The sequence below is a fragment of the Pleurodeles waltl genome, chromosome 3_2 (assembly GCF_031143425.1).
Source record: "Pleurodeles waltl isolate 20211129_DDA chromosome 3_2, aPleWal1.hap1.20221129, whole genome shotgun sequence".
NCBI classification, from domain to species: domain Eukaryota; kingdom Metazoa; phylum Chordata; class Amphibia; order Caudata; family Salamandridae; genus Pleurodeles; species Pleurodeles waltl.
The window spans coordinates 95,479,546-96,632,978 of NC_090441.1; the positions used below are offsets into that span (position 1 = coordinate 95,479,546).

General features: G+C 46.9%; 3 protein-coding genes and 1 long non-coding RNA gene across 8 annotated transcripts in view; 2 read left to right on the forward strand and 2 right to left on the reverse strand.

Annotated features, from left to right (window-relative positions):
- Nucleotides 1–164,988: 164,988 nt before the first annotated feature.
- Nucleotides 164,989–812,905, reverse strand: MYBBP1A (MYB binding protein 1a). The gene is made up of 27 exons (XM_069226890.1): nucleotides 812,667–812,905; nucleotides 803,171–803,266; nucleotides 799,275–799,358; nucleotides 753,005–753,079; nucleotides 742,284–742,391; nucleotides 718,597–718,787; nucleotides 714,132–714,299; nucleotides 685,086–685,203; nucleotides 639,525–639,814; nucleotides 638,119–638,229; nucleotides 634,941–635,066; nucleotides 624,766–624,972; nucleotides 624,538–624,646; nucleotides 591,554–591,644; nucleotides 554,496–554,647; nucleotides 553,294–553,383; nucleotides 497,317–497,472; nucleotides 495,831–495,995; nucleotides 491,699–491,856; nucleotides 424,173–424,307; nucleotides 374,444–374,528; nucleotides 361,604–361,735; nucleotides 292,860–292,928; nucleotides 216,847–216,960; nucleotides 173,308–173,409; nucleotides 167,965–168,089; nucleotides 164,989–166,907 (listed from the first exon to the last, which is right to left on the reverse strand). The coding sequence occupies exons 1-27, from the start codon at nucleotides 812,838–812,840 to the stop codon at nucleotides 166,541–166,543; spliced, it is 3,798 nt and encodes a 1,265-aa protein (XP_069082991.1). The 5' UTR covers nucleotides 812,841–812,905; the 3' UTR covers nucleotides 164,989–166,540.
- A 3,446-nt stretch (nucleotides 812,906–816,351) lies between these two features.
- Nucleotides 816,352–859,918, reverse strand: LOC138286530 (uncharacterized). Its single transcript, XR_011202006.1, has 3 exons — nucleotides 859,582–859,918; nucleotides 818,026–818,076; nucleotides 816,352–816,400 (listed from the first exon to the last, which is right to left on the reverse strand). It is a non-coding gene; the product is annotated as an uncharacterized lncRNA (long non-coding RNA).
- A 20,737-nt stretch (nucleotides 859,919–880,655) lies between these two features.
- Nucleotides 880,656–1,041,609, forward strand: EIF4H (eukaryotic translation initiation factor 4H). 4 transcript variants are annotated; one of them, XM_069226891.1, is made up of 9 exons: nucleotides 880,690–880,842; nucleotides 904,402–904,592; nucleotides 907,621–907,685; nucleotides 907,772–907,868; nucleotides 912,208–912,261; nucleotides 912,906–912,959; nucleotides 925,350–925,403; nucleotides 968,419–968,595; nucleotides 1,039,006–1,041,609. In XM_069226891.1, the coding sequence occupies exons 1-9, from the start codon at nucleotides 880,784–880,786 to the stop codon at nucleotides 1,039,143–1,039,145; spliced, it is 891 nt and encodes a 296-aa protein (XP_069082992.1). In that variant the 5' UTR covers nucleotides 880,690–880,783; the 3' UTR covers nucleotides 1,039,146–1,041,609. The 4 variants fall into 4 exon arrangements, with proteins under 4 accessions (XP_069082995.1, XP_069082992.1, XP_069082993.1 ...); XM_069226892.1 differs by lacking the exon at nucleotides 925,350–925,403; XM_069226893.1 differs by lacking the exon at nucleotides 912,906–912,959.
- An 82,031-nt stretch (nucleotides 1,041,610–1,123,640) lies between these two features.
- LAT2 (linker for activation of T cells family member 2) overlaps nucleotides 1,123,641–1,153,433 on the forward strand; it is a 129,572-nt gene continuing 99,779 nt past the window's right edge. The window contains exons 1-2 of one of the 2 annotated variants that reach the window (XM_069226897.1): nucleotides 1,123,641–1,123,975; nucleotides 1,148,962–1,149,057. In XM_069226897.1, the coding sequence (XP_069082998.1) occupies nucleotides 1,123,699–1,123,975; nucleotides 1,148,962–1,149,057 (373 nt within the window). In that variant the 5' untranslated portion in view covers nucleotides 1,123,641–1,123,698. The remainder of the gene's footprint in view (nucleotides 1,123,976–1,148,961; nucleotides 1,149,058–1,153,433) is intronic. The other variant, XM_069226896.1, reaches the window with a different exon arrangement.

Sequence of the window (1,153,433 nt, forward strand, 5' to 3'; positions counted from 1 at the left end):
ATGTATGAGGTTTAGGTCTTGGGCAGTTCGGCAGCCAAATAGGAATCCTGTGCCGTCCCTGTAGACGTAGACTTTTGTGGCTGTTTCGGTGGTGTCATGGGAAATGTCTGTTGTGAAAGCCCCTGCTGTTTCCAAATGCAAATATATGTGTATTCGTGGGTCGGAGCGTCGGTAACGGTTTTGGTAGCTCGTTATATATGTCCATGGCCATTAGGTTTATGGATGCGCCGGTGTCCACAAGTGCTGGTGTTGGAGAGCCTTTGACTATGACGGTGCATGTAGGTAAGCGTCGTCCTCCGACGGCGTGGATTACGTGGATTGTGTGTTGGTCGTTGTCCATGTCACTGTCTGAGTCTGGGTCCAGCGTGGTTTCAACCATTTTGACAGTCTTCCTTGTGGTGTTGGTTGCTTGCTTAGGTGCAGATTTGCAGACTTTGGCAAAATGATTGAGTTTACCACATGCGCTGCACATTTTGCCCCACGCTGGGCAGGTGGTCGGATGTGGTGCTGGGCCGCCGCACCACTTGCATGGTCTGCCTCTTAGCCTCCCTTTGTAGTTTTCCCCTTTTTGTCATGGCGTGTTTGTTGTCACTGCGTTGGCTGCTTCTGCTTTTACCTGGGTTGTTGGTGCTTGGTCCATGTGGGCTGCTCGAGCCCGCAACAGCTCCTGGGAACGTCCGAGTGTGAGGATATCTTTCATTGGCATGTTGGGTTGCTGTAGGATGCGCTCTCGGAGTTTTGATGAGGAGCACCCTTGGATAAATTGTGCCCTGATTTCATCCTCCTCGTCGGGCAGAGTGCAGGTGCTGGCTAGTTCCTTCAGCCTGGCGTAAAAGACATCGACGGACTCATCAGTTATTTGGCGGGCTTGGCGCAATAGGAACCTCTCATAGTCTGGGTTGGCATATGGCTCAAAGTGCGTAGTAATTGTCCCTTTTAGTGTTTCATATGTGCGTGGCCGCGCTTCTGTGACTGACTTGAACACTTTATGGATATCTACTCCACCAATGTGGAGAAGAAGAGGTCTGCGCCGTTCAGGTTGGACGTCTAGGGCTTCAAAATATGTTTCAAGGTGCTCCACCCAGACTTTCCACCTCGCAGCTTGGGTGGGGGGTGCACCTGTGATGGTGAAGGGTTCTAGTGGTGGTATGCCGGCCATTGTGACGGATGCCTGGTTGGAGTAAAAACGAGTGTGGTCTTGAGAATGCCGGATACGTTTATCCAAAGTTCTTGTGGTTTATATTGTAGAGGAGGGGGGACTTTTGCAGAGACAGGGCTTGAGTTTCGTGTTCCTCCACTGTGGAACAGGTTATTTGCAGTGTTTGTAGGAATGAGGAAAAAGGAAGAACAAAACTGTTTTTTTTTTCTTACTTTACTGTCTTTATATTCTTGCTTTTGTCCATTTTGCTTGTTTTTCTGCAGGTTCAGGGCGCTGGAGGTGGCGTGTTGTGGTATGCAGGATTTGCACTGCAGACGTACGAGCCAATCCTGCTCGTTTTGAGGATTCTCCCCTCTCTTTTTTTTTTTCTAGTGCGTGCGCACAGAGCTGCACAGCGGAGTGTGTGCAGCCGTATACCGGGAAGCTCTGGGAGGGGGGTGGGGTGCCTCTTGGTTGAGTCGCTGCGCTCGTGGTTTTCCAGGGAGGGGTGGGCCCTTGAGGCGCATCCAACCGCCGACTGCTCCTCGCTGCCGGAGCTGTGACGCCAGATGGGGCTGCCGGCGAGGCTCGGCACGGGCGTCTGGCCACGTGCACAGCCTTTGCTGATGAGGCTGCTGTGCGGAGCCTGCCGCAACCTGGGATAGACGGTCGGGCGTCAATTTGCTGGTAGGCCGTCTCGCGGAGTGTGTCTTGCCGGCGTGTGTCGGGCCCTGGGCTGGTGCACTGCGGTCGTCGGGTGGTGTCACTACCAGTTATGGTAGGCCCACCTCTGTCGCCAATTGTCAGGTCGCACGGCCGCTAACATAAACACTCGGAGCCACTGCGTTTACGTTCACTACTTTATTTAGCTGCTCACTTCCAACTCCGCGCTTTGCGCCTTTTCCCCTCTATTTATCCCCTACCCCTCTTCGTCCTGGTGCGATCCATCTCGCACCGACGGCGGGGGTATTTCCTTTCCCACCACTTTCGCTTTCGCGTAGTGGTGTCGCCCAGTTCTTGTGACAACACTACAGGGACCAGAACTGTAATAAAACAACTAAGGTGTAATAGCTCCCAGTGCTTAATTTGAGCCGGTGGTTGCTGGTGGGGACCGCTAACACTCCTCTTTTAAGAAAGACACTTATTTTCCCTAACCAGACATTTTCTAGAGAGCAAGGGAAGCAGAAATACACAAAGTGGAAAGACAGAAAGAGAAGGACAGAAAAAGCCTCACAAAAGGAGAAAGAAGGAACCTGAGATAAAGGGTCTGGGGGTGTCTTCAAGTGCATTAAGTAGGCCTCTGGCGGATCTAGGACTGGACAGGCTTGGTGCTTGGCACACTCACATTTAATAGTTCCAGCCGCAGGTGTCTGAGCAGCCCTTTGGGCACCGGCACTCATTATTTTACAAATTAAGCACTGGCAGCTGCAAACAACTCAAATCCATCATTTGGGAGAAGAGAGAGAGAGAGAAGAGCAAACGAGTGAGAGAGAGGAACAGAAGCAGAGAGGAAGAGAAAGCAAAAGAAGAACAAAATGAAAAACTGACAGAGAAAGAATCAAAACGGTTCAAATAATATATTGAGATGGAGCTAAACAGAAAAGGAAAGAGGATTGAGGAGACAGAAAAATGTTGGGGGAACAGAGAACAGAGAGAAAGAAATAACCAGTGAGAAAGGGGGAAAGTGGGAGACAGGGGAGGTGCCTACAGCTTTCTTAAAATATTCAAGTTCAACTAAAAACATTTCTAAAACTCTATTTTCTGTGGAAAACAGAGTTTGGACTGGAATTTTCCAGACGAAAAACTAAGCTGCTAATAATCCCATCCCCATATCTTTAGTGGGACAGAGATTCTTTCACTAGTTTGGCGTTCTCTTTTTAATAAATGCTCAGATTTCATGTAGAAAATTACTAGGAAACATTTGACAGTTTATTCATCCTTATCTTGTGTGTTCTGCAGTCACTGGTAATTGAGCAATAAAGACAACCGCTAATAGTTAATTTATAACCTTTCACTGAGTTTACCAAGGGTTTAAAATTTCACTGTGGAGTACAATGTCACAGAATGAAAAGTGGTCCTGGTCCTAAGGCCACGGTACATACATATACCTTTAAAACATATTGCCTGCTGTGTCAATGTATAGCTGCTAATATACTATGCAGTAAGGCACTTTAGAGGCTGTTCCTGCAGAAAGGTGTAACTTAGGCAACTTTCAGGTTTCCCTTTAAAGCATTCTACACACAGGGCCTTGCTGGCTTCAAGTCACACTCAACATTTGATTTATTTCATGTTATACATAGGCGTGAACTTGTGCAATGTGACACTGCAATTCAGCAGCCGTGCCTGCAGCCCCACTGAGCTGCTTGGCAATGCTTCCGCAGGTGGGTTGGGCACAGAACGTCAAACATTGAGCATTTGGGGGCATATTTATACTCTGTTTGCGCCGAATGTGCGTCAAAATTTTTGACGCACAATCGGCGCAAACCCTGCCCCATATTTATACTTTGACGTCCGACGCAGCGGGCGTCAAAGTTCCACCATGTGCGCCATTTTTTGGAAGGGGGAACCAGCCTTGCGTTAATTATATGCAAGGTAGGCGTTCCCTTCCAAAAAATGACTTTAAGGCCTGTGCCCCATATTTATACTGTGACGTCATTTTGACGCACAGGAGGGGGCAGGCCTTAAAAAACGAAGCCCAGCCTGATGGGCACCGTTTTTTAACGCCTGGGTCAGGGCAGGCGTTAGGGGACCTGTGGGCTCGGAAGGAGCCCAGAGGTGCCCTCCCATGCCCCAAGGGACACCCCCTGCCACCCTTGCCCACCCCAGGAGGACACCCAAGGATGGAGGGACCCATCCCAGGGAAAGAAAGGTAAGTTCAGGTAGGTATTTTTTTTTGTATTTTTTTTGTGGAATAGGGGGGCCTGATTTGTGCCCCCCTACATGCCACTATGCCCAATGACCATGCCCAGGGGACATAAGTCCCCTGGGCATGGCCATTGGGCAAGGGGGCATGACTCCTGTCTTTGCTAAGACAGGAGTCATTTCAATGGGGGTTGGGCGTCGAAAGAAATGGCGCAAATCGGGTTGAGGCCAAACTTTTGCCTCAGACCTGACTTGCCCCATTTTTTTACGCCCAATCTCCATTTTCCCCTACGCCGGCGCTGCCTGGTGTGAGTCATTTTTTTTGACGCACACCAGTCCGCAGCGCCGGCTAACGTCATTCAATAAATACGGCGCCCGCATGGTGCTTTGGAATGGCGTTAGCCGGCGGTAACATTTTAGCCGCACAACTGCGTTGGCGCAGTTGTGCGTCAAAAAGTATAAATATGGGCCTTGACGTTTATGACACTTGCGTACATTTACATTCCTAAACATGAACATGTTCATTCAGTGAGTCCACGCCCATCTCTGCCACTGGTGTGGCCCTCAGACTGCTGCCACTACTCGTCAAGCGTCCTGTGTGGCTTAGAAGAGTGTTCAGCACCGGCCAAGGACCGGTCTTTAGTGCCTGATTGGTCTGAAATGTGTTACAAATGCAACCACTTCAGAAAGTCTCATTACAGTAGCTTGGAATGAGTATTAAAAACTGACAGTGAAGCAGTAGCAATGGCTGTGAGTGTGACCTGTCACTGGTCTGGGAGATGTTCAACGCCTGACACTGACCTCCAATGAATGACGCCGCCCTGTAATGCCTGGTTACTGCCGGACACTGTCCTGGGATGAATGTCTGTGCACTGACACTGCTCTGGAATGAGTGTCTGTGCACTGACACTGTCCTGGAATGAATGTCTGAGCACTGACATTGTCCTGGAATGAATGTCTGAGCACCGACAATGCCCTAGAATGAGTGTCTCTGCACTGACACTGCCCTGGAATGAATGTCTGTGCACTGACACTGCCCTGGAATGAGTGTCTCTGCACTGACAATGCCCTGGAATGAGTATATCTGCACTGACAGTGTCCTGGAATGAGTGTCTCTGCACTGACAGTGTCCTGGAATGAATGAATGAGCACTGACACTGTCCTGGAATGAATGTATGTGTACTGACACTGTGTCTGTGCACTGTCCTGGAATTAATGTTTACCGCCGATATTGAAATAGCAGACACTGCGGCCTGACATTGACCTGTAATGTTTACCACCCGCCCCTGTTCGGGTCCGGACAGTTTTGAACTTATCCATAAAACGTGCAGATGTTTTGCTCTGCCGAGAGATAGGCCTCAGCACAGTGTAGGCCGCATGCACTGCAGCTGTGTCGCCCCCCCCCCCCCCCCCCCCCCAGCCCCCCGCATGCAGTGCATGGCAGTCCCGCCTCACAGGTGGCCTGCTCTGGTCTCAAACCCAGCGAGACAGGGCCTCGCGTTTCTCCTAAAAATAGCTCCATAATATGCAGCTTCTAGCCACTAGACTGTGCCACGCTCAAACTAAACGAGTGTGAACAAATACAATGGACTTCAATTTGTTATAGTGTTATGCATTTATGTGTTGTGCTCGTGTTTGCTCCAGGAATACCACAAACCACGACAGGTTCCCTCACTGTGTGAAGCAAGAGCGACGTGTCACAGTACTTGTCTGCAGGCTTCCTTAACACACTCCTGATGCTTTAAGCATCATCTGTGGGGCTGGAGGCTCCTTTGATGCTGACCCAGCTACCATCCTTTAATCGTCCGGGAAGAATATTTTTTCCATTTATTTAGGAGTTTTATATAGTGCCAGACATCACTGTGGTCATTTGAGAGCGCTACACACCACAGGCACAAAGTCCCATCACAAGAGACTGCACCTTGGTAATCATGCACAACATGGAAACAATTCCCACAAAGGCTCAAAGCAAAGACAACAGTTCCAACTACACCGTGCTGCCTGTGTGCAAAGCTTTAGTGCCTAGACAGGGATAGTAGGCACTACACAAATGCTACAATACATTAATTCACATGTAAAAATTACCTTTTCTTTCTACCATTTACATCATCAGATTGCAGGATGTCTCAGAAAGTCTCCTCCAACTATATTCCGAAATGCTGCATGAAAACTGACCGTGACTCAAGACCTTGAGTTGCTTCCTCTCCCCACTGTTGGCCCTGCCCTTACCTTCCACCCTCATTATGCCTCCTTTTTCAGAGACTAGCCTAATTTAGGTCGCATGCCTATCTGCCTTAATATTGTTTATTGTACTTCTCCAAATTTCAATCACCTCATTTCATAGATCTCAACTTCTTTGAAAATATATTCCTGCAATTAACAATAGCTAATCTCCTCTAGCTCATCTAATAACCACGCCGCCCACCTGCACGAACTCACACATCCACGACGGTGCAGCTAGCCTGGTAATACTGGATCTGTCAGCAGCTCTTGATACGGTATTTCCATCCTGTTTGGTATGAAGACTGTGACAAGTGGGGGTTGAGGGATACCGCCCCGGATCTCCTGCGGTCCTTTCTAACGAATAGGACCCAAATAGTCAGCTGTGGGAACTAAAGGGCAAAAATATTCCAGTTCCCCTATGTAGTTCCACTGGTGCCCTCCCTCGGTCCCACTCTGTTTAACCTTTATGTTGCCCCACTGGCTAAACTGGCGCAATCTTTCGGTTTCCAGGTGTTGTCCTATGCGCACAGCACCCAAATCATTGTCTCTATATCTGACAAGATGTCATTGGTTGCAGACAAGTTCAAGTCATGCATGACTGAAATTAGCATCTGGATGAAGGAGAACTGATTAAAATTAAATGCAGAAACGAGTGAGATTCTGGTCTTTGGGGAACATAACTCAGTGTGGTCTGAACTTTGGTGGCCAGAGACGTGCAGCCCCTGACCACTCCAGTGGTCGCAGTGAAAAATGTAGGGGGTATTTTTGATAACACCTTCACCTTTGATACTAAGGTCACCAGGACTGTGAGTTCTTGCCTTTTTCATTATAAAGATTCTGAAGATCTTTGCTTTCATAGGTGTTGAACTAAGAGAAGCAGTGGATATTGCACTAATTACACCAAGCCTTGATTATAGCAAAGCTCTATATCTAAATATTAAAAAGTCCTCGCTCAACAAATTACAGGTCATTTAAAATACGGCAGCCCGTTTGGCATTGGATGCACCTAAACATCTTTGAGTTAAGGAGGGCATGCGTTCCCTTCACTGGTTACCTGTCAGGAAGTGAGTGCATTTTAAAGTGTTTTGCATGGTCTATATGGCTCTCCATCATCAGGGACCAATGCTGCTGAGAAATACATTTCACTGGTACATCCCAAAGAGGCAGCTCAGATCATCATCCCTGAGGAAGGTGAACACTTCTAGATTGCGGAAGGCCAGATGGGGTGGTCGCTCCTTTTCTGTGGCAGCGGCCAAACAGTGTAATACATTGCCGCCCATATTGCGAGTTTGAATTCTTGTTTAGCTTTACACAAGCAACTAAAAACCAGGCTCTTCTCTTGTTCATAATGGTGTGCTCAGGTCTTTTCTATGTTCTCTTCACCAGGGCTAGCGCTTAGACGCCTTTCAGAATAATGCACTTTAGAAATGTAAATACAAATACAATGCACAATCCCTTCCACTAATGATCACACCAGACATATTAATTTAATCTGCCACAAAAAATGGAGTAGATGCTTTGAATGGTTTTCTTGAGAGCACAAGACTAATCACAATAACCACTGGATTAAACACTGAGCATGGGTTCCAGAGTAGCGTGCTACTCTCATAAAATGCTTCAACACCCACCTCGCGGGGTGGTAAGCGATATATAAAAGCAATACAATACAATGGAAAAGTTCAGTAGCGACCCTTTTCGAAAGCACACTGCCAACGTCTGTGCCACACAGGCATGTGCACTAAAATAATGCACAGCTTACTCTATCAGAGAAGTAACACTGATTATCCAGATACTGACTTGAGATATCTGTTGATACTGAGTCCCAGATTTACTTACACTTTGTGTTACTTTTTTCACACAAACCCAACGCAAAGTGTTATGGTAGGATTTACAATGCAATATAAATTGCGAAGTACTGCAAAGCTGTGCAATATGCTGGCTTGCGCTACTTTGGATCAAGGGGGCGTTGCATGAGTGTTCCCAAGCAAACACCCCTGTGCGCCTCCATTTGAGCCAAACTTAATGAAAAGAATTGTTTTCATTTCTGCTTGTTGTTCTCACTTTGCATGTTCGCTGCTTTGTACAGCAGACATACAAAGTGGAAAACGCCTATGAGCATAGTCTTTATACTGGAAGGGACCCTTTCCAGGTCAAAGCCTGTGCTTCCCACACTGCAGACACCATGCACTATGTGTAAGGGTGTCTGCATTGGCGCATGTGATCCAAAAGTGCGCCAGAAGAACAACAAGAGAAAGTAGAACAGTGTCACATCTTAGTACATATGGTGCTGTTCTGCTCTCTCCCTTTCACAAAATGCAGTGCTGCAACTTTACTTGCTGTGCTGAGTTGCGTTAGCTCTCTGTAAATATGGGCTTGAATGAGCATTTTTTAAGGTTTCGTACATGCACTGTCGGTAAAATCTTTAGATAACAACAAAAAAAAAAACTTAAGATAGGCTTAGGGACTGCCCATTAATTATCACTGGTCGGCTTCAAAATCACTCTTGTACATTGCTTCTTATTGATCAGCGCCTCCTGCTTCCCCCTGGGGCTTCAGTGTTTGCAACTGCCGTGGAGCATGGACCTAGTACAGCTTCTTGTCTGCAGTCAGGGTACTTCCACTGGCCACGCACTCCTGCAGGCACTTAAAAAAAAAAAACGTTTTGCCATGCATCCTATAAGGGTGCATGTGTCTGCAGTCCTTCTCCCTCCATCATGCTGCTTGTTGCCACTGCCCTCCTCCCACAGTCCGTTGTTGCTGTTTCCTCCCTTCTCCCCGCACCTCCCTTGTGTTGCTTCTCTCCCTCGCACTGCCTGTTATTGCTGCTCCCTCCCTCCTACCCCACTCATTCCTTGTATTGCTTGTTCCCAGACTCCCTTCCACTGTCCATTGTTCCTGCTTCTTCCCTCCTACCCTGCACCTCCTTCATGTTGCTTTCCCCACCCTCTTCCCACTGTCCATTGTTCCTGCTTCTTCCCTCCTCTCCTGCACCTCCCTCATGTTGCTTTCCCCACCCTCTTCCCACTGTCCCTTGTTGCTGCACCTGCCCTTGCACCTCCCTCGTGCTGGTCAGCCCTCCACACACTTTTTTAGACATATGCATAGCTGGGGGCGGGCTGCTGTCAATCATGGCTTAAAGAACAAAAAGCCTATGATGTGGTCAATGCTGGCAGCATCATAGTTCACGCTGCTGTGCAACATGGCTTAAAGTAATGAAAAAAACTCAGTGATGCGGTCAACACTGGCTGCATCATAGCTCTTTTTGTTCATGCTGCTGTGGGCCAATCCAAAAGATCTCGCATAGATGAAACCCATCGGATTTCCCAACGCTTGTTTTAAAGTTCTGATGACACTTGCACAATTTTTGCACAGTTCTTATTTTTTAAGTTCCTAAACATGGACATATCTAAGAGCTAAATATGCCATTTGGTGTTTTCTAATTATACATCATATTAAGGGGAGTATAACACACCCACTGGAAGGCTAGTTTTAACCACTATTGAGAACTCAAAATATGGCAGCACTTTAGTAAAAAAAAAAAGGTGGGTGGGTGCAAAAAATGGACATTACTACAAAACTATAGCCTCAGAAGGAAGAGACTGCATTAGAACATTAACCGAATCCTCGAAGAGGTATCTGAAAGAAGCAGAACTAGGATGCAATACTGAGAGGGCGAGTCCCACCAGCAGCAGCAGCGCTAGCAGATTCCCTGCATGTTTCTTGCCATCAGAGCTCTGTCTTATGGTCCTGGCACAGCCCTCAGGGCACGCTGCCTGGGAAGCCTTGGCATGCTTTGGAATGAACTCTCCAATGGAGGGGTGAGAGAATGTTTGAGAGCCAGCCCAGGCTCCATGGCAGTGTGAGGGAATGTAGAAAGCTTTCTGGAACTTGATGCTCTAATCCCTCTAATTACCTGGTTGTGTGACTGGTAGCTTCAACAAACACACCCTAAAAACTGCAAATAAAATATCTGGAAAACTTCCTGAACATCAAGCAAAATAACCACAAAGACCCAAGAAGCTTGTTCGTAACAATGTCAGCATCTGGCAGCATAAGGGAGACAAGATTAGCAAGGACGTACCGCAAGCCCTTGCAGTATCAGTGGTGCAGGGGGCCCCCAGCCTTGCCAGGGCCCCCATTCAACCCAAGGCCTTTGAGTAGCTGTGAGATATGGGAGACTCAGGGGCACCTCCTCAGGTTCTCCAGGGGGACCTATCAATATGTGTGACACTGCTGGAGTCTAGGTTACCAACAGGACCTCACGAGGGTAACACAAAGGTAAAAGAGGACAACTATGGAGGTCAGAGAGCGCCATGTAAGCACAGGAAGACCCCAAGGTGTGACAACTAATATGCCCCGCCAGTGCTTATACCTACTCAAAGAGCAAGTTTCCAAATTGTGAAATCTTACACGTATAGTGTGTACATGACGCCCAAACGGAGCTGTAGACAATTTGGTCAAGCCTTAGATTGTAATTGCAAGTGCATTTATATAGCACCTACTACTCCTGATGAGATGCTGAAGGGCTGTACGCCACGCAGCGCGCTGCGCTGGAACCCGAGGTTAGTGATTAGCCCAGTATTATTGGTTATTGTTGGCTAATGGGATTAGTCTTGTGTGCCCAAGTAAACCATTCCACTCATCCACACCAGTTTATTTGTGGTGGATTAAATTAATAGGAGTTAGTTGCGAGCGTCAGGAAGGGCATATGAGTTCATGCACATGTTTTTGTGGGAGTTTCAGGTTGAAAATAGATTTAATATAATTGAACAAAGCACAATAAAATAATGCAATTATGATCTAGAATAAGAACACAATTAAATCTATGACTATATTACAAAATCTGCAAATAGAGGAAAGAGTAAGAAGAGGGGAGGGAAAAGATGGAAGTGTAGGATACCAAAAATGAAAAATGTAAGAAAAATATACATGGTTCATGGTTACAGCAATCTGATAACTACTTAGAAAATCTTTACTCTTTATGAAACAATTAAAAAATACGAAATTACATTACCAATAACAGGAAAGTCAAGGAAGCCGGAGAACTTCCTCTGCATTAGGTTGATGTTCAATGGTTGGTTTTGCATACATAGTCAAAAAAAGTTAGTCATTGGGGCCCTCAAGGCTGCATGTTTCAAAAGAAATGACATAGGATGCATAGATGCCCTATTTAGTCTATGGTTATTACATATTGTACACCACGTTTGAAAAGATAATTGATTATGCACCTTCCAATTTTTTGTATATATGCTGAAATGTCACTGCCAGCAACAAATCCAATATTGTAAATCCACTGAAACATTTTCCCAGCCATCAGATAAATTTCCTAAGAAAATATTAATAACAGAGAAATTTACCTTAGTGTTAAAGATGTAATTAATCTGATTCCAGATTTTTAACCAGAAAGTATGAATGCAATGACATGTGAAAAGTAAGGCCCATATTTATACTTTTTGATGCAAACCAGCGCCGGCGCTGGTTTGCGTCAAAAAATTCCTACGTGCCATGCGGGCGCCTTATTTAAGGATTGATATTAGCCGGCGCTGCGGGCTGGTCAGAGTAAAAAAATTACTCAAACCATGCAGCACCGGCGGAGGGGAAAATGGGGGTTGTGCGTCAAAAAATGGTGCAAATCAGGTTTGAGTAAAAAATCATGTCTCAAACCGGACTTGCGCCATTTTTTGACGCACAACCCCTATTGAAATGACTCCTGTCTTAGCAAAGACAGGAGTCATGCCCCCTTGCCACAGGACTTCTGTCCCCTGGGCATGGCCATTGGGCACAGTGGCTTGTAGGGGGGCCCAAATTAGGGCCCCCTATGCCACTTTAAAAAATAAAAATAATAATACTTACCCCAACTTACCTGTACTTACCTCGGATGGGTCCCCCCCATCCATGGGTGTCCTCCTTGGGTGGGCGAGGGTGGTAGGGGGTGTCCCTGGGGGCAGGGAAGGGCACCTCTGTACTGCTTCCTTGGTTTGAGACCATGGAAGTTAGCCCACTGGTCCCTTAACGCCTGCCCTCACCCAGGCGTTAAAAAACGGCGCACATCAGGCTGCGCGCCGTTTTTTAAGGCCCGCCCCCTCCTGTGTGTCAAAATTACGCAGGAGTATAAATAAGGCGCACTGGCCTTAAAGTCATTTTTTGGACGGGAACGCCTACCTTGTCATTAACGCAAGGCGGTTTCCCGCATCCAAAAAGTGACGCACACAGAGGTTTTTTGACATAAGCGGGGTCGGGCATCATAGTTTAAATATGGGGCAAGGTTTGCGGCGAATGTGCGTCAACATTTTTGACACACATTTAGCCCAAACAGAGTATAAATATGCCCCTAAATGTTTTAGATCCGCATGCTGAGATTGACATGACCAACAACTATCAGGGAGGTCTGTGTATACTTTTGTAGAGTTAAGGGAGATGGTAAGAGACTGTTGTGGATACGTAAAAAGTGTTTGCACCGTGTTTGCTGCATGGGAGGATTCTCTAAATTTTGCCATATTTCCTCCACATTGAAATATGTCATGTTACTACTAAATTGTTTTTCCAAGTTAATTCAGCATCCGATTTTCTTCTATCATCAGGAACACATTGTAAATAAGAATAAATAATAGATGCTTTTGGAACTGTAGAGATTGGAGATTGCCTATGTAGTTAATGGAGGGTGGAGTAGGTTGATTGTGGGATTGAAATTGATTATATGATTTGGATATGATATCTTGCAATATTCAAAATTTATTTTGAAAAGAAGATGGAAATCCAAAAAGAAACTGAGCTTCTGAAAAGGTTATAAGAGGCTTGTGAACTAATAATTGTCTAACCCAAATTAAACCTCTTGTTCTCCAAGCTTTCCAGTAGCTAGGTTTATTACTAAGTTTATAAAACTGTTATGCCAAATAGTAGAATCAAGAAACGTGTAAATGTCTTTGGAAGTATCAGATAATACAGAATCTAATAATTTACATGACTATTTAAAACTGGGAGTGGACAGACTGTGGTTTTTGTGTATACGTCAAATATTCATGAAAGGAAAAAGATGATAAAAAGCTATTTTCTAAATTTACCCATGATGGGCAATATTCTGTGAGATCTAAAATCCAATAAACAGAGTGTTTTAATAAAAAAGCCATTTTATATTTGGAAAAATTCAGGTAACATACATTGATGGTATTAAGATGAGTTAGAGGAGATTCAGTTGTGTTAGGTTGCAGGGGTCTGACTTTCAGAAGGAGGAGGAGAGGTTGTGATCTTGTAAAGGAGTTATGTGCAAAATGCAGAAATACAATAATAGAGAAAAAGGAAAACATGCATGTGATAGAGTAGGTTGTGCTCAGAGAAAGAAGACATGTAGACAATAGAAGTAAAGGAGTGGAACATTTCAAAGAAAGAAGGAGAGGTGGCATTCAAAAGCTTTAAGTAAAGGTCAGTTTCTCATGTTCCATTTTAGGTATAAAGACAATGGGGGTCATTCTGACCCCGGCGGGTGGCGATTGCCGCCCACCTGGCGGGAACCGCCATTTGGCCGCACCGCGGTCAAAAGACCGCTGGTGCCATTCTGACATTCCCGCTGGGCCGGCGGGCGCTACCCAAGGTAAGGGAAGGAGGCCTGCAACACAGACGCCGGCTCCGAATGGAGCCGGCGGTGTTGCGGGCGTGCGACGGGTGCAGTTGCACCCGTCGCGCTTTTCACTGTCTGCTAAGCAGACAGTGAAAAGCTTCATGGGGCCCTGTTAGGGGGCCCCTAGTAACCCGTTACCGCCATCCTCTTCCTGGCGGTGACAACGGCCAGAAACAGGCTGGCGGTAAGGGGGTCAGAATCCCCATGGCGGCGCTGCTTGCAGCACCGCCATGGCGGATTCGCCCAGCCGGGGGTAAACCGGCAGGAAACCGCCGGCCCCGGTTTTCTGACCGCGGCTTTACCGCCGAGGTCAGAATGGGCAAGGAAGCACTGCCAGCCTGTTGGCGGTGCTTCCGTCATTCGCGGCCCTGGCGGTCTTTGACTGCCAGGGTCGGAATGACCCCCAATATGTTTTACATAGCATGCAGTTTCACGATCGAAGTCTGTAGAAAGAAACATTATTGGCAGGTGAAGATAGTGCTATAATAGGTATTTTTTGATAGGCCCTATGTAGGAAGTTGGCTCTGTATGCACTATTTCAAAGTAAGGAATAGTATGCACAGAGTCCAAAGGTTCCCCTTAGAGGTAAGATAGTGGCAAAAAGAGATAATTCTAATGCTCTATTTTGTGGTAGTGTGGTCGAGCAGTAGGCTTATCAAAGGAGTAGTGTTAAGCATTTGTTGTACACACACAGGCAATAAATGAGGAACACACACTCAGAGACAATTCAAGGCCAATAGGTTTTTGTATAGAAAAATATCTTTTCTTAGTTTATTTCAAGAACCACAGGTTCAAATTTTACATGTAATACTTCAAATGAAAGGTATTGCAGGTAAGTACTTTAGGAACTTTGAATAATCACAATAGCATATATACTTTTCAAATAAATCACATATAGCTATTTTAAAACTAGACAGTGCAATTTTCAACAGTTCCTGGGGGAGGTAAGTATTTGTTAGTTTTTGTAGGTAAGTAAACCACCTACGGGGTTCAAGTTTGGGTCCAAGGTAGCCCACCGTTGGGGGTTCAGAGCAACCCCAAAGTTACCACACCAGCAGCTCAGGGCCGTTCAGGTGCAGAGTTCAAAGTGGTGCCCAAAACGCATAGGCTTCAATGGAGAAGGGGGTGCCCGGTTCCAGTCTGCCAGCATGTAAGTACCCGCGTCTTCGGAGGGCAGACCCGGTGGGTTTTGTAGGCCACCGGGGGGGACACAAGTTAGCACCGAAGGTACACCCTCAGCAGCACGGGGGCGGCCGGGTGCAGTGTGCAAACACACGTCGGGTTATCAAAGGGAATCAATGGGAGACCAAGGGGTCTCTTCAGCGATGCAGGCAGGCAAGGGGGGGGCTCCTCGGGGTAGCCACCACCTGGGCAAGGGAGAGGGCCTCCTGGGGGTCACTCCTGCACTGAGGTTCCGATCTTTCAAGTCCTGGGGGCTGCGGGTGCAGAGTCTTTTCCAGGCGTCGGGATCTGGGAGTCAGGCAGTCGCGGTCAGGGGGAGCCTCGGGATTCCCTCTGCAGTCGTCGCTGTGGGGCCTCACGGGGGGCAACTCTGGCTACTCACGGTCTTGTAGTCGCCGGGGAGTCGGGTGCAGAGTGTTGTTTCTCCACAAGTCGAGCCGGGTGCGTCGGGTGCAGAGTTGCAAGTCTCACGCTTCCGGCGGGAAACGCAGTTGTCTTGAAGTTGCTTCTTTGGAAACAAAGTTGCAGTCTTGGATGAACAGAGCCGCTGTCCTCGGGAGTTTCTTGGTCCTTCTAAATCAGGGCAGTCCCCTGAGGATTCAGAGGTCGCTGGTCCCTGGGGAAAGCGTCGCTGGAGCAGTGTCTTTAGAAGGGAGGGAGATATGCCGGTAGAGCTGGGGCCAAAGCAGTTGGTGTCTCCGTCTTCTCTGCAGGGTTTTTCAGCTTAGCAGTCCTCTTCTTCTTAGGTTGCAGGAATCTGAGTTCCTAGGTTCTGGGGAGCCCTTAAATACTAAATTTAAGGGCGTGTTTAGGTCTGGGGGGTTAGTAGCCAATGGCTACTAGCCCTGAGGGTGGGTACACCCTCTTTGTGCCTCCTCCCTGAGGGGAGGGGGCACATCCCTAATCCTATTGGGGGAATCCTCCATCTGCAAGATGGAGGATTTCTAAAAGTTAGAGTCACCTCAGCTCAGGACACCTTAGGGGCTGGCCTGACTGGCCAGTGACTCCTCCTTGTTTTTCTCATTATCTCTCCTGGACTTGCCGCCAAAAGTGGGGGCTGTGTCCAGGGGGCGGGCATCTCCACTAGCTGGAGTGCCCTGGGGCATTGTAACAAGAAGCCTGAGACTTTGAGGCTCACTGCTAGGTGTTACAGTTCCTGCAGGGGGGAGGTGTTAAGCACCTCCACCCAGAGTAGGCTTTTGTTTCTGTCCTCAGAGAGCACAAAGGCCCTCACCACATGGGGTCAGAAACTCGTCTCTCAGCAGCAGGCTGGCACAGACCAGTCAGTCCTGCACTGAACAATTGGGTAAAATACAGGGGGTATCTCTAAGATGCCCTCTGTGTGCATTTTTTAATAAATCCAACACTGGCATCAGTGTGGGTTTATTATTCTGAGAAGTTTGGTACCAAACTTCCCAGTATTCAGTGTAGCCATTATGGAGCTGTGGAGTTCGTTTTTAACAGACTCCCAGACCATATACTCTTATGGCTACCCTGCACTTACAATGTCTAAGGTTTTGCTTAGACACTGTAGGGGCATAGTGCTCATGCACCTATGCCCTCACCTGTGGTATAGTGCACCCTGCCTTAGGGCTGTAAGGCCTGTTAGAGGGGTGACTTACCTATGCCATAGGTAGTGTGAGGTTGGCATGGCACCCTGAGGGGAGTGCCATGGAGACTTAGTCATTTTCTCCCCACCAGCACACACAAGCTGGCAAGCAGTGTGTCTGTGCTGAGTGAGGGGTCCCTAGGGTGGCATAAGTCATGCTGTAGCCCTTAGAGACCTTCCCTGGCATCAGGGCCCTTGGTACCAGGGGTACCAGTTACAAGGGACTTACCTGGATGCCAGGGTTGTGCCAATTGTGGAGACAATGGTACATTTTAGGTGAAAGAACACTGGTGCTGGGGCCTGGTTAGCAGGGTCCCAGCACACTTCTCAGTCAAGTCAGCATCAGTATCAGGCAAAAAGTGGGGGGTAACTGCAACAGGGAGCCATTTCTTTACACAAGCCCCCCCAGCCCACAGGCCAGGAGGCTCAGCCAAAGCTGGGAGAGTCTTCCTAGTCTGTCAGGCGAGGAAAAGTAGAGGAAATAGGCTGGTTTGTTGCAGGGCCTACTCTGCCTTACATTCTCCTGTTCAGGTCATTCCCTCTGGGGAACAGACCCACTTCCACAGTAATAGGACCTAGTCTGAATTGCCTCTTGTCTGTGCTTTTTATGTCTTCACCCATTCTCTCTGTTTTGGGGTTAGAGGTATCCACCTCTGCTAATCTTATTTTAGCCAGGGTCACCCCTAGCTTACCCAAAGAGGTTACCCAGAGCTGGAGTAATCCCACCATGACCAACAGGGTCAGGGGGCCTAACTTGCTATTTGGCATGGGGTCAGACCACCATGCCAAGGATAGTGCAGCCATAAAGGCTAACACCCAGCAGAGGCCACTGACAGCTGTCAGTGCCCAGAACCACACCTTTAGCTCTTCACCTACAAGGGAAGGGGCTAAGTTACAGGCTTCTTTGGGTTCAGGGTGCCTGTCTGCTGTATTAGAGTGGGGGGTTACTACATCTTGTAGGAAACACCCTTCTTCCACTCTTTCTTCTGTTAGCTGAGGAGCCACCCACTCAGACTTAACAGTTGCCTGACTAGCCAGGACTTCTTGTGGGTCAGGGTGGACTTTACCAGTGCCACTTTTGGAGGTCTCCCCTACTGGAGCAGATTCTACCTGGCTTGCTGGAACCTTGGCTAAAGGTTGTCCACCTTTCCTACACTGTTTTCTTTTCTTTTTCTTCTGGGGCCTACTTGCAGTTACTGCAGGGGCAGGACCTCCAGAATCCTTGGGAGAGGACTGGCACTGGACCAGTTCCTCTCTTGGGCTCTGACTAACCTCTGGGTAGTCATTTCCAAGGAGACAATCAAGGGGGAGGTCTGTACTGACTACCACCCTTCTCCAGCTAAAAGTCCCACCCACTTCTATGGGCACAAAAGCCACAGGCCTATCAGTGACCCTGTCTGGGCTAACTCTTACTCTGGCAGTCTCACCTGGGATGTACTGGTTTGAGAACACCAGCCTGTCATGCACAATAGTGTGACTGGCACAAGTGTCTCTCAGGGCAGTGGCTGGGATTCCATTCACCAGTAGGTGGTGGAAGTGTCTACTTCCCTCTGGAATCTCCAACTCACCTGTTGGGCCCTTTTTCCAGTTGAAGGCTATGAAGACCTCCTCATCTGAGGAGTCATCCCCAATGGCTACACTGGTCACCCCTGGGATTTTGCTAGGGGGTTTGTTTTTGGGACAAGAAGTGTCCTTGGTGTGGTGCCCTGTCTGTCTACAGTTTTGGCACCATGCCTTAGTGGCATCCCAGTTCTTACCCTGGTACCCACCTTTGTTTTGGGTTGTGTCTCGGGGCCCACCCACCTGGTCTGGTTTTTGGAGGCCTACAGAGGACTCTTTTTCTTTGTTTCTAGTGTCACCCACCTTCTCCTGGGAGGCTTTGTAACCCCTTTCTTTTGGTCACCCCCAGTGGAAGTTTTGGTTACCCTAGTCTTGACCCAGTGGTCTGCCTTCTTTCCCAATTCTTGGGGAGAAATTGGACCTAGGTCTACCAGATACTGATGCAACTTTTCATTGAAGCAGTTACTTAAAATGTGTTCTTTCATAAACAAATTATAAAGCCCAACATAGTCATGCACTTCATTTCCAGTTATCCAACCATCCGGTGTTTTCACTGAGTAGTCTACAAAATCAACCCAGGTCTGGCTCGAGGATTTTTGAGCCCCCCTGAACCTAATTCTATACTCCTCAGTGGAGAATCCAAAGCCCTCAATCAGGGTAGCCTTCATGAGGTCATAGGATTCTGCATCTTTTCCAGAGAGTGTGAGGAGTCTATCCCTACACTTTCCAGTGAACATTTCCCAAAGGAGAGCACCCCAGTGAGATCTGTTTACTTTTCTGGTTGCACAAGCCCTCTCAAAAGCTGTGAACCATTTGGTGATGTCATCACCATCTTCATATTTAGTTATAATCCCTTTTGGGATTTTCAACATGTCAGGAGAATCTTTGACCCTATTTATGTTGCTGCCACCATTGATGGGACCAAAACCCATCTCTTGTCTTTCCCTTTCTATGGCTAGGAGCTGTCTCTCTAAAGCCAATCTTTTGACCATCCTGGCTAACAGTAGGTCATCTTCACTGAGGCTATCCTCAGTGATTCCAGAGGTGCTGGACCCTCCTGTGAGAGAAGCAGCATCTCTGACTATCACATTTGGAGTCAGGGTTTGAGGGACCCTGTTTTCCCTAACTAGGACTGGAGGGGGGAAATTCTCCTCGACATCACTAGCTTCCCCCTCTGTGAGGGCATCATCAGAGGGGTTGTTTTTAGCAAACTCTGCCAAGAGCTCCTGGAGCTGTTCTTTGGTAGAGTTTGATCCAGTTTTTATTTTATTGATTCTGCAGAGTCCTTAACTCTGACATCCTAAGACGCAGGTAAGGTGTGAGGTTGAGCTCCACCACTGTCTCTTCTGCAGTAGACATTATGTTTCTAAAAGTTGGAATACTTTTTAAGAATCTAAAACTATCTCTAGAACTTAATTCAAACTTTTACAAAACTTTTAAACTCTAAAAGAGATGCTAACACAAGGCCCTAGCAGGACTTTTAAAAATTTAGAAAAATAGCTAAAATTTCAAAAATCAGTTTCTAATGACAATTTTTGGAATTTAGGGCCAGATGTAGCAAATAATTGCGAGTCGCAAATGGGCCAATTCGCTATTTGCGACAATGCAAAATCGGAAATGGGATTAAAAAACCCCATTTCCGACTTGCAAAAAGCGATGGGAGCCGTTTGCGAGTCGCAACAGTTGCGACCCCATTTTGCATCCCGCAAATAGCAAGTCGCAATTTGTGAGTCGCAAAGCTTATGCAATTGCAACTCGCAAATTGCGACTAGTCACAAAAAGCCCAGTTTGCATGTCCCATTTACCACTAGCTCAGAGCAGGTGGTAACCATAACCAAAGCATAAAAGGAGACCCAGAAAGCATCTGGGTTACTCAAGATGGCGGACATATACTGATAGCAGTGAGGAGGAGAGTCCACGCCGCACAGCAGAGGAAGAGGAGGGGCCACAGACAGGAGAAGATATATAGAACAAGGCAGGCTCTTTTCCAGCAAACTGAGGATGAGATATACGATAAATACCGCCTTAGCAGCGCAGCCATACTAGAATTAATTGATTTACTGAAACCACAGCTAGAACACCAGACTCTGCGTGGCTGCGCCATCCCTACGCACGTGCAGGTGCTATGCTCACTGCACCTCTTGGCCTCAGGGAGCTATCAGGGGGTCATTGCTGTGGCAGGTGGGGTATCCCAAAGTGCAGTGTCAAGGTTCCTCAGGGCCTTCCTAGATGCCTTAGTCACACACATGCCTCACTTCATATACCTACCAAGGAATGAGGCAGAAATTAACAGCACCAAGCTGGACTTTTACCACATTGCCAACTTTCCCCATGTCATAGGATGTGTAGATGGGACACACATTCAAATATGCCCCCCTGCAAACCTGGAACATATTTTCCGCAACAGAAAGTGTACCCACTCACTGAATATTCAGGTAGTTTGTGACGCCCATTATCTCATCACTGACATTGTAGCTAAGTTTCCAGGCAGTACCCATGACTCATACATTTTTAGGCATAGTGGGATACATCAACGCCTGGAACGTGGGGAATTTGGAGACGGATACCTTCTAGGTAGAGCTACATACACCTTGCAGACATACACACAGGTCACTGTACACAACAATCAGGACTTCCTAACAGTGTACATTTTGTGCCCAACAGGTGACAGTGCATATGCCCTAAGGCCATGGATTCTGACTCCGTTTTTAACACCCAGCAATGAATGTGAGAGGCGATACAACAATGCACATAAGAGGACCAGGAACATGATAGAGCGCACCTACGGACTCCTGAAAGCAAGATTCAGATGCCTCCACCGCAGTGGAGGTGCCCTCCAGTATACCCCCATTACAGCATTCAAAATTGTGGTCGCATGCGCCATCCTCCACAACATAGCCACCCGACGTGGGCTACCTCTCACCCCTGCAGACCCAGATTCTGATGATGAAGAGCAAGAACAACCACATCGCCATCATGGGGATCGGAGTATAGCTAATCAAGGCAGACTGAGACGGGAACACATCGCAAACCAATACTTTGGAAGGTACGTGTCAACTCCAACCATACTCACCTATTGACCAAAAACACAATTCGTTAAGTGGAACAAAAATAACAATTTTATTAGTGCAGAAATTGAACTATATACAAGTAATGAATGTCCATGGGCATGAAAATGCAAACCAGGCATGTGGCACATTGACGTCATGTGCCACTTCTACAGGACCAGGGTAATGTCTATGACCTTCTGCCCCTCCTGCCAGCCTGGCTGGTCCCTGGTGCTTCTGCTGTGCTCTGCCTGGTACTCCTGAGCACCCTACTGTCAGTGGCAGAGACACTGCTCACTGTCGAGCCCTCCTCACTGTCCTGGGGTGTTTTCCCTGGTTATTGCGCACGAAGCGGTGCAGCACACCACTAATCCTCCCTAAAATTCTATTTTGTAGGCGTTGACCATGCAGCAGCTGTGACTCACTGGTGCTGGGAGGTTGTTGGCCGGACTGCAGCCCTGATGTCCTGGACCTACGTCGCCTGCGCAGCGGTGGCTGCACTGTGAGTTCCACTGTCTCACTCCTGCCTGTTGCTGGCGCAGCCTCTTGGGATACAGTTGCAGCAGGTGTGGATACTGCAGGGATGCTCTTGGCCGTGCAGGTGGGAGTGCTGGCGGGTCCTGAGGTGTCCTCATGGGGCTGGCTGATTGGAGTAGTGGTGGTGTCTTGTTGGAGACCTGTGGGACATGGGGAACAGACTGTCAGTGTCTACTATCTGTTGCACACTTCCTAATAAACATTTGACTATGAACTGCCTACTTGACTACATTTCCCATAATGCATCATTCTGGCGTTTTCTACCCTGACATGGAGCTATCTTGATTGAGCATGCCCCTGTGTACATGGTGGGTGGGGGTATGGCATTGATAGGGGTACAGGCATGTCATATGGTACTCACCGGTTTATGTGCTGGGCTGTGAGGTGTCCAGGTCCCCAAATCCAGAGACTGCCTCCTGCTCCAGGGTTTCCTCCACCCTTTCTTCCAGGGGTGTGGGTGGTGGCACAGACGATGGTCCCCCTCCTGTGCCTCTCATCTCCCGGAGCCTTTCTGCCACCCTCTCCTTGGTCCGGGAGCGGAGGTCATACCACCTTTTTTTGATGTCATCAATGCTCCTGTGGCTCACCCCCAGGGAATTTATTTTGTCCTGGATGTCCTGCCACAGCTGTTTCTTGGTGGCTTCAGGCACATTTAGGGCTGATTTCCCAAACAAATCGTCATAGTGCTGACAGCATTCGTCTGTCAGCACCTTCAGCTCCCTCTCAGAGAACTTCAGCTTTCTCTTCCTTGGAGTTCCTTCCATGGCAGCTGCTGTTTCTCCTGTGTGCAGTTCAGCAGTTATAAAAGGGTGTGGTCCTCCCAGGTGTATTAGTAAACTTACTGGCTGTGATGTCATCATCATGTGCCAGGAAGTGTTTCCAGAGTGTTCTGGAGTGGTTTCTGGAGTGTTCTGTAGCACCTGTAATCAATTAACAAGCTAATCGCAATTTGCGACTAGCACTCACTAATTGCTAATTAGTTTTTTGCACAAAAAGCGACCTCGTAATCGGCGGACTCGCACACTGCGTTGCGAGTCCGGGTGCGAGTCGCAATTTCGGCTCTGTTGTTTTGCCTGCATCTCGTTTTGCAACTCGCATTTTGCGAGTCGCACGAACTTGCAAAATGCGAGTCGCAATTTTTAAGTTTGCTACATCTGGCCCCATGTCGTGTGATCAGGTATTGGCTGAGTAGTCCAGCAAATGCAAAGTCTTGTACCCCACCGCTGATCCACCAATGTAGGAAGTTGGCTCTGAATGCACTATTTCAAAGTAAGGAATAGTATGCACAGAGTCCAAAGGTTCCCCTTAGAGGTAAGATAGTGGCAAAAAGAGATAATTCTAATGCTCTATTTTGTGGTAGTGTGGTCGAGCAGTAGGCTTATCAAAGGAGTAGTGTTAAGCATTTGTTGTACACACACAGGCAATAAATGAGGAACACACACTCAGAGACAATTCCAGGCCAATAGGTTTTTGTATAGAAAAATATCTTTTCTTAGTTTATTTCAAGAACCACAGGTTCAAATTTTACATGTAATACTTCAAATGAAAGGTATTGCAGGTAAGTACTTTAGGAACTTTGAATAATCACAATAGCATATATACTTTTCAAATAAATCACATATAGCTATTTTAAAACTAGACTGCAATTTTCAACAGTTCCTAGGGGAAGTTAATTATTTGTTAGTTTTTGTAGGTAAGTAAACCACCTACGGGGTTCAAGTTTGGGTCCAAGGTAGCCCACTGTTGGGGGTTCAGAGCAACCCCAAAGTTACCACACCAGCAGCTCAGGGCCGGTCAGGTGCAGAGTTCAAAGTGGTGCCCAAAACGCATAGGCTTCAATGGAGAAGGGGGTGCCCGGTTCCAGTCTGCCAGCAGGTAAGTACCCGCGTCTTCGGAGGGCAGACCCAGGGGGTTTTGTAGGCCACCGGGGGGGACACAAGTTAGCACCGAAGGTACACCCTCAGCAGCACGGGGGCGGCCGGGTGCAGTGTGCAAACACACGTCGGGTTTTCAATGGGAATCAATGGGAGACCAAGGGGTCTCTTCAGCGATGCAGGCAGGCAAGGGGGGGGCTCCTCGGGGTAGCCACCACCTGGGCAAGGGAGAGGGCCTCCTGGGGGTCACTCCTGCACTGGAGTTCCGATCTTTCATGTCCTGGGGGCTGCGGGTGCAGAGTCTTTTCCAGGCGTCGGGATCTGGGAGTCAGGCAGTCGCGGTCAGGGGGAGCCTCGGGATTCCCTCTGCAGGCGTCGCTGTGGGGCCTCAGGGGGGGGGCAACTCTGGCTACTCACGGTCTCGTAGTCGCCGGGGAGTCCTCCCTGAAGTGTTGTTTCTCCACAAGTCGAGCCGGGGGCGTCGGGTGCGGAGTTGCAAGTCTCACGCTTCCGGCGGGAAAAGCAGTTGTCTTGAAGTTGCTTCTTTGGAAACAAAGTTGCAGTCTTGGATGAACAGAGCCACTGTCCTCAGGAGTTTCTTGGTCCTTCTAGAGCAGGGCAGTCCTCTGAGGATTCAGAGGTCGCTGGTCCCTGGGGAAAGCGTCACTGGAGCAGTGTCTTTAGAAGGGAGGGAGACAGGCCGGTAGAGCTGGGGCCAAAGCAGTTGGTGTCTCCGTCTTCTCTGCAGGGTTTTTCAGCTTAGCAGTCCTCTTCTTCTTAGGTTGCAGGAATCTGAGTTCCTAGGTTCTGGGGAGTCCTCAAATACTAAATTTAAGGGCGTGTTTAGGTCTGGGGGGTTAGTAGCCAATGGCTACTAGCCCTGAGGGTGGGTACACCCTCTTTGTGCCTCCTCCCTGAGGGGAGGGGGCACATCCCTAATCCTATTGGGGGAATCCTCCATCTGCAAGATGGAGGATTTCTAAAAGTTAGAGTCACCTCAGCTCAGGACACCTTAGGGGCTGTCCTGACTGGCCAGTGACTCCTCCTTGTTTTTCTCATTATCTCTCCTGGACTTGCCGCCAAAAGTGGGGGCTGTGTCCAGGGTGCGGGCATCTCCACTAGCTGGAGTGCCCTGGGGCATTGTAACACGAAGCCTGAGCCTTTGAGGCTCACTGCTAGGTGTTACAGTTCCTGCAGGGGGGAGGTGTTAAGCACCTCCACCCAGAGCAGGCTTTTGTTTCTGTCCTCAGAGAGCACAAAGGCCCTCACCAAATGGGGTCAGAAACTCGTCTCTCAGCAGCAGGCTGGCACAGATCAGTCAGTCCTGCACTGAACAATTGGGTAAAATACAGGGGGGTATCTCTAAGATGCCCTCTGTGTGCATTTTTTTAATAAATCCAACACTGGCATCAGTGTGGGTTTATTATTCTGAGAAGTTTGGTTCCAAACTTCCCAGTATTCAGTGTAGCCATTATGGAGCTGTGGAGTTCGTTTTTGACAGACTCCCAGACCATATACTCTTATGGCTACCCTGCACTTACAATGTCTAAGGTTTTGCTTAGACACTGTAGGGGCATAGTGCTCATGCACCTATGCCCTCACCTGTGGTATAGTGCACCCTGCCTTAGGGCTGTAAGGCCTGTTATGCTGCCTTAGGGCTGTAAGGCCTGTTATAGGGGTGACTTACCTATGCCATAGGCAGTGTGAGGTTGGCATGGCACCCTGAGGGGAGTGCCATGTCGACTTAGTCATTTTCTCCCCACCAGCACACACAAGCTGGCAAGCAGTGTGTCTGTGCTGAGTGAGGGGTCCCTAGGGTGGCATAAGACATGCTGCAGCCCTTAGAGACCTTCCCTGGCATCAGGGCCCTTGGTACCAGGGGTATCAGTTACAAGGGACTTACCTGGATGCCAGGGTTGTGCCAATTGTGGAGACAATGGTACATTTTAGGTTAAAGAACACTGGTGCTGGGGCCTGGTTAGCAGGGTCCCAGCACACTTCTCAGTCAAGTCAGCATCAGTATCAGGCAAAAAGTGGGGGGTAACTGCAACAGGGAGCCATTTCTTTACACCCTAGAATCAAGCTGTCTGCTTGATTCTAGGGTGTAAAGAAATGTCTCCCTGTTTGTTATAAAAAGTTAAATTAACCCGGGCATTGCTCCCTGCACGGGGCGGGGGGCTCCTCCTGCACACAGTGCTAAAACGACGAATAAAGCCGTTTTTTCAATGGGAGCCTAAATATAGCGGTGGAGCGCGGCATCTCCTTGGTGACCGGCCGCTCCTCACCTCATCGTGGCCGCTGCTGGGAGTCCGGGCTGGCTGGGTGCCCACCGCTACTTTAGACACTGCTCCAGTTAAGTCAGCTGATCAGTTGAATGGTTGGGAGTGGAAAGTAATGGCTGGATGCCAATGCAGGGAGCTAGCGAGTGTTAAGCTGTTCTTAAAGGAAGCAATAACCTCAAAGTAATAGCAATGTCACAAAATACATGGTTAAATAAACTGCACATTGAAAAGGAGATTCAGCAAAGGCCAGAGGGAATGTCTGCTGATGTTCATTCTCAGTTTGGCTCACTGTATTAATTACGAAGTAGTGGGATTCATTTGGCTGTCTCTAGTTTGTAATGCCACAAGGGGGGGGGGGCAAGAACATCTCCACAGACAGTGAAAGTGTATTGCCTGCATTCCAATGTCTGAAGGGTGGAAATGTAGATATTGGTGTGAAGAAGATTGTGACAGGGCTCCCTTTACAAATTCAATGAAGACTTTGTTAGGAAGGGGCTGCTGATTTGACTTCCTGAACACTGGTCTTTAGTAGATGTTAGGGGTGGTGCTGCAGATTCAGTTGTGCAGTTTGAAAGGGGCCCTTTCGATGAGGCCTAGCCTTTCATCTTAGTTGGTCATACTTTTGTGTATTTGTATGAAAGGTGGCAAGTGCAATGTCTCTGTCTCTGTCTCTCTCTCTATATATATATATATATATAAATATAGATAGATATATGCATATCTATATATATGTATGTATGTATGTGTATATGTGTATATATTACCTACTGGCGGTCACCAGTAAGTAGTTATAGTTAGGACCTACTTTCCATTGAAAAAGCGTTTTTTGACTTGGTTATATCTTTGGCACCGTCTGACGAATGTTCATGAAATGTTCCCCAAAAACTGTCAAGTTGGGTCTTGTTTAGCATTGAAAATTTTGGGGTGATCTGACAGGCAGGAGCTGAGCAAAAAAGGGGGGTCAAAAAAAGTGTCTTTCCCATGTTCCCAAAGAGTCTTTAGACATGCCTGCAGTCTGAACCGCTGGACGGAATTACACCAAATTTGGTAGAAAGGTAGCTTTTAGTATAAATCCATTCAGTTGTTTTTTTAAATATTATGAAATCTAAATTTGTATATCTAGAAGTGTGAATAATTCGCAAATAGTCCCAATCTCGTGCAGAGATCTGATTGGCTGCCAACACTTCAACCAGGAAGTGTTGCCAGCCATTTTTGGAATTGGCTTCAGCCGAGTCCCAAAAATAAATGTAAAAAAAAAACAGAAAGAAAAGGGGGCAGGGTAGGAATACCTAGCCATGGTCCATGGTCCAGGTCCAGGGGTCCCCCTGGCACCCCACCAGGGCAACAAAGCATTTAAAAAAAATATTTGAATACATATTTTTTTAAATAGTCTCAAATTTCACAGTGAACTCACCCCCCAAAAAAGCACGGTCTCTCGCACTTGCTTTTATTGTTGCCTCCAAGTGAGTCAGGCCCTGGGGGCATGCTGTCTTATAAAAAAATGGGGAGGGGGTGCATGGGGCCCTCTCCTAGGGCTCTAAAAACCACTGGTGAGCACCACTTCTCTGAGGCTACATGTGATAAATATGTGGGGGGCTGTGTGGAACACCCCGGGCCCTGGGGACCATCACCTCACCGAGGCTACATAATAAAATGAGTAGGTTGGCCCTGGGGACCACCACCACTGTCCCAGGGCTATATTTGATAAATATGCAGGGGCCGCGTGGAAGCCCCTTCAGCCCCATAAACCTCCACTTACCCAGGGCTACATTGAATTATAAAGAGGGGGATCCATGTGGACCCCCTGGCGCTGGGTACCACCACCTTCCTGGGGCCAATACGTTAATTCAAATGAAGGAGTAGGGCCACATGCCCCCCTCCTCCAGGGCTATATATTCAGCCCCGGGACCACCACCTCCCAGGGGCCAGCCCATACTAAACAAAGGACCAGAAATCTGATTGGTTGCCAACACTTCAACCAGAAAGTGTTGGCAGCAATTTTGGGACTCAGCTTCAGGCAAAAATAAATGCAAAAAAAAGTAAAAGGGGGCAGGGTAGGAATACCCTAACATCCTAACCTTGGTCTAGGGGTCCCCCTGAGACCCTAGCAGGTCAAAAAAAGCTTTTTGTTTCTAAATTCACGGCAAAATTCTCCCATCCTTGCTTTTAATATTGACCTGAGTGAGCCAGGTCCGGGGGTCATGCCGGCTTATAAAAAAATGGGGTGGGCCCACAAGGCCTCCCTCCTAGGTCTCTAAAAAGCCCCAGGGAAAACCACCTCGGAGGGGCTACATCTGATAAATATGTGGGGGCACATGGACACCCCTGGGCCATGTGTACCACCACCTCCTCAGGGCTACCTAATAAAATAAATAGGGGGCCTGGGGACCATTACCTCCCCAAGGCTATATTTGATAAATATGCCGGGGCTGCGTGGACCCCACCCAAGGCCCCGGGGACTTCCACCTCCCGGGGATACATAAAGAAAAAGATTAGGGGCCATGCAGACCCCCCTCAGCCCCAGGGGACCACCACCTCCTGGGGGCTAAATTTAATTATAAAGAGGGGGTCCCTCTGGACCCCCCAGCCCCATAGACCATGACCTCCATGGGGCCAATAAGTTATTTAAAATGAATGAGTAGGGCCGCACGGCACTCATGCACGGCCATATACGGCCCCGTGGACCATCACCTCCCTGGGGCCAGCCCTTACTAAACAAAAGAGGGGAACCACACTGCACCCCTCCTGGAGCTATTTATGGGCCTGGGGACTGCCACCCCCCAGGGCCCTCTTCTTATACCTCCCAAGGTGCCCACCCTCACGAGGTAGCTGTTTGCTTTTGCTTGGCGGGAGCTATGACAGCTCCCCCAAACAAAAGCAAACATTCCGCTTTCAGCAAGCAGGAGTTGTAAAAAAGCTTCGGCTTGCTGGAATTGGAGATTTCATCTTGTTCCCTGCCTGCAGACATGCGGGCAGGGAAAGAGATGAAAGTATTGCTCCCCCACACAGAGAGGTGCATTTCCAGCACCTTTCTACCAGTAAAATACTTATATTTACTGGTGAAATCTTTACCACGCATATGCCTTTACCATTCATGCTTTTACAATGAAATGTGATGTAAAGGCATGAGTGTTAAAGGCATAATTCTTTTTAAAACATGAATTGTAAAGGTTATGCGTGGTACTGGCATTGGCTTTGTAACTGCTGCATTGTAACGGCATGGGTTACAACTGAAAGCGTGGTTCCGTTATACAGTCCTCCACTGGAGTAAAAAGGAGAAAATCTATACCCAATGGGGCGACATACATGGAGGACATGACATTTTCGTCACAACATTTTTGTTAACGACATTCTGACATAAAATCACGATAGCCTGTATCTTGTGTTTACAGTGACAGGAAGAATCATGCCTCTAATGGCATGTCTCCAATGCCTTCCGGAACTGGAGGTGACTGTCAATACTCCTTATTGGTGCTGGCATCCAGTTCCACAGTTTTGCTGTTCTGTCAGAGAGGAATGACCCATTCAGAGGGAGAGACAGTCAAAAACAGAGCAAGCTCTGAGCACATAGATCTTGTTTGGCGATAAGTGTGTTTTAGTTGAAGGAAGAACGGTCCAGTCCCATAAATTGTTTAGTGAGCTACACACATTGCTTTGAAAATTATCCCTGTGACTACCACAGTGATCCACTTTAGGGAAAGAAGACAATGTGTGATGTGGGAGCAGGCCGGTAGGTTGAGTATCTGTCTGCAGACGACTTTTTTAATTCACTGTAGCTTTTGTAGCACTAAGGATACTTCAAGACAGACTCAGTTGGCAGCATCAAGATATATAGAGTTGAGGCATCCTTGACAGATCAAGACAGATCATAACTAGATCAGGAGGACAGAACCAGATCAGAAGGACTGGCGTTTTCATACATCGCTCCTAAATCATGGAATGACCTCCCACGCCACATAAAAGCCTGCTCCTCTCTTCTTGAATTTGGCAACAAGCTGAAGACCTGGCTTTTCAATTAACCAACCTACTAGGCACACACACCTGCTCAGCACCAGGGCACCATCATGGGTGACAGTGTGCTTTACAAATACACATAGCATAACATAACATAATCAAGACTACAGAGCCTTCAGAGCAGAACTCAATAATTGAGAGCTGGCAGACAGATGTGGCATAATACTCCAGAGGTGGGCTGTAGTAGGTGATGCCAGTTCAGGGGCATACCTATCAACAGTGTACTAGGTGAAGTGGCAATGGTGCCAAGAGATGTGAAGTAGTCAATTCACCACAATGTTGGTAGCATTTTACTACACACCTGGGAAGCTGAAGGGCCTACTTTTCTTGCTTGCACTGGGACCTCCAAAGCCCTTGCTACATCACTGCACCAGTGCTCCAAGTTTGAAATGGATGCCGCAAGTGTCCACATACATAACCTTTGTATACCACAACACTTCTCTTTTATGCCAGGAATCTTTAGGGTATCCAGGTGCTTTGAGAATTATGAGAAGGTGTTGAAAGAATAGTTTGTACAAATTAAAATCTATACACAGTAAGGTCGATCTGGCCTATAGAGTAATCAAGCAGCACCCGAAGAACTGGTGTTAGAAATTGGGTTTCTGGTTGACAGAGGTATGTACCGTGATCAAGCAGGAAGGACAATCTTAGTTAGGGTAAGTCATATAACACACCCTAAATTAACCTGTACTCACCCTCTGGTAGCTTGGCACAGGGCGCTTAACTTAAGAGGCAATGTTTAAAGTATTTGTGCAACACTTCAAATAGTAAAACAGTGAAAACAGCACACAAAAAGATACCACACCTGGTTAAAAAACTATAACTTAATTTAATAAATAAAACAAAAATAAAACTACAAAAATTCAATAAGTAGAACTATGAATTAGAGTAGAGTTATGAATTTTTAAAGAATAAACTGTACGAAAGCACTTAAAAGCAAACAGTGCCAACCAGGGCAATCTGGTCAAGCTGGACTGGGAAAAAGTCAAAAGTTTAGTCCGACCGGGATGGAGCCCGAGCTGGCTACAGGGACCCAGCAGGGCCCGCTGAATCTAAGTAACTTAAAATCCTAGTGTGGAAGCCTTGTGGTGGTTCCGAACCACGCTGTTGAGGTGATGCATCAAAGTTCCCCATGCAGTGGAGATGTGTCGAAGTTCCCCACACAGTGGTGGCAGTACGTGTGAGCCAAGACGCGATGGGGTTTGGGTGCAGGAGCCGGCTGCGTAGATGTTGAAACGATGTGCTGAATCCGATGAGGGCAGGGATCATTGGATTTATTGTTACAATTTTGAAAATGCCACTTTTAGAAAGTTGGCATTTTTCTGTTGTTAGCCATGTGTGCCTGGAGCCTTTCTGATCACTTGTATGGGGTGGGTGGCAGCTGGGCTCTGTGTATTCCCTCTAGACAGCCACAAACAATGGGAGCTTAGGCCACTGGAGTTATGCGATTGTGCAACTGCAGCGTTTTTCGCCGAATTATAGATTGGTTGCATTTGCCACATATCATCTAATGTTTAATCTGCAGATTTGAACAAAAACACTTTGGGGGTCATTACAACCCTGGCGGACGATGTTAAAGATTCGGTAATACCGCAAACAGCCAGACGGACAAAAAAAGGGAATTATGACCCTGGCGGAAACCGCCAACAAAGACAGCCACTTTAACACTTCGCCCGCCACGGCGGTACAGACAAGCAGCGCGGCGGTCACCGCCAACAGACAGGCGGGAGACAATGTACCGCCCACAGTATCAAAACAGGCCAATCCGCCACCTTTTACGGGGCGGATTCACAGCAGAAACAGCTTTTGCTATGGGAAAACGCTCACCTCAACACATCCCACGAGGAACAACGACTCCATGGACCCGGAAATCCAAATACTACCTGCCCTTGTCTTTCTGCTCGTTTACGACCAACAGCGACGTAGGCGCAGAAGATACCGGTGAGTACTGCACCTATGACACGGGGAGGGGGGAGGCAAAAGTCAGGGGGACACCCACCAAACACCCCCACCCTCGCATATTACAACATACACACCAATGCAGTCACAAACATCACAGTAACAACCCACAATTCCCCCGGAAGAATGCAAAGACAATGCGAAATTCGGTCAAACTTTGTAATGTGCCAATATACATGTCATACAAAAATAAACAAACATATGTATACTAAAATCACTCTTATTTACATATATACAATCCGAGAAGTAGTGCAGATATGTACACAACAATGTCCGTGCACAAACTGTCCAAAAATGCATGGGCGAGGCCCACAATAGATACCTGATAAAAATCGGAGAGAACACTGTCGGGGCATCAGATAGAAACACTACAGGCACCTCAGGGGGAAGGGAAGGGGGGGCACCTCAGCCACATAAACGCAAAGCCAGATCCACGACGGGGCTCTATGCCCATTGATGTATCCTGGGGAGTGCAAAGCCACAGTCTCTCTAGTCCATACAGTGGGTGGATTGCCCACTGTCACATCCTGGGGAGTGCAAAGCCACAGTCTCTCTAGTCCATACAGTGGGTGGATTGCCCACTGTCACATCCTGGGGAGTGCAAAGCCACAGTCTCTCAAGTCTCTACAGTGGGTGGTTTGCCCACTGTTACATCCTGGGGAGTGCAAAGCCACAGTCTCTCAAGTTGATACAGGTCCATACTGATACTGGGGGGTGACTGGTGCCCAGACTGGATGAGTCTCCCCGTGAATGGTAGTGTCCTGTCACTGACCCAGCTGCACATGGGATAAGGATGCCTGATGTGGTGGGCCATTCATTCCTACCCGGTGCATTGCCCTCTTCAGCGGTGCTTTGACATGGCGGTCTTTGCCCTCTTCAGCGGTGCCATGACATGGCGTTTCAGGACTGTTCTGCGGTGCTTTGACATGGCGGTCTTTGACCTCTTCAGCGGTGCCATGACATGGCGGTCTTTGCCCTCTTCAGCGGTGCTTTGACATGGCGGTCTTTGCCCTCTTCAGCGGTGCCATGACATGGCGTTTCAGGACTGTTCTGCGGTGCTTTGACATGGCGGTCTTTGACCTCTTCAGCGGTGCCATGACATGGCGGTCTTTGCCCTCTTCAGCGGTGCCATGACATGGCGGTCTTTGCCCTCTTCAGCGGTGCCATGACATGGTGTTTCAGGACTGTTCAGCAGTGCTTCGACATGGCGGTTCTGATACGGACATTGGTGTGTGGCATGACGATTTCCACACTGGACATTGATGTGTGGCATGACGCTTTCCACACTGGACATTGGTGTGTGGCATGACGTTCCATCATTGACCAGCAGTGCTGTGGCATCCTGGCCCGCCTGGGCTGTGACTCCGGTGGTGGTCTCTGGACCAGTGACGATACTTGAGCCCTCCTGGGCTGTGACTCCGGCGGTGGTCTCTGGAACAGTGACGATACTTGAGCCCTCCTGGGCTGTGACTCCGGCGGTGGTCTCTGGACCAGTGACGATACTTGAGCCCTCCTGGGCTGTGACTCCGGCGGTGGTCTCTGGACCAGTGACGATACTTGAGCCCTCCTGGGCTGTGACTCTGGCGGTGGTCTCTGGACCAGTGACGACGGTGCTGGCGGTTGTGTCAGGACCGCCGGAAATGATGGTGCACTTCTCCGCCGTGACACTCACAACAGGCTTGGCAGAATTCCTCTGGACCTTCCCCACCTTTTTAGGAGTTACAGCTGACTCACCACTCGCCTTCGATCCCATTTCACTTGTTGTCCCACCAGGAGTCTTGACAGGGTCCCGTCGTCCACTCTCCAATTTCGGAGCCTTTACAGGGGGTGGGCTGCCTGTGCCTTGGCTCCGGGTCCTACTGCCTGCCCTGGTGGACGGTGCACTCCAAAAACCTTGAACAGGCACCACTGGTCCTGGAGGCTTTTTGGCTGAGGCGCTACGACGGGACTGATGAATTGGAGGGGGGGGACAAAAAGGTCAATTTGACAGAGGGACAGTTTCTGACGAACACTGGGATGGGTAGCTGGAGGGGGTCTGGGAGTGGAGGAAGAGGAGGTGGTTGTAGGAGGTGTCACTTTAGCTGTTTTGGGTGCAGGTGCAGGTACTGGAGGCTGTCGTGAGGTGGATGGATGTTGGGTGAGTGATTGCCGGCGTTTGGGTGCTTTGGGAGGGGGCGTCACAGACACACTGGGAGAGGACACAGGGGACGTGTAAATGGCAGTGGGGGTGTTGAGTGCAGGTGAGCGGCGTGTGGTGCTGGGTGTCCTGGTGCGAGTCCTAGTGCCTGTAGATGTGGTGCATGCAGGTGTGTGTGTAGACGAGACTGGGAGGGAGGAGGGAGAAGAGGAGGAGGGGGACACAGTGGAGACAGTGGATGTTGCTGTGTCTGTATGGGTGTGATGATTGTGTGAGTGCTTGTGGTGTGTGTGGTGCCTATGTTTGCCTGAGATACTTGGGTGTGTTGACTTTTCTGCATGCTGGTCTGTAGGTGTGCTTGGGATGGGCTGGGATACAGGGCATTGGGTCTGGGTGGAGGAAGTTGGAGGGGGGAGGCTGGACACAGGGACAATTGCTGCCATCAGTGCTGAGGCCAGAGATTGCAGGGTTCGCTGAAGGGCAGCCTGACCAGAATGAATGCCCTCCAGGAATGCATTACCGTGTTGCAACTCCCTTTCTACACCCTGGATGGCATTCACAATGGTAGACTGCCCAACAGTGAGTGACCTGAGGAGGTCAATGGCCTCCTCACTGAGGGCAGCAGGGGTGACTGGGGCAGGGCCTGAGGTGCCAGAGGCGAAGGTGATACCCACCCTCCTGGGTGAGCGGGCACGGGGCAAACGCTGAGGGGCTGCTGGGAGGGCGGTGCTGGTAGGGGGGGTGGCGGCTGTACCTGTAGAAGTGGTGCGCACAGATGGTGCCGCCACCACAGGGGACCTCACATCGGTGGACGAGTCTGTGTCGCTGGTTGGTGATCCGGTGGCCGACGTGAAGCTCCCCTCGCCCTCCGTCCCACTGGTGCATTCAGAGTCTGTGGTGTGGCCCTCCATGGCCATGTGGGATGCAGCTCCCTCGTGCTCCGGTGCCACTGTACCTCCGCCTGTTGATGCTGATGTACAAACGGACAGGGAGAGCAGGAAAAGGGGGGGGGGAGACAGAAGAAAGAGAGTTTTAGTACATGGCATACCGCTAACGTTGGCGGACAAGACAGACGCAGCTGCCCCATGCACAACGCCGCGCTCCTGCCCTCTGCACATGCAATTTCATGGATATGGGCTACATGGCAATGCTGGAAAGCAGCGCACATGGATGCCACAGGGGCAACTATACCTCAACTTGCTAGTTTGCTGCGGTGGGGTAGAGTGCCACATGGCCTACATAACGGAGGGGCCTGGCCTAACTAACTCGCCCTGGCCTACGGACACCCACAGCCCACCTCCCCCACCCAGACCCCTCCACTGCACGCAAAGTCAGCAGAATGAGTTTGTACTCACCCCCTTGTGTCTGCTGTGATGTCCTTAAGCGGCCATCCAACTCCGGATAGGCCACCGCCAGGATTCGGAACATCAGGGGGGTCATGTTACGACGGGCACCCCTCCCACGTTGGGAGGCCAACCCCAGCTGAGCCTCCGCCGTCTTCTTGCTGCAGCGGCGAATGTCCTCCCATCTCTTCCGGCAGTGGGTGCCCCGTCTCTGGTGGGCCCCCACGGTCCGGAAGTCCTTGGCGATGGCATGCCAAATGTCCCTCTTCTGGTGGGCGCTAACCTACATGACATGCACAAGGGAAGAGGAACAGTCATTACCAATTGCACCATCAATGTGGGTGTCCCCCTCCATACTCTGACCATGTGGCCCATTTATTCCCATGCTTTACTGTAGTATGACTTCTGCCCCCTTCCCTCTTCCACCCAGCCCTCCCCACCCAGGCCTAGCCCCTACAACGTGCTCCCTGTTTACTAACCTGTTGGTCTGGAGGACCGTAGAGTAGCGTGTACTGGGGGAGGACCCCATCCACAAGTTTCTCCAACTCCTCCGATGTGAAGGCAGGGGCCCTTTCCCCAGACGCAGCAGCCATTGTCGCTTCCAGACCGATGTCACAGCAGCACTAGCAGTGTAGGTCCTCTCCTGTCGAAGGTCAGGTATCTAGTGAATGAAGAAATAGAAAATGGCGGTGACGTCCACGGCGGGCCGCATCATCACCGCCGGCGCACCTGTTCATTGGCTCCTGGGACCCATAGGGTCCATTGTTAACCAATGCAGCATTGCGCCGCGCTCTACGACCGCCTACCGCCACGGTTAGCAACGCCAGCGCTGTTACCCCACAATCCCATTGTCCCAGTTTAGAGGTCAGGCAGCCGCCATTTCAGGGGCCCACATGGATTCATTTGCAACTGCGTCACACATACTGAGGCCTACACTCAACACACATACAGGAAGGGTTTGTTGTCTGGGGTAGTCTTGTGTGTGACTGTGGGTACACATACCTGGAAGAATAGTGACTTTTTCCTCGCTGTTGTCCTTCGTAGGCACGGTCAGCTGGGACATATGAGAAGATGGCGGAATCCGCCGGTGTACCGACCGCTGGTGGACCTGTTGACAATGGAGGAGCGACATTTAATCGTGACCTACCGGTTTGACCGTGCCACAATCCAGGAACTGTGTACCCAGTTGGAGCCAGAGCTGATGTCACCAATCAGCCATCCGACTGGAATCCCCCCTGACGTGCAGGTGCTGTCAGTGCTCCATTTCCTTGCAAGTGGGTCATTTCAAACAACAGTGGCCATGGCATCAGGGATGTCCCAGCCTATGTTTTCCAACGTCTTGTCCAGAGTGTTGTCTTCCCTGCTGAAACACGTAAGGAGATACATCATTTTCCCTGAGGTGGAGGATTTGCCTACAGTTAAAGGTGACTTCTATGCCCTTGGACATATCCCCAACGTCATAGGTGCTATTGATGGGACCCATGTAGCTCTGGTCCCCCCCCCCGCAGGAGTGAACAGGTGTACAGGAACCGGAAGAGTTATCATTCGATGAATGTCCAGATGGTGTGTTTGGCAGACCAGTACATCTCCCAGGTAAATGCTATGTTCCCTGGCTCAGTGCATGACGCATACATCCTGCGCAATAGCAGCATCCCTGATATGATGGGTGGACTCCAGAGGCACCGTGTATGGCTATTGGGGGACTCTGGTTACCCCAACCTTTCCTGGCTATTGACTCCAGTGAGGAATCCCAGGACCAGGGCAGAGGAACGGTACAATGAGGCCCATGGGCGGACTAGGAGGGTTATCGAACGCACCTTCGGCCTTCTTAAGGCCAGGTTCAGGTGCCTCCATATGACAGGTGGATCCCTATTCTACTCACTGAAGAAGGTGTGCGACATCATCATCGCCTGCTCCATGCTCCATAACTTGGCTTTGCGACGCCAGGTGCCTTTTCTGCAGGAGGATGATCCAGATTACGGTGTTGTAGCAGCTGTGGAGTCTGTGGAGCCCGTGGACAGTGAGGAGGATGAAGCTGAGGAAGGCGAAAACGACAACAGGGAGTCAGTCATACAGCAATATTTCCAGTGACACACAGGTGAGCACATTTTCTATTTTACCATTACATTCACTTTCACACATCTACCTCTATCCTGTACCTCAAATTCACTCACTATTTGTTAATTGAGTTGTCCCCTTCCATTTCAGGTCCACAAATGTGGTTACCTATGTGTCAACTGTTTGCATCCTTGAAGGGCTTGTGATGTGTGACATAGGTATGTTAGCCTTCCAATGGGTAACCCATTATGCAACTGTAATTGATTATACAGATTTACAAATCATTGACTGACTCAATATCTTTTTGTGTTTGAAGGGTGTTTATTTAAGTGCACAAAAATGAAGGGAGGTTGTAAAATGGTGAGGGGTGATGGTGGAGGAATGTCCATGGCAGAGTCCAGTCTATTAATCTCACAGGTACATTGCAGATCTGGGCATTGGAAGTGGAGCTGGGGCAGTTCCGATTTGGGCAGGGTAACAAAGTGGGACAGTGGGAGGACTATCAGGGTGGTCTTATTTCCTGGCGGGGATCTTGCCATCTTGCTCTGTCCTGTTGCTGGATCTCAGGGCTGCTTGCGTGATGGTTGTCCGTCTGCAGGGGGTGGGGTGCTGGTGTGGTGGTCCTGTGGCGGGGCGTCCTGTCCACTAGCGCCGGCGGAGGTGGTGGGCAGTTCATCGTCCATGCTAGTGTCAGGGGCCCCTTGGAGTGCCACGGTGTCCCTCAAGGTCTTTTGAATGTCCGTCAGCACACCTACGATGGTGCCCAGGGCGGAGCCGATGGTCCTGAGCTCCTCCCTGAACCCCAAATATTGTTCCTCCTGCAGACGCAGGGTCTCCTGCAACTTGTCCAGGACCGTGGCCATCATCTCCTGGCAGTGGTGGTATGCTCCCATGATGGAGGAGAGGGCCTCGTGGGGAGTGGGTTCCCTTGGTCTGTCCTCCCTCTGTCGCACAGCAGCCCTCCCAGTTCCCCTATGTTCCTGTGCCTCCGTCCCCTGGACCGGGTGCCCACTACCACTACCCCCAGGTCCCTGTTGTTGTTGGGGTGGTGGGTTAGCCTGGGTGCCCTGTAGTGGTGAACTCACCGCTGATTGACCTGTCCTGGGTAGGGAGGTTTGGGCCCGCTGGGTGGGTGCTGTGCTGGTGTTACCAGAGGGTGGAAGCTCGGTGTTGGGCTGCGGCTGGGCAAGGGGAACCGACTGTCCTGATGCCCACGATGGTCCGGGCTGGTCCTCAAGATCCAGTGGGGCAGAGCTGCTGTCGTCACTGTGGGCCGCTTCTGGGGGTGGAGTGGTGTTGTCTGGACCCTCTGGTGTGGTGACGTTCCTTCGGGTTCCTGCGGGGTATAAGTACATGATTATTGCATGTGTGTGTTTCATGGTGTGCAATGGTTGGGTGTGCGTGAACACCAGTGCAGGCATTCCTGAGTGGGGGCTTGTGTGCTGATGGTTGGGGGGTGTTCTGGGTCTGTGCAGTGGGCATGCTTTGGTGATGGGTGTCGGTGCTTAGTTATGTCATGCAGGGCTTGGGTTTGGGATGGGTGGTTGGTGTAATGGGTAGATAGGTGAGGATTTGGGGTGATAGGGGAGGGTGTGATGGTGGGGGTGTGTGATATCATGCAGGTAGGGTGGGGGTTATGATAGTTAAGATTTGACTTACCAGTGTCCGTTCCTCCAACGACTCCTCCGAGGCCCTCAGGATGCAAGATGGACAAGACTTGCTCCTCCCATGTTGTTAGTTGAGGGGGAGGAGGTGGTGGTCCGCCGCCAGTGCGCTGTACCGCGATGTGGTGCCTGGATACTGTTGAACGCACCTTCCCCCGTAGGTCGTTCCACCTCTTCCTGATGTCCTCCCTATTTCTTGGGTGCTGTCCCACAGCGTTGACCCTGTCCACTATTCTTTGCCATAGCTCCATCTTCCTGGCTATTGATGTGTGCTGTACCTGTGAGCCAAATAGCTGTGGCTCTACCCGGATGATTTCCTCCACCATGACCCTTAGCTCCTCCTCGGAGAAGCGGGGGTGTCTTTGGCGTGCCATGGGGTGTTGTGTGTGATGTGTGGGGTGGTGTATGTGTTAATGAGTGTGGTGAGTGTAGTGGTATGTGGTGTTTTGTGCGTGGATGTTGTGTGGGTGATGGTGTTGTGTGCCTCTGTGTGGTGGGATTGTCTAATCAGTGCTGTCTCTCTGGCCTTCTTTCAGAATTTTTGTTCGTAGGGGTTTGTGGGTGATGTGGGTGTGAGTTTTATATTGTGTTGGGTGTGTGGGAGTGTTGTTTGTATGTGTATCAGGTGTGTGTATTTTGAATTGTCCAATGTGGCGGTGTTTTGGAGCTGTGTGTGTATTTTGAGCGCGGCGGTGTGTACCGCCAATGGAATACCGCGGTTAAAAAAAACGCAGCGTGGATTCGTGGGTCGTAATAGCATGGGCGTGTTTCTGTTGGCGTGGAGGTGGAGGATTTGTTTCCGCATGTTTATCGCTGACCTTTGGTGTGGCGGTATTGTGTGGGTGTCTGAATTTCGGCGGAATCCAAGATGTGTGTCATAATTGCTGTGGCGGTCTACCGCGGCCGCAGCGGTGTTTTGGCGGTCTTCTGCACGGCGGTAAGCACCTTATACCGCCAATGTTGTAATGACCCCCTTTGATTTTAGCTAAAACGGTTCAATAGTTAGTAAAAACCCGGCAACCTGCTCTCCACCTTAGCAGGTGGAGAGCTCACTTCAGGGCACTGACCGTTCAAGGAGCCTTGTCCTAAAATTAGACTCAATAAAACATAAATTCTTTGAACCTCCAGGCTGTACATCTAGTTTTCAAGCTTTGCTTCTGTTTCTGGTGATGAGCATGTGCTGATTCGAACAGACAATATCATGGCAGTGGTGTGTGTTAACAGCACAGTTTCCTAGGAATTTGGGCTGGGATGAAGGACGAGGCAGGGTTGCCCGCTGTCTCCCCTCCTCCTCACCATAGCAACTGAGCCATTGGCGGAAAGGCTGGGAAGTGATGCTTTGCTGAGTGGGCTCCACTGGGGCCTGGGCTGGGAAGACAGAATCTCACTATAGGCAGATGATATGCCGCTGTACCTGTCGGATCCAGAGACTTCCATCCCGTGCATCCTGGTACACATCAGTTGGCACCAGTCAGTGGCATACTCCCCCTCAGGGTGGAGGCTCATTTTCTAAAATGAAGGTGTTGCTTAAATCCCTATACATACTGCAGAATACATTCTTCAAGGTCCCAGACACCTCCTTTACAGCGGGTAATGCAGTCGTCTGTTCTCTGTTGTGGGGCTGTACTAGGGGAGTATGGCACTGCCAGAACTATGACTCTACTACTGGGTGGCAGAGGTCCGAGTGGCAAATGACTAGGCATTTGCAGACCAATCCGAACCGTCTCTGTGGCAGGTAGGAGGGTGATGCAGGAGAGCTCTATGTAAGGGAGCTATACAAAAAGAGGTGGACCAGGGTGACACACGGCTCCACGAACGTAGTCATTAAAATATGGAGAGAAAACACATACGAAACAGGGTGGCATGGGAGACTGACCATAGAAACGCCGTTGTGGGACGCGGATGACCTAGCGCAACTCACGAAATTGGATGGATTTCCATTCCAGGAACTGCAGAAACAATACAAACTTGCTGACACACAATGACACACATACATGCAACTGGTTCCTGCACTGCATAGATACTCTAACTAGTTACAGGACCTACAGGAAGACTCCTCTGGAATATAAGGTGCTGGGTTTGTCTCTACATATACACACTATGGGCCTAATTACAACTTTGGAGGAGGTGTTAATCCGTCCCAAAAGTGACGGTAAAGTGACGGATATACCACCAGCCGTATTACGAGTTCCATAGGATATAATGGACTCATAATACGGCTGGTGGTATATCCGTCACTTTACCGTCACTTTTGGGACGGATTAACACCTCCTCCAAAGTTGTAATCAGGCCCTATATCCCAAATGTATGGCACCCGCCTGACGCACTACGGGGGTCTCATGGGTAACCTTAGAGAGAAATGGTAAGGTGATCTGGGATGTATGGAGGACTCCGATTGGGCTGATGAATGCCAATACCCAAGAGAGGTGACTATGAAGATGGGCTACAAAAATCCTGCACAGAGTTATACCTGAACACAAACTTATTGCATGGGAAAACTGGATAATGATAAGTGTCTGAGGGGATGCAACCAGGGGGGTACACTCTTTCGTACGTTGTGAGAGTGCCCACATCTGCAGGTTTCCGGTCAGTCATGGTCGGCTGTCTCTCAAAGGCTCTAGACCTGGACTTGACCCTGAATGCCCGAATAGTGTGTCTGGGATTCTGGGGAGAGCTGACGTTCTCAAATACATCTTACTATGTAATGTGGCGCTGGTGGTGGCCCGCAGAGATGTCATTCAGTTGTTAGGTAGTGAGTCGATCCCTCAGGAATAGCGTTGGATACCGATTGTTGACTACTGAATGCTCGCAGAAAAAACGGTGTCCAGGCTCACTACTGCCCATGGAGATGTGAGAAGGTCTGGGGATCGTGGAGAACTTTTAAAGACAATGAATGATGGAAGTGGGAGGTTCAACAGATCTTGGGGATACAGAGAACCCGAATATGGTCACCTCAATAAGCCAACCTGGTCATTTGAGAACTTTGATGACTATGCTCTGTATCACAGGAAACAATGGTGTGAGGCGTCCGGAAGGTCCCCAAGTCTGTAAGAGTATATTTATGCCTGGTAAGTGGGAATGTGGGTTACTGTGGGTTGCGTGGGGGGTAAAGGAAGAAGGGTTAGTTGTTGTTACTGCATATAAAAACTAATAAAAAGAATTAAAAAACGGACAATATCAACACCATGTAGTATCCCAATTTAATATGTAGGTGGTTACTAGCAACAAGCCAGAAGACAAAAGCAGTGTAGCATACCAGGCTTTGACAATGCTCTAGTGGATACTCGGAGCATTTGGCTGCAAAAAGAATATAAACAACACTCAATCAGATGTCTTCCTTATATGAAACTGTATGCACCTGCAGAAAACAAAAAAACAAGATTCAGTTCCAGACTCCAATATCCCGGACTGGGCAATGCACTTCTGATGCACTGGTAAGGACATGTCTTTGCGCTTTTCCACCAATCCATCTTACTCCACTGACCATGTTCACTCTGAGAGATTCTGAGGCACAACTGATCCTCATTGCTCTGGAGCTGCTGAGAGGGTGAGGGTGCACAGACCTACTCCCGTCTCAGAAGGCCAAAAAAGAGATTGCTATGCAGGGCAAATTTTGGATCCACCATAAAGGGCCAAATTTCTCACCACCACTTAGCATTGTTTATCTTGGCAGCATGGCTCCAGAAAACAAGCAATGACACCATTTGCATTTTAACAAAGATCATGTGGGCCTCTTGGAGGAGGCTATGAGATGTTCTATCAGATCCGCCTAGGTCTTCAAGTACAAATAGTTCTGCATATGGTATCAGCAAAAGACCATCAACTCTATTGCCTGCTAGGCCATAGAGTTACCATGTGTGCAGCACCTGGCAAGATTAGTACTGAAAGTCTATCTTAGATTGTTTTCACACTTCCTGTGATAAGCCCTTAGCCTAATTAAGGGGCCATCTCCTCCATGAGGCTTAATGTGGTTTTACCAAAACTGATGCCTCCATTTGAAATTATTCGCAAAGCCTTTTATTGCTACTGGACCGACCCATATAGTATAATACTCAACATCAATGGCGGCTTCTACTTTATGAAATGGAGCACCCTAAAGATGGTAAGTATTCCCGTGCGTGAGTGTGTCTATTCACACACACTTCATGCAGTAAGACCAATAGGGCTGCCACTTAAATACTGCAATACCATGTGATGGAATACAAGTAAGTAACAGAAAGATAATCCCCCAAATCATCCAAAATGTTGGCACACCAGAGGTATTTGTATAATTGTATGCTATTTATGTAGTGCTTCATACCAGTGTCATGGCCCAGAAGCACTCCCCTAGGCTGACGAGGCTAACCCTTCTATTGAGTTTCCCAATGTTCCATCTACCATCTTAGTACTCAGATGCTTACGCCCATCACGTTAGCACGCCATGACAATGATTACTAAGGAAATAATATTTCTGCCACATCTCAAATGGCAGAATTATGCAAAATATTGGCATTCAACACTAGCAATAGCTAGTACTCGCCAAACCTTGCTTGCCAAAGGCTACGTGCTATTTTCCATTGGGAGAGTTCAAGTAGAGGGTTTAAAACATATCCATGTTCTGCCACCAAGTGCATTTCATGTGTTTGTTTCTCTCCCCTTTGTCATATTTCAGTCATAGAGTTGTCACTGAACACTCCTCCCTTAGGCCTTTCAATCACTGGGAGAATACAGACAACCATCTCACATAAAGAACTTTATAGGCTTGTTTACAATGCCACTGCCGCAGCCAATGATTACAAACAGCTCATTTAAAAAGCAATTCCATTCAATAAACAGGGCAAAGAGCTGCAGCAGCAATTAATGAGTTTAGAGCAGATTGTGAGCCTGAGCCGGCAGTCGGCTACCTCTAAAGGAGAGCACGCCTCGAGGGAGGCGCCTGGAGTTACCTTAACTATGGTTTGGTTTCCTAGGATCAGTCTGTGCACTTTCACAGCCTTCACAGGAAATCACACGAAAACACATTTTAATGGCTCGTGCAGAAGCTCGATCAGTGACACGATCTTCCTAGCCTTTCCACAGCATGGTTGAAATAATTACTTAAATAAATGTGTGCAACTGATAGCTAGCCCAAGCAGTGAAGACAGAGAGGCAGAGGAAACCATTTTAGCAGAGGCAGGGGGCTCCCACACACTTTGTTGATATCAGTCAGGTCAATAGCCCATCAATCAGGGGCAGTTACTCCGCTAAGGTGGAGGAGCGTCGCCCCACTGGATTGTGGGGAAAGGAAAAGTAAAATGATAACGCAGTTTTTCCTGGGAGTAAATGGTGGGGCGGGGCAAGGCTGGAAGAAGAGAAGCAGAGAAGGACTGTAGCAGGGGTTTTGCAGGACAAAGTGCGCATGTCTGTTGGGCCGGCCAAACAGACATGCGCACTTTGCATGTTCTCTACTCAGCTGTATTGCACAGGCAATTGGAATACATGCACAGGCTCCCACTCCCAGTCTGAGCAGCGAAGCAGGCCGCTCAGACCAATCACGATGCTGCTGTCATGCTGGTGACAGCAGCGCCATTGTTGCCTGGGAGCCTCTGTGCAGCCGGGAAGAGGAAGAGCACGGAGGGGACGTGTCTCCCCCGAAGGTAAGTGTTTTTTTTAACCTTTTTTATTTTTTTCACAACCTCCCCCCACTAACCCATCCCATCTCGCCCCCCTGTGAGTGGCAGTCGCTACTGCCATCAACACCACCCCCGACATTCATCAGCACAGACGAAGCCCACCTCTGACTATTCTCACCTAACTGAAAGACGGCTTACCGTAGAACAATGGGGTTGGAAACCAAGAATAAGACCTTGGCCAAGTGAAGATATAGCTCAAGCAGCAGCCAGTTATATGAGAATGAGGTGCATTGAATGACTGAGAGGCCAAATGACTACGACCCACAAATCTACTAATACCCCTGAGAACGACCAAAAAGAGAGGCTGCATTGCGCCTGCTCTGAACTTAAGCGCCAAGAGTCAGAGCTATAACACACCAAGACTTAAGGCCAAATGTAGGAAGCCTTTTGCGCCTCGCAAACTGCTAAAAACGCAGTTTGCGAGGCGCAAAAGGCTGAACGCGATGCAGAATCACATTTTGCGAGTCGGTACCGACTCGCAAAATGTGATTCCGACTCGCAAATAGGAAGGGGTGTTCCCTTCCTATTTGAGACCGCATCACAATGTAGAGTTGCTTTGTGACCGCGAAAGCGGTCGCAAACCAACTCGCAGTTACCATCCACTTGAAGTGGATGGTAACTCATTCGCAAAAGGGAAGGGGTCCCCAGGGGACCCCTTCCCCTTTGTGAATGCTCACAAAAATATTTTTTCAGAGCAGGCAGTGGTCCATAGGACCACTGCCTGCTCTGAAAAAAACGAAACAAAAAGGTTTCGATATTTTTTATTTTTGCAGCTCGTTTTCCTTTAAGGAAAACGGGCTGCAAAGAGAAATAAAAAACTGCTTTATTTAAAAGCAGTCACGGACATGGTGGTCTGCTGTCTCCAGCAGGCCACCATCCCCGTGAGTGCCTAGACTCGCTATGCAGTCACAAACTGCGACCCACCTCATAAATATTCATGAGGTGGGTCTTTGCGACCCCCATAGCGAGTCGCAGAAGGTGTTTGAGACACCTTTCTGCATACCAGTTTGCGAGTTGCAATTTGTGAGTCGGAAGGACTCGCAATTTGCAAGTCGCAAATTGGTTCGTACCTACATCTGGCCCTTAGTGCTAAAATGGACTGAAAATTAACGCAATCTATATTGTTGGGAACACTGGCTGCAGTGACACTATGTGAGGAGAGGAGAAAAGGGCTGACACCAGAGTGCAGTAAACAGCCAATTGAAGGCAATAGATGTAGAAACTTCTCCCGAAGGATGCAACAGTAAGCAACATTCTCCCTATTCAAAGAATTGACATAACAACGTGGCACTGAAATAGTGCCCTCCAAAATACCGTGATGATGGGATTAACAGGTGAGTCAAATGTCAAACCGAGGACAACCCAATGGCAAGAGTCCAATTACAAAATATCTAGGGCACGCCTGAACATCAGCAAGTAAACAAGGTACAATTTGTATGCCAGCTAACATTGCATCTTCCTTCACAAAAGAAAAGCTTGAAGCCTGTTTGGCAGATTTTCAGGCTGGAATTGAAAAGGTTTCTGACAGAAGGACGAAACATCTTCGGGGAAGAAATGGAACACTGCTTAGCCGAAGTGAGAAACAACATGCAATTGTTGAACCAAAGAATCAGATCAACAGGGAAGCGGCTAAACTCCAAAGAACAAGAAGAGAAACTTATACATTCAACTTTCTTCTCCAATAGGGTACCCTAGCTCTGCAAGCAAAATATGAGGACCTAGAGACCAGGACAAGAAGAGAAAATATTGAAGTCTGCAGTCTCAAGGAAGAACGGGAAGAAACAACATATATGCATACCATAGAGACCTATCTAGGGACATTTTAAAAGCCGAACCAACGCATAGTCATACCACAAAGAGACAATTCAACCTGAAGCAGAGTGGAATATATAGTAGGTAATTGACAGTCCTGAATTTCTTTAAACTGACACTGAATAAGAAAACACCAGATGGAGCAACTTATGCAAAAGACAATTTCAGACTCACACAAAACCAACATTGTAGTAATGAGGTTAACATAATGAGAATGGGATTAAATATTTGAAAGCTGAAGCACAGACAGGATGGGGGGGTGAGAAGGAAGGAATTATGAGACCCAAAATGGGATTGGTAAGATTCCATAATACACAGACAATGGAATCACTGAGAACGGTGGGGAAATCCCTGCCCAAGCACTCCTCCCACAGAAGAGAGAGCAGGGGAGTCCTTCACATGCCCCGATGGCCTCTATGATTGTCCTCACGTTAGGCTTACCCAAAGTGAGCGGGTGAAAGGCAATGCCCAACACAACATCAAAAATAGCATGCCGCGGAACAAGTGAGCAACACAACAAACCTATAGCAAACTATAGGTTTTATCCCTAAATGTTAAGGGTTTTATTCCTAAATGTTAGGGGGTTTAATGTCCCTAATAAGTGGGATAAAATTCTGTGATGATAATCTTCCATGACCCAGTATAATATACCTGCAAGTGACACATCTTCTCACACAAGAGTGGTTCACAGTGAGGTACAAAGCACTGCCACACCATTATGGGGCATCATCTTGCACCTCCTAATATAAAAGGTATCCAAAACAGTCCAGGATCAACAGCAGTGGTACATCAAAATCCACCTACAGTGGGGCCTAGACTGTCACATTTATGAACCTATGTGCCTCCAATAGGAAGCATGAACATTTTTTAGCCACCAAAGTGGAAAAACAATGCAAGGAGTAATGAAGGAAGCTACCCTAGGTGGCGATATAAGTTCAGTGTGGGACATCGTGTAAGACAGATTGGGAAAAGCAGAGAGAGTCAAAACAATATGAATAAGGGAAAAATTCAAAGAGTAAAGTCTAGCGGACACATGGAGAACACTTTACTCAGACAACAAAGATGATATGCTTTGCTCACATATGCATAGGACCTTTTGCTGAATAGAATATAGATTTGCCACCCAAGGGCTTCTAGAGTCCCTACACAACATTAAGATATCAGAAATTTCAATCTCTGATTACGGTCACACCTAGATAGAATGGAAATCTAGGAGAAGGCTACATGGAAGTAATGACTGGTTAATAAGCAGTACCCTGTTCCATGATCCTGCATATAAGGCTGAAATGCAAAAAAAGCCATAGAAGAATATTTTGACCACAACACAATAGCAGACACTTCATCAAATTCACATTAAGATGCCTTTAGAGGAGTAGTAAGGGGAACAGCAATTTTAATCTCCACCAGGGAAGTAAGGGAGGCGAAGATGCAAGAAACCCAACTCACGAGGGAGCTAAGAACCTTAGAAACCCAGGACAAGGAAACCTCAACAGGAATGACTAGGCACTAATTTGAAAGTTTGAGAGGACAACTTAATCTTCCCAGAGTCAATAAGGCTGGACAAACAATGTTTTAGTTAGGCCAAATGTTGCATGACAAAGGGAATAAAATAGGGACTGTCTTAGTAAAAAGAATTGTGCATGCAAAGTGAGAAGACACAGGTAAAACCAGGAGGCAAAATGCTGCTTGGGCAGTTAAGCTGACTAAAGGGTAGTCCTTAGGGTCTTAAAGAGATCAAAACATACTTGGAATCAATACTCCTTAAATGCGTGCCCTCTCACTGGGCTGAACTAGACCAAGAAACTGAAGTAGGACAAATTGCTAGAGCCATTAAATGGACACAACCGAATAAACGTCCAGGGCCTTATGGAATACCCCTATAATTCTACAGACTTGTCTTCACACAAATTAATAACCACTTATCCAACTTCTTTAATCAATGTGTACCACTGAAAGTGATACTCCCACCATGAAGAAGCAAGACATTACCCTAATCATAAAACCAGAGAACTCAGCAGATTACACTTCATATATGTAAGGACGACTTGTACAGGAGAAGGTAAGTCAAAGGGTTTTTTGGAGAGCGAGCGATGTGCTGTCAACACCTCTAGTGATCCTCCAACAGCCACCACCCGCTCCCTTCCAGCGCTCCATTCTAGAACCTGTGGCGCCAGATTGCCATGATACCAGTAACCTAGATACCACAATATATGCTTTTTTATCATATTGAATACAGACGTGAACAAAATATTTGCACAGATTCTCACAAAGAGACCTGACAGGTGGATGCCTTACCTAATAGAGTCTGATCAAGTAAGCTTTGTCAAGGAAGGGCAAGAATCCAATTAAATCTGTCAACTTTCACACTTGATAGAATGATAGAAAAAACAACTAGGAGGCAAATAACCGTGATTGTGGCGAGTCTTGACACTGAAAAAGCAGTTGATAGCATCAGTTGGAAATGGAAGTTCTAGAATGCACAGGCTTATGCCTGACTAAGAATAAATGTATACTATTGAGGTTGGATGTCACCACCGGATGTTTTGGGGTAGGCAGGGCTTGTTCCCAGTAATTCACTCCGTGGAGAAACACAAGGCAGTGATGTTCCCTGTCTCGCGTTTCTTCACGATAGCAGTGGAACTATTGGTAAACAGAATTGGGATGAAGGCGGGTATCAGGAAAATACCGCTTCGATCTGATTAGCACAAAATACACCTCATCGCAAACAATGTAATTTTGAAACTGACTGATCCAGTAAACTCCATCCAGTCAAGAGCCAGAACAGTTTGAAGAAGTATCAGAGTACAAAATTAATCTTCAAAAATCAGAAATTCTACCCATTTCTATCCCAGCCATTATCGAGAGGGATATAAGTGAAGTAAGCCCATTCAAATGGGCTCCAAATTAAATTAAATATCTAGGGAGACACCTCACAAGTGACATGGTGATCTGTACATCCACAAACTGGCCCATCATAAGAAACCAAGGCCCAGATCTATGAAGCATTTTACCGCTTGCAAGTGTCCCATCGGGCCATTTGCGAGCAGTAAAATGCATTTTTATTGTACAAAGGGAAATGTGACTCAGTAACTTGTTACCGGAACACCTTTTGCGGTTTGGGATTAGGAAGTGGAGTTTTTAGGGCCTCTCTTCCTAATACCGAATAGCACTGGTATGTATGAATGTTTTGTGAACGGAATGCGATTCTGTGGAGGCGGCGGATACCGATTCACAAGCGCAAAGGAGTCCCTAAGGGACAGTTTCCCCTTTGTGAATGTGGGTGAAAACATTTTTAAGAGCAGGTAGTTATCCCACAGACCACTGCCTGCTGTCAAAAAATGAAAAAAAAAACTTTTTAATTTTGTTTTTGTAATGCATCCCGTTTTCCTTTAAGGAAAATGGGATGCATTACAAAAAATCAATTGCTTTATTGAAAAAGTCATCACAGACATGACCCCAGCAAGCCACCATCCCTGTGATTGTGGCCATTCCCAAATGGGTCGCAAATTGCGACCAGCCTAATGAATATTAATGAGGAAGGTCCCTTGCAACCCATTTGGAAATCGCAAACAGTGTCCAAGGCACTGTTCTACATCATAGTTTGCGATTTCCTAATTGCTAATCGCAAAATTTCACAATTAGGAAATTGCAATTGCAAACGGATGTTTACGTACATCTTGCCTCAAATTGTGAAAAATTGCAGTAAGTGTTGGAGGTTGTATATCTCCTGAACAGGAGACATAAGCATGCTTAAAATCAGTGGCGGCTGGCGGCACGCAGAAGGAGTGGGCACCGTGCGGGAGTGGGAGAATAAAACATAAATTAATTACGAAAAAAAATAAACACTTACCTTCTCGACGCCGCTCCTCTGCTGGCTGAAGGCAGGCACAGGCTCCCAGCCTGCCCTGCGGCCAATCCTGACGCTGCCCAGAGCAGCATCAGGATTGGCTGGGAGAGTCCAGCCAGGACATTCCTAGCAGACTGGGAACCTGTGCAACTCTCTCCAGCCCAGCAGCTGTGTTACTGGGCTGGAGAGAGCCCTGTGTGCATGTGTGTTTGCCCAGCCCGAGACGGCCGGCCAAACACGCATGCACCTCTGAGAGGGAGTGCTGAGCACTCCCCCTCACTGCTCGTCACCCCCGAGGCCCCACCCCTTTTACTAAAAAATTATAATAAACCTAGTTTATTATCGTTTTTTCGTAAAAAGTTTTCAGCTGCCGATGCTGGTCGGGGGTGACACTCCCAAATGGAGGAGCCGCCCCTGCTTAAAATTAATATCCTACTTAGACTATTATATATATTTTTTAATTCTGCCAGTCCTCCAAACACAGGAAGTGGAAATATGTAAAGAAAACTGATCCACTTTGTATAGGTGGGATCCAGGACACTCATGCAGGAACACTAATGAAACCTAGAGAAAGGGAAGTCTGGCATGCCCTGACATCATGCAGTATTATCACGCCATGCACCTTCAAATTGTTATTATTTTTGCAGTTTTATATAGCGTGAACTCGACCCGAAGGTACTGGAGCGCTTTACATGAGCAACGGTTACAGTACACAAAGATATATTCATTCTTGGTAGGCATGAGAACTTTAAGGCCCTCATTAAGACATTGGCGGTAAATGCCACATACCACCGTGGTGATGGCCGCCAAAAGACCATCGCCCCGGCTAACATCCGTCTGCCAAATTATGACCACAGCTGGATTTCGACCACAAGAAGGGCAGAAATCAGGCTGTGGCCATACTGGCGGATGGTGCTAAGGTGGCGCTGCTACCACCACCAGCGCTATGCCAGTAGACTGCCCCAGACGTATTATGAAAAATAATACGGCCTGGCGGTGTTTTGCTGGCAGGCGCTGCTGGCGGTAGCAGTGCCCCGTCCCATACCCTGCCGGAAGACCCCCTGGATGCAGGTAAGTTGGGTTTCTGACAGGGGAGGGGGTTGGGGGGGTTGTTTGTGTGTGTGTGTGTGGGGGGGGCTGTGTTAATTAATGGGTGAGTGTGTATGTGAATGCGAATCTGTGTGTCATGTTGTTTGTGTGTGTGTATGCATGTGTGAGAATGCGTGTATGAATGGAAATGTGAATGCATGTCTGCGTGTCAGTTTGAAAGTGTGTACGGATGTGTGTAAGAATGAATGGATGCATGCATGAATGAATGCGTGTATGCCTGTGTGAGTGAGTGAGTGTGTGTATGCGTGGTGCGTGTCTGCGAGTGTGCGTGAATGGGGGGTGCAGGATGGGAAGGGGGGGCGTGGATGGAGGAGAGGGTGGGGGGCGTCTGGGGAGTGTTTGGGGTTGTGGGTGAGCCTCCGACCAGTGACAGCAAAGGAAACCATGGCGGTAGGCAGGGTCATGATGCCGCCGCCGGCACAATAGCGGCCGCCGGGCTGGAGATTCTTATCTCCGGCACAGCGGCTGCTACCGCCATGGCGGTCATTATGGTAAATTGCCGGGTTGGCTCAATGTCATAATGTGGCAGTATGTACCGCCAGCCTTTTGGCGGTACTACCGCCACATTATCACCGACCGCTGGGGTCATAATGACCCCCAAAGTGATTTGCCCAGAATCACAGGATGGTGAGCAGACGCCGGGACTCGAACCTGGCTCCCCAGCATCAAAGTCAGCATCTCCGGCGCTTATGCCACATCCTCTCCCTGAGTACAGCAAGAGAGTCAAATACAAAATAGCTATTTATGGACTGAATGAGATTGGGTAGATCAATATTGGTTTTGACTTGGTCAACGAGGGTTCACAGTTTGAGACCATGTCAAAACGACTTCTTTACACCAACCAAAACTGTGCTTGAAATATGGAAGCATTCCCAAACACTGGAATTCATAAAAAACACACATTTTACCCCAAGCATTCAAAGCAATCATTTCAAAAGATGGAGAGGAGAATACACAACACGATTGGACCTATTCCACAAACAAATTAAAACATTTGCACAATGCAAAGCAGAACTCACACTGAAAGAACAGAAAGGTTTGCAATACATACAGCATTGGCATTGGGCCACATTGCCACCAATAAATAGCTAGCTATTGAGGTCTTGTCTTGACCCTTAGAGACATTTGAGAGAACACACCTGAGGGCAAGAGGACTGGTCTTTGGCGGTTATAAAATACTGCGGGAGGGCTCGAACAAACAAACATGGAAGTACCAAGTACCAGATAGGGAATGGGAGGGATTCTGGAGGGATATCCTGAAACACTATAATGCAGTCTTCTCCAACAAGTAACTTGAGAGCTACTGGTAGCTTTCCAACTACCTGTAAGTAGCTCTCCTGTGTGCATCTCAGCCTGCTAACTTGGAATATTTTGCTTAGTTGAGATTATATATCTATGTTTAAATTTTCTGTTCAAGATGAAAACTCATAAGCTGAGGGTTAGAGAAATATGAAGCTGATTTTAAGTGATAACTCATGTGGGGAGACTTACTACTAATAACATTACTTTTGTGCCAGGGACATTTCACTGTGGCTGGCAGCGCTTCACCTCCAATCAGTTAGAGCATGTAATTCTAAAATCTATACATGGTGGTTCTACATTTATAAATTTTTCTCAATGTAAGTGAATAAAAGTGAGGACACTTGATAAAACAGAAACATGGGTAGGCACTGATGAGCAGGTGCCAGGCTCTTCCCGTGTGAAGGATAAGAGAAGAAGAGCGGATACAGGTATCACCAGCAAGCGCCTACCACATTTTAAAATCCTCACTTGGTGTTCCAGCTTCAGAACGAGAATAAGCTTACTACAGCGGTTACTACAAAATGTGTAGTGTACAACACAGGATAATAAAATAGAAACTCATTTAAAAAGTGTGTAAATGTTTAAGCTTTAATGGGCTTAAAAAACAAAATAATGATTAATAAAATATAGCAGCACACGCAAGAGCACATACGTGGATCACTAAGGCATATATGTAAGTAAATTCACATTCTCAGAGTGACAAATGTCAACTTTTGCTTGGTGCAAAATATGCACAGCACAAAACGTGGTCCCATACAACTGCCATCGTTTTTGAGGCTTTTCAAACTTTACCAAACTTGGTAAACCTGGAAATATGCCAAAAAAGATATGCTATAGTTGTTATAGTTACTTCAGCTAAGTAGAACTATAACTTCTGAATTTTATGGTTTTTTCTGGGTAAAACATGAACCTAACAATAAAGTCCCTGTAACCTTTCTTTTTTCCCAGTGAATTTGTATGTTTTTTTAACAAAACGTAATATATAATTACTGTACGTTAATACAACCAATGCCGTGCATGGCAGAGGTTGGCCGTAGGGCCTGGCAGCACAAACCCCACCATGGTCGGAGGGTGGTTGGTGTTTAAGTCGGTGTATTTTTTTTTTATTGTGCTTCGGATCCGCGGATTTTTTTAAACGTTATATTGGGGGCGCACCAAAAAAAAAAATTGGGGGGCAGTTTCCTGCCTATGAGGGGGATCCCTCAAGTACCCCTCCATGTGTCCTACGAAAGCAGGATACCTGGATCTTGCCTTATGTGTTTTCACACTATTTTCCCCTCTCCGGGGCCAAGCAACAAACAAAATGGCCGGTACAACCTTCCCTTTCAGGTTCCGGCCAGCCAATCAGGACCTTGTTTTTTGCCCAGATTCGTGGATTCCCAGCAGGTGGATCCGCAAAGGATCCATGTCCCTAGATATCTATATTTCTCACCCTTGGTAACTCCGAAACTACTGAGGAGATTTACACCAAATTACAAAAAGGGCTCTTTCTAGACCAAGAGCTAGCTCTCTGCCAAATTTGGTGTAATTCTGTTCAGCGGTTCCGGCTGTAGCCTTGTCTAACAAATGGAAAATCCCCGTAGAATTTGCATGGGAAAAAGTATTTTGGGCCACCCCCCCCCCCCCTTTTTCTCGACTCCCGCTTGACCAATCACCCTCAAACTATCCACACACCAGCTTAAGTTAGTGGCAAACTACTTTTGATAATTTTGTGAAGAATAGTCAAACGGTGCCAAAGTTATTAGCAAAACAAAAAATGGTTTGTCCTTGGGAAACGTGTGTCCTAACTATAACTACCTACTGGCAATTGACACTTCCTTATTATTTTTTAATTCCCTCCATAGTTTTCTGAGTAAAAAGTATTTGAAAAATAAATTTGCTCATTGATAAATATTGTAAATATTGAATTTGATTTACAGTTTTGAGAGACCACGAGAATGTATTTGCTTTTTCTACAATATTTTGAATGTTTCCTTCTTTTCCTCAATTCTTTAAACAATGTATTACAAACAAGCATTGCAAAGCCAATAGCAAAGCCAATAGCACTCGCATTATAAAACCTAGACCTACAAGGTTTGCTAGGGCCTATTTAACTTTTGTTAACCCGTCAAATGGGAGGTGACCTTGTAAGCAAACTGCGCATATAGTTTTCCTCTCAAGTTTGTGGAGGCGCTAAATCATACTTATACACAAACATGAAGGCAACCCGTTGCGAGTACACAGGATTTTTTTAAAGGTTTAAGGCACTTGTCTTGATACACTCCAGCAATAATGGAATTGAAAACCAGGAACAATAATAAAGGTAGGTTTTGTGCCTACATTTTTCTCAGCTCCTCGTGATTGCTGCTTCTGCAGTATTTATAAATCCATTTGTGGAAAAAATGGGCTCTGCAGCCAACTGATTTGTGTGCAAACGGAGCACATTCGCTTTTGTTAGAAAGACATGGGCTGCGGGCAGCTTAATTGCAGTTTTATTTCGCTTTCTGAGTTTGGGGTTACTACTGTGATTGTTTGTTGTTGATGAAGCAGAGTGAATCCACTTCCTCATTCTCTGTACATTTAAAAACACTCTCAGTGCTTTGTTGGTTTCTTTTAGTGCCCATTTACACTTTTGTTTTATTTACTTATTTTGGGTCAGGCAAACTCAGGAACACTAGAGAGAGAGAGAGGAGGTGAACAAAAAATGCCTGCCATAAAAACTTCTATAGGCAAACCTTATAGTTCCAAGTAAACACAGAGCCCACCACAAAGTAACGCCACTACTGCATCTCCCTTTGAAACTTAGCATATTTGCATATTTATGATGCTCCTACTGCCACCTTGTGCCACATTTGTGTCATTTTTTTAAAGCAAATGTATTAAGGTGGCATTTCCCACGTGCCATATTTACAAAGTGGTGCAATGCAAGCATTGCGCCCCTTTGTAAACCCATGCGCCACAAGCAATGAGCCACTTTGTAAACCCTTGCGCCACATTATGCGCCCGCCAGGCATAATGTATGCAAGGGGGCGTCCCCTCATAGGAAGGCCTAGAAAAATGGCACAGTGAAATTTACTAGATTTCACTGTGCCATTTATGTTGTCATTATTAACGCCTGCCTAAGGCAGGCATTAAGATGACGCTCCCATTGAAAACAATGGGCCCCCCTGCGCTTTGCTGCATTAGTGCCATAATTTATGGCACTAATCCAGCAAACCACCACATTAGCGCCATAAATTATGACGCTAATGTGGACATGACCGCCATGGTGCGCCATATTGTAAATACGGCGCACACATGGTGTCATTAGGGGGACACAATGGGGAGCTAGAAAAGTGTTCTACCATGAATGATGCGCCACTTTTCAATAAATATGCCCCCCTAGTGCTTTCAGGAGTTGACTATTTTATGTTATCAATTGCCACACTGCGTGCACTGGGACTGCATTGCCACTGGTGCTCAGGCGCTGCTCTGGAGGAAGGGCAGGTTCTGATGGGCTATTTATTATTAAATGAGCGGGGCAGCATCGGTGCTGATCATTTAGTATTCAATATCCCAGCAGTCTCTGCTCTTCTAGTAAAGAGCAACCTGTAGAACTACAGAGGACCCGGAGAGAGAGATATATCAAGCCGAGATATACGGAGAGGGGCTGGAAGGAGCGTGGGAGACCAGGCTGGGGCAAAAGGTGATAGGAGAGTTGACAGAGAGAGAGTGGGGAAGAGTCAGTGCTTAATTTGTAAAATAATGAGTCAGGGTGGCCGAAGCCCTGGTCGGAAGACCACGGCTGGAACTATTAAATATCAGTGCGCCAAAATACGAAGCCTGCCTCTTTAATCTACTACTGGTCACTCCCTGCCCACCCCTCACTGACAACCGCCAGCTCAAATTAGGAACTGGGAAGAGACCAAGTGGGAAAGGAAGTGGGTGGGTGGTGGTGGAAAGCAGGAGCCCAGCTTCAGAAGAGGCAAAGCTTGCTACAGCAGAAACCGACGGCAGGAAGACCAAGGGTAGGGCAGGGTGCAGAAAGCCAACACACAAGGTAAAGTAGGAGCAATGAGAAGGAGAAACCAGATGCAAACACGCATGGGGAAAGAGAAAAAAGGTAATGCTTTAATGCGGAAGTAGCTTGCAAAAGGAAGAAAATAGTTCCCTGATGTCAGCTGTGGAATGATACAAATCATCCAAATCAACCACGGTGATGGCGAAAAGCGCTTGACAGCACAATAATAGGGAGGGGAGCCATCCAATCAGGAACAGGGAAAGGACATAAAGAAGAAGCCATAGAAAGATGAGCAAGGGGCAGGCGCATAGTCCACTCTAGGGGCCAGATGGATGTAGTAAGCCGTTTGCATGGTGCAAACTGCGAAAATCGCAGTTTGCGCCATGCAAACAGCCTTCTGCGATGCACATTCACATGCGATTTGCAAATAGGAAGGGGTATTCCCTTCCAATTTACGACTCGTATCGTAATTCGCAGTTACCACCAGTGTCACACTGGTGGTAACTCATTCGCAAAAGGGACCACTTCCGCTTTGTGATTGTTGCCCAAAAGGTTTTTTCAGAGCAGGCAATGGACCACTGACTACTCTGAAAAAACGAAACCAAATGGTTTCAGTATTTTTTTTATTTTGCAACTTGTTTTCCTTTAAGGAAAACGGGCTGCAAAAAAAATAAAAAAACTGCTTTATTGAAAAAGCAGTCACAGACATGGAGGTCTGCAGACGTAAGCAGGCCACCATCCCTGTGAGTGCAGGGACTCGCTATGGGGTCGCAAAATGCGACCCACCTCATTAATATTTATGAGGTGGGTCTTTGCGACCCCATAGCGAGTCGCAGACGGTGTCTGAGACACCGTTCTGCATCAGGATTTGCGATTCTGACCTTGCTACATCTGGCCCTAAGTCTATATTTGGTACAGTAGGTCTGTTGACGACAAACAGCTGAGCAGTCGGAGGTAGGACACTGTATAAAATGCAGAACCCTTTTGCAGCTGTGAAATAGCTGGGCTATGCCGGACTGAAAAAGAGGCAAGATAAGGCAGGGCCTCCGTTGTTTCTGGTTTCTTAAAGGCTAAACGTTTTAGGAGAATTCTCAATGGTAATTCCCATTTTGCATATGCAAATGAAGAGATGTTACTATAGCGTGTGCTGTCCGCTTTTTTTTCGCCAGAGCATAGAAATTGTGCATTTCCTAAACTGCGCCACGTTTTAGCTTCTGAATTACATAGATCTCGCGGGTGCACAATTTTTATGGGCGCTAAAGCTTTGACCAACACAAACAGCTATGTGAATCGGAGCCCGTAAATACTTTTTCACGAGCACATAGTCTGCAGAATTGTATATGCGTTTTCAGTCATTTGTTTGAGAGCAGCGGTGATTGCCTAACAAACAAAAGCTGCTCTGCCAATATGATGTTATCTTAAAACCGAACTCTCTTCCCCGGTACAACCGGGGAACCGAGTCTTAATAAAACTCTTCTTCTCGTAAAACGGCCGAGCCCCTGCCAAGATTGCAACACCAATCAACGAAGGAAGCGGCCTTGAAAGCAGTCAATGTAATCTGCTTCAATAGTTCAATAAGTGCATCTGTCAGTGCTCAGAGTGCCTGCCCTTCGAGGGCTTGGCCCCTTGGCAGACACCTTTGTTTGGGAACACCCTCCCGAGGCACGCAAGGGTTGTGTGGAAAGGATACCGCCTGCCTGGATTAAAGTGATGCTCGATTTAAGTGCCACACTGATGGAGCGGTGGGTGTACTGGGTAAACTGCCATGCAGTGAGAAAGCACTTATCCAAACAAACCCAACAGGGGAAGCAGCACAGAGCACTGGTATTATAATGATGTGACAGGATATTTTTATGCCTGATGATTTTATCAACCATTTATAGTTCAGCGTCTAAGGCGGTGTCAAAAAATACCGGAAACAGCGCCACCCTACACTTAGAAACACCTACATATGTGGGAGTGTTTTTTATTAATTAGATAATAATGCTTGGCACAGGCGTGGTTTAGTTTTCCTGACAAGGCCTCAAGCAGCTTGCACTGACCTCTGCTCCTGTTTTTTTAATTGTATGTCAACATCCTGCTCCAAGTGCACGTGCGCTTTTCCATTTCAGAAAATGTATAAACGGTAAACATTTGTGTTTTGCCAAGGGAACCAGTAGGATTCACGACTGTCACAATTTTCAAGGGGTCTTCCTTGGATTGAGTGGAAGGGGTTTCCCCAGTTCATTCATGCAGTCTGTATTGTTTATTTAGTTACGCAAATGTACTTTCGTTTCATATTCATGCCTCCTTTATTAACATTCAGCGAAGTAGGGGTTCACTAGATATAGCTTACTTGATGTGTTTTGGGTATATGTGCTTGAGTAAATTCAGCCCTATTACCTCATGTCAGACCATACTGACTGTGTGGCTTTCCTCCCCAAAAACCTATACAAGGTTATGTTTTTGGGATAAGTGGCAGACTTTTTCTGACTTGCTTTGGAGGCAGATTCTATGTTGGTCCTCTTGCTTAAATATACTTTGGTCCTGGCTGTTACTTGCTTTACAGGGTAGCCTTATGTTAATTCTCATGCACTATTTGATTTTGACTAAATATCTGATGCTTCCCCATGATTTGACTAATGATTGTTTTTGCCTTCTGAAATTATCCTAATTTTAATTACACCTCTGTGGTTTTTGTTTGAATGTTTGTATTGTGATGGTTTAATTAAATTAGCACTAGAGCTAAGTCTTGTGAAGGCTAAGAAAGCCCTAATCCTATGCCGCGACCCTCTTAGTTATTTAATTAGAGAAACACAACAGTTTTGGTGGCGAATGCATGGCAAAATAATATGCTAGTGAAAACGTTCTAATGACCAACGTTGTCTAGGTGTACTGCTTTATTAACATTGCACATTTTGAACTGTGTTTTGTTTTGAAATTGCATTATGATTGGTTATGGTAATATTGTGAAGGTGGCTGAGACTACAATGAGTGCTCTCCAGGACACGACAAAGATTCCTGCTAACGGAGGAGAGGATCTAGTTGGTACACCCACTGGCTTACACACATTTATTTCTAAAGGCGTGAAATAACCACAAAATGTAAAAAGTTGTGATTTCCTTTGAATGGTACATTAGAAGTGATGAAGAATGACAATGTGAGGCATTTCATGTTTGAGATGAAGCACCAGCCAAAACCTGTGCAGATAGAAGCAATGAATGAGTGGGGCTGTTGTACCAAATGAAAAGAACAACACATAAGCAAATGCTTAAAGGTCAGATAGGAAAAGTTGTTAAACATTGGTTGGATGTGAGATTGCGTGGAGAGTGAATGTGACAGAGACATTAGGTGTGGGTGTGCTTCCTGCGATTGCCGAGTGTTCAGACAAAAAAAAAAAGTTGACAAAAAAATAAAGATGAAACAAAGCACGAAATGGAAGAGAATGAAAGGATTCTGAGAGAAAGGATGAGCTGATAGATTGATTCAACATCATCCCCATATGATGAGAGTTGTGTACAAGTGCAAGAAATCATAACAGGAGAGGTGAGTGTAAGGAGACAAGAACCAGAGCCTGGCCCGTCTTCACAATCTAAGGTGCAAATTGTGCAGATTAATATTTTTGAAGTTAATAATGATTTGGAAACTGGCAGAAACAGTTTAAAATGATAAATGTTTGGACTATAATCAAAATAAATTGGCATATTTCAGTGCAAAAGCAGGGAAGAGTGCTCATTGTGCATTTGAAGGCTTGAAAAACTGGCTGAAGAATAGAAAGTTGAGTTGAACAAAAATTGTGATAATTTTAGAATGAAACTGCCAGACTGAATTGCAGAAACAAAATATTGAACACTTACAAGAGAATCTGAGAGAGCTACTTAAAATAATTAGAAAATGGGATGAAGTATAGGACTCGAGAGGAGATCCTGATAAATCTAAAGGGCTGAAGAAGTGCAAATCAAAAGGAAATGTGAGTGACTCTGAATGAGAATTGACTGTTAAAAGAGAATTTCATTTAGAAGTACATAGAGGATCATATGTCCATGTACCTTTGTCAAGGAGTGACTAGTGTAATTTTACAAAGAATTCCTTAAAACTCAGAGGAGTCAAAAAAGTGGTATACTAAGGTGTCACTATTTCAAAGTTTTTTTGGCAAGATCTACATGGGTTGTTTTCAATTATGGTACCTAAAGATATGTGCACTATAGTTCAGTGCCCTGAGGAAGAACCACAGAGAGTTGATCTGAGTAATAAGCCTCCTCCAACTGTCTTGGAGAAATATAAACAGGTTACGCAGCAAGTCAATTCGTTGAAAATCATAAAAACGATGCAAAATTCAGATGAGTCAGGCTATACATAATATGAGAGATTGATGCAGATTTATAGGCAGCATAATGAAGTTGATGACCTAGGAAACAATAGTGTGTGCGAGAGATTTATTTCTGCTTTTGTGTTGCGATTGCGTCTGAAGATCAGTGTGCATATTCAGCAAAGTGTAATATGCTGGCAAGCAAAATCCTTAGACGAGATCCTTGCCTATCCAAAGTATTATAGTGATTGTTGCTGTTATGTTATGTGTATTTTTATTGCACAGTTACCCGTGAAGGTACCTTGGTATGTGGGGGGATTTACTTGAAGAGCCAAGTCTTCAGCTTCTTGTGGAATTCAAGAAGAGATGAGGCGGCTCTGATGTGGGAGGTTGCTCCATGTTTTGGGAGCGATGTACGAGAAGGCTCGGCCTCCTTATCTGTTTTTGTGTATGCGCGGGATGTGTGCCAACAAGAGTCTGGCCGAGGGGAATTGGCTGGAAGGTTGGTGGAAGTATATGTGACTTTTGAGATAAGCTGAGTCTGTTTTGTGCAGTGCTTTGTATGTGTGGTTGAGGAGTTTGAATTGTGCGCATTTGTGGAGCCAGTGGAGTTTCCCCACGTGAAGTGTGACATGGCACCAGTGTTGGAGGTTGAGGTCGAATCTAGGTGCTATGTTCTGGATGATCTGTAGTCTTTTTGTGAGTTGCTGGGTGATTTCTGTATAGAGCAAGTTCCCGTATTCTAGTCTGCTGGTGATAAGGGGTTGGGTGACAAAGTTTAGGGTTGTTTGGTAGCCACTTGAAAGATTTTTCACAAACTCTTTAGTGTGTGGAAGCAGTATGTGGTGACAGAGTTTACCTGGGCAGACCTGGCAAGCTTGTTGTCAATGATGATCTGAGATTTTGTGCTTGTGATATCGGGAGCGGGGTGGGTCCTAAGTCTCTAAACGAACATGCTGAGTCTCATAGCAAAGCATTTTTTCCGAAAATCACAACTTCGCTTTTTTCAGTTGTTGGCAAGTACCATCTTTTCCATGGTATTCCACAAGATATTTTACTTCAGCTCACTATATTTTTTGCTGGACCCATTTTGTTGTCTTTTAGGAATCTGCATACTTTGCTCCTACTAACCAGTGGTAAAGTGAGTGTGTTCTCCTTTCCAAATATGGTATAATTAGTACACACCTATATGGCACATTTAATGTACTTCTAGGGTCCCTAGTAAATGGTACTACATGTACCCTGGGCCTCTAAATTAAATGCTACAAGAGGACTGCACCACTCGTGTCACCCCTTCAAACTAGCACCATAAAACATATCTCAGGCCTGCCTCTGTAATGTAGTTTTGTAGGAAAGGGGAGTATTATGCAGTGATGCTGGTGAGGCTTCACTGTGTAATACTCTCACAATACCCCACGGATGGTCCTTGGATTCACAATAATAAATCCTTAGCTTAGTCCTGGTAGTGTGGCGAAGAGCAGTCAGGCTTCACTAGAGGAACGTGTTGAGCATTTCAGAGCACCAACATGGATGATAAGTAAATGACACAACTTGAAAGAAATCCGATACCAATTGAAAAAACAGAGCAGATTTTTATATTAACTTGGACACCAAGTAAATCAGATACGTATAACCGGAGTTTCAAGTGAAAAATAAATAAGTACATCACAAGCTGTCAAACTTTGCTATTGTGGTCTTGGGGAAAAACAGTACTGACACTTGGTCACTTGCAGGGTGAGTTCAGAGAAACCCAATTGAAGTGGAGTCTCAGGACCAAGCTTCAACAGTGAGACCAATTTTACCTGGCTCATGCTGCCAGGGTGCAGAGGTGTCCTGGCTGTCATTCGTGCTGGATGCTGGATCACTGCATGCTGAAAAATAACACTTGTGACACTTGGTCGTTTGCAGATCGAATTCATGGGAGCCCACTTGGGGTTATGTTTGAATGCACCCATGGACCAGGATTCACCAAGCAGAATAACTCTACCTAGCTTGGGCGTCTCGGTGCAGAGGTGTGCTTGCCTGTCCTTTGTGCTGAACAGGAGGTCCGAGTGCTGGTTTTACCACTGAGACAATGCTGAAGAGGAAACGGATGCAAACACTCAACAACGGAGCCACTGAGATGGGTAGTTGAAGTTGCAGGGGTGTTCCCTCATGGTGCATTGTTGAATAAAGGAGTCAGTAGCCAAACTGTCCACCAACAAACCTTGGCAGCGGCAAATACAGCACTTGGATACTTCAACATCCCGGAGTCCATGGGTCCATGGGAAGGTGGTAGTCGGCTGAAACTTGCTGGAGGTCAGGACTGCGTTTCTCAGAAGCCACCTGACCATTTACTTTTGGGCAATCCTGATGGCCAGTACTTGACAGTGAGGTTTCTACCTGCGGGCTGTAGGGGACTGGTACCTCTTGCCCAGGGATACTCAAAATACGGCCTGGAGGCCGCATGCGGCCCTCTTGACCTGTATATGCAGTCCCCTGATAAACAGAAGCACATGTGTACTTGACAGAGCATGGACACTGAAAGCTGTTAAACAGGCAAGCATTTATTTGCACTGTAAGGAAATGCCTCCTTGGCATGGTTACCCCCTGACTTTTTACCTTTGCTGATGCTATGTTTTGAATTGAAAGTGTGCTGAGGCCTGCTAACCAGGCCCCAGCACCAGTGTTCTTTCCCTAACCTGTACTTTTGATTCCACAATTGGCACACCCTGGCATCCAGATAAGTCCCTTGTAACTGGTACCTCTGGTACCAAGGACCCTGATGCCAGGGAAGTTCTCTAAGGGCTGCAGCATGTATTATGCCACCCTGGAGACCCCTCACTCAGCACAGACACACTGCTTACCAGCTTGTGTGTGCTAGTGAGAACAAAATGAGTAAGTCGACATGGCACTCCCCTCAGGGTGCCATGCCAGCCTCTCACTGCCTATGCAGTATAGGTAAGACACCCCTCTAGCAGGCCTTACAGCCCTAAGGCAGGGTGCACTATACCATAGGTGAGGGTACCAGTGCATGAGCACTGTGCCCCTACAGTGTCTAAGCAAAACCTTAGACATTGTAAGTGCAGGGTAGCCATAAGAGTATATGGTCTGGGAGTCTGTTTTACACGAACTCCACAGCACCATAATGGCTACACTGAAAACTGGGAAGTTTGGTATCAAACTTCTCAGCACAATAAATGCACACTGATGCCAGTGTACATTTTATTGTAAAATACATCACAGAGGGCACCTTAGAGGTGCCCCCTGAAACTTAACCAACTATCTGTGTAGGCTGACTGGTTCCAGCAGCCTGCCACACTAGAGACATGTTGCTGGCCCCATGGGGAGAGTGCCTTTGTCACTCTGAGGCCAGTAACAAAGCCTGCACTGGGTGGAGATGCTAACACCTCCCCCAGGCAGGAGCTGTAACACCTGGCGGTGAGCCTCAAAGGCTCACCCCTTTGTCACAGCACCGCAGGACACTCCAGCTTAGTGGAGTTGCCCGCCCCCTCCGGCCACGGCCCCCACTTTTGGCGGCAAGGCTGGAGGAAACAAAGAAAACAACAAGGAGGAGTCACTGGCCAGTCAGGACAGCTCCTAAGGTGTCCTGAGCTGAAGTGACTCTAACTTTTAGAAATCCTCCATCTTGCAGATGGAGGATTCCCCCAATAGGATTAGGGATGTGACCCCCTCCCCTTGGGAGGGGGCACAAAGAGGGTGTACCCACCCTCAGGGCTAGTAGCCATTGGCTACTAACCCCCCAGACCTAAACACGCCCTTAAATTTAGTATTTAAGGGCTTCCCTGAACCTAAGATTTTAGATTCCTGCAACTACAAGAAGAAGGACTGCTGAGCTGACAAACCCCTGCAGAGGAAGAACAGAAGACACCAACTGCCTTGGCCCCAGACTTACCGGCCTGTCTCCTGCCTCCCAAAGAAACCTGCTCCAGCGACGCTTTCCAAAGGACCAGCGACCTCTGAATCCTCTGAGGACTGCCCTGCTTCGAAAAAGACAAGAAACTCCCGAGGACAGCGGCACTGCTCCAAAAGAACTGCAACTTTGTTACAAGGAGCAGATTTAAAGACCCCTGCAACTCCCCGCAAGAAGCGTGAGACTTGCAACACTGCACCCGGCGACCCCGACTCGACTGGTGGAGAACAACCAACTCAGGGAGGACCCTCCGGCGACTCTACGACTGTGAGTAACCAAAGTTGTCCCCCCTGAGCCCCCACAGCGACGCCTGCAGAGGGAATCCCCAGGCTCCCCCTGACCGCGACTGTCTGAACTCCATTTCCCGACGGCTGGAAAAGACCCTGCACCGCAGCCCCCAGCCCCTAAAGAAATGGAACGTCTGTGCAGGAGTGACCCCCAGGAGGCCCTCTCCCTTGCCCAGGTGGTGGCTACCCCGAGGAGCCCCCCCCTTGCCTGCATCGCTGAAGAGACCCCTTGGTCTCCCATTGAAACCTGAAGAAAACCCGACGCGTGTTTGCACACTGCACCCGGCCGCCCCCGCGCTGCTGAGGGTGTACTTTCTGTGCTACTTCGTGTCCCCCCCGGTGCCCTACAAAACCCCCCTGGTCTGCCCTCCGAAGACGCGGGTACTTACCTGCTGGCAGACTGGAACCGGGGCACCCCCTTCTCTCCATTGAAGCCTATGTGTTTTGGGCACCTCTTTGACCTTTGCACCTGACCGGCCCTGAGCTGCTGGTGTGATAACTTTGGGGTTGCTCTGAACCCCCAACGGTGGGCTACCTTGGACCAAAAACTGAAACCTGTAAGTGCCTTACTTACCTGTTGAAACTAACAATAACTTACCTCCCCCAGGAACTGTGAAAATTGCACTGTGTCCACTTTTAAAACAGCTTATTGTGTTTTATGTAAAAAGTATACATGCTAAAGTAATGATTCAAAGTTCCTAGAGTACTTACCTTTCAAATGAGCTATTACATGTAAAATTTGAACCTGTGATTCTTAAAATAAACTAAGAAAATATATTTTTCTATAACAAAACCTATTGGCTGGATTTGTCTCTGAGTGTGTGTACCTCATTTATTGTCTAGGTGTATGTACAACAAATGCTTAACACTACTCCTTTGATAAGCCTACTGCTCGACCACACTACCACAAAATAGAGCATTAGTATTATCTCTTTTTGCCACTATCTTACCTCTAAGGGGAACCCTTGGACTCTGTGCATGCTATTCCTTACTTTGAAATAGCACATACAGAGCCAACTTCCTACATTGGTGGATCAGCGGTGGGGTACAAGACTTTGCATTTGCTGGACTACTCAGCCAATACCTGATCACATGACAAATTCCAAAATTGTCATTAGAAATTGATTTTTGCAATTTGAAATTTTTCTAAAGTCTTTAAAGTCCTGCTAGGGCCTTGTGTTAGTCCCTGTTAGCATTTCTTTTAGAGTTTAAAAGTTTGTAAAAGTTTGAATTAGATTCTAGAACTAGTTTTAGATTCTTAAAAGCATTCCAACTTTTAGAAGAATAATGTCTAGTACAGAGATGAATGTGGTGGAACTCGACACCACACCTTACCTCCATCTCCAGATGAAAGAGCTAAGGTCACTCTGTAACATAAGAAAAATAACAATGGGCTCCAGACCTACCAAAGTACAGCTCCAGGAGCTGTTGGCAGAGTATGATAGAGTCAACCCCTCTGTGGATAACACAGAGGAGGATGATAGTGAACTAGAGGAAGAATCCCCTCCACCAGTCCTATCTAGGGAGAACAGGGCTTCTCAAGCCATGACTCCAAAAATAATAGTCAGAGATGCTGGCTCCCTCACAGGAGGGTCCGGCCTCTCTGAAATCACTGAGGATAACTCCAGTGAAGAGGACATCCAGTTAGCCCGGATGGCCAAAAGATTGGCTTTGGAAAAACAGATCCTAGCCATAGAAAGGGAAAGACAAGAGATGGGCCTAGGACCCATCAATGGTGGCAGCAACATAAATAGGGTCAGAGATTCTCCTGACATGCTGAAAATCCCCAAAGGGATTGTAACTAAATATGAAGATGGTGATGACATCACCAAATGGTTCACAGCTTTTGAGAGGGCTTGTGAAACCAGAAAAGTGAACACATCTCACTGGGGTGCTCTCCTTTGGGAAATGTTCACAGGAAAGTGTAGGGATAGACTCCTCACACTCTCTAAAAAAGATGCAGAATCTTATGACCTCATGAAGGGTACCCTGATTGAGGGCTTTGGATTCTCCACTGAGGAGTATAGGATTAGATTCAGGGGGGCTCAAAAATCCTCGAGCCAGACCTGGGTTGACTTTGTAGACTACTCAGTAAAAACACTAGATGGTTGGATTCAAGGCAATGGTGTAAATGATTATGATGGGCTGTACAATTTATTTGTGAAAGAACACCTATTAAGTAATTGTTTCAATGATAAACTGCATCAGCATCTGGTGGACCTAGGACCAATTTCTCCCCAAGAATTGGGAAAGAAGGCGGACCATTGGGTCAAGACTAGGGTGTCCAAAACTTCCACAGGGGGTGACCAAAAGAAAGGGGTCACAAAACCTCCCCAGGGGAAAGGTGGTGAGACAGCCAAAAACAAAAATAGTAAAGAGTCTTCTACAGGCCCCCAAAAACCTGCACAGGAGGGTGGGCCCAGAGCCTCTTCACAAAACAATTCTGGGTACAAGGGTAAAAACTTTGATCCCAAAAAGGCCTGGTGTCGTAGCTGTAGTCAGTCTGGACACCAAACTGGAGACAAGGCCTGTCCCAAGAAAGATACCACTTCTAACTCCCATCCAGCTAAAACTGGAATGGCCAGTCTCCAAGTGGGATCAACAGTGTGCCCAGAGCAAATCAGGTGTCACACTGAAGCTACATTAGTCTCTGAGGGTGGGGTGGATTTAGCCACACTGGCTGCCTGGCCCCCTAACATGCAAAAATACAGGCAGCAGCTCTTAATTAATGGGACAAGTGTAGAGGGCCTGAGGGATACAGGTGCCAGTGTCACCATGGTGACAGAGAAACTGGTTTCCCCTGGCCAATACCTGGCTGGACAAACTTATCCAGTCACCAATGCTGACAATCAAACTAAAGTACATCCCATGGCAATGGTAACTTTAGAGTGGGGAGGGGTCAATGGCCTGAAACAGGTGGTGGTCTCCTCAAATATCCCAGTAGACTGTTTGCTTGGAAATGACCTGGAGTCCTCAGCATGGGCTGAGGTAGAACTAAAAACCCATGCAGCCATGCTGGGTATCCCTGAACTGGTGTGTGTCAAGACAAGGGCACAGTGCAAGGCACAGGGTGAAAAAGTAGAGCTGGAGTCTGGAAAAATGGCCCAGCCTACCAAGAGGAAAGGAAAGTCAGCTGGGAAACCAGCTGCAACACAACACCAAAAAGAGAACCTCTCTTCTCAGGAAGAAGTTCTGCCCTCTGAGGGAACTGAACCTATGGAGCTGGAACCTTATCAGGTTGAGCTCTTGGGCCCAGGGGGACCCTCAAGGGAAGAGCTGTGTAAGGGACAAGAAACCTGTCCCTCTCTTGAAGGCCTTAGGCAGTAAGCTGCTGAAGAGTCCAAAGGCAAGAAAAATGGAACACATAGGGTCTATTGGGAAGATGGACTCCTGTACACTGAGGCAAGAGATCCCAAACCTGGTGCCACTAGGAGAGTGGTAGTGCCTCAGAGTTTCAGAGAGTTTATTCTGACCTTAGCCCATGATATTCCCCTTGCTGGGCATTTGGGACAAACCAAGACGTGGGAGAGGTTAGTCAACCACTTCTACTGGCCCAATATGTCCCAGAAGGTTAAGGAGTTTTGCCTCTCCTGCCCCACCTGTCAAGCCAGTGGTAAGACAGGTGGGCATCCAAAGGCCCCCCTCATTCCACTTCCAGTGGTGGGGGTCCCCTTTGAAAGAGTGGGTGTGGACATAGTTGGTCCACTAGAACCTCCCACAGCCTCAGGAAATATGTATATCCTAGTAGTAGTGGATCATGCTACTAGGTATCCTGAAGCTATTCCCCTTAGATCGACTACTGCCCCTGCAGTAGCCAAGGCCCTCATTGGTATCTTTACCAGAGTGGGCTTCCCTAAGGAGGTGGTGTCTGACAGAGGTACCAACTTCATGTCAGCATACCTAAAACACATGTGGAATGAGTGTGGAGTGACTTACAAATTCACTACACCATATCATCCACAAACTAATGGCCTTGTTGAGAGATTCAACAAGACATTAAAGGGCATGATCATGGGGCTCCCAGAAAAACTCAAAAGGAGATGGGATGTCCTCTTGCCATGTCTGCTTTTCGCTTACAGAGAGGTGCCTCAGAAGGGAGTAGGATTCTCACCCTTTGAACTTCTGTTTGGCCACCCTGTAAGGGGACCACTTGCTCTTGTTAAAGAAGGCTGGGAGAGACCTCTTCATGAGCCTAAACAAGACATAGTGGCCTATGTACTTGGCCTTCGCTCAAGGATGGCAGAGTACATGGAAAAGGCAAGTAAAAACCTTGAGGCCAGCCAACAACTCCAGAAGTTGTGGTATGACCAAAAGGCTGCACTGGTTGAATTTCAACCAGGGCAGAAAGTCTGGGTTCTGGAGCCTGTGGCTCCCAGGGCACTCCAGGACAAATGGAGTGGCCCTTACCCAGTACTAGAGAGGAAGAGTCAGGTCACCTACCTGGTGGACCTGGGCACAAGCAGGAGCCCCAAGAGGGTGATCCATGTGAACCGCCTTAAGCTCTTCCATGACAGGGCTGATGTAAATCTGTTGATGGTGACAGATGAGGACCAGGAAGCTGGGAGTGAACCTCTCCCTGATCTCCTCTCATCAGACCCTAAAGATGGCTCAGTGGATGGAGTGATCTACTCAGACACCCTCTCTAGCCAACAGCAGTCTGACTGTAGGAAGGTCCTACAGCAGTTTGCTGAACTCTTTTCCCTAACCCCTGGTCAGACACACCTGTGTACCCATGATGTGGACACAGGAGACAGCATGCCTGTCAAAAACAAAATATTTAGACAGTCTGACCAAGTTAAGGAAAGCATCAAGGTGGAAGTCCACAAGATGCTGGAATTGGGGGTAATTGAGTACTCTGATAGCCCCTGGGCTAGCCCAGTGGTCTTAGTCCCCAAACCTCACACCAAAGAAGGAAAGAGAGAGATGAGGTTTTGTGTGGACTACAGAGGTCTCAACTCTGTCACCAAGACAGATGCTCATCCCATTCCTAGAGCTGATGAGCTAATAGACAAATTAGGGGCTGCCAAATTCTTAAGTACCTTTGACTTAACAGCAGGGTACTGGCAAATCAAAATGGCCCCTGGAGCAAAAGAAAAGACAGCATTCTCCACACCTGATGGGCATTATCAGTTCACTGTTATGCCCTTTGGTTTAAAGAATGCCCCTGCCACCTTCCAAAGGTTGGTGAATCAAGTCCTTGCTGGGTTGGAATCCTTTAGTGCAGCTTATCTTGATGATATTGCTGTCTTCAGCTCCATCTGGCAGGATCACCTGGTCCACCTGAAGAAGGTTTTGAAGGCTCTGCAATCTGCAGGCCTCTCTATCAAGGCATCCAAATGCCAGATAGGGCAGGGAACTGTGGTTTACTTGGGACACCTTGTAGGTGGAGGCCAAGTTCAGCCACTGCAGCCTAAGATCCAGACTATTCTGGACTGGGCAGCTCCAAAAACGCAGACTCAAGTCAGGGCATTCCATGGCTTGACTGGGTACTATAGGAGGTTTGTGAAGGGATATGGATCCATTGTGACAGCCCTCACAGAACTCACCTCCAAGAAAATGCCCAGGAAAGTAAACTGGACTGTAGAATGCCAACAGGCCTTTGACACCCTGAAGCAAGCTATGTGCACAGCACCAGTTCTAAAAGCTCCAGATTACTCCAAGCAATTCATTGTGCAAACAGATGCCTCTGAACATGGGATAGGGGCAGTTTTGTCCCAAACAAATGATGATGGCCTTGACCAGCCTGTTGCTTTCATTAGCAGGAGGTTACTCCCCAGGAAGCAGCGTTGGAGTGCCATTGAGAGGGAGGCCTTTGCTGTGGTTTGGTCCCTGAAGAAGTTGAGACCATACCTCTTTGGTACTCACTTCCTAGTTCAGACTGACCACAGACCTCTCAGATGGCTGATGCAAATGAAAGGTGAAAATCCAAAACTGTTGAGGTGGTCCATCTCCCTACAGGGAATGGACTTTATAGTGGAACACAGACCTGGGACTGCCCATGCCAATGCAGATGGCCTTTCCAGGTTCTTCCACTTAGACAATGAAGACTCTCTTGGGAAAGGTTAGTCTCATCCTCTTTCGTTTGGGGGGGGGGGTTGTGTAAGGAAATGCCTCCTTGGCATGGTTACCCCCTGACTTTTTACCTTTGCTGATGCTATGTTTTGAATTGAAAGTGTGCTGAGGCCTGGTAACCAGGCCCCAGCACCAGTGTTCTTTCCCTAACCTGTACTTTTGATTCCACAATTGGCACACCCTGGCATCCAGATAAGTCCCTTGTAACTGGTACCTCTGGTACCAAGGGCCCTGATGCTGCCAGGGAAGGTCTCTAAGGGCTGCAGCATGTATTATGCCACCCTGGAGACCCCTCACTCAGCACAGACACACTGCTTACGAGCTTGTGTGTGCTAGTGAGAACAAAATGAGTAAGTCGACATGGCACTCCCCTCAGGGTGCCATGCCAGCCTCTCACTGCCTATGCAGTATAGGTAAGACACCCCTCTAGCAGGCCTTACAGCCCTAAGGCTGGGTGCACTATACCATAGGTGAGGGTACCAGTGCATGAGCACTGTGCCCCTACAGTGTCTAAGCAAAACCTTAGACATTGTAAGTGCAGGGTAGCCATAAGAGTATATGGTCTGGGAGTCTGTTTTACACGAACTCCACAGCACCATAATGGCTACACTGAAAACTGGGAAGTTTGGTATCAAACTTCACAGCACAATAAATGCACACTGATGCCAGTGTACATTTTATTGTAAAATACATCACAGAGGGCACCTTAGAGGTGCCCCCTGAAACTTAACCGACTATCTGTGTAGGCTGACTGGTTCCAGCAGCCTGCCACACTAGAGACATGTTGCTGGCCCCATGGGGAGAGTGCCTTTGTCACTCTGAGGCCAGTAACAAATCCTGCACTGGGTGGAGATGCTAACACCTCCCCCAGGCAGGAGCTGTAACACCTGGCGGTGAGCCTCAAAGGCTCACCCCTTTGTCACAGCACCGCAGGACACTCCAGCTTAGTGGAGTTGCCCGCCCCCTCCGGCCACGGCCCCCACTTTTGGCAGCAAGGCTGGAGGAAACAAAGAAAACAACAAGGAGGAGTCACTGGCCAGTCAGGACAGCCCCTAAGGTGTCCTGAGCTGAAGTGACTCTAACTTTTAGAAATCCTCCATCTTGCAGATGGAGGATTCCCCAAATAGGATTAGGGATGTGCACAAAGAGGGTGTACCCACCCTCAGGGCTAGTAGCCATTGGCTACTAACCCCCCAGACCTAAACACGCCCTTAAATTTAGTATTTAAGGGCTTCCCTGAACCTAAGATTTTAGATTCCTGCAACTACAAGAAGAAGGACTGCTGAGCTGACAAACCCCTGCAGAGGAAGAACAGAAGACACCAACTGCCTTGGCCCCAGACTTACCGGCCTGTCTCCTGCCTCCCAAAGAAACCTGCTCCAGCGACGCTTTCCAAGGGACCAGCGACCTCTGAATCCTCTGAGGACTGCCCTGCTTCGAAAAAGACAAGAAACTCCTGAGGACAGCGGCACTGCTCCAAAAGAACTGCAACTTTGTTACAAGGAGCAGATTTAAAGACCCCTGCAACTCCCCGCAAGAAGCGTGAGACTTGCAACACTGCACCCGGCGACCCCGACTCGACTGGTGGAGAACAACCAACTCAGGGAGGACCCTCCGGCGACTCTACGACTGTGAGTAACCAAAGTTGTCCCCCCTGAGCCCCCACAGCGACGCCTGCAGAGGGAATCCCCAGGCTCCCCCTGACGCGACTGTCTGAACTCCATTTCCCGACGGCTGGAAAAGACCCTGCACCCGCAGCCCCCAGCCCCTAAAGAAAAGGAACTTCTGTGCAGGAGTGACCCCCAGGAGGCCCTCTCCCTTGCCCAGGTGGTGGCTACCCTGAGGAGCCCCCCCCCTTGCCTGCCTGCATCGCTGAAGAGACCCCTTGGTCTCCCATTGAAACCTGAAGAAAACCCGACGCGTGTTTGCACACTGCACCCGGCCGCCCCCACGCTGCTGAGGGTGTACTTTCTGTGCTACTTCGTGTCCCCCCCGGTGCCCTACAAAACCCCCCTGGTCTGCCCTCCGAAGACGCGGGTACTTACCTGCTGGCAGACTGGAACCGGGGCACCCCCTTCTCTCCTTTGAAGCCTATGTGTTTTGGGCACCTCTTTGACCTTTGCACCTGACCGGCCCTGAGCTGCTGGTGTGATAACTTTGGGGTTGCTCTGAACCCCCAACGGTGGGCTACCTTGGACCAAAAACTGAAACCTGTAAGTGCCTTACTTACCTGTTGAAACTAACAATAACTTACCTCCCCCAGGAACTGTGAAAATTGCACTGTGTCCACTTTTAAAACAGCTTATTGTGTTTTATGTAAAAAGTATACATGCTAAAGTAATGATTCAAAGTTCCTAGAGTACTTACCTGCAATACCTTTCAAATGAGCTATTACATGTAAAATTTAAACCTGTGATTCTTAAAATAAACTAAGAAAATATATTTTTCTATAACAAAACCTATTGGCTGGATTTGTCTCTGAGTGTGTGTACCTCATTTATTGTCTAGGTGTATGTACAACAAATGCTTAACACTACTCCTTTGATAAGCCTACTGCTCGACCACACTACCACAAAATAGAGCATTAGTATTATCTCTTTTTGCCACTATCTTACCTCTAAGGGGAACCCTTGGACTCTGTGCATGCTATTCCTTACTTTGAAATAGCACATACAGAGCCAACTTCCTACATGCACCTTTACTAAAGTGACTGTAAAAAAGGACGTCCTGCAAAGCTTATCTTTAGGAACGCCTTAACTTTTAAAGACATCTTCAACTAATTACACAAACGTATGAGAAACTCTCTTTAAATTTCAAAGTGTATTTCATTAACACGCAGAACCATTCCACTTAAGTACAACAGATTAAATCACTGCATTGAGAGGCCTTAATTATAAGTGGTAATTTTCAAACATGAACGTATAAACATTGATGCTACCCCGTCTTGACAACAATGCCATTAGTAAAGCAGGAGGCAAGTCATTTGTCAGGTGCACCCTTTGTGTGGCCTACATTGTTGTTGTGACTGAAACAACATTATAGTACTAAATCAAACACAAGAAAAGGTTTTGTACAGCACACATCCTGAACTCATGTATTTCAAGGTCCTCTCTCTTATGTTGTAATGAAGAAAAAGGAGCCAAAGTGAAAGACAACAATTGACTAGAATCACACACTTTGGTCAAGTGGGGAAGCTGGGATTGATCCCAGGTTTTTTGGTTTTACATTGTGCAATTCAGCCACCAGATGAGTATCTCTTTATCTCTCATGCTTTACATCAAAATGTTAATGCTCTGTGTTTAATTCTTGGAGCGTGAGGTTAGACAGTGGGTGGCAGAGAGAAGCCATGTGAAGGCTCGGTTTGTTGTCCACACCATGTACATGGTTCGATTTCCCCAATGCCTACCTTACACCAACCGATCCTCACCCTGCTGGCATCATTGTGGCCCTCAGGCATGACACATACCAAACTATTTGCCCCCTGGGGAAATGTTTGTGAATCCCCATTCTCCAGAAACCTCTACTTTGCCAATTTCAAGATGACAAAACCCATCTTCAGCCCTACAGGCCAGGTAGCCCACCCTGGGGGTATAGCTAGCTTTATTGGGGAGTATGCCTCCTGACTACTTCATTTCCTCACTTACCCGGGTCCAAATTTGCCTGGTGGAAGGGGGATGGCTTTGTCCTCCTCTTGGGGACAGCCTACTTGCATATGAGAGACGGTGTGCCTTTTAAAGCTCACTGCCTTGATGTGCCATTTCACTAGCCTTTCTGCCAAGAAGGGAAGTGACACCTCCCACGCAGGCAAGCGTTTGTTTCTGACTCCTGGGAGTGTTCAGAATCCTGTCTTGGTGGCAACAGCTGCGAGCTGGCAGCCAGAGCACAGGAAAGCTGGGGCAACCAAGCGGACAACATCTAAGGTCACCACCTGGGTGCTTGCCATATTGCCAACAACAGAAGAGTCATGTCAGGGGTGAGAAGGCACATAGTTTGATACAAAGCACAACATATTTCGGTAGTACCATAGTGGAGCTTGGGACCTTGGGGTTTCCCGGGTGCCAGCCTATGTTACACTATGGACTGCCTATCACTTATAGTAGCTTTTAATGGAAAAGGCCACAATAGAGACATACAAGCTTGCACTTATATGTCCACACCTTTAATATAATGCACCCTGCCTCCTGGGCTCAGGAGGCCTCCCTTAGGGGTGACTGACATATATTAAAAATAGTGCACATGGTGTGGGTAGAATTGAGTTGGAGTAAATTACGCTGCCCTTGCAGTCTACAATGGCAGGCTTGCTGTCAATAGTTTACCTGGGTCACTCAGGGTGGCACAAACAGTGCTAGATGAGCTGGTGACCCCTTGAACACCCATGCCCTGGGTACCACTGGTACCATAAACTAGGGACTTATAATGGGGGGGGTGGGAGGTTAAAACCTTGCTCACAGGGGATACCAATTCACGTGTTTGGGAGAGAGCAATTTCACTGGAGCCTGGTTTGCACGCTCCAGTGCACTTTCAGCGTCATAGCCAAAAAGAGTGGGGGTGACCATCCAAAAAGGGCAATTTTCTACAAGTTTTAAAACTGACATTTCAACCTTACAAAATAAATGTTTTGCCAGGCCAAAGCCTTCCTTTTTAATAGATATAAATCACTCCTAAAAGCTCATAATGCAGGGTGCTTGGTCTTTAAAAAGTAGGGTATGTATACTTAAGATTTACACTTTGTAACAGTAAAAAAAAAAAAAAGGTATTTTTCACTATGGCAAGGCTAGCCTCCAATAGAGGGTTAACTTATTACATTTAATAATTCATAACTTCAGTTTGGAAATAGCTAGAGAAATATTTCTTCCACTCATTTGAATTGTAATTTAAAATCCTTTTTAACAGTAAAGTGGGATTTTAACTTACTATTTTGAACATTCCTCTTTTAGAAAGCTGTCATTTTCCTACCTAAACCAAATGTGCATTTCTGCCACTGTCCAGGGTCACATGATTGTTAAAGGCAATTCTGTGGTGTGATGTGTACTCCTTTCAGGGAGGGATGAAGGGACCTTGGGTGTGGGGAAGGGTGTTCCTTTCCTGAGCAGGATGGCTGAGGGGCTGCACTCATCCCCTTTTTGAGCTCTAAATGGTAGCCCAAGGGCTGTACCGAGCCCCTTGCTGACATCAGAAAATGCTTGCCCTGTCACTGGCAAATGCAGCTGACACCTGGGCCTGCCTGCTCTTTGTTTCACTAGCCAGGCGGAGCCAGATCTAGGAGAAAGGAAAGAACTGACCAAAATCACTTTAGGGTTAGACAAAGATGGTTGTCCCCCACCCACAGGTGGGAACTAGGCCTAAAAGTGGCAACCCCAGAACCTCTCATCAGAACACTCCTACACCTGAGAGGATTCCGAAGGACTGCCCCGCTGTCTAAAAAAGGAAGATTGGACCTGCTTGCTCAGACCCAGGAACCCAGAGTGATCGAAGGGTAAGTTAGCTGACCTCCTGTTTGAGCTGAAGGGACACAACAAGCTTCCAGAGGCCTTTCCTGCTTTCCAGCTGAGCAGATCCAAGTGGACCTGACCGTGTCCCCCCTGCTGGCCTCTGGGGGAGTGAGTCCTGATCTCAAAGTGCTGTCCTTAAGGCCCAGGACCCTGGGCTGGAATAAGACTGTACTCCTTCCTGCTCAACTGAAGGTTTCAGCAGAACTGAAGCAGCGCAGATTGATGCAGGGCCTCGCATCACAACCCTGTTCGGCGCCTTTCCCGAATCCAACTGAGTGATGCAGCGCCTCACATTGTAGCCCCTCATAGCTCCGGTACAACGTCTCAACGAACCTGAGACAGAGCCTTGCATCAAAGCACTGTGCAGCCCCTGCACCAAGGCCAAAATAAAAAGGTACTACTCCCAGAGGTCTGCACCTGGACTCATACCCAAGTGGGGCTCCATCGTGGTAACTTTAACTTTTGACTTTGTTCAGGCTAGATAACTGCAGTTGGAATTCGTGCATTTTTGAAGCTTATTTTCACCTTAAACTTTAAAACCTCATAACTCCTGTATTACTGATTAGATTTTTTTTTAACTTTGGTGACATTTTATTTATTCAAATGCTCTCTACTTTTCTAAATTGGTTTGCAATTATTATTGTGTTGTTTCCCGGCATTACTATTTGAGTAGTGCATACATATGTTACACATTGCTTCTAAGTTAAGCTTGACTGCTTGTGTGACAAGCTACCAAAGTGTGAAACAGAGGTTTATTTAGTGAGTTTTGTGGTTCACCCCGATAAGGATTGTAATTATCACTTGAGTGAGGCTCTCACACTTCTCAACAAATAATCCAATTTCTTACATCAGTGTTCAGCTTGAGGCATTTCAACTTTATCTGATTGGTCACTTCGGTTATGCAGGAGTTGAAGCTGTTCGTTGTGCTGGGTGTTTTGTACAAGAGGAACAGTATTAGTTGGGTGTTAGCATACGTGAATATGTTGATTATGTGTGGTCAGATGTTCATTAAGATGTTAAAGATCAGCTGAGCGAGAAGCCCAAGGGAACTCTGGAAATAAGGTCCCGAGCTTTCAAAGATGAAGGTAGCATGTTGATTGTCTGGGTTCTTGTGGTAGGTACATTGGAGGCGGGTCCTCAGATGTTAGTTTTATCGGGATGGGGTGGGAGAACGTGTCCAAGGCCGCTGAGCAGTCAAGTATGATGAGGACTGTGTGTTCTCCTTTGTCAAGGATCATCTGAAGGTCATTGGTTGATGCAATGAGGGATGTCACGTAGCTGTGGTTGGGTCTGAATCCTGACTGCATGGCATCAAGGACCTGGTGATTGGTGAGATGATGGCTTTTACTGGGACCTTTGCTGAGCATGATAAAAGAGGGATTGGTTGGTAGTTCGTGAGCTTGCCTGGTCTGCTAAAGGCTAAAGGCTTATTCAAGACAAGTGATATCTAGATAGATAGATAGATAGATAGATAGATAAATAGACAGATAGATAGCTACAGATATGGGTTCCTGGGTGGTAAGGGAATTTCTACGGTTTATAGTGTGTATGGGTGGCAAGGGGTGGTTTAAGGTGGGTATGGCTTTTTGTGAGAGAACCTGTATGGTTTAGGGTGGGTATGGATTTTTGGGTGGCAAGGGTAATTTTAGGATTTAGGATGGGTATGGGTTTTTTGGTAGGAAGGGCAATTTTAGGGTGGGTATGGGTTTTTGGGTGGCAAGAGTAATTTTAGGGTGGGTATGGTTTTTTTGGATGGTAAGGTTTTTTTTAGGGCGATTATATATGTATATATATATATATATATACATATATAATCGCCCTATATATATTTATATATTAAACTTACCACTTAAACTTTTACCACACATATGCCTTTACCAATTTTCTTTCTAAAAGTGTGCATTGGAAAAGCCATATTCATGGTAAAAGTTTTAGTTGTAAAGGAATGCATGGTAAAGACGCATTTGTTGTAATGACCATGGGGTAAATGCATGCGTGGTAAATGCATGCGTGGTTCCATCACACAACAGTGGATAACGCATCCAGTGCACTGAGATTCTGAATGCATGAAAGAACTCCTGGAGCTTAGTCACTTAGGCCCTCATTTTGACTTCTGCAGTCTTTTTGAAAGACCACAGAAGCCGATGCAGCCAGTGCTGGCGGTCTGCTGACTGCCATATTTATAAGTCATTGGCAGACATCCGCGGAAGTCTGACTCCAAAGAGATGATTGCATCACCAGCACCGCCACGCCAGCAAGACTCCGCCCGCCCCATTACGAGCCATAATACGGCTTGGTGGAGTCTTGCTGGTGTGGTGTTGCTGGCGATGCAAGACCGCCAGGACCCATCCCCTCCTAGATGACCTCCTCAACGTAGAAGGTAAGTGATCGTCCGAAAGGGTGGGGGGGTAGGGTGTTGGGTGCATGTGTGTGGTGTGTGTGTGTATGGGTGCGAATGGGGGAATATGAGTGCATGTTCGCAAGTGAGTGGGAGGTGTCTTTGTGCAAGTGTATGGATGCGGGCGGGTGCGTATGTGTGAGTGCGGGTGTGTAAATGGATGTGTACAGTTGGGGGGTGTTTGTGGGTGTGAGTATGCGGTGCAGGGGGGAGAGGGGTGATGAATGTGGGCATTTATATGATTGAATGTTGGTGTGCGTGCATGTGTGCATGAATGGGTTGTGTATCTGTATGATGTATGCGAGTGAATGGGGTGTGTGTCTGCATGTATGCGAGTAAGTGGGGGGGTGTGTCTGCATGTATGCAGGTGCGTGGGGGTGTCTGTGTGAATGTATGCCAAAGGGTGTGTACGTGAACGCATACGTGAGTAAAGGGGTGGTGTTTGTAAGTGTGTGGACTGGGAGGAGTGTCTGCATGTGTGTTGACGTGTGGGGGTGCGTGTGCCAGCGACAGGAATGGGGATTCCTGTCGCCGGGTGTGTTTCTGCCAGGGTTTTCGTGGTGAGGTGACCGCCACAGAAAGCCTGGCGGTCTGCAGCCTTGTAATCTGGCGGGTTGGAGGTGCTCACAGCCGGCCGCAGCTGTGCTACTGCACCGGCAGGCCAGGCGGCGTTGTGGAGGTTTGGCGTCCTCCAAACCACACAACTTGTGATGTGGCAGTCTTTACCGCCGGGTTTGATGTCCATCAGCTCATAATGAGGGCCTCAATGTGCAATGCATCCCTACTATGAATGCCAAGTTATATGAAGGACTTTTATGTATTTTGCCATTAAAAGGAAGGGTGCATACTTTCTGTTGTTACTTAACAGCATGGATCTGGTAAAAGACCGAGTGCATACTTTTCTGCAATACTAGATCCAATAGCCATTGTCCTGCCTGGTTGCTTAAAAATATATCAGCAACTGCTTTGGCAATCAAACAGGGTGAGGCAATAGTGAAGGGATGCACACTCAATGGGTTGAATCCACATCCAGTTGAGACATTCCTAACATATACTCAGCATCTTACAAACAGCCCCTTGACTGAGTATGAAGTATTGGTGACAGAGAATAATTCATTTAGACAATGTAATACCCTGAATCCTGCCACACATTTCCCTTTGCCAAAATAGGAGACGGGAAAAGCTAATGATGGGATTGATAATGGGGATCAGGCATGTTTTAATGTGACTGAAGTACGCAAGATTATATATTCCAGATGTATCAGTCAATTTTGCAGATTTGGTTCTATTTGTGGATGGTTCTATTCTTAGAGACCATCACAGAAGTCTTAGAGCAGCAAATACAGCCTGCACAATGACATATGTTGTGGAGGCATCATACTTGCGTAATGTAAGCTCAGCAAAAGTAGCAGAATTGATTGCTCTTACAAGAGCATGCTGTGTGGCTATCAATTAAGTATTACTCGCGACAGATACTTAGTGGTAAAACGAAACTTGAGGGGCCCCTCCTGCAAAGTACATGGAGGGACCATCCTCCAAACTCACGCATGCGCTCTCAGGTCAGGGCACTGTGCTAAGAGGGGCCCTGTGGCGCTTGGGACTCCCCATCCCCCACGAGGGGGGCTTTGTTATGCTACAGATAGTAATCAATATGGTTTTGGCATGGTCCAGGATTTTGGCCAACTGCGGTCTCAGCCGGGTGTCATGAGATTTACTGGCACCCCAATTAAAAATGACCCAAGAATTTTGGGTTTGCTCAATACATTGAAATTGACAACGAAAATTGCTGTGGTAAAATGTGTTGCGCATAAGAGTGGAGATGGCATGGAATTGTCGGGTAAAATGTTTGCAAATGAGGTCACACAGTAATGTGCTCTTATCTCTTGTACATTGTGATCAAATGAAAACTCAAAAAGAAGCTGATTTGAAAATGTAAATAACTTTCTTTTAGTGTCAGTTCAAACAGTGGATGAAGTCAGAAACCTTCAAGAAGAGGCAACACAAGATGAAAAGGAAAGTTAGGAAAAAGCAGGGTGTACACAAGATGAGAATGATATTTGGAGATCAAATCATAGAAGACTGTGTTGCCAGATTCAATGTAACTGCAGATTGTAAGATAACTGCCTGGACCTAGACATGTAGGATGAAATAGGATGATATGGACTTTTTTTTTAAAAGTATTGGTTAAATCCTCAATTTGGAAGCATTTTATGACTCTTGTCTTAAAGATATGTAACATGTCAGCAGATGAATGTAGGGAGGAGAACATAAGTAAGTATGAATCATGTGGGAAAGTTAGGAGGTCCATTCACAAGGCTACAAATATTTTGCATAACTCCCAGTTTGCATGGTCTCAGATACATCTTCGTGATCATTAGTTTGATCAGTAGGTGGGTAGAAGCACACCTGACAAGGCATTGCGACACACTCACCAGAGCCAAGCTATTACTGAGGGAGGTGATCCCTAGATTTGGCCTGTCACATTCTTCAAAAACAGATAAGGTGAAGTTAACAAAAAATGGAGACATGATAGTTCTATGCATGCCATTCAAAATAGACCAGAGGTTTCATTTTAGTTACTATTCTGAAGCTTCAGGTGTAGTGGAAAAAAGAAACCGTATGATGAAAGAAAAGTTGTTAATATGTTTCTTCGATGTCACTGAAATATCCAGATACTCTTCCTCTGGTTTTACACAGTGTAAGAGGCACCCCCAAGCAAAGGCAAAGGATTGACACCTCATCGGGTGGTGCAGAGCCATGAGGATTCCTGATATTGGCTGCCTTAGGGACATTACTAATGATCTGGTTCTGGATAACTGCAAAGGTTTGGCTGATTTGGAACACTGACTCCCACCAGGTGAAGCTATTTAGACATTCAGGAAGCAATGAACCAGGCTACAACCAAGAGCCCGGAGACAAGGTTGTAGTTGGTGAAGAAACATGTTTGGAAGTTTTGTCTGAGGCCTAAGTGTAAGGGGCCTCATCAAGTCATCTTGGTGATGAACATTGCTGTGAAGTGAGGTTATCCTTAATGGATTCACCATCTCACACAAAAAGAGCATCAACTGCAGATGAAGAAGCTGTGCTACAGACTGTTGATTTACAGAGTCAAGCTCGAGCAGGTAATGCAAATAAAACTGAAGATGAGAGCTTGATGAAAGCTGAATAGTTTGAAGGTGTGAGAGAAAGAAAGAGGCGGGGTGGGGAATTCCTACAGTCCGACGTCCAGGACATATAGGCCCAAATTATTACATTGGCGGTACATACCGCTGCGGGTACAGTCGCCAACATACCGCCACCGCGGCTACCATCCGTCCGGCATATTATGAGCACTGCCTGACTTCCGCCACAATAAGGGCAGAAATCCGGCAGTGCTCATGGTGGTGGATGGTGGTAAGCTGGCGCTGCTACCACCAGCACCGCCACGCCACGCCACTAGAACGCCGCCAGCCATATTATGACTAGTAATACGGCCTGGCGGTGTTCTGCTGGTGGCGCGCTGTTGGTAGCAGCACCCATTCCCGTTCCCTGCCGGAAGACCTCCTTGCTCAAAGTAAGACAGGGGACGGGGTGGGAGGGCGGGGGGTGTTGTGTGTGTCTGTGTGTTTGAGTGTGTGCATGAATGTCTGAGTGTGTGTGTGAATGCATCTGTGTTGTTTGAGTGGGTGTATGCGTGTGAGTGAATGCGTGTAAGAATGGTGAAGTGAGTGCATGTCTGCATGTCAGTGTGATTGTGTGTGAGTATGTTTGGAAGTATGCATGAATAAATGCATGTATGTCAGTGTGTGAATGAATGCGTGTATGTCTAAGTGAATGGGTGTATGCCTGGTGTGTGTGGGTGTCCGTGTGCGTGTATGCAGGGATGGGGGTGTGGGGTGAGGGGCACTGTGACTGTAGTGGGGGTGGGGGGAAGAGGGTGATGTGTGCATATGTGGCTGTGGGTGGTAGGGTCAGTTGTGTGGTGTGTGTGGATCGGAGGGGGGCGGGGTGAGTTTGGATGGAGGGGAGCATCAAGTGAGAATTGGGGGAGCCGTCTACCAGTGACAGGGAAGGGATTCCCTGTCACCGGTAGGGTCTACCGCAATGGTTTTTGTGGCATTGGTAACGCCACGAAAACCATGGTGGTAGGCCGGCTCATAATGCCATGGGTGTTACTATGTCGGCTGCCAGGCTGGAGATAGAGATCTCTGGGCTGGTGGCTCATACCACCATTGCGGTATGAGTGGAGAAGTGGCGGGTTGGCTGCAGCCAACCCGCCAATATCATAATGTGGCGGTATGTACCACCAGCCTGTTGGCGGTCATACTGCCACATTATCGCCAGGGACATAATGACCCTCATAGTTTGGAGTCAAGGACAACACATTTTCAGGTTTATTTTGTACTTGGGACTAGTAGGCCCAACTCCCTGCAGTACACACCCATTGGCTGCCAACTTACAACACACATTACAGAACAGGGAAGGGAATTGTATGCAGTTGAGGTAATATTTGCATCGATATGTTAATGCTGTTTGAACTTGTATTTATGGTTCATTAATGCAAAGCCTTTATTATTAGGGTGAATGTTCTAAACGCACATTGTAAGTTTGGACAGTACTACTGACTGTTTTAGTTTTTTTTTAAAAGTGTACACGCATTTGCAAAGTGTAAAAATATAAGCTCTTTATCATGCTCTCAGAATGCTCTTTGATTATATGCAAATATTTGCAGAAGCTTAAAAGTAAGATTTTTTTTTTGCTTTAAAGATAAAATGTTCTAAAAAAATGCAACTAAAAATAAAAGCTCTGCAACTACTGCAAAAGTTTAGGTGCCATTTGTTCCAAAAAAATATTCAGTCAGTCAATGTTACCATTGTCAGCAAGATTTTGGGAAACATGAATATAAACGAGCATTGGCAAAGCCAATAGGCCTGACATTGGAGGTAAATCTTCTGGCTTTGTCAATGTGTGTCTTGTTTCAACATGGGATTTGTAAACCTTTATTGTTGTGAGATGTGCTGAGCCCTCATTATTGTGACAAATTTTAGCAAAAAGCTAAAATATTTTCGATCGCTAAAAGGACATATTGCCACAGCGGTTCCTGGCACTGAACAAAACTACTTTGTGTGCTAATATGCTCCTTGTGAAAGGGCAGATTGCAATCATTGTAATGTAACATGGATTTGTAGAGTGTGGAACTTGTCACTCGTGAGGGTATCCAGGTGTTGAGCAGGAGCTGGTTCTGCAAATAGGATTAGTCACAGTGAAGCAAGCTGAGAGATGGATATAGAGAGAAATAGAATTTTAATAAAATAAAAGGTCTAGGTTAACGACAGACCTAATTAGGGGCCCAACTCTTAAACAAAGTCACAAAAGTGTTCCCATAGTATATGTATTTGCATTAGTGCAGGTTTGCATATCAGATGAAGTCACAGAAGTAGACTAGAAAATCATACTCCTAGAAAATATTTGTGAACTGTATTTTAGTATGAGCAAATATGCAGGTGTAGATTTGCTCCTGTGAAAATTTGAGGGTTTAGAAGTTCACTTTCCCTTTAACCACTTTTTTCCTAATCCTGGAAGAAGTTTTACTGCTGACCCTTGTCAGCAGTAAATTTCCAACCTTTCTCAGCATGGGAAATGATTAGGGAAGACCTGATGAAAACCCTTAAAACATGCAAGTTAGTAGGTTTGCACAGACTCACACGGGCATTCCAACCCTTGAACTATTGCTTACTGTTACCTCCAGCCCCAGTATGTAGATGTGTGGAAAGGTGGCAAGATAAGGAAGTTGGTAGTATTCAAGCCCTACTGTAGTATTAACCCTGGCGTAATCAGAGAGTCTATCATCAATACCATAACTTGTCGCCACACTACATGTCACCAAAGGGACCGCTAGATTTGTTTACAGGACAAGTATTTGTATTTCTGTTTGTATGTTTTCTTATTTATAAAGCGCATTCTGGCCAAGGCATCGAAACGCTAAGCAACAGGAGTGAAGTGACCGACAGAGAGACAGAAAGAAGAAAGAAAAAAAAGAATTAGCAAAAGCTACTGAGGGAAAAGCCAAGTTTTTAGCTGCTTTCCAAAAGCCAGGAAATTGTGTTCCTTCCTAATCATTACGGGGAGCGTATTCCAGTGCTTACCAGCAGCCACTATAAATGCTTTATCGCCCCATCGGGCCTTACGAGTCAGAGGAACATGGACTATACACAAGTAGATTTATAAAGCAACTTGTCCCATGGACAAGTATATTTTGTATTAATCTCTAAAGAGGGCATTGCAGAGGTTCAACATCCTAATGAAAAGTGAAGAAAAATCAACTGAAACATTGGTAAATCTAAATGATAAAGACTTTAAGGTCTAAAGTCAGGAGATCAGCAGGAGTAACGGAGCCAAACAAGAAGTACGCAGCTCCTTCATGGGAATATCTGACAAAGACTGAACCAGAAGAAAGAGATATTGATGTGAGAGATTTTCCATTACATTTTGAAAAACATCAATGAATTGGCCATTGTAGGAAGTTGGCTCTGTATGCACTATTTCAAAGTAAGGAATAGTATGCACAGAGTCCAAGGGTTCCCCTTAGAGGTAAGATAGTGGCAAAAAGAGATAATACTAATGCTCTATTTTGTGGTAGTGTGGTCGAGCAGTAAGCTTATCAAAGGAGTAGTGTTAAGCATTTGTTGTACGTACACACAGGCAATAAATGAGGAACACACAACACAAATCCAGCCAAGAGGTTTTGTTATAGAAAAATATATTTTCTTAGTTTATTTTAAGAACCACAGGTTCAAATTCTACATGTAATATCTCATTTGAAAAGTATTGCAGGTAAGTACTTTAGGAACTTTGAATCATTACATTAGCATGTATACTTTTTACATAAAACACAATAAGCTTTTTTTAAAGTGGACACAGTGCAATTTTCACAGTTCCTGGGGGAGGTAAGTTTTTGTTAGTTTTGTCAGGTAAGTAAATCACTTACAAGTCTCAGGTTTGGGTCCAAGGTAGCCCACCCTTGGGGGTTCAGAGCAACCCCAAAGTTACCACACCAGCAGCTCAGGGCCGGTCAGGTGCAGAGGTCAAAGAGGTGCCCAAAACGCATGGGCTTCAATGGAGAGAAGGGGGTGCCCCGGTTCCGGTCTGCCAGCAGGTAAGAACCCGCGTCTTCGGAGGGCAGACCAGGGGGGTTTTGTAGGGCACCGGGGGGGACACAAGTCAGCACAAAAAGTACACCCTCAGCAGCGCGGGGGCGGCCGGGTGCAGTGTGCAAACAAGTGTCGGGTTCTCTGTAGATTTCAATGAGAGATCAAGGGATCTCTTCAGCGGTGCAGGCAGGCAAGGGGGGGGCTCCTCGGGGTAGCCACCACCTGGGCAAGGGAGAGGGCCTCCTGGGGGTCACTCCTGCACAGGAGTTCCGTTCCTTTAGGTGCTGGGGGCTGCGGGTGCAGGGTCTTTTCCAGCCGTCGGGAAAGGGAGTTCAGGCAGTCGCGGTCAGGGGGAGCCTCGGGATTCCCTCTGCAGGCGTCGCTGTGGGGGCTCAGGGGGGACAACTTTGGTTACTCACGGTCTCGGAGTCGCCGGAGGGTCCTCCCTGAGGGGTTGGTTCTCCACCAGTCGAGTCGGGGTCGCCGGGTGCAGTGTTGCAAGTCTCACGCTTCTTGCGGGAGGTTGCAGGGGTCTTTAAGTCTGCTCCTTGAAACAAAGTTGCAGTTCTTTTGGAGCAGTGCCGCTGTCCTCGGGAGTTTCTTGTCTTTCTTGAAGCGGGGCAGTCCTCAGAGGATTCAGAGGTCGCTGGTCCCTTGGAAAGCGTCGCTGGAGGAGGGTTCTTTGGAAGGCAGGAGACAGGCCGGTAGGACTGGGGCCAAAGCAGTTGGTTTCTTCTGTTCTTCCTCTGCAGGGGTTTTTCAGCTCAGCAGTCTTCTTCTTCTTGTAGGTTTCAGGAATCTAAATTCTTAGGTTCAGGGGAGCCCTTAAATACTAAATTTAAGGGCGTGTTTAGGTCTGGGGAGTTAGTAGCCAATGGCTACTAGCCCTGAGGGTGGGTACACCCTCTTTGTGCCTCCTCCCAAGGGGAGGGGGTCACATCCCTAATCCTATTGGGGGAATCCTCCATCTGCAAGATGGAGGATTTCTAAAAGTCAGAGTCACCTCAGCTCAGGACACCTTAGGGGCTGTCCTGACTGGCCAGTGACTCCTCCTTGTTATTCTCATTATTTCCTCCGGCCTTGCCGCCAAAAGTGGGGGCCGTGGCCGGAGGGGGCGGGCAACTCCACTAGCTGGAGTGTCCTGCGGTGCTGGCACAAAGGGGTGAGCCTTTGAGGCTCACCGCCAGGTGTGACAGCTCCTGCCTGGGGGAGGTGTTAGCATCTCCACCCAGTGCAGGCTTTGTTACTGGCCTCAGAGTGACAAAGGCACTCTCCCCATGGGGCCAGCAACATGTCTCGGTTGTGGCAGGCTGCTGGAACTAGTCAGCCTACACAGATAGTCGGTTAAGGTTTCAGGGGGCACCTCTAAGGTGCCCTCTGGGGTGTATTGCACAATAAAATGTACACTGGCATCAGTGTGCATTTATTGTGCTGAGAAGTTTGATACCAAACTTCCCAGTTTTCAGTGTAGCCATTATGGTGCTGTGGAGTCCGTGTTTGACAGACTCCCAGACCATATACTCTTATGGCTACCCTGCACTTACAATGTCTAAGGTTTGGCTTAGACACTGTAGGGGCACAGTACTCATGTACTGGTGCCCTCACCTATGGTATAGTGCACCCTGCCTTAGGGCTGTAAGGCCTACTAGAGGGGTGACTTATCTATACTGCATAGGCAGTGTGAGGTTGGCATGGCACCCTGAGGGGAGTGCCATGTCGACTTACTCGTTTTGTTCTCACCAGCACACACAAGCTGGTAAGCAGGGTGTCTGTGCTGAGTGAGGGGTCCCCAGGGTGGCATAAGATATGCTGAGGCCCTTAGAGAACTTCCCTGGCATCAGGGCCCTTGGTAACAGGGGTACCAGTTACAAGGGACTTACCTGGATGCCAGGGTGTGCCAGTTGTGGAATCAAAAGTACAGGTTAGGGAAAGAACACTGGTGCTGGGGCCTGGTTAGCAGGCCTCAGCACACTTTCAATTCAAAACATAGCATCAGCAAAGGCAAAAAGTCAAGTGGTAACCATGCCAAGGAGGCATTAACTTACACAACCCCCCCCCCCCAAACAAAAGAGGATGAGACTAACCTTTCCCAAGAGAGTCTTCATTTTCTAAGTGGAAGAACCTGGAAAGGCCATCTGCATTGGCATGGGCAGTCCCAGGTCTGTGTTCCACTATAAAGTCCATTCCCTGTAGGGAGATGGACCACCTCAACAGTTTTGGATTTTCACCTTTCATTTGCATCAGCCATCTGAGAGGTCTGTGGTCAGTCTGAACTAGGAAGTGAGTACCAAAGAGGTATGGTCTCAGCTTCTTCAGGGACCAAACCACAGCAAAGGCCTCCCTCTCAATGGCACTCCAACGCTGCTCCCTGGGGAGTAACCTCCTGCTAATGAAAGCAACAGGCTGGTCAAGGCCATCATCATTTGTTTGCCCCTACTGCCCCTATCCCATGTTCAGAGGCATCTGTTTGCACAATGAACTGCTTGGAGTAATCTGGAGCTTTTAGAACTGGTGCTGTGCACATAGCTTGTTTCAGGGTGTCAAAGGCCTGTTGGCATTCTACAGTCCAGTTTACTTTCTTGGGCATTTTCTTGGAGGTGAGTTCTGTGAGGGCTGTCACAATGGATCCATATCCCTTCACAAACCTCCTATAGTACCCAGTCAAGCCAAGGAATGCCCTGACTTGGGTCTGGGTTTTTGGAGCTGCCCAGTCCAGAATAGTCTGGATCTTAGGCTGGAGTGGCTGAACTTGGCCTCCACCTACAAGGTGTCCCAAGTAAACCACAGTTCCCTGCCCTATCTGGCATTTGGATGCCTTGATAGAGAGGCCTGAAGATTGCAGAGCCTTCAAAACCTTCTTCAGGTGGACCAGGTGATCCTGCCAGTTGGAGCTAAAGACAGCAATATCATCAAGATAAGCTGCACTAAAGGACTCCAACCCAGCAAGGACTTGATTCACCAACCTTTGGAAGGTGGCAGGGGCATTCTTTAAACCAAAGGGCATAGCAGTAAACTGATAATGCCCATCAGGTGTGGAGAATGCTGTTTTCTCTTTCTCTCCAGGTGCCATTTTGATTTGCCAGTACCCTGCTGTTAAGTCAAAGGTACTTAAGAATTTGGCAGCACGTAATTTGTCAATCAGCTCGTCAGCTCTAGGAATGGGATGGGCATCTGTCTTGGTGACAGAATTAAGGCCTCTGTAGTCCACACAAAACCTCATCTCTCTCTTTCCTTCTTTGGTGTGAGGTTTGGGGACTAAGACCACTGGGCTAGCCCAGGGGCTGTCAGAGTACTCAATTACTCCCAATTCCAGCATCTTGTGGACTTCCACCTTGATGCTTTCCTTAACTTGATCAGACTGTCTGAAGATTTTGTTTTTGACAGGCATGCTGTCTCCTGTGTCCACATCATGGGTACACAGGTGTGTCTGACCAGGGGTTAGGGAAAAGAGCTCAGCAAACTGTTGTAGGACCTTCCTACAGTCAGCTTGCTGTTGGCCAGAGAGGGTGTCTGAATAGATCACTCCATCCACTGAGCCATCTTTAGGGTCTGATGAGAGGAGATCAGGGAGAGGCTCACTCTCAGCTTCCTGGTCCTCACCTGTTACCATCAACAGATTTACATCAGCCCTGTCATGGAAGTGTTTTAGGCGGTTTACATGGATCACCCTCTTGGGGCTCCTGCTTGTGCCTAGGTCCACCAGGTAGGTGACCTGACTCTTCTTTTCCAGGATTGGGTAAGGGCCACTCCATTTGTCCTGAAGTGCCCTGGGAGCCACAGGCTCCAAAACCCATACTTTCTGCCCTGGTTGAAATTCAACCAGTGCAGCCTTTTGGTCATACCAACACTTCTGGAGCTGTTGGCTGGCCTCAAGGTTTTTGCTTGCCTTTTCCATGTACTCTGCCATCCTTGAGCGAAGGCCAAGCACATAGTCCACTATGTCTTGTTTAGGCTCATGAAGAGGTCTCTCCCAGCCTTCTTTCACAAGAGCTAGTGGTCCCCTTACAGGGTGGCCAAACAGAAGTTCAAAGGGTGAGAACCCTACTCCCTTCTGAGGCACCTCTCTGTAAGCGAAAAGCAGACATGGCAGGAGGACATCCCATCTCCTTTTGAGTTTTTCTGGGAGCCCCATGATCATGCCCTTTAATGTCTTGTTGAATCTCTCAACAAGGCCATTAGTTTGTGGATGATATGGTGTAGTGAATTTATAAGTCACTCCACATTCATTCCACATGTGTTTTAGGTATGCTGACATGAAGTTGGTACCTCTGTCAGACACCATCTCCTTAGGGAAGCCCACTCTGGTAAAGATACCAATGAGGGCCTTGGCTACTGCAGGGGCAGTAGTCGACCTAAGGGGAATAGCTTCAGGATACCTAGTAGCATGATCCACTACTACTAGGATGTACATATTTCCTGAGGCTGTGGGAGGTTCCAGTGGACCCACTATGTCCACACCCACTCTTTCAAAGGGGACCCCCACCACTGGAAGTGAAATGAGGGGGGCCTTTGGATGTCCACCTGTCTTACCACTGGCTTGACAGGTGGGACAGGAGGTGCAAAACTCCTTAACCTTCTGGGACATGTTGGGCCAGTAGAAGTGGTTGACTAACCTCTCCCACGTCTTGGTTTGTCCCAAATGCCCAGCAAGGGGAATATCATGGGCTAAGGTCAGAATAAACTCTCTGAACCCCTGAGGCACTACCACTCTCCTAGTGGCACCAGGTTTGGGATCTCTTGCCTCAGTGTACAGGAGTCCATCTTCCCAATAGACCCTATGGGTTCCATTTTTCTTGCCTTTGGACTCTTCAGCAGTTTGCTGCCTAAGGCCTTCAAGAGAGGGACAGGTTTCTTGTCCCTTACACAACTCCTCCCTTGAGGGTCCCCCTGGGCCCAAGAGCTCAACCTGATAAGGTTCCAGCTCCATAGGCTCAGTTCCCTCAGAGGGCAGAACTTCTTCCTGAGAAGAGAGGCTCTCTTTTTCTTGTTGTGTTTCAGCTGGTTTCCCAGCTGACTTTCCTTTTCTCTTGGTAGTCTGGGCCTTTCTTCCAGACTCCAGCTCTACTTTTTCACCCTGTGCCTTGCACTGTGCCCTTGTTTTGACACACACCAGTTCAGGGATACCCAGCATGGCTGCATGGGTTTTAAGTTCTACCTCAGCCCATGCTGAGGACTCCAGGTCATTTCCAAGCAAACAGTCTACTGGGATATTTGAGGAGACCACCACCTGTTTCAGGCCATTGACCCCTCCCCACTCTAAAGTTACCATAGCCATGGGATGTACTTTAGTCTGATTGTCAGCGTTGGTGACTGGATAAGTTTGTCCAGCCAGGTATTGGCCAGGGGAAACCAGTTTCTCTGTCACCATAGTGACACTGGCACCTGTATCCCTCAGGCCCTCTACACTTGTCCCATTAATTAAGAGCTGCTGCCTGTATTTTTGCATGTTAGGGGGCCAGGCAGCCAGTGTGGCTAAATCCACCCCACCCTCAGAGACTAATGTAGCTTCAGTGTGACACCTGATTTGCTCTGGGCACACTGTTGATCCCACTTGGAGACTGGCCATTCCAGTTTTAGCTGGAGTGGAGTTAGAAGTGGTATCTTTCTTGGGACAGGCCTTGTCTCCAGTTTGGTGTCCAGACTGACTACAGCTACGACACCAGGCCTTTTTGGGATCAAAGTTTTTACCCTTGTACCCAGAATTGTTTTGTGAAGAGGCTCTGGGCCCACCCTCCTGTGCAGGTTTTTGGGGGCCTGTAGAAGACTCTTTACTATTTTTGTTTTTGGCTGTCTTACCACCTTTCCCCTGGGGAGGTTTTGTGACCCCTTTCTTTTGGTCACCCCCTGTGGAAGTTTTGGACACCCTAGTCTTGACCCAATGGTCCGCCTTCTTTCCCAATTCTTGGGGAGAAATTGGTCCTAGGTCTACCAGATGCTGATGCAGTTTATCATTGAAACAATTACTTAATAGGTGTTCTTTCACAGATAAATTGTACAGCCCATCATAATTACTTACACCACTGCCTTGAATCCAACCATCTAGTGTTTTTACTGAGTAGTCTACAAAGTCAACCCAGGTCTGGCTCGAGGATTTTTGAGCCCCCCTGAATCTAATCCTATACTCCTCAGTGGAGAATCCAAAGCCCTCAATCAGGGTATCCTTCATGAGGTCATAAGATTCTGCATCTTTTCCAGAGAGTGTGAGGAGTCTATCCCTACACTTTCCTGTGAACATTTCCCAAAGGAGAGCACCCCAGTGAGATTTGTTCACTTTTCTGGTTACACAAGCCCTCTCAAAAGCTGTGAACCATTTGGTGATGTCATCACCATCTTCATATTTAGTTACAATCCCTTTAGGGATTTTCAACATGTCAGGAGAATCTCTGACCCTATTTATGTTGCTGCCACCATTGATGGGTCCTAGGCCCATCACTTGTCTTTCCCTTTCTATGGCTAGGATCTGTCTTTCCAAAGCCAATCTTTCGGCCATCCTGGCTAACTGGATGTCCTCTTCACTGGAGTTATCCTCAGTGATTTCAGAGAGGTTGGTCCCTCCTGCGAGGGAACCAGCATCTCTGACTATGATTTGTGGAGTCAGGGCTTGAGAGGCCCTGTCCTCCCTAGATAGGACTGGTGGGGGGGAATCACCCTCCAAGTCACTATACTCATCCTCTGTGTTGCCATCCTCAGAGAGGTTGGCTCTTTCAAACTCTGCCAACAGCTCCTGGAGCTGTAGTTTGGAAGGTCTGGAGCCCATTGCTATTTTCTTTAGTTTACAGAGTGACCTTAGTTCTCTCATCTGTAGATGGAGGTAAGGTGTGGTGTGGTTCCACCACATTCACATCTGTATTAGACATTATGCTTCTAAAAGTTGGAATACTTTTTAAGAAACTAAAACTAGTTCTAGGTTCTAATTCGAACTTTCACAAACTTTTAAACTCTAAAAGAAATGCTAAACAGGATCTAACACAAGGCCCTAGCAGGTCTTTTAAGAATTTAGAAAAATTTCAAATTGCAAAAACAATTTCTAATGACAATTTTTGGAATTTGTCGTGTGATCAGGTATTGGCTGAGTAGTCCAGCAAATGCAAAGTCTTGTACCCCACCGCTGCTCCACCAATGTAGGAAGTTGGCTCTGTATGCACTATTTCAAAGTAAGGAATAGTATGCACAGAGTCCAAGGGTTCCCCTTAGAGGTAAGATAGTGGCAAAAAGAGATAATACTAATGCTCTATTTTGTGGTAGTGTGGTCGAGCAGTAGGCTTATCAAAGGAGTAGTGTTAAGCATTTGTTGTACATACACACAGGCAATAAATGAGGAACACACACTCAGAGACAAATCCAGCCAATAGGTTTTGTTATAAAAAAATATCTTTTCTTAGTTTATTTTAAGAACCACAGGTTCAAATTCTACATGTAATATCTCATTTGAAAGGTATTGCAGGTAAGTACTTTAGGAACTTTGAATCATTACATTAGCATGTATACTTTTTACATAAAACACAATAAGCTGTTTTAAAAGTGGACACAGTGCAATTTTCACAGTTCCTGGGGGAGGTAAGTTTTTGTTAGTTTTGTCAGGTAAGTAAATCACTTACAAGTCTCAGGTTTGGGTCCAAGGTAGCCCACCCTTGGGGGTTCAGAGCAACCCCAAAGTTACCACACCAGCAGCTCAGGGCCGGTCAGGTGCAGAGGTCAAAGAGGTGCCCAAAACGCATAGGCTTCAATGGAGAGAAGGGGGTGCCCCGGTTCCGGTCTGCCAGCAGGTAAGTACCCGCGTCTTCGGAGGGCAGACCAGGGGGGTTTTGTAGGGCACCGGGGGGGACACAAGTCAGCACAAAAAGTACACCCTCAGCAGCGCGGGGGCGGCCGGGTGCAGTGTGCAAACAAGTGTCGGGTTCTCTGTAGATTTCAATGAGAGATCAAGGGATCTCTTCAGCGGTGCAGGCAGGCAAGGGGGGGGCTCCTCGGGGTAGCCACCACCTGGGCAAGGGAGAGGGCCTCCTGGGGGTCACTCCTGCACAGGAGTTCCGTTCCTTTAGGTGCTGGGGGCTGCGGGTGCAGGGTCTTTTCCAGCCGTCGGGAAAGGGAGTTCAGGCAGTCGCGGTCAGGGGGAGCCTCGGGATTCCCTCTGCAGGCGTCGCTGTGGGGGCTCAGGGGGGACAACTTGGGTTACTCACGGTCTCGGAGTCGCCGGAGGGTCCTCCCTGAGGGGTTGGTTCTCCACCAGTCGAGTCGGGGTCGCCGGGTGCAGTGTTGCAAGTCTCACGCTTCTTGCGGGAGGTTGCAGGGGTCTTTAAGTCTGCTCCTTGAAACAAAGTTGCAGTTCTTTTGGAGCAGTGCCGCTGTCCTCGGGAGTTTCTTGTCTTTCTTGAAGCGGGGCAGTCCTCAGAGGATTCAGAGGTCGCTGGTCCCTTGGAAAGCATCGCTGGAGCAGGGTTCTTTGGAAGGCAGGAGACAGGCCGGTAGGACTGGGGCCAAAGCAGTTGGTGTCTTCTGTTCTTCCTCTGCAGGGGTTTTTCAGCTCAGCAGTCTTCTTCTTCTTGTAGGTTTCAGGAATCTAAATTCTTAGGTTCAGGGGAGCCCTTAAATACTAAATTTAAGGGCATGTTTAGGTCTGGGGGGTTAGTAGCCAATGGCTACTAGCCCCGAGGGTGGGTACACCCTCTTTGTGTCTCCTCCCAAGGGGAGGGGGCCACATCCCTAATCCTATTGGGGGAATCCTCCATCTGCAAGATGGAGGATTTCTAAAAGTCAGAGTCACCTCAGCTCAGGACACCTTAGGGGCTGTCCTGACTGGCCAGTGACGACTCCTTGTTATTCTAATTATTTCCTCCGGCCTTGCCGCCAAAAGTGGGGGCCGTGGCCGGAGGGGGCGGGCAACTCCACTAGCTGGAGTGTCCTGCGGTGCTGGCACAAAGGGGTGAGCCTTTGAGGCTCACCGCCAGGTGTGACAGCTCCTGCCTGGGGGAGGTGTTAGCATCTCCACCCAGTGCAGGCTTTGTTACTGGCCTCAGAGTGACAAAGGCACTCTCCCCATGGGGCCAGCAACATGTCTCGGTTGTGGCAGGCTGCTGGAACTAGTCAGCCTACACAGATAGTCGGTTAAGGTTTCAGGGGGCACCTCTAAGGTGCCCTCTGGGGTGTATTGCACAATAAAATGTACACTGGCATCAGTGTGCATTTATTGTGCTGAGAAGTTTGATACCAAACTTCCCAGTTTTCAGTGTAGCCATTATGGTGCTGTGGAGTCCGTGTTTGACAGACTCCCAGACCATATACTCTTATGGCTACCCTGCACTTACAATGTCTAAGGTTTGGCTTAGACACTGTAGGGGCACAGTACTCATGTACTGGTGCCCTCACCTATGGTATAGTGCACCCTGCCTTAGGGCTGTAAGGCCTACTAGAGGGGTGACTTATCTATACTGCATAGGCAGTGTGAGGTTGGCATGGCACCCTGAGGGGAGTTCCATGTCGACTTACTCGTTTTGTTCTCACCAGCACACACAAGCTGGTAAGCAGGGTGTCTGTGCTGAGTGAGGGGTCCCCAGGGTGGCATAAGATATGCTGAGGCCCTTAGAGAACTTCCCTGGCATCAGGGCCCTTGGTACCAGGGGTACCAGTTACAAGGGACTTACCTGGATGCCAGGGTGTGCCAATTGTGGAATCAAAAGTACAGGTTAGGGAAAGAACACTGGTGCTGGGGCCTGGTTAGCAGGCCTCAGCACACTTTCAATTCAAAACATAGCATCAGCAAAGGCAAAAAGTCAAGGGGTAACCATGCCAAGGAGGCATTTCCTTACAGCCATGAACTGAGAAAGAAGATGATCAATCATGATGGAGGAGGATGCTCTTAATGCAACGTTGATAGTATTAGAACAGGAAAATCTACCCTGCATGGCTCTGCAGAGCATGTGTCCATGCCCCAAAGCTCATCAGAGCAAGCTCTGTAGATTTTTTACCCCAGCCTCAGCACACACAACAATCAAGCATGTGCACTGGTGGCCTCTTTGTGACACAGTTTGCTACCCACAGCAGGGCTCTTTTGAGCACAAGGGCACACCACGAGAACCCACCTTCTCAAGTATGTTTACTGTGAGCTTGCCAGGCTGTGGAAGACTGACAGTACTAGCGTCAATCAGATTCTAGGAGAAAGAGAAGGCTTTTTACCAATCTCTGCCAAGATCCATTGTACTGTGAACACCCTGACCCAGTTACAGCCTTTTTTCACCTGGTACTGATGCTGCAGCTGCTTACTTGACTAGCAAGCATAGGCACACTTGTTCAACTTCTTTATCCCTGCATGCAAATGTTTCCATTTGCCTTTGAATTGCTCCACCTCAGATACACAAATAAAGGAGAATTGAAGTCTTACAAACTACAAAAAATTCTCATTCAAGACTGCAAATCACCATCCTCTAGTGGAATTTGAACATTCACAGCAGCACAAGATTCTAACACTAACATCAGTCTCCTACATTCCAACAACAACAAATTACCAATACCCCCTCATGTAATACTCTAAATGGATTAATCTTTCAGCATCCTGGTACAATCAAGACTTATCAGATAGCAAGAGTGCCAACAGAAGGCATGATAAGAGGTAGACCCAAATTCAACTGCAAAAGACATGATGAATCTCCACACATCAACCAGGGAGCTGGTCACAGACAGCAATACAGCCTTCTATGTACTACCTGTCATCAGCAAAGCCTCCAACGGAAGCTTAGTGGGCGGGAATGGGTTTTGGGTGTTACACCCTCCCTTATAAAAAATATTATCTAGTAAGTAGTTGGGTGAAGGTGCTTTTAGTCGGGTATGGTGAGGTATCTATTGGATTTCACCCTGGATATTTACATACACACACAGACAGAAACATGCACTCTCGTCTCTGTTTTGAAAATCTTAAAACATATTGCTTATTTTTGCAAAATATAGTTTTTTAAATACTCCTATATATTCATCCTCCTTTCACTTTCCACCTGCCTCTTAACCGCCTCATTCCCTGCTTCTCATATGCCAGCATGATAGTTGAAAAATCAGATGCTCACGTCCCTCACCCTCCCTGTCTTACTGACTAAGCTATGCCTGTGATAGCCATAAAGCCTTATGCCCAATCAAACCTCTTGAAAATTTCAAAGTAAACTGCATTCTCAGCTCTAACTTTACCAGAGGAAAGATTGATATATTTGACAACACAATCACTACCTTCCAAAGCATCCATGAAGGCTCACCTATTGAACGTCAACTGAAGACCACTTCCGATTAAGTTGACAACATTTGTGTGTCAGTAGTGAAGGGCATTCCTGTGTAGACTGATCTCTCATCCAATGAGCCTTTCTCAATAAACCTCAACATAGTACAGATGTAAAGAAGGTGGAAATGGCTCAATTTTGGGCCTGCAGCAAGAGCCGAGGGTGGAGTCCCAATTCCCTGGACACAGCTGAATTTGCACTTTAATAAGCAGGTTAGTTTATCTGAGATTGTGAATTGCAACACTTAATCCTTTATACTATCACATAGTACAAAAATATAGTGCTAACATTCCCATCAGAAATGTGATAAAGTTTGGAAATCGGGCTTCAGGAACTAAAGGAAGATAGGGATGGGGCAAAGAACGGGCCCAAATGAAAGAGTATAGTACATGATTAACTCTGAATTTCAATGGTTGAAATCATTGGCTCTATATTAAAGGATTTATGGACATTGACAACAGGACACAGGACTAAAAAGCAAGGGATCTATACCTACCTCAAACTAGTGTCCCCGTAAATTACAGAATTCTGACACTGGGAGTTCTGGGTGCTGTAGTTTTGGGGGCATGATCCCTGAAGGAAGAGATCTTAGAAAACCTAGAAACATATTCAGAACATTAATGTTGTCGATGTCCCTTAAAATGAGAAAAGCTTGAAAAGTTAGAACTGGTACAATATTAATCCAAGGTAGCATGCCTGCTTTCAGACATTGACACCTACAACAAAGTTGTATGATACCATTTACAAAATGAAAAATTGATATCTACCATTTTTACTCACTCAAAAAAGACAGGTCTAACAAAGCCCATCCTTAAAAAAGAAACAACAAGGTAAGGTCAGGCTCTCGTAATACTAGATCGCGGACAAGATTGTCTAAGTAATTTGCTATATTAAATAGTACTACCTGTAAAATATTACACATTTGAGTGATGAAAGATATACCAGTGGATACACTCCACTCAGCTTAGTTTCTCAAATTCTCATTAATGTGGCACTGACACTATGGCCCTCATTACAACCCTGGCGGGAAAAGCCGCCTACCACCATGCTGACTGCCGCTAACATACCATGAGCGCTGCGGTAATCCGCCACGGGTATTATGACCCACACAGGGAAATCAGGCACTATACAGACACCCACACAAGTCCGCCACACCAAAGGTCAGTGATAAACTGGTGATAGCAAAACCCACACCGGTACACCAACAGGAATACGCCCACAGTATCATGACCCACGAATCACCACAGCGGTCTTTCAAACACAGTAAACCATTGGTACACACCGCCGCGCTCAAAATACACACACACTTACAAAACTACACCACATTGGACAATTCAAAATACACACACCTCACACATACACACACCACACCCACACACCCAAACCAATATAAAACACACACCCACACTACCCACAACCCGTTACAGTGAAAAACAAGAGAGCAAGCACAGAGAGACAAGCAAGGAGCACCCACTCAATGTGTCGTTGGTACCGCCCCAGAAAAGCTGGCCGATTGGCGGGTTGTAATGGGGTGGGCGGAACATTATCTTCTGCTTGGTTGTTGGCAGTGACCGCCGCGGTGTTTGTTGCTACCACCGGGGTGGTCGGAGTGTTAAAGTGGCTGTCTGTGTTGGCGGTTTCCGCCGTGGTCGTGATCCCATTTATTTTTTCCTCCGGCATGTTGGTGGTATTACCACCGCTTTAGCACCGACCGCCAGGGTTGTAATGAGGGCCTATATGAGGGATATTGTTGGCAGAGTTTGATGCACCCCATCACACTGGGCAAGCAAGCAACCATCATATACCACTATTTGGCTCTTCCACTGATAGAAAGACGAAGCAACACCAATGTTATTTCACCCCAACCACAGACGTGTCAATCAAGCACTCAATCCATCTCCAAAGGAGAGTATACTTCACCAATACAGTGTTAGGAAATTATCTACAGGGCTAATGTAATAAAACAATTACAAATAAAAAAATCCTGAACTTTTTGAAGAGCTAGTGAACATGTTTTACATGCACCAACATATGTGCAACTTAAACATGCAAGGTGGGAATTCAAGAAGTGTCAAGCAATGAAAGAAGATGAAGCAATACACCCAACAGTCAAGATATATCACATTAGATCATTTAATACAGTGCATGTTAACTTGTGTATATTTGAAATTTCTAAACAACTATTTCAAAACATCTTGAAACTCTGAGTATCAAAATATAATTTTATTACTTGTTTAATGAAATTGGACATCCATAGCTGACGTGTTTCATTCCAGGGTCTTTCTCAGGGCAATACATGTATTCTTTCTTTTACGTAAATTTCAATATGGTAATCAATTTGAATGATTTCATCAATGCAGTCTTTATTTATGATAGAGCATAACAGTAGCTCGACCATATGTGTATTAGGGAAAATGTAGGGAAGACGGTATAGCCGTTATTGCATAGTAGCAATGTAAAAGACCACAGTAATAGTTCATTTGCGTGTGTGAAGACTGTCCTAGAAGATGTGATAATGTTATGGAATGGGTCTTCAATCTTCAGTGTGGACTTTGACCAAATACATTTGAGTGGTTATGAAATTACATTGCGCATACTAACTTGTTGTAGATTATGCTTATTTGTCACTGAGGCGGGACTGAGTCCTTTAAGAGCATGACCGATAATGGTTGCACCAGTCTTACCTGTTGGAGTTCATATACTGAGTGCGGATCTATATATGGGCACAAGCTACCACTGTAAATTGTTTAACCTCCTTTTAGGCCCTAGTGCAAAGGTACACAAAGTGCATATACTCAAACTAATACACATCACATTAACCCTTAAAGGGCAGCCTTCGGCCAATGGCAGCACTCCCTCCCCAGTGCTTCTGTCGGTCATTGCCTGAAAATGGGGAGGGCTGAAAAGGACCCTTCGATGCTTGCACCAGAGGATTCATTTTTTTCCCAAGGACAGGGGAGACATGAATCTCTTACTCATCCCACCCTTCCCACCCAGATTGTCCAGAGTCCCCTGACTGCATGGGTGGTGCCACAGCACATCCCCAAATACAGCAGCTATGCCATTCCTTATTTCTCAATGTAGCGCTTTGGGGCCTTTTCTGTTGCAATCTCTTGGCCCGCCAACATAAATAGGGTACCTTTCTTATTGGAAGACTTGTGGGAACTCAGGGTGATAGGAAACTTGTAGTTCCCCGCAGATTTCAGAACTTTCCATCACATAAATGTGAGGAAAGGAAAATGTTAATTACCCAGTGAGCATCTGTTGGTGGCAAGTAGTGCTGTAGATTCACATGATTAGAAAAATCCTGCCATTTACTGTTGGGCTGGGATGTGTGCAAATTGTTTTTCTTTGAGGAAAGTTTTTCAACTTACAAGGAAGCATGACTACTGCTTTTGCTTGCAATGAGGTGAATGCTTATGGTCATCAACTCCATTGTTAGATTGCTTTCCCGCGTGGCGTGTGAGGATGTAATCTGAAGCAGTGCGTAGTATAGAGAGATGCCCATGCTAAAACAGTTTGTGATAACTAGAGAATGTGACTGTAACAAACACAGGTGTCTGGGGAAGTGGGTGGGCACATGTGGATCTACAACACTACACGTCATGAACAGATGCTTGCAGGGTAACATTTTCTGTTTGAGGCATGTGTGCTGTACATACACATGCTTAGCAGAGACTGTAAACCAGCCCTCCTCCATAAGCAGTGGCAAGCCTATGGGAGTTAGAGTTGTTTTGTTAAGACTGCTTGGCCAATATTGGCTTATTGATGGGCCAACACATCTACACAGTAATGTTTTTGAATGTATGCGGTATAGACCATGTAGCTGCTTTACATATGTCAGTTACATGTATACTTCTTAAAAAGGCAACTGAAGCTCCCTTTTCACAAGTGGAGTGAGCTGTAAGAGAGATATGTAAAGTTCTTTTAGGTCTAGCATAGCATGGGTGGATGCATTTAACTATCAACAGGGTAATGCCCACTTTAGAATGACTTCCTTTGTGTGGTTTTGAGAAAGCAACAAATATTTATGTTTTCCTAAATTATATAGTCCTGTCAGTATAATACATGACAGCTCCTTTTGCATCTAATGTATGGAGAGCCCTTTCTGCAACTGTCAGGTTGTGGAAAAACAACATCCAATTCAATAGATTGATTAAGATGGAATTGTGAAACCACCTTAGAAATAAATTTAGGATTGGCACAAAAGTACCACCCTAGCTCCATGTATTAGGAAGAAGGGCTCTTCTAAAGTTATTGTCTGAAGCTCATTGACACATCTGAGTGAAGTAATCACGACTAGAAATTTTGCCTTCCAGGATAAAAACTGGAGGAGGCAGGAGTGGAGGGGTTCAACTGAAGGGCCAACAATCTTGTTAATACAATATTCAAATTCCTAATGGGAGCCGGTGGCACTCTTGGTGGTATGCCTAATTTAAGATCTTCCAGAAAGGATTTATAGACTGGAATCCTGAATAGGGAAGTGTGTTTTCTGTTTTGTAAATGTGCTGCTACTGCCTGTAGGTGTAGTTCTATAGATGTAAAAGCTAAACCAAAGGTATGCAAATGAAATAAACAGCGGACAGGGTCCTGAACTTTGGCCGCTAATGGATAAATGTGTTTGAATGCAACATAGAACACATCTTTTCCTTGGAGCAGTGTTAACAGGCTCGAGTAGTCAGCCTGTGCACCTCATTAAGAATGTCCATGCACTGTTGTGGTAGATTTAACCAAATATAGTATTTCAGGAGCCATCTCACAAGGTTGAGTGACCTGGGGTCTGGGTGTCTGATTTCTCCATGATTCTGCGTGAGAAGGTCCTGCTACTTTAGCAGTACTTTGTGGGGAACCACTAATAGTTCTAGGAGTGTGGTGAACCATAGTTGCCTTGCCCATGTAGGAGCGACTAGGATGAGAGCGAGAGATGTCTGCTGAAGTTTGCAAACCACAAATCGAAGCAGTAGGAGATCTGGAAAAGCATAGGCAAATATCCCAGACCAACTCATCCCTAGTGCGTTGCCCTTGGACTGTGGGTGTGAGAAGTATGGGCATTTGGCGTTTTCTGATATGGCGAAGAGATCTATTTGTGGTTGCCCCCAATGCTCAAAGTATCGGAGGAAGACTTGCAGGTGGAGTTCCCACTCGTAGACTTGTTGGCTGATCAAATCTGCAAAGTCATTGTCCACTCCCCACAGGTCCTCCACTAACAGGCAAATGTTGTGTAGGAGGGACCAACTCCAAATGGTATGGGCTTATGAGAAAGTTGAGGGAATCTGGTGCCCCCTTGGTTCTGGAGATAACACATGGCTGTCATGCTGACTGTTCTGATCAGGACTATCTTGCAAATTAGGTGAGAAAGGAAGGCATTCAGCGCTAGGTGAACAACTAGCAACTCAGATGACTGATGTGGAAATGCCTCTGGCTGGGTGTCCATTGTCCCTGGACATAGACTTTTGGAATGCATTCCCCATCCCGTGAGGGAGGTGTTTGTTGTTATGGTTCTCTGCGGAACTGGGTTAAGGAAAGGCTGTCCTTTGAACAGGGCGCCCCACGACTGCAGAGAGTTGGAAGCTTGACGGCCAACCAACACTAGATCTTCCAAATGAACCTCTGCTTGGGTCCATTGGTGTGCTAAGCACTCCTGCATTGGACTCATATTGAGTCTGGCATGAGTTACTATGGCTAAGCATGGAGCCATCATACCGAGGAGACACATGACTGTTCTCATCAGTACTTGTTGACCTGACTGAAATTGAGGAATTACTGCCTGGAAGAATTGGGTTAAGCAATTCTGAGTTTTTAGTTGAGAATTGCTCCTCAGTAAGGCTGGAACTGAAATGGTTGGAGGTGAGATTTTACTGCGTTTTTTGAAAAGCCTAATTGATTAAGCAGATTTATGATGACCTGAATGTGTTGGAAGCACGTTTGACGAGTTGTGCTTTTGATGAGTCAGTTGTCTAATTATGGAAAAACACGTGTTTTAACTGCACAAGTTAGCAGCAACTACTGCGAGACATTTGGTGTAGACTCTGGAGATGGTAGTGACCCTGGAGGGGAACACTTTGAATTGGAACTGCTGAGCACTTATTACAAACTTGAGAAATCGGTGATGTGCCGGGTGAACGGGAATATGAAAATAGGCATTGTTGAGAGCCGCCATGAAGCCGCCTTGTTGTAATAACGAGATGACATCTTGAAGAATGAACTTGTGAAAGTACTCTGAAAGAATGTACTTGTTTAGAGGTCTGAGGTTTAAGATTGGTCACAGGGAGCATTCTTTTCTGGAATAAGGAAGTAAAACTCATAGACTCCTATGACCAGTTGGTGGAATGGAACAGGCTCTTTAGCTCCTTTCTTGAGGTGCCTGTATTTTATTCCCTGAACAACTGCTGATATTGTGGTGGAGGTTTGTGCTTGTGAGGTGGAATGTCAACAGGTGTGGAAGTGAGTTACAGACAAAAACCATGTTGGATAATATCCATCACCCACTGGTCAGAAGTGATATTCCGGCAGGTGGGAAATAACACTTGTATTTCGTGTATTCTACCCCCAGGCAGGTGTTGTGATCAGGGGGAACGGTTTGTAAGTCAGGGTTTGGTGGTTGTGGCAGATAGCTTTGTGAATCCACCTTTGCCAGATCTTTTGAGTTGTCACCCTGTAAGAGCCTTTATAGTTCCCCAGGTGAGGTGGCTTGTGCATGGGGACGTTGGTAGGAAATGGAGGTCACTAAAAGGAGCAGTGAAAGGAGCCGCATTGTGATGGTGTCTAATGATTCTAAGCCTTAGCTATTTCATCATCGTTTTTGATCTTTTCAAGGAGAGAGTGTCAACTTGAGGACTAGAAAGATATTCTCTATCAAATAGGTGGGCAAGAGGTTCTGTTGGATCTCAGGTTTAAATCTTGAAACCCAGAGCAATGCATGCCGTCTGGAACTTATGTCTCTAGCTGCAGTGTCAGTAGCATCTGGAGTGCAGCGGATGGTGGTGTTGGAGATAAGATTACCCTTGCAGGCAATTTGGCATGCTGATTTTTATGTACTTATGGGAGATGTTAGAGTACATCCTCCATCTTGTCCCAGTGAGCTCTATTTTATCCTGAGAGGAGGCCAGTTGAATTAGCGATCTGCTTGTGATTGGCAGATTAGGTAGCCACCCTCTTTCCCCCTGCATCAGTTTTCTTCCTGTCTTTATCTGATGGGTGAGAATGACTGCAATCAAAACAATGCAGTCGGAAATACAGCAAGAAAAATATGTGACAATGGTCTTGTAGCAGAGCAGAGGAGCACACGTCTGAACTCAACGGTGGATGAAAACAATTTAACAATGGAGTCGATGACCATGCGCATTACCAGCAAGAGGAGGAGTCAACACTATCTCGTGACTCTAAAGACTTTCTTTGAAGAAAAACAGCTTGCACATATCCGAGCCCAATACTAGATTATGCTAAGCATGTGTATCTACAGCCACACACGTCCCGAATATGTGTGTTTCTTTCCATAGTTTGATGTTTGCAAAGTCGCCTGAGTAAACTTACCTAGTGAGAGCCATACAAGTCACACACCTCTGGACTCCCCTGGTTATCTAGTTTTAAAAAATGGTCAGGTTTGTCCAGCTGAGCTTGAGTCCAAAATCCACAACCACCCACATGGCAGAAAAAGGGTCCGCTTGCAGTGTAACAACATGATGCATCTATGTTGTGTTTTGGGCCCTTTCCTGTTGCGGGTAGTAAGCCTAACCACATAAATGAGGTACCATTTCTATCGGAAGGCTTGGGGCAATGCTGGGTGGAAGAAGTTTGTGCCATCCTGCTGATTACAGAACTTTCTATCACAGAAATGTGAATAAAATGTGTTTTAAGTCGCAATTTGAGTTTCGCTAGGGTTTCTGGGTAAGAAACCCTGGTGAGAGCCACGCAAGCCACCCCTCCCTGGATTTCCCCAGGTGTCTAGTTTTCAAAAACACGAAGGATTGCTAGGTTTCCCTCTGTGCCAGCTGAGCTAGGGCTAACAATCCACAGCTAGTCACATTGCAAAAAAAGGGCCCCGTTTTTAGTGGGAAAACTGATGTGTCCATGTTGCTCTTTGGGCCGTTTCCTGCTGCAGGCAGTAGGCTTGCCCATGCCAGTGAGGTACTGTTTTTATCAGGAGACTCCGGGGAATGATGGGTAGAAGAACGTTTGTGAGTCACTGCAGACTTCAGACTTTTTCATTACAGAATTGTGAAAAGATGTGTTTTTTAAAGTCGAATTTTGACATTTGCAATACGTTCTGCGTTAAAACAAACCTGGTGACAGTCACACAAGTCACCTCACCCTGGATTCCCCCAGGGGTCTAGTTTTAAAAAAATGTGCACATTTGCTATATTTCCCTAGATGCCCACTGAGCTAGGGCTCAAATTCCACAGCTACCACTGTCACAAAAAAGGGTCTGCTTTCAGTGTAAAAATGTGATGTGTCTATGTTGCGTTTTGGGCCATTTCCTGTTCCAGGCACTTGGCCTACCCACACAAGTGATGTATGATTTTTATCTGGAGACTTGGAGAAATGCTGGGCGGAAGGAAGTTCATGGTTCCCCACATTTTCCAGAACTTTCCGTCATAGAAATGTGAGGAAATATGTTTTTTTTAGTTAAGGTTTTCCAAAGGATTCTGGGTAAAAAAAAAACCTGGTGAGAGCCATGCAAGTCACCTCTCCCTGGATTCCTGTAGATGTCCAATTTAAAAAAAATTACAGATTTGCTAGATTTCCCTAGGTTCCGGCTAAGCTAAGGTCCACAATCTACGGCCACCCATATTGAGGAAAAAAGGGTCAGTTTTCAATGGAAAAATGTGATGTGTCTATATTGTGTTTTGGCCCATCTCCTGCTGCTGGCACTAGGTCTATCCACACAAGCAGGTACCATTTTTAGCGGAAGGCACGTGGAACCATAGAATAGTAGAAAATGGTAACTACCAATTGAATTTCACTGCATTTGAGCGACACGCAATACAACCAATTTTTGTCTTGGGACATCCACCCTGTAAAGAAATGGCTCCCTGTTGCAGTTACCCCCCACTTTTTGCCTGATACTGATGCTGACTTGACTGAGAAGTGTGCTGGGACCCTGCTAACCAGGCCCCAGCACCAGTGTTCTTTCACCTAAAATGTACCATTGTCTCCACAATTGGCCCACCCTGGTACCCAGGTAAGTCCCTTGTAACTGGTACTCCTGGTACCAAGGCCCTGATGCCAGGGAAGGTCTCTAAGGGCTGCAGCATGTCTTATGCCACCCTGGGGACCCCTCACTCAGCACAGACACACTGCGTGCCAGCTTGTGTGTGCTGGTGGGGAGAAAATGACTAAGTCGACATGGCACTCCCCTCAGGGTGCCATGCCAACCTCACACTGCCTGTGGCATAGGTAAGTCACCCCTCTAGCAGGCCTTACAGCCCTAAGGCAGGGTGCACTATACCACAGGTGAGGGCATAGGTGCATGAGCACTATGCCCCTACAGTGTCTAAGCAAAACCTTAGACATTGTAAGTGCAGGGTAGCCATAAGAGTATATGGTCTGGGAGTCTGTCAAAAACGAACTCCACAGCTACATAATGGCTACACTGAATACTGGGAAGTTTGGTATCAAACTGCTCAGAATAATAAACCCACACTGATGCCAGTGTTGGATTTACTAAAAAATGCACGCAGAGGGCATCTTAGAGATGCCCCCCGTATTTTACCCAATTGTTCAGTGCAGGACTGACTGGTCTGTGCCAGCCTGCTGCTGAGAGACAAGTTTCTGACCCCATGCGGTGAGAGCCTTTGTGCTCTCTGAGGACATACAAGGAGGGTGTAGCCACCCTCAGGGCTAGTAGCCATTGGCTACTGCCCTCCCAGACCTAAACACACCCCTACATTCAGTATTTAGGGGCTCCCCAGAACCAGGGAACTCAGATTCCTGCAACCTAAGAAGAAGAGGACTGCTGAGCTGAAAAACCCTGCAGAGAAGACGGAAACACCAACTGCTTTGGCCCCAGCTCTACCGGCCTGTCTCCCCCCTTCTGAAGAAACTGCTCCAGCGACGCTTTCCCCAGGACCAGCGACCTCTGAATCCTCAGAGGACTGCCCTGCTCTAGAAGGACCAAGAAACTCCCGAGAACAGCAGCCCTGTTCACCAAAGACTGCAACTTTGTTTCCAAAGACGCAACTTCAAGACAACTGCACTTCCCGCCAGAAGCGTGAGACTTGCAACTCTGCACCCGACGCCCCCAGGTCGACTTGTGGAGAAACAACACTTCAGGGAGGCTTCCCCGGCGACTGCGAGACCGTGAGTAGCCAGAGTTGCCCCCCCTGAGCCCCCACAGCGACGCCTGCAGAGGGAATCCCGAGGCTCCCCCTGACCGCGACTGCCTGACTCCCAGATCCCGACGCCTGGAAAAGACTCTGCACCGCAGCCCCCAGGACCTGAAAGATCGGAACTCCAGTGCAGGAGTGACCCCCAGGAGGCCCTCTCCCTTGCCCAGGTAGTGGCTACCCCGAGGAGCCCCCCCCTTGCCTGCCTGCATCGCTGAAGAGACCCCTTGGCCTCCCATTGATTCCAATTGAAAACCCGACGTGTGTTTGCACACTGCACCCGGCCGCCCCCGTGCTGCTGAGGGTGTACTTCCTGTGCTAACTTGTGTCCCCCCCGGTGCCCTACAAAACCCCCCTGGTCTGCCCTCCGAAGACGCGGGTACTTACCTGCTGGCAGACTGGAACCGGGGCACCCCCTTCTCCATTGAAGCCTATGTGTTTTGGGCACCACTTTGAACTCTGCACCTGACCGGCCCTGAGCTGCTGGTGTGGTAACTTCGGGGTTGCTCTGAACCCCCAACGGTGGGCTACCTTGGACCCAAACTTGAACCCCGTAGGTGGTTTACTTACCTGCAAGAACTAACAATTACTTACCTCCCCTAGGAACTGTGAAAATTGCACTGTCTAGTTTTAAAATAGCTATATGTGTTTTATTTGAAAGGTATATATGCTATTGTGATTATTCAAAGTTCCTAAAGTACTTACCTGCAATACCTTTCATGCAAAGTATTACATGTAGAATTTGAACCTGTGGTTCTTAAAATAAACTAAGAAAATATATTTTTCTATACAAAAACCTATTGGCCTGGAATTGTCTCTGAGTGTGTGTTCCTCATTTATTGCCTGTGTGTGTGTACAACAAATGCTTAACACTACTCCTTTGATAAGCCTACTGCTTGACCACACTACCACAAAATAGAGCATTAGTATTATCTCTTTTTGCCACTATCTTACCTCTAAGGGGAACCTTTGGACTCTGTGCATACTATTCCTTACTTTGAAATAGTGCATACAGAGCCAACTTCCTACATTGGTGGATCAGCGGTGGGGTACAAGACTTTGCATTTGCTGGACTACTCAGCCAATACCTGATCACACGACAAATTCCAAAAATTGTCAGTAGAAACTGATTTTTGCAATTTGAGCTATTTTTCTAAATTTTTAAAAGTCCTGCTAGGGCCTTGTGTTAGTCCCTGTTAGCATTTCTTTTAGAGTTTAAAAGTTTTGTGAAAGTTTGAATTAGGTTCTAGAAATAGTTTTAGATTCTTAAAAAGTATTCCAACTTTTAGAAACATAGGGGGTCATTCCTACCCTGGCGGTCCGAGACCGCCAGGGTAGGGGACCGCGGATGCACCGCCAACATGCATCCAGGCCCATTCTGACCGCGGCGGTAAAGCCGCGGTCAGAAAAGGGAAACCGGCGGTTTCCCGCCGGTTTTCCCCTGGGCTGCAGAATCCTCCATGGCGGCGCTGCAGGCAGCGCCGCCATGGGGATTCTGACCCCCTTCCCGCCAGCCTGGTTCTGGCGGTTTTGACTGCCAGAACCAGGCTGGCGGGAACGGGTGTCGTGGGGCCCCTGGAGGCCCCTGCAGTGCCCATGCCAATGGCATGGGCACTGCAGGGGCCCCCTAACAGGGCCCCACATTGATTTCCAGTGTCTGCATAGCAGACACTGGAAATTGCGACGGGTGCAACTGCACCCGTCGCACAAAAGCAACTCCGCCGGCTCCATTCGGAGCCGGCTTCATCGTTGCTGTGGCTTTCCCGCTGGGCGGGTGGGCGGCCTTTTGGCGGTCGCCCGCCCGCCCAGCGGGAACGCCAGAATGACCGCCGCGGTCTTTTGACCGCGGTACGGTCTTCTGGCGGTTCCCGCTTGGCGGGCGGCGACCGCCGCCCGCCAAACTAGGAATCAGCCCCATAATGTCTAGTGCAGAAGAGAATGTGATGGAACTCGACCTCACACCTTACCTCCATCTTAAGATGAGGGAGCTAAGGTCTCTCTGCAAAATAAAGAAAATCCCAGTTGGCTTAAGACCCTCCAAACAACAGCTCCAGGAGCTGCTGGCAGAGTTTGAAAAAGCCAACCCCTCTGAGGATGACCTCCCAGAGGATGATGTTAGTGACTTGGAGGAGAATTCCCCCCTTCCAGTCCTAATTAGGGAGATCAGGGCCCCTCAAGCCCTGTCTCCAAATGTGATAGTCAGAGATGCTGCTCCCCTCACAGGAGGGTCCAGCACCTCTGTAATCACTGAGGATAGCCTCAGTGAAGATGACCTCCTGTTAGCCAGGATGGCCAAAAGATTGGCTTTGGAGAGACAGCTCCTAGCCATAGAAAGGGAAAGACAAGAGATGGGCCTAGGTCCCATCAATGGTGGCAGCAACATAAATAGGGTCAGAGATTCTCCTGACATGTTGAAAATCCCTAAAGGGATTGTAACTAAATATGAAGATGGTGATGACATCACCAAATGGTTCACAGCTTTTGAGAGGGCGTGTGCAACCAGAAAAGTAAACAGATCTCACTGGGGTGCTCTCCTTTGGGAAATGTTCACTGGAAAGTGTAGGGATAGACTCCTCACACTCTCTGGAAAAGATGCAGAATCTTATGACCTCATGAAGGGAACCCTGATTGAGGGATTTGGATTCTCCACTGAGGAGTATAGAATTAGGTTCAGGGGGGCTCAAAAATCCTCGAGCCAGACCTGGGTTGATTTTGTTGACTACTCAGTGAAAACACTGGATGGTTGGGTAACTGGAAATGAAGTGCATGACTATGTTGGGCTTTATAATTTGTTTATGAAAGAACACATTTTAAGTAACTGCTTCAATGAAAAGTTGCATCAGTATCTGGTAGACCTAGGTCCAATTTCTCCCCAAGAATTGGGAAAGAAGGCAGACCACTGGGTCAAGACTAGGGTAACCAAAACTTCCACTGGGGGTGACCAAAAGAAAGGGGTTGAAAGCCTCCCCAGGAGAAAGTGGGTGACACTAGAAACAAAGAAAAAGTGTCCTCTGTAGGCCCCCAAAAACCAGACCAGGTGGGTGGGCCCGAGACACAACCCAAAACAAAGGTGGGTACCAGGGTAAGAACTGGGATGCCACGAAGGCATGGTGCCAAAACTGTAGACAGACAGGGCACCACACCAAGGACACTTCTTGTCCCAAAAACAAACCCCCTAGCAAAAGCCCAGGGGTGACCAGTGTAGCCATTGGGGATGACTCCCCAGATGAGGAGGTCTTCATAGCCTTCAACTGGAAAAAGGGCCCAACAGGTGAGTTGGAGATTCCAGAGGGAAGTAGACACTTCCACCACCTACTGGTGAATGGAATCCCAGCCACTGCCCTGAGAGACACTTGTGCCAGTCACACTATTGTGCATGACAGGCTGGTGTTCTCAAACCAGTACATCCCAGGTGAGACTGCCAGAGTAAGAGTTAGCCCAGACAGGGTCACTGATAGGCCTGTGGCTTTTGTGCCCATAGAAGTGGGTGGGACTTTTAGCTGGAGAAGGGTGGTAGTCAGTACAGACCTCCCCCTTGATTGTCTCCTTGGAAATGACTACCCAGAGGTCAGTCAGAGCCCAAGAGAGGAGCTGGTCCAGTGCCAGACCTCTCCCAAGGATTCTGGAGATGCTACCCCTGCAGTAACTGCAAGTAGGCCCCAGAAGAAAAAGAAAACAGAGTAGGAAAGGTGGACAACCTTTAGCCAAGGTTCCAGCAAGCCAAGGAGATTCTGCTCCAGTAAGGGAGAACTCCAAAAGTGGCACTGGTAAAGTCCAACCTGACCCCCAAGAAGTCCTGGCTGGTCAGGCAACTGTTAAGCCTGAGTGGGTGGCTCCTCAGCTAACAGAAGAAAGAGTGGAAGAAGGGTGTTTACTACAAGATGTGGTAACCCCCCACTCTAATACAGCAGACAGGCACCCTGAACCCAAAGAAGCCTGTAACTTAGCCCCTTCCCTTGTAGGTGAAGAGCTAAAGGTGTGGTTCTGGGCACTGACAGCTGTCAGTGGCCTCTGCTGGGTGTTAGCCTTTATGGCTGCACTATCCTTGGCATGGTGGTCTGACCCCATGCCAAATAGCAAGTTAGGCCCCCTGACCCTGTTGGTCATGGTGGGGTTACTCCAGCTCTGGGTAACCTCTTTGGGTAAGCTTGGGGTGACCCTGGCTAAGATAAGATTAGCAGAGGTGGATACCTCTAACCCCAAAATAGAGAGAATGGGTGGAGACATTAAAGACACAGACAAGAGGCAATTCAGACTAGGTCCTATAACTGTGGAAGTGGGTCAGTTCCCCAGAGGGAATGACCTGAACAGGAGGATGTAAGGCAGAGTAGGCCCTGCAACAAACCAGCCTATTTCCTCTACTCTTCCTCGCCTGACAGACTAGGAAGACTCTCCCAGCTTTGGCTGAGTCTCCTGGCCTGTGGGCTGGGGGGGGGGGGGGCTTGTGTAAAGAAATGGCTCCCTGTTGCAGTTACCCCCCACTTTTTGCCTGATACTGATGCTGACTTTACTGAGAAGTGTGCTGGGACCCTGCTAACCAGGCCCCAGCACCAGTGTTCTTTCACCTAAAATGTACCATTGTCTCCACAATTGGCACAACCCTGGCACCCAGGTAAGTCCCTTGTAACTGGTACTCCTGGTACCAAGGGCCCTGATGCCAGGGATGGTCTCTAAGGGCTGCAGCATGTCTTATGCCACCCTGGGGACCCCTCACTTAGCACAGACACACTGCTTGCCAGCTTGTGTGTGCTGGTGGGGAGAAAATGACTAAGTCGACATGGAACTCCCCTCAGGGTGCCATGCCAACCTCACACTGCCTGTGGCATAGGTAAGTCACCCCTCTAGCAGGCCTTACAGCCCTAAGGCAGGGTGCACTATACCACAGGTGAGGGCATAGGTGCATGAGCACTATGCCCCTACAGTGTCTAAGCAAAACCTTAGACATTGCAAGTGCAGGGTAGCCATAAGAGTATATGGTCTGGGAGTCTGTCAAAAACGAACTCCACAGCTCCATAATGGCTACACTGAATACTGGGAAGTTTGGTATCAAACTGCTCAGAATAATAAACCCTCACTGATGCCAGTGTTGGATTTACTAAAAAAATGCACACAGAGGGCATCTTAGAGATGCCCCCCGTATTTTACCCAATTGTTCAGTGCAGGACTGACTGGTCTGTGCCAGCCTGCTGCTGAGAGACGAGTTTCTGACCCCATGCGGTGAGAGCCTTTGTGCTCTCTGAGGACAGAAACAAAGCCTGCTCTGGGTGGAGGTGCTTCATACCTCCCCCCTGCAGGAACTGTAACACCTAGCAGTGAGCTTCAAAGGCTCAAGCTTCGTGTTACAGTGCCCCAGGGCACTCCAGCTAGTGGAGATGCCCGCCCCCTGGACCCAGCCCCTACTTTTGGCGGCAAGTCCAGGAGAGATAATGAGAAAAACAAGGAGGAGTCACTGGCCAGTCAGGACAGCCCCTAAGGCAACCTGAGCTGAGGTGACTCTGACTTTTAGAAATCCTCCATCTTGCAGATGGAGGATTCCCCCAATAGGGATAGGAATGTGACCCCCTCCCCTTGGGAGGAGGCACAAGGAGGGTGTAGCCACCCTCCGGGCTAGTAGCCATTGGCTACTGCCCTCCCAGACCTAAACACACCCCTAAATTCAGTATTTAGGGGCTCCCCAGAACCAAGGAACTCAGATTCCTGCAACCTAAGAAGAAGAGGACTGCTGAGCTGAAAAACCCTGCAGAGAAGACGGAAACACCAACTGCTTTGGCCCCAGCTCTACCGGCCTGTCTCCCCTCTTCTGAAGAAACTGCTCCAGCGACGCTTTCCCCAGGACCAGCGACCTCTGAATCCTCAGAGGACTGCCCTGCTCTAGAAGGACCAAGAAACTCCCGAGAACAGCGGCCCTGTTCACCAAAGACTGAAACTTTGTTTCCAAAGACGCAACTTCAAGACAACTGCGTTTCCCACCAGAAGCGTGAGACTTGCAACTCTGCACCCGACGCCCCCGGCTCGACTTGTGGAGAAACAACACTTCAGGGAGGCTTCCCCGGCGACTGCGAGACCGTGAGTAGCCAGAGTTGCCCCCCCTGAGCCCCCACAGCGACGCCTGCAGAGGGAATCCCGAGGCTCCCCCTGACCACGACTGCCTGACTCCCAGATCCCGATGCCTGGAAAAGACTCTGCACCCGCAGCCCCCAGGACCTGAAAGATCGGAACTCCAGTGCAGGAGTGACCCCCAGGAGGCCCTCTCCCTTGCCCAGGTGGGGGCTACCCCGAGGAGCCCCCCCCTTGCCTGCATCGCTGAAGAGACCCCTTGGCCTCCCATTGATTCCAATTGAAAACCCGACGTGTGTTTGCACACTGCACCCGGCCGCCCCCGTGCTGCTGAGGGTGTACTTCCTGTGCTAACTTGTGTCCCCCCCGGTGCCCTACAAAACCCCCCTGGTCTGCCCTCCGAAGACGCGGGTACTTACCTGCTGGCAGACTGGAACCGGGGCACCCCCTTCTCCATTGAAGCCTATGTGTTTTGGGCACCACTTTGAACTCTGCACCTGATCGGCCCTGAGCTGCTGGTGTGGTAACTTTGGGGTTGCTCTGAACCCCCAACGGTGGGCTACCTTGGACCCAAACTTGAACCCTGTAGGTGGTTTACTTACCTGCAAGAACTAACAATTACTTACCTCCCCTAGGAACTGTGAAAATTGCACTGTCTAGTTTTAAAATAGCTATATGTGTTTTATTTGAAAAGTATATATGCTATTGTGATTATTCAAAGTTCCTAAAGTACTTACCTGCAATACCTTTCATGCAAAGTTTTACATGTAGAATTTGAACCTGTGGTTCTTAAAATAAACTAAGAAAATATATTTTTCTATACAAAAACCTATTGGCCTGGATTTGTCTCTGAGTGTGTGTTCCTCATTTATTGCCTGTGTGTGTGTACAACAAATGCTTAACACTACTCCTTTGATAAGCCTACTGCTCGACCACACTACCACAAAATAGAGCATTAGTATTATCTCTTTTTGCCACTATCTTACCTCTAAGGGGAACCCTTGGACTCTGTGCATACTATTCCTTACTTTGAAATAGTGCATACAGAGCCAACTTCCTACACCCCCCCCACCAATATATACCGACTTTAGAATCACAAACCTGCCCTGAGGGGTGATCTTTGTTGCTGGCAGCCTTGTGGGCCTGGGGCGGCACCCCAGGCCCTTCCACCCCCCCATCTACAAACTAGCTTATTCACTAGCCCTTAGCTCCTGTGGCTTACCTTCCCCCAAGACGATTCTCTCCTTACAACATAACCACCTGAGAGACTCTGCTGGATGCCGGACCCTACCCACTCTATAGGCTGCTCATGCTGCTCCTTGTTGGGGGTAAGCTGGCTGAAGGGAACCACTCGAACAACGCCTAGAGGTCACAACTGGCCCCTCTATTTACTCCATCTCTGTTTGCTGTGCAGGGTGGGTCGTTGGGGTGCAGCTTGTTCTGACGACGACACTCACTCAAGAAGCCGGCGGAAACCCAGCAAATGAACTGGGCTCCATCTGCTTTTGTGGCTCACTGCCCCACAGGGTGCACCCTACTAATCATTGCAATCATGTAAAGCACCCCTTGGGCACCACTCACCCATTTGCTGCTCATGCTGCCCTGTTGCGGGGACAAGTGGCCACAGACAGCATCTCACCCACCACTTGGGTACCATATCCAGGACCGGTGCGTCAGGAACTGCTAAACTGAGCAACTAACCCCAATCTACCCCAGGTAAAGTTCAACCCTGAAGGATTCTCAGTGCAGCACATGGAGAAAGATAAACCCCCCCCCCACCATCGAGCTCCCAGGCCAATACTGAGAAATATGCCACCATAGCACCAGACCCTCACGAGGAAAGTGGGAGTTGCGAAACCTCTGCAGAGACTGTGAAATCTTTCACTGTCCCCAGGCAACAAGCATCCAAAAAGGCACTAGAATCCAAAACTGGCGAGGTTGGGTGGGCGTGGCCCTACTGAGACAGGACCTTCGTAAAGCGGCAGGCCGGGTGCCGGAAGTGGAAAAATATAAAGATATAAAATCCAAACTGACCACACTCTTATCAACAGTCCGTATTCTCAAAACAAAACCGGAGGATGCTGAAAACCAATCCAGACGAAACAATCTACACTTGATGGAGTTGCCAGAGGGTGTGGAGATCCCCCACCCAATGACATTAATAGAAAGCTGGATCAGACCCGGCATTCCAGAAGGCTCTCTATTGCTATGGTTCGTAGTAGAGCAAGCACAATGCTTGCTGACACAGAACCCCAATAATATGCATCCTCAACTTTTGAGACAGGGACGCAATCCTACGTGAGGCCTACACTCAAGGCAACTCCACTATAAACACACGACTAGATAAAAGAGACTCAACTAGAGCGCAAATCATTTGAGGCAGTTAAACAGAAACTCAGGGCCATATCCATCCTTTGTATGCTGCTCTTTCCGGCCTGGCTGCGAGTGGTGGATTGCTTGTGTACTTACTTCTTTGACTCCCCATAAACAGCTTGGGAATGGGCTACGGAGCAGCACTCACTCCGTAGTCATGACCCGTCCCCCCCAGAGATGGACGCCCAGATATCCCCAAAAACCTCACAAATCCAATGGCAGAAGTGGGGCCCTGCCATGTCTTCCCCATCTTATAACTCTGAACATCTTGAAACACACACACTATCTGCTGATGAACTGGGCCCTCTCTCACACACTCGAGTCTCACCAGCGATAAAGGTCACTGGGCCAATGGAGGACATGGATCATACACCAGCCTCACAATGAAACAGGACACACACTTGCCGCCCTTAATACTGCTCTCAACCCGGGGTGCAGCAAAATGATTCTTGTGTCCTTAAGTAAGATCCTTCTAAATTGAGTGGGGCTACAAAGCCCAGTTATGTTTTTGCTGTTTGTTGGGTTCACAAGTTAGCAACAGATGCTTCTGGGGTGGAGGAAGTTGGGGGGGCAAGGGTGGGTATGGGGGGGGGGCTGGTGGACGGGGGTACATTTTATTTTAAAATCAACACTGGGACAGTGAGCAACCCCAGTTCACTCTGGGTGTCATGCAAGCATACCATTCGGAGCTGGGCGAAAATATATTTAAAACATAAGGAGCCTCTGTGCATCTCCCCTGTGTCCTGATACAGGCCAGTGTTCAAGGATTGCAAAAAGACCTAGGTAAGGAGCCCTGAGATTTTTCTGGGTAAATAGTATTATTTGTTCAAAAATGTTTATTTCAGCTACCTGTGTCTGTTTTACTGTGGACTCTCTGCGTTTCAGGCAGCCTGGCCTCTTTTAAAGTGTTTTTTTATTTTTTATTTGTTTTTGCCATGACTGTGTGAATTGCCTTGCTAGTTTGCAGCACCCCCCCTCACCTTTTTTCTCTTCTAAGTAAAAAGGCTACATACATCTTGCAGAGTGTGTTTTTAGGAGACTGTTTTAATCTGTTTCTGTGATTTAAATTGTGCTTAAAAATGATCTGCCCCCCCTGTATTTTTGCCTTTAAAAAAGCCCGATTTTAGAGTGCGCGCCCAACACTATTCCAGTGTTTGTTTCTTAAACAATCTCTCCCTTACCGGGAAAGTAGACTCTGCTAGCTTGGAAGTGTGGATTCAGCCTGTCTGTATCCGAGGAGATTCTGAATAGAGCAGCAGTTGCCTTTCCCCCTGACCACAGGGACTGGACTTAGCTGATTGACTCCCTGAGTCCGTGCTGCACCCGAGACCCACCCCCCACACCTGTTCTGGCCCCTTAAGTTTGTGGAGGGAAGCCCAAGACAGACACCTCAATTGTGTTAGCCTCTGTGCATCTCCCCTGTGTCCTGACACAGCCCAGTGTTCAAGGATTGCAAAAAGACCTAGGTAAGGAGCCCTGAGATTTTTCTGGGTAAATAGTATTATTTGTTCAAAAGTGTTTATTTCAGCTACCTGTGTCTGTTTTACTGGGGACTCTGTGTTTCAGGCAGCCTGGCCTCTTTTAAAGTGGTGTTGTTTTTTTAATTCGTTTTTGCCGTGACTGTGTGAATTGCCTTGCTAGTTTGTGGCACACCCCCGCTCCCCCCTCCCTTTTTTCTCTTCTAAGGTAAAAGGCTACATACATCTTGCAGAGTGTGTTTTTAGGAGACTGTTTTAATCTGTCTCTGTGATTTAAATTGTGCTTTAAAACTGTCTGCCCCCCTGTATTTTTGCCTTTAAAAAAGCCCGATTTTAGAGTGCGCGCCCAACACTATTCCAGTGTTTGTTTCTTAAACAATCTCTCCCTTACCTGGAAAGTAGACTCTGCTAGCTTGGAAGTGTGGATTCAGCCTGTCTGTATCCAAGGAGATTCTGAATAGAGCAGCAGTTGCCTTTCCCCTGACCACAGGGACTGGACTTAGCTGATTGGCTCCTTGAGTCCCTGCTGCACCTGAGACCCACCCCCCACACCTGCTCTGGCCCCTTAAGTTTGTGGAGGGAAGCCCAAGACAGCCACCTCCATTTTGTGAGCCTCTGTGCATCTCCCCTGTGTCCTGATACAGCCCAGTATTCAAGGATTGCAAAAAGACCTAGGTAAGGAGCCCTGAGATTTTTCTGGGTAAATAGTATTATTTGTTCAAAAGTGTTTATTTCAGCTACCTGTGTCTGTTTTACTGTGGACTCTCTGTGTTTCAGGCAGCCTGGCCTCTTTTAAAGTGGTGTTGTTTTTTTAATTCGTTTTTGCCGTGACTGTGTGAATTGCCTTGCTAGTTTGTGGCACACCCCCGCTCCCCCCTCCCTTTTTTCTCTTCTAAGGTAAAAGGCTACATACATCTTGCAGAGTGTGTTTTTAGGAGACTGTTTTAATCTGTCTCTGTGATTTAAATTGTGCTTTAAAACTGTCTGCCCCCTGTATTTTTGCCTTTAAAAAAGCCCGATTTTAGAGTGCGCGCCCAACACTATTCCAGTGTTTGTTTCTTAAACAATCTCTCCCTTACCTGGAAAGTAGACTCTGCTAGCTTGGAAGTGTGGATTCAGCCTGTCTGTATCCAAGGAGATTCTGAATAGAGCAGCAGTTGCCTTTCCCCTGACCACAGGGACTGGACTTAGCTGATTGGCTCCTTGAGTCCCTGCTGCACCTGAGACCCACCCCCCACACCTGCTCTGGCCCCTTAAGTTTGTGGAGGGAAGCCCAAGACAGCCACCTCCATTTTGTGAGCCTCTGTGCATCTCCCCTGTGTCCTGATACAGCCCAGTATTCAAGGATTGCAAAAAGACCTAGGTAAGGAGCCCTGAGATTTTTCTGGGTAAATAGTATTATTTGTTCAAAAGTGTTTATTTCAGCTACCTGTGTCTGTTTTACTGTGGACTCTCTGTGTTTCAGGCAACCTGGCCTCTTTTAAAGTGGTGTTTTATTTTTAATTCATTTTTGCCGTGACTGTGTGAATTGCCTTGCTAGTTAGTGGCACACCCCATCTCCCCCCCTCCCTTTTTTCTCTTCTAAGTAAAAAGGCTACATACATCTTGCAGAGTGTGTTTTTAGGAGACTGTTTTAATCTGTCTCTGTAATTTAAATTGTGCTTAAAAACTGTCTGCCCCCCTGTATTTTTGCCTTTAAAAAAGCCCGATTTTAGAGTGCGCGCCCAGCACTATTCCAGTGTTTGTTTCTTAAACAATCTCTCCCTTACCTGGAAAGTAGACTCTGCTAGCTTGGAAGTGTGGATTCAGCCTGTCTGTATCCAAGGAGATTCTGAATACAGCAGCAGTTGCCTTTCCCCCTGACCACAGGGACTGGACTTCAGTTAACGTGCTCCTTATATAAGTTCTTATTGGTTGTTGCATATGTTGTTGTGATAGGTTGTTGGGAGATGGTCTTTCATTGGTTGCTGGCTCCAGGGCTGGGGTTATGATTGGTGGATAGGGCTGGGAATCTGATTGGCTGTTGGTTCTAGGGCTGAGATTCTGATTGGCTGTTGGTTCTAGGGCTATGATTGGTGGATAGGGCTGAGATTCTGATTGGCTGTTGGTTCTAGGGCTGTGATTGGTGGACAGGGCTGAGATTCTGATTGGCTGTTGGTTCTAGGGCTGTGATTGGTGGATAGGGCTGGGATTCTGATTGGTTGCTGGTTTTAGGGCTGTGATTGGTGGATAGGGCTGAGATTCTGATTGGTTGCTGGCTTTAGGGCTGTGATTGGTGGATAGGGCTGAGATTCTGATTGGTTGCTGGTTTTATGGCTGTGATTAGTGGATAGGGCTGAGATTCTGATTAGCTGTTGGTTCTAGGGCTGAGATTTTGATTGGCTGTTGGTTCTAGGGCTGTGATTGGTGGATAGGGACTGAGATTCTGATTGGTTGCTGGTTCTAGGGCTGTGATTGGTGGACAGGGCTGGGATTCTGATTGGTTGCTGGTTTTAGGGCTGGGGCTGTGATTGGTGGTCAGGAATAGAGCTATGATTGGTGATTAGGGCTGGGTCTCCCATTAGTTGTTTGAATCAGGGCTTGGGATTGGCTAGGGTTAGGACCAGCTTCTTATTGGCCAGTAGGGCTATTAAAGGCTAGGACTCAGGGTGTCTCAGCCAAGGACGGAGAGGCCAAGGGCAGCTGCCTGTTTGGGCCTGGTAGGGACTAGGGCCAGAAATGCTGCCCAATTCTCAATGGACCAAGAATGGTTCCAGCCCCTACACATCCCTCAACATGCAAACACATATTCTACAAAGGCATCCAACTCATGCATCACAAACTGACCACAGACAGATTGCCTTGCCCCGTCACCCAACACAATACCCTTTATACAACACATACACACATATCCCCCACAACTACTACAGTCAAACACCTGCATTCTCACAGCAAACACTACTCTGTCCACTCCCACTAACACAACCTGCCACCACCCACACAATACTAAACTACAGTATACATTTCTCTCAGTCTCAGCCTTCCAGATACACACTCTCTGCTCATACTAACCAACAACACTATCCGCTGTTTGCTCCACACAGACCACCTGTCATCATAATGCCCAAACCCTGCCTTCAAACACACCGTCTACAAACACTCTTCCCCTCTCTTCACCAATTACACACAACCATACAATCCCCACATTTCACTCCACCACACATATTACCTCTTCCAGTCATCGCAACTAACACTAACTCCCCTGACACACATCCATCACCTCTTACACACCTCGTACATTCATCTCCAAAACACATCAACACCCCATCTAACACTCAAATTCCACTTACCAGCACTAACTCACATACAAAGCCCTCACCAAAAACAACTACACCAATATCCCCTCTCAATATTCCTCAAAAAACAATACCGACCACAAACATCAGCACATCAAAGCAACACAAACTTTTATTACACTTATCGTCATACCCACTCCCACCCTCAGGACTACACAAAGAATACAAATTCCATCCTATCTCCACCCCTACTTTCTCACTCTTCACAAACACCTACCACAAGCACCCCAACCCAGCAACTTTCATTCACTCACCTCTCCTCCATTGCACAATTTAGAGCCTTACATCATGATCCACATGCTCCTCCACCACCCCTAACCCATACTCCATCCACACTAAACAAACGCAAACAAAATAAAAAACATGCCACTCATAACAACCTCGCATCCCCTTGTCTATTACATAATAAAACTACCATACAAAAAACAGTACATTCCTCATGGCTCTCTCAGCCACCAACTCCACCACCCACACACACAGACCCAACAAAATGCCTCCTTAACCTGCTGGAAGAGGAACACTATATTGAAAAGCAAGACTATTGTGAGCCTCAAATAGTTATCACAACTAACAACACTACCACTAACACACCTTTTCTAAACTGCCAGCTCATAAATGCTCGATCACTCTAAAAAAACAAGCACCACATCTACGACCTGCTCACAGACACACAAACTGACTTACTATTCATAACTGAATCCTGGTTGGGAGATGACATGGCACCAGTAATGCAGGAAGCCGTTCTTCCGGGCTATCAAACCATCACTCAAAACCGTATAGGCAAGAGAGGAGGTGGACTAGCTATTATATTCAAACAGGCATTGAACCTCAGTAAAACAGACAACATCTCCATACATGGTTGTGAAGCCCTCCTTAAAGAAAACAAACCGAGACCAGCAAGACCCCAACAACTACAGACCAATCACAAATGGACCTTTCCTTGGCAAATTGATAGAAAGCGCAGCATTCACCCAGATGTCACAATTAATTGAAGACAATTCTATACTTTCAGACTTCCAAACTGGATTCCGCCCAGGAAGAAGCACTGAATCGGCACTCATAGCAATCTGGGATGATATTAAAAACACAGTTGACCAAAATGGAGTTGCTGCACTACTTCTCTTGGACCTCTCAGCTGCCTTTGATACGGTTGACCATGACACCCTAAATCAATGACTCCACAAAGCCGGCATACAAGAGATTGCTCTCGACTGGATTACTTCCTATCTTTAAAAAAGATCTAATATCATCCACTCGCCCCCCTTCTCGTCCGAACCCTACCTCACAAAAGCAGGGGTCCCCCAAGGGTCAATCATCTCACCTTTGCTTTTCAACATCTACATGATATCGTTACCAGAACTGATCAAGGATTTCCATCTCACATGCTACAACTATGCAGATGACACACAAATACTACTTAAATTAAAATGCCCAAAAACATTGAAAACTCACAAATCTTCTGTTGCCTCAGAGGCGTTGATCAGTGTATGACCTGGAGCCATCTCAAACTAAATACCTCCAAAACAGAAATACTCATATGTGGTGACTGGACAAATTATGACCCACTGTGTGTCTGGTCTGACGATCTCGGACCACCTCCTCAATTATCCAAGGAAGTTAAAAACCTAGGACTCACCATGGATTCCAAGTTAACTATGAATGCCTAAGTGGACAAATTAGCACGAACAAGCTTCATCACCTTGAAGACTTTACGACACATCTTCCCCCACCTCAGATTTCCACACAAGTTGCAAGCTACTATCTCGCTTGTACTATCCAAACTTGATTATGCCAATGGCCTCTACCATGGATCATCTCTATCTGTTATGAAAAAACTACAACGTATCCAGAATTCCGCAGCCAGGCTACTATTACATGTAAAGCCGCAAGCCCACATCTCCCCTGCCTTGAGAGCACTACACTGGTTACCCGTTGCCAGAAGATGCACTTTCAAGCTGCTTTGTATCACCCACAAAGCTATACATGGAACAGGACCGCTTTTTATCAGAAACAAAATTACCAAATACATCCAACAAAGAAACCTCCGCCCAAGATTGGCACCCGGCCTTAGAACACCACCATACAAGAAAAAGACTATAGGTGGTACATCCTTCTCCGTTCAAGCAGCCAAACTATGGAATTCATTACCCCCAACTATAAGGGCCACAGACAACTTTCTTTTCTTCAGAAAACTACTCAAGAGTTGGCTCTTTCCTTCATAACCACCATTTTCAAACAACTATTAACTGCATATGCCTATGTTGATAAATATTTTTTTCAGATTATGTGTATATTTCTAGTCATGTATAGTTTCTTTAGAAAATTTGATTTGCTACTATTCCTTAACAATAGAATACACACACACTCTTTATACTTGTTTGACTAAGTATATTTTACCCATGGTTCTAATTATGTATTGTATGTGCATATGTGTGTGTATTCATGTATGTGTGTGTGGATATATATATATATATATATACACACACACACATGTATGTATTTATGTGTATATGTTGTTTCTCTGCTTGGCATGTTCGTGGGTTATTGCATGGCTCCTGGGTGGGTTGTTATACTAGATATCTATGGATTCCTGCTCTCATCTGATCACACTTATCTACCCATCATCATATGTCATGTCTCTATCAAACTATCCTCCATTCTCACTCTGACTCATCCCAAATCCTTTCTACTACTTTCATCTCCTAAATAACTCTGCCTAAGCTCTTCCCTCCGCTTCCACATCTAACTCACCAAACCTCACTCTACTACTGTGACCACCCACACAACCCTACTAAATTCTCCCGCATTTATCTCACCCTGCTACTATGCTCTCCCTAACCCTTCCACATACTCTTCCCTCCTCCACCCCCCTTTACTCATCCCAACCCTTTGGGTTGAGTAAATTAAGGATATACTCCCAATTAATACTTCTGGATTTCTTTCCTCCTCCACCCCTCCATTACTCCAGTCAATCTAACTAACAAACTTTCATATCCGCAGCTCAAATTAACTCATAATAATACTAAAACTGTACTCATTATTTCCCGATACTAATCCATCACTAATTCTTGTTGGGTTCCAGAGTAGCATGCTACTCACCGAAAAGCGCTTCGACGCCTCGTCAGGGGTAGTAAGCGCTATATAAATACGATTACAATACAATACAACAGGCAGAGAGATATCACAGACCTAGCTAGAGTCCTGCTTCCAAATTGGGGAATCCATGATTGCTCAAACCACTACTGAAACGCTTATAACGCCAACTTGACATCGATAGAACTCCACCTCGCCATTTAGTTACATGCGAGGCACGCCGTTGCTGTCGGACAACCATTCAAAGTGTATGTGATCACGGGGACAAGAATGGTTCACTTCTATATAGGCATGCGACTAGAGATGTTGCCTCATGCTTTGTCCCTGCAGTACGAAATATGATGGGTGTGGTAGTCTCAATGGCTCCAGATATCGTGACAGCCTTTGCTGCTTACTACAGACTCTATGCACACCGTCCGAGACCCCTCCCTGAGACCTTGCAACCACTCCTTAGTGACATACCTCTTCCCTCGCGGTCCTCGGTCCAGCCGAAGGTGCTGGAGGAGGCAGGGCCGGAGGATGAAATTTATGCTGCCATAAGCAACTTAAAAATGGGGAAGACACCAGGCACGGATGGGTTTTCCCTGGAATATTATTCCAAATTCTGAAACATACTTGTCCCTCACCTATTCGCACTTCATACAGATCTAGTGACAATTCTCATCATTCCTGAAATCTCTCCACCCTCACTGGATTGTGGGTCCTACTGCCCAATCTTGTGGATAAAAACAGAGGTGAAGGTATATGCCAACATCATAGCCTCCCAACTCCAACTAGTCCCACCAGAGCACTCGCCATTGTATTAGATAACTGCACCTTGCTCTCGCTCACGCCAGGGACTTATCTTGTTGACTTTGAAAAAGTGTTCAACACTGTGGACTGAGAATATCCTGAGGAGGTCCTGTGCTGCATGGATTTCGGGCCTGATTCTGTCCAATGAGCTCCCTCTTATACGCCCATCCGATGGCCCAAGTTAAAACAAAATAGGGCAATGTGCGTCAGGGCTGTTCCCTCTCCCCATTACTCTTTGCCCTCACCGTTCATTAGATGTGAGGCGCAGAGGACAAGATTGCATTATACGCGAACAACATCCTTTTATACCTCGCTAACCTGGCGCGCTACGGCCCTAATATCTTGGAAATACTTCACCTCTTTGAAGAAGCTTCCAGGCTTTGCCTTAATAAAAGTAAATCGTTTCTGGTTCCCCTGTGAAGCGACATAGCATCAATCACCTGGAGCCAGGGTATCCCAATCTGTCATCTTAACTTCACATATCTGGGGATATATATTGCAACAGTACTGGAGCTCACAAAGGCTCTTAACTAGACCCCATTTTTACAAGGCACCAAAGCTAGCCTTACAGCCTGGCAAGTCCTCCCTCTGAACTTCACAGACAGGGTCGCCTTAATTAAAATGATGATTCTGCCCTGCTTCCTTTACACATTACAAAACTTTCCACTCCTCATCCCAAACATTTGGTTTACAGACATAAATGCATGCCTTCGCTCTCTGACATGGCTGACCTCCTCGGACAGCACAGGACATATGGCACCAATCAATATGCGAGAGGGGGCTCTGGGCTGTGGACATACGCCTCTACTACTGGGCATCCCAGCTATTGATCACAAATGACTGGCTGTCGGCTGGTTAGGACAACCCAGCACACCATCTAGAATTATCTCGCAATGGACTGGACGGAGTGATGCACTTTTTTATATGGTCGTTCTCTACCCATATCCATCCCTGAAGTCGCCAGGGCAATTTTCTTACTGTGGAAAAGAGCATTTCGCTTTATCGTATGGCACGGGCATCTGACGGGTCTAACTCCCCTCTGGAGAGGCCAACAACTATTGTACATTTTGAAACTCCAGTACTTCAACCACTGGGATCTCCACTCTAGGTGACATCTGTAGTTCCACGGCCATGCACTCCTTTGTAGACCTTCAGGACCAGTTCTCTCTCCTCTACTCAGTTTCACCACTACCTACATATTGGCCATGCTCTCCATACATACCACACAGACTTTCAATACCTTCCTGACTTTAACACCCTAGAGACCAGTTTATTGATTGGCAGGTTAGACAAGCGAGGAATCTCCCAAATATATCTAGCTCTGGTAAATAATGCACCCGGATCCCAAGATGCCTTGAGCGGGAAGTGGGAGGGCTGGCTGGGAGAACTGGACGAGACTGAATGGCAGGAGGCTTGTAGGGCTACTAGGGAGCTGGCAATATGACCCCTCAGAGATTGGGCAAAGCACAAATCTTGGTCAACCCCAGATGCGCCTTTTGCCAATCCCATTGGGCCAACTTTCACATGGTTTGGTCATGTCTGGCAATAACCCAATACTGGGCCTGAGTGGGAAATACCCTCTCGACTGTTTTGGAGAACCCCTTGTAACGGACTCCGAAAGTGGCACTTCTGGGTATACTATCAATCAATCAATCAACAAATTTATTAAGCACGCTACTCACCCAGCAGGATCTCAAGGCGCTGTGGGGGGGAGGTGATGTTTGTGGGGGGGAGGGAGAAGAGTGGAGTGGTGCCGAGTTACTGTTCAAAAAGCCATGTTTTGAGGTGTTTTCTGAAGGTCAGGAGTTCATGGGTCTTGCATAGGTTGGTGGGGAGGGAGTTCCAGGTCTTGGAGGCAAGGTAGGAGAAGGATCTACCTCCAGAGGTGGTGCGAAGGATGCGGGGCACTGTGGCGAGGGCGAGGTCAGCCGATCAGAGGAGACGAGTAGGTGTGTGGAAGTTCACTCTTTCGTTGAGGTAGACTGGTCCAGTGTGTTGTGGAGGGATTTGTGGGCGTGAATGAGGATTTTGAAAGAGATCCGTTTGCTGATGGGTAGCCAGTGAAGGAGTTTGAGGTGGGCGGAGATGTGTTCGTGGCGTGGGAGGTTCAGGATAAGCCGTGCGGCTGCGTTCTGGATCCACTGGAGTTTCTGTTGAAGCTTGATTGTGGTACCAACGTAGAGGGCGTTTCTGTAGTCTAATCTGCTGCTGATGAGTGCATGGGTGACGGTTTTCCTGGTTTCTATGGGGATCCATTTGACGGTCTTACGCAGCATGCGTAGGATGCTGAAACATGAGGAAGTTATAGAGTTGATTTGCTGGGTCATGGAGAGAGAGGAGTCTAAGATGATGCCTAGATTGCCTGCGTGGGTGGAGGGTGTTGGGGGTGGTCCTAGGGCGGTGGGCAACCAGGAGTCACCCCATACTTTCCTGTTGGGGCCGAAGATGATGATTTCGGTTTTGTTGGTGTTGAGTTTGAGGTGGCTTGCTGTCATCCATTTGGCGGTGGCGAGGAGTCCGGCGTGGAGGTTTGTCTTGGCGGTGGTGGGGTTCCTGGTGAGGGAGGTGACGAGCTGGGTGTCGTCTGCGTAGGATACAATGGTGATTCCGTGGGGGCGGAGGATGTTGGCGAGCGGGGCCATGTAAATGTTGAAGAGGGTAGGGCTGAGGGAGGACCCTTGGGGGACCCCGCAGATGATCTTGGTTGCTGTGGACTGGAAGGGGGGAGAGGCAAACTTTCTGGGTTCTTTCGGCGAGGAAGGAGGTGAGCCAGTCCAGGGCCTTGTGTTGGATTCCTGCGTTGAAGAGGCGTGTTGTGAGGATTTGGTGGCAGACAGTGTCGAAGGCTGCAGAGAGGTCCAGGAGGATGAGTGCGACGGTCTCGCCCTTGTCAACTCTGGTTCTGATGTCGTCAGTGCAGGCGATGAGGGTGGTCTCAGTGCTGTAGTTCTTGCTGAATCCAGACTGGGAGGTGTTGAGTGCGTTGTTTTCCTCAAGGAAGTGAGACAGGAGGGTGTTCACTAGCTTCTCAGCGAACTTGGCAGGAAAGGGGAGAAGAGAAATGGGGCGGTAGTTTGTGAGGTCATGCGGGTCTGCTTTGGGTTTTTTGAGGAGTGCGGTTACTTCGGCGTGTTTTCAGGAGTCCGGGAAGGTGGCGGTGTCGAAGGAGCTGTTGATTACGGAGCGGAGCTGAGGAGCGATGATTAGGCTGGCCCTGATGAAGATGTGATGGGGGCAGGGGTCTGTGGGGGAGCCCGAGTGGATGGAGTTCATGGTTGTTTCGGTTTCATCGTTGGTAGGGGCCCAGGTGTGCAGTTGGTTGGAGTGGGGGGGGTGATGTGTCGTAGGTCGTGTCAGTGGTGGTGATGGTGGGTGCAGGTGGTGTGAAGCTGTTGTGTATGTATAGAATTTTGAGGTGGAAGTGGTTGGAGAGGGAGTTGCATAGATTTTGTGTGTGAGTGGGGTCGGTGTTGCAGGATTTGGGTTTGGTGAGCTCTTTGATGATTGTAAAGAGTTCTTTGCTGTTATGTGAGTTACTATCTATGCGTTCTTTGTAGAAAGCTCTTTTGGTGGTTCTGATGAGTTGGTGATGTTTGCGTATGGTGGTTTTGAGTGTGGAAAAGTTGGATATGGAGGGTTCTTGTCGCCAAGCTTTCCCGGTCTTGCGGCATTCACGCTTGGAAGCTTGAAGTTCAGTGGTGAACCAGGGGGAGGTCTTGATGTTGTGAGTGGTGTTGTTACTTTTCAGAGGGGAGGCATACTTACGGTATGGTGTGGTGTGCTGTCGGTAGTGGGTGGGGGGGTTTCGTGAAGGAGAAGTGGACGCAGTGGTGGTCGGTCCAGTAGAGTTCGGTGGTGTGTGTGAATGTTATGTGGTTGCTGGAGGTGAAGATTGCATCTAGCGTGTGTCCTGCTGAGTGTGTGGGTGAGGTGACCAGTTGTTTGAGTCCTAGGTTCGTGAGGTTGTCTAGCAGGGTAGTGCAGTTGTGGTCATGGGGGTTTTCCAGGTGGAACTTGATGTCACCAAGGAGGATGTAGTCTGTGGAGGTGAGGGCGTGGGGGCTGTTGGTGTCAGTGATGGCGTCACAGAACAGGGGGCGAGGTCCTGGTGGTCTGTAAATGAGGATTCCTCTCAGGGTGGTGTTGGCGTTTATGTGAATTAGGAAGTGTAGGTGCTCTGCGCTATCTAGGGTGTCGGTGGTGATCTTGATGGTGCTTTTATGTATGATGGCGATACCTCCTCCCGGTTTGTTTAGACGGTCTCTACGAGAGATTTTGTAGCCTTCTGGGATGGCTATGGCTATGTCGGGTTCAGATGATGGGTTCATCTAAGTTTGCATAAGGAAGGCGATGTCAGGGGAGTGTGTTGTGATCAGGTTCCAGAGCTCAATGGCGTGCTTGTGTACGGAGCAGGTGTTTAGGAATATGCAGTTAAGGTGATTGAGGGGGCTGTTGTTGTGGAGTGAGTTGGTGTTGTTGTGGCGCATGTTGGTGTTGCTTTGGGGTGCATTGGTGTTGTTGTGGAGCGCGTTAGTGATGTTGTGGGGCGCGTTAGTGTTGTTGTGGGGTGCGTTAGTGTTGTTGTGGGGTGCATTAGTGATGTTGTGGGGCGTGTTAGTGATGTTGTGGAGTGCGTTAGTGTTGTTGCGGGGTGTGTTACGGTTGGTGTGTGGCACGTTAGAGTCAGTGTGGAGCATGTTGATGTTTGTGGGGGTGCAGGAGAAGTGGCATGCATGACATGTGAAGGGTCCGTGTGTGTGCTTGGGGTTGGCTTGGGCACAGGCAAGGTGCGGTCCAGGCGCGGATGTGTTTGCCTCTGGTGCACCAGCAGCGCGGCCGCATGGCGGCTGCCATTAAGAGGGGGAGGTGGGAGGGTGGAGCAGCTGGGAGGTGGGAGGGATTGCCAATGGGTGTGCGAGGGGGGTGGGCCGCAGCGGCAGGAGAAATGGGACCGGCGAGAGCCGGCAGAAACGGGAGGACACAGAAAACAACAAGCAGAATGCAGAGGGGGCACAGGGACAGAGACACAATGCAAAAAATACACAATGGGGCAAAGAATACAAAGAATACAGTGCAGGCAGCGGAAAATGCTATTTTTAAACCAAACACAATCGGAAAAACGAAAAATGCACAAACACGAGAAAATACTTACAAACAACAGGATATGCCTACCACTAGGCACCAGGGATGAGGCGCAGGCGGGTGCCTGCGGGTGGTGGAGGGCCTCGAACTTCAGTCCAGGCGGCACAGGGGCAGGCTGGTGGAGCCAAGTGGACTCCTGGCCAGAACCAGGTCAGGGAGTCACACAGGGCTCCGCGCAGGGGCCGCCATTAAGAGGGGGAGTTGGGAGGGTGGAGCAGCTGGGAGGGAGGGCCAATTGGTGTGCGAAGGGGGGTGGGGCCGCAGGGGAGGCAGCGGCAGGAGAAATGGGACCGGCTAGATGGACTGTGAGGCTCCAGGCATTCATCGAACTGGGCAGCCTGGTGGCCAAAAGAGACAGCTCGAATTTGGAATCAATCCTCCTCCCCACCCACACTCCCTAACTAAAGCAGTGGCAAACCAAGACGGACTGGTCTGCACAACAGGAGGAAACGATTTACTTTGCCCATGGCCGTCTTCAATACGTTCTGGAGATATGGGGCAAATGGTGGGAGTTTGGCTGATTTCAACCATGAATTCCTCATCAAACTATGTTGTCTAAACAAACGACTAAGGAGGGAGTTTCAGATGGGGTAGGGCCAACGACTGGGGAGCTTTCCTATTGTTTCTTCTGTTTTCTTTTGTATCATTTAATATGTTTCCTGCACAATATCGATAAGACTTGTTTATCAAAAAGAAAGAAGACATTTTGAAAAATACCTTCTAAATCATGTGCTAAAACAGGTACGAATTCAGAGATATACAAATAACCACTGCTCCTAAATTCTATATTGTGTGCACATTTCAGAAATACATAGGTTTCCTTGGTGCCTATATTTCACCATATAAATTGGTCTATACTTGATACACAATGAAAAAAACATTGTACGGTGCAGTTCAGTTCTTGGCTCTGGGTTGCTTGGGTTCTAGGAGAACCTACAGAACTATATATCACTACAACCAAAAGGGTCTAGCAGGCATAATGGCATACTGCTTTTGAAAATTGGGCATTGTGACAAAACGTTACAGATGGAAAAGTCACAAATGGCCATTTTTCCTCCTCATTTTCAATATTTCTTTATTTCTATTAATTTGTTTCTTTGGGAAATCCTTGAAGGATCTATACTTATGACCCCTTGCTGAATTCAGGGTTTTACACTGGTTTCCATCACAAACTGGAAGTAGATTGAGCGCACAAAAAAATGGGAAAATGGGTGATGTCTTTGAAAAATACCAAAACTGTGGTAAAAAAAAACAACAAATTTTTATACAGCTCTAAATATACCTGAAAGCTCAGAAGATGGTGACTCTGGCACAGCAAACCATTTGTTTATGCTGTTTTTTTAGCAAAAAATCAGACATTTCAATCCTGAGCACTCTTTCCCTATTTTTCCCCAAGAACTCAAAATGTAGCTATATTTTGCCTATTTTTTTCGTAGCTCTTCAGAGGAATCCACAAACCATGGGTACCTTTAAAATCCCTAGGATGTTGGAAAAAAAAGGATGCAAATTTGGCATGTATACCTTATGTGAAAAAAAAAAAAGTTATGGAGCCCTAAGTGCAAACTACCCCAAATAGCCAAATAAATGCTCAGCACTGGGAGTGGGTGGATGGTTGAGGCCAAGCTGTTAAGGCGTCAATATATGTCAAGATTTGTAACATACATTAACATCACATAAAAAAACATGGGAGAATTTGCACTGTTGTAGGTCTTCTTGCACTGAGACGAAGTATACCTGTACCAAACTAAGCACAATCAAAAAGTTTAGATACACAACAAACCAAATCACTGATACGTTTAAAGATTGGAATTGGGTACATTGCCAGTATTTAAGAGGTGCTTCGGTCAGTTACATCCCTGACAGAGGTTCTGCTCTTCAATTGTATCCAATAAATATTTGGAATCTTGAGCAATTACATATTTGTCTTTAGGAATCAAAGCATTTTTTGTTCATACATACATACATTTCTTTCATACTAAGAAACTTTCTGTAATACCCTTCACCATCTCCTGAGGTTGTCTCACCCTTGGCATTCTGCTACGCTTAGTAGTTAAAAGCAATTACAGGGTCAATAGTGCTCCATCAATGAATGCATAATTTAGGTGGCGTGTCAATATCTTTCTTTCCACATCAATATACAGTTCATATATCCAGATGCAGACAACATAAACACATTAGAACTTGATCTCTTTAATCATTAGAAGCTCCTGGCATAAATCCTGGATGGATCGAGACTATCTGAATACTACATTACAGTACTTTTGCCAGAGTCTGAAGAAGTTCAGGGGGGATCTAAATCATACAATTAGGTCAGTCGTGATGCTACTCCCACCCCCCTTTATTATGGAATTGACTAAAGACTCACCCCCACTTACAGGCATGGCAGTGTACCATCTACTCTAAAGGGTTTCAGGGGGAGGGGGTCTTTTAAATGACTATATGTAGAGAGATCACAATGCATAGAAAACCGCTTTGGTAAATGTAAGAACTCCACAGCACTTGGAAAGTGGAAATCCTTTATTCGTATAATTTCTTGTACAGAGTAGTATTGCGATAACTCCCAGCTAGAGCTCCTCACTCTCCAGCCTCCAGCTCCCTTCTCCACTTCTGCAATCTAGAATCTACCTATCCTCACATTCCATTCTCACCCTCTAAGATCACTACACCATCTCCCCCCTTACACATCCTAATAATTTACAAACCCATATAAATCTAAACCTGTACTATTTACAATTTACCTAAGAATAAAATTCATTCAACGACTTCGCACAAATTTCCCATACTCCATTCTCTCCCATCATCCAACCTAACTACAGAATTAAATACTCTCACTACCTTCTGTAGCTCAGAAAATTTACCCTCTCCTTTCCTTATTACGCCAGACTTTTTCACTCACCCAATCACCTACCTCTACCCCAATGTCCTTCACTTTTTTCTAGTATCATAATTCAACTTGTTTCATTCTTGAAAATCTAGCACTCTTGCCCTGATACCTTCATGATCCACCCACACTTGTCTCTTTTCACACAACCACCAAGGAGATTCTTTTGTTACTGGTTCCCTTCCTTTAAGGGCAACAAATGGTGCCACCCCTGTCACCAAATGCGGTGTTACTCTAGGTGCCCATATCATCCTATTCAATTCCTCCTTCCAATTCAGCCCACTTGCTAGAGACAGTTAAATAATTTCCATAACAATTCGATTTACCCTCTCTACCAATCCATTAGCTTGTGGACAGAACAATGCAACCTTTTCATGCTTAATTCCAAACCAGTCAGGAACTCTGTCATTTTCTCTGACACTAATTGCACCCCATTATCCATAACCAAGACTTTAGGTGCATCTTCCTCCAAAAATGTTTCTCTGAGGAACTCAATAACATTGCTAGTCGTGATGTGTTCCATGTTCTTAACCACAAACCATGTACTATGGTAATCCACCAAAACTACTAGGAACCGATTTCTCCTACCAAGTTTATCCACAGGGCCAATAAAGTCCAAAGCCAATTTCTCCCCTGGCCCGCAGGAAATTGTACACACCCCAAAGGTGGCTGTCTAATAGTTCTAGTTTTGTCGCTATTTCCACACGCTACACACTCACTCACTCACTATTCGCTCCACATCCTTGTCCATCCCAGGCCACCAGTAAAATTGTCTCAATCTCCTCTTCGTTAAACTTCTTCCTAGATGGCCTTCATGAACAATTTTTATCAATCTCATCCTTAACTTCGTAGGTGGAACCACTTTCCCACTTCTCAGTATTTTTTCTCCATGAACACTTAGCTCATCTTTTACCTCTAGATATTGTTTCAAACTCTGTAAATCACATCTTACTTGATCAGAACCACTTATAAATTTCTTTAATTCACCATACTCCTTATTACCCACCAAAGCATTATCCCACTCTTCTTGTTTTAAGGTAAGTTCACCATCAATTGAAAATGCTTCTGCCTCTATCTCACTCATTATCGAAACTTCCTCAGGACACTATCAATTGCCATGCATGACAAGCAATCAGCCACAACATTCTTCTTACCTCTCACAAATTCCACAACAAAATTGAAATCAATACCGTTAGTCAATCGTCTAGAAACTCTGGGTGTCATACTCCCTTCCACACCCCGACCACATCTGAAGACCTGAAGCAGAGGTTTATGATCCGTACGAAGCACAAAGGGCAGTCCCTACAAATAGTATCTATAACGATTGATACCCCAACAGCAAGCTAATGCTTCCTTCTCAATTGCAGAGTATGACCATTCTGCCCCCTGTAATCTACGAGATGCAAACCCAACGACTCTTTCCTCCTTGTGTACCTCCTGTATGAGGACTGCTCTCAGCCCTACACTACTGCCATCAGTCATCAAGATTGTTTTCTTGCTCACATCAAAATGTCCCAGAGTGGACGCACAGGCAATAGAACTCTTAATTTTCTCAAAAGCTGTTTCACACTCGTTCCCCATTCAAACACAGCTCCTTTCTTTAATTATAATCTCATGGGTTCAATAACTTCTGCAAAATCATACACTAATTTCAAACAATACTCTACTAGCCCCAGAACCGATTTAAGTTGGTCCTTATTGCCTGGACTTGGAGCCTCACTAATTGCTCTCACAATGCTCCTTTTGGGTTTTATGCTCTCAGCAGACACATCATGACCCAAATAGTTCCCGCAACTCTTTCTCAACTGACACTTCTTCTTTACAGTCAACCCATGAATCTCAATTCTTTCTAACATCTTTTCAATCAGTTTTTCATGTTCTTCCACAGACTTTCCAACCACTATAATATCATCTTGGAAGCACAACACATTCTCCAGGCCACCAAAAATATTCTGCATAATACGCTGAAACACAGCTGATGCGGATGCCAGCCCAAAAGGCATTCTGCAGTAACGATAGGCACCTAAAGGAGTTACAAAAGAAGTCAATGGGTGTGAATCCGGGTGCAAGTTAACTTGATGGTAGGCTGCCGACATGTCTCGAACGCTTAATACTTTGCTACCTCCCATCGTGCTTAACATTTCTGTAATGTTCGACAAAGGTTGTCTGTCAACCAAATATTCCTATTAAGGTCCCTTAAGTCAATGCACAATCAAATCTTGTTTCCTTCCTTAGGTGCCACGACGATCTGTGCCAACCACTCCGAGGATTCTATTGGCTCAATTATTTTCTCCTCCAGTGATCTGTCAAGCTCTTGTTGAAGTAGTTTTCTCATCAAACGGTATTGGCCTTACTTTGTGGACAACTGGAACAGCGTTTTCTTTTAAAAATATCCAGTGCGTAAATTTTTTCAATTTACCTAATTTCTCAGTAAAGACTTTCAGGAACTTTTCCATTAGTCTCTCACACCATTCCATTTCAGCTTTTTGAGTCCCCATATATCCTACATTCATTCTCTCCACAACCATAACTGGTTCGGTTGCGTTAGGATTCCGCACAATGTTCAAATCCTTCTGATGTCGCCATCCTAATAAATTCGATCCTTCATGAGTCACATACCCTTTTTTCCATGTACGCCATTCCCCTTGAACACAATGTCCATCCATTTCATTCCCAGAATGTTGATCCTCTTTCCACCGTACCCAACCGCTTTCACATCCGCAGTCTGTAAATCTTCAATTTTCCCTTTCAAAGTTCCTTCATATATGTCTTTAGATATTAAGGTAAATAAACTTCCAGAATCAACCAACATTCTTACAATTTCAGATTCCAGTGTTATATCACAATGAGGTTTCTCCAGTTTACATGAACTTTCCTGCTTCACATTTTGTACTGTTTTTTGACTCAACACTCCGCAGGTTGTCTTCTGACATACTATTAACAGTTAGTACAATGTCTTCTTTGTGTTCCTCATGTACATTATCTACTGAGTTAACACTATTATTCAACATTTTTCCTTTTGACCTGCATACTTTGGCAAAATGACCTCGCCTTCCACACGTTCTGCATGTTAAAGTACGCGCAGCACACACAGAACTTGAAGCGATATATCCCGGACATCCACACCTGTAACACAAGATATTCAACTTCTTCTTCCTGCCAATCATAACTTTGGTATTACTAACACCCTTCTCATGCTTTATTGTATTAAATTCCTTCACTTCCACTGTGTTCTCTTTAACTCATTCCCTCATATAACTCTTAGACTCAATTCCTTTCATCCATGCTTCAGTATGCTCCATACTCCTTGCTATTTGTATGGACTCCTCCAACAAAGGATCAATAGAAAGTAATTTCTCCTTCACCTTTTTGTTATTTGTGCAACGCACTATTTGATCACGTATGGGAGAATCACTTAAATCATGAAAATTACATGTTACTGCCAACCCTCTTAGTGCTGCCACATAAGTCATCACATCTTCGTCCAGGCTTGAACGCGTGAATAAAACTTATGTCGTTCAAACAACATTAATTTTGGGAGTAAAATGTTTTTCAAACATTTGCAGGGACATTTCATATAGGTTTGTGGGTTGTCCTTCTCCCATACCCAAAGATACTTCTGGAAAATCATCATATATCCTTCTTCCTTCAGTGTCTAAATGATGTAGTAAAATTGCTTGTTTTCCAATTGGACCATATTTGTTTCAACCATTTGCCAACAAGTAAGTAGTAAAAATGTTTTTCCATCTCTTCCATGTGATTGTCGGCTCACCTGGTAATGGTAAGAAACATGGTGGTGCAGAAATGCTCTGTTCAGCCATACCTGTAATAAAGATAAAAAATAACAAACTACCCAAAAAAATTATGTTAAAATAACAATCTAAATTAAATAACTAAAACAACAATCTAAAACAACTATCTAAAATAATAATTCTTCATAGTTTGCCATAGATCATGGTAACTAAAGCAACCTTCATTTAACTCTACTACTTTGCAGTCCTCTTTTTGTTTCTATTGCAGCTAGTGCTTGTAGTCCTTCCTTTACTTTCACTTTATGTACTAGTCTTTGTTTTGTTGAGAGATGCAGCAGAATGCACTGTTAATTAGCCGAGATGAGATGCTCCAGTACTCAGCCAAGGTAAGGATCAATATTTTCTTTTGTTCTTTAATTTTCTATTTATGTACTGATTTTTGCACACCGCGTGCTCTCCTTATCCGAACACACACGTTGAAATGTTAAAGTAAAACGCGCATCGTGCATGCGCACCTCACGTGTCGTTGCAAGCGATTCACTGAAGATGCAGCACGCGTCTGGCATACACTCTAAGGCGCGCGTCGGAAACAGTTTTCGGCGGTTCTTGATTATCTTTGAAATGCGTTGCGTGTATTTAGTCGATACACGAACGCATAGTTATTTAAAAATCCCCCATAATTCGGCCCTTAGATAGCTGTAATGTAGACACTGAGGGAAACCAAAAATGGAAAATGGAAAAACGATTTGCTAAAAACTCAACACTGTCCTTTTCACACAAAATTAAGATATTGTAAACTCACGGTTACACGGATGGAAACCACATTCTCTATTAATTTTCCTTTCCTCTTCTTCGTATTCTGTTCAAATTAATTTCTCTTTTCCTTTCTTCTTTAATTTTTCTTTCTTCTTACACCAGATCAGGGGTTGGGGGTTATTTATTCTTCTCTGTCCCTGCACAGAGTCCCTCGTCGCCAAAATATGCAAGAACTCCACGGCACTTGGAAAGTGGAAATCCTTTATTCGTATAATTTCTTGTACAGAGTAGTATTCCGATAAACCCCAGCTAGAGCTCCTCACTCTCCAGCCTTCAGCTCCCTTCTCCACTTCTGCAATCTAGAATCTACCTATCCTCACATTCCATCCTCACCCTCTAAGATCATCACTACAGTAAAGTTCTGGGTGCTTTTCAAATGCATTGTTAGCAACACAGGCTTACTAGAAATATTCAAAAATGCGTGATGATAGTTCAGCAATGCACAAAATGCCACACATTACTGCCATAACACTCAAACACATCCACTACAAAACCTCATTCATGAAAACACACAAATGCACCAGTAGAAACACAGATCCCGTTAATATATTACACAAGCACCTCCCTGATGAGGTCCAACATGGCCGAGGAGATGGGGTTGTTTGAGTTCCTGCTAAAGGGGACCTGGCAGGGCAGATCAAGAGGAGTGTTCCCACTGGAGCAGGGGCAAGTTTGGTTGCATATGAATGGTCACTGTCTAGAGTGACAAAGGGCAAAACCAATAATGAACTGGCGGTGTCTGAGATTTATTAAAGCTTTCCATCTGTCACGGTTTCTTTTTTCTAAGTGAACTACCAGACATGGGTCCCTTGCTCACTGTGCCATAGGAACCAAGCAGCACTTTTAGTGATGTGGCTCACACCAGCAGGAGCCTGTTCACACTTTTTACTTTCCTGTTCAACCCAAGTGTCTCTGATGGATTTATGAGAAATGATTAGAATTTCCCCAAGATGAAGACCGTGCAGTCTGACAAGCATTAGGGCTGTTTGAAAATACAGCAATGTATAAAATGGGGTCTAAACACATGGATCATATCTGGATACTTTAGTCACAAATATATTGTCGAACACAAAAACCACAGTTAGAACCATTCAAAAGGGCACATTTGTAACTCTTTCGAAACCAGAACAAATTGGACTCTAAATCATATGTTCGATCAATCAAAATGTTTCTCTGGAACTGGATACTTGACATCCTAAAGTTCTATCAGGGAGCAGTGACCTTTAATGCAATCTTAAGTTTATTGGGGACTTAAGTTATTTGGCTTTTTTTTTTTTTTTTAAATTGGTACTGGGGATAATTTGGGATTTGGGCTCTAAAATATGTGACTGTAAGGAATTTGGGATATACATATAAGGAACTGACCTAAAATGTTATTTTGGATTTTAAACTTGTTTGCAAGGGAAGAAGAAAGAGGTTAAATGCAAATAAGTCCAAAGAAAAGGACTCGTTATGGTTGCCAGTTCTTTCAAATGCTTTATTAATTCCAGTCACTGCTTCACCAATTTAGCCATTTTGAGCAGTTCATGTGACATCGCTATGTCCCTTAATGATGAAACATGTATTCACAGACTTTGTCTCTCCTTTGAACTAAGATTAATTAACAAAGTATATTTTGAGATGCATGAAATAAGAGCACAAAAGGAACTTCAATGAAAAGGTTCATCGTTCTGTTCAGCAGAAAGCTGGACTTCTGTCATATTGACTGAAGGTACCACCAATTACAAAACCAGGGAAGTTGGTAGACAAGGATCCTGCTACAGGAATCCCTGCCCCAATCTTTGGGCATTGATGTCATCAATGATGTCAATAAAAATGAATAATGTAATATGTGAAGTAATAAGAAGGGTGGAAGCTATAGTTAGTTCAGTACACTATAACAGATACATTTCTGTGGTTTTTTTTTAAGTGTTAGTTTTTATTTTATTTCAACATTTACCCATAAGCTCACTTTCAACTATGTGTATGTATATATATATATATATATATATATATATACACACACACACACACACACACACACACACACACTTGAAAAACCAAAGGTTACAGGGACGTTATAGTTAGACTCACATTTTAAACATATAAAACCATAGCAATGCACTGCTAATTTACCCCACAAATTACAGCACTCATTAACACCTTTGATAACATCACTGACAATATCAATGTAATATTTGCAGTAAAATGTTTGATGAAAAAACTCTGCATGGCGGGGCGTGAGTTATAATTACCTTAGGGCATGAGTTATAGTTACTTGAGGTAAGTCTAACTATAGCAGGTGACTTTCTATGGTATTGTACGTTTAAAATGTGAGTTTAACTATAATGTTCCTGTAACCATTGCTTTTTTTAGTGAATTGAATATTATATTATATCACACACACCCACACCCACACACATACACCCAAATATACTTATTTTTTGTTGTCACTAATATTCGCGGATTCTTCGCGGCATTACACGAGGACCATGCTGAGCATTGAGGTGTATTCGCGAATATCGAGCTGCATGGAAAAAACATTTTTCAACATCATGATTTGAGTTTTAAAGACCCTTATATCATATCCCTGGGGTCAGGGTACCTCCACCCTAACCCCTTATTCCAGATTTCAATTTTCAACTTTATTTTCAGCCCCGGAGACCGTGTACTGTAACAACATGGCAGCCAAAACTTTCTGGTCAGGTTGCGGGCCCCAAAAAAATCAACAAAAAAATCTCGGCATTCCTGTTGGTATACGCATTCGTGAATATGCTGCGATTGCCGTGAAATCTGTGCAATGGATCCACAGCCCTAAATATGCAAATGTGTTTTCCCTTTAATGTCTCGGAACCTACTGAACGGGTTTACACCAAATATGCAAAAGCGTAATCTACGTACCGAAACCTAGCTTTCTGCCAAATTTGGTATAATTCCGTCCAGTGGTTCGGGCTGTAGTCGTGCTCAAAGCTCCTATAGGAATTAAAATGGGAAATGCACATTTTTTTTGCCTCCCTCCTACTTTTTCCCGACCCTGCTTCACCCGAAGCTTTGCATGCACAAAAAGCATCACCTGGGTACTTTTTGGGGAAAAGTTTGTGAAGATTTGTCAGACGGTGACAAAGATCTAGGCAAGCCCAAAAATGGTTTTTCTATGGAAACATGGTCCTAACTATTATATGGAAAATGTCACTTACCCAGTGTACATCTTTTCGTAGCACGGGACGCTGCAGATTCACATGCTGTGCATTATCCTGCCATCTAGTGTTGGGCTCAGAGTGTTACAAGTTGTTTTTCTTCAAAGAAGTCTTTTCGAGTCACGAGACCGAGGGAGTCCTCCCTTTCGGCTCCATTGCGCATGGGCGTCGACTGCATCTTAGATTGTTTTTCCCGCAGAGGGTGAGGTAGGAGTTGTGTATATAGTAAAGGTGCCCATGCAATGGAGTAAGTATGTATGTACATAATGTGATTAAAAGTGATATATATTTACAAATTTACAAGTTTTATCAACATATAATATATAGTTTTCATCAACTTAAAACGGCTATAGGCTCCCGGGGAGGCGGGAGGGCGCATGTGAATCTGCAGTGTCTCATGCCACGAACAGATGTACACTGGGTAAGTGACATTTTCCGTTCGATGGCATGTGTAGCTGCAGATACACATGCTGTGCATAGACTAGTAAGCAGTTACTCCCCAAAAGCGGTGGCTTAGCCTGTAGGAGTTGAAGTTGTTTGAAATAATGTTCGTAACACTGCCTGTCCTACTGTGGCTTGTTGTGTTGATAACACATCTACACAGTAGTGTTTTGTGAATGTATGAGGCGTAGACCATGTGGCTGCCTTACATATTTCAGTCATTGGTATATTTCCTAGAAAGGCCATTGTGGCGCCTTTCTTTCTAGTGGAGTGTGCCTTTGGGGTAATAGGCAGTTCTCTCTTTCCTTTAATATAGCAGACTTGAATACATTTCACTATCCATCTGGCAATGCCTTGTTTGGATATTGGATTTCCTGCATGAGGTTTTTGGAAGGCTACAAACAATTGTTTTGTCTTGCAAAATTGTTTTGTTCTATCAATGTAATACATTAGTGCTCTTTTAATGTCTAATGTATGTAAGGCTCTTTCGGCTACTGAGTCTGGCTGTGGAAAAAAGACTGGGAGTTCCACTGTTTGGTTTAGGTGGAACGGTGATATAACTTTTGATAAAAATTTTGGATTTGTGCGTAGAACCACTTTATGTTTGTGTATTTGTATAAAGGGTTCTTGTATAGTAAATGCTTGTATTTCACTTACTCTTCTAAGAGATGTGATAGCTATTAGGAAGGCAATTTTCCAGGTTAAGTACTGCATTTCACAAGAGTGCATGGGTTCAAATGGTGGACACATGAGTCGTGTTAATACAATATTAAGGTTCCATGAGGGAACTGGTGGTGTTCTTGGGGGTATGATTCCCTTTAGCCCTCCATAAATGCTTTGATGACTGGGATTCTAAAGAGTGATGTTGAATGTGTAATCTGCAGATAAGCAGATATTGCTGTGAGATGTATTTTAATGGACGAAAAGGCTAGATTTGACTTTTGTAAGTGTAATAGGTAGCTTACAATGTTTTTTGCGGACGCATGTAGTGGTTGAATTTTATTATTATGGTAGTAATAAACAAATCTTTTCCATTTATTTGCGTAACAATGTCTTGTAGTAGGTTTTCTTGCTTGTTTAATGACCTCCATACATTCTTGTGTAAGGTCTAGATGTCCAAATTCTAAGATTTCAGGAGCCAGATTGCTAGATTGAGCGATGCTGGTTTCGGGTGTCTGATCTGTTGTTTGTGTTGAGTTAACAGATCTGGCCTGTTTGGTAGTTTGATATGAGGTACTACCGACAGATCTAGTAGTGTTGTGTACCATGGCTGGCGAGCCCAAGTTGGTGCTATTAGTATTAGTTTGAGTTTGTTTTGACTCAATTTGTTTACTAGATACGGAAGGAGTGGGAGAGGGGGGAAAAGCGTAAGCAAATATCCCTGACCAACTCATCCATAACGCATTGCCTTTGAAGTTAGGGTGTGGATACCTGGACGCAAAGTTTTGGCATTTCGTGTTTTCTTTTGTTGCGAATAGGTCTATTCGTGGTGTTCCCCAGCTTTGAAAGTAAGTTTGTAGTACCTGTGGTTGAACTTCCCATTCGTGGGTTTGTTGGTGATCTCGACTGAGATTGTCGGCTAACTGGTTTTGAATTCCTGGGATGTATTGTGCTATTAGGCGAATGTGATTGTGAATCGCCCAATGCCAAATCTTTTGTGCTAAGAGACACAGCTGTGATGAGTGTGTCCCTCCCTGTTTGTTTAGGTAATACATTGTTGTCATGTTGTCTGTTTTGACAAGAATGTGTTTGTGGGCTATTATCAGTTGAAATGCTTTCAATGCTAGAAATACTGCTAGTAGTTCCAGATGATTTATATGAAGTTGGCTTTGTTGAGCGTCCCATTGTCCCTGAATGCTGTGCTGTTTGAGGTGTGCTCCCCACCCTACCATGGAAGCATCTGTTGTGGTCACGTATTGAGGCACAGGGTCTTGGAATGGCCGCCCTTGGTTTAAATTTATAGGATTCCACCATTGAAGCGAGGAGTGTGTTTGGCGGTCTATCAACACTAGATCTTGAATTTGACCCTGTGCTTGTATCCATTGTGTTGCTAGGCACTGTTGTAAGGGCCGCATGTGTAGTCTTGCGTTTGGGACAATGGCTATGCATGAAGACATCATGCCTAGAAGTTTCATTACAAACCTCACCTGGCAGTGTTGTTTTGGGTGCATGTTTAGTATTACATTTTGGAATGCTTGTACCCTTTGTGGACTTGGAGTGGCAATCCCTTTTTGTGTGTCGATTGTTGCTCTTAAGTATTGTTGTGTTTGACACGGTTGTAGATGTGATTTTTGGTAGTTTATAGAGAACCATAGCTTGTGAAGGCTTTCTATGACGTATTTTGTGTGTTGAAGACACTGTTGCTGAGTGCTGGTTTTTATTAACCAATCGTCTAAGTAAGGGAATACGTGCATGTGCTGCCTCCTGATATGAGCAGCTATTACCGCAAGGCATTTTGTGAATACTCTTGGTGCTGTTGTTATCCCAACGGTAACACTTTGAATTGGTAATGCACGCCTTGGATTACAAACCTTAAGTATTTCCTGTGGGAAGGATGTATGGGTATGTGGAAGTAAGCATCCTTGAGATCTAATGTTGACATGTAGTCCTGTTGTTTGAGCAAGGGAATCACATCTTGAAGTGTCACCATGTGAAAGTGATCTGATTTGATGTAAAGATTTAGGGGGTTATTCCAACTTTGGAGGAGGTGGTAATCCGTCCCAAATGTGACAGATTTACCACCAGCCGTATTACGAGTTCCATAGGATATAATGGACTCGTAATACGGCTGGTGGTATATCCGTCACTTTACCATCACTTTTGGGACGGATTACCACTTCCTCCAAAGTTGGAATAACCCCCTTAGTGTTCTGAGGTCTAATATGGGTCTCCGTGTTTTGTCCTTTTTTGGAATTAGGAAATACAGGGAGTAAACACCTGTTCCTTTTTGATGATTGGGTACTAGTTCTATTGCTTCTTTTTGTAACAACACTTGGACTTCTAGTTGTAACAGATCTAAGTGTTGTAATTGACCTCCATTTCTGCAGAAAAAGACTCAATCTTCCCCCTACAGGAGAAGTATGGATGATAAAGGGGGGAAAACTAGGGCTGCTTCTGCTGTTGTCCACCAGAGGAGGATGAAGAAGAAGAGAGCTGCTGGGCTGGACCTCTAGCCCTACCCCTACCCCGCCCTCTAAAGGCACGATAGGGTGGATTGGCAGGTTGCTGGACGTAAGACTGAGACCTTCGAAAGGTAGAGCCTTGAATGAACCCTCGAAACCTACGAAAAGGTCTATAAGGCGTTGTAGTAGAGGTCTGTAATCCCAGGGACTTAGCTGTAGCCCGACAGTCATTAAACCGTTCAAGGGCAGAGTCTGCCTTGTCCCCAAACAGCTTTCCCCTGTCAAACGGAAGGTCCATTAAGGTGGATTGTACGTCTGATGAGAAACCAGAGGACCTTAACCAGGCATGCCTCCTTGTAGCCACCGATGTTCCCATGACCCTGGCAATGGAGTCCGAGGTATCCGGGACAGATTGTATAATCTGCTGTGCAGAAGTCTGAGCATCCAAGAAAAGGGACCCAAATGATTTCTGCATCTCCTGTGGCAGATCCCTCGCCATCTCCTTAGCAGAGTCCATTAGGGCATGAATGTATCTGCCTAGCACACACTTGGAATTGGTAGCTTTAAGGGCCATGCTGCAAGATGAAAAAATCTTCTTTGAAGACTGCTCCATCCTCTTGGATTCCCTATCAGTCGGAACTCCAGGAAATGTTCCAGTGGCAGTCTTCGCAGGACATGACGTCTGAACTACCAAGCTCTCCAGAGTCAGGTGACGAGACAGAAAAAACGGATCTCCTGGGGCACTTCTATGTCTCCTCTGCTCTGTTCACAGCAGGAGATGTCACTCGCTTTTTCCACAGGTCCAAAATAGGCTCAGTCAAAGCCTCATTGAAAGGCAGCAAAGGGTCCGCACTGGACGAAGAGGGATGAAGCACCTCTGTGAGCAGGTTCGTTTTTACTTCTGCCACAGACAAAGGCAAATCCAGATACTCAGCTGCCTTTCTCACCACTGCGTGGAAGGAAGCGGCCTCTTCAGTAAACTCCCCCGGAGACGCAATGTTCCACTCCGGGGAAGTATCCAAACCACTTGCAGTGGCAAGACCCTGGAAGTCATCAGAAGGCTCGATCTCGCCTTCCTCAAGCAGTCTGTATTCCTCCTCCTCCAGAAGTCTCAAAGCCTTCCTCCGAGATCTAAGATGTGTTTCCAGGGCCGGCGTCGACAAAGAATCCATTGACGCTGACGATCTCGAACCCCAAACAGGGCCAGGAAGGCTCCTAGGCTCATCCGGCACCGACACGACGTCGGCAGATGATCTTCTCGAAGTCGATTTGCCGGAAGGTGATGGAGCCGGTCGGTCTGGATGGAGACAACGACGACGCCGGATGGCACGGAGAAGGAGTCAGTGGACGTGCAGGCGGGTCCACAGTCACAGGTGGAGGACTCCTGCCAGGGGAGACCCTAGGCGCTGAACCACCAGTCTCTGTAGGGCAGAAGGGCATGAATGGAGCAGCCCTGTATGACGCCGGTGAGCCCAAATTGAATGCCAATGGCCCCGTGGGACCCGCCGGTGCTCCAGCAGGGGCCATGGATTGAAAGACAGCATACATTGCATTAAAAAATGTGACCGGATCCGTCCCTGGAGTCGGGAAAGCCGGGTACTGCTGTGCAGATGTCTGCTGAACATCAGGATCCCTCGGCGCCGGCGAAAAGTGAGGGCTACATTGAGCGAACTCAAAAACTGAAGGCGCCGGTGACAACTCCGGACTCTCTCGTCGAGGCGTGACAGTAGGACTCATCTCCCATGTCTTCTGGCGTCGTGGAGAACGAGACCTCGACCTCGATCGGCTCCGCTCCGAACGGCGCCGAGAGTCATGATGACGCCGCTTCTTATACTTTTTGGGAGAAGCATGGGAGGAATCCTTTTTATGGCCCTTCTTCTTTGCTTTGGCTCAGAAGAGCTTTGCCTTGCGCTCCTTCAGAGCTTTTGGATTCATGCTCTGACACGAAGAGCAACCTTCCACATCATGTTCGGAACTGAGGCACCAAATACAGTCCGAGTGGGGGTCGGTCACTGACATCCGACACCCGCATTCTCCACACGGCTTGAAACCGGACTTCTTCGGAGGCGACATTGTAACCTCCAAAAAATCATTAGTTGCCAACGGGCCAGGAAGAAAAACCGTTGGCGTCGAAGCACGGAAAAAAGGAAAACTGACATCAGTACGCCGATAAGGACCTCTTATTGGCACGTTGACGTCAGACGGAGTCACGTGGAGCCGTGCCATTATGACGTCCTCGTCGACGTAGACAGCTAGGAAGACGACTTTCCGTCGATGCTGGCGCAAGGATCGAATTCATAAGGTGAGGAATCCACAGGTAGTTGTATCCATCAGAAACACCTGTTTGGCATGTTTTAACATGCCTGGTAACATTGGCAAACTTTGGCATTGGTTATGTGTTGATGACAGGGTATTGAACAAGAAGTCATCTTCTATAGGTTCTGAATGCAATGCTACGTTATGAAAAGTAGCCGCCCTGCAAACCACCTGCATGTAAGCAGTACTGTCTTCTGGTGGTGATGGCCTTGCCGGGTAGCAATCCGGACTATTATCAGAGACTGGTGCATCGTACAGATCCCATGCATCTGGGTCATCTTGGTTCATCCCTGTGTGCGTTGGTGACTGCACCATTGGTGGTGTTGCTATTGGGGACAGATGTGGTGAAGCCGGTGGCGATAGCTGTGGAGAAAACGGTGGTGTTTTTTCTTCAGCCACTTTTGCTTTTGGCTGCATTTCCGCCTCATGGAATGCGAGCTTCCGCTTCATCTTAATGGGGGGGGAAGTGTACTTATTTTCCCCGTGTCCTTCTGTTTATGGAGCCTCCTCTGTGTATGGTCTGGCTCTCCCATCCCCAGTTCTTGTTCAAACCTGTGGCCTTGTAATTGTGAGGAAAGGCCCTGTTCATCCGTACAGGAGCTTTGTTTCTGCTCCGACGCTGGGTGTTTCGGCACCGAAACTTTTTCTGTAGTCTTTTTCGGCTCCGAAGAAACCTTTTTGGCTTTCGGGGTACCGTTTTCTCGGTGCCGGATCTGGTCGGAGCCGGTATCTCAGTGCCCAGTATATTCGGAGCTGGTATCTCGACCGGAGTCGGATATCTTCGGCTGCTGTGAAGCCTTTTTCGGTGCCGATGCTTGGTCACCGTGCTTTCGGGTAAAGCCATGGCCTGTCGGCGGTGGCGTCCCCTTGGCTTTCATGATTTTCGAGTGAGTTTTTGCCGGGGCTGGTTTACTCACGGTTTGTTGCCTCGTCGGCTGCTCACTCTCGGGCTCGTCCGAGTCTGAATCTGGAATGGAGAATGTCTCCTCTTCTTCGACGTCAGGTTGTCCGGCCGGTGTCGACGCCATTTGAAGTCTTCGAGCTCTCCGGTCCCGCAGCGTCTTTTTCGACCGAAATGCCCGACAGGCCTCGCACGTATCCTCTTTGTGTTCGGGGGGACAAACACAGATTACAGACCAAATGTTGGTCTGTATAAGAATACTTACCGCTGCATTTTGGGCAGAAGCGGAATGGGGTCCGTTCCATGAGCTTTGAAGACGCACGCGGTCTGGCCGACCAGGCCCCGCCGAGGAGTGGAAGCCCCGAAGGGCTACAGGAGCTTTTCTTTTCTTCGGTATTGATGTGCTATCACTAACCCGATCCCGAACGCAAACAATACCGTCGAATTTTTCGACTGTTAACTAACTTTTCCGAACCGAAACATGGAGCGAAGAGGAACACTTCCGAACCCGATGGCGGAAAAAAAACTGTCTAAGATGGAGTCGACGCCCATGCGCAATGGAGCCGAAAGGGAGGAGTCCCTCGGTCTCGTGACTCGAAAAGACTTCTTCGAAGAAAAACAACTTGTAACACTCCGAGCCCAACACTAGATGGCAGGATAATGCACAGCATGTGTATCTGCAGCTACACATGCCATCGAACATATATATATATATATATATATATATGTATAAATGGAAATGTCACTTCCCAGTGTACATCTGTTCATGGCATATTCCACTGCAGTTTCACATGCTGTGCATTATCCTGCCATCTAGTGTTGGGCTAGGAGTGTTACAAGTTGTTTTTCTTCGAAGAACTGTTTGAGTCACAAGATCGAGTGACTCCTCCTCTTTGCTTCCATTGCACATGGGCATCGAATCCATTCTTAGATTGTTTTCCCGCAGAGGGTACAGGAAGGAGTGATAGAGTATATAGGTAAAAAATAAGCGATGTCCATGCTAATGTAAATACATATACATATGTAAAAATGTTTGTAACTTAAACGACTACAGGCTTCCGGGGAGGTGGGAGGGTGCATGTGAATCTGCAGCGGAACATGCCACGAACAGATGTACACTGGGTAAGAGACATTTTCCGCTCAATGGCATGTGTATCTGCAGAAACACATGCTGTGCATAGACTACAATGCAGTTTGTCCTCCGATAAAAGAGAGGTGGTTAGCCTGTAGGAGTTGAAGTTGTTTGAAATAATGTTCTCAGTACAGCTCGGCCTACTGTGGCTTGCTGTCGTGATAATACGTCTATACAGTAGTGTTTAGTGAATGTATGTGGTGTTGACCATGTGGCTGCTTTACATATTTCAGCCATTGGTATATTTCCTAAAAAAAAAAAAAAAAAAAAAGCCATTGCTGCACCTTCTTTCCTTGTAGAATGTGCTTTAGGAGTAACTAAGAGTTGTCTTTTAGCCTTAATATAGCATGTTTGAATGCATCTTACAATCCATCTTGCTAAACCTTGTTTTGATATGGAATTGCCTGTATGAGGTTTTATATGGAATTGCCTGTATGAGGTTTTTGGAAGGCGACAAATAGTTGTTTAGTCTTTCTAAATGGTTTAGTTCTATCTAGTACATTAAAGTTCTTTTGATGTCTAATGTATGTAGAGCTCTTTCTCTCACAGAATCTGGCTGTGGGAAGAACACTGGCAGTTCCACTGTTTGATTTATATGAAATGGTGATAATACTTTTGGTAACAAATTTGGGTTTGTTCCTATTACAACTTTATGCTTGTGTACTTGGAAGAACGGTTCCTCAAGAGTAAAGGCTTGGATTTCACTTACTCTTCTTAAAGAAGTAATTGCCACTAGGAAGGCAACCTTCCATGTTAGAAATTGAATTTGGCACGAGTGCATAGGCTCAAATGGTGGTCCCATAAGTCGTGCAAGAATTATATGTAAATTCCAAGAAGGAACTGGTGGTGTTCTGGGTGGAATGATGCATTTTAAACCTACCATGAAGGCTTTAATGACAGGAACTCGAAATAAAGAGCTATGTTGTCTATTTTGTAAATATGCTGAAATTGCAGTAAGATTAATTTTTATTGAAGAAAATGCTGAATTTGCTTTTTGTAAATGAAGTAAATAACAAAGTGTCTTGTGTTGACGCTGTAAGAGGGTCAATATTTTTGGATTGACAGTAATATACAAACCTTTTTCCATTTGTTTGCATAGCACTGTCTAGCAGTGGCTTTTCTTGCTTGCTTAATAACTTCCATACATTCTGATGGGAGCTGTAAATATCCAAACTCTATGAACTCAGGAGCCAAATTGCCAGATTGAGTATTTTGGGATTTGGATGTCTGATCCGACCTCTGTTTTGTGTCCACAGATCCGGTCTGGTTGGGAGTTTGGAGTGTGGTACTATTGACAGATCTAATAATGTTGTGTACCACGGTTGACGTGCCCATGTTGGTGCTTGAGTACCATGTTGAGTGAAGTTTGACGCGACTTGTTGACTAGAAACGGAAGGAGTGGGAGAGGGAGAAAAGCGTATGCAAATATCCCTGACCAACTGATCCATAGAGCAGTGGTTCCCAACCTGTGGTCCGGGGCGAAGCCACCTCAGGGAGTCCGCAACTGTTTAGAAAATTAAATAATAACAGATTAGGTCCCTTGCTTTCAGTAATGACTCAGTAGGGGGTCCCTAGATTCCAATAATGATTAAGTGGGGGTCCCCGGGTTCCAGTAATGATAAAGCAGGGATCCACAGAAGTAAAAAGATTAGGAACCACTGCCACAGAGCATTGCCCTTGGATAGGGGATGTGGGTGTCTAGATGCGAAGTTTTGGCATTTTGTGTTTTCGCTTGTTGCAAACAGATCTATGTTTGGTGCTCCCCACTTTTAAAAGTGTTTTTGAAGTACTTGAGGATGAATCTCCCATTTGTGTGTTTGTTGGTGATTTCTGCTGAGGATATCAGTCAATTGATTGTCTATTCCTGGAATGTATTGTGCTAACAGATGAATTTAGTTGGGAATTGTCCATTTCCAAATTTTCTGGGCTAGAAGGGAGAGCTGGGATGAACTTGTCCCTCCCTGTTTGTTTAGATAATACATGGTTGTCATGTTGTCTGTTTTGATAAGAACATTCTTCTGTGTGAGAAGAGGTTGAAAAGCTTTGAGTGCTAGAAAGACAGCTAATAACTCCAAGTGGTTTATGTGTAACTGTTTGTGTTTGACATCCCATTACCCTTGAATGTTGTGATTGTTTAGGTGAGCTCCCCAACCAATCATTGATTCATCTGTTGTAATTATGGTCTGGGGCGCAGGGTCTTGAAATGGCCGCCCTTTGCTTAGATTTGTGGAATTCTACCACTGAAGGGACATGCATGTTTGGCGGTCTATTAACACTATATCTTGAAGCTGACCGTGTGCCTGTGACCATTGTTGTGCAAGGCACTGTTTTAAGGGCCGCATGTTTAGTCTTGCGTGTGGAACAATTGCAATACATGATGCCATCATTCCTAAAATTTTCATGACAAATCTGACAGTGTATCATTGATTTGCCTGTATTTGTGTGATTATATTTTGGAAAGCTTGTATCCTTTGCGTATTTGGACATGCTAGAGCTTGCTGAGTATTTAGTATTGCACCCAAATACGGTCGTATTTGTGCTGGTTGCAGGTGTGATTTTTGGTGGTTTATTGAGAACCCTAGTGTGTTCAAGGTTTGTATTACATAATGTGTATGGTTTTGGCATTGCGTATGACTGTTTGATTTTATTAGCCAATCGCCTAGATATGGAAAGACATGTATATGTTGTCTTAGGTAGGCTGCGACTACCGCTAAGCACTTTGTGAATACCCCTGGAGCTGTTGTTATTCCAAAGGGCAACACTTTGAACTGGTAGTGCTTTCCTTGTATGACAAACCTGAGATATTTTCTGTGTGCAGGATGGATGGGTATATGGAAATACGCATCTTTGAGGTCTAATGCGGTCATGAAATCTTGTTTTTGTAGTAGTGGGATCACATCCCTAAAGTTATCATGTGAAAATATTCTGACAAGATGTAAAGATTGAGGGTCCTGAGGTCTAATAGTGGCCTGAGGGTGCCATTTTTTGGGGAATTAGAAAATATGAGTAAACACATGCCCCTATTTGAGATTGTGGCACCAATTTTATTGCTTGTTTGAATAGTGGAGATTGGACCTCTTCTTGCAACAGACTGATGTGTTCTGTGGATAGTTTGTGTGACCTTGGTGGGATATTTGGAGGAGTGTGCATCAATTCTAGGCAACAGCCATTGCAGATAATTGATAGCACCCAATTGTCTGTGGTAGTATTTTGCCAATTTGTGTGGAACTGTTGTAGTCTTCCCCCCACAGGAGAGGTGTGGAGCGGAAGGGAATGAGAGAAGTCACTGTTTTGGGTGCTGTGGAGGTTGCTTAGAGGCCTTAAATTTTCCTCTATTTCTGGGGTACTGTCTTCTATATGTGCCCCTAAAACCACCCCATTGGTATTGCGGTTGGTAGGTTGGCTTTGCTTGTGTTGTGGATGCCTCAGCTGTCTGTGGTCTGAACCCACCTCAAAACTGAGGTTTTCTAAAGGACCCCCTGTATGGTGCAGATTAGAGTGCGCCCATTGCTTTTGCTGTGTCAGAATCCTTTCTTAATTTTTCTATGGCTGTGTCAACTTCTGGCCCAAAAAGATGTTTTTTATCGAATGGCATATTTAACACAGCCTGCTGTATTTCTGGTTTGAATCCAGAAGATCTGAGCCATGCATGCCTGCATATTGTGATTGCAGTACTGACACTTCTAGCAGCGGTATCTGCTGCATCTGGGGCAGATCGTATCTGATTGTTAGTAATGGCTTGCCCTTCTTCTACTACTTGTTATGCCCCTTTTTTTGGTGTTCTTTGGGGAGATGCTGGATTATGTCTTGCATCTCGTCCCAATGGGCTCTGTCATAGCGAGCTAATAGTGCTTGTGAGTTGGCTATCCTCCACTGATTTGCTGCCTGGGATGCAACTCTTTTCCCTGCAGCATCGAATTTCCTGCTCTCTATCAGGTGGGGGCGCATCTCCTGATGACTGACTGCTCTTTTCCTGGCAGCGCTAACTACCACAGAATGTGGAGGTTCCTGATGGGTGATGTAATCAGGGTCGGAGGGTGCAGGTTTATATTTTTTCTCTATCCTGGGTGTTATTATAAGTGCCTTCACAGGTTCACTAAATATCTGATCTGCGTGTTTTACCATGCCTGGGGGCATGGGAAAGGAAGACATTGATATTTAGAGTGTGTTGAAGATAGGGTGTTAAATAAGAAATCCTCTTCTAGGGGGTCTGTATGCATGGTGACACCATGATATGCTGCAGCCCTAGCTATAACTTGGTTGTAGAAATTGCTATCCTCAGGTGGTGATGGTTTAGAGGGATAGCTGTCTGGATCATTACTAGGAATGGGATCTGGATCATAAAGGTCCCATGGATCCCCATTGTCTTGTTGTGAGTCATAAGAGTGAGTGGATGACTGCACTGGTGTAGGACTAGAAGGAGGAGAGGTAGGTAGGTGTGGAGAATGAGGAGGGGAAGATTGAGGAGGTGGAGGTTTCTCCTCCTGCTTTGGCACTTTTCCTGGAGGCTGTGTAGTATCCAATTCCTCCAGAAAGGCTAGCTTCCTTTTTGTTTTCAAAGGAGGTGCTGTTTGAATTCTCCCAGTTTCCTTATGGATGTGGATTCTGGACTGCCTTTCATCCATAACTTCAAGTACTGGTTGTACTTCAAATTGCTCTTCAGAGGTTTTGTGGCTTTCTTTAAGTCTTTTTGAAAGTCCATGTTGCTCTGTATGAGCTGGCCTTTTCGGCTCCGAAGCATGCTTTTTTGGGATTGAAAAAGGTTATGCGGACAAAGGTTTCATCTCTGAAAGTGGTTTTCTAATTTTCAACTCCGAGAAATGGTTTTTACTGGAATCGGACACAGAGCTTTTTGCTGCTTCAGATGTTTTCGGAGGCATGGCCTTTTTTGGTGCTGAACTGGTAAGTTGGTCACCGCTAGCCATTTTTCAGGCCGAGCCATGGCCTTCCCGCAGTGGGGTGCCCAAGGCCTTGTGTTTTTTCTTTTGTGAGGGTACAGGGGCAGGCGTACTCATGTGTTGTCCTGCCGTGACCTGTCTGTCTTCTTCTGATTCCTGTTTGGATTCAAAATCTCGAACTGAGACCGCTGTTTGCATCAGTTCTTCTTCCTCTATGTCGAGATGTTTACTGCTTCTCGACGCCATTTGAGTCTTCGTGCCCTCCTGTCTCGAAGAGTCTTTTTCGATCGAAAGGATCAACAGGCCTCACAATTTTCTTCCCTATGATCCGGGGAAAGGCAAAGGTTGCAAACCAGATGCTGGTCTGTATACGGGTATTTTGCGTGGCACCGAGGACCGAATCGGAATGGAGTCCGATCCATGAGGCTTCCACGCGGTCGGCCTGAATAGGCCCGAGTTGGGTGCGCACGCACCCCGAAGGGCGAACAAAGTTGTTTTCCCGACGGTATTGCGGTCGGGATGGAAGATATAAACCCGATCACGACAATACCGACGAAAAGAGAGTTTTACAGAGTTTTCCGAATCGAAATCTTGGAGCGAGAGGAAACACGTCCGAGCCAGACGGCGGAAAGAAAACAACCTAACAATGGAGTCGATGCCCATGTTGCAATGGAACCTAAGAGGAGGAGTCACTCGATCTTGTGACTCGAAAACACTTCTTCGAAGAAAAACAACTTGTAACACTACGAGCCCAACACTAGATGGCAGGATAATGCACAGCATGAGTATCTGCAGCTATACATGCCATTGAACAAACCCATATATATATATATATATATATATATATATATATATATATATATATATATATCCCCTACTGGCATTCGTCAATAGGTAGTTACAGTTAGGTCCATGTTTCTGGCAGTAGGTTTTATTTACATATATATCCTATTGCTAACAGCCAGTAAGTAGTTATAGTTGTAGTAGTTGTGTGGGTAAAACATCTACCTAACTATAACGTCCCTGTAAGCTGTTTTTTTTTTTTTTTAGTGAAAAAAGAAAAACATATATATATATATATATATATATATATATATATATATATATATATATATATATATATATATAATAATGACTAAAAACAAGAGTCAATATCATTTGTACTGTGATGAGTCATAAGTGAGTCAAACCAGAGAGTTATTTGTGTGTGGCAGTGACAATTGGAGCAAGTAGGAAATAGTCAGACTGAATGAGATAAAAAGATAATTACAGGGAACCGCCACACTGACAAACTTCACAGAAATTAATCACCCAGGATTAGCAGTTCTAGAATTGCCTGGGGAGAACACCCACATGTCATCAAAGCATCCGCCATTGATAATTGGTATAGTTAGTCATGATTGTCACAGGTTATAATGTATTTACATAAAAAGGGAAAACTGACAAAACAAGGTTTTCCGATCTAACTTAGCTGCAAACAAATTGCAACTTGGCATGTTTACTCCTGTCTGAGTTCAATGGGTGTGTGAAATATCAAATGCTGGGGAGCCTGCAAGGTAGTAAAACCTTATCTTTGGGACCTCCTACTTTACATTAACTTTCAGTAAGATACAGCATATGCAAACAGTCTAAACACCTTAGCAGTATTAGAGGCTACACCAGGATTAAACATGGTCAAGGACAGGTGATCGGTAAGCAATCTGCAACTAGACATTGTCTCTACCAGATAATTTGTCATTTGATAGAGACTTCTAGTTGCGAATTCCTGACCTTAGAATAGATACCCATGCAATACCATCCCCGGAGATGAGTCCGCAAACCAAGATTATACTAGGAAGTCCTGCAGGACTGAACAAGCAATGTACCCATCCCTTTGGACCTTGTTTGGTGAATGTGTGCAATGACACCCACGTTGCTGCCTGGCAGATGTCCAGGGCTGGAACTCTGCATGCGAACGCAGTGGTTGCAGATGTTGCTCTGATGGAGTGGGCACACAAACTCTCCGGGGGTTGCTTCTTAGCCAATGCGTAGCACATTTTAATGCAAAGAACAACCCATATGGAAATGGTCCTATTCTGCACTGCCCGACCTTTCTTCGCACTCACATAACCCACAAAGAGTTGATCATCCACCCGGAAGTCTTTGGTATGATCAAGATAGAACGCCAACGCTCTTTTTAGGTCCATGCGGAGGAGACTCTCCTCTACCTTAGAAGGATGTGTCTGTGCATAAAAAGTAGGCAAGCTGAGGGATTGGCCTACATGAAAGGGTGTGACCACTTTTGGTTTAAAAAAAAAAAAAAAAGCCCTGGTAAGAAGCACCACCTTGTCAGGATGAATGGAAATGAAGAGTGGCTTTGATGAAAGGGCTGGCAGCTCACTCACCCTGCGGGCAGAAGTGATGGCAGTAAAGAAGGCTGTTTTTAGAGTAGGAAGCCTAAGTGGACACTTTTAAAATGGTTCGAAAGAAGCACACATCAGAAAAATATGAACTACGTTAAAATCCCATTGGGGCCCTATGGACGGTGAAGGAGGAAACATATGGGTAAGACCCCTCAGGAATCTACCAACAATAGATTTTTTTTTTTAAAAGGGGGGTTGGTCAGGTAATCACAGGAAAGCAGAGATGGCAGACAAGTAAGCCTTGAGGGTGCCCAAAGCAGAGACCTGCTGGGCTAGAAAAAGAACAAACAAGAGGACCTCTAAAAGAGGGGCAGAGAGGGGGTCAACAGACTTTTCTGTACACAGTGCCATAAATGTGTTCAAACGACGACGTACACCGTTTTGGTGGAGGAACACCTGGCTACCAAGATAACCTTACAGACTTCGGACAGAAGGTCCAAGTTGTCAACTGCCACCGCTAAATCTCGATGCAAGAAGGCAGAGAATGGACAGGTTCAGGAGGATAACGGTCCCCTACTGCTGCAACTGCTCATCTCAAAGAGGCAGTCTGACTGGAGGATTGAGGGCCATGCTTAAGAGCTTGGGATCCCAGACTCTTTGTGCCCAGTCTGGAGTCACAAGAATTACTTGGGTCCGGTCGTTCTTAATCTTCTTGAGAACTCTGGCCAGAAGTGGTGTTGGAGGAAAGGAGGCCTGAGTTCCGCTTGAGGCGAAAAGCATCGCAGAGCGAGTACCGCCTTGGAAACTCCAATGCACAAAATAGCTGACATTGCGCGTTCTCTGCACAGGTGAACAGATCTAAACAAGGCTCTCCCCACTGCTGAAAGAGACCATGCGCCACCTCCAGATGGAGACGGCATTCGTGATCAACTAGGCACTAATAGCTGAATTTGTTCAAAGGGCCTGCCAGATGTTGAACCACCAGGGATATGTCCTGATGTTCCAGCCATGGCCAGAGGCCCAGAACCTCCTGACAAAGGGTCCATGAATCCAAGCCACCCTGCTTGTTGCAGTACCAAATGGCAGTGGTGTTGTCAGTGAATACCTACACCACCTTCATATGGAAAGGGGGAAAGAATGCTTTCAAGGCTGGCCTGTTCGCCCTGAGCTCCAAAAGATTGAGAGGGAGGCCAGACTCCGTCGGAGACCAGAAGCCTCTGACCAAAGCCTCTCCAATGTGAATGCCCATCCCATGAGAGACGCATCTGTCACAACTGTCAGATCTAGTTGGGAGAGGGATCTGCCTCTGACCCAATCAAATCCCAGTTCAAAAGTCACCAATGCAGATCTTGCGCACTTCCCTTTGGGATCTGGGCAATGTTGAAGAGATTCCCCTGATGCTGTGCCCAAGGAAACTTCAGGTCTCACTGCAGAACCGACATATGCCATCTGCCATGTGTCTCCAGCAGGATGCAGGAAGCCCAGCAGCTTCAGAGTCATTCTCACTGAAATCAAAGATAGAGGTTGAAATATTGATATCATAGCCTGAATATCCTGGACTCGCAGCTCGGGAGGATAGGTTTGAAACTGCACTGTGTCCAGAACAGCTCTGATGAAAAGGAGCATCTGAGAGGGAGTCAGGTGTGATTCTGGCACATTTATAGTGAACCCCAACGAATGCAGGAGGTCCGCCGTAGTCTCGAGGTGGGAGATGACAACTTGGGGCAAGCCTGCCTTCAACAGCCAGTTGTCGAGGTAGGGGAAGACTGAGACTCCTGACATGTGCAATGACCTACAACCACCGCCATCACTTTCGTGAACACCCAAGGGGCGCTGGTGAGGCCAAAGGGCAGCACAGTAACCTGAAAATGCTTGTGGCCTACTGTGAAACGCACGTAATGTCTGTGGGCAGGCAGCACGGTAATAAGGGAAAATGCATGCTGCAAGTCCAACGCTACCATCCAGTCTCCTGGGTCCAGGGCTGATAGAACCTGAGCGCCAGAATGAGCATTCTGAACTTCTCCTTAATTGAGGAAGAGATTGAGGGACCAGAGGTCTAGGATAAGTAGAGGCCCTTGTCCTTTTTGAGCACCGGAAAGTAGAGGGAATAACAACCATGACCTACTTCTGGCACACTGACCCTCTATATGGCTCCCTTGGCCAAGAGAGCCATAACCTCCTTGTGGAGAAGTGCGAGGTGAGCCTCCGTCATCTGATCGTAACAAGGTGGCATGGATGGAGGGGCAGTGTCAAAGGGGAAGGAGTAGCCCCTTTAAACTATTTGCAAAACTCACCTGTCCGACGTAATGGATGCCCAGTGGGGGAGGTGATGGCGAATCCTATCTCCAACTGCTCCCTGATGGGGAAATGCCAGATTAGGAAGGTTTAGAGGCTGCAGCGTAAGGGGTGTTGGAGTAGGCAGACTGACCCCCCCCCGATCTACGAGCACATTGAATCCCACCTCCCCAGCCACGCAGAGGCTGGGCAGCATGCTGGAGACTGTAGGGAAAGAAGCGTGGTTGGAGCCAATTTTGTAGCCATGAAAAGGGGCGAAAAGCAGACTGAAGGGTGGGGGTGACAGGAAGCTGTGAGGCCCACAACTGAGCCGTAGACCGGGACTTCTTAAAGCGCTCGGGCGACAAATCTGCTTTGCTGCCAAAGAGATGAATGCCATCAAAGGGCATGTCCATGAGTGCGGCTTGGACTCCCCCCAAAAAGCCAGACGTCCTCAACCATGCATGGCACCTCAAGGCCACTGTCGATGCAACCGATCTAACTAGTGACCACGTCTTATTGTGAATTTCGGTGCGTCTCTGCTGTCAGCAACAAATTGAGATTGGCCCGGCCTCCGCCGAGACCTGTGGCAGCACCTGCGCAACCGGGTCCCACAAAGTTTGGGAGTACCGGCCCAAAAGGCATGTGGTGTTCACGGATCTCAATGCCATGCTGAAGGAAGAAAACATCTTCTCAAGCTGATCCAGTCTTTTGGATTCCATATCTGGGGTGCGGAAGGAAATGCACCTAGGGATATAGAAGCCTGGATAACCAAGCTCTCAGAGGGTGGGGTGTTGGGTCAGGAACACTGGGTCATTAGGCACCAGGCGAATGTCCCATCAACAGGTGTCACAATGCTGGGTTTGGACCAAGTCCCCAGCAGGACATCAGTGAGGGCTGCATTAAAGGCCAAAAGTGGTTCTGAAGAAGAAGCCCCAGGCTGAAGCACTTCAGTCAGAAAGTTGGTGCTCACGGCCACCGAAGGCAGCTTGAGGCCCAGGACCTCAGCTGCTTTCCTCACCGCCACTGAATAAGATGCTCTCTCCTCCATAGCCACGGTAGGGGGAGATAGCATTCCAGTGTCAAGGAAAGTGTCCAGACACCTGGTTTCACCCAGGTCCTGTGCCCGGTTCCATCACAGGGTCATCAAGCTGGTATTCTAAAGTGTCCAGAGACCCCTCCATACTCTCACAGTACCCGTAAGAATAAGGATCAAGATCCAACCTGGGAAGCAAGGTCCCCATCTGAATCGGCATTGAGCAATGCAGGTCCGGCTCCGTGTCGGAGTTGGGATTGAGTATGGGATCTATGCTGACCGCGGGTCTGTGCGGCATTGAGAGCCTCAATATCTCCACTGCTGTCAGAGAAGGTCACGGTGGCATGATCAACACCTGTGCGGATCTGGAAACGGACCCTGGGTGCCATTCAGAGCTGAGGCCGAAGCTGCTGGCGCAGAACCAGAGGGGGCCTCTGCCGCGACAACAGTCCTTTTCCAGCGTCACACCATCTGACCAATGGGGTGAAGTCGAAGAACGCTTGCTCTTCTCGGACTTCTTCTTGTGCTTACCTGAACGTCCTGAAGATTTCAAGTTGGACGACAAAGAGTGTGGGCTCCGCGAGTGGTCTTGGGACCTTGACCGAGAACGGGAGGGATGCAGAGCTGAGCGCCAGACCACAAGTAGCTTTAGGAAGTGCTCCCCCCAAAGCCTTCAGGTTCCTGGCCCGGCACTGGGAGCAAGACTTCGGGTCGTGGTCACGCACCAAAGACATACGAGGTGCAGATCAGTCACTGACTTAATCCAGTGACAGGAGTCGCATGGTTTGAATCTGGTCTTCCGTGATGACATCTTGACGCACACCAGAATGTCAAAAAAGCTTTGACAAAATTCAAAAAGTCAAGTCAAAAAGTGATTGTCGGGGTAACTCTTCTTTGGATCTGCGTGTAGGCCGATGCTGAAACAAAAGAACTGGTGTCAGCGTGCCGGGGTGGCACCTATATGGGACACGCAACATCATATCCGCCGAACACGATGCTGGCGCCGGACTCGACATCGATAAGACACCACCTAATGGCGCGCAGGTGTACTGTTAGAGAAAAATTTCCAGATCCAGACTAACATCTGGAGGAAATCCTACGGTAAAGAATCTGCAACTAGAAGTCTCTGATATTTTATTCACATTCCACTTTAATCTCCGTAGCATTACTTTCAAAACTAAAAGAAGGGTATTACTAAATTTTTTTTTTTGCCTAAGATATGTAAACAGACAAGGTGAGGTACCTCGCATGATCCTGGTGTGCTAAATGGTAAAGCAGCCTGTATTGCTCATGCTGCGCTCCCTTAGTCGACCTTTTTCACGACCAAATAACCTAAAACACTGACAGCTAGCACCATTTCCATCCTACTCAATTACCTGAGTGAGCCACCTCTCTTTCCTCACACCCGCAGGATCTTTTTTGTCTTCTTCCACATCTACCTTTGGTACATCTTCTAGATCTACAACCTCATGGACAAGGCGTACTTACCCTTCTATCACAGACGCAACCATTAGGAAGCTAGGGAAAGCTTCATATCCTCCAGTGCATAAGCACATGATCACAGCAGACAAGTCAGAGCTGACGTGCCACTCCTTTCTTCAGACATACAGCAGAGAGATGTGCTTTACATCCATGAGCTAGTCTCAGCAGATGATGGAATCATTTACATACTGCATATCAGGAAGCAGGACGGTCCTACTCAAAACAATCAAGGACAGGCTTCGAGAATGAGATCCTTTGACAAACATGATGTCAACCACTTTTGATGCAAGAATCTGAGGGCTGGGGGAGTTGTTGGCAACCTTCAAATGGTAAGGAAACCAGAATCTTTTTGGAGACCTGAGAGATATCTGAATCACTGGACATCCCTATTTATTCTGCCACTTTCAAATTAGTTGCGGGAAGCACAGGGAAACGTATGCAAAAACTGGCCACATTAGCTCTTCAGACAGGCAGCTCCAAATCAGTTGCCGAACAAGACGAAAATCAGCTCCACTTTAAAATTTACTTCAGACGTAAAGAAATGTAGTCTCTACCAGTCTCGCAAGCTAACAAGCACTGGTAAAGACAACAGGCTGGCCTTCTTTTGGAAACTACATCAATTTTGTTTCCTTTTTAGGTCGAGCGTAAGCGTACGACCTCTTGTATATTTTTAAGTACACTTCTTCTGTGGGCGTCCAGCTATTTCATTTGTTAATTTCAGTGCCATTTAAAAATCCTTGCTTGCTACTTTGTCACTCATGCCTCTTTGTCCCGCCTTCTTCTGTGTGGGAGCAGGGACGAACTATGCTGTATAATTACACTTTGTCCTGTTTATCTGGTCTGCAGGGGACTTTTTTATTTTATTTATTTTTTTACTTTTTTTCCTGCTTCTGTTCAGGGACGCTTCCCTTTTCATTTGCAGAGCATTTTTCATTTGAGCTTTGCTGTAAACAAGGCTATAAATCAGGCTGTTATCTTGGTCACATTTGGTCTTTGTGGGCTCTCTGCACCCTCTCTAACTCTCTCATTTGCCTGCCTCTGGCCCTTCCTTGGCTTGGATTTTCTTTACCAAGTGTGCCTTCCTGTGTATTGAGAGCAAAGGTCAGAGGATCAATTGTAAAGCCTAGGCACCCAGCTCTACCAGGGCTCCGCAACCCTTATAGGCAGTGCCCACTTCTGCCCATACTGGGATCCCGCTCGCAGCTCCATCAGTGCACCTCAGTTCACACACTCCAAGCCCTCAGCCGTACCAGTTCCAGGAAACCCACACATGCTGTTTGCCAGAGCACCTCAGTTCTTGCAGTCCGTACACTTCGATGCTCCAACACTGGGACCTTGGGCACAGTTCCATCAGTGCACCACAGTTCACACACTCCAATCCCTCATCCGTGCCAGTAACCCCACACACACTATCTGCTAGAGAACCAAAGTTCTTGCAGTCAGTACACTCTGCTGTTCCAGTACTGGGATAATGGAACCTTGAGTGCTGTTCCATCAGTCACAGCAGTTCACACACTCCATGCCCTCAGCCGGGCCAGTGCCAGGAACCCCACCACACACGCTGTCTGCCAGAGCACCTCAGTTCTTGCAGTCAGTACACACTGCTGCTCCAGTACTGGGACCTTGGGCGCAGCTCCATCAGTGCACCGCAGTTCACACACTCCAAGCTGTCAGCTGTGCCAGCAACCCCACACACACACACCGTCTGCCAGAGCACCTCAGTTCTTGCAGTCAGTACACTCTGCTGCTCCAGTACTGGGACCTCGGGCGCAGCTCCATCAGTGCATCGCAGTTCACACACTCCATGCCCTCAGCCGTGCCAGTGCTAGGAACCCCACCACACACGCTGTCTTGCCAGAGCACCTCAGTTCTTGCAGTCAGTACACACTGCTGCTCCAGTACTGGGACCATGGGCGCAGCTCCATCAGTGCACCGCAGTTCACACACTCCAAGCCCTCAACTGTGCCAGCAACCCCACACACACCGTCTGCCAGAGCACCTAAGTTCTTGCAGTCAGTACACTCTGCTGCTCCAGTACCGGGACCTCGGGTGCAGCTCCATCACTGCATCACAGTTCACACACTCCACGCCCTCAGCTGTGCCAGTGCCAGGAACACAACACACGCTGTCTGCCAGAGCACCTCAGTTCTTGCAGTCAGTACACTCTGATGCTCCAGTATTGGGACCTCGAGCACAGTTACTTCAGTGCACCTCAGTTCTACCCTGGCGGAGTCACTTCCTTTCCTAACCTGAGACACCGCTCACATACAGCTCCATTCTAATATTCAGTCCCACTGCCAAGCCAATACTGGACCAAAACACAGCTCAGCCAGTGCATCGCAAGTCAAACATCCAACACCACTGTTGATGGGAACCACCACAGCTCAGCCAGAATCCATAAATTTCAACATTCAGTGCACATTTCTTCTCAGTACTAAGGCTCTCACGCACCCTTCAGGACTCCTCATTTCTGTGGTTCAGAGGCAATGCCACTCCCATAATGGGCCCCACTCGCAGCTTCACCAGGGCACCTCCAGGCTAACACTCAGCAACACTGGCACGCCTATTCTAGGTTCCACACATAGCTCCATTAACATACCTCACTTCTGACCTTGTGTGCCCGTTACTATTCCAGTGCTGCAGCAAACATACAACTTTGTCAGTGCACCTCAACCCTAACCTGCAGCGCCCCATTATTCCAAATCCGGAATTACATGGCGCTCCGTTTCTAATTCCTCACCCGCTGCCTTTCTTTTATTCCAGCACTGGGCCGGGACACATCTCTGTCTATACCCCCAATTCTGAAATTAAGTGCTCCAATATTGCTGTACTGGAGTTTACATACAATTCTGCTAATGCACCTCCTGCTGTTCCGCAGTGCCCCCTGCTGTTCCACACACTGACTTCTGTTTGAGGATGTGGGGGAGCCAATTAAATATATTCTTAGCTGCCATCTTTATTTGGGAGGGTCTTTCACCTATCTTACTCTGTTCTTTCCTTTACTCTGTTTACTCTCAATGTTTTCTTTCTCCCCTACTTTTGTCTTTCCACCTCTTAAAATCCACATGTTAACAGTTTTGCTCTTTCTTTCAAATGTTTATTTCTACTCCTCCCCTCCTTTTATTTTTTAAATTTCCCTCTCCCTTTTGCTACCTCCTCTTTCAAACTCGAAAAAACTTGGTTTATTTCTTTCCTCTCTTTTTTCTTCAACAGGCGTTCATTCTTTCACTATTTATTTCTCTTCCCTTCATTTTTCTTTGTCTTTTTTATTTGCTCTTTCCTTTGACTCAGTATGCGTCCTTTCACTTTAAAAAAAAATCTTTCTTTCTTCCTTTCTCTGGTGTTTTTCTTATCTTTATCTGTCAATTCACGTTTTACTATAAATCCCTCTTTTTCCCATCTGTTAATTGTTGGGACCTGAAGTGTCAAAGTGGTTTCCCATTCTGTGTCTGTGGGAAATGTGTCAGTACATACATGCCCTGGTTCTTTTGCTGCTTGTTTCACCATCTTTTATTTTTCCTCTGTTGGTCGTTTTACTTTTCACACTTCTTTCATTATTTTTTCTTTTTTATCTTTCGCTCGCGTCCTTCCTTTTTTTCTTTTGTCTCACACGTTTGCTTTATATCTTCTCTTAGTTGTGTTTCATTTTCTCCTCTTTCCCTGCTTTGTTTTATTTGCAACACCTTCTCTTTTTTCTTTTTGTCTGCTGTATCCCTTTCGCTTCTCTTTTTTGTGCCCCATCCACTTTCTCCCTGAGACCTAGTTATCAATGGAGCAACAGGTGCAGTGGTGCCGGGGTACAGAGACATATTGACATCACTCAACTCTAATTACTGCAGTATTCCCTACCAAAATTGCAGTCAACCATTTTCCTTTCTTATTCCGGGGCCCATGACAACGCCACTTGTCCTCTCCATCATCACTCCAGACTCCTCCAATCCGTCCCAAATGATATTCTTGTTATGGCGTTTTGAGCTTTACACTCTAATGCCAAACGGTTATTTTTGATAAAGGTTTATATGAGATTGTATGTGTTTTAAGATAGAGGAAGAAGGTAAATGGAAGTGTTTTAGTTAAATCCTGGGCCACTGGAATTATATGGCAGGGAAAGACAAAATTATGAGGCAGGGTTGGCCAATTTATGTGGCAAGAAAAGTCCAGTTATAAATTTACAATGCCAATAGCTCTAACTCAACTTTAATTCAAGAAAATCTAAGACCTATTGCATAGCAATTGCTTGTTTTTTTGCAAGCATATGCTGCAAAAAAAATAATAATAATCACTGCATATAATCTTACCATTTCATTTTATAACAGGCATAAAACCCTTTACATATTCAATGCAGATTGAAGGAAAATATGATTAAAGAAATATTCCATTGGCTTTGAACTACTGTAATAAGGCTAGGAGAATTCGAGGAGATCTTCAATGAGCAATGCCAGTACCACCTCCCTCAAATTTCTAATCCCTAAAAAAGGCTAGATTGCTGGAGTAGGGAAAAGTAATTTACCATTCGTCATGGCCGCAGGGGTTAACCAAGTTCCTAAAATTCTGAAGGTTTTTCTGAAAAAGGATGCTACCCCTCAACCCTGAAAGGGCTGCTCCTTCACCAGCAACCTAGAACCACAGAGCTCTTTTTGGGACACTTTTTTGAATGCTTGAGTAAGGTTAGTCTTAAACTGTATAAAACTACTCCATAAAAAATTGGATAAAAGGTTGGATAAAAGGTTGGATTAAGTGTATTTTCAAGGCGAGGAAATGTCTGAACATCCTCATATTTCCAGGCAGAGAGAGAGAGAGAAGGGCTTTCTTCACCGAGAAAAACATCCCCCAGGTGGAGACAAAATGATATAAACGTATTCAACTGTACATTTTCCTACAAACCGTCTGCTAGAGGAGTATTCCTAGAAATCCATGGAAAACAGAGAATTTCAGGAATACTAAACCCACAGACTTGAACACTTTATCACTATTTTTCGGTCTTTGTCTCTCAGCACGTGGGTATTTGCATGATGCAATTACATCGGCGTCAGTTTCCGTCATACACTCTATGCAGATAGAAGAAAATCTATCAAATTTCAGGGATCGGATTTAAAAAAAAAAAAGGACAGCGGTAACTTAACTTGACATTCTTCTTCTGGTACAAAGAACTTCCAAATATAAACTCACAAAAATAACTAATTTTCGTTATTAAAAGGAAAATGTGGTAGAAAAAAGAATATACTTGTAAGAAACCGGAGGTAATTACACTCTTAGGAACACTATATTTGTCTGTTTCACACGACCACAAATTCGCAAGTAAGAAGCTTGGCTGAAACAACAATCCCTGCAGGGAAAGGAAAAAGTCAACAGTTTTGCCAATTTTCCTTACTGTTGCAGTCCCTCTTGAACTTTCATATATTATACAAAGGCCTTTCGTTTTCAGAGGAGAAGTGGTTTTGGATTTTTTTTAGTGTAGATCCAATATCTGGCAGAAGCCTTCGCTATGTGCAAAAACGATCCAGAGTTTAGAGCTCCCTGGCAGGACTCCAGCTATGGGTTTGGGTGCAACCACGTCCTCCTCCTCACACCAACGCCGAGGGGTCCGACTGGATTAATGGGGACCCCCACTTGGGTTTATTAAAACTGGCAAAGGACTGCACAGTGGGAAAAATACACGTTTCATTCAGGGCGCTGTACAAATGATGGTAAAAATTTGCATTGCGAGTTCAGTTAAGTACAGGGTCTCCATATTCATTCGGTCACTTGAACTGTTTTCGATTTCTTTTTCTTTGATTTGCCTGATTTTGCAGTTTCTGCACTGTTGTTAGTCTCAGACTTCAGTTTTCCCTTCTTTGAAGATGGGCTGTGTTCTGCTGGAGTCTCCTGTGCACTTTGACTCGCTTTCCTCTTCCGGTTCTTCTTTTTCTTCTTTGCCCCCTGAGGTTCGCCTTCTTTGCTCGGCTGCTTGGTGACCACCCCGTTCTGTCCCTCTGAAACCACCTTCTTGCGGTTCTTGCGTTTCTTAGTTTCTGGCAGGTTGCCCTTCTTTTTCTTCGGTGCGCCTTCACTGGACGGGGTATCTGTGGGCGGTGGCTTTTTCTTCTCTTTCTTGGGTCTCCTACAATCAAAGGAAAACAAGCAAGACTCCATTACAACTAGGAAGATGTTATGGATTAGAGTTTGTTTCATAAATAGAATCAGTGTTAAGAACTAACTTTACACTATGGAAACCCCCACCACTCCTACTAACCGAGCCTCTCCAGGCACTTTGTAAGATGGAACAAGGCCCTTTGAGGCATCCCAGAAAGCAAGGGTTGTGACCCAGTGATGGCACAGGCTAGGACCACTGTACACTTTCACTGACAATGCACTCTCCCCAGAACTGTACAAACTAAAAGAAGTCACAGGGAGGGGGTGCTTTGGGCTGCAAAGGTAAAGAGAGAGGCAGTGGCTGTCAAAAGAGCCAGGATTTTTAGGTCTCTTAAAGGCAGATACATCCTTAAAGGCAGACACTAAGAATTCTGAGCTAGTAGGTGGCAACGGAAATTTAAGAAATCCACCTACATGGCTGATTTCAACAGTCTTTCATCAGTACTGTATCCTGGGGAGAAGCTAAACTGGGTGTTGTCATGACAGAAGAAGGCATTTCTAATCTCTGAAGTAACAGGTTACTGCATTTTGTTCTAATGAACAGCCTTATGTACAACTTATTTTTCATATGCTGGTTATAGCAATCTACAGTCTCTCCCAATCTAAGGACTACCTCAGATGATTGGGAAATAGGCAGTGCTCCTTTACACAGGATATTACAGATAAATTAATGTTTGCTGTGTTGATTATGCATTTTCGACAAAAGTACTAAATACCAATGCCCTTCTCTGTCTTGCCTTACTCACACTGAACATTTTAATGAGCTGGGAAGCTTATGCCTGGTCATTGCTAGAGTGTTTCCGCAACTGCAATAACAGCGCTCTTCTGCTATACCCATATCCATCTCTCCAGGTCCTTCTTTCTTCCCAGCTTCACCACAGCTGGCTCTGGTGTAGTGCATGGAGACATGTGAATATTTATTCTGCTTCCAGGTCCCCATGTCCCAGCCTGGGACAGTGAAACAGCAGCCAGGGAGCGCAGCACATAACCCACCAAGCTTCAGGGCCACAAGAGAAGAAACTTACGTGAATCCGAGTAGCTTCATGACGTGCCAGTAGGTATCATCGAGGCGGACGGACTTCTCGAACCCTTCGTGCTGGCTCAGCACCTGCAGCACCGGGTGCAGCTCTTCCAGGGCAACGTCCAGTGCCTGAGGGGTAATGAAGAGCAATAAGTGAGGGCAAATACACACCAGCCTCGCAAACCATCCGCTCCAAGGTCTGGTCATGACTGCATCTGTTCACTTCATGCAGACCGGCTACAAAACATGCAAAGGGGTGGACACTTCCACCACAGGGCTGCTTTTGAGTGACAGCTAAAATACAAGCGCAACTTGCTCACTGAACTGAGATCCTGGTAGTCGGCTAATCACACTTCTTTTTTGTTTGGGCAGTTTTTTTAAATACCTACTACATGAAAACCGGCCAGATACGACTTTTGTGAGCTTAAAACTACAACATGTTCCTGAGGCCAGGCTACTCACAGAGCACACAGCTCATGAGCGCTGGGTAGAGGTGCAACTCCTTGTTCCTCCTGATACACAACACAGCAGGGCACCACACTGCAGCACTTCTGCTGTGCTGCCACACATCTCTTGCTCTGAAGATGTGTGGGTACACTGCTGACTTTTAACGGGGGCCTGAGTGGGGACCCTCTCCTCACCAGTAAGGTCCAGGGGCGATGCCTAACCAAACTTTGATGAGGAGGGCAGCCATTCGCCATGTGTGCTCCTCTTGCTAAAGTATCTATGGGCCCTTCCCACCACATCCAATCACGCCCAGCGCTGTGGTGATGTGTAGTCGTCACCTCCACTCCCATCGGCAGCTGTAGGCTGTTCAACAATGGGACCCTGGAGGGGCTACGGAGATTCCATGGGCATTAATTAGGTTTTACCAGGAGTAAACATTAAGTAAACAGATCTCAAAGTCATGTACACTTTCTATAATTCCACTCTTACACCTTCAAGGGGCCGTGATGCCACTTTCGCTATCCCCGGCATTTTGTTGAACTGATGCCCAGGGGATGCCCTCATTCGCAAGGGACGCTGACCACGTACATGTGGTAACATCCCTTCAGTCAAAGCGGCAACAGGGCATCTCCAGGCACATTCCACGTTACTTAGTAATTTCAGCACGAATACTCATCTGTGTATCAAGCACTAACAATATTTGAATTTTCGCAGTTTCATCCATTTTTTGATACATTTTATTAAATCATAACACTACTTCCACGGACAATGACAAGGATTCATCAAAATGGCAGACCGATCACCCTTTTAACCCTGATGATATCAGACTGTCGACCTCTTGCACCACTATTTGCACCACAGCCGCCTCCTTCAGGTGCTGAGCAACTAAAGGAATTAAATGCACCTGAAACTTTCAAAAGGCTCCTTGGATCCTATTTACTTTCCCATCTGCTGCTTTCATGAACCCTTGAGAGCTGGGGTAGCAAGGACAAGACCAAGGGTACCCAAGAGCAACACCAGCTAGCCCTGAATGACTGCCATGATGGGTTCTTTCTGTATATTGGGCAAATGATTTAAGTCACAGAGATGGTCAATTATTTGCAGTTTTCAGCTTCCATTTAGTACATCATTGTATTTAGTTAAGCAGAAATAATTTGTTCTTCCACCATCTGTATATCTTTAGTTCTTTTCTCCTCCCTCTATGTTCTTGTTTAAATAAGGTTCTCCCTAGCTCTCTTCATTAACTATCTGTTTATATTTTTCTACCTTGCTTATAATTGTTTGGCTTACATGGACCAAAAGTGGAGCGTCAAGATGTTACATGTTATTGGGGGTGTGAAGTAACAATGTTGAATTGGCAAAGTCGGGCCTCGGCAAAAGCGAGCAAGTTATATAGAAATCTGAAAATGTACAAATAAATAAATTTGCAAAACAACATTTCTGAAAATGTATTAAGTATAAAGGTAAAAAAAATCCCAAATATATACAATCATAAACTGGATGGTTTGCGAAAAACAAAAATAATGCAGGAAAGTAAAAGGAAACTGCCAGCTACCACTGGTGTTTACATGAAATTCAGAGATATCTAAAGTTCGTTGCAGGAATCTTGACTCTAGAGAAATTGATCGTGGATTGTGATCTTCTGTATTTTGGGACCAGCCTCACAGCGGCTTCCGTGTGTACGAGCAGCCACTTACTATGGGGGCAGTGCTGGCCCAACAAGGTACCAAAGATGGCTGATGGACAGTGTGAAAATATGGAATTACCCCTGCTCGTCCTCAGAGTATAAATGCAGAGTGAGGTATGGAAGGCATGGGGGACGATAAGCGATAGGGATGGATGACTGAGAGGTGCCAGTTGCCCCCCAACCCCCAGCCTCCTCTTAGGCTTCTCGCTAGAAGGTGTGATTTTCAAATAATGAAAAGGCATGTTTTTTTAGGGTAACATTTTTAGTAAACTCGTTCAATCACAACTACAACTCACCATCTCTATTATGACACTTAAGACTAAACAATACCAGTCAACATTACAGCCCACATATTCAAGAGTTTTGCTGACGTGGACTACGTGAACGATGCAACAAGAAAAAGGAGACTGCATAACTAAAGTCTGGTCCTCTCTGGTGGTCTACAAATATTGGATTGAGATCACCACTACCCTGCTCAGAAGTAATAAGTTTGCAGCCCTTTATGCTCAACCATGGACGTTGAAGTGCCCAAGCACACATCATCACTTCTTGTTCTAGCATTAATTTTTTAAGTGATTGTTACAGAATGACAAGATAAGAATTCCGCTTCAAGAACAGCACAGATGAGAAATTACACACACCCCACACACACATCCACTTCTTATCTTAGCCATTCTTAAAAAAAATAAAGTGGGATTTTATTTAAGATTCCACACTTGGCTCAAAGCAAGGAAATAATATTAAGGCAATGTATATTGCTTCTTGGAACGTTTTGTGAAATCTGGGTCCACAAATGAGATTAAATATTAGGTCCACAACTAGCTTTCATGCATACTGCACCATAGAATTATAAGAAAACACTGCAGACAGAGCCATCTTTGTTCGGTAGAGGAAGCCAGATCACCCACAACGAGGACGCCATTACGGTTGTCTAGGCTGCGGTATCTTCACAGACTGGTTCCAGAACACAAGCTACATGTCTTGGGATGAATCCCAATAGCTTTAATATTCCTTTTCCCTTTTACTCAATTTATGTCTGCCGGTTGGTTTGAGTGTACATTCTTGGTGGCGGGTTTGTTGTAGAATGCTGACAACTCATTAACAGAATATCAAAAAAGACTGCATTAGAGAAACTGAGATGTCTGAGAACAGGAGCAGAATAAAAATGAATTGCCTAGGTACCACACCATCAATACAGCTGTGGCGTGCCTACGTTCTGAGAAATTAACTTGCCTCCCATTTTTAAAATGGTCCGCTCTTCCCAAAAATAGGGATGGGCTTTTTTCCCCAATTCTATTCATGTCTGATGTAAAAGTATGTTTCTCAATTTGACCTTCATACGTTTTCATAATTGCAATATCTGATATACAGGTTTCACTGTTCTTTATTTTTTTAAGTGGAATGCAGCAGTTAAAACCGCTGACTTCCATGCTGTACAATACTTTCAAAAGTTCCAAAGTTACCTCTGCAAGCAGCATCACACCTGTTTCAGGTTCACAGAAACTCGATCCGCCATGTGTTTAGAAAAGTTAAGGAGCCTCAGTCAAACAAATCAACAAGGGTGTTGTTTTAAGGTCTACATTACTGCTTTTAGCTGTCCGCAGGTGAGTCTCTTGTGGACCATACAAAAATCTTACAGTGAGTTTTCAACCTTCCCCTTGCATACCATTGGTTGGCCTTGTAACTCTTATTTGCTTACTTCTTAATCAATCTTGCCTTTCTCTTCTTGTTTTTGGCAATCCCGAGGAACATAGCCTCTTTACCATCCTTTTAATTGGCTGACGTGTATCCTTCTACTGCGAGAGAACTATTTTTTCTTTTCCCTTCAGCACTTTACGATAGCGCATGTGTTTTCAAGCTCTCTTCCTCAAGTGCTGCTTCCCTTCCCTAACACCAGCCCCCCACGCACACCCCGTGTTGCTCACTCGCCACTCTCCAAGCACCCACTGCTTTCCCCACCCCACCCCTGGCCTCTTCCTTTTTTTGGCCTCCTCCAAGCCTAGCCTCAAATACCTTCACTGCTCCTTTGCTTTGACTGCCCACCCATTGCTCCATTGCTCCGATGGAAGGTTTGGCAGCTCCTGATCAACTACAAAAACAAAATGTGCCTTTCATGCTGGTTAAACTACATGTTTTTATTTACCGATCAAAATAGAGTCCACCATCTTGGTTCTGTAAATAATGTGCTCACACCAACCCTCCCCATCGGCACACATGTGCCATCACACATGCGCACAGTTCAGGAAGGATGTGCTTCATCACCGCACCTTTTTTAGTTTTTTATATTTTTTTGCTGATGCTATTAAGCATTGATGAAAAAAAATGTTTGTGTTTACTGATGCTACACAACATTGGCAAAAAGCACTGGCAAAGCCAACAGGTTACTAATGTGAGATTTATTGACTTTGCCAAAGCTTGTTTTAATGTGGGTGCAGAGAGTCAGGCTAACCAGGTCTGGCATCTTTTTGAGCAATTGCACACTTGGCATGATGGTAATTGATCAACTGGCTGTGATGTCATACATACATTTCTGTTTTTTTCAATCTCATGAGACTATTTAGAATTTGGATGATCAGATGGCCCTTCGGGGATTAGCCCCTCAAACCTTCTTTTAGAGGCGAGGAAACACAGTAAGTGTCTGCACTGGTGGAGCTTTGACTGGTTCCACAGTGGAAACCTTTGAACTGACCGGTGCCAGCCACTGCGTTGCCAAGTCACAGTGGTGGTCATCTTGCCCCATCTAGGGCAGAATGATCACAGCTAGTTTTCCCTGTCTGAGACTGCGCCACAGAAAAGACTAAGAAAATTCCTCCCTGTGTGTCAAAGCTGTTATTTTTTTGCTTTCAAGAAGCTCCTGCTTTTTGTTTGAAAACAAAAAACCTATGCCAAGTGGGCGCTACAAACATGGGTCTGCTCGCCAAAGTTCGATGCCTTTAACGAAGCCAGCACCCTAGTGACTCCACTGAAGGCACAGAGATCCTGCTTAGACGGCAGGAATCGATACACTTTGTAGGATCCACGAGGGTCTAAATGACCCAGTTTGTTTGTTAAATCAATAACAATATGACAGGTGTGAAACAAGGACAGACGCGTAATATACCAGGGAGGTATACAAATGCGTAAGTAGATTAGGTCAGTACTGAAAAGAACACACAAAAAGACTAAAAAGGCAAGAAATTACACAAGGAGCGCAGAAACAAAGCCATGACATACCTGTGATTTCACCATTTTGATGAGAAAGGCCAATAAATCCAAACACTTCATCACTTTCTCCTGGTCAACTTTGACCTTGAATTCTCCCACCTTCTTCAAACTCTGCAAAGGAAGCCCACATTATCATAAGCCAACATAGATGAATTCCAAACAGGAAGATACACAGTGCCTTGTAGACCGACACCTGCAGCCTGCCAATGCACCTGGGAGGAGTACACCCTGCAAAGCATAGCTGAACTCACAGCTTGTTGGTCATTTGATGCTTTATTAATTCCTATACTTCACCAAATCACTCTCAATAGCAAAACTTTAGCAACACTATAAACAAAAAAACGAATCCGCAAAGTGAACAAAAGACAGGGAGAGTTTAAAGAGTCAATGTATCTTAAGTCAACTTGCATTACAAATACTGTTATACTGAGCAGTCTTTGATTTTTTTATTTTTTTAAATCAGCACTTATAGTCACCATTATGGGTGATGGTACAAAGTAAATCATATCTCTGTATGTCGTTATAGTTACATATGCTTCAGTGTGGAACATTAGATACTGATGAAGCAATTGGCATAAAACTTTGAACAGGTAAAACCGCCTGTGAATTCATTTATTTCTCTCCTCCGGATGGGCGTGGAATAATTCAGCCAATCTGAGTGGCTGAAAAAACAACCAATCATGTGAGGTTGTGGTCAATCTGATTTATTCATTAAGATCTTGCAAAAGGACCTATGTCCGTTGCAGGGCACAAGTGAAATGGGAAAAAGGGTCCTAGAATGTCTGCTGCGTGTACCCTGAGCCAGGTGCTAGTTAGTTTTACTGTGTGGAGAAGAAGAGCATTGCAGATGCCCCTACTTAAGGAACTCTGCAAATTCATATCTAAACGTTACAGGTCTTCAACTTGTCAAGTTCTGTAAACAGGCAGATGGATAGGACATTCCAGATTGGCAAAATCATATACCGGGATGGGCACAACTACACACCACTTCTCTATAGGGTATCCGAGATAAGGAGAACATATTTTTTCAATGGAGAGATACAAGGCGGTGAAAACAGTCACCGTAGAATCTGAAGTGGATTATAAAAACATATACGACATCCGGGTGCAGAAATAACATTTATAACAGGGCACAGAGCCACACATGCGTACTGCTTCGCGTGCAGCATGACAGGATGGATAGCTCCAAACATGAGGCACCCTTCTCTTAGGCTCGTACAATTTGCTTGCATCATCCATACAGAAACCAAAAAGGCAGGTGAATGTGAAATGTTTGAAAAAAGTTTACGGCCAACAACAATTTGTAACAACTCAGGTTAAAAGAAGGAAATAAGAATGAATCGGCTAGATGATGGGTATTCGCAAAAAATTTCCCTGGGGCCAAAAAGTTTGGTTTGAGATGTGACCGAGGGCCGCATCAATGCCAGAGGAATGGTGGTCGGGCGAGGGGGTTAGGAGGACTGGCGGTTAAGAATTGGTAGATGAAGCGAAGGGTATACATCTAGTGGCTGAATTGAGCAATATGAAACTAGAAAACCTGGGATTAATCTGAGCTTACCCACTTTTCCAAATTGTGTGATCCTAGGCAATTGCTTAATTTTAGGTTCAGGGTCTGCACCGTACAAATCTGCTTCTGTGTTTGATTTAATAAACTATAATGTTGTTCATCTATAATAGGAACCCAGGCCGCTCAAAAAGTGCACATAACATATGACTTGCTGTTTAATTCACTATTGGCGTATTTGTCAGGGTAGAAGTGAAAATGAATGTTCCTAAATTCTTGTTTGAAAACTATCACATTTAAATCAATACTTCTCATTGCACTGATGCAATAAATTATACTTATGTGAAATGTACTGCGTGTTAACTTAATACACTTTTTGAAGTGACTGTTATATTTGTACACTTTGGCTGCAAGATGTCTTTAAAAATGAACTTGCTTCTAACGTGAAGCTCAGGACTCCCTGGTTACTTTCTTTCCTTAACACCAGTTACCCTTGAAATAAACAATTGCCACTTTATTTACGATCGAGTGAAGAGCAACCCTGTACTCCTGTTGTCCAGGGTGCCGCATGTAAAGGTCAAGTGGGCCGCATGCGCCCCCCGGGCCGTACTTTGAGTATCCATGGGCCAGATGCTTCTGGCACAAGGGATAAGCTCGCTTAACTTAGCCAAAGGGGTGAAAGAAGTCTTCTTGCTTACGGGGGGCTGCCTGTGTAGGAGGTAGCTTGAGAGACAGCTGAGAGCTCATATTTTTAAAGGCAGACTGGTTATTCCGTTATGAATTTGGGTGGGTTTTAACACTGGTCCTATAAAAGGCAACGAGAATAAAATTATCATATTCAAACGTTTTGCGTGTGATAACAGATAAAAACTGGATCTTTATTTAAGAAATAAAATAGAAGAAAAATAATACCTAAGATTTTTTTTTTAGGTATATCTACCCGCCAATTCCTAAAAAAATTTTTTTACAAATCGATAACATTCCAACGTTTTTTAATAGCATGGTTTCGAATAATTTGGGAATTGGTTCTACCAAAAATAAAAATAAAAAAAAATACGTGGTGTTTGTTTTGTTCATGTTGTTGTTTTTCTTGAGTTTTGCTCTGTGTGAAAAGACAGCGCCTGTCAGTCCAGATCCTCTTCTCCCCAATTTCCTATTCCCTCCACAAACCACGCCTTTTCCTGGCCCCCAGCAGCTTTTGCTTTGGGTTCCTTTTCTTTGAAGTTGTTTTGCGCGTTCTTGGCGCGCGTGCCCCTATGTGGCCTGCTGCTCCTTATCAGCTACCTGTTCACTTCTCCCTGACACTTTTCTACCTTTCCCTGCCACGGCTCGGCCCTTCCTCCCCTCCCCGGCCCGCCTTCCATCCAGGAAGAAGGGAAGGATCCATGGGAACCGGCACAGAGGTCCACCGGGCTCATTTTGTACTATTATTTACACGTAAAAGCAGATCTTCGTACAGAAAGCCTTTCTATTCCAAGTATTATCCTCCGATGATGCTCTGGAGACATAATTTAGCTATGCTATGGATTAAAATGTTGTTTAAACAGTAAAAACAAGGTAGGCAGTATATGAGCATAGCTACCACGCAGCCTGAGTTTCTGCCACCTGGCCCCCATTCAGATAAGGCCACAACCAAGAGACACTTGGTGAAGTCTTCACTTCTCACCAGCACTCATTCACACAGGCTCAGATCTGGGTGACACCTGCATAGTTAAGGCCCCAAAACACTGGCAAGGAAGGGATAGAGAGTTACAGGAAGGATGCACTCAGATTGTGTCACTGAAGTTGAAGAAGCCACCAGCAGCCCTGTCTTATCTACATCCCTCACTGTAAAGCATGCAGATGATAAAACATCACTCATCACTGGGCTACTTTAAACTCATGTTGGGAACAGATTATGGGAATAATCGGACAAGCTCGGTTAAGTAAATAAGGCATCATCTTGAAAAACAAACATCTGCAAATGCAGTATATTGTGCCTTTCTTGACCCTCTTCCCAAAACCCAGGCACTGACCAAGACGTCCCTGTCCAGGGTTTTGGAGAGAGGGTTGGGTAAGTATGTACACGAATGTCCTCTTGCACCGGTTCCCCTCTTCTTTGAGCCTGCTTGAATTTTAATGAATTCCAAATTATTTTCATTTGTGTCTCGGCACATAATACTATCGCTGCTCACAATAGGCCAGACCATACTAAAATTCTACTCCGGCAAACATAATGCCAGAGTGGGCACGTCATTCCATGCATACTCACAAAATCTCCTGGCATCATAAGGCCCGGGTCAGCACCACAGTAGTTCTGAGCATAACTGTGCCAAGTATGGCCACAATACATAAAGAAGTATGACCACGGTGCACTACATGCCACAATAATGCAGGAATTCCCGTGATACTGCCAGAAGCACCACGGTGCCCTGGAGGCCCACAATATGATGTGCCAGGATTACCAGCATTTTGTCAGTGTCAGAACTGTTCTGGAGTCGGGCACCACTGTGCAACAGGTGACCACAGCATGCCAGAAGTACCGTCAGACTGAAAGGACCGCTGCAATGTCACAGGTGGGATATATTGTGCCAATAAAGAATGAACACCATTCTGTCAGGACCCAGCATTAAGCCAGAGATAGGCAGCATTATACCATGAATGCCCACAACATGCAAACAACTGCCACCATTTTGCAAGTGCAAGACGGTGAGACCATCATACTACAGGTGCCCACAATAACCCTAGAATTACCAACACTCTACTAGTACAGACTGGGCGCCCCACGTAAGTTCCCAGAAATGACCATCACATTATATCATCAGGTGCCCAGACGTTGTGAAGAAATGCCAACTTTATGCAAGGGCCACCATTTTACCTGGATATCAAAACAGATGCCCACAGGTTGACAATTATTATTGTCATTGTACAAGGGGCTGCATGCTATTAAGGGTGGGCATGCTATGGATACACACAGGTTGCCATAAATTACTACCACTGTGCTAGAGCCAGTAATTTACCATGATCATACCAATGATTCCCACATGTTGTCAAGAAATATCATCATTTTGTCATGGTTAGCAATTAGCCAGGAGTGGGTAATGGATATTGTTTCAGGGTGTGCTCACAAACATGTGGACACAAATGGATATACGTTCACAAACAGTATATACACATGAGAGCACATGCACAGCAATATTTACTTTACTTACCTTCTGCTGCTTTCAAGATGCCTGTCCTGAGTCTATCACACGTGGCACTGTCCTGGTGGGGCAGGCAAGGTTCCAGTGCTACCATCCCCCAACAGAGGTGACGGGGAGGATGGAAGTGCATCTGGGCAGTCTGGGGGGAGAGCGAATGGTAGTACCTTGAACGGGAGGAAAGCAGTAGATGCAAGGGTCTGCCTTTGCATTGGGTAGCCCCAGGGTGGTCCGAGTGCATTGGATGGCTGTGGGTGAGAAGGTAGAGATGGCCAACAGTTGTGCTTGGACTATTCGCAGAGGTGCCAGCAGTTGTGCCCTTGGCAGTCAGGAGAGAGGAGACTAATGGGTGTGACTCGGGTAGGTTGATAAGTTTGGCATTATTCAGAGGAACTCCTGTGCTTTTTTCCCCGATGCTACAAATGGCAATAGAGGGAACACTGTTCTCCCTTGTGATGAAGGGGAAGGATTTTTTTCTGTACATAGCAGCGAGTACTTAATACTCCCTTTGAAACATGCTAAAGCATCTCTTTTCAACATCTCCTCACGACACTCGGCTTCAACGTTTGCTGCACGATGACACTGAACCAAAACCTAAAAAAGAGGGAGATATAATAAAACCCCGATCTAAATGTGAAGTAGGGTCCCTATTTGGAACTGTTCTGCACGGTGGCAAATATTCCTTTTGGGTGTTCCCCAATGATCAAGTGACTCGAATGCACTTCCAGCACCTAATTTAAGTGCTTTCCAGAGACAGCAGCCTAGCAGTGCCCACCTCTCCATGCTTAAGCACAGGCTGACATGGTTCTGCACCTTTAGCTTTTCGTTGGGGAGCATTTTAGGGAGTTGCATGTAAATAATGTTACAAGAGTCCAGAGGTTCCATGATTAGGAATCCAGTCATCTCTACCTCGTGATCAACACAGTTATAGCACCAGTCAGGGAAAGATCAAATGCTTAAATGTGTATGTTACATTATGCAAAACTGTTCAGTGAGTGGCTCATATTATTGGAGAATTCGCATCTGAAGTGTTCTGCCACACCAGTCATCTACTCTCAATTTACGTTAGACTTTCAAGGAAGACTACTGTTTACTAGAAACCTCTCACCTAGGTCCTTGTGGCAGAATATTAACATTGGGCACTGCTTGTGAAAGCTGGGAACATTAGAAGAAGGACTGATCGGGATTGAGTCTCGCATATGCTTTTAATTAGAAGTTCAGGACGCAACAGTGAGTAATGAAATAATGTCTCATTGCTATCTTCACAGGACTAATACCTGATTGCTTTGGAGGTAAAAAGACTACAAAATAGCTGTAGTGGTTCTTCAGGACTCAGAATCTTCTTGGGTAAATTACAGATAAACAACTTGTCCATTCGCTTGAATGATTTCTGTATAGTAATTTTATCAGACAACTATAATTAATTTAGCAACTAAAGCCTTGCAATGAAAAGAGCAAAACCCAATTTAGTTGCAGTGTGGGAAACAAAGTATGCATTACTGGAGTAAAGGGTGAGAAGTCTGTGGCCTCAAACATTTGCTTTATTATTACAAACATAACACGTCTTGGAGTGGCATTCATTTCACTTGTGTGGATCGAAAACCTGTGCCAAAGAGAGGACAGGGGTAAGTGGTAGAAGCTTAACAAACTCACACTCAATCTTAAAGACAGCAAGTTTAATGAGCAAACCATATTATGCAGGTCTAGCTATATTTTTAGGTCGAGCTCAGGCAGCGCGCATGCGCTGTCTGCAAGACCTGCTGTAGTCAGTAAAAGAACTTTGATCCCGCCTGCTGCTTACCATAGGTTTACTGCAGTGTTGCTCTTCTTTGCGGACTCCTAACTGGTTCTCCTCAGCCTCACTTCCATTCTTGGCTGAGGAGCACCGGCCAAGTGCAGTTTCCTTAGACTTTGAATTGTTTATCTGTTGTTTGGGGGAACCCTTTTTTAAATTATTTCCTGCCTGGGCTCTATTCAGATGTACGTGTTCATGCCTTTGTTTTTTAAATGTTGCTTTATTTCCTCTACGTGTTCACTGGACCGGAGTTCGTTGTCAGGCATATTAATGCAACACTCTAGGCATCCCCAGTGGTACAGTCAGCAAGGTAACACCTTTATCATGACGTAAACAGCACTTTGTGAACTCCGCGCAAACTGCTTACTAAAACCACATACTGGTAGTGAAGCACTGCAAAATGGAGCACAAAAGAACTGCTCATCGCTGTGCAGTGACCCCCACCATGAATACATGCGGAACACAAACATAACATTCACAAAGCATTGTCAGCTTTTGTTAAGAGTATAGTGTGTTTTTAAAATGCTGCGCACATGGGCACTTGTTTCTAACATATACCATATTATTATTCTTTGACACATCATGCTGCTACTGTGTCTATTGTGTCTATTTCCTCCTATGATGAACAAATATCACATTTCTGAGAAGTGCACCTGGAAGTTATATTGCTCACTGTTATGAAGCACTGCGCGTAGACGATTTAGGAAAAACAGAATGCAGCAGGCCTAACGAGAACGCAACAATCCCTATTTATACCCAGTGAATCGCAACACGTGTAACAGTAGTGGCTATGTAGACCTGTGGTGTGCAACTCCACCGAGGCCCCTGCTGCAAAAAAGGAACCTAAGAGGCAAAGAAAGCCCCAACAATGCGGAACGTATGGGGGTGCACCACTCCAAATTATCCAATAAGAAAAGAGTAAAAGTGAAAAGTCCAATAGTATTCAGTATATAACAATGTGAGGCTTCTGTAGATTGCTTCCCGAAGTCTTTTAATTTGTATAGGGAACTTGATACTGCAAGGAAACAGCCAACGCGTTTCGCCCAATACGAGAGGGCTTCTTCAGGGCAAAGTCGTCCTCCTAATGGAGCAGGAAAAGGTTTGATTCACAAAGTGCAAGTGCACGGGGATATAAAGTAATCCTGCGTGAGAATTTTGTAATTCGCTGTTGCACGGCGGTCTGTGTGGTGTCCGTCATCGGTAATTGAAAGGACAGACGGGCCAGGTCCTAGGCCGCCTGTCCCACCGTTTGGGTAAGAAGACACCGAGATGGGATGCCGCGCAGTACTTAAACTAATATCAAGGGCCGGAGTTCACAGTATAGACGGGCCCGGCTGCATGCCACCTGTCCCGCTGGAGATATTGGTTGCGTAGAAGACCTCGCTACATTTTTTGGCACTAGCTGTCACAGAAATGCGTTTCCGGATGTTACACTGGATGTCGCAAACAAATCCATCCAAAGGTGCTGAACTTTTTGAACAATGTTGCTTTTTCCACATGGTGCTGGACACACAGACCACATACAAACCTCTCCTGTATTTTGCTTCCAAAGAGGGTGTGCTCAGCAGTGTCCGGTCTGTATTAATGGGCAAACAGGTGGGTCTTCACATCCCAGAAACAGTAAAACATTGTTTATTATTGAAATGCTGCACAAAATAAATTTTCTCCTAACCTGATGAGGTGTGCAGCTTTACCAGGACTTTTGTTAATTGTAACAGGTTGTTTATATGGCTCTTAATAAACAAGTGATGCGCACAGTCAGAAACATGCACACACAGTCTTTTTAAAGACCAACACCTTGGAACGGTAACCTTGGAACGGTAACCTCAGATAAGCGCAGAAGCCTTCCACAGCACCAGCCAAAGTGCACCTTGGCACCTCTGTCTCCCTGGAGAGGCCCAAACACCCACTGGAGATCCTGAAAGGGGCCATCCCTCCGACCGGGGAAGGAGCATCTCACTCCCAGCCTCCTGATACAGGCTCCCAACACTGAGTTGACCTGCAGGGATTTCGCATCCATATGTTAATAATTTCCTGTTGGGAAGGGGTCCTACTTACAGACGTCTCATTTCCCATACCGATCTTAAGGATTCAGTGGCTTTTATTTTTAAAAGTGTTTTGCATTCAATTTAGGTACTATTAGGGACATTATTATTATTATTGTTTTCTTTATCGATATTTTTATCCCCATGATTTTTGGCATCGGTTTATATTCATTGGAGGTGCCCCTTGCTTCTTCTTTTCCTTTTTACAGGCAAGTGCAAAGCGCTCCGTCCCGTGTTGTAATCTCTCTTAGGGCTTCAAACCACGCCCATGTCACGTCAGTTTCTTTCACTGGTTCGTGAGCTTGCCTTTTAAAATCTGCTTGCTTTCATTAGTGAAAGGCATGCATAAGTCATGCCTTTTCTGGTGTTTATCCCTCCTAGAGCGCAGCAAACAAGTACTGAAAACCTACAAGGCTCCACGTTTTCCATCCGGTTACTGGACTACTTTTTTTCACAGCACGATCTCGCTGGGCAGAATTCAAGCGCTTTGTATGACATCGACCGTGTTACATAGTTAATTGCACTTTTGCCGGTTACATGGATAATTGCACTTTTGCCGATAGGTTTCACTACGAGTGAACTTTTATTTCCCTTTGTGTGTCTGCTTTGCACTGATGGCGGCCGTCAGCTCGCTTATGTGAAACTTTTACTTTTCAGTTTATATGGCAATAAAAGTCCAGTTAGTTATGTGAAACTAAAAAGATACGCCTTAGGCAAAGCACAATAGGGTAGTAAGGGTGAAAGGCGCCGCACATCTAGGCAGTAAAACAATAATTATACACAAGTAACAAAGTAACCGCAAGATCAGGTGCAAACTGGCCCAGTGCCTTACTACCCGGTAGGCACCAAAAAGGGTATTGGGATACCCGAAGACAAAATTGGGCAAAAATGGCCACAGCACACCGATAGTATAGTCCAACAGTGTGGCAGGGATAAGTGTCCCTTATCTTATGTTGCTATGAAGCAAAGTTGAAAGGAGTCTCAAGTCCTGTTTGTAGAGGGTGTCTTTTATTTGTAGATACTGGAAATCATTGTGTCATCAGCGTGATACAGCCAACACGTGTTTCGTCACACCAGTGACTATCAAGGCTGCAAAAGGATAATTAAAACAAGAGTTTCGGCATATAGAAGTATATGGGCACAAAAATGTGTTTGTAGGAGAGCACATGAAGGAGACTCCAAAAATGGTAATAATGACCAGTGAGCTATGTGTGAGGCAAAGTGGGTATTAAAATGAAAGGTGGATAGGTGAGAGGTTAGAAAGTCTGGAGAACATAATAAGTGATAAGGACCCGAAGTGCAAGATTTGAGAAGAAGTGTGAATCACCGTGTTGTGTAATCTAGAAATAATGTGTTCAAAGGTATATGGACAGAATATAAGGTGGATAGAAACCATTATGTTACTGGAATAAGTGAGAAACGAATGTAAGGTAAAGGGAAAGACTGAGACAAAGAGATCAGAAAAGTAGAAGAGTAAAGATATAGTAATGGGGTTGAAAAGTCAAACGGAAGGACCACGTGAGTGGCTGATACCTGGGCCAGCCGGCCAGGAAGGTGCGTAACAAAAGTAAGTAATGGGGGAGCCGCGTGATCAGTTGAATGGGCTCAGGGACGTCAGTGGTGACTGAGAAAGGAGAAAGCGGTAATCAGGTGAGCAAGAGTAGAGTAGAGAAAAAGCAAAAGCTAAAAATTGGAAACAAAGAGGAAGAAAAAAAGAGGAACAGAAAGTCTGGGGAAAAGGTATATACATAGTACGTAACGAGATAGTAGAGAGAAAAAGGAGCAAAAATACATACCTTCTTAGAGTGGAACTAGTGAGAATATGGTTGAGTGAGAGAACATAAATGCAGACCCTGGTAAGCCTGTGGTCGGAACCTAATAAGTGTTGGATATGAGGGAAAGGGAAAAGAAAATTGAGCTATTATCAAGAAAAAGAGGGAAAATTGCACATGAGGTAATTGCTGTGTGCAGAACACGCTAAAAAGCTTGTAAGAATGGTCGTGCAAATAACGAAGACTAAAATGTAGAGAGGTCCAGTATGGTGGCAAAGTCGTCATGATTGTGAAAAGTACATTAAACAGTAACCAAAGAATAGGCGAAATAATCGTTAACAAAAGGGGGGGGGGGTGGTTGTCGTCAGCTACGCGTAATCCCGAGAAAAGGGAAGACTTTGTGTTTAATGAGCGAATTGGCCGTCAACCGGCGCGCACAATAATGCTGTTGAGGAGAGTATGGCGTAAAACAAACCCGAGCACAAAGGGGCAGCGCACTAATAACGGGGAGTACTAGTTTAAAATGGGCAGGCGGTGAGACAAACAATTTAAGTAAAACAGTGCCGCAATTGAAAACCGCAGTGCGAAACTCAGAAGGGCAGCGTTTAGAGCGCTTATATGCTGACTATTAGGTAGTAGGCAAATATTGACAAATATCGTGAAAGAAGCCCGTGTGCACAGGGCAGCGCATTAGAATGCGGGAAGAAAGTAATGTAACTTGAAAAAGGGGGCGAGGCACGGAGTGTAAGTACAAAACTGCAGCAACTAGGAGCCGAGGTATGGAAATAAAAAGGTAGTGCTTAGTATGCTTATGGGCACATCTAGTGAGTAGTAAGATAATTTAAATTGCTAGCAAGGAAGGAGAGTTAAAAAACAAAAGTAAAAATAAGGTCAGTCGAGGGCTTACCTGAAGTGGCGAGGGGACGTGTGTCAACGAGCTATTTTGGACGAGTACTGGTCGGAATAGACCTGTGCTCACAGCTTAAGAAGTGCAACTGGGAGTGGCAAAAGATAGAAGAGGGGCTCAAAGTAGGAAGTGGAAACAAACGGCGGCCATCTTGAGTGTAGGAAATAACGAGAGACTAGGAGTAACTGCCAGAGAATGGTATTCAGTAGGCGAAGAGAGAGACTAAATAAAAATTATAAATAAATAATAAAGAAGAGAGAGGGCGGAACCCTAGAACGGATGAAAGTAAGCGGGAACAAAACCCTTAGATGAAAGAAAAGAGTAAAAAGTAAATCGAAAGTATTAGAATGAGAAGCAAAACGAGTGGGGAGGTGAAAGAGGACGAACATATCCTAACCAGGTGCAAGTTGGATAGCATTGTGAAGTTAGGGTAGTAGGTAGGAAGTATGAGGTAAAACTAGGTAGAGTAGATCGTAGTAAAAAAGGCAAGGGTGGTAATGTGAGTAACATGAACGGTAGGTGACAACGGTATCCTACTAGTGAAAAGGTAATTTGTGTGGGTGTAGTCAAGGAATGTAATGTTGTACATATTTAGTAGATTGCAAACAAGTACAGTGATAAAACATTTTCGTTAGGTACATTGAGTGAGCAGTAACGGAACATACGGAGATCAAGGTCATGGGGCATGGTAATCAAGTGTACCGATTGGTTATATAAAGAAATGGGATAAGTGCTGAAATATATGATAAAAAGAAAAAAACACAACATTGTAGACATATAATACTGATACAGGGTAAACCGTGAGGTTAAACCATACAAATGTCCATTTGGAAAAAATGACCGTGAAGTGTATAGAGACCGAGGTCACGGGGCATAGTATTTACATGTGACAAGGCATGGTCTAGCTGGTGAAACAAATGAGCAGCAACGACATTGTTGACACATGTTGATAATACATCTTGATCGACATAGTTAACACATGTTGATAATACATCTTGAACCGTGAGCGAAACACAATAAGCCATATAAGGACCTAATTATGAACCAGGCAGACCACAAAGGAGTGGGAATTACCATTCATTTAAGAAAGTAGTGTAATTCTCGGTCCGTGTTCAGGCCTAGCTCCACTGCGCGGAGTTTTAGGATCCACTTAGCCTCGCATCTGCGTAGATCACCTGTTCTATCTCCCCATCTCGGAGAGTTGGAAACATGCGCGATGCCATGGAATCTGATGTTTAAGAGGTCTTTTTCCCCGTGCAGGTCGTTGAAGTGTATAGCAAGAGGATAGTTGGTATTGACATTCCTGATGGCTCTTACATGTTCTTGTATACGTTCTTTAAGTGGGCGTATGGAGCTTCCAATGTAGATTAAGCCACATACACAAATCAGGCAGTAAACAGTGCACTTAGTATTGCAATTCATGAAGGTTTTGATATGGTGCTTGGTCCTGGTATTGTAAGAGAATGATGTAGTTTTATTTAGGGCCAAACGACAGGATATGCAGCAACCACATTTGTAGAAACCATTGGGTTTTTCTGGGATCCAGCCCAGTGGGCGAGTTGGGGGGGAGGGACAGAGAAAGCTAGGGCACAGAATGTTCCTGAGCGTGCGACCTCTAGTGTGTACAATATTGGGTGACACGCCCACTGAATTCTTAAGACATGTATCCAACATTAACAAGTGCCAATGTTTTTTGAGAATGCGCAGTAATGTTTTGCTCACAGGGCTGTATTGGGTGATGAAAGAGACTGGTCGCCTGTTAGGAGAACCCCTATTTCCAGGTTCTTTGGGTTTTTTAAGCAAAAGGGTGTGTTGGTTTTTGTTGGAAATGCGCTTACTAGCTGCTGAGATAAGTTTGTTGGTGTAACCTCTAGCCTGGAAACGTTCAGTTAGGTTCTTGAGTTCCTGCCTGAAAACAGCCGTGTCAGTGCAGTTACGTCTAATCCTGACCATTTCCCCGTAAGGAATGGCCCTGATGTGTGTGAGGGGATGGGCGCTTTGTGCATGAAGAATGGAATTGCAGGCCGTGGGTTTTCTGTACAGTCTAGACATGATCTTACTATTGGTGATGTACAACAGTAGGTCTAAGAATTCTATTTGACTGGTGTTCACTTTGTGAGTGAACACCAAGTTGAACTCATTCGTGTTAAGGTGTTCTATAAGTTGGTGGAGGTCAGTGATGTTGCCAGTCCAGATACCAAGAATGTCATCAATGTATCTCCCCCAGTACAAGATATGTTCAGTGATATGTGTAGGACAGTTGGACCACAGATGTTTTTTCTCAAATTGGCCCATGTACAGATTCGCATATGATGGAGAAAATTTGGCTCCCATGGCAACACCCTGACATTGCCGGAACCATTTACCGTCATGTAGGAACACATTGTTCTCAAGCACTAGTCGAGTAAGATCAAGAAGCATCTGCGTGTGTTCATACAGCGTGGCGTCACGGCTACTAAGAGTCAGTTGGAGCATTTCTAGTCCCTTTTCCAGGGGAATTGAGGTGTAGAGAGAGCTGACGTCGAGACAGATAAACATACAATCTTCCGTCCATTCAATATCCTCAAGTTGACATAACAAATCCCTAGTGTCCTGTATGTACGAGGGTAAGTTATGAACCAAGGGCTGTAAAAAAGAGTCAATGTACTCAGAAATGTGTTCCGTAGGGGATCCAATCCCCGAGATGATGGGTCTCCCAGGTGGAAAACCCCCTGGTTTGTGGACTTTGGGTAGAATGTAAATGCAAGGAGCCCTAGGCGTTTCAGTGTACAAATATTTGTATTCTGAGTCAGTTAGGAGACATTGATTCTTCCAAGCCGTTAGTTTATTTTCGATGCGACTAGTGATGTCAGGAAGGGGGTTACCCTTTAATGTCGAGTAGGCCTGTGTGTCATTGAGTTGTCTATCAATTTCTGCAATGTAGTCGGTTCTATTCATAATGACAACGTTGCCCCCTTTGTCTGCCTCCCTGATGACTATGTCCGTGCAGGTAGAGAGTTTGTGTAGCGCTCGAAGTTCATAGGGGTTAAGATTTTTGTAAGGTCTGTGAGTGAAGATGTTGGTCTTATCCTCTAGGTTGTGGAGTTCCGTGCTGACGGCTTTATAGAAAACATCAATGTGATTGTCTGGTGGCAAAATTGGTATGAATGTGGAGCTAGGTCTGAGTCCACTGTTAACGTCTAAGTTTGGTGTAATGTCAAGTTGAGTTAGTAGTATGTCAAGGCTCGGTGGTGATGACAGTGTATTGTCAAGGGAGAGGATGGTTTGGATGTCCTGTAGGTCTCTGATAGATTGATTGCAAGTGGGTGGTGAAATGAGGGCAGTACGGTCAATGTCTGGACTATTTTGGAAAAACTTTTTCAATTTAAGATTTCGTATGAACTTAAACAGATCTATGTGAATGTTAGTGTAATCGGGTTTTGAAGTAGGACAAAAACCCAAACCTTTTTGCAACACATTTATTTCGTGTACAGATAGTTCCACATTAGAGAGATTCATGACCTGTACAGTATCCTCTGAAAAAGTACAGTTGTGTTCCATGGGAGGACCATTTAGGTTCGTTGGATTATTGCGGTTGAGCGTGTTGTCATGCCCTCCCTGGTGTTTGTTGTGGTGTTTCCTGCCCCCCCTGCGGATGGGTTTGTGTCTGTGCCTGACCTGTTGTAGTTCTGTCGTAAACCCTTTCTGTATCGGCCAAGTTCCTCTAAAAAAGAATTTGGCTGTTGGGTTGTGTTTTGTTGGTGAGCACTGGTAGAGGAACCATCTCCAGCTGAGTCTAAACAGTCGCTAGAGAGATTAGAGATGTCAGATAAACTACCTGCGATTGACCCTACGGGTGTGGTAGCCTTAGTGGGTCTAATGTTAGTCTCCTTGTTGATCTGATCAAACCTACGTGCAAATGTAAAAATCCTACCATTTTGGTAGTCATTGTCATCTCTAATGAGTTTGCGCATTTTCTTGTCCTTAATGTATAGTTGATACCCAGTGAGTATCTCTTTCATGATCGTGTAGTTTTTGTCTGTTGCTTCAGTAAGATTGAGGTTCTTAATTTCTTCCTCCAGGGTTTTTATATCCTGGAGTAGTTTAGTGCGTTTTCTATCAGCATGTTTGATAAGAATGTTAATCATGCTGAAGGAGGTGGAGGAGATAAGATGTTCCCATTCCCCAAGTAAGTCAGGGTCAAGATCCTCAAAAGAAGGGAATATAATTACCCGCAGTCCCCTAGGGACTTGTTTGAGTTCCAAATAGCGTTTAAGAGTGGTTATGTCCCACCAACGGGCTAGCTCTTGTTTTCTGAGTCTTTCAAGTTTAATAAATTTTTGTCTCAGTCCTTCCTTAGAAGGTATACGATCTATGGTGCGTGTTGCTGGTGGTTTCATAGAAAACAGTTCTGCAGCTAGGGTGTCCCGGTTGTCATCAAATGAAGCCATATTATGCGACCTAAAGTAAGAAAATTATTTCTGAGCAGAAGAAAAAACACGTCGTATAGTAAGACAGTAGGTGTTACTAGAGTGCGGCTCACCCTATTCAGACAGAAAAGAGACGCCTTAGGCAAAGCACAATAGGGTAGTAAGGGTGAAAGGCGCCGCACATCTAGGCAGTAAAACAATAATTATACACAAGTAACCGCAAGATCAGGTGCAAACTGGCCCAGTGCCTTACTACCCGGTAGGCACCAAAAAGGGTATTGGGATACCCGAAGACAAAATTGGGCAAAAATGGCCACAGCACACCGATAGTATAGTCCAACAGTGTGGCAGGGATAAGTGTCCCTTATCTTATGTTGCTATGAAGCAAAGTTGAAAGGAGTCTCAAGTCCTGTTTGTAGAGGGTGTCTTTTATTTGTAGATACTGGAAATCATTGTGTCATCAGCGTGATACAGCCAACACGTGTTTCGTCACACCAGTGACTTTATCAAGGCTGCAAAAGGATAATTAAAACAAGAGTTTCGGCATATAGAAGTATATGGGCACAAAAATGTGTTTGTAGGAGAGCACATGAAGGAGACTCCAAAAATGGTAATAATGACCAGTGAGCTATGTGTGAGGCAAAGTGGGTATTAAAATGAAAGGTGGATAGGTGAGAGGTTAGAAAGTCTGGAGAACATAATAAGTGATAAGGACCCGAAGTGCAAGATTTGAGAAGAAGTGTGAATCACCGTGTTGTGTAATCTAGAAATAATGTGTTCAAAGGTATATGGACAGAATATAAGGTGGATAGAAACCATTATGTTACTGGAATAAGTGAGAAACTAATGTAAGGTAAAGGGAAAGACTGAGACAAAGAGATCAGAAAAGTAGAAGAGTAAAGATATAGTAATGGGGTTGAAAAGTCAAACGGAAGGACCACGTGAGTGGCTCATACCTGGGCCAGCCGGCCAGGAAGGTGCGTAACAAAAGTAAGTAATGGGGGAGCCGCGTGATCAGTTGAATGGGCTCAGGGACGTCAGTGGTGACTGAGAAAGGAGAAAGCGGTAATCAGGTGAGCAAGAGTAGAGTAGAGAAAAAGCAAAAGCTAAAAATTGGAAACAAAGAGGAAGAAAAAAAGAGGAACAGAAAGTCTGGGGAAAAGGTATATACATAGTACGTAACGAGATAGTAGAGAGAAAAAGGAGCAAAAATACATATCTTCTTAGAGTGGAACTAGTGAGAATATGGTTGAGTGAGAGAACATAAATGCAGACCCTGGTAAGCCTGTGGTCGGAACCTAATAAGTGTTGGATATGAGGGAAAGGGAAAAGAAAATTGAGCTATTATCAAGAAAAAGAGGGAAAATTGCACATGAGGTAATTGCTGTGTGCAGAACACCCTAAAAAGCTTGTAAGAATGGTCGTGCAAATAACGAAGACTAAAATGTAGAGAGGTCCAGTATGGTGGCAAAGTCGTCATGATTGTGAAAAGTACATTAAACAGTAACCAAAGAATAGGCGAAATAATCGTTAACAAAAGGGGGGGGGGAGGGGGGGTTGTCGTCAGCTACGCATAATCCCGAGAAAAGGGAAGACTTTGTGTTTAATGAGCGAATTGGCCGTCAACCGGCGCGCACAATAATGCTGTTGAGGAGAGTATGGCGTAAAACAAACCCGAGCACAAAGGGGCAGCGCACTAATAACGGGGAGTACTAGTTTAAAATGGGCAGGCGGTGAGACAAACAATTTAAGTAAAACAGTGCCGCAATTGAAAACATCAGTGCGAAACTCAGAAGGGCAGCGTTTAGAGCGCTTATATGCTGACTATTAGGTAGTAGGCAAATATTGACAAATATCGTGAAGAAGCCCGTGTGCACAGGGCAGCGCATTAGAATGCGGGAAGAAAGTAATGTAACTTGAAAAAGGGGGCGAGGCACGGAGTGTAAGTACAAAACTGCAGCAACTAGGAGCCGAGGTATGGAAATAAAAAGGTAGTGCTTAGTATGCTTATGGGCACATCTAGTGAGTAGTAAGATAATTTAAATTGCTAGCAAGGAAGGAGAGTTAAAAAACAAAAGTAAAAATAAGGTCAGTCGAGGGCTTACCTGAAGTGGCGAGGGGACGTGTGTCAACGAGCTATTTTGGACAAGTACTGGTCGGAATAGACCTGTGCTCACAGCTTAAGAAGTGCAACTGGGAGTGGCAAAAGATAGAAGAGGGGCTCAAAGTAGGAAGTGGAAACAAACGGCGGCCATCTTGAGTGTAGGAAATAACGAGAGACTAGGAGTAACTGCCAGAGAATGGTATTCAGTAGGCGAAGAGAGAGACTAAATAAAAATTATAAATAAATAATAAAGAAGAGAGAGGGCGGAACCCTAGAACGGATGAAAGTAAGCGGGAACAAAACCCTTAGATGAAAGAAAAGAGTAAAAAGTAAATCGAAAGTATTAGAATGAGAAGCAAAACGAGTGGGGAGGTGAAAGAGGACGAACATATCCTAACCAGGTGCAAGTTGGATAACATTGTGAAGTTAGGGTAGTAGGTAGGAAGTATGAGGTAAAACTAGGTAGAGTAGATCGTAGTAAAAAAGGCAAGGGTGGTAATGTGAGTAACATGAACGGTAGGTGACAACGGTATCCTACTACTGAAAAGGTAATTTGTGTGGGTGTAGTCAAGGAATGTAATGTTGTACATATTTAGTAGATTGCAAACAAGTACAGTGATAAAACATTTTCGTTAGGTACATTGAGTGAGCAGTAACGGAACATACGGAGATCAAGGTCATGGGGCATGGTAATCAAGTGTACCGATTGGTTATATAAAGAAATGGGATAAGTGCTGAAATATATGATAAAAAGAAAAAACCACAACATTGTAGACATATAATACTGATACAGGGTAAACCGTGAGGTTAAACCATACAAATGTCCATTTGGAAAAAATGACCGTGAAGTGTATAGAGACCGAGGTCACGGGGCATAGTATTTACATGTGACAAGGCATGGTCTAGCTGGTGAAACAAATGAGCAGCAACGACATTGTTGACACATGTTGATAATACATCTTGATCGACATAGTTAACACATGTTGATAATACATCTTGAACCGTGAGCGAAACACAATAAGCCATATAAGGACCTAATTATGAACCAGGCAGACCACAAAGGAGTGGGAATTACCATTCATTTAAGAAAGTAGTGTAATTCTCGGTCCGTGTTCAGGCCTAGCTCCACTGCGCGGAGTTTTAGGATCCACTTAGCCTCGCATCTGCGTAGATCACCTGTTCTATCTCCCCATCTCGGAGAGTTGGAAACATGCGCGATGCCATGGAATCTGATGTTTAAGAGGTCTTTTTCCCCGTGCAGGTCGTTGAAGTGTATAGCAAGAGGATAGTTGGTATTGACATTCCTGATGGCTCTTACATGTTCTTGTATACGTTCTTTAAGTGGGCGTATGGAGCTTCCAATGTAGATTAAGCCACATACACAAATCAGGCAGTAAACAGTGCACTTAGTATTGCAATTCATGAAGGTTTTGATATGGTGCTTGGTCCTGGTATTGTAAGAGAATGATGTAGTTTTATTTAGGGCCAAACGACAGGATATGCAGCAGCCACATTTGTAGAAACCATTGGGTTTTTCTGGGATCCAGCCCAGTGGGCGAGTTGGGGGGGAGGGACAGAGAAAGCTAGGGCACAGAATGTTCCTGAGCGTGCGACCTCTAGTGTGTACAATATTGGGTGACACGCCCACTGAATTCTTAAGACATGTATCCAACATTAACAAGTGCCAATGTTTTTTGAGAATGCGCAGTAATGTTTTGCTCACAGGGCTGTATTGGGTGATGAAAGAGACTGGTCGCCTGTTAGGAGAACCCCTATTTCCAGGTTCTTTGGGTTTTTTAAGCAAAAGGGTGTGTTGGTTTTTGTTGGAAATGCGCTTACTAGCTGCTGAGATAAGTTTGTTGGTGTAACCTCTAGCCTGGAAACGTTCAGTTAGGTTCTTGAGTTCCTGCCTGAAAACAGCCGTGTCAGTGCAGTTACGTCTAATCCTGACCATTTCCCCGTAAGGAATGGCCCTGATTTGTGTGAGGGGATGGGCGCTTTGTGCATGAAGAATGGAATTGCTGGCCGTGGGTTTTCTGTACAGTCTAGACATGATCTTACTATTGGTGATGTACAACAGTAGGTCTAAGAATTCTATTTGACTGGTGTTCACTTTGTGAGTGAACACCAAGTTGAACTCATTCGTGTTAAGGTGTTCTATAAGTTGGTGGAGGTCAGTGATGTTGCCAGTCCAGATACCAAGAATGTCATCAATGTATCTCCCCCAGTACAAGATATGTTCAGTGATATGTGTAGGACAGTTGGACCACAGATGTTTTTTCTCAAATTGGCCCATGTACAGATTCGCATATGATGGAGAAAATTTGGCTCCCATGGCAACACCTTGACATTGCCGGAACCATTTACCGTCATGTAGGAACACATTGTTCTCAAGCACTAGTCGAGTAAGATCAAGAAGCATCTGCGTGTGTTCATACAGCGTGGCGTCACGGCTACTAAGAGTCAGTTGGAGCATTTCTAGTCCCTTTTCCAGGGGAATTGAGGTGTAGAGAGAGCTGACGTCGAGACAGATAAACATACAATCTTCCGTCCATTCAATATCCTCAAGTTGACATAACAAATCCCTAGTGTCCTGTATGTACGAGGGTAAGTTATGAACCAAGGGCTGTAAAAAAGAGTCAATGTACTCAGAAATGTGTTCCGTAGGGGATCCAATCCCCGAGATGATGGGTCTCCCAGGTGGAAAACCCCCTGGTTTGTGGACTTTGGGTAGAATGTAAATGCAAGGAGCCCTAGGCGTTTCAGTGTACAAATATTTGTATTCTGAGTCAGTTAGGAGACATTGATTCTTCCAAGCCGTTAGTTTCTTTTCGATGCGACTAGTGATGTCAGGAAGGGGGTTACCCTTTAATGTCGAGTAGGCCTGTGTGTCATTGAGTTGTCTATCAATTTCTGCAATGTAGTCGGTTCTGTTCATAATGACAACGTTGCCCCCTTTGTCTGCCTCCCTGATGACTATGTCCGTGCAGGTAGAGAGTTTGTGTAGCGCTCGAAGTTCATTGGGGTTAAGATTTTTGTAAGGTCTGTGAGTGCAGATGTTGGTCTTATGCTCTTTTTCTTTTTATCATATATTTCAGCACTTATCCCATTTCTTTATATAACCAATCGGTACACTTGATTACCATGCCCCATGACCTTGATCTCCGTATGTTCCGTTACTGCTCACTCAATGTACCTAACGAAAATGTTTTATCACTGTACTTGTTTGCAATCTACTAAATATGTACAACATTACATTCCTTGACTACACCCACACAAATTACCTTTTCACTAGTAGGATACCGTTGTCACCTACCGTTCATGTTACTCACATTACCACCCTTGCCTTTTTTACTACGATCTACTCTACCTAGTTTTACCTCATACTTCCTACCTACTACCCTAACTTCACAATGCTATCCAACTAGCACCTGGTTAGGATATGTTCGTCCTCTTTCACCTCCCCACTCGTTTTGCTTCTCATTCTAATACTTTCGATTTACTTTTTACTCTTTTCTTTCATCTAAGGGTTTCGTTCCCGCTTACTTTCATCCGTTCTAGGGTTCCGCCCTCTCTCTTCTTTATTATTTATTTATAATTTTTATTTAGTCTCTCTCTTCGCCTACTGAATACCATTCTCTGGCAGTTACTCCTAGTCTCTCGTTATTTCCTACACTCAAGATGGCCGCCGTTTGTTTCCACTTCCTACTTTGAGCCCCTCTTCTATCTTTTGCCACTCCCAGTTGCACTTCTTAAGCTGTGAGCACAGGTCTATTCCGACCAGTACTCGTCCAAAATAGCTCGTTGACACACGTCCCCTCGCCACTTCAGGTAAGCCCTCGACTGACCTTATTTTTACTTTTGTTTTTTAACTCTCCTTCCTTGCTAGCAATTTAAATTATCTTACTACTCACTAGATGTGCCCATAAGCATACTAAGCACTACCTTTTTATTTCCATACCTCGGCTCCTAGTTGCTGCAGTTTTGTACTTACACTCCGTGCCTCGCCCCCTTTTTCAAGTTACATTACTTTCTTCCCGCATTCTAATGCGCTGCCCTGTGCACACGGGCTTCTTTCACGATATTTGTCAATATTTGCCTACTACCTAATAGTCAGCATATAAGCGCTCTAAACGCTGCCCCCTTCTGAGTTTCGCACTGCGGTTTTCAATTGCGGCACTGTTTTACTTAAATTGTTTGTCTCACCGCCTGCCCATTTTAAACTAGTACTCCCCGTTATTAGTGCGCTGCCCCTTTGTGCTCGGGTTTGTTTTACGCCATACTCTCCTCAACAGCATTATTGTGCGCGCCGGTTGACGGCCAATTCGCTCATTAAACACAAAGTCTTCCCTTTTCTCGGGATTACGCGTAGCTGACGACAACCCCCCCCCCTTTTGTTAACGATTATTTCGCCTATTCTTTGGTTACTGTTTAATGTACTTTTCACAATCATGACGACTTTGCCACCATACTGGACCTCTCTACATTTTAGTCTTCGTTATTTGCACGACCATTCTTACAAGCTTTTTAGCGTGTTCTGCACACAGCAATTACCTCATGTGCAATTTTCCCTCTTTTTCTTGATAATAGCTCAATTTTCTTTTCCCTTTCCCTCATATCCAACACTTATTAGGTTCCGACCACAGGCTTACCAGGGTCTGCATTTATGTTCTCTCACTCAACCATATTCTCACTAGTTCCACTCTAAGAAGGTATGTATTTTTGCTCCTTTTTCTCTCTACTATCTCGTTACGTACTATGTATATACCTTTTCCCCAGACTTTCTGTTCCTCTTTTTTTCTTCCTCTTTGTTTCCAATTTTTAGCTTTTGCTTTTTCTCTACTCTACTCTTGCTCACCTGATTACCGCTTTCTCCTTTCTCAGTCACCACTGACGTCCCTGAGCCCATTCAACTGATCACGCGGCTCCCCCATTACTTACTTTTGTTACGCACCTTCCTGGCCGGCTGGCCCAGGTATGAGCCACTCACGTGGTCCTTCCGTTTGACTTTTCAACCCCATTACTATATCTTTACTCTTCTACTTTTCTGATCTCTTTGTCTCAGTCTTTCCCTTTACCTTACATTCGTTTCTCACTTATTCCAGTAACATAATGGTTTCTATCCACCTTATATTCTGTCCATATACCTTTGAACACATTATTTCTAGATTACACAACACAGTGATTCACACTTCTTCTCAAATCTTGCACTTCGGGTCCTTATCACTTATTATGTTCTCCAGACTTTCTAACCTCTCACCTATCCACCTTTCATTTTAATACCCACTTTGCCTCACACATAGCTCACTGGTCATTATTACCATTTTTGGAGTCTCCTTCATGTGCTCTCCTACAAACACATTTTTGTGCCCATATACTTCTATATGCCGAAACTCTTGTTTTAATTATCCTTTTGCAGCCTTGATAAAGTCACTGGTGTGACGAAACACGTGTTGGCTGTATCACGCTGATGACACAATGATTTCCAGTATCTACAAATAAAAGACACCCTCTACAAACAGGACTTGAGACTCCTTTCAACTTTGCTTCATAGCAACATAAGATAAGGGACACTTATCCCTGCCACACTGTTGGACTATACTATCGGTGTGCTGTGGCCATTTTTGCCCAGTTATGTGAAACTGTTTTATTTTCATTTTCAATTTATGTGGCAAGAAAAGTCCAGCTAGGAGTTTACATTGCTAATTGCTCTAGCAAACGTTGAGACCGGTTGCATTGCAAATGCTTGTTTATTCTTAGTAATTACAGCAAGCTGCTGAGGTCCCCTTAACCTGTTAACTGTTTCCTAATTTTAAACTGACTTTGATATTATAAAAATTCCCATGAGCACTTCAGGGAGTGAGTGAGTCCTCGTTCCCTCTTCAGTCATTTCACGAATCAAAATGTGCAGACAGTTTAAACAATACATTTCCCCATCAACCAGATAAGGAATAAGTACAGACAGTACAATGATGCATGTGAACTGCATGAAGCCGTATCAAATTTTTTGTGTTGATTTTTAAGGTTTACAGTCTTTGGCATGCACCTGTCCCAGACTACAAATAAAGAGACTATACATTTTCGTGCAAATTTAAAGTAAAACTCACCTATTTTAAGCTAGGGCTTTTGCCTTTTTGGGTGCATGTTGCACCTGGCCCTTTTTTGCAGGGTCATCCCCAGTCTTTTTACCTCCTTTGTCCTAATTTTTCAGACCAGTTTATTTTGCCTTTAGGACTCCGGGCACTTTACCGCTGCTAAAACAGTGTTAAAGTGCATATGCTCTCTGTGTAAATTGTACTGTTGATTGGTTTATCCATGATTGGCATATTTGATTTACTGGTAAGTCCCTAGTAAAGTGTACTAGAGATGTCCAGTGCCTGTAAATCAAATGCTACTAGTGGGCCTGCAGCACTGGTTGTGCCACCCACATTAGTAGCCCTGTAAACATGTTTCAGACCTGCCATTGCAGTGTCTTTGTGTGCAGTTTTAAACTGCCAATTCAACTTGGCAAGTGTACCCACTTGTCAGGCCAAAACCTTCCCTTTTACTACATGTCAAGCACCCCTAAGTGGCTTAGCCTGCATATCCTGATGAGCCACCTGAGCTAGAGAGGAGGGAGGAGTGGTCGTTCACACCTGAAAGGACTGTGCCTGCCCTCAGACAATGCAGTGTCAGGCCCCCTGGTGAGTGTCTGGGGCCTGGCCCGGCCAAGGAAGGAACTTGCAAACACTTGGGACTTTGCTTTGAAGTTTGACAACTTCGAAGGAAGAACAGGATATAAGCAGACAACCCAAAACCCCAGACTTTTAGAATCTTTCTGGAATCAAGAGGAACCTCTGCCAAGGAGAAGAACTGGAGGAGGAGTGCTGTCCCTTTGCTGTGTTGCTTTGCTGGACTGGCCTGCGGTTGCTGCTTCTGCCTTAAGAGTGCAAAGGGTGAACTTTGCTGTGTATTCTGCTTGAGAAAGTTCTCCAAGGGCCTGGAGTAGAGCTTGCCTCCTGTTGGAAGTCTCAGAGACACCAAAGACTTCAGTTTCCTCAACCTGCAGCACAGGGAACTGTGTGTTTTGTGCTGCTCAAGAGGAGAAACCACTGTGACGCTGCTGGCCTTCACCATGAACTGCCGACGAGTCACATTGCCCTGATTTGCACCGCGACCCTGGTCTCACCAACGCCGTCATTAGACTACTTCACAGAGCCGCTGCTCCCACCGCGACCTGTGGGCCCCGCACTCCGGCATCGCCTGCTCACACCGCAGCCTGGGCATCCCCGATGCCGCTGCTCCTGGTGACACCGGCGCCGCTGTCTGCACCGTGGCATGTGGACACCGATCGTGAGGAGCGCAAAGCACCATCCCGTCCCGCACTGCAGCCCCGTCCACCGACACCAGCACCATCGACTCCAGTGTCGTCACCAGGCATCCTTGCCTGACCTTGGCCGGTGGACACCGCTCGTGAGGGTCACGAAGCACCGGTCCGCACCGCTGGCTTGGGCCCACCGAAGACAGCGCTTCAGCAATGGCGACGCCGCTGCATGAACCGTGACCTGTGGACACCGCACTTCCCCGCTTCACACTGCAGCCCTGGTCTCACTGATGTTGCTGGATGCAGTCACCGAGCCGCTGCCTGCACCGTGACCTGTGGGCACCGCACGTCGCATCATCCCGCTTCGCACTGCAGCCCCGATGCCATCTACGCCAGCGCTCCTGACTTCATCAGCCCGGAGTTCGATCTGCAACGCGTGTGACTTCAAGGGCCCGACAACTCCTGCACCGACTCTGGAACTGACACCGCGATGTCAGCGACGCCGCTCTCAGGAGCTCACCACAAGAATCACGACGCCCTACAAATCAAAGGTACTGTTTGCGGGCCTTCCCGACACTGTAGCTGGCCTACGATAGCCCCAGGTGGAACTATTGACTTCAAGGAACTTTATTTTTGAGTAAATCTTTCAGAATTCATATTCTTATTACTGTATGTTGGATTTTTATCGTATTTGATCAATATTGACTATTTTCCTAAAACTGGTGTTGTGTCCTTTTGTATTGTTTTCACTGTGTTACTGTGTGTTATGTGCAAATGCTTTACACATTGCTTCTGAGATAAGGCTGACTGCTCTTGCCAAGCTACCAAGGGGGTGATCAGGGGTTATCTGAGCGGGTATCCCCCTTATCCTGACTAGAGTGAGGGTCCCTACTTGGACAGAGTGCAAACCGACTGCCAACTAGAGACCACATTTCTAACATTGGTTGCAGCGGTGTTCTAACAGTGCATTTCTACTGTGTTTGTGAATTAAATCAATTTACAAACCTTACTGCATAAATGAGGTCCAGCAGACTTCTTGACTACACAGCTGTTTTACTCTCAAAACAGCATTGTGTCATTTGCAGGTGCAGCCACAATAAAATACAAATTAAATTTTTACACACCATTATTAAAACAAAATAGTGCGATATTCACTGACGCATCTCTGTATTCCTAAAGATCAGAGTAGCAGGGCCAAGATAGCCTTTCATGCTCTGAGACAACAATGGAGTTATATTCATTATTTACAGCACTTACAAGCTGCAAAAAGGCAAGTTACTGGGTATTGTATTAATTTTTTAGGTCAACCCTAGTCAGTGCAACACAATTCCACCCCACACAATTCTACAGCTAACAATTCAAACCCAACCCACATAATTCCACTCCACACCACACACACCCACTCCTCTTCAAACAAAAACACATTGGTAAAAGACACTATAATTTACCGCCAATATGTCCAACTCTCGCAAATACAAGACCTATTGCATTGCAAACGCTTGTTTTAGAGGCTGCTACCATGTCAGTAGCACAGAATCAGGGCGCAGTCCCCCTACTCCTAAACTATTACCGGAACACTGCTAAACCTCTTTTCTTTCCCTCAAATGTTATTCTCTGCCAAAACTTCTAGGGAACACATATGTGAGGAAGTGACAGACGTCTGGGCCAAAACTTGATATGTACATAAGACATGAGGACACTCCTGGGGAAAAATACTCCAGTGGACCTATGTGAATATTGAGGTAGAAGAGAGGAGCCCAAGGGGTGATCAGAGGCAGGCTTGAGCAGGCATGTTTGCTGTGGCGCTGGCCTACCACCAGTTCTGGCCTCACCTCGCACAGGCAGAGTAAGAGTTTAGCTGGAGTAGAGATGGCGAGGGCTCACCTGGCAGAAGTTTAGCAGCATAACAGGACAGGAGCCCTTTACAGCTGGCACAGGCTTTCACATTACCTAGAAGGAGGCGAAATGATGAGTGAGGCAGTGGCCTGGTGCATGTAAACCTACTAGCAGATGCATCCTAGGAAACAGTTATGTAGATCACCAATCAAGAGGAACCAGGCCATCAAGTTCTTCTGTTCCCTGGCATGAGTACTGTGACTATTATTAAAAGAACAAAGACCTTTGCTGAGTGTGACACCCAAACAGCTCACAGTGCGCCACCCACTGCGGAACACTGTAGGAGAAAGGTTTTCTTTGGCTTCCTAGGTGGACGTGGGCTCAGAATACTTGAAGTCTTCCAAAGCAAATATGGAAACACTGGGAGCTGCCTGAAGGAGCTGGACCTCCTTGCGACCTTTCCAAAATTGTTCAACAGACTGCCGGCTGTGGTGGCCGACATCATTAAAATGGACAAAGCTCTTTTTAGCAGGCCGTAGGGCTAGAGTGATGGTTGTTCACGAGGCTGCAAAATGCTTCCCAGGAGAATGGTGGATGCCACAAGGATCCAGTCTGGCTCCCTCCTTTTCCATGTTGACATCCAAACTGCTGTGCACCAATAACTAGTCAACCTGGAAGCAAGAGTTTTACTTGGCAAACCTACAACCTATCTGAAGCAGTGTTTTACACCTGACTACCCTAGGAGATCCACGTGATCGGCGGGCAAACATCTCCTGCTTCACCCTAAATGTGTATGGAAAAAAGGCAAGGAGGGCATTTCACCCTGTTTGGGGTAATGCCCTTCTTGAAGACCAAAGACATACTGCTGAAATCTTTCCATTTAGGGAAACCCTAAAGACTTGGTGAGATAATTTTGCTTTTAAGGTAGCGCTTAGTTGCCATTTTTCAAGTTGAAGCACTACAGTAAAGGTTTGGTTGACAGAAGGTTTTTAGTCCTTTCACTCCAGTTCATTAACTATATATTGCATTAACCGGGTTCACGTTTCTAAGCATTGCCTCGAGTCCATAGCGCTATCATTTGTGAGTCTTTCCCTGGAATATGTAGGTGATATTTGGAGCGGTCCTTAAGTGCACGCACTTGAAATCTAAACATCTCAGAATTTTAAAAGTACACAAGGCTGAGCACAGATGTAACGATGAGCAAGGATGACGGAAACAAATGTGCATTTTGCAGAAGAGGTACTGAGGCTGACTTAAACAGGATGCACTTCAAGTTCTGCCAGAAGTGATGTCAGCTAACCCCTGCAGGAAGGGAAATTCTGAAATATTTCAGTGCACCTTGGGCGCCAACTGATATGTGCGTTATATCACATGTAGATTCCTGGCGGCTCAGATGGAAACGTTCCCATCTAATGCACTTGGCAATAGTCATGAGATACAGGCAGGTTCTTCCTACGGAGCAGCTGTGAACACTTCCACCTCGACACGGCAGCCAGGATGGCATTTCAGCAAATGCTCACTCCCTCCTCTTAAAACAACCAGGCACCAGTTGTCTCGGTCTTTTATTTTTCATTTACAAGCTCCTGTTTCCAGACCCTTTAGATCTTCACTTGTTACAAAGTTACGGTGTTAACGTGATGGCTGCTAGACTCTTCCCGAACACCAGCAGGCTGGATTTTACTCATTTACATAGTACACAAAATTGCAGTAAATTAGATGAAAACGTTAGACAGAAAGATGTGTGACCACGAGAGGTTTGATGCGGATAATGTCTCTGCAGTGTCGCAATGCAGTAAGCAGGCCCTTGTCTAGCTAACACCTCCCGGCCTGAAATATTACAGGGGCGCCACGTGAAGGTGTTCAGCACCACACCCGGGGGGTCCTGTGGAGGCCTAGGAGGACGCACACGGCGGACGGCAGGCGCCTCCTTGCCCAGGTCAGGGCGGGCACTTCATGCCAGGTCTTCTGGGCGACTGATAAATCTGCATACAATGAATCTAGAAATGGGCGTGGGCACCCCGTGGCCTACACGGACACCGGGTGCAAAGGGCACACAAAGAAAACAGAGATCTGTCGCCAGGAGACACACAAACTACACAGTAGGGCTGCCCGTGCCCGATCCACGATCCCTGTAATAATTAGAGCACGTCTGGCGTGCAGCACTAATTACCACATGAGATGCGTTGATACGTGCAAGGGGGTTCCTAAGCACTTTACGCACGTCCAGGATGTCACGCTGATGAGGAAAGGCACCCGCCAATCCAAACCCTTCTTTGGACAAATTTCTGGAGAACAGGGTTGTATCTGGGTGTTCTTGGCCACTGATAGAAAAGAAAAGTAACTAAGAGGAGGGCAGGTCAAGCAGAGGCCTCCTAGGGCGGCCGAACCGGGCCTCAGAGGGTTATGCTTCCGCAGCCCCCGTTCTCTCCATAAAGCTACTAGCAGGCCCCTGATATACACAGCGTCCCCCACAACAAATAAGCATTGGCAAAGCCACTACGTCTCGCCCATACAAGAGTTATTGGCTTGGTGATGTGTTTTTGCCACACTGATTACCAGTGTGGCTGCTGTTCAGCATGGCTAATAGTGGTGTGGCGTGTCAGAGTGGCGCGGGGGAGTAGTGTCGTTGAGTGGATTTGCTGGAGTACAATATCATAGGGAGGAGTTGAGTAGAGTCCAGTGGTTCAGTGGCAGAAAGTGTCGCAGACTGCAGTGCTGCAGAGTGGAGTGGTGTAGACTGAAGTAGAGTTGGGTGTAATAGGGTCAAGTGGGTTGGAGTGGACTGAGGTAGTGGGCTGGATTGGACTGGAGCAGAATGGGTGGACTGGATTGGGTTAGAGTGGGGTGGAATGAGGTGAATTGGAGTGGGTGGACTGAAATGGGGTGAGGTGGATCAGATTACGGTGGATTAGATTAGATTGAGGTGGGTGGACTGAACTGGAGTGATAGGATTGGGGTGAGGTGGTTTGAAGTGGGGAGAACTGGACTGGAGTGGGGTGGATCAGATTGATTGGAGTGGGACTGACTGGACTGGGGTGAACTGGGCTAGAGTGAGGTGGATCTGACTGGAGTGGGTTGGCTTGGACTGGGTTGGCTTGCACTGGAGTGGGTTGGCTTGGGTTTGAGTGGGATGGACTGGGGTAGATTGGAGTAGGTGGAGTGAGATGAATTGAAGTGGAGTGTGGTGGAGGGGACTGGAGTGGGGTGGATTGAAGTGGGGTGGAGTAGTTTGGAGTGGGGTGCAGCGGATTGTACTGACCGGATTGGGGTGGGTTGGATTGGGGTGGATCGAAGTGGGGTGGCCTGGATTGAGGTGGAATGGCATGGGTGTACTGGATTGGAGTAGGGTGGCCTGGATTTGACTGAGGTGGATTGTGGCAGATTAGAGTGAAGTTGGACTGGAGCAGGGTGAATTGGATTGGTGTTGGTGGGGGAGTGGAGGAGGCTGGACTTTTTGGAGTGGGTGGATTAGGTTTGTGTTGGGTGGCTGGGACTGAAGCGGGCTGAATTACGGTAATTTTATGTGGGGTGAATTAAGGTGGACTGGTGTGGTGTGGATTAAGGTGAAGTAGATTTGAGTGAGATGGATTGGAGTGGGAGGATTGGGTTGCGGTGGATTGGACTGAAGTGGGGGGGACTGGACTGGAATGGGGTGAATTGGATTTGAGTGGGTGTGTTGTACTGGAGAGGGGTGGGGTGGATTAGACTGGAGTAGAGGCGATTGGAGTGGAAGTGGGGTGGATTGGAGTGGAAGTGGGGTGGATTGGAGTGGAGTGGGTTAGACTGCTGTGGAGTGGGGATTGGCCTGGAGTGGGGTGGGTTGGATTGAGGTGGACTGGAGAGGAGTGGATTTGGTTGGAGTGGGGTCGATTGGTCTGAGTGGGTGGGGTAGATTGGTCTGAGTGGGTGGGGTGGACTGAGGTGGAGTGGGGTGAGTGCACTGTATCGCTGTGAGGTGGATTGGAGAGGGGTAAAATGGAGTGGGGTGGACTGGATTAGTGTGGGGTGGATTGGAGTGGGGTTGGGGTGGATTGGACTGGAGTGGAGCAGATTGTAGTGGGGCGGATTGGAGTGAGGTAGATTGTTTTGGACTAAAGTGGGCAGATTGGAATGGGACAGATTGTTTTGGATTGGCGTGGGGCAGGGTGTTTTGAACTGGAGTGGGGCAGATTGCTTGAGAAAGGAGTGGGACAGACTGCTCTGGATTGGAGATGGGCATATTAAAGTGGGTCAGATTGCTTTAGATTACATGTGGCAGATTGGAGTAGGACAAATAGTTTTGGATTTAAGTGAAGCAGATCGGAATGGGGTAGACTGCAGTGGGGTAGTCTGTTTTGGATTGGAGTGGGGCATATTATTTTGGACTGGAGCAGATTGGAGTGGAGCGGATTGGGGTTGGACAGATTATTTTGGATTGGCGTGGGGCAGACTGGAGTGGGTCACACTGGAGTAAGGCAGATTGTTGTGGACTGAAGTGGGGCAGATTGTTTTTGATTGGCGTGGGGCAGGGTGTTTTGAACTGGAGTGGGGCAGATTGCTTGAGAAAGGAGTGGGACAGACTGCTCTGGATTGGAGATGGGCATATTAAAGTGGGTCAGATTGCTTTAGATTACATGTGGCAGATTGGAGTAGGACAAATAGTTTTGGATTTAAGTGAAGCAGATCGGAATGGGGTAGACTGCAGTGGGGTAGTCTGTTTTGGATTGGAGTGGGGCATATTATTTTGGACTGGAGCAGATTGGAGTGGAGCGGATTGGGGTTGGACAGATTATTTTGGATTGGCGTGGGGCAGACTGGAGTGGGTCACACTGGAGTAAGGCAGATTGTTGTGGACTGAAGTGGGGCAGATTGTTTTTGATTGGAGTGGAGTGGGGCGGGGCAGAGTGGTTTGGATTGGAGTAGGGCAAAATGGAGTGGGGCAGATTTCATTGGATTGGTGTGGGGCAGATTATTTGGATTGGGGCAGATTGGAGTAAGGGCAGACTGTTCTGGATTTGAGTGGGGCAGATTGTTTTGGATTTTAGTAGTACAGATTGTTTTAGATTGCCATGGGCAGATTATTTTGGATTGGAATGGTTCAGATTGTTTTTACAGGAGTGGAGCAGATTGTTTTTACAGGAGTGGAGTGGGGCAGATTGTTTTAGATTAGAGTGGGGCAGGTTTGAGTTGGGTGGGTTGACAGGATTGGAATGTGGTGGTTTGGATTGAAGTGGGGTAGATGGGATTAGTCTCAGGTGAATTGATTGGTCTGGGATGGATTGAATTGAGTGGATTGGTGTGGGTGAGGTGGAGTGGACTGGCATGGATTGGAGTGGGCGGATTTTAATGAGGTGGATTGAGGTATACTTCACGATTATGTGCCAAAGTATAATATTGAAATTATAGTCATCGTTTGAGAACTGCATATACGAGCAAAGACAAAAAATGAATACAAAGTGAGAAAAGAAGACTTGGCAAAATAAAAGAAATGAGTTAACTGTAGAAAATAAAACTTTGCAATGTTGTTTGTTCTGCTGGGCATGTCTTTACCTGTCACACACCTTCTGTTTACAGGTACCTCAATCATGTCCGGAGCAGCGGACTAGCACTGATTAAGTTGAATCAATCAGTGCTTGGTCCCTGCTCCACAGACAGGAACGGAAATTATCATAGGCCTGCAGTGTCCTATTACAAGGCTGTAAAGACATATGGTAAACAACGGGCTGGCTCTAAACCTACTTTAAGATTACACTAGTCACAGACTCTGGCAGGGATCTAAAAAAAAGTGTCTAAGCAACATGGCATTCATAGAGGATCAGGGCAGTAAGAGAAAAGCCATGCAAGATGGCAAGGGGTGATAAGGATGATCACTAGAGAGGTGGGCTGAGGGAAGAGACTGCACCTCTAATAGGGCCTGAAAGTAGGGGAGCAGCAGGGCCCTCAGGAAAATGCCAGGTCTTTGAAATAGTTTTCTCTTACAGCCTTTCATGTGTGTTCTGAAGGCCAAAGGTTATGTATTATTAAAGCAGGACGACACTGCTTTAAAAACAACACAAAAAATGCTTGTTCTGTTTTTCCATGCACAACCAACCTTAAATGTGTCTAACTGCAAATTGGAGGCATTTTGTTATAGACTTATTTTACACTTGTTGGGATTAAATGAAAGAAACAACTATATTGAATAAGGCACTCCAGTTGCCGACGGTCTCGGGACTTTTTTTTATTTTCTTTATTTTTTAATATTATCGAATTGATCATGAACATGAACATTAGAAGTACAAATAAGGCATAAGGCCTGTTAATGCTGGCTGTGATGGAGGCGAATATTTTTGTACAGTTCAAAACAATCATATCATATTAACTTTACTTTTTCGATGTATACAAGAGTGAAACCACACTAAATTGTATTTTTCATTTTTAAAACATCTACTTTTAAGTCGAAAATGGCACACATTGCAGACCAACACATCAGTGTTTATTCTATGCCATTATAAGCAGATCTATTGCTATGTTATGATAGTTGTGCTGTTTTTGAACCTGAACACCTGGAACTTGAATCCGATCTGCAAGCTACTATGTAAACTATGAAGGATTAACTGCTACTTCATTTCTACCAATAGTCTGGGCTTGGTGCTCCCACCGGTAATGCTTCTATAAATTCCTACAAATAAAGACTCCATTTACAACTGTGAAAGAAGAGTGACCTGGGGAATTGTCCTTGAACAATTTGCTGGGTACTCATCAAACGACACCTTTGAGGATACTCAACAACATTTTCAATGCCTTGCCACACATCTAAACATACAACCAACTGAACCAAGTCATGTGTTATTGAACTAAGGCTGAAGGAAGGACTTTTAATTGGAAATAATTTTCTAATATCCGCACTTATACTGTATGGTTAGATAATTGACCATCTAAAACTTTAATACTTATTATTTTAAACCAGTGGAAAATTAATTTGAATTAAAAGTCTTCCTGTACCACATGTTCCTACATTTTGGTGCACTAGTCCACACTGATGCCTGGGTCATTTAAATTGAGGTAAGACGTGCATGGAAGTGTGTTAAGTGTACATATCATATTCCTTTCTCAAGGAGATGAAGAGGATGAGAAATATTCACATGAAACATGATTGCTAGCTCAAGAAAAAAATTGAAACCGCTTGCAACTCATAAATACGAACACAAATATAATCTGTTGCTGAAATATATAATCCCTTTGTTCATGAGGCCTTTAAAGATTACCATGGTGGCATTCAATAGCTGTTTGATTCCCATGCTCATCATCTAATTCTGCCTGGTTGGCTGGGTTAGGAAAAGCTTGTTCACACAGCAAACTGCCATTTTACATAAATAGATACATAACTAAAGAAGCTCAGAAGTAGACGTCTCATAAAGTACTACATTAAACATTAAACACGTCCTCTCATGCCACTTGCATATAAACCTACTCTTGCATTTACACCAATCAAGACTATTATAAGAAAGCCTTGTGAGGTATCTGCTTAGAGAGTGGTATGCGTAGGCTATGTCTTCCATAGGCTTTGTCTGCATGTAGGTGTGCTGTGTTATATGTTGTATAGATGACACTGATGTGGCGCGTGGATCTAGTGTAGATCAAGTGTTGATCTACAGTCGATCTACCTTGTGATGGAATGCAGCCGGGAAGGACGGTTGGAGGGCAGCTGTTGGGTCGGACGGTGGCCAGCAGACGTGCGGCATCGGCTCCTGTAAAGAACCTACATTTTATTTATTAAATTAATAAAAGATATACTTCAACCTGTCGATGTACGTCTCTACAACTGACCTCACTGCTATTATAATTGTGACCAATATTACATCATTGGTTGCTTGACACTGGCACAGTCTGGTTGCTGCACAAACATATTTCTTGACTTCATTCATGATTGTAACTTGATGCAGCATGTAGGTGATGGCTATGTAGATGCTTCTGAGATTTAGAGGGCTACAACATCTGAGCTCTGTTGAGCACTGTGAGGCACTGGATGAATTCACAAGGCACTATCAGCCCTTCATAACCAGAGAAGAAGAAAATGAAGACTTGATCCTGATGTAAGCAAGACTCTGAGTAGCTTTTACTGTACTCTCGTACTTTACTAGCATCTAAATCATACTTTGTGATCACTATAGGTTTCCAGATCCAATATTAACATTTGATCCTTATATTTAGAAAAAAGTGTATCCAACTCCACAGCTAAATCCCATTTTTTCCAAATGTTAAAATCAGCTCACACAACCTGAAAACATAAGGTACAGGTGCCACTACCCACGGTTTGGACGACTCACCATGTCACTAGAAGGGATGAGGTGAAAATCATCCTGGTTTGTGTAAGTTTCCAGCTATCCACCTCTCCCTCATGTTACAGGGTGTTCTACTTGGTTCGGATGACTGGTAAGAGGGAGTTGAAATCTTGTCAATGGTGTGCGCTGACAGGAGTGCTGGCTTTCCAGGAATCTATAGCCCAAAAGGCTCGACCACCCAGCGCACTAGCTCATTCATTAGCATAGGCATTTTTCAAAAACCCCATAGTGAGAGCTGGTGTACCTGGGCAGCACCCTAACTCTGAATGGTTTTCCACCACCACTGGCCCATCCCTTCCTCCCACCACGTGGGCAGAGGAGAAAGTGGAGCATCGAGTGACAGCTACTACAAGCAGCAGTTACTCACCAAAGCTCATGTAGGACATTTTCTCTCGTGGAAAGGTATGCATACACAGTTATAGTGGAGTACAATGCCAAATGCACCCCCAGAATTGGTGTCCGGGGCTGCATTCATTCTTCAGCAGCTAGGCATTCTGCTTCCACATACCCCTGCCCTGATCTGGATTTCAGTCACAGACTTGAGGTGTGAACGAGGCAATTGTGACATCTGGAAGTACCCCTGGCACCTGCAGTGCAACCACCACAGCTGGTGGGCAATCTTGCAATGCAGTGGGCGTACCCAGCATTTGATAGCAACTCCTTGGATACTGTGGCCACTGCTAAGTGTGCATCACTCACAAAAAGTGATCACCTGTGGCATCTGTTTGTCATTCATAACAACTGGTGGGCAAAACACCTGTTCAACAACATGTTCTAGTTGTATAGTCCAAGACTCAAACCATACTGGAAGGAATTCCTAGCATCTATTAAATTTATGATAGGCTATCTGATCCCAGGAGATCCTGCTATAACACCATTAGGTTTGCGACTGCAAAACTAGAATAGGTTCGATAAGGGCAACTTGAAACTGGTGTACCAGCTGCTACTGGTAGCAAAACTAACTTGAGTTAGATTCTGCAAAAAAAACACAAGGTGGCCCACATGGGCATGTCTGCTCTTGACAACTGTAGGAGACTATAGTACTTGAGAGGTTGTTGTCCTATAGTTCTGGGGAAAGGGACTTTACTAAGATATAGCAACCAGTGTTGGACGATATAGGAAACTAGAAGAAAGAAGTGACCTACCTATTATGGCAAAAGACATAGAAGCTGTTCAAGAGATCGAAATCCTAGTATTAGAACAGTGCGATAAACAACAGAAGAAGTAAAGAAGTAGGACTAGGTCACAGAGGCGGATGTTTTAACATTTGGGTTGTTTTGTCCCATTTTATTTTTATTTTTCTCTTAGTCTATAATGGTTAATCCTTAGAATAAGAAAATTGCATTAAAGTGATGGTATACAAGATCCCGTATGTTGCACACATTAAGTACATGGTGGAACCCTCTTTGAAATGTATACTATGTGAACTATGAAAAATTCTAATAAAACAAAGCTTTTTAAAGATGGTGACATGCTGGAATGGAAAGCAGTAGTAAAAGTGGATATATGTTCAAAATGACCAGGTGACATTTGGAATTTAGGGATAATATTTAAAAATGAAAAGCTGTTGTTTGTGTGCAAAATGTGTTTTAAGAACATAGCAGACGTTTTTGGGGAGATCAGTTTGTTTACCAAGGACTACAGTGCTAGTATTTGGGCACATTTTAAACAAGCACTGGATAAGCCAATAAGAAGGGCCTTGACAAGCTGTGCCAATAGGTTTTTTTAAATTGTAAGTATCAGAGTAGATTGATCAATTAAAAGTTTAACGTTCAATTGTGTGTGCAATAACCAGACCAGAAAAATAGCTCTACTAGGCCTGTCTTGTTCTACAATGACAACTTAAGAAACGTGGATTTCGAAAGTTGCACTGCATGAATGATTTCTCTTTCTGTGTTTTTCCATTTACATAAAATAGACGAAATCTTTTCCATTGTGTTGTTTATCTGTTCGGTATCAACTAATGGGCTTCGAAGGAATCTTGCTAGATACACGTTATTTAATAGTTCACTGTTTAGTAGTGCAATGTAATTTCCCCTTGTAGGGAGGTTGAAGGGGACTTTTGTTTCTTCATTTTAGACAGCGGCTCACAGTGAGCTTGTTTTATGTAACACATTTTGCAATTTTGCTTGGTCTTTGGTCCCACTTCACACGATGTGAAAAGTGTGGTTTTCTACTCCTCTGAATCAATATAATGTGCTACTTTCTAAATGTCTGCCAGACCTTTCCTTGCTTACACACTGAGCATACTTTATGCCAATCCATTATTTGACTATATTGACTCATGACAAATATTGATGTCGATTTTAAATGACCAACCGATTACATTTTTGCTTTCTTTCTGTAAGGATTCTTAATCAACCTTAATGGTTTGGATTTTACATGTTGTCTTGTGCAGGTTTACTCTATGTGCCTTAGGCCTCGTTCTTTGGGACACATGCTGCCCTGGTCCATGCAATCGACCCTTTGATAATTTATCAGTACAAAGAGCTGATGCAAGCATGTCAAAAAAATAAAAAGGAAAATAAAGCATTCACAGATTCCCAAAACAAAAACTATGGGTCCCATTTCAAGAATCAGATCAGTCGGGTGTTAAACGACTCCCTGAATTTTATCAAACGTTTTTATTTTTTTAGATTTAAGGCCAACAGCAGCTTCTTAAGCCATGATGCACCTAAAATTCTAAAAGGTTTGTGCCCCTGTTTAGCTTTTCTAGAACTGTGCAATGAAATGAGATGTAAGGACACGCCAAGAGACAGTCAAAGATTATCCTTTTCCTAAGTGGCCAGTGATAAGAGTCAAATTTTCCTACTCTGAAGATCAACCTGGCTGCAGCATTTTGATATGTTTCAAACTTGCTAGATTAATTCTCGACATCCCCAAGGACATGGAATGGATAAAGGTAATGACTAACATAATCATGTAATTAAATGAAAGGAAAACAAAAAAATCCTGAAATTTGTCCTGAATTGAAAGAAACATATAAGACAACCTGCTGCTCTAACAAAATCTACACATCTATTAAAACTCAAAGGTCATCCCTGGGGCAGAGCGTGCACCTGTAACGGGTTACTGGACGTATTATGAGTTAACAGGGCTCCCATGCTGGATTTAGTGTGAGACAGTTATTGTTCATCACCATCCTGAAAATGCTGGCTTAAAAAGTTAAAAAAAAAATAATAAATCCCCATCATATATAACTTTCATAGAACAGTAAGGGCACTGACGGGTGTACTTATAAAAAAAAGGTACAGAGATAAATTTTAGTTTCAAGGACCACCACAGGAAAATATGATACTTATTGACAAAGAACACTTACTACTGGCTATGGATTTCTGTAGGACGAATATATAGTTAATAGCAAGTAAGAATGACTAAAAAAGGATAAGAAATTAATAAACAGGTGAGACTCTAATACTGAAGTTTATTTTTATAAGCCAAATGTCCACGTTCCATTAGGTAAAGTGACATTACTCTCAGTGCAAGAGAGACAATAGCAAAATGTGAATATATATGCATGTACATATATATAGTTTTCTATTACATGACACTGTTAACAACTACATTTGTCGCTATGTCACACCTAAAAAATGACAAGCTGATGTGACGCTTGAGGAAAATGTGCTTATTCACAAAATAAACTAAAATAGTATTTGAGTGCAAAATGACTCATGTGAAGGCATTTCATTACCTGTAGCATTTTATGATAGCATCCCTACCACTGATCCTAGTAAGCCAGGTGAAACTTAAGGAATACTTGTTATTTGAACCTGACACGGAGATAGCCCTTTGATCTATGGACTGAGAGTGGGAGATCATCAATAATTGTAAATAATCTACTTGTGAGAAGCAGGTTGAGAGAATGAAAGGACATGAAAGGTAGAAGCGCAAAAGTCTACATACATTTTTTTTAAAGATGACAAGAGGCTATTTCAAATTTAATATCAAGATTGGTTGGTCTGTAAAATATTTATGGAAATGTCACATTTAGCCCGGTTTTGTGAAGGTCTTTGTGGGTGAAGACCCATAGCTCTTAGAAACAGTCCTACGTGCTTGTAGATCATGAAGGTGTCAGAATTTATGATGAGTGCTCCTTCAGGCAAGAAGGCTGTTTTTAAAATGGCTTCCCCGTACATATTGTGTGAAATGTTATAAAATCTCTCTGATTTTGTTGTCCCGGAGAGACCAAACGAAATATCACATATTCACTAAATGACGGAGCATACTTTTCAAAATGGAAGACCCAAATAAAGGGGGTCATGGAGCAAGACAGCGTACAATAATCAAGTTTCGTGTTTTTTTTAATTTCTTTATATTTTTATTGCAAATGAGGAACTGCTACATAAACATTCAATTGCCGTAGGCAAAAATTGAATTTAGGTTTTAAGAAAGACCTAGGGGTGTCTTGAACAGAGAGGAACACATGGAATAAAAGTAAAATATCCAGTTACAATATGAATTTCGCCATTGTAGCTACAAATATAGTGCAAATAAAGATCTAAAATGCATAATACAACTACTAGTGTATTATTAACACTATCATAAGGATGATGAGATATATTCTTGAGATTTGAGGGATACTTTTACAGAAGCCTAAGCAAAGATGAAGGAGAGCTGGGATCTTTAATTAATTTTACCTCGTGTACTGGGGAGTCCGCGTCTTCAAAATGAGTATTTTACCAAAACTGCCGAAGATATCTTCAAGATTGCCAGCTTAAAATGTAAAGAAAGATTTCAAACTGGACAATTAGATATTGCATTTTTTAAATTTATGTGGAAAATATCTAAATTGGTTATTGACAATGCTCACATGATCAAGCTCTTTAACCTCGGTATCTGGTTGATACTCTAACTGCAGGTTCCTCAGTTCCTCCTCTAAACTCCTGAGGTGCCAGACTGGATCTGGAAACATGCTTCATACCAGTGCTCCCATAGCTGTGCTCCGAACTGACTCTACACCTTCTTGAAAGTATATAAAAGTGGCACTACTGTGTAGTGATGTCAGTTTCTTATTGCTTAACCCCTTCCATACCCTCAGACGTGGAGTGTGAACAATTATTAAGAGTGTGCTGAGTACTAACTTAGGACCTTGTTAAATATTAAAAAGAGGCCACTCCACAGAACAGGGAGGGTGTGGCCGAGGGAATAGTTGACGGGGCAAAAATAAAGGGCATCTTTCTTGGGCAGCCTCTAAAAGTTTTGAAATGTTGTGTGAATTGCTTGGTAGGAGTCAGCAGACCAAGGGAGTGTGCTGTGACTCTACCTTCTTTAGAACACTTCAAGGCAGAATTGAATTTTTCACTATAAGAGTCACAGATCAAAGAACAGATCTACGATAAAGGCTTATACAGCTCTGGAAAAACTTATGGAATGCATCCGTCCGTGTCAGCGGTGCACAACACTTGTGCCAACCGCCCTTCCCAAACTATCGGTAGGGTCTAAGCCAGCATGAATCACATATTTTGCCATGTCTTGCGATCATGAACTGTCTGGGCCAAAGAAGCCTTGAGGTCTTTCACGACCACCTGCAAGATCTTACTGCCATGTCGAAGACGATGTGTGTATCAAACCAATAAACACACAGCATATACAGATCGCAATGTGGATCTGGCAGAGGAAAATATATGTTTGACAAAGGCCTCAATCCTTTTGGACTCCCTATCTGAAGGAGTTGTGTGGAATGAACTAAGCTCGACCTTACTGGTGGAAACCTGAACCACAAGGCTCATTAGGAAGCTTTTTTAGTACAAAACATCTATTCACCAGTGGACAAAAACAAGGCTTTGACAAAGTGCCCATTAGGTATCGGCGAGAGCCTTGTTAAAGGGGACAAAGGGTTGAGACATGGATGTCCTAGGCTGCAAAATTTCCTTACGGACATTATTTCTTGTCTAGACTGAATGCAGCTGCAAATCCAGGTCCTCGGCTGTCTGCTGGACAACAAACTGCAAATGATGCACTCTCATCTCACAGAAGGTATCAAGCCCACTTGCCTCATAACTCCATCTAAAAGCAGTAATTTGTGTAGTGAGGGTGAGAAAACCATTCCTCTCCCCACTATCATATTCACCAACCTGGGGTGTACCTTGTTCAGAGCCAGAGCAAAAAGATAATCGGGCCTCTGCTGCTACATCCACCCTGGTAGAGACACTGGTTCAGAATCAGGCTGCATAATGACTGGTTGTGCTTTTGTAATCTGACAGCGCTGCACTGATCAAGATAGGGCTGAAGCTGGTTTAGTGTCAGACATAGGAACCAGCACCGGAACCTATTCTGATGCGAGTGGTGTCTGCAAAGGTGTTGCTGTGGAAGTGCCGGTGCAAGTACCTAAGTTGGCGTGGAAGTATGTACCAGAGTTGGTACTGGGCCCAGAGTGAGTCCCAAGGGGTCTGATGATGCCAAGGATGAATCCAGTGGCAAGAACCTGAGTAGATGCCCCTGTGGTGCATTCACTGGGGCTGAAAGACATGCTGGGGGAACATGAAGTGCAGTAAAAAAATGCAGCATGGCCTCTTTGAAAGCTTCAATCTGCAACAGTCACTTATGACCTGGAAAATTGAGAGCACATTGACCAGAAACCAAGAGGAAGACCGAATCACATCATTCCCTCTCACCTTCTCTTTGGATAAAGAGTGGAGAAAAGAGGTTGAGTTCCACTTAGTTTTTTTGTGTTTCGATTTGGACTTACAGGAGGACTTCAATGACAAAGTTGCTCCTCTCAATAGAAAGGCCTTGAAAGCAGGATTATGTCTGAGCCCACAACAACTTATGTTTAGCAATGAAAATCTTCGCTTCTCAGTCCTGGATCGCCTTTGGGTGTATGAGGGTGCATTTAACACGGAATTAATAGAATTAAAAGGGGGCCCTCCAAACAATGTATAAGTAGAACCAGAACTAATAATAATATAAGATATAACAGTTAAATTACAATTAAATATAATACTAAAGGAAATTGCTAGATGTAAAAAAAAAAAATATTTAATATTTAAAATATCACTCTACAGGGCAGTTTGGTGGTTCCTCCATAATACATAATTTAAACTACTCTTAACATGAATGCACATAAAATAATTAAAAACAATGAAAAGGATAACTAAAATAAGATAAAGATATATCTAAACATATTTAAAATACAATTTCAAAAGGGGGATTTCCAATTGAAGTAATACACAACTAAAATATTACTATTGACATTATTATTAAACAACAAAAAATGTGAATGGTAAAGGTTTGGGGATAATCCCTGCAAAGAATATCAATTTAAATAGTAACAAAAACAACTGATATTAAGAAAGATTTAGAAGTAAATGTTAATATGAATACATAATAATATAAGTCCTATAGAAAAAATAAAGAAAATACAAGGTTAGGCTTATATCAGGGTCAGGATAAATGGAAAAAATAACTGGGTACAGGGCAAACCGCAGGGAAACAATAAGGCACATTACCAAAATAACACAGAAATTAAATACACACTAAATAAAAAAGACGTTTGCACTAAAAGTAATTTTAAGAGTTCAAATCCGTCAGAGAATACAAGAGGTTATCAAACAGACAATGTAAAGTGGATGAAGCAATCGTAAATTATATAAATATATACTTTGGTGATGCAGTATCCTGTGATGACTGGATTGTGATAAAGCATCATACAACCAGAATAGTACAATATTAAAAAGCATGCCATTTAAAAATCTTTTTAAAGATGTCGAACAACAATATATTGTGCTCTCTTTTATTGAAAACTGCAAACAAATGGTGGAACATGACTTATGGAGCCACACAACGTTGAGTCACCCTAAAAATGTATCGCTGATGTAATCATGTGGTAAAACTGACCCAAGAGTTGGTAGGAATGCCCATGCAACACATTTCTCTTTGTGATAAATCTCTGACCAATCTTGTTAAAATCACCACCATGTTGGGCAAACTACATAGGAGAACATTTAAGGGATATTTAAGCTAGAGTTCAAGACGGAATAAACAGACGGTCATGGAATATCTCTGGATGCAGCGGAAGGCTTTTTTGGAGTGGTCTTATTAGGGGTTAGTAATTCAAAAAGTGTATTTTCTCAGATAGGTAATGATTTATACCAAGTATTCCAAATTGCAAGGTACTACACACTTTCAAGCAGTGTTCCACATAAACTAAGAAACAATAAGGTAGAGGGATATGACCACATGGGATTTTCAGGATATCCATTCAAGATAAGAGATGGGTCTAAAAGGGATTCATTTCTATATACCGCAGTTATCCTAAAAATTTGCCTATGCGCCTGATGATTGGTAGACCTACACTGGTAATCCTTATAGGCAAGTATAAACATACTAAAGGAGAAAAAGTCAAATATGTACCAGAACCTATCCAAGAATCCACTTCATTTTAATTCTTACCTCATGAACCTGGTGAATACTTTCTTTGACAAGTTTTTCCCATTCAGCCTCCGAGTATGAAAGTTTAAATTCTGGGGTCCTCAAAGCCTTCTGGAGAAGTTCACAGGCCTGGCTCTGGAATCAAAGTATGGATAACATGGTTAACTGAAAACTAATTCCAAAAGCAGTTCGAACAATCACAATGCAAAGCAGGAATGTGGAGCAATGGGTATGGAATATGAGTTGCAACAACAACAAAAAACACAATATTGTATATCCTGGATAGAATTTAGGTATTCACAGTTCAACCAAATGCACTTGTCTAGCTTTATTTTGTTGTCATCAAATTCTTCTAATAAATAGGGAAAATTGTGGCAGTGCTAAAGTTTTCACCTGAAAGGTGCATACAAGTCCGAAAGGGAACTCGAGTATATCTTTAATTAATACTGTAAGCCGGACAGAACAATTGGGTCATCTTTCATTCTGAAAAAAACTAATAAGAGTTGAAATACAGCAGAATGAAACTGAAAATTGCTTTACAAGGCAACCTCAAACAAATTGGGAATTGCATTACAGTAAAAATAAGTTATCAGATGTTTAGAGCAAGTGTCTCAGCAGCAATGCAGCTTGCCTTTAGTCAACAAATATATTTGACACTTTAGTGCCAAAATACTCATGTCTCGAAATGTGTAGATGATTATCAATTCTAAATGAAATAAAACTCTTACAAAATAGGCAAGAAAAGAAAGTAACTAAGGCAAAAGGTTATTTGATTTCAGAGTGTGGAAACAACAGAAGAAAGACATGCAATTTAAAGGACTTCAAAAATTTGGTAAAAACACAGACCCATGAGAAAGAAAGTACTGATCTATACTAAGACTAAATCAAGTGACGATAACACTAGTACTTTAATTTACTCTCTTCCATGATATTACATATTGCCTTTTCCAGCTAGAAGCTGAATAGGACAAAACTATCTTTACTTGTACACTGTAGACTCAATCCTATTAATGACTTGTGGCAGAAATCTGCTAATGAAAGCTGTTGGAAGCAAATCACTGGGCTGGCAGTGCCACATATGCACACAGTTCTCTTCTGTACGTTTTCACTCACCTATCTATGAGTACCCTCACATTCCCGTGAATAGGTGCACAACCTCATGATTTTACTTATTAATATGGAGACTATTCGTGTTATGGCTTAGATCGCCAGCACAGGGTCAGCAAGATGTTGGGGGCAAGGGAAAGCCAGCCTGTATAATAGAAATGATAAATACAATGCTGAGGTAACAAGAAGTTACAAGTTAATCAATACCTGTCACCTCTCATGGATTCTGCGTATTAAGCAGTCACACTGAAATAGGGGTGAGTGAAACTTTTAAACAGAAACGTGACCCTATTCTTGACCTTATTCCAGTTGTGAGGGTGCATATCCAACCTCAGCGGTATCTGTGCTTCCTCTCCAGCTTCCCTTCTAGAATCGGCCTCCCATTAACACTGTTTGACGGCTTCCTCAAAGGTTCCACTTATGTCTGTGGAATGTAACACACCCATTCTGCTTCCCCATGCCAAACACAGCACAGGATATTTTATAACACTTACAATGATTTAACTTATAAAGTAACAGTCACACAAAATGTACTTAACAGAAATGAATTAAATAAAAAATGAATCAAATAAATATGTAAATGAGATACCTCGTTTCTAGGTGTATGTATACACACACAACAGTAATTAACTTTGCGTGTAATCATCTTATTTCTGTAGCCTTCTCATTCTTCCACCACTGGTCCTTTACTCAAGGTTTTCTCCCGTTGATCAAGGATATCTCTCTTTCTTCACACACGTCTCGCTCAAGCATACCATTAACTTTCTCTTACTCCTCCTCCCACCCCCTTCAATCACCACATGGTCCCCTGCACCATAACTACGCACTTGGGATGCAATCACTTGGACATTCATTTGCTTTTCACGTTACCTACTCTCACATGCACCAAATCCCCTTTCTTGCATGCTTTCCTTGCACATCCCAGTTTGTCATTGTACCATTTAACACAGTGGTTCCCAACCTGTGGGTCCGCAAAGCCTCCTCAGGGGGTCTGTGACTGCTTAATAAATTGAATACTATTAACAGATTAAGTTAGGTCCCCAGCTTTCAGTCATGGTTCAATTGGGGGGGGAGAGGGGGCAATCCCCGGATTCCAATAAGGATTCATTGGATTCAGATGGGGTGGGTCCCCGGGTTCCAGTAATGATAAAGCGGGGGTCCACAGAAGTCAAAAGGTTGGGAACCACTGATTTAGCATTTTTGTTTTGCACCACCACAGACGGATTTGTTCCAACAAGTTTCAACATTTGTCCTGTCCATCTATGCAGGAGAAACCCCCTTGCACAGTGCTCTGCCCTTCATTATAAAGAATGAGGATTTCTCAGTCAATCACTGGGGTATGGTTCTGTAGCACCATGATATTTTCTTTACCTCTTCTTTCAAATCCAGGCCAATTTGCACTGTCAATTACACATTGTAGGAAGTTGGCTCTGTATGCACTATTTCAAAGTGAGGAATAGTATGCACAGAGTCCAAGGGTTCCCCTTAGAGGTAAGATAGTGGCAAAAAGAGATAATTCTAATGCTCTATTTTTGTGGTAGTGTGGTCGAGCAGTAGGCTTATCAAAGGAGTAGTGTTAAGCATTTGTTGTACATACACAAGCAATAAATGAGGAACACACACTCAAAGACAATTCCAGATCAATATGTTTTTGTATAGAAAAATATATTTTCTTAGTTTATTTTAAGAACCACAGGTTCAAATTCTACATGTAATACTTTAAATGAAAGGTATTGCAGGTAGGTACTTTAGGAACTTTGAATAATCAAAATAGCATATACAGTCTTCACATAAATCACATATAGCTATTTTAAAACTAGACACTTAGTGCAATTTTCACAGTTCCTAGGGGGAATAAGAGTTGGTTAGTTTTTGCAGGTAAGTAAACCACCTACGGGGTTCAAGTTTGGGTCCAAGGTAGCCCACCGTTGGGGGTTCAGAGCAACCCCAAAGTTACCACACCAGCAGCTCATGGCCGGTCAGGTGCAGAGTTCAAAGTGGTGCCCAAAACGCATAGGCTTCACTGGAGAAGGGGGTGCCCCGGTTCCAGTCTGCCAGCAGGTAAGTACCCTCGTCTTCGGAGGGTCGACTAGGGGCGGTTTTGTAGGGCACCGGGAGGGACACAAGTCATCACAGAAAGTACACCCTCAGCAGCGCGGGGGCGGCCGGGTACAGTGTGCAAACAAGCGTCGGGTTTGTAATTGAAATCAATGGGAGACCAAGGGGTCTCTTCAGCGATGCAGGCAGGCAAGGGAGGGGCTCCTCGGGGTAGCCACCACCTGTGCAAGGGAGAGGGCCTCATGGGGGTCACTCCTGCACTAGAGTTCGGATCCTTCAGGTCCTGGGGGCTGCGGGTGCAGTGTCCCTAACAGGCGTCGGGTTCTTAGAAGCAGGCAGTCGCGGTCAAGGGGAGCCTCGGGATTCCCTCTGCAGGCGTCGCTGTGGGGGTTCAGGGGGGGGGGCAACTCTAGCTACTCACGGTCTCGCAGTCGCCGGGGAGTCCTCCCTGAAGTGATTGTTCTCCACAAGTCGAGCCGGAGGCGTCGGGTGCAGAGTGCCAAGTCTCACGCTTCCGGCGGGAAACGCAAGTTGTTTCAAAGTTGCTTCTTTGTTTCAAAGTTACAGTCTTTGGTGAACAGAGCCGCTGTCCTCGGGAGTTCTTGGTCCTTCTAGATGCAGGGCAATCCTCTGAGGCTTCAGAGGTCGCTGGTCCCTGGGGAGAGCGTCGCTGGAGCAGTGTCTTTAGAAGTGGAGAGACAGGCCAGTAGAGCTGGGGCCAAAGCAGTTGGTGTCTCCGTCTTCTCTGCAGGGTTTTTCAGCTTAGCAGTCCTCTTCTTCTTAGGTTGCAGGAATCTGAGTTCCTTGGTTCTGGGGAGCCCTTAAATACTAAATTTAAGGGCGTGTTTAGGTCTGGGGGGTTAGTAGCCAATGGCTACTAGCCCTGAGGGTGGGTACACCCTCTTTGTGCCTCCTCCCTGAGGGGAGGGGGGCACATCCCTAATCCTATTGGGGGAATCCTCCATCTGCAAGATGGAGGATTTCTAAAAGTCAGAGTCACCTCAGCTCAGGACACCTTAGGGGCTGTCCTGACTGGCCAGTGACTCCTCCTTGTTTTTCTCATTATCTCTCCTGGACTTGCCGCCAAAAGTGGGGGCTGTGTCCAGGGGGCAGGCATCTCCACTAGCTGGAGTGCCCTGGGGCATCGTAACACGAAGCCTGAGCCTTTGAGGCTCACCGCTAGGTGTTACAGTTCCTGCAGGGGGGAGGTGTGAAGCACCTCCACCCAGAGCAGGCTTTTGTTTCTGTCCTCAGAGAGCACAAAGGCCCTCACCACATGGGGTCAGAAACTCGTCTCTCAGCAGCAGGCTGGCACAGACCAGTCAGTCCTGCACTGAACAATTGGGTAAAATACAGGGGTATCTCTAAGATGCCCTCTGTGTGCATTTTTTAATAAATCCAACACTGGCATCAGTGTGGGTTTATTATTCTGAGAAGTTTGATACCAAACCTCCCAGTATTCAGTGTAGCCATTATGGAGCTGTGGAGTTCGTTTTTGACAGACTCCCAGACCATATACTCTTATGGCTACCCTGCACTTACAATGTCTAAGGTTTTGCTTAGACACTGTAGGGGCATAGTGCTCATGCACCTATGCCCTCACCTGTGGTATAGTGCACCCTGCCTTAGGGCTGTAAGGCCTGTTAGAGGGGTGACTTACCTATGCCATAGGCAGTGTGAGGTTGGCATGGCACCCTGAGGGGAGTGCCATGTCGACTTAGTCATTTTCTCCCCACCAGCACACACAAGCTGGCAAGCAGTTTTTCTGTGCTGAGTGAGGGGTCCCTAGGGTGGCATAAGACATGCTGCAGCCCTTAGAGACCTTCCTTGGTACCAGTTACAAGGGACTTACCTGGGTGCCAGGGTTGTGCCAATTGTGGAAACAATGGTACATTTTAGGTGAAAGAACACTGGTGCTGGGGCCTGGTTAGCAGGGTCCCAGCACACTTCTCAGTCAAGTCAGCATCAGTATCAGGCAAAAAGTGGGGGGTAACTGCAACAGGGAGCCATTTCTTTACACACATGCTCACCAAAATTCTACGTAAATGCTCAACCATGCAGTTTTCGTGAGATGGTGTAACACTGTTTGTGGTGTCGTATTCCAGGTCATCGAACTAGGTTTCAAATTCCTCTGACAAGAGGCCCATTCTCTGCAACTACATCCTCAGGGCAACCATGTCTTTTATGTAAACATTATATTTGCCAGATTCATCTGCTTCAAAACGCCATTTATCAGCATCATGCCCCACAATCAATAATACCTATTCAGGATGATTAGGGTGGCGGAAAATCCTCCCCTCCCTCCCCATCCAGTTCCCTGCATCCTAGGGCAGTCTTCGCTCTCTGAACCACATACACTTTTCTGTGTAAATTCCTCAGATAAATATCTAAACATGGTCAACTTATGGCCACAATATCCTTCAGGAAAAAAATCAGCCTTGAACAATCCACTTTCTCTCCTTTTCCCATGTCCCTCGTCAATCAAAGTATAGGAGAAATATGAGCTGCTCAGACGACTACAGACAATACAGAGCACACCAGCCAGACTCATCCTGGACCTCCCCCAAGCATGCCCACATCACTCCTCACCGCAGGGAACTCCACTGGCTCCCTGTCCAGAAAGGACGTCAGTTCAAGACACTCAAACATGCCTACAAAGCCCTCCACAAACTGGGAGTGTCCTACATCAACCACGGGGTGTACTTCCATTTTTCCTTGAGAAACCAGCGCTCTTCTTCACTCGCCCTCGCACAAGTCCCTTGCATCCATCACACCCGCAGCGGGGGCCGCACTTTAGCCTTCATCAACGCCAAAGCCTGGAATGGCCTCCCCCTCCAAACCGCTCCCTCCCAGGTAGTCCTCAGAAAGCAACTCAAGACCTGGCTTTTTGACGCAGATGCAGCACCCTCAGCACCCAGATACCCCTAGGGGTGATAGTGTTCGCTTTACAAATGCCCCGCCTTTGTATTTACACCCCATGCACATTCAGTAATCAGGGTGGGGGACAATACGGTTCTACCGCACTGTGGACCCTCTGGCTTTGCAAACCGCCCCCCCAAAAAAGTCCACATCATCACCACCACCATTATCTCCACTCTCCTTTCCATGCTTCTTATTAGCATGCACTGTATTCAGACTCCCATTGATTTCAATAAATCCTGATTTGCAAGGTCTGGAGAAATTTCCTATCTTTTGGCACCAATGGCTCCACAACTTGATGACGATATATACATTCGAAGAGGCTATATGCTTTGTGTTTCCACATCTGTGACGCTGCGGGCCCTTTCTCTTTGTTCTGCCCCTTCTTCCCTCAGGTGTTCACTAGACTTGGTGAACGGTACTTCACATCACAGTTATACACACTCTAAGTCTCAGGCACAGGAAGAGAATTCAATATTTAAGATGAGTACGCTGGGAAGCAGGAAGTTAATCATTAGCCAGCCATCTTGTTTCAAAAAGATACTGCATGGCACAGTGACCACATCTCTTGGGTGATGTTTTCCGAGGCATCACAAAGACGCGGAGTGGGGTTTCTAACATACTGAAGCAAAATCAGTGCTAGTACTGAAGGATCAAAAAGCAGTAACACATTGGGCGTGCATTGCCCAGTATCCTCTGAACTCAGTCATTGTCCGCCTCATGACCAGTAGTGCACATCACTTCTCAGCTTTAAAGAAAAATCATTACATTGCAATACACAGCTTGACTAAACTGAATGTGCATGCCTGTCTTGGGTGTCTGGAATCACTACAAAAAATGCATTTTCTACATCATACAGAAAAATATGTGACAATAAGTTGTTTTTCCACAACTGACCAAACATATAAATACTGTACTATCTGACATAACCTATTTCAGTATTATGCATAAGGTAAGGAAGTGTAAGCTGTGTTGAAATAATGTACACATTCTGGTACTAGAGTACAGTTAAGTGCCATAAAGAGGATCTCCGATAATCTGCATCTTGAGGGAGATAATACTATTAATACTTTCATATTACAGGCTTACTATGCAAACAGATAAAAGGGTGAAATTCAAGTTTGCACAGAACAATGTATCCCACAATGGCATACAACAGCATAGCCTGACATAGTAATATTGTCAACCACACGAGCTAACTGACAACACTATCTAATGGGTCAGGATAAAATGGCTATGCAGAGATGGCTGACATAGCTTCACAGGCCACAGAACATACCCTGGCAATCTATAATGGTGCCAATTCTGCTTGCTACTGAACAGAAACCTTTTTTTTAACAGGATGAGAACCCTTTACCACTCTAGGCCTGGCATGGGCTGACTAGAACAAGCATGAAACCTATGTCAGTCTCCGAGCAGGTGGTCTGTTGCATTTTCAAAGTAGGGTCACAGTAAGAGATTTTCCAACAAGCAAGAAAGGTGTGTGTTACATGCTTCCAAAAAAACAGCAAAAACATGAACTACGCACAGTGGCGCTGGAAAATGGGAAAATGTGGAGCACCGACAAGCTAAAATGCTCAGAGAATGTCGAAGCAATGGTCAAATGGATTTGTGTTAAGAAGAGGAATTCAATGGGGAGGCAGGTATTATGACGTTTATTATCCCAACCAGCTAACCAGCAGTCAGGTTGTGGAGACTCGACTCTCAACTCTGGGGCATTTTGCATAACACTGTTGCTGCCTCAACTTCACTTCCAGAAGCTGTAGGCACTCCGCAGCACTCGGGAAGGAAGGCAATATGATGACTGCATGTTCATGAAAGAGCCTAGATTTCCATGGCAGTGTCATCTAACTCGCACATACTTGCAGTATGGTGAAAATTCGCAGTGGCTACAACTTGATTCTTCTGCGCGGTGCTGGAGAAACTTTACGAAATATAGCCACAGACCCAACCCCTTCCCTTGTACTAGGGCTGTGGCAGGCATGGGGTGCTGCAATACCTTTATACCTGGGCCAATGCTCTTTGTATCTGCCAGAGGTGACGTACATCATTTCTTACCCCAATAATGTATGCAGCCATTAGGTATTAAGTCTCCACCTCCCCAAAGATGAACGCAGAACCGACACTGCCTGCTGGGACTGTTGCCTATTCCCAAGAAAGGGGAAAAATGCACTTCAGAATCGCTCAACTGGACTTAGTACTGGCCCGATGATGCAGAGCCTCCGATTCTGTCTACATGGTGGGCTGACTTCCTGGAATGGGGGGCACCAGGGGAGTGCGGGCTCCGGAGCGTTCGGACTGATAACACAGAACGAGACCTTGGCAACTGTCGTGACATGCTAGACAAGTTGAGTGATCACGACTCATCCCTGGGAGACGAGTCTGACACACTAGAGGGGGACAACACAGCCCCCAGCTGCCCTAGCTGGCACTAGGACTGGACGAGACGAATCGATGACCCTCCCACACTGACAATCCCCTGCTTCTTCTGCTGCTAGTGAGGCCAATCAAGGATTACGAATAACTCAGCCGTTCGCATCATTCCCTCACGAGGCACCCGAAAGGATGTGGACTCCTGGTGTTCACCTGTTCTTCTTGTTTCCTGTCCTCACCTGGGAAACTCCCGCTTCCATGCCTACCACACCAGTAATGGGAAAGTATTTGATAATGCAACGCTGCACTGATTGTTTGATATTTTCTTGAAAACTGAATAAACTCATTAAAAAAAAAAAAAAAAAAAAAAAAAAAAAAATCTCCAACTCCCACTTGACTGGACAGTCAAGGTCAGTGACCTTCACCGACGGTTCTTTATGTTCATAAAGGTGAGAACACCTTCACAATGAAGTTTTCACCTTTTGAACTATGCGTGAGAGCACCAGAGTATGGCAGGTGAGTATTCGCCCAACACAGCCCGTGCAGCATTAGCCGAGTGGACTGCGGAGGAAGGCGGGGATCTGTAGCTGACCAAAGGAATTCCCTAAGTAAGCAACTGTAAATTCTGGATTACCAAAAGCACGTCTTCACAGTGAGGTGGGGTTAAGTTATTTTTGAATCTAAAAGTAGTTACTCTTCACTTTACTGTTTAATTGACATAATTAAAGAGGAAGTTCTGTAAAGAAATAAACAGCGAGAATGCATACTTCACTCTTGCACAAGAGTGATGAGGACAGGCACAGTTATTAGAAACTTTGCCAAGTCTCTGTACATATTTTTTAATCGTAATTCCACTGAAAAATGTAGCACTTAACATTTTAAGGTGTGCCCACCTGCAGAAATAAACACTACGATAGGATGTTGGAACACCCCTAGAAATGCTGCATAACTGGATCTGAATGCATCAATTCCAAACTACATTTTGAAGCTGCAGGTTAATAGGTGAAGCACAGCCCTCCCTCTGAGAAAACGTAAACAACTGTGCAACAACTCTTCAGTGCCAGGGTTACTCTGGATCACTGCATATTTGAAAAGATCCCGTCAGGGCCGAGTTTAGACATGGCTCTCTGAAGCAGACTGCACAGGGTTTAACATGTCAGTGTTCCTGTCTAGAGCGACCTAGGTTTGAGCGTTCGACTGAGCTATGGTCATACATCTGCGGCGAGTCCAGATCTGCATGTGCAATGCAAAGGAAGCCTGCTGAGATGCAAACCTCTCTAAACTGAACACTGGCCCATTAAAGTTCTCAGACTACACTGACTAGTATGCAAATCCACAGCGTGAAGTCACTTCATCACATGTTGGATTGATCGGCATTCTCCATCTTCCCCACACTCCCTTTCGAGCCCACTATCGATGTCATCAGAGGCTATTCACCCACTTGCATCTCTTTATGGTAAGGGAACTTACTTCATATACTACCAGGCAGCTGGGGAAGGCCGGAAGCCCCACCAGTGTCCTCCTGACAGCCAACTCTTTGTTCAGCTGTAATCTCTCATGAGGCGCTCCTCATGTGACCACATCCTCTGTTCTGCAAATCAGATGGTATTCAGCATCAAGGCTGCACACACCCCTTGATTATCACTACTTACTGCTGCTGGTCCTCCCAGCATGCAGGCGCCGTACTCCTCTTACAATCTACTCATCCATTGGACTATTATTCAAAAACAGCTCCTCTGAGCTCCTGCTCACGTCAACGTCTAAGTTGCACAATACTGATCACCCAACCTAAGTACAGCTATACAATAGGCGATTTCCAACATTTCATTCTGGAAGTATTCTCATCAAGGAGCTCCACAGTTCCTACTACAACGTTTGCTACATCTTTGCATGTACACTCATCATGTACACGACAAGCTCATCCTCATCTATATTCTACAACTCCTCTCTTAAGCCTCTAATGTACATCTATTGAGGAATGTGTAGAATTCTTTCAGTTTTCACGAATTATTCTTTCTGGCTCACTCTCCTAAAGACCACTTAAGTTATCTGACGGCTGCTGGGCCTCAAACCTAAGAGAAAGGCCATTAATGGCAATCTTCCCAATCACACAAGCACAATTACTCTGCGGGTCCAGCTCATACTCACCGTATCCTCATAAACTAAGAACCCCGTTTTATTATGCTTTTGAAACATGTGAGGGCCAAGTCCACTCCAGACAGAAGCCGCCAGTGTTTCACATTCTCGATTTGGTAGCTGTAAAAGCCTTCACTGTGGCAGAAACTGTTTGTTTATTTATGATGATTTTGTATAGCACCACTATGCCTAGGAAGGCTTGGGAGCACTTCACATGTAACCAAGTGAGGTCTAGACCAGGTAATGTTTGCGCAATCTTAAAACCATGAAAATGTACCCATGTCACCTAATTATGGGAGCCATATATTTTATGAATTCAGAAAAACCGACCTACAGCCAACATTTTCACAAAAACACAAGCTCTGATCAACAAATAACCTACAGCACGTGCCCCACTCCTTGCATGCAATAATGGCGTTTAACCTGAATTGGCCACAGCATGTTTGTTTCCAAGGAACAGGATAGTAGCAAGCTGAACTGCAAAGGCATCTGAAAATGTGGAAACAGAAACATTTCCTTTTTCTTCCCCGAAACACACACGCACTGATGGGAAAACGCTCAAGTCAGCAATTTCCGTTCTACTTGGCTACTTATTCAGCGATGCAGGAATTCCAAGGCCAGCAAATTCAAGCCACGCTTCCGATTCCAAAATATATATTTTTTTCATAAGAATGTATCATACAAAGTGGCAGAGCACCGTTTTTATCACTTCCTGACAGTCCCCGTTCCTCCTGTTATGAAAGGGGCTGGCAGCTTAGAGTGGCCAGTAGCCAAATGGAATATATCTTTCAAAGCAGAAAAACATAGATTCATTTTTGTCAAGGATTCCCGCATAAATTATGGTTTATTACAGAAAACATTTCTAAAACCAACGATGTTCATGTGGAGCTGAAACCCTGAAAAGTAGCCCTGCGCTGAATGCAGAATTCTATGAGTAACACTGTAACAAAGAGGGCGTTCACTGAAAAGGACCCCTCCCAATTCTATTTCTTCAACGTGACAAGAACAACAGGATTCCAAAGCAGCTCTTTGTCTGATCAGGTCTGGTTGGTTTGTGAGGCCTACTGAGACACCCTTTAATGGAAGGCTCTTCTGAAAGCAGCAAAGGACCTACCGATGGAAATAAATAAGATGAAGTCATGCTCTCAAGAGAGTAAGCGCACATACCCCTATTTCAAGGTGGAAGGGTCTAGGTGAATGAACTACCCAAGTGTGTAAATAATCTACATGGTGCTTTACTTCCAAATGTAAACCATAGGCTTGTTGGTTTAATGCGTCCATACCAAGAAGGGGCACTGGTGTGAAAGGTATTACATACAATGTATTGCTTAACATGTAAGGAGTGCACTATTACTGGCAGCGGAGGAACGGACTTGATTCAGTTTCCAGCCGCCGTGCAATGGCAGAGGTCACTCTCCAGGTTGCCATGTCCCAGCTTTTGGGTCCACCGATGCCTTGGATGAGCCGTGTCCAGTAGTGACATAGTCCCCTTGCAGCATGATGCCTCTTGCAACACCTTGGAGCAACCCAACTCTCCTGGACCTCTGGCTCTGCCATGTCGCAGCTCTACAGACTCGAAGATGAGACCATCACCCCCTTGCGCTCCAGTCGCTCAATCGGTGTCTCTAATGAGCAGCTGAGCCGCAGTCTAGACCCGGCCTCAGGCCTGTCAAAGGCAGTTTAATACAGTACCCTTGCTACAAAAGTCACATCTCTGTCAGCTCTATTTCTGACCACGGATCTCTTCGCCGCTCTCTTACGCAAGAGTTTACTCACGTGGCTGCCATCCTCACAAATCAGATCCAACGAGGTGGAACTAGGGAACACTCCGGGTACGGGACTACATCTTCTGCAGAAAAAGTCAATAAACCCAAACCGTGAGCTTCCTTCTGGCTCCCTAACGGTGTTCTCAAAACAGTGGTCCCTGTCAAAACTGATATTCATCGAGAAGTAGCTATGAGCTTAGTCGCTGCATCGTGTTAATTCAGAACAAGCGATTTTTCTAGATGTGCTGTTATAAACGAAGTAGTCGTCCTGTCTTCACAGAACCTATGTTGCAACCAGGCATCTGTTGTAATATCCTGTATTTACTGTTGCATTGCCAGACTGAACCATTTCACCAATTTCCAAATATCTAAGCTGGTTTTATCCATGTAATGCAGCAGGGAAAACCTTGTGTCTGGAAGGAAACTAAAATACCACCTAATTACACATACAAGATATGTCCAACATAACTTGAGCTACTTACATAAATCCAGACATCTTTCAATGCATCAGCCAGCCAACACTCCTTTCTCGACCAGTGTTGCTTTCTCAAGGCTCCTGGGATTCCGTCACCAAGACAATTCTGAGGACTTCGTTTTCTTCCACTGATAGGCATCATGATGTAACAATCCATCTACGTGTGCCTGTTTTTCAATGTGTGCGTGCGTCTGTGCGCCTCAGCGCATAAATTCCTGTATCTTTTGGCCTGTGCCTGTATGTATGCGTGCTTGAATGTATGTTTTTCAGAGGAAGCAATTTCTCGAAAGAAAGTCTAAGGATTGAATAGTACTGACAGGGCACTTATTTGGTTGCCTTTAAAGTGATTTCCTCTGCAGAAGAACCAAACATCTGTCATGCAGTCCTAAGCATTAAGTACGCACCGACCCATTGTTCACTTGTACATTTTGCGTTCATATGACCAACCACTGTTCGGATGTCTATTTGTGCCTTTGTAGACACGGGATGTTCGGCAGGTGGGGCTAGGGGGAATCTGTTGTCCAGGATGTTGGCATGCAGAAATACCTGTAGGGCTGTTGGTTCCAGAGTGCACTATATAGAAGTTAAAACTACAGACTTTGTCAATGTTGGTTTATTAAAGAACATAAACACTTAGATAACAGTGTGGTATACACGTTTTGTTCCATTTATCTACTAAGGATTACTGCAGGAACTCCCGGGCCCAGCACACAATAGGCTCTGAGCAATTGGGCCAAGTACCCCTTCAGCACCTGACTGTCAGTGGTAGCTCAGTTCGAGCAGTCCAAGGCCTCTTGGGGAGGCGGCAGGTGTATTGTGAACACAGGCTCACAACTCAGCAACCCCAATAAACGATCTTTCAGCCGAATATTTTTTTTTAATGTAAAACAGAGTATTTATCCATTAACACATAATACAACACACTGAAAATAATATACGCAGTCTGCTTAAGGCAGGCCCAGTAGCATTACTGGTCAGCTCCCGTCCCACTTACCCATCTATGGATGACAGTTCACATCCCGTCACATGTGGTGACATACAAGCCCTGCCGGTGAGCTCAAGTCTTAGAAGTTCTACAGGATTCTCAGCAACAGCCCACGTCTCCTGCTACACAATGTCCCAGAAAACTGTTCTAGTGACCCTGGGTGTACATGCCGCATCACACAATATTTAATAGTTCTTAAACGCTCTTTACAGACAGGTATTTCAAGGGTTACACGGAGTTTAGTTTCACCTAACCTATTACACTGAATGGAGTCGAAGCATGCAATATCCAAATGGATGATTATGCCACTTCCAAAAGCTGAGACAAGAATCCAAGGATTCTTACTTGGTCCTGCTTCAGGATCAACAAACCCAAGGTCAAACCAGTTTGTACTAGTCAAAACTGGTCACGGTGTTGATGTGGATTTACTCAAGGCATTGCCCAAGAAATGCCACTGTTGATAGAGAGAGGCTGTAGTAGGGTAAATAGACACTAAAACTGAAGGGGCGGGGCCAAGATGGCGACGAGGGCGGACGCTTAATGAAGAGCTCCATAGCAAGGCCCCAACAAAATCCTGATATATCCCAATGTATCCTATGGGAATGAAGCCCACAAGCTAACAACTGCTTCCTATGGAAATCCAGCCCTGGAGGGAGAACAGATGAGAAGGTGAATGTGGCATTGTGGGCCTGTCGCACATCAGAGGCGAGACAGACGAAGCAGTGGAAACAAGACCCACCCAATAGACTTCCTAGCCCCAGGGAGGGGGACAAAAAGGACAGCACACTGCTCAAAAGCTCTCCCGCCTCCCAGCCCAACCCAACAGGTTGGAGACAAAAACCTCCCTCCGCCACCTCACCATAGCTGACAAGCAGAGCCAGTACTTTCCAGTGGTATGTTGTCGGGCGGGGTGGGAGAGACCCTAGCAGTGACGACTGAGGCACACTCAGACAACCCACTGCTGCATGCCCGGCGCTTTGGGCGCTAATACGGAGAACCAGACACAAAGGGGACAGGCCAAGACCCGGGTCCTGGCGGGTGCGCAGATAAAAAGGAAGAAGGGGCCTGCCTGAACTGTGATATTGTCAGAAGCCTACCTGCCGAAACAAGAGCTGCTAAAGAGGCCTGACTGGACTCACCATATTAGGGAGGGTAGTTGAAACGCCAGCCTGGAGTGCATATGCAGATAGACAGATAAGAGAAGCAGAACCACCACCTACTGTGACCCCGCCCCCAACATGGGACATAAAACTGCGCATTGACAATTAAGAGAGAACGCAGGGACAAAATCCGCCTGTGAACTCATCACTGGTGGGAAAGGCCTGTGGCTGCACACTCAATAGATGGGGTGAGATCAGGGTATGCAACTACTCAAGAAAAAAAAGAAAAAACTGCCTCAATGAAGGGGTCCCACCAGCTCTGGCGAAACGCTGAATATTTATAGAAATAACTGAGCAGTAGAGAGACTGAGACACACGCTAGACAGATGTAGGCCTGACATTACAATAAAAACAGGCAACAATGGAGCTTATTGGGTGGCAGCCAGGAGCTCAGGCCAACATAGTGGAGTAACAGTGATACTGCGCCCTAGCCACAACACACTACAACAGTGAAGCACCATACTGTAAGGCGCAACATGACATGCAAAAAGAAATCCAGTACCTCCAGACAAGGGAAACTGGACAAATAGGCCACAATGGTAAATCCCCCCTCCCCTCTCACCGAAGGAGCCGTCAAACCAGTTTTCCCACCAGTCCCTGATAGCACAGTCATCCTGCAGGCCATCCAGTCCTCATGCGCAGTTCTGGAAGGAAAGATGAGCAAGATTCGATTTGAGGTCTCTCTCCTTTGACAAGACCTTAGCAATGTGGCAGACAGGGGATCGTGAGCCGAAACCAGAACATCTGAACTAGAAGACCCAGTCCAAACTTTACACAAAGAGGTAACCCAAAGCTGAACCATTAATAAAGTCGTGCTGTAGAGGCGTGAAGATTCTGAAAACAGAGCCCCGAGGAATAAACTATGATCCGCTGGATTTCCAGAAGGAGTGGAGGGACTGAATATGCAAACATTCTTGGAAAAATGGCTAAGACAAAAATTTATCCATGGAAAAATTCTCCTCTTGCTTCGTAATCAAACATGTGCATCGAGGACTGGGCAATTATCCGCCACTCGGAGCTCCCCCTAAGACCAGTAATTGCCTGCTTTCTGAACTATCAGGACAGAGACAGGATACTTACCGAAGCTCGAAAACTGGGAGAGACCCGGCATTAGAATGTCAGGATACAGATCTTCCCAGAGTACACTCAGGCGGTGCAGTGCCAAAGATGTATGTTTGATTCAATCAAAGCAAAGTTGCATAATCTCCAGACACAATACATGCTCCTATTCCTGGCCAAATTGAAAGTAATCTTCCAAAGAAAGGCACTTTTTCTAGACCCCAGAAGAAGCATGGGAATGGCTGGAGCAAAGGCCCTGAATGAAGGAGACTGGAAGCAGGAAAACATACGTCCACTGCCCAGTGCCAAGGAGAGACCTTAGAGGAGAGGCCAGTTCGCACAGAAGAGAGGGGAGACAACACCATGGAGACAGACATTATGACCAGGCAGAAGACCCTGTCCTCGGATTCTGAGGGGTAGAGACACTCGGCTACTAAAAACAAAACAAAAAACAGGGCAATGAATGGCACAGAGACACCCTATCCTTTAGCGGAAGCCATCACACAAAAGAACCGTCGATCCTGGATCTCTTCCCCCAGAAGACCAGACATCTAAACTGGCACAGACAGTGTAACCTATGTGAACGAAGACAGCAATGGTGTATTGTGACCCCCATATCCCGTGGAGACGGACTCAAAAGCAAGAGTGAACTCTAGGTAGGCAAGAGACTAGGGCGCTAGACACTTGGCAGTAGGCACTAAGTAATAATACTGAGTTAAAAGTTTACCTTTTCTAGGGGATTGGGAAAGAGGGTTACAGACCTCTCGGATTCTTCTGTCTAGTAGTTATTATGTAGTTATTATTATTATTGTGTTCGTAGGGGAAATACTCACATGGGGGTTGTGAGGGAGGAGTTTAGGGAATTAGTTCCAATAATAAAGGGGAAATTGATAGAACAGCGAAACAGGGAAAGTACTGTGTAAGGAAATGACTCCTTGGCATGGTTACCCCCTGACTTTTTGCCTTTGCTGATGCTATGTTTTGAATTGAAAGTGTGCTGAGGTCTGCTAACCAGGCCCCAGCACCAGTGTTCTTTCCCTAACCTGTACTTTTGATTCCACAATTGGCACACCCTGGCATCCAGATAAGTCCCTTGTAACTGGTACCTCTGGTACCAAGGGCCCTGATGCCAGGGAAGGTCTCTAAGGGCTGCAACATGTATTATGCCACCCTAGAGACCCCTCACTCAGCACAGACACACTGCTTACCAGCTTGTGTGTGCTAGTGAGAACAAAATGAGTAAGTCGACATGGCACTCCCCTCAGGGTGCCATGCCAGCCTCTCACTGCCTATGCAGTATAGGTAAGACACCCCTCTAGCAGGCCTTACAGCCCTAAGGCAGGGTGCACTATACCATAGGTGAGGGTACCAGTGCATGAGCACTGTGCCCCTACAGTGACTAAGCAAAACCTTAGACATTGTAAGTGCAGGGTAGCCATAAGAGTATATGGTCTGGGAGTCTGTTTTACACGAACTCCACAGCACCATAATGGCTACACTGAAAACTGGGAAGTTTGGTATCAAACTTCTCAGCACAATAAATGCACACTGGCCCCCAGCCCCTTAAGAAACGGAACTTCTGTGCAGGAGTGACCCCCAGGAGGCCCTCTCCCTTGCCCAGGTGGTGGCTACCCCGAGGAGCCCCCCCCTTGCCTGCATCGCTGAAGAGACCCCGTGGTCTCCCATTGAAAACTGAAGGAAACCCGACGCGTGTTTGCACACTGCACCCGGCCGCCCCCGCGCTGCTGAGGGTGTACTTTCGGTGCTACTTTGTGTCCCCCCCGGTGCCCTACAAAACCCCCCTGGTCTGCCCTCCGACGACGCGGGTACTTACCTGCTGGCAGACTGGAACCGGGGCACCCCCTTCTCTCCATTATAGCCTATGTGTTTTGGGCACCTCTTTGACCTTTGCACCTGACCGGCCCTGAGCTGCTGGTGTGATAACTTTGGGGTTGCTCTGAACCCCCAACGGTGGGCTACCTTGGACCAAGAACTGAACCCTGTAAGTGCCTTACTTACCTGTTGAAACTAACAATAACTTACCTCCCCCAGGAACTGTGAAAATTGCACTGTGTCCACTTTTAAAACAGCTTATTGTGTTTTATGTAAAAAGTATACATGCTAGAGTAATGATTCAAAGTTCCTAGAGTACTTACCTGCAATACCTTTCAAAAGAGCTATTAAATGTAAAATTTGAACCTGTGGTTCTTAAAATAAACTAAAAACCTATTGGCTGGATTTGTCTCTGAGTGTGTGTACCTCATTTATTGTCTATGGGTATGTACAACAAATGCTTAACCCTACTCCTTGGATAAGCCTACTGCTCGACCACACTACCACAAAATAGAGCATTAGTATTATCTCTTTTTACCACTATTTTACCTCTAAGGGGAACCCTTGGACTCTGTGAATGCTATTCCTTACTTCGAAATAGCACATACAGAGCCAACTTCCTACATACTGCAAATAGCACAGTTTACAGACACAAAAGATTATACATCGAGGACTAGAAAAAGACAAAAGAGATAGATGGGAGGAGTCAAACAACTTGGTGACCATCATAGCTCCATCCTGACCTGGAACGTAAACGAGCTGGGCAATGAAATAAAAAGGGAACTGGCAGCTACATACATAAAAAGACACAAACCAGACTTGGTCTTACATCAGGAGACACACCTCAGGGGATCCCAATGCTAATTCCTACACAAAGGAGCAGACAAACTGTTGGTACAAGCAGGGAACACAACAAGATCCTTGGTCGTTGCCATACTGATAAGGAAAAACCCCGATCAGGATCACAAAGAAATGGGTAGATCCCAACGACACATACGTGGCCATCAAATGGATGTGGGGAAGAAAAGACATGACATTGCCATGTATATACAAACCCCGCCACCCCCCTCCCTAAAATTGCAACAATGCACACTAGGCAGAGGAGCGAAGCTACTACTAGACTCCTCCTCCCCAGTGCATCTTATAGGGATGATTTTAATGATGTAATAAACCCAGAGATGGACAGATAAGGACCCCTCCGGACACCCCTGAGAGAGACCCTGCTGGCAAAAATTGTAATGCTGCATGCTACATCCAGAAACCTAGCATTATTCTTACTTCTGGTGAGGCCAAAGGGTGTTCTCAAGACTGGACTATATATTTGCCCCAGCAGGTGAAGTGGCAAGCATAGATGAGGCAGAGTATATGTCCAGGGGCTCATCTGACCACTCACCCCTCTGGCTCAAGGCGGGGACTAGACCCTGTGGCCAGAGGTCAAGAAGGAGGTTGAATGCTTGGGAACTGAAAGATGAGAGTCTCCCTTGAACTCAGAGTAGAAATTGATTTATATTTTAGTGACAATAAAGACTTAGGGCCTGATTACAACTTTGGAGGAGGTGTTAATCCGTCCCAAATGTGACGGATATACCACCAGCCGTATTACGAGTTCCATAGGATATAATGGACTCGTAATACGGCTGGTGGTATATCCGTCACTTTACTGTCACGTTTGGGACGGATTAACACCTCCTCCAAAGTTGTAATCAGGCCCTTAGTGACCTCAGCAATCACACTTTGGGAAGCCTTCAAAATAGTCTTAACGGAAAGGGCACAAAACATCAAAGCCCATAAGAAAAAGGAGACCTGTGAAACTGAATCTCTAAAACAGAAACTATTAGACCTAGAGGGGCAAACTGGGGCAACTAAAGATTTCAATACTATACGCAGAATAGAAATCCTTCATCAGGAATACCACTCACTAGCCCACAATGCCGCAAAGTCCCAAGCACTGGCCACACCATACCGGCTACATGAAGCAGGCGAGAAAGCCGGAAGACTATTGGCAGGGTTGGGAAAGAGAGAGATGGAGAGACGTTGGTACATAACATACAGGGGCACACACAACAAGACTCATGAGACAGATCAGGAAATAGCCGGGGAACTTGCATGCTACTATAGGGAGTTTTATAAAAGAAGACCATTGGCAGACAAAACCCAGATAGAGGATTACCTGGTGGGAACCACACTTAACATCAGCAGAACAGGATTCCCTCGAGGAAGAAAAAACCCTATTAAACTACTAAACATGACAGGTAAACTTAGACTGGGCAAAAAACCTGGCCCCAATGGTATCCCAGTAGAATTCTTCAAGAAAAACACAGACATCCTGAGCCCCCACTGACTCAAAATGTTTATAAAAGCTAGGGACAAGGGAACTCTCCCATCAGACCTCTGCAGGGCAACAACAGTAGTAATTCCAAAGGCAGGCAACCCCACAGAGGACTGTAGCTTCTACCACCCGATCTCCCTCCTGAACGTCAAAACTAAAATACTTGCTACAATCCTCGCAACAAGATTCATAGGAGTCATAACCCCTTTTGTTCATAACGACCAATCAGGATTCATGCCCAAATGAACAACATGATTTAACCCCTGCAGGCGCCACAACTGGTTAGATATGTTGTTGTCCCTAGATGCCGAAAAGACCTTTGATGCCATTCACTGGCCCTTTAGGATACTGGTACTGAGATATGGACCCAAATTCTTGAGATGGATAGGGCTACTATATCAATGCCCACTGGCAGTGATCCGGGTCAATGGGACAACGTCAAATGGATTTCCAATTGAGAGAGGAACAAGACAGGGCTGCCCCCTCCATTACTGTCCGCCTTTGTACTGGAACGCCTGGACTCTATGGTTCATCTCGACTGGGCACTTTCAGGTTTCCATTTAAAGGAGGGAGAGGAGCAGAGGATTTCACTGTATGTGGATGATATCCTGCTCTGTCACCAGACTCCACACGATGCGGCCCAAAATGTTCTGACTATTCAAAAACTATGGCACCCACTCTGGCGACACAATAAATTGGAACAAATCCAGCATACACCTTGGAAGGGGAAATTCAACACAACTACAACTCACTGAATACTTGATATCTGGGCTTATATGTAACCCAAGACAAGGAGCTCAGCCTCAACCAAAACATCAGAAAGGCCCTAGTGGCATTTTAAGAAGATGTGGAGAGTTGGAGGAGGCTACGTTTAATATGGTAACCCTGCCAAAGCTCCTATATATTCTCCAAAACACATATGTTCAGGTCTCTGAGGAAATGTTCACCAAGATCGAGGGGAGGAACGCAAACTACTATGGAATGAGGGGCACCCTAGGATCGCACTACATACACTGCACCGCAATCAATGCAACGGGGATAAGCCCTCCTGGACATCCAGGCATACTACTGTGCAGTGTATATAATAGTTATAAATGACTGGGAACACTGCCAGGAGACCATCCCACCTACTTATTGGCGAGGAGTCAATTCAGTAATAAGTCATATCTTCACTAATTACACGGAGGAAGAGAAGTAGCCATCAAAGCTGATCCAGTTTCAAATCCTCCACAGAGTATACTATGACAGGACTGGCTTACATAAGTTCAGGAGGCTACCATCTCCTCATTGCCTAAGGTGTGGGGAAAGGGATCATTCCTACATACACTCTGGGAAAGTCCCCACATGCAGTCAGACTTGAGAGAACTTGGGGCAGTACAAGGGGAAACAATCCCAGTAGATCCTAAGTATATCCTACTGGGAATACCAACTGACAGACATCCCACTATCTAAGCTCCTATTTAGCAACTTAGGGCTAGTGTTGGCCAAAAGAGATGGTGCTAAATATTGGGGAGTTATGCAGCCACCAACCATCAGGGAATGGAAAATGTTTATGGACCTATATATGCTGGCAGAAAAAGTGACATACAAAGCTAAAGGGTGCTCAAGGAAGTTCACAAGATATGGAGTCCCTGGAGGAAACATTATCACCTTGAGGATGGGAAGAAGAGGGAGGGCACTCGCCACCAACAGTTTTCACGCCACAAAATAATAATCAATGAGGAGCACAACTCCCCAGGTCGCTGAGCTAACAAAAAAGTTTTAAATGTATCACTGTGTAATATTCAGAATTAATCAAACTGCATTTCATTCATATGTAATTGCTTTACTACGCAGCCTGACAGGGCACATTGTCTTGTTTCATAAAAAAAAAAAATTACAATACATATTTTTTTTAATTGAAGGGGCAAACCTACTTCAAATTAACAGGTAAGACAGGCTGCCCTATCCAACTTGAAAAAAGCTCGGAAGAGAACCACAATCTTGTGTAGCTTGTACACAGTATCCAAACAGACACCATTACACTCTCTTTTACAGTAAAACACATCAATAGTACATGTCCCAGACATACAGATAAGCAAGAAACCCCAGGTATGGCAGACGGTACAGAAATATACCAGAGAGAGGCAATTAAGCAGTCTACCCAAAAGGGTACAGGTAAAACATCTTGTACTCCTCGACGATAATCCCACTGACACCACCACCAGTTACTGCAGAGCATAGGACGAGGAGGCAGTAGAGGTCTATAGGCGACAGCAATAATAGTAGTTTTTCTCCTTGTGGCATCATATGGCATCCATCTGAATATAGCGCAGGAGCAGTGAATGGGCAGACAACTGCTAATACGAACAAGTGACATCCCTTCCTTAACACTCTTTCTGGTGGATATTCTACCTAATCACAGATTCCTCTATTGTATATCCCAGGACACCAGACTGGATCTAGGAACACAAAAAGCAGTGTTCATGGTAGATGGCACCATGCGGCTCCATGCTGACATCATTCCGCTCTGGCAGTGATGAAAGGAGTCCCATGTAAGCGCTACCCATGCTTGTTAATGTCAGTTTCTTTATACACTTGTCCGTGCCCTCAAAAGTGAAGCATAATAGCCAATTGGAACAACCAGTGTGCAGACTGCTCAATAAGGATCTTTTTAGACAGAAAAGGAGACCATTCCACAGAAAGAGGAGGGGAGGTATAGGAATCTGCAGTTAAAATATCCTGTGGAAAGAGCGTTACTGAGTGTAAGTATCTTGATCTTCTGAAGGATAATTCTATTCACAGATTCCAAATTTGTGACTAGACAGCAAAGCGGTACCTCCCAAGGAGGTGGGTCTGAGGAATGGCTTAAATCAAAGTCCTGCTGGACTGTCAAGGCAGTAGTGCTTTGTGAACAAGTGCACTGATGCCCAGGTGGCAGTCTGATATACATCAAAGACAAGCACTCTGCATGCGAACTTAGTGGTGGCACATTTAGCCCTAGTTGAATGAGCCCTAAAGCCATCTAGGGGCTGCTTTTTAGCCAGTGTGCAGCAGATTCAAATGCAGAGAACTATACGGTAGACGACCTGTGTCTGCAACAAAGAGCTAATTATCCACCAATGTATAATTGATGTAAAAGCTCAGTGCTCCCTTGGGGTCCTAATGATGGAGTCTCATCCTCTTTCAAGGGATGAGGCAGTGCAAAGATCAGAAAAATGATGGCTTGCCGAAGCCACAAATTTAAACCAGCATCCACCAGAGAATGGGTTAATGGATAGACTCCTGGGTGCGAGGATTACATCAACAACTTCGGGACGATGGTCGAGGGTGATCAACTACTGCTGCTCAATCTTCAACTATGATGAAGGTGCAGGTTGCACAGGTCTGGGTGGAAGACCCTGCCCCACTGTTGTGGCAGAAGATCCTCCTGAAGTGGCACCCTGATTGGAAGACAGCTGTTCAGGCCCATAAGGTTTGGGTCGCACACTCTCCTGGCTAAATATGGAGCCACAAGGATAACTTGGGCCCGGTCGATTCTGATCTTCTGAAGCACTCTGGGCAGCAGAGGTAGTAGTGGGAAGGCTTTCTGGGGTCCTGTGCTATACTGCATACAGAAAGCATCCTCAAGAGCAAGCCTTCTTGGGAACTCCAGTGTGCAAAAGTGTTGATAATACGTGTTCGTAGCAGTGGCAAAGAGATCAAGCCAGGGTGAACCACAACAAGTCACTAAATTAACCTGTTCTTAACCATGGGTAGCTTGACACAAAAAGCAGTCAGGCAAAACTCAGAGGCAATGTGTAACGTATATATGCAGCACACAAACAGTAACAAGTTGAAACCACAACACAAGAAAAATCCCACACCAAATTAGAAATGCAGAGTACATTTTATTACATTATTGGACAGCAAAACAACAAAAAAATCTAATCACTTAAACCGGAGTTATACATTTTTAAAGTTTTTAGTAAAAATGAACTCCTAAAAGAACAAAGCACAAATTGCGGACAAATAGTACAGCAAGACCGGGTCAAAGTAAAAAAAAATATAAATATGGATGATTGCGATGGACTAAGGTTCAGATACAAGACGTAGATTGGGGACAGTCAGCGCTTACCTTTAGACTTAAAGAACATTTTCAGCGAAAAATGTTCTGAGATGGTAAAGTTCAGCAAAGCAAGGCTGCAGAAGGTGTTCCGAAAAGAAAGCATTGTCATATAGACTTGGGTTGAAGCCGCAGAGAAGATTTCTATATTCGGACTTAGTCTCTGAAATGGAAGTCGAAAATCTCCAGCAGGACGAGGCAGGAGGCTGTAGCCGAAGACAGTTCCATGAGGTCAGATTCCCTTTTGGTGAAGGTTCGCTGAATCTGATTTGCTGCTACGGAGAAGCCATGAAGTCATTCCGACCAGCAATGCAGCTCGAGCGAACAGGCTACCATGTTGGTCTCAGTCTCCTTCTGGTTCTCAGAGCAATTCTTAGTCATAACATTTTCGAAGTCCACACTTTATGATTTTGGCTATCTGGGCACCTTTAGCACCACTTCCAAGGGTCCAGGACAGGAGGGACACCACTTTGAGGGTCAAGACTCACTCTGGTTGGGTACAGGTTCCGGGAGTCTTTTGTCTCCCTGTGGCCCTGAAGAGCAGGCCAGCAAACTAGCGTTTGTGAGTCACGCTGGAGGACCTGGGACAGTTGAAGATCCAGTCATACCCAGGCAGAAGGTTTCAGAGCAGAAGAACAACAGGGAAGCAATCTAACAGGGTGGCAATCCAACAGAGAAGTCATCCTTCAGAGCAGCAGTCCAGCAGAGTTGCAGTCCTTCCAACAGCACAGACGCCCTTCTGCCTGGCAGAATATCCACGGGTCCAGAAGTGTACTGAAAAGTGGGTCCAAAAGTCCTATTTTAATATCCTGATACCCTCCTTCTGGAAGGTGGGAAAAACATCTAGAACAGTTCTTTGAAGTGCATGGAATTTCCTGTCTCCCCTACCCTGGCTCTAAGCTGCCTGCAGTAACAATGTGAGGTCGTTAGGCCCTTTGTGTGGAGGCAAAGGACAGGCTATTCAACTGCAAGTGGGGCTGTGCTTAGCTCCACCCCCTCACCTCCCATCATGCCAGCAGATGGCCCATTGAGGCACACCAAACCCCTCTGTTGTGTGACTGTCTGACTGGAATTCACAAAGACTGTCAATTACACCATCATGTGACTCAAGACAGGCTGCAGTCACAAAGAGCTAAGAGCAGGAAAAAGCCAACATTCTAAAAGTGGCATTTTCAAAAATGTAATGAAAGATAAGACTTTACCATTAGAGGGAGTTTATAATTACTATTTTATAGATATCAAACATGACATAGCCACCTCCTCCCAACTGGGAATCACAGCTGTAGGAAGTTGGCTCTGTATGCACTATTTCAAAGTAAGGAATAGTATGCACAGAGTCCAAGGGTTCCCCTTAGAGGTAAGATAGTGGCAAAAAGAGATAATACTAATGCTCTATTTTGTGGTAGTGTGGTCGAGCAGTAGGCTTATCAAAGGATAGTGTTAAGCATTTGTTGTACATACACACAGGCAATAAATGAGGAACACACACACAGAGACAATTCCAGGCCAATAGGTTTTTGTATAGAAAAATATATTTTCTTAGTTTATTTTAAGAACCACAGGTTCAAATTCTACATGTAATATCTCATTTGAAAGGTATTGCAGGTAAGTACTTTAGGAACTTTGAATAATCACAATAGCATATATACTTTTGAAATAAAACACATATAGCTATTTTAAAACTAGACACTTAGTGCAATTTTCAACAGTTCCTGGGGGAGGTAAGTTATTGTTAGTTCTTGCAGGTAAGTAAACCACCTACGGGTTTCAGATTGGGGTCCAAGGTAGCCCACCGTTGGGGGTTCAGAGCAACCCCAAAGTTACCACACCAGCAGCTCAGGGCCGGTCAGGTGCAGAGTTCAAAGTGGTGCCCAAAACACATAGGCTTCAATGGAGAAGGGGGTGCCCCGGTTCCAGTCTGCCAGCAGGTAAGTACCCGCGTCTTCGGAGGGCAGACCAGGGGGGTTTTGTAGGGCACCGGGGGGGGGGGGGGGGGGGGGACACAAGTCAGCACAGAAAGTACACCCTCAGCAGCACGGGGGCGGCCGGGTGCAGTGTGCAAACACGCGTCGGGTTTTCAATAGGTTTCAATGGGAGACCAAGGGGTCTCTTCAGCGATGCAGGCAGGCAAGGGGGGGGCTCCTCGGGGTAGCCACCACCTGGGCAAGGGAGAGGGCCTCCTAGGCGTCACTCCTGCACTGGAGTTCCGATCCTTCAGGTCCTGGGGGCTGCGGGTGCAGGGTCTTTTCCAGGCGTCGGGATTTTGGATTCAGACAGTCGCGGTCAGGGGGAGCCTCGGGATTCCCTCTGCAGGAGTCGCTGTGGGGGTTCAGGGGGGACAACTTTGGTTACTCACACTCTCGGAGTCGCCGGGGGGTCCTCCCTGTAGCGTTGTTTCTCCACCAGTCGAGTCGGGGTCGCCGGGTGCAGTGTTGCAAGTCTCACGCTTCTGGCGGGGATTGCAGGGGTCTTTAAATCTGCTCCTCTGGAGACAAAGTTGCAGTCTTTGTTGAACAGGGCCGCTGTTCCCGGAAGTATCTTGGTCTTTTGGAAGCAGGGCAGTCCTCTGAGGATTCAGAGGTCGCTGGTCCTGGGGAAAGCGTCGCTGGAGCAGTTGTCTTCCGAAGGAGGGAGACAGGCCGGTAGGGCTGGGGCCAAAGCAGTTGGTGTCTCCGTCTTCTCTGCAGGGTTTGTCAGCTCAGCAGTCCTCTTCTTCTTAAGTTGCAGGAATCTGATTTCCTAGGTTCAGGGGAGTCCCTAAATACAAGATTTAGGGGTGTGTTTAGGTCAGGGAGGGCAGTAGCCAATGGCTACTAGCCCTGAGGGTGGCTACACCCTCTTTGTGCCTCCTCCCAAGGGGAGGGGCTCACATTCCTATCCCTATTGGGGGGATCCTCCATCTGCAAGATGGAGGATTCCTAAAAGTCAGAGTCACTTCAGCTCAGGTTGCCTTAGGGGCTGTCCTGACTGGCCAGTGACTCCTCCTTGTTTTTCTCATTATCTCCTCCGGCCTTGCTGCCAAAAGTGGGGCCGTGGCCGGAGGGGGCGGGCAACTCCACTAGCTGGAATGCCCTGTTGCGCTGGAACAAAGGGGGTGAGCCTTTGAGGCTCACCGCCAGGTGTTACAGCTCCTGCAAGGGGGAGGTGATAGCATCTCCACCCAGTGCAGGCTTTGTTACTAGCCACAGAGTGACAAAGGCACTCTCCCCATGTGGCCAGCAACATGTCTCGAGTGTGGCAGGCTGTTAAAACCAGTCAGCCTACACAGGTAGTTGGTTAAGGTTTCAGGGGGGCACCTCTAAGGTGCCCTCTGGGGTGTATTTCACAATAAAATGTACACTGGCATCAGTATGCATTTATTGTGCTGAGAAGTTTGATACCAAACTTCCCAGTTTTCAGTGTAGCCATTATGGTGCTATGGAGTTTGTGTTTGACTGACTCCCAGACCATATACTCTTATGGCTACCCTGCACTTACAATGTCTAAGGTTTGGCTTAGACACTGTAGGGGCACAGTGCTCATGCACTGGTGCCCTCACCCATGGTATAGAGCACCCTGCCTTAGGGCTGTAAGGCCTGCTAGAGGGGTGACTTATCTATACTGCATAGGCAGTGTGAGGTTGGCATGTCACCCTGAGGGGAGTGCCATGTCGACTTACTCGTTTTGTCCTCACCAGCACACAAAAGCTGGCAAGCAGTGTGTCTGTGCTGAGTGAGGGATCCTCAGGTTGGCATAAGATATGCTGCAGCCCTTAGAGACCTTCCCTGGCATCAGGGCCCTTGGTACCAGGGGTACCAGTTACAAGGGACTTACCTGGATGCCAGGGTGTGCCAATTGTGTGAACAAAAGTACAGGTTAGGGAAAGAACACTGTTGCTGGGGCCTGGTTAGCAGGCCTCAGCACACTTTCAAATCAAAACATAGCATCAGCAAAGGCAAAAAGTCAGGGGGTAACCATGCCAAGGAGGCATTTCCTTACACAACCCCAACCCCCCCCCCCCCCAAACGAAAGAGGATGAGACTAACCTTTCCCAAGAGAGTCTTCATTTTCTAAGTGGAAGAACCTGGAAAGGCCATCTGCATTGGCATGGGCAGTCCCAGGTCTGTGTTCCACTATAAAGTCCATTCCCTGTAGGGAGATGGACCACCTCAACAGTTTTGGATTTTCACCTTTCATTTGCATCAGCCATCTGAGAGGTCTGTGGTCAGTTTGAACTACAAAGTGAGTACCAAAGAGGTATGGTCTCAGCTTCTTCAGGGACCAAAACACAGCAAAGGCCTCCCTCTCAATGGCACTCCAACGCTGCTCCCTGGGGAGTAACCTCCTGCTAATGAAAGCAACAGGCTGGTCAAGGCCATCATCATTTGTTTGGGACAAAACTGCCCCTATCCCATGTTCAGAGGCATCTGTCTGCACAATGAACTGCTTGGAGTAATCTGGAGCTTTTAGAACTGGTGCTGTGCACATTGCTTGTTTCAGGGTGTCAAAGGCCTGTTGGCATTCTACAGTCAAGTTTACCTTCTTGGGCATTTTCTTGGAGGTGAGCTCTGTGAGGGCTGTCACTATGGATCCATATCCCTTCACAAACCTCCTATAGTACCCAGTCAAGCCAAGGAATGCCCTGACTTGAGTCTGGGTTTTTGGAGCTGCCCAGTCCAGAATAGTCTGGATCTTGGGCTGGAGTGGCTGAACTTGGCCTCCACCTACAAGGTGTCCCAAGTAAACCACAGTTCCCTGCCCTATCTGGCATTTGGATGCCTTGATCGAGAGGCCTGCTGATTGCAGAGCCTTCAAAACCTTCTTCAGGTGGACCAGGCGATCCTGCCAGCTGGAGCTAAAGACAGCAATATCATCAAGATAAGCTGCACTAAAGGACTCCAAACCAGCAAGGACTTGATTCACCAACCTTTGGAAGGTGGCAGGGGCATTCTTTAAACCAAAGGGAATAACAGTAAACTGATAATGCCCATCAGGTGTGGAGAATGCTGTCTTTTCTTTTGCTCCAGGTGCCATTTTGATTTGCCAGTACCCTGCTGTTAAGTCAAAGGTACTTAAGAATTTGGCAGCACCTAATTTGTCTATCAGTTCATCAGCTCTAGGAATGGGATGGGCATCTGTCTTGGTGACAGAATTAAGTCCTCTGTAGTCCACACAAAACCTCATCTCTCTCTTTCCATCTTTGGTGTGAGGTTTGGGGACTAAGACCACTGGGCTAGCCCAGGGGCTGTCAGAGTGCTCAATTACTCCCAATTCCAGCATCTTGTGGACTTCCACCTTGATGCTTTCCTTAACTTGGTCAGACTGTCTGAAAATTTTGTTTTTGACAGGCATGCTGTCTCCTGTGTCCACATCATGGGTACACAGGTGTGTCTGACCAGGTGTTAGGGAAAAGAGCTCAGCAAACTGTTGCAGGACCTTCCTACAGTCAGATTGCTGTTGGCTAGAGAGGGTGTCTGAATAGATCACTCCATCCACTGAGCCATCTTTAGGGTTTGATGAGAGATCAGATCAGGGAGAGGTTCACTCTCAGCTTCCTGATCCTCATCTGTTACCATCAACAGATTTACATCAGCCCTGTCATGGAAGAGCTTGAGGCGGTTCACATGGATCACCCTCTTGGGGCTCCTGCTAGTGCCTAGGTCCACCAGGTAGGTGACCTGACTCTTCTTCTCTAGCACTGGGTAAGGGCCACTCCATCTGTCCTGGAGTGCCCTGGGAGCCACAGGCTCCATAACCCAGACTTTCTGCCCTGGTTGAAATTCAACCAGTGCAGCCTTTTGGTCATACCAAACCTTCTGGAGCTGTTGGCTGGCCTCAAGGTTTTTACTTGCCTTTTCCATGTACTCTGCCATCCTTGAGCGAAGGCCAAGTACATAGTCCACTATGTCTTGTTTAGGCTCATGAAGAGGTCTCTCCCAGCCTTCTTTCACAAGACCTAGTGGTCCCCTTACAGGGTGGCCAAACAGAAGTTCAAAGGGTGAGAACCCTACTCCCTTCTGAGGCACCTCTCTGTAAGCGAAAAGCAGACATGGCAAGAGGACATCCCATCTCCTTTTGAGTTTTTCTGGGAGCCCCATGATCATGCCCTTTAATGTCTTGTTGAATCTCTCAACAAGGCCATTAGTTTGTGGATGATAGGGTGTAGTGAATTTATAAGTCACTCCACACTCATTCCACATGTGTTTCAGGTATGCTGACATGAAGTTGGTACCTCTGTCAGACACCACCTCCTTAGGGAAGCCCACTCTGGTAAAGATACCAATGAGGGCCTTGGCTACTGCAGGGGCAGTAGTCGACCTAAGGGGAATAGCTCAGGATACCTAGTAGCATGATCCACTACTACTAGTATGTACATATTTCCTGAGGCTGTGGGAGGTTCAAGTGGACCCACTATGTCCACACCCACTCTTTCAAAGGGGACCACCACCACTGGAAGTGGAATGAGGGGGGCCTTTGGATGTCCACCTGTCTTACCACTGGCTTGACAGGTGGTACAGGAGACACAAAACTCCTTAACTTTCTGGGACATGTTGGGCCAGTAGAAGTGGTTGACTAGTCTCTCCTACGTCTTGGTTTGTCCCAAATGCCCAGCAAGTGGAATATCATGGGCTAAGGTCAGTATGAACTCTCTGAACGCCTGAGGCACTACCACTCTCCTAGTGGCACCAGGTTTGGGATCTCTTGCCTCAGTGTACAGGAGCCCATCTTCCCAATAGACCCTATGTGTTCCAGTTTTCTTGCCATTGGAATCTTCAGCAGCTTGCTGCCTAAGGCCTTCAAGAGAGGGACAGGTTTCTTGCCCCTTACACAACTGCTCCCTTGAGGGTCCCCCTGGGCCTAAGAGCTCAACCTGATCAGGTTCTAACTCCATAGGCTCAGTTCCCTCAGAGGGCAGAACTTCTTCCTGAGAAGAGAGGTTCTCTTTTTGTTGTTGTGTTGCAGCTGGTTTCCCAGCTGGCTTTCCTTTTCTCTTGGTAGGCTGGGCCCTTTTTCCAGACTCCAGCTCTACTTTTTCACCCTGAGCCTTGCACTGTGCCCTTGTCTTGACACACACCAGTTCAGGGATACCCAGCATGGCTGCATGGGTTTTCAGTTCTACCTTAGCCCATGCTGAGGACTCCAGGTCATTTCCAAGCAAACAGTCTACTGGGATATTTGAGGAGACCACCACCTGTTTCAGGCCATTGACCCCTCCCCACTCTAAAGTTACCATAGCCATGGGATGTACTTTAGTCTGATTGTCAGCGTTGGTGACTGGATAAGTTTGTCCAGCCAGGTATTGACCAGGGGAAACCAGTTTCTCTGTCACCATGGTGACACTGGCACCTGTATCCCTCAGGCCTTCTACACTTGTCCCATTAATTAAGAGCTGCTGCCTGTATTTTTGCATATTAGGAGGCCAGGCAGCCAGTGTGGCTAAATCCACCCCACCCTCAGAGACTAATGTAGCTTCAGCGTGACACCTGATTTGCTCTGGGCACACTGTTGATCCCACTTGGAGACTAGCCATTCCAGTGTTAGTTGGAGTGGAGTTAGAAGTGGTACTTTTCTACGACACCAGGCCTTTTTGGGATCAAAGTTTTTACCCTTGTACCCAAAATTGTTTTGTGAAGAGGCTCTGGGCCCACCCTCCTGTGCAGGTTTTTGGGGGCCTGAAGAAGACTCTTTACTATTTTTGTTTTTGGATGTCTCAACACTCCTCCCCTGGGGAGGCTTTGTCACCCCTTTCTTTTGGTCACCCCCTGTGGAAGTCTTGGTCACCCTAGTCTTGACCCAATGGTCCGCCTTCTTTCCCAATTCTTGGGGAGAAATTGGTCCTAGGTCTACCAGATGCTGATGCAGTTTATCATTTGAACAATTACTTAATAGGTGTTCTTTCACAAATAAATTGTACAGCCCATCATAATCATTTACACCACTGCCTTGAATCCAACCATCCAGTGTTTTCACTAACACAAGGCCCTAGCAGGACTTTTAAGAATTTAGAAAAATAGCTCAAATTGCAAAAATCAATTTCTAATGACAATTTTTGGAATTTGTCGTGTGATCAGGTATTGGCTGAGTAGTCCAGCAAATGCAAAGTCTTGTACCCCACCGCTGATCCACCAATGTAGGAAGTTGGCTCTGTATGCACTATTTCAAAGTAAGGACTAGTATGCACAGAGTCCAAGGGTTGCCCTTAGAGGTAAGATAGTGGCAAAAAGAGATAATACTAATGCTCTATTTTGTGGTAGTGTGGTCGAGCAGTAGGCTTATCAAAGGAGTAGTGTTAAGCATTTGTTGTACATACACACAGGCAATAAATGAGGAAAGACAATTCCAGGCCAATAGGTTTTTGTATAGAAAAATATCTTTTCTTAGTTTATTTTAAGAACACAGGTTCAAATTCTACATGTAATATCTCATTTGAAAGGTATTGCAGGTAAGTACTTTAGGAACTTTGAATAATCACAATAGCATATATACTTTTGAAATAAAACACATATAGCTATTTTAAAACTAGACACTTAGTGCAATTTTCAACAGTTCCTGGGGGAGGTAAGTTATTGTTAGTTCTTGCAGGTAAGTAAACCACCTACGGGGTTCAGATTGGGGTCCAAGGTAGCCCACCGTTGGGGGTTCAGAGCAACCCCAAAGTTACCACACCAGCAGCTCAGGGCCGGTCAGGTGCAGAGTTCAAAGTGGTGCCCAAAACACATAGGCTTCAATGGAGAAGGGGGTGCCCCGGTTCCAGTCTGCCAGCACATAAGTACCCGCATCTTCGGAGGGCAGACCAGGGGGGGTTTTGTAGGGCACCGGGGGGGACACAAGTCAGCACAGAAAGTACACCCTCAGCAGCACGGGAGCGGCCGGGTGCAGTGTGCAAACATGCGTCGGGTTTTCAATAGGTTTCAATGGGAGACCAAGGGGTCTCTTCAGCGATGCAGGCAGGCAAGGGGGGGGGGCTCCTCGGGGTAGCCACCACCTGGGCAAGGGAGAGGGCCTCCTGGGGGTCACTCCTGCACTGGAGTTCCGATCCTTCAGGTCCTGGGGGCTGCGGGTGCAGGGTCTTTTCCAGGCGTCGGGATTTTGGATTCAGACAGTCGCGGTCAGGGGGAGCCTCGGGATTCCCTCTGCAGGCGTCGCTGTGGGGGCTCAGGGGGGACAACTTTGGTTACTCACAGTCTCAGAGTCGCTGGGGGGTCCTCCCTGTAGCGTTGTTTCTCCACCAGTCGAGTCGGGGTCGCCGGGTGCAGTGTTGCAAGTCTCAAGCTTCTGGCGGGGATTGCAGGGGTCTTTAAATCTGCTCCTCTGGAGACAAAGTTGCAGTCTTTGTTGAACAGGGCCGAGGTTCCCGGGAGTTTCTTGGTCTTTTGGAAGCAGGGCAGTCCTCTGAGGATTCAGAGGTCGCTGGTCCTGGGGAAAGCGTCGCTGGAGCAGTTTTCTTCTGAAGGAGGGAGACAGGCCGGCAGGGCTGGGGCCAAAGCAGTTGGTGTCTCCGTCTTCTCTGCAGGGTTTGTCAGCTCAGCAGTCCTCTTCTTCTTAGGTTGCAGGAATCTGAGTTCCTAGGTTCAGGGGAGCCCCTAAATACAAGATTTAGGGGTGTGTTTAGGTCAGGGAGGGCAGTAGCCAATGGCTACTAGCCCTGAGGGTGGCTACACCCTCTTTGTGCCTCCTCCCAAGGGGAGGGGGTCACATTCCTATCCCTATTGGGGGGATCCTCCATCTGCAAGATGGAGGATTCCTAAAAGTCAGAGTCACTTCAGCTCAGGTTGCCTTAGGGGCTGTCCTGACTGGCCAGTGACTCCTCCTTGTTTTTCTCATTATCTCCTCCGGCCTTGCCGCCAAAAGAGGGGCCGTGGCCGGAGGGGGCGGGCAACTCCACTAGCTGGAATGCCCTGTGGCGCTGGAACAAAGGGGGTGAGCCTTTGAGGCTCACCGTCAGGTGTTACAGCTCCTGCAAGGGGGCGGTGATAGCATCTCCACCCAGTGCAGGCTTTGTTACTAGCCACAGAGTGACAAAGGCACTCTCCCCATGTGGCCAGCAACATGTCTCGAGTGTGGCAGGCTGCAAAAACCAGTCAGCCTACACAGGTAGTTGGTTAAGGTTTCAGGGGGCACCTCTAAGGTGCCCTCTGGGTGTATTTCACAATAAAATGTACACTGGCATCAGTGTGCATTTATTGTGCTGAGAAGTGAGATACCAAACTTCCCAGTTTTCAGTGTAGCCATTATGGTGCTGTGGAGTTCGTGTTTGACTGACTCCCAGACCATATACTCTTATGGCTACCCTGCACTTACAATGTCTAAGGTTTGGCTTAGACACTGTAGGGGCACAGTGCTCATGCACGGGTGCCCTCACCCATGGTATAGTGCACCCTGCCTTAGGGCTGTAAGGCCTGCTAGAGGGGTGACTTATCTATACTGCATAGGCAGTGTGAGGTTGGCATGGCACCCTGAGGGGAGTGCCATGCCGACTTACTCGTTTTGTCCTCACCAGCACACACAAGCTGGCAAGCAGTGTGTCTGTGCTGAGTGAGGGATCCCCAGGTTGGCATAAGATATGCTGCAGCCCTTAGAGACCTTCCATGGCATCAGGGCCCTTGGTACCAGGGGTACCAGTTACAAGGGACTTACCTGGATGCCAGGGTGTGCCAATTGTGTGAACAAAAGTACAGGTTAGGGAAAGTACACTGGTGCTGGGGCCTGGTTAGCAGGCCTCAGCACACTTTCAAATCAAAACATAGCATCAGCAAAGGCAAAAAGTCAGGGGGTAACCATGCCAAGGAGGCATTTCCTTACAACAGCTTATTAAATGTGATAAATTATTCCCAATGTTATCCCAAGGGAAGGTAGACTTCACAGTAGTAGTAGTAGGTAAAAATTAATTGAGGAGTTTTGCACTACCACGACATGTAAAACTTAAAAGTATGTATTCAACTTTTTAAGCACACATCATCCTGCCCTATGGACTATCTAGGGTATACTTTGGGGGTGATTTATATGTAATAAAAGACACGTTTAAGGCTTGGCAAGAGGTAAAATCCCCTTGCCAAGCCCTAAACTCCCCCATTTTAAAGCCAAATCATCATGGCTATTTAAAACTGCATTAAGGCTGCAATGGCAGGCCTGGGACATGTTTCAAAGTGCTAGATAAGTGGGTGGCACGATAGGTTCTGCAAGCCCACTGGTAGAAATTAATTTACAGACACTGGGTATACAGTATACCAGTCTACAAGGGACTTACAAGTAAATTTAATATGCAAAGCAGGTGCAAAACAATTCTACCATATTTAAAAGAGAAAGCGCTTTAAGCACTGGTTAGCAGTGGTGAAGTGCGCAGAGTCCTAAGGCCAACAATAATGAATTCAGCAAAAAATTGAGGATAAAAGGCAAAAACGTTTGAGGGTGACTCTGCAGAGAGGGCCTGGTTCCAACATCACCCCTCAATGCTTGTTGCAGTACTACATGACAGTGGTGTTGTCTGAAACAACCTGAATGAACCAGTCATTGATGGTCGGCAGGAAGGCCTTCAATGCTATGTGAATTGCCCACAGCTCCAACAGAGTTATGTGACAGTGGGACTCGGCCGGAGACCTGAGCCCTCTGATCTCCACTTCTCTTAAATGGCCTCCCCATCCTAGTAGTGATGCATCCATAACTGCTGTCAGTTTTGTGTGGAGTAGTGAGAGGGCCCTGCTGCTGCTCCAATTGACATTGAACAGCCACCACTGCAGATGTTTTGCAGTCTACTTCAACACCTGGATGGAACTCAACAGGTTACAGTAGTGCTAGTCCCATTAAGAATTTAGATCCCATGAATGCCATTGTGCATGATCAGCAAGCAGGACCCAGGATCCATGCAGGCCAACAAGCCTCAGAGACTTTTTTTGTTAAATAACTTTTTATTGCCATTTATGTAACATACCTTACGACAGTAGCCTTGCATTATCAACAATCTGGCAATATACATATGATCCTTTCCAAAGCCTAACATTCCTCCCTGCCGGTCTCTCCCCCCCACCCAAAAAAAAAAAATCAGACTGCAGTAGTACGAAGCATTATGTAACGCACATTAGCAATCTATTACGTCCAGCTCTTCCCAGAATCATTTCCCAAACTAAGGCACCCTCCATCCATCTCCTGGGTTATGTTTCAGTCCACATTACCCAGGGTGACGGCCAGTCCCTCCCTCTAAGCTGTCTGCATCTCTTTTTGGCCAGGAATACCTTTCTCTAGAGATCCTTGCCCCTCAATCATTTGCTCCTATTTCCTGCCAGGGAGTCCAAATATGTTCAAACTTCCTGTGGCATCCCCTGGAGCCGTAAACCAATTCCTCTGCTCTCATGCACCAGTTAAGGTTCAACTCCCACTCCTGCATTTGTTGGTAGGACCGGACTACCCAGTCTCCTGGCCAGATCTCTCCTTGCCACCACTAGGACCGTACTGCAGAAAAGTAGGGTATATTTTTCTAGGTCTGTTCCTCCCACACACCAAACGTCATCAGTTGTGGGGTTAAGCTAACACTATTCTCCACCATCTACGATAATCTTGACTCCACCCAGTGCTACTATTTCTGTCCAGGTGGGCTTTCCCACAGTGTGTGGATCAATGTTCCTCATCTCCCGCACCCTCGAGGTCAGAGGCACATCGCTGCAATTTGAATAGGAGTTCCCTCATTAAGTACACCCTATAAAGCAACGTTATCTGCACCAGCCGGAACCAAACCCTTATAGCCACCTCACGTGGATAACAAACGGCCTCACGCTAGGATTCATCCTCTAAGACTCCCAGGTCTCGTTCCCAGCAATCCCTAAGAGATGTCAGGTCTGGAAGACTGCGCCAATAAAGTAATATAAACCAAGGAAATAGCGTGCCTATGCAAGGGGGGCAATAGTACCCTCTATTCAAGCGGGATTCCGCTGACAGGTCATCCAACAAGGGACCATATACCTTAAGTATGTGTTGCACCTGGAGGTACCTAAGGTACTGGCTGCCCAACATCTCATATTCTGTTTGTAATTCCTGGAACGCGATCAGCCTGTCCTCTCGCCACACATCCCCCAACACTGAGATTCCCAGGATGTCCCATTTCCAATACCCCTCTATCTTACTAAGTTCCTTCAGTGCCTCTAACTCCCACATAGAGGTTGACAACGTTATCCATCCTCTCCAGCCTAGGAGCCTCTCTGCCTGCCTCCAGCTCCCGAGTACATGAAATGGTGGACCCTGCAGACCCTTTCCCACATATATGTAGCTCAGATGTCCCAGGAGATCCTTCTCTCTCCATCAGTTCTGAAAACATGCTGCCACTCCCCACTATTAATTGTGCTGTCCAGTAGTATAATCGTAAATCTGGCAAGGTGATGCCCCCGATCCCAGGCCTTTCTGGTCAGTGTTTTGAGAGCTATCCTAGGGGCTCCTCCGCCCCAGAGCAAAGTTCTTGTAACCCCATCCATCTGTGTGAAGAACCTAATTTGGCACAGCCTAGGGAGTATTCTGAAGAACATATTAAAAACTTCAAGAGATTAAATATTTTAAACAGTGTGGTCCAACCTAGGAGGGATCGCTAGTGACCAATGTCCCATTTATAGTCCTCCAGAACCCTACCCAGATTGGCCTGAAAAAAACACGTTCACAAAGATCCTTCAGTTCCTAAACCCTTCTGGTTCACATCGGAGCAGGGGACTCTGTCATAGGAACCTCTCCGCCAGTGGGTAGGCCACAAATGTCCCCTAATTAATATGCAACCCAGTGTATTCCATGTACACATGCATGATTTCTAGTACCCATCTCAGGACCCTAATATGGGTATCTGCCTGGATCCAGACTGCTAGCAGTTCACGAGCCACAGCAAACAGTAGCGGGGACAGTGGACACCCCGGTCTACTATCTAGCCTAATCTTTATATCCCTGTAGAGCACTCTATTTATTCTCACTCAGGCCACAGGTTCCTGGTATAATAGTCTGACCCATCACAAGAAGGAACCCCAAAATCCCATCTTCTCTAGGACTGCCCACAGGTATGACCATTCCGGGGAAATCGAACACCTTTTCTGTGTCTAGTGACAATACTAATGCCGGATCTCCGATCTGGCCACTGCGCACCAGACAGCCGAATATCTGCCAAAGATTATGCTGCGTCGCCCTGTGGGGCATAAACCCCAATTGATCTGCCTTCACTAGGGTGTCTATTACACTGAGGTTGGTCTGCAAGCACCTTCGCCAAAACCTTTGCCTATACAGTAATCAGGGATTTCGGCCAGTAGGATGCGCAGTCTTCCCTCTGTTTCCTGTCCTTATAGATGGGAATGATTGTGGCGCGCTGCAGATCTTTCAGAAATGATCCCTCCTTCTTGGTGCCCTTATATAGTTTCCCCAGCTGGAGTATCACCTGCACCCAATGGAACTTGAAAAACTCTGTTGGGAAGACATTATGACCTGGGGCCTGGCCCTTCTTCCTCCTCAGAGCCATCTTCTCTGAAATACAGGACATAAGTTGAAAAAGAATTATAGCCCAAATGTCCTGAACTTGATGGCCCAGAGTAATGGCCCAAAAGTGCATCATATCAAAGATGGCTCTGATGAAAGTGATCTTCTGAGAAGGCTGAATGAGAATCCCAGTGTCATGAGGATTTCCAATGTCTGGAAGTGGTCCCCAAATGACTTAATTGAGCCTGCTGTTAAGGTAATGAAATCCCCACAGATAGGCAACGACCACCGCCATTATCTTTGAGAGCACCTGAGGGGCGCTGGTGGTACTGAAAATGCTCATTGCCTACCATGAACCACAGTTAACACCTAGAGGTCTGCAACACAGGGATATGAAAATAGGCATTCTGCAGGTTCAATGCCATAATCCAGTCTCTGAGACGCAGCGCAGAAAAACCTAGGCCAACTTTAGCATTATGAATTGATCCTTGATAGGAAGACATTGAGAGGGCGAATATCTACAATAGGACAAAAGCCTCTAATCTTCTTTGGCACTAGGAAGTAGCAGGAATAACATCCAGTCCCTACTTCAGATGCTGGCACCCTCTGATCTTGTACCTCCTGAAGCAAAACAGAGAGATGATCCTCCAAGAGCTTCACTAACGTAAGCAGCAGGTGTAGTAGGCCAAAAAAGGAATAGCAGGGTGCAGCGCTGGAAATATTGAGGACCCCACCTGCTGGATGTAACGCTCTGCCACTTGACCGGAAGCAGCTTATCTACAGGACTGCTGTCTACCACGAAGGGTGCACTACATAAGTTTTCAGTATGTGGCAGGTGGGATCTTTCAGACATATTCTGCCCTATTACCTGATAGTAGTCTGTTGGGCCCTGTGCCCCAACAATGAAAAGACCTGCTGGGGGACAGAGGTGCTTCAAGCTGTCGATATGCTATGCCCCTGACAGGTCTCCAAAAAGGGTGAAACTGTTGTGGAAATTACCAGACTGGAGGTGAAAACACCAAGAAGTATATTGTGGCTTTCCTTAAAGGACTGTAGTGGTTAATCTGCCGTTTAGCCAAACAAGCAGATACAATCGAACAGCATGTCCATGAAGAACATATGGATATCCCCTGAGAAACCTGTGGATTTCATCCATGGGCAGCGTGGAGCACCATGTTTGTCCTTAAGACCCTTCCTAGACAATCAGTGGTGAGTAAGCATGGGTGGATGATGAACTTGGCCGCATCCAAGTCATCTTGAATTGTTTGGGAAAAGGAAGCTTGCCTTCAGGGACAGCCAGTAAGACTTCAACAATAATTTACCAAGTGTTTGTATCCAACGTCCAAGAAGGCAGCTGGCATTGACTGATATCATTGCAAGGCTGCCCAAGAAGAACATAAGGTTTGCCTAACAATTCCATGTTTGGATTCTGCTAGAAGTCGTCATCTGAAAAGTGTTGACCACCCTGTAGGTGGATGTCTGCAACACCAAATGCACAGTGGTTGGATGCGGGGTTAACAAGAAAGGGTCACCTGGGGTTGGTTTATGGCAATTGACCGGATGGCCAGAGCACAATTATACCCAAGTACACAGGAGCATATCTACAAGGATCTCGTTGAGGGGCGGAACAGGTTTCGTGGGCACCTGGCCAGGCCGTAGGACCTCTGTGAAGATATTTGTTTTTAGCTTCCATAGTGGGAAGACGGCGGTCAAAGGCCCAGCAGCCTTTCAAATGACAGTGCCTCTCCTACATAGGTGGTCGAGGGGGAGGCAGCTTCTCGAAAGGCTTTGCCTTCCTGTGACATTGCCAACAAATGCAGACACTCATCTGGATACATCTGTACCACCAAAGGCTTCAGACGAGGCCTGGAGGCACAGTAATGGCCTTGTACCTTCTCGGGAGAATGAGAGTGGTGGCGAGGAGCCAAGTACTGCCTGGAGTTCTTGTAATTTTTCTTTGACTCACCCAAAGACTTTGATCGCAAAGATGATCTGCAGCAGGAACAGGAGTAGGTCTGTTTTCTCTTCAACATGGAGTGGAACCTGTGTGGCATCTTGTGGTGTTTCACCTAATAAAGCTTCACCACGCATTCACAAATGTCCTTCTGAGTCACCTGGGAGCAGTCGTCTCTAGCCTTGGAGTCGTGTGCTGACCCCAAATACCAGAGAGGTACCTCGTGGGTATCGCTCACTGACATTGGTTTGAGACAATCCCTACAAGGAACCCTGTAGTCTTAGGGGGTGACATGTTGCCTTGCACCCCGGAAAATATTTGAAGGAAAAATCTCTTTAGAAAGTAAAGAAAAAAGAGGAGCAGAGCTCCGGATCTGCGTCTGAAGGTGCAGAAGAAAGGAATGAATACCTTTGGCATGGGTGGTGCTTATATGCAGCAGGATACATCACTTCTGGAGTGGAACAACCCTGGTGCAGGGCAGCACAGCACCACCTACGAGCATGCAGAAGCACTGCTTTTTTTAGTTTACGGTTCCAGCCAGCGCATAGGGTGAGGAATCTGCAGTTAGAAGTATGCATCACAAATATTTACCATTGACCTTGTTTGAAACATTATTTCCCTGTAATTTCTTCTGTTGTGAGTATTTGCATAATGTTATTGAATATAGCAAACTGGTACATCGTCAATCCTGTGCCCAGAAAGTAGTCACAGTTTCATGTGATCATATACCTTGGGACTTTCACTTTTTGATGCTCATATGTAGCACACAAATAGACAGAAAAAACATTAAACACTGTTTTGGGTAGTATTTCAGGTTTGCCATTGTAATTCTAACACTAATAAAATTACCTCAAACAAACTCTCCTAAGGGTGACATCCACTTCTCTCCCATGCTTCATTGTGGAGGGTACAGCCAATGTACTTTAATTTGATGCACTAAGTTGACTCCAAGGCACCTTTCCTCACCCAAAGACTTTGATGATTTAATTTCAAGTTATTTTACTTGACAAACGCAGCATGCCAAAGCAAGTATTCTAAAGGGTACTCATCTGGTAATAATCATTACATGTCAGAAATCCTTTTTTGCCAAGGTCTGACTAACAGTCAAGGACTCAATATTGATCTTCGATGTCCAAATGTACAGGTAATGTACAAAGGAGTAAATATTTGATAAAGGTTTGAGCTTTGTTAAAAAAATAAAAAAATTGGACAACAGTGTGAAAAAAAACCTGCATGCCAAGTTGGTGAGTACAAGGATTCAATGATTTAAAGGTATATTTTTCTGCTTGCGTTCAGTGAGGACTGGACACTGTACCATATTTGTGCCCATGACTTTATTTGCAGAAAAATATGGATATCAAAAACATCCCTTGAAAAGGTAGGCTAGCTCTTTATTGAATTTTTGGGGGAGGGACTCTAAAATTACCATAGTATAGTGAAAAAAACAATGTTTATTCTGGTGCCCAAATACGGCAGGTTTGGAGGGCAAGGAGAAGCTAAATGGGTGAATGTCCCAGTGACATCAAACAAGAGCGCGAGACAAGCAAGGCAGCAATTGAGCACTCATTCCACTTAAAGTCCAGGATTAACAAAAAAAAAGCAAAATTCAAATATCTCTTAGAACAAAAAATACATACATTCAAAATGAATACACCAAGGTAAGTGACAATAATATTTACTTAATGAGCACTTGGCATCCCTTTCACCTACCAGCTGGTATTAGAGAAGGAATTTCAATTAGATATATTGTAAGTTAATTAACCTTAGGCGGCTATCTTGGAGACATGACATGGATCCCGCACTAATGGACCTAACCTGGACAATTTGATGGTGAAGCGTGCACTGGTAAACCCACGAAACACACAAACTGCATTGACATTTAAAATGTGAAACTACAGGAGCAATAAGAAGTTGGTAGCCTCATGGTAAGACATACATCTTTAACGACCTTGAAAGTCATGCCTAAATCATCAGTGCTGAGAGGTGTGCTGGCAAGAGAGCTAGCTTTAGAAAAGAGAGCCAATGGGAACACCTCGTCTCCAAATATAAGAGCTGAATTGAGCTAAAACTCTGGATAAACAATTTTCCAATTGTGTGAAATGGCAAATCTCTTAATCTCCAGGGTTTCTTCAAACCCAGAAGCTATGAAGCCTATTTTGATTGTATCATTAGCTGCTCACTCCCGGTAATTTGAGTCCAAATTGAAGTTTGTACTGCCTCCTCTTCCCCTAAGCTAAAATTCTCTTTTACGTGGCTTTACTTCTGTATAACAGCCACAGTGAAATGGGACAGACACTGGAAAACCCTTAAGGGTTATAGAACTTTTACTACTAAACCTGTGTTCTATAATATTGTGTTTCATGAAAATGCTTTTTTAGAATAGTGTGGGATATATTGCAACAAAAAAGCTTTACCCACACATTTTATTGTTCTTCAGTTACAGGAATTTAAGCTTCTAAATTATGGATTTTCTGTTGGACTCATAACAAAGAAAAGCTAAGAGAGGAAGGCATATGCACTGGCCTCATTACCACAAGCATCTTATTCCAGTCCAGATGTTTAACCACATTGTAGCAGAAAATAAGTAGGAGAAGGCTTTCGTAAACTAAATATTGATGCACAAAACACTAAAAGTGAATGCAATACATGGGAAAATAAGGATCTGAATTCCTGAAGTAGGAAACTAGACTTTTACTCGACCAAAAGTAACTCATTCCAATATGATTTATTTATAAGACGAAAGCAGTCCACATAAAAAACATTCTTTCCACAGGTTTTATAGGGTTGCTGTGGCTAACTAAATGAGATTAAAAAAAATTAAAACACGACTGAGAAGGAATAGGTGAAATTCCACACAAGATGGAATTCTTCCACAATCAAATAAGGGTATTCCCTGAAGTCATCAGCGAATACGAGTGAACAAGGGTTTACTGTTAATGGGTGAATGTGAACTGATGTTTTATTATCGCAGAGAAGAGTGCGAGAGTAGAGACAGAGAGAGCGTGGGAAAAAGAGAAAGCACTATTACAGTGACTGGATTACTTGAATGCAGGAATTGTGGCATACTGGCAAAGGGCAAGATTATGTGAAACTAAGGGTTTCTGCTTAAGCAACTTTTCATCAGATGCCTAGCCACACCCTCTCCAAGGGGTAATGCATGAAAGTGAGATAATCATGTCATCTGTTGACATGGGAAGTAGGTCTGTGGATTGGGTGATGGGTTAAAACACTTATTTTACAAGGTGTGTTGTGTGTCTCTGTCTTGCATTAAGAGATGGCAACCAAGCAATCCGTTTTCAGATATAAGTTCTCAACTGGAATCCACAAAGTGCAACAGGGAGCTTGAAAAATCCTCTTACAACTTTCACTACTTTGGATGAACACAATTCTTCAACACTACTTTATAACAAGTGTGCATTCCATACCAGATATCACACGTCAATTCCAAGGTCTAATTACTGTATCACTCAGCTTCTTCCTCAATGTTCAAAACCCAACAAACCAAAACAAACCAGGAGAACAAAGAATATCAACAACAGGCTGTCAAAAAAATATTGCCTTACATAATTATGTAACCCCCAAAGGCAGACAGATGTCTTCTGCATAAAGCATACTGACTTATGCTCTGCCTCCAACAGAAGGACTGCTATCCACAGATCTACTTGGTCCCAAAGAAAATGCAGCACAAAGGAAACCATCAGCTACAAAACCATTCACAGCCAAACCAGGTGAAAAATTACGGTCCTCTTAAGACCTTTAAGGAACATGCCCTGCTCACTTTGTGGGATCGAATTGCTTATGTGAACACTGTAGCCTGCAGGGCCTTCTTCCAGACTATTCCTCCATTTGTGGCCAGCTGAATAAATTCCTTTACCACTCTTACCACCTTCCTGTCAGACTACTTTCTGATTAGAAAAAAAACATTAAGAAAATGGGTGGCCACAAACTGACATACAAAGATGCTACATACTCTTCGGAACAAGGAAAAGAGGTGGATGTAATTTTTAAAGACACATGATGAAAGCTTAAATGTTGACACACCTTGGTCACAGGTTACTCCCATACGACTTTCCACCAATAGCAGGCATGGGAAATGGGTGATAATTCCAGTTCCCCCCTATGGGCACAATACAAACTCCACCTACCCACCTAGATTGTTCTGTATGCTCAAAGAATGGAAAAAACGTGCTGGTCCACTCATACGAACACGCACAACAGGTAAAGATTCAGGCATTTATAAGTATCTTTAAGCACATCAGAAGAATATACTCTTCTACAACCTTTACTGAAATATATGGAGGGCTTTCAGGGGAAGTTAAGCTTTATAGACAGGGTTATTTCTAAAAATCTGAACATTACACTGCTATACAGACCCCACACAGTACACAACTGTATTCTTGTGGTCCCACAACTGCTTCCCATTAGCCCCTCATGAAACCTCAGGAGTCATGCCTGTATTTCAAGGGCAAGATCTTGAACCTACAGTTTATGTAAACCCAGCATCTTGTGATACCAGGAATGTCCATTAACAGTTTTAAGCAGCAGCCTTCGAAGAACAAACCTCATCCAGAGAGGCCACTTTGCGTTCTAGGTAGAACGGAGGGAAACATCTTTGATGAAGTGAGTGCAGGAGGTGTACGCTGGGTCTTATTACTTCTTGTACATTACGCCTCATTGGGTGGATAAAACAATTCTAAACATATTGCACATTTTGTTTTACAGCCTTAAGAGTGCGTGACTACAAGGGATTCCCCGCGATCTCTTCCACAGGGCCCCTTCTTTATGCAACTGTAAGACAATATGGGTGACTGATGGAAGCATGGACTGAACTTGAGCACAATCATAGATTTGCAGTATGTACTTGCTATGTGTGGGACACTGCATGTATCAAGAGCAGTTACTTGCTTTTTGGTTTTTCAGTTCTATTATCGTTTGCATGTCCAATGTTCACTATTATCTCACTGTGCTTTTTATTTTCGTGGTTCATGTTTATACAAATACAGAGCCACCCAAAACTTGCAGAACCAGCCATCATTGTCCAGCAGGACTACACTAATCGGTACTGTGAGGACAAATCCTGATGGATGGATGAAAGGGGCTATACAGTGGAGTTAGGATCTTGGCCCTGACGAAAAGCCAGGACCCCACCTGAGGCCATCAAGTTTGAGGGAAAAAAAAGGTCTGTCAACACTGACAGACGAGATGGAACTCCGGATCCGGGATTGGAAGGCATGGAAAGAAAGGCTTTGACGTTATTGCCTGGGGGTGCTGTACATACAGTGCCATTCAGGACAGATTTCACACAAAGCGGCATGTCACCCACCAAACCATGAAGGAATTGCTATTGAAAAAAATCTCCAGATCCAGTCTGGCACCTGAGGGTGTTCACCAGGTGAGGAATCTGTGGTTAGAAGTCCCTATTTGAAAGGAATATTAAGGTGCCTCTGCTCCTGCTTCCTCTCCAGCAGTCTTAAGATCAATTCTCATCCCATTTATGTAGCCTGCAGTGTAATACCAAGACAACATTAACTTTGTGTTGCTTCCCTCTAGCGCGTCTGATGTCTCTGTGCCCCATTTATTTTCTGCAAATGTTTGGCATATTTCAGTCTTCAGTCTATGCTGTCCAGGGGCTTTTTTTGTTTGGGACTATTTAGTAGGAGCTTGTATAGGTCTAACATGAGCTTTTTGTCCCCATCTTCCGTGAAAATCCACCTCTCAAAGTTTGTCTGGCAGCAAACTGTCTGTGTTGTGTTTGACCCAATGACATGTCTGCTAACATCTGTATTGTTCTGACACTGGTTGCTTGTATTCTTTTACTAGTGTGTCAAAGAAATAAATAACTGCTACTTTGAAAGGTCTCCCATTTCAGTTCATCCTCTGCTTCTCTATTCCTTAAGTAAGCCTCATAATTTAATGGATAAATGTCAGAGACTCTAGTCATAACTAGGACATCAGCGACCATATCACAAACCTCCTGGGTCGCTTTAGTGATAAAGCAAAAGTACAGACTCCAGCTCCAATGTTTTTCTCAAGCCACTGCATTATCTAAATATCTGTAACTGCAAGGGTTTGACCCACAAAGCTCATTCTGAATTGGACTTTTCCCCCTTTACGACAATGTGTATTTACACTGAAGATAAAAATGTAACCATGTTATGTACACCCAGACCACCGTTGTAAGTCATCTAGAAGGTCTATGCTTTTTTCCTGCCCATACAAAGGAGTTAAATATTATTTGAAATTATTTTTAAGCAAATCTGCAGGTACTAGTAGTGACAATATTTGAAACAAGAAGCTGAGGCAGAGATGCCTTCTTCATCACTACCAATCTAACAAGCAATGCCAACCTTCCCATGTGCCCAGTCTGGAAGTACTTAGATGTCTCCTGAAGAAGCAGCAGGTAGTCTGTTACGATCACTTGTTTAACAGTGGGTGTGATTTGGAGCTCAGGTTAAATAATGACGCACTCAGCCCACAAGGAAGCATTTTGTGCCAGCAAGGCCTCCGTTTGCCCCTTGGCAACTGTGATGGGTAGGATTGGTGATGTTTGTAAATTGGCTAGCACAATTATTCAGCCATTAGTGAAGGGATGGAGCTAAAGTAGTTTGTTCATGATAATAGCACATGGTCAGCGTACATCATCAGTTCTACTTGTGCCCCTTTATCCATTCTGCAATTGGCTGTATGATCACAGTAAAGAACAGAGGCAGGAGCAGACATCTGTGTCTGCATGTCCCTGTGTATATCGAATGAAGGAGATGAGTGTCCTTTTACAATAACTGCTCCTCGTGGATTTTTATAACCTGCTAGTGCTCAGCTCGTGAACTCGGGACTGAACCCAAGTGTTTCTAAAAGGTCAGAGCAAGTAGTTGCCAGCTACCTCAGTTAAACACTTTCACCATAAAAAATGTAAACGTACAGTTTTCTTGGTTCTATGAATGTTACTGATAATTTGCAAGGTTTTTTTTTTAAATCCGTCACCATTGTTTCTCCCAGGTATGAGCCTTGAATGACTGCGACTAATCAGGCCTGGTAATATGGGAGCCAACCTAGCAACTAAGATGGCTGTAAATGTTTTTACAATCATTTAGTAGGGCTACATCTAAAAGAGTTACATATAGTGTGCCTCTTCTGTTACAGTTATGAATTCTTTTCTCTTCAGAGTGGAACCAACTAGATCCTGAAAAGGCAATTTTTATGATCATGTTAGATAACCTTTACCAAAGAAATCATTTGCTCTTTCTCTTGAAAAAAGTGAACATGTGTCAGGATGTCTAGACTTGCGTCCTCCTTTTCTAAAACAGTGGGTTTATTTGGGGTTGGGAGGGCATCTTGTTTATCTCTAAGTGTGTAGCACTTTCCACGGCAAATCCTTGATGTTTTGGCCATCAGCACATATAGGTAGATCCCCAACTCTAACGTTGTTCTTTAGTGAACTGTATTCCACATCTTCTTGTTTATTTTGTGCTCCTTTTCTTTCTTCTAAGGTGTTAAAGATGCTGTATAGCCTGTGGTTTTCTTATGAAAAGTTGTCTTGTGTCCTTTAACTCCCTGGTTGCCTGGGGCGAGCTGGTCTTGTCCAGGCACAGGGTTCCCGTGTGCCTTGGACGAGACCAGCTCGTCCTGCACCCGGCCCACGGGGGGGCGCTAACGCTCCCCCCATGAGCCTCCCACCCACCCCCCCCAGTCGAGGATGGAAGGGGAATCCCTTCCCCTTCCACCCCCAACCACCCACCATCGGCAATCTGATGACATCAGCGCGATCCCAGCGCGCCAACACCGTCAGAAGCTACCGAGGATGCGCTGGAAGGCATTTGCTTCCAATGTGAGGGGGAGGGGGGACGTCCTTTTGGGTAAGTCCTTCTCCTGGGGGGTTTTGAGGGGGGAAAACAGACACGGGGGGAAAGAAAAGCGTTTTTCCTTCCCCCTGTGCCTGTTTTCAGTGGATTCATGGTCCATGATCGCGGGCGGGGCCCGCGATCGTGGACCAGGAATCCCCACTAGGCACCAGGGATTTTGTTATGCTTTTATTTTGAGGAGCGACCACTTGGGCAAAGGTCGCTCCCCTAGGGGGGTATTATTAATCGAATTTCGCCCCCCCCCAGGAGGGATGTGTACATGCTATCTACCACCCATGATGAGAGTACTTCCCCTGTGACTGTTTGGGGTCAGGTATCCTAAGTGTGCAAACCTGCGTGCATTTTGGTCTACAATAGGCACATGGGTGGTGTTGATAGAGTAGATCAGAGATTGGAACCTTACACTTCTCTTCTCAAGTCTTACGTGTGGTATAAAAAGTTGGCCCTACATTTATTTCATTTGGTAACTTTTAATGCTTTTATTGTGTTCAAGGATTGTTCACCTGAGTCAAGGATTAAATTTGTTTAATTTCAGGAGTCAGTGATAGAGAGCCTTATTGTGGTGGAACAGGCAAGAGTTCCTAGAGTAGCAGTGGTGGAGGATGTGGCTGGACTGAAAGATCGCCACTTTCCAGATCACATTCCTCCCACTCCTAAAAAAAAAAGACGTGCCCACTAGGAAATGTAGAGTATGTGCCCGAAGAGGTATCCGAAGGGAGAGCCAGATGTACTGCCCCGATTGCCCTTCAAAGCCTGGGCTGTGTGTGGCAGGCTGTTTCAGAAATTACCTCACTAAGAAAAATGTTTGGGTAATACCGTGATAGTAAACTGCCTATTTTATATTTTCATATGTTCAGTTTCACTGTTGGCATTAATGTCATGTATTTCGTTAGAGCTTTTGTGTTTGTAATTTTGTACTTATTTTATAATTAGTGGTTTCTTTGTTGTTTATAAACAAAAAGAAAAGTGATGGCGGTGTGGCGCTTGGCTGGCGGTGTGTATGGGGTGGTGTAGGAAGTTGGCTCTGTATGTGCTATTTCAAAGTAAGGAATAGCATGCACAGAGTCCAAGGGTTCCCCTTAGAGGTAAGATAGTGGCAAAAAGAGATAATACTAATGCTCTATTTTGTGGTAGTGTGGTCGAGCAGTAGGCTTATCCAAGGAGTAGTGTTAAGCATTTGTTGTACATACACATAGACAATAAATGAGGTACACACACTCAGAGACAAATCCAGCCAATAGGTTTTTGTATAGAAAAATATCTTTTCTTAGTTTATTTTAAGAACCACAGGTTCAAATTCTACATGTAATATCTCATTCGAAAGGTATTGCAGGTAAGTACTTTAGGAACTTCAAATCATCAAAATTGCATGTATACTTTTCAAGTTATTCACAAATAGCTGTTTTAAAAGTGGACACTTAGTGCAATTTTCACAGTTCCTAGGGGAGGTAAGTATTTGTTAGGTTAACCAGGTAAGTAAGACACTTACAGGGCTTAGTTCTTGGTCCAAGGTAGCCCACCGTTGGGGGTTCAGAGCAACCCCAAAGTCACCACACCAGCAGCTCAGGGCCGGTCAGGTGCAGAGTTCAAAGTGGTGCCCAAAACACATAGGCTAGAATGGAGAGAAGGGGGTGCCCCGGTTCCGGTCTGCTTGCAGGTAAGTACCCGCGTCTTCGGAGGGCAGACCAGGGGGGTTTTGTAGGGCACCGGGGGGGACACAAGTCCACACAGAAATTTCACCCTCAGCAGCGCGGGGGCGGCCGGGTGCAGTGTAGAAACAAGCGTCGGGTTTGTAATGTTAGTCTATGAGAGATCTCGGGATCTCTTCAGCGCTGCAGGCAGGCAAGGGGGGGATTCCTCGGGGAAACCTCCACTTGGGCCAGGGAGAGGGACTCCTGGGGGTCACTTCTCCAGTGAAAGTCCGGTCCTTCAGGTCCTGGGGGCTGCGGGTGCAGGGTCTCTCCCAGGCGTCGGGACTTTAGGTTCAAAGAGTCGCGGTCAGGGGAAGCCTCGGGATTCCCTCTGCAGGCGGCGCTGTGGGGGCTCAGGGGGGACAGGTTTTGGTACTCACAGTATCAGAGTAGTCCTGGGGTCCCTCCTGAGGTGTTGGATCGCCACCAGCCGAGTCGGGGTCGCCGGGTGCAGTGTTGCAAGTCTCACGCTTCTTGCGGGGAGCTTGCAGGGTTCTTTAAAGCTGCTGGAAACAAAGTTGCAGCTTTTCTTGGAGCAGGATCGTCTGTCCTCGGGAGTTTCTTGTCTTTTCGAAGCAGGGGCAGTCCTCAGAGGATGTCGAGGTCGCTGGTCCCTTTGGAAGGCGTCGCTGGAGCAGGATCTTTGGAAGGCAGGAGACAGGCCGGTGAGTTTCTGGAGCCAAGGCAGTTGTCGTCTTCTGGTCTTCCGCTGCAGGGGTTTTCAGCTGGGCAGTCCTTCTTCTTGTAGTTGCAGGAATCTAATTTTCTAGGGTTCAGGGTAGCCCTTAAATACTAAATTTAAGGGCGTGTTTAGGTCTGGGGGGTTAGTAGCCAATGGCTACTAGCCCTGAGGGTGGGTACACCCTCTTTGTGCCTCCTCCCAAGGGGAGGGGGTCACAATCCTAACCCTATTGGGGGAATCCTCCATCTGCAAGATGGAGGATTTCTAAAAGTTAGAGTCACTTCAGCTCAGGACACCTTAGGGGCTGTCCTGACTGGCCAGTGACTCCTCCTTGTTTTTCTCATTATTTTCTCCGGCCTTGCCGCCAAAAGTGGGGCCTGGCCGGAGGGGGCGGGCAACTCCACTAGCTGGAGTGTCCTGCTGGGTTGGCACAAAGGAGGTGAGCCTTTGAGGCTCACCGCCAGGTGTGACAATTCCTGCCTGGGGGAGGTGTTAGCATCTCCACCCAGTGCAGGCTTTGTTACTGGCCTCAGAGTGACAAAGGCACTCTCCCCATGGGGCCAGCAACATGTCTCGGTTTGTGGCAGGCTGCTAAAACTAGTCAGCCTACACAGATAGTCGGTTAAGTTTCAGGGGGCACCTCTAAGGTGCCCTCTGTGGTGTATTTTACAATAAAATGTACACTGGCATCAGTGTGCATTTATTGTGCTGAGAAGTTTGATACCAAACTTCCCAGTTTTCAGTGTAGCCATTATGGTGCTGTGGAGTTCGTGTTTGACAGACTCTCAGACCATATACTCTTATGGCTACCCTGCACTTACAATGTCTAAGGTTTTGTTTAGACACTGTAGGGGTACCATGCTCATGCACTGGTACCCTCACCTATGGTATAGTGCACCCTGCCTTAGGGCTGTAAGGCCTGCTAGAGGGGTGGCTTACCTATACTGCATAGGCAGTGAGAGGCTGGCATGGCACCCTGAGGGGAGTGCCATGTCGACTTACTCGTTTTGTCCTCACTAGCACACACAAGCTGGCAAGCAGTGTGTCTGCGCTGAGTGAGAGGTCTCCAGGGTGGCATAAGACATGCTGCAGCCCTTAGAGACCTTCCTTGGCATCAGGGCCCTTGGTACTAGAAGTACCAGTTACAAGGGACTTATCTGGATGCCAGGGTCTGCCAATTGTGGATACAAAAGTACAGGTTAGGGAAAGAACACTGGTGCTGGGGCCTGGTTAGCAGGCCTCAGCACACTTTCAATTGTAAACATAGCATCAGCAAAGGCAAAAAGTCAGGGGGCAACCATGCCAAGGAGGCATTTCCTTACACAACCCCCCCCCAAACGAAAGAGGATGAGACTAACCTTTCCCAAGAGAGTCTTCATTTTCTAAGTGGAAGAACCTGGAAAGGCCATCTGCATTGGCATGGGCAGTCCCAGGTCTGTGTTCCACTATAAAGTCCATTCCCTGTAGGGAGATGGACCACCTCAACAGTTTAGGATTTTCACCTTTCATTTGCATCAGCCATTTGAGAGGTCTGTGGTCAGTTTGAACTAGGAAGTGAGTCCCAAAGAGGTATGGTCTCAGCTTCTTCAGGGACCAAACCACAGCAAAGGCCTCCCTCTCAATGGCACTCCAACGCTGCTCCCTGGGGAGTAACCTCCTGCTAATGAAAGCAACAGGCTGGTCAAGGCCATCATCATTTGTTTGGGACAAAACTGCCCCTATCCCATGTTCAGAGGCATCAGTCTGCACAATGAACTGCTTAGAATAATCTGGAGCTTTTAGAACTGGTGCTGAGCACATTGCCTGTTTCAGGGTGTCAAAGGCCTGTTGGCATTCCACAGTCCAGTTCACTTTCTTGGGCATTTTCTTGGAGGTGAGTTCAGTGAGGGCTGTCACAATGGATCCATATCCCTTCACAAACCTCCTGTAATACCCAGTCAAGCCAAGGAATGCCCTGACTTGAGTCTGGGTTTTTGGAGCTACCCAGTCCAGAATAGTCTGGATCTTGGGTTGGAGTGGCTGAACTTGGCCTCCACCTACAAGGTGGCCCAAGTAAACCACAGTTCCCTGCCCTATCTGGCATTTGGATGCCTTGATAGAGAGGCCTGCAGATTGCAGAGCCTTCAAAACCTTCCTCAGGTGGACCAGGTGATCCTGCCAGGTGGAGCTAAAGACAGCAATATCATCAAGATAAGCTGTGCTAAAGGACTCCAAGCCAGCAAGGACTTGATTCACCAACCTTTGGAAGGTGGCAGGGGCATTCTTTAAACCAAAGGGCATAACAGTAAACTGATAATGCCCATCAGGTGTGGAGAATGCTGTCTTTTCTTTTGCTCCAGGTGCCATTTTTATTTGCCAGTACCCTGCTGTCAAGTCAAAGGTACTTAGAAATTTGGCAGCACCTAATTTATCAATGAGCTCATCAGCTCTTGGAATTGGATGGGCATCTGTCTTGGTGACAGAATTGAGCCCTCTGTAGTCCACACAAAACCTCATCTCTTTCTTTCCATCTTTGGTGTGAGGTTTGGGGACTAAGACCACTGGGCTAGCCCAGGGGCTGTCAGAGCGCTCAATTACTCCCAATTCCAGCATCTTGTGGACTTCCACCTTGATGCTTTCCTTAACATGGTCAGACTGTCTAAAGATTTTGTTCTTGACAGGCATGCTGTCTCCTGTGTCCACATCATGGGTACACAGGTGTGTCTGACCAGGGGTTAAGGAGAAGAGTTCAGGAAACTGTTGTAGGACTCTCCTACAATCAGCTTGCTGTTGGCCAGAGAGGGTGTCTGAGTAGATCACTCCATCTACTGTGCCATCTTTTGGGTCTGATGACAGAAGATCAGGGAGAGGTTCACTCTCTGCCTCCTGATCCTCATCTGTTACCATCAACAGATTCACATCAGCCCTGTCATGGAAGAGCTTAAGGCGGTTCACATGGATCACCCTCTTGGGGCTCCTGCTTGTGCCCAGGTCCACCAGGTAGGTGACCTGACTCTTCCTTTCTAGTACTGGGTAAGGGCCACTCCATTTGTCCTGGAGTGCCCTGGGAGCCACAGGCTCCAGAACCCAGACTTTCTGCCCTGGTTGGAACTCAACCAGTGCAGCCTTTTGGTCATACCAAAACTTCTGGAGCTGTTGGCTGGCCTCAAGGTTTTTGGTTGCCTTTTCCATGTACTCTGCCATTCTAGAGCGAAGGCCAAGTACATAGTCCACTATGTCCTGTTTAGGCTCATGGAGAGGTCTCTCCCAGCCTTCTTTAACAAGGGCAAGTGGTCCCCTTACAGGATGACCAAACAGAAGTTCAAAGGGTGAGAATCCTACTCCCTTCTGTGGCACCTCTCTGTAAGCGAAAAGCAGACATGGCAAGAGGACATCCCATCTCCTTTTGAGTTTTTCTGGGAGCCCCATGATCATGCCTTTTAATGTCTTGTTGAATCTCTCAACCAAGCCATTAGTTTGTGGATGGTATGGTGTAGTGAATTTATAAGTCACTCCACACTCATTCCACATGTGCTTTAGGTATGCTGACATGAAGTTGGTACCTCTGTCAGACACCACCTCCTTAGGGAAACCCACTCTGGTAAAGATACCAATGAGGGCCTTGGCTACTGCAGGGGCAGTAGTCGACCTAAGGGGAATAGCTTCAGGATACCTGGTAGCATGATCCACTACTACCAGGATATACATATTTCCTGAGGCTGTGGGAGGTTCTAGTGGACCAACTATGTCCACACCCACTCTTTCAAAGGGAACCCCCACCACTGGAAGTGGAATGAGGGGGGCCTTTGGATGTCCACCTGTCTTACCACTGGCTTGACAGGTGGGGCAGGAGAGGCAAAACTCCTTAACCATGTTGGACATATTGGGCCAGTAGAAGTGGTTGACTAACCTCTCCCACGTCTTGGTTTGTCCCAAATGTCCAGCAAGGGGAATGTCATGGGCCAATGTTAGGATGAACTTCCTGAACAGCTGAGGCACTACCACTCTCCTAGTGGCACCAGGTTTGGGGTCTCTGGCCTCAGTGTACAGGAGTCCATCTTCCCAATAGACCCTATGTGTTCCATTTTTCTTGCCTTTGGACTCTTCAGCAGCTTGCTGCCTAAGGCCTTCAAGAGAGGGACAGGTTTCTTGTCCCTTACACAGCTCCTCCCTTGAGGGTCCCCCTGGGCCTAAGAGCTCAACCTGATAAGGTTCAAGCTCCAAAGGCTCAGTTCCCTCAGAGGGCAGAACTTCTTCCTGAGAAGAGAGGTTCCCTTTCTTTTGCTGTGTTGTAGTTGGTTTCCCAACTGACTTTCCTGTTCTCCTTGGTAGGCTGGGCCATTCTTCCAGACTCCAGCTCTGCTTGTTCACCCTGTGCCTTGCATTGTGCTCTTGTTTTCACACACACCAGTTCAGGGATACCCAGCATTGCTGCATGGGTTTTTAGTTCTACCTCAGCCCATGCTGAGGACTCCAGGTCATTTCCAAGCAGACAGTCCACTGGGATATTTGAGGAGACCACCACCTGTTTCAGGCCATTGACCCCTCCCCATTCTAAAGTAACCATTGCCATGGGATGTACTTTTCTCTGATTGTCAGCATTGGTGACTGTGTAAGTTTTTCCAGTCAGGTATTGGCCAGGGGAAACCAGTTTCTCTGTCACCATGGTGACACTGGCACCTGTATCCCTCAGGCCCTCTATTCTAGTCCCATTAATTAAGAGTTGCTGTCTGTATTTTTGCATGTTAGGCGGCCAGACAGCTAGTGTGGCTAAATCCACCCCACCCTCAGAAACTAGAATAGCTTCAGTGTGGACCCTGATTTGCTCTGGGCACACTGTTGATCCCACTTGGAGACTAGCCATACCAGTGTTACCTGGATGGGAGTTTGGAGTGGAACCTTTCTTGGGACAGGCCTTGTCTCCAGTTTGGTGTCCATGCTGTTTACAGCTATGACACCAGGCCTTTTTGGGATCAAAGTTTTTACCCTTGTACCCATTGTTTTGTGAAGAGGCTCTGGGCCCACCCTCATGTGCAGGTTTTTGGGGGCCTGTAGAAGACTCTTTACTATTTTTAGTTTTGGTTGTCTCATCACCCTTCCCCTGGGGAGTCTTTGTGACCCCTTTCTTTTGGTCACCCCCTGTGGAAGTCTTGGACACCCTTGTCTTGACCCAATGGTCCGCCTTCTTTCCCAATTCTTGGGGAGAAATTGGTCCTAGGTCTACCAGATGCTGATGCAGTTTATCATTGAAACAATTACTTAACAGGTGTTCTTTCACAAATAAATTGTACAGCCCATCATAATTACTTACACCACTGCCTTGAATCCAACCATCTAGTGTTTTCACTGAGTAGTCTACAAAGTCAACCCAGGTCTGGCTCGAGGATTTTTGAGCCCCCCTGAATCTAATCCTATACTCCTCAGTGGAGAATCCAAAGCCCTCAATCAGGGTACCCTTCATGAGGTCATAAGATTCTGCATCTTGTCCAGAGAGTGTGAGGAGTCTATCCCTACACTTTCCTGTGAACATTTCCCAAAGGAGAGCACCCCAGTGAGATCTGTTCACTTTTCTGGTTACACAAGCCCTCTCAAAAGCTGTGAACCACTTGGTGATGTCATCACCATCTTCAAATTTTGTTACAATCCCTTTAGGGATTTTCAACATGTCAGGAGAATCTCTGACCCTATTTATGTTGCTGCCACCATTGATGGGTCCTAGGCCCATCTCTTGTCTTTCCCTCTCTATGGCTAGGATCTGTCTTTCCAAAGCCAATCTTTTGGCCATCCTGGCTAACTGGATGTCCTCTTCACTGGGGCTATCCTCAGTGATTTCAGAGGTGTTGGTCTCTCCTGTGAGGGAACCAGCATCTCTGACTATTATTTTTGGAGTCAGGGTTTGAGGGACCCTGTTCTCCCTAGATAGGATTGGTAGGGGGGAATTTTCCTCCAAGTCACTATCCTCTTCCTCTGAGTTGCCACCCTCAGAGGGGTTGGCCTTTTCAAACTCTGCCAAAAGCTCCTGGAGCTGTATTTTGGTAGGTTTGGGGCCCATTGTTATTTTCTTTATTTTACAGAGTGACCTTAGCTCCCTCATCTTAAGATGGAGGTAAGGTGTGGTGTCGAGTTCCACCACAGTCACATCTGTGCTAGACATTTTGCTTCTAAAAGTTGGAATACTTTTTAAGAATCTACAACTGGTTCTAGAATCTAATTCAAACTTTTACAAACTTTTAAACTCTAAAAGAAATGCTAAACAGGATCTAACACAAGGCCCTAGCAGGTCTTTTAAGAATTTAGAAAACTTTTCAAATTGCAAAAATCAATTTCTAATGACAATTTTGGAATTTGTCGTGTGATCAGGTATTGGCTGAGTAGTCCAGCAAATGCAAAGTCTTGTACCCCACCGCTGATCCACCAATGTAGGAAGTTGGCTCTGTATGTGCTATTTCAAAGTAAGGAATAGCATGCACAGAGTCCAAGGGTTCCCCTTAGAGGTAAGATAGTGGCAAAAAGAGATAATACTAATGCTCTATTTTGTGGTAGTGTGGTCGAGCAGTAGGCTTATCCAAGGAGTAGTGTTAAGCATTTGTTGTACATACACATAGACAATAAATGAGGTACACACACTCAGAGACAAATCCAGCCAATAGGTTTTTATATAGAAAAATATCTTTTCTTAGTTTATTTTAAGAACCACAGGTTCAAATTCTACATGTAATATCTCATTCGAAAGGTATTGCAGGTAAGTACTTTAGGAACTTCAAATCATCAAAATTGCATGTATACTTTTCAAGTTATTCACAAATAGCTGTTTTAAAAGTGGACACTTAGTGCAATTTTCACAGTTCCTAGGGGAGGTAAGTATTTGTTAGGTTAACCAGGTAAGTAAGACACTTACAGGGCTTAGTTCTTGGTCCAAGGTAGCCCACCGTTGGGGGTTCAGAGCAACCCCAAAGTCACCACACCAGCAGCTCAGGGCCGGTCAGGTGCAGAGTTCAAAGTGGTGCCCAAAACACATAGGCTAGAATGGAGAGAAGGGGGTGCCCCGGTTCCGGTCTGCTTGCAGGTAAGTACCCGCGTCTTCGGAGGGCAGACCAGGGGGGTTTTGTAGGGCACCGGGGGGGACACAAGTCCACACAGAAATTTCACCCTCAGCAGCGCGGGGGCGGCCGGGTGCAGTGTAGAAACAAGCGTCGGGTTTGTAATGTTAGTCTATGAGAGATCTCGGGATCTCTTCAGCGCTGCAGGCAGGCAAGGGGGGGATTCCTCGGGGAAACCTCCACTTGGGCCAGGGAGAGGGACTCCTGGGGGTCACTTCTCCAGTGAAAGTCCGGTCCTTCAGGTCCTGGGGGCTGCGGGTGCAGGGTCTCTCCCAGGCGTCGGGACTTTAGGTTCAAAGAGTCGCGGTCAGGGGAAGCCTCGGGATTCCCTCTGCAGGCGGCGCTGTGGGGGCTCAGGGGGGACAGGTTTTGGTACTCACAGTATCAGAGTAGTCCTGGGGTCCCTCCTGAGGTGTTGGATCGCCACCAGCCGAGTCGGGGTCGCCGGGTGCAGTGTTGCAAGTCTCACGCTTCTTGCGGGGAGCTTGCAGGGTTCTTTAAAGCTGCTGGAAACAAAGTTGCAGCTTTTCTTGGAGCAGGTCCGCTGTCCTCGGGAGTTTCTTGTCTTTTCGAAGCAGGGGCAGTCCTCAGAGGATGTCGAGGTCGCTGGTCCCTTTGGAAGGCGTCGCTGGAGCAGGATCTTTGGAAGGCAGGAGACAGGCCGGTGAGTTTCTGGAGCCAAGGCAGTTGTCGTCTTCTGGTCTTCCGCTGCAGGGGTTTTCAGCTGGGCAGTCCTTCTTGTAGTTGCAGGAATCTAATTTTCTAGGGTTCAGGGTAGCCCTTAAATACTAAATTTAAGGGCGTGTTTAGGTCTGGGGGGTTAGTAGCCAATGGCTACTAGCCCTGAGGGTGGGTACACCCTCTTTGTGCCTCCTCCCAAGGGGAGGGGGTCACAATCCTAACCCTATTGGGGGAATCCTCCATCTGCAAGATGGAGGATTTCTAAAAGTTAGAGTCACTTCAGCTCAGGACACCTTAGGGGCTGTCCTGACTGGCCAGTGACTCCTCCTTGTTTTTCTCATTATTTTCTCCGGCCTTGCCGCCAAAAGTGGGGCCTGGCCGGAGGGGGCGGGCAACTCCACTAGCTGGAGTGTCCTGCTGGGTTGGCACAAAGGAGGTGAGCCTTTGAGGCTCACCGCCAGGTGTGACAATTCCTGCCTGGGGGAGGTGTTAGCATCTCCACCCAGTGCAGGCTTTGTTACTGGCCTCAGAGTGACAAAGGCACTCTCCCCATGGGGCCAGCAACATGTCTCGGTTTGTGGCAGGCTGCTAAAACTAGTCAGCCTACACAGATAGTCGGTTAAGTTTCAGGGGGCACCTCTAAGGTGCCCTCTGTGGTGTATTTTACAATAAAATGTACACTGGCATCAGTGTGCATTTATTGTGCTGAGAAGTTTGATACCAAACTTCCCAGTTTTCAGTGTAGCCATTATGGTGCTGTGGAGTTCGTGTTTGACAGACTCTCAGACCATATACTCTTATGGCTACCCTGCACTTACAATGTCTAAGGTTTTGTTTAGACACTGTAGGGGTACCATGCTCATGCACTGGTACCCTCACCTATGGTATAGTGCACCCTGCCTTAGGGCTGTAAGGCCTGCTAGAGGGGTGGCTTACCTATACTGCATAGGCAGTGAGAGGCTGGCATGGCACCCTGAGGGGAGTGCCATGTCGACTTACTCGTTTTGTCCTCACTAGCACACCCAAGCTGCCAAGCAGTGTGTCTGCGCTGAGTGAGAGGTCTCCAGGGTGGCATAAGACATGCTGCAGCCCTTAGAGACCTTCCTTGGCATCAGGGCCCTTGGTACTAGAAGTACCAGTTACAAGGGACTTATCTGGATGCCAGGGTCTGCCAATTGTGGATACAAAAGTACAGGTTAGGGAAAGAACACTGGTGCTGGGGCCTGGTTAGCAGGCCTCAGCACACTTTCAATTGTAAACATAGCATCAGCAAAGGCAAAAAGTCAGGGGGCAACCATGCCAAGGAGGCATTTCCTTACAGGTGGCCCTTGGCAGGCGGTGTGCGTGGGGTGGCGCTTGGCAGGCGGTGTGCGTGGAGTGGCGCTTGGCAGGCGGTGTGCGTGGGGTGGCGCTTGGCGGGCAGTGCCAGCGAAACGTCAGTCCACATACTCCCATCAGCTAGTGTGACTGCTGTATCAGGCATGTGGGCGTATGTAAGTGGTGGGCCCTTGAGTGGCGCTGTCTGTCAATGCGAGTGTTGTAATGTGCTGGGCCCGTGGCTGGCGGCGTGAAAGGTCTTGTGCTTGTTATGTATGAAAGGTGTGCGAATGGACTGTAAAACCGTTGGTGCCTTGACGCGGCTTTACAGATCACGAGCTATGAGTCATTGGTTCCGTTTTTTGGCCTTTCAGTTATTAACAGTGCATTTCACTTTTGTGAAATCTCTTGTTAATAAACTTTGATCTACTGAACCATCACTCACCCTCGTGCCAAATCCAACCAGTATGTGTGGTACAAATGACAAAACCTGCTCCGCTGTAATCAGGCGTCGCAGCACACTTGTAACACATTAGGTGTCTCAGGTGGGACCCAGATGATGAAGCATGCCACCAACTTGGTTGGTGGGTGAGGGGTCTTTTTCACATAACCCAAGTGCATTTCTTTTCACAATTTTAGTGTTTGGCACATCACAGACGTGCGTGGATACATCAAAATGATATATTGCAAAATTACCTGTGGTTGGGGGAGGGGGCACCTATGTTTTTGGTCCTGGGTGTGGCCTTCATCTAGGGAAACCTACCAACCCCTAAAAAAAAATTAAAACTAGACACCACAAAGAGTCCAGGGAGGTGTGGCTTGCGTGGATCCCCCAACATTTTCTTACCCAGACTCCTCTGCAAACCTCAAAATTTGCTTAAAAAAAAGCATATTTTCCTGACTTTTCTTAGTAGGATCACCGCTCCAGCACAAAATTCTTACTCCCCAGCGTTCCCCTCAGTCTTCCAAGTAAAATGACACCTCACTTGTGTGGGTCCCCAAAGAAGAGTCAGCCTAAAGATGTATAAAAGAAGAATATGTGCTTATCAACTCGCTGTGCTATCCCCTCAATCTCTACAAGTTTTTGGGCTTTTTCTGTTGCAGGCACCTGGCCCACCCACACAAGTGAGGTATCATTTTTATCGGGAGACTTGGGGAAACGCTGGGTGGAAGGAAATTTGTGGCTCCTCTCAGATTCCAGAACTCTCTTTCACCGAAATGTGAGGAAAAAGTGTTTTTTTTAGACAAATTTAGAGGTTTGCAAAGGATTCTGGGTAACAGAACCTGGTCAGAGCCCCACAAGTCACCCCATCTTGGATTCCCCTAGGTCTCTAGTTTTCAAAAACGCACAGGTTTGGTAAGTTTCCCTAGGTGCTGGCTGAGCTAGAGGCCAAAATCCACAGGTAGGCACTTTGCAAAAAACACCCCTGTTTTCTTTGGGAAAATGTGATGTGTCCACGTTGTGTTTTGGAGCATTTCCTGTCGCAGGCGCTAGGCCTACCCACACAAGTGAGGTATCATTTTTATCGGGAGACTTGGGGGAACATAGAATAGCAAAACAAGTGTTATTGCCCCTTGTCTTTCTCTACATTTGTTCCTTCCAAATATAACAGAGTAAAAGACATCTATTTGAGAAATGCCCTGTAATTCACATGCTACCATGGGCACCCCGGAATTCAGAGATGTGCAAATAACCACTGCTCGTCAACACCTTATCTTATGCACATTTTGGAAATACAAAGGTTTTCTTGATACCTATTTTTCACTCTTTACATTTCAGCAAATGAACTGCTGTATATCCGGTATAGAATGAAAACGCGCTGCTTGGTGCAGTTCAATTATTGGCTCTGGGTACCTAAGGTTCTTGATGAACCTACAAGAGCTATATATCCCTGCAACCAGAAGAGTCCAGCAGACGTAAGGGTATATTCCTTTCAAAAATCTGATATAGCAGTAAAAAGTTACAGAGTAAAACGTAGAGAAAAATGGCAGATTTTTTCACCTCAATTTCAATATTTTTTTATTTCAGTTGTTAGTTTCTGTAGGAAACCCTTGTAGGATCTACACAAATTACCCATTGCTGAATTCAGAATTTTGTCTACATTTCAGAATTTTTGGGGTTTCTGGGATCCAGCATCGGTTTCACGTCCATTTCTGTCACTGACTGGAAGGAGGCTGAAAGCACAAAACAAATCGTAAAAATGGGGTATGTTCCAGTAAAATGCCAAAATTGTGTTGAAAAATTTGGTTTTCTGATTCAAGTCTGCCTGTTCCTGAAAGCTGGGAAGTTGGGAAGTTGGTAATTTTAGCACAGCAAACCCTTTGTTGATGCCATTTTCAGGGAAAAATCCACAAGCCTTCTTCTGCAGCCCTTTTTCCCCATTGTTTTGAAAGAAAATGAAAATGTCACTTACCCAGTGTACATCTGTTCGTGGCATCAGTCGCTGAGATTCACATGGTATGCATGAGCTCGCCATCTGGTGTTGGGTCGGAGTGTTACAAGTTGTTTTTCTTCGAAGAAGTGTTTTCGAGTCACGGGACCGAGTGACTCCACCTTCTGTGCTCATTGCGCATGGGCGTCGACTCCATCTTCGATTGTTTTCCCCGCAGAGGGTGAGGTAGGAGTTGTACTATAGTAATAGTGCCCGCGCAATGAAAAATGTAAGTATGTACCTATTAAAGGATTAAGTAATATATACAAATGTACAAAATTGAAGGTAACTTCTGAACTGCTACAGGCTTCCGGGGAGGTGGGTGGGTCCATGTGAATCTCAGCGACTGATGCCACGAACAGATGTACACTGGGTAAGTGACATTTTCAGTTCGATGGCATCTGTCGCTGTAGATACACATGGTATGCATAGACTAGTAAGCAGTTAGTTCCCCATAAGCGGTGGTTTAGCCTGTAGGAGTAGAAGTTGTCTGAAATAGAGTTCTTAATACAGCTTGACCTACTGTAGCTTGTTGTGCGGATAGCACATCTATACAGTAGTGTTTGGTGAATGTGTGAGGCGTAGACCAAGTGGCTGCCTTACATATTTCCTGCATTGGGATGTTTCCTAAAAAGGCCATTGAAGCACCTTTTTTCCTTGTTGAATGTGCCCTGGGAGTAATGGGCAGTTGTCTTTTTGCTTTAAGGTAGCAGATTTGGATGCATTTAACTATCCATCTGGCTATACCTTGTTTTGATATTGGGTTACCTGCATGAGGTTTTTGGAATGCAATAAATAGCTGTTTAGTTTTTCTGATGTTCTTTGTTCTGTCAATGTAGTACATTAATGCTCTTTTGACATCTAATGTATGTAGTGCTCTTTCAGCCACAGAATCTGGCTGTGGGAAAAATACTGGTAGTTCTACCGTTTGATTTAGATGGAATGGTGAAATAACTTTTGGTAAAAATTTTGGATTAGGTCGTAGGACGACCTTATTTTTATGTATTTGTATAAAAGGCTCTTGTGTTGTGAACGCTTGAATTTCACTTACTCTTCTTAGAGATGTAATGGCGATGAGAAAGGCAACTTTCCAGGTTAGGAATTGTATTCCGCAAGAGTGCATGGGTTCGAAAGGTGGGCCCATGAGTCTTGTTAGAACCACGTTTAGGTTCCATGAAGGAACAGGTGGTGTTCTTGGTGGTATAATTCTTTTAAGCCCTTCTATAAATGCTTTGATAACTGGTATCCTATACAAGGAAGTTGAATAGGTAGTTTGCAGGTATGCAGATATTGCTGCAAGGTGTATTTTAATAGAAGAGAAGGCTAGCTTTGCTTTTTGTAAATGGAGCAAGTAATTTACTATATGTTTTGGAGTTGCATCTAGCGGTTGTATCTGATTATGATGGCAGTACCAAACAAATCTTTTCCACTTACTTGCGTAGCAGTGTCTAGTGGATGGCCTTCTGGCCTGCTTTATGACTTCCATACACTCTTGGCTAAGTTGCAAGTGTCCGAATTCTAGGATTTCAGGAGCCAGATTGCTAGATTCAGCGATGCTGGGTCCGGGTGTCTGATCTGTTGGTTGTGTTGCGTTAACAGATCTGGTTTGTTGGGCAGTTTGATGTGTGGTACTACAGACAGATCTAGCAGTGTTGTGTACCAGGGTTGTCTTGCCCAAGTTGGTGCTATTAAAATGAGTTTGAGTTTGTTTTGACTCAATTTGTTTACTAGGTAAGGAAGGAGAGGGAGAGGAGGAAAAGCGTAAGCAAATATTCCTGACCAGTTCATCCATAGGGCATTGCCTTGGGATTGCTTGTGTGGGTATCTGGACGCGAAGTTTTGGCATTTTGCGTTCTCTTTTGTTGCAAATAAGTCTATTTGTGGTGTTCCCCAGAGTGTGAAGTAGGTGTACAGAATCTGTGGGTGGATTTCCCATTCGTGGACTTGCTGGTGATCTCGAGAGAGATTGTCTGCCAGCTGATTCTGGATCCCCGGAATAAACTGTGCTATTAGACCAATCTGATGGTGGATTGCCCACTTCCATATTTTTTGAGCTAACAAGCTTAACTGCGTTGAATGTGTTCCTCCTTGTTTGTTTAGATAATACATCGTTGTCATGTTGTCTGTTTTGACAAGGATGTATTTGTGGGTTATGATTGGTTGGAAAGCTTTTAGTGCTTGAAAAACTGCTAATAATTCTAGATGATTTATATGCAGTTTTGTTTGATGTATGTTCCATTGTCCTCTTATGTTGTGTTGATTGAGATGTGCTCCCCACCCTGTCATGGAAGCATCTGTTGTTATTACGTACTCTGGCACTGGGTCTTGGAAAGGCCGCCCTATGTTTAAATTTATACTGTTCCACCATAGAAGCGAGAGGTAAGTTTGGCGGTCTAGCAACACCAGATCTAGAAGGTGACCCTGTGCTTGAGACCACTGTGAGGCTAGGCACTGTTGTAAGGGCCTCATGTGCAGTCTTGCGTTTGGGACAATGGCTATGCATGAGGACATCATGCCTAGGAGCTGTAGTATTGTTCTTGCTTGTATTGTTTGGTTTGGAGACATGTGTTGAATGACCCTGTTGAAATTGTGGATCCTTTGTGGAGTTGGCGTTGCTACTCCTTTTGTCGTGTCTATTATGGCTCCTAGATATTGCTGTACTTTGCTTGGCAGAATGTTTGATTTTGCAAAGTTGACGGTGAACCCTAGTTTGTAGAGGGTTTGTATGACTTGATTTGTGTGGTTTGAGCATTGTGTGAGCGAACTGGTTTTGATTAGCCAGTCGTCTAGATACGGGAACACATGTATTTGCTGCCTTCTGATGTGTGCAGCGACTACTGCTAGGCATTTTGTGAATACTCTTGGAGCGGTTGTTAAACCAAAAGGCAATACTTTGAATTGGTAATGTATTCCTTTGAATACAAACCTTAGATATTTCCTGTGTGATTGATGTATTGGTATATGGAAATATGCATCCTTGAGGTCTAGGGTTGTCATGTAGTTGTGTTTTTTGAGCAATGGTAACACTTCTTGTAGTGTGACCATGTGAAAGTGGTCTGATTTGATGAATGTGTTTACTACTCTGAGGTCTAGAATTGGTCTCAGTGTTTCGTCCTTTTTTGGTATCAAGAAGTACAGTGAATAAACTCCTGTGTTTATTTGTGTGCTTGGTACTAATTCTATTGCATTTTTTTGCAGTAGTGCTTGAACTTCTATCTCTAGAAGCTGTGAATGGTATTTTGTTAAATTTTGTGATTTTGGTGGTATGTCTGGAGGGAATTGCAGGAATTCTATGCAATAACCATGCTGGATAATTGCTAAGACCCATGTGTCTGTAGTTATTTTGTCCCATGCTTCGTAATATTGACGTATCCTCCCGCCCACTGGTGTTGTGTGGGAGGGGTGTGTGACATGTGAGTCACTGCTTGTTGGTAGTGGTTTTGGGGCTTTGAAATCTTCCCCTATTCCTAGGGAATTGCCCCCCTCTATACTGGCCCCGAAAACCTCCCCTGTACTGTCCCTGGTAGGTGGGCGGTGCGGACTGTGAGGTGCTAGCTTGTGTGGCCTGACCCCGAAACCCTCCTCTAAAAGGTGTTTTGCGGAAGGTGTTATAAGATCCTCTGCCCTGCGGGGAATAGAGTGCGCCCATGGCCTTGGCAGTGTCAGTGTCCTTCTTGAGCTTTTCTATGGCTGTGTCGACCTCCGGTCCGAACAGAAGTTTTTCGTTTACTGGCATGTTAAGCACTGCCTGCTGAATTTCTGGCTTGAATCCAGACGTTCTGAGCCATGCGTGCCTACGGATGGTAACCGACGTATTAATGGTTCTTGCGGCCGTGTCTGCTGCATCCATGGAGGAGCGTATTTGATTGTTGGAAATGTTTTGACCCTCCTCAACAACCTGTTTTGCTCTCTTTTGCAGATCTTTTGGGAGATGTTCAATGAGATGCTGCATCTCATCCCAGTGGGCTCTGTCGTATCGCGCTAACAGCGCTTGTGAATTTGCGATGCGCCACTGGTTTGCTGCTTGGACAGCAACCCTCTTCCCGGCTGCATCGAACTTCCTACTTTCTTTATCTGGGGGAGGTGCATCCCCAGAAGTGTGTGAGTTTGCCCTTTTTCTGGCAGCCCCTACCACCACAGAGTCTGGTGGCAGCTGAGAGGTGATGAATACAGGGTCCGTAGGAGGCGCCTTATACTTCTTGTCCACCCTAGGCGTCACTGCCCTACTTTTTACTGGCTCCTTGAAAATGTCCTTTGCATGGCGTAGCATGCCTGGGAGCATCGGCAGGCTTTGGTAGGAGCTGTGGGTTGAAGAGAGGGTGTTAAATAGAAAATCATCCTCTACTTGTTCCGAGTGTAGTTCCACATTATGGAATAGTGCTGCTCTAGCCACCACTTGTGAGTAGGCTGTGCTGTCTTCCGGTGGTGATGGCCTAGTTGGGTATGTGTCTGGGCTGTTATCAGACACTGGTGCGTCGTACAAGTCCCACGCATCCTGATCTTGGTCATCGTGGCTCATGGCGGTGTGAGCTGGCGAATGTGACGGGGTGTAAGTTGGCGAAGCCGGAGTTACAGGTGGAGGCGAGGGAGGAGGTGTTACCTTTTGTGCTGTTTGTTGCTGAGGAGTAAACTGAAGCGTTCTCTTTCGTTTGACAGGTGGAAGGGTACTGATCTTCCCAGTCCCCTGCTGAATAAAGATACGCTTTTGCGTGTGATCCACGTCAGTGGATTGCAGTTCTTGTTCAAATCTATGTTTCTTCATTTGAGAAGACATAGAATGCTCTTCAGTGTAGGAGCCAGAAACAGGGTCTGATGTCGCTTTTTTCGGCTCCGAAACCCCTGTCGATTGTTTTTTCGGCTCCGAGGTAACCTTCCTTTTTTTCTGTGCCGAAAATTCTTGGCCTCTATGGTCTTCGGCGCCACTGTCTCGGCGTCGATCCGTGTCGACACCGAACTCTCGGTGTCGATGCTTCTGTTTAGCACTCTCTCGGTCTCGAGGAGGCTGCGTGCCGGTGTCTCGACCGGAGTCGGACGATCTCGACACTAAATGGGCCTTTTTCGGTGCCGATTGTTGGTCACCGAGAATTTGGGTGGAGCCATGGCCGGTTGGCAGTGGCGTCCCCTGGGCCTTCTTTCCTTTTTTAAGGTTTGATCTCGACGTCTTACTCACAGTTCTTGTAGAGTGTAGCTCGTCGGAGTCTGAATCCTGGATGGAAAAGGATTCCTCCTGTTCCTCTTCTGTCTCGAACTGTCGACGCTCTTTTGGCGTGGACGCCATCTGGAGTCTTCTCGCTCGACGGTCGCGCAGAGTTTTTCGGGACCGGAACGCCCGACAGGCCTCACAGGATTCTTCGCTGTGCTCGGGTGACAGGCACAGATTACAGACCGAGTGTAGGTCCGTATAAGGATATTTGTTGTGGCATTCGGGGCAGAATCGAAACGGGGTCCGTTCCATCGGCGTTGTCCTCCACGCGGTCGGGCCGACTAGGCCCCGACGGGGTGCCGAAATCTACCCCGAAGGGCACCGAAGCGCTTCGATGTTCAACGCGTCGTTGTATGTGTCTATCTCTAACCGGATCGCAACGATACCGTCGAAAATCTTCCGTCTTCAGCTATCTTTCCGTTCCGAAACTCGGAGCGACAGGAACACGTCCGAACCCGATGGCGGAAAGAAAACAATCGAAGATGGAGTCGACGCCCATGCGCAATGAGCACAGAAGGTGGAGTCACTCGGTCCCGTGACTCGAAAACACTTCTTCGAAGAAAAACAACTTGTAACACTCCGACCCAACACCAGATGGCGAGCTCATGCATACCATGTGTATCTACAGCGACAGATGCCATCGAACATAAAGTTTCACTGTGTTTTGGCTATTTTCTTGGCCTCCTTCAGATGAACCCACAAAGTCTGGGTGCCTCTAGAATCCCTAGGATGTTGGAATAAAAGGAAGCAAATTTGGCGTGGGTTGCTTATGTGGAAAAAAAGTTATGAGGGCCTAAGCGCGCCCTGCCCTAAATAGCCAAAAAACAGCCTGGCACCTGAGGGGGAAAAGGCCTGGCAGCGAAGGGGTTAAAAGTCATCTACTCTTGATGCGAATGGGACAAGGTCTCCTTTCAAGTCCAAGAAGCAGGTTTTAAAATTGTTCTTATGTATTCCCACCTCCATGTTTACATTCTGTAAGAAGGTTTACAGGAAGTCTTCTGTGATTTCCACTCAATTTAGGTCTATCTGTGACCCATTTGTCAAAGAATCTTTAAGCAGCTGCTTGTCTTTACCATCTGTATATTTTGAAAAGTTCTTCAACAAACAGCTCCTATAGTCTTCCATTTTGCAGCTCAACGTTTTTCAGAAGTTGGTTTGAGGTAACGCGAGCCACTTAAATGCTAGTCCCGCTCTCTGTCTGTCTAAATTATAACCTATCCTTCCTCTGCTGTTATACCAAACAGTGTTGCTGTCCTGAGGTCACAGCTTTTAGTACACAGAACCGGCAATGGCTTGCCACTTGCTGTCACCAAACATGTAGGCTGGACAGGAGTAACGGTCCCCTCTTCTCGCTCTTGGGTTCCGGAAGTGTTTAGATCACATGCTGTTTATCGGAGTACAGAGGAGCATGACAAATGACATCTACTCAATTCCTCTCTTCTGCTAACCTGTCTAATGCTTTCTGAGACTTCTCGAATAAATCTCTGGCATCTCACAATCCAGAACCAACAGGTGTCTATGGAAGCTCTTGTATATCTCCGTTCCTTCAATGCAAAGACTATGTAGCAATATATATTGTTTCCTTAAAGGTGAATATTTTTTCATCCTCGTTGGGATGTGGTACGAGTCAAAGCGTTTGGTCCATTTTGCTTTAACTTTTGATCTGGAATGAATGCTCCAGCAATGCAAGGCTCTTTGAGGAGATTGTAAAACCTAGGCAACAAATTCAGAATGAGTGTGCTCTTCGGGCTATTACTTCAATCCCATTCTGTTCCGGAAGTGACGAGGAGACGCATATAAGTGCTATCCATGACCACAAACATCAGCAGCTTTCGCAAGTTTGTCCACGCCAGCAGAGACAGAGCTCAACAGCAAATCAGACTGAGCAGTGCACACATTCCTGAAGTGGGACTTTTTATGATGGAAAAAGACCAATCCACAGACCGGGGAGGCTGGAGATCAGTGAGGAATCTGGGGTTAAATAAAGTATCCACCAGAAAGAGTGTTACCAAAGGTAAGTAACTTGTTCTTCAGATGGATACTTCCACTCTCAGATTCCTCATCTAGTGAACAGATACCAAAGCAATATCTCACAAGGTAGTGGGTCTGCAGGACCCAATGGATAAGATGTCAACTCCAGGGGAGCTGGGTATCAAGGCACTAAGTGTGGCTTCATGAACGTGTGAACTGATGCCCACGTAGCTCTCCAACAGATATTAAGGGAGGTGTACTCTGCGTGCAAACGCAGTGGTAGCAGCCTTGTCCCTGGTGGATTGTGCACTCTCGCTTTGTGGAGGCTGATCTTAGTCAATGCATAGCACTTGCATAACAGAGGATGAATCATGAGGTGGTCCATTTCTGCACTGCTCCTCCCTTTTTTTTGCACCAGAGAACTCCACAAAGATTCAATTGTTTACCTGATATTCCTTGGTACGACTGATGTAAACATTCACTGCTCTTTTTTTGGTTCTAAGCAATGGAATCTTTCTTCCTCTTTCAAGGGAAATGAAGGGACAAAGAAGGGCAGAAGTGTGAAAAGGCAACACCACCTTCGGCAGAAATGCTGCTTGAGTCCGTAACACCAGTCTGTCCACGGAAAAAGTAGTATAATAAGGCTGGACTGAGAGGGCCTGAAGCTCACTCAACCAGTGTGCAGATTTTATTGCAGTAAGACTGTTTCTAAGGTGAGAATGTGCAATTGACAACTGTGCATTGGCTTAACGGGGGCACACATGAAAAAAGTGAGACGTCTTTCCTGGGACAAGGACAAAACAAACAGCAATACATCTGGCATGTACCGCTTCAAGCCACAAACTTATCCCAGCACCCGGAATTTACACAGTTTGTATAGCAGCCTGGCTGCTAGGATAACTTCAACAACTTTTTTGGGGGGCGGGGGGTTGGGCGGTGGGGTGTTGAGGGTCATCAAAGGAGATTAACTGTCCTCACTCAATCTCCACACCTTGGGAGATGTAGATTGTGCAGGCTCAGATGCTTGACCCTATGCTGCTGCTGTGACAGAAGATCTTCCCAAAGAAATAGCCTGATCAGAGGAGATATGCTCAGCCTCATAAGTTCGTAGTCCACAGCCACTTGGATGACCAGGCTCGATAATTTCCTGATCTTTGTAACTTGGGATAGGAGACACAGCAGCGGGCAGGTATTCAGGACTCCAGAGTTCCACTCTAGAAGGAATTAGTCTCCAACTGGGAGCCCTCTTGGAAGCTCCAGTAAACAGAAATGTTGACATTGTGCATTCCAGGGGTTGTTCCCATTCCTGGAAGACACCCTGTGCCAATCATGGGTGTAACTGCCATTCGTGCTGTGCGAGGTGTTGTTGGTTGTGTTTGTCCGCCCTGATGCTTAAGGATCCTGCCAGGTGGTGTACCACCAGGGAAGTGTCTTGACAATTTTGCCAGTTTGAAAGGCGTAGGGCCTTGTTGCAGTACCACATGGTGGTGGTGTGGTCTGTGAGACCCTGTACTCGCCTTCCCTTGAAGGTGGGCAGGAAGGATTTCAACACCATGCGAATCCCCCACAACTTATGCAAATTGATTTCGAAGTGGGTCTCCACCTAAGACCAAAGTCCTCTGATTTCCACCTATCCCATATGGTCTCTCCAACCTAGTAGCGGTGTGTCAGTCACCACCGTCAACTCAGGGTGGAACAGGTAGAGGGGTCTGTCACTGGTCCATTTGCAGTCCAGAAGCCTTCATTGCAGATATTCTGCAGTCTGATCACACACCAGGATGGAATCCGACAGGATCCCTTGCTGCTGAGCCTAAGGAGACTTCAGGTCCTACTGTAGAGCATTCAAATCCCATCTGGCATGGTTGGTAAGCAGGATGCAGGAGTGCCAGCAAGCAACACAGAGACCTTGATTTGTTGTTCTGGGTGAAAAGACTGAAAGCTGCCATTTCTAAGATGTCACTGATGAAGGGGAGCCTCTGCAAAGAAGTGAGAGTTTGGCAGGCTGAGAGAGAATGCAAGAAGTCTGCTATCACCTGGAGGTGCTCCTCGAATAACTGGCGAGACCATCTTCAACATTCAATCATCGAGGTAGAGGAAGACTGGCATCACCGACCTATGAAGATTGGTAGAGACTACCGCCATTCCTTTGTGAACACCCATGGGGCACTGATGAGACCGAAAGGAAGCATGACAAATTGAAAGTGCTTATGGCCCACCTCAAACCACAGGTAGCGCCCGTGGGCCGGGAGCACAGGGATGTGAAAACAGATGCCCTGCAAGTCCAACGCCACCATCCAGTCTCCGGGATCCAGAGGAGAAAGACCTCTGCCAACATGAGCATCTTGGATTTGTCCTTATGGAAGGTGTTTAAAGGGTGAATATTCAAAATAGAACGAAGGCCTCTATCCTTCCTCGGCACAAGGGTGGAGTCCAAACTTCTGAGGCCAGTAACCTCTCTATGGCTTCTTTGACCAAAAGAGCCTGCAGCTCTTGATGCAGAACAGACAGATGGTCCTCTGAAAGCTGTTGAAACATTGTTGGTTGGGGTGGTGGGTGGAAAAGGAAAGGCAGGGCCTAGGTGTAGCCACATACCATTCATCTTGAATAGTTTAGGCCAAAGAAGCTCTTATGTCTTTGAGGCCTGCCGGCAAGATTTCGCTAACCATGTCCCACAGCAAGTGCACTGACCAACCAGCACCTAAATGCAGCATCCTAGTAGGCAAATGGCACTGACTGACGTCAAAGCAGGACTGGCTGAGGAAAACATCTACTTGACAAAATGTAAGATATGTTTGGACTTTCTCTCAGGGGGAGGAGTCTGGAAGGTGCCAGGGTTACCTCTGCTGGTGAATTCCTGCACCACCAACCTTTCAGGAGTTGGATGCTGTTTCATGAAACCTGGGTCACTTGGCAGTTGACTATGGAAAAGGGTGACATGTTGATTGACCGAGTGTCTAGGGCATGGTTTACTCCAAGTGCCCAGATACAAGGGCCTTTTTGAAGAGCAGGAGAGGTCCAGTCGAGACTGGCCTGGCTGAAAGACCTCATGGGCACATTACTCTTTACCTCTCTAGTGGGCAGATGGAGGTCAAGGACCTTAGCACCCCCTCCTAATCACAGTTGTGTGAGAAATATTATCTTCTGTCACTGGTCCTTAGGGTGAGGGGGACCAACCAAGTATCAGGCAATAGTTAACCCACTGGCCTCCTGTAGGTCCGTGAACCAACTGTCCTCATCCCCTCAATTGTCATCTCCATATGGCTGGCTCTGGTAAAGGTCAGAGCAAAAATGTTGGTGTAGTGTCTGTGCGCAGCTGCACTGCAGTGGAACAGTGTCGGAGTCTGATGGGTTTAGTATAGGCTGTGCCATATCAAGATCTGGTTGTGGTCTGAGATGAGGTTGAGACAGAGTCGGAAACTACGATGGGTTGTGACTCCTCCTCCGGAAGCGTCCATGTTCAAGGGACCGACACAGATTTCGGTACTGGACCAAAAATCAGCACTGATGCCGGTGTGGAGCCTGAAGCGCATTCAAGGGTCACAGATAGAGCGAAGGATGGATCTGCCAGCAGTATCATGACTTCTTGGACTTATCCAAAGACTTCGATCACAACAAAAACCTGCCATGGGAATAACTTTGGGAACCTGAAAGAGTCCGCACTCGGACCTGACCTGGAACTGAACCTGTGTGTAGTCTTGCAGTGCTTTCCCACCATGTAGAGCTTGGCTTCTCATTCTCGGGTGGCTTTAGATTCCTCTGGGTATAGTAATCAAAGCCTAGGAGTTGTTCGCCAAACCCAAACAACAGAGACACATCTTAGGGATCGATTTCAGACATCTATTTCCAACAGTCTCTACTAGGTTTAATCCCTGTGGTTTTAGTGGCTGACATTCCCTTCCATGCTGGAAATTTTTAATGAAAAAAATCTCTTTGCAGAGTGAAGGAGTGGACTTCCGGATAAACATCTGAAAGCATGGAAAGAAAGGAACTAACAGCGCACATGAATGGCGCAATCTGCCTCCACTCGTCACTTCTGGAGATGAATAGAGTTGATGTACAGTCACACAATGCCACGTACTAGTGTGCTGGAGCACTGCTTTTAGAGTTTACCAGATCCAGTCTGGTGCCTGGGGATATTCGCAAAGTGAGGAATCTGTGATTAGAAGTATCCATTAGAACAATGAGTTAGCTAAACCAATGCATTCCAATACCGTGACCCTTCTTTTAAAAGGACAAAGTAGAACTATTAGAGAGCGAGAGTACATACCATGCCTAGGATGCTATTCATTTGTGGACAGGGTGCTTGCTTTTAATATATCCTGTTCATGTTTTAGTGTATAAAGAAAGAACACGTAAACAAAATCTTCGCCCTGAACCGTGACTGAATTTAACTGCTAAAGTATATTTGTTGGCTAAACTTTATTGGTATTTTGCACGGGCTATACCAGCTGTTCATGTCTTGCTGGGATCTTTTCACAGAAAGAAAACAAAATAAAGGCAAAAAAAAATATTAAGTGAAGACATCAAATGCAGAGTGGTTCAGGTCACATACTACAAATGACAGACTACTTGCCAAAAGATGTAGACAACTCCTACAGGTATATAAAAGAAAAAGGAGATGCCTAGCACTTTATTGCCACATTGTGCACGTTTGTATCCTCCATCTAGTGTTGCAATTTGCTGGACATCAGGTATCAGCAGTGTGTTCGTAGCATCTGCAAATAGTGGTGTCAAGGTCCTACCGGTCCAATGCTTCCCCCTCCACCACTAGGACCCTATTTATTTTTTATATAAATCTTACTGCCCTGACAAGGCGCTGAATAACAAATTAGGGTGCCAGTGAGAATGGTGGCATTTGTGGCTTCCCTTAGCCCAAGATCATTAAACCGGGCATATCTAGTTTGTAGGAAAAACAAAAAACAGAAAGGGCCCGATTACAACTTTGGAGGACGGTGTTAATCCGTCCCAAATGTGACGGATATACCACCTACCGTATAACGAATCCATTATATCCTATGGAACTCGTAATACGGTAGGTGGTATATCTGTCACATTTGGGACGGATTAACACCTCCTCCAAAGTTGTAATCAAACCCACAGTGAATAAAAGCAGTGTGACACAAACAAAGGTTAAAAGTAGAAACATAAAAAACGACCAATAAGCATTATACAGTAGTGAAAACATGCATGACTTGCAATAGGGGATCAGATTAGGCAGATTTATGTTTAGGGAATATGGTTAGAGTAAGGCATCGTGTGAGGTTAAAGTAAGCTAAAGTGTATATTTGTATTAGGCTGGGGTAGAGGTTAGGTAATGGATGGTGTTAAGGTTAGGTTTAAGACTTGGGTTTGAGTAATACAAGTGGAATAAGAAGCTGACAGAGAATGCTGGCATGAGAGGATGTTAGGGAGTTTCCCCCTGTAAAAAGTTAGAGAACATGGTGTAGGAAGAAAAAGTTTAGGGTGAAGGAGGAAGTATACCTTGAGTCTTTATTTGAGTTTAGTGTACATACGGTTCTGGAACACTTTGCCTTCAGTCCAATATAAATGATCCCTTTGGAATTCTACTAGCTATCACATTACTGTGATGTAGTAATGGGATGCTGCTTCACCACTGGCTATATAAGGTAGCTACATTTTTCGTTCTGACTTTTGCAAACGTTTATCAGTGCGCCCCAGCACTTTGATTAATATTTTGGGCGTTCGTCTTAGAACACCGAGTTCCTCTTTTTGCTTATTTGACTGTGTATATAGAACATTCTCAGTGTTCCCCACTTGTCCCACATTCCAGCTTATGCATGTCAGAAGATCTACATTACCAGAACAGACATCTTCTTTCATGTCATCTGCTATTGTACGAGCACCAGGGAGTTCTTACGGTTGGGGTTAGAAGAGTCAAGTCATGCATGTTTGCTGCCAGGCGTGAGAGGGGTTATGAAAAATATGTTCAACTGGGCCCTTAATACAGCTGTGAGTGGACACTGGAGGTTACAAAATGTGAACATAATTTTGCACAAGAAGCACATCTCCAGACAGATGATCTCTGGTAGATGAAGGAAAAAATAGGGTAACAGTGTGGTGCAGAAACAAAAAAGCTGGCGATCAGAGCAACTACACTTACTTTGAGGGGGTGGCTCTAACAATGTAAAGAACACAATAGAAGTTTGAATGAAAAGACATACATGCTTGGAAAAAAAATGTGCAGCAAAAATGATAAGCGGATTAGAAGTGCCCACCAAAAACAAATATTATCCCAGTTGAAGAAAGCATTCCCAGATTATAAACAGATAGTCGGATTAAAATGCTGTAGCTCAAAAGCCAGTAGTGTCTGCAATTAATAAAGCTGGATGACCAATAAGGAATCTGCAAGTATTACATGTCAGTCAATCAAGACAAAGATAATTCAACAAGCATACTACAAGTCCAGTGGCCATGTGCTTTTTTAAAATTTTTATAAATGACACCTTACCTGCTGATGCTGCCGAGCTCCATCTGTCACAGATTTGATGACAACCTCTATCAGTTGTTTACACATAATCTATAAAAGAAAAAAATAACATTCATGGCTGAGACATATTCTAAACAAGGTTTGAAATGAATGTGCTTACCAAATAAAAGAGAATAATCAAATAGTCAATACACTCAGCAACACTCTGTTTATCAAAATGCCTGCTGCTCTTGGACTCTTAAATAATTTGGCCAGACAAATTAGTGCAGATGCCATTGGTTATGCTCTTCCCTGGAGGGAATCGAGAAAATAGCCAAATACAGCACCTTTTGGGGGAAACTTAACCATAGCAAATGTGTTTCTCTATGTGCTCACCGATTTCTCTTATTTTCTGTGGTTTCTATCTGGTTTCAGTTTGTAGTGAAACCCATGGGAGAAATGAAAAGTAGACAAAATCTGGAGGGCCGAAAGAGGTCCTTTGTACAGACTCCTCATGATTTTTCCCACACAAACTAATTGTTGAAATAAAAAATTACGGAAATAAGGAGGAAGAATCCAGGGTCTTTGGCGTGTGACTTGCATGAATCCCATTTTTTGTTTTTTTTTACAAGAAGGATTTTCAACCACTGTGTGATGGATGAAGTGTGGTGGACATGAATTGTTTGTCCATCGCAGTTAAGTGGTCAAGAATATTATGTTTTATTTTTACACACTGGTTCCATTTTCTGATAAAATTGACAGAGAACAATCCCGCAATAAAGCTTATCAATAATGATATGCAAGATGAACAGTTGTAAGAGACATGTTACCTTCTACTTCTCAATTAGGGGCTAGAGCAAGAAGTTAATTTACAGGGGAGCCCAAGTGGCATACATTGATTGACACAGCTGAATCACAGTTCTCGATCTGTATTATTTAGTCCTAAAATATTTAAAAAATGAAGAAGTCCAAGAAATAGCTGCTTAATAGTTTTCCCGAAGGGAACTGAATCTTTCTGCAGATTACTCATCTGAAGAAATATCCCAGGCATCAGATTGCATCATACTTTATGCTGTATGGGAACTAGAGCAACATGGGGGAAAATATGTCATGGGATCCATGAAGGTAAAATCCATGGCTTGAGTTCCACCTTAATTCACTGCTCCACAGAAGAACAAAGCTGAATAGGAGCTATCTCATACTCGGAAAGAGTGGATGGGGAGGGCTGCATAGCCTTCAAGAAGACCGAATATTCATGAAATAAAACACAGAAGTATAGTAATGCTTTCCACAATCTCTCATCTAAACAACAACACATGAGATAAGAAAACAAGATGAGGCTGATAATGCAGAAAATTCAAAGAAGCACTAGTGAACTATCTTTATCTGTGGCCTTCAATTCTAGACAACTTCTTGATGGAAATTTTTCATGAGGCTTTTGATAAGTATCAAAAGCTTTGCAGAAACAACACTATGGGCCTGATTACAACTTTGGAGGAAGGTGTTAATCCGTCCCAAATGTGACGGATATACCACCAGCCGTATTACGAGTCCATTATATCCTATGGAACTCATAATACAGCTGGTGGTATATCCGTCACATTTGAGACGGATTAACACCTCCTCCAAAGTTGTAATCAAGCCCTATATCTACTTGTGTTAGAATGTCACCAAAAGTTAATTATAATTCATTAAGATGACATCATGTGAAGCACGGCAATAAAGAGCAGCACACATTTCAACCAGAACACAGAAAATCATTTGTTTAAGCCACTGTGATTTAGGAGGTGAACATTCAAATAAGAACTAAACAAGGATGAAAGTGTGAGCAGAAACAGTACATTACCTTAGACGGCAATGAACACCACATAGGATGTTTCCACCCAATAGTTCAAACATTGTTTTTTTACACCTCTAGTCGTCTGTCACAGAGCCTTCAAAGACAAAACGTAACAGAGTGTGGACTTCGAATGAGCTTTGTAAAGGTGTTAACCAAGGACCAAGATGTGGCATTGCAAATGTAAACACAGGAATACCCTATAAAGGAAGGATGAAGTCATTTACAAAGAAGAATGAGCTCAGATTCCTTCAGATGTCGCCCTTTTAAGGAGCTGGGAATAAGACTTTCTCTGTTTTTCTACTTCCTTGCCTTTTGTAGCACCCGAAAAAACAACAATTGCCTCCTCAAAAAAACACTTGTCGTTTTTCCACATCGATAAGAGCTTTTTAGGGCCAACCAGTTCTTCACTTTGCACAGCATGGAAAACAAAACAAAAAACAAAAAAACAATAAGGGTCTGATTATAAGCAGACCTTAATTACGAGTTGGTGTTATTTACCACTTCCAGTAATCACTGAGAGTGTTAAATACCTCACCCTTCGTTAAAGTTTGCCAGGTCAAAACTGCCAGAATTTAACAGGGGGAATGTCAACAGTAATTACCATACAATGCAGATTTTGGTGCAGTAAGCACCAGAATCCACATATTATTCCCCCAAAACTCATGCCAAGTGTTATTTAACACACCCAAAACATAATGAAGCCTGTACTATTGTTATTTATGAGGTTCAATAAGTAGCACCTTGGTTCCAGCTAACGTGGCGGGTCTAACATTTTATGTTTCCAGTTAGGCTACAATTCTGAAATCGCTTTCAGCATACACAACAACTTCTTCCAGACCACTTCATCCAACAGATGTTAGGAAAAGAGATAAAGATTTTTTAAAAAGCTGCAACTCCACCTCCATTCCTATAAGGGTAAGACATTTAGCACTGCAATAATAGAGGAGTTCAAATGGATATCACATCACAAATGACAACACAAACTTAGGACTTCACTGGCACTTGCACAATGGTCTGGGTGGGAAGAAATTAAGTAACCCTCCATAAATCTTACAGCACATGCCTTAAACAAGCTTTCTGGAACCCCGGTAATGTGGAAAGCATTTGTTAACCTTTTAAGTGCAGGCATAGTCCAATGAAATGACGATGCCCATGCTTCGCCCAAAGTGTGCCTGACTGCCATTAGCTGACACTGGGGAGGGCTTTAAAATGACCCTCTGGCGCTAGCACAGAGGGTTTCCTTTTTAAATCTTTTAGCTCCAGCTGTTGGCTAAAAGCTTCCCCAGCAACCAGAGTTGTTTTTTTTTTTTTGGCCGATTGGCTCTTTTCACTTTATCGGTGCTAAGGTACGTATCTCAACCCTCAGTGCACCATTTTAGACGTGCAAGGTATCAATTGAAAGGGGGTAGCGTCCTCTTTCCAATGATATCCCTCCCTAGTGGATCCCTGCTTAGGTATATCGAATTGGGGAGGTTGTGTCAAATCTGCCCCATGGGATGGGGGAGGGTAGAAGGAAGCAGAAAGCCCACTAGACCCCAGGGATTTTGCATTTGGGACAAAAAAAAAAAAAAAAGGAGTGCAGGAGCTGCACCCTGGTATTGGTCATACCTTCACCCTAAAATTGGCAAACATGTCTCCCCCCAACTTCTCAGAGCAGGCAGGGGCATTAACTCCAATTTGCCCCTGCTGGGGGCAGAAAGCCCACTAGACACCAGGGCTCATCGCTCAGCCCAACTTTATTCAACATTTACATGGCACCCCTCGCCCAAGTAGCCGACACAACCTCAACATCATCTCCTACGCCGACGACACCCAGCTCATCCTCTCCCTCACCAAGGACCCGCACACCGCCAAGTCCAACCTCCACGAGGGAATGCAGGCCGTTGCCGAATGGATGAGAAACAGCCACCTGAAACTGAACTCGGACAAGACAAAGGTCCTCATCCTCGGACAGAACCCCTCCGCCTGGGACGACTCCTGGTGGCCAACATCTCTAGGAACCCCACCAACACCGACCGACCATGCACGCAATCTGGGCTTCATCCTCGACTCCTCCCTCTCCATGTCAAAACAGGTCAACGCAGTCTCCTCCTCCTGCTACAACACTCTCCGCATGCTCCGCAGGATCTACAAGTGGATCCCAACAGACACAAGAAAAACAGTAACACAGGCCCTTGTCAGCAGCAGGCTAGACTACGGCAACACACTATACACAGGCATCCCGACAAAACACCTACGACGCCTTCAACGCATCCAAAACGTATCCGCCCGACTGATCCTCAACGTACCTCGCCGCAACCACATCACCCCCCACCTGAGAAAACTCCACTGGCTCCCCGTTGACAAGAGGATCACATTCAAACTCCTCACCCACGCACACAAAGCGCTCCACAACACCGGACCTGCTTACCTCAACAACAGACTCAACTTCTACACCCCCACCCGACAGCTCCGTTCCGCAGACCTCGCACTCGCCACCGTCCCCCGCATCCACCGAAAGACATCCGGAGGCAGATCCTTCTCCTACCTCGCCGCCAAAACATGGAACACTCTCCCAACCAACCGGAGACTAACCCAGGACCTACTCACCTTCAGAAGACTCCTCAAGACCTGGCTCTTCCACCAGTGGCAGCGCCTTGAAACCCTAACGGGTACGTAGTGCGCTTTACAAATATATTGATTGATATTTCAAAATGGCATCAAAACAAACAAAAGAATGGGACGTCCTACCCTGGCATCAGGTTATACAACCAGCACAGAAGGCGCAATAAACCAACCTTTGGCCAATGGGGGTAGCAGTCTTAAATGGATTGGATCTCGGCTTCCAGTTAGGGAAACCTACCAAACCCAGACATTTCTGAAAATTAGACACACAGGGGAGTCCAGGGTGGTGAGCTTTGAGTGGCTCCCACATCATTCTCTAACCCACAATGCCCTTCAAACCTCAAACTTGGCCTCCAATCATGCATTTTCTTTGCATTTCTGGGACAGAAACTTCTAGAATTCGCAAAGATCCAGAAAACCCCTACAACTCACTTTTCCCAATAAAAACTCCACACCCACTTGTGTGGCTGGGTCTAGTGCCTGCAACTCGAACAGATCAAACCAGGGTCAGTGGGAGTCCTTGCTGGATGGTAGGAATTTTGTGGATTGCTGCAGATTCCAGAGGTTTCCATGACAGAAATGTAAGGAAAACAAGTAATTTTAAGCAACGTTTGCAGGGCATTTTGGGTGAGAAAATCTTTTGGGATCTACGCAGAGCACTCCACCCGGAATCCCCTGGGAGACTAGATTTAGTCACTAGACTGTGATGAACAAGTTACTTACCTTCGGGAATGATTTATTTGGTAGAGACATTTTCAAAGATTCCTTACCTTAAAATTTCCACCAGGCGTCAGACTGGATCCAGAGATTTTTCTACGAGCAGTACCCAGATGAGCTGCAACCACCGCTATCACTTTTGTGAAAACCTGAGGGGCGCTGGTAAGGCTGAAGGGGAGAATGGTAACTTGAAAGTGCTTGTGATCTACCACGAATCGCAAGTAGCGCCTGTGGAGGCTAGACAGGTATGTGGAAGTCCAACTATGGTATTGCAGTAGAAAAAGTAGATAGATAGTAGAACGTAGAACTTAGAGTCTTGATAGGTAATAGACTGTATAGTTAGGTATGTGGAATGTGGTTTGGAGTAACCGGAGCGTGGACAGTGTTGCTCCTTGTATGTGCAGTTTTTCATAATAAATAACATCACTAAGATCACCTTGTGGTATATCAACCTTTATTTCTACATTGGCGACGAGCGGGAGTTTCGGATGGGGAGCAGCGCCACCACTTGCCTGCTGTTATTCTCTGGTTGTGGGTTCGCTTGTTCTTATGAAGGATTCTGGAGGACTGCGTTGGACAGCATTAAGGGCTGTGAACCGTGGAGGTTACCATCGTGCTTGCGGAAGGCTTTCTCGCCCTGAATGCATCGGTGGTGTTATTTCTATTGGATGTATGCTACGGCCGTAATCTCTATTGGATCTGCGTGTCTTCGGCCGCATGTCGTCAGCGGTTACCTTGGAAACGTTCAACGCGCGTCATAGGACGAGTTGTGGCTCCCATATTTTTGGGGGGATTTTTTTGGTGCTTTGAGCATTTTTTTGTTGTGAAGGAGCTGTTTAGTGATACGGCGGCCATTCTAAAGGCACTAACAGATCTGCGAACTACAGTGATTCGCACACCAGACGTATAATAGTGAATCTTGGTGATTTCTATGACCACACATACATTAATAAAATAAATATAAGATATTTGATACAATTTTGCACACTGAAAATACAATACTATGGCAAATTCAGGTTGAGGCAAGTTTTGTCAGATTATCACCATGTCAACTATTCAGCCACCACCATTTTCATCAGAACCTGGTGAACCTCCTACACTATGGGAACTATGGATTGATTTATTTGAAGCATATGTTGATGTGTTGGAAGAGCAAGAATGTTCACCGGAAAGACATTTAGCTTTGTTAAAGCACAGGTTAGGTGCAATTGGCCTGAGAGAATTCAAGAAGTTACCTCCAATTGATAATACTGGCGATGTGGATGTTTATCAGCTGGCCAAGAAACAACTTCACCAATGTTATGGCAGAAAGATTAATGTGGTGTTTGAGTGTTATAAATTCTATTCTAAGATCCAGCATGACGCTGAATCCATAGATCAATTTGTCACTGCTCTTAGAGGATTGGCAATTACTTGTAAATTCGAACAAACGTCGTATGATCAGGTCCTGCGGGACAAATTATTGATGAAAACAAAATTGCGCAAGATACAGGAGAAACTATGGTCATGCAGTAGTGACTTAACATTTAAAAATGCAATTGATGTTGCCAGAAGCATAGAAGTGTCAGAGAAATGTATTCAGACTGTGAGGAAAAATGTTGTTGATCACAATCTTGGTGCCATGTGTGTTAGTTCTGTGGTAAAAGACTATAAAGGGTTGGGGGGAAAAAAACTGAGTAGAAGAAAGGTGGTCCTAGAGTATGTTATAGCTGTGGAACTGGTGATCATTTAGCCAATTTTAAGAAATGCCCAGCACTAAGTACGTTTTTTAGTTTATGTAAGAAGATGGGTCACATCAGTAATGTATGTAAGGGTTGTAAGAAGAGCATACGTTGTTTCAGGGCATGACAATATTGATGGAGATAGGGTACAAGATATAGTTTTGAGTGTGCTACAGGATAATGATGTTACTATGGATAGACCATCAGGCTTACCAACTAGCAAGTTACTTATAGGTGGGTATGAGGTAACTGCTGTGGTTGACTTGTGCGCATGGTTCACTATTATGTGTGAGGAAACGTTTAACAAAATGTGGCCTAATAGAAAGTTGATTCCAACAGATGTAAGTCCTGGTAGTTACACAGGCCACAGGATCCCTATTGTGGGATACACCAATGTACACATTGAATTTGGAAGCATCCAGTGTAATGGTAAGTTGTATATAGCTGAGAAGGATCAGTTGATTTTGGGATGGCCGCATATCAAAAAACTTGGCATTAAGATTGACTCTACCAAAGCATGTCCAGTGTATGTAGTATGCTAGTGTCATGATGAGGAGAATTATGATGAGTTCGACAAGAGTTTTCCTACTGTGTTTTCTACATCATTAGGTAAACAAAGATTTCAAACACAAAATTATTTTACGAGAAAATGCAAGTTCTGTAAGGCATAAAATGCGGAATGTACCTGTGAATTATAGAGCTAAACTTAAGGAGGTGTTAAAAAGATTTGTGTGAGAAAAATATTATAGAACCAATCGAGAGTTCGGATTGGATTTCACCAGTAGTTATATCTCTCAAGGGGAATGGTGATCTTAGATTATGTGTTGATCTGAGATCATTGAATGAGGCAATTTGGATTGATACATTTCCGTTACCAAGTCTACAAGAATTAGTGTCATCTATATGCCAAGCTTCTATTTTTTCTACCATTGATTTATCTAGCGCTTACCATCAGATTGAATTGGAAGATAACTTCAAACATAATACAGCGTTCATAACAGAGGGTGCATTTCAGTATAGAAGAATGCCTTTTGGCCTTGCTAGTGCCTCTGCTGTTTTCCAAAGGGAGATGAATAGAATTTTCAGTGGCGTGAAGAATGCCAGGGTGTTTCATAATGACATCCTAATTTATGGTAAAGATAGATTAGAAAATGACAAATTTTTAATGGATGTACTATTCATACTTCCTGAGAATTGTTTGACAGTAAGGAAGGCCAAACTGAGTATTTGGGTCATGTCATTTCTCACGAAGGAATTTGTCCTAAGGAATTCGTCCTAAGATAAGCCATGTAAAAGCTATTGTAGATACTCCTGAACCAGGTTGTAAAGAGCAGTTGATGTCATTTTTAAGCCTTACTGAATTTTATTCACGTTTTATAGAGAACTATGTAACGTGGAGAATTTGAGAAAACTCTTAAAAAGAATGTTCCTTTTTTATGGGGTAAGGAACAGTCTGAATGTTTTGAATGTATTAAGCAAGAAATAATACAAGCTCCATGTTTAAAACCGTTTATAAACTAATACGGACTGTATAATTGCAGTAGAGGTGAGCAATTATGGAATTGGGGTAGTTTTGTCACAAAGCATAGGTCATGAGAAATGGATTGTGGCGTATGCTTCAAGGACGCTATTGCAATCTGAAATAAATTATTCAGTGATTGAAAAGGAGTTGTTAGCAGCATCATGGGCCGTGCAAAGGTTTAAAATGTACACATGGGGAAGAAAGTTCAAGCTGTGTACAGACCATAAACCCTTGGTCAATATTTTGAATCCTGGTGGTAGGAGGAATTTATCACTAAGACTTGCAAGACTGGCTTCTAAGCTGCAAATGTATTTCTTTGAAGTGGAATATATACCAGGAAGGAACAACTTGATTGCGGATGGGCTTTCCCAGTTACCACTTGAGGATGAGAGTGTAGATGTAGAGAGCAATGTAGCATTTACGTATGAGGATGTGTTGTTAGGAATGGCATTGCATGAGGAATCGGAACAAGTAATTTTAAATGAACAAGAATGGGATCAAGAAATGATGTAAGACAATTAAATGCAAATGGTGAAGGGATACATACTTAATGGTTGGCCTAGTGGACGCGTGTTGAGGGGTGAGTGCTGTTTTATGGAAGTTAAAAATTAAGCTTAGTTTTTGTGGCAATGTAATTCTAAGATGTGACAGAATAATTCCCCCAAAGGGCATGCGTGAAATGATTGTAAAGAAGAGTCATACTGGTCATAGTGGTATGTCTAGTAATAAAAGGAAAGTGAAGAAACATTTCTGGTGGCCTGGTGTTGATGCAATGATTGTCAGATTTGTAAGGAATTGCACAATTTGTGCTCAGAGTGATAAAAGTGTGAAATCATGTACTGCACCATTAATGCCTGTTGAGTTACCTGATAGGCCTTGGAGGAAGTTGGCAATTGATTTTATGGGTCCATTCTCTACTTTGCCGGAGAAGGTAGCATATGCCATAGTACTGATTGATTATTTTTCTAAATGGCCTGAAGTTAAAATGGTGAGCAAAATTTCTATGGATATTGTAATAGAATTTTTAGAAAATGTATTTGCCAGAGAGGGTGTTCCAGAAGTCCTAGTATCAGATAATGGTGTACAATTCACTACTGAAAAAATGCCTGGATTTTTAAAAAGAAATAGTATCAAACATGTGAAGGTTGCTTTATATAATCCCTCTTTGAATGGTCAAGTTGAAAGATTCAATAAAGTTGTTAAAGAAACAATACAGTTAACTCTAAATTCAGGAATCCCATGGAAACAGCCTTTGAGAAACATGCTTTTGTCATACAGAGTGACTCCTCATTCATTTGGAATATAAGGTGTCTGTCAATATATAGGAAGGAGGATTCTGGGGTGGTTTGTACGGAAAATAAAAAGAGTGTTCGGAGGAATGCAATGGTTACGTATTGGAGAGACTAGGTGCTCTCAATGTAGTCGAGGATGTAGTTCATGATAAGACTTATGTGAATGTGGGTAGAGTGTTAAGACGCAGTGAGAGGGAAAGGAAAGCTCCTACTTATTTAGAATACTATGTAACAAACTAATGCAACGGGTTCTGTGTTTTATATTTGCTGTAAAATGGTCATAGTTATGCTTAGTAAATGAATATAATTCAAATTGTTTTGGGAGAAAGATGTGTGGTAATGCAGTAGTAGAAGTAGATAGTAGAATGTATAACTTAGAGTCTAGGTAGGTAATAGAATGTATAATTAGGAATGTGGAATGCGGGTCGGAGTAACTGAATCGCAGAGGAGTGTGGACGGTGTCGCTCCTTGTATGTGCAGTCTTTCATAATAAATAACATCATGAAGATCACCCTGCGGCGTATGAACCTTTATTTCTACACCAACGCTACCTGGGTCCTAGGCAGAAAGAACCTGAGCCAGAGTGAGCATTTTGAACTTCTCCTTCGTGAGGAAGAGATTGGGGGCCCTAAGGTCTAGGATAGGACATACGCCCTTGTCCTTTTATGGGCACCAGAAAGTAGGGGGAATAACAACCACAATCTACTTCTGGCACTGGGATCCTCTCTATGGCTCCCTTGGCCAAGAGAGCTGTGATGGAAAAGTGCCAGATGATCCTCTGGTAAGCAGTCGAGGCATAGAAGGAGGGGCAGTCTTGAATGGGAGGGAGTAGCCACTTCGGATGATCTGCAAAACCCACCTGTTCGTCATGATGGATTCCCAGCGAGGCAGGTGATGGCGGCTCCTGCCTCCAACTGGTCTGAGATGGGGGTACAGACTAGAAAGGCTTTGAGGCTGGTGCAGGGATGGGGGATGACTGGGCTGACCTCTGGTACCCTGCCCCACAGCCCAGTGGGATTCCACGGTCAAGCAGTGGCTGGGAAGCATGTACAATTATGTGGCTGGCAGGGTAAGGACCCGACATGGAGCCCCTTCCGTGGCTACGAAAGGGGGGAAAAGCAGGCTGTAGTAAGCAAAGGGGCAGTTGCTAGGTCATGGGACCGAGCCGTAGCCCTGGACTCCTTGAACTTCTCGAGGACCGAGTCCGCCTTGTCTCCGAAGAGATGGGTGCCATCGAAGGGCATGTCCATAAGAGACTGTTGGACATCCACCAAGAAACCAGAAGTCCTCAATCAGGTGTGGCACCTCAAGGCCACCGTCTATGCAACCAATCTGCCCACTGAGTTTGTCATGTCGAGCCCACAATGAGTCGTGAACATAGCCGCATCCCTCTCATCAGCAACGGCTTGGGAGATGATGGTCCGGGCCTGCTCCGGGACCTGCGGCAACCTGTGTGACCATATCCCACAGTGAATGCGGCCCAAAAGGCATGTGGTGTTCACGACCCACAATGGTAGACTGTAGGAAGGAAAGATTTTCTTCCCAATTTGGTCCAGTCTCTTTGAATCCATATAGGAATGTGCCAGATGACAAGGAACCCTGGATAACAAGGCTCTCAAGCGTAGCATGTTGGGACAGGAATTTACGGTCGTTCGGGACAGGCCGATGGCGGTGGGTGATTGCCCTATTCACAGGAGCCCCTGTGCTGGGTCTGGACCAAGTACCCAAAAGAACATCAGTGAGGGCTTCATTAAATGGAAGTAGAGACTCCAAAGTAGAAGTCCCAGGCTGAAGCACCTCTGTCAGGAGGTTAGTCCTGACTGCCACAGAGGGAAGCTAAATGCCAAGGACCTCAGCCGCCCTACTGACCACTATGGAGTGAGAACCTCCCTCTCCGCTGTAGACATGGTAGGAGAAGAGAGCATGCGAGCAGCTGGAGAAGTAGCCAAACCACTAGCGTCACCCAATTCCTGTGCCTAATCCAAAGTTAGGGTTTTCTAGCTGGTATTCTAAAGGATCAGGCGACCACTCCAACCCTTTCTCGTACTAGTACCAATAATAATAAAAGTCCGAATCCAACCTGGGGTGAGTAAACCCTGTCGAAGTTGGAAGCGGTATTGATCGTCACTGTGCCGGCTTGTCAGGGAATCAGGATTGGGTCGATGTCGATTACGGGCCCAACCGACATCAGGAGCGTTGATGTCTTACCTGGCACCGGGGAAGGTCGCAATAGTACGACTGATGTCGGCACGGATCCGAGAATGGGTCCGGCGGCACCCTTGGAAGCCGGGGCCAGAGCCGCTGGCAAGGAACCCGAAGGACCCCCATCCAATCCCCCCAGGCCCCACAGGCACTGCAGGGTATTTGGTCTGCCCAAAACTGAGGCACCTGGCCTCATAAAACTCCTTACATTGGGCAGGTGTGGCTCTAGCTCCCGGAAACTTAGGGAGGTGCGGAGCAGACCCAGAAGTAGGCTGCGCGGACGGAAGCCAAGCGACTGGGTGAAGCCAAAAAACATTTAGCCTTCTTCAACTTCTTCTTCGTATGAACCAAATGTCCTGACGATTTTGAATGGGACGGTGATGACTATGCAAGCGGTTTCGAGCGAGACCTGAAGCGACACAGAGTCAAGCACCAGGCGGCCATAAGCTTTAGGAACCACTCCCTCAAAGCCTTCGGGTTCATGGCCCGTCACTTGGAGCATGACTTCGGGTCGCTCTACAGACACCACAAAACAGACCAGGTGCGTGTCCATCACTGACATCATGGGGTGACAGGTGTCACAAGGCTTGAAGCCAGTCTTACGAGACATCGCTTGACGCACCAAAAAGTCAAAAAATCTAACAAAAAGGTAGACGTCGGTCAAAAATTGACCAGGGTTGCTCTTCTACCGATCTGCACATGGCACGGAAAGAAAAGAACTGATGTCAGAACGCAGGGGGGATGCTTAAGTATGACCACGATGTCATCACGGCGACCACAACACCTACGACGTAGGTGGAGTCGAGTGACGCCACTTGACTGCGCGCATGGGTACTGATTGAAGAAAAATCTCTGGATCTAGTCTAACACCTGAAGGAAATTCTAAGGTAAGGAATCTGCAACTAGAAGTCTCTATCAGGCTGATAGATTTTCATGGGTGGTGGTTGAGCATGGCCCCAAATACTTCAGTTATCCCTATCGCTTATCTCTCCACTTAGCGTTAGGGCCATCTGTGTCGTGGTCTCTTGGCCCAACCACACAAGTGGGGTACTGTTGTTATCGGGAAACGTATGGGAACTCTGGGTGGTACAAAAGTTGCAGATCCCCAAAGGTTCTAGATGTTTTCCTCATAAAAATGAGGGCAATGTGTGGTTTTAGTCAAAGTTTGAGGTTTACAAGGGCTTTAGGGTAAGAAAACCTGGGGAGAGCCACGCAAGTCACCCCATGCTGGATTGCTCCAGGTGGCTAGTTTTTAAAAACATGCAGGTTCACTAGGTTTCCCTAGGTACCATCTGAGCTAGGGCCCAAAAATCCACAGCTACCCACATTGCGAAAACAACAGTCACTTTTTAGTGGAAAAATTTGGTGTCTACATTGCTTTGCCCACTTTTCTGTTGCAGAGTCTAGGGGTAGCCACACAAGTAAGGTACAATTTGATCAGGAGACCTGTGGGAATGCTGGATGGTAGGAAATTTGTGGCTCCCTGCAGATCCAAGACATTTGCATCATAGTCAAAGTTTGAGGTGTGCAGTTGTGGTAAGAAACCCTGATGAGAGCCATGCAAGTCACCCCACTTTGGACTCCCCCAGTGCCTAGTTTTTAAAAAAGTGCAGGTGTACGAGGTTTCCCCTAGGTGCAGGCTAAGCTAGGGCCCAAAATCCACAGCTAGAGACACTGCAAAAAACAAGGGTCAGTTTTTAGTGGAAAAAAGGTGCCCACGTTGAGATATGGGCCCTTTTCTACTGCGAGCACAAGGCTACCCACACTATTGCGGTACCAATTGTAATGGGAGACATGTTGGAACACAAAATAGTAGAACATTTGCTATTACTAATTGGATTCCTCTGCATTTGTGCCTTCCAAATGTAAGCCATTATATGTAAGAAAGACAACATTCTGAATAATGCCCTCTGAATCGTATGTTACCCACAAATTTGCATTTGTATAAAAATAGCATATGCACCTAAACTCTGTATCTGGTGAACATTTTCAGAAATACGTAGGCATCTTTCATACCCATCTTTCACCATTTATATTTGACAATACTAATTGTTCTATACACTGTACACAATGAAAAACCATTGTAAGGTGCAGCTCATTTGTTCGCATTGGGTACTTTGAGTTCTTGAACAACCTAAATACTCTATATATCCCTTTAACCAGCAGGGTCTAGCATACTGGTATATTGCTTTTGTAAATAGGCCATCGTGACAAGAAGTTACAGATGAAAATGTTGTTGCTTTTTTACACTCATTTTCAATATATTTCTTTTACTTCAAGCTACTTGCTTTCAGAAAACCTTTAGGGATCCACACAAATTACCCCTTGCTGTATTCAGAATTTTGTCTACTTTTCAGAAATCTATAGCTTTCAGGGATCATCCATGGGTTTCATAGTGGTCTCCTCCAGAAACTGAAAGCAGGTTGAAAGCACAAAATTAGGAAAAAAGGGCTACCTCTTTGAAGAATGCCAAAAATGTGTTAAATCGTTTTTTTGATTCAGCTCTGCATGTTCCTGAAAGCTGGTAAGATGGTGACCTAAGAACACAAAATCTTTCCTTGATGTCATTTTTTAGGGAAAAAGACACTGTTTTGCAGCGCACTTTTCCCAATTTTTCCTAAAAAGCTAAAATTTCAGCTATATTTTGACTATTTTCTCTGTCCCCTTCAAGTGAATCCACAAAACATAGGTACCTTTAGAATCCCCATGACGTTGGTTAAAAAAAGCCACAAAGTTAGCGTGGAAAAAAGTAAAACTACGCAATTTAGCCAAAAAAGGGCTCAGCACTTGGGTGAAAAGCCTCAGAAGTTAAGAGGTTTATCTGGGCACAACCTGGAAGATCTCAACAGAGGGGCGTGGCAATCCTCCTTACTTCATCACCAGCCCCCCAACCCAACCCCAAAATAAAAAAAACTGTCTCCTCCATTTTGAAGCCCCTATAAGAAATCTTCAAGGTTTTAAATGAACAGAAGAAGGAATTATTGAAAGGGCACCCAGCATATCCTCAAACAATGAGGCACATCACTAGTGCATAAAAATAGAAGGACCATTTATATGCACCCCTCACAGATCTACAAAACAATTGAAGAAATAATGTTTGTCATTCACCCTTTAAGATACATAAAAGACCCTAAGCTTACTACAGACCAACATTAGTAGAAAGACTATAATGCTCCAAATAAAAATGAGTCCAAGGTTAAAGAAGGAAAAACGTAAGACCACCACCTAAGGTGGTCATATCCCTAAGAATCAGGACGAGCTTCAAGCGTACATCGACCACTGATTTCAACTCACCTAGTCCTCATGACACGCCCTTCACCTCAGCAGAAAAAATCTCTCTACAGCCAGAGATATACCCCTTAACTATTTAATTAGCCAAGCCCTTTACATTATTTTTTTAGAAATTGGCCCGGTATTTACTCTCTGTACGGACTCTGAAATCCTGTACTCTGAAACACCATACATCCCCTCCACACACATATCCAAATCCCAATTAGTGTAAACCAGCCCTGACAGTTCAATAACTAGGAACCTTTGACTCCTGTCTGTCTCATAACACACATCCTTTATGAACTTAGACCACTGCTTCCACCCATCTCTGACCCATTTGATTAATCCCCAATACTCTTTCTTCCCCAATCAACATCAAACCTCAATCACCTGTATTGCTTCTGCTCAAAGCAGACATGCCTCCAGCAGTAGTACACTGGAGCATCTTCCTTACCTTACTATGTCTCACTGAACGTACCCTCACAATCCAACAGATACCAAACCATACTTGTTATTCCTTTACCAAAACTGACTCCCCCCCCCCTCCTTTTGTATTCCCTGTGCCCTCAGCAGACATGCCACCAGCAACAGCTCACTGGAACATCCCCTCTACCTTATGTCGACATAGTGAACATGCACTCAACACAACAGTCAAACCCGCTTAGTCTCTATTGACATTGACAAATGAGCACCTCAACCTCCAGACCTTGCTCCCCTATCCACTCCTGCTTTCGCTGGATCCTGTTAATTTACATCCTATGCTCAAACACCTAATTCAAAGCCACACAAACTCAGACAAAATCTCTTATCCTACCAACCTTCCCAAACATACAACAAAAATCACACTTTGTAAACCAGTACATCAGCAACAGAAATGATAATCTCAAGACTAACTTCCTCTTCTACACAGGTCACACAAATGCTAGGCACTCCACCTTCAGCAAAGAGCTAAAAGCCTCTGAATCAAAAGACATGCCCCATGCTAAAAGACTATTCTTAAACTCATCCTCCAGCTGCCTAAGTAATATTACAAGCTACATCTACTATCACAGAAACAAAATAGTCCAATCCTCAGACAAGTCGCTGACACAACCTTTTTCAAGCCCAGAAAATAACTCTTTTTAAGGACCTTAACCATTGCACACCCACTTCTCCAAACACAACTCTTGCCCCTCTATAGTCCTAACTCCAAACTGCAACTTTTACCAAACACCACAACTTGTATTGCCTGTCAGGTCCAAAGGTTTCCAACGATGGACTACCATGTTCCCCAAAAGGATACATTCTTGACCCCTGCCTCAACCAGATTCACTCTTGATGCCGAACTTGAATCCATACCACTTCCACAGTACCCCACCCTTCACCACAACCCCAACTCAAAACAGCCCATACTCCCATAAACCCCCATCAAGGCCATTCTCCCCCATTTGACTCCAAAGCTCCCAAACTTCAGGGCACCCCAAACTGGCTCCTGCTAACAAACACTTATTTCTGTCTTTCTCCATTGAACGAACACAGAACACCTTGAGATCAAAATCAACTCTCTCCATGTCAAATTTAAAGACCTCTCAAAACAGACTTACAGTCTTGGCCAAAGCAACCTACCTCTTTAACAAAATCCATCCTCTGTAACAACAGACAATCTAGTCCAAGCAGAGCTTCACAGGGTCTCAATGTCAATTTCATCAAAGAACTGCTCCTCTCATACAACTCAGGACCGCCAACCTGCTCCTTCGCTTTGCCTAATCCCATCAGCGCTAGCAACCTTGGCCGCTCCCTTCACTACAACAGCTCAGCTAATTACAGAAAACTCATCAAAATCTCATTTCAATAATCCACTAGTTCGAAAACAGAGTTCTCACATCCCAGATGTCTACTTCACAACTGTAGAGCAGCACCTATACAAAACTTGGAAACAGAGTATGTGATCAGCTCACAGTAAGATTCCTTATTAAAAAATGGCTCACAAACTCATTACAACCTGACCTGCCACTCTTCATCCAGGCCACACTGGTTAGTGAGATTAAGTCTAACAAGCCCTGCTTGACATATAAGAGTTGGCATGCAGCCCTGAACATGCTTCACACAGAGATTAAGACGCCCAGGCCGTACTCAGTCTACAGTGATACTACACCAGGAGGAGGACGGTACTTAGGAATTTGCCCCCACACAGTTTTTTCTCGCCACACAGGGTGATTATAACGAGTTTCCTTGTATGACTGAGGCACCAAAAGAAGCCTGATAGATCGGGTTGTTTAGGACAAATGATATAAATGATACCACCCCATACATACAGGTTTTAGTTTTATTTGAGCTCGGCGACCCGGTGAAGAACAACCTATTTGGCGCTCCGAGTTTAAGGGTTACTGCCACCTCATACACACATTTCAGCCCTGCCGGATAACTATAAAGTACCTGCATGAGGACTGTCAGCACTAAGTGCGCGTAGGCTTCTGAGCTAATGGTGGATATCTTCCCCCCCACCCAAGCATGAAGCACACAATGGATACCTGTGAGACAGGTACGTGACTTTCTTTTCTGTGGTGGTGCCAAGAGTTTTTCATCAAACATATACACAGAGAAGTGATGTACTCTCTCATAACGTTTGGTTTTAATTATTGCCTTATAATAAAAGGTCCACACACCTCGTTTTGTTCTGAGAAAGCCACAAAGAAAAGGTTGAAATGTGTCAACACTTCACAGCAGGGGGTCCACTAACAAAAAGTAAAAAGCAAAAGTTATAAGGAAAATGTCACTTACCCAGTGTACATCTGTTCGTGGCATTAGTCGCTGCAGATTCACATGCTGTGCATAGTCCGCCGTCTGGTGTTGGGCTCGGAGTGTTACAAGTTGTTTTTCTTCGAAGAAGTCTTTTCGAGTCACGAGACCGAGGGACTCCTCCCACTTCGGTTCCATTGCGCATGGGCGTCGACTCCATCTTAGATTGTTTTCCCCGCAGAGGGTGAGGTAGGAGTTGTGTATGCTAGTAATAGTGCCCATGCAATGGAATTAATACGTATGTACCTAATGAAGGTTAAAGTAATATATTTACAAATGTACAAATGTTGAAGATATACTTCCAAACGGCTACAGGCTCCCGGGGAGGCGGGTGGGCGCATGTGAATCTGCAGCGACTAATGCCACGAACAGATGTACACTGGGTAAGTGACATTTTCCGTTCGTTGGCATGTGTAGCTGCAGATACACATGCTGTGCATAGACTAGTAAGCAGTTATCTCCCCAAAAGCGGTGGTTCAGCCTGTAGGAGTGGAAGTAGTTTGAAATAAAGTTCTTAGTACGGCTTGCCCTACTGTGGCTTGTTGTGCAGATAGCACATCTACACAGTAGTGCTTAGTAAATGTATGAGGCGTAGACCATGTTGCTGCCTTACATATTTCCTAGAAAGGCCATAGTAGCACCTTTCTTTCTGGTTGAGTGTGCCTTTGGTGTAATGGGCAGCTCTCTCTTTGCTTTAAGATAGCAGGTTTGGATGCACCTAACTATCCATCTGGCAATACCTTGTTTTGAAATTGGATTTCCTGTATGAGGTTTTTGAAAGGCAATAAATAGTTGTTTTGTCTTTCTAATTACTTTTGTTCTGTCAATGTAATACATTAGTGCTCTTTTGATGTCTAATGTATGTAGTGCTCTTTCAGCTATTGAATCTGGCTGTGGGAAGAACACTGGTAATTCTACTGTTTGATTTAAGTGGAACGGTGAGATAACCTTTGGTAAGAATTTTGGATTTGTTCTTAGAACTATTTTATTCTTGTGTATTTGAATAAATGGTTCTTGTATGGTAAACGCCTGTATTTCACTTACTCTCCTTAGAGATGTGATGGCAATGAGAAATGCAACTTTCCACGATAAGTATTGCATTTCACAAGAATGCATGGGTTCGAAAGGTGGACCCATGAGCCTTGTTAAGACGATGTTTAGGTTCCATGAAGGAACAGGTGGTGTCCTTGGTGGTATAATTCTCTTTAGGCCTTCCATAAACGCTTTAATGACAGGTATTCTAAACAGGGAAGTTGAATGAGTAATCTGCAGGTAAGCAGATATTGCGGCGAGATGTATTTTTATGGAAGAGAAAGCTAGATTGGATTTTTGCAAATGTAGTAAATATCCTACTACATCTTTTGGAGATGCATGCAATGGATGAATTTGATCATTATGGCAGTAATAAACAAATATTTTCCATTTACTTGCATAGCAGTGTCTAGTGGAAGGTTTTCTAGCTTGTTTTATGACCTCCATACATTCTTGTGTGAGGTCTAAGTGTCCAAATTCTAGGATTTCAGGATCCAAATTGCTAGATTCAGCGATGCTGGGTTTGGATGCCTGATCTGTTGTTTGTGTTGTGTTAACAGATCTGGTCTGTTGGGTAGTTTGACATGAGGTACTACTGACAGGTCTAGTAGTGTCGTATACCAAGGTTGTCTTGCCCATGTTGGTGCTATTAGTATGAGTTTGAGTTTGTTTTGACTCAATCTGTTTACTAGATATGGAAGGAGAGGGAGAGGGGGAAAAGCGTACGCAAATATCCCTGACCAATTCATCCATAGTGCATTGCCTTGGGAGTGCCGGTGTGGGTACCTGGATGCGAAGCTTTGGCATTTTGCGTTTTCTTTTGTTGCAAATAGATCTATTTGAGGCGTTCCCCAAATTTGAAAGTAAGTGTTCAGTATTTGGGGATGAATTTCCCATTCGTGGACTTGTTGGTGATCCAGAGAGAGATTGTCTGCTAGCTGGTTCTGGATCCCTGGAATAAATTGTGCTATTAGGCGAATCTGGTTGCGAATTGCCCAATGCCATATTTTTTGTGTTAGGAGACACAACTGTCTCGAGTGTTTGTTTAAATAATACATTGTCGTCATGTTGTCTGTTTTGACAAGAATGTATTTGTGGGTTATCATGGGTTGGAATGCTTTCAACGCTAGAAATACTGCTAACAGTTCTAAGTGATTTATGTGGAACTTTCTTTGATGAATGTCCCATTGTCCTTGGATGCTGTGTTGATTGAGGTGTGCTCCCCACCCTGTCATGGAAGCATCCGTTGTTATAACGTATGTTGGCACTGGGTCTTGGAAAGGCCGCCCTTTGTTTAAATTTGTATTGTTCCACCATAGAAGCGAGATGTATGTTTGGCGGTCTATCAACACCAGATCTAGAAGTTGACCCTGTGCTTGTGACCATTGTGATGCTAGGCACTGTTGTAAGGGCCGCAGGTACAACCTTGCGTATGGGACAATGGCTATGCATGAAGACATCATGCCTAGGAGTTTTAATATTATTTTTGCTTGTATCTTTTGTGTTGGATACATGGCCTGTATTACCTTGCGAAATGTTTGAACCCTTTGTGGACTTGGAGTGGCTATCCCTTTTGTTGTGTTGATTGTCGCTCCTAAGTATTGCTGTGTTTGACACGGCAAAAGGTGCGACTTTGCATAGTTGATGGAGAAACCCAGCTTGTGAAGGGTCTGTATAACATAATTTGTGTGATGTGAACACTTTGTTAGCGTGTTGGTTTTGATTAATCAGTCGTCTAAGTAAGGGAACACGTGTATTTGCTGCCTTCTGATATGTGCAGCTACTACTGCTAGCCATTTTGTAAAGACTCTTGGCGCAGTTGTTATTCCGAATGGCAACACTTTGAATTGGTAATGTATTCCCTTGAATACGAACCTTAGGTATTTCCTGTGCGAAGGATGTATTGGTATATGGAAATACGCATCTTTTAGATCTAATGTTGTCATGTAGTCTTGCTGTTTGAGCAGTGGGATTACGTCTTGTAGTGTGACCATGTGAAAGTGGTCTGATTTGATGTAGGTGTTTAGTGTTCTGAGATCTAGTATTGGTCTTAGAGTTTTGTCTTTTTTCGGTATTAAAAAGTACAGCGAGTAAACTCCTGTGTTCTTTTGTCGACTTGGTACTAATTCTATTGCGTCCTTTTGCAGTAATGCTTGAACTTCTAGTCCTAGAAGGTCTATATGCTGTTTTGACATATTGTGTGTTTTCGGTGGGACGTTTGGAGGGAGTTGGAGAAATTCTATGCAATAACCATGTTGGATAATTGCTAAGACCCAAGTGTCTGTTGTTATTTCCTCCCAAGATTTGTAGAACTGAGTCAGTCTTCCCCCACTGGTGTTGTGTGAAGGGGTTGTGTGACTTGTGAGTCACTGTTTATTTTGAGGGGTTTTGGGACCTTGAAATTTTCCCCGGTGTCTTGGGAATTGTCCCCCTCTGTATTGCCCCCGAAAACCTCCCCTTTGATATTGTCCCTGGTAGGTAGGTGGTCTTGTTTGGGAGGTGCTGGTTTCTGTGGGTTGACCTCGAAACCCTCCCCTAAAAGTTGTTTTACGAAATGTGCCAAATGTGCCTCTGCCCTGCGGGGAGTAGAGAGCACCCATGGCTTTGGCTGTATTGGTGTCCTTCTTTAATTTTTCAATTGCAGTGTCCACCTCCGGGCCAAACAATTGTTGTTCATTAAACGGCATATTGAGCACAGCCTGTTGGATTTCGGGTTTGAACCCAGATGTGCGCAGCCATGCGTGCCTCCTTATGGTGACTGCAGTATTTATTGTTCTTGCAGCTGTATCCGCTGCATCCATAGAAGACCGTATCTGGTTGTTCAAGATACTTTGTCCCTCTTCCACCACCTGTTGCGCTCGTTTTTGGAACTCTTTGGGGAGGTGTTCGATGAAATGTTGCATCTCATCCCAATGAGCCCTGTCGTATCTCGCTAGGAGTGCTTGCGAGTTGGCGATGCGCCACTGATTTGCCGCTTGTGCTGCAACCCTTTTTCCCGCTGCATCAAATTTGCGGCTCTCCTTGTCTGGAGGTGGTGCGTCGCCTGATGTATGCGAGTTGGCTCTTTTACGAGCTGCTCCCACAACTACTGAATCTGGTGCCAGTTGTGATGTAATAAAAGCAGGGTCTGTGGGCGGTGCCTTGTATTTTTTCTCCACTCTTGGAGTTATGGCTCTGCTTTTAACTGGCTCCTGAAATATATGTTTAGAGTGCCTTAGCATTCCTGGGAGCATGGGAAGGCTTTGATAATGGCTGTGGGTGGAGGACAGGGTGTTAAAGAGGAAGTCATCCTTAATAGGCTCCGAATGTAGCAATACATTATGAAATTCGGCTGCCCTAGCTACCACCTGTGCATATGATGTACTGTCCTCAGGTGGTGAGGGTTTAGTTGGGTACGACTCCGGGCTATTGTCCGAAACTGGAGCGTCGTAGAGGTCCCATGCATCCGGATCATCCTGGCTCATTGTGGTATGAGCTGGTGAGTGTGGTGGAGTTTGTGCCGGTGATGCATGAGTTGACGGTGGTGGAGAGGGTGGTGGAGTTACCTTCTTTACCACCTTTGCTTGTGGTTGCTTGTCTCCTTGCTGGAAGTCAAGTTTTCTTTTCCTTTTGATTGGTGGAAGAGTGCTGATCTTCCCTGTATTTTTTTGGATAAAGATCCGCTTTTGCGTGTGATCTGGTTCTATTGTTTGTAATTCCTCCTCAAATCTGTGTTTTTTTAGTTGAGAGGATAGTCCTTGTTCCTCTGAGTAGGAACCGGTTTTCGGTTCGGTTGCCGGGTGTTTCGGCACCGAAACCGTGTCTCTGGATTTTTTCGGCTCCGACAAGATCTTTCTTCTTTTTGGCGTCGTGCCCTCTCGGTGCCGACCATCTTCGGTGCCGCTGTCTCTGTGCCGAGCAACTTCGGTGCTGCTGTCTCGGTGTCGACCCCTTTCTGCACCACTCTCTCGGTCCAGAGATGGCTGCGTGCCTGTGTCTCGACCTGAGTCGGACGACTTCGACACCAGCTCGCCCTTTTTCGGTGCCGATGGACGGTCACCTACTTTCCGGGTTAAGCCATGGCCTGTTGGCGGTGGCGTCCCCTGGGCTTTGTCAGTTTTATCGTGTGATTTTTGTTTCGACGTCTTACTCACGGTTGGTTGTTCTTCGACGTCGAATTCTTCGGAATCCGACTCGTGGATGGAGAAAGTCTCTTCTTCCTCCTCCTCGAACCGTTGTTGTCCTGTCGGCGTGGACGCCATCTGCAACCTCCTGGCTCTTCGGTCTCGGAGCGTTTTCCTCGACCGAAACGCGCGACAGGCCTCACACGTATCCTCCTTGTGCTCGGGGGACAGGCACAAGTTACAGACCAAATGTTGATCCGTATAAGGATATTTATTATGGCATTTAGGACAGAATTGGAACGGGTCCGTTCCATCAGTCTCGATGTTGCACGCGGTCGGGCCGACCAGGCCCCGACGGACGATCGAAATTACCCCAAAGGGCTACCGGAGCTCTTCAAGATTCGGTGTCGATTTGTTCTAATCTAACCCGATACCGAACGAAACAATACCGACAAATTTTTCCGCGATTCTGACTAACTTTCCGACCCGAAACACGGAGCAAAAGGGAACACATCCGAACCCGACGGCGGAAAGAAAACAATCTAAGATGGAGTCGACGCCCATGCGCAATAGAACCGAAGTGGGAGGAGTCCCTCGGTCTCGTGACTCGAAAAGACTTCTTCGAAGAAAAACAACTTGTAACACTCCGAGCCCAACACCAGACGGCGGACTATGCACAGCATGTGTATCTGCAGCTACACATGCCAACGAACATATTGATTTGACTAGCCCCACACCAGCAAATATATTGGGACTGTTTGTAGGAGGCTGGCCTGGTTTGTATTGGGTACCAAGGGGTACTTACACTCTGCACCAGGTCCAGGTGTCCCTTATTAGTGTAGAAGAGGTGTCTAGCAGCTTAGGCTGATAGAAAATGATAGCTTAGCAGAACAGCTTAGGCTGAACTAGGAGACATGCAAAGCTCCCACTATACCACTGGTGTCATATGCACAATATCATAAGAAAACACAATACACAGCTATACTAAAAATAAAGGTACTTTGTTTTTATGACAATATGCCAAAAGTATCTCAGTGAGTATCCTCAGTATGAGGATGCCAAATATACACAAGATATATGTACACAATACCAAAATTATGCAGTAATAGCAATAGAAAACAGTGCAAGCAATGTACACTCACAATAGATTGCAATGGGAGCACATAGGTATAGGGGCAACACAAACCATATACTCTAGAAGTGGAATACAAACCACGAATGGACCCCAAACCTATGTGAGCTTGTAGAGGGTCACTGGGACTGTAAGAAAACAGTGAGGGTTAGAAAAATAGCCCACCCCAAGACCCTGAAAAGTGGGGGCAAAGTGCACCTAAGTTCCCCAGAGAGCACACAAGTCGTGATAGGGGAATTCTGCAAGGAAGACCAACACCAGCAATGCAACAACGATGGATTTCCAGACGAGAGTACCTGTGGAACAAGGGGACCAAGTCCAAGAGTCACACTCAAGTCGGGAGTGGGCAGATGCCCAGGAAATGCCAGCTGTGGGTGCAAAGAAGCTGCCACCGGATGGTAGAAGCTGTGGATTCTGCAAGAACGAAGAGGACTAGGAACTTCCCCTTTGGAAGATGGATGTCCCACGTCGTGAAGAAGCTTGCAGAGGTGTTTCCGTGCAGAGAGACCGCAAACAAGCCTTGCTAGCTGCAAGGGTCGCGGTTAGGGTTTTTGGATGCTGCTGTGGCCCCGGAGGAACCAGGATGTCGCCAATTGCGTGAGGAGACAGAGGGGGCGCCCAGCAAGACAAGGAGCGCACTCAGAAGCAGGCAGCACCCGCAGAAGTGCCGGAACAGGCACTACGAAGAAGAGTGAACCGGAGCTCACCCGAAGTCACAAAAGAAGGTCCCACGACGCCGGAGGACAACTCAGGAGGTCGTGCACTGCAGGTTAGTGTGTCGGGGACCCAGGCTTGGCTGTGCACAAAGGAAATCCTGGAAGAGTGCACAGGAGCCGGAGCAGCTGCAAATCACGCGGTACCCAGCAATGCAGTCTGGCGTGGGGAGGCAAGGACTTACCTCCCCCAAACTTGGACTGAAGGGTCACTGGAATGTGGGAGTCACTTGGACAGAGTTGCTGAGTTCCAGGGACCACGCTCGTTGTGCTGAGAGGGGACCCAGAGGACCGGTGATGCAGTCTTTTGGTGCCTGCGGTTGCAGCGGGAAGATTCCGTCGACCCACGGGAGATTTCTTCTGAGCTTCTAGTGCAGAGAGGAGGCAGACTACCCCCACAGCATGCACCACCAGGAAAGCAGTTGAGAAGGCGGCAGGATCAGCGATACAAGGTTTCAGTAGTCGTCTTTGCTACTTTGTTGCGGTTTTGCAGGCTTCCAGCTCAGTCAGCGGTCGATTCCTTGGCAGAAGGTGAAGAGAGAGATGCAGAGGAACTCTGATGAGCTCTTGCATTCGTTATCTAAAGAATTCCCCAAAGCAGAGACCCTAAATAGCCAGAAAAGGAGGTTTGGCTACTTAGGAAGGAGGATAGGCTAGCAACACAGGTAAGAGCCTATCAGAAGGAGTCTCTGACGTCACCTGCTGGCACTGGCCACTCAGAGCAGTCCAGTGTGCCAGCAGCACCTCTGTTTCCAAGATGGCAGAGGTCTGGAGCTCACTGGAGGAGCTCTGGGCACCTCCCAGGGGAGGTGCAGGTCAGGGGAGTGGTCACTCCCCTTTCCTTTGTCCAGTTTCGCGCCAGAGCAGAGCTGGGGGATCCCTGAACCGGTGTAGACTGACTTATGCAGAGATGGGCACCATCTGTGCCCATCAAAGCATTTCCAGAGGCTGGGGGAGGCTACTCCTCCCCAGCCCTGACACCTTTTTCCAAAGGGAGAGGGTGTAACACCCTCTCTCTGAGGAAGTCCTTTGTTCTGCCTTCCTGGGCCAGGCCTGGCTGGACCCCAGGAGGGCAGAAACCTGTCTGAGGGGTTGGCAGCAGCAGCAGCTGCAGTGAAACCCCGGGAAAGGCAGTTTGGCAGTACCAGGGTCTGTGCTAGAGACCCGGGGGATCATGGAATTGTCTCCCCAATGCCAGGATGGCATTGGGGTGACAATTCCATGATCTTAGACATGTTACATGGCCATGTTCGGAGTTACCATTGTGACGCTATACATAGGTAGTGACGTATGTATAGTGCACGCGTGTAATGGTGTCCCCGCACTCACAAAGTCCGGGGAATTTGCCCTGAACAATGTGGGGGCACCTTGGCTAGTGCCAGGGTGCCCACACACTAAGTAACTTAGCACCCAACCTTTACCAGGTAAAGGTTAGACATATAGGTGACTTATAAGTTACTCAAGTGCAGTGGTAAATGGCTGTGAAATAACGTGGACGTTATTTCACTCAGGCTGCAGTGGCAGGCCTGTGTAAGAATTGTCAGAGCTCCCTATGGGTGGCAAAAGAAATGCTTCAGCCCATAGGGATCTCCTGGAACCCCAATACCCTGGGTACCTCAGTACCATATACTAGGGAATTATAAGGGTGTTCCAGTATGCCAATGTAAATTGGTGAAATTGGTCACTAGCCTGTTAGTGACAATTTGGAAAGAAATGAGAGAGCATAACCACTGAGGTTCTGGTTAGCAGAGCCTCAGTGAGACAGTTAGTCATCACAAAGGTAACACATACAGGGCACACTTATGAGCACTGGGGCCCTGGCTGGCAGGGTCCCAGTGACACAACTAAAACAACATATATACAGTGAAATATGGGGGTAACATGCCAGGCAAGATGGTACTTTCCTACACTGTTTATAGGTGGGACTGGTCTATGGGACTAACTTGGGTTGGATCTAGATTTCAAAGGAATACACTAGACCGTCCAACATTGTTATGAACTGCTATGAGGAGGTTGAATCCTATATTGGAAATAGTTTTTTTTAATTTTGATTTTAGAATTTGTCTTTCTGATATGTGTATATATTGTGATTGATTGGTACACTGTAATTATAAACATCACAAATGCCGGTAAGCTTTGGAACAAAATATACCAGACTTCAGTGTCTGGAAGGTCTAGATGTTACAAAGATTTGAATGTGATACAGAAAAAATATAAATTTCTTTGGTCCAATAATAATTTGAGTATTATCGTTGACTAATTAATTCAAGACATCTATCCCTTGCATGTTGCAAGCTTAGGTACACATGACCATGACTGAGCAACCCCCTACCATTAACTATTTTTGCATAGACTGGTGTAGTTAATCACAAAACCTCAATCCACTGTATGCCTTTAGGAAACACTTAGAATTAAATCTTCCAAAGGAGGAGTCACTGGCCAGTCAGGACAGCCCCTAAGGTGTCCTGAGCTGAAGTGACTCTAACTTTTAGAAATCCTCCATCTTGCAGATGGAGGATTCCCCCAATAGGGTTAGGATTGTGACCCCCTCCCCTTGGGAGGAGGCACAAAGAGGGTGTACCCACCCTCAGGGCTAGTAGCCATTGGCTACTAACCCCCCAGACCTAAACACGCCCTTAAATTTAGTATTTAAGGGCTACCCTGAACCCTAGAAAATTAGATTCCTGCAACTACAAGAAGAAGGACTGCCTAGCTGAAAACCCCTGCAGAGGAAGACCAGAAGACGACAACTGCCTTGGCTCCAGAAACTCACCGGCCTGTCTCCTGCCTTCCAAAGATCCTGCTCCAGCGACGCCTTCCAAAGGGACCAGCGACCTCGACATCCTCTGAGGACTGCCCTGCTTCGAAAAGACAAGAAACTCCCGAGGACAGCGGACCTGCTCCAAGAAAGGCTGCAACTTTGTTTCCAGCAGCCTTGAAAGAACCCTGCAAGCTCCCCGCAAGAAGCGTGAGACTTGCAACACTGCACCCGGCGACCCCGACTCGGCTGGTGGAGATCCAACACCTCAGGAGGGACCCCAGGACTACTCTGATACTGTGAGTACCAAAACCTGTCCCCCCTGAGCCCCCACAGCGCCGCCTGCAGAGGGAATCCCGAGGCTTCCCCTGACCGCGACTCTTTGAATCCTAAGTCCCGACGCCTGGGAGAGACCCTGCACCCGCAGCCCCCAGGACCTGAAGGACCGGACTTTCACTGGAGAAGTGACCCCCAGGAGTCCCTCTCCCTTGCCCAAGTGGAGGTTTCCCCGAGGAACCCCCCCCCTTGCCTGCCTGCAGCGCTGAAGAGATCCCGAGATCTCTCATAGACTAACATTGCGAACCCGACGCTTGTTTCTACACTGCACCCGGCCGCCCCCGCGCTGCTGAGGGTGAAATTTCTGTGTGGGCTTGTGTCCCCCCCGGTGCCCTACAAAACCCCCCTGGTCTGCCCTCCGAAGACGCGGGCACTTACCTGCAAGCAGACCGGAACCGGGGCACCCCCTTCTCTCCATTCTAGCCTATGTGTTTTGGGCACCACTTTGAACTCTGCACCTGACCGGCCCTGAGCTGCTGGTGTGGTGACTTTGGGGTTGCTCTGAACCCCCAACGGTGGGCTACCTTGGACCAAGAACTGAACCCTGTAAGTGTCTTACTTACCTGGTAAAACTAACAAAAACTTACCTCCCCCAGGAACTGTGAAAATTGCAGTGTCCACTTTTAAAACAGCTATTTGTCAATAACTTGAAAAGTATACATGCAATTTTTATGATTTAAAGTTCCTAAAGTACTTACCTGCAATACCTTTCGAATGAGATATTACATGTAGAATTTGAACCTGTGGTTCTTAAAATAAACTAAGAAAAGATATTTTTCTATACAAAAACCTATTGGCTGGATTTGTCTCTGAGTGTGTGTACCTCATTTATTGTCTATGTGTATGTACAACAAATGCTTAACACCACTCCTTGGATAAGCCTACTGCTCGACCACACTACCACAAAATAGAGCATTAGTATTATCTATTTTTACCACTATTTTACCTCTAAGGGGAACCCTTGGACTCTGTGCATGCTATTCCTTACTTTGAAATAGCACATACAGAGCCAACTTCCTACATTGGTGGATCAGCGGTGGGGTACAAGACTTTGCATTTGCTGGACTACTCAGCCAATACCTGATCACACGACAAATTCCAAAATTGTCATTAGAAATTGATTTTTGCAATTTGAAAAGTTTTCTAAATTCTTAAAAGACCTGCTAGGGCCTTGTGTTAGATCCTGTTTAGCATTTCTTTTAGAGTTTAAAAGTTTGTAAAAGTTTGAATTAGATTCTAGAACCAGTTTTAGATTCTTAAAAAGTATTCCAACTTTTAGAAGCAAAATGTCTAGCACAGATGTGACTGTGGTGGAACTCGACACCACACCTTACCTCCATCTTAAGATGAGGGAGCTAAGGTCACTCTGTAAAATAAAGAAAATAACAATGGGCCCCAAACCTACCAAAATACAGCTCCAGGAGCTTTTGGCAGAGTTTGAAAAGGCCAACCCCTCTGAGGGTGGCAACTCAGAGGAAGAGGATAGTGACTTGGAGGAAAATTCCCCCCTACCAGTCCTATCTAGGGAGAACAGGGTCTCTCAAACCCTGACTCCAAAAATAATAGTCAGAGATGCTGGTTCCCTCACAGGAGAGACCAACACCTCTGAAATCACTGAGGATAACTCCAGTGAAGAGGACATCCAGTTAGCCAGGATGGCCAAAAGATTGGCTTTGGAAAGACAGATCCTAGCCATAGAGAGGGAAAGACAAGAGATGGGCCTAGGACCCATCAATGGTGGCAGCAACATAAATAGGGTCAGAGATTCTCCTGACATGTTGAAAATCCCTAAAGGGATTGTAACTAAATATGAAGATGGTGATGACATCACCAAATGGTTCACAGCTTTTGAGAGGGCTTGTGTAACCAGAAAAGTGAACAGATCTCACTGGGGTGCTCTCCTTTGGGAAATGTTCACAGGAAAGTGTAGGGATAGACTCCTCACACTCTCTGGACAAGATGCAGAATCTTATGACCTCATGAAGGGTACCCTGATTGAGGGCTTTGGATTCTCCACTGAGGAGTATAGGATTAGATTCAGGGGGGGCTCAAAAATCCTCGAGCCAGACCTGGGTTGACTTTGTAGACTACTCAGTGAAAACACTAGATGGTTGGATTCAAGGCAGTGGTGTAAGTAATTATGATGGGCTGTACAATTTATTTGTGAAAGAACACCTATTGAGTAATTGTTTCAATGATAAACTGCATCAGCATCTGGTAGACCTAGGACCAATTTCTCCCTAAGAATTGGGAAAGAAGGCGGACCATTGGGTCAAGACAAGGGTGTCCAAGACTTCCACAGGGGGTGACCAAAAGAAAGGGGTCACAAAGACTCCCCAGGGGAAGGGTGATGAGACAACCAAAACTAAAAATAGTAAAGAGTCTTCTACAGGCCCCCAAAAACCTGCACAGGAGGGTGGGCCCAGAGCCTCTTCACAAAACAATGGGTACAAGGGTAAAAACTTTGATCCCAAAAAGGCCTGGTGTCATAGCTGTAAACAGCATGGACACCAAACTGGAGACAAGGCCTGTCCCAAGAAAGGTTCCACTCCAAACTCCCATCCAGGTAACACTGGTATGGCTAGTCTCCAAGTGGGATCAACAGTGTGCCCAGAGCAAATCAGGGTCCACACTGAAGCTACTCTAGTTTCTGAGGGTGGGGTGGATTTAGCCACACTAGCTGTCTGGCCGCCTAACATGCAAAAATACAGACAGCAACTCTTAATTAATGGGACTAGAATAGAGGGCCTGAGGGATACAGGTGCCAGTGTCACCATGGTGACAGAGAAACTGGTTTCCCCTGGCCAGTACCTGACTGGAAAAACTTACACAGTCACCAACGCTGACAATCAGAGAAAAGTACATCCCATGGCAATGGTTACTTTAGAATGGGGAGGGGTCAATGGCCTGAAACAGGTGGTGGTCTCCTCAAATATCCCAGTGGACTGTCTGCTTGGAAATGACCTGGAGTCCTCAGCATGGGCTGAGGTAGAACTAAAAACCCATGCAGCAATGCTGGGTATCCCTGAACTGGTGTGTGTGAAAACAAGAGCACAATGCAAGGCACAGGGTGAACAAGTAGAGCTGGAGTCTGGAAGAATGGCCCAGCCTACCAAGAGGAAAGGAAAGTCAGTTGGGAAACCAACTGCAACACAGCAAAAGAAAGGGAACCTCTCTTCTCAGGAAGAAGTTCTGCCCTCTGAGGGAACTGAGCCTTTGGAGCTTGAACCTTATCAGGTTGAGCTCTTAGGCCCAGGGGGACCCTCAAGGGAGGAGCTGTGTAAGGGACAAGAAACCTGTCCCTCTCTTGAAGGCCTTAGGCAGCAAGCTGCTGAAGAGTCCAAGGGCAAGAAAAATGGAACACATAGGGTCTATTGGGAAGATGGACTCCTGTACACTGAGGCCAGAGACCCCAAACCTGGTGCCACTAGGAGAGTGGTAGTGCCTCAGCTGTTCAGAGAGTTCATCCTAACATTGGCCCATGACATTCCCCTTGCTGGACATTTGGGACAAACCAAGACGTGGGAGAGGCTAGTCAACCACTTCTACTGGCCCAATATGTCCAACATGGTTAAGGAGTGTTGCCTCTCCTGCCCCACCTGTCAAGCCAGTGGTAAGACAGGTGGGCATCCAAAGGCCCCCCTCATTCCACTTCCAGTGGTGGGGGTTCCCTTTGAAAGAGTGGGTGTGGACATAGTTGGTCCACTAGAACCTCCCACAGCCTCAGGAAATATGTATATCCTGGTAGTAGTGGATCATGCTACCAGGTATCCTGAAGCTATTCCCCTTAGGTCGACTACTGCCCCTGCAGTAGCCAAGGCCCTCATTGGTATCTTTACCAGAGTGGGTTTCCCTAAGGAGGTGGTGTCTGACAGAGGTACCAACTTCATGTCAGCATACCTGAAACATATGTGGAATGAGTGTGGAGTGACTTATAAATTCACTACACCTTACCATCCACAAACTAATGGCTTAGTTGAGAGATTCAACAAGACATTAAAGGGCATGATCATGGGGCTCCCAGAAAAACTCAAAAGGAGATGGGATGTCCTCCTGCCATGTCTGCTTTTCGCTTACAGGGAGGTGCCACAGAAGGGAGTAGGATTCTCACCCTTTGAACTTCTGTTTGGCCACCCTGTAAGGGGACCACTTGCTCTTGTTAAAGAAGGCTGGGAGAGACCTCTTCATGAGCCTAAACAAGACATAGTGGACTATGTACTTGGCCTTCGCTCTAGAATGGCAGAGTACATGGAAAAGGCAACCAAAAACCTTGAGGCCAGCCAACAGCTCCAGAAGTTTTGGTATGACCAAAAGGCTGCACTGGTTGAGTTCCAACCAGGGCAGAAAGTCTGGGTTCTGGAGCCTGTGGCTCCCAGGGCACTCCAGGACAAATGGAGTGGCCCTTACCCAGTGCTAGAAAGGAAGAGTCAGGTCACCTACCTGGTGGACCTGGGCACAAGCAGGAGCCCCAAGAGGGTGATCCATGTGAACCGCCTTAAGCTCTTCCATGACAGGGCTGATGTGAATCTGTTGATGGTAACAGATGAGGATCAGGAGGCAGAGAGTGAACCTCTCCCTGATCTTCTGTCATCAGACCCAAAAGATGGCACAGTAGATGGAGTGATCTACTCAGACACCCTCTCTGGCCAACAGCAAGCTGATTGTAGGAGAGTCCTACAACAGTTTCCTGAACTCTTCTCCTTAACCCCTGGTCAGACACACCTGTGTACCCATGATGTGGACACAGGAGACAGCATGCCTGTCAAAAACAAAATCTTTAGACAGTCTGACCATGTTAAGGAAAGCATCAAGGTGGAAGTCCACAAGATGCTGGAATTGGGAGTAATTGAACGCTCTGACAGCCCCTGGGCTAGCCCAGTGGTCTTAGTCCCCAAACCTCACACCAAAGATGGAAAGAAAGAGATGAGGTTTTGTGTGGACTACAGGGGGCTCAATTCTGTCACCAAGACAGATGCTCATCCAATTCCAAGAGCTGATGAGCTCATAGACAAATTAGGTGCTGCCAAATTCTTAAGTACCTTTGACTTGACAGCAGGGTACTGGCAAATAAAAATGGCACCTGGAGCAAAAGAGAAAACAGCATTCTCCACACCTGATGGGCATTATCAGTTTACTGTTATGCCCTTTGGTTTAAAGAATGCCCCTGCCACCTTCCAAAGGTTGGTGAATCAAGTCCTTGCTGGCTTGGAGTCCTTTAGCACAGCTTATCTTGAGGATATTGCTGTCTTTAGCTCCACCTGGCAGGATCACCTGGTCCACCTGAAGAAGGTTTTGAAGGCTCTGCAATCTGCAGGCCTCTCTATCAAGGCATCCAAATGCCAGATAGGGCAGGGAACTGTGGTTTACTTGGGCCACCTTGTAGGTGGAGGCCAAGTTCAGCCACTCCAACCCAAGATCCAGACTATTCTGGACTGGGTAGCTCCAAAAACCCAGACTCAAGTCAGGGCATTCCTTGGCTTGACTGGGTATTACAGGAGGTTTGTGAAGGGATATGGATCCATTGTGACAGCCCTCACTGAACTCACCTCCAAGAAAATGCCCAAGAAAGTGAACTGGACTGTGGAATGCCAACAGGCCTTTGACACCCTGAAACAAGCAATGTGCTCAGCACCAGTTCTAAAAGCTCCAGATTATTCTAAGCAGTTCATTGTGCAGACAGATGCCTCTGAACATGGGATAGGGGCAGTTTTGTCCCAAACAAATGATGATGGCCTTGACCAGCCTGTTGCTTTCATTAGCAGGAGGTTACTCCCCAGGGAGCAGCGTTGGAGTGCCATTGAGAGGGAGGCCTTTGCTGTGGTTTGGTCCCTGAAGAAGCTGAGACCATACCTCTTTGGGACTCACTTCCTAGTTCAAACTGACCACAGACCTCTCAAATGGCTGATGCAAATGAAAGGTGAAAATCCTAAACTGTTGAGGTGGTCCATCTCCCTACAGGGAATGGACTTTATAGTGGAACACAGACCTGGGACTGCTCATGCCAATGCAGATGGCCTTTCCAGGTTCTTCCACTTAGAAAATGAAGACTCTCTTGGGAAAGGTTAGTCTCATCCTCTTTCGTTTGGGGGGGGGGTTGTGTAAGGAAATGCCTCCTTGGCATGGTTGCCCCCTGACTTTTTGCCTTTGCTGATGCTATGTTTACAATTGAAAGTGTGCGGAGGCCTGCTAACCAGGCCCCAGCACCAGTGTTCTTTCCCTAACCTGTACTTTTGTATCCACAATTGGCAGACCCTGGCATCCAGATAAGTCCCTTGTAACTGGTACTTCTAGTACCAAGGGCCCTGATGCCAAGGAAGGTCTCTAAGGGCTGCAGCATGTCTTATGCCACCCTGGAGACCTCTCACTCAGCACAGACACACTGCTTGCCAGCTTGTGTGTGCTAGTGAGAACAAAACGAGTAAGTCGACATGGCACTCCCCTCAGGGTGCCATGCCAGCCTCTCACTGCCTATGCAAGTATAGGTCAGTCACCCCTCTAGCAGGCCTTACAGCCCTAAGGCAGGGTGCACTATACCATAGGTGAGGGTACCAGTGCATGAGCATGGTACCCCTACAGTGTCTAAACAAAACCTTAGACATTGTAAGTGCAGGGTAGCCATAAGAGTATATGGTCTGGGAGTTTGTCAAACACGAACTCCACAGCACCATAATGGCTACACTGAAAACTGGGAAGTTTGGTATCAAACTTCTCAGCACAATAAATGCACACTGATGCCAGTGTACATTTTATTGTAAAATACACCCCAGAGGGCACCTTAGAGGTGCCCCCTGAAACTTAACCGACTGTCTGTGTAGGCTGACTAGTTCCAGCAGCCTGCCACACCAGAGACATGTTGCTGGCCCCATGGGGAGAGTGCCTTTGTCACTCTGAGGCCAGTAACAAAGCCTGCACTGGGTGGAGATGCTAACACCTCCCCCAGGCAGGAGCTGTGACACCTGGCGGTGAGCCTCAAAGGCTCACCCCTTTGTCACAGCCCAGCAGGGCACTCCAGCTTAGTGGAGTTGCCCGCCCCCTCCGGCCACGGCCCCCACTTTTGGTGGCAAGGCTGGAGGGAACAAAGAAAGCAACAAGGAGGAGTCACTGGCCAGTCAGGACAGCCCCTAAGGTGTCCTGAGCTGAAGTGACTCTAACTTTTAGAAATCCTCCATCTTGCAGATGGAGGATTCCCCCAATAGGGTTAGGATTGTGACCCCCTCCCCTTGGGAGGAGGCACAAAGAGGGTGTACCCACCCTCAGGGCTAGTAGCCATTGGCTACTAACCCCCCAGACCTAAACACGCCCTTAAATTTAGTATTTAAGGGCTACCCTGAACCCTAGAAAATTAGATTCCTGTAACTACAAGAAGAAGGACTGCCTAGCTGAAAACCCCTGCAGAGGAAGACCAGAAGACGACAACTGCCTTGGCTCCGGAAACTCACCGGCCTGTCTCCTGCCTTCCAAAGATCCTGCTCCAGCTACGCCTTCCAAAGGGACCAGCGACCTCGACATCCTCTGAGGACTGCCCTGCTTCGAAAAGACAAGAAACTCCCGAGGACAGCGGACCTGCTCCAAGAAAGGCTGCAACTTTGTTTCCAGCAGCCTTGAAAGAACCCTGCAAGCTCCCCGCAAGAAGCGTGAGACTTGCAACACTGCACCCGGCGACCCCGACTCGGCTGGTGGAGATCCAACACCTCAGGAGGGACCCCAGGACTACTCTGATACTGTGAGTACCAAAACCTGTCCCCCCTGAGCCCCCACAGCGCCGCCTGCAGAGGGAATCCCGAGGCTTCCCCTGACCACGACTCTTTGAATCCTAAGTCCCGACGCCTGGGAGAGACCCTGCACCCGCAGCCCCCAGGACCTGAAGGACCGGACTTTCACTGGAGAAGTGACCCCCAGGAGTCCCTCTCCCTTGCCCAAGTGGAGGTTTCCCCGAGGAACACCCCCCTTGCCTGCCTGCAGCGCTGAAGAGATCCCGAGATCTCTCATAGACTAACATTGCGAACCCGACGCTTGTTTCTACACTGCACCCGGCCGCCCCCGCGCTGCTGAGGGTGAAATTTCTGTGTGGGCTTGTGTCCCCCCCCGGTGCCCTACAAAACCCCCCTGGTCTGCCCTCCGAAGACGCGGGCACTTACCTGCAAGCAGACCGGAACCGGGGCACCCCCTTCTCTCCATTCTAGCCTATGTGTTTTGGGCACCACTTTGAACTCTGCACCTGACCGGCCCTGAGCTGCTGGTGTGGTGACTTTGGGGTTGCTCTGAACCCCCAACGGTGGGCTACCTTGGACCAAGAACTGAACCCTGTAAGTGTCTTACTTACCTGGTAAAACTAACAAAAACTTACCTCCCCCAGGAACTGTGAAAATTGCACTGTGTCCACTTTTAAAACAGCTATTTGTCAATAACTTGAAAAGTATACATGCAATTTTTATGATTTAAAGTTCCTAAAGTACTTACCTGCAATACCTTTCGAATGAGATATTACATGTAGAATTTGAACCTGTGGTTCTTAAAATAAACTAAGAAAAGATATTTTTCTATACAAAAACCTATTGGCTGGATTTGTCTGAGTGTGTGTACCTCATTTATTGTCTATGTGTATGTACAACAAATGCTTAACACTACTCCTTGGATAAGCATATTGCTCGACCACACTACCACAAAATAGAGCATTAGTATTATCTATTTTTACCACTATTTTACCTCTAAGGGGAACCCTTGGACTCTGTGCATGCTATTCCTTACTTTGAAATAGCACATACAGAGCCAACTTCCTACATTGGTGGATCAGCGGTGGGGTACAAGACTTTGCATTTGCTGGACTACTCAGCCAATACCTGATCACACGACAAATTCCAAAATTGTCATTAGAAATTGATTTTTGCAATTTGAAAAGTTTTCTAAATTCTTAAAAGACCTGCTAGGGCCTTGTGTTAGATCCTGTTTAGCATTTCTTTTAGAGTTTAAAAGTTTGTAAAAGTTTGAATTAGATTCTAGAACCAGTTTTAGATTCTTAAAAAGTATTCCAACTTTTAGAAGCAAAATGTCTAGCACAGATGTGACTGTGGTGGAACTCGACACCACACCTTACCTCCATCTTAAGATGAGGGAGCTAAGGTCACTCTGTAAAATAAAGAAAATAACAATGGGCCCCAAACCTACCAAAATACAGCTCCAGGAGCTTTTGGCAGAGTTTGAAAAGGCCAACCCCTCTGAGGGTGGCAACTCAGAGGAAGAGGATAGTGACTTGGAGGAAAATTCCCCCCTACCAGTCCTATCTAGGGAGAACAGGGTCTCTCAAACCCTGACTCCAAAAATAATAGTCAGAGATGCTGGTTCCCTCACAGGAGAGACCAACACCTCTGAAATCACTGAGGATAACTCCAGTGAAGAGGACATCCAGTTAGCCAGGATGGCCAAAAGATTGGCTTTGGAAAGACAGATCCTAGCCATAGAGAGGGAAAGACAAGAGATGGGCCTAGGACCCATCAATGGTGGCAGCAACATAAATAGGGTCAGAGATTCTCCTGACATGTTGAAAATCCCTAAAGGGATTGTAACTAAATATGAAGATGGTGATGACATCACCAAATGGTTCACAGCTTTTGAGAGGGCTTGTGTAACCAGAAAAGTGAACAGATCTCACTGGGGTGCTCTCCTTTGGGAAATGTTCACAGGAAAGTGTAGGGATAGACTCCTCACACTCTCTGGACAAGATGCAGAATCTTATGACCTCATGAAGGGTACCCTGATTGAGGGCTTTGGATTCTCCACTGAGGAGTATAGGATTAGATTCAGGGGGGCTCAAAAATCCTCGAGCCAGACCTGGGTTGACTTTGTAGACTACTCAGTGAAAACACTAGATGGTTGGATTCAAGGCAGTGGTGTAAGTAATTATGATGGGCTGTACAATTTATTTGTGAAAGAACACCTATTGAGTAATTGTTTCAATGATAAACTGCATCAGCATCTGGTAGACCTAGGACCAATTTCTCCCCAAGAATTGGGAAAGAAGGCGGACCATTGGGTCAAGACAAGGGTGTCCAAGACTTCCACAGGGGGTGACCAAAAGAAAGGGGTCACAAAGACTCCCCAGGGGAAGGGTGATGAGACAACCAAAACTAAAAATAGTAAAGAGTCTTCTACAGGCCCCCAAAAACCTGCACAGGAGGGTGGGCCCAGAGCCTCTTCACAAAACAATGGGTACAAGGGTAAAAACTTTGATCCCAAAAAGGCCTGGTGTCATAGCTGTAAACAGCATGGACACCAAACTGGAGACAAGGCCTGTCCCAAGAAAGGTTCCACTCCAAACTCCCATCCAGGTAACACTGGTATGGCTAGTCTCCAAGTGGGATCAACAGTGTGCCCAGAGCAAATCAGGGTCCACACTGAAGCTACTCTAGTTTCTGAGGGTGGGGTGGATTTAGCCACACTAGCTGTCTGGCCGCCTAACATGCAAAAATACAGACAGCAACTCTTAATTAATGGGACTAGAATAGAGGGCCTGAGGGATACAGGTGCCAGTGTCACCATGGTGACAGAGAAACTGGTTTCCCCTGGCCAGTACCTGACTGGAAAAACTTACACAGTCACCAACGCTGACAATCAGAGAAAAGTACATCCCATGGCAATGGTTACTTTAGAATGGGGAGGGGTCAATGGCCTGAAACAGGTGGTGGTCTCCTCAAATATCCCAGTGGACTGTCTGCTTGGAAATGACCTGGAGTCCTCAGCATGGGCTGAGGTAGAACTAAAAACCCATGCAGCAATGCTGGGTATCCCTGAACTGGTGTGTGTGAAAACAAGAGCACAATGCAAGGCACAGGGTGAACAAGTAGAGCTGGAGTCTGGAAGAATGGCCCAGCCTACCAAGAGGAAAGGAAAGTCAGTTGGGAAACCAACTGCAACACAGCAAAAGAAAGGAAACCTCTCTTCTCAGGAAGAAGTTCTGCCCTCTGAGGGAACTGAGCCTTTGGAGCTTGAACCTTATAAGGTTGAGCTCTTAGGCCCAGGGGGACCCTCAAGGGAGGAGCTGTGTAAGGGACAAGAAACCTGTCCCTCTCTTGAAGGCCTTAGGCAGCAAGCTGCTGAAGAGTCCAAGGGCAAGAAAAATGGAACACATAGGGTCTATTGGGAAGATGGACTCCTGTACACTGAGGCCAGAGACCCCAAACCTGGTGCCACTAGGAGAGTGGTAGTGCCTCAGCTGTTCAGAGAGTTCATCCTAACATTGGCCCATGACATTCCCCTTGCTGGACATTTGGGACAAACCAAGACGTGGGAGAGGCTAGTCAACCACTTCGACTGGCCCAATATGTCCAACATGGTTAAGGAGTTTTGCCTCTCCTGCCCCACCTGTCAAGCCAGTGGTAAGACAGGTGGGCATCCAAAGGCCCCCCTCATTCCACTTCCAGTGGTGGGGGTTCCCTTTGAAAGAGTGGGTGTGGACATAGTTGGTCCACTAGAACCTCCCACAGCCTCAGGAAATATGTATATCCTGGTAGTAGTGGATCATGCTACCAGGTATCCTGAAGCTATTCCCCTTAGGTCGACTACTGCCCCTGCAGTAGCCAAGGCCCTCATTGGTATCTTTACCAGAGTGGGTTTCCCTAAGGAGGTGGTGTCTGACAGAGGTACCAACTTCATGTCAGCATACCTGAAACATATGTGGAATGAGTGTGGAGTGACTTATAAATTCACTACACCTTACCATCCACAAACTAATGGCTTAGTTGAGAGATTCAACAAGACATTAAAGGGCATGATCATGGGGCTCCCAGAAAAACTCAAAAGGAGATGGGATGTCCTCCTGCCATGTCTGCTTTTCGCTTACAGGGAGGTGCCACAGAAGGGAGTAGGATTCTCACCCTTTGAACTTCTGTTTGGCCACCCTGTAAGGGGACCACTTGCTCTTGTTAAAGAAGGCTGGGAGAGACCTCTTCATGAGCCTAAACAAGACATAGTGGACTATGTACTTGGCCTTCGCTCTAGAATGGCAGAGTACATGGAAAAGGCAACCAAAAACCTTGAGGCCAGCCAACAGCTCCAGAAGTTTTGGTATGACCAAAAGGCTGCACTGGTTGAGTTCCAACCAGGGCAGAAAGTCTGGGTTCTGGAGCCTGTGGCTCCCAGGGCACTCCAGGACAAATGGAGTGGCCCTTACCCAGTGCTAGAAAGGAAGAGTCAGGTCACCTACCTGGTGGACCTGGGCACAAGCAGGAGCCCCAAGAGGGTGATCCATGTGAACCGCCTTAAGCTCTTCCATGACAGGGCTGATGTGAATCTGTTGATGGTAACAGATGAGGATCAGGAGGCAGAGAGTGAACCTCTCCCTGATCTTCTGTCATCAGACCCAAAAGATGGCACAGTAGATGGAGTGATCTACTCAGACACCCTCTCTGGCCAACAGCAAGCTGATTGTAGGAGAGTCCTACAACAGTTTCCTGAACTCTTCTCCTTAACCCCTGGTCAGACACACCTGTGTACCCATGATGTGGACACAGGCGACAGCATGCCTGTCAAAAACAAAATCTTTAGACAGTCTGACCATGTTAAGGAAAGCATCAAGGTGGAAGTCCACAAGATGCTGGAATTGGGAGTAATTGAGCGCTCTGACAGCCCCTGGGCTAGCCCAGTGGTCTTAGTCCCCAAACCTCACACCAAAGATGGAAAGAAAGAGATGAGGTTTTGTGTGGACTACAGGGGGCTCAATTCTGTCACCAAGACAGATGCTCATCCAATTCCAAGAGCTGATGAGCTCATAGACAAATTAGGTGCTGCCAAATTCTTAAGTACCTTTGACTTGACAGCAGGGTACTGGCAAATAAAAATGGCACCTGGAGCAAAAGAGAAAACAGCATTCTCCACACCTGATGGGCATTATCAGTTTACTGTTATGCCCTTTGGTTTAAAGAATGCCCCTGCCACCTTCCAAAGGTTGGTGAATCAAGTCCTTGCTGGCTTGGAGTCCTTTAGCACAGCTTATCTTGAGGATATTGCGGTCTTTAGCTCCACCTGGCAGGATCACCTGGTCCACCTGAAGAAGGTTTTGAAGGCTCTGCAATCTGCAGGCCTCTCTATCAAGGCATCCAAATGCCAGATAGGGCAGGGAACTGTGGTTTACTTGGGCCACCTTGTAGGTGGAGGCCAAGTTCAGCCACTCCAACCCAAGATCCAGACTATTCTGGACTGGGTAGCTCCAAAAACCCAGACTCAAGTCAGGGCATTCCTTGGCTTGACTGGGTATTACAGGAGGTTTGTGAAGGGATATGGATCCATTGTGACAGCCCTCACTGAACTCACCTCCAAGAAAATGCCCAAGAAAGTGAACTGGACTGTGGAATGCCAACAGGCCTTTGACACCCTGAAACAAGCAATGTGCTCAGCACCAGTTCTAAAAGCTCCAGATTATTCTAAGCAGTTCATTGTGCAGACAGATGCCTCTGAACATGGGATAGGGGCAGTTTTGTCCCAAACAAATGATGATGGCCTTGACCAGCCTGTTGCTTTCATTAGCAGGAGGTTACTCCCCAGGGAGCAGCGTTGGAGTGCCATTGAGAGGGAGGCCTTTGCTGTGGTTTGGTCCCTGAAGAAGCTGAGACCATACCTCTTTGGGACTCACTTCCTAGTTCAAACTGACCACAGACCTCTCAAATGGCTGATGCAAATGAAAGGTGAAAATCCTAAACTGTTGAGGTGGTCCATCTCCCTACAGGGAATGGACTTTATAGTGGAACACAGACCTGGGACTGCCCATGCCAATGCAGATGGCCTTTCCAGGTTCTTCCACTTAGAAAATGAAGACTCTCTTGGGAAAGGTTAGTCTCATCCTCTTTCGTTTGGGGGGGGTTGTGTAAGGAAATGCCTCCTTGGCATGGTTGCCCCCTGACTTTTTGCCTTTGCTGATGCTATGTTTACAATTGAAAGTGTGCTGAGGCCTGCTAACCAGGCCCCAGCACCAGTGTTCTTTCCCTAACCTGTACTTTTGTATCCACAATTGGCAGACCCTGGCATCCAGATAAGTCCCTTGTAACTGGTACTTCTAGTACCAAGGGCCCTGATGCCAAGGAAGGTCTCTAAGGGCTGCAGCATGTCTTATGCCACCCTGGAGACCTCTCACTCAGCACAGACACACTGCTTGCCAGCTTGTGTGTGCTAGTGAGAACAAAACGAGTAAGTCGACATGGCACTCCCCTCAGGGTGCCATGCCAGCCTCTCACTGCCTATGCAAGTATAGGTCAGTCACCCCTCTAGCAGGCCTTACAGCCCTAAGGCAGGGTGCACTATACCATAGGTGAGGGTACCAGTGCATGAGCATGGTACCCCTACAGTGTCTAAACAAAACCTTAGACATTGTAAGTGCAGGGTAGCCATAAGAGTATATGGTCTGGGAGTTTGTCAAACACGAACTCCACAGCACCATAATGGCTACACTGAAAACTGGGAAGTTTGGTATCAAACGTCTCAGCACAATAAATGCACACTGATGCCAGTGTACATTTTATTGTAAAATACACCCCAGAGGGCACCTTAGAGGTGCCCCCTGAAACTTAACCGACTGTCTGTGTAGGCTGACTAGTTCCAGCAGCCTGCCACACCAGAGACATGTTGCTGGCCCCATGGGGAGAGTGCCTTTGTCACTCTGAGGCCAGTAACAAAGCCTGCACTGGGTGGAGATGCTAACACCTCCCCCAGGCAGGAGCTGTGACACCTGGCGGTGAGCCTCAAAGGCTCACCCGTTTGTCACAGCCCAGCAGGGCACTCCAGCTTAGTGGAGTTGCCCGCCCCCTCCGGCCACGGCCCCCACTTTTGGCGGCAAGGCTGGAGGGAACAAAGAAAGCAACAAGGAGGAGTCACTGGCCAGTCAGGACAGCCCCTAAGGTGTCCTGAGCTGAAGTGACTCTAACTTTTAGAAATCCTCCATCTTGCAGATGGAGGATTCCCCCAATAGGGTTAGGATTGTGACCCCCTCCCCTTGGGAGGAGGCACAAAGAGGGTGTACCCACCCTCAGGGCTAGTAGCCATTGGCTACTAACCCCCCAGACCTAAACACGCCCTTAAATTTAGTATTTAAGGGCTACCCTGAACCCTAGAAAATTAGATTCCTGCAACTACAAGAAGAAGGACTGCCTAGCTGAAAACCCCTGCAGAGGAAGACCAGAAGACGACAACTGCCTTGGCTCCAGAAACTCACCGGCCTGTCTCCTGCCTTCCAAAGATCCTGCTCCAGCGACGCCTTCCAAAGGGACCAGCGACCTCGACATCCTCGGAGGACTGCCCCTGCTTCGAAAAGACAAGAAACTCCCGAGGACAGCGGACCTGCTCCAAGAAAGGCTGCAACTTTGTTTCCAGCAGCCTTGAAAGAACCCTGCAAGCTCCCCGCAAGAAGCGTGAGACTTGCAACACTGCACCCGGCGACCCCGACTCGGCTGGTGGAGATCCAACACCTCAGGAGGGACCCCAGGACTACTCTGATACTGTGAGTACCAAAACCTGTCCCCCCTGAGCCCCCACAGCGCCGCCTGCAGAGGGAATCCCGAGGCTTCCCCTGACCGCGACTCTTTGAATCCTAAGTCCCGACGCCTGGGAGAGACCCTGCACCCGCAGCCCCCAGGACCTGAAGGACCGGACTTTCACTGGAGAAGTGACCCCCAGGAGTCCCTCTCCCTTGCCCAAGTGGAGGTTTCCCCGAGGAACCCCCCCCTTGCCTGCCTGCAGCGCTGAAGAGATCCCGAGATCTCTCATAGACTAACATTGCGAACCCGACGCTTGTTTCTACACTGCACCCGGCCGCCCCCGCGCTGCTGAGGGTGAAATTTCTGTGTGGGCTTGTGTCCCCCCCGGTGCCCTACAAAACCCCCCTGGTCTGCCCTCCGAAGACGCGGGCACTTACCTGCAAGCAGACCGGAACCGGGGCACCCCCTTCTCTCCATTCTAGCCTATGTGTTTTGGGCACCACTTTGAACTCTGCACCTGACCGGCCCTGAGCTGCTGGTGTGGTGACTTTGGGGTTGCTCTGAACCCCCAACGGTGGGCTACCTTGGACCAAGAACTGAACCCTGTAAGTGTCTTACTTACCTGGTAAAACTAACAAAAACTTACCTCCCCCAGGAACTGTGAAAATTGCACTAAGTGTCCACTTTTAAAACAGCTATTTGTCAATAACTTGAAAAGTATACATGCAATTTTTATGATTTAAAGTTCCTAAAGTACTTACCTGCAATACCTTTCGAATGAGATATTACATGTAGAATTTGAACCTGTGGTTCTTAAAATAAACTAAGAAAAGATATTTTTCTATACAAAAACCTATTGGCTGGATTTGTCTCTGAGTGTGTGTACCTCATTTATTGTCTATGTGTATGTACAACAAATGCTTAACACTACTCCTTGGATAAGCCTACTGCTCGACCACACTACCACAAAATAGAGCATTAGTATTATCTATTTTTACCACTATTTTACCTCTAAGGGGAACCCTTGGACTCTGTGCATGCTATTCCTTACTTTGAAATAGCACATACAGAGCCAACTTCCTACAGTGATCCTTTTTTATTTCTTTATGTATACCAGTCATTTGTATATATCTGCACTGTACATATAATTTGTGCACTATCACTTCACTTTATCACTTTCACGGCACCAAATCGCTTTTTAGAGCGCCTATTTTTACATACCAGTACCATTTAGATTGGATGGCTGACTTAAAAATGGAAACTGATTATCTTTGTTGTTAATGCATTAATTTTATACATTCAACATTTGTAAATCGATCATTAAAATTGCAGTAGAAGTCCAGGCTTATGCTTCCCCTGGAAGGACCATTCTTTTGTGTTACTTTTTTATCTTACCCAGGTCCCAGGGTTACAGGATGGACCCTTATACCCTTCACTAAGGTTATAAGGGAACATGAAGAGAAAATGAGACCACGGCAACCAGATCAACACTAGATATAGGGTGCTGTTCATGCAACTGTCAGGGTCAGCACAAGCACCAATTTCCCTTCACTAGAGAAAGACTGAACCTTAGCCAATAGTTCAATTGTTCTACAAATTACAGCAGACCTCAGAATACAAAAACCTGACAGTAAGACCAGAAGGAAAACGTACCCTACTTAAGAAGTGGGAAAGTGGCAGTTCACCCTAGTAGAACTGAGGATGCTGCAATTGATAAAGGATTAATCACACACACACAGCCAGAATAAAGGAGAAGGACAACTACAATGGGACAAAAGCTGAACTGCGGGCACAATGAACAGATGATTATTTACTCCTTAAAAATGATTGCAGTAAAACTTAGGAGATCCCCATCGGTCTGGGGTGAAGAAGTGGGGGAATGGGGAGAGGGAGAAATAACAGGAAAGGGATAGAAAATTACACAGAAGCTAAAGTTATGTGTATGCAGAACTGAAATCTGAACTATTTTGAAAACATCAAAAAGAAAGTGTTACTTACCTAGTTTGCACCTGGTTGTGGCATGTAGTGCTGTAGATTCACATTCTTAGCATACGTCCACTGTCTAGTGTTGGGCTCGGATGTGTGCAAGTTGTCCTTCTTTGAAGAAGTTTTTCTAATCACGAGGTTAAGTGACTTCTCCTACTACTCACAATGCGCATGGCCCTCGAATCCATTGTTAAATTGTTTTCCGCATGGCGGGTAAGGATGGAGTGTGAAAGAAAATGTATCCTGGTGGGATGATCTTCCAAAAATAATTTAACATATAGTGAACTGAAACCAACATAGGTTCAGAGGAGGAGAGGCTGCCACAAACAGATGCTTACTGGATAAGTAACATTTTCCTTTTGAGGCATGTGTGGATGCAGATACAATTGCTTAGCATAAACTGTAAGTCAGTCCTCCATGAGCAGTGGCCAACCTGTGGGGGTTGCAGTTGTTAGAAATAATGTATGCAGTACCGCTTGACCCACATTAGCTTGTTGATGGGCCAGGACATCTACACATTAATGTTTTGTAAATGTATGCTGTGTAGACCATGCGGCTGCTTTACATATGTCAGCTAAAGGTATATTTCCTAAGAAGGCCATTGAAGCTCCTTTTTTTGCAAGTAGGCGGAGGTTTTGGAGGGATAGGTAGAGTTTTTAGCTTTAGTGTAGCAAGTCTGGAAGCATCTACCAATCCAACGTGAAATGCCTGATTTAGAAATAGCCTTCCCTTTGTGTGGTTTTGACAATGCAATAAATAACTGTTGAGCTTTCCTAAAATATCTAGTTCTATCAACAGAGTACCTGAGGGCCCTTTTTACATCTAAAGTGTGTAAAGCCCAGGTAATTCAATAGAGTGAATTAGGTGGAATTGAGATACAAACTTTAGGAGGAATTTTGGGCTGGTACATAGTACCACTTTGTCCTTATGTAGTTGGAAGAAAGGTTCTTCTAAAGTTAATGCCTGAAGCTCACTAACACTTCTGAGTGAAGTGATTGTAATTAAAAATGTTACCTTCCATGAGAGAAACTGGAGGACACAGGAGTGGAGAGGACAGGAGTGGAGGGGCTCAAATAGAGGGCCCATCAGCCTTGTTAACACAATGTTATGATTCCAAGTAGGGGCTGGTGATACCTTAGGAGGAATAACTCTTAAGACCCTCTAGGAAGGTTTTAATTACAGGAATCCTGAGCAAAAAAAGTGTGTTGTCTGTTTTAGATGTAAGCGGCTACAGCTGCTGGTGTAGTCTTATGGATGTAAAAGCTAACCCAGAGGTATGCAAGTGAAACAAATAGCAGACAATATCCTGAACCCAAGCTCCCAGGGGATCAATTTGTTTTGAATGACAATAGTGAACAAATCTTTTCCACTTTGTCACATAATAGGCCCTCGTAGTGGGTCTTCGTGCTTCATTGACAATGTCTGTACAATGTTGTGGAAGATTTAAGTAACCAAACTCCATGACTTCAGGAGCAAGATTGCAAGGTTGAGGGACCTGGGGTCAGTGTTTGACTTATTCATGGTTCTGAGTGAGAAGGTCCTGCCTGTTGGGCAGTACTTTGTGAGGAACTACTGATAGTTTTAGGAGTGTGGTGAACTATGCTTGCTGTGCCCAGGGGAAAGCCAACAGGATGAGGGCGAAAGATGTCTGCCCAAGTTTTCGAACCACAAACAGAAGCAGCTGGAGAGGTGAAAGGCTAAAAGATCTAGGCCTGGGTGCCCCCAACTCTAAAAAAATGGGAGGAAGACTTGTGGGTTGAGCTCCCTCTCATGGACTTGTTGGCATCCCCTGCTGAGGCGATCATCAAAGTTGTTGTCCACTTCCATGAGGTACTCCCCTACCAAGTTAATGTTGCATCGGAGAGCCCACTTCCATATGTTCTTGGCTAAATGAGATAGCTGAGAGGACCTTGTGCCTCCCTGTTTTTGCAGATAATACAGGGAGTGCAGAATTATTAGGCAAGTTGTATTTTTGAGGATTAATTTTATTATTGAACAACAACCATGTTCTCAATGAACCCAAAAAACTCATTAATATCAAAGCTGAATATTTTTGGAAGTAGTTTCTAGTTTGTTTTTAGTTTTAGCTATGTTAGGGGGATATCTGTGTGTGCAGGTGACTATTACTGTGCATAATTATTAGGCAACTTAACAAAAAAAAATATATACCCATTTCAATGATTTATTATTACCAGTGAAACCAATATAACATCTCAACATTCACAAATATACATTTCTGACATTCAAAAACAAAACAAAAACAAATCAGTAACCAATATAGCCACCTTTCTTTGCAAGGACACTCAAAAGCCTGCCATCCATGGATTCTGTCAGTGTTTTGATCTGTTCACCATCAACATTGCGTGCAGCAGCAACCACAGCCTCCCAGACACTGTTCAGAGAGGTGTACTGTTTTCCCTCCTTGTAAATCTCACATTTGATGATGGACCACAGGTTCTCAATGGGGTTCAGATCAGGTGAACAAGGAGGCCATGTCATTAGATTTCCTTCTTTTATACCCTTTCTTGCCAGCCACGCTGTGGAGTACTTGGACGCGTGTGATGGAGCATTGTCCTGCATGAAAATCATGTTTTTCTTGAAGGATGCAGACTTCTTCCTGTACCACTGCTTGAAAAAGGTGTCTTCCAGGAACTGGCAGTAGGACTGGGAGTTGAGCTTGACTCTATCCTCAACCCGAAAAGGCCCCACAAGCTCATCTTTGATGATACCAGCCCAAACCAGTACTCCACCTCCACCTTGCTGGCGTCTGAGTCGGACTGGAGCTCTCTGCCCTTTACCAATCCAGCCACGGGCCCATCCATCTGGCCCATCAAGACTCACTCTCATTTCATCAGTCCATAAAACCTTAGAAAAATCAGTCTTGAGATATTTCTTGGCCCAGTCTTGACGTTTCAGCTTGTGTGTCTTGTTCAGTGGTGGTCGTCTTTCAGCCTTTCTTACCTTGGCCATGTCTCTGAGTATTGCACACCTTGTGCTTTTGGGCACTCCAGTGATGTTGCAGCTCTGAAATATGGCCAAACTGGTGGCAAGTGGCATTGTGGCAGCTGCACGCTTGACTTTTCTCAGTTCATGGGCAGTTATTTTGCACCTTGGTTTTTCCACACGCTTCTTGCGACCCTGTTGACTATTTTGAATGAAACGCTTGATTGTTCGATGATCACGCTTCAGAAGCTTTGCAATTTTAAGAGTGCTGCATCCCTCTGCAAGATATCTCACTATTTTTGACTTTTCTGAGCCTGTCAAGTCCTTCTTTTGACCCATTTTGCCAAAGGAAAGGAAGTTGCCTAATAATTATGCACACCTGATATAGGGTGTTGATGTCATTAGACCACACCCCTTCTCATTACAGAGATGCACATCACCTAATATGCTTAATTGGTAGTAGGCTTTAGAGCCTATACAGCTTGGAGGAAGACAACATGCATAAAGAGGATGATGTGGTCAAAATACTCATTTGCCTAATAATTCTGCACTCCCTGTACATGCCAGTCATTTTGTCTGTTTTGATGAGGACTACTTTGCCGATGAGATGGGGAAGGAATGCTTTGCACGCTAGATGCCTAGCTAGCAATTCCAGGTGAATAATACGGAGATGTGTCTGACTGATTGTCCAATGTCCCTGAATAGTTAGATCCTATGAATGTGGCCTACAACCCATGAGGGAAGCATCCATTGTTACGGTTCTCTGCAGAACTGGGTCCAGAAAAGACAGTCTTTTAGGAGATTGTTGGTATTCCACCACTGCAGAAAGTTGTAAGCCCGACAGCTCACCAACAGTAGCTCTTCCACTCCATTTGAGTCCATCAATGAGCAAGGCACTCCTGCAACAGACGCATATTGACATGAGGTACTACGGCTTTCCATGAAACCAAGGTCCATATAAAATGCTTAACTGCTCTCACTGTTATATGCTGAGGCTGAAATTGTGGAATGAGTGCCTAAAAGGATTGAATGAGGGCTTTGTTTGGGTAAGCTATATCCTGCTGAGAGTTGAGGATGGCTTCTAAGTAAGGCTGTGTTCGAAGTGGGTGGGACATGGGACTTGGCTGCATTGCTAGTGAAGCCTAGTTGATGAAGTAGGTTTATGGTGATGTGTGTGTTGGAAACACTTTTGATGGGTTGTGCTTTTGAGGAGCCAGCCATCTAAATATGAGAAAACATGTATGTTTTGCCTGCAAGACATTTGGTGAAAACCCTGGGGGCTACAGTGACCCCAAATGGGTGCACTTTAAATTGAAAGTGTTGATCATTTAGTATGAACCAGAGGTATTTTCGGTGGGACGGGTAAATTGGAATGTGGAAGTAGGTGTCCAAGTCGAGTGCGGCCATGAAATCACCTTGCTGTAGTAATGGGATGAAATCTTGAAAGGTGACCATGTTGAAATGTCTTGAGAGAATGTACCTGTTTAGAGGTCTGATGTCCAAGATTGGTCATAAGGACCCATTCCTTTTGGAAATGAGGAACTAAAGTGAATTGTCTTCTGTGCCTTACTGTTGCAATGGTATAGGTTTTATGGCCCCTTTTCAGGTTTTGCTTGCACGCGTGCATTAATTGGGGCTTACTCCAATGTCAGTCTGATTTCTCTGCTTCAGACTGGCCAGTATGTCTTCTTCACGTTACTTCCTGTCAGTGTCTTCTTTGCCGATCTTGTCATTGAGTTGCCTCTGGACCTGGTACCCCTTCCAGTAACTTCACATTGGACCCTGACCTGTGTCCTTCCCGCTGGCTGCGACGCTGAAGGTACTTTTTTCTTCTTGCGTGCCATCTTCCTTCTTCGCTGACGTCTTCTCTGCCTTCTTTCTTCATTGCTGTCTTTCTTTTTCTTCCTGCATGCCATCTTCTTACTTCGCTGACGTCTTCTGTCTTCTTTCTTCGCTGACGTCCATCTAATTTTTTCTTTCTGCATACCGTCTTCTATCTTCACTGTCTTCTTTACCGCATGCAGTCTTGTGGCTCCTCACTTCTGCACTCTCCTCACATCTTCTCCGGTCTTCTCTCTTCTCTGTCTTACGTCTTCTTTCTGCTTCCATTTTCTTCTGTCTTCTTACTTCTGCCATCGTCTGTCTTCCTCTGTGTTCTGTCGTCTTCTTTCATCTTTCCTGCATGCCAATACGTTTCACCTTTGTCTTTTTTTCTATGTAACAGGCTTACAAATATTAGAAATTTTTTATAACAAGGTTTGTTTTTAATTTAATAAAACAAACATTATAACATTTTTCAAATATTTGCAAGCAGGTTATGTAGAAAAAAAGAAAGGCAAAACCTATTGGCTTTGCTAATGCCTGTTCTTTTTACAAGTCCCTGTACTTCCTCTTTGTGTAACTATTGACAGTCTCTGGTTGCAGGGTGAAATGTTTGGAGGTGTGTAAGTGAGCTCCAGACAATAACAATGTTGGATAATATCCAGCACCCACTGGTCAGAGGTGATATTATGCCGTGCGGGAAAGAACCATTGTAGACGCCCCCTGACAGGTGTGGTCTGATCAGGAGCGATGGTTGGCAAGTCAAGGCCTAGTGGTGGGGGAGGATGGTTTGGTAAAACCACCTTTACCTCTGCCCTTGGAATGGTTTCCTCTATATGAACCCCTATAATATCTCCTTGGGGAGGATGTCTGAGTGTGCGTTTTATGGTATGATGTGGAGGTTTCAGAGGAGGCAGTTTTGGATTCTCCACGATAAGAGGAGAGGCAAAAGGAGACACGCTGCAATAGTGTTGACTCGAGTCTGATGTGATGGGTTTGAGCTTTTTTCGGTGCTGAGGCGAGGCTGGAATTGTCTGAAGCAGCCGCTCAGTGGCGACCATGGCCCAAAGGCAGTGGTGGCTTAACAACAGTCTTGGTGTGAAGGCAGTTGATTATGGAACGCAGGAGGAAGCTGGTGTAGATCCAAATTCTATTTAAGTATTTTATGTATATATTGGTTTGTAAATCACACTGGTGCACTTTAGTTTCTCTTCACATACCTGTACTGCGCCATCACTTATGAAGAGCACCTAATATGTTAAATTGAGGGTTGGTTTGAATTTAACAATCCTTTGAATATCTTTGTCTAATAAAATGTATGAGATATTTAACAAACGTTACCAATGAGGAGGGTTTTAAGTTAACTGACCACTACTGAGGAAGTCAAGGATTCACTTCCCCCATGGGGACCTTTTTTTTGCTATAACATTACGCACCTAAGTCCCAGGGTTAATGGGTTTGACCGCTTATTTCAGAGTATGGAAGAGCTTTAGGCAGTTCATATGGATAACCCTGTAAGGGTGCCTGGGAGTACCTAGGTCAACCAGATAGGTGACCTCACTCTTCTTTTCAAGGATAGTGTAAGGTCCACTCCATTTGGCCTGGAGTGCCCTGGGGAGTCACAGGCTCAAGTACCCACACCTACAGCCCAGGTTGGAACTCCTCCATTGCAGCCTTTTGGTCATACCAGAGCTTCTGGAGCTCTTGGCTGGCCTCATGGTTTTTGGATATTTTTCCATGCACTCAGTCATCCTTTAATGTAGGCCAAACACATAGTCCACAATGTCTTGCTTGGACTCTTTGAGAGGTCTCTCCCAGCCTTCAATCACTAAACACGGTGGTCCCCTTACAGGATGATCAAACTGACATTCAAAGGGGGGACAACCTACTCCTTTCTGTGGCACTTCTCTGTAGGTGAAAAGCAGTCAAGGTAACATGATAACCGATCTCCTTTTGAGTTTTTCAGGGATACCTGCAATCATGTCCTTCTTGGTGTTGCTGAACCTCTCATCTAAACTTTCTTGTGGGTGATAATGGGGTAGTGAACTTATAAGTCACTCCAAATTCATTCCACATGGTCTTGAGGTATGCAGGCATGAAGGTACCATCTCTGTCTGATACCATATCCTTAGGGAAGCTCATTCTAGTAAAAATACTGAGTAGGGCCCTAGCAACTGCAGGGGCAGTGGTAGTCCTAAGTGGTATAGCTTCAGGATACCTGTTGACATGACCCACTACCACCAGTATAAATGTGTTTCCTGAGGCTGTTGGAGGGTCTAGGGGACCCTACCCTTTCAAATGGGACTCCAAGTGCTGGAAGTGGTACTAAGGGAGCCTTTGGGTGGCCACCTGTCTTGCCAGGTGACACAGGAGTTATAAAATTCCTACACCTTCTGGACATCCCTGGCCAGTAGACTTGAGGTACCAACCCACTCCAAGATCCGGTCTGGCCAAGATGCCCAGCTAAGGGAATGTCATGTGCCAGAGTGAGCAGGAATTCTCTATACATCCGAGGCACTACCACTCTCGTAGTGTCACCAGGTTTGGGGTCTCTGGCCTCAGTATACAGGAGTCCCTCCTCCCAATAGGTTCTGTGGGAGCCACTGACCTACCTTTCCTGGTCAGCAGCTTGCTGACTCAGGCTTTCAATAGTGAGACAGGTCCTCTGTCCCTGGCACAGCTCTTCCCCAGAAGGTGCCCTGGGCCTAGAAGCTTTGCCATGTAGGGCCCGAGTTCCAGGGTCTCAGTTTACTCAAGGGCTGACAGGTCTTCTCCCTGAGGAGAGGGCACCCAGTCTTCATGCCTTTCCTCTTGGGAGAGCTGGGACACTACTCCAGGCTCCAGCACTTCTTTTTTACACTGGGCTTTGCATTGTGCTCTGGTTTTAAAACACACACCCATTCAGGTACACAAGCATAGCTGCATGGGTCTTTCTTTCGATCCAACCAAGGCTGAGGACTCCAGACCATTTCCTAGAAGACAGGCTACAGGAATTGCAGAGGATAGCACCACCTTCTACTGGCCAGTAACCCCCCTCCCCAATCTAAGGACACCATTGCCATGATATGGACCTTAGCTTGATTGTCAGCACTGATGACTGAGAAAGTTACACCAGCCAGGTACTGTTATGGGATATCAGTTTTTCAGTCACCATGGTGACACTTGCACCTGTCTCCCTCAGTGCTTCAACTCTGATGCCATCAATATGGGATCCCATCTGCAGGGGCTGCAAGTGCACTAGGGGATTATTTTTGGGACAGACTTGGTCTCCAGTTCACTGTCCATTGGCCTTGCAATTGAAGTAGCAAGCCTTCTTGGCATCCCACCTTTTATCCCGGTACCCACCCTTGCTCTGTGTCTTGTCTCAGAGCCCACCCTTCTGAACAGGTGGACCCTGCTAGCAGGAACCCAGTGCACGTTCAGTCAAAATTGCATGGTATAAAAGGCAAAAAGTGGTGGTGACCATATCCAAAAGGGGCACCTTCCTACAATCACCAAGTGGACGTCTCTTGGAGTAATAGCCGAAGAGAAATTCCAAACTGCAGGGCGAAGACCCAAGAGTGCAGCAGACTAATTAAATTGCCGGGACGAATTCAGCATCAATGTCATAACTAGAAAGATGGGGATCAAACAAAGATCGAAAACACCACCAAAGCTATCAGAGAAATGAATGACGACGGTGTTGAACCGGAGAATAAGGGCACATGTCCGATCCGGACATTGGAAGAAAACAGTCTAACAATGGAATTGAGGACGCAAGCAGGAGAGGGGAGTCTCTAAACCTTGTTACTCGAAAGACTTCTTCGAAGAACAAGCAGCAGCGCAGCTGCAGTCTCAGATGAAAATTAAAAAGGATATTGCTACTCAAATAGCTGGGCTTTACTCCACATCCCTGATTATATACAAGTACATATATAAAATCAAGCGCGCTGAAGGTGTAGTTTTATCTGCTGAAATTGAAAGAGGATCAACTAACAAAAACGTGTTTAATGCAGAAAAAAAGTAGCAGTGACTATCTCTTGGCCACTGCACACAGTGTTAGTTGACAGTTCATCACTAGCAACCAAAACTCCAGCAACCATGATAAAAAACAAATAGTAGTCTTAAAATAAAGTCATTTGCTTACTAGACCGTGACACCCTCTTCTGGTGTAGTCATTGTAGGAAGCTAGCGTGGTATGTGGTGGACACCTATGGTGTTTGCACCTTATGCCAGGTCCAGGAAAGTGAATGAAGAAGCCAAGGCTCTCTAGAGGTAGCTGTGGATGAGTAGCCAAGACTTATTTAGAAGACATGCAAAGCTCATGCAATATCTCACACACACACACACACAGTAATAATTAGGAATTAGCATAGGAAACAAAACGCATTGGTAAGAAATTGAAGAATAGCTAGGGCCCTAAGGGAGGATCAAACCATATACTAAAATAGTCCAATATGAAGTGAAGTCCCCCACCCAAGGATATGGACTAGTTAAAGGGGAGCTGTGAGAACTCGGGACCCTAAGAAGTGAGTACCTAAGTGACCCCCAGCGACCAGGAGAGCATAAGAAAGTACCTGGTCTTCCCAAGGACTAACAAGAGGACCTAGAAAATGAACTGTGCAAGAACAGGACCAGACCAGAGGAAACCAAAGGTGGATTCTGGAAGAAGAGGACCTGCAAAAGAAGGGGGCAGAGTCCTGTCCACGAAAGAGTGTCCAGTCAGGTCAGGAGCCACTACCCACCCTTCTGTGGATGAAGACGAGGGAAGAAGACAACCAGCTGTGAAGCCCAGGAGCTGCAGAGAAGTCCATGGATCTGTGCAGATGATGTCCCACGTTGATCACCGGGTCGCTGATGGTAAGTGGTTGGGAGAACCACCAACAAGCCTTGGCAAATGCAAGTTGGAGTAAAAGAAGGGTCGCCGGGCTGAAAAGGACCAGCAAGGTCCAGTGGACTCGATCCTTGGAGGGGAGTTTGGGCTGACCCTCAGCAGTTGGGAGAGTCAGCAGAAGCAGTCACAGCCCCTACAGGCAACCCACTGGCAGCAAGCACAGTAAGTTGCAGTGAGGCCCAATCAGCACCACTGGAGCAGCAGAGAAGAGACTGTCCTTGCAAGGATGAAGTGCTGGAGGCTGGGGCTACTCGGACCCTGAAGATCCTTTGGAGCAGGAGACAACAAGCCTTGGTTGCTGCTTGAGTCGTGGTGCACAGGGGTACTGTACGGACCTGCATCCTGCCCTCTGGGCTAGGAGGGCCTACCATATTGGTGACTTACAGTGACCTGGTGTAGTGACCTGTGGTGAAAGGGTGCATGCACCTTTTCACGCAGGCTGCAATTGCAAGGCAGCAGACACATTTTGCATGTACTCCCATGGGTGGCAGATTACATGCTGCAGCACATGGGGGGTCCCCTGGTGTCCCAATGCCCTGGGTACCTAAGTACAATATACTAGGGACTAATACGGGGACACCAGTATGCCAATTGTGAAGTACACAAAGGTCCTAGGAAGCCAAATTTGGAGGGAGAGAGCACAATCACTGGGGTCCTGGTTAGCAGAATCCCAGCGAAAATAGTCTAAGCACACTGATATCAGGCAAAAAGTGGGGGTACCCATGTCAAAAAGAGGGTACTTTCCTACAGTCATCATTCTGAATGGCAATGCTTTCTTGTCTTCTATAAGTGTCTCCTTGGCTATTTACTTCATTGCCTATTATCTCATTGCTCGATAACTGGCCAGATCATGTTTCAAATCTTTGGGATGTGGTGTGCACAGGGTGCGAGGATTTCCCGGCTGTGTTTACTTTTCACCCACCACTCTGCGTGCCCTTCCGGGTGCCTCAGTCTAAGAGGACTGGGGGGGGGGGGGGATTCAGGGGAGATAATGTGAACAAGAGATACTGAAAAGGAGGGACATAGGAAACTGTCATGCAAAAAGGGGGGCATTGGTACTGAGAGAGAAGAAAGGTTGCTCATTTACTTGACTTGGTTTCTGTGTTCCGCTACCTGAGGTAGCGCAACATTGGGATCATGTGAACAGCATTTTTGCATGAGGTGAGCCTCAAAGGCAAGAAAACCGAAGACTGACTACGTGCTGCTCCCAAGTAAAATAGGGGTGCGAATAGTTGTTAAAAAAAAAAAAAAAAAAAAGTGCTATTATTAAAACAAATGTTAAAGTTAATTTGATTTTCAATATAGCTCATACGCTTCACCATAGATCATATAGGGGAGTGAGGAAACTAAGGGCAGACTACACTGTTTTATTGACAGGTTCTCACAACATATCCTTGGATCCTTCACCAGTGCATATGGAGTGCTGGTTGTAATTGGAAAAAAAAAAGAACCTGCAAAAGGACGAGTAGTTAGTGGAAGGACACTGGTCAGTAACCACTAGCAGTGACCGGAAGCTGTACTTTGTCCAGATGCCAGATGACGGTGTAGACGGCAAAGCAGAGCAGGAAGTCACAGTGGACGATGTGTTGTCCAATCAGAAGCCGGTATAATAGAGCGACGTTGGAATAAGCCAATGGTAATTTCAGGTAAGTATGGGGCAGGTCTAAAGCCCCTTTAAGATTTTTTTTGTTTGTTAATAAAAGACTTTGCAAGCACAGCATGTAAGCGTGTGCCATGCACGCAAAACCTAAAAACAACTTGCACATTTTCAAGCCCAACAATAGATGGCAGACTTATGCTAAGCATGTGTATCTACAGCCACACATGCCTCAAACAAATGTTTTTGGGAAAAACAAATACAGATGAACTGCCAGAAAACATAAGTCTTGGACACCGTCTTGGACACCGTCTTGGACACCGTCTTGATGTACCTCTTAAGGTGCTTACACTCTAAATACTCACTAGATGTATCTTGCACACTGTAGAAATTAGCAGAAGCGAAAGCATGTGGCATCACAGAAAGAGGCACATGTAGCGCTGACGCTGGCTTTGAAGTCTGTGCAACAAGGAAAGGCAGAACAAGAGATTGTGCAGGAGACACAGTCAAATGAAAATAGCACAGAGCTGACTGAGTCAAGCAGTACATCAGTAGCCGTGAGTGCCAAGTGCTGAAAAAAGCATCCAACACATGAATGGTCCAGAATCCCTTCTCCCAGGCTGCAGGAAGTTGGCTCTGTATATACTATCTCAAAGAGAGATAGTGTGCACAGAGTCCAAGGGTTCCCCTTAGAGGTTGATATTGGCAAAATTAGATAATACTAATGCTCTATTTTGTGGTAGTGTGGTCGAGCAGTAGGCTTATCAGAGGGTAGTGTCAAGCATTTGTTGTACACACGCAGGCAATAAATGAGAACACACACTCAAAGACTTAACTCCAAGCCAATAGGTTTTTATATAGAAAAATATTATTTTCTTAATTTATTTTAGAACCACAAGATTCAGAATTAAGTAAGTACATAAATTGTAAGGTACTTGGCATAGGTAATCATGGAACTTTGAATTAAAACAGTAATGTACACAGTTTTGGCAAATATGGCAATAAGCTATTTTATAAGTGGACACTGCAAAAATCAACTGTTCCTGGGGGAGGTAAGTAATAGTTCGTTTTTCAGGTAAGTAAAGCACTTACAAGTTCAGTCTCCGGGGCATAGGCAGCCCACCGTTGGGGGTTGAAGTTAACCCCAAATACCCAGCACCAGCAACACGGGGCCAGTCAGGTGCAGAGGTCAAAGTAGGGCCCAAATAACATAAGCGCCTATGGAGACTAGGGGTGCCCAGGTTCCAGTCTGCTAGCAGGTAAGTACCTGTGCCCTCGGGGAGCAGACCAGGAGGGTTTTGTAGAGCACTGGGGGGGGGTCACAAACCGGCACACAAAATACACCCTCAGCGGCACAGGTGCGGCTGGGTGCAGTGTGTGAAGGAGGTGTCAGGGTTTAGTTAGAAATCAATGGAGAGACCGGGGGGTCACTCTGGCGATGCAGGCAGGGCACAGGGGGACTTCTCGGGCCAGCCACCGACTGGACAAGGATGAGGGCCGTCTGCTGGTCACTCCTGCACCGGTAGTTGGTTTCTCTCGGGCCTGGGGGCTGCGGGTGCAGTGCTTCTTCCAGGCGCTGGGTTCTTTGTTACCGGGCAGTCGCGGTCAGGGAGAGCCTCTGGATATTCTCTGCAGGCGTCGCAGTGGGGTTGCAAGGAGGTAGTCTCAAGGTGTCCACGTCGTGGGAGTCGCCTGGGGGGCCTCTCTGCAGTGTTGGCTCTTCTGGACACGAGCCGTGGGCGTCAGGTGCCGAGTGTTGGGGACTCACGATTCCGGAGTGAGGCTGGAGTCCCTTTAAAGAAGGTTCCTTTGTTGCTGTTTGGACAGAGCCGCTGTCCACAGGAGTTTCTTGATCCTTTGGTTGCAGGGCAGTCCTCTGAGTCCTCAGAGGTCGCTGGTCCCCCTGGATGCGTTGCTGTGCAGGTTCTTTGAGTCTGGAGACAGGCCGGTAGGGCTGGGGCCAGGTCAGTTGTCGCCTCCGTCGTCTTTGCAGGGCTATCAGGTTAGCAGTACTTCTTCTTGTTGTAGGTCATCAGGAATCTGGTTTCCTGGGTTCAGGGTCGCCCCTAAATACTCAATTTAGGGGTGTGTTTTAGTTCTGCAGGACAAGAGACAATGACTACTGTCCTTCAGGGTGGCTACACCCTCTTTGTGCCTCCTCCCTGTGGGGAGGGGGCACATCCATAATCCTATTGGGGAGAATCCTCCAAAGCAAGATGGAGGATTTCCTAAGGCAGGGGTCACCTCAGCTCAGGACACCTTGAGGCGCTGTAACACCAGGCTTGAGCCTTTGAGGCTCACCGCCAGGTGTTACAGTTCCTGCAGGGGGAGGTGTGAAGAACCTCCACCCAGTATAGGCTTTGTTCCTGGCCACAGAGTGACAAAGGCACTCACCCCATGTGGCCAGAAACCCGTCTGGATGTGGCAGGCTGGCAGAAACTGGTCAGCCTAGCACTAGTAGATGGACTGGTATACTGGGGGCATCACTAAGATGCCCTCTCTGTGTGCATTTCTCAATAAATCCCACACTAGCATCAGTGTGGATTTATTGTGCTGAGAAGTTTGATATCAAACTTCCCATATTCAGTGTTGCCATTATGGAACTGCGGAGTTCGTGTTTGATAAACTCCCAGACCATATACTCTTTATGGCTACCCTGCACTTACAATGTCTAGGAATTGGCTTAGACACTGTAGGTGCATAGAGCTCATGCAACTATGCCCTTACCTGTGGTATAGTGCACCATGCCTTAGAGCTGTAAGGCCTGCTAGAGGGGTGACTTACCTATGCCACAGGCAGTGTGTTGTGGGCATGGCACTCTGAGGGGAGTGCCATTTCGACTTAGTCATTTTCTCCCCACCAGTACACACAAGCTGTGAGGCAGTGTGCATGTGCTGAGGGAGGGGTCCCCAGGGTGGCATAATACATGCGGCAGCCCTTAGAGACCTTCCCTGGCATCAGGGCCCTTGGTACCAGGGGTACCATGTACAAGGGACATGTCTGTGTGCCAGGGTGTGCCAATTGTGGAGACAAAGGTACAGTTTAGGGAAAGAACACTGGTGCTGGGGCCTGGTTAGCAGGGTCCCAGCCCACTTTCAATCATAACTAGCATCAACAAAAGGCAAAAGGTTATGGGGTAACCATGCCAACAGAGGCATTTTCCTACACAGGCTCACTGATATTTGGTGCCTGACCACTTTCCTCTCCCATAATCACAGGTAAATGTGAATACAAAGTTAATGCAAAGTATCCAACTGCCAGAAAATCGTCATCAGTTCTTTTTTAGAAAATATAATTGGCAGTATGCAGAGAGCATGGACCTTCCTGTTTCCAGCAGACAAATGCAGGAGCCCGAATTACAAACACTTCCCAGCTACCTAGCAGGAGAGTGTGGGGGCAGCGGGTTTGATTCTTTTAAAAACCTACTGAGGATTTCCTTTTCCCCACTGAACAGCAATTAGGGAAGAAGTAGGAAGACGAGACTGGGGCAAGATATTGTTGCTCTTAGTCCACCCTTACGCACGCACCCTCAGATTTCTCACTGGGGAAAGGGAATGCTCCAGAAAAAGACATTTAAGGACTTCTAGGTTTACGTTGTAAGGGGTTGGGTTATGTTAAAAAACATTTCACATAGAATGTTTGCCACATCCAGTGGCGGAGGTGGAGTTCAAACACCTGGTGATACATTGACTCACAACGAGGTACTCAGATGGGGATTTGGTTTGTGACCCGGAACCTCAACTAGCACTTGTGTGCTCATATCTGTAGTGTAATTGTGCTGACTGATCCTGAGAGATTCAGTCTCTCTCTCTAGTAGTTTAGTGTTTATGCAAGTTTGTAGGTGATTGCATTTTCTTGTTCTAAATGGGTTTCCTGTTCCCTTGACTGATGACTTCTAATTGTGGATTAAGAGCAAGGACAGCTATGTAGGGGCTGAGTATTGTGACTTACAGCCAGCTCAGGCAGATACTAAGTCAGATGAGTGTTGGACCATTGGCTTTTTTTTTATTGACAAGTGGTGGTGTGGTTCACATTTTAGAAGGTACTCTCATAAGTGAGAAAAACACCTATCCTACAGTTGACACTGGGCAGGCCTGCATCGAAGACATTCTGACCTTGTAGCTCAAGTATGGGCATCAAGATAGTGTCCACGGCTACGAAGAGAGGCAGGTTATGTTGCAGATTTTTGGAACAGTTCAAAAATATCAAAGCTCGCTGCAGGATTCTGGGCGAATTCATTCCCAGGATTGTATTGGTCTTATGTACGGATTGGTGTTGCAGTAGGGATGAAAATGTGTAGTGCCCGTTTTACCTATTGCAAATTTCTTTATTCCAGGGTCAATCTATTCCCTGTCTCATGTATGGTGTGTTCCCATACGTGTGCCCAGGAGAGCACAAGAACAGGTAGGCATTTCCTGCTCCCTATTCCTAATCAATGCAATAGCCAGCAGATTCGGAGGATGAAGGGAGCTGAAAAGAGATCTAGACACTGCTTTAGCAAACCTATCATATCCCAGAAAGGGATCGCGCTGACACAGGGTCATCAGGGTTTGAGGAAAAGATTGTGGGGTCAGGGTGTTAACTGAGGGGCTTGGTCACTGCCTTAGATTGCTTCTGTAAGGCTGCTCACCACGGGGCCTCACATGTCTGTTCCAGTAGAGAACTTAGGACATACTTGAGATGCATTATGGAGGCAGGGTCGAGCACTCTGACTATTTCAATTTAGGACTTCCAGGACCATCTCAACCTTTCCAGTTTCCACTTTCTGTGTCCTTAATGCCGTGGCTAAGGCAACAGGGGATCTAATGTGTACAGACAGGTCGGTATACTCAGAAGAGAGATTAGGAGTCCTCTTCCCTGCTCAGTGTCTTTGCCAACCACAGCTACCCTTCAAGTATCAGTAGAAAGTATTGGTAATCACCTCAAGGTCCTCCTGATAATCAATAGACATGATGTCGGATGCATACCCATGAGACAGCCTGAAGTATGCCACGAGCTCACACTGGGACATGGCAGGAACACATCTTGTCCAAAATGGAGAGCTAGCTCACCTTGTCACTTTTCTCCAGTATTCAACTTTTTTTTTTTGTAAAACACAAATGTGTTGACTGTTAAAAAATAAAAATAATAGATATCAGCCCTCGCCACCCCCAGCAGTCACTTGGACGCACCAGCATGTCAAAAGTTAAAGAAAAGGCTAATATTTGTTATGAAAATCATGATATTTTGCGATACGTTTTCTAGAGGTCATCAAATTTCGATATTACACAGAGCCTTCTTTAAACAATAATATTGGATTTACATCTCAATTTCAATCACAATGACTGCGAACAGCAAAATCCTTCATAATGAAGGCAATACATGAATAAGGGAAATGTTCCATGTAAGGAAATGGGGTTTATTATAGGTATGGGTGTGGGACCTCATCATATAATACACTTACCAAACCCTTTAGGTCCAGTAGCTTTTGTCTGTAAAACATTCAGGTCGACCGTGGGTTGCTGTGGCACTGAGCAGCAAGGCTTATACAGAGCAACAAGTGTCAAGCTTTTAACACAACCAAAACAATTGAAGAAATAAACACAACACTCAAGAAACCCAACACCAGTTTATAAAAATAGACTGCATTTCTATATGTTTTTAGACACTGGAATGAAAAAGATCTACCGGAGGGTTCTGGCGATATAGATTTTAAAAATAATTATAAATCAGGTCAATTTCACTCAACCGTGAAAAAGCCTTGGCAAGCTCAATGAATTTACACAAACTTTTTCAAAGGAAATTTTAAGTGTCAATGTGGTCAGTTAGAAGTACCTAGGGGGATCAAGTCCGGCTGGGAGGTAGTTAGGGGGAACTGCAAGGTCTTCAAGAACAGTTACCTTCACAGGTGAAGCAGTGATTCGGCAATTCCAGGCATTTTGCCCACGTTGCAATGGATTCCTATGGAGTGGTCCTAATGTAAGGGATGAATATGCTCTAAGGATTTTGTGGATGTGATACGGTCAAAGGGGGTCTATCTACTGTAATTCCTCTATCCACAAAGATGGTGAGGGGGTCCTGGTTGCAAGGGTGATGTCCCACTAAGTCCTCTGGTCTAGCTAAGTCCACCCGCCACTGGACTACAACTCGACTGTGGTCACAGACACAGGCCAATCCTTCCTGGGTCGATATCTTGCCTTATGAGGGCACCAGAATCTCTCCAACAGCACTCTAAGGCTCAGCGAACTCGGGTGCAACTCTTTGCAGTGCATCTTGTTTCTCAGTACTGCATGGCAGTGGTGGTAACGGCTTGAAGCCTTTGGGCTACCAACTTGCAGGCTTTCTCAACTATTGTGCTCCTGTGCCTTTAACAGGCTCGTCAGTTGGCCCCTGGAGTTCTCTTGGCTTTAGCAGGCTCTACAGACAGTTTCTCCTTCAGCAGGACAAAACAGGCACAGTCAGCAGGACAAAACAGGCACAGTCCTTCTCTCTGCTAACCACCAGGTGCAGCCCTCATTGGTGCAGCTTCTCTCTGCTGGTCCCTTGGAGCAGCATGGCAGTTTTCAGTCCTTCATCCAAGTCAGTCGCGATCTGGGTGCCAGAGGTGCATCCTTTATGCTTGGAAAGTGCCATCAGGGCACAATGCGGTAGGCAGCCAATGCGCTACCAGGTTCCCTACCACATTGTGACCACTTCCTGTTCAGTGTGGCATCTAGCTATCTCAGCATGCACCACTCTGGCCACTCCCAAGATCGTGAGACCACTCTGTCGGTGATTAGACCTCCCTAACCTACCTCCACGGTGTGGATACATGCCACTGGGAAACTGGTTTGGCAACTGTATTCCCTCCTTTGCCTCCGTGGTAGCCGGTCTACCTCATCAATGGGGCAGCCCTCCACCCTAGTGTTACACATCTGCCCTTTAAAGGTGTCTTCAACTTTGGACCCTAACGTTTGGGGTTAACACCCAAGTGGCTTTCTGCAGGGGGGAGGTGACACCTGCCTTGCCTGAAATCCCTTACTGCTCTCCTTCCCGAGAGTCACTAGCACATCTCTCCAGGAGGGCAGAAAGCTGGCTCGTGGAGCTGTCTCCATATGTGCCCGGGAAGGGCCAAGAGTTTTAAAAGTAACTAAGTGGTAGCTTTGCTAAAGCCGCACCCTACAACAAGTTACATTAATTTTGACTGGAGATACAAGAGGGACCTAATGTAACAAGTAGTTTGATACCTTGGAGTGCCCACTTTGGTTCCACCATTCAGGAGTTAGCACAACGGAGAGGTCAGCGTGCAATCTTGTACTCTACAATCGAGCAACCAAGCCTTTCCACAGTAAAAAGGTTGTTTCACATGTTTTACAGCCAGGACAACTCCTGTCTGTGCTATATATTGCACTCTGGATTTAGGACTCGGTGGGCCTGCCAGAGGGGTGACTTCCAAACATGTACAGGGAAAGTGGTGGCTTTGCCATTGCTTTCAATGGGAAAGTTGGGCTAGCAGTGCACAACTGCTATACCAGTCTGTAGTGTTGGACTGGGGGACTTGTTTTACTTGGGGGCCCTCCAGGGTGGCACACTCAGTGCTGCAATCCCTGGGCTACCCTTCTAACTTGCTTGCCCTGGGTTTGAGGGTACCATATACAAGGGATTTAAAGATTAGTTAGCCATTTACAATTGGGTACAACCAATTCAACATATCTTTTAGGATCAGGGCACCGGCACAGGGGGCTGCTTAGAAGGTCTAGAGTCAAAAAACAGGAGCATCATTCGAAAAACTTGTGAGTGGGACAGCAACACAAAGTGGAGAACAACAAGCTAATCTGTGACAAAATGTAAATGAAGAAAAACATCTTTAATATAAATAATAAATCATCACTAATAAAGGGCATTACTTTGAAACTGGAGGCATTGTATTCCTCTAAATTGTTCTGAAATTTTTGTAGGAAATCCACTTGAGACACAATAACAAACCCAAAACAAAAAGAAAAAAGAAACAAAAGTGAAGATAGCAGGGACACAAACATTTGTATAATAAACTGATAAAGAGGAGAGCAGAGAACAGGAATTACAGGTGTGAAGGCAGCCCAGGAAAAGATTAATTTATGACTGTAGATGATCATCATAAGTAGAAATGTAGGGGAGATGACGCAGGATTAACAAAAGAAGGATGTCGAGGGTAGAGCAAGATAAATTGACAGTGGACAGGACACTGAGACAAGGACATGTCCAGTTGAGAGCTCTCCCTTCAAAACAAGACTTGTGCCCTTAAATACCTAAACACAGCTTGCTTACACATGTCAGAACTGAAAAATTAAAGACAGTCTATTCAAACTAAAAGATTCACCATTCCTGCCTCGTGCTTCACTGCTTGTTATATCAGGACAGGTCAATGCCTCAGAGTAAGTATTGAAACAATATTTGTTGCAAGGTTTCTAGGCAACAATGCAGTTCAAACATATCAGGTCAGAAGAGATATTATAATTCAGTATGTAACCTGAAATTTTTTTTTCTCACCATGATGTACATTATCCAATTGTTCATTTAACCACAGCACTCGTGCAAGCTGTCAATTTTCCTTCTTACCAGGAAGTGTGTGCTCAGTCACTATTCAATTAAGCTCTGCACTGGTGAACTGGTGACTCCATAAGCAAATAGAAATAGAAGAGAAAAGGGATGATTGGTGTGTCGCATGGTTTGGGATACGAATAAAGCATGGACTGCAGTTTAAGTCCAGTCTATCACATACTGCATATGTTTGGTTATACAATGGGACCAAGGGGTGGGGGGGTGGGAATTAGCACATGGACATCCAAGGGGTGGGGGGGGGGGGGATGGGCGGGGCGGGGGGAATTAGCACATGGACATCCAAGGGGCCGGTGGGGGGGTGGGAATTAGCACATGGACATCCAAGGGGCCGGTGGGGGGGGTATTAGCACATGGACATCCAAGGGGCCGGTGGGGGGGTGGGAATTAGCACATGGACATCCAAGGGGTGGAGGGGTGGGAATTAGCACATGGACATCCAAGGGGCCGGTGGGTATTAGCACATAGACATCCAAGGGGCCGGTGGGTATTAGCACATAGACATCCAAGGGGCCGGTGGGTATTAGCACATAGACATCCAAGGGGCCGGTGGGGGAGGGGGGGGTATTAGCACATGGACATCCAAGGGGTGGGGGGCGGGGGGGGGGTAGTAATTAGCACATGGACATCCAAGGGGTGGGGGGGTAGGAATTAGCACATGGACATCCAAAGGGTGGGGGGGGGGTGGGAATTAGCACATAGACATCCAAGGGGCCGGTGGGTATTAGCACATAGACATCCAAGGGGTGGGGGGGTAGGAATTAGCACATGGACATCCAAAGGGTGGGGGGGGGTGGGAATTAGCACCTAGACATCCAAGGGGAGGGGGGGTGGGAATTAGCACATGGACATCCAAGGGGTGGGGGGGGTGGGAATTAGCACATGGACATCCAAGGGGTGGGGGGGTGGGAATTAGCACATAGACATCCAAGGGGTGGGGGTGGGAATTAGCACATAGACATCCAAGGGGCCGGTGGGGGGGTATTAGCACATAGACATCCAAGGGGCCGGTGGGGGGGTGGGGGTATTAGCACATGGACATCCAAGGGGTGGGGGGATGTCCATATTAGCACATGGACATCCAAGGGGTGGGGGGGTGGGTATTAGCACATGGACATCCAAGGGGTGGGGGGGGGGTGGGTATTAGCACATGGACATCCAAGGGGGTGGGGTGGGGGGGTGGGTATTAGCACATGGACATCCAAAGGGTGGGAGGGGGGATTAGCACATGGACATCCAAGGGGTGGGGGGGTGGGTATTAGCACATGGACATCCAAGGGGTGGGGGGGTGGGTATTAGCACATGGACATCCAAGGGGTGGGGGGGTGGGTATTAGCACATGGACATCCAAGGGGTGGGGGGGTGGGTATTAGCACATGGACATCCAAGGCGTGCGGGGTGGGTATTAGCACATGGACATCCAAGGGGTTGGGGGGTGGGTATTAGCACATGGACATCCAAGGGGTGGGGGGGTGGGTATTAGCACATGGACATCCAAGGGGTGGGGGTTATTAGCACATGGACATTCAAAGGGCGGGGTGGGTATTAGCACATGGACATGCAAGGGGGTCGGTATTGGCACATGGACATGCAAGGGGTGGGGGGGTGGTTATTAGCACATGGACATTCAAAGGGCGATGGAGGTGGGTATTAGCACATGGACTTTCAAAGGGGTGGGGTATTAGCACACAGACAATGGATTAGCACACTGAAACCAAGGTTGGGGGATGTGGGCTTAGCACACAGACAACAAAGGGTATAGGGGTGGGATTACCACATGGACAACCAATTTCTGGCACACGGACAACAATTTAGTGCACAGCACAGGCAACCAATTTTAGCACATGGACTACCAAAGGAGGGGGGCACATTGGGGCGGGGGCGAATAAGCACTCCACCAACGAACGGATTGAGGGAGCATTTTAGCACACAGACAATGAAGGAGATAAGCGCATGCACAACCGAGGGCTGAACCACAGGGAAAATGGAGGGCTGCAGCACAAAGAGAACAAAGGGCTGAAGCACAAGGACAACAAAGGGCTGAAGCACAAGGAGAACAGAGGGCTAAAGCACAAGGAGAACAGAGGGCTAAAGCACAAGGAGAACAGAGGGCTAAAGCACAAGGAGAACAGAGGGCTGAAGCACAACGACAACAAAGAGCTGAAGCACAACGACAACAAAGAGCTGAAGCACAACGACAACAAAGAGCTGAAGCACAAGGACAACAAAGAGCTGAAGCACAAGGACAACAAAGAGCTGAAGCACAAGGACAACAGAGGGCTGAAGCACAAGGACAACAGAGGGCTGAAGCACAAGGACAACAGAGGGCTGAAGCACAAGGACAACAGAGGGCTGAAGCACAAGGACAACAGAGGGCTGAAGCACAAGGACAACAGAGGGCTGAAGCACAAGGACAACAGAGGGCTGAAGCACAAGGACAACAGAGGGCTGAAGCACAAGGACAACAGAGGGCTGAAGCACAAGGACAACAGAGGGCTGAAGCACAAGGACAACAGAGGGCTGAAGCACAAGGACAACAGAGGGCTGAAGCACAAGGACAACAGAGGGCTGAAGCACAAGGACAACAGAGGGCTGAAGCACAAGGACAACAGAGGGCTGAAGCACAAGGACAACAGAGGGCTGAAGCACAAGGACAACAGAGGGCTGAAGCACAAGGACAACAGAGGGCTGAAGCACAAGGACAACAGAGGGCTGAAGCACAAGGACAACAGAGGGCTGAAGCACAAGGACAACAGAGGGCTGAAGCACAAGGACAACAGAGGGCTGAAGCACAAGGACAACAGAGGGCTGAAGCACAAGGACAACAGAGGGCTAAGGCACAAGGACAACAGAGGGCTAAGGCACAAGGACAACAGAGGGCTAAGGCACAAGGACAACAGAGGGCTAAGGCACAAGGACAACAGAGGGCTGATGCACAAGGCAATAGAGAGCTGAAGGACAGGGGCAATAGAGGGCTGACAAGAGGACAACGGAGGGTGGGTGGGCATGCATGGAGCACAAGGACAACACAGGTGCCCTCCCCAGCACAGTGTAATACGCCAGTCACCACCATCTGTGTGCAGTAGGAAAGGGGTCTATAGCCAGTCCTTCTGTAGTCCAGCAGCCACCATTGCAGATCGTTTGCAGTCTCCGACACCTGCAGTTTAAGTCCAGTCTATCACATACTGCATATGTTTGGTTATACAATGGGATCTGCATTTGTAAATACATTTCTGCCACTGGTAGGACCATATGGTACTCTCAGCAATCTGGTGGTTTCTCATTTTCAATTCTGTGGTTCCTGATTTATCTTGTTTTTATTAACTAAACAATATGGCAATCAGTCACATTAGTCTACAGGAAGGTCACTAAATGAACACACTACAGTATAAAAAAATAAATAAAAAAAAAAAGTAACAAAAAAAGCAATCAGAAGCCCAAAACCTCACATCTGAAAAAATGTGTGTGCTGAATTTGTCTCAGAGGAAAAGCAATTACCTCTCCAGAGAACACAATTACATTCAAAACTTACTGGAAAGCGGTTAAAGAGATCAATAAACATGGCTCCTGTGAGGGCACTCTTTCTCCTGGTCATGAACCCCTGCAGTGCGTCGCGGTACACGCCAGTCACACGAGATAGGTCCAGATTGCCAATGCAGGACACCTGTACGAAAATAATAGAAGCAGTTGGTTGTGAAAAAAGCTGAAAAATCAATGAAAATACTCTTAAATAATATCCATATAGGAGAAATGGCACCAGTACAGTGAAAGGATTTGAACCTCAGGTGAGAAAAATGAAAATACACATGAAAGACGAATAAGAGAATTAAGAATCTGTTAGTTTCATGCTTTGAATGGTTAATAGTTTCTAACATTCCTGAAAACTTATGCTCAGAAACCATAGTACGACTACCCTCTTCCACCAACATTTGGTACGCACAGTTAGACTTGATGTACATAGACTTGAAATAAATGTCAGTCCTATTAAGCTAAATTCTTTAGGTCTGGAACTTCCTGTACCATTTCAAACCAATGCCACCTCAGAAATATAAAATAGGAAGCCAGTAGACATAGATAAACTAGCATTTGCAAAGCCAACGGGTCTCATCAATGGACCTACAGGCTTTGGAGATGATTTCTAAAATAAATGTTGCAAGGACTTGCTTGAAGCAAACATTTGTCCTTTTTATTTACACATCAGCGATGAATTAGTAAACAAGCTAGTTTTTGTAAACAAATAAATAAAACAAAATTACCAAAAAATTGGGTAGTGGGTTTGAGGTGGGGAGCGGGTGGGAAAGAGGCAACACCGAGGGAGGTAGGAAGAGAAAAATGGGGTAGTGGGTTTGAAGTGGGGAAAGAGGCAACACAGAGGGAGGTAGATAAAGAAAAATGGAGCTGGGACACAGAAGAATAAGTGAGAGACACTGGGTAAGCATCACCCAGCCATAAGCTTTGAATAATAAAGGGTGGGCGGGCGGGAAAGCCTGAGACAACCAACTGTGAGTGGGTGGTGAAAGCCTTGAACAACCAACGAAGCCTCTGCCCAGCAATTAATCCTCTGACCAGCAATTAAGCCTCAGACAACCAGAAGCCTCAGACAACCAAGTTTAGCACACAGACAACCACAGGTTGGGGAGGTGGGTTTAGCACACGCACAGCCAAATTTCAGCACAAGGACATCCAGGGGTGCGGGGCTGGATTTAGCACAAGGACATCCAAATGCGGGGGTGGGTAGTAGCACATGTACATCCACGGGGGTGGGTGCTTATTAGCACACGGACATTCAGTAATTAGCCCACAAACATCCAAGGGTGAGGGGTATTTTTAGCATACTGACATCCAATATTAGCACATGGACATCCAATTATTAGCACATGGACATCCACGGGTGCGGGGTGGTTTGTTAGCCCAGGAATATCCAATAATAGCATGTACTGACTATTAGCACACAGACATGCAATTTATAAGCACACCAACATCCATGTGTGGGGGTGGGTATTAGCACAAGGCTATCCAAGGGTGGAGTACGAGGACATCCAAGTTGTAGGAAAGGGGAATATTAGCACATGGGCATCAAATGGTAGGGAGGTGGGCACTGGTAAACAATAATGCAAGGGGGTGGTTATTAGCACACAAATATTCAATATTAGCACGCAAACATCCGTTATTATCACATGGACATGCAATTTATTAGCACACTAATATCCAATGGAACACACGGACCTCCAAGTTGTGGGGTGAGGAATATTAGCACACAGGCTTCCAAGGATGCAAGGTTGAGTGGTAGCTCATGGACAGCCAATAATTAGCACACGGACAACGAGGGGTGGTTATCAGCACACAGACAGCCACAGGAAGGGATGGTTATTAGCACACAGACATCCAGTATTCGCACATGGAAACCCCAGGGTGGGGCAGTGGATATTAGCACATGGACATCCAAGGAGTGGGGGGGGGGTTGGCCATTAGCACATGGACATCCAAGGGTGGGGGGGGGGGGTATTAGCACACGGACATCCAAGAGATGGGGTGGGAGGGGGGTATTAGCACACGAGCATCCAAGGGGTGGGGGGTGGGTATTAGCACACGGACATGCAAGGGGGGTATTAGCACACGGACATGCAAGGGGAGGTGGGGGGTATTAGCACACGGACATGCAAGGGGAGGTGGGGGGTATTAGCACACGGACATGCAAGGGGAGGTGGGGGGTATTACCACACGGACATGCAAGGGGAGGTGGGGGGTATTAGCACACGGACATGCAAGGGGAGGTGGGGGGTATTAGCACACGGACATGCAAGGGGAGGTGGGGGGTATTAGCACACGGACATCCAAGAGATGGGGTGGGAGGGGGGTATTAGCACACGAGCATCCAAGGGGTGGGGGGTGGCTATTAGCACACGGACATCCAAGGGGGGGGAGGGGGGGGGGTGACTATTAGCACACGGACATCCAAGGCATGGGGGCGGGGTGGCTATTAGCACACGGACATCCAAGGGGTGGGGGGGGTGGCTATTAGCACACGGACATCCAAGGGGTGGGTAATTACCACATGGACATTCAATGGGTTGGGAGTGGGTATTAGCACACGGACATCCAAGTGATGGGGGTTGGTTAATTAACACACGTACTTCCAGGTGGTAGGGGGAGGTTAATTAACACACGGACATCTAAGGGATGGAGGGGTGGTTAATGAACACACGGACATCCAAGGGGTGGGGGGGGGGGGGTATCAGCACACGGACAGCCAAGGGGGGGGGGGGGGGGGGGGGGGGGGGGTTGGATATCAGCACATAGACATCCAAGGGGTGGGAATTAGCACATAGACATCCAAGGGGGTGGGGGGTTGGGAATTACCACATAGACATCCAACAGGTGGGGAATTAGCACATAGACATCCAGGGGAGGTTTGGGGGGGGGGGGGGGGGAATTAGCACATAGACATCCAAAGGGGGGGGGGGGGGTGGAATTAGCACATAGACATCCAGACATCCAAGGGGTGGGGGGGGGGGGGGGGTGGGAATTAGCACATAGACATCCAAGGGGTGTGGGGGTGGTCATTAGCACATAGACATCCAAGGGGTGGGGGGGTGGGAATTAGCACATAGACATCCAAGGGGTGGGGGGGGTGGGAATTAGCACATAGACATCCAAGGGGTGGGGGGGGGAATTAGCACATAGACATCCAAGGGGTTGGGGGGGGGGGGAATTAGCACATAGACATCCAAGGGGTGGGGGGGGGGGGGGGAATTAGCACATAGACATCCAAGGGGTGGGGGGTGGGGGGTGGGAATTAGCACATAGACATCCAAGGGGGTGGGGGGTTGGGAATTACCACATAGACATCCAAGGGGTGGGGAATTAGCACATAGACATCCAGGGGAGGTTGGGGGGGGGGGGGGGGGGGGAATTAGCACATAGACATCCAAAGGGGGGGGGGGGGGTGGAATTAGCACATAGACATCCAGACATCCAAGGGGTGGGAATTAGCACATAGACATCCAAGGGGTGCGGGGGGGGAATTAGCACATAGACATCCAAGGGGCCGGTGGGGGGGTATTAGCACATAGACATCCAAGGGGCCGGTGGGGGGGTGGAGGGGTATTAGCATATGGACATCCAAGGGGTGGGGGGATGTCCATATTAGTACAAGGACATCCAAGGGGTAGGGGGTGTGGGTATTAGCACATGGAAATCCAAGGGGTTGGGGGGTGGGTATTAGCACATGGACATCCAAGGGGTGGGGGGGTTGGGTATTAGCACATGGACATCCAAGGGGTGGGGGGGTTGGGTATTAGCACATGGACATCCAAGGGGTTGAGGGGTTGGGTATTAGCACATGGACATCCAAGGGGTTGGGTATTAGCACATGGACATCCAAAGGGGGGGGTATTAGCACATGGACATCCAAAAGGGGGGGGGGGGGGGGATTAGCACATGGACATCCAAGGGGTGAGGGGGTGGGTATTAGCACATGGACATCCCAAGAGGTGGGGGGGTGGGTATTAGCACATGGACATCCAAGGGGTGGGGGGGGGGTGGGTATTAGCACATGGACATCCAAGGGGTGGGGGGGCGGGTATTAGCACATGGACATCCAAGGGGTGGGGGGGTGGGTATTAGCACATGGACATCCAAGGGGTGGGGGGGGTGGGTATTCGTACATGGACATCCAAGGGGTGGGGGGGTGGGTATTCGCACATGGACATCCAAGGGGTGGGGGGGTGGGTATTCGCACATGGACATCCAAGGGGTGGGGGGGGGTGGGTATTCGCACAAGGACATCCAAGGGGTGGGGGGGTGGTTATTAGCACATGGACATCCAAGGGGTGGGTATTAGCACATGGACATCCAAGGGGTGGGGGGGGGGGGGGGGGTATTAGCACATGGACATCCAAGGGGTGGGGGGGGGGGGGGTATTAGCACATGGACATCCAAGGGGGGGGGGGGGGTATTAGCACATGGACATCCAAGGGGTGGGGGGTGGGTATCAGCACACGGACAGCCAAGGGGTGGGGGGGGGTATCGGCACACGGACAGCCAAGGGGTGGGAGGGTGGGTATCGGCACACGGACAGCCAAGGGGTGGGAGGGTGGGTATCAGCACACGGACAGCCAAGGGGTGGGAGGGTGGGTATCAGCACACGGACAGCCAAGGGGTGGGAGGGTGGGTATCAGCACACGGACAGCCAAGGGGTGGGAGGGTGGGTATCAGCACACGGACAGCCAAGGGGTGGTAGGGTGGGTGGGTGTTAGCACAGGGTGGGTATCAGCACACGGACAGCCAAGGGGTGGGAGGGTGGGTGTTAGCACAGGGTGGGTATCAGCACACGGACAGCCAAGGGGTGGGAGGGTGGGTGTTAGCACACGGACATCCAAGGGGTGGGTGTTAGCACACGGACATCCAAGGGGTGGGTGTTAGCACACGGACATCCAAGGGGTGGGAGTTAGCACACGGACATCCAAGGGGTGGGTGTTAGCACACGGACATCCAAGGGGTGGGTGTTAGCACACGGACATCCAAGGGGTGGGTGTTAGCACACGGACATCCAAGGGGTGGGTGTTAGCACACGGACATCCAAGGGGTGGGTGTTAGCACACGGACATCCAAGGGGTGGGTGTTAGCACATAGACATCCAAGGGGTGGGTGTTAGCACATAGACATCCAAGGGGTGGTGGGGGGGAATTAGCACATAGACATCCAAGGGGTGGGGGGGGGAATTAGCACAGACATCCAAGGGGGGGGGGGGGGGGGAATTAGCACATAGACATCCAAGGGGTGGGGGGTGGGAATTAGCACATAGACATCCAAGGGGGTGGGGGGGTTGGGAATTACCACATAGACATCCAAGGGGTGGGGAATTAGCACATAGACATCCAGGGGAGGTTGGGGGGGGGGGGGGGGGGGGGGAATTAGCACATAGACATCCAAAGGGGGGGGGGGGGGGGGGTGGAATTAGCACATAGCCATCCAGACATCCAAGGGGTGGGAATTAGCACATAGACATCGAAGGGGTGGGGGGGGGTGGGAATTAGCACATAGACATCCAAGGGGTGGGGGGGTGGGAATTAGCACATAGACATCCAAGGGGTGGGGGGGTGGGAATTAGCACATAGACATCCAAGGGGCCGGTGGGGGGGTGGAGGGGTATTAGCATATGGACATCCAAGGGGTGGGGGGATGTCCATATTAGTACATGGACATCCAAGGGGTGGGGGGGTGGGTATTAGCACATGGAAATCCAAGGGGTTGGGGGGTGGGTATTAGCACATGGACATCCAAGGGGTGGGGGGGTTGGGTATTAGCACATGGACATCCAAGGGGTGGAGGGGTTGGGTATTAGCACATGGACATCCAAGGGGTTGGGTATTAGCACATGGACATCCAAAGGGGGGGGGGGGGGGGATTAGCACATGGACATCCAAGGGGTGAGGGGGTGGGTATTAGCACATGGACATCCCAAGAGGTGGGGGGGGTGGGTATTAGCACATGGACATCCAAGGGGTGGAGGGGGTGGGTATTAGCACATGGACATCCAAGGGGTGGGGGGCCAGTTATTAGCACATGGACATCCAAGGGGTGGGGGGGCGGGTATTAGCACATGGACATCCAAGGGGTGGGGGGGCGGGTATTAGCACATGGACATCCAAGGGGTGGGTGTTAGCACACGGACATCCAAGGGGTGGGGGGGTGGGTGTTAGCACAGGGTGGGTGTTAGCACACGGACATCCAAGGGGTGGGGGGGTGTATGTTAGCACAGAGTGGGTGTTAGCACACGGACATCCAAGGGGTGGGGGGGTGGGTGTTAGCACATGGACATCCAAGGGGTGGGGGGGGTGGGTATTCGTACATGGACATCCAAGGGGTGGGGGGGTGGGTATTCGCACATGGACATCCAAGGGGTGGGGGGGGTGGGTATTCGCACAAGGACATCCAAGGGGTGGGGGGGGGGGTGGGTATTAGCACATGGACATCCAAGGGGTGGGTATTAGCACATGGACATCCAAGGGGGGGGGGGGGGTATTAGCACATGGACATCCAAGGGGTGGGTGGGGGGGTATTAGCACATGGACATCCAAGGGGTGGGGGGGGGGGGGGGGGATTAGCACATGGACATCCAAGGGGTGGGGGGGGGGTGGGTATTAGCACATGGACATCCAAGGGGTGGGGGGGGGTGGGTATTAGCACATGGACATCCAAGGGGTGGGGGGGGGGGGTATTAGCACATGGACATCCAATGGGTGGGGGGTGGGTTATTAGAAACATGGACATCCAATGGGTGGGGGGGTGGGTATTAGCACATGCACATCCAAGGGGTTTGGGGGGTATTAGCACATGGACATCCAAGGGGTGGGGGGTGGGTATTAGCACATGGACATGCAAGGGGTGGGGGGGGGGGGTGGGTATTAGCACATGGACATGCAAGGGGTGGGGGGGTGGGTATTAGCACATGGACATGCAAGGGGTGGGGGGGTGGGTCTTAGCACATGGACATGCAAGGGGTGGGGGGGTGGGTCTTAGCACATGGACATGCAAGGGGGTGGGTGGGTGTGTATTAGAACATGGACATGCAAGGGGGTGGGTGGGTGTGTATTAGAACATGGACATGCAAGGGGTGGGGGGGGGGTATTAGCATATGGACATTCAAAGGGCGATGGAGGTGGGTATTAGCACATGGACTTTCAAAGGGGTGGGGTATTAGCACACAGACAATGGATTAGCACACTGAAACCAAGGTTGGGGGATGTGGGCTTAGCACACAGACAACAAAGGGTATAGGGGTGGGATTACCACATGGACAACCAATTTCTGGCACACGGACAACAATTTAGTGCACAGCACAGACAACCAATTTTAGCACATGGACTACCAAAGGAGGGGGCACATTGGGGTGGGGGGGAATAAGCACTCCACCAACGAACGGATTGAGGGAGCATTTTAGCACACAGACAATGAAGGAGATAAGCGCATGCACAACCGAGGGCTGAACCACAGGGAAAATGGAGGGCTGCAGCACAAAGAGAACAAAGGGCTGAAGCACAAGGACAACAGAGGGCTGAAGCACAAGGACAACAGAGGGCTGAAGCACAAGGACAACAGAGGGCTGAAGCACAAGGACAACAGAGGGCTGAAGCACAAGGACAACAGAGGGCTGAAGCACAAGGACAACAGAGGGCTGAAGCACAAGGACAACAGAGGGCTGAAGCACAAGGACAACAGAGGGCTGAAGCACAAGGACAACAGAGGGCTGAAGCACAAGGACAACAGAGGGCTGAAGCACAAGGACAACAGAGGGCTGAAGCACAAGGACAACAGAGGGCTGAAGCACAAGGACAACAGAGGGCTGAAGCACAAGGACAACAAAGGGCTGAAGCACAAGGACAACAGAGGGCTGAAGCACAAGGACAACAGAGGGCTGAAGCACAAGGACAACAGAGGGCTGAAGCACAAGGACAACAGAGGGCTGAAGCACAAGGACAACAGAGGGCTGAAGCACAAGGACAACAGAGGGCTGAAGCACAAGGACAACAGAGGGCTGAAGCACAAGGACAACAGAGGGCTGAAGCACAAGGACGACAACAAAGAGCTGAAGCACGACGACAACAAAGAGCTGAAGCACGACGACAACAAAGAGCTGAAGCACGACGACAACAGAGGGCTGAAGCACGACGACAACAGAGGGCTGAAGCACAAGGACAACAGAGGGCTGAAGCACAAGGACAACAGAGGGCTGAAGCACAAGGACAACAGAGGGCTGAAGCACAAGGACAACAGAGGGCTGAAGCACAAGGACAACAGAGGGCTGAAGCACAAGGACAACAGAGGGCTGAAGCACAAGGACAACAGAGGGCTGAAGCACAAGGACAACAGAGGGCTGAAGCACAAGGACAACAGAGGGCTGAAGCACAAGGACAACAGAGGGCTGAAGCACAAGGACAACAGAGGGCTGAAGCACAAGGACAACAGAGGGCTGAAGCACAAGGACAACAGAGGGCTGAAGCACAAGGACAACAGAGGGCTGAAGCGCAAGGACAACAGAGGGCTGAAGCGCAAGGACAACAGAGGGCTGAAGCACAAGGACAACAGAGGGCTGAAGCACAAGGACAACAGAGGGCTGATGCACAAGGCAATAGAGAGCTGAAGGACAGGGGCAATAGAGGGCAATAGAGGGCTGACACGAGGACAACGGAGGGTGGGTGGGCATGCATGGAGCACAAGGACAACACAGGTGCCCTCCCCAGCACAGTGTAATACGCCAGTCACCACCATCTGTGTGCAGTAGAAAAGGGGTCTATAGCCAGTCCTTCTGTAGTCCAGCAGCCACCATTGCAGATCTTTTGCAGTCTCCGACACCTGGATGAAATCTGGCAGGCTCCCAATATGCGGGGCGCTCTCAAACTTCTGATGCAGAGCCCACATAGGACATCAGGCGTGGTCAGGATGCAGTGGGCCAGCATGGCAAAAAGACTCAGACCCAGGACACAGGGTGAAACATCTGGATTATAATCAGAATGCCCTGGGCCCGTTATTCTGGCGGAAGAGTCTGAAAGCGCAATGCATCCAAGATGTTACGACGAAGGGGAGTCTCTGTGCTGGAGTAAGGTGTGAGTATGTCAAAAGGTTCACCATTGTCTGGAGATGGTCTGTGATTAACTGTGGTGATTCCCCCTCCAACAGCCGGCCCTCGAGGTAGCAGAAGGGTTATAGCCCTGAGCTCTCAAGATGAGCAACGAACACCCCCATCACTATTGTGAACACCTGAGTGGCACTGGTGAGGCAAAAAGGAGCACAGCAACCTGAAACTGCTTGTGGCCCACCAGGACAGGGATGTAAAAAAATACATCCTGCAGGTCCAATGCCACCATCCAGTCTCCAGAATCCATGGCAGAAAGAACCTGGGTTAACATAAGCATCTTGAATTTGTTCTTGTGCAGGAGGGTGTTGATAGGTTGAAAATCTAGAAAAGGATGAAAGACTCTGTCCTTGTTCAGCACAAGTAAGTAACAGAAGTAATATCCAGTCCCCACTTCCCAGGCCAGAAGTGGTTCCCCCTGGTTCCTTTAGCCAAAACAGCCAGCACCTCCTGATGTACAACAGATAGATGGACCTCCGAAAGCTGCCCTCAAGTAGGAGGAAGATGTGGTAGGTTGAAAAGAAATGGAAGGACGTAGTCCATTAGACAATCTGAATAAATCACTTGTTGGACGTAATGCTTTGTCGCCCTTGGAAGAAGAAACTGATCCAGCCTCCTACCAGATTGCAGTGTGCCAAATAAGGGAGCAAATAAAGACGCTTTTCTGCTGTGGCTGGAGTGTTGGGGAATTGGAACACGTTCACTGCCCCTGATGGCCTGGCTGTTATCTGTTAGGTCCACGACCTGTCACTGAAAGGGGTGAGAGGCCTGTTATGCAGATAGCAGGCCCTTGATGCTGTTGATACTTCAAGCCCATAGCAAGTCCCCTAAAAGGCGTGAGCTGCTGGAGGGATTGACAGACTGGAACCGAAAGGCCGACTAATCAGACAAAGGGCATGTCTTTTAGGGACACCTGAATGTCACTGACGAAGCATGTGGATCTCATTCATGTGTGGCACCGGAGCACTATGCTCATTCCCATAAAATGCATGGTTTCTAGACCTGAGCGAAAGAGAAACTTGGTTGCATCCCAGCCACCTTTAATAGTCTGGGCCAAAGAAGCTTTACATCACCAGGGACTGACGGAATGATCTCACGGGCCATGTCCCATAGCGTGTCAGTGTAGCGTCCAAGAAGGCAATTGGCACTGACTGACCTCAAGGCAAGGAAGGCCGAGGAAAACATCAGTTTACCAAAGGTTTTGATATGTTTTGAAGGCGTTAGGGTTCCTTCTGCAAGTGGATGGCAGCACCGCCAAACTTTCTGGAGTTCGATTTGGTTCAAGAAATCTGTGTCTACTGAGACAAGGGAGACGGAGGGGGAGCAGAGCACTGTCAGCGTGTTAGTGAGGGTTTCGTTGGAAGGCAGGACAGGTTTTGTCGATGTCTGGCCAGACTCAAGGACCTTTACTGGAGAGGCAGAGGTCACGAACCTTAACAGCCCTTCTAATCATAGCAGCAAATGAAGTACTTTTTGGGGGGGGGGGGGGGGGGGCAGGAGGTGGCAGTAACCCAGTATCGGGATGTGTGTCAAACCCACTAGCATACTGTGGGTCATGTACCAAGTGTCCTCTTAGGAAGGTGGGGCAAACTCTTCCACATCCTGTAGGAAGTTGGCTCTGTATGCACTATTTCAAAGTAAGGAATAGTATGCACAGAGTCCAAGGGTTCCCCTTAGAGGTAAGATAGTGGCAAAAAGAGATAATACTAATGCTCTATTTTGTGGGTGGACCCTCCGGCGAGTCCGTGAGTAACCAAAGCTGTCCCCCCTGAGCCCCCACAGCGACGCCTGCAGAGGGAATCCCGAGGCTCCCCCTGACCGCGACTGCCTGGAACTCCATTTCCCGACGGCTGGAAAAGACCCTGCACCCGCAGCCCCCAGCACCTAAAGGAACGGAACTCCTGTGCAGGAGTGACCCCCAGGAGGCCCTCTCCCTTGCCCAGGTGGTGGCTACCCCGAGGAGCCCCCCCCTTGCCTGCCTGCGACGCTGAAGAGATCCCTTGATCTCTCATTGAAAACCATTGAAAACCCGACGCGTGTTTGCACACTGCACCCGGCCGCCCCCGCGCTGCTGAGGGTGTACTTTTTGTGCTGACTTGTGTCCCCCCCGGTGCCCTACAAAACCCCCCTGGTCTGCCCTCCGAAGACGCGGGTACTTACCTGCTGGCAGACCGGAACCGGGGCACCCCCTTCTCTCCATCGCAGCCTATGCGTTTTGGGCACCTCTTTGACCTCTGCACCTGACCGGCCCTGAGCTGCTGGTGTGGTAACTTTGGGGTTGCTCTGAACCCCCAACGGTGGGCTACCTTGGACCCAAAACTGTGACCTGTAAGTGATTTACTTACCTGCTAAAAATAACAATACTTTACCTCCCCCAGGAACTGTGAAAATTGCACTGTGTCCACTTTTAAAACAGCTTATTGTGTTTTATGTAAAAAGTATATATGCTACTGTGATTATTCAAAGTTCCTAAAGTACTTACCTGCAATACCTTTCAAATGAGATATTACATGTAGAATTTGAACCTGTGGTTCTTAAAATAAACTAAGAAAATATATTTTTCTATAACAAAACCTATTGGCTGGATTTGTCTCTGAGTGTGTGTTCCTCATTTATTGCCTGTGTGTATGTACAACAAATGCTTAACACTACTCCTTTGATAAGCCTACTGCTCGACCACACTACCACAAAATAGAGCATTAGTATTATCTCTTTTTGCCACTATCTTACCTCTAAGGGGAACCCTTGGACTCTGTGCATACTATTCCTTACTTTGAAATAGTGCATACAGAGCCAACTTCCTACAGTTGCGGTTCCCCCTCAGGCACCCAAGTTTGAGAGAGTGACAGATTTGAAGGGGTTAAGGGGCACAGGCGACATGGATTGCACTGCAGTAATATGACTAGAATCTCCTGCGGATGCTGAGGGATCATAGTCACGTCAGACAGAGACGGATGCATGCCAAAGATGTGCAGCATGGCCTCTCAAAAGGCTTCAACCTGCTGCAATGTCAACCGGGGAACTCGGGTGCATTGGCACTAAGGATGGAATCACTTCCTCTCAACAGTTTGAGTAATGACAATGCCTTCACTCCTTCTCTGAATGGCAGGAAGGTGCTGAGTTCAACTGGGCTGGACTTACCAGAAGACGTTGACCGCAATGATGGTCTGCCGCAGGAATGACTTTGGTAGGGGGTTAACACTCTTGACTTTGACCTGGAGTGTGACCTGGGTGGATTCTAGTGGTGCTTTATCACCACGTACAGCTTGACTTTGTGTTCCTGGATGGCGCTTGGAGTCATCTGGGCAAAGTTGTCTACTGGAAATTTCTGACAAATAATCTCTTCCCAGATTGAAGAAGCGGAGCTCCGGATCCATGTCTGAAGGCGTGGAAAGAAAGGAACTAATGCCCACATGCATGGGTGGCACTTTTAGGCATCTCTGCTCGTCACTTCCAGAACTAAATGTTGTTGATACGGAGTTGAACTATCCCAGCTTCCAGCGCACAAAAGCTCTGCTCTTAGAGTTTTCTGGGTCCAGTCTGACGCCTGGGGATATTCACAAGGTTAAATAATCTGCTGTTAGAATTATCCATCAGTAGCTGAGGGCACAAAAAAAAGCAGAGGACGACAGACAAATCTGAGGTTGTGAAGCATGCTAAAGCGTGCACCACTCAACTTCAGCCACAGCCACAACTTACCAAAGCAACTCAAGAGCAGACAAAAATCACACTTACTTGGGTGGCTTCTACTTTCACTCGTTTTCCACTGGGTACTTCTGTAACACCTCCTCGCAAGACTTTAAATATATACATGGATGCACTAAAAAAATAAAAAATAAAAAGATATGAGATTCAAACAGGGACGAGTAATGACAAAAACAAAACTGGCACGTTAAATCTGGAATGTGTTAGATCAGTGGTTCCCAACCTTTTGACTTCTGTGGACCCCCACTTTATCATTACTGGAACCCAGGTACCCCCACTGAATCATTTTTGTTTCCTTCGAATATATATTTTTTTATTGATTTTCAACAGTATTATAGGGTAAACAACCGGTAACAGTGACACCCACTGCACCACAATCCCTTATCAAGGAAGGAAAATAGTTCATCAGACAGTACATCATACATCAGCTGATAATTTGACATCATAATTATGCGCCGCAACCTCATGCATCTTCATCGGAATTACATGTCACTGACACAAGTAGGTATTCAGTGATCATCTAGTAAAGTTTGTCCCGACCATGCGTCACAATCCTGTAATATCGAACACACTTCATTATGTGGTCGGCCGGTGCCACTTACTAAAAGGCGCCTACATAAGTAATACAGGGAAGGGAACAAAACTTGGTGAAGCTGAAAACTATGTAATGTGTCTGGCATGTGCAGTTCAGAGATTGAGAGTATCCACGGCAAGTCACCCGACAGGGACTCCCGGTTCCAGAAGGGGGCCACCGGAGTCAGGGGTGGGGTGGTGGACAGATGGCGAGCAACCGGGAACTGATAATCCCCGAGCAATGTTTAAAGCATCCGCCTAGCGCACGCGTGAGGCGCATTCCCTCCCTATCCATCAAGGACCGTGGGGACTAAACAATCAGACGGCATCCGGGTGGCAGGGGGAGAAATAGAAGAGAAAGCCGGGACTCCTAAGTGGTACGGAGTACTATAGCGTAATGGTTGGCTGTACAGTGGCATGTCTTGCTGCTGGCAGGGGCAAACCCACTTGGATGGTGTCCTCATTCCCCCGGGGGGCTATTTTATCAGCCAGTTTTCAACATACAGGTGTCCCAGAGTGTCATAACCCCGTCCCTCCCTTGCGCCCCCGGTCCCTGCTCTGGCACGAAACCACACAAAGGAAAGGGATGGTGCCCAGAGATCCTCCAGGTGGCCATTTGATTCTGCCATCTTAGAAATGAGATGTACAGAGGCCCTTGGGAGCATCTGGTTGGTAGGGACAGGTAGCGGACGTCAGTGACCCCATCTGAAAGGTGGCCCCCTGCAGAGTGACCAAGCCTCCTGTTAGGGCTATTTAGGGACTCCCTTGCGGGTGGGTCCCCAGATTCGACGTGCAAGACTCCACCAGGACTCCTCCTCATCGCCCTTTTCTGCTCCTGGTCACCGGAACGGCAACTGGACTTCACAGGAACCAAACAAGCCTACAACCCCTGAGATGACCTCGCCTTGCAACATTGTATCTCCGGCTCCTTCCAGCTATTGCAACATTTCCACGGATATGCATTATCTGGGGACGGAAAGACTTCAGCACCACCAAAGAGCAAAAACTGGAACTGCATGGATCCTCCAACACAGGTGGTGGTTCTGAGTGTTCCTCTTGGTCCTCTCTGCTTTCTGTCCAACTTGGGAGACTGTGAGCCCTTGCCTCTCCTTGCAGGACAGGATCCCTGTGCATTGGGAGTCTTGCAGCAACCAAGGCTTCTTGACTCCTGCTCCGAGGGATCTTCAGGCTTCAAGTAGCCCCGACCTACAGCACTTAATCCTTAGTCTCTTCTCTGCTGCTCCAGCAATGTGGGACTCCTCTCCATGTGTGCTGACTGGGCCTCACTGCAACTTTCTGTGCCTCCTACCTGTGGGTTGCCTGTGGTGGTTACAACTGCTTCTGCTGGATCTCCCAACTGCATGAGGGTCAGCCCAGACCCCCTTCAAGAGTCGAGTCCCCTGGATCTTGCGCTGGTCCTCTTCAGCTCTGCAAATCCTCTTCAGTCCAGATTTGCACTTGCCACGGCTTGTTGGTGGTCTTCCTGACCACTGACCCGCCTGTGACCCAGTGACTGGCAAGTGACAGCTTCAGTACGACTTCGGGGACTCCTGGGCTCCACAACTGGCCTTCACCTTCCACTGTTGACCCGGATCTTCATCCACAGATGGAGAGGGGGTAGTGGCTCCTGTGCCACCTGGACACTCCTGCGTGGACTGGACTCTGTCCCCTTGTTATGTACGCCGTCTTTTTCCAGAATCCACAGTTGGGTTCCATTGGACTGGTCCTGTTCTTGCAAAGTTCCTTTTCCAAGTCCCCTTGTTAGTCTATGGGAAGAAAAAGCAATTTACCTCTGCTCACCTGGTCGCTGGGGGGAAGGGGAGGGAGGGGGGTGTCAGTGGTTGAGGAGGTTTTATATCTAGGTACTCACCTCTTGGGGTCCTGAGTTCTCCCAGCTCCCTTCCAACTATTCCACATTGCAACACTGTGTGGTTCCTTTCATGTGAGATATGTTGCTGTGTGACTGCTGTGGTATTGCAAGTGCTTTACACTTTACACTCCTCCTAGATAAGTCTTGGCTGCTCACCACAGATGCCACTAGAGAGCCCTGGCTTCCTAGACACTGTTTCACTAACTAATAGGGGTTGCCTGGAACTGGTATAAGGTGCAAACACCATAGGTGTCCACCACATACCAGCCAGCTTCCTACATTTGTACTCTGACTTACCTGTTGAGTTCGACCATAGCCTCAATGCCGCACAACAAAGGAGTAGAGAACCTACTATCTCAAGGTTGTTGGATCAGGACAGAATGACCGTTAAAAGAGGGAAGGAAAGCCTTCAATTCCAGCTGAACTGACAGGATCTCTTGCAGTATGATATAAGCACCTGCTCCTACAGAACCCCCTTCCCATCAGGGAGGCCCTTGTCCACCCTAAGGTGGATGCATCGGTCACTACAATGGCCACAGTTGGAGGGAGACTGAAAGACAGCTCTCGGATATGGTTCTCCTTGTTCCCCCACCATACTACATTCACTGCAACATACCCAGAGACCACCACGATGTTCCACAGATCTCCCCCATGCTGGAACCACTGCCTGTGGAGACACTAAAGCAGAACCCCATGTGCCAATGCGTGAGCGGAAGAATACAGGGAGCCAGCAGACCTAACAGGCGTAAGGCCATCAGGACTAGAACTCACGTACCTTCCAGGAAGAATGGAACAATCCTCTATGTCTTGCACTGTATGTAAAGCATGGAATCCATGGAGAAGGATAGTGTGCAAAACTGCCCCAATGAACAGATGTTGAGAGGGTCCCAGGTGAGATTTGGGGCTGTTGGTTGAAAAGTCCAGATTGGACAGCAGAGTTGTTGTTAACAGGGGATGGTGAGTCACCACCTCTGGCGACTCCGCACTGATCAGCTGGAATCCCCAACTATCTGAGAGGTGCCAATGTCAACCCAATCAGGAGAACAACAAGGTGGTAAAGGGTGGCGGTGAACTGGTAATGGATGGAGACTACCATAAAAAGCAGGTACTTCAGATGCGACCACAGATTCGGCACGTGAAAGGAGGTGTCCAGGAAATCGAATCACACCAGCCACTCCCCCGCTTCCAAAGGACCTGGGCTGAGTGAGCATCTTGAACATTCCTTCCAGAAGTAAAAGTTCAGGATCCTGAGATCTAGAACTGAATGGAGACCGCTGTCCTTCTTGGGAATAAGGAAGAACAGCATCCTGCGGGGGCACAAACTCCACTGCTCTTTTCATAAGCAGCACCGCCACCTTATGAACCAAGGTGTAAAGATGATCTTCAGACAAGGGAGTAGATGGGGATGAAGAGGCCAAGGGGCCTGTACAAAGGATAGGCTATACCCCCTTTCAATTATATGCAGAACCCACTGACCCAAGCTAATTGCCTTCCAGGCTGGTAGAAAGGAGGATACCCAGCCTCTTACAGGCTCCTGGTGCACTGGTAAGAGCACACTATGCCTGCTTTCCTTGTGGCACAGCGGAGGATGAGAGGGAGAATGGATGCTAGGATCAACAGCACTTACCTGTGGCTCTGCCACATACTGTCTAACCAAAGGATTCTGGGGCTGCTGCAACTGAGGCCAGTGGACTGGCATGACAAAAGCTGAAGCCTCTCAAGAAGCCCCAAAGGTGGTCAAATTCCCTGAGGTCATGCTGAGGCCCTTAATGTTGAGAACCCGGTGGTTGGGAGCCGAAAGTTGGGTCGAGAGATGCTTCTTCTTGTTGGGGGGGAAGAGGGAAGTATGAGGTGGGGGGGATGTTCTGGGGAGATGGGTTGCATTTGAATGTGCACTTGAACTAGTGTTGGTGCTGTTTTCTTCCTTTCAAATGTCACATAGGTTGCTTCACTCCTTATTCGAACCCTGTGGTGTCCCACCAAGCCCAGTCACAGATAATGTGCAAACTAAGATGGTCCTGGGAGTCCTCAGTGGGTTCTGGAGCCGGCTACGTACACTGCCTTGCCCTTCTCATGGCAGCATATAGGGTGGTGTCATGGAATGCAAATGGTTTGATGGACAAGTAAAATGAGCGGCAGTGCTCCGACATATGCAAAAGCTTCACCCTCAATCAATTTTGTTTCTGCAAGAGACACCTGATGTGTGCGACGTGTCCCTTCCTGACCCAATATGGGTTTGATCGGGTCTATCATGCAGGGTTCACATGCGGCTCCTGTGGTGTTGCAATACTCATACATTGGGGGTGTTTCTCCTTTTGGTGCATCAAAGATGGTTAGACCCACAAGGCAGGTATGTCGCACTGACAGATATGGTGGAGGGTCCCCCCTTGAACCTGGTATGTGCATATGCCCCTCCCTTGAGGAGCTTGCGGGGGTGGTCGCTCAGATGCCCCTTGGCCTCACCATCATTGGAGGTGATATGAATGCAGTTTTAGAGCTTAACAAGGATATCACAGGCTCTGTTTCAGATGCCCCATGTCATGTATGTCTAACTTTGGTCTTTGTGAGGTGCCCGCATTGATATGATCTTTATGTCGGCCACTGATCTCTCCTTAGTCACAAAGATTCAATTACTTGCCCGGGGCAGATCAGATCATATCAGATCACTCCCCTGTCCTCCTGGGCAGTAGCTCTACTGTCCCGGCACAATGACCCATGTGGCGCCTCAATGCCTACCTCCTACAAAATGCGGAATACGTTAAAGAGATTCGTAAGGAGATCGAACAATATTTTGAGATTAATGAGGGCACAGTGCAAACACAGGCAACTGTGTGGGGGGCTGGAAAAGCCACAGTTTGTGGCCCCCACATTGCCTGTTTAAAGGCCCATGCACTTGAGTTAGAAAAGCTCGTAGCCCAGGAGGGTCGGGGACAGGTGGAATGTGCTCTAACCCTTGTGAGGGAGGAAATTTGGGGAGATAAAAATAGCAAATTATTGTATTGGCTGGCTACCAAACCTTGGCAAGAATGATGGTGCCCAAGGTGGTTGACCCAACAGGAATTCTACAGACTACCTCTGTACCTCTATGCCGTGCTCTAAAAATCAGACCCCCCTCAGGCCCTTGGCAAAGCACGAGGGGCTGCTTTAAACAAGGTATCCTTGTCTCACAGATCAGGAACGCCGGGCCTTGGATCAGCCCATTTCCCTAGAAGAGATAGGGGAAGCCATATCGGCGTTAAAAACTGAGAAAACCCAAGGCCCAGATGGGTACTCTACCAAGTTTAACTCTAAGTTCAGAGATCTCCCAGCTCTGCGGCTGCATAGATTATGAGTAGGCAATGGAAGTCGGCCCCTTCCCTGACAACCTGGACCAGGACGCAATTGTGGTCTTGCCGAAAACACAGCCTTTATCGTGCGCAGACTATCGACCGATATCTCTGATTAACGGATGTAGGAAGTTGGCTCTGTATGTGCTATTTCAAAGTAAGGAATAGTATGCACAGAGTCCAAGGGTTCAAATTCTACATGTAATATCTCATTCGAAAGGTATTGCAGGTAAGTACTTTAGGAACTTCAAATCATCAAAATTGCATGTATACTTTTCAAGTTATTCACAAATAGCTGTTTTAAAAGTGGACACTTAGTGCAATTTTCACAGTTCCTAGGGGAGGTAAGTATTTGTTAGTTTTACCAGGTAAGTAAGACACTTACAGGGTTCAGTTCTTGGTCCAAGGTAGCCCACCGTTGGGGGTTCAGAGCAACCCCAAAGTCACCACACCAGCAGCTCAGGGCCGGTCAGGTGCAGAGTTCAAAGTGGTGCCCAAAACACATAGGCTAGAATGGAGAGAAGGGGGTGCCCCGGTTCCGGTCTGCTTGCAGGTAAGTACCCGCGTCCTCGGAGGGCAGACCAGGGGGGTTTTGTAGGGCACCGGGGGGGACACAAGCCCACACAGAAATTTCACCCTCAGCAGCGCGGGGGCGGCCGGGTGCAGTGTAGAAACAAGCGTCGGGTTTGTAATGGAAGTCAATGGGAGATCTAGGGATCTCTTCAGCGCTGCAGGCAGGCAAGGGGGGGGTTCCTCGGGGAAACCTCCACTTGGGCAAGGGAGAGGGACTCCTGGGGGTCACTCCTCCAGTGAAAGTCCGGTCCTTCAGGTCCTGGGGGCTGCGGGTGCAGGGTCTCTCCCAGGCGTCGGGACTTTAGGTTCAAAGAGTCGCGGTCAGGGGAAGCCTCGGGATTCCCTCTGCAGGCGGCGCTGTGGGGGCTCAGGGGGGACAGGTTTTGGTACTCACAGTATCAGAGTAGTCCTGGGGTCCCTCCTGAGGTGTTGGATCGCCACCAGCCGAGTCGGGGTCGCCGGGTGCAGTGTTGCAAGTCTCACGCCTTTTGCGGGGAGCTTGCAGGGTTCTTTAAAGCTGCTGGAAACAAAGTTGCAGCTTTTCTTGGAGCAGGTCCGCTGTCCTCGGGAGTTTCTTGTCTTTTCGAAGCAGGGGCAGTCCTCAGAGGATGTCGAGGTCGCTGGTCCCTTCGGAAGGCGTCGCTGGAGCAGGATCTTTAGAAGGCAGGAGACAGGCCGGTGAGTTTCTGGAGCCAAGGCAGTTGTCGTCTTCTGGTCTTCCGCTGCAGGGGTTTTCAGCTGGGCAGTCCTTCTTCTTGTTGCAGGAATCTAATTTTCTAGGGTTCAGGGTAGCCCTTAAATACTAAATTTAAGGGCGTGTTTTAGGTCTGGGGGGTTAGTAGCCAATGGCTACTAGCCCTGAGGGTGGGTACACCCTCTTTGTGCCTCCTCCCAAGGGGAGGGGGTCACAATCCTAACCCTATTGGGGGAATCCTCCATCTGCAAGATGGAGGATTTCTAAAAGTTAGAGTCACCTCAGCTCAGGACACCTTAGGGGCTGTCCTGACTGGCCAGTGACTCCTCCTTGTTATTCTCATTATTTTCTCCGGCCTTGCCGCCAAAAGTGGGGCCTGGCCGGAGGGGGCGGGCAACTCCACTAGCTGGAGTGTCCTGCTGGGTTGGCACAAAGGAGGCGAGCCTTTGAGGCTCACCGCCAGGTGTGACAATTCCTGCCTGGGAGAGGCGTTAGCATCTCCACCCAGTGCAGGCTTTGTTACTGGCCTCAGAGTGACAAAGGCACTCTCCCCATGGGGCCAGCAACATGTCTCGGTTTGTGGCAGGCTGCTAAAACTAGTCAGCCTACACAGATAGTCGGTTAAGTTTCAGGGGGCACCTCTAAGGTGCCCTCTGTGGTGTATTTTACAATAAAATGTACACTGGCATCAGTGTGCATTTATTGTGCTGAGAAGTTTGATACCAAACTTCCCAGTTTTCAGTGTAGCCATTATGGTGCTGTGGAGTTCGTGTTTGACAGACTCCCAGACCATATACTCTTATGGCTACCCTGCACTTACAATGTCTAAGGTTTTATTTAGACACTGTAGGGGTATCATGCTCATGCACTGGTACCCTCACCTATGGTATAGTGCACCCTGCCTTAGGGCTGTAAGGCCTGCTAGAGGGGTGTCTTACCTATACTGCATAGGCAGTGAGAGGCTGGCATGGCACCCTGAGGGGAGTGCCATGTCGACTTACTCGTTTTGTCCTCACTAGCACACACAAGCTGGCAAGCAGTGTGTCTGTGCTGAGTGAGAGGTCTCCAGGGTGGCATAAGACATGCTGCAGCCCTTAGAGACCTTCCTTGGCATCAGGGCCCTTGGTACTTGAAGTACCAGTTACAAGGGACTTATCTGGATGCCAGGGTCTGCCAATTGTGGATACAAAAGTACAGGTTAGGGAAAGAACACTGGTGCTGGGGCCTGGTTAGCAGGCCTCAGCACACTTTCAATTGTAAACATAGCATCAGCAAAGGCAAAAAGTCAGGGGGCAACCATGCCAAGGAGGCATTTCCTTACACAACCCCCCCCCAAACGAAAGAGGATGAGACTAACCTTTCCCAAGAGAGTCTTCATTTTCTAAGTGGAAGAACCTGGAAAGGCCATCTGCATTGGCATGGGCAGTCCCAGGTCTGTGTTCCACTATAAAGTCCATTCCCTGTAGGGAGATGGACCACCTCAACAGTTTAGGATTTTCACCTTTCATTTGCATCAGCCATTTGAGAGGTCTGTGGTCAGTTTGAACTAGGAAGTGAGTCCCAAAGAGGTATGGTCTCAGCTTCTTCAGGGACCAAACCACAGCAAAGGCCTCCCTCTCAATGGCACTCCAACGCTGCTCCCTGGGGAGTAACCTCCTGCTAATGAAAGCAACAGGCTGGTCAAGGCCATCATCATTTGTTTGGGACAAAACTGCCCCTATCCCATGTTCAGAGGCATCAGTCTGCACAATGAACTGCTTAGAATAATCTGGAGCTTTGAGAACTGGTGCTGAGCACATTGCTTGTTTCAGGGTGTCAAAGGCCTGTTGGCAGTCCACAGTCCAGTTCACTTTCTTGGGCATTTTCTTGGAGGTGAGCTCAGTGAGGGCTGTCACAATGGATCCATATCCCTTCACAAACCTCCTGTAGTACCCAGTCAAGCCAAGGAATGCCCTGACTTGAGTCTGGGTTTTTGGAGCTACCCAGTCCAGAATAGTCTGGATCTTGGGTTGGAGTGGCTGAACTTGGCCTCCACCTACAAGGTGTCCCAAATAAACCACAGTTCCCTGCCCTATCTGGCATTTGGATGCCTTGATAGAGAGGCCTGCAGATTGCAGAGCCTTCAAAACCTTCCTCAGGTGGACCAGGTGATCCTGCCAGGTGGAGCTAAAGACAGCAATATCATCAAGATAAGCTGTGCTAAAGGACTCCAAGCCAGCAAGGACTTGATTCACCAACCTTTGGAAGGTGGCAGGGGCATTCTTTAAACCAAAGGGCATAACAGTAAACTGATAATGCCCATCAGGTGTGGAGAATGCTGTCTTTTCTTTTGCTCCAGGTGCCATTTTTATTTGCCAGTACCCTGCTGTCAAGTCAAAGGTACTTAGAAATTTGGCAGCACCTAATTTGTCAATGAGCTCATCAGCTCTTGGAATTGGATGGGCATCTGTCTTGGTGACAGAGTTGAGCCCTCTGTAGTCCACACAAAACCTCATCTCTTTCTTTCCATCTTTGGTGTGAGGTTTGGGGACTAAGACCACTGGGCTAGCCCAGGGGCTGTCAGAGCGCTCAATCACTCCCAATTCCAGCATCTTGTGGACTTCCATCTTGATGCTTTCCTTAACATGGTCAGACTGTCTGAAGATCTTGTTCTTGACAGGCATGCTGTCTCCTGTGTCCACATCATGGGTACACAGGTGTGTCTGACCAGGGGTTAGGGAGAAAAGCTCAGGAAACTGTTGTAGGACTCTCCTACAATCAGCCTGCTGTTGGCCAGAGAGGGTGTCTGAGTAGATCACTCCATCTACTGTGCCATCTTTTGGGTCTGATGACAGAAGATCAGGGAGAGGTTCACTCTCTGCCTCCTGATCCTCATCTGTTACCATTAACAGATTCACATCAGCCCTGTCATGGAAGAGCTTAAGGCGGTTCACATGGATCACCCTCTTGGGGCTCCTGCTTGTGCCCAGGTCCACCAGGTAGGTGACCTGACTCTTCCTCTCTAGCACTGGGTAAGGGCCACTCCATTTGTCCTGGAGTGCCCTGGGAGCCACAGGCTCCAGAACCCAGACTTTCTGCCCTGGTTGGAACTCAACCAGTGCAGCCTTTTGGTCATACCAAAACTTCTGGAGTTGTTGGCTGGCCTCAAGGTTTTTGGTTGCCTTTTCCATGTACTCTGCCATTCTAGAGCGAAGGCCAAGTACATAGTCCACTATGTCCTGTTTAGGCTCATGGAGAGGTCTCTCCCAGCCTTCTTTAACAAGGGCAAGTGGTCCCCTTACAGGATGACCAAACAGAAGTTCAAAGGGTGAGAACCCTACTCCCTTCTGTGGTACCTCCCTGTAAGCGAAAAGCAGACATGGCAGGAGGACATCCCATCTCCTTTTGAGTTTTTCTGGGAGCCCCATGATCATGCCCTTTAATGTCTTGTTGAATCTCTCAACTAAGCCATTAGTTTGTGGATGGTAAGGTGTAGTGAATTTATAAGTCACTCCACACTCATTCCACATGTGCTTTAGGTATGCTGACATGAAGTTGGTACCTCTGTCAGACACCACCTCCTTAGGGAAACCCACTCTGGTAAAGATACCAATGAGGGCCTTGGCTACTGCAGGGGCAGTAGTCGACCTAAGGGGAATAGCTTCAGGATATCTGGTAGCATGATCCACTACTACCAGGATATACATATTTCCTGAGGCTGTGGGAGGTTCTAGTGGACCAACTATGTCCACACCCACTCTTTCAAAGGGCACCCCCACCACTGGAAGTGGAATGAGGGGGGCCTTTGGATGTCCACCTGTCTTACCACTGGCTTGACAGGTGGGGCAGGAGAGGCAAAACTCCTTAACCATGTTGGACATATTGGGCCAGTAGAAGTGGTTGACTAACCTCTCCCACGTCTTGGTTTGTCCCAAATGTCCAGCAAGGGGAATGTCATGGGCCAATGTTAGGATGAACTCTCTGAACAGCTGAGGCACTACCACTCTCCTAGTGGCACCAGGTTTGGGGTCTCTGGCCTCAGTGTACAGGAGCCCATCTTCCCAATAGACCCTATGTGTTCCATTTTTCTTGCCTTTGGACTCTTCAGCAGCTTGCTGCCTAAGGCCTTCAAGAGAGGGACAGGTTTCTTGTCCCTTACACAGCTCTTCCCTTGAGGGTCCCCCTGGGCCTAAGAGCTCAACCTGGTAAGGTTCAAGCCCCAAAGGCTCAGCTCCCTCAGAGGGCAGAACATCTTCCTGAGAAGAGAGGTTCCCTTTCTTTTGCTGTGTTGCAGTTGGTTTCCCAACTGACTTTCCTTTCCTCTTGGTAGGCTGGGTCATTCTTCCAGACTCCAGCTCTACTTGTTCACCCTGTGCCTTGCATTGTGCTCTTGTTTTCACACACACCAGTTCAGGGATACCCAGCATTGCTGCATGGGTTTTTAGTTCTACCTCAGCCCATGCTGAGGACTCCAGGTCATTTCCAAGCAGACAGTCCACTGGGATATTTGAGGAGACCACCACCTGTTTCAGGCCATTGACCCCTCCCCATTCTAAAGTAACCATTGCCATGGGATGTACTTTTCTCTGATTGTCAGCGTTGGTGACTGTGTAAGTTTTTCCAGTCAGGTATTGGCCAGGGGAAACCAGTTTCTCTGTCACCATGGTGACACTGGCACCTGTATCCCTCAGGCCCTCTATTCTAGTCCCATTAATTAAGAGTTGCTGTCTGTATTTTTGCATGTTAGGCGGCCAGACAGCTAGTGTGGCTAAATCCACCCCACCCTCAGAAACTAGAGTAGCTTCAGTGTGGACCCTGATTTGCTCTGGGCACACTGTTGATCCCACTTGGAGACTAGCCATACCAGTGTTACCTGGATGGGAGTTTGGAGTGGAACCTTTCTTGGGACAGGCCTTGTCTCCAGTTTGGTGTCCATGCTGTTTACAGCTATGACACCAGGCCTTTTTGGGATCAAAGTTTTTACCCTTGTACCCATTGTTTTGTGAAGAGGCTCTGGGCCCACCCTCCTGTGCAGGTTTTTGGGGGCCTGTAGAAGACTCTTTACTATTTTTAGTTTTGGTTGTCTCATCACCCTTCTGCTGGGGAGTCTTTGTGACCCCTTTCTTTTGGTCACCCCCTGTTGAAGTCTTGGACACCCTTGTCTTGACCCAATGGTCCGCCTTCTTTCCCAATTCTTGGGGAGAAATTGGTCCTAGGTCTACCAGATGCTGATGCAGTTTATCATTGAAACAATTACTTAACAGGTGTTCTTTCACAAATAAATTGTACAGCCCATCATAATTATTTACACCACTGCCTTGAATCCAACCATCTAGTGTTTTCACTGAGTAGTCAACAAAGTCAACCCAGGTCTGGCTCGAGGATTTTTGAGCCCCCCTGAACCTAATCCTGTACTCCTCAGTGGAGAATCCAAAGCCCTCAATCAGGGTACCCTTCATGAGGTCATAAGATTCTGCATCTTTTCCAGAGAGTGTGAGGAGTCTATCCCTACACTTTCCAGTGAACATTTCCCAAAGGAGAGCACCCCAGTGAGACCTGTTCACTTTTCTGGTTACACAAGCCCTCTCAAAAGCTGTGAACCATTTGGTGATGTCATCACCATCTTCATATTTAGTTACAATCCCTTTGGGGATTTTCAACATGTCAGGAGAATCTCTGACCCTATTTATGTTGCTGCCACCATTGATGGGTCCTAGGCCCATCTCTTGTCTTTCCCTCTCTATGGCTAGGATCTGTCTTTCCAAAGCCAATCTTTTGGCCATCCTGGCTAACTGGATGTCCTCTTCACTGGGGTTATCCTCAGTGATTTCAGAGTTGTTGGTCCCTCCTGTGAGGGAGCCAGCATCTCTGACTATTATTTGTGGAGTCAGGGCTTGAGAAGCCCTGCTCTCCCTAAGTAGGACTGGAGGGGGGGAATTTCCCTCCAAGTCACTATCTTCATCCTCTGAGTTGCCATCCTCAGAGGGGTTGGCCTTTTCAAACTCTGCCAAAAGCTCCTGGAGCTGTACTTTGGTAGGTTTGGGGCCCATTGCTATTTTCTTTAGTTTACAGAGTGACCTTAGCTCTCTCATCTGTAGATGGAGGTAAGGTGTGGTGTCGAGTTCCACCACATTCACATCTGTGCTAGACATTATGCTTCTAAAAGTTGGAATACTTTTTAAGAAACTAAAACTGGTTCTAGAATCTAATTCAAACTTTTAACAAACTTTTAAACTCTAAAAGAAATGCTAAACAGGATCTAACACAAGGCCCTAGCAGGTCTTTTAAGAATTTAGAAAACTTTTCAAATTGCAAAAATCAATTTCTAATGACAATTTTGGAATTTGTCGTGTGATCAGGTATTGGCTGAGTAGTCCAGCAAATGCAAAGTCTTGTACCCCACCGCTGATCCACCAATGTAGGAAGTTGGCTCTGTATGTGCTATTTCAAAGTAAGGAATAGTATGCACAGAGTCCAAGGGTTCCCCTTAGAGGTAAAATAGTGGTAAAAATAGATAATACTAATGCTCTATTTTGTGGTAGTGTGGTCGAGCAGTAGGCTTATCCAAGGAGTAGTGTTAAGCATTTGTTGTACATACACATAGACAATAAATGAGGTACACACACTCAGAGACAAATCCAGCCAATAGGTTTTTATATAGAAAAATATCTTTTCTTAGTTTATTTTAAGAACCACAGGTTCAAATTCTACATGTAATATCTCATTCGAAAGGTATTGCAGGTAAGTACTTTAGGAACTTCAAATCATCAAAATTGCATGTATACTTTTCAAGTTATTCACAAATAGCTGTTTTAAAAGTGGACACTTAGTGCAATTTTCACAGTTCCTAGGGGAGGTAAGTATTTGTTAGTTTTACCAGGTAAGTAAGACACTTACAGGGTTCAGTTCTTGGTCCAAGGTAGCCCACCGTTGGGGGTTCAGAGCAACCCCAAAGTCACCACACCAGCAGCTCAGGGCCGGTCAGGTGCAGAGTTCAAAGTGGTGCCCAAAACACATAGGCTAGAATGGAGAGAAGGGGGTGCCCCGGTTCCGGTCTGCTTGCAGGTAAGTACCCGCGTCCTCGGAGGGCAGACCAGGGGGGTTTTGTAGGGCACCGGGGGGGACACAAGCCCACACAGAAATTTCACCCTCAGCAGCGCGGGGGCGGCCGGGTGCAGTGTAGAAACAAGCGTCGGGTTTGTAATGGAAGTCAATGGGAGATCTAGGGATCTCTTCAGCGCTGCAGGCAGGCAAGGGGGGGGTTCCTCGGGGAAACCTCCACTTGGGCAAGGGAGAGGGACTCCTGGGGGTCACTCCTCCAGTGAAAGTCCGGTCCTTCAGGTCCTGGGGGCTGCGGGTGCAGGGTCTCTCCCAGGCGTCGGGACTTTAGGTTCAAAGAGTCGCGGTCAGGGGAAGCCTCGGGATTCCCTCTGCAGGCGGCGCTGTGGGGGCTCAGGGGGGACAGGTTTTGGTACTCACAGTATCAGAGTAGTCCTGGGGTCCCTCCTGAGGTGTTGGATCGCCACCAGCCGAGTCGGGGTCGCCGGGTGCAGTGTTGCAAGTCTCACGCCTTTTGCGGGGAGCTTGCAGGGTTCTTTAAAGCTGCTGGAAACAAAGTTGCAGCTTTTCTTGGAGCAGGTCCGCTGTCCTCGGGAGTTTCTTGTCTTTTCGAAGCAGGGGCAGTCCTCAGAGGATGTCGAGGTCGCTGGTCCCTTCGGAAGGCGTCGCTGGAGCAGGATCTTTAGAAGGCAGGAGACAGGCCGGTGAGTTTCTGGAGCCAAGGCAGTTGTCGTCTTCTGGTCTTCCGCTGCAGGGGTTTTCAGCTGGGCAGTCCTTCTTCTTGTTGCAGGAATCTAATTTTCTAGGGTTCAGGGTAGCCCTTAAATACTAAATTTAAGGGCGTGTTTTAGGTCTGGGGGGTTAGTAGCCAATGGCTACTAGCCCTGAGGGTGGGTACACCCTCTTTGTGCCTCCTCCCAAGGGGAGGGGGTCACAATCCTAACCCTATTGGGGGAATCCTCCATCTGCAAGATGGAGGATTTCTAAAAGTTAGAGTCACCTCAGCTCAGGACACCTTAGGGGCTGTCCTGACTGGCCAGTGACTCCTCCTTGTTATTCTCATTATTTTCTCCGGCCTTGCCGCCAAAAGTGGGGCCTGGCCGGAGGGGGCGGGCAACTCCACTAGCTGGAGTGTCCTGCTGGGTTGGCACAAAGGAGGCGAGCCTTTGAGGCTCACCGCCAGGTGTGACAATTCCTGCCTGGGAGAGGCGTTAGCATCTCCACCCAGTGCAGGCTTTGTTACTGGCCTCAGAGTGACAAAGGCACTCTCCCCATGGGGCCAGCAACATGTCTCGGTTTGTGGCAGGCTGCTAAAACTAGTCAGCCTACACAGATAGTCGGTTAAGTTTCAGGGGGCACCTCTAAGGTGCCCTCTGTGGTGTATTTTACAATAAAATGTACACTGGCATCAGTGTGCATTTATTGTGCTGAGAAGTTTGATACCAAACTTCCCAGTTTTCAGTGTAGCCATTATGGTGCTGTGGAGTTCGTGTTTGACAGACTCCCAGACCATATACTCTTATGGCTACCCTGCACTTACAATGTCTAAGGTTTTATTTAGACACTGTAGGGGTATCATGCTCATGCACTGGTACCCTCACCTATGGTATAGTGCACCCTGCCTTAGGGCTGTAAGGCCTGCTAGAGGGGTGTCTTACCTATACTGCATAGGCAGTGAGAGGCTGGCATGGCACCCTGAGGGGAGTGCCATGTCGACTTACTCGTTTTGTCCTCACTAGCACACACAAGCTGGCAAGCAGTGTGTCTGTGCTGAGTGAGAGGTCTCCAGGGTGGCATAAGACATGCTGCAGCCCTTAGAGACCTTCCTTGGCATCAGGGCCCTTGGTACTTGAAGTACCAGTTACAAGGGACTTATCTGGATGCCAGGGTCTGCCAATTGTGGATACAAAAGTACAGGTTAGGGAAAGAACACTGGTGCTGGGGCCTGGTTAGCAGGCCTCAGCACACTTTCAATTGTAAACATAGCATCAGCAAAGGCAAAAAGTCAGGGGGCAACCATGCCAAGGAGGCATTTCCTTACAACGGAGAACTTAAAATATATGCCACAGTGTTGGCGAGCTGCCTGCGGAGGGTCCTGGGGTAGTTGATCCACCATGATCAATACGGCTTCATGCAAACCCGCAGTACTAGGCACTGTCTCAGGTGCCTACATGTTGCCCTGGCGCATAGGCGTGTCCTTCCCACTTTTCTGGCTTTGGTGTTGATAGAATTCAAGGAGGTGCTCGATACTGTGGACTGGGGGTATCTGAGCCAAACACTTGAAAAGGCTGGATTCTGTAACAAATTTCGGCACATGATAACCTACTTTATTAGTATCCAACGGCTAGGGTACTGGTTAATGGGATGGTGTTGGAAGCCTTTCCTATTTGTAGGGGAACAAGGCAAGGGTGTCCGCTATCCCCTCTTCTCCTTGCCTTAGTCATCCGAAGCCCTTATAATCAATGAATGGCTCACAGGGGGTTGGGCTGATACAGCCTATCGCTTAGAACTCACAACACTGATTGTCCCGTATTATGGACCTCCTATCTGGCAGCCCTGTGTCTCTGAACATCTAGAAGGTTACCAGGATTGATATTCATTGGATGGCGTGATGCACAGCGTCCCACAGAGTGGTGGAAGAAGCTAACACAGCATACCCCATTGTTTCAAGGGATTTGGTTGCAGGAGATGAGGGCTTCTCCCGATGGGACACTTAGGTATCACCATGCTTGGCAATGTGTGGTTCGGCAACTGCATGCAGTGCTTTCAGGAGCTCCAACAGGGGTGCACACTGTCCAATACAAAGTTCCATAAATATTTATAGTTAAGGTGTGCATTGAGAGCACACATACCTGGGGCTACTCATATACCTTAATTTAGTCCTATGGAGGCAAAGGTGGTGCTGGGAGCACTGGTGTAGGAAAGCACCATCTTGCCCGGCATGTTACCCTCATATTTCACTGTATGTATGTTGTTTGAGCCCTTGTGTCACTGGGATCCTGCCAGGCAGGACCCCAGTGCTCATAGTATGTGCCCTGTATGTGTTCCGTGTGTGGTGCCTAACTGTATCACTGAGGCTCTGCTAACCAGAACTTCAGTGTTTATGCTCTCTCTGCTTTCTAAATTTGTCACTGCAGGCTAGTGACTAAATTTACCAATTCACATTGGCATACTGGTACACCCATATAATTCCCTTGCATATGGTACTGAGGTACCCAGGGTATTGGGGTTCCAGGAGATCCCTATGGGCTGCAGCATTTCTTTTGCCACCGATAGGGAGCTCTGACAATTCTTACACAGGCCTGCCACTGCAGCCTGAGTGAAATAACGTCCACGTTATTTCACAGCCATTTTTCACTGCACATAAGTAACTTATAAGTCACCTATATGTCTAACCTTCACTTAGTGAAAGTTGGGTGCCAAGTTACTTAGTATGTGAGCACCCTGGCACTTGCTAAGGTGCCCCCACATCGTTCAGGGCAAATTCCCCAGACTTTGTGAGTGCGGGGACACCATTACACGCGTGCACTATACATAGATCACTACCTATGTATAGCGTCAAAATGGTACCTCCGAACATGGCCATGTAACATGTCTAAGATAATGGAATTGTCACCCCAATACCATTCTGGTATTGGGGTGACAATTCCATGATCCCCCGGGTCTCTAGCACAGAACCCAGGTACTGCCAAACTGCCTTTCCGGGGTTTCCACTACAGCTGCTGCTGCTGCCAACCCCTCAGACAGGATTCTGCCCTCCTGGGGTCCAGGCAGCCCTGGCCAAGGAAGGCAGAACAAAGGATTTCCTCTGACGGAGACCCTCTCCCTTTGGAAATAGGTGTGAAGGGCTGGGGAGGAGTAGCCTCACCCAGTCTCTGGAAATGCTTTGATGGGCACAGATGGTGCCCATCTCTGCATAAGCCAGTCTACACCGGTTCAGGGATCTCCCAGCCCTGCTCTGGCGCGAAACTGGACAAAGGAAAGGGGAGTGACCACTCCCCTGACCAGTACCTACCAGGGGAGGTGCCCAGAGCTCCTCCAGTGTGTCACAGACCTCTGCCATCTTGGAAACAGAGGTGTTGGTGGCACACTGGACTGCTGAGTGGCCAGTGCCAGCAGGTGATGTAGGAAGTTGGCTCTGTATGTGCTATTTCAAAGTAAGGAATAGCATGTACAGAGTCCAAGGGTTCCCCTTAGAGGTAAAATAGTGGTAAAAAGAGATAATACTAATGCTCTATTTTGTGGTAGTGTGGTCGAGCAGTAGGCTTATCCAAGGAGTAGTGTTAAGCATTTGTTGTACATACACATAGACAATAAATGAGGTACACACACTCAGAGACAAATCCAGCCAATAGGTTTTTATATAGAAAAATATCTTTTCTTAGTTTATTTTAAGAACCACAGGTTCAAATTCTACATGTAATATCTCCTTCGAAAGGTATTGCAGGTAAGTACTTTAGGAACTTCAAATCATCAAAATTGCATGTATACTTTTCAAGTTATTCACAAATAGCTATTTTAAAAGTGGACACTTAGTGCAATTTTCACAGTTCCTGGGGGAGGTAAGTTTTTGTTAGTTTTACCAGGTAAGTACGACACTTACAGGGTTCAGTTCTTGGTCCAAGGTAGCCCACCGTTGGGGGTTCAGAGCAACCCCAAAGTCACCACACCAGCAGCTCAGGGCCGGTCAGGTGCAGAGTTCAAAGTGGTGCCCAAAACACATAGGCTAGAATGGAGAGAAGGGGGTGCCCCGGTTCCGGTCTGCTTGCAGGTAAGTACCCGCGTCTTCGGAGGGCAGACCAGGGGGGTTTTGTAGGGCACCGGGGGGGACACAAGCCTACACAGAAATTTCACCCTCAGCAGCGCGGGGGCGGCCGGGTGCAGTGTAGCAACAAGCGTCGGGTTTGTAATGGAAGTCAATGGGAGATCTAGGGATCTCTTTAGCGCTGCAGGCAGGCAAGGGGGGGGTTCCTCGGGGAAACCTCCACTTGGTCAAGGGAGAGGGACTCCTGGGGGTCACTCCTCCAGTGAAAGTCCGGTCCGTCAGGTCCTGGGGGCTGCGGGTGCAGGGTCTCTCCCAGGTGTCGGGACTTAGGATTCAAAGAGTCGCGGTCAGGGGAAGCCTCGGGATTCCCTCTGCAGGCGGCGCTGTGGGGGCTCAGGGGGGACAGGTTTTTGTACTCACAGTCTTAGAGTAGTCCTGGGGTCCCTCCTGAGGTGTTGGATCGCCACCAGCCGAGTCGGGGTCGCCGGGTGCAGTGTTGCAAGTCTCACGCTTCTTGCGGGGAGCTTGCAGGGTTCTTTAAAGCTGCTGGAAACAAAGTTGCAGCTTTTCTTGGAGCAGGTCCGCTGTCCTCGGGAGTTTCTTGTCTTTTCGAAGCAGGGGCAGTCCTCAGAGGATGTCGAGGTCGCTGGTCCCTTTGGAAGGCGTCGCTGGAGCAGGATCTTTGGAAGGCAGGAGACAGGCCGGTGAGTTTCTGGAGCCAAGGCAGTTGTCGTCTTCTGGTCTTCCTCTGCAGGGGTTTTCAGCTAGGCAGTCCTTCTTCTTGTAGTTGCAGGAATCTAATTTTCTAGGGTTCAGGGTAGCCCTTAAATACTAAATTTAAGGGCGTGTTTAGGTCTGGGGGGTTAGTAGCCAATGGCCACTAGCCCTGAGGGTGGGTACACCCTCTTTGTGCCTCCTCCCAAGGGGAGGGGGTCACATCCCTAATCCTATTGGGGGAATCCTCCATCTGCAAGATGGAGGATTTCTAAAAGTTAGAGTCACCTCAGCTCAGGACACCTTAGGGGCTGTCCTGACTGGCCAGTGACTCCTCCTTGTTATTCTCATTATTTTCTCCGGCCTTGCCGCCAAAAGTGGGGCCTGGCCGGAGGGGGCGGGCAACTCCACTAGCTGGAGTGTCCTGCTGGGTTGGCACAAAGGAGGTGAGCCTTTGAGGCTCACCGCCAGGTGTGACAATTCCTGCCTGGGAGAGGTGTTAGCATCTCCACCCAGTGCAGGCTTTGTTACTGGCCTCAGAGTGACAAAGGCACTCTCCCCATGGGGCCAGCAACATGTCTCGGTTTGTGGCAGGCTGCTAAAACTAGTCAGCCTACACAGATAGTCGGTTAAGTTTCAGGGGGCACCTCTAAGGTGCCCTCTGTGGTGTATTTTACAATAAAATGTACACTGGCATCAGTGTGCATTTATTGTGCTGAGAAGTTTGATACCAAACTTCCCAGTTTTCAGTGTAGCCATTATGGTGCTGTGGAGTTCGTGTTTGACAGACTCCCAGACCATATACTCTTATGGCTACCCTGCACTTACAATGTCTAAGGTTTTGTTTAGACACTGTAGGGGTACCATGCTCATGCACTGGTACCCTCACCTATGGTATAGTGCACCCTGCCTTAGGGCTGTAAGGCCTGCTAGAGGGGTGTCTTACCTATACTGCATAGGCAGTGAGAGGCTGGCATGGCACCCTGAGGGGAGTGCCATGTCGACTTACTCGTTTTGTCCTCACTAGCACACACAAGCTGGCAAGCAGTGTGTCTGTGCTGAGTGAGGGGTCTCCAGGGTGGCATAAGACATGCTGCAGCCCTTAGAGACCTTCCTTGGCATCAGGGCCCTTGGTACTAGAAGTACCAGTTACAAGGGACTTATCTGGATGCCAGGGTCTGCCAATTGTGGATACAAAAGTACAGGTTAGGGAAAGAACACTGGTGCTGGGGCCTGGTTAGCAGGCCTCAGCACACTTTCAATTGTAAACATAGCATCAGCAAAGGCAAAAAGTCAGGGGGCAACCATGCCAAGGAGGCATTTCCTTACAGGTGACATCAGAGACCCCCTCTGATAGGATCTTACCTTTCTTGGTAGCCAATCCTCCTTTCTTGGTAGCCAAACCTCCTTTTCTGGCTATTTAGGGTCTCTGCTTTGGGGAATTCGTCAGATAACAAATGCAAGAGCTCACCAGAGTTCCTCTGCATCTCCCTCTTCGACTTCTGCCAAGGATCGACCGCTGACTGCTCCAGGACGCCTGCAAAACCGCAACAAAGTAGCAAGACGACTACCAGCAACATTGCAGCGCCTCATCCTGCCGGCTTTCTAGACTGTTTCCTGGTGGTGCTTGCTCTGGGGGTCACCTGCCTTCACCCTGCACCAGAAGCACAGAAGAAATATCCCGTGGGTCGACGGAATCTTCCCCCTGCTAACGCAGGCACCAAAAGACTGCATCACCGGTCCTCTGGGTCCCCTCTCATCCTGACGAGCGTGGTCCCTGGAACACAGGAACTCTATCCAAGTGACTCCCACAGTCCAGTGATCCTTCAGTATAAGTTTGGTGGAGGTAAGTCCTTGCCTCCCCACTCTAGACTTCAAACCTGTGTACTGGGTGATTTGCAGCTGCTCCGGCTCCTGTGCACTCTTCCAGGATTTCCTTCGTGCACAGCCTAGCCTGGGTCCCCAGCACTCCGTCCTGCAGTGCTCAACCCTCTGAGTTGGCCTCCGACATCGTGGGACCCTCCTTTGTAACTCTGCGTGGACTCCGGTTCACAAATCTTCTAAATGCCTGTTCAGTTACTTCTGCGGGTGCTGCCTGCTTCTGTGAGGGCTCTGAGTTGCTGAGCGCCCCCGCTGTCTCCTCCTCCAAGGGGCGACATCCTTGTCCTTAGCAGCACCCAAAAACCTCTACCGCGACCCTTGCATCTAGCAAGGCTTGTTTGCTGAATTTCTGCGTGGGAACACCTCTGCAAGCTTCCTCGCGACGTGGGACATCTTTCATCCAAAGGAGAAGTTCCTAGTCCTCTTCGTTCTTGCAGAACTCCAAGCTTCTTCCATCCGGAGGCAGCTTCCTTGCACCTTCATTTAGGGTTTTCTGGGATCCTGCCCCCCGGACACTGTCGCGACTATTGGACTTGGTCCCCTTGTTTGCAGGTCCTCAGGTTCAGGAATCCGTTTTCAGTGCACTTCTGGTGTTAGTTGTTCTTGCAGAATCTCCCTATCACAACTATTGTGCTCTTTTGGGGTAGTAGGTGTACTTTACTCCTACTTTTCAGGGTCTTGGGGTGGGGTATCTTGGACACTCTGACTGTTTTCTTACAGTCCCAGCGACCTTCTACAAGCTCCCATAGGTCTGGGGTCCATTTGTGATTCGCATTCCACTTTTGGAGTATATGGTTTGTGTTGCCCCTAGACCTATGTTCACCTCTTGCAACCTATTGTAATTATACCCTGTTTGCATTACTTTTCTTACTCTTACTTACCTGTTTTGGGTTTGTGTACATATAACTTGTGTATATTACTTACTGTAGGAAGTTGGCTCTGTATGCACTATTTCAAAGTAAGGAATAGTATGCACAGAGTCCAAGGGTTCCCCTTAGAGGTAAGATAGTGGCAAAAAGAGATAATACTAATGCTCTATTTTGTGGTAGTGTGGTCGAGCAGTAGGCTTATCCAAGGAGTAGTGTTAAGCATTTGTTGTACATACACATAGACAATAAATGAGGTACACACACTCAGAGACAAATCCAGCCAATAGGTTTTGTTATAGAAAAATATATTTTCTTAGTTTATTTTAAGAACCACAGGTTCAAATTTAACATGTAATATCTTGTTTGAAAGGTATTGCAGGTAAGTACATTAGGAACTTTGAATCATTTCAATTGCATGTATACTTTTCAAGTTATTCACAAATAGCTATTTCAAAAGTGGACACTTAGTGCAATTTTCACAGTTCCTGGGGGAGGTAAGTTTTTGTTAGTTTTACCAGGTAAGTAAGACACTTACAGGGTTCAGTTCTTGGTCCAAGGTAGCCCACCGTTGGGGGTTCAGAGCAACCCCAAAGTTACCACACCAGCAGCTCAGGGCCGGTCAGGTGCAGAGTTCAAAGTGGTGCCCAAAACGCATAGGCTTCAATGGAGAGAAGGGGGTGCCCCAGTTCCGGTCTGCTTGCAGGTAAGTACCCGCGTCTTCGGAGGGCAGACCAGGGGGGTTTTGTAGGGCACCGGGGGGGGACACAAGCCCACACAGAAATTTCACCCTCAGCGGCGCGGGGGCGGCCGGGTGCAGTGTTAGAACAAGCGTCGGGTTTGTAATGGAAGTCAATGAGAGATCCAGGGATCTCTTCAGCGCTGCAGGCAGGCAAGGGGGGGGTTCCTCGGGGAAACCTCCACTTGGGCAAGGGAGAGGGACTCCTGGGGGTCACTCCTCCAGTGAAAGTCCGGTCCTTCAGGTCCTGGGGGCTGCGGGTGCAGGGTCTCTCCCAGGTGTCGGGACTTAGGATTCAAAGAGTCGCGGTCAGGGGAAGCCTCGGGATTCCCTCTGCAGGCGGCGCTGTGGGGGCTCAGGGGGGACAGGTTTTTGTACTCACAGTCTTAGAGTAGTCCTGGGGTCCCTCCTGAGGTGTTGGATCGCCACCAGCCGAGTCGGGGTCGCCGGGTGCAGTGTTGCAAGTCTCACGCTTCTTGCGGGGAGCTTGCAGGGTTCTTTAAAAGCTGCTGGAAACAAAGTTGCAGCTTTTCTTGGAGCAGGTCCGCTGTCCTCGGGAGTTTCTTGTCTTTTCGAAGCAGGGGCAGTCCTCAGAGGATGTCGAGGTCGCTGGTCCCTTTGGAAGGCGTCGCTGGAGCAGGATCTTTGGAAGGCAGGAGACAGGCCGGTGAGTTTCTGGAGCCAAGGCAGTTGTCGTCTTCTGGTCTTCCTCTGCAGGGGTTTTCAGCTAGGCAGTCCTTCTTCTTGTAGTTGCAGGAATCTAATTTTCTAGGGTTCAGGGTAGCCCTTAAATACTAAATTTAAGGGCGTGTTTAGGCCTGGGGGGTTAGCAGCCAATGGCTACTAGCCCTGAGGGTGGGTACACCCTCTTTGTGCCTCCTCCCAAGGGGAGGGGGTCACAATCCTAACCCTATTGGGGGAATCCTCCATCTGCAAGATGGAGGATTTCTAAAAGTCAGAGTCACCTCAGCTCAGGACACCTTAGGGGCTGTCCTGACTGGCCAGTGACTCCTCCTTCTTGCTTTCTTTGTTCCCTCCAGCCTTGCCGCCAAAAGTGGGGGCCGTGGCCGGAGGGGGCGGGCAACTCCACTAAGCTGGAGTGCCCTGCTGGGCTGTGACAAAGGGGTGAGCCTTTGAGGCTCACCGCCAGGTGTCACAGCTCCTGCCTGGGGGAGGTGTTAGCATCTCCACCCAGTGCAGGCTTTGTTACTGGCCTCAGAGTGACAAAGGCACTCTCCCCATGGGGCCAGCAACATGTCTCTGGTGTGGCAGGCTGCTGGAACTAGTCAGCCTACACAGACAGTCGGTTAAGTTTCAGGGGGCACCTCTAAGGTGCCCTCTGTGGTGTATTTTACAATAAAATGTACACTGGCATCAGTGTGCATTTATTGTGCTGAGAAGTTTGATACCAAACTTCCCAGTTTTCAGTGTAGCCATTATGGTGCTGTGGAGTTCGTGTTTGACAGACTCCCAGACCATATACTCTTATGGCTACCCTGCACTTACAATGTCTAAGGTTTTGTTTAGACACTGTAGGGGTACCATGCTCATGCACTGGTACCCTCACCTATGGTATAGTGCACCCTGCCTTAGGGCTGGAAGGCCTGCTAGAGGGGTGTCTTACCTATACTGCATAGGCAGTGAGAGGCTGGCATGGCACCCTGAGGGGAGTGCCATGTCGACTTACTCGTTTTGTCCTCACTAGCACACACAAGCTGGCAAGCAGTGTGTCTGTGCTGAGTGAGAGGTCTCCAGGGTGGCATAAGACATGCTGCAGCCCTTAGAGACCTTCCTTGGCATCAGGGCCCTTGGTACTAGAAGTACCAGTTACAAGGGACTTATCTGGATGCCAGGGTCTGCCAATTGTGGATACAAAAGTACAGGTTAGGGAAAGAACACTGGTGCTGGGGCCTGGTTAGCAGGCCTCAGCACACTTTCAATTGTAAACATAGCATCAGCAAAGGCAAAAAGTCAGGGGGCAACCATGCCAAGGAGGCATTTCCTTACAGGGGTCACAATCCTAACCCTATTGGGGGAATCCTCCATCTGCAAGATGGAGGATTTCTAAAAGTTAGAGTCACCTCAGCTCAGGACACCTTAGGGGCTGTCCTGACTGGCCAGTGACTCCTCCTTGTTGCTTTCTTTGTTCCCTCCAGCCTTGCCGCCAAAAGTGGGGGCCGTGGCCGGAGGGGGCGGGCAACTCCACTAAGCTGGAGTGCCCTGCTGGGCTGTGACAAAGGGGTGAGCCTTTGAGGCTCACCGCCAGGTGTTACAGCTCCTGCCTGGGGGAGGTGTTAGCATCTCCACCCAGTGCAGGCTTTGTTACTGGCCTCAGAGTGACAAAGGCACTCTCCCCATGGGGCCAGCAACATGTCTCTAGTGTGGCAGGCTGCTGGAACTAGTCAGCCTACACAGACAGTCGGTTAAGTTTCAGGGGGCACCTCTAAGATGCCCTCTGGGGTGTATTTTGCAATAAAATGTACACTGGCATCAGTGTGCATTTATTGTGCTGAGAAGTTTGATACCAAACTTCTCAGTTTTCAGTGTAGCCATTATGGTGCTGTGGAGTTCGTGCAAAACAGACTCCCAGACCATATACTCTTATGGCTACCCTGCACTTACAATGTCTAAGGTTTTGTTTAGACACTGTAGGGGTACCATGCTCATGCACTGGTACCCTCACCTATGGTATAGTGCACCCTGCCTTAGGGCTGTAAGGCCTGCTAGAGGGGTGACTGACCTATACTTGCATAGGCAGTGAGAGGCTGGCATGGCACCCTGAGGGGAGTGCCATGTCGACTTACTCGTTTTGTTCTCACTAGCACACACAAGCTGGCAAGCAGTGTGTCTGTGCTGAGTGAGAGGTCTCCAGGGTGGCACAAGACATGCTGCAGCCCTTAGAGACCTTCCTTGGCATCAGGGCCCTTGGTACTAGAAGTACCAGTTACAAGGGACTTATCTGGATGCCAGGGTCTGCCAATTGTGGATACAAAAGTACAGGTTAGGGAAAGAACACTGGTGCTGGGGCCTGGTTAGCAGGCCTCAGCACACTTTCAATTGTAAACATAGCATCAGCAAAGGCAAAAAGTCAGGGGGCAACCATGCCAAGGAGGCATTTCCTTACACAACCCCCCCCCCCAAACGAAAGAGGATGAGACTAACCTTTCCCAAGAGAGTCTTCATTTTCTAAGTGGAAGAACCTGGAAAGGCCATCTGCATTGGCATGGGCAGTCCCAGGTCTGTGTTCCACTATAAAGTCCATTCCCTGTAGGGAGATGGACCACCTCAACAGTTTAGGATTTTCACCTTTCATTTGCATCAGCCATTTGAGAGGTCTGTGGTCAGTTTGAACTAGGAAGTGAGTCCCAAAGAGGTATGGTCTCAGCTTCTTCAGGGACCAAACCACAGCAAAGGCCTCCCTCTCAATGGCACTCCAACGCTGCTCCCTGGGGAGTAACCTCCTGCTAATGAAAGCAACAGGCTGGTCAAGGCCATCATCATTTGTTTGGGACAAAACTGCCCCTATCCCATGTTCAGAGGCATCTGTCTGCACAATGAACTGCTTAGAATAATCTGGAGCTTTTAGAACTGGTGCTGAGCACATTGCTTGTTTCAGGGTGTCAAAGGCCTGTTGGCATTCCACAGTCCAGTTCACTTTCTTGGGCATTTTCTTGGAGGTGAGTTCAGTGAGGGCTGTCACAATGGATCCATATCCCTTCACAAACCTCCTGTAATACCCAGTCAAGCCAAGGAATGCCCTGACTGGAGTCTGGGTTTTTGGAGCTACCCAGTCCAGAATAGTCTGGATCTTGGGTTGGAGTGGCTGAACTTGGCCTCCACCTACAAGGTGGCCCAAGTAAACCACAGTTCCCTGCCCTATCTGGCATTTGGATGCCTTGATAGAGAGGCCTGCAGATTGCAGAGCCTTCAAAACCTTCTTCAGGTGGACCAGGTGATCCTGCCAGGTGGAGCTAAAGACAGCAATATCATCAAGATAAGCTGTGCTAAAGGACTCCAAGCCAGCAAGGACTTGATTCACCAACCTTTGGAAGGTGGCAGGGGCATTCTTTAAACCAAAGGGCATAACAGTAAACTGATAATGCCCATCAGGTGTGGAGAATGCTGTTTTCTCTTTTGCTCCAGGTGCCATTTTTATTTGCCAGTACCCTGCTGTCAAGTCAAAGGTACTTAAGAAGTTGGCAGCACCTAATTTATCTATGAGCTCATCAGCTCTAGGAATTGGATGGGCATCTGTCTTGGTGACAGAATTGAGCCCTCTGTAGTCCACACAAAACCTCATCTCTTTCTTTCCATCTTTGGTGTGAGGTTTGGGGACTAAGACCAAAGGGCTAGCCCAGGGGCTGTCAGAGCGCTCAATTACTCCCAATTCCAGCATCTTGTGGACTTCCACCTTGATGCTTTCCTTAACATGGTCAGACTGTCTAAAGATTTTGTTTTTGACAGGCATGCTGTCTCCTGTGTCCACATCATGGGTACACAGGTGTGTCTGACAAGGGGTTAAGGAGAAGAGTTCAGGAAACTGTTGTAGGACTCTCCTACAATCAGCTTGCTGTTGGCCAGAGAGGGTGTCTGAGTAGATCACTCCATCTACTGAGCCATCTTTTGGGTCTGATGACAGAAGATCAGGGAGAGGTTCACTCTCTGCCTCCTGATCCTCATCTGTTACCATCAACAGATTCACATCAGCCCTGTCATGGAAGAGCTTAAGGCGGTTCACATGGATCACCCTCTTGGGGCTCCTGCTTGTGCCCAGGTCCACCAGGTAGGTGACCTGACTCTTCCTTTCTAGCACTGGGTAAGGGCCACTCCATTTGTCCTGGAGTGCCCTGGGAGCCACAGGCTCCAGAACCCAGACTTTCTGCCCTGGTTGGAACTCAACCAGTGCAGCCTTTTGGTCATACCAAAACTTCTGGAGCTGTTGGCTGGCCTCAAGGTTTTTGGTTGCCTTTTCCATGTACTCTGCCATTCTAGAGCGAAGGCCAAGTACATAGTCCACTATGTCTTGTTTAGGCTCATGAAGAGGTCTCTCCCAGCCTTCTTTAACAAGAGCAAGTGGTCCCCTTACAGGGTGACCAAACAGAAGTTCAAAGGGTGAGAATCCTACTCCCTTCTGTGGCACCTCTCTGTAAGCAAAAAGCAGACATGGCAAGAGGACATCCCATCTCCTTTTCAGTTTTTCTGGGAGCCCCATGATCATGCCTTTTAATGTCTTGTTGAATCTCTCAACTAAGCCATTAGTTTGTGGATGGTATGGTGTAGTGAATTTGTAAGTCACTCCACACTCATTCCACATGTGTTTTAGGTATGCTGACACGAAGTTGGTACCTCTGTCAGACACCACCTCCTTAGGGAAACCCACTCTGGTAAAGATACCAATGAGGGCCTTGGCTACTGCAGGGGCAGTAGTCGACCTAAGGGGAATAGCTTCAGGATACCTAGTAGCATGATCCACTACTACTAGGATGTACATATTTCCTGAGGCTGTGGGAGGTTCCAGTGGACCAACTATGTCCACACCCACTCTTTCAAAGGGGACCCCCACCACTGGAAGTGGAATGAGGGGGGCCTTTGGGTGCCCACCTGTCTTACCACTGGATTGACAGGTGGGGCAGGAGAGGCAAAACTCCTTAACCTTCTGGGACATATTGGGCCAGTAGAAGTGGTTGACTAACCTCTCCCACGTCTTGGTTTGTCCCAAATGCCCAGCAAGGGGAATATCATGGGCTAAGGTCAGAATAAACTCTCTGAACGACTGAGGCACTACCACTCTCCTAGTGGCACCAGGTTTGGGGTCTCTGGCCTCAGTGTACAGGAGTCCATCTTCCCAATAGACCTTATGTGTTCCATTTTTCTTGCCCTTGGACTCTTCAGCAGCTTGCTGCCTAAGGCCTTCAAGAGAGGGACAGGTTTCTTGTCCCTTACACAGCTCTTCCCTTGAGGGTCCCCCTGGGCCTAAGAGCTCAACCTGATAAGGTTCAAGCTCCAAAGGCTCAGTTCCCTCAGAGGGCAGAACTTCTTCCTGAGAAGAGAGGTTCTCTTTTTCTGACTGTGTTGCAGTTGGTTTCCCAACTGACTTTCCTTTTCTCTTGGTAGGCTGGGCCATTTTTCCAGACTCCAGCTCTACTTTTTCACCCTGTGCCTTGCATTGTGCTCTTGTTTTTACACACACCAGTTCAGGGATACCCAGCATTGGCTGCATGGGTTTTTAGTTCTACCTCAGCCCATGCTGAGGACTCCAGGTCATTTCCAAGCAGACAGTCTACTGGGATGTTTGAGGAGACCACCACCTGTTTCAGGCCATTGACCCCTCCCCATTCTAAAGTAACCATTGCCATGGGATGTGCTTTAGTCTGATTGTCAGCGTTGGTGACTGTATAGGTATTTCCAGTCAGGTATTGGCCAGGGGAAACCAGTTTCTCTGTCACCATGGTGACACTGGCACCTGTATCCCTCAGGCCCTCTACACTTGTCCCATTAATAAAGAGCTGCTGCCTGTATTTTTGCATGTTAGGCGGCCAGGCAGCTAGTGTGGCTAAATCCACCCCACCCTCAGAGACTAGAGTAGCTTCAGTGTGGACCCTGATTTGCTCTGGGCACACTGTTGATCCCACTTGGAGACTAGCCATTCCAGTGTTACCTGGATTGGAGTTTGGAGTGGAACCTTTCTTGGGACAGGCCTTGTCTCCAGTTTGGTGTCCAGGCTGATTACAGCTACGACACCAGGCCTTTTTGGGATCAAAGTTTTTACCCTTGTACCCAGGATTGTTTTGTGAAGAGGCTCTGGGCCCACCCTCCTGTGCAGGTTTTTGGGGGCCTGTAGAAGACTCTTTACTATTTTTATTTTTGGCTGTCTCACCACCTTTCCCCTGGGGAGGTTTTGTGACCCCTTTCTTTTGGTCACCCCCTGTGGAAGTTTTGGACACCCTTGTCTTGACCCAATGGTCCGCCTTCTTTCCCAATTCTTGGGGAGAAATTGGTCCTAGGTCTACCGGATGCTGATGCAGTTTATCATTGAAACAATTACTTAACAGGTGTTCTTTCACAAATAAATTGTACAGCCCATCATAATTACTTACACCACTGCCTTGAATCCAACCATCTAGTGTTTTTACTGAGTAGTCTACAAAGTCAACCCAGGTCTGGCTTGAGCCCCCCTGAATCTAATCCTATACTCCTCAGTGGAGAATCCAAAGCCCTCAATCAGGGTACCCTTCATGAGGTCATAAGATTCTGCATCTTTTCCAGAGAGTGTGAGGAGTCTATCCCTACACTTTCCTGTGAACATTTCCCAAAGGAGAGCACCCCAGTGAGATCTGTTCACTTTTCTGGTTACACAAGCCCTCTCAAAAGCTGTGAACCATTTGGTGATGTCATCACCATCTTCATATTTAGTTACAATCCCTTTAGGGATTTTCAACATGTCGGGAGAATCTCTGACCCTATTTATGTTGCTGCCACCATTGATGGGTCCTAGGCCCATCTCTTGTCTTTCCCTCTCTATGGCTAGGATCTGTCTTTCCAAAGCCAATCTTTTGGCCATCCTGGCTAACTGGATGTCCTCTTCACTGGAGTTATCCTCAGTGATTTCAGAGTTGTTGGTCCCTCTTGTGAGGGAACCAGCATCTCTGACTATTATTTGTGGAGTCAGGGCTTGAGAAGCCCTGCTCTCCCTAAGTAGGACTGGAGGGGGGGAATTTCACTCCAAGTCACTATCTTCATCCTCTGAGTTGCCATCCTCAGAGGGGTTGGCCTTTTCAAACTCTGCCAAAAGCTCCTGGAGCTGTACTTTGGTAGGTTTGGGGCCCATTGCTATTTTCTTTAGTTTACAGAGTGACCTTAGCTCTCTCATCTGTAGATGGAGGTAAGGTGTGGTGTCGAGTTCCACCACAGTCACATCTGTGCTAGACATTTTGCTTCTAAAAGTTGGAATACTTTTTAAGAATCTAAAACTGGTTCTAGAATCTAATTCAAACTTTTACAAACTTTTAAATTCTAAAAGAAATGCTACACAGGATCTAACACAAGGCCCTAGCAGGTCTTTTAAGAATTTAGAAAACTTTTCAAATTGCAAAAATCAATTTCTAATGACAATTTTGGAATTTGTCGTGTGATCAGGTATTGGCTGAGTAGTCCAGCAAATGCAAAGTCTTGTACCCCACCGCTGATCCACCAATGTAGGAAGTTGGCTCTGTATGTGCTATTTCAAAGTAAGGAATAGCATGCACAGAGTCCAAGGGTTCCCCTTAGAGGTAAAATAGTGGTAAAAAGAGATAATACTAATGCTCTATTTTGTGGTAGTGTGGTCGAGCAGTAGGCTTATCCAAGGAGTAGTGTTAAGCATTTGTTGTACATACACATAGACAATAAATGAGGTACACACACTCAGAGACAAATCCAGCCAATAGGTTTTGTATAGAAAAATATCTTTTCTTAGTTTATTTTAAGAACCACAGGTTCAAATTTAACATGTAATATCTTGTTTGAAAGGTATTGCAGGTAAGTACATTAGGAACTTTGAATCATTTCAATTGCATGTATACTTTTCAAGTTATTCACAAATAGCTATTTTAAATCCCTAAGGCAGGGTGCACTATACCATAGGTGAGGGCACCAGTGCATGAGCACTGTGCCCCTACAGTGTCTAAGCAAAACCTTAGACATTGTAAGTGCAGGGTAGCCATAAGAGTATATGGTCTGGGAGTCTGTCAAACACGAACTCCACAGTACCATAATGGCTACACTGAAAACTGGGAAGTTTGGTATCAAACTTCTCAGCACAATAAATGCACACTGATGCCAGTGTACATTTTATTCTAACATACGCCCCAGAGGGCACCTTAGAGGTGCCCCCTGAAACCTTAACCAACTACCCGTGTAGGCTGACTGGTTCTAGCAGCCTGCCACACTCGAGACATGTTGCTGGCCACATGGGGAGAGTGCCTTTGTCACTCTGTGGCTAGTAACAAAGCCTGTACTGGGTGGAGGTGCTTCACACCTCCCCCTGCAGGAACTGTAACACCTAGCGGTGAGCCTCAAAGGCTTACCCCCTTTGTTACAGCACCACAGGGCTCTCCAGCTAGTGGAGTTGCCCGCCCCCTCCGGCCACGGCCCCACTTTTGGCGGCAAGGCCGGAGGAGATAATGAGAATAACAAGGAGGAGTCACTGGCCAGTCAGGACAGCCCCTAAGGTGTCCTGAGCTGAGGTGACTCTGACTTTTAGAAATCCTCCATCTAGCAGATGGAGGATTCCCCCAATAGGGATAGGAATGTGACCCCCTCCCCTTGGGAGGAGGCACAAAGAGGGTGTACCCACCCTCAGGGCTAGTAGCCATTGGCTACTAACCTCCAGACCTAAACACGCCCTTACATTTAGTATTTAAGGGCTCCCCAGAACCTAGGAACTCAGATTCCTGCAACCTAAGAAGAAGAGGACTGCTAAGCTGAAAAACCCTGCAGAGAAGGCGGAGACACCAACTGCTTTGGCCCCAGCTCTACCAACCTGTCTCCCCACTTCTAAAGACACTGCTCCAGCGACGCTTTCCCCAGGGACCAGCGACCTCTGAAGCCTCAGAGGACTGCCCTGCTCTAGAAGGACCAGGAACTCCCGAGGACAGCGGCTCTGTTCATCCAAGACTGCAACTTTGTTAACAAAGGAGCAACTTTAAAACAACTGCGTTTCCCGCCGGAAGTGTGAGACTTGCTACTCTGCACCCGACGCCCCCGGCTCGACTTGTGGAGAACAAACACTTCAGGGAGGAGTCCTCGGCGACTGCGAGACCGTGAGTAGCCAGAATTGCCCCCCCTGAGCCCCAACAGCGACGCCTGCAGAGGGAATCCAGAGGCTCCCCCTGACCGCGACTGCCTGGCTCCCAGATTCCGACGCCTGGTAAAGACTCTGCACCCGCAGCCCCCAGGACCTGAAAGATCGGAACTCCAGTGCAGGAGTGACCCCCAGGAGGCCCTCTCCCTTGCCCAGGTGGTGGCTACCCCGAGGAGCCCCCCCCTTGCCTGCATCGCTGAAGAGACCCCTTGGTCTCCCATTGATTTCAACGACAAACCCGACGCGTGTTGGCACACTACACCCGGCCGCCCCCGTGCTGCTGAGGGTGTACTTTCTGTGCTAACTTGTGTCCCCCCCGGTGCCCTACAAAACACCCCTGGTCTGCCCTCCGAAGACGCGGGTACTTACCTGCTGGCAGACTGGAACCGGGGCACCCCCTTCTCCATTGAAGCCTAGGCGTTTTGGGCACCACTTTGACCTCTGCACCTGACCGGCCCTGAGCTGCTGGTGTGGTAACTTTGGGGTTGCTCTGAACCCCCAACGGTGGGCTACATTGGACCCAAACTTGAACCCCGTAGGTGGTTTACTTACATGCAAAAACTAACTAACTCTTACTCCCTCCAGGAACGGTTGAAAATTGCACTAAGTGTCTAGTTTTAAAATAGCTATATGTGATTTATTTGAAAACTGTGTATGCTATTTTGATTATTCAAAGTTCCTAACGTACCTACCTGCAATACCTTTCATTTGAAGTATTACATGTAAAATTTGAAGCAGTGGTTCTTAAAATAAACTAAGAAAATATATTTTTCAATACAAAAACCTATTGGCCTGGAATTGTCTCTGAGTGTGTGTTCCTCATTTATTGCTTGTGTGTGTACAACAAATGCTTAACACTACTCCTTTGATAAGCCTACTGCTCGACCACACTACCACAAAATAGAGCATTAGTATTATCTCTTTTTGCCACTATCTTACCTCTAAGGGGAACCATCGGACTCTGTGCATACTATTCCTTACTTTGAAATGGTGCATACAGAGCCAACTTCCTACAGCGGGTCATCCTGTTGGGAGGGGTGTGTTAACACCCGGCCAGACCAGGCTTTGTTTCTGACCTCCAAAGAGCAAAGGCTCTCAACCTTGGGAGTCAGATTGTCATCTGTTGGTGGCAGGATGGCTAGAACTAGCCAGTGAGCTCACCAGCAGTTAGTAGGTTTGTAGGGGTCACTTCTGAGGAGTCCTCTGGGTGCATGTATTAATAAATCCATCACTGGCATCAGTGAGGGTTTAATACAAGATGTTTGATAGTTTCAGTGAAGCCATCATGTAGCTGAGGAACTTGTTTTGACCGTTGTCCAGCACATGTCTTTAAAAAGGCTTTACTGCACGCTGACTAGGTCTAAGAATCGACAAAGACATAGCAGTGGCATATATGCTCTTGCAGAGATGTCCATACATGTAATATAATGCACCCTGCCTTAGAGCTGTAATACCTGTTGTATTGATGACTTACAAATATTACCTGCAGTGTTTAAGGGACATGGCACAAGTTGTGCTCTATGTTGTTTTTTCACTTTTGGGAGCACCTTGTCACACAGCCTGCAATGGCAGTCTGCATGATGTTGGTACTTGGTCCCTTAGTTGTGCTACAGCTCTTAGGGACTCTCTTTAGTACCTAGGCCTTAGGTACCAGAGGTACCATTTACTAGGGACTTAGATGTGCTAAGGGTCCTCGTCACTTGAGGATAAAGTGACCATATGTCTTGTTTTGGGGATGGAACACTGGCACTGGGAACCTGGTTAGCAGGCACCCAGTGCACGTCAGTCAAAGTTGCATCAAAAACCACGCAAAAAAGTGGGGGGGGAAGGGGTGGTGGGAGTGGGGTGGTACTGCAACCAAAACCCAGATTCCTTCAAAGCCGGATCGCACAGAGCTCCAACAGGTTGATGTGGACTCCAGATTCTGCCAGAGACAAGATGCCTCTGATCTCCACCTCTCCCAGATGGCCGCCCATTCCCAGGAGAGACGCATCTGTAACTACTGTCAGATCTGGTTGGGGAAGAGAGACGGATCTAACCAGTTCGTTAACCACCACTGCAGATCTTTTGCAGTTCCCTCCAAGATCTCAACCCTGTCTGAGAGATTCCCATGATGCTTCTCCCACTGGAACTTCAGGTCCCACTGCAGAGACCGCATATGCCACCTGGCATGTGTCACCAGCAAGATGCAGGAGACCATGAGGCCCAGCAGCCCTCAGTGTCATTCTCACCAAAATCCAGGATAGAGGCTAAAATACCGTTATCATAGCCTGAACATACTGGACTTGCCGCTCAGGAGGATAAGCCCAAAACTGCAATGTCTCCAAAACAGCTTTGAAAAAAAGGGAGCATCTGAGAGTGAGTCAGGTGTGACTTCACCATGTTTATAGTGAACACCAGCGAATACAGGAGGTCTGCCGTAGAATGGAGGTGGGAGCCAATAGCATGGGGCGAACCCACCTTCAATAGCTAGTCGTCAGGACAGGGGAAGACTGGAAACCCTGATCTGAGCAGATGAGCTGTGACCACTGCCATCAATTTGTGGCGCTGTTAAGGCCAAAGGGGAGCACAGTAAACTAAAAATGCTTGTGGCCTAGCGTGAACCACAAGTAACATCTGTGGGCAGGCAGGAAGGGAATGTGTAAATAGGCACCCTGCAAGGCCAACGCTACTATCCAGTCTCCTGGTTCCAGAGCATATAGAACCTGAGCCAAAGTGGGCCTCTTGAACTTCTTCTTGAGGAAGACAAGTTTGGATTCATTTAACAATCCATCTTGCTATGCTGGATTTAGTAATATTGTTACATTTATGTGCCTGAGAAAAAGCACCAAAAGGTCTTCTGTCTTTCTGTAAGTTTTAGTTCTATCAATAGAACACAAGAGCTCTTTTCATGTCTAACGTGTATAGGGCTCTTTCAGCAACTGAATCAGGCTCTCAGAAAAAACTGTAACTCAATAGTTTGACTGAGATGGAATGGAGATACTAACTTTGGTAGAAATGTTGGGTTAGTGCAAAAAAACACTATCTTTAAGTAGCTGGAAAAATGGTTCTTGTAATATTAATGTCTGGAGCTCACTTGCACAACTCAGGGAAGTGATTGCAACTAAAGGTTACTTTCCACGAAAACAAACTGTAGAGGGCATGAATGTAGTGGTTCAAAAGGTGATCCCATAAGTCTAGTGAGTACTATATTAAGGTTCCAAGAAGACAATGGAGGTAATCATGGGGTATCACTCTTTTTAGTCCTTCCATAAAAGCCTTTATGACAGGGATTTTAAAAAGAAAAAAATGCTGTCTGTTCTGAAGATAAGCAGCTATATGTACTCAGAGAGGAATATGCCAGGTTTGTTTTTTTCAAATAAAAAAGATACAAAAAGATATTTTGTACCAACACTTGGAAAGGATCCCAGTTTTTAGAAATGCAATAGTGAACAAAGCGTTTCCACTTTGCGACATAACATGCTCTAGTGGTTGGTCTGCGTGCTTCTTTAAGAGTGTCCATACATTCTTAATGTAGATTCAAACACCCAAATTCTATGACTTCAGGATCCAAGGTGCAAGATTCAACTCCTTGGGATTGGGTGCCTGATTTGACCTTGGTTCTGAGTCAGAAAGTTCAGATCGAGGAGCTGCTTCCCGTGTGGCACTACTGATAGATCCAATAGAGTTGTGAACCATGGTTGTCTTACACATGTGGGTGCCACTAAGATTAGTGTGAGAGAAGTTTGCCTGAGCTTCCGAACCACATACAGAAGGAGAGGGAGAGGTGATAAGGCGTAGGCAAATATCCCTGACCAGGTCATCTAGAGAGCATTGCCCTTGGACTGAGGGTGTGTGAAGCTGGAAGTAAAGTTTGGTCATTTTGTGTTTTCCTTTGTTGCGAAACAATCTTTGTCTGGAAATCCTCACTTTTTTGGAGGACTCTGGGGTGGAGTTCCCACTCGTAGACTTGTTGCCGCATCCTGTTGAGAAGGTCGGCAAAATTGTTCTATAACCCAGGGAGGTGTTATGCTAACAGGTAAATGTTGTGGCGAATGGACTAGTGCCAAATTGTCTGTGCAAGGTCAGACAACTGTAGTGAGGTGCCCCCCGTTTCTACAGATGAAACATTGTTGTCATGTTGTCTGTGCAAAAGAGGACTAACTTGTTAATGAGATGCATCACAAAGGCTTTCAGTGTTAGATGAACAGCTAGCAGCTCTAGGTAGTTGATGCGCAAACATCGGAGTATGATCCCCAAAGATGAGCCCCCCATCCCATCTGGGAAGCATCAGTTGTCAGAATGACCTGTGGAACAGGGTTCAGAAATGGCTGCCGTTTCAAGAGGCTGTTTTTTGTTCCACCATTGCAGAGATTGAAAGGTGCAGTCGGCTACCAACACTAGATCCTGTAAACGACCCTGGGCCTGAGACCATCGGCTTGACAGACATTCCTTCAATGGGCGCATGAGGAGACATGCATGTGGCACGATTCCAATAAAAGAAGCCATCATTGTCAGAAGTCTTATGATTGATTTCACTGTGACTTGTTGATTGGGGCAAAAGGGAAGAAGTTGTGTTTGAAAGTTCTCTATTCTTGTTGTATTTGGGTAAGCTATACTTAGCTGGGTATTGATTATGGACCCAATGTAAGGCTGTACCTGAAGTGGGTGAGATGTGACTTTTGAAAATTGATTGTGAACCCTAAGTGGTCGATTGTGGCTTTATTGTGGATGAGACATTGTTTGCGAAAGCTTGCTTTGATGAGCCAGTCGTCTAGGTATTGATACACACACATTTTCTGTCTGCGCAGATGTAAGGAAATGCCTCCTTGGCATGGTAACCCCCTGACTTTTTGCCTTTGCTGATGCTAAGTTATGACTTGAAAGTGTGCTGGGACCCTGCTAACCAGGCCCCAGCACCAGTGTTCTTTCCCTAAACTGTACCTTTGTCTCCACAATTGGCACAACCCTGGCACCCAGGTAAGTCCCTTGTAACTGGTACCCCTGATACCAAGGGCCCTGAGGCCAGGGAAGGTCTCTAAGGGCTGCAGCATGTCTTATGCCACCCTAGGGACCCTTCACTCAGCACATACACACTGCTTTCCAGCTTGTGTGTGCTGGTGGGGAGAAAATGACTACGTCGACATGGCACTCCCCTCAGAGTGCCATGCCAACCCCACACTGCCTGTGGCATAGGTAAGTCACCCCTCTAGCAGGCCTTACATCCCTAAGGCAGGGTGCACTATACCATAGGTGAGGGCATATGTGCATGAGCATTATGCCCCTACAGTATCTAAGCAAAACCTTAGACATTGTAAGTGCAGGGTAGCCATAAGAGTATATGGTCTGGGAGTCTGTCAAAGACGAACTCCACAGCACCACAATGGCTACACTGAAAACTGGGAAGTCTGGTATCAAACTTCTCAGCACAATAAATGCACACTGATGCCAGTGTGCACTTTATTGTAAAATACACCAGAGGGCATCTTAGAGATGCCCCCTGAAAACATACCCGACTTCCAGTGAGGGATGACTAGTTTTTGCCAGCCTGCCACACACCAGACATGTTGCTGGCCACATGGGGAGAGTGCCTTTGTCACTCTGTGGCCAGGAACAAAGCCTATACTGGGTGGAGGTGCTGCCCCCTCCGGCCACTGCCCCAACTTTTTGCAGCAAGGCTGGTGGAGATAATGAGGAAAACAAGGAGGAGTCACTCCCCAGTCAGGACAGCCTCTAAGGTGTCCTGAGCTGAGATGACTCTTACTTTTAGAAATCCTCCATCTTATAGTAGGAGGATTCCCCCAATAGGATTAGGGATGTGCCCACCTCCCCCACAGGGAGGAGGCACAAAGAGGTTGTAGCCACCCTCAAGGACAGTAGCCATTGGCTACTGCCCTCCCAGACCTAAACACACCCCTAAATTCAGTATTTAGGGGCTCCCAGAACCGAGAAAGATAGATTCCTGCAACCTAAAGAAGAAGCAGGACTGCTGACCTGAAGCCCTGCAGTGAAGACGGAGATGACAACTGATTTGGCCCCAGACCCACCGGCCTGTCTCCCAACTTCGATGAAAACTGCAACAGCGACGCATCCAACAGGGACCAGTGACCTCTGAAGCCTCAGAGGACTGCCCTGCATCTAAAGGACCAAGAAGCTCCCAAGAACAGCAGCCCTGTTCAAGAAACTGCAACTTTCTGCAACAAAGAAGCAACTTTAAAGACCCCACGTTTCCTGCCGGAAGCGTGAGACTTTCCACTCTGCACCCGACGCCCCTGGCTCGGAAAACTAACACTACAGGGAGGTCTCCCCGGCGACTACGAGCCCGTGAGTAGCCAGAGTTGACCCCACTGAGCCCCCACAGCGACGCCTGCAGAGGAAATCTAGAGGCTCCCCCTGACCGCGACTGCCTGTAACAAGGGACCCGACGCCTGGACCCAACACTGCACCCGCAGCCCCCAGGACCTGAAGGAACTGAACTCCAGTGCAGGAGCGACCCCCACTCGACCCTCTGCCTAGCCCAGGTGGTGGCTACCCCGAGGAGCCCCCCCTGTGCCTGCCTGCATCATTGAAGAGACCCCCAGGTCTCCCCATTGATTCCTATCTGAAACCAGACACCTGTTTGCACTCTGCACCCGGCCGCCCCTGTGCCGCTGAGGGTGTACTTTCTGTGCCTGCTTGTGACCCCTCCCCCCCCCCGTGCCCTACAAAACCCCCCCTGGTCTGCCCTCCGAGGACGCGGGTACTCACCTGCTGGCAGACTGGAACCGGGGCACCCCTGTTTCCATTGAAACCTATGTGTTTTGGGCACCACTTTGACCTCTGCACCTCACCAGCCCTGAGCTGCTGGTGTGGTAACTTTGGGGTTGCCTTGAACCCCCAACGGTGGGCTACCTTGGGCCCAACTTTGAACCCTGTAAGTGTTTTACTTACCTGTGAACCTAACAATTACTTACCTCCCCCAGGAACTGTTTGTAAGGAAATGCCTCCTTGGCATGGTTACCCCCTGACTTTTTGCCTTTGCTGATGCTATGTTTTGAATTGAAAGTGTGCTGAGGCCTGCTAACCAGGCCCCAGCACCAGTGTTCTTTCCCTAACCTGTACTTTTGTATCCACAATTGGCACACCCTGGCATCCAGATAAGTCCCTTGTAAATGGTACCCCTGGTACCAAGGGCCCTGATGCCAAGGAAGGTCTCTAAGGGCTGCAGCATAACTTATGCCACCCTGGAGACCCCTCACTCAGCACAGACACACTGCTTGCCAGCTTGTGTGTGCTGGTGAGAACAAAACGAGTAAATCGACATGGCACTCCCCTCAGGGTGCCATGCCAGCCTCTCACTGCCTATGCAGGTATAGCTAAGTCACCCCTCTAGCAGGCCTTACAGCCCTAAGGCAGGGTGCACTATACCATAGGTGAGGGCACCAGTGCATGAGCACTGTGCCCCTACAGTGTCTAAGCCAAACCTTAGACATTGTAAGTGCAGGGTAGCCATAAGAGTATATGGTCTGGGAGTCTGTCAAACACGGACTCCACAGCACCATAATGGCTACACTGAAAACTGGGAAGTTTGGTATCAAACTTCTCAGCACAATAAATGCACACTGATACCAGTGTACATTTTATTGTAAAATACACACCAGAGGGCACCTTAGAGGTGCCCCCTGAAACCTTAACCGACTATCTGTGTAGGCTGACTGGTTCCAGCAGCCTGCCACAACCGAGACATGTTGCTGGCCCCATGGGGAGAGTGCCTTTGTCACTCTGAGGCCAGTAACAAAGCCTGCACTGGGTGGAGATGCTATCACCTCCCCCAGGCAGGAGCTGTAACACCTGGCGGTGAGCCTCAAAGGCTTACCCCCTTTGTTCCAGCCCCACAGGGCACTCCAGCTAGTAGAGTTGCCCGCCCCCTCCGGCCACGGCCCCACTTTTGGCGGCAAGGCCGGGGGAAATAATGAGAATAACAAGGAGGAGTCACTGGCCAGTCAGGACAGCCCCTAAGGTGTCCTGAGCTGAAGTGACTCTAACTTTTAGAAATCCTCCATCTTGCAGATGGAGGATTCCCCCAATAGGATTAGGGATGTGACCCCCTCCCCTTGGGAGGAGGCACAAAGAGGGTGTACCCACCCTCAGGGCTAGTAGCCATTGGCTACTAACCCCCCAGACCTAAACACGGCCTTAAATTTTGTATTTAAGGGCTCCCCTGAACCTAAGAATTTAGATTCCTGCAACTTACCGAAGAAGAAGACTGCTGAGCTGAAAACCCCTGCAGAAGAAGAAAGAAGACACCAACTGCTTTGGCCCCAGTCCTACCGGCCTGTCTCCTGCCTTCTAAAGAAACCTGCTCCAGCGACGCTTTCCCCAGGACCAGCGACCTCTGAATCCTCAGAGGACTGCCCTACTTCAAGAAAGACAAGAAACTCCCGAGGACAGCGGCACTGCTCCAACAGAACTGCAACTTTGTTTCAAAGGAGCAGATTTAAAGACCCCTGCAACTCCCCGCAAGAAGCGTGAGACTTGCAACACTGCACCCGGCGACCCCGACTCGACTGGTGGAGAAACAACACCTCAGGGAGGACCCTCCGGCGACTCCGAGTCCGTGAGTAACCAAAGTTGTCCCCCCTGAGCCCCCACAGCGACGCCTGCAGAGGGAATCCCGAGGCTCCCCCTGACCGCGACTGCCTGAACCTAAAGTCCCGACAGCTGGAAAAGACCCTGCACCCGCAGCCCCCAGCACCTGAAGGAACGGAACTTCTGTGCAGGAGTGACCCCCAGGAGGCCCTCTCCCTTGCCCAGGTGGTGGCTACCCCGAGGAGCCCCCCCCCCCTTGCCTGCTTGCACCGCTGAAGAGACCCCTTGGTCTCCCATTGAAATCTACAGAGAACCCGACGCTTGTTTACACACTGCACCCGGCCGCCCCCGCGCTGCTGAGGGTGTACTTTTTGTGCTGACTTGTGTCCCCCCCGGTGCCCTACAAAACCCCCCTGGTCTGCCCTCCGAAGACGCGGGTACTTACCTGCTGGCAGACTGGAACCGGGGCACCCCCTTCTCTCCATTGGAGCCTATGTGTTTTGGGCACCTCTTTGACCTCTGCACCTGACCGGCCCTGAGCTGCTGGTGTGGTAACTTTGGGGTTGCTCTGAACCCCCAACGGTGGGCTACCTTGGACCCAAAACTGTGACCTGTAAGTGATTTACTTACCTGCTAAAAATAACAATACTTTACCTCCCCCAGGAACTGTGAAAATTGCACTGTGTCCACTTTTAAAACAGCTTATTGTGTTTTATGTAAAAAGTATATATGCTACTGTGATTATTCAAAGTTCCTAAAGTACTTACCTGCAATACCTTTCAAATGAGATATTACATGTAGAATTTGAACCTGTGGTTCTTAAAATAAACTAAGAAAATATATTTTTCTATAACAAAACCTATTGGCTGGATTTGTCTCTGAGTGTGTGTTCCTCATTTATTGCCTGTGTGTATGTACAACAAATGCTTAACACTACTCCTTTGATAAGCCTACTGCTCGACCACACTACCACAAAATAGAGCATTAGTATTATCTCTTTTTGCCACTATCTTACCTCTAAGGGGAACCCTTGGACTCTGTGCATACTATTCCTTACTTTCAAATAGTGCATACAGAGCCAACTTCCTACACTGTTGATTTTTGCACAGTGTACACTTTTAAAATAGCTTATTGTCATTTTTGTCAAAACTGTACATGCTATTGTGATTATTCAAAGTTCCGTTCCTAGAATACCTGAGTGAAATACCTTTCATTTGAAGTATTACTTGTAAATATTGAACCTGTGGTTCTTAAAATAAACTAAGAAAATATATTTTTCTATATAAAAACCTATTGGCCTGGAGTTAAGTCTTTGAGTGTGTGTTCCTCATTTATTGCCTGCGTGTATGTACAACAAATGCTTAACACTACCCTCTGATAAGCCTACTGCTCGACCACACTACCACAAAATAGAGCATTAGCATTATCTCTTTTTGCCACTATCTTACCTCTAAGGGGAACCCTTGAACTCTGTGCACACTATTTCTTATTTTGAAATAGTATATACAGAGCCAGCTTCCTACAGCAGATAAGCTGCTACCACGGCTAGGCATTTTGTAAACACTTGTGGTACCGTGGTGACTTTGAACAGGAGCACCTTGCACTGGTAGTGTTGTCCTTCTCTATGACAAGTCTGAGATATTTGCTGTGTGCTGGTTGTATAGGAATATGGAAATAGGTGTCTTTTAGATCTAGTGCCGATAGAAAGCCACCCTATTGTAGGAAGGGAGGCACATCGGAGTATGACCAGATGAAAATGCTTTGATATAATGTAATGATTTAAAGGTCTGATATCTAGGATGGAATCTTTATTGGGTATGAGAAAGTAAAGGGAATACACACTGGTACCTTGTTGTTTAATAGGAACTGGTTCTACTGCCCCTTTTGCTAGCAAAGACTGTACTTGTTTGAGGAGAGTGATGTCATCCTGTGAAAGTTTGCAACAGTGAGGTGGGGTGTTTGGAAGTGTGGAACTGAGCACCAGATAGTAACCATATTGGATATTATCCAACACCCATTGATCTTTTGTAATTTGTTGACAATTTTGGAGAAAGGACTGAAAGTGCCCTCCTACAGGTGTTTGGTAATCGGAGGGAAGCTGGGGTGAGTGAGTCACTGTTTAGAGGCAGTGGCAGAGGATGGAGGGAAAGGTGTTTTACATCTACCTCTGTAGTTGTTTCCCCTGTATGAATCCCTGTAAAAACCTGTGTGTGAGGATGTGTGGCTGACCTATACTGTATGATGAAGAAGATGCTTCACCTGCACAAGATTTAGAAGCTGGCTTGTGTTATGGCCTATGAAAAGCACCACGAGAGGCAGGAGATTGGAACGCTCCCATGGATTTTGCCAACCTCATTGTCCTTTGTCATCTTTTCTAAAGCCTGATCTACTTGCGTACTGAAAAGATGCTCTTTATTGAATGGTACATTTAATATTGCTTGTTGTACCTCTTGCTTGAATCTGGAAATAAGTAGCCACGCATGCCGCCATAAGTCGACACTGGTATTGATACTTCTGGCTGCTTTATCATCCTTGCCAAAAACACAGTGTATGGAATTGTTGGAAATTAATTGTCCCTCGCTAACAATGTCTTATCTTCTTTTTCTGAGCTCCTCTGGGAGGTACTGGAGTAACTGCTCCATCTCGTCCCAGTGAGCATGATCGTATCTTGCCAGGAGTCCCCGAGTATTGGCAATACGCCAATGATTTGCTGCTTAAACAGCCACATACTTGCCTGAGGCATCAATGAGCTTACTCTCTTTATCAGGAGGTCGAGCATCTTGAACAGCTTGGGAATTAACTCTCTTCCTAGCATTTGACACAACTAGAGAGTCTGCTGGAATCTGATCCTTGACATAGATTGGGTCAGAGTCAGAAGCCTTGTATTTTTTCTCTACTCTGGGGGTAATAAGATGGGCTCTAGTCAGGTCTTGAAATAGATCATCCACATGTTTTAACATTCCTGTGAGCATTGGGAGGTATTGCGTGGACTTAGGACTTCTGTGAGGCATTTAGCGTCTCAAGTAGAAAATCATCCTCTATAGGATTCTTATGGAGGGGGTACATGGTGGTAGGTAGCTGTCCGCCCCACTAGTTCTTGAAAAGAAGTGGTCATCAGGTGGTGAAAGTCTAGCTGTGTAAGCTTCTATATCTGAATGAGTGTAGGTGTCTACTTCATACTGAGACCAAGGGTCTATGTCGCACTGAAAGTGTTCTGGGTCATCCCCCGTGTCTTGAGTATCATGGAAGAAATGAGGTGAGCCTTGCAGAGAAATATCTAAAGGGTGACCCTGTGAATGCTGTGGAGAAGGAGAATGCAGCGGTGGTGGAGTATTTGGTGGAGGAGATGTAGGCAGAGGTGGTTGAACCTCTTCCAAGTCCATGCCCATTCTCCTATGTTTATTTGGAGGTGGTGTTTCTAAGGGCTCCTCAAAAGTGAGCTGTCGCTTGTAGGGAGTGGAAACTCTGTTTTAACCAGAACTCCCCCCATTTGTGCCTGGATATGAATTTACTCTGGTGGTGTTTCTGGCTCAGAGAGTGATTTGGGTTTGACTTTTAATTTTCGGTGCCGAAGTTGTCAGAGCTGAAGCAGGCATTCTTTTCAGTGCCGAAACAGTTGGTGGCGAGTGTGATGTAGAAAGTTTCGGCACCGGAGCTGATGGCGTTCGGCTCAGGATGGAAGAGGTTGTCTTCGGTTTAGGTTTCTGTGCCAAGCCTGAGGGCAGGGCATCTGAAAAACTTTTTAGATGTCTACCCTGACCAGAAGGCAGTGGCGGATCGATCACCTTTGCTTCCGACCTGGTGAGTATTTTGGGTGGAAGCAGGTGGTTGTTTACTCACTGTTTGCTGACCTGTACTGATTTCCTACATTTCGAGAGTCATTTTAGCCCCAAGTCTGAGTCCTGAATAGAAAACGCCTCCTCTTCAGCAGCGGAAGCCTCCTGGATTTCCTGCTCAGTGCCAGACATGGTGTCTTAGATACCAAAGATGTTGGGTGTCTCCTCAACTTCTTGCCTCTGCATTTCTCGGTGACAGACTCTTCTATCTAGCAGAGTCTTTTTCGACCAGAACAACTGGCAGGCCTCACAGTCTTCTTATCCTTTGTTCCGGCAACAATCGTAGGTTACAGACCTGATGTTGATCGGTCCAAGGGAATTTGGATTGACACTTCGGACAGAAATGGAAAGGTGTCCGTTACATCAGGCTTTCGTTCCCTGAGGTGTAAGATGGAGAAAATGGCAGCCCGAAGAGTGCAGCCCTGAGGACCTTGGACGGAAGAGTCCGATAAAACAAAGATTTATTCGATCCCGGTACACAAAGAAATAAAGAAAAAACATGATCGATAACAATACCGACAGGGTTAGAGAGGCTTACCCAAACGGAAGAGACATAATACTATCTCAAACCATCCGAGAGAACACAACCGGACCAGACAGTGGAATAAAACATACAGAAAACTTGGGTCTCCTGGAGAAGGATGATGGTGGTGAGCAATTATCCTGTTCACAGGAGTCCCTGTGCTGGATTTGGACCAGGTACCCATTAGGACATCCGTGAGGGCCTTATTAAATGGGTGCTTGGGTTTTGAGGAGGAAGCTCCTGGTTGAAGCACCGCTGTCAGGAGATTAGTTCTGATGGCCAACGAAGGCCACTAAAGGTCCAGGACTTCAGCTGCTCTTCTTATCACCATAAAATAGGAAGATCCCTCCTCCGTAGCCAGGGTAGGGGGAAAAAGCATGCCAGTATCTGGAGAAGTAGCCAGTCCGCTGGCTTCACCCAAGTCTGTACGCCAGTCCAAAGGAGGTTCTTCCTGGAGCTGGTATTTTAAAGGGTCCAGCAACCCCTCCCATTCATCACCATAACCTTGCCCATAAGTAAGGGGCTCAGGATCTGACGAAAGGAGGCAAGGCTTCTGCCGGCATTGGTGTAGTACGACACCCATCCAGCTCCGTTTTGGAGACTGGAATAGGGATCGGTGGCGTTGGGACCGGCGCAAGGAAATGTCAGAGTGGTACGACAGACATCAGTATGGATCAAAGACTAGATCCATGGGTGTCCCTCAACGACGAGGCCAAAGCTGCCAGAGGAGCATCCAAAGGGGCCTCTTCCGACTGCGCAGGGCCCGAAGGTGCGCCATTGGTGTCGAACTGCCCAAAAATGAGGCGCATGGGCTCAATAAAACTCTGAGTAGGGCCGGGGTCATTCTGGCTCCCGGAAACTGAGGGAGGTGTGGAGGAGGCCCAGACACAGGCTCTGCAGAACGAGAAAATGACAATGCTATCATGCCTCGTCGGCCGACAGGTGAGGATAAGTTGCAGACCACTTCAACTTCTTAGATTTCTTCCTGTGCCTTGACTTATCCAATCGCCCGAGGACTTGGAGAGGGACAATGACAATGAGGGGACACAGCGACCAATCTCAGGACCTTCCTCTTGACCGAGATCTCGACTTGTGCAGATTTAAGCGTCAGACAGCCATCAGCTTCAGGGACCAATCCCTCAAAGCATGGCCTGACACTCGGAGCACAACTTCAGGTATTGGTCACGCTACAAGTACCAAAACACACAAAGTATGGATCAGTAACGGACATCACCTGATAACAAGAACCGCAGGGACTGAACCTGGCCTTCCTCTTTGACATTCTTGATGCACCAGGAATGGCAAACACAAAAAGAAATCTTTGACAAAAAGTCAAAACAACCCAGTCAAAAAATGACCTAGAGGTAGCTCTCTTCGGATCAGTACTAGCTGCCGTGGAAAAAAACTGAACTGACATCAGTGCACCAGGGGGGCACCTATATCAAACCACATCATATCCCGCACAGACGATGCCAGCAACTGTCGCGAAGCCAATCAACGACACTTAATGGTGCGCAGAAGTACTGCTCAGGAAATATCTCAGGATCCAGTCTAAAGCCTGAGGGAAATTCAAAGGTAAGGAATCTGCAACTAGAAGTCTCTATCTGATACCGGTTGCAATCCATCAGCAAACCCTTGCTTTAAAATCACAGGTACTTTGTTAAAATGGCCAAAGCAGATAAATTATTTCTAAGATTTCGGAAAGACCTGCCCTAATCCAAGTATAAATTAGATTTTCACATCCAATGAGTGAATCTATTTCTCCAATTATGCTCATGGATTTGACAAAAAATGCAGGGAGAAATACATTTTGCACACTGTGTAATGGATTGCCAGTTTCAGAATGAACAGTCAAAGAATGAACTTCACAACACATAGTAGAACATTTTAGAAAAGTGCTCAAGAGGTTTGTGAATTTTTAATTAACTACACCTCATTGGCTGCTGTGCAGACACAAATAATTATATAGATAGATGGTGTATATGCACTATTGTATTAAGCATGTGTTTGTTTTAATACTGTGTAAATAACTTTCTACCTGGAATTCCCAGCATGATGACTGGAAATAATTCTGAGCATGTCAATCTATGAAAGATTTAAAACTATAGAGAAAGCCCAAACATATTTCTTAGCAACCCCAACAAACTCAAGTACGAGTGTAAACAAGGAGCTATTTTCCAAACGAAGTTGCAAGCTCATAGATATGAACTAGTGGGTTTTATGAAGAGCTACGTCCTACAGCCTGTGTGATGCTTGGAGGAGCATTGTTCTTAGGTACTCACCCCTGGCATTCCATCAGCGGGGAAGACTGACAGTAGGTCTAAGCCTGGTCAAATTTGGGAGTCCCAAAACACTGCCAGCGTTCTTGAGGGCAGCACGTTTAGTGGCGAGTGCCGTGTGTACCAGAAACTTCAGTGGTTCTTCAATGTGTTTTGCATGCCTCCTCCTTCCCAATTATCATTTAGCGTTACATCCTTGCATGTCAGTGTACAAACATCTTAAGAGCTAAAGGGAATGCCTGACTTAACTGGAAACTGCAGATTGTCTTGTCACAACATTGTCTTGTCACAACATAAAAAATAAGCATCTGGGTTGTCTTTAGTACCACTTCATCAATGGATGACTAAATGCCTTTAAGGAACAGATGTAGTTATAGATGCTTCAAATACAACAAAGGTAGGAAAAAACTATACCTAGTTACAAAAAGCTAAACAAGCCTCAGCAGATCCCTGACTGCTCTACAATCATGACTCTCAATGCTTTTCTAGAATCTGGCCTATCGCTACTGATGTTCCATTCAGTGAGCCCATATCTTGCTATATTAAGGTACTTATTTGTCTTTTAATTCCATATTGTGACACTATTCCAGGATAACCTGCCTTTTCTCCAAAGTCTCAAGTGTTCCTCAATCCGCCTATCTTTCTTCCTGGAGGAAAATACAGTACATCTGGACTTGTTTCAATTCAAAATTAAAGTATAATCTGCATCATGCTAATTTGCTGAAGTCTATACAGGCCCAAAATTAGAGTCTCTTCTTTCAGGACTCGAGGTTTAACACCTTCCATGTCAGAAGTCCAACTCTCCAAGTATTTTCACAGACATAAAAAAACACTAAAAGCTGTACCCCATTATATGTACGCAATAAGAGTTTGGATCTCCCTGATACCACAAAATACCACTTAATTTTAAAGCAACCCACTTATTCTACTGGTGCATTTCAAATCTTCATTGTCACCCTCCATGGCTCCTTTAAATGCATGCCGCTGCACATTTGTTTACCGCAACTTCTGGGTTTTTCCACTCATCTGCAAATTACACACTATTTTCTAATATACATATCTTCCCTACAAAATGTGTGTACAATACTGGAAAGTTGACAAAGCAGAAAGAGTTCAGAAGGACAATGCAAATTTACTTTCCTCCGACCGCAGGGACCAGCATAATTATGCAGTGGTGATTCTACATTTTAGAGGGCCAGAAGTGATCCCTAAAATAAAATCACACTGGTCCTTGTAATAACATAAAAACATCACTCATGTTACTGATCTAGTCCACCACTGCAGCTGCTACCTCAAACATTACAGACGTGTTTAAAATGCTGCTGATGATGAAAACTATAGTGACTATCTTGTTTACTCTCATTCCCAAATGAACCAGAGGCGAGAAAAACACTGAACTAGATATATATTATTTGCTTTCCATGAATGCATGGAGTAATTCACATCTACGTAAAAGCAAGACAACTAGCACAGCTCAGACCTTGTGAGTCTGTAGTGGTATAGACAATAAAATATATGTTTGCAGAGACACTAACGACAGTGTTATCCAGGATTTAAATATTATTTCACAACATAGAAGGGGTGATCTGTCCATATGTGACCTTCACTGCCTACTACTGACTGATTCAAAAGGATGTAAAAACACTGAGGAAAACAAGGAACTTTAATGTGGGACATTCCATGAAATAATTTACCTGAAGGAGAACAGTGCCAGTGATGGATCATTCTGTTTGCAGGCCCTCTGCACTAGCCTCTCCAGCAAGACGTGTAGGTCCTCCTTGATATCAGACGCATTTTTACAATATCGTTTTGCTGCACATAAATCATTTCTGAAAAAAAGGTAAAAGGGAGATGAGATCATTCATGGTAATGAAAATTAAGGATGTTCTCAGTATAACACAAAATGCTGAACCCCGTCAATCTCCCTCCCCCCAATACATACAACTGTTTGTGGCATGTAGTGCTGCAGATTCACATGCTATGCATAGCTCTTCCGACATCCAGTGTTTGGCACGGAGTGTTACAAGTTGTTTTTCTTCGAAGAAGTCTTTTCGGAGTCACAGGATCGAGTGACTCCTCTTGGTTCCATTGCGCATGGGCATCGACTCCATAGTTAGATTATTTTCCCCCAGAGGGTGAAGGAACGAGCGATAGAGTATAGAAATACAAAGAGATGTCCATGCAAATGTATATACACATGTACAAATATTAAAAACTTAAACAACTACAGGCTTCAGGGGAGGAGGGAGGGTGCATGTGAGTCTGCAGCACTACATTCCACGAACAACGTTTTTAAGACAGCTTGGCCTACAGTGCCTTGTTGCTGTGATAACAGAACAACACAGTAGTGTTTTGTAAATGTGTGAGGGGTTGACCATGTAGCTGCTTCACATATGTCAACCATTGGTATGTTTCCTAAAAAAAAGCCATTGATGCACCTTTCTTTCTTGTAGAATGTGCCTTAGGAGTGATCAAAAGTTGTCTCTTTGCTTTCATATAACATGTTTGTATCCATCTAACAATCAATCTTGCTAAACCTTGTTTTGATATAGGATTGCCTGTATGTGGTTGTTGGAAAGCAACAAAAAGTTGCTTTGTTTTCCTAAAATCTTTAGTTCTGTCTATGTAGTACATAAGAGCTCTTTTGAGATCTAGGGTATGAAGAGCTCTTTCTGCCACAGAATCTGGCTGTGGAAAGAAGACCGGAAATTCCACTGTTTGATTGATGTGAAAAGGAGATACTACTTTTGGTAGAAATTTTGGATTTGTTCTTAGTACAACCTTATGTTTGTGTCTGGTGGTCTCCATTCTTGAAAGTACCTTTGAAGTACTTGGGAGTGAATCTCCCATTTGTGTGTTTGTTGGTGATTTCAGCTGAGGAGATCTGCCAACTGATTGTCTATCGCTGGAATGTATTGTGCTAATAAATGAATTTGATTGTGAATTGCCCATTTCCAAATAGTTTGGGCTACAAGGGACAGCTGAGATGAATGTGTCCCTCCCTGATTGTTGAGATAATACATGGTTGTCATGTTGTCTGTTTTTATGAGAACATTCTTCTGTTTGAGAAGAGGTGGAAATGCTTTTAGGGCAAGGAACACAGCTAATAATTCTAAGTGGTTTATGTGTAGCTCTTTCTGTTTGACATCCTATTGCCCTTGAATTGTGTGATTGTTTAGGTGAGCTCCTCAAATCATTGATGCATCTGTTGTAATTATGGTCCGAGGCACAGGGTCTTGAAACGACCGCCCCTTCATTAAATTGCTGCAATTCCACCATTGAAGGGACATATGTGTTTGGCGGTCCATCAACACTAGATCTTGAAGTTGACCGTGTGCTTGTGACCATTGTTGTGCAAGGCACTGTTGTAAGGGCCTTGTAGGAAGTTGGCTCTGTATGCACTATTTCAAAGTAAGGAATAGTATGCACAGAGTCCAAGGGTTCCCCTTAGAGGTAGGATAGTGGCAAAAATAGATAATACTAATGCTCTATTTTGTGGTAGTGTGGTCGAGCAGTAGGCTTATCCAAGGAGTAGTGTTAAGCATTTGTTGTACATACCCACAGGCAATAAATGAGGAACACACACTCAGAGACAATTCCAGGCCAATAGGTTTTTGTATTGAAAAATATATTTTCTTAGTTTATTTTAAGAACCACAGGTTCAAATTCTACATGTAATACTTTGCATGAAAGGTATTGCAGGTAAGTACTTTAGGAACTTTGAATAATCACAATAGCATATATACTTTTCAAATAAAACACATATAGCTATTTTAAAACTAGACACTTAGTGCAATTTTCACAGTTCCTAGGGGAGGTAAGTAATTGTTAGTTCTTGCAGGTAAGTAAACCACCTACGGGGTTCAAGTTTGGGTCCAAGGTAGCCCACCGTTGGGGGTTCAGAGCAACCCCAAAGTTACCACACCAGCAGCTCAGGGCCGGTCAGGTGCAGAGTTCAAAGTGGTGCCCAAAACACACAGGCTTCAATGGAGAAGGGGGTGCCCCGGTTCCAGTCTGCCAGCAGGTGAGTACCCGCGTCTTCGGAGGGCAGACCAGGGGGGTTTTGTAGGGCACCGGGGGGGACCCAAGTTAGCACAGAAAGTGCACCCTCAGCAGCACGGGGGCGGCCGGGTGCAGTGTGCAAACACGTGTCAGGTTTGTTGTTGAAATCAATGGGAGACCAAGGGGTCTCTTCAGCGATGCAGGCAGGCAGGGGGGGGGGTCCTCGGGGTAGCCACCACCTGGGCAAGGGAGAGGGCCTCCTGGGGGTCACTCCTGCACTGGAGTTCCGATCCTTCAGGTCCTGGGGGCTGCGGGTGCAGGGTCTTTTCCAGGCGTCGGGATCTGAGAGTCAGGCAGTCGCAGTCAGGGGGAGCCTCGGGATTCCCTCTGCAGGCGTCGCTCTGGGGGCTCAGGGGGGGCAACTCTGGCTACTCACGGTCTCTCAGTCGCCGGGGAGTGCTCCCTGAAGTGTTTGTTCTCCACAAGTCGAGCCGGGGGTGTCGGGTACAGAGTAGCAAGTCTCACGCTTCCGGCGGGAAACGCAGTTGTTTTAAAGTTGCTCCTTTGGAAACAAAGTTGCAGTCTTAGGTGAACAGGGCCGCTGCTCTCAGGAGTTTCTTGGTCTTTTTAGAGCAGGGCAGTCCTCTGAGGATTCAGAGGGCTCTGGTCCTGGGGAAAGCGTCGCTGGAGCAGTTTTCTTCCGAAGGGGGGAGACAGGCCGGTAGAGGTGGGGCCAAGGCAGTTGGTATCTCCGTCTTCTCTGCAGGGTTTTTCAGCTCAGCAGTCCTCTTCTTCTTAGGTTGCAGGAATCTGAGTTCCTAGGTTCAGGGGAGCCCTTAAACACTAAATTTAAGGGCATGTTTAGGTCTGGGGGGTTAGTAGCCAATGGCTACTAGCCCGGAGGATGGGTACACCCTCTTTGTGCCTCCTCCCAAGGGGAGGGGGTCACATTCCTATCCCTATTGGGGGAATCCTCCATCTGCAAGATGGAGGATTTCTAAAAGTTAGAGTCATCTCAGCTCAGGACACCTTAGGGGCTGTCCTGACTGGCCAGTTACTCCTCCTTGTTATTCTCATTATTTCCTCCGGCCTTGCCGCCAAAAGTGGGGCCGTGGCCGGAGGGGGCGGGCAACTCCACTAGCTGGAGTGCCCTGTGGTGCTGAAACAAAGGGGGTGAGCCTTTGAGGCTCACCACCAGGTGTTACAGCTCCTGCCTGGGGGAGGTGATAGCATCTCCACCCAGTGCAGGCTTTGTTACTAGCCACAGAGTGACAAAGTCACTCTCCCCATGTGGCCAGCAACATGTCTCGAGTGTGGCAGGCTGCTAAAACCAGTCAGCCTACACGGGTAGTTGGTTAAGGTTTCAGGGGGCACCTCTAAGGTGCCCTCTGGGGTGTGTTTCACAATAAAATGTACACTGGCATCAGTGTGCATTTATTGTGCTGAGAAGTTTGATACCAAACTTCCCAGTTTTCAGTGTAGCCATTATGGTGCTGTGGAGTTCGTGTTTGACAGACTCCCAGACCATATACTCTTATGGCTACCCTGCACTTACAATGTCTAAGGTTTGGCTTAGACACTGTAGGGGCACAGTGCTCATGCACTGGTGCCCTCACCTATGGTATAGTGCACCCTGCCTTAGGGCTGTAAGGCCTGCTAGAGGGGTGACTTATCTATACTGCATAGGCAGTGTGAGGTTGGCATGGCACCCTGAGGGGAGTGCCATGTCGACTTACTTGTTTTGTCCTCACCAGCACACACAAGCTGGCAAGCAGTGTGTCTGTGCTGAGTGAGGGGTCTCCATGGTGGCATAAGACATGCTGCAGCCCTTAGAGACCTTTCCTGGCATCAGGGCCCTTGGTACCAGGGGTACCAGTTACAAGGGACTTACCTGGATGCCAGGGTGTGCCAATTGTGTAAACAAAGGTACAGGTTAGGGAAAGAACACTGGTGCTGGGGCCTGGTTAGCAGGCCTCAGCACACCTTCAAATCAAAACATAGCATCAGCAAAGGCAAAAAGTCAGGGGGTAACCATGCCAAGGAGGCATTTCCTTACAGGCCTCATGTTTAATCTTGCATGTGGGACTATTGCTATGCAAGATGCCATCATTCCTAGAATCTTCATGATAAATCTTACAGTGTATTGTTAATTTGGCTTTATGAGTGGTATTACATTTTGGAAAGCTAGTATCCTTTGTATATTTGGATATGCTAGAACTAATTGAGTATTTAGGATAGCACCTAGGTACGGTTGTACTTGGGCCGGTTGAAGGTGTGACTTTTGGTAGTTTAGAGAGAACACTAGTGTGTGCAGAGGTTCTATCACATAACAAGTACGTTTTTTGGCATTGTGTAAGATTGCTTGATTTTGTTAGCCAATCATCTAGATATGGAAAGACATGGATGTGTTGTGTTCTAAAGTAAGCCGCTACTACTGCTAGACACTTTGTGAACACCCTTGGAGCTGCTGTTATGCCAAATGGCAACACTTTGAACTGGTAGTGTTTTCGTGCTATGACAAACCTGGGGTCTTTTCTGTGAGCTGGGGGGATGGGTATGTGGAAATACGCATCTTTGAGATCTAGAGAAGTCATAAAATCTTGTTTTTGCAGTAGTGGAATAACATCTTGCAGAGTTACCATGTGAAAATGCTCTGACAAGATGTATAGATTGAGGGGCCTGAGGTCTAATATGGGCCTGAGGGTGCCATCTTTTGTGGGAATAAGGAAGTACAGTGAGTATACTCCTGTTCCTTGTTGAGACTGTGGAACTAATTCTATTGCTTGCTTTAACATTAGAGATTGTACTTCTTGCTGTAAGAGAACTATATGTACGGTGAACAACTTGTGATATTGTGGTGGAATGTTTGGAGGGGTGGATATTAGTTGTAGGCAATAGCCATTTTGGATAATTGATAATACCCAGTTGTCTGTGGTGATATTTTGCCAATGAGAGTGGAATTCCTGTAGTCTTCCCCCCACAGGAGATGTGTGGAGTGGAAGGGAGGGAAGGAAGTCACTGTTTAGGCTGTGATGTTGTTTGTTGAGAGGTTTGGAATTTACCTCTATTTCTGAAGTATTGACCTCTATGGGATCCTCTGAACCCACCTCGTTGATACTGGGTTTGTTGTCATTGCTTTGTTTGGGAGGTGGAAGCCTCAGAGGATTGTGGATTAAAACCTCCTCGAAACTGTGGTCTGCGAAAGGAGGCTATATTTGGGGTGGTGTATAAAGCGCCCATTGCTTTTGCAGTATCAGAGTCCTTTCTCAATTTTTCAATAGTGGTATCCATTTCTGGACCAAAGAGGTGCTTTTTATCAAAAGGCATTTTCAGTACTGCCTGTTGAATTTCTGGTTTAAAACCAGAGGAGCTTAGCCATGCATGTCTTCTGATTGTGACAGCAGTGTTTATACTCCTTGCAGCTGTATCAGCAGCATCAAGGGCAGATCTTATATGATTATTGCTAATCGCTTGCCCAACTTCTACTACTTGTTGTGCCCTTTTTTGGTGCTCTTTTGGGAAATGCTGTATAATATCCTGCATTTCATCCCAATGGGCCCTATCATACCTGGCTAAGAGTGCCTGAGAATTTGCAATTCTCCACTGATTTGCTGCTTGTGAAGCAACTCTTTTCCCTGCTGCGTCAGATTTTCGACTCTCCTTATCAGGAGGTGGTGCATCTCCTGAAGACTGACTATTTGCCCTCTTTCTTGCTGCACTGACTACCATTGAGTCAGTAAGGACCTGGTGAGTAATGCAATCTGGGTCCGAAGGTGCAGGCTTATACTTTTTATCAATTCTAGGTGTGATAATCCTAGCTTTTACAGGCTCGCTAAAACTTTGGTCTGCATGTTTAACCATGCCTGGTAACATTGTGAGACACTGGTACCTTGAATGTGTAGAAGATAGTGTATTAAATAAGAAATCTTCTTCTAATGCCACCGAATGCATGGTTAACCCATAATAAGCTGCTGCCCTAGATATTACTTGGGTGTATGCAGTGGTATCTTCTGGAGGAGGAGGTTTTGATGGGTAAATATCTGAGTCATTATCTGGGATGGGATCAGGGTCATAGGAAGCCCTCCTTGTGAATATAAAGAATGTGTTGGAGAAGGCAGTGGTGGTGGGCTGTTGCGAGGTGAAAAAGATAATTGTGGAGACTGAGGAGGAGAAGTATGGAGAGGTAATGGCTTCTTTTTTGTTATGCACCTTTGGTGGTGGCTGTACAGAGTCCAATTCCTCTTGGAAAACCAACTTTCTTTTTGTCTTTAAAGGAGGTGCACGGATAATTCTTCCTGTCTCCTTATGGATATGTATTCTGTACTGTCTCTTATCCATAACCTGTAAAATTGGTTCAATTTCAGGCTCTTCCTCAGACGTCTTATGAGATTCTCTAAAAAAAAAATAGAAAAAGCCCTCGTTCCTCTGTATATGAGGATTTTATCGGCTTCGAAGTGTATAGTTTTTTCAGTCCGGAAAAGGTAGTCGACGGTCTCGGCTCCGAAGCCGACTGCCAAATTTTCTACTCTGAAGAATGGGCTTTTTTACTGGAGTCCGAAACTGTGACTTTAACAGGTTTACTCGACTCCGAAGTAGAGGGAGGAGTGGCCTTTTTCGGCGCCGACCCCAAAGGACGGTCGCCAACAGTCTTTTTTTGGGGCCGAACCATGGCCTTCCGCAGTGGTGTACCCAAGGCCTTTAAATGTTTTTTGTGTAGGGGCTGGCGTACTCACATGCTGGCCAACTGTGATGGGTCTGTCGTCTTCCAGCTCTTGTTTGGAGTCTGTGTCTTGGATGGAGACTGCTGTCTGCGCCTGCTCTTCCTCCATGACGTCGAGATGTTCACTGCTTTTCGACGCCATTTTGAATTTGCGGGCTCTGCGATCTTGAGGGTCTTCTTTGATCGAAATGATCGACAGGCCTCACAATCTTCCTCCCAATGGTCTGGAGAAAGGCACAAATTACAAACCAAGTGCTGGTCTGTATAGGGGTACTTTGCGTGGCACCAAGGGCAGAATCGGAATGGAGTCCGATCCATCAGGCTTTCCACACGGTAGGCCAGAACAGGCCTGAGTTGGGCGCACGCGCCCCGAAGAGTGGAAAAAATGAAGTTTCCGACAGTACTACTGGTTCGATGCTAGATGTGAAATGCGATCGAAACAATACCGACGAGAAAGAAGGTTTTCTATGGTTTTCCGAATCGAAATCTCGGAGCGAAAGGAAACATGTCTGAACCCGACCACGGAAAGAAAACAATCTAACAATGGAGTTGATGCCCATGCGCAATGGAACCAAGAGGAGGAGTCACTCTATCCTGTGACTCCGAAAAGACTTCTTCGAAGAAAAACAACTTGTAACACTCCGAGCCCAACACTAGATGTTGGAAGAGCTATGCATAGCATGTGTATCAGCAGCTACACATATATATGGAAAATGTTACTTACCCAGTGTACATCTGTTTGTGGCATGAGACGCTGCAGATTCACATGCTGTGCATTATCCTGCCATCTAGTGTTGGGCTCGTAGTGTTACAAGTTGTTTTTCTGCAAAGAAGTCTTTTCGAGTCACGAGACCGAGGGACTCCTCCCTTTTGGCTCCATTGCGCATGGTCGTCGACTCCATCTTAGATTGTTTTCCCCGCAGAGGGTGAGGTAGGAGTTGTGAGTATACTAGATGTGCCCATGCAATGGAGTAGGTATGTATGTACATAATGTGTATTAAAATAATAGTTATTTACAAATTTACTATTTTCATTCAACTAATAATGGCTCCAGGCTCCCGGGCAGGTGGGAGGGCGCATGTGAATCTGCAGCGTCTCATGCCACGAACAGATGTACACTGGGTAAGTGACATTTTTCGTTCGGTGGCATGTGTAGCTGCAGATACACATGCTGTGCATAGACTAATAAGCAGTAATCTCCCCAAAAATGTGGTGGCTTAGCCTGTAGGAGTTGAAGTTGTCTGAAATAATGTTCTTAATACAGCCTATCCTACTGTGGCTTGTTGTGTTGCTAACACATCTACACAGTAATGCTTAGTGAATGTATGAGGCGTAGACCAGGTGGCTGCCTTACAAATTTCAGTCATAGGTATAGTCCCAAGAAAAGCCATTGTGGCGCCTTTCTTCCTAGTGGAATGTGCTCTTGGTTTAATAGGTAGATCTCTTTTTGCTTTAATATAGCAAGTTTGAATACATTTAACTATCCATCCGATGCCTTGTTTGGATATAGGATTACCTGCATGAGGTTTTTGAAAGGCTACAAACAATTGTTTTGTTTTACGAAATTGTTTTGTTCTGTCAATGTAATACATTAGTGCTCTCTTTATGTCTAATGTATGTAAGGCTCTTTCGGCTACTGAGTCTGGTTGCGGAAAGAAGACTGGGAGTTCCACTTTTTGGTTTAGGTGGAATGGTGATATGACCTTTGGTAGGAATTTGGGATTTGTACGGAGAACCACTTTATGTTTATGTATTTGTATAAAGGGTTCCTGAATAGTAAATGCTTGTATCTCACTTACTCTTCTAAGTGATGTGATAGCTATTAGGAAGGCTACTTTCCAAGTTAAGTATTGCATCTCACAAGAGTGCATGGGTTCGAATGGTGGTCCCATGAGTCGTGTTAATACAATATTAAGGTTCCACAAAGGTACTGGTGGTGTCGTTGGGTGTATGATTCTTTTTAGTCCCTCCATAAATGCTTTGATGACTGGGATTCTAAAAAGCGATGATGTATGTGTGTAATCTGCAGATAGGCAGATATTGCAGTGAGATGTATTTTAATGGAAGAGAATGCTAGATTAGACTTCTGTAAGTGTAATTAGTAGCTTACAATATCCATTGTGGACGCATGTAGTGGTTGAATCTGATTATTGTGGCAGTAGTAAACAAATCTTTTCCATTTGTTTGCGTAACAATGTCTCGTCATAGGTTTTCTAGCTTGTTTAATGACCTCCATACACTCTTGTGTAAGGTTTAAATGTCCAAATTCTAAGACTTCAGGAGCCAGATTGCTAGATTGAGCGGTGCTGGATTCGGGTGTCTGATCTGTTGTTTGTGTTGTGTTAATAGATCTGGTATGTTTGGTAATTTGATGTGGGGTACTACTAATAAGTCCAACAGTGTTGTGTACCACGGTTGGCGAGCCCAGGTTGGTGCTATGGGTATTAGTTTGAGTTTGTTTTGACTTAATTTGTTGACCAGATAAGGAATGAGTGGGAGAGGGGGAAAAGCGTAAGCAAATATCCCTGACCAACTGATCCATAGTGCAATGCCCTTGGATTGAGGGTGTGGGTACCTGGACGCGAAGTTTTGGCATTTTGCGTTTTCTTTTGTTGCGAATAGGTCTATGTTTGGTGTTCCCCAGCGGAGGAAGTGATCCTGTAGGATCTGGGGATGAATTTCCCATTCGTGAGTTTGCTGGTGATCTCGACTTAGATTGTCGGCTAACTGGTTCTGAATGCCTGGTATGTATTGTGCTATCAGGCGAATGTGATTGTGAATTGCCCAATGCCAAATTTTTTGTGCTAAGATGCATAGTTGTGACGAGTGTGTCCCTCCTTGTTTGTTGAGATAATACATTGTTGTCATGTTGTCGGTTTTGACAAGAATGTGCTTGTGGGCTACCAGTGGTTGAAATGCTTTTAATGCTAGAAACACTGCAACAGTTCTAAATTATTTATGTGGAGTTGTTTTTGTTGAATGTCCCATTGTCCCTGTATGCTGTGCTTGTTGAGGTATGCTCCCAACCCCATCATGGAAGCATCTGTTGTGATCACATCTTGAGGCACTGGGTCCTGGAATGGCCGCCCTTGGTTTAAATTTATAGGGTTCCACCACTGAAGCGAGAAGTGTGTCTGGCAGTCTATCAACACTAGATCTTGGAGTTGACCCTGTGCTTGTGTCCATTGTTTTGCTAGGCACTGTTGTAAGGGCCGCATGTGTAATCTTGCATTTGGGACAATGGCTATGCATGAAGACATCATGCCTAGAAGTTTCATTACAAACCTTACTGGGTAGTGTTGGTTTGGCTGTAAGCTTGATGTTATATTTTGGAACGCTTGGACCCTTTGTGGACTTAGAGTGGCAATCGCTTTTTGTGTGTTGCTCCCAAGTATTGTTGTATTTGGGATGGCTGCAGATGTGATTTCTGGTAATTTATAGAAAACCCTAGTCTGTGCAGAGTTTCTATAACGTATTGCGTGTGAAGAAGACACTGTTGTTGAGTGTTGGTTTTTATTAGCCAGTCGTCTAAGTATGGAAATACGTGCATGTGCTGTCTCCTTATGTGAGCGGCTACTACTGCAAGGCATTTTGTGAATACCCTCGGGGCTGTTATCCCGAACTGTAACACTTTGAATTGATAGTGTACGCCGTGTATTACAAACCTTAAGTATTTTCTGTGAGAAGGATGGATGGGTATGTGAAAGTAGGCATCCTTGAGATCTAATGTTGACATGTAGTCCTTTTTTAGTAAGGGAACCATGTCTTGAAGTGTTACTGTGTGGAAGTGATCCGACTTGATGAAGAGATTCAGTGTTCTGAGGTCTAATATAGGTCTTAGGCGGTCATTCCAACCCTGGCGGTCATGGACCGCCAGGGCCAGGGACCGCGGATGCACCGCCAACAGGGTGGCGGTGCATCCCAGGGCATTCTGACCGCGGCGGTACAGCCGCGGTCAGAAACGGAAAACCGGCGGTGTCCCGCCGGTTTTCCGCTGCCCTGAGGAATCCTCCATGGCGGCGCTGCAGGCAGCGCCGCCATGGGGATTCCGACCCCCTTACCGCCAGCCTGGTTCTGGCGGTTCTGACCGCCAGAACCTGGCTGGCGGTAACGGGTGTCGTGGGGCCCCCTAACAGGGCCCCACCAAGATTTTCAGTGTCTACATCCGTCGCACCCATCCTCGTGGGAAGGGGTTTCCCGCTGGGCTGGCGGGCGGCCTTCTGGCGGTCGCCCGCCAGCCCAGCGGGAAACTCAGAATTACTGCGGCGGTCTTCTGACCGCGTAGCGGTATTCTGCCGGCGGAACTTTGTCGGGCGGCCTCCGCCGCCCGCCAAAGTTAGAATCACCCCCTTAGTGTTTTGTCCTTCTTTGGAATTAGGAAATATAGTGAGTAGACGCCTGTTCCTTTCGGATGGTTGGGTACTAACTCTATTGCTTGTTTTTGTAGTAATGCTTGGACCTCTATTTGTAATAGGTCTAAGTGCTGTTTGGACATATTGTGTGCCCTTGGGGGCACATCTGGCGGGAATTTTGTGAATTCTATGCATTAACCATGTTGGATAATGGCTAGGACTCATGCGTCCGTAGTAATGTGTGTCCAGTTTTGATAGTATGCGGTAAGTCTCCCCCCGACAGGTGTTAAGTGTTGGGGTTCTGTGACATTGAAGTCACTGTTTGGTTTGGCTTGTTTTAGGTGTTTGGAACTTTCCCCTTGCTCTTGGGAATTGTCCACCTCTATATAAGCCACGAAACCCTCCCCTCTGGTATTGTGCCTGATAGGTGGGTCTGGTTTGCGAGGTGGAAGGCTCTGGTGTTTGCATTCGAAACCCCCCTCTAAATTGTGGCTTTCTAAATGTGCCTCTGCCCTGTGGGGAGTAGAGCGCGCCCATGGCTTTGGCCGTGTCCTTCTTTAATTTTTCAATTGCTGCGTCCACTTCCGGCCCAAACAATTGTTCCTGGTTAAAAGGCATGTTCAACTGCTTGTTGGATTTCTGGCTTGAATCCAGAGCTTCGTAACCATGCATGGTTGCGAATGGTTACCGCAGTGTTGACTGTTCGTGCTGCCGTGTCTGCAGAGTCTAATGCGGACCCTATTTGGTTGTTGGATATTGCGTGCCCTTCTTCCAAAACCTGCTGGGCACGTTAATGGTGTTCTTTGGGCAAGTGTTATATAATGTGTTGCATCTCGTCCCAGTGTGCCCTGTCGTAGCGAGCAAGTAGGGCTTGTGAGTTTGCGATCCACCATTGATTGGCTGTCTGTGCTGCCACTCGTTTGCCCGCTGCGTCAAACTTCCTACTCTCTTTGTCAGGCGGTGGAGCGTCTCCTGACGATTGAGAGTTTGCCCTCTTTCTTGCTGCTCCTACAACCACTGAGTCTGGTGTAAGTTGCAGTGTTATAAACACGGGATCCGTTGGGGGAGGCTTGCATTTTTTCTCCACCCTAGGCATGATAGCCCTTCCTTTAACTGGCTCCTGGAATACCTGTTTTGCATGTTTGAGCATGCCCGGGAGCATTGGCAGACTCTGGTAGGAAGTGTGGGTGGATGCCAAGGTGTTGAACAGGAAATCATCCTCTATTGGCTCAGAGTGCATTGCTACATTGTGGAACGTAGCTGCTCTTGATAGTACCTGCGTATATGAAGTACTGTCCTCTGGAGGGGACGGCTTTGTTGGGTAACAGTCCGGACTGTTGTCTGATACTGGTGCATCATACAAGTCCCACGCATCAGGATCATCCTGCGTCATCATTGTATAGGTGACTGCACAGGAGGTGTTCCCACCGGAGACAACTGTGGCGAGTGTAGTGGGGAAGGTTGTGGCAAAAAACTTGGTGGTGGTGTTTTTTCTTTGGCCACTTTCGCCTTTGGCTGCATTTCTGACTCTTGAAATGCCAGTTTTCTTTTAGTTTTAATTGGAGGAAGAGTTTGTATTTTACCAGTCTCTTTCTGGATATGCAACCTCCTTTGCGTATGGTCTGGCTCAACCATACCTATTTCCTGCTCAAATCTGTGTTTTTCATGCATTTGGCTGGAAAGTCCTTGCTCTTCTGTGTAAGAGCTTCTTTTCGGCTCCAAAGCCGGCTTTTTTCGGTACCAATGTTTCCGATAGTCTTTCTCGGTTCCGACGTTATTTTTCTCACCTTGGGTGTGTCGAACTCTCTGTGTCGAGATCATTCGGTGCTGGAATTTCGACCGGAGTCAGAAGACTTCGGCAAATCTCTGGCCTTTTTCGGTGCCGATGTTTGGTCACCTTCTTTTCGATGGGTTAAGCCATGGCCTGCTGGTGGTGGCGTCCCCTTGGCCTTAACGATCTTTGTGTGAGTCTTGGACGGGGTAGTTTTACTCACTGTTTTCTGCATCGTCGTGGTTCTCCCACTTTCGGAATCGTCAGAGTCCTTCCCCTGGATGGAAATTCTTTCCTCCTCCTCGGCGTCGAGTTGTTCTCTCGGTGTCGACGCCATTTGTAGTCTTCCGCTCGTTGATCACGAAGGGTCTTTTCTGACCGAAATGCTCGACAGGCCTCACAAGTATTCTCCCTGTGTTCTGGTGATAAACACAGATTACAGAGCAGGTGTTGGTCTGTATAAGGATACTTCGAGTGGCACTTCGGACAGAAGCGGAAGGGGGTCCGATCCATTAGTCTTCGTCGATGGATGCATTCGGGCCGACCAGGCCCCGCTGACGAGCGGAAGCCCCGAAGGGCCGCCGGAGCGCTTCTGCGATCGGTGCCGATACGATAACACTAACCCGGTACCGAGCGAGAACAATACCGTTGAATTTTCGATAATTAGCTAACTTTCCCGATTCGAAATACGGAGCGAAGAGGAACACGTCCGAACCCGATGGCGGAAAGAAAACAATCTAAGATGGAGTTGACGCCCATGTGCAATGGAGCCGAAAGGGAGGAGTCCCTCGGTCTCGTGACTCAAAAAGACTTATTCGAAGAAAAACAACTTGTAACACTCCGAGCCCAAAACTAGATGGCAGGATAATGCACAGCATGTGTATCTGCAGCTACACATGCCACCGAACATGTTTATATACACACATACACATAGTGCAGTGACGATGATTCATGCACACAGTGAACAAAAGTATGCAATAGTATATAAAACCAGAAAATGTTGACTTAAAGATCCAATATTTCTTAGAACACAGACTCAGAATTGGCATTTACGTTCCAATGGAAACAGTAAAAATCTGCTAAAGTCAACATTTAGGTTCAGACATTTCAGTCCCTATAAAAATACTTTTTGGAAGAGTCTTCATCAGGACCATAAAGGTAGCAACCTACGTTGATCACAAAACAAAAGTTACCGAATTGTAGTACTTCAAGGGAGAGATGTACTGGCTAGTAATGCATCATAGCCATTCTTACCTCTCAACCTAGGTCAAGTGCACAAGGAAATGCCCCTCGGCGCATGCAGTTACCTAATTTTCAAATCTGCAAGCAACAAATGAATCAACAAATGGTTCAGTAGTCCCTTGATGGACCAACAAGAGTGTAACACATTATCAGCCAAAGAATGTTGGCTGTGATATCCAGATACCAATCTAATTGCATGCTTTGTGCCAAAAATACATAAAACGGTCTACATTTTGTCATGTCGTGCCCACCACACAAAACTGGACCGGAGGAAGAAACAACAACCAAGCTACCCATCTGGAAGATTGGGGTTAAATTTGCACCAATATCGTGTAAAAATAAACATCATGCCAACTCCATTAAAAGAAACTTGAGAATAGGGTCAAGAAAAGATGCCTGAAAGTGCTTTTGCAAAACAAAGCTCAAATGCTCTGGACGATCAAAAAAAAACAAAGTAACAAGTAAGTTAGATGAATACTTTTAAATTCATTAAAAACCACCAATGCGTCAAAACAGGCAACACTGTGTCATCCCGTGGACAGAGTCCTTACTTGGAAGCACTGAAGCTGTTAAACGTTGTACTCTGAGCAGTCCTGACACGCCTGGACGATGGCTTCTTTAAATAATGTGGAGGACGCGGCCCAGAACGGTGGGTATGGGGCAAAGCCTCCAAAAATATAATAAAAAGGTCTATTCGCTAAATCAAAATTGAACCATAACGTGCTAGTTAACAATATATTGACGAAAATGTAAATGGTGAGAGCAGATCAATGGTGAAGATGTAAACGAGGGCACCCAAAGGCGAGCGGGACCCAGAGGGCATGGGGACAGCAAACGACAACCGCGAACTCATGCCTTTGTCTAATTATTACTAGCACTTACATGGCTCTCACTTTTACATTCTCCTGGCATCGAACTCCAGTAGCCTTTCCTTAGACCCCTGATACTGATCACCTTATTCCAGTTACCTACATTCAAGTCGTTGTTTAATTTGCAGACACAAATCTGTGTTCTGCTCCTCAACTCTTTCCTGTTGGTGTTTGCACACATTGTTCTCCATCCTATTTCTGGCCCTAAGGTTTACTTAAAAATTGGAGCTCTCTTTTTTCCCCATCTGCCTACTTATCAAAGTTGTTGCATTTTTATTACACAAACTTTAATTTACTTTTCTATTGTTTTTCAAAACTGTAGCGTACAAGAGCTTTATAATTTCAACACAATGAAATTCAATAATGCTTCGTAAATGTCTACTGAAACCCTAGAAGCTGCACAACAGATTTCTCAAATTAGAAGAGTTCTGAGAAATGTGGCAGTACATTTTCGTCTCGTTTCTGCCGTAATGCAACGTGAAGTTGACTTATTAGTAAATTCATTTTACATTGAACTAAAAACACCTGGATTAGAAACCATAATCAGTTTGTGAGCAATGCCACAATGCTTGTCCATTCTATACTGAGGCGATCCTGAAATGCAACACAGAGTTTCCCTTTCCCATAGGATTGATAAAACCTCTCTGTCTGCAATGAGGGCACGGAGGGAATATATAAAAAGAAGTTTAATCGTGAGCAACATGAAACACCCTAAAGCCCCTTTAGAGGCTTAAACCGGGCTGTAAAACTGCCCTGAGGATTAAGCATAAAGATGATGAAATTCAAAAAGTCTCAACAGAAGCGACAGCCAAAAGAGAATTTTTTTTTCAAAGAAAGCAACTGGTGGCTGCACCACCACACATCTTTTAAAGGAAAAAGTAATTCTTTAAATACGAATCTTATTCTAGCATCAGTCAGAGAAATGAGTGTAAAATTGCTTCTCACAGCACAAATGATGCATCAAGTTCCAATCCCGAGGAGTGTAACAATGCACTGAATATAAACCCATTCAATTGACACCATGAAGAAAAGTATGGTATCCATCTTTTGGAATAGGGAGCATTAGTAGAGGTTTTTGACAGTGAGAATGCTCTCAACTTCAACTGCAGTATCTCAAATGAAACTTTCAGAAGACAGGCAGCAGAGGAAAACTACCAAGACTGGGGAAAAATAAGAACGTCTCTTACAGTGAAACAACTTAATCACAAGGGTTTCTTCCTTTGCTGGCTGCACACATAGGTTTCTTCCTTTGCTGGCTGCACACATAGGTTTCTTCCTTTGCTGGCTGGTACACACAGGTTTCTTCCTTTGCTGGCTGGTACACACAGGTTTCTTCCTTTGCTGGCTGGTACACACAGGTTTCTTCCTTTGCTGGCTGGTACACACAGGTTTCTTCCTTTGCTTGCTGGCTCACCTAGGCTATGTGCAGCGGGATGAAGGTGGAACAGAACAATAGGCAAAGCAAAAAAGTTAGGACACAGATAGGCTTGGGGTGAGGACACAGAAATGAATGGTGCGAGTGTGTGCCTGCTTACGATTTAGCAAATCGTTGCTAAGTTGTGTCTGAAAGAACTGCCAACAGTGTTGTACACTGGTGGTAACAAAGCCACTGGAACCAAGTTCATGATTTTCAGTTTAGGGATGGTGATGCTCAACTTGCTCACTTTTAGCAGAAATAAGACCCTCATTGATAAGTAACTAAAATATGCCTCCTAACTTGTTGGTGAAAAGTAAGTGCCAAGAGTGACCTGCATCAACGTCAGGAGGTTCGCCTCGAATATTGAGCAAGCCCAGCAACAATTTCACAAGCTCCTAGTAAGGTGAAAGCAAGAGCCTCGAACTCCACATCCATGGAACACCACTGGGGTGAGGCCTCCCACCCTTCCCGGGGCCCTAGAGACCAAGTCTGATCCGCGGTGTTCTAAGGCAGTGGTATTCCCAAGCAGGAGAATCACGCAATGCTCTCATACAATTTCAAGAGATCACCTGGGTGTTTTCAAATTAAATTGGCAAGTGCGAATGCATGGAGGATTTTGTCACTGAAAAGCAATTTGGAACCAAATAAAAAGGGCCGCAGAGTCACACTGGTAGAGAATACAATCTTGAGAATGTGTATCGCAACACACCCTTCTAAGTCTGCTGTACATAACTCACTCATTTCTCAAACGTATAAAGAGTGCAACCTAAAATTAATAACAACGCTTCGTTTAGGCAAAAAGTAACCAATAGTGAGGGACATGTACAGCACGTGACTGCCACCTAGTGGCATTAGATAGAAAATCACTTTAATTTTTTTCGCTTTAGAAATCCTCGGATATCTTTAAATTATACTAAACTGAACGATCGAGACATGTTTTGCTGCAAAATCGCCTAGGAAGTATTTTAGTATTTGTAGCAACTTTTAGTTTAACAGAATAAGATTTTGCTGGGAGGCCTGCAAGAAGCTTACAAATAAGAACACACTGTACGACTCTGATGTACGTTTGAGACCTGGACCTTCAATCAATGAATTCTGTTCCCATACTATTAGCGTGTAAATAATGTAAAGGGGGTATTGGGGGGTGGGGGATGGGGGCTGAGAGGGCTAACGGATTAACGTCTAAAGCTGCTAGGGAATAAATGGGTATTTTAAGTTTTTTTTTTTTTTTTTTTTTAAACTTAAATTGGATTTGTGCTAGAGATGCTGAGCTATGATTGTTTCAAGCCTGCAGGTACCTCAACCACTTCTGCTACAACAACATGAACTCAAGGAGCTATCTCGCATGAAATATAAATCTGTACCTCCACTTAGGAGATATGCTCTGCAGGAGGCACATGAACCCTCTGAGCTATTACACAATAATTTAAACCAGTGAAGTGGATATGAACCAGATAACTCCAGCAAATGCATTAATCGCCAGGGTAATCCTACCAGTATTACAACCTGAAGATTGTTTGGCCACCACCCCCAGTGTGAGTTCCCGGAGTAAACTGCTCCGTTCCCAGCACTGGTTATCCTGGTAGGATATGCAGGACGGGTTTGATCACACAGGCTTGTGATGAGCTTAGCGTTGGAGATGCACTAGTCCGGCATGGCTGTACTGCAGTGGAGCAGTGATCGGAGGACACCATGTACAGCGTGCGCAGTGAGACAAGGATGGGTCTCCGTGATTTGCATCACAGATGGCTGAAATGTCCAGGATGTTTCTTCTTGCGGATAAAAACGGTGGTTACTTTCCAACCGACCAAGAAGGACCACAAAACCGAAAAAAGTCAGTTTATAAGAATGCCGCGAACGTGGGACACACCCATACATAAGAAAGACCTCGGTTTAGGAATCTGCTCGGTCCTGAAGAAAGCCGGAAGAGCCGAGGGGCAAGTGAAAAAGCTGGCTGAAACAGATCGACCTTTATAGATGTGGGGGAAATACTAGTCTCGGGGTGCTTCTCATTCTGTCTTTAACGTAATCCTAAAACCTTGGAGAGTAAAAGTGTAGAAAGTTCCTTAGGGGCTATTTTAAACCATAGTGCAGGATCCCATATTAAAATAATAAGAGCCCCCATACCACCTAACCGCAAAGGGTAAGGATCGAGCCCATCCAGGGTATTATTACTGGGCGAGGGCTTGATGGTTAAGCAAGCCACGTGCATTTCAGGTGGGTGCGAGTCCTATTAAAAAGGGGACCTGCCCCACAAGCTCAGTGATGTGAATGAGCACCCAACGGCGAAGTATACCCGGTGGTCGGTCTCCTAGGGGTACGATCAGACCCTAGAGCATGCACAGCAGACACCAGTGGAAGCCGAGAATGTGGGAGGTGGAGGCGGGCTCGCAGTCCACACCAGGTGCCACAGTGGCAGACACACACTCCGTGGTATCAGTCATTTAAAAAAAAAATAATCTGTTTATTGATTTTGTCAAATTCTTTACATTTAGTTCATCATAACAGCAAATTATTATGTTGAGTCATCTTGCATCTAGGACATCTCTTCTGTCTACATGATACATCAACAGATCTCTTGATTAACATTTAAAAGAAAAGATTAATAGTGAAACGCCATTTGGAAGAATAATTGTATGTCGGTGGTCCTAACACGTGTCCAAGAGTGTGGAGAGGGAGTGTCAAGAAGGGAGGGGTTGGGAAGGAGGGGTTGGGAAGGAGGGGGGAAGGATGTTAGGGGAGAGAGACAGGGGAGGAGGGAACGGGCTGTACATCGTGAGGAGACCCCAAAAATAGAAGGGAGGTGGAATGTAGACATATATACTAATGAGATAATATCAGTTCAGGGAGGCCATCAGCCGGCTGTCATCTTTTTGTTCCAGCTGCTCTATGAGGGAATCCCATATGTCCGCCCCCTTGATCTCCAGCCCGCTGTCGCGCATTGTGTGTATTACCTGTGCTTCTGCCCTAGCCCAATGCAACATCTCTGATGTCCATCGGTGTATATCTGGCACGCTGGGCGATTTCCACTGTGTCGCTATTAAGCGTTTGAGTAAGACAAACGCAAGGTCGGTGCATCAATGTTTCTGTCTGTCCTTTCCTCGTCGTGGGCGCACCCCCAATAGGCAGGATTCCGGAGTTGGGAGTAAGGGTTATCCCGACCAGGTAGCCGTCTGCGCCATTACATTCTGCCATATGCGGAGTACCGGTGGGCAACTCCATGTCATATGTAGAAAGTCAGTGTAGGAAGTTGGCTCTGTATGTGCTATTTCAAAGTAAGGAATAGCATGCACAGAGTCCAAGGGTTCCCCTTAGAGGTAAAATAGTGGTAAAAATAGATAATACTAATGCTCTATTTTGTGGTAGTGTGGTCGAGCAGTAGGCTTATCCAAGGAGTAGTGTTAAGCATTTGTTGTACATACACATAGACAATAAATGAGGTACACACACTCAGAGACAAATCCAGCCAATAGGTTTTTATATAGAAAAATATCTTTTCTTAGTTTATTTTAAGAACCACAGGTTCAAATTTAACATGTAATATCTTGTTCGAAAGGTATTGCAGGTAAGTACTTTAGGAACTTCAAATCATCAAAATTGCATGTATACTTTTCAAGTTATTGTCAAATAGCTGTTTCAAAAGTGGACACTTAGTGCAATTCTCACAGTTCCTGGGGGAGGTAAGTTTTTGTTAGTTTTACCAGGTAAGTAGGACACTTACAGGGTTCAGTTCTTGGTCCAAGGTAGCCCACCGTTGGGGGTTCAGAGCAACCCCAAAGTCACCACACCAGCAGCTCAGGGCCGGTCAGGTGCAGAGTTCAAAGTGGTGCCCAAAACACATAGGCTAGAATGGAGAGAAGGGGGTGCCCCGGTTCCGGTCTGCTTGCAGGTAGGTACCCGCGTCTTCGGAGGGCAGACCAGGGGGGTTTTGTAGGGCACCGGGGGGGACACAAGCCCACACAGAAATTTCACCCTCAGCGGCGCGGGGGCGGCCGGGTGCAGTGTAGCAACAAGCGTCGGGTTTGTAATGGAAGTCAATGGGAGATCTAGGGATCTCTTCAGCGCTGCAGGCAGGCAAGGGGGGGGTTCCTCGGGGAAACCTCCACTTGGGCAAGGGAGAGGGACTCCTGGGGGTCACTCCTCCAGTGAAAGTCCGGTCCTTCAGGTCCTGGGGGCTGCGGGTGCAGGGTCTCTCCCAGGTGTCGGGACTTTGGATTCAAAGAGTCGCGGTCAGGGGAAGCCTCGGGATTCCCTCTGCAGGCGGCGCTGTGGGGGCTCAGGGGGGACAGGTTTTTGTACTCACAGTCTTAGAGTAGTCCTGGGGTCCCTCCTGAGGTGTTGGATCGCCACCAGCCGAGTCGGGGTCGCCGGGTGCAGTGTTGCAAGTCTCACGCCTTTTGCGGGGAGCTTGCAGGGATCTTTAAAGTTGCTGGAAACAAAGTTGCAGCTTTTCTTGGAGCAGGTCCGCTGTCCTCGGGAGTTTCTTGTCTTTTCGAAGCAGGGGCAGTCCTCAGAGGATGTCGAGGTCGCTGGTCCCTTCGGAAGGCGTCGCTGGAGCAGGATCTTTGGAAGGCAGGAGACAGGCCGGTGAGTTTCTGGAGCCAAGGCAGTTGTCGTCTTCTGGTCTTCCGCTGCAGGGGTTTTCAGCTGGGCAGTCCTTCTTCTTGTTGCAGGAATCTAATTTTCTAGGGTTCAGGGTAGCCCTTAAATACTAAATTTAAGGGCGTGTTTAGGTCTGGGGGGTTAGTAGCCAATGGCTACTAGCCCTGAGGGTGGGTACACCCTCTTTGTGCCTCCTCCCAAGGGGAGGGGGTCACAATCCTAACCCTATTGGGGGAATCCTCCATCTGCAAGATGGAGGATTTCTAAAAGTTAGAGTCACCTCAGCTCAGGACACCTTAGGGGCTGTCCTGACTGGCCAGTGACTCCTCCTTGTTATTCTCATTATTTTCTCCGGCCTTGCCGCCAAAAGTGGGGCCTGGCCGGAGGGGGCGGGCAACTCCACTAGCTGGAGTGTCCTGCTGGGTTGGCACAAAGGAGGTGAGCCTTTGAGGCTCACCGCCAGGTGTGACAATTCCTGCCTGGGAGAGGTGTTAGCATCTCCACCCAGTGCAGGCTTTGTTACTGGCCTCAGAGTGACAAAGGCACTCTCCCCATGGGGCCAGCAACATGTCTCGGTTTGTGGCAGGCTGCTAAAACTAGTCAGCCTACACAGATAGTCGGTTAAGTTTCAGGGGGCACCTCTAAGGTGCCCTCTGTGGTGTATTTTACAATAAAATGTACACTGGCATCAGTGTGCATTTATTGTGCTGAGAAGTTTGATACCAAACTTCCCAGTTTTCAGTGTAGCCATTATGGTGCTGTGGAGTTCGTGTTTGACAGACTCCCAGACCATATACTCTTATGGCTACCCTGCACTTACAATGTCTAAGGTTTTATTTAGACACTGTAGGGGTACCATGCTCATGCACTGGTACCCTCACCTATGGTATAGTGCACCCTGCCTTAGGGCTGTAAGGCCTGCTAGAGGGGTGTCTTACCTATACTGCATAGGCAGTGAGAGGCTGGCATGGCACCCTGAGGGGAGTGCCATGTCGACTTACTCGTTTTGTCCTCACTAGCACACACAAGCTGGCAAGCAGTGTGTCTGTGCAGAGTGAGAGGTCTCCAGGGTGGCATAAGACATGCTGCAGCCCTTAGAGACCTTCCTTGGCATCAGGGCCCTTGGTACTAGAAGTACCAGTTACAAGGGACTTATCTGGATGCCAGGGTCTGCCAATTGTGGATACAAAAGTACAGGTTAGGGAAAGAACACTGGTGCTGGGGCCTGGTTAGCAGGCCTCAGCACACTTTCAATTGTAAACATAGCATCAGCAAAGGCAAAAAGTCAGGGGGCAACCATGCCAAGGAGGCATTTCCTTACACAACCCCCCCCCAAACGAAAGAGGATGAGACTAACCTTTCCCAAGAGAGTCTTCATTTTCTAAGTGGAAGAACCTGGAAAGGCCATCTGCATTGGCATGGGCAGTCCCAGGTCTGTGTTCCACTATAAAGTCCATTCCCTGTAGGGAGATGGACCACCTCAACAGTTTAGGATTTTCACCTTTCATTTGCATCAGCCATTTGAGAGGTCTGTGGTCAGTTTGAACTAGGAAGTGAGTCCCAAAGAGGTATGGTCTCAGCTTCTTCAGGGACCAAACCACAGCAAAGGCCTCCCTCTCAATGGCACTCCAACGCTGCTCCCTGGGGAGTAACCTCCTGCTAATGAAAGCAACAGGTTGGTCAAGGCCATCATCATTGGTTTGGGACAAAACTGCCCCTATCCCATGTTCAGAGGCATCAGTCTGCACAATGAACTGCTTAGAATAATCTGGAGCTTTGAGAACTGGTGCTGAGCACATTGCCTGTTTCAGGGTGTCAAAGGCCTGTTGGCATTCCACAGTCCAGTTTACTTTCTTGGGCATTTTCTTGGAGGTGAGTTCAGTGAGGGCTGTCACAATGGATCCATATCCCTTCACAAACCTCCTGTAATACCCAGTCAAGCCAAGGAATGCCCTGACTTGAGTCTGGGTTTTTGGAGCTACCCAGTCCAGAATAGTCTGGATCTTGGGTTGGAGTGGCTGAACTTGGCCTCCACCTACAAGGTGTCCCAAGTAAACCACAGTTCCCTGCCCTATCTGGCATTTGGATGCCTTGATAGAGAGGCCTGCAGATTGCAGAGCCTTCAAAACCTTCCTCAGGTGGACCAGGTGATCCTGCCAGGTGGAGCTAAAGACAGCAATATCATCAAGATAAGCTGTGCTAAAGGACTCCAAGCCAGCAAGGACTTGATTCACCAACCTTTGGAAGGTGGCAGGGGCATTCTTTAAACCAAAGGGCATAACAGTAAACTGATAATGCCCATCAGGTGTGGAGAATGCTGTCTTTTCTTTTGCTCCAGGTGCCATTTTTATTTGCCAGTACCCTGCTGTCAAGTCAAAGGTACTTAGAAATTTGGCAGCACCTAATTTATCAATGAGCTCATCAGCTCTTGGAATTGGATGAGCATCTGTCTTGGTGACAGAATTGAGCCCTCTGTAGTCCACACAAAACCTCATCTCTTTCTTTCCATCTGTGGTGTGAGGTTTGGGGACTAAGACCACTGGGCTAGCCCAGGGGCTGTCAGAGCGCTCAATGACTCCCAATTCCAGCATCTTGTGGACTTCCACCTTGATGCTTTCCTTAACATGGTCAGACTGTCTAAAGATTTTGTTCTTGACAGGCATGCTGTCTCCTGTGTCCACCTCATGGGTACACAGGTGTGTCTGACCAGGGGTTAAGGAGAAGAGTTCAGGAAACTGTTGTAGGACTCTCCTACAATCAGCTTGCTGTTGGCCAGAGAGGGTGTCTGAGTAGATCACTCCATCTACTGTACCATCTTTTGGGTCTGATGACAGAAGATCAGGGAGAGGTTCACTCTCTGCCTCCTGATCCTCATCTGTTACCATCAACAGATTGACATCAGCCCTGTCGTGGAAGAGCTTAAGGCGGTTTACATGGATCACCCTCTTGGGGCTCCTGCTTGTGCCCAGGTCCACCAAGTAGGTGACCTGACTCTTCCTCTCTAGTACTGGGTAAGGGCCACTCCATTTGTCCTGGAGTGCCCTGGGAGCCACAGGCTCCAGAACCCAGACTTTCTGCCCTGGTTGGAACTCAACCAGTGCAGCCTTTTGGTCATACCAAAACTTCTGGAGCTGTTGGCTGGCCTCAAGGTTTTTGGTTGCCTTTTCCATGTACTCTGCCATTCTAGAGCGAAGGCCAAGTACATAGTCCACTATGTCCTGTTTAGGCTCATGGAGAGGTCTCTCCCAGCCTTCTTTAACAAGGGCAAGTGGTCCCCTTACAGGATGACCAAACAGAAGTTCAAAGGGTGAGAACCCTACTCCCTTCTGTGGTACCTCCCTGTAAGCGAAAAGCAGACATGGCAGGAGGACATCCCATCTCCTTTTGAGTTTTTCTGGGAGCCCCATGATCATGCCTTTTAATGTCTTGTTGAATCTCTCAACCAAGCCATTAGTTTGTGGATGGTATGGTGTAGTGAATTTATAAGTCACTCCACACTCATTCCACATGTGCTTTAGGTATGCTGACATGAAGTTGGTACCTCTGTCAGACACCACCTCCTTAGGGAAACCCACTCTGGTAAAGATACCAATGAGGGCCTTGGCTACTGCAGGGGCAGTAGTCGACCTAAGGGGAATAGCTTCAGGATACCTGGTAGCATGATCCACTACTACCAGGATATACATATTTCCTGAGGCTGTGGGAGGTTCCAGTGGACCAACTATGTCCACACCCACTCTTTCAAAGGGCACCCCCACCACTGGAAGTGGAATGAGGGGGGCCTTTGGATGCCCACCTGTCTTACCACTGGCTTGACAGGTGGGGCAGGAGAGGCAAAACTCCTTAACCATGTTGGACATATTGGGCCAGTAGAAGTGGTTGACTAACCTCTCCCACGTCTTGGTTTGTCCCAAATGTCCAGCAAGGGGAATGTCATGGGCCAATGTTAGGATGAACTCTCTGAACAGCTGAGGCACTACCACTCTCCTAGTGGCACCAGGTTTGGGGTCTCTGGCCTCAGTGTACAGGAGCCCATCTTCCCAATAGACCCTATGTGTTCCATTTTTCTTGCCTTTGGACTCTTCAGCAGCTTGCTGCCTAAGGCCTTCAAGAGAGGGACAGGTTTCTTGTCCCTTACACAGCTCTTCCCTTGAGGGTCCCCCTGGGCCTAAGAGCTCAACCTGGTAAGGTTCAAGCTCCAAAGGCTCAGTTCCCTCAGAGGGCAGAACATCTTCCTGAGAAGAGAGGTTCCCTTTCTTTTGCTGTGTTGCAGTTGGTTTCCCAACTGACTTTCCTTTCCTCTTGGTAGGCTGGGCCATTCTTCCAGACTCCAGCTCTACTTGTTCACCCTGTGCCTTGCATTGTGCTCTTGTTTTCACACACACCAGTTCAGGGATACCCAGCATTGCTGCATGGGTTTTTAGTTCTACCTCAGCCCATGCTGAGGACTCCAGGTCATTTCCAAGCAGACAGTCCACTGGGATATTTGAGGAGACCACCACCTGTTTCAGGCCATTGACCCCTCCCCATTCTAAAGTAACCATTGCCATGGGATGTACTTTTCTCTGATTGTCAGCGTTGGTGACTGTGTAAGTTTTTCCAGTCAGGTATTGGCCAGGGGAAACCAGTTTCTCTGTCACCATGGTGACACTGGCACCTGTATCCCTCAGGCCCTCTATTCTAGTCCCATTAATTAAGAGTTGCTGTCTGTATTTTTGCATGTTAGGCGGCCAGACAGCTAGTGTGGCTAAATCCACCCCACCCTCAGAAACTAGAGTAGCTTCAGTGTGGACCCTGATTTGCTCTGGGCACACTGTTGATCCCACTTGGAGACTAGCCATACCAGTGTTACCTGGATGGGAGTTTGGAGTGGAACCTTTCTTGGGACAGGCCTTGTCTCCAGTTTGGTGTCCATGCTGTTTACAGCTATGACACCAGGCCTTTTTGGGATCAAAGTTTTTACCCTTGTACCCATTGTTTTGTGAAGAGGCTCTGGGCCCACCCTCCTGTGCAGGTTTTTGGGGGCCTGTAGAAGACTCTTTACTATTTTTAGTTTTGGTTGTCTCATCACCCTTCTGCTGGGGAGTCTTTGTGACCCCTTTCTTTTGGTCACCCCCTGTTGAAGTCTTGGACACCCTTGTCTTGACCCAATGGTCCGCCTTCTTTCCCAATTCTTGGGGAGAAATTGGTCCTAGGTCTACCAGATGCTGATGCAGTTTATCATTGAAACAATTACTTAACAGGTGTTCTTTCACAAATAAATTGTACAGCCCATCATAATTACTTACACCACTGCCTTGAATCCAACCATCTAGTGTTTTCACTGAGTAGTCAACAAAGTCAACCCAGGTCTGGCTCGAGGATTTTTGAGCCCCCCTGAACCTAATCCTGTACTCCTCAGTGGAGAATCCAAAGCCCTCAATCAGGGTACCCTTCATGAGGTCATAAGATTCTGCATCTTGTCCAGAGAGTGTGAGGAGTCTATCCCTACACTTTCCTGTGAACATTTCCCAAAGGAGAGCACCCCAGTGAGATCTGTTCACTTTTCTGGTTACACAAGCCCTCTCAAAAGCTGTGAACCATTTGGTGATGTCATCACCATCTTCATATTTAGTTACAATCCCTTTGGGGATTTTCAACATGTCAGGAGAATCTCTGACCCTATTTATGTTGCTGCCACCATTGATGGGTCCTAGGCCCATCTCTTGTCTTTCCCTCTCTATGGCTAGGATCTGTCTTTCCAAAGCCAATCTTTTGGTCATCCTGGCTAACTGGATGTCCTCTTCACTGGGGCTATCCTCAGTGATTTCAGAGGTGTTGGTCTCTCCTGTGAGGGAACCAGCATCTCTGACTATTATTTTAGGAGTCAGGGTTTGAGGGACCCTGTTCTCCCTAGATAGGACTGGTAGGGGGGAATTGTCCTCCAGGTCACTATCCTCTTCCTCTGAGTTGCCATCCTCAGAGGGGTTGGCCTTTTCAAACTCTGCCAAAAGCTCCTGGAGCTGTACTTTGGTAGGTTTGGGGCCCATTGCTATTTTCTTTAGTTTACAGAGTGACCTTAGCTCTCTCATCTGTAGATGGAGGTAAGGTGTGGTGTCGAGTTCCACCACATTCCCATCTGTGCTAGACATTATGCTTCTAAAAGTTGGAATACTTTTTAAGAAACTAAAACTGGTTCTAGAATCTAATTCAAACTTTTAACAAACTTTTAAACTCTAAAAGAAATGCTAAACAGGATCTAACACAAGGCCCTAGCAGGTCTTTTAAGAATTTAGGCAACTTTTCAAATTGCAAAAATCAATTTCTAATGACAATTTTGGAATTTGTCGTGTGATCAGGTATTGGCTGAGTAGTCCAGCAAATGCAAAGTCTTGTACCCCACCGCTGATCCACCAATGTAGGAAGTTGGCTCTGTATGTGCTATTTCAAAGTAAGGAATAGCATGCACAGAGTCCAAGGGTTCCCCTTAGAGGTAAAATAGTGGTAAAAATAGATAATACTAATGCTCTATTTTGTGGTAGTGTGGTCGAGCAGTAGGCTTATCCAAGGAGTAGTGTTAAGCATTTGTTGTACATACACATAGACAATAAATGAGGTACACACACTCAGAGACAAATCCAGCCAATAGGTTTTTATATAGAAAAATATCTTTTCTTAGTTTATTTTAAGAACCACAGGTTCAAATTTAACATGTAATATCTTGTTCGAAAGGTATTGCAGGTAAGTACTTTAGGAACTTCAAATCATCAAAATTGCATGTATACTTTTCAAGTTATTGTCAAATAGCTGTTTCAAAAGTGGACACTTAGTGCAATTCTCACAGTTCCTGGGGGAGGTAAGTTTTTGTTAGTTTTACCAGGTAAGTAGGACACTTACAGGGTTCAGTTCTTGGTCCAAGGTAGCCCACCGTTGGGGGTTCAGAGCAACCCCAAAGTCACCACACCAGCAGCTCAGGGCCGGTCAGGTGCAGAGTTCAAAGTGGTGCCCAAAACACATAGGCTAGAATGGAGAGAAGGGGGTGCCCCGGTTCCGGTCTGCTTGCAGGTAGGTACCCGCGTCTTCGGAGGGCAGACCAGGGGGGTTTTGTAGGGCACCGGGGGGGACACAAGCCCACACAGAAATTTCACCCTCAGCGGCGCGGGGGCGGCCGGGTGCAGTGTAGCAACAAGCATCGGGTTTGTAATGGAAGTCAATGGGAGATCTAGGGATCTCTTCAGCGCTGCAGGCAGGCAAGGGTGGGGTTCCTCGGGGAAACCTCCACTTGGGCAAGGGAGAGGGACTCCTGGGGGTCACTCCTCCAGTGAAAGTCCGGTCCTTCAGGTCCTGGGGGCTGCGGGTGCAGGGTCTCTCCCAGGTGTCGGGACTTTGGATTCAAAGAGTCGCGGTCAGGGGAAGCCTCGGGATTCCCTCTGCAGGCGGCGCTGTGGGGGCTCAGGGGGGACAGGTTTTTGTACTCACAGTCTTAGAGTAGTCCTGGGGTCCCTCCTGAGGTGTTGGATCGCCACCAGCCGAGTCGGGGTCGCCGGGTGCAGTGTTGCAAGTCTCACGCCTTTTGCGGGGAGCTTGCAGGGATCTTTAAAGTTGCTGGAAACAAAGTTGCAGCTTTTCTTGGAGCAGGTCCGCTGTCCTCGGGAGTTTCTTGTCTTTTCGAAGCAGGGGCAGTCCTCAGAGGATGTCGAGGTCGCTGGTCCCTTCGGAAGGCGTCGCTGGAGCAGGATCTTTGGAAGGCAGGAGACAGGCCGGTGAGTTTCTGGAGCCAAGGCAGTTGTCGTCTTCTGGTCTTCCGCTGCAGGGGTTTTCAGCTGGGCAGTCCTTCTTCTTGTTGCAGGAATCTAATTTTCTAGGGTTCAGGGTAGCCCTTAAATACTAAATTTAAGGGCGTGTTTAGGTCTGGGGGGTTAGTAGCCAATGGCTACTAGCCCTGAGGGTGGGTACACCCTCTTTGTGCCTCCTCCCAAGGGGAGGGGGTCACAATCCTAACCCTATTGGGGGAATCCTCCATCTGCAAGATGGAGGATTTCTAAAAGTTAGAGTCACCTCAGCTCAGGACACCTTAGGGGCTGTCCTGACTGGCCAGTGACTCCTCCTTGTTATTCTCATTATTTTCTCCGGCCTTGCCGCCAAAAGTGGGGCCTGGCCGGAGGGGGCGGGCAACTCCACTAGCTGGAGTGTCCTGCTGGGTTGGCACAAAGGAGGTGAGCCTTTGAGGCTCACCGCCAGGTGTGACAATTCCTGCCTGGGAGAGGTGTTAGCATCTCCACCCAGTGCAGGCTTTGTTACTGGCCTCAGAGTGACAAAGGCACTCTCCCCATGGGGCCAGCAACATGTCTCGGTTTGTGGCAGGCTGCTAAAACTAGTCAGCCTACACAGATAGTCGGTTAAGTTTCAGGGGGCACCTCTAAGGTGCCCTCTGTGGTGTATTTTACAATAAAATGTACACTGGCATCAGTGTGCATTTATTGTGCTGAGAAGTTTGATACCAAACTTCCCAGTTTTCAGTGTAGCCATTATGGTGCTGTGGAGTTCGTGTTTGACAGACTCCCAGACCATATACTCTTATGGCTACCCTGCACTTACAATGTCTAAGGTTTTATTTAGACACTGTAGGGGTACCATGCTCATGCACTGGTACCCTCACCTATGGTATAGTGCACCCTGCCTTAGGGCTGTAAGGCCTGCTAGAGGGGTGTCTTACCTATACTGCATAGGCAGTGAGAGGCTGGCATGGCACCCTGAGGGGAGTGCCATGTCGACTTACTCGTTTTGTCCTCACTAGCACACACAAGCTGGCAAGCAGTGTGTCTGTGCAGAGTGAGAGGTCTCCAGGGTGGCATAAGACATGCTGCAGCCCTTAGAGACCTTCCTTGGCATCAGGGCCCTTGGTACTAGAAGTACCAGTTACAAGGGACTTATCTGGATGCCAGGGTCTGCCAATTGTGGATACAAAAGTACAGGTTAGGGAAAGAACACTGGTGCTGGGGCCTGGTTAGCAGGCCTCAGCACACTTTCAATTGTAAACATAGCATCAGCAAAGGCAAAAAGTCAGGGGGCAACCATGCCAAGGAGGCATTTCCTTACAGTCAGCCTCCGGGGACCCGCATCTCGGGCAATCCAGGGTTGATTGTGGGAACGTACGCTTTATCCTAGCTGGAGTAAGGTATGTCTGGTGTAGGTAATTGAATTGAGTGTATCGGAAACGGGCATTTCACAATACTTCTCGTGTAGTTGCTAGCGCTGTGTTCCAAGTTTGCGTGGGCAAAGGTGAGAGCAAGGACGTCTCCTACCTGATTTTTGCCTTTGTCGGAGCCTCCTCTGGTTAATCCTGTAATATCTTATATATCCAGGATATATCCAATTGAGTGCCCATGCCCAGCAATAGTTCATGGAGCACCTTTGATGTATGTAGCTCGCTATTGCTGTTCCCACATGTGTTGCGCACCACCTGTTGCAGTGCCCCGTGTGTGAGAAATTCGCCCCTGCCTAAATCGAACGTGTTTGCCAGTGTCTCATATGGTAGGAGGTGTCCCTCCCCAAATATATCTCCAATTGTTTGCACACCCTTAGAGACCCAGGCAGTTAATTTAAACTGCCCTTTTATTCTGTTTGTTCCAGGGGTGGCGAGCAATGGGATCCTGGGTGAGTACGGTGGTGTCTGTCCTTTCATCATCACATATCGGCGCCACACCCATTCCGCCAATCCCATCAGAATATTACTGTGGGGCAATGGATTGTCTCGGCCGATGAACCAACTGAATACGTCAGAGTGTCCCAGCAAGGTGTTCACCATTTGCCCCTCCGAGCCGTTTGGATTACACATCCAGTCCATAATCCAATGTATTTGTGCCGCTGCGTAGTACAATTCAAACTGCGGCACACCCATCCCCCCCTTTTCCAATGGCATATAAGTCTTGGCTAGAGCCACTCGGCAGCGTCCCCCGTTCCATATCAAGTCCGTCAGCAGGCTGGATAGAGGCGTAAAATAATTCTTGGGGAGCTTTAGTGGCAAGGCCGAAAAGTAATATAAGATCAGAGGTAATATAATAATTTTAGCTATTGCCACTCTCCCAACGGGTGAGAGTGGAAGTGAACATCAGAAGGGCATCGAGCCTCTTATAGATCTGATCGTCGGGTCTAAGTTCCCCTCTCTGAGGTACAGTTCACTGTGGTATATTTGCACCCCTAAATATTTGGAGGTGGTGTGACACCACTGTAAATTATGTGTGGGGAAGGTTTCTCTCTGGGGGTTCGGAATCAGTTGCATCGGGAACAGACATGATTTCGACCAATTTACTCGCAGGCCTGATATATCCCTGTAAGGAAATGCCTCTGTGGCATGGTTACGCCCTGACTTTTGGCCTTTGCTGATGCCAAGTTATGATTTTAAAGTGTGCTGAGGCCTGCTAACCAGGCCCCAGCACCAGTGTTCTGTCCCTAAAACTGTACCTTTGTTTCCACAATTGGCACACCCTGGGATCCATGTAAGTCCCTTGTAACTGGTACCCCTGGTACCAAGCGCCCTGATGCCAGGGAAGGTCTCTAAGGGCTGCAGCATGGCTTATGCCACCCTGGGGACCCCTCACTCAGCACAGACACACTGCTTGCTGGTGGGGAGAAAATGACTAAGTCAACATGGCACTCCCCTCAGGATGCCATGCTAACCTCACACTGCCTATGGCATAGATGAGGCACCCCTCTAGCAGGCCTTACAGCCCTAAGGCAGGGTGCACTATACCATACGTGAGGGCATAGGTGCATGAGCACTATGCCCCTACAGTGTCTAAACAAAACCTTAGACATTGTAAGTGCAGGGTAGCCATAAGCGTATATGGTCTGGGAGTCTGTCAAACACGAACTCCACAGCACCATAATGGCTACACTGAAAACTGGGAAGTTTGGTATCAAACTTCTCAGCACAATAAATGCACACTGATGCCAGTGTACATTTTATTGTGAAATACACCCCAGAGGGCATCTTAGAGATGCCCCTTGAAAACATACCCGACTTCCAGTGTGGGCTGACTAGTTTTACCAGCCTGCCACACACCAGACATGTTACTGGCCACATGGGGAGAGTGCCTTTGTCACTCTGTGGCTAGTAACAAAGCCTGTACTGGGTGGAGGTGCTTCTCACCTCCCCCTGCAGGAACTGTAACACCTGGCGGTGAGCCTCAAAGGCTCACCCCCTTTGTTACAGCGCCCCAGGGCACTCCAGCTAGTAGAGATGCCCGCCCCCTCCGGCCACGGCCCCACTTTTGGCGGCAAGGCCGGAGGAGATCATGAGAAAAACATGGAGGAGTCACAGGCCAGTCAGGACAACCCCTAAGGTGTCCTGAGCTGAGGTGACTGACTTTTAGAAATCTTCCATCTTGCAGATGGAGGATTCCCCCAATAGGATTAGGGATGTGCACCCCTCCCCTCAGGGAGGAGGCACAAAGAGGGTGTAGCCACCCTCAGGGCTAGTAGCCATTGGCTACTAACCCCCCAGACCTAAACACACCCCTAAATTGAGTATTTTGGGGCTCCCAGAACCTAGCAAGATAGATTCCTGCAACCTGACGATGAAGAAGGACTGCTGACCTGAAGCCCTGCAGAGAAGACGGAGACACCAACTGCTTTGGTCCCAGCCCTAACGGCCTGTCTCCCCACTTCAAGAAAAACTGCAACAGCGACGCGTTCCCCAGGGTCCAGCGACCTCTAAAGCCTCATAGGAATACCCTGCATCTAAAAGGACCAAGAACTCCAGAGGACAGAGGCTCTCCTCCAAAGAAGAAACAACTTTGCAACAAAGAAACAAACTTTAAAGGACTGCACGTTTCCCGCCGGAAGCGTGAGACTTTCCACTCTGCACCCGACGCCCCCGGCTCGACCTGCGGAGAAACTACAGGGAGGACTCCCCGGCGACTGCGACCCTGTGAGTAGCCAAAGTTGACCCCCCTGAGCCCCCCCAGCGACACCTGCAGAGGGAATCCAGAGGCTCCCCCTGACCGCGACTGCCTGCTTCCAAGAACCCGACGCCTGGTAAAGACACTGCACCCGCAGCCCCCAGGACCTGAAGGATCCAACCTCCAGTGCAGAAGCGACCCCCAGGTGCCCTCTCCCTTGCCCAGGTGGTGGCTACCCCGAGGAACTCCCCTCCCCCCCCCCCCCCCCCTTGCCTGCATCGCTGAAGAGACCCCTGGGTCTCCCATTGAAACCAATTGCAAACCTGACGCCTGTTTGCACTCTGCACCCGGCCGCCCCTGTGCCGCTGAGGGTGTACTTTTTGTGCTGACTTGTGTCCCCCCCCGGTGCCCTAAAAAAAAACCCTGGTCTGCCCCCCGAAGTCACGGGTACCTACCTGCTGGCAGACTGGAACCGGGGCACCCCCTTCTCCATTGAAGCCTATGTGTTTTGGGTACCACTTTGACCTCTGCACCTGACCGGCCCTGAGCTACTGGTGTGGTAACTTTGGGGTTGCCCTGAACCCCCAATGGTGGGCTACCTTGGACCCAACTTTGAACCCTGTAGGTGGTTTACTTACCTACAAAACTAACAAATACTTACCTCTCCCAGGAACGGTTGAAATTTGCAATAACTGTCTAGTTTTAAAATAGGTTATTGCCATTTTTGTGAAAACTGTACATGCTATTTTGCTGATTCAAAGTTCCTATGATACCTGAGTGAAGTACCTTTCATTTACAGTATTGATTGTAAATCTTGAACCTGTGGTTCTTAAAATAAACTAAGAAAATATATTTTTCTATACAAAAACCTATTGGCCTGGAATTGTCTCTGAGTGTGTATTCCTCATTTATTGCCTGTGTGTGTACAACAAATGCTTTACACTACTCCTCTGATAAGCCTACTGCTCGACCACACTACCACAAAATAGAGCATTAGAATTATCTCTTTTTGCCACTATCTTACCTCTAAGGGGAACCCTTGGACTCTGTGCATGCTATTTCTTACTTTGAAATAGTACATAGAGAACCAGGCTGGGGCCTGGTTAGCAGGGTCCCAGCACACTTCTCAGTCAAGTCAGCATCAGTATCAGGCAAAAAGTGGGGGGTAACTGCAACAGGGAGCCATTTCCTTACAGTCTTATTCCAGGGTCTCAGCTATTAGTCTTAAGAGGCACCTGATATTGGTATAGGTGCTGCGGCCGGGTATGAAACCGGACTGATCCGGGTGAACTAATATCGGCATCAGTGGAAGGAGACGATTTGCTAACACCTGCCCCAACAATTTGCAGTCAGAGTTCAACAAAGATAGGGGACGATAGGACCGGACATCTAGGGGGTTGCGGCTTTTTTTGTGGAGGACCACAAAAATTGTTTCCTGTTGTGATTCTGGGAGGCGACCCTGTTCATATGCCTCTTGCAGCATTTCTAGGTATGGTTTTACCATCTGTGTTGAGAAAATTTGATAATACTCTGCCAGGAGACCGTCCCCACCCGGGGCTTTATTATGGGCCATTTGTTTCAGGGCTTGATGGATCTCGTCCATTGCTATTGGTTTCTCCAAATCTGATAATTGTGTTTCCGTCATGCAAGTTAGTTGGGATGTCTGGAGAAAGTCCCTCATCTGTTCGTCGGGCGGGAGGGGCCCCACCTTGTACAGAGTGGCATAGTATTGTCTAAAGGCCTCATTGATCTCCTGCTGTGTATTGACTATGTTTCCCTCATCTGAACGAATGGCGTTTATGGTGGAGTGTTGTTGTTCGCCTTTCACCAGCCAGGACAATAATCTGCTGGAACGGTCCCCCTCGGCATGCATTCGTGCCGTATATTGTCGGTAGTCAAATTTCCTCAAGCGCGCATCAGTCTCGGACCATTGTTTTTTTAGTTACATCCCTCATGTCTCCCCCGCCCGTCTCCACCCCCCTCTCTGCCTCCCGTAACCTCCTCTCAATACTGTGTAGCTCCGCGGTCAGGGTGTGAACTCCGCCAGACGGCAACATACATAAACCCCGTATTACCACCTTGTGTTCGTCCCACTCAACTGCCCTCGATGATGCTGACTTTGTATTTATTTTGAAGTATGAATCTATTCCTTCGGCTAACTCAGCTCGGAAGGGGGATCCCGTAGCAGGGAAGGCTGCAAGCGCCAGATAGGGGTGCGTGCAACCAACCTGCCCCATCGCATTACAGCAACTAGTAGGCAGTGGTCTGATATAGTTTTAGCCAGGTATGATGCCTTGTCCATGAGTTGGGTAAGTTCGCTTGAGCATAATAGTAAATCTATCCGAGTGTGAAGTTGGTGCACCGGGGAGAAGAAGGAATATTCCCTGTCTGTGGGATGTAGGCTCCTCCATACATCGTTGAGTCTCCTCTCTTATCAGCCAAGTTCGCACAGCTTGGGAAAGTCTTCTACTATGGGTGCCCTCAAGCAGAGGGTGGGATCTATCTGTGATTACGTCTGGTATGCAGTTATATCACTGATGACTCTATATGGAAAAATAGCACTAACTACTCCATCTCACTCGATGTGCATGTGAAACGAGGCACTGACACTATATTGCTTCCTCCTAATCTAATGTATAAGTGCCTTCACTTGCCTCTTGCAAGAGTTTTTTAAACTAGTTTACAAACATATGTTTTTGCTTTACGTTAAGCACTTGCGCAGCACTGCTCATGTCCACATAAGTAGATCGCGTTACAGGCCTGGGCGAAATTCGTGCAATTTCCAGAAAGGAAATTACACGAATTTCGCCCAGGCCTGTAACGCGATCTACAAAAGCGGATGTGAACAGTGCTTTGCAAGTGGTAGTAAAAAAAATTAAAACATTAAGTGGAATTACAGATTATTCTGTGAAATGCGGGTCCAGCATTTTGCTCTGTTTTTTTACTACAATATTCATCCTTGTGTCCGTTTTAGACACAAGATGTATTTCATTCTTTAAAAAAATAGTGCAAAATTGAACGTGGGACGGACAACAGCCCTCACATCTCTTTATTCCCTTAGTATGCTCTGGTTCCATTTCAATCTATAGTCCACTGGTGTTCACTTATTATTTGGTGGTAAGTATTATTAATGTAATACACCTTATCGATCTTTCCTGTAGTGGTGCCTATTTTATACCAGTTTCATTACATAAGCATTATTTTTATATGTACAAATCTCAGTAACGTATTTCATTTGAGTTAACCTGCAAAATATCCATGTTGTGTCGGACAACTGCTTTTGTCCTTTCATCATCCCCCATGTACTGCTTCACAACTTAGGTGCTTGCTTTTGTAGGAAGTTGGCTCTGTATGCACTAGTTCAAAGTAAGGAATAGCATGCACAGAGTCCAAGGGTTCCCCTTAGAGGTAAAATAGTGGTAAAAAGAGATAATACTAATGCTCTATTTTGTGGTAGTGTGGTCGAGCAGTAGGCTTATCAAAGGAGTAGTGTTAAGCATTTGTTGTACATACACACAGGCAATAAATGAGGAACACACACTCAGAAACAATTCCAGGCCAATAGGTTTTTGTTATAGAAAAATATATTTTCTTAGTTTATTTTAAGAACCACAGGTTCAAATTTAACATGTAATATCTTGTTTGAAAGGTATTGCAGGTAAGTACATTAGGAACTTTGAATCATTTCAATTGCATGTATACTTTTCAAGTTATTCACAAATAGCTATTTTAAAAGTGGACACTTAGTGCAATTTTCACAGTTCCTGGGGGAGGTAAGTTTTTGTTAGTTTTACCAGGTAAGTAAGACACTTACAGGGTTCAGTTCTTGGTCCAAGGTAGCCCACCGTTGGGGGTTCAGAGCAACCCCAAAGTTACCACACCAGCAGCTCAGGGCCGGTAGAGTGCAGAGTTCAAAGTGGTTCCCAAAACGCATAGGCTTCAATGGAGAGAAGGGGGTGCCCCGGTTCCAGTCTGCCAGTAGGTAAGTACCCGCGTCTTCGGAGGGCAGACCAGGGGGGTTTTGTAGGGCACCGGGGGGGACACAAGCCCACACAGAAATTTCACCCTCAGCGGCGCGGGGGCGGCCGGGTGCAGTGTTAGAACAAGCTTCGGGTTCGCAATGGAAGTCAATGAGAGATCAAGGGATCTCTTCAGCGCTGCAGGCAGGCAAGGGGGGGCTTCCTCGGGGAAACCTCCACTTGGGCAAGGGAGAGGGACTCCTGGGGGTCACTTCTGCAGTGAAAGTCCGGTCCTTCAGGTCCTGGGGGCTGAGGGTGCAGGGTCTTTTCCAGATGTCGGGACTTAGGTTTCAGAGAGTCGCGGTCAGGGGAAGCCTCGGGATTCCCTCTGCAGGCGACGCTGTGGGGGCTCAGGGGGGACAGGTTTTGGTACTCACAGTCGTAGAGTAGTCCGGGGGTCCTCCCTGAGGTGTTGGTTCTCCACCAGCCGAGTCGGGGTCGCCGGGTGCAGTGTTGCAAGTCTCACGCTTCTTGCGGGGAGATTGCAGGGTTCTTTAAAGCTGCTTCTTTGGATAAAGTTGCAGTCTTTTTGGAGCAGGTCCGCTGTCCTCGGGAGTTTCTTGTCGTCGTCGAAGCAGGGCAGTCCTCAGAGGATTCAGAGGTCGCTGGTCCTTTTGGAAGGCGTCGCTGGAGCAGAGTTCTTTGGAAGGCAGGAGACAGGCCGGTGAGTTTCTGGAGCCAAGGCAGTTGTTGTCTTCTGGTCTTCCTCTGCAGGGGTTTTCAGCTAGGCAGTCCTTCTTCTTGTTGTTGCAGGAATCTAGTTTCTAGGTTCAGGGAGAGCCCTTAAATACTAAATTTAAGGGCGTGTTTAGGTCTGGGGGTTAGTAGCCAATGGCTACTAGCCCTGAGGGTGAGTACACCCTCTTTGTGCCTCCTCCCAAGGGGAGGGGGTCACATCCCTAATCCTATTGGGGGAATCCTCCATCTGCAAGATGGAGGATTTCTAAAAGTTAGAGTCACCTCAGCTCAGGACACCTTAGGGGCTGTCCTGACTGGCCAGTGACTCCTCCTTGTTATTCTCATTATTTTCTCCGGCCTTGCCGCCAAAAGTGGGGGCCGGGGCCGGAGGGGGCGGGCAACTCCACTAGCTGGAGTGTCCTGCGGTGCTGTGACAAAGGGGTGAGCCTTTGAGGCTCACCGCCAGGTGTTACAGCTCCTACCTGGGGGAGGTGTTAGCATCTCCACCCAGTGCAGGCTTTGTTACTGGCCTCAGAGTGACAAAGGCACTCTCCCCATGGGGCCAGCAACATGTCTCGAGTGTGGCAGGCTGCTGGAACCAGTCAGCCTACACAGATAGTCGGTTAAGTTTCAGGGGGCACCTCTAAGGTGCCCTCTGTGGTGTATTTTACAATAAAATGTACACTGGCATCAGTGTGCATTTATTGTGCTGAGAAGTTTGATACCAAACTTCCCAGTTTTCAGTGTAGCCATTATGGTGCTGTGGAGTTCTTGTAAAACAGACTCCCAGACCATATACTCTTATGGCTACCCTGCACTTACAATGTCTAAGGTTTTGCTTAGACACTGTAGGGGCACAGTGCTCATGCACTGGTACCCTCACCTATGGTATAGTGCACCCTGCCTTAGGGCTGTAAGGCCTGCTAGAGGGGTGTCTTACCTATACTGCATAGGCAGTGAGAGGCTGGCATGGCACCCTGAGGGGAGTGCCATGTCGACTTACTCATTTTGTTCTCACTAGCACACACAAGCTGGTAAGCAGTGTGTCTGTGCTGAGTGAGGGGTCTCTTAGGGTGGCATAATACATGCTGCAGCCCTTAGAGACCTTCCCTGGCATCAGGGCCCTTGGTACCAGAGGTACCAGTTACAAGGGACTTATCTGGATGCCAGGGTGTGCCAATTGTGGAATCAAAAGTACAGGTTAGGGAAAGAACACTGGTGCTGGGGCCTGGTTAGCAGGCCTCAGCACACTTTCAATTCAAAACATAGCATCAGCAAAGGCAAAAAGTCAGGGGGTAACCATGCCAAGGAGGCATTTCCTTACAAATAGTATGCACAGAGTCCAAGGGTTCCCCTTCGAGGTAAGATAGTGGCAAAAAGAGATAATTCTAATGCTCTATTTTGTGGTAGTGTGGTCGAGCAGTAGGCTTATCAGAGGGCAGTGTTAAGCATTTGTTGTACACACACAGGCAATAAATGAGGAACACACACTCAGAGACAATTCCAGGCCAATAGGTTTTTGTATAGAAAAATATATTTTCTTAGTTTATTTAAGAACCACAGGTTCAAGATTTACAAGTAATACTTCAAATGAAAGGTATTTCAGGTAGGTATTTTAGGAACTTTGAATTAGCAAAATAGCATATACAGTTTTCACATAAATGACATTTAGCTATTTTAAAACTAGACAGTGCAATTTTCAACAGTTCCTGGGGGAGGTAAGTGTTTGTTAGTTTTTGCAGGTAAGTAAACCACCTACAGGGTTCAAAGTTGGGTCCAAGGAAGCCCACCGTTGGGGGTTCAGAGCAACCCCAAAGTTACCACACCAGCAGCTCAGGGCCGGTCAGGTGCAGAGGTCAAAGTGGTGCCCAAAACGCATAGGCTTCAATGGCGAAGGGGGTGCCCCGGTTCCAGTCTGCCAGCAGGTAAGTACCCGCGTCTTCGGAGGGCAGACCAGGGGGGTTTTGTAGGGCACCGGGGGGGGGACACAAGTCCACACAGAAAGTACACCCTCAGCAGCACGGGGGCGGCTGGGTGCAGTGTGCAAACAGGCGTCGGGTTCGCAATAGGAATCAATGGGAGACCAAGGGGTCTCTTCAGCGATGCAGGCAGGCAAGGGGGGGGGGGGGGCTCCTCTGGGTAGCCACCACCTGGGCAAGGGAGAGGGCCACCTGGGGGTCGCTCCTGCACTGGAAGTCGGATCCTTCAGGTACTGGGGGCTGCGGGTGCAGAGTCTTTACCAGGCGTCTGGTCTTTGAAGCAGGCAGTCGCGGTCAGGGGGAGCCTCGGGATTCCCTCTGCAGGCGTCGCTGTGGGGGATCGGGGGGTGGGGGGGGGGGTCAACTCTGGCTACTCACGGTCTCGTAGTCGCCGGGGAGTCCTCCCTGCGGTGTTTGTTCTCCACAATTCGAGCCGGGGGCGTCGGGTGCAGAGTGCAAAGTCTCACGCTTCCGGCGGAAAACGTGTGTTCTTTAAAGTTGCTTCTTTGTTGCAAAGTTGCAGTCTTTGGGGAACAGAGCCGCTGTCCTCTGGAGTTCTTGGTCCTTCTAGATGCAGAGTAGTCCTCGGAGGCTTCAGAGGTTGCTGGACCCTGGGAACGCGTCACTGGAGCAGTGTCTTTAGAAGTGGGGAGACAGGCCAGTAGAGCTAGGGCCAAAGCAGTTGGTGTCTCCGTCTTCTCTGCAGGTTTTTCAGTTCAGCAGTCCTCTTCTTCTTAGGTTGCAGGAATCTGAGTTCCTAGGTTCTGGGGTGCCCCTAAATACTGAATTTAGGGGTGTGTTGAGGTCTGGGGGGTTAGTAGCCAATGGCTACTAGCCCTGAGGGTGGCTACACCCTCTTTGTGCCTCCTCCCTGAGGGGAGGGGGGCACATCCCTAATCCTATTGGGGGAATCCTCCATCTGCAAGATGGAGGATTTCTAAAAGTCAGAGTCACCTCAGCTCAGGACACCTTAGGGGCTGTCCTGACTGGCCAGTGACGACTCCTTGTTTTTCTCATGATCTCCTCCGGCCTTGCCGCCAAAAGTGGGGCCGTGGCCGGAGGGGGCAGGCAACTCCACTAGCTGGAGTGCCCTGGGGTGCTGTAACAAAGGGGATGAGCCTTTGAGGCTCACCGCCAGGTGTTACAGTTCCTGCAGGGGGAGGTGTGAAGCACCGCCACCCAGTACAGGCTTTGTTACTAGCCACAGAGTGACAAAGGCACTCTCCCCATGTGGCCAGCAACATGGCTGGTGTGTGGCAGGCTATAAAAACCAGTCAGCCTACACGGGTAGTCGGTTAAGGTTTCAGGGGGCACCTCTAAGGTTCCCTCTGGGGTGTATGTTACAATAAAATGTACACTGGCATCAGTGTGCATTTATTGTGCTGAGAAGTTTGATACCAAACTTCACAGTTTTCAGTGTAGCCATTATGGTGCTGTGGAGTTCATGCATGACAGACTCCCAGACCATATACTCTTATGGCTACCCTGCACTTACAATGTCTAAGGTTTTGCTTAGACACTGTAGGGGCATAGTGCTCATGCACTGGTGCCCTCACCTATGGTATAGTGCACCCTGCCTTAGGGCTGTAAGGCCTGCTAGAAGGGTGACTTATCCATACTTCATAGGCAGTGTGAGGTTGGTATGGCACCCTGAGGGGAGTGCCATGTCGACTTAGTCGTTTTGTCCTCACTAGCACACACAAGCTGGCAAGCAGTGTGTCTGTGCTGAGTGACGGGTCCCCAGGGTGGCATAAGACATGCTGCAGCCCTTAGAGACCTTCCCTGGCATCAGGGCCCTTGGTACCAGGGGTACCAGTTACAAGGGACTTACCTGGATGCCAGGGTGTGCCAATTGTGGAAACAAAAGTACAGGTTAGGGAAAGAACACTGGTGCTGGGACCTGGTTAGCAGGCCTCAGCACACTTTCAAATCAAAACTTAGTATCAGCAAAGGCAAAAAGTCAGGGGGTAACCATGCCAAGGAGGCATTTCCTTACAGCTTTCTTTCACCCAAAACTGCGGCACGAACTTCCTGTGTCTATTCAACTTTCCCCATTGCTGGTTATGTTCGAAAGCGTCTTACTGGTTTACATTTCTCACAGTCAATGTTGACTATTTTTTTAGGTCAAGCGTAAGCATACAACCTATTGTATACTTTTAAGTATACTTCTTCTGTGGGCTTTCAGTTATTTCATTTATTAATTTCAGAGTCATTTAAAAATCCTTGCTTGCGAGTGGTCAGTCATGCCTCTTTGTCCCTTTTTTCTGTGTGGGAGCAGGGACCAACTACGGTATAATTACACCTTTTCCTGTTTATCTCGTCTGTAAGGGACTTTTTATTTACTTCGTTTTTTGCTCCTATCCAGGGATGCTCTCATTTTCATTTGCAGAGCATTCTTCCTCTGAGCTTAACTGTAAACAAGGCTTTAAATCAAGCTGTTATCTTGATCACATTTGGTCTTTGCGGGCTATCTGCACCCTCTCTCATTTGCCTGGCTCCCCCCCTTCCTTGGCTTGAGTTTTCTTAACCCAGTGTGTCTGCCAGTGTGCTGAGAGCAAGGGCAGAGGATGTTCCACAATCCTTAGAGACCATGCCCACTTCTGCTCCATACTGGGATCCCACTTGTAGCTCCATCAGTGCACTTCATTTCAAACACTCCAAGCCCTCAGCCCTGCCAGTGTCAGGAGCCCCACACACACGTTGTCTGCCACAGCACCTCAGTTCTTGCAGTCAGTACACTCTGCTGCTCCAGTACTGGGACCTCTGGCGCAGCTCCATCAGTGAACTGCAGTTCACACACTCCAAGCCCTCATCTGTGCCAGTGGCCCCACACACACACACGGTCTGCCAGAGCACCTCAGTTCTTGCAGTCAGTACGCTCCGCTGCTCCAGTACTGAGGCCTCGGGCGCAGCTCCGTCAGCGCACCTCAGTTCACACACTCCAAGCCCTGAGCTGTGCCAGAACCCCACACATGCTGTCTGAACACCTCAGTTCTTACAGCCCATACACTCCGCTGATCCAGTCCTAAGACCTCGGGTGCAGCTCCATCAGTGCACCTCAGTTCTACCCCGGCGAGGTCACTTCCTTTCCTATACCGGGACCCTGCCCGCATACAGTTCCATTACAGTAGCTCAATTCTAATAATCAGTTCCACTGCAAAGCCAATACTGGACCCCAAAAGAGCAAAACAAAGCTCAGCCAGTGCATTTCAAGTCTAACATCCAATGCCACTGTTGATGGGGACCACCACAGCTCAGCCAGAATCCATCATTTCTAACATTCAGTGCACATTTCTTCTCACTACTAAGCCTCAGACACAAGCCCTTCAGGACTCCTCGCTTCTGTGGTTCAGAGGCAATGCCTCTAATATACTGGGCCCCACTCGCAGCGTTACCAGGGCACCTCCAGGCTAACACTAGGCAATACTGCCACACCAATACTAGGTTCCACATAGCTCCATTAACTTACCTCACTTCTGAACTTATTTGCCTGTTACTACTCCAGTACCGCAGCCCACATACAAGTCTGCCAGTGCACCTCAACCCTAACCTACAGCGCCCCATTATTCCAATACCAGGAACTACACTGCGCTCCGTTTCTCATTCCTCATCCGCTGCCTTTCTGTTATTCCAGGACTGGGCCGGGACACAACTGTCTATACCCCCAATCCTGATATGAAGTGCCCCAATATTGCTGTTTTGGGGTTCACATACAACTCTGTTAATGCACCTCCTGCTGTTCTGCAGTGTCCCCTGCTGTTCCACACACTGACTTCTGTTTGAGGACGTGGAGGAGCCAATAAAATCTATTCTTAGATGCCATCTTTATTTGGAAGGGTCTGTTTCACCTATCTCACTCGGTTCTTTCCTTTACTCTGTTTACTCTCAATGTTTTCTTTCCCCCTCACTTTTCTCTTTTCAGCACTTAAAATCCACATGTTAACAGTTTTGCTCTTTCTTTCAACTGTTTATTTCTACTCCTCTCTTTTTTTTTTTTTTTTTTTAATTTCCCTCTTCCTCCTCTTGATACTTCCTCTTTCAAGCTCACAAAAAACATGGTTATTTCATTCCTTGTATCGCTCCTCTTTTTTCTTCATCAGAGGTTCATTTGTTCACTATTTTTTTCTCTTCCTTTCATTTTTTCTTTGTCTTTTTAATTTGCTCTTTCTTTTGACTCGGTGTACGTCCTTTCACTTTTTTTTTTTTTTTTTTAGATCTTTCCTTTCTCTGGTGTTTTTCTTATCTTTATCTGTCAATTCACATTTTACTATAAATCCCTATGTTTTCCTCTCTATATGTGGAAGCTATACGTTACTTGTGGAGACCCGAAGTGTCAGTGGTTTTCTCATTCTGTATCTGTGGGTAATGTGTCAGTACATACATGCCCTGGTTCTTTCGCTGCTTGTTTCTCTCACCATCTCTCTTTTTTCTCCAATGTTTATTTTTCTCTTTTTCACACTTTTCATTATCTTTTTCTTTTTATCTTTCGTTCACTAGCTTCTTTCCCTTTTTTGTCTCACACGTTTAATCTATTTCTTCTCTTAGTTGTGTTTTTATTTTCTCGTTCTTTCTTTCCCTTCTTTCTTTTATTTATTTGCAACCCCTTCTCCTTCTTCCTTTTGTCTGTTTTATTACTTTTGCTTCTCTTTTTCTGCCCCTTTCACTTTCTCATCTGAGACCTATTTATCAATGGAGCAACAGGTGCAGGGGCACCAGCGCCCAGAGACCTATGGACCACACAACTCTAATTACTGCTGCATTTTCCTACCAAACTTGCCGTCAACCATTTTCCTTTCTTACTCCAGGGCCCATGAGACTGTTACTATGCCACTTGTCCTCTCCATCTTTACTCCCGCCTCCCTCCTTCCGTTCACCCTTCAATCCGTACCAAATTATATTTTTGTTATGAGCATTACACTCTAATGCCAAAAGTTTATTTCTGATAAAGGTTTATATGATAATTGTATATGTTTTAAGATAGAGGAAGGAGGTAAAAGGAAGTTCTTTAGTTAAATGCTGGCCTACTGGAATTATATGGCAGGAAAAGACAAAATTATGAGGCGGGGTTGACCAATTTATGTGGCAAGGAAAGTGCAGTTGTGAACTTACAATGCCAATAGCTCTAACTCAAGAAAATGTGAGACCTATTGCATTGCAAGTGCTTGTTATTCTTTTTTCTACGTCAATGTTTACGGTGTTCTGATTTTTTCGAGCTGACTAATTTAAAGTAGTGCTTAAGTAAAATAAATAATGTTGATAGATAACATAGTTACATAACAAATTAGGAACTGCAACAAACTACCCAATGACTTAAGCTTTCATCCTGTTCATAAAGACAACCTACTACATTTTCTTGTATGTTCTAATAAAGATAATGCCACAGATATGCTTTGCTTTTGTCACAAGACAGTGAAAACCTCAAGTCATACGTTGGTTATCCCCCACCTCTTCAATACAGCACCCAGTGCAACCCACGGGAATCAGGACTTGTTACCAGAGAGGCGACAGGATAGTCAAGGAGGAGGGGTGGGATCTCTGGCGCTGCTTGGCACAGTTTAATACTGTTCATCTAAAAGTATCAGATTCAACTATAAGCAAGCATTTCTTTCACAATAGTGAAGATCTGGGCTACTATTACAAAAAGGGCGCCCTTTTCCTGTTTGAGCCACGGTGCACTTTTAAGCAGGGGCACCAGGTGCAAACAGGGAAAGACAGCCCTATTATGAAGAATGCACTGCTCTAAGGTCAGCCACAAACTCATGCTGCTCCCAGGGCAGCACGTTCAAGAGAAATAAAGAGTAACCATTTAAAAGCTGTTCTGTGCTTCTCTGTGCAGGGATTATAGATCCCCTCGTAGGCAGATACAGTGAATGACTGCACCTGCCTGCATGGGGATATCTGAAGGGGTCCACTGGACTCCCTATCATCCCTTGCAGGGACTGCGCTCAGTGGGCACACTGACAGTGCACCACCTTTTTCTGGTGCGATTTCAGTGCGCCTTCTAAGGGCATGTTTGTCTCTGCAACGTCACTAATACGGTGTGAGTGCAGAGGCAGGTGATTTCCTCATTTGCACGGGGACAGGCCCCTAGGCCAACATAGGAATGCCCTCACTCGATGGCAAGCAAGTGCAAATGCCCGCTGAGCCCCCGGGGCACGTTCTGTAATATGGGCCCTGGTAGTCTTTTCAAGGATTCAAACGGAAAGCAGGAATCCTGCATTGGCAGCTTTATCCGGGGTTGACTTTACCAAATAAGAGGGACAGGAGTAGAATCATACCCAATTTGCAAGTATTCAATGTACTGACATCTGAAGCAAGGAAGCACATTTGGCCCTGCTGTGATTTGGAAGCGAGTGATCACAAACCCTTAACTATCTTGCTAAGCTAAGCTAATACTAATTCTGAGCTTTGTGATGTTGGTCATTGCATTTCTAATTGCAACAACAAAGCCATAGTCCCTTTAGACCTAGGGCTTAGGCTAAAGTGGGCTAGAATTATCCCAAAGACCTGGTGAGCAATTTAATAACTTTGTGCTTTACTGATTTTGATAGGTGCTTCTGAGAGGATCATGATATTCTTGAGATCACGATATTCTTGCTGCCTTCGCTATCATCTGTCATTCAGAGAACTTAGCCCGAACGGTTAAAAACACCCTGGTCCCTCCCTCGCGGGTTTGATATGTTTTCTTGTGCGCACAGGGATTTAGAGAAAGCTCTTATAAGTCAACCTAGGGATAAGGACCTGGTTGCCTTGTGTTGAGAAGGAGGTGACTAGGGAACAGGAAAGGGGTAGTGACAGAGGACAACTGGGATCAACATTTGGGGGCCTGCACACTATCTCATTGTTCTCTTTTGGGAATTTCTGAACTGCCCTGTGCTTGCCCTAGACAATGGAAATTCTGTTTGTTCCCATATTTCTCCTGATGACTGGGTAACACACTTTGGGTTTGTAATTTTGGTTATCCACCCCCCATGGTGCATGACTTCGATTCCCCCAATGGTGCTCCAGAATTGTTTTTGGCCTGGACAAAGTGCACAAGGTCCTTCTGAGTTTAACTATGTAGGAAGTTGGCTCTGTATGTACTATTTCAAAGTAAGAAATAGCATGCACCGAGTCCAAGGGTTCCCCTTAGAGGTAAGATAGTGGCAAAAAGAGATAATTCTAATGCTCTATTTTGTGGTAGTGTGGTCGAGCAGTAGGCTTATCAGAGGTAGTGTTAAGCATTTGTTGTACACACACAGGGAATAAATGAGGAACACACACTCAAAGACAATTCCAGGCCAATAGGTTTTTGTATAGAAAAATATATTTTCTTAGTTTATTTTAAGAACCACAGGTTCAAGATTTACAAACAATACTTTAAATGAAAAGTACTTCACTTAGGAACTTTGAATTAGCAAAATAGCATATACAGTTTTCACACAAATGGCAATAAGCTATTTTAAAACTAGACAGTGCAATTTTCAACAGTTCCTGGGGGAGGTACGTGTTTGTTAGATTTGCAGGTAAGTAAACCACCTACAGGGTTCAAAGTTGGGTCCAAGGTAGCCCACAGTTGGGGGTTCAGAGCAACCCCAAAGTTACCACACCAGCAGCTCAGGGCCGGTCAGGTGCAGAGGTCAAAGTGGTGCCCAAAACACATAGGCTTCATTGGAGAAGGGGGCGCCCCGGTTCCAGTCTGCCAGCAGGTAAGTACCCGCGTCTTCGGAGGGCAGACCAGGGGGGTTTTGTAGGGCATCGGGGGGGACACAAGTCCACACAAAAAGTACACCCTCAGCGGCACGGGGGGGCCGGGTGCAGTGTGCAAACAGGCGTTGGGTTCGCAATAGGATTTAATGGGAGACCAAGGGGTCTCTTCAGCGATGCAGGCAAGGGGGGGGGGGGGGGGGGGGGGGGCTCCTCGGGGGTAGCCACCACCTGGGCAAGGTAGAGGGCCACCTGGGGGTTCACTACTAGGTGTTACAGTTCCTGCAGGGGGGAGGTGTGAAGCACCTCCATCCAGAGCAGGCTTTGTTTCTGTCCTCAGAGAGCACAAAGGCTCTCACCACATGGGGTCAGAAACTCATCTCTCAGCAGCAGGCTGGCACAGACCAGTCAGTCCTGCACTGAACAATTGGGTAAAATACAGGGGGCATCTCTAAGATGCCCTCTGTGTGCATTTTTTTATAAATCCAACACTGGCATCAGTGTGGGTTTATTATTCTGAGAAGTTTGATACCAAACTTCCCAGTATTCAGTGTAGACATTATGGAGTTGTGGAGTTCGTTTTTGACAGACTCCCAGACCATATACTCTTATGGCTACCCTGCACTTACAATGTCTAAGGTTTTGCTTAGACACTGTAGGGGCATAGTGCTCATGCACCTAGGCCCTCACCTGTGGTATAGTGCACCCTGCCTTAGGGCTGTAAGACCTGCTAGAGGGGTGACTTACCTATGCCACAGGCAGTGTGAGGTTGGCATGGCACGGCACCCTGAGGGGAGTGCCATGTCGACTTAGTCATTTTCTCCCCATCAGCACACACAAGCTGGCAAGCAGTGTGACTGTGCTGAGTGAGGGGTCCCTAGGGTGGCATAAGACATGCTGCGGCCCTTAGAGACCTTCCCTGGCATCAGGGCCCTTGGTACCAGGGGTACCAGTTACAAGGGACTTACCTGGGTGCCAGGGTTGTGGCAATTGTGGAGACAATGGTACATTTTAGGTGAAAGAACACTGGTGCTGGGGCAGGTTAGCAGGGTCCCAGCACACTTCTCAGTCACGTCAGCATCAGTATCAGGCAAAAAGTGGGGGGTAATTGCAACAGCGAGCCATTTCCTTACTGTAGGAAGTTGGCTCTGTATGTACTATTTCAAAGTAAGGAATAGTATGCACAGAGTCCAAGGGTTAAGATAGTGGCAAAAAGAGATAATACTAATGCTCTATTTTGTGGTAGTGTGGTCGAGCAGTAGGCTTATCCAAGGAGTAGTGTTAAGCATTTGTTGTACATAGACACAGGCAATAAATGAGGAACACACACTCGGAGACAAATCCAGCCAATAGGTTTTGTTATAATAAAATATATTTTCTTAGTTTATTTTAAGAACCACAGGTTCAAATTCTACATGTAATATCTCATTTGAAAGGTATTGCAGGTAAGTACTTCAGGAACTTTGAATAATCACAGTAGCATATATACTTTTTACATAAAACACAATAAGCTGTTTTAAAAGTGGACACAGTGCAATTTTCACAGTTCCTGGAGGAGGTAAAGTATTGTTAGGTTTCACAGGTAAGTAAGTCACTTATAGGTTTCAGTTTTGGGTCCAAGGTAGCCCACCGTTGGGGGTTCAGAGCAACCCCAAAGTTACCACACCAGCAGCTCAGGGCCGGTCAGGTGCAGAGGTCAAAGAGGTGCCCAAAACACATAGGCTATAATGGAGAGAAGGGGGTGCCCCGGTTCCGGTCTGCCAGCAGGTAGGTACCCGCGTCTTCGGAGGGCAGACCAGGGGGGTTTTGTAGGGCACCGGGGGGGACACGTCCACACAGAAAGTACACCCTCAGCAGCGCGGGGGCGGCCGGGTGCAGTGTGCAAACAAGCGTTGGGTTCTCTGTAGATTTCAATGGGAGACCAAGGGGTCTCTTCAGCGGTGCAGGCAGGCAAGGGGGGGCTCCTCGGGGTAGCCACCACCTGGGCACAGGAGAGGGCCTCCTGGGGGTCACTCCTGCACAGAAGTTCGGTTCCTTCAGGTGCTGGGGGCTGCGGGTGCAGGGTCTTTTCCAGCCGTCGGGACTTTAGGTTCAGGCAGTCGCGGTCAGGGGAGCCTCGGGATTCCCTCTACAGGCGTCGCTGTGGGAGCTCAGGGGGGACAACTTTGGTTACTCACGGACTCGGAGTCGCCGGAGGGTCCTCCCTGAGGTGTTGGTTCTCCACCAGTCGAGTCGGGGTCGCCGGGTGCAGTGTTGCAAGTCTCACGCTTCTTGCGGGGAGTTGCAGGGGTCTTTAAATCTGCTCCTTTGAAACAAAGTTGCAGTTCTTTTGGAGCAGTGCCGCTGTCCTCGGGAGTTTCTTGTCTTTCTTGAAGCAGGGCAGTACTCTGAGGATTCAGAGGTCGCTGGTCCTTTGGAAAGCATCGCTGGAGCAGGTTTCTTTGGAAGGCAGGAGACAGGCCGGTAAGACTGGGGCCAAAGCAGTTGGTGTCTTCTGTTCTTTCTCTGCAGGGGTTTTTCAGCTCAGCAGTCCTCTTCTTCTTGTAGTTTCAGGAATCTAAATTCTTAGGTTCAGGGGAGCCCTTAAATACTAAATTTAAGGGCGTGTTTAGGTCGGGGGGGGGGGTTAGTAGCCAATGGCAACTAGCCCTGAGGGTGGGTACACCCTCTTTGTGCCTCCTCCCAAGGGGAGGGGGTCACATTCCTATCCCTATTGGGAGAATCCTCCTTCTACAAGATGGAGGATTTCTAAAAGTCAGAGTCACCTCAGCTCAGGACACCTTAGGGGCTGTCCTGACTGGCCAGTGACTCCTCCTTGTTTTTCTCATTATCTCTCCTGGACTTGCCGCCAAAAGTGGGGGCTGGGTCCAGGAGGCGGGCATCTCCACTAGCTGGAGTGCCCTGGGGCATTGTAACACGAAGCTTGAGCCTTTGAAGCTCACTGCTAGGTGTTACAGTTCCTGCAGGGGGGAGGTGTGAAGCACCTCCACCCAGAGCAGGCTTTGTTTCAGTCCTCAGAGAGCACAAAGGCTCTCAGCGCATGAGGTCAGACACTCGTCTCTCAGCAGCAGGCTGGCACAGACCAGTCAGTCCTGCACTGAACAGTTGGGTAAAATACAGGGGGCATCACTAAGATGAACTCTGTGTGCATTTTTTAATAAATCCAACACTGGAATCAGTGTGGGTTTATTATTCTGAGAAGTTTGATACTAAACTTCCCAGTATTCAGTGTAGCCATTATGGAGCTGTGGAGTTCGTTTTTGACAGACTCCCAGACCATATACTCTTACGGCTACCCTGCACTTACAATGTCTAAGGTTTTGCTTAGACACTGTAGGGGCACAGTGCTCATGCACACATGCCCTCACCTGTGGTATAGTGCACCCTGCCTTAGGGCTGTAAGGCCTACTAGAGGGGTGACTTACCTATGCCACAGGCAGTGGGAGGTTGGCATGGCACCCTGAGGGGAGTGCCATGTCGACTTAGTCATTTTCTCCCCCACCAGCTCACACAAGCTGGCAAGGAGTGTCTGTGCTGAGTGAGGGGTCCCTAGGGTGGCATAAGACATGCTGCAGCCCTTAGAGACCTTCCCTGGCATCAGGGCCCTTGGTACCAGTTACAAGGGACTTACCTGGGTGCCAGAGTTGTGCCAATTGTGGAGACAATGGTACATTTTAGGTGAAAGAACACTGGGGCTGGGGCCTGGTTAGCAGAGTCCCAGCACACTTCTCAGTCAAGTCAGCATCAGTATCAGGCAAAAAGTGGGGGGTAACTGCAACAGGGAGCCATTTCTTTACACTTACAAACTAGGAATAAGGCTCCAGCGCTGGATGTGGTGCCCTGGAATTTGTTTATGACAGAACCCAGTTTATGGGCCCATTTCTGACACAGGGTTTTAATGCTGCATTTAGACAAGGCTTGCCCAGATCTTGGCCTCAATCTGCTACTGTGCCCATTTTTAACAAGGGAGATAAAGGAGGCCCTAATTATTACCACCCTTTAGGAAAGTGCCCTTGTTGGCATGGTTATCCCCCCACTTTTTGCCTGATATTGATGCCAAATTGACCGAGAGTGCGCTGGGATCCTGCTAACCAGGCTCCAGCACCAGTGTTCTTTCCCAAAACCTGTACCTTTGTTTCCACAATTGGCACACCCCGGCACACAGTTAAGACCCTTGTAAAAGGTACTGCAGCATGTATTATGCCACCCTGGGGGACCCCTCACAAAGCACATCCACGCTGTCTTTGCAGCTTGTGTGTGCTGGTGGGGAGGAAAAGGCAAAGTCGACATGGCCTTCCACAAACCACTCCCTGTGGCATAGGTAAGTCACCCCTCTAGCAGGCCTTATAGCCCTAAGGCAGGGTGCACTATACCACAGGTGAGGGCATAGCTGCATGAGCAATATGCCCCTACAGTGTCTAAGTCCATTCTTAGACATTGTAAGTGCAGTGTGGCCATTTTGTGTATATGGTCTGGGAGACTGTCATTACGAACTCCACAGCCCCATAATGGCTTCATTGAATACTGGGAAGTTTGGTATCACACTTCGATGCTCAATAAACACATACTGATGCCAGTGTTGGATTTATTGAGAAATGCACCCACAGGCCATCTTAGAGATGCCCCCTGTATGTTAGCCAAACTGCTAGTGTAGGGCTGACCAGTTTGGAGGACAGGGACCAATAGGGCTAGGTTTGTGTACCCCCCCCCACCCCCCCCCCCCCCCAAAGGGAGTGAACACAGGAAGAGTATAGCCACCCTCAGTGACAGCAGTCATTGGCTACTGCCCTCTGACCTCTGTAACACCCCTAAAATCCAGGATTTAATGGCTCCCCTGTGCCCAGTTCATCAGATTACTGGGGACCTGTAGGAAGTTGGCTCTGTATGTGCTATTTCAAAGTAAGGAATAGCATGCACAGAGTCCAAGGGTTCCCCTTAGAGGTAAAATAGTGGTAAAAAGAGATAATACTAATGCTCTATTTTGTGGTAGTGTGGTCGAGCAGTAGGCTTATCCAAGGAGTAGTGTTAAGCATTTGTTGTACATACACATAGACAATAAATGAGGTACACACACTCAGAGACAAATCCAGCCAATAGGTTTTTGTATAGAAAAATATCTTTTCTTAGTTTATTTTAAGAACCACAGGTTCGAATTCTACATGTAATATCTCATTCGAAAGGTATTGCAGGTAAGTACTTTAGGAACTTCAAATCATCAAAATTGCATGTATACTTTTCAAGTTATTCACAAATAGCTTTTTTAAAAGTGGACACAGTGCAATTTTCACAGTTCCTAGGGGAGGTAAGTATTTGTTAGGTTAACCAGGTAAGTAAGACACTTACAGGGCTTAGTTCTTGGTCCAAGGTAGCCCACCGTTGGGGGTTCAGAGCAACCCCAAAGTCACCACACCAGCAGCTCAGGGCCGGTCAGGTGCAGAGTTCAAAGTGGTGCCCAAAACACATAGGCTAGAATGGAGAGAAGGGGGTGCCCCGGTTCCGGTCTGCTTGCAGGTAAGTACCCGCGTCTTCGGAGGGCAGACCAGGGGGGTTTTGTAGGGCACCGGGGGGGGGCACAAGTCCACACAGAAATTTCACCCTCAGCAGCGCGGGGGCGGCCGGGTGCAGTGTAGAAACAAGCGTCGGGTTTTCAATGTTAGTCTATGAGAGATCTCGGGATCTCTTCAGCGCTGCAGGCAGGCAAGGGGGGGGATTCCTCGGGGAAACCTCCACTTGGACAAGGGAGAGGGACTCCTGGGGGTCACTTCTCCAGTGAAAGTCCGGTCCTTCAGGTCCTGGGGGCTGCGGGTGCAGGGTCTCTCCCAGGCGTCGGGACTTTAGGTTCAAAGAGTCGCGGTCAGGGGAAGCCTCGGGCTTCCCTCTGCAGGCGGCGCTGTGGGGGCTCAGGGGGGACAGGTTTTGGTACTCACAGTATCAGAGTAGTCCTGGGGTCCCTCCTGAGGTGTCGGATCTCCACCAGCCGAGTCGGGGTCGCCGGGTGCAGTGTTGCAAGTCTCACGCTTCTTGCGGGGAGCTTGCAGGGTTCTTTAAAGCTGCTGGAAACAAAGTTGCAGCTTTTCTTGGAGCAGGTCCGCTGCCCTCAGGAGTTTCTTGTCTTTTCGAAGCAGTGGCAGTCCTCAGAGGATGTCGAGGTCGCTGGTCCCTTTGGAAGGCGTCGCTGGAGCAGGATCTTTGGAAGGCAGGAGACAGGCCGGTGAGTTTCTGGAGCCAAGGCAGTTGTCGTCTTCTGGTCTTCCTCTGCAGGGGTTTTCAGCTAGGCAGTCCTTCTTCTTGTAGTTGCAGGAATCTAATTTTCTAGGGTTCAGGGTAGCCCTTAAATACTAAATTTAAGGGCGTGTTTAGGTCTGGGGGGTTAGTAGCCAATGGCTACTAGCCCTGAGGGTGGGTACACCCTCTTTGTGCCTCCTCCCAAGGGGAGGGGGACACAATCCTAACCCTATTGGGGGAATCCTCCATCTGCAAGATGGAGGATTTCTAAAAGTTAGAGTCACCTCAGCTCAGGACACCTTAGGGGCTGTCCTGACTGGCCAGCGACTCCTCCTTGTTTTTCTCATTATTTTCTCCGGCCTTGCCGCCAAAAGTGGGGCCTGGCCGGAGGGGGCGGGCAACTCCACTAGCTGGAGTGTCCTGCTGGGTTGGCACAAAGGAGGTGAGCCTTTGAGGCTCACCGCCAGGTGTGGCAATTCCTGCCTGGGGGAGGTGTTAGCATCTCCACCCAGTGCAGGCTTTGTTACTGGCCTCAGAGTGACAAAGGCACTCTCCCCATGGGGCCAGCAACATGTCTCGGTTTGTGGCAGGCTGCTAAAACTAGTCAGCCTACACAGATAGTCGGTTAAGTTTCAGGGGGCACCTCTAAGGTGCCCTCTGTGGTGTATTTTACAATAAAATGTACACTGGCATCAGTGTGCATTTATTGTGCTGAGAAGTTTGATACCAAACTTCCCAGTTTTCAGTGTAGCCATTATGGTGCTGTGGAGTTCGTGTTTGACAGACTCCCAGACCATATACTCTTATGGCTACCCTGCACTTACAATGTCTAAGGTTTTGTTTAGACACTGTAGGGGTACCATGCTCATGCACTGGTACCCTCACCTATGGTATAGTGCACCCTGCCTTAGGGCTGTAAGGCCTGCTAGAGGGGTGGCTTACCTATACTGCATAGGCAGTGAGAGGCTGGCATGGCACCCTGAGGGGAGTGCCATGTCGACGTACTCGTTTTGTCCTCACTAGCACACACAAGCTGGCAAGCAGTGTGTCTGTGCTGAGTGAGAGGTCTCCAGGGTGGCATAAGACATGCTGCAGCCCTTAGAGACCTTCCTTGGCATCAGGGCCCTTGGTACTAGAAGTACCAGTTACAAGGGACTTATCTGGATGCCAGGGTCTGCCAATTGTGGATACAAAAGTACAGGTTAGGGAAAGAACACTGGTGCTGGGGCCTGGTTAGCAGGCCTCAGCACACTTTCAATTGTAAACATAGCATCAGCAAAGGCAAAAAGTCAGGGGGCAACCATGCCAAGGAGGCATTTCCTTACACAACCCCCCCCCAAACGAAAGAGGATGAGACTAACCTTTCCCAAGAGAGTCTTCATTTTCTAAGTGGAAGAACCTGGAAAGGCCATCTGCATTGGCATGGGCAGTCCCAGGTCTGTGTTCCACTATAAAGTCCATTCCCTGTAGGGAGATGGACCACCTCAACAGTTTAGGATTTTCACCTTTCATTTGCATCAGCCATTTGAGAGGTCTGTGGTCAGTTTGAACTAGGAAGTGAGTCCCAAAGAGGTATGGTCTCAGCTTCTTCAGGGACCAAACCACAGCAAAGGCCTCCCTCTCAATGGCACTCCAACGCTGCTCCCTGGGGAGTAACCTCCTGCTAATGAAAGCAACAGGCTGGTCAAGGCCATCATCATTTGTTTGGGACAAAACTGCCCCTATCCCATGTTCAGAGGCATCAGTCTGCACAATGAACTGCTTAGAATAATCTGGAGCTTTTAGAACTGGTGCTGAGCACATTGCTTGTTTCAGGGTGTCAAAGGCCTGTTGGCATTCCACAGTCCAGTTCACTTTCTTGGGCATTTTCTTGGAGGTGAGTTCAGTGAGGGCTGTCACAATGGATCCATATCCCTTCACAAACCTCCTGTAATACCCAGTCAAGCCAAGGAATGCCCTGACTTGAGTCTGGGTTTTTGGAGCTACCCAGTCCAGAATAGTCTGGATCTTGGGTTGGAGTGGCTGAACTTGGCCTCCACCTACAAGGTGTCCCAAGTAAACCACAGTTCCCTGCCCTATCTGGCATTTGGATGCCTTGATAGAGAGGCCTGCAGATTGCAGAGCCTTCAAAACCTTCCTCAGGTGGACCAGGTGATCCTGCCAGGTGGAGCTAAAGACAGCAATATCATCAAGATAAGCTGTGCTAAAGGACTCCAAGCCAGCAAGGACTTGATTCACCAACCTTTGGAAGGTGGCAGGGGCATTCTTTAAACCAAAGGGCATAACAGTAAACTGATAATGCCCATCAGGTGTGGAGAATGCTGTTTTCTCTTTTGCTCCAGGTGCCATTTTTATTTGCCAGTACCCTGCTGTCAAGTCAAAGGTACTTAGGAATTTGGCAGCACCTAATTTGTCTATGAGCTCATCAGCTCTTGGAATTGGATGGGCATCTGTCTTGGTGACAGAATTGAGCCCTCTGTAGTCCACACAAAACCTCATCTCTTTCTTTCCATCTTTGGTGTGAGGTTTGGGGACTAAGACCACTGGGCTAGCCCAGGGGCTGTCAGAGCGCTCAATTACTCCCAATTCCAGCATCTTGTGGACTTCCACCTTGATGCTTTCCTTGACATGGTCAGACTGCCTAAAGATTTTGTTCTTGACAGGCATGCTGTCACCTGTGTCCACATCATGGGTACACAGGTGGGTCTGACCAGGGGTTAAGGAGAAGAGTTCAGGAAACTGTTGTAGGACTCTCCTACAATCAGCTTGCTGTTGGCCAGAGAGGGTGTCTGAGTAGATCACTCCATCTACTGTGCCATCTTTTGGGTCTGATGATAGAAGATCAGGGAGAGGTTCACTCTCTGCCTCCTGATCCTCATCTGTTACCATCAACAGATTGACATCAGCCCTGTCGTGGAAGAGCTTAAGGCGGTTTACATGGATCACCCTCTTGGGGCTCCTGCTTGTGCCCAGGTCCACCAGGTAGGTGACCTGACTCTTCCTTTCTAGTACTGGGTAAGGGCCACTCCATTTGTCCTGGAGTGCCCTGGGAGCCACAGGCTCCAGAACCCAGACTTTCTGCCCTGGTTGGAACTCAACCAGTGCAGCCTTTTGGTCATACCAAAACTTCTGGAGCTGTTGGCTGGCCTCAAGGTTTTTGGTTGCCTTTTCCATGTACTCTGCCATTCTAGAGCGAAGGCCAAGTACATAGTCCACTATGTCCTGTTTAGGCTCATGGAGAGGTCTCTCCCAGCCTTCTTTAACAAGGGCAAGTGGTCCCCTTACAGGATGACCAAACAGAAGTTCAAAGGGTGAGAATCCTACTCCCTTCTGTGGCACCTCTCTGTAAGCGAAAAGCAGACATGGCAAGAGGACATCCCATCTTCTTTTGAGCTTTTCTGGGAGCCCCATGATCATGCCTTTTAATGTCTTGTTGAATCTCTCAACCAAGCCATTAGTTTGTGGATGGTATGGTGTAGTGAATTTGTAAGTCACTCCACACTCATTCCACATGTGCTTTAGGTATGCTGACATGAAGTTGGTACCTCTGTCAGACACCACCTCCTTAGGGAAACCCACTCTGGTAAAGATACCAATGAGGGCCTTGGCTACTGCAGGGGCAGTAGTCGACCTAAGGGGAATAGCTTCAGGATACCTGGTAGCATGATCCACTACTACCAGGATATACATATTTCCTGAGGCTGTGGGAGGTTCTAGTGGACCAACTATGTCCACACCCACTCTTTCAAAGGGAACCCCCACCACGGGAAGTGGAATGAGGGGGGCCTTTGGATGCCCACCTGTCTTACCACTGGCTTGACAGGTGGGGCAGGAGAGGCAAAACTCCTTAACCATGTTGGACATATTGGGCCAGTAGAAGTGGTTGACTAACCTCTCCCACGTCTTGGTTTGTCCCAAATGTCCAGCAAGGGGAATGTCATGGGCCAATGTTAGGATGAACTCTCTGAACAGCTGAGGCACTACCACTCTCCTAGTGGCACCAGGTTTGGGGTCTCTGGCCTCAGTGTACAGGAGTCCATCTTCCCAATAGACCCTATGCGTTCCATTTTTCTTGCCTTTGGACTCTTCAGCAGCTTGCTGCCTAAGGCCTTCAAGAGAGGGACAGGTTTCTTGTCCCTTACACAGCTCCTCCCTTGAGGGTCCCCCTGGGCCTAAGAGCTCAACCTGGTAAGGTTCAAGCTCCAAAGGCTCAGTTCCCTCAGAGGGCAGAACTTCTTCCTGAGAAGAGAGGTTCCCTTTCTTTTGCTGTGTTGCAGTTGGTTTCCCAACTGACTTTCCTTTCCTCTTGGTAGGCTGGGCCATTCTTCCAGACTCCAGCTCTACTTGTTCACCCTGTGCCTTGCACTGTGCTCTTGTTTTCACACACACCAGTTCAGGGATACCCAGCATTGCTGCATGGGTTTTTAGTTCTACCTCAGCCCATGCTGAGGACTCCAGGTCATTTCCAAGCAGACAGTCCACTGGGATATTTGAGGAGACCACCACCTGTTTCAGGCCATTGACCCCTCCCCATTCCAAAGTAACCATTGCCATGGGATGTACTTTTTTCTGATTGTCAGCGTTGGTGACTGTGTAAGTTTTTCCAGTCAGGTATTGGCCAGGGGAAACCAGTTTCTCTGTCACCATGGTGACACTGGCACCTGTATCCCTCAGGCCCTCTATTCTAGTCCCATTAATTAAGAGTTGCTGTCTGTATTTTTGCATGTTAGGCGGCCAGACAGCTAGTGTGGCTAAATCCACCCCACCCTCAGAAACTAGAGTAGCTTCAGTGTGGACCCTGATTTGCTCTGGGCACACTGTTGATCCCACTTGGAGACTAGCCATACCAGTGTTACCTGGATGGGAGTTTGGAGTGGAACCTTTCTTGGGACAGGCCTTGTCTCCAGTTTGGTGTCCATGCTATTTACAGCTATGACACCAGGCCTTTTTGGGATCAAAGTTTTTACCCTTGTACCCATTGTTTTGTGAAGAGGCTCTGGGCCCACCCTCCTGTGCAGGTTTTTGGGGGCCTGTAGAAGACTCTTTACTATTTTTAGTTTTGGTTGTCTCATCACCCTTCCCCTGGGGAGTCTTTGTGACCCCTTTCTTTTGGTCACCCCCTGTTGAAGTCTTGGACACCCTTGTCTTGACCCAATGGTCCGCCTTCTTTCCCAATTCTTGGGGAGAAATTGGTCCTAGGTCTAACAGATGCTGATGCAGTTTATCATTGAAACAATTACTTAACAGGTGTTCTTTCACAAATAAATTGTACAGCCCATCATAATTACTTACACCACTGCCTTGAATCCAACCATCTAGTGTTTTCACTGAGTAGTCAACAAAGTCAACCCAGGTCTGGCTCGAGGATTTTTGAGCCCCCCTGAACCTAATCCTGTACTCCTCAGTGGAGAATCCAAAGCCCTCAATCAGGGTACCCTTCATGAGGTCATAAGATTCTGCATCTTGTCCAGAGAGTGTGAGGAGTCTATCCCTACACTTTCCTGTGAACATTTCCCAAAGGAGAGCACCCCAGTGAGATCTGTTCACTTTTCTGGTTACACAAGCCCTCTCAAAAGCTGTGAACCATTTGGTGATGTCATCACCATCTTCATATTTAGTTACAATCCCTTTGGGGATTTTCAACATGTCAGGAGAATCTCTGACCCTATTTATGTTGCTGCCACCATTGATGGGTCCTAGGCCCATCTCTTGTCTTTCCCTCTCTATGGCTAGGATCTGTCTTTCCAAAGCCAATCTTTTGGCCATCCTGGCTAACTGGATGTCCTCTTCACTGGGGCTATCCTCAGTGATTTCAGAGGTGTTGGTCTCTCCTGTGAGGGAACCAGCATCTCTGACTATTATTTTTGGAGTCAGGGTTTGAGGGACCCTGTTCTCCCTAGATAGGATTGGTAGGGGGGAATTTTCCTCCAAGTCACTATCCTCTTCCTCTGAGTTGCCACCCTCAGAGGGGTTGGCCTTTTCAAACTCTGCCAAAAGCTCCTGGAGCTGTATTTTGGTAGGTTTGGGGCCCATTGTTATTTTCTTTATTTTACAGAGTGACCTTAGCTCCCTCATCTTAAGATGGAGGTAAGGTGTGGTGTCGAGTTCCACCACAGTCACATCTGTGCTAGACATTTTGCTTCTAAAAGTTGGAATACTTTTTAAGAATCTACAACTGGTTCTAGAATCTAATTCAAACTTTTACAAACTTTTAAACTCTAAAAGAAATGCTAAACAGGATCTAACACAAGGCCCTAGCAGGTCTTTTAAGAATTTAGAAAACTTTTCAAATTGCAAAAATCAATTTCTAATGACAATTTTGGAATTTGTCGTGTGATCAGGTATTGGCTGAGTAGTCCAGCAAATGCAAAGTCTTGTACCCCACCGCTGATCCACCAATGTAGGAAGTTGGCTCTGTATGTGCTATTTCAAAGTAAGGAATAGCATGCACAGAGTCCAAGGGTTCCCCTTAGAGGTAAAATAGTGGTAAAAAGAGATAATACTAATGCTCTATTTTGTGGTAGTGTGGTCGAGCAGTAGGCTTATCCAAGGAGTAGTGTTAAGCATTTGTTGTACATACACATAGACAATAAATGAGGTACACACACTCAGAGACAAATCCAGCCAATAGGTTTTTGTATAGAAAAATATCTTTTCTTAGTTTATTTTAAGAACCACAGGTTCGAATTCTACATGTAATATCTCATTCGAAAGGTATTGCAGGTAAGTACTTTAGGAACTTCAAATCATCAAAATTGCATGTATACTTTTCAAGTTATTCACAAATAGCTGTTTTAAAAGTGGACACTTAGTGCAATTTTCACAGTTCCTAGGGGAGGTAAGTATTTGTTAGGTTAACCAGGTAAGTAAGACACTTACAGGGCTTAGTTCTTGGTCCAAGGTAGCCCACCGTTGGGGGTTCAGAGCAACCCCAAAGTCACCACACCAGCAGCTCAGGGCCGGTCAGGTGCAGAGTTCAAAGTGGTGCCCAAAACACATAGGCTAGAATGGAGAGAAGGGGGTGCCCCGGTTCCGGTCTGCTTGCAGGTAAGTACCCGCGTCTTCGGAGGGCAGACCAGGGGGGTTTTGTAGGGCACCGGGGGGGACACAAGTCCACACAGAAATTTCACCCTCAGCAGCGCGGGGGCGGCCGGGTGCAGTGTAGAAACAAGCGTCGGGTTTTCAATGTTAGTCTATGAGAGATCTCGGGATCTCTTCAGCGCTGCAGGCAGGCAAGGGGGGGGATTCCTCGGGGAAACCTCCACTTGGACAAGGGAGAGGGACTCCTGGGGGTCACTTCTCCAGTGAAAGTCCGGTCCTTCAGGTCCTGGGGGCTGCGGGTGCAGGGTCTCTCCCAGGCGTCGGGACTTTAGGTTCAAAGACTCGCGGTCAGGGGAAGCCTCGGGCTTCCCTCTGCAGGCGGCGCTGTGGGGGCTCAGGGGGGACAGGTTTTGGTACTCACAGTATCAGAGTAGTCCTGGGGTCCCTCCTGAGGTGTCGGATCTCCACCAGCCGAGTCGGGGTCGCCGGGTGCAGTGTTGCAAGTCTCCCTCTTCTTGCGGGGAGCTTGCAGGGTTCTTTAAAGCTGCTGGAAACAAATTTGCAGCTTTTCTTGGAGCAGGTCCGCTGCCCTCGGGAGTTTCTTGTCTTTTCGAAGCAGGGGCAGTCCTCAGAGGATGTCGAGGTCGCTGGTCCCTTTGGAAGGCGTCGCTGGAGCAGGATCTTTGGAAGGCAGGAGACAGGCCGGTGAGTTTCTGGAGCCAAGGCAGTTGTCGTCTTCTGGTCTTCCTCTGCAGGGGTTTTCAGCTAGGCAGTCCCTCTTCTTGTAGTTGCAGGAATCTAATTTTCTAGGGTTCAGGGTAGCCCTTAAATACTAAATTTAAGGGCGTGTTTAGGTCTGGGGGGTTAGTAGCCAATGGCTACTAGCCCTGAGGGTGGGTACACCCTCTTTGTGCCTCCTCCCAAGGGGAGGGGGACACAATCCTAACCCTATTGGGGGAATCCTCCATCTGCAAGATGGAGGATTTCTAAAAGTTAGAGTCACCTCAGCTCAGGACACCTTAGGGGCTGTCCTGACTGGCCAGCGACTCCTCCTTGTTTTTCTCATTATTTTCTCCGGCCTTGCCGCCAAAAGTGGGGCCTGGCCGGAGGGGGCGGGCAACTCCACTAGCTGGAGTGTCCTGCTGGGTTGGCACAAAGGAGGTGAGCCTTTGAGGCTCACCGCCAGGTGTGGCAATTCCTGCCTGGGGGAGGTGTTAGCATCTCCACCCAGTGCAGGCTTTGTTACTGGCCTCAGAGTGACAAAGGCACTCTCCCCATGGGGCCAGCAACATGTCTCGGTTTGTGGCAGGCTGCTAAAACTAGTCAGCCTACACAGATAGTCGGTTAAGTTTCAGGGGGCACCTCTAAGGTGCCCTCTGTGGTGTATTTTACAATAAAATGTACACTGGCATCAGTGTGCATTTATTGTGCTGAGAAGTTTGATACCAAACTTCCCAGTTTTCAGTGTAGCCATTATGGTGCTGTGGAGTTCGTGTTTGACAGACTCCCAGACCATATACTCTTATGGCTACCCTGCACTTACAATGTCTAAGGTTTTGTTTAGACACTGTAGGGGTACCATGCTCATGCACTGGTACCCTCACCTATGGTATAGTGCACCCTGCCTTAGGGCTGTAAGGCCTGCTAGAGGGGTGGCTTACCTATACTGCATAGGCAGTGAGAGGCTGGCATGGCACCCTGAGGGGAGTGCCATGTCGACTTACTCGTTTTGTCCTCACTAGCACACACAAGCTGGCAAGCAGTGTGTCTGTGCTGAGTGAGAGGTCTCCAGGGTGGCATAAGACATGCTGCAGCCCTTAGAGACCTTCCTTGGCATCAGGGCCCTTGGTACTAGAAGTACCAGTTACAAGGGACTTATCTGGATGCCAGGGTCTGCCAATTGTGGATACAAAAGTACAGGTTAGGGAAAGAACACTGGTGCTGGGGCCTGGTTAGCAGGCCTCAGCACACTTTCAATTGTAAACATAGCATCAGCAAAGGCAAAAAGTCAGGGGGCAACCATGCCAAGGAGGCATTTCCTTACAGGACCTCACAAGAAGAAAGAAGGACGGCTAAGCTGAAACACCAGCAGAGAAGATGGAGGACAAAAACTGACTAGGGTCCAGCCCTACCGGCCTGTCTCCAGCTTCAAAAGCCCTGCAAAAGAAAGCAACGCATCCGTCTGGTTTAGCGACCACTGAGAAGCCTCCAGGGGACTGCCTGCATCACAGAGGACCAAGCACTCCCGTGGACAGCAGCCCTGTCAAAGAAGAAACTCCATCTAAGGACTCCAGAACCACCTCGGATCTGCGAGTCCTGACCACTCTGCACCTGACACCCATGACCCGTGTGCAAGTGGCCCAACCGACTAGAGGTGGTCCCCAGGCGATTCCGAGCAAGTGCCCACCCTGGGTTGACTCCTCCTGTCCAACACGATGACTGCAGCCTGAATCCAGAGGCCCCCCCACTGACCACGACCGAACCAGATGAGGATACCCATCGGCAAAAGGTACACTGCACCCACAGCCCCCTGCCCATGGGGAATCCGAACTCCGGTGCAGCAATGTCCAGAAGGCAGTCTTCCTCCCTGTCCAGCTCGTGGTTTTCCAGACCAGACTTCCTGGACCCAGTCTGCAGCTTCTAAGTGACCCCTGGGGTCCCCGTACAGGAAAGTATTATGAGCCCAAAGCTGAGTTTGCACCTTGTACCCGGCCACCCCTGTGCCGCTGAGGGTGTGTGTTTGGTGCTTACCTGTGCCCCCTCCCTCCCCCCGTGGCTCCTCTAAACCCCCATGGTCTGCCCTCCAAAGACACCGGTACACCTGCAAGCAGGCCTGATCCACTGTGCCCCTAGCCTCCATATGAGCCCACTTTAAATTTGCCTCATCTTTGACCTCTGCACCCGGCCAGCCCGTGTTGCTGGGTGTTTGGGGTTATCTTTAACCCCAAACTGTGGATTTCCTAACCCCCTGAGATTGAAACTGTAAGTTGAATACTTACTCAAATCCATACTAACTTTTCTTCCCCCCAGGAACTGTTTCTGAAAATTGCACTGTCAACTTTTAAAAACGATTATTGTCATTCATTTAAAAACTGTATAACTTGCGAATTCTAATCAAAGTGGTATTGATACATATCTTGAGTACTTATTTATTCAGGTACTTACCTGCAACTTGAATTTTGTGGATCTAGAATCATTGGCCTGGAAGTGCGTGCTTCCTTTATTGTCTGTGTGTGTACAACAAATGATTTGCACTACCTTCTGATCAGCCTAACTGCTGGACCGCACTACCACAAAAGAAAGCATTAGTATTATCTACTTTAGCCTCTGTTAAGCCTCCGGGGAGCTCCTGGACTCTCTGCACTATCTCATTATGATATAGTATATAAAGAGCCAGCTTCCTACACACTCCATCTCCCTAACTGACTCAGTGGCAAAGGTTGTGGGTCAGGTGGTGCTGACCACAACTTACCTCCTGGATGGAAAGGAATCTTTCCAATCTAAAGTTTGGTTTTAGACCTGAATGGAGTACTCTTGATTAGTGTTTAAATTGACATCCATTTTTTACAAATATGTGGTAGCGTAGCAGGGGAGAGGGGGGTGGGAGCTTACACATGGCCTTTATGTAGCTGTCAGATACTTCTGACTGAGTCACAAGAAATACACTTTGGTCTCTGTTGAGCTCAATTGGAGTGAATACTAGCACTGACCTCTTTTTAAGGGATTTCTAAAGGGACATATCTGCTGTCATAAGATATGGCCTGAATGGCCAGTACATGGTAAACTTTGAGGTAAAAAGGGGGGTCAGACAGGGCTGTATTCTAGCCACTTTTTATTCACTCTTTACATTAATCAGCTTGAGTCGCCCCTTCTTTTAGGGTGCTAGAGACTTGCTCACAGCCGATGGAAGACCAATTTCACCACTTCTTTACGCCAATTATGCAGTTTTGCTAGCTTGCACCATAATTGGATAAAGCATTCATTACATTCTTTTGAAGTGTTTATGACTTCCTTGGACTTATTGATTAACTGTGCCGAATCCCATATTATGACTGGCACTTCCAAAATCTACTAAAACCTGCCAGTATTTTATCTCCAGCAAGGGAATCTCCAAAGTATCTGTATTCCCATGTTTGAGGGTTCACTTCAATCAAAGGGCACTTAGTCCACGACCTTACCTTTTAAAAAACTTGCTATGATTATGTCAATTTCTTCTCTTTGTATTTTTTCTACCAGACTGGGTTTCAAGCCCCCCTTCCACTATGATCAATATATTACAATCTAAGTGTCTTTATGCTGCATCCCATGGGAGCAGTATTTGGGGGTATAAGGATGCATCTATTTTGCAGATTTTAGAGAATTATTTTTACAGACACCTCGTTACTTTCCCAGAGTACACCGACCTATGTAGTCCATGAGGAACTTAGCATGGGGTATCTTTCTGATGTTCTCGCCCTCTCTGAGTGGCCCGTTTCTTGATAATAAGACCATCAATAAGGACTGCCTAAAGTTAGACAGGGTCCATCAAATCAAATGGTTAACATGTTAGAATCGTTCTGTGCTCTCGGTCAACCCATCTCTTTCTTATAACCCTGACAGAATTACTAGAACCAACACGAAAAGAATAACACATCAGTTTTCTTAACCTTAAGAGAATTCCAGAAAACCTGGACAACCTCTGAAACACTATGTACGAGCTCATTCCCCCAGTGAAACCCACCCTGGGCATGAAGCCTTATTTGGTGATGGTACGTAGCACAAATACTCGCTTCCTCTTAACTAGATTCAGGTTAAGCACGATGCACGTTTTGCTAGCCGTCCCGAGAAGATGGCACAAGGCCAGGACTCTGGCCCCTTGCTTGTGCGACTGAACATCAGGGGGGACAACTTTGGTTACTCACGGACTCGGAGTCGCCGGAGGGTCCTCCCTGAGGTGTTGGTTCTCCACCAGTCGAGTCGGGGTCGCCGGGTGCAGTGTTGCAAGTCTCACGCTTCTTGCGGGGAGTTGCAGGGGTCTTTAAATCTGCTCCTTGAAACAAAGTTGCAGTTTTTTTGGAGCAGTGCCGCTGTCCTCTGGAGTTTCTTGGTCTCTTGGAAGCAGGGCAGTCCTCTGAGGATTCAGAGGTCGCTGGTCCTGGAGAAAGCATCGCTGGAGCAGGGTTCTTTAGAAGGCAGGAGACAGGCCGGTAGGACTGGGGCCAAAGCAGTTGGTGTTTTCTTTCTTCTTCTGCAGGGGTTTTCAGCTCAGCAGTCTTCTTCTTCGGTAAGTTGCAGGAATCTAAATTCTTAGGTTCAGGGAAGCCCTTAAATACTAAATTTAAGGGCGTGTTTAGGTCTGGGGGGTTAGTAGCCAATGGCTACTAGACCTGAGGGTGGGTACACCCTCTTTGTGCCTCCTCCCAAGGGGAGGAGGTCACATTCCTATCCCTATTGGGGGAATCCTCCTTCTACAAGATGGAGGATTTCTAAAAGTCAGAGTCACCTCAGCTCAGGACACCTTAGGGGCTGTCCTGACTGGCCAGTGACTCCTCCTTGTTTTTCTCATTATCTCTCCTGGACTTGCCGCCAAAAGTGGGGGCTGTGTCCAGGGGGCGGGCATCTCCACTAGCTGGAGTGCCCGGGGGCATTGTAACACGAAGCCTGAGCCTTTGAAGCTCACTGCTAGGTGTTACAGTTCCTGCAGGGGGGAGGTGTGAAGCACCTCCACCCAGAGCAGGCTTTGTTTCTGTCCTCAGAGAGCACAAAGGCTCTCACCGCATGAGGTCAGACACTCGTCTCTCAGCAGCAGGCTGGCACAGACCAGTCAGTCCTGCACTGAACAATTGGGTAAAATACAGGGGGTATCTCTAAGATGCCCTCTGTGTGCATTTTTTAATAAATCCAACACTGGCATCAGTGTGGGTTTATTATTCTGAGAAGTTTGATACCAAACTTCCCAGTATTCAGTGTAGCCATTATGGAGCTGTGGAGTTCGTTTTTGACAGACTCCCAGACCATATACTCTTATGGCTACCCTGCACTTACAATGTCTAAGGTTTTGCTTAGACACTGTAGGGTCATAGTGCTCATGCACTGGTGCCCTCACCTATGGTATAGTGCACCCTGCCTTAGGGCTGTAAGGCCTACTAGAGGGGTGACTTATCTATACTGCATAGGCAGTGTGAGGTTGGCATGGCACCCTGAGGGGAGTGCCATGTCGACTTACTCGTTTTGTTCTCATCAGCACACACAAGCTGGCAAGCAGTGTGTCTGTGCTGAGTGAGGGGTCCCCAGGGTGGCATAAGATATGCTGCAGCCCTTAGAGACCTTCCCTGGCATCAGGGCCGTTGGTACCAGGGGTACCAGTTACAAGGGACTTACCTGGATGCCAGGGTGTGCCAATTATGGAATCAAAAGTACATTTTAGGTGAAAGAACACTGGTGCTGGGGCCTGGTTAGCAGGGTCCCAGCACACTTCTCAGTCAAGTCAGCATCAGTATCAGGCAAAAAGTGGGGGGTAACTGCAACAGGGAGCCATTTCTTTACACACATGTATTCAAATGGGTTTTGCATATGTACAGACTAACATGGATTCATACCATAGGTTTCTTTTCATTTACCTAACTATCTAAGCACACACAAAACAAACACAAAAAATGTTTGATGGCAAAACAAGCGATACTCATTTACAATTAAAAAAAGCCAATGAAAAGACCCTTGATTTCTACCACAAATCAGGAGGAGACGATCACTCACTTGAAAATGTGGGCCGTCTTCCGCAGGAAGTCCTGCTCCTGCTGGTTTGTGTCCGAGCTCATGCTTTGTTCGATGACCGACAGGAGGGGCTCAATGATGTCAAATACCAGCGGATTCTCTGGCTGCTTGTTCAAGAACACCTCAATTAGATCCAGCACCTGCAACATCACAAGCAGTTATAAGACACCTGCGAGTGGTGAGTGAATTACAGACCCCGTGTATCTGTTAAAAGCCAATGGTTTAGCTTCTGTCCGTTAAGCAAAGCCTAACATTTGTACATGAAATACTGATTAGTAGGTGAAGGGCAAGTAGTCTGGCACAAGAACATGCACCACTTCAAACCACAACTTCACTAGCAGACACCCTTGCACACAACTGGATGCAGGCAAAGAAGCACACCGACTGAATCTACAGGGCATATTAAGGCAGCGGTCGAAGGGATAATGGCAGACTCAGAGCCATCTGTCAGAAAGGAAAACACAATCATACCGAGTATTTACTTCTCCAAAACAGTGTGCTCTTTATTGAGGAGGAATGCAAGTAGCTGAATTGTGACTGCTGGAATCTTCTAAACCAAACGCACTTACTGCACCCCAAACCGAACTGGCATTTATTTGCCATAAAGGGCTATATGCACCGGACAACAAATGTTTTATTTGTGCACTCAGGAGCAAAAACAGTAATGCCAAGGCAGCTGCAGAGATTCTTTGGATCGCCTGTGCCTTTACAGCCTATTCAAATCAGGCTTATTCTTGTTCCAGGGCAACCTTTAGCAGAAGTATGAAGAGCTATAAATACAACTATAATAATTCCATATAATAAAATATGCTACAACTTAAACCGCTAGCTTGGTTTTTTTCCAGTGAGATAAACCAATAGCTGCCTATGTTATAGTTCTCAAACTATATGTGTCTACTGATGGCCAATAAGGCTGAAACCCATGAGAGGTTGAGAATTTTATGGTAGTTGAGACTATACTGTTCTTACTGGAACAGGGCCAAGGCTGACTCCCATGTGGTTGATTCCTACCTCTAGTGAAACAGTGAGCAAAACTTGTAACACTGGCTTTCCTGCTTCAGAATCGTACTCAGCAGCTCTCATTCAATCAATCATAGTATATGTAAAGCACGGCTTATCACCCCGAGGGGTTACCCAGGTGTTCAGGGTTGTTGCTCTGTGTCCGAGCTACTCCTCAAAGAGCCAAGTCTTTAGTTCCTTCCTGGTTGGCTGGTGGAAGGAGAGTCTGCGGTTGATAAGTTTAGGTCCAATGTTGTGGAGGGCTTTGTAGGCAATGGTAAGAACTTTGAATTTGCTCCTCTTGTTTACCGGCAGCCAGTGTACATCTTAGAGTTTGGGGTGATGTGGGTTCTTCTGGGAAGGTCTAGGACAAGTCTCGCTGCTATTTTCTAGATGGTCTAGAGGCAGTGGAGGAGCCTGGCAGGGAGTCCTACGTAGAGAGTGTTTCCATAGTCTAGCCTGCTGGCGATGATGGCTTGGGTTACCATTTTTCTGGTTTCGGTGGCGATCCATTTGATCTTCTGTAGCATGCAGAAGTTGTGGAAGTTGGAAGAAGCCACTGCATTTATCTGCTGTTTGAAGGTGAGTTTGCGGTCTAAGATGATATTGAGGTACAGGTGTGGTCAGTCAGTGACGGTGGTTCTCCAAGCTTGGAAGGCCACCACCCCAGGGGAAGGGGTTGCTTTCTAAGATGATTACTACTGTCTTGTACGTGTTCAGTTAAAGCAGCTGGATTTCATCCATTCGGCGACGTGTGTCATGGCGTTGCTGAAGTTGTCACTGGGGGTGGCGTGGTATTCAGCAAGGGAGAGTATTAGTTGGGTGTCATCAGCATAAGAGATGATTTTGAGTCCATGGGAGCGAACAATCTTGGCCAGTGGCGTTACATAAATGTTGAAGAAGTTGGGGCTGAGGCCCCCCCTTGTCGATGGCGGACCTTCAATTGGTTTGCCCAGCAACTTTCATTTACTGTTGGGTTGCTCCATTTTTACTAACACGTTACAATTCCTATATTTTCTTTTTAATTTAATGAGCCAAGTGTTGTTTGCCATGTTGAAACAGGTACATTTATGATAGAAAAAATGGTGCCTAGGGTCATGCCACACGGATGTGCAAACATTTCGTATGGAAGCCGTCACATACACGCACAGATATATCACACACTTTTTTTTATAATTCATAAGATCATGAATAAATCAGATCTTACCAGTGTTTACATAAGCATTCATTGTCATAGCAGTTTTGACATCGGCAAGGCAAAGCTAATATCACCATATTTTTTCAAAACTGCAGAAATAAATCATATATTGTTACAGCTGTAGCTTCAGTGGACTGAGAGCTCAGTCAGAGACCAGTATTCCATAAGTAGGAATCTGTGCAATGCCAATTCAGCTTTTTATCTTTCTGATGTCAATAAGATGAGCACCATGAAAATGAATCCAGTTAACATTATTCAAGCAGCAACAGACAATTCATATTGTGCTGCTAAAGAAAATCCATTATTGGTCAGTCTCTACAGTGCTGTTGGGTGCAACAATATATTTCAACACGACTACAGAGAAGGGGTGAACGAGGATTATATGCCGGGCAGATACAAAATTATGATTTTTGAAAGTTCCAACGAAGTACACTTCATTTACAGCACTCCGCTCAGGCTATAGAAATACCACACACATACAGACAGACATATATTGGTTTTGCTAATATGACGGTGCCCTAAAAACCTTAAAGGCTAAAGGAGTTCTGATGACATTTTCTTTAAAGAGGATGTTATACATTATGCTTCTCACAGAGGTTTATATGCTTCTCACAGAGGTTTATAACTTGCTGTCAACTGCCACAGTTAGTAAGCAAAGAACGCCCGATAACTGCAGAAACTGAACCAGTTGTAACAGAAAAGCTGCACTAACAGGGCTGGAAAAAAACGAGATGCGTTTTGTAATTTGCTGTAATGAACATCTTTGTGTTTGAGATGGTACTGCAATAAATGACAGTACTGCATATTTTCAGACATGGAGTGGGACATGGCGAAACCACTGATGCTGAAAAGTGATTCAATTATTCTTATCTTACAGTTCTTGACATCTCCTAATATATGGCTTGCTTCTCTCCCAGGAGACAATGTCAGGCTCAGAGAAACCAGCACAAGAGCTGTTCAGTAAAAGAATAAAGTTAAGCTGACATTGAGACAGTAGTAAAGTAAAAATCTCCCTCCCCCACCATTGCAACTTCATGCCTCCTTCTTAAAGTTAGACACAGCTGAGATACTAAAAACCGCCCTCCTGAATTTGTATGACTCTTTTATGAAGCTGGAGACACCTGATAGAGTAGTAAGAAACCAACCCCTGAAGTTTCCTGCCCCTTTCCTGAAGATGGACACGGCTGAAAGTACTCCTGCATCTCTCAGCTGCTTCCATGAAGCTAGATACATCTGAGAGCCAGACTGGAACTCCTCTTGCAAGAAACCCCTGCTGCATCTTCATGTTCCTCTCCCAGACATTGAAAACAACTATGAGTGTAGAATCCCTTCCTGCATCTTCCCACCCAGTCTCTGAAGCTGGATATAACTGAGTGAGAATTAGCTCCTCCATCTTCCAGCCCCATCCCATCCCAGCTGAGATCCAGAGGGAGAACTTCTTCTTGGTTTCCCTTTCCCTAACCCCTCCCTCAATATGGACACAGATACAAGGATTTTCTTTTCTGCATCTTCCTGACACCTCCCTTAAACTGGACACAGCTGAGAGTGTGAGAATAATGTTTCTCCCCCTTTAAAAAGCTGGACACAGCTAACAGCCATAGGGGGAAACCATCTCCTGCATTTTCTCTCCCTCTATAAAGCCGGACCCAGAGTGAGAAACATTCTAAAGCTGGACTCCGCTGAGTGGCAACTCCCTTCTGCATTTTGCTGCCACCTCCCTGGTCACAGACACAGCTGAGAGAATGAGAACCCCTCCTGCTTATTTCTGGCCCCTTCATGAAGGACACAGAGCAGCCTTAACAGTTTAATACAGAAATCTTTGCTGGGTCTAAGACATGGACAGACCCAAACCACTTAAAGAACAGACGACCAACCACACAAGTAATTGCAAAAACATAAATAGAACAACTTTCAAACCTTAGTTTTGAAATCCCGCCTCAATATTTTCTCTTTGCGGATTTTTTCCTTCTCGTCTTTCTTGGCTTGGATGCGTTTTTTCTGCTCGGCAAAAAGGGCTGAGATGTTTTCGTCAAGAGCCAACATGGTGTCATCATCAACATCCGCATCACTGTCCTCTGTATCCTTCAGGTTTATAAATAAAAAGTAGTGGAGCACATTTAAAAAAAGATTACTATGATGTGCACAGCGAGGCAAAATTGGAGTCTGCACTGCCGCTGGTAGATGTTCTTACAATGTCATCAGGGCAGAAAGCAAAAGACAACAGTGCTCTGTGCATCTAAAATACTGAAAAGATACTCACCTCCGACCTCACGCACACATGATCTAGTCTGCCATGTTCTTCAAATAATAATCACTCGCACCACCTCTCTCACGTGAACAAACTTTGGAAAAGCCAAAAGGCTTGGCCTTTACTGGTACAATGGCCATTTTGTTTTTAATTAAAGTATATGCAACATAATCAGCATGTCTCGTACACTTGAAATAAAAACGTGAACTTTAAAGCATTTTTGAGGTGGTCGTTTTACTAGAGATATTTTTTTGTTTTTTTAATATCATGCTTTTCAGACATTGTAGATATAAAAGTGCTGAATGATTGTCTGCAATAAAACATTATTGTTGTAAATAGGTACGGGTTGTAACTCTTCACTAACAACTTTAAAGTTCACAGGAAGAAAAACAAGAAAATTCACACAAAGGCCCCAGACCTGAGATACATAATTTTGGTTTAATGTGCCAAAAAAGTAAAATGCTGTTTTTTATTTTTTTTATTTTGCAAAGTGAGAGCGAGGATTAGTCTTATGGATGGACAAAGTGATAGCGAGGAGGCAGACGTGGCAGTGTGCATGGGGGTTGGAAGAAAGGACAGAAAGGAGAAAATGAATGGCCGTGCACATAAGTGATGGGCTGAGGATAAGCGAGTGGATGGGGAGCAAATGCACAGGTGCATGTGGACAGAGTGGATAGGATGGAACAGGGTTGTAGAAGGTAGTGGAAGGGGTGTGAGAGAATAGCAAGGTTCACAGACCACAAAGGAATGAAAGCATATCCAGTAGAAATTATACAAGAAAATTCCTGGCAGGTGCTCTGGAAACAAAGAGTTACTCCACTCTGTCACTGTCATTAGTTATCATGTCCTTACTTCTCACGCCTTTGACCTATACCCCTATTTCATGGAGTCTGACTATACTGCAGTGTTATTAACATTCTAAGCTACTCCCTAAAAATCCAGATCAGCTAATCAATGGCTCGAATTACTCAGCCACCTCTGCGAAATCCACCCCTTTTGCCATATGTCAGACTCTTGCTAAAAGCATCAAGTTCATATGGAACTCATGGTCTGTAAGCCAGATTAATGGGGGGCTGATACACCACCGGACAGAACTGCCACAGCCTTCAGTATTATTCTCTGCTTCCCTGACGAAATCTGAATGCCTGCACCTACCAAAGCATTTGCAGCCTTGAAAGCTGTCATCAGCTGCTGACGGAAATTTTCATCGACATCTTCTGGGTTCTTCTCTTCCTCGTTGTCAGAATCTTTTGCTTCAGCATCCCCGTCCTCAGAGCTGTCGTCTGAAGATTCATTACTTTCTTCATCATCCTGACATATAACATCAATAGAAAATGTAGCATTCTTTAACAATCTTTGAAGCATTACACTAATGGAAATAAAGTACACACACAAAGTCACATTTAAAGGAAAGGTGTGTGTGATGTGGTCTAGCTGCCAAGTTGCCTACTTTGAAATCTGGAAACTTGAGTTTTAATTCAGGCTTCAACATTTTGCCAGAGAATCATGGAATTCTGGACAAACAACCGTATTACTCTGAACCAGAAATTACAAATATAGGTCCTGTAAAGATGTGTGAATGTACATTGTGTATACTGTTACAGTATTTATATTTTTACCACTTCCATCTGTATTTATCCATATTTGGTTTTGGCCATTTTATTGGTATATATCTACACTTATTTTGTGTTTTGAAAATAGATGAGGGTGTAAAATTGCATAGTTTCATACTTATTTAATCAATACTCATTTGCTTATATTGTGATGCCCATCATGTTTTAGCAAATTAAGCAGCCAAATATAATTAAACATCACACCAACAGTTTGCATTATACCTCTAATGTGTTAACGTACACCTGTATTTAACGAAAGCTCATGCTGCTTTTGTTTTGTTTTTTTAACTCCCCCTGCTATCTGCTCATCTGATGGTCTGTACATCATGAAAGGCAGCACTGAGAGTCGATCACTAGAGGCCCACATTTTTGTATTTGTCTGCTTTTATAAATGAATACAGACGGCTAATGTAAGGAAATGCCTCCTTGGCATGGTTGCCCCCTGACTTTTTGCCTTTGCTGATGCTATGTTTACAATTGAAAGTGTGCTGAGGCCTGCTAACCAGGCCCCAGCACCAGTGTTCTTTCCCTAACCTGTACTTTTGTATCCACAATTGGCAGACCCTGGCATCCAGATAAGTCCCTTGTAACTGGTACTTCTAGTACCAAGGGCCCTGATGCCAAGGAAGGTCTCTAAGGGCTGCAGCATGTCTTATGCCACCCTGGAGACCTCTCACTCAGCACAGACACACTGCTTGCCAGCTTGTGTGTGCTAGTGAGGACAAAACGAGTAAGTCGACATGGCACTCCCCTCAGGGTGCCATGCCAGCCTCTCACTGCCTATGCAGTATAGGTAAGACACCCCTCTAGCAGGCCTTACAGCCCTAAGGCAGGGTGCACTATACCATAGGTGAGGGTACCAGTGCTTGAGCATGGTACCCCTACAGTGTCTAAACAAAACCTTAGACATTGTAAGTGCAGGGTAGCCATAAGAGTATATGGTCTGGGAGTCTGTTTTACACAAACTCCACAGCACCATAATGGCTACACTGAAAACTGGGAAGTTTGGTATCAAACTTCTCAGCACAATAAATGCACACTGATGCCAGTGTACATTTTATTGTAAAATACACCACAGAGGGCACCTTAGAGGTGCCCCCTGAAACTTAACCGACTGTCTGTGTAGGCTGACTAGTTCCAGCAGCCTGCCACACCAGAGACATGTTGCTGGCCCCATGGGGAGAGTGCCTTTGTCACTCTGAGGCCAGTAACAAAGCCTGCACTGGGTGGAGATGCTAACACCTCCCCCACGCAGGAGCTGAGACACCTGGCGGTGAGCCTCAAAGGCTCACCCCTTTGTCACAGCCCAGCAGGGCACTCCAGCTTAGTGGAGTTGCCCGCCCCCTCCGGCCACTGCCCCCACTTTTGGCGGCAAGGCTGGAGGGAACAAAGAAAGCAACAAGGAGGAGTCACTGGCCAGTCAGGACAGCCCCTAAGGTGTCCTGAGCTGAGGTGACTCTGACTTTTAGAAATCCTCCATCTTGCAGATGGAGGATTCCCCCAATAGGGTTAGGATTGTGGCCCCCTCCCCTTGGGAGGAGGCACAAAGAGGGTGTACCCACCCTCAGGGCTAGTAGCCATTGGCTACTAACCCCCCAGACCTAAACACGCCCTTAAATTTAGTATTTAAGGGCTACCCTGAACCCTAGAAAATTAGATTCCTGCAACTACAAGAAGAAGGACTGCCTAGCTGAAAACCCCTGCAGAGGAAGACCAGAAGACGACAACTGCCTTGGCTCCAGAAACTCACCGGCCTGTCTCCTGCCTTCCAAAGATCCTGCTCCAGCGACGCCTTCCAAAGGGACCAGCGACCTCGACATCCTCTGAGGACTGCCCCTGCTTCGAAAAGACAAGAAACTCCCGAGGACAGCGGACCTGCTCCAAGAAAAGCTGCAACTTTGTTTCCAGCAGCTTTAAAGAACCCTGCAAGCTCCCCGCAAGAAGCGTGAGACTTGCAACACTGCACCCGGCGACCCCGACTCGGCTGGTGGCGATCCAACACCTCAGGAGGGACCCCAGGACTACTCTAAGACTGTGAGTACAAAAACCTGTCCCCCCTGAGCCCCCACAGCGCCGCCTGCAGAGGGAATCCCGAGGCTTCCCCTGACCGCGACTCTTTGAATCCTAAGTCCCGACACCTGGGAGAGACCCTGCACCCGCAGCCCCCAGGACCTGAAGGACCGGACTTTCACTGGAGGAGTGACCCCCAGGAGTCCCTCTCCCTTGCCCAAGTGGAGGTTTCCCCGAGGAACCCCCCCCTTGCCTGCCTGCAGCGCTGAAGAGATCCCTAGATCTCCCATTGGCTTCCATTACAAACCCGACGCTTGTTTCTACACTGCACCCGGCCGCCCCCGCGCTGCTGAGGGTGAAATTTCTGTGTGGGCTTGTGTCCCCCCCGGTGCCCTACAAAACCCCCCTGGTCTGCCCTCCGAAGACGCGGGTACTTACCTGCAAGCAGACCGGAACCGGGACACCCCCTTCTCTCCATTCTAGCCTATGTGTTTTGGGCACCACTTTGAACTCTGCACCTGACCGGCCCTGAGCTGCTGGTGTGGTGACTTTGGGGTTGCTCTGAACCCCCAACGGTGGGCTACCTTGGACCAAGAACTAAGCCCTGTAAGTGTCTTACTTACCTGGTTAACCTAACAAATACTTACCTCCCCTAGGAACTGTGAAAATTGCACTAAGTGTCCACTTTTAAAACAGCTATTTGTGAATAACTTGAAAAGTATACATGCAATTTTGATGATTTGAAGTTCCTAAAGTACTTACCTGCAATACCTTTCGAATGAGATATTACATGTAGAATTTGAACCTGTGGTTCTTAAAATAAACTAAGAAAAGATATTTTTCTATATAAAAACCTATTGGCTGGATTTGTCTCTGAGTGTGTGTACCTCATTTATTGTCTATGTGTATGTACAACAAATGCTTAACACTACTCCTTGGATAAGCCTACTGCTCGACCACACTACCACAAAATAGAGCATTAGTATTATCTATTTTTACCACTATTTTACCTCTAAGGGGAACCCTTGGACTCTGTGCATGCTATTCCTTACTTTGAAATAGCACATACAGAGCCAACTTCCTACAGCTAACACACTGTTTTCTGTCTGTATTTATCTGTAAAAATCAGTAAAAACGGAGAACTGTGAGCTGTAATTAGGCCAATATGTCTAAAGTTCAAAAATACAACTGTGCATTGTGCTGTCTAGTACTGTGCCACTTACCAACTTCCGAGAGCTTGGCATGCGCTCTATCAAACTCCTAAAGTTAATAAGCACTCTGCACAAAATGTTGCACTTTGCTCAGCCATTCAGAATCCTTAGAATATTGGCTCTAATCACTGCAATGTAGGTTCAGTAGCAGGATCATAAAGCAAATAGTGGGCATATTCATTTGCCTCTGTTGGATGATAATAGAGGCACTGATAATAACAGTGGTATTACCTAAACCAAGTGAAACAATTTGAAAAGATCATTACTTCGTCATACTACTGTTAGACCTGTCAGCCCTAAGGTGGTCTTCCCCCAAACCTCTTGCCTTCTTTCCTACAATTTTTGCTGAATTCGCTTTAGTTTGCCTTAGGACTGCACATTTTACCACTACTGACCAGCGCTGATGTGCTTCTGCTCACTCCCTAAAATATATATATATATAAAAATAAAAAAAACTTGTAACACTCCGAGCCCAACACCAGATGGCGGGATGTGCACAGCATGTGTATCTGCAGCTACACATGCCATCGAACATATATATATATGGAAAATGACACTAACCCAGTGTACATCTGTTCGTGGCATGAGACGCTGCAGATTCACATGCTGTGCATCATCCTGCCATCTAGTGTTGGGCTCGGAGTGTTACAAGTTGTTTTTCTTCGAAGAAGTCTTTTCGAGTCACGAGACTGAGGGACTGCTCCCTTTCGGCTCCATTGCGCATGGGTGTCGACTCCATCTTAGATTGTTTTCCCCGCAGAGGGTGAGGTAGGATTTGTGAATATACTAAAAGTGCCCATGCAATGGAGTAAGTATGTATGTACATAATGTGTATTAAAATAGTATTTATTTACAAATTTACAATTTCCATTCAACTTACGACGGCTACAGGCTCCCGGGGAGGTAGGAGGGCGCATGTGAATCTGCAGCGTCTCAAGCCACGAACAGATGTACACTGGGTAAGTGACATTTTCCGTTCGATGGCATGTGTAGCTGCAGATACACATGCTGTGCATAGACTAATAAGCAGTAATCTCCCCAAAAGCGGTGGCTAAGCCTGTAGGAATTGAAGTTGTTTGAAATAATGTTCGTAATACAGCCTGTCCTACTGTGGCTTGTTGTGTTGTTAACACATCTACACAGTAATGTTTTGTGAATGTATGAGGCGTAGACCATGTGGCTGCCTTACACATTTCTGTCAGGTATATTTCCTAGAAAAGCCATTGTGGCGCCTTTTTTCCTAGTGGAATGCGCTCTTGGTGTAATAGGTAGATCTCTTTTTGCTTTAATATAGCAAGTTTGAATACATTTCACTATCCATTCAATATCCTTGCTTGGATATAGGATTTCCAGCATGAGGTTTTTGGAAGGCTACAAACAATTGTTTTGTTTTGCGAAACTGTTTTGTTCTGTCAATGTAATACATTAGTGCTCTTTTTATGTCTAATGTATGTATGGCTCTTTCGGCTACTGAGTCTGGTTGTGGAAAGAAGACTGGGAGTTCCACTGTTTGGTTAAGGTGGAATGGTGATATAACCTTTGGTTAGAATTTGGGATTTGTACGGAGAACCACTTTATGTTTATGTATTTGTATAAAGGGTTCTTGTATAGTGAATGCTTGTATCTCACTTCCTCTTCTAAGAGATGTGATAACTTGGAAGGTAGCTTTCCGAATAGCTAAGTACTGCATTTCACAAGAGTGCATGGGTTCAAATGGTGGTCCCAAGAGTCGTGTTAATACGATATTAAGGGTCCACGAAGGTACTGGTGGTGTTCTCGGTGGTATGATTCTCTTTAATCCCTCCATAAATGCTTTGATAACTGGGATTCTAAAAAGCGATGTTGAATGTGTAATCTGCAGCTAGGCAGATATTGCTGTGAGATGTTTTTTAATAGAAGAGAATGCTAGTTTAGACTTTTGTAAGTGTAATAAGTAACTTACAATGTTCTTTGCGGAAGCATGTAGTGGCTGAATTTGATTATTGTGGCAGTAGTAAATAAATATTTTCCATTTGTTTGCATAACAATGTCTTGTAGTAGGTTTCCTAGCTTGTTTAATGACCTCCATACATTCCTGTGTAAGGTCTAAGTGTCCAAATTCTAAGACTTCAGGATCCAGATTGCTAGATTGAGTGATGCTGGATTTGGGTGTCTGATCTGTTGTTTGTGTTGAGTTAAGAGATCTGGCCTGTTTGGTAATTTGACGTGAGGTATGTAAGGAAATGCCTCCTTGGCATGGTTACCCCCTGACTTTTTGCCTTTGCTGATGCTATGTTTTGAATTGAAAGTGTGCTGAGGCCTGCTAACCAGGTCCCAGCACCAGTGTTCTTTCCCTAACCTGTACTTTTGTATCCACAATTGGCACACCCTGGCATCCAGGTAAGTCCCTTGTAACTGGTACCTCTGGTACCAAGGGCCCTGATGGCAAGGAAGATCTCTAAGGACTGCAGCATGTCTTATGCCACCCTGGAGACCCCTCACTCAGCACAGACACACTGCTTGCCAGCTTGTGTGTGCTAGTGAGAGTAAGTCGACATGGCACTCCCCTCAGGGTGCCATGCCAGCCTCTCACTGCCTATGCAAGTATAGATAAGTCACCCCTATAGCAGGCCTTACAGCCCTAAGGCAGGGTGCACTATACCATAGGTGAGGGCACCAGTGCATGAGCACTGTGCCCCTACAGTGTCTAAACCAAACCTTAGACATTGTAAGTGCAGGGTAGCCATAAGAGTATATGGTCTGGGAGTCTGTCAAACATGAACTCCACAGCACCATAATGCCTACACTGAAAACTGGGAAGTTTGGTATCAAACTTCTCAGCACAATAAATGCACACTGATGCCAGTGTACATTTTATTGTGAAATACACCCCAGAGGGCACCTTAGAGATGCCCCCTGAAACCTTAACCGACTATCTGTGTAGGCTGACTGGTTCCAGCAGCCTGCCACAACCGAGACATGTTGCTGGTCCCATGGGGAGAGTGCCTTTGTCACTCTGAGGCCAGTAACAAAGCCTGCACTGGGTGGAGATGCTAACACCTCCCCCAGGCAGGAGCTGTAACACCTGGCGGTGGGCCTCAAAGGCTCACCCCCTTTGTTCCAGCACCACAGGGCACTCCAGCTAGTGGAGTTGCCCGCCCCCCCCCCCGGCCACGGCCCCACTTTTGGTGGCAAGGCCGGGGGAAATAATGAGAATAACAAGGAGGAGTCACTGGCCAGTCAGGACAGCCCCTAAGGTGTCCTGAGCTGAAGTGACTAACTTTTAGAAATCCTCCATCTTGCAGATGGAGGATTCCCCCAATAGGGATAGGATTGTGACCCCCTCCCCTTGGGAGGAGGCACAAAGAGGGTGTTCCCACCCTCAGGGCTAGTAGCCATTGGCTACTAACCCCCCAGACCTAAACACGCCCTTACATTTAGTATTTAAGGGCTTCCCTGAACCTAAAGAATTAGATTCCTGCAACTTACAAGAAGAAGAGGACTGCTGAGCTGAAAACCCCTGCAGAAGAAGAAAGAAGACACCAACTGCTTTGGCCCCAGCCCTACTGGCCTGTCTCCTGCCTTCCAAAGAAACCTGCTCCAGCGACGCTTTCCCCAGGACCAGCGACCTCTGAATCCTCAGAGGACTGCCCTGCTTCAAGAAAGACAAGAAACTCCTGAGGACAGCAGCCCTGTTCCAAAAAGACTGCAACTTTGTTACAGAGGAGCAGATTTAAAGACCCCTGCAAATCCCCACAAGAAGCGTGAGACTTGCAACACTGCACCCGGCGACCCCGACTCGACAGGTGGAGAAACAACGCTACAGGGAGGACCCTCCGGCGACTCAAAGACTGTGAGTAACCAAAGTTGTCCCCCCTGAGCCCCCGCAGCGACGCCTGCAGAGGGAATCCCGAGGCTCCCCCTGACCGCGACTGCCTGACTCTGAAATCCCAACGCCTGGAAAAGACCATGCACCCGCAGCCCCCAGCACCTGAAGGATCGGAACTCCAGTGCAGGAGTGACCCCCAGGAGGCCCTCTCCATTGCCCAGGTGGTGGCTACCCCGAGGAGCCCCCCCCTTGCCTGCCTGCACCGCTGAAGAGACCCCTTGGTCTCCCATTGAAAACCACTACAAACCCGACGCGTGTTTGCACACTGCACCCGGCCGCCCCCGCGCTGCTGAGGGTGTACTTTTTGTGTGGACTTGTGTCCCCCCCGGTGCCCTACAAAACCCCCCTGGTCTGCCCTCCGAAGACGCGGGTACTTACCTGCTGACAGACCGGAACCGGGGCACCCCCTTCTCTCCATTGAAGCCTATGTGTTTTGGGCACCTCTTTGACCTCTGCACCTGACCGGCCCTGAGCTGCTGGTGTGGTAACTTTGGGGTTGCTCTCAACCCCCAACGGTGGGCTACCTTGGACCCAAATCTGAACCCTGTAGGTGGGTTACTTACCTGCAAGAACTAACAATACTTTACCTCCCCCAGGAACTGTGAAAATTGCACTGTGTCCACTTTTAAAACAGCTATTTGTGTTTTATGTGAAAAGTATATATGCTACTGTAATTACTCAAAGTTCCTAAAGTACTTACCTGCAATACCTTTCAAATGAGGTATTACATGTAGAATTTGAACCTGTGGTTCTTAAAATAAACTAAGAAAAGATATTTTTCTATAACAAAAACCTATTGGCTTGGAATTGTCTCTGAGTGTGTTACTCATTTATTGCCTGTGTGTATGTACAACAAATGCTTAACACTACTCCTTGGATAAGCCTACTGCTCGACCACACTACCACAAAATAGAGCATTAGTATTATCTCTTTTTGCCACTATCTTACCTCTAAGGGGAACCCTTGGACTCTGTGCATGCTATTCCTTACTTTGAAATAGCACATACAGAGCCAACCTCCTACAAGGTACTACTGATAGGTCCATCAGTGTTGTGTACCACGGTTGGCAAGCCCAAGTTGGCACTATGAGTATTAGTTTGAGTCTGTTTTGACTCAGTTTGTTTACCAGATAAGGAATGAGTGGGAGAGGGGGGGAAAAGCGTAAGCAAATATCCCTGACCAACTGATCCATAACGCATTGCCCTTGGACTGAGGGTGTGGGTACCTGGTCGCAAAGTTTTAGCATTTTGCGTTTTCTTTTGTTGCAAATAGGTCTATTTTTGGTGTTCCCCAGCGTAGAAAGTAATCTTGTAGGATCTGGGGATGAATTTCCCATTCGTGTGTTTGTTGGTGATCTCGACTGAGCTAACTGGTTTTGAATGCCTGGGATGTATTGTGCTATTAGGCGAATGTGATTGTGAATTGCCCAATGACAAATTTTCTGTGCTAAGAGACACAGTTGTGACGAGTGTGTCCCTCCTTGTTTCTTGAGGTAATACCTTGTCGTCATGTTGTCGGTTTTGACAAGAATGTGTTTGTGGGCTATCAGTGGTTGAAATGCTTTCAATGCTAGAAACACTGCCAACAGTTCTAAATGATTTATGTGCAGTTATTTTTGTTGATTGTCCCATTGTCCCTGTATACTGTGCTGGTTGAGGTGTGCTCCCCACCCCATCATGGAAGCATCTGTTGTGATCACTGTAAGGAAATGCCTCCTTGGCATGGTTACCCCCTGACTTTTTGCCTTTGCTGATGCTATGTTTTGAATTGGAAGTGTGCTGAGGCCTGCTAACCAGGCCCCAGCACCAGTGTTCTTTTCCTAACCTGTACTTTTGTTTTCACAATTGGCACACCCTGGCATCCAGGTAAGTCCCTTGTAACTGGTACCCCTGGTACCAAAGGCCCTGATGCCAGGGAAGGTCTCTAAGGGCTGAAGCATATCTTATGCCACCCTGGGGACCCCTCACTCAGCACAGACACACTGCTTGCCAGCTTGTGTGTGCTGGTGAGGACAAAAACGAGTAAGTCGACATGGCACTCCCCTCAGGGTGCCATACCAGCCTCACACTGCCTATGCAGTATAGATAAGTCACCCCTCTAGCAGGCCTTACAGCCCTAAGGCAGGGTGCACTATACCATAGGTGAGGGCACCAGTGCATGAGCACTGTGCCCCTACAGTGTCTAAGCCAACCCTTAGATATTGTAAGTGCAGGGTAGCCATAAGAGTATATGGTCTGGGAGTCTGTCAAACACGAACTCCACAGCACCATAATGGCTACACTGAAAACTGGGAAGTTTGGTATCAAACTTCTCAGCACAATAAATGCACACTGATGTCAGTGTGCAGTTTATTGTAAAATACACACCAGAGGGCACCTTAGAGGTGCCCCCTGAAACCTTAACCAACTACCTGTGTGGGCTGACTGGTTTTAGCAGCCTGCCACACTCGAGACATGTTGCTGGCCACATGGGGAGAGTGCCTTTGTCACTCTGTGGCCAGTAATAAAGCCTGCACTGGGTGGAGATGCTATCACCTCCCCCAGGCAGGAGCTGTAACACCTGGCGGTGAGCCTCAAAGGCTCACCCCCTTTGTTCCAGCACCACAGGGCACTCCAGCTAGTGGAGTTGCCCGCCCACTCCGGCCACGGCCCCACTTTTGGCGGCAAGGCCGGAGGAAATAATGAGAATAACAAGGAGGAGTCACTGGCCAGTCAGGACAGCCCCTAAGGTGTCCTGAGCTGAAGTGACTAACTTTTAGAAATCCTCCATCTTGCAGATGGAGGATTCCCCCAATAGGGATAGGAATGTGACCCCCTCCCCTTGGGAGGAGGCACAAAGAGGGTGTACCCACCCCAAGGGCTAGTAGCCATTGGCTACTAACCCCCCAGACCTAAACACGCCCTTAAATTCAGTATTTAAGGGCTCCCCTGAACCTAAGAATTTAGATTCCTGCAACTTACGAAGAAGAGGACTGCTGAGCTGAAAAACCCCTGCAGAGAAGACGGAGACACCAACTGCCTTTGCCCCAGCCCTACCGGCCTGTCTCCCTCCTTCAGAAGAAAACTGCTCCAGCGACGCTTTCCCCAGGACCAGCGACCTCTGAATCCTCAGAGGACTGCCCTGCTTCCAAAAGACCAAGAAACTCCCGAGAACAGCGCCCTGTTCAACAAAGACTGCAACTTTGTTTCCAGAGGAGCAGATTTAAAGACCCCTGCAATCCCCGCAAGAAGCGTGAGACTTGCAACACTGCACCCGGCGACCCCAACTGGTGAAGAAACAACGCTACAGGGAGGACCCCCAGGCGACTCCAAGACTGTGAGTAACCAAAGTTGTCCCCCCTGAGCCCCCACAGGGACGCCTGCAGAGGGAATCCCGAGGCTACCCCTGACCTCGACTGCCTGACTCTGAAATCTATGCCTGGAAAAGACCCTGCACCCGCAGCCCCCAGGACCTGAAGGATCGGAACTCCAGTGCAGGAGTGACCCCCAGGAGGCCCTCTCCCTTGCCCAGGTGGTGGCTACCCCGAGGAGCCCCCCACCTTGCCTGCCTGCAACGCTTAAGAGACCCCTTGGTCTCCCATTGATTCCTATTACAAACTCGACGCTGGTTTACACACTGCACCCGGCCGCCCCAGCACTGCTGAGGGTGTACTTTTTGTGTTGACTTGTGTCCCCCCCCGGTGCCCTACAAAACCCCCCTGGTCTGCCCTCCGAAGACGCAGGTAATTACCTGCTGGCAGACTGGAACCGGGGCACCCCCTTCTCCATTGAAGCCTATGTGTTTTGCGCACCTCTTTGACCTCTGCACCTGACCGGCCCTGAGCTGCTGGTGTGGTGACTTTAAGGTTGCTCTGAACCCCCAATGGTGGGCTACCTTGGACCCCAATTTGAACCCCGTAGGTGGTTTACTTACCTGCAAGAACTAACAATAACTTACCTCCCCCAGGAACTGTGAAAATTGCACTGTGTCCACTTTTAAAGTAGCTATATGTGTTTTATGTAAAAAGTATATATGCTATTGTGATTATTCAAAGTTCCTAAAATACTTACCTGCAATACCTTTCAAATGAGATATTACATGTAGAATTTGAACCTGTGGTTCTTAAAATAAACTAGGAAAAGATATTTTTCTATACAAAAACCTATTGGCTGGAATTGTCTCTGAGTGTGTGTTCCTCATTCATTGCCTGTGTGTATGTACAACAAATGCTTAACACTACTTCTTGGATAAGCATACTGCTCGACCACACTACCACAAAATAGAGTGTAAAGAAATGGCTCCCTGTTGCAGTTACCCCCCACTTTTTGCCTGATACTGATGCTGACTTGACTGAGAAGTGTGCTGGGACCCTGCTAACCAGGCCCCAGCACCAGTGTTCTTTCACCTAAAATGTACCATTGTTTCCACAATTGGCACAACCCTGGCATCCAGGTAAGTCCCTTGTAACTGGTACCCCTGGTACCAAGGGCCCTGATGCCAGGGAAGGTCTCTAAGGGCTGCAGCATATCTTATGCCACCCTGGGGACCCCTCACTCAGCACAGACACACTGCTTGCCAGCTTGTGTGTGCTGATGAGAACAAAACGAGTAAGTCGACATGGCATTCCCCTCAGGGTGCCATGCCAACCTCACACTGCCTATGCAGTATAGATAAGTCACCCCTCTAGTAGGCCTTACAGCCCTAAGGCAGGGTGCACTATACCATAGGTGAGGGCACCAGTGCATGAGCACTATGCCCCTACAGTGTCTAAGCAAAACCTTAGACATTGTAAGTGCAGGGTAGCCATAAGAGTATATGGTCTGGGAGTCTGTCAAAAAAAAACTCCACAGCTCTATAATGGCTACACTGAATACTGGGAAGTTTAGTATCAAACTTCTCAGAATAATAAACCCACACTGATGCCAGTGTTGGATTTATTAAAAAATGCACACAGAGAGCATCTTAAAGATGCCCACTGTATTTTACCCAATTGTTCAGTACAGGACTGACTGGTCTGTGCCAGCCTGCTGCTGAGAGACGAGTGTCTGACCTCATGCGGTGAGAGCCTTTGTGCTCTGAGGACAGAAACAAAGCCTGCTCTGGGTGGAGGTGCTTCACACCTCCCCCCTGCAGGAACTGTAACACCTAGCAGTGAGCTTCAAAGGCTCAAGCTTCGTGTTACAATGCCCCAGGGCACTCCAGCTAGTGGAGATGCCCGCCCCCCTGGACCCAGCCCCCACTTTTGGCGGCAAGTCCAGGAGAGATAATGAGAAAAACAAGGAGGAGTCACTGGCCAGTCAGGACAGCCCCTAAGGTGTCCTGAGCTGAAGTGACTCTAACTTTTAGAAATCCTCCATCTTGCAGATGAGGATTCCCCAATAGGATTAGGGATGTGACCCCCCTCCCCTTGGGAGGAGGCACAAAGAGGGTGCACCCACCCTCAGGGCTAGTAGCCATTGGCTACTAACCCCCCAGACCTAAACACGCCCTTAAATTTAGTATTTAAGGGCTCCCCTGAACCTAAGAATTTAGATTCCTGCAACTTACCGAAGAAGACGACTGCTGAGCTGAAAACCCCTGCAGAAGAAGAAAGAAGACACCAACTGCTTTGGCCCCAGTCCTACCGGCCTGTCTCCTGCCTTCTAAAGAACCCTGCTCCAGCGACGCTTTCTCCAGGACCAGCGACCTCTGAATCCTCAGAGGACTGCCCTGCTTCCAAGAGACCAAGAAACTCCAGAGGACAGCGGCACTGCTCCAAAAGAACTGCGACTTTGTTTCAAGGAGCAGATTTAAAGACCCCTGCAACTCCCCGCAAGAAGCGTGAGACTTGCAACACTGCACCCGGCGACCCCGACTCGACTGGTGGAGAACCAACACCTCAGGGAGGACCCTCCGGCGACTCAGAGACTGTGAGTAACCAAAGTTGTCCCCCCTGAGCCCCCACAGCGACGCCTGCAGAGGGAATCCCGAGGCTCCCCCTGACCGCGACTGCCTGAACTCCATTTCCCGACGGCTGGAAAAGACTCTGCACCCGCAGCCCCCAGCACCGAGAGGAACGGAACTCCTGTGCAGGAGTGACCCCCGGAGGCCCTCTCCCTTGCCCAGGTGGTGGCTACCCCGAGGAGCCCCTCCCCTTGCCTGCCTGCAACGCTGAAGAGATCCCCTTGGTCTCTCATTGATTTACATTGAAAACCCGACGCTTGTTTCTACACTGCACCCGGCCGCCCCAGTGCCGCTGAGGGTGTACTTTTTGTGTGAACTTGTGTCCTCCCCGGTGCCCTACAAAACCCCCCTGGTCTGCCCTCCGAAGACGCGGGTACTTACCTGCTGGCAGACCGGAACCGGGGCACCCCCTTCTCTCCATTGAAGCCTATGCGTTTTGGGCACCTCTTTGACCTCTGCACCTGAGCGGCCCTGAGCTGCTGGTGTGGTAACTTTGGGGTTGCTCTGAACCCCCAACGGTGGGCTACATTGGACCCAAGCCTGAGACTTGTAAGTGATCTACTTACCTGACAAAAACTAACAAAAACTTACCTCCCCAGGAACTGTGAAAATTGCACTAAGTGTCCACTTTTAAAACAGCTTATTGTGTTTTATGTAAAAAGTATACATGCTAATGAAATGATTCAAAGTTTCTAAAGTACTTACCTGCAATACCTTTCAAATGAGATATTACATGTAGAATTTGAACCTGTGGTTCTTAAAATAAACTAAGAAATGAAAATGTCACTTACCCAGTGTACATCTGTTCGTGGCATCAGTCGCTGAGATTCACATGGTATGCATGAGCTCGCCATCTGGTGTTGGGTCGGAGTGTTACAAGTTGTTTTTCTTCGAAGAAGTGTTTTCGAGTCACGGGACCGAGTGACTCCACCTTCTGTGCTCATTGCGCATGGGCGTCGACTCCATCTTCGATTGTTTTCCCCGCAGAGGGTGAGGTAGGAGTTGTACTATAGTAATAGTGCCCGCGCAATGAAAAATGTAAGTATGTACCTATTAAAGGATTAAGTAATATATACAAATGTACAAAATTGAAGGTAACTTCTGAACTGCTACAGGCTTCCGGGGAGGTGGGTGGGTCCATGTGAATCTCAGCGACTGATGCCACGAACAGATGTACACTGGGTAAGTGACATTTTCAGTTCGATGGCATCTGTCGCTGTAGATACACATGGTATGCATAGACTAGTAAGCAGTTAGTTCCCCATAAGCGGTGGTTTAGCCTGTAGGAGTAGAAGTTGTCTGAAATAGAGTTCTTAATACAGCTTGACCTACTGTAGCTTGTTGTGCGGATAGCACATCTATACAGTAGTGTTTGGTGAATGTGTGAGGCGTAGACCAAGTGGCTGCCTTACATATTTCCTGCATTGGGATGTTTCCTAAAAAGGCCATTGAAGCACCTTTTTTCCTTGTTGAATGTGCCCTGGGAGTAATGGGCAGTTGTCTTTTTGCTTTAAGGTAGCAGATTTGGATGCATTTAACTATCCATCTGGCTATACCTTGTTTTGATATTGGGTTACCTGCATGAGGTTTTTGGAATGCAATAAATAGCTGTTTAGTTTTTCTGATGTTCTTTGTTCTGTCAATGTAGTACATTAATGCTCTTTTGACATCTAATGTATGTAGTGCTCTTTCAGCCACAGAATCTGGCTGTGGGAAAAATACTGGTAGTTCTACCGTTTGATTTAGATGGAATGGTGAAATAACTTTTGGTAAAAATTTTGGATTAGGTCGTAGGACGACCTTATTTTTATGTATTTGTATAAAAGGCTCTTGTGTTGTGAACGCTTGAATTTCACTTACTCTTCTTAGAGATGTAATGGCGATGAGAAAGGCAACTTTCCAGGTTAGGAATTGTATTCCGCAAGAGTGCATGGGTTCGAAAGGTGGGCCCATGAGTCTTGTTAGAACCACGTTTAGGTTCCATGAAGGAACAGGTGGTGTTCTTGGTGGTATAATTCTTTTAAGCCCTTCTATAAATGCTTTGATAACTGGTATCCTATACAAGGAAGTTGAATAGGTAGTTTGCAGGTATGCAGATATTGCTGCAAGGTGTATTTTAATAGAAGAGAAGGCTAGCTTTGCTTTTTGTAAATGGAGCAAGTAATTTACTATATGTTTTGGAGTTGCATCTAGCGGTTGTATCTGATTATGATGGCAGTACCAAACAAATCTTTTCCACTTACTTGCGTAGCAGTGTCTAGTGGATGGCCTTCTGGCCTGCTTTATGACTTCCATACACTCTTGGCTAAGTTGCAAGTGTCCGAATTCTAGGATTTCAGGAGCCAGATTGCTAGATTCAGCGATGCTGGGTCCGGGTGTCTGATCTGTTGGTTGTGTTGCGTTAACAGATCTGGTTTGTTGGGCAGTTTGATGTGTGGTACTACAGACAGATCTAGCAGTGTTGTGTACCAGGGTTGTCTTGCCCAAGTTGGTGCTATTAAAATGAGTTTGAGTTTGTTTTGACTCAATTTGTTTACTAGGTAAGGAAGGAGAGGGAGAGGAGGAAAAGCGTAAGCAAATATTCCTGACCAGTTCATCCATAGGGCATTGCCTTGGGATTGCTTGTGTGGGTATCTGGACGCGAAGTTTTGGCATTTTGCGTTCTCTTTTGTTGCAAATAAGTCTATTTGTGGTGTTCCCCAGAGTGTGAAGTAGGTGTACAGAATCTGTGGGTGGATTTCCCATTCGTGGACTTGCTGGTGATCTCGAGAGAGATTGTCTGCCAGCTGATTCTGGATCCCCGGAATAAACTGTGCTATTAGACCAATCTGATGGTGGATTGCCCACTTCCATATTTTTTGAGCTAACAAGCTTAACTGCGTTGAATGTGTTCCTCCTTGTTTGTTTAGATAATACATCGTTGTCATGTTGTCTGTTTTGACAAGGATGTATTTGTGGGTTATGATTGGTTGGAAAGCTTTTAGTGCTTGAAAAACTGCTAATAATTCTAGATGATTTATATGCAGTTTTGTTTGATGTATGTTCCATTGTCCTCTTATGTTGTGTTGATTGAGATGTGCTCCCCACCCTGTCATGGAAGCATCTGTTGTTATTACGTACTCTGGCACTGGGTCTTGGAAAGGCCGCCCTATGTTTAAATTTATACTGTTCCACCATAGAAGCGAGAGGTAAGTTTGGCGGTCTAGCAACACCAGATCTAGAAGGTGACCCTGTGCTTGAGACCACTGTGAGGCTAGGCACTGTTGTAAGGGCCTCATGTGCAGTCTTGCGTTTGGGACAATGGCTATGCATGAGGACATCATGCCTAGGAGCTGTAGTATTGTTCTTGCTTGTATTGTTTGGTTTGGAGACATGTGTTGAATGACCCTGTTGAAATTGTGGATCCTTTGTGGAGTTGGCGTTGCTACTCCTTTTGTCGTGTCTATTATGGCTCCTAGATATTGCTGTACTTTGCTTGGCAGAATGTTTGATTTTGCAAAGTTGACGGTGAACCCTAGTTTGTAGAGGGTTTGTATGACTTGATTTGTGTGGTTTGAGCATTGTGTGAGCGAACTGGTTTTGATTAGCCAGTCGTCTAGATACGGGAACACATGTATTTGCTGCCTTCTGATGTGTGCAGCGACTACTGCTAGGCATTTTGTGAATACTCTTGGAGCGGTTGTTAAACCAAAAGGCAATACTTTGAATTGGTAATGTATTCCTTTGAATACAAACCTTAGATATTTCCTGTGTGATTGATGTATTGGTATATGGAAATATGCATCCTTGAGGTCTAGGGTTGTCATGTAGTTGTGTTTTTTGAGCAATGGTAACACTTCTTGTAGTGTGACCATGTGAAAGTGGTCTGATTTGATGAATGTGTTTACTACTCTGAGGTCTAGAATTGGTCTCAGTGTTTCGTCCTTTTTTGGTATCAAGAAGTACAGTGAATAAACTCCTGTGTTTATTTGTGTGCTTGGTACTAATTCTATTGCATTTTTTTGCAGTAGTGCTTGAACTTCTATCTCTAGAAGCTGTGAATGGTATTTTGTTAAATTTTGTGATTTTGGTGGTATGTCTGGAGGGAATTGCAGGAATTCTATGCAATAACCATGCTGGATAATTGCTAAGACCCATGTGTCTGTAGTTATTTTGTCCCATGCTTCGTAATATTGACGTATCCTCCCGCCCACTGGTGTTGTGTGGGAGGGGTGTGTGACATGTGAGTCACTGCTTGTTGGTAGTGGTTTTGGGGCTTTGAAATCTTCCCCTATTCCTAGGGAATTGCCCCCCTCTATACTGGCCCCGAAAACCTCCCCTGTACTGTCCCTGGTAGGTGGGCGGTGCGGACTGTGAGGTGCTAGCTTGTGTGGCCTGACCCCGAAACCCTCCTCTAAAAGGTGTTTTGCGGAAGGTGTTATAAGATCCTCTGCCCTGCGGGGAATAGAGTGCGCCCATGGCCTTGGCAGTGTCAGTGTCCTTCTTGAGCTTTTCTATGGCTGTGTCGACCTCCGGTCCGAACAGAAGTTTTTCGTTTACTGGCATGTTAAGCACTGCCTGCTGAATTTCTGGCTTGAATCCAGACGTTCTGAGCCATGCGTGCCTACGGATGGTAACCGACGTATTAATGGTTCTTGCGGCCGTGTCTGCTGCATCCATGGAGGAGCGTATTTGATTGTTGGAAATGTTTTGACCCTCCTCAACAACCTGTTTTGCTCTCTTTTGCAGATCTTTTGGGAGATGTTCAATGAGATGCTGCATCTCATCCCAGTGGGCTCTGTCGTATCGCGCTAACAGCGCTTGTGAATTTGCGATGCGCCACTGGTTTGCTGCTTGGACAGCAACCCTCTTCCCGGCTGCATCGAACTTCCTACTTTCTTTATCTGGGGGAGGTGCATCCCCAGAAGTGTGTGAGTTTGCCCTTTTTCTGGCAGCCCCTACCACCACAGAGTCTGGTGGCAGCTGAGAGGTGATGAATACAGGGTCCGTAGGAGGCGCCTTATACTTCTTGTCCACCCTAGGCGTCACTGCCCTACTTTTTACTGGCTCCTTGAAAATGTCCTTTGCATGGCGTAGCATGCCTGGGAGCATCGGCAGGCTTTGGTAGGAGCTGTGGGTTGAAGAGAGGGTGTTAAATAGAAAATCATCCTCTACTTGTTCCGAGTGTAGTTCCACATTATGGAATAGTGCTGCTCTAGCCACCACTTGTGAGTAGGCTGTGCTGTCTTCCGGTGGTGATGGCCTAGTTGGGTATGTGTCTGGGCTGTTATCAGACACTGGTGCGTCGTACAAGTCCCACGCATCCTGATCTTGGTCATCGTGGCTCATGGCGGTGTGAGCTGGCGAATGTGACGGGGTGTAAGTTGGCGAAGCCGGAGTTACAGGTGGAGGCGAGGGAGGAGGTGTTACCTTTTGTGCTGTTTGTTGCTGAGGAGTAAACTGAAGCGTTCTCTTTCGTTTGACAGGTGGAAGGGTACTGATCTTCCCAGTCCCCTGCTGAATAAAGATACGCTTTTGCGTGTGATCCACGTCAGTGGATTGCAGTTCTTGTTCAAATCTATGTTTCTTCATTTGAGAAGACATAGAATGCTCTTCAGTGTAGGAGCCAGAAACAGGGTCTGATGTCGCTTTTTTCGGCTCCGAAACCCCTGTCGATTGTTTTTTCGGCTCCGAGGTAACCTTCCTTTTTTTCTGTGCCGAAAATTCTTGGCCTCTATGGTCTTCGGCGCCACTGTCTCGGCGTCGATCCGTGTCGACACCGAACTCTCGGTGTCGATGCTTCTGTTTAGCACTCTCTCGGTCTCGAGGAGGCTGCGTGCCGGTGTCTCGACCGGAGTCGGACGATCTCGACACTAAATGGGCCTTTTTCGGTGCCGATTGTTGGTCACCGAGAATTTGGGTGGAGCCATGGCCGGTTGGCAGTGGCGTCCCCTGGGCCTTCTTTCCTTTTTTAAGGTTTGATCTCGACGTCTTACTCACAGTTCTTGTAGAGTGTAGCTCGTCGGAGTCTGAATCCTGGATGGAAAAGGATTCCTCCTGTTCCTCTTCTGTCTCGAACTGTCGACGCTCTTTTGGCGTGGACGCCATCTGGAGTCTTCTCGCTCGACGGTCGCGCAGAGTTTTTCGGGACCGGAACGCCCGACAGGCCTCACAGGATTCTTCGCTGTGCTCGGGTGACAGGCACAGATTACAGACCGAGTGTAGGTCCGTATAAGGATATTTGTTGTGGCATTCGGGGCAGAATCGAAACGGGGTCCGTTCCATCGGCGTTGTCGTCCACGCGGTCGGGCCGACTAGGCCCCGACGGGGTGCCGAAATCTACCCCGAAGGGCACCGAAGCGCTTCGATGTTCAACGCGTCGTTGTATGTGTCTATCTCTAACCGGATCGCAACGATACCGTCGAAAATCTTCCGTCTTCAGCTATCTTTCCGTTCCGAAACTCGGAGCGACAGGAACACGTCCGAACCCGATGGCGGAAAGAAAACAATCGAAGATGGAGTCGACGCCCATGCGCAATGAGCACAGAAGGTGGAGTCACTCGGTCCCGTGACTCGAAAACACTTCTTCGAAGAAAAACAACTTGTAACACTCCGACCCAACACCAGATGGCGAGCTCATGCATACCATGTGTATCTACAGCGACAGATGCCATCGAACAGATATTTTTCTATAACAAAACCTATTGGCTGGATTTGTCTCGGAGTGTGTGTTCCTCATTTATTGCCTGTGTGTATGTACAACAAATGCTTAACACTACTCCTTTGATAAGCCTACTGCTCGACCACACTACCACAAAATAGAGCATTAGTATTATCTATTTTTGCCACTATCTTACCTCTAAGGGGAACCCTTGGACTCTGTGCATACTATTCCTTACTTTGAAATAGTGCATACAGAGCCAACTTCCTACATAGAGCATTAGTATTATCTCTTTTTGCAACTATCTTACCTCTAAGGGGAACCCTTGGACTCTGTGCATGCTATTCCTTACTTTGAAATAGCACATACAGAGCCAACTTCCTACAAACACCTATTAAGTAATTGTTTCAATGATAAACTGCATCAGCATCTGGTAGACCTAGGACCAATTTATCCCCAAGAATTGGGAAAGAAGGCGGACCATTGGGTCAAGACTAGGGTGACCAAGACTTCCACAGGGGGTGACCAAAAGAAAGGGGTCACAAAGCCTCCACAGGGGAAAGGTGTTGAGACATCCAAAAACAAAAATAGTAAAGAGTCTTCTACAGGCCCCCAAAAACCTGCACAGGAGGGTGGGCCCAGAGCCTCTTCACAAAACAATTTTGGGTACAAGGCTAAAAACTTTGATCCCCAAAAGGCCTGGTGTCGTAGCTGTAATCAGCCTGGACACCAAACTGGAGACAAGGCCTGTCCCAAGAAAAGTACCACTTCCAACTCCACTCCAGCTAACACTGGAATGGCTAGTCTCCAAGTGGGATCAACAGTGTTCCCAGAGCAAATCAGGTGTCACACTGAAGCTACATTAGTCTCTGAGGGTGGGGTGGATTTAGCCACACTGGCTGCCTGGCCCCCTAACATGCAAAAATACAGCCAGCAGCTCTTAATTAATGGGACAAGTGTAGAAGGCCTGAGGGATACAGGTGCCAGTGTCACTATGGTGACAGTGAAACTGGTTTCCCCTGGTCAATACCTGGCTGAACAAACTTATCCAGTCACCAATGCTGACAATCAAACTAAAGTACATCCCATGGCTATGGTAACTTTAGAGTGGGGAGGGGTAAATGGCCTGAAACAGGTGGTGGTCTCCTCAAATATCCCAGTAGACTGTTTGCTTGGAAATGACCTGGAGTCCTCAGCATGGTCTGAGGTAGAACTGAAAACCCATGCAGCCATACTGGGTATCCCTGAACTGGTGTGTGTCAAGACAAGGGCACAGTGCAAGGCTCAGGGTGAAAAAGTAGAGCTGGAATCTGGAAAAAGGGCCCAGCCTACCAAGAGGAAAGGAAAGACAGCTGGGAAACCAGCTGCAACACAACAACAAAAAGAGAACCTCTCTTCTCAGGAAGAAGTTCTGCCCTCTGAGGGAACTGAGCCTATGGAGTTGTAACCTTATCAGGTTGAGCTCTTAGGCCCAGGGGGACCCTCAAGGGAGCAGTTGTGTAAGGGGCAAGAAACCTGTCCCTCTCTTGAAGGCCTTAGGCAGCAAGCTGCTGAAGAGTCCAATGGCAAGAAAACTGGAACACACAGAGTCTATTGGGAAGATGGACTCCTGTACACTGAGGCAAGAGATCCCAAACCTGGTGCCACTAGGAGAGTGGTAGTGCCTCGGGAGTTCAGAGAGTTCATACTGACCTTAGCCCATGATATTCCTCTTGCTGGGCATTTGGGACAAACCAAGACGTGGGAGAGACTAGTCAACCACTTCTACTGGCCCAACATGTCCAAGAAAGTTAAGGAGTTTTGTGTCTCCTGCACCACCTGTCAAGCCAGTGGTAAGACAGGTGGACATCCAAAGCCCCCCCTCATTCCACTTCCAGTGGTGGGGGTCCCCTTTGAAAGAGTGGGTGTGGACATAGTAGGTCCACTTGAACCTCCCACAGCCTCAGGGAACCAATACATACTAGTAGTAGTGGATCATGCTACTAGATACCCTGAAGCTATTCCCCTTAGGTCGACTACTGCACCTGCAGTAGCCAAGGCCCTCATTGGTATCTTTACCCGAGTGGGCTCCCCTAAGGAGGTGGTGTCTGACAGAGGTACCAACTTCATGTCAGCATACCTAAAACACATGTGGAATGAATGTGGAGTGACTTATAAATTCACTACACCATATCATCCACAAACTAATGGCCTTGTTGAGAGATTCAACAAGACATTAAAAGGTATGATCATGGGGCTCCCAGAAAAACTCAAAAGGAGATGGGATGTCCTCTTGCCATGTCTGCTTTTTGCTTACAGAGAGGTGCCTCAGAAGGGAGTAGGATTCTCACCCTTTGAACCTCTGTTTGGTCACCCTGTAAGGGGACCACTAGCTCTTGTGAAAGAAGGCTGGGAGAGACCTCTTCATGAGCCTAAACAAGACATAGTGGACTATGTACTTGGCCTACGTTCAAGGATGGCAGAGTACATGGAAAAGGCAAGTAAAAACTTTGAGGCCAGCCAACAGCTCCAGAAGTTTTGGTATGATCAAAAGGCTGCAATGGTTGAATTTCAACCAGGGCAGAAAGTATGGGTTTTGGAGCCTGTGGCTCCCAGGGCACTTCAGGACAGAGGCAGTGGCCCTTACCCAGTGCTAGAGAAGAAGAGTCAGGTCACCTACTTGGTGGACCTAGGCACTAGCAGGAGCCCCAAGAGGGTGATCCATGTGAACCGCCTTAAGCTCTTCCATGATAGGGCTGATGTGAATCTGTTAATGGTAACAGATGAGGACCAGGAAGCTGAGAGTGAACCTCTCCTTGATCTCCTCTCATCAAACCCTAAGGATGGCTCAGTTGATGGAGTGATCTATTCAGACACCCTCTCTGACCAACAGCAATCTGATTGTAGGAAGGTCCTGCAACAGTTTGCTGAGCTCTTTTCCCTAACCCCTGGTCAGACACACCTGTGTACCCATGATGTGGACACAGGAGACAGCATGCCTGTCAAAAACAAAATATTCAGACAGTCTGACCAAGTTAAGGAAAGCATCAAGGTGGAAGTCCACAAGATGCTGGAATTGGGAGTAATTGAGCACTCGGACAGCCCCTGGGCTAGCCCAGTGGTCTTAGTCCCCAAACCTCACACCAAAGATGGAAAGAGAGAGATGAGGGTTTGTGTGGACTACAGAGGACTTAATTCTGTCACCAAGACAGATGCCCATCCCATTCCTAGGGCTGATGAACTGATTGACAAATTAGGTGCTGCCAAATTCTTAAGTACCTTTGACTTAACAGCAGGGTACTGGCAAATCAAAATGGCCCCTGGAGCAAAAGAAAAGACAGCATTCTCCACACCTGATGGGCATTATCAGTTCACTGTTATGCCCTTTGGTTTAAAGAATGCCCCTGCCACCTTCCAAAGGTTGGTGAATCAAGTCCTTGCTGGTTTGGAGTCCTTTAGTGCAGCTTATCTTGATGATATTGCTGTCTTTAGCTCCAACTAGTAGGATCACCTGGTCCACCTGAAGAAGGTTTTGAAGGCTCTGCAATCAGCAGGCCTCTCTATCAAGGCATCCAAATGCCAGATAGGGCAGGGAACTGTGGTTTACTTGGGACACCTTGTAGGTGGAGGCCAAGTTCAGCCACTCCAGCCTAAGATCCAGACTATTCTGGACTGGGCAGCTCCAAAAACCCAGACTCAAGTCAGGGCATTCCTTGGCTTGACTGGGTATTACAGGAGGTTTGTGAAGGGATATGGATCCATAGTGACAGCCCTCACAGAACTCACCTCCAAGAAAATGCCCAAGAAGGTAAACTGGACTGTAGAATGCCAACAGGCCTTTGACACCCTGAAACAAGCCATGTGCACAGCACCAGTTCTAAAAGCTCCAGATTACTCCATGCAGTTCATTGTGCAGACAGATGCCTCTGAACATGTGATAGGGGCAGTTTTGTCCCAAACAAATGATGATGGCCTTGACCAGCCTGTTGTTTTCATTAGCAGGAGGTTACTCCCCAGGGAGCAGCGTTGGAGTGCCATTGAGAGGGAGGCCTTTGCTGTGGTTTGGTCCCTGAAGAAGCCGAGACCATACCTCTTTGGTACTCACTTTGTAGTTCAAACCGACCACAGACCTCTCAGATGGCTGATGCAAATGAAAGGTGAAAATCCAAAACTGTTGAGGTGGTTCATCTCCCTACAGGGAATGGACTTTATAGTGGAACACAGACCTGGGACTGCCCATGCCAATGCAGATGGCCTTTCCAGGTTCTGCCACTTAGAAAATGAAGACTCTCTTGGGAAAGGTTAGTCTCATCCTCTTTCGTTTGTGGGGAGGGTGGGGGGGGTTGTGTAAGGAAATGCCTCCTTGGCATGGTTACCCCCTGACTTTTTGCCTTTGCTGGTGCTATGTTTTGAATTGAAAGTGTGCGGAGGCCTGCTAACCAGGCCCCAGCACCAGTGTTCTTTCCCTAACCTGTACTTTTGTTTACACAATTGGCACACCCTGGCATCCAGGTAAGTCCCTTGTAACTGGTACCCCTGGTACCAAGGGCCCTGATGCCAGGGAAGGTCTCTAAGGGCTGCAGCATATCTTATGCCACCCTGGGGACCCCTCACTCAGCACAGACACACTGCTTGCCATCTTGTGTGTGCTGGTGAGGACAAAACGAGTAAGTCGACATGGCACTCCCCTCAGGGTGCCATGCCAACCTCACACTGCCTATGCACTATAGATAAGTCACCCCTCTAGCAGGCCTTACAGCCCTAAGGCAGGGTGCACTATACCATGGGTGAGGGTACCAGTGCATGAGCACTGTGCCTCTACAGTGTCTAAGCCAAACCTTAGACATTTTAAGTGCAGGGTAGCCATAAGAGTATATGGTCTGGGAGTCAGTCATACATGAACTCCACAGCACCATAATGGCTACACTGAAAACTGGGAAGTTTGGTATCAAACTTCTCAGCACAATAAATGCACACTGATGCCAGTGTACATTTTATTGTAAAATACACCCAAGAGGGCACCTTAGAGGTGCCCCCTGAAACCTTAACCAACTACCTGTGTAGGCTGACTGGTTTTAGCAGCCTGCCACACTCGAGACATGTTGCTGGCCACATGGGGAGAGTGCCTTTGTCACTCTGTGGCTAGTAACAAAGCCTGCACTGGGTGGAGATGCTTATCACCTCCCCCTTGCAGGAGCTGTAACACCTGGCGGTGAGCCTCAAAGGCTCACCCCCTTTGTTCCGGCACCACAGGGCATTCCAGCTAGTGGAGTTGCCCGCCCCCTCCGGCCACGGCCCCACTTTTGGCGGCAAGGCCGGAGAAGATAATGAGAAAAACAAGGAGGAGTCACTGGCCAGTCAGGACGGCCCCTAAGGCAACCTGAGCTGAAGTGACTCTGACTTTTAGGAATCCTCCATCTAGCAGATGGAGGATCCCCCCAATAGGGATAGGAATGTGACCCCCTCCCCTTGGGAGGAGGCACAAAGAGGGTGTAGCCACCCTCAGGGCTAGCAGCCATTGGCTACTGCCCTCCCTGACCTAAACACACCCCTAAATTCTGTATTTAGGGGCTCCCCTGAACCTAGGAACTCAGATTCCTGCAACCTAAGAAGAAGAGGACTGCTGAGCTGAAAAACCCTGCAGAGCAGACGGAGACACCAATTGCTTTGGCCCCAGCTCTACCGGCCTGTCTCCCCTTTCGGAAGAAAACTGCTCCAGCGACGCTTTCCCCAGGACCAGCGACCTCTGAATCCTCAGAGGAGTGCCCTGCTCTAAAAGGACCAAGAAACTCCAGAGAACAGCGGCCCTGTTCAACCAAGACTGCAACTTTGTTTCCAAAGAAGCAACTTAAAGACAACTGCATTTCCCGCCAGAAGAATCCTGAGGCTCCCCCTGACCGCGACTCCCTGACTCCCAGATCCCGACGGCTGGAAAAGACCCTGCACCCGCAGCTCCCAGGACCTGAAAGATCGGAACTCCAGTGCAGGAGTGACCCCCAGGAGGCCCTCTCCCGTGCCCAGGTGGTGGCTACCCCGAGGAGCCCCCCCCCCCCTTCCCTGCCTGCATCGCTGAAGAGACCCCTTGGTCTCCCATTGATTCCAATTGAAAACCCGACGTGTGTTTGCACACTGCACCCGGCCGCCCCCGTGCTGCTGAGGGTGTACTTTCTGTGCTAACTTGTGTCCCCCCCGGTGCCCTACAAAACCCCCCTGGTCTGCCCTCCGAAGACGCGGGTACTTACCTGCAAGCAGACCGGAACCGGGGCACCCCCTTCTCTCCATTCTAGCCTATGCGTTTTGGGCACCACTTTGAACTCTGCACCTGACCGGCCCTGAGCTGCTGGTGTGGTAACTTTGGGGTTGCTCTGAACCCCTAACAGTGGGCTACCTTGGACCCCCAATTTGAACCCCGTAGGTGGTTTACTTACCTGCAAGAACTAACATTAACTTTCCTCCCCTAGGAACTGTGAAAATTGCACTGTGTCTAGTTTTAAGATAGCTATATGTGTTTTATTTGAAAAGTATATATGCTATTGTGATTATTCAAAGTTCCTAAAGTACTTACCTGCAATACCTTTCATGCAAAGTATTACATGTAGAATTTGAACCTGTGGTTCTTAAAATAAACTAAGAAAATATATTTTTCTATACAAAAACCTATTGGCCTGGAATTGTCTCTGAGTGTGTGTTCCTCATTTATTGCCCGTGTGTATGTACAACAAATGCTTAACACTACTCCTTTGATAAGCCTACTGCTCGACCACACTACCACAAAATAGAGCATTAATATTATCTCTTTTTGCCACTATCTTACCTCTAAGGGGAACCCTTGGACTCTGTGCATACTATTCCTTACTTTGAAATAGTGCATACTGTAAAGAAATGGCTCCCTGTTGCAGTTACCCCCCACTTTTTGCCTGATACTGATGCTGACTTGACTGAGAAGTGTGCTGGGACCCTGCTAACCAGGCCCCAGCACCAGTGTTCCTTCACCTAAAATGTACCATTGTATCCACAATTGGCACACCCTGGCATTCAGATAAGTCCCTTGTAACTGGTACTTCTAGTACCAAGGGCCCTGATGCCAAGGAAGGTCTCTAAGGGCTGCAGCATGTCTTATGCCACCCTAGAGACCCCTCACTCAGCACAGACACACTGCTTACAAGCCTGTGTGTGCTAGTGAGAACAAAATGAGTAAGTCGACATGGCACTCCCCTCAGGGTGCCATGCCAGCCTCTCACTGCCTATGCAGTATAGGTAAGACACCCCTCTAGCAGGCCTTACAGCCCTAAGGCAGGGTGCACTATACCATAGGTGAGGGTACCAGTGCATGAGCACTGTGCCCCTACAGTGTCTAAACAAAACCTTAGACATTGTAAGTGCAGGGTAGCCATAAGAGTATATGGTCTGGGAGTCTGTTTTACACGAACTCCACAGCACCATAATGGCTACACTGAAAACTGGGAAGTTTGGTATCAAACTTCTCAGCACAATAAATGCACACTGATGCCAGTGTACATTTTATTGTAAAATACACCACAGAGGGCACCTTAGAGGTGCCCCCTGAAACTTAACCAACTAGCTGTGTAGGCTGACTGGTTCCAGCAGCCTGCCACACTAGAGACATGTTGCTGGCCCCATGGGGAGAGTGCCTTTGTCACTCTGAGGCCAGTAACAAAGCCTGCACTGGGTGGAGATGCTAACACCTCCCCCAGGCAGGAGCTGTGACACCTGGCGGTGAGCCTCAAAGGCTCACCCCTTTGTCACAGCCCAGCAGGGCACTCCAGCTTAGTGGAGTTGCCCGCCCCCTCCGGCCACGGCCCCCACTTTTGGCGGCAAGGCTGGAGGGAACAAAGAAAGCAACAAGGAGGAGTCACTGGCCAGTCAGGACAGCCCCTAAGGTGTCCTGAGCTGAAGTGACTCTAACTTTTAGAAATCCTCCATCTTGCAGATGGAGGATTCCCCCAATAGGGTTAGGATTGTGACCCCCTCCCCTTGGGAGGAGGCACAAAGAGGGTGTACCCACCCTCAGGGCTAGTAGCCATTGGCTACTAACCCCCCAGACCTAAACACGCCCTTAAATTTAGTATTTAAGGGCTACCCTGAACCCTAGAAAATTAGATTCCTGCAACTACAAGAAGAAGGACTGCCTAGCTGAAAAACCCCTGCAGAGGAAGACCAGAAGACGACAACTGCCTTGGCTCCAGAAACTCACCGGCCTGTCTCCTGCCTTCCAAAGATCCTGCTCCAGCGACGCCTTCCGAAGGGACCAGCGACCTCGACATCCTCTGAGGACTGCCCCTGCTTCAAAAAGACAAGAAACTCCCGAGGACAGCGGACCTGCTCCAAGAAAAGCTGCAACTTTGTTTCCAGCAGCTTTAAAGATCCCTGCAAGCTCCCCGCAAGAAGCGTGAGACTTGCAACACTGCACCCGGCGACCCCGACTCGGCTGGTGGAGATCCAACACCTCAGGAGGGACCCCAGGACTACTCTGATACTGTGAGTACCAAAACCTGTCCCCCCTGAGCCCCCACAGCGCCGCCTGCAGAGGGAATCCCGAGGCTTCCCCTGACCGCGACTCTTTGAATCCAAAGTCCCGACGCCTGGGAGAGACCCTGCACCCGCAGCCCCCAGGACCTGAAGGACCGGACTTTCACTGGAGAAGTGACCCCCAGGAGTCCCTCTCCCTTGCCTAAGTGGAGGTTTCCCCGAGGAATCCCCCCCTTGCCTGCCTGCAGCGCTGAAGAGATCCCGAGATCTCTCATAGACTAACATTGCGAACCCGACGCTTGTTTCTACACTGCACCCGGCCGCCCCCGCGCCGCTGAGGGTGAAATTTCTGTGTGGACTTGTGTCCCCCCCGGTGCCCTACAAAACCCCCCTGGTCTGCCCTCCGAAGACGCGGGTACTTACCTGCAAGCAGACCGGAACCGGGGCACCCCCTTCTCTCCATTCTAGCCTATGTGTTTTGGGCACCACTTTGAACTCTGCACCTGACCGGCCCTGAGCTGCTGGTGTGGTGACTTTGGGGTTGCTCTGAACCCCCCACGGTGGGCTACCTTGGACCACGAACTGAACCCTGTAAGTGTCTTACTTACCTGGTAAAACTAACAAAAACTTACCTCCCCCAGGAACTGTGAAAATTGCACTAAGTGTCCACTTTTAAAACAGCTATTTGTCAATAACTTGAAAAGTATACATGCAATTTTTATGATTTAAAGTTCCTAAAGTACTTACCTGCAATACCTTTCAAATGAGATATTACATGTAGAATTTGAACCTGTGGTTCTTAAAATAAACTAAGAAAAGATATTTTTCTATACAAAACCTATTGGCTGGATTTGTCTCTGAGTGTGTGTACCTCATTTATTGTCTATGTGTATGTACAACAAATGCTTAACACTACTCCTTGGATAAGCCTACTGCTCGACCACACTACCACAAAATAGAGCATTAGTATTATCTATTTTTACCACTATTTTACCTCTAAGGGGAACCCTTGGACTCTGTGCATGCTATTCCTTACTTTGAAATAGCACATACAGAGCCAACTTCCTACATTGGTGGATCAGCGGTGGGGTACAAGACTTTGCATTTGCTGGACTACTCAGCCAATACCTGATCACACGACAAATTCCAAAATTGTCATTAGAAATTGATTTTTGCAATTTGAAAAGTTTTCTAAATTCTTAAAAGACCTGCTAGGGCCTTGTGTTAGATCCTGTTTAGCATTTCTTTTTAGAGTTTAAAAAGTTGTAAAAGTTTGAATTAGATTCTAGAACCAGTTGTAGATTCTTAAAAAGTATTCCAACTTTTAGAAGCAAAATGTCTAGCACAGATGTGACTGTGGTGGAACTCGACACCACACCTTACCTCCATCTTAAGATGAGGGAGCTAAGGTCACTCTGTAAAATAAAGAAAATAACAATGGGCCCCAAACCTACCAAAATACAGCTCCAGGAGCTTTTGGCAGAGTTTGAAAAGGCCAACCCCTCTGAGGGTGGCAACTCAGAGGAAGAGGATAGTGACTTGGAGGAAAATTCCCCCCTACCAGTCCTATCTAGGGAGAACAGGGTCCCTCAAACCCTGACTCCAAAAATAATAGTCAGAGATGCTGGTTCCCTCACAGGAGAGACCAACACCTCTGAAATCACTGAGGATAACTCCAGTGAAGATGACCCCCTGTTAGCCAGGATGGTCAAAAGATTGGCTTTGGAAAAGCAGCTCCTAGCCATAGAAAGGGAAAGAAAAGAGATGGGCCTAGGTCCCATCGATGGTGGCAGCAACTTAAATAGGGTCAGAGATTCTCCTGACATCCTAAAAATCCCCAAAGGGATTGTAACAAAATATGAAGATGGTGATGACATCACCAAATGGTTCACAGCTTTTGAGAGGGCTTGTGTAACCAGAAAAATAAACAGATCTCACTGGGGTGCTCTCCTTTGGGAAATGTTCACTGGAAAGTGTAGGGATAGACTCCTCACACTCTCTGGAAAAGATGCAGAATCTTATGACCTCCTGAAGGGTACCCTGATTGAGGGCTTTGGATTCTCCACTGAGGAGTATAGAATTAGATTCAGGGGGGCTCAAAAATCCTCGAGCCAGACCTGGGTTGATTTTGTAGACTACTCAGTAAAAACACTAGATGGTTGGTTAACTGGAAATGAAGTGTGTGACTATGTTGGGCTTTATAATTTGTTTATGAAAGAACACATTTTAAGTAACTGCTTCAATGAAAAGTTGCATCAGTATCTGGTAGACCTAGGTCCAATTTCTCCCCAAGAATTGGGAAAGAAGGCAGACCACTGGGTCAAGACTAGGGTAACCAAAACTTCCACTGGGGGTGACCAAAAGAAAGGGGTTACAAAAACTCCCCAGGAGAAAGTGGGTAACACTAGAAACCAAGAAAAAGAGTCCTCTGTAGGCCCCCAAAAACCAGAACAGGTGGGTGGGCCCCAGGACACAACCCAAAACAAAGGTGGGTACCAGGGTAAGAACTGGGATGCCACTAAGGCATGGTGCCACAACTGTAAACAGTCTGGGCACCACACCAAGGACACTTCTTGTCCCAAAAACAAACCCCAGAACAAAATTCCTGGGGTAACCAGTGTAGCCATGGGAGATGACTCCTCAGATGAGGAGGTCTTCCTAGCCTTCAACTGGAAACAGGGCCCAACAGGTGAGTTGGAGATTCCAGAGGGAAGCAGACACTTCCACCACCTACTGGTGAATGGAATCCCAACCACTGCCCTGAGAGACACTTGTGCCAGTCACACTATTGTGCATGACAGGCTGGTGCTCTCAAACCAGTACATCCCAGGTGAGACTGCCAGGGTAAGAGTTAGCCTAGACAGGGTCACTAAGAGGCCTGTGGCTTTAGTGCCCATAGAAGTGGGTGGCACTCTTAGCTGGAGAAGGGTAGTAGTCAGTACAGACCTCCCCCTTGATTGTCTCCTTGGAAATGACTACCCAGAGGTTAGTCAGAGCTCAAGAGAGGAACTGGTCCAGTGCCAGTCCTCTCCCAAGGATTCTGGAAGTCCTGCCTCTGCAGTAAATGCAAGCAGGCCCCAGAAGAAGAAGAAAAGAAAACAGAGTAGGAAGGGTGGACAACCTTTAGCCAAGGTTACAGCAAGCCAAGGAGATTCTGCTCCAGTAGGGGAGAACTCCAAAAATGGCCCTGATAAAGTCCAACCTGACCCACAAGAAGTCCTGGCTAGTCAGGCAACTGTTAAACCTGAGTGGGTGGCTCCTCAGCTAACAGAAGAAAGAGTGGAAGAAGGGTGTTTACTACAAGATGTGGTAACCCCCCACTCCAATACAGCAGACAGGCAACCTGAACCCAAAGAAGCCTGTAACTTAGCCCCTTCCCTTTTAGGTGAAGAGCTAAAGGTGTGGTTCTGGGCACTGACAGCTGTCAGTGGCCTCTGCTGGGTGTTAGCCTTTGTGGCTGCACTATCCTTGGCATGGTGGTCAGACCCCATGCCAAATAGCAAGTTAGGCCCCCTGACCCTGTTGGTCATGGTGGGGTTACTCCAGCTCTGGGTAACCTCTTTGGGTAAGCTAGGGATGACCCTGGCTAAGATAAGAGTAGCAGAGGTGGATACCTCTAAACCCAAAATAAAAAGAATGGGTGGAGACATTGAAGAAGCAGACAAGAGGCAATTCAGACTAGGTCCTATCACTGTGGAAGTGGGTCAGTTCCCCAAAGGGAATGACCTGAACAGAAGGATGTAAGGCAGAGTAGGCCCTGCAACTAACCAGCCTATTTCTCCTACTCTTCCTCGCCTGACAGACTAGGAAGACTCTCCCAGCTTGGGCTGAGTCTCCTGGCCTGTGGGCTGGGGGGGGGCTTGTGTAAAGAAATGGCTCCCTGTTGCAGTTACCCCCCACTTTTTGCCTGATACTGATGCTGACTTGACTGAGAAGTGTGCTGGGACCCTGCTAACCAGGCCCCAGCACCAGTGTTCCTTCACCTAAAATGTACCATTGTATCCACAATTGGCACACCCTGGCATTCAGATAAGTCCCTTGTAACTGGTACTTCTAGTACCAAGGGCCCTGATGCCAAGGAAGGTCTCTAAGGGCTGCAGCATGTCTTATGCCACCCTAGAGACCCCTCACTCAGCACAGACACACTGCTTACAAGCCTGTGTGTGCTAGTGAGAACAAAATGAGTAAGTCGACATGGCACTCCCCTCAGGGTGCCATGCCAGCCTCTCACTGCCTATGCAGTATAGGTAAGACACCCCTCTAGCAGGCCTTACAGCCCTAAGGCAGGGTGCACTATACCATAGGTGAGGGTACCAGTGCATGAGCACTGTGCCCCTACAGTGTCTAAACAAAACCTTAGACATTGTAAGTGCAGGGTAGCCATAAGAGTATATGGTCTGGGAGTCTGTTTTACACGAACTCCACAGCACCATAATGGCTACACTGAAAACTGGGAAGTTTGGTATCAAACTTCTCAGCACAATAAATGCACACTGATGCCAGTGTACATTTTATTGTAAAATACACCACAGAGGGCACCTTAGAGGTGCCCCCTGAAACTTAACCAACTAGCTGTGTAGGCTGACTGGTTCCAGCAGCCTGCCACACTAGAGACATGTTGCTGGCCCCATGGGGAGAGTGCCTTTGTCACTCTGAGGCCAGTAACAAAGCCTGCACTGGGTGGAGATGCTAACACCTCCCCCAGGCAGGAGCTGTGACACCTGGCGGTGAGCCTCAAAGGCTCACCCCTTTGTCACAGCCCAGCAGGGCACTCCAGCTTAGTGGAGTTGCCCGCCCCCTCCGGCCACGGCCCCCACTTTTGGCGGCAAGGCTGGAGGGAACAAAGAAAGCAACAAGGAGGAGTCACTGGCCAGTCAGGACAGCCCCTAAGGTGTCCTGAGCTGAAGTGACTCTAACTTTTAGAAATCCTCCATCTTGCAGATGGAGGATTCCCCCAATAGGGTTAGGATTGTGACCCCCTCCCCTTGGGAGGAGGCACAAAGAGGGTGTACCCACCCTCAGGGCTAGTAGCCATTGGCTACTAACCCCCCAGACCTAAACACGCCCTTAAATTTAGTATTTAAGGGCTACCCTGAACCCTAGAAAATTAGATTCCTGCAACTACAAGAAGAAGGACTGCCTAGCTGAAAAACCCCTGCAGAGGAAGACCAGAAGACCAGAAGACGACAACTGCCTTGGCTCCAGAAACTCACCGGCCTGTCTCCTGCCTTCCAAAGATCCTGCTCCAGCGACGCCTTCCGAAGGGACCAGCGACCTCGACATCCTCTGAGGACTGCCCCTGCTTCAAAAAGACAAGAAACTCCCGAGGACAGCGGACCTGCTCCAAGAAAAGCTGCAACTTTGTTTCCAGCAGCTTTAAAGATCCCTGCAAGCTCCCCGCAAGAAGCGTGAGACTTGCAACACTGCACCCGGCGACCCCGACTCGGCTGGTGGAGATCCAACACCTCAGGAGGGACCCCAGGACTACTCTGATACTGTGAGTACCAAAACCTGTCCCCCCTGAGCCCCCACAGCGCCGCCTGCAGAGGGAATCCCGAGGCTTCCCCTGACCGCGACTCTTTGAATCCAAAGTCCCGACGCCTGGGAGAGACCCTGCACCCGCAGCCCCCAGGACCTGAAGGACCGGACTTTCACTGGAGAAGTGACCCCCAGGAGTCCCTCTCCCTTGCCTAAGTGGAGGTTTCCCCGAGGAATCCCCCCCTTGCCTGCCTGCAGCGCTGAAGAGATCCCGAGATCTCTCATAGACTAACATTGCGAACCCGACGCTTGTTTCTACACTGCACCCGGCCGCCCCCGCGCCGCTGAGGGTGAAATTTCTGTGTGGACTTGTGTCCCCCCCGGTGCCCTACAAAACCCCCCTGGTCTGCCCTCCGAAGACGCGGGTACTTACCTGCAAGCAGACCGGAACCGGGGCACCCCCTTCTCTCCATTCTAGCCTATGTGTTTTGGGCACCACTTTGAACTCTGCACCTGACCGGCCCTGAGCTGCTGGTGTGGTGACTTTGGGGTTGCTCTGAACCCCCCACGGTGGGCTACCTTGGACCACGAACTGAACCCTGTAAGTGTCTTACTTACCTGGTAAAACTAACAAAAACTTACCTCCCCCAGGAACTGTGAAAATTGCACTGTGTCCACTTTTAAAACAGCTATTTGTCAATAACTTGAAAAGTATACATGCAATTTTTATGATTTAAAGTTCCTAAAGTACTTACCTGCAATACCTTTCAAATGAGATATTACATGTAGAATTTGAACCTGTGGTTCTTAAAATAAACTAAGAAAAGATATTTTTCTATACAAAACCTATTGGCTGGATTTGTCTCTGAGTGTGTGTACCTCATTTATTGTCTATGTGTATGTACAACAAATGCTTAACACTACTCCTTGGATAAGCCTACTGCTCGACCACACTACCACAAAATAGAGCATTAGTATTATCTATTTTTACCACTATTTTACCTCTAAGGGGAACCCTTGGACTCTGTGCATGCTATTCCTTACTTTGAAATAGCACATACAGAGCCAACTTCCTACACATACAGAGCCAACTTCCTACATATAGTGAGTAGACACCTGTTCCCTTTTGATGGTTGGGTACTAATTCTATTGCTTGTTTTTGTAACAATGCTTGGACTTCTAGTTGTAACAGGTCTAAGTGTTGTTTGGACATATTGTGTGCTCTTGGGGGCACATCTGGTGGGAAATTTATGAATTCTAATGGCTAGGACCCATGCGTCCGTAGTTATGTTTGTCCAGTTTTTGTAGTATGCAGTAAGTCGCCCCCCCACTGGTGTTAAGTGTCGGGGGTTTGTGACATTGAAGTCACTGTTAGGTTTGACTTGTTTTAGGGCTTTAGAATTTTCCCTGTGCTCTTGGGAATTGTCCACTCCTGTATGAGCCTCGAAACCCTCCTCTCTGGTACTGCCCCGGATAGGTGGGTCTGGTTTGTGAGGTGGAAGGCTCTGGTGTTTGTGTACGAAACCCCCCTCTAAATTGTGGCTTTCTAAATGTGCCTCTGCTTTGTGGGGAGTAGAGCGCGCCCATGGCTTTGGCCGTGTCTGTGTCCTTCTTTAATTTCTCAATTGCCGTGTCCACCTCCGGCCCAAACAATTGTTCCTGGTTAAAAGGCATGTTTAACACAGCTTGCTGGATTTCCGGTTTAAATCCTGAGCTCCGTAACCATGCATGCCTGCGAATGGTTACGGCAGGGTTGACTGTCCGTGCTGCTGTGTCTGCCGAATCCAATGCGGACCTTATCTGGTTGTTGGAAATTGCTTGTCCTTCAACAACCTGTTGGGAATGTTTCTGGTGTTCCTTGGGAAAGTGCTGTATAATGTGTTGCATCTCGTCCCAGTGTGCCCTGTCGTAGCGAGCCAGTAGGGCTTGCGAGTTTGCGATGGCCCATTGATTGGCTGCCTGTGCAGCCACTCGTTTACCCGCTGCATCGAATTTCCTACTCTCTTTGTCAGGCGGTGGTGCCTCTCCTGACGATTGAGAGTTTGCCCTCTTTCTTGCTGCTCCCACGACCACCGAGTCTGGTGTAAGTTGCTGTGTTATAAACACAGGGTCCGTTGGGGGAGGCTTGTATTTTTTCTCCACCCTAGGCGTGATAGCCCTTCCTTTCACTGGCTCCTGGAAGACTTGTTTTGCGTGCTTGAGCATGCCTGGGAGCATTGGCAGACTTTGGTAGGAACTGTGGGTGGATGCCAAGGTGTTAAATAGGAAGTCATCCTCTATTGGCTCTGAATGCATTGCTACATTGTGGAATGTAGCTGCCCTTGATAATACCTGCGTGTATGCAGTGCTGTCCTCTGGAGGTGACGGCCTTGTCAGGTAACAATCTGGACTGTTGTCGGAGACCGGTGCATCATATAAGTCCCATGCATCCGGGCCATTCTGTATCATCCCCGTATGTGTCGGTGACTGCATTGGGGGTGTTGTTACCGGGGACAGCTGTGGTGAATGTAGTGGAGAAGGCTGTGGCAAAAACCTTGGTGGTGGTGTTTTATCTCTTGCCACCTTTGCCTTTGGCTGCATTTCGGACTCCTGAAATGCCAGCTTTCTTTTGATTTTAATTGGAGGAAGAGTTTGTATTTTACCAGTATCTTTCTGGATATGCAGCCTCCTTTGGGTATGGTCTGGTTCCCCCATACTTATTTCCTGCTCAAATCTATGTTCATGCATTTGGCCGGAAAGTCCTTGCTCTTCCGCGTAAGAGCCTAATTTCGGCTCCAAGGCTGCTTTTTTCAGTACCGAAGGTTTCGAAAAAGTCTTTTTCGGTTCAGAGGTAACTTTTTTCACCTTGGGTGTGTCGAACTCTCGGTGCAGAGATCGTTCGGCGCCTGAATCTCGACCGGAGTCGGATGTCTTTGGCAGTTGTGTGGCCTTTTTCGGTGCCGATGGTTGGTCACCGTGTTTTCGATGGGTTAAGCCATGGCATGCTGGCGGTGGCATCCCCTTGGCCTTTATGATCTTGGAGTGAGTCTTGGACAGGGCAGTTTTACTCACAGTTTTCTGCGTTGTCCCCGGTCGCTCACTTTCAGAGTCGTCTGAGTCCGTTCCTTGGATGGAGATTCTTTCCTCCTCTTCGACGTCGATCTGTTCTCTTGGTGTCAACGCCATTTGCAGTCTTCTGGCTATTCGATCGTGTAGGGTCTTTTTCGATCAAAATGCCCAACAAGCCAAGCAAGTATCCTCCCTGTGTTCCGGTGACAGACACAGATTGCAGACCAAGTGTTGGTCTGTATAAGGATACTTCGCGTGGCACTCCGGACAGAAGCGGAAGAGGGTCCGGTCCATTAGTTTCGACAATGGACGTGGTCGGGCCGACCAGGCCCCGCTAAAGAGTGGAAGCCCCGAAGGGCCGTCGGAGCGCTTCTACTATCGGTGTCGATATACTAACACTAAACCAGTACCGAGCGCGAACAATACCGTCAAATTTTCGATATTTAGCTAACTTTCCCGATTCGAAATACGGAGCGAAGAGGAACACGTCCGAACCCGATGGCGGAAAGAAAACAATCTAAGATGGAGTCGACGCCCATGCGCAATGGAGCCGAAAGGGAGGAGTCCCTCGGTCTCGTGACTCAAAAAGACTTCTTCGAAGAAAAACAACTTGTAACACTCGAAGCCCAACACTAGATGGCAGGATAATGCATAGCATGTGTATCTGCAGCTACACATGCCATCGAACATATATATATATTTATATATAAATAAATATAAAACAGGAACAGAAACCTTTCTGATCTCAGTGCCTGTTTTGCAAAACCTAAATGTAAATTTAACATTAGGCTGTGGAAGAATGAAAATGTCACTTACCCAGTGTACATCTGTTTGTGGCATCAGTCGCTGTAGATTCGCATGTTTTGCATAGCTCGCCATCTGGTGTTGGGCCGGAGTGTTACAAGTTGTTTTTCTTCGAAGAAGTCTTTCGAGTCACGGGACCGAGTGACTCCTCCTTTTGTCTCCATTGCGCATGGGCGTCGACTCCATCTTCGATTGTTTTTCCCCGCAGAGGGTGAGGTAGAAGTTGAATTGTAGTAATAGTGCCCATGCAATGGAGTGACTAAGTATGTACCTATTTAAGGTTGAGATGATACATATACAAATAGTTGAAGGTAACTTCCAAACTGCTACAGGCTCCCGGGGAGGCGGGTGGGCACATGCGAATCTACAGCGACTGATGCCACGAACAGATGTACACTGGGTAAGTGACATTTTCAGTTCGATGGCATCTGTCGCTGTAGATACGCATGTTTTGCATAGACTAGTAAGCAGTTATCTCCCCAAAAGCGGTGGCTCAGCCTGTAGGAGTGGAAGTAGTTTGAAATAATGTTCTTAATACGGCTTGACCTACTGTGGCTTGTTGTGCGGATAACACATCTACACAGTAGTGCTTGGTCAATGTGTGTGGCGTAGACCATGTGGCTGCCTTACATATTTCTTGCATTGGGATGTTTCCAAGAAAGGCCATGGTAGCACCCTTCTTTCTGGTTGAGTGTGCCCTTGGTGTAATGGGCAGCTGTCGTTTAGCTTTAAGGAAGCAGATTTGGATGCATTTAACTATCCTTCTGGCTATACCTTGTTTTGATATTGGGTTTCCTGCATGAGGTTTTTGAAATGCAATAAATAGTTGTTTAGTCTTTCTGATGTTCTTTGTTCTGTCAATGTAATACATTAATGCTCTTTTGACATCTAATGTATGTAGTGCCCTTTCAGCTACGGTATCTGGCTGTGGAAAGAACACTGGAAGTTCCACTGTTTGATTTAGATGGAACGGTGAAATAACCTTTGGCAAAAATTTAGGATTAGTCCTTAGGACGACCTTATTCTTGTGTAGTTGTATAAAAGGTTATTGTATTGTAAACGCCTGAATCTCGCTTACTCTTCTTAGGGCGATGAGAAATGCAACCTTCCAGGTTAGGAACTGTATTTCGCAGGAGTGCATGGGTTCAAAAGGTGGACCCATAAGTCTAGTTAGGACAACATTTAGGTTCCATGAAGGAACAGGTGGTGTTCTTGGTGGTATAATTCTCCTAAGGCCCTCCATGAATGCTTTAATGACTGGTATCTTATATAGGGAAGTTGAATAGGTAGTCTGCAGGTATGCAGATATTGCTGCAAGGTGTATTTTAATGGAAGAGAAAGCCAGGTTAGATTTTTGTAAGTGAAGCAAGTAGCCCACTACATGTTCTGGAGTTGTGTGTAAAGGTTGTATTTGATTAACATGGCAGTAGCAAACAAATCTCTTCCATTTACTTGCATAGCAGTGCCTGGTGGATGGCCTTCTGGCTTGCTTTATGACTTTCATACATTCTTGGGTAAGTTGTAAGTGCCCGAATTCTAGGATCTCAGGAGCCAGATTGCTAGATTCAGCGATGCTGGATCTGGGTGTCTGATCTTTTGGTTGTGTTGTGTCAACAGATCTGGCCTGTTGGGCAATTTGATGTAGGGTACTACTGATAGGTCTAGCAGCGTTGTGTACCAGGGTTGCCTTGCCCAAGTTGGTGCTATTAATATGAGTTTGAGTTTGTTTTGACTGAGTTTGTTTACCAGGTAAGGAAGGAGAGGGAGAGGAGGAAAAGCGTAAGCAAATATCCCTGACCAGTTCATCCATAGGGCATTGCCTTGGGACTGTTTGTGTGGGTATCTGGATGCGAAGTTTTGGCATTTTGCGTTCTCCCTCGTCGCAAACAAGTCTATTTGAGGTGTTCCCCAGAGTTTGAAATAGGTGTTCAGAATTTGGGGGTGAATTTCCCATTCGTGGACCTGTTGGTGATCTCGAGAGAGGTTGTCTGCGAGTTGATTTTGGATCCCTGGTATAAATTGTGCTATTAGGCGAATTTGGTTGTGAATTGCCCAACGCCAAATTTTTTGTGCTAGCAGGCTTAACTGCGTGGAGTGTGTCCCCCCTTGCTTGTTTAGATAATACATTGTTGTCATGTTGTCTGTCTTGACGAGAATGTATTTGTGAACTATTATTGGTTGGAAAGCTTTTAGTGCTTGAAAAACTGCTAGAAGTTCTAGGTGATTTATATGGAGTTTTGTTTGATGTACGTTCCACTGTCCTTGTATGCTGTGTTGATCGAGGTGTGCTCCCCACCCTGTCATGGAAGCATCTGTTGTTATTACGTATTGTGGCACTGGGTCTTGGAAAGGCCGCCCTTTGTTTAAATTTATGTTGTTCCACCACAGAAGCGAGAGGTAAGTTTGGTGGTCTATTAACGCCAGATCTAGAAGATGACCCTGTGCTTGAGACCACTGTGATGCTAGGCACTGTTGTAACGGCCTCATGTGCAGTCTTGCGTTTGGGACAATGGCTATGCATGAAGACATCATGCCTAGGAGTTGTAATATCATCTTTGCTTGTATCTTTTGTGTTGGATACATGCGTTGTATGATGGTGTTGAAATTTTGAATTCTTTGGGGACTTGGAGTGGCTACTCCTTTTGTTGTGTCTATTATGGCTCCTAGGTATTGTTGTACCTTGCACGGCAGAATGTTGGATTTCGTGAAGTTGACGGTGAACCCTAGTTTGAAGAGGGTTTGTATGATCTGATTTGTGTGATTTGAGCACTCTATTAACGAATGGGCCTTGATTAGCTAGTCGTCTAGATATGGGAACACATGTATTTGCTGCCTTCTGATGTGTGCAGCGACTACCGCTAGACATTTGGTAAAGACTCTTGGTGCGGTTGTTAATCCGAAAGGCAGTACCTTGAATTGGTAATGTATTCCTTTGAATACAAACCTTAGGTATTTCCTGTGCGATGGGTGTATTGGTATATGGAAATACGCGTCCTTGAGGTCTAAAGTTGACATGTAGTCGTGTAGTTTTAGCAATGGTAATACTTCTTGTAGTGTGACCATGTGAAAGTGGTCTGATTTGATGAATGTGTTCACTATTCTGAGGTCTAGGATTGGTCTCAGCGTTTTGTCCTTCTTTGGTATCAGAAAGTACAGTGAGTAAACTCCTGTGTTTATTTGTGTGTTTGGCACTAATTCGATTGCATTCTTTTGCAATAGTGCCTGCACTTCTATCTCCAGGAGATTGGAATGATGTTTTGTCAAATTGTGTGCTTTTGGTGGTATGTTTGGAGGGAATTGTAGAAATTCTATGCAATAACCATGTTGGATAATTGCTAGAACCCAAGTGTCTGTAGTGATTTCCTCCCATGCTTTGTAATAATGACTTATTCTTCCCCCCACTGGTGTTGTGTGGAGGGGGTGAGTGAGTGACATGTGAGTCACTGCTTAGTAGTAGGGGTTTTGGGGCTTTGAAATTTTCCTCTAATCCTAGGGAATTGCCCTCCTCTATATTGTCCCCGAAAACCTCCTCTGTACTGTCCCTGGTAACTGGACGGTGTTGCCTGTGAGGTGCTGGCTTGTGTGCTCTGACCCCGAAACCCCCCTCTAAAGGGTGTTTTACGGAATGTGCTGTAATTCCCTCTGCTCTGCGGGGAGTAGAGTGCGCCCATGGCTTTAGCAGTGTCCGTGTCTTTTTTGAGTTTCTCAATCGCTGTGTCCACTTCTGGACCGAACAGTTCTTTTTCGTTAAAAGGCATATTGAGAACTGCTTGCTGAATCTCTGGTTTAAATCCAGACGTTCGGAGCCATGCATGCCTTCTGATAGTTACAGATGTATTAATTGTCCGTGCAGCTATATCTGCAGCGTCCATGGAGGAGCAGATTTGGTTGTTGGAAATGGTCTGTCCCTCCTCAACCACTTGTTTTGCCCTATTTTGTAGGTCCTTGGGCAGATGGTCAATGAGATGTTGCATCTCATCCCAATGGGCTCTGTCATAGCGCGCAAGTAGTGCCTGGGAGTTAGCGATGCGCCACTGGTTTGCAGCTTGTGCTGCGACTCTTTTACCAGCTGCATCGAACTTGCGGCTTTCTTTATCTGGGGGTGGTGCATCTCCAGATGTGTGGGAGTTGGCCCTTTTCCTAGCTGCTCCTACAACGACAGAGTCTGGTGGCAGCTGTGTAGTGATGAAAGCCGGGTCTGTAGGAGGCACCTTATACTTCTTTTCCACTCTTGGTGTGATTGCCCTACTTTTGACCGGCTCCTTAAAGATTTCTTTTGCGTGCCGGAGCATACCAGGGAGCATAGGCAGGCTTTGGTAGGAGCTGTGGGTGGAGGAGAGTGTGTTGAATAAAAAGTCATCCTCGACCTGTTCTGAGTGGAGGCTTACATTGTGAAATTGTGCTGCTCTAGCCACCACTTGAGAATACGCAGTGCTGTCCTCTGGTGGAGATGGCTTCGTAGGGTATGCCTCCGGACTGTTATCTGACACTGGGGCGTCGTATAAGTCCCATGCGTCTTGATCTTGGTCACCCTGGCTCATGGTGGTGTGAGCTGGGGAATGTGATGGAGTTTGTGCTGGTGAGACGTTAATCACAGGTGGAGGAGAGGGTGGTGGGGTAACTTTTTTCACCACTTTTGTTTGTGGTGTTTGTTCAGTTTGGAACTCCAATCTTCTCTTTCTTCTAATAGGGGGAAGGGTGCTTATTTTTCCTGTCCCCTGCTGTATGAAAATACGCTTTTGCGTATGGTCTACATCCGTTGAGTGTAGTTCTTCCTCAAACCTATGCTTTTGCATTTGGGAGGTTAGCGAGTGCTCTTCTGTATAAGAGCCTGAAACTGGGTCGGTTGCAGTTTGTTTTGGCACCGAAACCCTGTCTGCATCTTTTTTCGGCTCCGAGGTGACTTTTTTCTTTTTCGGGGCCGAAACCTCTCGGCGTCGATCTTCTTCGGTGCCGCTGTCTCGGCGTCGAGCCGTGTCTACACCGGTATCTCGGTGTCGATGCTTGTCTCCAGCACTTTCTCGGTCCCGAGAAGGCTGCGTGCCGGTGTCTCGACCGGAGTCGGACGATCTCGGCACTGTTTGGGCCTTTTTCGGTGCCGACGGTCGGTCACCGAATTTATGGGTAGAGCCATGGCCTGGTGGCAGTGGCGTCCCCTGGGCCTTGTAAATCTTCTTCTGAGTGGTTTTCGACGTCCTACTCACGGTTTGTGTATCGTCGAATCCTTCGGAGTCCGATTCTTGGATCGAAAAGGTTCCCTCCTCTTCTTGTTCCTCGAACTCCCGGTGGGCTGTCGGCACGGACGCCATCTGAAGTCTTCTGGCTCGACGGTCTCGGAGAGTTTTTCGGGACCGGAACGCACGACAGGCCTCGCAGGTGTCCTCACTGTGCTCAGGTGACAGGCACAGGTTGCAGACCAAGTGTTGGTCTGTATAGGGGTATTTATTGTGGCATTTGGGACAGAAATGGAACGGGGTCCGTTCCATCGGCGTTCTTCTGCACGCGGTCGGGCCGACCAGGCCCCGACGGGGGATCGAAAAAATTACCCCGAAGGGCACCGGAGCTCTTCGATCTTAGACGCGGTGTTGAATCTAACTACGCCGACCCCGAACGCAACAATACTGACGAAAATCTTCCGAAATTAGCTATCTTTCCGTTCCGAAACTTGGAGCGACAGGAACACGTCCGAACCCGATGGCGGAAAAAAAACAATCGAAGATGGAGTCGACGCCCATGCGCAATGGAGACAAAAGGAGGAGTCACTCGCTCCCGTGACTCGAAAGACTTCTTCGAAGAAAAACAACTTGTAACACTCCGGCCCAACACCAGATGGCGAGCTATGCAAAACATGCGTATCTACAGCGACAGATGCCATCGAACACACATTTATTGAGGGGGATCTCTGATTTGTACAAGGGGTTTCCAACATTTTTGAAAAAGAGTTCTATGGTGAACGCTGTTTTTGTATATTACTCTCACCCTGGTACCAGTGGGCAGAAAGGGTTATCCTAGTGATATTATACTTTTAGAAAGTTAGCAATTTCTTATCCTACCCTTTTTGACGCCTGCACCCTCCTCCTGGATCCTATGACTAGCTGAGAGCGACAGTTGGCCTATGTGTATTGCTTACAGACAACCATGCAATAGAGAGACTGTGTGGTGGCAGGAAGGGACACCTAGGAGGGAGGGGTGGAGGTGGGTGTGTAGTATTGGGAGTCTGGGGGGGGGGGGGGGAGGGGCAGAGCTGTCACTTACCACACTTGCACTTCAAAGGGGTTGCCTCAGCACCCCCACAAAGAGCTTCACATTAGGTCATTATGCCACCAGACAACCTGGGCCCAGGTCAGAGAGGTGAGAAATTCCAAACACTTCGGTGGGATGGGGGACAGGGGAGGGGACAACACCAGAAGCTTCTTCCCTTTCAAAGTGGCTATCAGTGCTTACAAGAAATACATGGAGGGCGAAAGTGACTGGAATATTGACAACTGGGGCTTTACGTTAAGGGACTCACAGAGAGGAGGGTTATTTTACTGTGATATTTCAATAGGGGTTTATAAATTACTATACATTACTGGCAACACAATACAACCAAGAAGAAATAGAGGCAGCATCTAAACCATAAAGGAGAGAGGGAGAACAATTAGGCACAACGGTAAGAGTGAAAGCAGCACTATTCAGGGAATTATAAGTACTCAGCAGGAGACGGAAGAAGAGTTCCAAACCCAAAACAGGTGCCTTGCCCAAAATTACACATGAATAGCGAGAAACCGGGATGGCCCTAATTTCAGAATTGAAAGTCTTCATAGAAATGAAGACCTTAAAATCTTACAAAGCACTAGGACCAAACAGTTTCCTGTACGCATTTTACAAGACTTTCAAGATAAAATTAAAATCAACAATGATTAAACAATTCCCAAGTGTAGGAAGTTGGCTCCGTATGCACTATTTCAAAGTAAGGAATAGTATGCACAGAGTCCAAGGGTTCCCCTTAGAGGTAAGATAGTGGCAAAAAGAGATAATACTAATGCTCTATTTTGTGGTAGTGTGGTCGAGCAGTAGGCTTATCAAAGGAGTAGTGTTAAGCATTTGTTGTACATACACACAGGCAATAAATGAGGAACACACACTCAGAGACAAATCCAGCCAACAGGTTTTGTTATAGAAAAATATATTTTCTTAGTTTATTTTAAGAACCACAGGTTCAAATTCTACATGTAATATCTCATTTGAAAGGTATTGCAGGTAGGTACTTTAGGAACTTTGAATCATTTCATTAGCATGTATACTTTTCACATAAAACACAATAAGCTGTTTTAAAAGTGGACACAGTGCAATTTTCACAGTTCCTGGGGGAGGTAAAGTAATGTTAGTTTTAACAGGTAAGTAAGTCACTTACAGGTTTCAGTTTTTGGTCCAAGGTAGCCCACCGTTGGGGGTTCAGAGCAACCCCAAAGTTACCACACCAGCAGCTCAGGGCCGGTCAAGTGCAGAGGTCAAAGAGGTGCCCAAAACACATAGGCTATAATGGAGAGAAGGGGGTGCCCCGGTTCCAGTCTGCCAGCAGGTAAGTACCCGCGTCTTCGGAGGGCAGACCAGGGGGGTTTTGTAGGGCACCGGGGGGGACACAAGTCCACACAGAAAGTACACCCTCAGCAGCGCGGGGGCGGCCGGGTGCAGTGTGCAAACAAGCGTCGGGTTTACTTTAGTTTTCAATGGGAGACCAAGGGGTCTCTTCAGCGATGCAGGCAGGCAAGGGGGGGGCTCCTCGGGGTAGCCACCACCTGGGCAAGGGAGAGGGCCTCCTGGGGGTCACTCCTGCACAGAAGTTCCGTTTCTTTAGGGGCTGCGGGTGCAGGGTCTTTTCCAGCCGTCGGGAAATGGAGTTCAGACAGTTGCGGTCAGGGGGAGCCTGGGGATTCCCTCTGCAGGCGTCGCTGTGGGGGCTCAGGGGGGACAACTTTGGTTACTCACAGTCGTAGAGTCGCCGGAGGGTCCTCCCTGAGTTGGTTGTTCTCCACCAGTCGAGTCGGGGTCGCCGGGTGCAGTGTTGCAAGTCTCACGCTTCTTGCGGGGAGTTGCAGGGGTCTTTAAATCTGCTCCTTGTAACAAAGTTGCAGTTCTTTTGGAGCAGTGCCGCTGTCCTCGGGAGTTTCTAGTCTTTCTTGAAGCTGGGCAGTCCTCAGAGGATTCAGAGGTCGCTGGTCCCTTGGAAAGCAGGAGACAGGCCGGTAAGTCTGGAGCCAAAGCAGTTGGTGTCTTCTGTTCTTCCTCTGCAGGGGTTTTTCAGCTCAGCAGTCCTTCTTCTTCAGGTAAGTTGCAGGAATCTAAATTCTTAGGTTCAGGGAAGCCCTTAAATACTAAATTTAAGGGCGTGTTTTGGTCTGGGGGGTTAGTAGCCAATGGCTACTAGCCCTGAGGGTGAGTACACCCTCTCTGTGCCTCCTCCCAAGGGGAGGGGGTCACATCCCTAATCCTATTGGGGGAATCCTCCATCTGCAAGATGGAGGATTTCTAAAAGTTAGAGTCACTTCAGCTCAGGACACCTTAGGGGCTGTCCTGACTGGCCAGTGACTCCTCCTTGCTGTTTTCTTTGTTTCCTCCAGCCTTGCCGCCAAAAGTGGGGGCCGTGGCCGGAGGGGGCGGGCAACTCCACTAAGCTGGAGTGTCCTGCGGTGCTGTGACAAAGGGGTGAGCCTTTGAGGCTCACCGCCAGGTGTTACAGCTCCTGCCTGGGGGAGGTGTTAGCATCTCCACCCAGTGCAGGCTTTGTTACTGGCCTCAGAGTGACAAAGGGACTCTCCCCATGGGGCCAGCAACATGTCTCTAGTGTGGCAGGCTGCTGGAACCAGTCAGCCTACACAGATAGTCGGTTAAGTTTCAGGGGGCACCTCTAAGGTGCCCTCTGTGGTGTATTTTACAATAAAATGTACACTGGCATCAGTGTGCTTTTATTGTGCTGAGAAGTTTGATACCAAACTTCCCAGTTTTCAGTGTAGCCATTATGGTGCTATGGAGTTTGTGTAAAACAGACTCCCAGACCATATACTCTTATGGCTACCCTGCACTTACAATGTCTAAGGTATTGCTTAGACACTGTAGGGGCACAGTGCTCATGCACTGGTGCCCTCACCTATGGTATAGTGCACCCTGCCTTAGGGCTGTAAGGCCTACTAGAGGGGTGCTTATCTATACCTGCATAGGCAGTGAGAGGCTGGCATGGCAACCTGAGGGGAGTGCCATGTCGACTTACTCGTTTTGTTCTCACCAGCACACACAAGCTGGCAAGCAGTGTGTCTGTGCTGAGTGAGGGGTCTCCAGGGTGGCATAAGACATGCTGCGGCCCTTAGAGACCTTCCTTGGCATCAGGGCCCTTGGTACCAGGGGTACCACTTACAAGGGACTTATCTGGATGCCAGGGTGTGCCAATTGTGGAATCAAAAGTACAGGTTAGGGAAAGAACACTGGTGCTGGGGCCTGGTTAGCAGGCCTCAGCACGCTTTCAATTCAAAACATAGCATCAGCAAAGGCAAAAAGTCAGGGGGTATCCATGCCAAGGAGGCATTTCCTTACACAACCCCCCCCCCCCAAACGAAAGAGGATGAGACTAACCTTTCCCAAGAGAGTCTTCATTTTCTAAGTGGAAGAACCTGGAAAGGCCATCTGCATTGGCATGGGCAGTCCCAGGTCTGTGTTCCACTATAAAGTCCATTCCCTGTAGGGAGATGGACCACCTCAACAGTTTTGGATTTTCACCTTTCATTTGCATCAGCCATCTGAGAGGTCTGTGGTCAGTCTGAACTAGGAAGTGAGTACCAAAGAGGTATGGTCTCAACTTCTTCAGGGACCAAACCACAGCAAAGGCCTCCCTCTCAATGGCACTCCAACGCTGCTCCCTGGGGAGTAACCTCCTGCTAATGAAAGCAACAGGCTGGTCAAGGCCATCATCATTTGTTTGGGACAAAACTGCCCCTATCCCATGTTCAGAGGCATCTGTTTGCACAATGAATTGCTTGGAGTAATCTGGAGCTTTTAGAACTGGTGCTGTGCACATAGCTTGCTTCAGGGTGTCAAAGGCCTGTTGGCATTCTACAGTCCAGTTTACTTTCTTGGGCATTTTCTTGGAGGTGAGTTCTGTGAGGGCTGTCACAATGGATCCATATCCCTTCACAAACCTCCTATAGTACCCAGTCAAGCCAAGGAATGCCCTGACTTGAGTCTGGGTTTTTGGAGCTGCCCAGTCCAGAATAGTCTGGATCTTAGGCTGGAGTGGCTGAACTTGGCCTCCACCTACAAGGTGTCCCAAGTAAACCACAGTTCCCTGCCCTATCTGGCATTTGGATGCCTTGATGGAGAGGCCTGCAGATTGCAGAGCCTTCAAAACCTTCTTCAGGTGGACCAGGTGATCCTGCCCGGTGGAGCTGAAGACAGCAATATCATCAAGATAAGCTGCACTAAAGGATTCCAACCCAGCAAGGACTTGATTCACCAACCTTTGGAAGGTGGCAGGGGCATTCTTTAAACCAAACGGCATAACAGTGAACTGATAATGCCCATCAGGTGTGGAGAATGCTGTCTTTTCTTTTGCTCCAGGGGCCATTTTGATTTGCCAGTACCCTGCTGTTAAGTCAAAGGTACTTAAGAATTTGGCAGCCCCTAATTTGTCTATTAGCTCATCAGCTCTAGGAATGGGATGAGCATCTGTCTTGGGGACAGAGTTGAGACCTCTGTAGTCCACACAAAACCTCATCTCTCTCTTTCCTTCTTTGGTGTGAGGTTTGGGGACTAAGACCACTGGGCTAGCCCAGGGGCTGTCAGAGTACTCAATTACTCCCAATTCCAGCATCTTTTGGACTTCCACCTTGATGCTTTCCTTAACTTGGTCAGACTGTCTAAATATTTTGTTTTTGACAGGCATGCTGTCTCCTGTGTACACATCATGGGTACACAGGTGTGTCTGACCAGGGGTTAGGGAAAAGAGTTCAGCAAACTGCTGCAGGACCTTCCTACAGTCAGACTGCTGTTGGCTAGAGAGGGTGTCTGAGTAGATCACTCCATCCACTGAGCCATCTTTAGGGTCTGATGAGAGGAGATCAGGGAGAGGTTCACTCTCAGCTTCCTGGTCCTCATCTGTCACCATCAACAGATTTACATCAGCCCTGTCATGGAAGAGCTTAAGGCGGTTCACATGGATCACCCTCTTGGGGCTCCTGCTTGTGCCCAGGTCCACTAGGTAGGTGACCTGACTCTTCCTTTCTAGTACTGGGTAAGGGCCACTCCATTTGTCCTGGAGTGCCCTGGGAGCCACAGGCTCCAGAACCCAGACTTTCTACCCTGGTTGAAATTCAACCAGTGCAGCCTTTTGGTCATACCACAACTTCTGGAGTTGTTGGCTGGCCTCAAGGTTTTTACTTGCCTTTTCCATGTACTCTGCCATCCTTGAGCGAAGGCCAAGTACATAGTCCACTATGTCTTGTTTAGGCTCATGAAGAGGTATCTCCCAGCCTTCTTTAACAAGAGCAAGTGGTCCCCTTACAGGGTGGCCAAACAGAAGTTCAAAGGGTGAGAATCCTACTCCCTTCTGAGGCACCTCTCTGTAAGCGAAAAGCAGACATGGCAGGAGGACATCCCATCTCCTTTTGAGTTTTTCTGGGAGCCCCATGATCATGCCCTTTAATGTCTTGTTGAATCTCTCAACAAGGCCATTAGTTTGTGGATGATATGGTGTAGTGAATTTGTAAGTCACTCCACACTCATTCCACATGTGTTTTAGGTATGCTGACATGAAGTTGGTACCTCTGTCAGACACCACCTCCTTAGGGAAACCCACTCTGGTAAAGATACCAATGAGGGCCTTGGCTACTGCAGGGGCAGTAGTCGACCTAAGGGGAATAGCTTCAGGATACCTAGTAGCATGATCCACTACTACTAGGATGTACATATTTCCTGAGGCTGAGGGAGGTTCTAGTGGACCAACTATGTCCACACCCACTCTTTCAAAGGGGACCCCCACCACTGGAAGTGGAATAAGGGGGGCCTTTGGATGCCCACCTGTCTTACCACTGGATTGACAGGTGGGGCAGGAGAGGCAAAACTCCTTAACCTTCTGGGACATATTGGGCCAGTAGAAGTGGTTGACTAACCTCTCCCACGTCTTGGTTTGTCCCAAATGCCCAGCAAGGGGAATATCATGGGCTAAGGTCAGAATAAACTCTCTGAAACCCTGAGGCACTACCACTCTCCTAGTGGCACCAGGTTTGGGATCTCTTGCCTCAGTGTACAGGAGTCCATCTTCCCAATAGACCCTATGTGTTCCATTTTTCTTGCCTTTGGACTCTTCAGCAGCTTGCTGCCTAAGGCCTTCAAGAGAGGGACAGGTTTCTTGTCCCTTACACAACTCTTCCCTTGAGGGTCCCCCTGGGCCTAAGAGCTCAACCTGATAAGGTTCCAGCTCCATAGGCTCAGTTCCCTCAGAGGGCAGAACTTCTTCCTGAGAAGAGAGGTTCTCTTTTTCTTGCTGTGTTCCAGCTGGTTTCCCAGCTGACTTTCCTTTCCTCTTGGTAGGCTGGGCCTTTCTTCCAGACTCCAGCTCTACTTTTTCACCCTGAGCCTTGCACTGTGCCCTTGTCTTGACACACACCAGTTCAGGGATACCCAGCATGGCTGCATGGGTTTTCATTTCTACCTCAGCCCATGCTGAGGACTCCAGGTCATTTCCAAGCAAACAGTCTACTGGGATATTTGAGGAGACCACCACCTGTTTCAGGCCATTGACCCCTCCCCACTCTAAAGTTACCATAGCCATGGGATGTACTTTAGTCTGATTGTCAGCGTTGGTGACTGGATAAGTTTGTCCAGCCAGGTATTGGCCAGGGGAAACCAGTTTCTCTGTCACCATAGTGACACTGGCACCTGTATCCCTCAGGCCCTCTACACTTGTCCCATTAATTAAGAGCTGCTGCCTGTATTTTTGCATGTTCGGGGGCCAGGCAGCCAGTGTGGCTAAATCCACCCCACCCTCAGAGACTAATGTAGCTTCAGTGTGACACCTGATTTGCTTTGGGCACACTGTTGATCCCACTTGGAGACTGGCCATTCCAGTTTTAGCTGGATGGGAGTTAGAAGTGGTATCTTTCTTGGGACAGGCCTTGTCTCCAGTTTGGTGTCCAGACTGACTACAGCTACGACACCAGGCCTTTTTGGGATCAAAGTTTTTACCCTTGTACCCAGAATTGTTTTGTGAAGAGGCTCTGGGCCCACCCTCCTGTGCAGGTTTTTGGGGGCCTGTAGAAGACTCTTTACTATTTTTGTTTTTGGCTGTCTCACCACCTTTCCCCTGGGGAGGTTTTGTGACCCCTTTCTTTTGGTCACCCCCTGTGGAAGTTTTGGACACCCTAGTCTTGACCCAATGGTCCGCCTTCTTTCCCAATTCTTGGGGAGAAATTGGTCCTAGGTCTACCAGATGCTGATGCAGTTTATCATTGAAACAATTACTTAATAGGTGTTCTTTCACAAATAAATTGTACAGCCCATCATAATTACTTACACCACTGCCTTGAATCCAACCATCTAGTGTTTTTACTGAGTAGTCTACAAAGTCAACCCAGGTCTGGCTCGAGGATTTTTGAGCCCCCCTGAATCTAATCCTATACTCCTCAGTGGAGAATCCAAAGCCCTCAATCAGGGTACCCTTCATGAGGTCATAAGATTCTGCATCTTTTCCAGAGAGTGTGAGGAGTCTATCCCTACACTTTCCTGTGAACATTTCGCAAAGGAGAGCACCCCAGTGAGATTTGTTCACTTTTCTGGTTACACAAGCCCTCTCAAAAGCTGTGAACCATTTGGTGATGTCATCACCATCTTCATATTTAGTTACAATCCCTTTAGGGATTTTCAACATGTCAGGAGAATCTCTGACCCTATTTATGTTGCTGCCACCATTGATGGGTCCTAGGCCCATCTCTTTTCTTTCCCTTTCTATGGCTAGGATCTGTCCTTCCAAAGCCAATCTTTTGACCATCCTGGCTAACTGGATGTCCTCTTCACTGGAGTTATCCTCAGTGATTTCAGAGAAGTTGGTCCCTCCTGTGAGGGAACTAGCATCTCTGACTAGTATTTGTGGAGTCAGGGCTTGAGAGGCCCTGTCCTCCCTAGATAGGACTGGTAGGGGGGAATCTTCCTCCAAGTCACTATCCTCATTCTCTGTGTTGCCATCCACAGAGGGGTTGGCTCTTTCATACTCTGCCAACAGCTCCTGGAGCTGTATTTTGGTAGGTTTGGGGCCCATTGTTATTTTCTTTATTTTACAGAGTGACCTTAGCTCTCTCATCTGTAGATGGCGGTAAGGTGTGGTGTCGAGTTCCACCACATTCACATCTGTATTAGACATTATGCTTCTAAAAGTTGGAATACTTTTTAAGAAACTAAAACTAGTTCTAGAATCTAATTCAAACTTTTAACAAACTTTTAAACTCTAAAAGAAATGCTAACAGGGACTAACACAAGGCCCTAGCAGGACTTTAAAGAATTTAGAAAAATTTCAAATTGCAAAAATCAATTTCTAATGACAATTTTTGGAGTTTGTCGTGTGATCAGGTATTGGCTGAGTAGTCCAGCAAATGCAAAGTCTTGTACCCCACCACTGATCCACCAATGTAGGAAGTTGGCTCCGTATGCACTATTTCAAAGTAAGGAATAGTATGCACAGAGTCCAAGGGTTCCCCTTAGAGGTAAGATAGTGGCAAAAAGAGATAATACTAATGCTCTATTTTGTGGTAGTGTGGTCGAGCAGTAGGCTTATCAAAGGAGTAGTGTTAAGCATTTGTTGTACATACACACAGGCAATAAATGAAGAACACACACTCAGAGACAAATCCAGCCAATAGGTTTTGTTATAGAAAAATATCTTTTCTTAGTTTATTTTAAGAACCACAGGTTCAAATTCTACATGTAATATCTCATTTGAAAGGTATTGCAGGTAAGTACTTTAGGAACTTTGAATCATTTCATTAGCATGTATACATTTCACATAAAACACAATAAGCTGTTTTAAAAGTGGACACTTAGTGCAATTTTCACAGTTCCTGGGGGAGGTAAAGTAATGTTAGTTTTAACAGGTAAGTAAGTCACTTACAGGTTTCAGTTTTTGGTCCAAGGTACCCCACCGTTGGGGGTTCAGAGCAACCCCAAAGTTACCACACCAGCAGCTCAGGGCCGGTCAAGTGCAGAGGTCAAAGAGGTGCCCAAAACACATAGGCTATAATGGAGAGAAGGGGGTGCCCCGGTTCCAGTCTGCCAGCAGGTAAGTACCCGCGTCTTCGGAGGGCAGACCAGGGGGGTTTTGTAGGGCACCGGGGGGGACACAAGTCCACACAGAAAGTACACCCTCAGCAGCGCGGGGGCGGCCGGGTGCAGTGTGCAAACAAGCGTCGGGTTTCCCTTAGTTTTCAATGGGAGACCAAGGGGTCTCTTCAGCGATGCAGGCAAGGGGGGGGGGTCCTCAGGGTAGCCACCACCTGGGCAAGGGAGAGGGCCTCCTGGGGGTCACTCCTGCACAGAAGTTCCGTTTCTTTAGGGGCTGGGGGCTGCGGGTGCAGGGTCTTTTCCAGCCGTCGGAGACAGTCGCGGTCAGGGGGAGCCTGGGGATTCCCTCTGCAGGCGTCGCTGTGGGGGCTCAGGGGGGACAACTTTGGTTACTCACAGTCGTAGAGTCGCCGGAGGGTCCTCCCTGAGTTGGTTGTTCTCCACCAGTCGAGTCGGGGTCGCCGGGTGCAGTGTTGCAAGTCTCATTCTTCTTTCGGGGAGATGCAGGGGTCTTTAAATCTGCTCCTTGTAACAAAGTTGCAGTTCTTTTGGAGCAGTGCCGCTGTCCTCAGGAGTTTCTAGTCTTTCTTGAAGCTGGGCAGTCCTCAGAGGATTCAGAGGTCGCTGGTCCCTTGGAAAGCGTCGCTGGAGCAGGTTTCTTTGGAAGGCAGGAGACAGGCCGGTAAGTCTGGAGCCAAAGCAGTTGGTGTCTTCTGTTCTTCCTCTGCAGGGGTTTTTCAGCTCAGCAGTCCTTCTTCAGGTAAGTTGCAGGAATCTAAATTCTTAGGTTCAGGGAAGTCCTTAAATACTAAATTTAAGGGCGTGTTTTGGTTTGGGGGGTTAGTAGCCAATGGCTACTAGCCCTGAGGGTGAGTACACCCTCTCTGTGCCTCCTCCCAAGGGGAGGGGGTCACATCCCTAATCCTATTGGGGGAATCCTCCATCTGCAAGATGGAGGATTTCTAAAAGTTAGAGTCACTTCAGCTCAGGACACCTTAGGGGCTGTCCTGACTGGCCAGTGACTCCTCCTTGCTGTTTTCTTTGTTTCCTCCAGCCTTGCCGCCAAAAGTAGGGGCCATGGCCGGAGGGGGCGGGCAACTCCACTAAGCTGGAGTGTCCTGTGGTGCTGTGACAAAGGGGTGAGCCTTTGAGGCTTACCGCCAGGTTTTACAGCTCCTGCCTGGGGGAGGTGTTAGCATCTCCACCCAGTGCAGGCTTTGTTACTGGCCTCAGAGTGACAAAGGGACTCTCCCCATGGGGCCAGCAACATGTCTCTAGTGTGGCAGGCTGCTGGAACCAGTCAGCTTACACAGATAGTCGGTTAAGTTTCAGGGGGCACCTCTATGGTGCCCTCTGTGGTGTATTTTACAATAAAATGTACACTGGCATCAGTGTGCATTTATTGTGCTGAGAAGTTTGATACCAAACTTCCCAGTTTTCAGTGTAGCCATTATGGTGCTGTGGAGTTCGTGTAAAACAGACTCCCAGACCATATACTCTTATGGCTACCCTGCACTTACAATGTCTAAGGTATTGCTTAGACACTGTAGGGGCACAGTGCTCATGCACTGGTGCCCTCACCTATGGTATAGTGCACCCTGCCTTAGGGCTGTAAGGCCTACTAGAGGGGTGACTTATCTATACCTGCATAGGCAGTGAGAGGCTGGCATGGCACCCTGAGGGGAGTGCCATGTCGACTTACTCGTTTTGTTCTCACCAGCACACACAAGCTGGCAAGCAGTGTGTCTGTGCTGAGTGAGGGGTCTCCAGGGTGGCATAAGACATGCTGCAGCCCTTGGAGACCTTCCTTGGCATCAGGGCCCTTGGTACCAGGGGTACTACTTACAAGGGACTTATCTGGATGCCAGGGTGTGCCAATTGTGGAATCAAAAGTACAGGTTAGGGAAAGAACACTGGTGCTGGGGCCTGGTTAGCAGGCCTCAGCACGCTTTCAATTCAAAACATAGCATCAGCAAAGGCAAAAAGTCAGGGGGTAACCATGCCAAGGAGGCATTTCCTTACACCAAGTATGCAGATAGAGGGGGAGTTGCAAATTCAATGCTCCAGGAAGACATAGTAGCCATCCGAAACCAGATAAAGGCACCACCCAACCGCTCAACAATGCATCTAGCAGAGGGCATTTGCATCACTGAACATAGACAATAAAATGTATAACTCCAGTTCAACCGCAATTCATTGCCCATGCATGCCCTTGGAGCAGCCAGGATTTCAGTGGGGTCTCAGTGCTCCTTCTGATACTGAATAGTCTTTTCACTCTTGAAAGGCTGACGAGCTAAGCAGTCTGACTCCTCGTGGTTTCACAGGAGGCAGAGATTGCAGACCAGATGTTGGCCCATTGACAGGTATGTCGGATTACACTTAAGGCACAGAAAAAACAATGGTTGGAACTGAAAAGGATTGCAAAATTGGTGATAAATGTCCAAATACAGAGGCAAAAAAAAAAAAACATCCGAGGTGGAGTCCTTGTCCTGGTGCATTGAAAGTTTCAGAGAGGAGTCACAAGCTATCTAAAGGCCGAAGACTTCAGTGAAGAAAAAAAATGTGCATATGATAATGCAATCCAACACAAAATGGCAGAGTAAGCAGAGGCTCTAATATACAGCAGCACATGCTACAAACAAGAAACACTTTACTTAGGGTAATGAAAGCAGCCACCTTTAACTAAGACCAACATGAATATCGCATTGTCTCTCCATCTCCCATTATTTCTAATTATATGGCATTTTCTATGCAATATTAGGATTTTACCATTTCCACAGATGCTTTTTCCTTCTTATTGCTTTCTTCCATTATCTCTACATTGCTTTCTTTATTTGGATCTTCTTCTGGATCCAGGACCTGGGCACAGTGGGCAAAAAAAGAGCTGCTTTAGTAAGTGCACATACCAATATCAAAGGTTCAGCACTCACTTTTAATGACATACCTTATAAACAGCAAATATAACAAATATTTCCCTAGTGCAATGAAATGTATATTTTTGCAATGGCCATTTAGAGCTTCAACCTCTCAAATCAATACAGATCAATTCATTGGTAAATTGCGCATCTAAGAGATTATAAACGTTGTGCTTAAATACAAATGTTACAATATATTGCATATGCAAGTCAAAACCATTCACTTCCATACAAGCAGTACTTATCTGGTGAGAACCTTTCATTGACAGACACTTCACCCTGGTGTGAAATATCAGTTGCCAAAGTACTATTTGTGCTTGGTAAAATGAGAGAATGCAGTGGCATCACCAATTTCTTGGAGATTCTTGCTGCCTTTGAGGCTCTACCAATCTACTTCCTTGGATTTCTATTGCAAGCATGACCACCAAACAGTACCTCACTACTGCATGTCCTCGTGGTGGAATAGGAGCCACACCATAGCTCAAGCACTGTAAAATGAAATTATGAGGATTGAAGCCAGGATGTAGGGTCAAGGCAATGCCAGGGTTTTAGGTCTCACAGTTACTTAAATACTTAAGGATCAGAAGCTGTGAAAAGCCTTGGAAAACAGGACTGCTGCGGTACTGGAAGGGGAAAACAGTAGTCAGTTACAAGTGGTCCTACATGTATTTCATTTGCTTGAACGATCAGTTAGTAGATAGGGGAACAGTCACTAACATAAAGCTCAGTGGAATGCAGACACTACAGTTACACTGCTGAGAAAAGAATGTTGCTGCAAGAGTCCCAAAGAACCTATCATTATCTGTCCTTAGCCCAGAGGCCCTCCTCTCACACAAGGCAAAACAGAGCTAAAATTCACACTTTTTGCTATACACTTTAAGCGGTCTGCATGGTTTGGACAATCAATAAAACATTTTAACCCTGTTGTACTGTTTTCTTCTTCTTTATTAAAATAAGGCTACATCTGTATAAACAAGGTACCAAAACGTCACTCTAATTAGGAGTTTAGTACTGTGTATTAGGCTTCCAGTTTCTGGACGAGGCAAAAGCACTTACATCCAAGATCAACTGTAAGGCTCTTTTTGTCATATGTGGACAGATGCGGCCAAAAACACTTTTGGAAACTTGTCTCATCAAGCGACTAGGTTGGGAGAAAAGAGATAGGAGAATTTCCACCACCACTTCAACCCAGACTGGCTCATCCTCACCTGCAAAAGAAAAAAAAAGGTTTTTCAGACACTGAGCTCTGGCTTTATGGAAAGCAAAGTTTCATAACAAAACACCTTAAAACAAATTAACAAAGAATAGAAACTAAAGGTAATACTGTGGTTACTAAGAAACAGACAATTAGGATACTCATAATCAAGATGCAGTAAGTTAACATACAGTAAAAAGTCTGATTTCTAAGTAATACAGGATACTTAGTTATGGTGGACTGAACAGTCGAGCAAAGGAGAAAGTCTGAGTGGACTACATAATGGAGCAGCTTTCAGGCTGCACTGGTTGAGGAAGTAAATCTTTAATCCTGGGTGCTAGTTAGTGTTGTCTCAAGTTTGGAAGCAAGAGAGTGCACTGCTCCACCAACAAATGTAAAGCCTTTACTTTGGGTTCTGGGGCAGTCAGTGTATACAGGGAAGTATCCAAGTTCTTTACCACTGGTGACGTAGGGCTATCAAATACTACTGCATTCCAATTGTGCACCTAACTCACCAGGGGTAGACAGGTCCAGCAGTCATGTGTTGGCCTAGAAGGTGAGAGGGTATTGCAATATTCCATAGTAAACAATATGATAAACTAGATCTCTACCCAGTGCTATATCTTCTAAGAAAAGTGAGACATTCTTTAAAGTAAGTCAAATCAACAAACTAAGATGGGGACTGTAGGAAGTTGGCTCTGTATGCACCATTTCAAAGTAAGGAATAGTATGCACAGAGTCCAAGGGTTCCCCTTAGAGGTAAGATAGTGGCAGAAAGAGAGAATACTAATGCTCTATTTTGTGGTAGTGTGGTCGAGCAGTAGGCTTATCAAAGGAGTAGTGTTAAGCATTTGTTACACACAGGCAATAAATGAGGAACACACACTCAGAGACAATTCCAGGCCAATAGGTTTTTGTATAGAAAAATATATTTTCTTAGTTTATTTTAAGAACCACAGGTTCAAATTCTACATGTAATACTTTGCATGAAAGGTATTGCAGGTAAGTACTTTAGGAACTTTGAATAATCACAATAGCATATATACTTTTCAAATAAAACACATATAGCTATTTTAAAACTAGACACTTAGTGCAATTTTCACAGTTCCTAGGGGAGGTAAGTAATTGTTAGTTCTTGCAGGTAAGTAAACCACCTACGGGGTTCAAGTTTGGGTCCAAGGTAGCCCACCATTGGGGGTTCAGAGCAACCCCAAAGTTACCACACCAGCAGCTCAGGGCCGGTCAGGTGCAGAGTTCAAAATGGTGCCCAAAACGCATAGGCTTCAATGGAGAAGGGGGTGCCCCAGTTCCAGTCTGCTAGCAGGTAAGTACCCGCGTCTTCGGAGGGCAGACCAGGGGGAGTTTTGTAGGGCACCGGGGGGAACACAAGTTAGCACAGGAAGTACACCCTCAGCAGCACGGGGGCGGCCGGGTGCAGTGTGCTAACACACGTCGGGTTTGTAATAGGAATCAATGGGAGACCAAAGGGTCTCTTCAGCGATGCAGGCAGGCAAGGGGGGGGCTCCTCGGGGTAGCCACCACCTGGGCAAGGGAGAGGGCCTCCTGGGGGTCACTCCTGCACTGGAGTTCCGATCCTTCAGGTCCTGGGGGCTGCGGGTGCAGGGTCTTTTCCAGGCGTCGGGATCTGAGAGACAGGCAGTCGCGGTCAAGGGGAGCCTCGGGATTCCCTCTGCAGGCGTCGCTGTGGGGGCTCAGGGGGGACAACTTTGGTTACTCACAGTCTCGGAGTCGCCGGAGGGTCCTCCCTGAGGTGTTGTTTCTCCACCAGTCGAGTCGGGGGCGCCGGGTGCAGTGTTGCAAGTCTCACGCTTCTGGTGGGAAACGCTGTTACCTTTAAGTTGCTCCTTTGGAACAAAGTTGCAGTCTTGGGTGAACAGGGCCGCTGTTCTCGGGAGTTTCTTGGTCCTTTTAGAGTAGGGCAGTCCTCTGAGGATTCAGAGGTCGCTGGTCCCTGGGGAAAGTGTCGCTGGAGCAGTGTCTTTAGAAGTGGGGAGACAGGCCGGTAGAGCTGGGGCCAAAGCAGTTGGTGTCTCAGTCTTCTCTGCAGGGTTTTTCAGCTTAGCAGTCCTCTTCTTCTTAGGTTGCAGGAATCTGAGTTCCTAGGTTCTGGGGAGCCCTTAAATAGCAAATTTAAGGCTGTGTTTAGGTCTGGGGGGTTAGTAGCCAATGGCTACTAGCCCTGAGGGTGGGTACACCCTCTTTGTGCCTCCTCCCAAGGGGAGGGGGTCACATTCCTATCCCTATTGGGGGAATCCTCCATCTGCAAGATGGAGGATTTCTAAAAGTTAGAGTCACCTCAGCTCAGGACACCTTAGGGGCTGTCCTGACTGGCCAGTGACTCCTCCTTGTTATTCTCATTATTTCCTCCGGCCTTGCCGCCAAAAGTGGGGCCGTGGCCGGAGGGGGCGGGCAACTCCACTAGCTGGAGTGCCCTGTGGTGCTGGAACAAAGGGGGTGAACCTTTGAGGCTCACCGCCATGTTTTACCGCTCCTGCCTGGGGGAGGTGATAGCATCTCCACCCAGTGCAGGCTTTGTTACTAGCCACAGAGTGACAAAGGCACTCTCCCCATGTGGCCAGCAACGTGTCTCGAGTGTGGCAGGCTGCTGAAAGCAGTCAGCCTACACGGGTAGTTGGTTAAGGTTTCAGGGGGCACCTCTAAGGTGCCCTCCGGGGTGTATTTTACAATAAAATGTACACTGGCATCAGTGTGCATTTATTGTGCTGAGAAGTTTGATACCAAACTTCCCAGTGTTCAGTGTAGCCATTATGGTGCTGTGGAGTTCGTGTTTGACAGACTCCCAGACCATATACTCTTATGGCTACTGTAAGGAAATGCCTCCTTGGCATGGTTACCCCCTGACTTTTTGCCTTTGCTGATGCTATGTTTTGAATTGAAAGTGTGCTGAGGCCTGCTAACCAGTCCCCAGCACCAGTGTTCTTTCCCTAACCTGTACTTTTGATTCCACAATTGGCACACCCTGGCATCCAGATAAGTCCCTTGTAACTGGTACCTCTGGTACCAAGGGCCCTGATGCCAGGGAAGGTCTCTAAGGGCTGCAGCATGTATTATGCCACCCTAGAGACCCCTCACTCAGCACAGACACACTGCTTACCAGCTTGTGTGTGCTAGTGAGAACAAAATGAGTAAGTCGACATGGCACTCCCCTCAGGGTGCCATGCCAGCCTTTCACTGCCTATGCAGTATAGGTAAGACACCCCTCTAGCAGGCCTTACAGCCCTAAGGCAGGGTGCACTATACAATAGGTGACGGTACCAGTGCATGAGCACTGTGCCCCTACAGTGTCTAAGCAAAACCTTAGACATTGTAAGTGCAGGGTAGCCATAAGAGTATATGGTCTGGGAGTCTGTCAAACACGAACTCCACAGCACCATAATGGCTACACTGAAAACTGGGAAGTTTGGTATCAAACTTCTCAGCACAATAAATGCACACTGATGCCAGTGTACATTTTATTGTAAAATACACCACAGAGGGCACCTTAGAGGTGCCCCCTGAAACTTAACCGACTATCTGTGTAGGCTGACTGGTTCCAGCAGCCTGCCACACTAGAGACATGTTGCTGGCCCCATGGGGAGAGTGCCTTTGTCACTCTGAGGCCAGTAACAAAGCCTGCACTGGGTGGAGATGCTAACACCTCCCCCAGGCAGGAGCTGTAACACCTGGCGGTGAGCCTCAAAGGCTCACCCCTTTGTCACAGCACCGCAGGACACTCCAGCTAGTGGAGTTGCCCGCCCCCTCCGGCCCCGGCCCCCACTTTTGGCGGCAAGGCCGGAGAAAATAATGAGAATAACAAGGAGGAGTCACTGGCCAGTCAGGACAGCCCCTAAGGTGTCCTGAGCTGAAGTGACTCTAACTTTTAGAAATCCTCCATCTTGCAGATGGAGGATTCCCCCAATAGGATTAGGGATGTGACCCCCTCCCCTTGGGAGGAGGCACAAAGAGGGTGTACCCACCCTCAGGACTAGTAGCCATTGGCTACTAACCCCCCAGACCTAAACACGCCCTTAAATTTAGTATTTAAGGGCTCTCCCTGAACCTAGAAACTAGATTCCTGCAACAACAAGAAGAAGGACTGCCTAGCTGAAAACCCCTGCAGAGGAAGACCAGAAGACAACAACTGCCTTGGCTCCAGAAACTCACCGGCCTGTCTCCTGCCTTCCAAAGAACTCTGCTCCAGCGACGCCTTCCAAAGGGACCAGCGACCTCGACATCCTCTGAGGACTGCCCTGCTTCGACGACGACAAGAAACTCCTGAGGACAGCGGACCTGCTCCAAAAAGACTGCAACTTTATCCAAAGGAGCAGCTTTAAAGAACCCTGCAATCTCCCCGCAAGAAGCGTGAGACTTGCAACACTGCACCCGGCGACCCCGACTCGGCTGGTGGAGAACCAACACCTCAGGGAGGACCCCCGGACTACTCTACGACTGTGAGTACCAAAACCTGTCCCCCCTGAGCCCCCACAGCGCCGCCTGCAGAGGGAATCCCGAGGCTTCCCCTGACCGCGACTCTCTGAAACCTAAGTCCCGACGCCTGGAAAAGACCCTGCACCCGCAGCCCCCAGGACCTGAAGGACCGGACTTTCACTGCAGAAGTGACCCCCAGGAGTCCCTCTCCCTTGCCCAAGTGGAGGTTTCCCCGAGGAAGCCCCCCCTTGCCTGCCTGCAGCGCTGAAGAGATCCCTTGATCTCTCATTGACTTCCATTGCGAACCCGACGCTTGTTCTAACACTGCACCCGGCCGCCCCCGCGCCGCTGACGGTGAAATTTCTGTGTGGGCTTGTGTCCCCCCCGGTGCCCTACAAAACCCCCCTGGTCTGCCCCCCGAAGACGCAGGTACTTACCTGCTGGCAGACTGGAACCGGGGCACCCCCTTCTCTCCATTGAAGCCTATGCGTTTTGGGCACCACTTTGAACTCTGCACCTGACCGGCCCTGAGCTGCTGGTGTGGTACCTTTGGGGTTGCTCTGAACCCCCAACGGTGGGCTACCTTGGACCAAGAACTGAACCCTGTAAGTGTCTTACTTACCTGGTAAAACTAACAAAAACTTACCTCCCCCAGGAACTGTGAAAATTGCACTAAGTGTCCACTTTTAAAATAGCTATTTGTGAATGTAAAGAAATGGCTCCCTGTTGCAGTTACCCCCCACTTTTTGCCTGATACTGATGCTGACTTGACTGAGAAGTGTGCTGGGACCCTGCTAACCAGGCCCCAGCACCAGTGTTCTTTCACCTAAAATGTACCATTGTTTCCACAATTGGCACAACCCTGGCACCTAGGTAAGTCCCTTGTAACTGGTACCTCTGGTACCAAGGGCCCTGATGCCAGGGAAGGTCTCTAAGGGCTGCAGCATGTCTTATGCCACCCTAGGGACCCCTCACTCAGCACAGACACACTGCTTGCCAGCTTGTGTGTGCTGATGGGAGAAAGTGACTAAGTCGACATGGCACTCCCCTCAGGGTGCCATGCCAACCTCCCACTGCCTGTGGCATAGGTAAGTCACCCCTCTAGTAGGCCTTACAGCCCTAAGGCAGGGTGCACTATACCACAGGTGAGGGCATATGTGCATGAGCACTATGCCCCTACAGTGTCTAAGCAAAACCTTAGACATTGTAAGTACAGGGTAGCCATAAGAGTATATGGGCTGGGAGTCTGTCAAAAACGAACTCCACAGCTCCATAATGGCTACACTGAATACTGGGAAGTTTAGTATCAAACTTCTCAGAATAATAAACCCACACTGATGCCAGTGTTGGATTTATTAAAAAATGCACACAGAGGGCATCTTAGAGATACCCCCTGTATTTTACCCAATTGTTCAGTGCAGGACTGACTGGTCTGTGCCAGCCTGCTGCTGAGAGACGAGTGTCTGACCTCATGCGGTGAGAGCCTTTGTGCTCTCTGAGGACAGAAACAAAGCCTGCTCTGGGTGGAGGTGCTTCACACCTCCCCCCTGCAGGAACTGTAACACCTAGCAGTGAGCTTCAAAGGCTCAAGCTTCGTGTTACAATGCCCCAGGGCACTCCAGCTAGTGGAGATGCCCGCCTCCTGGACCCAGCCCCCACTTTTGGCGGCAAGTCCAGGAGAGATAATGAGAAAAACAAGGAGGAGTCACTGGCCAGTCAGGACAGCCCCTAAGGTGTCCTGAGCTGAGGTGACTCTGACTTTTAGAAATCCTCCATCTTGTAGAAGGAGGATTCCCCCAATAGGGATAGGAATGTGACCCCCTCCCCTTGGGAGGAGGCACAAAGAGGGTGTACCCACCCTCAGGGCTAGTAGCCATTGGCTACTAACCCCCCAGACCTAAACACGCCCTTAAATTTAGTATTTAAGGGCTCCCCTGAACCTAAGAATTTAGATTCCTGCAAACTACAAGAAGAAGGACTGCGTAGCTGAAAACCCCTGCAGAGGAAGACCAGAAGACGACAACTGCCTTGGCTCCAGAAACTCACCGGCCTGTCTCCTGCCTTCCAAAGAACTCTGCTCCAGCGACGCCTTCCAAGGGACCAGCGACCTCTGAATCCTCTGAGGACTGCCCTGCTTCGAAAAAGACAAGAAACTCCCGAGGACAGCGGACCTGTTCCAAAAAGACTGCAACTTTGTTTCAAGGAGCAGCTTTAAAGACCCTGCAATCTCCCCGCAAGAAGCGTGAGACTTGCAACACTGCACCCGGCGACCCCGACTCGGCTGGTGGAGAACCAACACCTCAGGGAGGACCCCCGGACTACTCTACGACTGAGTACCAAAACCTGTCCCCCCTGAGCCCCCACAGCGCCGCCTGCAGAGGGAATCCCGAGGCTTCCCCTGACCGCGACTCTCTGAAACCTAAGTCCCGACGCCTGGAAAAGACCCTGCACCCGCAGCCCCCAGGACCTGAAGGACCGGACTTTCACTGGAGAAGTGACCCCCAGGAGTCCCTCTCCCTTGCCCAAGTGGAGGTTTCCCCGAGGAAGCCCCCCCTTGCCTGCCTGCAGCGCTGAAGAGATCCGTTGATCTCTCATAGACTAACATTGAAAACCCGACGCTTGTTTCTACACTGCACCCGGCCGCCCCCGCGCTGCTGAGGGTGAAATTTCTGTGTGGGCTTGTGTCCCCCCCGGTGCCCTACAAAACCCCCCTGGTCTGCCCTCCGAAGACGCGGGTACTTACCTGCAAGCAGACCGGAACCGGGGCACCCCCTTCTCTCCATTCTAGCCTATGCGTTTTGGGCACCACTTTGAACTCTGCACCTGACCGGCCCTGAGCTGCTGGTGTGGTGACTTTGGGGTTGCTCTGAACCCCCAACGGTGGGCTACCTTGGACCAAGAACTGAACCCTGTAAGTGTCTTACTTACCTGGAAGTTGGCTCTGTATGTGCTATTTCAAAGTAAGGAATAGCATGCACAGAGTCCAAGGGTTCCCCTTAGAGGTAAAATAGTGGTAAAAATAGATAATACTAATGCTCTATTTTGTGGTAGTGTGGTCGAGCAGTAGGCTTATCCAAGGAGTAGTGTTAAGCATTTGTTGTACATACACATAGACAATAAATGAGGTACACACACTCAGAGACAAATCCAGCCAATAGGTTTTTGTATAGAAAAATATCTTTTCTTAGTTTATTTTAAGAACCACAGGTTCAAATTTAACATGTAATATCTTGTTTGAAAGGTATTGCAGGTAAGTACTTTAGGAACTTCAAATCATAAAAATTGCATGTATACTTTTCAAGTTATTGACAAATAGCTGTTTTAAAAGTGGACACTTAGTGCAATTTTCACAGTTCCTGGGGGAGGTAAGTTTTTGTTAGTTTTACCAGGTAAGTAGGACACTTACAGGGTTCAGTTCTTGGTCCAAGGTAGCCCACCGTTGGGGGTTCAGAGCAACCCCAAAGTCACCACACCAGCAGCTCAGGGCCGGTCAGGTGCAGAGTTCAAAGTGGTGCCCAAAACACATAGGCTAGAATGGAGAGAAGGGGGTGCCCCGGTTCCGGTCTGCTTGCAGGTAAGTACCCGCGTCTTCGGAGGGCAGACCAGGGGGGTTTTGTAGGGCACCGGGGGGGACACAAGTCCACACCGAGATTTCACCCTCAGCAGCGCGGGGGCGGCCGGGTGCAGTGTAGAAACAAGCGTCGGGTTTTCAATGTTAGTCTATGAGAGATCTCGGGATCTCTTCAGCGCTGCAGGCAGGCAAGGGGGGGATTCCTCGGGGAAACCTCCACTTGGGCAAGGGAGAGGGACTCCTGGGGGTCACTTCTCCAGTGAAAGTCCGGTCCTTCAGGTCCTGGGGGCTGCGGGTGCAGGGTCTCTCCCAGGCGTCGGGACTTTGGGTTCAAAGAGTCGCGGTCAGGGGAAGCCTCGGGATTCCCTCTGCAGGCGGCGCTGTGGGGGCTCAGGGGGGACAGGTTTTGGTACTCACAGTATCAGAGTAGTCCTGGGGTCCCTCCTGAGGCGTCGGATCTCCACCAGCCGAGTCGGGGTCGCCGGGTGCAGTGTTGCAAGTCTCACGCTTCTTGCGGGGAGCTTGCAGGGTTCTTTACAGCTGCTGGAAACAAAGTTGCAGCTTTTCTTGGAGCAGGTCCGCTGTCCTCGGGAGTTTCTTGTCTTTTCGAAGCAGGGGCAGTCCTCAGAGGATGTCGAGGTCGCTGGTCCCTTTGGAAGGCGTCGCTGGAGCAGGATCTTTGGAAGGCAGGAGACAGGCCGGTGAGTTTCTGGAGCCAAGGCAGTTGTCGTCTTCTGGTCTTCCGCTGCAGGGGTTTTCAGCTAGGCAGTCCTTCTTCGTGTAGTTGCAGGAATCTCATTTTCTAGGGTTCAGGGGAGCCCTTAAATACTAAATTTAAGGGCGTGTTTAGGTCTGGGGGGTTAGTAGCCAATGGCTACTAGCCCTGAGGGTGGGTACACCCTCTTTATGCCTCCTCCCAAGGGGAGGGGGTCACAATCCTAACCCTATTGGGGGAATCCTCCATCTGCAAGATGGAGGATTTCTAAAAGTTAGAGTCACCTCAGCTCAGGACACCTTAGGGGCTGTCCTGACTGGCCAGTGACTCCTCCTTGTTTTTCTCATTATTTTCTCCGGCCTTGCCGCCAAAAGTGGGGCCTGGCCGGAGGGGGCGGGCAACTCCACTAGCTGGAGTGTCCTGCTGGGTTGGCACAAAGGAGGTGAGCCTTTGAGGCTCACCGCCAGGTGTGACAATTCCTGCCTGGGAGAGGTGTTAGCATCTCCACCCAGTGCAGGCTTTGTTACTGGCCTCAGAGTGACAAAGGCACTCTCCCCATGGGGCCAGCAACATGTCTCGGTTTGTGGCAGGCTGCTAAAACTAGTCAGCCTACACAGATAGTCGGTTAAGTTTCAGGGGGCACCTCTAAGGTGCCCTCTGTGGTGTATTTTACAATAAAATGTACACTGGCATCAGTGTGCATTTATTGTGCTGAGAAGTTTGATACCAAACTTCCCAGTTTTCAGTGTAGCCATTATGGTGCTGTGGAGTTCGTGTTTGACAGACTCCCAGACCATATACTCTTATGGCTACCCTGCACTTACAATGTCTAAGGTTTTATTTAGACACTGTAGGGGTACCATGCTCATGCACTGGTACCCTCACCTATGGTATAGTGCACCCTGCCTTAGGGCTGTAAGGCCTGCTAGAGGGGTGTCTTACCTATACTGCATAGGCAGTGAGAGGCTGGCATGGCACCCTGAGGGGAGTGCCATGTCGACTTACTCATTTTGTTCTCACTAGCACACACAGGCTTGTGAGCAGGGTGTCTGTGCTGAGTGAGGGGTCTCTAGGGTGGCATAAGACATGCTGCAGCCCTTAGAGACCTTCCTTGGCATCAGGGCCCTTGGTACTAGAAGTACCAGTTACGAGGGACTTATCTGGATGCCAGGGTGTGCCAATTGTGGATACAATGGTACATTTTAGGTGAAGGAACACTGGTGCTGGGGCCTGGTTAGCAGGGTCCCAGCACTCTTCTCAGTCAAGTCAGCATCAGTATCAGGCAAAAAGTGGGGGGTAACTGCAACAGGGAGCCATTTCTTTAAACAAGCCCCCCCCAGCCCACAGGCCAGGAGACTCAGCCAAAGCTGGGAGAGTCTTCCTAGTCTGTCAGGCGAGGAAGAGTAGGAGAAATAGGCTGGTTAGTTGCAGGGCCTACTCTGCCTTACATCCTTCTGTTCAGGTCATTCCCTTTGGGGAACTGACCCACTTCCACAGTGATAGGACCTAGTCTGAATTGCCTCTTGTCTGCCTCTTCAATGTCTCCACCCATTCTTTTTATTTTGGGTTTAGAGGTATCCACCTCTGCTAATCTTATCTTAGCCAGGGTCATCCCTAGCTTACCCAAAGAGGTTACCCAGAGCTGGAGTAACCCCACCATGACCAACAGGGTCAGGGGGCCTAACTTGCTATTTGGCATGGGGTCTGACCACCATGCCAAGGATAGTGCAGCCATAAAGGCTAACACCCAGCAGAGGCCACTGACAGCTGTCAGTGCCCAGAACCACACCTTTAGCTCTTCACCTACAAGGGAAGGGGCTAAGTTACAGGCTTCTTTGGGTTCAGGGTGCCTGTCTGCTGTATTAGAGTGGGGGGTTACCACATTTTGTAGTAAACACCCTTCTTCCACTCTTTCTTCTGTTAGCTGAGGAGCCACCCACTCAGGTTTAACAGTTGCCTGACTAGCCAGGACTTCTTGTGGGTCAGGTTGGACTTTATCAGAGCCATTTTTGGAGTTCTCCCCTACTGGAGCAGAATCTCCTTGGCTTGCTGGAACCTTGGCTAAAGGTTGTCCACCTTTCCTACTCTGTTTCCTTTTCTTTTTCCTCTGGGGCCTACTTGCATTTACTGCAGAGGCAGGCACTCCAGAATCCTTGGGAGAGGACTGGCCCTGGACCAGTTCTTCTCTTAGGCTCTGACTAACCTCTGGGTAGTCATTTCCAAGGAGACAATCAAGGGGGAGGTCTGTACTGACTACCACCCTTCTCCAGCTAAAAGTTCCACCCACTTCTATGGGCACAAGAGCCACAGGCCTATTAGTGACCCTGTCTGGGCTAACTCTTACTCTGGCCATCTCACCTGGGATGTACTGGTTTGAGAGCACCAGCCTGTCATGCACAATAGTGTGACTGGCACAAGTGTCTCTCAGGGCAGTGGCTGGGATTCCATTCACCTGTAGGTGGTGGAAGTGTCTACTTCCCTCTGGAATCTCCAACTCACCTGTTGGGCCCATTTTCCAGTTGAAAGCTATGAAGACCTCCTCATCTGAGGAGTCATCTCCAATGGCTACACTGGTTACCCCTGAAATTTTGTTCTGGGGTTTGTTTTTGGGACAAGAAGTGTCCTTGGTGTGGTGCCCAGACTGTTTACAGTTGTGGCACCATGCCTTAGTGGCATCCCAGTTCTTACCCTGGTACCCACCTTTGTTTTGGGTTGTGTCTTGGGGCCCACCCACCTGTTCTGGTTTTTGGGGGCCTACAGAGGACTCTTTTTCTTTGTTTCTAGTGTCACCCACTTTCTCCTGGGGAGTTTTTGTAACCCCTTTCTTTTGGTCACCCCCAGTGGAAGTTTTGGTTACCCTAGTCTTGACCCAGTGGTCTGCCTTCTTTCCCAATTCTTGGGGAGAAATTGGACCTAGGTCTACCAGATACTGATGCAACTTTTCATTGAAGCAGTTACTTAAAATGTGTTCTTTCATAAACAAATTATAAAGCCCAACATAGTCACACACTTCATTTCCAGTTAACCAACCATCTAGTGTTTTTACTGAGTAGTCTACAAAATCAACCCAGGTCTGGCTCGAGGATTTTTGAGCCCCCCTGAATCTAATTCTATACTCCTCAGTGGAGAATCCAAAGCCCTCAATCAGGGTACCCTTCAGGAGGTCATAAGATTCTGCATCTTTTCCAGAGAGTGTGAGGAGTCTATCCCTACACTTTCCAGTGAACATTTCCCAAAGGAGAGCACCCCAGTGAGATCTGTTTACTTTTCTGGTTACACAAGCCCTCTCAAAAGCTGTGAACCATTTGGTGATGTCATCACCATCTTCATATTTTGTTACAATCCCTTTGGGGATTTTTAGGATGTCAGGAGAATCTCTGACCCTATTTAAGTTGCTGCCACCATCGATGGGACCTAGGCCCATCTCTTTTCTTTCCCTTTCTATGGCTAGGAGCTGTTTTTCCAAAGCCAATCTTATCACCATCCTGGCTAACAGGGGGTCATCTTCACTGGAGTTATCCTCAGTGATTTCAGAGGTGTTGGTCTCTCCTGTGAGGGAACCAGCATCTCTGACTATTATTTTTGGAGTCAGGGTTTGAGGGACCCTGTTCTCCCTAGATAGGACTGGTAGGGGGGAATTTTCCTCCCAGTCACTATCCTCTTCCTCTGAGTTGCCACCCTCAGAGGGGTTGGCCTTTTCAAACTCTGCCAAAAGCTCCTGGAGCTGTATTTTGGTAGGTTTGGGGCCCATTGTTATTTTCTTTATTTTACAGAGTGACCTTAGCTCCCTCATCTTAAGATGGAGGTAAGGTGTGGTGTCGAGTTCCACCACAGTCACATCTGTGCTAGACATTTTGCTTCTAAAAGTTGGAATACTTTTTAAGAATCTACAACTGGTTCTAGAATCTAATTCAAACTTTTACAAACTTTTAAACTCTAAAAGAAATGCTAAACAGGATCTAACACAAGGCCCTAGCAGGTCTTTTAAGAATTTAGAAAACTTTTCAAATTGCAAAAATCAATTTCTAATGACAATTTTGGAATTTGTCGTGTGATCAGGTATTGGCTGAGTAGTCCAGCAAATGCAAAGTCTTGTACCCCACCGCTGATCCACCAATGTAGGAAGTTGGCTCTGTATGTGCTATTTCAAAGTAAGGAATAGCATGCACAGAGTCCAAGGGTTCCCCTTAGAGGTAAAATAGTGGTAAAAAGAGATAATACTAATGCTCTATTTTGTGGTAGTGTGGTCGAGCAGTAGGCTTATCCAAGGAGTAGTGTTAAGCATTTGTTGCACATACCCATAGACAATAAATGAGGTACACACACTCAGAGACAAATCCAGCCAATAGGTTTTTGTTATAGAAAAATATCTTTTCTTAGTTTATTTTTAAGAACCACAGGTTCAAATTTAACATGTAATATCTTGTTCGAAAGGTATTGCAGGTAAGTACTTTAGGAACTTCAAATCATAAAAATTGCATGTATACTTTTCAAGTTATTGACAAATAGCTGTTTTAAAAGTGGACACTTAGTGCAATTTTCACAGTTCCTGGGGGAGGTAAGTTTTTGTTAGTTTTACCAGGTAAGTAGGACACTTACAGGGTTCAGTTCTTGGTCCAAGGTAGCCCACCGTTGGGGGTTCAGAGCAACCCCAAAGTCACCACACCAGCAGCTCAGGGCCGGTCAGGTGCAGAGTTCAAAGTGGTGCCCAAAACACATAGGCTAGAATGGAGAGAAGGGGGTGCCCCGGTTCCGGTCTGCTTGCAGGTAAGTACCCGCGTGTAGGAAGTTGGCTCTGTATGTGCTATTTCAAAGTAAGGAATAGCATGCACAGAGTCCAAGGGTTCCCCTTAGAGGTAAAATAGTGGTAAAAATAGATAATACTAATGCTCTATTTTGTGGTAGTGTGGTCGAGCAGTAGGCTTATCCAAGGAGTAGTGTTAAGCATTTGTTGTACATACACATAGACAATAAATGAGGTACACACACTCAGAGACAAATCCAGCCAATAGGTTTTTATATAGAAAAATATCTTTTCTTAGTTTATTTTAAGAACCACAGGTTCAAATTCTACATGTAATATCTCATTCGAAAGGTATTGCAGGTAAGTACTTTAGGAACTTCAAATCATCAAAATTGCATGTATACTTTTCAAGTTATTGACAAATAGCTGTTTTAAAAGTGGACACTTAGTGCAATTTTCACAGTTCCTAGGGGAGGTAAGTATTTGTTAGGTTTACCAGGTAAGTAAGACACTTACAGGGTTCAGTTCTTGGTCCAAGGTAGCCCACCGTTGGGGGTTCAGAGCAACCCCAAAGTCACCACACCAGCAGCTCAGGGCCGGTCAGGTGCAGAGTTCAAAGTGGTGCCCAAAACACATAGGCTAGAATGGAGAGAAGGGGGTGCCCCGGTTCCGGTCTGCTTGCAGGTAAGTACCCGCGTCTTCGGAGGGCAGACCAGGGGGGTTTTGTAGGGCACCGGGGGGGACACAAGTCCACACAGAAATTTCACCCTCAGCAGCGCGGGGGCGGCCGGGTGCAGTGTAGAAACAAGCGTCGGGTTTGTAATGGAAGTCAATGGGAGATCTAGGGATCTCTTCAGCGCTGCAGGCAGGCAAGGGGGGGGTTCCTCGGGGAAACCTCCACTTGGGCAAGGGAGAGGGACTCCTGGGGGTCACTCCTCCAGTGAAAGTCCGGTCCTTCAGGTCCTGGGGGCTGCGGGTGCAGGGTCTCTCCCAGGTGTCGGGACTTAGGATTCAAAGAGTCGCGGTCAGGGGAAGCCTCGGGATTCCCTCTGCAGGCGGCGCTGTGGGGGCTCAGGGGGGACAGGTTTTTGTACTCACAGTCTTAGAGTAGTCCTGGGGTCCCTCCTGAGGTGTTGGATCGCCACCAGCCGAGTCGGGGTCGCCGGGTGCAGTGTTGCAAGTCTCACGCCTTTTGCGGGGAGCTTGCAGGGTTCTTTAAAGCTGCTGGAAACAAAGTTGCAGCCTTTCTTGGAGCAGGTCCGCTGTCCTCGGGAGTTTCTTGTCTTTTCGAAGCAGGGGCAGTCCTCAGAGGATGTCGAGGTCGCTGGTCCCTTTGGAAGGCGTCGCTGGAGCAGGATCTTTGGAAGGCAGGAGACAGGCCGGTGAGTTTCTGGAGCCAAGGCAGTTGTCGTCTTCTGGTCTTCCTCTGCAGGGGTTTTTCAGCTAGGCAGTCCTTCTTCTTGTAGTTGCAGGAATCTAATTTTCTAGGGTTCAGGGTAGCCCTTAAATACTAAATTTAAGGGCGTGTTTAGGTCTGGGGGGTTAGTAGCCAATGGCTACTAGCCCTGAGGGTGGGTACACCCTCTTTGTGCCTCCTCCCAAGGGGAGGGGGTCACAATCCTAACCCTATTGGGGGAATCCTCCATCTGCAAGATGGAGGATTTCTAAAAGTCAGAGTCACCTCAGCTCAGGACACCTTAGGGGCTGTCCTGACTGGCCAGTGACTCCTCCTTGTTGCTTTCTTTGTTCCCTCCAGCCTTGCCGCCAAAAGTGGGGGCCGTGGCCGGAGGGGGCGGGCAACTCCACTAAGCTGGAGTGCCCTGCTGGGCTGTGACAAAGGGGTGAGCCTTTGAGGCTCACCGCCAGGTGTCACAGCTCCTGCCTGGGGGAGGTGTTAGCATCTCCACCCAGTGCAGGCTTTGTTACTGGCCTCAGAGTGACAAAGGCACTCTCCCCATGGGGCCAGCAACATGTCTCTGGTGTGGCAGGCTGCTGGAACTAGTCAGCCTACACAGACAGTCGGTTAAGTTTCAGGGGGCACCTCTAAGGTGCCCTCTGTGGTGTATTTTACAATAAAATGTACACTGGCATCAGTGTGCATTTATTGTGCTGAGAAGTTTGATACCAAACTTCCCAGTTTTCAGTGTAGCCATTATGGTGCTGTGGAGTTCGTGTTTGACAGACTCCCAGACCATATACTCTTATGGCTACCCTGCACTTACAATGTCTAAGGTTTTGTTTAGACACTGTAGGGGTACCATGCTCATGCACTGGTACCCTCACCTATGGTATAGTGCACCCTGCCTTAGGGCTGTAAGGCCTGCTAGAGGGGTGTCTTACCTATACTGCAGAGGCAGTGAGAGGCTGGCATGGCACCCTGAGGGGAGTGCCATGTCGACTTACTCGTTTTGTCCTCACTAGCACACACAAGCTGGCAAGCAGTGTGTCTGTGCTGAGTGAGAGGTCTCCAGGGTGGCATAAGACATGCTGCATCCCTTAGAGACCTTCCTTGGCATCAGGGCCCTTGGTACTAGAAGTACCAGTTACAAGGGACTTATCTGGATGCCAGGGTCTGCCAATTGTGGATACAAAAGTACAGGTTAGGGAAAGAACACTGGTGCTGGGGCCTGGTTAGCAGGCCTCAGCACACTTTCAATTGTAAACATAGCATCAGCAAAGGCAAAAAGTCAGGGGGCAACCATGCCAAGGAGGCATTTCCTTACACAACCCCCCCCCAAACGAAAGAGGATGAGACTAACCTTTCCCAAGAGAGTCTTCATTTTCTAAGTGGAAGAACCTGGAAAGGCCATCTGCATTGGCATGGGCAGTCCCAGGTCTGTGTTCCACTATAAAGTCCATTCCCTGTAGGGAGATGGACCACCTCAACAGTTTAGGATTTTCACCTTTCATTTGCATCAGCCATTTGAGAGGTCTGTGGTCAGTTTGAACTAGGAAGTGAGTCCCAAAGAGGTATGGTCTCAGCTTCTTCAGGGACCAAACCACAGCAAAGGCCTCCCTCTCAATGGCACTCCAACGCTGCTCCCTGGGGAGTAACCTCCTGCTAATGAAAGCAACAGGCTGGTCAAGGCCATCATCATTTGTTTGGGACAAAACTGCCCCTATCCCATGTTCAGAGGCATCAGTCTGCACAATGAACTGCTTAGAATAATCTGGAGCTTTGAGAACTGGTGCTGAGCACATTGCCTGTTTCAGGGTGTCAAAGGCCTGTTGGCAGTCCACAGTCCAGTTTACTTTCTTGGGCATTTTCTTGGAGGTGAGCTCAGTGAGGGCTGTCACAATGGATCCATATCCCTTCACAAACCTCCTGTAGTACCCAGTCAAGCCAAGGAATGCCCTGACTTGAGTCTGGGTTTTTGGAGCTACCCAGTCCAGAATGGTCTGGATCTTGGGTTGGAGTGGCTGAACTTGGCCTCCACCTACAAGGTGTCCCAAGTAAACCACAGTTCCCTGCCCTATCTGGCATTTGGATGCTTTGATAGAGAGGCCTGCAGATTGCAGAGCCTTCAAAACCTTCCTCAGGTGGACCAGGTGATCCTGCCAGGTGGAGCTAAAGACAGCAATATCATCAAGATAAGCTGTGCTAAAGGACTCCAAGCCAGCAAGGACTTGATTCACCAACCTTTGGAAGGTGGCAGGGGCATTCTTTAAACCAAAGGGCATAACAGTAAACTGATAATGCCCATCAGGTGTGGAGAATGCTGTCTTTTCTTTTGCTCCAGGTGCCATTTTTATTTGCCAGTACCCTGCTGTCAAGTCAAAGGTACTTAGAAATTTGGCAGCACCTAATTTATCAATGAGCTCATCAGCTCTTGGAATTGGATGAGCATCTGTCTTGGTGACAGAATTGAGCCCTCTGTAGTCCACACAAAACCTCATCTCTTTCTTTCCATCTGTGGTGTGAGGTTTGGGGACTAAGACCACTGGGCTAGCCCAGGGGCTGTCAGAGCGCTCAATGACTCCCAATTCCAGCATCTTGTGGACTTCCACCTTGATGCTTTCCTTAACATGGTCAGACTGTCTAAAGATTTTGTTCTTGACAGGCATGCTGTCTCCTGTGTCCACATCATGGGTACACAGGTGTGTCTGACCAGGGGTTAAGGAGAAGAGTTCAGGAAACTGTTGTAGGACTCTCCTACAATCAGCTTGCTGTTGGCCAGAGAGGGTGTCTGAGTAGATCACTCCATCTACTGTACCATCTTTTGGGTCTGATGACAGAAGATCAGGGAGAGGTTCACTCTCTGCCTCCTGATCCTCATCTGTTACCATCAACAGATTGACATCAGCCCTGTCGTGGAAGAGCTTAAGGCGGTTTACATGGATCACCCTTTTGGGGCTCCTGCTTGTGCCCAGGTCCACCAAGTAGGTGACCTGACTCTTCCTCTCTAGTACTGGGTAAGGGCCACTCCATTTGTCCTGGAGTGCCCTGGGAGCCACAGGCTCCAGAACCCAGACTTTCTGCCCTGGTTGGAACTCAACCAGTGCAGCCTTTTGGTCATACCAAAACTTCTGGAGCTGTTGGCTGGCCTCAAGGTTTTTGGTTGCCTTTTCCATGTACTCTGCCATTCTAGAGCGAAGGCCAAGTACATAGTCCACTATGTCCTGTTTAGGCTCATGGAGAGGTCTCTCCCAGCCTTCTTTAACAAGGGCAAGTGGTCCCCTTACAGGATGACCAAACAGAAGTTCAAAGGGTGAGAACCCTACTCCCTTCTGTGGTACCTCCCTGTAAGCGAAAAGCAGACATGGCAGGAGGACATCCCATCTCCTTTTGAGTTTTTCTGGGAGCCCCATGATCATGCCCTTTAATGTCTTGTTGAATCTCTCAACTAAGCCATTAGTTTGTGGATGGTAAGGTGTAGTGAATTTATAAGTCACTCCACACTCATTCCACATGTGCTTTAGGTATGCTGACATGAAGTTGGTACCTCTGTCAGACACCACCTCCTTAGGGAAACCCACTCTGGTAAAGATACCAATGAGGGCCTTGGCTACTGCAGGGGCAGTAGTCGACCTAAGGGGAATAGCTTCAGGATACCTGGTAGCATGATCCACTACTACCAGGATATACATATTTCCTGAGGCTGTGGGAGGTTCCAGTGGACCAACTATGTCCACACCCACTCTTTCAAAGGGCACCCCCACCACTGGAAGTGGAATGAGGGGGGCCTTTGGGTGCCCACCTGTCTTACCACTGGCTTGACAGGTGGGGCAGGAGAGGCAAAACTCCTTAACCATGTTGGACATATTGGGCCAGTAGAAGTGGTTGACTAACCTCTCCCACGTCTTGGTTTGTCCCAAATGTCCAGCAAGGGGAATGTCATGGGCCAATGTTAGGATGAACTCTCTGAACAGCTGAGGCACTACCACTCTCCTAGTGGCACCAGGTTTGGGGTCTCTGGCCTCAGTGTACAGGAGCCCATCTTCCCAATAGACCCTATGTGTTCCATTTTTCTTGCCTTTGGACTCTTCAGCAGCTTGCTGCCTAAGGCCTTCAAGAGAGGGACAGGTTTCTTGTCCCTTACACAGCTCCTCCCTTGAGGGTCCCCCTGGGCCTAAGAGCTCAACCTGATAAGGTTCAAGCTCCAAAGGCTCAGTTCCCTCAGAGGGCAGAACTTCTTCCTGAGAAGAGAGGTTCCCTTTCTTTTGCTGTGTTGCAGTTGGTTTCCCAACTGACTTTCCTGTTCTCTTGGTAGGCTGGGCCATTTTTCCAGACTCCAGCTCTACTTTTTCACCCTGTGCCTTGCATTGTGCTCTTGTTTTCACACACACCAGTTCAGGGATACCCAGCATTGCCGCATGGGTTTTTAGCTCTACCTCAGCCCATGCTGAGGACTCCAGGTCATTTCCAAGCAGACAGTCCACTGGGATATTTGAGGAGACCACCACCTGCTTCAGGCCATTGACCCCTCCCCATTCTAAAGTAACCATTGCCATGGGATGTACTTTTCTCTGATTGTCAGCGTTGGTGACTGTGTAAGTTTTTCCAGTCAGGTATTGGCCAGGGGAAACCAGTTTCTCTGTCACCATGGTGACACTGGCACCTGTATCCCTCAGGCCCTCTATTCTAGTCCCATTAATTAAGAGTTGCTGTCTGTATTTTTGCATGTTAGGCGGCCAGACAGCTAGTGTGGCTAAATCCACCCCACCCTCAGAAACTAGAGTAGCTTCAGTGTGGACCCTGATTTGCTCTGGGCACACTGTTGATCCCACTTGGAGACTAGCCATACCAGTGTTACCTGGATGGGAGTTTGGAGTGGAACTTTTCTTGGGACAGGCCTTGTCTCCAGTTTGGTGTCCATGCTGTTTACAGCTATGACACCAGGCCTTTTTGGGATCAAAGTTTTTACCCTTGTACCCATTGTTTTGTGAAGAGGCTCTGGGCCCACCCTCCTGTGCAGGTTTTTGGGGGCCTGTAGAAGACTCTTTACTATTTTTAGTTTTGGTTGTCTCATCACCCTTCCCCTGGGGAGTCTTTGTGACCCCTTTCTTTTGGTCACCCCCTGTTGAAGTCTTGGACACCCTTGTCTTGACCCAATGGTCCGCCTTCTTTCCCAATTCTTGGGGAGAAATTGGTCCTAGGTCTACCAGATGCTGATGCAGTTTATCATTGAAACAATTACTTAACAGGTGTTCTTTCACAAATAAATTGTACAGCCCATCATAATTACTTACACCACTGCCTTGAATCCAACCATCTAGTGTTTTCACTGAGTAGTCAACAAAGTCAACCCAGGTCTGGCTCGAGGATTTTTGAGCCCCCCTGAACCTAATCCTGTACTCCTCAGTGGAGAATCCAAAGCCCTCAATCAGGGTACCCTTCATGAGGTCATAAGATTCTGCATCTTTTCCAGAGAGTGTGAGGAGTCTATCCCTACACTTTCCAGTGAACATTTCCCAAAGGAGGGCACCCCAGTGAGATCTGTTCACTTTTCTGGTTACACAAGCCCTCTCAAAAGCTGTGAACCATTTGGTGATGTCATCACCATCTTCATATTTAGTTACAATCCCTTTGGGGATTTTCAACATGTCAGGAGAATCTCTGACCCTATTTATGTTGCTGCCACCATTGATGGGTCCTAGGCCCATCTCTTGTCTTTCCCTCTCTATGGCTAGGATCTGTCTTTCCAAAGCCAATCTTTTGGCCATCCTGGCTAACTGGATGTCCTCTTCACTGGGGCTATCCTCAGTGATTTCAGAGGTGTTGGTCTCTCCTGTGAGGGAACCAGCATCTCTGACTATTATTTTAGGAGTCAGGGTTTGAGGGACCCTGTTCTCCCTAGATAGGACTGGTAGGGGGGAATTGTCCTCCAAGTCACTATCCTCTTCCTCTGAGTTGCCACCCTCAGAGGGGTTGGCCTTTTCAAACTCTGCCAAAAGCTCCTGGAGCTGTATTTTGGTAGGTTTGGGGCCCATTGTTATTTTCTTTAGTTTACAGAGTGACCTTAGCTCTCTCATCTGTAGATGGAGGTAAGGTGTGGTGTCGAGTTCCACCACATTCACATCTGTGCTAGACATTATGCTTCTAAAAGTTGGAATACTTTTTAAGAGACTAAAACTGATTCTAGAATCTAATTCAAACTTTTAACAAACTTTTAAACTCTAAAAGAAATGCTAAACAGGATCTAACACAAGGCCCTAGCAGGTCTTTTAAGAATTTAGAAAACTTTTCAAATTGCAAAAATCAATTTCTAATGACAATTTTGGAATTTGTCGTGTGATCAGGTATTGGCTGAGTAGTCCAGCAAATGCAAAGTCTTGTACCCCACCGCTGATCCACCAATGTAGGAAGTTGGCTCTGTATGTGCTATTTCAAAGTAAGGAATAGCATGCACAGAGTCCAAGGGTTCCCCTTAGAGGTAAAATAGTGGTAAAAATAGATAATACTAATGCTCTATTTTGTGGTAGTGTGGTCGAGCAGTAGGCTTATCCAAGGAGTAGTGTTAAGCATTTGTTGTACATACACATAGACAATAAATGAGGTACACACACTCAGAGACAAATCCAGCCAATAGGTTTTTATATAGAAAAATATCTTTTCTTAGTTTATTTTAAGAACCACAGGTTCAAATTCTACATGTAATATCTCATTCGAAAGGTATTGCAGGTAAGTACTTTAGGAACTTCAAATCATCAAAATTGCATGTATACTTTTCAAGTTATTGACAAATAGCTGTTTTAAAAGTGGACACTTAGTGCAATTTTCACAGTTCCTAGGGGAGGTAAGTATTTGTTAGGTTTACCAGGTAAGTAAGACACTTACAGGGTTCAGTTCTTGGTCCAAGGTAGCCCACCGTTGGGGGTTCAGAGCAACCCCAAAGTCACCACACCAGCAGCTCAGGGCCGGTCAGGTGCAGAGTTCAAAGTGGTGCCCAAAACACATAGGCTAGAATGGAGAGAAGGGGGTGCCCCGGTTCCGGTCTGCTTGCAGGTAAGTACCCGCGTCTTCGGAGGGCAGACCAGGGGGGTTTTGTAGGGCACCGGGGGGGACACAAGTCCACACAGAAATTTCACCCTCAGCAGCGCGGGGGCGGCCGGGTGCAGTGTAGAAACAAGCGTCGGGTTTGTAATGGAAGTCAATGGGAGATCTAGGGATCTCTTCAGCGCTGCAGGCAGGCAAGGGGGGGGTTCCTCGGGGAAACCTCCACTTGGGCAAGGGAGAGGGACTCCTGGGGGTCACTCCTCCAGTGAAAGTCCGGTCCTTCAGGTCCTGGGGGCTGCGGGTGCAGGGTCTCTCCCAGGTGTCGGGACTTAGGATTCAAAGAGTCGCGGTCAGGGGAAGCCTCGGGATTCCCTCTGCAGGCGGCGCTGTGGGGGCTCAGGGGGGACAGGTTTTTGTACTCACAGTCTTAGAGTAGTCCTGGGGTCCCTCCTGAGGTGTTGGATCGCCACCAGCCGAGTCGGGGTCGCCGGGTGCAGTGTTGCAAGTCTCACGCCTTTTGCGGGGAGCTTGCAGGGTTCTTTAAAGCTGCTGGAAACAAAGTTGCAGCCTTTCTTGGAGCAGGTCCGCTGTCCTCGGGAGTTTCTTGTCTTTTCGAAGCAGGGGCAGTCCTCAGAGGATGTCGAGGTCGCTGGTCCCTTTGGAAGGCGTCGCTGGAGCAGGATCTTTGGAAGGCAGGAGACAGGCCGGTGAGTTTCTGGAGCCAAGGCAGTTGTCGTCTTCTGGTCTTCCTCTGCAGGGGTTTTTCAGCTAGGCAGTCCTTCTTCTTGTAGTTGCAGGAATCTAATTTTCTAGGGTTCAGGGTAGCCCTTAAATACTAAATTTAAGGGCGTGTTTAGGTCTGGGGGGTTAGTAGCCAATGGCTACTAGCCCTGAGGGTGGGTACACCCTCTTTGTGCCTCCTCCCAAGGGGAGGGGGTCACAATCCTAACCCTATTGGGGGAATCCTCCATCTGCAAGATGGAGGATTTCTAAAAGTCAGAGTCACCTCAGCTCAGGACACCTTAGGGGCTGTCCTGACTGGCCAGTGACTCCTCCTTGTTGCTTTCTTTGTTCCCTCCAGCCTTGCCGCCAAAAGTGGGGGCCGTGGCCGGAGGGGGCGGGCAACTCCACTAAGCTGGAGTGCCCTGCTGGGCTGTGACAAAGGGGTGAGCCTTTGAGGCTCACCGCCAGGTGTCACAGCTCCTGCCTGGGGGAGGTGTTAGCATCTCCACCCAGTGCAGGCTTTGTTACTGGCCTCAGAGTGACAAAGGCACTCTCCCCATGGGGCCAGCAACATGTCTCTGGTGTGGCAGGCTGCTGGAACTAGTCAGCCTACACAGACAGTCGGTTAAGTTTCAGGGGGCACCTCTAAGGTGCCCTCTGTGGTGTATTTTACAATAAAATGTACACTGGCATCAGTGTGCATTTATTGTGCTGAGAAGTTTGATACCAAACTTCCCAGTTTTCAGTGTAGCCATTATGGTGCTGTGGAGTTCGTGTTTGACAGACTCCCAGACCATATACTCTTATGGCTACCCTGCACTTACAATGTCTAAGGTTTTGTTTAGACACTGTAGGGGTACCATGCTCATGCACTGGTACCCTCACCTATGGTATAGTGCACCCTGCCTTAGGGCTGTAAGGCCTGCTAGAGGGGTGTCTTACCTATACTGCAGAGGCAGTGAGAGGCTGGCATGGCACCCTGAGGGGAGTGCCATGTCGACTTACTCGTTTTGTCCTCACTAGCACACACAAGCTGGCAAGCAGTGTGTCTGTGCTGAGTGAGAGGTCTCCAGGGTGGCATAAGACATGCTGCATCCCTTAGAGACCTTCCTTGGCATCAGGGCCCTTGGTACTAGAAGTACCAGTTACAAGGGACTTATCTGGATGCCAGGGTCTGCCAATTGTGGATACAAAAGTACAGGTTAGGGAAAGAACACTGGTGCTGGGGCCTGGTTAGCAGGCCTCAGCACACTTTCAATTGTAAACATAGCATCAGCAAAGGCAAAAAGTCAGGGGGCAACCATGCCAAGGAGGCATTTCCTTACACCGCGTCTTCGGAGGGCAGACCAGGGGGGTTTTGTAGGGCACCGGGGGGGACACAAGTCCACACCGAGATTTCACCCTCAGCAGCGCGGGGGCGGCCGGGTGCAGTGTAGAAACAAGCGTCGGGTTTTCAATGTTAGTCTATGAGAGATCTCGGGATCTCTTCAGCGCTGCAGGCAGGCAAGGGGGGGATTCCTCGGGGAAACCTCCACTTGGGCAAGGGAGAGGGACTCCTGGGGGTCACTTCTCCAGTGAAAGTCCGGTCCTTCAGGTCCTGGGGGCTGCGGGTGCAGGGTCTCTCCCAGGCGTCGGGACTTTGGGTTCAAAGAGTCGCGGTCAGGGGAAGCCTCGGGATTCCCTCTGCAGGCGGCGCTGTGGGGGCTCAGGGGGGACAGGTTTTGGTACTCACAGTATCAGAGTAGTCCTGGGGTCCCTCCTGAGGCGTCGGATCTCCACCAGCCGAGTCGGGGTCGCCGGGTGCAGTGTTGCAAGTCTCACGCTTCTTGCGGGGAGCTTGCAGGGTTCTTTACAGCTGCTGGAAACAAAGTTGCAGCTTTTCTTGGAGCAGGTCCGCTGTCCTCGGGAGTTTCTTGTCTTTTCGAAGCAGGGGCAGTCCTCGGAGGATGTCGAGGTCGCTGGTCCCTTTGGAAGGCGTCGCTGGAGCAGGATCTTTGGAAGGCAGGAGACAGGCCGGTGAGTTTCTGGAGCCAAGGCAGTTGTCGTCTTCTGGTCTTCCGCTGCAGGGGTTTTCAGCTAGGCAGTCCTTCTTCGTGTAGTTGCAGGAATCTCATTTTCTAGGGTTCAGGGGAGCCCTTAAATACTAAATTTAAGGGCGTGTTTAGGTCTGGGGGGTTAGTAGCCAATGGCTACTAGCCCTGAGGGTGGGTACACCCTCTTTATGCCTCCTCCCAAGGGGAGGGGGTCACAATCCTAACCCTATTGGGGGAATCCTCCATCTGCAAGATGGAGGATTTCTAAAAGTTAGAGTCACCTCAGCTCAGGACACCTTAGGGGCTGTCCTGACTGGCCAGTGACTCCTCCTTGTTTTTCTCATTATTTTCTCCGGCCTTGCCGCCAAAAGTGGGGCCTGGCCGGAGGGGGCGGGCAACTCCACTAGCTGGAGTGTCCTGCTGGGTTGGCACAAAGGAGGTGAGCCTTTGAGGCTCACCGCCAGGTGTGACAATTCCTGCCTGGGAGAGGTGTTAGCATCTCCACCCAGTGCAGGCTTTGTTACTGGCCTCAGAGTGACAAAGGCACTCTCCCCATGGGGCCAGCAACATGTCTCGGTTTGTGGCAGGCTGCTAAAACTAGTCAGCCTACACAGATAGTCGGTTAAGTTTCAGGGGGCACCTCTAAGGTGCCCTCTGTGGTGTATTTTACAATAAAATGTACACTGGCATCAGTGTGCATTTATTGTGCTGAGAAGTTTGATACCAAACTTCCCAGTTTTCAGTGTAGCCATTATGGTGCTGTGGAGTTCGTGTTTGACAGACTCCCAGACCATATACTCTTATGGCTACCCTGCACTTACAATGTCTAAGGTTTTATTTAGACACTGTAGGGGTACCATGCTCATGCACTGGTACCCTCACCTATGGTATAGTGCACCCTGCCTTAGGGCTGTAAGGCCTGCTAGAGGGGTGTCTTACCTATACTGCATAGGCAGTGAGAGGCTGGCATGGCACCCTGAGGGGAGTGCCATGTCGACTTACTCATTTTGTTCTCACTAGCACACACAGGCTTGTGAGCAGGGTGTCTGTGCTGAGTGAGGGGTCTCTAGGGTGGCATAAGACATGCTGCAGCCCTTAGAGACCTTCCTTGGCATCAGGGCCCTTGGTACTAGAAGTACCAGTTACGAGGGACTTATCTGGATGCCAGGGTGTGCCAATTGTGGATACAATGGTACATTTTAGGTGAAGGAACACTGGTGCTGGGGCCTGGTTAGCAGGGTCCCAGCACTCTTCTCAGTCAAGTCAGCATCAGTATCAGGCAAAAAGTGGGGGGTAACTGCAACAGGGAGCCATTTCTTTAAACAAGCCCCCCCCAGCCCACAGGCCAGGAGACTCAGCCAAAGCTGGGAGAGTCTTCCTAGTCTGTCAGGCGAGGAAGAGTAGGAGAAATAGGCTGGTTAGTTGCAGGGCCTACTCTGCCTTACATCCTTCTGTTCAGGTCATTCCCTTTGGGGAACTGACCCACTTCCACAGTGATAGGACCTAGTCTGAATTGCCTCTTGTCTGCCTCTTCAATGTCTCCACCCATTCTTTTTATTTTGGGTTTAGAGGTATCCACCTCTGCTAATCTTATCTTAGCCAGGGTCATCCCTAGCTTACCCAAAGAGGTTACCCAGAGCTGGAGTAACCCCACCATGACCAACAGGGTCAGGGGGCCTAACTTGCTATTTGGCATGGGGTCTGACCACCATGCCAAGGATAGTGCAGCCATAAAGGCTAACACCCAGCAGAGGCCACTGACAGCTGTCAGTGCCCAGAACCACACCTTTAGCTCTTCACCTACAAGGGAAGGGGCTAAGTTACAGGCTTCTTTGGGTTCAGGGTGCCTGTCTGCTGTATTAGAGTGGGGGGTTACCACATTTTGTAGTAAACACCCTTCTTCCACTCTTTCTTCTGTTAGCTGAGGAGCCACCCACTCAGGTTTAACAGTTGCCTGACTAGCCAGGACTTCTTGTGGGTCAGGTTGGACTTTATCAGAGCCATTTTTGGAGTTCTCCCCTACTGGAGCAGAATCTCCTTGGCTTGCTGGAACCTTGGCTAAAGGTTGTCCACCTTTCCTACTCTGTTTCCTTTTCTTTTTCCTCTGGGGCCTACTTGCATTTACTGCAGAGGCAGGCACTCCAGAATCCTTGGGAGAGGACTGGCCCTGGACCAGTTCTTCTCTTAGGCTCTGACTAACCTCTGGGTAGTCATTTCCAAGGAGACAATCAAGGGGGAGGTCTGTACTGACTACCACCCTTCTCCAGCTAAAAGTTCCACCCACTTCTATGGGCACAAGAGCCACAGGCCTATTAGTGACCCTGTCTGGGCTAACTCTTACTCTGGCCATCTCACCTGGGATGTACTGGTTTGAGAGCACCAGCCTGTCATGCACAATAGTGTGACTGGCACAAGTGTCTCTCAGGGCAGTGGCTGGGATTCCATTCACCTGTAGGTGGTGGAAGTGTCTACTTCCCTCTGGAATCTCCAACTCACCTGTTGGGCCCATTTTCCAGTTGAAAGCTATGAAGACCTCCTCATCTGAGGAGTCATCTCCAATGGCTACACTGGTTACCCCTGAAATTTTGTTCTGGGGTTTGTTTTTGGGACAAGAAGTGTCCTTGGTGTGGTGCCCAGACTGTTTACAGTTGTGGCACCATGCCTTAGTGGCATCCCAGTTCTTACCCTGGTACCCACCTTTGTTTTGGGTTGTGTCTTGGGGCCCACCCACCTGTTCTGGTTTTTGGGGGCCTACAGAGGACTCTTTTTCTTTGTTTCTAGTGTCACCCACTTTCTCCTGGGGAGTTTTTGTAACCCCTTTCTTTTGGTCACCCCCAGTGGAAGTTTTGGTTACCCTAGTCTTGACCCAGTGGTCTGCCTTCTTTCCCAATTCTTGGGGAGAAATTGGACCTAGGTCTACCAGATACTGATGCAACTTTTCATTGAAGCAGTTACTTAAAATGTGTTCTTTCATAAACAAATTATAAAGCCCAACATAGTCACACACTTCATTTCCAGTTAACCAACCATCTAGTGTTTTTACTGAGTAGTCTACAAAATCAACCCAGGTCTGGCTCGAGGATTTTTGAGCCCCCCTGAATCTAATTCTATACTCCTCAGTGGAGAATCCAAAGCCCTCAATCAGGGTACCCTTCAGGAGGTCATAAGATTCTGCATCTTTTCCAGAGAGTGTGAGGAGTCTATCCCTACACTTTCCAGTGAACATTTCCCAAAGGAGAGCACCCCAGTGAGATCTGTTTACTTTTCTGGTTACACAAGCCCTCTCAAAAGCTGTGAACCATTTGGTGATGTCATCACCATCTTCATATTTTGTTACAATCCCTTTGGGGATTTTTAGGATGTCAGGAGAATCTCTGACCCTATTTAAGTTGCTGCCACCATCGATGGGACCTAGGCCCATCTCTTTTCTTTCCCTTTCTATGGCTAGGAGCTGTTTTTCCAAAGCCAATCTTATCACCATCCTGGCTAACAGGGGGTCATCTTCACTGGAGTTATCCTCAGTGATTTCAGAGGTGTTGGTCTCTCCTGTGAGGGAACCAGCATCTCTGACTATTATTTTTGGAGTCAGGGTTTGAGGGACCCTGTTCTCCCTAGATAGGACTGGTAGGGGGGAATTTTCCTCCCAGTCACTATCCTCTTCCTCTGAGTTGCCACCCTCAGAGGGGTTGGCCTTTTCAAACTCTGCCAAAAGCTCCTGGAGCTGTATTTTGGTAGGTTTGGGGCCCATTGTTATTTTCTTTATTTTACAGAGTGACCTTAGCTCCCTCATCTTAAGATGGAGGTAAGGTGTGGTGTCGAGTTCCACCACAGTCACATCTGTGCTAGACATTTTGCTTCTAAAAGTTGGAATACTTTTTAAGAATCTACAACTGGTTCTAGAATCTAATTCAAACTTTTACAAACTTTTAAACTCTAAAAGAAATGCTAAACAGGATCTAACACAAGGCCCTAGCAGGTCTTTTAAGAATTTAGAAAACTTTTCAAATTGCAAAAATCAATTTCTAATGACAATTTTGGAATTTGTCGTGTGATCAGGTATTGGCTGAGTAGTCCAGCAAATGCAAAGTCTTGTACCCCACCGCTGATCCACCAATGTAGGAAGTTGGCTCTGTATGTGCTATTTCAAAGTAAGGAATAGCATGCACAGAGTCCAAGGGTTCCCCTTAGAGGTAAAATAGTGGTAAAAAGAGATAATACTAATGCTCTATTTTGTGGTAGTGTGGTCGAGCAGTAGGCTTATCCAAGGAGTAGTGTTAAGCATTTGTTGCACATACCCATAGACAATAAATGAGGTACACACACTCAGAGACAAATCCAGCCAATAGGTTTTTGTTATAGAAAAATATCTTTTCTTAGTTTATTTTTAAGAACCACAGGTTCAAATTTAACATGTAATATCTTGTTCGAAAGGTATTGCAGGTAAGTACTTTAGGAACTTCAAATCATAAAAATTGCATGTATACTTTTCAAGTTATTGACAAATAGCTGTTTTAAAAGTGGACACTTAGTGCAATTTTCACAGTTCCTGGGGGAGGTAAGTTTTTGTTAGTTTTACCAGGTAAGTAGGACACTTACAGGGTTCAGTTCTTGGTCCAAGGTAGCCCACCGTTGGGGGTTCAGAGCAACCCCAAAGTCACCACACCAGCAGCTCAGGGCCGGTCAGGTGCAGAGTTCAAAGTGGTGCCCAAAACACATAGGCTAGAATGGAGAGAAGGGGGTGCCCCGGTTCCGGTCTGCTTGCAGGTAAGTACCCGCGTCTTCGGAGGGCAGACCAGGGGGGTTTTGTAGGGCACCGGGGGGGACACAAGTCCACACCGAGATTTCACCCTCAGCAGCGCGGGGGCGGCCGGGTGCAGTGTAGAAACAAGCGTCGGGTTTTCAATGTTAGTCTATGAGAGATCTCGGGATCTCTTCAGCGCTGCAGGCAGGCAAGGGGGGGATTCCTCGGGGAAACCTCCACTTGGGCAAGGGAGAGGGACTCCTGGGGGTCACTTCTCCAGTGAAAGTCCGGTCCTTCAGGTCCTGGGGGCTGCGGGTGCAGGGTCTCTCCCAGGCGTCGGGACTTTGGGTTCAAAGAGTCGCGGTCAGGGGAAGCCTCGGGATTCCCTCTGCAGGCGGCGCTGTGGGGGCTCAGGGGGGACAGGTTTTGGTACTCACAGTATCAGAGTAGTCCTGGGGTCCCTCCTGAGGCGTCGGATCTCCACCAGCCGAGTCGGGGTCGCCGGGTGCAGTGTTGCAAGTCTCACGCTTCTTGCGGGGAGCTTGCAGGGTTCTTTACAGCTGCTGGAAACAAAGTTGCAGCTTTTCTTGGAGCAGGTCCGCTGTCCTCGGGAGTTTCTTGTCTTTTCGAAGCAGGGGCAGTCCTCAGAGGATGTCGAGGTCGCTGGTCCCTTTGGAAGGCGTCGCTGGAGCAGGATCTTTGGAAGGCAGGAGACAGGCCGGTGAGTTTCTGGAGCCAAGGCAGTTGTCGTCTTCTGGTCTTCCGCTGCAGGGGTTTTCAGCTGGGCAGTCCTTCTTCTTGTAGTTGCAGGAATCTAATTTTCTAGGGTTCAGGGTAGCCCTTAAATACTAAATTTAAGGGCGTGTTTAGGTCTGGGGGGTTAGTAGCCAATGGCTACTAGCCCTGAGGGTGGGTACACCCTCTTTGTGCCTCCTCCCAAGGGGAGGGGGTCACAATCCTAACCCTATTGGGGGAATCCTCCATCTGCAAGATGGAGGATTTCTAAAAGTTAGAGTCACTTCAGCTCAGGACACCTTAGGGGCTGTCCTGACTGGCCAGTGACTCCTCCTTGTTTTTCTCATTATTTTCTCCGGCCTTGCCGCCAAAAGTGGGGCCTGGCCGGAGGGGGCGGGCAACTCCACTAGCTGGAGTGTCCTGCTGGGTTGGCACAAAGGAGGTGAGCCTTTGAGGCTCACCGCCAGGTGTGACAATTCCTGCCTGGGAGAGGTGTTAGCATCTCCACCCAGTGCAGGCTTTGTTACTGGCCTCAGAGTGACAAAGGCACTCTCCCCATGGGGCCAGCAACATGTCTCGGTTTGTGGCAGGCTGCTAAAACTAGTCAGCCTACACAGATAGTCGGTTAAGTTTCAGGGGGCACCTCTAAGGTGCCCTCTGGGGTGTATTTTACAATAAGATGTACACTGGCATCAGTGTGCATTTATTGTGCTGAGAAGTTTGATACCAAACTTCCCAGTTTTCAGTGTAGCCATTATGGTGCTGTGGAGTTCGTGTAAAACAGACTCCCAGACCATATACTCTTATGGCTACCCTGCACTTACAATGTCTAAGGTTTTGCTTAGACACTGTAGGGGCACAGTGCTCATGCACTGGTACCCTCACCTATGGTATAGTGCACCCTGCCTTAGGGCTGTAAGGCCTGCTAGAGGGGTGTCTTACCTATACTGCATAGGCAGTGAGAGGCTGGCATGGCACCCTGAGGGGAGTGCCATGTCGACTTACTCATTTTGTTCTCACCAGCACACACAGGCTTGTAAGCAGTGTGTCTGTGCTGAGTGAGGGGTCTCTAGGGTGGCATAAGACATGCTGCAGCCCTTAGAGACCTTTCTTGGCATCAGGGCCCTTGGTACTAGAAGTACCAGTTACAAGGGACTTATCTGAATGCCAGGGTGTGCCAATTGTGGATACAATGGTACATTTTAGGTGAAGGAACACTGGTGCTGGGGCCTGGTTAGCAGGGTCCCAGCACACTTCTCAGTCAAGTCAGCATCAGTATCAGGCAAAAAGTGGGGGGTAACTGCAACAGGGAGCCATTTCTTTACAGCAGGCCTCAGCACACTTTCAGTTCAAAACATAGCACCAGCAAAGGCAAAAAGTCAGGGGGTAACCATGCCAAGGAGGCATTTCCTTACAGGGACAAAAATAGAAGGTGATAACGCATACATATTTATATTTATTGTGCTTAAATCATAGGAAGTAAAAAAATATATATATCATGGATTCCAAAGGACAATATAGAATCAAAAAACATTGACTGCATAGGGGTCCAGCAGAAGTGCTGACTCAAGGGAGGAGCACTGCTTTCAGGCATTTTTAAGCCACTGTTTGCCACAAATCTCAGCCAATGTACGAATGGTAGCACACTGAGGGAGAGAATGTTTCCAGTAGGATAACATTTGCTGGGCCTCTGCCCTAGTGTCCTTGGCTTTGGGTGCAGAACTGGACAACTCAGTGGGTTTGAGATAGTGCAGACACGTTTCCATTCAAGAAGGTCCAAAAATCCTTTCACTGAAAGAGACAAATTAAAATGAATCATGATGAAAATATATTTCACAGGTGCCAAGGCCAGTTTTAAGAATCTACTTATGAAAAAAGCTAACTTGAGTGCAGCAGTCACTATCCTGTGTGTCAAGGTGACGCCAAGTAAGAGCCCAAGTAGTCTCACCATCAAGTAAACATTTTTAAAGCAGGGTAAAACTGATGTATGCCATCATTTACAATGGCATCTCAAAGGGCAACCACATTTCAGGTGTCCCTATCCCAAAATGGTACATCACAGTCACGTTTTTTAGTCCGTGGAAGCAAAGGATTTTGGGTTAAGGTCCACCCACCTAATTACATGATGCAATCTCTGGAACTGTAGAGCTGGAGATATGGTTCCAACATTTTTGGAATAAGGGTAAATGGCCGCAGCAAGATGGACACAATCCAGTGTCTGTGGTTAGAATAAAAAACTGTCAGTGATCCTTAAGGGATAGTTGGAGGCAAATAAGTACACATCTGGCTCACAGGGGAGGTCAGGGAGGATGCAGGTTTATTGTTTATGATGTTGGAATTTTTCAAAATTCAGGCTCACTGAGATGGTGCAAGCATCTTCTTCAGACTACAAAATGACACACTTCCCAAGATGAGCTTTAGTCAGCTGGGATTTGTGTCATTCACAGCACAACCTACACCTTAGCTTCAAAGTTCACTATTCTCAAGTCAGTTGGAGTACCACAGCGTTCTTGATGGTGGATGACTAGTTTGCAGACTTAATGAGGACAATCATTCATAAAAATCCTGTTACTGGCAAACATCTGTGCTGCAATTGTACATACTATTGTTTCATAGTCCAGGAGAAGTACACATTTCTTGCCATGAGGAAGAATATTTATTCTTGGGGGCACTAGAAGGAAGTCTCACCCAACTTTCTTTATTCCAGTCAGGGAGAAGTACATGTTGGGCCTTTGTCCTGCTCTTTCACTTGCTTTTCTGGGTACACAGTGTAGATCAGAATGGTTAAAAGTGGTTACATCCACTGCTGGATACGAGCCAGATTGTTTAAGTCACTTTGCTCTCATTGTCAAGCAACAGTCTGCACAACATAGGAAATAATCCCAGCCCCCTGATATACCTCTGTAGGAAGTTGGCTCTGTATGCACTATTTCAAAGTAAGGAATAGTATGCACAGAGTCCAAGGGTTCCCCTTAGAGGTAAGAAAGTGGCAAAAAGAGATAATACTAATGTTCTATTTTGTGGTAGTGTGGTCGAGCAGTAGGCTTATCAAAGGAGTAGTGTTAAGCATTTGTTGTACATACACACAGGCAATAAATGAGAAACATACACTCAGAAACGATTCCAGGCCAATAGGTTTTTGTATAGAAAAATATCTTTTCTTAGTTTATTTTAAGAACCACAGGTTCAAATTCTACATGTAATACTTTGCATGAAAGGTATTGCAGGTAAGTACTTTAGGAACTTTGAATAATCACAATAGCATATATACTTTTCAAATAAAACACATATAGCTATTTTAAAACTAGACAGTGCAATTTTCACAGTTCCTAGGGGAGGTAAGTAATTGTTAGTTCTTGCAGGTAAGTAAACCAACTATGGGGTTCAAGTTTGGGTCCAAGGTAGCCCACCGTTGGGGGTTCAGAGCAACTCCAAAGTTATCACACCAGCAGCTCAGGGCCGGTCAGGTGCAGAGTTCAAAGTGGTGCCCAAAACACATAGGCTTCAATGGAGAAGGGGGTGCCCCGGTTCCAGTCTGCCAGCAGGTAAGTACCCGCGTCTTCGGAGGGCAGACCAGGGGGGTTTTGTAGGGCACCGGGGGGGACACAAGTTAGCACAGAAAGTACACCCTCAGCAGCACGGGGGCGGCCGGGTGCAGTGTGCAAACACACATCGTGTTTTCAATTGGAATCAATGGGAGACCAAGGGGTCTCTTCAGCGATGCAGGCAGGAAAGGGGGGGCTCCTCAGGGTAGCCACCACCTGGGCAAGGGAGAGGGCCTCCTGGGGGTCACTCCTGCACTGGAGTCCCGATCCTTCAGGTCCTGGGGGCTGCGGGTGCAGGGTCTTTTCCAGGCGTCGGGATCTGAGAGTCAGGCAGCCGCGGTCAGGGGGAGCCTCGGGATTCCCTCTGCAGGCGTCGCTGTGGGGGCTCAGGGGGGACAACTTTGGTTACTCACAGTCTCCGAGTCGCCTGGGGGTCCTCCCTATAGCGTTGTTTCTCCACCTGTCGAGTCTGGGTCGCCGGGTGCAGTGTTGCAAGTCTCACGCTTCTGGTGGGAATTGCAGGGGTCTTTAAAGTTGCTCCTCTGGAAACAAAGTTGCAGTCTTTGTTGAACAGGGCCGCTGTTCTCGGGAGTTTCTTGGTCCTTCTAGAGCAGGGCAGTCCTCTGAGGATTCAGAGGTCGCTGGTCCTGCGGAAAGCGTCGCTGGAGCAGTTTTCTTCCGAAGGGGGGAGACAGGCCGGTAGAGCTGGGGCCAAGGCAGCTGGTGTCTCCGTCTTCTCTGCAGGGTTTTTCAGCTCAGCAGTCCTCTTCTTCTTAGGTTGCAGGAATCTGAGTTCCTAGGTTCTGGGGAGCCCTTAAATACTAAATTTAAGAGCGTTTTTAGGTCTGGGGGGTTAGTAGCCAATGGCTTCGAGCCCTGAGGGTGGGTACACCCTCTTTGTGCCTCCTCCCAACGGGAGGGGGTCACATTCCTATCCCTATTGGGGGAATCCTCCATCTGCAAGATGGAAGATTTCTAAAAGTTAGTGTCACCTCCGCTCAGGACACCTTAGGGGCTGTCCTGACTGGCCATGGTATAGTGCACCCTGCCTTAGGGCTGTAAGGCCTGCTAGAGGGGTGTCTTACCTATACTGCATAGGCAGTGAGAGGCTGGCATGGCACCCTGAGGGGAGTGCCATGTCGACTTACTCATTTTGTTCTCACCAGCACACACAAGCTGGTAAGCAGTGTGTCTGTGCTGGGTGAGGGGTCTCTAGGGTGGCATAATACATGCTGCAGCCCTTAGAGACCTTCCCTGGCATCAGGGCCCTTGGTACTAGAAGTACCAGTTACAAGGGACTTACCTGGATGCCAGGGTGTGCCAATTGTGGAAACAAAAGTACAGGTTAGGGAAAGAACACTGGTGCTGGGGCCTGGTTAGCAGGCCTCAGCACACTTTCAATTGTAAACATAGCATCAGCAAAGGCAAAAAGTCAGGGGGTAACCATGCCAAGGAGGCATTTCCTTACACACACCCAATGAATGAATCCCTAAACAGCACCTCCCAGGGGGCCAGGACTGAGTAGAGCGGACTAACCATGGAAATCAGGTAAAACAGGTGGCAGAGAGTTGCTGTCATTGAGTGCCTGAGATGTGAGACAGTAATGCTTTGTAAATGTATGCAATCATGACCATGTGGCAGCCAAGCACTTGGAAAGGGTTGTGAGAGAAGCTGTGGTCCTTGCAGCATATACACAAATGCACTTGAAAGTCTTTCTTGCCCAGTGTGTATAAACGTGGATTATTATAGGGTGTGGTTGTGAGAACCTCACCATGTAATAATATCACAATTGTTATCAGGTCCGGTTAGATTTTTTAAAGTAAACTCTTACCTCAGTCCTGGGTGGCTGAGGCACAGAACAGCCAGGCTTAATCAAGGTAACGGGTGTAAAGCGTTTAGCAGTACCAAAACGAAAAGTAAGAAACATGACACAATAAGAATCCAACACCAATCTATTAAATTGCGTGTATTTTTAGCTTTAGATAGACTCTAAAATGCTAAAAATCTATCAAAGGAAACTGGAGGTATAATTTTCCAAAGGTAAATGAACTACTGTAATTCTGTCTTTTAGATGCAATAAATAATGAACAGAGTGGGAGGGAGCAAGTAAAGTAAACCTTTCATAAAACAGATTACCAGTCAAGATCTAAACAGAGAAGATCAATCAAGAAGACATATAAACGCAAACATGGCCATAAGATAGCCCTTCACTGCAGTCGCTCCCAGGCTCTTGTGTGCAAGGAACAACATACACTGGATGATGTTAGAGAGGTGAAATTTAAATGGGTTGACACTTTCCAATTTGCACCATTGAAAAAAAAATCCAGTAGCCTGTGTAGATGGATTTAGTAGCAGGCTCACCAAGAAGGCAAAAAGCCTATAACCGACAGAGTTCAATCCCCAAGTGGACAGGAGAGTGCTAAGCACCAAAAGATCAGCAGACCAAACCCTCCTCCCTCATTCTGGGGTGACAAAAATAAGCTGCGTTTGATCCTCCCATAAATTCTGAAGGACGTTTGACAGAAGATGGATCAGCAGAAATGCCCACAGCATCTGGAAGAGGACCAGGATGAAGGAGGGGGCAGAGAGAGGTAAAGCACTCTTGGAACTTGCCAAAGCAAACACCTTTAGCCTCTCCTAGTGGCTCTTCTCTTTGACCACCTTGATTCACTACTCCTGTGTCCCTTCTTACCCCCTCATGTATTTGCAGAACCATCTCCTCCCCACTGCACAAAGAACAAGTCCAAGTAGCTTATCTCCACAGACTTTTGGCTAGGTTCCTGCTATGCAAACACATACATACATTCATTTGTATAAGTTTGCAAATGGCACATGAGCCATCTCTGCTTTTTCTGCAGACTATAGAACAACAGGAATTTTCACAATTTTGTGATTTAGAACACAGACTGGGTACAGAACTGCTTAGATCAAATAATTCTCCAAGCAATCACCAGATGTTCAAAAAGTGGCCTATTATTGCAGTTTGCAGTAAACTGTGAGTAACCCAGACACACACTTCCTTTCACTATCCTACTTGGCAATGCCCAATCCAATGATTTCAGATGCATTCAACTCAAAAGCTGTGCAAATGTGAACTTGTGAAGACTAAATAAGGTACAAGCAAACAAGTTTTAACATAGGTATTGAAACAACTCATCACACAACTACTAGACATCAAAACACTTCAAACATGATAGCAGAAGTGATACAATCTTCAAGTTCATACCTTCAGGTGTATTTTTAATGGATTTTTTGTCCATCGCTTTTTCGATGCAGCTATGCAGATCATTCAACAGGTCCGTACACTCCTCTGGATTCTATGTTTTAGAATAATGAATAAAGATTCTGTTTTACTACATTAAAGGGGGGCAACATCAAGAAACAACAAACATTTCACAAGCGACAACACAGAGAGTAAAGAAAAAGTTGAACATTATCAAAATCTAATCAGAGTCCCTACACAGATGTCTGAGAAGACTGTCAACAGGAGACATCAAGGCTACAAGGCTGCCCTCTCCTACTCACTTTTCACTTACCCTCAGGCAATGCTGATGAGACAGAGGCATGATAAAGCAGTACAGGATAAGGAAAATACCACAGTTAAGGCAAAAAAAGATGTCAGATTTTTTTGGAGGCCCAACAGTTTTTGAGGGGGCTTTTAGTCCTGAATTGCTGTGTTTTAAAGAGGAGATAAAGCAGTTGTTAAAGCCCTTTCAGCCATCTTCAATTTCTAATAAGCTATTTTGGTAAAAAGATTTTTAGGTTTTGCCAGTAATTGCATTTGTACATCAGCAGGAGGCACTTCAGAGAAGCTAGAATAGGTGATATACGATGACATTTCTTGGGTGCTACCGATCAGCCTGGCATCAGATTGTAGGATTATTTTGGGGAAAACCAGTAAATAGGGCATTCTCATAGTCAATGTGTGAAACTGCATGAGCTTGAATGGCTCGCTTGAAATATCATTTTGGAAGGAAGGGTTTAACATTCCTCAGACCTCCACCTTAATTGGTATCTGCCACTCTTAGTCATATTTTTGACATGTATCTAAAGAGTGAGGATTTTGTCAAGCTTTAAGCTAAGTGCTGTGTTGAGATCATTCAACTTGTTAATCCATTCAGAGGGTAACTACAGAGATTAGTTGGGAAAGGTGAGGAGACATTTGACCTTGTGAGAGTTACGCTTAAAAGGAACATTCAAACCCCTTTATTCAGGGAGTCAGGAGGTGAAGCTCAGAAGGCTATTACCATCATCAACTTTTATGTATTTTTGCATGCTGATGAAGGGATCCCATTTTTTCTAGAGCTTCCTCCAGAGTTTCAGTGTATAGACAGAAGAGTGACAGTGAGTATAGAGCCTTGAGAAACATCCAAAACAGGGGCAGAGTTAGAAAGGTAGGGCGAGAGATGTAATTGTCATAAAGAATGGACACCACTACCCAATGGTGCCACTAACACTAGTTGTGTCACCTTATGTTCACATGGTTGATGGTGTCAAATACTGCAGATCTGACATCACTGAAAATAAGGAGGCACCTATTTACCCTCATTAAAGATTTGTAGGGTATCATTTACTTTGCCCTGAACAGAAGCCAGATAGCAATTTGCCTGCAAGTAGGTAGTCAACAATGTATTTTTCTAGTTGGCCTGCTTGACATATCTGCAGGATATTTGCCATGAGCTGGGAGGCTGTGGGGTTGATAATGATATGGAAGTTTAATATCAGTATAATGCTTTTCAAGAAAAGGATGAACATAACCAAATTTGAACGACTCATGGAAAAGCTGTGAACAAGGGAGGCATAATGGATTTCAGGCCAGAGGGTTTTTAGATGAATCAGGGGGATGAGCATTGTGAGGTTTTGGTGTTAGCACCGAGTCAGTTAAATTCTGCTTCTGTAATAATTTTAAAAGCTAAAATCATCCATGAAGTAGAGAGATTTTATTCCAAGAGCTAGCTGCTATGTGCATTTGAGCAGGGGAAGGTTGTCACTGTCAACTCTAATGTTTCAGATCTTTTGAATAAAGTTCTCAATCCATTAATCATGACTTGATTGACACACATAAGATGGCAGGTCTAGGAAAGTGCACCTTTTTCACATGGTCAGCCCCACTTTTTGCCTGGTATTCAATGGAATTTTGACTTCAAGTGCACTGGGTTCCTGATAAGCAGGTCCCCAGTCCCAGAATTCTTTCCCTAAAACTGTGCAATTGTTCCCCAATTGGCAATACCTTTGGTCCCCCCTGTAAGTCCCTAGTAAATGGCACCACTGTACCTTGGGCTCGGGTATCAAAGAAGGCCCCCAAGGGCTGCAGCATGTATTGTGACACTCTTAGAGACCCCACACCTAGCACATGCAGACTGCCACTGCAAGCTGCATGTCTTGGTGCAGCTAAAAATTAAAACACAACATGGCACACAGCTTGTGTGCCTTGTCCCCTTAACACTGCATGCAATATATGTAAGTCACCCCTACAGCAGGCTTTACAGCCCTTAGTCAGGGTGCATTATTTTACATGTGAGGACATAACTGCACTAGCAGATATGCTCCTTGTAGGAAGCTGGCCCTTTATGTGGTATGTCAATATAGTGTAGTGGGACCAGGGATTCCCCAATGATTGGACAGGGCTTGCTATGCAATCCCAAAGTGCTCTATTTGGAAGGAGTGTGGTTGAGCAGCCTTAGGCTTCACATAGAGGAGTGCAAGACATCCATAAATACTCCCAGCAGTCAATAAATGAGACAACTCAAAAAGGAGATCTACACCAATTTATACAAATAGCAAGTATCTTTATATATGTTTAGGCATCAGAAACAAATTATTCTGGTAAGTACGTTTTTAAATAGGAGTTCTATTCACTTTATAAAGTGGACACAGTGCAATTTCTGACTTCTGCATTCATATCTTATGGGAGGAAAAACAAGTTATGCAAACAGGAAGTGGTCATATAGGGGGTGTAATGAATCCAGGGATAAGTAGCACATTGGCTACTACCCTAAACTCCCCGAAAAAAACTTAAATGCACTATTTAGGGGAGCCTCTGGCACCAGGAAATCAGATTCCTGCAGAACTACAAAGAAGGAGGACACCTGTAATGAAATGCCTCCTTGGCATGGTTACCCCCTAACTTTTTGCCTTTGCTGATGCTAAGTTTTGATTTGAAAGTGTGCTGAGGCCTGCTAACCAGGCCCCAGCACCAGTGTTCTTTCCCATACCTGTATTTTGTTTTCACAATTGGCACACCCTGGCATCCAGGGAAGTCCCTTGTAACTGGTACCCCTGATGCCAGGGAAGGTCTCTAAGGGATGCAGCATGTCTTATGCCACCCTGGGGACCCCTCACTCAGCACAGACACACTGCTTGCCAGCTTGTGTGTGCTGGTGGGGACAAAACGAGTAAGTCGACATGGCACTCCCCTCAGGGTGCCATGCCAACCTCACACTGCCTATGCAGTATAGATAAGTCACCCCTCTAGTAGGCCTTACAGCCCTAAGGCAGGGTGCACTATACCATAGATGACGGCACCAGTGCATGAGCACTGTGCCCCTACAGTGTTTAAGCAAAACCTTAGACATTGTAAGTGCAGGGTAGCCATAAGAGTATATGGTCTGGGAGTCTGTCAAACACGAACTCCACAGCACCATAATGGCTACACTGAAAACTGGGAAGTTTGGTATCAAACTTCTCATCACAATAAATGCACACTGATGCCAGTGTACATTTTATTGTAACATACACCCCAGAGGGCACCTTAGAGGTGCCCCCTGAAACCTTAACCAACTACCCGTGTAGGCTGACTGGATTTAGCAGCCTGCCACACTCGAGACATGTTGCTGGCCACATGGGGAGAGTGCCTTTGTCACTCTGTGGCTAGTAACAAAGCCTGTACTGGGTGGAGGTGCTTCACACCTCCCCCTGCAGGAACTGTGACACCTGGCGGTGAGCATCAAAGGCTCACCCCCTTTGTTACAGCACCACAGGGCACTCCAGCTAGTGGAGTTGCCCGCCCCCTCCGGCCACGGCCCCACTTTTGGCGGCAAGGCCGGAGGAGATAATGAGAATAAGAAGGAGGAGTCACTGGCCAGTCAGGACAGCCCCTAAGGTGTCCTGAGCTGAGGTGACTGACTTTTAGAAATCCTCCATCTTGCAGGTGGAGAATTCCCCCAATAGGGATAGGAATGTGACCCCCTCCCCTTGGGAGGAGGCACAAAGAGGGTGTACCCACCCTCAGGGCTAGTAGCCATTGGCTACTAACCCCCCAGACCTAAACACGCCCTTAAATTTAGTATTTAAGGGCTCCCCAGAACCTAGGAACTCAGATTCCTGCAACCTAAGAAGAAGAGGACTACTAAGCTGAAAAACCCTGCAGAGAAGACGGAGACACCAACTGCTTTGGCCCCAGCTCTACCGGCCTGTCTCCCCACTTCTAAAGACACTGCTCCAGCGACGCTTTCCCCAGGGACCAGCGACCTCTGAATCCTCAGAGGACTGCCCTGCTCTAAAAGGACCAAGAACTCCAGAGGACAGCGGCTCTGTTCACCCAAGACTGCAACTTTGTTTCAAAAGGAGCAACTTTAAAACAACTCGCGTTTCCCGCCGGAAGCGTGAGACTTGACACTCTGCACCCGACGCCCCCGGCTTGACTTGTGGAGAACAATCACTTCAGGGAGGACTCCCCGGCGACTGCGAGACCGTGAGTAGCCAGAGTTGCCCCCCCTGAGCCCCCACAGCGACGCCTGCAGAGGGAATCACGAGGCTCACCCTGACCGCGACTGCCTGATTTCAGATCCCGACGCCTGGAAAAGACCCTGCACCCGCAGCCCCTAGGATCTGAAGGATCGGAACTCCAGTGCAGGAGTGACCCCCAGGAGGCCCTGTCCCTTGCCCAGGTGGTGGCTACCCCGAGGAGCCCCCCCCACCCTTGCCTGCATCGCTGAAGAGACCCCTTGGTCTCCCATTGATTTCTAATACAAAACCGACGCTTGTTTGCACACTGCACCCAGTCGCCTCCGTGCCGCTGAGGGTGTACTTTCTGTGTGGACTTGTGTCAACCCCCCTCCGACCCCCCTGTCCCCCCCACCCCCCCGGTGCCCTAAAAAAAACCCTGGTCTGCCCCCTGAAGACACGGGTACTTACCTGCTGGCAGACTGGAAACGGGGCACCCCCTTCTCCATTGAAGCCTATGTGTTTTGGGCACCACTTTGACCTCTGCACCTGACCGGCCCGGAGCTGCTGGTGTGGTAACTTTGGGGTTGCTCTGAACCCCCCACGGTGGGCTACCTTGGACCCAAACTTGAACCCCGTAGGTGGTTTACTTACCTGCAAAAACTAACAAACACTTACCTCCCCCAGGAACTGTTGAACATTGCACTAAGTGTCTAGTTTTAAAATAGCTATATGTAATCTATGTGAAAACTGTATATGCTATTTTGATTATTCAAAGTTCCTAAAGTACCTACCTGAAATACCTTTCATTTGAAGTATTACTTGTAAATCTTGAACCTGTGGTTCTTAAAATAAACTAAGAAAATATATTTTTCTATACAAAAACCTATTGGCCTGGAATTGTCTCTGAGTGTGTGTTCCTCATTTATTGCCTGTGTGTGTACAACAAATGCTTAACACTACTCCTCTGAAAAGCCTACTGCTCGACCACACTACCACAAAATAGAGCATTAGAATTATCTCTTTTTGCCACTATCTTACCTCTAATGGGAACCCTTGGACTCTGTGCATACTACACCTTACTTTGAAATAGTGCATACAGAGCCAACTTCCTACATTGGTGGATCAGCGGTGGGGTACAAGACTTTGCATTTGCTGGACTACTCAGCCAATACCTGATCACACGACAAACTCCAAAAATTGTCATTAGAAACTGATTTTTGAAATTTGAACTAAATTTCAAAAAATTTTAAAGTCCTGCTAGGGCCTTCTGTTAGTCCCTGTTAGCATTTCTTTTAGAGTTTAAAAAGTTTTGTGAAAGTTTGAAATAAGTTCTAGAGATAGTTTTAGATTCTTAAAAAGTATTCCAACTTTTAGAAACATAATGTCTAATGCAGAAGAGAATGTGATGGAACTCGACATCACCCCTTACCTCCATCTTAGGATGAGAGAGTTAAGGTCTCTCTGCAAATTAAAACATATTAAAGCTGGTTTAAACCCTACCAAAATACAGCTCCAGGAGCTTTTGGCAGAGTTTGCTAAAGACAACCCCTCTGAGGATGACCTCCTAGAGGAAGAAACTAGTGATGTGGAGGAAGTCCCACCACCACTCCTAGTTAGGGAAGTCAGGGCTCCTCAAACCCTAACTCCAAATGTGATAGTCAGAGATACTGCTTCCCTCACAGGAGGGTCCAGCACCTCTGGAATCACTGAGGATAGCCTCAGTGAAGATGACCTCCTGCTAGCCAGGATGGCCAAAAGATTGGCTTTAGAGAGACAACTCCTAGCCATAGAAAGGGAAAGACAAGAGATGGGTTTTGGTTCCATCAATGGTGGCAGCAACATCAATAGGGTCAGAGATTCTCCTGACATGTTGAAAATCCCAAAAGGGATTGTAACTAAATATGAAGATGGTGATGACATCACCAAATGGTTCACAGCTTTTGAGAGGGCTTGTGCAACCAGAAAAGTAAACAGATCTCACTGGGGTGCTCTCCTTTGGGAAATGTTCACTGGAAAGTGTAGGGATAGACTCCTCACATTCTCTGGAAAAGATGCAGAATCCTATGACCTCATGAAAGCTACCCTGATTGAGGGCTTTGGATTCTCCACTGAGGAGTACAGGATTAGGTTCAGGGAGGCTCAAAAATCCTCGAGCCAGACCTGGGTTGATTTTGTTAACTACTCAGTAAAAACACTGGATGGTTGGATTCAAGGCAGTGGTGTAAATGATTATGATGGGTTGTACAATTTATTTGTGAAAGAACACCTATTAAGTAATTGTTTCAATGATAAACTGCATCAGCATCTGGTAGACCTAGGACCAATTTCTCCCCAAGAATTGGGAAAGAAGGCGGACCATTGGGTCAAGACTAGGGTGACCAAGACTTCCACAGGGGGTGACCAAAAGAAAGGGGTCACAAAGCCTCCCCAGGGGAAGAGTGTTGAGACATCCAAAGGGTAAAATAGTAAAGAGTCTTCTACAGGCCCCCAAAAACCTGCTCAGGAGGGTGGGCCCAGAGCCTCTTCACAAAACAATTTTGGGGACAAGGGTAAAAACTTTGATCCCAAAAAGGTCTGGTGTCGTACCTGCAATCAGCCTGGACAGCAAATTTGAGACAAGGCCTGTCCCAAGAAAGGTTCCACTTCTAACTCTACTCCAGCTAACACTGGAATGGCTAGTCTCCAAGTGGGATCAACAGTGCCCAGAGAAAATCAGGTGTCACACTGAAGCTACATTAGTCTCTGAGGGTGGGGTGGATTTAGCCATACTGGCTGCCTGGCCCCCTAACATGCAAAAATGCAGGCAGCAGCTCTTAATTAATGGGACAAGTGTAGAAGGCCTGAGGGATACAGGTGCCAGTGTCACCATGGTGACAGAGAAACTGGTTTCCCCTGGTCAATACCTGGCTGGACAAACTTATCCAGTCACCAATTCTGACAATCAGACTAAAGTGCATCCCATGGCTATGGTAACTTTAGAGTGGGGAGGGGAGCCAAGATGGCGACCGGGAGAGACGCTTGAATCGGCGCTCCTCTTGGGTTCGCCCAAGAAGAACTTGCGGGGCGCTCCGGGGGCGCCGCTCCCGCACCTCTTGTGGCGGGACCTGTCCTGTGGGTCGTTCTCGCCCCAATGCTGGCTCCGTGATCGTTGGGCGGCCGCGCGGAGGACTCGCCGGCAAGTGAATCGCGCCGGAGTGCCGCGGCCGCCATTTTGCTGCCCGCGCCGGGCTGGACGAGGCCCTGGAGCCGGGCAGAGAGGTGGGTGCGCGGAGCTGATGCGGCCCACCTCGTGAGGGCGTGAAGCCCAACATTGGATGAGTCCCGCGCTGGGTGCCCCCCCGCTAAATATTCGTTCGCCGTAGGCTTCCTCCCCTCCCCCCCCCTATATCGGGTGAGGGGGGCCTCGTGAGACAGCAGCGGGGGGGGCCGGCCCACGGGGGCCCCGGACTGATGTGGAGGAGTGAAGGAGCGGGGTGTCGTGCCTCCCCCTGCAGGGGGCCCTGTAGGAAAGCAACAGCAGGCTTGGGGGTAACCTACTACAAGTGCGGGCTGGGAAATGGCCCCTGAATACTCCGGATGTTATATGAGGCGATGAAAGTACTGAGCGAGCCCGTGATTCATCAAAACTGTGGGCCCCACTCCTCTTCTGCGTGCCGAAGAGGGACTGGAGCTGGGTACTGATTGCTGACCTCGTGTGGTGCTGGCTGGCCTGATTGCCCGTGAACTCACTTAAAAATCCACCAGTAGGCCTGAGACCGCAAAAATTGCAGCCTGTACCGGCGTGGCCCTGAGGAGAAGAGCGCGCCTTATTCGCTATCGCGGCCTAGAGTACGAAAGCGATTGCCAGAGTTCAGGAGGCACCAGGTCGCGATAGACAAGTCAAAATGGCCGGGAGGTCTAAATCAGCAAAGAATCAGGATCGGAACGCGCAGGGTCAGGCACCTGGAGACCAGCAGCATACGCCCTCCTTGCAGTCGCTGGAGTCCACACTCATGACTCACTCCTCACAATTTGAGAAAGTGTTACAAGCAATCATGGACACCAAAACATCGTTGGAAACCAGGATAGATACGGTATCGCAAGACTTAAACATCCTCAGGGTAGATCACGGTAAACTATCTGATAAAGTGAAGTCAACGGAGGAGGCAATAAGTGCGCTGACCCCAAAGGTCGAGGAGAATCAAAAACAAATTCTCCGCCTGAATGCAGAAGTTAAGTCACTGCAGAGAAGAACAGAGGAGGCGGAGGGCAGATCCCGCCGCAACAATGTTCGGTTTCTTGGCTTTCCTGAAAAGACGCTGGATCAAAGCTCGGAGCTTCTGCTGGAACAATGGTTAATCAGGGAGGTTTTGAATGGCTCTCCATCCAAATTTTTCTCGGTGGAGAGAGCATATAGAATACCAGGACGCCCTCCAGCACCGGGCCAACCTCCGAGACCACTGATAGCCAGATTTCTGAATTTCAGGGATCGGGATACCATACTCCAACGGTTCCGCAGCAAAGGCCCATACAGCTATGAGGACTCGAGAGTGCATGCTTATCCAGACTTCACCCAGGAAGTACAAAGGCAACGTAACTCCTTTAACCAAGTCAAACAACGCCTCCGGGAGTATGACATAAAATATGCACTAATGTTCCCCGCCAAATTACGTGTAATTTTAGAGGAACGCACTCACCTGTTCACCTCACCAGAAGATGCCTGGACGTGGATGCATGCTAAAGGTGTAGCCCAGCCACGCGGGGAGGCTGGGGGGGATGCAAACTGGACAACGACGAAACAAAGGAAACGTTCCAAGAAACATACCAGGGGCCAGCCCACGGAGGAGCAGGCGGCGGAAGAGAGAGCAAGAGCCCTCAAAGAAACCCCCCTGTTAACTCAGAATTCTTTCGAGTTGCTCAGGACCCACCCGGTGGAGGGGTCGGATTCGGACTCGTTCAGCTCGGACTCTACACTAACGGAGGGTGTGAGGGGCCCGGAGATCACCCCCAGATCCGCAGACATACTTTAAATGTTCACCACCGAACTATCCCCCCGAGTGGGGACCAACCTCCAAGTCTGGAGCACAGAATCTAAAATTGCGACTTTCTCCTGAAATAGGTGGTAACATCACCTGAACTTATGTATCCTTGCTTGTTTGTTCCTGGTGATAACGCCTCTATCCGTACTAGGCGCGAGTGGTGGCTTGGTACGGGGGAGGCCTGCGGGGCCGTGCCCTTGGAGTGCCCTAAGACAACTGCGGACTGTGTCCGCAAAAGGATGCGAGCCCCTAAAATGAGCCGCATCCGGATAGTATTATTGCCCCCCCCGCAGATATCCATGCGGATATATCTTTACCCACACCCACTATGGGTGTGTTGCTTGTTGCAAATTCACAGTTGGGGTTGGGATCCAGTTGGAGTGGGGAAGTGGGTAATCGTTAGTTTGTGCACTACCGGCCTGACCATAATATTAGCTATTCGCCCTGTGGTGTGGGACCCGGGTGGGGGGTGTGGTGGGGGGCCGGGGGAGGCCTCCCGGGGGTAGGGGGGCAGGACATTCGTTTACCCTCAAGTGAATGATGGCCCAACCCACTGCTCATAGAGCGTACAAATATGTCATAATCACCTGGAATGTCAGGGGACTGGGGACCCCGAGTAAGAGGTCAAGGGTGCACACAAGACTTAAACGCCATTGCACGCATATTGCAATCTTACAAGAGACTCATCTGCGTGACCCAGACTTGCAGGATCTACGCGCTAAATGGGGAGGTCAGATAGTGGGTACATCCTATTCATCATTTGCGAGGGGGGTTCTCATATGGATAGCAGGGAATGTCCCCTTTACTCAAACTTCATGCAAGATAGATAAAGAGGGCAGGTATGTGGTGGTGGAGGGCAAACTAGACGGCAAACAACTGGCAATCATAGGGGTATACGCTCCTAACAGCGCACTACCTGAGTTCCTGAGTTCACTTACCCCAACGCTATTAACGCATCCCGATTCACCTGCTATATGGGGAGGAGACTTTAACTGCACGCCAGACCCAGCATTAGACAGGTCAAATCCCCCCACACATTCAACAGCAATCAGACTCCTCGGCCGTCCACTATTGTCATGGGCCAGTAATATGGGCCTTCACGACATATGGCGTATGAAACATCCACAAATTAGGGAGTATTCTTTTTACTCAGCTCCTCACAAGGTACACACAAGGATTGATTTGTTCTGGGGCACTCAGGAGATCTGCACGGGGGTCAGCGGTACAGACTACCTAGCCAAGACATTATCAGATCACTCACCGCTCAGTATCACTTTGGATTGGGGCAGGAGGCGCCATGCTATCCCCACGTGGAGGCTACAAGTGGAAGCATTACACGACCCTGCATTCATAGATGCACTGAGGACAGCGCTAAAACAGTATTGGGAATCTAACACCGGCACCACAAATTTAAGGGCAACAGAATGGGATGCACACAAAGTGGTAATCCGTGGGCATTGTATCTCCACTACATGGGGGGTTAGGCGTACACTTCATGCAGAGGTTAGCAAACTGGAGGAAAAGCTAAGGGCATTAGAAAACGCAGTTGCTTGCAATGTAACGCCATACTCGGCTCTGAAGGAAACGCGTGCGGAACATGCAAAGGCTGATGCTACATTACGCCTACACGATCACAAACATCACATGGCTAGACTACAGGCGGAAGGCGATAGATCTGGTAGGCTGCTCGCGTGGCTGTTGCGGGAGGACCGTCGGTGCCCTCCAATAGGGTCGATAATTACAGGCGTAGGCGCAATAGCCACCACACAGGTAAATATAAATGATGCGTTCAGGGAATACTATACACAATTATACACCAAAAGTACATCATGTACCATCCAACAGCTTGAGTCCTTCCTAGCAGACTCTCCCCTGCCCCAACTAACAAACACTGACAGGGAGTCTTTAGAAGCCCCCATCACGTTGGGGGAACTCAACAAGGCCCTCGAACAATTACCTAGGAATAAAGTCCCAGGGACGGACGGACTGCCGTCAGAATATTACTCCACGTTTGCGACACACCTTAACACATATCTCCTGAAAATATTCGAGGAAGCAGAGGTCAACGGAAACCTGCCCCCCTCGATGAGAGAGGCAATGATAGTGGTCCTCCCAAAGCCTGGGCGTGACCCCACTGATGTCAGATCCTACAGGCCCCTCTCACTGTTGAACCTGGACTGTAAGATATTGGGCAAAATTCTGGCTAATAGGTTAGCTCCCTACATGCGTATCCTGGTACACGAGGACCAGAATGGATTCATCCCGAAACGTAGCACCTTCCTAAACATTCGGAGGCTGCTCAGCGTCATGGGTGACTCCCTCCCGACTGCACTTGAGGAAGCGGTGATATCGCTTGATATAGAAAAAGCGTTTGATACATTAGAATGGGACTTCCTGTTCGCCACCATGCAGTTATTGGGCCTTGGCCCAAAATTCATAAACTGGGTACGCATTTTATATACTGCCCCGCAGGCTAGGGTAAAGACGGGAGGAGTGGTATCAGATGCTTTCTCGATTTGCAGAGGAACAAGACAGGGTTGTCCGCTCTCCCCCCTCCTATTTGCCTTGGCAATGGAACCGCTAGCTGCACGCGTCCAGGCCAAAAAAGAAGAATGGGGGGTGTCAAGGAATGGTACTCTCCACTCCATATCATTATACGCAGATGATGCCCTGATATACGTACGCAGGGCAGAAGATGCATTGGCCCCAGTGATGTCGCTACTGTCTGAGTTCGGAAGGTTATCTGGTTTAATGGTTAACTGGGGGAAATCCTGTATATTCCCACTAGTCAGCTGGCCCCCTGTGAGGCAAGAAAATGTTCCAACGGGTCACCTAAAATGGTGTTTTCACACATTTAAATATCTAGGGATCAATGTCTACCATAAGCCTGAAGATCTAAGGGATGGAAATCTGGGGAGAGCAGTGTCTTCTGTAAAGAGCTCGTTATGCTTCTGGAATAAATTACCACTCTCACCACTGGGTAAGGTAGCTATAGCAAATATGTTGATATTACCTAGACTGTTGTATTATTTTGCGGCCCTACCAATAACTATCCCCAAAAGTTTTTTTATCGGTCTGAACTCTATTCTACTACAGCTGGTGTGGGGTGAGGGCAGAAGGCGGGTTGCACTGACCACGCTGCACCATCCGGTAGCAATGGGTGGACTGGGCGCTCCAAACTTCGAGCTCTATTCCGCGGCAGCACAGCTGCAGTGGATTTTATATTGGCTACATAGGCCTAGTTCAGCAGAAACTATATGGCTGAAGTCCCGTCTTCAAGACTCTCCAATACTGACCTGGCTGCTGGATAAGCAGAATAAAAGCACATGCACCAATCCATTGATGTTAACGGCACATTCATACTGGAAGAAGTATGTCCAAGGGGGGAGTAAAGCATTTCCTTACTCTCCACTCCTCCCACTGGAGTGGCTCCCCGGTTGGACAGACGCGGGTTCATTTTCACCCATAACTTGGCTAGAGGCGGGTATAAATGAAGTGGGAGATTGCTTCGAGGAAGGGAAATTGATGACCTTCGAAGCTATACAGGCCCTCACAGGGATTAGTCGTGGGCAGTTCCTGGCATATCACGCAATATGTCATGCAATCAGGAAAACATGGGCATCAGTCGACTCAGAGCCTGATATCACAGCTACCCTGCATCACATGCTGAGGTGTGACTCCCAAGTAAAAGCAGTATCAAACCTTTACAAGCTTCTGAACAAACCCCCGGGTGACAACCTGCAGAAAGTCAGGGAGAAGTGGGACAGTGTATTGCCCAACCCGGTCTCTGAGTCAGAATGGTCAAAAGCTTTGAGCCACACACGAGAGGTATCAAGAAACCCTAGATTCAGATATACACAGTTTAATTACTTACATCAGACATACCTGGCACCGGCCAGGATCAAACGTATGTTCCCCGGGTCGGATCCAGCCTGCCCCAGATGCAAAAAACCAGCAGCACAGTTCTATCACATGGTCTGGGAGTGCCCGAGGCTGGGAGGGGGCTGGGAGAGGGTGGTTAAAACCTTAGCGGAGATCACGGGGCTCAACTTGAACATGGATCCCAGGTCCTGCTTACTTGGACTGAGGCCAAGAACGAAAAGAAAAACACTCACACAGGTTTGTAGACTTAGCGTATGTAATCTACAAAAGACTGATAGCTATGAGCTGGAAGGCTCGTAACATGCCGGACTTAAAAGTCTGGCTTGCCCTCACGCTACGCTGGGCTCGCGCTGAGCATCAGTTGCTAATAAACGTAGCCCGTAGGGGTCTGGGTCGGATGGGAGAGGAGGCTTGAGGTGTATTAGTCTCCAGGTTGGAAGCTAAAAATGACGAAAGACCCCCCTGAATTATAGTCAGCTGTGCCCACTTAGCGGGCTGAGGGCCTAGCCCTCTGCAGAAAGATAACAATGCACTTGGAGGCACACACACATCTTGCATTAATACCTCACCAACACTGATGACCTGACGGCTCGCCCCCCCCCCCCCCCCAACACAAGCATGCCAAGGCACCAATAGTTCTGCACACTTGACCAATGGACATTAGCGCAGAGCTCTGCATCATGGGATCCTCCCGCCTTGTCCTCTTCCTCCCCCCCCCCCCCTCCCCCCTCCTACGCTGGGTTCCTTCGCCCCCCCCCCCCTGCTCCCGTGTGGGGGGTGTCGGGGGCTCTGATCACCGGGGGCGATAGATCCACGCTGCACCTGTATGCCTCTCCTTACGTGGCGTTGGATTGACAGTGTCGGGCAGGTTTAGCGGGCCGGGAAGTGCACACAAGTTCTTAGTAGTTTAGTTTATAGATAGATACTAATAGGGGAAAGCCGGATGACACACCGCAAATTGATGTTGAACTGTAACAATGACTTTATTTGCAAGGAAATGTATGGCTTTTTGTTTTAAAAAACTAATAAAAACATGTTTTAAAAAAAAAAAAAAAAAGAGTGGGGAGGGGTCAATGGCCTGAAACAGGTGGTGGTCTCCTCAAATATCCCTGTAGACTGTTTGCTTGGAAATGACCTGGAGTCCTCAGCATGGGCTGAGGTAGAACTGAAAACCCATGCAGCCATGCTGGGTATCCCTGAACTGGTGTGTGTCAAGACAAGGGTACAGTGCAAGGCTCAGGGTGAAAAAGTTGTGTTGGAGCCTGGAAAAAGGGCCCAACCCTTCAAGAGGAAAGGAAAGACAACTGGGGAACCAGTTGCAACACAACAAGAAAAACAGAACCTCTCTTCTCAGGAAGAAGTTCTGCCCTCTGAGGGAACTGAGCCTCTGGAGTTAGAACCTTATCAGGTTGAGCTCCTAGGCCCAGGGGGACCCTCAAGGGAGCAGTTGTGTAAGGGGCAAGAAACCTGTCCCTCTCTTGAAGGCCTTAGGCAGCAAGCTGCTGAAGAGTCCAATGGAAAGATAACAGGAACACATAGGGTCTATTGGGAAGATGGACTCCTTTACACTGAGGCAAGAGATCCCAAACCTGGTGCCACTAGGAGAGTGGTAGTGCCTCAGGAGTTTAGAGAGTTCATTCTGACCTTAGCCCATGATATTCCTCTTGCTGGGCATTTGGGACAAACCAAGGCGTGGGAGAGACTAGTCAACCACTTCTATTGGCCCAACATGTCCCAGAAGGTCAAGGAGATTTGTGTCTCTTGTGCCACCTGTCAAGCCAGTGGTAAGACAGGTGGACACCCAAAGGACCCCCTCATTCCACTTCCAGTGGTGGGGGTCCCCTTTGAAAGAGTGGGTGTGGACATAGTGGGTCCACTTGAACCTCCGCCTCAGGGAACCTGTACATACTAGTAGTAGTGGATCATGCTACTAGATACCCTAAAGCAATTCCCCTTAGGTTGACTACTGCCCCTGCAGTAGCCAAGGCACTCATTGGTATTTTTACCAGAGTGGGTTTTCCTAAGTAGGTGGTGTCTGACAGAGGTACCAACTGTAGGAAGTTGGCTCTGTATGTGCTATTTCAAAGTAAGGAATAGCACGCACAGAGTCCAAGGGTTCCCCTTAGAGGTAAAATAGTGGTAAAAAGAGATAATACTAATGCTCTATTTTGTGGTAGTGTGGTCGAGCAGTAGGCTTATCCAAGGAGTAGTGTTAAGCATTTGTTGTACATACACATAGACAATAAATGAGGTACACACACTCAGAGACAAATCCAGCCAATAGGTTTTGTATAGAAAAATATCTTTTCTTGGTTTATTTTAAGAACCACAGGTTCAAATTTAACATGTAATATCTTGTTTGAAAGGTATTGCAGGTAAGTACATTAGGAACTTTGAATCATTTCAATTGCATGTATACTTTTCAAGTTATTCACCAATAGCTATTTTAAAAGTGGACACAGTGCAATTTTCACAGTTCCTGGGGGAGGTAAGTTTTTGTTAGTTTTACCAGGTAAGTAAGACACTTACAGAGTTCAGTTCTTGGTCCAAGGTAGCCCACCGTTGGGGGTTCAGAGCAACCCCAAAGTTACCACACCAGCAGCTCAGGGCCGGTCAGGTGCAGAGTTCAAAGTGGTGCCCAAAACGCATAGGCTTCAATGGAGAGAAGGGGGTGCCCCGGTTCCAGTCTGCCAGCAGGTAAGTACCCGCGTCTTCGGAGGGCAGACCAGGGGGGTTTTGTAGGGCACCGGGGGGGACACAAGCCCACACAGAAATTTCACCCTCAGCGGCGCGGGGGCGGCCGGGTGCAGTGTTAGAACAAGCGTCGGGTTCGCAATGGAAGTCAATGAGAGATCAAGGGATCTCTTCAGCGCTGCAGGCAGGCAAGGGGGGGCTTCCTCGGGGAAACCTCCACTTGGGCAAGGGAGAGGGACTCCTGGGGGTCACTTCTGCAGTGAAAGTCCGGTCCTTCAGGTCCTGGGGGCTGTGGGTGCAGGGTCTTTTCCAGGCGTCGGGACTTAGGTTTCAGAGAGTCGCGGTCAGGGGAAGCCTCGGGATTCCCTCTGCAGGCGGCGCTGTGGGGGCTCAGGGGGGACAGGTTTTGGTACTCACAGTCGTAGAGTAGTCCGGGGGTCCTCCCTGAGGTGTTGGTTCTCCACCAGCCGAGTCGGGGTCGCCGGGTGCAGTGTTGCAAGTCTCACGCTTCTTGCGGGGAGATTGCAGGGTTCTTTAAAGCTGCTCCTTTGGATAAAGTTGCAGTCTTTTTGGAGCAGGTCCGCTGTCCTCGGGAGTTTCTTGTCGTCGTCGAAGCAGGGCAGTCCTCAGAGGATTCAGAGGTCACTGGTCCCTTTGGAAGGCGTCGCTGTAGCAGAGTTCTTTGGAAGGCAGGAGACAGGCCGGTGAGTTTCTGGAGCCAAGCCAGTTGTTGTCTTCTGGTCTTCCTCTGCAGGGGTTTTCAGCTAGGCAGTCCTTCTTCTTCTTGTTGCAGGAATCTAATTTCTAGGTTCAGGGAGAGCCCTTAAATACTAAATTTAAGGGCGTGTTTAGGTCTAGGGGGTTAGTAGCCAATGGCTACTAGCCCTGAGGGTGAGTACACCCTCTTTGTGCCTCCTCCCAAGGGGAGGGGGTCACATCCCTAATCCTATTGGGGGAATCCTCCATCTGCAAGATGGAGGATTTCTAAAAGTTAGAGTCACCTCAGCTCAGGACACCTTAGGGGCTGTCCTGACTGGCCAGTGACTCCTCCTTGTTGCTTTCTTTGTTCCCTCCAGCCTTGCCGCCAAAAGTGGGGGCCGTGGCCGGAAGGGGCGGGCAACTCCACTAAGCTGGAGTGCCCTGCTGTGCTGTGACAAAGGGGTGAGCCTTTGAGGCTCACCGCCAGGTGTTACAGCTCCTGCCTGGGGGAGGTGTTAGCATCTCCACCCAGTGCAGGCTTTGTTACTGGCCTCAGAGTGACAAAGGCACTCTCCCCATGGGGCCAGCAACATGTCTCTAGTGTGGCAGGCTGCTGGAACCAGTCAGCCTACACAGATAGTCGGTTAAGTTTCAGGGGGCACCTCTAAGGTGCCCTCTGTGGTGTATTTTACAATAAAATGTACACTGGCATCAGTGTGCATTTATTGTGCTGAGAAGTTTGATACCAAACTTCCCAGTTTTCAGTGTAGCCATTATGGTGCTGTGGAGTTCGTGTAAAACAGACTCCCAGACCATATACTCTTATGGCTACCCTGCACTTACAATGTCTAAAGTTTTGCTTAGACACTGTAGGGGCACAGTGCTCATGCACTGGTACCCTCACCTATGGTATAGTGCACCCTGCCTTAGGGCTGTAAGGCCTGCTAGAGGGGTGTCTTACCTATACTGCATAGGCAGTGAGAGGCTGGCATGGCACCCTGAGGGGAGTGCCATGTCGACTTACTCATTTTGTTCTCACTAGCACACGCAAGCTGGTAAGCAGTGTGTCTGTGCTGAGTGAGGGGTCTCTAGGGTGGCATAATACATGCTGCAGCCCTTAGAGACCTTCCCTGGCATCAGGGCCCTTGGTACCAGAGGTACCAGTTACAAGGGACTTATCTGGATGCCAGGGTCTGCCAATTGTGGAATCAAAAGTACAGGTTAGGGAAAGAACACTGGTGCTGGGGCCTGGTTAGCAGGCCTCAGCACACTTTCAATTCAAAACATAGCATCAGCAAAGGCAAAAAGTCAGGGGGTAACCATGCCAAGGAGGCATTTCCTTACACCAACTTTATGTCAGCATACCTGAAGCAAATGTGGAATGAGTGTGTGGTGACTTACAAATTCACCACACCACACCATCCACAAACCAATGGTCTTGTTGAAAGATTTAACAAGACATTGAAAGGCATGATCATGGGGCTCCCTGAAAAACTCAAAAGGAGATGGGATGTCCTCTTGCCATGTCTGCTTTTCGCCTACAGAGAGGTGCCTCAGAAGGGAGTAGGGTTTATCCCCTTTGAACTTCTGTTTGGCCATCCTGTAAGGGGACCACTAGCTCTTGTGAAAGAAGGCTGGGAGAGACCTCTTCATGAGCCTAAGCAAGATATAGTGGACTATGTACTAGGCCTACGTTCAAGGATGGCAGAGTATATGGAAAAGGCAAGTAAAAACCTTGAGGCCAGCCAACAGCTCCAGAAGTTTTGGTATGACCAAAAGGCTGCAATGGTTGAATTTCAGCCAGGGCAGAAAGTCTGGGTTTTGGAGCCTGTGGCTCCCAGGGCACTTCAGGACAAATGGAGTGGCCCTTACCCAATCCTGGAAAAGAAGAGTCAGGTCACCTACCTGGTAGACCTAGGCACTAGCAGGACCCCCAAGAGGGTGATCCATGTGAACCGCCTTAAGCTCTTCCATGACAGGGCTGATGTGAATCTGTTGATGGTAACAGATGAGGACCAGGAAGCTGAGAGTGAACCTCTCCCTGATCTCCTCTCCACAGACCCTAAAGATGGCTCAGTTGATGGAGTGATCTATTCAGACACCCTCTCTGGCCAACAGCAATCTGACTGTAGGAAGGTCCTGCAACAGTTTGCTGAGCTCTTTTCCCTAACCCCTGGTCAGACACACCTGTGTACCCATGATGTGGACACAGGAGACAGCATGCCTGTCAAAAACAAAATATTCAGACAGTCTGACCAAGTTAAGGAAAGCATCAAGGTGGAAGTCCACAAGATGCTGGAATTGGGAGTCATTGAGCACTCTGACAGCCCCTGGGCTAGCCCAGTGGTCTTAGTCCCCAAACCTCACACCAAAGATGGAAAGAGAGAGATGAGGTTTTGTGTGGACTACAGAGGATTTAATTCTGTCACCAAGACAGATGCCCATCCCATTCCAAGGGCAGATGAACTGATTGACAAACTACGTGCTGCCAAATACTTAAGTACCTTTGATTTGACAGCAGGGTACTGGCAAATCAAAATGGCACCAGGAGAAAAAGAAAAGACAGCGTTCTCTACACCTGATGGGCATTATCAGTTTACTGTTATGCCCTTTGGTTTAAAGAATGCCCCTGCCACCTTCCAAAGGTTGGATGAATCAAGTCCTTGCTGGCTTGGAGTCCTTTAGTGCAGTTTATCTTGGCGATATTGCGGTCTTTAGCTCCAGCTGGCAGGATCACCTGGTCCACCTGATGAAGGTTTTGAAGGCTCTGCAATCTGCAGGCCTCTCTATCAAGGCATCCAAATGCCAGATAGGGCAGGGAACTGTGGTTTACTTGGCCTCCACCTACAAGGTGACCCAAGTTCAGCCACTCCAGCCTAAGATCCAGATTATTCTGGACTGGGCAGCTCCAAAAACCCAGACTCAAGTGAGGGCATTCCTTGGCTTGACTGGGTACTACAGGAGGTTTGTGAAGGGATATGGATCCATAGTGACAGCCCTCACAGAACTCACCTCCAAGAAAATGCCCAAGAAAGTAAACTGGACTGTAGAATGCCAACAGGCTTTTAACACCCTGAAACAAGCAATGTGCACAGCACCAGTTCTCAAAGCTCCAGATTACTCCAAGCAGTTCATTGTGCAGACAGATGCCTCTGAACATGGGATAGGGGCAGTTTTGTCCCAAACAAATGATGATGGCCTTGACCAGCCTGTTGCTTTCATTAGCAGGAGGTTACTCCCCAGGGAGCAGCGTTGGAGTGCCATTGAGAGGGAGGCCTTTGCTGTGGTTTGGTCCCTGAAGAAGCTGAGACAATACCTCTTTGGTACTCACTTTGTAGTTCAAAATGACCACAGACCTCTCAGATGGCGGATGCAAATGAAAGGAAAAAATCCATAACTGTTGAGGTGGTCCATCTCCCTACAGGGAATGGACTTTATAGTGGAACACGGACCTGGGACTGCCCATGTGTAGGAAGTTGGCTCTGTATGCACTATTTCAAAGTAAGGAATAGTATGCACAGAGTCCAAGGGTTCCCCTTAGAGGTAAGATAGTGGCAAAAAGAGAATACTAATGCTCTATTTTGTGGTAGTGTGGTCGAGCAGTAGGCTTATCAAAGGAGTAGTGTTAAGCATTTGTTGTACACACACAGGCAATAAATGAGGAACACACACTCAGAGACAATTCCAGGCCAATAGGTTTTGGTATAGAAAAATAACTTTTCTTAATTTATTTTATGAACCACAGGTTCAAATTTTACATGTAATACTTTAAATGAAAGGTATTGCGGGTAGGTACTTCAGGAACTTTGAATAATCAAAATAGCATATACAGTCTTCACATAAATCACATATAGCTATTTTAAAACTAGACACTTAGTGCAATTTTCAACAGTTCCTGGGGGGAGTAAGAGTTAGTTAGTTTTTGCAGGTAAGTAAACCACCTACGGGGTTCAAGTTTGGGTCCAAGGTAGCCCACCGTTGGGGGTTCAGAGCAACCCCAAAGTTACCACACCAGCAGCTCAGGGCCGGTCAGGTGCAGAGTTCAAAGTGGTGCCCAAAACGCATTGGCTTCAATGGAGAAGGGGATGCGCCAGTTCCAGTCTGCCAGCAGGTAAGTACCCGCGTCTTCGGAGGGCAGACCAGGGGGGTTTTGTAGGGCACCGGGGGGGACACAAGTCCACACAGAAAGTACACCCTCAGCAGCACGGGGCGGCCAGGTGCAGTGTGCAAACATGCGTCAGGTTTGTAATTGAAATCAATGGGAGACCAAGGGGTCTCTTCAGCGATGCAGACAGGCAAGGGGGGGGCTCCTCGGGGTAGCCACCACCTGGGCAAGGGAGAGGGCCTCCTGGGGGTCACTCCTGCACTGGAGTTCCGATCTTTCAGGTCCTGGGGGCTGCGGGTGCAGAGTCTTTAACAGGCGTCGGGATCTAGGTAGCAGGCAGTCGCGGTCAGGGGGAGCCTCGGGATTCCCTCTGCAGGCGTCGCTGTGGGGGCTCAGGGGGGGGACAACTCTGGCTACTCACAGTCTCGTAGTCGCCGGGGAGTCCTCCCTGAAGTGTTGTTTCTCCACAAGTCGAGCCGGGGGCGTCGGGTGCAGAGTAGCAAGTCTCACCCTTCCAGCGGGAAACGCAGTTGTTTTAAAGTTGCTCCTTTGGAAACAAAGTTGCAGTCTTGGATGAACAGAGCTGCTGTCCTCGGCAGTTCTTGGTCCTTCTAGAGCAGGGCAGTCCTCTGAGGATTCAGAGGTCGCTGGTCCCTGGGGAAAGCGTCGCTGGAGCAGTGTCTTTAGAAGTGGGGAGACAGGCCGGTAGAGCTGGGGCCAAAGCAGTTGGTGTCTCCGTCTTCTCTGCAGGGTTTCTCAGCTTAGCAGTCCTCTTCTTCTTAGGTGGCAGGAATCGGAGTTCCTAGGTTCTGGGGAGCCCCTAAATACACAATTTAGGGGTGTGTTTAGGTCTGGGAGGGCAGTAGCCAATGGCTACTTGCCCGGAGGGTGGCTACACCCTCTTTGTGCCTCCTCCCAAGGGGAGGGGGTCACATTCCTATCCCTATTGGGGGAATCCTCCATCTGCAAGATGGAGGATTTCTAAAAGTCAGAGTCACCTCAGCTTAGGTTGCCTTAGGGGCTGTCCTGACTGGCCAGTGACTCCTCCTTGTTTTTCTCATTATCTCTCCTGGACTTGCCGCCAAAAGTGGGGGCTGTGTCCAGGTGGTGGGCATCTCCACTAGCTGGAGTGCCCTGGGGCATTGTAACACGAAGCCTGAGCCTTTGAGGCTCAATGCTAGGTGTTACAGTTCCTGCAGGGGGGAGGTGTGAAGCACCTCCACCCAGAGCAGGCTTTTGTTTCTGTCCTCAGAGAGCACAAAGACCCTCACCACATGGGGTCAGAAACACGTCTCTCAGCAGCAGGCTGGCACAGACCAGTCAGTCCTGCACTGAACAATTGGGTAAAATACAGGGGACATCTCTAAGATGCCCTCTGTGTGCATTTTTTAATAAATCCAACACTGGCATCAGTGTGGGTTTATCATTCTGAGAAGTTTGCTACTAAACTTCCCAATATTCAGTGTAGCCATTATGGAGCTGGGGAGTTCATTTTTGACAGACTCCCAGACCATATACTCTTATGGCTACCCTGCACTTACAATGTCTAAGGTTTTGCTTAGACACTGTAGGGGCATAGTGCTCATGCACCTATGCCCTCACCTGTGGTATAGTGCACCCTGCCTTAGGGCTGTAAGGCCTGTTAGAGGGATGACTTACCTATGCCATAGGCAGTGTGAGGTTGGCATGGCACCCTGAGGGGAGTGCCATGTCGATTTAGTCATTTTCTCCCCACCAGCACACACAAGCTGGAAAGCAGTGTGTCTGTGCTGAGTGAGGGGTCCCTAGGGTGGCATAAGACATGCTGCAGCCCTTAGAGACCTTCCCTGGCATCAGGGCCCTTGGTACCAGGGGTACCAGTTACAAGGGACTTATCTGGGTGCCAGGGTTGTGCCAAATGTGGAAACAATGGTACATTTTAGGTGAAAGAACACTGGTGCTGGGGCCTGGTTAGCAGGGTCCCAGCATGCTTCTCAGTCAAGTCAGCATCAGTATCAGGCAAAAAGTGGGGGGTAACTGCAACAGGGAGCCATTTCTTTACACCATGCCAATGCAGATGGCCTTTCCAGGTTCTTCCACTTAGAAAATGAAGACTCTCTTGGGAAAGCTTAGTCTCATCCTCTTTCGTTTGGGGGGGGGGGGAGGGGGGGGGGGGGTTGTGTAAGGAAATGCCTCCTTGGCATGGTTACCCCCTGACTTTTTGCCTTTCTGATGCTAAGTTTTGATTTGAAAGTGTGCTGAGGCCTGCTAACCAGGCCCCAGCACCAGTGTTCTCCTCAGTAACAAAGCCTGCACTGGGTGGAGATGCTAACACCTCCCCCTGCAGGAACTGTAACACCTGGCGGTGAGCCTCAAAGGCTCACCCCCTTTGTTACAGCACCACAGGGCACTCCAACTAGTGGAGTTGCCCGCCCCCTCAGGCTACGGCCCCACTTTTGGCGGCAAGGCCGGAGGAGATAATGAGAAAAACAAGAAGGAGTCACTGGCCAGTCAGGACAGCCCCTAAGGTGTCCTGAGCTGAGGTGACTAACTTTTAGAAATCCTCCATCTTGCAGATGGAGGATTCCCCCAATAGGATTAGGGATGTGCCCCCCTCCCCTCAGGGAGGAGGCACAAAGAGGGTGTAGCCACCCTCAGGGCTAGTAGCCATTGGCTACTAACCCCCCAGACCTAAACACACCTCCCCCCAGACCTAAACACTCCTCAGAACCTAGGAACTCAGATTCCTGCAACCTAAGAAGAAGAGGACTGCTGAGCTGAAAAACCCTGCAGAGAGATACCAACTGCTTTGGCCCCAGCTCTACCGGCCTGTCTCCCCCACTTCTAAAGACACTGCTCCAGCGACGCTTTCCACAGGGACCAGCAACCTCTGAAGCCTCAGAGGACTGCCCTGCATCTAGAAGGACCAAGAACTCCCGAGGACAGCGGCTCTGTTCACCAAAGACTGCAACTTTGCAACAAAGGAGCAACTTTGAAACAACTCGCGTTTCCCGACGGAAGCGTGAGACTTGACACACTGCACCCGACGCCCCCGGCTCGACTTGTGGAGAACAATCACTTCAGGGAGGACTCCCCGGCGACTGCGAGACCGTGAGTAGCCAGAGTTGACCCCCCTGGGCCCCCACAGCGATGCCTGCAGAGGGAATCCAGAGGTTCCCCCTGGCCGCGACTGCCTGCTTCAAAGACCCGACACCCGGTAAGGGCACTGCATCCGCAGCCCCCAGGACCTGAAGGATCCGACCTCCAGTGCAGGAGCGACCCCCAGGAGGCCCTCTCCCTTGCCCAGGTGGTTGCTACCCCGAGGAGGCCCCCCCCCCCTTGCCTGCCTGCATCGCTGAAGAGACCCCTTGGTCTCCCATTGATTTCTATTACAAACCCGACGCTTGTTTGCACACTGCACCCGGCCTCCCCAGTGCCGCTGAGGGTGTACTTTCTGTGTGGACTTGTGTCCCCCCCCAGTGCCCTACAAAACCCCCCTGGTCTGCCCTCCGAAGACACGGGTACTTACCTGCTGGCAGACTGGAACCGGGGCACCCCCTTCTCCATTGAAGCCTATGTGTTTTGGGCACCACTTTGACCTCTGCACCTGACCGACCCTGAGCTGCTGGTGTGGTAACTTTGGGGTTGCTCTGAACCCCAAACGGTGGGCTACCTTGGACCCAAACTTGAACCCCGTAGGTGGTTTACTTACCTGCAAAAACTAACAAACACTTACCTCCCCCAGGAACTGTTGAAAATTGCACTGTCTAGTTTTAAAATAGCTATATGTCATTTATGTGAAAACTGTATATGCTATTTTGCTAATTCAAAGTTCCTAAAGTACCTACCTGAAATACCTTTCATTTGAAGTATTACTTGTAAATCTTGAACCTGTGGTTCTTAAAATAAACTAAGAAAATATATTTTTCTATACAAAAACCTATTGGCCTGGAATTGTCTCTGAGTGTGTGCTCCTCATTTATTGCCTGTGTGTGTACAACAAATGCTTAACACTACTCCTTTGATAAGCCTACTGCTCGACCACACTACCACAAAATAGAGCATTAGAATTATCTCTTTTTGCCACTATCTTACCTCTAAGGGGAACCCTTGGACTCTGTGCATACTACTCCTTACTTTGAAATAGTGCATACAGAGCCAACTTCCTACAGTGTATCTATGGCTTCTGATTGACAGAATGGGGAACAGTACAGTACCAATTTCCTCAAACTAAGATATGTATGGTTGGGGGCATGTTGAGGATCATAGAGTCCTTTCATGACAAGATTGTGTGTGTGCATGCCCCACCCCAAGCACTGTGTGCATGTAATTGTGTGTTTTATGAGGCTGAGTGGTTTTCTATGACATGTGCATGTACTGGAGTTTTTTTTTTTATGTAACGTTAAACAATTGTGCAGCATTTCTAAGAGTGCAAGAGGGATGGTTATGGTTTACCTAGTTTGTAGAGTATCCTACAGTTTTCTTGAAGTTTGTCGACAAAGCTAAATTTTTGAGAGAGGACAAGTTGTTCACTTTTAAACATTTTTTTAAAAATGGATACTTGCTCTATTGTTGGATATTAGCTTGTGAGGCAATGACAATAAAGAGTCTCCTCTACTATTCAGTACAGTGTTGGGTGGAAGATGAGGAAATATTCGTACACACAAAGTGGGAGAGTTTCAAGATCAATATATCTGGTATGATGGTCATGACATCTTTTGGATTTAGTGAGAGCAGAAACATAGGAGGATTTTTCAGTCATTTTCTTAATGGTGGTGATTTAGAGGGAAGGAATCAAGTTGCTGGGTACATCTAGTACCTAATATAAAAAAATATGTGCAGGGGCCTAAGGGTTGTCATAGCAGCCAGCCAGTGGTGGTGTGAATTGCTAAGGGTTGGCGAATACCACGGCTGACTAATCTTCATTAAAGTGTTTCTTTTTTGTACCAGTACAAACTCAGGGATTGATTTAGAAATTGGCGGATGGGTTACTTCTTCACAACGGTGACTGATATCTCACCCGCCGAAATCTGAATCCCATTATATTCGATGAGATTTAGATTTCAACAGACAGGATATTTGTCACTGTTGTGACAGAGTAACTCGGCCACCGACTTCTAAATGAGACCCTCTATCTAACTTTTTCCCCTCGATGTCACTGTTTCCATCTCTTTGCCTTCTCCATACTTTTCTGATTTTAAGTATTTCTTTCTCCAGCTCAAAGTCGGATGGTGGAAAATAAGTCACTGTTGCCAAAGATTAGTACCAGTGTCCACCAAATGCAACCTCTAGCACAAATTAAGTCATGTGAATCCTATGAAAGAACCACAGTACATGTAGAATGGAAAAGTGTAGAGAAGATGTAAAGGTTAATATCAGAGGTCTGATCAATAATCTTCCCATTATCATAAATATTTAAATATAATTCATAGTTCAGGTTTTGCTAGCCAGGTTTGAGTGGGGGGTTAAACATAGACTCATCCCACTGTGCTGCAAAGACACAAGACCAGTTAGGGCAATTTGGGCACTAACTCCTGGAACATCTAAAAAGACACACCGACAAAAGTGGGATAAATTTGATCTGCCCAGTTCTAATCAGAAATAACAAGGAGGCACCAGAGACAAGGGTAAGGAGCATTCTCTGTGCCAGCCCTGACTCTGGAATAACCTGCAAAGGTGAGAGTCATCAAGAAAGCAGCCAGATATTTAGGTGGGACGAGGTAGCACTTACAAGAGGACAAAATAAAGGCGTCCCTATAGGTGACAAGAGAACCACAGCACAGGTGGTCAACTGACAGAGGCTACAGAGAGCTGCTCTTCCACCCCCGCTTATTTTTATTTTATAACCCATCAGCATCTGAAACAAAGGTGAGGGAAATGTGGGTTTGAGTAATGGGATGGGTGCTCCACAGAGAAAATGGCATCTGTGTGCTGGGGTAGTCGTGGGGACTAATGTGCTTTACCGTGGTCTTCAGAGAGTTTGGAGGGGTCTCTACAGAAGTGACATTGCTGCGTATCACTGTTCCTTCTAGTTGGTGGTGATTTTCACAGCACAAGTGAGCAAAGAAGGAAGCCACAGTAGTCTTAGAACCCAGTGACCTTAAACAGCCCTGTTCTCCTGGACTCAGCATGGCAAGTACAATAGGTGGAAAGAAAAAGTCAAACTTAAAAGACCACCTTCATCAGAGGAGCACTAGGAAAGCGAACACTGGCAGAAGACGTGGAAAGAACAAAGGAGAAGCAGTTAATCTGAGACACAATGTCAATAACAATGAAACCATCACCATAAAACTCAAGAGAGATATTGCAGCAAGTAAAAAAGAACAGAAACAAAACTTAATAGGAAATTACCAGAGTAACTGACGAGTTAGGAAACAATGTAAATACCCTGGAAGAAAGACTAGATGAGGAAAATCAGTTAGCAAGAATTAGGAGCCAGTCTCATAATTATAGCAGAAAAGAACGTAGTGCTACAAGAATAGCAAGAGCAGGTAGAAAATCGCACATGATGAAACATTAGGATCAGGGTTTCTGCTGGGAGCCAAAGGCAACAACATCAAGACATTCTCTCTGAAAGTTCAGGGTGCCACTTCAGAGTAGACAAAAGTCCATAAGAGAGTGTATCTTTCTTGCAAGAGGACCAGGCATGCAAGATGACGGCTTGGGTCTCACCAACTTGAGGACACCTCTTGGGCAGGTCAGGACTAGGTCTCCAAGCAGGCATCTCAACGTCCAGATGCGGGCAGGTGATCACGGGTAGCTGGGGTCTCAGAAGTGCAGCCTTCTCTCAGTCTTTGTGTCCCTTGTGCTGAACATGGGGTTCAGTAGTTGCTGCTCCTTCTTGGTGCAGCCTCTCTTTGCAGCGTCCAGGGAGCAGCAAGGCAGTTCTTTTGTCTTCATGCCAGTACAGCAGTGATCTGTAAACTGTGTGTCTCAGGTGCCCCTTCTATGCCAGCTTCTCGTTCGTGGAAGAATAGGTGTAGGAAGTTGGCTCTGTATGCACTATTTCAAAGTAAGGAATAGTATGCACAGAGTCCAAGGGTTCCCCTTAGAGGTAAGATAGTGGCAAAAAGAGATAATACTAATACTCTATTTTGTGGTAGTGTGGTCGAGCAGTAGGCTTATCAAAGGAGTAGTGTTAAGCATTTGTTGTACATACACACAGGCAATAAATGAGGAACACACACTCAGAGACAAATCCAGGCCAATAGGTTTTGTTATAGAAAAATATCTTTTCTTAGTTTATTTTAAGAACCACAGGTTCAAATTCTACATGTAATATCTCATTTGAAAGGTATTGCAGGTAAGTACTTTAGGAACTTTGAATAATTACAGTAGCATATATACTTTTCACATAAAACACAAATAGCTGTTTTAAAAGTGGACACTGTGCAATTTTCACAGTTCCTGGGGGAGGTAAGTTATTGTTAGTTTTAGCAGGTAAGTAAATCACTTACAAGTCTCAGGTTTGGGTCCAAGGTAGCCCACCGTTGGGGGTTCAGAGCAACCCCAAAGTTACCACACCAGCAGCTCAGGGCCGGTCAGGTGCAGAGGTCAAAGAGGTGCCCAAAACACATAGGCTTCAATGAGAGAAGGGGGTGCCCCGGTTCCAGTCTGCCAGCAGGTAAGTACCCGCGTCTTCGGAGGCAGACCAGGGGGGGTTTTGTAGGGCACCGGGGGGGACACAAGTCAGCACAAAAAGTACACCCTCAGCAGCGCGGGGGCGGCCGGGTGCAGTGTGCAAACAAGCGTCGGGTTCTCTGTAGGTTTCAATGGGAGACCAAGGGGTCTCTTCAGCGGTGCAGGCAGGCAAGGAGGGGGGGGCTCCTCGGGGTAGCCACCACCTGGGCAAGGGAGAGGGCCTCCTGGGGGTCACTCCTACACAGAAGTTCCGTTCCTTCAGGTGCTGGAGGCTGCGGGTGCAGGGTCTTTTCCAGCCGTCGGGACTTTAGGTTCAGGCAGTCGCAGTCAGGGGGAGCCTCGGGATTCCCTCTGCAGGCATCGCTGTGGGGGCTCAGGGGGGACAACTTTGGTTACTCACGGTCTCGGAGTCGCCGGAGGGTCCTCCCTGAGGTGTTGGTTCTCCACCAGTCGAGTCGGGGTCGCCGGGTGCAGTGTTGCAAGTCTCACGCTTCTTGCGGGGATTTGCAGGGGTCTTTAAATCTGCTCCTCTGTAACAAAGTTGCAGTTCTTTTGGAGCAGTGCCGCTGTCCTCGGGGGTTTCTGGTCTTTCTTGAAGCAGGGCAGTCCTCTGAGGATTCAGAGGTCGCTGGTCCTTGGGAAAGCGTCGCTGGAGCAGGTTTCTTTGGAAGGCAGGAGACAGGCCGGTAGGTCTGGGGCCAAAGCAGTTGGTGTCTTCTTCTCTTCCTCTGCAGGGGTCTTTCAGCTCAGCAGTCCTCTTCTTCTTGTAAGTTGCAGGAATCTAAATCTTTAGGTTCAGGGGGGCCCTTAAATACTAAATTTAAGGGCGTGTTTAGGTCTGGGGGGTTAGTAGCCAATGGCTACTAGCCCTGAGGGTGGGTACACCCTCTTTGTGCATCCTCCCAAGGGGAGGGGGTCACATCCCTAATCCTATTGGGGAATCCTCCATCTGCAAGATGGAGGATTTCTAAAAGTTAGAGTCACTTCAGCTCAGGACACCTTAGGGGCTGTCCTGACTGGCCAGTGACTCCTCCTTGTTATTCTCATTATTTCCTCCGGCCTTGCCGCCAAAAGTGGGGGCCGTGGCCGGAGGGGGCGGGCAACTCCACTAGCTGGAGTGTCCTGCGGTGCTGGAACAAAGGGGTGAGCCTTTGAGGCTCACCGCCAGGTGTTACAGCTCCTGCCTGGGGGAGGTGTTAGCATCTCCACCCAGTGCAGGCTTTGTTACTGGCCTCAGAGTGACAAAGGCACCCTCCCCATGGGGCCAGCAACATGTCTCGGTTGTGGCAGGCTGCTGGAACCAGTCAGCCTACACAGATAGTCGGTTAAGGTTTCAGGGGGCACCTCTAAGGTGCCCTCTGGGGTGTATTTCACAATAAAATGTACACTGGCATCAGTGTGCATTTATTGTGCTGAGAAGTTTGATACCAAACTTCCCAGTTTTCAGTGTAGCCATTATGGTGCTGTGGAGTCCGTGTTTGACAGACTCCCAGACCATATACTCTTATGGCTACCCTGCACTTACAATGTCTAAGGTTTGGCTTAGACACTGTAGGGGCACAGTACTCATGCACTGGTGCCCTCACCTATGGTATAGTGCACCCTGCCTTAGGGCTGTAAGGCCTACTAGAGGGGTGACTTATCTATACTGCATAGGCAGTGTGAGGTTGGCATGGCACCCTGAGGGGAGTGCCATGTCGACTTACTCGTTTTGTTCTCACCAGCACACACAAGCTGGTAAGCAGTGTGTCTGTGCTGAGTGAGGGGTCCCCAGGGTGGCATAAGATATGCTGCAGCCCTTAGAGACCTTCCCTGGCATCAGGGCCCTTGGTACCAGGGGTACCAGTTACAAGGGACTTACCTGGATGCCAGGGTGTGCCAATTGTGGAATCAAAAGTACAGGTTAGGGAAAGAACACTGGTGCTGGGGCCTGGTTAGCAGGCCTCAGCACACTTTCAATTCAAAACATAGCATCAGCAAAGGCAAAAAGTCAGGGGGTAACCATGCCAAGGAGGCATTTCCTTACAATAGGACTCTCTAGCTAGTGGAGCCTTTGTTCCCCCGAGGCTATCCTTCCCACTTTATGTCACTTCCTGGGAGCTGGTCCACAAACAATTCCAGCATACCCCTCTCTATCTTAAACCAGTATAGTACAAGCCTTCTTCCCCTTTGAGGAGCCGTGGGCATATCCCTGGGTTGTAACCTGCATTATGAGCCATTCTTCCTGGAAAACCGATTCTGCAACAGGTTTCCCCCTCTGAATGAGATGTCAGCCTGTCTGCCTACACAAAGGAGTGGGCAGGCAAAAGTGTCATTTGCTTTACCGAGGCGGTGGCCACCACCCAGTAGTCATCCTGCTGGAGGAGGTTAGACCTCCTCCACATAGCAATTCTCTTTGTTACATGTTTTTGGGAGTGCTTCATACTTCCTAACAAGGGGGCAACATGTCTTGAGTGACAAATGCTGCAGATAAATAGGAAAGGATAACAAAGGTTTGGTCAACCAAGTGGTGACTTTCCACAGTCACCTTTCTATTAAAGGTTACCTTAAATCAGACATCAGCAAAGCCTCAGGTTTAATGCAACAATTAATTTGATTCCGTGGAGTGATATCTTTGATGATTCCAAATTGAAGTTAGCACTTTAGCACAGTGGCTAGCAAATCGTTATGTTAGTCTATGGGACCACTGACCATGCTACAGTTTTTACTGTCAGAGCATGATAAATATAAAATAAACATGGGCTTCTTTTCAATATTAAACACTCTGGTGTGCTCATCAGGTCTTATGGATGGCATACTAATATTAATTAGGAGGTTTTGACCCAGCCAAGAAGAGATTTCTGGTTTAAAGCTGCCGGACTAGGCTGCTGTGGGAGGACCTGAGTCACAGTTTCATCTGGTCACTGAAGTGGTGGCACAATTAGGTGCTACAGTCCTTTAGAGACATCTTACTAGCCTTGGGTACTTCTTGTATCATATAATTAAATTATAAGTAATTGAAATGAGCCAATCAAGTATTAGCCAACAGCACACTTACTGTAGGGGTCAGGCACACGCACTGGAGCCTAGACCTCAGGGCCCATGCACCATAAACACGAAAACCCAGCAGCATCAGTCCAAAGACTGGAGAGGAGGGTGGGGAATCATTCAAAAAGAGGTCCTCTCCTACAGTATGGTAGCGGAAAAAGCATATAAGGAAGCAGGCTGGAAAACACATGCACTCTAATGGAGAGAAAAAAGGAGTTTCCTTAGCCATTCAATAAAAGCAAGCAAGTAAGAGTGGCAATAAAGCAAACCGATAGTAAGCAATGGGTGAGGTGTAAGCTCACTGTAAACTCATCATAGGTAACCAACCACCTTTTGAGTCACAGCTTTAAAGACAAACAAACAAAATCAATCACAGTATAACCCCATCTAATTGGAGGGAACATGGTTGGTCCCTACTTTTGACTATTAGTAAAAGTAGCTGACATAATTTGAAGAAAATGAGAAGGAACATGTGGGGATTCCAAAGTGTGGGAAGAATTAAAGAGAGGTGAGGGAAGACAACCTAGTAGAAGATGGAATGATGAAGAGGGGAAACACAGGTCCAGGACATCAGATAAAATAGCATAGCGATAACATAAGAATTAAGCCCTACGTAAACTAGCCATTCCAGCTTAAAAAAAACACACACAGTAGTCAAGAAACCTAAGTATTTTACACAAATTGACCGGGATAGAAGCTGATAATTGCTGCCTTCTCGAAGCACATCTTCTGAATGCTGACCAAGAGCATCTTTGGAACAGAGAGATTTCCTGCAACAATACTTTGTCAGCCTCTGGAAAATCACAGGAGTGGCATTCCTTCTTTGTCCCCTTTTAGAAATTGCGGTACAGAACCAGAGGAGAGATAGAGAAGGAAGATGAGTTGCTACCAGGATCTACTTCGAGCAGAGGTTCAAAGATATTGGTGCTTGTCGTCCTGTTATTTTACAAATGAGGCAAGAATATCTTGTTTCTGGGAAGCATACATTCATAGTGGATCAGATCTATGAATAATGATGGACAAATACCACACAGCTCTGGTAATCATAATACATGCAAGATATTTTACTTTTAATGGACTCTTACGTTCTTACCTCTAGCCCTGTTACTAGAAATTACCATAATAAAATTATTTTTTTCTATATTTACAATTACTAAAGATTGTTAAAATTCCTATAGGTGAAAATTGCAATAAAATGAGTAGTACAATATTTCTCATTGAGATTTCTATGCATATTAAGCATGGTATGTATGTGGCACATCAGTCTAAAAATAAGGTATATTGGTACTCAACAGCGGTGCACAATCTAAACTTACGGTTTGAAGGCAAGCATCACATGTAACAGAGGTAAATAGATGTAGTCTACTATTTTATTCTATATTCTGCCATTTTCTACTATTTTATTCTATATTCTGCGATTTAAAATACAACATCTAAAAGTATTTAATATATACAAGTGCTTCAGGAACAGCCACATGGTGGAACAGCTGGTAGTACCTTAAAGAGATGAATTCCCACCAAAAGCAGAAGTTGCTGGAAAGCAGACATTTCTACACTTCGGGATGTCTTTGCTTTCTTCTGGAGATTCTCCACAGACTGAATCATTCTACATAAAAAATGTGCAAGGTGAATAGCAAAAAAAAAATTTAACATGTTTCTTGACTATTCTTAACGAGCAGTAATTGTCCAAGAGATCATAAGATTTCATTAAGATTCCTTTCTTACCGATCCCAGGCCTCGCTCTGCTCTTCGGTGAAAGGTTTTACTAGCCTGACCTTCTTTCCTTGAGAAAGAAGAGCTTGGGCATATTGAACCACACAGTAAATCCACATGTTCCCATCAGCAGTCATTCCTTGAACATGCTTCTCCCTCAAAACCTCAGCCTCCGGTGTGTCACCTAGGGCAGGCAGACAGTTCAGGTGATGAAGCAAACTGGAGAAATAAACAATAAATAGAAGAGAACATCAATCAAAACGTGTTCAGTATAATGTAACCCAGTATTCAAGTGCAGACTAATAGATACCACACATTTTCTACCACTGCCCCATGCACCCTTTGCACTGGGATCCTTTCAAAAATGTTCCTTCATGAGGTCACCCTAGAATGTTACCCTTGATACCTCAAATATAAGGCATTTTTCTCTGGCTAGATCCCTAAAAAATGGGAAGCGTGAATGCTGGAGGTAGGCACTAATTTGGTATAAAGGCCTGACCACTCTAAGGATTCCCTGCCTCCAGGATCCTGGGCTGTGATCTCAGAGCGAGGAGCCTCCAGTAAACGTTCTGGTCCTCAGATGGATTTTGGGGGCCTCTGCACCTAGACTGTTTCTTGCGCAGGCATGTTTGCCCTTCAGGTATTTGGACAGTGCAATTGTGAATTTTCAATACATAAATATAGGGCAGGACTGAGCTGTAGTCAATACTAATGTACTAGTATGTCCCATAGTGACAGCGTCTGCAATCAAATTCACACAAGAAGCAGTAGAATTCCTTCTTGCAAGGTTAAGCATAAGATCTTCACCGAGAATATACTATTCACAAATGAAATCTGCAAGATCAGAGAGCAGCACTACACTACCGCCAGCAGAAACCCAAAGGAAAAAGTGAATCAGCTTAATTGGACCCACCTACTGACAACATGTCAAAGAACAAAATAAAATTCAACTTCTGCCCCAGGACTTGATGATAAAGAATCAGTGCTGTAGTCAAACCTGTGGACTGCATATCACAGCAGATGTTAGTCGTGATCATTTATAATTCAATGAGCTAACTTACTGTCTCAATCTTATAACGTTCAATGTTTATTTTATTTTAGGAATTAATTTTTTTTAAAAAGCTAGTTGCATGCAGCATTGAGATTTACAAGCATCCATATTTCAGCAAGGTCATTTGAAACAAAAGTTTCTCTACACATTACGTGTACGAAGGAATAGAAACATAACTGGCACAGAACTAGAAAGGAAATACTAAGGTATTTTTTAAAACACATTTACATAATAACACATACATAAAATACGTTCAGTTTGAGGCTGGAGGTGATAACATTTTGCCTCAATTCACACGATGTTGGTCAGGTGACAAAAGGGGGATTAGAACATGGTCTCCAGACTGCAATGAAAACACGAGAGCAAAACTATGTATAATGGTGAAAACGAAACAAAGTTTAAGTGTATAGGAAACTACTGCACAAATTCTTTGATGGAACAGTGCTTTTTGAAGGAATACTCACAACTTGAGACTGACAGAGCGAGAAAATCCTCAGAAAAAATAGTAAATACAACATACAGCTGCAGAGGAGATGGAAGCAAAAATACTTGATACTTAATAAGACTTGGAATAATTAACAGGGGTCAACACATGCAGGGGGTATTGCTATATGGCTTCTGCTCAGAGCGTATAAGAGCTCATAAGGCGTACGAAGGTGGTTTGGTACTGCACAGCAAATCTCACCATCATAATTCATTCATAGAATAACTTTTGTTCTTTTTTGTTTTGTTTTTTACATCTTTTCAGCTTTTCAGACTTTCCACGAACCAGCGACCTCTATCATATTAATAAATGATTAGAGAATCCGTTTTTAAAAACATGAAAAGTAACTTTGCAACAGAGAATGCAAAGATTTTCGGCACGGTTTTGTGTTTACCAGCCCCTCTAGGTCTAATCGTGCTACAGTATAGCATTAGATGATCATGTGAGCTCCAATCAGGACTCATCTTCTTTAGTGCTGCCTCTGATGACTCTGTTGTAGGCAGTCACCATCACAGATCTAGGCCTCATTCTCAACATGGACTCACATGAATGAGTGCAAAAACACTGAAATCAGAGAGGAGCTGTTCTAAAGATTTTAGACCCTTTGAGGTCAGACATCAATTAAGGAGGAGATTCCAAAATAGAAAGCCCTGTAGACACCCTGCTCACCTAAAAAAGAAGGGGGCGAGAGGTGGCAAGATCAAAAGAGAGCACTGTTATCAAATGGTTTCATGGAGCTAACTGATATGACTAAGGAAGATAAGCTGCAGCCCTTGGGGTCCCTCTTTAGAACCCATGGCCTAGGAACCAGTGGTATCATTTACTAGGGATTTTTAGGGGTGCTAAAGTCATTTTACAGTTGTGCTACAATTAGACGTACCTTGCTTTAAGGGAAAAAGCACTGGCACTCAGTTCAGGTTAACACATTGCACTGTCGGAGTAGAACACCAGCATCTAGTAGTTTTAAAGGGGACATAAAGTGGGGGGACATCTACAGAGAAGCCTATTTTCCTACACTTGCCACATAATTCCAGTGACCCCGATTACACACCCCTTTCTATATCCTTCTGCCTTGTTTAACTCCCACTGAATCTTGAAGTTTGTTAACGAAACAGAGCAGTTTAATTTGCTTATTGGGCCAGCTATATGATTTGAATGAGTAGATTAAAGCTACAGCTTCTATAATTAGAAGGGCTTTTCAATGGAAACACTGTCATAAATGTGAACAAAGATGCCCCAGACTGAGAGGCATGTTTCAGTTTAGGACACAAAACGTATGACTCTGGAATCCTTGGAGGGGGGTGAGCGTGGGGGCAGGGGCGGGGGAGACAGAGAGGTAGCCTTTCCATCATACAAGTACTTTTCCATCTGGGTAACTGCCTTATTGCTTCTGCTAGAGTGGGAAGAGAAATGCCTACATAACCTATAAAAGGGTGCCGAAATTGGAATAGTGGGGTACCACTCCTCTGCAAAGGCCAGGGTTTGAGTGTGCTTATCTATCACTTCTGGAGGGAGCAAACCTTGGTCGACGTGTCTGACACTGCTTTGGAGCACAAAATGGTTAGAATGTCAACCAGAGGTGTTTCCACTCGGTGCTGGGATGTTTGAGTTAACCTTTGGGTAGCGTTCCTAGAGAGCTGCAGCCAAGTGTAAAGGATCGCAATTTATAATCCTAGTGTTTGCAGATGAGAAGCGAGCAACTGCAACTTATAAAGACGGATTGGCTATTCACAATGAGGTGTCAGATACTGCATGCAGTTAAGTGATTAATGAGGGTAGCAATTTTATTTTTACTAAATTAAGTTCAGATCAAAATTTCTTGGAGATTAGAAAATCAGAGCAGAGGATGAGGGTGCTCTGACACGTGATGGTTTCAAATGTTATGCCGCCGTGGCCCTGTGATTCTGGCACCTCCCTAAGAGAGAAGTGACTGAAGGTTCAAGTTTCTATTGATCTGTGCCTCTGCTTTATATTCTTTTTACCCCACTCATCTCCCCCCATTTGCTCTGTGGCCTAAGGTTAGAGGCTTGAGCTTGTGCATCTGAGGTCATCTTGTCTGGAGGTGGGTTATATTTCTATATTGGGTAGCAATATAGTGATTTAAAAAAGCACTCCAGCTAAGAATTTGTGGTTTTACGTGTTAACGCATATTGGACGTTCGTACATAATACATCTAAGCTTAGGAGACATATAACACTCTTATTAACCAAAAAACAGCCCACACTCAGTAGCATCGTGTGAAAAAGTATGTACAGCCTGTGTCTTAACACACAGCTCTCTAGGTTTTACAGCTGTCTCTGAATCTGGAGTTTGACTTCAACATTCCAAAATCTTGGATCTTTTTTTATCTCAGCCATGTATTGGTGAGCTTTGGATCTATGTCTTGTGTTATAATCTACTTTTGGCTAAGCTGTTGAATACATGGTTCTACACTGTCTTCTACAAAGAGAAAAAGTCCGACTGGCATAATGCTCATGAAGCATGCAGGTCCTGTTCTGCAAAACAGGTCCATATCGCCACAACGCTTGATGGCTGATATCAGGTATCTGCTGCACTGCTTTTGTTTGACAAGAGCACAATGTTTTTGTAGCGAAGTGGTTTCTCCTGGCTGAGTGAAGAATCAAGACATTTAATGCATGTTTGTAAAGAAATGGCTCCCTGTTGCAGTTACCCCCCACTTTTTGCCTGATACTGATGCTGACTTGACTGAGAAGTGTGCTGGGACCCTGCTAACCAGGCCCCAGCACCAGTGTTCCTTCACCTAAAATGTACCATTGTATCCACAATTGGCACACCCTGGCATTCAGATAAGTCCCTTGTAACTGGTACTTCTAGTACCAAGGGCCCTGATGCCAAGGAAGGTCTCTAAGGGCTGCAGCATGTCTTATGCCACCCTAGAGACCCCTCACTCAGCACAGACACACTGCTTACAAGCCTGTGTGTGCTAGTGAGAACAAAATGAGTAAGTCGACATGGCACTCCCCTCAGGGTGCCATGCCAGCCTCTCACTGCCTATGCAGTATAGGTAAGACACCCCTCTAGCAGGCCTTACAGCCCTAAGGCAGGGTGCACTATACCATAGGTGAGGGTACCAGTGCATGAGCACTGTGCCCCTACAGTGTCTAAACAAAACCTTAGACATTGTAAGTGCAGGGTAGCCATAAGAGTATATGGTCTGGGAGTTTGTCAAACACGAACTCCACAGCACCATAATGGCTACACTGAAAACTGGGAAGTTTGGTATCAAACTTCTCAGCACAATAAATGCACACTGATGCCAGTGTACATTTTATTGTAAAATACACCACAGAGGGCACCTTAGAGGTGCCCCCTGAAACTTAACCAACTATCTGTGTAGGCTGACTAGTTCCAGCAGCCTGCCACACTAGAGACATGTTGCTGGCCCCATGGGGAGAGTGCCTTTGTCACTCTGAGGCCAGTAACAAAGCCTGCACTGGGTGGAGATGCTAACACCTCCCCCAGGCAGGAACTGTGACACCTGGCGGTGAGCCTCAAAGGCTCCCCCCTTTGTCACAGCCCAGCAGGGCACTCCAGCTTAGTGGAGTTGCCCGCCCCCTCCGGCCACGGCCCCCACTTTTTTGGCGGCAAGGCTGGAGGGAACAAAGAAAGCAACAAGGAGGAGTCACTGGCCAGTCAGGACAGCCCCTAAGGTGTCCTGAGCTGAAGTGACTAACTTTTAGAAATCCTCCATCTTGCAGATGGAGGATTCCCCCAATAGGGTTAGGATTGTGACCCCCTCCCCTTGGGAGGAGGCACAAAGAGGGTGTACCCACCCTCAGGGCTAGTAGCCATTGGCTACTAACCCCCCAGACCTAAACACGCCCTTAAATTTAGTATTTAAGGGCTACCCTAGAAAATTAGATTCCTGCAACTACAAGAAGAAGGACTGCCCAGCTGAAAACCCCTGCAGCGGAAGACCAGAAGACGACAACTGCCTTGGCTCCAGAAACTCACCGGCCTGTCTCCTGCCTTCCAAAGATCCTGCTCCAGCGACGCCTTCCAAAGGGACCAGCGACCTCGACATCCTCTGAGGACTGCCCCTGCTTCGAAAAGACAAGAAACTCCCGAGGACAGCGGACCTGCTCCAAGAAAAGCTGCAACTTTGTTTCCAGCAGCTTTAAAGAACCCTGCAAGCTCCCCGCAAGAAGCGTGAGACTTGCAACACTGCACCCGGCGACCCCGACTCGGCTGGTGGCGATCCAACACCTCAGGAGGGACCCCAGGACTACTCTGATACTGTGAGTACCAAAACCTGTCCCCCCTGAGCCCCCACAGCGCCGCCTGCAGAGGGAATCCCGAGGCTTCCCCTGACCGCGACTCTTTGAACCTAAAGTCCCGACGCCTGGGAGAGACCCTGCACCCGCAGCCCCCAGGACCTGAAGGACCGGACTTTCACTGGAGGAGTGACCCCCAGGAGTCCCTCTCCCTCGCCCAAGTGGAGGTTTCCCCGAGGAATCCCCCCCTTGCCTGCCTGCAGCGCTGAAGAGATCCCGAGATCTCTCATAGACTAACATTGAAAACCCGACGCTTGTTTCTACACTGCACCCGGCCGCCCCCGCGCTGCTGAGGGTGAAATTTCTGTGTGGACTGGTGTCCCCCCCGGTGCCCTACAAAACCCCCCTGGTCTGCCCTCCGAAGACGCGGGTACTTACCTGCAAGCAGACCGGAACCGGGGCACCCCCTTCTCTCCATTCTAGCCTATGTGTTTTGGGCACCACTTTGAACTCTGCACCTGACCGGCCCTGAGCTGCTGGTGTGGTGACTTTGGGGTTGCTCTGAACCCCCAACGGTGGGCTACCTTGGACCAAGAACTGAACCCTGTAAGTGTCCTACTTACCTGGTAAAACTAACAAAAACTTACCTCCCCCAGGAACTGTGAAAATTGCACTAAGTGTCCACTTTTAAAACAGCTATTTGTCAATAACTTGAAAAGTATACATGCAATTTTGATGATTTGAAGTTCCTAAAGTACTTACCTGCAATACCTTTCGAATGAGATATTACATGTAGAATTTGAACCTGTGGTTCTTAAAATAAACTAAGAAAAGATATTTTTCTATATAAAAACCTATTGGCTGGATTTGTCTCTGAGTGTGTGTACCTCATTTATTGTCTTGTGAATGTACAACAAATGCTTAACACTACTCCTTGGATAAGCCTACTGCTCGACCACACTACCACAAAATAGAGCATTAGTATTATCTATTTTTACCACTATTTTACCTCTAAGGGGAACCCTTGGACTCTGTGCATGCTATTCCTTACTTTGAAATAGCACATACAGAGCCAACTTCCTACAATGTTGATCTCTGGATGTCGCTTTGAGCACCTTACCATCTCAAAGGACATCATACTGTCAGATCTTGGGGTGAATGTGCTAGAATGCAAACTAATGGACAGACTGACAAGCACCTTGAACTTTTGCCATTTATAAATAATCTTTTTTCACTGTGGACTGATAGCTTGGAAATAGTTTCAGACTGATGAACAGCAACAATTCTTTCTCAGAAACCATCACTGGATTTTTGATGTAGGCGTGATGTATTACCATAACCAAAATACTCCAGACCAAACTGACAAAGCTTATATCACAGGTATTAACACATCTTGATGGTCAATTAATCACAAGAACTTGTTTTAACAGCAGCCGATATAGAATAGGGATGCATTTACTTTTTTCAAACACTGCTTGAGAATGTTTGCTGATTTTTTGTTTACAACATAATGACAAAGTAAAATTTGCTTTATCTGTCACATAATTGAAGATTTCAGCACTGTTAGGGCTTGTTGAATATAAGATGAAGGTCAGATATGTCTTCATATGTAAAAACATATCAGGGTGTACTAACTTTTTCACATCTTTTTATGGCTGTACTGTGCATTTCCTTTTAGGTAACACTTTGTAAAGAAATGGCTCCCTGTTGCAGTTACCCCCCACTTTTTGCCTGATACTGATGCTGACTTGACTGAGAAGAGTGCTGGGACCCTGCTAACCAGGCCCCAGCACCAGTGTTCCTTCACCTAAAAAGTACCATTGTATCCACAATTGGCACACCCTGGCATTCAGATAAGTCCCTTGTAACTGGTACTTCTGGTACCAAGGGCCCTGATGCCAAGGAAGGTCTCTAAGGGCTGCAGCATGTCTTATGCCACCCTAGAGACCCCTCACTCAGCACAGACACACTGCTTACAAGCCTGTGTGTGCTAGTGAGAACAAAATGAGTAAGTCGACATGGCACTCCCCTCAGGGTGCCATGCCAGCCTCTCACTGCCTATGCAGTATAGGTAAGACACCCCTCTAGCAGGCCTTACAGCCCTAAGGCAGGGTGCACTATACCATAGGTGAGGGTACCAGTGCATGAGCATGGTACCCCTACAGTGTCTAAACAAAACCTTAGACATTGTAAGTGCAGGGTAGCCATAAGAGTATATGGTCTGGGAGTCTGTCAAACACGAACTCCACAGCACCATAATGGCTACACTGAAAACTGGGAAGTTTGGTATCAAACTTCTCAGCACAATAAATGCACACTGATGCCAGTGTACATTTTATTGTAAAATACACCACAGAGGGCACCTTAGAGGTGCCCCCTGAAACTTAACCGACTGTCTGTGTAGGCTGACTAGTTCCAGCAGCCTGCCACACCAGAGACATGTTGCCGGCCCCATGGGGAGAGTGCCTTTGTCACTCTGAGGCCAGTAACAAAGCCTGCACTGGGTGGAGATGCTAACACCTCCCCCAGGCAGGAGCTGTAACACCTGGCGGTGAGCCTCAAAGGCTCACCCCTTTGTCACAGCCCAGCAGGGCACTCCAGCTTAGTGGAGTTGCCCGCCCCCTCCGGCCACGGCCCCCACTTTTGGCGGCAAGGCTGGAGGGAACAAAGAAAGCAACAAGGAGGAGTCACTGGCCAGTCAGGACAGCCCCTAAGGTGTCCTGAGCTGAGGTGACTCTGACTTTTAGAAATCCTCCATCTTGCAGATGGAGGATTCCCCCAATAGGGTTAGGATTGTGACCCCCTCCCCTTGGGAGGAGGCACAAAGAGGGTGTACCCACCCTCAGGGCTAGTAGCCATTGGCTACTAACCCCCCAGACCTAAACACGCCCTTAAATTTAGTATTTAAGGGCTACCCTGAACCCTAGAAAATTAGATTCCTGCAACTACAAGAAGAAGGACTGCCTAGCTGAAAACCCCTGCAGAGGAAGACCAGAAGACGACAACTGCCTTGGCTCCAGAAACTCACCGGCCTGTCTCCTGCCTTCCAAAGATCCTGCTCCAGCGACGCCTTCCAAAGGGACCAGCGACCTCGACATCCTCTGAGGACTGCCCCTGCTTCGAAAAGACAAGAAACTCCCGAGGACAGCGGACCTGCTCCAAGAAAAACTGCAACTTTGTTTCCAGCAGCTGTAAAGAACCCTGCAAGCTCCCCGCAAGAAGCGTGAGACTTGCAACACTGCACCCGGCGACCCCGACCCGGCTGGTGGCGATCCAACACCTCAGGAGGGACCCCAGGACTACTCTGATACTGTGAGTACCAAAACCTGTCCCCCCTGAGCCCCCACAGCGCCGCCTGCAGAGGGAATCCCGAGGCTTCCCCTGACCGCGACTCTTTGAACCTAAAGTCCCGACGCCTGGGAGAGACCCTGCACCCGCAGCCCCCAGGACCTGAAGGACCGGACTTTCACTGGAGAAGTGACCCCCAGGAGTCCCTCTCCCTTGCCCAAGTGGAGGTTTCCCCGAGGAATCCCCCCCTTGCCTGCCTGCAGCGCTGAAGAGATCCCGAGATCTCTCATAGACTAACATTGAAAACCCGACGCTTGTTTCTACACTGCACCCGGCCGCCCCCGCGCTGCTGAGGGTGAAATTTCTGTGTGGACTTGTGTCCCCCCCGGTGCCCTACAAAACCCCCCTGGTCTGCCCTCCGAAGACGCGGGTACTTACCTGCAAGCAGACCGGAACCGGAGCACCCCCTTCTCTCCATTCTAGCCTATGTGTTTTGGGCACCACTTTGAACTCTGCACCTGACCGGCCCTGAGCTGCTGGTGTGGTGACTTTGGGGTTGCTCTGAACCCCCAACGGTGGGCTACCTTGGACCAAGAACTAAGCCCTGTAAGTGTCTTACTTACCTGGTTAACCTAACAAAAACTTACCTCCCCTAGGAACTGTGAAAATTGCACTAAGTGTCCACTTTTAAAACAGCTATCTGTCAATAACTTGAAAAGTATACATGCAATTTTGATGATTTGAAGTTCCTAAAGTACTTACCTGCAATACCTTCCGAATGAGATATTACATGTAGAATTTGAACCTGTGGTTCTTAAAATAAACTAAGAAAAGATATTTTTCTATACAAAACCTATTGGCTGGATTTGTCTCTGAGTGTGTGTACCTCATTTATTGTCTATGTGTATGTGCAACAAATGCTTAACACTACTCCTTGGATAAGCCTACTGCTCGACCACACTACCACAAAATAGAGCATTAGTATTATCTCTTTTTACCACTATTTTACCTCTAAGGGGAACCCTTGGACTCTGTGCATGCTATTCCTTACTTTGAAATAGCACATACAGAGCCAACTTCCTACACACTTCCACAACATATATTTTCAATAAAATAACAAGCGCATTACCTAAAAAAGCTGTTACCACTCATGGTTCGAAACTTTTCATCAAGAGGTGCAGTGAGTTGGGATTCCGTCTCGGGTAAGTCAGGAATCGGTTTCTTTATCTCGAAAAATGTGTGAAAGAAAAGAAACCTAGGGTAACAACAAAAAAAGAAAAAAATTAGCATTGGTGATCTGAATACAGAGGAGTTCGAAACAAGAAATTCCAACAACAAATACAAATAATGATTTATGCCCAAGCACTGTAACATCAAGAGCGCCCTGCACTGCTGGGATGTGTTACTAAATATACTTTAGAATTAACATCTATTATCATATAGAGAAACCTGAGAGAACCTATATGAAGATTTTTTCATACAAGTGAAATCAATGCCATTTTAAGTAATATACGTGTCTGGCTACTGAAAGGCACCATCAGTGCAACAATGCAAATCCTGCAAGGCAAAGAGATATTTCTTCACCAAAATCAATTCAAAGTCAAGAGAAGAAACAAAGGACCACGTTGGGTCACAAAGCTGCAGATAAGCTCATGTGAGATCTTGTCAAACCTTGAGGATAATGAATGTGTTGAAACAGCTGCAGAAGTTCTTACAATCAGCAGTACACCGGCCAGCAATCTGACTGCTCAGCAGAACACAGTAAAGTCATATTAAAGCTAGGACTGCCTATTTATCAAACACTCCATTCTCATAACCACAAATAACACACTCGCTGTAGTCAAAGTTTATAGATTCTGTGAGGAAGAATGTGAACCAAACAGAAGTGTTCGAATAAATGCTGCTGCAACTAAGCTGAGATTGAGGGGTAAATGTTCTCAAGTGTATTAAAATGAGCAACAGCTTAAAGCCAGTGGCCAAGCAAACCAGGCCTGCGCTTTCTGCCACTGGAAGATGAACAGGTTGCTTATTTTCCTTTTTCAGTATCTCAATTTCAACTTGGAACATCGCTGGTCTCACACTGTTTTAACGCCTTATGTCTGCTGCACAATTCCTGTGTTGACATCTAGCAAAATGTCTAAATAGAAACAACCTGGGTTTCTTCTTATTCAAATCTATAGTTCACATGCTCCAAGTCCTAGCCAATTGCTGACATCTTTACATTTTCCAAACTATTCAACTGTAAACAGCAACACAAAAATGCAAATTAGATGTTTCAGAACTCCCAGGCACACCCGACGGCTGATTTCTTAGTGAAGGGCCGCCGCATGTTTACAGAGCTGTCTTCAGACTTTGTAAGAGAGGCAACAGAGAAAAGGCAGGCAGATTTTCTTGTGTGTGTGAAATGCTCCCTTCCTTCTGTCTCCTAAAGGTACTCCTGCCTAATTTTCCTCTCCCTATTATTTCCCTCACTGACACATCACTCATCCAATCAGTCATAAACTCGCTGAACTGCTCATCTGTTCACACTTCAAAAGGTTCCTGTGCCTCTCTCCTACAGTGATATCTGCAATGCTGGTTATCCCATGGACACACTGCATCATACTGCACTGCTTTGTGCTGCCCCATAATCACTATCACACAACATAACACATCATTCGTTCCTAGCAGCCCAAGACTCTGAAATCCAAATGCCAAGGGAGCTCAGGTCTGTGCCCTCAGCCCTTTGGAGTGTATTTCACAGTTCTGTCAAGCATACCAATATATAATAACATTCTCCCATAGCAGTCTAAAACCCTGACATCCTAGCACTAAAGAGGCATGGATCCGCATCAGAATCCTTAAAAGCCAAAACTCGATTCTAAAACCTTTTTAGGCTTAGCCTTGCTTGGTGCAAGAAAACATAGGGCTCCACTACAACAGCCATTCTAGTAACAACACTTAAGGTCCTGCACTCTGGTAGTGTAACCCAGGCCATCTTATTATTTGCGAGTGACATGGCAGAGCTGTCAACACACAGAGGAGCACTCCTCTTCGAACATGTATATCTCTTCCCTCCCAGAACTCAGAGAACCTAAGGAAATTAAGGGGATTCTACCAGTAACTTGAGCTCTAAACCACACCATGTCCCTCTTGAGTTTATAGGCACTAGGAGTAAATAGATAAATCAGGCAGAAAGCAGCTGTTCGGCAATTGGAAAGCGGGTGCACTGCCGCTTAACCCTTGTAAACTCTCCAGGGCCTAGTATCCATGTAATAGACTACATTTCATTTTAATTCTCTGAAATACTTAGATTCTTTCATCATCCTGACAGGAAAAAATCTGCAAAATACATCTGTAAGTTGGTCGTACATTTCAGCATTTCATACCGCCATGGTCAAAAGTAGAGTAAACAATAACTTAACATTCACTTATTCATTATTTATTAATGCCTTTGCAGATCAGGCTGGGAAGACCCTCAGTTTTTCCCAAAAGACAACCAAGCCTGACCATTCACACTCAGAAACCACAAACTAATGTATGAAAGGAACGGAGTTAAAAGAATAACTACCTTTATCTTGACTGCTCGCACTGCTGAATTTCAAAATCAATACACAAACTACATTCAACATATTATAGAGAGCCCTTGCTATACACAACCAGCACAACTCTAGTACGTGCTATCTGGCTTTTTATCAGTTATCTAATGGCACTCTGCAGCCAACCGTAACACTACACACACCTTTCAAGTTTCACCTATAAGCAGTGATGCTTGCACAGCAAAAGCAGGACTGAATGCCTTGATTATCATGCACACAACCAAGATCCAAAGCAATATATATGACAAAAGCAAGGCCAGATCAACAGTACTGTCACAACGCTCCAACATCCACCATAAAACACACAGATAACATTACTATAAACATAACACACCCACACACAATATTGCATCATAAGACCCCCAACCGGGCATTTGATGGCTATATAAAAAGCACGGTACACTGGTCTAGCAAAGATCGACTGATTCTCCTCAAATGACGAAAAACAAAAAGCCCTTTGCACAGTCACCCATAAATGCCACAAAGGTCTTCTTAGATCAAAAGCACTTTACTTTCAAAGTAACCCACACAACCCTTTTCTTTACAAACAAATCTCAACAGCAACAAAATCCAGATACAATCAAACAGTAGTTCCTACAGTCTGATTGACAGCCTTCCCAGATTCCCACAAAAGCGTCCAGCGATGCCATAGCAATGGTGTGTGAAACTATCAAAATGAGAATAAAATATCGACAAGGTCTAGTCTGCAAAATCTAATATTCTGCTTACCGTGTAATATCCATCACTTGGTGCTCTTCCTTCTTCACATTATTGCTTTCAATGATGGCAATTAATCGTGGCACAATCCATTTTCTCAAACGAAACACGCAGTGTTCACGCCTTTAGACAAGTGTAAAAGTTAAATTACTCGACAGGATGTTTAAGAGTTTAATGAACACAATAAATCTGCTAGGACTCAATTTCCTGATGGATTTTCTTGAAAAGTAAGCAAAAAGTTAGGGTTTAATGGGCCACTATGGCTAATAACAGAGCAGTCAGCAAAAACACATAAGGTTAAAGAACTGCCGAGCTCAAACGGCAGGCATTAGAATGGAAAGGGGGGTTTAAGTTGGACTAAGAACCAGGAATATAACCAGAGAGAATCACTAGCCACTGCCATTACTTGAGACAGGGTTCCCCAGTAAGGGTCAGAAAATTGAAAGCTACAAATAAAAGCTTTGAAGTCAGTAAGGTGGCTGTTCTCGTTACACCATTAACATGAAATTAGGGACGCAGATTTTCTAGCATAATTCCTACCCTGTTTATAATTTACCATGTACAAATTCTCCACACACTGTTATTACTGACCCCTCATAATGCTACCCCCAACACGTTACCTTTCCTTATTAATAGTTTCTTCGACTTGCTGTTTATGTCCCAGCTTCTAATAATTCAAGCTTCATAGCAAGTAATCTGAAATCCAGTATTTGCAATAAACAACTAATTTATAGGAGGGCAGCACAAATTTGTGCACTGTGGAGTGCTGAGGAATTCCACCACTCCACAGCAGCAATTTATAGCACTAATTTACTAAGAATTGCCAATATCTACAGCTTAGAGGCACACATGTTCTAAGTGAGGGAATGGATAATAAGGATCTTAGTCTAGGGGGATAGTCGTCATCTGGACCTTCTAGGCACATTCAGAATGTGCTTCTAAGTCACTAAGTGGAAGTGTGTTTTGAGGATGGCCTTAAACCGTTTGTCTAAAGGTAAAAGAAAACGTCATGCAAACATTAACCAGACATATCAGCATACGCAACATTTTAACAAAGTCATTCTAGCATATCCCTTTGAATCACAGAGAAAATAGATATTTTAGCAAACAGGCAAAAAGGTAATTAATCACCGGCTTTCTTGATTCAGTCACTATTCTGATCTGGACAAAATACTTTAGATATATGAATGGCATTTAAAGGTGCCAAGATCACTAGTCCACCATTCTCATTGCCAATCAAATCATGTGCACATTACTTTGTATGAACTCACAAAATATTTTAAAGCATAGCACCACAATTACCTCAGAGCCCACTGAGAAAAGCAAATAGGTGCCACAGCTCAACAATGCCCTGCCAAATTTAAGGCTTTAAGTTTCAAAATAACTGTACATCCTTAGCATATTACACAGTCCCTTACGTTTGCTCTTGTTCCTGGTGCTGTTTTTGACGCTTGGTGCTAAAATCTAGGCAGCATTCAAGATCAGGGTTAACAAACATATTCTTTAGCCAGTCGATGTATTGCTGCAGCACTGCTGGCTGCAAGTGCCTCACCACCTTCCAAAAGCTGGGCACCACCGGGTAGCCTTGATTTGTGAGAGTGGAGAATGCAACCATAACAGCCAGCTGTTTTTCAGGATCCGTGCAAGTCTCAAGGAATGAATCCACGTAGTTCTCCATCTCTGGCCCAAACTTAAATCTATCTTGAAGCTAAAACACAACAATAACAATCAATGGAAACATTTCAATGTCCCACACAATTCTCAAGCACATATGTAAGACAAGTAACATTAATGCATTTCTAAGGAGATACACAGAAAAGCAAAGAGAAAACTGGATCTTCCAAAGAATGGTATTCACTTCCTGCTGTTCCTCAGCACAGAAGCAGCTATTATTCAATATACTTGTAGGAAGTTGGCTCTGTATGCACTATTTCAAAGTAAGGAATAGTATGCACAGAGTCCAAGGGTTCCCCTTAGAGGTAAGATAGTGGCAAAAAGAGATAATACTAATGCTCTATTTTGTGGTAGTGTGGTCGAACAGTAGGCTTATCAAAGGAGTAGTGTTAAGCATTTGTTGTACATACACATAGGCAATAAATGAGGAACACACACTCAGAGACAAATCCAGCCAATAGGTTTTGTTATAGAAAAATATCTTTTCTTAGTTTATTTTAAGAACCACAGGTTCAAATTCTACATGTAATACTTTGCATGAAAGGTATTGCAGGTAAATACTTTAGGAACTTTGAATAATCACAATAGCATATATACTTTTCAAATAAAACACATATAGCTATTTTAAAACTAGACAGTGCAATTTTCACAGTTCCTAGGGGAGGTAAGTAATTGTTAGTTCTTGCAGGTAAGTAAACCACCTACGGGGTTCAAGTTTGGGTCCAAGGTAGCCCACGTTGGGGGTTCAGAGCAACCCCAAAGTTACCACACCAGCAGCTCAGGGCCGGTCAGGTGCAGAGTTCAAAGTGGTGCCCAAAACATATAGGCTTCAATGGAGAAGGGGGTGCCCCGGGTCCAGTCTGCCAGCAGGTAAGTACCCGCGTCTTCGGAGGGCAGACCAGGGGGGTTTTGTAGGGCACCGGGGGGGACACAAGTTAGCACAGAAAGTACACCCTCAGCAGCAGGGGGGCGGCCGGGTGCAGTGTGCAAACAAGCGTCAGGTTTGTAATACGAATCAATTGGAGACCAAGGGGTCTCTTCAGCGATGCAGGCAGGCAAGGGGGGGGCTCCTCGGGGTAGCCACCACCTGGGCAAGGGAGAGGGCATCCTGGGGGTCACTCCTGCACTGGAGTTCCGATCCTTCAGGTCCTGGGGGCTGCGGGTGCAGGGTCTTTTCCAGGCGTCGGGATCTGGGAGTCAGGCAGTCGCGGTCAGGGGGAGCCTCGGGATTCCCTCTGCAGGCGTCGCTGTGGGGGCTCAGGGGGGACAACTTTGGTTACTCACAGTCTCGGAGTCGACGGGGAGTCCTCCCTGAAGTGCTGTTTCTCCACCAGTCGAGTCGGGGTCGCTGGGTGCAGGGTTGCAAGTCTCACGCTTCTGGCGGGAAACGCTGTTGTCTTTAAGTTGCTTCTTTGGAAACAAAGTTGCAGTCTTGGGTGAACAGGGCCGCTGTTCTCTGGAGTTTCTTGGTCCTTTTAGAGCAGGGCAGTCCTCTGAGGATTCAGGGGTCGCTGGTCCTGGGGAAAGCGTCGCTGGAGCAGTTTTCTTCCGAAGGGGGGAGACAGGCCGGTAGAGCTGGGGCCAAGGCAGTTGGTGTCTCCGTCTTCTCTGCAGGGTTGTTCAGCTTAGCAGTCCTCTTCTTCTTAGGTTTCAGGAATCTGAGTTCCTAGGTTCAGGGGAGCCCTTAAATACTAAATTTAAGGGCGTGTTTAGGTCTGGGGGGTTAGTAGCCAATGGCTACTAGCCCTGAGGGTGGGTACACCCTCTTTGTGCCTCCTCCCAAGGGGAGGGGGTTACATTCCTATCCCTATTGGGGGAATCCTCCATCTGCAAGATGGAGGATTTCTAAAAGTTAGAGTCACCTCAGCTCAGGACACCTTAGGGGCTGTCCTGACTGGCCAGTGACTCCTCCTTGTTATTCTCATTATTTCCTCCGGCCTTGCCGCCAAAAGTGGGGCCGTGGCCAGAGGGGGCGGGCAACTCCACTAGCTGGAATGCCCTGTGGTGCTGGAACAAAGGGGGTGAGCCTTTGAGGCTCACCGCCAGGTGTTACAGCTCCTGCCTGGGGGAGGTGATAGCATCTCCACCTAGTGCAGGCTTTGTTACTAGCCACAGAGTGACAAAGGCACTCTCCCCATGTGGCCAGCAACATGTCTCGAGTGTGGCAGGCTGCTAAAACCAGTCAGCGTACACGGGTGGTTGGTTAAGGTTTCAGGGGGCACCTCTAAGGTGCCTTCTGGGGTGTATTTTACAATAAAATGTACACTGGCATCAGTGTGCATTTATTGTGCTGAGAAGTTTGATACCAAACTTCCCAGTTTTCAGTGTAGCCATTATGGTGCTTTGGAGTCCGTGTTTGACAGACTCCCAGACCATATACTCTTATGGCTACCCTGCACTTACAATGTCTAAGGTTTGGCTTAGACACTGTAGGGGCACAGTGCTCATGCACTGGTGCCCTCACCTATGGTATAGTGCACCCTGCCTTAGGGCTGTAAGGCCTGCTAGAGGGGTGACTTACCTATATTGCATAGGCAGTGTGAGGTTGGCATGGCACCCTGAGGGGAGTTGTAAGGAAATGCCTCCTTGGCATGGTTGCCCCCTGACTTTTTGCCTTTGCTGATGCTATGTTTACAATTGAAAGTGTGCTGAGGCCTGCTAACCAGGCCCCAGCACCAGTGTTCTTTCCCTAAACCTGTACTTTTGTATCCACAATTGGCAGACCCTGGCATCCAGATAAGTCCCTTGTAACTGGTACTTCTAGTACCAAGGGCCCTGATGCCAAGGAAGGTCTCTAAGGGCTGCAGCATGTCTTATGCCACCCTGGAGACCTCTCACTCAGCACAGACACACTGCTTGCCAGCTTGTGTGTGCTAGTGAGGACAAAACGAGTAAGTCGACATGGCACTCCCCTCAGGGTGCCATGCCAGCCTCTCACTGCCTATGCAGTATAGGTAAGACACCCCTCTAGTAGGCCTTACAGCCCTAAGGCAGGGTGCACTATACCATAGGTGAGGGTACCAGTGCATGAGCATGGTACCCCTACAGTGTCTAAACAAAACCTTAGACATTGTAAGTGCAGGGTAGCCATAAGAGTATATGGTCTGGGAGTTTGTCAAACACGAACTCCACAGCACCATAATGGCTACACTGAAAACTGGGAAGTTTGGTATCAAACTTCTCAGCACAATAAATGCACACTGATGCCAGTGTACATTTTATTGTAAAATACACCCCAGAGGGCACCTTAGAGGTGCCCCCTGAAACTTAACCGACTATCTGTGTAGGCTGACTAGTTTTAGCAGCCTGCCACAAACCGAGACATGTTGCTGGCCCCATGGGGAGAGTGCCTTTGTCACTCTGAGGCCAGTAACAAAGCCTGCACTGGGTGGAGATGCTAACACCTCCCCCAGGCAGGAATTGTCACACCTGGCGGTGAGCCTCAAAGGCTCACCTCCTTTGTGCCAACCCAGCAGGACACTCCAGCTAGTGGAGTTGCCCGCCCCCTCCGGCCAGGCCCCACTTTTGGCGGCAAGGCCGGAGAAAATAATGAGAAAAACAAGGAGGAGTCACTGGCCAGTCAGGACAGCCCCTAAGGTGTCCTGAGCTGAGGTGACTCTGACTTTTAGAAATCCTCCATCTTGCAGATGGAGGATTCCCCCAATAGGGTTAGGATTGTGACCCCCTCCCCTTGGGAGGAGGCACAAAGAGGGTGTACCCACCCTCAGGGCTAGTAGCCATTGGCTACTAACCCCCCAGACCTAAACACGCCCTTAAATTTAGTATTTAAGGGCTACCCTGAACCCTAGAAAATTAGATTCCTGCAACTACAAGAAGAAGGACTGCCTAGCTGAAAAACCCCTGCAGCGGAAGACCAGAAGACGACAACTGCCTTGGCTCCAGAAACTCACCGGCCTGTCTCCTGCCTTCCAAAGATCCTGCTCCAGCGACGCCTTCCAAAGGGACCAGCGACCTCGACATCCTCTGAGGACTGCTCCTGCTTCGAAAAGACAAGAAACTCCCGAGGACAGCGGACCTGCTCCAAGAAAAGCTGCAACTTTGTTTCCAGCAGCTTTAAAGAACCCTGCAAGCTCCCCGCAAGAAGCGTGAGACTTGCAACACTGCACCCGGCGACCCCGACTCGGCTGGTGGCGATCCAACACCTCAGGAGGGACCCCAGGACTACTCTGATACTGTGAGTACCAAAACCTGTCCCCCCTGAGCCCCCACAGCGCCGCCTGCAGAGGGAATCCCGAGGCTTCCCCTGACCGCGACTCTTTGAACCTAAAGTCCCGACGCCTGGGAGAGACCCTGCACCCGCAGCCCCCAGGACCTGAAGGACCGGACTTTCACTGGAGGAGTGACCCCCAGGAGTCCCTCTCCCTTGCCCAAGTGGAGGTTTCCCCGAGGAATCCCCCCCTTGCCTGCCTGCAGCGCTGAAGAGATCCCGAGATCTCTCATAGACTAACATTGCGAACCCGACGCTTGTTTCTACACTGCACCCGGCCGCCCCCGCGCCGCTGAGGGTGAAATTTCTGTGTGGACTTGTGTCCCCCCCGGTGCCCTACAAAACCCCCCTGGTCTGCCCTCCGAAGACGCGGGTACTTACCGGCAAGCAGACCGGAACCGGGGCACCCCCTTCTCTCCATTCTAGCCTATGTGTTTTGGGCACCACTTTGAACTCTGCACCTGACCGGCCCTGAGCTGCTGGTGTGGTGACTTTGGGGTTGCTCTGAACCCCCAACGGTGGGCTACCTTGGACCAAGAACTAAGCCCTGTAAGTGTCTTACTTACCTGGTTAACCTAACAAATACTTACCTCCCCTAGGAACTGTGAAAATTGCACTAAGTGTCCACTTTTAAAACAGCTATTTGTCAATAACTTGAAAAGTATACATGCAATTTTGATGATTTGAAGTTCCTAAAGTACTTACCTGCAATACCTTTCGAATGAGATATTACATGTAGAATTCGAACCTGTGGTTCTTAAAATAAACTAAGAAAAGATATTTTTCTATACAAAAACCTATTGGCTGGATTTGTCTCTGAGTGTGTGTACCTCATTTATTGTCTATGTGTATGTACAACAAATGCTTAACACTACTCCTTGGATAAGCCTACTGCTCGACCACACTACCACAAAATAGAGCATTAGTATTATCTATTTTTTACCACTATTTTACCTCTAAGGGGAACCCTTGGACTCTGTGCATGCTATTCCTTACTTTGAAATAGCACATACAGAGCCAACTTCCTACAGGAGTGCCATGTCGACTTACTCGTTTTGTCCTCACCAGCACAGGCAAGCTGGCAAGCAGTGTGTCTGTGCTGAGTGAGGGGTCCCCAGGGTGGCATAAGATATGCTGCAGCCCTTAGAGACCTTCCCTGGCATCAGGGCCCTTGGTACCAGGGGTACCAGTTACAAGGGACTTACCTGGATGCCAGGGTGTGCCAATTGTGAAAACAAAAGTACAGGTTAGGGAAAGAACACTGGTGCTGGGGCCTGGTTAGCAGGCCTCAGCACACTTTCAATTCAAAACATAGCATCAGCAAAGGCAAAAAGTCAGGGGGTAACCATGCCAAGGAGGCATTTCCTTACAATACTCAAATTTAGCATGAACACTTTCAAAAGGGGCATCTGCATCCACATCCTCACTAGCAAGAGAAATTGCAACAAACCCAAGACCCTAGCCTCCTTATAAACTCCTTTATGTGGGACCTGGCTCGACCACTAGTACACAGTGACCCAGCATTATTCTTGTCACTGAAAATCATCCATGGTCATAAAAGCTTAGTGGGTATATTGATAACCCTCCTATTGTTCCCTCCCAGCTGCTTTTTCCTCCCAACTGGATCGGTGATACGCAGGAGGCCTCGGGTGTTAGGTGGGCCATGCAGGAGAAAATTGGAGCATCAGTCGATGGGCTGAGAGAAGTGCTTCCCTTCCTGGGAGGTTCAGCTATAGAACAAATGTGGTTGGCAGTGAAGTGAGGTGGCCTGACCATTGCAGAGGAGATGCTCTTGTACTGTGTAGCTTCTGAAGACGATCAACAAAACCAGACAAAATTGGCAGCAGACAGCTCCATCAACAATGCCAGCATCACTACCTCCATGAGGGAGGTTGTAACAGAAGAGATCAGTTTTTGGAGTGCCTGTTTGTGATCTCGTTGCATTCAAAATTACACAAAAACTAGAAGAAAAAAAATCCATGGAAAACCTGAAACTGATTTCCCCATCCAAATCATCCTTACTGAATCCATACATTGTCCAATTTAGCTTATCAATTACTTAAATGTCTAAATTTCGTCTGTGTTTTATCTATCCACAAACTAGAATTAATGTCTATAGAATATAACAATAAAAACGTTTTGTAAAAATGTTCTAGTTTGTTTTGTAATTTTGAATGGACCAATGGCTGGGGGATTATGACTGGATGCCTAATTAGAGCTTTTGTATTTAAAGGGAATTCAAAGAGCATGCAGAATTTGCTCGTCAGATGAAGATGTGGTAGAGCTTCAATATAGGGTATGGATTGAAGCCTGTTGTGCAGTGTAACTGTGTTTAAAAGTGAGTTAAAGTTTGGGTATAAATCTTTGTGTATGGCATGTATTTTGTAAGAACTTTAGTTAAAAACAGAGCTGCAAACACTTGGGAATTGCAGTATATCGACGTGATTTATGGGTGAGCCAAGGATCAGTCTCGATGGGGAAAGACTCCACTTGTTAATGTTCCTTTGTGATGTTTATATTTTGTTTTAATGTTTTATAGGAGGTGCGGTTGTGGGCCCAGAATATGGGGCAGGTTCTAAATATTGTCTGTCTTTGAGAAGAAACAAATAGTGTCAGAATCATATAAGCAGCTACATTTGGGGAGTCTGGTGTGTATCATGTTTTTACTGGTGAGAAATCCAGTCGTCTAGAGGGGACTGGGCCATCATTGTAAATAGTTGCATATTATGGTCTCATTTTCGTGCCATTTGTAGGTGATGAGGAAGAGGTGCTAAGTAATGTGAATCTCAGAGGAATCTGGAAACAAAGGAATAAGGAAAGACAGACTGTTATGCTTATAACAAGATAGGTTACATTTGGATGGTATTATGGAGCCAATATTTATAGGGGGATAATCTGCTACGTGAATATTTGATTTGTGCGTAAAAAGAGGAATGGGAGAGATGCAGGTGATGAGCTAGGTAATGAATAGTTAGATAAGAGGACGCAAACGGGGAATGTCACTTGGCGAGAAGCAGAACTGGGTTGCAGACATCCTAACGAGTTATTTATGTATTAGGGGTTGTAGTGCGGAATATAGGTGAAGTCTATCTCAGATGCAACTTGTTTTAGATAGTAGTGGAAAGGGTAATATTATAAAATGTGGTTGTCCATTTTCTTTTGTTTCAGTATATGTACTTTTCATATTTTGTTCTTGTATCACAGAGATGTTGAGCACTTGAAAGAAACACAGATTTCGATATTGAGGGCTGCAATTGGGTCTGGTGAGATATTGTAAGTGATAATTTAAGGTGAGGGGGAATTTTTGATCTTTGGTGATGGATATGATGAGATATGGGTACCATTTTGATCAGGGAATGACAATCTAGATATCAATGTGGGGTTTTGAGTAGGAGATAAGGGATTGAATAAGTGAGTATCAAACTCAGGATAATGGAAATACAGAAAGCATTACATATAGCATTGGGAGGATTGTTAGATTTGATGTGCTCATGCTTTTGCCAATTTTCTATCTTAGATAAAAAATTATGAGGATACTAATAATTTGAGAACCATGTTTTCACTAGCAGTTTAAGGAGGAACACGGCCTGTTGTATAAAATAAGGGGAAGGAATCTTAAGAGGAAAACTCGAATAGAGATGGATTATCAACAAAGATATTGACTGTAACAATATTGTGCTCTGTCTGTATGGATATTATGTATGTGACAATTAGATGACATTTTTCATGTCAAGATAAGTGATCTCTGTATTTTGTTTTTAATTTGTTTTTTCAGCCCTGAAGAAGCAGCAATCAGCCGCGAAACAAGTGTTGGCTGGAAAATCTATGTTCTAAGCAATCAATAACAATAACGATCTCACAAGAAAAGCTGGAAATTTAGATTCTGTGCATTTAGAGATTGAAGGCTGGAAGCCCTATGTTCTAAGCAATCTATCACAATAATGATCTCAAAAGAAAAGTGGGAAATTTAGGTTATGTGCATTTAGGGATTGAAAACTAAAAAATTGTTTCAATTGGCTTGTAATATTTATATATACATGGTTGTTTGAGTGTTTGGAATAAAAGTTTTGGATTTGATATACTCTTGAGGTTCAGATATAAAATTAATTGTTGAAGTTTAAACATATATATATATGGCTGGGCTCCCTACAAAATCTTTGTTCAATGTTAATGTATCAACTGGGTGGGCACCAGTTTAGTAGGGCAGCTTGCGGAAAGCGGTCTCTATCGTTGCCTAAAACTTTGTTATCCCCATGGGAACAGTCCAGCCCAAACTGCCAGACCCTCCCTGGACTGGAAACGAGCATCCTGGGACCTGTTTTGGGGTATCACCCCTCATCAGCCAGGCTAGCCTGAATCTGGTGGCATAGGGAGCACAGGACCCATGTTTGGGCACACCATTCCCACTTAGGGCGACAAATGTAAAAAGAACAAATGATGGACAGAATGCTGAATAAGGAAAATGTCAATTACCCAGCGTACATCTGTTCGTGGCATGAGACGCTGCAGATTCACATGCTGTGCATATCCCGCCATCTAGTGTTGGGCTCGGAGTGTTACAAGTTGTTTTTCTTCGAAGAAGTCTTTTCGAGTCACGAGATCGAGGGACTCCTCCCCTTTCGGCTCCATTGCGCATGGGCGTCGACTCCATCTTAGATTGTTTTCCCCGCAGAGGGTGAGGTAGGAGTTGTGTATATAGTAGTAGTGCCCATGCAATGGAGTAAGTATGAATGTACATAATGTGATTAAAAGTGTTATATTTACAAATTTACAAATGTCCAAGTTTATTTTTTTTTCAACTTATAACGGCTACAGCCTCCCGGGGAGGTGGGAGGGCGCATGTGAATCTGCAGCGTCTCATGCCACGAACAGATGTACACTGGGTAAGTGACATTTTCCGTTCGATGGCATGTGTAGCTGCAGATACACATGCTGTGCATAGACTAGTAAGGAGTTATCTCACCAAAAGCGGTGGTTTAGCCTGTAGGAGTTGAAGTTGTTTGAAATAATGTTCGTAATACTGCCTGTCCTAATGTGGCTTGTTGTGTTGTTAACACATCCACATAGTAATGTTTAGTGAATGTATGAGACGTAGACCATGTGGCTGCCTTACAGATTTCTGTCATTGGTATATTTCCTAGAAAGGCCATGATGGCACCTTTCTTCCTAGTGGAGTGTGCCTTTGGTGTAATAGGCAGTTCTCTCTTTGCTTTAACATAACAGGTTTGAATACATTTAACTATCCATCTGGCAATGCCTTGTTTGGATATTGGATTCACTGCATGAGGTTTTTGGAAAGCTACAAACAATTGTTTTGTTTTGCGAATTTGTTTGGTTCTGTCAATGTAATACATTAGTGCTCTTTTTATGTCTAATGTATGTAATGCTCTTTCAGCTACAGAGTCTGGTTCTGGAATGAACACTGGGAGTTCCACTGTTTGATTTAAGTGGAACGGTGATATAACTTTTGGCAAAAATATGGGATTTGTGCGTAGAACCACTTTATGCTTGTGTATTTGTATAAAGGGTTCCTGTATGGTAAAGGCTTGTATTTCACTTACTCTTCTGAGAGATGTGATAGCTATTAGGAAGGCTACTTTCCAGGTTAAGTATTGAATCTCACAAGAGTGCATGGGTTCAAATGGTGGACCCATTAGTCATGTTAATACAATACTGAGGTTCCACGAAGGAACTGGTGGTGTTCTTGGGGGAATGATCCTTTTTAGACCCTCCATAAATGCTTTTATGACTGGGATTCTAAATAGTGAAGTTGAATGTGTAATTTGCAGATAGGCAGAAATTGCTGTGAGATGTATTTTAATGGATGAAAAAGCTAACTTAGACTTTTGTAAGTGTAGTAAGTAGCTTACAATGTTTTTCGCGGACGCGTGTAATGGTTGAATTTGATTATGACAGTAATAAACAAATTGTTTCCATTTATTTGCGTAGCAATGTCTAGTAGTAGGTTTTCTAGCCTGTTTGATGACCTCCATACATTCTGGTGTAAGGTCTAGATGTCCGAATTCTAAGACTTCAGGAGGCAGATTGCTAGATTGAGCGATGCTGGATTCGGGTGTCTGATCTGTTGTTTGTGTTGAGTTAACAGATCTGGTCTGTTTGGTAGTTTGATATGAGGCACTACTGACAGGTCTAGCAGTGTTGTGTACCAAGGTTGTCGTGCCCAAGTTGGTGCTATCAGTATTAGTTTGAGTTTGTTTTGACTCAATTTGTTTACTAGATACGGAAGGAGTGGGAGAGGGGGAAAAGCGTAAGCAAATATCCCTGACCAACTCATCCATAACGCATTGCCCTTGGAGTGAGGCTGTGGGTACCTGGATGCGAAGTTTTGTCATTTCGCGTTTTCTTTTGTTGCAAATAGGTCTATTTGCGGTGTTCCCCAGTTTTGGAAGTAGGTTTGTAGTATCTGGGGATGAATTTCCCATTCGTGGATCTGTTGGTGATCTCAACTGAGATTGTCGGCTAACTGGTTTTGAATTCCTGGTATGTATTGCGCTATTAGGCGAATGTGATTGTGAATCGCCCAATGCCAAATATTCTGTGCTAAGAGACACAACTGTGTTGAGTGTGTGCCTCCCTGTTTGTTTAGGTAATACATTGTTGTCATGTTGTCTGTTTTGACAAGAATGTGTTTGTGGGCTATTAGTGGTTGAAATGCTCTTAATGCTAGAAACACTGCTAATAGTTCTAGTTGATTTATATGAAGTTGTTTTTGTTGAGTGTCCCATTGTCCCTGGATGCTGTGTTGGTTGAGGTGTGCTCCCCACTCTACCATGGAAGCATCTGTTGTGATCACGTATTGAGGCACTGGGTCTTGGAAGGGCCGCCCTTGATTTAAATTTATAGGATTCCACCATTGAAGCGAGGTGTGTGTTTGGCAGTCTATCAACACTAGATCCTGAAGTTGACCCTGTCCATTGTGTCGCTAGGCACTGTTGTAAGGGCCGCATGTGTAATCTTGCGTTTGGGACAATGGCTATGCATGAAGACATCATGCCTACAAGTTTCATCACTAATTTTACTTGATATTGTTGGTTTGGGTGCATGCTTTGTATTACATTTTGGAATGCTTGTACCCTTTGTGGACTTGGAGTGGCAATCCCTTTTTTTGTGTTGATTGTCGATCCTAAGTATTGTTGTATTTGACACGGTTGTAAGTGTGATTTTAGGTAGTTTATTGAGAACCCTAATTTGTGAAGGGTTTCTATGACGTATTTTGTGTGTTGAAGACACTGTTTCTGAGTGTTGGTTTTTATTAACCAATCGTCTAGATACGGGAATACGTGTATGTGCTGTCTTCTGATATGTGCCGCTACTACTGCAAGGCATTTTGTAAATACCCTTGGTGCTGTTGTTATCCCGAATGGTAACACTTTGAATTGGTAATGTACTCCTTGGATTACAAACCTCAAGTATTGGAAGTACGCATCCTTTAGATCTAATGTTGACATGTAGTTTTGTTGTTTGAGCAAGGGGATCACGTCTTGAAGTGTTACCATGTGAAAGTGATCTGATTTGATGTAAAGATTTAGTGTTCTGAGATCTAAGTTGGGTCTCAGAGTTTTGTCCTTTTTGGGTATTAGAAAATATAGGGAATAAACACCTGTTCCTTTCTGATGGTTGGGTACGAGTTATATTGCCTCTTTTTGTAACAATGCTTGGACTTCTAGTTGTAATAGATCCAAGTGCTGTTTGGACATGTTGTGTGTTCTTGGAGGCACATTTGGTGGTAATTGTAGGAATTCTATGCAATAACCATGTTGGATAATGGCTAGGACCCACGAGTCTGTAGTTATTTCTTCCCAATTTTTGTAATAATCTGTGAGTCTCCCCCCCACTGGTGTTTTGTGTTGGGGATTTGTGACCATGAAGTCACTGTTTAGTTTGTGGGGTTTTTGGGCTTTGGAATTTCCCTCTGGTTTTAGGGAACTGCCCACCTCTATATTTTCCCCAAAAGCCTCCTACTGGCCCTGGTATGTGGGTCTGGCTTGTGAGATTGAGGGTTCTGTGCTTTGGGCGCGAAACCCCCTCTAAAGTGTGGCTTTCTAAAGGTGCCTCTGCTCTGTGGGGAGTAGAGCGCGCCCATGGCTTTGGCCGTGTCAGTGTCCTCCTTTAGCTTCTCTATAGCTGGATCCACCTCCGGCCCAAACAACTGTTGTCCATTAAAAGGCATATTAAGCACAGCCTGGTGGATCTCTGGCTTAAATCCGGAGGTGCGGAGCCATGCGTGTCTCAGAATAGTGACCGCTATATTCACTGTTCTGGCGGCTGTGTCTGCTGCGTCCATTGCCGATCGTATCTGGTTGTTGGAGATACTTTGGCCCTCCTCCACCACTTGCTGTGCACGCTTCTGAAACTCCTTGGGAAGATGTTCAATAAAATGCTGCATTTCATCCCAAGGAGCACTGTCATATTTTGCCAATAAAGCTTGTGAATTGGCAATACGCCATTGATTGGCTGCCTGTGCTGCAACTCCTTTCCCAGCTGCATCAAACTTTCGACTTTCTTTGTCGGGTGGTGGTGCATTCCCAGAAGTCTGAGTTTGCCCTTTTGCGTGCTGCGCCTACTACCACTGAGTCAGGTGTTAGTTGTTGCGTGATGTACACAGGGTCCGTAGGGGGAGGCTTGTACTTTTTTTCCACCCTAGGTGTAATGGCTCTGCATTTGACGGGGTCTTGAAACACTTGTTTTGTGTGTTTTAACACTCCTGGTATTATCGGCAGACTTTGGTACTGGCTATGTGTTGACGACAAAGTATTAAATAAAAAGTCATCCTCAATAGGTTCAGCGTGCAGTGCTACATTATGAAAAGTAGCTGCCCTGGACACCACCTGCATGTAAGCAGTACTGTCTTCAGGTGGTGACGGTCTTGTCGGGTAGCAGTCTGGGCTATTGTCAGATACTGGTGCATCATATAGATCCCATGCATCTGATCATCCTGGGTCATCCCTGTGTGCGTTGGAGATTGCATCATAGGGGGTGTTGCAATTGGTGATGGTTGCGGTGAGTGATGTGGCGATGGTTGTGGCGAAAAATGTGGTGGAGTTTTTTCTTTCGCCACCTTTGCTTTTGGCTGTTTCTCTGTGTCTTGGAAAGCAAGTTTCCTTTTCATTTTAATAGGGGGAAGAGTTCTTATTTTCCCTGTATCTTTTTGAATATGGAGCCTCCTTTGTGTATAGTCTGGCTCCGCCATCTCTAATTCTTGTCCAAATTTATGGCCTTGTAGTTGTGCTGAAAGGCCTTGTTCTTCGGAATAAGAACTTTGTTTCGGTTCCGATGCTGGGTGTTTCGACACCAAAACTTTTTCTGCCGTCTTTTTCGGCTCCGAAGCCACCTTTTTCGGTTTCGGGGTGCCGATGTCTCGGTGCCGACTTTGCTCTGAGCCGGTATTTCGGTGTCGAGTTTGGTCGGAGCCAGTATCTCGGTGCAGAGTATACTCTGTGCCGGTATCTCGACCGGAGTCGGATGTCTTTGACACGTGTGTGCCCTTTTTCAGTGCTGATGGTTGGTCACTGAGTTTATGGGTTAAGCCATGGCCTGCCGGCGGTGGCGTCCCCTGGGCCTTCATGATTTTGGCATGAGTTTTGGCCGGGGCAGGTTTACTCACGGTCTTCACCGACTGCTCACTTTCGGCCTCGTCCGAGTCGGCAATGGAGAAAGTCTCCTCTTCTTCGACGTCGTGGTGTCCTGACGGCGTCGATGCCATTTGAAGCCTTCGAGCTCTCCGGTCTCGTAGAGTATTCTTCGACCGAAATGCCAGACAGGCCTCGCAAGTATCCTCTTTGTGTTCGGGGAACAAACACAAATTACAGACCAAATGCTGATCTGTGTAAGGATACTTATTGTGGCATTTGGGGCAGAAGCGGAATGGGGTCCGTTCCATGAGCCTTGAAGACGCACGCGGTCGGGTCGACGAGGCTCCGCCGGGGGATAGAAGCCCTTCTTTTATTCAGTGTCGATCTGCTTAAACCAACCCGATACCGAACGCAAACAATACCGTCAAATTTTCCGAGATTTAACTAACTTTCCGAACCGAAACACGGAGCGAAGAGGAACACGTCCGAACCCGATGGCGGAAAGAAAACAATCTAAGATGGAGTCGACGCCCATGCGCAATGAAGCCGAAAGGGGAGGAGCCCCTCGATCTCGTGACTCAAAAAGACTTCTTAGAAGAAAAACAACTTGTAACACTCCGAGCCCAACACTAGATGGCGGGATATGCACAGCATGTGTATCTGCAGCTACACATGCCATCGAACATATATATATATTCTTTAAGTTGTACAGCGGAAGGTGACAAGAACATGTAAAGCACCAACCAGAAATCACTGTTTACGGTTGATCGGGACCTAGGCAAGCTTTCTGGCCACTATGTGGAGCAGGTCTGATTATGAAGCCGAAAACAGTGACATAAGGCTGTCCTCTCGAAGACTGACGGCCGCTGGGCAAGGTCCCACAAATGCCGCTGGTTTTGGAGAGAAAAGCTGAAGTAGAAGAAATTCAAATATCACTGATGGAGCTCAAAATCCTTTAGTGGGATAAGCTTTAAGCTGTATCTGACAAAATCTGACACCTTTGCCGCAAAGCCCTGCTGAAGCTTCAGAGGTGTTGCAACTACAACCTTTCAGACTTTCTGATGTGGCTCCTCCTAGCCATTTATTAGGTCCCCAGGATCTCGGGTACAGTACATAAGTGCCAGGGAATACTCTTACAAGAGGCCACCAGCAAGCTCCAGTCCAGTTCTAGTTATAACTGGTTGTAAGGAAATGCCTCCTTGGCATGGTTGCCCCCTGACTTTTTGCCTTTGCTGATGCTATGTTTACAATTGAAAGTGTGCTGAGGCCTGCTAACCAGGCCCCAGCACCAGTGTTCTTTCCCTAACCTGTACTTTTGTATCCACAATTGGCAGACCCTGGCATCCAGATAAGTCCCTTGTAACTGGTACTTCTAGTACCAAGGGCCCTGATGCCAAGGAAGGTCTCTAAGGGCTGCAACATGTCTTATGCCACCCTGGAGACCTCTCACTCAGCACAGACACACTGCTTGCCAGCTTGTGTGTGCTAGTGAGGACAAAACGAGTAAGTCGACATGGCACTCCCCTCAGGGTGCCATGCCAGCCTCTCACTGCCTATGCAGTATAGGTAAGACACCCCTCTAGCAGGCCTTACAGCCCTAAGGCAGGGTGCACTATACCATAGGTGAGGGTACCAGTGCATGAGCATGGTACCCCTACAGTGTCTAAACAAAACCTTAGACATTGTAAGTGCAGGGTAGCCATAAGAGTATATGGTCTGGGAGTTTGTCAAACACGAACTCCACAGCACCATAATGGCTACACTGAAAACTGGGAAGTTTGGTATCAAACTTCTCAGCACAATAAATGCACACTGATGCCAGTGTACCTTTTATTGCAAAATACACCCCAGAGGGCACCTTAGAGGTGCCCCCTGAAACTTAACCGACTGTCTGTGTAGGCTGACTAGTTCCAGCAGCCTGCCACACTAGAGACATGTTGCTGGCCCCATGGGGAGAGTGCCTTTGTCACTCTGAGGCCAGTAACAAAGCCTGCACTGGGTGGAGATGCTAACACCTCCCCCAGGCAGGAGCTGTAACACCTGGCGGTGAGCCTCAAAGGCTCACCCCTTTGTCACAGCCCAGCAGGGCACTCCAGCTTAGTGGAGTTGCCCGCCCCCTCCGGCCACGGCCCCCACTTTTGGCGGCAAGGCTGGAGGGAACAAAGAAAGCAACAAGGAGGAGTCACTGGCCAGTCAGGACAGCCCCTAAGGTATCCTGAGCTGAAGTGACTCTAACTTTTAGAAATCCTCCATCTTGCAGATGGAGGATTCCCCCAATAGGGTTAGGATTGTGACCCCCTCCCCTTGGGAGGAGGCACAAAGAGGGTGTACCCACCCTCAGGGCTAGTAGCCATTGGCTACTAACCCCCCAGACCTAAACACGCCCTTAAATTTAGTATTTAAGGGCTACCCTGAACCCTAGAAAATCAGATTCCTGCAACTACAAGAAGAAGGACTGCCTAGCTGAAAACCCCTGCAGAGGAAGACCAGAAGACAACAACTGCCTTGGCTCCAGAAACTCACCGGCCTGTCTCCTGCCTTCCAAAGAACTCTGCTCCAGCGACGCCTTCCAAAGGGACCAGCGACCTCTGAATCCTCTGAGGACTGCCCTGCTTCGACGACGACAAGAAACTCCCGAGGACAGCGGACCTGCTCCAAAAAGACTGCAACTTTGTTTCAAGAAGCAGCTTTAAAGAACCCTGCAACTCCCCGCAAGAAGCGTGAGACTTGCAACACTGCACCCGGCGACCCCGACTCGGCTGGTGGAGAACCAACACCTCAGGGAGGACCCCCGGACTACTCTACGTCTGTGAGTACCAAAACCTGTCCCCCCTGAGCCCCCACAGCGCCGCCTGCAGAGGGAATCCCGAGGCTTCCCCTGACCGCGACTCTCTGAAACCTAAGTCCCGACGCCTGGAAAAGACCCTGCACCCGCAGCCCCCAGGACCTGAAGGACCGGACTTTCACTGGAGAAGTGACCCCCAGGAGTCCCTCTCCCTTGCACAAGTGGAGGTTTCCCCGAGGAAGCCCCCCCTTGCCTGCCTGCAGCGCTGAAGAGATCCGTTGATCTCTCATAGACTAACATTGCAAACCCGACGCTTGTTTCTACACTGCACCCGGCCGCCCCCGCGCTACTGAGGGTGAAATTTCTGTGTGGGCTTGTGTCCCCCCCGGTGCCCTACAAAACCCCCCTGGTCTGCCCTCCGAAGACGCGGGTACTTACCTGCAAGCAGACCGGAACCGGGGCACCCCCTTCTCTCCATTCTAGCCTATGCGTTTTGGGCACCACTTTGAACTCTGCACCTGACCGGCCCTGAGCTGCTGGTGTGGTAACTTTGGGGTTGCTCTGAACCCCCAACGGTGGGCTACCTTGGAACAAGAACTGAACCCTGTAAGTGTCTTACTTACCTGGTAAAACTAACAAAAACTTACCTCCCCCAGGAACTGTGAAAATTGCACTAAGTGTCCACTTTTAAAGTAGCTATTTGTGAATAACTTGAAAAGTATACATGCAATTGAAATGATTCAAAGTTCCTAATGTACTTACCTGCAATACCTTTCAAACAAGATATTACATGTTAAATTTGAACCTATGGTTCTTAAAATAAACTAAGAAAAGATATTTTTCTATACAAAACCTATTGGCTGGATTTGTCTCTGAGTGTGTGTACCTCATTTATTGTCTATGTGTATGTACAACAAATGCTTAACACTACTCCTTGGATAAGCCTACTGCTCGACCACACTACCACAAAATAGAGCATTAGTATTATCTCTTTTTACCACTATTTTACCTCTAAGGGGAACCCTTGGACTCTGTGCATGCTATTCCTTACTTTGAAATAGCACATACAGAGCCAACTTCCTACACTGGTCCACTGGTTATTCCAGGAAAAAGGTCTCTTACAGCTTGTTATGCCTCTGTAGCCACTCAAGAGGTCAGTCAAATGACCCTTGGAATCCACTTCTTAGTCCTTGATACAAATGGGAGCAGGTCCATGGGAAAATATTTCTGCCCCTGGAGGAAGATTGTGGCACAGCGACTGGTGTGTTAAAGGTAATGAGCAGTTGTAGGAAGTTGGCTCTGTATGCACTATTTCAAAGTAAGGAATAGTATGCACAGAGTCCAATGGTTCCCCTTAGAGGTAAGATAGTGGCAAAAAGAGATAATACTAATGCTCTATTTTGTGGTAGTGTGGTCGAGCAGTAGGCTTATCAAAGGAGTAGTGTTAAGCATTTGTTGTACATACACACAGGCAATAAATGAGGAACACACACTCAGAGACAAATCCAGGCCAATAGGTTTTGTTATAGAAAAATATATTTTCTTAGTTTATTTTAAGAACCACAGGTTCAAATTCTACATGCAATATCTCATTTGAACGATATTGCAGGTAAGTACTTTAGGAACTTTGAATAATCACAGTAGCATATATACTTTTTACATAAAACACAATAAGCTGTTATAAAAGTGGACACTGTTATTTTTAGCAGGTAAGTAAATCACTTACAAGTCTCAGGTTTGGGTCCAAGGTAGCCCACCGTTGGGGTTTCAGAGCAACCCCAAAGATACCACACCAGCAGCTCAGGGCCGGTCAGGTGCAGAGGTCAAAGAGGTGCCCAAAACACATACGCTTCAATGGAGAGAAGGGGGTGCCCCGGTTCCAGTCTGCCAGCAGGTAAGTACCCGCGTCTTCGGAGGGCAGACCAGGGGGGTTTTGTAGGGCACCGGGGGGGACACAAGTCAGCACAGAAAGTACACCCTCAGCAGCGTGGGGGCGGCCGGGTGCAGTGTGCAAACACGCGTCGGGTTCTTTGTAGGTTTCAATGAGAGACCAAGGGGTCTCTTCAGCGGTGCAGGCAGGCAAGGGGGGGGGCTCCTCGGGGTAGCCACCACCTGGGCAAGGGAGAGGGCCTCCTGGGGGTCACTCCTGCACAGAAGTTCTGTTCCTTCAGGTGCTGGGGGCTGCGGGTGCAGGGTCTTTTCCAGCCGTCGGGACTTTAGGTTCAGGCAGTCACGGTCAGTGGGAGCCTCGGGATTCCCTCTGCAGGCGTCACTGTGGGGGCTCAGGGGGGCCAACTTTGGTTACTCACGGTCTCGGAGTCGCCAGAGGGTCCTCCCTGAGGTGTTGGTTCTCCACCAGTCGAGTCGGGGTCGCTGGGTGCAGTGTTGCAAGTCTCACGCTTCTTGCGGGGAGTTGCAGGGGTCTTTAAATCTGCTCCTTTGAAACAAAGTTGCAGTCTTTTGGAGCAGGGCCGCTGTCCTCAGGAGTTTCTTGTCTTTCTTGAAGCAGGGCAGTCCTCTGAGGATTCAGAGGTCGCTGGTCCTTTGGAAAGCGTCGCTGGAGCAGGTTTCTTTTGGAAGGCAGGAGACAGGCCGGTAGGACTGGGGCCAAAGCAGTTGGTGTCTTCTGTTCTTCCTCTGCAGGGGTTTTTCAGCTCAGCAGTCTTCTTCTTCTTGTAGTTTCAGGAATCTAAGTTTTAGGTTCAGGGAAGCCCTTAAATACTAAATTTAAGGGCATGTTTAGGTCTGGGGGGTTAGTAGCCAATGGCTACTAGCCCTGTGGGTGGGTACACCCTCTTTGTGCCTCCTCCCAAGGGGAGGGGGTCACATCCCTAATCTTATTGGGGGAATCCTCCATCTGCAAGATGGAGGATTTCTAAAAGTTAGAGTCACTTCAGCTCAGGACACCTTAGGGGCTGTCCTGACTGGCCAGTGACGACTCCTTGTTGTTTTCTTTGTTTCCTCCGGCCTTGCCGCCAAAAGTGGGGGCCGTGGCCGGAGGGGGCGGGCAACTCCAGTAGCTGGAGTGTCCTGCGGTGCTGTGAGAAAGGGGTGAGCCTTTGAGGCTCACCGCCAGGTGTTACAGCTCCTGCCTGGGGGAGGTGTTAGCATCTCCACCCAGTGCAGGCTTTGTTACTGGCCTCAGAGTGACAAAGGCACTCTCCCCATGGGGCCAGCAACATGTCTCTAGTGTGGCAGGCTGCTGGAACCAGTGAGCCTACACAGATAGTCGGTTAAGGTTTCAGGGGGCACCTCTAAGGTGCCCTCTGGGGTGTAGTTTACAATAAAATGTACACTGGCATCAGTGTGCATTTATTCTGCTGAGAAGTTTGATACCAAACTTCCCAGTTTTCAGTGTAGCCATTATGGTGCTGTGGAGATCGTGTAAAACAGACTCCCAGACCATATACTCTTATGGCTACCCTGCACTTACAATGTCTAAGGTATTGCTTAGACACTGTAGGGGCACAGTGCTCATGCACTGGTGCCCTCACCTATGATATAGTGCACCCTGCCTTAGGGCTGTAAGGCCTACTAGAGGGGTGACTTATCTATACCTGCATAGGCAGTGAGAGGCTGGCATGGCACCCTGAGGGGAGTGCCATGTCGACTTACTCGTTTTGTTCTCACCAGCACACACAAGCTGGCAAGCAGTGTGTCTTTGCTGAGTGAGGGGTCTCCAGGGTGGCATAAGACATGCTGCAGCCCTTAGAGACCTTCCTTGGCATCAGGGCCCTTGGTACCAGGGGTACCACTTACAAGGGACTTATCTGGATGCCAGGGTGTGCCAATTGTGGAATCAAAAGTACAGGTTAGGGAAAGAACACTGGTGCTGGGGCCTGGTTAGCAGGCCTCAGCACACTTTCAATTCAAAACATAGCATCAGCAAAGGCAAAAAGTCAGGGGGTAACCATGCCAAGGAGGCATTTCCTTACACAACCCCCCCCCCCCCCCCCCCCAAACGAAAGAGGATGAGACTAACCTTTCCCAAGAGAGTCTTCATTTTCTAAGTGGAAGAACCTGGAAAGGCCATCTGCATTGGCATGGGCAGTCCCAGGTCTGTGTTCCACTATAAAGTCCATTCCCTGTAGGGAGATGGACCACCTCAACAGATTTGGATTTTCACCTTTCATTTGCATCAGCCATCTGAGAGGTCTGTGGTCAGTTTGAACTAGGAAGTGAGTACCAAAGAGGTATGGTCTCAACTTCTTCAGGGACCAAACCACAGCAAAGGCCTCCCTCTCAATGGCACTCCAACGCTGCTCCCTGGGGAGTAACCTCCTGCTAATGAAAGCAACAGGCTGGTCAAGGCCATCATCATTTGTTTGGGACAAAACTGCCCCTATCCCATGTTCAGAGGCATATGTTTGCACAATGAATTGCTTGGAGTAATCTGGAGCTTTTAGAACTGGTGCTGTGCACATAGCTTGCTTCAGGGTGTCAAAGGCCTGTTGGCATTCTACAGTCCAGTTTACTTTCTTGGGCATTTTCTTGGAGGTGAGTTCTGTGAGGGCTGTCACAATGGATCCATATCCCTTCACAAACCTCCTATAGTACCCAGTCAAGCCAAGGAATGCCCTGACTTGAGTCTGGGTTTTTGGAGCTGCCCAGTCCAGAATAGTCTGGATCTTAGGCTGGAGTGGCTGAACTTGGCCTCCACCTACAAGGTGTCCCAAATAAACCACAGTTCCCTGCCCTATCTGGCATTTGGATGCCTTGATAGAGAGGCCTGCAGATTGCAGAGCCTTCAAAACCTTCTTCAGGTGGACCAGGTGATCCTGCCAGGTGGAGCTGAAGACAGCAATATCATCAAGATAAGTTGCACTAAAGGATTCCAACCCAGCAAGGACTTGATTCACCAACCTTTGGAAGGTGGCAGGGGCATTCTTTAAACCAAAGGGCATAACAGTGAACTGATAATGCCCATCAGGTGTGGAGAATGCTGTCTTTTCTTTTGCTCCAGGGGCCATTTTGATTTGCCAGTACCCTGCTGTTAAGTCAAAGGTACTTAAGAATTTGGCAGCCCCTAGTTTGTCTATTAGCTCATCAGCTCTAGGAATGGGATGAGCATCTGTCTTGGTGACAGAGTTGAGACCTCTGTAGTCCACACAAAACCTCATCTCTCTCTTTCCTTCTTTGGTGTGAGGTTTGGGGACTAAGACCACTGGGCTAGCCCAGGGGCTGTCAGAGTACTCAATTACTCCCAAATCCAGCATCTTGTGGACTTCCACCTTGATGCTTTCCTTAACTTGGTCAGACTGTCTAAATATTTTGTTTTTGACAGGCATGCTGTCTCCTGTGTCCACATCATGGGTACACAGGTGTGTCTGACCAGGGGTTAGGGAAAAGAGTTCAGCAAACTGCTGCAGGACCTTCCTACAGTCAGACTGCTGTTGGCTAGAGAGGGTGTCTGAGTAGATCACTCCATCCACTGAGCCATCTTTAGGGTCTGATGAGAGGAGATCAGGGAGAGGTTCACTCTCAGCTTCCTGGTCCTCATCTGTCACCATCAACAGATTTACATCAGCCCTGTCATGGAAGAGCTTAAAGCGGTTCACATGGATCACCCTCTTGGGGCTCCTGCTTGTGCCCAGGTCCACCAGGTAGGTGACCTGACTCTTCCTCTCTAGTACTTGGTAAGGGCCACTCCATTTGTCCTGAAGTGCCCTGGGAGCCACAGGCTCCAGAACCCAGACTTTCTGCCCTGGTTGAAATTCAACCAGTGCAGCCTTTTGGTCATACCACAACTTCTGGAGTTGTTGGCTGGCCTCAAGGTTTTTACTTGCCTTTTCCATGTACTCTGCCATCCTTGAGCGAAGGCCAAGCACATAGTCCACTATGTCTTGTTTAGGCTCATGAAGAGGTCTCTCCCAGCCTTCTTTAACAAGAGCAAGTGGTCCCCTTACAGGGTGGCCAAACAGAAGTTCAAAGGGTGAGAATCCTACTCCCTTCTGAGGCACCTCTCTGTAAGCGAAAAGCAGACATGGCAGGAGGACATCCCATCTCCTTTTGAGTTTTTCTGGGAGCCCCATGATCATGCCCTTTAATGTCTTGTTGAATCTCTCAACAAGGCCATTAGTTTGTGGATGGTATGGTGTAGTGAATTTATAAGTCACCCCACACTCATTCCACATGTGTTTTAGGTATGCTGACATGAAGTTGGTACCTCTGTCAGACACCACCTCCTTAGGGAAGCCCACTCTGGTAAAGATACCAATGAGGGCCTTGGCTACTGCAGGGGCAGTAGTCGACCTAAGGGGAATAGCTTCAGGATACCTAGTAGCATGATCCACTACTACTAGGATGTACATATTTCCTGAGGCTGTGGGAGGTTCTAGTGGACCAACTATGTCCACACCCACTCTTTCAAAGGGGACCCCCACCACTGGAAGTGGAATGAGGGGGGCCTTTGGATGCCCACCTGTCTCACCACTGGCTTGACAGGTGGGGCAAGAGAGGCAAAACTCCTTAACCTTCTGGGACATATTGGGCCAGTAGAAGTGGTTGACTAACCTCTCCCACGTCTTGGTTTGTCCCAAATGCCCAGCAAGGGGAATATCATGGGCTAAGGTCAGAATAAACTCTCTGAAACCCTGAGGCACTACCACTCTCGTAGTGGCACCAGGTTTGGGATCTCTTGCCTCAGTGTACAGGAGTCCATCTTCCCAATAGACCCTATGTGTTCCATTTTTCTTGCCTTTGGACTCTTCAGCAGCTTGCTGCCTAAGGCCTTCAAGAGAGGGACAGGTTTCTTGTCCCTTACACAACTCTTCCCTTGAGGGTCCCCCTGGGCCTAAGAGCTCAACCTGATAAGGTTCCATCTCCATAGGCTCAGTTCCCTCAGAGGGCAGAACTTCTTCCTGAGAAGAGAGGTTCTCTTTTTCTTGCTGTGTTGCAGCTGGTTTCCCAGCTGACTTTCCTTTCCTCTTGGTAGGCTGGGCCTTTCTTCCAGACTCCAGCTCTACTTTTTCACCCTGAGCCTTGCACTGTGCCCTTGTCTTGACACACACCAGTTCAGGGATACCCAGCATGGCTGCATGGGTTTTCAGTTCTACCTCAGCCCATGCTGAGGACTCCAGGTCATTTCCAAGCAAACAGTCTACTGGGATATTTGAGGAGACCACCACCTGTTTCAGGCGATTGACCCCTCCCCACTCTAAAGTTACCATAGCCATGGGATGTACTTTAGTCTGATTGTCAGCGTTGGTGGCTGGATAAGTTTGTCCAGCCAGGTATTGGCCAGGGGAAACCAGTTTCTCTGTCACCATGGTGACACTGGCACCTGTATCCCTCAGGCCCTCTACACTTGTCCCATTAATTAAGAGCTGCTGCCTGTATTTTTGCATGTTAGGGGGCCAGGCAGCCAGTGTGGCTAAATCCACCCCACCCTCAGAGACTAATTTAGCTTCAGTGTGACACCTGATTTGCTCTGGGCACACTGTTGATCCCACTTGGAGACTGGCCATTCCAGTTTTAGCTGGATGGGAGTTAGAAGTGGTATCTTTCTTGGGACAGGCCTTGTCTCAAGTTTGGTGTCCAGACTGACTACAGCTACGACACCAGGCCTTTTTGGGATCAAAGTTTTTACCCTTGTACCCAGAATTGTTTTGTGAAGAGGCTCTGGGCCCACCCTCCTGTGCAGGTTTTTGGGGGCCTGTAGAAGACTCTTTACTATTTTTGTTTTTGGCTGTCTCACCACCCTTCCCCTGGGGAGGTTTTGTGACCCCTTTCTTTTGGTCACCCCCTGTGGAAGTTTTGGACACCCTAGTCTTGACCCAATGGTCCGCCTTCGTTCCCAATTCTTGGGGAGAAATTGGCCCTAGGTCTACCAGATGCTGATGCAGTTTATCATTGAAACAATTACTTAATAGGTGTTCTTTCACAAATAAATTGTACAGCCCATCATAATTACTTACACCACTGCCTTGAATCCAATAATCTAGTGTTTTTACTGTGTAGTCTACAAAGTCAACCCAGGTCTGGCTCGAGGATTTTTGAGCTCCCCTGAATCTAATCCTATACTCCTCAGTGGAGAATCCAAAGCCCTCAATCAGGGTACCCTTCATGAGGTCATAAGATTCTGCATCTTTTCCAGAGAGTGTGAGGAGTCTATCCCTACACTTTCCTGTGAACATTTCCCAAAGGAGAGCACCCCAGTGAGATTTGTTCACTTTTCTGGTTACACAAGCCCTCTCAAAAGCTGTGAACCATTTGGTGATGTCATCACCATCTTCATATTTAGTTACAATCCCTTTAGGGATTTTCAACATGTCAGTAGAATCTCTGACCCTATTTATGTTGCTGCCACCATTGATGGGTCCTAGGCCCATCTCTTGTCTTTCCCTTTCTATGGCTAGGATCTGTCTTTCCAAAGCCAATCTTTTGGCACACCCTGGCTAACTGGATGTCCTCTTCACTGGAGTTATCCTCAGTGATTTCAGAGAGGTTGGTCCCTCCTGTGAGGGAGCCAGCATCTCTGACTATTATGCTTGGAGTCAGGGCTTGAGAGGCCCTGTTCTCCCTAGATAGGACTGGTGGGGGGGAATCACCCTCCAAGTCACTATCATCATCCTCTGAGTTGCCATCCTCAGAGGGGTTGGCTCTTTCAAACTCTGCCAACAGCTCCTGGAGCTGTAGTTTGGAAGGTCTGGAGCCCATTGCTATTTTCTTTACTTTACAGAGTGACCTTAGCTCCCTCATCTTAAGATGGAGGTAAGGTGTGGTGTCGAGTTCCACCACATTCATATCTGTACTAGACATTATTGTAGGAAGTTGGCTCTGTATGTGCCATTTCAAAGTAAGGAATAGCATGCACAGAGTCCAAGGGTTCCCCTTAGAAGTAAAATAGTGGCAAAAAGAGATAATACTAATGCTCTATTTTGTGGTAGTGTGGTCGAGCAGTAGGCTTATCCAAGGAGTAGTGTTAAGCATTTGTTGTACATACACATAGACAATAAATGAGGTACACACACTCGGAGACAAATCCAGCCAATAGGTTTTGTTTAGAAAAATATCTTTTCTTAGTTTATTTTAAGAACCACAGGTTCAAATTTAACATGTAATATCTTGTTTGAAAGGTATTGCAGGTAAGTACATTAGGAACTTTGAATCATTTCAATTGCATGTATACTTTTCAAGTTATTCCCAAATAGCTATTTCAAAAGTGGACACTTAGTGCAATTTTCACAGTTCCTGGGGGAGGTAAGTTTTTGTTAGTTTTACCAGGTAAGTAAGACACTTACAGGGTTCAGTTCTTGGTCCAAGGTAGCCCACCGTTGGGGGTTCAGAGCAACCCCAAAGTTACCACACCAGTAGCTCAGGGCCGGTCAGGTGCAGAGTTCAAAGTGGTGCCCAAAACGCATAGGCTGCAATGGAGAGAAGGGGGTGCCCCGGTTCCGGTCAAGGGATCTCTTCAGCGCTGCAGGCAGGCAAGGGGGGGGCTTCCTCGGGGAAACCTCCACTTGGGCAAGGGAGAGGGACTCCTGGGGGTCACTTCTGCAGTGAAAGTCCGGTCCTTCAGGTCCTGGGGGCTGCGGGTGCAGGGTCTTTTCCAGGCGTCGGGACTTAGGTTTCAGAGAGTCGCGGTCAGGGGAAGCCTCGGGATTCCCTCTGCAGGCGGCGCTGTGGGGGCTCAGGGGGGGACAGGTTTTGGTACTCACAGTCGTAGAGTAGTCCGGGGGTCCTCCCTGAGGTGTTGGTTCTCCACCAGCCGAGTCGGGGTCGCCGGGTGCAGTGTTGCAAGTCTCACGCTTCTTGCAGGGAGATTGCAGGGTTCTTTAAAGCTGCTCCTTTGGATAAAGTTGCAGTCTTTTTGGAGCAGGTCCGCTGTCCTCGGGAGTTTCTTGTCGTCGTCGAAGCAGGGCAGTCCTCAGAGGATTCAGAGGTCGCTGGTCCCTTTGGAAGGCGTCGCTGGAGCAGAGTTCTTTGGAAGGCAGGAGACAGGCCGGTGAGTTTCTGGAGCCAAGGCAGTTGTTGTCTTCTGGTCTTCCTCTGCAGGGGTTTTCAGCTAGGCAGTCCTTCTTCTTCTTGTTGCAGGAATCTAATTTTCTAGGGTTCAGGGTAGCCCTTAAATACTAAATTTAAGGGCGTGTTTAGGTCTGGGGGGTTAGTAGCCAATGGCTACTAGCCCTGAGGGTGGGTACACCCTCTTTGTGCCTCCTCCCAAGGGGAGGGGGTCACAATCCTAACCCTATTGGGGGAATCCTCCATCTGCAAGATGGAGGATTTCTAAAAGTTAGAGTCACCTCAGCTCAGGACACCTTAGGGGCTGTCCTGACTGGCCAGTGACTCCTCCTTGTTGCTTTCTTTGTTCCCTCCAGCCTTGCCGCCAAAAGTGGGGGCCGTGGCCGGAGGGGGCGGGCAACTCCACTAAGCTGGAGTGCCCTGCTGGGCTGTGACAAAGGGGTGAGCCTTTGAGGCTCACCGCCAGGTGTCACAGCTCCTGCCTGGGGGAGGTGTTAGCATCTCCACCCAGTGCAGGCTTTGTTACTGGCCTCAGAGTGACAAAGGCACTCTCCCCATGGGGCCAGCAACATGTCTCTAGTGTGGCAGGCTGCTGGAACTAGTCAGCCTACACAGACAGTCGGTTAAGTTTCAGGGGGCACCTCTAAGGTGCCCTCTGGGGTGTATTTTGCAATAAAATGTACACTGGCATCAGTGTGCATTTATTGTGCTGAGAAGTTTGATACCAAACTTCCCAGTTTTCAGTGTAGCCATTATGGTGCTGTGGAGTTCGTGTTTGACAAACTCCCAGACCATATACTCTTATGGCTACCCTGCACTTACAATGTCTAAGGTTGTGTTTAGACACTGTAGGGGTACCATGCTCATGCACTGGTACCCTCACCTATGGTATAGTGCACCCTGCCTTAGGGCTGTAAGGCCTGCTAGAGGGGTGACTGACCTATACTTGCATAGGCAGTGAGAGGCTGGCATGGCACCCTGAGGGGAGTGCCATGTCGACTTACTCGTTTTGTTCTCACTAGCACACACAAGCTGGCAAGCAGGGTGTCTGTGCTGAGTGAGAGGTCTCCAGGGTGGCATAAGACATGCTGCAGCCCTTAGAGACCTTCCTTGGCATCAGGGCCCTTGGTACGAGAAGTACCAGTTACAAGGGACTTATCTGGATGCCAGGGTCTGCCAATTGTGGATACAAAAGTACAGGTTAGGGAAAGAACACTGGTGCTGGGGCCTGGTTAGCAGGCCTCAGCACACTTTCAATTGTAAACATAGCATCAGCAAAGGCAAAAAGTCAGGGGGCAACCATGCCAAGGAGGCATTTCCTTACAATTATGCTTCTAAAAGTTGGAATACTTTTTAAGAATCTAAAACTAGTTCTAGGTTCTAATTCAAACTTTTATCAAACTTTTAAACTCTAAAAGAAATGCTAACAGGGACTAACACAAGGCCCTAGCAGGACTTTAAAGAATTTAGAAAAATTTCAAATTGCAAAAATGAATTTCTAATGACAATTTTTGGAATTTGTCGTGTGATCAGGTATTGGCTGAGTAGTCCAGCAAATGCAAAGTCTTGTACCCCACCGCTGATCCACCAATGTAGGAAGTTGGCTCTGTATGTGCTATTTCAAAGTAAGGAATAGCATGCACAGAGTCCAAGGGTTCCCTTTAGAGGTAAGATAGTGGCAAAAAGAGATAATACTAATGCTCTATTTTGTGGTAGTGTGGTCGAGCAGTAGGCTTATCCAAGGAGTAGTGTTAAGCATTTGTTGTACATACACACAGGCAATAAATGAGGAACACACACTCAGACAAATCCAGCCAATAGGTTTTGTTATAGAAAAATATCTTTTCTTAGTTTATTTTAAGAACCACAGGTTCAAATTCTACATGTAATATCTCATTTGAAAGGTATTGCAGGTAAGTACTTTAGGAACTTTGAATCATTACATTAGCATGTATACTTTTTACATAAAACACATTAAGCTGTTTTAAAAGTGGACACAGTGCAATTTTCACAGTTCCTGGGGGAGGTAAAGTATTGTTAGGTTTCACAGGTAAGTAAGTCACTTACAGGTTTCAGTTTTTGGTCCAAGGTAGCCCACCGTTGGGGGTTCAGAGCAACCCCAAAGTTACCACACCAGCAGCTCAGGGCCGGTCAGGTGCAGAGGTCAAAGAGGTGCCCAAAACGCATAGGCTTCAATGGAGAGAAGGGGGTGCCCCGGTTCCAGTCTGCCAGCAGGTAAGTACCCGCGTCTTCAGAGGGCAGACCAGGGGGGTTTTGTATGGCACCTGGGGGGACACAGGTTAGCACAAAAAGTACACCCTCAGCAGCGCGGGGGCGGCCGGGTGCAGTGTGCAAACACGCGTCGGGTTTGTAATGGTTTTCAATGAGAGATCAAGGGATCTCTTCAGCGTTGCAGGCAGGCAAGGGGGGGGCTCCTCGGGGTAGCCACCACCTGGGCAAGGGAGAGGGCCTCCTGGGGGTCACTCCTGCACAGGAGTTCCGTTTCTTTAGGTGCTGGGGGCTGCGGGTGCATAGTCTTTTCCAGCCGTCGGGAAATGGAGTTCAGGCAGTCGCGGTCAGGGGGAGCCTCGGGATTCCCTCTGCAGGCGTCGCTGTGGGGGCTCAGGGGGGACAACTTTGGTTACTCACAGTCGTAGAGTCGCCGGAGGGTCCTCCCTGAAGCGTTGTTTCTCCACCAGTCGAGTCGGGGTCGCCGGGTGCAGTGTTGCAAGTCTCACGCTTCTTGCGGGGAGTTGCAGGGGTCTTTAAATCTGCTACTTGAAACAAAGTTGCAGTTCTTTTGGAGCAGGGCCGCTGTCCTCGGGAGTTTCTTGTCTTTCTCGAAGCAGGGCAGTCCTCAGAGGATTCAGAGGTCGCTGGTCCCTTGGAAAGCGTCGCTGGAGCAGGTTTCTTTGGAAGGCAGGAGACAGGCCGGTAGGACTGGGGCCAAAGCAGTTGGTGTCTTCTGTTCTTCCTCTGCAGGGGTTTTTCAGCTTGGCAGTCTTCTTCTTCTTGTAGTTTCAGGAATCTAAAGTTTTAGGTTCAGGGAAGCCCTTAAATACTAAATTTAAGGGCGTGTTTAGGTCTGGGGGGTTAGTAGCCAATGGCTACTAGCCCTGAGGGTGAGTACACCCTCTTTGTGCCTCCTCCCAAGGGGAGGGGGTCACATCCCTAATCCTATTGGGGGAATCCTCCATCTGCAAGATGGAGGATTTCTAAAAGTTAGAGTCACCTCAGCTCAGGACACCTTAGGGGCTGTCCTGACTGGCCAGTGACTCCCCCTTGTTGTTTTCTTTGTTTCCTCCGACCTTGCCGCCAAAAGTGGGGGCCGTGGCCGGAGGGGGCGGGCAACTCCACTAGCTGGAGTGTCCTGCGGTGCTGTGACAAAGGGGTGAGCCTTTGAGGCTCACTGCCAGGTGTTACAGCTCCTGCCTGGGGGAGGTGTTAGCATCTCCACCCAGTGCAGGCTTTGTTACTGGCCTCAGAGTGACAAAGGCACTCTCCCCATGGGGCCAGCAACATGTCTCTAGTGTGGCAGGCTGCTGGAACCAGTCAGCCTACACAGATAGTCGGTTAAGGTTTCAGGGGGCACCTCTAAGGTGCCCTCTGGGTGTAGTTTAGAATAAAATGTACACTGGCATCAGTGTGCATTTATTGTGCTGAGAAGTTTGATACCAAACTTCCCAGTTTTCAGTGTAGCCATTATGGTGCTGTGGAGTTCGTGTAAAACAGACTCCCAGACCATATACTCTTATGGCTACCCTGCACTTACAATGTCTAAGGTATTGCTTAGACACTGTAGGGGCACAGTGCTCATGCACTGGTGCCCTCACCTATGATATAGTGCACCCTGCCTTAGGGCTGTAAGGCCTACTAGAGGGGTGACTTATCTATACCTGCATAGGCAGTGAGAGGCTGGCATGGCACCCTGAGGGGAGTGCCATGTCGACTTACTCGTTTTGTTCTCACCAGCACACACAAGCTGGCAAGCAGTGTGTCTGTGCTGAGTGAGGGGTCTCCAGGGTGGCATAAGACATGCTGCAGCCCTTAGAGACCTTCCTTGGCATCAGGGCCCTTGGTACCAGGGGTACCACTAACAAGGGACTTATCTGGATGCCAGGGTGTGCCAATTGTGGAATCAAAAGTACAGGTTAGGGAAAGAACACTGGTGCTGGGGCCTGGTTAGCAGGCCTCAGCACACTTTCAATTCAAAACATAGCATCAGCAAAGGCAAAAAGTCAGGGGGTAACCATGCCAAGGAGTCATTTCCTTACACCACTGAACTGTTTGATAAATATTAAAACAATGGTTGAATCATCTCTGTACGTATTCCAAAACAAATATACAGAATTCACATGTGAACTGAATTTTAGCTTTTTCTTTATAGAAATAGATACAGCCCAGGTGGTGAAAATAGCTTTTGGAGGCTCCTGTCAGGACATGCAAATATTAAATTCTTACATGTTCCACTTTTAAATACCAGGCACCCTATTGTGTGGGCTGTGAGGCCAACTAAGGGGCGACTTGCTTAATATTTAAAGGAAGAGTTTTCCTTCCGTCAAGAGGTTTATTTTGACAGGTCTGTCTGCAGATTTAGAAGTGCAGGAGTCAGGCTACACTTGTAGGCCTGAAGCCATGTTTTTCTTGCCAGCTTAGTGGATGGCACACTAGGTACTACAGTCCACAGGTGACATTTGACTTTCTATACCACTGTTGTATTTTTATACAACATACAATGCGATTTTAGAGGAAAGTTAAATCTGCCAATTGGCGATTAGTCAATCTTACCATGTTTTCAGTGTTACAGGACAACACAGGACCGGCGGTAGTTCTTCAGTGAACAGAATTTAAAAATAAACAGCATCAGTCTACAAAATGGGGGTGATTATGTAAAGAGAAGCACTTTCTAACCGTCTAACAGATTTATGTTAGTCAGAAAAAGAAAGAATGGGAAAATTAAACTAATATCCTCGAAGCCCACATACTTGCACTGGTAAAAAAAAAACCTGCAGTGTTTCCTAAAAAGCTAGAATCTAGTAGGGCACAGAGGAACGTAGTCTTGTGATATGACCAAATTGGTCTGGATGACCCTGCAAAGAAGATATAGGAGGACAACAACAAAAGTATGGAGGGACTTGTTTGAGTTAACCTCAGCCACTGCTAACTAATTTGGACAGCAATCCAGTTCATCAGTTTTTTTTGCCCACTATGCCACCCCATGAACTAGTCCAATGCAAATCAGTTCTGGTCCTGCTCCTACTGGAACAACCCAGTCCAAACTGCTGGCCCCTCTGAACGGGAACAAAAACAATCCGAGACTGGTTTGAAGTATTAAGGTCTCAGCAGTAGGGTGCAGCTGGAGTCGGACACCACACGGAGCACTGGGCAGACGTTTAGGAACACCCATCGCTCAGAAGAGAATAAAATGGAGATTGGTGGACTCCGTGAATTAATCTCAACCACTCATAATTACTATGGCCTGCAATCCTAACATTTTTTGCTCACCGACTATATTTCTAAGGAACCAGTCACACACAAATCAGCCTTGGTCCTTCCCCAGTAGGAACAATCCAGCTTGAACAGTAAGATATGTGAAGCAGGAGATAGAATCAGTACATTCTTGTAGTGGTTGGTTATCATGTGACGCTGCTTACCAGACTTGGCCCTAATATAAAAGTCACCACAGGCGGTCGGTCTTAAACTTGCTAAAAATATGTTGGCCTTTGCAAGCTACTACTGATCACAGCATGCAACTCATACTGACTCAAGCTTGTAGTATCAAAGACATGAATTAGTGATCAGCCGCATAGTAAACTGGATAATTCAGACAGAAGGGGGGCCTCGAGCTTCTCCTCACACCTTAGAAAGTTGAAGAGGTTACCCAAAGGATACAATCCTACAAGACACTGGTTTCCTATGATTTACATCACCAGTGACCTCCCACAAGCTAACCCTGTTTGCTGTGGCCCCCTGGACTATCTGATTGACATACGACATCTGTGGCACCATAATGTCATTGATACTGAAATTAGGAAGCCCTACTGATCACCCAATGTTCCTACTGACAGATTTCTCTCATTCATATGGAGATGAAATTTTAACTAAGGCCTGGCCAATCACTTGTTGATAATTGTTACGGCCCTGATCCACAAGACCAAATGGCTTCATGCCAGAAGGTAGTATACAGCACTGTCTTAGACAAGTACAACTGGCTGAGGGTCTTGCTGCACAAATTATCCGGCCTTAGCAAAGATTTTTAGAAGGACTTGGATTCTCTGAACTGGGACTTTTTTTGTTCCAAATCCTGCTTAAAATTAACTCTGATCCCTGGTTCTTCTTGTTTATGTTTCCCCTCCAAACTGTTCTCCGCGCATGTGTGAGGGTTAATGGTGCACTATCTATCATCTTCCTGATCCTTTTATTCGGTCTCGCAACTGAACCACTGGCCGAATGGATTCAACATGATGGGCTTGTGCAAGCTTTTATTGAGAGTGGGTAACAAAGGACCACATGTCCTTGTATGTGGACTATGAGCTTCTTTTCCTCCATTCCCTTGGTGAATTGACTAGCGGATAATGGAAATTCTAGATCTAAATTTCAGGGAGAGGGGGGCAGTTTGAAGGGATGAAGAAATCGGACTTTATGGTAAACTATGACAAACTGATCATTGTCCTGGTCTTCCATCCAGAGACAGAGGGGCAATCGCAGATCCAACCAAACAGCTTTAAGTACCTGGGTATACAAGTATCGCAGAATACGCAGTGGTAGTGGGACCTTAATATGCCCCCCCCACAAAGAGTATTACTGACCTGCTTGTGTGGGATACACTATCCACAACAATATTGGATAGAACAGAGTTATTTAAGATAATTGCCTTGCCTATGATGCTTTATACATTTCAAAATTACCCATATGATATCTCATAGTCTTTATCTCAGTGTGCCCACTGGTTCTTAAGCTGAATACAAAAGAGCTACAAAAGTGGTATGGGCATTCCTGAAAGGCAAATTTAAAAGTGACCAGTTTAGCTGCCCAGTAGCAATGACTGAATCTTTGGCTAGGCAGATGACCCAGCACATAATGTAGAAGTAGATCTCATTGGTGTGGCCAGGGTACCAGGCAATTAAGACATGCTCTTGAATAAGACTGAGAAACTCTAACAGCATTTACTGATTTTAATCAGTTGGAGGCAAAGCAGATGCTATGGCTACTGGGGAATGAGGAATATACATATATGTAAAAACCAACACTACCAACCAGCTGATACCATTCAACTCCAGTTGAGAAAGGTACACAGATGGAGTAGTGAGGCAAAGAAGGTACTCTGTAAGATGGGCATATCATACGGCTTATACATCATACAATTTAACTACTTCCATAAAATCAAGTATACTGAAACAGACTTTGGGGAAATTGGCAGAGGGATAGCCTCAAATTGCATATGGTGCCACAATGCAGCTGGTACTTTTATACAGATAGTACAGGACTACCCAAAAATGAACTGGTAATGGTCTCAGATATAACACACCATGCTCACAGTGATGGGATGGCATGTCACACTTAATACCAAATTAGCACTTCTGGGCATATTAGAGTATTAATGCAAGGTGGATGATAGCAAAACGTGAGGTAGCACACAATGGAGGCCAGAGAAGGTGCCTCCCACTTCATTTTTGGGGGTCTTGGAGGAAACACCCCAGGATGTTGCCCCACTCCACCCACCTCCACTACCACCTCACTGAACCAGGCACATAGCAAGGCAAACTGTCCATGAGACCTTTGATACCTGAAACTAGGGGTGCCTATGTATCTGATGCAGATAGTCTAATTGTATATTACAATACTGTTTCACTTGCTTGTGGGAAGACATTTGGTGTACTTTACTATTAGAAGGGCCACTAGAATTATGCAATTGTGCGGCAATTTAACAATTCTCTGACCTCCTTGAGAAGTCAAACTGTTTCCTCCTTTGACTTTCTCTTCTTCTTTGGCCCTCTCGTTGGAGAGAATTTGTCTAGTTTCATGCAATATCCGTATTTTATTGTGTTTAGTATCCATTTGTCAGAAGTTATTTTTCTCCACTCCTGTAGCGTTGTAGTCTTCCACCTGCTGGTGTGCTGTGTAGATTTTGTAAAGGTTTTTTTTCCTGTCACTGATGGTTTTGTGACCTTCATTGCTGATGCAATGCAGTAATTTACTCTGCAGGGGGTTGTACCTCCTCTGGCTAATTGACCTCTTACTCAGGTACTTCCATGAAAGGAGCCCCTTTTGTGTTGTTGGTACTGCCAACCTTGTTGTGATGCTGTCGTCTGGCCACAACTTTGAAAGACCTGATGAGACTCCAGCCTGAAATGATCCCCTAGAGGCTGGGCTACTTGTTGTGAAATACCCTCTTTGGTTTCTCCCACCAAAACTGCAATGCCCCCATGGACTTAGCGGTTGCATTGACATTTTTTAGTTGGTTGAGGCTTAAGTCAACTGTATTTCCTAACAGCTGCTGTCTGTTAAATGGTGTTTTTTTTTATTATGTTTGCTTGAACGTCTGGCCTGAAACCCAAAATTCTTAGCCATGAATGTCTCCTTAAAGTAACATCCATCATCAATTGGCCGCTAGATGTGTTTGCTGCATCCAACGCAGATTTTAAGCAAGTGTTTGCTATGTTTTTCCGCTCACTGCTATATGAGTGTCCCTCTTTTTGTACTGTTCTGGGAGATGCTTTATTAGTTCTCCTATCTCTTCCCAGTGCTGATGTGTATGTCTGTTGAGCAATGCGATGAAATTTGCAATGCGTCACTGGTCTGCAGCACTCATGAGCTTTTTCCTGGAATGACCAGTGGACTCAATGACAACATTCAGTGGTCCGCCCTGGGCTAATGGTTTTACCATATTATTGTCCAACCACTCAAGACTCATACACCGCTATATATATATATTTTTTTTATTAGTGTGAATACCATGTTCCCTGTTTTTGTATGTCCGCTTGCAGCAGATATCCTCTGTGATGCTCCATCTTTAATTTAGTCCCAGCAGCCACCCTTCTATTTTCCTTTCCCTGTATCTTCCTTGCTCTTTCTCCTTTTCCATCCTCTGTTGCTGCCCCCCCCACCCCCTTCCCACCTCCTGTTTCCTCTTCCCCTTTTCCTTCTCCACTTGTCTCCGTTCTTTATCCTAAAACCCACTCACCTCTGCCCAGCCCCATACCACCCACCACTCCACTTTTTTCACAGCTCCATGGGGACTACAACTCCCGTCGTCCCAAGGAGCTCTTTGACGTGCCGCGACCCTCGCGGCGCGTCATCTATGTATGCTCTCCCCTGGTCCTTTTCGGCACGTCCCGGGTTGAGCACTGCCCCCACAGGACTACAACTCCCATCGTCCCGTGGAGCCATGTGACGCACCGTGAACCCTGCGACGCATCTTCCTTATGCGCTTCCCCGTGTTCTAAGTCACGGGACAGTTGAAGCGATCCCACTTCATTCACCCCAGCACCTCCGGGTTTCATCACATACGCACCTTCGAATACGGTGCATTCCTTGACCGTGGCACTCCTTCCCATTGGATACGGTGGCATACCTGTCCCCGACGAACTTCCGGGAGCGCCGCATACATTTTCTGTACGCTGGACACCGCCGGCCCAGCATGCATCACGTTTCCCACTTCACCAGTTACCTCAAATACCGGGCCCACCTTCAGCTCGTTAGCAGAGCGGTTGGGCACCAGCATGTAGGTACTCCCACCGGGTATTCCCTTTGGAGTGGTAAGTCTTTATTCAGGCATTGCCTGCATTTTGGATTTTCATTGTCGTTTGGCAGGAGGTTGACCCTTCCCTCCCTCCCTCAGTTCTGTGGCAATCCCCACTGAACACCACCAATGGAGCCATTATCTTGATACTGCGGGGCTTGTCCCAGCCCTTCTTGTTCCTTTTTCTTCCTTCCTCTCTTTTTTGTCTTCTTCCCCCCCCCCCCCGTTTTCCTTTTTCTTCTCCTTTTCCCCCTTCCTCTTTTCCTCCTTCCTCTCTTATCTTGATCTGACTCTCCTCGCTTTCTTTATTTCTCTCCCCCCCGCTTCTCCCCCAAGAGTGTGACTACAAGGGAAAACCCCACCCCCGGCAGCTAATTGCCTCTATTTCTAGGGTAAGTCACCACTGCATGTAGTTTCGAGTGTCTTTATCTTTAACCTTGTGTGTTACCACTGTGTTTGCTGTGTTGTGTGCTGTGGTGTGTCACCATGTGTAAGGAAATGCCTCCTTGGCATGGTTACCCCCTGACTTTTTGCCTTTGCTGATGCTATGTTTTGAATTGAAAGTGTGCGGAGGCCTGCTAACCAGGCCCCAGCACCAGTGTTCTTTCCCTAACCTGTACTTTTGATTCCACAATTGGCACACCCTGGCATCCAGGGAAGTCCCTTGTAACTGGTACCCCTGGTACCAAGGGCCCTGATGCCAGGGAAGGTCTCTAAGGGCTGCAGCATATCTTATGCCACCCTGGGGACCCCTCACTCAGCACAGACACACTGCTTACCAGCTTGTGTGTGCTGGTGAGAACAAAACGAGTAAGTCGACATGGCACTCCCCTCATGGTGCCATGCCAACCTCACACTGCCTATGCAGTATAGATAAGTCACCCCTCTAGTAGGCCTTACAGCCCTAAGGCAGGGTGCACTATACCATAGGTGAGGGCACCAGTGCACGAGTACTGTGCCCCTACAGTGTCTAAGCCAAACCTTAGACATTGTAAGTGCAGGGTAGACATAAGAGTATATGGTCTGGGAGTCTGTCAAACACGGACTCCACAGCACCATAATGGCTACACTGAAAACTGGGAAGTTTGGTATCAAACTTCTCAGCACAATAAATGCACACTGATGCCAGTGTACATTTTATTATAAAATACACCCCAGAGTGCACCTTAGAGGTGCACCCCTGAAACCTTAACCGACTATCTGTGTAGGCTGACTGGTTCCAGCAGCCTGCCACAACCGAGACATGTTGCTGGCCCCATGGGGAGAGTGCCTTTGTCACTCTGAGGCCAGTAACAAAGCCTGCACTGGGTGGAGATGCTAACACCTCCCCCAGGCAGGAGCTGTAACACCTGGGACACTCCAGCTAGTGGAGTTGCCCGCCCCCTCCGGCCACGGCCCCCACTTTTGGCGGCAAGGCCGGAGAAAATAATGAGAAAAACAAGGAGGAGTCACTGGCCAGTCAGGACAGCCCCTAAGGTGTCCTGAGCTGAAGTGACTCTAACTTTTAGAAATCCTCCATCTTGCAGATGGAGGATTCCCCAATAGGATTAGGGATGTGACCCCCTCCCCTTGTGAGGAGGCACAAAGAGGGTGTACCCACCCTCAGGGCTAGTAGCCATTGGCTACTAACCCCCCAGACCTAAACACGCCCTTAAATTTAGTATTTAAGGGCTTCCCTGAACCTAAGAATTTAGATTCCTGAAACTACAAGAAGAAGAAGACTGCTGATCTGAAAAACCCCTGCAGAGGAAGAACAGAAGACACCAACTGCTTTGGCCCCAGACTTACCGGCCTGTCTCCTGCCTTCCAAAGAAACCTGCTCCAGCGACGCTTTCCAAGGGACCAGCGACCTCTGAATCCTCTGAGGACTGCCCTGCTTCAAGAAAGACAAGAAACTCCCGAGGACAGCGGCACTGCTCCAAAAGAACTGCAACTTTGTTTCAAGGAGCAGATTTAAAGACCCCTGCAACTCCCCGCAAGAAGCGTGAGACTTGCAACACTGCACCCGGCGACCCCGACTCGACTGGTGGAGAACCAACACCTCAGGGAGGACCCTCCGGCGACTCCGAGACCGTGAGTAACCAAAGTTGTCCCCCCTGAGCCCCCACAGCGACGCCTGCAGAGGGAATCCCGAGGCTCCCCCTGACCGCGACTGCCTGAACCTAAAGTCCCGACGGCTGGAAAAGACCCTGCACCCGCAGCCCCCAGCACCTGAAGGAACGGAACTTCTGTGCAGGAGTGACCCCCAGGAGGCCCTCTCCCTTACCCAGGTGGTGGCTACCCCGAGGAGCCCCCCCCTTGCCTGCCTGCACCTTGCACTAAGTGTCCACTTTTAAAACAGCTTATTGTGTTTTATGTAAAAAGTATACATGCTAATGTAATGATTCAAAGTTCCTAAAGTACTTACCTGCAATACCTTTCAAATGAGATATTACATGTAGAATTTGAACCTGTGGTTCTTAAATTAAACTAAGAAAATATATTTTTCTATAACAAAACCTATTGGCCTAGATTTGTCTCTGAGTGTGTGTTCCTCATTTATTGCCTGTGTGTATGTACAACAAATGCTTAACACTACTCCTTTGATAAGCCTACTGCTCAACCACACTACCACAAAATAGAGCATTAGTATTATCTCTTTTTGCCACTATCTTACCTCTAAGGGGAACCCTTGGACTCTGTGCATACTATTCCTTACTTTGAAATAGTGCATACAGAGCCAACTTCCTACACCATGTTTTATTTGATTGTAATTTTTAGTTTATCAGTCCTCCTCACAGACCTACCCAAATAATGAACCAACTGTTCAGGTAGGTCCTCAGACCTCCTTTATTTCACTTAACGAGCACACCCATTAGCAGCTGTGCTCTGGGGATCCTAGACCCTGACGAATGCCCCTGACCTTCCAGCACATTGAGAGGGCAGAAACATGTTGGTCATGATTATTTTTTAGACTCCTAGAGACATAATACTCTATTGAGTCCCTCCCCTTTTTTTATCCTTACCTGCATGCACCTCTATTAAATTTAATCAATTGAAATAGGTGACACGTATGGTAATTTTATTCTAACCCTATCTGGATCCCTGATATTTATCCAGTAAGATTCATTTCAGCACTCCCTCTTGTTCTTTTAACAAAGAGGTTGAGTCCGCCCAGGTAGTATCATCTTACCTGGGTGGGGCTAGGTGGTCAAATGATGAAGCATGACACTATTATGTGTGTGAGACCACCTAGTCCGTAAAGGAACTCCCCCTTGTTTAATACAGCCACCCTTATAGAGACACTCATTACACATTTCCCATAGCACGAACCCCCACCTAGTCGGTATCAACAACTGAGGGTACACTGATCAAGTCCCACCCTCAACTTTACCCCACACCTTCAGTGGTTGACTGCAGCACTCATCTCCATCTTGATGCCCATAAGCTTCATCCTCTTATTCTCTTTGTCAGGTGGCTGCCCTGATGTAGATAGGATGCTCACCCTCTTTCTTGCTGTGGACGTTATAATGGAATCAGCTGGGATGGTGGCCTTAAAGTACGAAGGGTCCTTTGTTGAAAAGTTGTATTTTTTCTCTGCCCTTGTGTAGGAAGTTGGCTCTGTATGTGCTATTTCAAAGTAAGGAATAGCATGCACAGAGTCCAAGGGTTCCCCTTAGAGGTAAAATAGTGGTAAAAATAGATAATACTAATGCTCTATTTTGTGGTAGTGTGGTCGATCAGTAGGCTTATCCAAGGAGTAGTGTTAAGCATTTGTTGTACATACATAGACAATAAATGAGGTACACACACTCAGAGACAAATCCAGCCAATAGGTTTTTATATAGAAAAATATCTTTTCTTAGTTTATTTTAAGAACCACAGGTTCAAATTCTACATGTAATATCTCATTCGAAAGGTATTGCAGGTAAGTACTTTAGGAACTTCAAATCATCAAAATTGCATGTATACTTTTCAAGTTATTCACAAATAGCTGTTTTAAAAGTGGACACAGTGCAATTTTCACAGTTCCTAGGGGAGGTAAGTATTTGTTAGGTTAACCAGGTAAGTAAGACACTTACAGGGCTTAGTTCTTGGTCCAAGGTAGCCCACCGTTGGGGGTTCAGAGCAACCCCAAAGTCACCACACCAGCAGCTCAGGGCCGGTCAGGTGCAGAGTTCAAAGTGGTGCCCAAAACGCATAGGCTAGAGTGGAGAGAAGGGGGTGCCCCGGTTCCGGTCTGCTTGCAGGTAAGTACCCGCGTCTTCGGAGGGCAGACCAGGGGGGTTTTGTAGGGCACCGGGGGGGGACACAAGCCCACACAGAAATTTCACCCTCAGCAGCGCGGGGGCGGCCGGGTGCAGTGTAGAAACAAGCGTCGGGTTTGTAATGGAAGTCAATGGGAGATCTAGGGATCTCTTCAGCGCTGCAGGCAGGCAAGGGGGGGGTTCCTCGGGGAAACCTCCACTTGGTCAAGGGAGAGGGACTCCTGGGGGTCACTCCTCCAGTGAAAGTCCGGTCCTTCAGGTCCTGGGGGCTGCGGGTGCAGGGTCTCTCCCAGGTGTCGGGACTTAGGATTCAAAGAGTCGCGGTCAGGGGAAGCCTCGGGATTCCCTCTGCAGGCGGCGCTGTGGGGGCTCAGGGGGGACAGGTTTTTGTACTCACAGTCTTAGAGTAGTCCTGGGGTCCCTCCTGAGGTGTTGGATCGCCACAAGCCGAGTCGGGGTCGCCGGGTGCAGTGTTGCAAGTCTCACGCTTCTTGCGGGGAGCTTGCAGGGTTCTTTAAAGCTGCTGGAAACAAAGTTGCAGCTTTTCTTGGAGCAGGTCCGCTGTCCTCGGGAGTTTCTTGTCTTTTCGAAGCAGGGGCAGTCCTCAGAGGATGTCGAGGTCGCTGGTCCCTTTGGAAGGCGTCGCTGGAGCAGGATCTTTGGAAGACAGGAGACAGGCCGGTGAGTTTCTGGAGCCAAGGCAGTTGTCGTCTTCTGGTCTTCCTCTGCAGGGGTTTTCAGCTAGGCAGTCCTTCTTGTAGTTGCAGGAATCTAGTTTTCTAGGGTTCAGGGTAGCCCTTAAATACTAAATTTAAGGGCGTGTTTAGGTCTGGGGGGTTAGTAGCCAATGGCTACTAGCCCTGAGGGTGGGTACACCCTCTTTGTGCCTCCTCCCAAGGGGAGGGGGTCACAATCCTAACCCTATTGGGGGAATCCTCCATCTGCAAGATGGAGGATTTCTAAAAGTCAGAGTCACCTCAGCTCAGGACACCTTAGGGGCTGTCCTGACTGGCCAGTGACTCCTCCTTGTTGCTTTCTTTGTTCCCTCCAGCCTTGCCGCCAAAAGTGGGGGCCGTGGCCGGAGGGGGCGGGCAACTCCACTAAGCTGGAGTGCCCTGCTGGGCTGTGACAAAGGGGTGAGCCTTTGAGGCTCACCGCCAGGTGTCACAGCTCCTGCCTGGGGGAGGTGTTAGCATCTCCACCCAGTGCAGGCTTTGTTACTGGCCTCAGAGTGACAAAGGCACTCTCCCCAAGGGGCCAGCAAAATGTCTCTGGTGTGGCAGGCTGCTGGAACTAGTCAGCCTACACAGACAGTCGGTTAAGTTTCAGGGGGCACCTCTAAGGTGCCCTCTGTGGTGTATTTTATAATAAAATGTACACTGGCATCAGTGTGCATTTATTGTGCTGAGAAGTTTGATACCAAACTTCCCAGTTTTCAGTGTAGCCATTATGGTGCTGTGGAGTTCGTGATTGACAGACTCCCAGACCATATACTCTTATGGCTACCCTGCACTTACAATGTCTAAGGTTTTGTTTAGACACTGTAGGGGTACCATGCTCATGCACTGGTATCCTCACCTATGGTATAGTGCACCCTGCCTTAGGGCTGTAAGGCCTGCTAGAGGGGTGTCTTACCTATACTGCATAGGCAGTGAGAGGCTGGCATGGCACCCTGAGGGGAGTGCCATGTCGACTTACTCGTTTTGTCCTCACTAGCACACACAAGCTGGCAAGCAGGGTGTCTGTGCTGAGTGAGAGGTCTCCAGGGTGGCATAAGACATGCTGCAGCCCTTAGAGACCTTCCTTGGCATCAGGGCCCTTGGTACTAGAAGTACCAGTTACAAGGGACTTATCTGGATGCCAGGGTCTGCCAATTGTGGATACAAAAGTACAGGTTAGGGAAAGAACACTGGTGCTGGGGCCTGGTCAGCAGGCCTCAGCACACTTTCAATTGTAAACATAGCATCAGCAAAGGCAAAAAGTCAGGGGGCAACCATGCCAAGGAGGCATTTCCTTACACCTTGGTATTACTGATTTGCATGTTGGTGGTTCCTTAAAGGCTTCTCTACGTTTATCCAGAATGCTTGATATCACGTGGGGGATACTGATTTCTTTTCAGGCTTGGCATCAGAGTCTCTAACAAGAAACATGATTGGGGTTTCTCCTCTCCCAATTGAACCTTACATTTTTCTGCCGCATTTTGAAACACCGCATTATAAATGTCTAAAGGTTGATATGTTGCCTGTTCCTCCTCTTCCTTATAAAAGAGTTCTTCCTGTTGACGCTTCGGTGTGATAATGGGGGGAATGTCTTCGACTTCAGTCTCGAAAACCTCTTTCGACCTAGAATACTTTGGTGGAATTCAGAACCCTCAGACTTTCGTTGAATTCCTTCTTTTTCTGAATCAGGGCAGCCATTTCGGCCTCAATCCTCTTTCGTTTGTTTTCGATGTCTAGGGATCTGTCTTCAGGACTGGTCGTGGGATGTTTCCTCTTCACAGAGAAATCCTTCTTCGCCAAATGTTCTGAGTTGGCACTTCGGTGAACTCTTTGAGGTTCCAGGCTTTTGGACGTTGATGCGCCCTTTGCCTTCCCGTCTTTTGTTAACAAGTGTTTTTTTCAGAGTTCTTTCTCCACCAGAGACCCCTTCAAGGGTTCCGCGTGATTTTTTTTTGTAGGACGTGCCTGTGAGCGGGCATTTTGACGCCGAGGCTCCCTTTTGCGGCCGGGAGTCATGTTATTTGGACTCAGTGGCCGACTCTTTTACCTCCTTCTTGCTCTTCTTCTCTCTTCCTCGACCTCAATGATCTCACAATCCCCCTCCAAGTCTCTCCATCTGCCCCCTTGCTACATTTTCCTCCTCATCGCCGGAAACTCCCAGATCTTTCAGGGATGTTGTCGACTTCTGACCTTGCAATGTGTGATGGGCCATTCTTTGCTTTGTCTCATCATCAGCGTCTTCGGAGTAAAAACGGCACATGTGTTAGAATCGTTGCTCGGGTGATCGATTGGAAGGCAGAGGTCACACACTGGATGGTTGTCCTTCTGTGCGTACTTGTGATGGCAATTCTTGCAAAATTGAAATTGTGTTTTCTCCATCGCGCTGCACAGGGAGCTCCCCCCCCAAAAACCGGCATTCTCAGCCCTCCATCAGATTTTTGTCGATTTTTCGCACCCGCTCTTTCTTCTTTTGCTGACCGCTGTCTGGCAAGGAGCTTCTGTTGCTTTCAGTAAAGTTTCCTACCACTCTTTTCGGTGCTTTTTCAGTTTTCCTACAAGCTGAGGACATCCTTGCACAAAACAAAACAAATATATATATATTCAGACCAAACGGAAAGAATCTGAAGATGGGGACTGAAGGTAGGAAGAACTACAACGAGACAGCAAATGGAGGTTCCGTTGATGCCCACCAGCAAACAGGGGTCGAAAGGGAAGACCGACAAAAGGTTTTTCGTTTTTGGGTGAAGTAGTTGAAATTCTGGATTCAACCACTAGATGGCAGAATAATGCATAGCATGTGAATCCACAAAAGATTCACACTGCAAAACTCCAGTGTCCCTCCGTACTGAATGTTAACACTGCTATCGATGCATAGAAACAAGAGTACCAAAGCCATATTCCTCTCCTGCAGGTGCCGATTTCTGTGGCAGAGGCTTGCTGTCAGTCCACAGGAGGCTGTGGCCCTGAAAGGAAGATTTCTTGCAGTATCCATATCTTTTCTAGGCAAGTGGCAGGCCTGGGGGACAGGTCGGAGAGAAAAAGGAGAGAAGCTGAGTACCCGAGAAGAAGCATCTTGACAGCACCGTCACCTTTCCAGATGGAAGACCCATGCGAATTGAGCAAAGAAACGAGTTGAACCCAAAGAAGGCAAAAGTGAAACCAGCTGGACTGAACTTTGGAACAAGGACTTTAACTCAATACAAGCCCAGGGAAAGAGGGGAGTCAAGGCACCCCTTACTATTATGGTGTGCAACAATGGAGAAATTATTTTATTAAGCAAGATTCAGCGTAGTGGAGTCTTCATATGAATGCATGGATTGCATGTCTCCTGCCCCTCGTAGGAGCTCATCTCAGCATTGTTAGGGAGTCTCTTCATGCTTGCTGCCTGATAAATATCAACGAGGTAGGAGATTTTGCAACGTCCTGCAAACTTGCATTCTGAAATGCAACCAATTAGTACATTGGTCACATCACAAAATTAAGGGCAAGTCGCAAATCAGTCAGTGTGCAAAGACACAACTGGTTTGCACCCTATTGCTTGTATAACAGACCCTTAAACAGATATCTTGGGCCGCAAGACCAGTGTGCTTTGTGGAGAAACGTAAATCATCTTGAAGGGTACCCTCTATGTAAGACTCAAAGAGCAGGAGTTTTCTGTTTAGTCCTTTTTATCCCCAGGACTAGTCTTGCATCTCAATTCTGTAACTGCTGAAGATAATGTAAACTCTATTTCTGGAGACCTATCTGCATGATGCTGTAGTGATCAAAAAGTGACAATACCAGTGAGCCAGCCAGGCCCACGCTGCGATGAAAGCTTAACACTGGCGTGACTATGTAAAACTTCTGTACCATGCTCTCACAATCTAGGAGATCCAGGATAGGAAGACTGCAGCCATCAGCTACTATGCGCAAATCATCAATAGCAAAAACAGCTATTGCCTCTGCCCACATCTCGGGATTCTGTAACTAGTAATCAAACATTGTGGACATAAAGTTCCACACAAACCCACAATACACAGACTCTTTACCTGAGCAGACACTACGTGGTCACCAAAGTGACGCATCACATCCCCTCGAAGCACAGTCTGCAGCTGGTCTAACGACAGCAAGGGCAAGGCAGCCCCCAGCAACCGGTAACACATGTAGCTAAAAGAAAATTAAAAATAAGCAAGATATTTCAGAAAATTACTTTTTTTTACTTTATGAAATGGACTACACAAAAGTTAGATATCTTTCACAGTTTCAGACATACTTTTGTTAACAAACTTGTTTTTGCTATTTGAAGACTAAGTTACAAAAAAATAACCTGCAAAAGGGTTACAGCAAGAGCTTCAAGCACAGACCAGTAATAGGCAAAACTATTATGAAAAAGAAATACAGTTCTTCATAAACTGATCAGTTTGGGGTATGATCACCTTACTTACCTTCTAAATATACACAGCATCACACTAGCCCTATTGTGGATAGGCGCACAGCTCAGTGACTAGTTTACTGCAAGAAAAGGTACTCACTTGGGGTCATTTTGGCAAGTTTGGCCAACAACACGCTGTTCACATAATACATCTTTCGTTCCACTGGGTAGGCACCTGCAGCTTCATGTGACCAAACAAACACCAATTAAGGTCTCCATTCAGCACAAGAACAGACAGGCAGATTCAGAATTATGATTGCACATTCTTGTCTCTGTGTCAGAGTCTATGATATAAAATGAATAATTCTTAGAGTCTTAACTGGAATGGCCAACAACTCTGATAAGCAGCATCAGCTTAATACTTATACAGTCTTTAAATAAACACCCCGGATTAGAGTCACCAACTAAAACTGAAGCCGCCAATCCAGATTACCAGGCAACACAGGAAAAATGTTGCAAGTGAAAACCATCCACTCATGTGGTGATACTGGATGAAGGTATACACCTCCAAGGGTTTCCACCATTTTGAAAATGTTGAAAGAAACCAGCAGATGAAATGTAACTTTCCCCAACCCTCCTTTCAAGCTATATTTTCTCTTAATCTCCTACTTTGGAACAAGTTAAAAATGTAATTCAACTCATTTAACCACTCACTCCCCAAGCACGGAGAAGGAACTCACCTACTGCCATTTTATTGGCAATAACAAGCATATCCATCTCCACTTTAGTATTCACATCATTAACTTTATTTTCTCCTTACACTCGTGCACCTTAACTCTTTCTTTTTTTGTGAGCTATGTTTAATTAGTTGTCATGGGAACTACAGCATATATGTACACTTAAGAACAAAACCCAATCTACAGAGGCAGACTTTGCTTCACCAGGATTCTGCCATCCTGGGGGATGCTGACAGCCCGGTGTCGCCCTGAGGTTTGGACCGTCTGTGGGGAACATGGGTGGCCAGAAAACAATTAACAGAGCAGTGACAGACCTGTGGCACGGCTGCCCAGGGGGTCGTAGAGCGCGCGGCCGAGCTGAATGGAGGCAGCAGACCTACAGACCCAGACGTGCAGTGACACATCAGAAGGGATGGGGTGGCAGTGTCATGCAATTCTCCAAGCATGGAGGGACTGGGTAGCAAGAAGTGTTCACAATTCCCTCTTTTTTTTTACAGAAGCTGAGAGGAGCCCGGAGGGGTGGCAGGGACCAGATGGTGAGTCTAGTACTCTCAGTATACAGAGGGAACCTCTTTATTCATGTCAGCAAAAAAAAAAACACACACACAGAAGACAGCTGTTTGCAGCCCGCTAATGAGGCCAGCAGCAGTCCTGTGTCAAGACATAAGATACTGTGGCCTCTGAGTGGAAGGCAGACTCTCATTCCTATGACATCACAGCAGCAAAATGTTTTCACCGAGCAGGAGGTAATGTACTTCTCTAAACATCCATCCCGCCTGCATAAGCCGGCTGAGTGGAACTCATTAAGGAGACCGGGAACACTGAAACCTCAAGATTTACATCAGCATGTGCTGAACCTTGCACTTTCTTTGGTTCCCCTCTGAGGAACAGCCATGTATCTGGGCGCCCACCAATGCTGGCCTTCCTGAAAGTATTGTGAGAAGAGTTGAGGAGGGCACCCCCTTTTGACATCTATTTGTCATGCATACCACTTCTCCCTTGCAGGATATTGGGTCTGGCTAACCACCGCTTTGAAGGAGCACCTGTAACTTACTATTTGTGAATATACTGACTGGTTCTAGTCCCTTAGGCCACCTGGTCCAGGTGGGGCAGCACTGCAGAGATCACCAATTGAAAACAGAAACAATATTTATTATACTCACTTATACTAAGATCAGAAAAGGTTCTGTCTGCTGAATGCAGAGACTAATTCATTGTTAGATTTTGAGATATGTTTAGAAACAATATCAGGGCCAGCGGACCCGGATTACCTTTGCTGTAGTTGACGCAGCAAACACTATAGCAAAACCTAGCCTCAAAACCTAGCCTCAGCAACTTGTTTGAAATGTTGTGAATTTTTACGTGTATCTGTAAAGAGCACTAACACCGACAAGGGTATCCTGGCGCTGAGGATATGCATGTATCTCTTTATGCCTATGGTAGATTGATTAATTGAAAAGTCTTCAGCTTCTTGCGGAATTCAAGAAGAGAGGAGAAGGCTTTGAAGTGGAATGGGAGGACATCCCATGCTTTAGAAGCGATGTAACAGAATGCTTGTCCTCCTGATCTGGTTCTGTGTGTGGGATGTGTGTGAAGGAATTCTGCAAAGCTATGTTGTTGGTTTAAGGAGCTAAGTTGTGTAGTGCCTTGAAATGTGTGTAAGGAGTTTGAAATGAGCGTGTTTGTGTATCAGGAGCCAGTGGAGCTCCCCGAGATGTGGTGTGATGTGAGTTCTGAGGATGAGTGTGGCTGCCGAGTTCTGGATGATGTGCAGTTCTCTTTTAAGTTGCTTGGTGATCCCGGGGTAGAGGGTGTTCCCGTAGTACAACTTGCTGATGATTGTGGCATGAGTGACAGTTTTTCTAGTGTTGCTTGGGAGCCCTAAGAAGATCTTCCTCAGCATCTTCAGGGTGTGGAAACAGGATGCAGTGACAGCGTTGACTTGTGCGGTCATGTCCCACTTGCAGTCAATTATTCTGAGGTTCCTGGCGTGGGTGTGAAGTGTGGATGTGGGTCCGAGTTCAGCCGGCCACCAGATGAAGTTCCATGGTGAGGTGTTCTTGCCGAAGATCAATACTTCTTTCTTGCCCATGTTGAGCTTGAGACAGGTGGCTTTCATCCAGTTAGCAACTTCGGACATGCAGGAGGTAAACTTGTTTCTAGTTCGAGAAGGAGAATCAGTTGAGTGTCACTGGCATACAAGAGGATGTTGATGTTATGTGTACAGATAATGTTGACAATTGGGATAATGTATGCGTTGAAGCAGGTGGGGCTGAACCATGGGACCTTGGGGCACTCCGCAGATGAGTTTGTGGGTTTCCTAGGAGTAGAGTGCCAGTTTGAAATCTAGTGTTCCATGAACTGAGAAGGAGCAGATCCAGTAGAGAGCAAATCCTTGGATACCAATCTCATGAAGGTGCCCGATGAGGATGGAGTGGGAGACGGTTTCAAATGCAGCAGAGAGGTCCAGGAGAATGAGGGCTGCCGTCTCTCCTCTGCCAAAGATCATGCCACAGTTGTTTGTGGCAGTGATGGGTGCCGTTTCTGTACTGTGGTTGGGCCTGAATTCTGACCCTGAGGTGTTGAGGAGCTGGTGGTTGCTGAAGTGGTCAGTGATGCATCAGTTGATTAGTTTTTCTAAGACCATTGTTGGGTATAGAAGAAGGAAGATGAGTCTATAGTAGGAAAGTGTGGCAGGGTCAATGAATGGTCACTTAAGCAGAGGCGGGACGGTGGCATGTTTACAGGTGTCCGGTTAGAGTCCTTTGGTGAAGGTGGAAAGAGGCAAGGATCAGATGCAGCTCCCAAGTGGATGGTCTTCATGGTAGCAGCAATTTTTTGACAGTGGTGATGGCAGACCACAACATTAGATTTTGTTCAACGGCCAAGATGGGAAGTTGAGTTGCGACGATGATTGAGTCCAATTGAGAATTGAGGTTGCTGTATAGGATGGTGCTTTTGTTACAGAAGAATCCCAAAATGTTTAATGATTTGCATAAAAGGATAAAACATAACCGGGTCTTCCTATATTTTGTACATATGTCAATTGGTTTATCTCCTGAACACCTTGGTTCCTAAACAAGGGCTGACTCCCAGATCCAATTTTCTTTAGGTACTGGTTAACACATCTTAGGGTGGGAGGGTATTTGAGGAAAGTTTTTTTTTGATTTGTGACCAAGTTAAGATCTTCCTTCTGATTTGCAAATCTCCTCCCCAGCTGTTCTCTTTCCCTCACTTGGCCATTCTAAGAACCTGTCTCATTACGATAAGTAGACTTGGTGGTGCCTGGAGGTTGACTCTTGAGTCATTGTGCAAGTCCTGAGGAACCCAACGCCACTGTGGCCATAAGGTCATAAATGTGAAATCCCATATGGAACCATCCACAGAGCTGGTCATAGTGGCTGGGAAACCTGAGAATTCATCAGGCCAGAAGACCTAGAGCAATTCCTTCAAGCATTTAATACTTCTAAGATGGACACTTCACAGTCATCCCATAGTCTGGAAGTGCTGGCCACAATAGTAGTGTCAAAGACCACAGGCAACGTGGAATGCAGGCAGCTTTGGAATGCTTTCAATTGGAGGCTGGAACACAGAGAACAGAGATAAAATGGAGGTATCCAAGACAGTAAACTGGTTAGGGACAAATCTCAACCTCCCTTGAATGCATGAAAAAACACCACTCACTGGCTACTACTCCTGAGATGAGGTGGGACAGTAGTATGACGACTGATCTCCAAGGCAAGATCCACTCCTTGAGAAAAGCAGGTGCAGCTATATGCGAGAAACACTACAGAATGCTGATCCTGCTGAGGACTATGTCAAACTGGACGGAACAGGGGCAGGTGGCAATTCTGCTCGCTCCATCATGTATGTGACTTGAATGTGGAGTGACACACTGAGAGCGGCAGGGATCAGCATTTGTGATCCATGCAGTCGCTGGGAGTGCCAGAAGAGTTGCTTGGTTGGATGGAAACTTGTTGCCTGAAACCTAATAGATTTATGGAATGTTGGTAATGATATGCACTGCTCATCCACTGTCAGCTGGACTGAGTCTCTAAGCAGACGCCATATGATGAAAGCCCTGATGAAGAACTTGGGTATCTGGCTGGATAATAAACTCACTCTTGAGATCCAGGTGTGGAAACTAGCCACCAGCGGCCATGGTATTCTGAGAATGTTAAGAAAGATAATAGATTTCTTACCTTCATTTCCGAGGAAGATCGTGGTTCAGGCATTGGTTCTTTCATGCCTCGACTATTGAAATTCTCTTTACTTAGGATGCCTGCAATATGTCTTGAGAAGATTGCAAGTGGTTTATGTAAGAAGTTGGCTCTGTATGTGCTATTTCAAAGTAAGGAATAGCATACACAGAGTCCAAGGGTTCCCCTTAGAGGTAAGATAGTGGCAAAAAGAGATAATACTAATGCTCTATTTTGTGGTAATGTGGTCGAGCAGTAGGCTTATCAAAGGAGTAGTGTTAAGCATTTCTTGTACATACACACAGGCAATAAATGAGGAACACACACTCAAAGACAAATCCAGCCAATAGGTTTTGTTATAGAAAAATATATTTTCTTAGTTTATTTTAAGAACCACAGGTTCAAATTCTACATGTAATATCTCATTTGAAAGGTATTGCAGGTAAGTACTTCAGGAACTTTAAATCATTACACTAGCATGTATACTCTTCACATAAAACACAATAAGCTGTTTTAAAAGTGGACACAGTGCAATTTTCACAGTTCCTGGGGGAGGTAAGTTTTTGTTAGTTTTGTCAGGTAAGTAAATCACTTACAAGTCTCAGGTTTGGGTCCAAGGTAGCCCACCGTTGGGGGTTCAGAGCAACCCCAAAGTTACCACACCAGCAGCTCAGGGCCGGTCAGGTGCAGAGGTCAAAGAGGTGCCCAAAACGCATAGGCTTCAATGGAGAGAAGGGGGTGCCCCGGTTCCGGTCTACCAGCAGGTAAGTACCCGCGTCTTCGGAGGGCAGACCAGGGGGGTTTTGTAGGGCACCGGGGGGGACACAAGTTCACACAAAAAAGTACACCCTCAGCGGCACTGGGGCGGCCGGGTGCAGTGCAGAAACAAGCGTCGGGTGTTCAATGTAAATCAATGAGAGATCAAGGGATCTCTTCAGCGTTGCAGGCAGGCAAGGGGGGGGCTCCTCGGGGTAGCCACCACCTGGGCAAGGGAGAGGGCCTCCTGGGGGTCACTCCTGCACAGGAGTTCCGTTCCTTTCGGTGCTGGGGGCTGCGGGTGCATAGTCTTTCCCAGCCGTCGGGAAAGGGAGTTCCGGCAGTCGCGGTCAGGGGGAGCCTCGGGATTCCCTCTGCAGGCGTCGCTGTGGGGGCTCAGGGGGGACAACTTTGGTTACTCACGGTCTCGGAGTCGCCGGAGGGTCCTCCCTGAGGTGTTGGTTCTCCACCAGTCGAGTCGGGGTCGCCGGGTGCAGTGTTGCAAGTCTCACGCTTCTTGCGGGGAGTTGCAGGGGTCTTTAAATCTGCTCCTTGAAACAAAGTTGCAGTTCTTTTGGAGCAGTGCCGCTGTCCTCGGGAGTTTCTTGTCTTTCTGGAAGTCGGGCAGTCCTCAGAGGATTCAGAGGTCGCTGGTCCCTTGGAAAGCGTCGCTGGAGCAGGGTTCTTTGGAAGGCAGGAGACAGGCCGGTAGGACTGGGGCCAAAGCAGTTGGTGTCTTCTGTTCTTCCTCTGCAGGGGTTTTTCAGCTCAGCAGTCTTCTTCTTCTTGTAGGTTTCAGGAATCTAAATTCTTAGGTTCAGGGAAGCCCTTAAATACTAAATTTAAGGGCGTGTTTAGGTCTGGGGGGTTAGTAGCCAATGGCTACTAGCCCTGAGGGTGGGTACACCCTCTTTGTGCCTCCTCCCAAGGGGAGGGGGTCACATCCCTAATCCTATTGGGGAATCCTCCATCTGCAAGATGGAGGATTTCTAAAAGTTAGAGTCACTTCAGCTCAGGACACCTTAGGGGCTGTCCTGACTGGCCAGTGACTCCTCCTTGTTATTCTCATTATTTTCTCCGGCCTCGCCGCCAAAAGTGGGGGCCGTGGCCGGAGGGGGCGGGCAACTCCACTAGCTGGAGTGTCCTGCGGTGCTGGCACAAAGGGGTGAGCCTTTGAGGCTCACCGCCAGGTGTGACAGCTCCTGCCTGGGGGAGGTGTTAGCATCTCCACCCAGTGCAGGCTTTGTTACTGGCCTCAGAGTGACAAAGGCACTCTCCCCATGGGGCCAGCAACATGTCTTGGTTGTGGCAGGCTGCTGGAACTAGTCAGCCTACACAGATAGTTGGTGAAGGTTTCAGGGGGCACCTCTAAGGTGTCCTCTGGGGTGTATTTCACAATAAAATGTACACTGGCATCAGTGTGCATTTATTGTGCTGAGAAGTTTGATACCAAACTTCCCAGTTTTCAGTGTAGCCATTATGGTGCTGTGGAGTTAGTGTTTGACAGACTCCCAGACCATATACTCTTATGGCTACCCTGCACTTACAATGTCTAAGGTTTGTCTGAGACACTGTAGGGGCACAGTACTCATGTACTGGTGCCCTCACCTATGGTATAGTGCACCCTGCCTTAGGGCTGTAAGGCCTACTAGAGGGGTGACTTATCTATACGGCATAGGCAGTGTGAGGTTGGCATGGCACCCTGAGGGGAGTGCCATGTCGACTTACTCATTTTGTTCTCACCAGCACACACAAGCTGGTAAGCAGTGTGTCTGTGCTGAGTGAGGGGTCCCCAGGGTGGCATAAGATATGCTGCAGCCCTTAGAGACCTTCCCTGGCATCAGGGCCCTTGGTACCAGGGGTACCAGTTACAAGGGACTTACCTGGATGCCAGAGTGTGCCAATTGTGGAATCAAAAGTACAGGTTAGGGAAAGAACACTGGTGCTGGGGCCTGGTTAGCAGGCCTCAGCACACTTTCAATTCAAAACATAGCATCAGCAAAGGCAAAAAGTCAGGGGGTAGCCATGCCAAGGAGGCATTTCCTTACAGTTTAGAATGCAGCAGCTCATCTTCTACTATAGATACTGAATGAAGCATCAACTGTTTGAGTTCATTGGCCACCAAGCATTGGTTACCCCGTTAAACAGAGAATCCAATTTAAGTTTCCTTATATTGCTCATTGAGCTGATTATTAAAAAAAGGCCCCAATTGTTACAACACTTGATGGAATCTTATTAACCTATCAGATCATTGAGATCCTGCACTTTACATTTGGCTGTGATTCCAAGGATTCGGAATGGAAGAAGTGTTGTATGGTCCTTCTCTTTTTTGGTAGCCAAATTATGGAATGCTCTACTGTAGGAAGTTGGCTCTGTATGCACTATTTCAAAGTAAGGAATAGTATGCACAGAGTCCAAGGGTTCCCCTTAGAGGTAAGATAGTGGCAAAAAGAGATAATACTAATGCTCTATTTTGTGGTAGTGTGGTCGAGCAGTAGGCTTATCAAAGGAGTAGTGTTAAGCATTTGTTGTACATACACACAGGCAATAAATGAGGAACACACACTCAGAGACAAATCCAGCCAATAGGTTTTGTTATAGAAAAATATATTTTCTTAGTTTATTTTAAGAACCACAGGTTCAAATTCTACATGTAATATCTCATTTGAAAGGTATTGCAGGTAAGTACTTTAGGAAGTTTGAATAATCACAATAGCATATATACTTTTTACATAAAACACATATAGCTATTTTAAAAGTGGACACAGTGCAATTTTCACAGTTCCTAGGGGAGTTAAGTTATTGTTAGTTCTTGCAGGTAAGTAAACCACCTACGGGGTTCAAATTGGGGTCCAAGGTAGCCCACCGTTGGGGGTTCAGAGCAACCCCAAAGTCACCACACCAGCAACTCAGGGCCGGTCAGGTGCAGAGTTCAAAGTGGTGCCCAAAACACATAGGCTTCAATGGAGAAGGGGGTGCCCCGGTTCCAATCTGCCAGCAGGTAAATACCCGCGTCTTCGTAGGGCAGACCAGGGGGGTTTTGTAGGGCACCGGGGGGGGACACAAGCTCACACAAAAAGTAAACCCGCAGCAGCACGGGGGCGGCCGGGTGCAGTGTGCAAACATGCGTCGGGTTTCCAATAGGTTTCAATGAGAGACCAAGGGGTCTCTACAGCGATGCAGGCAGGCAAGGGGGGGGGGGGAAGAGGGCTACTAGCCCTGAGGGTGGATACACCCTCTTTGTGCCTCCTCCCAAGGGGAGGGGGTCACATTTCTATCCCTATTGGGGGAATTCTAAAAGTCAGAGTCACCTCAGCTCAGGACACCTTAGGGGCTGTCCTGCCTGGCCAGTGACTCCTCCTTGTTTTTCTCATTATCTCTCCTGGACTTGCCGCCAAAAGTGGGGGCTGTGTCCAGGGGGCGGGCATCTCCACTAGCTGGAGTGCCCTGGGGCTTTGTAACACGAAGCTTGAGCCTTTGAAGCTCACTGCTAGGTGTTACAGTTCCTGCAGGGGGAGGTGTGAAGCACCTCCACCCAGAGCAGGCTTTGTTTCTGTCCTCAGAGAGCACAAAGGCTCTCACCGCATGGGGTCAGAAACTCGTCTCTCAGCAGCAGGCTGGCACAGACCAGTCAGTCCTGCAGTGAACAATTGGTTAAAATACAGGGGGCATCTCTAAGATGCACACTGTCTGCATTTTTTAATAAATCCAACACTGGCATCAGTGTGGGTTTATTATTCTGAGAAGTTTGATACTAAACTTCCCAGTATTCAGTGTAGCCATTATGGAGCTGTGGAGTTCGTTTTTGACAGACTCCCAGACCATATACTCTTATGGCTACCCTGCACTTACAATGTCTAAGGTTTTGCTTAGACACTGTAGAGGCATAGTGCTCATGCACATATGCCCTCACCTGTGGTATAGTGCACCCTGCCTTAGGGCTGTAAGGCCTGCTAGAGGGGTGACTTACCTATGCCACAGGCAGTGTGAGGTTGGCATGGCACCCTGAGGGGAGTGCCATGTCGACTTAGTCTTTTTCTCCACACCAGCACACACAAGCTGTCTCTGCTGAGTGAGGGGTCCCTAGGGTGGCATAAGACATGCTGCAGCCCTTAGAGACCTTCCCTGGCATCAGGGCCCTTGGTACCCGGGGTACCAGTTACAAGGGACTTACCTAGATGCCAGGGGTGTGCCAATTGTGGAAACAATGGTACATTTTAGGTGAAAGAACACTGGTGCTGGGGCCTGGTTAGCAGGGTCCCAGCACACTTCTCAGTCAAGTCAGCATCAGTATCAGGCAAAAAAGTGGGGGTTAACTGCAACAGGGAGCCATTTCTTTACAATGACCACTTACGTTCTCCGTCGAGGAGGTCATCTGGGAGGGGATGGGTCCTGGCGGACTTGCACCGCCAGCACCACCACGACTGCAGGACTCCGCCAAGCTGTATTACGGCTTGTAATACGGCAGGCAGAGTCTCGCTGACGTGGTGGTGCTGGCAAGTCCTCCAATTACTCCTAATATGGGGGGCAGTGCTGGCAGTCTGTTGCCTGCAGCAGTTTTGTCGGTCTTCCAAAAAGACCGCCGAAGTCTTAATGAGGCCCACAGTCTGTGAAGTCTAGGAGACTCCGGCCGAGGGGTAGCATAAGAAACCAAACTAGGAATCAAGATCATAACACCTCTGGGCAGCAGACCAGCAGAATTTGGCTCAGGAACAGCATTTTGAACTTGCCCTGTTGAATTAACAGTTTCAGAAAAGAAAATTGAGGATGTGTAACAGGGCTTTGTCCTTCATGGGGACCAACAGATAAAGAGAAAAACGTTCCATGCTTCTTTCTTCCATCTGTACCAAATTTATAGCCACTTAGTTCAAATGGGCAAGGACTTCTGCCTCTAAAATAAAGGTCGGTGCTGAGAAGCATGTCATGGTAATGGGCAAGAGGTCTAGAGGTGGGGGAAAAGGGCAGGTTTAATCCTTGTCAGTTAGGTCGCCTAGTGATCCGTCGTAATTGTCTCCTGGTGCCCAATTGGGAGAAACCCAACAAAGACAGTGGTGCATGGAGATGGAGCCTGAGAGGTTTTAAGCAATATAATCAGCAGAGGATGTTGAAGACTGGATCTGCTGCTGCTGTTTGTGACGGAATCCCCTGTATCCATCCTTGCCCTTAAAGGAGCAATATATTTGCTGGAGCATTTGAAGCGTTTGCAAAGATTTGCACAACTGTGAGGACTGTGTTCTGTAGTAATCTAACTGCGTAGAACAGGCCCTGCGAGCATGCCACTGCTCTGTTTTTGAAGCATTCCTGGAAGGAATCAATTCTCTCTTTGAAGTGCCACTCGCTATTGTAGCGAATGCCCATGAAGGCAGCATGGACAGGTCTTGTATAACGTATCCAAGTATGGTGGCCCAGCTTGCCAGCCATGCCAACGGACCAAGCCACAGTGTCCACCAAGTCCAGGCTGCATTCCAGAATCTGTTTGGGGGCATCAAAACAGCCACTGAACAAACTGAAAAATAGCTCTTTCTTTTGAGTCTAGTAAACCGATTACTAATCGTTTATCAAGTTCCAAAAGGGGATGGACATATCGGCCCAGAAGTTCGTAGACCCCTGGGTGACCCCATGAATACTCACCGCATCTCCTCCACAGCTCCAGCATCTTTAGCATTTCTAGCATCTTCTCAGCATCAAGACCACTTCTTTGCTGCAATTTCGGCGATCCCCATGAAATGTACTAGTATGACTCTTAGACTGTTGAACCCAATAGGTAACCGGCTCCCTGGACCTTTGTGGTACCTATGACTGGCTCCCAATCCATTGTGGACAGGCCAAGAGAGGCCTAGTAGTCATGGTAGACCGTTGGCTCAGAAACAATAATGACGATTTGTAGGGAAATGCCGTTTTGACATGGTCACCCCCCACTTTTTGCCACTGGCACGGATGTTTTTCAACTGAAGGAGCACCGAGACTCTGCTAACAAGCTCCCCAGTGCCAATGCTCTTTCCCTAAAACAAGGTAAAAGGTCTTATTGTATGCAACCAGCACACACTTTGGCACCTCTGTAAGTTCCTAGTAAATGGTACCCCTGGTACCTAGGGCCTGGGTACTAAAGAGGGTCCCCTAAGAGCTGCAGCATGTATTGTGCCACTGTAGGAAGCTGGCTCTGTATATACTATCTCAAAATGAGAGATAGTGTGCAGAGTCCAGGGGTTCCACAAGAGGTTTGACAGAGGCAATAATAGATAATACTAATGCTCTATTTGTGGTATTGTGGTCGACTAGTTAGGCTTATCAGAGGGTAGTGTTAAGCACTTGTTGTACACACACAGACAATAAATGAGAACACACACTCAATGACTTAACTTCAGGCCAATAGGTTTTTATATAGAAAAAAAATATTTTCTTAATTTATTTTAGAACCACAAGATTCCAATTGCAGGTAAGTACATTAAATGTAAGGTACTTTGCATAGGTATAGATAGAACTTTGAATCAAAACCGTAATGTACACAGTTTGGCATAAAATGGCAATAAGCTATTTTAAAAGTGGACACTGCAAAATTCAACAGTTCCTGGGGGAGGTAAGCACAGTTAGGTTAATGTGGTAAGTAAAGCACTTACAAGTTCAGTCTCTGGGGCATAGGTAGCCCACCGTTGGGGGTTCAAGTCAACCCCAAACACCCAGCACCAGCAACACAGGGCCAGTCAGGTGCAAAGGTCAAAGAGCAGCCAAAATAACATTGGTGCCTATGGAGACAGGGGTGCACGGGTTCAAGACTGCTGGCAGGTAAGTACCTGCGTCCTCGGGGAGCTGACCAAGGGGGTTTAGTAGAGCACTGGGGGGGACCCAAGTAGGCACACAAAGCACACCCTCAGCAGCACAGGGGCGGCCGGGAGCAGTGGGCAAACAGGGCTTCAAGTTTGTAATAGATTTCAATGGAGGGACCCGGGGGTCACTCAGACGTTGCAGCAGGGTGGCTTCTCGGGCCAGCCATCGACTGGGCAAAGGTGAGGGCCACCTGCTGGTCACTGCTGCACTGCTGGTCAGCTCTTCACAGGCCTGGGGGCTGCGGGTGCAGTGCTTCTTCAAAGCGCTGGATTTTTTCATCCCGGGCAGTCGCAGTCAGGGGTGTCCTCGGGATTCCCTCTGCAGGTGCCGTCGTGGGTGTGCAGAGAGGTTAGCCCAGGGTGGACACATCGTCAGTCGCTTGGCGATCCTCTCTGGGTCGTTGGTTTCTCTGGACATGGGCCTGGGGCGTCGGGTGCAGAGTGGTGAGTACTCACGCTTCTGGAGTGAGGTGAGAGTCCCTTTAAAGATGGTTTCTTCTTGTTTGGTTGGACATGTCCGCTGTCCATGGTAGTTTCTTGGTCCTTTGTAGTTGCAGGGCAGTCCACTGAGTCGGCAGAGGTGCTGGTCCTGCAGGATGTGTCGCTGGAGCAGGTTCTCTGAAGTTGGAGACAGGCCTTTAGGGCTGGGCCAAAGCAGTTGTCTTCCTCCTTCTCTGCAGGGCTTTTCAGCTAAGCAGTCCTTCTTTGTAGGTCATCAGTAATCTGATTTCCTGGGTTCAGGGTCACCCCTAAATACTAAATTTAGGGGTGTGTTAGGGCTGGAGGGCAGTAGCCAATGGCTGCTGTCCCAGAGGGTGGCTACACCCTCCTTGTGCCTCCTCCCTTTGGGGGGGGGGGGGGGGAATTACATCCCTATTCCTATTGGGCAAAATCCCCCAAAGCAAGATGGAGGATTTTCTGAGGAGGGGGTCACTTCAGCTCTGGTCACCTTAGGGGTGGACCTGGCTGAGGGGGTGGTGACTCCTTGTTTTTCTCATTATCTCCCCGGACTTGCCGCCAAAAGTTGGGGCTGTGTCCGGGGGGCGGGCATCTCTACTAGCTGGAGTGCCCTGGGGTGCTGTAACACCAGGCTTGAGCCTTTGAGGCTCACCACCAGGTGTTACAGTTCCTGAAGGGGGAGGTGTAAAGCACCTCCACCCAGGACAGGCTTTGTTCCTGGTCACAGAATGCACAAAGACAATCACCGCATGTGGCCAGAAACGGGTTTGGAAGTGGCAGGTTGGCAGAGACCGGTCAGCCTAGCACTAGCAGTGCTCTAAGATGCCCTCTGTGTGCATTTCTCAATAAATCCCACACTGGCATCAGTGTGCATTTATTGTGCTGAGAAGTTTGATACCAGACTTCCCAGTATTCAGTGTAGCCATTATGAAACTGTGGAGTTCATGTTTGACAAACTCCCAGACCATATACTCTATTTGGGTACCCCGCACTTACAACGTGTAAGAATTGGCTTAGACACTGTAGGGGCATAGAGGTCATGCAGCTATGCCTACACCTGTGGTATAGTGCACCCTGCCTTAGGGCTGTAAGGCCTTCTAGAGGGTTGACTTACCTATGCCACAGGCAGTGGGTTGTGGGCATGGCACTCTGAGGGGAGTGCCATGTCGACTTAGTCATTTTCTCCCCACCAGCACATTCAAGCTGTGAGGCAGTGTGCATGTGCTGCAGCCCTTAGAGACCTTCCATGGCCACAGGGCCCTTGGTACCAGGTGAACGAGTTACTTACCTTCGGTAACGACTTTTCTGGTGGATACATTAGCTACCTGTGGATTCCTCACCTCATGAATACTCCCATGGCGCCAGCATTCAACGGAAATCTTCTTACTAGTCTCTGCACGTCGACGAGGACGTCACTGTCGCCCACGCGACGCCGTCTGACGTCATACAGGCAATAAGAGGTCCTCGACGACGTGCGGACGTCAGTACCAATCATTTTTTACGTGCATGAGAACAACCAGGCAATGCAATGAAAGAGCAAGGCAACATCCATTATATTGTAAAAATACACCACATTGTATGAATAACTGTAAATCTTTTTATGTACATATATATATATATATATATATATATATATATAAAACTCTCTCTTTTAAAATATATACACACACCAAGTATATACACAAAGATATATACATATATACATATATATATATAAATATATTATATATACATCTATTGCACCCTCAAAGACCAAGAGGAAGGCACTCAAGGATTACTTGGTAAGACCAGAAAGGCAACGGGGAGGCGGGTGGGACCGTGAGGAATCCACAGGTAGCTAATGTATCCACCAGAAAAGTCGTTACCGAAGGTAAGTAACTCGTTCTTCTGATGGATACAACTACCTGTGGATTCCTCACCTCATGAATAGAGTCCCAAAGCAGTACCACGCCCGGCGGTGGGTGCCTAAATGGTCAAACCAAGAAATCCTGCAGCACTGACCGTGCAAAATGGCCGTCCCTTCTAACCTCAGAATCCAAACAGTAATGTTTTGCAAAAGTGTGAAGGGACGACCAAGTTGCGGCCTTGCAGATGTCGACCACAGGAACACCTCTGGCCAAGGCCGAAGTGGCCGACTTAGTTCTGGTGGAATGAGCTCTAATGCCCTCAGGAGGATCCTTCTTTGCCAAAGAGTAACATATTTTAATGCAAAGAACAACCCACCCGGATAGTGTTCTCTTGTGGACTGCCTTTCCTCTCCTCTTGCCCACGTATCCAATAAACAGCTGATCCTCCAGCCTGAAATCCTTTGTTCTATCGATAAAGAAGCTCAACGCTCTCTTTGGGTCCAGACGGTGCAGTCTTTCTTCCTCTTTGGAAGGATGAGGCGGAGGATAGAACGTGGACAAAGTAATTGCCTGAGCCAAATGGAAGGGTGAAACAACCTTCGGGAGGAAAGCAGCCTTGGTCCTCAACACCACCTTATCCCCATAAAAAGTTGTATAAGGGGGTTTTACTGATAAGGCCTGCAACTCACTCACTCTCCTTGCTGATGTTATAGCTATCAGGAAGACTGTTTTTAAAACCAAATACCTCAAGGGGCAAGAATGCAGAGGTTCAAAAGGGGACCCCATAAGGAAAGTCAGGACTAAGGACAAATCCCATTGCGGCATAACAAATGGCTTTGGAGGATATTGATTTAGAAGACCTTTCAAGAATCTGATAACAATAGGGGATTTAAATAAAGATGGTTGGTCTGGAAGACATAAGAAGGCTGACAAGGCCGATAAATAACCTTTAATGGTAGCCACTGCACAACCTTTCTGCGCCAGAGATAGAGCAAAAGACTAAACGTCCGATAGATGAGCATGCAAAGGATCAATCTGCCTCTCTCCACACCACGCAACAAATTTAGACCACCTATTAGCGTAGATAGATTTAGTGGAGTGTCGCCTGGCCGCTAATATAACATCCACTACCTCAGGCGGGAGAGAGAAGGAACTCAGGTTGCCCCGTTCAATCTCCAGGCATGTAGGTGCAGACTCTGGAGGTTGGGGTGTAGAACCTGCCCCTGCGACTGCGAGAGGAGGTCTGCCCTGAAAGGGAGACGGAGCGGCGGGCACATTGAGAGTTGGAGAAGGTCGGAGTACCACACCCTCCTTGGCCAATCCGGAGCTATTAAGATTACTAGAGCCCGGTCTTGGCGAATCTTCCTCAATACTCGAGGAATCAAGGGTATGGGAGGAAACGCGTAAAGCAACTGGCCGCACCAGGTCATTTGAAACGCGTCCCCCAACGCTTCCTGCATCGGATATTGAAGGCTGCAGAACAACGGACAATGCGCGTTCTCTCGAGTGGCGAACAGATCTACCCGAGGAAACCCCCACCTCTGGAAGATTAAACGGACTTGATCTGGATGGAGACGCCACTCGTGGTCTGCCGAGAAGTGGCGACTGAGACTGTCTGCACGCACGTTCAAAACTCCGGCCAGATGGTTTGCTATCAAGCAAATCCGATGGTCCTTTGCCCAGGACCATAGTCGAAGAGCTTCTCTGCAGAGAAGGTACGACCCCACTCCTCCCTGCTTGTTTATGTACCACATTGTGGTAGTATTGTCCGTTAGGACCTGTACCGACTGACCACGAAGGGAAGGGAGGAAGGCCTTGAGAGCCAGACGTACAGCCCGTAATTCTAACAGATTGATGTGAAAAATCTGTTCCTCTGGAGACCAAAGACCTTTGATCTCCAGATCCCCCAGATGAGCTCCCCACCCTAGAGTGGAAGCATCCGTTATGACTGTGGCCACTGGTGGCGACTGCTGGAACGGCTTTCCTTGCGAAAGATTGTTGCTTACAATCCACCACTTCAAATCCACAGCAGCATCTCTGGAGATCTTGACAGTACCCTCTAGATCCCCTCTGTGTTGAGACCACTGCCTTCGGAGGCACCACTGAAGAGCCCTCATGTGCCAGCGAGCATGCGTGACCAACAGAATGCAGGAGGCAAAAAGACCGAGCAGACGAAGGACCTTGAGGACTGGAATTACCGCTCCATTTCGAAACATTGGAACCAAATCCTGAATATCTTGAATCCGCTGAGGCGGAGGAAAGGCCCGACCCAATGTTGTATCCAGTACTGCCCCTATGAACAGGAGGCGCTGAGAGGGCTCTAGGTGAGATTTGGGCTCGTTCACCGAAAAACCCAGGTCGAACAACAACTGGGTTGTTGACTGCAGATGACGCAACACAAGCTCCGGGGACTTGGCTTTGATCAACCAGTCGTCCAAGTAAGGGAATACTGCTATCCCCTTCCTTCTGAGCTCTGCCGCAACCACCGACATCACCTTCGTGAAGACTCGAGGTGCTGAAGTAAGACCAAACGGAAGGACCGCAAACTGATAGTGTTGCGATCCCACCACAAACCGGAGATACTTCCTGTGTGACTTGAGTATCGGGATATGAAAGTAAGCATCCTGCAAGTCGACAGACACCATCCAGTCTTCCATGTTCAACGCCAAAAGCACCTGTGCTAGGGTCAGCATCTTGAACTTTTCCTGCTTGAGGAACCAATTCAAGATCCTCAGGTCCAGAATTGGTCTCAAACGACCATCCTTCTTGGGAATCAGGAAATACCTTGAGTAAACTCCTTGACCCCTTTCCTGCTCCGGGACCAACTCCACCGCGCCCTTTAAAAGGAGGACTTCTACCTCCTGTTCTAGCAACAGGAGGTGTTCTTGTGAACAATACGAAGGGCGGGGCGGGATGAGGGGCGGAAACTCCCGAAAGGGAAGGGTGTAGCCTTTTCCCACAACACTGAGAACCCAATTGTCCGACGTAACAGTCTCCCATTTGGTGAGAAAATGCTGTAATCTTCCCCCTACAGGAGAGGCGTGAGTTGGAAATGGTGGAAGCCTAAGGCTGCTTCCCCTGCTGCACCCCGCCAGAGGATGAGGAAGAGGCAGAGTGCTGCTGAGAGGCTCCTCTGGTGCGGACCCTACCTCTCCCCCTAAAAGATCTATAGGGATGGGAAGAGGCAGGTTGCTGATATCTTCCCCGAAAGGAAGAGGAGGAAGAGCCACGCCCAAATCCACGAAACCTCCTGAAAAATCTGGAAGAGGCCGTGGAAGAAGGAGCTTGGAGCCCTAACGACTTAGCCGTGGCCCTGCTTTCCTTAAAACGTTCCAAGGCCGAATCAGCCTTAGCCCCAAACAGTTTGTCCCCATCAAACGGGAGATCCAACAATGTGGACTGTACATCAGCCGAAAAGCCCGAGTTACGGAGCCAGGCCTGTCTCCTTGCCACCACAGTTGTGCCCATTGCTCTGGCTACCGAGTCGGTGGTATCCAGTCCCGTCTGGATAATTTGGGTCGCAGCAGCCTGGGCATTTGAGACAAGATCCAAAAGACCCTGGGGAAGCTCTGTAAACGAAGAGGAGATGTCATCCATCAGAGCATGAATATACCTCCCCAGGATACAGGTTGCATTGGTGGCTTTTAACGCCAGACTGCAGGACGAAAAAATCTTCTTCGACTGTGCCTCTAGCTTCTTTGAATCTCTGTCCCCAGGCACCGTCGGAAAAGAACCAGGCGCTGACTTGGACGAACAGGAGGCCTGCACCACCAAGCTCTCCGGCGTAGGGTGCCTGGACAGAAAACCAGGGTCAGTTGGAGCCGCCCGATACCTCCTGGCCGCGGCTCTGTGAACTGCTGGGGAAGATGCCGGCCTCTTCCACACCTCTAAAACCGGATCCAGCAGAGCGTCATTAAAAGGTAACAGAGGCTCCGCCGCGGCTGAGGCCGGATGTAACACCTCTGTCAAAAGGTTTTGTTTCGCCTCCACCACCAGCAAAGGCAGGTCCAAAAAACTAGCTGCCTTCCGTACCACTGCATGAAAGGAAGCAGCCTCCTCAGTATATTCCCCCGGGGACGAAAGGTCCCACTCAGGGGAAGTGTCCAGCCCACTGGCCGACTCCAGTCCACGCAGCCCATCACCCGAGTCCTCTAGCTCTCCTTCCTCTAGGGCTCGTTGGTACTCCTGCTCTTCTAGTACCCGGAGAGCACTTCTCCTTGAATGCAGTCGTTGCTCAATCCGCGGAGTCGACAATGCCTCCGCCGAAGAGCAGTTGAAACGGATGGATCCACCGGAGTCACAGGCCGAAATCTCGACGTCGACGGGATGGAAATCCCTGGGGCCAATCCTTCCGAAGCCACCGGAGCGGCCACCGGCGCCGACACTGGCGCCGAGCCCACGTTCCCAAACGGGAGAAAGGGCATAAAGGGTGCCGGCCGAAGAGGCACAGGATCACCCAAAGAAAAGGCCAAAGGCCCAGCCGGAGCACCCCCTGGAGCCATCTGTTGGAAGATGGCATACATCGCATTCAAGAATGCGGAACTATCGGCTCCAGGGGTGGGAAAAGCCGGATACTGGGGTGCCTGTCTCGGAGGCGACCCCGACGCCGACCTCGGCGTCTGCGCCGGAGAAAACACTTGAGGCTCCAATACCTCAATCACCGACGCCTGTCCAGGTGAAGTTGGAGACGCCGGAGAAGGCAACGGCGTCGAAGGATGCGGCGTAACCGTGGGGCTGACCTCCCATGTTCTTCGGCGCCGATCCGGAGACCTGGAACGAGCCTCCCTTGAATGACGCCGAGATTCTCTACGGCGCCGGGAGTCTCGATGACGCCGATGTCTTGGAGAAGACTTCTTGTGATGCTTCTCCTTTGACTTGGCCATAAACAGCTTCGCCTCACGTTCTTTAAGAGCCTTTGGATTCATGTGCTGACATGAATCACAAGTCGAGACGTCGTGGTCGGAGCTCAAACACCAAAGGCAATCGGAATGAGGATCCGTCACCGACATCTTGCCTCCACACTCACGACAAGGCTTAAATCCAGACTTTCTCTGCGACATTATTTCCACAGCGAAAGACTACGCAGCAAGATATACACTGTAACCGCAAGAGTAACAGTTGCTCCCTCGAAGATAACCGTTTCGAATGCACGGAAAAAAGGGAACTGACGTCCGCACGTCGTCGAGGACCTCTTATTGCCTGTATGACGTCAGACGGCGTCGCGTGGGCGACAGTGACGTCCTCGTCGACGTGCAGAGACTAGTAAGAAGATTTCCGTTGAATGCTGGCGCCATGGGAGTATTCATGAGGTGAGGAATCCACAGGTAGTTGTATCCATCAGAAGTACCTTTTACAAAGGACTTAACTGTGTGCCAGGGCTGTGCCAATTGTGGAGACAAAGGTACAGATTTAGGGAAAGAACACTGGTGCTGGGGCCTGGTTAGCAGGGTCTGTAGGAGGCTGGACTGGCTTGTAGTGAGTACCAAGGGGTACTTGCACCTTGCACCAGGCCCAGTTATCCCTTATTAGTGTATAGGGTGTCTAGCAGCTTAGGCTGATAGATAATGGTAGCTTAGCAGAGCAGCTCAGGCTGAACTAGGAGACGTGTGAAGCTACTACAGTACCACTTAGTGTCATATGCACAATATCATAAGAAAACACAATACACAGTTATACTAAAAATAAAGGTACTTTATTTTTATGACTGTAAGGAAATGCCTCCTTGGCATGGTTACCCCCTGACTTTTTGCCTTTGCTGATGCTATGTTTTGAATTGAAAGTGTGCTGAGGCCTGCTAACCAGGCCCCAGCACCAGTGTTCTTTCCCTAACCTGTACTTTTGATTCCACAATTGGCACACCCTGGCAACCAGATAAGTCCCTTGTAACTGGTACCTCTGGTACCAAGGGCCCTGATGCCAGGGAAGGTCTCTAAGGGCTGCAGCATGTATTATGCCACCCTAAGAGACCCCTCACTCAGCACAGACACACTGCTTACCAGCTTGTGTGTGCTAGTGAGAACAAAATGAGTAAGTCGACATGGCACTCCCCTCAGGGTGCCATGCCAGCCTCTCACTGCCTATGCAGTATAGGTAAGACACCCCTCTAGCAGGCTTTACAGCCCTAAGGCAGGGTGCACTATACCATAGGTGAGGGTACCAGTGCATGAGCACTGTGCCCCTACAGTGTCTAAGCAAAACCTTAGACATTGTAAGTGCAGGGTAGCCATAAGAGTATATGGTCTGGGAGTCTGTTTTACACGAACTCCACAGCACCATAATGGCTACACTGAAAACTGGGAAGTTTGGTATCAAACTTCTCAGCACAATAAATGCACACTGATGCCAGTGTACATTTTATTGTAAAATACACCACAGAGGGCACCTTAGAGGTGCCCCCTGAAACTTAACCGACTATCTGTGTAGGCTGACTGGTTCCAGCAGCCTGCCACCCTAGAGACATGTTGCTGGCCCCATGGGGAGAGTGCCTTTGTCACTCTGAGGCCAGTAACAAAGCCTGCACTGGGTGGAGATGCTAACACCTCCCCCAGGCAGGAGCTGTAACACCTGGCGGTGAGCCTCAAAGGCTCACCCCTTTGTCACAGCACCGCAGGACACTCCAGCTAGTGGAGTTGCCCGCCCCCTCCGGCCCGGCCCCCACTTTTGGCGGCAAGGCCGGAGAAAATAATGAGAATAACAAGGAGGAGTCACTGGCCAGTCAGGACAGCCCCTAAGGTGTCCTGAGCTGAGGTGACTCTAACTTTTAGAAATCCTCCATCTTGCAGATGGAGGATTCCCCCAATAGGATTAGGGATGTGACCCCCTCCCCTTGGGAGGAGGCACAAAGAGGGTGTACTCACCCTCAGGGCTAGTAGCCATTGGCTACTAACCCCCCAGACCTAAACACGCCCTTAAATTTAGTATTTAAGGGCTTCCCTGAACCTAAAGATTTAGATTCCTGCAACAACAAGAAGAAGGACTGCCTAGCTGAAAACCCCTGCAGAGGAAAACCAGAAGACAACAACTGCCTTGGCTCCAGAAACTCACCGGCCTGTCTCCTGCCTTCCAAAGAACTCTGATCCAGCGACAACTTCCAAAGGGACCAGCGACCTCTGAATCCTCTGAGGACCGCCCTGCTTCGACGACGACAAGAAACTCCCGAGGACAGCGGACCTGCTCCAAAAAGACTGCAACTTTATCCAAAGGAGCAGCTTTAAAGAACCCTGCAAACTCCCCGCAAGAAGCGTGAGACTTGCAACACTGCACCCGGCGACCCCGACTCGGCTGGTGGAGAACCAACACCTCAGGGAGGACCCCCGGAGTACTCTACGACTGTGAGTACCAAAACCTGTCCCCCCTGAGCCCCCACAGCGCCGCCTGCAGAGGGAATCCCGAGGCTTCCCCTGACCGCGACTCTCTGAAACCTAAGTCCCGACGCCTGGAAAAGACCCTGCACCCGCAGCCCCCAGGACCTGAAGGACCGGACTTTCACTGCAGAAGTGACCCCCAGGAGTCCCTCTCCCTTGCCCAAGTGGAGGTTTCCCCGAGGAAGCCCCCCCTTGCCTGCCTGCAGCGCTGAAGAGATCCCTTGATCTCTCATTGACTTCCATTGCGAACCCGACGCTTGTTCTAACACTGCACCCGGCCGCCCCCGCGCCGCTGAGGGTGAAATTTCTGTGTGGGCTTGTGTCCCCCCCGGTGCCCTACAAAACCCCCCTGGTCTGCCCTCCGAAGACGCGGGTACTTACCTGCTGGCAGACTGGAACCGGGGCACCCCCTTCTCTCCATTGAAGCCTATGCGTTTTGGGCACCACTTTGAACTCTGCACCTGACCGGCCCTGAGCTGCTGGTGTGGTAACTTTGGGGTTGCTCTGAACCCCCAACGGTGGGCTACCTTGGACCAAGAACTGAACCCTGTAAGTGTCTTACTTACCTGGTAAAACTAACAAAATCTTACCTCCCCCAGGAACTGTGAAAATTGCACTGTGTCCACTTTTAAAATAGCTATTTGTGAATAACTTGAAAAGTATACATGCAATTGAAATGATTCAAAGTTCCTAATGTACTTACCTGCAATACCTTTCAAACAAGATATTACATGTTAAATTTGAACCTGTGGTTCTTAAAATAAACCAAGAAAAGATATTTTTCTATACAAAACCTATTGGCTGGATTTGTCTCTGAGTGTGTGTACCTCATTTATTGTCTATGTGTATGTACAACAAATGCTTAACACTACTCCTTGGATAAGCCTACTGCTCGACCACACTACCACAAAATAGTGCATTAGTATTATCTCTTTTTACCACTATTTTACCTCTAAGGGGAACCCTTGGACTCTGTGCATGCTATTCCTTACTTTGAAATAGCACATACAGAGCCAACTTCCTACAATGACAATATGCCAAAGTATCTTCGAGTGTACCCTCAGTGAGAGGATAGGAAATATACACAAGATATATATACACAATAGCAAAAATATGCAGTATAGTCTTCGAAAACAGTGCAAACAATGTATAGTTACAATAGGATGCAATGGGGAAACATAGGGATAGGGGCAACACAAACCATATACTCCAAAAGTGGAATGCGAACCACGAATGGACCCCAAACCTATGTGACCTTGTAGAGGGTCGCTGGGACTATTAGAAAATAGTGAGAGTTAGAAAAATAACCCTCCCCAAGACCCTGAAAAGTGAGTGCAAAGTGCACTAAAGTTCCCCTAAGGACAAAGAAGTCGTGTTAGAGGAATAATGCAGGAAAGACACAAACCAACAAGGCAACAACTGTGGATTTCCAATCTAGGGTACCTGTGGAACAAGGGGACCAAGTCCAAAAGTCACAAGCAAGTCGGAGATGGGCAGATGCCCAGGAAATGCCAGCTGCGGGTGCAAAGAAGCTTCTACTGGACAGAAGAAGCTGAGGTTTCTGCAGGAACGAAAAGGGCTAGAGACTTCCCCTTTGGTGGACGGATCCCTCTCGCCGTGGAGAGTCGTGCAGAAGTGTTTTCCCGCCGAAAGAACGCCAACAAGCCTTGCTAGCTGCAAATCGTGCGGTTAGCGTTTTTGGACGCTGCTGTGGCCCAGGAGGGACCAGGAGGTCGCAAATTGGACCAGGAGAGAGAGGGGACGTCGAGCAAGACAAGGAGCCCTCTCAGCAGCAGGTAGCACCCGGAGAAGTGCCAGAAACAGGCACTACGAGGATGCGTGAAACGGTGCTCACCCGAAGTCGCACAAAGAAGTCCCACATCGCCGGAGAACAACTTAGGAGGTCGTGCAATGCAGGTTAGAGTGCCGTGGACCCAGGCTGGACTGTGCACAAAGGATTTCCGCCGGAAGTGCACGGAGGCCGGAGTAGCTGCAAAAGTCGCGGTTCCCAGCAATGCAGTTTAGCGAGGTGAGGCAAGGACTTACCTCCACCAAACTTGGACTGAAGAGTCACTGGACTGTGGGGGCCACTTGGATAGAGTTGCTGGATTCGAAGGACCTCGCTCGTCGTGCTGAGAGGAGACCCACGGGACCGGTAATGCAGCTTTTTGGTGCCTGCGGTTGCAGGGGGAAGATTCCGTCGACCCACGGGAGATTTCTTCGGAGCTTCTAGTGCAGAGAGGAGGCAGACTACCCCCACAGCATGCACCACCAGGAAAACAGTCGAGAAGGCGGCAGGATCAGCGTTACAGAGTTGCAGTAGTCGTCTTTGCTACTATGTTGCAGTTTTGCAGGCTTCCAGCGCGGTCAGCAGTCGATTCCTTGGCAGAAGGTGAAGAGAGAGATGCAGAGGAACTCGGCTGAGCTCTTGCATTCGTTATCTCAAGTTTCCCCAGAGACAGAGACCCTAAATAGCCAGAAAAGAGGGTTTGGCTACTTAGGAGAGAGGATAGGCTAGCAACACCTGAAGGAGCCTATCACAAGGAGTCTCTGACGTCACCTGGTGGCACTGGCCACTCAGAGCAGTCCAGTGTGCCAGCAGCACCTCTGTTTCCAAGATGGCAGAGGTCTGGAGCACACTGGAGGAGCTCTGGACACCTCCCAGGGGAGGTGCAGGTCAGGGGAGTGGTCACTCCCCTTTCCTTTGTCCAGTTTCGCGCCAGAGCAGGGCTAAGGGGTCCCCTGAACCGGTGTAGACTGGCTTATACAGAATTGGGCACATCTGTGCCCAACAAAGCATTTCCAGAGGCTGGGGGAGGCTACTCCTCCCCTGCCTTCACACCATTTTCCAAAGGGAGAGGGTGTCACACCCTCTCTCAGAGGAAGTTCTTTGTTCTGCCATCCTGGGCCAGGCCTGGCTGGACCCCAGGAGGGCAGATGCCTGTCTGAGGGGTTGGCAGCAGCAGCAGCTGCAGTGAAACCCCAGGAAGGGCAGTTTGGCAGTACCAGGGTCTGTGCTACAGACCACTGGGATCATGGGATTGTGCCAACTATGCCAGGATGGCATACAGGGGGCAATTCCATGATTATAGACATGTTACATGGCCATATTCGGAGTTACCATTGTGAAGCCACATATAGGTAGTGACCTATATGTAGTGCACGCGTGTAATGGTGTCCCCGCACTCACAAAGTTCAGGGAATTGGCTCTGAACAATGTGGGGGCACCTTGGCTAGTGCCAGGGTGCCCTCACACTAAGTAACTTTGCACCTAACCTTTACCAGGTAAAGGTTAGACATATAGGTGACTTATAAGTTACTTAAGTGCAGTGTAAAATGGCTGTGAAATAACGTGGCCGTTATTTCACTCAGGCTGCAGTGGCAGGACTGTGTAAGAATTGTCAGAGCTCCCTATGGGTGGCAAAATAAATGCTGCAGCCCATAGGGATCTCCTGGAACCCCAATACCCTGGGTACCTCAGTACCATATACTAGGGAATTATAAGGGTGTTCCAGTAAGCCAATGTAAATTGGTAAAATGGTCACTAGCCTGTTAGTGACAATTTGGAAAGAAATGAGAGAGCATAACCACTAAGGTTCTGATTAGCAGAGCCTCAGTGAGACAGTTAGTCACTACACAGGTAACACATTCAGGCACACTTATGAGCACTGGGGCCCTGGGTTACCAGGGTCCCAGTGACACATACAACTAAAACAACATATATACAGTGAAAAATGGGGGTAACATGCCAGGCAAGATGGTACTTTCCTACAGGGTCCCAGCACACTTTCAATCAAAGCTGGCATCAACAAAAGGCAAAACGTTAGAGGGTAACCATGCCAACAGTGGTATTTTCCTAAAACCACCTTGAGAGACCTCCCCCCCCCCCCTACAAACTGCACACAGCCTGCCATTGTAGACTGCATGGCACAGTGCAAGCCATGAGGGAAAACACGACATGGCACACTCATTGTGTGCCATGCCCCAAATTACTGCATACAACATATGAAAGTTACCCCTACAGCAGGCGTTAGAGCCCTAGGGCAGGGTGCATTATATCGGATGTGAGGACATATCTGCATGAGCATACTGTCTAGTTTGATTCCTAGATACTGCAAGTGAACAGGGAAGACGTCTTAAGATATGTACTGGACAATTGTCCTTACGAGTTACCCAGCTACATAATGGCTTCACTGAAACCTATGGTGTTTGGTATCAACAGCTCATCATAACTAAATCCATACTGATGTAAATATTAGATTGATTATGACATGCACCCAAAGGACACTTTAGAGGTGCCACCTGAAACCTACCAGAACCTTAGTGTACTGGAAGCCTGCCACCACAGACACGTTTCTGACCCCCTTGAGGTGAGAGCCTGTGCTCTCAGAGGCCAGACACAATGCCTGCTCTGGAGGAAGGTGTCATCATCTCCAGCTGGATGGCTAGTGAATCTGCATAACAAGGCCAGGGACTTCAAAGTTTCTGCCACTTTTGATATGTTACCCTGCTTTCACCAGACCTGGGAGTTGTCGCCCCCTGCCCTAGGGCCTATTTGGCACGGAGTCAGGTGGGAATTAGCTATTCAAGCAGGTGTGTTGCACTACCAGGCTAATCACACCCCTAAGGTGGGCAGCCTGATATGCTCCACGAAGGAAAGGTTCCACCATCTTGGTTTTGGTGGAATTAGGAATTCTGGGACAGGGTTATGCCCACTACCCACAAGAAGTGGTCATATAGGGGGGTGCAGTCACCGCAGGGGTAAGTAGCCAGTAGGCTACTATTCTACACTCCCCTAAACACCCCTAAATTGAGAATTTAGGTGACCCTATGACACAAAAAACTTCAATTCGTCTGACTGAAGAAGAAGGAGGACAAAATGAAGGGTCAATTAGTGCAAGAACTGAGGACCAACCTGGACTTTTGGCGCTAAATCCTGCCTACCTGCAGCTGTCCAGACAGTCGCCCAGACCCAGCTCATCCTGCAGCTGTGAATCTCCCAAGAGACTCGGAGGGCTGCCAGCACCCTGCCAACACCTCCCTTTCAGTTCAGGAACCACTCCCCTGCATCTGCAGGCATCGACTGCACTTTGCTGGCCACAGGGCCCACCAAGAGAGCAACTCGCCAGAAGGAGCTTGCTGTGTGACCAGGAGACTAACCCCGATAGTTGTACCAAGCCTCGAGATGCTGCTCGCTTCAGCACCCTCACAGCACCAATACCTGGGACACCAGTGCATTTGCTGCAACAAAGGCTTGTTTGTGCCTGAATCAGACACCACTGCTTCACAAAGACCACCTGCACCCGAGGGACGACGGAACCGTTGAGGCTGCCAATGAGAGCAGCCAGACTGACTGTTTTTCTTCCCCCTCTTCAGGTCTAGCCAAGCACTGTGAACCAAAACCCTCTGCACCAGAGCTCCCTGGCCTGGGTCCACCCACATCGACTGCACCACCTTATTCCCAGGATGCTCACCAACTGAGCCCCCCACTGGAAGCTCCTGGACTTGTCCCCAAGTCCCATTCTGCACCCTTGTTTCTAGGTGGCCCCCTCTTCGCCAACCATGCAGAGCGAAAGGCATCCGACCCAACCAGCACCTCTGCACACAACACCGCAGGGAATGTAGAACTGAACTGCTAGTGTTTCTCGTGACCTTGCCCTGTTAGAACCCTACAACTCAAAGGGAACCCCCTGAGCTCCTTCTGCAAATGTCCATATGCAGTAAATATCCTTTACCCATTGAAAGTCATTACCACGTAAAAGCGGATTGGTGTGAATACTTACCTCACTGTGAAATATAATTCTGCAACGGTGCTTACCTTTCTTTGAAGATTTTCTGGTGTTGAAACATATATAAAAGTATTGCATTTTTCTAAAATTGATCTCGAGTTTCTTCTCGAGTGTGTGTCTCGTTTATTGAATCTGTGTTCAACAAATGCTTAGCACTACCATCTGATAAACTTAACTACTCATCCACACTAAGACAAAAGAAAGCATTTAGGGTTATTACTTAAACCTCTGTCAGCGAATAAGGGTTGCCTGTGCTATCTGCATAGCGTAACCCTACATTCGGTACCCTACAAAGATAGCCAGCTTCCTACACAATTACAAAGATTTATTGGAACTTAAAAGAATTTACTTACCATTTAATTATATCTCTGGTTCCTTTCCATAGATATTTGTCATTCTGGTATCTAATTTAAGATAAAAATGCACTCTATTTTTAGAAACTGGTGTTGGATTATTTTGTGTTGTGTTTTTTACCTACCTGTTGTTTTGGAACTTTACATTCATTCCTTTAACTAAGCCAGACTACTTTGTGCCACAGCTACCTAGGACTGAGTTAATGGATTTGGTAAAAAAAACTAACTGGATCTGCTGGAGATTGCGCCATTACTATGTGGTGATGTTTCACAACCACACCACACCATAATCCACTTTCCTACAAGTACCATATTGGTGAATGACTAAATACAATAACCTAATTTATTGAAGACTGGTTGGCCAAAATATAAGAGAAAGATGGATTTCAACTAACCTGCAAGGGCCAGACTGGACCTTGAGCAGACCATTCTCCACTGCTTCAGTCCAGAATAGATCAAACGCATCCTCTTTCAGAGAAACACGCAGTAGGTCAAGTCCCACAGCAGGCAAGTTCCGATCCTTCTTAACAGACTCAGCTGCAGTTTTCAAAAGTTCAACCAACCTGAAAATTTAGAACACAAAAGAGGTGCAATGGTTTAATAAATATTGTCATATTATGTTATAGACCATTTGTTCAGTGCATGTATACCAAAAAAGGTTTCACGGCGTGGGAACAATAAAAGATAAAGGATTCAATGCTTAGCCATACGCTTGCCTAAATAGCCAAGTTTTAAGCGGAGTCCTGAAACTAGCATAATTGGAAGAAGCTTTCACATTAGGGGGTGAAAGAGTTTCAGACAAATGGGGCCATCACTGAAAACATGGTGTCCCCCATCCCTTTCCTACTGAATTTAGGGACCTCTAGTAGATTAAGGTGAGCTGATCTAAAGTTACCCTTGGGAGAATAATTCTGGAGGAAACAAAGGTAGAGCATATGGCATGACGAAATGTAAAAACAATGCAGCCAATTTTAAACTGTGATCTCTGGGCGACTGGAAGCCACTGCAGCTTTGCCATCAGAGGCGTGGAGTGACAGTGTCTAGGCTTGCACCCGCCAACCTAGCTGTTTGATTCTGAACCAGCTGAAGTCACTGACTCAGACCTTTTGGGAGTCGCAAGTAAAGAGAGTTAGCGTAATCGATCCAGGACATCAGAACAGCAATTATGATCTGAATGAGGGCCTCGAGATTGAAATAATTCCTTATTTTCTTTATTTTCTGGTGCTAGAGAAAACAAGAGGTTATCATTGCCCCTATCTGAGGCTTTATTGTAAGGTCTTTGTCGATGAAGGTCCCACATCTTTTGACTGCTTTTTCTGGGATTGGAGAAGGACCCATCTCCGATGGCAAGTAGGAGGGATTCCATCTTGTTTTTGACCATCACAATATCAGTTTTTTCAGAATTCAACTTAAACTGCCATCATTTAATCCAGTCACAAATGTACAGCATAGTGTTCTGAAGGAGCACTAGTGACTCTGTTGTATTGTCAATATTGAAAAGCAGCTGCATGTTGTTAGCATAATTGAAGATTTTTACCCCTAAATTACGTAGTGTACGCATCAGCAGGCAGATATACAGGTTAAATAAGTGGGGGGAAGTAATGAGCCATGCGGTACACCACATATCGAGCTCACCTTGGATGAATTATAGGGAGAGAGGCCGACTGGCTAGGATCAGTCTTGGAGGAAGATTTCAGTCAAATGCTGGCCCCTGCAGGCTCGCAGCCTTGACACATTTGAGAAGAATGACAGGATTCACTGTGTCAAAGGCTGCCGATAATTCCAGCAAGACAAGTGCCGGGCCATCCCTTTGTCAGCAGCACCTTTTATATTGCCGACTATGGCGAGATTTGCAGTTTCCGTGTAATGGGCAGACTGAAAGTCAGCCGGACGAGAATTCAAAAAAAGACTCTTATGGGAAACAACAGAGGTTTTGGGTGATGTGTGGGAAAAGACCGAGGTGTTGGGTGATGTGTCCCTTTAGTAATTTAGCTAAGAATGGCAGTAGGGAAAAAGGATAATTCTCTAAAAAGGATGGATCTTCTCCAGGTTTTTTTTTTTTTTTTTTTTAAAGATAAAGAACTACCGCCTTCTTGAAAGCAAGAGAAACCCTTCCTTGCCTCAGAGATAGTTTGAGCAAAGATATCACTAGATGCGGAAACTTAGAAATTATTTCTTTTAGCATCTGGGGAGGGGAGGAATCTCTAGGAGATCCTGATTTGACCTTGGTCATCAACTTTATTAAGCAATCTTTAGTGATGTCTGGAAATTACATGAGTTTCAGTGCAATTTACTTAATCCGGGAGGGTATTGGTGAATGAAGGACTAGGTGGGATTCTGTCTCTTCAGCTGTATTTTATTGACAAAACAATAATTTAAGTCATCGCATAATTTTCAGCATGTTTTCAACATTTCTAAAAATCAAATATTTATTCTTCATCCGTATGTAACAATCTCATTTTCCTAATGGCTGCACCTAACAAGGACACACTACAAACAAGTAAATAGTTTAACTTTGACACAGGATCTTGTTCTTCCTACGTGGTGCCATGCACATTCTCACCAAGTCAACATCTTTCCAGTAAAGTTATGGTTTAAAAACATGCAAAATTAATGTTGTTGTTGCTAGGATGCTGTTGTTGACCTGCCTACCTCTATAATTTCCCTTACTTGCTGCAGGTGATTGCAGTCACTATAACAAGAATAAATGACATTTCATACAGCTCTAGCCACATCGTGCAACAGACATTTTTCTTTTGTATGCGCTATTAAAAGCTAACGTGATTTTCATCATTCTATATGTAGCCCACTCTTTCTTGGTTATCTCTCTTTCCCTATGTAATACTAAGTGCTGATCCACAACATACATTTATGACCAAATACTGGCCCAAATTTTACCTGGCTACATTGATTTGCTGTGCTACATTGCCCAGCGCTCTCCTGATTAGGTGGTGCAGACTTAATTTTTTTCTTGCCAAAATTCCCCTCAGTGACAACTCTAGATATATGATTTTAGACAGTGTTGTAGCAGTTAACTGATTTGCCCTATTCACGGCAACAGTGCTATTAAAACCTGGTTGAGGTGAGCTAGCGCTACAACTCTTAAATATAGAAATAGAAAGGCGAGCCTTGAAATAAAGAGTGAATTTACAGAATAAATAGCATGGGGTAGGTGTTTTGTTTGGCAAGAACAGAGTGATTTACAGAACATCAAAATATCATTCATCTACCACAGCAGGTGCTTATCAGGAAAACAGATACAATGCTATAGGTATTAATAGTTGTTCTACTTTCCAGTGAGATAGCAATGCTGTGCAGGTTCTACTGTGCTGTGTAATTTCAAGTTGTTGTTGGCATGTACGAAATTCAGGATGGGATTACATAATTCTACATTTTCCGAATTTCCCTTATCTGCTGCAGATTAAGCAAGGTTGGATAGACCGGTGAGGCACGTTCCTTTTTATAGTGGTATTCCATGCCAAGACTGTAGTAAAGCCATTTTACACTTTGCTGTCCACTGTCTGGCAAATCAATGCTAGCTGGTCAGTCAACACAGAATATTAAGAGCGTTTCTCAAACTAGACACCAATAACACAACACAAGTGTTCCTCAGCAACAAACCAACATCCCTGAATCCCACAAATGCGCAAATCTTGTGTAGTGACACAGATGCTGATATTACAAACGAGAACCCCGGGTTCTAATCTGACTTTGAACTTTTGGAAAAATCTTGCAATTCTGGGCAACCCATTTTATACATACTACTTTGGCATAAATTGTAAAAGCATATATAATGTAAATTTGGGAGCTACATAAATATTGTGACCGCTATGCTCTCCTCACCGCACACGGTTTCAGTAATATGGTTTCATTCACACTCTCCTCACAAACAAACAAAGGTGTTGTACATATAGAACCTTATATACGAGATGCTTGTTGTTCAATTGCATGTTCTATGTAACATGCTTTCATGTACATCTAGGTGCTACCAGACCCACAACTGCACTGAACACCCAATAGTGAGCACATCCTACCACTGAAACAGTTTACTCTGAAATATCCTCATCTTCATCCATCCACGTCTCCACCAAGGACAAACCAGTAGAAGGAGTTACCATTAACTGCTTACATAGCTAATCCTCCACAACACAGCCCCTAGACTGACTACATAAGTGATGGAAATCCACTCCTTCTCCCTTGCATCTCTCCCGCTGGCTCTTAGACAATGGCCACAGGTTGAATTCAGTACCCTTGCCTCGTCCAAAGCTCAGCAAAAAGATAACACACTATGCCCTAGACAGTCCCTACTCTTGTCAGATTGCATTCTGAGCACACAACGCATCAGGAAAGAAAGGCTTCACAGCAAATTCCAAGGAACGCCTACAGGAAAGAAAAAAGACAACATCTCTACAGAAATTAACTTTAAGACTATTCAGTTTAAAATCCATTCTTTTAATCATTCAGTGAATGAGACTAGAGGGCTACCTTGTACAAGAAATAATATACTAATAGCAAAAGGAAAATATACTAACTGTAGCAGCAAGAGTAGCAGAACAGATTCAAACAAACATATACATTTTTTATGTAGTCCTTTCGTGTGTTTTTGCTGTACAAATAGTAACTCATGGCAAACTTTTTTTTAAATTCAAAAACTATTAAAAAAAAGAAAGCTGCATCACAACCGACTGCTTACAGGAAGGGCAAGGCATCTACATTAAATAGGATGAAAATACATCTTTAAAGAGATATATAGCAGTAGAAACTAACTGCAAATTATGGATGGACAGTGTACCACAGAATTGTGTTAGTAGCCATTTATATTCTCTTGATAGAGCAGGAAAAAATAAATTTCTAACTCACTTTGGCACATTTTCCAATGTAACAATGGTAGACGAGCCAAGCAGCTTCTTCAACTTTTTGGGTTTCAAAACCCCAGGGAACTTCTGCAATCCAACCAACAGTAAGTGCAGCTGTTCTGGAGAGCTGAATGCAGAGGTCAGGTCAGCCTTGAGCACCCCTAGCAGGACTTCCTCAAAGGTGGCTTCTGGGATCTAAGATGATAAAGAAAACAGTACATGAGCAACACTCAATTTAAGAGTTGCCTTGCACGAACCCTTGAAGATTTGAAACCAAAACTGCAAGCTCAGCAAGACACTTGACAAGAACTAGTCGAACATGGCAAAACTGCACAACACAAATAGAATGCACCAAATCTACAGAAAATAATTTGAAAGCAGTAGTTTATATAAAAACAAATTCAGACGACAGCAAACGTTTTGGGATTTAAAGAAGCATGCTTGAACACAGACACACTCTCATACCTACAGTGAGATCTCCTACATAGTTAAGAACCAAAAGGTGGTTTCTCCTTTGTATCTCTTGGCACACTGGCTCAGTGAATTCAAACTATTTGTGTGGAGACTCTGGACCAGCAACATCTGGGCCATGTAGGAAACTGGGGTATAGTAACAATAGACTAAAAACAAACATTTTCAATGCAATGTGTCTCGCATTTGCTCGAGTTAGAGCTATTAGCGTTGTAAAGTAGAAAGAAAAAAAAACACAGCACAATCGCGCTGCGTGGAAAATAAACAGATAAAGTAGTCCGGACCCCAAGCTGAAAACATCGAGCCTCGTATGTTTTTAGTAGTTTACCGGTGCTGTGTGGGTGGGCTAAACACCAGAAAAGGCATGACGTATGCATGCCTTTCACAAATGAAAACAAGCAGATTTTAAAATGCAAGCCCACGAACCAATGTAAGTGACTGACGTGACATGGGGGTGGTTGTTAGCACAAAGAGAGATTACAGAATGGGACGGAGCACTTTGCGTTCGCCCACAACGAGTCTATGGGAGGAGTTAGTGCTATTTCTCACACACAATAAAAAGCTGACTCCCTTAGGGTTCAGAATTTATTGTGTGCAATAAACAATCTATTCTGAGTTTCTGGGGAAAAACATGCAGGTTTTTGGTGCTTACCAAGCCACAATCCACATGTTACCTTAAATACTTACTGTTTTCCCCGGTTAAATTTCAGCATGGTGGGTTATTTACACACCTGGCAATTACAAGGTGCTCTAAAGACCAAACTATTTTAAATGCCTACCTGCAGTTATACGAAACCATAGACCCAATAATTAGGTCCTCAGTGGGAAAACCTTCTGATTTTATTTCCTAAAAACACATACAGTGTTATGTTTCTAACCTAGAAACGATGCCAAAGACCATAGAAAATTATAATCCAAGAAACAAGTTAGCATCTGCTACAAAGCCAAGTGGCGGAAGCAACTGCTCTTCTTTGTCTAAAGCAAACAATATTCACTAGATGTACAAAATATATGTTTCCCCAACAAAAAGGCAGAAGCAATGGTATACAAAGGCATGGGCATCACTGTTTGAATTCCAAGACATCAGGTGTACAGGCAACAATACTCAGGACAATGTGTGCTCCTTTCCACAACATGTAATGAAAACAGAATGGCTGCCCTGGGTAAATTATTAAAGTCACACTCAATGTATGAGGCTGGTGGGAAATCATAATATAATAATATATCCAATTCATAGCATGTATGTAAAGTAGTAATTCACCCTACGGAAATCTTGGCACAATAGAAGAAATGTTTCTTATTTATGCATACTGTTAACTAACTCAATGGTATTCATTAGCAACCTTAGATAATGAAAGGATGGGTGCATACACTTGGATTCATACCAAGCAACAGCCCAGCAAAATGTCAAAGCAATCAATATTCCAACTGATCATAAAGGATGACTTAAGGAAATAAGCCAATTTATATGAATATTTTACTCCTAGAGAAGACAACTAGTTTATATAGTTCACCCCTAAAGTAAATGGCATTCAAATGGGTATCTGAATTAAGTGTCTGAAATGAAGGATGCTACAAAATGTGAAAGCAGGACTAAGTCACTATGGTGTAAAAAAACAGTGAAATCCTACACACAGAGAAAAATACAGCATTTCATTTAGAGCAACTCGTGGAATGATTTTTTAAATCATATACACTGAAGGTCCTCCTAATTTGATACAAAGCCTTCATCACAACAAGAATATTTAATTTACTAACAATGTTATGATCTTAATAATCAAGGCCTGCCATGGCCTGCCATGGTCAGCTGAGCTGCAGACGTGACTGTCAAGCATCCCTTTCCAAAAGTTATGCCACTAATCTAATCAATTAAGTTCACTAAGTCGATGTGGTGAAAAAACAGACAATGCTGTTTTACAGTGCAAGATTTATGGGCAGTTAAGTTTTAAATAACTTGATTTCTGAAGTAGTATACTCTAGGCGGCTCCAAAACGTGCAAGCGATTGCATTTCTCAACTGTTGCTATAGACAACCAAAAAAGTCTAGATGGGAACGGCCAGTGTAAGGCACTACACTGCTACTTCAACAATTCATAACAACTCAGCTGCATACAATATGGTCGCATATCTAGTCACAGAGAGCAGCATGGAAATCTTGAAGTCTAAAGTCTGAACAGGTTCACAGTCCATCATATTTTGGAAACCAACATCTGTTAATTGAGAAACTATTCAGGTTCTCCCACATTAAATCATGTAATGATACAAAGACTGGTCAAGTCCAAGTCAGAGCTACACTACAGAACAAAACAAATCCTGTTCATAATAATGATGATAGAAAGAGGTGCATGAGCAGCCTTCTATTTGCATAATCTTGCATATGAACATTCTGGTTTTGCAGGCTCCCTGTCATCATTTGATTCACACTGTACAAAAATAAAACCAGACAACAAATAGAAGAACACATCTTAAGCATTCATGAAGCCGGAAATATGATTTGTTTTGGAAAATAGTTTCTGTATGAAAAAAAGTAATCATCAACCATTTCAACTGGAAAGCAATGTTAGAGTTCTAAATAACATATAAGTGTTTGACTTAGGAAATTATCTTGGTTAGAGAGACGTGGGTTTTGTATAGGAGACTGGGTTATTAGTTGATGGGCTTGCAAGACCTCATGAAGCAATAATGCTGTAATTTACTATAAGTTCTGGTTAGGTCTCAAGGAAATAAACTGTAGGTCAACACTTAGTAGCGTAGCACAGAGCAGTCCGGCCTAACACACAATAAAAACGTGTAAAGCATTTAACACCACCTAAACAGTTAAAAAGTAAGAAACACAATAAAAATCTTACTCCAATTTATAAAAATAGTATACATTTTAATCTGTACAATTACACATAAACAGTTAAAATCTATTCCAGGGAACTGGAGATATGATTCTTAGAAGAATTTAGCTTTTAAACTAGCATCTAGCATCAAACAGCACAAAGCGCCAACCACTGTTATATGGTTGCACTAGACCGGGTCAAAGGCAAACGTTAAGGCCAACCACGATAAAGATACAGAGACCAGGTGTAAGGAAATGCCTTCTTGGCATGGTTACCCCCTGACTTTTTGCCTTTGCTGATGCTAAGTTTTGATTTGAAAGTGTGCTGAGGCCTGCTAACCAAGCCACAGCACTAGTGTTCTTTCCCTAACCTGTACTTTTGTTTCAACAATTGGCACACCCTGGCATCCAGGTAAGTCCCTTGTAACTGGTACCCCTGGTACCAAGGGCCCTGATGCCAGGGAAGGTCTCTAAGGGCTGCAGCATACCTTATGCCACCCTGGGGACCCCTCACTCAACACAGGCACACTGCTTGTCAGCTTGTGTGTGCTAGTAGGGATAAAAAGACTAAGTTGACATGGCACTCCCCTCAGGGTGCCATACCATCCTCACACTGCCTACAGGTATAGATAAGTCACCCCTCTAGCAGGCCTTTACAGCCCTAAGGCAGGGTGCACTATACCATAGGTGAGGGCATAAATGCATGAGCACTATGCCCCTACAGTGTCTAAGCAAAACCTTAGAAATTGTAAGTGCAGGGTAGCCATAAGAGTATATGGTCTGGGAGTCTGTCATGCACGAACTCCACAGCACCATAATGGCTACACTGAAAACTGGGAAGTTTGGTATCAAACTTCTCAGCACAATAAATGCACACTGATGCCAGAGTACATTTTATTGTAACATACACCCCAGAGGGCACCTTAGAGGTGCCCCCTGAAACCTTAACCGACTATCCGTGTAGGCTGACTAGTTTTAGCAGCCTGCCACACACCAGACATGTTGCTGGCCACATGGGGAGAGTGCCTTTGTCACTCTGTGGCTAGTAACAAAGCCTGTACTGGGTGGAGATGCTTATCACCTCCCCCTGCAGGAACTGTAACACCTGGCGGTGAGCCTCAAAGGCTCACCCCCTTTGTTACAGCACCACAGCGCATTCCAGCTAGTGGAGTTGCCCGCCCCCTCCGGCCACGGACTCACTTTTGGCGGCAAGGCCGGAGGAGATAATGAGAAAAACAAGGAGGAGTCACTGGCCAGTCAGGACAGCCCCTAAGGCAACCTGAGCTGAGGTGACTCTGACTTTTAGGTCCCCCAATAGGGATAGGAATGTGCCCCCCTCCCCTCAGGGAGGAGGCACAAAGAGGGTGTAGCCACCCTCTGGGCTAGTAGCCATTGGCTACTAACCCCCCAGACCTAAACACACCCCTAAATTTAGTATTTAGGGGCTCCCCAGAACCTAGGAACGTAGATTCCTGCAACCTAAGAAGAAGAGGACTGCTGAGCTGAAAAATCCTGCAGAGAAGACGGAGACACCAACTGCTTTGGCCCCAGCTCTACCGGCCTGTCTCCCCACTTCTAAAGACACTGCCCCAGCTACGCTTTCCCCAGGGACCAGCGACCTCTGAAGCCTCAGAGGACTGCCCTGCATCTAGAAGGACCAAGAACTCCCGAGGACAGCGGCTCTGTTCCCCAAAGACTGCAACTTTGCAACAAAGAAGCAACTTTGAAACAACTTGCGTTTCCCGCCGGAAGCGTGAGACTTGACACTCTGCACCCGACGCCCCCGGCTCGACTTGTGGAGAACAATCACTTCAGGGAGGACTCCACGGCGACTGCGAGACCGTGAGTAGCCAGAGTTGACCCCCATGAACCCCACAGCGACGCCTGCAGAGGGAATCCCGAGGTTTCCCCTGACCGCGACTGCCTGCTTCTAAGAACCCGACGCCTGGTAGGGACATTGCACCCGCAGCCCACAGGACCTGAAGGATCCGACCTCCAGTGCAGGAGCGACCCCCAGGTGGCCCTCTCCCTTGCGCAGGTGGTGGCTACCCCGAGGAGCCCCCCCCCTTGCCTGCATCGCTGAAGAGACCCCCTTGGTCTCCCATTGCTTTCTATTACAAACCAGAGGCTTGTTTGCACACTGCACCCGGCCGCCCCCGTGACGCTGAGGGTGTACTTTCTGTGTGGACTTGAGTCCCCCCCGGTGCCCTACAAAACCCCCTTGGTCTGCCCTCCGAAGACGCGGGTACTTACCTGCTGGCAGACTGGAACCGGGGCACCCCCTTCTCCATTGAAGCCTATGCGTTTTGGGCACCACTTTGACCTCTGCACCTGACTGGCCCTGAGCTGCTGGTGTGGTAACTTTGGGGTTGCTCTGAACCCCCAACAGTGGGCTACCTTGGACCCAAACTTGAACCCCGTAGGTGGTTTACTTACCTGCAAAAACTAACAAACTCTTACTCCCCCCAGGAACTGTTGAAAATTGCACTAAGTGTCTAGTTTTAAAATAGCTATATGTGATTTATGTGAAAAGTGTATATGCTATTTTTATTATTCAAAGTTCCTAAAGTACCTACCTGCAATACCTTTCATTTGAAGTATTACATGTAAAATTTGAACCTGTGGTTCTTAAAATCAACTAAGAAAATATATTTTTCTATACAAAAACCTATTGGCCTGGAACTGTCTCTGAGTGTGTGTTCCTCATTTATTGCCTGTGTGTGTACAACAAATGCTTAACACTACTCCTTTGATAAGCCTACTGCTCGACCACACTACCACAAAATAGAGCATTAGTATTATCTCTTTTTGCCACGATCTTACCTCTAAGGGGAACCCTTGGACTCTGTGCATACTATTCCTTACTTTGAAATAGTGCATACAGAGCCAACTTCCTACACCAGGTCCGTCCTGGTCAAATCTTTACCTTTGGATTTAGTCTTTTTCCTGGAGTGTTTTCTTTGTCAACAATGAGGCCTGCCTGCGGGATCTGATGGCGGGCTCAACTTTGACGGCTTGTTCCTCTGCGTTGGTCCCGCTTAAATGCTCCACAAGGGGGACTTGGATATTTTTGAGAAAGTCGCGTTGTTCACAGCAAAGCAAACAGGAAAGTTGAAACCGATCAGCAGTGCATCTTCAGAGGATTGGCTTAAAGGTTGGTCCTGGTCTTCTCTCAGTTCTCCCAGCAAAAAATCTTTGAAAACCTTTTCAAGTACTATTTGTAGGGTTAGGCAGGAGAAGTCCACTCTTTCTACCTTTGGAGTGTCCCAAGACATTTGGGGTACCATTTTGTATCCATAACACACTCTTGGTCCAGGGAAAACCCAGTTGGAACTGGTCAACTAGGATTTCCTCTTCTTTGGGCTGCAGGAGACTTCTTGTAGCTTTTTGAGATCCTATAGCTGTACAGGAGACTAGCCAACTAGTCCTTGGAGGCCAATCTTTTGACCTGGATACAAGTGGGAGCAGGTCCAGCCCTTGGCATTGCCCCTCACAGGTCAAACAGCAGGCACAGTCAACCTTGGTAGAACCCTTGGTGTGGCAGGTGCGGTCCTTCTTGGTGCAGCCTCTCTTTGTTCAGTTCAGGGGACCAGCAGGCACACTACGTCTGTTTTACACTGGTCCAGCAGTGATCTGAGTCTCTTGGCAGGACTGCCAATTGTATCCTTTTCACAAGCGTGAGGGAAGGGAGAACTCACTAGCCAACAGAGCTACCGCTCCTCTAGGCAATCACACTCATATTGTGACTACTACCTTGGAAGTGTGGCATCCACCTATTCCAGAATGCACTATTCTGCTCACTACCAACATGGCCAGACTCTTCTTTTCTTGTGTGGAGCACCCAGGTCCACCACAGAGGCGCGACTACCTGGGAAAGTAGGAAGTTGGCTCTGTATGCACTATTTCAAAGTAAGGAATAGTATGCACAGAGTCCAAGGGTTCCCCTTAGAGGTAAGATAGTGGCAAAAAGAGATAATACCAATGCTCTATTTTGTGGTAGTGTGGTCGAGCAGTAGGCTTATCAAAGAAGTAGTGTTAAGCATTTGTTGTACACACACAGGCAATAAATGAGGAACACACACTCAGAGACAATTCCAGGCCAATAGGTTTTTGTATAGAAAGATATATTTTCTTAGTTTATTTTAAGAACCACAGGTTCAAATTCTACATGTAATACTTTGCATGAAAGGTATTGCAGGTAAGTACTTTAGGAACTTTGAATAATCACAATAGCATATATACTTTTCAAATAAATCACATATAGCTATTTTAAAACTAGACAGTGCAATTTTCACAGTTCCTAGGGGAGGTAAGTAATTGTTAGTTCTTGCAGGTAAGTAAACCACCTACGGGGTTCAAGTTTTGGTCCAAGGTAGCCCACCGTTGGGGGTTCAGAGCAACCCCAAGGTTACCACACCAGCAGCTCAGGGCCGGTCAGGTGCAGAGTTCAAAGTGGTGCCCAAAACACATAGGCTTCAATGGAAAAGGGGGTGCCCCGGTTCCAGTCTGCCAGCAGGTAAGTACCTGTGTCTTCGGAGGACAGACCAGGGGGGTTTTGTAGGGCACCGGGGGGAGGGGGGGGGACACAAGTTAGCACAGAAAGTACACCCTCAGCAGCACGGGGGCGGCCGGGTGCAGTGTGCACACACACACACACACACGTCGGGTTTTCAACTGGAATCAATGGGAGACCAAAGGGTCTCTTCAGCGATGCAGGCAGGCAAGGGGGGGGTGGGAGGGGGGCTCCTCGGGGTAGCCACCACCTGGGCAAGGGAGAGGGCCTCCTGGGGGTCACTCCTGCACTGGAGTTCCGATCTTTCAGGTCCTGGGGCTGCGGGTGCAGGGTCTTTTCCAGGCGTCGGGATCTGGGAGTCAGGCAGTCGCGGTCAGGGGGAGCCTCGGGATTCCCTCTGCAAGCGTCGCTGTGGGAGTTCAGGGGGGACAACTTTGGTTACTCACAGTCTCGGAGTCGCCGGGGAGTCCTCCCTGAAGTGTTGTTTCTCCACAAGTCGAGCCGGGGGCATCGGGTGCAGAGTTGCAAGTCTCACGCTTCTGGCGGGAAATGCTGTTGTCTTGAAGTTGCTTCTTTGGAAACAAAGTTGCAGTCTTGGGTGAACAGGGCCGCTGGAGTCTCTTGGTCCTTTTAGAGCAGGGCAGTCCTCTGAGGCTTCAGAGGTCGCTGGTCCTGGGGAAAGCGTCGCTGGAGCAGTTTTCTTCCGAAGGGGGGAGACAGGCCGGTAGAGCTGGGGCCAAAGCAGTTGGTGTCTCCGTCTTCTCTGCAGGGTTTTTCAGCTCAGCAGTCCTCTTCTTCTTAGGTTGCAGGAATCTAAATTCTGAGGTTCAGGGGAGCCCTTAAATACTAAATTTAAGGGAGTGTTTAGGCCTGGGGGGTTAGTAGCCAATGGCTACTAGCCCCGAGGGTGGGTACACCCTCTTTGTGCCTCCTCCAAGGGGCGGGGGTCACAGTCCTATCCCTATTGGGGGAATCCTCCATCTGCAAGATGGAGGATTTCTAAAAGTTAGAGTCACCTCAGCTCAGGACACCTTAGGGGCTGTCCTGACTGGCCAGTGACTCCTCCTTGTTTTTCTCATGATCTCCTCCGGCCTTGCCGCCAAAAGTGGGGCCGTGGCCGGAGGGGGCGGGCAACTCCACTAGCTGGAATGCCCTGTGGTGCTGTAACAAAGGGGGTGAGCCTTTGAGGCTCACTGCCAGGTGTTACAGCTCCTGCAAGGGGGAGGTGATAAGCATCTCCACCCAGTGCAGGCTTTGTTACTAGCCACAGAGTGACAAAGGCACTCTCCCCATGTGGCCAGCAACATGTCTCGAGTGTGGCAGGCTGCTAAAACCAGTCAGCCTACACAGGCAGTTGGTTATAGTTTCAGGGGGCACCTCTAAGGTGCCCTCTGGGGTGTATGTTACAATAAAATGTACACTGGCATCAGTGTGCATTTATTGTGCTGAGAAGTTTGATACCAAACTTCCCAGTTTTCAGTGTAGCCATTATGGTGCTGGGGAGTTCGTGTTTGACAGACTCCCAGACCATATACTCTTATGGCTACCCTGCACTTACAATGTCTAAGGTTTTGCTTAGACACTGTAGGGGCACAGTGCTCATGCACTGGTGCCCTCACCTATGGTATAGTGCACCCTGACTTAGGGCTGTAAGGCCTGCTAGAGGGGTGACTTATCTATACTGCATAGGCAGTGTGAGGTTGGCATGGCACCCTGAGGGGAGTGCCATGTCGACTTACTCGTTTTGTCCTCACCAGCACACACAAGCTGGCAAGCAGTGTGTCTGTGCTGAGTGAGGGGTCCCCAGGGTGGCACAAGATATGCTGCAGCCCTTAAAGACCTTCCCTGGCATCAGGGCCCTTGGTACCAGGGGGACCAGTTACAAGGGACTTACCTGGATGCCAGGGTGTGCCAATTGTGAAACAAAAGTACAGGTTAAGGAAAGAACACTGGTGCTGGGGCCTGGTTAGCAGGCCTCAGCACACTTTCAATTCAAAATATAGCATCAGCAAAGGCAAAAAGTCAGGTGGTAACCATGCCAAGGAGGCATTTCCTTACACTTGGGTACTACACTCCTCCTTCCAGATAACTCCTAATCTAATTAAAGAGCAGCCAGACTGGCTGGTCCACATAGGGGGCATGGCCAGGCTAAGTGGCATCTGTTCCTGTAGGGCCAACATGCCTTTGAAGTGTAAGTAGCCCACTATCCTCCTCCCCCAGCCATCCTGCTACAGAAGAAAAACCTTCCCAGCAGATGGCTCTTGTGTTTTAAGTTCCTGAAAACACTTGACACCTAATTACAGGGCAGGAATGGCAGCCATAAGCTGCAGGGACAACAAAAAAAGGCTACTAGTGGCCTTTTAGGCAACGTTGAAAAGTAAAGCTGCTACAGCTACTTTTCTAAAATAGTCATGTTAAATCCGACTTTGACAATGATTTGGATTTAATGTAACTATTAATTTGACACTTTGAAAAATCCATTTGGCTCGTTCCACTGGGAAGTTACACTTTATTAAAATTCACAAAAGTCACCCAATGTTATCCATTTTGGGCTACCCGGTTTCCAATAGGGAAAATCAACTTTGGACATTTTCCTCTAGCAGGACACATAAAACACAATATATATATGGCTTTCTATTTAGAACCATGCACCCTACTCTCTGGGCATGTAGGGTGCCCTTTATGGGTGAATTTTAGGTAATAAATAAGGAGGGTTGGCCTGTCAAAAGGGTTAATTTCACAGCTCGAAATTGACAGTGCTTTTTTGCCACTGCAATGGTGCACACTTACATGCACTAGCTTTCACTAGTGACAACTTAACCTACAGACACGGAGGCGCTCATTTCAATTCTGGCGGTCTAGGACTGCCAGGCTCGCAGTGGCGGTCACACTGCCGCCAATGCGGTGGTCCGAAAGCCACATTATGACTGTGCGAAAATGCCACGGACCGACTGCCAGCACTGCCACTTTTTCACCGGCCTGGCGGTGCCAATGGTCTTAATCCACCAGGACAGAACTGCAAGCAGCAATGCCCTGGAGATGACGACTCCTGTGTCCACCAGCCTTTACCTGGCGGTTCCACCGCCATGCAAAGGTTTGGGGAGACAGGGTGCCAGCGGATCCATAGGGGCATGTCCCAGTTGCACTTTTCACTACGTGAATTAGAGGCAGTGAAAAGCGTGACAGGTGCTGTTGCATCCGACGCACCACAACACTGCAGCTGGCTCTATTACGAGTCTGCGTCAATGTTGTGGGTAGTTTACAGCGAGCAACTCCTAATAGGGCCAGCAGCCGGAAAACCGAACTGGCGGTTTTCCGACCTAACAAGTCCGCCACCCACCAAACTCGGAATGAGGCCCCGAGTATCATATATTAGGGACTTACCTGTAAGTTAAACTTTCCAATTAGGATTTCCAATTGGGATGTTTTTTTTGTTTTTTTTACTTGCACTCTAAGCTGCAGAACAGGCCTAATGCCTAATACTTGCTTGTCATTTTAGAGGCGGCACTTGCAATTTTCGAGTGCTGCAGTCCACTAAAGGCATCTTAACTTACGGAAGCTAGGTATTACGGTTACCTTTTACAAGGGACTTACATGTAAGTTCACCTTGCCAACCAAGGATTAGCCAATTTCTAACCACTAGTACACAAGTTTAGGAGTCAGAGCACATACAGTGGGCACTGGACATTAGCACCTCAGTGTAAAGAGTTATTACACCAGTATCTAAGGCTTCAAAAAGCGGGAGCAAAAAGTGAGGGTGAGCCTGCAAAAATCTATCCTCTTACATATTGCATGGATAGTGAATGTGTCTCAAAGTTTCTCATGTGTTTCTTGAAAAGTCTTGAGATGTAATGGTATTTTTTTTAGCAAAATCAGTAATTTGGGAAAATTGTAATTATTTGACACTGCACCCTATGGAGCATGTAGGCTGTAGTAGCCGAAGAAGCCCCCTAACAAGAGCCTCAAAACGAATGTAGGATGGGGGATAGTAGCCACAAACAGCTAAAAGGGCATGCAAATATTATAACTCAATTTAAGTGTAATATTGATTGGAAAAGGCAACAACTCCCCCTTCCCTCCAGGAGGACAGAGTGGGAAATCTTCAGTGTCTGTGCATATGGTGATTTTTAACTTCAAAATAGGTACATTCCCAAAACAACATCTGACTATCATGCTTCCAATGTTTGTCAGTTCCAGACATTCAGTTTTACCTAGATGCCTTAACCCCATCCCACATTAAGTAAGCCATCCTTACTATTGCTGCCAGGCCTCATTTCCGCTGTCTGCCTCCAACCGATACTCACACAGAAAAACTTGTTGTAGGGATATAGGCAAAAGTCTAAGGCAGTATCCATTCAATCATCCATCTGATGATGTGCAACCATGTATGCAACCAGCTCTGACAGAAGACACTGCCCTGCCCATTTACCATTCCAGTCTTTTACACTCCTCATTAGTTCCATGGTCACTGGAATTATGCAATTGTGCGGCTGTGACAATTTCTACATGTAAGGAAATGCCTCCTTGGCATGGTTGCCCCCTGACTTTTTGCCTTTGCTGATGCTATGTTTACAATTGAAAGTGTGCTGAGGCCTGCTAACCAGGCCCCAGCACCAGTGTTCTTTCCCTAACCTGTACTTTTGTATCCACAATTGGCAGACCCTGGCATCCAGATAAGTCCCTTGTAACTGGTACTTCTAGTACCAAGGGCCCTGATGCCAAGGAAGGTCTCTAAGGGCTGCAGCATGTCTTATGCCACCCTGGAGACCTCTCACTCAGCACAGACACACTGCTTGCCAGCTTGTGTGTGCTAGTGAGAACAAAACGAGTAAGTCGACATGGCACTCCCCTCAGGGTGCCATGCCAGCCTCTCACTGCCTATGCAGTGTAGGTAAGACACCCCTCTAGCAGGCCTTACAGCCCTAAGGCAGGGTGCACTATACCATAGGTGAGGGTACCAGTGCATGAGCATGGTACCCCTACAGTGTCTAAACAAAACCTTAGACATTGTAAGTGCAGGGTAGCCATAAGAGTATATGGTCTGGGAGTCTGTCAAACACGAACTCCACAGCACCATAATGGCTACACTGAAAACTGGGAAGTTTGGTATCAAACTTCTCAGCACAATAAATGCACACTGATGCCAGTGTACATTTTATTGTAAAATACACCCCAGAGGGCACCTTAGAGGTGCCCCCTGAAACTTAACCGACTGTCTGTGTAGGCTGACTAGTTTTAGCAGCCTGCCACAAACCGAGACATGTTGCTGGCCCCATGGGGAGAGTGCCTTTGTCACTCTGAGGCCAGTAACAAAGCCTGCACTGGGTGGAGATGCTAACACCTCCCCCAGGCAGGAATTGTCACACCTGGCGGTGAGCCTCAAAGGCTCACCTCCTTTGTGCCAACCCAGCAGGACACTCCAGCTAGTGGAGTTGCCCGCCCCCTCCGGCCAGGCCCCACTTTTGGCGGCAAGGCCGGAGAAGATAATGAGAAAAACAAGGAGGAGTCACTGACCAGTCAGGACAGCCCCTAAGGTGTCCTGAGCTGAGGTGACTCTAACTTTTAGAAATCCTCCATCTTGCAGATGGAGGATTCCCCCAATAGGGTTAGGAATGTGACCCCCTCCCCTTGGGAGGAGGCACAAAGAGGGTGTACCCACCCTCAGGGCTAGTAGCCATTGGCTACTAACCCCCCAGACCTAAACACGCCCTTAAATTTAGTATTTAAGGGCTACCCTGAACCCTAGAAAATTAGATTCCTGCAACTACAAGAAGAAGGACTGCCTAGCTGAAAAACCCCTGCAGAGGAAGACCAGAAGACGACAACTGCCTTGGCTCCAGAAACTCACCGGCCTGTCTCCTGCCTTCCAAAGATCCTGCTCCAGCGACGCCTTCCAAAGGGACCAGCGACCTCGACATCCTCTGAGGACTGCCCCTACTTCGAAAAGACAAGAAACTCCCGAGGACAGCGGACCTGCTCCAAGAAAAGCTGCAACTTTGTTTCCAGCAGCTTTAAAGAACCCTGCAAGCTCCCCGCAAGAAGCGTGAGACTTGCAACACTGCACCCGGCGACCCCGACTCGGCTGGTGGCGATCCAACACCTCAGGAGGGACCCCAGGACTACTCTGATACTGTGAGTACCAAAACCTGTCCCCCCTGAGCCCCCACAGCGCCGCCTGCAGAGGGAATCCCGAGGCTTCCCCTGACCGCGACTCTTTGAACCTAAAGTCCCGACGCCTGGGAGAGACCCTGCACCCGCAGCCCCCAGGACCTGAAGGACCGGACTTTCACTGGAGAAGCGACCCCCAGGAGTCCCTCTCCCTTGCCCAAGTGGAGGTTTCCCCGAGGAATCCCCCCCCTTGCCTGCCTGCAGCGCTGAAGAGATCCCGAGATCTCTCATAGACTAACATTGCGAACCCGACGCCTGTTCCTACACTGCACCCGGCCGCCCCCGCGCTGCTGAGGGTGAAATTTCTGTGTGGACTTGTGTCCCCCCCGGTGCCCTACAAAACCCCCCTGGTCTGCCCTCCGAAGACGCGGGTACTTACCTGCAAGCAGACCGGAACCGGGGCACCCCCTTCTCTCCATTCTAGCCTATGTGTTTTGGGCACCACTTTGAACTCTGCACCTGACCGGCCCTGAGCTGCTGGTGTGGTGACTTTGGGGTTGCTCTGAACCCCCAACGGTGGGCTACCTTGGACCAAGAACTAAGCCCTGTAAGTGTCTTACTTACCTGGTAAAACTAACAAAAACTTACCTCCCCCAGGAACTGTGAAAATTGCAGTGTCCACTTTTAAAACAGCTATTTGTCAATAACTTGTAAAGTATACATGCAATTTTTATGATTTGAAGTTCCTAAAGTACTTACCTGCAATACCTTTCGAATGAGATATTACATGTAGAATTTGAACCCGTGGTTCTTAAAATAAACTAAGAAAAGATATTTTTCTATACAAAAACCTATTGGCTGGATTTGTCTCTGAGTGTGTGTACCTCATTTATTGTCTATGTGTATGTACAACAAATGCTTAACACTACTCCTTGGATAAGCCTACTGCTCGACCACACTACCACAAAATAGAGCATTAGTATTATCTATTTTTACCACTATTTTACCTCTAAGGGGAACCCTTGGACTCTGTGCATGCTATTCCTTACTTTGAAATAGCACATACAGAGCCAACTTCCTACATTGGTGGCAGCGGTGGGATACAAGACTTTGCATTTGCTGGACTACTCAGCCAATACCTGATCACACGACAAATTCCAAAATTGTCATTAGAAATTGATTTTTGCAATTTGAAAAGTTTTCTAAATTCTTAAAAGACCTGCTAGGGCCTTGTGTTAGATCCTGTTTAGCATTTCTTTTAGAGTTTAAAAGTTTGTAAAAGTTTGAATTAGATTCTAGAACCAGTTGTAGATTCTTAAAAAGTATTCCAACTTTTAGAAGCAAAATGTCTAGCACAGATGTGACTGTGGTGGAACTCGACACCACACCTTACCTCCATCTTAAGATGAGGGAGCTAAGGTCACTCTGTAAAATAAAGAAAATAACAATGGGCCCCAAACCTACCAAAATACAGCTCCAGGAGCTTTTGGCAGAGTTTGAAAAGGCCAACCCCTCTGAGGGTGGCAACTCAGAGGAAGAGGATAGTGACTTGGAGGACAATTCCCCCCTACCAGTCCTATCTAGGGAGAACAGGGTCCCTCAAACCCTGACTCCAAAAATAATAGTCAGAGATGCTGGTTCCCTCACAGGAGAGACCAACACCTCCGAAATCACTGAGGATAACCCCAGTGAAGAGGACATCCAGTTAGCCAGGATGGCCAAAAGATTGGCTTTGGAAAGACAGATCCTAGCCATAGAGAGGGAAAGACAAGAGATGGGCCTAGGACCCATCAATGGTGGCAGCAACATAAATAGGGTCAGAGATTCTCCTGACATGTTGAAAATCCCTAAAGGGATTGTAACTAAATATGAAGATGGTGATGACATCACCAAATGGTTCACAGCTTTTGAGAGGGCTTGTGTAACCAGAAAAGTGAACAGATCTCACTGGGGTGCTCTCCTTTGGGAAATGTTCACAGGAAAGTGTAGGGATAGACTCCTCACACTCTCTGGACAAGATGCAGAATCTTATGACCTCATGAAGGGTACCCTGATTGAGGGCTTTGGATTCTCCACTGAGGAGTATAGGATTAGATTCAGGGGGGCTCAAAAATCCTCGAGCCAGACCTGGGTTGACTTTGTAGACTACTCAGTGAAAACACTAGATGGTTGGATTCAAGGCAGTGGTGTAAGTAATTATGATGGGCTGTACAATTTATTTGTGAAAGAACACCTATTGAGTAATTGTTTCAATGATAAACTGCATCAGCATCTGGTAGACCTAGGACCAATTTCTCCCCAAGAATTGGGAAAGAAGGCGGACCATTGGGTCAAGACAAGGGTGTCCAAGACTTCAACAGGGGGTGACCAAAAGAAAGGGGTCACAAAGACTCCCCAGGGGAAGGGTGATGAGACAACCAAAACTAAAAATAGTAAAGAGTCTTCTACAGGCCCCCAAAAACCTGCACAGGAGGGTGGGCCCAGAGCCTCTTCACAAAACAATGGGTACAAGGGTAAAAACTTTGATCCCAAAAAGGCCTGGTGTCATAGCTGTAAACAGCATGGACACCAAACTGGAGACAAGGCCTGTCCCAAGAAAGGTTCCACTCCAAACTCCCATCCAGGTAACACTGGTATGGCTAGTCTCCAAGTGGGATCAACAGTGTGCCCAGAGCAAATCAGGGTCCACACTGAAGCTATTCTAGTTTCTGAGGGTGGGGTGGATTTAGCCACACTAGCTGTCTGGCCGCCTAACATGCAAAAATACAGACAGCAACTCTTAATTAATGGGACTAGAATAGAGGGCCTGAGGGATACAGGTGCCAGTGTCACCATGGTGACAGAGAAACTGGTTTCCCCTGGCCAATACCTGACTGGAAAAACTTACACAGTCACCAACGCTGACAATCAGAGAAAAGTACATCCCATGGCAATGGTTACTTTAGAATGGGGAGGGGTCAATGGCCTGAAACAGGTGGTGGTCTCCTCAAATATCCCAGTGGACTGTCTGCTTGGAAATGACCTGGAGTCCTCAGCATGGGCTGAGGTAGAACTAAAAACCCATGCAGCAATGCTGGGTATCCCTGAACTGGTGTGTGTGAAAACAAGAGCACAATGCAAGGCACAGGGTGAACAAGTAGAGCTGGAGTCTGGAAGAATGGCCCAGCCTACCAAGAGAACAGGAAAGTCAGTTGGGAAACCAACTACAACACAGCAAAAGAAAGGGAACCTCTCTTCTCAGGAAGAAGTTCTGCCCTCTGAGGGAACTGAGCCTTTGGAGCTTGAACCTTATCAGGTTGAGCTCTTAGGCCCAGGGGGACCCTCAAGGGAGGAGCTGTGTAAGGGACAAGAAACCTGTCCCTCTCTTGAAGGCCTTAGGCAGCAAGCTGCTGAAGAGTCCAAAGGCAAGAAAAATGGAACGCATAGGGTCTATTGGGAAGATGGACTCCTGTACACTGAGGCCAGAGACCCCAAACCTGGTGCCACTAGGAGAGTGGTAGTGCCTCAGCTGTTCAGGAAGTTCATCCTAACATTGGCCCATGACATTCCCCTTGCTGGACATTTGGGACAAACCAAGACGTGGGAGAGGTTAGTCAACCACTTCTACTGGCCCAATATGTCCAACATGGTTAAGGAGTTTTGCCTCTCCTGCCCCACCTGTCAAGCCAGTGGTAAGACAGGTGGGCATCCAAAGGCCCCCCTCATTCCACTTCCAGTGGTGGGGGTTCCCTTTGAAAGAGTGGGTGTGGACATAGTTGGTCCACTAGAACCTCCCACAGCCTCAGGAAATATGTATATCCTGGTAGTAGTGGATCATGCTACCAGGTATCCTGAAGCTATTCCCCTTAGGTCGACTACTGCCCCTGCAGTAGCCAAGGCCCTCATTGGTATCTTTACCAGAGTGGGTTTCCCTAAGGAGGTGGTGTCTGACAGAGGTACCAACTTCATGTCAGCATACCTAAAGCACATGTGGAATGAGTGTGGAGTGACTTATAAATTCACTACACCATACCATCCACAAACTAATGGCTTGGTTGAGAGATTCAACAAGACATTAAAAGGCATGATCATGGGGCTCCCAGAAAAGCTCAAAAGGAGATGGGATGTCCTCTTGCCATGTCTGCTTTTCGCTTACAGAGAGGTGCCACAGAAGGGAGTAGGATTCTCACCCTTTGAACATCTGTTTGGTCATCCTGTAAGGGGACCACTTGCTCTTGTTAAAGAAGGCTGGGAGAGACCTATCCATGAGCCAAAACAAGACATAGTGGACTATGTACTTGGCCTTCGCTCTAGAATGGCAGAGTACATGGAAAAGGCAACCAAAAACCTTGAGGCCAGCCAACAGCTCCAGAAGTTTTGGTATGACCAAAAGGCTGCACTGGTTGAGTTCCAACCAGGGCAGAAAGTCTGGGTTCTGGAGCCTGTGGCTCCCAGGGCACTCCAGGACAAATGGAGTGGCCCTTACCCAGTACTAGAGAGGAAGAGTCAGGTCACCTACTTGGTGGACCTGGGCACAAGCAGGAGCCCCAAGAGGGTGATCCATGTAAACCGCCTTAAGCTCTTCCACGACCGGGCTGATGTCAATCTGTTGATTGTAACAGATGAGGATCAGGAGGCAGAGAGTGAACCTCTCCCTGATCTTCTGTCATCAGACCCAAAAGATGGTACAGTAGATGGAGTGATCTACTCAGACACCCTCTCTGGCCAACAGCAAGCTGATTGTAGGAGAGTCCTACAACAGTTTCCTGAACTCTTCTCCTTAACCCCTGGTCAGACACACCTGTGTACCCATGATGTGGACACCGGAGACAGCATGCCTGTCAAGAACAAAATCTTTAGACAATCTGACCATGTTAAAGAAAGCATCAAGGTGGAAGTCCACAAGATGCTGGAATTGGGAGTAATTGAGCGCTCTGACAGCCCCTGGGCTAGCCCAGTGGTCTTAGTCCCCAAACCTCACACCAAAGATGGAAAGAAAGAGATGAGGTTTTGTGTGGACTACAGAGGGCTCAATTCTGTCACCAAGACAGATGCCCATCCAATTCCAAGAGCTGATGAGCTCATTGATAAATTAGGTGCTGCCAAATTTCTAAGTACCTTTGACTTGACAGCAGGGTACTGGCAAATAAAAATGGCACCTGGAGCAAAAGAAAAGACAGCATTCTCCACACCTGATGGGCATTATCAGTTTACTGTTATGCCCTTTGGTTTAAAGAATGCCCCTGCCACCTTCCAAAGGTTGGTGAATCAAGTCCTTGCTGGCTTGGAGTCCTTTAGCACAGCTTATCTTGATGATATTGCTGTCTTTAGCTCCACCTGGCAGGATCACCTGGTCCACCTGAGGAAGGTTTTGAAGGCTCTGCAATCTGCAGGCCTCTCTATCAAGGCATCCAAATGCCAGATAGGGCAGGGAACTGTGGTTTACTTGGGACACCTTGTAGGTGGAGGCCAAGTTCAGCCACTCCAACCCAAGATCCAGACTATTCTGGACTGGGTAGCTCCAAAAACCCAGACTCAAGTCAGGGCATTCCTTGGCTTGACTGGGTATTACAGGAGGTTTGTGAAGGGATATGGATCCATTGTGACAGCCCTCACTGAACTCACCTCCAAGAAAATGCCCAAGAAAGTAAACTGGACTGTGGAATGCCAACAGGCCTTTGACACCCTGAAACAGGCAATGTGCTCAGCACCAGTTCTCAAAGCTCCAGATTATTCTAAGCAGTTCATTGTGCAGACTGATGCCTCTGAACATGGGATAGGGGCAGTTTTGTCCCAAACAAATGATGATGGCCTTGACCAGCCTGTTGCTTTCATTAGCAGGAGGTTACTCCCCAGGGAGCAGCGTTGGAGTGCCATTGAGAGGGAGGCCTTTGCTGTGGTTTGGTCCCTGAAGAAGCTAAGACCATACCTCTTTGGGACTCACTTCCTAGTTCAAACTGACCACAGACCTCTCAAATGGCTGATGCAAATGAAAGGTGAAAATCCTAAACTGTTGAGGTGGTCCATCTCCCTACAGGGAATGGACTTTATAGTGGAACACAGACCTGGGACTGCCCATGCCAATGCAGATGGCCTTTCCAGGTTCTTCCACTTAGAAAATGAAGACTCTCTTGGGAAAGGTTAGTCTCATCCTCTTTCGTTTGGGGGGGGGGGTTGTGTAAGGAAATGCCTCCTTGGCATGGTTGCCCCCTGACTTTTTGCCTTTGCTGATGCTAAGTTTACAATTGAAAGTGTGCTGAGGCCTGCTAACCAGGCCCCAGCACCAGTGTTCTTTCCCTAACCTGTACTTTTGTATCCACAATTGGCACACCCTGGCATCCAGATAAGTCCCTTGTAAATGGTACCCCTGGTACCAAGGGCCCTGATGCCAAGGAAGGTCTCTAAGGGCTGCAGCATGTCTTATGCCACCCTGGAGACCTCTCACTCAGCACAGACACACTGCTTGCCAGCTTGTGTGTGCTAGTGAGGACAAACCGAGTAAGTCGACATGGCACTCCCCTCAGGGTGCCATGCCAGCCTCTCACTGCCTATGCAGTGTAGGTAAGACACCCCTCTAGCAGGCCTTACAGCCCTAAGGCAGGGTGCACTATACCATAGGTGAGGGTACCAGTGCATGAGCATGGTACCCCTACAGTGTCTAAACAAAACCTTAGACATTGTAAGTGCAGGGTAGCCATAAGAGTATATGGTCTGGGAGTCTGTCAAACACGAACTCCACAGCACCATAATGGCTACACTGAAAACTGGGAAGTTTGGTATCAAACTTCTCAGCACAATAAATGCACACTGATGCCAGTGTACATTTTATTGTAAAATACACCCCAGAGGGCACCTTAGAGGTGCCCCCTGAAACTTAACCGACTGTCTGTGTAGGCTGACTAGTTTTAGCAGCCTGCCACAAACCGAGACATGTTGCTGGCCCCATGGGGAGAGTGCCTTTGTCACTCTGAGGCCAGTAACAAAGCCTGCACTGGGTGGAGATGCTAACACCTCCCCCAGGCAGGAATTGTCACACCTGGCGGTGAGCCTCAAAGGCTCACCTCCTTTGTGCCAACCCAGCAGGACACTCCAGCTAGTGGAGTTGCCCGCCCCCTCCGGCCAGGCCCCACTTTTGGCGGCAAGGCCGGAGAAGATAATGAGAAAAACAAGGAGGAGTCACTGACCAGTCAGGACAGCCCCTAAGGTGTCCTGAGCTGAGGTGACTCTAACTTTTAGAAATCCTCCATCTTGCAGATGGAGGATTCCCCCAATAGGGTTAGGAATGTGACCCCCTCCCCTTGGGAGGAGGCACAAAGAGGGTGTACCCACCCTCAGGGCTAGTAGCCATTGGCTACTAACCCCCCAGACCTAAACACGCCCTTAAATTTAGTATTTAAGGGCTACCCTGAACCCTAGAAAATTAGATTCCTGCAACTACAAGAAGAAGGACTGCCTAGCTGAAAAACCCCTGCAGAGGAAGACCAGAAGACGACAACTGCCTTGGCTCCAGAAACTCACCGGCCTGTCTCCTGCCTTCCAAAGATCCTGCTCCAGCGACGCCTTCCAAAGGGACCAGCGACCTCGACATCCTCTGAGGACTGCCCCTACTTCGAAAAGACAAGAAACTCCCGAGGACAGCGGACCTGCTCCAAGAAAAGCTGCAACTTTGTTTCCAGCAGCTTTAAAGAACCCTGCAAGCTCCCCGCAAGAAGCGTGAGACTTGCAACACTGCACCCGGCGACCCCGACTCGGCTGGTGGCGATCCAACACCTCAGGAGGGACCCCAGGACTACTCTGATACTGTGAGTACCAAAACCTGTCCCCCCCTGAGCCCCCACAGCGCCGCCTGCAGAGGGAATCCCGAGGCTTCCCCTGACCGCGACTCTTTGAACCTAAAGTCCCGACGCCTGGGAGAGACCCTGCACCCGCAGCCCCCAGGACCTGAAGGACCGGACTTTCACTGGAGAAGTGACCCCCAGGAGTCCCTCTCCCTTGCCCAAGTGGAGGTTTCCCCGAGGAATCCCCCCCTTGCCTGCCTGCAGCGCTGAAGAGATCCCGAGATCTCTCATAGACTAACATTGCGAACCCGACGCCTGTTCCTACACTGCACCCGGCCGCCCCCGCGCTGCTGAGGGTGAAATTTCTGTGTGGACTTGTGTCCCCCCCGGTGCCCTACAAAACCCCCCTGGTCTGCCCTCCGAAGACGCGGGTACTTACCTGCAAGCAGACCGGAACCGGGGCACCCCCTTCTCTCCATTCTAGCCTATGTGTTTTGGGCACCACTTTGAACTCTGCACCTGACCGGCCCTGAGCTGCTGGTGTGGTGACTTTGGGGTTGCTCTGAACCCCCAACGGTGGGCTACCTTGGACCAAGAACTAAGCCCTGTAAGTGTCTTACTTACCTGGTAAAACTAACAAAAACTTACCTCCCCCAGGAACTGTGAAAATTGCAGTGTCCACTTTTAAAACAGCTATTTGTCAATAACTTGTAAAGTATACATGCAATTTTTATGATTTGAAGTTCCTAAAGTACTTACCTGCAATACCTTTCGAATGAGATATTACATGTAGAATTTGAACCTGTGGTTCTTAAAATAAACTAAGAAAAGATATTTTTCTATACAAAAACCTATTGGCTGGATTTGTCTCTGAGTGTGTGTACCTCATTTATTGTCTATGTGTATGTACAACAAATGCTTAACACTACTCCTTGGATAAGCCTACTGCTCGACCACACTACCACAAAATAGAGCATTAGTATTATCTATTTTTACCACTATTTTACCTCTAAGGGGAACCCTTGGAATCTGTGCATGCTATTCCTTACTTTGAAATAGCACATACAGAGCCAACTTCCTACACTACATAATTATAGATTTGCCATATTTGCCAAATAAACCATCATCAGACTCAATCTGCAAATTTTAACAAAATAAATTGTTTCTAGCTCAAACGGTTCATAAGTTACTTAAAACACGTGTTGCTGCACAGTGGAAGGCCCTTTTTCAAAGCTAAACTGCTCACCTTTTTGTTTTCATTGCTACATTTAACTGTTAAAACGGTACTAATAAGGTGCAACCAATGTCCATAGAGTGTTCCCCAGTGAAAAATGATATAATATGAAGTAATGCTATTACAAAATAGTACAATATGCCACATAATTTTCCTTTTCTTGCAGCATAATTTAATCACCCCTGCCACATAATTTGGACCTCTCCTGCTGCATAATTCAAGTGGTATCTAACTGCCATCATTTTGACCTCAGGCAAATGCGTAACTCAATTCTGAACCAATTTCACCCTATACTGATTGCATGTTCAAATGCTGTGACACAAATAATATTTGTGTTCCTATTCTTGTCCTGTTCTTGTCTTGTCCTTGGGTGTAATACAATGGCTCGCTCGCAAAGCTGTATTACACTTTTTGGAGTTCCAGCAATTAATAAATTGAATTAATTTTACGCACCTTTTTAGGAAGTCATTATCATACAAAACCGTATTATTCAGATCCATCATCACAAAGCCAAGAGTTATTGAATGCAATTATCAAAAAGTAAAGTATATGAAATGGAGCAGCATGAAGGATGAATATATGCTCAGACTAAAAATATAAAACAAATTCACAAATCCACAGAATGAACATTGTAGAGAGTACCAGATACAGGGTTTGGTACACTGGTGTGTCAGATGCACCCCACCCAAAAATGAGCTTATGTAAATTACCATCTAAAATCAAATTAAAATGTCACCTAATGAACAACACTGGTTCTAACAATATACAAAGAGTTTACTACATACCTCAGAGAGAATGTCAACCAGAGTTTTTCTAGGCAGGTCTTTCAGGTGATTTCTGTGCTCGGCCAAACTCTGCAACAGCTGCACAGACTGCAGAAGAACCTGAGGCTCCTACAAAACATCAAAATAACAATACACTATTAACTGCTACTAGTTCATGCATGGATGTGAAACTGTATGACATCACTTTCTTCTGGGGTACTCAATTCCACAATTTCTAGAGCGCATTAATTGGCAGGCAGATAATCATAAAGACCACAGCACAACGTTGGGTAAGAAAAAGGTCCTTTTTATAATTACAGCAGACATTAATGTGTTAGGAGAACCAAGGCGTATGTCTTGCATGTTGTAATGTTGAGTGAGTATGAAAATATCTACATGAGTTATTGTGGTATGTCTGACCCACCCATCATTACCTAAGAATAATCATTTAGAGGAATTTATGATACAATTTTGGACCTCCAGAGTCTTGTCATCTCAAAAGAAACAACGTTGCCAGTAAAAGCTTTTAGATAATGGTGGGAGCTTTCTTAATCTCATTTGCTATCAAGTGATTCAAGAAGTTACACTTTTCAAAAACATCATCTCTTAATTATAACTGAATCACTCACATAACAAGAGACCTTGGCTAAAACGCACCTGTTCTATACATTGAGAGTTGATAACTTTAGCAAGCTGTATTGCATCACCTCAAAAAAACAAAATGTCTTGGGCCCACAGCGTCCTCTGTTCCAGAGGTATTCCATCAGAAGAATACTAACTCTGAAATCAGTCTATGGCAGAGGTCTTCAAACTGGGGGGCGGGCCCCCCTAGGGGGGCCTGAAGTGATCCCAGGGGGGGGCCCCCAGACTCCGGCCAAAATAAATCTTATACAGATAACAGGCCTTTGTTTTAAGCAGAAGCATTTTATTGAAGTTTTAAAAAGGTAACAGTACTTAACTGCAATGTTTAAATAGGTTTAGACATATTTAAACATTGCCATGTTTATAAAATAATTGTGAAAAATTCTGAGGGGGGCCCAATGATTTTTATTTTTCAATTGGGGGGGCGCGGCATTAAAAAGTTTGGAGACCTCTGGTCTATCGTAATAAATCAACAGCCTAAATGTGTAATTAGACCATTACCGTATTTCTTTCAATTATAGGTCAGCGCTAAGTTGTCATCCTGTTTCACTCCTATACACCTATAATCGTCTTTGCCAAGTACTTACGGCTCTGCACACTGTATGCATCCCAGCTGCCTCTTGAAAGCTCTAACATGTTCTGATTTTTCTGATTTTGCACTTTATTTTTGGTCTTCATTTGTTCCTCAGCCTTAATGTGCTTCTGTGTAAATGGACCAACTCTCCTCCTACTACAGACTACACTAAAAAAAACGAGTAAAATCTCTAGGGTCTAGACATACTGATAGGGAATATTATATTTAGCAAAATAAAATAAAAAGCATACAAAAGCATTTATCGGCACATTTGCAGAAGCCCTGTACATATTGTGATACATTTTGGCTGGCTTCGAGATGTCTTTTTATACCATTTTTGCTTTTGGCCTTTCCAGTCTAGAGGCACACAGATATTTACAGAACCGCAAGCCTGGTAATCTTTTCATTGAATTAAAAATTAATTTCAAATGCTCCTGAAAAGGGGCATCAGCATGCTTTTAGTGATCATATATTTTTATTTTAACCAGAACACAGCAAGAGTTACTTTAATTCACTGTCAGCAAGGCCATCCTTCATTCCATGATCTGGGAGTAGTACTGATAAAAAACAACATATTGCTTTTCCTGGAACCTTCAGAGTAGCGGAATTACACAGAGGCTATTGCTGTTTGTAGGAAGTTGGCTCTGTATGCACTATTTCAAAGTAAGGAATAGTATGCTGTAGGAAGTTGGCTCTGTATGTGCTATTTCAAAGTAAGGAATAGCATGCACAGAGTCCAAGGGTTCCCCTTAGAGGTAAAATAGTGGTAAAAAGAGATAATACTAATGCTCTATTTTGTGGTAGTGTGGTCGAGCAGTAGGCTTATCCAAGGAGTAGTGTTAAGCATTTGTTGTACATACACATAGACAATAAATGAGGTACACACACTCAGAGACAAATCCAGCCAATAGGTTTTGTTATAGAAAAATATATTTTCTTAGTTTATTTTAAGAACCACAGGTTCAAATTTAACATGTAATATCTTGTTTGAAAGGTATTGCAGGTAAGTACATTAGGAACTTTGAATCACTTCAATTGCATGTATACTTTTCAAGTTATTCACAAATAGCTATTTCAAAAGTGGACACTTAGTGCAATTTTCACAGTTCCTGGGGGAGGTAAGTTTTTGTTAGTTTTACCAGGTAAGTAAGACACTTACAGGGTTCAGTTCTTGGTCCAAGGTAGCCCACCGTTGGGGGTTCAGAGCAACCCCAAAGTCACCACACCAGCAGCTCAGGGCCGGTCAGGTGCAGAGTTCAAAGTGGTGCCCAAAACGCATAGGCTTCAATGGAGAGAAGGGGGTGCCCCGGTTCCAGTCTGCCAGCAGGTAAGTACCCGCGTCTTCGGAGGGCAGACCAGGGGGGTTTTGTAGGGCACCGGGGGGGACACAAGCCCACACAGAAATTTCACCCTCAGCGGCGCGGGGGCGGCCGGGTGCAGTGTTAGAACAAGCGTCGGGTTCGCAATGTAAGTCAATGAGAGATCAAGGGATCTCTTTAGCGCTGCAGGCAGGCAAGGGGGGGCTTCCTCGGGGAAACCTCCACTTGGGCAAGGGAGAGGGACTTCTGGGGGTCACTTCTGCAGTGAAAGTCCGGTCCTTCAGGTCCTGGGGGCTGCGGGTGCAGGGTCTTTTCCAGGCGTCGGGACTTAGGTTTCAGAGAGTCGCGGTCAGGGGAAGCCTCGGGATTCCCTCTGCAGGCGGCGCTGTGGGGGCTCAGGGGGGACAGGTTTTGGTACTCACAGTCGTAGAGTAGTCCGGGGGTCCTCCCTGAGGTGTTGGTTCTCCACCAGGCGAGTCGGGGTCGCCGGGTGCAGTGTTGCAAGTCTCACGCTTCTTGCGGGGAGTTGCAGGGTTCTTTAAAGCTGCTTCTTGAAACAAAGTTGCAGTCTTTTTGGAGCAGGTCCGCTGTCCTCGGGAGTTTCTTGTCTTTTTCGAAGCAGGGCAGTCCTCAGAGGATTCAGAGGTCGCTGGTCCCTTTGGAAGGCGTCGCTGGAGCAGAGTTCTTTGGAAGGCAGGAGACAGGCCGGTGAGTTTCTGGAGCCAAGGCAGTTGTTGTCTTCTGGTCTTCCTCTGCAGGGGTTTTCAGCTAGGCAGTCCTTCTTCTTGTTGTTGAAGGAATCTAATTTCTAGGTTCAGGGAGAGCCCTTAAATACTAAATTTAAGGGTGTGTTTAGGTCTGGGGGTTTAGTAGCCAATGGCTACTAGCCCTGAGGGTGGGTACACCCTCTTTGTGCCTCCTCCCAAGGGGAGGGGGTCACATCCCTAATCCTATTGGGGGAATCCTCCATCTGCAAGATGGAGGATTTCTAAAAGTTAGAGTCACCTCAGCTCAGGACACCTTAGGGGCTGTCCTAACTGGCCAGTGACTCCTCCTTGTTGCTTTCTTTGTTCCCTCCAGCCTTGCCGCCAAAAGTGGGGGCCGTGGCCGGAGGGGGCGGGCAACTCCACTAAGCTGGAGTGCCCTGCTGGGTTGTGACAAAGGGGTGAGCCTTTGAGGCTCACCGCCAGGTGTTACAGCTACTGCCTGGGGGAGGTGTTAGCATCTCCACCCAGTGCAGGCTTTGTTACTGGCCTCAGAGTGACAAAGGCACTCTCCCCATGGGGCCAGCAACATGTCTCTAGTGTGGCAGGCTGCTGGAACCAGTCAGCCTACACAGATAGTCGGTTAAGTTTCAGGGGGCACCTCTAAGGTGCCCTCTGTGGTGTATTTTACAATAAAATGTACACTGGCATCAGTGTGCATTTATTGTGCTGAGAAGTTTGATACCAAACTTCCCAGTTTTCAGTGTAGCCATTATGGTGCTGTGGAGTTCGTGTAAAACAGACTCCCAGACCATATACTCTTATGGCTACCCTGCACTTACAATGTCTAAGGTTTTGCTTAGACACTGTAGGGGTACAGTGCTCATGCACTGGTACCCTCACCTATGGTATAGTGCACCCTGCCTTGGGGCTGTAAGGCCTGCTAGAGGGGTGTCTTACCTATACTGCATAGGCAGTGAGAGGCTGGCATGGCACCCTGAGGGGAGTGCCATGTCGACTTACTCATTTTGTTCTCACTAGCACACACAGGCTTGTAAGCAGTGTGTCTGTGCTGAGTGAGGGGTCTCTAGGGTGGCATAATACATGCTGCAGCCCTTAGAGACCTTCCCTGGCATCAGGGCCCTTGGTACCAGAGGTACCAGTTACAAGGGACTTATCTGGATGCCAGGGTGTGCCAATTGTGGAAACAATGGTACATTTTAGGTGAAAGAACACTGGTGCTGGGGCCTGGTTAGCAGGGTCCCAGCACACTTCTCAGTCAAGTCAGCATCAGTATCAGTATCAGGCAAAAAGTGGGGGGTAACTGCAACAGGGAGCCATTTCTTTACATATGCACAGAGTCCAAGGGTTCCCCATAGAGGTAAGATAGTGGCAAAAAGAGAGAATACTAATGCTCTATTTTGTGGTAGTGTGGTCGAGCAGTAGGCTTATCAAAGGAGTAGTGTTAAGCATTTGTTGTACATACACACAGGCAATAAATGAGGAACACACACTCAGAGACAAATCCAGCCAATAGGTTTTGTTATAAAAAAATATCTTTTCTTAGTTTATTTTAAGAACCACAGGTTCAAATTATACATGTAATATCTCATTTGAAAGTTATTGCAGGTAAGTACTTCAGGAACTTTAAATCATTACACTAGCATGTATACTTTTTACATAAAACACAATAAGCTGTTTTAAAAGTGGACACAGTGCAATTTTCACAGTTCCTGGGGGAGGTAAGTTTTTGTTAGTTTTGTCAGGTAAGTAAATCACTTACAAGTCTCAGGTTTGGGTCCAAGGTAGCCCACCGTTGGGGGTTCAGAGCAACCCCAAAGTTACCACACCAGCAGCTCAGGGCCGGTCAGGTGCAGAGGTCAAAGAGGTGCCCAAAACGCGTAGGCTGCAATGGAGAGAGGGGGGTGCCCCGGTTCCGGTCTGCCAGCAGGTAAGTACCCGCGTCTTCGAAGGGCAGACCAGGGGGGTTTTGTAGGGCACCGGGGGGGGACACAAGTCAGCACAAAAAGTACACCCTCAGCAGCGTGGGGGCGGCCGGGTGCAGTGTGCAAACACGCGTCAGGTTTTCAATGGTTTCCTATGAGAGATCAAGGGATCTCTTCAGCGTTGCAGGCAGGCAAGGTGGGGGCTCCTCGGGGTAGCCACCACCTGGGCAAGGGAGAGGGCCTCCTGGGGGTCACTCCTGCACAGGAGTTCCGTTCCTTTCGGTGCTGGGGGCTGCGGGTGCAGAGTCTTTTCCAGTCGTCGGGAAATGGAGTTCAGGCAGTCGCGGTCAGGGGGACCCTCGGGATTCCCTCTGCAGGCGTCGCTGTGGGGGCTCAGGGGGGACAACTTTGGTTACTCACGGACTCGGAGTCGCCGGAGGGTCCTCCCTGAGGTGTTGGTTCTCCACCAGTCGAGTCGGGGTCGCCAGGTGCAGTGTTGCAAGTCTCACGCTTCTTGCGGGGAGTTGCAGGGGTCTTTAAGTCTGCTCCTTGAAACAAAGTTGCAGTTCTTTTGGAGCAGTGCCGCTGTCCTCGGGAGTTTCTTGTCTTTCTTGAAGCAGGGCAGTCCTCAGAGGATTCAGAGGTCGCTGGTCCCTTGGAAAGAGTCGCTGGAGCAGGGTTCTTTGGAAGGCAGGAGACAGGCCGGTAGGACTGGGGCCAAAGCAGTTGGTGTCTTCTGTTCTTCCTCTGCAGGGGTTTTTCAGCTCAGCAGTCTTCTTCTTCTTGTAGTTTCAGGAATCTAAATTCTTAGGTTCAGGGGAGCCCTTAAATACTAAATTTAAGGGCGTGTTTAGGTCTGGGGGGTTAGTAGCCAATGGCTACTAGCCCTGAGGGTGGGTACACCCTCTTTGTGCCTCCTTCCAAGGGGAGGGGGTCACATTCCTATCCCTATTGGGGGAATCCTCCTTCTACAAGATGGAGGATTTCTAAAAGTCAGAGTCACCTCAGCTCAGGACACCTTTGGGGCTGTCCTGACTGGCCAGTGACTCCTCCTTGTTTTTCTCATTATCTCTCCTGGACTTGCCGCCAAAAGTGGGGGCTGTGTCCAGGGGGCGGGCATCTCCACTAGCTGGAGTGCCCTGGGGCATTGTAACACGAAGCTTGAGCCTTTGAAGCTCACTGCTAGGTGTTACAGTTCCTGCAGGGGGAGGTGTGAAGCACCTCCACCCAGAGCAGGCTTTGTTTCTGTCCTCAGAGAGCACAAAGGCTCTCACCGCATGAGGTCAGACACTCGTCTTTCAGCAGCAGGCTGGCACAGACCAGTCAGTCCTGCACTGAACAATTGGGTAAAATACAGGGGGTATCTCTAAGATGCCCTCTGTGTGCATTTTGTAATAAATCCAACACTGGCATCAGTGTGGGTTTATTATTCTGAGAAGTTTGATACTAAACTTCCCAGTATTCAGTGTAGCCATTATGGAGCTGTGGAGTTCGTTTTTGACAGACTCCCAGCCCATATACTCTTATGGCTACCCTGCACTTACAATGTCTAAGGTTTTGCTTAGACACTGTAGGGGCATAGTGCTCATGCACATATGCCCTCACATGTGGTATAGTGCACCCTGCCTTAGGGCTGTAAGGCCTACTAGAGGGGTGACTTACCTATGCCACAGGCAGTGGGAGGTTGGCATGGCACCCTGAGGGGAGTGCCATGTCGACTTAGTCATTTTCTCCCCATCAGCACACACAAGCTGGCAAGCAGTGTGTCTGTGCTGAGTGAGGGGTCCCTAGGGTGGCATAAGACATGCTGCGGCCCTTAGAGACCTTCCCTGGCATCAGGGCCCTTGGTACCAGGGGTACCAGTTACAAGGGACTTACCTAGGTGCCAGGGTTGTGCCAATTGTGGAAACAATGGTACATTTTAGGTGAAAGAACACTGGTGCTGGGGCCTGGTTAGCAGGGTCCCAGCACACTTCTCAGTCAAGTCAGCATCAGTATCAGGCAAAAAGTGGGGGGTAACTGCAACAGGGAGCCATTTCTTTACACTGTTGCATTCAGTATTAAATGTTTCTGCAATCTGCTGTCTTGATCAAAAGCAGAAGTAGAAAATAAACGTTCTTCCTTTTGGTGTCCACTTGTGGAATGAATCTTCCTACCAGTTCTGACTAAGCCAGCTACCCCAAAGGAATTCTGGCACAGACTTACCTGCCTGCATTAGAGCAACTGGTGCCAAGACGGCAGAGGGTGAAGTACCTGTTGAGCTCAGGAGTAACAATGAACCCAGAGGCCCAAAGGGACACACCGGGAAGAGTAGAGATTGTGCACTCCAAGCTGTGTTCTCTGTTATATACAGTCGTTGTAACAATGCACTGTACCAGCTTTGTGCTACAGCTTGCACAGACAGCCTATGGGAGAAAGAGACTGTAGTTGATGTGAGCTGCGACCATTTTCTCGCCCTGCCCACAGCATGCCTGTAACCTGACAAAGGTAACCAGTTTTACAGAGAACACCGACACCCTTTGGAAGCTCAGCAAGAGGAAAACAACTTAAAAATATAGCAAGAAATGGGGGACTAAAATGTCACCGTATTTAAGAAAAAGGTACATATTTTGTAAGAAAAGTACAAATACCTAGTTAAGGTTATGGGCAGAGAAGCAGTACAATAACTATCAGCCCCCACATCCTCATGGATGATGGCGCATCTTTATAGCTGGTGGGGCTGGAAAAAGGCAGTTACCTAGGTGGAATGTGCCACCTTGGTACAATTTGCAAATGTGAAGAAGGCTGGCATTCTGGCAGTGTTTGTAGTCAGTTGTGTTTACCAAATGATCTCATGACTTCACTCCCATGTAAAAAACAGATGGAGGGTTTTCCACAGTTCTTCAGCCGCTTAACAGTGGTGTGGAGGCTTCTAGACTTGTGAACATACAACCATAGGTTAGACATTTGAGCTTTTTTCCAATGAGACAGACCTCTACACAGTACCTCTGTCTGAAGCTGGCTAAAGCCATGCTCAAAGTCAACTCAAATAGGCTAAGGAGGCTCAAGTCATGATCAAAGACAGCCCATGACAAGGTCCAAGCACGCACATAACATGATCCAAGCTGGATCATGATACCATCCGAGCAGGATTATTACAATGATAACGGCCTTTCTGACCCTGAATGTCAAGTCAGAATAAATGCACCGCTCTCCAGTTTGGACATCAAGTCCTGGAGCAAGACATTGAAACACACTCTTTAAAATGTTCCTCTGTTAGGCAAATGTTAGACTTCCCACGGTTGGCAGTGGAGTCCTTCTATCTTCTGTTTCCTAACTGAACTACCCTTGAGCAGCTTCCTGAAATCACATTTTTAAACCAAAAGACTGTCTGTCATAGGGTTCATACTCCAAAGGGACTAGTAAAAATATTTGTGATATATAAACACTGGGGAACCAGTAACTGACTTTGTACTTTAGCAATGAGCCTAACTTTCCTGCCACAAAATCTAGGCGGCACACTGTTAAATTGGGACTTTGAGAATGTGATTGAGAAAAATAAAAGACATTTTAAAAATACAACAAACACCACTAGACGGCAGAAACGTAAGTGGAATTGATCCTATTTTTTTTTTTTTTTAATTTTTTTTTTTTTAAATACCAGGAATCGACCTTGTGGTTTTAGAATATTTTACAATTCGTATCAGATTGGCTGGTAGTGGCTAACCAAGGGTGCACTGGCTGGTGGAATGTTAGAAGAAAGTTAATGTGTTTAGGAAAAGAAAGTGAAAAACACTGTACACCTCATCGCTGTGACCACAACTTATATTATTGTGGGAGTCTGGAGGATTTATATACAAAAAGATTTTTAAAAATGGGACAGACTTGTGACACAAAATCACTACACACCACAGACGAAGCCTTCATTGGTGCAGCAAGTACGAGAATCCTGGAGTACAAGGACCAATTACGCTCCAATTAAAGATGTCTTTATGTATTTAACAATCACCACGGGACCCATTTTCCTTTCTTGCATTACGGTACATGGGGCCCTTAGCCCGCCAATGTGACAGGCTTACATTCCGAACTGCTTGATAACATGTGCCACAAGAAGTGAAAGAACTGACAAATGAAAGAAAATCTAAGGAATAAAGGAATAAACAAAAAAAGTACGATTTTTAAGTGGGAGAGTCCTACTTGAAGTAGAAGTTACCCATGTGAGATTTGACCAAAGCTGAAAGAAAGAAAATAATCTGTTCTTATAAGACCTCTTAATAACAAAGACTTTTGGTTCCTAGGTGCTGGTAATACTACGTGTTACAATTAAACTATTCACAAGTATTAACAGATGAAATGGCCTTGTTGGGTTTGAAACTCACAACTAGCAGTACACTGTGTGCCCTCTCACTGCAACTATACATTAAGAAAAGGTAGAAGCAGGGATACATTCGGAGACTGCCTAGCACCTTGAGAGAAGTGGGATGGGACGCGGGCAAAGACAGTTCTTGATACTTATCTGCCATGATTATCTAAGTTCATATATTTCATCAAGTAGGATCTAAATATTTTAAGAAAAAAAGGCTTACTTTTGTGTTGTCTGCCAAGATATCACAATCAAACAAACGTTCTGTGTTCATTATAATAAAGACTTGAATAGATATAAAAATCATTGTGTAACCCTGTATTTCGGTTTAAACCACATCACTCTATTTTTCAAAGTGTGAGTTCATATTCCAAAACTAGGCAACTAAAATAGAATTTTGAGGTTAAGTGTAAAGCTAAGTGACTAATTTTGAGTTTGGTAGGCAGGATGCTTAAATCAAAATGTAGCAGATGTTCCACCCATCATATTTAATGTGTCACTGTTATAATGCATTAGTTATAGAGTGGACAAAACATCCATCAAATTCTTAATGGCGTACCCTCCTCTATCCGCCCTAATCTCTAAATAAGGCCCTATGTCAGCTTCTTAACTGATAAGGTTCTGTTTTGAAATAATCTTCCTTAGTCTGGCTTACAGTGGTGATCAGCTATAAACCAGATTCAGATACTTAACACTGGAGAGCTCGAGTGATGTTTAGTAGGTCTGAGGTTAGTCAAGAACATTTGATTTTTTTAAAAATAATATCTATAATACACTGACCTATAAGCACCACTTGCCATCCCTCTTCATGCAGTTGACCTTTAAAGTGCTGTTCATGTTGATCCCGCCCACTACAGCAAATAGTATTGGACAGTGAGTCAGTCCACTTCAGTTACTGGCTAACTTCACTGAACGGGCTAGCATTCTGCTCTTTCACAAAGACCACATCCACACACAAAGTAGCTATATTCATTGTCAGGGACTTCTATGTCAATGTCGGCTTTTTGAGAGCAAAAACTATTTCTGCAAGAAGCCATTTTTTTGTATTTTTTTTTTTTAGTTTAGGGAGGACTCCTCAGCTTCTCCAACAATAAAGTTTTGTCAAAACAAGAAATGACAACACAAAAAGACTGGACGAAAACACCAAACTAATTGGCTTTGCCAATATTTGTTTTTACAATATCACTGAGAATGAGTGGCATGTGCAAGACTTGCCTTAGGCAGACGTCCAGACTGGAACAAAGCCAGGACTCCGAAGAAGCTTCCAAATGCAGCATTTCGCACAAGTTTCTAAAAGATGAAAGATTAAAGGTGTCATTAAAAGAAGACAAATTGAAATCATCAGCAGAGGTGTCTGTCTCCTAAATGTAGTCTTGTCAGCACAATGACATTTACCTCCATTTGATTATGTAATACTGCATCTCAATTTTTGACACATGCCAGTCTCCCAACAACTTCATGTCAAATATCAAAATAGGATATCATGGAACTTTTGTGCAGTGCAATACCAGGCATCCTAGTTAATACAGTTACTCCTTTGAAAACACCAGGACGTGGAGGAAAATATATATAATAAAATATAATCTCACTGAAAAAAACAAAGGTTCCAAGGACGCTACAGTTAGGTTCACGTTGTACCCACAAAAAAAACATAGAAATTCAGCAGTCCTAGTTATACTTACAGCTATATTTATGTTAAGAAACTAGAACTCATAGCCTAAAGTTACTTAACGGCACAAATTATAGGTTCTTCAGTTAAATATAAATGTAAGTGTAACTATATCTGCAGAATTTCTATGGTTTTGTGTGGGTAAAAATTGAACCAAGCTAGAATGTCCCTGTAACGCTTATTCAGTGAATTTCTATGTGTTTTTAGCATAAATTAATAAATAATTACTGTACATTAATAACCCCACTGCTGCACACAACCTTTGAAGGGGGGTTTATCATTCTGCTTGGATCAGCAGATCCTTCGTGAAGTTACACTAGGAGCTGAGCTGAGTGCCACAGTGGATCCTCGGATCGCCCAAAAAAGAAATAATATATATTTGGACAATTTCTTGCCCTGAGGAGTCCTTCAGACCCCAGAGGAGACCACTTCATGAGTCCCTACGGGGTCAGGATAACTGTATCTTGACCCCTTATGCCATTTTCAGTAACCTCCCCTCCCCCCCCCTGCCCCCCCCCTTTCACTCCCCTGCCCCCCCCCCCCCTCCTTTCACTCCCCTGCCCCAACGAAGGAACCGGTGATTGCTGCATCTCTTCTTTCAGGTTGCGGCCATTTAATCAGGACCTTCCTTTTCGCCCGGACCCGTGGATCCCCTTGAGTGGACCTGCACCCCTGGATATAATTTTTTTTCCTCTTTAATAACTCTGAAGCTAACGAACAGATTTACACCAAATCACGTAAATCTGTGGACCAACATCTAGATTCCAGCCAAACTTGGCGTAATTCCACTCAGTGGTTCGGCCTGTAGCCATGTCTAAAGATTGCAAAATCCCCATAGACACAGAACGGGGGGAACCATTTGGGAACCCCCTCCCCATTCTTCCCCCCTCGGCTTCACATTCTGTGAAAAACTGTGGACTCTCCTTGGATAAATAAACAGCTCAGGATGCTTTCTGGCAACAATGTTTATTTCACAGAAATTAAATCACAACAGGAAGCACTTACAAACAGAAACAAAGCAGGTGTCCCAGTTGAAGTTCTGCTTTCATAAAGTACACATTATCCTAAGGTATAGCCAGGAATGAGCATTAAAAAACCTTAGAAATTCACTGAAAAAAAACCAAAGGTTACAAGGGCGTTACAGTTAGGCTCTGAATTTACACGCACAAAACCATAGAAATTCAGCTGTTATACTTAAAGTTATTTCAAGTAACTATATACGTGCCCTAAGATAACTATAACTCGTACCCTCGCCATGCACTGCTAATTACCCTAGATATTACCTCACTCATGACATCTTTTATGACATCATTGACAATATCACTGTAACATTTGCAGTAAGATTATTAATGAGAAAACTGCATGGAGAGGATGCGAGTTATAGCCAACTATAACATCTCTGTATTCTTTTATTTATATATATATATATATATATATATATATATATATATATACACATATACATATATATACATACATACACATACATACATACACACATACATACATACATACATATACACAGAGAGAGAAATGCAGGGGTAGATGCTTTAATAGTTCAAACAGTAAGTGTTTTTTTTCACTTTGCATTCTTGTAGTTGTAAATTCATAACAAGAGAAACCTTAATGCATGCAACTGCCAGAATGTGATGAATAAACCTGGACAGGAAGAGCTGCTGATCCATATAATTAAGAGCTTGCGATCTTTGGTACAGTTCTCACAAATGCAAGTTTTAAATTTCTCGATGAAAAACACGTATTAGGACTCATGCAAAAATGTTTACAATGTATTTCTGTCCACACACTGCACTGTGGATGTTTACAGCCTTCTACTAACTGACTTACACCTGAACCTGAACACCTGTCTGTGGCTTAACTAGACTGCTTTTCAACGTAGACACTGAAGGGCTGTAGAACTAAATTGGAAACCAGATCTATTAAAGACAGGCCGAAGAAGATGGTGGAAAGAACTGGGACGTATTTAAAAGGATCATTGGGATGACGGGATGAAAGGCTGCATTCGCTTAAGTGTCCACCGGTGGCAGTGTAGCTGAATGCTTAATGTACAAAGTGAAAGTTAACTCTCTTCAGCATTTGTTATTGCTTACCTATCAGTATCTGTTTCAATGGTTTTATTCAGCACTTCCTTGTTGGTAGAAAATCACATGGTGTGCAATTGGCAACATTTTCACCTAAATATGAACTGTAATAAGTTACCATGTAAGATATGATGTTTATTGTACCATTGCAGATTTCAGACAATTATATGCTGATTTAACGGTTACACTGCAGGGTCACATATAGCTGCAATGCAGCTATTTACAGTGGTACTGGACACACAATATACATAACGAAAGATAGATTATGGATGAAGTATTGCAAGAACACATAATTAGCACTGACTGTTACTTTTACATGGGGGTTTAATTACTATTACATACACCTGGTACTGTTATTTAGTAAATGTTAAAAGAGAACGGGCATAGCTTTGTTCTGCATGGGGGATTATGGGAGTTCCATTGCCACTGAATCTATTCAGGAATATATTAGGATTGCTCCAGGTAGGAAAAGGGGATAGGGATTTTCTACATCAGGGTGATGGCCATTAAATGGCAATCACATATACCTGGTATGGTTATTTAGTAAATGTTGAAGGTAAATGTGCATAACTGTGATCTGCATAGGGGATTACGGGTGTTATGGGCCACTGAATAGATTTCAAAATGCATTAGGATTGTTCAAGGTAGGTAATAGGGATAGAGATTTTCTACATCGGGGATGATGGACATTAAATGGATTTTACACATACATGTCACTGTATTTTTATTAATGCTGTAAGGCATAGCAATAGCTTCTCTATTCACAAGCAATTAAGGGCTTTAAACAATTGTTGAACACAGTTTCTCCTATAATAGAATGGTCCACCTAGGAACACTGGAAATAGATAATGTTTATGTGGAGGAGTGTTGTTCGTTATCGGGATCAACCAGACAAATTGCTCCACCACTTAAGAATGGTCATGCACCACCATCCACAGAATCAAGAAAGAGTAATCAATCTGTCAATCCTTTCCGTGTCCAAGGCCGCAGGCCCTATTCCTGGTGGTGCCCTTCCATCACTTCCTCTAAGTTTCATCTTTGCAAAAATACTCCCCCAGAAGCCAAAGACTTTAGTTTCCTGGAAGCTAGTTAGCAGGTCATGGGAATAACGCCACTGGATCACCAGTTGGCATTGTTTATTGTCAGAACTACAACAGTATATAATAGTCTTCAAACCTCAGACTTTTGTTCTTCATTAATGTAAATATTCATGGCAAAGCATTCGCTTTAATTCGTCTTGCACTGGTCCAAGAATTTCAGCAGCATAATACAAATGCCCTTGGCCATCTCTCCTAATTATGGCCCAGTTCTGAAACAACCACCAAATAGAACCGGCGTCCTAATCTGTTGTTTCTAGCTGGAGCATTCAGGTAATCAGCCTGCTTTGAACACTTTAATTTTCTCAAAGTAAATTCTTCGGATCCCCAGGACACTCAGGCGCTGACACAGGTGGTAGTTCACCTTGCAGCAGACTGTAAACTCAATCCCAAGATCCAAATATGAGCTTTTTAACTGCAGTAACTTTAATGCATGTTATTGGTGCTGCAACTACTGCTGCTGGCACCAGGCTTGCCCTTCATTGGATGCTCACTTAAGGATTCAAAGTATACTAATTCCAAATACAGAGCCTCGAAAGAGTCCTGTATTGTTATTTTTTTATCACTACCTCCCCGAGTCGGAGTAGGTAATTTGCATGCCTGCTGCCTTCCTTGGATGTGGTAGCCGTTTCTCAGGCTCCATCTCCGGACTTGACCCCGATTCCCAGTTATCTGTGGTTACCATGGTAGGCACAGAAAATGCCATCAAAAGTTGATAAGGCAGACATCTGAATGTAATGTCACCATCAGAGGGATGTGCGATCAACCTGGGATTATCTAGAGCAGAGGTCTTCAATTTTGGTGGCGCGACCCCTTCGTGGGGGGTGGGAGCCAGAGGGTGCAGGGGGTCGCGCATTCCCTCTGCCTCACTTCTGCCTGGAATCAGAAACATTTGCTTTTCCTTCTGGAAAAAGACAACCATCCAGGGTGATTAAATCCAATAGTTTAAATGCTTCACCAGGAGTGTCATTCAAGTAGGGACCTGTGCTGTGAAACCAAAGTCTTTCCTGAGACCCTGCTTGCCTGAAAGTAATGCAAATATACACTATGGCAGTGGTTCCCATCCTTTTGACTTCTGTGGACCCCCACTTTATCATTACTGGAGCCAGGGACACCCACTGAAACTTTATTGGAATCCAGGGATCCCCCCCCCCCCCCACTGAGTGTTTACTGATAGCAGGGGACCTAATCTGTTAATATTATTAAATTTTCTAAGAAGTCACGGACCACTGCACTATGGATTTAATCTGCAAATATAAAGGATGCTTGGGAGCGTGTCCTGGCTTTAATTGATTGAATCAACGGAAGCTTTGTGCCGACAAAGATTTATTCTTTTTAAGTGGTAGGGAAAAGAACTGATAACTGAGCTGTGAAGTGTGTGCTTACTTACCCAGCGCTTATAACCATGAGAGGGACAGATACATATAGTCTGGGTGTTTATAAAATCTATACTTTGGAAGCACCGTCTTATCCTGAAAACTTTTGCAGATGTTGTAAAAGCCTATCTCATATTGTGTGTAATGCAAGTATAAAATAATGACATATATTCACTGTGCTTTTTATCACAGGCTGTGTGTGACCCCGTAGCGCTAAAAAATACACAAGTCACTATTCTCAACTGCACCAATCAAGATTTAATTCTGTGGCTCTCTGGTTATAGTTCATTTCCCACTGAGTAAAAACTTTTTTTTTTTACACATATATATATTTCATTTAAGCTGCCTGTTATTTTATATGTAGCCACCTGACGGCGAAAGACTGAAAAACTGAAGTCAACAACAGCACTAAACTAATATAATAAGAGTCAGATTTTGCTAAATGAGAAACATCTGTTTTCATAATGTTAAACATAAAAACCTTTTTCGAAAAATAGTGTGAACAAAGATTAAGGGACCAAGTCTCCCCTGGTATTAAAGCAAGCATCCTACTTGGACATTACAGTTCATCATTAATGATTTTATATGGTATGTTTCAATTATGACGAATGGCGTTTACAAACCTCCAATTCAATGCAGCTGTAAAAGCCAAGCCGTCAGCATCGCATAAAATATAGAATGGTTCTCCTTGGATGGTGTAGGAAGTTGGCTCTGTATGCACTATTTCAAAGTAAGGAATAGTATGCACAGAGTCCAAGGGTTCCCTTTAGAGGTAAGATAGTGGCAAAAAGAGATAATACTAATGCTCTATTTTGTGGTAGTGTGGTCGAGCAGTAGGCTTATCCAAGGAGTAGTGTTAAGCATTTGTTGTACATACACACAGGCAATAAATGAGGAACACACACTCAGAGACAAATCCAGGCCAATAGGTTTTGTTATAGAAAAATATATTTTCTTAGTTTATTTTAAGAACCACAGGTTCAAATTCTACATGTAATATCTCATTTGAAAGGTATTGCAGGTAAGTACTTTAGGAACTTTGAATCATTACATTAGCATGTATACTTTTCACATAAAACACAATAAGCTGTTTTAAAAGTGGACACTTAGTGCAATTTTCACAGTTCCTGGGGGAGGTAAAGTAATGTTAGTTTTAACAGGTAAGTAAGTCACTTACAGGTTTCAGTTTTGGGTCCAAGGTAGCCCACCGTTGGGGGTTCAGAGCAACCCCAAAGTTACCACACCAGCAGCTCAGGGCCGGTCAGGTGCAAAGGTCAAAGAGGTGCCCAAACCACATAGGCTTCAATGGAGAGAAGGGGGTGCCCCGGTTCCAGTCTGCCAGCAGGTAAGTACCCGCGTCTTCGGAGGGCAGACCAGGGGGGTTTTGTAGGGCACCGGGGGGGACACAAGTTCACGCAAAAAGTACACCCTCAGCGGCACTGGGGCGGCCGGGTGCAGTGTAGAAACAAGCGTCGGGTTTTCAATGTAAATCAATGAGAGACCTAGGGATCTCTTCAGCGTTGCAGGCAGGCAAGGGGGGGGGCTCCTCGGGGTAGCCACCACCTGGACAAGGGAGAGGGCTTCCTGGGGGTCACTCCTGCACAGGAGTTCCGTTCCTTTAGGTGCTGGGGGCTGCGGGTGCAGGGTCTTTTCCAGCCGTCGGGAAATGGAGTTCAGGCAGTCGAGGTCAGGGGGAGCCTCGGGATTCCCTCTGCAGGCGTCGCTGTGGGGGGATCAGGGGGGACAACTTTGGTTACTCACAGTCTCGGAGTCGCCGGAGGGTCCTCCCTGAGGTGTTGGTTCTCCACCAGTCGAGTCGGGGTCGCCGGGTGCAGTGTTTCAAGTATCACGCTTCTTGCGCGGAGTTGCAGCGGTCTTTAAATCTGCTCCTTTGAAACAAAGTTGCAGTTCTTTTGGAGCAGTGCCGCTGTCCTCAGGAGTTTCTTGTCTTTCTTGAAGTAGGGCAATCCTCAGAGGATTCAGAGGTCGCTGGTCCCTTGGAAAGAGTCGCTGGAGCAGGGTTCTTTGGAAGGCAGGAGACAGGCCGGTAAGTCTGGGGCCAAAGCAGTTGGTGTCTTCTGTTCTTCCTCTGCAGGGGTTCTTCAGCTTAGCAGTCCTCTTCTTCTTGTAGTTTCAGGAATCTAAATTCTTAGGTTCAGGGGAGCCCTTAAATACTAAATTTAAGGGCGTGTTTAGGTCTGGGGGGTTAGTAGCCAATGGCTACTAGCCCTGAGGGTGGGTACACCCTCTTTGTGCCTCCTCCCAAGGGGAGGGGGTCACATTCCTATCCCTATTGGGGGAATCCTCCTTCTACAAGATGGAGGATTTCTAAAAGTCAGAGTCACCTCAGCTCAGGACACCTTAGGGGCTGTCCTGACTGGCCAGTGACTCCTCCTTGTTTTTCTCATTATCTCTCCTGGACTTGCCGCCAAAAGTGGGGGCTGGGTCCAGGGGGCGGGCATCTCCACAAGCTGGAGTGCCCTGGGGTATTGTAACACGAAGCTTGAGCCTTTAAAGCTCACTGCTAGGTGTTACAGTTCCTGCAGGGGGGAGGTGTGAAGCACCTCCACCCAGAGCAGGCTTTGTTTCTGTCCTCAGAGGGCACAAAGGCTCTCACCGCATGAGATCAGAAACTCGTCTCTCAGCAGCAGGCTGGCACAGACCAGTCAGTCCTGCACTGAACAATTGGGTAAAATACAGGGGGCATCTCTAAGATGCTCTCTGTGTGCATTTTTTAATAAATCCAACACTGGCATCAGTGTGGATTTATTATTCTGAGAAGTTTGATACTAAACTTCCCAGTATTCAGTGTAGCCATTATGGTGCTGTGGAGTTCGTGTTTGACAGACTCCCAGACCATATACTCTTATGGCTACCCTGCACTTACAATGTCTAAGGTTTTGCTTAGACACTGTAGGAGCACAGTGCTCATGCACTGGTGCCCTCACCTATGGTATAGTGCACCCTGCCTTAGGGCTGTAAGGCCTACTAGAGGGGTGACTTATCTATACTGCATAGGCAGTGTGAGGTTGGCATGGCACCCTGAGGGGAGTGCCATGTCGACTTACTCGTTTTGTTCTCATCAGCAAACACAAGCTGGCAAGCAGTGTGTCTGTGCTGAGTGAGGGGTCCCCAGGGTAGCATAAGATATGCTGCAGCCCTTAGAGACCTTCCCTGGCATCAGGGCCCTTGGTACCAGGGGTACCAGTTACAAGGGACTTACCTGGATGCCAGGGTGTGCCAATTGTGGAATCACAAGTACATTTTAGGTGAAAGAACACTGGTGCTGGGGCCTGGTTAGCAGGGTCCCAGCACACTTCTCAGTCAAGTCAGCATCAGTATCAGGCAAAAAGTGGGGGGTAACTGCAACAGGGAGCCATTTCTTCACAGATGGCATTCACTAAAGTTACACCCCATGCATTACAGCCATTATACCGAAGACCACTTCAATTATGCGATTGAGCAGCCCTGGTGATTTTTGCATAATTATAGATTTGCCCCATAATCGATCATCTGCCACATAATCTGCTGATTTTAACAACAACAAAAATAATGTTTACAGCTCAAACGGTTCAAAAGCTACTAAAAAGAAGCAACACATGTTGCTGTGCAGTAGAAGGCCCTTTGCACAGCTGGACTGGTCACCTTTTTGTTGCTTATTGTTATATTTGGGTGTTTAACTGGTACTACTGAGGTGCAACCACAGGCCGACCATCTCGCTGGAGAAAAACAGACACATCCTTCATATTAGTTCAGGAAGGCGTTATTAACCAAATACGTTTTGTCAAATTATGTTTTGGTGGTGAAAAATAAAGTAACTGTGCATTTTTGGGTAATTCTTTTTGGAGACTTTTTGTTTGAGCTGTGGTAAGTCTGACACTGAATCACTGTCACCCACTAACCTTTGGTTTGCTAAACACTTTTTAATATTATTTCCACACCATAATAATGATTTGCTGTGGGAAGTGGGGCTGTTTAGGATTGGCGATGGTTGGCAAAATGAGGAGTATCAGGTTCTAGAAATTTGTGTCAGGAGGGGGTCCTTACACCTAGAACATTTTGATGGGGGGGGGGGGGGGGACGACACTCTGCATCAAAAAATTTGAAACCCTCATCTAGAGTCACCAAAGCAGCTGGGTGAGCCGGATTGTTCTTGATCTGATGAACGCACGCATCCCCAGGAGGTCAGTGCTCATCAGCCTGTGTTACCTCTAGAATTACCACACTAATCAGAGTAAGAGATGGAACCATCAAGGGACTCAACTGATTTAATGAGACATTTGCAGTTCCACTGCAGCAGTTGTGTGTACTTACACATGCATATTGTAATCCTTGAGACAAGCATATGCTACTGGCAGGATCAACCAGGTAGCCGCATCTGCTGGATGGGGTTGGGAAGGGAGCTCCATTTCTGTCCAAGACCAACCTTCACACCCCTTGGGGCTTGCAGCAGTGGGGAAGCCCCTACCTAAGGTAGCGGGTGGGGGTGTGAGGGGGCTGGTCACATGGGCACCAGTGGGACTGGATGTCTCTGCAATGACAGAGTGGAGAGGCGGGCCAAGGTGCAGACTTAGCGAGATGCAGGTGTTATGGCCTGCGAGGCAGGGAATGTAGTGGGTGGTAGACAGTATGGCAAGCAGGGACTGGATCACAAGGCCGCACCCAGGTCATGACAACTCACCCCCTCCATTTTGGTCAGGCGACTGGGGAATGCAAGCTGCCAGGCTGCTCAGCCTTCGCTCTGCTGGATAGGGCCTCCGCGAAAAACAGGCCCTTGAGTTTGATGGTCCTTGAAAGGGTGGAAGCTCTTTAACTGAAACAGCTGAGGCTGGCCAAGCAGTCCATACCTGTAGGAAGTTGGCTCTGTATGCACTATTTCAAAGTAAGGAATAGTATGCACAGAGTCCAAGGGTTCCCCTTAGAGGTAAGATAGTGGCAAAAAGAGATAATACTAATGCTCTATTTTGTGGTAGTGTGGTCGAGCAGTAGGCTTATCAAAGGAGTAGTGTTAAGCATTTGTTGTACATACACACAGGCAATAAATGAGGAACACACACTGAGACAATTCCAGGCCAATAGGTTTTTGTATAGAAAAATATCTTTTCTTAGTTTATTTTAAGAACTACAGGTTCAAATTTTACATGTAATACTTTAAATGAAAGGTATTGCAGGTAGGTACTTTAAGAACTTTGAATAATCACAATAGCATATATACTTTTCAAATAAATCACATATAGCTATTTTAAAACTACACACTTAGTGCAATTTTCCTAGGGGGAGTAAGAGTTTGTTAGTTCTTGCAGGTAAGTAAACCACCTATGGGGTTCAAGCTTGGGTCCAAGGTAGCCCACCGTTGGGGGTTCAGAGCAACCCCAAAGTCACCACACCAGCAGCTCAGGGCCGGTCAGGTGCAGAGTTCAAAGTGGTGCCCAAAACGCATAGGCTTCAATGGAGAAGGGGGCCCCGGTTCCAGTCTGCCAGCAGGTAAGTACCCGCGTCTTCGGAGGGCAGACCAGGGGGTTTTTGTAGGGCACCGGGGGGGACACAAGTTAGCACAGGAAGTACACCCTCAGCAGCACGGGGCGGCCGGGTGCAGTGTGCAAGCACACGTCGGGTTTCCAATGTAAATCAATGGGAGACAAAGGGGTCTCTTCAGCGATGCAGGGAGGCGGGGGGGGGGGCTCCTCGGGGTAGCCTCCACCTGGGTAAGGGAGAGGGCCTCCTGGGGGTCACTCCTGCACTGGAGTTCCGATCTTTCAGGTCCTGGGGGCTGCGGGTGCAGAGTCTTTTCCAGGCGTCGGGATCTGGGAGTCAGTCGCGGTCAGGGGGAGCCTCGGGATTCCCTCTGCAGGCGTCGCTGTGGGGGCTCAGGGGGGACAACTCTGGCTACTCACAGTCTCGTAGTCGCCAGGGAGTCCTCCCTGAAGTGTAGTTTATCCACAAGTCGAGCCGGGGGTGTCGGGTGCAGAGCAGCAAGTCTCACGCTTCCAGCGGGAAACACAGTTGTCTTGATGTTGCTTCTTTGGAAACAAAGTTGCAGTCTTGGGTGAACAGAGCCGCTGTCCTCAGGAGTTTCTTGGTCCTTCTAGAGCAGGGCAGTCCTCTGAGGATTCAGAGGTCGCTGGTCCTGGGGAAAGCGTCGCTTGAGCAGTGTCTTTAGAAGTTGGGAGACAGGCCGGTAGAGCTGGGGCCAAAGCAGTTGGTGTCTCTGTCTTCTCTGCAGGGTTTTTCAGCTCAGCAGTCCTCTTCTTCTTAGGTTGCAGGAATAAAGTTGGCATGGTTACCCCCTGACTTTTTGCCTTTGCTGATGCTATGTTTTGAATTGAAAGTGTGCTGAGGCCTGCTAACCAGGCCCCAGCACCAGTGTTCTTTCCCTAACCTGTACTTTTGTATCCACAATTGGCACACCCTGGCATCCAGATAAGTCCCTTGTAAATGGTACCCCTGATGCCAAGGAAGGTCTCTAAGGGCTGCAGCATGACTTATGCCACCCTAGAGACCCCTCACTCAGCACAGACACACTGCTTGCCAGCTTGTGTGTGCTGGTGAGAACAAAACGAATAAGTCGACGTGGCACTCCCCTCAGGGTGCCATGCCAGCCTCTCACTGCCTATGCAGGTATAGATAAGTAACCCCTCTAGCAGGCCTTACAGCCCTAAGGCAGGGTGCACTATACCATAGGTGAGGGCACCAGTGCATGAGCACTGTGCCCCTACAGTGTCTAAGCAAAACCTTAGACATTGTAAGTGCAGGGTAGCCATAAGAGTATATGGTCTGGGAGTCTGTTTTACACGAACTCCACAGCACCATAATGGCTACACTGAAAACTGGGAAGTTTGGTATCAAACTTCTCAGCACAATAAATGCACACTGATGCCAGTGTACATTTTATTGTAAAATACACCACAGAGGGCACCTTAGAGGTGCCCCCTGAAACTTAACCGACTATCTGTGTAGGCTGACTGGTTCCAGCAGCCTGCCACACTAGAGACATGTTGCTGGCCCCATGGGGAGAGTCCCTTTGTCACTCTGAGGCCAGTAACAAAGCCTGCACTGGGTGGAGATGCTAACACCTCCCCCAGGCAGGAGCTGTAACACCTGGCGGTGAGCCTCAAAGGCTCACCCCTTTGTCACAGCACCGCAGGACACTCCAGCTTAGTGGAGTTGCCCGCCCCCTCCGGCCACGGCCCCCACTTTTGGCGGCAAGGCTGGAGGAAACAAAGAAAACAGCAAGGAGGAGTCACTGGCCAGTCAGGACAGCCCCTAAGGTGTCCTGAGCTGAAGTGACTCTAACTTTTAGAAATCCTCCATCTTGCAGATGGAGGATTCCCCCAATAGGATTAGGGATGTGACCCCCTCCCCTTGGGAGGAGGCACAGAGAGGGTGTACTCACCCTCAGGGCTAGTAGCCATTGGCTACTAACCCCCCAGACCAAAACACGCCCTTACATTTAGTATTTAAGGGCTTCCCTGAACCTAAGAATTTAGATTCCTGAAACTACAAGAAGAAGAGGACTGCTGAGCTGAAAAACCCCTGCAGAAGAAGAACAGAAGACACCAACTGCTTTGGCCCCAGTCTTACCGGCCTGTCTCCTGCCTTCCAAAGAAACCTGCTCCAGCGACGCTTTCCAAAGGACCAGCGACCTCTGAATCCTCAGAGGACTGCCCTGCTTCAAGAAAGACAAGAAACTCCCGAGGACAGCGGCACTGCTCCAAAAGAACTGCAACTTTGTTTCAAAGGAGCAGATTTAAAGACCCCTGCAAACTCCCCGCAAGAAGCGTGAGACTTGCAACACTGCACCCGGCGACCCCGACTCGACTGGTGGAGAACCAACACCTCAGGGAGGACCCTCCGGCGACTCAGAGTCCGTGAGTAACCAAAGTTGTCCCCCCTGAGCCCCCACAGCGACGCCTGCAGAGGGAATCCCGAGGCTCCCCCTGACCGCGACTGCCTGAACCTAAAGTCCCGACGGCTGGAAAAGACCCTGCACCCGCAGCCCCCAGCACCTGAAGAAATGGAACTTCTGTGCAGGAGTGACCCCCAGGAGGCCCTCTCCTTTGCCCAGGTGGTGGCTACCCCGAGGAACCCCCCCCTTGCCTGCACCGCTGAAGAGATCCCTTGGTCTTTCATTGAACATAATTGAAAACCCGACGCGTGTTTGCACACTGCACCCGGCCGCCCCCGCGCTGCTGAGGGTGTACTTTTTGTGCTGACTTGTGTCCCCCCCGGTGCCCTACAAAACCCCCCTGATCTGCCCTCCGAAGACGCGGGTACCTACCTGCTGGCAGACCGGAACCGGGGCACCCCCTTCTCTCCATTGAAGCCTATGTGTTTTGGGCACCTTTTTGACCTCTGCACCTGACCGGCCCTGAGCTGCTGGTGTGGTAACTTTGGGGTTGCTCTGAACCCCCAACGGTGGGCTACCTTGGACCCAAAACTGTGACCTGTAAGTGGTTTACTTACCTGCTAAAAATAACAATACTTTACCTCCCCCAGGAACTGTGGAAATTGCACTGTGTCCACTTTTAAAACAGCTTATTGTGTTTTATGTAAAAAGTATATATGCTACTGTGATTATTCAAAGTTCCTAAAGTACTTACCTGCAATACCTTTCAAATGAGATATTACATGTAGAATTTGAACCTGTGGTTCTTAAAATAAACTAAGAAAATATATTTTTCTATGACAAAACCTATTGGCTGGATTTGTCTCTGAGTGTGTGTTCCTCATTTATTGCCTGTGTGTGTGTACAACAAATGCTTAACACTACTCCTTGGATAAGCCTACTGCTCGACCACACTACCACAAAATAGAGCATTAGTATTATCTCTTTTTGCCACTATCTTACCTCTAAGGGGAATCCTTGGACTCTGTGCATACTATTCCTTACTTTGAAATAGTGCATACAGAGCCAACTTCCTACAGTAACCATGCGAAGGAGGCATTTCCTTACAATACCTATATGGACTAAGCATTCCCAATCATTCTGAGTATGCTGCTTGCTTGACCCTTTCTCGGCAGGCAGCTCTGCACAGGGTTGTCTGCTATGCATTCCAGTCTGCTCTTCTTGGAGAGGGTGGCAGGTTTGGAGTAAAGGCATGTGACAGGGCTGGTAGGCAAGGGGGACCGGAGTACTCTGTCCCTAAATATCCAGTGGAAGGCTGTAAGGAAATGCCTCCTTGGCATGGTTGCCCCCTGACTTTTTGCCTTTGCTGATGCTATGTTTACAAGTGAAAGTGTGCTGAGGCCTGCTAACCAGGCCCCAGCACCAGTGTTCTTTCCCTAACCTGTACTTTTGTATCCACAATTGGCAGACCCTGGCATCCAGATAAGTCCCTTGTAACTGGTACTTCTAGCACCAAGGGCCCTGATGCCAAGGAAGGTCTCTAAGGGCTGCAGCATGTCTTATGCCACCCTGGAGACCTCTCACTCAGCACAGACACACTGCTTGCCAGCTTGTGTGTGCTAGTGAGGACAAAACGAGTAAGTCGACATGGCACTCCCCTCAGGGTGCCATGCCAGCCTCTCACTGCCTATGCAGTATAGGTAAGACACCCCTCTAGCAGGCCTTACAGCCCTAAGGCAGGGTGCACTATACCATAGGTGAGGGTACCAGTGCATGAGCATGGTACCCCTACAGTGTCTAAATAAAACCTTAGACATTGTAAGTGCAGGGTAGCCATAAGAGTATATGGTCTGGGAGTCTGTCAAACACGAACTCCACAGCACCATAATGGTTACACTGAAAACTGGGAAGTTTGGTATCAAACTTCTCAGCACAATAAATGCACACTGATGCCAGTGTACATTTTATTGTAAAATACACCACAGAGGGCACCTTAGAGGTGCCCCCTGAAACTTAACCGACTATCTGTGTAGGCTGACTAGTTTTAGCAGCCTGCCACAAACCGAGACATGTTGCTGGCCCCATGGGGAGAGTGCCTTTGTCACTCTAAGGCCAGTAACAAAGCCTGCACTGGGTGGAGATGCTAACACCTCTCCCAGGCAGGAATTGTCACACCTGGCGGTGAGCCTCAAAGGCTCACCTCCTTTGTGCCAACCCAGCAGGACACTCCAGCTAGTGGAGTTGCCCGCCCCCTCCGGCCAGGCCCCACTTTTGGCGGCAAGGCCGGAGAAAATAATGAGAATAACAAGGAGGAGTCACTGGCCAGTCAGGACAGCCCCTAAGGTGTCCTGAGCTGAGGTGACTCTAACTTTTAGAAATCCTCCATCTTGCAGATGGAGGATTCCCCCAAATAGGGTTAGGATTGTGACCCCCTCCCCTTGGGAGGAGGCACAAAGAGGGTGTACCCACCCTCAGGGCTAGTAGCCATTGGCTACTAACCCCCCAGACCTAAACACGCCCTTAAATTTAGTATTTAAGGGCTACCCTGAACCCTAGAAAATTAGATTCCTGCAACTACTAGAAGAAGGACTGCCTAGCTGAAAACCCCTGCAGCGGAAGACCAGAAGACGACACCTGCCTTGGCTCCAGAAACTCACCGGCCTGTCTCCTGCCTTCCAAAGATCCTGCTCCAGCGACGCCTTCCAAAGGGACCAGCGACCTCGACATCCTCTGAGGACTGCCCCTGCTTCGAAAAGACAAGAAACTCCCGAGGACAGCGGACCTGCTCCAAGAAAGGCTGCAACTTTGTTTCCAGCAGCCTTGAAAGAACCCTGCAAGCTCCCCGCAAGAAGCGTGAGACTTGCAACACTGCACCCGGCGACCCCGACTCGGCTGGTGGAGATCCGACACCTCAGGAGGGACCCCAGGACTACTCTGATACTGTGAGTACCAAAACCTGTCCCCCCTGAGCCCCCACAGCGCCGCCTGCAGAGGGAATCCCGAGGCTTCCCCTGACCGCGACTCTTTGAACCTAAAGTCCCGACGCCTGGGAGAGACCCTGCACCCGCAGCCCCCAGGACCTGAAGGACCGGACTTTCACTAGAGAAGCGACCCCCAGGAGTCCCTCTCCCTTGCCCAAGTGGAGGTTTCCCCGAGGAACCCCCCCCTTGCCTGCCTGCAGCGCTGAAGAGATCCCGAGATCTCTCATAGACTAACATTGCGAACCCGACGCTTGTTTCTACACTGCACCCGGCCGCCCCCGCGCCGCTGAGGGTGAAATTTCTGTGTGGGCTTGTGTCCCCCCCGGTGCCCTACAAAACCCCTCTGGTCTGCCCTCCGAAGACGCGGGTACTTACCTGCAAGCAGACCGGAACCGGGGCACCCCCTTCTCTCCATTCTAGCCTATGTGTTTTGGGCACCACTTTGAACTCTGCACCTGACCGGCCCTGAGCTGCTGGTGTGGTGACTTTGGGGTTGCTCTGAACCCCCAACGGTGGGCTACCTTGGACCAAGAACTAAGCCCTGTAAGTGTCTTACTTACCTGGTTAACCTAACAAATACTTACCTCCCCTAGGAACTGTGAAAATTGCACTAAGTGTCCACTTTTAAAACAGCTATTTGTGAATAACTTGAAAAGTATACATGCAATTTTGATGATTTGAAGTTCCTAAAGTACTTACCTGCAATACCTTTCGAATGAGATATTACATGTAGAATTTGAACCTGTGGTTCTTAAAATAAACTAAGAAAAGATATTTTTCTATATAAAAACCTATTGGCTGGATTTGTCTCTGAGTGTGTGTACCTCATTTATTGTCTATGTGTATGTACAACAAATGCTTAACACTACTCCTTGGATAAGCCTACTGCTCGACCACACTACCACAAAATAGAGCATTAGTATTATCTATTTTTACCACTATTTTACCTCTAAGGGGAACCCTTGGACTCTGTGCATGCTATTCCTTACTTTGAAATAGCACATACAGAGCCAACGTCCTACATTGGTGGCAGCGGTGGGATACAAGACTTTGCATTTGCTGGACTACTCAGCCAATACCTGATCACACGACAAATTCCAAAATTGTCATTAGAAATTGATTTTTGCAATTTGAAAAGTTTTCTAAATTCTTAAAAGACCTGCTAGGGCCTTGTGTTAGATCCTGTTTAGCATTTCTTTTAGAGTTTAAAAGTTTGTAAAAGTTTGAATTAGATTCTAGAACCAGTTGTAGATTCTTAAAAAGTATTCCAACTTTTAGAAGCAAAATGTCTAGCACAGATGTGACTGTGGTGGAACTCGACACCACACCTTACCTCCATCTTAAGATGAGGGAGCTAAGGTCACTCTGTAAAATAAAGAAAATAACAATGGGCCCCAAACCTACCAAAATACAGCTCCAGGAGCTTTTGGCAGAGTTTGAAAAGGCCAACCCCTCTGAGGGTGGCAACTCAGAGGAAGAGGATAGTGACTTGGAGGAAAATTCCCCCCTACCAATCCTATCTAGGGAGAACAGGGTCCCTCAAACCCTGACTCCAAAAATAATAGTCAGAGATGCTGGTTCCCTCACAGGAGAGACCAACACCTCTGAAATCACTGAGGATAGCCCCAGTGAAGAGGACATCCAGTTAGCCAGGATGGCCAAAAGATTGGCTTTGGAAAGACAGATCCTAGCCATAGAGAGGGAAAGACAAGAGATGGGCCTAGGACCCATCAATGGTGGCAGCAACATAAATAGGGTCAGAGATTCTCCTGACATGTTGAAAATCCCTAAAGGGATTGTAACTAAATATGAAGATGGTGATGACATCACCAAATGGTTCACAGCTTTTGAGAGGGCTTGTGTAACCAGAAAAGTGAACAGATCTCACTGGGGTGCTCTCCTTTGGGAAATGTTCACAGGAAAGTGTAGGGATAGACTCCTCACACTCTCTGGACAAGATGCAGAATCTTATGACCTCATGAAGGGTACCCTGATTGAGGGCTTTGGATTCTCCACTGAGGAGTACAGGATTAGGTTCAGGGGGGCTCAAAAATCCTCGAGCCAGACCTCGGTTGACTTTGTAGACTACTCAGTGAAAACACTAGATGGTTGGATTCAAGGCAGTGGTGTAAGTAATTATGATGGGCTGTACAATTTATTTGTGAAAGAACACCTGTTAAGTAATTGTTTCAATGATAAACTGCATCAGCATCTGGTAGACCTAGGACCAATTTCTCCCCAAGAATTGGGAAAGAAGGCGGACCATTGGGTCAAGACAAGGGTGTCCAAGACTTCAACAGGGGGTGACCAAAAGAAAGGGGTCACAAAGACTCCCCAGGGGAAGGGTGATGAGACAACCAAAACTAAAAATAGTCAAGAGTCTTCTACAGGCCCCCAAAAACCTGCACAGGAGGGTGGGCCCAGAGCCTCTTCACAAAACAATGGGTACAAGGGTAAAAACTTTGATCCCAAAAAGGCCTGGTGTCATAGCTGTAAACAGCATGGACACCAAACTGGAGACAAGGCCTGTCCCAAGAAAGGTTCCACTCCAAACTCCCCTCCAGGTAACACTGGTATGGCTAGTCTCCAAGTGGGATCAACAGTGTGCCCAGAGCAAATCAGGGTCCACACTGAAGCTACTCTAGTTTCTGAGGGTGGGGTGGATTTAGCCACACTAGCTGTCTGGCCGCCTAACATGCAAAAATACAGACAGCAACTCTTAATTAATGGGACTAGAATAGAGGGCCTGAGGGATACAGGTGCCAGTGTCACCATGGTGACAGAGAAACTGGTTTCCCCTGGCCAATACCTGACTGGAAAAACTTACACAGTCACCAACGCTGACAATCAGAGAAAAGTACATCCCATGGCAATGGTTACTTTAGAATGGGGAGGGGTCAATGGCCTGAAACAGGTGGTGGTCTCCTCAAATATCCCAGTGGACTGTCTGCTTGGAAATGACCTGGAGTCCTCAGCATGGGCTGAGGTAGAACTAAAAACCCATGCAGCCATGCTGGGTATCCCTGAACTGGTGTGTGTGAAAACAAGAGCACAGTGCAAGGCACAGGGTGAACAAGTAGAGCTGGAGTCTGGAAGAATGGCCCAGCCTACCAAGAGAACAGGAAAGTCAGTTGGGAAACCAACTACAACACAGCAAAAGAAAGGGAACCTCTCTTCTCAGGAAGAAGTTCTGCCCTCTGAGGGAACTGAGCCTTTGGAGCTTGAACCTTACCAGGTTGAGCTCTTAGGCCCAGGGGGACCCTCAAGGGAGGAGCTGTGTAAGGGACAAGAAACCTGTCCCTCTCTTGAAGGCCTTAGGCAGCAAGCTGCTGAAGAGTCCAAAGGCAAGAAAAATGGAACGCATAGGGTCTATTGGGAAGATGGACTCCTGTACACTGAGGCCAGAGACCCCAAACCTGGTGCCACTAGGAGAGTGGTAGTGCCTCAGCTGTTCAGAGAGTTCATCCTAACATTGGCCCATGACATTCCCCTTGCTGGACATTTGGGACAAACCAAGACGTGGGAGAGGTTAGTCAACCACTTCTACTGGCCCAATATGTCCAACATGGTTAAGGAGTTTTGCCTCTCCTGCCCCACCTGTCAAGCCAGTGGTAAGACAGGTGGGCATCCAAAGGCCCCCCTCATTCCACTTCCAGTGGTGGGGGTTCCCTTTGAAAGAGTGGGTGTGGACATAGTTGGTCCACTAGAACCTCCCACAGCCTCAGGAAATATGTATATCCTGGTAGTAGTGGATCATGCTACCAGGTATCCTGAAGCTATTCCCCTTAGGTCGACTACTGCCCCTGCAGTAGCCAAGGCCCTCATTGGTATCTTTACCAGAGTGGGTTTCCCTAAGGAGGTGGTGTCTGACAGAGGTACCAACTTCATGTCAGCATACCTAAAGCACATGTGGAATGAGTGTGGAGTGACTTATAAATTCACTACACCATACCATCCACAAACTAATGGCTTGGTTGAGAGATTCAACAAGACATTAAAAGGCATGATCATGGGGCTCCCTGAAAAACTCAAAAGGAGATGGGATGTCCTCTTGCCATGCCTGCTTTTCGCTTACAGAGAGGTGCCACAGAAGGGAGTAGGATTCTCACCCTTTGAACTTCTGTTTGGTCATCCTGTAAGGGGACCACTTGCCCTTGTTAAAGAAGGCTGGGAGAGACCTCTTCATGAGCCAAAACAAGACATAGTGGACTATGTACTTGGCCTTCGCTCTAGAATGGCAGAGTACATGGAAAAGGCAACCAAAAACCTTGAGGCCAGCCAACAGCTCCAGAAGTTTTGGTATGACCAAAAGGCTGCACTGGTTGAGTTCCAACCAGGGCAGAAAGTCTGGGTTCTGGAGCCTGTGGCCCCCAGGGCACTCCAGGACAAATGGAGTGGCCCTTACCCAGTACTAGAGAGGAAGAGTCAGGTCACCTACTTGGTGGACCTGGGCACAAGCAGGAGCCCCAAGAGGGTGATCCATGTAAACCGCCTTAAGCTCTTCCACGACAGGGCTGATGTCAATCTGTTGATGGTAACAGATGAGGATCAGGAGGCAGAGAGTGAACCTCTCCCTGATCTTCTGTCATCAGACCCAAAAGATGGCACAGTAGATGGAGTGATCTACTCAGACACCCTCTCTGGCCAACAGCAAGCTGATTGTAGGAGAGTCCTACAACAGTTTCCTGAACTCTTCTCCTTAACCCCTGGTCAGACACACCTGTGTACCCATGATGTGGACACAGGAGACAGCATGCCTGTCAAGAACAAAATCTTTAGACAATCTGACCATGTTAAGGAAAGCATCAAGGTGGAAGTCCACAAGATGCTGGAATTGGGAGTAATTGAGCGCTCTGACAGCCCCCGGGCTAGCCCAGTGGTCTTAGTCCCCAAACCTCACACCAAAGATGGAAAGAAAGAGATGAGGTTTTGTGTGGACTACAGAGGGCTCAATTCTGTCACCAAGACAGATGCCCATCCAATTCCAAGAGCTGATGAGCTCATTGATAAATTAGGTGCTGCCAAATTTCTCAGTACCTTTGACTTGACAGCAGGGTACTGGCAAATAAAAATGGCACCTGGAGCAAAAGAAAAGACAGCATTCTCCACACCTGATGGGCATTATCAGTTTACTGTTATGCCCTTTGGTTTAAAGAATGCCCCTGCCACCTTCCAAAGGTTGGTGAATCAAGTCCTTGCTGGCTTGGAGTCCTTTAGCACAGCTTATCTTGATGATATTGCTGTCTTTAGCTCCACCTGGCAGGATCACCTGGTCCACCTGAGGAAGGTTTTGAAGGCTCTGCAATCTGCAGGCCTCTCTATCAAGGCATCCAAATGCCAGATAGGGCAGGGAACTGTGGTTTACTTGGGCCACCTTGTAGGTGGAGGCCAAGTTCAGCCACTCCAACCCAAGATCCAGACTATTCTGGACTGGGTAGCTCCAAAAACCCAGACTCAAGTCAGGGCATTCCTTGGCTTGACTGGGTATTACAGGAGGTTTGTGAAGGGATATGGATCCATTGTGACAGCCCTCACTGAACTCACCTCCAAGAAAATGCCCAAGAAAGTAAACTGGACTGTGGAATGCCAACAGGCCTTTGACACCCTGAAACAGGCAATGTGCTCAGCACCAGTTCTAAAAGCTCCAGATTATTCTAAGCAGTTCATTGTGCAGACTGATGCCTCTGAACATGGGATAGGGGCAGTTTTGTCCCAAACAAATGATGATGGCCTTGACCAGCCTGTTGCTTTCATTAGCAGGAGGTTACTCCCCAGGGAGCAGCGTTGGAGTGCCATTGAGAGGGAGGCCTTTGCTGTGGTTTGGTCCCTGAAGAAGCTGAGACCATACCTCTTTGGGACTCACTTCCTAGTTCAAACTGACCACAGACCTCTCAAATGGCTGATGCAAATGAAAGGTGAAAATCCTAAACTGTTGAGGTGGTCCATCTCCCTACAGGGAATGGACTTTATAGTGGAACACAGACCTGGGACTGCCCATGCCAATGCAGATGGCCTTTCCAGGTTCTTCCACTTAGAAAATGAAGACTCTCTTGGGAAAGGTTAGTCTCATCCTCTTTCGTTTGGGGGGGGGTTGTGTAAGGAAATGCCTCCTTGGCATGGTTGCCCCCTGACTTTTTGCCTTTGCTGATGCTATGTTTACAATTGAAAGTGTGCTGAGGCCTGCTAACCAGGCCCCAGCACCAGTGTTCTTTCCCTAACCTGTACTTTTGTATCCACAATTGGCAGACCCTGGCATCCAGATAAGTCCCTTGTAACTGGTACTTCTAGTACCAAGGGCCCTGATGCCAAGGAAGGTCTCTAAGGGCTGCAGCATGTCTTATGCCACCCTGGAGACCTCTCACTCAGCACAGACACACTGCTTGCCAGCTTGTGTGTGCTAGTGAGGACAAAACGAGTAAGTCGACATGGCACTCCCCTCAGGGTGCCATGCCAGCCTCTCACTGCCTATGCAGTATAGGTAAGACACCCCTCTAGCAGGCCTTACAGCCCTAAGGCAGGGTGCACTATACCATAGGTGAGGGTACCAGTGCATGAGCATGGTACCCCTACAGTGTCTAAATAAAACCTTAGACATTGTAAGTGCAGGGTAGCCATAAGAGTATATGGTCTGGGAGTCTGTCAAACACGAACTCCACAGCACCATAATGGCTACACTGAAAACTGGGAAGTTTGGTATCAAACTTCTCAGCACAATAAATGCACACTGATGCCAGTGTACATTTTATTGTAAAATACACCACAGAGGGCACCTTAGAGGTGCCCCCTGAAACTTAACCGACTATCTGTGTAGGCTGACTAGTTTTAGCAGCCTGCCACAAACCGAGACATGTTGCTGGCCCCATGGGGAGAGTGCCTTTGTCACTCTGAGGCCAGTAACAAAGCCTGCACTGGGTGGAGATGCTAACACCTCTCCCAGGCAGGAATTGTCACACCTGGCGGTGAGCCTCAAAGGCTCACCTCCTTTGTGCCAACCCAGCAGGACACTCCAGCTAGTGGAGTTGCCCGCCCCCTCCGGCCAGGCCCCACTTTTGGCGGCAAGGCCGGAGAAAATAATGAGAATAACAAGGAGGAGTCACTGGCCAGTCAGGACAGCCCCTAAGGTGTCCTGAGCTGAGGTGACTCTAACTTTTAGAAATCCTCCATCTTGCAGATGGAGGATTCCCCCAATAGGGTTAGGATTGTGACCCCCTCCCCTTGGGAGGAGGCACAAAGAGGGTGTACCCACCCTCAGGGCTAGTAGCCATTGGCTACTAACCCCCCAGACCTAAACACGCCCTTAAATTTAGTATTTAAGGGCTACCCTGAACCCTAGAAAATTAGATTCCTGCAACTACAAGAAGAAGGACTGCCCAGCTGAAAACCCCTGCAGCGGAAGACCAGAAGACGACAACTGCCTTGGCTCCAGAAACTCACCGGCCTGTCTCCTGCCTTCCAAAGATCCTGCTCCAGCGACGCCTTCCAAAGGGACCAGCGACCTCGACATCCTCTGAGGACTGCCCCTGCTTCGAAAAGACAAGAAACTCCCGAGGACAGCGGACCTGCTCCAAGAAAAGCTGCAACTTTGTTTCCAGCAGCTTTAAAGAACCCTGCAAGCCCCCCGCAAGAAGCGTGAGACTTGCCACACTGCACCCGGCGACCCCGACTCGGCTGGTGGCGATCCAACACCTCAGGAGGGACCCCAGGACTACTCTGATACTGTGAGTACCAAAACCTGTCCCCCCTGAGCCCCCACAGCGCCGCCTGCAGAGGGAATCCCGAGGCTTCCCCTGACCGCGACTCTTTGAACCTAAAGTCCCGACGCCTGGGAGAGACCCTGCACCCGCAGCCCCCAGGACCTGAAGGACCGGACTTTCACTGGAGGAGTGACCCCCAGGAGTCCCTCTCCCTCGCCCAAGTGGAGGTTTCCCCGAGGAATCCCCCCCTTGCCTGCCTGCAGCGCTGAAGAGATCCCGAGATCTCTCATAGACTAACATTGAAAACCCGACGCTTGTTTCTACACTGCACCCGGCCGCCCCCGCGCTGCTGAGGGTGAAATCTCTGTGTGGACTTGTGTCCCCCCCGGTGCCCTACAAAACCCCCCTGGTCTGCCCTCCGAAGACGCGGGTACTTACCTGCAAGCAGACCGGAACCGGGGCACCCCCTTCTCTCCATTCTAGCCTATGTGTTTTGGGCACCACTTTGAACTCTGCACCTGACCGGCCCTGAGCTGCTGGTGTGGTGACTTTGGGGTTGCTCTGAACCCCCAACGGTGGGCTACCTTGGACCAAGAACTGAACCCTGTAAGTGTCCTACTTACCTGGTAAAACTAACAAAAACTTACCTCCCCCAGGAACTGTGAAAATTGCACTAAGTGTCCACTTTTAAAACAGCTATTTGTCAATAACTTGAAAAGTATACATGCAATTTTGATGATTTGAAGTTCCTAAAGTACTTACCTGCAATACCTTTCGAATGAGATATTACATGTAGAATTTGAACCTGTGGTTCTTAAAATAAACTAAGAAAAGATATTTTTCTATATAAAAACCTATTGGCTGGATTTGTCTCTGAGTGTGTGTACCTCATTTATTGTCTTGTGTATGTGCAACAAATGCTTAACACTACTCCTTGGATAAGCCTACTGCTCGACCACACTACCACAAAATAGAGCATTAGTATTATCTATTTTTACCACTATTTTACCTCTAAGGGGAACCCTTGGACTCCGTGCATGCTATTCCTTACTTTGAAATAGCACATACAGAGCCAACTTCCTACACAAAGCCTTTATTATTAGGGAGCTAAATAAATATTGTGAGCCCGGACTGCACTACTGACAGTGATTAAAAAAAAAATAAAAAAAAAAAAAAGAACGAACGAACGAGAAAAGTTTAACAGTATGAGGCTACGTATAATCCTCCCAGAATGCTCTCTGATTAGAGGCAAAAATTTGCAGAAGCTTGAAAGCATGATGGGTGAAAAATGTTCACAAAAAATACAACTAAGAAAAAAAACGTTTTTCTAAACTATGGTGAATTTTTGTGTAACATTTCTTTGAAGCATCATTTAATAAAATGTGTTGATGTATACTAGTATTTCCCAAAAATATTCATAATGGAAAGCCAGTGTTACCAGTTTCGACATGATTATGGGAAACATGAAAATAAACAAGCATGGAAAAGCCAATAGATATGACATTGGTGGTCAAACTTTGTTTTTTTCAATGCATGTCTTGTTTTGCCATGGCTTTTGTAAAACTTTTTGTTGTGGGAGCTGCTGGGCCCTCACTATTGTAACAAACATTGGCAAAAAGCAAAAATATTTCTGATCTAAAAAAAATATGCAATGCCATAGTAGTTTCTGGCACTGATCAAAACTACTTTGTGTGCCAATATGCTCCTTTGTAAAAGGGCAGATTGGAATCATTCACAGTGAAGCTAGCCGATAGATGGATGAGAGAGATAGAATTTTAATAAAAACAAATAGGAGCCCAATTCATAAAGAAGGTCACAAAAGTGCACCCTTGGAATTTATCTTTGCATAAGTGCAGATTTACATATTTCATGAATTCACATTTACATAACTACACCAGGAAATCATACCCCTAGGAAATATTTGTGAATTGTATTTTGGCACGAGCAAATATGCATATGTAAATTTGCTCATGCTAAAATCTGTTGAGCATTTACAAGTTCACTTTCCCTTCAATCACTTTTTGCTCAACCCTGGAAGAAGTTTTACTTCTAGCCCTTGCCAGGAAGAGCTAGTGAAAACCCTTAAAACATGCAAGTTAGTAGGTTTGCACAGACTTAAAAGGGCATTTCAACCCTGGAACTATTGTTTACCGCTGCCTCCAGTCTCAGAATATAGATCTGCAAAAAGGTGACTGTTGGAAATGGCCCATTCTGCAGGGTCACCCCCAAACATTTTGCCTTTCTCCTCCCCCGATGACCAGTGCCTGTGCTTCTCCCCTAAACATGATAACAATGCTGTATACACAATTGGCAATTTAAATGTACTTGTAAGACCCTTGTAAAGTGGTATACCATATACCCAGGGCCTGTAAATTAAAAGCTACTAGAGGGCCCACCCACTTCAGTAGCCCTTAAACCTGTCTCAGGCCTGCAATTTGCAGAGCCTGTGTGTGACGTTTTGCTGCCACCTTCACTTGGCAACTAAGACCTCTTGCCAAGCCTTAAACTCCCCTTTAACTACAAATAAGTCATCCCCTAAGGTAGGCCCCAAGTAACCACAAGGGCAGGATGCTATGTAAGTAAAAGGTAGGACATGTACCTTTAAGTTTTACATGTCCTAGTAATGAAAAACACCCAAAGCTGTTTTTCATTACTGTAAGGCCTACTCCTCTCGTAGACCAGCATTAGGAATTTTTTTATATATTTTTAAACAGTAATACCTGATCAGAAAGGTGTAGCTACATCATGTTTCTTATCATTGGAATGGTAATTATAAATTCTCTTCACTGATTGTAGGAAGTTGGCTCTGTATGCACTATTTCAAAGTAAGGAATAGTATGCACAGAGTCCAAGGGTTCCCCTTAGAGGTAAGATAGTGGCAAAAAGAGATAATACTAATGCTCTATTTTGTGGTAGTGTGGTCGAGCAGCAGGCTTATCAAAGGAGTAGTGTTAAGCATTTGTTGTACACACCCAGGCAATAAATGAGGAACACACACTCAGAAACAATTCCAGGCCAATAGGTTTTTGTACAGAAAAATATATTTTCTTAGTTTATTTTAAGAACCACAGGTTCAAATTTTACATGTAATACTTTGAATGAAAGGTATTGCAGGTAAGTACTTTAGGAACTTTGAATAATCACAATAGCATATATACTTTTCAAATAAATCACATATAGCTATTTTAAAACTAGACATTTAGTGCAATTTTCACAGTTCCTAGGGGGAGTAAGAGTTTGTTAGTTCTTGCAGGTAAGTAAACCACCTACGGGGTTAAAGTTTGGGTCCAAGGTAGCCCACCACTGGGGGTTCAGAGCAACCCCAAAGTTACCACACCAGCAGCTCAGGGCCGGTCAGGTGCAGAGTTCAAAGTGGTGCCCAAAACGCATAGGCTTCTATGGAGAAGGGGGTGCCCCGGTTCCAGTCTGCCAGCAGGTAAGTACCCGCGTCTTCGGTGGGCAGACCAGGGGGGTTTTGTAGGGCACCGGGGGGGGGACACAAGTTAGCACAGGAAGTACACCCTCAGCAGCACGGGGGCAGCCGGGTGCAGTGTGCAAACACACATCAGGTTTCCAATGTAAATCAATGGGAGACCAAGGGGTCTCTTCAGCGATGCAGGCAGGCAAGGGGGGGGGCTCCTCGGGGTAGCCACCACCTGGGCAAGGGAGAGGGCCTCCTGGGGGTCACTCCTGCACTGGAGTTCCGATCCTTCAGGTATTGGGGGCTGCGGGTGCAGAGTCTTTTCCAGGCGTCGGGATCTGGGAGTCAGGCAGTCGCGGTCAGGGGGAGCCTCGGGAGTCCCTCTGCAGGCGTCGCTGTGGGAGCTCAGGGGGGGGCAACTCTGGCTACTCACAGTCTCGTAGTCGCTGGGGAGTCCTCCCTGAAGGGTTGTTTCTCCACAAGTCGAGCCAGGGGCGTCGGGTGCAGAGTAACAAGTCTCACGCTTCCGGCGGGAAACGCAGTTGTCTTGAAGTTGCTTCTTTGGAAACAAAGTTGCAGACTTGGGTGAACAGAGCCGCTGTCCTCGGGAGTTTCTTGGTCCTTCTAGAGCAGGGCAGTCCTCTGAGGATTCAGAGGTCGCTGGTCCTGGGGAAAGCGTCACTGGAGCAGTGTCTTTAGAAGTGGGGAGACAGGCCGGTAGAGCTGGGGCCAAAGCAGTTGGTAATCAACAAAATGGGAAGAACAATTAAGGGGAAAAGAAAGCGCTCCCAACTGTCCCCTATAGTGTAAACTTAGGTGCTCCCGGCCCTAGAGGATTCTTCCCTTCCTCCAAAATCTGTGAAGACACAGCTATAACAAAATTGTAAAAGAAAGGACCTAGGCACACTATAACAATAAACTAACCATTACATTTTTAGAAATAAACAATCCAACAATACATAATAAATAAAAAGACATTATAGAAAAAAGAACAACAAAGATCCCATAATAGCCTTGAAAAAGTCAAAGGGAGTACACTCCCCTCGACGAAACACGTGTTGGCTGTTCTTCGCTGCCTTTCGCCATATTAAAGACGGATTGATTATGCTTATGGGATCTTTGTTGTTCTTTTTTCTATAATGTCTTTTTATTTATTATGTATTGTTGGATTGTTTATTTCTAAAAATGTAATGGTTAGTTTATTGTTATAGTGTGCCTAGGTCCTTTCTTTTCCAAAGCAGTTGGTGTCTCCGTCTTCTCTGCAGGATTTTTCAGCTTAGCAGTCCTCTTCTTCTTAGGTTGCAGGAATCTGACTTCCTAGGTTCAGGGGAGCCCCTAAATACAGAATTTAGGGGTGTGTTTAGGTCAGGGAGGGCAGTAGCCAATGGCTACTAGCCCTGAGGGTGGCTACACCCTCTTTGTGCCTCCTCCCAAGGGGAGGGGGTCACATTCCTATCCCTATTGGGGGGGGTCCTCCATCTGCAAGATGGAGGATTCCTAAAAGTCAGAGTCACTTCAGCTCAGGTGGCCTTAGGGGCTGTCCTGACTGGTCAGTGACTCCTCCTTGTTATTCTCATTATCTCCTCCGGCCTTGCCGCCAAAAGTGGGGCCGTGGCCGGAGGGGGCGGGCAACTCCACTAGCTGGAATGCCCTGTGGTGCTGTAACAAAGGGGGTGAGCCTTTGAGGCTCACCGCCAGGTGTTACAGCTCCTGCAAGGGGGAGGTGATAAGCATCTCCACCCAGTGCAGGCTTTGTTACTAGCCACAGAGTGACAAAGGCACTCTCCCCATGTGGCCAGCAACATGTCTTGAGTGTGGCAGGCTGCTAAAACCAGTCAGCCTACACGGGTAGTTGGTTAAGGTTTCAGGGGGCACCTCTAAGGTGCCCTCTGGGGTGTATGTTACAATAAAATGTACACTGGCATCAGTGTGCATTTATTGTGCTGAGAAGTTTGATACCAAACTTCCCAGTTTTCAGTGTAGCCATTATGGTGCTGTGGAGTTCGTGTCTGACAGACTCCCAGACCATATACTATTATGGCTACCCTGCACTTACAATGTCTAAGGTTTTGCTTAGACACTGTAGGGGCACAGTGCTCATGCACTGGTGCCCTCACCTATGGTATAGTGCACCCTGCCTTAGGGCTGTAAGGCCTGCTAGAGGGGTGACTTATCTATACTGCATAGGCAGTGTGAGGTTGGCATGGCACCCTGAGGGGAGTGCCATGTCGACTTACTCGTTTTGTCCTCACCAGTACACACAAGCTGACAAGCAGTGTGTCTGTGCTGAGTGAGGGGTTCCCAGGGTGGCATAAGACATGCTGCATCCCTTAAAGACCTTCCCTGGCATCAGGGCCCTTGGTACCAGGGGTACCAGTTACAAGGGACTTACCTGGATGCCAGGGTGTGCCAATTGTGAAAACAAAAGTACAGGTTAGGGAAAGAACACTGGTGCTGGGGCCTGGTTAGTAGGCATCAGCACACTTTCAAATCAAAACTTAGCATCAGCAAAGGCAAAAAGTCAGGGGGTAACCATGCCAAGGAGGCATTTCCTTACACTGATGAAGTCTCATTTATTATTACTATTTTAGAAATTCCACTTTTAGCAACTGGGCATTTTTCTACTTTTACTGCTGTGAGTGACTGACAGCCTGTCTCCAATACACGTCTGGACTGGGCTGGGTGGCAGCTACATTTATGCATTCCCTCCAGACAGCTACAACACAGGACACTAGGATGCATCTGCATTCATCGGCATGCTGATAGGTCTTCCTGGGCAGGGAGGATGGGATGGGATGGGATAGGATGACACTTCAAAGTGTAGTAGCCTGGGACCCACACAAAGGGCTGACTACCCCCCAACTGATAGTCTGGAGAGAGGACTGCGTGGAAAGAGATCCTTGTGCACTTCAGAGAGTTCCTATGAATTCGTGACCTACATCAAAGGTGCTTTTGGGTGCAAGTACTGGGTCGCGGCCCGCCTAACATCAGACACTACTGGACTTGTAACTAAGCTCTGCCAGAGGAGCTGCTGTGCTGCCTAAAGGACTCACCTGGGCTGCTTTTCTAGAAGGACTGCTTTTCTGCCTGTGCCCTGCTGCAGCCGCTCTCGGTCTCTGTTGCAGGAGAGCTGGACTCTGACTTCTGCCAAAGTGACCTCCAAGGGCTCGTTGGCTTGCCCCTATGCTCCAGAAGTACCAATGCCAATAGAGTGCGTGATGAATCACTGTGTAGTCTGGAAAAAGATAAGGAGTTTTGCTTGGTTGGGACTGAGCGCCTTGTTTCCACAACAGATGCTGCAGTGCAGAGGAAGCCCCATCCAGTGTGGCCCCGCCGGGCTGATATGACCAAGATCGATAACTCTGCTTTGGTTGGAACGAAGCACCCTGTTTCTGCAGCAGATGCTGCAGCACCGGGGGAGTACTTTCCAGCACAGCCACGCCGGTTTACCTTGGCAAGGTGCTCCGTCCACCCACGTAGTCGGATGCAACATTGTGCACCGATTTGGACCCACTGCATCAGAGGTAGGTACTGGAAAACAATGAGATCTGTGCGGTCTCTGCAGCCGGCGCACACAACATCACGGGCGGCTGGCTCTATTTTAACCTCTTCTTTTCAAATCTGTGATAATTTCTATTGCGAAACATACTTATCATATTGATTCTGGTGCAGAAATATATATATAAAGATAACGGTTATTTTTATAAATTGATATGGATCTCCTTCTTGAGTCATGTGTCTCATTTACTGACTGTGTGCCTATGATAAATGCTCCTCTATGATAAGACTGAGGCTGCTCGACCACACTACTCCCTAAGAGAACGCTTTGGGATTGATAGAGCAAGCACCTGTCCACTAGTAAGGGAACCCCTGGATTCTTTGCACAGTATATCCCATTTTGATATACTATATAAAGAACCAGTTTCCTACAGAGCTCACCTACGTTATTTGACAGCGTACTGCCCCAGTTAAACTCCCCACCTGCCACTGTCCCCAGAGTGGATCACATCCAGCAGGCAATTGAAGTCAGAGAGAGGGCATCTGTAGGAAGTTGGCTCTGTATGTGCTATTTCAAAGTAAGGAATAGCATGCACAGAGTCCAAGGGTTCCCCTTAGAGGTAAAATAGTGGTAAAAAGAGATAATACTAATGCTCTATTTTGTGGTAGTGTGGTCGAGCAGTAGGCTTATCCAAGGAGTAGTGTTAAGCATTTGTTGTACATACACATAGACAATAAATGAGGTACACACACTCAGAGACAAATCCAGCCAATAGGTTTTGTTATAGAAAAATATCTTTTCTTAGTTTATTTTAAGAACCACAGGTTCAAATTTAACATGTAATATCTTGTTGGAAAGGTATTGCAGGTAAGTACATTAGGAACTTTGAATCATTTCAATTGCATGTATACTTTTCAAGTTATTCACAAATAGCTATTTCAAAAGTGGACACTTAGTGCAATTTTCACAGTTCCTGGGGGAGGTAAGTTTTTGTTAGTTTTACCAGGTAAGTAAGACACTTACAGGGTTCAGTTCTTGGTCCAAGGTAGCCCACCGTTGGGGGTTCAGAGCAACCCCAAAGTCACCACACCAGCAGCTCAGGGCCGGTCAGGTGCAGAGTTCAAAGTGGTGCCCAAAACGCATAGGCTAGAATGGAGAGAAGGGGGTGCCCCGGTTCCGGTCTGCTTGCAGGTAAGTACCCGCGTCTTCGGAGGGCAGACCAGGGGGGTTTTGTAGGGCACCGGGGGGGACACAAGCCCACACAGAAATTTCACCCTCAGCAGCGCGGGGGCGGCCGGGTGCAGTGTAGAAACAAGCGTCGGGTTTGCAATGTTAGTCTATGAGAGATCGACGGATCTCTTCAGCGCTGCAGGCAGGCAAGGGGGGGCTTCCTCGGGGAAACCTCCACTTGGGCAAGGGAGAGGGACTCCTGGGGGTCACTTCTCCAGTGAAAGTCCGGTCCTTCAGGTCCTGGGGGCTGCGGGTGCAGGGTCTTTTCCAGGCGTCGGGACTTAGGTTTCAGAGAGTCGCGGTCAGGGGAAGCCTCGGGATTCCCTCTGCAGGCGGCGCTGTGGGGGCTCAGGGGGGACAGGTTTTGGTACTCACAGTCGGAGAGTAGTCCGGGGGTCCTCCCTGAGGTGTTGGTTCTCCACCAGCCGAGTCGGGGTCGCCGGGTGCAGTGTTGCAAGTCTCACGCTTCTTGCGGGGAGTTGCAGGGTTCTTTAAAGCTGCTTCTTGAAACAAAGTTGCAGTCTTTTTGGAGCAGGTCCGCTGTCCTCAGGAGTTTCTTGTCTTTTTCGAAGCAGGGCAGTCCTCAGAGGATTCAGAGGTCGCTGGTCCCTTGGAAGGCGTCGCTGGAGCAGAGTTCTTTGGAAGGCAGGAGACAGGCCGGTGAGTTTCTGGAGCCAAGGCAGTTGTCGTCTTCTGGTCTTCCTCTGCAGGGGTTTTCAGCTAGGCAGTCCTTCTTCTTGTAGTTTGCAGGAATCTCATTTTCTAGGGTTCAGGGTAGCCCTTAAATACTAAATTTAAGGGCGTGTTTAGGTCTGGGGGGTTAGTAGCCAATGGCTACTAGCCCTGAGGGTGGGTACACCCTCTTTGTGCCTCCTCCCAAGGGGAGGGGGTCACAATCCTAACCCAATTGGGGGAATCCTCCATCTGCAAGATGGAGGATTTCTAAAAGTTAGAGTCACCTCAGCTCAGGACACCTTAGGGGCTGTCCTGACTGGCCAGTGACTCCTCCTTGTTGCTTTCTTTGTTCCCTCCAGCCTTGCCGCCAAAAGTGGGGGCCGTGGCCGGAGGGGGCGGGCAACTCCACTAAGCTGGAGTGCCCTGCTGGGCTGTGACAAAGGGGTGAGCCTTTGAGGCTCACCGCCAGGTGTCGCAGCTCCTGCCTGGGGGAGGTGTTAGCATCTCCACCCAGTGCAGGCTTTGTTACGGGCCTCAGAGTGACAAAGGCACTCTCCCCATGGGGCCAGCAACATGTCTCTGGTGTGGCAGGCTGCTGGAACTAGTCAGCCTACACAGACAGTCGGTTAAGTTTCAGGGGGCACCTCTAAGGTGCCCTCTGGGGTGTATTTTGCAATAAAATGTACAGTGGCATCAGTGTGCATTTATTGTGCTGAGAAGTTTGATACCAAACTTCCCAGTTTTCAGTGTAGCCATTATGGTGCTGTGGAGTTCGTGTTTGACAAACTCCCAGACCATATACTCTTATGGCTACCCTGCACTTACAAGGTCTAAGGTTTTGTTTAGACACTGTAGGGGTACCATGCTCATGCACTGGTACCCTCACCTATGGTATAGTGCACCCTGCCTTAGGGCTGTAAGGCCTGCTAGAGGGGTGACTGACCTATACTTGCATAGGCAGTGAGAGGCTGGCATGGCACCCTGAGGGGAGTGCCATGTCGACTTACTCGTTTTGTTCTCACTAGCACACACAGGCTGGCAAGCAGTGTGTCTGTGCTGAGTGAGAGGTCTCCAGGGTGGCATAAGACATGCTGCAGCCCTTAGAGACCTTCCTTGGCATCAGGGCCCTTGGTACTAGAAGTACCAGTTACAAGGGACTTATCTGGATGCCAGGGTCTGCCAATTGTGGATACAAAAGTACAGGTTAGGGAAAGAACACTGGTGCTGGGGCCTGGTTAGCAGGCCTCAGCACACTTTCAATTGTAAACATAGCATCAGCAAAGGCAAAAAGTCAGGGGGCAACCATGCCAAGGAGGCATTTCCTTACAGCATCTCTCACCCATTTCCCCAGCCTCAATGGGTAAGTGAAAAAGCTATAAGAGTAGTGGTATTTCACCAGTGGCCCGAGGGTCTCTCACTTATGCTGGACCTTTCATGTCGCTTCACAGTGCCAGACCAGAGTCAAGCTCAACAAGGACTTTTTTTTCCCCCAATGATTCTGCCAAGCCTGTTCCCTTGGCTGATAGTAGGTAGGGACTGTAGGAATCTCGTTCATGTGCGTCACTAATTAGATGACAATGCATTTGGCTATTCCTGTACCACCAGGCAGTGGCTCATTCTGGGTTATTATTGCTGCCCATCAGTGTCAAAACAGTCTGACTTCCATCAACACAACAATTGTTCCGGGATGAAGATACAGTGAAAGCGGTCCTCAATTGAACATGAATCACATATCAGGTACAGACAGTACACTCTCAGTACTTCTCTAATAATATAAATGGTCTATATCCTGGCAAATTAAGGTATTATTCGCATGTCATTAAGAATTAATTATGAAATGTATACTGATTATGTGTAAGTAATTACTGTAAAGCTATTCTAAGCTAATACACACATCAACTATAATAAGAATTGTATCAAACTTCACACACACAACAATTATAAATATAGGAAAATCGATCTAATGCTAATTGTCAACTGTAAGCATGTGAACTATGCTAAACTTTATGTGTAAATATAAACATTGTTAAAACATCTTACTAATAGGAAAAAACAACATGTGTAATACGACATTTGAAAAATGTGTAAAGCAATAAGCTAAATGACTAATTATCCATGAATACTTGGCACATTTTTAGAGTGGCCATCAAAGTAGTCAGTGAAACATTCTTCTTACAAGGGAAAAACATTTGTAGTCCAAGATCAGCCAGAGTAACATCATTAAATGGGGGCCAAATAACACAACATCCAATGAACAATCTATGAAATTTGGCATCGGAACAGTTTGTGAGGTTTTTAATTTCTTGGGATAGGTCTTGATAATAAATGACTTTTATCTCAAATGACTGCTAAAGGGAGCTTTGTGAGTATTCCCCACGAATTGAAACATCAACCACTACAGCAGTCCCATCTTCTGTGAATACTACAACCGGTTCTCTAAGTTTACCTGGGTTATTTTTATCATGAGGTTATCTATACATCATCCAACCACAACTTGCTGCTCTGTAAATAAGAAGTTCAAAGATTTTGTTGTGTCTTTTGATCCTTATGTCTTTGTGATACAATTGCTCACCTATCAGGTGGTACTTGTCCTCAAACCAAACATCTTTACACGATCTGCATGTTCTGAATGCTTTATTTTTCCCTCTTGAAATAGTTTCGCTAGTGTACAGAACATTTGCCCTTAACATCAATGAGGCAATATAATGATTTAACTTGTGGGTTTCCTATTACAGAACAGAAATTAGATGTTGCGTTATTGTCCAGACAGATACTTTATGCCCTCACCTCGGACAGGGAGATTTTTCCATCTGTTAAATTCGTCCTTTCTCCAGTCATTTGCGGATAGCAACTGTGGTTCGTAGCCCAGAAAGCTATTGTCCAAAATGTTTTAATTTGCAGGTTTTGATGGTTTGATCAATTTTGTCATTTATTAATTCTCCTGCCTACATGTAGGAGTGAGCTATATATTAATCTGGAGTTTCTCTAAAATATAGAAGATTATTCATTTTGTTTAATCCTATAGCTGTACATAACATAGGTACATTTAGGCCCCATTGATATTTTGGAGTAGAGAAGACCATCACAGGTGCATGCAAGTAGGTGTAGGAAGTGTTGGATATATTTCTTAATTGTCTGGTCCAGAGCGATGAGAATTTTTGTTTCTGTGGCTGTCATTTCCAGTTTAAATAACAGCTTAGGAACCAGAAACTGGCAGAGTATTTCAACTTTTTGTGTGGGCTTGAGTGGTAGCTTTTCAAGTTTTCGAGCCCAACCTGTGAGGACCTCATTTTCTTTTTTGTTTCTTTTGTGACTAGTGTGAGGATCAAAGTTCAATTTGAGGGATTAATGTATTCAATATTTTGTTTTTGTAATTGCCATGGTTTGCAGTTATTTACCAGGATTTTATATTTATTGTGTCTTATGATAAAAACCATGGGCCATATGGATCATGGATTTTTGCGGAAAATGCATTTTGGTATGTATGAATTCCAATTTGTGATTCAGGAACATGTAACCAAATTGCAATTTGGAACTGCCATACGTACCGATTCAATATTAGGAAGGGGTGTGTCAAGAGCGTCCCACCCTAATACCGAATCGCAATGGTATGTAGGAATGTTTTGTGACCAAAATGCGGTCGCAAAACATTAACATTTTTACCACCTACTTCAGGTAGGTGGTAACCCATTTGCAAATGGGTAAAGTTCCCCAAGGGACCCCTTCCTCTCTGTGAATGATAGCGAAAATGTTTTTAAAAGCAGGCAGTGGACCCAGGGACCACTGCCTGCTCTTAAAAAATGAAAAGAAAACTTTTCATTTTTATTTTTTAAATGCACCCAGTTCTCCTTTGAGGAAAACGGGCTGCAAACAAAAAGATAGTTTCATTTCAAAGCAATCACAGACATGGTGGTTTACTGAGGCCAGCAGGCCACCATTCCCGTGATTTTTGCTCTGCCTAATGGGTCGCAGATTGCGACCTGCCCTATTAATATTAATGAGGGAGGTCGACTTGCGACCCATTGGATAACGCTAAATGAAACTCATGGAGTTTCAAACATTCAAACAGCGATTACCTAATTGCGATTTGCAGAGAATTATTTTTATATTCATACTCATTCCTTTCCATGTGTTACGGAGTACTGCAGTGTCGTCGGGAAAGGCTAGAGCAGGGATTTGCTTAGTAGGTCCATCAGATCCAAATGTAAAGCCCTTGCTGGTTTCCTGAAGATCACATATTAGAGGGTCCATAGCAATATTAAATAACAGAGGAGATAACGAGTCTCCTTGTTTTACTCCAGATTTCATTATTATTTTCTGTTGTAGATTAATTGTTTTTACACTTAAAATATGTTGTTGGATTTGTATACAAGTTTTTAAATAGATCTCTTATGTATGATGGCACTCTATATATTTCGAGACTCTGTAAAATATGACTGTGGCTGACAAGAGTCATAAGCTTTTGAAATGTCTATGAACACCTTTGCAAGTGAGTGTTTATTCTTTTGTGCCCTTTTGTAAGGAAATGCCTCCTTGGCATGGTTACCCCCTAACGTTTTGCCTTTGCTGATGCTAAGTTAAAATTTGAAAGTGTGCTGGGACCCTGCTAACCAGGCCCCAGCACCTGTGTTCTTTTCCTTAACTGTACCTTTGTCTCCACAATTGGCACAACCCTGGCACCCAGGTAAGTCCCTTGTAACTCGTACCCCTGGTACCAAGGGCCCTGATGCCAGGGAAGGTCTCTAAGATATGCAGCATGTCTTATGCCACCCTGGGGACCCCTTACTCAGCACATGCACACTGCCTCACAGCTTGTGTGTGCTGGTGGGGATAAAATAACTAAGTCGACATGGCACTCCCCTCAGAGTGCCATGCCAACCTCACACTGCCTGTGGCATAGGTAAGTCACCCCTCTAGCAGGCCTTACAGCCCTAAGGCTGGGTGCACTATACCACAGGTGAGGGCATATGTGCATGAGCACTATGCCCCTACAGTGTCTAAGCAAAACCTTAGACATTGTAAGTGCAGGGTAGCCATAAGAGTATATGGTCTGTGAGTTTGTCTAACACGAACTCCACAGTTCCATAATGGCTACACTGAAAACTGGAAAGTTTGGTATCAGACTTCTCAGCACAATAAATGCACACTGATGCCAGTGTGCAATTTATTGTAACATACACCCAGAGGGAGACTTCTAGTGTAGGCTGACCAGTTTCTGCCAGCCTGCCACACACCAGACATGTTGCTGGCCACATGGGGAGAGTGCTCTGTGGCCAGGAACAAAGCCTGTACTGGGTGGAGGTGCTTCCCACCTCCCCCTTCAGGAACTGTATCACCTGGCGGTGAGCCTCAAAGGCTCACCGCTTTTGTTACAGCGCCCCAGGGGCACCCAGCTAGTGGAGATGCCCGTCCCTCCGGCCACTGCCCCCACTTTTGGAAGCAAGGATGGAGGAGATAATGAGAAAAACAAGGAGGAGTCACCCACCAGTCAGGACAGCCCCTAAGGTGTCCTGAGCTGAGGTGACCCCTGCCTTGAGAAATCCTCCATCTTGAGTTTGGAGGATTCCCCCAATAGGATCAGGGAATGTGCCCATCTCCCCACAGGGAGGAGGCACAAAGAGGGTGTAGCCACCCTCAAGGACAGTAGCCATTGGCTTCCTCCCTCCCAGACCTAAACACACCCCTAAATGCAGTATTTAGGGGCTCCCCAGATCCCAGGAAATCAGATTCCTGCAACCTGAAGAAACAAGAAGGACTGCTGACCTACAAGCCTGCAGAGAAGGAGGAAGACGACAACTGCTTTGGCCCCAGCCCTACCGGCCGGTCTCCAACTTCGAAAACCTGCTCCAACGACGCATCCAACAGGGACCAGTGATCTCTGAAGCCTCAAAAGACTGCCCCGGACTACAGGACCAAGAAACTCCTTTGAACAGCGGCCCTGTTCAAAACCAGCTACTTCTTTACAACAAAGAAGCAACTTCCAAAGGCTTCACGTTTCCCACCGGAAGCGTGAGACTCTACACTCTGCACTCGACGCCCCCGGCTCGACCTGCTGAAAACCAACACCTCAGGGAGGACTCCCCGGCCACTGCGAGCCTGTGAGTAACCAGAGACGACCCCTCTAAGCCCCCACAGCGACGCCTGCAGAGAGAATCCAGAGGCTCCCCCTGACCGCGACTGCCTGTATCAAGGGACCCAACACCTGGAACCAACACTGCACCCGCAGCCCCCAGGACCTGAAGGAACCGAACTTCGATGCAGGAGTGACCCCCAGGCGACCCTCTGCCTAGCCCAGGTGGTGGCTGTCCTGAGGAGCCCCCCCTGTGCCTGCCTGCACCGCTAGAGTGACCCCCGGGTCCCTCCATTGAAACCTATGGAAAACCCGACACCTGCTTTGCACACTGCACCCGGCAGCCCCTGTGCCACTGAGGGTGTGTTTTGTGTGCCTTCTTGTGTCCCCCTCAGTGCTCTACAAAACCCCCCTGGTCTGCCCCCCCCCCCCCGAGGACGCAGGGACTTACCTGCTGGCAGACTGGAACCGGAGCAAACCTGTTCTCCATAGGTGCCTATGTGTTTTGGGCACCTCTTTGACCTCTGCACCTACCGGCCCTGAGCTGCTGGTGTGGTAACTTTGGGGTTGCCTTGAACCCCAAACGGTGGGCTGCCTAAGCCCCAGAACTAAGACTTGTAAGTGTTTTACTTACCTCCTAATCTAACCTTTACTTACCTCCCCCAGGAACTGTTGATTTTTGCACTGTGTCCACTTTGAAAATAGCTTATTGCCATTTTTACAAAGACTGTACATGATATTGTTTTCATTCAAAGTTCCTAAAGTACTTAAGTGAAGTACCTTACATTTAAAGTGTTTGATGTAAATCTTGAACCTGTGGTTCTTAAAATAAAGTAAGAAAATATATTTTTCAATATTAAAACCTAGTGGCCTAGAGTAAGTCTTTGAGTGTGTGTTCCTCATTTATTGCCTGTGTGTGTACAACAAATGCTTAACATTACCCACTGATAAGCCTACTGCTCGACCACACTACCACAAAATAGAGCATTAGAATTATCTACTTTTGCCACTATCTGACTTTTAGGGGGAACCCTTGGACACTGTGCACACTATTTCTTACTTTGAAATAGTATATACAGAGCCAACTTCCTACACCCTTTAATTATGTTTTGAAGCAATGTTAAATTTTTGAGACACCCTCTTACTTTCAAAAAACATTTTTGTCTTTATTTAGGTTAAGGAATGAAGTGAGTGTTTTGGTGGGTATTTTTGGAAGTAACCTGCTCTACCAATTGTAATCGTCTCCAGTTGCTTATTTTGTTTAGTTAAATCAACTGGTAAATTTTTAGGAATTAAAATAATTTAACTGTTCTTTTTTTTTATACAATCTGGATTCTTCTCAGTCAGCCGAGTCGATAGTATTTTGGCAGCAGCCTTGGTTCTTTATTGTGTACTTTGAAAAGATAATTGAGGCCAATATTGTCAGGCCCACTACTTTATTCAAATTGGATTCTTCAAATGAATCCGTTACTTTTCCTTACATAGTCTTGCAAGATCCCATTCTTCCAGTGGCTTGTCAATAGGAATGAATTTGGGATTTTTCTTATTTTCTTACTCAATAATGTCTTTGTAATATTGAAAGATATCATTGGCACTGATTTGGCAGGTGGTATTTTCTGCACCATCAGTGATTATTCTGGCAATTTTCTTTTTGCCTTTCGTAAACATAGCCTGGTATTCCTTGTAGCTGTCCTTTGCTTTTGCATATCTTTTCTTATGCGATTTATTGAGTTTTTAATTTTTCTCATCTTTTTTTAAATTTTACTTGGACCTAGGGTACAGTGCTGCTCCTCTTGAGCAGTATTCATAGGTATGTTGCCAGTTTCAATTCGGTGTTCATTGCAATTGACTGGCTTTGGACTTATATCACCAGTATTTTCAGATATGAAAACCATGATGTCTTCCAATAAGTCCGTAGCAGTTTTGATGCTGAGGATTTTGGAAATATCTTTGAAATTCTGATATTCTGTCATTTAGATCATTAAAGTTAATGATTGTATGCAGCCTTTTTCTATTAATAAAGTCTTTGTGCCTTCTTCTGTTATTTCATCACTGGAGTCACTTTTAGTGTTATTGGATGATTACTGTACATTCATGTCTGTTTTTTCTTTTATCTCTTCTATACATTCTTTTTTCAGTAATTTGTTTTCTGCTTTTATTGTCAAAGTGAGGAGCCATGAACGCATTTATATTTATTTTATTTTCATATACTTTTACAAATTCCCCCAGCAGCAACAGTTCCTCTTTTGACCAAAGTGTTGATGGTTTGCTGCTTGCTAGAGCTGCAAGTTTAGCATCGTTTTGTGCTTTGGGATGTGCATGCCTTGCCTGTTGCACCACAATTTTAGTTCAGAATCTGAGGTCACAGAAGCTACAGAGGAACTGCAGCTCTATTTTCTTGGTTCTACCCTTGCATTTTGTATAAAGGCATGCAATATTGTCAAATTCTGCTTCTTTTTCTCACTTTGAGCAGTATATTTTCAGTTAAAATCCTTTTTGTTTAATATAGACATGTTTCCTTACCTCTTTGAAGATTCCCATTATGTCTCTGCACAAATCGCAGTTGTTCGTGTCACTGGGATATTTCCAGTATGTGACTTTTTTTGGTGAAGTCACTTCGCTTTACATTTAGTTTGGCCCTAACCTCAAATATCTGGAAGTCTTTAAAATGTGGAGGTCATTGTGTCATTCTTGGCTGGGAAGGCTATGAATTGAATACGTTAGCTAAGGGTCTACATTTTCCTCATTATCTGATAGTACAGAGGGAGTACATGTTGATGTTGTGTGATTTGATTCGTAGTTATCTATTAAGTTGTTAGATCTAGGTGTAAATTTGACAAAATATGTTGGGAGGTTAACAATTTGTGGAGAAAACAGCACCTCCTTTCACCATCTCAGCGTTTTTTTTTTTTTTTTTTTTATATCCGGGAACTACCCATCTGGAATTCAGATTGTTTGCTTCGCCACTTCCCAGTATCATGCTCATGGCCATAACAGACCCTTGTTTGGCCTATCTCTACAAACCTCTCCTCAAAGAGTATAGTTGTACAGAGAAAGTTACTAGCAGGACCACTAGGAGGTAAATGCCACTACGGCTAAGAAGAGGTTAAGAGATTCATAGTTACCCCCGCTGTTTAGCCACACGTCATTGAATTTCTTCACTTTGACATTCTGAGCACTGGGAAAAAAATCACATTGTATCAACGCCTGCCTTAGCCCCTTGCAATGCTTTATTTAAATTAAACGGTCGGAATCCCCTAGTCTGCACCATTTCTAAGTCAGCTGCTAGGTTCCAGCTAAGGCAGAACACCGCCCCACGTTCCCTGAGAGGAGCACAGGGAGAGGTGACCACTGCAGCTGAAGCGATCCACCGGCAGGGCTTGAATCGCGTCCAGAGTCAATGCCGCCCTGGAGGGCTGCATCTAGTCCAGATGCAGCACACGCACAGCCCCGCTTCACATCCCATCCCTACTGACTCAGCCCTTAGAGCCAATCCTTACACCAAAGTTAGGAATTTGACTTGCAGACTTCCCTTACCTTCTGTGTTCCAACATTCCGGAGGCTGTTCATCTTGAAGACCTACTGCAGATATAGGTACGACCCAGTGCAAGATTTACACCATCTCCCCAAAAAATTTCAAGGACCAGCGAGAGCTCAACCGACGCCACTGGAACCGCAACGATTTCCAAGTCTCGCCCCTTTCTTGGGGTGAAACCATTCCAGGGAGCCCTGCCACCGCAAAGAAAAGAGAACTCTACCCAGGGCTCCCGTCAGCTTCTCCAGGATTGTTTGCATTACTGCACTGGATGCCGCAAGAATGCCCTTCTCCGCCACTCTCGGTTCAGAGATCTGAATGTAACTCCCTTTCGATCGGCCAAGCCCAACAAAGGCCATTGCCCATCCCTTCCGAACAGCATTCGCCCATCTTTTAGGATCAACTGACCCATGTTCAACTACTGTTCACATGGAACACTTCTCCAATTCGATCTTCAGAGTTCTCGTTTGAATATTTGCTACTACCACCAAGATCGGCACCCATGACAGCGCCAGCCAGGCCCTCACCCCAGGCTTCCATGTGCACCACAGCAGCCCTCCTACTCGTGGTGGCATAGCCTCCGCAGCTTTCAGCATCTGCCAGGTATGGGCCTGAGGCTCCAGCACCATCCATTTTCAGATCTAGTTGATTCGGCAAGTGACTTTGTACACACTCCTGAACAGATTCAGATTTCCATGGCCAGAGACCTGCTGTCTGTATCAGCCAACACCTTTTCTGGTTTCTGATGAAGGTCGACATCAGGCTCCTTAATCTGGCATTTAGTTCATCCTGCAGCATCAGTTCTGCTCACCAAAAGAGGCCCACTAGACACTCGCATTTGATACCCATTTAAAGTATGAGAATAGATCGAGATCGTTTTGGCCCAAAGATCCCTAATTATTCAATCTGGGATTTCCATTCGCCACCTACTCTGAGGGAAACTTCAAAGGGAACGAGCTACTAGATGGCCCACCCAACCAATAACCAGTAGCGGCGCACTGCCATGGAGGAAATGCACCCTGCGGGGGCACCCAGACAGTGGTCTAACAGAAGGGATCCGCCCTCCTGGGCGACCAACCTTCTCACCGTGTTAAATCTCTTGACTGTTTCACACCCTCTTGAATTCACTCTTCAAAGTGCTTTTCAATTGTTCCTTATGGTGCTTTTTGGCTATCAGTCTCGAACCTATATTTAGCCTTAGATGGAGTTTACCACCTGCTTTGGGCTGCGATCCCAAGCAACCTGAGTCCACGGAGACCAGATCCTGGCGCGCCAGGGGCCTCTATCAGAAGAACTTGGGCCCGAGCAACGGGGGGAAGTCTGTCTTCTGTATGTCACATTTCCTGTGCCCACTGGCGGCTTGGGATTCGGTGCCGCACTCTTCTTTCTTCACTCGCCAATACTGAGGGAATTCTGGTTAGTTTCTTTTGCTCCCATTTTCCCAATCAGAGAGTGAAGACCTTGGGGGCCAGGGACGCCCTCAATCCCTCTAACACTGAAGTGGGCACCAGAGGTGGTGAGCATGGGCAGCTGTGGGACACCACAGTCAGCTACACGCAACACACAGCCAGGAAGCCCAGGATGTGCCCACAGCGAACGGGTTGCTCGCCTGAAGCCCACCAAGGTGAAAGGCCAGGCGCTCCAGTAGCGTACATCAGCGATAGGAACTGAGGGGGAGATTTTGCGATTGGGGGCCTGACATTTGCAGGGCACAAACGGAGCGGAGCTAGCCTGCAACTGTCCCAACTGCACCCTGGGAAAACCCAGATGCGACTGATGATCAAGTGGCCCCCAGGAGGAACTTGTGGCCGCAAGGTGCATTCGAAGTGTTGATCATCAATATGTTCAGCAATTCACGCTAATTCTCACAGCCTGCTGCGTTCATCAGTGTGTAAGCTGAGTGATCCACCTCCAACTTTTTGCAACATTCATGAACCCCTCCTCCCCATGTAGAAAATCACTATGCCAGTTATCTCAACTGGATAAAACATCATGCCTGAGACATGAATCTGACATTTACCACACATAATCCACAGAGTAACTTTTATCTATTCACATTTTCATGACGGGAAAGCACTAGAACATAGGGGAAAATATATTCAATAGACCTTTAACACCCCTGTCCTTCCATAAAGAAAACACAAATCACCACACTACAGTGACAGGTGTATGTAACAGATATTTAACACTCATCATCTCCCATATAGAAAAATCTCTATGAACACTCTCCCAAGAAGAATAACTAATATTCTGTGTCTGTGATATGTAGGAGCCAATTACCCACTGCAGTCCTCCATGTAAACAGTATCTACTCCCAATTCCTTAAAATGACCCATTTGTAAATAGGGTAAAAAGTATTCAACGCCTGTTTAAAGCCCAAACTCCCCGTGAGTAAAATATATATTACCATTTCCTTATAGTATTCATGAAAATACAGTGGCAGGTATATGTAAAAAGCAATTTAACTCATCATCCTTGATGTAGAAAATCCAGATCTTCTACCTGGAACAATACTAATACAGTCCCAAATATATTGAATTGGCCATGTTATCCCCAGAATCCCCCCTGCTGAACACAGCTATGCCCGCTTACTGTCAACATTTACTAAATAAATTGTGCCAGATCTATTCCTATTTCCCTGACAGGAACATTATAATATAGGGGAAAATGTGTTTCACTGCTGTGTAAAGTCCATAATCCCCTGTGAGTACAATAGCTATTCTCTTTTCCTTACAGTATTCATGAAAATACAGTGTCAGGTTGTATAAAAGTTAGCTAATGGCCATCATCCAGAATGTAGAAAATCCCTATAACCATTTCCTACCTGAAAAAATCCTAATACATTCCATGTCCATGTATCGTCCATAATCCCCCCCACAGAAATGCCGATTAACGTTCAAAATTTACTAAATATCGGTACCAGGTATATGTACCATTATGTAGCCATTTAACCCCCACCATACCCATGTAAAATAATATAGGTTGCCCATTTCTTCAACACACGTCACTACACAACAGTGGCAGGTATACGTTACAGCCATTCAATATACATTATCCCCCCCCCACCCCACCCCCAAGTAGAAATCAATTTAGCTATTATCACAAGAGGGCTATATAAAATACCATCCCCAGGGTATGTACTAGCCTTTTTCCGTTCATAATTCCCCATGTAAACATTATATTTTTCCATTTTCCTAAAAGGACGTAAGAAGGGGATATGTGTTCAACAGCTGTTTAAATCCCATAATTCCCTGTGAGTAAAGTAGCCATTACCATTTCCTCACAGTAATGAAAGTACAGTGGCAGGTATATGTAAAAACTGTTTAATGCCCATCATCCCGATGTAGAAAATCCCAATTCCCAAAAATACTACCTGGAACAATCCCATTGTAATCAATGACCGTAAACCCCCATGCTGAACACAGCTATGCCTATTTTCCTTCAACATTTACTAATTAACAGTACCAGGTATATGTAATAGCCAATGTAATGCCCATCATCCCTCATGTAGAAAATATCTATCCCTATTTTCTGCCTGGAACAATCTTAATATATTGCTAAATAGATTCAATTGCAATGGAAAACCCATAATACCCCGAGCAGAACAAGGTTATGCTCATTTTCTTTTAATATTTACTAAATACTAGTACCAGATACATGTAATAGCCATTAAACCCCAATCATTCCTATATAAAAGTAACAGCCAGTGCTAATTAGATGTTAATGCTAAACTTCATCCATTAATCCCTCCTTCGAAATATATATTGTGTAGCCAGTACCAATATAAATAGCTGCATTGCAGCTGCAGGTGACCCAGCAATGTAACAGTTAAATCAGCAGATAATCTTCAGGAATCTACAATGGCAAAAAAATCATATCCTGTAAGGTAACTTATCACATTTCATACAGAGGTAAAAATATATAAAAATGCACGTGATAGCCTACCGAAAAGGTAGTGCTCAATAAAAGCATTAAAAAATCTTGATAGGTAAATAAGACCAAATGCTGAAAAGAGTTAACTTTCACTTTGTACATGTAAGCATTAAACTACACTGCCACCGGTGGACATTTAAGAGAATGCAGCCCATCATCCCCTATGATCCTTTTAGTAAGTACTGAAAGAACGGGTATTATCACTTATGTTATGAATAATTGCTAACAATTTTTCTTACAAGCCTTTTCATTTTAGTGCTCTTTTCAAAGGAAAGGACACTTCAGGTACTCTTTATATGCCTTTCAAAGGCGCGCTAAGTGTTGCAAAATCCTTTCAAATGACAAAAAGAAAATCCGTACCTTTTTTATTTTCTCAGGGTTGTGTTTTTCTAGAATATGATCCAAAACTGCAGACAGAGGAATATCATCAAAGGACTGTAAAACCTAGCAGAGAAAGCAATAGAATTCACATTACAGTTATTGCTTGACTCCGGTCACACTCACTCCTTGTTTTGGTACCCAGAGCCCATACTTATAAATTATATTTCCACCCATTTCAGTTGAGAGCCTATCCCTAATTTTATTGTCTAAACGCTCTCCCATTCCATCTGCCCACCTCTCCCCCCCCCCCCCCACCCAAATGTCTGTTTTTTGCCACAGGAAAAAAGGTCTTTCAAATTAAATAGCCCTGTGAGCACACCAACTTGAGATCATGGTCAAGTACAAAATATATTTTAACAACTAGTCTGAGTACAGATGCTCAGGAATACATATAACCGCCCTGCTAGAATGCTGGGTTGGGAAGGAGAAATCTTAACTGTCACACAATGACAATGGTGTGCTTACTAGCTAAGCTTAAAAAATAGCAGCAGCTACAGAATACACAAACATAGCCTTTCTCTGGGAACATAAGCACCAGTGCACAGTTGAAAAACAAATGGAAGAAAGTACAAGACAGAAAGGAATGAATTTGTTACACCTTTCGCTCTCCTCCCTATCCATCTTGGGGTGCATGTTGTTAACCAACAAAGATAAACTATATGTTAAGAGTTTCAGACATATCTACTCCGCTAACAAAGGTTAACAAGAAGCATAAGCGGCCAGGTTATCGACACTGTCAACACTATGTTCCTCAAAGTTTTTTTCTTTCTCATCACCCAACCCACAGAAGTCCAACTTATGACTGAGAGGACTATTGGACTGATTTCACAAATGAAAGGATATGCACCAGATGTAGGATTCAATTGTTGGTGACAAGAGAGAGGTACTTAGGGACAGACATAGCCTCTCCAGCTGCCCCAAACAGCTCTCATTCTTGTGATCCTTCAAAACCAAAGTCTGGCTGCCCTTCCAATGGAAGAAAAAAACAAGCATCATATAATCTGGTGGTTTACTTCCTAGAGGAGTTTTGACCTGTAAAGTATTGTGTGAAAGCTTTACTTGAGAAGGCCGCACTGCACCACAATCTTAACCTGCCACAGATGTACACTTTGCAGGTATATACAAGTCAGCAGGCAGTTTACATTGTTCTTTAAAAATATGAGGCTTTCGTTGACTTCTACTTCCATCCAGAGGCCAAAATGAAATTCAGCATAGCCTGCACAATTTTCAAAGTAGTTCCCTTCACACAATTGGACTAGTCTGCTCTGCCTTATAGAATTCAAAAGGCACAAAAATATTTATTTTAAAAGAAAAGAACGCCCAATTGGGAAATTTAAAGAAACTGTGCCACCTCTCAATCCATTTCTAGAGAAGCTTCTTTACCCTGGAACTTGACTCCAAATGAGCTCAAATTACTAGATCACATTATGTATTCTGCCACGTCTACCCTTGCTTTGCACCCATCCCCTTTATACACCGCCTTTACTCTCCAACCCTCTTTCCTATTTCCCTCTCATCTTTACCCCAGCTGAGAAATTACATTGCTTACATGTGTCCCGACTCCTCAGCACTCATGTTTCTTGTGTCTCTTTCTTTAATAGCTCTCCCTACCTACTTTTCTTTCCCTTAAAGTTTACTGACTAATGTCATTTTTTGTAAGTTATTCAATTGTCAGTAGGCAACGAACTGGACCTATATCATTTTATTACCAGAATTTTTTTTTGCAATTCATGTGTCATTCCTTGTTATAAGTTCCTTTGAAAACAGGTTACTGGTAACCCAATCATCTCTAATGCTATATGAGTGTAAAGTGCAATCACAACTACTTTGTAGAGTTGTGCTACCGAAAAAGAGAAATACATTAAGTAAACAAAACTGAGTAAATTAAAAAGAAAGATTAAAATGCTGTATTTCAATATTTAGGCAACACCTCAATATATTTAATGGGAAATAATATTTTCAAGGTACCATTTCAAAGGTCCCAAAGTAGGTTTGGATGCATGCCACATTTTCAAGATATCTACATTAGATGATAAGACATACAATTACAGGCCTCAAAATAATTAGCTACTTGCCCACTCACTATGATGATTCAGATTATATGAAGAAGATCTACTGTTAGGGACTACTTGTCCTTCTGGTGAGAGAGCTCGAGCAACAGCTGTTCTCTTAGAAACTTAATGAGCAATAAGATGGCTTTAAGTGTTGCTCTTATATTGTCACATTTACTGTGTGTTCAAAGATAGAGGTCAAATGTCAGCTTATGGCTTCTTACAAATTGGTTCATCCTTGAGATTGGAGTTTACTTTTCCTTCTTTGACTGCAAAGTTTGAGGATTTTGTAAAATAAACTGTCTGACAAACACAGTATTTAAATAGCTTATAAATGAACAGTACAAATATTTCAAAGTATATCGGCAATTTGAAAACACATTTTTTATAACTCAGAAGTATGATGGTAATAAACATTTTAATAGGGGCAAAACAAATAAAACTTTATTTGGCGATGTGAAAATGATAAATATTTGCAGATACACGATTTCCAAACATTATCATTTGTAAGTTATATAGTTTTATAAGTAAAACTGGATGTCAGTGAAAGTTTTCATAGCCTTTTAATTGGCCTAAATTTTCAGTTAGCAATATATGTATTAAAAGTGAGAGTAGTTAAACATAAACTGAGAAATATTATTTCCTGACCCCGCCCTGATAATGCCCTTAGTGAACTAAAAAGTAAGTTAGGAGTTACTCGATACTGGGGCTAGATTTGTATTATTCATGGAGCAAAGGCTTAGTCTAACAAATCAAACAAAAGAGTTTTATGTACAGCAGACATTCTGAACCCACATATTTCATAATGAAGAAAAAGGGGGCCAGTGAAATAAAATATTTGCCCAGGATTACACAATTTGAAACAAGTTTGTGAGTCAAGAGTATTACAGTTAGCAAGTCCTGCAGGTCCAGCAATATTTTTATGATTTTTCGAGGTCTGAGTTAATCTAAATGGAGCTCACATATTTAGTCAGTGGTTATCCTGAAAATATTCAGCCGGAAAACAGGCACTGTGGTCATGTGGAAGGGAAAGAATTCTAAGTTACCCCAGAGCTGTGTTACTTTTGAGAATTAATCATGAAATATCCATGAAGCAGATAGCCAAGATAGGATTCAAATTTACAAAACAATGAGGATGATGGAATGAACACTCTGGCTTAGAAGGAATCTATAACACCTTTCTGAGCCAAAATAATGTAAAATCAATACTACTTTTATGTTAGAAGATGCATTCTGTTAGTCTTCAGTCAGTGGAAGATCTATGATTTCTACTTATTTATATGAAGCATTCTTGAAAACAAATTATGCACTATGCTGCATATTTAGTGAACTGCTGTGAAAATTATTTCAATGACAACGGTGCTCTCCTTTACTATTTTGAAACTAAAAATACAATAACATATTTAAAAGAAAATTCAAGTGGGTCCATATTTGATAATGTTTCATTTTTCAAATAAAATTGTGAAAGTAATAATCGATAATTGTTCTATATGGCTGTAAAAGACAGATAGGAAATAACAAATATTCATATACAGACATCAGAAGAATAGGATGAACAGTTTTCCTTCAAAGAGGTTGTAATTCACATACAGGAGGAACAAAATAGCTCTGCTAAATACTGCTGAAAAGTGATTAATGGTGTCAATATAAATAGAGCAATGGAGTTAGAAATCAGAGAAACAATATGCTTCATTCTAAAGCACAGCTCTTGCATGGTATTCAGCTTTCCTTTTGCCCAACAGGTGAACGCAGTTCCCGTCACGCCAACTGTCAGAATTTCCCACAAAAAGTCACTTCACAGTCTGAAGTAAATTAGCAACTCACCTGAGCAAGTGCCAAACTGAAACCTGGGCGTGCTGCTTCTCGTGTCGCTGCCAGTCCTTCTATCAGGCGGTTAAGAGTGTACTTCAACTCATCCTCCTAAAAACAATAGAAAATAAAATCTGTTTTACATGTCAATATAATATATTTTGTAAGGAATCACTATGATGTATGCTAAGGATAGATCCAAACCCAAGTAGTTATCAACAATGTGATATGGGGGAGATGCCATTTACATTCAGATTATCAATAATGTTCTCTTTTCTCAAGTTCCCTTCATGAAGTGACCAAACAGTACAAACCAGACAAATACCATATTGGACTGAGAATGGCACTTGATTGGCCAAATTGTTACCATCATTAAAAGCTTGTTCTGAGAATGATTATGTTATGTTGGTGTCTTACAGAGTACCAGGACAGAATACCTTCAGCAATGAGCAGTTTAAGTCCAAAAAGAACAGCCCCACACACAAGTCCAAGTGGCCTAGTCCTAGAGTCAGAAGAGGCTTTCACTAGTATGCTAACACCCTCCAGGCTCGGGACATAGGAAGATGGTTATGTAGAGAGGGACACAGAAGGGGTGAGAGGCTGATGTGGCAGAAAAATATGTAATTGCATTTTGGATGAACCTAGCATAAGAAAACAGATGCCCATACAAAGACTGAAAGAAAATAGGCAGCTAAACGCTTTTATTAGTAGGTGGGGAATAAATGTAGAAACTAATGAAAAGATATGTGGGTCATCAGTACGCAGAGGATATTAAAACAATTTTTTAAAGAGACAATTTGAATGAGGTGATGTATTCACTGAGAAAGGGAGAAACCCGGGACAGGGCCTTGCGGGCCCCCTAATGTTATGTGCTTAGGCACAGAAAGGAGCACCAGTATACCGAAAAAGAACAGACAGCCAAGATGAAGGTCAATCAAGTGCCTGGTCTACGATGTCTCAATTGAAAAGTGTTGAAAGAAAGGTGGAGCAGGGGTACAAAACAGTAGTTAGCAAGGCTAGAAGCACCAGCTTTTTTTTTTTTTTTTAGCAGTGGTATTACTACTGGGGATCTGAAGCTAGGTGGATACATGCCTACATTAAGAAAGTGATCCAAGAGAGCAAAACAGGACATAAGAGAAGAGAGTTCAGAAGTTTGTTGATTTGTGGAGTGAATGGTTAAGCACACAATGGATAGGCTGCTTTGAATATGTGAAGGAGTTCTGCACATGTGGGTAAGGAGGGATAGGGCTTGGATACATTAGAACGATTAGAAGAGATATAAAAGGACAGAGGTAGGCAAAACAGCAGTGTAGTCAGAGCTGTTCTAATGCCAAACCTTAGATGAGAAGTGAGATTTGAGATGTCCTACTGAGAGGGAAGAATGTGTCCAAGGAGGGAAGAGAAAGGAGGATGGTGCAGCCCAGCTGTCATGGGTAAGAGTGTAGTAAGAAGATTAACTATTGAAAATAAGAGGATTTGGCAGATGGGAGGTTAAATGTGAGATTTTTAGGATTTATATTTGCTCAGATGCACTGAGTGATCCAAAGCTGCCAATAAAGGCTGCAAAGGGTTGATTTACAGTTGGGGTACTCTTAATCAAATGCCTTTGGTGTGTCAGTATTATAGGTGAGTGTGGCAACTTGATTAAGGTGTGATGGCATTGTATAAGGAGGAGGTTTGCATTTTGTGAGGAAAGTCCTTTTTTGCAGGATTACCCACATTTTTGTCCCCACTTTTTGCTAGATTCAGTGCTGGTTGACTGACTGAACACTAAGGAGCAGACGTCCAGCACCCAATGCATGTACTCTGACCCCTAAGGTATACGTGCAATTATCTAATACCCAATTGGCATTTTTAATTTGCCTATAATTCTCTAGTGTATGATGCACTGTGTACCCAGGGCCTGTATAAAATGTCACTAGTAAACAGCAACACTGATTTTGCCACCACCACAACACAGTGAAAACATGACTCTAGCCTACCATGCAGCCTATCATGGCATTTTTAAAACTGCAAATTCGACTTGGCAAAATAAACCTTCTGCCAGGCCTAAACCTGCCTTTTTAATACTTATACGTCATCCTTAGGTAGGTCCTAAATGACCATAGCTCACAGTGAATGGAATGTAAAAAGTAGGACATGTGCATTTAGGTTTTACATGTCCTGGCCGCAAAATATCTCCAAAATCGTTTTTTAATGTGGCAAGGCCGTCCCTCCCAGAAAAAAAGCACCAGGTCACATTATAATACTTTATAATGTACATCTTCGGTTCGAGAATAGTTAGAACCATGACGCAATGACTCAAATAAACAGGAATACAGAATCCAACCCGAGGTTAACATCAGATTTTACATTACGATTCTGAAAATGTGACTTTTAGAAAGTTGGAATTTTTCTTCTTAAATCCTGTAGAAGCCATTTCACAGATAATTCCCAATTGTCACTTGGCAGCCTGCTGGGAGGTGTGAACTTCTCTCATTAAAGTAACAAAAGGGCCTCAGCAGGGAAGAGGTGATGTCCTCCTGACAAGACGGCCTGGGAAAATGTGACCATCAACTGTTGAAGTTTCAAATGGGCACCTCCTGACACCGGGGGATGTAATTCACACTTATGCCTGCCTGTGTCATTGTCTAAGTACCCCGAATGACACCAATGCAGTGAGGGGTAATCCTTTGTCAGAAGTGTTTTTTACATGAGGAATTCCTCATTTCCCTATACACCTCAAGGGAGTGTCCAGAGCTCTGACCAAGGAAATAAATATTCTGATTGCTTGGATTTGGGCAAAGAGAGGCATTTTGGGATAGTTTAGTGACAAAACCCCTCAAAGTGACATAAAAGTGGGTATGGTATCTCATGGGAATTTTGCTCCTATTGGTTTTGGAGTTTCTCCCACCCACCATCTAGTGACAGGCATAAAAGTGGCACCCCTGACTACTTTCTTCAGAACACTGCTGAACTTGTGCAAAACAGAAGGACTGCAAAAGATTAACCAAAAGACTGGAACTCAGTCAGAAGAAGGACTAAACATACTGTATTACTTATGGAGAGAACACCCTAAAGGCTGGGGCTGGACCTGCTCCCACTTGAACCCAGGACAGAAGAGTGGTCTACAAGGCTAGTTGGCCTGCCTCAGTTATGCTCCAGCAACGCAAAGGCTGCAAGAAGCCTTCAATAAGGAAGACCCTAACTGACTAGTTCCAACTGAATTTCCCTGGACCATGCTGGTGGCTCTTGGGAGATTTCCCAAGTGATGACCAAAAGCTCCAGGGATCTTGGCTAGTGTTAGAGTGTACTCTCTCTTTGGACCTTTTCACAAAAGAACTAGAGGATGCCACTGGACTGTTGCAGAACTGCAGCCACCCTTGTGGCATCGCTGGTCAGATTCAACTTGCTAGTTTGCCCTGCTGAAAGCAGCTCTATTTCCAAAAAAGTTTATATATCCCAGCATGGAAAACTTCACCAGGACCAACGCTGAACACCACTCTGCTGCTAGCGAGCCCACCATCAGACCCAGCCGATAGCTCATACCACCGAGAAAATTCCTCCAGAAAAAAAGACCGAAGGAAAACTTTTCCACTGGGCGAACCTGGTCCCTGTAGCTAACCCACATTCCATTGCTGCCAGAATCAACCTTTGAGTTTCACCCCATTTAGCCCCACCAGATGCCCTCAAAAATGCCAAAAATCGTATCTACGGTTTCCTTGATCCGATCTGTATTATTTTGGAGTATATTTTCTCATTAAAATGTATACTATTTTTAGAAATTAAAGCAGGATTTTTGTTGTGTTGTGTTTTCGACTTATTAACTGTTTTGGTACTGATAAATGCTTTACACTTGTTTCCCCCAAAATAAGCCTGACAGCCCAGGGTAACAGACACCCAGGACTAAGCTATGGTTTATTTTAGCGCAACCTAACTGGACCTGGAACAGAATAGTTATTATTTAGTGAGATCTCACAACCACCCCAAATTAATAATCCACTTTCTCACAAGCTTTATGATGGAGGTCATAGTTGGGATGGTAGGGGTAAAGAAGGGTGGTGGTTATATACATGATGGCCTGGTAAGGGGGGGAGTGGGCCACAAGTGGGTGGGGAGCGGCATTAAAATAAAATTGCAATGTGAGTGTGTTTGGGGAAAGTGTTATTCAGCCAATGGTCAGAAAGAAATTAGCTGAATACTATCATGTGGTGATGATAGTAAGGGTTAGATCAGTAAGTATAATGAATTGCATAAAATGTGGTACAGTCTAAACAATCCATCAAGGTCCTTAAAGAAGAAGCCCATGTGGGTGGTAGCTGACCAAGATGTGGAGCCTGAATAAGTCAATGACCATCAAGAGTGGTACTCAAAGGACGCTGGAGGGCAAGGTAAAGTTCCAAAACAAATCAAAATATGCACTTTCAGGAAAAAAAGGTCAAACCTACATGATTCCATATGCAGTCTCTATTTTTAGGTACAAGTAAAAAAAAATATTCTTCCTTGTAATTCATTAAGTATGCTTTATTAAACTATACATGTCTTATTGCCTTCTATACCGCCTTTTCCGAAACTTAAGGTGGACCTCCTGCCACATATATATGCACCAGGCATGGTATTTATCATTCATGCGGTTACTAGAGTGTCTCTCAATGTTACATGTTGCTGGTAAAATCCGTTTAATATTGCTTAATAGCGTTTTCCATAATATACCAGATACGTTATTTATAATTCAGATTTTCCTGCAGTGTCTCACAATATTCAGTCATTATTCAGGTGCATATAATTCAAATTAAATTGGCCTTGTGCATTAATTTAAATCACTTTCTTAAGACAATTTTCAAACCTTTAAACATTTACTGCTGCCTTTACCATCTTTGTAATGCCAGGGAATCTGAATATGTAGAGGGAGAGTGAAATACTCTCTCCTTCCTCCCTTTCTTGTCTCAGTAACAGTAAAGTATCAGGTTAAATGCCGTGTCTATTTAACAAGTGGGTCATGCCCCCCATCATAATAACCAACGCAAACACCTCCATTGTCGGGGGCCCCCAACCCTGCAGGGCACCTTCGGATGGTAGCGCGGAGCATCCTGCCCATATAAATCGACAACAAGAGAAAATGTTGAAGCCCAAATTCAGATTCACCACAGGCATTTATTCATAGTAACGAGCGGCCTAGGAAAGTACTCACTGGGTCACATGACATTTGAGTTTAAAAGCACCTGAATGTGATCATTTTAAACCTTTTCCTGTGATCAAGGCATTCGCCGAAACGTGTTAGGATTTCAATTGTGCAGGCCGCTTGTTACTATGAATGAATGCCTGTGGTGACTCTGAATTTGGGCTTCGACTGTGTATATCTATATATATATATATATATATATACATACACACATATATACATACATACACACACACACATATGGAAATCTGTTACACTGCTTGCACCTAAATCTGGACAGAGAACACAGCCCCCAACCATAAAAAGTAGAGCACCTTGTGACTCCGGTGCTCTATGCCAGCAACTCTCCCAAACTGTAGCTGAGAACCTTAGGGGGAAGAGCACCTCTCCGGTTCTATCAGAGCACAGAACTAGCTCTCTACTCTGACAGAGCTCCAGGAACAGCAGTCAAGTCATCACCTAGAAAGAGAGCACTACTAAGCACTGGCGGGAGCATCGCACATCTCACAAAAAAGCAGATGAATGCTTCAATACGTAGCGAGAAAGAGGTCAGAATTTATTTTTATTTTTTAGTTTAAATAAATAGTTTTAACTACTTTGGTTATGTGTATTTTTTAAGATATGTTGTGTTTATCGTGTACTGTGTACTCAGGTTAGATGCAAGTGGCATAAACGTTGTTACACACTGTATGTGTCGTATTTTCCTTCCAGTAAGAAGGGTACCTTCTTAACCCATGCCAGCCAGCCTCCTTTTTGCATGCAACCCCCAAAATGCTTTATCACAATCAACACATCTCACTCACATTTGTCAGAATGAAGCGATGGGCTCCTGTACAAAAATGCTTCTTGTAGCATTTTTCTTGCTTTCAGTGGTCAAAGTGCATTAAACAAAAGTATGGGAACTGTGAAGCTGCATGGAATAGGAACCGGATCAGTGAGTGCAGGAGGAGTCAAGGGTGTGGTTAAAAAACAATTCTGTAGGTTTTGTTAGTCTTTAAATAGTTTAAATGAAAAATACATTTTAAATGTTGTTACTCAATGGGAAATGCACTAGTGTGCATTATGAGACCTCTACTACTTTATGCACAGCAGAGGTCTGTGTGTAAAAAGAGCCACAGAATTACGTGTTGGCTAGTGCAGGGGAGAAAAGAGACTTGTGCATTTTTTAGTGCTACGAGGTCATAGCCTGTGACAGAAAGCACTGTGAATATGTAATTCAATATTTTAAAATTGCATTACACACTGTATAAGATAAACTGCTACAAAATGTGAAAAATGTCTATGATCAAGAGGGTGCTTCTAAAATACAGATTTTAGTAATGCCAAAATATAGATTTTAGTAATACCCAGAGTTGTACGTAATTAAATTGTATTACATTATTGTCCCTTTAACAAATTCAGGTGTAGTAAGAGCAATATAAATATGATTACAATCAAAAGAACGCACTTCACAGCCCAGAGATATGAGTGCCATGATCTCACAAAACAGATAAAGCCCAGGTTCCCTCACAGCAATACATAATGTCCATATTTAATGCCCAGATCATTGATAAAACCGCTGCTCACCTGGCATAATACACAGACCCACTCTATTCATGGTCATGATCAGTCCACTCCCACCTTTAATTAACACTGACATAATGGACTGGTGCTGATAATGACAATACATTTTCTGGCAAATCATTTTAGGTTCCCTGGAAGGAAGGCGTGTTTACCAGTCTGCCTAGCTCCGGTTTCACTGCACAGGAGGATCACTGAATGACACTTCAGCTGAGGCATTTAAAATATAGGAATTAACCGTCAGGGGGAGTTGTCTTTTTTACAAAAAGTAGGGGAACGGTGTTTCATCGATCATATAAGTATGGGCACGTCGTGCCCCTCCAATCCCACTCACTTCGACCACTGCCTGCTTTGAATAATCACACGCTTTCAGGGTAGTTGTAACTCATGTTGCTGATATCGAGCCAATACAATGTGTTTAAGGTTGTTTCAGTCATGTCGGCTGTGTGTCTGCAAGATGAGATACAACTGCCCTGCACCTGTGAATATGGAAAAATAAACGTTAGTCCTGCTTTTATTCTACATCACAGAACAGTCTTGTATAGCAGCCTGTCATTTCCTTCCACAGTGCTGTTGATTGACAGTGATGCAAACACACTCACCAATCCAAGCTACACATTGAAATGGTACTAAATTCCAAAAGAAAAAATATATATAATCTTATACTCTGCTCAAATGGGGCACAAATAAAGAGCAAGGCTCCATCAGAAACTAATTTATGCTCTACTCATATCTGCTAAGGGACCCCATGTCATGTGTGACACCTTTACCAAATGCTCTGCTTTTTTAGTTCACAGTACATTGCATGACTTATGATTTCACTTCAACCTCTGTAAGTATGCTTAAATGTTCCTGCAGTGAAAGTGTTATAGCTAAAAAAAAAAAATTATAAACACAGAACTAGCTAAAGTTGCTACACATGGGGTAGTTGGGTAGAATGAGCCTAAGAGCCCTATCCTTGACAAGAGACAACAATGTTCTCTGTTCTCCTACTTTAATAAAAGCTGAAGCACTGATCTGCTTTATCAGCAGTCAGTAACAGAGGACACTTCAAAATTCAGTTTGATTTTACATAGTTAATTCTGTACTATTAATTCGAAAAGGCAATATGCGCAGCTGTAAAAATCCTTTCTCCATCATGTCCTTACAAGGTTTAATACTGTGAAACATGGTAAATGGAGAGCGCAAAAGAAGGATGCATGTGGTAGTAACAATTTGGTTTAGAAAAGAACATGAAAGAAAGCATGCTACTGTTTTGGGCCATTACAGGACACAAGAGCGAAAGTGGGAGGTTCCTAAGGGATGATTTAAAAGGAATCACCCAGGAGAATAGAAAGTAATTGAGGATGATATTCAGACAGAACCTGTGATTAATTAATTGTGCCAGAGTGCAATGACATTGACAATTTGAATACGAATTTAAGGGGAGAGAGAACCTGAAGACAGCTGGATGCATTAATATCTTGAAAATAGAAGAGAGATTATTTGTAGATGTGGCAGACAGAGATTACTTGAGGAGCAATAGACTAGATAAGTTTCTGAGAAGTGGCGCAACAGAGAGCACGAGGGCAATGCATAAGAGAAAGTAACAGTATGGGATGGAGTAGAAAGCGTATCTAAAGATTATGAAAGAGACACTACATAGGATTCCTGGGAATCAGAAGAACTGGAATTCAACCTAAGTTAGCATTGTGAAATGGGGTTATTTATATAATTAACAGTGAAACACAGATCTAATCCTTTGTTTAGCTCGTGATAAAGTATCACTCAAAGCGTCACACTTGAGCCATGCAAATATCACACATAAGTACACAGCAATGTCATCCATAGGTAGGGTGACCAGATTTTATGGAGCAAAAACCGTGACAGGTCAGACATAAAAGGACTGAAGACTTTACTCTCACTTTTATATCTGGCCTATCCCGTTTTTTCGTGGCTTTGAGAATGTGATCCTGTACACTTGTGTGTGTGTGTGTGTGTGTGTGTGTGTGTGTACATAAATATATACACACACACATATATATATATATATATATATATATATATACACACACACACACACACACACACACACACACACATATAAGACTACATATAAAATTAGCTATGGCTTGACCTCCCACCCTGCACCCATAACCCACCCCCACCCACCGCTCTCTGCTCCCCACTTGTCTCTCTGCTAGGAGCAGACAGGGGACTGTGTTGCCTGACAGTAACAGATAAATTGCTTTAATTATCTTATACTTTGTAGGCGTCTTTAAACCTGTGCTTCCTCAGATGATCTGACCTTTGTCCCAAAAACCGGGACATTTATTTAAAATAAAGATAAGTGTCAGGACACCGTGATAGTCCTCTAAAAACCTGGACTCTCAAGGGAAATCAGGGAGGTCTAGTCACCCTATCCATAGGTAATCTAGCAATAGCTCTCGAACTACCCCTTGGAGACCCCTGGTCTACACACTACGCATGGGTCCCAGGAAGATCCAGATGGGGTGACCTAGTCAGCGCGAATGCTAACACTAGGCTGCGTCCTCCAAGGGTGGACAGGAGTGCCACAGTGCCTTCTCCTGGCTGTCCTACTGTGAGAGGCTCCCCACCAAGGACAGGCTCCAGTAAAGTCCAGAAAAGATCCGTAAAACATTGCAGAGATTGAAAGATCTGCCTCTCCAGGACGCACTGACACTTCCCTTTAGAGATCACAGTTAAGCCTGTTAAGAGTTCTGTGGTTCGGAACCAAACTGCAGCCCCATAGGCATTTATGAAAACACATCCACCAATCCCAGTACGCACCTTCTTACTCTCCCGTAAATACCGGATTAGTCCCTCAGTAGCCTCCAACCGCAGCTCCTGCTCAGGCTTGGCGATATCCCAGAAGAAGTCCAGAAAGAGGCGGTTCTGCTGAAGGACCCGGCGAGAGTCAGAGTTCGGCGCTACCTGCTCTGGCTGCTCCATCTCCGCTGCCATGCTGAAGCTAGACCCACGTGCACCAACACAGACACCACTTCCGGGTCACAGGCTAACAGTTATGGGCAAAGAAAAGGGACTTTTGACAAGTAGTGAAGCAGAGGATTGGGGAAGCCTGCTTCACTTTCCATAACGACGCTCGTAAATGAAGTGGCCATCTTAAACGAGTTGTTTTCAGTGAAGGGACACGTTTACAATCCAAGAGACTTATTTAGATTTCGGCGAGGGCTTACTCCGTCACAACGGCAAGGGATATCCCGTCCGCCGAAATCTAAATACCGTAGAAAACAATGGTATGTAGATTTCGGTGGGCGGGATATCCGACACCGTGTTGACAGAGTAAGCCGTCCGCCGAAATCTAAATTAGGCCCATAGTTTATGGTGGAAATGGGAATTATTTTGTACTTTCTGAATGCAGGGGCGGGCTACTGACGAGCAGAGATAAAGCCTGGTATTAATTGCAGTACAGTTACATTATTTGTTAGGCCTGCCCCGGAAACAGCTTCAGTTGTTTCTAAAGCCTCAGAAAAAAAAAATAACAAGCATTTCCAATGCAATAGGTCTCGAGATTGCTCAAGTTAGAGCTATTAGCGTTGGAAATTCCTAACTGGACTTTTCTTGCCACAGAAATTTAAAATGAAAAGTAAAACATTGATAAAAGGGAGCGGATTCAAAGTCCCATGGCTTCCATGAGCACGAGCGCAAAGGAGACACACAAAAAAATAAGCAATGCAATAGGTCTCGCATTTTCTTGAGATAGAGCTATTGCCATTGTAAATTCAGAACTGGACTTTTCTTGCCATATAAATTGGTCAACCCTGCTTCATAATTTTGTCTTTTCCTACCATGTTTTGGTGTTCACTGGTGGCATCTGACAGCCCTCACAAATCCTGCAGGCAAGACGAGAAGATGACTGCACTTCCTCAAATTATGTAATCGTCGGAACATAAATTGGAAAATAAGGCTGGAAAAGTATTTTTCTTTTTATGTTAACAGGTTTAAAAAGCTTGCAAGCATTTTACCTCACTTTTCAACAAAGCTCTAACAAAGTTAGCAATAGCAGAACAGCCTAAGAAGATTTATGCCCTCAATAAAGGAGATAAGCAATGCCATGCGTGCAGATGTCTCTGAGGGCTGGCAGGGAGGGGACCTGGAGAGAGAGAGAGACACCAGATGCGATACTTTGCAAGTTTCACATCATTGCTTCTAAGTTCAGCTACATTGTACCAGAAAGGGCATATTGTGACTTTTGTGAGCAGTGAGCTAAATGTATAGGCACAGGGTGTTTCTTTTGTAAAATAAGCTTATTTGAGGAGGTAGAGGTAAACGAGGACAGCACTGGAATAAAGCCCAAAAAATGTTAACGACATGGGATAAGGTGGGAGGAACGGAATGCTGCAATAAAGCGCAGGCATCTACCAGCCTAAAACATCCAAAGTGAAAAGATAGCAATAAAGAAATTACAAAAGTCCCTCAAAGCAACAGATAAAGAAACCAAAGTGGAATAACACAGTAGTTGGTCACTGCTCTGAAATATAAAAAGGAGGGAGAAAAAGGCAGAACTGACCACCAGCGAGCAAGAATCTTTAAAGGACACTGCAACCAACAAATGAAATTGCTTTAAGCCATAAGAAGTATACTAAAAGTATACAAGAGGTCGAACACTCAACCTAAAAAGAAGTTTGCTTGTGGTCACACGTATCAGCAATCATGCAATTATCCATGTAACAGGGTCAGTCTGCAAGGCGGTAACAAAACTGCCCCAAAGAGGAACAATCGTAAAGCAATTACCAATGATAATAAAGGATTTTTAAAAGGCAAGCCCACAAACCAGTGAAAGTGATGGGTGTGCGGTGGCCGTGGTTAAAAGCCCACAAGACTTACAACAGGTAAAAGTGCTTCCAGCTTGACCTAAGAATACTGAACTAGTGTTGCCAAAGCCAAAAGGTCTGGCATTGGCTGTTGACTTTCAGCTTTGCCAATGCTTTTTAGGTTTCATCTGCACAGTGCTTGTGCTAACGAAATCCCTTGTATTTAAAAATAAGCATTGGCAAAGACAATAGGTCTCGCCTATGCAAGACCTATTGGCTTTGTTAATGTGTTTTGCAATGTTGTACACCAGTGTGGCTGATGTTCAGCATGGTGTGGACTGTCAGAGTGGCGTGGGGGAGAAGAGTGTCAGAGTGGATTTGTTTGAATGTCGTTGAGGAGTAGAGTGTCGCAGAGTTGAGTAGAGGGGTGTAGAGTTCAGTGGCAGAGAGTGTCATAGAGTGGAGTGGGTTGAAGTGGATTGAGGTAGTGGGGTGGATTGGAGTAGAATGGGGTGGATTGGATTGGGGTAGAGTGGGGTGGATTGGCGTCGGATTGGCGCTGGGTTGATTGGAGTTGATTGAAATAGGGTAAAGTCGATGGGATTGGGGTGGATTAGAATGGATTGGGATGGATGGGTTGCATTGGAGTAACAGGGGTGGGGTGGAGTGGATATGAGTGGGGTGGGTTTGATTGGACTGAAGTGATTAGATTAGATTGGACTGTAGTGGATTGGAGTGGGGTGGGCTGGAAGGATTGGAGTGTGGTGGACTAAACTGAGATGGGTGGGGTGGATTAGATTGGGATAGAGTGTTTGGATTGGAGTAGAGTGTGGTGGATTGGAGTGAGTGGGATGTATTGAAGTGAGTGGAATGGATTGGAATGGGGTGCAGTGGGCTCCCGTGGGATGGATTTGATTGGCTTGAGGTGGGGTGTGTTGGATTGGATTAAGGTGAATTGGATTAGGGTAGATTGGAGTGGGGTGGATTGCATGGAGGTGGGGTGTATTGGAGTGGATTAGACTGAACAGGGATGGGGTGGATTGGATTGGGCTGGGTTGGGCTGGATTTTAGTGGGGTGGAGTGAATTGGAGTGGGGTTGGGTGGCGTGGATTGGAGTGGGGTAGGCTGGATGGATTCAATTGGAGTGTGCTGGGCTGAACTGGGGTGGGGTGGATTAGGGTACAGTTGGGTGGACTGCAGTGGAATGGTGTGGATTGGAGAGTGGTGGAGTGGATTGGGGTGGGGTGGATTAGAGGTGGTGGGATGGATTGGAGTGAGGAATGGAGGATTGGAGTGGGGTTAATTGCTGCATTTCATTTACGTGAGATGGACTGGATTGGAGTGGGATGAAGTGGACTGTAGTGGGGTGGACCACAGGTGCGTGGACTGGAGTGGGTGGATCGGATTGGTGGACTGGAGAGGGGTGGATCGGATTGGGTGGATCCGATTGAGGTAGAGTGGACTGGATTGAGGTGGATTGAATTGAGTGTGGTGGATTGGATAAGGGTGTGGTGATTTGGAGTGGAGCAGATTAGATTAGGGTGGGTTAGGAGGATTGGAGTGGGGTGGGTTGGAGTGGACTGGATTGGGGTGAGTAGTTTGGAATGGAGTGGGGTGGACTGGTGTGGAATAAAGTGGGGTGGATTGGGATAATGTGAGGGGTCTCCCTCCTGACTTCCCTTCCTCTTACCTGATGAACTCGGGAATAACCATCTGTCTTCATTTTCATGCTGCTATGAATGCCAGTATCTGCAAGAGAAAAAGGTCAAACCATTATTAACATCACCACAGGCAGGGATCTTCTAGCACCAGAAATTGTAAATGGGCATCTTATTACAGGAGGATAGGGGCGTAAGAAAAGGCAGCTGATTGGCTATCCGGGGTGACAAGAACTTCTGGGTGCTTCTTGGAAGGGGCGTGTGTCAGCAAGGAGACGGGGAGGCAGTGCTGGAGGACTGAAGAGTCGGAGAGAGAAGATGCTGGGAGAAGCCCAGCTGAGAAAGAGGCAGATGAGTTAGCCGGAGACTGGGGGTCAGAGAAAGCCCCTGAAACCTTGTCTCAGGAGTGGTGGACGTCGCCAGATGGGATGCAGTAGCCTGCAATAACTCAGGAGAGTTGTGGCTCATGCAGTGAGTGAGTTGTGACAGAGGCGGGCGGAAGGGAGTAAAGGGTTGCAAACCTATAGCGGTGGGGGAACTGGTTTATGTCCTTGAAGGGTCTTAGAACTGTAGTTCCTTTAGGATTGTGGTACCAAGTCTGACAGATAGGTGCGGGGACACCCTGTTAGGACACAGATAAAATCTCTTTGGCCTAGACTCCGCACAGGCCACTTTGATTCCTTAAGCATTTTTCCTTTTGTTTTGTTGATCAATTTGGCATTCTCTTTTGTCACAACATTAGCGCAGGGTGGAAGCTCCCTTTGGGGAATTGGTCCTCAGACTAGCAAAATCAGGGGGAAACACCCAGAACAACGACTCCCAAACCACGAAGTCGTGAAAAACGAAAGCAAAACAACGCTTTCGTTTTCCATGACTTCCTGGTTTTGGTACCTTAACTACGCATGTCTGAACAACGTACATGCGTGGTTAAGGTACAGAAGAAGGGAGTCGGAGTCGACGCAGTGAAGGAGGAGGTAAGTTGGGCTTGGACTGGGGCTGTTTTTTTTTGGGAGTGTGGGTGAGCTTGGGGTGATTAGGGTTTCGGGGGGGGCAGGGTTTAGGTTTAAAGGGTGGGTTGGGGGGTTTGGGTGTTTAGGTTTTAGGGGCGGGGGTAGGGACTTGGGGTATTTTTAGTTTTTGGGGTGGGGTAGGGGGTGTTTATGGGGGAGGGGATCAGGGTTTAGGTTTAAGGGGTGGGTTGGGGTGTTTAGGTTTTAGGGGCGGGGTGGGGACTCGGGGTACTTTTAGTTTTCAGGGTGGGGTGCTAGGGGTGATTAGGGTTTGGGGGGTCAGGGTTTGGATTTAAGGGGTGGGTTGGGGTGTTTAGGTTTTAGGGGAGAGGGTTAGGGTTCTGGTAATTTTGGGGATGGGGGGTTGGGGTAGTTGTGGGGATGGGGGTCACGGTAATTTTTGGGGGTGGGGGACTAGGGGGGGAAGCATGCTGGAACCGTGCATGCTGATCGCTAATGCCTTTACCAGGAATGTGTTTACAACGGTAAAATAGTTGTAAACGCATTTATGGTAAAGGCATTAGTGGTTAGAACGCGGTCATTGTTCCGACCTCGTTGTTGAGCCACGGGTGCTTGAAGCACCCGTGGTTCCGACATATAACCATATCAGGGTCTGAAGGAAGGGGGACACAAAAGGACTGCAACCTCACAAACACCTGGGTGTATGGTGATGGAATAGGAAACATGGAAACAAATATTTATTCACCACATTGACTTTCTTTTGCGGGTACTGGCAGCGGAGACCATCTTCTGGACCCTGGAAGAAAATAAAGAAGTACATCACTATGCCGGTTAAGTTACCAAGGATGACTACCCAAATGTACCCCTGAACCTACCTCTCTGACTTTTCATTGTCTTATCTTGTGTACAATCATGTTTTATATACAAGAGATTCAATAAATCATCCAAAATTCGAACAATCACAAAACCTCTGAAGCCGTATTTCTGCCCATACCTCTCACAATTGGTGTCAGAAGTGGGATCTGAGTAAATGGAAGCTATGATGACTAAGATGGCAGATAGACACCAACGACTGTAAAAAGCAATGGAGCAGTCTTTGTCTGCTGCAACAGAAGAGCAGGAGAACTTCCATAAGGTTCTGACAAGGCAGGCAAATAGAATTGACAAGGTGGCCCAGGCACAGCATGCAGCTGTCGGATGACTGGCAGACGTGTTAGGTCAGCAACAGGGTCATACAGCCCTCCCCTCCATAGTGCTACAAAAATATGTAAAGGGGGAAGACCCCAATTTTTTCTTCAGTAATTTTGAGTGCCTGGCACAAGCGGTTATGTGGCCTGCAGACAGATGTCGCCAATATTTGGATCCCCTACTTACGGGAGATCTTCAAACCACCTACCAGGCCACCATCCCTTGAGGACTACCTCCTATGCTGATATAAAAGAAATATCCTTGAAAGACTGGGGGTAGATAGTGAAACCTATCGGACTTGATTAAGAAACATCAAGGAGGATATTCACAAGACCCCAGAGCCCTGTATTATCGTGTAGGAGACATGACAGTAAATGGCTAAGCCCAGAAACCTCTACTAAGAATGGAATAATGGAGAAAATATATGTAGAACAATGCCTGGCTTCGCTACATCCTCCAATATAGAAGTGGGTTAGGCAGCACAGCAATATAACCTTGGAAACTACTGTGAAAATTGCCAGTGCATAATACAGACCTCAAGAATCCCAGAAGATGAGGAGAGAGTGGATGGAAGGGTAAGGGTTTTACTTCTATGAGACCTAATCGACCAGTAGGCCTGAGGAAACTAAAGACTGTTTACTTACCACCCAGTCCCAGCCCGAGACCCCTATAACCTGGGCCCCAGTGTTTTAATTGTGGAGGCTTGGAACACGTTGCTCACCACTGTCCACAAAAAGAGGAATCCATGGACAGTGAGATAGCCAAATCATCCTATTATACATCTTCAGGATTTAAGCCATCCTATCATTGTTTAATGAACGTGAATGGGAGTCTGGTCCCAGACCTTTTGGACAAGGTATGTTGCCAGAGCATGATTAGACCACAAATCATTCAGTAGGTCCCTCGGAACCAAGAGGAGAGGTGAACATTTAATGTGTTCACAGTGATAAAAAGAAGTATCCTGTTGCCGAGTGTAGGAAGTTGGCTCTGTATGTGCTATTTCAAAGTAAGGAATAGCATGCACAGAGTCCAAGGATTCCCCTTAGAGGTAAAATAGTGGTAAAAATAGATAATACTAATGCTCTATTTTGTGGTAGTGTGGTCGAGCAGTAGGCTTATCCAAGGAGTAGTGTTAAGCATTTGTTGTACATACACATAGACAATAAATGAGGTACACACACTCAGAGACAAATCCAGCCAATAGGTTTTGTTATAGAAAAATATCTTTTCTTAGTTTATTTTAAGAACCACAGGTTCAAATTTAACATGTAATATCTTGTTTGAAAGGTATTGCAGGTAAGTACATTAGGAACTTTGAATCATTTCAATTGCATGTATACTTTTCAAGTTATTCACAAATAGCTATTTTAAAAGTGGACACAGTGCAATTTTCACAGTTCCTGGGGGAGGTAAGTATTTGTTAGTTTTACCAGGTAAGTAAGACACTTACAGGGTTCAGTTCTTGGTCCAAGGTAGCCCACCGTTGGGGGTTCAGAGCAACCCCAAAGTTACCACACCAGCAGCTCAGGGCCGGTCAGGTGCAGAGTTCAAAGTGGTGCCCAAAACGCATAGGCTCCAATGGAGAGAAGGGGGTGCCCCGGTTCCAGTCTGCCAGCAGGTAAGTACCCGCGTCTTCGGGGGGCAGACCAGGGGGGTTTTGTAGGGCACCGGGGGGGACACAAGCCCACACAGAAATTTCACCCTCAGCGGCGCGGGGGCGGCCGGGTGCAGTGTTAGAACAAGCGTCGGGTTCGCAATGGAAGTCAATGAGAGATCAAGGGATCTCTTCAGCGCTGCAGGCAGGCAAGGGGGGGCTTCCTCGGGGAAACCTCCACTTGGGCAAGGGAGAGGGACTCCTGGGGGTCACTTCTGCAGTGAAAGTCCGGTCCTTCAGGTCCTGGGGGCTGCGGGTGCAGGGTCTTTTCCAGGCGTCGGGACTTAGGTTTCAGAGAGTCGCGGTCAGGGGAAGCCTCGGGATTCCCTCTGCAGGCGGCGCTGTGGGGGCTCAGGGGGGACAGGTTTTGGTACTCACAGTCGTAGAGTAGTCCGGGGGTCCTCCCTGAGGTGTTGGTTCTCCACCAGCCGAGTCGGGGTCGCCGGGTGCAGTGTTGCAAGTCTCACGCTTCTTGCGGGGAGATTGCAGGGTTCTTTAAAGCTGCTCCTTTGGATAAAGTTGCAGTCTTTTTGGAGCAGGTCCGCTGTCCTCAGGAGTTTCTTGTCGTCGTCGAAGCAGGGCAGTCCTCAGAGGATTCAGAGGTCGCTGGTCCCTTTGGAAGGCGTCGCTGGAGCAGAGTTCTTTGGAAGGCAGGAGACAGGCCGGTGAGTTTCTGGAGCCAAGGCAGTTGTTGTCTTCTGGTCTTCCTCTGCAGGGGTTTTCAGCTAGGCAGTCCTTCTTCTTGTTGTTGCAGGAATCTGATTTTCTAGGGTTCAGGGTAGCCCTTAAATACTAAATTTAAGGGCGTGTTTAGGTCTGGGGGGTTAGTAGCAAATGGCTACTAGCCCTGAGGGTGGGTACACCCTCTTTGTTCCTCCTCCCAAGGGGAGGGGGTCACAATCCTAACCCTATTGGGGGAATCCTCCATCTGCAAGATGGAGGATTTCTAAAAGTTAGAGTCACCTCAGCTCAGGACACCTTAGGGGCTGTCCTGACTGGCCAGTGACTCCTCCTTGTTGCTTTCTTTGTTCCCTCCAGCCTTGCCGCCAAAAGTGGGGGCCGTGGCCGGAGGGGGCGGGCAACTCCACTAAGCTGGAGTGCCCTGCTGGGCTGTGACAAAGGGGTGAGCCTTTGAGGCTCACCGCCAGGTGTTACAGCTCCTGCCTGGGGGAGGTGTTAGCATCTCCACCCAGTGCAGGCTTTGTTACTGGCCTCAGAGTGACAAGGGCACTCTCCCCATGGGGCCAGCAACATGTCTCTAGTGTGGCAGGCTGCTGGAACCAGTCAGCCTACACAGATAGTTGGTTAAGTTTCAGGGGGCACCTCTAAGGTGCCCTCTGTGGTGTATTTTACAATAAAATGTACACTGGCATCAGTGTGCATTTATTGTGCTGAGAAGTTTGATACCAAACTTCCCAGTTTTCAGTGTAGCCATTATGGTGCTGTGGAGTTTGTTTTTGACAAACTCCCAGACCATATACTCTTATGGCTACCCTGCACTTACAATGTCTAAGGTTTTGTTTAGACACTGTAGGGGTACCATGCTCATGCACTGGTACCCTCACCTATGGTATAGTGCACCCTGCCTTAGGGCTGTGAGGCCTGCTAGAGGGGTGACTGACCTATACTTGCATAGGCAGTGAGAGGCTGGCATGGCACCCTGAGGGGAGTGCCATGTCGACTTACTCGTTTTGTTCTCACTAGCACACACAAGCTGGCAAGCAGTGTGTCTGTGCTGAGTGAGAGGTCTCCAGGGTGGCATAATACATGCTGCAGCCCTTAGAGACCTTGCCTGGCATCAGGGCCCTTGGTACCAGAGGTACCAGTTACAAGGGACTTATCTGGATGCCAGGGTGTGCCAATTGTGGAAACAATGGTACATTTTAGGTGAAAGAACACTGGTGCTGGGGCCTGGTTAGCAGGGTCCCAGCACACTTCTCAGTCAAGTCAGCATCAGTATCAGGCAAAAAGTGGGGGGTAACTGCAACAGGGAGCCATTTCTTTACACCGAGGTCCACTTACAAAATGAGTAAGATCCAGAAGTACCTTTACAAGTAGGGATGATTCCACAAGTTCCTGAACCTCTTATTGTGGAAAATGATTATCCCGATTTAGATAGCTTAGAAAAAGAGACTTGAAAGAAGGGAGATGAGTGGTGAAAGAATGCTCCTTTCTCACAAATTCGAAGATAGCAACTGTCCGGTTCCTAAAGAATAGAAAAGCAGATCAAAGAGGAGATCAGAAAAACAGATAGGCGTTAAAATGTTACCACTCTATTCAGAAGGAAACATTTGGGAATCTGATAGAAACTTCTGAGCTGCCCAAAGAGAAGAACCCCAGTTTAGAGAGGCATGAAATGTGGCCAAGGAACCAGAAGTTCAAGTGGTAGGTCCCCAATTTTTCAGACAACCGGGACTGCTATGTAGAAAAGGGAGAAATACACAACCTATACAATTACTTGTTCCCACCCCCTTCAGGGACAAGGTCCTCTTCTTGGCCAATAGTCATCTGGTATGTGGTCATATTGGCCTGGTATCTATAGCTATATAAAGAAATATTGTAGGGAATGTCTAATTTGTCAAAAGAATAGCCGGATGCTTCACATGAAGGTCCCCTTAGTTTCACTGCCCATCTCAGATATACCCTTTTCCCTCACTGGTATGGATATAATCAGGCCCTTGATACAGGTGTCGCTACTTACTGGCAATAGTGGATTATGCCGCCCTTATTGCGAAGGCTATGATTGAGCTGTTTTCAAGGGTGGGTTTTCTCTGTGAAATACTGACAGATCAATGGACGTCTTTAACCTCCACGTTTATGAAGCAAAATGCAAACAATTGGGGGGTAAAACAAACCTGTACAGCTGCCTACCATCCTCATCCAGATCGATTAGTGGAGTGCTATAATGGCACTCTGAAAACAACATAAAAAATACTATTGGACTTGGAAGCGCAAAAATAGGAACAAATGCTACCCTGTCTTTATTTGCGATCAGATGTCAGGAACATAGTACAGGGCTCTTGTCCTTATTCACAAGGGATTCAATAAATCAGCCAATATCCCAAAAATGACAAAGCCTCCAAAGTTGTATTTCCTCCCATCCCTTTCTCAGGCGGATTGTAATGGGGCAGATTGGAGTCGGGTGAATTGGGGTGTACGATTATGTGTTAAAGCATCATTTTAGAAATTACACATAAAGAAGAAACAATGGGCCAGATGTAGCAAGCCGTTTGCATGTCCCAAACTGCGAAAAACGCAGTTTGCGCTATGCAAACGGCCTCCCGCGATGCTCATTCCCAAATTGCGAGTCGGTACCGACTCGCAATTTGGGAATGCGACTCGCAAATAGGAAGGGGTGTTCCCTTCCGTTTTGCGACTCGCATCGCAATTCAGACTTGCTTTGTGACCGCGAATGCGGTCGCAAAGCAACTCGCAGTTACCACCAGTGTCACACTGGTGGTAACTCATTCGCAAAAAGGAAGTGGTCCCCATGGGACCCCATCCCCTTTGTGAATGTCGAAAAAAATATTTTTTCAGAGCAGGCAGTGGTCCTATGGACCACTGCCTACTCTGAAAAAACGAAACCAAATGGTTTTGGTATTTTTTTCATTTTGCAACTCGTTGTCCTTTAAGGAAAACGGGCTGCAAAATGAAAAAAATAAAACTGCTTTATTTAAAAAGCAGTCACAGACATGGAGGTCTGCTGACTTCAGCAGGCCACCATCCCTGTGAGTGCAGGGACTCGCTATGGGGTCGCAAAAAGCGACCCACCTCATTAATATTAATGAGGTGGGTCTTTGCAACCCCATAGCGAGTCGCAGAAGGTGTCTGAGACACCATTCTGCATATGCTTTTGCGAGTCTGAAATTGCGAGTCGCACTGACTCACAATTTCAGACTCGCAAAAGCATATCTTGCTACACCTGGCCCAATGTCACTTTGCAATATTTCAAACAAGTTAATCGTCATCTTTTGAGAAGAGCGTCCACAAGCAAAAAGAAAAGAAAACATGAGTGGAAAGTGAGAAAAGATGACTTGGCAAAATAAAAGAAAGTTAGCTTTAAAAAAAAATCTTGCAGTTTTGTGTGTCCTGCTGTACACGTTTTTGCCAGTCACAAGATTTCTGTTTGTAGGACACTAGAAGTTAAAAAGAACAAAATAGGTTCTCAATCACATCGGGATCAGCGGACAGGCACTAATTAAGTTGAATCCATCAGTGCTTGGTCCCTGCTCCACACAGAGAAATGGAAATGCCATGCCTGCCTTGAAGAATTGCGAGGCTGTAAAGAAGAGTACCATGCCAACCAACAAATGGTGAGGACAGGCGGGCTCCAAGCCCTTCACTATACACAATAAAATCTTCAAAGTGAGACGCAGGTGCAAGCGCATGTACTGGAATGCTCAACCCAAAAAAAGTCTTAAAAGGGGCTTAGAGCACACCCATTACTTACTTTTGCTTACCATTGGCTGGTTTTGTGTTGCCATGACTTTTGTAAAAGTTGTATTGGTGCAGGATCTGTGGGAATACAGTGGATAAAAGGAAATGTACGTTTTGGTTTCCAAAAGCACACATTGTCATAGTAGTTCCTGGCACTGAAGGGAACTACTTTGTGTGCAAAGGTACTCCTTGCGAAAGAACACAGTAAAATCACTCACAGTTAAATTAGCCAACAGCAGAAATGGGCTGATCTACTGTCCCATGTTGTATGCTGTAGTGGGTGGAAAAAATAACTGAATGACACAACCGACCACTGCATGTAAAGGTCTGGCTAAAGCCCCTATGCATGAAAATATTATATATATATATATATATCATTTTACTAAAATTGAAAGGTCTTGGCTGATGCCAGACCTAAAATATATATTTTTCTATTCATGCAATAAAGTTGCTTCGGGACTGCCTTCTTCATCCATTGGTCTGTGCACCTGTCATTCCGCTCCCCAAAGCATACAGGGTCAGTCCACTTCAGCCAGTAGCTCTCTTGTGCTGTGATTTACAGCATTTACTACATGAACATCTGCCTAAATGGAATTACAGTGTCAGGGCTGGTGGTCCAATAATTTTTTGGGCCAATGCATTTTTCTTTGGCATACTTTTGTATTCTTTTTGGCACCCGTGTGTAGTTAAACTATGTCTTCAGGGTAGAGTAATTAAAGACAAAAGTACAATGTCTTTGCACCACTAGAATTAACACGCATTGGCAAACCCTTTTTTACCTATTGGCTTTGCCAGTGCTTTTTGCCAAAGCTGCAAGAAAGCACAATGACTTATACGCACACGTGTCTTCACCTATCCACGGGTATATTTCATCAAAGTATGGTGGCCTAGCATACAGAGGCACATGCGTCACCAAGCAATTGTGTAGCACGACTCAGCTGACTTTTGTTTATTTGGTGTATTTGCTATGTCAAGATGGTGGATGCCAACCTTGGAGCGGTAAATAAAAAAAAACTGTAAACATGTGCAAAAACACCTTTTAAAAAAGGAGTTGCCTGGCATCAAATGGCAGCTGCTGGGCCCTCTAAACATTGTAAATGACGCTTGGTGGAGAAGTCAACACTGGGGAGAGGGATGTACAGAAGCAACAGGAAGTGGGCAGGAGAGAGGGAGAAGGTTGAGGCAGGGGGAGAAACAAAATAAACCAAAATGCAAAAAAATCCTTTAGAGGGGTGGGGAAAGAAAGAAATGAACTGGTGCAGAGGAAAGCAAACCAGAACACATAGGGTGGATGGATTTCTGGGGAATGAGCATGTGAGAGAGAGAGATAGCAAGAAAACACTGCATTAGTATGGAGTGCTGAAATAAAAAATGTAGGTCTCTGTGAGTAGAGGAAGGATAAAGGTCACTCAAAAAAGATATGGTGTGAGGAAATGATTGTATTACATGGTGTGGGTGTGCGACCTCACCATGTATTAGACTTATCAATTCCTTTAGGACCAGTAGTTTTTGTTTGTTTTACCATTTAGCTCAACCCTGAGTACTGTGGTACTCAGCAGCAAAGCTTGTACAAAGGAACACACGCAAAGCGGTTAAACAGCACCAAAACAAGTGAAGAAGAAATAACTAAGACACTCGAGAAATCCAACACCAATTTGTAAAAATATATTGTATTTTTAGACACCGCAATGAAAAAGATCTACCAGAGGGTTCCAGAGTTATAGATTTTACAAGTTGCACTGTTAATGAACTGCGAACAAGCACTGGCAAATTTCACAAAGTAGACACTTACAAACGTTTTGAGGAAAAACTTTGGCTAGTTGCATTGTGGACGGGCAACCAACTCTGACAGGAAGCTAGTCAGAAATGAGCAGCAAGGTCCTCAGAATCAACTACCTCAGTCTGGGAAGCAGTCTTTAGTCAGTTCCAGGCACTTTTATCCTTTGTTGTAGGCTCCTATGGAAGTAGTTCTGATCCATGGGATACAGGATGCTGAAGATGCTCGACGGAGGCCTTTCTGTGGTTACTTCTCTATCCATGGAGTGTGTAAGTGATCCTAGGGATGGGGTCGGCGTCCCTCGAAATCTTCTCGGTCCTGTCAGAAATCCAGTTGCCACTGGGCTACCAGTTGCCCTGTATCATGGTCACAACCAAATCCTTCCCCGGTTGATAACTTGTCTTCTGGGCAACAAAGCTGTACTCTAGTAACTCTCCCGGGTCCAACGGAATTGGGTGCAACTGGGAGCGTCAGATCCTGATCTCTAGTGCTGCAGGGCGACGGTTGCAGACACTGTGAAAAGTCTGGTCTACTAACGTGCCCCAGCAGACTTGTTCAGCTGTTGCAGCCCTGTGCTGCAAACTACAGCATCCATTTTAGGACATCCTCATTCCTCATTCCTCATCCCTATGGATGCTGTACAACTGACACTTGGAGTCTCTTGCTTCATCTGGGCTCTGGAGAGTACTGCTCAATGAGCAAGACATTAATAGGCACAGTCCCTTCTCCTTTGTTAGCCACCAGGTTCAGCAGGTACAGTTCATGCAGGTGCAGCCTCTATTTGCAGGCTCCACTTCATTTTTGCAGACAGCCATTTTGCCGTCTACACTGTAGCACTTAATTAAGTAGTGCTCTTATTATACGTGGCAAAATACCCATCAGCAAAGTGGGAAAGGAGGAGGCAAAAGGGGCAGGCGGGCACTCCCCATAAAGAAAGAAAGCGGCAATCAGCACAGAGCAAACACCGGCATGAAGACTGAGTTGGTGTTTGCCCTGTGGTAAAATGTCTGCAAATCTTCTATGCCAGGACAGCATGCAAGTAAACATCCAAAACTACTACAGGTCCTTTGCACTTGTGCACTGAATTCTGGGGGTGGCAAAGGAAGATGCATGAAAGTGTATTCCAACTTTGAGACAATGTAGGCACCACCAACACTTTATGGAAAACGAGATTTAGAACTAGTCTAACTGTAGGACATTCACTTTTTCTGTATGGTCACTGTGAATTTTTCACCTTTTGCTAGGACACTTCCCACTCACTCCCCCAGCCTCAGAGCCCAAGTTTAGTGTGGCTGAAGACCATCACCATCTTGGATTTGCGATGACACATTTTAGGCCTGTTTGCAGTAAAACAAACAGGAACTACTGCAACAGTAGATAGCTCAGTGCCTGGAAACCTTTACTTTACTGGTAAGAGAGAAATTAGGAGTGCCTAGGGATTCACCCCCCAACCCTACGAAGCTGGACCCTCAACCATAATTCCTCAGGACACTTTCTTGACCTGCAGAAGGTCGGAATAGGACTTGAACTGGTGTCTCTGACCAAAGAGGAGACCCGAAGGACCAGACCTTCTCCCCCTAGTGCCCAGGACAAAGAAATGGGCATCAAAGTTCAGTTGGCTTTTTTTGTGGCTACAGAGAGATAGCAAGCTGCAAAGGGCCTTTTCCTGGAAGTGCCTAGCTGACCAGTGGCAACTGGACTTAGACTGGATCCTGCTGTGGGCCTCTACCCGACTCCCTGTGAGCCTCTGTGTGCATCCTTTGAGGTCCTGAGGGAGCCTTAAAAATGTACTCCTGTGGTTGGGTGGGACCTAAAAGACTAAGGGCCAATTTATATGTTGGCGGAGTATACACACTGTCAATATTATGGTCCGCCCGCCCGATTTAGATTTAAGCAGACCTTCAGTTTGGCTATGGTGATGACTACTGCATCACCACCATAGCCAAACTCTCCAAAGGAGTAATTGGCATTGGAGAAATGGCTATATGCTCACCCGCCAATTTAGATGGGTGGACATGTAGCCAATTTTGTAACTGTCTGTCACAGCCAGACAAACCCTGGTGGTGAAGGACAGTATAATGTGAACAATGCACCCACCGCCATGGCAGATAACTTCCATGGCAGGGGCAGCATTATTTTTTATTCTCAAAAAGAAAATCCCTCTTTCAGAATTTTCTTTTTGAAAATAAAAAAAGCCTTTTTGGTGCACGGTTGCATCATGCTGATGTAACCCTACACCAAACAGCGACCTGTTTGGCTGTCATTTATAAATTAGGAAGGCGGTCCCTCTGTCATGGGAACGGAGTAATTTACACTGTCCCTTAGGATGACCGGGACGAACTTGGTTGGTGTATTCAACCATACACCATCACAGCTGATCTCCAGTTGCGTTTTGGTCCCAGTCTAACACCACCATTAACTATCATTGTTGTTTTGTGCTTTTTGGAGCTATTTCTACTAAAAACTTTAAAAAATAATTTCTCCGATTCCCTTTAATGGATTTTGTCATTCTTCTGTAGATTTTACTCTGATTTTGCTAATTCGGTTAGGGATTTTGATTCCTTTGCATTTTGGCATTATTACTATTTGGGTACTGCAAAACACAATTTACACAGTGCCCTAAATTATGTGTGTCTGCTATGTTCCATTGCTCCAAGGGGATTGAGCTCAGATGAATTTAGTGACTGTGAGGGTTAACCCTGACAAAAGGTGTGATTATTCCTTCATGTGGGTAGTTTCCTAGCCCAAATAATAATCCAATTTCTTACTGTAATGGGTTCTTTATCCCGAAACAAATGAAAGGGATATTGGAATAAGGTGACAGGCGCAGAAGGTGAGGGTTTAGTTAATTTATTTGTGCTTCGGTTTAATGGGTGTCGCCTTTTATCCTATGTTCCTGGTTCACAAGGATAAAGAACCTGTAGTCCAAAAGAAAATTAACAAAGTTCCCTTTTTCTTTTCTTTCAGGGTTGTGAGTGATAGTCCACAAGTGGCCGGGTCCAGCTTTGGGAAGGTCTCCGATCTTCCTCTACGTCAGTGGGCCAGGCTCTCCGAAACAAAAATAGAAGAAGGACAACAAAACAGGTAAGTGGGATATATATATTGTAAGGATATAAGGTTAGTAGGGTGGTGGGGGAATAGGCATAAGTGAAGGGAGGTGAGGATACAACAGTTCTCTACTTTGTGGTTCTATTTATAGGTGTTCTCCGGCATTCCTTTCTGTCTAGAAGTCTTCTGGCCGTCGGTACCTTGGTGCGGTTAGGTTTACTTTTAGGATCTTCTGCTAGATGGTCTCCCCTTCCTTGCAGGATCTCCCTCTCTTTCCCTTGTCCCCCCCTGTTCCCAACAGCCACCCTCTCGTAATACCCCAGCTGTGGTACGAACGTACCTGAGTTGGCCACGCCCCTCCGGGGACGCGGCCGGCGCTTTCGCAGTCTCCCGGCTTCTCACTGACGGGGGCGGGAGGGCCCCTGAGGCTTTCCTTCTCCTTCCGATCCTCTGCTCCTTCGACGATTTCCTTCCTCTCGGTCTCCGGCGTCCGAGCGTCCTTTTCTCCTGGTCGCGTTCGGCGAGAGTCTTCTTCCGTCTTCTTTTCTCCGTTTCCTCTTGGTCCGTCTTTTCTTTCAGTTTCCGCCCAGACGCCGAAGGCGTCTGACGTCATAGGGTGGCGTCTCCCTCGAGTGTGTTGGGGGCCGTCAATCGCGGCCGTCGTGGTATTTTGTATATCGGCGTCCGGAACCGTCCGGTTACACTTACACTAACCATGCATTTTCTGACTGTTGAATTGATTAAAGCAGCAACTGTAATTCACAGGTATTGATGGGAGATCACATTAAATAGCCTCCACAGAATAGAAAGCTAAAAGAAGATTTTGCATACCACGTCTTCAACTTGACCTGTGGTTTCAAGTTTGCTGATTAATTTGAAATGGTTAATTAAAGTCTAAAGAGATTAGGAAACAACAAATAAGATCATACTAAAAGCTTATTTTACCACATCCTTTGTACAGTTTCGAAGTACTATAAATAACAGGTACTACTACAACCCAATTTAATGTTATTAATGTATGAACATCAGAAGGACAAAGGACGAAGGGAGTCATGATGTCATTTGCAATTAAGCAAACAGATTTTAGAAGAGAGGGTGAATGGCTCAATGAAAGTAAAGGTGGTAGGCAGACCGAGATGAGGAGGATGGTGAAGGGAGGGACTCATCTGAGGAAAAATGAAGGAGAGAAAAGGTCCTAGTTAAGAGGATGGAAGCGTACATGACTTACAGGAGATAAAAAGCTGACAGAGAAGGATACAGTGAAGAAGAATAAATGAGAATAGACTAACTCAATTTGATGTGTTATTATTTTTCATTTGTGGTTTCACAAAGTGGTAACAAAGTCCACAGGTGTCAGGGTACTTTACATGGTAACACAGATAAAATGCTATTATATAAATATTATAAATATTAAACAAAAAAATGTAGTTACACTGTATACAGGAACATGCAATGATACATAAGAATAGTTAACAATGGAGAATAAAGGCTAATTCTGAAAATATTAATTGAGAGTTATAAGAAATGGGGTCTTTGGTTGGCAGTCAGGTTACCCCCTGTCCAAGCAAGGACCCTCACTCTAGTCAGAGTAAAAGAGAATCACCGTCAGCTAACCCCTTCTTACCCCCTTGGTAGCTTGGCACGAGCAGTAGACTTAACTTCAGAGTGCTAGGTGTAAAGTATTTGTACCAACACACACACTAACTTAATGAAAACACTACAAAATGACACAACACAGGTTTAGAAAAACAGAAAATATTTATCTAAACAAAACAAGACCAAAACGACAACAATCCACAATACACAAGTCAAGTTATCAATTAAAATGCAAAAAGAGTCTTCATGCAATTTTAAACACACACTAACACTGTTAAAGTGTGAAAATGTACCTTGGGTGCGTCGAAAATAACCCCGCATGGGCAAGTGTGCGTCAAAAAGGGCTTGCTATACGTCGATTTCCCTCACGAGCGAGACCTTGCGTTGTTTCTCCTATGAGAGCGATGCATCGATACGGTCAGCATTCTCGGGTCCAGGAAGGCCTTGCGTTGTTTTTACACGCCCAGCGGTGGTTGCATCGGAAATCTAGCCACACGATGATCTGAAAACCACACAGCGTGGGTTGCGATCTCACCAGCCTCCGTCAGCGATGCTGTGCGTCGGTTCTCCAGCCCAGGGCGTCAATCTTCGGGTCGCGTTGCAGGCGAGCGTCGATTTTCAGCTGCGAAGCTGGCGGTGCGTATATTTTTCAGCCGCAGATCGGAGTTGCGTCGATCTTTTTCCCGCACAACATTCTGTGCATGGATTTCTTCCTCTTAGGCTGCCAGCTTCTCCTTTCAGGGTCCCAGGAACTGGATGGGCACCACTTGGCAGAGTAGGAGTCTCTCCAGAGACTCCAGGTGCTGGCAGAGAGAAGTCTATGCTGTCCCTGAAACTTCAAACAACAGGAGGCAAGCTCTAAGTCAAGCCCTTGGAGATCTTCACAAGAAGGAAGGCAACACAAAGTCCAGTCTTTGTCCTCTAGCACAGGCAGAAGCAGCAACTGCAAGATAGTTCCACAAAGCACAGTCTCACGCAGGGCATGCCAAGTCTTATGTACAGTTTAAAACAGCACACAAAGACACTGCAGTGTCAGGTCTGAGACATGTTTACACAGTTACTAAGGTGGATGGCACAACCAGTGCTGCAGGCCCACTAGTAGCATTTGGTTTACAGGCCCTGGACATCTCTGGTGCACTTTACTAGGGACTTATTAGTAAATCAAATATGCCAATCATGGATAAACCAATCAAACATACAATGTACACAGAGAGCATATGCACTTTAGCACTGGTTAGCAGTGGTAAAGTGCTCAGAATTCAAAAGCCAACAGCAACAGGTCAGGAAAAAATAGGAGGCAGGAGGCAAAAAGATTGGGGATGATCCTGCAAAAGGGCAAATTCCAACAGGAGTATATAGTAATGTTTTCGAGAATAGTTCTGAAGGTTCAGCAACCCAAAAATCAAGACAGTAAGAAGATTCATCTGGATCTAATGGAGAGTGAACACAGAGCCGCAGTATTCAGTAACTGAGGGGGGGAGTGGTGCAAGAAACAGTAGAAAGAAATGTTGTCTGTAAAGAAGATGTTTTAGGTCTGAAAGCGCATTGAGGGGAAGTAGTGCTGAGTAAGCGTGGGAAAGAGTTTCATATTTTCAGAGCATATCCAGAAAATGATTGGAACATCATGCAGTGTTTCTTAAATGCTAGAGCTTCATGGGCTAGTAGTTAGAGCCGCTATGTGAGAGGAGGGACTTTTTTAGCTTCTTCTCACAATAATGGGGGACAGGTTGTGTAGAATTTTGTTAGCTAGTGAGGCCATTTTTATACAAGTATTTAGCTTCAACTGATAACAGCTGAAGCGAAAGAAAAAAAACGGGTGGAACATTATCAAGAATTTTCTCCCAAAGACTGGTTGCCTCACAGAAGCACATTAAGATAGCCAGTGTGGTAGGAGGTTCCTAAATTAAATTTCTACAAACCTAAGGATTGGACAGTTGTTTTCGGATCTTGTTCCAGATGTAATGGTTTTATTCAATGCAGATTCTTAGGTATAGAGTTATGTGAGTGCAGAGGTTTTAGTCTTTTATCAAGTGTGAAGGAGTGTGTGGAGAGGTGGGGGCATATTGGCTAAGGAGGATTTTTATTTTAAGTGAATGCCAGTTTTGGTGGCCATAGATCATCAAATTCCTGGTTGACATCAAGAACATCAGCTTGATGCAAGAAATACTCTTAGGAAGAGATTTTTAGATGTTCAAGGTGTAGGTTTAACCATGGGAGCAAGAATGGATCCTTGTGGGACCCAATGCAACTGTGGCACAGAGCACTTCCCTATTTTTAATCTCCTGAATGATTGGTAGGAGTAACTTATTTCAGGTTCAGAACTATTCTGCAGGTGCTCATGATTGGATAAGACTGAGAGGGGGTGAGGAAGGGCTGCGAATGGAACTTGAGGAGAGTTAAAAGTCTGTGGGGAAGATAAGCAGCAGGGACGTAAGAGAAGTAGAATGAAGAGCTATGAAGAAGAGGAAGTGCTGATGAAGGAGACGAAGGAGAAAAGCATAAATAAGTGCCAGTAAACATAGCTGCTGTTGAGTCAGGTATTTATATTCATGAAACATTATATATATTTTTTAAATAAATCTTAATTATGATTTTTACAAATTGTGAGTCCTGAATATTGAACTCCATCTTGTACAGCTTTAAAAACGGCTTTTTAACACCGAAATTGGTGAATGGGTAGTGAAGTACAACAAGTGTTGAGTCTATCTTTTATCAGCTTGATCTTTCAAGATAATTTCCTCAGCCACAGTTGTATGACCTACTAGGGTGGCTACTATAGAACCCACTGAATTTGACTCCCACATTGTCTTGTACATTTTCTCTAGATGGTTTAGTTTAGACATTGATCTGGGCAAAGAGATCTTGTCAGGGACTTTCCAATCTATAAATACCACATGCGGATGGATAGGAAGACCCAGCGACTGAGCTTTCTGAAATTGCCTCAAAACAGGCTCAGAAGAAATGCTTGGCAGTTCTTCCAGTTGGGGAAACACATTTAGGGCCCTTTTGAGGCAAATGTGGCTGATGTCCCGTTCTTTGTATTAAAGGTGCATTTTAACCTATGGTACTTGTGATATGGCAGACAGGATATCCACCAAGTTTTCATAGAGTATTTTGTCCGCCAAAGTCTAATTAAGTCCCTTAATATTATTCTCCCAGACTTTCTGGTAAAAATTTGTTACCAAAATATCTCTCTTTCTGGTCTGAGGAAATAATCTCCAATACTTTTTGTTCGCCTATGGCCCCCAAGGAAGAAGATACAGGAACTTCAACTGTGACTTTAATAGTTTTTGAAGAATGTAATAATTCAAGGTCTTCATCTTGGTTCTCATTGTATTCTCAAAAGCACTACTTGCATAGTTCAAAAGTCCTTAGGGTGAGAAGAGGAAGATGACAGCTCCTCTTCCTGCTGAGTTTACCCATATTAGTAAAGATTGTCACAAGTTCAGCTTGTGCGCAACACAAATCAACCAGCTTGCTCACAACACTTACTTACCTTGACACTGTCTAAAATAAACAAAGGACTAGCTTAAGTCCAACCTGAAAGCCCGAACATGTTCAGAAGCGTCTACCCTCCACTCATGCATGAAGCCATTGCCACTTCTTGTTACTACATTAAATCTAGCTCCAGGCTTCCAGCCATACCCGAGTGTAAGGAAATGCCTCCTTGGCATGGTTACCCCCTGACTTTTTGCCTTTGCTGATGCTATGTTTTGAATTGAAAGTGTGCTGAGGCCTGCTAACCAGGCCCCAGCACCAGTGTTCTTTCCCTAACCTGTACTTTTGTTTTACACAATTGGCACACCCTGGCATCCAGGTAAGTCCCTTGTAACTGGTACCCCTGGTACCAAGGGCCCTGATGCCAGGGAAGGTCTCTAAGGGCTGCAGCATAGCTTATGCCACCCTGGGGACCCCTCACTCAGCACAGACACACTGCTTGCCAGCTTGTGTGTGCTGGTGAGAACAAAACGAGTAAGTCGACATGGCACTCCCCTCAGGGTGCCATGCCAACCTCACACTGCCTATGCAGTATAGATAAGTCACCCCTCTAGCAGGCCTTACAGCCATAAGGCAGGGTGCACTATACCATAGGTGAGGGGACCAGTGCATGAGCACTGTGCCCCTACAGTGTCTAAGCAAAACCTTAGACATTGTAAGTGCAGGGTAGCCATAAGAGTATATGGTCTGGGAGTCTGTCAAACACGAACTCCACCGCACCATAATGGCTACACTGAAAACTGGGAAGTTTGGTATCAAACTTCTCAGCACAATAAATGCACACTGATGCCAGTGTACATTTTATTGTAAACTACACCCCAGAGGGCACCTTAGAGGTGCCCCCTGAAACCTTAACCAACTACCTGTGTAGGCTGACTGGTTCTAGCAGCCTTCCACACTCGAGACATGTTGCTGGCCCCATGGGGAGAGTGCCTTTGTCACTCTGAGGCCAGTAACAAAGCCTGCACTGGGTGGAGATGCTAACACCTCCCCCAGGCAGGAGCTGTAACACCTGGCGGTGAGCCTCAAAGGCTCACCCCCTTTGTTCCAGCACCGCAGGGCACTCCAGCTAGTGGAGTTGCCTGCCCCCTCCGGCCACGGCCCCACTTTTGGCGGCAAGGCCGGAGGAAATAATGAGAATAACAAGGAGGAGTCACTGGCCAGTCAGGACAACCCCTAAGGTGTCCTGAGCTGAGGTGGCTCTGACTTTTAGAAATCCTCCATCTTGTAGAAGGAGGATTCCCCCAATAGAGATAGGAATGTGACCCCCTCCCCTTGGGAGGAGGCACAAAGAGGGTGTACCCACCCTCAGGGCTAGTAGCCATTGGCTACTAACCCCCCAGACCTAAACACACCCTTAAATTTAGTATTTAAGGGCTCCCCTGAACCTAAGAATTTAGATTCCTGCAACTTACCGAAGAAGAAGACTGCTGAGCTGAAAACCCCTGCAGAAGAAGAAAGAAGACACCAACTGCTTTGGCCCCAGTCCTACCGGCCTGTCTCCTGCCTTCTAAAGAAACCTGCTCCAGCGACGCTTTCTCAAGGACCTGCGACCTCTGAATCCTCAGAGGACTGCCCTGCTTCAAGAGGAACAAGAAACTCCTGAGGACAGCGGACCTGCTCCAAAAAGACTGCAACTTTGTTACAGAGGAGCAGATTTAAAGACTCCTGCAATCCCCGCAAGAAGCGTGAGATTTGCAACACTACACCCGGCGACCCCGACTCGACTGGTGGAGAACCAACACCTCAGGGAGGACCCTCCGGCGACTCCGAGACTGTGAGTAACCAAAGTTGTCCCCCCTGAGCCCCCACAGCGACGCCTGCAGAGGGAATCCCCGGGCTCCCCCTGACCGCGACTGCCTGACTCTAAAATCCCGACGGCTGGAAAAGACCCTGCACCCGCAGCCCCCAGCACCTGAAGGATCGGAACTTCAGTGCAGGAGTGACCCCCAGGAGGCCCTCTCCCTTGCCCAGGTGGTGGCTACCCCGAGGAGCCCCCCCCTTGCCTGCCTGCATCGCTGAAGAGACCCCTTGGTCTCCCATTGATTTACATTGGAAACCCGACGCATGTTTGCACACTGCACCCGGCCGCCCCAGTGCCGCTGAGGGTGTACTTTTTGTGTGAACTTGTGTCCCCCCCGGTGCCCTACAAAACCCCCCTGGTCTGCCCTCCGAAGACACGGGTACTTACCTGCTGGCAGACTGGAACCGGGGCACCCCCTTCTCTCTATTGAAGCCTATGCGTTTTGGGCACTACTTTGAACTCTGCACCTGACCGGCCCTGAGCTGCTGGTGTGGTAACTTTGGGGTTGCTCTGAACCCCCAACGGTGGGCTACCTTGGACCCCAATCTTAACCCCGTAGGTGGTTTACTTACCTGTAAAACCTAACAATACTTTACCTCCCCCAGGAACTGTGAAAATTGCAGTGTCCACTTTTAAAACAGCTATTTGTGTTTTATGTGAAAAGTATATATGCTACTGTAATTATTCAAAGTTCCTAAAGTACTTACCTGCAATACCTTTCAAATGAGATATTACATGTAGAATTTGAACCTGTGGTTCTTAAAATAAACTAAGAAAATACATTTTTCTATAACCAAACCTATTGGCCTGGAATTGTCTCTGAGTGTGTGTTCCTCATTTATTGCCTGTGTGCATGTACAACAAATGCTTAACACTACTCCTTTGATAAGCCTACTGCTCGACCACAGTACCACAAAATAGAGCATTAGTATTATCTCTTTTTGCCACTATCTTACCTCTAAGGGGAACCCTTGGACTCTGTGCATACTATTCCTTACTTTGAAATAGTGCATACAGAGCCAACTTCCTACACCGAGTGTGTGCAGAAAAAAAGGCCAGGTGTTTCTATACCACAGCTGTGGGCAATAACTAAGTAATTTATACTCACCAGTTAACGCCCAGTCTTCAACAGTTGCCTACAGTGTGGGACCTATTCAACAGGAAATCCCACTTCCAGGTCCTGAAAAGTATACTCCTCTCCCGGTGCACCTGATACAGAGCGATCCCAGGCATGCTGAAAACTGACCAAGCCCCGCAAGGATCCCCACTCCCCATCTCTGTCTCAGTAATGAGACAAGAGAAAGAAGCCAGAAGTTAATAGCCTATAGGTTGCAGCATCCAAAGGATGGGCACAGTCTGAGGTCACTTCCTGTTCCTTTCTTCTCTCTGAGGTAGGTCCACCTCAAAAGTAATGAATGGTATAATGGAGTGGACCTGTGTATAAGAACACGTTTAAGCCTTACCTAAACACTATTCCAGCATCCCCTGCACTATTTGTTTGCTTTTCCTCCCCTAGTGCTGTGTCATGCAGACACTGTTGAGGCAATTCCCAGTACTTTTTGTTTATTTTGCCTTTTAGTACAAACTGGAAATGGTTGACTAACTTCTCACCGCTAGAGGACTTATTGCACCCTGCAGAGCAACTTCCTTGCATTGCTTTAGTGTACAAGCTACACATTATTCAAATAGTGAATAGGTTCACAGCCCTTTGTCACACTCACTCTTTGTACCAAGCTATATAAACCTCATGTTTTATCCATGTGCATATCTGCAGCTCCTGACTGCCTTCACAGTTCTCAACAGGGGCAGGGGAGAACATAGCCTGGTGGTGTTATCAGAGCCCTTGTCACAAGATGAAAATAGGCTGAAATGGTATTGAATACATTCCATCAAGCAGCAGATGTTTGCGATATAAAGTGACGTCTCACAACACCTGTTAATGTATAGGGCTGTTTGTGTTCTCCAAAGTGGCAATGGGTGTGAAAAGTAGGAGTAAGCGTATAGCAGCAGTGGCTAAATTGTGGGGAAAAAACAAGGCAGCTACTACAGAGGAGTGATACAAAGTAGATAGGGGGGCAACACAGACAGCGGAAACGAAGGAGAAATGACAAACAATAAACACACAAACTACACTTGGGGAAAAACACATGCACTCCCTTAGAGTGCTGACGGGAAAAGAAAAAAGTAGTTTTCTGATGTGAGCCATGGAAAGACATAAGTCATCCAATCTAAAGACAGTAAAGAAGCTATGCTCTAGGGGAAGGATACGATGAAAACGAGGAAGAAGAACCATCAAGTAACAGCCAAGCCAATGATAATGAAAAGAAAGCCAACCAATGGTATATAATGGGATGGCACAAAACTGACTTACGTTACTGAGACTTGCTTACCAGACAACTTCTTATGGATCAAACAAACATTTAGAGTTAGAGACTGCCCACTGTCTACCATTGTTTGATTTATTGTCACACATTTTTGCATGCTTCTAATTTGATGGCTTGCCTTCCTTTTCGTGTGTTTGTCTCCTTGGCAGAATTAAAGGGGGTATGGAACATTGGCTGTGGCAGCAGCTACAATTTTGTTATAAGCCCTGAGGCTCATATTATATATTCCTCCATGTCTTTAATAAAATCAAGACTTTTCTTTGCTACATGTGCAGTGAAAGTCCGCTAGCCCCCTATCTTCTAAAACCTCTTTGACAGGTATATGATCTGTTTGTACAGTGAGTTCCCTTTTCCACAAAAATGCACTGAACATTTTCATACCTCAGTCTGCTAGAAGAGTTTCCTTCTTGATACTGTATGTCTTACCCAATCACCATGTATCAGTGCAACAAACACAATAGTTCTATGTACCTCTTCCTCTTTTGTTTCCCTCCCAATCCTTCATTGTGGGACCACATTCACTGGCTAGCGTCTCTGGGCAATCACCCAACTCCCAAAGCGGAAATCAAGAGTTTGAGGCTACTAATGGACAAAGACCTCAACATGGCCGCCCAGGAAAAGAGAGTCACAGGGGCTTGTTTTGCTCTGCTGAGAGCCCTAGAAAGACGATTAAATACCTCCCAAAAGACATTCAAAGAGTAGTTGTTCAAGGCCTTATACTTTCCAGTTTAGACTATGGCTACTCCCTCTATGTAGGCCCTGCTTATGTGACTCCAAAGCTGCAATTTGTTTAAAATGCTGCAGCACGCATGCTGTTGGGTCTGCCAAAAACACAGTTGTTTGTTCGCTGAATTATTGAATAATTTCCAAGAACAATAATACTTTACCTTTGTCTTTTTGTGGAGGTGTCTTGAATATTACTTAGAAATGCCTTTTTGGTTTTGTTCCCCTCTCATATAATTTCATAGCCCAAATAGGCCAGTGAATGCACTTGGGACATTTTTCTAACTTAAGTGTCATACTTTTGCCACAAAGATCATCTCTTCAATGTACACTCTTGTTCATTTACTCCTTTTCCTCCTATTAATAAATCATCCTGGAACTACTTCACTCCAGGTGATTCTCTATACAGCTGATGCATGAGCCTTTAAAAGACTGAAACCACCCTTCTGAAGTTGTATGAGTGGTCACTAGTATCTATGAAGACTGTGAACATTTTTAGAATCTGTTTATTGTTTGTTAAAGACTGCGAAACTTAATGTCCATATAGTTCTCTGAACATCCTGAATCTAAACGTCTTGGGAAAATCTTATCCAGTCCACTGGACAAAGTCATTTTCATCAGAACTATCGACTGAAGGGCTGATAACTACATTGTATTCAATACCCAAAAATGCAGCTCTTTTCACTGTTGAGGTATCTAGTTCTCTGGCAGCTATGGCTTTACTATTGGTGATGATACATGTATTTGATTCTTTAAAGTCCTAGGCTTACTTTGACAATCGTTTACAAATTGCCCAGATTTACCACAATACAGATAATGACTTCTTGTGAAAGCGGGACCTTCAAAATACATAAAAGAGTAGGCTCATTACTGTCTACATTTGTATTCTATTCTATGGTTTGTCTAGCAACGAACATCTTGGTCAGGATTAGGGCTCCCGGCTTTAAGGTGTTTATGTTTTTTAATATTCCCGTCTGTATTTATCCATATTTGTTTTGTGCCCATCTTATTGGTATTTCACAATATTTATTTTCTTTGTTTTGAGAATAAATACTGTAAAGTTCGAAATGGTATATTTCCACATGTATTTAAATGATAAACGCGCACTCGTACTTTCATGCCTGTTGTGTTTTAGCAAATTAAGCAGCCAAATATAATAAAGCATTACACACAGATAAATATTAGCATTATACTACAACTATATGTTGACATATGTCTTTATTGAAATAAATCTCATCCTGTTTTATTAACTCCCCTTTCTGTATCTTTGGACAGCTGTTGGTCTGTAATTTATGAATGCTAGCATGGAGAGTCACTCACAAGAAGCCAATTTTATTATATTTAAAGTTAAATAGATAACACATAGAATACATTGTTTTTGTCTGTATTCATCTATAGAAATAAATAAGAAAGAATGTAAAACTGTGATCTCTAGTCACAATCTTGTTTTTTTCAGAGTGATGCTCAGCCAAACAATGAACTAATGAACTAATGAACTAACTGTACTTCCATATCTATGAGCTTTTCATAAGATGACATTTTACCCCACGCCAACCAGTCAAAACTAATAAATGATTAAAGGTAGTTATCCAGTGTATTAAATATTGATGGCAATATTTAAAATTTGTCAATTCACCATCTAAGAAATATGCATCTGATTTTCTACAAAACCACTTCTGCATTTTCTTATAGAAGTCTGAAAAAATTATTCAGTAGTTGATCATTATGTTCCACTAATGACATTTTCCAACTGGCAGCTTCCCACTCAAATAAGATAGAACAACGCCACTTTGATGTGGTCATCAGGGAATGTCTTGGGTTTAAATAGGGAATGCATTTGATACTGATTAAGGAGCAATCCAACCCTCTTGGGATTACCAGTAAATCTCTTTGGAGGTGCCAACGGTATTAGAGATTGTACTTATGGGTATGAATGTACATAGGACTTAGATTCTTGCACTGGAAGTGGTAAGATACAAGGTTTATTGGCCTTGGATCCCAAAGGCAATGGAATCTTGGCTTTCTGGATTCAATAAAAAAACCTAGGGCCAAATGTACAAAGAAGTTTTGCATTTACAAATTGTCCGAATTGCCGAATTGGGCTGTTTGTGAATGTAAAAAGCTGTTTTGATATGTGCAAACCGAATGAATACTGAATCGCTATTTTTGTGAATCTAAACACCAAATTGATCTTAGGGGTTTCCCAATAGCGATTCTGTATTTTATGTATGAACCATTCACAATGTGCGACTAGTTGCAGAATGTGTTTTTTGCATGTGCTATTTACCACCAATTCGAATCAGGTGTAAATCAGGAACAACATAAATAAAAAGCCCCAAATACAATCAGGATCTTTCACAATGGGGCTTTGTATGTGTTTGTGAGAAGGATGTGCATTTTGGGTGGTATACAGAGGAGGAGGATGAGACAGGATAGAAATGTTAGGGTTAGGGTAACCCTTTTCTTACCTGACAGACAAGGAAATCTATGGCAAGTATAGGCTCAGTTGTCAAGTCATTTTAGATGTAATTTTGGATTTACATCCACTGCTACAGACAGCAACAGACAAATGTAATGCTATCCCACAGTATGTCCAATTACTCTGTTTCCAACACATTTGTGCCTAAATATGTTACTAAGAAATAATTGCAGTACATTTTCATTTTTTTTCCAAAGATGTCTGAATAATGTGTTTTCTAAATTTAATAAGTATATTAGATTCCTTGCCTCTCAACAGGACTGACATAGACTAAACAATATTTTATTGTATTGCACAATTCCCCAGTGTTATAGGCTGTGTTGATGGAACATATATTGCAATATGTCCACCCTTTGCTATTGTTCACAATCACCAAAATAGCCCCTCCCTCAATATACAAGTTGTGTGTGATGCTTCTTGTGTCATAACAGACTTTGTAGTTTGTTCTCTTAGCAGCACACATTATTTTTTATATTCTCTGTCACAGTGGGACTTAAAATCTTGTTTCTTGAGGTGACTTTGAAGATGTATATTTGCTTGGTAAGCATGTTAGATACTGCAAACACGCATGTATACTTATGTTTATGCAATTTTATTTTACTTTGTAGGGGACAGAGCTTATCCATTACATCCTTGGACCATGATACCATGATTACATTTAACACCAGAATTAAGCGCAAATATAACCAAGCTCACAAGAGCACATGCTCATTAATAGAGTGCACCTTCAGCATCCTCAAAGGATGATTCTAGTGTATGCATAATAGTGGTGGAGATCTCCAGCGCAGGCCAGACATCTGCTGCAAAGTAATTGCAACATGTGTGATTCAGCATAATATCGCAATGAAGAGGGGTCTTCCCAATGTAGAAACTGATATAGATTCTGATCCAGATGATGGAATACCATGTCCCTAAATACCACAGGATGCCTCTTCTGTTGGTGAAGTCGGAGCATGTAGTACAGATATAACATCACGTCACTTTTAAGGTAAGTCAAAAACAAAGTACGTAAATCAAAGTCAACACAACATTGTTGTTATGTCATGGCCAAAAAATATATCTTTTACTGAGGGTTGAGAACAATATAATGTTTTTTTCTTATCACAAGGAAATATGTATAAGTATAACAACTTATTTGGTTTAGGTTGCTGTGACAGGGTCAGAAATAATGGAGGCTTTCAGGTGTACTAGTATTTATGTTTTTATTTTTTTTAGTTCTATAGTCTTTCTACACAATTGTCTCTCTCTAATCTTTCTGGTAAGTCTTCTGGAAATTATTCTGTTTCTTGACTCTGTTTCCTCTTTCTTCTCTCTTGGCTTTCAGGTGGCATCTCACAGATCATCCGTGGAGTTCATAGGAGGAAAGAAGAGAAGAAAAGGCCTTTAGAAGGTATGTATTGTTTTAATTTTCTCTTTTCCTGTCTTTTCTGACCTTTTTTTTCTTTCTGCTGTCTCTTCTTGTTTCCCCTTTCTTTTCGCTTTCTTTTCTGACCTTTGTTTTCTGCCAATACTATTTCAACTCTTTATCCTCTGTCCTTCTAATTTCCTTTCTTTCTTTCCTTCTCACTCTGGGCTGTCCTGTAGTCCCTTGTCTCTCTCTCTCTCTTTCATTGTTATCCTTCTCTCTCTGTGATATCTGGAATGTCTTTACTTGCCCTTTTCTTGGGTTTTTCCTACTAATAATAATACCTGTTTTGGTCTTATTTGCTTTCCTTTCATTTCTATACTGTACTGATATATAAGATCCTTTGCATTCTCTATTTTGGTGCTCAGTGAGTGAAAAAAAAAAAAACTTAGTAGTGCCTTCCCGTGGTTGCTCCTTCCGTCCCCCAATTCCTCTTCTCTTTTTCAAAGCTCCCGCCTCCGCGAGCCCCGTTCAGGCTGTAGCCCGTACCTGGATGGGCCACATTCTTCCCAGAACGTGGCCGGCCTTTCTGCGTCTCCTTCCTCCAAGACGTCCTCCGTGATCGCTGCTTCTGTAGTGTAAGGAAATGCCTCCTTGGCATGGTTGCCCCCTGACTTTTTGCCTTTGCTGATGCTATGTTTACAATTGAAAGTGTGCTGAGGCCTGCTAACCAGGCCCCAGCACCAGTGTTCTTTCCCTAACCTGTACTTTTGTATCCACAATTGGCAGACCCTGGCATCCAGATAAGTCCCTTGTAACTGGTACTTCTAGTACCAAGGGCCCTGATGCCAAGGAAGGTCTCTAAGGGCTGCAGCATGTCTTATGCCACCCTGGAGACTTCTCACTCAGCACAGACACACTGCTTGCCAGCTTGTGTGTGCTAGTGAGGACAAAACGAGTAAGTCGACATGGCACTCCCCTCAGGGTGCCATGCCAGCCTCTCACTGCCTATGCAGTATAGGTAAGACACCCCTCTAGCAGGCCTTACAGCCCTAAGGCAGGGTGCACTATACCATAGGTGAGGGTACCAGTGCATGAGCACTGTACCCCTACAGTGTCTAAGCAAAACCTTAGACATTGTAAGTGCAGGGTAGCCATAAGAGTATATGGTCTGGGAGTCTGTTTTACACGAACTCCACAGCACCATAATGGCTACACTGAAAACTGGGAAGTTTGGTATCAAACTTCTCAGCACAATAAATGCACACTGATGCCAGTGTACATTTTATTGCAAAATACACCCCAGAGGGCACCTTAGAGGTGCCCCCTGAAACTTAACCGACTATCTGTGTAGGCTGACTAGTTCCAGCAGCCTGCCACACTAGAGACATGTTGCTGGCCCCATGGGGAGAGTGCCTTTGTCACTCTGAGGCCAGTAACAAAGCCTGCACTGGGTGGAGATGCTAACACCTCCCCCAGGCAGGAGCTGTAACAGCTGGCGGTGAGCCTCAAAGGCTCACCCCTTTGTCACAGCACCGCAGGACACTCCAGCTAGTGGAGTTGCCCGCCCCCTCCGGCCCCGGCCCCCACTTTTGGCGGCAAGGCCGGAGAAAATAATGAGAATAACAAGGAGGAGTCACTGGCCAGTCAGGACAGCCCCTAAGGTGTCCTGAGCTGAGGTGACTCTAACTTTTAGAAATCCTCCATCTTGCAGATGGAGGATTCCCCCAATAGGGTTAGGATTGTGACCCCCTCCCCTTGGGAGGAGACACAAAGAGGGTGTACCCACCCTCAGGGCTAGTAGCCATTGGCTACTAACCCCCCAGACCTAAACACGCCCTTAAATTTAGTATTTAAGGGCTACCCTGAACCCTAGAAAATTAGATTCCTGCAACAACAAGAAGAAGGACTGCGTAGCTGAAAACCCCTGCAGAGGAAGACCGGAAGACAACAACTGCCTTGGCTCCAGAAACTCACCGGCCTGTCTCCTGCCTTCCAAAGAACTCTGCTCCAGCGACGCCTTCCAAAGGGACCAGCGACCTCTGAATCCTCTGAGGACTGCCCTGCTTCGACGACGACAAGAAACTCCCGAGGACAGCGGACCTGCTCCAAAAAGACTGCAACTTTATCCAAAGGAGCAGCTTTAAAGAACCCTGCAATCTCCCCGCAAGAAGCGTGAGACTTGCAACACTGCACCCGGCGAACCCGACTCGGCTGGTGGAGAACCAACACCTCAGGGAGGACTACTCTACGACTGTGAGTACCAAAACCTGTCCCCCCTGAGCCCCCACAGCGCCGCCTGCAGAGGGAATCCCGAGGCTTCCCCTGACCGCGACTCTCTGAAACCTAAGTCCCGACGCCTGGAAAAGACCCTGCACCCGCAGCCCCCAGGACCGGAAGGACCGGACTTTCACTGCAGAAGTGACCCCCAGGAGTCCCTCTCCCTTGCCCAAGTGGAGGTTTCCCCGAGGAAGCCCCCCCTTGCCTGCCTGCAGCGCTGAAGAGATCCCTTGATCTCTCATTGACTTCCATTGCGAACCCGACGCTTGTTCTAACACTGCACCCGGCCGCCCCCGCGCCGCTGAGGGTGAAATTTCTGTGTGGGCTTGTGTCCCCCCCGGTGCCCTACAAAACCCCCCTGGTCTGCCCTCCGAAGACGCGGGTACTTACCTGCTGGCAGACTGGAACCGGGGCACCCCCTTCTCTCCATTGAAGCCTATGCGTTTTGGGCACCACTTTGAACTCTGCACCTGACCGGCCCTGAGCTGCTGGTGTGGTAACTTTGGGGTTGCTCTGAACCCCCAACGGTGGGCTACCTTGGACCAAGAACTGAACCCTGTAAGTGTCTTACTTACCTGGTAAAACTAACAAAAACTTACCTCCCCCAGGAACTGTGAAAATTGCACTAAGTGTCCACTTTTAAAATAGCTATTTGTGAATAACTTGAAAAGTATACATGCAATTGAAATGATTCAAAGTTCCTAATGTACTTACCTGCAATACCTTTCAAACAAGATATTACATGTTAAATTTGAACCTGTGGTTCTTAAAATAAACTAAGAAAATATATTTTTCTATACAAAACCTATTGGCTGGATTTGTCTCTGAGTGTGTGTACCTCATTTATTGTCTATGTGTATGTACAACAAATGCTTAACACTACTCCTTGGATAAGCCTACTGCTCGACCACACTACCACAAAATAGAGCATTAGTATTATCTATTTTTACCACTATTTTACCTCTAAGGGGAACCCTTGGACTCTGTGCATGCTATTCCTTACTTTGAAATAGTACATACAGAGCCAACTTCCTACATTGGTGGATCAGCGGTGGGGTACAAGACTTTGCATTTGCTGGACTACTCAGCCAATACCTGATCACACGACAAATTCCAAAATTGTCATTAGAAATTGATTTTTGCAATTTGAAAAGTTTTCTAAATTCTTTAAAGTCCTGCTAGGGCCTTGTGTTAGTCCCTGTTAGCATTCCTTTTAGAGTTTAAAAGTTTGTTAAAAGTTTGAATTAGATTCTAGAACCAGTTTTAGTTTCTTAAAAAGTATTCCAACTTTTAGAAGCATAATGTCTAGCACAGATGTGAATGTGGTGGAACTCGACACCACACCTTACCTCCATCTACAGATGAGAGAGCTAAGGTCACTCTGTAAACTAAAGAAAATAACAATGGGCTCCAAACCTACCAAAGTACAGCTCCAGGAGCTTTTGGCAGAGTTTGAAAAAGCCAACCCCTCTGAGGATGGCAACTCAGAGGATGAAGATAGTGACTTGGAGGGAAATTCCCCCCCTCCAGTCCTACTTAGGGAGAGCAGGGCTTCTCAAGCCCTGACTCCACAAATAATAGTCAGAGATGCAGGTTCCCTCACAGGAGGGACCAACAACTCTGAAATCACTGAGGATAACTCCAGTGAAGAGGACATCCAGTTAGCCAGGATGGCCAAAAGATTGGCTTTGGAAAGACAGATCCTAGCCATAGAAAGGGAAAGACAAGAGATGGGCCTAGGACCCATCAATGGTGGCAGCAACATAAATAGGGTCAGAGATTCTCCTGACATGTTGAAAATCCCCAAAGGGATTGTAACTAAATATGAAGATGGTGATGACATCACCAAATGGTTCACAGCTTTTGAGAGGGCTTGTGTAACCAGAAAAGTGAACAGATCTCACTGGGGTGCTCTCCTTTGGGAAATGTTCACAGGAAAGTGTAGGGATAGACTCCTCACACTCTCTGGAAAAGATGCAGAATCTTATGACCTCATGAAGGGTACCCTGATTGAGGGCTTTGGATTCTCCACTGAGGAGTATAGGATTAGATTCAGGGGGGCTCAAAAATCCTCGAGCCAGACCTGGGTTGACTTTGTAGACTACTCAGTAAAAACACTAGATGGTTGGATTCAAGGCAGTGGTGTAAGTAATTATGATGGGCTGTACAATTTATTTGTGAAAGAACACCTGTTAAGTAATTGTTTCAATGATAAACTGCATCAGCATCTGGTAGACCTAGGACCAATTTCTCCCCAAGAATTGGGAAAGAAGGCGGACCATTGGGTCAAGACAAGGGTGTCCAAAACTTCCACAGGGGGTGACCAAAAGAAAGGGGTCACAAAACCTCCCCAGGGGAAAGGTGGTGAGACAGCCAAAAATAAAAATAGTAAAGAGTCTTCTACAGGCCCCCAAAAACCTGCACAGGAGGGTGGGCCCAGAGCCTCTTCACAAAACAATCCTGGGTACAAGGGTAAAAACTTTGATCCCAAAAAGGCCTGGTGTCGAAACTGTAGTCAGTCTGGACACCAAACTGGAGACAAGGCCTGTCCCAAGAAAGGTTCCACTCCAAACTCCAATCCAGGTAACACTGGAATGGCTAGTCTCCAAGTGGGATCAACAGTGTGCCCAGAGCAAATCAGGGTCCACACTGAAGCTACTCTAGTCTCTGAGGGTGGGGTGGATTTAGCCACACTAGCTGCCTGGCCGCCTAACATGCAAAAATACAGGCAGCAGCTCTTTATTAATGGGACAAGTGTAGAGGGCTTGAGGGATACAGGTGCCAGTGTCACCATGGTGACAGAGAAACTGGTTTCCCCTGGCCAATACCTGACTGGAAAAACCTATACAGTCACCAATGCTGACAATCAGACTAAAGCACATCCCATGGCAATGGTAACTTTAGAATGGGGAGGGGTCAATGGCCTGAAACAGGTGGTGGTCTCCTCAAACATCCCAGTAGACTGTCTGCTTGGAAATGACCTGGAGTCCTCAGCATGGGCTGAGGTAGAACTAAAAACCCATGCAGCCATGCTGGGTATCCCTGAACTGGTGTGTGTAAAAACAAGAGCACAGTGCAAGGCGCAGGGTGAAAAAGTAGAGCTGGAGTCTGGAAGAAAGGCCCAGCCTACCAAGAGAAAAGGAAAGTCAGTTGGGAAACCAACTGCAACACAGTCAGAAAAAGAGAACCTCTCTTCTCAGGAAGAAGTTCTGCCCTCTGAGGGAACTGAGCCTTTGGAGCTTGAACCTTATCAGGTTGAGCTCTTAGGCCCAGGGGGACCCTCAAGGGAGGAGCTGTGTAAGGGACAAGAAACCTGTCCCTCTCTTGAAGGCCTTAGGCAGCAAGCTGCTGAAGAGTCCAAGGGCAAGAAAAATGGAACACATAGGGTCTATTGGGAAGATGGACTCCTGTACACTGAGGCCAGAGACCCCAAACCTGGTGCCACTAGGAGAGTGGTAGTGCCTCAGTCGTTCAGAGAGTTTATTCTGACCTTAGCCCATGATATTCCCCTTGCTGGGCATTTGGGACAAACCAAGACGTGGGAGAGGTTAGTCAACCACTTCTACTGGCCCAATATGTCCCACAAGGTTAAGGAGTTTTGCCTCTCCTGCCCCACCTGTCAAGCCAGTGGTAAGACAGGTGGGCATCCAAAGGCCCCCCTCATTCCACTTCCAGTGGTGGGGGTTCCCTTTGAAAGAGTGGGTGTGGACATAGTTGGTCCACTAGAACCTCCCACAGCCTCAGGAAATATGTATATCCTAGTAGTAGTGGATCATGCTACTAGGTATCCTGAAGCTATTCCCCTTAGGTCAACTACTGCCCCTGCAGTAGCCAAGGCCCTCATTGGTATCTTTACCAGAGTGGGTTTCCCTAAGGAGGTGGTGTCTGACAGAGGTACCAACTTCATGTCAGCATACCTAAAACACATGTGGAATGAGTGTGGAGTGACTTACAAATTCACTACACCATACCATCCACAAACTAATGGCTTAGTTGAGAGATTCAACAAGACATTAAAAGGAATGATCATGGGGCTCCCAGAAAAGCTCAAAAGGAGATGGGATGTCCTCTTGCCATGTCTGCTTTTCGCTTACAGAGAGGTGCCACAGAAGGGAGTAGGATTCTCACCCTTTGAACTTCTGTTTGGTCACCCTGTAAGGGGACCACTTGCTCTTGTTAAAGAAGGCTGGGAGAGACCTCTTCATGAGCCTAAACAAGACATAGTGGACTATGTACTTGGCCTTCGCTCTAGAATGGCAGAGTACATGGAAAAGGCAAGCAAAAACCTTGAGGCCAGCCAACAGCTCCAGAAGTTTTGGTATGACCAAAAGGCTGCAATGGTTGAGTTCCAACCAGGGCAGAAAGTCTGGGTTCTGGAGCCTGTGGCTCCCAGGGCACTTCAGGACAAATGGAGTGGCCCTTACCCAGTGCTAGAAAGGAAGAGTCAGATCACCTACCTGGTGGACCTGGGCACAAGCAGGAGCCCCAAGACGGTGATCCATGTGAACCGCCTTAAGCTCTTCCATGACAGGGCTGATGTAAATCTGTTGATGGTAACAGATGAGGATCAGGAGGCAGAGAGTGAACCTCTCCCTGATCTTCTGTCATCAGACCCAAAAGATGGCTCAGTAGATGGAGTGATCTACTCCGACACCCTCTCTGGCCAACAGCAAGCTGATTGTAGGAGAGTCCTACAACAGTTTCCTGAACTCTTCTCCCTAACCCCTGGTCAGACACCCCTGTGTACCCATGATGTGGACACAGGAGACAGCATGCCTGTCAAAAACAAAATTTTTAGACAGTCTGACCATGTTAAGGAAAGCATCAAGGTGGAAGTCCACAAGATGCTGGAATTGGGAGTAATTGAGCGCTCTGACAGCCCCTGGGCTAGCCCAGTGGTCTTAGTCCCCAAACCTCACACCAAAGATGGAAAGAAAGAGATGAGGTTTTGTGTGGACTACAGAGGGCTCAACTCTGTCACCAAGACAGACGCCCATCCAATTCCTAGAGCTGATGAGCTCATAGACAAATTAGGTGCTGCCAAATTCTTAAGTACCTTTGACTTGACAGCAGGGTACTGGCAAATAAAAATGGCACCTGGAGCAAAAGAGAAAACAGCATTCTCCACACCTGATGGGCATTATCAGTTTACTGTTATGCCCTTTGGTTTAAAGAATGCCCCTGCCACCTTCCAAAGGTTGGTGAATCAAGTCCTTGCTGGTTTGGAGTCCTTTAGCACAGCTTATCTTGATGATATTGCTGTCTTTAGCTCCACCTGGCAGGATCACCTGGTCCACCTGAAGAAGGTTTTGAAGGCTCTGCAATCTGCAGGCCTCTCTATCAAGGCATCCAAATGCCAGATAGGGCAGGGAACTGTGGTTTACTTGGGCCACCTTGTAGGTGGAGGCCACGTTCAGCCACTCCAACCCAAGATCCAGACTATTCTGGACTGGGTAGCTCCAAAAACCCAGACCCAAGTCAGGGCATTCCTTGGCTTGACTGGGTACTACAGGAGGTTTGTGAAGGGATATGGATCCATTGTGACAGCCCTCACTGAACTCACCTCCAAGAAAATGCCCAAGAAAGTGAACTGGACTGTAGAATGCCAACAGGCCTTTGACACCCTGAAACAAGCAATGTGCTCAGCACCAGTTCTAAAAGCTCCAGATTATTCTAAGCAGTTCATTGTGCAGACAGATGCCTCTGAACATGGGATAGGGGCAGTTTTGTCCCAAACAAATGATGATGGCCTTGACCAGCCTGTTGCTTTCATTAGCAGGAGGTTACTCCCCAGGGAGCAGCGTTGGAGTGCCATTGAGAGGGAGGCCTTTGCTGTGGTTTGGTCCCTGAAGAAGCTGAGACCATACCTCTTTGGGACTCACTTCCTAGTTCAAACTGACCACAGACCTCTCAAATGGCTGATGCAAATGAAAGGTGAAAATCCAAAACTGTTGAGGTGGTCCATCTCCGTACAGGGAATGGACTTTATAGTGGAACACAGACCTGGGACTGCCCATGCCAATGCAGATGGACTTTCCAGGTTCTTCCACTTAGAAAATGAAGACTCTCTTGGGAAAGGTTAGTCTCATCCTCTTTCGTTTGGGGGGGGGTTGTGTAAGGAAATGCCTCCTTGGCATGGTTGCCCCCTGACTTTTTGCCTTTGCTGATGCTATGTTTACAATTGAAAGTGTGCTGAGGCCTGCTAACCAGGCCCCAGCACCAGTGTTCTTTCCCTAACCTGTACTTTTGTATCCACAATTGGCAGACCCTGGCATCCAGATAAGTCCCTTGTAACTGGTACTTCTAGTACCAAGGGCCCTGATGCCAAGGAAGGTCTCTAAGGGCTGCAGCATGTCTTATGCCACCCTGGAGACCTCTCACTCAGCACAGACACACTGCTTGCCAGCTTGTGTGTGCTAGTGAGGACAAAACGAGTAAGTCGACATGGCACTCCCCTCAGGGTGCCATGCCAGCCTCTCACTGCCTATGCAGTATAGGTAAGACACCCCTCTAGCAGGCCTTACAGCCCTAAGGCAGGGTGCACTATACCATAGGTGAGGGTACCAGTGCATGAGCACTGTACCCCTACAGTGTCTAAGCAAAACCTTAGACATTGTAAGTGCAGGGTAGCCATAAGAGTATATGGTCTGGGAGTCTGTTTTACACGAACTCCACAGCACCATAATGGCTACACTGAAAACTGGGAAGTTTGGTATCAAACTTCTCAGCACAATAAATGCACACTGATGCCAGTGTACATTTTATTGCAAAATACACCCCAGAGGGCACCTTAGAGGTGCCCCCTGAAACTTAACCGACTATCTGTGTAGGCTGACTAGTTCCAGCAGCCTGCCACACTAGAGACATGTTGCTGGCCCCATGGGGAGAGTGCCTTTGTCACTCTGAGGCCAGTAACAAAGCCTGCACTGGGTGGAGATGCTAACACCTCCCCCAGGCAGGAGCTGTAACACCTGGCGGTGAGCCTCAAAGGCTCACCCCTTTGTCCCAGCACCGCAGGACACTCCAGCTAGTGGAGTTGCCCGCCCCCTCCGGCCCCGGCCCCCACTTTTGGCGGCAAGGCCGGAGAAAATAATGAGAATAACAAGGAGGAGTCACTGGCCAGTCAGGACAGCCCCTAAGGTGTCCTGAGCTGAGGTGACTCTAACTTTTAGAAATCCTCCATCTTGCAGATGGAGGATTCCCCCAATAGGGTTAGGATTGTGACCCCCTCCCCTTGGGAGGAGACACAAAGAGGGTGTACCCACCCTCAGGGCTAGTAGCCATTGGCTACTAACCCCCCAGACCTAAACACGCCCTTAAATTTAGTATTTAAGGGCTACCCTGAACCCTAGAAAATTAGATTCCTGCAACAACAAGAAGAAGGACTGCGTAGCTGAAAACCCCTGCAGAGGAAGACCGGAAGACAACAACTGCCTTGGCTCCAGAAACTCACCGGCCTGTCTCCTGCCTTCCAAAGAACTCTGCTCCAGCGACGCCTTCCAAAGGGACCAGCGACCTCTGAATCCTCTGAGGACTGCCCTGCTTCGACGACGACAAGAAACTCCTGAGGACAGCGGACCTGCTCCAAAAAGACTGCAACTTTATCCAAAGGAGCAGCTTTAAAGAACCTTGCAATCTCCCTGCAAGAAGCGTGAGACTTGCAACACTGCACCCGGCGACCCCGACTCGGCTGGTGGAGAACCAACACCTCAGGGAGGACCCCCGGACTACTCTACGACTGTGAGTACCAAAACCTGTCCCCCCTGAGCCCCCACAGCGCCGCCTGCAGAGGGAATCCCGAGGCTTCCCCTGACCGCGACTCTCTGAAACCTAAGTCCCGACGCCTGGAAAAGACCCTGCACCCGCAGCCCCCAGGACCTGAAGGACCGGACTTTCACTGCAGAAGTGACCCCCAGGATTCCCTCTCCCTTGCCCAAGTGGAGGTTTCCCCGAGGAAGCCCCCCCTTGCCTGCCTGCAGCGCTGAAGAGATCCCTTGATCTCTCATTGACTTCCATTGCGAACCCGACGCTTGTTCTAACACTGCACCCGGCCGCCCCCGCGCCGCTGAGGGTGAAATTTCTGTGTGGGCTTGTGTCCCCCCCGGTGCCCTACAAAACCCCTCTGGTCTGCCCTCCGAAGACGCGGGTACTTACCTGCTGGCAGACTGGAACCGGGGCACCCCCTTCTCTCCATTGAAGCATATGCGTTTTGGGCACCACTTTGAACTCTGCACCTGACCGGCCCTGAGCTGCTGGTGTGGTAACTTTGGGGTTGCTCTGAACCCCCAACGGTGGGCTACCTTGGACCAAGAACTGAACCCTGTAAGTGTCTTACTTACCTGGTAAAACTAACAAAAACTTACCTCCCCCAGGAACTGTGAAAATTGCAGTGTCCACTTTTAAAATAGCTATTTGTGAATAACTTGAAAAGTATACATGCAATTGAAATGATTCAAAGTTCCTAATGTACTTACCTGCAATACCTTTCAAACAAGATATTACATGTTAAATTTGAACCTGTGGTTCTTAAAATAAACTAAGAAAATATATTTTTCTATACAAAACCTATTGGCTGGATTTGTCTCTGAGTGTGTGTACCTTATTTATTGTCTATGTGTATGTACAACAAATGCTTAACACTACTCCTTGGATAAGCCTACTGCTCGACCACACTACCACAAAATAGAGCATTAGTATTATCTATTTTTACCACTATTTTACCTCTAAGGGGAACCCTTGGACTCTGTGCATGCTATTCCTTACTTTGAAATAGTACATACAGAGCCAACTTCCTACATGTAGCGATTGGCGCTTCCGCTCCACGCAGTCCTCTTCCGTCTTCCACCTCCGATACTTGTCTGTCCATCCCATTCTCCGTCCTCCTTTGGCCTCCTGCTGAATCCCCCTTCTCTCGTTCCTGCACGGGGTTTAAAACCCCTATTGTTTCTGAGTCATTGTTGCGGTCACGCCTCCCCTGAGCTCCTGCTTCTTCCGGTATAGCGACTGTACCGTCCGGAGAGTCCCTGGGGTACTCCACCCTCCGGCTCCGGGCTCAGCGCACTGCTGCATCCACTCCCCCTAGAAAGTGGCTGTTGGAGCCACTTATTGGACGGATATTGAGATAGGTAATCTGAATTGGAAAGAAGGGATCCAGAGCAGTGTTGTGTCTGGAAGGAAAAAGATAGCAAGGATAAGAACCATCGTAGTACCCGTGCATTTGTGTCTTTGTGTTGCGATAGCCATGTCCAGGGAGCATGATACATAAGCAGAGTAAAGAAGCAGCCCGACAAATAATATCTAAGTGATTCTATGGCCCATTTTATTGCGAGACATTCTTTTTCTATTGTGGGATAATGTCTTTCCCGGGGCAAAAGTTTTCTGCTAATATATACAATGGGATGATACTGTCTGTCCTCGTCTCTTTGAGACAAAACAGCTCCTAACCCTTGGTCGGACGCATCGGTTTGAACCTGGAAGGGCTTATGGAAATCAGGGCAATGTAGCACAGGTTCAGTTGTCAGTAGGTGTTTCAACAGTAGAAAGCATTCTTTCTCCAATTCGGTTAGGTGGGGTATTTGATTAGGTCTGTTCTTTTCAAGTAAGGCAGTAAGAAGAGCCGCAATATCAGAAAAATAGGGAATAATACACCTATAATACCCTAGCATACCTAGGAAAGCTCTGACATCCTTTTTTTGTTGTGGAAAAGGAATTTGTGTAATAGCGTACACCTTTTCCATTTGTGGTTTCAGGGTTCCGTGTCCCATGCCCTAAATAGTTAATGGTATCCTGTCCTAGTTTACAGTTTTCTGGATTTGCTGTTAGTCCTGCCCGTCTGAGAGCCTTTAATATGTTAGACAGGTGTGCAGTATGGTCCTCCCACGTTTCACTATATATGACGATATTGTCTAAATATGCAGCCGCGTAATCTTGGAAGGGTAGTAACACCATATCAATTAATCTTTGGAAAGTGGCTGGTGCTCCATGTAGGCCAAAAGGGAGGACCATGAAATTATATAAACCTCAAGGTGTCGCAAAGGCCGTTTTTTTTTAATCACTTTCCTCTAAGGGGATCTGCCAATAACCCTTCGTTAGGTCTAAAGTAGTCATATATTGTGCCTTTCCTAACCGTTCTAGGAGGTCATATATCCTAGGCATGGGATATGTATCGAAATGGGAGAAGGCATTTACCTGTCTAAAATCAATGCAAAACCAGATAAATCCATCTGGTTTCGGGGCCAGGACTATCGGTGAACACGAGGGGCTAGATGAGGGTTCAATAGCCCCTGCTTTTAGCATCTCCGTCACTTCTTTTTCAACCATCTGTTTTCGGGATTCTGGTATTCGATAAGGTCTTTGTCAGGACACGCGATCGCCTAAAGTACGAATATGATGTTTTATTAGATGGGTCCTACCCTTGATTTTAGAAAAGATGTCGGGGTTAGTATGTACTATATTTTTTAACTGAGAATATTGAATTGGTGTGCGGTTGGTACCAAACTGCGGCATAATAATGCCATTGTCCTTTGCCGAACAAGTCGGATACATGGGTATTTCCATCTACGAACAGGTGGAAATGTACAGGTTACTGACCTGTCCTTCTTTTTCATGCCATACTTTCAAGAGATTAATATGATATATCTGGCTTCGACCCGACCCAGCTGGTATCTCTATTCTGTGTGTCACAGGAGTTACCTTTTCTAGTATTTTATAGGGTCCCTGCCAGTGAGCCAGTAGCTTGTTATCAGTAGTCGGTAAAAGAATCAATGTTTGTTTCCCTATTGCTAATTCACGGGTTTTACTTTGAGCATCATAATAGGTTTTCTGTCTCTCTTGAGCTTCTTCCAAATTTTTATGTACCTCCTCCCAAATGTTGTGTAAATTTTCTTTAAGTTCACGAGTATAGGTCAATACATCATTTATTTCCTCTTCTGTTTCTTTCCACTGTTCTGCTAACATTTCCAACAAGGTACACGGTTGTCTCCCGAAGATTCAAAGGGACTATGTCCTGTGGATGATTGTATGTGAGTTCTTAGGGCATATAAAACCAAAGTAAATTTTTTTCCCAATTCTTCCAAGAGTCGTTAATGATTTTGCGTAAGAGATTTTTGATGGTTTTGTTATATCATTCAACCAGACCATCGGTTTGAGGATGATAGACCGATGTCCGTATTTGTTGAACCCCGAGAGCCTGACATACCTCGGACATTAGTCGGGACATAAAGGGAGTCCCCTGGTCCATTAGGAGCTCTTTTGAAAATCCAACTCTGGAGAAAAACTCAATCATGGCCTGCGCTACGGTTTTAGTAGTCATACTTGCCAGTGGAATAGCTTCCGGATACCTGGTTGCATAGTCTACAAGCACTAATAGGTATTGGTGACCTCTAGTGGATGGTATCAGAGGTCCCACCAGGCCCATGCCCACCCGGGTGAAGGAGACCTCTATGATTGGTAGGGGACGGATGAGAACTTTAAGATCTGTGGAGGGATTGACCAGTTGGCATTTGGGACAGCGCTGACAATGTTTCTGTATATCACCATATACCCCCGGCCAATAAAATCTTTTGGTTACGGACTCCTCCATTTTTTCTCTTCCTAAATGCCCTTCCCCGGTATCGCCTTGTACTAAATTAAGTACCTGTTCTCTATAATCTTGGGGAACTACTAACTGAGGGTCTCGGCTAGTGGAAGAAGGACACACTCGATATAAAAAATCTTTGGTGATTTGAAAAGTTGGACCTACCGAAGGGCCGTCATGGGACAGGGCTGTATGCCAGGCATTTTTCAACGTGGAATCCCCCCTCTGCGATTGTCGAAACTGTCCTGCAAGCTCTTTCGGGGTAGTATGTCTGGGTGTAGGTGCTTTAGTAGTGTCCCTAAGAAACACTTTCTTCTGCTTTCGCTTTTGGGATCTAGATAGTTTTATATTGGGTGTCTGCTTCTCTATGTCTGAGGATACGAATGGAGCCTCACTCCACCAGGAGTCGATTCGGTTATTGTGATTTAGTGAATCTAAGAGTTCAGTAAACGCTTCATAGCCAGTTCCCAGAATGAGGTCTTCACCTAGGTCTGGGATCACTACTACCAAGAGAGATTAATCTTTTCCTTGCCAATTTATTTGTATATTAGCGACAGGATATATTTGTTTATCTCCATGAACACAGGTGATCAGCACTTGTGCATTTGCTACCCATTGGTCTGGTTGGATTTATAATTGTTTAATTACCCTCTAACTACAACCAGAATCAATCAAGGTCATTCTTTTCTTTTGGTTTACCAGCAGAAGAATGGAATAGCGAGTCATTGTTTGTCCTATCCACAATACCATCCCCTAGGTCACGCCAATTTCCATGGCTTCGTCTTGATCTCTTTTAAGAGGGCAGTATCGCGTAATGTGTTCCCATTCTACACAGTGAAAACATTGGGGCCCCATTGTGGATTCTTTGGAGGGGTTATGAGGAGGAACAGATTTTTCTGTACTCGTACCTGGTAATGATTTAGATGGGAAAGGTTTTGGTGGAATTGCTCGTGCTGTCGAGGGTGATGGCTTTAAATTGGGGCCCCGAAAATCCGGTGCTCGGTGATATGCACAGGCCAGTTCAACGGCAGTGGTAATATTGAGACCCGGGTGTTGACGAATCCAATTTCTTGTAGAGGAGGGTAGTGCATCTAGCTATTGCTCCAATACTATTGTGTCGAACATTTCTTCCTTGGTAGAATTGGTGGGATTCAACCATTTACCGGCTTCATGATGGACCCTATAATAAAGGGTCCTGGGATTTTCGTGACTGACCCATTTCGTATGGCGGAAACGAAGATGGTAATTTTCTTGATCTAGTCCCACCCGTTCTAGAATTGATTTCTTTATTTCAGTATAAGGGGTTACACACCCTGGGTTCACGGCCTGATGGGCTGCCTGCAGAGTTCCTGTAAGAAGGGTCGCAATGTATTGGCCCCATCTATCTGTAGGCCAATTGGCAGAACTGGCTACCCGCTCAAAGTTCGTAAAAAATGCATCAGGATCCTCATTCTCCTGGTATTTCTGTAGAACGCTACTAGGTACATTTGGATGTACCCTTGTCGTGGCTATTGTTTCAGTCAGTTTCCCAATGGCTGTTTCATGCAGTAACTGATTATTAGCGATGATAGTTGCCTGACTTTTCAAAGCGGTTTGTAGTGCTTCACGCTCTTCCTTCGCCTCTTTTAACTGTTCCTCCCAGACAAGTTGCAAATGAATCTGACCCTCAGCTAACTGAGCAATGATATCTGCAAAGGTTGGTTTCTCCTCCATTGCCTGCACCTGTCCTTGAGACGGTAGTGTGGAAATCCCACTTCTGACACCACTGTGAAATAATGGAGGCTTTCAGGTGTATTAGTATTTATGTTTTATTTTTTTTAATTCTATAGTCTTTCTACATGATTATCTCTCTCTCGTCTTTCTGGTAAGTCTTCTGGAAATTATTCTGGTTCTTGACTCTGTTTCCTTTTTCTTCTCTCTTGGCTTTTAGATGGCATCTCACAGATCATCCATGGAGTTCATAGGAGGAAAGAAGAGAAGAAAAGACCTTTAGAAGGTATGTATTGTTTTAATTTTCACTTTTCCTGTCTTTTCTGACCTTTGTTTTCTTTCTGCTGTCTCTTCTCGTTTCCCCTTTCTTTTTCTTTTCTGACCTTTGTTTTCTGCCAATACTATTTCTACTCTTTATCTTCTGTCTTTTGAATTTCCTTTCTTTCTTTCCTTCTCACTCTGAGCTGTCCTGTAGTCCCTTGTCTCTCTCTCTCTCTCTCTCTCTCTTTCACTGTTATCCTTCTATCGCTGTGATATCTGGAATGTCTTTACTTGCCCTTTTCTTGGTTTTTTTCCTACTAATAATAATACCTGTATTGTTCTTCTTTGCTTTCCTTTCGTTTCTATATTGTACCGATATATAAGATCCTTCGTGTTCTCTTTCTATTTTGGTGCTCAGTGAGTGAAAAAAACACAAAAAACTTAGTAGTGCCTTCCCATGGTTGCTGCCTCCATCCCCCACTCCCCCTTCTCTTTTTCAAAGTTCCTGCCTCCCCGAGTCCCGTTTAGGCTGTAGCCAGTACCTGGATGGGCCACGTTCTTCCCAGAACGTGGCCGGCCTTTCCGCATCTCCTTCCTCCAAGACGTCCTCCGTGATCGCTGCTTCTGTAGCGGTTGGCGCTTCTGCTCCACGCAGTTCTCTTCCGTCTTCCACCTCCGATACTTGTCTGTCTGTCCCGTTCTCCATCCTCCTTTGGCCTCCTGCTCCTGGTGAATCCCCTTTCTCTCGTTCCCGCACGTGGTTTAAAACCGCTACTGTTTCCGAGTCGTTGTAGCTGTCACGCCTCCCATGAGCTCCCGCCTCTTCCGGATAGCGTCTGTACCGTCCTGAGTGCCCCGGGGTACTCCTCCTCCAGCAAATGGCTCAGCGCACTGCCACAGTTGCATTAACAAAACAAATAAAAAACAATGTTATTAAACCAACATGATAATGGTACTTTCTTCATCCTCTCATCGCACTAGCTTTTTCTATAGTACGAGCTTGTGGAGTACCTGACACATCCGTACCAGATGCACATGTGTATGTATGCCTAATATTACTTACTCCTTGCCACCGTGAGGCTACTAAGGCTTGAAGCCTCTTCACTTCCCCCATCCCCAAATCAGCAGGTAAAGAAATGTTGGTGGTTTGAATTTTTTTTAATGCTGTTTTAACTTGAAGTAGGCCATGTGCCCCATCCCTGCAACACTGTCTCATCTCTGTCTGAATATTAACAGTTCACCGTATTAAGGCGGTAGTAGCTTCTGCTAGATGGTTGACTGACCTGCTAAAATAATCTGAATGCCATCTGTTGGTGATGTCCGTGCCTCTGAGTCATAAGGTCTTGCTGCAAGGCAGAGACTGATATACTTACTGACCCCGTAAACTTCTCAAACTTCTGGCAAATTATTTTGTCCCTCCTCCAAAGTCTCTCTTAACTTCTCTTGCCCATCTAATATGTGTGACATGGTACGATTCACTGACATTAACTGTTTATTCATACTTTTGATGATTTTATTTTGCAAGCGCTGCATAGAGAGCATTGGGGCCCCTAAGCCACAAAACAAGTGTGAGGTTGAAAAACATCTTCAGGTGTTCTTTTTGTTGAAGCAGAGTGTCAGCACTGCACAAGCCTCCAGCGAGGGCCGGACCCTCAAAGTTGTTTGTGATGTACTGTGGTAAGCTCCTCAAACACAACAGTGAAATCTGTCAGTGAAGAAACTGCAGGTCTGTGTCTGATGTGGCCAGCAATTCTGTGGCTTCCTACATGTCAAAGAATATTTCTAGTGTCCTCGTGCTCACTTTTATGCTCTCTCTAGGATGCTACATCTGTGAGGGGTATATATACATAACACTTTGCTGAATTTGATTTATTTTTTTAAGTGTGTGAAACAAATATATCTCATATTACTGGCTATTCATTTTGATAATAGTTTAAATTGAAAACTAAGAGTGAGAATCTTTAGGAAATACTACACAGGCGTATATGAACTACAACTCCCATAAATCATACTGATTTGCAAACTGAGAAACTGTGACTTTGATACATTAAGAACAGGGATTTCCAAATTGCGATTCGGTAAAAGTCGCAATTTGGAAACCAATATTCCAAACATTTTTACATCTGGCTTTTAATTCCTTTTTTAAATTTGAATTAACTCAGAGTGTTAAGACTTGTTCTCTTACCTAATTAAACTAACTTCCAAATGTAATCTGTGTACTATGCCTGGGGGTTGAGATAAGGTAATTTTAGAATCTATCCTACGTTTGAATGATTACATATGCTAGACACTCAGCCATGTTTGCTCTAAACTTACAATCCAGATCCAAAAGGAGCATTTTTTTCTTTATTTACTCATTTTGTGTAACAGCAAAGCAACTAAAACAGTGCTTCCACAGAGATGAGCCCAGTATCCATCAACTCCTTGCTGCATACAACAATGCTTTCCAAACCCATACTGTAATCCACTCCCATGACCCCGATCAACCTTCCTCCCGTAAGTATTTCGGATGGGCTGATCAGGCCGAGGGGACCGTACGATGTTTGTGTTTGGTTCAAGTAGCAGACCACTTTCAATTAGAAGAAGCGATGTTAATCACCACACTTTCCAGAACACACTGTCAACCATACAATGGATATTATGTTGGTACCAGGAGACCAGGGAGAGAGGAGTTGGTCAAGAAAGATAAACAGAGATATTAGATATCTTCACTCTGCCTGTTCTTACATCTGAATTCAAACTGCACTGTAAAAGCAGTGATATCTAAAACAAGATATAACTATTTTAGTACTCAGTAATTCGAATTTAAATTCACTATTCCTAAAACAACATATTATTGTGACAATTTCTCTATTTCCAACTCTCTTCAATGGGTTGAAACTCTGAGACTTTTTACAAATGAAACCTTTCTGACAGATGCAAGCAATAACCTGAACTACAATACTTTTCTATATAGATAACTACCTTCAGTGATTCGTAAAGTAAGTCTGTGATCTGAATGACTCACGATGTAAGATGTTAATAAAGTGTGACATAATGAAGGAACGTAATGAATACACATTAGTTTTTACTTTCCCTCCAGTCGATAATCAATGACTTCACAACCACTGGCAAAACCCTAATACAATAAAAGAAATATAAACAATGTCTGTGCAAGCTGAGGATTCTTCTTCCTCCTCTCTTGCTAGAAATAGTGCAAAGTAAGGCCCTCATTATGAGGGTCCTGGTCCCTGATTCAATAAATATCACAGCTGCTAAAATCTGATATCCCAGGGATCAAAATTCAACAGGTGCGATAAATCTCATGTATTCAAAGTTCACCCCTGCAAAATGGAGCATAATGTGTGGATCATGGTGCTTACAGAACTAACATTCATGTGTTCTGATATTTATCAGTACTTCTCCCTCTGTAGCAGGTTTGAGTTGATGAATTTTACCAGGATAAAAGTGCAGATATGATTGTTAATTGCAAAACTCAGATTTCTGTGCGGTAACAGGAACAGACTGTCTTCCCGGACACTGGGTCTTTGAAATGTGCACTGTAGACATTAGAGGTGATGCTAGAGAGGCAGGCATATCATCTGAGAGAAAAGGCAGGAAAAGCAAAAGAAGTGTCCTCACTCTTCCTCTAGTAATGGGCATGCTTTCCTATTATAGACTCCCTCACCAAAACATGTATCTGCTGTTACTGCTCTGCTAGAGAGGAGCATGCTGTGACTCGGTTTGTTTCTTGTCCCTCTCCTGCTAGTTCTTTCTCCTCAAGGCCTACACTTTCCTTTCAGATGATGAACATTCATTCGATAAAGAAGGAAATTGGGAGAGTTTGAACAAAGAATCGGACTTCCATGAGACAGGTGGTGAGGATCGTAGTTTTTCTCATGGCCTCAATTCAAGCCATTCCTCTATGCCCCCTGCATTATATGGCTTTTCTAAGGCTGAAGATAGCTCACCTCTGCAAGTTGGTTTCCTACAGAGACTTGATTCTTCTGTCCTAGGAAACCAGGCAACAGATGTGGTGGTGGCTCAACAACATGGACACATGGAACAGCCAGGCAATTTTTATCTCTCTCCTGGACTGGGTAATAGAGTTGGATGCCAGCAGACATGTCAGGGGTCCCAGATGCAGAGCACTGTCTTAACGTGGGAAATGGTCTGTAGAGATGTTGAAAATCAATCAATCAATCAATCAGTGTTTGTTAAGTGCAACTACTCACCTGTGAGGGTCTCAAGGCGCTGAGGGGTGGGGAGGGAGGGGGGGGCGTGGAGCATCCATCAGTGCAGTGGTTCTTTAAATAGCAATGTCATCAGCTCTTTCGTGAAGTTGAGGAGGGGTGTAGTCTGTCTGAGGTGGGGCGGTAGGGCGTTCCAGGCTGTGGTGGCGAGCTAGGAGAATGAGCGTCCCCCTGTTCTTGTTTTTCTGATGAGGGGTACTTCGGCGAGAGAGAGCTGGGCTGAGTGTAGAGTCCTGTAGGGTACGTGGAAATTGAGTTGCCTGTTCAGGTAGGCTGGTCCGGTGTCGTGGAGGGCTTTGTGTGCGTGGGTGAGGATCTTGAAGGTGATTCTTTTCCCTATGGGAAGCCAGTGTAGTGTGTGCAGGTGCTGGGAGATGTGACAGTGTTGAGGTAGGTTGAGGACCATTCTGGCGGCGGCGTTCTGGATGTTGTGTAGTTTGCGGGTGAGTTTATTGTTGACTCCGGCGTAGAGCGCTTTGCTGTAGTCCAGTCGGCTGGTAACGAGGTTGTGTGTGACGGTCTTTCTGTGTTCAAGGGGGATCCATTTGAAAGTCTTGCGTAGGAGGTGGAGGGTGCGGAAGCAGGTGGATGCGACTGAGTTGATTTGGTGGTCCATGTTGAGTTTGGAGTCCAGGATGATTCAGAGGTTGTAGGCTTGGTTCGTGGGGGTGGGTGGGCTTCTGAGGGTGGGGGGCCCACCATGAGTAGTTCCATGCATTGGGTTGAGGGCCCATGATGAGTACTTCAGTTTTGTCTGCATTGAGTTGTAGGCAGCTGCTTTTCATCCAGTTGGCGACTGCTCCCATGCCTTCACGGAAGTTGTGTCTGGCTGTGTTAAGTTCATTGGATAGGGAGAGGATGAGTTGGGTGTCGTCAGCGTAGGAGACGATATTGAGTCCGTAGTTTCTTATGACGGTGGATAGCGGGGCCACGTAGATGTTAAACAGTGTGGGGCTGAGGGTGGATCCTTGGGGAACTCCGCAGGTGGTAGGTGTGGGGTCAGAGAGGAAGGGGGTAAGTCTTACTCGTTGAGTTCTGCCGAAGAGGAAAGATCGGATCCAGTCGAGGGCCTTTTCTCTGTTGCCGGCCTCGTGACGTCTGTGTATCAGGGTGTGGTGGGAGACTGTGTCGAAGGCTGCCAAGAAGTCGAGCAGGAGGAGGGCCGCAGTCTCACCCTTGTTCAGCAGGAAGCAGATGTCGTCTTTTGTGGCTAAGAGGGCTGTTTCGGTGATGTGTTTTTTTCTGAAGCCAAATTGGGAGGCGTTGAGAATGTTGTGGTCTTTGAAAAAAGTAGCAAGTTGGCTATTGATGGCTTTCTCGATGACTTTCGCTGAAAAAGGGAGCAGGGAGATGGGCCTGTTGTTCTTGAGGTAAGCGGGGTCCGCCGAGGGTTTCTTGCGGAGATGGTTGAGCTCTGCGTGTTTTCAGTCGTCGGGGAAGGAGGTGTCTGCTAGGGAGCAGTTGATGGTGAGGCGGAGCTTGGGGGCGATGGTTTCAGTGGCTCTGTTGAAGATGTGGTGGGGGCACGGGTCCATGGGGGCCCTGGAGTGTAAGGTACTCATTGTCTTCAGCGTATCTTTGGTGGTGAGGGGAGTCCAGTTGGTGATCGTTGTTTTTTTGGTGTCAGTTTCAGGTGGAGGGGGTTCTGCACGTAGGTTGTCCTCGCTGAAGTTGTCGTAGATGGTCTTGATTTTGTGGTGGAAGGATGTGTTGAGTTTGTTCTGAGGATCTTGTGAGGGTGGGATGTCCATTGTTTGGCTGCTGGGTTGGGTGCACTCCTTGATGATGCTGAAGAGCTCCTTGTTGTTTTGTGAGGAGATTCTTTCTTGTATTGCTTTCTTTCTGGTGCTTTTGATGAGACGGTGGTGTGCGGTGGTGGCGGCTCTGATGTTGATTTGGGCTTCTGTAGATTTGCTGTTTCTCCAGATTTTCTCGAGGTGTCGACATGTGCGTCTGGCTTCTCAGAGTTCTGCGGTGAAACAGCTGGCTTTCTTGGCGTGGGTGCTGTTGTTCATTTTGACGGGGGTTACGGTGTTGGTGCAGTTGTCAATCCATTTGTGAAAGGTGTGTGCTGAGATGTTCGGGTTGTCGTTGTGTGCGATGGGGGGGACAGAGTTGGCGAGAGTGGCGGTGAGCTGATCGTCGGTGATTCTTACCCAGCTTCTACGAGATGGTTGGTGTTGGGGTCTGATGATGGTGGGTGTGTTGAAGGTGAAATGGATGCAGCAATGGTCTGTCCATGGAAGTTCGGAGGTGTGGCTGAAGGTGATTGAGGTTCCTGTTGTGAAGATGGGGCTGAGGGTGTGTCCTGCTGAATGCGTTGGTTCCGTCACGATCTGTCGGAGCCCTATGTTGTGGAGGTTGTGTAGGAGGGATGCATTGTTGGGGTCTTGTAGGTTGTCGAGGTGGAATTTGAGGTCTCCCAGCAGGGTGTAGTTGGAGGCTGCGAGGGCTTGCACGCTGATACTGTCTGTGATGAAGTAGGCGAAAGGTGGGTGGTAGATGAGAGTTCCCCTGAGGGTGGACGTTGGACTTGTCTGAAGTTTGAAGTGAAGGTGTTCCATCAGGCTTGTGGGGTCTTCGGCGTGTGTACTCAGTCGGATGTTAGACTTGTGGACGATGGCGATTCCCCCCCCCACCCTCGGGCGGCTGGGGTGGTCTTTCCGGGTGATCTTGTATCCTTGGGGAATGGCGATGGCAATGTCCAGGCCAGAGGTGTTGTTGGTCCAGGTTTCAGTGAGGAATGCGACGTCCGGGGTGGTGCTGTCAAGGAGGTCCCAGATTTCTGTAGCATGTTTGTGGAGGGGGCGGACATTGAGGAGGATGCATTTTGGGATCTTCGGTGTGGGTGTGTTGTTGCGGGTGGGTTGTTCCGTGTCGAAGGTCTTGGTGGTGGTGTAGGATTGGCGGCACCGGAGGCAGCTGAAGAGTCCATGGATGTCGGCCGGTGATGAAGGCTTGCAGTTGTTGTTGCATCCTGGGTTGAGTGTGTGGAATGCTGTTGGCGTGTAGAGGTGGCAAGTGGGGGGTCCAGGGGTCCTGGCGCTGGTCACGCTCGGGTGGCGGACGAGCTCAGATGGGCTTGCCTTTGGTGCACGGCCGCCCAGCGGCCTCCATTTAATAGGGAAAGGGGGGAGGAGAGGACATTTGGGAGGCAGGAGTGGGAAAAGGGATGAGGCGCAGGCAGGAGCCTGCGGGTGGAGGAGGGCCTCAAACTTCTGACCGGGGTCAGAGTTCAACAGACACGGGCTGCACTTACTGGAGGAGCTACACGGAGGCAGAGCAGTCCACTGACCAGGTCAGTGGGGTTGCTCCTCCTACCGAACAGCGGCCGCCATTAAGTAGGGAGAGGGGCGAGGAGAGGACAGCTGGGATGCGGAAGCGGGAAAAACAGCGTGAAAAAGGGCAGTGGGGCTGTGGGGGCAGCAGCGGGCGGGAGACGGAAGAGTGAAAGTTGGGAAAAAGCGTGCTCGGAAGAGTGAAAGTTGGGAAAAAGCGTGAAAGAGAGAAATGAGAGAGAATGCGAGAAAAATAGGAAAATGAGAGTAAAAAGCACCGAAAAGAGGAATAAGATAGAAAAAAGTAAGGGCACAATACAGCAAGCAGGAAAGCACGAAGGGAGAAGACAGAGAAAAAGAGAAAATGCACCTGAAAACGCCTGGAGCTTGTTGCGGGCTCTTTTGTGGTGAAGTGCTCGACAAAAGGCAGGATGAAATGTTGGATCCTCCTAAAGATGGACAACATTTTGACAGTCGGGTATCCAAACAAGTTGGGAGGTATTAATTCAAAGCTGTTGACTGAGCTAGTCAAGTATTTGTGGCATTTCTGCCTTCACCGCTAGCTGTCAGGGCTAGAAAATAATTTGGTCAAGTATTTTTGGCATTTCTATCTTCACTGAAAGGTATCAGTCAGGGCAGAAAACTTATCAGGCAACACCAATCTGGTTCAGACTGGAATGCCAGGTTTCTTATGGACACCAGTAACTGTATGCTGAAAAGAGAGCTCTTCCTTAGACTGATGGACCAGTGAGGTCCTTGACATTTGGACCTATTTGCCTATCAACAGACAGTTGCCTAGGTTCTTAAGTTGGAGACTGGATCCAGAGGTGACAGATGTCTTCTCCAGAACTGGTCAGATTTATTTATTATGCTTGTCCAACCTTTGGTTTGCTTCTGAGATTGACAGCTCAGGTTTGTTGACAAGCAGCAGAGCTAGTACTAACTACACTCTGGTGGATATTGCAGGTGTAATTCCCAGTTCTGTTGAAACTATTGGGCAATTACCTGATCACTCTACCAGAAGCTCAAGGCATGTTTACGAGTCCTTGAAGCACCACCATCTGATACTAGAGGAGTATCTGTACCTTGTCGCTTGGAGGATTTCCAGGGCAGATGCCAGGTGTCAGGATGTTAAGATGAGATGGTTGCGTACATCTCATAAGCAAAGGCAGATGGTACTTGCAAATGGTACAATCTATCTTGGAGATGCTGGCATTGCAGGTGTCTGGAATGGGGTATCAAGCAGATATTGTTCACATGTTAAACTCTCTTGCAGAGCTAGCATAAACGAGCATGGTGAGGTCCTTGAATAAATTCAGGTGTGCCATCACTGTGGGTCATGTTACAATCTCCCACGTTCCTGTTAGACAACAACATTTTATGTATAAGCTTCTCAGAGGGAACGGATTTTTGGTCCCTCCTAAACCGACATACAATAGATACTGGGATATGAATATAGTATTGAGGATCCTACAGCCCTGGCAGGCCAACAAGGACCTCTCCATGACATTTGGGCAAGTACAGGCCTCAAAATGATAGTAAAGGGTTGATTTCCTTTCAGAGCTCTTTTGCTTCAGTGTTGGCAGCCACACTGTCCAGGTGGGTCCAGTGAATCTTGTCAGAAGCAAGCGCTGATACTTCAATTTTCAGAGCACACTGTCTCCGAGATGCTATCTTAATAAGTGCAGTTCACCTAGGTGAAATCATGAAATGTGCAGACTGGTCCTCCGAGTCTGTCTTTTAACTTTTTTATTTCAACCGTGTATCAAACATGAGTACATTCGTTATTAGAAAGCTTTGAACCAGCACAATCCCTGCTTCCGGTCTTGACACTGAATATTAATTTTTCTGACTTCCGCATCTGGAAGATTCCAATTCTATTAAGGTCACGGAGGTAAAATGTATCCGTCCCAAGAGTTCTTGGCACAGCAGCAAAGCTGTCTTCACAGTCATTCCCAGCTTTAGTAAGATAACAGGAACTACATTTTGTGAATATTGACAAATACAGTTTATTTTGAATTGATTAAATCTTTGACTATAAATTATGTCCCTCCTCCCAGGGGCTGTCCCTATAGAGATACAGGTATTAGAACAAGCTGCGTATAATGATATAGAAAGAATCCAAAAACAGAAAGAAGTACCTTTAAGAATATGACAAAAGAGGAATGGATGACACTAGATGAGTTCAAAAAAGATGATAGGCTGGTCATAAAGCCTGCTGACAAGGAGGGAGGAGTAGTCATACAAACCAAACAGGATTATGACATGGAGTGCCGTTGGCTGCTGAATGATGAAAAGAATGATAAAGTACTTGTAAAAGATCCAACACCAGAACTAAGAAAAGAAGTACAAGAACTGGTGGGCCAGACTGAGGAGAACGGCTGGATTACCAAAAAAGAAGCAGAATTCTTACAATCTAGGAATCTAAGAATACCCTATTTCTATACTTTACCTAAGATTCACAAAAATAGAACACCAACACCAGGACACCCCATAGTTTCAGGGATAGAATCTCTACTGGAGCCTCTGTCTAGATACTGTGATTTCTGTCTCAGACCTTTAGCACAAAAAACAGGCACCTATCTTAAAGATACTAAAGATCTGTTGAGTCTACTTAAAGATGTGAGTTTTGACCCTGAAAGACAACTGCTAATTAGTCTAGAAGTGGAAAGTCTTCTGTATAAATGTCTCCCCCAGGAAGAAACCTTAAAGGTCCTGAGAATGACGCTAGAGGAAAAATATTTGTGTTTTTCAGCACCGAGGAGCTTTGTTTTGGAGTATGCACGTGTGGCACTAACAAAGAATTATTTTGAGTATGAAGGCACCCTATTTCTGCGGGTTTTTGGATGAACAATGGGTAGTACCTTCGCCCTGAGTGTAGCAGGCTTGTATGTCTATCTGAGCTTGTGTATGGAATGACACGCCCCCAACATTGCAGACGTACAGACGCTATTCACGCCTTCGCTGAGCTTTAGAAGGTTAAAAGCTTGGAGAGGTGACGATACTTTCACCTCCTGTAGGACCTGAGAATTAATGTAGAGGAAAGGCGGGTGATATCCCTTGAAGAAGTAAGTGGGGACTGTTTATAAGGGTGACCAGGTATAGATAAAGAACTATTGGCAAAGACATGTGGTAATGTAAGAATACCTATTGTAGTGTGTGACTACAGGGCTCACCCCCTCTGGAGCCCGATGGAGTGAGACCATAAGAAGACAAAAGTAGATGTTTTTACTTTGGTGCTTCACATATGCATGCTACGTTCTGCATGAGTACTGTATTGACACCACAAATTAGCCGGGTGAAAAAGTGATTCATCCATATAAACTAGCAAGGTAAAACATACACAGGCTTGATACTATATATGCATGTCATGTTTTTCATGAGCACCGTGTTCAACATCACTAGCTGGCCTGGTGAGAAAATGATTCCCCTAAATAAACGAGCAAGAAACAACAGGCGTTAGCTTGATATTGCACAAAGCTCTTATAGGATGTTTTATGCAGGCTGCAAATATATAAAAAAGAAGGAGACTATGGGTTACAGATATTGTTTAGAGTCACTTATAAAGATTAATAAGCTCTTTTGAGAATGTTGAAGCAAATAGTAAGCTTCCTATTGTTCATACAGTAATGATGAACTAAAGGAAATGAGAGGTGACATTGAGGGACACAACTTGGTTTCCACAGTGAGGGGTGAATGATTGGTGATGGCACCATCTGACCCTTAGCAAGGTATGATTATGGATGTGTTTACTGTCTATGTTCTCTTTTATATGTATTCAATGGGGACTGTGCTATCATAAAAGAGAGATATGTGAGTAAACAGAGCACTATACTGGCACCAGTCTTAGTGAGCTGATGCAACATAATAATAGGCCCTGAAGAAAGCCATATTGACCCCGTTGGGGCACATACATCAATGGCTGAAACACGTCGACCTGAAATTAGACGTAGGGGCGCATCATAGCTCCAGGTACATCACACGTTGTTTTTAATCTTGTCCAACAGCACCAGTGACAAATAGGTAGAGTATTACAACGGCGCACTCTAGACAATTTTAAACTACACTCGTTTCACAGTTAATGCACATATCACATTGGAAGAGCACATATATAAAAAAGAAAACTCTGACCTGCTCCTCTGTAATCAGGTGTGGAAGCACACCCCGGAGGCGAAGGCACCCGGGGTGGGACCCCAATGATGAAGCATGCCACCAACTAGGTTAGTGGGTGAGGGGTCTTTTATAAAAATTAAAGGATTTTTGGGGAACACAGAAACAGGCCCTATATATTAATGCAAACTGATTAGATACCAGCTCTTGCTGTTTTGTCTATGATTAATTTTTGGGAAGGTAAGCAGGTATATGTTTTCTTCTCACTCTCTTGTGTGTTGGGTATAAATTATGTTATGCTTGTTTTCAAGCTTTGACACACATATATATATATATATATATATATATATATATATATATATATATACATATATATATATATATATATATATATATATATATATGTATATATATATATATAATAATAATGTCATTAGCTATGGACAACAAACACTAACATTCGACTTTGATTCAGCGTTCTGTAGTTTCACAGAGAAAACAGGGGGGTTAGCTATTTGAGGAAACCTGTATGAACCACACTGGGACCCGATTGGCTGCAGTGTTCTACTGTGCTATGACATTATTTACTGAAGACCAGGGGCGCAATGCTTGTTGGGCTGAAAGGGCTTCAATCCCTCCTGTTGTGTGTCTCAGTTCGGGCTGCTGCAACTTCCAGGACACACATATCTTTCTGATCTGTGCAGGACTGCGCTGGAAATAGGGCCTCAATGATAGCCCCAAAATATGTCCAAAGCATTTGAAGTGCATAAGAAACGATTGGAAGGCTGATCCAGAGTGCAGCATCGCTCTGGCCAGAGTCACAAAATATTCTGCAACTGTTTTATCACTCTTCCATCTTCAGTCAAATGCATACAAAACATAAAGCACACCTTAATTTAAAAATAAATGTCAAAATAATTCACTGCGGGTGCCTGTGAGTGTAACTAGACAGCCACATAACTGAATCCTGGTTTGGGCATGCTGGAATAGTGATCTGTATCTATAGTGCTACACTGTACTGTGACTGAAAGCACTGAGTATGTAAGTTTCTGCGTATATTACACACAGTATAACAAAGGCTGCTGCAAAATGTGCAGAGATGACAAGGCAGACTACCTAACTTTATGCAGCGCAGCTACCAAAGTTGCGCTGTGTTGCATGAAAAGGAGCGAGCAGAACAGCACAACATCTAATAAATTATAGTGAACAGCACCAAATCTACAAAGATTTGGCGCTGTTTTCATCACTCCTTGTGCTTCCACACTTTACCTTAACATGAGCCAACACACACACACACTTGCACTTGCCCTTGGGCAAGGGTGTGTGCATTCTGGCAAGCATAGGTTTTTGACCCACTTTGGTTCTCCCTCAGTTTTTCATTTTATATTTTTTTAGGCTGACTCTGCTTTGGGCACCCACACAAATATGATATCTTTTTTATCGGGAGACCAAGGGGAATGCTGGGTAGAAGGAAATGTATGCCGGTGCGGTGATCCTACAACTTTCCCACATAGAAATGCAAAGAAAATGTAACTTTTTAGCTGAATTTGAGGTTTGCAGGGAATTCTGGGTAAGAAAACGCTGGAGGATCCACGTAAGCCACACGGTCAGCCAAGCGCCAGTCCCTACTGCAAGCAAAATGCCAGTACACACACAGCCAGCCAAACACCAGTACATGCAGACCGTCAGCTGAACTCCAGTTCACATACAGACAAGCTTTCCCTGGTATCTCGTGGTAGATGAGCCTAAAGTATCACTGATCTGTCCCAAGGGGGGCAGAAACATTCAAAATATGTGCCCCAAAAAAAGGGGGAGCGACCCTTGCCTATTGGGCCACTCCTTGACATGCCCATAAACATATCGCTGGTGCATAGTGGGCTTTCTGGCCCCCTTTGGAGGAGGGGGGGGAGATTGGTTGTAATAACCACCATCTGCCCCCATGGTGGGGCAGAAAGACTGTGCCTATTTTTTTATAGGGGGTGTCAGCATGCCCATTCTGGGCAGCCCTCACCCCTACACAAAGAAAAAAATAGTGCCTAGTGGGCTTTCTTCCCCCACCCACCTCCAGGGGTCAGATGGCGGCGTATAGCCCCAGGCAAAAAAGACGGGGCTGATGCTTTGTGGGATGGAGGGTATTGTAATGCCCATCCTGGGCAGACCCCACACCTAGATGTACAAAAAGAAATCCCTGGTGCCTAGTTGGCTTTCTGCCTTCCGGGGTAGATTGGGGACTATTGCTTCCATCAGCCCCCTGGGGAGGCAGAAAGACTGTGCTGATTTTTTTTAGGGGTGGGGATCCACGTAAGCCACACGGTCAGCCAAGCGCCAGTCCCTACTGCAAGCAAAATGCCAGTACACACACAGCCAGCCAAACACCAGTACATGCAGACCGTCAGCTGAACTCCAGTTCACATACAGAGAAGCTTTCCCTGGTATCTCGTGGTAGATGAGCCTAAAGTATCACTGATCTGTCCCAAGGGGGGCAGAAACATTCAAAATATGTGCCCCAAAAAAAGGGGGAGCGACCCTTGCCTATTGGGCCACTCCTTGACATGCCCATAAACATATCGCTGGTGCATAGTGGGCTTTCTGGCCCCCTTTGGAGGAGGGGGGGGAGATTGGTTGTAATAACCACCATCTGCCCCCATGGTGGGGCAGAAAGACTGTGCCTATTTTTTTATAGGGGGTGTCAGCATGCCCATTCTGGGCAGCCCTCACCCCTACACAAAGAAAAAAATAGTGCCTAGTGGGCTTTCTTCCCCCACCCACCTCCAGGGGTCAGATGGCGGCGTATAGCCCCAGGCAAAAAAGACGGGGCTGATGCTTTGTGGGATGGAGGGTATTGTAATGCCCATCCTGGGCAGACCCCACACCTAGATGTACAAAAAGAAATCCCTGGTGCCTAGTTGGCTTTCTGCCTTCCGGGGTAGATTGGGGACTATTGCTTCCATCAGCCCCCTGGGGAGGCAGAAAGACTGTGCTGATTTTTTTTAGGGGTGGGGATACTGTAATACCCATTCTAGGCAGCCTCCACCCCTAGATGAATAAAACAAAATCCCTGGTGCCTAGTGGGCTTTCTGGCCCCTCCCCCCTCCCCCCCAGCAGAATGGGCACTATTGCCCCAATATTTGGGAGGGGTGGTGTTATTATAATGCCCATTTATGGCACCTCCCCCCCCCCAGATGAATATTTTAAAAAAACCTGGTTTATAGTGTACCATCTGCCTCGGTGCTCAGGATGCTGAGATAGCCCCCTGAGCACCAAGGTAGTGAGACGATCGGCTCATTTCACTTTCAGTGAAATTACATCAGCACGCCATGAACATCTTCACTGAAACAAAAAAAAAAAAACAGCCTTGAGAGATGAGGAAGCTCTCCCCCATCTCTCGAGGCTGTTTCTTTCTGAAAGAAATCCCTCTGGTGCCTGCACCAGAGGGATTTCAAAAGCCTTGTGGTCGGGTGGTCGGATGGCCGGGAACTGTCTGAGGCACATGAGCATTTCTAGTGTCGGAGGTCTCCCAGCCACCCGACGCACAGAAAGGGTTAAGATAAAAAACAAGTGTGTTAAAAATATATATTTTTAGTAATACCCAATCAAACTGTAGCTTGTGTAAACCTTTTTTAATACGTTTTCATTAGAAGGACATACTCCAGAATAAAGCTGATAAAACCCTTACATTACATCTCAAAAACAATAAAACTTTGTCACCATGAAGCCTCAAATGCCTTCACCAATTAAAGCCATATAGTGGCTCCCAAGAACCCTTTAGATTTGCTGATTACCCAACTGCACACATTTACTTTTTTTCAGGTAGTAGGCACCCTGGCAAGTAGGTTTGTTTATTTTTTGCTGCATAGCTCTCACTATGCTTCAAAGAACAGGAGACCCCTCCCCCCCACCTCCAGTCCTGTCCTTTCAGCCAGAGGCAACTGATGGTGGTTTTGTTCTGCAATGGTTGTTTTTTTCTCTTTAAAAAACTTATGGGAAATTATTTTTTAAATTATATAACGTTGGAAATGTCATTCCCATCCACGTCAACCACTGAGTTCATCCAAACTCCATTTACTGGTATAGGAGACGTTGTTTGTTTTTCAAAGTTTCTCATGCCTCCTGGTGTTGCACTCTCTCTACCTACTCAGACCACCTACAAGATGGCCATAAAAGGGATGGGTTTCAATTGAAAACTGTGCAGAGCAGAATTACCATGTCCAAATCCAATCCACACAATTATATAAAAGGTCCAGTGTTCCTGCACCCAGATTCACTGGGTACATGAACAACAAATCCGACCGGAAAGTCCAGCAGCTAAAATCACTGTTGGAAAAGGACGGATTTTGTAGCAAGGACCCTTTCTATGCCTCCTTCCTAAACCTCAGACAGGGCACAAAATGCTCTCCTGCCTGCCAACATTCTTCAATCCTTCCTTCACCCTTCTCACCCCATCCATCTAACCCTGCTTTAAAACAACCCACAGCACACTTTTACCACAACACCCTGCATGCTTTCATCACCTTCTGGAAGCTGTTGGTAAATGCGTGCATTAAACACAACTGAAAAGGGGATATAATGCAGAATACCACCAGGTAACTTTGGGTCTTAAATAGTCATTCATCACACACTAGCTTCAACAAAAAGAAAGAGAATGCAAGATTCCATCATGCCCTCAGGCAGTAAACGCAGGGCTGTAGGCAAAATGTTTATGAGAAATCTAGCAAAAACGGTGGGTTGTGGCTTTTTTTCTTTGAAGATGGTGCATTCACATACAAGGGGTAACTCCGGTGTTGGGACCTGACCTGAGGGTAGACTGGGAGATAGCTCAGGTGTGTGATACCTCAACATATAATTTATGTCAAACGAGAGACATACCTCTCCCTCGTAATGAAAACACCTTTATGATCAGTTTGCCAGACTTTATTGTTAGACGGATGTAGAAGTTGTGTTAATATATATTTTGTGTTTAATTTTTACCAGGGCAGTGCCAGTGCAGAGGCAGTACACGAGCACTACCCACGCGTAGACATAGCATTACTGTATCCTGCCTCTTCAACTAGTGTAGGTTGGCAGCAAAATGCTTTTGAAACATTATTCTGCTGCTAAACTAACCCTGGGTCATTCAAAAGAAACATAAATCTGACTTTGAGTGTAATATGGTACCAGGGCAAAAGCATTAGACAATGAAAACAATAATTTATGAAAAACTGGTTATCCTTGGTGTCTACCTTGTTTTTCTCTTGTTGTTTATTCAAGATTGTCTCTTTCTCAACCCAATCCAGGCTAATTGCTATAATTGGTACCAACTTTACGGACAACCATTACAAATAATATGGGCATTATTTTCAAAGGAATTTTGAAGAAAGTTGTAATAAATTTTGCATTTTATAATGCACATTGCTTCTGCACAATATTGATATTTTAGTGGGTTTCACACTTTAGGTGCTCGAGCTTCAGGACAAAATCAGAAACACAGTTTAAGAGACACTATTTTTGTTGGATTGACCTCTTTGTAGGGCATTACCCATCAGCCAAACTTTCTATATGCTCTGAAGCTTGAAGGAATACAGATGTCCTTTGTATGCTGGTACTGCCTTGTAAAGTCTTTCCAAGGCAACAACCTTGTTATCAGTTTTGTAGGCTTAGGAGCTTCCTCCCTGGATGTAGCTCAGTAACTTCATATGAGAACTGCTCGGTGTGTAGTGAGACATCTATTTTGTTTTGATTTTAAATACTGCAGATTTCTGTTAGTGAAATGAAAAGGTGGGAATAATGCCAACTGATTGGCACTAATTTATTCGATTTCAGGAGGAATGGAAGAGGCATTAGGAATCAAACTCGAAACTTTCTAGTCACACGTCATTAACCCACCAATCACAATGTTCTGAGGCATGTACGTGAGCAGCCTCAAACAAGCATGTTTTGCCTTTGATCAACAGTCAGACACAAGTCTTTCTGAAGATTAAATTGAAAATATTCCATCACCATTTCATAGAAAGATTTTTTTTGAGAATTGGCAAAAACACTTGTCTTGAAATGGCTTTTCTAAAACTGGTTCTAAAGTGTTTTGGATTGAAATTTATAAAAGCTGATTTTAAGTGGTCTTATTCATGTCCCTTTTTATAAATATCTGTCCATGGCATATAAACATTGCTAAATCCACTAAAACAAGTTTGTTATAGTTGAATCATATTTGTTCAATATATCTAAAAATTCACAATGTATCTCTCTTTGCATTGGCTCCAAGGATAGCTCCGCACTATTGTTTCAAGTGTTCAACCTCCCTCTCCATTGCATGACCTGCTTGCCACTACCGAACTTCAGGTCTAGTTGCGCCCCTGCTGAAGGCCCTTTAGACATGTAGTCTTCGGGTTTCTCATTAATAATTTTATCGTGTTAAACTGTCTGTTGAGTATGCAAATAAAAAAAAGCCAGAATAATTCTCACACAAGTGTCCTTAATAGAACTGAAAATGTTCTGCAACGTCAAAAACTATTGTGTCCTGTCAAGGAATTTAAGTCCGCTGAAAAAACTGGGTGGTCTCTCTAAAGAGCACGGCGATGTAATTAAGGCTGTGGCTTAAAAACACACAGCTAAAAATCTGTGCTTAGCATAGTGTGCCGACTGAGTGGTACTTTTCTGCTTCTTTCTGTTACTGCAGCAACATATATAATACAAGTAACATTACACCTACAACAAGACAGGACTAGTTACGTGCATAAAACAAATAACAATAGCTTTGTTGTATAAAATATTGAAAATACTTCAGTTCTGAAAAGATGAGACTGTGAAAGAACTATAACGAGTCTCTTTGAAATTACATCAAAGGCAGTGCAGGGTGCTACTGCTGCAGAGTTAATATTTTTTCGTCACCCTGAAGGTGAGGGCAAAAATGGAGAGCCCGATAGGGACCTGTCTTAGCACCTGCTTTTTAGGTCAAGCGTAACCGTTCGACAGTGTGTATACTTTTAGTATACTTCTTATGGCTTACAGCAATTTTATTTGTTGGTTGCAGTGTACTTTAAAAACTCTTGCTCAATGGTGGTCAGTTCTGCCTTTTTCTTCCTTCTTTTTCAGAGCAGTGACCAACTACTGCATTACTACACTTTGGTTTCTTTATCCTTTGCTGTGACAGACTATTTTTGTTATTTCTTTGGTGCTCCCTTTTCACTCTAATTGTTTTAGGCTGGTAGCTGCCTGCGTTTTATTGAAGCATTCCATTCCTCCCATGTCTTCCCATGTAGCTGACATCTGTTTTAGCTTTATTCCAGTGCTGTCCTCTTTTTCCTCTGGCTCCTAAAATAAGCTTATTTTACAAAAGAAAGACCTGGTCCTCTAGCTTGTAGGAGTGTACATTTTAGTGATAAAAAGCCTGAGTTATGCAATCATTTTTGATAAACTAATGTGCGGTTTAACTTTGATTAATAATCATGTAAACAAAAACGGGTGACTTTTTGTAATGGCCACCATTTTATGTGACTAATGTTAACATAAGCTAAATTAAGTTATTTTCCAAAGAAAAGTGTGCGTTTTAACTCAAAAAGTGTGTTAATAACGACCTCATGAGGCTTTTGATTATACGTCTAGTACAAGGACATTGTGTAATGCCACTAATGAAATGTCTCAACTGTGTTCTGTAGTTTGACTGTCTCATTGTTAGGAAATGTTACTAACGTGTGTGTTTCCCTCGAGGCTGGAAGTAAAATAAACAGAGTAAATCGTTCTTCCTCCGTGTTCGTATTCCTGGTGCAGTTAGAACAAAGGATCCATAGATGAAACGGAAGAGAAGGAAATCAAGAATATAAAATGTATTAGTTTAGGTTTCTTCAATGGAGCAACAACGATTAGAAAACTTGGTGTGAAGCTAATGTGTAATTTTTAGATATCTGGTAATATTCTGATAGATCATAATTTCCTCACCTTATGTCTCATCCAATCATTTTTCACTGACAAGATTAATTTAACGTTCTGTCACCACTTTAGGAGAGCTGTCTTTGGGCAGTTTCCTTTTTTGTTATTCCATGAGTGTATTCTTATGCTATCATTACTTTTAATGCTTTAATGGTTTAGCATATTCTTATAGTCCAAATTCTAAACCATTACCCTATCCTTACCTGTATCCTGATGCTGATTACTGATGGTGTCCTTCTGATGAAGTAGATGGTGTTGCTGTTATCTGTAGTGCATTGGTAATGTATAGACTGTGATTTGCTATGTGTCATTTTTGTTTTTCAGGTACCATCTGCAAATAATTAATTAAATAACTGCTGCATATAATTTTTGATATTACCCAAGCTAGATGTTTTACAAATTTGTGTTACTAAAACTTTTACATGAAGCCCAACATGTTAATGCTAATTAGTGGTTAGTGAGGGAAGTGTTTTCTCACATGTTCATTATATGTTTCTGATGCTTCTTTGCTTATCATTGAACTAATGTATTCAATTTCTCTTGTCCAGATCTTGGTGTTATGGTTTTGTGTTATAACTCTTGAGTTGATTTGCCCACTTGTAATGATTAAACTCAGATATATAAGGCGTTCGAATCAGCTTTTGTTGACTCTCTATATGTATCATTTGTGTTTTAGAATTATTTTTGTGACCTTAGTGTTGTTAATATAGGGAAATGAAATTGTTACTTCTTAATAAACTGGCATGGTTATTGAGGTTATATTGATTTCATATGTTGTTGTGATGTTTATGACGTATTACAATTGACATCCCCTCTAAACAACGTTGGTTCGGTTCATCGGCCTGATGCATGAAATCCACTATTCAGTCTAAGATAATAGCTAGGGTTTCTCCGCGCTCACAAGCTCATGTAAGTCACAATATGCCCTTTCTGGTAGAATGTAGCTAAACGTAGAAGCAATGATGTGAAACTCGCTTAGCCTCGCACCATATCTCGAGTCTCTCTCTCTCCAGGGCCCCTCCCTGCCAGCACTCACAACATCACACATAGGGCATTGCTTAGCTCCTTTATTGGGGCCATAAATATTTTCAGGCTGCTAATCTTGTTGAAATGTGAGGCAAGAATGCTTGCAAGTCTTTTAATTCTGATAAAATAAAAGAAAATACGTATCCAGCCTTATTTTCCAATTTCTGTTCAGACGTTTACACAATGCGGGGTAGTGCAATCATCTTCTCTTCACCTAGTAGCCACCAAAACATGACAGTAAAGACAAACTTACGAGACAGAGTTGACCAATTTACGTAGCAAGAAAAGTCCAGTTCTGAATTTACAATGCCAATAGCTGTAACTCAAGAAAATGCGAGACCTATTGCATTGCAAATGCTTGTTAGAACTGTCAGTGCTGAGCAGCGGCAGGACCCGGCCCACTTAAAGCCATTGTACTGTCTCTTGTTGGTCTGAAAACGCTGGGAAGCAGGTACTGTAGACCTTGAGAGAAACACTCAATAAAACTCTCTTATGCATTAAAAGATGTATAGAATCATTTCCTACACTCAAGAGCAACTTAGACCTACTCCTGATGGTAGCCAATTTCACTGAAACGGAAAAAAATCTTTCGGAGCCACAACTACTTCCTCTGAAATGCAGAGGAAGGCCATCCTGGCTTAAATAGCACGTGTAGTGGGTTAAAATGGAAAAGGGACCAGATTGAATAAAACACTGCCTTGTGTGTTCGTGTGTCGGCCATTTTGAAAGTGTGTCGATGTCAGTTCACTATACCGGAAACCACATTCGGAATACTAGTCCAAGATAAATATGTTTTCAACATTCATACTTTCTTATCACACCCATGTCGTTCCCTAATAAAATAAATCTTAATAGCTTATATCTCAACGCGTTATCATTTTGACTGCTTCACGTGATACATTGTTACATCATTACAAATATTAAACTGCTTGTCTAGTTTCTTGAAACAATACTACTTCAGGTACCGCAACACATTGCTTTTCTACGAACAGGCGCCCAAGTAATATTAAAACTGGCGTTCAGCGTACGCGCGGCCGAGCAGGGCCGCCATGGCGGTTTGTCACCCGTGTCCTTCTTCTGTGTCTGTGATGTGTGATGCCTCCTCGGCAGTCAGGCAGCGCGCAGGGCAGCCCCGCCTATGGTGCTATATCGAGGGTCCTTCGGTCTGGACCTGCTTGGTCTGAGAGGAGACAGCAATGGCGGATTACGATACTTATGATGACCGGGCCTACAGCAGCTTTGGAGGCGGTCGAGGGTGAGATGGGTTGGCAGGAATAACACCTGCGGTGCGGGGGGGAACGGCAAGGCGCGGCTGGAAGCAGGCAGGAAGTGGGCCGTCACTGGTTGGACTCCAGATTGGAATCCGATCTCTCAAGCATGGCCATGGAGCCCCTGGTATTTGGATCAGCAGATCTTTCGGTCTTCGCACTCCACGGCCTGTGTGGGTTAGCTATGTACTGTGGGGCATTCGATGGGCCCCGTGACCTGTGTAGGCTTCCCACGGACTTCCTCGGCGCCGCCAATGTGTAGTCAGCCAGGGCTCATGTCTGGACATCAGTAGAATGCGGAGGAGGAATAGGAGCCTGGATCTTGGCATTAATCTCCCCTTAATCGAGTTCTGCGAGCAAAAGGCTTGAGGCACGTGCCTGCAGCAGATCCGCTGGGACCGTGCCCCTCCTGCGGCCATCCCAAGCAGGTTGTCCTTATTTTACCCCTAAACACTGCTACTTGACCCATGTCTGATAGACCCCTCTCACAGCACCACTTTGGGTCATCCACTTGCAGGCAGCTCTTTTGCTCCCCTCATTATATTTCTCCGCAGCCACATGGAGGCCCGTCTCTTCCCACCCCCTCTCCGCCATTCGTGCAGCCGCCCTTCCTTCTGCCCCTCCCCTCTCTCTGTAGGGGTATTGGGTGTTCCCTAATACTTTTACGAGGAGGACACACTTGTGGAGAGAATGCAGACAAGCGGGGTTTAATCCCCAGTCCCCTTTCCAAAATATATACGCCTATCATTTACTAAATTCATGAACATATTTAGCTATCCTTCCGTGTTCCAGCTTAACACCCTCATCTTCATCATACGTATCAACTGTCGGCGTCTTTTACAAAAAGCCAAACATATCTTTCGTAACCACAGCACAACTACGCGTTAAGTGATTATTGTAGAGTTATTGCCAACGTTGGTTATGTCATGTTGGTTTCGTAACGCGGTGTTCGCTTCTGGCACACCCCAAGACGTGGAAGGAGCTCGGAATATCGCACACGGTGACGCATGAAATAGTTAAATTTTCTCTTAGTTCAGTTTCCCAGAAGGACCGTACACAAGTCTTCTGAACTATATGTCTTGCCTTCTATAGAGCCCATACACACGGGGATGGATTAGAGCGGTTTGGAGCTGTGGCTAACCCCCTTCAGTTCCTTTTGGTTTATGACCATTGTCATTCCAAAGTACTTGTTACAGATTCGCAATGACAAGACTTGACCTTGGAGATAAGTTATGAGCGGTGATGGCGCCCGATAGGCTGATGCAGTATAGTGTTGGAAGGTGGTAATTATGTGATGAGCAAAAGTGTCAGGAGAGGCGAATCAGCCGATTGGGTGCCGTATTTGGGCTGAGGGTTAGCTATTACCATCTATTTTTATTATGACTTGATTATGACATTTTAATAAAATGCCTACTTGTTCATTGGGTGGGATGCCCCTGAAATTTTTTCTTTTTTAAAAAAAAGTTAAAATTCTCTTTTGCAGCTAGTCAGTGAGGTTGACAAATTAGTGCAGCAGTCCCATATCGGACCTCTGGTTATTTGAGGGCTCATTTTATATCAAGAGTGGTATTTGTGAAAGGGTCTGATTACGTACACCTTTCCCTAAATCTACCTGGACATCTGAAACTAGGCAAGTTCATGGCTGGAATACCCGGGAAGACTGCGCTCGCCTAAACACTAACCAGGCCTGTAAAAATGTACTTGCCCAGCCTCTATGGCGGATCGGATTTTATCAGGGTGAGCTATTTTTTAAGTCATACTAGCCTGTCCTTGTGAGCTCGAGCTGGCCAAGAGCTGGTATTGTGTTCATTCAGAAAGTGAATGAACGAAAATAATGTTTAAATCTTGTTTTTATCTGGTCAGATTTGCTGTGCATTGAGTAACAGGTCTAACGTCAGTATATGTGTAATCACAAATTACTGCTTATTTTGTCTTGGAGATTGGTGCTTGTTTCATTTGTTTCATTCTCTGACTGCAAAATTAGAGGGCATTGTTTATATAAAAAAAAAAAAAAAGCTGTAGAATGTTCAGATCTTTCCTAACACACAATTTTAGTAGCTTGTAAATGAACAGTATACATATTTCAAATTATATCAACAAAAAGGAAAGCTTTTTTTTGTGATTCAGAAGTATGATGGAAACGAAGATTTTAATAGGATCAAAATAAATCGGAAACTTGATGATGTACAAATAATATATATGTGGAAAAAACTGATTTGCAAACATTATAGTTTGTACGCTATATTGTTTCATCACTAATACTGCAAGTTTGTGGCCATATCAGTGGAAACATACTTGACAGTAAATGGCAGTACACTACCATATCAAGCTTTAATAATATATTTATTACAAGTCAGTCTTTAAACCTTAACTGAGAAACATTCCTGTCCTGATGACAATGCAGTTAGTGAACTAAGAGGCAAATCCAGGTTCATGTGTGGGCTAAATTCTTATCATTCATAGAACAAAAGTTTACTATATAGAATAGTTATTTTCTACACCAGATATGTGGACTTTACATATTTGAAGGTGCTGTCATGTGTGATAACAAAGAAAAAGGTGGCTCAATAAAATAACTTTACAGGATTGCTCTATTTGAGATTAGTTTGTGTGTCAAGAGCATTATAGTTAGATCAAGTAGGTTATTGAAGTCAGTAGACCTGCATGTCTGGTAACATTTTTTTATTTTTTTTATTTTTTTATTTTTTTAGGCCTGCAAACATATTTAAGGATATTCACTAACTCCTCAACATTTTCTTTTTCCTTTGGGGGAAGTTGCAAATTTAGCTCTGGCAGGGCCAGGAGTATCATTTTGAGGAATCACCAGTGACCACGCATGTACTCTTGCTTGGAAGAAATTGGTTTCAGCGAGGGACTTGGAGCCTGCCCATTGCTTACCATTCATGGGCTTCTTGTCTCGCTCATTTGCTGCCTCCTAATTAGGCAGCGCATGCCGGCTTCACTTTTCCTTTCATCTAGAACATAGACCAAGTAATGTTGCTGCATCTTGATTAGGATCCTCCAGCTGCTGGCACTGTGATCAAGGCACTATTTTTCCTTTTTATTATCTTCCTTGTTGCCCTCCTGTTGTCCGTGTTGACCCCACTGCAATATGGGGGAGAAAAAAGCGATATGACCAGTCCAGCTAAGGCCCCGTCATAGAACTTTTTTACCTTCCTGTGTCAGAACTTGTTTACTTTTTTCCCAGGCTGCTCTACAACGTGGCTCAAAGTCATTCGGTCTCTCACATGTGAGACCTATTAGCTTTGCCAGTGCTTGTTCTAGGTTACGTGTGTTTTCATGCAAAGGTGGAATTCGCACAAGTTTGATAGGAGTATGGTTGTGACATTGTCAGTCTTCAGACTGCACCAATGCACGTGCAAATATCTTGTCATGTACTTTTGTGACTTCCTTTAAAAATGAAGCACCTAATTTATTTTCATATTGTCCATAATGATAAACTGGTTCTTCACCTAATGCTCATTGAAAGTTTTCATGAGAAACTAGAAGTCCAGACACACAAGAAGTAATTAGTATTGTGTGTGTTGATTATGTAGTGGTTAATCTAACTGCATATATGATCTAAGCATTTCAGGCAATACTATGGGGAGAGAACACATGTAGATAAGAGGATGAACTTTTAAAAATAAATGGTCATTCTCTGCACTCTTGTCCTCCCTTTGCATACCCTCACAGTTGTTCTGAATACATAGTTTACAATATCACTTCCTTGATAATCGGATTTAATGATCCTTATATTGACCTTCCTTTACCTCTAGTTTCCTCTCTACCAAACTACCCACATCTTGCCTATATTTAACAATTTGACGTACTTTAAAGATGGTAGGGATTTTAAAACGGGTCTATTTGCTTTGTGCATCATCAAAGTACTTATTAGCAGTTCTGTGCTCTGTTGATAGTAAAATAATGCACTAACCCAAGAAGATTGCAGCCGTGTACATCCTATGTTGTTAGTTTTACCACAGCAACCTAAGATAACAGTCCAAAATTGAAATGCTAAGTCAATTTGCCTGGAGACTTAAAAAGTTTGATTGTTTCTTATTCTGCTACAAGTAATACCGTCCTACATGTTTAGATTGAGGCACGAGGCTAGTTACTGCTATTACTTGAATGCAAGAACACAACCCTTCCTTTTGGACTTAAAGAACTCTATGCTCCGTCAGTCTCCCAGGCAAACCTTTGTTCTGCAGCCCATAGCCTTTTTGCAAATCGAGTCAAAACTCTGTCCAGTGCGTGTAGTTATAAAGTTAGGGGGCTGCCCTATTTGAACTTTTCCTCACGTTTGTTTTTTAATGTTTCTTGGTATCTTGATACGTTTTAGAATGCAGAACTCAGTTGGAATTCTTCATTTCCACAACAGTCTACCCACCCCTTTCATCTTCTCAGCCCATATTACCCAAACACGTTTAGATCAACATGTATTTTTGATACATTTGATACATTTTGTATGTAACCTTCCACACTGGAATATATAGATATTTAGGGCGAATTGATACGAATTGGGAAGTCCGCATCCATTTTACTTGTGTAAACCTCATTAATATTTATTTGTTTTATAAGCTTACAATCGACACACAGCTTCTCGAGTTAATGAAAATGCCAAAGTTAGATCATTTATCTCTGAATGTCAACACAGCTTCTAATTTCTGCAAATGGGGAAACTGTGCTCAGAGGGTCTTTGTCCCTTTTTGAGGAGGTGCTGGTTTTCATGGTAGTAGGTGAACACATTTGGTGAAGAAGCTTATTTTTATTTTATTTGTTTGTGCTGATATCAAACGGATATAAAAACAAAGAATTTGAGTTGTGTGCCTATAGCTGGCCTCAAACTCCCTCCTTGAGACTTAACATTACATCTGGCAGGTAAAATCAGTTTTGCCTTGCTTTATCTGAAGTTGCACTTGGCAGTATTGTTTGGAAACAAAGCTCTAAGTATTTAAGACTGTGACCATCCATTGGTTTGAAGATGGTGTTATAGAGTAATAATCTAATTCTCTATTCCACTAGAAGCCAGTGCTGGCCTTGGAGGGTAGGGTGACATGAGTCAGTTTTCCTAAGGTTATGCCAGCTTGGTTTAACCATTTTTATAGCTTCAAGATCTTAGCGTAGGGTTCCCACATAAACAATTTTACAGTAGTAGAGCCTCAACACAGAGACCCGGGCTATGTTCTTGTGATTGGATAGAGCAGTGGGACAAGCCTTCGTACACAGTGTAATGGAAGTAGTTGTTGTATTTGTTTTTAACCACCTTGAGGGATTGGTCAAACCATCCCCCATGATTCTTTACTTCATGAGTTGAGTTTGGGGTAGCTCCTCTGTTTGACTATATGAATGGTAGGATATCGCCATGTAAAACCCCCATGCTTAAAATGTCAAGAACTGTACAGCTACCTTGCATATATTTTCATGATCTTTTGTGTGAAAAGGTAGGTCCATGGGACAAAATGATTAATTTAATTAAAAAAAAAAAGTGATTTCCCTGAAAGAAAGAAGTATGTGTAGTTACGGCTCCAGGTGGAACTTTGGGGCAGTGGGTGAGGTTTGAGAATAGTTCAGAGTGGTATGAGGAGAACCATTTTAGGTTATTGCCAGCAATGCCTAGAGATACGTGTTCTCCAGAATTGTATGATCCATGTTCAAAGTGGCAGGCAGGTATTAAAGGATGAAATGTGTTCAAGGTTCTGGCGAACGTCTGTGAAGAAATTGGGGACATACTGCATTTTGGATTGCTAAATAATGTAATGTTATATGAGAATAGCCAATGGATCATTAGACCTGTGTGTGTTTTTTTTTTTTTTTTTGGGGAGGGGGGGGTTGGGAAGGGGGTGGAGGAGCATTGACAGAGCTAATAGAGTTCACCTGTGGGCAAGTTATTGGCTTTGGCAATGGGTTGAAAGGGATGACGGGACAGTTTTAAAAAAAAAAAAAAAAAGTGCTATGAAGAGCGAACGCTGGCCTTTTCATAGTGTCTTTTTTTCACTTCTGGAAGTGGGAGGGAGACTGGAAATGCAGATAGGGGTAGAAGATACAGGATGAGGCGTGGTGGGAAGGTTTAGAAGAAATAAAAAACACGCCATGCCGCAGCAAATTAGCATGGAGTTAAATGGATGCTTTCGATGTCAAACCTGAGCCCTTTCACCAAGTTATTGTAAATTCATTTTGGAACCTTTGAAGTCTGTATTGTTCCTGATTTTGTTTTCTAGAATACATCCTCTGTGATGCTTAACAAATTTGTTATTGTGCATTTGTTGTGGAGTAAACAATGGAATTAAATTGTGACACGATTAATAAGGTATGACAGGCGTCACCAGAGGCCAAAACGCCCCACTGCAAACGGAAATGTGTGGGATTTTAATCCATCAAATGTTAGCCAAGATTTAGATCCTTGAAAAAAAAAAAAAAAGGGAACATAGTGTACCAAACTGGGGAAGATTTTGGGAAAGATTACACTTTTAACATAACCATTTTCGGTAATGCACATAGGCATCAACTGCTTCAAGTGGAGAGTTCAGATCAAAAACTGCAGTTTTTTTTTCCCTTTTTTTCTTCTTCTGTATTTGTACTTCTAAATAGGCCTAGAATTTAACATAGTTAATGTTGGGCAAATCCCTTCTAACGCCAACCCCACCATTTTCCCCATTAAGTGTGCAAATGTGACATGAAGGCTTCCTAGCGTAGAAGATTTTGTGATCTAGATCCCTTCGCACACTTCACTTACCAGAATTCAATACACAAATCCTCTTTCAATGGATATAGATTGTAGCAGTTATTTTAAAATCAGCCTTTTGAACATATTGTGCAGCAAAGTCAATTTTATATCTTCTTGCTGCATAAAAGTTTTTTCTTTGTGAAACTGTTTTTTTTTTTCTGCTGTTATGTTGTTGCCAGATACGTTCTTCCAGCCGTTTGCCAAAGCTAATTTGTAAAATAAAATGACGTTCTTATTTTTGGGATTGAATTTCTAAACGAAAACAGTATCCTGTTAAACCAAACACCGCTCCCTTTCCACACCGTTCTTTTTATGCATGAGTCAGTCTGGGCCTTTACCCGAGTTGTCCTTTTTTTTGTGTGTGTGTGTGGAGAGATGTTAGTTGTGATGTATTTTCATAAATGTGTACATTGCACTTCAATTCATACCTTGCGAGAAAGTTTGCTTGCAAGGTGTTGACAGGGGTGCATACATTAATGTGGCATTTCAAGGCTGTCCAGTGAAAATTTGCTGTGATGGCCAGCAGAGTTGTCAGTACATTTGCATTAAACCTATTTGATATCCTCATATCTTGGTTATTTCAGTGAAGATGGTAAGCAGTAGTTTAAAACAGTGGTTCCCAACCTGTGGTCCGGGGACCTCTGGGGGGGGGAGGGGTCCGCAAAGCCTCCACAGGGGGTCCGCGACTGCTTGGAAAATGAAATATATTAACAGATTAGGTCCCAGCAGTCAGTGGAGGGGGTCCTTGGATTCTAATGATTCGATGGGGGTCCCCATGTTCCAGTAATGATAAAGTGGGGGGGGTCCACAGAAGCCAAGAGGTTTGGAACCACTGGTTTGAGTAGCAGGTTCCAGACATGAACGTTTGTATTTTTTCTCTCTTGGTAAGTCTGAAAGTCTTGTGTTTGTTCATGAAACGTGTCACAACTCCTCTGTTTGAATTGTGGAACTTGTTCTATTCAGTGAGCGTTCCGAGTCCCTATGAGTGGTTCAGAACTCTTAGACTGGAAAGTGCTTCTTCGGTTAATGCTGAGTGGGCACTCAAAAAATCTTCATACTTTCACCCTATCATGCAGTCCGTCATCTATTCGTGCACCCACTCATTCTATTGTTTTTGCATTTGCTTACTTACCACTCCACAGTGAATCTTGCATTGGAATTCAACAAGCAATATTCAGGGCAAATTAGACAAAATAAAGCAGAAAAAACATACTACCGTCTAATTGTGGTCGGCATATCCTTGCAATAAAAAATACAATTAAACATAGCAGGAGGTCACTTCTTGCAGTGGCATTTTCCTTAGTGTATTAAAAAAACAAAAAAAAAACATGGCCCCAATGTTTAGAAGCGTTTACCATCCTGGATAGGAAAACAATAAAATGCTCCGCACAGTGAGATTCAGAGGCCACGTAGTAATCCTTACTCTGCTTGACAATCGTCGATTAGTAGTGTACATAGTGTAATTGTTATACCAGTCCAAGGTGAATGACAATGCTTATGAACATGGCAAACATATAAGAATGGTGAAGCAATGATACACTATGGATAATAGCATTCTGAAGCGGCTGCAGTGTTTAGAAGCAGTGGCTGCATAGGAAAGCAGTAAGACTAAAATGAGTGGTAAGTGAGCATAGTCTAGTGAGCTGCAGGGCACGTTTTTATTTCTTTTCTTTAAACGATGAATATATAAACATAAGTTGCATATAAATGGATAAAATACAAAACTAAAGGAATTGTCCTTCAGCCCCTGCACTGAAGCGCTCTCCTTTTCAAGCAGATGTGCATTGGTCGTCAGCCAAACTGCTGTCACTCAAAGGGTAACATACCTAGTGGTAGAATTGGGCTAACTCAATGCTGTATTTTGTCTTCAATGGAAAAAATGTGACTGCCTCTCGAATAGACCATTGGCAGATGACGCCTGAGCCACAACTCGTGCATGCACTGTTTTTTTTTTTTTTGAAGACACTATAACTTATCTGTTATGCTCTCATCAAGGGTCTATCATGAGATTTAGTGAAACAGCATAACCAACAAGCCCCTTGCCGCCTTAGGTAATCGGAGAGATTCCACATAACATCATACCAGTTTACACACCTTAACACATGTAATAGTAATCCACCTTTGAAGGCCTATTGATCTTAACTTATGCATTTTATTTTTTGTTGAATGCCAGGACCATTGCCTTTATCTTCACTTTTGATAAAAAAAACTGATCAAATCTGTGACATCTGACATCTTTTCCCAGTGAAGCAGTCATGCCTATCGCCTTTAAATTTGGCTTGGCGCCAAACTATAAGAATGTCCAAAATTATAGCTGACAAAGCATGCATTTTTTGCTCATGCGACCCTCAAAAGAATGCTACCCTTGCAAATCTTATACCTCCAGGATTCATCTGAGGGGACACCCACCACCAAAACCTTTACCTACTATTGTAATCTGTGATAATCTAAGTAACAAAATATCTGTATTCAGGTTTTAACACAGTGTAATAAAAACCCACCCGTAAACGCTTATTGCCTCTTATCATATCACTTTCACGATAAATTAGACTTGCCTTTGTCATTTTTGATAATAAACAGATCAGACCTAGAGCATAGATTATGGTTTTCCCCAGTGAACCGAGCAGGCCTTATCACCAGCATGTCACAATAACCAACTCGTAAACACAGACTTTCCCACAAGTCACCCGTTAAGCGCACACTTTTAAACTTATGAAATTGCACCAAATTACAATTGGTAAAACAATATTCAACTCCTCATAAAAGGGCCTAACAGGGATTATCAGTGCAAATCTTCTACCCTTAGTACTTGTCGGATGGAGTGACCAGGACCAAACGCTTGCCCACCCTTTAATGCCTTTTTGTATTAATATGCATGTCACTAAGTAATTAGGCCCACTGCTCTAGCTGAACTTTAGCATAATAAACAGATCAAAGCTAAGGCACTTTACCCAGTAAACTAGTCAAGCCTTTATCCTCTGCTGGTGGCTGTGTTACCATAACCAACCCAAGCCTACTGTATTGCACATAAGATTTCCCACAAGGCAATCACCAGGCATGCAGTCATACAATTATGTGTATAGTACAAACAAAATACCCTTGACCAAATAATATTCAATTTCCCAAGGGGGCACAACAGTGAATCTGATAGTACAAGTCTCCTACACTCAGATTTGTCAGGAGGCACAACCATACCTCGTAAAATCTACCCGCAAACTCGCTATGGCGAGTCATTTTGTTTTATCAGGTGAGCTATTTTTAGGACCTACTCCTCCTTTCTGGCACATTGACTAAGACACGTGTTCTATTTAGTCAGTGATTAAGACGCCTTTAAATCTTGTTCTTGTTATAATTTGCTCTATGTTCAGAGATGGAGGTCAAAAGTCAGTTTGTCTTTTTAATTCTGACTGCAGAGTTTCAGGATTTTGTAAGATTACCACTCTGATCTGCTGTAAAAAGTATGAAATGAAAGGCTGTAGGTTTTTCTAGCACACAACATTTAAATAACTAAGTCAACTATGCAGACATTTCAAAATACATGTGAGTAGCCGTTAAAGACCATTTTTCTGTTCAGTGTGATGGATAAAAAAATATTTAATTGGATGGAAACAAATAAGAACACTTTACTTGGTGATGTGCAAATGATAAATGTTTACTGAAACCCAGTTTCTCACAGATTAATACACTACATAGTTTTAGCAGTAAAACCGCAAGTTAGTGACGTTTGTGGACATTTCTTGATGATTTACTGTATGTAAATGAGTGTGCTACCACATCACGCTTTAGTAATATAGTTATTAAAAGTGAGTGTTTAAACATAAACTGGGAAATACTTGTGCCCTGATGGTAATGCTATTAGTAAACTAAGATAAGTCACGGATCATGTGTTCCATGTATGTGGGCTGGATTCTTATTATAAATGGATAAATCTTTTAGTCTATTTAATCAAACAAAAGGGGATTGTTGTACAGCAGAAATGCTGAACTCCCATATTTGAAGGTGCGTTCCTATGTGAGAATTAAGGAAAACGCGACTCTGTAAAATATTAAATATTTGCCTAGGATAACACAATTTGAGACCCGGTTATGGGTCATGCAGATTGTAAGGAAATGCCTCCTTGGCATGGTTACCCCCTGACTTTTTGCCTTTGCTGATGCTATGTTTTGAATTGAAAATTTGCTGATGCCTGCTAACCAGGCCCCAGCACCAGTGTTCTTTCCCTAACCTGTACTTTTGTTTACACAATTGGCACACCCTGGCATCCAGGTAAGTCCCTTGTTACTGGTACCCCTGGTACCAAGGGCCCTGATGCCAGGGAAGGTCTCTAAGGGCTGCAGCATATCTTATGCCACCCTGGGGACCCCTCACTCAGCACAGACACACTGCTTACCAGCTTGTGTGTGCTGATGAGAACAAAACGAGTAAGTCGACATGGCACTCCCCTCAGGGTGCCATGCCAACCTCACACTGCCTATGCAGTATAGATAAGTCACCCCTCTAGTAGGCCTTACAGCCCTAAGGCAGGGTGCACTATACCATAGGTGAGGGCATCAGTGTATGAGCACTGTGCCCCTACAGTGTCTAAACAAAACCTTAGACATTGTAAGTGCAGGGTAGCCATAAGAGTATATGGTCTGGGAGTCTGCAATACACAAACTCCACAGCACCATAATGGCTACACTGAAAACTGGGAAGTTTGGTATCAAACTTCTCAGCACAATAAAAGCACACTGATGCCAGTGTACATTTTATTGTAGCATACACCCCAGAGGGCACCTTAGAGGTTGCCCCCTGAAACCTTAACCAACTACCTGTGTAGGCTGACTGTTTTTTAGCAGCCTGCCATACTCGAGACATGTTGCTGGCCACATGGGGAGAGTGCCTTTGTCACTCTGTGGCTAGTAACAAAGCCTGCACTGGGTGGAGATGCTTATCACCTCCCCCTTGCAGGAGCTGTAGCACCTGGCTGTGAGCCTCAAAGGCTCGCCCCCTTTGTTACAGCACCACAGGGCATTCCAGCTAGTGGAGTTGCCCGCCCCCTCCGGCCACGGCCCCACTTTTGGCGGCAAGGCCGGAGGAGATAATGAGAAAAACAAGGAGGAGTCACTGGCCAGTCAGGACAGCCCCTAAGGCAACCTGAGCTGAAGTGACTGACTTTTAGGAATCCTCCATCTTGCAGATGGATGATCCCCCAATAGGGATAGGAATGTGACCCCCTCCCTTCGGGAGGAGGCACAAAGAGGGTGTAGCCACCCTTAGGGCCAGTAGCCATTGGCTACTGCCCTCCCTGACCTAAACACACCCCTAAATTCTGTATTTAGGGGCTCCCCAGAACCTAGGAACTCAGATGCCTGCAACCTAAGAAGAAGAGGACTGCTGAGCTGAAAAACCCTGCAGAGAAGACGGAGACACCAACTGCTTTGGCCCCAGCTCTACCGGCCTGTCTCCCCCCACCCCCTTCTGAAGAAACTGCTCCAGCGACGCTTTCCCCAGGACCAGCGACCTCTGAATCCTCAGAGGACTGTCCTGCTCTAGAAGGACCAAGAAACTCCTGAGAACAGCAGCCCTGTTCACCACAGACTGCAACTTTGTTTCCAAAGGAGCAACTTAAAGACAACTGCGTTTCCCGTCAGAAGCGTGAGACTTGCAACTCTGCACCCGACGCCCCCGGCTCGACTTGTGGAGCACTTCAGGAGAACAACACTTCAGGGAGGACTCCACGGCGACTAAGAGACTGTGAGTAGCCAGAGTTGCCCCCCCTGAGCCTCCACAGCGACGCCTGCAGAGGGAATCCCGAGGCTCCCCCTGACCGCGACTGCCTGTTCCCCAGATCCCGACGCCTGGTAAAGACTCTGCACCCGCAGCCCCCAGGACCTGAAAGATCGGAACTCCAGTGCAGGAGTGACCCCCAGGAGCTCTCCCTTGCCCAGGTGGTGGCTACCCCGAGGAGCCCCCCCCCCGCCTGCCTGCAACGCTGAAGAGACCCCTTGGTCTCCCATTGATTCCAATTGAAAACCCGACGTGTGTTTGCACACTGCACCCGGCTGCCCCCGTGCTGCTGAGGGTGTACTTTCTGTGCTAACTTGTGTCCACCCCCGGTGCCCTACAAAACCCCCCTGGTCTGCCCTCCGAAGACGCGGGTGCTTACCTGCTGGCAGACTGGAACCGGGGCACCCCCTTCTCCATTGAAGCCTATGTGTTTTGGGCACCACTTTGAACTCTGCACCTGACCGGCCCTGAGCTGCTGGTGTGGTAACTTTGGGGTTGCTCTGAACCCCCAACGGTGGGCTACCTTGGACCCAAACTTGAACCCCGTAGGTGGTTTACTTACCTGCAAGGACTAACAATTACTTACCTCCCCTAGGAACTGTGAAAATTGCACTGTCTAGTTTTAAAATAGCTATATGTGATTTATTTGAAAAGTATATATGCTATTGTGATTATTCAAAGTTCCTAAAGTACGTGCCTGCAATACCTTTCATTTGAGAGATTACATGTAAAATTTGAACCTGTGGTTCTTAAAATAAACTAAGAGAAGATATTTTTCTATCCCAAAACCTATTGGCCTGGAATTGTCTCTGAGTGTGTGTTCCTCATTTATTGCCTGTGTGTGTACAATAAATGATTAACACTACTCCTTTGATAAGCCTACTGCTCGACCACACTACCACAAAATAGAGCATTAGTATTATCTCTTTTTGCCATTATCTTACCTCTAAGGGGAACCCTTGGACTCTGTGCATACTATTCCTTGCTTTGAAATAGTGCATACAGAGCCAACTTCCTACACAGATTATAGTTAATTCAAGTAGATTATTCAAGTTACTTGACCTGCAGGGCTAGTAACAGTTTTATGACTTTTTCAGGCCTGACAACCAAGCATTTGCGTACTCCAGTAAACAGTGACAGCCCATGTAAAGAAATAACTTACTACAGACCTTAACATAGTGTAATAGCAATCCAACACTAACAGCCAATTTGCTTTAATGTAACCTCTTCCCAAGAAACGGTTATGCTTACTGCCTTTCTTGTAACTTTCCTTGATGAACAAAACCAAGCATGGCCTCTATTGTAATTTAATGCTAAGAACCACTCAAGCCCACAGTCTTCACTGTAACCGAAACAGTCTTACTGTTTGGAGCATAATCTTTTCCACAAAGCAATCAGGCGTAAAATATAATATTTACACAATTACAATTTGCAGAACAATATATAACCTCCCAAAAGGAGCTTACCAGGATTATAATAGTGCAAACTTTCTACCACCAGATATTGTCAGACCCTTGCCTAATATAGTAATCTGTGGCACACCACATAATAAACTGTCTACACAGTTTAACCCACTAAAATACTAATACCCATTTCAAGACCTATAGGGTTTAACAGATGTTTTTCACAAATACATCTGGAATTCTGCCTTTCTCTTAACTGATCAGACCTATGAAATCTGACATGCTTTCCAATGAACCAGCCAGGCCCATAGCTATAGTGTTCATCATAATAAGAAAAAAAGGCTTACTGTATTTCTGTAAGCAGGCATCCCTCGAGTACAGTCATTAGATTAAAAAATATGCACAAAATATAGTTGACAAAGCAGGATGCAAACACTATCAAATGTCAAGTAGAGCGTTGCAAATCTCTAAACTTGAGGGTTTGTCTGAGGAGATAAATAACACCCAAAGTACAGTTGTGTGAAAGTCCGTGTAAGAAAATACCTGTCTGCAGCCTTCCACACAGTGTTGTAGTAATCCACACTTATAGTCTATTGGCTGCAATAAATGATTTTGTGATAATGACAGTAGGTCTGATTTATTTGTTACATATTTTCATGTTCTATGGCACATGACATTTGTAGGTGAACTTATTGGACCTTTATCCTTCATTACTTGCAGCCTTCAAGCATAGTGACCAACTTACAAACATGTACCAAATTAAAGTGAACAAAAGGATATGCAGCTCTTCTAAAATGATTAAACGTATCCCACTGCAAATCATAAAGAAATTGTTTGAGTTAACCACCCTCAAACCCTTGCCTACTATAGTAATCTTTGAGATTCCATGTAACACAGTCTACAGCAGCGGTCTCTAACCTTTTCTGTAGTGAGAGCTACTGCAGACAAGTGAAAATCATTGTGAACAACTGAAAGCTAAGCAAGTCAGGTGTTGTTACCAGGCTAATACCCCCTTCCCCCCCCCCCCCCCCCCCTATAGCCAGATACTGTGCTTTAAACAAAATACTTTGACTAGGAGCACTATGACTGCCGTGTGGGTCAGTGAGAATGTTGTCTTTGGGGATGCAGGAACCTGTTTGAATGGGGATATGTCTGTCTGTATGGATGGCTGAGAGCCAGTGTCAAATATGTACTAGTGACACAGGACATACCTTTTGACATGCATCATAGTTGCACTTATAAAACCAACATACAACCATTTTTAAAATGAGAGAAATTTAAAGTGCCAAAAAGATTTCAGCAAAAGTGTTCACAATATGGAATATACTTCTGCATCTTAAATTTCTCCCACTTAAAATAATGGCTGTGTTTTTCATTTAAAAATATGGCACGGTCTACAAGCCTCTGGGAGCAAGGTGCCCACTTGTGTAAAGGTGACACTTTGAAATGGGAGAAAAGAAAAAGGAAGAGTTAAGTACAACTCCTCATTTAAATTTTAACCCATTTTCAAGTGTCACATTTACAAATCCCAGACGTCTTACTCCCAGTGGCCTGTAGGCACGTTGCCATATTCAACAGGCTTCATAAAACCTTATAATTGATTTAATTGAAAGTGGAGAAAGACATGAAGATTGAACACAAATATTTTTCTTGACTTTAAATTATCCCCTAATAAAAACAAAAAATGCTGTACTTTTCAGTTCTAAATATGGTACAGTGTATACTGGCCACTGGAGCAAGAGACCTGCTATATCTAAATGTGACACTAAGAAATGGGAGAACATTAAAATGAAGAGTTAACTTGATCACAAAGGTAATTTTTTCATTTTCATTTTCTCCTATTTAAAAGTCTTCAGAAACCATTTATTTCTTACTTCAATATTGAGTTGACAAGGTCTTTTTATTTAAGAGTTGAATAAATCCAGCTGAACGCTACTCGTTATCGGGATCTGCTATGTACAACTTGATGATTATGTAAAATAAGCAACCTTCCCTTAACGTTTAGGAGAATGTGACCCTGTGCTTAGTTAAAAACAGGCATTTGCAATACAATAAGCCTCACGTTTGCTCAAGTTAAAGCTATTTGTGTTGTAAACTCCTAACCGGACTTTTCTTGTCACATATACTGAAAATGCAAAGATAAACAGTTTCACATAAGCAAGCCGGCTGCTGCGAAGCAAACACACAAAAGGAAACAGAAGTTAGTTCGCAGTGAAACGTATTGTCAAAAATGCAATTAACCATGTTACCCGCAAAAGTGCAATTATTTATGTAACAGGATAGATGCCATGCAAAGCGCCGAACTGGTGCCCAGCGAGATTTCACTACCTACGATACCAAGAGAAAAGGTAGTCCAGAAACTATACGGAAAGCATGGCGCCCCGTATGTTTTACGTAGTTGGCTGGTGCCCTCTGAGGGCTAAACCCCGGAAAAGGCATGATGTATGCATGCCTTTCACTGATCACATCAAGCGAATTTTAAAAGGCAAGCCCACGAACCAACCAAAGTGATGGGTGTGGTTACAAGCCCATAGATAACGACCGAGCGCTTTGCGTGCTCGACCCTAATGAACTCTAGGCTACAAACTACTCTGAAGGTGTCTGCAGGCTACTGGTAGCTCGCAATAGACAAGTTGGAGACCCCTGGTCTATAGCTTTCGTCACAGTGTAAATCACCTATTAACTCTTAAACACATGTTCAATGTAATGTAAATAACCCGGAAATAGGTAAAAATTGCACTTGAATTAGGAAATGAACTTTGTTTGGGTGTGAACACAGTGGTTGCTGTATGAAATCTTTGTGGGGAGTAGAAGCCACTATGCTCTTCAGAGTGGGCTGGGAAAGTGCTTGTCTGTTAGTCTTGACAACTGTTCTCCCAGCTGCATTCATTACATTGTTTTTGCTTGGAGACAACTAGTGCATTTGAGGTGTCAGCATGAAGGATTATTACAAGTATGTGTTTTTTTTTATTTATTTTTTTAAATTGACGATGTCCCTTCAAGAGTACAGATTCTAAAAATGGTTGTAAACTTTGAAGGTTTTGCTAAAATAGTTATCTTCTACAGCACTGAATGTTTTAGGTTTTTAGAGATTGTAGATTATTAGTTTAGGGTTGAAGCGCTTTAAGGCGGGGTCTTCAAACTGGGGGGTGGGCCCTGTTAATGGGCCCTCAAGTGATCAGGAAGGGTGGAGGACATGCTCTGGCCGCAATAAGCATTCTACGGATCAACAGTGCTTTGTTGTAAGCATAAAACAAATTGTTGCATTTTTAAAAATAACAGAACTTAACTGCAATTTTTGTCTACACGTTTAAACATTGCAAGCTGAAAAGGATAATTGTGATAAATCCTAGGAGGGGGGGCTGATTTCCTCCCCCCTTACTTTTGTGGCGGGGGGGGAAGAGAGGTGCCATATTAATTAAAAAGATGAAATCTACTGTTCAAAGGTGTTTAGTTTTCTCAATTTAAAAAAATACAAATTTCCCAACGGGTCTGGAAGTTGGCGGAACTGTACTTTAGGCTTCTAGTTGAAGTGGTTTCTCACCAAGCTATTATTTTCACTGTTTTGGTAATGGCAGCTAATCTAATAAGTGCCTTGAATCCTTTGAGGGCACTGGATGTGCTTTACTTAAGTGCAGTTCTGTCTTATGATTAGAGGTGAGGCTTATGCTAATTTCCTTTATAGCAGCTATTTTATAAACTGATAGAAACTACCATTCCCATGAACCTTTGTAAATAAAACAAAAGTCTACAACCAATAGGCGGCCAGGTCCATCCAGCAACCAATCGGGAACCAACAGTCTTTAACGTAGTCCTTCAACTTTTTCGCCCACACCCTCTTACTTTGCTACTCGCAGCGGAGACAAGTCAATCTCTCATTTTCTCTCTTTATTAGAAGTGATGGTATTGCGTTCTCTCATTACTGTGTGTGCTTTAGCTAATCTGAGTGTTTTTTGTTACTTTAGGCATTTCAGCCGCAGGAACACAACTGTGCTCCTTCCCAGCTAGCAGCTTGGTGCGGCTCTGTCTAAGGTGTGGTCCTCAACCCGCTAGGTGGTGCTGACAGCAGCACGTTGTTAGGATGCAATGCACAACTTCTAATTCCTGTCATAGCGGGCTCAGTCTCGCACACCACCAGCCTTGGGAGCCTTTTGCCTGGAGAGAGGCCTTGGTCTGGGTCTGCAGCCTTCATTCTTTGTCCCATTACAGGCTTCTACTTGACACCCTGTTAATTGGGGTCAGTATTGTGTGAGTGCTTTGCTTCTGGCACCTGAGGGGTCTGTATTTGTTCTTTCAGGCTGCGCAGACCGAGCACTGTTGACTATGATGCCCAAAAGGGTCTATATCGTTTAATCGGGTTGCACAGGCCATGTTGGGGACACACTCCCAGGCAGGATTTTTTCCCCCCTCATTTAAAAAAACAGGAGGTGGTATCCCTGGCCTGGGATCCACTGCAGTGAGGCTCGGCTCCGCCCGTATTCGTTGGATGTCACCCAACCCCTAACCTGCACTGCTTTACCTACCTATTCCTGCTGACCTTAAGTGATTTAGTGCTAGATCTTACTCCATAGTAGTGAAATTCAGCCCCAATCCTGCAGCACTTTACCTGTGCGTATCATACACCCTTTGTTTGGTGTGGCGCTTATCACAGAGCTTTTGTTCTTATTTTGGGGCTTGTTTTATTCCCTATTAGGATCCTAACAATGGAGATCCTGGATGACATTCAGTGGGAGAAGCACCCTCTAATGTTCCTACCATGGGATGATGACTTTTGAGGCTGTGGATGCCTCAATCTATATGGTGGGGGCTGAAGCTATGTTGCCCTTTAGAGCAACGCCTCTCCCAACGGATTGCCCAAAGTTTAATAAACCCAGTCAAAGCCCCTCAGATGCCCCTGGCCCCTCTGAACCATTATATCCACCTGGAATCTGAAGTAGTTCTGGTGGAACATCGCCACAATGAGGAGGTTGATCATCATGACTATATACGCCTTAAATTGGCCTTTCTAGCCTAGGCACCCCCATCCCTTTCATCCTGGGATCCGACTGGGTTGATCTCGGATCCCACACCCAGTTTTTCCCAACCCAGCTGATGACTCTCACAGGGTCGCAGATTACGACGCCGGCCCTTCTAGGCCTTAGCTTCACTCCTCTTCCCTCCCACCCCGCCAACTCACTGAACCCTCAGGCCCAGATGAGGGGGTCTAACATGTTAGACCCCATGATACTCTCCATCCTCTGTCCTCCAAGTGACCCCTGTCCAAGAAGGTAGCAACCTATGTAAGCCACTAGAGAAGGAGTCCTGGAGCTGTCTTTGGACAGAATGCCTTTGTCCTTTCCTGGATGGAAAGGTTGCCCCCAACACCTGAATTGGACCGTAGAATGGCCACCTTCCTCGCCTAATTTATGAAAGACCCTAAAAAGGGTATAGATAGGTCCAGGATAAAATATTAGAGGCTATTCTGTTGGCAAAGATATTGAACATTGCTGAGGATGCCAAGTCTTTGGGCCCTCTTGTTTCCCCAGATGTGGTCTCTGGATAGCATTTCTGTAGGCAACTCAAACTGCGCGCTATCTACAGAGCGTCAATGCTGTTACCTAATAAAAGTGGCCCGAGGTCTGTGAACCTAGCAGTCTCTGAGGCAGGAGCGATTCCCCCTTTAAAGAATCTTTGGAGAACCCTTTATTAAGGAACGGGACAAATTTGTTAACACATTAGCGTCTTTGGGCAACGCCCGATCGTCCATTAAAAGGGTGTTTAACCCCCAGGTTTCCATGGGGCTGGTCGAGCTAGGGACTGCTCGTCCAGCCACGCATCCTCCTAGTATCTACCTCGGGGGACAAGGTGAGGCCAGTATTAGGATCAAACCAGCTTCGCCAACTCCTGCCCAACCAGATATTGGCATTTCCAGGGTAGAGGCTCCAAGGGAGTCAATACTCGTTCCACTTCTGGTGAGTGTTCTTCCTTCTTCACTTCTAAAGGTAAGGAGCTGCCTGGCAATTTTTTCCCACGTCTGGAGATCCATCACCACAGACCATGCGTTTTGCAAACAATTCAAGGTTTTCAAATTGAGTTCTACAGCTCTTCTCAGCAGGACTCTCATCCAACTGCCATAAAGTTCTCATCACAAGATACCGCAGAGGTCACTTTTTTTTTTTTTTTTGCCAAAGAGGCTATATGTCCATCAGTTCCTCATCTCCACGGTTTCATCAGCAACCTTTTTCGACCAAACTGACGGGGCCAGCGCTTGTACGCGAGTTCAGTGAATGGCTAGTTTACCGTCCTTTCAAAATGAAGGGCATCCATCTCCTGCTAGATGTCATGCGGCTGTTAGACTGGATGGTCCGGCTGGGCTTAAAAGATGCATACTTGTCAATTCCCATATTTCCATCCCACAAGCTGTTTCTCCAGTTCGTCTGGCGTGAGCAACAGTTTGGCTTTTACACTCTGCCCTTTGATTTCTCCTAAGTCCCCGGGTGCTTCACTAAGGTTCTCAAATGTCCGTGAAACACCTGTGGATGCAGGGGGGTGTGCCTTATTCTTTATCGACAACATGTTCCTTTTGGTCCAGTGTCCATGACCACTGTTGATCCAGTTACAGAAGGCAGTCCTCCTTTTGCAGAGCCTTGGATTTGTCATAAACAAGAAGTTGTCTCTTTTGGTACCCTCTCAGAAGACAATTTGTTTTTGGTTTTGTGATGGGCTTGACCAAGGCCATTTTGAGCCTTCCATCTCGGAAGGTGACGAAGACCTGTCATCAGTTGAAAAGAATCTTGGTGGGTCTTCTCTCTTCTTCCATTCATGTGATGTTTAAAAAAAAAAAAAAGAAAAAAAAAAAAGTTTTCACCCAAGCCCCCTTGATAATCTGGCCCTGCAGTTTTTGAAGACTGCCCACTTGCAGAAAGGCCTTACTTATTCTCCAATCATCCCCGTTGCAGACGAGGCACAAGAGGAGGTATGCTGATGGCTTTACCATAGGGACTCCAGGAATGGGAAGAGCGATCTTCGGGCTGGCCCTCAGACCTGTCGCAGAATCCGATGACAGCTGGTCAGCATGAGGTGTGGAAACTTTTCCATCTGAGGTTTGGGGGGGAGGGGGAGGTGTCTCTTCGCGAACAGAAGTATCTACTGTTTGGAACTTCTAGCATCCTCCTTTGCGGTCTTATGTTGAACCCGGGACAGAATCCACTTGTGCGGGTTCCTAAAGATGGACAACATTTTGGCAGTCTGATATATCAACCACTTAGGGGGCACCTGCTAGAAAGACTTTCTCTGATCCAATGACCAGTTTCTGACAGTGTTGTCTGGATCAACAGATTTCAGTCCAAGCTGAATAGCTTCCCAGTCAGGTGAACCAGGTGGTGGACTAGCAGTCGCGGCATTTCTGGGATTCCAGTCTCTGGAAACTCCTTCCAAAAGTCTTTGCCACAATCCACACCAAATGGGGGTCTGTTTGCGTCCAGGTTGGATCATCTACTGCTCAGGTTTTTCAGCTGGAGCCACAGACCCGCAGGCTGCGTTTCTCTAGGATTGAAGCCAGGAGAATGGTTATTCCTTTCCTCTTTTTCGCAGTAATCACTCAGGACTCAACCCAGATCAGATGGCAGCAGGCACAAGTGGTGATGATCAATCCCATTTGGAAGTCTCAAGTTTGGTTTCCTATTCTTCTGGAACTTTCCTGGGATTTTCTAATCTGGTTTCACCAGTTTCCGTCCCTCCTTCTCAGTCCAGATCAGATACCACATCAGATGGTCCTAGAAAGGTTCCTGTACCTGATGGTATGGCAGATTGCAGGGAATGTTGGAATTCTGGACCTTTTGAGAGCGGCTGAATAACTCCCCTAAATAGCCTGGGCTGGCAGTACTGGTAAATGGTACAGACAGGCTTGGGTTCAATGGGATTTTGATCCCGTGGACACAGACCTAGTTAAGTTGATAATTTCCTGGCTAGTTTGGTGATGGGAAGCATGGCATATCGTTCTACCAATACCTTTCGTTCAGCCATATCAGCAAAACATGTCACACTGGAGAGCTCCCCGTTGGGAGAATATCCTTTTGTGTGTAGACTCCCTCGGGGGAATCAGACTGTCTCTTCCACCAGAACAGTGCTATTCAGCACTCTGGGAATGTCAGTCGGGAGCCTAACCTGGCAACACAACAGATTTTTGTATAGAAAGGAGCTTTCAGTGAAGCTAGCTATGCCGGTATGTCAGGTTTCCTGTAGACTGGTTTCAAATGTGTGGGTGTTTGATTTCACTGGTAGGACCTTTTCACCTTCAGGGATGTCCTTTACTGTTTGTAGACAGACAAAATATAATACTAGAATTATTTCCTACTCTGCTTTTTCAGATTCCCAAAATTGTGCATTGTACAATGCCTCAAAGCATATGAGGAAATGTCTGCTGAATTTCATCCGCTGGGGGACCGTCCGCTTCTTATTGCTTTTCGGAAGCTGCAGAGTGGGCTCATGTCCCATCAATGCTTGTTGGGTGAGGTAGATGATGCAGGAAGCTGGGATTGATTTGAAGTTCTTTGGCATGCATTCCGCTTGTGGAGCAATGGCTGTGAAGGTTTTCAGTTTGGGTGCTTGTACGGAAGATATCATGAATGCAGCAGATTGGTCTTCAAACTCTACCTTGAAGAGGTTTTATTTCAAGTGGGTGTTGAATATGGCTCATCTAGTGGTGAGCAAGCTTTGAACTAGCATAATCTTTGCCTCCGGTCCCGACAGAGAATGAAAAATGTCCTAGCTATTGCAACAGAAGGTTCCAATTCAAAAATAGACATGGAGACAAGGATTATCCTACCTAGTGGATTCTGATCCGGTTGACCCTCCTCGTGACTAGTAAGTATAGAGTTTTTATGCTCAGACAGATGTACCTTACACGACTTCCAATGGTTTGTGTCATGATTTGTTTTTTCCTGTGCAGGCTTTAATCTATTTGAAGCCGCTTGTCAAATTGCTCTCTTTTTTTCCTAGAGATAGTTTGGCAAATAGGAGACATGATCACAGATCAAAGGCATGACTAGTGCAATGAAAAAGGATTTGGGGAAAAAAATTAAGGATTATGTTAGACTGTTTCCTGATTGATTGCTGCATGGAGCTGATTGCCTAATGATTGTTGGACTTTGTTTCCTTCCCAGAGGTTCATGGGAATAGTAGTTTCTATAAGTTAGTGAAATGGATGCTGTTAATAAAAGTGAAGGAAAATTGGCATAATCCTCTCCTTTGTGTCTTTAACGGAATTGAAACTTTGTTACGATAGCTAGGACATTTTTCATTAGCCTTTTCATTGGCAGGCTTGCATGAAATACATGTCTCCATTGTTGAATAGTAGTGGTCATGGAGCTACCCCTCTGCAGGATACTGCTTATTGGGGTTAACTGGTAGCTCTCCTTGAGAGTTAAGCAGTGATATCTGGAGAAGGTTTGGATGAAGTAGGAGAGGGTTAGGGGATCAGTTAATTCCAAATGTGGCTTATTGCTCTTAACCAAGTGCTATTCGGTCTCTGCTGATTATTGGGGGTAATGTATCTGAATCAACTAATCATGCCTTTTTGTTACTTCGGAAATATTAATTAACTTGTTCAGTTGAGCAGTTTGACATTCTTTTCTTACTATTCAGGTATTTCTCTGCTCTGTTTATAGGTCTCGCCGTGGGGATATGGGTTCCAGTGGCCCACGGCAGCAAAAAGACCTACCTACAAGCCCGCCCTACACAGCATATGTAGGAAATCTACCCTTCAATACAGTACAAGGAGACATAGATGCAATTTTCAAAGAACTCAGTGTAAGAAGTGTACGACTAGTAAGAGACAAAGAAACAGACAAGTTTAAAGGTATGTGTTTTTAAAAATGAGTGTATTGATTGCAGGGTCTCATAAGTGATGTCTGGATTTTCTTGGATACACACACACTAGATCTTCGTGACATTGGGTGGATGATTCTCAGATTAGAAGACAGTTAAATCACAGTGCACAACATTCTGTGATGGTCCACAGAGGAGGAATTTGCTTTTGGAGCAGCTACCTTAGCCCAAGTTTCATTTCTTGGGGAAAGTGCATTATTTATGTCTAAACATTGTTCATGCTAAATTATTTTCTTCCCTCTTGCTTTCTGTGTGTATAGTATGTTTAGTCACACAGCACCTGAAAATATAACATGAGACTGAAACATTGATATGCATACCACGTTATCCGCAACACTACTATCACAATCTTGTTACTTCTGGCTTTTCGTTTTTGGTGCAGACAAAGATCACAAATTCCAGCGTGTTTCTTTTCTTGCATATGGACGTTAATGACTTTCTGAAATTGTTTTCCTCTTCCTTGTGTTGAAAACCTCCATCCATTTCTTTATCAGCTTTACAGCTCCAATTCTTACAGCACCTGAAATGTCCCCAGTTTTGGCCTTGAGCACTATAAGGTAACTTGCCCTCTTTGTGACAGCTGTTCAACACAGTCCTGATGCCAAAGATAGACTAGCTTACATTGATGGGCTGCGTTACACAGTCGAATTGTTTGCAGCAGAGCTGCATCTCTAACTTTTCCTGTATCTAACATCTCCTCCGGTCATGTTTCGAAGGCCGTTTCTGTGTAGTGGGCCAGCTATTTTACCTGCCATAGAATGTAGCGCGGGAAAACTGACTGGTGAAAAATTAAGAACCTTGGGTGCAGATGGCACAAGCAAGCTTCTTAGTCTTTAGGTTTATTCGCGTGTATCACCAACACCTAATGAATGTAAAAGCTGTGTGCTCAGGTTTAAGGTATGTGCCCAAGTTCGTGTTAGTGGTGGCCTGATGTACTGTACACTTCTGTATGCAAGGTTTCACCACCGCTCAGTGTAGCCTTTATTCTATTTGAACCTAAGAGAGGCTTTTGCCAGAGCTTGCATGGTCTACTTACCAGATTGTAGGTGATAAATGAAGTTAAAACAAACAAATTGCCAAAATAAGTAAATTTGCCCTTTAAAGTAGCTTCTTTGTTTTTTTTTTTTTTTTTTTTTTTGTATGAATGTTTCTACATTGTGTATATCATTTTGTAATATAACTGTTCACGTTTGAGGCTGCTTGCCAATTCTGCTTAAGAATGCTCAAAAGGAGGGAAATCTCCAATTGATTTTTAGGTCACAGACTATCAGACAGCACAGCTGTCTGGTTTGCTAAAGACAGCTTGGACTTTCAGAAAGTTGACCTAGGAATGCATTCCACTCATTGTTTTGCATTGGCTTTGTGGTTTGTACTTGCACTTTCTGGCTTTCCATTTGCTGGCTTTATGTGCTTTAAGCTCTCCAGGTTCAGTTTGTCCCTCCCATTTCCTAAAGCGTGTTGTCTGTATTCTTCCCCAAACTTGCTTTCTCTTAACAGGCCTTTAACCTTTATTTTTATCTTCTAATGTTTCCTGTGCATTCAAAGACCGAGGTTAAATGTCAGGTGCTGTCTCCTAAAGGCCCTTGTTTACTTTTCTTTCTCTGACTTCAAAGTAAGAGGATTTGTCACAATCTTGCTGGATACTGTAGGTCGAAAATAGGTTTCTTTTTTTCTAGCATGATAACATTTAAATGAACTGTGTAAGTATTTCAGAATTTATGAACGCCCAAATGAAGCACACTTTGTTTTTTCTGAAGTGTATTGGAAACAAGTACTAAAATATAATTAAAACTAATCATTAACCTAGGTGATAAAATTTCCACACATTTTGTCTGTGAACTGTATAGTCTTATTAGTAAAGCTGTATGTCTGTACAAATGTAATGTTCATTTTCATTGAAAATGTGTTGTCTGTAATAGCAGTTTGCTACTACACCATAGGGTGGTGCCACTCTACTCTGCACCACCACTCTACTGTCTGCTCCGCCACTCTCCTCTGCACCACTATTCTCTACGCCACTGTCTGACATTAGCTTCGTACAGTGCACGCCTCATGAAACATGTATTTGCTTAATGTTGCATAATTGCAGCCCCATGCACATAGGTTCCCCATTTGCCTTGCACCAGGGCATCTCCACTGCTTTTGTGCCCTGGGGCCAACTGTGTTATCCTGTAACCTGCTTTTTTTTTTTTTAACCTGTGGCCCTTGGAAACCATAGTCGTAAACCTACCTAATATCCGGATGGTATTGAGTGGCAGAAGGCTGTGTTTTAAGATGTGAAGAGAAAAGTTGCTAATGGCGTGTGTGTGTGTGCGCGCAACTACATAATGGTGAATGTCTGAAGCAGGCAATGGTGAAGAATGTGTTGTATAAATGTAGCCCAAAGGCTAGTCTGGTGAAACCCACTCCGTTCTGTGCACTCGTATCTGGTGGAAACATCTAAATTTTTGATAAATTTGTTTTTAGAAAGCTTCAAGCGCTCAGTGAAGTCACCCTTTGCAGTGCTTCCATAGGTTTATTGAACAACATGTATTTAATACAGCTCTTCTTAACCTGTGTTCCAGGGACCGCTATGGTGTCCCCAACACTTACCGAGGGGCACTGAACTGCTTGGGAAAATTAAATATTAAAAGACTTATAGAATGTAGGCAGATAAAGAAGCAAAATGTGAAACAGAAAATTTTAAAACTATACGTAATAGTGAAGTGGAGGTTTCTTGCTTGTGGCTTTCCTGTGACTGTAGAAACTGTGTGAGGGCTGTTAACCTGCATGTTAATATTTTCCTTTTGGAGTCCTTCCACGCACCGGAGAAGTCCATTAGCTTTTAAACACCTTTCATAAAATATTTTTGTTAAAAATGTTAGCAGCACAGGTAAATAGTAATCACGCTTGCAGGATACTCTTTTGAATAGGACACTGTTGAAATGCTGGCAACTGATTAGATGTCCATATTTAAAATTGGGCTTAATGGAATTAATTTTGAGTGCTTCTTCTTGCAGGTTTTTGCTACGTAGAATTTGATGATGTGGAATCTCTTAAAGAAGCATTGACATATGATGGTGCCGTAAGTATGGCTCTTTGACTTGCATGATTATGCATTGTTCGGTTTCTTTTTGACACTGACAGTTTTGCTTTTTTTTCCCCCACTAGTTGTTAGAAGACCGATCACTCAGAGTCGACATAGCCGAGGGCAGGAACAAAGAGAAAGGTGGCTTTGGTTTCAGAAAAGGCGGACCAGATGACCGAGGTGACTATCCCCCTTCTTTTTTTTTATTTTTTTTTTAAACTCCGATTTTTAAACTCCTAAAGATTCAGTTGTCAGGCATCAGCACGTTGCAAATGAGAATAAGTTTATTACTGACCAGTTTTAACGTAATAGCTTATGCTGGAGAATTTCAGCGAGCTGGGATTAGCCTGAACTGTGAAAATGGCCTTTGTCCCTTGTTTATAATTACATTTTACAAAGTCATTGGCTCTAAAAGAGAACCTAAATCATTTGTAATTGAGAATTGGTTCTCCGATTTTGTAATTAAAATGAAGATTTTTTTTTTATACATATATACACATTTTTTAAGCAGTTTAGATTTCTCCAACAGCTGTGCCACACTAAAGATCCAGAATCTTGTGACCGCAGAAAAAGATGGAATCCCTTTTAACTAAATCCTTTGACTGTAACAGAGCTGTTCAAGCTCATCAGTGTCTGTAGAGGCTGGATAACCTTTGGCGAAAGTGTATGATGCCTCAGATCTGGTGTTTCAATCCTCCTTTGGGAGTGCGTATCCAGCAACAAAACATTCTAGACTGATGTTGCTTATGTGCTGCACATCAATCAGTGTGCAACTTTTCTTTAATCCTAGTAGTTCATTTTAGTACTCTGACTTTGCTGCCATTGTTACATGCATTTAGCAGTATTGGGAAAGTCCCTCTTTGTTCTTTCTCCATCACCCTGGAATGGAATTACACTATTTTCATTGTCTAAAAAGGGTATTTAGCACTCGGATCACATTTCGTAAAACTGCTATGAAGTGTAGAAAAATAATAAGCTATTTATTGTTCGAGGAAAAGGTGCTTTTGTGTAGGCTGTTACTAAAGAGGTTAGTTGCATCTTGAGAGTAATGTTTTTAGAGAGAACTGGTTTTAGATGTTTTGTAGAGGGAGCTGCTTAAATACCATCAAGCAAATGTTTATTTGAACTAAGTTGATATATGCTTAGTTCTACAAAGGTTTTGTAGCGGGAGCTACTTAAATAATAGCAAGCAAATGTTTTATTTGAGTCGAGGGGTTCCCCAGAGTCTTAATGGAGGCTAAAGTAGGTAATACTAATGCTCTTTTGTGGTAGTGTGGTAGTGTGGTTGAGTAGTTAGGCTTATCAGAGTGTAGTGCTAGGCATTTGTTGTTCAGACAAGAGAAGAAGCACACACTCAATGACTTAACTCCATGCCAATGGTTTTTATATATCAAAAATATATTTTCTTAATTTATTTTTAGAACCACAAGATTCAAGTTGCAGATAAGTACTTCAATAGATTCGTATTTCACAGATGTATCAACAGTACTTTGGAATCGATAAGTCATACAGTTTGTGGAATATTGGCAATAATCTGTTTTAAAACTTTACACTTAGTGCAATTTTCAGAAACTTCCTGGGGGGGGGGGGGGGTAGAAAAGTTAGCTTTACAGGCAAGTACAACACTTACAGTTCTAGTCTCCGAGGGTTAGGAAGTCCACAGGTTGGGGTTCACGTTAACCCCAAACACCCACCACCAGCAACACGGGGCTTCCCGGGTGCAGAGGTCAAAGTGTAGGCAAAATTAACATAGGCTCCTATGGAGCAGGCATCATTGTGGAGAGGTCAACCCAGGGTGGGCATTTGCTCGGAATTGCCTGGGTATCCTTTTTTAGCTGGTTGGACCACCTGGATACTGGACGCGGGTGTCTAGTGCAGAGTGGTCAGTACTCATGCATTGGAAATGAGGTTGGAGTCCTTAGTTGTTGGGTTCTTCTTGGACAGGGCTGCTGTCCATGGGAGTTCTTTGCCATTTTTGGGTGCAGGGCAGTCCTCTGGAGCTTGGCAGAGGTCGCTGGTCTCCCTGGGAGAAAAAGGTAAAGTTGACAGCACCCCTCTCTGGGTGCCATGCGACTGCCTGTGGCATAGGTAAGATGCCTCTCTAGCAGGCCTTACAGCCCTAAGGCAGGGTGCACTATATTACGGGTGAGGGCATAGCGGCATGAGCAGTATGCCCCTACAGTGTCTAAATTCGTTCTTAGACATTGTAAGTGCAGTCTAGCTGTATTGAGTATATGGTCTGGGAACTGGTTGTTACGAACTCCACAGCACCATACTGGCTTCACTGAATACTGGGAAGTTTGATATCAAACTTCTCAGCACAATAAAGCCTCACCGATGCCAGTGTGAGATTTCTTGAGAAATGCACTCCAAGGGCATCTTAGAGATGCCCTCTGCATGCCAGCCCAACTGCCAGTTCTAGGCTGACCGGCCGCTGCCTGCCTGCCTGCCAGTTGAAGACTAGTTTCTGGCCACATGGGGTGAGTGCCTTTGTGCACTCTGTGACCAGAAACAAAGCTTGTCCTGGGTGTAGGAGCTTCACACTTCCCCCCCCCCCCCCCCCCGCAGGAACTTTAACACCTGACGGTGATGCTCAAACCTGGTGTTACAGTGCCCCAGGGCACTCTAGCTAGTGGAGAGCCCCCACTTTTGCTGACAAGTCCTGAGCAGTTAATGAGAAAAACAAGGAGGAGTTACCCTCCAGCCAGGACAGCCCCTATGGTGTCCAGAGCTGAGGTGACTCCTTCCTTGGAAAATCCTCTATCTTGGCAGGGAGGATTTAGCCAAATAGGATTAGGGATGTGCCCCCCTCCCCAAATGTAGGAGGCACAAGGAGGGTGTAGCCAACCTCGGGGATAGTAGCCATTGGCTACTGCCCTCCAGCCCTAAACACCCCACTAAATGTAGTATTTAGTGGCAACCCTGAACCCAGTAAAATCAGATTCCTGACGACCTACAAAGGACTGCTGACCTGAAAACCCCGCAGAGAAGAAGGAAGACCACAACTGCTTTTGACCCCAGCCCTACTGGCCTGTCTCCTGATTCAAAGAACCTACAGCAGGGACACGCATCCTGTGGGCCCAGCGACCTCTGCCAACTCAGAGGACTGCCCTGCAACTCCAAAGGACCAAAAAACTCCCCGTGGACAGCTGTTCTGTCCAAAACAAGAACAAGAAGAAGAAGAAACCCTCTTTAAAGGGACTCTCGCCTCACTCCTGAAGCATGAGTCCCTACCACTCTGCACCAGACGCCCCCCGGGCCCATGTCCAGAGAAACCAACACCGCAGAGAGGAACCCCAGGCTACTCCGACGTGTTCACCCTGAGCCAACCCCTCTGCACACCCACGACTACGCCTGCAGAGGGAATCCAGAGGACTTCCCTGATGGTGACTGCCCAGTAACAAATAACTTGACGCCTGGAAGAAGCACTGCATCCGCAGCCCCAACACCCCTGAAGAACCAACCACCGGTGCAGCAGTGACCAGCAGGCAGCCCTTGTCCAGTTGGTGGATGCCCCGAGAAGACCCCCTGTGCCCTACCTGCGTCGTCAGTGACCCCCAAAGTCCCTCAATTGATTTCAATTCAAAACCCGACGCCTTGTTTGCACACTGCACCCGGCCACCCCTGTGCTGCTAATGGTGTATTTTGTGTCTGTTTGTGATCCCAGTGCTCTACAAACCCCTCTCCCCTGGTCTGCTTCCCGAGGACACAGGTACTTACCTTCTAGCAGACTGGAACCAGAACACCCCTAGTCTCCATAGGTGCCTATGTTATTTGGGCCCCTCTTTGACCTCTGCACCTGACTGCCCTTGTGTTGCTGTGTGTTTTGGGTTGACTTGAACCCTCAATGGTGGACTGCCTATGCCCTGGATACTGAACTTGTAAGTGCCTTACTTACCTCAAAAACTAACCTGTACTTACCTCCCCCCAAAACTGTTGAATTTTGCACTGTGTGCACTTTTAAAATAGCTTATTGCCATTTTATGACAAACTGTGTACAATACTGTTTTTATTCAAAGTCCTGTCTATACCTATGCAAAGTATCTTACATTTAATGTACTTAAGTACAATTTGACTCTTGTGGTTCTAAAATAAAGAAGATATTTTTCTATATAAAAACCTATTGGCCTGGAGTTAAGTCATTGAGTGTGTATTCTCAATTATTGCCTGTGTGTGTGTACAGCAAATGCTTAACACTACCCTCTAAGCCTAACTGCTTGACCACATCTACAAATGGAGCATTAGTATTATCTATTATTGCCTCTGTCAAGCCTCTTGGGGCACCCCTGGACTCTGTGCACACTATCTCTCACTTTGAGATAGTATATACAGAGGCAACTTCCTACACCACTGTTTCTTTAATTTAGTTGTACAACTGAATTACAAATGTAATGCTGCATTTTTTTGCAGGTTTAACGATCTGGTATGGATCATTTCAGGAATACATCAGTTTGCTTAATTTTGATCATCTAATAATTCAGTAAGATTTGCCAGACTTTATTCTTGCTGTTTTTTTCAGGGCGAGGTGGTAGTTACGACTCTAGAGGAGGTGGAAGAGATGACTTCGGCGGCGGTAACATAACCTGTTTTTTTTTTTTCTTTTCTCCTTTCTTGGAGCTCCTCTGTAGAAAATTCCGCACTTCTGCATGCTAAGTCAATCTTTCACAAATCCTACTCGTTCTCCATTCATGATCTATAAAGCTACTGTGCTGATTTTCCAAAGCTTTTTCCCCGATGGTATTATTTCTGCGTCTTTAACTGTACATCTTCTTGTACATCTGCATTGATATCTTTACCACTGTCTTCTCTTTTTATAAAATTAAGTATTTGATCTTTATTGTATTTTTATGTGTTCAAGAGTATTTTTGTCTGGTGGGTTCCATTAATAAAATAAACCTATTTACAGTTGCTTGTAAGCATTTTTAGCCTGAACCAAGGTATTTACTTGACATATAATGCTGTAATATCCATTTGCAGAGGGATGCACTGGGGTAAATACTGATGTCTCGTTCAGTTGTGCAAGGGTTGACGTTCCATATTCATTAACTGACTTTACAACGTCCTTAATAGACTTTCTGATTATGACCGTAATTGTGCAAAGTGAATATTTCATATTTACGAGGGGGAAGTGGGTCCTTTTGCAGTGACTTGATTTCTTGCACTTCAATTTCAGTGTTTTATGAGAAGTGCAAAAAGTGTAATCTTACTGTTTTTCAGAACGCAGTAGTTCTTACGGCTCTAGAGGAGGTGAAAGTGACGACTTCAGCGCCGGTAACATTATTCACATTTTTAATGATTGGAGCCATGCAGTATTCACAATTTCAAACTTTGCTTGCATGCTCACGGATGGCTAAAATTAGACTGGGATTTTCTTCCACAACCTCACATTCCAGTGTACCTACACAATCCCTAACCACTAAGCTAGTTAAAATGTCCGACTTGGGCCTAAGGTTTCTGCCTTCTAATTCATTCTCTAATATAAACCTGGTTAATAAGTATCAGTTATTTTCGTACATTTAAACAGTAGCTTAATGATTTGATTTGCACATTAGACTTTTTTTTTTTTAATTGTGTACCTAAACTTTAATATTAAACAAACAAAAATTAAGTCTCACTTGCACCATGTATACTGTCCCATATTTTGGTTCACTCATTTGCACCAATTGCCACATCCTCCAAGGAAATACCTTAGTTTGGTGGGGTTCCGTTTTTTTTTTTTTTTTTTTTATTAATTAAAGTCCACCTTGCTCCGTTGCCCATGTGGGTAAAATGTGTATTGTTCATGATTTATAATGCTGGAAATGAAGACTGAAAATTCTTGTTGGAGCTGAGATGCTTAAAGACAAACTCATTACATGATACAGCTCTTTTCATAAAAGAGCAGTTTAAAAATGTGCAGAGAAGTTTTGAAAACCTAACTAAATGGCGCTGGTACTTCACTACGTCTAAGTCGGAAGAACTATTAAACACTTGCATATTTGAAGGTTGTGGTTGAAGTAATTTGTATTGCAAATTAAAAAAAAAATCACCCTGTTATCAGTTGTTGGACAGTGAAGTGGAGTGTGCATCTGCCTGCTTTGCCAAATAGGGTAAAATTGTGTAGTAATGCTTGTAAATGTTAGATTAGCTGCAATTGTCTTCTCTTTTCAGACTGACTTTAAGGCTGTGTCATGCAGTGGCGCATAAGGCCTCTTAACTATAAAGATTTGGCTCAAAAAGAAAGAAAAAAAGCAGTCTCCTCATCTTGCCATTCGCTTGATCAAGTTTTTTTTGTAGAAGCTTGTTTGCCACGTAGTCTAGTCATTTAATAAATTGTTGGGTAGAGGGACGAGGAGTGGGGTTGTTAATCTTTGACTATCAGTTTGTGAGAGTAACTAAACATACCCTACAACAATGCAACTTCTTGGTGTCCTCATTAATTGCTAATTACATCAATAGTACGTATAAAATTAGTTGAAGGGGGAGGGCCGGACAGGCACACTTTGAAGGTTTTGCAGACAATTGAGTGCTAGTAACAGCTGTAGGAAGTTGGCTCTGTATGTGCTATTTCAAAGTAAGGAATAGCATGCACAGAGTCCAAGGGTTCCCCTTAGAGGTAAAATAGTGGTAAAAATAGATAATACTAATGCTCTATTTTGTGGTAGTGTGGTCGAGCAGTAGGCTTATCCAAGGAGTAGTGTTAAGCATTTGTTGTACATACACATAGACAATAAATGAGGTACACACACTCAGAGACAAATCCAGCCAATAGGTTTTTATATAGAAAAATATCTTTTCTTAGTTTATTTTAAGAACCACAGGTTCAAATTCTACATGTAATATCTCATTCGAAAGGTATTGCAGGTAAGTACTTTAGGAACTTCAAATCATCAAAATTGCATGTATACTTTTCAAGTTATTGACAAATAGCTGTTTTAAAAGTGGACACTTAGTGCAATTTTCACAGTTCCTGGGGGAGGTAAGTTTTTGTTAGTTTTACCAGGTAAGTAGGACACTTACAGGGTTCAGTTCTTGGTCCAAGGTAGCCCACCGTTGGGGGTTCAGAGCAACCCCAAAGTCACCACACCAGCAGCTCAGGGCCGGTCAGGTGCAGAGTTCAAAGTGGTGCCCAAAACACATAGGCTAGAATGGAGAGAAGGGGGTGCCCCGGTTCCGGTCTGCTTGCAGGTAAGTACCCGCGTCTTCGGAGGGCAGACCAGGGGGGTTTTGTAGGGCACCGGGGGGGACACAAGTCCACACAGAAATTTCACCCTCAGCAGCGCGGGGTCGGCCGGGTGCAGTGTAGAAACAAGCGTCGGGTTTTCAATGTTAGTCTATGAGAGATCTCGGGATCTCTTCAGCGCTGCAGGCAGGCAAGGGGGGGATTCCTCGGGGAAACCTCCACTTGGGCAAGGGAGAGGGACTCCTGGGGGTCACTTCTCCAGTGAAAGTCCGGTCCTTCAGGTCCTGGGGGCTGCGGGTGCAGGGTCTCTCCCAGGCGTCGGGGCTTTAGGTTCAAAGAGTCGCGGTCAGGGGAAGCCTCGGGATTCCCTCTGCAGGCGGCGCTGTGGGGGCTCAGGGGGGACAGGTTTTGGTACTCACAGTATCAGAGTAGTCCTGGGGTCCCTCCTGAGGTGTCGGATCTCCACCAGCCGAGTCGGGGTCGCCGGGTGCAGTGTTGCAAGTCTCACGCTTCTTGCGGGGAGCTTGCAGGGTTCTTTAAAGCTGCTGGAAACAAAGTTGCAGCTTTTCTTGGAGCAGGTCCGCTGTCCTCGGGAGTTTCTTGTCTTTTCGAAGCAGGGGCAGTCCTCAGAGGATGTCGAGGTCGCTGGTCCCTTTGGAAGGCGTCGCTGGAGCAGGATCTTTGGAAGGCAGGAGACAGGCCGGTGAGTTTCTGGAGCCAAGGCAGTTGTCGTCTTCTGGTCTTCCGCTGCAGGGGTTTTCAGCTAGGCAGTCCTTCTTCTTGTAGTTGCAGGAATCTAATTTTCTAGGGTTCAGGGTAGCCCTTAAATACTAAATTTAAGGGCGTGTTTAGGTCTGGGGGGTTAGTAGCCAATGGCTACTAGCCCTGAGGGTGGGTACACCCTCTTTGTGCCTCCTCCCAAGGGGAGGGGGTCACAATCCTAACCCTATTGGGGGAATCCTCCATCTGCAAGATGGAGGATTTCTAAAAGTCAGAGTCACCTCAGCTCAGGACACCTTAGGGGCTGTCCTGACTGGCCAGTGACTCCTCCTTGTTTTTCTCATTATTTTCTCCGGCCTTGCCGCCAAAAGTGGGGCCTGGCCGGAGGGGGCGGGCAACTCCACTAGCTGGAGTGTCCTGCTGGGTTGGCACAAAGGAGGTGAGCCTTTGAGGCTCACCGCCAGGTGTGACAATTCCTGCCTGGGAGAGGTGTTAGCATCTCCACCCAGTGCAGGCTTTGTTACTGGCCTCAGAGTGACAAAAGCACTCTCCCCATGGGGCCAGCAACATGTCTCGGTTTGTGGCAGGCTGCTAAAACTAGTCAGCCTACACAGATAGTCGGTTAAGTTTCAGGGGGCACCTCTAAGGTGCCCTCTGTGGTGTATTTTACAATAAAATGCACACTGGCATCAGTGTGCATTTATTGTGCTGAGAAGTTTGATACCAAACTTCCCAGTTTTCAGTGTAGCCATTATGGTGCTGTGGAGTTCGTGTTTGACAAACTCCCAGACCATATACTCTTATGGCTACCCTGCACTTACAATGTCTAAGGTTTTGTTTAGACACTGTAGGGGTACCATGCTCATGCACTGGTACCCTCACCTATGGTATAGTGCACCCTGCCTTAGGGCTGTAAGGCCTGCTAGAGGGGTGTCTTACCTATACTGCATAGGCAGTGAGAGGCTGGCATGGCACCCTGAGGGGAGTGCCATGTCGACTTACTCGGTTTGTCCTCACTAGCACACACAAGCTGGCAAGCAGTGTGTCTGTGCTGAGTGAGAGGTCTCCAGGGTGGCATAAGACATGCTGCAGCCCTTAGAGACCTTCCTTGGCATCAGGGCCCTTGGTACTAGAAGTACCAGTTACAAGGGACTTATCTGGATGCCAGGGTCTGCCAATTGTGGATACAAAAGTACAGGTTAGGGAAAGAACACTGGTGCTGGGGCCTGGTTAGCAGGCCTCAGCACACTTTTAATTGTAAACATAGCATCAGCAAAGGCAAAAAGTCAGGGGGCAACCATGCCAAGGAGGCATTTCCTTACAACAGCCAAAAATAATGTGAAAATGGCCGTATTTTTCTAAATGATGGGATTAGAAAATGAGTCTCTTGCGATTCAACACAAATTGCTTTTTCAAGGAGGGGTTAATCCCCTTTGCATATCACTCTAACAGCGCTGAACCCAAGCAGCTCCCTTCCAACTATAAGTGAAGTTTTTCCTATGCACGTATTTCATGGTGGATTTACTTCAGTTTATTTAAAAGATCTTAGTGGTGGTCCTTGATACTATTAATATTTTGGAGCCATTATGTTCAGAATGGGTCATATGGGTTTACCAGTTTGTCCATTAACATTTGCAAGACCTTTTGGAGGTACAGGATATGTAGGTTATTTATAACTAGCTGCAGAAAAGAAAGGCCATGTGTAGTTTACACTAAGTAGATAATGATTCTCTTTTTTTTTTTTTTTTTTGAAAGGCTGTTTCATTTTCTGTGGTCTCCCGGTGAATTCAGCTGAGAAATATTGCCATTTGTAGAGCTGTATAAAAATCTGTTAATTAATGTTCATGTCCCCTGTAAAGATTAGTTAGTTCTTGCTATTACTAATCAAATGATTGTCAAGTTGTGCGTCAAACCTGGTATGTTGAATATTCTGACTATTATGTTGCTTTAAATCTAACCTAATGGGAGGTATATGATGAGCAAGAAGCATTTGGCTACTGGCATTGGCGACAGGTATACTTTGAGGGTGGTGCTCAAACACATGAAAGTTAGATGTGTAGGTCATGGGTCAGGTTGGTATGTAGTGAGGCTTGTGTGTACACTGTGGGAATTCAGTTATTGAAGAAAGGGATTTTTGGTTTGCCTGAGACAGTCATCCGTCTCTGGGATTTAAACTGCTCTGCATTACTGCTGTACCTTTTCTAGAAGGTCTGAGAAGAACAGTTCTAGTTCTTTAGCTCAGCAAATGCAGCCCTTCTGTTTTCCACAGGTCCAGCAGGGTTCTGAAGGAGGTAACCAGGGGTTTCCACCTTTAAGCCTGGCACTGGCTTTGTGATGGGATCGAGATTCCCTGACCAGTAGGAATACATTCTCATTGGCTACCCTATCTTAAATCAATTCCTGGGGGTTTGGCACTAAACAATCGCACTGAGCATCTCTGTGTCCATATCCAATGCATCAGAATCTTCCTTCCCTGGGTCAGAGCTATGGACACACCTGAGGTGTGTCTATGGAAATGAGACATTCCAGCTGCAAAACTAGTTCTGGGACTGGGTTTCCCAGTATTCTGATTGGTGTCTCTCTAGCTACTTATAGAATTGCAGGGGCAGGCCTAGGTGTGAGTGAAATCTGCCTGTGACATTGGTTGCCCCTTTGAAACTGAAACAGTTGGTGGACACCTTCTTAATGCCATCCTGTCTGGAGGAGGTCACACCTCCTCCAAGCCGAGGCCCTTTTTTCCTGTTTTCTGGGGAACCTCCCATCAGGTTGACAGGTGACAGCACAGGATTATCTCTGAAAGGGCTATAGAGTCTTTAGGCAGAAACATTGAAACTTTCTAAAAGTGGCATTTTCAAAACAGTAATTTAAAATTGAACTTTACCATCAGTTTGGATTTTACACTGTATTTAATTTGAGCCCTTGAACCATGATTTAGGTAGTCCCAAGTGAAATTATACATTATAAAGTTATATTGTAACCCAGTGCCATAAGTTCTGAAGCTTTTTTTTCTCTAAATCTCATTTTTTGGGGTCTATTTCTTCACTCCGGCCAGTAGCATCTGTGCAGCAAACATTCCTGGATAAGGAAGTAACCAAAAGAGAAACACATTTGAAATAATACGTTGAAACATAAATGCAATATTTGTTTATTATTTTTAAGAGCTGTGGTAAGGGTTTTGTTTTGTATATCTCTTTATTGGGGTTAATACAACAAAGTACTGTAAAGCAGCAATATACAGTAGTGGAAAGAAAAGAAAGATGAGGAATATACAAAATGAAAAATTCAACATGTAACTGCCACTTATCAAGAGAGATTACTCCAATAGGTTTTTCAAAGACTGAGCGCTGTCACTGGGGCACAGGATTTAAGTCCCAGTAGAGGGTTGGGATGTGTTTCAACCTCGTTTCAGTAGTCGTGAGGGCACCATAAATGGACGCAGGGAAGATCACTGCATATGTAACAATATCAAATAAGGGTGTCGTTCAGCATCGTGCCTGTGTGGGTACTTTGCAATGGCAGACCTCCCTACCATTTAGCAAGAGAGGACCCACTCCCCCAGTCGTCAGAGTAACAACTTCACCAGGAGGCAGTTTGGGGTCCCTCGAGTGATCAAGGGGGACTTGTCATATTTAGCTTCAATGTTTACAATAAAATCGTCCCACATTTTGCAGCCGCCAACCCCTTGGAATGCAGGAGGTGCATGGTTTGGGCCGCCGCATGAGACCACTGGAGCAGGCCCTGTAGCCACTTAGCATAACTTGGGGCGTGCAGGGCCTTCCAATGTGTCGCAATTAGGTGTTTGAAAGTTATGAAGGCTAAATATATGAATCTTTGGAGCTGTTTATCCCCTTTAGCCTGCTGGCGCAGACCTAATAAGCAGGACTCTGGGTTTAATATCAAGGCGTGGCTGGTTATTTCCGCCGTTGTCTCAGTAATATGTTGCATGGCTGCCGTCAGTGGAGGGCAGTCCCACACCATATGATAGAAGGTAGCCTCTGATGCCGCACAACGGGGACACACTAGGTCTGACGTAGGTAACTTGCACTTAATACGGGATGGGGACAGATAGGAGTGATGCAGGTAATTAAATTGGGTGTAGCGAAGCCTGGGGTTGCACAAGACACCTTTAACAGTGGAAAGTGCTGCTGTCCAGGCCTTCTGTGACAGGGGGGTGGTGAGTACTGCATTCAATCGAGAACAAGCAGCCTCTAGGCTCTGGCAGGTGTCTACCAACAATGTATTATAGAGCCTTGATATCACTTTTTTGGTATAATTTGTGGATAGCATCTGTGATGTCAGAGGTTCCCAATCTCCTGTGTCCCAAGTGGTTTGTAGCAAATGTCGTATTGTTAAGTAGGTCAGGAAAGCACCCTCGTGTACGCCTGTGCTATCCCTTAATTCCTCAAACATTAGCAACGTAGCCTCAGAGTAGAAATCACCCACCCACACCAGATCCGCTTCCTGCCACGGAGTCATATTATAGTTTCCTAGCATGTCGCGGGCTTTGGGCAAGTGTAAGAGTTGTATCAGTGGTGAGTATGGTATGTTAGGCTGTGTGCAGTGGATATATCGCCGCCAACATGTTTTAGCAGTTTCCAGTATGATGTTACCACAGTGAGTGGGGCGTGCTCCGCCTGACAACCAGGTATGTGGTGATGTCAGAGCCAGTGTGTCGAATATTACCGTTTGCTCTGCAGTGCAGTGTTTCCCCATCCAGCTGAGCAGCCACTGTAGCTGGGCGGCAGCGTAATAGAATTCGAGTTTGGGCATACCTAGGCCACCACTCTCCTGTGGGCATTGCGTTGTGGCCAGTGCCATGTGGCGTCTGTCCTTTCCCCATAGTAGGTCAGTTAGCAAACTCTGTAAGGATTTAAAAAATGAGCGAGGGAGAATGACTGGTAGCACTGCAAAATAGTATAATAGTCTAGGAAGAATGAGCATTTTGGCTATGGCCACTCTGCCCCTGGGTGATAATGGGAGAGAGTCCCTGACCTGAAGGTGTGCGATCCCCGTATAGAGCGAGTAGCCCTATCGCTGTTGCTCTCCTTCAGGTCATTAATGGAGTGATATACTTGTATTACCAAGTATTTAAAGGTGGTATGGCACCATGGTAAATAGCTCGGGAGGTCAGGCTTGTAGGTACACTGGAGCAGGCGATAAGGGGAATATGCAGGACTTAGACCAGTTAACTCGCAGCCCCGATATTTCGGCAAAGGAGTGCAGTATGGCCATAACCCCCAGCGTAGAGATGATGTGGTCGCATAAATAAATCAAGGCGTCATCTGCATATAGAGAGATGATGTGATGCGTGTGGAGTTCCGGTATGCCCCATCGATGTGCATTTGTGCGCAATTTGGCAGCCAGGTTCTCCATAGCTATAGCGAAAAACAGTGGGGAGAGCGAGCAGCCCTGCCTGGTCCTCCAGTGTATGGAAATTGTATCTGAAATAATTTGCCCTGTATTGACTCGAGCCGTCTGGTTAAAGTATAATGTTGTGATCCAGGTTATGTTTCCAGCCCAGAAGCCCATTTTATCTAATGTTTTAATTAGGAAGTCACAGTTTAGGGTATCGAACGCTGTCTCGATATGGCGACACTACAGTGGTACGTTTTAGTGGTGCTGTGCAGAAGACGAAGTAGTCTCCTGATATTCAGGAAGATGTTACGACCCAGGATAAATCCAGACTGGTCCTCTTGCATCAAATGAGGAATGAGTGGGAGGCGTCTGTTCACCACTAGTTTCCCTAGAACCTTGCAGTCTGTGTTTAACAGGGAGAGCAGACGGTAGGATCGCACGTCTAGAGGATCCCGGCCAGCCTTTGGAAGCACTGCTATGAGAGTATTGCGGATGGATTCCGGTTTTGCCCTCTTTTGTGCGCCTCATTGAACATGGTGAGCATGGGCTGCAAAAGGTGGTTCGCCTGTGTTGTGTAATATTCTATGGGTAAACCGTCCATGCCCGGAGCCTTATTACAGGCCGTTTGGGTTATTGCGGCACGGCTCTCCTCCATACAAATGGGGCCATCCAGCGCAGCAGACCTCTCCGGATGTATGTGCTGCATGGGAAGGGCAGCCAGGAAAATGGTTGTGCGCCTAGGTGGGGGGCGGGAGTGGCAGCATACAACGATTGATAGTAGGAGTTAGAAGCAGCGTTGATAGCCCCCTGAGTGTTAACTATTACGCCTGAGTCTAATCTATTTGTTCAAACGGGCGAGGGCTGTGTGGTGTCCCGGACCAGTCAAGCCAGTAATCGGCCTGAACTGTCGCCCTCTGCGTACGGTCTCGTCATATAGTGTCTGTAGTCATATTTGCCCTGTCTGGCGTCAGCCTCCCTATGGCTTGCCCGCAAGGAACTAAGCTCCTCTGGGCGTGACTCACCGTTGGCCACAGCGACCTCCGCTGTACGCATTTTGGCCTTCAATGCGGCCAACTCGCGAAGCAATACCAGACACCCACAAAGGCAGCCATGTGATGGCCACACACCACTACCTTGTGTGCATCCCATTCAATTGCTCGGTGTGATGTTGTTATTGTTTTGTGAAAAATATGTGGATAGGCATGTGGAGAGCTCCTCACTGAAAAGAGGATCAGATACTGCCTCCACTCGCAGGCGCCACGTTGGTATCTTTGTAATCGGACGACCCCACCCCACGACTACCCTTAAGGGGCAATGGTCTGACAGTGCGAGCCAGGTACGCTGAGCTATGCACCCACTGAATCATGGCTGATGGCGCCAACATCAGGTCTGTTCTAGTTTGCAGGTCGTGGAACGGGGAGTAGAAGGAGTATTTACTCTCTGCCAGATGCCCCTGTCGCCATAAGTCCCACAATCATCTCCCCGTTCTCCAAGCCACAAATTCAAAGGAGGTGTGCCTACTTGGTGCGTTCAACAATGGGTGGGAGGAGCGATCCAGTACATCAGGTGCACAATTAAAATTGCCACCCCACAGACTGTCCCCTGCAGGGTCCCGAAGCAGACCGGGAGTCATTGTATTCAAGAAGCTTCCCTGATTAGAGTTTGGTGCGTATATACCTACGAGTGACAATGGTGCACCATCAAGGTAGCCCTCGGTTATGGCATACCGACCATTGGAATCTACTTGTGTGCGGTCAGCCACGAAGGGCACTCCAAGTGAAATCCATATTGCCACACCGTGGGTGAAGGATGAGGAGATGGTACCAAAGATTTGACCCTTCCTACTAGAGTGCAGCCTCCCAAAGGGTGGTCTCCGATAAATGTGTTTACTGGAGCATGGCAATATGCAGTAGATGACGCTTCAAATATGCATGAATACGATGTTTCTTGTGTGGTGTGGCCATGCCCCGTCATTCCGTGTGATCACATTATAGCGTGTTGTAAGAACTTGTCTGTGCAGCCATGTCTGTATAAATAGAGTCCGAGACTGCCTAGGCCCTCAGCAGCCCATCCCATTCCCGTGTTGGCGGGGCCCGCCTGCACTCCTCTTGGAGTTTTATTACTGCACAGGAATCTGCTATTACCAGATAGGAGTGACGCTTCTTTTGGACCTCTGCAGTGAAGCCTGGATAGGCAGTGATGAGTGCATCCTCGAATTTCAACTGCCCATTTTTACGGAAAAGCTGGAGCACCACGTCTGTCGCAATAGTTAAGTAGGCGAGCGATCAGGGGTCGGGGATGGGCCCCTGGTGGTGGGAGTCTTCCTGGCACTCTGTGTGCCTGTTCCACTAAGAAGAATTTTGGCACTTTATCCTGGAGTACTGTGTCGGCGAGCCACTGCTCCAAGAACAGTTCCACATTGGGGCCCTCTGCACGTTCTGGGAACCCCACCAGGTGGATGTTGCGCCTCGACCGCCCTGCAGCGTCCTCAGCTCTACGTTGTAACGCTGTCACCTCCATACTCAATTGTCTCGTACTCTTGTAGTTCCTTCGTGGGGCACATCTCGGCCACTTCAGTCTCTGTTTCGGAGAAGCTTTCCAACATTTGGCGGTGAAACGTTCGTAATAAATTAACATCTAGTGTCATTGCATCAATCTTCATTTCCAGGGAGATTTTAGAGTCTAAGATGACCTGAAGAACCCTTTCATATTGTGAGGTATAAATATGGAGTGTGGCGTCGATCTGCTGTAGGGCATAAGATGTCCCGTCCAAAACTGTGGGTGGGGCATCTGGTGGATCATTGGCCTCTTGGAGGTTTTTTGTCTACCCATTCAGTCTCCTGTTCGGGCACTGCCCAGCGAGCACCCCTCGAATAGCTCACTGGCTGGTATGGTTAAAATGGTGTCTGCAGGACCAGTGGAGGAAACCAATTTCAGGGGGAGCCACTCCAGTACCGGAGGGCCTATTACCCCCCCCCCCACCCCCCCCATCACCCACCCACCAGAGCGCGCACAGCCCCCCCCCGCCCCCCCGAGACTCGGGGTGAGCTTTTGTCTCTGGCCCCTCAGGGCAGTGGACGTTAATGGCACATGTCCTCCAGGTTATTCCAATGTTCAGTCCGCAGTATGTACACAGCGCGATGCAGTGCCACTAGGGAAATGGCAGCACTGCTACCAGTGCCAGGAGAGGCAAGGGCAATTACTTAAGCTCCTCCTACACTGCCGGCAATTTACCTGGATCTCCCAAGGTCAGCCTCTTAGGCCCAAGTCCAGTTGCGGGGCCTGGGAGTAGGCTGGGCCCTCCAAGTTCCTCTTTCTCCAATCCCCCCCTTTCACACCCCCCCCCCCCCCCCCCCCCATTCGTGCCAGGGCTGTTGCGCAGATCCATCCGCTAGGGGGCCGGCATTGCGGACACCTCAACACGAGGGCGCCCTCTGATCCACACCGACAGCCAATGTCCTCCTCCGTAGCCCCGAGCAGGGTGGACTGCCGCGTCTGCGGTGTTCAGCAGAACCCGGAAGCGCGCGCCGCGGCACGACCAACGCTGCCGAGGCCTGCCGCCCAGTCCTTCGGCTGATGCATGCGCGGTACCTCTTGCACCACGAGCCATCTCTCGCGGCGACGAATCATCACCGCAGCGAACGTTCGACCCTGGGGTGGGGAGGGGGATGGTGGGGGTGGGGTGGTGTGCAGTTCCCAGAGGAGACACCTCGGGGCGATGTGCATCTCTGCCGTAAGTCCCCGGGGACCGGCGCTACTATCGAAACACTGCCCGTGTCCTGTGTCGCTCCCTGCGGCGGCCCAGTGTGTTCAGAGGTGGCTGCAGAGAGCAGGATTCATGGAGATTAGCTGGAGAGATCCAGTACTCTCCTGAGAACAGGATATTTATTTGGCTGAGCGCGGATTTCCAATTTTATGCTGCCGCTCCGGCCACTATCTTGGCCACGCCCCCCATTTCTGCGTCTTTAACTGTACATCTTCTTGTACATCTGCATTATCTTTACTACTGTCTTCTCTTTTTATAAAATTAAGTATTTAACCTTTATAGTATTTTTATGTGTTCAAGAGTTTTTTTGTCTGGTGGGTTCCATTAATAAAATAAACCTATTTAGTTGCTTGTAAGCATTTTTAGCCTGAAACAAGGTATTTGTTTGACACACAATGCTGTAATATCCATTTGCAGGGGGATGCACTGGGGTAAATACTGATGTCTCGTTCAATTATGCAAGAGTTGACGTTCCATATTCATTAACTGACTTTCCAAAGTCCTTAATAGACTTTCCAATTATGACCTTGATTGTGCAAAGTGAATATTTCATACTTACGATGGGGGAAGTGGGTCCTTTTGCTGTGACTTGATTTCTTGCACTTCGTTTTCAGTGTTTTATGAGAAGTGCAAAAAGTGTAATCTTACTGTTTTTCAGAACGCAGTAGTTCTTACGGCTCTAGAGGAGGTGAAAGTGACGACCCCGGCGCTGGTAACATTATCCACATTTTTAATGATTGGAGCCATGCAGTATACACAATTTCAAACTTTGCTTGCATGCTCACGGATGGCTAAAATTAAACTGGGATTTTCTTCCACAACCTCACTCCAGTGTACCTACACCACTAGACTAGTTAAAATGTCTGACTTGGGCCTAAGGTTTCTGCCTTCTAATACATTTTCTAATATAAACCTGGTTAATAAGTATCGGTTCCTTTCGTACATTTAAACAGTATCTTAATGATTTGATTTGCACATTAGATTTTTTTTTTTTTTTTACTTGTATACCTAAACTTGTATATTCACCTAACAAAAATTAAGTCTCACTTGCACCATGTATACTGTCCCATATTTAGGTTCACTCATTTGCACCTATTGCCGCACCTTTCAAGGAAATACCTTAGTTTGGTGGGGGTTCCTTTTTTAAATTTGTTAAAGTCCATCTTGCTCCGTTGCCAGTGTGGGTAAAATGTGTATTTTTCATGATTTATAAAGCTGGAAATGAAGACTGAAAATTCTTGTTGAAGCCGAGAGATGCTTAAAGACACTCATTAGACGATATGACCTTTTCATAAAAGAGCAGTTTAAAAATGTGCAGCAAAGTTTTGAAAACCTAACTAAATGGCGCTGGTACTTCACTACGTCTAAGTCGGAAGAACTATTAAACACTTGCATATTTGAAGGTTGTGGTTGAAGTAATTTGTATTGCAAATTTAAAACAAAAAATTCACCCTGTTATCAGTTGGTGGACTGTGCATCTGCCTGCTTTGCCAAATAGGGTAAAATCATGTAGTAATGCTTGTAAAGGTTAAATTAGCTGCAATTGTGTCTTCTCTTTTCAGACTGACTTTAAGGATGTATCATGCAGTGGCGCATAAGGCCTCTTAACTATAAAGATTTGGCTCAAAAGAAAGAGAGAAAAAAGCAGTCTCCTCATCTTGCCATTCTGTTGATCAAGTCTTGTAGAAGCTTGTTTGCCACGTAGTATAGTCATTTCATAAATTGTTGGGTAGAGGGACGAAGAGTGTGGTCGTGTTAATATATGCTGATTATCAGTTTGTGAGAGTAACTAAACATATCCTACAACGATGCAACTTCTTGGTGTCCTCATTAATTGCTAATTCCATCAGTAGTACGTATAAAATCAGTTGAAGGGCGAACAGGCACACTTTGAAGGTTTCGTAGACAATTGAGTGCGAGTAACAGCCAAAAATAATGTGGAAATGGCCTCATTTTTCTAAATGATGGGATTAGAAAATGAATCTCTTGCGATTCAACACAAATTGCTTTTTCAAGGAGAGGTAAATCCCCTTTGCATATCACTCTAACAGCTCTGAACCCAAGCAGCTCGCTTCCAACTATAAGTGAAGTTTTCCCTATGCATGTATTTCTGTAGTCTGCACTCTATAGATTGGAGGGGTGCAGTTTATGCTGATTTCAGGCTCATGGTGGATTTACTTCAGTTTATTTAAAAGATCTTAGTGGTGGTCCTTGATACTATTAATATTTTGGAGCCATTATGTTCAGAATGGGTCACATGGGTTTACCAGTTTGTCCATTAACATTTGCAAGACCTTTTGGAGGTACAGGATATGTAGGTTATTTATAACTAGCTGCAGAAAACAAAGGCCATGTGTAGTTTACTTAAACTAGATCATGATTCTGTGTGGTGTTTTTTTTTTTTTTTTTTTTTGATTTTTTTTTTTTTTAGGCCGTTTTCATTTTCTGTGGTCTCCCAGTGAATTCAGCTGAGAAATATTGCCATTTGTAAAGCTGTATAAAAATCTGTTAATCTTCATGTCCCCTGTAAAGATTAGTTCTTGCTATATTACTAACCAAATGATTTTCAAGTTGTGCGTCAAACCTGGTATGTTGAATATTCTGACTATTATGTTGCTTTAAATCTAACCTAATGGGAGGTATATGATCAAGAAGCATTTGGCTACTGGCACAGGTATACTTTGAGGGTGGTGCTCAAATACATGAAAGGTAGATGTGTAGGTTCTGGGTCAGGTTGGTATGTAGTAAGGCTTGTGTGTACACTGTGGGAATTCAGTTACTGAAGAAAGGGATTTTTGGTTCATCTGAGACAGAGGCATCCGTCTCTGGGTTTTAAACTGCTCAGTAGAGACTACTGCTGTACCTTTTCCTAGAAGGTCCGAGAAGTTGGCAGCTTTCAAATCCGTGGCATTACATCCAGCCAGGGCTTCCTGGCTATCACTTGTTTCAATAACTTTATCAATAATAATGGTAGTATTGATCTGGCCAGATGTGGTTCTGGCAACCTCTCCTTTGTCTGTGACCCTGTCGTACTGGTCGGAAGGAGATAGTTTTTGCTAGGTCTCTGTGGCATATAGGAACGTTACCTAAACACCTTTTTGAGGCTCTGCTAACTGTTATGTCTTAAACTGTGAGACTTGCAGCATGCTACCAATTTTTCTGTTTTAATTCTGTGTTGTCAGCAGGTGTAAACAAAGCTTCATTCAGGAAAAAACATTTGCAGTTTTTTTTTTTTTTTTTCCCCAGCCTTACATTGAGGTATTGAGGTGTATATTTAATACTTTTTAAAGGGTCAGTTTCACTGCTGTAGACTTAGACCATGCAATGATCCCAAACTGTGCTTTTGCTTGTCATTTGTTCAGACAAAGCGGATGCATATTTACACTTTCACCACTTATTTGTAGATGAGCAGATTACACTTCTGGATATTAGGGTTATGACCGGTGTCCCACACTGACGTGAACATGTATGAAGAAGGGTTTTCTCCCCAGGAGATTTGCTAAAGATCTGGCCTTCCATACCTCTTTAGGCTATGCTAAATTACACAGCCAAGTTATAGAATGTTTTGCGTCCCATGCGAGTTTTAAAGTGGAATTACTTAATGTCAGGCTTTCTGTTTCTGCATGGCAGAATACATTTTAGAAAATCTGCTCCGGCAATGCAGTTTGCAAAGTTTGAGTGGAATCGTCGTACAGCAGTGTCTTGTCCCCTTTTGGCCAAACTGGAGCAGCTGTATCCAATATAGTGCCAGGATTACCAGCTATTCAGAAAAAACATTGACTTTGTACATTGTGCTCATTTTAGATTGTCAAGATAGCCCCCTCAGATACATTAACAAACTGTTTATTGTTCATAGCTCTGAAATGCTTTCATATGGCTGGGTTAAAAACACTACACTGTTTGAGCATGGCTGGAATGTAGGGTTATAGTGAGACCGTTGTGAAAAACATTTGTCAAGTGTGCAATTTGCAGGGGTCCTCCATCGTTCCACAGTGAACTTGTTAATATGCTTGAAGAGTGGTCTGGAGGTGTTTGAGTCAGGATTGCAGATACATACTGTCATCCATGTGGGTTAAGAGGCTACTCTGTTTGTAGTGCTGCTTTGTAGTTGTGGATTTATTTGCATTGTGGTATGTAGGAATTGCTTAGTGTTGTGCACGAGGTTCGCACAAGTGCTCCATTCATGTTAAGGCATAGTTGAAGCTGCATTATACACAGTGTGGCAGAGAGGTGTTGAAGCCAGGTTTGCAGAAGCTTTCCATTGTCAAACATGATCATCTTCTTTCACCCCAGCATTCAAATAGTGTAGATTATTATTTTTTTTTAAATATATTTTTCTTGGATTAGGATATTCTACTTTTAGCCACTTCTGTTGGACACCCCCTGAACTAGACAGCCTGACCAGAGGCAAAGAGTCTGAGTGTTCAACAGGTTACTGTTTTTGTCCTATGACTTAAGAGTGAGCCTACTTGTGGACAAGTGGGCTATTATTTGGGGTGGTTGTGAGACCCCACCAAGTAATAATGTTGCTATTCAGAATCAGGTTAGGGTACTTTAACTTTAGCTCAGTCCGAAAACTAAACGCAGTAAACATTCTCGTCCAATTTATAAAAATAGTATACATTTTAAAAGGGTAAATAGACATCTAAATGTCGAAAATAGGATCTGGGAAACCTGCAATATGACTTTTAGATGTTTTCTAATGCCGACCACGAGTATCTGGTCATGCTAGAACGGGTCAGATCCAAAGTTAAGGTTGACCACAATGGAGCATTTGTCTGATACCGGGACCAGGGTCGCCCCTGTGAAAAGTGTACTTTCTGATTCATTTTTTTTTTTTTCTTCTTTTCTCTTCCTCTCCCCTCCCCCCCTCTTTTATCCCAGAGGAGTAGTCTCATTGGCTGTGCAAGCTGTCAGCTCGATCAGATAAAGGCTCTATAACGGCGAGGTGCTGCTCAAAGATTGTTCTGGTGGAATCCTCCACTTTGCGACTTAGAAACTTTTCTGGAAGTAGAGCTGGGCAAACCTGCAAGTTGAATCCGACCGGTGCTGGGACATGGGTGGTTCAGCAGCTGTCCTGTGGTAGCCTCTGATTCTTTTAGGGGAGAAAAAAAAACAGAACCTTTTTTAAGTGTCTACTTTTTCAGTCTTGAAGGGGAGAGAGTACACTTTGCCAGCCAGGGGTCCAGGACCTTTTAGGTGCCACTTGGTGAGTTGGACTCAATCTCCCAGAACCCACCAGCAGGGTGCAGTGCAAGTACAGTTGGAACTTCTCATCTGGGCTCTTCTTTGTTGGAGGCGTCCTCAAACATTTTGTGTTCCTGGAGCTTAACAGGCTATCGGATACCACTTTTCTGTCCTGGATTCAGGTAGGAACTGATCCAACCTTTGGCTTCTCTCCATAGGTAACACAGAAGGGTCAGTCCTCCGCCGTTTCAGTTCTTTAGTTCAGCAAATGCAGCCCTTCTGTTTTCCACAGGCCCAGCAGGGTTCTGAAGGATGTAACCAGGGGTGTCCACCTTTAAGCCTGGCACTAGCTTGTTGGTGGGGTAGATTCCCTGACCAGTAGGAATAAAATTCTCATTGGCTACCCTACTCCCCCTCTTAAATCAATTCCTAGGGGTTTGGCACTAAACAATCGCACTGCATCTCTGTGCCCATCAAGGTGTCAGAATCTTCCTTCCCTGTGTCATAGCTATAGACACACCTGAGGTGTCTATGAAAATGAGACATTCCAGCTGCAAAACTAGTTCTGGGACAGGGTTTCCCAGTACTCGGACTGGCGTCTCTCTAGCTACTTACAGAATTGCAGGGGCAGGCCTAGGTGTGTGTGAAATCTGCCTGTGACATTGGTTGCCTGTAGGAAGTTGGCTCTGTATGCACTATTTCAAAGTAAGGAATAGTATGCACAGAGTCCAAGGGTTCCCCTTAGAGGTAAGATAGTGGCAAAAAGAGATAATACTAATGCTCTATTTTGTGGTAGTGTGGCCGAGCAGTAGGCTTATCAAAGGAGTAGTGTTAAGCATTTGTTGTACATACACACAGGCAATAAATGAGGAACACACACCGAGACAATTCCAGGCCAATAGGTTTTTGTATAGAAAAATATATTTTCTTAGTTTATTTTAAGAACCACAGGTTCAAATTCTACATGTAATATCTCATTTGAAAGGTATTGCAGGTAAGTACTTTAGGAACTTTGAATATTCACAATAGAATATATACTTTTTACATAAAACACATATAGCTATTTCAAAAGTGGACACTTAGTGCAATTTTCACAGTTCCTGGGGGAGGTAAAGTAATGTTAGTTCTTGCAGGTAAGTAAACCACCTACGGGGTTCAAATTGGGGTCCAAGGTAGCCCACCGTTGGGGGGTTCAGAGCAACCCCAAAGTCACCACACCAGCAGCTCAGGGCCGGTCAGGTGCAGAGTTCAAAGTGGTGCCCAAAACACATAGGCTTCAATGGAGAAGGGGGTGCCCTGTTCCAGTCTGCCAGCAGGTAAGTACCCGTGTCTTCGGAGGGCAGACCAGGGGGGTTTTGTAGGGCACCGGGGGGGACACAAGACCACACAAAAAGTACACCCTCAGCAGCACGGGGGGGCCGGGTGCATTGTGCGAACAAGCGTCGGGTTTGTAATAGGAATGAATTGGAGACCAAGGGGTCTCTTCAGCGGTGCAGGCAGGCAAGGGGGGGGCTCCTCGGGGTAGCCACCACCTGGGCAAGGGAGAGGGCCTCCTGGGGGTCACTCCTACACAGAAGTTCCGTTCCTTCAGGTGCTGGAGGCTGCGGGTGCAGGGTCTTTTCCAGCCGTCGGGACTTTAGGTTCAGGCAGTCGCGGTCAGGGGGAGCCTCGGGATTCCCTCTGCAGGCTTCGCTGTGGGGGCTCAGGGGGGACAACTTTGGTTACTCACGGTCTCGGAGTCGCTGAAGGGTCCTCCCGGAGGTGTTGGTTCTCCACCAGTCGAGTCGGGGTCGCCGGGTGCAGTGTTGCAAGTCTCACGCTTCTTGCGGGGACTGCAGGGGTCTTTAAATCTGCTCCTCTGGAAACAAAGTTGCAGTCTTTGTTGAACAGGGCCGCTGTCCTCGGGAGTTTCTTGGTCTTTTGGAAGCAGGGCAGTTCTCTGAGGACTCAGAGGTCGCTGGTCCTGGGGAAAGCGTCGCTGGAGCAGGTTTCTTCTGAAGGAGGGAGACAGGCCGGTAGGGCTGGGGCCAAAGCAGTTGGTGTCGTCTTCTTCTCTGCAGGGATTTTTCAGCTCAGCAGTCCTCTTCTTCGTAAGTTGCAGGAATCTAAATTCTTAGGTTCAGGGGAGCCCTTAAATACTAAATTTAAGGGCGTGTTTAGGTCTGGGGGGTTAGTAGCCAATGGCTACTAGCCCTGAGGGTGGGTACACCCTCCTCCCAAGGGGAGGGTGGTCACATTCCTATCCGTATTGGGGGAATCCTCCATCTGCAAGATGGAGGATTTCTAAAAGTTAGTCACTTCAGCTCAGGACACCTTAGGGGCTGTCCTGACTGGCCAGTGACTCCTCCTTGTTCTCATTATTTCCTCCGGCCTTGCCGCCAAAAGTGGGGCCGTGGCCGGAGGGGGCGGGCAACTCCACTAGCTGGAGTGCCCTGCGGTGCTGGAACAAAGGGGGTGAGCCTTTGAGGCTCACCGCCAGGTGTTACAGCTCCTGCCTGGGGGAGGTGATAGCATCTCCACCCAGTGCAGGCTTTGTTACTGGCCACAGAGTGACAAAGGCACTCTCCCCATGTGGCCAGCAACATGTCTCGAGTGTGGCAGGCTGCTAAAACCAGTCAGCCTACACGGGTAGTTGGTTAAGGTTTCAGGGGGCACCTCTAAGGTGCCCTCTGGGGTGTATTTTACAATAAAATGTACACTGGCATCAGTGTACATTTATTGTGCTGAGAAGTTTGATACCAAACTTCCCAGTATTCAGTGTAGCCATTATGGTGCTGTGGAGTTCGTGTTTGACAGACTCCCAGACCATATACTCTTATGGCTACCCTGCACTTACAATGTCTAAGGTTTGGCTTAGACACTGTAGGGGCACAGTGCTCATGCACTGGTACCCTCACCTATGGTATAGTGCACCCTGCCTTAGGGCTGTAAGGCCTGCTAGAGGGGTGACTTATCTATACTGCATAGGCAGTGTGAGGCTGGCATGGCACCCTGAGGGGAGTGCCATGTCGACTTACTCGTTTTGTTCTCATCAGCACACACAAGCTGGCAAGCAGTGTGTCTGTTCTGAGTGAGGGGTCCCCAGGGTGGCATAAGATATGCTGCAGCCCTTAGAGACCTTCCCTGGCATCAGGGCCCTTGGTACCAGGGGTACCAGTTACAAGGGACTTACCTGGATGCCAGGGTGTGCCAATTGTGTTAAACAAAAGTACAGGTTAGGGAAAGAACACTGGTGCTGGGGCCTGGTTAGCAGGCCTCAGCACACTTTCAATTCAAAACATAGCATCAGCAAAGGCAAAAAGTCAGGGGGTAACCATGCCAAGGAGGCATTTCCTTACATTGCCCCTTTGAAACTGATACAGTTTGTGGCCACCTTCTTAATGCCATCCTGTCTGGAGGAGGTCACACCTTCTCCAAGCCAAAGCCCTTTTTTCTGTTTCCTGGGGAACTTCCCATCTGGCTGTCATGTGACAGCACAGGATTATCTCTGAAAGGGCTTTAGGCAGAGAAATGGAAACTTTCTAAAAGTGGCATTTTCAAAACAGTAATTTAAAATTCAACTTTACCATCAGTTTGGATTTTAAATTGTATTTAATTTGAGCTCTTGAGCCATGGTTTTAGCTATTCCTAAGTGAAGTTATACATTATTATAAAGTTATAATGTAACCCAGTGCTTTTTTTAATTTTTATGGGAGATCTAGCTTTCCCACTGTGGAAAACAACTTTGGAGCTTTTTCACTCTCAGCACATGTACAATTTAGTTGTTATGTTGGCTGCCAATGCATCACCTTTATCCATAAGTTATGAAGCTTTTTTTTCTAAAACTTATTTTTGGGGTTCTATTTCTTCAGTCCAGCCAATAGCATCTGTGCTTTAACATTCCTAGATAAGGAAGTAACCAAAAGAGAAACCCATTTTAAATAATACCTTGAAACATAAATGCAATACTGGTTTATTATGTTTAAGAGCAGTGGTAAACTAAACTACTCTGGCATAGAGACCCCTCCTTTTTAGGGTCGATCCTGCGTCGCATGCGTATCGCTTGCGAGACGCTTTAGGTATTAGAAAAGGGCTCGGAGCCCTGTCGACGTCACGTCAGTGTTTTTCATTGGTTCGTGGGCTTGCCTATTAAAATCTGCTTGCTTTCATTAGTCGAAGGCATGCATACGTCATGCCTTTTCCAGTGGCTAGCCCTCATCAAGCGCATCGACCAAGTACAGAAAACATGCGAGGCTCGCTGTTTTCTGACTGGCTCGTGGACTACTTTTTCTCTATTTTCCTAGCGCGATTTCGCTTGGCAGAAGTCGAGCGCTTTACACAGTTAATTGCACTTTTTCGGGTTACGTACATAAATGCACTTTTGCCGATAGGTGAAAAGTCGGGTTAGGAGTTTACAACGCCATCAGCTCTAACACAAGCAAACGTGAGACCCCTTGCATTGCAAATGTTTTGTTTTTATTTGTTTTAAATTTTTATATATATCAGTATAGCAAAACTGTCATGAATTCGAAGTGATAAGCCGCTTTGCATAGGAACAAGGATTTTGGGTCAAAATTCCTTCATGAAATAATTTTATGCATCTCTTCAGGATTGGCTTAGCTAGGAAGGAAATAGTCTAAAAAGCAGAGCGCTTTGTATTTGTCAGCTGATTACTTGATTGAAAGATGCAAGGATCTGTGGGTGTAGGTGCTGTTGTTGCTCTGAGATGCTTTTGCTGAGCGTTGAGAAAAGCTTCGTCCACTGAATCTGCTTGATGTTAGCTAAAATCTTGATAAAGTGGGCTTATTAAATGCAATTTTTGGAGCACTCTTTGTAAGTGTTCAGAATACTAGAAGTTTATTTTCAGGTGACCAAATTGAGAAACTGGCAAGAATGACGTGAAGCAACGCAGACTTGAGATGGATATTTTTCAAGCTGCCTGTGCCTTGTTGCCAGGATTTATAAGCTAATAAAACAGAATATTAGATGAACTAAAGTTAGCAGGTAAGGTTCTGCTGTTATACTGTTTGAACTTTCTGATGAAGACTTCTATTTGCAGATTCGTAGCCTTTCGCCAGGCATCAGACTGGATCTGTGAACTTTCAACAGTTCCTCTGCATGCTGGTAGGTAAGCGACATGTGTTTCCACAGTAACATCCTTCCCCTTCGGAAGGGTTGTGTGGAGCCTATATAGGCACCCCTCCTGCACAATAATGTCGGGTCCATTCTTTCCGTGCCACCAGATGCAGATTCAGAGCTATCTCCTACCTCATTGAGACCCTTACCTTGATCAAGAAAACTTGTTTTACTGTGTGCAAGGGACATGCCTCCTCTGAAAATGACAGGTATTAAGCCCTGTAAACACTGTTGCAAACAAATGTTTGACAGATCCTCACCAAATTTGCCTAGTGGTCGAGCCACATCTCAAGTTCTGCATTGACTGCACAGTGATGAAATACAAAGCCACTTTAACCTGTGAAGTGAAACTCTGTATCACCAAGCAGTGGTGGAGGGCTCTGCATCGAAATTGGTCTAATTCCAAAGTTTGGTCCCAGTCCCATTGTAGATCAAGAAGTTTGTCGGAGACATTCCACTGTTTGATAGGCGTTTCAATCCAAGTCCTCATTAGGTCTAAGAAGAAACACCAATCTAAGTGTAGGAAGTTGGCTCTGTATGTGCTATTTCAAAGTAAGGAATAGCATGCACAGAGTCCAAGGGTTCCCCTTAGAGGTAAAATAGTGGTAAAAATAGATAATACTAATGCTCTATTTTGTGGTAGTGTGGTCGAGCAGTAGGCTTATCCAAGGAGTAGTGTTAAGCATTTGTTGTACATACACATAGACAATAAATGAGGTACACACACTCAGAGACAAATCCAGCCAATAGGTTTTGTTATAGAAAAATATCTTTTCTTAGTTTATTTTAAGAACCACAGGTTCAAATTTAACATGTAATATCTTGTTTGAAAGGTATTGCAGGTAAGTACATTAGGAACTTTGAATCATTTCAATTGCATGTATACTTTTCAAGTTATTCACAAATAGCTATTTCAAAAGTGGACACTTAGTGCAATTTTCACAGTTCCTGGGGGAGGTAAGTTTTTGTTAGGTTTACCAGGTAAGTAAGACACTTACAGGGTTCAGTTCTTGGTCCAAGGTAGCCCACCGTTGGGGGTTCAGAGCAACCCCAAAGTCACCACACCAGCAGCTCAGGGCCGGTCAGGTGCAGAGTTCAAAGTGGTGCCCAAAACGCATAGGCTAGAATGGAGAGAAGGGGGTGCCCCGGTTCCGGTCTGCTTGCAGGTAAGTACCCGCGTCTTCGGAGGGCAGACCAGGGGGGTTTTGTAGGGCACCGGGGGGGACACAAGCCCACACAGAAATTTCACCCTCAGCGGCGCGGGGGCGGCCGGGTGCAGTGTAGAAACAAGCGTCGGGTTCGCAATGTTAGTCTATGAGAGATCTCGGGATCTCTTCAGCGCTGCAGGCAGGCAAGGGGGGGGTTCCTCGGGGAAACCTCCACTTGGGCAAGGGAGAGGGACTCCTGGGGGTCACTTCTCCAGTGAAAGTCCGGTCCTTCAGGTCCTGGGGGCTGCGGGTGCAGGGTCTCTCCCAGGCGTCGGGACTTTAGGTTCAAAGAGTCGCGGTCAGGGGAAGCCTCGGGATTCCCTCTGCAGGCGGCGCTGTGGGGGCTCAGGGGGGACAGGTTTTGGTACTCACAGTATCAGAGTAGTCCTGGGGTCCCTCCTGAGGTGTTGGATCGCCACCAGCCGAGTCGGGGTCGCCGGGTGCAGTGTTGCAAGTCTCACGCTTCTTGCGGGGAGCTTGCAGGGTTCTTTAAAGCTGCTGGAAACAAAGTTGCAGCTTTTCTTGGAGCAGGTCCGCTGTCCTCGGGAGTTTCTTGTCTTTTCGAAGCAGGGGCAGTCCTCAGAGGATGTCGAGGTCGCTGGTCCCTTTGGAAGACGTCGCTGGAGCAGGATCTTTGGAAGGCAGGAGACAGGCCGGTGAGTTTCTGGAGCCAAGGCAGTTGTCGTCTTCTGGTCTTCCTCTGCAGGGGTTTTCAGCTAGGCAGTCCTTCTTCTTGTAGTTGCAGGAATCTAATTTTCTAGGGTTCAGGGTAGCCCTTAAATACTAAATTAAAGGGCGTGTTTAGGTCTGGGGGGTTAGTAGCCAATGGCTACTAGCCCTGAGGGTGGGTACACCCTCTTTGTGCCTCCTCCCAAGGGGAGGGGGTCACAATCCTAACCCTATTGGGGGAATCCTCCATCTGCAAGATGGAGGATTTCTAAAAGTCAGAGTCACCTCAGCTCAGGACACCTTAGGGGCTGTCCTGACTGGCCAGTGACTCCTCCTTGCTGCTTTCTTTGTTCCCTCCAGCCTTGCCGCCAAAAGTGGGGGCCGTGGCCGGAGGGGGCGGGCAACTCCACTAAGCTGGAGTGCCCTGCTGGGCTGTGACAAAGGGATGAGCCTTTGAGGCTCACCGCCAGGTGTCACAGCTCCTGCCTGGGGGAGGTGTTAGCATCTCCACCCAGTGCAGGCTTTGTTACTGGCCTCAGAGTGACAAAGGCACTCTCCCCATGGGGCCAGCAACATGTCTCTGGTGTGGCAGGCTGCTGGAACTAGTCAGCCTACACAGACAGTCGGTTAAGTTTCAGGGGGCACCTCTAAGGTGCCCTCTGTGGTGTATTTTACAATAAAATGTACACTGGCATCAGTGTGCATTTATTGTGCTGAGAAGTTTGATACCAAACTTCCCAGTTTTCAGTGTAGCCATTATGGTGCTGTGAAGTTCGTGTAAAACAGACTCCCAGACCATATACTCTTATGGCTACCCTGCACTTACAATGTCTAAGGTTTTGCTTAGACACTGTAGGGGCACAGTGCTCATGCACTGGTACCCTCACCTATGGTATAGTGCACCCTGCCTTAGGGCTGTAAGGCCTGCTAGAGGGGTGTCTTACCTATACTGCATAGGCAGTGAGAGGCTGGCATGGCACCCTGAGGGGAGTGCCATGTCGACTTACTCATTTTGTTCTCACCAGCACACACAGGCTTGTAAGCAGTGTGTCTGTGCTGAGTGAGGGGTCTCTAGGGTGGCATAATACATGCTACAGCCCTTAGAGACCTTCCCTGGCATCAGGGCCCTTGGTACCAGAGGTACCAGTTACAAGGGACTTATCTGGATGCCAGGGTGTGCCAATTGTGGAAACAATGGTACATTTTAGGTGAAAGAACACTGGTGCTGGGGCCTGGTTAGCAGGGTCCCAGCACACTTCTCAGTCAAGTCAGCATCAGTATCAGGCAAAAAAGTGGGGGGTAACTGCAACAGGGAGCCATTTCTTTACACAAGCCCCCCCCAGCCCACAGGCCAGGAGACTCAGCCAACGCTGGAAGAGTCTTCCTAGTCTGTCAGGCGAGGAAGAGTAGAGGAAATGGCTGGTTTGTTGCAGGGCCTACTCTGCCTTACATCCTCCTGTTCAGGTCATTCCCTCTGGGGAACTGACCCACTTCCACAGTGATAGGACCTAGTCTGAACTGCCTCTTGTCTGTGCTTTTTATGTCTTCACCCATTCTCTCTATTTTGAGGTCAGAGGTATCCACCTCTGCTAATCTTATCTTAGCCAGGGTCACCCCTAGCTTACCCAAAGAGGTTACCCAGAGCTGGAGTAACCCCACCATGACCAACAGGGTCAGGGGGCCTAACTTGTTATTTGGCATGGGGTCAGACCACCATGCCAAGGATAGTGCAGCCATAAAGGCTAACACCCAGCAGAGGCCACTGACAGCTGTCAGTGCCCAGAACCACACCTTTAGCTCTTCACCTACAAGGGAAGGGGCTAAGTTACAGGCTTCTTTGGGTTCAGGGTGCCTGTCTGCTGTATTAGAGTGGGGGGTTACCACATCTTGTAGTAAACACCCTTCTTCCACTCTTTCTTCTGTTAGCTGAGGAGCCACCCACTCAGGCTTAACAGTTGCCTGACTAGCCAGGACTTCTTGTGGGTCAGGTTGGACTTTATCAGAGCCATTTTTGGAGTTCTCCCCTACTGGAGCAGAATCTCCTTGGCTTGCTGGAACCTTGGCTAAAGGTTGTCCACCTTTCCTACTCTGTTTCCTTTTCTTTTTCCTCTGGGGCCTACTTGCATTTACTGCAGAGGCAGGCACTCCAGAATCCTTGGGAGAGGACTGGCCCTGGACCAGTTCTTCTCTTAGGCTCTGACTAACCTCTGGGTAGTCATTTCCAAGGAGACAATCAAGGGGGAGGTCTGTACTGACTACCACCCTTCTCCAGCTGAAAGTTCCACCCACTTCTATGGGCACAAGAGCCACAGGCCTATTAGTGACCCTGTCTGGGCTAACTCTTACTCTGGCCATCTCACCTGGGATGTACTGGTTTGAGAGCACCAGCCTGTCATGCACAATAGTGTGACTGGCACAAGTGTCTCTCAGGGCAGTGGCTGGGATTCCATTCACCTGTAGGTGGTGGAAGTGTCTACTTCCCTCTGGAATCTCCAACTCACCTGTTGGGCCCATTTTCCAGTTGAAGGCTATGAAGACCTCCTCATCTGATGAGTCATCTCCCATGGCTACACTGGTTACCCCTGGAATTTTGTTCTGGGGTTTGTTTTTGGGACAAGAAGTGTCCTTGGGGTGGTGCCCAGACTGTTTACAGTTGTGGCACCATGCCTTAGTGGCATCCCAGTTCTTGCCCTGGTACCCACCTTTGTTTTGGGTTGTGTCTTGGGGCCCACCCACCTGTTCTGGTTTTTGGGGGCCTACAGAGGACTCTTTTTCTTTGTTTCTAGTGTCACCCACTTTCTCCTGGGGAGTTTTTGTAACCCCTTTCTTTTGGTCACCCCCAGTGGAAGTTTTGGTTACCCTAGTCTTGACCCAGTGGTCTGCCTTCTTTCCCAATTCTTGGGGAGAAATTGGACCTAGGTCTACCAGATACTGATGCAACTTTTCATTGAAGCAGTTACTTAAAATGTGTTCTTTCATAAACAAATTATAAAGCCCAACATAGTCACACACTTCATTTCCAGTTAACCAACCATCTAGTGTTTTTACTGAGTAGTCTACAAAATCAACCCAGGTCTGGCTCGAGGATTTTTGAGCCCCCCTGAATCTAATTCTATACTCCTCAGTGGAGAATCCAAAGCCCTCAATCAGGGTACCCTTCATGAGGTCATAAGATTCTGCATCTTTTCCAGAGAGTGTGAGGAGTCTATCCCTACACTTTCCAGTGAACATTTCCCAAAGGAGAGCACCCCAGTGAGATCTGTTTACTTTTCTGGTTACACAAGCCCTCTCAAAAGCTGTGAACCATTTGGTGATGTCATCACCATCTTCATATTTTGTTACAATCCCTTTGGGGATTTTTAGGATGTCAGGAGAATCTCTGACCCTATTTAAGTTGCTGCCACCATCGATGGGACCTAGGCCCATCTCTTTTCTTTCCCTTTCTATGGCTAGGAGCTGCTTTTCCAAAGCCAATCTTTTGACCATCCTGGCTAACAGGGGGTCATCTTCACTGGAGTTATCCTCAGTGATTTCAGAGGTGTTGGTCTCTCCTGTGAGGGAACCAGCATCTCTGACTATTATTTTTGGAGTCAGGGTTTGAGGGACCCTGTTCTCCCTAGATAGGACTGGTAGGGGGGAATTGTCCTCCAAGTCACTATCCTCTTCCTCTGAGTTGCCACCCTCAGAGGGGTTGGCCTTTTCAAACTCTGCCAAAAGCTCCTGGAGCTGTATTTTGGTAGGTTTGGGGCCCATTGTTATTTTCTTTATTTTACAGAGTGACCTTAGCTCCCTCATCTTAAGATGGAGGTAAGGTGTGGTGTCGAGTTCCACCACAGTCACATCTGTGCTAGACATTTTGCTTCTAAAAGTTGGAATACTTTTTAAGAATCTACAACTGGTTCTAGAATCTAATTCAAACTTTTACAAACTTTTAAACTCTAAAAGAAATGCTAAACAGGATCTAACACAAGGCCCTAGCAGGTCTTTTAAGAATTTAGAAAACTTTTCAAATTGCAAAAATGAATTTCTAATGACAATTTTGGAATTTGTCGTGTGATCAGGTATTGGCTGAGTAGTCCAGCAAATGCAAAGTCTTGTACCCCACCGCTGATCCACCAATGTAGGAAGTTGGCTCTGTATGTGCTATTTCAAAGTAAGGAATAGCATGCACAGAGTCCAAGGGTTCCCCTTAGAGGTAAAATAGTGGTAAAAATAGATAATACTAATGCTCTATTTTGTGGTAGTGTGGTCGAGCAGTAGGCTTATCCAAGGAGTAGTGTTAAGCATTTGTTGTACATACACATAGACAATAAATGAGGTACACACACTCAGAGACAAATCCAGCCAATAGGTTTTGTTATAGAAAAATATCTTTTCTTAGTTTATTTTAAGAACCACAGGTTCAAATTTAACATGTAATATCTTGTTTGAAAGGTATTGCAGGTAAGTACATTAGGAACTTTGAATCATTTCAATTGCATGTATACTTTTCAAGTTATTCACAAATAGCTATTTCAAAAGTGGACACTTAGTGCAATTTTCACAGTTCCTGGGGGAGGTAAGTTTTTGTTAGGTTTACGAGGTAAGTAAGACACTTACAGGGTTCAGTTCTTGGTCCAAGGTAGCCCACCGTTGGGGGTTCAGAGCAACCCCAAAGTCACCACACCAGCAGCTCAGGGCCGGTCAGGTGCAGAGTTCAAAGTGGTGCCCAAAACGCATAGGCTAGAATGGAGAGAAGGGGGTGCCCCGGTTCCGGTCTGCTTGCAGGTAAGTACCCGCGTCTTCGGAGGGCAGACCAGGGGGGTTTTGTAGGGCACCGGGGGGGACACAAGCCCACACAGAAATTTCACCCTCAGCGGCGCGGGGGCGGCCGGGTGCAGTGTAGAAACAAGCGTCGGGTTCGCAATGTTAGTCTATGAGAGATCTCGGGATCTCTTCAGCGCTGCAGGCAGGCAAGGGGGGGGTTCCTCGGGGAAACCTCCACTTGGGCAAGGGAGAGGGACTCCTGGGGGTCACTTCTCCAGTGAAAGTCCGGTCCTTCAGGTCCTGGGGGCTGCGGGTGCAGGGTCTCTCCCAGGCGTCGGGACTTTAGGTTCAAAGAGTCGCGGTCAGGGGAAGCCTCGGGATTCCCTCTGCAGGCGGCGCTGTGGGGGCTCAGGGGGGACAGGTTTTGGTACTCACAGTATCAGAGTAGTCCTGGGGTCCCTCCTGAGGTGTTGGATCGCCACCAGCCGAGTCGGGGTCGCCGGGTGCAGTGTTGCAAGTCTCACGCTTCTTGCGGGGAGCTTGCAGGGTTCTTTAAAGCTGCTGGAAACAAAGTTGCAGCTTTTCTTGGAGCAGGTCCGCTGTCCTCGGGAGTTTCTTGTCTTTTCGAAGCAGGGGCAGTCCTCAGAGGATGTCGAGGTCGCTGGTCCCTTTGGAAGACGTCGCTGGAGCAGGATCTTTGGAAGGCAGGAGACAGGCCGGTGAGTTTCTGGAGCCAAGGCAGTTGTCGTCTTCTGGTCTTCCTCTGCAGGGGTTTTCAGCTAGGCAGTCCTTCTTGTAGTTGCAGGAATCTAATTTTCTAGGGTTCAGGGTAGCCCTTAAATACTAAATTAAAGGGCGTGTTTAGGTCTGGGGGGTTAGTAGCCAATGGCTACTAGCCCTGAGGGTGGGTACACCCTCTTTGTGCCTCCTCCCAAGGGGAGGGGGTCACAATCCTAACCCTATTGGGGGAATCCTCCATCTGCAAGATGGAGGATTTCTAAAAGTCAGAGTCACCTCAGCTCAGGACACCTTAGGGGCTGTCCTGACTGGCCAGTGACTCCTCCTTGCTGCTTTCTTTGTTCCCTCCAGCCTTGCCGCCAAAAGTGGGGGCCGTGGCCGGAGGGGGCGGGCAACTCCACTAAGCTGGAGTGCCCTGCTGGGCTGTGACAAAGGGATGAGCCTTTGAGGCTCACCGCCAGGTGTCACAGCTCCTGCCTGGGGGAGGTGTTAGCATCTCCACCCAGTGCAGGCTTTGTTACTGGCCTCAGAGTGACAAAGGCACTCTCCCCATGGGGCCAGCAACATGTCTCTGGTGTGGCAGGCTGCTGGAACTAGTCAGCCTACACAGACAGTCGGTTAAGTTTCAGGGGGCACCTCTAAGGTGCCCTCTGTGGTGTATTTTACAATAAAATGTACACTGGCATCAGTGTGCATTTATTGTGCTGAGAAGTTTGATACCAAACTTCCCAGTTTTCAGTGTAGCCATTATGGTGCTGTGAAGTTCGTGTAAAACAGACTCCCAGACCATATACTCTTATGGCTACCCTGCACTTACAATGTCTAAGGTTTTGCTTAGACACTGTAGGGGCACAGTGCTCATGCACTGGTACCCTCACCTATGGTATAGTGCACCCTGCCTTAGGGCTGTAAGGCCTGCTAGAGGGGTGTCTTACCTATACTGCATAGGCAGTGAGAGGCTGGCATGGCACCCTGAGGGGAGTGCCATGTCGACTTACTCATTTTGTTCTCACCAGCACACACAGGCTTGTAAGCAGTGTGTCTGTGCTGAGTGAGGGGTCTCTAGGGTGGCATAATACATGCTACAGCCCTTAGAGACCTTCCCTGGCATCAGGGCCCTTGGTACCAGAGGTACCAGTTACAAGGGACTTATCTGGATGCCAGGGTGTGCCAATTGTGGAAACAATGGTACATTTTAGGTGAAAGAACACTGGTGCTGGGGCCTGGTTAGCAGGGTCCCAGCACACTTCTCAGTCAAGTCAGCATCAGTATCAGGCAAAAAAGTGGGGGGTAACTGCAACAGGGAGCCATTTCTTTACACTAAGTGTGCCTCAAACCCTTCCTGCCACTCACTCCCCTGACGAGGTACGGGGCGGCAGCAAACCTATTTTTGTCTCTCACAAAGTCATTCGATTTCAGAGCAGATACTGCAACTTATTCTGGCACAACCAGAGTTCCCGGGACTGTCTGCCACTCCCAAGCAGATAGAGTTCCATGCGGCCATGCTCTGACTCTTCTGATCCATACCAACTCCCTCTAGTGCACTTGTGAGCCCCACAGAGCTGAAGTTCTCTGCATGGGTTACTGCTAGCGATTTCACTCTTTGTGCCATTGGACCCTCCGAGCCCCTAAGTGCCTGCATTCAATCTTGACTCTACCTTCCACACCAGTGCCTGATAATTTGACACCGACTCATCAATGCCTGAAGACTAAACCCCAGTCGTCCTCATGTCAAGTTGGTGCTCTTCGATCGCTATTGAATTCTCTTCCCCCCTCCACTCATCAACTGCATTGGCCCTACTGATCCTTTTGTGGCTTTGCCACCGATACCCATACCACCAGCCAATCCAACTCCCTCAAGGCAGCCAGCAGTCTTGCAGTCGAGGCTGTGTGCCTACTGCCCTCAAGGTTAAAGGAATGACCTGTCCCCTGCCCCCCCCCCGACCCTCTACCTGCAAAAGCCCATTAGCGAGCCCTTAATGGAGCACAGCTGCCCTGTGGGAGGCAGGATCCAATGCCGGAAGTAAGATGTGGTTGTTTGTTCTGCTACTTTCTACTGCCCAAGAAGGAAGTAGGCATTCATCCAATTTTTAGACCCGCACCCTCTCTGCACCTTCCTCTGAAAGGAAGACTTCAAAATGCTCACACTATTGAAGTTCTTGTCTGCCTTCAACCCTGGAGACTGGATAGTGGTGTTGGACCATATTCCCGTCTCGCCAGCCTGTCAGTGATTCCTACAGTTCGTGGTGGGACAGGAACACTTTCGGTTTACTGTGCTCCCTTTTATCTTACAAGTGCCCCTCAGGTGTTCAGTAAAGTGATGGTGGTGGTGTGCACCTTTTGGAGGTCAGGAGTCTCACCCTCCCCACCCCCACCTCGACGACTGACTGAAGACAGGCTCACCTTGCTCATTTGTCAACCACCTCCAGACTACAGTGAACCACCTGGGAGGATCACTGAATACCAGAGTGGGCTAGATCAGCCGTCATGAAGTGCAACTTCTCTTCCACAAATGTGGGAAAACCTTACCTCGATCTGTTCGCCACAAGTGAGACTGCACATTGTCCGCAATTGTGCACGTTGGAATTTTCAAGGAGTCTCTCACTCGGAGATGCTGTCCGCCTCGTGAAATCCAGGGTCTCCTGTATGCCTTTTTGTCAATACCACTACATCCAGCGTTTGCTAGAAGATCAAGACTGACCGGAACCCAAGTCATCCTTTTGACTCTGGTTTGGGCACAGTTGGTATGATATCCAGAACTCCTGGGCTTGAGCATCTGTCCTCCAATCAGACTGCCCTGCCGGGAGGATCTGATTTCACAGCATGTCAGGGTTGTGCACCCAGGCTTTTGCAATCCCCACTTTTTGGATATTGTTGCTTCAGCGGACCGCCTTTAACCATCCTTTTGTTGATTTTTAGTCTGGGCAGCCAGACGTCCTTCGACCAAAAACTGTGTATGCCTGCTGTTGAAACAAATTTGTGGCTTGGTGCATTGCAAGGCATGTGAGCTCACGCCATCCAAGCCCTGCACCCCTGTTTAGGCAAGTTTATCTGACGTTTTATTATTTTTGTCTGTAGCCCTTCAAAGCTTTGCTCTGGGCACGGTTAAGGAGTACTTTAAGGCTTTTTTGCAGTTGCTAGACTAGCCCTCCTTGTTTCAGTCTCCAGTTATGCACTTTTTGAAAGGTACGGTGTAGGAAGTTGGCTCTGTATGCACTATTTCAAAGTAAGGAATAGTATGCACAGAGTCCAAGGGTTCCCCTTAGAGGTAAGATAGTGGCAAAAAGAGATAATACTAATGCTCTATTTTGTGGTAGTGTGGTCGAGCAGTAGGCTTATCCAAGGAGTAGTGTTAAGCATTTGTTGTACATACACACAGGCAATAAATGAGGAACACACACTCCGAGACAAATCCAGGCCAATAGGTTTTGTTATAGAAAAATATATTTTCTTAGTTTATTTTAAGAACCACAGGTTCAAATTCTACATGTAATATCTCATTTGAAAGGTATTGCAGGTAAGTACTTTAGGAACTTTGAATAATCACAGTAACCTATATACTTTTTTCATAAAACACAATAAGCTGTTTTAAAAGTGGACACAGTGCAATTTTCACAGTTCCTGGGGGAGGTAAAGTATTGTTAGTTCTTGCAGGTTAAGTAAACCACCTACGGTGTTCAAATTGGGGTCCAAGGTAGCCCACCGTTGGGGGTTCAGAGCAACCCCAAAGTCACCACACCAGCAGCTCTGGGCCGGTCAGGTGCAGAGTTCAAAGTGGTTCCCAAAACGCATAGGCTTCAATGGAGAGAAGGGGGTGCCCCGGTTCCAGTCTGCCAGCAGGTAAGTACCCGTGTCTTCGGAGGGCAGACCAGGGGGGTTTTGTAGGGCACCGGGGGGGGACACAAGTCCACACAGAAAGTACACCCTCAGCAGCGCGGGGGCGGCCGGGTGCAGTGTGCAAACAAGCGTTGGGTTTGTAATAGGATCCAATGGGAGACCAAGGGGTCTCTTCAGCGGTGCAGGCAGGCAAGGGGGGGGGGGGGGGGCTCCTCGGGGTAGCCACCACCTAGGCAAGGGAGAGGGCCTCCTGGGGGTCACTCCTGCACTGAAGTTCCGATCCTTCAGGTGCTGGGGGCTGCGGGTGCAGGGTCTTTTCCAGCCGTCGGGATTTTAGAGTCAGGCAGTCGCGGTCAGGGGGAGCCTCTGGATTCCCTCTGCAGGCGTTGCTGTGGGGGCTCAGGGGGGACAACTTTGGTTACTCACAGTCTCGGAGTTGCCGGAGGGTCCTCCCTGAGGTGTTGGTTCTCCACCAGTCGAGTCGGGGTCTCCGGGTGCAGTGTTGCAAGTCTCACGCTTCTTGCGGGGTTTGCAGGGGTCTTAAAATCTGCTCCTCTGAAACAAAGTTGCAGTCTTTTTGGAACAGGGCCGCTGTCCTCAGGAGTTTCTTGTTCCTCTTGAAGCAGGGCAGTCCTCTGAGGATTCAGAGGTCGCTGGTCCTGGAGAAAGTGTCGCTGGAGCAGGTTTCTTTAGAAGGCAGGAGACAGGCCGGTAGGACTGGGTCCAAAGCAGTTGTTGTCTTCTTTCTTCTTCTGCAGAGGTTTTCAGCTCCGCAGTCTTCTTCTTCGGTAAGTTGCAGGAATCTAAATTCTTAGGTTCAGGGAAGCCCTTAAATACTAAATTTAAGGGCGTGTTTAGGTCTGGGGGGTTAGTAGCCAATGGCTAATAGCCCTGAGGGTGGGTACACCCTCTTTGTGCCTCCTCCCAAGGGGAGGGGGGTCACATTCCTATCCCTATTGGGGGAATCCTCCATCTGCAAGATGGAGGATTTCTAAAAGTTAGTCACTTCAGCTCAGGACACCTTAGGGGCTGTCCTGACTGGCCAGTGACTCCTCCTTGTTATTCTCATTATCTCGTCCGGCCTTGCCGCCAAAAGTGGGGCCGTGACCGGAGGGGGCGGGCAACTCCACTAGCTGGAGTGCCCTGTGGTGCTGGAACAAAGGGGGTAAGCCTTTGAGGCTCACCGCCAGGTGTTACAGCTCCTGCCTGGGGGAGGTGATAGCATCTCCACCCAGTGCAGGCTTTGTTACAGGCCACAGAGTGACAAGGGCACTCTCCCCATGTGGCCAGCAACATGTCTCGAGTGTGGCAGGCTGCTAGAACCGGTCAGCCTACACGGGTAGTTGGATTAGGTTTCAGGGGGCACCTCTAAGGTGCCCTCTGGGGTGTATTTTACAATAAAATGTACACTGGCATCAGTGTTCATTTATTGTGCTGAGAAGTTTGATACCAAACTTCCCAGTTTTCAGTGTAGCCATTATGGGGCTGTAGAGTCCGCGTTTGACAGACTCCCAGACCATATACTCTTATGGCTACCCTGCACTTACAATGTCGAAGGTTTGGCTTAGACACTGTAGGGGCACAGTGCTCATGCACTGGTGCCCTCACCTATGGTATAGTGCACCCTGCCTTAGGGCTGTAAGGCCTACTAGAGGGGTGACTTATCTATACTGGATAGGCATTGTGAGGTTGGCATGGCAGCCTGAGGGGAGTGCCATGTCGACTTACTCGTTTTGTTCTCACCAGCACACACAAGCTGGTAAGCAGTGTGTCTGTGCTGAGTGAGGGGTCCCCAGGGTGGCATAAGATATGCTGCAGCCCTTAGAGACCTTCCCTGGCATCAGGGCCCTTGGTACCAGGGGTACCAGTTACAAGGGACTTACCTTGATGCCAGGGTGTGCCAATTGTGGAATCAAAAGTACAGGTTAGGGAAAGAACACTGGTGCTGGGGCCTGGTTAGCAGGCCTCAGCACACTTTCAATTCAAAACATAGCATCAGCAAAGGCAAAAAGTCAAGGGGTAACCATGCCAAGGAGGCATTTCCTTACACACGGCATCTATATCCTCCCTTTCCCTTTGTCAAGCCACAGTGGAACCTTAACTTGATCCTTGTGTTTTTCATGTGTGCTCCCTTTGAGCCACTTCACATCTGCTCCTTATGGCTTCCCACTCTCAAGACGGTGTTTGTGTCAACCCGCCATACACGACCACTGTAGGAAGTTGGCTCTGTATGCACTATTTCAAAGTAAGGAATAGTATGCACAGAGTCCAAGGGTTCCCCTTGGAGGTAAGATAGTGGCAAAAAGAGATAATACTAATGCTCTATTTTATGGTAGTGTGGTCGAGCAGTAGGCTTATCAAAGGAGTAGTGTTAAGCATTTGTTGTACATACACACAGGCAATAAATGAGGAACACACACTCGGAGACCAATCCAGCCAATAGGTTTTGTTATAGAAAAAACTTTTCTTAGTTTATTTTAAGAACCACAGGTTCAAATTCTACATGTAATATCTCATTTGAAAGGTATTGCAGGTAAGTACTTTAGGAACTTTGAATAATTACATTAGCATATATACTTTTCACATAAAACACAAATAGCTGTTTTAAAAGTGGACACAGTGCAATTTTCACAGTTCCTGTGGGAGCTAAGGTATTGTTAGTTTTAGCAGGTAAGTAAACCACCTACGGGGTTAAGATTGGGGTCCAAGGTGGCCCACCGTTGGGGGTTCAAAGCAACCCCAAAGTCACCACACCAGCAGCTCAGGGCCGGTCAGGTGCAGAGTTCAAAGCGGTGCCCAAAACGCATAGGCTTCAATAGAGAGAAGGGGGTGCCCCGGTTCCAGTCTGCCAGCAGGTAAGTACCCACGTCTTCGGAGGGCAGACCAGGGGGGTTTTGTAGGGCACCGGGGGGGGACACAAGTCAGCGCAAAAAGTACACCCTCAGCAGCGCGGGGGCGGCCGGGTGCAGTGTGCAAACAAGCGTCGGGTTCGCAATGTAAATCAATGGGAGACCAAGGTGTCTCTTCAGCGATGCAGGCAAGGGGGGGGGCCTCCTCTGGATAGCCACCACCTGGACAAGGGAGAGGGCCTCCTGGGGGTCACTCCTGCCCTGGAGTTCCGATCCTTCAGGCGCTGGGGGCTGCGGGTGCAGGGTCTTTTCCAGCCGTCGGGAAATTAGAGTTCAGGTAGTCACGGTCAGGGGGAGCCTCGGGATTCCCTCTGCAGGCGTCGCTGTGGGGGCTCAGGGGGGACAACTTTGGTTACTCACGGTCTTGGAGTCGCCGGAGGGTCCTCCCTGAGGTGTTGGTTCTCCACCAGTCGAGTTGGGGTCGCCGGGTGCAGTGTTGCAAGTCTCACGCTTCTTGCGGGGAGTTGCAGGGGTCTTTAAATCTGCTCCCTTGAAACAAAGTTGCAGTCTTTTTGGAGCAGGGCCGCTGTCCTCGGGAGTTTCTTGTCTTTCTTGAAGCAGGGCAGTCCTCTGAGGATTCAGAGGTCGCTGGTCCTTTGGAAAGCGTCGCTGGAGCAGGTTTCTTTGGAAGGCAGGAGACAGGCCGGTAGGACTGGGGCCAAAGCAGTTGGTGTCTTCTGTTCTTCTTCTGCAGGGGTTTTTCAGCTCAGCAGTCCTCTTGTAGTTTCGGGAATCTAAATTCTTAGGTTCAGGGAAGCCCTTAAATACTAAATTTAAGGGCGTGTTTAGGTCTGGGGGGTTAGTAGCCAATGGCTACTAGCCCTGAGGGTGGGTACACCCTCTTTGTGCCTCCTCCCAAGGGGAGGGGGTCACATTCCTATCCCTATTGGGGGAATCCTCCATCTGCAAGATGGAGGATTTCTAAAAGTTAGTCACTTCAGCTCAGGACACCTTAGGGGCTGTCCTGACTGGCCAGTGGTGACTCCTTGTTGTTCTCATTATCTCCTCTGGCCTTGCTGCCAAAAGTGGGGCCGTGGCCGGAGGGGGCGGGCAACTCCACTAGCTGGAGTGCCCTGCGGTGCTGGAACAAAGGGGGTAAGCCTTTGAGGCTCACCGCCAGGTGTGACAATTCCTGCCTGGGAGAGGTGTTAGCATCTCCACCCAGTGCAGGCTTTGTTACTGGCCTCAGAGTGACAAAGGCACTCTCCCCATGGGGCCAGCAACATGTCTCGGTTGTGGCAGGCTGCTGGAACCAGTCAGCCTACACAGATAGTCGGTTAAGGTTTCAGGGGGCACCTCTAAGGTGCCCTCTGGGGTGTATTTCACAATAAAATGTACACTGGCATCAGTGTGCATTTATTGTGCTGAGAAGTTTGATACCAAACTTCCCAGTTTTCAGTGTAGCCATTATGGTGCTGTGGAGTCCGTGTTTGACAGACTCCCAGACCATATACTCCTATGGCTACCCTGCACTTACAATGTCTAAGGTTTGGCTTAGACACTGTAGGGGCACAGTACTCATGCACTGGTGCCCTCACCTATGGTATAGTGCACCCTGCCTTAGGGCTGTAAGGCCTACTAGAGGGGTGACTTATCTATACTGCATAGGCAGTGTGAGGTTGGCATGGCACCCTGAGGGGAGTGCCATGTCGACTTACTCGTTTTGTTCTCACCAGCACACACAAGCTGGCAAGCAGTGTGTCTGTGCTGAGTGAGGGGTCCCCAGGGTGGCATAAGATATGCTGCAGCCCTTCGAGACCTTCCCTGGCATCAGGGCCCTTGGTACCAGGGGTACCAGTTACAAAGGGACTTACCTGGATGCCAGGGTGTGCCAATTGTGGAATCAAAAGTACAGGTTAGGGAAAGAACACTGGTGCTGGGGCCTGGTTAGCAGGCCTCAGCACACTTTCAATTCAAAACATAGCATCAGCAAAGGCAAAAAGTCAGGGGGTAACCATGCCAAGGAGGCATTTCCTTACAACCACCTTCCCAGGCAAGCTGGTTTTGCAGACACTGGCTTCTTTTTTGCCTAAAGTTGTGACACCGTTCCTAGTCTGTAAAAACATCACTGAGCTGGTTGTCTATGCTCCGCCTCAACCCTCTAACGAGGAGAAAATATGCCATTGTATGGATCCCAAAAGATGGCTGAGCTTTTACATTAGCCAGTACCAAAGAAACCCAGGTGGACAATTGGCTTTGTGGGGTTCTTTGGAGCGAGAAAAGAAAAATAGGCAGGGCTGTGCAGAAGAGAACCATCCTACTGGGTTGTGGTTTGCATTAAGATTTGGTATTTGGCTAAAAAGTGGTCTCCTGAAGGACTGCTTGCTCATTCTGCCAGGGCCAAAGTTGCTACCACTGTGTTTGGAATGCAGAGTCCTCATTCTAGATATTTGCCAGGCATTTAGGTGGGCATCTTTTCATAAATTGATGAAGCACTATTGTCTGGAGATTCGGGTTCTCGGAGAGGGGCCTTTTGCCCGCTCAGTCCTCAAGGCCTTTCTGGTTTGAGTCTATCCAGAGAACCACCTCCAAATAGGTATTACTTTGATATCACTTCAAAAGGCAAGGAATCCATGGCCAGAAGCCTGTCTGAAGTTACCTAACCTTGTGTAATGCTCTTTCTGGTAGACTCTCTAGCTGCAGATTTCCTCACCAACCCTTTCTTCCTTCCCATTCTGAGGTTGACCGCTATCCTTTTAATAAGAGCCAAAGTCTAGGAATCTGCACACTGGTCATAACCAGTTTACAATTGGGACTCCACGTCTGAGGACTCTGACCTCCTCAAAAGCAACTGACGGCAACACATAATTTCCGGAGCAGCATGGTATCTGTGTGGAGCCACACAGTCCACCTGCTGGTGCACAGAGAAGCTGCATACATTTCCATATCCAGCCATACACGAGAGGAAATAGCCGTTCTGACGGTAAGTATATTGTTTGTTATATACAAGGGCTCTATTTACACTGAGGTGCACCAGCACGAAAAGTCCAGGGACTGACTATGCAATTGTATTTGTAATGAACTGAGACATACACGTTCTTCCCATCTATTTTAAGAGATTACCAATATGTTAGTTATTTTTATGCCTTGCAAACAGTCTACCCCACTAGTATTGGTGCTACTTTTCACCTCCTTGTGCTTAGCTAGAACCAAATCCATGTCGGGTTACCCGATGCTTTGTCCATGGTTTTATTTTCATAGTACCAATAAGTTACATTCCCAAGGGACTAGCATTGAGTGTGGATAGCAGAATCCTCTGAGATCCCAAGGGCTTTTTGCTTCAATTTTTAGGATTAGGGTGGTGAAGTTCACAGAACTGCTTTTTCAGCCTCTCGCTAGATGCTTTGCAGCTCTAACGTTATTGTCGTCCTACTACTCTTTAGAAAGTGATTTTTGTAATTATTATTATTTATTATTATTTTTGGAAGGTGTAAAGAAATGGCTCCCTGTTGCAGTTACCCCCCACTTTTTGCCTGATACTGATGCTGACTTGACTGAGAAGTGTGCTGGGACCCTGCTAACCAGGCCCCAGCACCAGTGTTCTTTCACCTAAAATGTACTTTTGATTCCACAATTGGCACACCCTGGCATCCAGGTAAGTCCCTTGTAACTGGTACCCCTGGTACCAAGGGCCCTGATGCCAGGGAAGGTCTCTAAGGGCTGCAGCATATCTTATGCCACCCTGGGGACCCCTCACTCAGCACAGACACACTGCTTGCCAGCTTGTGTGTGCTGATGAGAACAAAACGAGTAAGTCGACATGGCACTCCCCTCAGGGTGCCATGCCAACCTCACACTGCCTATGCAGTATAGATAAGTCACCCCTCTAGTAGGCCTTACAGCCCTAAGGCAGGGTGCACTATACCATAGGTGAGGGCACCAGTGCATGAGCACTATGCCCCTACAGTGCCTAAGCAAAACCTTAGACATTGTAAGTGCAGGGTAGCCATAAGAGTATATGGTCTGGGAGTCTGTCAAAAACGAACTCCACCGCACCATAATGGCTACACTGAATACTGGGAAGTTTGGTATCAAACTTCTCAGAATAATAAACCCACACTGATGCCAGTGTTGGATTTATTACAAAATGCACACAGAGGGCATCTTAGAGATACCCCCTGTATTTTACCCAATTGTTCAGTGCAGGACTGACTGGTCTGTGCCAGCCTGCTGCTGAGAGACGAGTGTCTGACCTCATGTGGTGAGAGCCTTTGTGCTCTCTGAGGACAGAAACAAAGCCTGCTCTGGGTGGAGGTGCTTCACACCTCCCCCCTGCAGGAACTGTAACACCTAGCAGTGAGCTTCAAAGGCTCAAGCTTCGTGTTACAATGCCCCAGGGCACTCCAGCTAGTGGAGATGCCCGCCCCCTGGACACAGCCCCCACTTTTGGCGGCAAGTCCAGGAGAAATAATGAGAATAACAAGGAGGAGTCACTGGCCAGTCAGGACAGCCCCGAAGGTGTCCTGAGCTGAGGTGACTCTGACTTTTAGAAATCCTCCATCTTGTAGAAGGAGGATTCCCCCAATAGGGATAGGAATGTGACCCCCTCCCCTTGGGAGGAGGCACAAAGAGGGTGTACCCACCCTCAGGGCTAGTAGCCATTGGCTACTAACCCCCCAGACCTAAACACACCCTTAAATTTAGTATTTAAGGGCTCTCCCTGAACCTAAGAATTTAGATTCCTGAAACCTACAAGAAGAAGACTGCTGAGCTGAAAAACCCCTGCAGAGGAAGAACAGAAGACACCAACTGTGCTTTGGCCCCAGTCCTACCGGCCTGTCTCCTGCCTTCCAAAGAAACCTGCTCCAGCGACGCTTTCCAAAGGACCAGCGACCTCTGAATCCTCAGAGGACTGCCCTGCTTCAAGAAAAACAAGGAACTCCCGAGGACAGCGGCACTGCTCCAAAAGAACTGCAACTTTGTTTCAAGGAGCAGACTTAAAGACCCCTGCAACTCCCCGCAAGAAGCGTGAGACTTGCAACACTGCACCCGGCGACCCCGACTCGACTGGTGGAGAACCAACACCTCAGGGAGGACCCTCCGGCGACTCCGAGACCGTGAGTAACCAAAGTTGTCCCCCCTGAGCCCCAACAGCGACGTCTGCAGAGGGAATCCACAGGCTCCCCCTGACCGCGACTGCCTGAAACTCCATTTCCCGACGGCTGGAAAAGACCCTGCACCCGCAGCCCCCAGCACCTAAAGGAACGGAACTCCTGTGCAAGAGTGACCCCCAGGAGGCCCTCTCCCTTGCCTAGGTGGTGGCTACCCCGAGGAGCCCCCCACTTGCCTGCCTGCAACGCTGAAGAGATCCCTTGATCTCGCATTGCAAACCATTGAAAACCCGACGCGTGTTTGCACACTGCACCCGGCTGCCCCCGCGCTGCTGAGGGTGTACTTTTTGTGCTGACTTGTGTCCCCCCCCGGTGCCCTACAAAACCCCCCTGGTCTGCCCTCCGAAGACGTGGGTACTTACCTGCTGGCAGACTGGAACCGGGGCACCCCCTTCTCTCCATTGCAGCCTATGCGTTTTGGGCACCTCTTTGACCTCTGCACCTGACCGGCCCTGAGCTGTTGGTGTGGTAACTTTGGGGTTGCTCTGAACCCCCAACGGTGAGCTACCTTGGACCCAAACCTGAGACTTGTAAGTGATTTACTTACCTGACAAAACTAACAAAAACTTATCTCCCCCAGGAACTGTGAAAATTGCACTGTGTCCACTTTTAAAACAGCTTATTGTATTTTATGTAAAAAGTATACATGCTAATGTAATGATTCAAAGTTCCTAGAGTACTTACCTGCAATACCTTTCAAATGAGATATTACATGTAGAATTTGAACCTGTGGTTCTTAAAATAAACTAAGAAAAGAGATTTTTCTATAACAACAAAACCTATTGGCTGGATTTGTCTGAGTGTGTGTTCCTCATTTATTGCCTGTGTGTATGTACAACAAATGCTTAACACTACTCCTTTGATAAGCCTACTGCTCGACCACACTACCACAAAATAGAGCATTAGTATTATCTCTTTTTGCCACTATCTTACCTCTAAGGGGAACCCTTGGACTCTGTGCATACTATTCCTTACTTTGAAATAGTGCATACAGAGCCAACTTCCTACAGAAGGGTAGGACTTGCAGGCATCAATAGTCATCTATTCCCTTCACACATTAGCTTCTGATGCAGTTTTCCTATAGGATTGTGTAGGAAGTTGGCTCTGTATGCACTATTTCAAAGTAAGGAATAGTATGCACAGAGTCCAAGGGTTCCCCTTAGAGGTAAGATAGTGGCAAAAAGAGATAATACTAATGCTCTATTTTGTGGTAGTGTGGTCGAGCAGTAGGCTTATCCAAGGAGTAGTGTTAAGCATTTGTTGTACATACACACAGGCAATAAATGAGGAACACACACTCCGAGACAAATCCAGCCAATAGGTTTTGTTATAGAAAAATATATTTTCTTAGTTTATTTTAAGAACCACAGGTTCAAATTCTACATGTAATATCTCATTTGAAAGGTATTGCAGGTAAGTACTTTAGGAACTTTGAATAATTACAGTAGCATATATACTTTTCACATAAAACACAAATAGCTGTTTTAAAAGTGGACACAGTGCAATTTTCACAGTTCCTGGGGGAGATAAGTTATTGTTAGTTTTAGCAGGTAAGTAAATCACTTACAAGTCTCAGGTTTGGGTCCAAGGTAGCCCACCGTTGGGGATTCAGAGCAACCCCAAAGTTACCACACCAGCAGCTCCGGGCCGGTCAGGTGCAGAGGTCAAAGAGGTGCTCAAAACACATAGGCTTCAATGGAGAGAAGGGGGTGCCCCGGTTCCAGTCTGCCAGCAGGTAAGTACCCGCGTCTTTGGAGGGCAGACCAGGGGGGTTTTGTAGGGCACCGGGGGGGGACACAAGTCAGCGCAAAAAGTACACCCTCAGCAGCGCGGGGGCGGCCGGGTGCAGTGTGCAAACACGCGTCTGGTTTTCAATGGTTTTCAATGAGAGACCAAGGGATCTCTTCAGCGGTGCAGGCAGGCAAGGGGGGGGCTCCTCGGGGTAGCCACCACCTGGACAAGGGAGAGGGCCTCCTGGGGGTCACTCCTGCACAGAAGTTCCGTTCCTTCAGGTGCTGGGGGCTGCGGGTGCAGGGTCTTTTCCAGCCGTCGGGACTTTAGGTTCAGGCAGTCGCGGTCAGGGGGAGCCTCGGGATTCCCTCTGCAGGCGTCGCTGTGGGGGCTCAGGGGGGACAACTTTGGTTACTCACGGTCTCGGAGTCGCCGGAGGGTCCTCCCTGTAGCGTTGTTTCTCCACCAGCCCAGTCGGGGTCGCCGGGTGCAGTGTTGCAAGTCTCACGCTTCTTGCAGGGATTTGCAGGGGTCTTTAAATCTGCTCCTCTGTAACAAAGTTGCAGTTCTTTTGGAGCAGTGCCGCTGTCGTCGGGAGTTTCTAGTCTTTCTTGAAGCAGGGCAGTCCTCTGAGGATTCAGAGGTCGCTGGTCCTTGGGAAAGCGTCGCTGGAGCAGGTTTCTTTGGAAGGCAGGAGACAGGCCGGTAGGTCTGGGGCCAAAGCAGTTGGTGTCTTCGTTCCTTCCTCTGCAGGGGTCTTTCAGCTCAGCAGTCCTCTTCTTGTAAGATGCAGAAATCTAAATTCTTAGGTTCAGGGGAGCCCTTAAATACTAAATTTAAGGGCGTGTTTAGGTCTGGGGGGTTAGTAGCCAATGGCTACTAGCCCTGAGGGTGGGTACACCCTCTTTGTGCCTCCTCCCAAGGGGAGGGGTCACATCCCTAATCCTATTGGGGAATCCTCCATCTGCAAGATGGAGGATTTCTAAAAGTTAGTCACTTCAGCTCAGGACACCTTAGGGGCTGTCCTGACTGGCCAGTGACTCCTCCTTGTTCTTATTATTTCCTCCGGCCTTGCCGCCAAAAGTGGGGGCCGTGGCCGGAGGGGGCGGGCAACTCCACTAGCTGGAGTGTCCTGCGGTGCTGGAACAAAGGGTGTGAGCCTTTGAGGCTCACTGCCAGGTGTTACAGCTCCTGCCTGGGGGAGGTGTTAGCATCTCCACCCAGTGCAGGCTTTGTTACTGGCCTCAGAGTGACAAAGGCACTCTCCCCATGGGGCCAGCAACATGTCTCGGTTGTGGCAGGCTGCTGGAACCAGTCAGCCTACACAGATAGTCGGTTAAGGTTTCAGGGGGCACCTCTAAGGTGCCCTCTGGGGTGTATTTCACAATATAATGTACACTGGCATCAGTGTGCATTTATTGTGCTGAGAATTTTGATACCAAACTTCCCAGTTTTCAGTGTAGCCATTATGGTGCTGTGGAGTCCGTGTTTGACAGACTCCCAGACCATATACTCTTATGGCTACCCTGCACTTACAATGTCTAAGGTTTGGTTTAGACACTGTAGGGGCACAGTGCTCATGCACTGGTGCCCTCACCTATGGTATAGTGCACCCTGCCTTAGGGCTGTAAGGCCTACTAGAGGGGTGACTTATCTATACTGCATAGGCAGTGTGAGGTTGGCACGGCACCCTGAGGGGAGTGCCATGTCGACTTACTCGTTTTGTTCTCACCAGCACACACAAGCTGGGAAGCAGTGTGTCTGTGCTGAGTGAGGGATCCCCAGGGTGGCATAAGATATGCTGCAGCCCTTGGAGACCTTCCCTGGCATCAGGGCCCTTGGTACCAGGGGTACCAGTTACAAGGGACTTACCTGGATGCCAGGGTGTGCCAATTGTGGAATCAAAAGTACAGGTTAGGGAAAGAACACTGGTGCTGGGGCCTGGTTAGCAGACCTCAGCACACTTTCAATTAAAAACATAGCATCAGCAAAGGCAAAAATTCAGGGGGTAACCATGCCAAGGAGGCATTTCCTTACAGATGGACTCTGGACAGTGCTTAGAAATCTATTACACTGATGTTCTGCTTTTTTTTTTTGTTTGTTTCTGAATCCCCTAATCTCAAATGTGATCTATATAGCGGTTAATTTAGTCGCACTGTATTGCTTCGGTGCTATCCACTGTTTAGGAAATACGGTTTCTTCACCAAAGGTCCTTTCTTAGACTAAAACATTAGTCATTCCTCGTAATACGGCTCACATTCTGGGGAAAAAACATTTTTGTATTGCTGTGAGGTGTTTTTTTTTCTTTTTCTAACCTTTTGTTTAAAGAAAAAACAGAGTTCCCCAATAAAGCAAGACATTGGCATGTTGATCCGAAACGTTTGGAATTTAGCTTGTTCTGAATTTTAAGGTAGTTTTCACATCTGCGGAATGTAAGTATAAAGTTCCTAATTCACATCTAGTATTTCTTCAAGGGGGCTGTGTAGGAAGTTGGCTCTGTATGTACTATTTCAAAGTAAGGAATAGTATGCACAGAGTCCAAGGGTTCCCCTTAGAGGTAAGATAGTGGCAAAAAGAGATAATACTAATGCTCTATTTTGTGGTAGTGTGGTCGAGCAGTAGGCTTATCAAAGGAGTAGTGTTAAGCATTTGTTGTACATACACACAGGCAATAAATGAGGAACACACACGCAGAGACAAATCCAGGCCAATAGGTTTTGTTATAGAAAAATATCTTTTCTTAGTTTATTTTAAGAACCACAGGTTCAAATTCTACATGTAATATCTCATTTGAAAGGTATTGCAGGTAAGTACTTTAGGAACTTTGAATAATCACAATAGCATATATACCTTTTACATAAAACACATTTAGCTGTTTTAAAAGTGGACACTGCAATTTTCACAGTTCCTGGGGGAGGTAAAGTAATGTTAGTTCTTGCAGGTAAGTAAACCACCTACGGGGTTCAAATTGGGGTCCAAGGTAGCCCACCGTTGGGGGTTCAGAGCAACCCCAAAGTCACCACACCAGCAGCTCAGGGCCGGTCAGGTGCAGAGTTCAAAGTGGTGCCCAAAACGCATAGGCTTCAATGGAAAGAAGGGGGTGCCCCGGTTCCAGTCTGCCAGCAGGTAAGTACCCGCGTCTTCGGGGGGCAGACCAGGGTGTTTTGTAGGGCACCGGGGGGGGGACACAAGCTCACACAAAAAGTACACCCTCAGCGGCACTGGGGCGGCCGGGTGCAGTGTGGAAACAAGCATCGGGTTCGCAATGTAAATCAATGGGAGACCAAGGGGTCTCTTCAGCGGTGCAGGCAAGGGGGGGGCTCCTCGGGGTAGCCACCACCTGGGCAAGGGAGAGGGCCTCCTGGGGGTCACTCCTGCACTGAAGTTCCGATCCTTCAGGTGCTGGGGGCTGCGGGTGCAGGGTCTTTTCCAGCCGTCGGGATTTTAGAGTCAGGCAGTCGCGGTCAGGGGGAGCCCCGGGATTCCCTCTGCAGGCGTCGCTGTGAGGGCTCAGGGGGGACAACTTTGGTTACTCACGGTCTCGGAGTCGCTGGAGGGTCCTTCCTGAGGTGTTGGTTCTCCACCAGTCTGGGTCGCCGGGTGCAGTGTGGCAAGTCTCACGCTTCTTGTGGGGATTTGCAGGGGTCTTTAAATCTGCTCCTCTGAAACAAAGTTGCAGTTTTTTTGGAACAGGGCCGCTGTCCTCGGGAGTTTCTGGTTCCTCTTGAAGCAGGGCAGTCCTCTGAGGATTCAGAGGTCGCTGGTCCTGGGGAAAGCTTCGCTGGAGCAGGTTTCTTTAGAAGACAGAAGACAGGCCGGTAGGACTGGGGCCAAAGCAGTTGGTGTCTTTCTTCTTCTGCAGGGGTTTTTCAGCTCAGCAGTCCTCTTCTTCTGTAAGTTGCAGGAATCTAAATTCTTAGGTTCAGGGGAGCCCTTAAATACTAAATTTAAGGGCGTGTTTAGGTCTGGGGGGTTAGTAGCCAATGGATACTAGCCCTGAGGGTGGGTACAAGGGGAGGGGGTCACATTCCTATCCCTATTGGGGGAATCCTCCATCTGCAAGATGGAGGATTTCTAAAAGTTAGTCACTTCAGCTCAGGGCACCTTAGGGGCTGTCCTGACTGGCCAGTGACTCCTCCTTGTTTTTCTCATTATTTCCCCTGGACTTGCCGCCAAAAGTGGGGGCTGTGTCCAGGGGGCGGGCATCTCCACTAGCTGGAGTGCCCTGGGGCATTGTAACACAAAGCTTGAGCCTTTGAAGCTCACTGCTTGGTGTTAGTTCCTGCAGGGGGGAGGTGTGAAGCACCTCCACCCAGAGCAGGCTTTGTTTCTGTCCTCTGAGAGCACAAAGGCTCTCACCGCATGGGGTCAGAAACTCGTCTCTCAGCAGCAGGCTGGCACAGACCAGTCAGTCCTGCACTGAACAATTGGGTAAAATACAGGGTGCATCTCTAAGATGCCCTCTGTGTGCATTTTTTAATAAATCCAACACTGGCATCAGTGTGGGTTTATTATTCTGAGAAGTTTGATACCAAACTTCCCAGTATTCAGTGTAGCCATTATGGAGCTGTGGAGTTCGTTTTTGACAGACTCCCAGCCCATATACTCTTATGGCTACCCTGCACTTACAATGTCTACGGTTTTGCTTAGACACTGTAGGGGCATAGTGCTCATGCACCTATGCCCTCACCTGTGGTATAGTGCACTCTGCCTTAGGGTTGTAAGGCCTACTAGAGGGGTGACTTACCTATGCCACAGGCAGTGGGAGCTTGGCATGGCACCCTTAGGGGAGTGCCATGTTGACTTAGTCATTTTCTCCCCACCAGCACACACAAGCTGTCAAGCAGTGTGTCTGTGCAGAGTGAGGGGTCCCTAGGGTGGCATAAGACTTGCTGCAGCCCTTAGAGACCTTCCCTGGCATCAGGGCCCTTGGTACCAGGGGTACCAGTTACAAGGGACTTACCTGGATGCCAGGGTGTGCCAATTGTGGAGACAATGGTACATTTTAGGTGAAAGAACACTGGTGCTGGGGCCTGGTTAGCAGGGTCCCAGCACACTTCTCAGTCAAGTCAGCATCAGTATCAGGCAAAAAGTGGGGGGTAACTGCAACAGGAAGCCATTTCTTTACAGGCTGTTTCCCAACTCCCTGGTCATATAATTATTTTATGCTTATTCCCAGGAAATATATTGACTGCAAACATGCCTGATAGTGAAAGCTGTTGGTTGGATATTCTAGGAAACTAAAAGCAGGTGTGACAAAAGTGTTTTTTTAAATTTATTTTTAATTTATTTATTTATTGGGGGGTATTTTGTCTGCTCCTTTTACAGATGGACCACGTCTGAGTCTCAGATGGCTATTAATCCCTTTATGAAGCAGAATAGAATGTGGAAAAAAAAGAAAAAAAACTGGAATTTGGTCGCATGCTTGCCTTAGACGGATAACTTCAAGCATTTCACCTTGCCCTCTTTTGTTTATTCTAGAAGATTTGGTCAGGCAGGTCATTAGCATTTAGTCTCCAATCATGGCAGTGCTTTGCCAAAGAGGTGTGTTCACAGCAGCACCTAAAGTAGTCAAGACTACATCCAGTACCGCAAAAGATGCATGGTCAATTGTTCTTTTGATTGTCATCCCATGATCTCCGTAGCATCTAGCTTACCCAAGCATCCTATATTAATTCTCTAGCTATTACTGTGAGTCCGGGTGTAGGAAGTTGGCTCTGTATGTGCTATTTCAAAGTAAGGAATAGCATGCACAGAGTCCAAGGGTTCCCCTTAGAGGTAAAATAGTGGTAAAAATAGATAATACTAATGCTCTATTTTGTGGTAGTGTGGTCGAGCAGTAGGCTTATCCAAGGAGTAGTGTTAAGCATTTGTTGTACATACACATAGACAATAAATGAGGTACACACACTCAGAGACAAATCCAGCCAATAGGTTTTTATATAGAAAAATATCTTTTCTTAGTTTATTTTAAGAACCACAGGTTCAAATTCTACATGTAATATCTCATTCGAAAGGTATTGCAGGTAAGTACTTTAGGAACTTCAAATCATCAAAATTGCATGTATACTTTTCAAGTTATTCACAAATAGCTGTTTTAAAAGTGGACACTTAGTGCAATTTTCACAGTTCCTAGGGGAGGTAAGTATTTGTTAGGTTAACCAGGTAAGTAAGACACTTACAGGGCTTAGTTCTTGGTCCAAGGTAGCCCACCGTTGGGGGTTCAGAGCAACCCCAAAGTCACCACACCAGCAGCTCAGGGCCGGTCAGGTGCAGAGTTCAAAGTGGTGCCCAAAACACATAGGCTAGAATGGAGAGAAGGGGGTGCCCCGGTTCCGGTCTGCTTGCAGGTAAGTACCCGCGTCTTCGGAGGGCAGACCAGAGGGGTTTTGTAGGGCACCGGGGGGGACACAAGCCCACACAGAAATTTCACCCTCAGCGGCGCGGGGGCGGCCGGGTGCAGTGTAGAAACAAGCGTCGGGTTCGCAATGTTAGTCTATGAGAGATCTCGGGATCTCTTCAGCGCTGCAGGCAGGCAAGGGGGGGGTTCCTCGGGGAAACCTCCACTTGGGCAAGGGAGAGGGACTCCTGGGGGTCGCTTCTCTAGTGAAAGTCCGGTCCTTCAGGTCCTGGGGGCTGCGGGTGCAGGGTCTCTCCCAGGCGTCGGGACTTTAGGTTCAAAGAGTCGCGGTCAGGGGAAGCCTCGGGATTCCCTCTGCAGGCGGCGCTGTGGGGGCTCAGGGGGGACAGGTTTTGGTACTCACAGTATCAGAGTAGTCCTGGGGTCCCTCCTGAGGTGTCGGATCTCCACCAGCCGAGTCGGGGTCGCCGGGTGCAGTGTTGCAAGTCTCACGCTTCTTGCGGGGAGCTTGCAGGGTTCTTTCAAGGCTGCTGGAAACAAAGTTGCAGCCTTTCTTGGAGCAGGTCCGCTGTCCTCGGGAGTTTCTTGTCTTTTCGAAGCAGGGGCAGTCCTCAGAGGATGTCGAGGTCGCTGGTCCCTTTGGAAGGCGTCGCTGGAGCAGGATCTTTGGAAGGCAGGAGACAGGCCGGTGAGTTTCTGGAGCCAAGGCAGGTGTCGTCTTCTGGTCTTCCGCTGCAGGGGTTTTCAGCTAGGCAGTCCTTCTTCTTGTAGTTGCAGGAATCTAATTTTCTAGGGTTCAGGGTAGCCCTTAAATACTAAATTTAAGGGCGTGTTTAGGTCTGGGGGGTTAGTAGCCAATGGCTACTAGCCCTGAGGGTGGGTACACCCTCTTTGTGCCTCCTCCCAAGGGGAGGGGGTCACAATCCTAACCCTATTGGGGGAATCCTCCATCTGCAAGATGGAGGATTTCTAAAAGTCAGAGTCACCTCAGCTCAGGACACCTTAGGGGCTGTCCTGACTGGCCAGTGACTCCTCCTTGTTATTCTCATTATTTTCTCCGGCCTTGCCGCCAAAAGTGGGGCCTGGCCGGAGGGGGCGGGCAACTCCACTAGCTGGAGTGTCCTGCTGGGTTGCAACAAAGGAGGTGAGCCTTTGAGGCTCACCGCCAGGTGTGACAATTCCTGCCTGGGAGAGGTGTTAGCATCTCCACCCAGTGCAGGCTTTGTTACTGGCCTTAGAGTGACAAAGGCACTCTCCCCATGGGGCCAGCAACATGTCTCGGTTTGTGGCAGGCTGCTAAAACTAGTCAGCCTACACAGATAGTCGGTTAAGTTTCAGGGGGCACCTCTAAGGTGCCCTCTGTGGTGTATTTTACAATAAAATGTACACTGGCATCAGTGTGCATTTATTGTGCTGAGAAGTTTGATACCAAACTTCCCAGTTTTCAGTGTAACCATTATGGTGCTGTGGAGTTCGTGTTTGACAGACTCCCAGACCATATACTCTTATGGCTACCCTGCACTTACAATGTCTAAGGTTTTATTTAGACACTGTAGGGGTACCATGCTCATGCACTGGTTCCCTCACCTATGGTATAGTGCACCCTGCCTTAGGGCTGTAAGGCCTGCTAGAGGGGTGTCTTACCTATACTGCATAGGCAGTGAGAGGCTGGCATGGCACCCTGAGGGGAGTGCCATGTCGACTTACTCGTTTTGTCCTCACTAGCACACACAAGCTGGCAAGCAGTGTGTCTGTGCTGAGTGAGAGGTCTCCAGGGTGGCATAAGACATGCTGCAGCCCTTAGAGACCTTCCTTGGCATCAGGGCCCTTGGTGCTAGAAGTACCAGTTACAAGGGACTTATCTGGATGCCAGGGTCTGCCAATTGTGGATACAAAAGTACAGGTTAGGGAAAGAACACTGGTGCTGGGGCCTGGTTAGCAGGCCTCAGCACACTTTCAATTGTAAACATAGCATCAGCAAAGGCAAAAAGTCAGGGGGCAACCATGCCAAGGAGGCATTTCCTTACACCGGGTATTTATTTAATTATTTTTTTAATTTCTCCTTCCCACACCACTGGACTCTGAATGCAGACAGGCAGTCCTTCTACTTTGGGAATGCTTTGTAGTATCCGTGTCCTTAGCTTTACTCCTTTTTAAGGTTGCGCGCAAAGCACTCTGTCCCGGTTATCTCTCTACGGGCTTGTAACCACGCCCATCACTTTGGTTGGTTCGTGGGCTTGCTTTTAAAAATTCACCTGATTTGATTTAGTGAAAGGCATGCATACGTCATGCTTTTTCTGTTGTGTAGCCCTCCTCGAGCGCACCGGGCAACTACTGAAAACATAAGAGGCTCCATGTTTTCCGTATGGTTTCTGGATTACTTTTTCTCTTTTTCGTAGGTAGTGCGATCTCGCTGAGCAGTAGTTGCGTGCTTTGCATGACATCGATCCGGTTACATGGATAATTGCACTTTTGCCAATACATTTCACTGCAAGCTAACTTGTGTTTCCTTTTGTGTACAGGGAGTGCAGAATTATTAGGCAAATGAGTATTTTGACCACATCATCCTCTTTATGCATGTTGTCTTACTCCAAGCTGTATAGGTTCGAAAGCCTACTACCAATTAAGCATATTAGGTGATGTGCATCTCTGTAATGAGAAGGGGTGTGGTCTAATGACATCAACACCCTATATCAGGTGTGCATAATTATTAGGCAACTTCCTTTCCTTTGGCAAAATGGGTCAAAATAAGGACTTGACAGGCTCAGAAAAGTCAAAAATAGTGAGATATCTTGCAGAGGGATGCAGCACTCTTAAAATTGCAAAACTTCTGAAGCGTGATCATCGAACAATCAAGCGTTTCATTCAAAATAGTCAACAGGGTCGCAAGAAGCGTGTGGAAAAACCAAGGCGCAAAATAACTGCCCATGAACTGAGAAGTCAAGCGTGCAGCTGCCACGATGCCACTTGCCACCAGTTTGGCCATATTTCAGAGCTGCAACATCACTGGAGTGCCCAAAAGCACAAGGTGTGCAATACTCAGAGACATGGCCAAGGTAAGAAAGGCTGAAAGACGACCACCACTGAACAAGACACACAAGCTGAAACGTCAAGACTGGGCCAAGAAATATCTCAAGACTGATTTTTCGAAGGTTTTATGGACTGATGAAATGAGAGTGAGTCTTGATGGGCCAGATGGATGGGCCCGTGGCTGGATTGGTAAAGGGCAGAGAGCTCCAGTCCGACTCAGACGCCAGCAAGGTGGAGGTGGAGTACTGGTTTGGGTTGGTATCATCAAAGATGAGCTTGTGGGGCCTTTTCGGGTTGAGGATGGAGTCAAGCTCAACTCCCAGTCCTACTGCCAGTTCCTGGAAGACACCTTCTTCAAGCAGTGGTACAGGAAGAAGTCTGCATCCTTCAAGAAAAACATGATTTTCATGCAGGACAATGCTCCATCACACGCGTCCAAGTACTCCACAGCGTGGCTGGCAAGAAAGGGTATAAAAGAAGGAAATCTAATGACATGGCCTCCTTGTTCACCTGATCTGAACCCCATTGAGAACCTGTGGTCCATCATCAAATGTGAGATTTACAAGGAGGGGAAACAGTACACCTCTCTGAACAGTGTCTGGGAGGCTGTGGTTGCTGCTGCACGCAATGTTGATGGTGAACAGATCAAAACACTGACAGAATCCATGGATGGCAGGCTTTTGAGTGTCCTTGCAAAGAAAGGTGGCTATATTGGTCACTGATTTGTTTTTGTTTTGTTTTTGAATGTCAGAAATGTATATTTGTGAATGTTGAGATGTTATATTGGTTTCACTGGTAATAATAAATAATTGAAATGGGTATATATTTGTTTTTTGTTAAGTTGCCTAATAATTATGCACACCTGATATAGGGTGTTGATGTCATTAGACCACACCCCTTCTCATTACAGAGATGCACATCACCTAATATGCTTAATTGGTAGTAGGCTTTCGAGCCTATACAGCTTGGAGTAAGACAACATGCATAAAGAGGATGATGTGGTCAAAATACTCATTTGCCTAATAATTCTGCACTCCCTGTATTTGCTTGGTGCCAGTCAGATCGCTTATGTGAAACTATTTATCTTTTCATTTTCATTATGTGACCAGAAAAGTTTGGTTATGAGTTTACAACACAAATAGCTCTAACTCGAGCAAACGCAAGGCCCATTGCATTGTAAATGCTTGTTTTCATTTTTCCTTCTCACTGGTCACTGCCTGACCTGCAGTAACGCCCTTGATCTTGGGGACGTGGACCCACAGTGTTTGATTTGTTTAAAATAGGTGTGCATTCAAAACCAGACATGCAAAATGTGTATTACACTAGCTGATTAAGGGAAGAGAGTGCAATGTAAGATAAACTGAATGCTTCCTGGCTAGCACCAGCTCATTGTAGCACTCTCCAGACTTGGGGCTGCATACGTCCATGCTGAATCCCCATTTCCCCCTCAACAGAAGTTCCCAGCCCCTCGTATATCCACACACATCAGGCAAATAGTTCTCACTTTGAAGATGGAGTGGTAGTGAAGGAGAGAAATAATTCCTCTTACAACTCCCCCCATTTTGTCGTGGAGAGCCAATAGGTAACCTGTCTTTAAGTACAGCACCTTAGTCCTTAGACACACAGCAGTAGACTGTCATGTTCTAGTCCGTGTTAAAATGATGGATTGCTAGTGTGCAGCAGAGTCCAGAGGTGTGCTGTGAAACACATATCTGGCAAAGAACTCACCAGTGACTGGCCTGTTGAGCAGAATTAACATACTTGGGTCTGTCATAATGTTGACATAAGTAGGGTCTGTCATAATGTTGACGTAAGTAGGATGACCCGTCACTGCTTTGCCAGAGATATTGGACTATGGTGTAGTCTCAGCCAAGCCTCATTACCCCAAACGCAATATTTTTCAACACAGTGTGAGGTCTTTAACATTCTAGTGCCTTCAGTTTCAAAAATGTACACCTGGACCTGCCTGAAGAATGTCTGTAGATTCTAAAATGGATAGTCAATCAACCAGAGCATGATGCTTGTGCTAATTGAGAAAATGTATGTATGGCACCAGCCCAGCCTGTTTAAAGTCTTGGAGGGGCTGACCTTTTATTTGTTACTTCAAACCTACAGGGGTTGGGCCTCCAGTTTGGCTTGATCAGCATTTTAATTTAAATCAGTCGAAGTTGACTGATGAGCATTTAGAATTAATTGCAGTTTCTGGTGTCTTTTATTTTTTCCCTTGGTGAGTGACATTGTGTTTGTTAACTTTGTTGTGTCAGCAGTCGTGGTGGATGGATTCTAGTGTGAAATCAGGGTAAATGGCTCATGCCTGAGGTATTTTTATTGGTATACAGCTTTTCTTATTGTAGCTATGGATTATTCCAGAGAAGATCACACTGCACGATTCAGCCCATTGTATTGATGTCGCTTGCGGCATGGTAGCAGCTTCCTTGTGTTGCAGTGGTGGTGTATTTATTTTTAAGATTAAAGTCCGCCCTTCAGATTTAACCCACTTACATACAAATATTTAAAAATTACCAGCTTTAAAGTTAAACTTACCCATTTGTGTTTGGTCTTAGAATAGCACCGATCTTATTATCCCACTTCACCAATAACTCGAAAAATGTGACTTGACTTTTTGTTTCAAAATAATTTTTTTCTTTTGAAATGTATTCTTGTACAATGAAACGTGAAGTCCTGATGTTACTCTTTTTCAAGTATTACTGGTCACTAGCAAACTTGTTTTCGAGGGATTTGCATCATTGGTGTCAATGTGCCACTTCACACATTGGCTTCTATGTACTGTCCGATGCATGAAACTGGAAATAACGCCAGGCTTTATCTCTACGTAGTTGCTGTGATCATCTTAATAAATATTTTTGTGCGGTTTCCGTGAGAACCAATAAATAGTTATTAGTTTCCCGTTTGCCGATTTAGTTTTTGAAAGTTCATCCAGAATGTTGGCTGTTTGTGTGGTATCTTGTAATTTCAGGTTAGGTTGATAAGATTCTTCACAAGATGTTAGGATATTGGTATGAGCTCCTTGGTTTTATTTTTGGATGTCTTTCCCATGACACTTCTTTATTGTATTTTCTCATAGGCTTCAGAGATGAAGGCAGCAGAGGAGGTCGGCCAGGAGATCGGCGAGGTCCACCACCTTCCAGTGGTGGAGGACCAGGTATGGGGCGTTACAGAGATGGTCCTCCACCCCCTCGTGGCGTCGGTGGTGGTGGTGGTGGTGGTGGCGGTGGTGCAGACTTCAGAGAACCAACTGACGGTAATATTATAATTTTCTATTGGATTTGTTTGTCCCATTAGGTTATTTTATTCAGTAAAAAAAAAAATAGCCTTAACTAGAATGACTAAAAGTACGGTCATTGGTACTGTGCTGGAGGAATCTATCCAGGTTATCAGTGTTGACTATGCAGCTGGTATCTGAAAGCGTTCTAAATATTCATTATGAGGTAAAGGCAGCTCTCATGGGTTATAAAATATTTACTGGTGTAAGTCAGACAAAAGCTTTCACATGGGTTTGTGCCATTCTACTGGTGTAAGTCAGACAAAAGCTTTCACATGGGTTTGTGCCATTCTACTGCTTAGAGTCAAACCTCTAGCATGATAATAGGCTGGCAGGCAAGTTGCATAAACCAACTTTAAATTAGCTTTTATATTTGATTCCCTTGGTCATACAATGATATTGCTGTTTTGATTTAAATTGATCCATGCCTTTAGCTGGTTAATCCAGTCATTTGATTGCATTTTGTAAATATGCTGTTCTCCGAAGTAACAGGTTTGTTTTTATTTGCTTATAAACTTTAATTTCAAAAGTAAATTGTTGTCATAGATGGTTATTTGTATAGTGCTCTTTAGTGACCTCAAAATGCTTTGTGGGCAAAAGGAATGAGGAGATGCAAGTGTGTGAGCCACTGTAGTTCACATAATTGTGCCTGTATTATGTACCACTGCCTTACTGAGGTGAGATGATGGCTAAACCTTAGCAGTGAGGGGACCAACTCGACTGGAGACCGTAGCATTCATTGAGTAGAGGGAGCCGAGACTGGTTTTAGACACCTAGGTAAAAATAAACTGCATGTCTGCAGCAGAAAATGTGTGTGGGAGGTGGATATGGTCCTAGTCTGAACCTCAGCAGCGGAGGCAGCATTGGATCTTCAGTTTATAAAGAACATTAACTGCTCATCAGGTTTCTAGATCTGCTTGGAGGGTGTTTGAGCATGTAGTTTGACGACTTGCTCGCACTTAATCTGGATGTGCTAAGTGTAGGAAGACCCTTAGGTCAAGGGTTTTGCAAGAAAAATCTGAAGAATGTTGCTGTAATTGCTGTTGATTCATTTTGTTTTCTTGTCAGAAACGTCTGTTTTATGGAGTCTTTGCTCTATATGTTCAAATGCTTTAAAATCAGCATTTCTTGACAATTGGATGTTTACAATTTCTGGTTTGTTGACTAATCAAATAGTTTTTATTGGGCAGTTCAGTCTGTTGTTCACAGCAGGTTGTAGGAACTGGATGTGTGAATCATTTTTCAACAGGCCAATATTTCTAATTGCATACATAAACCTGCTAATAACTTTGAAGTTACTGTCTTGAAATGGGAAACCATGCAGATCACATTAGACTTCTCCATTGCCGCATAATTCTGCAATACCAAGAAGCTCATCTGAACTTTGATCTCCCAGCTTCCTGCGCATTCTAACGATGTATGTAGAGCTTACTCTTCCAGCTCTGAATTTCAGGAAGTGACCCAAATCTGATTCCTCACATGACTGATGGCGCGTGAATTACCCAGCGCATTAGCACAATAGTCAGTGGTTCACTTGCTTCTCTGAGCTTTGGAATGTGGGGATGTTGGTGTGTTGAGTTCACTAACAGAAAAGTGAGCTGTAGATCTAAATCTCAGTAATAGTTATTTTTTTTGTCTACTATGGATAAATGTATGCAAAATCTGAAAACTTTAGAGAAGATATGGGGCATTGGGTGAAACTCTGGATCCAGTGGACCTCTGAACAACAGGCTGGACTACAGGCTCGCTAAAATTCCTTCATACATGACGAAGCCCAAGGACCCTGGTTGTAGGAAGTTGGCTCTGTATGTGCTATTTCAAAGTAAGGAATAGCATGCACAGAGTCCAAGGGTTCCCCTTAGAGGTAAAATAGTGGTAAAAATAGATAATACTAATGCTCTATTTTGTGGTAGTGTGGTCGAGCAGTAGGCTTATCCAAGGAGTAGTGTTAAGCATTTGTTGTACATACACATAGACAATAAATGAGGTACACACACTCAGAGACAAATCCAGCCAATAGGTTTTGTTATAGAAAAATATATTTTCTTAGTTTATTTTAAGAACCACAGGTTCAAATGTAACATGTAATATCTTGTTTGAAAGGTATTGCAGGTAAGTACATTAGGAACTTTGAATCATTTCAATTGCATGTATACTTTTCAAGTTATTCACAAATAGCTATTTCAAAAGTGGACACTTAGTGCAATTTTCACAGTTCCTGGGGAGGTAAGTTTTTGTTAGTTTTACCAGGTAAGTAAGACACTTACAGGGTTCAGTTCTTGGTCCAAGGTAGCCCACCGTTGGGGGTTCAGAGCAACCCCAAAGTCACCACACCAGCAGCTCAGGGCCGGTCAGGTGCAGAGTTCAAAGTGGTGCCCAAAACGCATAGGCTTCAATGGAGAGAAGGGGGTGCCCCGGTTCCGGTCTGCTTGCAGGTAAGTACCCGCGTCTTCGGAGGGCAGACCAGGGGGGTTTTGTAGGGCACCGGGGGGACACACAAGCCCACACAGAAATTTCACCCTCAGCGGCGCGGGGGCGGCCGGGTGCAGTGTTAGAACAAGCGTCGGGTTCGCAATGTAAGTCAATGAGAGATCAAGGGATCTCTTCAGCGCTGCAGGCAGGCAAGGGGGGGCTTCCTCGGGGAAACCTCCACTTGGGCAAGGGAGAGGGACTCCTGGGGGTCACTTCTGCAGTGAAAGTCCGGTCCTTCAGGTCCTGGGGGCTGCGGGTGCAGGGTCTTTTCCAGGCGTCGGGACTTAGGTTTCAGAGAGTCGCGGTCAGGGGAAGCCTCTGGATTCCCTCTACAGGCGGCGCTGTGGGGGCTCAGGGGGGACAGGTTTTGGTACTCAGTCGTAGAGTAGTCCGGGGGTCCTCCCTGAGGTGTTGGTTCTCCACCAGCCGAGTCGGGGTCGCCGGGTGCAGTGTTGCAAGTCTCACGCTTCTTGCGGGGAGATTGCAGGGTTCTTTAAAGCTGCTCCTTTGGATAAAGTTGCAGTCTTTTTGGAGCAGGTCCGCTGTCCTAGGGAGTTTCTTGTCGTCGTCGAAGCAGGGCAGTCCTCAGAGGATTCAGAGGTCGCTGGTCCCTTTGGAAGGCGTCGCTGGAGCAGAGTTCTTTGGAAGGCAGGAGACAGGCCGGTGAGTTTCTGGAGCCAAGGCAGTTGTTGTCTTCTGGTCTTCCTCTGCAGGGGTTTTCAGCTAGGCAGTCCTTCTTGTTGTTGTTGCAGGAATCTAATTTTCTAGGGTTCAGGGTAGCCCTTAAATACTAAATTTAAGGGCGTGTTTAGGTCTGGGGGGTTAGTAGCCAATGGCTACTAGCCCTGAGGGTGGGTACACCCTCTTTGTGCCTCCTCCCAAGGGGAGGGGGTCACCATCCTAACCCTATTGGGGGAATCCTCCATCTGCAAGATGGAGGATTTCTAAAAGTTAGTCACCTCAGCTCAGGACACCTTAGGGGCTGTCCTGACTAGCCAGTGACTCCTCCTTGTTGCTTTCTTTGTTCCCTCCAGCCTTGCCGCCAAAAGTGGGGGCCGTGGCCGGAGGGGGCGGGCAACTCCACTAAGCTGGAGTGCCCTGCTGGGCTGTGACAAAGGGGTGAGCCTTTGAGGCTCACCGCCAGGTGTTACAGCTCCTGCCTGGGGGAGGTGTTAGCATCTCTATCCAGTGCAGGCTTTGTTACTGGCCTCAGAGTGACAAAGGCACTCTCCCCATGGGGCCAGCAACATGTCTCTAGTGTGGCAGGCTGCTGGAACTAGTCAGCCTACACAGACAGTCGGTTAAGTTTCAGGGGGCACCTCTAAGGTGCCCTCTGGGGTGTATTTTGCAATAAAGTGTACACTGGCATCAGTGTGCATTTATTGTGCTGAGAAGTTTGATACCAAACTTCCCAGTTTTCAGTGTAGCCATTATGGTGCTGTGGAGTTCGTGTAAAACAGACTCCCAGACCATATACTCTTATGGCTACCCTGCACTTACAATGTCTAAGGTTTTGTTTAGACACTGTAGGGGTACCATGCTCATGCACTGGTACCCTCACCTATGGTATAGTGCACCCTGCCTTAGGGCTGTAAGGCCTGCTAGAGGGGTGACTGACCTATACTTGCATAGGCAGTGAGAGGCTGGCATGGCACCCTGAGGGGAGTGCCATGTCGACTTATTCGTTTTGTTCTCACTAGCACACACAAGCTAGCACACACAAGCTGGCAAGCAGAGTGTCTGTGCTGAGTGAGAGGTCTCCAGGGTGGCATAAGACATGCTGCAGCCCTTAGAGACCTTCCTTGGCATCAGGGCCCTTGGTACTAGAAGTACCAGTTACAAGGGACTTATCTGGATGTCAGGGTCTGCCAATTGTGGATACAAAAGTACAGGTTAGGGAAAGAACACTGGTGCTGGGGCCTGGTTAGCAGGCCTCAGCACACTTTCAATTGTAAACATAGCATCAGCAAAGGCAAAAAGTCAGGGGGCAACCATGCCAAGGAGGCATTTCCTTACACTGGTTATATAGCCTGATTTCTCTTTTTTTCAGAGAGTGTAGAGATTACTGTGTCCTGAGTTATAAGTAAGTTGCCACTACAGTCATTCACCACATAGCCTTGGTTCAAACTACCTCAGTTGCTCACTAGAAAAGAGGATACCCTTTAGGGTCATGTTTACCTCAATGATGAGTCTTAAAGTGGGTCTAGGCAGAATTAAATAAGGGGTAAGGTGGTACAACTTCACAAAGCTACGCAGAATAGTGTTGCCCCAGCCATGTTGTAACTTGACACTATTAGCTAGTTGTCCTAGTTATTCTTTAAGTAGACTACTTTTTATTTGTTTTTATTTAAGTGATTTTTTATTTTATTTTTAAAATAAACCCTTGCAATGAGATGTTTTAATAAAATCCATGCAGAAGTAAGAAACCTAGGTATGTCTGGACATTCCAAATGCCGGTCCCCACAAAGGAGTACTTTCTGATTTAATGAAAGGTGCAAGTGATGGTCCTTTACAAGAACCATATGTAGTCTGAGCAATAGGTTCCCAGAACAAGTAACTAAGTCCTTCTAAATTAGACGTCCTCCTTAATGTTGTCCTGTGATAGCCAACTCCTCCTTAGTTTCTTTGAATAGAGTAGGGGTCCTGGACTGCTGAAGGGACTATATGAAGAGCCCATGCCTCAAAAAGATGCTAAAGTTCAACTTTAAATTGTAGGTGCATCTGGTTCAAACATTTCTTAACTATTTTGATTGAACATGCAGGCATGTTGGCAAACATTACTGGCTGGGTAAACAATATGGGGACCTGTGGTGTCATGTCTTTAACAAATTCCTAGTGGACATTAGCACAGGAAATAACGTGGAGTGCAATGAAAACCTTTTTGAATGCTAGAATCCTAAATCCATCGGAATCCTAAAATCATGATGGAAGAGAATTATTAGTCCTTGTTGAGCTTTCTGTCCAATCAGTGGGCGAAATGAACCAGACTGTTAACTCCAGATACTTCTTCCCTCACTCCTATAGCTCAGCCCAAAGTCACCAGAAATGGGTCTCCTCCAGACCATCAGTGCATTGCCTTTTTACACAAGAGCCCGTTCCTGTATTTCAGAAGCAACCCATATACATTTTCTTTAATTTCTGAACCTATTGTGGTTCCAGAAGAGAAACTGCTTTGGCAATTAAACCAGTCTTGCGCAGTATTGAAGTTTTGAACGCAAAAAAAGTCCCAATGCAGAAGTGGAATTGGTTCTGTTATTTTCAGTCAATGGGAAGGGGAAACCCCCAACCCCCCTTTGGGTTCTACCTGAAGTACCACCACAAGTTCATCCAGAAAAGATAGTATAAAAGTCTGCAATCTCTGCCTTCCGAGGGCCACAGCGCGAAAGTCTGCAAAGCATGTACCGAGTTTTAGGCCAAGGCACTTAGTTAGAGAATCGGAAGTGGATGTTTTACGCTGTAATGCAGACACAACTGAAGCATCCCTCCCTCAAGAACCTCTACCTGAGTGATGCAGAGAAAGGTCTGAGGAAATAGAGCTGGCACAAGAGGAAGGGTCCGGCGTCCAGTAGAGCATCATCCTACCCAGTAAGGAAGAACCGCTAAAGAAAGCTCCAAGGGTAGGGAACACAAAAGGCACATGTAGGCAACATACAAGGCCGATGTAGGCAACATACAAGGCACATGTAGGAAACACACTGGGACCGGGTACATCTGACTTGAACCCCTGCCAGGCTGAAGCTCTAGACAATCAAAGACCAGTCAAAGCAGAGCGAGTCCCACTGGTCCAAACACAAGGGCACTTATCAGCTCAACGTTGAAAAGTGATCAGGCTCTGGAAAGGTAAAAGGAGTTGAAACTGAAGGATGCTTGACTCCGAAGAGGTAAACACTGACAGGGTTATAGGTTAATAGCAGTAAATATTACATTGAAGCCCAATGGTGGTACTCTTAGAGTAGAAGAGAGATTTTAACATCTCTCGAGGGCTTTTGCATGCCAATAAGGACTGAAGAGGAGGAAGGGCAGGAAGCGCACACATCTAGATATACACACTTACTATGCAAGAGCCCCTAAAGCAGCAAGAAGTTTTTTTTCCTCTCAAAAAAGATAAAACAGGGATACAGGAATGCAGAATAATAGCAAACGCCACTGGTCACAAGCATCTGGAATTTAGACGATCTAGTGGCTGTAACAGAATTAGCAAAAGAAAATACAACAATGAAAGTCTATTGTAATGCTCTCCGTCTAACTCTTCAAACAACCAACTCCCTCTGTGACCATTACTGCAGATGCTTCCTGTAGGAAGATGGCTCTGTATGCATGTAAGGAAATGCCTCCTTGGCATGGTTGCCCCCTGACTTTTTGCCTTTGCTGATGCTATGTTTACAATTGAAAGTGTGCTGAGGCCTGCTAACCAGGCCCCAGCACCAGTGTTCTTTCCCTAACCTGTACTTTTGTATCCACAATTGGCAGACCCTGGCATCCAGATAAGTCCCTTGTAACTGGTACTTCTAGTACCAAGGGCCCTGATGCCAAGGAAGGTCTCTAAGGGCTGCAGCATGTCTTATGCCACCCTGGAGACCTCTCACTCAGCACAGACACACTGCTTGCCAGCTTGTGTGTGCTAGTGAGGACAAAACGAGTAAGTCGACATGGCACTCCCCTCAGGGTGCCATGCCAGCCTCTCACTGCCTATGCAGTATAGGTAAGACACCCCTCTAGCAGGCCTTACAGCCCTAAGGCAGGGTGCACTATACCATAGGTGAGGGTACCAGTGCATGAGCAGGGTACCCCTACAGTGTCTAAACAAAACCTTAGACATTGTAAGTGCAGGGTAGCCATAAGAGTATATGGTCTGGGAGTCTGTCAAACACGAACTCCACAGCACCATAATGGCTACACTGAAAACTGGGAAGTTTGGTATCAAACTTCTCAGCACAATAAATGCACACTGATGCCAGTGTACATTTTATTGTAAAATACACCCCAGAGGGCACCTTAGAGGTGCCCCCTGAAACTTAACCGACTGTCTGTGTAGGCTGACTAGTTCCAGCAGCCTGCCACACCAGAGACATGTTGCTGGCCCCATGGGGAGAGTGCCTTTGTCACTCTGAGGCCAGTAACAAAGCCTGCACTGGGTGGAGATGCTAACACCTCCCCCAGGCAGGAGCTGTGACACCTGGCGGTGAGCCTCAAAGGCTCACCCCTTTTGTCACAGCCCAGCAGGGCACTCCAGCTTAGTGGAGTTGCCCGCCCCCTCCGGCCACGGCCCCCACTTTTGGCGGCAAGGCTGGAGGGAACAAAGAAAGCAACAAGGAGGAGTCACTGGCCAGTCAGGACAGCCCCTAAGGTGTCCTGAGCTGAGGTGACTCTGACTTTTAGAAATCCTCCATCTTGCAGATGGAGGATTCCCCCAATAGGGTTAGGATTGTGACCCCCTCCCCTTGGGAGGAGGCACAAAGAGGGTGTACCCACCCTCAGGGCTAGTAGCCATTGGCTACTAACCCCCCAGACCTAAACACGCCCTTAAATTTAGTATTTAAGGGCTACCCTGAACCCTAGAAAATTAGATTCCTGCAACTACAAGAAGAAGGACTGCCTAGCTGAAAAACCCCTGCAGAGGAAGACCAGAAGACGACAACTGCCTTGGCTCCAGAAACTCACCGGCCTGTCTCCTGCCTTCCAAAGATCCTGCTCCAGCGACGCCTTCCAAAGGGACCAGCGACCTCGACATCCTCTGAGGACTGCCCCTGCTTCGAAAAGACAAGAAACTCCCGAGGACAGCGGACCTGCTCCAAGAAAGGCTGCAACTTTGTTTCCAGCAGCTTTAAAGAACCCTGCAAGCTCCCCGCAAAAGGCGTGAGACTTGCAACACTGCACCCGGCGACCCCGACTCGGCTGGTGGCGATCCAACACCTCAGGAGGGACCCCAGGACTACTCTAAGACTGTGAGTACAAAAACCTGTCCCCCCTGAGCCCCCACAGCGCCGCCTGCAGAGGGAATCCCGAGGCTTCCCCTGACCGCGACTCTTTGAATCCTAAGTCCCGACACCTGGGAGAGACCCTGCACCCGCAGCCCCCAGGACCTGAAGGACCGGACTTTCACTGGAGGAGTGACCCCCAGGAGTCCCTCTCCCTTGACCAAGTGGAGGTTTCCCCGAGGAACCCCCCCCTTGCCTGCCTGCAGCGCTGAAGAGATCCCTAGATCTCCCATTGACTTCCATTACAAACCCGACGCTTGTTTCTACACTGCACCCGGCCGCCCCCGCGCTGCTGAGGGTGAAATTTCTGTGTGGGCTTGTGTCCCCCCCGGTGCCCTACAAAACCCCCCTGGTCTGCCCTCCGAAGACGCGGGTACTTACCTGCAAGCAGACCGGAACCGGGGCACCCCCTTCTCTCCATTCTAGCCTATGTGTTTTGGGCACCACTTTGAACTCTGCACCTGACCGGCCCTGAGCTGCTGGTGTGGTGACTTTGGGGTTGCTCTGAACCCCCAACGGTGGGCTACCTTGGACCAAGAACTAAGCCCTGTAAGTGTCTTACTTACCTGGTTAACCTAACAAATACTTACCTCCCCTAGGAACTGTGAAAATTGCACTAAGTGTCCACTTTTAAAACAGCTATTTGTGAATAACTTGAAAAGTATACATGCAATTTTGATGATTTGAAGTTCCTAAAGTACTTACCTGCAATACCTTTCGAATGAGATATTACATGTAGAATTTGAACCTGTGGTTCTTAAAATAAACTAAGAAAAGATATTTTTCTATACAAAAACCTATTGGCTGGATTTGTCTCTGAGTGTGTGTACCTCATTTATTGTCTATGTGTATGTACAACAAATGCTTAACACTACTCCTTGGATAAGCCTACTGCTCGACCACACTACCACAAAATAGAGCATTAGTATTATCTATTTTTACCACTATTTTACCTCTAAGGGGAACCCTTGGACTCTGTGCATGCTATTCCTTACTTTGAAATAGCACATACAGAGCCAACTTCCTACATTGGTGGATCAGCGGTGGGGTACAAGACTTTGCATTTGCTGGACTACTCAGCCAATACCTGATCACACGACAAATTCCAAAATTGTCATTAGAAATTGATTTTTGCAATTTGAAAAGTTTTCTAAATTCTTAAAAGAACTGCTAGGGCCTTGTGTTAGATCCTGTTTAGCATTTCTTTTAGAGTTTAAAAGTTTGTAAAAGTTTGAATTAGATTCTAGAACCAGTTTTAGTTTCTTAAAAAGTATTCCAACTTTTAGAAGCATAATGTCTAGCACAGATGTGAATGTGGTGGAACTCGACACCACACCTTACCTCCATCTACAGATGAGAGAGCTAAGGTCACTCTGTAAACTAAAGAAAATAGCAATGGGCCCCAAACCTACCAAAGTACAGCTCCAGGAGCTTTTGGCAGAGTTTGAAAAGGCCAACCCCTCTGAAGATGGCAACTCAGAGGATGAAGATAGTGACTTGGAGGGAAATTCCCCCCCTCCAGTCCTACTTAGGGAGAGCAGGGCTTCTCAAGCCCTGACTCCACAAATAATAGTCAGAGATGCTGGTTCCCTCACAGGAGGGACCAACAACTCTGAAATCACTGAGGATAACTCCAGTGAAGAGGACATCCAGTTAGCCAGGATGGCCAAAAGATTGGCTTTGGAAAGACAGATCCTAGCCATAGAGAGGGAAAGACAAGAGATGGGCCTAGGACCCATCAATGGTGGCAGCAACATAAATAGGGTCAGAGATTCTCCTGACATGTTGAAAATCCCCAAAGGGATTGTAACTAAATATGAAGATGGTGATGACATCACCAAATGGTTCACAGCTTTTGAGAGGGCTTGTGTAACCAGAAAAGTGAACAGATCTCACTGGGGTGCTCTCCTTTGGGAAATGTTCACAGGAAAGTGTAGGGATAGACTCCTCACACTCTCTGGACAAGATGCAGAATCTTATGACCTCATGAAGGGTACCCTGATTGAGGGCTTCGGATTCTCCACTGAGGAGTACAGGATTAGGTTCAGGGGGGCTCAAAAATCCTCGAGCCAGACCTGGGTTGACTTTGTTGACTACTCAGTGAAAACACTAGATGGTTGGATTCAAGGCAGTGGTGTAAATAATTATGATGGGCTGTACAATTTGTTTGTGAAAGAACACCTGTTAAGTAATTGTTTCAATGATAAACTGCATCAGCATCTGGTAGACCTAGGACCAATTTCTCCCCAAGAATTGGGAAAGAAGGCGGACCATTGGGTCAAGACAAGGGTGTCCAAGACTTCAACAGGGGGTGACCAAAAGAAAGGGGTCACAAAGACTCCCCAGCAGAAGGGTGATGAGACAACCAAAACTAAAAATAGTAAAGAGTCTTCTACAGGCCCCCAAAAACCTGCACAGGAGGGTGGGCCCAGAGCCTCTTCACAAAACAATGGGTACAAGGGTAAAAACTTTGATCCCAAAAAGGCCTGGTGTCATAGCTGTAAACAGCATGGACACCAAACTGGAGACAAGGCCTGTCCCAAGAAAGGTTCCACTCCAAACTCCCATCCAGGTAACACTGGTATGGCTAGTCTCCAAGTGGGATCAACAGTGTGCCCAGAGCAAATCAGGGTCCACACTGAAGCTACTCTAGTTTCTGAGGGTGGGGTGGATTTAGCCACACTAGCTGTCTGGCCGCCTAACATGCAAAAATACAGACAGCAACTCTTAATTAATGGGACTAGAATAGAGGGCCTGAGGGATACAGGTGCCAGTGTCACCATGGTGACAGAGAAACTGGTTTCCCCTGGCCAATACCTGACTGGAAAAACTTACACAGTCACCAACGCTGACAATCAGAGAAAAGTACATCCCATGGCAATGGTTACTTTAGAATGGGGAGGGGTCAATGGCCTGAAGCAGGTGGTGGTCTCCTCAAATATCCCAGTGGACTGTCTGCTTGGAAATGACCTGGAGTCCTCAGCATGGGCTGAGGTAGAGCTAAAAACCCATGCAGCAATGCTGGGTATCCCTGAACTGGTGTGTGTGAAAACAAGAGCACAATGCAAGGCACAGGGTGAAAAAGTAGAGCTGGAGTCTGGAAAAATGGCCCAGCCTACCAAGAGAACAGGAAAGTCAGTTGGGAAACCAACTGCAACACAGCAAAAGAAAGGGAACCTCTCTTCTCAGGAAGAAGTTCTGCCCTCTGAGGGAACTGAGCCTTTGGAGCTTGAACCTTATCAGGTTGAGCTCTTAGGCCCAGGGGGACCCTCAAGGGAGGAGCTGTGTAAGGGACAAGAAACCTGTCCCTCTCTTGAAGGCCTTAGGCAGCAAGCTGCTGAAGAGTCCAAAGGCAAGAAAAATGGAACACATAGGGTCTATTGGGAAGATGGGCTCCTGTACACTGAGGCCAGAGACCCCAAACCTGGTGCCACTAGGAGAGTGGTAGTGCCTCAGCTGTTCAGAGAGTTCATCCTAACATTGGCCCATGACATTCCCCTTGCTGGACATTTGGGACAAACCAAGACGTGGGAGAGGTTAGTCAACCACTTCTACTGGCCCAATATGTCCAACATGGTTAAGGAGTTTTGCCTCTCCTGCCCCACCTGTCAAGCCAGTGGTAAGACAGGTGGGCATCCAAAGGCCCCCCTCATTCCACTTCCTGTGGTGGGGGTGCCCTTTGAAAGAGTGGGTGTGGACATAGTTGGTCCACTGGAACCTCCCACAGCCTCAGGAAATATGTATATCCTGGTAGTAGTGGATCATGCTACCAGGTATCCTGAAGCTATTCCCCTTAGGTCGACTACTGCCCCTGCAGTAGCCAAGGCCCTCATTGGTATCTTTACCAGAGTGGGTTTCCCTAAGGAGGTGGTGTCTGACAGAGGTACCAACTTCATGTCAGCATACCTAAAGCACATGTGGAATGAGTGTGGAGTGACTTATAAATTCACTACACCTTACCATCCACAAACTAATGGCTTAGTTGAGAGATTCAACAAGACATTAAAGGGCATGATCATGGGGCTCCCAGAAAAACTCAAAAGGAGATGGGATGTCCTCCTGCCATGTCTGCTTTTCGCTTACAGGGAGGTACCACAGAAGGGAGTAGGGTTCTCACCCTTTGAACTTCTGTTTGGTCATCCTGTAAGGGGACCACTTGCCCTTGTTAAAGAAGGCTGGGAGAGACCTCTCCATGAGCCTAAACAGGACATAGTGGACTATGTACTTGGCCTTCGCTCTAGAATGGCAGAGTACATGGAAAAGGCAACCAAAAACCTTGAGGCCAGCCAACAACTCCAGAAGTTTTGGTATGACCAAAAGGCTGCACTGGTTGAGTTCCAACCAGGGCAGAAGGTCTGGGTTCTGGAGCCTGTGGCTCCCAGGGCACTCCAGGACAAATGGAGTAGCCCTTACCCAGTGCTAGAGAGGAAGAGTCAGGTCACCTACCTGGTGGACCTGGGCACAAGCAGGAGCCCCAAGAGGGTGATCCATGTGAACCGCCTTAAGCTCTTCCATGACAGAGCTGATGTGAATCTGTTAATGGTAACAGATGAGGATCAGGAGGCAGAGAGTGAACCTCTCCCTGATCTTCTGTCATCAGACCCGAAAGATGGCACAGTAGATGGAGTGATCTACTCAGACACCCTCTCTGGCCAACAGCAGGCTGATTGTAGGAGAGTCCTACAACAGTTTCCTGAGCTTTTCTCCCTAACCCCTGGTCAGACACACCTGTGTACCCATGATGTGGACACAGGAGACAGCATGCCTGTCAAGAACAAAATCTTTAGACAGTCTGACCATGTTAAGGAAAGCATCAAGGTGGAAGTCCACAAGATGCTGGAATTGGGAGTGATTGAGCGCTCTGACAGCCCCTGGGCTAGCCCAGTGGTCTTAGTCCCCAAACCTCACACCAAAGATGGAAAGAAAGAGATGAGGTTTTGTGTGGACTACAGAGGGCTCAACTCTGTCACCAAGACAGATGCCCATCCAATTCCAAGAGCTGATGAGCTCATTGATAAGTTAGGTGCTGCCAAATTTCTAAGTACCTTTGACTTGACAGCAGGGTACTGGCAAATAAAAATGGCGCCTGGAGCAAAAGAAAAGACAGCATTCTCCACACCTGATGGGCATTATCAGTTTACTGTTATGCCCTTTGGTTTAAAGAATGCCCCTGCCACCTTCCAAAGGTTGGTGAATCAAGTCCTTGCTGGCTTGGAGTCCTTTAGCACAGCTTATCTTGATGATATTGCTGTCTTTAGCTCCACCTGGCAGGATCACCTGGTCCACCTGAAGAAGGTTTTGAAGGCTCTGCAATCTGCAGGCCTCTCTATCAAGGCATCCAAATGCCAGATAGGGCAGGGAACTGTGGTTTACTTGGGCCACCTTGTAGGTGGAGGCCAAGTTCAGCCACTCCAACCCAAGATCCAGACCATTCTGGACTGGGTAGCTCCAAAAACCCAGACTCAAGTCAGGGCATTCCTTGGCTTGACTGGGTACTACAGGAGGTTTGTGAAGGGATATGGATCCATTGTGACAGCCCTCACTGAGCTCACCTCCAAGAAAATGCCCAAGAAAGTGAACTGGACTGTGGACTGCCAACAGGCCTTTGACACCCTGAAACAAGCAATGTGCTCAGCACCAGTTCTCAAAGCTCCAGATTATTCTAAGCAGTTCATTGTGCAGACTGATGCCTCTGAACATGGGATAGGGGCAGTTTTGTCCCAAACAAATGATGATGGCCTTGACCAGCCTGTTGCTTTCATTAGCAGGAGGTTACTCCCCAGGGAGCAGCGTTGGAGTGCCATTGAGAGGGAGGCCTTTGCTGTGGTTTGGTCCCTGAAGAAGCTGAGACCATACCTCTTTGGGACTCACTTCCTAGTTCAAACTGACCACAGACCTCTCAAATGGCTGATGCAAATGAAAGGTGAAAATCCTAAACTGTTGAGGTGGTCCATCTCCCTACAGGGAATGGACTTTATAGTGGAACACAGACCTGGGACTGCCCATGCCAATGCAGATGGCCTTTCCAGGTTCTTCCACTTAGAAAATGAAGACTCTCTTGGGAAAGGTTAGTCTCATCCTCTTTCGTTTGGGGGGGGGTTGTGTAAGGAAATGCCTCCTTGGCATGGTTGCCCCCTGACTTTTTGCCTTTGCTGATGCTATGTTTACAATTGAAAGTGTGCTGAGGCCTGCTAACCAGGCCCCAGCACCAGTGTTCTTTCCCTAACCTGTACTTTTGTATCCACAATTGGCAGACCCTGGCATCCAGATAAGTCCCTTGTAACTGGTACTTCTAGTACCAAGGGCCCTGATGCCAAGGAAGGTCTCTAAGGGCTGCAGCATGTCTTATGCCACCCTGGAGACCTCTCACTCAGCACAGACACACTGCTTGCCAGCTTGTGTGTGCTAGTGAGGACAAAACGAGTAAGTCGACATGGCACTCCCCTCAGGGTGCCATGCCAGCCTCTCACTGCCTATGCAGTATAGGTAAGACACCCCTCTAGCAGGCCTTACAGCCCTAAGGCAGGGTGCACTATACCATAGGTGAGGGTACCAGTGCATGAGCAGGGTACCCCTACAGTGTCTAAACAAAACCTTAGACATTGTAAGTGCAGGGTAGCCATAAGAGTATATGGTCTGGGAGTCTGTCAAACACGAACTCCACAGCACCATAATGGCTACACTGAAAACTGGGAAGTTTGGTATCAAACTTCTCAGCACAATAAATGCACACTGATGCCAGTGTACATTTTATTGTAAAATACACCCCAGAGGGCACCTTAGAGGTGCCCCCTGAAACTTAACCGACTGTCTGTGTAGGCTGACTAGTTCCAGCAGCCTGCCACACCAGAGACATGTTGCTGGCCCCATGGGGAGAGTGCCTTTGTCACTCTGAGGCCAGTAACAAAGCCTGCACTGGGTGGAGATGCTAACACCTCCCCCAGGCAGGAGCTGTGACACCTGGCGGTGAGCCTCAAAGGCTCACCCCTTTTGTCACAGCCCAGCAGGGCACTCCAGCTTAGTGGAGTTGCCCGCCCCCTCCGGCCACGGCCCCCACTTTTGGCGGCAAGGCTGGAGGGAACAAAGAAAGCAACAAGGAGGAGTCACTGGCCAGTCAGGACAGCCCCTAAGGTGTCCTGAGCTGAGGTGACTCTGACTTTTAGAAATCCTCCATCTTGCAGATGGAGGATTCCCCCAATAGGGTTAGGATTGTGACCCCCTCCCCTTGGGAGGAGGCACAAAGAGGGTGTACCCACCCTCAGGGCTAGTAGCCATTGGCTACTAACCCCCCAGACCTAAACACGCCCTTAAATTTAGTATTTAAGGGCTACCCTGAACCCTAGAAAATTAGATTCCTGCAACTACAAGAAGAAGGACTGCCTAGCTGAAAAACCCCTGCAGAGGAAGACCAGAAGACGACAACTGCCTTGGCTCCAGAAACTCACCGGCCTGTCTCCTGCCTTCCAAAGATCCTGCTCCAGCGACGCCTTCCAAAGGGACCAGCGACCTCGACATCCTCTGAGGACTGCCCCTGCTTCGAAAAGACAAGAAACTCCCGAGGACAGCGGACCTGCTCCAAGAAAGGCTGCAACTTTGTTTCCAGCAGCTTTAAAGAACCCTGCAAGCTCCCCGCAAAAGGCGTGAGACTTGCAACACTGCACCCGGCGACCCCGACTCGGCTGGTGGCGATCCAACACCTCAGGAGGGACCCCAGGACTACTCTAAGACTGTGAGTACAAAAACCTGTCCCCCCTGAGCCCCCACAGCGCCGCCTGCAGAGGGAATCCCGAGGCTTCCCCTGACCGCGACTCTTTGAATCCTAAGTCCCGACACCTGGGAGAGACCCTGCACCCGCAGCCCCCAGGACCTGAAGGACCGGACTTTCACTGGAGGAGTGACCCCCAGGAGTCCCTCTCCCTTGACCAAGTGGAGGTTTCCCCGAGGAACCCCCCCCTTGCCTGCCTGCAGCGCTGAAGAGATCCCTAGATCTCCCATTGACTTCCATTACAAACCCGACGCTTGTTTCTACACTGCACCCGGCCGCCCCCGCGCTGCTGAGGGTGAAATTTCTGTGTGGGCTTGTGTCCCCCCCGGTGCCCTACAAAACCCCCCTGGTCTGCCCTCCGAAGACGCGGGTACTTACCTGCAAGCAGACCGGAACCGGGGCACCCCCTTCTCTCCATTCTAGCCTATGTGTTTTGGGCACCACTTTGAACTCTGCACCTGACCGGCCCTGAGCTGCTGGTGTGGTGACTTTGGGGTTGCTCTGAACCCCCAACGGTGGGCTACCTTGGACCAAGAACTAAGCCCTGTAAGTGTCTTACTTACCTGGTTAACCTAACAAATACTTACCTCCCCTAGGAACTGTGAAAATTGCACTAAGTGTCCACTTTTAAAACAGCTATTTGTGAATAACTTGAAAAGTATACATGCAATTTTGATGATTTGAAGTTCCTAAAGTACTTACCTGCAATACCTTTCGAATGAGATATTACATGTAGAATTTGAACCTGTGGTTCTTAAAATAAACTAAGAAAAGATATTTTTCTATACAAAAACCTATTGGCTGGATTTGTCTCTGAGTGTGTGTACCTCATTTATTGTCTATGTGTATGTACAACAAATGCTTAACACTACTCCTTGGATAAGCCTACTGCTCGACCACACTACCACAAAATAGAGCATTAGTATTATCTATTTTTACCACTATTTTACCTCTAAGGGGAACCCTTGGACTCTGTGCATGCTATTCCTTACTTTGAAATAGCACATACAGAGCCAACTTCCTACAATGCACTATTTCAAAGTAAGGAATAGTATGCACAGAGTCCAAGGGTTCCCCTTAGAGGTAAGATAGTGGCAAAAAGAGATAATACTAATGCTCTATTTTGTGGTAGTGTGGTCGAGCAGTAGGCTTATCAAAGGAGTAGTGTTAAGCATTTGTTGTACATACACCCAGGCAATAAATGAGGAACACACACTCCGAGACAAATCCAGCCAATAGGTTTTGTTATAGAAAAATATCTTTTCTTAGTTTATTTTAAGAACCACAGGTTCAAATTCTACATGTAATATCTCATTTGAAAGGTATTGCAGGTAAGTACTTTAGGAACTTTGAATCATTACATTAGCATGTATACTTTTTACATAAAACACAATAAGCTGTTTTAAAAGTGGACACTTAGTGCAATTTTCACAGTTCCTGGGGGAGGTAAGTTTTTGTTAGTTTTGTCAGGTAAGTAAATCACTTACAAGTCTCAGGTTTGGGCCCAAGGTAGCCCACCGTTGGGGGTTCAGAGCAACCCCAAAGTTACCACACCAGCAGCTCAGGGCCGGTCAGGTGCAGAGGTCAAAGAGGTGCCCAAAACGCATATCCTTCAATGGAGAGAAGGGGGTGCCCCGGTTCCGGTCTGCCAGCAGGTAAGTACCCGCGTCTTCGGAGGGCAGACCAGGGGGGTTTTGTAGGGCACCGGGGGGGACACAAGTCAGCACAAAAAGTACACCCTCAGCAGCGCGGGGGCGGCCGGGTGCAGTGTGCAAACACGCGTCGGGTTTTCAATGATGTTCAATGAGAGATCAAGGGATCTTTTCAGCGTCGCAGGCAGGCAAGGGGGGGGGGCTCCTCGGGGTAGCCACCACCTGGGCAAGGGAGAGGGCCTCCTGGGGGTCACTCCTGCACAGGAGTTCCGTTCCTTTAGGTGCTGGGGGCTGCGGGTGCAGGGTCTTTTCCAGCCTTCGGGAAATGGAGTTCAGGCAGTCGCGGTCAGGGGGAGCCTCGGGATTCCCTCTGCAGGCGTCGCTGTGGGGGCTCAGGGGGGACAACTTTGGTTACTCGCGGTCTCAGAGTCGCCGGAGGGTCCTCCCTGAGGTGTTGGTTCTCCACCAGTCGAGTCGGGGTCGCCGGGTGCAGTGTTGCAAGTCTCACGCTTCTTGCGGGGAGTTGCAGGGGTCTTTAAGTCTGCTCCTTGAAACAAAGTTGCAGTTCTTTTGGCGCAGTGCCGCTGTCCTCTGGAGTTTCTTGTCTTTCTTGAAGTCGGGCAGTCCTCAGAGGATTCAGAGGTCGCTGGTCCCTTGGAAAGCGTCGCTGGAGCAGGGTTCTTTGGAAGGCAGGAGACAGGCCGGTAGGACTGGGGCCAAAGCAGTTGGTGTCTTCTGTTCTTCCTCTGCAGGGGTTTTTCAGCTCGGCAGTCTTCTTCTTCTTGTAGTTTCAGGAATCTAAATTCTTAGGTTCAGGGGAGCCCTTAAATACTAAATTTAAGGGCGTGTTTAGGTCTGGGGGGTTAGTAGCCAATGGCTACTAGCCCTGAGGGTGGGTACACCCTCTTTGTGCCTCCTCCCAAGGGGAGGGGGTCACATCCCTAATCCTATTGGGGAATCCTCCATCTGCAAGATGGAGGATTTCTAAAAGTCAGTCACCTCAGCTCAGGACACCTTAGGGGCTGTCCTGACTGGCCAGTGGTGACTCCTTGTTATTCTCATTATTTCCTCCGGTCTTGCCGCCAAAAGTGGGGGCCGTGGCCGGAGGGGGCGGGCAACTCCACTAGCTGGAGTGTCCTGCGGTGCTGGCACAAAGGGGTGAGCCTTTGAGGCTCACCGCCAGGGGTGACAGCTCCTGCCTGGGGGAGGTGTTAGCATCTCCACCCAGTGCAGGCTTTGTTACTGGCCTCAGAGTGACAAAGGCACTCTCCCCATGGGGCCAGCAACATGTCTCGGTTGTGGCAGGCTGCTGGAACTAGTCAGCCTACACAGATAGTCGGTGAAGGTTTCAGGGGGCACCTCTAAGGTGTCCTCTGGGGTGTATTTCACAATAAAATGTACACTGGCATCAGTGTGCATTTATTGTGCTGAGAAGTTTGATACCAAACTTCCCAGTTTTCAGTGTAGCCATTATGGTGCTGTGGAGTCCGTGTTTGACAGACTCCCAGACCATATACTCCTATGGCTACCCTGCACTTACAATGTCTAAGGTTTGGCTTAGACACTGTAGGGGCACAGTACTCATGCACTGGTGCCCTCACCTATGGTATAGTGCACCCTGCCTTAGGGCTGTAAGGCCTGCTAGAGGGGTGACTTATCTATACTTGCATAGGCAGTGAGAGGCTGGCATGGCACCCTGAGGGGAGTGCCATGTCGACTTACTCGTTTTGTTCTCACTAGCACACACAAGCTGGCAAGCAGTGTGTCTGTGCTGAGTGAGGGGTCTCCAGGGTGGCATAAGATATGCTGCAGCCCTTAGAGACCTTCCCTGGCATCAGGGCCCTTGGTACCAGGGGTACCAGTTACAAAGGGACTTACCTGGATGCCAGGGTGTGCCAATTGTGGAATCAAAAGTACAGGTTAGGGAAAGAACACTGATGCTGGGGCCTGGTTAGCAGGCCTCAGCACTCTTTCAATTCAAAACATAGCATCAGCAAAGGCAAAAAGTCAGGGGGTAACCATGCCAAGGAGGCATTTCCTTACACAACCCCCCCCCCCCCCCCCCCCCCCCCCCCCCCACACACACACACACAAACGAAAGAGGATGAGACTAACCTTTCCCAGGAGAGTCTTCATTTTCTAAGTGGAAGAACCTGGAAAGGCCATCTGCATTGGCATGGGCAGTCCCAGGTCTGTGTTCCACTATAAAGTCCATTCCCTGTAGGGAGATGGACCACCTCAACAGTTTTGGATTTTCACCTTTCATTTGCATCAGCCATCTGAGAGTTCTGTGGTCAGTCTGAACTAGGAAGTGAGTACCAAAGAGGTATGGTCTCAACTTCTTCAGGGACCAAACCACCGCAAAGGCCTCCCTCTCAATGGCACTCCAACGCTGCTCCCTGGGGAGTAACCTCCTGCTAATGAAAGCAACAGGCTGGTCAAGGCCATCATCATTTGTTTGGGACAAAACTGCCCCTATCCCATGTTCAGAGGCATCTGTCTGCACAATGAACTGCTTGGAGTAATCTGGAGCTTTTAGAACTGGTGCTGTGCACATAGCTTGTTTCAGGGTGTCAAAGGCCTGTTGGCATTCTACAGTCCAGTTTACTTTCTTGGGCATTTTCTTGGAGGTGAGTTCTGTGAGGGCTGTCACAATGGATCCATATACCTTCACAAACCTCCTATAGTACCCAGTCAAGCCAAGGAATGCCCTGACTGGAGTCTGGGTTTTTGGAGCTGCCCAGTCCAGAATAGTCTTGTTCTTAGGCTGGAGTGGCTGAACTTGGCCTCCACCTACAAGGTGTCCCAAGTAAACCACAGTTCCCTGCCCTATCTTGCATTTGGATGCCTTGATAGAGAGGCCTGCAGATTGCAGAGCCTTCAAAACCTTCTTCAGGTGGACCAGGTGATCCTGCCAGTTGGAGCTAAAGACAGCAATATCGTCAAGATAAGCTGCACTGAAGGACTCCAAGCCAGCAAGGACTTGATTCACCAACCTTTGGAAGGTGGCAGGGGCATTCTTTAAACCAAAGGGCATAACAGTGAACTGATAATGCCCATCAGGTGTGGAGAATGCTGTCTTTTTTTTTTTTTGCTCCAGGGGCCATTTTGATTTGCCAGTACCCTGCTGTTAAGTCAAAGGTACTTAAGAATTTGGCAGCCCCTAATTTATCAATCAGCTCATCAGCTCTAGGAATGGGATGGGCATCTGTCTTGGTGACAGAGTTAAGTCCTCTGTAGTCCACACAAAACCTCATCTCTCTCTTTCCTTCTTTGGTGTGAGGTTTGGGGACTAAGACCACTGGGCTAGCCCAGGGGCTGTCAGAGTACTCAATTACTCCCAATTCCAGCATCTTGTGGACTTCCACCTTGATGCTTTCCTTAACTTGATCAGACTGTCGGAATATTTTGTTTTTGACAGGCATGCGGTGTCCTGTGTCCACATCATGGGTACACAGGTGTGTCTGACCAGGGGTTAGGGAAAAGAGCTCAGCAAACTGTTGTAGGACCTTCCTACAGTCAGCTTGCTGTTGGCCAGAGAGGGTGGCTGAATAGATCACTCCATCTACTGAGCCATCTTTAGGGTCTGATGACAGAAGATCAGGGAGAGGCTCACTCTCAGCTTCCTGATCCTCATCTGTTACCATTAACAGATTTACATCAGCCCTGTCATGGAAGAGCTTAAGGCGGTTCACATGGATCACCCTCTTGGGGCTCCTGCTTGTGCCCAGGTCTACCAGATAGGTGACCTGACTCTTCCTCTCTAGCACTGGGTAAGGGCCACTCCATTTGTCCTGAAGTGCCCTGGGAGCCACATGCTCCAAAACCCAGACTTTCTGCCCTGGTTGAAATTCAACCAGTGCAGCCTTTTGGTCATACCAACACTTCTGGAGCTGTTGGCTGGCCTCAAAGTTTTTGTTTGCCTTTTCCATGTTGTAAAGAAATGGCTCCCTGTTGCAGTTACCCCCCACTTTTTGCCTGATACTGATGCTGACTTGACTGAGAAGTGTGCTGGGACCCTGCTAACCAGGCCCCAGCACCAGTGTTCCTTCACCTAAAATGTACCATTGTATCCACAATTGGCACACCCTGGCATTCAGATAAGTTCCTTGTAACTGGTACTTCTAGTACCAAGGGCCCTGATGCCAAGGAAGGTCTCTAAGGGCTGCAGCATGTCTTATGCCACCCTAGAGACCCCTCACTCAGCACAGACACACTGCTTACAAGCCTGTGTGTGCTAGTGAGAACAAAATGAGTAAGTCGACATGGCACTCCCCTCAGGGTGCCATGCCAGCCTCTCACTGCCTATGCAGTATAGGTAAGACACCCCTCTAGCAGGCCTTACAGCCCTAAGGCAGGGTGCACTATACCATAGGTGAGGGTACCAGTGCATGAGCACTGTGCCCCTACAGTGTCTAAACAAAACCTTAGACATTGTAAGTGCAGGGTAGCCATAAGAGTATATGGTCTGGGAGTCTGTCAAACACGAACTCCACAGCACCATAATGGCTACACTGAAAACTGGGAAGTTTGGTATCAAACTTCTCAGCACAATAAATGCACACTGATGCCAGTGTACATTTTATTGTAAAATACACCACAGAGGGCACCTTAGAGGTGCCCCCTGAAACTTAACCGACTATCAGTGTAGGCTGACTAGTTTTAGCAGCCTGCCACAAACCGAGACATGTTGCTGGCCCCATGGGGAGAGTGCCTTTGTCACTCTGAGGCCAGTAACAAAGCCTGCACTGGGTGGAGATGCTAACACCTCTCCCAGGCAGGAATTGTCACACCTGGCGGTGAGCCTCAAAGGCTCACCTCCTTTGTGCCAACCCAGCAGGACACTCCAGCTAGTGGAGTTGCCCGCCCCCTCCGGCCAGGCCCCACTTTTGGCGGCAAGGCCGGAGAAAATAATGAGAATAACAAGGAGGAGTCACTGGCCAGTCAGGACAGCCCCTAAGGTGTCCTGAGCTGAGGTGACTCTAGCTTTTAGAAATCCTCCATCTTGCAGATGGAGGATTCCCCCAATAGGGTTAGGATTGTGACCCCCTCCCCTTGGGAGGAGGCACAAAGAGGGTGTACCCACCCTCAGGGCTAGTAGCCATTGGCTACTAACCCCCCAGACCTAAACACGCCCTTAAATTTAGTATTTAAGGGCTGCCCTGAACCCTAGAAAATTAGATTCCTGCAACAAGAAGAAGGACTGCCCAGCTGAAAACCCCTGCAGCGGAAGACCAGAAGACGACAACTGCCTTGGCTCCAGAAACTCACCGGCCTGTCTCCTGCCTTCCAAAGATCCTGCTCCAGCGACGCCTTCCGAAGGGACCAGCGACCTCGACATCCTCTGAGGACTGCCCCTGCTTCGAAAAGACAAGAAACTCCCGAGGACAGCGGACCTGCTCCAAGAAAAGCTGCAACTTTGTTTCCAGCAGCTTTAAAGAACCCTGCAAGCTCCCCGCAAAAGGCGTGAGACTTGCAACACTGCACCCGGCGACCCCGACTCGGCTGGTGGCGATCCAACACCTCAGGAGGGACCCCAGGACTACTCTGATACTGTGAGTACCAAAACCTGTCCCCCCTGAGCCCCCACAGCGCCGCCTGCAGAGGGAATCCCGAGGCTTCCCCTGACCGCGACTCTTTGAACCTAAAGTCCCGACGCCTGGGAGAGACCCTGCACCCGCAGCCCCCAGGACCTGAAGGACCGGACTTTCACTGGAGGAGTGACCCCCAGGAGTCCCTCTCCCTTGCCCAAGTGGAGGTTTCCCCGAGGAACCCCCCCCTTGCCTGCCTGCAGCGCTGAAGAGATCCCTAGATCTCCCATTGACTTCCATTACAAACCCGACGCTTGTTTCTACACTGCACCCGGCCGCCCCCGCGCTGCTGAGGGTGAAATTTCTGTGTGGGCTTGTGTCCCCCCCGGTGCCCTACAAAACCCCCCTGGTCTGCCCTCCGAAGACGCGGGTACTTACCTGCAAGCAGACCGGAACCGGGGCACCCCCTTCTCTCCATTCTAGCCTATGTGTTTTGGGCACCACTTGGAACTCTGCACCTGACCGGCCCTGAGCTGCTGGTGTGGTGACTTTGGGGTTGCTCTGAACCCCCAACGGTGGGCTACCTTGGACCAAGAACTAAGCCCTGTAAGTGTCTTACTTACCTGGTTAACCTAACAAATACTTACCTCCCCTAGGAACTGTGAAAATTGCACTAAGTGTCCACTTTTAAAACAGCTATTTGTGAATAACTTGAAAAGTATACATGCAATTTTGATGATTTGAAGTTCCTAAAGTACTTACCTGCAATACCTTTCGAATGAGATATTACATGTAGAATTTGAACCTGTGGTTCTTAAAATAAACTAAGAAAAGATATTTTTCTATATAAAAACCTATTGGCTGGATTTGTCTCTGAGTGTGTGTACCTCATTTATTGTCTATGTGTATGTACAACAAATGCTTAACACTACTCCTTGGATAAGCCTACTGCTCGACCACACTACCACAAAATAGAGCATTAGTATTATCTATTTTTTACCACTATTTTACCTCTAAGGGGAACCCTTGGACTCTGTGCATGCTATTCCTTACTTTGAAATAGCACATACAGAGCCAACTTCCTACATTGGTGGATCAGCGGTGGGGTACAAGACTTTGCATTTGCTGGACTACTCAGCCAATACCTGATCACACGACAAATTCCAAAATTGTCATTAGAAATTGATTTTTGCAATTTGAAAAGTTTTCTAAATTCTTAAAAGACCTGCTAGGGCCTTGTGTTAGATCCTGTTTAGCATTTCTTTTAGAGTTTAAAAGTTTGTAAAAGTTTGAATTAGATTCTAGAACCAGTTATAGATTCTTAAAAAGTATTCCAACTTTTAGAAGCAAAATGTCTAGCACAGATGTGAATGTGGTGGAACTCGACACCACACCTTACCTCCATCTACAGATGAGAGAGCTAAGGTCACTCTGTAAACTAAAGAAAATAACAATGGGCCCCAAACCTACCAAAATACAGCTCCAGGAGCTTTTGGCAGAGTTTGAAAAGGCCAACCCCTCTGAGGGTGGCAACTCAGAGGAAGAGGATAGTGACTTGGAGGACAATTCCCCCCTACCAGTCCTATCTAGGGAGAACAGGGTCCCTCAAACCCTGACTCCAAAAATAATAGTCAGAGATGCTGGTTCCCTCACAGGAGAGACCAACACCTCTGAAATCACTGAGGATAACCCCAGTGAAGAGGACATCCAGTTAGCCAGGATGGCCAAAAGATTGGCTTTGGAAAAGCAGCTCCTAGCCATAGAAAGGGAAAGAAAAGAGATGGGCCTAGGTCCCATCAATGGTGGCAGCAACTTAAATAGGGTCAGAGATTCTCCTGACATCCTAAAAATCCCCAAAGGGATTGTAACAAAATATGAAGATGGTGATGACATCACCAAATGGTTCACAGCTTTTGAGAGGGCTTGTGTAACCAGAAAAGTAAACAGATCTCACTGGGGTGCTCTCCTTTGGGAAATGTTCACTGGAAAGTGTAGGGATAGACTCCTCACACTCTCTGGAAAAGATGCAGAATCTTATGACCTCATGAAGGGTACCCTGATTGAGGGCTTTGGATTCTCCACTGAGGAGTATAGAATTAGATTCAGGGGGGCTCAAAAATCCTCGAGCCAGACCTGGGTTGATTTTGTAGACTACTCAGTCAAAACACTGGATGGTTGGTTAACTGGAAATGAAGTGTGTAACTATGTTGGGCTTTATAATTTGTTTATGAAAGAACACATTTTAAGTAACTGCTTCAATGAAAAGTTGCATCAGTATCTGGTAGACCTAGGTCCAATTTCTCCCCAAGAATTGGGAAAGAAGGCAGACCACTGGGTCAAGACTAGAGTAACCAAAACTTCCACTGGGGGTGACCAAAAGAAAGGGGTTACAAAAACTCCCCAGGAGAAAGTGGGTGACACTAGAAACAAAGAAAAAGAGTCCTCTGTAGGCCCCCAAAAACCAGAACAGGTGGGTGGGCCCCAAGACACAACCCAAAACAAAGGTGGGTACCAGGGTAAGAACTGGGATGCCACTAAGGCATGGTGCCACAACTGTAAACAGTCTGGGCACCACACCAAGGACACTTCTTGTCCCAAAAACAAACCCCAGAACAAGATTCCAGGGGTAACCAGTGTAGCCATGGGAGATGACTCCTCAGATGAGGAGGTCTTCATAGCCTTCAACTGGAAACAGGGCCCAACAGGTGAGTTGGAGATTCCAGAGGGAAGTAGACACTTCCACCACCTACTGGTGAATGGAATCCCAACCACTGCCCTGAGAGACACTTGTGCCAGTCACACTATTGTGCATGACAGGCTAGTGCTCTCAAACCAGTACATCCCAGGTGAGACTGCCAGGGTAAGAGTTAGCCTAGACAGGGTCACTAAGAGACCTGTGGCTTTAGTGCCCATAGAAGTGGGTGGCACTCTTAGCTGGAGAAGGGTAGTAGTCAGTACAGACCTCCCCCTTGATTGTCTCCTTGGAAATGACTACCCAGAGGTTAGTCAGAGCCCAAGAGAGGAACTGGTCCAGTGCCAGTCCTCTCCCAAGGATTCTGGAAGTCCTGCCTCTGCAGTAAATGCAAGCAGACCCCAGAAGAAGAAGAAAAGAAAACAGAGTAGGAAGGGTGGACAACCTTTAGCCAAGGTTACAGCAAGCCAAGGAGATTCTGCTCCAGTAGGGGAGAACTCCAAAAATGGCCCTGATAAAGTCCAACCTGACCCACAAGAAGTCCTGGCTAGTCAGGCAACTGTTAAACCTGAGTGGGTGGCTCCTCAGCTAACAGAAGAAAGAGTGGAAGAAGGGTGTTTACTACAAGATGTGGTAACCCCCCACTCTAATACAGCAGACAGGCAACCTGAACCCAAAGAAGCCTGTAACTTAGCCCCTTCCCTTTTAGGTGAAGAGCTAAAGGTGTGGTTCTGGGCACTGACAGCTGTCAGTGGCCTCTGCTGGGTGTTAGCCTTTATGGCTGCACTATCCTTGGCATGGTGGTCTGACCCCATGCCAAATAACAAGTTAGGCCCCCTGACCCTGTTGGTCATGGTGGGGTTACTCCAGCTCTGGGTAACCTCTTTGGGTAAGCTAGGGGTGACCCTGGCTAAGATAAGATTAGCAGAGGTGGATACCTCTGACCTCAAAATAGAGAGAATGGGTGAAGACATAAAAAGCACAGACAAGAGGCAGTTCAGACTAGGTCCTATCACTGTGGAAGTGGGTCAGTTCCCCAGAGGGAATGACCTGAACAGGAGGATGTAAGGCAGAGTAGGCCCTGCAACAAACCAGCCATTTCCTCTACTCTTCCTCGCCTGACAGACTAGGAAGACTCTTCCAGCGTTGGCTGAGTCTCCTGGCCTGTGGGCTGGGGGGGGCTTGTGTAAAGAAATGGCTCCCTGTTGCAGTTACCCCCCACTTTTTGCCTGATACTGATGCTGACTTGACTGAGAAGTGTGCTGGGACCCTGCTAACCAGGCCCCAGCACCAGTGTTCCTTCACCTAAAATGTACCATTGTATCCACAATTGGCACACCCTGGCATTCAGATAAGTTCCTTGTAACTGGTACTTCTAGTACCAAGGGCCCTGATGCCAAGGAAGGTCTCTAAGGGCTGCAGCATGTCTTATGCCACCCTAGAGACCCCTCACTCAGCACAGACACACTGCTTACAAGCCTGTGTGTGCTAGTGAGAACAAAATGAGTAAGTCGACATGGCACTCCCCTCAGGGTGCCATGCCAGCCTCTCACTGCCTATGCAGTATAGGTAAGACACCCCTCTAGCAGGCCTTACAGCCCTAAGGCAGGGTGCACTATACCATAGGTGAGGGTACCAGTGCATGAGCACTGTGCCCCTACAGTGTCTAAACAAAACCTTAGACATTGTAAGTGCAGGGTAGCCATAAGAGTATATGGTCTGGGAGTCTGTCAAACACGAACTCCACAGCACCATAATGGCTACACTGAAAACTGGGAAGTTTGGTATCAAACTTCTCAGCACAATAAATGCACACTGATGCCAGTGTACATTTTATTGTAAAATACACCACAGAGGGCACCTTAGAGGTGCCCCCTGAAACTTAACCGACTATCAGTGTAGGCTGACTAGTTTTAGCAGCCTGCCACAAACCGAGACATGTTGCTGGCCCCATGGGGAGAGTGCCTTTGTCACTCTGAGGCCAGTAACAAAGCCTGCACTGGGTGGAGATGCTAACACCTCTCCCAGGCAGGAATTGTCACACCTGGCGGTGAGCCTCAAAGGCTCACCTCCTTTGTGCCAACCCAGCAGGACACTCCAGCTAGTGGAGTTGCCCGCCCCCTCCGGCCAGGCCCCACTTTTGGCGGCAAGGCCGGAGAAAATAATGAGAATAACAAGGAGGAGTCACTGGCCAGTCAGGACAGCCCCTAAGGTGTCCTGAGCTGAGGTGACTCTAGCTTTTAGAAATCCTCCATCTTGCAGATGGAGGATTCCCCCAATAGGGTTAGGATTGTGACCCCCTCCCCTTGGGAGGAGGCACAAAGAGGGTGTACCCACCCTCAGGGCTAGTAGCCATTGGCTACTAACCCCCCAGACCTAAACACGCCCTTAAATTTAGTATTTAAGGGCTGCCCTGAACCCTAGAAAATTAGATTCCTGCAACAAGAAGAAGGACTGCCCAGCTGAAAACCCCTGCAGCGGAAGACCAGAAGACGACAACTGCCTTGGCTCCAGAAACTCACCGGCCTGTCTCCTGCCTTCCAAAGATCCTGCTCCAGCGACGCCTTCCGAAGGGACCAGCGACCTCGACATCCTCTGAGGACTGCCCCTGCTTCGAAAAGACAAGAAACTCCCGAGGACAGCGGACCTGCTCCAAGAAAAGCTGCAACTTTGTTTCCAGCAGCTTTAAAGAACCCTGCAAGCTCCCCGCAAAAGGCGTGAGACTTGCAACACTGCACCCGGCGACCCCGACTCGGCTGGTGGCGATCCAACACCTCAGGAGGGACCCCAGGACTACTCTGATACTGTGAGTACCAAAACCTGTCCCCCCTGAGCCCCCACAGCGCCGCCTGCAGAGGGAATCCCGAGGCTTCCCCTGACCGCGACTCTTTGAACCTAAAGTCCCGACGCCTGGGAGAGACCCTGCACCCGCAGCCCCCAGGACCTGAAGGACCGGACTTTCACTGGAGGAGTGACCCCCAGGAGTCCCTCTCCCTTGCCCAAGTGGAGGTTTCCCCGAGGAACCCCCCCCTTGCCTGCCTGCAGCGCTGAAGAGATCCCTAGATCTCCCATTGACTTCCATTACAAACCCGACGCTTGTTTCTACACTGCACCCGGCCGCCCCCGCGCTGCTGAGGGTGAAATTTCTGTGTGGGCTTGTGTCCCCCCCGGTGCCCTACAAAACCCCCCTGGTCTGCCCTCCGAAGACGCGGGTACTTACCTGCAAGCAGACCGGAACCGGGGCACCCCCTTCTCTCCATTCTAGCCTATGTGTTTTGGGCACCACTTGGAACTCTGCACCTGACCGGCCCTGAGCTGCTGGTGTGGTGACTTTGGGGTTGCTCTGAACCCCCAACGGTGGGCTACCTTGGACCAAGAACTAAGCCCTGTAAGTGTCTTACTTACCTGGTTAACCTAACAAATACTTACCTCCCCTAGGAACTGTGAAAATTGCACTAAGTGTCCACTTTTAAAACAGCTATTTGTGAATAACTTGAAAAGTATACATGCAATTTTGATGATTTGAAGTTCCTAAAGTACTTACCTGCAATACCTTTCGAATGAGATATTACATGTAGAATTTGAACCTGTGGTTCTTAAAATAAACTAAGAAAAGATATTTTTCTATATAAAAACCTATTGGCTGGATTTGTCTCTGAGTGTGTGTACCTCATTTATTGTCTATGTGTATGTACAACAAATGCTTAACACTACTCCTTGGATAAGCCTACTGCTCGACCACACTACCACAAAATAGAGCATTAGTATTATCTATTTTTTACCACTATTTTACCTCTAAGGGGAACCCTTGGACTCTGTGCATGCTATTCCTTACTTTGAAATAGCACATACAGAGCCAACTTCCTACACATGTACTCTGCCATCCTTGAGCGAAGGCCAAGTACATAGTCCACTATGTCTTGTTTAGGCTCATGAAGAGGTCTCTCCCAGCCTTCTTTCACAAGAGCTAGTGGTCCCCTTACAGGGTGGCCAAACAGAAGTTCAAAGGGTGAGAACCCTACTCCCTTCTGAGGCACCTCTCTGTAAGCGAAAAGCAGACATGGCAGGAGGACATCCCATCTCCTTTTGAGTTTTTCTGGGAGCCCCATGATCATGCCCTTTAATGTCTTGTTGAATCTCTCAACAAGGCCATTAGTTTGTGGATGATATGGTGTAGTGAATTTATAAGTCACTCCACATTCATTCCACATGTGTTTTAGGTATGCTGACATGAAGTTGGTACCTCTGTCAGACACCACCTCCTTAGGGAAGCCCACTCTGGTAAAGATACCAATGAGGGCCTTGGCTACTGCAGGGGCAGTAGTCGACCTAAGGGGAATAGCTTCAGGATACCTAGTAGCATGATCCACTACTACTAGGATGTACATATTTCCTGAGGCTGTGGGAGGTTCCAGTGGACCCACTATGTCCACACCCACTCTTTCAAAGGGGACCCCCACCACTGGAAGGGGAATGAGGGGGGCCTTTGGATGTCCACCTGTCTTACCACTGGCTTGACAGGGGGTGCAAAACTCCTTAACCTTCTGGGACATGTTGGGCCAGTAGAAGTGGTTGACTAACCTCTCCCACGTCTTGGTTTGTCCCAAATGCCCAGCAAGGGGAATATCATGGGCTAAGGTCAGAATAAACTCTCTGAACCCCTGAGGCACTACCACTCTCCTAGTGGCACCAGGTTTGGGATCTCTTGCCTCAGTGTACAGGAGTCCATCTTCCCAATAGACCCTATGTGTTCCATTTTTCTTGCCTTTGGACTCTTCAGCAGCTTGCTGCCTAAGGCCTTCAAGAGAGGGACAGGTTTCTTGTCCCTTACACAACTGTTCCCTTGAGGGTCCCCCTGGGCCCAAGAGCTCAACCTGATAAGGTTCCAGCTCCATAGGCTCAGTTCCCTCAGAGGGCAGAACTTCTTCCTGAGAAGAGAGGCTCTCTTTTTCTTGTTGTGTTGCAGCTGGTTTCCCAGCTGACTTTCCTTTTCTCTTGGTAGGCTGGGCCTTTCTTCCAGACTCCAGCTCTATATTTTTTCACCCTGTGCCTTGCACTGTGCCCTTGTCTTGACACACACCAGTTCAGGGATACCCAGCATGGCTGCATGGGTTTTCAGTTCTACCTCAGCCCATGCTGAGGACTCCAGGTCATTTCCAAGCAAACAGTCTACTGGGATATTTGAGGAGACCACCACCTGTTTCAGGCCATTGACCCCTCCCCACTCTAAAGTTACCATTGCCATGGGATGTACTTTAGTCTGATTGTCAGCATTGGTGACTGGATAGGTTTGTCCAGCCAGGTATTGGCCAGGGGAAACCAGTTTCTCTGTCACCATAGTGACACTGGCACCTGTATCCCTCAGGCCCTCTACACTTGTCCCATTTAATTAAGAGCTGCTGCCTGTATTTTTGCATGTTAGGTGGCCAGGCAGCCAGTGTTGCTAAATCCACCCCACCCTCCGAGACTAATGTAGCTTCAGTGTGACACCTGATTTGCTCTGGGCACACTGTTGATCCCACTTGGAGACTGGCCATTCCAGTTTTAGCTGGATGGGAGTTAGAAGTGGTATCTTTCTTGGGACAGGCCTTGTCTCCAGTTTGGTGTCCAGGCTGACTACAGCTACGACACCAGGCCTTTTTGGGATCAAAGTTTTTACCCTTGTACCCAGAATTGTTTTGTGAAGAGGCTCTGGGCCCACCCTCCTGTGCCGGTTTTTGGGGGCCTGTAGAAGACTCCTTACTATTTTTGTTTTTGGCTGTCTCACCACCTTTCCCCTGGGGAGGTTTTGTGACCCCTTTCTTTTGGTCACCCCCTGTGGAAGTTTTGGACACCCTAGTCTTCACCCAATGGTCCGCCTTCTTTCCCAATTCTTGGGGAGAAATTGGTCCTAGGTCTACCAGATGCTGATGCAGTTTATCATTGAAACAATTACTTAATAGGTGTTCTTTCACAAATAAATTGTACAGCCCATCATAATTACTTACACCACTGCCTTGAATCCAACCATCTAGTGTTTTTACTTAGTAGTTTACAAAGTCAACCCAGGTCTGGCTCGAGGATTTTTGAGCCCCCCTGAATCTAATCCTATACTCCTCAGTGGAGAATCCAAAGCCCTCAATCAGGGTACCCTTCATGAGGTCATAAGATTCTGCATCTTTTCCAGAGAGTGTGAGGAGTCTATCCCTACACTTTCCTGTGAACATTTCCCAAAGGAGAGCACCCCAGTAAGATTTGTTCACTTTTCTGGTTACACAAGCCCTCTCAAAAGCTGTGAACCATTTGGTGATGTCATCACCATCTTCATATTTAGTTACAATCCCTTTAGGGATTTTCAACATGTCAGGAGAATCTCTGACCCTATTTATGTTGCTGCCACCATTGATGGGTCCTAGGCCCATCTCTTGTCTTTCCCTTTCTATGGCTAGGTTCTGTCTTTCCAAAGCCAATCTTCTGGCCATCCTGGCTAACTGGATGTCCTCTTCACTGGAGTTATCCTCAGTGATTTCAGAGTCGTTGGTCCCTCCTGTGAGGGAACCAGCATCTCTGACTATTATTTGTGGAGTCGGGGCTTGAGAGGCCCTGTCTTCCCTAGATAGAACTGGTAGGGGGGAATCACCCTCCAAGTCACTATCATCATCCTCTGTGTTGCCATCCTCAGAGGGGTTGGCTCTTTCAAACTCTGCCAAAAGCTCCTGGAGCTGTAGTTTGGAAGGTCTGGGGCCCATTACTATTTTCTTTAGTGTACAGAGTGACCTTAGCTCCCTCATCTTAAGATGGAGGTAAGGTGTGGTGTCGAGTTCCACCACATTCATCTCTGTACTAGACATTATGCTTCTAAAAGTTGGAATACTTTTTAAGAATCTAAAACTAGTTCTAGGTTCTAATTCAAACTTTTACCAAACTTTTAAACTCTAAAAGAAATGCTAAACAGGATCTAACACAAGGCCCTAGCAGGTATTTTAAGAATTTAGAAAAATGTCAAATTGCAAAAATCAATTTCTAATGACAATTTTTGGAATTTGTTGTGTGATCAGGTATTGGCTGAGTAGTCCAGCAAATGCAAAGTCTTGTACCCCACCGCTGATCCACCAATGTAGGAAGTTGGCTCTGTATGCACTATTTCAAAGTAAGGAATAGTATGCAGAGAGTCCAAGGGTTCCCCTTAGAGGTAAGATAGTAGCAAAAAGAGATAATACTAATGCTCTATTTTGTGGTAGTGTGGTCGAGCAGTAGGCTTATCAAAGGAGTAGTGTTAAGCATTTGTTGTACATACACACAGGCAATAAATGAGGAACACACACTCCGAGACAAATCCAGCCAATAGGTTTTGTTATAGAAAAATATATTTTCTTAGTTTATTTTAAGAACCACAGGTTCAAATTCTACATGTAATATCTCATTTGAAAGGTATTGCAGGTAAGTACTTTAGGAACTTTGAATCATTACACTAGCATGTATACTCTTCACATAAAACACAATAAGCTGTTTTAAAAGTGGACACAGTGCAATTTTCACAGTTCCTGGGGGAGGTAAGTTTTTGTTAGTTTTGTCAGGTAAGTAAATCACTTACAAGTCTCAGGTTTGGGTCCAAGGTAGCCCACCGTTGGGGGTTCAGAGCAACCCCAAAGTTACCACACCAGCAGCTCAGGGCCGGTCAGGTGCAGAGGTCAAAGAGGTGCCCAAAACGCATAGGCTTCAATGGAGAGAAGGGGGTGCCCCGGTTCCGGTCTGCCAGCAGGTAAGTACCTGCGTCTTCGGAGGGCAGACCAGGGGGGTTTTGTAGGGCACCGGGGGGGGACACAAGTCAGCACAAAAAGTACACCCTCAGCAGCGCAGGGGCGGCCGGGTGCAGTGTGCAAACACGCGTCGGGTTTTCAATGATGTTCAATGAGAGATCAAGGGATCTCTTCAGCGTTGCAGGCAGGCAAGGGGGGGGGCTCCTTGGGGTAGCCACCACCTGGGCAAGGGAGAGGGCCTCCTGGGGGTCACTCCTGCACAGGTGTTCTGTTCCTTTAGGTGCTGGGGGCTGCGGGTGCAGGGTCTTTTCCAGCCGTTGGGAAATGGAGTTCAGGCAGTCGCGTTCAGGGGGAGCCTCGGGATTCCCTCTGCAGGCGTCGCTGTGGGGGCTCAGGGGGGACAACTTTGGTTACTCACGGTCTCGGAGTCGCCGGAGGGTCCTCCCTGAGGGGTTGGTTCTCCACCAGTCGAGTCGGGGTCACCGGGTGCAGTGTTGCAAGTCTCACGCTTCTTGCGGGGAGTTGCAGGGGTCTTTAAGTCTGCTCCTTGAAACAAAGTTGCAGTGCCGCTGTCCTCGGGAGTTTCTTGTCTTTCTTGAAGTCGGGCAGTCCTCGGAGGATTCAGAGGTCGCTGGTCCCTTGGAAAGCGTCGCTGGAGCAGGGTTCTTTGGAAGGCAGGAGACAGGCCGGTAGGACTGGGGCCAAAGCAGTTGGTGTCTTCTGTTCTTCCTCTGCAGGGGTTTTTCAGCTCGGCAGTCTTCTTCTTGTAGTTTCAGGAATCTAAATTCTTAGGTTCAGGGGAGCCCTTAAATACTAAATTTAAGGGCGTGTTTAGGTCTGGGGGGTTAGTAGCCAATGGCTACTAGCCCTGAGGGTGGGTACACCCTCTTTGTGCCTCCTCCCAAGGGGAGGGGGTCACATCCCTAATCCTATTGGGGAATCCTCCATCTGCAAGATGGAGGATTTCTAAAAGTTGGAGTCACCTCAGCTCAGGACACCTTAGGGGCTGTCCTACTGGCCACTGACTCCTCCTTGTTATTCTCATTATTTCCTCCGGTCTTGCCGCTAAAAGTGGGGGCCGTGGCCGGAGGGGGCGGGCAAGTCCACTAGCTGGAGTGTCCTGCGGTGCTGGCACAAAGGGGTGAGCCTTTGAGGCTCACCGCCAGGGGTGACCGCTCCTGCCTGGGGGAGGTGTTAGCATCTCCACCCAGTGCAGGCTTTGTTACTGGCCTCAGAGTGACAAAGGCACCCTCCCCATGGGGCCAGCAACATGTCTCGGTTGTGGCAGGCTGCTGGAACTAGTCAGCCTACTCAGATAGTCTGTTAAGGTTTCAGGGGGCACCTCTAAGGTGCCCTCTGGGGTGTATTTCACAATAAAATGTACACTGGCATCAGTGTGCATTTATTGTGCTGAGAAGTTTGATACCAAACTTCCCAGTTTTCAGTGTAGCCATTATGGTGCTGTGGAGTCCGTGTTTGACAGACTCCCAGACCATATACTCTTATGGCTACCCTGCATTTACAATGTCTAAGGTTTGGCTTAGACACTGTAGGGGCACAGTACTCATGTACTGGTGCCCTCACCTATGGTATAGTGCACCCTGCCTTAGGGCTGTAAGGCTTACTAGAGGGGTGACTTATCTATACTGCATAGGCAGTGTGAGGTTGGCATGGCGCCCTGAGGGGAGTGCCATGTTGACTTACTCGTTTTTGTTCTCACCAGCGCACACAAGCTGACAAGCAGTGTGTCTGTGCTGAGTGAGGGGTCCCCAGGGTGGCATAAGATATGCTGCAGCCCTTAGAGACCTTCCCTGGCATCAAGGCCCTTGGTACCAGGGGTACCAGTTACAAGGGACTTACCTGGATGCCAGGGTGTGCCAATTGTGGAATCAAAAGTACAGGTTAGGGAAAGAACACTGATGCTGGGGCCTGGTTAGCAGGCCTCAGCACACTTTCAATTCAAAACATAGCATCAGCAAAGGCAAAAAGTCAGGGGGTAACCATGCCAAGGAGGCATTTCCTTACACTTCCCATTACCAAAACTGTCCTAGCCATTATCCAACATGGTTATTGCATAGAATTCCTACATTTGCCACCAGATGTGCCCCCAAGAGCACACATGTCCAAACAACACTTAGATCTGTTACAACTAAAAGTCCAAGCATTGTTACAAAAAGAAGCAATAGAACTAGTACCCAACCATCAAAAAGGAACAGGTGTTTACTCCCTGTATTTCCGAATTCCAAAAAAGGACAAAACACTGAGACCCATATTAGACCTCAGAACATTAAATCTTCATCAAATCAGATCATTTTCACATGGTGACACTTCAAGACGTGATTCCCTTGCTCAACCAGGACTACATGTCAACATTAGATCTCAAGGATGCTTATTTCCACAAACCCATACATCCTGCCCACAGGAAATACTTGAGGTTTGTAATCCAAGGCGTGCACTACCATTTCAGAGGGTTACAGTTCGGCATAACAGCCCCAAGGGTATTCAAAAATGCCTTGCAGTAGTAGCTGCTCACATCAGGAGGCAGCACATGCACATATTACCTTACTTAGACGATTGGTTAATAAAAACCAGCACTCAGCAACAGTGTCTTCTACACACAAAATACGTCATAGAAACCCTTCACAAACTAGGGTTCTCTATAAACTACCAAAAATCACATCTACAACTGTGTCAAATACAACAATACTTAGGAGCAACAATCAAAACACAAAAAGGGATTGCCACTCCAAGTCCACAAAGGGTACAAGCCTTCCAAAATGTAATACTAAACATGCACCCAAACCAACACTATCAAGTGAGGTTTGTAATGAAACTCCCAGGCATGATGTCTTCATGCATAGCCATTGTCCCAAACGCAAGACTACACATGCGTCCCTTACAACAATGCCTAGCAACACAATGGACACAAGCACAGGGTCAACTTCAAGATCTAGTGTTGATAGACTGCCAAACACACTTCTCGCTTCAATGGTGGAATCCTATAAATTTAAACCAAGGGCGGCCATTCCAAGACCCTGTGCCTTAATACGTGATCACAACAGATGCTTCCATGACAGGGTGGGTAGCACACCTCAACCAGCACAGTATACAAAGTCAATGGGACAATCAACAAAAACTACTTCACATAAATCACTTGGAACTACTAGCGGTATTTCTAGCATTAAAAGCGTTTCAGCCACTTCTAGCCCACAAACACATTCTTGTCGAGACAGACAATATGACAACAATGTATTATCTAAACAAACAAGGGGGGACACACTCGTCACAGCTGTGTCTCTTAGCACAAAAACTTGGCATTGGGCAATTCACAACAACATTCACCTGATAGCACAATACATACTAGGCATTTAAAATCAGTTGGCCGACAATCTCAGTCAAGATCAACAGCAAACTCACGAATGGGAAATACATCCTGAGATTCTACAAGATCACTTCTACCGCTGGGGGACACCAAACATAGATCTATTTGCAACAAAAGAAAACACAATATGCCAAAACTTCGCATCCAGGTGCCCACAACCTCAGTCCAAGGGCAATGCTCTATGGTTCAGCTGGTTAGGGATATTTGCTTACGCTTTTCCCCCTCTCCCGCTCATTCCTTATCTGGTCAACAAACTGAGTCAAAACAAACTCAAACTAATACTTATAGCACCAACGTGGGCTCGCCAACCGTGGTATACCACACTGTTGGACCTATCTGTGGTACCTCACATCACACTCCCAAACAGACCAGATCTGTTAACACAACACAAATAGATCAGACACCCGAATCCAGCATCGTTCAACCTAGCAATCTGGCTCCTGAAGTCTTAGAATTTGGATATCTAAACCTTTCTAAAGTGTGTATGGAGGTCATTAAACAAGCAAGAAAACCCCCCACCAGACATTGTTACGCTAACAAATGGAAAAGATTTGTTTGTTACTGCCAGGCTAATCACATTACGCCACTAGACGCCTCCACACAACATTGTAAGTTATTTACTACACTTACAAAAGTCCAATCTAGCCTTCTCTTCCATTAAAATACATCTCACTGCAATATCTGCTTATCTGCAGATTAAACATACAAAATCGCTTTTTAGAATCCCAGTTATTAAAGCCTTTATGGAAGGACTAAAAAGAATCCTACCCCCAAGGACACCACCAGTGCCTTTGTGGAATCTTAATATCGTATTAACACGCCTCATGGGCCCACCATTTGAACCCATGCATTCTTGTCAAATTCAATTTTTAACTTGGAAAGTAGCCTTTCTAATAGCCATCACTTACCTTAGAATAGTTAGCGAAATACAGGCATTTACTATTCAAGAAACCTTTATACAAATACATAAACATAAGGTGGTTCTCCATACAAATCCACAATTCTTACCAAAAGTCCTATCCCCATTTCATCTAAACCAAACGGTAGAGCTCCCAGTCTTCTTCCCACAGCCAGGATTAGTAGCAGAAAGGGCATTACATACGTTAGACATAAAAAGAGCGCTAAAGTATTACATTGACAGAACAAAACAATTTCGTAAAACGAAACAATTGTTCGTAGCTTTCCAAAAACCACATGCAGGTAACCCTATATCCAAACAGGGCATTGCCAGATGGATAGTCAAATGCATACAAACCGCTTACCTAAAAGCTAAAAGAGAATTACCCATTACTCCAAGGGCACACTCCACTAGAAAGAAAGGCGCCACAATGGCTTTTCTTGGTAATATACCAATGACAGAGATTTGTAACGCAGCCACTTGGTCTACGCCTCATACATTCACTAAGCATTACTGTGTAGATGTGTTAGCAGCACAACAAGCCACAGTAGGACAGGCTGTACTAAGAACATTATTTCAGACAACTTCAACTCCTACAGGCTAACAACTGCTTTTGGGGAGATTACTGTTTTGTAGTCTATGCACAGCATGTGTAGCTGCAGCTACACATGCCATTGAACGGAAAATGTCACTTACCCAGTGTAAAGAAATGGCTCCCTGTTGCAGTTACCCCCCACTTTTTGCCTGATGCTGACTTGACTGAGAAGTGTGCTGGGACCCTGCTAACCAGGCCCCAGCACCAGTGTTCTTTCACCTAAAATGTACCATTGTTTCCACAATTGGCACAACCCTGGCACCCAGGTAAGTCCCTTGTAACTGGTACCAAGGGCCCTGATGCCAGGGAAGGTCTCTAAGGGCTGCAGCATTTCTTATGCCACCCCAGGGACCCTTCACTCAGCACAGACACTGCTTGCCAACTTGTGTGTGCTGGTGGGGAGAAAAAGACTAAGTCGACATGGCACTCCCCTCAGGGTGCCATGCCAACCTCACACTGCCAATGGCATAGGTAAGTCACCCCTCTAACAGGCCTTACAGCCGTAAGGCAGGGTGCACTATACCACAGGTGAGGGCAGAGGTGCATGAGCACTATGCCCCTACAGTGTCTAAGCAAAACCTTAGACATTGTAAGTGCAGGGTAGCCATAAGAGTATATGGCCTGGGAGTCTGTCAAAAACGAACTCCACAGCTCCATAATGGCTACACTGAATACTGGGAAGTTTAGTATCAAACTTCTCAGAATAATAAACCCACACTGATGCCAGTGTTGGATTTATTAAAAAATGCACACAGAGGGCATCTTAGAGATACCCCCTGTATTTTACCCAATTGTTCAGTGCAGGACCGACTGGTCTCTGCCAGCCTGCTACTGAGAGACGAGTTTCTGACCCCATGCGGTGAGACCCTTTGTGCTCTCTGAGGACAGAAACAAAGCCTGCTCTGGGTGGAGGTGCTTCACACCTCCCCCCTGCAGGAACTGTAACACCTAGCAGTGAGCTTCAAAGCCTCAAGCTTCGTGTTACAATGCCCCAGGGCACTCCAGCTAGTGGAGATGCCCGCCTCCTGGACCCAGCCCCCACTTTTGGCGGCAAGTCCGGGAGAGATAATGAGAAAAACAAGGAGGAGTCACTGGCCAGTCAGGACAGCCCCTAAGTTGTCCTGAGGTGACTCTAACTTTTAGAAATCCTCCATCTTGCAGATGGAGGATTCCCCCAATAGGAATAGGGATGTGCCCCCCTCCCCTCAGGGAGGAGGCACGAAGAGGGTGTAGCCACCCTCAAGGACAGTAGCCATTGGCTACTGCCCTCCCAGACCTAAACGCACCCCTAAATTCAGTATTTAGGGGCTCCCCAGAACCAAAGAACTCAGATTCCTGAAACTACAAGAAGAAGACTGCTGAGCTGAAAAACCCCTGCAGAGGAAGAACAGAAGACACCAACTGCCTTGGCCCCAGACTTACCGGCCTGTCTCCTGCCTTCCAAAGAACCCTGCTCCAGCGACGCTTTCCAAGGGACCAGCGACCTCTGAATCCTCTGAGGACTGCCCTACTTCAAGAAAGACAAACTCCCGAGGACAGCGGCACTGCTCCAAAAGAACTGCAACTTTGTTTCAAGTAGCAGATTTAAAGACCCCTGCAACTCCCCGCAAGAAGCGTGAGACTTGCAACACTGCACCCGGCGACCCCGACTCGACTGGTGGAGAACCAACACCTCAGGGAGGACCCTCCGGCGACTCCGAGACCGGGAGTAACCAACGTTGTCCCCCCTGAGCCCCCACAGCGACGCCTGCAGAGGGAATCCCGAGGCTCCCCCTGACCGCGACTGCCTGAACTCCATTTCCCGACGGCTGGAAAAGACCCTGCACCCGCAGCCCCCAGCACCTAAAGGAACGGAACTCCTGTGCAGGAGTGACCCCCAGGAGGCCCTCTCCCTTGCCCAGGTGGTGGCTACCCCGAGGAGCCCCCCCTGCCTGCCTGCAACGCTGAAGAGACTCAAATACTTCTTCAAAGAAACAACTTGTAACACTCCGAGCCCAACACTAGATGGCAGGAACAGTGCACAGCATGTGAATCTGCAGCGCAACATGCCACGAACAGATGTACACTGGGTATTATATATATATATATTATATTATATTATATCCCAGGTGCAGGTCAGGGAAAGCAACAAACCAAAGAAAAAGCTCATTAATGTGATCAATGAGAGGTGATAAACCAAAATGGCCAGCAAACTAATGCAACTGTAAAATATCTGGGGCAAATACACGTTTTGTTGCGTCTCAAATGATTTATGAGGCTCCTGACTGGTCACCATAATTTCAAAACAGTCTTTTCACCAAAAATTGTCTACTGCATTTTGACTCAAAAACAGTTCCAAGGTCATCATTGGGGCAGACTAGGTTTGAGAGCAAATAGTAGATCCCAGTTTTCCAGCATAGAGATATTCAGAACAGTTGTAGATTCATGTGCTTAAGGGAGTTAATACAAATGATCTGGAGTACCCAAGTATGTTGGAAGAAATGCTGCTATCAATTATGGTATTAGTTTTGTGAGAAAGGGGCACACCAAGTTTAGGAAAACAGTTGCACAATGTAGGAAGTTGGCTCTGTATGTGCTATTTCAAAGTAAGGAATAGCATGCACAGAGTCCAAGGGTTCCCCTTAGAGGTAAAATAGTGGTAAAAAGAGATAATACTAATGCTCTATTTTGTGGTAGTGTGGTCGAGCAGTAGGCTTATCCAAGGAGTAGTGTTAAGCATTTGTTGTACATACACATAGACAATAAATGAGGTACACACACTCAGACAAATCCAGCCAATAGGTTTTTGTATAGAAAAATATCTTTTCTTAGTTTATTTTAAGAACCACAGGTTCAAATTCTACATGTAATATCTCATTTGAAAGGTATTGCAGGTAAGTACTTTAGGAACTTCAAATCATCAAAATTGCATGTATACTTTTCAAGTTATTCACAAATAGCTGTTTTAAAAGTGGACACAGTGCAATTTTCACAGTTCCTAGGGGAGGTAAGTATTTGTTAGGTTAACCAGGTAAGTAGGACACTTACAGGGCTTAGTTCTTGGTCCAAGGTAGCCCACCGTTGGGGGTTCAGAGCAACCCCAAAGTCACCACACCAGCAGCTCAGGGCCGGTCAGGTGCAGAGTTCAAAGTGGTGCCCAAAACACATAGGCTAGAATGGAGAGAAGGGGGTGCCCCGGTTCCGGTCTGCTTGCAGGTAAGTACCCGCGTCTTCGGAGGGCAGACCAGGGGGGTTTTGTAGGGCACTGGGGGGGACACAAGCCCACACAGAAATTTCACCCTCAGCAGCGCGGGGGCGGCCGGGTGCAGTGTAGAAACAAGCGTCGGGTTTGTAATGGAAGTCAATGGGAGATCTAGGGATCTCTTTAGCGCTGCAGGCAGGCAAGGGGGGGGTTCCTCGGGGAAACCTCCACTTGGTCACGGGAGAGGGACTCCTGGGGGTCACTCCTCCAGTGAAAGTCTGGTCCTTCCGGTCCTGGGGGCTGCGGGTGCAGGGTCTCTCCCAGGTGTCGGGACTTAGGATTCAAAGAGTCGCGGTCAGGGGAAGCCTCGGGATTCCCTCTGCAGGCGGCGCTGTGGGGGTTCAGGGGGGACAGGTTTTGGTACTCACAGTATCAGAGTAGTCCTGGGGTCCCTCCTGAGGTGTTGGATCTCCACCAGCCGAGTCGGGGTCGCCGGGTGCAGTGTTGCAAGTCTCACGCTTCTTGCGGGGAGCTTGCAGGGTTCTTTCAAGGCTGCTGGAAACAAAGTTGCAGCCTTTCTTGGAGCAGGTCCGCTGTCCTCGGGAGTTTCTTGTCTTTTCGAAGCAGGGGCAGTCCTCAGAGGATGTCGAGGTCGCTGGTCCCTTTGGAAGGCGTCGCTGGAGCAGGATCGTTGGAAGGCAGGAGACAGGCCGGTGAGTTTCTGGAGCCAAGGCAGTTGTCGTCTTCTGGTCTTCCTCTGCAGGGGTTTTCAGCTAGGCAGTCCTTCTTCTTGTAGTTTGCAGGAATCTAATTTTCTAGGGTTCAGGGTAGCCCTTAAATACTAAATTTAAGGGCGTGTTTAGGTCTGGGGGGTTAGTAGCCAATGGCTACTAGCCCTGAGGGTGGGTACACCCTCTTTGTGCCTCCTCCCAAGGAGAGGGGGGTCACAATCCTAACCCTATTGGGGGAATCCTCCATCTGCAAGATGGAGGATTTCTAAAAGTTAGAGTCACTTCAGCTCAGGACACCTTAGGGGCTGTCCTGACTGGCCAGTGACTCCTCCTTGTTGCTTTCTTTGTTCCCTCCAGCCTTGGCGCCAAAAGTGGGGGCCGTGGCCGGAGGGGGCGGGCAACTCCACTAAGCTGGAGTGCCCTGCTGGGCTGTGACAAAGGGGGGAGCCTTTGAGGCTCACCGCCAGGTGTCACAGTTCCTGCCTGGGGGAGGTGTTAGCATCTCCACCCAGTGCAGGCTTTGTTACTGGCCTCAGAGTGACAAAGGCACTCTCCCCATGGGGCCAGCAACATGTCTCTAGTGTGGCAGGCTGCTGGAACCAGTCAGCCTACACAGATAGTTGGTTAAGTTTCAGGGGGCACCTCTAAGGTGCCCTCTGTGGTGTATTTTACAATAAAATGTACACTGGCATCAGTGTGCATTTATTGTGCTGAGAAGTTTGATACCAAACTTCCCAGTTTTCAGTGTAGCCATTATGGTGCTGTGGAGTTCGTGTTTGACAGACTCCCAGACCATATACTCTTATGGCTACCCTGCACTTACAATGTCTAAGATTTTGTTTAGACACTGTAGGGGTACCATGCTCATGCACTGGTACCCTCACCTATGGTATAGTGCACCCTGCCTTAGGGCTGTAAGGCCTGCTAGAGGGGTGTCTTACCTATACTGCATAGGCAGTGAGAGGCTGGCATGGCACCCTGAGGGGAGTGCCATGTCGACTTACTCGTTTTGTCCTCACTAGCACACACAAGCTGGCAAGCAGTGTGTCTGTGCTGAGTGAGAGGTCTCCAGGGTGGCATAAGACATGCTGCAGCCCTTAGAGACCTTCCTTGGCATCAGGGCCCTTGGTACTAGAAGTACCAGTTACAAGGGACTTATCTGAATGCCAGGGTGTGCCAATTGTGGATACAATGGTACATTTTAGGTGAAGGAACACTGGTGCTGGGGCCTGGTTAGCAGGGTCCCAGCACACTTCTCAGTCAAGTCAGCATCAGTATCAGGCAAAAAGTGGGGGGTAACTGCAACAGGGAGCCATTTCTTTACACAAGCCCCCCCCAGCCCATAGGCCAGGAGACTCAGCCCAAGCTGGGAGAGTCTTCCTAGTCTGTCAGGCGAGGAAGAGTAGGAGAAATAGGCTGGTTAGTTGCAGGGCCTACTCTGCCTTACATCCTTCTGTTCAGGTCATCCCCTTTGGGGAACTGACCCACTTCCACAGTGATAGGACCTAGTCTGAATTGCCTCTTGTCTGCCTCTTCAATGTCTCCACCCATTCTTTTTATTTTGGGTTTAGAGGTATCCACCTCTGCTAATCTTATCTTAGCCAGGGTCATCCCTAGCTTACCCAAAGAGGTTACCCAGAGCTGGAGTAACCCCACCATGACCAACAGGGTCAGGGGGCCTAACTTGCTATTTGGCATGGGGTCTGACCACCATGCCAAGGATAGTGCAGCCATAAAGGCTAACACCCAGCAGAGGCCACTGACAGCTGTCAGTGCCCAGAACCACACCTTTAGCTCTTCGCCTACAAGGGAAGGGGCTAAGTTACAGGCTTCTTTGGGTTCAGGGTGCCTGTCTGCTGTATTAGAGTGGGGGGTTACCACATTTTGTAGTAAACACCCTTCTTCCACTCTTTCTTCTGTTAGCTGAGGAGCCACCCACTCAGGTTTAACAGTTGCCTGACTAGCCAGGACTTCTTGTGGGTCAGGTTGGACTTTAGCCAAGGTTACAGCAAGCCAGGGAGATTCTGCTCCAGTAGGGGAGAACTCCAAAAATGGCCCTGATAAAGGTTGTCCACCCTTCCTACTCTGTTTTCTTTTCTTCTTCTTCTGGGGCCTGCTTGCATTTACTGCAGAGGCAGGACTTCCAGAATCCTTGGGAGAGGACTGGCACTGGACCAGTTCCTCTCTTGGGCTCTGACTAACCTCTGGGTAGTCATTTCCAAGGAGACAATCAAGGGGGAGGTCTGTACTGACTACTACCCTTCTCCAGCTAAGAGTGCCACCCACTTCTATGGGTACTAAAGCCACAGGCCTCTTAGTGACCCTGTCTAGGCTAACTCTTACCCTGGCAGTCTCACCTGGGATGTACTGGTTTGAGAGCACCAGCCTGTCATGCACAATAGTGTGACTGGCACAAGTGTCTCTCAGGGCAGTGGTTGGGATTCCATTCACCAGTAGGTGGTGGAAGTGTCTGCTTCCCTCTGGAATCTCCAACTCACCTGTTGGGCCCTGTTTCCAGTTGAAGGCTAGGAAGACCTCCTCATCTGAGGAGTCATCTCCCATGGCTACACTGGTTACCCCAGGAATTTTGTTCTGGGGTTTGTTTTTGGGACAAGAAGTGTCCTTGGTGTGGTGCCCAGACTGTTTACAGTTGTGGCACCAGGCCTTAGTGGCATCCCAGTTCTTACCCTGGTACCCACCTTTGTTTTGGGTTGTGTCTTGGGGCCCACTCACCTGGTCTGGTTTTTGGGGGCCTACAGAGGACTCTTTTTCTTTGTTTCTAGTGTCACCCACTTTCTCCTGGGGAGGCTTTGTAACCCCTTTCTTTTGGTCACCCACAGTGGAAGTTTTGGTTACCCTAGTCTTGACCCAGTGGTCTGCCTTCTTTCCCAATTCTTGGGGAGAAATTGGACCTAGGTCTACCAGATACTGAAGCAACTTTTCATTGAAGCAGTTACTTAAAATGTGTTCTTTCATAAACAAATTATAAAGCCCAACATAGTCATGCACTTCATTTCCAGTTACCCAACCATCCAGTGTTTTCACTGAGTAGTCAACATAATCAACCCAGGTCTGGCTTGAGGATTTTTGAGCCCCCCTGAATCTAATTCTATACTCCTCAGTGGAGAATCCAAAGCCCTCAATCAGGGTACCCTTCATGAGGTCATAAGATTCTGCATCTTTTTTAGAGAGTGTGAGGAGTCTATCCCTACACTTTCCTGTGAACATTTCCCAAAGGAGAGCACCCCAGTGAGATCTGTTCACTTTTCTGGTTACACAAGCCCTCTCAAAAGCTGTGAACCATTTGGTGATGTCATCACCAGCTTCATATTTTGTTACAATCCCTTTGGGGATTTTTAGGATGTCAGGAGAATCTCTGACCCTATTTAAGTTGCTGCCACCATTGATGGGACCTAGGCCCATCTCTTTTCTTTCCCTTTCTATGGCTAGGAGCTGCTTTTCCAAAGCCAATCTTTTGACCATCCTGGCTAACAGGGGGTCATCTTCACTGAGAGCATCCTCAGTGATTTCAGAAATGCTGGACCCTCCTGTGAGGGAAGCAACATTTCTGACTATCATTTCTGGAGACAGGGCTTGAGAGGCCCTGGTCTCCCTATTTAGGACTGGAAGGGGGGAATTGCCCTCCAAGTCACTAATTTCTTCCTCTGTGAAGTCATCCTCAGAGGGGTTGGCTTTTTCAAACTCTGCCAACAGCTCCTGGAGCTGAATTTTGGTAGGTCTGGAGCCAATGGTTATTTTCTTTATATTACAGAGAGACCTTAGCTCCCTCATCTTAAGATGGAGGTAAGGTGTGGTGTCGAGTTCCACCACCTGCATCTCTGTATCAGACATTATTCTGCTAAGAGTTGGAATACTTTTTTAAGAATCTAAAACTGTTTCTAGAATCTAATTCAAACTTTTAACAAACTTTTAAACTCTAAAAAGACAATGCTAAACAGGGACTTAACACACAAGGCCCTAGCAGGACTTTTAAGAATTTAGAAAACTTTTCAAATTGCAAAAATCAATTTCTAATGACAATTTTGGAATTTGTCGTGTGATCAGGTATTGGCTGAGTAGTCCAGCAAATGCAAAGTCTTGTACCCCACCGCTGATCCACCAATGTAGGAAGTTGGCTCTGTATGTGCTATTTCAAAGTAAGGAATAGCATGCACAGAGTCCAAGGGTTCCCCTTAGAGGTAAAATAGTGGTAAAAAGAGATAATACTAATGCTCTATTTTGTGGTAGTGTGGTCGAGCAGTAGGCTTATCCAAGGAGTAGTGTTAAGCATTTGTTGTACATACACATAGACAATAAATGAGGTACACACACTCAGAGACAAATCCAGCCAATAGGTTTTTGTATAGAAAAATATCTTTTCTTAGTTTATTTTAAGAACCACAGGTTCAAATTCTACATGTAATATCTCATTCGAAAGGTATTGCAGGTAAGTACTTTAGGAACTTCAAATCATCAAAATTGCATGTATACTTTTCAAGTTATTCACAAATAGCTGTTTTAAAAGTGGACACTTAGTGCAATTTTCACAGTTCCTAGGGGAGGTAAGTATTTGTTAGGTTAACCAGGTAAGTAGGACACTTACAGGGCTTAGTTCTTGGTCCAAGGTAGCCCACCGTTGGGGGTTCAGAGCAACCCCAAAGTCACCACACCAGCAGCTCAGGGCCGGTCAGGTGCAGAGTTCAAAGTGGTGCCCAAAACACATAGGCTAGAATGGAGAGAAGGGGGTGCCCCGGTTCCGGTCTGCTTGCAGGTAAGTACCCGAGTCTTCGGAGGGCAGACCAGGGGGGTTTTGTAGGGCACTGGGGGGGACACAAGCCCACACAGAAATTTCACCCTCAGCAGCGCGGGGGCGGCCGGGTGCAGTGTAGAAACAAGCGTCGGGTTTGTAATGGAAGTCAATGGGAGATCTAGGGATCTCTTTAGCGCTGCAGGCAGGCAAGGGGGGGGTTCCTCGGGGAAACCTCCACTTGGTCACGGGAGAGGGACTCCTGGGGGTCACTCCTCCAGTGAAAGTCTGGTCCTTCCGGTCCTGGGGGCTGCGGGTGCAGGGTCTCTCCTAGGTGTCGGGACTTAGGATTCAAAGAGTCGCGGTCAGGGGAAGCCTCGGGATTCCCTCTGCAGGCGGCGCTGTGGGGGTTCAGGGGGGACAGGTTTTGGTACTCACAGTATCAGAGTAGTCCTGGGGTCCCTCCTGAGGTGTTGGATCTCCACCAGCCGAGTCGGGGTCGCCGGGTGCAGTGTTGCAAGTCTCACGCTTCTTGCGGGGAGCTTGCAGGGTTCTTTCAAGGCTGCTGGAAACAAAGTTGCAGCCTTTCTTGGAGCAGGTCCGCTGTCCTCGGGAGTTTCTTGTCTTTTCGAAGCAGGGGCAGTCCTCAGAGGATGTCGAGGTCGCTGGTCCCTTTGGAAGGCGTCGCTGGAGCAGGATCGTTGGAAGGCAGGAGACAGGCCGGTGAGTTTCTGGAGCCAAGGCAGTTGTCGTCTTCTGGTCTTCCTCTGCAGGGGTTTTCAGCTAGGCAGTCCTTCTTCTTGTAGTTTGCAGGAATCTAATTTTCTAGGGTTCAGGGTAGCCCTTAAATACTAAATTTAAGGGCGTGTTTAGGTCTGGGGGGTTAGTAGCCAATGGCTACTAGCCCTGAGGGTGGGTACACCCTCTTTGTGCCTCCTCCCAAGGGGAGGGGGTCACAATCCTAACCCTATTGGGGGAATCCTCCATCTGCAAGATGGAGGATTTCTAAAAGTTAGAGTCACTTCAGCTCAGGACACCTTAGGGGCTGTCCTGACTGGCCAGTGACTCCTCCTTGTTGCTTTCTTTGTTCCCTCCAGCCTTGCCGCCAAAAGTGGGGGCCGTGGCCGGAGGGGGCGGGCAACTCCACTAAGCTGGAGTGCCCTGCTGGGCTGTGACAAAGGGGGGAGCCTTTGAGGCTCACCGCCAGGTGTCACAGTTCCTGCCTGGGGGAGGTGTTAGCATCTCCACCCAGTGCAGGCTTTGTTACTGGCCTCAGAGTGACAAAGGCACTCTCCCCATGGGGCCAGCAACATGTCTCTAGTGTGGCAGGCTGCTGGAACCAGTCAGCCTACACAGATAGTTGGTTAAGTTTCAGGGGGCACCTCTAAGGTGCCCTCTGTGGTGTATTTTACAATAAAATGTACACTGGCATCAGTGTGCATTTATTGTGCTGAGAAGTTTGATACCAAACTTCCCAGTTTTCAGTGTAGCCATTATGGTGCTGTGGAGTTCGTGTTTGACAGACTCCCAGACCATATACTCTTATGGCTACCCTGCACTTACAATGTCTAAGGTTTTGTTTAGACACTGTAGGGGTACCATGCTCATGCACTGGTACCCTCACCTATGGTATAGTGCACCCTGCCTTAGGGCTGTAAGGCCTGCTAGAGGGGTGTCTTACCTATACTGCATAGGCAGTGAGAGGCTGGCATGGCACCCTGAGGGGAGTGCCATGTCGACTTACTCGTTTTGTCCTCACTAGCACACACAAGCTGGCAAGCAGTGTGTCTGTGCTGAGTGAGAGGTCTCCAGGGTGGCATAAGACATGCTGCAGCCCTTAGAGACCTTCCTTGGCATCAGGGCCCTTGGTACTAGAAGTACCAGTTACAAGGGACTTATCTGAATGCCAGGGTGTGCCAATTGTGGATACAATGGTACATTTTAGGTGAAGGAACACTGGTGCTGGGGCCTGGTTAGCAGGGTCCCAGCACACTTCTCAGTCAAGTCAGCATCAGTATCGGGCAAAAAGTGGGGGTAACTGCAACAGGGAGCCATTTCTTTACACACAAGTTTTTCCTCGCCGATTCATTTAGTTGTCTCCAGTTAGTGCCAAAAGTGTGGCAAGCCCCATAATGAATCCAACCATCAGCCTGTCTTTGTCAGATAATTTTTTGTTGCATTAGTTTGCTCGCCATATTCTGGTTCATTGCTGTTTTTATTGACCAGATGTAGGAAGTTGGCTCTGTATGTGCTATTTCAAAGTAAGGAATAGCATGCACAGAGTCCAAGGGTTCCCCTTAGAGGTAAAATAGTGGTAAAAATAGATAATACTAATGCTCTATTTTGTGGTAGTGTGGTCGAGCAGTAGGCTTATCCAAGGAGTAGTGTTAAGCATTTGTTGTACATACACATAGACAATAAATGAGGTACACACACTCAGAGACAAATCCAGCCAATAGGTTTTTATATAGAAAAATATCTTTTCTTAGTTTATTTTAAGAACCACAGGTTCAAATTCTACATGTAATATCTCATTCGAAAGGTATTGCAGGTAAGTACTTTAGGAACTTCAAATCATCAAAATTGCATGTATACTTTTCAAGTTATTCACAAATAGCTGTTTTAAAAGTGGACACTTAGTGCAATTTTCACAGTTCCTAGGGGAGGTAAGTATTTGTTAGTTTTACCAGGTAAGTAAGACACTTACAGGGTTCAGTTCTTGGTCCAAGGTAGCCCACCGTTGGGGGTTCAGAGCAACCCCAAAGTCACCACACCAGCAGCTCAGGGCCGGTCAGGTGCAGAGTTCAAAGTGGTGCCCAAAACACATAGGCTAGAATGGAGAGAAGGGGGTGCCCCGGTTCCGGTCTGCTTGCAGGTAAGTACCCGCGTCCTCGGAGGGCAGACCAGGGGGGTTTTGTAGGGCACCGGGGGGGACACAAGCCCACACAGAAATTTCACCCTCAGCAGCGCGGGGGCGGCCGGGTGCAGTGTAGAAACAAGCGTCGGGTTTGTAATGGAAGTCAATGGGAGATCTAGGGATCTCTTCAGCGCTGCAGGCAGGCAAGGGGGGGGTTCCTCGGGGAAACCTCCACTTGGGCAAGGGAGAGGGACTCCTGGGGGTCACTCCTCCAGTGAAAGTCCGGTCCTTCAGGTCCTGGGGGCTGCGGGTGCAGGGTCTCTCCCAGGCGTCGGGACTTTAGGTTCAAAGAGTCGCGGTCAGGGGAAGCCTCGGGATTCCCTCTGCAGGCGGCGCTGTGGGGGCTCAGGGGGGACAGGTTTTGGTACTCACAGTATCAGAGTAGTCCTGGGGTCCCTCCTGAGGTGTTGGATCGCCACCAGCCGAGTCGGGGTCGCCGGGTGCAGTGTTGCAAGTCTCACGCCTTTTGCGGGGAGCTTGCAGGGTTCTTTAAAGCTGCTGGAAACAAAGTTGCAGCTTTTCTTGGAGCAGGTCCGCTGTCCTCGGGAGTTTCTTGTCTTTTCGAAGCAGGGGCAGTCCTCAGAGGATGTCGAGGTCGCTGGTCCCTTCGGAAGGCGTCGCTGGAGCAGGATCTTTGGAAGGCAGGAGACAGGCCGGTGAGTTTCTGGAGCCAAGGCAGTTGTCGTCTTCTGGTCTTCCGCTGCAGGGGTTTTCAGCTGGGCAGTCCTTCTTCTTGTTGCAGGAATCTAATTTTCTAGGGTTCAGGGTAGCCCTTAAATACTAAATTTAAGGGCGTGTTTTAGGTCTGGGGGGTTAGTAGCCAATGGCTACTAGCCCTGAGGGTGGGTACACCCTCTTTGTGCCTCCTCCCAAGGGGAGGGGGTCACAATCCTAACCCTATTGGGGGAATCCTCCATCTGCAAGATGGAGGATTTCTAAAAGTCAGAGTCACCTCAGCTCAGGACACCTTAGGGGCTGTCCTGACTGGCCAGTGACTCCTCCTTGTTGCTTTCTTTGTTCCCTCCAGCCTTGCCGCCAAAAGTGGGGGCCGTGGCCGGAGGGGGCGGGCAACTCCACTAAGCTGGAGTGCCCTGCTGGGCTGTGACAAAGGGGTGAGCCTTTGAGGCTCACCGCCAGGTGTCACAGCTCCTGCCTGGGGGAGGTGTTAGCATCCCCACCCAGTGCAGGCTTTGTTACTGGCCTCAGAGTGACAAAGGCACTCTCCCCATGGGGCCAGCAACATGTCTCTGGTGTGGCAGGCTGCTGGAACTAGTCAGCCTACACAGACAGTCGGTTAAGTTTCAGGGGGCACCTCTAAGGTGCCCTCTGTGGTGTATTTTACAATAAAATGTACACTGGCATCAGTGTGCATTTATTGTGCTGAGAAGTTTGATACCAAACTTCCCAGTTTTCAGTGTAGCCATTATGGTGCTGTGGAGTTCGTGTTTGACAGACTCCCAGACCATATACTCTTATGGCTACCCTGCACTTACAATGTCTAAGGTTTTGTTTAGACACTGTAGGGGTACCATGCTCATGCACTGGTACCCTCACCTATGGTATAGTGCACCCTGCCTTAGGGCTGTAAGGCCTGCTAGAGGGGTGTCTTACCTATACTGCATAGGCAGTGAGAGGCTGGCATGGCACCCTGAGGGGAGTGCCATGTCGACTTACTCGTTTTGTCCTCACTAGCACACACAAGCTGGCAAGCAGTGTGTCTGTGCTGAGTGAGAGGTCTCCAGGGTGGCATAAGACATGCTGCAGCCCTTAGAGACCTTCCTTGGCATCAGGGCCCTTGGTACTAGAAGTACCAGTTACAAGGGACTTATCTGGATGCCAGGGTCTGCCAATTGTGGATACAAAAGTACAGGTTAGGGAAAGAACACTGGTGCTGGGGCCTGGTTAGCAGGCCTCAGCACACTTTCAATTGTAAACATAGCATCAGCAAAGGCAAAAAGTCAGGGGGCAACCATGCCAAGGAGGCATTTCCTTACACAACCCCCCCCCAAACGAAAGAGGATGAGACTAACCTTTCCCAAGAGAGTCTTCATTTTCTAAGTGGAAGAACCTGGAAAGGCCATCTGCATTGGCATGGGCAGTCCCAGGTCTGTGTTCCACTATAAAGTCCATTCCCTGTAGGGAGATGGACCACCTCAACAGTTTAGGATTTTCACCTTTCATTTGCATCAGCCATTTGAGAGGTCTGTGGTCAGTTTGAACTAGGAAGTGAGTCCCAAAGAGGTATGGTCTCAGCTTCTTCAGGGACCAAACCACAGCAAAGGCCTCCCTCTCAATGGCACTCCAACGCTGCTCCCTGGGGAGTAACCTCCTGCTAATGAAAGCAACAGGCTGGTCAAGGCCATCATCATTTGTTTGGGACAAAACTGCCCCTATCCCATGTTCAGAGGCATCAGTCTGCACAATGAACTGCTTAGAATAATCTGGAGCTTTTAGAACTGGTGCTGAACACATTGCTTGTTTCAGGGTGTCAAAGGCCTGTTGGCATTCTACAGTCCAGTTCACTTTCTTGGGCATTTTCTTGGAGGTGAGTTCAGTGAGGGCTGTCACAATGGATCCATATCCCTTCACAAACCTCCTGTAATACCCAGTCAAGCCAAGGAATGCCCTGACTTGAGTCTGGGTTTTTGGAGCTACCCAGTCCAGAATAGTCTGGATCTTGGGTTGGAGTGGCTGAACTTGGCCTCCACCTACAAGGTGTCCCAAGTAAACCACAGTTCCCTGCCCTATCTGGCATTTGGATGCCTTGATAGAGAGGCCTGCAGATTGCAGAGCCTTCAAAACCTTCCTCAGGTGGACCAGGTGATCCTGCCAGGTGGAGCTAAAGACAGCAATATCATCAAGATAAGCTGTGCTAAAGGACTCCAAGCCAGCAAGGACTTGATTCACCAACCTTTGGAAGGTGGCAGGGGCATTCTTTAAACCAAAGGGCATGACAGTAAACTGATAATGCCCATCAGGTGTGGAGAATGCTGTCTTTTCTTTTGCTCCAGGTGCCAGTTTTATTTGCCAGTACCCTGCTGTCAAGTCAAAGGTACTTAGAAATTTGGCAGCACCTAATTTATCAATGAGCTCATCAGCTCTTGGAATTGGATGAGCATCTGTCTTGGTGACAGAATTGAGCCCTCTGTAGTCCACACAAAACCTCATCTCTTTCTTTCCATCTGTGGTGTGAGGTTTGGGGACTAAGACCACTGGGCTAGCCCAGGGGCTGTCAGAGCGCTCAATTACTCCCAATTCCAGCATCTTGTGGACTTCCATCTTGATGCTTTCCTTAACATGGTCAGACTGCCTGAAGATTTTGTTCTTGACAGGCATGCTGTCTCCTGTGTCCACATCATGGGTACACAGGTGTGTCTGACCAGGGGTTAGGGAGAAAAGTTCAGGAAACTGTTGTAGGACTCTCCTACAATCAGCTTGCTGTTGGCCAGAGAGGGTGTCTGAGTAGATCACTCCATCTACTGTACCATCTTTTGGGTCTGATGACAGAAGATCAGGGAGAGGTTCACTCTCTGCCTCCTGATCCTCATCTGTTACCATCAACAGATTGACATCAGCCCTGTCGTGGAAGAGCTTAAGGCGGTTTACATGGATCACCCTCTTGGGGCTCCTGCTTGTGCCCAGGTCCACCAAGTAGGTGACCTGACTCTTCCTCTCTAGTACTGGGTAAGGGCCACTCCATTTGTCCTGGAGTGCCCTGGGAGCCACAGGCTCCAGAACCCAGACTTTCTGCCCTGGTTGGAACTCAACCAGTGCAGCCTTTTGGTCATACCAAAACTTCTGGAGCTGTTGGCTGGCCTCAAGGTTTTTGGTTGCCTTTTCCATGTACTCTGCCATTCTAGAGCGAAGGCCAAGTACATAGTCCACTATGTCCTGTTTAGGCTCATGGAGAGGTCTCTCCCAGCCTTCTTTAACAAGGGCAAGTGGTCCCCTTACAGGATGACCAAACAGAAGTTCAAAGGGTGAGAACCCTACTCCCTTCTGTGGTACCTCCCTGTAAGCGAAAAGCAGACATGGCAGGAGGACATCCCATCTCCTTTTGAGTTTTTCTGGGAGCCCCATGATCATGCCTTTTAATGTCTTGTTGAATCTCTCAACCAAGCCATTAGTTTGTGGATGGTATGGTGTAGTGAATTTATAAGTCACTCCACACTCATTCCACATGTGTTTTAGGTATGCTGACATGAAGTTGGTACCTCTGTCAGACACCACCTCCTTAGGGAAACCCACTCTGGTAAAGATACCAATGAGGGCCTTGGCTACTGCAGGGGCAGTAGTTGACCTAAGGGGAATAGCTTCAGGATACCTGGTAGCATGATCCACTACTACCAGGATATACATATTTCCTGAGGCTGTGGGAGGTTCCAGTGGACCAACTATGTCCACACCCACTCTTTCAAAGGGAACCCCCACCACTGGAAGTGGAATGAGGGGGGCCTTTGGATGCCCACCTGTCTTACCACTGGCTTGACAGGTGGGGCAGGAGAGGCAAAACTCCTTAACCATGTTGGACATATTGGGCCAGTAGAAGTGGTTGACTAACCTCTCCCACGTCTTGGTTTGTCCCAAATGTCCAGCAAGGGGAATGTCATGGGCCAATGTTAGGATGAACTCTCTGAACAGCTGAGGCACTACCACTCTCCTAGTGGCACCAGGTTTGGGGTCTCTGGCCTCAGTGTACAGGAGCCCATCTTCCCAATAGACCCTATGTGTTCCATTTTTCTTGCCTTTGGACTCTTCAGCAGCTTGCTGCCTAAGGCCTTCAAGAGAGGGACAGGTTTCTTGTCCCTTACACAGCTCTTCCCTTGAGGGTCCCCCTGGGCCTAAGAGCTCAACCTGGTAAGGTTCAAGCCCCAAAGGCTCAGCTCCCTCAGAGGGCAGAACATCTTCCTGAGAAGAGAGGTTCCCTTTCTTTTGCTGTGTTGCAGTTGGTTTCCCAACTGACTTTCCTTTCCTCTTGGTAGGCTGGGTCATTCTTCCAGACTCCAGCTCTACTTGTTCACCCTGTGCCTTGCATTGTGCTCTTGTTTTCACACACACCAGTTCAGGGATACCCAGCATTGCTGCATGGGTTTTTAGTTCTACCTCAGCCCATGCTGAGGACTCCAGGTCATTTCCAAGCAGACAGTCCACTGGGATATTTGAGGAGACCACCACCTGTTTCAGGCCATTGACCCCTCCCCATTCTAAAGTAACCATTGCCATGGGATGTACTTTTCTCTGATTGTCAGCGTTGGTGACTGTGTAAGTTTTTCCAGTCAGGTATTGGCCAGGGGAAACCAGTTTCTCTGTCACCATGGTGACACTGGCACCTGTATCCCTCAGGCCCTCTATTCTAGTCCCATTAATTAAGAGTTGCTGTCTGTATTTTTGCATGTTAGGCGGCCAGACAGCTAGTGTGGCTAAATCCACCCCACCCTCAGAAACTAGAGTAGCTTCAGTGTGGACCCTGATTTGCTCTGGGCACACTGTTGATCCCACTTGGAGACTAGCCATACCAGTGTTACCTGGATGGGAGTTTGGAGTGGAACCTTTCTTGGGACAGGCCTTGTCTCCAGTTTGGTGTCCATGCTGTTTACAGCTATGACACCAGGCCTTTTTGGGATCAAAGTTTTTACCCTTGTACCCATTGTTTTGTGAAGAGGCTCTGGGCCCACCCTCCTGTGCAGGTTTTTGGGGGCCTGTAGAAGACTCTTTACTATTTTTAGTTTTGGTTGTCTCATCACCCTTCTGCTGGGGAGTCTTTGTGACCCCTTTCTTTTGGTCACCCCCTGTTGAAGTCTTGGACACCCTTGTCTTGACCCAATGGTCCGCCTTCTTTCCCAATTCTTGGGGAGAAATTGGTCCTAGGTCTACCAGATGCTGATGCAGTTTATCATTGAAACAATTACTTAACAGGTGTTCTTTCACAAATAAATTGTACAGCCCATCATAATTACTTACACCACTGCCTTGAATCCAACCATCTAGTGTTTTCACTGAGTAGTCAACAAAGTCAACCCAGGTCTGGCTCGAGGATTTTTGAGCCCCCCTGAACCTAATCCTGTACTCCTCAGTGGAGAATCCAAAGCCCTCAATCAGGGTACCCTTCATGAGGTCATAAGATTCTGCATCTTGTCCAGAGAGTGTGAGGAGTCTATCCCTACACTTTCCTGTGAACATTTCCCAAAGGAGAGCACCCCAGTGAGATCTGTTCACTTTTCTGGTTACACAAGCCCTCTCAAAAGCTGTGAACCATTTGGTGATGTCATCACCATCTTCATATTTAGTTACAATCCCTTTGGGGATTTTCAACATGTCAGGAGAATCTCTGACCCTATTTATGTTGCTGCCACCATTGATGGGTCCTAGGCCCATCTCTTGTCTTTCCCTCTCTATGGCTAGGATCTGTCTTTCCAAAGCCAATCTTTTGGCCATCCTGGCTAACTGGATGTCCTCTTCACTGGAGTTATCCTCAGTGATTTCAGAGTTGTTGGTCCCTCCTGTGAGGGAACCAGCATCTCTGACTATTATTTGTGGAGTCAGGGCTTGAGAAGCCCTGCTCTCCCTAAGTAGGACTGGAGGGGGGGAATTTCCCTCCAAGTCACTATCTTCATCCTCTGAGTTGCCATCCTCAGAGGGGTTGGCCTTTTCAAACTCTGCCAAAAGCTCCTGGAGCTGTACTTTGGTAGGTTTGGGGCCCATTGCTATTTTCTTTAGTTTACAGAGTGACCTTAGCTCTCTCATCTGTAGATGGAGGTAAGGTGTGGTGTCGAGTTCCACCACATTCACATCTGTGCTAGACATTATGCTTCTAAAAGTTGGAATACTTTTTAAGAAACTAAAACTGGTTCTAGAATCTAATTCAAACTTTTAACAAACTTTTAAACTCTAAAAGAAATGCTAAACAGGATCTAACACAAGGCCCTAGCAGGTCTTTTAAGAATTTAGAAAACTTTTCAAATTGCAAAAATCAATTTCTAATGACAATTTTGGAATTTGTCGTGTGATCAGGTATTGGCTGAGTAGTCCAGCAAATGCAAAGTCTTGTACCCCACCGCTGATCCACCAATGTAGGAAGTTGGCTCTGTATGTGCTATTTCAAAGTAAGGAATAGCATGCACAGAGTCCAAGGGTTCCCCTTAGAGGTAAAATAGTGGTAAAAATAGATAATACTAATGCTCTATTTTGTGGTAGTGTGGTCGAGCAGTAGGCTTATCCAAGGAGTAGTGTTAAGCATTTGTTGTACATACACATAGACAATACATGAGGTACACACACTCAGAGACAAATCCAGCCAATAGGTTTTTATATAGAAAAATATCTTTTCTTAGTTTATTTTAAGAACCACAGGTTCAAATTCTACATGTAATATCTCATTCGAAAGGTATTGCAGGTAAGTACTTTAGGAACTTCAAATCATCAAAATTGCATGTATACTTTTCAAGTTATTCACAAATAGCTGTTTTAAAAGTGGACACTTAGTGCAATTTTCACAGTTCCTAGGGGAGGTAAGTATTTGTTAGTTTTACCAGGTAAGTAAGACACTTACAGGGTTCAGTTCTTGGTCCAAGGTAGCCCACCGTTGGGGGTTCAGAGCAACCCCAAAGTCACCACACCAGCAGCTCAGGGCCGGTCAGGTGCAGAGTTCAAAGTGGTGCCCAAAACACATAGGCTAGAATGGAGAGAAGGGGGTGCCCCGGTTCCGGTCTGCTTGCAGGTAAGTACCCGCGTCCTCGGAGGGCAGACCAGGGGGGTTTTGTAGGGCACCGGGGGGGACACAAGCCCACACAGAAATTTCACCCTCAGCAGCGCGGGGGCGGCCGGGTGCAGTGTAGAAACAAGCGTCGGGTTTGTAATGGAAGTCAATGGGAGATCTAGGGATCTCTTCAGCGCTGCAGGCAGGCAAGGGGGGGGTTCCTCGGGGAAACCTCCACTTGGGCAAGGGAGAGGGACTCCTGGGGGTCACTCCTCCAGTGAAAGTCCGGTCCTTCAGGTCCTGGGGGCTGCGGGTGCAGGGTCTCTCCCAGGCGTCGGGACTTTAGGTTCAAAGAGTCGCGGTCAGGGGAAGCCTCGGGATTCCCTCTGCAGGCGGCGCTGTGGGGGCTCAGGGGGGACAGGTTTTGGTACTCACAGTATCAGAGTAGTCCTGGGGTCCCTCCTGAGGTGTTGGATCGCCACCAGCCGAGTCGGGGTCGCCGGGTGCAGTGTTGCAAGTCTCACGCCTTTTGCGGGGAGCTTGCAGGGTTCTTTAAAGCTGCTGGAAACAAAGTTGCAGCTTTTCTTGGAGCAGGTCCGCTGTCCTCGGGAGTTTCTTGTCTTTTCGAAGCAGGGGCAGTCCTCAGAGGATGTCGAGGTCGCTGGTCCCTTCGGAAGGCGTCGCTGGAGCAGGATCTTTGGAAGGCAGGAGACAGGCCGGTGAGTTTCTGGAGCCAAGGCAGTTGTCGTCTTCTGGTCTTCCGCTGCAGGGGTTTTCAGCTGGGCAGTCCTTCTTCTTGTTGCAGGAATCTAATTTTCTAGGGTTCAGGGTAGCCCTTAAATACTAAATTTAAGGGCGTGTTTTAGGTCTGGGGGGTTAGTAGCCAATGGCTACTAGCCCTGAGGGTGGGTACACCCTCTTTGTGCCTCCTCCCAAGGGGAGGGGGTCACAATCCTAACCCTATTGGGGGAATCCTCCATCTGCAAGATGGAGGATTTCTAAAAGTCAGAGTCACCTCAGCTCAGGACACCTTAGGGGCTGTCCTGACTGGCCAGTGACTCCTCCTTGTTGCTTTCTTTGTTCCCTCCAGCCTTGCCGCCAAAAGTGGGGGCCGTGGCCGGAGGGGGCGGGCAACTCCACTAAGCTGGAGTGCCCTGCTGGGCTGTGACAAAGGGGTGAGCCTTTGAGGCTCACCGCCAGGTGTCACAGCTCCTGCCTGGGGGAGGTGTTAGCATCCCCACCCAGTGCAGGCTTTGTTACTGGCCTCAGAGTGACAAAGGCACTCTCCCCATGGGGCCAGCAACATGTCTCTGGTGTGGCAGGCTGCTGGAACTAGTCAGCCTACACAGACAGTCGGTTAAGTTTCAGGGGGCACCTCTAAGGTGCCCTCTGTGGTGTATTTTACAATAAAATGTACACTGGCATCAGTGTGCATTTATTGTGCTGAGAAGTTTGATACCAAACTTCCCAGTTTTCAGTGTAGCCATTATGGTGCTGTGGAGTTCGTGTTTGACAGACTCCCAGACCATATACTCTTATGGCTACCCTGCACTTACAATGTCTAAGGTTTTGTTTAGACACTGTAGGGGTACCATGCTCATGCACTGGTACCCTCACCTATGGTATAGTGCACCCTGCCTTAGGGCTGTAAGGCCTGCTAGAGGGGTGTCTTACCTATACTGCATAGGCAGTGAGAGGCTGGCATGGCACCCTGAGGGGAGTGCCATGTCGACTTACTCGTTTTGTCCTCACTAGCACACACAAGCTGGCAAGCAGTGTGTCTGTGCTGAGTGAGAGGTCTCCAGGGTGGCATAAGACATGCTGCAGCCCTTAGAGACCTTCCTTGGCATCAGGGCCCTTGGTACTAGAAGTACCAGTTACAAGGGACTTATCTGGATGCCAGGGTCTGCCAATTGTGGATACAAAAGTACAGGTTAGGGAAAGAACACTGGTGCTGGGGCCTGGTTAGCAGGCCTCAGCACACTTTCAATTGTAAACATAGCATCAGCAAAGGCAAAAAGTCAGGGGGCAACCATGCCAAGGAGGCATTTCCTTACACCAGATTAATGGCCATTTTCTTTTTGTTCTCACTTACCTGCACCATGTGACCGGTTGACTCCTCATTACACAACACTGAGGCTCTGACCATAAATTATGTCATTGGCAATTCTCGAAACGCCTCTCAAACTGCCCCCTTCCCCAAAAAAATTATCTAACATCACTCAAGCAGGGGATTTTATCCCCATCTAGAACAAGACTTCAGACCCTGAAGTAGTCGTGTCGTCTAACACTGCTCTCCCCCCCCCTTTTTGTCATAAACAATAACTTTACACAACACTGTCAAACCTGTCTATACAATGGATTCAGTTATTGGCCTCGTCACTATAAGATCATTTACTCAAACCTTTGAACACATTAACTTGTACTGTGCATGTAATTTCTGATTCTATTCTCCATTGCCTCCCAAACTCAAATTGTTATTCCTTTTGCTCAGACCAAACTAGAATGTCTGGGTATGAGACAACAATAAATTAGACAAGAAGAATTGAGTGCTTTGATTTGCTTTCTCTGTGCCATCAAGCAGACTCCACTGATACCAGTTTTTGATTTCAGATCTTAAATGTTCCTTCTCAAAAAACTTTGTGTGCTCCTTTAGTAATACTTTACCACATAATCTTTGAAATGGTATCCATAAGTCTTTCCATCAAAACAAAGCATAAAGAATTTGGAGACTGAATCTACTCTACCTAAGTTAGCTAAAATGTACAAATCTGCTGTTCTCGCAGCTAAAGCCAGCTGGCTAAATTCTAAGGAAAATGTATCTACAGATAAGTTCAAAACACTTAGAAATAATTCCTCCCTGTTGTACCACATAAATCTTAATGTAATTAACTTCTGGACATGTTCAATCCAGATTCAGAAGTACTGGTCTCTGTGGGAATCCACCTAGGAGCCATCAGAGCTAGGAACCACAGATTATTCAAAAAATCTAAGGATGATCCTAGACCAGCGCAACATGATGGCTTAATGTTGTGTACATCCTATGCATGCTGTGGAAAAAAAAAAAGAAAAAAAAAAAATATATATATATATGTTCGATGGCATCTGTCGCTGTAGATACGCATGTTCTGCAATAGCTCGCCATCTGGTGTTGGGCCGGAGTGTTACAAGTTGTTTTTCTTCGAAGAAGTCTTTCGAGTCACGGGACCGAGTGACTCCTCCTTTTGTCTCCATTGCGCATGGGCGTCGACTCCATCTTCGATTGTTTTTTTTTTTTTTCCGCCATCGGGTTCGGACGTGTTCCTGTCGCTCCGAGTTTCGGAACGGAAAATTAGCTAATTTCTGAAGATTTTCGTCGGTATTGTTGCGTTCGGGATCGGCGTACTTAGATTCCACACCGCATCGAAGATCGAAGAGCTCCGGTGCCCTTCGGGGTAGTTTTTCGATCCTCCGTCGGGGCCTGGTCGGCCCGACCGCGTGCTGAAGAACGCCGATGGAACGGACCCCGTTTCGTTTCTGCCCCAAATGCCACAATAAATACCCCTACACAGACCAACACTTGGTCTGCAACCTGTGCCTGTCACCTGAGCACAGCGAAGACACCTGCGAGGCCTGTCGTGCGTTCCGGTCCCGAAAAACACTCCGAGACCGTCGAGCCAGAAGACTTCAGATGGCGTCCGCACCGACAGCCCAACGGGAGTTCGAGGAACAGGAAGAGGAAGGTACCTTCTCGATCCAAGACTCAGACTCCGAAGGATTCGACGATACACAAACCGTGAGTAAGACGTCGAAAACCACACAGAGAAACATTTACAAGGCCCAGGGGACGCCACTGCCACCAGGCCATGGCTCGACCCATAAATTCGGTGACCGACCGTCGGCACCGAAAAAGGCCCAAACAGTGCCGAGATCGTCCGACTCCGGTCGAGACACCGGCACGCAGCCTTCTCGGGACCGAGAAAGTGCTGGAGACAAGCCTCGACACCGAGATGCCGGTGTGGACACGGCTCGACGCCGAGACAGCGGCACCGAAACAGATCGACGCCGAGAGGTTTCGGCCCCGAAAAGGAAAAAAGTCACCTCGGAGCCGAAAAAACACGCAGACAAAGTTTCGATGCCGAAACAAACTGCAAGCGACCCAGCTTCAGGCTCTCATACAGAAGAGCACTCGCTAACCTCCCAAATGCAGAAGCATAGGTTTGAGGAAGAGCTACAAGCAACTGATGTGGACCATACGCAAAAGCGTATCTTCATTCAGCAGGGGACAGGAAAAATAAGCACCCTTCCCCCCATTAGGAGAAAGAGGAGGTTGGAGTTCCAGACGGAACAAACACCACAACCAAAAGTGGTGAAAAGAGTTACACCACCACCCTCTCCTCCGCCCGTGATTAACGTTTCACCAGCACAAACTCCATCACACTCCCCAGCTCACACCACCATGAGCCAGGGTGACCAAGATCAGGACGCATGGGACCTATACGACGCCCCAGTGTCAGATAACAGCCCGGAGGCATACCCTACAAAGCCATCTCCACCAGAAGACAGCACCGCGTACTCTCAGGTGGTGGCTAGAGCAGCACAATTTCACAACGTAAGCCTCCACTCAGAACAGGTCGAGGATGATTTCTTGTTCAACACACTCTCCTCCACCCACAGCTCATACCAAAGCCTGCCTATGCTCCCTGGTATGCTCCGGCACGCAAAAGACATATTTAAGGAGCCGGTCAAAAGTAGGGCAATCACACCAAGGGTGGAAAAAAAGTATAAGCCGCCTCCTACGGACCCGGTTTTCATCACTACACAGCTGCCACCAGACTCTGTTGTTGTAGGAGCAGCTAGGAAAAGGGCCAACTCTCACACATCTGGAGATGCACCACCCCCAGATAAAGAAAGCCGCAAGTTCGATGCCGCTGGTAAGAGTCGCAGCACAAGCTGCAAACCAGTGGCGCATCGCGAACTCCCAAGCACTACTTGCGCGCTATGACAGAGCCCACTGGGACGAGATGCAACATCTCATTGAACATCTGCCCAAGGACTTACAAAATAGGGCAAAGCAAGTGGTCGAGGAAGGACAGACCATTTCCAACAACCAGATCCGCTCCTCCATGGACGCTGCAGATACAGCTGCACGGACAATTAATACATCTGTAACTATCAGAAGGCATGCATGGCTCCGAACGTCTGGATTTAAACCAGAGATTCAACAAGCAGTTCTCAATATGCCTTTTAATGAAAAAGAACTGTTCGGTCCAGAAGTGGACACAGCGATTGAGAAACTCAAAAAAGATACGGACACTGCCAAAGCCATGGGCGCACTCTACTCCCCGCAGAGCAGAGGGAATTACAGCACATTCCGTAAAACGCCCTTTCGAGGGGGGTTTCGAGGTCAAAGCACACAAGCCAGCACCTCACAAGCCACACCGTCCAGTTACCAGGGACAGTATAGAGGAGGTTTTCGGGGACAATATAGAGGAGGGCAATTCCCTAGAAATAGAGGAAGATTTCAAAGCCCCAAAGCCCCTACTACTAAACAGTGACTCACAGGTCACTCACCCCCTCCACACAACACCAGTGGGGGGAAGAATAGGTCATTATTACAAAGCATGGGAGGAAATCACTACAGACACTTGGGTTCTAGCAATTATCCAACATGGTTATTGCATAGAATTTCTACAATTCCCTCCAAACATACCACCAAAAGCACAAAATTTAACAACACCATTCCAATCTCCTGGAGATAGAAGTGCAGGCACTATTGCAAAAGAATGCAATCGAATTAGTGCCAAACACACAAATAAACACAGGAGTTTACTCACTGTACTTTCTGATACCAAAGAAGGACAAAACACTGAGACCAATCCTAGACCTCAGAGTAGTGAACACTTTCATCAAATCAGACCACTTCCACATGGTCACACTACAAGAAGTATTGCCATTGCTAAAACTGCACGACTACATGGCAACTTTAGACCTCAAGGATGCTTATTTCCATATACCAATACACCCATCGCACAGGAAATACCTAAGGTTTGTATTCAAAGGAATACATTACCAATTCAAGGTACTGCCTTTCGGATTAACAACCGCACCAAGAGTCTTTACCAAATGTCTAGCGGTAGTCGCAGCACACATAAGAAGGCAGCAAATACATGTGTTCCCATATCTAGACGACTGGCTAATCAAGGCCCATTCGTTAATAGAGTGCTCAAATCACACAAATCATATCATACAAACCCTCTTCAAACTAGGGTTCACCGTCAATTTCACAAAATCCAAAATTCTGCCACGCAAGGTACAACAATACCTGGGAGCCATAATAGACACATCAAAAGGAGTAGCCACTCCAAGTCCACAAAGAATTCAAAATTTCAACACCATCATACAACGCACGTATCCAACACAAAGGATACAAGCAAAGATGGTACTACAACTCCTAGGCATGATGTCTTCATGCATAGCCATTGTCCCGAACGCAAGACTACACATGAGGCCCTTACAACAGTGCCTAGCATCACAATGGTCACAAGCACAGGGTCACCTTCTAGATCTGGTGTTAATAGACCGCCAAACTTACCTCTCGCTTCTGTGGTGGAACAACATAAATTTAAACAAGGGGCGGCCTTTCCAAGACCCACTGCCACAATACGTAACAACAGATGCTTCCATGACAGGGTGGGGAGCACACCTCGATCAACACAGCATACAAGGACAATGGAACGTACATCAAACAAAACTGCATATCAATCACCTAGAACTTCTAGCAGTTTTTCAAGCACTAAAAGCTTTCCAACCAATAATAGTTCACAAATACATTCTCGTCAAAACAGACAACATGACAACAATGTATTATCTAAACAAGCAGGGGGGGACGCACTCCACGCAGTTAAGTCTGCTAGCACAAAAAATTTGGCATTGGGCAATTCACAACCAAATTCGCCTAATTGCACAGTTTATACCAGGGATACAAAATCAACTCGCAGACAATCTCTCTCGAGATCACCAACAGGTCCACGAATGGGAAATTCACCCCCAAATTCTGAACACTTATTTCAAACTCTGGGGAACACCTCAGATAGACTTGTTTGCGACAAGGGAGAACGCAAAATGCCAAAACTTCGCATCCAGATACCCACACAAACAATCCCAAGGCAATGCCCTATGGATGAACTGGTCAGGGATATTTGCTTACGCTTTTCCTCCTCTCCCTCTCCTTCCTTACCTGGTAAACAAACTCAGTCAAAACAAACTCAAACTCATATTGATAGCACCAACTTGGGCAAGGCAACCCTGGTACACAACGCTGCTAGACCTATCAGTGGTACCCTGCATCAAATTGCCCAACAGGCCAGATCTGTTGACACAGCACAACCAAAAGATCAGACACCCAGATCCAGCATCGCTGAATCTAGCAATCTGGCTCCTGAAATCCTAGAATTCGGGCACTTACAACTTACCCAAGAATGTATGGAAGTCATAAAACAAGCAAGAAGGCCATCCACCAGGCACTGCTATGCAAGTAAATGGAAGAGGTTTGTTTGCTACTGCCATATTAATCAAATACAACCATTACACACAACTCCAGAACATGTAGTGGGTTACTTGCTTCACTTACAAAAATCTAACCTAGCTTTCTCTTCCATTAAGATTCACCTTGCAGCAATATCTGCATACCTGCAGACTACCTATTCAACTTCCCTATATAAAATACCAGTCATTAAAGCATTCATGGAGGGCCTTAGGAGAATTATACCACCAAGAACACTACCTGTTCCTTCATGGAACCTAAATGTTGTCCTAACTAGACTTATGGGTCCACCTTTTGAACCCATGCACTCCTGCGACATACAGTTCTTAACCTGGAAGGTGGCATTTCTCATCGCCATTACTTCCCTGAGAAGAGTAAGCGAGATTCAGGCGTTTACTATACAGGAACCTTTTATACAACTACACAAAAATAAAGTCGTCCTAAGGACCAATCCTACATTTTTGCCAAAGGTTATTTCACCGTTCCATCTAAATCAAACAGTGGAACTTCCAGTGTTCTTTCCACAGCCAGATACCGTAGCTGAAAGGGCACTACATACATTAGATGTCAAAAGAGCATTGATGTATTACATTGACAGAACAAAAAACATCAGAAAGACTAAACAACTCTTTATTGCATTTCAAAAACCTCACGCAGGAAACCCAATTTCAAAACAAGGTATAGCCAGATGGATAGTTAAATGCATCCAAATCTGCTACCTTAAAGCTAAACGACAGCTGCCCATTACACCAAGGGCACACTCAACCAGAAAGAAAGGTGCTACCATGGCCTTTCTAGGAAACATCCCAATGCAAGAAATATGTAAGGCAGCCACATGGTCTACGCCTCACACATTCACCAAGCACTACTGTGTAGACGTGTTATCCGCACAACAAGCCACAGTAGGTCAAGCCGTATTAAGGACATTATTTCAGACTACTTCCACTCCTACAGGCTGATCCACTGCTTTTGGGGAAATAACTGCTTACTAGTCTATGCAGAACATGCGTATCTACAGCGACAGATGCCATCGAACTGAAAATGTCACTTACCCAGTGTACATCTGTTCGTGGCATCAGTCGCAGTAGATTCGCATGTGCCCACCCGCCTCCCCGGGAGCCTGTAGCAGTTTGGAAGTTACCTTCAATTATTTATATATGTATCATCTCAACCTTAAATAGGTGCATACTTAGTCACTCCATTGCATGGGCACTATTACTACAATTCAACTCCTACCTCACCCTCTGCGGGGAAAAACAATCGAAGATGGAGTCGACGCCCATGCGCAATGGAGACAAAAGGAGGAGTCACTCGGTCCCGTGACTCGAAAGACTTCTTCGAAGAAAAACAACTTGTAACACTCCGGCCCAACACCAGATGGCGAGCTATTGCAGAACATGCGAATCTACTGCGACTGATGCCACGAACAGATGTACACTGTGTAAGTGACATTTTCAATATATATATATATATATATATATATATTCGTATGGTTTCCTCAGAATACCAGACGGACGGTCATGTAAGCGCTCATCACCAGCAGGTTGGACTACAGCAACACTATGCTGAAAACTCCTACATAGACCCCAAACCATCCACTGCTGCGAGACTCCTACTCTACCTCCCACGCCTTGCAAAGTGACATTGCACCTCAGGAAGCTTCACTGGCTCCCCACTCACAAGCACAGCCAATTCACACTTCTCATGCACACATACAAAGCAGTACACAACACAGGACCAGAATACATGAACAGCTGCATACACTTTAACCAACCTACCTGACCCACTACGTTCTGCATCAAACTCACTTGCACATATTCCCTGCATCTGCAAAAGCAAAACTGGAGGTTGCGCTTTCTCCTACATCGCAACCAAGACATGGAGCAACCTCCATCATATCAGAGCCTCCTCCTCACTTCAGGAATTCCACAAGAAGTTGAACACCTAGCTCTTTGTTCAAGCACCTTTGGGGAACACAAACCTACACACTTGCCCATGCACCTGGATACCCTCTCGGGTAATTAGTGTACTATACCATAACATTCAGGCTTGCCCATAAATTGGAGTCTGCAACTCTCCTTTTATTCACATCCTCCATACTTTTGGTGAAAGACACCATTAGCGTCTCATCCTGCTGATCGTCAAAGCAGCATTTTACACCTCTGGCCAGCAAACCCTCTTGAACACCCACAAAAGTAGACTAGGTGTTGTGTGTGTGAGTAGTACTGAAATGGTTGCAGTCATATCTTCCAGATTACACGCTGAGGATAACAATCGTTGAGTCCCGTTCAGGTTGCCTATATGTTGTACCTCAGTGCTCCATTTTGGTGTTTATCATAGCATGAGTATGTCAATGACACCTGAATCCTTCTGAATTTTTTTGATACTTCCAGAGCCAGCTCTACAATTAGACTGGTGCTGTAAACTGTTTACAGTTTATCTAACTAACAAATATGTGGATTAATGCCATTAAGCATGCAGGCTTTACCCTGAAGCTTGTCAGAGCTGCCAAATCCCAAGGGTTCATCCTAGAAATAAACCTTGTCCTTAGATCATTTAGGCTATGGCTAAATGTGCAAGGTTTCAACTTCTGAAATTATAATGCCATGTATTTAGTTTCTGTTCGCCATATTACATGGCCACCTTCTCATGAGTATCCATAGCCATCCTAGACCTGCCCCTTTTATAACAGAATATTCTCTGAATTTCCATGCTGTGTATTAATTTGCCATCTAGTGGTTTGGTCAAAACATCTGTTTTCCCCTTTCTCTTCCTTACCTTTCCCCTTCCATTCATGTGGGTAGGACACTAGGCCCCTTATAATGTTGAATAGAAGGCCACAATGGCCCAGTATGTTGTTGCTACTTTAGGATTATTTTTCCCCTGCTGTAGTGACCTGTGCCTAGTTTGTTTTTTTTGTTTTTCATCTGCTGTGGGATTTCACCTATTTGCTTACCCCTATCCATTCACTGGGGTGGTGGGTGCATCACATGTGAATAAAAATAATACTTTTTGCTAAATTATTGTTATAGGTAAGCAACCTTTTTATTTAGCAGAATGAATCTTTTCTGCTTAATATGCTGTGCATAGATTATATAATTTATGTAGCAGTGTTCAACTTTTGTGGGCGCAGAGCGGCTCCTCCGCAATGGCCGAGGAGAGTTGCCCCACTAGCTAAGAGCCAGCAGCTGAAAAATAAAACTATTTCATTATAGTTGTATTTTTCAGCTGCTGGCTGAGCCAGCATGTGCAGGGAGCGGAGAGGAGGATTGGAGTTCACCAAGTGTGCATGTCAGTTTGGCCAGCCACACTGACCTGCACACTTAGGTTTCTCCAACCCGGCTGTGTTGCACAGCTGGGTTGGAGAAACTGCACAGACCCCAGAGTACTCTCTGAGTGGCAGACCAATCCTGAGTCTCTCTCGTGCATATCATGAGAGCAGCACCAGGATTGCGTGGGGATCCTGTGCTGTTGTCCCAGGGACTGCTGGGACACCAGGAGAGCAGAGGAGCTAGGCGGCAGAACAGTTTTCTTTTGGTGGGGGTGGGGGAGGGGAGTCGTCCTAATATTTGTCTTCAACCACTCTATCGCCCCCGGCACCCCTACCCTGCCCCCCAGCCTACTATATTGGAAATGTTTGCTTGGTTCAGTTAATACGTGGATGTTAAAATTGTGTATTTAAGAGAAAAGGGTGTGTATTTTGACAACTCATAAGCTGTTTTTTTTGTGATCAATAATGTGGTGGGGGGGGGGACTTATTACTTTTGTGCCACATACATTGCAGCTTTGTCTGACATGTTTTACCTAGGTAGAAGAATTCCAAATTGACAAAGGCTTTTTACATTATGGTTTGTAATCTTGCCTGCCCACTAATGCAGTCTTGCCTGACGTGATCACTATTACAATACTAACAATTTTAATAGCTTGTGGTAATTTTCATTGAACATAAGTAGCTCTCATTACAGAAAAGGTTTCCCTGCTCTAAACGCTTGTGCATAGTTTCAGGGAATGTTCCACTGAGTTTCTGATAGTTCTCCTGTTAAAGTTTTTATACATTGCTCTGACATGGTTCAGCTTCTTGCTCTTTGTAATGCTGTTGTCAGAGGAGGGGATAACACTTTCAGAGCACTATACAAAATATTTCTCCATATGCTTCCTATGTTACCATACACCTTGTACATCGCTCAAACTGTGAAGTAGAGTTTGCTTTATAGGAAACAAATATAAATTCCCCTAGAGCATTTTGTCACCTACTGAACAATCATGTCTTCTGTCATTTATTTACTCTCGTATAAAGTTTTCACAACACTTGAGGTTTCCCAGTGTATCTGGCCATTGCTCCTTTGAGCTTATTATAAAAACCATAAATGAAAGTTGTCGATTTTGGAAATCAGTAGCTCCATTTTATGCTTTTTTTTTTTGTGTGTTTATTTTCACTGATATGAAATATATATATATATATATGTGTGTCTGACTAGGGCACTTTGGATACCATGTCTTGGCTAGATTGGTATCTTGTCAGTATTAGTTTACAAAGTCTTTGTTATGCTGCTCCCAGACTCCATGAAGTGAGGTTGCCATTGTTTTTCTCTCAATGCCATTTTACAGATCTACAGTAATAGCAATATTCTGGGGTCCTGTCTGTGCGAGTTAGATGTCTGGTCTAGGAAAGGTAAAGGTACGATTCGGTTTAATGTGTAGAATTCCTACACAATCTGCTGCTGTTCCATATTTCAGCCTAACATTAGGGTTTCATGACAATGTGCATTATATTGTGCAGTGTATTTGAGAAGTATTGCTGCTGTTAGGATAACCAACATTCTTCTTTTTTTTTTTCCCCCCCCACTTTGGTCTCATGTTTTTTTGGTGTGCATTTTTGTATTTTCAGAGGAAAGAGCCGCAAGGCCTCGACTTCAGCTCAAACCCCGAACAGTTGCAACGCCCCTCAACCAAGTAGCCAACCCAAACTCTGCCATATTTGGTGGAGCCAAACCTCGTGTGGAAGGAGCGCCAAAGGATGAAGAATAGGCGTGTGTGGCGAAGGGAAGGATGGAAGACCGTAGAGCTAGTCACCCTCTGGAATGTCAACCCCGCAGTTACTCCTGCGACCTGACACTTCCCCCCCCATCCCTGTCCGCCTCCTTGGGAAAACTGAAAACACAGCTTGTGAATGCATGTCAACTGGTAACAAGTGGTTTTTAGTACATTCTTGGCTTACCTATATCTAGTGCCTGCTTTGTGCTATGTCCTCCGCGTATCCTTCTCCCTCCACATCCCTGTTCTCAACCTTCAGCAGCAGCTATGATTTGGGGGGGGTGAAATCGTAGCTGCTTCCAGCGGTGTGGAGTCATTTGAACCAAGGTGCTGCTTTATATTTTTTTTTCCTCAATTGGTTTATTTTGGGAACGCAAGTTACTTATGTAAATTTGGTTTCATTTTTGATAGTTTTCACTCCTACTTATTCAGTTCTGTATTGCTGTGACTCTGCCAAACAAAATGATACCTTACTTCTTGAATTTAGCAAAGCTTTTGATGTACTCTGCCCTCAGTTTGAAGTCGCTGATGGATTTTCGAAGACCAGTCGGTACTACCTGCAACAGAATTGGAAGCACATGGGATTATGCATAGGCTTTTCCGGGGAGCTTGATGCCCTTCAGCCTGAGACAAGTTGCCTCCCTTTACATTTATCAGCCGCAAGAAATAATTTGAAACCCCTTTAAAACCAGGCAAAATTTGATTTAGCACATGGTTTGTTTTTGGAGCTTTAAAGCTTTGAAAATGTTTACATTTTATCTTCTGAGAAGGCGTAATGTTTTTATTTTGCTCAATGCACTGTTTCCATCTTCAAGAAAAACTTAAGCAATGCTGTTTATTTTCTGCTTGTATAGCTATTACAAGTTTAGTTGGCAACGTTTTTAAGCAAGCCTCTAGACTTCTGAAACGTGTATTCAGCCCTTAATTTTACCTATGGTATGTATTGCTGACAGTGTCAGTGTGTCCACTTTGATGTTCCTAGACAATGTATACCTTCTGTGGGCATGCTTTGTATGCTTTGAGCAGTTTAGCTTCTACGTTCAATGGGCTTAATAGAATTTCTGCCCCTTTGTGACAGTTAGTTCCCTGAGGTTTACCTAGACCAGGATTTCACCCTGAAATGTGCCTAATCTTGGTAATCCCGAAAATGGCAGTGATGATTAGGTGGTATTTCAATTGCAGGACTTCGGTCATTTTTTTTTCTTCATTTTTTTTAATTTTTTTCATGCTAATAACTCGAAACTTGGATTAATGTCTGAGAAGTGTTAATGTAAAATTGAGTGCATTTCCGTTTTTGTTCATTTCTTTGTGCTCTTATGTTGGTTATAGTATTAGGTGGATGCGGTGAGGGGAGGGTTACTATTTGCCAAAGCTTTAATGTGTCATCTTTACATCTCAAGCTCCTTCCTCAACAAGTCACTTAATCCAGTATCTGGATCTCTCAGCATTTATGCGGCTTGTCTCGCCACAGGTACTTACCCTTAAGATACTGGCACCATCAGGCTGGCATTGGCTACTGTAGTTGTGTAACTGGCATATCAACACATTACAGTGAGCCTCCATTCTAGCGTTTGCCATGCTTGCTGCTGCAATGCCCTACTTCCAGGAGAAGGGCTTTCTTTGCAGTGTCTCCATGCCTTTGGCCTGATAGTCTTCAATGCTACTTTTTGTTTAATTCTAACTTGACTACTTAAAACAGCAAACAATCTGCTATTCCCATAGAATGCACCCTAAACTCCTATTGAAGCCAATTTGAGATGCATGTGCTGTACTATCTCGGTGACATTGAGTTGCAGATAGATCCCTGCCTGAATTTTCTTATACTTCCTGCCGCGCCTTTCTTAAAAAAATAAATAAAAAAAAACCCAAAAATCACGTCCGTTAAAGATTGGTCTGAATACATCATTTGAACGGTCCTAAGTCTCTCAAATGCATGTGTTTTCCTGCGTTACAAGTGCTTTGTTTTACAAAATTAAATTTGACCCAGTATATTAAAGTATGTATACTGGAAACACGCGTGCGCCAAAACTAGTAGGTAACTACGAGATGAGGATTATTGGAGCTTTGCACTTCCCAGTCCTACCATCAATGGCCAGAGTCGCAGTGATTTTACAGAACGTTTCTCCTGTTTTTTTTTTTTGTTTTTTTTCTTTTTTGTACTCTGCTGCTGAGTCGAGAACCATTTGTCTAACACTAGTAATTAATGTAAAACAGACATGCTTTGTGTGGCTATATTCAAAAGACAGATACGTTCAGATAACCTATTTACATCTACAATGTCAAAGCTTTTAAGAGAACAAACGACCCTTAAATCTTCACTTGTGGTCAAAGCAGTCGGCTTTTAAATGTAGGAATAGAATTCCGAACACTTTACACATTTCTGATTCTGAACAGAAAGTACATTTATGGATATGGTATTTTGTGAATCTTTTAAATAAAATAAAACCTTAAATAAGAACCCTGGCTGTAATTTTTGGCTTCTTGTGAAAGCATGGTACTTTTCAAGAAGTTAATCGTTGGCAGTGGCCAAGAGCTCGCTACTAAGCCTACGTTCAAAGTACACAAATGCTTACAAATCTTCCAAAATGTGTTACCCCCTCCCCCCCCCCCCTAAGAAAAGAGCCCGATCTTTAGTGGTCTGTAAAATATTTATTTTCCAAATAAAGTCGTGTATGTATTGTAATGTGTCCAAATGTATACTTTTTTATGGGTCTTTTGGTGACTGTTGAGATAATCTTATGGAACAAAAATGCAGTTAGAACATGTAGGAAACATGGAAATTAATGCAGCTAGTCTTGTGTGCTAAAGAGAGGAGAAAGGCAGCTAGTTTTTTTTTTTTTTTTTTTTTTTTTTTTTTATGACCCCTTTGTTGGACACCCCCATACCTTCAAGCTGAGGGGTTCATGCACAGTATTGGAGGTTAGTTAATTAATTCTTCCAAATTCCTGTGGGCTCTGTCTATGGCATCTGGGTCCTCCTAGCAGTTCAGTGTCACTTTGGCTATGTCCATCCAGCTTATGGTTTCCAAGAACTACTTTTGAATCGCTTACCTTACAAGGGGGTCATGCTTTTTGGCCCTTGCCCAAAAGATCTCATCACATGGTCTGTGGTGGCCTGTTGCTGATTGGGGGTGTAGGGGAGAAGGATCCTTCCATGGTCTGGCTTTAGTTGCATATTTTAGCAGCTGTGATGCCTCTTTGTCAAAGACTGAAACATGACCTGGTTACTGCCTGGGTGTCCTGGCCTTGCCCACCTTTGGATTTTCTGCTGTTCCTGCTGCTGGGGTGCTCAGAGTAGTAGCTTCTTTGTCCAGATAAGTCCATTCTTACCACGTAGTGTGACAGGCCCTCCTGCAATGTTTTCTGTATTTGTTGGACAAAGATTGGTGAATGGTGTGTGTGTATATATAGATGTTTTTAGGGTTCAGGAATGGGTAGTGGTAAGGGATCTATTTCCAAATCAAGTTAACCTCCACTGGCTTATTCTTCACCCTCCTTCAGAAAATTATTCTGTTTCCAACTTCATGTTCCAGACAGTCTATGGTTCAGCCACTACAATTGCATTGGCTTGACTATTTTAAGTCTATATATATTCTGCTTCCAGTGGAGCAGATAGCTCATCTGCAGGTTAAATGTCACTAGTCGACTGCAGCATTTAATTGTGCCACCACTACAGTGATGTGAAAATGTGACTAGGTGTGCCCCTACAATCTTGTCTGCCAGTGTTAAAATTGGCAGGTCAAAGCCTTCCTTTTTAATATAAGGAAGCCACACCTAGGGAAGACCTTGGTAGCCACCAGGCAAGGTGCTAAATATTTATTTAAAAAAAATAAAATTACCCCAAAAAAAAAAAAAAGTTCCTTTTGTGTTTACACAGGAGAAAGCTCAGGTTTTCTTGGATTTAGGTAGAGAAGGGTACTCTGGGATTAATTTTTGTCCAAATCCCCAGAAAGTGATCTTAAGTGGGAAGGGTTGTCCCATGGGATTTGTTGCCACGGAGTCTTGTTGCACAAACATGAAGATGGCATAAAAGTGGCACCCTTGGAACTCAGTCTTCAGATCACTCCTGGAGGAGAAAGGAGGAGGACTGCCATGCTGCTCCCAAGACCCGGCAAAAAGAGGCTGCACCAAGGTCTGGATTGCACCTGCTGCATCAGAGGGACCTACAAAGAGGACTGTGCCTGCTGTGTCCACTCCTGGAAAAAGAGATCCACTTGTACTAGGGCGGAAGAAGAGTCCAAGGGCTAGCCCCCTGTTAAGCACTGGAGCTTCTAAAGCTAAACAAGTCTGCACTCTCGAGTGTAGCTTCCCGGGAACACCTGTCCACCACGGATGCTGAAGTGTGCAGCCTGGGAGACTGAGTCTAGGCAGTTGGGAGGTGCCCTTAAGGTTGTTGGACTCATGACGGAAGTCAGAATGGACTCATGGCCCCCCCAGAAAGAAAGATTTGCCTTTCTGAAAAAATCCGATGGAATCTGTGATATGGGGGAGGGGCGGGTCCTAAATGATCTCTGTAACTGGTTTCCAACTTTATTGTCTCCTGTTTCACTTGCTAGATTTTTGTTGTTTTAGCATAATTTTAAAGATCAAAATATAACTTCTTTTTAAATATAATTGTTGTTGGATTTTTACTGAGTTGTTTCTTTAATTTTTATTAACACACTTATTTGCTGTTTTTTTTTAACTCGTAAATGCTTGACTCTTGTTCCATTTGATTAAGCCTGACTTCTGTTCCACAGCTACCCAGGACTAAGCTAAGATTGTTGTTAAAGAACATAACTGGACCTGATAAATCTTGTCACAATATTATACGTTGAGGTCTTGCAACCAAACCACCTGCCACTACAGCATCCATTTTAGGACATCCTCACTCCTCATCCCTACTTCTCACACATCATTCCTACTTCTCATCCATCATCCCTGCTTCTCTTCCATCATCCCTACTTCTCATCATCAGATATCATCCCTACTTCTGATGGATACAACTACCTGTGGATTCCTCACCTTATGAATTCTCCCATGGCGCCAGCATTCGACGGAAATCTTCTTCCTAGTCTCTGCACGTCGACGAGGACGTCACTCTAGCCCACGCGACGCCGTCTGACGTCATACAGGCAATAAGAGGTCCTCGACGACGTGCCGACGTCCGTTCCCTTTTTTCCGTGCATTCGAAACGGTTATCTTCGAGGGAGCAACTGTTACTTTTGTGGTTACAGTGTATTTTTGCTGCGTAGTCTTTCGCTGTGGTAATAATGTCGCAGAGAAAGTCTGGATTCAAGCCTTCTCGTGAGTGTGGAGGCAAGATGTCAGTGACGGATCCTCATTCCGACCGCCTTTGGTGTTTGAGCTCCGACCACGACGTCTCGACTTGTGATTAATGCCAGCACATGAATCCAAAGGCCCTCAAGGAACGTGAGGCGAAGCTGTTTATGGCGAAATCGAAAAAAGAAAAGCATCACAAGAAGTCTTCTTCGCCAAGACATCGGCGTCATCGAGACTCCCGGCGCCGTAGAGAATCTCGGCGTCATTCAAGCAAGGAGACTCGTTCCAGGTCTTCGGATCGGCGCCGAAGGACATGGGAGATCAGTCCCACGGTTACGCCGCATCCTTCGACGCCGTTGCCCTCCCCGGCGTCTCCGACTTCACCTGGACAGGCGTCGGTGATTGAGGTATTGGAGCCTCAGGTGTTATCTCCGGCGTCGAGCCCGGCGTCGGGGTCGCCTCCGAGACAGGCACCCCAGTATCTGGCTTTTCCCACCCCTGGAGCCGATAGTTCCGCATTCTTGAATGCGATGTATGCCATCTTCCAACAGATGGCTCCATGGGGTGCTCCAGCTGGGCCTTTGGCCTTTTCTTTGGGTGATCCTGCGCCTCTTCGGCCGGCACCCTTTATGCCCTTTCTCCCTTTTGGGAACGTGGGCTCGGCGCCGGTGGCCGCTCCGGTGGCTTCAGAGGGATTGGCCCCGGGGATTTCCATCCCGTCGACGTCGGGATTTCGGCCTGTGACTCCGGTGGGTCCATCTGCTTCGACTGCTCTTTCGTCGGCGCGAAGTTACCTGTGGCGCCGGACGCGGCAGCTTCTGAAGATCGGCGCCGATCTTCGACTTCTGCGGAGGCATTGTCGACTCCGCGTATTGAGCAACGGCTTCATTCGAGGAGACGTGCTCTACGTGTATTAGAGGAGCAGGAGTACCAACGAGCCCTGGAGGAAGGAGAGCTAGAGGACTCGGGTGATGGGCTACGTGGTCTGGACACTTCCCCTGAGTGGGATCTTTCGTCCCCGGGAGAATATACTGAGGAGGCTGCTTCCTTTCACGCAGTGGTACGGAAGGCAGCTAGTTTTTTGGACCTGCCTTTGCCGGTGGTGGAGGCAAAACATAACCTTCTAACAGAGGTGCTACATCCGGCCTCAGCTGCGGCGGAGCCTCTTTTGCCATTTAATGACGCTCTGCTGGATCCGGTGTTAGAGGTGTGGAAGAGGCCGGCATCTTCCCCAGCAGTTCACAGAGCCGTGGCCAGGAGGTATCGGGCGGCTCCAACTGACCTTGGTTTTCTGTCCAGGCACCCTACGCCGGAGAGCTTGGTGGTGCAGGCCTCCTGTTCATCCAAGTCAGCGCCTGGTTCTTTCCCGACGGTGCCTGGGGACAGAGATTCAAAGAAACTGGAGGCGCAGTCCAAGAAGATTTTTTCGTCCTGCAGTCTGGCGTTGAAGGCCACCAACGCAACCTGTATCCTGGGGAGGTATATTCATGCTCTGATGGATGACATTTCCTCATCATTTACAGAGCTTCCCCAGGGTCTTTTGGATGTTGTTTCAAATGCCCAGGCTGCTGCGACCCAGATTATCCAGACTGGACTGGATACGACTGACTCGGTGGCCAGAGCAATGGGCACAACTGTGGTGGCAAGGAGGCAGGCCTGGCTCCGTAACTCGGGCTTTTCTGCAGATGTACAGTCCACATTGTTGGATCTCCCGTTTGATGGGGACAAACTGTTTGGAGCCAAGGCTGATTCGGCCTTGGAATGTTTTAAGGAGAGCAGGGCCACGGCTAAGTCGTTAGGGCTCCAAGCTCCTTCTTCCACGGCCTCTTCCAGATTTTTCAGGAGGTTTCGTGGATTTGGGCGTGGCTCTTCCTCCTCTTCCTTTCGGGGAAGATATCAGCAACCTGCCTCTTCCCATCCCTATAGATCTTTTAGAGGGAGAGGTAGGGTCCGCACCAGAGGAGCCTCTCAGCAGCACTCTGCCTCTTCCTCATCCTCTGGCGGGGTGCAGCAGGGGAAGCAGCCTTAGGCTTCCACCATTTCCCACTCACTCCTCTCCTGTAGGGGGAAGATTACAGCATTTTCTCAACAAATGGAAGACTGTTACAACGGACACTTGGGTTCTCAGTATTGTGGGAAAAGGCTACACCCTTCCCTTTCGGGAGTTCCCGCCCCTCATCCCGCCCTTCTTATTGTTCAGAAGAACACCTCCTGTTGCTAGAACAGGAGGTACAAGCCCTCCTTTCAAAGGGCGCAGTGGAGTTGGTCCCAGAGCAGGAAAGGGGTCGAGGATGTTACTCAAGGTATTTCCTGATTCCCAAGAAGGATGGTCGTTTGAGACCAATCCTGGACCTGAGGATCTTGAATTGGTTCCTCAAGCAGGAAAAGTTCAAGATGCTGACCCTAGCACAGGTGCTTTTGGCGTTGAACAAGGAAGACTGGATGGTGTCTGTCGACTTGCAGGATGCTTACTTTCATATCCCGATACTCAAGTCACACAGGAAGTATCTCCGGTTTGTGGTGGGATCGCAGCACTATCAGTTTGCGGTCCTTCCGTTCGGTCTTACTTCAGCACCTCGAGTCTTCACGAAGGTGATGTCGGTGGTTGCGGCAGAACTCAGAAGGAAGGGGATAGCAGTATTCCCTTACTTGGACGACTGGTTGATCAAAGCCAAGTCCCCGGAGCTTGTGTCGCATCATCTGCAGTCAACAACCCAGTTGTTGTTCGACCTGGGTTTTTCGGTGAACGAGCCCAAATCTCACCTAGAGCCCTCTCAGCGCCTCCTGTTCATAGGGGCAGTACTGGATACAACATTGGGTCGGGCCTTTCCTCCGCCTCAGCGGATTCAAGATATTCAGGATTTGGTTCCAATGTTTCGAAATGGAGCGGTAGTTCCAGTCCTCAAGGTCCTTCGTCTGCTCGGTCTGTTTGCCTCCTGCATTCTGTTGGTCACGCATGCTCGCTGGCACATGAGGGCTCTTCAGTGGTGCCTCCGAAGGCAGTGGTCTCAACACAAAGGGGATCTAGAGAGTACTGTCAAGATCTCCAGAGATGCTGCTGTGGATTTGAAGTGGTGGATTGCAAGCAACAATCTTTCACAAGGAAAGCCGTTCGAGCAGTCGCCACCAGTGGCCACAGTCATAACGGATGCTTCCACTCTAGGGTGGGGAGCTCATCTGGGGGATCTGGAGATCAAAGGCCTTTGGTCTCCAGAGGAACAGATGTTTCACATCAATCTGTTAGAGTTACGGGCTGTATGTCTGGCTCTCAAGGCCTTCCTCCCTTCCCTTCGTGGTCAGTCGGTACAGGTCCTAACGGACAATACTACCACGATGTGGTACATAAACAAGCAGGGAGGAGTGGGGTCGTACCTTCTCTGCAGAGAAGCTCTTCGACTATGGTCCTGGGCAAAGGACCATCAGATTTGCTTGATAGCAAACCATCTGGCCGGAGTCTTAAACGTGCGTGCGGACAGTCTCAGTCGCCAATTCTCGGCAGACCACGAGTGGCGTCTCCATCCAGATCAAGTCCGTTTAATCTTCCAGAGGTGGGGGTTTCCTCGGGTAGATCTGTTTGCCACTCGAGAGAACGCGCATTGTCCGTTATTCTGCAGCCTCCAGTATCCGATGCAGGGAGCGTTGGGGGACGCGTTTCAAATAACCTGGTGCGGCCAGTTGCTTTACGTGTTTCCTCCCATACCCTTGATTCCTCGAGTATTGAGGAAGATTCGCCAGGACCGGGCTCTAGTCATCCTAATAGCTCCGGATTGGCCAAGGAGGGTATGGTACTCCGACCTTCTCCAACTCTCAATGTGCCCTCCGCTCCGTCTCCCTCTCAGGGCAGACCTCCTCTCGCTGTTGCAGGGGCAGGTTTTACACCCCAACCTCCAGAGTCTGCACCTACATGCCTGGAGATTGAACGGGGCAAACTGAGTTCTTTCTCTCTCCCGCCTGAGGTAGTGGATGTTATATTAGCGGCCAGGCGACACTCCACTAAATCTATCTACGCTAATAGATGGTCTAAATTTGTTGCGTGGTGTGGAGAGAGGCAGATTGATCCCTTACATGCTCATCTATCGGACGTTTTGTCTTTTGCTCTGTCTCTAGCGCAGAAAGGTTGTGCAGTGGCTACCATTAAGGGTTATTTATCGGCCTTGTCAGCCTTCATATGTCTTCCAGACCAACCATCTTTATTTAAATCCCCTATTATCAGATTCTTGAAAGGTCTTCTAAATAAATATCCTCCAAAACCATTCGTTATGCCGCAATGGGATTTGTCCTTGGTCCTGACTTTCCTTATGGGGTCCCCTTTTGAACCTATGCATTCTTGCCCCTTAAGGTATTTATTTTTAAAAACAGTCTTCCTGATAGCTATAACATCAGCAAGGAGAGTGAGTGAGTTGCAGGCCTTATCAGTAAAGCCCCCTTATACAACTTTTTATGGGGATAAGGTGGTGTTGAGGACCAAGGCTGCTTTCCTCCCGAAGGTTGTTTCACCTTTCCATTTGGCTCAGGCAATTACTTTGTCCACGTTCTATCCTCCGCCTCATCCTTCCAAAGAGGAAGAAAGACTGCACCGTCTGGACCCAAAGAGGGCGTTGAGCTTCTTTATTGATAGAACAAAGGATTTCAGGCTGGAGGATCAGCTGTTTATTGGATACGTGGGCAAGAGGAGAGGAAAGGCAGTCCACAAGAGAACACTATCCAGGTGGGTTGTTCTTTGCATTAAAATCTGTTACTCTTTGGCAAAGAAGGATCCTCCTGAGGGCATTAGAGCTCATTCCACCAGAGCTAAGTCGGCCACTTCGGCCTTGGCCAGAGGTGTTCCTGTGGTCGACATCTGCAAGGCCGCAACTTGGTCGTCCCTTCACACTTTTGCAAAACATTACTGTTTGGATTCTGAGGTTAGAAGGGACGGCCATTTTGCACGGTCAGTGCTGCAGGATTTCTTGGTTTGACCATTTAGGCACCCACCGCCAGGCGTGGTACTGCTTTGGGACTCTATTCATTAGGTGAGGAATCCACAGGTAGCTGTATCCATCAGAAGAACGAGTTACTTACCTTCGGTAACGACTTTTCTGGTGGATACATTAGCTACCTGTGGATTCCTCACGGTCCCACCCGCCTCCCCGTTGCCTTTCTGGTCTTACCAAGTAATCCTTCAGTGCGCTCCTCTTGGTCTTCGAGGGTGCAATAGATGTTGTGTATAATATATTTATATATCTTTGTGTATATACTTGATGTGTATATATATTTTTTTTAAAAGAGAGAGTTATATATATATATATATATAAAAGATTTACAGCTATTCATGCAATGTTGTGTATTTTACAATGTTATGGGATGTTGCCTTGCTCTTTCATTGCATTGCCTGGTTGGTCTCATGCACGTAAAAAATGATTGGTACTGACGTCGAGGACCTCTTATTGCCTGTATGGCGTCGCGTGGGCTAGAGTGACGTCCTCGTCGACGAGCAGAGACTAGGAAGAAGATTTCCGTCGAATGCTGGCGCCATGGGAGAATTCATTAGGTGAGGAATCCACAGGTAGCTAATGTATCCACCAGAAAAGTCGTTACCGAAGGTAAGTAACTCGTTCTTCTCTTCCATCATCCCTACTTCTCATCATCATATATCTTCCCTGCTTCTCTTCCCTCATCCCTGCTTCTCTTCCCTCATCCCTGCTTCTCTTCCCTCATCCCTGCTTCTCTTCCCTCATCCCTGCTTCTCTTCCCTCATCCCTGCTTCTCTTCCCTCATCCCTGCTTCTCTTCCCTCATCCCTGCTTCTCTTCCCTCATCCCTGCTTCTCTTCCCTCATCCCTGCTTCTCTTCCCTCATCCCTGCTTCTCTTCCCTCATCCCTGCTTCTCTTCCCTCATCCCTGCTTCTCTTCCCTCATCCCTGCTTCTCTTCCCTCATCCCTGCTTCTCTTCCCTCATCCCTGCTTCTCTTCCCTCATCCCTGCTTCTCTTCCCTCATCCCTGCTTCTCTTCCCTCATCCCTGCTTCTCTTCCCTCATCCCTGCTTCTCTTCCCTCATCCCTGCTTCTCTTCCCTCATCCCTGCTTCTCTTCCCTCATCCCTGCTTCTCTTCCCTCATCCCTGCTTCTCTTCCCTCATCCCTGCTTCTCTTCCCTGCTTCTCTTCCCTGCTTCTCTTCCCTGCTTCTCTTCCCTCTTCCCTGCTTCTCTTCCCTGCTTCTCTTCCCTGCTTCTCTTCCCTGCTTCTCTTCCCTCTTCCCTGCTTCTCTTCCCTGCTTCTCTTCCCTGCTTCTCTTCCCTCTTCCCTGCTTCTCTTCCCTCTTCCCTGCTTCTCTTCCCTGCTTCTCTGTCATACCAATACATTTTCAGTTTTGTGAAACACACCTTCACACTGATTGGTTGGGAACAGCCAATCAGAGTTATGAGAGAGAGATGCATTCTATTTCAATGAAAAACAGCCTCCCCATTGCACATGGTGGGTGAAGAGAGAGGAAATGCAACTGTGTGTTTGTTTCCAGTGAATTCAAGGCTGCACAATATTTCATTTTATTTAACTCCGTGTTTTTCTGTTTGCACAGGCCTCTGCAGAAAGCTCTGCTGGTTTGGGAAATACAATGAGCCCACAGCTTGGGCCATAAATCAGATCTTGAGAAAGGGTTATACAGGTCATCTACAGTGCAACCCAAAACCCTTCTGGTTTCAGTTTCATATGTAGAAACAAAATGTTTAAAATCAACTGGGTGACAGTACAATCCAGTTCATCCAAACCTTTTCTTGTTTCATGTTTATTTGTAACAAATAAAATGTCTGAGCCTGCTTTTTATTTGTAACAACTAGCATGTTTACATCTGAGGCTGCTTTTATCTCTGAGCTGTTTTTTTCTTTTCTGAAACCAGAAAGATTTTTGATGAACTGTATAACCCTTTCTCCAAGAGCTGATTTATGGCCCTAGCTGTGGTCTCCTTGTATTTCCCAAACCAGCAGAGCTGTAAGAATGCAGCTCTCTCTCTCTCATAACTCTGATTGGCTGTTCCAAACCAATCAGTGCGAAGGTGTGTTTCACAAAACTGAAAATGTGTTGGTATGACTGAGGAATGAGGAGTAGGGATGATGAATGAGGAGCAGGAATGATGGCTGAGGCAAGAGAAGTAGGGACGATGGAAGAGAAGTAGGGACGATGGAAGAGAAGTAGGGACGATGGAAGAGAAGTAGGGACGATGGAAGAGAAGTAGGGACGATGGAAGAGAAGTAGGGACGATGGAAGAGAAGTAGGGACGATGGAAGAGAAGTAGGGACGATGGAAGAGAAGTAGGGACGATGGAAGAGAAGTAGGGACGATGGAAGATGGAAGAGAAGTAGGGACGATGGAAGATGGAAGAGAAGTAGGGACGATGGAAGATGGAAGAGAAGTAGGGACGATGTATGATGGATGAGAAGCAGGGATGAGGAGTGAGGAATGAGGATGTCCTAAAATGGATGCTGTATGCCACATAATAATCCACTTTCCTGCAGCCAAGAGAACCCCTAGGTTAACAGTTTGTACTGTATATTGTTCAACTTAATGTTTCACATATAACAAAAATATTGGCAACGTATACAAGGCAATGTGCCATGTCTTGTTTCACTCATGACTGAGGCATCTGGGTCTTGCAGGGGCGTTCATAGATTTTTTTGTTTTTTTTGTTTTTGGGGATGCCGCTGCAGACTTGTAACCTAATGTGCTAAAATTAAACCGACATTCAAGAAAAATTCTTTAATTCGAAAGTGTGTCATTTACATGCCACGGTCTTGGGTCTCCCTGTGTGACTTCTGGCTTGGCCTTTCCCTACGAGTTACGAGAAGAAACTGGAACCAATACTTGCCTGGTTTACTCTGCAGTAAGCTTTATTACTGACAGTTCTTTTCTATGTCCTAGTGCTTAAAAATTGAAGTCTGCCTTGTACAGGTGACAAATTTACCAGTCTTAAAATTAACAAAAGTAAATGAAAGACAGCTCCTGGGAAAAACTCCTAGGTATGGTTTCTCAGCTTCCTGTGAGGGGAGGGAGATCACAGTATGTAAACTAAAAAAAAACAAAAAAAACGATCTCTCCCAAAATCGCCACGCTCACTAACTTGGCACCAATGTCCACACATCTAAGCAAACTCAGAAGGGTTGCTACCCTTGAAAGGGTGATGTGGAAACACCAGACATCTGCAAAGCAAAGAGCCTACAGAAAGACTACCACTTCACCCAGAGGGAAAAAAGCCATTGGAGGAAATGACCTAGACCATGCCAGACAGATGACTGGCAGGCATGCAAAAAAAGTGGCTCAGCAAAATGTAGCGGCTGCGCATAGTTAATGTAAAAAAAAAAAAAAGAAAAGTCTCAAAAGGAATAAAAGGCATCAAAATACAAAAAAGAAGCAGGTCATGTAACGGAAAAGAAAAAAAATCATTTTTTTTTTATTCATGGGGAGGCTCAATTCACCTCCCTTCCCCAGCGGGTGACCGAAGCCATGATTTGAGGCAATGAAAAAGAGCCTCCACCACTTCCTATGCATGCCGTGTGACACGAACAACAACTACCTGTGAGAGAGAACAAATCCATACCTGTACTCCATTAGAAATAGTCCAGATAATTCAGTGGCTATAGTCTGCTGTATCCTACAGACATGAACATCATATGCTTGCTGCAACTCCATCAGTAGCATCAAGACCACTCGAGGAGTGAGATATTTAGATTTCAAAGCTTGGCCTTTTGGCAGTAGCTGGGTGAAAGGCAGAGAATGGCACTTTAAATGCACCACTTGGACACGGTCAGTGTGTGGTCTTACTTATGGGGAAGAATAAGAAGTAATAGCAAGGTTCCGGGGAAGTATTGTGTGCCCATCATGCCGCAGTAAAGAGGAAACCTAGACTATGATCATGAATCACTTTGAATTTTCATTTTTATGCTTCCCTAGGGAAGGAGTATTAATCTCTGTACTTATGAGGCAGTTAGGGGAGTTGGTAGCAAAGCATGGTAATAGCATTATGTTTGAGGGTCAAGAGACCTGTGAGTTAGCGGAGTACCAAAAAGAACATTAAATGTGGTATTGGAAAGATCAGGTGTATTTTTGTGGTGTGGGTTGAGTACATGTAAAACCTTGTGTGTATAACAGTCTGCTATCCAGAGGGTCTCGCAGAGAGTAAACTGGCTGGCGCTGGTTGCAGAGGGCTGCTGTGTGCGCATGCAGAATCATGTGAATAGGATTAGTATATAAACCCTCCCACACTAGACACATGTAGTAGGAAGTTGGCTCTGTATATACTATCTCAAAGTGAGAGATAGTATGCACAGAGTCCAAGGGTTCTCTTTAGAGGTTGATGGTGGCAAAATGAGATAACACTACCCTCTGATAAGCCTACTGCACGACCACACTACCACAAAATAAAGCATTAGTATTAAGTATTTGTTGTACACACAGGCAATAAATGAGGAACACACACTCAAAGATTTACTCCAGGCCACTAGGTTTTTATATAGAAAAATATATTTTCTTAGTTTATTTTAAGAACCACAGGTTCAAGACTTACAAGTAATACTTTAAATGTAAGGTACTTCACTTAGCTACTTTAGGAACTTTGAATTAAAGCAATATCACATAGTCTTTGTAAAAATGGCAAGCTATTTTCAAAGTGGACACAGTGCAAAAATCAACAGTTCCTGGGGGAGGTAAGTAAAGGTTAGTTTTGAAGGTAAGTAAAACACTTAAAAGTCTCAAGTTTGGGGCATAGGCAGCCCACCGTTGGGGGTTCAAGGCAACCCCAAAGTTACCGCACCAGCAGCTCAGGGCCGGTCAGGTGCAGAGGTCAAAGGAGGGCCCAAAACACATAGGCGCCTATGAAGAACAGGGGTTCTTCATAGACTGATTCCAGTCTGCTAACAGGTAAGTACCTGTGTCCTCGGGGAGCAGACCAGGTTTTTTTTTTTTTTTTGTAGAGCACTGGTCGGGGTGGGGGTAACGGGGACACAAGCCCACAAAACACACCCTCAGCGGCACCGGGGTGGCTGGGTGCAGTAGGCAAAGTAGGCGTTAGCTTTGCTATTGAAAGCAATGGAGAGACCTGGGGGTCACTTAGGAGATGCAGGCAGGGCACAGGGGGGCTTCTCGGGCCAGCCAGCGACTGGGCTAGGATGAGGGCCGCCTGCTGGTCACTCCTGCACTGGTAGGTGGTTCCTCTTGGTCCTGGGGGCTGCCGGTGCAGTGCTTTGTCCAGGCGTCAGTTCCTTTGTTACCAGGCAGTCGCGGTCAGGGGGAAGCCTCTGGATCCTCTCTGCCGGTGTCGCTGTGGAGGTGCAGAGGAGTCGACTCGGTGCCCACGTCGTCGTTGTCGCCTGGGAGTCCTCTCTGTGGTGTTGCTTTTCCTGAACTCGAGCCGGGGGCGTCGGGTGCAGTGTGTGAAATCTCATGCTTCCAGTGGGAAAAGTTATTTAAAAATTTGTTCTTTGTTGCAAAGTTGTTGCAGGTTTTGAACAGTGCCACTGTTCTCAGGTGTTTCTTGGTCCTTCAGGTTCAGGGCAGTCCTCTGAGTCCTCAGAGGTCGCTGGTCCCTGTCAGATGCGTTGCTGTGCAGGTTCTTTGAGTCTGCAGACAAGCTGGTAGGGCTGGGGCCAAGTCAGTTGTTGTCTCTGTGGGGCTTTCAGGTCAGCAGCCCTTCTTTCTTCAGGTTGCAGGAATCTGATTTCCTGGGTTCAGGGTTGCCCCTAGATACTACATTTAGGGGGGTGTTTAGGTCAGGGGGCAGTAGCCAATGGCTACTGTCCTGGAGGGTGCCTCCACCGTCTTTGTGCTTCCTCCCTTAGGGGACGGGGGCACATCCCTATTCCTATTGGGGGAATCCTCCAAACTCAAGATGAAGGATTTCTAAAGGCAGGGGTCACCTCAGCTCAGGGCACCTTAGAGGCTGTCCTGACTGGTGGGTGACGCCTCCTTGTTTTCCTCATGATCTCCTCCAGCCTTGTCACCAAAAGTGGGGTCAGTGGCCGGAGGGGTGGGCATCTCCACTAGCTGGGATGCCCTGGGATGCTGTAACAAAAGGCATGAACCTTTGAGACTCGCTGCCAGATCTTACAGTTCCTGCAGGGGTGGGTGAGAAGCACCTCCACCCAGTACAGGCTTCGTTCCTGGCCACAGAGTGACAAAGGCACTCACCCCATGCGGCCAGAAACTCATCTGGTTGTGGGAGGCTGGCAGAAACTGGTTAGCCTAGCACTAGGAGTCGGGCTGGTATTCAGGGGCCATCTCAAAGATGACATCTGAGTGTATTTTATAATAAATTCCACACTGGCATCAGTGTGCATTTATTGTGCTGAGAAGTTTGATACCAAACTTCCCAGATATCGGTGTAGCCATTATGGAACTGTGGAGTTCGTAATTGACAAACTCCCAGACCATATACTCTTTATGGCTACCCTGCACTTACAATGTCTAAGGTTTTGCTTAGACACTGTTAGGGCATAGTGCTCATGCAACTATGCCCTCACCTGTGGTATAGTGCACCCTCTCTTAGGGCTGTAAGGCCTGCTAGAGGGATGACTTAACTATACCACAGCAGTGAGAGGTGGGCATGGCATCCTGAGGGGAGTGCCATGTCGAATTAGTCATTTTCTCCCCACCAGCACACACAAGCCGTGAGGCAGTGTGCATGTGCTGGGTGAGGGGTCCTCAGGGTGGCATAAGACATGCTGAAGCCCTTAGAGACCTTCCATGGCCACAGGGCCCTTGGTACCAGGGGTACCATTTACAAGGGACTGATCTGTGTGCCAGGGCTGTGCCAATTGTTGGAACAAATGTACAGTTTTAGGGAAAGAACGCTGGTGCCTGGTTAGCAGGGTCCCAGCACACTTTCAATCATAACTGGCATCAACAAAAGGCAAAAAGTCAGGGGGTAACCATGCCAGGGAAGGCATTTCCTTACACAACTGCACCCATACCCCCCACCCCCAATCCCCCCCAAAACAAAAGAGGATAAGACTAACCAGTCCCAAGAGAGTCTTCATTTTCTAAGTGGAAGAACCTGGAAAGGCCATCAGCATTGGCATGGGCAGTCCCAGGTCTGTGTTCCACTATAAAGTCCATTCCCTGTAGGGATATGAACCACCTCAACAATTTAGGGTTTTCTCCTTTCATTTGCATCAGCTATCTGAGAGGTGTGTGGTCAGTTTGAACTGTGAAGTGAGTCCCAAAAAGTATGGTCTCAACTTCTTCAGGGTCCACTCCACAGCAAAGGCCTCCCGCTCAATGGCACTCCCAATGCTGCTCCCTGGGGAGCAACCTCCTGCTAATAAAAGCAACAGGCTGGTCAAGGCCGTCATCATTTGTTTGGGACAGGACTGCTCCTCTCCCATGCTAAGAGGCATCAGTTTGCACAATGAACTGCTTAGAATAATCTGAAGCTTTCAAAACTGACACCCTGAAGCGAGCTATGTGTACAGAACCAAAGGCCTTTTAACAGTCCAAGGTCCAGTTAACTTTGTTGGGCATTTTCTTAGGTCAGTTCTGTGAGGGGTGTCACTATTGATTCATATCCCTCCACAAACCAAACCTCCTATAGTACACAGACAAGCCAAGGAATGCTCTGACTTTAGTCTGTTTTTTTTTTTTTTTTTTTAGCTACCCAGTCTAGAATAGTCTGGATCTTAGGTTGGAGTGGCTGAACTTGACCTCCACCTACAAGGTGTCCCAAGTAAACCACAGTTCCCTGCCCTATCTGACATTTGGATGCCTTGATAGAGAGGCCTGCTGCTTGCAGGGCTGGCAAAACCTTCTTCAGGTGGACCAGGTGATCCTGCCAGCTGGAGCTAAAGACCGCAATATCATCAAGATAAGCTGCATGAAAGGACTCCAAGCCAGCAAGGACTTGATTCACCAACCTTTGGAAGGTGGCGGGGCATTCTTTAAGCCAAAGGCCATAACAGTAAACTGGTAGTGCCCATCAGGTGTAGAGAAAGCTGTTTTCTCCTTTGCTCCAGGTGTCATTTTGATGTGCCAGTACCCTGCTGTCCAGTCCAAGGTACTCAAGTATTTGGATGCACGGGGGGGGGGGGGCTAGCCTGCAGCAAGATGGCTGACATATAGCGCGGCTCTGCTCGGCCTGGGGCCCTGATTTTATATTTCTCCTGTCAGGGAGGAGATCTTTCTGTCTTTTTTGCCGGGCGGCACTGCGGAGACTCCGCTGCTGCCGGCGGTGTGCGGCGAAGGCTGCACCCCCTGCCTCCGATGGGACGGCCGTCGAAGGCGAGGGCCTGGCCGAGCATGAGGCGCGCGGCGCTCTACCGTGTGCTTTCCTGGAGGGCCTGGTGGGGAGAGGCGGCACCTGCAGGGAAGTTACGCCTGTGGGCTGCTGGCGGCAGGTTGCGGGGGCTGGATCGGCGGTAAGCTTGCACCACGGCCTCCTGCGTATTTTTGCTCCCTGCACCGTGGCTGCTGGGCTGGGGCTGTCTGGCTGCAGAGTTGAAGCCGGGGTCCCCGGTGACGGGCTTGCCGCAACCTGCTGGATCTGGCTGCTTCATTGGGAGCAGCTGACTGGACCCCTGTGGTGAACTGGGGAGGCAGCGCTTTTTGGGCAGTTGCAGGGGGGGGCCTGTGGTGCAGTGCGGGGCTGGTGGACCCTGCGGGGTGCTGCTGGTTGGCTGGTGGCATATTTTGCCCTGTGCTAGTGGTGCGGAGCTGAGCTGGAAGAGTTGGGCCTGGAGGCCCACTGGAGGTGTTCTCTGGGATCCCGTCGTGGAAGTTGCTGGGCTGAGGAGATCTGCAACATTGCTGGGCCTGGAGTTACCCCCCCCCCCCCCCCCCCCCCCCCCTTGCTGGCACTGGCACTGGCACTTTGGCCTGGTGGTTGCTGACCTGGGGGCGGAGGAGGGTCAGGCTTGGGCTAGGAGAGACCCGCCGGCTGGAGGAGGCCTGCATTGGAGGAGGCATTGCTGGCTGGCATTGGAGGCCTGATTGTGACCTTTGCTGCCTGAGCTTTGGACTTTTGCCGGTCGTCTTGCTGATGTAGGATGGGAAAGGTGAAGCAGCGGCAGGTGAAGTTCTCCTTTGACTGGGGATGGAGGAAGAGGTGGGGGGGGCCCCAGTCTCCACAGATGAGGGAGGAAACATTGGAGGCTGCCTCGTCTGATATGTCGGTTGGGGCCATGTTCCTGGATTTGAAGTCCAACCTGACTGGCATTGGCGCCAAGCTCTATCATTTAACGGAGCAGCTTGATCTTATCAAGACATGGGTGGACGATCATGACTCTAGACTCGACCGGTTAGAGGTGCGTACTTCAGACATGGAGAGGATCAATGTCAGAGCGAGTGAGCACAATTGTTGCAAATGGGGAAGGTGTTGGAGGTAATACGTAATAAAAATGAAGATTTGGAAGTGTGCTCGCGCCGCAACAATGTTAAACTGATAGGCCTTCCCGAATTCACTGACATGGGACGCATAGAAGATTTCATTGAAGGCATGCTCTCTGAACTCTTCCCTGGCCCGCTCTCCCGCCTGCTGGTGGTGGAGAGGGCGCACCGGTCTCTGGGTCCTCGGCCTCCGCCTCGCCCCATTATTATCCGGCTCTTGAATTATCGTGACTGTGACACGGTCCTCCGGCTGGCGCGGGAGCGGCGCCCATGCTATACAAAAATACGGAGCTGCACTTTTTTCTGGATTCTACCCTGGGAGTGCAGGCTGCGCGCAAGGCTTTTTTGCTGGTCAAACGCTCGCTTGGACAGACGGACGCCAGGTTTTCTCTTATCTACCCAGCAAAACTGAAAGTGCAGCATGGAGGGAAACAACACTTTTTTTTTTTTTTTTTTTTTTTTTTACACTGATCCGAAGCAGGGGGCAAAGTTTGTAAAGGCTCTTCCTCGGTGACCTGCGGCTGTGAAATCGGGCGAGCTGGCTGCGGAGCATGAGACTCTCAGTGATAATGACTAATGGCTCTGCTGCTGGTAAACAAACTGACCGCACGGCTACAGCGATATAGAACTGTTCGCCGCCCTGATGCTCATTCAGTTTTTGGCCCCTTGCCTTCCCTTCCCGGTCCATTGGTGGGATTGGGTTGGGTGGCTAGCCGTTTTCCCCTTGGATGAGTCTCGTTAAAATGCCATGGTGTATTTTCTTTGTTTTGTGGATTAAGGGAGTGGGGGATATTTGCTTTGACCTGGTTGGGGGGGGGGGGAGGGGCTGTGTGGGAGGATGGTGGTGTTATCTACTTTTTTTTTGTTGGTTCTAGTATATCTGATGATTTCTTCTTTCTCGTTACATCTATGTTTGTTGGGCTGGCTGGTGGAGGCGGCGGTGTGTTCTGTGTCCTGGCAAGAGTGGTCGGATGATGCAGGTTGGGGAGACATTGGTTTGTTGCCTCACTTGGAATGTGCGTGGCCTGAATGATAAGCGCAAGGTGCTGCTCATGTCTGCGTATGTTAAGCGCCAGAATGTTGATATCTGTATGCTGCAAGAAACTCACTTGAAGGCAGGATGGATTGGGGAATGTCACGGGCGGTATATTCGAGATATACCAGGGGATTGGCAATTCTGCTGCGCAAGGGACTGCAATGGCGCACACAGCGAACAATAGTTGATCATAATGGACGGTACGTGCTGATGAGCGGTGTGCTGTTGGACAGGCCTTGTCGACTTGTGGCTGTTTAGGGTCCTAATACGGACGACCTGGATTTCTTTGAGGTCTGGTGGCTGGTTGAGTCGCTGGGAGGAGGTGCTGTGATTTTGGGGGGGGGGGGGGGGGGGTGACTTTAATGTTGTCCTGGATCTGGAGCGGGACAGGGAGAGTTAGGCCAGGATGCAGCATGTAGCAGCAGCTCTAGCTCTCTCCGCGATTATGGAGGGTGGTGCACTGGAGGATATCTGTCCGATGAAGCACGGAGATGCGAGCGAGGGCATGTGTGTCAACTATGTGCACAGCAGTTGGTCCTGTATCGATCGATCGATCGCTGGCTGGGCTCGAGGGACGTGGCGATGTGGACGAGATCGGTGGAGCACATGGCGTGTGTGTTGTCGGACCATTCTCCGGTTAAGTTGGAGCTGGCGGTGCTGGGCGGTCCGGGACGTGCTTTCGTATGGCGCTTGCCTCGGGGGGCTTTAAGAGATGAGGCATTCCGGGAGGAGATTCGTCGAGCTATTCTTTATTTTGAGGAGAATGGTGGCTCTGAGTTTGGTGGGAAGGCCTTTAAGGTGGTCATTCGGGGGAGCTGCATTTTGAAGCAGCATGGTGTGCTGCAGGGGTTGCGCTGGGGTTTGGCGCAGCTGGAGACGCAGATAGCTGACCTGGAGGCTCGGTTGGTGGAGGACTGGTCTGGGGGATACACTGGCGATCTTCGGCGTATGGTTTCCTTGTATGGGGAGGCTTTGGAGAGGGAAATATGTTTTCTGGGAAGGTTTGCTAGGGCGAGGCGCTACGGAGAGGGATAGAGGGTTGGACGTACGCTGGCTAATTTACTACGCAAGCCCTGGGCCAGAAGCTATGTCACTGAAATAGACAATTCGGAGGGTGAGCGTGTGATTGGGACGGATGGAGTCATGGAAGTGTTTACCAAGTTGTTTTCGGACTCGTACTCTGCGCCCGAATCGTTGCAAGCTGGGGTTATACAGGCTTATTTCTCGGAGATTAGCTTACTTTGGTTCAAGGCGGCCCATAGGGCATATTTTGATGCACCTTTCACGCTGGAAGAGGTTAAGGCTGCGATTCGGGCCCTGCCTGGAGACAAGTCCACTGGCGTTGATGGCTTGACCCCAGTGTTTTATAAGGGATACGCTGAAATACTTGCGCCTCATTTGCTTGAGGTATACGAAGAGGCAGCGGAGAATGGAATCCTGCCTGCCTCTTTGCGAGAGGCAATGATCGTAACGATCCTTAAGCCAGGCAAGGACCCCCTAAGCTGTGACTCATCACCCGCTTTCAATGATTAATGTCGATAATAAAATCGGGGCCAAGATGATTGTGGCGCGGCTGCAGCTGCTGATGATGAGGTTGGTGCTTCCTGATCAGTCTGGGTTTGTTCCGGGGCGGTCCACGGCGCATAATTTGCAAACGTTTTTTGCGGCTGCGGGCTCGATTAATGCTGATGATGACGCTGCAGCAGTGTTTTGGGACGCCACGAAGGCCTTTGATTCGTTCGTGTGGGAGTGTATGTTTGCACTCTTGGGAAGGGTGGGTTTGAGCCTGCGCTTTGTGGGCTGGATTTGCTTATGGTATACAGAGCCAGTTGCTCGACTTCATCTGAACGGAGGCATATCTGCCCCTTTCCGGGTGGCTCGGGGTACTAGGCAGGGGTGCCCGTTGTCACTGCTGCTTTTTGTGATAGCTATGGAGCCACTAGCGGCCTTTTTGCGTCAGCACTACAGCGACAAGGGGCTGCAGTTCCAGCAGTGACCCATCTTGATTTCCATGTACGCCGATGATATTGCATGTGCGAGAGCCCAGTAAAAATCTGGATGGCCTGCTGGATGAAGTTGTACGGTTCGGAGAATTTTCGGGTATGGTTATTAACTGGTCTAAATCTGTGGTGCTTCCTCTGTCGCCGGGGACGGCGGGCTTCTTGTCCCAGTATCCTATTGCGTGGGAGGGTGGCCCTGTGAGGTACTTGGGAGTCTGGCTGAGCTGTGATGTTGAGACGCTTTGGACTGCTAATTATGGTACTGTCATGTCCTGGCTGGAGGATAGGATTGAGTTGTGGTGCGCCTTACCACTGTCGCTAATGGGATGAATTGCTATTGCCAAAATGATAGTGCTACCCAAAATTTTATATCTGTTTGTAAATCTCCCTCTGGTCCTCACAGCTTGTTCTTTGAAGCGTCTCCGCTCAGCCATGATTCGTCTGTGTTGGACCTGGCTTTTTGACGGGGACATCCCCAAACTTTTTGCCTCCTTCCTCCTATTTTTTCTGACCTGTTGTTGTTGGCTTTTGACCTCTGGGCACTTTACCACTGCTTACCAGTGCTAAAGTGCATATGCTCTCTGGGTAAATTGTACTACTGATTGGTTTATCCATGATTGACTATTTAATTTACTTGTAAGTCCCTGGTAGAGTGCACTACATGTGCCTAGGGCAGGTAGATTAAATGCTACTAGTGGGCCTGCAGCACTGGTTGTGCCACCCACCTCAGTAGCCCCTTAAACCTGTCTCAGGCCTGCCATTGCAAGGCCTGTGTGTGCAGTTTCACTGCCACTTCGACTTGGCATTTAAAAGTACTTGCCAAGCCTAGAACTCCCCTTTTACTACATATAAGTCATCCCTAATGTGTGCCCTAGGTAACCCCTAGAGCAGGGTGCTGTGTAGGTAAAAGGCAGGACATGTACCTGTGTAGTTATATGTCCTGGTAGTGTGAAACTCCTAAATTCGTTTTTACACTACTGTGAGGCCTGCTCCTTTCATAGGCTAACATTGGGGCTGCCCTCATACACTGTTGAAGTGGCAGCTGCTGATCTGAAAGGAGCAGGAAGGTCATATTTAGTATGGCCAGAATGGTAATACAAAATCCTGCTGACTGGTGAAGTCGGATTTAATATTACTATTCTAGAAATGCCACTTTTAGAAAGTGAGCATTTCTTTGCACTAAAAACTTGTTGTGCCCTTCAATCCACGTCTGGCTAGGTTTAGTTGACAGCTCCTTGTGCATTCACTCAGACACACCCCAAACACAGGGTACTCAGCCTCACTTGCATACATCTGCATTTTGAATGGGTCTTCCTGGGCTGGGAGGGTGGAGGGCCTGCCCTCACACAAAGGACTGCCACACCCCCTACTGGGACTCTGGCAGACAGGATTGAGCTGAAAGGGAACTTGGTGCATTTCTTAGAGACTCTTTGAAGTCACCCCCACTTCAAAGGCACAACTTAGTATAAAACAGGGCCTCTGCCCTACCTCATCAGACACTTGCTGGAGAAGAAACCTGAACCAGAAACTACATCCTGCCAAGAAGAACTGCCTGACTGCTCAAAGGACTCACTTGTCTGCTTTCTACAAAGGACTGCTGCCTTGCTGTTGCCCTGCTGCCTTGCTGAACTCTTGTCTGGCTGTAAAAGTGCTCTCCAAGGGCTTGGATAGAGCTTGCCTCCTGTTCCCTGAAGTCTCAGGACCAAAAAGACTTCACTCTTCCTCTTGGACGCTCCGTGCGCCGAACTTTTCGACCAACAGCTTGTTCCGCGGCAAGAAAAACGCCGCACACCGACGCTGATCAACGCGACGCCTTCGGGACGACCGAAACTTTGATGCACGGCCTCGCAAGGACAACGCCGCCCGACTTCCCGGGAGAAATCGACGCGACGCCTGCCGTGAGATCAAAACTTTGACGCACGGCCTCGCAAGGACCACGCCGCCCGACTCCGCAGGAGAAATCGACGCGACGCCTGCCGTGAGATCAAAACTTCGACGCGCAGCCCCGCAGAACGACGCGCAGCCGGAAAACAAGCAGGAAAATCCACGCACAGACCCGGGACATCTGGTAATCCCCGCGACCCACAGAAAGAGACTGTCCGCGTGCCGGAAAACGACGCCCGACTTCCCCGCGTGGAAAATAACGACGCAAGTCCGTGTGTGCTGGGGAGAAATCGACGCACACACCCTTTTTCCACGCACCTCTTCCTTTGTGGCCCTCTGAGGAGATTTTCCACCAGAAACCAGGTACTTTGTGTTTGAAAGAGACTGTTTACTTTCTAAAGACTTAAGACACTTTATATCACTTTTCAGTGATATATTTACAAATTCATATTGCAACTTTGATCGTTTTGACCTGAAGATACCCAGATAAATATGATATATTTTTCTAAATACTGTGTGGTGTATTTTTGTGGTGTTATGCTATGGTGTTGTATGATTTATTGCACAAATGCTTTACACATTGCCTTCTAAGTTAAGCCTGACTGCTCGTGCCAAGCTACCGGAGGGTGAGCACAGGCTGATTTTGGATTGTGTGTGACTTACCCTGACTAGAGTGAGGGTTCTTGCTTGGACAGAGGGCAACCTAACTGCCAACCAAAAACCCCATTTCTAACATTGGTGATCAGCGGTGAGGATAGGACTTGTGTTTGTGCAGTGACATACAGTAGCTAAGTATTTCACTACCTACCCACAGTTGAAGGTCAACTTGATTTTTCATCTTTTTTGGCTCTTGGTTCTCTGATGTCCTCCTGGATATACTATTGATATTTTGGACTTTGGATTTTGGTTTTTGCTGATAAGATCTTATCAAAATGGGATTGTGTACCTACTCATTCTTTGTTCGTACGGACCACCTCACTAAGGCTGACCTAAGGAAGCTTTGCAGAAAATGGGGCCTTCCTGTAGCAAGGAGATCTACTAAGGCAGAGATGCTCCATCACTACATAGTCTGGGGGGAGGAAAGTTGGGCAGAGAGAGAGGCAGCAAGAAACCAAATGACTAAGTGCCCCTCACATGAGGAGGAGGACTACTCACATGAGGAGGAAGACTGCTCACATGAGGAGGAAGACTACTCCGATGAGGAAAGAGAACCAGTGGGAGATGAATGGCTCCTAGCTCTAGAGCGGTGTCTAGAAGAGCTAGATGAGCAGCTTGAAAGGGCTGAGGCAGCAAGTCTCTTAGCCCTGGAAGAAGAAAAGATTGCAGCTCAAGAGCTGAGCTGTAAAGATCTGAAACTGGAGGCTGGAAGGGCTGAGTCCAGTTCAGATGGTGGCAGCAAAAATCTTGCATCCAGTACTGCTGAAGAAGGGCACAAGACCAGAGATGTGGTGCCCAACTTGAAGAAGGGAGTTGACACACCCCAGGCGGTTCAAGGGTATGAGGTAGTTCCCGTTATGCACAGGGTCCCTGAGAAGGATTGGGGAACTGGCACAGGGAGTCATATTCCTACTGGGGGGAGGGACACGTTACTGACTCTAGCAGAGAGTGACAGAGAAAAGGGTTCCCCCCTGGTGGACATCCTGGATATAGAGTGTAGAGACATCCCAGAAGAGTTTGGGTTGAGTGTCCGGGACAGACAGATAATGTCTCACCAGTCTCAGGAGGGCGAAGTAGAGTGCTTTTCCAAGGTTGAGTTACTGGGTGGTTGGGTGAAGGGTACTGTGGTTAATACATGTGAAGGGCAGAGTGATGTAATTGCTGGAGAGCATATGTCTGGTCCTTATTTTCCAGAGCTACGCCAACACCAGGTGGAGTGTGAGTTCTCTGACCCCAGGGAGCTTACAATGGAGGCAGACTTCTGGGTGAGTACCAGAGAGTCTGAAGAGGCATTTGGGGTTGCTCCTGAAGGGAGTGGTCTAGGTGGTTCCCAACCGAGTGTGGTGGGAAAGGATTGTAGTGTCCCAGGTAGGTCCCAGGTCCTAGAGGGTTCCATGAGGGAACACCAGGAGGGAAGCCTAGCCTGTACCGTAGGGCCACCTTTTGAGGGAAGCCCCGCAGTGTCAGAAGAACTTGGGGGGGGGTGACTGTAGCCAGCATCCCAACAGTTCTGGTGTCTGGCAGTACCCCTCATAGTGAGGGGGTGCAGAAGTCCAGACATCGGGTTGAGAGGGGGTTGCAGACCCCAGTGGAGGACCTTGAGAGTCAGGGGACAGCTCTGAGAGCAGAGCCCCCCAGGAATGACCCAGGTGAAACCGTTTCTGGTTTGGGGGAAACCCAGACTCTGCCGGATGGGCAGAGGTCGGGAGACCTACGCCAACCAGACTCTTGTGTGGCCCTTGGGGACGGTGTGTCCCTTGTGGGGGGTGGAAGTGCCCCCCAGGAAGTCCTGGCATGCCAGGCAAAGATTCAACCTCAGGGTGGTGACTCTGGGTTGGATACCCAGGTTCAGAGGTTAAACTCTGACCTGGCGGGGGTAGGTGTGCCCCCCAGAAAGTCCTGGCGTGCCAGGCAATTGCCCAACCTCAGGGTGATGACCCTGGGTTGGGGAACCAGGCTCAGAGGTTAAACTCTGACCTGGTGGGAGGTAGGTGTGCCTCCCTGGAAGTCCTGGCCTGCCAGGCAATGGTTCAACCTCAGGGTGGTGACTCTGGGTTGGCTAACCAGGTTCAGGGAATAAGCTCTGACCTGTTGGGGGGTAGGCGTGCCCCCCAGGAAGTCCTGGTGTACCAGGCAGTGGTCCAACCTCAGAGTGCTGACTCTGGGTTGGATAACCGGGTTCAGAGGTTAAACTCTGACCTGGTGGGGGGTAGGTGTGCCCCCCAGAAATTCCTGGCATGCCAGGCAATTGTTCAACCTCAGGGTGGTGACTCTGGGTTGGATACCCAGGTTCAGAGGTTAAACTCTGACCTGGTGGGAGGTAGGTGTGCCTCCCAAGAAGCCCCGCTGTGCCAGGCAATTGTCCAACCTCAGGGTGTTGACTCTGGGTTGGATGACCAGGTTCAGAGGTTAAACTCTGACCTGGTGGGGGGTAGGTGTGCCCCCCAGAAAGTCCTGGCGTGCCAGCAATTGCCCAACCTCAGGGTGGTGACCCTGGGTTGGGGAACCAGGCTCAGAGGTTAAACTCTGACCTGGTGGGAGGTAGGTGTGCCTCCCAGAAAGTCCTGGTGCGCCAGGCAATTGTTCAACTTCAGGGTGGTGACTCTGAGTTGAATGGCCAAGTTCAGAGGTTAAACTCTGACCTGGTGGAGGGTCAGTGTGCCCTCCAGGAAGTCCTGGTGTGCCAGGCAATTGTTCAACTTCAGGGTGGTGACTCTGAGTTGAATGGTCAGGTGCAGAGGTTAAACTCTGACCTGGTGGGGGGTAGGTGTGCCTCCCAGGAAGTCCTGGTTTGCCAGGCAGTGATCCAGTCTGAGGGTACAGACCCTGGGCTGGAAGACCAGGCTCAGGGTGTCCCCCCGGACCTGGAGGGAGGGGCTACTGATAACAGTGCCCCCACCATGTTGTCTTCTGAGGAGGCCACTCCTAGTTGGAGGGTGCTGGACCCCAGAAGGGAGGGCAGGGGGAGGGAAGCCTCCCCCCGGGCCCTAGTCCAACCTGAAGGTACAGGCCCCAGGTTGGAGGGCCAGTTGCAGGTTAACAGCCCTGCACTGGTGGAGGAATGGTACAGGGTGACTTCTGTAAGCACCCTGACCATGTTGGACTCTGGGGGTACCGCTCCAGGAGGGAGGGTACAAAGCCCCAGAGGGGAGGACCAGGTTCAGGCTGTTATCCCTGACCTGGTGGAAGGGAAAGTGGTTAAAGGGTGCCCAGCACCTGGGGCTACCGCCCCCCACTCTCCACAGCCACAGTGGTTGGAGAGCTTTGAGAGGCCTGGGGCCTGGCTCTCATCCCTGGCAGCTGTCCGTAATCACTGTGGCTTGCTGTCCGGGTGGACAGAGTTATCCCTGGGGAGGGGACAAGTGTCACACCCCAGAGGTAGAGTGGGCAACACCACTGTGTTGGTCATGGTGGTACTATCCTGCTCCTGGGATACATCTGTGAGCAAAGTAAGGTTAGGTGCTGCACAGATGGGATCCGCAGGTAAGGAGAAATGTTCCCCATGGGTTGGCTTAGTGGGCCCTGAGAGTATGGACAGAGTGATCCAATTGGAGTCAGGAAGGCGAGGAACTGGAGCATGCCCCTGCTGTTGTGGGCCTGGGTCCTTGTTCTGTCGCCTCAAACAGGGAAGTACATCAGGATAGTGATTGTTCTCCCCTGGCTTTAGGCTGGTAGGGGGTCATGTTGGACCTGTCTTTTTGACGGGGACATCCCCAAACTTTTTGCCTCCTTCCTCCTATTTTTTCTGACCTGTTGTTGTTGGCTTTTGACCTCTGGGCACTTTACCACTGCTAACCAGTGCTAAAGTGCATATGCTCTCTGGGTAAATTGTACTACTGATTGGTTTATCCATGATTGACTATTTAATTTACTTGTAAGTCCCTGGTAGAGTGCACTACATGTGCCTAGGGCAGGTAGATTAAATGCTACTAGTGGGCCTGCAGCACTGGTTGTGCCACCCACCTCAGTAGCCCCTTAAACCTGTCTCAGGCCTGCCATTGCAAGGCCTGTGTGTGCAGTTTCACTGCCACTTCGACTTGGCATTTAAAAGTACTTGCCAAGCCTAGAACTCCCCTTTTACTACATATAAGTCATCCCTAATGTGTGCCCTAGGTAACCCCTAGAGCAGGGTGCTGTGTAGGTAAAAGGCAGGACATGTACCTGTGTAGTTATATGTCCTGGTAGTGTGAAACTCCTAAATTCGTTTTTACACTGTGAGGCCTGCTCCTTTCATAGGCTAACATTGGGGCTGCCCTCATACACTGTTGATGTGGCAGCTGCTGATCTGAAAGGAGCAGGAAGGTCATATTTAGTATGGCCAGAATGGTAATACAAAATCCTGCTGACTGGTGAAGTCGGATTTAATATTACTATTCTAGAAATGCCACTTTTAGAAAGTGAGCATTTCTTTGCACTAAAAACTTGTTGTGCCCTTCAATCCACGTCTGGCTAGGTTTAGTTGACAGCTCCTTGTGCATTCACTCAGACACACCCCAAACACAGGGTACTCAGCCTCACTTGCATACATCTGCATTTTGAATGGGTCTTCCTGGGCTGGGAGGGTGGAGGGCCTGCCCTCACACAAAGGACTACCACACCCCCTACTGGGACTCTGGCAGACAGGATTGAGCTGAAAGGGAACTTGGTGCATTTCTTAGACTCTTTGAAGTCACCCCCACTTCAAAGGCACAACTTAGTATAAAACAGGGCCTCTGCCCTACCTCATCAGACACTTGCTGGAGAAGAAACCTGAACCAGAAACTACATCCTGCCAAGAAGAACTGCCTGGCTGCTCAAAGGACTCACTTGTCTGCTTTCTACAAAGGACTGCTGCCTTGCTGTTGCCCTGCTGCCTTGCTGAACTCTTGTCTGGCTGTAAAAGTGCTCTCCAAGGGCTTGGATAGAGCTTGCCTCCTGTTCCCTGAAGTCTCAGGACCAAAAAGACTTCACTCTTCCTCTTGGACGCTCCGTGCGCCGAACTTTTCGACGCACAGCTTGTTCCGCGGCAAGAAAAACGCCGCACACCGACGCTGATCAACGCGACGCCTTCGGGACGACCAAAACTTTGACGCACGGCCTCGCAAGGACAACGCCGCCCGACTTCCCGGGAGAAATCGACGCGACGCCTGCCGTGAGATCAAAACTTTGACGCACGGCCTCGCAAGGACAACGCCGCCCGACTCCGCAGGAGAAACTTCGACGCGCAGCCCCGCAGAACGACGCGCAGCCGGAAAACAAGCAGGAAAATCCACGCACAGACCTGGGACATCTGGTAATCCCCGCGACCCACAGAAAGAGACTGTCCGCGCGCCGGAAAACGACGCCCGACTTCCCGGCGTGGAAAATAACGACGCAAGTCCGTGTGTGCTGGGGAGAAATCGACGCACACACCCTTTTTCCACGCACCTCTTCCTTTGTGGCCCTCTGAGGAGATTTTCCACCAGAAACCAGGTACTTTGTGTTTGAAAGAGACTCTGTTTACTTTCTAAAGACTTAAGACACTTTATATCACTTTTCAGTGATATATTTACAAATTCATATTGCAACTTTGATCGTTTTGACCTGAAGATACCCAGATAAATATTCTATATTTTTCTAAATACTGTGTGGTGTATTTTTGTGGTGTTATGCTATGGTGTTGTATGATTTATTGCACAAATGCTTTACACATTGCCTTCTAAGTTAAGCCTGACTGCTCGTGCCAAGCTACCGGAGGGTGAGCACAGGCTGATTTTGGATTGTGTGTGACTTACCCTGACTAGAGTGAGGGTTCTTGCTTGGACAGAGGGCAACCTAACTGCCAACCAAAAACCCCATTTCTAACAGTCTGGTTTGGGTGGGTCGTCGGCCTAGTATCGCATGGGAGAGGTTGATGCTCCCGTTTGAATTGGGTGGGCGTGCCGCTCCGGACATGGAGCTCTACTATTACTGCGCACAGGCCCATTTAGCATATTATTGGATCCCCCCCTGTTCAATACATGCCGCATCTCGCCCCTGAGAATGATGCAGTTTGGCCGGATGACCTGATTCGAGTGTTTGGGGGTCTGTCTCGGCCAAGATCTTGGATGGTAGATACTGTGGCGTGCACTGTCGGGCATGGTGGGCACTTTTGAAGCCATTTGGTGTGCGTGAGCCATTTGCGCCATCGAGGGAGGTGGCAGATGAGCAGCTGTTCTGCGACTTGCAGCTGCGGGCCTATCTTCAAGACTCTAACTTGTCTCTTTTGGGGGACTGGTTTGTGGATGGGTGGCTGATCTCCCCAGAGGTGGTGCTCCGAGACGGCTCCGGGGGTGCGCTGCACCGGCTATTTGTACTGCGTGTGTGTGCGCGCGATGCTCCGGGTGCGATACTCTAGTCTTCGGACGACGTGTCGTGCATTGGAGGTTGTATGGAGTGCGCAGACGCCAAGGAAGTTAGTCACCAAATTGTATGGCTGCATGCAGGAACAAAGGGGTGGGCTTGCAATGTCTGCTAAGGTGAGGTGGGAGGCGGATACAGGTGCTGCCATTTCTAATGAGACATGGAGGAAGTGCTGTACGCATATGTGGGCATTATCGACAAACTAAAGGCTGCGGCTAATTCATTTTAAGTTTCTGCAGCGACTTTACTATACTCCTCGAGGACTGTGCGCTATGGGGCTGCGGGCAGATGCTTCTTGTGAACGATGTCACGCTCCGGAGGCTGACTTTTCCACCTGGCATGGCAATGTGAAGCAGTGCATGATTTCTGACTGGAGGTTACACGTGATTGGGGAGATGACTGGACTTGAGCTGGCTCCCTCCCATGTGATGGTGCTGTTGGGCAGTATGGATGCGGTTCCACTGGCCCAGAGGAAACTGGTGGGCATGTTGCTGCTTTTGGCGAAGCACAGGGTTGCGATTTGTTGGGGACGCAGTTGGCCTCCTTGGGTCGCTGACTGGTTACATGATGCTGCTTTTTGCCGAGAACAGCTGGAGACCTATTGGGAGTTGGCGCCAGAGAGCTCTAGGCCGCGACATATTTTAGTACATCTGCGTGCCTATTTGGAGACGGCTTATTGAAGATGTGCGCTAGATTCAGTAGACACGCATTGTGGGAATGGTTTGTGTTGCCCTGCCTGTGAGAAGATGAGAGCTGTGGATGTTTGCCAGTGCCGACTTTCCCGTTCCAGCTGCCTTGCTATGTTTCGGTTTGTAGAATTTGTTCTTTGCTCGCTGAACGCTGACAGTTTTTGTTGGGACCCATAAACTTATATCACTACAGCTCATCTGTTGGTAGAAATGCTGAATTTTGTTACACTTGAGTTGGGGTCCTTTGGTGCTGATGATGTTATGAAAGAGGGGAATGTTCCTATTGCCGTATGTTCAAACTTATAAATAAATTAAAAAATAAAGTATTTGGCTGCTCCTAATTTGTCTATGAGCTCATCTGCCCTTGGGATGGAGTGAGCATCTGTCTTGGTGACAGAGTTGATCCCTCTGTAGTCCACACAAAACCTCATCTCTTTCTTGCCATCTTTGGTGTGAGGTTTGGGGACCAAGACCACTGGGCTAGCCCAGGGGCTGTCAGTGCTCAATCACTCCCAACTCCAGCATCTTGTGGACTTCCACTTTGATGCTTTCTTTGACTTGGTCAACTGTCTGAATATTTTATTCTTGACAGGCAGGGGGTTGGATCCTGCTAGGGCCCAGGTCCGCCGGGGAGGTGACCTGCCTCTTTTTCTCTAGTACTGGGTAAGGGCCACTCCATTTGTCCTGAAGTGCCCTGGGAGCCACAGGCTCCAGAACCCAGACTTTCTTCCCTGGCTGAAACTTGACCATAACAGCCTTTTGGTCATACCACAACTTCTGGAGTTGTTGGTTGGCCTCAAGGTTTTTGCTTGCCTTTTCCATGTACTCTGCCATCCTTGAACGTAGGCCTAGTACATAGTCCACCACATCTTGTTCAGGCTCATGGAGAGGTCTCTCCCAGCTTTCTTCAACAAGTGCTAGTGGTCCCCTAACAGGATGGCCAAACAGAAGCTCAAAGGGGGGAAACCCTGCTCCCTTCTGTGGCACCGCTCTATAGGTGAAAAACAGGCATGGCAAGAGGACATCCCATCTCCTTTTGAGTTTTTCAGGGAGCCCCATGATCATGCCCTTCAATGACTTGTTAAATCCGTATGGTATGGTGAAGTTGTAAGTCACCCCATACTCATTCCACGTGTTTCAGGTAAGCGGACATGAAGTTGGTACCTCTGTCAGAAAACCACCTCCTTAGTCAATCCCACTCTGGTAAAAATACCAATGAGTGCTTTTGCTACTGCAGGAGCAGTAGTGGACCTAAAGGGGAATTGCTTCAGGGTATCTGGTAGCATGATCCACTACTACCAGGATATGCTGGTTCCCTGATGCTTTGGGAGGTTCAAGTGGACCCACTATGTCCACTCCCACTCTTTCAAAGGGGACCCCCACCACTGGAAGTGGAAAGAGGGGGGCCTTTGGATGGCCACCTGTTTTACCACTGGCTTGACAGGTGACACAGGCAGTACAAAACTTCTTTACCTTCTGGGACATATTGGGCCAATAGAAATGGTTGACTAATCTAATCTCTCCCATGTCTTTGTTTGTCCCAAATGCCCAGAAAAAGGAATGTCATGGGCTAAGGTCGGAATGAACTCCCTAAACTCCTGAGGCACTACCATTCTCCTAGTGGCACCAGGTTTGGGATCTCTTGTCTCATTTTAAAGGAGTCCATCTTCCCAATAGACCCTGTGGGTTCCACCGACAATTCCTTTTTCTTGCTCAGCTCTGTGCTGTCTTAGGCCTTCAAGAGAGGGACAAGTTTCTTGCCCCTTACGCAGCTGTTCCCCTGGGCCCAAGAGCTCAACCTGGTAAGGCTCGAGCTCCATGGACTCAGGTCCCTCAGGGGATAGAACATCTTCCTGGGAAGAGAGGTTCTGTTTCTTCTGCTGTGTTGAAGCTGGTTCCCCAGTCTTCTTTCCTTTTCTCGTGGAAGGTTGGGTCATTATTCCAGACTCCAATACTTCTTTTTCACCCTGAGCCCTGCTTTGTGCCTTGTGTTGACACACACCAGTTCAGGGATACCCAGCATGCCTGCATGGGTCTTGAGCTCTACCTCAGCCCATGCTGAGGACTCCAGATCACTCCCTAGCAGACATTCTATTGGAATTGCAGAGGAGACTACACCTTGTTTCCAGCCAGTGACCCCTCCCCATTCTAAAGTTACCATTGCCATGGGATGGACCTTACTTTGATTGTCAATATTAGTGACTTGACATGTCTGTCTAGCCAGGTACTGTCCTGAGGAAAGCAGTTTGTCAACATAATGACAATGGCACCTTTATCCCTCCGGGTTTCTACTTTAGTCCCATTGATTAGGAGCTGCTGCCTGTATTTTTGCATGCTAGGCGGCCAGGCAGCAGGTGTGTCTAAATCCACTCCACCCTCAGAAACAAATGTAGCTTCAGTGAGAACCCTGGTTTTCTCTGGGCACACTATTGATCCCACCTGGAGACTGGCTATCCCAGTGCTAACTGGAGTAGTATTTGCTGTGGGACTTTCCTTTGGACAACCCTTGTCTCCAGTTTGGTGTCCATGCTGACTACAAATTCGACACCTGGCCTTCTTGGGATAACGGTTTTTACCCTTATACCCATTTGTGGACTGTGAAGAGGCTCTGGGCCCTCCCTCCTGAGCAGGTTTTTGGGGCCTTGTAAGAGACTCTTTACTTTTACCCTTGGATGTCTCACCACCCTTCCCCTGGGGAGGCTTTGTGACCACTTTCTTTTGGTCACCACAGTCTTGACCCAATGGTCTGCCTTCTTTCCCAATTCTTGGGGAGAAATTGGACCTAGGTCCATCAGATGTTGATGCAGTTTCTCACTGAAGCAATTACTTAACAGATGTGCTTTCATAAATACATTATACAGCCCGTCATAATCACTTACACCACTGCCAGTTATCCAGCTATCTAGTGTTTTTACTGAATAGTCAACAAAATCAACCCAGGTCTGGCTCGAGGATTTTTGAGCCCCCCTCTGAACCTAATCCTGTACTCCTCAGTTGAGAATCCAAAGCCCTCAATCAGGCTAGCCTTCATAAGGTCATAAGATTCTGCATCTTTACCAGAGAGTGTGAGGAATATATCTCTACAATTTCCAGTGAACATTTCCCAAAGGAGAGCACCCCAGTGAGATCTGCTTACTTTTCTGGTTGCACAAGCACTCTCAAAAGCTGGCTCTCTGACTAGGATTTGTGGAGTCGTGGTTTGAGGAACTTGCTCTCCCTGGTTAGGACAGGAGGGGTGTAGGAAGCTGGCTCTGTATGTGCCATTTCAAAGTAAGGAATAGCATGCACAGAGTCCAAGGGTTCCCCTTAGAGGTAAGATAGTGGCAAAAAGAGATAATACTAATGCTCTATTTTGTGGTAGTGTGGTCGAGCAGTAGGCTTATCAAAGGAGTAGTGTTAAGCATTTGTTGTACATACACACAGGCAATAAATGAGGAACACACACTCAGAAACAATTCCAGGCCAATAGGTTTTTGTTATAGAAAAATATATTTTCTTAGTTTATTTTAAGAATCACAGGTTCAAATTCTACATGTAATATCTCATTTGAAAGGTATTGCAGGTAAGTACTTTAGGAACTTTGAATAATCACAATAGCATATATACTTTTTACATAAAACACATATAGCTATTTCAAAAGTGGACACAGTGCAATTTTCAACAGTTCCTGGGGGAGGTAAGTTATTGTTAGTTCTTGCAGGTAAGTAAACCACCTACGGGGTTCAAATTGGGGTCCAAGGTAGCCCACCATTGGGGGTTCAGAGCAACCCCAAAGTCACCACACCAGCAGCTCAGGGCCGGTCAGGTGCAGAGTTCAAAGTGGTGCCCAAAACACATAGGCTTCAATGGAGAAGGGGGTGCCCCGGTTCCAGTCTGCCAGCAGGTAAGTACCCGCGTCTTCGGAGGGCAGGCCAGGGGGGTTTTGAAGGGCACCGGGGGGGACACAAGTCACACAGAAAGTGCACCCTCAGCAGCGCGGGGGCGGCCGGGTGCAGTGTGCAAACACACGTCGGGTTTTCAATAGGTTTCAATGAGAGACCAAGGGGTCTCTTTAGCGATGCAGGCAGGCAAGGGGGGGGGGCTCCTCGGGTAGCCACCACCTGGGCATGGGAGCGGGCCTCCTGGGGGTCACTCCTGCACTGGAGTTCCGATCCTTCCGGTCCTGGGGGCTGCGGGTGCAGGGTCTTTTCCAGGCGTCGGGATCTTAGTCAGGCAGTCGCGGTCAGGGGGAGCCTCGGGATTCCCTCTGCAGGCATCGCTGTGGGGGTTCTGGGGGGACAACTTTGGTTACTCAGTCTTGGAGTCGCCGAGGGGGTCCTCCCTGTAGCGTTGTTTCTCCACCAGTCGAGTCGGGGTCGCCGGGTGCAGTGTTGCAAGTCTCACGCTTCTTGCTGGGATTGCAGGGGTCTTTAAATCTGCTCCTCTGGAAACAAAGTTGCAGTCTTTGTTGAACAGGGCCGCTGTTCTCGGGAGTTTCTTGGTTTTTTGGAAGTAGGGTAGTCCTCTGAGGATTCAGAGGTCGCTGGTCCTGGGGAAAGCGTCGCTGGAGCAGTTTTCTTCCGAAGGAGGGAGACAGGCCGGTAGGGCTGGGGCCAAAGTAGTTGGTGTCTTCTTCTTCTCTGCAGAGTTTTTCAGCTCAGCAGTCCTCTTCTTCTTTAAGTTGCAGGAATCTATCTTGCTTGGTTGTGGGGTCCCCTAAATACTCGATTTAGGGGTGTGTTTAGGTCTGGGAGGGCAGTAGCCAATGGCTACTAGCCCTGAGGGTGGCTACACCCTCTTTGTGCCTCCTCCCTGAGGGGAGGGGGGCACATCCCTATTCCTATTGGGGGAATCCTTCATCTGCAAGATGGAGGATTTCTAAAAGTCAGTCACCTCAGCTCAGGACACCTTAGGGGCTGTCCTGACAGGCCAGTGACTCCTCCTTGGTTTTCTCATTATCTCCTCCTGGACTTGCCGCCAAAAGTGGGGGCTGTGTCCAGGGGGGGGGGGCATCTCCACTAGCTGGAGTGCCCTGGGGCATTGTAACACGAAGCCTGAGCCTTTGAAGCTCACTGCTAGGTGTTACAGTTCCTGCAGGGGGGAGGTGTGAAGCACCTTCACCCAGAGCAGGCTTTTGTTTCTGTCCCCAGAGAGCACAAAGGCCCTCACCACATGGGGTCAAACTCGTCTCTCAGCAGCAGGCTGGCAGAGACCAGTCAGTCCTGCACTGAACAATTGGGTAAAATACAGGGGGCATCTCTAAGATGCCCTATGTGTGCATTTTTTAATAAATCCAACACTGGCATCAGTCTGGGTTTATTATTCTGAGAAGTTTGATACCAAACTTCCTAGTATTCAGTGTAGCCATTATGGAGCTGTGGAGTTCGTTTTAGACAGACTCCCAGCCCATATACTCTTATGGCTACCCTGCACTTACAATGTCGAAGGTTTTGCTTAGACACTGTAGGGGCATAGTGCTCATGCACCTATGCCCTCACCTAAGGTATAGTGCACCCTGCCTTAGGGCTGTAAGGCCTGCTAGAGGGGTGACTTACCTATGCCACAGGCAGTGTGAGGTTGGCATGGCACCCTGAGGGGAGTGCAATGTCGACTTAGTCATTTTCTCCCCACCAGCACACACAAGCTGTCAAGCAGTGTGTCTGTGCTGAGTGAGGGGTCCCTAGGGTGGCATAAGACATGCTGCAGCCCTTCGAGACCTTCCCTGGCATCAGGGCCCTTGGTACCAGGGTTACCAGTTACAAGGGACTTACCTGGGTGCCAGGGTTGTGCCAATTGTGGAGACAATGGTACATTTTAGGTGAAAGAACACTGGTGCTGGGGCCTGGTTAGCAGGGTCCCAGCACACTTCTCAGTCAAGTCAGCATCAGTATCAGGCAAAAAGTGGGGGGTAACTGCAACAGGGAGCCATTTCCTTACAAAAGGTATTGCAGGTAAGTACTTTAGGAACTTTGGATAATCACAATAGCATATATACTTTTTCCATAAAACACATATAGCTATTTTAAAAGTGGACACTTAGTGCAATTTTCAACAGTTCCTGGGGGAGGTAAGTTATTGTTAGTTCTTGCAGGTAAGTAAACCACCTACGGGGTTCAAATTGGGGTCCAAGGTAGCCCACCGTTGGGGGTTCAGAGCAACCCCAAAGTCACCACACCAGCAGCTCCGGGCCGGTCAGGTGCAGAGGTCAAAGAGGTGCCCAAAACACATAGGCTTCATTGGAGAAGGGGGTGCCCCGGTTCCAGTCTGCCAGCAGGTAAGTACCCGCGTCTTCGGAGGGCAGGCCAGGGGGGTTTTGTAGGGCACCGGGGGGGACACAAGTCCTCACAGAAAGTACACCCTCAGCAGCGCGGGGCGACCGGGTGCAGTGTGCAAACAAGCGTCGGGTTTGTAATAGGTTTCAATGAGAGACCGAGGGGTCTCTTTAGCGAGGCAGGCAAGGGGGGGTGGGGGTCCTCGGGGTAGCCACCACCTGGGCAAGGGAGAGGGCCTCCTGGGGGTCACTCCTGCACTGGAGTTCCGATCCTTCAGGTCCTGGGGGCTGCGGGTGCAGGGTCTTTTCCAGGCGTCGGGATTTCAGAGTCAGGCAGTCGCGGTCAGGGGGAGCCTCGGGATTCCCTCTGCAGGCGTCGCTGTGGGGGCTCAGGGGGGACTTCTTTGGTTACTCACAGTCTGAGTCGCCGGGGGGGGTCCTCCCTGTAGCGTTGTTTCTCCACCAGTCGAGTCAGGGTCGCCGGGTGCAGTGTTGCAAGTCTCACGCTTCTTGCGGGGATTGCAGGGGTCTTTAAATCTGCTCCTCTGGAAACAAAGTTGCAGTCTTTGTTGAACAGGGCCGCTGTTCTCGGGAGTTTCTTGTTTTTTTGGAAGTAGGGTAGTCCTCTGAGGATTCAGAGGTCGCTGGTCCTGGGGAAAGCGTCGCTGGAGCAGTTTTCTTCCGAAAGAGGGAGACTGGCCGGTAGGGCTGGGGCCAAAGCAGTTGGTGTCTTCTTCTTCTCTGCAGGGGTTTTTCAGCTCAGCAGTCCTCTTCTTCGTAAGTTGCAGGAATCTAAATTCTTAGGTTCAGGGGAGCCCTTAAATACTAAATTTAAGGGAGTGTTTAGGTCTGGGGGGTTAGTAGCCAATGGCTACTACCCCTGAGGGTGGGTACACCCTCTTTGTGCCTCCTCCCACGGGGAGGGGGTCACATTCCTATCCCTATTGGGGGAATCCTCCATCTGCAAGATGGAGGATTTCTAAAAGTTAGTCACTGCAGCTCAGGACACCTTAGGGGCTGTCCTGACTGGCCAGTGACTCCTCCTTGTTATTCTCATTATTTCCTCCGGCCTTGCCGCCACAAGTGGGGCCGTGGCCGGAGGGGGCGGGCAACTCCACTAGCTGGAGTGCCCTGTGGTGCTGGAACAAAGGGGATGAGCCTTTGAGGCTCACCGCCAGGTGTTACAGCTCCTGCCTGGGGGAGGTGATAGCATCTCCACCCAGTGCAGGCTTTGTTACTGGCCACAGAGTGACAAAGGCACTCTCCCCATGTGGCCAGCTACATGTCTTGAGTGTGGCAGGCTGCTAAAACCAGTCAGCCTACACAGGTAGTTGGTTAAGGTTTCAGAGGGCACCTCTAAGGTGCCCTCTGGGGTGTATTTTACAATAAAATGTACACTGGCATCAGTGTGCATTTATTGTGCTGAGAAGTTTGATACCAAACTTCCCAGTTTTAAATGTAGCCATTATGGGGCTGTGGAGTCCGTGTTTGACAGACTCCCAGACCATATATTCTTATGGCTACCCTGCACTTACAATGTCTAAGGTTTGGCTTAGACACTGTAGGGGCACAGTACTCATGCACTGGTGCCCTCACCTATGGTATAGTGCACCCTGCCTTAGGGCTGTAAGGCCTACTAGAGGGGTGACTTATCTATACTGCATAGGCAGTGTGAGGTTGGCATGGCACCCTGAGGGGAGTGCCATGTCGACTTACTCGTTTTGTTCTCACCAGCACCCACAAGCTGGCAAGCAGTGTCTGTGCTGAGTGAGGGGTCCCCAGGGTGGCATAAGATATGCTGCAGCCCTTAGAGACCTTCCCTGGCATCAGGGCCCTTGGTACCAGGGGTACCAGTTACAAGGGACTTACCTGGATGCCAGGGTGTGCCAATTTTGTGAACAAAAGTACAGGTTAGGGAAAGAACACTGGTGCTGGGGCCTGGTTAGCAGGCCTCCGCACACTTTCAATTCAAAACATAGCATCAGCAAAGGCAAAAAGTCAGGGGGTAACCATGCCAAGGAGGCATTTCCTTACAAGGGGGTAATTCATCCTCCTGTTCACTAACTTCCCCATCTGAAGGAGTATCCTCAGAGGGGTGGACCCTTGTGAACTCTGCCAAAAGCTCCTGGAGCTTTACTTTGGTAGGGTTGGACCCTGTTTTTTCTTTTTTAGTTTACAGAGAGACCTGAACTCTGACATCCCTAGATGCAGGTAATGGGTGAGGTTGAGTTCCACCACCATCTCATCTGTATTGGACATTATCACTCTAAAAGTTGGTATTACCTTTTAAGAATCTAAAAACTACTTCTAGACCTTAAATCCAAACTTTTAAACTCTAAAGGAAATGCTAACAGGGACTTACACAAGGCCCTAGCAGGACTTTAAAAAAATTAGAAAAATAGTCAAATTGCAAAAATCAATTTCTAATGAAAATTTTTGGAATTTAGTTGTGTGATCAGATATTGGCTGAGTAATCCAGCAAATGCAAAGTCTTAGACCCCACCGCTGATCCACCAATGTAGGAAGTTGGCTCTTTATATACTAACTCAAAGTGAGAGATAGTGTGCACAGAGTTCAAGGGTTCCCCTTAGAGGTTGATAGTGGCACAATTAGATAATACTAATGCTCTGTTTTGTGGTAGTGTGGTCAAGTAGTAGTCTTATCAGAGGGTATTAAGCATTTGCTGAACCCACACACAGACAATAAATGAGGAACACACTCTCACGGGGGGCTAGCTCTGGTTCCAGTCTGCTAGCAGGTAAGTATCTGTGTCCTCGGGGAGCAGACCGGGGGGTTGGACACACACAAACTTCCCAGATTTCAGTGTAGCCATTATGGAACTGTGGAGTTCGTAATTGACAGACTCCCAGACCATATACTCTTTATGGCTACCCTGCACTTACAATGTCTAAGGTTTTGCTTAGACACTGTAGGGGCATAGTGCTCATGCAACTATGCCCTCACCTGTGGTATAGTACACCCTGCCTTAGGGCTGTAAGGCCTGCTAGAGGGGTGATTTACCTATGCCACAGGCAGTGTGTTGTGGGCATGGCACTCTGAGGAGAGTGCCATGTCGACTTAGTCATTTTCTCCCCACCAGCACACACAAGCTGTGAGGCAGTGTGCATGTGCTGAGTGAGAGGTCCCCATGGTGGCATAAGACATGCTGCAGCCCTTAGAGGCCTTCCTTGGCCACAGGGGCCTTGGTACCAGGGGTACCATTTACAAGGGACTTATCTGTCTGTGTGCCAGGGCTGTGCCAGTTGGGGGGTGGGGGGGAGGGGGGGAGGTCTGCGTGGGAGGATGGTGGTGTTATCTACTTTTTTTGTTGGTTCTAGTATATCTGATGTTTTCTTCTTTCTCGTTACATCTATGTTTGTCGGGCTGGCTGGTGGAGGCGGCGGTGTGTTCTGGCAAGAGTGGTCGGATGATGCAGGTTGGGGAGACATTGGTTTGTTGCCTCACTTGGAATGTGCGTGGCCTTAATGATAAGCGCAAGGTACTGCTCATGTCTGCGTATGTTAAGCGCCAGAATGTTGATATCTGTATGCTGCAAGAAACTCACTTGGTGGCTGACACAATGCATCACTTGAAGGCAGGATGGATTGGGGAATGTCACGGGGCGGTATATTCGAGATATACCAGGGGATTGGCAATTCTGCTGCGCAAGGGACTGCAATGGCGCACACAGCGAACTATAGTTGATCATAATGGACGGTACGTGCTGATGAGCGGTGTGCTGTTGGACAGGCCTTGTCGACTTGTGGCTGTTTAGGGTCCTAATACGGAAGACCTGGATTTCTTTGGTGAGGTCTGGCGGCTGGTTGAGTCGCTGGGAGGAGGTGCTGTGATTTTTGGGGTGGGGTGAGGTGACTTTAATGTTGTCCTGGAGCGGGACAGGGAGAGTTTGGCCAGGATGCAGCATGTAGCAGCGGCTCTAGCTCTGTCCGCGATTATGGAGGGTGGTGCACTGGAGGATATCTGTCGGATGAAGCACGGAGATGCGAGGGCATGTGTGTCAACTATGTGCACAGCAGTTGGTCCTGCATCGATCGATCGATCGCTGGCTGGGCTCGAGGGACGTGGCGATGTGGACGAGATCGGTGGAGCACATGGCTTGCGTGTTGTTGGACCATTCTCCGGTTAAGTTGGAGCTGGTGGTGCCGGGCAGTCCGGGACGTGCTTTCGTATGGCGCTTGCCTCTTGGGGCTTTAAGAGATGAGGCGCTCCGGGAGGAGATTCGGTGGGATATTGTTCTTTAATTTGAGGAGAATGGTGGCTCTGAGTTTGGTGGGAAGGCCTTTAAGGTGGTCATTCGTGGGAGCTGCATTTCGAAGCAGGATGGTGTGCTGCGGGGGTTGCGCCGGGGTTTGGCGCAGCTGGAGACGCAGATAGCTGACCTGGAGGCTCGGTTGGTGGAGGACTGGTCTGGGGGATACACTGGCGATCTTCGGCGTATGGTTTCCTTGTATGGGGAGGCTTTGGAGAGGGAAATATGTTTTCTGGGAAGGTTTGCTAGGGCGAGGCGCTACGGAGAGGGAGAGAGGTTTGGACGTACGCTGGCTAATTTACTACGCAAGCCCTGGGCCAGCAGCTATGTCACTGAAATAGACAATTCGGAGGGTGAGCATGTGACCGGGACGGATGGAGTCATGGAAGTTGTTTTCGGACTCGTACTCTGCGCCCGAATCGTTGCAAGCCGGGGTTATACAGGCTTATTTCTCGGAGATTCGCTTACTTTAGTTCACGGCGGCCCATAGGGCATATTTTGATGCACTTTTCACGCTGGAAGAGGTTAAGGCTGCGATTCGGGCCCTGCCTGGAGACAAGTCCCCTGGCCTTGATGGCTTGACCCCAGCGTTTTATAAGGGATACGCTGAAGTACTTGCGCCTCATTTGCTGGAGGTACGAAGAGGCAGCGGAGAATGGAATCCTGCCTGCCTCTTTGCGAGAGGCAATGATCGTAACGATCCTTAAGCCAGGCAAGGACCCCCTAAGCTGTGACTCCTATCGCCCGCTTTCAATGATTAATGTCGATAATAAAATCTTGGCCATGATGATTGTGGCGCGGCTGCAGCCGCTGATGATGAGGTTGGTGCTTCCTGATCAGTCTGGGTTTGTTCCGGGGCGGTCCACGGCGCATAATTTGCGAACGTTTTTTGCGGCTGCGGGCTCGATTAATGCTGATGATGACGCTGCAGCAGTGTTTTTGGACGCCACGAAGGCCTTTGATTCGCTCGTGTGGGAGTATCTGTTTGCACTCTTGGGAAGGGTGGGTTTGAGCCTGCGCTTTGTGGGCTGGATTCGCTTATTGTATACAGAGCCAGTTGCTCGACTTCATCTGAACGGAGGCATATCTGCCCCTTTCCGGGTGGCTCGGGGTACTAGGCAGGGGTGCCTGTTGTCACCGCTGCTTTTTGCGATAGCTATGGAGCCAATTTGCTGCCTTTTTGCGTCAGCACTACAGCGACAAGGGGCTGCAGTTCCGGCAGTGACCCATCTTGATTTCCATGTACGCCGATGATATTGCATTGCATGTGCGAGAGCCCAGTAAAAATCTGGATGGCCTGCTGGATGAAGTTGTACGGTTCGGAGAATTTTCGGGTATAGTGATTAACTGGTCTAAATCTGTGGTGCTGCCTCTGTCGCCGGAGACGGCGAGCTTCTTGTCCCGGTATCCTATTGCGTGGGCGGATGGCCCTGTGAGGTACTTGTGAGTCTGGCTGAGCTGTGATGTTGAGACGCTTTGGAATGCTAATTATGGTACTGTCATGTCCTGGCTGGAGCATAGGATTGAGTGGTGGCGCGCCTTACCACTGTCGCTAATGGGATGAATTGCTATTGTCAAAATGATAGTGCTACCCAAAATTTTATATCTGTTTGTAAATCTCCCTCTGGTCCTCACAGCTTGTTCTTTGAAGCGTCTCCGCTCGGCCATGATTCGTCTGGTTTGGGTGGGTCGTCAGCCTAGTATCGCATGGGAGAGGTTGACGCTCCCGTTTGAATTGGGTGGGCTTGCCGCTCCGGACATGGAGCTCTACTATTACTGCGCACAGGCCCATTTTGCATATTATTGGATCCACCCTGTTCAATACATGCCGCATCTCGCCCCTGAGAATGATGCAGTTTGGCCGGATGACCTGATTCGAGTGTTTGGGGGTCTGTCTCGGCCAAGATCTTGGATGGTAGATAGTGTGGCGTGCACTGTCGTGGCATGGTGGGCACTTTTGAAGCGATTTGGTGTGCGTGAGCCATTTGCGCCATCGAGGGAGGTGGCAGATGAGCAGCTGTTCCGCGACTCGCATCTGCGGGCCTATCTTTGAGACTCTGACTTGTCTCTTTTGGGGGACTGGTTTGTGGATGGGCGGCTGATCTCCCCAGAGATGGTGCTCCGAGACGGCTCTGGGGGTGCGCTGCACCGGCTATTTGTACTGCGTGTGTGTGCGCGATGCTCTGGGTGCGATACTCTAGTCTTCTGACGACGTGTCGTGCATTGGAGGTTGTATGGAGTGCGCAGACGCCGAGGAAGTTAGTCACCAAATTGTATGGCTGCATGCAGGAACAAAGGGGTGGGCTTGCAATGTCTGCTAAGGTGAGGTGGGAGGCGGATACTGGTGCTGCGATTTCTGATGAGACATGGAGGAAGTGCTGTACGCATATGTGGGCGTTATCGACAAACTACAGGCTGCGGCTAATTCATTTTAAGTTTCTGCAGTGACTTTACTATACTCGAGGACTGTGCGCTATGGGGCTGCGGGCAGATGCTTCTTGTGAATGATGTCACGCTCCGGATGCTGACTTTTCCACCTGGCATGGCAATGTGAAGCAGTGCATGATTTCTGACTGGAGGTTACACATGTGATTGGGGAGATGACTGGACTTGAGCTGGCTCCCTCCCATGTGATGGTGCTGTTGGGCAGTATGGATGCGGTTCCACTGGCCCAGAGGAAACTGGTGGGCATGTTGCTGCTTTTGGCGAAGCACAGGGTTGCGATTTGTTGGGGAGGCAGTTGGCCTCCTTGGGTCGCTGACTGGTTACATGATGCTGCTTTTTGCCGAGAACAGCTGGAGACCTATTGGGAGTTAGCGCCAGATATTTTGGCACATCTGCGTGCCTATTTGGAGACGGCTTATTGAAGATGTGCGCTAGATTCAGTAGACCCGCATTGTGGGAATGGTTTGTGTTGCCCTGCCTGTGAGAAGATGAGAGCTGTGGATGTTTGCCAGTGCCGACTTTCCCGTTCCAGCCGCCTTGCTATGTTTCTGTTTGTAGAATTTGTTCTTTGCTCGCTGAACGCTGACAGTTTTTGTTGGGACCCATTAACTTATATCACTACAGCTCATCTGTTGGTAGAAATGCTGAATTTTGTTACACTTGAGTTGGGGTCCTTTGGTGCTGATGATGTTATGAAAGAGGGGAATGTTCCTATTGCCGTATGTTCAAACTTATAAATAAATTAAAAAATAAAGTATTTGGCTGCTCCTAATTTGTCTATGAGCTCATCTGCCCTTGGGATGGAGTGAGCATCTGTCTTGGTGACAGAGTTGATCCCTCTGTAGTCCACACAAAACCTCATCTCTTTCTTGCCATCTTTGGTGTGAGGTTTGGGGACCAAGACCACTGGGCTAGCCCAGGGGCTGTCAGTGCTCAATCACTCCCAACTCCAGCATCTTGTGGACTTCCACTTTGATGCTTTCTTTGACTTGGTCAACTGTCTGAATATTTTATTCTTGACAGGCAGGGGGTTGGATCCTGCTAGGGCCCAGGTCCGCCGGGGAGGTGACCTGCCTCTTTTTCTCTAGTACTGGGTAAGGGCCACTCCATTTGTCCTGAAGTGCCCTGGGAGCCACAGGCTCCAGAACCCAGACTTTCTTCCCTGGCTGAAACTTGACCATAACAGCCTTTTGGTCATACCACAACTTCTGGAGTTGTTGGTTGGCCTCAAGGTTTTTGCTTGCCTTTTCCATGTACTCTGCCATCCTTGAACGTAGGCCTAGTACATAGTCCACCACATCTCGTTCAGGCTCATGGAGAGGTCTCTCCCAGCCTTCTTCAACAAGTGCTAGTGGTCCCCTAACAGGATGGCCAAACAGAAGCTCAAAGGGGGGAAACCCTGCTCCCTTCTGTGGCACCTCTCTATAGGTGAAAAACAGGCATGGCAAGAGGACATCCCATCTCCTTTTGAGTTTTTCAGGGAGCCCCATGATCATGCCCTTCCATGTCTTGTTAAATCCATATGGTATGGTGAATTTGTAAGTCACCCCATACTCATTCCACGTGTTTCAGGTAAGCGGACATGAAGTTGTTACCTCTGTCAGAAAACCACCTCCTTAGTCAATCCCACTCTGGTAAAAATACCAATGAGTGATTTTGCTACTGCAGGAGCAGTAGTGGACCTAAAGGGGAATTGCTTCAGGGTATCTGGTAGCATGATCCACTACTACCAGGATATGCTGGTTCCCTGATGCTTTGGGAGGTTCAAGTGGACCCACTATGTCCACTCCCACTCTTTCAAAGGGGACCCCCACCACTGGAAGTGGAAAGAGGGGGGCCTTTGGATGGCCACCTGTTTTACCACTGGCTTGACAGGTGACACAGGCAGTACAAAACTTCTTTACCTTCTGGGACATATTGGGCCAATAGAAATGGTTGACTAATCTCTCCCATGTCTTGGTTTGTCCCAAATGCCCAGAAAAAGGAATGTCATGGGCTAAGGTCGGAATGAACTCCCTAAACTCCTGAGGCACTACCACTCTCCTAGTGGCACCAGGTTTGGGATCTCTTGTCTCATTTTAAAGGAGTCCATCTTCCCAATAGACTCTGTGGGTTCCACTGACAACTCCTTTTTCTTGCTCAGCTGCGTGCTGTCTTAGGTCTTCAAGAGAGGGACAAGTTTCTTGCCCCTTACACAGCTGTTCCCCTGGGTCCAAGAGCTCAACCTGGTAAGGCTCGAGCTCCATGAACTCGGGTCCCTCAGGGGATAGAACATCTTCCTGGCAAGAGAGGTTCTGTTTCTTCTGCTGTGTTGAAGCTCGTTCCCCAGTCTTCTTTCCTTTTCTCTTGGAAGGTTGGGTCATTATTCCAGACTCCAATACTTCTTTTTCACCCTGAGCCCTGCTTTGTGCCTTGTGTTGACACACACCAGTTCAGGGATACCCAGCATGCCTGCATGGGTCTTGAGCTCTACCTCAGCCCATGCTGAGGACTCCAGATCACTCCCTAGCAGACATTCTACTGGAATTGCAGAGGAGGCTACACCCTGTTTCCAGCCAGTGACCCCTCCCCATTCTAAAGTTACCATTGCCATGGGATGGACCTTACTTTGATTGTCAATATTAGTGACTTGACATGTCTGTCTAGCCAGGTACTGTCCTGAGGAAAGCAGTTTGTCAACATAATGACAATGGCACCTTTATCCCTCAGGGTTTCTACTTTAGTCCCATTGATTAGGAGCTGCTGCCTGTATTTTTGAATGCTAGGCGGCCAGGTACCAGGTGTGTCTAAATCCACCCCACCCTCAGAAACAAATGTAGCTTCAGTGAGAACCCTGGTTTTCTCTGGGCACACTGTTGATCCCACCTGGAGATTGGCTATCCCAGTGCTAAATGGAGTAGTATTTGCTGTGGGACTTTCCTTTGGACAACCTTTGTCTCCAGTTTGGTGTCCATGCTGACTACAAATTCGACACCTGGCCTTCTTGGGATAAAGGTTTTTACCCTTATACCCATTTGTGGACTGTGAAGAGGCTCTGGGCCCTCCCTCCTGAGCAGGTTTTTGGGGCCTTGTAGAAGACTCTTTACTTTTACCCTTGGATATCTCACCACCCTTCCCCTGGGGAGGCTTTGTGACCACTTTCTTTTGGTCACCACAGTCTTGACCCAACGGTCTGCCTTCTTTCCCAATTCTTGGGGAGAAATTAGACCTAGGTCCATCAGATGTTGATGCAGTTTCTCATTGAAGCAATTACTTAACAGATGTGCTTTCATAAATAAATTATCCAGCCCATCATAATCACTTACACCACTGCCAGTTATCCAGCCATCTAGTGTTTTTACTGAGTAGTCAACAAAATCAACCCAGGTCTGGCTCGAGGATTTTTGAGTCCCCCTCTGAACCTAATCCTATACTCCTCAGTTGAGAATCCAAAGCCCTCAATCAGGCTAGCCTTCATAAGGTCATAAGATTCTGCATCTTTACCAGAGAGTGTGAGGAATCTATCCCTACAATGTCCAGTGAACATTTCCCAAAGGAGAGCACCCCAGTGAGATCTGTTTACTTTTCTGGTTGCACAAGAACTCTCAAAAGCTGGCTCTCTGACTAGGATTTGTGGAGTCGTGGTTTGAGGAACTTGCTCTCCCTGGTTAGGACAGGAGGGGGTAATTCATCCTCCTGTTCACTAACTTCCCCATCTGAAGGAGTATCCTCAGAGGGGTGGACCCTTGTGAACTCTGCCAAAACCTCCTGGAGCTTTACTTTGGTAGGGTTGGACCCTGTTTTTTCTTTTTTAGTTTACAGAGAGACCTGAACTCTGACATCCCTAGATGCAGGTAATGGGTGAGGTTGAGTTCCACCACCATCTCATCTGTATTGGACATTATCACTCTAAAAGTTGGGATTACCTTTTAAGAATCTAAAAACTACTTCTAGACCTTAAATCCAAACTTTTAAACTCTAAAGGAAATGCTAACAGGGACTTACACAAGGCCCTAGCAGGACTTAAAATTGTTTAAAAAAATAGTCAAATTGCAAAAATCTATTTCTAATGACAATTTTTGGAATTTAGTTGTGTGATCAGATATTGGCTGAGTAATCCAGCAAATGCAAAGTCTTAGACCCGACTGCTGATCCACCAATGTAGGAAGTTGGCTCTGTATATACTAACTCAAAGTGAGAGATGGTGTGCACAGAGTTCAAGGGTTCCCCTTCGAGGTTGATAGTGGCACAATTAGGTAATACTAATGCTCTGTTTTGTGGTAGTGTGGTCAAGCAGTAGGCTTATCAGAGGGTATTAAGCATTTGTTGTACCCACACACAGACAATAAATGAGGAACACACACTCACGGGGGGGGCTAGCCCTGGTTCCAGTCTGCTAGCAGGTAAGTACCTGTGTCCTCGGGGAGCAGACCGGGGGGTTGGACACACAAACTTCCCAGATTTCAGTGTAGCCATTATGGAACTGTGGAGTTCGTAATTGACAGACTCCCAGACCATATACTCTTTATGGCTACCCTTCACTTACAATGTCTAAGGTTTTGCTTAGACACTGTAGGGGCACAGTGCTTATGCACCTATGCCCTCACCTGTGGTATAGTGCACCCTGCCTTAGGGCTTTAAGGCCTGTTAGAGGGGTGACTTACCTATGCCATAGGCAGTGTGAGGTTGGCATGGCACTCTGAGGGGAGTGCCATGTCGACTTAGTCTTTTTCTCCCCACCAGCACACACAAGCTGTGATTCAGTGTGCATGTGCTGAGTGAGAGGTCCCCATGGTGGCATAAGACATGCTGCAGCCCTTAGAGACCTTCCCTGGCATCAGGGCCTTTGTACCAGGGGTACCAGTTACAAGGGACTTACCTAGGTGCCAGGGTTGTGCCAATTGTGGAAACAATGGTACATTTTAGGTGAAAGAACACTGGTGCTGGGGCCTGGTTAGCAGGGTCCCAGCACACTTCTCAGTCAAGTCAGCATCAGTATCAGGCAAAAAGTGGGGGGTAACTGCAACAGGGAGCCATTTCTTTACACTAGCTTTTTCATCCATTAAAATACATCTCACCGCAATTTCAGCTTATCTGTAAATTACGCACTCAACTTCACTATTTAGGATCCCAGTCATAAAGGCTTTTATGGAGGGCCTGAAAAGAATTATACTACCAAGAACACCACCACCACCACCACCAGTTCCTTCGTGGAACCTCAACATTGTCTTAACACGGCTCATGGGTCCACCGTTTGAACCCATGCACTCATGTGAGATACAATATTTAACATGGAAAGTAGCATTCCTAATTGCCATCACATCTCTAAGGAGAGTAAGTGAAATACAAGCATTTACCATACAAGAACCCTTTATTCAGATACACAAGCATAAAGTAGTTTTACGAACAAATCCTAAGTTCTTACCAAAAGTCATATCACAGTTCCACTTAAATCAAACAGTAGAACTCCCAGTGTTCTTTCCAGAACCAGATTCTGTAGCTGAAAGAGCACTAGATACATTAGACATCCAAAGAGCATTAATGTACTACATTGACAGAACAAAGCAAATTCGAAAAACAAAACTGTTTGTTGCTTTCCAAAAACCTCATACAGGGAATCCAATATCCAAACAAGGCATTGCCAGATGGATAGTTAAATGCATTCAAACCTGTTATCTCAAGGCAAAAAGAGAACTGCCTATAACACCAAAGGCACACTCAACTAGAAAGAAAGGTGCTACCATGGCCTTTCTAGGAAACATTCCAATGACTGAAATATGTAAGGCAGCCACATGGTCTACGCCTCATACGTTTACCAAGCATTACTGCGTGGATGTGTTAACAACACAACAAGCCACAGTAGGACAAGCAGTACTACGAACTTCATTTCAAACAACTTCAACTCCTACAGGCTGAGCCACCGCTTTTGGGGGAGATAACTGCTTACTAGTCTATGCAAAGCATGTGTATCTGCAGCTACACATGCCATCGAACGGAAAATGTCACTTACCCAGTGTACATCTGTTCGTGGCATGAGACGCTGCAGATTCACATGCGCCAGCCCGCCTTCCCGGGAGCCTTTAGCCGTTTAAAGTTGATCTTGAACATTTGTAAATATATCGCTTTAAACCACATTATGTACATACATATTTACTCCATTGCATAGGCACTATTACTATAATACACAACTCCAACCTCACCCTCTGCGGGGAAAACAATCTAAGATGGAGTCGACGCCCATGTGCAATGGAGCCGAAAGGGGAGGAGTCCCTCGATCTCGTGACTCGAAAGACTTCTTCGAAGAAAAACAACTTGTAACACTCGGAGTCCAACACTAGATGGCGGGATGTGCAAAGCATGTGAATTTGCAGTGTCTCATGCCACGAACAGATGTACACTGGGTAAGACAGACAGACAGACAGACAGACAGACAGACAGACATATATCCCCTCCCCTCCCATAGAATACCACTTTCACCACCTCCCCTCTCTCCCTCCTTATTCCAATAGAATACCACTTTCACCACCTCCCCTCTCTCCTTCCTTATTCCAATAGAATACCACTTTCACCACCTCCCCTCTCTCCCTCCTTATTCCAATAGAATACCACTTTCACCACCCCACCGTCATAGTTGCTGCTGGCTAACACAATTCCCCCAAAAAAGAGATAAAACAACCCTGGAGGAGTAACAAGAGAAATCAATTAGCAGGGTCACCCAAACATATAAAGAGTGTTGAAACCGTCTTAGTGCAATAAGGATGTTAAGTTGGCCTGAATCATGGTCAGCATTGCAAAAAGGAAAGATTAATAAAACATATACAATTATATGAACCTAGTAACGTTTTCCAGAAATAAACTTTTGGCATTGGACTGGAATTACGCACTGGGAGCTAAAGGGGTTAAAAGTGGCTGTACATATTTTAAAACTGCCCGAGATGGCTTTAGAATGCCTCAGTATTCACACTGAACTGCACATTGCAAAGAAAGCTTTAGACGCATCTATTAAAAATGTAGATTGCAGAAGTCCCAAGATGGCAAAAGGTGTGAGAAGATGGAAGAAGAGTGAAGACCACAGAAGGCGTGAGAGAGTGCAGACGTGAGAAGACCTAAGACTATGCTTTAAAGAAGACAGTTTGCAGAAAGAAAAAAAAAGAAGACTGATGGCAACAAAGAAAGACTGGGAAGAAGGCATAGAAGAAAGAAGATGATAGTGAAGTAAGAAGATGGAATGCTGGAAGAAAAAATATAGCAATGTAGAAAGAAGACGTCAGAGAAGAAAGAAGACAGCATGCAAGAAGTAAAAAAAAAAAAAAAAAAAGTACCTTCAGCATCGCAGCCAGTGGGAAGGACACTGGCCAGTGTCCACAGTGACGTGATAAGTACTAGGCCCACGGGCAACTGTATGGCAAGATCGGTGAAGATGACAGGAAGTGACGTGAAGATGATGTGCTGGCCAATATGAAGCAGGTAAATCAGAGCGACGTTGGAGTAAGCCAATGGTAAGTGCAGGGAAGTAAGGGGCTGGCTCCAAGCTCCTTTTGTTTTTTTTTTTTCCTCCCTCTAACAAAAGATTTTGCAAGCATGCGCACAAACGAAACCTAAAAAGGTGGTAGGCACTTATTTTTTTTTTTTTTTTACTTTACGCTCAGTGTGGTATACCAGTTTCATTGTCTTGTAGATACTTGGAAATAATTGTTTATCAGTCACAAGTAAAGTCTTATACTCAAGGGTACAGGCATTAATTCCGTCTCTCCTCTCCTGACGTGAAAGTCTCCAAAAGTGAGCATATACTGTAAGACCTCACTACATGTCCAGGCGTGTTTCTACAATACCGAGTTCATACAGTAGGCATGATGGGATGACGTCTCCTAAAAGTAAAGCTTGAAATCCCTTGTATTGAGCGGGAAGGTGCTCTGGTGAAGTGCCTTGGATAATATGCATGCATTTCTGTGGCAAATGCTTGATTATTGCTGTAATGTAACCAATAACTAGATGTAGAGTGAAGCAAGAGTAATGTTTACCCCTCCCAATTTGAAGCACATGCTTATGTCCAGGACATAAGCAACTTTAAAACCACAACGTCTGACCAACTGGAGCGTGATGAACTACAAAATTGAGTGCATGATGGAAAACTGCTGTGTATTCCTGGGGAAAAAGAAACAATATTATAATCTACCCCACAGACAACACACATTTGTTGACAGCACAGTTACAAACTGAAAATAAATCATCACCTTAAAAGAGTGAAAGTCGATCATTCAAACAGAAAACAGAGTGCCTCTGATACCAATAAGATGTTCGGCTTGAAAGATATTGTAGGGCAACTTGTACTCAATTAATTGTAATTTGTGCCTAAACTACACGTACACATTAAGGATCATCATTCTTATTACTGGGATACGATTTCTGAACTATTCTGTATGAAAAAATAAGATTGTCGACAACTCTGTACAGCAAGGTTCCTCATTTAAGGAGCAGGTGACGGATTTGTTTAAATGGCAGATTCTGTTTAATTCTTACAAGTTGCTGTCAAAAAAAGTCGAAGTTTCGTGTAAACGTATTAGTGGGCAGTTAGGTCTAGGCAAGCTGGCTAAGACCAAGGGGAAACGATGGCAGAGGAAGGGTTAATTACTAGAAAGGCCTTCTCTGCACCGCTAGAGGGGGCTCTGGAGCAATAACTGTAAACTGACCCCAGGACTGTGGAGAAAAACGGCTGAGCTGGCTTGCAGGATTGCAAAATACAAGTATTGTATGCTGTAAGCAAAAGCAAGGCTTTCGATTCATCTGGAGAAAGTTACATCTTTATTTGCAAAGTCATAAAAACGTTTTAAGGTGCAGCTGCCAATTGTAAGGGAAAGAGGCTTGAACAAATTTGCGCTTTATGACGCTTCAAAGCGGCATGGCCGCCACGGAGTGCGGACAGATGAAATAAACAACGTGAGGTAGCTGGTAGTCTTGTAAAGCGATCCAATACTGCTGATGGAGTTTGCGCAGTGTAAAACTTTTAAGCGCCATGTCCGCCATGAGCATGAGTGCGAAGGAGAGATAAAACATTTTTAAAAAGTAGCTTGTGCACAGTAAAACTTATAGGCATTCGTATGATTATCCATGTAACAGGGTCGGTCCCCAAGGCGTACAAATGTAAAGCATTTACCAACAACATCCAGGGATTTTTTTTGGAAAGACAGGGCCAGGACGAATGTAAGTCATGGGCGTGGTTAAAGCGCACAGAAGAGAATGCATCATGTCGGAAAGCAGCAATTGCGCGCTTGTACCTGAGGGCGCCGACTTCTATAAATAATGGGACACACACTGTGGTTGCGGGTACTGGGAAAACTGCGTCAGCGCAGCCCGACTTTATTTTATAGCTTCTGTTCCGCGCTCCACCTGGATGCGCGGAACAGGATACAATGTATGGGAGAGTCCGGATGGCTCGCCACATCCCTCCTATGTTTTACTCCACACCTAAAAGCAAGGGATTACATAAAATAGAACGTAACCAACTGAGGGGATCCAATACCGGATTAGTTGCGATCTAAACGAAAACAAAAGAGGACAGAAGCATAGAGAGGAGAAGAGCAAACAGAGAACAGAACGGAAGACTGTCAATGTTCACAGGAGCACCAGAGTGTCGCGCACCCTGCCTGCTCACAGTGGTCAACTGGTCACTCCAGATCCCTGGAGTAATTCTCCGGTTACTGACTCGTGACGCCACAGGGGTCCAGCAGATAGATGGTGATGTTGAGATATAGTTCATGACTGATCTAGATTACAGACAAAGTCCTTTAGCTGACTGTTCGGTTCTGGGTTGGGACGCAGATGATACTTTCCACTTCGGGTGAGCGATCCTTCATGGCCGGTGTCTCCAGATGGCGGGTCACGCGCACAGGGCACCACTACCGGAGCACTCCCTGTCCCTTCATCGCTGCTCTTGGATACACCTGTTGCTTCGTCTATCTCTCCTTCCTCTTCAGACGGGGTCGAGACCCCCGCTCTCCTGAAGTGTGACGCGTTCCTGGTAACCCTCTGCCTACCTCAGGCTGCCATTATCATGGCGCCTCGAATGCCGATGATCTGCCATGCTTCAGGCTCAAATGGTGTTTGGAATTTTCCTCCTGCCCGACGACTCTTCACTACCACCCTATCACCTTCCTGAAAGTCCCTAAGTCTACTTCGCCGTTTTTCCGTGGCCTTCTGATTAGTGAGTTCTCTGCGTCGCTGGGTGGCTTCTACATCTAGTTCTGGTGACACCCAGTGAGGACCAGCCGGGATGCAATCTCGTGGTGGGACTTTGAACATCAACGCTGCAGGTGCACACCCGGTGGTACTATGTAGTGTCTGGCGATAAGCGCTCAGGAATTGCTGCAGACATTGTTCCCCATCTTCTCTTTTTTCCACACCTATCCTGAGTGCTCGGTTCAGAGTTCGCATGAATCTTTCAACGTCACCATTTACCTGAGGCCAGTATGGCATGATCTTGCGATTAAGTATGGCCAGCCCATCCAGGTAGGACCGAAACTCTTGTCCATGAAACGGGGGCCCATTGTCTGTCCTGATCTCGTCAGGGAGCCCAAACATTGCAAATGTCTTTTGAAGTACTGGCTGTACATTCTCGAATGAAGTAGATGACACGACATCGACAACGGGAAACTTAGTACATGAGTCCATGAGGACGACTCTCAGCCGCCCATCTGGGAAACTTCAGAAATCCATGCTCACTTTCGCCCATGGCTTCTGACTGGCAGGTTCGGTGATGATTGGGCAGCTGGGTGGTTCTCCAGATGTGATGACGCATGAATGACACTTCCCCACCAATTCGTCAACCTGGATGTCCATGCCAGGGAACCACACCTTTGCGCGCAGCCTTGCCTTGGTTTTTGCAGCACCTTGATGACCCTGGTGTGCTAGCTCCACCACTCGAGCCCACAAGCTCTGTGGCAGTACAAGTCTCCTTCCCCAGAGAATCAGTCCTTGACTATCCGTGGACAGCTCATCTTGCACCCTCCACATCCCCTGCATCACCATCTTGTTTTCATGGTTGAACACTTTCGTCTTCTCTAGGAAGTGCTTCCATTTTCTGTGATCTAATGCTTCCTTGACCTGATGAGGTACCACATCTGCCTTGGTGGCATTCACAATGTCTGCTACGACAAGGGCATTGGGACATGCTGATTGTACGACCATGGTGCTCTCCTCGTCTTGCTCTTGGCATTCATCTATTGTTATCGGGGACGGGTGACGAGATAAGTAATCAGCTGGGTTGTTCACCCCCGGTCGATAGACAACTGTGAACCGGTAGGGTTGAAGCAAAACGATCCAACGTTCTATTCGTGGAGGCGCCAGGCGCAGGCTTCCGGCAAACAGTGACACTAAAGGCTTATGATCAGTCACCACTTGAAATTCTTGCCCATAGATATACAAGTGAAAGTGTTTGCATGCCCATCGAATCGCTAAGGCCTCCCGCTCAATCTGGGCGTATCATGTTTCAACTGAAGATAGTGCCCTGCTGGCGTACGCAATCGGAACCCACTCCTGATTGATTTGCTCCTGGAGAAGAATGGCACCAAGACCCACTGGGCTGGCATCTACCACCACCTCCGTCCGTCGGTGAGGGTAGAAATAGGCCATGGTTGGCTTATCCAGTAGCACTGCTTTGATGTCCGCAAACGCCTTCTCTGCGGCCGGGATCCACTCCCAGCGGTGCGCTCCTTTGGTGAGCTGTCGGAGAGGTTCCGCCATTATAGCAAGCTGCGGAATGAACCTTCCACAATATGTCGCCATGCCCAGGAAACTTCTTACTTCCGTGGGGTTTTTGGGAACCGGGGCTTGACGAATGGCATCCGCTTTGCACAGGTCCACCTGTAGACCATCCTTTGGGAAAACATAGCCAAAGAACTCCACCGATGTTTGATAAAACGCACATTTTGTCTTGTGGAGTGTCAGCCCCGCATCCGCTAGTCTCTGCAGTGTGGCCCTTAGATGGCAATGATGTTCGTCTCTAGTCCTGGAGTGTATGAGGATGTCATCACTCAAGTTGATCACCCCCGGCAACCCTGAAAAAGTCTCTCTGATGGCATTCTGGAACACTTCAGCTGCCGAGGATACCCTGAAGCTCAGTCTCTTATACCACCGGAGACCCACATTCGTTGAGAAAGTGGTGATGTTTCTGCTATCTGGGTCCAGTTCCAGCTGATGATAATCAGCATTAAGGTCCAGTTTCGTGAACCACTGCGCCCCATTCAGGTCTGCTATGATGTCATCCATCGTAGGTGTTATGTGTTTCTCTCTTCGGATGGCTTTGTTGGGAATGCGCATGTCGACACAGAGGCGAATAGCTTCAGGTTGCTTGGGTTTCGGCGCTATCACCAAAGGCGAAACCCACGGTGTTTTGGCCTTCTACCTTTTCTATTACTCCCTGGTTTTCGAGCAACTGCAATTTTTTTTTCCACCGATGGTCGTAGGTGGAACGGTACATGACGGTGTCTTATGGTGGCTGGAATGACACCTGGGTCTGTGTGAAGTTTGATGCGCTTGCCTTTTAGCCGTCCCAACCCTTCGAAGAGCTGCGGAAACTCACTAATGAGATGTTCAACAGGGGAGTCATATACTTGGCACACGAAGAATACCAACTCCAGCTCCTCCGCGGTGTGACACCCCAACAGAATGCCTCAGTCTCCATTTACCACATAAAATTTTGCTTGTGTCGAGAATTTTCCACTGGTTACTGACACCTCCACCGTACCCTTCAGACGAAGCGGCTCTCAACCCCCATAGTTGTATATTTTGGTGGTGGTTGGGGTAAGAGATGGTGTAGGGGTTAACTGTCGGAACAGAGTGTCATCCATTACGTGACTGACGCCCCCGTATCTATGAGTACTGTTGCTGACGTGCCATTGACCTGTATGTTGCTCATGGGGGGCAGTCACTTCTTCTGTTGTCTCCCGCCGGTGAATGAGACTACAAAGATGTCTTCGTCCTCATCTTCCTCAAAGATGGGCATTCCTTGAGCTGTGTTTTCTCTGGAATCGTCATTTTCTTTGATCATGCTCCTGACTTTGGCGTCCTTTCCCTTTTGGTCTTCTTGCCTGTTTCTTCCTGACTTGCACACTTTTGCAAAATGGTTATTTTTGCCACACCAGTTACATGTTTTTCCTTTCGTCGTTCACTGGGTCTGAAAGAGTGCGGCTGCGTCCTGGTGATTTCCGGGTTTGAATGGCGTCTATCTGCTCTTCTTTCACCTGGACTGGACGTGTGGTCGAAGCAGCTGCCAACGATTGTCCTCTCCCTGCCGCCATGGCATCCGCCCGGACCGCTGATAGTTCGTGTGAGCGTGCCAGGACCAGGATTTCATCCAGGGAGATGCCTTGCTGGCGTAGGATGAGTTTTATCAGGGTGTTGGACCTAATCTCCTCTTGCTGATTGAGTCCTACGCATGAGCTTGCTAGCTTTCTCAGTCGTGCGTAAAACAAGTTGTAGGAAGTTGGCTCTGTATGCACTATTTCAAAGTAAGGAATAGTATGCACAGAGTCCAAGGGTTCCCCTTAGAGGTAAGATAGTGGCAAAAAGAGATAATACTAATGCTCTATTTTGTGGTAGTGTGGTCGAGCAGTAGGCTTATCCAAGGAGTAGTGTTAAGCATTTGTTGTACATACACATAGACAATAAATGAGGTACACACACTCAGAGACAAATCCAGCCAATAGGTTTTGTTATAGAAAAATATATTTTCTTAGTTTATTTTAAGAACCACAGGTTCAAATTCTACATGTAATATCTCATTCGAAAGGTATTGCAGGTAAGTACTTTAGGAACTTCAAATCATCAAAATTGCAGGTATACTTTTCAAGTTATTCACAAATAGCTGTTTTAAAAGTGGACACTTAGTGCAATTTTCACAGTTCCTAGGGGAGGTAAGTATTTGTTAGGTTAACCAGGTAAGTAAGACACTTACAGGGCTTAGTTCTTGGTCCAAGGTAGCCCACCGTTGGGGGTTCAGAGCAACCCCAAAGTCACCACACCAGCAGCTCAGGGCCGGTCAGGTGCAGAGTTCAAAGTGGTGCCCAAAACGCATAGGCTAGAATGGAGAGAAGGGGGTGCCCCGGTTCCGGTCTGCTTGCAGGTAAGTACCCGCGTCTTCAGAGGGCAGACCAGGGGGGTTTTGTAGGGCACCGGGGGGGACACAAGCCCACACAGAAATTTCACCCTCAGCGGCGCGGGGGTGGCCGGGTGCAGTGTAGAAACAAGCGTCGGGTTCGCAATGTTAGTCTATGAGAGATCTCGGGATCTCTTCAGCGCTGCAGGCAGGCAAGGGGGGGGTTCCTCGGGGAAACCTCCACTTGGGCAAGGGAGAGGGACTCCTGGGGGTCACTTCTCCAGTGAAAGTTCGGTCCTTCCGGTCCTGGGGGCTGCGGGTGCAGGGTCTCTCCCAGGTGTCGGGACTTAGGATTCCAAGAGTCGCGGTCAGGGGAAGCCTCGGGATTCCCTCTGCAGGCGGCGCTGTGGGGGCTCAGGGGGGACAGGTTTTTGTACTCACAGTCTTAGAGTAGTCCTGGGGTCCCTCCTGAGGTGTTGGATCTCCACCAGCCGAGTCGGGGTCGCCGGGTGCAGTGTTGCAAGTCTCACGCTTCTTGCGGGGAGCTTGCAGGGTTCTTTAAAGCTGCTGGAAACAAAGTTGCAGCTTTTCTTGGAGCAGGTCCGCTGTCCTCGGGAGTTTCTTGTCTTTTCGAAGCAGGGGCAGTCCTCAGAGGATGTCGAGGTCGCTGGTCCCTTTGGAAGGCGTCGCTGGAGCAGGATCTTTGGAAGGCAGGAGACAGGCCGGTGAGTTTCTGGAGCCAAGGCAGTTGTCGTCTTCTGGTCTTCCTCTGCAGGGGTTTCAGCTAGGCAGTCCTTCTTCTTGTAGTTGCAGGAATCTAATTTTCTAGGGTTCAGGGTAGCCCTTAAATACTAAATTTAAGGGCGTGTTTAGGTCTGGGGGGTTAGTAGCCAATGGCTACTAGCCCTGAGGGTGGGTACACCCTCTTTGTGCCTCCTCCCAAGGGGAGGGGGTCACAATCCTAACCCTATTGGGGGAATCCTCCATCTGCAAGATGGAGGATTTCTAAAAGTCAGTCACCTCAGCTCAGGACACCTTAGGGGCTGTCCTGACTGGCCAGTGACTCCTCCTTGTTGCTTTCTTTGTTCCCTCCAGCCTTGCCGCCAAAAGTGGGGGCCGTGGCCGGAGGGGGCGGGCAACTCCACTAAGCTGGAGTGCCCTGCTGGGCTGTGACAAAGGGGTGAGCCTTTGAGGCTCACCGCCAGGTGTTACAGCTCCTGCCTGGGGGAGGTGTTAGCATCTCCACCCAGTGCAGGCTTTGTTACTGGCCTCAGAGTGACAAAGGCACTCTCCCCATGGGGCCAGCAACATGTCTCTGGTGTGGCAGGCTGCTGGAACTAGTCAGCCTACACAGACAGTCGGTTAAGTTTCAGGGGGCACCTCTAAGGTGCCCTCTGTGGTGGATTTTACAATAAAATGTACACTGGCATCAGTGTGCATTTATTGTGCTGAGAAGTTTGATACCAAACTTCCCAGTTTTCAGTGTAGCCATTATGGTGCTGTGGAGTTCGTGTTTGACAGACTCCCAGACCATATACTCTTATGGCTACCCTGCACTTACAATGTCTAAGGTTTTGTTTAGACACTGTAGGGGTACCATGCTCATGCACTGGTACCCTCACCTATGGTATAGTGCACCCTGCCTTAGGGCTGTAAGGCCTGCTAGAGGGGTGTCTTACCTATACTGCATAGGCAGTGAGAGGCTGGCATGGCACCCTGAGGGGAGTGCCATGTCGACTTACTCGTTTTGTCCTCACTAGCACACACAAGCTGGCAAGCAGTGTGTCTGTGCTGAGTGAGGGGTCTCTAGGGTGGCATAAGACATGCTGCAGCCCTTAGAGACCTTCCTTGGCATCAGGGCCCTTGGTACTAGAAGTACCAGTTACAAGGGACTTATCTGAATGCCAGGGTGTGCCAATTGTGGATACAATGGTACATTTTAGGTGAAGGAACACTGGTGCTGGGGCCTGGTTAGCAGGGTCCCAGCACACTTCTCAGTCAAGTCAGCATCAGTATCAGGCAAAAAGTGGGGGGTAACTGCAACAGGGAGCCATTTCTTTACACATGTCCACTGACTCGACATCCGTTTGTTGTGTCTGGCGAAGTTTGAAGCGGTCATAGTCAGGATTCAGTTGGGGTCAAAGTGTTTGTTCAGGGCTACAACTGCTGCATCAAAGTCCGATTTGTCGTCTGTGTCTGGGAGTGAATCAAATAATTCTTGCAGCTCGTCTCCGCCCATCAGCAACATGAGGGATCTGCGCACCGCTCCATCTGTTTCTCTTGTGGCTCAGAAGTAGTTGTCTAGACGATTTAACCATAGGCACCATCTTGGCGCTGCTGTGGCCCGGTCAATCAGTTGGCTGAACGAGGGCAGTGCAGAGATTGAGGAATGAGCACTGGTGTTCAGTGGTGCGGGCAGCTGGGGGTTTTCTTGCGATGGTGCACTCATTTTGTCACCCCTTGTGTGTGCACTTTTTATTTGTTGCTGTTAGGATGCAGGTTTTTTTTATTTTTTCTTCTTTGTTGTTTTTTTTTCTCTTCTCAGTGTTCTTGTTGTGCGTGCATATACTTTTCCCAACTATTTATGCCCTTATATGCACATTTCCTTCTCTCTTTTTTTTTTTTTTTTCTCTCTCTCTGGGGGCTCCCTGAAGGTATATCTTTTAATTACACGTGGCACTTGCCCCTCCGGCTCTGTTCAGCGTGCTCCCTCCTCCAGGGAACGCAATGTAGGCCTTCTGTTGCCGTTGCTAGGCAACAGGGTGTGCGCGTGTCTCCCAGCGCGCTCCCCTCCCCCACGTGGTGTTGACACGCCTCAGACGGCAGTGCAGGGCTGGGCTCACCGCAGGAGGCAGGACGGCCTTTTCCTTCCTCTGGGCCGCGTCGGGGGAAACCACGAGACGCCAAGCAGCACTGAAAGCTTAGGTGAGGCGGTGGCTGCGATCGCGCTGCAGCTCTCACCGGTGGAGACTTGAGGCGCGCTTCTTCCGGTCTCTCGGCTGGCGCAGATGGGAGGCGGTTGTCTGTCCACCGCAGGTTCATTCAGTGGGGCGGCGGACGGTTGTGAACTCCGTGCCCCTTCCGCACGACATAATTCGCTGGTGCTCAACGACGCGCTGTGCGGGAGTTCGTAGGCCCGCTCATCGCCAATGTAGTGGGCCGACTTCTATAAATAACGGGACACACACACACCGTGGTTGCAGGTACTGGGGAAAACTGCGTCAGCGCAGCCCCGTCTTTATTTTATAGCCTCTGTTCTGCGCTCCGCCCGGACGCGCAGAACAGGTTACAATGTATCGGAGAGTCTGGATGGCTTTCTACAGTACCCTCGACCCAAAAATGAGGGGGGGGAAAAGACAATCAGTTGAGTAGGCCTGTCTAACAACCGTAGCCTGCCTAAAGAACTAAAAAATGAGATGTTTCTTGAAAATGTTTCTAATCTAAAACAATATTAAAAGAATTCCACTGAGCAGGTTCCTGGACAGAGAGACTCTGACGCCCCTACCCCCCTATTGCATTTCTTCCACTATTTAGGAATCCTTAGAAAATTATCACTAGAAGATCCCAAGATACGAGAAGGCGTGTATTAAATAATTTTCTTGCACCTAAGCAGGACACATGTTCAAACAAACACCTGTACAAGCTTTGTACTTATTACGGTACTTTTTTTTCTGTTCAGTAATTATGTTAGAAATGTGTAATTTGCTGAAACGATCCTAAGCTGACCTGGGGCACTGACCCAACAGCAGTTAGGGTGACCACCCGTCTGTAAATTTCACGAACTGCCCGTAATTTCGCCCTGCCGTCCGTTGTCCGTGATGAAAGGCTTAACGGACGCCATTTGTCCGTAATTTTAGCCTTTCACCAAAAGGACAAAGGAAGGCTGGGCGAAATTACAGGCAGGCACAATAGTTTCCCCAGCTGGAGTGGAAGGCAGGGTGACTCCTGTGCTCAGAGGGAGGGAGGGAGGGAGGGGCAGACAGATAAGAAAGAGACCTTCTTGCCAGTGTATCTCTTTCCCTAAAGAAATGCAAATGTGGGCAACTGGTAAATCTGCAAATGTAAAGGGGCTTGAAAACCTGCATCCACTTTAACCAAAGGAGTCCCTTGAACCTTTCTCATGGTAAATACATTTTCTTTTAGAGAGGTACTGCAATGGTGTTCCAATGTGAGCTGTGGAGTGTGTGGTTTTAATGGAGTGTTATAAAAAAATGTTTGTACTAGGTATAAACTGTATATTATTTAAATCTGTATTTTAGAAGCACTTTTTTTTTTATTTAACCAAAATGTATTTGCACATTTTGTAGCAGCTCATATATGATGTAATTGTATTTATATAACATCCCTGAGGAGGCGTTGAATGCATGATTAAAATAAGGACTTACGCATTCACAGTTCTTTCAGGTGCCTCTGTACCTCATAGAACTAACAACCATTGGCAAAGCCAATAGGTCTAGTCTACGCAAGAGTTATTGGCTTTGCAAATGTGTTTTAGCCATGTTATACACCAGAGTGGCTGGTGTTCATGGCTAAAAGTTAGTGGCATAGTGGTGTGGTGTGGTGTGAAGTGGAGTGGAGTGGAGTAGAGTGGAGTGGCATAGTCGCAGTAGCGTAGAGCCCAGTGGTGCAGGGTACAGTGCAGTTGTTTAGAGTGCATTGGCATAGAGTGTACTGGTTTAGAGTGCAGTGGCGTGGGACAGAGTAGAGTGGCATAGTGCAGCGGAGTACAGTGGCAGAGAGTGCAGTAGTATAGATTGGTGCAGTGGCATAGAGTGGTGCAGTGGCAGAGTGCAGTGGCGTAATGTAGAGTGGTGCAGTGCAGAGTAGGGTATAGTGCTGTAGAGTGCAGTTGCATAGAGTGGAGTGATGCAGAGTAGAGTGGCATAGAGTGAAGTGGCGAATGCAGTAGTACATAGTAGATTGGTGTACAGTACAGTGGCAGAAAGTGCAATGTTGCAGAGTAGAGTGTCAGTGCAGTGATGTAGAGTGGCACAGAGAGCAGTGGCGTAGAGTACAGGGGTGCAGAGTGGAGGGCAGTGGCATACAGTGCAGTTTTCTAGAGTGCATTGGCGCAGAGTGCAGTGGCACAGCGTGGCATGGGGTAGAGTAGCATAGAGTGCAGTGGAGTAGAGTGGCATACCAGAGAGTGGCAGAGAGTGCAGTAATGCAGTGGTGCAGTGTCAGAGTGCAGAGTAGACTCATGTGAGATAAATGTAGAGTCCCAGACATACACTCTAGTGCTGTGAGACTACAGACAAGTTGTGGGTACCTCACATCCTGACATTAGGTGTGAGACTGTGATGAAGCAGAAATGAAGGTTTTACATTTATTTGCGCTTAAACGTAGTGTTGAAATAATCATGTGTGACTTTAACCGAACTAATAAAGATTGTACGGGGACAAAATGTGCCCTTAGAGTAGTTGCCAACATTTATAAGCGTGCTTTATATAACGTGGTGTATTAGAATTGCACTAATCCGACATAATCGTAAACATGTGCTATGATTTGCTTGCTTGAAATGCTTTAGCTTAGCATTACTTTAGTGGAGGCTTTGGCCTAGTTGCCTGGTCTCACGGTTTAGATGCTCGTATTTTTCCAATGTGCTAATAAACGTGTATTTTTGCTTGAAGCTGTACTTTTCCACTGAGATCGTTCACATGCTTATCTTAAAGTTTCGTGCCAGCTTGGCATTTTTCTCTTTACTCCAAGGTCGATCTGCAGGTGCGGACAATGGAGGCTCTGAAAGTGAGCTAATTGGTATAAAATGTTGCAACTTGCGTACCCATCTCCAAGGATAATGTATGCTTAAGTAAAAGCTTGAGAACTGTTGTTTTTGATTGGACAATTTGAAGTCAACCTATGAACCCTCCAATGGAAGACCCTACTGGATTTGAACTGTTGTCTATAAAACCCAGGTGCACGAGAAGAAAGTGGCTATTACCCGCCTTTTTGCAGCCATTACCAGCTCGATACCCGCCATTTTGCAGACTTCGTAGCTATTATGGCCCACCTTGCTGCGACGCCATTTTGAATGAGACTTTGATGCTTTCTCTAATCGAGAGAAAGAGACTTTAAATGATTCATGCCCTAGAGACTTTAACTTTGATCCCTTTGCATGAAGTAGTTGTTTTACCTTGCCGCCGTGAGGCAATTGCCCCGTCCACCCCTGCCCCTTTGCCCCGTCCCATGCTGATCGAGAAACGGTACCTGTGAGAGGAAGGCTTCCTTGCATGCTGATCGTAATTGGTAAATATGAAAGGAAATTGTACAATTGCATTGTGTTTCTTTTAGGTAACCAACTGCTGATTTTTGACAAGATCCCTAGTTAGGAGTTTTCTAAATTAATGTTGCTAAATTGTTTTTGCATGAAGTCCCACATGCCGATGCTAATTTGAGGTTAGATGAGGATTCCTTCTGTTGCACGATGCAATTTGAGACCTTGTTATGCTGACTAAATGTATGCAATTAGCTCGTTACAGATCATAGTATTAGTGATTTGTATTGCTATTATCGAATGCCTTGTTATTCAAATGCTGCATAGATTGCACTTGTTTCGCCGCTATGGACAGCTATTAATGTTCATTTATGTTTATCATTTGGTGTTGAGACACATTTATATTGTGCTAGCTTTATTAATATAGGGAAATAAATTCATTAACTTTGAATAAACTGGTGTGGTCATTCCTGACTGAAAGGTCAGGGTTCGCCGAAATGTATTCTGGATTAATTGTCAAGTGTTATGTTGATCAGGGTATTGCTTATGTTCGTTATTGATTATTGATTTGATTAAATTGATCTATATAGAGTACGGAGAGTTCCACTTAGCCAAAAGATTCATCGGCCTAAAGAGCGTTCGAATACAGGTAAATTATTAGTACGGACCGCTCTATCAGTAGATGGTAGCAGAGGACGGTTTCGTCTTTTGGGACCCCGTACTCTTAAAGTACATGGTGTTGAATTAACGGTTACGCCCTTTGAGACCCCACTCGAGAAGTTGAATTAGATTTTTCTTGGGTAAAATAGATTGACAGAATGATGATGGGCTAGGTCCAACGCGACTTTCCCGGGATCTCGGAGCTTGCGAATGAAGAGAATGGAGGTGTGGAATCGGCGTTGGCGGTACTAGTGATGGTATGAGTGAAATTAGGGTTTTGCGCTTGCACAGCTTATTGCCGCAGATTGTGTGAAAAGGTTGCGAGGAATTTTTTTTCTTTTTTAGAGGATAGCGGAGGTGCGACTCCGAGTGTAGAAGTAGAGAAGTCGTCGAACTTCATAGAAATAGCGGAGGTGCGACTCCGAGTGTGAGAGTAGGGAAGTCGTCGAACTTCATGTGCGTGTGGCGCTTTGTGCATAAAAAGGTCCACGTGGTTGTTGTTGTTGAGACGGGCCCTGCGAGGTCAAGAGACTCCGGAGTATGTTGATCCATGTTGTGGTCTGGGCGGTTTAGTAGGTTGATCGGGCGTGGTCAACGAGTCGGTACGTGTGTTAAGGGAGTGAAAGGAACTTCGACTTCGGGCTTTGACAAAATTCTAAGTGCACTAGAATAGATCATTGACAAGTTGAGAGTAGGTCTGCGGGTCGGATTTGCTTGCGAACGTGGGGACCGAGAAAGATGGAATAACTGCCGAGGCTAGTGAAAAATCCCTAAGGTCCTGAAGCGATTGTGTTACCCTTCCTGTAGTAAACCGACAGATCTGTTTTATTTTTTGGTAGCTCGCGATACATGCAAGAAGTTGTTACGGGAGGAGCTGAGTGAAGGAGGACTAGCCGCGAGGCTTTGTCAGCCGCAGTGTGTGTGAGTGTGACGTCACTAGGAGCCGCGTTGGGATAGGTTGGTTGGAGAGAAGGGTCGCGCACGGATTGGACGCAGTCCGTGGGGCTCGATTGAAAGGGGAAAGGCAAGCGAAGAGTATTCCGGGAATTAAAGTCACCTATTGATTACAAATTTTGTGAAATAAAAGACGAGAAAATGAAATTTTTTAAAGCATTAAGGAGTTCGATGAAGGGGGAGTCTTACATTAAAGCGAGCGTAGGAGAGGAGACGCCGCCCGAAGGCACACCAGCTTACATTGTAATGGAGGAAAAAGGGGTAGCTCCGTGCCTTTGGCTAAAGCAATGGCACAAGCTGACAGAGAAGCATGGGAGCGTAGCATTCCCGATTCATGGGACATTCAATATAAGGATACTAGAGAATTTGAGATTCACGATGTACGACATGAAGGTACCTCCAAGGCCAGCACAGTTTGAGGCTCTAGCGATTTGGGAACTGATGGCTAGACAGCAGCAGCAAAATAAGTTCGAGAACAGGATAAGGAAGGTAGAAAAGACACTAGCGGACGCTAGGTGGGATAATGCACAGAAGGTGTGGAGGTCAGATGTACTGCAGGGGATAAAATTGTTTCCCGCAATTACTAGGGAAGAAGAGGAGACAGGTAAGAAAGCTACCTGTAAGACAAACAGGAGATGTTCCAAGGATAGAGAAGACGAGGAAAAGTTGAGAAGAGGAGTTAGAGGATGAGGAGTTAATCATGCAATTGCTGAACGACCGTCCACCACCTTATGCAGAGAGTGGACAAGGTCCAAGTACCAGTTCTGCCCCTCCGGCATCGGTACAGAATAATGAAAGTCAGAGTTCAGGAGCATCATCGGGATCTAAGGACCCGAGTCTACTGTTCACCCCGCAGATACCGCAGGTTAGGAGAATATATCCAGATGTGCCCATGTTGAAACAAGTAGAAAATTATCAGCCGCAGATCCCAGGGTACTACAGCAGTGACAACGGTGCAGGAATGATTTTAGATCCAACCGTAAGGGGAGTACAGAATGGTCACAACCTGACATTGGCACAAGTTGAATCAACTCAGTTTCTGATGCCTCAAAAGCAGATGCAGGGGAGAAATGCACATGCTCAGATGACGGGGAGTCAGATGGGCATGCCGGCAATGATGACCCATAGTGTGGGAATGAACATGCCTCAGAACATGGGAAATGGACAAAACCCAGATGCGATATCGCTACCCATTACTGTAGGTCCACCGGTACCTCTGTACAGTCAGCCTAATTTAGGTATGAGCGGTCAGGGATCAATGCTGCAGAATGGGACAGAAAGGAGGTGCATAGAAAACACTCCAGGGATAACTCCGATAGCGGCTCAGCCAACTGGATCTGGGACCTTGATGGAGTTTAGTCCGATATGTGCTCAGTCAACACTGGTGAGGTCGAGTCCCCCACTGATGATACCGCTGTCTGTCATCGAATACTGAAAAGTTGCCGCAACCATCAATGGCAGTCGATGTGAACGCTACACTGATGGGGTTGAATGCGCAACAGCTGACACAGTGGTTCGACAGTCTAAATTCCACACAAAGTTCAGCCAGTGGGAAGGGAGAAGATTATCTGAATAGGGTCAGGTTGAACATGGAAGCACAAGAATTGGTGGAAGGGACTATGGGGGTGAATAGGTTAGAATCCTACTCTGAAGAAGAGCTGAGGTATCTATGTCCCAGGATAACAAAAGAAGTGAACAAGGTACACAAAAGCTTGCAAGAAGTAGCTGACAAAAACGGGGTTGATATAGACAAGACGAAACACTTGAGCAGGAGCTATAGGTTGGATTTCAGGACCACAGATTTTGAACACATGAGGTCAGCAGGCATGAAGGCGCACCTTAGAGAACTGCTGCAGAGTGCACAAGTGTGGAGGTGCTTAGACAAGTGGGAAAGCAGATGGGTAAAGAGGAAGGAAAAGAGGAGGGACAGTGCTACAGAGCTCAACGAGAAAAGACCACAGAGTAGCGAGGCAGTAACCATGTTACCAATGAGGGAGACAGCAGGGGGAAAATTAATACATGTACCATGGCACAGAAGCGACATTCAGTCATTTACGGATGATTTTCCCAAACTGAGAGAGAAGCCGATTGAATGGTATCAACAGACTGATAGGTTTGTGAAGCTTGCAAAATGTCTTTGGGAAGACCTGAACACTCTCTTTGAGATTGTGGTTCCAGCAGATTTGTGGGAGGATTGCAAAAGAGCTGTAGGTTGGCCGACAAGTGAACCAGAAAGAGACAGGGATATGGGTGCACCATCACCTATGGTGATGAGCTTGTACTACAAGGTGATTGAGCATTTGAAGACGAAAGTTGCCGCGAAAAATGTGGATTGGCAGAAGATCCATCGAACGGCCCAAGAGGCTAAAGAGTCGATTCATAGTTACTATGAGAGGTTGTTGAAGGCGTTTAAGAACTACAGTGGCACGGAAACAATAGAGGCGAAGGATATGCTTCATTTTGTGTTCAGATTTGTGGAAGGGCTGAGACCCGAGATAAGTCAGATGATAAAGTCGCATTTGATTTGTTGGCAGTCGAAACCCATCGATGAGGTGTTGAATTATGCGAAATACTGTAGCGACGAAATTGAAGTGAAACAGAAAAGGCTGAAAGAGAAGGTGATGATGATGCAACTTAAAGCAGCTCAGACAGGTCTGCAAGGTTTGCAAGGGATGCAAGGGTTCCAACAGCAGGTACCGCAACCGCAGCCGCAGTTGCAGGGAAATATGATGTTTCAGCCACAGGCCAGAGGTAGAGGCAGAGGAGGTTTTGTGAATAATGGTCCGGATTTGAACACTGTTGTGACTGGTGTGCAGGCAATGAAGAAGGTGATGCCGTGTCACGTGTGCGGAATTGTTGGTCATTGGAAACGCGAGTGCCCGATGGTGGTGCAGGAAGGTGCATGTGCAGGTGCAGGTGTTGGTCAGCAAAACAATGATGTCAATGCATTTCAGACAATGAGGGGACCGAAAATGAGAGGTCCAAACCCAAATTTTCAGACCGTAAATCAGTTGCAGGGATTACAACCTATGCAGCCGCAGCAGATGCAGATGCCTCGCATGCAGATGACGCAAATGCAACCAATGCAACAGCAGTTACCCATGGTACCTAATCAGCAAATGCAAATACCTTTGGCACCAATGAGTCAGCAGCAAGTGATGGTTCCTCCACAGGTCTCGGGTCAGGTAATGAGTACAAATGGCACAGTACAACAGTTCCCACTACACAGTTAGAGTGGAATAAACAATGTATGGGAGAGTGAAAGTTCAGAAGAAGAAGGAGATTGTGTGCTTGCAGCATCCTTGGAAGTTGATCAAAAGGGTCCGTACGTAGAGGGAAGAGTAATGGGTCATCGTGTTTCATTCTTGGTTGACACAGGAGCCACACGTTCGACTGTTAAGAGCAGTGAAGTACCAAATTTGCCACTCTCAGGGAGGACAGTTCAAGTGGTGGGAGTAGCAAACAGGCACCTGACGAACCCAATAACAGATCCGGTACCAGTCAGCATCGGTAACTATCAAGGGGTGCATCAGTTTGTGGTATGTGACTCAAGCCCGATAGCACTGTTAGGGAGAGACCTATTGTGCAAATTGGGTTGTTCGATTATGTGTTCGAACGAGGGAATAACAATTCAGACGAGCAGTGATGGGGAAGAAGAGGACAGTGTAGAGGGGGATGAGATGGAAACTGTCGATGAAGAGTATCCTCTGATTTGTCTTTTCCCGATGATGACTGAAGAAGATATTCCAGCCGAATTACGGGAAACAGTCGGAAAGGAAGTGTGGGATATGACAGGGAAAGAGGTGGGATTGATGAAAGGAGTGGAACCAGTGAAAGTGACTGTAAAGCCCAATGCAATCTTTCCCCAGACCCCACAATACCACATGGCACAAGATACCCTCATGAAAGTTGCCCAACTCATTGACGAATTTGTAAAACAGGAAGTACTGAAGGAAGTGTTAAGCAGTCCATGTAATTCACCAATAATGGGACTAATAAAGCCGAGTGGAAAGGTCCGACTAGTGCAGGACTTGAGGAAAATAAATGACATCATAGTCAAGTGTTGCCCTGTCGTACCAAATCCAGCTGTGATAATGTTTCAAGTCCCTTGCGATGCCGAATGGTTCTCAGTCATCGACTTGTCACAAGCATTCTTCTCGGTGCCTCTTCATGAGGACAGCCAATTCCTCTTTTGTTTCAAATTCCTAGACAGAGTGTACAGTTGGTGTCGAATTCCTCAAGGGTTTTCTGAATCACCGTCAATCTTCAATCAGATTCTAAAGAAAGATTTGGAAGCATTAGAATTGCCATTCGAGTCAACCCTAGTACAGTACATTGATGACTTACTGGTTGCATCAAAGACAGAAAGTGGCTGCACAGCCGATACCATTGCTCTGTTGAACCATTTGGGAAGGAATGGACACAAGGTGTCTCCTTCCAAATTGCAGTTTTGTCAGAAGAAAGTGAAATACTTGGGTCACCAGATAGAGAAAGGGTCACGGAGAATAATGAAGGAAAGAATTACAAGTGTACTTCAAATGAGTCCACCCAAGACAAGGAGGGAGGTGAGGAAGTTTTTGGGAATGGTGGGCTACTGTCGCCAGTGGATTCCCAACTTCTCGACTCTAGCAAAGCCTTTACTGAAATTGACCCAGAAGGATGCCTTGGATCAAATTGAACTGAAAGGAGATGAGATGGATGCTTTTGTTGAATTGAAAGAGTGCATGTGCAGGGCTCCAGCTTTAGGTATGCCTGATTACACAAAGCCTTTCACATTGTTTTGTCATGAACGTGATGCATGTTCTTTGTCTGTCTTGACTCAAGCCCATGGTGGCATAAACAGACCAGTAGCGTATTTTTCAGCTACTTTGGATCCGGTCGCAGCAGCACTTCCAGGGTGTTTGCGCGCCGTAGCAGCAGTTGGTATCAGCCTCACTCAGAGTGAAGGAATAGTGATGGGACACCCAGTAACAGTCATGGTCCCTCACTCAGTTGAGATACTTTTGACCCGCTCCCGAACGCAACACATGACCGGAGCAAGACTCACAAGGTATGAAACGGTAATTCTGGGCTCACCGAATGTGCAGCTGAAAAGGTGCACTACGTTGAATCCAGCAACCTTGCTTCCTGGTGAAAATGCTGAAATTGAGAACGCTGAAGACGTCGAGCATGACTGCCTTCAGGTGACTGAATTTTGCACAAAACCTCGACCTGACATTAAGGACACTAAGCTTGATGAAAATGATCAAATTGTTTTTGTTGATGGTTCATGTCTAAGAGATGGCATGGGAATTTTAAAAGCAGGATATGCTGTATGTACTGTAACAGGTGTCTTGGAAGCGGCCTGGCTCCAAGGAGTCTATTCTGCACAAGTAGCAGAACTTGTAGCCCTTACAAGAGCATGTCAACTGTCTGCATTGATGAAAGTCACCATTTACACTGATAGTCAGTACGGGTTTGGAATTGTGCACGACTTTGGACAACTATGGTCACAGAGAGGTTTCCTGACTTCTTCAGGATCCCCAGTGAAAAACGGGGAGAGAATAAGGGAATTGTTACACGCCATTCAAATGCCAGCCGAAGTTGCAGTGGTAAAGTGCAGTGCTCATACAAAAGGACAGGACTATGTTTCTCTGGGAAATGCATATGCGGATCAAGTCGCAAGATTTTGCGCCTTGAATTGTATATTGCTCAGGGATGAATGGAATTCGATAAGTGAGCCAGAACTCGAACCAGCTGAAGCATTTGCCTTAAAGGTCGTAGATACAATAGATGAACTAAAAGCATTACAGAATAACGTCAGGGAGGATGAGAGAGATTCCTGGATTAAATCACAGTGTATAAAGAGACCAGACGAGTTATGGGTTTCAAATGAGGGAAAATTTGTTTTGCCAAACAGTCTCTTATCACAGCTTGCGCGGTTCTATCATGGGCAAGCTCACCTAGGGAGAGATGCCATGATAAGATTGTTCAAAACTGATTGGTTTAACCCCAGATTTCGTCAAGCTCAGAAGCAGTTTGCCATTGATGTGTCACTTGCCAGCAGATGAACCCGGGGAAGGGAACGGTTGTGAACGCGAGCCACATTGGCAGAGCCAGTGGCCCATTTAGTCGAATGCAGATAGATTTCATTGAGATGCCTGTGCATGGAGGTCTGAAGTATGTGTTGGTGATTGTGTGCATTTTTAGTCACTGGATTGAGGCATACCCCACACGTAGAAATGACAGCCTTACAGTTGCAAAGCTATTGTTGAGAGAGTTGATACCACGTTTCGGATTCCCGATCTCTTTAGAATCAGATAGGGGAAGTCACTTCAATAACGAGGTGATAAAGTTACTTTGCGAAGCGCTGAACATTGAGCAAAAACTGCATTGTAGCTATCGCCCTGAAGCATCAGGACTGGTGGAGCAGATGAATGGTACACTGAAATCAAGAATGGCGAAAATATGTGCATCAACAAATTTGAAATGGCCTGACGCATTGCCCTTGGTGCTAATGTCAATGAGAAACACCCCTGATAGAAAGACTGGATTGTCTCCGCACGAAATTCTCATGGGCAGGGCTATGAGACTTCCTGCAGTTCCCGCAAACGCGCTTTTGAATATTACAGATGATATGGTGTTAGACTACTGCAAGGGTCTGGCTGACGTGGTTCGCTCTTTCTCTCACCAGGTGGAAGCAACCACCTTACCACCGATCCAAGGTCCAGGACACGCACTGAAAGCAGGTGACTGGGTCGTGGTAAAGAAGCACGTGAGGAAGTCGTGTCTGGAACCCCGTTGGAAAGGCCCTTTCCAAGTGATCCTGACGACAACTACCGCTGTGAAGTGTGCGGGGGTTCCCAACTGGATCCACGCCAGTCACACAAAGAAAGTGTTGTGTCCCACAGATGAGGAAGTTGAAGCGCTAAAACTGCCAGTGCCTGATAAAACAGTGCTGAGTGCTGAGACAGAACAAAACCGAACTGAAAGCGAACAGGCAGAAGCAGGAGAGAGAGAGATATTATTGGAGGACGAAGAGACAAACTCACTTGGGGAAGACCAAGGAGAAAGTTCAGACAGCGACGAAGCAGCTGAAGGTGACAAAGAGCCTGAAGCAGCTGAGGGTAGCAAAGAGCCTGAAGTAGCTGAAGGTGACAAAGAACCTGAAGCAGCTGAAAGTGATACAGAGCCTGACGAAAGTAAAGGTGACGAAGGGCTCGAAAAAGGTGAAAAAGCAGGAGAGCCTGATCAGAGGAGGGCTTTCCCAGAAGCAGATGATACAGAAAAAGAAAAAGAGAACGTGATTGATTCCCCAGAAGGAGGGGACAAGGCAGAACAGAACGGAACAGTTCAAGCTTCTACAGAAAAGGTTGCAGGTCCAACAAATGGACATGGTGCAAAGAGGAGACTAAGTATATCACCAGTAAAACAAAGGACTGAAGAAAGTTTGAACGACGGAGGAAGGCCAAAAGTGAAAGAGAAAAGAAAGGAAGTGTCTGTCGTGGTACCATCCCCGAGTGAAGAAAAAGACTTGACAAAAGAGGAAAGTACCAGCGAGGCAGAATCGAAAAGAGAAGCAAAATTGAAAAGGAAAAGGATACCAAACAGGAGATATTCCGGTCCAGAATGGGCATATGCAGTCAATGACGATTGGACTGACGAGTTTGTATCTCTAAGCATCGAGAACGAAGAAGAAGAGATACCAATAGAAAAGAAAAGTTTTATGGACAGTGTTGAATGAAAGGGTGATAAATGACATTGCCTGCTACAATCTAAAGTGATAAAACCAGCTGAGACATTGCTAAACCGGATGAGAGACTTGCTGAACTGATAAAGACTGAGTTATTGCCGAATTGAGACAAATGCTGCTAACCGATAAGTGACTGGCCTCCTGAAGAAAACTGTGTGAACATTGCGCTCGTTCAGCTTTGTAACTGAATTGCTAAATAGTTTCTTTATAGGTGCTTCTAGCTCTCTGATTCTATACAGATCATGACGCAAAGCAGTAGAAAGAAATATTGTAAATATGTGTGTATAGGCTTGATAATTGCATGTGTACTAATAATAATGGCAATAGTGCTTGCAATGCATGGAAAGGGTGAGAATGAGAAAATTGATGCTTCTACTTTTGCTCCTGTCACTGTCACTGAACTAACTGCATTGAAAAGACTAGAATTAGATGAGAGACACTTGCATGATAAGAAAGAGCTTTCGTATAATGTTTTCTATCGCTTGCTAACAGAATATGTTGAGACTATGGATGCGAAAGATTGTTATGTGTGTACACAGATACCGACATCAGTAAAGGAAGGGGTGACTTATCACCACATGCCTCTTACATACGGGATTACATGTAGTATAGTAATGTCTAGATTTTATGGTCAAACTAACATACAGTATTTTTACTCAAATTATGATGTTACCTTTGCATATGTTCCTATAATAGCGCAGCTAAGCCAGATTGCTAAAGATTGGGATGCTAAAATAATGAGGGAATTTTTCGAGCCAATGCTACCTTTTGAAACGGCTCACGCTCATAGGGAAAACCTTACCTGCTCGCTCTCTGCAGTAGAAATAAGCTTTTTAGATCGTACAGATGATAGAAGGGCACAAATGAATGCGAAATTAGAAAAAGAGCTACATAAGAGGACTTCAGTAGATAATTATGATTTTGCCGCAATAAAGACACAAGGGAGAATAGCTTTAGATGCTTGGCATGTAGGGAAATTTTGTATATATCGAGGTGAATCTTATTATGATAACATTTTCGTAGGAGCGAGTGAGTGTAAACATACGTTTATCTTTAAGGCCAAATGGACATTCATGATGAACGGACTTGACCCTGTCATTCCAGGTGTATATTACATTTGTGGGTATAATGCCTATTATCGTCTTCCAAAGGGATGGTGGGGGAGATGTTATTTGGGTATAGTGTTCCCAAAGGTTTATCAACTGGATGACCTATCGATGATTCAAAAGACATCTGGATCCCATCGTATCCAGAAAAGAGAGACCGCAGCTGCTGTGGTAGGAGATATATTTGGAGCCATGATTCCAGTTGTCTACTATAGTGGATAACATGATAACATGTTGACAAAGTTTTCAGGTGCTATAATCCTGATAGATGCTGAACTTGCAGCGGAAAGAGCTATGACTCTTCAAAATAGGCTTGCTTTAGACATTCTTTTAGCAAAGGATGGCGGCGTTTGCAAAATGCTTGGTGCGCGCCACTGTTGTACGTATATTCCCGACAATAGTGTGAAAATTAAAACTATGCTTGCTAATCTAACAAAAGAAAGTGCAGATTTGAAGGAATTGAAAGAACCAGGAGTGTGGGAGAAGGTTGGAAAAGGACTTGCTTCAGTGGGAAATTGGATTGGGGGAATTTGGAATGGAATATTACTAAAAATAATACAGGGAATATTAATTGTACTGATTTGCATATTTGGAATTTGGGGAATAAAAAGGGGAATAACAATGATTATGGAAAGAATTAAAAGACGGAAGGAAGAGAAAATAATGAAAAGAATGGCGGAAGAATACAAAGCGAAAACTAGGGGAATTAAAAGGAAAAGAGAACTGACAGAATTTTAATGGAATAAAATTTGTGGGCATGGTTTGGTGTGATGACAAGTAGTCATCAGAGGAGGGATTGATGAAGCAGAAATGAAGGTTTTACATTTATTTGCGCTTAAACGTAGTGTTGAAATAATCATGTGTGACTTTAACCGAACTAATAAAGATTGTACGGGGACAAAATGTGCCCTTAGAGTAGTTGCCAACATTTATAAGCGTGCTTTATATAACGTGGTGTATTAGAATTGCACTAATCCGACATAATCGTAAACGTGTGCTATGATTTGCTTGCTTGAAATGCTTTAGCTTAGCATTACTTTAGTGGAGGCTTTGGCCTAGTTGCCTGGTCTCACGGTTTAGATGCTTGTATTTTTCCAATGTGCTAATAAACGTGTATTTTTGCTTGAAGCTGTACTTTTCCACTGAGATCGTTCACATGCTTATGTCGCGCCGCGCGGTGCGGCGCGAGCCGAGAGCTCGACTTCGACCGGGCGTTCGGCTCGGACCGCGCACCGCGTTATTAAGACGCGGCGCGCCCCCAGCCTCTCCTGCGCGTTTCGAGGCCCCAGATTTGCTTGGGGCCTCGTTCTTCCTTCTGCCTTTCACTGTCCCAGGGGTCTCTGAACCCTCTTACCTGTTTTTCTTCGTTTCTTTGTCCTTTCTTCTGTTTGCAGTCTGTTGTGTGCCTTTCTTTATGTCTTTTCCTCCTTCCCAGATTCCTGTGCTTTCCCAGCATTCCTTGTTCCCTATTCTCTATGGTTCCTCTACTATTCTGTTCTATATATTGTTTCCCTATCTAAGATGGTGTCCTTTTACTTCCTGTGGGTCACTTCCTGTTTGTTGGTATATAAGGGCTGTGTTTTTCCTCTTTCCTTGCGCTGCAACACTTTCTGCTCAGTTGGTGTCTTCGCTCCTGATTTCCTTGCCTTTTGGTTTTGGACTCAGCATTCTGTATTTTCTGATTTTTGCTCCTTTTGGATTCCTGTTTGTTGTTCTTGTTTTTCTCCAGGACTTTTCCTGTTTGGAGGTTTTTCCCCTTGGAAGGGGTTTTTCCCTCTGGCGCTACTTTCTGAAGGGCACGGTCTGTTCTTGGTGTCTCCATTGCCTACAGCACCGTGGCTACCAGAAAGAGTCGCCCCTTTTTGGGCCAAAGCCGAACATTGAAGATTCACGCCACCAGATCTGCAAATTCCAGGCGCAAGCAGCACGTGAGTCGTGACAGATTGCAGCGCCTGTCTTCTCGTTCACTAGCAGAGAGCGGACCTCGGGTAGTATCCACCTGCATGGGTTCCCCTTCGATGTCTCTAGCAGGAGTGCGAGGTTCCTCGGAACGCTGCAGGTATGCACGGGAGCTACTTGGTTGGGTAAACCCTCTACTCCTTTTCTTTTCCGATCTCCGTTCCTGAAGACGATATTCGATGGACAGTGCTTGATCCATCAGGCCACGAAGATCTTCCGCTCTGGTAGAATGCACTAGTTCATCCTTTATTTCTTCTTTGAGTCCTCTACGAAATAATGTTACCAGAGTACGTTCCACCCAAGTGGTCTCTGCCGCCAGCTGACGAAAACGGGTTATATATTGCAGGACGTCTTGGGAGCCTTGTTGGATGTCGCACAAGGCTTCTTCAGCGGAGGCTTCCAATCCAGGACGGCTAAACATTTGTTTGAAGCGACTCACAAAGGCGGAATAGTCTGACAATACAGGGTCGTCAGAGGACACCATCGGGGATGCCCAGGCAAAGTCTGGGCCTGATAAGGCACTGATAAGATAACCCACCTTGGTCCTGTCGTGGGAGAATTGAGTAGGTCGGAAGGCGAAATACACCGTTAAAGCATCCAAGAACTCGCGAAGCTTGGTTGGTTCACCAGAGAAACAAGGGGTAGAAGCGGAGATTGTCGGAACATCACTGGTGCGGAGGGCCAAAGCCTGTCGTAACGCAGCATTTTCATTACGTAGTTGTTGCAACTCCTGGGCTTGTTGCTGAATCGTGGTTAACAGAGATTGCTCCGGATCTGCAGCAGCCGCCACTGTATTATCCATGGTGTTTGAGGACGTCGGAATGGTTGGGCGCTGCAATCCTAGTTCCTACTCAAGCAAAAGAAGTACCCGAACAGGTACACACTGTGGATGGATCTTTGATATCCTCTGGTCCTGTAGACACCACTACCCTGATGTTAAGTCTACAGGTGGGAAACCATCAAGAACACATCTCCTTCGATCTTATTACGTCCCCTAACCATACCATCATTCTTGGAATTCCGTGGCTCATTAGACATAACCCATATATAAATTGGGTTACCCGGACAGTCTCTTTGTCTTCGCAATTTTGTCACGAGAACTGTTTTACTTCCGACAAGTATTGGTCTCCGAAAAGATCCTTAGCTACTGAAGGTGCCACTGGTATGTCCATTAATACGGTCCAAGGGGTCCCAGACCACTATTTGGAGTTTCAGGATATTTTCCAAAAACCGTCAAAACCTGTGCTACCTCCACATCGAGAATATGATTGTGCAATTCCATTAGAACCCGGCACAATTGTTCCTTTTGGGAGGATGTACTCCCTCACGGAACCCGAAAGGGAAGTTCTAAAGGAGTATCTGGACGAAAATATACAGAGTGGTCTTATTGTTCCATCGTCGTCTCCGGCTGGGGCCCCTCTCTTTTTTGTGCCCAAGAAGACTAAGGATCTTCGTCCGTGCCTGGATTTTCGAGGTCTGAATAAAATCACCATTAAAGATCGTTATCCTTTGCCTCTCATCAGGGACATACTGGAAGCAATCAGAGGGGCCCAACGTTTTACTAAATTGGATTTACGAGGAGCCTACCACCTTTTACGCATAAGAGAAGGCGACGAATGGAAGACAGCATTCAGGACCCCATTTGGCCATTTTGAATATAGGGTTATGCCGTTTGGTCTTACTAACGCCCCGGCAATCTTCCAGAGATTTATGGACTCAGTGTTTTCAGACCTACTTAATCAGACAGTCGTGATCTACCTAGATGACATTCTTATTTATTCTAGAAATCCTGAACTCCATACTTCCCATGTGAAACAAGTTCTTCAAAGACTTCGTGATCATCAACTATTTTGCAAACCAGAGAAATGTGAGTTCGACATAACGGAAGTCAAATATCTGGGCTATCATTTAAGTCCCACCGGCATAGCTATGGACCAAGAAAAGGTACAAGCTATCCTAGAGTGGCCTTCTCCTTCTACCATAAAAGAAACACAATGTTTCCTAGGTTTAGCAAACTTCTATCGACAATTCATTCTAGACTTTGCCAGTCAGACTAGCCACATAACTCACACCTTAAAGAAGGACAATTTAAAGAAGGGATTTGTCTGGACTGAGGCTGCTGAAGCAGCCTTTCAAAGCTTAAAGAGAGCCTTCACCCAAGCCCCCATCTTAAGACATCCAGATACCACCAAGCAATTTATAGTAGTAACTGATGCTTCTGAGAGAGCCATCGGAGCTGTCTTACTCCAACGACAAGAGGATGATGGCCTTGAACATCCTGTTTTCTATTTGTCTCATATCCTTTCCACAGCTGAACAACATTATTCCGTACTTGAAAGGGAATTATTGGCTCTGAAAACAGCCTGCCTTGAGTGGAGGCAGTTTCTGATGGGTTCCAAGGAACCATTTGAGGTGAGGACAGACCACCGTAATTTACAATGTTTAAGAAATTTTGTATGCCAGAATAGTCGTCAGGCCCGCTGGGCCTTTTTCTTCAGTCAGTACGATTTTTATATTACATATATTCCAGGATCCCAAAACATTCTGGCTGATGCTCTGTCTCGCCGATATCCAGAGTGTTCTCCTTCCTCATCCCAGTATCTTCTAGAACCCAGTAAGATCATTGGAGTGGCTCAGTCTTTCCTGGAAGAAGTACAACAAGAATACGCCAACCAATCGGACCATGACATAGAAGAACTAAGACCATTATTGTACAAGAAACAAGGATATTTTTATTACCAAGACCTGATATTCCTCCCTACAAACAAGGTGCAAAAGAAAGCATTACAAATGTGCCATGATTCCCCTGTAGCTGGTCACAGAGGCATCAAAGCCACACAAGAATTACTTTCACGATTTTTTTGGTGGCCTACCTGGAAACTGGATGTGGAAAGATACGTTCAGGCCTGTCCCATATGTGCCCAAGTCAAAATACCTCACACCAGACCGGCAGGATTACTACAACCTTTGCCTGTTCCATCGGCCCCATGGCATACTATCTCTACTGATTTTATGTGTTCGCTCCCACCATCAGCAGGAAACCGGGTTATCATGGTCACAGTGGATTCTTTCACAAAGATGGCTCATTTCACTGGCCTAAAAAAGCTGCCTACTTCCCAAGAACTAGGTCAAATATTCATAGATCATGTCTTCCGTCTCCATGGACTTCCACATACCATAATCTCTGATAGAGGACCTCAGTACATCTCCCGATTTTGGAAGCATTTTTGTAAAACACTGAATATGAATAGAGCCCTGTCTTCAGGGTTCCATCCTCAGACCAACGGACAGACTGAGCGTCTGAACCAAGGACTAGAGCAATATCTTCGATGCTTTTGCAATTCTACCCAAAGTAACTGGAGCACTTACCTCTCTTTAGCTGAATTTTCCTACAATAACTCAGTCCATAGTGCCTCCAAGGTCACTCCCTTTTTCTGTTCCTATGGTTTTCATCCTACCTCTTTCCCTACTTCTCCACAATCCAACTCTCCTCTACCTGCTATTAACTATTTCTCCAAACGCCTTCTCCAACTCCATAAACTAATTCGATCTAATTTGTTACATACCAAGAGGTGTATGAAGAAGGCTGCAGACAAGAGACGTACAACCAATCCAAATTATCATCTGCAAGATAAAGTCTGGCTCTCCTCCAAATTCTTGCCCTCACGTCTCTCTCAAAACAAGTTCACACCTCGTTACTATGGGCCTTTCCGTATTCTCCAGTTGGTCAATCCTGTCACTGTCCGTCTTCACTTACCCCATACATGGAAGATCCATCCGGTTTTTCATGTTTCTCAGCTTAAACCTTATGTGCCTGATCCTTACTCACGTCAGTTTCCTTGTCCACCTCCTGTCCTTGTGAATGATGCTCCTGAATATGAAGTGCAGGAAATCTGTGACTCTCGTCTTTTTCATAAACGACTTCAGTATCTGATTCATTGGAAGGGTTATCCTCTCAGTGAATGTTCATGGGAAGATGCCTCTTCCGTTCACGCTCCTCTCCTGACTCAACGCTTTCACTGTTTATTCCCTCTTAAACCTGGGCCTTCGGGAGGGGGACCTACTGTCGCGCCGCGCGGTGCGGCGCGAGCCGAGAGCTCGACTTCGACCGGGCGTTCGGCTCGGACCGCGCACCGCGTTATTAAGACGCGGCGCGCCCCCAGCCTCTCCTGCGCGTTTCGAGGCCCCAGATTTGCTTGGGGCCTCGTTCTTCCTTCTGCCTTTCACTGTCCCAGGGGTCTCTGAACCCTCTTACCTGTTTTTCTTCGTTTCTTTGTCCTTTCTTCTGTTTGCAGTCTGTTGTGTGCCTTTCTTTATGTCTTTTCCTCCTTCCCAGATTCCTGTGCTTTCCCAGCATTCCTTGTTCCCTATTCTCTATGGTTCCTCTACTATTCTGTTCTATATATTGTTTCCCTATCTAAGATGGTGTCCTTTTACTTCCTGTGGGTCACTTCCTGTTTGTTGGTATATAAGGGCTGTGTTTTTCCTCTTTCCTTGCGCTGCAACACTTTCTGCTCAGTTGGTGTCTTCGCTCCTGATTTCCTTGCCTTTTGGTTTTGGACTCAGCATTCTGTATTTTCTGATTTTTGCTCCTTTTGGATTCCTGTTTGTTGTTCTTGTTTTTCTCCAGGACTTTTCCTGTTTGGAGGTTTTTCCCCTTGGAAGGGGTTTTTCCCTCTGGCGCTACTTTCTGAAGGGCACGGTCTGTTCTTGGTGTCTCCATTGCCTACAGCACCGTGGCTACCAGAAAGAGTCGCCCCTTTTTGGGCCAAAGCCGAACATTGAAGATTCACGCCACCAGATCTGCAAATTCCAGGCGCAAGCAGCACGTGAGTCGTGACAGCTTATCTTAAAGTTTCGTGCCAGCTTGGCATTTTTCTCTTTACTCCAAGGTCGATCTGCAGGTGCGGACAATGGAGGCTCTGAAAGTGAGCTAATTGGTATAAAAGGTTGCAACTTGCGTATCCATCTCCAAGGATAATGTATGCTTAAGTAAAAGCTTGAGAACTGTTGTTTTTGATTGGACAATTTGAAGTCAACCTATGAACCCTCCAATGGAAGACCCTACTGGATTTGAACTGTTGTCTATAAAACCCAGGTGCACGAGAAGAAAGTGGCTATTACCCGCCTTTTTGCAGCCATTACCAGCTCGATACCCGCCATTTTGCAGACTTCGTAGCTATTATGGCCCACCTTGCTGCGACGCCATTTTGAATGAGACTTTGATGCTTTCTCTAATCGAGAGAAAGAGACTTTAAATGATTCATGCCCTAGAGACTTTAACTTTGATCCCTTTGCATGAAGTAGTTGTTTTACCTTGCCGCCGTGAGGCAATTGCCCCGTCCACCCCTGCCCCTTTGCCCCGTCCCATGCTGATCGAGAAACGGTACCTGTGAGACGAAGGCTTCCTTGCATGCTGATCGTAATTGGTAAACATGAAAGGAAATTGTACAATTGCATTGTGTTTCTTTTAGGTAACCAACTGCTGATTTTTGACAAGATCCCTAGTTAGGAGTTTTCTAAATTAATGTTGCTAAATTGTTTTTGCATGAAGTCCCACATGCCGATGCTAATTTGAGGTTAGATGAGGATTCCTTCTGTTGCACGATGCAATTTGAGACCTTGTTATGCTGACTAAATGTATGCAATTAGCTCGTTACAGATCATAGTATTAGTGATTTGTATTGCTATTATCGAATGCCTTGTTATTCAAATGCTGCATAAATTGCACTTGTTTCGCCGCTATGGACAGCTATTAATGTTCATTTATGTTTATCATTTGGTGTTGAGACACATTTATATTGTGCTAGCTTTATTAATATAGGGAAATAAATTCATTAACTTTGAATAAACTGGTGTGGTCATTCCTGACTGAAAGGTCAGGGTTCGCCGAAATGTATTCTGGATTAATTGTCAAGTGTTATGTTGATCAGGGTATTGCTTATGTTCGTTATTGATTATTGATTTGATTAAATTGATCGATATAGAGTACGGAGAGTTCCACTTAGCCAAAAGATTCATCGGCCTAAAGAGCGTCCGAATACAGGTAAATTATTAGTACGGACCGCTCTATCAACTGTCACCCACACCATCTGCCCTGCCTCTTTGATTTTTTTTTAGGTTGAAAGTCCATGGGCGGTTGGGATAAGCCAGATGTTTTTGTTCAATTTGTTTAAACTAGCATAAGGTTAATTACCTTAATGTTTCCCAAACTGTTTGACGGGGGTTTTAAAATGTTCAGAAACATAATCAAACATTTGCTGTTACTTTCTCTCCAAGAAAGATTGGGTAGATTTGGGTAGTGGGGGATGGCCTTGCCGCAGTACTGAAGGGCATTAATTTACTACTGAACAAGAACGTAATGTGACACCTGAATGTAGCATACCAGGAGGCAATCACAAAAATAGTGCTATGTTAAAAAAAAAAAAAAGAGTAAATAAATGCACTGGCAACGTAGTGAGGTATGGCCTCTCTTGCGTGTGTCTGTAAAACTGACGTTTGTTCTTGAATTTTTGTCCTGAATTTTGACCCTTTGACCTGAATTTTTGTCCTGAATTTTTTACGGTCCTGTCCAGAATTTGCATCAATGCCTGGTGGCCACCCTAACAGCAGTGCGTGCCCTCATCTCGGCGCACTTCGCTTTACTACTTAAAACTATGGCCCGTCCACATTATCTACCACTTTTTTTTTGGTGGGCGAGTGACAGAGAACAAAGGCTGAGGTGTGAAACTGATAGTTTCCCTGCGCTAGCGGAGGGCTCTGTCCAGTCGAAGAACGGATGTGGCTGCGCTTCGGGGGCTGACAGGAAACCGAGGAGCAGCTGTCGGGCCTGCAAGGTTCTCGCTGCAGCCTCCGTGTCTGTCTGCCTGGCAGTCGCGTGGCGGCAGAGGAGGCGCGCGTGGCATGGCACAGACGGGCCCATGGAGTCAGCCGGTAAGGGACTGTATTTTGGTTGCATATGGGAGTACCCGGGAACGGCCGGGCAGACCAGCTTGTGCTATCCGTTGTGGTCGGGCTAGAGGTAGGCCCGCCCACAAATTAACAGCCAGACCTGAGCCACGTGCCCATCGTGGTCTCGAGAGCCCGTGCACGAGCCGGGCCCTGAACATATTGTGCATGTAAATCATGCAGCAAGCATCATGTTAGAATTTAACATTTTATCGTAAAAGCGTTCCTGCCCTCCCCTTCCTGGCAATGACAATAGTAGAACTGGGAGGTAAGTTAGCCGTCATGTGTAACATATAAGTGGCGTCGATTTTTATTGCAGACACAGCAACATTATACTCTAATAAACGGACCACAGCAGGTTTTTGTGCAGCGCACACCCCGAACGCATATATTTGAAGGCCCTTTCAAATGTGATAATGAAGAAACAGGACTCTTAGTGAAAAAAACTGTTTGCCTAGGATCACACAATTTCGTCAAGCTGGAAAGGGGCATTTCTTGTTTTAGACTGCAATTCAGCTACTAGATGGATAGCTGCTGCTTTTCTGTTTTACATCAAGGATTTGACATTAAACCGTTGTACTTCTATCTTGGCACTAGAGGTGACAGCCTGGGTGGCACATGAAATCTTGTTTCTTTTTGGGCTTAAGGAGTGAAAAGGAACTCTCACTCAGCCAGAGCCAAGCATCTGGCCCGAACTTTCAGTGGCTCATCCATCTCTAGGTGGGCGCTGGGCACTGATAGTACCTTGAGGGGAGTAAAAACTGAAGCAAGGTTGCATTTCATCATCCCTTTGGACTACCTCCCTTTCACCAGTTTGAGCCCAGAATGGCAGATCCACCACAGACAAAGCCTGTAAGTAGATAGCCTTAGTATATTATGGCATTGCAGTGGTGGACCGACGGATCCTGCTGAAATCTCTCAATTAGATAAAAATTCAACATGAGGACACCATGTGGAACCTCCGATACATTTAGGACAGCTAAGACAGACCCGCAGAGACTATAGATGGAGAACTAGAGTGCCTAGAAGACCTGCACCTTGAGTTTGCCTACTTCTTTTTGTGAAACCAATAAGGTATGGAAGGCTCGGATTGGGGAGACCAGGGAGGTGGTGTCAACGCCTGATCTGTAATACTAAAATATATAGAGAGATCCTTGTAGTCCCAGAACAGCTTATAGTGACTTTATGTTGGCCAAAGTTGGCACTGGCAAATGTCACTAAAGATTCAGAAATGTCACTGAAGAGTAGCACAATTCATAACTGTAGCCATCTTACCTTTTTTTTTTTTAAATAAAGTTGATGCACAAAACAATGGCAGCTTTGGATATCCGATTATCACAGCCCCGGCATCTACATAATGCAGTCGTGGTTTATATTGTGGCAACTCAGGCAAAATATATTTACAAATTGTATTGGAGCATTTGTATAGCGCCTACCACTCTGTTGTGGGGCGCTGAAGAGCTTATCCACACGGAAAGCAAGCTAAAAAATATAGTATGTGTGGTTGGAAGGGTATTTTTGGAGCCTGTATGCGAAGTGTTGCCATGTTGTGTGTGATTACCACTGAGATGTGGTTATCGTGTTAGAGGACATAACGCCTGGTTGTGTGATAGGCAAGGGTATGTGAGAGGCAGATGTGCAAATTATAATTATAGTAAGCACTAACTAGCTTGTGCATGAGATGGTGCATGCTTTTAGTCCGAAAAGGGGTTATACAGAGAAAGCCTAGTAATCCATATGGCTACACGGCAGCCAGAGAAACTGCTGAAAAGTAAAACAATGCCAATAAGGCAAGATGGGCCATTAGTGACCCAAGGAGTAGTTTTTAAAAAAAAAAAAAATTAATTGATGTAGCTATTCATTTTATAAGACGAGGATACTGCCTCCTACTTAATAAGTGCATCCCGTGGAGGAAAGAAGTGTCAAGAGAAATCAAAGCTAGAAACCAGAGCATTAACTACACAAAATTTAAAAGGCCCAGATTCAAAAGGCAGCGGAGAACCAGTCGATTCGTTGCTCATACCCATGCCAGTCGTGCACCCTACGCATGTGAAGGTGACAGACAGTACTTGGTATGTTGCCGCCCTGACGGCAATATCCACTCTGCTTACCTCCTGTTGCCTTTTTATTCTTAACTCCTCCATGCAAGTAATTTTCTTGGATCCCAGAAACCCTTAAGTTTATTTAAGGAGGTTTTTCTCCTGACCTAGAATTTTGTCCCAGAACAAATTCCACTTTCATTATGAGTAGTGAATGACATTTAACAGTAAAAAAAAAAAGACAATGTGAGGAAATAAGACTTACCCTGTTTCCATTACTTTAGCTATGACTGCAGCATGGCACCAATTTGGTAGCTGTCAATTTGTTCCTTATTGGCCTTGCAAATGAGAGAGAGGTCCATATGAGAGAGGACCACCTGGGTGTCGGAATTCTTTGCATAACATAGCTATGTATGCATTTACACTTCAACGTTTTATTCCATAGATTCATTAAAAAAAAGTTTCCAATATTTCACAACAATTAAAATCACTTGCAATGCATTAAACAGTGAAAAACAACTAACACAACCTATAAAATGAATATGCCAAAAGCTTTAGCAGGGGAGTGCAAATCAGCTTGCCATAGCCTTTGACCAAGGAATTTCTTTCCAACAGGGTTCAAAATATTTCAAATAATTATCTAGTGTAACTCTAAGTTGAATGAAGCAAAACAATTTACAAACCGTTTTCTGCTGTCTTGAGATCTCTTAGCAAATCCTTCAAATACACCTTTAATTAGTACTTTATGTAAAGGCTCAGGCAAAGTCAAAGCAGTCATCAGCCTTCTTTTGTAAAAAGTGATAAATCTAATTTCTGTCTTCATTCTAGAAGGTATATGACCAAATTAAGCATAGATGGCGTGAAAGGGATTATCTGGATAAAGGACAGCAGATCTCCCTTTAGTGTGTCAAATGCCAAACTAAAATATAATAATGCCCCAAATAGGTATCCCTTCCCTTATCTTAGCCGCCAACCAATTAAGAGTAAAACAGTTGTCCATAATCATCTAAACACATCTTATTTGGGGTGGTAACGGCTTCTAATTTGTGATCAGCCATACATTCCAGTAGGATTCTGGCTAACATCTTGCCTTTGGACTTCACCAGAGTCGAAAGGTAGCTCAGTCACCACTGGACCCCTTTTTATAGTTGGGCCACATAGTACCGCCGCTGGCATTATTTCAGTCTGAAATTTTGCAGTCCAAATGGAATTGATCTGATTTGTGATGAGCAATTTCTCCTAAAACTCATGTTGATCTTGGATGCCACAATAGCTGACATGAGCTGTGTGATGAATTTTCACCTGCTTGGTGGCCCTCTGATGGTGGGTTCATGCAAGTGTAATATTGGGCTGTAATTTAGATTAAGGTTCTTGTTGAATTCTTGTATTATATACATCCGAATTTGTCACCTTGAAAGCTCACCGCGAAGATGCAGCATTATTTAGAGTAGTAAATGATATTGTGTTGGCCTTCATTAAGTGTGAAATGTCATGGACTGATTTAGGTTGAATGGAAACTTAAATCATCTTATTTATAAAAGGAATTCTAAAACGGGAAAATAATCCAGTGTCAGAATTTCCTCCATCGTACTATTTTTGTGGTGGAGAAAATTTTAACAACGTAGTCACTTCTGTATTTTGTTCCACCTCCAGAAATCAGTGGTTTTCACCACCAACCAAGACACTGTGACTTTGACATTTGAATACCTCTCTCTTCACACAAACTAGCACCTGCTTACATAGGTGCCATTATTACATCTTACTTCCTATTGCATCTAATGAGATGCTTTTGACCCCAACCCAGAACCAGTTCGGGACTCTGAAAAGCTTGAGTTAAACCGTTGGGTCTCCTCGTTCTATCATCCAGAGCTACGTCAGTCATGTTTTTTGTGGTCTTTGATGCAAGAAACGATATTGTTCACTATGAGCACTCTATTATTAAACATAATAAGTTAGGTAGGTTACCCGATCTTCCAATATTTGCATGTCTCATTTGTAAAGTGCTTTAATCCTAAACCTCATGACTATTTCATACCTGAAATTGTGAATTAACACTAACATTTACAAACAGTTCAAGCATTCCAAAGAAATGGCGCTGCTTTGGTTACCCATGTCTGAAACTGCCTCTTATTTCTTGATATTGCCCCTCATTACGCCCCTGGCAGTCCCGGGGTGGCGGTCTGACCATTTCCAATGTGGTGGTCCAACAGCCACATTACAACCTTGGCAGTTGTGCCACGGTCGGACCTAATCCACCAGGGCAGCGCTGCCCTGGGGTTTACGAGTCCCTTCTCTGCCATCTTTTTCATGGTGGTAGCCCTGCCATGTAAAGGCTGGCGGAGATGGGGTGCAGGGGTGCTGGTGCACAGTGAAAAGTGCGATGGATACTGGTGCACCCTATGCACCGCAACATTGGCACCGGCTCCATTTTAAGCCGGTGTCAATGTTGTGCTTTGTTTCTCGCTGGGCCAGCAGGAAACTCTTAATAGGGGCCACAGGAAGGAGGCTGCGCTGGTGGTAATTCGACCACATGAATTTGGCGGACGGAAAAGGCCAGAAAAGTCTTAATGAGGGGCATTATGTGGATACCCCTTTGATCCATGTCATGTTTTGCTTTACATATTGTGCCCTGATGTAAATTTAGTTTATTCACTTTTGTAGTTTTTTTACCATTATCAAGAAAGCATTCTTGCCCAGAAGCAGCTTTCAGAAGTGTCTTGCTGTCGGATCTGTGTTCAGGGAGCAGGGATGTGTATGGGCCTTCAAGCCACTGCAATCTAGTCTCTACAGGCTTAAAAAGCAAGACTGGCTGAAGGTGTTGCACATGACGTGGGTTCATTTGGCAGGTACTGACGGAAAGTATGGCACTCGGGCCGTTTCCCTTGGTTATTTTGCTGTTAAAAATTGTCTAGTGCACTGGTTCTTAACCTGTGGTCCAGGGGCTCCTAGGGGTCCGCAAAGCCTACTCAGGGGGGGTCAACAATTGCTTAGAATATTAACAGATTAATAAAGTGTATATAAATTAAGAAGAAAAATGTAAAAGTGAAAAATGTTAAAACATTTTGTAAATGTGAAGGATTTTGAAATTGTAGGATGAAAATTAAATTGGTATCCACATATTGTTTGGTTTCAGCATCAAACAGAATATGGTATGGATGATGAGTGGCCTCAATTGAATTTAGAAAAACTCCATCCTTTCCATTAAAACTACATTTTTTTTTTTATTATTATCTTATGTTTGTGAATGAAATATATTTAGTCAATTGTGTATTTGTTTGAATGTTTGTGTATGTTTTGTATATTGTTTTTCTGTTCAGATGATCAAAAATGCCTAAACTGGGGTCTCTGGCTTCTAGTAAAGACACAGTTGGGGTCCTGGCATCCCAATAATGATTCAGCGAGATCCCCTGATTCCAGTGATGATAAAGTGAGTGTCCATAAATGTCAAAAGGTTAAGAACCACTGGTCTAGTGCCATGAAATTGCTGAATTTTCACTCTTGAAAGCAAGGTTTGGTGGTTCTTTGTGGTAGATATTTGAGGTGCTGGCTGCATGCCATCCACATGTGCACCACCATGCAGTGCTTGCAACTAAAATATAAAAGTGTAGCTACTCACTGTCCCCTAAGAAATGCTTGTACTCTCCCAATTAAAAGTATGACAAGTGATGGTACTCAACATTTCTAATGAACGAAGTGCAAGTACTCAGTATCTGACAGTTTCTGCCTATTTAAAGGATTGCCACCATGCGCATCTCACACTTGCTTGGGCTGCTACAACCATGTGTGAGTGTAAACCTCTGTCCCAGTTGCAGTATCGCAAATCCGACTTCCATGTATGGTTTCCCATTCATTCAAAGGTAGGATAAAGGTTCATTCTTTTAGTTAATTGGTCCCACATCCCAGACTAACATAGTTGTCTTCCTAGAAAGAGCAGAAGAGATATGTCAAAGGTATCAAAACCTTATTGGTTTAAACTTCGACAGAGATCCACATAGTAACAAATAACACTCCTTACCAGGAAAATATATGACATATTAATACAAAGTCACAAACCTTTTTTAAAAAATCTAAAATACTTTTGCAAGTTTGCTTACTTACAGGATCCTGCAGAAAAATTTAAAACATGCTAGAAGCTTTTACAATATGTTTAAAAAATAAAGACTGTAAAAAGGCTCGGTAAAATATTTTTAAGGCCTAACAGACAAAAGCCACATGATTAAAATCCTATGTGCACTCATACAAAGAGGACCGGTATGTACAGCTAAGCCTGCCAACCCACACTCCTGTTTTGATACATAATGAAAGACCATTAAATCTCTTAATCATAATTATTTTTCAAGCTCTGTGTTCACTTAATAGTCCCAAGTCCCATTGCAGATCGGGGCCAAGCACCCGTGGGGGGAGGATCGTAGAGCCGGTTGAGCCTGCCGACAAAGTAATGCACACAACATCCACAAAGCTGCTGTGACACGGCCGAAACATGTCATGTTGGAGTAAACTTGCACGTCCCATGCATTCCTGGATGTTGTGTTTATTTATATGTATAACATTTTCTCTCTCTCTCTCTCCCCCCCCCAACCCCTCCCTTCCTCTCTATATGACCTACTGGCGGTCACCAGTAGGCAGTTATAGTTGGGATCTAGTTTCCATAGAAAATCGCTTTTTGACTTGGCTGTATCTTTGTCGCCATCTGATGAACCTTCATGGAATTTTCCCCACCAAAAAGTGTATGTTTCGGGGTGATCCATCAGGCGGGGGCCGAAAAAAGGGCAGTCAAAAAAGTGAGTTTCCCATGTTAATTCCCGTAGAGATTTTAGACATGACTACAGCCCAAACAACTGGACGAAATTACATCAACTTTGACAGAAAGGTAGCTCTTGGTCCAGAAAGTGCCCTTTTTGTTATTTGGTGTAAATCCATTGAGTAGTTTTCAAGAAATAAAAGGTAATCCAAATTTGTACTAGGGTTGCAACGGATTTGAGAATAGTCCTGATCTTGTACAGAGATCTGATTGGCTGCCAACACTTCAATAGGAAGTGTTGCCAGCCATTTTGGGACTCGGCTTGAGCCAAGTCCCAAAAAAAAAAAAAAAACAGAGAAAAGGGGTCAGGGTACAAATATCCTAATTTCCTAGCCTTGGGCAAAAAACTTTTTTTTTCAATTTACGGATATATGCGAATTTCGCCATAAATAAAAAAACGTGTCGTCTCCTGCGCTTGTTTTTAATGTATCCCCTGGGTGGGCTAGGTCTTGGGGCATGCATTTTTAAAAATGGAGGGGGGTGCATGGGGCCCCCTCCAAGGGCTTTCTTAAGCCCTGGGGACCACTACCTCCCTGGGGTTACAATCAAAATAAAAGCTCCCCTCCTGGGGCTTTCAGAAGCCTCAGGAACCACTGCCTCTCCAAGGCTAAATTGAACATTATGGAGGGGGTCCACCACCTCCCTGGGGCCAAATGTTAATTTTAAAATATGGAAGGAGCTGCTCCCCAGGGCTTTATTTTTTATAAAAACCTCCTCCTGGGGCTTTCAGAAGCCCTGGGGACCACAACCATGTCTTTGGAGCTAACTGAACATTAAGGAGGGGGGTCTGTGTGGGCTCCGGGGACCATCACATCCCTGGGGCCAAATCCTAATTTTAAAACATGGGTGGGGTCAGCACAGCTCACCTCCTAGGCCTTATATGACCTTGTGGACCACCACATCCCCGGGGTCAGTCCATGGAAAAGATAGGAGGGGGCCACGCTATATCCCTCCTGGAGCCATTAATGGCCCAGGGGACTGCCACTCGGAGGGCCTTCTCCTGCTATCTCCCGGTGTGCCACACTCAGGAGGCAGCTCTTTGCTTTTGCTTGGTGGGAGCTGACAGCTCCTACCAAGCAATAGCAAATACTAACTCCGCTTCCAGCAAGCGGGAGCTGTGAAAGTGCTCCCGCTTGCTGGAAGCAGAGTTTTTATCTTCAGACATGTGGGCAGGGAAACAGATGAAAATATTGCTTCTGCACGCAGGGAGCTGTAGGAGCTGGGGAGCTAGCTGGAACCGCGGGGGCCTTGAGGCTTCCTCTGCTGTCCCCGAAAAGTTAGAAAATAAATGGTGGCCTCTTCTTGGATAAATAAGTAGGGCATGAATCATTCTGGCACAATGTTATTTTTACAAAAATTAAACTTCAACAGGATGCACTTATGGGTATAAACAAAGCAGGTGCCCAATATGAAGCACCACTTCTGTAAAGAACTAATCATCCTAACTTCCTACATATGACCAAGTCAAAGCAAGTGTTTTTCTCTGCATTTCCACCTGGAAAAGGTATCTGTAATCTTGATGGGGGTGTTTGAATTCTTGCATTTTTCTAGTGCAATATCTTAGGTAATGACTGCGACCAGTGGGTTCTTTCATGTCATCTGCTGCTCAGACGAGAGATCATGTTCTCTCGTTTAAAAGCTACAATTATAAAAAATGCCCTAGAAGCTCTGCGCGTTTACCCTCCCCCCCCCTTTTATACATTAGTGGTATGCAATTTCTTCCGGCCCCTTTCCGAGGATGATGGACAGCTTAGTAAAATGCCCCCTGAGCGCATTTCCTGCTGACTTTGGAGACGCGTTCTTGTTGCAGAGGAATATGATCACATCTCCACCAAACAAAGAAGCACTTCTGTAAAATATAAATCATCTAAGTGTGTTTTCTGCGCAGTCCACATTGAAAAGTTATCTGATGAACATGGTCGAGGAACAATCACATTGCAAAGTTACAGACACACAAGGTCACTGGAAACATTACCTTGATGTCTTTTACAAAGCTGTAGTGTAGGCGATGCACTATATATTTACCTAATGAGGTAGTACTTACTAATAAGCCAGTAGAAAGTACTCCAGTTGTGTAGACATTCTGCACAAAACAGCGGCCTCTTCTTGGATAAATACGCAGGGCAGGATTCATTCTGGCACAATGTTCATTTCATAGAAATTAAACCTCAACGGTAAGCACTTGCAGATATAAACAAAGCTGGTGTCCAGGTTGAAGCTCCATTTCTGTAAAGTACGTATCATCCTAATTTCCTGTGCATGGTCAAGGCAAAGCAAGTGTTTTTTTCTCTGCATTTCCACGTTGAAAAGTTATCTGTAAACCTTGATAAAGGTGTTTGCATCCTTGCTTTTTTTTTTAGAGCAATATCTCATGTAGTGACTGTGACAGGTAGGTTTTTTGTTGTCATCTGTTACTGAGACCAGAGTTCGTGTTCTCCCTTTTAAAAACTACAAGCATGTAAAATGCCCTAGAAGCCCTGCCCTTTTGGCCCTACTCCATATATATTAGTGGTATGCAGCAGCTTCCAGAAATTTTCCCAGGATGATGGACATCTTACAAAAAGGACCCCTCAAGCGCATTTCTCGCTGATTTTGGAGACAGGTTCTTAAGGCACAGGAACATGATCACATCTCCACCAAACAAAGAAGCATTTCATGAGTGGCTTGCAGTTAGGGGGTAAGCCCTGCGGTCAGTCCCTGCTGCTCCTGACTGAAGGGTGAGCGTGGCGTGGGGTTGGGTGGCTATAGAGGTAGGCCACAGGCCAGGCCCCTGTGGTCAATCCCTGCTGTACACGGCCAAAGACCGTGCGCGGCAGTGGTTTGATTAACATAAAGTAATTAAACTTACTTAATGTTAAAAAAATTATAATAAATGCACTGAAAAAAAACAAAGGTTACAGTGATGTTATAGTTAGGAAATAGAATTAAAAAAACATAGAAACTCATGTAAAAAAACAAAGGTTACAGGAACATTATCATTAGGATCACATTTCAAACTTACAAAACCATAGAAATTCAGCTGTTATAGTTATTTCAAGTAAGTCTAACTCGAGCCCTAAGGTAATTATAACTCGTGCCCCCGCCATGCACAGTTATCTCATAAATAATTTGACTGCTAATGTTACATTGATGTTATTAATGTCATTTTAAAACATGTCATGAGTGCTGTAATATCTGGGGTAACCAGCAGTGCATGGCGAGGGCGCAAATTATAGGTAATTGAAATTACTCTAACAGCTGAATTTCTATGGTTTTGTACACTTGAAATGTGAGCCTAACTATAACGTCCCTCTAACCTTCGTTTTTTTTTAAGTGAATATATAGATGCACACAACATCTAAAGAAGTGTGTGTGTGTATGTGTGTGAATATATATATATATATATATATATATACACACACACATATTTTTTTTTATTTTTTTTTTTACAGGCAGTGGGCCCTAGCCATGCCAAAAATTAATCGAGGCACTATATCTTTTAGTAACCCAGTGAAAGACCAGTCCATCTGACAGTAAAGGAAAGCCCACAGAGTTGCAAAACAAATACAAGATTTGTGTAGAAGGAACAGCATGTCCCCTTCCTCTCTAGAAAATCCCATATCAGGAGCTCCCACAGGGAGCCTTCGGTAGAGTGCAACAATCTGTGCCCCCATTCAAGTACCACTGCCAAAGCAAGGGCATAAACACTAGTTAATCTCTATTCCAGCATCAAGGCTTGGACTGGGAAAGAGGAATCTCAGCCACACAGCTCAACGTTAAAATCCTCCCCTCCGCTTTATTTAGACAAGTTCATGAGTTATGAAGGATATACTTAATTGCCTAGGATAGTAGCGTGGCAGTGATTTTGGCCTTATAGATGGAAACCAAATGTTTAAAGTGTATATGACATAAAGATTTGTAGAAAGAGCTTACTTCCCTCTGAACCCATGATGGACTGAAGCTTCTGCTGAGTTGCATGATGTACAATATTTAGGTTGTGAAAAAAGATCATTTTTAGATAAGCATATGGTTTTCTTTAACTTCTGACTTAATTTCTAGGGGGGGGGGGGCACAAAGTACTCTTATTTTGCCCCGCCTAAACACTGATATTTTGCTTTTTAACACATTAATTTGCATAGATTGACTTGATTTGTAGACCTGCAAACTCAGCCTTCTGCTCTCGCTCTAAATAGCCTGGCTATTTAGAGTGAGAGTCAGTCTGAGTTTGCACATCTCAGACACTCAGCGTTTCAAAGATGACATCACAGACTCTACCCTGTCAGCAGATGTCATGTAAAAACACACACTTGTCCACACACATATGTCCAAATAAAAAGTAAGACCTCTGAAATAAACATAACCGATAAACTGTCTCAAAAGCCAATGTCAAGTGATGCACTCAGAAAAGAACGCTGCCAAAAGGTCTACACCAACATTTCTAATCCTGTTCTGAAGTAGAGACTCTATGAAAAGAGGGAAACAAAAATGATTAACCACAGAAATTCTACATGTTTGGGATTGATCGGTCTTGTTTTCCCATTCAGGCGAGCTAAAGAGGGGAAGGGGGAAACCTTGTGTTAGGCAGCAGGTTTTCAGTCTGATTAGGCACCCCAAGAAACAAACATTGATAACGCCAATAGGTCTGGCATTAGCTGCCAGCCTTTTGGATTTGACAATGCTTGTTGTTTTGGTTTGTGTAAAACTTTAAAATTGAGGCAGCTTCCCGATCATTAGCAATTTAAAAAAAAATGTCTAAAAGCAAAGACATTTCTTTGCTCTCGTAAAGAACATATTGTACCTGTGGATTGCGGTCCATACATTTTAATGTTCAATTTTAATAGAATTCGATGGCAGATTTTAAACCCGCTTTTTAAAAAATATATAATATTTATCATCGCAATGAGACACTTGAACTCATCACGAACGTGGAGTTTTTAGATGTTGCTTGTGCGTTAGCAAAGTTCCTTTAAAACAAGTTTTGGCTAGAAATATTTAAGAGATTAGTATTGGATAATGTAGGCCAGCTTCCACGCTAGACTTTGTAGGAGGAGTGTCAGAAGTGGCAAATTTGATAATATGTGATAATATGCCTCAATATTTAATTATGGCTGAGGCGCGGGGTGCTGTGGGTAGGTTGTTTTAAAGATTATGTATAGGATTCTGAAGGGGTGGGTTGTTCTATAGACGTGTCTAAACAACAATAAAGATGACTTGACTTGCTCTCATAAAGAACATATTGCCATAATAATGCCTGGTACTGAAGGGAACTACTTTGTGTACAGATGTACTCCTTGTGAAAGAGCAGAATGTAATCACGCAGTGAAGGTAGGCAATGACTAAAAAGGCTGACCTACTGCCAAAACATTTGATTGACACAACAACAGACCAATGGATGAAGAGGGCTCTCTGAACGACCTTCTGTGTAAAATGAAAATGTCTTGGTTTTGCATATATTTTTTCTTTCCTACGTTTATTTAATCCTCCTTTTGCGTTTAATGTTGGTCAGCCGATTACAGTAATTAAAAGCCAATGGAAACTTTTATTTACCCACTAAATAACATTTTTTTGTGATGTGCATTAAAATGAAAGGGGGTTCTTTATGGAAGCACCCATACTATTCTATCAAAAGTATATGTGTAGGTTAAATTTATAACATATTTTTATTTTAAGCAAGGGATCGCCATAATTTAGGTGACTATGTTTTATTTTTCTTTTGTGGCATGCGCTTGTCGTGTATTGCCTTTACTGACAATGAAATTATGACGGTTAATCACCCACCCCTCTCCTCTTTATAGGAACTAGCGTGTGGCTCTGGTCATATTTGCAGGGTGGCAAATTATCAGTCGTTAGTGCCCGCAAGTGTGTAGAATAGCCTTGTTTTGCTCTGCTCGGGGCATTAACAAATGTCAGTTGCCCGTGTGCTTCATTCTATGTCCTCCACCCAGTTTAACTAGGCCTGAGCAGTGTTGCACCATCATGTCTTCGCTTCAGCGGTTTGCATTCTCGGAATAGACCGGAAAGTGGGTTCCATTGATGAAAATGGTGGTGCTCCAGCCCCCAGGCTGTGCTCGTGGCGGATTCACCGGCGCGCGCCTCGGTGCACAATGTCGCCTGAAGCAGCCACTGTCCAAGGCTTTATTTCCACTCCAGCGTGGTTTTTATTGTGCTGTGCTCTTCTCAACCGTCATCTCTTAAAATGATGCGGTTTATTAAAAAAAAAAAAAAGGCACCGCACCTCAGTGGGGCTGAGGGGCAACGTCACGGCCGCAGCCGCTCTGCAGAAGGAAGGGGCCGCCTCCGATGTTAACCCTTGCATTACCTGGTCCTCCAATTTCTCTCCTCCGAGTCCGCGCTCAAGGCGGTTAAAGTCATCTTTCAGCGGGTGTTAATTGAGGCTTGGATGTCTATTAGCTGGGGCGTAGCTCCGGGGGGTGCTACCCCCCCCCCCCCAAAAAAAAATGGGTACTATAGGAAAAAGTTGGGTGCACGCGCTTTTAGTCGGGTAATGTGAAGTGTCTGTCGGATTTGACCTGGGATTTAACATGCCCACAGTGACAAAAATACACACTCCCTTCTCTATGTTTTGGTAGGCCTTAAAAAATGTTGGTCAGTTTGAAAAATGCTTCTTTTTAAGTACCCTAACAATCCGCACACCTCTCTTTCCACTGCCCCTTAAGTCCGCCTCATACCATGCTTCTCTTACTATGTGTTTTAACAAGATGTCCCAGCCTTTGAGAAATCCGAAGCGCACGCTCCCCATTCGTACTGACCAAGCCACGCCCCTGGCCTAGCAAGTCACTCAATCCCACCGGCACAACTCGCACGCTTTTGCTGCCCTTTGCTCGGGTCTGGAAGGCAGCAACGGGGTGAGCAAATAAAATGGACACTAGCAGCCCAGTTTGCATTCTGTACTTCCCACTTTACTCACTTTCCCCGGCTTTCAGCAGCAAACAGGAGGCTGCTGAGGGACGTCTACTCAGACAGAGCTACGGGCGGACTGAGAGGCCCTGAACAGCACCAGCAACGAAAACATACCCCCGTTTCACACGGAGCTGATAGTTATCTTAGTCGGTGACGTACTTTACGTCTTGACAGGTGGATCCATGGATGCCAATTTATGAAAATGCTAGAGGTAGCTAAAGTGACATCACGCTCATTTATGACTTCCGTTTTGACATCATGTTAGCCTTTGCCTCTCAGCCGCTTCCTATCTGCTGATGGGAAGCTAAGGGGAGGACTGCAGGATGCAGGAGAGTAGGAGCACAAGCCACACCCACAGCTCTGCCAGTGTACCTTCACTCCTGAGCTGCAGCACCCGAGGCTGTTACAAATGATAAACCCCCTCACCACTCTATTGGTCCCTTTTAGAGGACACCATACTCAGAATGAGGTGCACTTGCCTGACTGTGGATGGGGACTGCGGCCTGAATTAGCAGGGTGTGCTGCAAGCCTGCATGAACTGCACTGGTAGAACTAGCCCATGGGTACAGCATGCAGGACCCGTTGAATATCTCTGAAGGCAAAAAGGTAAATGACTAAGAGTGTGCACCTCCGAAACACCAAGGGCCAGATGTATGATCAAGGAGTGGGCGCCTCCGGAACACTAAGATGTATGACCAATTTTTTGTGACTTGCAATTTTTTGCGAATTGCAAAAAAAAATGTAAAACAGTGTCTGAGACACTGATAGCAATTTCTGAATGGGTCGCAAGGGACCTGCCTCTTTTATATTAATGAGACAGGTCGCAAATTGTGACCCATTTAGGAATGGCCGCACCCACAGGGATGGTGGTCTGCTGGGGTCAGCAGACCACCATGTCTGTGACTGCTTTTTAGGGTCGAGCCTGCATTGCATGCGCTCGTGCATGCGTATCGCAGCGAGACGCTTTTGTAGTTAGAAAAGGGCACGGAGCCCTGTCAACTTAACATCAGTGTTTTTTATTGGGTCGTTGGCTTGCCTAATAAAATCTGCTTGCTTTCATTAGTCATTTCATTAGCTTTCATTAGTTCATTATGCCTTTTTCGGTGGCTAGCCCTCCTCCAGCGCAGCGACCAAGTACAGAAAACATGCGAGGCTTGCTGTTTTCCATCGGGCTCGTGGACTTCTTTTTCTCTAATTTACGAGCGCGATCTCGCTTGGCAGAAATCGAGCGCTTTACATAGTTAATTTCACTTTTTCGGGTTGTGTACATAAATGCACTTTTGCCCGATAGGTGAAAAGTCGGGTTAGGAGTTTACAACGCGATCAGCTCTAACATGAGCAAACGCGAGACCCGTTGCATTGTAAATGCTTGTTAAGTAAAGCAACCTGTTTTCCCTAAAGGAAAACTGAATGCGTTGCAAAAATAACAAGCATTTGCAAAGCAACGGGTCTCGCGTTTGCTCGTGTTAGAGTTGATAGCGTTGTAAACTCCTAACCCGACTTTTGACTGGTAATGAAACCTATTGGCAAAAGTGCATTTATGTACGTAACCCAAAAAAGTGCAATTAACTGTGTAACATGGCCGATATTATGTAAAGCGCTCAACTTCTGCCAAGCGAGATCGCTCTGGGAAAATAGAGAAAAAGTAGTCCACAAGCCGGACTGAAAACAGCGAGCCTAGCATTTTTTCTGTACTTGGTCGATGTGCTCGAGGAGGGCTATCCCCCGGAAAAGGCATGACATGTGCATGCCTTCCACTAATGAAATCAAGCACATTCTAACAGGCAAGCCCACAAGCCAATGACAGACACTGACGTGATGTGGACAGGGCTCCGAGCCCTGTTTAATTACTAAAACATCTCGCTTAGCGAAACGCATGCGCAAGCGCATGCAACGCAGGCTCGAGCCTAAAAATGAAACGTTTCAGTTACATTTTTTCAGAGTAGGCAGTGCTCTGAAAAAATGTTGGTGTTCCCATTCACAAAGGGGACGAGGTCCCTTGGGGACCCTTTCCCGTTTGCGAATGGGTTACCACCAGTTTGAAATTGGTGGTAACTGTGATTGTTTTGCAACCGCATTCATGGTCACAAAACATTCACATATGGGCCTGCTAGTCGCAATTAGGAAGGGACGCCCTTGGAACGCCTCTTCCTAATTGCGAGTCGCAATCCCTATTTTGCGAGTCGGTAACTGGATACCGACTTGAAAAATAGGGATCGTACGTGCTACAAGGCCATTTTGCGGTCATAAAAGGCAAGTTTTGCTGTTAGTGACTTCAAAATAGCTTTGTACATCTGTCTCCAAGTTTGGTGAAGTGTGCGCCTCATCACTAACTCTACGTCACTGGAGAATACGCCGAAAGTATCACCACCTACTGGTAGAATTTGCCGCAATTCATGCATTAAACAGCCACCAGCAAACTATATTTTTCACATTTAGACTGGAAAGTGCACTTAAACCCAGCAACAACGAACCACCTTGATTTAAAAAAACATCCCCATGCATCTAATGAGAAAACCCCCAATAAAGGGAAGAGCACATTAAAGTTTCCTCCAGTTTGCTGGCCTTCAAATTGAAGAAAATTGCCTCAGTTCCTTTATCCACCATCCAGCATTGAACATTCTCATACATGCCTTAACAATGTACTCAAATATGCCTTCTCATAAAGAATAAAAGGTGCACACCTTTAATTCACTAGATGGACTTACAATGAATATCCAACGTTAGATTTAGGACAATATAAATAGGAGTACTAGCTGTGATCCAAGGACGTTTACACTATGTATGTTTTTTGAACTCTGACCTGGTTGTACTGTAAATAGATTGTGTGTGAGTGTGTGAAGCCCGTCAAACACATGGATGTCAATTAGGGATCATTTTGAAAAAATGGGGCAAACCAGTACCCTGGAAAAATGGGGCAACTCAGTAAGTGAATAGTATAACAGAAAAATGTTTTGGTCCCTCGGGGAAAGGATATGAATTAACTTCCATCTCCAGTTAATTAATTCATATCCTTCCCCCGGATGGGCCAAACAAATGCTTCTGGTATATTAGCCAAATTAGGGATCCCCAGGAGGCGCAGCTGCGACCCCTGGCTTGTCCCTTGCGACCCAGGCACTGGCTTTGCGACCCTTGGCCTCAGAGATGGCAAAATCAGTGCCTGGAACTCGGGTGCAGCTTGTAGTAATGGCTGTTGTTTGGCATTCCACTTTACAGGCTTTCTGTTAATTTTCTATTACACAAATAGTGAAAAACATTATTCACTAATAAAAAATGGAATATAATTCCCTGAAATGTGACTCTATCTGGCAGCTAAGCGAGTAAAAATGATTTAAAATGTATGTTGTATGCATGCATGCCGGTGAGAGTGTTTATGTGAGTGACAGTGTGTGTGTGACCGAGCACATGTGTGCCTAAGTAAAGATTAAATGGTGTGTGATGTCACTCCCGCTACCCCTGGCATTTTGGCGAATTGACGCCCATGGTCAAACACGCAAAACTGACCACATTCTGGACCTTGCGGCTCAACCTGCAGCAAAGAAATCCCACAGAAACAAGAGGGCCAGAAAGCTGCAAACTAAGATCAATGTAAGTCAGACATGTCCACATTAAAACTATGAATCTCGGACATTTGGAAAAAATAGAGCTCAAACAATGGAAATAATTGAGAATAATGGTGCCTTGAAGAGACCATTCTGCCACATTTGTAATAACTGCACAAGGGATCTTAATGAGAACTGCTATATCACTCACTACCCATGAGACCAAATCCCCAGACATCCCAAGCTGTACACGTACCTGGTACATGTGCCTGAAGATGGTAATGGGAAGGCAAAACTGAGGAAGCCTTAATGGGAAGGATGGAACAACATATTTTCCAAGAAATGCGGGTGATTCCCTCAGGTCTCAAATGCTGGTCTAGCTGGCCAGGCCTGAGCACGCTCTGAAGCCAGCTATAGGTCGGACCGCTCTGGATGGAGACATTCATCCCAGATAGGTTGCGGGGACTGGATCATTGTGCCTCAGCTTCTGCAGAGGTCCAGTTGCCACAATAGGGGCCCTTTAAACTCTGGTTTGTTGGGGGCACCTTTTCATTTGACCTACAACTGAGCACCAATCCGCCCCTTCGGCAATTGACGTTCAAGATAGCACTGCAGAGCAATGAAAGGTTAAGGGAGGGAGGTGGTGGGGGGTAACACTTTGATTCCAACCGGTGCATTTTTTAAAGAAAAAAGAAAAATGTTTGCAAAGGAAAAACACTCAAAAGTAAAAAAAATACATATGAAAAATACTTTATACAGCTAAATACTACATGTAAAAGAAATCCAGATTTCATTAAAAGACAAGGCATCGTAAAACCAGGTTTTCGGAATATAGTAGTCCCTTCGTATTGTCTTTGACACAAGGTGTTCACAATGGGCAGAACCTGCCTACGGTATTTGGCAACAAAGGTTTCACTATAAGCTATAACCAGAGCAATTTGGGAAAAACTAAGTGCAGGTGCTCACAGTTTTTTCTTAAAAGGCCGCTGCCTACTTTTACCACTGGCACTGCCCATGTCTACCACTGGCACTGTCGTAAGCTGGGTTTAATACCTCACCAGAGTGGCGCGTGAGCCCACCTCTCTCAAGAGGAATTCGAGGAGAAGGGAGTTTCTTCTTAAGAATATTCTGAAAAAGTGGTGCCGAATAGTAAAATGGACCACCTGTTATTTGGGAAAGGAGAGGCATAGTTAGGGTATAGTGGCCCGCTCACATCCCTTGGTACCGGTGCCACTGCACCTACTGCGCTTATGACAACTACCCCCTCTTTCAGTGTATGAGGGCGTCATTCAGTGCTGTTGCTAGTGATCTGCCTGTTCTCTCTGAAGGTAAACACTGCACTCTTGCTGTCTGTGCTGCAGCTGCTGAGAGTGCCACAGGGAAGTTTACAGCATCCTTAAGCAAAGGGCACATGATTCTAATGCATGGGTACTCGCAAACATTTTCCCAGGGGCCAAAAAGTTTGGTCTGTGATGCGCCTGGGGGCCGCATTGATGCCAGGGCAGTGGCGGTCAAGTGGGGTGGCTTGGGGGATTGGTAGCAAGGTAGGTGTAGGAGAAGCAAATGATATACATCTAGTGGCTGAAATAAACAATGGGAAACCAGAAAACCTGAAATGAATCCCGGCTTACCCACTTTTCCAAATTGTGTGATCCTAGGCAATTGTTTAGTCTCACTTTCCCTCCTTTTTTTGGATTATCACATTTAAGATGACCTCGAAATACATGATTTATGGTGTGCGCTGCACGAAACCTGCTTCTATGTTTGATTTAATAAACTATAATGTTGTTAATGTATGATAGGAACCCAGGCCACCCATAAAGTGCACATACCAAGTGACTTGCCTCTTTAACTTACTATTAGTGGTGTTCTCAGGGTAAGGGAAATAATTAATGTTTCAAAATTTATGTTTTCAAATGTATGTTTGAAAGCTATCACTTTTAAAGGAATACATCTCAATGCACTGCTAAAATATTTTTTACTAAGGCAAAAAGGTTCTGCATGTTATCTAAATCCTTAGTTACTTCCTTTCTTTAACACCAGTTAAGTTTGAAATAAATGATTGTGTGTGTATTTAATATTTTCATTGTTAGTGCGGAGTTGAGCAAACAGCTGCCCAGTGCTCCTGTTGCCCAAGGGGCCGCATGTAAAGGTCAGAGGGGACGCATGAGGCCCGCGGGCCGTACTTTGAGTATCCATGATTCTAATGCATGGCTTCATGTCATAGAAACACGGAGTGACTGCTACATTCCTCTTCTCACGATGAACATCACGAGATGAGGCTTAGCAGAGACACTGCTGCTGTTTGAGCGCACCCCACGGCCAGCCCGGTTCATTTATTCTAGCCGTGGCTTTGCATTTCTGAAAGGCTGATTGAAGTAAGTAGACCCGGGCAGCAGAGGTCTCTGGTGTTTGTTAGAACTTGTCAGCAGAGGCACTGAATCTGCCGGCTCTTATATTTGTTCTTTGTTCGTGCCAGTTCTTAAACTTATTTATTATTCTTTGTCCGTGCCTGCATTTGTTTAATGCGCTGCTTCAAGAGTCTCGGCCCTTAAAACAAGGCCCCACCAGTGGCAAACATTAAATACTGACTACAGCCAAATCTCTGCCGCCTTGAACGGTTGCAGAAGTTCTGCTTCTTTGGTCCACTGTGATTCCTGTTGCAGGTATTATCAAGCTCATTTGGTCTAAAGATACTGCAGTAGGTTTCTGATGATCAAACAACGAAAATCCCCCCAACTTCCTAAGGTGTCTGATAATATCAATTATTGGCAAAGCCAAAAGGCCTCGTCTTGGTAATGCGAATGCCAAGTTGCAGACTTTCCCAATGTTTGTAAAGTAGTGTTTAAAACAAAAAGTAAATGAAAAAAAATAGAAAATTCTGGAGGACAAGGAAACACACATCTTACAGTACCCCACAATTGTACACAACAGACTTGCGGATGTGGGGCAGGGGGCCGCTTTAGAGTCAGAAGAAGGTCCCCTTGAGCCACTGAGCAATGACCGAGGAAATAAGGAGATAGAGTGAGATCCATGGGCGAATTTGTAGGTGTTGCCCTAGAAACAGCTTTAGTTTTCTCACCAGCATCAAGTTTTTTCGAAATATCATAAAACTAGGTATCGTAGGGCTTTTTGCTCAGTCTTCATCATCAATTCGACTGTTCAAATGTCATTCACATTTTGATTCTGCCCACCACAGCCTGCAGCATGGGAATGGGTCAGCCCACTTCAGCTATTGGCACTCTTCACTATGAGTGACATCATTTTGCTCTTCCACATGTGCACCTCCCCCTAGAATGAAGTATACTTTAGTGCTAGGGTTGGCCACTCTCAGTTTATGTTTTTTTAATTTCTCTATTTTTGCATCTCTCATTTCTTACTTTTTTGAATGCCACTTGCACAGGCATATCACATTTAGATGGCAGCAGTTGTACTTTTTATTATATTTACACTTTTAATTTTTAATTTAATAAAATGTACCTTTTATTTTTATTGCATTTGTTTACAAAGACAGAAATGAAAATTGAGGGCTGACAAGGCCAGGCATTTTGGCTTTGCTAATGCTTCTTTCACAGAAGAGCAGAGATAGCACAAGGCTCAGAAAGATGGCCCAGACAAGAGGGTGAGATGTGGGACCATTTTTTTTTTTAAACAAAGGGGAAAGGAAACAGCGCTATACCTACTGTTAGAGCAGCAGCTGCAGTGGCACCAAGTCCAGTGTTGTTAATTCCCCAGTGCACCCAAATTATGCCAGTCTCCCTAACTGAAAAGGCAGCGAGACCCATTTTCCTTGCTAGCATTAGAGTCCAAGCCACCATAGTTGCATCAATGTTGCGTCATTCTCTGGAGTGACGAGCCAAGGGATGAAGAAGGGGTTGGCAAAATATGGGCGCTCATTGTTCTGTTTTTTATAAAGGGACAACCAGCTTGCTTTGGGCCATGGGCCTGGAAAAGGAGAGGAAAAAGGGAGAGGATAGAGGTTGATCTGCTGCACCAATGAAAGTTTAGCTGTCATTGGTCAAGTACGCGCAGAGGCACCTAGACCCACAGGACTGATGGACTCACTGCACCACAATAATGACTGTCTTACTTCATTCAATGAGTGTGGAGGCCTAGTTTATTGCATGTGTTATGGCTCAGGGAACTTTGCTAGGAAGTGGTGGGGGAGACAAAATGTGTTTTTTTTTTTAATTCTCAAAGTGCAGAAACAGTGTGCTAGACGATGGCCAGTGAGGAGAGCCCCCCCGCGTCCAGCTATAGCCCACACCCATTCCATACCATAAAGTTTTGGAAGGGGTCCTGGCATGAAAGCATTTTGCTCAGGCAGGCTCATAACAAAAAAATGATAGATCTCTGCTACATTTTATAGAAACAAGGACATAAAAATATGTTTTATTACTTATATAATAAACCCTTTTAGTAGTGTTAAAGAATGTCAATATCTACCTGGGTGTGCCGCACTTTGTGTTCCTGGATTGTGCGGATGACAGTGGATTGCATATTTTGGATGGGAGCCAAGGTCCATCGCCTGCATCAGTAATGCAAGGCCACCAATCAGCGCAACCCAGCATTTTCTCAGAGGACATATATATATATATATATATATATACACACACATATAAAAAACTTATTTTCTTATTCTACACATTAGGACATATTCACAAGACATAAACACTTACTGAAACTAACCATGGACACACGTCTGCATTTACATTAGTTTTACATAGATCCTATCTGAATATATTAACGTGATCTTGTGATAAGACATTTCATGTTGTTTTGCTCCCTGTTGTGGAGAGAGTGATCTCACTACATTGTTGAAGCAATTATTGTGGCCTGGATAGACATATATACCGATAGATTCAACACATTAACAGTGTATCTGTATTCATGGGATGTCTCAGAACACATAGGTTACAATGAATCAAACCCAACTTGTCTCGGAATCAACTATCATCCCCAGCATATGAGCAAGGATGGAATCAATCTTCCTCCTCCATGTGATTACTGTGTTATTTACAAGAAGACGAGCACGGTCCTTAAAGGGCTCCTGTGTTTTGATCGTCCTAAAGTATCTGCATCTAAACTCTCCTCCTACCAGCAAAAAGCGTTTGAACAGGCACTGCAGTCAACAGTGCTCTCACACAAATTTCAAAGTATGGCGGGGTCTGTACACATTCGGCATTGTTTCCTTCTGACTTGTATATATTTGCCTTCTGGCGATAGTTGGTAGGTAGTCATAGTCAAGACCAACTTTTCCCATAGATGGAGCATTTTTGGTGTTGCTAATAACTTTGGCGCCGTTTGACGAATATTCATGCAATTTTAAAAACTAGTTTGCCATTCACTTTAGCTGATGTATCGAATCTTTTGTGGTGATTCGTCAAGTGGGAGCCCAGAAAACGGGAGGTGGTCCCACAACGCTTGTTCTCCATTCTATATCCAGGGGGCTTTTGCAATCTTTTGACATGGCTAGAGCCCGAACCACTGAGTGGGATTATACCAAATTTTTCAGGAAGCTAAAATCTTGGTCCTCAGATTGTGCTTTTTGTGATTTAGTGTAAATACGTTCAGTAGTTTTGGAGTCATTAAAGGAAAAGAAAGTGTATATCTAGAGGTGTGGACCCTTCAACAATCTACTTGGGGAGGATTTGCGGATCAGAGGGAAAAGCAAGGCCCTGACTGGCTGGCTGAAACATGAAAGTTGCGGCCACCATTTTGTTTCTTACATTGGCTAAGGGTGGGAAAAAACAGTGTAAAAATAATAAGGGGTCAGGATACAGGGATTGTGACCCTATAGTGCACAAGGAGGGGTCACTTATGCACCCCTCATGGGCAAAACATTGCCCATGTTTTTTTTCCTTCAGCTGATCCACGGATCCACCACGGGGCTCAGTGTGGCTTCCCAGTGTACACTCACAAAGGATCTGCGGCTCACAAAACAATGGAAAAAAAATATACCCACTGCATTCCAACCCCACGTTGCACACAGCCTAGGGTTGGATGCATGCCGGGGGGTTGGCCATGTGTCCAACCCCCACCGTGGACGGCCGAAAGCGATGTGCGGTGGTGGGTGTGTTAACGTGCGGTAATTTGATATTACTTTCTGTTAAAAAAACATAGAAATTCACTGAAAAAAACAAAGGGTACAGGGACATTATAGTTAGGTTACCGTTTTACCCATACAAAACCATAGAAATTCAGCAGTTATAGTTATACTTTATCTGAAGAAACTCTAACATGCCAGAAAGTCACTTTAGGACACAAGTTATAGTTTATTAGCATAAGTATAACTATAAGTATAACTACATAACTATAACTGCTGAATTTCTATAGTTTTAGATGGGTAAAACGTGAACCTAACTATAACATTCCTGGAACCTTTGTTTTTTTTAGTGACTATATATATATATATATATATATGTATATATATATATATATATATATTTATATATGCTCATGCCACCATCATTTCTTTCTTCTGCAATATATAGATAAATCTGTAGGAGAAATAATCCAAAATACTTATCCACCCTGAAAAAACACACGCACGCCTCCTCCCAACCCAGCAGAATATGTTGCTCATAGCAATGCTTGCCACCACAACACATAGAGTAATAAAAGACCATCCAACATAGTAAACCGGAGAACATACCTCACACCAATCCTCAAAGATGCTGCAGCTTAGACTGTTTCAGTCTCTGGGCAGAGGCCTAAGAGATGGCCAAGCAATTGGTACGTGCTCTCCAGTAGACCGTTCTGCCACCAAAATCGCATTCCAACGTGGCACAGCCTTCCAACCAGCAATGGACCAGGAAATCATACAGAGAGCATATTGTCATACGAAGACTCCAACTGTGGTCTGTGATGGAAACTGAAGAAATGCATGCTGGGGCACCCCCAAACAAACAGCACCACCAAGAGGCCACCCCAATGGCACTGCACCCTACACAAATGCCAAGAGCATAACACATCTCCTATTTATGTTTTTCCTTTGAATGCCCCTTCGGTACCTATCTGCCTATGAGCACGATGTTTGAGTCTGCTTGGGAGCACTCCCCTCCCTAAATTCCTGACATTGTGAGATTATCTTGGGGCACAGTGCTCCTACCAGGCTCACTGGCAACTGATCCCTGAGCTGAATTGTTGTTCTTTTTTCCTCTGGTGGATGGCGCTTATTCTTTGCAGAGGTCTGCCACCCCTACTTGGGCATGTGTGGTAAATTCTGGGCAATCTCAGTTCGTGAGCCTGGGGAGAATTCAGAACAATGTATCTATGTGCATAAGGAGTGAGGGAGGAAATAACCGGATGCGCTTGGGTGGACACTTGAGTGATTGACAGTGCCAGCCGCTGCTGGGTAGCCTTAACAGTATAAGGAATCAAGGATGAAATAACCGGATGTTCTTGGGCGGGGTTCTGAATGATTGACAGTGCCTTCAGGTAGCTAGCCCCATGACTACCGGCATTGGAGTGAATGAACAGTGTGCATGTGAGTGCACTGGAAGATGTCAGAGAAAAGCAATGTAAGGGAAAGAAACTCTTCCTGGGGAAGAAATTGACACTCGAAGAGCTCTAGTGGAGGACCGAACAGGCTAACATGAAAGAATACTATACTGGTATTAATAGGAAATCAGAACCAGTGGTGTTTATTAAGCCGTGAAATAATGATTGTGTGCTGTTTTGTTGCAGCTAGAATAAAGGGTGATGTGGAGCCCCTGTGGGCAATCTTCTCCATTTTCCTTCTTGGCGCTCTGGTGACCTTGTGCACGAAGTGTCGAAATTCCGGTAAGAACTTTTTCTTGTAATGTTTCTTGATTTGAGAATTATGAAGACATCAGACTGCTGCAGGAGTTTACCACATCACATGTCGACTGTATTTATGTTTGATTGCTTTGTGCATTGTCGTTGTTTTTTTATTAGCTTCTATCCTGTCAAGGTAAGGTGCTCAAAGACCATGTATCAATAATAGCAAAGTGTGGAAAAATTATAACCAAATGGCGAAATAAAAGAATCTTTGAACTTTATGCACCTTTTATGAAAACGTTGTAGAACCACCCGAATATCTGAATGACGAAATACAATGCGAATACTATGCGAGGCTAAAAGTTTAAAATACATGTCTAATTTGTAAAAGAAAATAATAATAATAAATATTGAGGTCTTCAATAACTCAAAAAAGAGACTTTAGGAGTTGTAGAGAGTGCACACAGAACCGCAAACTAGAATGAAGGTCACATGTTTGTGAAGACAGTTGGGAATGCTAACCCTGACAGGAGCAAAGTGATGTCACGGGACAGCAGCAGAAGGTTGTATATATTACTCTGCTTTTTCAGTCGTGGATATTTCTTAGAGTTCAGTTCCACTACAGACAATGGCCTGATTTACCTATTGGTGGAGGGGTTACTCTGTCACAACAGTGACTGGTTCCTCCAAAATCTAAATCCCATTACATCCAATGGGATTTAGATTTCGGCAGACAGGATATACATCACCGTTGTGACGGAGTAACCCCTCCGCCAATATCTTAGGGCCTGATTTAGAGTTTTGGTGGACGCTTTACTCCATCACAAATGTGACTGATGTACCTTCCACCTTATTACGATTCCCTTAGGCCAGTGGTCTCCAAACTTTTTAATGCCACGCCCCCAGTTGAAAAATAAAAATCAATGGGCCCCCCTCAGAATTTTTACCAATTATTTTATAAAGATGGCAATGTTTAAATATGTCTAGACGTATTTAAACATTGCAGTTAAGTAATGTTACCTTTTTATTAGTGCAATAACATGTTTCTGCTTAAAATAAAACACTGTTATCCGTGTAATGCTTCTTTTGGCCAGAGCCTGTCGCCCCCCTGGGATCCCTTAAGGCCCCCCTAGGGGGGCCCACCCCCCAGTTTGAAGACCCCTGCCTTAGGCTATAATGGGATGTACATTCAGGGACCTTGTAATGAGGTCACTAAAAGCAATTAAGGCTCCCATTGCATGAAATACAAAGTAAACATAAAACAGTATTATTCAAATAGAGGGAGCTCTGTTGCAGATCGTATTAGAGGCGATAGAGTTTGGAGCTTTTGTTGAATGTCTAGCATTACACATATTTGTAATGCTGAAATGTGAAATGGAATCTACAGTCAAAATGCTAAATAGATTTAATACAGTGAACTATGCATAACGCGGGATCAAATCCTGGTTGTCCCATTTAGCCTGTCAGAATTAACTGGTGAATAAAAGGACTTCCATTGAGATGGACAACGTCAGTTGTCACCATTGCACAGAGGGAGCTGGGTGGGTCAAGTGCTCCTATAGGTGTACACATTGTTAATGATTGTGTCAACAACCTGCTCGATTTCCCTTGCCTCACAACAGCACTGAAACTGAACTCAAACCACCCAAAGCAGAGGTCAGCTTGCCCCTATCCTCAGACACACAGTTATAGCTGTGTTTCTGATTTATGTCCAGCACAGAAACACACTTCGGAACTATAATAACACTAAACCAGAAACTTGAAAACTTTTCATTGATTTGTCATGATTTCCTGTCAGTAAACTAAATCCAACATAGTTGTGACCCTATGTGGGAAATGGCTAAAAACAGCTACACTGACATAGTGCCTTTTCTCCAGATAAGATTTCCAGGCACTAATCTAATTAAGAGACATGCAGGGGTGTTATGGACATAAACTCGGAGAGATCTGATCTAGAAGCGGAGATGAGGCTTAAGTTGCTTGTACAAAGATGGGAGAGAGTTGCATTCTTTTAGTTTGTGAAAAGATGTTCCCCATTTCGCAAGACTAAGCAAACATGAGCCCACGTTTTAAGGTTCAATCAATCAATCAGGGATTTGTAAAGCGCACTACTCACCCGTGAGGGTCTCAAGGCGCTGAGGAGGGGAGGGAGGAGAAGGTGGAGGGGGAGGAAAGGGAGGTGCTGCTACTGCTCGAACAGCCAGGTCTTGAGAAGTTTCCTGAAGGTAAGGAGGACTTTGGTCTGGCGCAGGTGGGTGGAAAGAGTGTTCCGCGTTTTGGCGGCGAGGTGTGAGAATGATCTACCGCCGGTTGTAGTTCTGCGGAAGCGTGGGACGGTTGCGAAGGTGAGGTCGGCGGAGCAGAGATGCTGGGTCCGGGTGTAGAAGGAGAGTCGTCTTTCGAGGTATTCTGGTCCGGTGTTGTGCAGTGCTTTGTGAGCGTGGGTGAGGAGTTTGAAGGTGATTCTCTTGTTGACTGGGAGCCAGAGCAGGTTTTTCACGTGGTCTGTGATATGGCAGTGGCGGGGGATGTCCAGGATGGGGCGCGCAGAGGCGTTCTGGAAGCGTTGCAGCCTCTTCTGGAGTTTGCCCGTGGTTCCTGCGTAGAGGGCATTGCTGTAGTCCAGCTTGCTGCTTACGAGGGCTTGGGTGACTGTTCTGGTTTTGGTGGGTATCCATTTGTAGATCTATCGGAGCATGCAGAGTTTGTTGAAGCAGGAGGAGGAGATGGCGTTGACTTGCTGGGTCATGGATAGTTAGGGGTCCAAGATGAATCCTAGGTTGCGTGCGTGGTCGGTGGGAGTTGGAGCAGTTCCGAGAGTGGCAGGCCACCAGGAGTCATCCAGTGCGGAGGGGGTGGAGTCGAAGATGAGGACTTCCGTCTTGTCGGAATTGAGTTTGAGGCAGCTGCTCTTCATCCATTCGGCAATGGCCTTCATTCCTTCGTGGAGGTAAGTCTTGGCGGAGTCCTTGGTGAGGGAGAGGATCATCTGGGTGTCGTCAGCATATGAGATGATGTTGAGGTTGTGGGATCGGGTGATGTTAACGAGCGGGGCCATGTAGACGTTAAAGAGGGTCGGGCTGAGGGACGAACCCTGGGGTACGCCGCAGATGATTTTGGTGGCCTCCGAGCGGAATGGGGGGAGGCGGACTCTCTGGGTTCTGCCGGTGAGAAAGGAGGTGACCCAGTCCATGGCTCTGTCGCGGATTCCAGCATTGCTGAGGGGTGAGCGTAGGGTGTGGTGGCAGATGGTGTCAAACGCGTCTGAGAGGTCCAGGAGGATGAGGGCCGCGGTTTCGCCGCTGTCCAGTATGGTTCTGATGTCGTCGGTGCGGGCAATGAGGGCGGTTTCGGTGCTGTGGTTACTGCGGAATCTGGATTGGGAAGGGTCCAGGGTGCGGTTCTCCTCTAGGAAGCGGGTTAGTTGCCTGTTGACGGCCTTCTCGATAACTTTTGCTGGGAAGGGGAGCAGGGAGATAGGCCGGAAGTTCTTGAGGTCCTTTGGGTCCGCCTTAGGTTTTTTTGATGAGGGCGTTTATCTTGGCATGTTTCCAGCTCTCCTGGAAGGTGGCGGACTCGAAGGAGCTGTTGATGATCTTCCGTAGTTGGGGTGCGATGACGGAGCTTGCTTTGTTGAGGATGTGTTGAGGGCAGAGGCCAGATGGAGAGCCGGAGTGGATGGTGTTCATGATTTCAATGGTGTCGTTGTCCTTGACGGGGGTCCTGGAGAGCAGGAAGTTGGTCGGAGGTGAATCTGTGGTGTTGGTGGTTGCCGGGGGGTCTGGGTGCTGAAGCTGTCGTGGATGTCTGCAATCTTGCTGTGGAAGTAGGAGACTAGGGAGTTGCAGAGGTCTTGGGATGGCGGGATGTCGTTGGCTTTGGAGCTGGGGTTGGAGAGTTCCTTCATGAAGTTGAAGAGCTCCTTGTGGCTGTGTGCGTTGTTGTTGATTCGGTCTTTGAAGGCGGTTGTTTTGGCGGCTCGGATGAGTTGGTGTTGTCTGCGGATGGTGTTTTTGAAGGCTGTGTGGTTGTCCAGAGTCTGATCTTGGCGCCACTTTCTTTCGAGTCTTCTGCAGCTGTGCTTAGATTCGTGGAGATCGGCGGTAAACCAGAAGGCCTTTCTGTCGGTGTGTCTATTGGAGGGATTCTTGATTAGGGCGAGAGTATTGGCACAGGTGTTGACCCATTGCCTGAAGTAGCGGGCAGCTGCATCAGTGTCGGTGGTGTCAATGGGTGGATTCTGGGAGAGGGTTGCGATAAGTTGGTCTTCGGTAACCTTGTTCCAACTGCGGTGGGGGATCCTTTGTGGGTGGTGGTGTGTTGTGGGTTTCTTGAAGGAGGAGTGGATGCAGCAGTGGAGTTCGGTGGCGTGGCTGAAAGAGATGTGATTACTGGCGGAGAAAATAGGGTTGAGTGTG

Excerpts from the sequence above, each read along its gene's own strand:
- MYBBP1A (XM_069226890.1), bottom strand. The coding sequence starts at position 812,840 with ATGGCAGCGGAGATGGAGCAGCCAGAGCAGGTAGCGCCGAACTCTGAC. Across the intron at positions 718,788-742,283 it reads TGGTTGACATTCTCTCTGAG|ATCCCAGAAGCCACCTTTGA; the intron begins GTATGTAGTAAA and ends TTATCATCTTAG. Across the intron at positions 168,090-173,307 it reads TCAAAATGGTGAAATCACAG|GCACTGGACGTTGCCCTGGA; the intron begins GTATGTCATGGC and ends ATTACCCCTCAG.
- EIF4H (XM_069226891.1), top strand. The coding sequence starts at position 880,784 with ATGGCGGATTACGATACTTATGATGACCGGGCCTACAGCAGCTTTGGA. Across the intron at positions 880,843-904,401 it reads AGCTTTGGAGGCGGTCGAGG|GTCTCGCCGTGGGGATATGG; the intron begins GTGAGATGGGTT and ends CTCTGTTTATAG. Across the intron at positions 925,404-968,418 it reads AAGTGACGACCCCGGCGCTG|GCTTCAGAGATGAAGGCAGC; the intron begins GTAACATTATCC and ends ATTTTCTCATAG.